Source organism: Acinonyx jubatus, chromosome E4, assembly GCF_027475565.1.
Source record: "Acinonyx jubatus isolate Ajub_Pintada_27869175 chromosome E4, VMU_Ajub_asm_v1.0, whole genome shotgun sequence".
Taxonomy (NCBI): Eukaryota; Metazoa; Chordata; class Mammalia; order Carnivora; family Felidae; genus Acinonyx; species Acinonyx jubatus.
The window spans coordinates 63,240,873-64,098,813 of NC_069395.1; the positions used below are offsets into that span (position 1 = coordinate 63,240,873).

Below are 857,941 nucleotides of genomic sequence, written 5' to 3' on the forward strand. Positions count from 1 at the left end.
TAATTAACTAGCATTTAACCAGCGTCTCCCTGCCCTTGGAGGAAAAGAATTGTGTTCTCGCAATTGTGATCTCTGCTCAGAAAGACCCAGTCGTGAAGATACACGTGACGGGATGGAGTCAGAGACTCTGTCATCGTCACCGAGCGAAACGCGTTTCTCACGGTGGGTTGGACAGAAATAGAGTGTTGGAGGGTCAGGAGCGGTGTTTTCAACGCCCTTGGGTGGGTTGGGGGGGGGGGGGTCTGTCCACCCTGAGAAGGGGGCGTCAGCTCTGGAACGTGGCCTCTGGCCTTGTAGGAGGCGGTGATGCCACAGTGATGCCTGAAGCCCAGCCGGGGTTGCTCTGACCCACGGCTCTGGCACAGGCTCCCTTCACCAGCATTTATTTGCAAAGAGCAGGGAACTCTGGTGTTAGCCGATCGATGGCACCGTGTGCACGAGGAGACAACACTACAGGCAGCTCGGGCCTCTGTTTCCACGGCTTCCCTCCATCACAAAACGGGTAGAAACACATTCACTGCTTCAGGGCTCTAACGTGTGCGTCTTCTTGTGGCTCGGTTTCTGCAAGATACTCCATACCTTTGACACCTGCTGTGTTCTGTTCGGCAAGCTGGCCATACTGCCATCGTGTCCCGTTTTCCCTTCAGTGTGGTTTTAGGGCTCAGCTCAGTTGTTAGACTCGCATTGTCTCCGCACTCGATACACATCTTCGCTGTTTGAAAGGTGTTACAGCTGTTAAAGAATCTTCATGAACCTGAAGATAATCTCTTGTGAAGTTGAATGCAAATGTACTGTCATTCATAGTGTTTATATAAAAAAATACCAGGAATTTCACTTTTGCTACCTTGATATATAGCATTGGGCTATCATGTTAACAACATTGAAATACATCGATTTATTAAAAAAAAATACTTTTATAAGAAACGTTTTATAGTGCTTTCTGACCTCCAGACCACGAACTCTTATGTGTTTGTGTTGGGGGGATGGGAGCTAAACTTTTAAAATCCAGGGATCCTGGGGCACCTGGGTGGCTCAGTCAGTTCAGCATCTGACTTCGGCTCGGGTCATGATCTAATGGTGAGCTCAAGCCCCACATCGGGTGGGCTCGAGCCCCGCGCTGACAGTGCGAAGCCTGCGTGGGATTCTCTCTCTCTCCCTCTCCCTCTCCCCCTCGCTCATTTGCACGCTCTCAAAAAAAAATAATAAAACCAAGGATCCCATCTGCTATGCAGACATGGTCAGCCATCTTGTGAGCCCCGGTGTATCTACTCACATGATTGCTCTTGGCCCAAGTCTAGGGCCCGGTTCCTTCGCTGCCAGAGAGGACAGCCACATCCCTCACAGGCAGTGTGTCAGCCCCTGCTCTTGGGCAATGAAAGCAAGCTGAGAAGGGAGACTTGTCCTCTGCTGTCCACCCAGAGTGCGGAGGGGAGACCCACAGAGGAATAGCCCCCGCTGTGTGCACACACGCGCATGTGCATGCACATGAGGCATCGAGCAAGCAGAAGCCAGGGTGCTGGGACTCCCTGTTTCCTATGAACCTGTTCCGCTTCTGTTCACCTCTGGCCCAACCCTTCCCCCTTCCCCACTGGCCTTTTTGTACCTAGCCAAGTAGTATTCCCTTCCACTAGCTCAAAAACTTCTCTTGAATTAAGTGTCGTTAAACAAACTGGCAGTCTTGTGGTCAGTGCCTGTCCATGATCTGCTAAGAAGGAACAATCTAGAACATATCTGTTCTCCCCTCAAACACAGCCACAGGAATGGAAGAGAACCCCCACCCTGATCTAAATAGGTTCTCATAGGATTATAACAATTCGCAGGGCATGTGGCGGGGGTCAGTTGGTTAAGCGTCCAACTCTGGATTTTGGCTCAGGTCACGATCTCCCAGTTCGTGAGATCGGGCCCCACATCGGGCTCTGTGCTGACAGTGGGGAGCCTGTGTGGGATTCTCTCCCCCCTCTCTGCCTCTCCCCAGCTGGTGCTCCTTCTCTCTGAAAATAAACTTAAAAAGAAAAGATTATAACAAGTTGGCCACAAGCTCAGATCTGGTAAAGCAGCTGGTCTTGGCTGCAGAAGAGATGCCACATACACTGAGAAACTGTCCTTACTATCTGCTCCTGAAGCTCTCATCACCCAGACGTTGACCTTGTTCTAAGTTTGCAGAAGCATACATTGATAAAGATAAATGGCTTCATGCTATACTTCCCAAGAGTCACATGAGACGTGGGCAGTTTCTTTCCTTACAGATTCTGAACCCAGAGAACTGCCGAGCCCTCTCAGACTAGTGCCTTTGATCCTTCCCCCCCAAAAGAAAATCCTCCCAAAGATCACCCCTAGACCCTACACTGGGTCTAGTTCCCTTCTTGTCAAGGCCACGGGGGAAAGCTAATGAGAAGAAGGGTCTTCTCAAGTTCATCACAGAGACATTCATTTCCAGAGGCCAGACAGGCACGCCTCCTGATGAGGAGGGCTCTGTGACCCCAATCAGGAATGTTCTGGTCCCAGGCTGTTGAGCGGAGTAGAGCCCTTTATGTACCTTGAGCTCCTCCCTGACCCCCTCATTCAGGAGCAGTTGCCTGGTTCTACAAAACACTCCTGGCCACTTCATGGGCCCAGTTAGGGGAGCCTGGCTGCCAGGCTGTTTTCATCACACCCCTAACTCCCACAGAGCGGTGGGAGCTGGTGCCTGGGCAACCTCCAGGTGCTTCTGGGGCTGCATCTGTACAGAGGGAGCCACCACCAGCCTTGACAGGCTGTCCTTAGAGCTTTGCAGGCAGGTGGACTCGGGAATACAGTTGGCAAAGTTGCGAAGCCAGACCCCTCGGAGGGAGGGAGAAATGACCTGTTGTGCTTGCTCTGCACTGGGAAAGGCATATGGGCAGAACGGCGAAAACTTAGACAAGGAAAAGTTATTCCGTCTACCTAGGACCCTCCGTCCATGTGGCTAGTGATCATGCATCCAAATGGGGATGGATTTTCAGATCACCAAACTGGAATAGGAGAGACGAAGGCATTCAGGGCTGCCAGACTCGGCCCTAATCAAAGACAGGACACCCTTGCCTCCCTCTTCCCCAGGATCAGCCACCAGGCATCACAGGGAGGCCATGGCCATGGCCCCTGGCAGGTAGTTGACCATCCTCAGAAGACCAGCATCCCCACAAATACAAAAAGTTGTCATCTTGAGTCTGAAAAGGCAGTGGATTTTGCGGCCAAGACAATGGAGTAAAGGGACTCTTGTGCCCCTGCTGTGTACTCCCCGGGGCAGCACTGGGCACCGTACCCACATTACTTCAACGATCGCAACAGCCTAGGCCATGCATGATTCCTGCTTTGCACAAAAACCATCAAGGGGCGATTAGCCCAAGACCACACAGGCGGCGTAGGAAACGCCCACGTTTCAACCCAGGCCGTCACAAAGCTTCTCCTTGCATTCAAACACACTGCTTTGCTGACGGGGGGATCCCTGGCCCATCCAGGACCTGCTGATCAGATCCAGCATTTGACAAGACCCTGGGGTGATTCCCGTGCACTAAAGTCTGAGAAACCCTGCCCTGTACCTCAGGACTCTGTTCCGTGTGGTGCCAGCCCCTTGCCCACCAAGGTGAGAACTGCTTAGAGGTGACTGTCCGGCAGGTGTCGTCAGTCAGACGCACGAATGTCTGCAACACCTGGTGACTGAATCTCCAAAATTCAAGAGGTGTGGTATGGTTTTCTGAATGTCTCCTGGGTTTGACGGAATCCACCTAAGTTACTCAAGGAGCAATCCAAAAACACGAAGCATAAACTTGACTCCGTCCAAGGGGCCAACAGGAAGCCCCGGATCCACACACTAGGATTCTGGACTGTGCTTTGAACTGTTGTCCACCTCCCTGTGAGAGGCCACCAGGGTGGCACCCAGCACGCGGCCAGCCCAGCCAGTGTGTCACCCAAGTCCCAGCTCGCGGGCCGCCCTGCCCCAGTCTGCACCCCCCACGACCCTGAGCGTGGCCTGCTGTTCATCCTCCTTGGGCCCCCCCCGTTGGCCACAGGCAAGTGCCCCAGTAGCCTTCACGTCTTCAAACGTCTCCTGGCCTCTCCGCCTCACGTGAACCCCGCTGTCCCCTGTAAGCGTGCCCCCCCCCCAGAGTGTGCACCCCCACCCCTCGTGGCTGCTTCCACAGACCTCCTCCTCTCTCCCAGCTCCCCGGTGCTCCGCCTCCTCCTGCCTGTCTTCCCCTCCACCCCAGTCCTGTCCTCATCCATTCCCAGGGACGTCACCCACACGGGTGACGCATCCCACACCCTTTCCCCGCGTTTCTCCCCAGGGCTCTGTTGCCACTGGGTAAGACAGTCCCTTGTGCTAGACCATCCTTCCTGTCACACATGTGGCATCTGTAGACTATGGACTAATCAGAGCACTCCCCACCCCCAGTCCTTGCCATGTCTAATGTCCCCAGGGGGTGGGTGGTCAGTCCCTGGTTGAGAACCACTGTCCGTGTCCCAGTCCCTCTTTCGCCACAAGCCTGTCACCACCTCCTGACGTCCGGGCTCAGCGAGCACCAGACCCTGCGGGAGCCTCGGCCCTATGGTCCGCGGCCAGCAGTGAAATCAGCTCCGGGTCGGGACACTCCACGCCTGGGCCCCTCTCTCTGGCATCATGGCCTGGCAGGTCCAGCCCCAGTGGCCGATCCACCACGTGGCCCCCTCCACGCAGCTCCCGTGGGAGCCCAGCGCTACCCCGGGTGACACCTTATGTCCCATCACGGCTGATCCCTCGCCCACATCAGCCCAGAACCTCACCGTGTGTGTCTTTGAGCCCGAAAGTAACCTGGGCAGTTGGGTCTGTTAGGAAGACCCGGGCTCCAGCATCCCCTGTGTGCCTCTACTGTCACAGAACATCTCACTTCTGACACGTCTGGTCCCCACACCAAGCAATTCTGTGCCACACCGGCAGGGTGTCCTGCGATGGACGTCAGTGCTGACGCCAGGTGCCGGGAGAGGGTGCCAGACCCCCCCCCCCCCCCAGTTCAGGGCTCCGCTCACTGCAGGTGTCCCCAGTGACCACAACTTCTGGTTGCCGTGGTTACAAATCAGAGGTTCCCACGACCCCTTCCTTGAGTCCAGTGCACCTGCTAGAGCAGCTCACAGACCTCAGGGTATTAAAGGACATGATGAAGGACACGATGAACAGCCACACGAAGAGATACATAAGGTGAGGTCTGGGAAGGTCATGAGCGCAGGAAATCTGTCCCCGTGGGGCTGGAGTGCGTCACCCTCTCTCATGTGGAAGCGTCCACCCCCTGAAGCTCTCCAAACCCTGTACCATTGGGATTTCTATGGAGGATTCTTCAGGAAGGTGTGATGGATCATTACCTCCATTTCAGCCCCTCCCCCTTCTCTGGATAAGTGGGGGTGGAGGGGGAGGTGAAAATTCCAAGCTTCTATTCATGGCTTGGCCTTTCAGATGACCAGCCCGCATCCAGGAGCCGTCCAGGACTCCCCCCGACCCCCGAGTGGCCTCGGTAGAACTAAAGGTGCCCCTAGTTCTCTTACCACGTAGGAACTTACCAGAGTTTCAGGAGTCCTGTGTCCAGAACAGGGGCGGAGACCAGCGTGTGTGTTTCCTATTAACTCCCAGCCTCCAATGTCCCAATCTGCAAACACGTGGATTTGTTCCCAGAATCACCATCCCTGTCACCATGGGAGGCAGTCTCTACTGTTCCCGAAGGCCAGCTCCTCCCTTGTCACACGACACCCATTTCTCTTTCTCCACTGGGTCATTTCCTAGCAGCATAAAACACATTTCGTGGTTTCTCAGCTAAAAGCAGAACCGAAAACACCCCGACCCTGCCTCGACCCCGTCCCTATAACAGCGCCGTGTTTCCGTTTCTCTGTGCAACAGAACGCCCTTCACCTTCACGTCCCAGTCATTCTTTTAAACGGCATCTTTGTGGCAAGATACGTATGCAAAAGGATGTGTAAGATGCATGTGTACAGTTTAAAAATAGTTAAAATGCGGGCGTCTGGGTGGCACAGTCGGTTAAGCGTGCAACTCTTGGTCTCAGCTCCAAGAGTTCGAGCCCCACGTCGGGCTCTGTGCTGACAGCGCAGAGCCTGCTCGGGATTCTCTCTCCCCCTCTCTCTCCGCTCCTCCCCCACTTGTGCTCTTTCTCTTGCGCACGCGCAAAAATAAATAAACTTTAAAAAATAATAAGAAATAGTAAAACGAACACCTCCCTGTACCCACCACCCAGCTTAAAAAGCAGAACACATGCAGGACCTCAGAAGAGTCATCCCGTTCTGTGGTGGCTTCCTCCTCCCTCCACAGAGATGTCGCCATCCTGAGCTCTGTGTTCATTATTTCTTTGCTTTTCTTTATGGTTTTAACACCCACATAGGCATCCCCTTGACAATATGTTATTTGGTTTTACTTACTTTAAAATGTTATAGGGGCTCTTGGGTGGCTCAGTTAAATGTCTGACTCTTGATTTAGGCTCAGGTCATGATTTCACAGTTTGTGGGATCGAGCCCCACGATGGGCTGTGGGCTGGCAGCAAGGAGCCTGCTTGAGATTCTCTCTCTCTCTCTCTCTGCCCCTCCCCCCTCAAAATCAATGAATAAACTTTAAAAATTTTTAAATGTTATATACATGAAATCACACTGTATATGTTCACCTGTGACTTTTCAAATTCCATATTCTATTTTTTTAAATTTCTTTAATGTTTATTTATTTTTGAGAGAGAGAAAGAGACCGTGTGAGTGGGCAAGGAGCAGAGAGAGAGAGAGAGAGAGGGAGACACAGAATCTGAAGCAGGCTCCAGGCTCCTAGCTGTCAGCACAGAGCCCGACACGGGGCCTGAACCACAAACCGTGAGATAATGACCTGAGCTGAAGTGGGATGCCTAACCCACTGAGCCACCCGGGCCCCCCTCCATATTCTATCTTTTAATTCAGGCATATGAATGTGTGTAGCTACAGTTCATTTTTCACTGCTGTGTAGTATTCTGCCACAGAAATAAACCACAATTTTATTTATAGATTCTACTTTTATGTGCATTTGGGGCCATTTCTGGTTTATTGTATTATGAGCAATGCTTCTATGAATATTATAATGCATATCTCCCACTGCACGTGTCTCTTGGAACAGAATCGCAAGGAATGTACCTGTTCAACTTTATTAATGTAGGAAAAACAAGGCACTCTTCTTATTACACTTTTATTACATAAAATCAAAAAAAAAAAATCCTATCCAGCCCTCTCTCCACCTGCTAATCAGAGCCCCACAGGCTCGCTATTTTCTTATAATGTCATACGATGAAATTTCAGACCCTGGCCTTCAAAAAGGTTTTCTCGATGCTAACTACAGGAGTCACAGAGGTGAGAACCGTGCCCCGCTCCCACAGCTCTGCCGCCGGGACGGAGGACATTCAACAGCACAAAAGTAGTGCTGAGAATCCGGTTGGCTTGGTTTTAGAATTCAGAACAGAACGCCTTGTTCTAAGCCAGTCAAGTGGACGCATGCGAGCATTCACCACCATTTGCGACTCTGGTTGGAGCAACAGGGGTTGGTTAGACGCCCGCCCGTTAGAAATAGTTGCCGTGCCCCGTGAACATAATCACCAGGGGAAGGCAACCTTTAAGGGACACCTGCTGTCCGTCTTACCCCATAATTCACGGGCTTAATTACAGCGCTGTAAACGACATCTCAGTATTCCAAAAGGTTATATAGATACTTGAAAAAAATGTCTCCCGCAGATCAAGAGAGGATCGTGACCCTTCTCTCCCGAGTGCATTTTTGAGACACCAGAGCCCCTGCGAGATTTGTTATTTGACACATCCTCTGAAAGTAACATTCTTGCGTCATCTCGTCAGCACGTGGTGATGGAAACCGTTTTACCAGTGTGGCTGCAGCGCTGTCCGCGCCCCGGAGAAGATTCCCTTTCCCACTGCTGCGCACCCCTGCCCGTCCCTGATACTGACTGACTCTCCAGCGTTTGGCAATGTGCCAGCGTAAACTGGCACCGAGCTGTGCTTTCGATCTGCGTTTTCCTGCTCAGCTAACGGGATTGAGAATCTTCAGTGTTTCCGGGCTACTTCCGTTTCCTTTCCTGTGACATGTCTGTCCTACCCCTTGTCTGTTTCGCTATGAGGTTATGTGTCTTTTTCTTACTGATTTGTAGGAAATCCTGACATGTTCTGGCTACTCTTCTTTGACAGTTCTGTGTACTGCAAATCGTTCCTCCCAGCTTGAGACTTCTCTTTTCGCTTTCAGGCGTGTGTGGATAAACAGAAGTTCATTTTAAAGTAGTCAAAAGTGGGGCGCCTGGGTGGCTCAGTCAGTTAAGCATCCGACTTCGGCTCAGGTCACGATCTCACTGTCCGTGGGTTCGAGCCCCGCATCGGGCTCTGTGCTGACTGCTCAGAGCCTGGAGCCTGTTTCAGATTCTGTGTCTCCCTCTCTCTCTGACCCTCCCCCGTTCATGCTCTGTCTCTCTCTGTCTCAAAAATAAATAAATGTTTAAAAAAAAATTAAAAAAAAATAAATAAAGTAGTCAAAAGTATCAGTATGTTTCTCTATGGTAAATGTTTTTTTGTCCTAGCAAATTCATCTCTCCCCCTAAACCATAAAGATATTCTTCTACATGTTTTTCTAAATATTTTAGTGTTTGCTTTGTGCAAGTCTTCAATCCATCCAGAATCGATTGTATGTGTATGTGAGGCAGAGAGAGACCCAATCTAGTTGTTTTTCTTACGGGTAACAAGTCGCCCTAACACACTGTACCAAGTAGACTGTCCATTACCCGCTGATTTACAATTCTTATTTTCTGTTAACCAAGTTTCCGTGCATATGTGAGTCTCTTTCTCGTCTCTCTCTACTTCCACTGGTCTATTTACTATCTCCAGACTAATGATACACTGTCTTAATTGCTAAGACTTTAAAATAAGTCTCAGTGTATATTAAAGCAAGTCTCCCTAACTTCTTTTTTTTTCGATTTTTTTAATGTTTATTTTTGAGAGAGAGACATAGTGTGAGCAGGGGATGGGCAGAGAGAGAGGGAGACACAGAATCCGAGGCAGGCTCCAGACTCCGAGCTGTCAGCACAGAGCCCGACACGGGGCTCGAACTCACGAACCGTGAGATCATGACCTGAGCCGAAGTGGGACACTTAACCCTCTGAGCCATCCAAGCACCCCGAAGCAAGCTCACAGGTTAAGCAGCCTGTAGAATACAGACAAGACTCCTAGGAGGGGTTAAATAGAGCACAGAAGTTTCCTCACCTGTGAGGCGCGTTAGGCATGAGTGAAATAGAGCACCTGTGCGCTGACACAGATGACATGCGTGGAAAGCCCACGGAGGCGCCAAATCCTCACGAGGAACACGAAGCTCCAAATATTTATTATACGCCATGTCACGCACTTGGACTCCAAAATCCCACGATGCGGCAAATTTACTTGAGGCAACCGCGGCACCAAAATGCCTAACCAAATATGCATAATATACACGAGGCACTCGACATTCACGAGTTAAATTGGCCACTGTTTTAAAATGTACCCAGATTGGGACGCCTGGGTGGCTCAGTCGGTTGGGTGTCTCACTTCAGCTCAGGTCATGATCCCACACAGTTCGTGGGTTCGAGCCCCGCGTCGGGCTCTGGGCTGACAGCTCGGAGCCTGGAGCCTGCTTCGGACTCTGGGTCTCCTTCTCTCTCTGCCCCTCCCCCACTCGTGCTTGGTCTTTCTCTCTCTCTCAAAAGTAAGTAAACGTTAGGGGCGCCTGGGTGGCTCAGTCAGTTGAGCGGCCGACTTCGCCTCGGGTCATGATCTCATGGTCCATGAGTTCAAGCCCCACACCGGGCTTTGTGCTAACAGCTCAGAGCCTGGAGCCTGTTTCGGATTCTGTGTCTCCCTCTCTCTGACCCTCCCCTATTCGTGCTCTGTCTCTCCCTGTCTCAAAAAAAAAAAAGTAAGTAAACGTTAAAAAAAATTAAAGAAAAATGTACCCAGATTGATTTTAACCAGGTACAGTAGGACACACAGACACAGAAACGAGGGCCGTGCAGGAAGACGTTACACTCACCGATCCCCGGAAGCAGGCACGCCGGCCCCATGGGGGAGAACCAAGGGCCGTGGGGAAGCCGAATAAGCAAGAGAAAGCAGGAGCAGGAGCCTTTGTTGTGGTTTTCCCAGAAGGAGACAGGCAAGGCGGGGTCGGCAAGCTGAGCAGGCAGAAGACTGGAGAGTTTGGATAGCTGAGCAGGCCCCGGGCTACATACAGAGAGGTCCTAGTTTTCCAGAACCTTCCCTGGGCTGATGTGGAACAGGAGAGTGCCCCAGACTGCAGGATCCTGATGGAAGGATAGCTCACCCTGACGTGGGCAGCCCCTGCCGGGTCTACAAGACCCAAAGGCGTCAGAGCATCAGAAAATACAGAAAATAGGGGTGCCCAGGGGGCTCAGTTGGTTAAGCATCCGGCTTCAGCTCAGGTCACCATCTCCGGGTTCATGAGCTTGAGCCCCACGTCGGGCCCTGTGTGGACAACTCGGAGCCTGGAGCCTGCTTCGGATTCTGGGTCTCCCTCTCTCTCCCTCTCTCTCTCTCTGCCCCTCCCCTGCTCACACTGTCGTCTTTCTCTCAAAAGTAAACGTAAAAAATTAGAAAAAAAGAAAATACAGAAAATAAACAACAGGATTAGCAGGGTCACCCCCTCCTGGGACCATGCGGGCTCTAGCGTCCCAGGCACCCTCGCCAGGTGTTCTGTGGGCCACCTGGTGGCTGTGGCCAAACGTCCTGCCTCTCCTGGACACCGTGAACGTCCATCTCAAACATTTTCAGTCTCCTTCGCCGCCCTGGGTGTCCTGAGCTCTGGTCCCCACAGACCCCTCTGAGAGCTGATGTGACAGACGGAGAGACTGTGGGATTCTCTGTGAACCTCATGGAGCACAAGCCTCAAGGCCCCTCAGCTCCAGGGGGGGATCGGAAGCCAGGTTGCGTCCCCGATGAACGCTGCGGAACCCCGGGTTCAGGCGGCTGGTCCTTCCTCCCACCTGGGCCCTCCCTGTGTGTGTGTGTTACTCCACTCCTCCTCCTTGCTTGAGGCTGTGTGTTTACACCGTGGCATTTGGGCATCTCCCTGTGGGCCGTGAGCTCTGCCCCACGGCCCGGATGGCCAGCTTGGGGGGCGGGGGGTGCTTAGAGGCCACCAGCACGTCGAGGTCGCTCTTCCTCTCCGCTGCTGATTTGCCAAAGGGCACTTTGGAGCAAGACGCAGCCTCGGGTTCGTAGTTGTCTGTGACCGCTGGTGCGTGTGTTGTGGGGTCTGAGGTTTACACTGTACGAAAGCCAGTATGGATCTTGAATGAGAACAGGAATTAGCACAAATGACCGGAGTCTCACAGATTCTAGTTCTTTCATTTTTTGTTTTTATTTATTTATTTTGAGAGAGAGAGAGAGAGACAGTGTGACTTGGGAGGGGCAGAGAGAGAGAGAGAGAGAATCCCCAGCAGGGTCTGCACTGCCAACGCAGAGCCCGATGGGGGGCTCGAACTCACAAGCTGTGACACCAGGACCTGAGCGGAAATCAAGAGTCAGATGCTTAACCCCCTGAGCCACTCAGGCGCCCCAGTTGCTTTGTTTTTTAAGGTCTCTTTAAGCAGTTTACCAGGAGTCCTAGGTGGGAAAGCTTCCATCCAGATGGGCAGGTTCTAGGGGCCAAGGCCAGTGAAGGGCCTGAAGCTCACGCCCCGTGAGCTTCGTGGGGAACCCCATCTGCTGGTGCTCCTGGAGAAGACAGCCCTCCCCGCTGGACACCTTCCCTTCCCCTCCCTGCTCCTCGGAGTCCAGTCTCAGGGCAGACCCGCACGGGTCCCTACAGACTGGCACAGCCGTGGGCAGGGCAGCCTGGCGGGAGCTGGGGCTGGGAGAGAGCCCCGGTGGCTTGTGGTGATGCCCTGAGGCTCCCCCCTCCAAAGGGCTCCCCAGCTTGTGGGCCTAAGAAGCATCTGGGAGCTGCAAACACAGATCCGCACAGGCATCACCTCTGAACAGTCTGAGTCAATGGACCCCGAGGGGGCCCAGGAATGTGCATTTGTAGCCAGCACTCCAGGAGGTTCAGACTCAGGTCTGCCAACCCCACTTGAAGGCAGGTGGGCTTAAGGAGGGCTGGAGAGGCCTGGACAGGGAGGCTTTCGTGAGCGGACAGGCACGTCCTCCCCTCAGCCTGTTTCCATCTCTCTAGTTGGACTGTTTGACCCTAGGCTCTCAGGTTCAGCGGTGCGGATCCAGAAGGAAAGACAGAACATTCGCAGAGCACCTCTTTGCACCTTCGCATCATCCCCTGTAATCCTTCCAGCCGAGAGGGAAGGGACGTTCTGTGAAGCGAAAATAAGTGGCCTGGGGACAAGCCCCAGTCCCGCACTGCGGCCTGGGCTCTGTCGTGCCTCTCAGGTGCCTTGAAGGAAGCAGTGGAGAATATGTTTATGGAGCCCCTACGTGTTCCAGGCCCTGTCATGTCCGTTTCTGCACGCGGTCCTCACGCTGGCCTGTAGAGACGTTGCTGTCCACATCGTAGGCATGGGGACTGAAACTCGGGGAAGTTGAATAACCTTCTCGTGGCCAGACAGCCTGTCGGGGGCAAGCCGGTGTCGGCCCACGTCTGTGTGACCGCAATCGGCCGCCTCCCATGGGCTGCCCACCCCCGGCTCGGTCACTTGGCGCCCCCAGGACTCATCTGCAATGTCACCGGTGCTGAGCGCCTCCCCGAGGCCGCAGGGAACAGCCCGGCGAAGAGCAAACTCCAGGCTCGCACGCCAGCTGCCATCACTGCCCTGCCACCAGGTGGACAGGGTCCGATCTCCCCACCACCGGGAACCGAGGCTCGGCTAACGATCAGACGAGCGGCAAGTGGCCTAGTGCTAAAGGGGCCCTGCTGGACCTCAAGGCCGAGTGGCGCCATTCTGACTTTCCGGAACCAGTGTCACCTGTCTCTGCGCAGCAGTGCCTCCTGGGTCAACCCCCAACCCCTCTGTCAGGTGATCTAAGAAAATGTTTGGCCTGAATGGCGATAAAGCAATAGAAACCACTCTTCACCTGTCTCTCTTCCATCTTCCCCCTCCTCTAAAATTCCCCCTTTAGGGAGCTGGCCACCTCGAAAGCCCCAACTTGATTCAGACATCCGGAGAGCGGACCTTATTCCACAGGCTGGGGGTGAACCCTGGTAGTGTCAGCCGTTGATGGCAATACGTTTCCCCTCTGGCCCTTGAGACATGAGGATGCTCTGCTGGAGGGATTCTGAGGGATTCCTCCCTCTTATGAAGGTCCGAAGATGCAACCCTGTTCTTTTGGGTGCTGTTATACCCAGAAGGTGCGTGCAAACTGCCGCAGCCTAAACATGGAGCCAGTGCACCAGGGATAGAAATGGAGAGACTTGGGGCTTTGATGCTTCGCCAAACTGCTCGTCACCCAAACCCGGAACTGGTCTCCCTAGGGATTTCTTATGATGTGAGATGATCTCCCTCTTCGTATGCGACTTTGAGTCTCTTTTCTCGCAGCCAGAAGCAGCCTAACTCATGCACCTGAACCGGCCCAGGACTAGATCTGGCTTTGCACACAGCTGTATCCTGCCTAGGCTCATATGATGTGTCAGGCCGATTTCTCTCCATTTCTTATCTCCACCTCCTCACGACTGGCTCCTGCCTCAGGCACACCCTCTCCTCGAGGGCCAGGCACGAGGTGTCCTCGTGTGGGGCTGGCAGAAAAGAGCCTTTGTACCGAGGTCCTAAAGTCTTTTCTTGACTTTCCCCACTGGGAAAACGCACCCATCCCTGACCTACACAGTAACCGCGAAATGGAACATGCTGGTTGGCTTAAGACAGGCTCTCAAACAGGGCTGCGTATTAGAATTAACCGGAGCATTTAAGAAGTGCATATCATTAAGTGAAAGAAGCCGATCTCAAAAGGCTGGATACTGTCTGATTCCAATTATAGGACACTGTAGAAAAAGCAGTGGAAAGAAAGAAAGAAAAAAAGAAAGAAGAAAGAAAGAAAGAAGAAAGAGAAAGAAAGAAAGAAAGAAGAAAGAGAAAGAAAGAAAGAAAGAAGAAAGAGAAAGAAAGAAAGAAGAAAGAGAAAGAAAGAAAGAAAGAAAGAAAGAAAGAAAGAAGAAAGAGAAAGAAAGAAAGAAAGAAAGAAAGAAAGAAAGAAAGAAAATCAAAGGTTGTCAGGAATCTATGGAAAGGGATGAACCGTAATGTAAACTATGGACTGTGGGTGATAAAACAATGTGTCGGCGACTATCACAAATAATCCACGCTGGTGGAGGATGCTGATGATGGGGGGAAGCTATGCAGGAGTGGAGGCAGAGAACGGGTATGTGGGCACCTGTACTTTCCACTCACTCTTGCCGTGAACCTCAAACTGCTCTTAAAAAAAAAAAAAAAAAAAGTCTATTACAAACAAAAACAAAGCCGGTGCCCAGGCTCCTGCCCAGAACCAACACACCAGAGTCTGAGGGTGGAGCCCAGGGCTTCTGAAGGACTCGGGTGGATCTGTGTGCAGCCAGGATTGAGGACTGCTGGCAGAGCCCGGGGAACCCATCCCTGGACCTTGGCATAGATAGTGTCAACCTTTTGCACACCTAATGGCGGAGACTGTTCCAGAAGAGAATCTGGGATACTTTTATTACCAAGCAGCATGAGAGATGAATGCCACTGTCAGGGACAAGGTACCCAGCTGGATTCCTATCCCAGGAGCTCACAGCTCTGGGAGTAAAAGAGACTGTGTCCCCCCCCCCCCCCCCCCCACACACACACAAAGTTGCTGAGGGCTTCTGTTTTGAATAAGGAGATAAGCATCTCAGCCTACAGGTACAGATGTCCTTTCCAGGTGGGAGAACAGGGTCTTGTTTTCTTTCTCATCTCGTCCTACCCCCCAGATCCCCTTATGGTGAGCACACAGGCTAGGAGTCAAGGTCTAGGGCTGTACTGGAAAACAGAGTAGTCTGTAAATCCAGTCGCCCCCTTCCAGGCATTCAAAGTATAGCAGAGGCTTATTCAATTTAGAATGAAATCCCTTCCTGCTGCTTCCAGCTTGATATCACTTCCCAGGGTCCACAGATCTGCCCTCCATCAAAGAATGAGACCATTAAGCAACCCCACCCAGCCTCTGCTGGCCAGCATCAAGGACCCCGGGACACTGGGAGCAGCAGGACAGAAGGTCATGAAGGTTCCAGGCCTCTGCTACTCACTGACCTATAGGGTTCTCACAGGGACCACATGAGCCATCACGCAGGAAAGCATTTGCAAATTGTGAGCCCCTGTGCAAAAACAGAGCATTACTTTAAAATCCATATATGAAGATGTGCATTTTTAAAAATTAGGAAAGTATTGGCGTCAGAAAGGATTCTTCACTTTACATCGTGCTTACCCAGAAGCCAAGCTCCCTGTTCCTTCTAGATGATTCGGTCAACAGTGTTGGGAAAACTGAATATCCCACGCACAAAAGAATGAAGTTGGGCCCTTACTTTATGCCATCGTCAAAGAAATGAAGCCATACATTAGTGAAAACATTTAAACATTAAGATTAAAATGTTTTATTCAGAAACTACTGACAGTAGGAAAAGAGCTGAGCTCCATTCCCATTTGTGCAGAAGTGACTGGTCTTTGTGAGGGAGAAGGTGGGGGAGTGTGCCTCAAGCGAAAAATGACAAAGGGCTGGTCAGTGTGAATGTGACTGGGCCAGTGGGGTCTCTAGCTGGCAGTTATGGAAGTTAGGAGTCTATCCTCCCACACAGTCTGGGAGGAGCCCTACTTCTCCTGATGATTACATTTCAAAGGAATGGCTCTCAGGTTCTTGAGAGAGATACACATCAGTTTTAGGAGACTTATAAACATCTCAGAGAGACAGAAGAACAATTCACACTTGTACTCCCATTTTAGTATGTGTTCTAAGAAAGGGAGGTCAAGGCCCTACCTTCAGGTGTTGGCTACAACAAACAATAAATTCTTTTGACAACGCTGAGCTTTTCCAGACAGGAGCTCTACAGTGGGGCTGGGTTGCCTGAGGGCCACCGGCCTTAGACTGCCAAGAGCCAAGTTCAAGGTCTCACCAGGTCTCCTAGTACAAGGGTTTAAATGGAGTGTTTGTGCTCAGAGTTCATGCTGTCCTCACCATAAGCAAAACTTAACTTAAAATGGGTAAAAGACCCAAACATAAGAACTAAAACTGTAACACGCTTAGAAGAAAACACTGGACTTGGCAATGCTTTCTTGGATATGACACCAGAAGCACAGGCAACCAAACAAAAAAAAAATTGATAAGGTGGAAAACAGCAAAATTTAAAATGTCTGTGCTTCAAAGGACACAAACAACAGAGTGAAAAGGTAACCTACAGAAGGAGAGAAAATATTTGCAGGTTGTGTATCTGATAGAAGAACTCCTACAACTCAAAAAGAAAAAACAAGGCCAATTTTAAAAATGGGCAAAGGACACAAAGAGACATTTCTCCAAAAAAGATATACAAATGGCCAATACGCACACGAAAGATGCTCCATATCACTAACCATCAGGGAGATGCAATACAAAACCACAATAGGATTCCACCTCACACTCATCAGGATGGCAACCGTGGAAGGAGAGGAGAGGAGATGAGAGGGGATGGGAGGAGAGGGGAGGGGAGGGGAGGGAGAGGAGAGGAGAGGAGAGGAGAGGAGAGGAGAGCAAAGGAAAGGAAAGGAAAGGAAAGGAAAGGAAAGAAAAGGCAGAAAGAAGGAAGGAAGAAAATCAGAAAGAGGAAGGAAGGAAGGAAGGAAGGAAGGAAGGAAGGAAGGAAGGAAAAGGAAGGAAGGAAAAGAAAGGAAGGAAAGGAAAGAAAGAGAAAGAAAGAAAGAAAGAAAGAAAGAAAGAAAGAAAAAAGAAAGAAGAAGGAAGGAAGGAAGGAAGGGAGGGAGGGATGAAGGAGTGAAGGATGAGGGAGGTGCAGAAAGAAGGGGAAAAAACAGAAAATAACAAATGGTGGGGATATGGAAAAATTAAAACCCTTGCACTATTGGTGGGAATGTAAAATGGTGCAGCCACCGTGGAAAAGAGTATGGTGATTCCACTTGTTGGGATGAGCACTGGGTGTTGTATGTAAGCCAATTTGACAATAAATTATACTTAGAAAGAAAGAAAGAAAAGAAAAGAAAGAAAGAAAGAAAGAAAGAAAGAAAGAAAGAAAGAAAAAGAAAATAGTATGGTGATTCCTCAAAAAATTTTAAATAGAATTACTATAAAATCTAGCAATTCCACTTCTGAGTATATACCAAAAAAAATTTGAAAGCAGGGTCTGAAAGAGGTATTTGCACACTCATGTTCACAGCAGCATCATTCAGAATAGCCAAAGGTGAAAGCAACCCAAGTGTGTCAGATGAATGGATCATATATATATATATAAGATATATATATATAGGATATATATATATATATATATATATATATAATGGAGATAGATTAGATATATATGAATTAGATATATATGAATATTATTCATCCTTTAAAAGGAAGGAAATTCTGACTTATGCTACAGTATAAATGAACCTTGAGGACATTATTCTAAGTGAAATAAGCCAGTCGGGAAGAAGGGAAGATGGCAGCGGAGTTTTGTGAGGCCTCGGTTCCAACAGCAGTGGTGACAGGTCTCATTTCAAAAGGAGACCAAAGCACACTTAGTTAAAATGTGCCACATTAAGGCCAGGGACCAAACACCACACCAGGCAAAGAGAGACTCTACAGATGACGGGCCTGAAGGATAAAGCAGCCAGACAAAACAGCAGAGCACACAGAGCCCATATTGGACACACTCTTGGAAGTGCCAGGCCCTGGGGAGCAGGGGACACTACACTGCAGGGCACTACAGGACCTCTTCTTCATAAGGCCATTACCCTCAAGAACAGGAGACGTAGCTGACTTTCCTAACACACAGAAACAGGCACAGAGGTGGCTCAGTCAGTCAAACATCCGACTTCAGCTCAGGTCATGATCTCACAGTTCCTGGGTTCGAGCCCTGAGTTGGGGCTCTGTGCTGACAGCTCAGAGCCTGGAGCCTGTTTCTGATTCTGTGTCTCCCTCTCTCTGCCCCTCCCCTGCTCACAATCTGTCTCTGTCTCTCAAAAATAAATAAATGTTAAAAAAAAGAAAAGAAAAGAAACAGGCACAGAGACCTAGATAAAATAAGACAGAGAAATTTGTCCCAGATGAAAGAACAGAACAAGACACAGCCAGAGATCTAAGTGAAACAGGTATAAGAAACATGCCCGATGGAGAATTTAAAGCACTGATCGTAAGGATACTCACTGGATTTGAGAAAAGAGTGAAGACATCAGGGAGACTCTTACCACAGAGATAAAGAAAAACCAATCAGAGAGGAAGAGTGGAATAAATGAGATAAGAAACACATTTGATGGAATGAACAGCAGGCTGGAAGAAGCAGAAGAATTAACGACCTAAAAGATAGAGTAATGGGAAGGAATCAAGGTGAACAAAAGAGAGAAAAAAAAATTATGCAAAACCACAACAGACTTAGGGAACTGAGTGATTCCATTAAACATAATAACATTCAGATTATAGGAGTCCCAGAAGAAGAGAGAGAAAAGGGGGCAGAAATTTTACTTGGAGATAATAGCTGAAAACCTCACTGTCTGGGGAAGGAAACAGATATCCAGATCCAGGAGGCACAGAGAACCCCCAACAAAATCAACAAAAGCAGATCCACACAAAGATATATTGTAATTAAATTGGCAAAACATAAAAAAAAAAAAAATTAAAAACAGCAAGAGAAAAGAAGATAGTAACACACAAGGGAAACTCCACAAGGCTATCAGAGGATTTTTAAGCAGAAACTTTCCAGGTCAGAAGGGAGTGGCACGTGCTAGTCAAAGTGCTGAATGGGAAAAATCTGCAGCCAACAATACTCGACCAGCAAGGGTATCATTCAGAATAGAAAAAGAGATTAGAGTTTCCCAGACAAAAACTAAAGGAGTTCATGACCACACTACCAGTCCTACAAGAAATATTAGAGGGGACTCTGAGTGGAAAGGAGAGACCACAAGTTAACAGTACAAAGGTAGGAAACACAAAAGCAGGAACAATGACTATTACTGCATAAACTCAGTCAAGGAACTCACAAATAAAAGGACATAAAATACGAACATATACCTGAAACATGGAAAGGAGAGGAGTAATGAATGGGTTTGAACGTAAACAGCCATCAACTTAATATAGACTGCTATATGCAGATGATGTTATACACATACCTAATGGTAACCATATATCAAAACCACTGACAAATATGCAAAGAATAAAGAGAAAGAAATCCAAAATATCTCTTTAAAAAAAATCGAACTATGAAAAAGAGAAAGACAAGAAAGGTTCAGAAAATCTTCAGAAGCAACTGCAAAAAAAAGTAATACAAATGGCAATAAATACATATCTATCAATAATTACTTTGAATATAAATGCACTAACAATCAAAAGACATAGAGTGACAGAATGGATTTAAAAACAAGACCCATCTATATGCTGCCCACAAGAGACCCATTTTAGACCCAAAGACATCGGCAGATTGAAAGGGAGGGGATGGAGAAATATCTATCACACAAATAGATGGCAAAAGAAAGCCGGACTAGCAATACTTATATTAGACAAACTAGCCTTTAAAACAAAGACACTAACAAGAGACAGAGGACACTATATAATAATAAAGGGGACAGTCCAACAAGAAGATACAACAATTGTAAATATTTATGCACCCAACATAAAGCACCCAAATGGATAAAACGGTTAATAACAAACCTAAAGGAACTAATTGGTAATAATACAATAATAGTAGGAGACTTTAATACTCCACTTAATTCAATGGACAGATCATCTAAACAGAAAATCAACAAGAAAGAAGGGCTTTGAATGACACACTGGACCAGATGTATTTAACAGACACATTCAGAACCTTCCAGCCTAAAACAGCAGAATACACATTCTTTTCAAGGGCACTCAGAACATTCTCCAGAATAGATCATGTATTAGGCCACAAAACAAGCCTCAACAAATTCAATAAGATCAAAGTAAGACCATGCACCTTTTCTGACCACAACACTTATGAAACTAGAAATCAACCACAAGAAAAAAATTGGAAAGAGCACAAATACATGGAGGTTAAATAACATGCTGTTAAACAATGAATAGGTCAACTAGGACATAAAAGAAGAAATACAAAAGGACATGGAAACAAGTGAAAATGAAAACACAAAGGTCCAAAATTTCTGGGATGCAGCAAAAGTGGTCCTAAGAGGGAAGTATATAGCAATACATGCCTACATCAATAAGCAAGAAAAATCTCAAATAAACAACCTAACCTTACACCTAAGAAAAAAGGAACAACAAACAAACCCCAAACCAGCAGAAGGAAGGAAATAATAAAGGTTACAGCAGAAATAAATGATGTAAAAATAAAAACCAACAGTACAAATCAATGAAACCAGAAACTGGTTCTTTGAAAAAAAATCAATAAAATTGATAAACCTCTAGCCAGACTTATCAAAAGAAAAAGAAAGAAGGAATTCAAATAAATAAAATTACAAACGGGAGAGAAGACATAACAACACCACAGAAATACAAACACTTGTAAGAGAATATTATGAAAACTATATGGCAAGAAATTGGACAACCTAGAAAAAATGGACAAATGTCTAGAAACATATAAACTGCCAAAACTGAAGGGGGAAGAAGTAGAAAATTTGAACAGACTGATAAACTGCAAAGAAATTGAATCAGTAATCAAAAAAGTTCACAACAAACAAAAGGCCAGGACCAGATGGCTTCACAGGCAAATTCTACCAAGCATTTAAAGAAGAATTAATACCTATTCTTCTCAAACTATTCCAAAAATAGAAAAACTTCCAAATTCCTTCTATGAAGCCAGCATTACCCTGATACCAAAACCAGATAAAGAGACCACTAAAAAAGAGAACTACAGGTGAGGTATCCCTAATAAACATAGATGCAAAAATTCTCAACAAAATACTAGCAACAATACATTAAAAATATTATTCACCATGATAAAGTAGGATTCGTTCCTGGGTTGCAAGGTTGGTTCAATATCCACAAATCAATCAACATGATACATCACATCAAGGGAAAGGATAAGAACCATATGATCATCTCAGAGACAGTAAAAGCACTTGATAAAGTGCAACATCTATTCATGATTTTTTAAAAAAACCCTCAACAAGGTAGGTTTAGAGGGAACATACCTCAACATAAGGGCCTTATATGAAAAAAACCCACAGCTGACCTCATCCTTAGTAGGTAAAAACTGAGAGCTTTTCCCCTACATTCAGGAACAAGACAAGGATGTCCACTCTTGCCACTTTTATTCAACATAGTACTGGAAGTCTCAGCCACAGAAATCAGACATCATAAAGAAATAAAAGGCGGACAGCAAGAAGTCAAACTTTCACTATTTGCAGATGACATGATACTCTATATAGAAAACCCAAAAGACACAAAAAAACTGCTACATTGATAAATGAATTCAATAAAAATGCAGGATAAACAATCAATGTACAGAAATCTGTTGCATTTCTATACACTAAGAATGAAACAGCAGAAAGAGAAATTAAGAAAAGATCCCATTTACAATTGCACCAAAACCAATAAGATACCTAGAAATAAACCTAACCAAAGAGATAAAAGACCTGGACTCTGAAAACTATAAACACTGATGAAAGAAATTAAAGAAGACACAAAGAAACAGAAAGACTTTCCATGCTCATGGATTGAAAGAACAAATACTGTTAAAATGTCTATACTCCCCAAAGCAATCTACACATTTAATGCAATCCCTATCAAATACCACCAGCATTTTTTACAGGGCTAGAACAATCAATCCTAAAATGTGTATGGAACCACAAAAGACCCCATATAGCCAAAGAAATCTTGAAAAAGAAAAGTGAAGCTGCAGGCATCACAAATTCTGGACTACAAGTTATATTACAAAGCTGTCGTAATCAAAACAGTAGAGTACTGACACAAAAATGGACACATGGATGAATGGGAGGGAATAAAAGAACCCACGAGTTTTTGGTCAACTAATCTTCAACAAAGCAGGAAAGACTGTCCAATGGGAAAAAGACAGTTTCTTCAACTGTCTTTGAACTGCTACATGCAAAAGAATGAAACTGGACCACTTTCTTATACCATGCACAAAAATAAACTCAAAATGGGTTAAAGACCTACATGTGAGACCTAAAACCATAAAATCTTAGAAGAGAACACAGGCTCTAGCAACTTCTAGATATGTCTGCTGAGGCAAGGAAAACAAAAGCAAAAGTAAACTACTGGGACCACATCAAAATAAAAAGCTTTTACACAGCAAAGGCAATAATCAAAAACTAAAAGGCAAGTGATGGAATAGAAGAAGAGAATTGCAAATGGCATATCTGATAAAGGGTTAGTATCCAAAATATGTGAAGGACTTAAAACCCCAACATCCAAGAAACAAATAATCCAATTAAAAATGGGCAGAAGACATGAACCAACATTTCTCCAAAGAAGACATCCAGATGGCCAAGAGACACATGAAAAGACGCTCTAAATCACTCATCACCAGGAAAATGCAAATCAGGACAACAATGAGATATCACCTCACACCTGTCAGAATGGCTGAAATCAACAAAAGAAACAACAGGTATTGATGAGAACGTGGAGAAATAGGAACCCTCGTGCACTGTTGGTGGGAATGCAAACTGGTGCAGCCACTGTGGAAAATGGTATGGCGTTTCCTCAAAAAGTTAAAAGTAGAAATACCATTATGATCCAACAATTTCACTTTTGGGTATTTACCCAAAGAATATGAAAACACTAATCCAAAGGGATACATGCACCCCTGTGTTTACTGCAGCATTATTTATAATAGCCAAGATATGGGAGCAGCCCACGTGTCCATCAGTTGATGAATGGACAGATGATAGATACACCCTGTTGGCTCTGTTGGTTAAGCATCCGACTTCAGCTCAGGTCATGATCCCACAGTTCATGAGTTTGAGCCCCATGTCGGGCTCTCTGCTGTCAGTACAGAGCTCGCTTCAGATCCTCTGTTCCTCTCTCTCTCTCTCTGCCCTTCCCTGCTCATTCTCTCTCTCAAAAAAAAAAAAAAGAATATTACTCAGCCATAAAAAATAATGTAATCTTGCCATTGGCACAACGTGGATGGAGCTAGGGAGTATAACGCTAAGCAAAATAAGTCAGAGAAAGACAAATACCATATGATTTCACGCATACGTGGAATTTTAGAAACAAAACTAATGAGCTAAGGGGGAAAAAAAGAGAGACAAACCAAGAAACACTTTTAACCATAAAGAACAGATGGTCACCGGAGGGGAGGTGGGTGGGAGGTAAGGGAGATAAGTGATGGGGATTAAGGAGCACATTCGTCATGATGAGCACAGGGTGATGTACGCAAGTGTTGAATCACTATACTGTCGACCTAAAACTAATACTGTTATGTTAACTAACTGGACTTAAAATAAAAACTTAATAAAAAAAAAGAGAGAGAGAAACCAGTCATGAAAGGACAAATAGTGTATGATTCCATTTATATGAAATTCAGACGGACAAAAAGTGAAACACTCTTGCCAGGGTTCGAGGGAGAGGGGGCATGGAAAGTTACTATTTAATGGGCACAGAATTTCATTTTGCAAAAAGACAAGAGTTCTGGAAACGGCTGGTGATGGTTGCATGATCATATGAACGTGCTTAGTACCACTGAGCTCTACACTTCAAAATAGTTACGATGGTTGATGTCATGTTTATTTTACCACAATTAAAAATATTTTTTAAAAAATGGTTCCAGTCATGTGGTGGCTGTCAGAAATATAATGTATAAATACAAAGTTAAGAGCTACCTGTACCCATGTGAGTCAGACTGGGGTGGTGGGGGGGGGGGGGCATCGTAAATCTTACCTCTTCCATTTGGCGGGAGAAGGCTGCCTTCCATGCCCAGCCATATACATATATATATGTACATTCCTTGGAGCACTGAGTCAGGTAGAAGCTTCTGGAACTCTGGGCACATTGACCTATTCACAGAGCACAGACCCCTCCTCTTGGGCTCATCAGTGGTGTGAAATGTACAGCACCCCTCCCCTTCTCTTTCAGAGGGTAAAGCAATTCACCATCTCGAACTCTTTTCCACGGACCCCAAGCACCACAGCCCGTCCCCCGTCGTCCCCAGGGTCACAATGAGCTGCCCTCTTCACTGGCAGCCACCGCCCAGAACTCAGAGGGTGAGGCTGCTCAAGAGGCCGGTGTCCTTCTCCATGGACACATGGAGGGATTGGGGGTTGCACCAGAAAACAACCCAAAATGGCTAACAGAGAGCTGCATTTCTTTTTATTGGCTTTCTGCTTGAAGGAGAATAGACGTGAGAGGAGGAACAAGTCTCATGCCGGTACTACTCCAGCCCCGGAGAATCAGAAGTAAAGACTGTCACTGTGAAATACGGTCAAATTCCTGAGCAGTGGGGGTGGGGTGTCTGATAGGGGAGGGGTCCACCAGCCCAACTCCTTGATACGGCACGTGCACCCGAAGGCCGTGTTTCTGCCGAACCTGGTCTTTGACAGGAGATTCCCGTTGGCATATGAGCCCAGAAAATCTAGTAAAAGCTACCACTCTCTTGGCCTGGGAGGGATCCATGATAGCCAATGGCTGGGAGACACCGATCACAGGGAGGCCGCCTTACCAAAACCATAAGGCTTTGTGGGAATACCTACAAGTGAAACTCTGGGAATTTCACGAGTGAAACTCTGGTCTTTGGGAATTAAACCACTATAATAATTCTCTAACTGAAATATTTACATTACACCGTGCCTATACCCAGAGCTGACGTGTGTGTGTGTGTGTGTGTGTGTGTGTGTGTGTGTAAGTGAGTGCACACAGACCCCAGCACGATCTAGATGAATTTCCTTAGCCTCACGAAGAGGAAAGATTGTGGAGGCCACAGACTGTCAAAACAAAAAGGCACAGCTACACCCAAATTATGGGTCCGAGAGAATTTCCTTCGCATTAGTTTGGCTAATTCTGGCCAGTTTTCTGAAAGAAAGAAACGCGGGGAACTTTGCATAGTTGGAATCTCTTAACGTATTATTCAACAGCACCTCTGTTCTGGGCTTTGAGGATTCCGGAATTTGGTCCTCTTCCAGGGACTTCTAAAAAAAAGTCTCTCACCTTCAACCTCCCCAAGCAAGGAAGGTCTCACTGGGCTGCTCCCCACAGAACCGCTTTTAAATCAGGCATCCTGGGATCCCGGTCTCATCAGCTACAGACAAGACAACAGCACTGATTTCCTTCTAAGGATGAAGGCTGGCTACACAGCTTACTGGCTTTTCTCGTGGAAGCGCGCCCCCTACCACACACCTGAGGAATAACTTAGGGGGTCCGGGGCAATGGCAGGAATGGGGAGGTTAGCAAAGGGGCAAAATGCACCTAACCACAATTACAGACAGTAGCCCCCCCCCCCACTTCAGCAGCACCCACATCAAAGCAGAGAAGCTTCTAGGCCCCTCGCTCTGGGTTTCTGGCTTGCTGTTGAAAGGGCAGTTTGGGCAGGTGGGGGCAGCAGGGAGGACCGTAGGTGTGGGCAGTGGTCTCTGGGAACAGCCCCAGGAGAGGCAAGCTTAATAAGCACCCTGACTGTGGATGCCCTTTCAGAGGCCTTCCAGCACTTTCCCTTCTAGTATCTTACTTTCATCCTCCCATGCTTGTGGAGGCCGCGTATCATTAGCAGGTTTTTATTGATGAGGAAAAAGGAAGAAATTATAGACCCACCCAGGAGTCTCCCGGATTCCTCTCCCTTTCCTCTTTCATCTCCCATCACTAGTTTTCAAACTCCCTGCATGCAAACCCCAAACCTTGGTTTTCGTGTCGGTTTACAGAAGCTCACAAATGCCTGTAAACAAAAAAAAATAAAAGAGTTTGAGCACGTCCATGCGGGGTGAAGAGCTCAGCAATCCGTTTAAAACAAAAATGGGGCGCCTGGGTGGCTCAGTCTACAGACTCTTGATCAGGTCTTGAGTTCAACGTTCTGAGTTCAAGCCCTGCCTTGGACTCCGTGCTAGTCGTGAAGCCTACTTAAAAACAAACGAAACCTTTTTTTTTTTTTTTTTTTTTTAATCCCCCAAGGGCTGTGACTTCTGCGGCTCTCACCCCTTCCCAGGGGTTGTCCAGGCCCAGAAGGCGCAACACGGGGTGCGGGACCCCAGGAGGTTGTGGGGTCCCTGGAGGGTGCAGGGGGTGGTGTAACTCCCCTGGTGGGTGCAGAGCTCCGGGAAGGTGCAGGGCCCCAGGGGGATAGGAGGTCCCTGGAGGGTGCGAGGTCCCCAGGGTGAAGGGGGTGGGGGTGGGGGACATACTGCTAGGCCCCTGGAGGGTGCAAGGCTCCAAGAAGGTATTGAACCCCAGAGGGATACGAGGTCCCAGGAGGGTGCGGGGCCCCCAGGGCGGGGGCGGGATGGCGAGCCCCCCCCCCCCCGAGGTTGCGTGGCCCCTGCGGCGCCTCCCTGGCTTTCCTTCGCCTCGAGGCCCGAGGCCCTGCGGCCTAGGAACGGCGCGCTGACCCGAAACCTTTTCGTCCCCGAAAACGCGTGCGAGGACGCCAGGTGGCAGGCGCCCGGCCCCAAAGACCCCGCGTTCTCTCATTCCCGTGGCGTCGGGTTTATTGTCATTCCTCGCCTTTTGTCCATCACAACCGAACCAAAGCTGTGGGCGCACGGGGCGGTCCGGGGTGGGGGTGGGTATCCTGGCGGCCGCCCGCGGCCTAGTCTCGGCTGGTCGCGCGCTCCAGCGCCAGCAGCGGGATCTCCTCCAGCCGCTCGGGCCGCTCCCCGCACCGCAGGTAGCGCCGCCTCCAGGCCGCCAGCCGCTGCAGCAGCCTCTGCACGCGCGGATGGGCCCACAGGCCGCGCTCCGAGACCGCCCGGCCGCGCGCGCGCTTGGCCTTCCTGCGCCAGCCGCGGGCCGCGCCGCGCCGGAACAGCCGCCTCCAGCACCAGCAGCCCGCGCCGCCGTCGTCCGCGTCCCCGCGCTTCAGGCGCGCCGACCCCTCCGCCGGCCCGTGCTGCGCGCCCCCGCCACCGCGCCGGGGCCACCCGGGCCGCGCGTCCTCCATGCTGCCCGGCCTCCGCGCTCCCACGGGCCCCTCTCGGCGAATGGGTCCTTTCCGCCGCCTCCCGGGCGTCGCCGCGGCCTGCCCTCGGGCTCCGGTTGCCAGGGGAACCCGAACGCTGACCCCACAATGCCCGGCCCGGCGGTCCTCGTCCCGGGGCCGAGCGCGCGGCCCACCCTCAGCACCTGACGAGACCCCGGAGACCCAGCTAAGCCCCCGGTCCTCGAATAGGTCGGCGGGCCAGGCTGTGTGCTGATTCCCGAACTGGCCTTAGTCTGGCGGGAAGGGATCTAGGACGTGCCCGGGGTCCATCTGGCCCCCCGCTGACTCCCACCTTAAGCATCTGCACGACCCCCACTGGATCCGGGCTCCATGTCAGTCCCTAGGGGCTTGTCATCTGGGGGGTGTGGGGCCTGGTTTCAGGTGTTCTGTACTTTTCCGCCAGTAGGGAACCAGAGTTGCAGGAGAGATCTCAAAACCTGATTTTCTTCATCCGACCTCTTTCTCGCGGAATTATGATTGATTTTTTGCAATGTTTTTTTTTTTCCACGAATTTTTGTGGAAAAATTGAAAACACAAATGCAGCAAAGAAAACATCTTTTCTCCTGCTTCTGTAATATCATTTTTGCACTTGTCAGTTTCTCAAATTCAAGCAAGGAAAAGTTAAAATAACTCCCCCCTGTTGTGCTTATTATTTCTAAGCACTTCACCCAACATTCTGTACATCTCTCTCTCTCTCTCTCCTTCTCTCTCTCTCCCTCTCTCTCTCTCTATTTGTAGCCCACTGACAAGTGAGCAAGCTCAGATATATCTGCCTGAGTTTGAATTCTGGCTCCAACATTTTCCGGCTTGAACTTTCGGCAAGTTACTTAACCTCTCAGTGCCTCCCCTTACCCATCTGTGAAGCTGAGGAAATAGCAATCCTACCTCTGTGTGTGTGTGGGGGGGGGGGGGGGGGTTGAATTAAATGAGCACTTAGTATACACTGGGCACATGGCACATGAGTAAATTATGACTATGCAATCCTGACAGCAACTCAAGTGAAGCGGTGCCCAAGTGAATATTCCCCGCTGTGCTGATTGAGAAAGTAAAGCCTAAAGAGGTAAAATCATTTATCTGGGGTAAAATAGCTTGTAAGTTAAGGCAAATGATTTGCACCCCAGATTCTTTGAGCCCCAAGATATCAAATGACCATACTGTTGAGTATTCAACTAGTCACTTTAGTGGTACAGTGTCCCTCCTTCTGGTGTACCCACCCTCCAACGACCACAGCCAATAGGTAAGGGCTGGCATTTAATGTTTGCATAGACTCTGGGTGCAGAAAACAGGAGGAAAAAAAAAAAAAAAAACAACCCACCAGCTGTCCAGTCCTTATTTCTAGCGACTTTATGAATTCACAGTCATCTGGGCAGAAGCCTTTTTGGTTCCTGTCGCCCCTGAGCAGACGCTAACAGTGGCCTTCGTTCACTCCCTCCCGTCCCGCACAGAGCCCCCCTGAAAGACCCGTTCCCCTGTAAGAACTACTTTGTTTAATTTGCTCCTTCTCCAGTGTTCCAAGGCTGCCTCCTCCTTGTGTTCAGGCTGTCTGTGCTTCCTGCCGGCCTTGACCGGTGCACAAGGTAAATCCTGGCTGACAGATTTGGCTTGTAAAGAAAGGAGTGCATCATGGGGCACCTGGGTGACTCCGTCAGTTAGGCGTCTGACTTAGACTCAGGTCTTGATCTTGCGGTTTGTGAGTTCCAGCCCACATCGGGCTCTGTGTTGGCAGTGCGGAGCCTGCTTGGGATTGTCTCTTTCCCGCTCTCTCTGCCCCTCCCCACTCGCTTAATTAAACTTTAAAAAACAGCAACAACAACCTGAGAGGTGATGAGGAACTGTCTCACAACAGCCCCCAGCCAGCTGGAGGCAAGTGGGAAATGTTCTGGCAGCTCCGACCAAGCCCCCCGTGCCCTCCTGTTCTGGAAGGATTGCTGGAATGTTCCGTCAAGACTTAGATTCGGCTGCAATTCTTGGCTGGCTTCTGTGGCCTCTGTGGATACACACAAGGTGGTCAGGGCACCTGCACAAACCAGTTCAGAAGCTTCCTGAATCTTCTTCTGGCTGTTATGGACTAAGCTGCGTCCCCCGAAAATCCCTGTGTTGAAGTCCTAAGCCCTAAAGCCTCCGAACGTGGAGATGGGGCCCAAAGAGGTCATTTAGATGAGGTCGTGAGGGCGGGTCCTAATCCAATATGGCTGGTGTCCTCCTAAGAAGAATGGGACACCGACGGACACGCAGGGAAGACACAGGGCAAGGTGGCCATCGTACAAGCCAAGGCGAGAGGTCTCAGAAGAAACCAAACGTGCCAACACCTTGATTTTGGCCTCTCAGGCTGCAGTATTGTGAGAAGATAACATGTCTGATGTTGAAGCCATGCAGTGTGGCATTTAATCATGGCGGCCTTGGCTAACGAAAACACGGGCTCGCTGGCTTTGCCTCCCATTTCATTTTGCCTTAAACCCCTCCTCTTCCTAGGTCATTCTGCTCTCAAAGCACCAGGAAGCACTTCCTAAAGCTAAGGCTCCGCCACTCCCACGTGGACGCTCTCTGTGAGGCTCCGACCAGGCCTGTGCATCGTCAGGCCACCGGGAAGGGCTGGGCGGTCGCAGACAGAGCCTCAGGCCTGGCTTGGAGATTGGGGTTTTCAGATACCTGCTTGGGCTAACCCTGGGTCCAGGGTTGCCAGATAAAATCCAGATCACCCAGTTGACCCTGAATTTCATATCAACAACAAATAATCTTTTATTATAAGTATATCCTATTTATTGCATAGGCATGCTTATAGTATAAATCAACGGGTCATTTGTGTTTTTTTTTTTTAAGTTTATTTATTTTGAGGGAGAGAGTGAGTGGGGGAGGGGTAGAGAGAGAAGGAGACAGAGAATCCCAAGCTTGAACTTGGCTTGAGTTAGACACAGGGCTCGAACTCACAAACCGTGAGATCATGACCTGAGCCCAGATCAAGAGTCAGACACTCAACTGACTGAGCCACCCAGGTGCTCCTTAACTGGTCTTTTGTATTTTTATTTGCTACCCTACCAGGGTCTTGAGGAGAGTCAAAGGCACCCTTCATAAAGGCACCCTGGGGCAGTGTCCCTCCAGATCCCTCAGGAGATCTTCAAAACTGGCCAAAGGCTGGAGCAGTGTCCACGTTCCCCGACCTCAAGCAGAAGCTTCTCATGCCGCCGTGTCCTAACCCAGGTACCCAGAATAGCCCCAGAGACCTGGAGTCTCCAGAGTTAAGAAGAGCTCACGTTATAAAAATAATGGGGTGCGAGAACCCCCTTTCTTCGCTCCAGGATTTTGACGGAGTGACAGAAGATTAGGACCGAAGATTTGGTACCCCCCCCCCCAAATCCAGGGGGGGAAAGGATAGCGCAATTAAGAGCATAGGCTTTGGGGTCGTACTGACTTGAGAGAATTGGCAAAATGGTGTTGAGCACGTAGGGACCAGTCTCTACATCATGTCTCAGCAGAGCATGAGAGTACCCTTCCTACCTGTCGTCATGGTGACAAGCGATGAGACAGGCACGTAGGGCCTTAGTCAGTGCCTGACCCAAAGCCCGTGCTTGGTAAATGGAGCCCGGTGTCCTGAAATTTTCTCCACTTTGGCCAGTTTACATCTCCCGCTCCCAACGCTCCCCGGCACGTACAGGTCTCCTCACGGGTGTCCCGACGGTGCCTTCGTTTCTGAAGCTCTAGGGCCAATGACAAGCTCTGTGCACTCAAATTCCTGGAAACTTTCCCAGGAAGATTTGGGATGCAGAGATGTGACGGGGAAGAAAACAGATGGACTTGGTTCTCCTGAGGTATGAACAGCGAAAGGTCAGGTAGGGGAGAGCACGCACCGCGCCAAGAGGCCCCAGCCCAGGAGGCCTCTTCCTCCCATCTCCAGCCAGCTCCCCCGCATCGCACGCCCGCCGGCTACGCAGCCAGGAACAGGTGGACAGCGCCGGCTGAGCCCTAGGGCTACGGGATTAAGCCAGCACTCGGTTCCATCAAGGCTGAGCCAGTGACATCATCCCTATATATGAAAGGTGACATATTTGTAAGCGGAGACATGAAGCGGGGCCATGAGATCACCCAGGCCAACACCTGCCGTTGCCCAAATAACTGGGCCAGAAGTGAAGTGTGGAATTTGAACAAAACAGAGCAGATTTTGCCACTTCTCGTTCTGGATATTGCCCTCATTCTAATACAGAAATTCGCAAGGTGACCATTGCAAAATTGTTCTTTATTGTAAGAACCAAATGTTTCCCCTAGATATTTTGAGATAAAATTTGGATAAAGTAAATGCATCCTAGGGAAAGCTGGTTCCCATGTTAGGAAAGCAAACTCTGTATCCAAGGACACTGGATAATTACACCCCTGAATGTTTGTGTGCTATTACAGTGACTACGAGGGAACTAGGTTCTCTCCCCTTTACTGTGTGTAAGTGGATCTTACCCTAGCATGTCAAGGCTACTGAAATGTTAGTGCTACCTCAGCGTCCGACAAGGCTTCCCCTTAGAAGACCCCCAAACCATGGCCTATGGAAATCCAAAGCATTCTCCCCCCACCCAAGATTTCTGCAAATTCTTTGTCTCCAAATTCCTCTCTCTGTACATGTACACCTTTCTCTCTGACTGTCACAAAACCCCTTTCACAAAACTTTCACAAAACCACTTGAAACATGGGACATCTGAAATTCATAGACTTTCATGGAAATCTTAGAGAGGGAAATGAAGGGGCTTACATTGTAAAAATACAAAGGACTTCCCAAAGAACAGTATCATGGTTCTCCAGGTGTCCACCTCTGTGGGGCCTCCCTGCCCAAGCCCAGCCTTCTCCCTCCTCCTGGCTTTGTTCAACCTTGCCACTCTCTCCTCTCCACGTCTCTTTCCCCTCCTTCAAAGGAGAGAGAAAAACAATCCTCTGCCTTGTTCATGGCAAAGAAGTTTTCCTTTTTCTACTGATATATTGATGCCTGGGGACAAATGACTTCAAAATCTTACCTACCTCAATCAGCTTGATATTGTCCTTAAAGACAGATATTTCCACCAAAGAGAATACCTTTTCACCTCATTACATGAATTACATTTCTATTGTTATAATGTAAACCTTTGTAACTTCCCTGTGGGGTCAGAGGTGGTGAGTGGATAAGTGAAGAAGGAGGATGAATACTACTGAGTCAGTATCATCTCTATCACCAATCATCACCATCACTGTCATCATCATTACCATCATCATCATCACCACCATCACCACCATTATCAACTTCACTATCAAAATCACCACATCACCATCATCACCACCACCACCATCATCACCACCACCATCACCATCAACATCACCATCATCACCGCCATCACCACCATCACCATCATCATCACCATCATCGCCGCCATCACCACCATCACCATCATCATCACCATCATCACCATCACCACCATCACCATCATCACCACCACCATCATCATCACCACCACCATCACCATCATCATCACCATCATCACCACCATCACCACCATCATCATCACCATCATCACCATCACCACCATCACCACCATCACCATCATCACCACCACCATCATCATCACCACCACCATCACCACCACCATCATCATCACCATCATCACCATCACCACCATCACCATCATCATCACCATCATCACCATCACCACCATCACCATCATCACCACCACCATCATCATCACCACCACCATCACCAGCACCATCATCATCACCATCATCACCATCACCACCATCACCATCATCATCACCATCATCACCATCATCACCATCACCACCATCACCACCACCATCATCATCACCACCATCACCACCATCACCATCATCATCACCATCATCACCACCATCACCACCATCACCATCATCATCACCATCATCACCATCACCACCATCACCATCATCACCACCACCATCATCATCACCACCACCATCACCATCATCATCACCATCATCACCACCATCACCATCACCACCATCACCACCACCATCATCATCACCACCACCATCACCATCACCATCATCATCACCATCATCACCGCCATCACCACCATCACCATCATCATCATCACCATCATCACCATCATTACCATCACCACCATCATTATCATGCATTGGCTCTGGCTGTACTATAAGGGCATAGCATTCATGATAACACTTCAGCCTCACGACAGTGTATGAGGCAGATAGAAAGAGCATCACATTTTACAGGTAAGGTCACTGAAGTGTAAATTGCTGTTGAAGGCACTACGGCACTATAGGTAAGCAGAGACAAGAGGCCAAGGCAGGAAAATCTTGCAGATATGATTCCTGCCTTAGGAACTGACTAGGAATTTGACCGCCCTCCTGGGTGGAAAACCAGGAACTACCAGGAAGGAGTAGAGGGGTGCTGGAAGATTTGAACCAGGCAACGATATACGATATTTATGAGAGAAGAAGCTTTTGTGTTGTTCTTGGAGAAGGTCAAGATGCAGTTAGATGTTGCCTTGTGTTGGGAAGTAGCAAGGCCTTTGGCCTCTTGGAGAAAGGGAGCTGGAAGAAAAGGGCCCAAGGCAAAGCTGCAAGGGGTTTCTGGGGATAGAATAGAGTTGTCTTAAACCAGATTGTGAAAAGGGACCAGCTCTATTTGCTCTTTACTCACATTAGCTATTGTAGGGTCAGTGACCTAAAGTTTGTAATCATAATTTTGTAGACTCTTGAGTTCTGTCTGTGGCTTATTAATTTCAGTTTTTTTGCTGTCTTTATAAAGTTCTCCTAGACAATGCCAGCCTACTTTATTTTTAATAAGGAAGATAAAGAGGAGATTTTTTTAAATAGTTACTGGGACCAAGTTTTAAATGCTAATTATGTACAACATATATCTGAGCAAGGGAATGACTAAGGAAATCCAGAAAGAGTTTCCAAAGGAAAGGTGGAATTCAGAGAGAAGGGGTCTGGGACACTGACGCAGCCACACTCTGCCACCCTCTGCCCTGAGTTCTCCACTCAAAACTTTGACGTTGAAGCAACCAAACACAATGAGTAAATCTTGTAAGGCTATGATTTAAATAAATCAACTGTAAGAGGGGAAATTTGAACATGGGCTTTAGATGGCATTAAGGAATTTTTGTTTATTTGATTAGGTGTTAGAGTGGCATTACAATTTTCCAAGGTGAGGGGAGCCTGGGTGGCTCAGTCGGTTTAAGCGTCCAGCTCTTGATTTCGACTCGGGTCGTGATATCACAGTTCATGGGACCGAGCCCTAAGTTAGGCTCTGTGCTTAGTGGGGAGGCTGCTTGGGATCCTCTCTCTCTCTCTCTCTCTCTCTCTGCTTCTCCCCAACTCCCTTGAGCACATGTGCTCTCTCGCTCTCTCTCTCTCGGAATAAAACTTTTAAAAAACATTACAGGGCACCTGGGTGACTCAGTTGGTTAAGCGTCTGACTTTGGTTTTGGCTCAAGTCATGATCTCGTGGTTTCGTGAGTTCAAGTCCCGCATCAGGCTCTGAGCCTGCTTGGGATTCTCTCTCTCCCTCTCTGCCCCTTCCCCACTGGTGTTGTCTCTGTGTCCCTCAAAATAAATAAACTTACATTTTTTTTAATAAAAAACATTGCAAAAAAAGTTTTAAGGTAAATACTGAAGGATTTAAGTGCAAAACTGGAGCTTACATTAAAATATCCAGGAAAAGGAGAGAGAGCATTAATGGGTAGATGAAACACATCTGACAAAATGTTGGTGATTTGTAAAGCCGAGGGGATGGGTCCATGGGGATTGTTATATTCCCTGTGGTTTTGCATATTTTTCCAAGAAAAAACTTTGGAGAGGCTGGCATAAAGAGTTTGTCACTGTGGGCCCTACTTAGTGTGATGGGAAACAGAGATAACTTTTCAGGTGATTTGAACAGATGTTTGAAACCACTGACCTCAATTATGAGCCCTTCCTGGGGCAAAGGGGATGTGCCTGGGACACTGACCCAGATCTCCACCTCATTTGGCCTAGCCCACAGCCCAGAGGAAATCTCAAGAGGCAAGATCTCAGAGGAGGGGAGTCTCCCCACATTTTTACCACAGAAGGGCCACGGGCCATGGAGGCCACACCAGCCTATTGGTAAATACTTCCCGGAACCCAAGGGATGATGTTCTCACTCTGGAATTTCTAAATCACAACATCCAAACGATGACCATAAAGTCAAGTTGCTTTCTCTTAGTGTCTCAGTTTCCACATCTGGAGAAAAACCTGAAATAACAAGATGGGGACAAACCAAATCTGCTCCCTGCCAGGGACAGCTGTGAGGCTCCAAGAGAGAGCCACGATTACGAGGCGACCAAACAGACACTAATTACAAGCCACACAAGCCCCGAGGTGCTCCCCCATCCTTGGCTCCAAAGCTTCGCGGCCAATGGCTGGTGGAGGAGTGTGAGTTCGCTGCATGATGCAGTCAGAAAGCCCTGAGGACTGGGCAGACATTCCAGGGGATTCCTGGCCCAGGATATTCCAGTCCAGTGGCCAGGATAGGCAGCGCATTCCAGTGTCGGCTTGGGCCAAAGGCTGCATTTATTTGGGCACATGTTTTATTTAAGGAAGCCCAAAACACGTGTTTTGGTCAACAAATTCCTTACTTCACACTCAATAGCCAGCGCGGCCTCCAGAGATAATTTGGGTGGGTAGCTCATGCTGTTTCTGTTTCCAGGCTGAAACCTCTGTGGTTCAAAGGCCCCAAAGATGTCAGGGCCGGATGCAGTTTTGGGACTCGCCCACCCTGTGGAGGTGTGGACACGTGGCAGGATATTGGGAGAGGCTGTCTTGGGTTGGCCCTGTTCTCCCAGCTTGGAGGGGAGCGGCTCTGCGTTCTTGGACGCCCGCCTGTCTGTCCGCTTCAGACCAGACAGCACCCAGGGAGATGGAGGGGCGCTTGCCCTGTCCACTCTTCCTCGTCTGACATCTGCCCTGCCCCCAGCCCTCATAGTCAATGACCCTGCTCCTCTCAGGCCACGGAGGCTCAAACCCAAACTGCATCACAGAACTGGTCTCCCCGCATGGGGTGCCTGGGTGGCTGAGTCGGTTGAGCGTCCGACTTCGGCTCAGGTCACGATCTCATGGTTCGTGGATTCGGGCCCCGCGTCGGGCTCTGTGCTGACAGCTCGGAGCCTGGAACCTGCTTCGGATTCTGTGTCTCCCTCTCTGCCTGCTCCTCCCCCACTCAGGCTCTGTCTCTCTCTCTCTCTCTCTCAAAAATAAATAAGCATTAAAATAAAAGAAAAAAAAAGAAAAAAGAAATGGTCTCCCCCCTCCAAGAACTGGAATCAGGATAGTTTCTGGTTAGATATGTGTGGGTGCCGGACCCAGAAAGTCATGTCGACTCACGCCAAGTTTTAAGTATAGGCAAAGGCGGACGTATGTATCCCTTCAGTGTATCCCCTTTCCAGCAAGATATACTCATTCTGTTGGACGGTACAGACTAAGAGTTTTCGACAGACACGTGGAGCAATTGCTCAAGGTCATACAGTAATGCCCAAGGACATCTAACTGGCATCTGGATTTCTCAAATCCAAAGGCAGCTCATACCCTATGAATGAGAACTGCTACCTCCTTGGGAAGACGCGGCTTCAATTGTACCCACGTAACGTGACTTAAGAGGTCTGGTGGGGCGATCGGCTCGGCAGCACTGTAACCCAAAAATCAAGAGGGGGTGAGGGAACGGGGCATCAAAACAGCCAGCATCCAGCAGAAAACGGCCAGCCCCCAAAATCACTGAACCCGGCACACCTTCCGAATTATGCATATTTTAGGCGATGAATGTAATCTTCAGCTCTATTTTTAGCGTTCCAATCCTCCACAAGCAATTGTGAGAACAGATAAAGCCTCGGTGACAGAATCTATTACGTGTGAACTGCTCACCCCGTGTCTCGGAGGCAGAAACACTACAGTTTCTCAGGTTACGCTTTGTTGGTTTTTTTTTTGTGTTTTTTTTTTTTCCTTTTGGAAGGTGACACAAAGAGATTTCTAAATTCTTCATAGTGGAATACTTACCCCTTTGTAACCGGAACGTTCCTCAAGGTCTGTAAACGAAATCACGAACCCTCGGGCCTTTTCAGACATAAAGTTGCTAGGAAGTCTGACAGGATAAATGGCTGGCTTTCCTTGACACCCAAATGGAAAAACCGTGGCCAGAATGGTGTTCGCGACACGATGTCGCGTTGGTGGCTTTGGTTCCCAATTCCTCTCTCCAGGCAGTGTGACAGCCTCGAGCAGATGAGTCATCTGGGGTGGCCTCAAACTCCGCACGACCAGGCTAGTCTGGAGCCATCAACACAGACCAGGGGGACACGATGAAAGCGGCCAACAAGGAGGCTAACCGAGGGGCCGAAGGAACGGAGGGGACACATGGCTATCGGGAGTAGGGCTGGAGAGACCCCCAGAGTGCGCCGTTCTGGGGCCCAGCCCTGCTTCGCCAGACCCTAAGGTCCTAGCGGCACTGGTCTGGGATAACGGCTGTGTATCTCATATGGAGGACTTATTTCCTTGAAGGTTATGAGAGCCACACTCCAGCACACTCAGCCACAGGCAGAACCCCCTGTGAGCTTCTCCAAGATGCCACTCGGTGGTCGACACCATTATTTGTAACCCCAGGGCCGCTCCCATGGGTCTAATTAAGAAAGCCGGGACCCTGATGAGGCCAAAGCCCGTGCCCCAGGCACCAGTCACCAGGGTCAACAGAGAAACTGATCCTGGGCAGCAGGTAGGAGGCGTCGTCTGCTCCTGCAAAAGCGAGTCCTGGTTCTGTCCCCGGCCAGGGACAAGTGTCTGCACTTTTCTGAGCCCCGGTTTCCTCCTCTGCAACCCCGGGGATCATAATAACATCATCTTCCAACGTGAACGAATTCAACGTGGAACATGAAAGTACTTCATTAAACGCCATAACACGTGGGACGTTACGAATTCATGAGGAAACCGAGGTTCTTTGTAATGCCTTCATCCCCAGCACATGGTCTTTTATGTACTTCATAAATATCCGAGGACAAGGGGGATTATTAGGATTAAAGTATGCCGATCCCCCTCCCCCACCACCAGCAGCTGACCCGGCAATGAAAGAGAAGGCAGGCCATGAAGCTTAGGGGAGAGAGAGTGCCCTCTACCCTCTGCTGGGGGCTGGAGGTTCCTGGGGGTGCTCCTCTGAGGTGTGCGGGAGCCAGGAGACCACCTGTCAGCCTTTTCCAGGTATCTGAAGCTTTCTTTCCTAAAAAAAAAAAAGCTAACAATCTAACCCAGGCTTTAGTTTCCAGACAATCAGCTTCCACTGAGCCCGTGTTTTGGCACTTCCTGGATGCATGAGTCGTATTTACTCTGCACAGAACAGCGCAGCTCAGACCCCAGCTGATGGGACCTCAGTGCGGGCTTCTTCCCCCGCTTCTGCCACGGGTCTCTTCTAAGAAGAATGTTTCTACGTACATGGAAAGGGAGATCACACAGGATCATAAAGGACACAAACCAAATCCTATAGTTTTACAGTTTATGCAAAGTAACATGTTTGCCTCATTATGAACATACTTTAATAGCAATATTGGGCAGCGGGTCTAATCTAACTATCAACACTGAGAAAGTGGTGACAATCGTGACGTTCCAAACAGCCGTAACGTGACAGAAAATGTCTTACGAGTGTTGTACTGGCGACAGAATCACAGGGACTGCTAATGGTTTGCGCCTGCCTTTCGGTTGGAGTTAGTAAACTTTCTGAGCCTGCAGACCTCCTGACACCTAGTCCCTAAGTTAAGAATTCTTTCTTTGGCGCAAATAGTGACAGGGTCTGAGTAACGGGAAGACACAGGACCAACTCAGTTATTATTTACTCACTGGGTCATTAGAAGCCTTGTCCAGGCGGAGCCACAGGGAGCCATGCTGGTGGCAGAGGCTAAAAAGGCACCTGTGACCCACATAGGGCCCACCTACTCAGAGAGGGGCTGCCCCTCACCTGTGCCCCTGTCCTTCACCCCCACGCCACCTGGACATCAACTCTGTCTTTCCTCTCACATTTGTCTTTTCATCTCCCCTCCCACTGCCCATCTGTCTGAACTGACCTCCTGGGCTCGAGGGACAGCTGGTCCCCCTCACCCTTCCAGTGTGACCTGTTCACCGCTATCAGGTGAGACTTCTTCATGGGGCTTCCCTGCGTCTCCCTTTCTGCCCAGAGACACCTGCTTTGACTGTCCCTTGTCACTGGTCCCAAAGCCACATCTCATTTTGGCTTTCGGGGCCCTTCACAATTTCAAAGTTATTTCTCTCTCTCTTTTTTAGTGTTTATTTATTTATTCTGAGAGAGAGAGCAAGAGCTGAGGAGGGGGCAGAGAAAGAGGGAGAGAGAGAGAATCCCAAGCAGCATCCGCGCTCTCAGCACAGAGCCTGACACGGGGCTCGAACTCTCAAACCGTGAGATCCTGACCAGAGCCGAGGCCAAGAGTCAGACGCTTAACAGACTGAGCCACCAGGTGCCCCTCGAGGTTGTTTCTCATCAGTTCTCAACAAGTGCCCAGTCTCCTTCTGGCTCAAGCACACACACACACACACACACACACACACTCAGGCTCACGCTCCTTGCCAGACTCACCACTCAGTTGAGGCCTGCGTCCTCCCCCTGAACCCTTCTCCTGTCACCATTCACTCACACCAAATCCTTCCTGTCCTACAAGAACCACCCCCCGTCCCTTCCCCCAGCTGAGTGCCACCGACCTAGCCCGTCTCTCAGTCCCCACTCATGATTTGGCGTTAAGTATCTCCTATGTCATGCACGTTGTCTCTCCAACTGGCCTCTCAATACCTTGAGGATAGGGAATCCTATCTTCTACACTCCCGTGGGCTCCCTGGGCCCAGACTAATGCAGAGCATACAGAGAATTCATGACATTTGGTCGAATTATCACAACATGGGAAAATGTTTATTTTATTAGATCTCTTTGTGGAAGCTCTGTACGTGTTTGGAAGAACGGCTTTGACGGGCTCCTCGAGGCCAAGAGTGAGGCCTCTGGAGGAATTCTCAATCAACAGAAGATGTTGTTTCAATTACTCCTGTAAGATCAGGAGAGTCATTCGTGGAGCTTCTGAGAAAGAGGGGAGGCAGAAGGGACATGGGGAATAAGACAGATTCTGTGCTGCATTATGATGAACCACTGCTACTCCAAAGCCTTCAGCAAAATTCTGTTAAAACTCACCAAATAGCTGGGACACATAGATTTCTGATGGATGGAAACCAGTGAGGGGGCCAAGTTTTACGCCAGGGGTGATGTGGGGCTTTACGACTTTATATGGGTGCCAGAGCCAGATGGACAGGGGGGCCTTGACCGGCAATTGGCTCATGTTCCCATAAATGACAGGCCAGTGCAGACGACTATCATGGTCACGCTCGTGATGGCACAGCAGCCCCAGATGTAGTCTCCCTCCTCCACTCGGCTACTGTCTATTTAAAGAAGTACCAAAGCGAAGGCCAAGCAAGGCCCTCAATATAGGACAGTCGCGAGTCTGTCTTTGATAAGACCCACGTGGAATGTGTTGCCTTGACTTGGGTTTGATGTTGAGATCACCTCAAGATCGGGTCAACCATCCATTCCATGAGCACACTTCCTTAGCTTGGATTCAGGGGGCCACGCCAGGCTTTCGGCCCTGTGTGTTCAGGGTGTAGGCGGGATTTTGCACTTACTGGTTCCATCACCTGTAAGTGTCCTCATTCAGGGAGGCATGAATTCTGCCACCTCAGCTCCTCCAGGAAAGGCACGTACAGTCCATGTCACCAACACTGTAATCCGAGAAAAAATACAATGGGAGAAACAGGCGTTTCATTTATAAGACGTGACAGAGACTAGATAAATACTCCACATACTCAATTCAAGTTCGTTACACAGACTTTGTTCATCACGTTACATAAAAATGTTGCAAAATCGAGTAGAGTATGTATTAGAGTTCTCTAGAGAAATAGAACCAATTACATATACATATATATGGGGGCGGGAGGGAGTCGGGAAGAAAGAGATTTATTATTTATTATAAGGGATTGACGCGTGTGATTACGGAGACAGTCAAGTCACAGGATTGCAGTCGGCAGGCTGGAGACCCAGGAGAGTTGATGATGTAAGTTCCAGCCCAAGACTGGCAGGCTGGACACCAGGAAGAGTGGGAGTCCAAATGCAGGAAAAGCTGAGTCTCAGCTCAAAGGCAGGAAGAGTTTCCTCTTAGCCTTTTTTGATGTATTCAGGCCTTCAACTGATGGGGCGGATTATCTGCTTCTCTCAGTCCCCCAATTCCAATGTTGATTTCATCCGGAAACATCCTCTCCGACGTACCCAGAAGAGTGGTTCACCAGATGTCCAGAAAATTCCGTGGCCCAGTCAAGGTGACATGTAAAAGTAACCATCACAGAGTACAACAAGGTATCTAATTATATCCGGTAAAAACACAGGCAAAGTGAATCAATTGTGTAATCAATTGTGTAAGTCAGAAGAGGGGTGGCTGGTTCCCGGTCTTTCCTGAATCAAACTTGGTTACATAGGTATCTCCTGTTGTGAAAATTTACTGGGCTATGCACTTGGGATCTATACCCTTTTCTGAATGTGCATTATGTTTCAATTCAACACACTTTAGCAATTTGTTTAAAGTCTATTTTATTTATTTTGAGGGAGACAGAGACAGCACAAGTGGGGGGGGGGGGTGGGTGGCTGCAGGGAGAGAAGGAGACAGAGAATCCCAAGCAGGCTCTGTATGGTCAGCTTAGAGCCTGACACTGGGCTCACACTCAGAAAACTGAGATCATGACCTGAGCCGAAACCAATGAGTCGGTTGCTTAACCAACTGAGGCACCGAGGTGTCCCTCGATTCAACGTATTTAACTTATTTTATCTTTTTAACTTTAAAAAAAATGTTTATTTTTGAGAGAGAGAGAGAGCACAAGTTGGGGAGGGGCAGAGACAGAGGGAGACACAGAATCCGAAGCAGGCTCCAAGCTCTGAGCTGTCAGCACAGAGCCCAGCACAGGGCTCGAACCCACGAACCACGAGATCATGACCAAAGACCGAAGTTGGACGCCCAACTGACTGAGCCACTCAGGCGCCCCTCAATTCAACATAGTTTAACAGGCGGGCAGGAAGCAAGGGGGGAGGGGGGTTTTGTGAGTATCTATCCTACTGGAAACATCTACTGAAATGTCTTAGAAGATAATCCTGCTATAAATTCCTCCCAAAAAACTGTGTTTCCTTGGCTCCTATCTTTCAGTCTCTCAAAATGCCTGGCTTGGGAGCAGAATGATACGGCCCCTGTTTTGATTCCCTTACACGAAAGCCCACTTACATCGAGTTGCATCTTTTGTGCCTTACATGGGGCCCCAACATCTGGCCCCAACCAGGGGACGCTCCCACCACGTCCGGAAGCACAGGAGTCCTGGCTGATCCCGGCGGGGGCCACAGCTGGAAAACCTCAACAAAGCTGACTGGGTTGAAGTGACACCATGCGGGAACCTCGTCGCCAAGTTTTCTTCCATTTTTGCTGCTGTCCTGCTCTCCCTGAGTCTCCTTCTGAGAGATCATTGTTGCTTTGAAATTTCTGGGCAGAAAGAAATTGATCTCAAACCCAATTCATATCTGGCTCTTGGCGGGGGGGTGGGGGAGTGGGGGAGATCTCATCGTGCAAAGGGAGCTTTGGATAGTTTTTTGAAGGTGTACTGTCCAAAGACATTTCGTTTCCCTCTTAATTCTTCCAAGTGCATATTCTTTGAGAGTTGAATTCCCAGACACCCTGTAAAGTAGAAATTGACGGGTTAGGGGCGCCTGGGTGGCTCAGTCGGTTGAGTGTCCAACTGCAGCTCGGGTCATGATCTCGGGGTCCCCGCGTTTGATCCCCACGTTGGGCTCTGTGCTGACAGCTCGGAGCCCGGAGCCCGCTTCGGGTTCTGTGTCTCCCTCTCTCTCTCTGCCCCTCCCGTGCTCATTCTTGTTCTCTCTAGGGCTGACCTAAAGTCTTTGGCCTCCACATTAACATTTTGGCCTGAATCAAGTGCCTTGTTAAAATCCTTCCAATTAAGTTTATCCTTTCATTTGGTAGACTATTAAGTAGGCATCCCATCAATGCTGGAAAGCGGGTGACCTGATTTGGGACTGCAGCTCAGCCACCCGCTAAGTGACCTTCGGCACATCATTTAACCTCTTCGAGGCCATTTCCTCAAACCTGCAGTGTGTGGGATGGATTTAAATGCATATATGCAAAGTTCCTAAGCCACCGCAGCCATTCAGATGAATAGCATCTATTCGTCACCATTGTTGCCATTAATTTCAATATCCCGTGAAGTCAGCGTAGACCTGGTCCAAGGAAATCAAGACAGTTGAAGTAAAATAGTGCACGAATTCGGGTGCCCAGGTGGCTCGTGGGTTAAGCCTCCAACTCTTGGTTTCGGTTCAGGTCACGATCTTACAGTTCGTGAGTTCAAGTCCCGCATTAGGCTCTGCACTGACAGCCCGGTGCCTGCTTGGGATTCTCTGTCTCCCTCTCTCTCTGCCCCTCCCCTGCTCGCTCTCTAGCTCTCTCTCAGAATAAATAAATCAACATTTTTAAAAATAAAATAAAATAGTGCACAAACTCCTTTATACTTCAGGACGTTTGAAGCTCTACGTTCAATAGGACACACTTCAGTAGAATCGAGACAGGGTTCAAATCATCAATAGGTCTGGAATCTACCAGAATTAGAGTGTTTGTGATTAGGTATGCCTAAGTCTTTAATAAAACGGAACAAATGCAATTTATTTTAAAATCACTCTAGCATGGCTGGCTTGAGGTTTTTATTACATTCGATCAATCCTTTTAATGACAGGAATGAGTGGTGGGGAGGTAGTCTACTTAATTGCATTTTGATGAAGTGATGGATTTTGAAATCTTGATAAACATGATTCAAAATGACAAACGCGGGGCGCCTGGGTGGCTCAGTCGGTTAAGCGTCCAACTTCAGCTCAGGTCAGGATCTCGCGGTCCGTGAGTTTGAGCCCCGCCTCCAGCTCTGGGCTGATGGCTCAGAGCCTGGAGCCTGCTTCCGATTCTGTGTCTCCCTCTCTCTCTGCCCCTCCCCCGTTCATGCTCTGTCTCTCTCTGTCTCAAAAATAAATAAACGTTAAAAAAAAATTAAAAAAAACAAAATGACAAACGCAATTCAGAGAGACATAATAAGTGAACTTTGCAATAGCTATTGACAGTGAAGAAATCTTGAGGAGAGGGTCCACATCCGTGTAACCTTCTTCCTAGCCTGGGAAAAATTCATTTCTTACACGGTGGCTTGCAAAGTGTGACAAGAACAGCCCTGAGGTTGACTTTAACAAGTATGTTGAAACGTGATTACTGAAGAAGGCAATGAGATTTTTCTTTTCGTTGCAGGAAGGAGAGAAAGTTCCTCTCCCTGAAATTTTCACGTCGGATAAACCCAAGGCTGAAAAGAAAATAATTATGTAATTCCTCTGCTTCACGTTATCTCCTTTTTAAGGAACACAAACTATTAGTAATACCCTAGTGAGAATTTTCATATGTGAGTCATTGCCCATGAATCATCAAAAGGCTTTGATTGGGAAAGATGCAGTTATATGCCTTATTCCCACACTAAAAGAATCACTCCCCTCCCACAGGGGCCAACAGAAAAACATGGCTCTTCAGCCTTGAACTTTAACTTCTTTTCTGTATTTCTTTGCAGTTTGATTTTTATGGGGATCTGGTCTAGGCTGGCCGGCTCCTCTGTGACTGACATTATTTAGGGCTTCCTTCCACGCAGGATATAATTCTTGCTCACTGTTGTCTCTCCCTCCATTGGCTGTTATTTCTGCAAGGATAACATTCAAAAGTCACTGTTTTTAGAGGCTTACAGTTTACAGCGCAGTTTCGTAATTACCTCATTGGAGCATCTTAGCAACTTTACGGAATATAAATTAGTGCCCATTCTACAGGTTGGGAAATGGAGGCATCAGAGCGCGGACGTGACCTCCCAAGGCCCCACACCTCCTCGAACCAAGCCAAGTAGATCTAACCCTTCAGCAGCTCGCCGGCCCCCACCTGCCGGCGAGCTGAGATGCCGAGAGACCCAGAGAGCACAGAGGGGTTCTCTCCAGGGAGAGAGCAGGGAGCACGGAGACTCGCAGAGCCCGCCGCGTGGCCCAGGGCCACCAAGCGCACTGTCAGGCAGGATGCGGCCTTGCCTGGGTCCGCAGGGCCCCCCCGAGAGGGCCAGGCACAGGGGACACCCCCGTGAAGGGAGGGGGCCGGTGCACATGGGAAGCTCACCTCTGCTATTCTCACCCGCTGACCCCGTCCCCCAAGATATGCACACGGCCTGCCCCCCACGCCGGCCTTCCTGGAGCAGGATGCGCTCCTATCTGCTCACAGGTGCAGGGGGTGGTGTAAAATCAAACCCAGCCACCGCCTGGGAGGGCGAAGAGAGTGCGCACGGCGACCCTCCGCGGGGACGGCCTCAAGCCTTGAGTCCGCACGCCCCAAGGCATCATCTCCTGGACTTGATGGGCCCCTGCCTCCAGAATCATTCACCTCTTGCCTGTGGGTGCACAGTGGGAGACACGGTCACGCGGACAAAATCATAAATGCGGTGCTCAGGGCAAAAGGGACTCTGTGTTCTGCCCTCTCTTGTCCCTTCCTTCCCTGTGGTCACCCTCGAGGCCCCTTCCCCAGGCCTTGCGCCAAGAGCACAGTGCCTACCACGGACCGCGAGCACAGAGGGTTCACGGTGGCCGGAGGAGCACTGGCCAGCGGCGCCCTGGGCAACCCTGGCCTCCCGGCCCTCGACCTCCCCTCCTCCCGTCTCAGCCGCCCGCAGCTGGTCATGTGCCGACCCCTGTCGTGACCAACACCCGCAGTGCCTCCGAAGCTCATTCTCAGACCGCCGACCGGCTACTCCATCTGTCCGGCTAACTCCACAGTGACACGTTCTGATGACCCTCTGACCCCACCAGGAACCCACCCCTCCCGTCCGCCCCCAGTTTCTGCTTGTCCTGTCCTGGTTCCTTACCCACCTTGTCCCGAAACTAAGCCCTGTGCTCACTGGCCTGCTGACACCCTCTGCTCCCTGCCCCTCTCGACCCGAGGCCTCCGGATGAAACCACAGCCCTGGTTAAATGGACTCTGCCAGTCTTGGGCCCGCACAGCCCCGGCTGGAGAAAAGCATAGAGTCACGTCCTCGGCGCCCTGGAAATTGGCCATGATGAAAGCGAGTGGGGCCTGAGTGACGCCCCCCAAGCCTCCCGTACTTGTCTAGTCTCCCCTCTCCCTCTCCCCCTCCCCAGCTCATACCTCTCCAACCTTCTCTCTCCAACCCCTCAGGCCTCCTCCCCATCTCGGCAACTTTGCTCCCCCTTCAGCGGGAAAATGGAAGCAGGGAGACCAGAACTCCCACAGGCCCAACATTCCCACCAGCCTGCAGGAGGGGCTCGCTGCAGGGCCCGCGGCCCTGGTGCAAGGGCTGAGCGGCCCCAGCCGTCCGCCTGCACCACCGCATTCTCTCTGCTCAGTTATCCCTGTCCACGGACAGCACGCTATACTTCTTCATCTTGTTTTTTTTTTAACGTTTATTTATTTTTGAAAGAGAAAGAGAGAATGTGAGCAGGGAGGGGCAGAGAGAGAGGGAGACAGAAGATCTGAAGCAGGGTTCTGGGAGAGAGCCCCACGCGGGGCTCGAACTCACGAACCGCGAGACCATGACCTGAGCCTAAGTCGGATGCTTAACCGATCGAGCCGCCCAGGCGCCCGTCTATCTTTCCGTCTTAAACGGAAAGAAATCTCTTCACCTCCTCTCCCCTCCAGCTCCCAGCGGATTTATCTTCCTTTACCACCAAACTTTCTGAAGGAATGGAGTACACATCGCTTCTGCCACCCAAGTTTCTCTCCTCTTCTCTCTTGAATCGACTGCAACCGGGCCCCCTCCCTGCACCGAGCAGTCCCGGAGGCCACCCGTGGTGCGGTCACCAACCGTCTTGTCACCCCCTCCACCACATGTGACACAGCTCATGTTCTCTGCTTCTTAAAGCTCCTTTTCCTGTCCTGGCTCACCCCTACTTCTCAGCCATGTGTCCCAATGCCCTTGGGGGTCCCTCTTCACTTCTGTGACCTTACGTGTCAGCGTGCTGCAGGCCTCGATCTCTGGACCTTTTCTCTCTTGCTCCCATGGGGGGGTTTCATCCACTCTAGTGGCTTATGTACAGTTGGGGCGCTTGGGTGGCTCCGTCAGTTAAGCACGCGATGCTTGATTGACACTCAGGTCACGATCTTGTGGTTCGTGAGTTCGAGCCCCATGTCAGGCTCTGAGCTGACAGTGTGGAGCCTGCTTGGGATTCTCTCTCTCTCTCTGCCCCTCCCCCACTCGCTCTCGCAAAATAAATAAGTAAACTTTAAATACTACAATTGACCCTTGAACAACACGGGTGTAGGGGCACCAAGGCCCACACAGTCAAAAGTCCGGTATAACTCTTGAGCCCCAGAAAACATAACTACTAACAGCTTACTGATGACCAGAAGCCCTACTGATAACACAATCAATTAACACATATTTTGTATGTTATATGTATTATGCACTGTATTCATCTAACAAAGGAAGCTAGAGAAAATAAAATGTTACTTAAAAACTCATAAGGAGGGGTGCCTGGGTGGCTCAGTGGGTTAAGCATCCGACTTCAGCTCAGGTCATGATCTCACAGTCCATGAGTTCGAGCCCCACATCGGGCTCTGTGCTGACAGCTCAGAGCCTGGATCCTGCTTCAGATTCTGTGTCTCATAAAGATAAAAACCCATAAGGAGGAGCGCCTGGGTGGCTCATTCGGTTAAGTGTCCAACTTCCGCCCAGGTCATGATCTCACCGTTTGTGAGACTGTGCCCCAAGTCGGGCTCTGCTCTGTTAGTGCAGAGCCTGCTTGGGATTCTCCCTCTCCCTCTCTCTCTGTTCCTCCCCGCCTTGCGCTGTCTCCGTCTCTCTCCAACTAAATAAATAATTTAAGAAAGTAAAAATAAAAAACTAAAACCTCCCAAGGAAGAGAAAACACGTTCGCTGTGCTGTATTTATCAGAAAACAAATCCGCGTGTAAGTAGACCCGCACAGTCCAACCCCGTTGTCGTTCAAGGTCAGCCGCGTGTGATGATCCACAAATGTGCTACCTTCAGCGAGAACCCTTCCCTTGAGCTGCATACCCACAACCCAGCGGCTCCCGGGTCCTCACCTGGCTGCGTAACCGGCACGTTAACGAGGCCCCACACGGAGCTCACGGCCCTTCCGGCCGTCTTCCCCAGCTCGCTCGAGACAACAGTGTTGTTGCTCAGGCCAGAGACGTTGATATGATCCTTGATTGTTCTCTCTTCTCCCCCAACACACCCGTTTGTTAGCAAATGTCTCAGGCCACACCGTCAGAACATCCAAGATCTAACCATTGTTCACCCCCCCTCCACTGCCTCCACCCTCGTTCAAGCCACTGTCACCCCTCACTTGGGTTACCGCGACAGCCTCTTGGCAGGTCTGGCTGCTTCTGTGCTTGTCCCCTCTATTCTACCCTCAACAAAGCTTCCCGAACCATCTGGTTAAATTCCATCACCCAGCACATCTCCGTTTCATGCAGAGGGAAGCTGGAGACCTTAGGGGGGACCAGCGCCCTTCCTGGCCGCACCCCTTATCTTTCCGCCCTCATCCCTGCTGCCCCCACTCACCACCCCCCCAACTGCCAACAGCCACACTGCTCCCCTACTCACCGGATCCACACTGCTCCCACCCCCCTCATGGCTCCAGCCACACTGACCCCACCACCCCACTGACCACAAGCCAAGCTTTTCTCCTTAGGATTCATTGCACCCTAACGTACCCTTTATGCACTTTACTTACTTGTGTTCGTCGTTCCTCCCCCCTCTCAGACACCTTTGCGGGCTGGGAGTTTTGTCTGTTTGGGTCACTTCCATATCCCGGTGACCAGGAACGTTCACGGTAGCCACACTGTGTGCTCCCCACTGCGGGTGGCTTCGTGGACAGGAAGGCCTGAGCCCACGCGAAGAGGATGATTCCCTAGCGGTCGCATGGGAGGTATGGTTGCTTACACCCCAAGTACTGCAGAGAAATGACTGCAGTGGGGGCCCCTCTCCGACCTCCCCACCGTCAGACCACCGAGGCCCAGGCAGTGAGGCCATAGCCTGGTGCCAGAAGCCCCGAGGAAACGGGCTGATTTCGGCCTCCCGCTCTTACCAGGAGTTTGACCTCGGGGAGAACACTTGATCTCTCTAAACCTCAGTCTCCTGATCAGTAAAATGGGAATAATGCTACCACTCCAAAGGTCCATCAAAGGGTTAAGTGAAACCGGATAAAATACTTCCTACAACGCCTGACACAGAACAGCACTTGGAGAATAGAAATGGAATTTATTAGCAGAGAGAAGAAGCTTGTCTATTATCAAAAGGATGTGGGGGGTGGGGGCGCCTGGCTGGCTCGGTCGGTGGAGCGTGTGACTCTTGATCTCGAGGTTGTGAGTTCGAGCCCCACGTTGGGTGTAGGGATCACTTAAAAAAATTTTTTTTTGAAAAAAGGATGCTGAGGGTCACTTAGTCACTTACTGTGTCTCTACAGGATGAATATGCTTTGGCCACAGCGGGGAAGGGTCAAGTTCAAACCATGGAAGGCGTGTCCTGTTGTAAAAGGGAGTAACCAGGGGAGCAGCTTCTACAGAGAAGCTGTGACGTCTCACCAGTACAAATCTTTAAAGACTCGTATATTCTGGTTTGTCACAGGCTCTGTGAACCTTTCTGGTTTACAAGGCTGGGATCGGAAAAGAGTCACAACCATGGTGCTTCCCCGGAGATGCTGCGAACCCCACAGCAAAACCTGACCTCCGGAAGCTAAGAGGTGCACGTTCCAAAGGCAGACACTGCAATCCTCACCCTCCTTTGTTAATTCGCCTCTCCCCTTTTTTTCAATCATATTTTAAGTTTTCATCTTCTTGGTTTGCATTCCGCCCCCTGCTCGGTGTTCACTGACGGAGTGCAAGCACTTAGCCTTGAAAACTGCAGGCTTTTCTAATGGCAGGCGAGAGACAGCTCATCAGAATGAGTAGAGAAACGCGTGTATGCCCCCCACACTGAAGGCAAGTGGATGCTCTCTTCTACAGCATAAACCATCCTTGCGAACATTACTTCCGGTCAAAGATCTGGTAAGATCTTGGGATTTCAGAGAGCACTCTGAAAATAACCTTTAAGCTTGGCACAGTGGCAGTCCCGTAGCCAATGAGGTTTAGCCGAGGTGAGATTATTGCTAATTGAAAATAACCTTTAAGGGGTGCTTGGGAGGCTCGGTCGGTTAAGCATCGGACTCTTGATTTCAGCTCAGGTCATGATCTCACGCCCGGTTCATGGGTTTAAGCCCCGTGTCTGGGTCCCCGCTGACAGCACAGAGGCTGCTTGGGATTCTCTCTCCTTCTCTCTCTGCCTATCCCCCACTGATGCTGTCCCTCTCAAAATAAACTTTTTTTTAAAAATCTTTTAAAAAAAAGAACCCTTAAGATGTCTATAGTACTGATCATCTCACTTAATAGTTTGTTCCTTGGTAGTAATTCCATTGAAATGGACATCTCCATTTTCTAAAGGCCTGTGATTTTCACATGTTAAGCCGGAAAGGGATCATTGCCCCTCCCTTCCCACATGCAAGGTGGTAAAAAACAAAAACAAAAACAAAAACAAACAAGCAAAAACCTCAGGACTTTCTTGAATTTGTATTTGAACAAGTCTGTGTCTTGCTTGAATTAACAGCACTAACAGATCAGGGTGACCAGCACCTTAGCTCCGCCTTACAGGTCTGGTTCTCAGCTCCAGCTGAACCTTAGCATCCCCTGCTGGTGAGTACCTAGGTTAGTGATTTCTGAGTACAATCACCCGGAAGTTTGGTCTGGCTCCCGCGTGGTAAAATCAAACCAGCATTTCCGGAGATGGGGTAGAGGCACCAGTGTCACATTAAACGGTGCCCAGATGGCTCCAGTGGGCCGCCAGGGCTGAGACCCACTGGCGCGGCCGAACCAACATATATCCTACTTCCTGGGACAGAGTTTTCCACTTGGTTTTGCAGGGCTTTCCTGATAAGTGAAGTAAGGCTCAGTGAGCAAGACAGAAACTATAATATTAATCCAGACTCATGTCATTTACTGCTATAATTCCTCTTCATATGTAATTTTCACAATCCCCAAAGCGCTTTTATTTTGGTGTTAAAATTTGTGGTTAATAAGATCTTCCTTTTAGGGGGAAAAAAAAACCCTCAGATTTCTCTTTTAAACCCTCCAATTGTTTTCAATCAGACCTTTGCCTGGTGGTTTAAAACTTTAAAGGTATCGACCCTCTCTTTTCCTCATAAACAAAAAGCCTTACGTTGATTTATTTATATTTATCAAACTTTTCAAAATCATACTTTATTATTACTATTATTATTATTATTGAAACGCTATCCCAGAAGCAGAAACGTCCGTGACAGGGAAGGCCTTTGTGCCCGCGTTTCTATATTTTCTATAGAGAGCTACGCTGTCTCGTGCTGTAGCTAAAAACCACATGGGGCTCTTTAAATTAATTTATAGCAATTCAATTTAGAAATTCAGCTCCTCAGTTGGACTGGTCACATTCCAAGTGCAGTGAGAGGCAACGATGATAGACTGTGCCTAAGTAGAATATGTCCACCACTGCAGAAAGCCGAACGGGGCAGCACTGAATGTGTGACTTAATTTGTACAACCACATACGGTCTTGCTCCTAGACGTTAATGGAACCCAGGGGCCCTCCCCCTCCACCTGGGGAAGATCCTAAGCCGAGAGGTAAGGAAGTGTGCCTTAAAGAGCACAGCCCTGCAAGTTAGAGGGAGCTGTTTCTGGGGCGTCTGAGGTGTAAGCCCTTCGGCTTTGACTGTGAAGGTAGCTCATTTCAGGTGGCTCCTCCAGTAAGCATTAACGCGAAGTATTGTTAAAAAACAAAACTGGGGGGCACCTGGGTGGCTCAGTTCGGTTAAGCACCTGATGTCGGCTCAGGCTGTGATCTCACGGTTCGTGGGTTCAAGCCCCACATCGGGCTCTCTGCTGTCAGTGCAGGGCCCACTTTGGATCCCCTGATTCCCTCTCTCTGCTCCTCACCCCCTCTCAAAAGTAAATAAACATTGTTTTAAAATGTAACGAAGTGAATTTGAAGATCTAATTGGCTTTGTTAAATAATTCGTGAATGGGGTAGCACCCCATCTGGCGAGAGGAGAGCTCTAACAAAAGCAGGGTTTTTAAAAGCAGAAAGGGGGCATTTAAAAAAGAAGAAGGGAACTTGTTAGCAAGGTTTGCATTGTTTAGGCAAGATTGCCTTCTTCTTTTTTTTTAATTTTTTTAAATATTTATTTTTGACAGAGAGAGAGAGACAGAGAGAGACAGAGCATGAGTGGGGGAGGGGAAGAGAGAGAGAGACACAGAATCTGAAACAGGCTCCAGGTCCTGAGCTGTCAGCACAGAGCCTGACGTGGGGCTTGAACTCACAGACAGCGAGATCGTGACCTGAGCTGAAGTCGGATGCTCAACTGACTGAGCCACCCAGGTGTCCCAAGATTGCCTTCTTAAGGGTACTGGAAGGGGTCTGTCAATAACTTTCCTACTACTGACCAGGAAATTCCATGTTGACTGGTTAAAGGTCACATGGGGATTTGGGGGATTGAATAGGCAGTTGGGTTAGGTATTCAGTCTTGGTTTGCTGATGCCATTTTGGCCTTGTGGTTTTCTTTCTCTCTCTGTCTTTTTTTTTTTAATGTTTATTTAGTTTTGAGAAAGAGAGAGACAGAGCGTGAGAAGGAGAGGGGCAGAGAGAGAGGGAGACACAGAACCCGAAGCAGGCTCCAGGCTCTGAGCTGTCAGCACAGAGCCCGACGCGGGGCTTGAACTCACCAACAGCAATATCATGACCTGAGCCTAAGTCAGATGCTTAACCGACTGAGCTACCCAGGTGCCCCTCTTTTTAATAGTGTTAACATAATCAGCAGAACTGGGGAGACAGGTGACACAGGCACTGATAGGGACCGTCAGCTTATCAAAAGAAAGACCCTTCTCAGCCTAGAAGCCCAAAGCTGGGCTCATGATTCCAAATGTGTGGCCACTGCAATGGCAAGGACTTAAAACCAATCAAAGGGATCGTGACAGCCTTAAAAATCTGATGAGGGCAATTAGGCAAAAAAGAAAAAAAAGAAGAAAGAAATACAACTATCACTATTTGAAGGTGACATAATCTTGCATATTGAAAATTCTAAGAAATCCAACTAAAAAACTATTGGAATTAATATGTTTAGCCAGATTTGCAGGGTACAAGATGAATATACAAAAATCAGTTGTATTTCTATAACACAACAGTAAATAATGCAAAAATGAAATTAAGAAAACAATTCCATTGGGGTGCTGGGTAACTCAGTTAAGCCTCTGACTTTTGATTTCAGCTCAGTTCATGATCATGGTTTGTGAGATCAAGCCCCAAGCTTGGGCTTCTCTCTCTCTCCCTCTCTCTCTGCCCCTCCTCTCAAAATAAATGAATAAACTGAAAAAAAAATCTCATTTTGTATGCTGACAGATTAAAAAAAAAAGAAAATTCAATCTACAGTGTCATCAAAGGGAATAAAGTAGGGATAAATGTAACGAAATAAGCATAAAACTTGTACTCTAAAAATTACAAACTATTGTTGAAAGAAATTAAAGGAGGCCTAAATATTGTGAATACAAAGACATTCCATGTTCATGGATTGGAAGACTTGATATTGTTAAGGTGACCAACACTCCCCAAATTAATTTACAGATTCAATGCAATCCTTGTCAGAATCCCAGCTACACTTTTATGCAGAAATCAACAAGTTGATCCTAAAATTCATATGGAATCGCAAGGGATCCAGACTAGCCAAACAATCTTGAAAAAGAAGAACAAAGTTGGAAGACTCACACTTCCCAATTTCAAAACTTAGTACAGGGCTACAGTGATCAAGACAGCATGGTGTGGGTATAAGGGCAGATGTAGAGATCAATGGAATAGGTTTGAGAGTCTAAAAACAAACCCTTACTGACAGCTCAATGGGGAAAGCATAATCTTTTCAATAAACTGAATGGGGCAACTCCATGTTCCCTTCCTTATACCACACACAAAAATGAACCCCGAATGGATCATAGACCTAAATGTCAAAGCTAAAACTACAAAACTCTTAGGAGAAAATATAGGAGTAGATATTCATGCACTTGGCTTAAGTAAAGCCCCCTTACACATGACACAAATAGCATAAGCGACTAAAGAAAAAATAAACGGGATTTCATCAAAATTAAAACCTTTTCTGCTTCCTAGGATATCACCAAGAAAGTGAAAATCCAACCCGCAGACTGGGGGAAAATATTGGCGACTCATATCTCTGATAAGGAATTGCATCCAGAACAAAGAACACTTACAACTCAATAATAAAAAGACAAATAACAGAATTTAAAAATAAGCAAAAGGTGAACAGACACTTCTTCAAAGAAGACACAGAAATGGCCAACAAGCGCATGAAAAGATGCCCAAAAATGGCTCATTAGCCCTTGGGGAAATGTAAATTAAAACCAACACAAGATATCACTTTGCAGCCATTCAAGAAATATAATTTTTTTAAGAAAAGATACCAGGGGCACCTGGCTGGCTCAGTCAGTGGAGCACACAACTCTTGATTTGGGGGTCTTGAGTTTGAGCCCCACATTGGGCACAGAGATTACTTTTAAAAAATAATAAAGGTATTATCTATTTTTAATTAGTTTTTTAATTAAATTAATTTAACTTCATGTGTTTAAGTAATCAAAAAGATAACAAGTGTTGATGAGGATGTGGAGAAATGGAAACCTCACTACCGGTGAAAATGTAAAAATAGAGCAACCCCTTGGGACAATAGCTCAGCATGTCGTCAAAGTTACCACGTGACCCAGTGATTCCTCTTAAAGATCTATATATACCCAGAGAAACCCTCCACACAAACACTTGTACATGATCAATGTTGACAGCAGGATGACTCATAGTAGCCAAAGGTTGTAAACAACCCCAAGTATCTATCAACCAATGAACGGATAAACCAAATGTGAAGGTAGCCACACAATGAAATATTATTGGGCAATAAAAAGTAATGACGTACTGTGTCACAGCACAGATGAACCTTGCAACGTGCTAAGTGGAAGAAGCCGGACACCAAAGACTGCCTGCTGCATGGTTCTATTTGTCTGAAATGTCCAGAAGAGGCAAGTCTATTCAGACAAAGTAGACTGGTGGTCTGGAGGGCAGAGGGGAAAAGTAATTTATGTGGGAAGTTCGCTGGCGTGATGAGATGCTCCAAGGTTGATTATGCCGCTGGTTGCACAACTCTGTGACCACGCGGATGACAGTAAACTGTACCCTGCAGGGGTGGGGGTGGGGGGGGGGAGAGGGAATTGCCTAGTCTGCAACTTAAATCTCAATAAAGCTGTTTAAAAAAACAAAAACAAAAACAAAAACAAAAAAACACACAAAAAAATCTGGTGAACCTGTGAGTGCTGGATGCCAGCCAGCACCATCTAGAGCCTAGACTCTTCTTCGAAGTGTGGACGGTGGACCTGAAGCAGCTCAGGCTTTCAACCAACTTATTAAATCTGCATCTTCCAACATCCCATAGGCACACTTTAAGCTTGAGAAGCACTGAAAGGCTTCGGACTCAGGAAACAAACTCTAGAGCGACGTAGTGATTGATAGACATTGAGAGGATGTACGTAACTTGTACTTGAAATATTTCTTTAAGTATTACTTTGTCTTCTTTATTTATTTTCTGAATCGAGGGTAGTGCTGTGAGATAAATGTTTACGCTTTTATTCAAACATGATAGGCATGCTCCTAACTGATCCCCCTTACCAAGTTCATCCCATGGCCCCTCTCCATTCCTGCTGCAGTGGGCGCTGGCTGGGTTGGGTGCACAGTGAACCCCTCTCTTGCAAGCTTGCTCTTCCGAACACCATCACATTCAGCAGGTGGATGGGTTGGTCCAGAGGCTCCAAGTCAGCTCTATTCACCTGCCTGGCGAGACGGCAGGGATGTCTACCGGGCTGCGAATGTCTACTGGGCTGCGAATGTCTACGAAGGAGCCTACATGAGCCTCTTCAGCATGGTGGTCTTGGAGTAGTGGGATGTCTTTTTATATGGTGGTCCGGGGCCCCAGAGTGTTTGAGTGGGCAGGAAGTGAAAGTTGCCAGTCTCCAAAGGCATGGACCCCAAATTGGCACCGCATCACTTCCATCCTATTTTATTGGTCAAAACAGGCACAGATGGGGGGCCTGGGTGGCTTAGTCAGTTAAGTATCTGACTTCGGCTCAGGTCATGATCTCATGGCTTGTGAGTGTGAGCCCCACATTGGGCTCTGTGCTGACCGCTCAGAAGCTGGAGCCTGCTTCACATACTCTCTCTCTCTCTCTCTCAAGAATAAATAAACATTAAAAAAAAAGAAAAAAGAAAAACAGGCCAGAAGCTGCCCAGATTCGAGAGAAGGAGCCATAGACCTAGTTGGGGAGAGAGGAAAATCGGAGTCATTATTTAGCGGGTATAGAGTTTCAGTTTTGCAAGATGAAAACGCTCAGGAGATTGATTATACGACAATGTAAATATACTCAGCACCACTCAACTCTACGCTTAGAATGGGTAAGGTGGCAAATTTTGCATTACGTGTATTTGACCACAAGTAAAAATACAAAAAAAAACAAAACAAAACAAAACAAAAGAAACTCCCTTGAACAACGTGCTGCCAATTTAAGGCCACCATGTCATACATAACAACAAGCACGCGCCCAATTGCTGCTGACAGTTGGCGATCTCTTTAAGCTCATCTTAGCTGTCTGTAGGGCCCAGGATTTTATCACTGCAAAATTGTGTTGGTGGTGTCATAATTTCTGAAATAAACGTGAACACAAGATACCACAGAATGTGCCCAGTGAGACTCTGAAATGGGTCCTACAGGGAGGGTGACAGAACCGGATGGGAGCAGGAGCGATGGTATACGTTCATCTGCAGTTCAGATCATGGAATATGTAGAATGAAGCAAAATTGATAATTGGGAACGACTCTCAAATGTTTCATTTACAGGTGAAAACCCAGAGGCCCATAAAAATCACCTGAGGACATGGAGGCAGAGATCATGCTCCTGGATGAGAAGATTTAATACTGTGACTCCCTCTTTCTCCCTGGCTTCTCAGTGGGAGACATGTTAAAGGACAGGGTGTAGGGTCTGGTGCCAGCAGTTCTGTGTGCACCAGGCCCTGTTCAGTGTCATAGCTGGGGAGGGACACTGGGGACTTGCCTCAGGGCACACAAATTCAACTGGTGCAAACATGTTAAGCCATCATCTTAGAAGAATGGGTAAAACTTGGGACGCCTGGCTGGCTCAGTCAGTAGAGGATGTGGCTCTTGATCTCGGGGTTCTGAGTTTGAGCCCCACGTTGGGTGTAGAGATTGTTTACATACATACATACATACATAAAAGATCGGGTAAAACTTGATATTCTCCCCACTCAGCAAAAGCCTTCCTCCACCTCTCAAGTCATTGGCTCTTGATCTCTTGAACAGAGATGGGTTGAGCCCAACACCCACGGTCAGCTGAGGCCCTTTGGGCTCTTGTCCCTCCCAGGCTCCTGACCTTAGCTGGGGAGCAGCCTCTGTGTCACGTGTATACTCCACCTACTGATAGAATCCCAACACAAAGGGTATAAGGAGATCCTCAGTGCAAGTGACATCAAGAATGTGACCAATATTTGATGTCCAAGGGAAACAAAAACAAAAATAAAGTATTGGGACCTCATCAAGATAAAAGCGTCTGCACAGTGAAGGAAACAATCAACAAATCTAAAGGGCTGCCTGAAGAATGGGAGGAGGTATTTGCAAACGACATATCGGATAAAGGCTTAGAATCCAAAATCTGTAAAGAACTTATCAAACTGAACACCCAAAAAACAAATGATCTAGTTAAGAAATGGGCAGAAGACATGAATAGGCATTTCTCCAAAGAAGACATCCAGATGGCCAACAGACACATGAAAAGATGCTCCACATCACTCATCATCCGGGAAATACAAATCAAAACCAAGATGAGATATCTCCTCACACCTGTCAGAATGGCTAAAATGAACAACCCAAGAAACAACAGGTGTTGGTGAGGATATGGAGAAATGGGAACCCTCTTGCATTGCTGGTGGGAATGCAAACTGGTGCAGCTGCTCTGGAAAACAGTATGGAGGTTCCTCAAAAAGCTAAAAATAGAACTATCCTACAATCCAGCGATTTCACTACTAGGTATTTACCCAAAGAATATAAAAATATAGATTTGAAGTGGTACATGCACCCCAATGTTTATAGTATTTCACCAATAGCCAAACTATGGAAAGAGCCCAAATGTCCACCAACTGATGAATGGATAAAGAAGATGTGGCATATATATATATATATATATATATATATATATATATATATATAGTGGAATATTACTTTGCCATCAAAAAGAATGAAATCTTGCCATTTGCAACTATGTAGATGGAACTAGAATGTATTATGCTGAGTGGAATAAGTCAGTCAGAGAAAGACAAATACTTTATGACTTTACTCATATGTGGAATTTAAAAAACAAAACAGATGAACATATGGGGGGGAGAAAAAAGAGAGAGGGAAACAAACCACAAGAGACACTTAAAGGTAAAGAACAAACTGAGGGTTGCTGGAGGGAGGTGGGTGGGGGATGGGCTAGGTGGGGGATGGGCACAGAGGAGGGCATTTGTTGGGATGAGCACTGGGTGTTGCATGTAAGTGATGAAACACTGAATTCTACTCCTGAGACCAGTACTGCCCTGTATGTTAACTAACTAGAATTTAAATAAAAAGTTGAAACGGAAAAAAAAGAATGTGGTCTATATTTGAAAGGAAATGTGGAGATGTTAATACTAAATCCGAATGACATGGTTGAGTATCACGGACATTTCTTGTGGGGAACAGCACCGCCTTCCCTGGGGAGATGTCATCTTGGACTAGGAGGCTCTCTGTGGCAGAGCCCCACAGCACTCGAGTAGCTGGGACAATGAGTTGAACTTGAAGGAGGACATCACAGTTCCCCCCCAGAGACTACCAGAGGCTGCGGTCATGGGGGTGGGAGCTGTGCAAGCGGGATGTAGGGATGAAGAGAAAGACAAGACCTCCCAGGGGGAGGAGCCAGAAGCAGCAGACCCATGAGATCTCCTTGAGATGATGGATGTTAACGAAACCTGTTGTGATCAGTCCACAATACATGTAAATCAAACCATCGTGCCCCTTGCCTTGAATTTATAGAGTGACGTAGGTCAATTATTTCTCAATAAACCTGGAAAAAAAAATAAAAAATTATGAGAAGACACAAAAGTGTAAAAATATAATGCCAGTCACCAGGAATATTCCACTTTCATACATGTGTGTATCCATACACATAAGTTAGAATCATGAAGTATTTATTGTTTTGGTTTTATACCTTCCTTTAACTTCACATCATAAGCATTTCCATGTCATTGAATATTTAAAAAAACAATTAAAAAAATTTTTTAAGTTTATTTATTTATTTTGAGAGAGACAGAGACAGCACGAGTGTGGAAGGGGCAGAGAGAGAAGGAGAGAGAATCTCAAGCAGGTTCTGCACTGTCAGCATAGAACCTAATGCGGGACTTGTACTCATGAAACTGTGAGATCACGACTTGAGCTGAAACCAAGAATCAGACGCTTAACCGACTGAGCCACCCAGGCTCCCCTAAAAAAAATTTTTTTTAAAGATTACATAGCATTCTATCAATGGATAAACCATACTTTAACCATTTCTCTTATCAGGTCTTCTTTTTCTTTTGCAAGATTATATATACCGCTATCATGAACATCCTTTGTGTGCGTCCCTGATAATTCCCTTAGTATCTTAACGAGTATCTCTGTGGCAAGTCACAGGAGCCCAACTCAAAGTAGCTGAAGCAAAAAAGTAGAACGCATTTGCTTACATAATGGACAGAAGTCGAGCTGCTCCAGGGATGACAGATGGTCCCAAGGGCTCTAACAAGGCACTCTATCCTGCCTGTTTGTCTCTGGGCTTGCTCTCATTCTCTCCTATGCTCTAGAATTATCCTACATGAGTCAGAGATGTGCTGTGGGGTAGCTCTGGATATAAGTCATGCCAAATCATGAACCCCAGAGGAAAGAAAATACTTGATCTTTACCCCAGTCCATAAAAATTCCTGGAAAGGTCTCGGATTCCCTGGCAGGGGTATGTATGGTCACATCCACTTTGAACCAACCACTGTGTCCAGGGGGCGGGCACTCTGACTGTCAGCTTTCACCAGAACCACATGGTTGAAAAGGAGAAGGAAGGAATGTTGTTGCCCACAAGGATGGATGCTGGACAGAGACGACATCTGTCACTACGGTTAGAGTAGACGCCTCCAAATGGGATTTCTACGTCAAAAGGTCAGAGATGCACACAAGTTGGGCTTTGGTTCCGGAATCTGGCCCAAATCTGCTAACTGGCTTTGGTGTCGTCTTGACCTTTGGAAAGCCAAATAGCCTACTTCCTTGTCATTTATGTTGATGGCACCCACAGAGCGGACACTGGTCAGTGTGATCACTCATCTGTCTTGGCAGCCTAGAAATGTCTGTGATTCTCAAGCATGTCATTCAGATTTAGTTTTAACATTTTTACATTCGCTTTCAAATATTTACTCCTCTTCTGGGGTCACCCACATTGACTGCTGACATATGGCAGAGTATTGAGACAGAGATCGAGACATCTCTGAAGGTGGTGGCCTTTCTAGTCCTGGATCCCCATGGGGTTGGCCAAAGCTGTCATTGGGTCTGGATCTCAGCTTGACTTCTTCTTCTGCCCAGTCCTGCTTCTGAGCCCTCCCTTCCATAGATGCTGATCCCAAGGGCAATCCTTAATAAATACTCCACACATCAAACACTGTCTCAGAGTCGGCTTTCTGTGGAACACAACCCACAGCATAGCCTTTATGATCTGAAGTCATTTTGGTCTTGGATCCCAAATTGCCTTGTATGCTTTGGTTTCGCAAGGGTATGCCTACGTCTCATGGGGCATGCTTACAAGAAGACTGTAAGCTTCTCGAGAGCAGACGCTGCTGTACGTTTCGTTAACACCCATGCCACCCTTCCCCCACCCTCCATCCCAGCACTCTTTGCTCTGAATTAAACTCAAGGATTTAGTGCGACAAGAGCAAGCACGTAAAGGGCCTTAGAAATTTTATATCTACATTATTTGCAAATCACAATGGGGAAAATATGGACTCTTGTCTCAAGGGCTCAGCCTGATATAACAAAATACCACACAGATTGGGTGGTTTACACAATAGAAATTTGTTTCTTACAGGTGGAGAAGCCCAAGATTGAGGTGCTAACTGATCCAGTTCCTGGTGGAAGAGAGGGAGAATGAGAAAGAGACAGAGAGGATACCTTGTGTCTCTCCCTTTTTTTATAACGACATTAGCTTCATCCTAAGGGCCTCACTCTCGTCACCCGATCTAAAACTTACCTCCCAGAGGCGCCATCACTAGGGATTAGGGCTTCCACATATGAATTCTGGGGGCAGTCACAAACATTCAGTTCATAACCATTCTTTTTCTTTATTTTTCTTTAATTTTTTTAGATGTTTATTTATTTTTGAGAGAGACGGAGACAGAATGCGAGTGGGTTAGGGGCAGAGAGAGAGGGAGACACGGAATCAGAAGCAGGTTCCAGGCTCTGAGCTGTCAGCACAGAGCCCGACGTGGGGCTTGAACTCATGAGCGGTGAGATCATGACCTGAGCCAAAGTCAGACGCTCAACCAACTGAGCCACCCAGGTGCCCCAATTCTTTTTCTAAAAAGGTCCCACGGTTTCTGGATTCCTCCCCCACTCACACTCTGTGTCTCTGTCTTTCAAAAATAAACATTAAAAAAAATTTTTTTAAGAATTACATATAGCAACGAAGGTTAAGTATTCTGCCTTGTAAAGCCAATTGCAAAGTGGAAAAAAAATCCCCTCTTCCCACGTTTCCCATTCCATTGGACTTCTTTTTTTTTTTTTTAATTTTTTTAATGTTTATCTTATTTTTGAGAGAGAGACAGAGAGACAGAGCGTGAGCAGGGGAGGGGCAGAGAGAGAGAGAGATACAGAATCCAAAGCAGGCTCCAGGCTCCGTGCTGTCAGCACAGAGCCCGACGCGGGGCTCGAACTCATGAACCGCGAGATCATGACCTGAACTGAAATTGGACACCCAACCGACTGAGCCACCCAGACGCCCCTCCATTGGTCTTCTTGTACAACATCACCCTCTTCACCTCTTTAATCCTCATTACTCTCTTTGGCTGTTTCAAGTTGCATGATGGATTTACTTAAAGTTAGCTGAATTATCATCAGAGAAAGACATATATCATATGACTTCACTCACATGTGGAATTTAAGATACAAAACAGATGAACATAAGGGAAGGGAAGCAAAAATAGTATAGAAACAGGGAGGGGGCCAAAACATAAGAGACTCTTAAATATAGAGGACAAACAGAGGGTTGCTGGAGGGGTTGGGGGGAGGGGATGGGCTAAATGGGCAAGGGCCATTAAGGAGGACCCTTGGGATGAGCACTCAGTGTCATATGTAAGTGATGAATCGCTGGATTCTATTCCTGAAATCATTATTGCACTATATTCTAACTTAGATGTAAATTTAAAAAAATGAAATAAATAAAAAATAAAAGTAAAAGTAGCTGAAGTATCAATCCTTGGAATTCACCAATATAGGAAACCTGCGCAGGTATACTAGGGCGACACCTGGTGGTAAGATTTGCAATAACATCATGAACCTCCTATAATGGCGGACTCTCAGCTTACCCCTGAAGAAAATGGAATAAAATTTTAAGAACCATTTCACAGAGTTAGCGACAAGGAGAGGGGGGTGTGTGCACATGCACACATGTGTACATCTTCTTGTGCATGGAAGATAGAAATGACCCACGACACAGGCAACAAAAATGAGAGTATGATCCAGAATGTGTGCCGTTTAGCCTGTTCCTTAGGTCTTCTGACCTCCTACAAGATACCCAGCCACTCTGGGCCCCACTTTCTCATCTGTAAAATAGAAAAAAATCATAATGCCTACTGAATTCTCTGAACAGCCTAAATGAAAAGGCGTTTTGTGAACTGTATGAACACTATCTACACATATGTCTATATATACATATGGAATTAAGACTAAATGAAAGTTAAAAGAGAGTGAGTATAATTTGCAATATGGCCACATGCTCTGACAACATTTTTTTGTTTTTTTGTTTTTAATAGGGCAAGAACAAGGTGATGGAGCATGCAGAAAAGGGTTTTTTAAAAAAACCTTTTTAGTAGTCATATTGGCAGTGTTTGTGAGACTGTTGTAGGAGTATTAAGGAAAAAGCAAATGAGTAAGTATGGGATAGTCTCTTATCCATTTTGTTTTTGAGAACCTTCTACTCAATTTTGGAAGAAGGGGTACACAGCTGTAAGATAGAAGCGGTTAAGCAAAAATCTTGTGGTCCTGAATTTGAAGTATCCGTATGAATAGATGGAGTATTTGTGTATACTATATTATATTATATCATATCATTTTATACTATATTATATTATGCTATATTATATTATACTGTACCATATTATACTATATATTATATATATTACACTATTCCATATTATACTATACCAAATTATACTATACTATATTATATTATACTGTATTATTATATTATACTATACCATATTATGCTATATTTATATTTTATATATATTATATTATATTATATTATATTATATTATATTATTATATACAACCTCCACTGAAGAGGCTCAGAAAGAAAACAGCAACCAACAACAGTAGCAATGAGCATCTTTGGTGCTGATTATTATTCTGAAATACCATTTCCCACTAACAGAAACCCAGGCTTCTTGAAGAAATGACTGATTCCTGGTTTGAGGCAGGAAATGTATACATTGACCCTGTCACATCACTTAATCATATCAGATGGCAGCAAAGCTGTCTTAGACAACTAGATACTGTAAAAAGGATTCAGGAGCCAATGGTAAGAGGCATCCACTTGCCAAAGGTGGAGTCATTTCTGCTTCAGTAATTCCAAGGGACTGAAATTTAAACCCATAGGTTCATAATTATATACTTTTTATTTTAAAAAAAAATTTAATGTTTATTTATTTTTGAGAAAGAGAGAGAGACACAGAGCACAAGCGCCAGGTAGGGGCAGAGAGAGAGGGAGACCCAGAATCCAAAGCAGGCTCCAGGCTCTGAGCTGTCAGCACGGAGCCCCATGCAGGGCTTGAACTCACAAGCCACAAGATAGTGACCTGAACCGAGGTCGGAAGCTTAACTGACTAAGCCACCCAGGTGCCCCTTTAATTATATATATATATATTAAAAAAAACAACAACATATATATATATATATATATATATATATATATATATATATATATATATATTTTAAACCTGGGTGCCTGGCTGGCTCCATCAGTAAAGCATGTGACTCTTGATCTTGGGGTCATGAGATCCATGATGGGCATAGAGCTTACTTTAAAATAAATAAATAAATATCACATTTGGGGGATGCTTGAAAAACCGGTACATAACTGGAAAGAATGCAGAACTTTTCCTGCCTTTCCACATGAATTGTACCGCTGGGAAGGCAAATGGTAGATGAAGGGCAGCATTTCCATATGAAAGTGTTACAACCAATAAATGAAAGAGAAGTGATGGAATTAGAGTGTTCCCACTCTGCACTCGCAATGAATTAATGGATTTAGGCATTAAGCAGCAATGGCTGCTAACATAACAAAAGGGAATCGGACAGTTTTATGCCTCCTGATTCAAGATCACATCACCACTTATGATTTCGCCAACGGGATTGACCTGGGTCTCACCACGCCTCAGCTTCATCCAACCGCCAAGTGGTGGGAAATCCAGAACCTGCTGACCTGTACCAAGAGTACGTCATCGGGCAACATCCAGACTACAGAGAATTTCGCAAGCCAAAGGATTCAGGTTGTTCAATGGATAAAGTATAAGGCTGAGAAAGGGATCGAGGGGAAACTTAAAATAATATCAAAAATTTTAAATGGGGGCTCCTAGGTTCAGCATCAGTCGGTTCAGCATCCAACTCTGATTTTGGCTCAGGTCATGATCCCAGGGTCGTGGGACCGAGCCCTGTCTTGGGCTCTGCACTGAGTGTGGAGAGATTCTCTCTCTCCCTCTGCCCCTCTCCCCTTCTCATGCGCTCTCCCTATGTAAGAAGAAGAAAAACCTTAAAAGGACAACTATAGAATCCCAGGGTATTTACCTGGGTGAAAGGACTATAGGAAACACAGGCAAGTGACCAGCTTACTGGTTACTTGGGAGGAAGAATATGGTCAGTATGGGGCACATGGTGGTGGTGGGGGGGGAGCTCTACTCAGTGGCTGGCAAAATTTTATTTCTTGATCTGGGCAGTAGTTACAAGGGTGCTAGGATGATTCATTAATATATGCATTATAATTAAATATTAATACATTTAACATAAATATAATAGTATGTCAATATAAAATTCAATATTAATCTCGCACCTCAATTTTGTGTATTAATCTGAGTATTAAATACTAACATATACCTTATGATTTATTAAGCTCTACGTTTGTTGTGTGTGATTTTTCTGTATCTGTGTTCATTTTTGCAACAAAAAAAAGCTAAAATAAAAAAAGAAATTGGCTGGCAGAAATTTGTGGAATCTTCTCACAGCAGCAGAAGCACACGGAGGGTTTTTACAGCTTTGTTTTTACACTTAACCTTTCCAGTTGATAAGGTAATGGTAATTACTTGGGTTGGCCACTAGGGTGTGCTGTCCGTTGCCCACAGCCTCTGCGCTTGATCCGGTAAAGAGGGACTTCCCACGTTTCTGTAGTGCCCCGTGAGCATTAGGAGAAAGCAAGCCATTATCCCATTGTCCTTTGATCACGATCTACGTTAAGTGTCAGAACGGGCAAATTTTATTTGGAAAGTTAGATCCAATGTGTAAATACAGTGTAGATACTGAAAATGCTGTAGCTTTCTCCCCCTTTAAAGTAAGTTTTAATTTATTTAATAAGTTATTATAACGAAACCTCATGAGCCATCATAACAAAACATTAGGACCTAACACGTGGAGGATGAAGGGTGACGTTGTCAGATCCGTCTTTTATACAGATGAGAGCACACCCGTGGCGAGGACAGAAACTCTCCAGGGCTCTTCAGACCTTCCATCAAACATGTCAGGCACGCTGCCCTGGGGGGACTGCCACGAGCAGCCAGCCGGCCTTTGAGGGCCCCTGAAGAGTGAGAGACGGTGTTGCCAGGGTCAAGGCTTTAGAGCGGAGATGGGGAGCAAAAGTGGGACTGTGAACCCAAGAACCGTCCTGCCTGATGCGCAGCGTGGAAAGGGCTGCTGGTCACAGAATTTTATTCGTGAGCTTGGCGGGCCTACATCTTCCGCGGGGAACAGTGGCTCCTGTAAACAGCTGCTTATCTTTCCTCTACGGGGTGAACAGGTGATCTCTTAATAAATCCTGGGTCTCCGGTGCTTTGTGTTGCTAAGGAAATAGAAAGCTTCTGAATTGTTCATAGGCCAAGAAAAAAGATGCTTTGAGTTTTGTAAATTTTTTAAAACTATTTATTTATTTGAGAGAGAGGGAGAGAGCGCGAGCACGCACCTGTGAGTGAGGGAGGAGCAGAGAGAGGACAGAGAGAGCCAGACGCTCAACCAGCTGAGCCACCCAGGCGCCCCGCATCTTGTAATTTTTCTACAAGGCTGCAGTAGACAATACAACAGCAAACCTTAACCTGTAGCAGCCTAATTTTTACTCTGTCATTTGGTCGGACGTCTCCAGCCACCCCGAGGGTATCATGCAAGTGCACGTGGGTCGGCGTGCATGTACGTTTGTCACAATGCACTGGAATCAGGCATTCTGGTTAGTTTTTGAGATGTGAGATTGGGTGGCTTCGTTCATCCGAGACACCCGGGGGCACACACCCTTCCCCTTCCCACTGTGTCTTAGCGGGAGAGGTGGGATGCTGGCTGAGGGCAGGGAAAGGCAGGTGGGGAGGATTCCCGCTCGGCAGACACCTGCCGAGGCTTGTCCCTGCTCCCTGGTGCCATTTAGGGACCCCATGCCTCAACCCAGAGCCCAGATCCAGCCTCTGTCGCTGTAGGACATTCCCAGGAGCCTCAGGCATACACTTTGTTCTGGGATCGCCCCTGCTCTGGGTACCCCACAGTGTCCCAACCTCTAGGCTTCCTTCCAGCCCTGCCAGCCTCACTCCCCCGGTGTCCCCTCCTACACCCTGACGCTTCCTCCGGTGCCCCCTCTTCTGAGGCACATGCCATGGTTAAGAAATGGACTCTGAGCTCACAGAGAACCAAGTTAGAGTCCCAGCTGAGCCACTTTTTAAAAAAAATTTTTTTAATGTTTTTATTTATTTTTGAGACAGAGAGAGACAGAGCACGAGCAGAGGAGGGGCAGAGAGAGAGGGAGACACAGAATCCGAAGCAGGCTCAGGGCTCTGAGCTGTCAGCCCAGAGCCCGACACGGGGCTCAAATTCAGGGACTGTGAGATCGTGACCTGAGCTGAAGTCAGACGCTTAACGGACTGAGCCACCCAGGCGCGCCCCAACCGGCTGAGCCACTTTTAGGTGACCTTGGGCAAAACATCTAACCTCCCCAAGCCTCGGTTTCTTTTTCCATTACATAAGGATGGTAAGGATAATAATATTGATGTAATATTTATCTTTTCACAAAGCAAACATTCACCTGTAACCAACACCAGATCAAAAACTAGAGCAGGAGGCACCCCGCGCTGCTGCCCCCTCCCATTCGCTGACGCGGCCCCCGCCCCCCGACGTGGAGACCTTAGATTTGTCTGGTTTTGAACTTTGCGCAGATGGTAACCTACAGTGTATACATTTTCAGGTCTGGCTTTTTCTGCTCAACCTTCTTTCTATTTCTGGGATTCACCCACATTGTCATGTTAGCAGTGACTCCTTCTCGTTCTGCCACCAATGAGCACTTGGGTCCTTTCCAGTTTGGGCCATTACCAAGAAAGCTGCTAGGAACATGCCAGATGTTGTCTTAAGCAGTAGAAAATAAACACGCTTACTCTCTCCTGCACTGAGGCAGAACAAATTCTAGACGGAAATATCACACACATGGGGTGCCTGGGGGGCTCAGTCGGCTCAGTGTCTGACTCTTGGTTTCGGCTCAGGTCATGATCTCCTGGTTTGGGAGTTTGAGCCCTGAGTCAGAGCCTGCTTGGGATTCTCCTTCTTTCTCTGCTCCTCCCCTGCATTCTCTCTCCCTCTCTCTCTCTCTCTCTCTGTCTCAAAATAAATAAAATAAACTCGGGGCGCCGGGGTCACCCAATCAGTTAAGCACACAACTTCGACTCAGGTCATGATCTCATGGTTGTGGGATCAAGCCCTGCGTCGGGCCCCACACTGACAGAGCAGAGCCTGCTTGGGATTCTCTCTCTCCCTCTCTCTCTGCCCCTACCCTGGCTTGTGCTCTACGGCTCTCAAAATAAATAAAGAACATTTGGAAAAAAAGAAATAACACACACATTACAGAGTTGTTTCTGAGAGGTAACATGGCACAATGGAAAAAGATACAGGGTTTAAGATAAGACACACTCATGATCGAATTCTGGATTTTCCACCTACTACTAGTCAGACTTGGACAGTTACTTGCCCTCTTTGAGAATCAGTTTCATCACCTGAAAAGTAGTAATAAAAAAATATCTCCCTTTGGAGTCACCTGGGTGACTCAGTCCATTAAGCGTCCGACTTCGGCTCAGGTCATGACCTCAGGGCTCGTGAGTTCAAGCCCCGCATCGGGCTCTGTGCTGACCGCTCGGAGCCTGGAGCTGCTTTGGATTCTGTGTCTCTCTCTCTCTACGCCCCTTCCCCACTCACGCTCTGTCTCTCTCTGTCTCTCAAAAAGTGAAAAAACGTTAAAAAATTTTTTTTAAAAAAGAATATAAGATCCAGAAAAGTTGAGTAAAAAAAATCTGTAACTGATTAATATGTACTATTATTTAGTAGACAGTAACTGTCTACGGAAAAGGCCAAGAAGCAAAGACACCTAATGGCAAGGAGCATGCCTGAGGCCCAGATTGTAAATATCCTAATTTAAATAGCAGCATAAGTTCATGACTTAATGAAACTTTTCTTTCTACCTCTGCTCATGGAAAGAGCCTGAGAGCAATGGCATCCTGGGAACAGTGAGATCACCTAGCAATCAGGTCCTGGTTTCCAAATACTTTACCCACTTAAAAAAAATTTTTTTTTTTAATGAAATGGCTCTTTGGAGAAATGGCGAGTCTGGGTCCAAGGCAGAAAATACACAAGGCGTTCCAGGGATATCTTTTGTGTCAGAAAGAAAGGAAACTATTGAGGACCTCCGGGATCTTTTCAAAGATACAGGACTCGACTTGATAAGGCCAAAATTGGGACAATTTGGATGTTAGAAAGAATAATGACCACAGTGGATTAAAAACAATAAAATTATAGGGGCGGCTCAGTTGGTGAAGCCTCTGACTCTTGATTTCGGCTCAGGTCGTGATCTCGCTATTTTGTGAGTTCGAGTTCTGCATGGGCTCTGTGCTCATAGCGTGGAGCTTGCTTGAGATTCTGCCTCTTTCTCTGCCCTTCCCCCACTCACGCTCTCTTTCTCTCAAAAAAAAAAAAAATTACAAAAATCCAAACATCCATGACACTAATCGCCCTGCCCCTCCCCCCAACCACCACCACCAAAAAAAAAAAAAAAAAAAAAAGCCCGCATTGCTTGTTTTTGGAGATTATCAAGGTACCAACACATTTTTCTGAAAGTTGCCAAATGAAGGAAGAGTCTAAGTATTTGCCCTGCCTTTCTAGTCAGCTCTGATGTCAAGCTGACCACACAGTTGATGAAGGAAAGTTCTTCCTTGAGAAGCCCAGTTCATAAATCCAGAAGCAAATGGTAGCCACTAATGAAGTAATGCGTCTTGGCCACGGTCATCAGTAGGGACCAAAACCATCAGCTCAGGGGAACTTTCAATGGAGGGACCAGGCTGACGCATCAACTGCTTGACCCAAATCTTTGAACGTGAGAAATAGGGAGCATGTGGCAGGACGGACGGTCAAGTATCTCACCTGCAAACTTGGATCTAATCAAGCCTCCGGAGCTGCCTGCCAGTTTACAGGAAACAGAAGGACAGCAGAGCGGGCTAAACGACGCAACAGGGGCACCTGGGTGGCTCAGTCGGTTAAGCGTCCGACTTGGGCTCAGGTCATGATCTCATAGCTCATGAGTTCGAGCCCCACGTCAGGCTCTGTGCTGACAGCTCAGAGCCTGGAGCCTGCTTCTCAGATTCTGTCTCCCTCTCTCTCTCTGTCTCTTCCCACTTAACACTCTGTCTCTCTCTCTCTCAAAAAATAAACATCTAAAAAAAAAAATGACGCAACAGAGGGGTGCCTGGGTGGCTCAGTCGGCTGAGTGTCCGACTTGGGCTCAGGTTATGATCTCATGGTTCCAGCCCCACGTCAGGATCTCTGCTGTCGTCCCAAAGCACATTTCAGATCCTCTGTCCCCCTCTCCCTCTGCCCCTCTCCCGCTTGCTCTCTCTCTGTGTCCCCCCAAAATAAACAAACATTTAAAAATAAACAAATAGGGGCGCCTGGGTGGCTCAGTCAGTTGGGCGTCTGACTTCAGCTCAGGTCATGATCTCACAGCTCGTGAGTTCGAGCCCCGCATAGGGCTCTGTGCTGACGGCTCGGAGCCTGGAGCCTGCTTCGGATTCTGTGTCTCCCTCTCTCTCTGCCCCTTCCCCCACTCATGCTCTGTCTCTCTCTCTCAACAATAAATAAATGTTAAAATTTTTTTTAAATGTTCTAGCAAAAAAAGCAGGGTAGGATGATACATATGAAGTCAAATGGACCAGAGGTTGATGGTTCAAGCAGATAAAGGCTACTTAAGAGCCCATTATGTTATTCGCTCTACTGGGGGGTATATTTGAAATCTTCCAAGGTAAAACATTTTCAATTTTATCTAGAATTTAAATCTATGCCACAGACATAAAGTACATTGAATCTCATTAATTTGGACTAATGGAAATCAATGCCAAACTAAACTGTTTTTTAGAGTATAATTCCAATTGTAGAAAAGTGTATTTCATTTCAACAGACTGTATATTACTCGTAAGTTGATGCAGTCACTTGGACCAGGAATGTTTTAAAGAGTTCTTTACAGGGTTCCTAGATAAAACATCCGTCGTTGTGTCTGGATGGTTAAGGCAGGTAACCTCTTCAATGTCCGTTTCAGCAAGGGCCCCAAAGGCCAAATGGTGAACAACAGGTTCCAAGTTACCTGCTGTCTCGATTGAGATAGCGACTGGACCAGACCGTCTACGCTGGACTGGTAAAGGGGGAGATCTAGGCCAGGTCCTCGGGCACCAGGTGACCACCGTCTTCTAACTTACGAGAGGTCAGGAGCTGGGCTGTGTCCTCTGCCCACTCAATCCCAGGGAAGGGATGAGGGTCCCCAGAGGGGCTCCGAAAGCCCCAAGGGCACTCGGGAGTTGGGGGTTATGACTGACGGCAGCCATGTGAAAGGGGGGAAGCCATGGCAGAACAGCCTGTCTGCAGGCAGAGCAAAGAGAATCACCTGGAAATGAGCTATATTTCCGCTGATGGCTGAGCAAAAGGAGATGTTTCCAGGGACCATATGTGGACCTCATGGTGGGCGTCATGGAAGGAATTCCTCTAAGAGCACCACTTAGAATCTGGACCACCCAGAGGTGGGGTCAGGGGGTCCACACTGCAGACTACACCCCTGTCCACCATGGGAAACGCTGCTCTGTCCCCTTCACCCTGCCCCGCAGGCGTCAGAAACTGCTACTAATTTCCAAGCCAGAATTAGGCCCAAACTTGGGAAGCGGGGACATTTTGAAATTAAATACATTTGGAGTTTCTTTTTCTTTTTTCTTTTTTTTTTTTTAAGAGAGCGAGAGCACTAGCAGAGGGGAGGGACAGAGAGGGAGACACAGAATCCGAAGCAGGCTCCAGGCTCTGAGCTGTCAGCACAGAGCCCGACGCGGGGCTCGAACTCACAGACCGTGAGATGGTGACCTGAGCCGAAGGAAGTCAGACGCCCAACCGACTGAGCCACCCAGGAGCCCCAGCTTTGGAGTTTCAACAGAATTCTTAATGAGACTTTAAATTTTCTGAAAGGACTTATTCAGGTGACAGACACAGAAACCAAAAAAGCTTTGGGACATAGTCATAATTTTATCCAAGAGAGAGGCAGAATGAGTCTACAGAGTAAGCTTAACAATTAAAATTTCTTTTATACTTACCTACTCAATCGAGATTTTTTTCACTAAACCACTGAAAATACTTGTAAAACCTTGGCAGTAACTAGAGAGCTGGGGATCCACACAGGTTGAGACCAGAGGGCCAGGGGCCAGATGGTGAGGATAGCTGAGCCCTGTCAAGGATCTTGGTGTTTGTCCTAAAAACAATGTAGAGCCCCTTCATTGTGGATTACGAGGTAGGATATTCAGTTGCACTGGGGCAAATGCGGTGGAAGCTGGAGTGGAAGCGGGAAACCAGTTAGGAAACTACAGGCATCCGGAATCCAGCCAGATGGTGGCAGTAACCCTGCTGGAAATCAGGAAGGCAAGGAGATATTAGATTTATTGGATGAGAAAATCTACAGGGCTTTTTGATGATTGGCTATGGGAGGGGAAGAAGGGGGGCGGGCAAGAGAGGGTCCCTGGGATTATGGACTGAGCACCTGCATGGGTGTGGTGCCTTTTCGGGAGGGAGAAGACCACAGGGGAGGAGGTCTGGAGGGAAGAATGATGAGCTTGGTTCCAAAGCGGTCAAGTTGAAGTGAAGTCCCTGGGAAGGGAGCAGGCAGGGAGCTGGAGACAGGGCCTGGGGCTCAGAAGAAAAGGGGCCACCGAGAGCGAGTGCAGCCTCCGGAGGGCCTGGCTGGCTGGGCCGTGTGGGAAGTGACATCAGCGGCCAAGGGAAAAGCACCAGGGAAAGTGAGGGGTGGGAGGGGAGAAAGGTCAACCCAGAATATCTCAGAAGAGGAGGCCAGAGAGCAACCAAGAAGAGGGAGAGAGAACAGTGCCATCAAAGTTTAGGGTCAATGGAATTATAATAGTGGGGGGAGGGGGGGCAGATGGTAGCCACACCCGCGACACGCACACCACACCACACAGACTTGCTGAATCACTGAGGTACACCTGAGACTAATGTAATTGTGTGTCCTCTATACCCCAGTTAAAAAAAAAAAAGTTGAGGGAGGAATAAACCACAAGTTCAATGTTGTTGGATGGCCAAGGCAAAGATGTGAAAATGGTCGTTGAGAGTTCTTATAGTTTTGACAGACGGACTGAGTATTCGGGGAAAAATGACACAACATCTGGTGTGTCCTTCAACGTAATCCTGGGCTGGGGTGGGAGGCAGCGGGTGGGGCTAGCTGGGCGCGAGCTGTTAATTGCGGGAGCTGGGCGCTGAGTGCGGGGAGGTTCACCTCGCCCTTCTCGCTACCTAGGTGTGTGTTTGAAACTTCCCACCACAAAGTTTTTATTTGCCCCGTATGGAGGTTCCTCAAAGAGTTAAAAAAAATAGAACCACCCTGTGACCCACCAGTTGCACTACTAGGTGTTTGCCCAAAGGATACAAAAATACAGATTCGAAGGGGCACATGCGTTCCAATGTTTTTATAGCAGCATTATCACCAACAGCCAAACTATGGAGAGAGCCCAAATGTCCATTGACTGGTGAATAGATAAAGAAGACGTGGGGTACACACACACACACACACACACACACACACACACACACACACACTGGAATATTACCCAACCATAAAAAAGAACGAAATCTTGCCATGTGCAATGACGTGGATGGAGCTAGAATGTATTATGGTAAGCGAAATAATCGCAGAAAGGCAAATACCCTATGATTTCACTCATCTGTGGAAATTGAGAAACAAAACAGATGGATATGGGGAAGGAAAAAGAGAGAAGGAAGCAAATCATAAGAGACTCTTAAAGACAGAGAACAAACTGAGGGTTGATGGAGGGAGGTGGGTGGGGGGTGGGCTAGATGGGGGATGGGCATTAAGGAGGACACTTGTTGGGATGAGCACTGGGTGTTACATGCAAGTGATGAATCACTAGTTCTGCCATACATGTTAACTAACTAGAATTTTATTTTATTTTATTTATTTTGAAAGAGAGAGCGTGTGCGCGCTCAAGTGGGGGAAGGGCAGAGAGACAGGGAGAGAGAGAATCCCAAGCAGGCTCTGCACTGCCCCTTAGCTAACCAAAATTTAAATGAAAACTTGGGGAAGAAAAAGGTTGTATTTTTTCCATAATAAAAAGTAGCCTTTGGGGGCACCTGGGTGGCTCAGTCGGTTGCGTCCGACTCTTGATTGCAGCTCAGGTCATGATCTCACGGTTTGTGAGTTCAAGCCCTGAGTCGTGCTCCGTAGCTGGTAGCATCCTCTTGACCCAGAGGAGAGCCGGGCACCTAGCAGGTGATAAAAAAACATCCTTAAGCCAATGAATGAGTGAAACCCACCGGAGAACATTTTAGTTTCAGCTTTAGTGACAAGCTTTTCTTTTTTCCTTTTTTTTTGGAGGGAGGGATGGCGCTTCTGAGGGCTGATCTGTTACTTTGCCCACAAGGTCAGTGTCTCCTGAATCGTGTGCCGCATTGCTGTCCTCTCCTTCTGTCTTCCTTTTCCCAATGCAGTTAGCTTTTATTGCCGCCACCAAGAACAGTTCCCAGACTTAGCACTTCACATCTTGTGCCTTTGAAAAATCCCCCTCAAATACGAACATAAAAATCCTACTCTAAATGCAAAAGATAAGTTCACCAAAGCGTTGCTCTAAAGAAAATGTCCACTTCAAATCCTCTTTTTTTCACTTCACTTGCAATTTAAAATTAGAAACAGGTCTTGGGGCGCCTGGGTGGCTCAGTCAGTTAAGTGTCCGACTTCCTCTCAGGTCATGATCTCATGGTTTGTGAGTTCGGGCCCCGCGTCAGGCTCCGTGCAGACAGCTCAGAGCCTGGAGCCTGCTTCGGATTCTGTGTCTCTGTCTCTCTCTGCCCCTGCCCTGCTTGTGCTCTGTCTCTCTGTCTCTCTGTCTCTCTGTCTCTCTCTCTCTCTCAAAAATAAATAAACATTAAAAAAAATTTATAAAAAAAATAAAATTAGAAATGAGTCTTGACCCCCACCTCCCCCATCAAAAGCTGGTCCCTGGAAGAATAAAAGCATACCGAATGATTCCAACAAACTTTTTGAAAACCACATTACCTTAAGATAATTTAATTTAATTTAATTATTTAAGGTAATTTCCCTTTTGAAATACTAACGTTCGAAATGCTAACCCTAGCGAAAAATAGTAATACCTTACATTTGATTGTGTATTATATGCATAAGCATATGCCACCCGGCCCCCAGCATTGTTTGAGATGGCAGGCGGTGAGGGCCACCGAGGCAGGAACCGTGGTTAAGGCCAGTGTCTTGGGCTCATAGACTAAGCTCCACTCTCTCTAGCTGTGTGATCCTGAGCCAGTCACTTCTGGGCTTCAATTTCCTCCCCTGTAGAAGGAGGTATTAATGCCTCCCTCACAGGGTTGTGAGGGTTAATGAAAAGCCCTTGGAACACCTGAAATGTGTGAGTTAGCTAATATTGCCTATGTATTGTCTTTCTTTTTACAGATTAGGAAACTAAGACCCAGAAAAGTTCACAAATGTGCTTAAGGTTGCACAGCCAGTAGGCATCTGAGTTTTGACTCATCCCCAGAATTTCTCACTCCAAACTGAGTGCTCCTTCCATCGAACTACAATTATCTCCCATTTTAACAATGAGAACGTTCGGCTGCGCTTAGACAAGGTCAGAAATAAGAATCCTCAAATTATAGCATGCAATCGGGAACCGACAGCAAGAATACCATTTTCACGTTCTCACGACGTCCCCATTCTAGACAGATCAATCACCAAAGCACAGAGATTTAACTACTGTTTTACCAGCAACAAAGTACTGTGATCCTTTAAGTTATAGCTAAGTAATTCCCTTCGGGATTGTTTTTTTTTATTTTTGTTTTTGTTTTTGTTTTTGTTTTTGTTTTTTCTCATCACTCCTTCTTACTGGCCTCTGTGACCGGATGCAACTGTATGGCGTGTTACAAAAATACAGCCGATCTCGTTATTCACCATAAAGTGAATGTCCTGTAAAGTCACTGCGAACAGAGTTACTGAATTCGCAGGGGAAAAAACAGGGTTAGGTACCTGTGAGCCTCCGGCGACAACATTTTTGTCAAGCAGTCAAATCATAACCTTGTTTTATGTGTGTTTCTGTTTAAAGACACCTTATTTAATATACATTGTTGATTCGTTAACATTGAACTTAGGGGCGACATCACTGTAACTCATGCCTGAGCAAAGCGTATCTAACACGTATTTCTCTCGTAAAGTACTTCACGGCCTTCTTGTGCTCAGGACGTTGCCAGGACCCCAGCACTACACTCGGGGGCCACCTTAAAGAGCAAATCACCCACGAAAAACAGAGCAATGCCAAAAAGCATGGCATTAAAGTGACCACGAGAGGGACATTTATAATATTCAAGCTAATGGAAGCAGGCAGAATGCCACCGTGTTCTACCTCGGTTGGGAATGTGCGCATCGGGCAACTCAAAATTTTCACCACGCTGTGTGTCTGGCTGTGAATGACCCAGGGACTTATTTGAGGATAACAAATCAATTTTAGCAAGGAGATGAGTTCACAAATGGAGTCTGCAAATAACTGTCAGGAAGAGCCGTACGTACTCGGAACAGAGAGAGGCCATGTGGAAGGGGGCCGTGAGCTTCTAGACTGGCTCGCCTGTTAAGGAGGTGTGTGGACAAGTCCCCAAGTCAATCTCCAACTGGATCCAGAAGTCCTCACGGCACTAACATTCATTGATGCATTTAATGACTGTCACATAAGCATGCAATAGACGACTTGATGTAGATCATGAGACTATATGGATCATGGGACCTTTGTGACTCTGGGCAAACAGCTAACCTCTCTGAACATAGATTCCTTCTTTACAAAACGATAACATTTGGCTCAAAGAGTTGCTGGGGTGGACAATGACATGGGATAATAAATGAAATCATAATATATGCGAAGTGCCTAGAACATGGTGAGGACTAAAACGGTCATTCTTTCCTGAGAATGTAGAAAGCCTGCTTATTAATATAAACTTGTTCGGGGCACCTGGGAAGCCCCAGATCGGTTGGGCATCCGACTTCGGCTCAGGTCGTGATCTCACTGTTTGCAGGTTCGAGCCCTGCATCAGGCTCTGTGCTGAAAACTCAGAGCCTGGACCCCTGGAGCTTGCTTGGGAATCTGTGTCTCCCTCTCTCTCTGCCCCTCGCCCACTCGCGCTCTGTCTCTGTCTCTCTCAAAAATAAATAAACATTTAAAAAAAATTTTTTAATAAATAATACAAACTTGTTGAACTGCATGCTGGGAAAAGGGGCTACTTAATAACTTCATAAGATCCAAGAATAACCAATGACGAATATGTTTGATCAAATACCTAGTGGTTTCTAAACTGGTAATAAAATATGTCAAGATTGTTCCTGAGTTATTGCCAATTAGTAGATTAAATGTGGCCAGCTCAGCCACATCAGGTTATCAAAAGTCCCTGGCTTTCTCATGCACTGATTCATTCATCTGTTTATTCCACAAAGATTTACAGACTACTTACTATGTGCCAGGCACTGCTCCAGGCCCTGGAGATAAAGCAGAGAACGAAATAGTTAAGTCCCTGCTCTCCAAGAGCTTATGGTCAAGCCTAACGAGGGGCAGACAATAAACCGAGATCTAATGCAGTGTTTGGTGACAATCAGGGCTAAGAAGAACAATAAAGTGGCTCAAGGGGACAAGAGCAACGTGAGGAGGGCCCCCTTAGATGGCAGGGTCAGAGGAAGCCTCTCTAAGGAGGTGCGTTTGAGCAGCACTAGGTTGGTGGGAAGGAGACACCCGAGAGAAAACACAGGCAGGGCAAGGGCACTCCAAGCCTTGAAATACGAATGAGTCTGGGGCACCTGGGTGGCTTAGTCAGTTGAGCATCGGACTCTTGATTTTGGCTCAGGTCATGGTGTCTGGGTTCGAGCCCCGCTTTTGGATCTGTGCCGACACATCTGAGCCTGCTTGGGATTCTCTCTCTCCTCTCTCTCTGCCCTTCCCCCGCTCTCTCTCTCACACAAAATAAATAAATAATAAAAAAAAAGAATGAGTCAGTGCATCAGATAAACAACATGGAGGCCGGGGCCCCAGAGTGTAGGGTCAAGAGGGGAGAGCAGTACATGAGGTCAGAGTGGTAGGACAGACCAGCTCATGGAGGCCAAGGAGGTCACGCTAAGGACTGTGGACTCCTTTCTAGATACTGTGGTGAGCCAGCCAGTCATGGTTGGGAGCAGGGAAATGACTTTTCTGATGTGTTTGGAAAGAGTAACTCTGGGTGTGTCATGAGGCAAAGACCATGTGAGGGTCAAGAGTGGAAAGCAGAAAGACCAAGCAGGGGCTGCCCCGTCACGTAGGCAGGAGGTGGTGGTGGCCTGAAGGAGGGTGGTCGGCTCCTGAGTAACAGGATGTAACTGGTGCCAGATTAACTATGTTCATGGAAGTCACGGTGCGGGAATTCTTTACTAACAGCTGGCGCGATGATTAGGCGCTCTGTACCCGAGTTGGACTCTAACTAGCCTTAAACAAATCTGAGGGGAGAAAAAAAGCAAAAGTTCTCAAAACCACCCCTTTTTCTTCTTTCAGATCTCTGTGACCTTACCCTGCAAGACCTTTGAAAAGGAAAGAATATACTGGAGATTTCCTTCGTGGAATTTTTTTAAGTCGGGTAAACATACATTGAATGAATTTGAATTGCTTTTTAAATCCAATTATGAAATATTTAAAGCCACTGAAAAGCATAAAATACAACAAGCCTGGCTGGCTCAGTCAGTTAAGCGTCTGACTTCGGTTCAGGTCATGATCTCGTGGTTTGTGAGACAGAGCTGACAGCTCAGAGCCTGGAGCCTGCTTCATATTCTGTGTTTCCCCCTCCCTCTACCCCTCCCGCCCCCCACCATGCTCTGTCTCTCTTGGTCTCTCAAAAATGAATAAATGCTAAAAAAAAAATTAAAGTAGGGGGCGCCTGGGTGGCTCAGTCGGTTAAGTGGCCGACTTCGGCTCAGGTCATGATCTCGCGGTCCGTGAGTTCGAGCCCCGTGTCGGGCTCTGTGCTGACAGCTCCCCCGTTCATGCTCTCTCTGTCTCAAAAATAAATAAACGTTAAAAAAAAATTTTTTTTAATTAAAGTAGAATAGAATCTTCCTGGTTGCCTGTCCTCAGTCACATACCTCTCCCTCCCCACAAGAGGAAATATTTTCCTGAATTTGGTATTATTATTTCTAGGTGGACCTTTATGTTTTTACTACTTTATATGCATTGCTACATGCATAGTGTTGTTTTGTATAATTTTAAGCTTTATATAAACACTTTACATATTTTTGCGCAATTTACATTTTGTTTCAAATTATGTAAAAAATATTAAAATTATTGTAAAAGTCATGCACATTGATGTTAATCTAGTTCACTTGCACTGATGATATATATGTTATTGCTGACTTCGCCACAATTAATTTACCCATTCTCCCATTCCAGACACTTCCATTGCTTACATTTACATTGTTCTTGGCATACTGCTATGATTATTCTCGCTTTTACATGTGAGAATTCACACTTTTACATGCCCCTCTTATATGCAAGTCAAAGCTAAATCTATTTTACTTACTATTCAAAGCGTGGTCCCAACATTAGCAGTATCAGCACTGGCTGGAGCTTGCTAGAAATGCAGAATCTTGAGCCCCACAACAGACCTATTGAATTAAATCTGCATTTTAACAATACTCCCAGGAAATTTATGTGCACAAAGTACCAGTCTAGCAGAAGCAGTCCTTCTCAAATTATTGATGATGAACCAGTTCTGTTTTGGTTTTTACATTTTCAATCTGTTACACATGGACATTTTGTAAAATATCAACATTTCAGGGGCGCCTGGTGGCTCAATCGCTTAAGCGGCTCAGGTCATGATCTTCGGGTTCGTGGGTTCGAGCCCCGCGTCGGGCTCTGTGCTGACAGCTTGGAGCCTGGAGCCTGCTTCGGATTCTGTCTCTCCCTCTCTCTGCTCCTCCCCTGCTTGTGCTCTCTCTCTCTCTCTCTCTTTCTCTCAAAAATAAATAAACATAAAAAAATTTTTTTTAATCAAAATTTGATATCACTGCTCAGGAAGGAAAGGGCTTATCCAAGTTCAGGTGGTCTGGGAAGTTCCCTGGAACGTGGTGTTGAGCTTGCCATGGAGACTGGGACATGACCAAAATGGAACACCACGTCAGGGAGTCTGCCTGTGGGAAGACAGCGGAGCGGGGAACCCTTTCCAGCCATTCACTGCAAAAGTAGTTTTCAGAGAGCCCATGACTGACGAAAACATTTCAGGTAATTGGAGGATATGTGCGACAAAGTCCACATGAAATAGGGAAGTTGCCAAAGAAGACTTTGCCTCGTTTGATTATATACCAACAATGGATGTAAGGAGCAATCTGAAAGATTTGAATAGAAAAAGGAATCAACTTATGGGGCGCCTGGGTGGCTCAGTCGGTTAAGCGTCCCACTTCAGCTCAGGTCATGATCTCACGGTTCCCAAGTTCGAACCCCACATAAGGCTCTGTGCTGACAGCTCGGAGCCTGGAGCCTGCTTCGGATTCTGTGTGTCCCTCTCTCTCTGCCTCTCCCCCACTCGCTCATGCTCTGTGTCTCTTTCTGTCAAAAATAAATAAACATTTTAAAAATCTTTAAAGAAATAACACACAAAAAAAAGAAAAAAGTAATCAACTTAAAGACTGCCAAGCTAAAATTGAACTACTTGGGAGCCCTGATCCACAAAAACAATATATTATTGAAGATCCCTATTATAGGAATGACTCCAACTCGAGGATGTGTACCTGGCGGTGTATCCATTCACTGTCGAAGACCAACACTGACTACACCAAAGTGAGGTTCAACATTTCTCAGTAGCGGTGTTAAAGGGAAGTAATGTCCCATAGCTCAAGGCCACATATGCTTCTCCAGTTGACTTAGTGTTTCTTACCTTAAAAAAAAAAAAAAAAAAAAGTTGTAGATGGAAATCAGTTGTGTTTGACAGAAAAATAAATTAAAATCTTCGATTCAGACAGTTTATGGAGCACATTAAGTGTTCTCAGACCAGTTGAACCTCCCACTTCGCCCCAGTTACAAAGATAGGGGGCCAAACAAAATGGTAGACCCGCAAAGTGGAACATAAATGAAGTAAACAGCTTATCGTCAAGGCCAGATCAACCTCGGAACTCACGGTCACAAATGATCTCCTCTACTTCTTCAGGAAGTTTATGTAGATAATTTGATAAAGAAAAAATGCGTTCTATTCACTTTTCATCTTTCTATCTCAGGGCCTTTTATTGAATAAGAATGGCCCCATGCACGGGAGCCTCCAGCTTCAGCTCAGGTCATGATCTCACAGTTCGTGGGTTCGAGCCCCGCGTCGGGCTCTGTGCTGACAGCTCAAAGCCTGGAGCCTGCTTTGGATTCTGTGTCTCCCTCTCTCTCTCTGTCCCTCCCCTGCTCACGCTCTGTCTCTCTCTTTCTCAAAAGTAAATCATTGTTAAAAAATAAATAAATAAAAATAAAAGGACAGGAAAGAGAGAAAGATTTATGGGGTTAATCGTTAGCACCTTTAATACTTCTTAGATTTTGTATGCGTAGTTTATCTCATAAGGAAATCGACTTATTTGTTCCCATTTAAACCACTGTACCTGTGAAATTTTAATATACCCAGAAAGAAGGGCACCACATGCTGGCTTATCTTATGGTCAGTTTGAGGAATGTGTCTGTTTTCATAGGCACACACACACCAAATGTAAATGTATATTGGCTTAGGTGGGACAAAAACCATTGTAAAGGTTGAGAAAGGAATTATATTAGGTTGAAGTGCTTGAATATTAACATGTTAGGTTAATAACCTTTCATCAGTGTTTAATAAATGTATAGGAAAATATGGGTGATTTCTGTGTGCTTTAAAGTAACTAATCTCTTGGGGCGCCTGGGTGGAGCAGTCGGTTAAGCGTCCGACTTCAGCCAGGTCACGATCTCGCGGTCCAGGAGTTCGAGCCCCGCGTCGGGCTCTGGGCTGATGGCTCAGAGCCTGGAGCCTGTTTCCGATTCTGTGTCTCCCTCTCTCTCTGCCCCTCCCCCGTTCATGCTCTGTCTCTCTCTGTCCCAAAAATAAATAAACGTTGAAAAAAAAATTTTTAAAAATAAAGTAACTAATCTCCCAATTCATATGGAGATATAGCAGGAAAGACTGTTTGCAAAATAAAGTGGGGAGCTATAATAACACAACTGAAATTAAAAAAAAAAAAACGGGGTGGGGAGGACACTGGAGGGAAAGAGAATGCCAGAAGGAGCAGAGGCTGACGTCTCGGGCCTGGGACAGTTGGACTTCCTGGCATGCGCTGACGAGAGGGAGCACAGGAAGGAATTTTGGCCTCACTTCGCAAATACAAAACCTAAGGCTATCCAAGATGCAGTTTTAAACGTGCAGTGAAGAAACTAATGGTTTCTTGTACAAAGCGTTAGTTAAGGATCTTGAAGAAGACGGCATCAGTGTTTTCCCTATACTTAAATAATCGTCCTCCCTAGTGGCTTTAAGAAGCAATTGAATCCCCACTAAAAGTACAAGACTTCTTTGAAGAAATGGTTGATTACAGGTCTGGGGCAGGAAATGTGCACAGAAGCGTACTGAACATACAAAGAATGTCTATATCTAATTGTAACGCATTAAACACATACATACAGAAAATCATATCCAAATAGATCTATGAAAAGGGGAGGAGGAGCTCCAGCAAACAAACCTAGATGGATTGGCAAAGTATGGAAACCACCAGTTGACATCCCCAATGTAATCATCAGTTCAAGGCAAAATCATCCAAAAAAAAAAAAAGGCAACACCGTTAGGTGAACGGATTTGGGGGAGATTTGCGTAGACTTTTAAACGCAAAAAGGGAAGCCTATCTTTACGATGGAGAGTTCCTGGTCTCCACGTTAACCGAGGGACCAAAGTTAGCATCGCTGTAGTGGGACCACTGACATAGGAGCCCCGGATGGGTTACAATCTGAAATACACATCATCTAGAAATATTCTTACTAAAAATGTTTAACTTGGATTTAATCAAGCTATTAGACCACGCGTGTCAATGGGAATATAAATTTTCTGTATAAATGTTCTATCTAAAGCAAAAACGAAACCAAAAAGCCCACAGGTGAAATTTATTTAAATACTTAATTTAGCCCATATCTATGTAGGAAATATTAGTATTTCAACATGTAATCAATATAAAAAGTGTTCATATTTTACCTTCTTTTTTTGTAGTGAGTCTTCAAAATCCAGTGTGCACATTTCGGGGTGCCTGGGTGGCTCAGTGGGTTAAGCATCCGACTTCAGCTCAGGTCACGATCTCACAGTCTGTGAGTTCGAGCCCCGCGTCGGGCTCTGTGCTGACAGCTCAGAGCCTGGAGCCTGCTTCAGATTCTGCGTCTCCCTCTCTCCCTGCCCCTCCCCTGTTCATGCTCTGTCTCTCTCTGTCTCAAAAATAAATAAAAAGACATTTAAAAAAATTTTTTAAAGCACATTTCAATTCAGATGATGAGTTTTCATTGGAAATGCTTGATCTGTATTTAGATTTCATAAAATTTACCACTGAAAAAGGAAGCGTTGCATACCTAAGTTTTTCCAAGCGCACTTAACATTTTTCCAACAATGAAATGGAGCATGAGTTTTAGATTCAAATTATTTCAACTTAAATTAAAATTCAGTTTCTCACTTGCATTAGCATAAGTTGCGCAATGCCTACCATACTGGAGAGCTCAGTCCTGGACTTAACTTCCAGTCTACAGAAAATAAAGGTGATAGTAAGTAGACAAGTTAATGATACCATGAGAACAATCCAGAATGTGGGACGCTCTGCAAAACAACTGGCTTAGTTGCCAAACATTCAGTGTTATCAGAAAAAATAAGATGGGGAGACCGTCCCTGACAAAGACTAATGAGATGTAACAGTCAAATGCAGTACCGGATCCTTGTTTGAAACCAAAAACCAAAAGCGTGGGCAATTGGAAAAACTTCTCTGAACAACCAGGGAACTTTGAATATGCACTACATGCTGGATGAATCACGGAATTACTGCTCATTTTCCTTAGGTGCGATAACGGCATTATGATGACGTAGGAGATTGATTTATCTCGAGGAAGGATAATAATTCTACTGGGAGAATCATTCTAGAAATGCAACTGGATCAAAATCTCAATCAAAGTTGATAGGAGAGGGGCGCCTGGGTGGCTCAGTCGGTTAAGCGGCCGACTTCGGCTCAGGTCATGATCTCGCGGTCCGTGCGTTTGAGCCCCGCGTCGGGGTCTGTGCTGACAGCTCAGAGCCTGGAGCCTGTTTCGGATTCTGTGTCTCCCTCTCTCTGACCCTCCCCTATTCATGCTCTGTCTCTCCCTGTCTCAAAAATAAATAAAACATTAAAAAAAATTTTTTTTAATAAAAAATGTTGACAGGAGAAAAACATATCCGGGGGCATGGTGACCCCAAAATGTTTATCTTCTACGCAGCCTTTTCCCAGGAAGCGCCTAGAGGATGCCATCCTCCAAAATGAGCGAGGAAGCCAAGAAAGAGGAAGATGAGGAATGACGAAGCAGGTGACCCAGCACAGGCGAGAGGTGGTGAGAGTCTCCAGAAGGATGGCTGGGAATCCGTCCTAGAAAGCAGCCATTCTGGACTGGACCACAGAGAGAAAATCTCCAGGAGAGAGGTCTTCAGAGAAAAACCTGGCAGGCAGGTTATACAATGTGTTTGACTCTACTGTGGGAATTTGATAACTCTACTGGAGAATTTTGAGAGAAATGTTAGTGATAGGTGCATTCAGTAGTATATTGGCAAACCACCTCTCTGAAGAGAAAAAAGAAAGAAAAAGCCCTGATTTGTAGCATTTGCTGATTTCAATGGCAGAAATACTCCCACTATTGCCTTTTTTTTTTTTTTAAGAGAGAGAGAGAGAGCAGTGGAGGGGCAGAGAGAGAGAGGGAGAGAGAGAATCCCAAGCAGGCTCTGCTGTGAGCACAGAGCCTGACTAGGGGCTCGATCTCACAACCCTGGAGTCAGGACCTGAGCCGAAATCAAGAGGGGACTCAATTGACTGAGGCACCCAGATGCTCTCAAAATAGCCAAATTAAGCTACCAGCATGAAGTCACTGAACAGATTTGGCAAGAGGTGCCCATGATTGGGTCTCAAGAGTCATCAAAAAATGCACGTATACTATCGATTGGTCCCAAGAAGCAAATGAGAATTATATGGTATAATTCAGATAATTTCTTATGCAAAAAAAAAAAAAAAAAAAAGAGCCAGTAAGACCTAGCTCCAACAAAATTAAGCAAACGCACAAATACAGCAATTACTAAATCCCTCCCCCCTGCCCAATAAAAGGTTCTACAAGAAAAGAAATGGAATCCTATGACTCCGCGTGGCTTAGCTACAAACATTTACATTGTCGTGGCAATGTCCACACGGAGTGCGGGTTTAACACTGCAAAATGTGATGCCCCATGTTGAGAGGAGGGGGGGAAGGGGTAGAAAACAGAGCTAAATTGTCACTATCAGTAGACAATGCCTAAAAGTGAAAAATCAAGAAATAAAAGAATAAGTCCTTTATTTAGAAATATGAAGAGAAGGGGCGCCTGGGTGGCTCAGTCAGTTGAGCGTCCGACTTCAGCTCAGGTCATGATCTCGCGGTCCGTGAGTTCAAACCCTGTGTCGGGCTCTGTGCTGACAGCTGGGAGCCTGGAGCCCGCTTCGGATTCTGTGTCTCCCTCTCTCTCTGCCCCTCCCCTGCTCACACTCTGTCTCTCTGTCTCTCTCTCAAAAATAAACATTAAAAAAATTTTTTTAATTCAAAAAGAAATATGAAGGTAAACTATCAGAATAACGAGCCAAAAGAGATAAAGGCCACTGTCTGTGGGGTGCAGAACAGACACCCCGAGTAAATTAGGGCGGAAAACAGCTGCTTTCCTTTCTGACTCCATTAAGACCTATTGAAATGATGAAAAGAATATAAAAATAAATCGGCATTTCTGCTGGAAAGACAGGAGAATGTGCCAGTAGAGGACCAGGACAGCAGGCATTTCCAGATGATACAGAGGCGCTGGGATTGGATTGATTACTAAACCCAGTATACCTGATTTAAAAACAGCCCCACACTCAAAAAAATAAAATAATAAAATATAAAATAAAACAAAGCAAAATAAAATAAAATAAACCCCACACCCCCACAGAAGCCTAAGAGGAAACCTCAAACCTTCGCTAGCACAGCCCTGCTAACCCCCTACAACGATATTCCCATTTCCTCCCCACCAGCCTGCAGATAACCGCAGCTGCCCAGGATGGGGTTCCTGATCCCGGATGCTCTCTCCCACATGAGAAAATGAAAGCAGACACTCTGGGCAGCGTGCCAGAGGGCTTACAACCACCAGGAGCAAAGGAAGAGGTAGAGAAGAGTTTTTCTGGTCCCGCTCTGCCCACTGTGCTCACCTACCACCTCGTTTAGGACCCCTGCATCCACTGCCAGACAAACACGGAGACTTGCAACAGCCAGCATGGTTGGCAAAGCAAAGCACCACGGTGGGAAGGAGACTGAACAGACCTGGCATCGTGTTACCCTGAGAGTCGCTCCTTTATCTCTTGTCACTGAGACCTGGACTGGATGCCATCGTTTTCAACACCTGGCTCAACTTTTTATCCATTCAGTGACTTTCTCCACACCTTCCCAGTACACTTTTTTCTTAATGTTTATTTATTTCTGAAGGGGGGAGGAGCAGAGAGGGAGGGAGACACAGAATGGGAAGCAGGCTCCAGGCTCTGAGCCATCAGCACAGAGCCCGACGCGGGGCTCGAACTCACCGACCACGGGATCGTGACCTGAGCCAAAGTTGGACACTTAACCCACTGAGCCATCCAGGGGCCCCTCCAGTACATTTCTTTCTTGTTTAAGCTAACTAGAGTCAGAGTCTGTTACTTGGAATGAAAAAACCCTTGCCATACAAAAATATGGTTGAATGATAATAAGCTTAATTTTATGTTACGGAGTTTATATTTATATATCCATATATTTATAATATATGTATTACACTATTATAACTAATAACCTTAACATGGTACTAATATAGGAACACACACTGTTTTCAAATGCCTATGGAACATGCACAAAATAATCTCTTAGGTAACACACACACACAAATGGATAAATCACAAAAAATAGAAATACACGTGACACAGTGTAAAACAAAACAAAACCAAAACACTAAAAGCGAATTCCAAAACTATATCCACACTTATTTACTTGTAAAGAAATAAAAGCTGAAACTATTAAAAATTTAAGAAAAAAAATGTAATAAGAACATTACCTCTCAAAATCTATGACATACCATGGGATAAAACGATTCTCAGAGCAAATTTTATAGCCTTAAATATATTCATTAGAAACCAAAAGTGAACTAAGGGAGTCAATTCAAAAAGCTGGGGGAAAAAAAATTTTGTGTTAAAAACAACAGGGGCACATGGGTGGCTGTTGATTGAGCGTCTGACTCTTGATTTCAGCTCAGTTCATGATCCCAGGGTTGTGGAATTGAGCCCTTCACAGACACGCTCAGTCTTCATTGAGCACGGTCAGCTCGGAGCCTAAATAAAGTCTCTCTCTCTCTCTCCCCCTTTCTCTCTCCCTCTGCCCCTCCCCCACTCATTCTCTCTCTTTCTCTCTCTCTCTCTCTCTCCCTCTCTCCAAAATAAAATTTAAAAAATAGATACCAGGTAAACAGAAAAATGCAAAATAAAAAATAAGACAGATTAAAAAAAGTGGTTACTAATGCCAAAAGCTTGTCTTTTAAGAAATAATATATAAATGATCAAAATTATTGAGAAGGGAGCACATGAAGATTATTTTCAAAATTATGGGAGTATTTTTTAATTATGGGAATCAAGGCTTATGTAAGCAAGACACAAGATCAAAAGCCATAAAATATTGACAGATTACACTCCATTTTTTTAAAAAAGTTAAAAGAAATGAAGTGTCCAGAAACAAAATTAAGAAGTGAAGTGGAAATAACTTTACTATGAATTGAAAGCCAACGTTTTAAGGAACTGCTATAAACTAGTAAGAAAATCACATATACAAACACAATTTTTAATGTGCAAAACCTATATACAAAGTTAGTTCTTGGAAAAAGAATAACCAACAAACATTTGAAAGAATGCTCAAAGTTTAAGCGGTAAGTTTAAGATAGTTTAAGCAGGAAGACCCCACTTTTCACCCATCACATCAGCAGAAATTTTAATACATAACATGTAGTGTTAAAAAGGTTGTGAGGAAACAGGCTCTCCAACACATTGTTACTGGGAATGGAAACTGCTAGTATTTCTGGAGGACACTTTAGCAGTAGGTATTCAATTTTTTTAACTTTCTTTATTTATTTTGAGAGAGACAGATGGTGCGTGTAGGGTGGGGGAGGGACAAAGAGAGAGAATCACAAGCAGGCTCCACAGGGTCAGTGCAGAGCCAGAGGCTGGCCTCGAACTCAGGAACCATGTGATCGTGACCTCAACCAAAACCAAGAGTCAGACGTTTAACCCACCGCCCCATCCAGGCGCCCCAGGTGGTCAGTTTTGTTTTTTTTTTTAACCTTTATTCATTTTTGAGAGACAGAGACAGAGCGCAAGCAGGGGAGGGGCAGAGCGAGAGGGAGACCCAGAATCTGAAGCAGGCTCCAGGCTCTGAGCTGTCAGCACAGAGCTCCACCCCCCACCCCTCAAACCCTGAACCTCAAGATCATGACCTGAGCCAAAGTCGGACACTTAACAGACTGAGGCACCCAGGCGCGCCCCTCAATTTTTTAATGTCACACCCCTTCCAATCAAGCCACTTCCAGAAATCCATCCGACTAAAATACTTGAACATGTGCACAAAAATATAAGTATAAAGATGCACTGAAGCACTTTTTTTTGGATTAGTGAATAAACAAAAACAGAAACAAATTTTCTGTCACTCAGAAGGAAAATGAGGTTTGATGAAAGGATTGATGAGCAGCCTTTAAAACGAATGAGAAAATCTATAGATACTTACATGAAAAAGTTTCCAACTTGGTGTTAAATGGAGAAAGTAAACTATTGAATGCAAATTACATAGTGAGTAATTAGATCTGTGTATCATATACGTACATACAAGTAGGCGTGTAGCGTGGGCAGGTAGGGCACGGAGACACTTCCGCTTTTTATGCTAAATTCCCATGTTGTTTTAGTAAAGGAAAAAAGGAGAAAAAAAGGACAGTTTGCAAACTGACACATCAAACCTGTGAGTTCACCTTAGGGGAGAAAGGAGGGGGGAGAGTGGAAAAAAATGTTTACTTTTCAGTCTTACCCTGTAAACTTGGGGGGGGGGGCATATTGTATTGGAGAGGATAATACAACATGCAAGTATTACGCAATTTTTGTGAAAATGTCATTTTTAGTATAAAGAAACAATAATGCTTTCCAAAGACCATGAGTTTACAGTTTTTACATAATAAGTTTACAATTTTCCAAGTCACAGTAAAAATAAAATAGCAGCGCTTATGTGTTTCACCTGGTACTTTTCCAGTTCTCCTTCGTTTTCAACAATACTAGGAATTACTTCAAAAGAATTCCTCCCTCGTTTATGGAATATTACTACCCCGAAACAGGACCTTCCAGACCAAGAGTTCAAAGCACAATTAGCTCGACGGTTGCAGGAGAGAACCCCCCACGTGGCGGGATGCAGGGGTGCGGGGCTGTTCTCCCACTGCCCAACACCTACTACAGCAGTAGGCGGTGTAACTGTCCGAGTCCACCCAGAGCTCCGGTGGCACGCAGAGCTGTCCCCATCCACCGCGCGTGGCACGGGGACTGCAGAAAGGGGTCGGGCGACGGTGGGGACGAGGTCAGGAGCCGGAACGGGGCGACAGGGACCGCCGCCTGCCCGCCGCGTACACGCGTGCCCAGCAGCGCACTTGCAAGGGCACCGGGCGGGAGGCGCGCGGCCCCGGCGGGGCAGTCGCCAGCGGGCGGACGGGAGGCCCGGGAAGGGGGCACCGCCCGGCCTCTTCCGCCGCGCTCGGGCCCGGGCGCCCTGACGCACGTCCGCCCACGACCGCTCCCTCCATTTTGTCCCCAGTCTCCTTCGGGCGAGGCGGGCGGCGCTCTTTTAAAGCCATTAAGTCGTGGAACTAATAGGGGAGGCGGCGGGGCGGGCGTGGGACGGCGGAGTGCAGGGGGCCGGCGCTGGGAGCTACACGGCCGCCGGCGCTCGGTGGAGCTGCCCGCGGCAGCCAGGGATCGTCCTAGGGCCGGAAGGACAAAGGACACTCAGGGGCCGCGGGCCGCGAGCGAGCGCGGGCCGACTTCCGGGCCGGTGGGCCAGGGCTGGGGGCGGGCTGGGCCGCCGACCCGGCCGCGGGGCCCGCGCGCAGGACAAAGCGGCGGCGGCGCGCCCGCTCTCCGCGCCGCGGACCCGCCTCGCACGCGCGCGCGCGCGCCCGGCACCCAGGCACGCGCGCGCGCGCCCGGCGGCAGACGGTTAGAAATGGCGGTCGGGGCGGAAGGAGGGGGCTGGGGCGGGAAGCGGCGCAGCCTCGAGGTGCCAGGGTTTTGTTTTGCCCCCGCCCCGCCGAGGATCCCAGTGCAGGGCTGTTTCACGAGCCCTCCTTCTCTCACGGCCCCGGCCCCCCGGACTGCGGAGACCCCCGTGTGGAGAAGGCGTCACCCGCCCATTTGAACAAAGGAGACGGCCCCCCAACCCAGGCGGCGGCCCTGCGCGGCCACTGCGGAGACGGCAGAAACCTGCCCTAAAATGGCGGCCGGCGCGCGGGGGCGGGGCTGGCGGGGGAGGGGGCTTCCGCTCACGGCGCGGGCGGGGCGGGACGCAGGCGCCCTCCGGAGGCCATGGCCGCCGCGCCGGAGTCCGGCGAGCCCGCCAAGGGGAAGGTAAAGGGGCGCGCGGGCCGGGGGCTGGCGGTGGGGGGAGGCCACCCGCCGGGACGCGGGTTCCGGGGAGTTACCGTCCCCGCCCCGACATTTCTAGCCGCAGCGTCCTGACGAAAGTGTCCGGGACTCGGGGGCGGAGGGGACCGAGCGGCACCGGCAGTGACCGTGACACGGGCTGGCGGCACTGAAGGAGAGCGTAGCCGGCCGGGGGCCCTGCACCGCCATGTGCTGGTCGCGGTGAAGAGCGTTTGCGCGCTCCCCGAGCACCGGTGCCTGGTCTTGGAGAGTGTGTCCTGAGCACGACACACGGGGACCCCGGAGTGCCGAGGAAGGGAAACTTGGTTAGATTCCGGGGAACTGCTGCGCACAGCAGGCGGAGGGCGGGTGAAGACTGAGGTTTTCCCCTTTGCGTGCGCTCACCTGCAAACTGCACCATTTCACATCTGCGGAAGATGCAGTCGCTGCGGCGCGTTGCTCTCAGCATAAAAGCCGAATTCCGTGGCCTGAAGTACAAAGCCCTCACGTAGCCCCTAACCGTGCAGCCTGTGTGATTCCTCTCCCTTCCAATTGCACCAAAGCTACCCGAGGCTCTAGACACAGGGGGCTTGGAAAAGGAGGGCGGTTTCTCCTAAAGGGCCTCCTGACTCCCCAAAGCAGATGGAAATGCCTCTGTCCCCATCTCCCCGGCACCTTCCACTTAGCTACATCATTCCCGCACTCATGATACTGGATGTTCATCATTTATGTCGTCTTCCTTTTGGGCTCCTTCAGGGAACCCAATTTATATATCCTCAGTGCTGAGCGAATAACGGATGTTCAGAAAATGGAAGAAAACATTTTTTTTCAATAGAGAGCTTGTAGAGATGCTCACTTTGGGCCAATAATGAACAAATACGCAAGACCTACTGTGTGCCAGAACGGTCCTAATCTACAGTTTTAGGATAGTCTCTGCTCAGCTTGGAAATTTTGCTACTTCAGTTACTGCTTCTCTGGGGATTTTTCCTTTAAATTTGGCTCAGGTCATCAGATGGTTAATATGAACAAATGTTGGATATTTCCATATTGAATATCAAAACATATGTCAGTTTCTACACTATTAGTGCCTTTTTTTTTAATGCCTCATATACTATTTGGAGTATACGTCATGTAACCAAATGTACCCCAATTTAAAAGTTGTTTATTTCAAGAGGCACCATAACTGTAAACACTGGCATCTTAAATAGGGCTTTTATCCCTCTGTTTGTTACCTTTGACGGGTGCAAAGTATGGTTTAGCCATTGAAAATTTAAAAATTTAATGGAAAAAAATACTGTTGACCTATTTAATTGGCCCATCATTAGTAAAACAAAATACTGTAGTTGGTGAAAAGAAGGCTTAGGTACAAGCCGCAAAACTGAACACTACCAGATTTATGTGGCAAGGTTGGGGGGGGGGGGGTGGAAAGCTTACTCATAAAACACTAGTACCTATCAAAGCTCATACAAAGAGATTACAAAATTTATGTAGCATAAGCTATGACTGAATTAGTAGCCCAGGGTGATGTCAGAAAAGGAAGCCTGCAGTTCTTTTTAAAGAATTATTCAGTGATCATTCCAGTGTAATCTAGGGATTATTAGCATCAGCAAACCTAAGATAGAAATGGGAGTTAATCAAGCTGATAGAACCCTTAAAAACTCTCTGCCCCCATTCTTTGCTCTCCAGGAAACTTTAAAATACAAAATTTGGTACTGGCCTACCAGGAAAGCACTGTAGGTAAATTCTGAATTTATCAACCCATTCAAAAAGTATTTACAGAGTACCTACTGAGTATTAGGCACTTGGTGCTAAAGACACAGCCTTGATCAAAACAGGCAAAATGTTCCTTGTGGAACTTCCGTGGTGCTGCAGGACTCAGACAAAAGGGAAACCAGAATTTCAGCTACTGACTCAACCATGCCAAGATCCAGGAGAAGAAAGGCAGTGTGTGCTAAGGAAGAACCATCTGGGTCGGTGTACCTAGACCAGAGGATGAGAGTGGGGGCCTTCACGACGGTAGTAAGGCAGGCATGGGGGGATTTAAAAGGACGATGGTCTGTGAAGATACTATGAGGGATGATGGTAGCCTGGGAGGAGCAGCGGAGGTGAATTTAGTTCAGGATGTGTTTGGTTCAGGTATGTCCCAGACTTGCCAACACACTGGACGTGGGTTTGATGAAGGATTCAAGGATGGCGGCGCCTAGGTTTTTTGCTCCGCAAATTGGAGGAGGAGTGATGCCTGAGAAGTAATTCTAATTTGGAAGTATTAATTTCAAGGTGCTTCTCTGACATACACAAGGCATCGCTAGACAGATGAATGGGGAAATGAAAGCTTGGGAGAGGTTAGGTGTGATTGACAAATATGGGAGTCGCCATCATGCAAATGGCATTTAATTGAAAGCCTACATTTGGGAGCGGCGAAGGGCAGTGCGAGAGGTCATCGGAGGAGGGAACAGCAGAACTGCCAGGAACGGCCAGCAAGGTAGAAAACCAGGAGGCACTGTCCCTCCCATCTGAAGCCAAGGAAAGCGTTTTGAAAACAAACGGTGGCCCGTGCCAGGTGCACTGATGGGAGTACGGCGGGTTTTATGGTGTCTCACGCAGGCTTCTGCAGTGCAGCGTAGGGATAAATGCTCTTTGAAGTGAATTAAAGGGAGGGGAGGTTAACTTTAGCTTTGCGGTGAGAGGGAGCAGAAAAATGGGATTGTACCTTAGGCGGCTTGTTGGGGAGAGGGGTGTCAAGAGAGGAGGGGTTTTGTTTTTAGCCCGGAGAGGAAAAATAATGGTGCAAATGAAGGGGTAACCACATTTGCACCCTTTTTGAGTGGTCAGGAGGAACCCACTGCAGTTAGGACTGGTTTGAAATAGGAAGACACCCAGTTCATCTGGTGCATCGGGAGGAAAGTATGTACCGGCCCTTGATGCAGTGGGAAATGGGGTGCCTCTATAGTTCAGTCTATTTCCTATAAATTATTAAACTGGCATGCTGGCTTAGAAATCTTTTGAGCATCCCTAATTCCGTCAAGGTGAGCTGGAAAAGCTGCTTTTCCAAATCTAAGCTTAAAATTTTTATGGGGTACCTGGCTAATTCAGTCAGTAGAGCATGTAAACACTTGATCTTGGGGTCGTGAGTTCAAGCCCCATGTTGGGCAGAAGAGTGTCCGTTTTTTTAAAAAATCTTAAATAGTACTCCAAAGGGACTTATGGCTTGAGCCTTTTAATTTACATTTCTGAGCCTTACAATTCAGTGTACTTTCTAAAAGCGTTCTATGTGCTTAAGACTGGCTTTTCATTAATTTTCCTATACTTGCTTTTAAGTAATCAGTCTAAACTCCAGCTTTACTGGGAAGCTGAGAATTCTCTACCAGCGAAGGGAAGATTGTGCTCTTAAAAGAAGTCTGTGCACTCTTACGCAGTTTTGATACAAACTGCCGATCTGTACTTAGTACTTACTCCCTAGATGTGTGACCTTTGGAAAACGTCCCCCCATTTCATTTATGAAAACAAAAGAAAGGGTTAAGGGATAGTGGGAAGGACAAGCTTTGGGGGTCAGGCGGACTTACTTCCACGTCCTCTCTGACCTCTCTGCAGCAGGTCACAGCCAGGCTCAGAGGTCTCCTCACATTGAGAGGTTGTGACAAGGGATGTAAAGAGCCTGGAAGGACAACTCCTGTCCCAGCTCTAAATTACTGTTTAATTAGACCAGTGTTGGTTTCTTAACTTTAGCACAAACCAGTTTTGTTGGATGTGGTGCTGATAAATGTAGTGTGGAATGTCTGGCAGCAGCATCCTTGGCCTGTAGCCACATGTTGGTTTTCTAGAAGATTCCATTTTATAAAGTAGATGTAACTTCTTTTAAGGGGTCTTTTAAAATAAGACTAGTTTGAATCACCTCCCTTTTTAACATTTACTTTTCTTAACAGTATCTAAAAGCTGTCCCTGATCTGGTAAGAGTCATAGAAGGGGGGGGACCCTGAAACTTTCTAAACCTAGATCTCCACGGCCCATCCCAGAATTGAGGGCAGATTTGAAAACCTCTAAACTGAAAAAAGGTAAGTTTCCTAGCTGACTTAGTGCTATTTCAGATATTTGGCAAGGTATTTTACTTTATAAAGAACTGGGGTTGGTAGCAATTTGCCTAAGTACCCCCAGAAACGTTTCGTCTGCAGATGCTGCCCGGTAGGACTCGGGCATGGAAGGGAATCCACATGCAAAAAGCCATTCATAGAGTGATGTGTGCAGTGGCCGGTAACCCGATCGTCGCAAGCCATAGTGACTTCCTACCCTGTGGCAGACCTGAGAAAATGGGCACAAACCACCCCTTCTGGTCTTCCCCTAGGTAAATGGGCTGGTCTGAAGACGAGGGCATTAGCGCTGGACTGCAGTGGGGAGCCCTGTCTGCAGAGCAGCTCATAGCCTCCGCACCTGCCATGACTGTTCTGTCCCCCTTGGCTTTTTGAGCTGATGGGGGACAAGCGGAGTTTTCCTAAATCAAATGAACTGCTAGAAACAGAATCAACAACCTCTTTGAAAACACAGGGACGTATTAAGTTTGTACTGAAGAGCTTTTACAATTATCCACCAAGCAGCATTAGGGGTGTGTGTCTGGGATGGGGGAACAGCAGCATTAGGGGTGTGTGTCTGGGATGGGGGAACAGGGAGAGAGAAGAAAATGGGATAATCAAGAAGATACGTAATTTCAGCTTTATTGTGAACCAAATCACACTTCTTGCCTGGCAGCAGCTTGAGCCAAAGCAGCAAACACAGGAGGAAATACAAACAAGAGTATCTTCATAATTCAACCTTTAATCTGATTTGCCATTTACTGCCCTTTTCCCATTCCTTCCAATCTTTTCCCTCCTCCTACAGAATCCTGCCTCACACCATGCTGTTCGCAAATTATTCATTGAAACTTTTGAAATATTTACTAAGAGAGCGTGCGTGTGTACACACACATTGGGGGAGGAGAGAATCGCAAGCAGGCTGTGCTGTCCGTGCAGGGCTGGATGCGGGGCTCCATCCGTGACCCTGGGATCACGACCTGCGCCGAAATCAAGGGTCAGACACTTAGCTGAGCCACCCCAGGTGCCCCATAACTGAAACTGTTATTTTTTTAAATGTTTATTTCTGAGAGAGAACGCGAGTGGAGGAGGGGCAGAGAGCCGGGGACAAAGGATCTGAAGTGAGCTCGGCAGTGACAGCTGCAGGGCTGACAGCAGACAGCCTGATGTGGGGCTCAGACTCAATCAGACCTGAGCCAAGGTCGGGACACTTAACCGACTGAGCCACCCAGGCACCCCCATGACTGAAACCTTTACATGGGCAAGTCTGCTTCCTTTTTTCAAAGTCTGTTACCGAAAACTTGCATTTACTCAAGTTTTAGGAAACCGTCTCATTGTTTTCTAAGTCCTTCTTACGTAGGCATGCCAGAGTGAAGCAAGTGTGACTTTAAAAAAAAAAATTGTGTCCTGCCTTCCCCGAACCCTGAAAATCGAGTTCCATTGGATATTCACACTAAGCATGTGAGGCTAAGCTGAGCAGTATGTTTTTTAATCAGGAAGAGCAAGTCCATACATCCATGCAGACTGTAGAAAAAGAAGGCAAGGTTCATCTTAGCACCCAAAGGAACTTAAATCATCTCCTAGCCTGATGCCTTTCATTATAGATCGAGGGCCACAGACATTAAAGAATACACGTCTATCCCACAGGCTGTAGAAGTCGGTGGCAGAGCTGACAGAGAAGCCCACCTGCACGTTTCCATGGCTTTCCCCATGACGCCTCCCCCACCCCTCGGTGCCGTGTGCTATCAACAAAGACTCAAATACAGTCCAGCACAATTTCTTATCACAGGCAAGGAAACAGACCAAGAAATAGTGCACGTTTATCTTCACATGAAATACTTTCATGAACAAAACTGATGTTCACCTGATACCAGTAAAATCCGAAGTCCTTGTTGACTTTAAAACAAACGGCACTATAGTCTCATAAGCGAGCGCGGCTGAGTATTTACTTTTACCATTCTGTGCTTCCCGAGGTATGGGAAGCAAAGTGTCGCTTAATTTCAGTGATCACCAGATTCCCACCAGATAATTTCATTGATGTTTAAATGATCAATGATCAGAGTGACGGATGCTCTTATTTCCAAATCAGTCAATCGGCAAATTGTGGTATTAACACCATACTTTAATTCGTTTAGATGTTTAAGTTGTCCTGTTGTAATGGGGTTTTCTGATCAGATTCTCCAGGTTTGCCACATTTAGAGATTCAGACTGTAGGCCAAAGCCCGATGACCAAAGATGGTAAGTGGGTTCACGGTTGTCACACAAGCACATAGCCTAGAGTTTTTAATCTTTGCCAAACCACCCAGAAATAAAATATTTTGTTCAATCCAGGTTCTTTTCTATTTTATCCTAGACCTTTAAGCTCCTAGGAATTTTGGATGTCGAGAACATCCCCTGTGCACGAGATTCAGTATTATATGGTTCATTAGGATCTGTGGTGGCTGGCCTTGGACATTTTTTGTTAACTAGTGAGTATCTGTTTTTCTCTACGTGTGGTGAACATTTCCCAGATGGACTAGTATGTAATGTTTAATTACAATGGTCATGTTATGCTTTTTGACAGGTAGGATTAGAAGATCATGTGATGTTGGAGTAGGAGGCTTTATCTTGGTGACATTAGGATGCTGGTATGTGTACTAAGTAGTTCCAGAATATCCAGGATGGTGATAGGTTTCTCCAGTTCAAGCACATGCTCTTTTCTGAGCCACCTCCCACTAGAAGACTCCCCCAACCCCTGTGCCTTTGTATCTTTTAAATGTGCGTATGTAGACGCATTTTATACCATTCGTCAGATGAACAGACGAATGCAGGACATTCCGTCAACACCAAGTTATGACTTGTACTTTAGGGAAGGCCTCAACCTTCTACACGCTCACTTCCGGCTTATGGCAGCACAGCTGAAAATGCTACTTTAAGAGTGTGTTCACAACTACTGGCACAACACATGCATGAATCTGATGATGGGTTTTCTTAAGGGGGGCGGGGGGAGCCAGACCCAGAGGACCCAGAGTACATCATACATATGAGGTTCTACAAGTAAAACTAAGCTAAAGGTCATGAAAGTCCTCATTTTATGTAAAGCATACCTTAATAATAATGTGCTCATAGGTATTCTTGACATCAAACTACCCCCCACAAACAGTACTCCGAATTAGAATGGTGGTATTTTCAGTCTTGGAATAGTCGTCTGTAAGGCCTCTTGAATTTTGTTACTACAGCCATCACACTTGTCTCTAGAAGAACTTTCTATGAAGAAAGACTTAACTCCTGTTCTTTTCTTACAAGGTTCCACTGTAGGTATAATCATGCAAAGCTAAGAATCCAGGAAAGAATGGCCAGAGAAGGAATTAAAAATAAGATTTTATATGAAAGTACCCACCTTGATCCTCAAAGAAAACCAGCCAACGGCAACGGCGGCAGTGGGGTGACCTCGAGCACAGAAAACCCAGCTACTACTCACTGAGGCCCACGCTAGTACACCTTGTACGTGCCGTGACTTTCAATCAAGTAAATAAAGCGTGTGTTAGTTGTAGTCTCTTTTTCCTACACTTGTGTGAACACACACTTATTCTCACTCTTGGACTGCGGCCAGCATAGCAGATAGTGGGCTCGTCAAACTTAGGGGCCTCACATGCTCAGAAAAGTTTCCTTGTAGTAAGAGTGTAAGTAATGGCATTTCGAGAAACAGAATCTCTCCCAGTTGGGTCAGAAAACTTGCCTTAGAAACAAGTAACAACTGCATCACTGTATCCTGTTAAAAATGAGGAAATACTTCCTGGTTTCTAAAGTTAGGTGCTACTGTCAGCCTTAAAACACTAATGGACCGTAGGACTTTGCGGATTGCTATTTTAAAAACGCACTCACCACCTGACCATATTCTTCGATTTCTTAGAACAGGTAGGATCTCTCCAAAAGTGAAGATTGTTTTTAAGTGCTCTAATTTTTCTGGAAGTATGCAGTTTCTTTTAAATGGAATTTAAATATACACAGGGCATGCACAAACATTTTCAGAACTTGTTTGGTACAAACAAAAAACTACAGGATCACACACATATTATTACATTAATGTGAATAAGTAATTTACAATTCAACCAGCTGTCATGTAAAAAGGCAAAACAGAAACAAAAACAAGGCACCCAACCAAGTCTACAGCATTTATTCATTCAGGGGAAAAAAACTCCCTTTTGGAATGGAAGCAATGGAATTATTTATTTTTTGGCTCAATAAATAGCCAACAGGACTTTTCAGGAAAATCTCTTAAATAATTTGACAAAACACAAGCTAGGGGGTCCCTTCCTGGTTAAGAGACGGTAAGTCTGAACACAGACCAGCAGGATTCTGGTTAATGGTCCTAGAACTGGATTATGGTGGTGAGCCAGAGAAACAGAACAAGGTCAAGATATCCTGAAACTTTATTCTGGGGTGTCCCACTTTTCAAAGGTAAGTGGGGAGCGCATGCTCCGTTCAGGTCACACAAGGGAGCACCCTTCCCTCCTACGCCCACCTTTCCCGTGGCCGTCCTCACCAGGGGCAGGGCGCACGGGCTATGTGGTCTCCCAAATGCCACACCTCCTAAGAATATTCTCATCATCTAGAGGCCGCCCGAGGCAGGATTTGAACACTAATGAGGAAAGGTTGTTGGAAAGGAAAATGCAGTTTACGAACATCTGTCCACTACAGACACAACTCAAAAGCTGAATCCAGTCTGTTATTCAAAGTGACCAGTCACTCACGTTTTAAGAGGCAGCACTGTATCTGCATTGGGGGGGGGGGGGGGGACTGAGGAGTACTGATCCAACCGGACCTTTAATAAACTGTGTGCACAGGCCACTCCTGTTCTCAGCTTCGGTTTACAAACGGAGGCAATGTATAAAATCAGGCAATCGGATTAAGTTAACTCAGTTCCCACCTTGCCCTCCCATTCTATGATTACATCTTACCCTGAGTGAGAGAAACCTCTCAGCTGGCAAAAATTTCCAAGGCCTTCACCAGTTACAAGGTTAGTTCACTTTCACAGCAGAGTAACTGCATAAATTGAAGACCTGGGTAAAAACAAAGTTGTGACATACTTACTTGGATTGACTCTGAAAATATCGTTTAGTAAGTTTACATGATAATGCCTTTTATTTCCTTCCTCAGTTACGGAGGTTAGGGATTACACTCCTTGCTGGACCAGAACACACTCCAGGCCCCTCCCCTGTGGCTCCCAGACACCTTCCCTGAGGCCTCCCGACAGACCTCTAGGTCCCACCGCTAGTCTCCAACCCCGTCCACTCACGCTCCGCCATCCAACCTCAGGCTCCCACCGGGTGAGCGCTGTGCCAAGCCTGTCTCCAGCGCACCTCCGGCCACGGAGACCTGAACTCAGGCCTCTGCTTGAGCTCTCCCACTCTGGCCACAGGCAGAGCCCAAGTCCCTTGTCGGCAACTCCGGTCAGCTCTTCTCTTTACGTTCCCAACCCGCGTGCCTGGCAAGGGCAGTCCCGTGTCTGTTAAACAGTGCTCCAGGTCCCTGCTCCCCCCCACCCACTCGCCACGGGACTGGAAGGGCAACCTACCTTCCGTGACAGCGGGAACCTCCAGGTGAATCTCGGCTTTCACTGTTCCATTAATTCCAAAACTTCACACTAGGTGATCTAGCAGTAGATACCAGCTAAATAGCTGATTAAAATAGAATTGCGGCCATTAGTAGTTTTAAAAACGCTTTGTGGCTTATCTATAAATCTGTCTGGTGCTCTATGCATTTCCCCCTTCCCTCACCCCTCCCTCGACTACTTGGCTTTTCCATCACAGTAAAAGGACCTCAGGGAATTTAACATTAACCAGAAGCTTTTCTTTTGGGCTTGTGATTTATAATGACCAAGTTTGGCAACAAAAAATTTTAACTATTCCTAGTACCATTATTTGATTTGCAAGCATCTTTTTAGTCTACGTACCTCTACTCCATCGCTGGTTTCCCTTTGCTTCGATTATATAATGCGAGGAGGTCTATATAATAAATTCAGGACTCCTGTTTATGCACTTTTCAGCAAAGAGCTAGGGATCAAATGGGGTTGGAATCCTTCTATTCCTAGATAAAAATCTGTAGCGGATGGGGGTCAAGGCACCCCTTTGAAAGTCATGTTAATATACGTACTACAGTTTGGGTAAACAGAAAGTCTTAATGAGTAGAAAAAAATAAAGCGAGTGCTAAACTTCTGATTTTTAATGGTCCTCTATAATAAGTTTTTGGAAGCATCTTAAAATATGGTCCAGTGGTCATCCAATGAGGACAACAGAATATACCAATACCCCAATGCTGGCGTCTCACGCGGCCGATTTTATGCAGGAAGCTCCACCTTTTTTCTCTTAAAATACGAAGCTTTAGGGACAAAGCTTATTACAAAGGTCTTCCTCAAGGTATTACATGTTGAAGCTTGTAACGTTGAAGCTTGTAACTCCTACTTCAAGTAGGAGTCTTCAACAGCTATGCTTGCCTTACTCTTCATTTTCTAGAGTAAAGGTTTTTTTCCAAGTATTTCTATCTTGACAAAACCAGCAGTGACTACATTAACACGAGCAGGCACTAATGTAAAAAGCCTTCGGTTGTTTTTTTGTGAACAAATGGTATCTGTTCCACTTTCTTAGGAATAACATCCGTTAAGTTCCATATGCCATAAACTTATAGTAGGACCTCCCCTTAGGAAACCAAAGTCAACAACCTGTATACACGGGGTTTCTTAATGGAGCAGTTTCCACGGAAATGTTTCTTCCCTTTGGACTGTGAGGACAAGTCCTATGAAATGAAAGCTATGCTTTGCTATCTGAATTCAAAGCTTATTTCTGAAAGAAACCTTTTCTTGTAATGGTTTTCCTCAAGTGAACAAAATCGGATTTTTACTCTTTAGTCTGAAACAGAGCAAGCAGTCTGCTCTTTCAGAAGCCATCAGATTTTAGGTGACACCGTAGAGCTCTAGTTCATTGAGCAAATCCTGATAGCTACGTCTCAACGCTATTCTGTATTACCCAATACATTTCCCTCTAAGCTTCTTATCAAGCCTTTAAAGGACTTCAGGGCGGTGAGAAAGTACATGCTCTGGACTGGCACAAGCAGAGCTCACACTGAGCCTTTTTATTCCTTCTGTCTCCACAATTTAAATTTACTTCCTAGTTGATTTTTCCATTTTGATATGGAGTCCCATCTCATTATCCAAAAGGATCTCAATCTATTTTCCAAATGTTTATAAACTAATAAAGAGTAAGCATGTACGCATTTAGCACAGATGCAGAAAGATCTGGGGAAAACATGGACACAGGTATCCTGGACAGTTTTCTGCATTAAAGCATTTTCCGTAATCTCTACAAGTGAGGAGAATTAAAAACAGTGTCTTCCAAAAAGTTACAACAGAAGGAATTTGAACCATTAGACTAAGGATCTAACCTTTTAAGGGCTCGGCTCTATTTGCATACGCAGTCTTAATCCCATGCAAGGACCACCACTTGCGGGCACACCAATACTTCATACGTGGGGGTGCGAAGGACAGAGGAGAAAACCTGGGTTTCCAGTTTACAGAATCTAGCCAATCAGGGTTACCAATGTCTCCCAATCCCCTACTTTTAAATAAGAGAGTTCTAATTAAGGTGATCCTGGAAGCCCAAAGAACAAGTATGAAATGTACAAGCAGCAATGAATTTGGAATACCTATTGGAATCACTGGAACACATTTAGTTGGGCCCTTTACTCTTCCACACAGGACATTCACATGGACAGACTAAGGAAAAGGAGATGAAATTTCAATCAGCATATATTTTTTTTTTTGCTTTATTACTTAAAAAAAAAAAAAAGATAAAGCTGGAACCTCTCGTTGTACTTGACCATGACGCTCCCACTCCCTTCAACTAGACCACTGAAATGTAAGGACACCTTCTATTACTAGCTACCTAAAAAAATTGCTAGTTGCCATTCTAGAAAAGCCCCGCTACTTCTTCTGAAGTACCGATTTTCCTTCACCTCTCTGTAAGCCTTAACACTTCAAAACATTTCCGTCACAGGTTGGCCGACCATACTGGCCATCTCGCTGTTCTTGGCCTTTTAATTTTTTTTTCGTTGACCCTAACGTGTTGAGTATGCTTCTCAGATGCTTGGCAAGTGCAGAAAATTTCACTGCACAAAGTGGATTTTACTTCCGGTGAGCGCCTGGACCGTTAAAGGACTGGCAGGGAAGAGCATGCCATGAACAACAGTTCAGTGTTTATTTAGACAGGTTGGCTCTCTGGCCTATGCAGTCGGAGCTGCGCATGCTCCAGAGAACGTGCTCCGCCACTGGGACGGCAACGCCACTGGCGGTGCAGCCAAAACGAAGTGAATCTTCCCCAAAGACATTTCTCTATTTACCTAGACTGTCGTTACCGCCTCGCTTTCAACTATAGAATGTAGTTTCTCATACCCACCCATCCAGCTTTAAAACCAACCCCCCCCCCCACCCCGGTCCTTGTCAAGATGCAAGTATACATTGAATCCTGGCACGAAAAGGGAGAAAAAATTGTAATGTTCCTAGGCAATAATTAAAGTTAAGTACAAACTGAAACACACAGTTAAGGTCCTTGTCCCAATAACCTCCCTAACCAAGTAGCACCTATCGATGATCTGTTCCCCTACAAGTAACTGCTCTAAATCACAACTGAATGCCCCAGGAGCTACACAATGCCAAGAAATTGTAGTTATTCCGGTTTCCATGTGGACGGCACAACCTCACTTCACAAAGTACACAGGTGTTAACATTTTTAAAATAACTCCGGTTAACATTAGAACTATAGTATTTACAATCTACTGAGCCTTACAGACTAAATTAAGTTCCTTGGACCAACTCATCAGACGTACTCAATCGCCTGTAATTTTAGTCAACTGGTTAGGATGTGACGTCTGTCACTTAATGTACGCGCATGCTGTTGGCCTTCTCCTACGGATCTTAAGTGCTCGTATGGGGTCTCCAGCCGTATGCATGTTGAAATCGACTAAGTATAACCACCAAATAAAGTAGCGTACGTTTTTAGCAAAAACAACAATTGGCTATTAAGTAGGTGATTTCAACTATTCAATGTCACATATACAGGATTTAAACTTCGGGGTATTAAGGGACTTGGGGATCCTGGTTTTTCTTTTTGTCTACCCCAACGCACTCAAGAGATATACGCTGTGTCAATCAGCACACCTTTAGATCACTTCCAACACAATTCTGAAGGGTTTACCTTAGATAGCAAGGTGAGTAAAAAAGAGGAGGAAGGCTAAGGTCACTCGCTTCAACACGAGCTAGCCACCATAAAGTATTTTTAGTATTTGTCTATCACGTACCTGCAGTGCTGGCACCAGGGTATAAAATACACTGGGCCTCAGAGGAACCTCAAGAAAAACTCAACCACTAACCTGGCTACACATACGACCCCCGAGTGTTTTACTGCAGACTTGAAGAAAAGGGCCGAAAATTCAAACCTAAATCCAAACAGAAGGCTCCGCGTAGCAGAAGGGCATTATGGTTTTAGTAAGTTTATGAAATTAACCATTCGAGTTCGAAGAGGCCGGTTGAACGGGACTAAAACTATTTAGACGGCTAACGCAGTTAAGTCTGAATACCAATTTACCGTCCCCTTTAACGCCCTGGGCGTAACCATCGTGACCTATTGCCAAGGCCCTTAACGCTACGTATCTTTGCTCTTTACCGTTACTGAAACGTTACACCATTTCTCAGAGCCCCAGAAACACCGACGACAAAGTTTAGACTCAAACCATTTTAAATACTTAGGTACGCACGGCTTTAGAAAAGAATGCTGTACTCCTCTTTCCGAAGTAGTTCAAGGAATATTCTGGGGGGTGGGAGTGGCCAATTATTCTCCGCTACATCCACCCACTTTTAAAAAAGACATTTTATACTTACGCGTACAAAGGGAGTCGTGGAAACGGTTTTTAAGGTTACATTACCAGACGCTAAGACTTGGGCTATGAAAGACAGGTTTATGCCTTCCTTAGTAGCTTATTCTGGTTTTGGCTTTTTAAGTACCAGATATATTCCCACAGACCTATAATCAGTTTTTTGTAGGTGACTGAAGTCTACCCCAAGCTTAAAAAGGTATGGGAATACTTCGTTTTTATTTGTGCGACGGGACCTATCATGAAAACGGTCCTAAGGACAAACAGCCAATTTATATTAAGCGCACAGAAAAACACATTCATTCCCACAACTGATGCAAGCATTGGATGCAGAACACATTATCTCCATGAATGTAAATTCTCCCGAAGGTGGAAAACATACTTAAGTATTACTTCTCCCAAAAAAATTTTAAGTACTTTGTCAAGGAAGTAGTCTTTAGGAAGCTTTAATACCTTGTCAGTGCTCAGGACATGGTCCTCATTTTCAGACAGAATCTACCCTGGGCAAGTGTGGGCTTCTGGTTTTGTGGATTTAATGAGGCTTCCTTTGGTCAGACTGACTTCACTCGTGCTGCATTCTAAGACTTCATCTTACTGTCTGGCCAGGAAGGGGCCACAAGTTAGTCCTGACCTCCTAGGTCCGAGCCAGAGACCTCCACGTCAAAGGCCAAACAGGAGCCACAAGACAGAACCTACCAGCAGCAAAGCAAATGCTCTACAGGACAGGAGCTGTTACTTCGTTTCTTACAGTGATCCGCCGTCTTTCCTGATTAACCTATTCCTGCGCTCCTCACACCGCTGGAGCTCACCAATCTGATCCAACACCTCACTCAGGAGGACAGGACCACCTGCCAAACTTTCTAGGGGATGTACCACTGAACCAACAGCAATCTCACCGGTGGAGCGGAGACATTTGTTCCCAACTAGGTCTTGGGTTTCTTCGGTTTTGCTCGCCACAGAGGGACGGGCTAGAGGAGGGGCAAGCAGGAGGCCAAGTTTCTCATTTACAGACCCTACTCTGCCAAATGGCGTTTCTTCTTTTCCGCCCTTTTGCTTGCTATCTGATACGCCCCCCCCTTCCCAGTTCCTTAAACACGAAGATTATTCCTTTCCAGGCATATTTAGTTCTAATCTTGAGGAGACCGCTGCTGGAAATTTTAACATATTCCTGGACAGTGTTTTTACCTATTCCACTGGTCTTCCCAAACTTCTCTGGACTACCCAAGGGAGAACAGTCTACCCAACAGTATTATTTGGCCATTACTCCCCCACCACGATTCACGTTAGAGTATGAACTCCTCGGGAAGCAGTTTTCAACTAGAAGGTAGATCCAAGATGTTTCAAACGTACCCAGAACACTGATTAGCAACAAAGCTGAAAACAAATTTTTCCCCTGGGTAGGTCTACTATGCAATCCTCGTAATTACGTGTACTGATATAATAGTTAATGCCAGTGGTTGCCAGCACTAAAGCTAACTGCTAAAAAAACAAAAACCCTTGAGACGCTACCTTGTCCCGTTAAGTATTCTCACCGGAATTCCAGGATTAGCCTCCGCTCCCAAAATGTATCAACTTAAACCTACACCACACCAGCTAAAACTCCACTCCCGCTCCGCTTGTGGCAGAATTCCTAGGAGTACGAAGAAGTGAAAAATCCGATTGAAGATGGCTAAAACAAAAATCTAAGCAAACAGAAGAAAATACAGACAAACCTCAACTTACCAGAAGCAACCTAAAACACCAACAAAACGCTAGACTGAAGTCAAGTTTTAGTTCTACAGTTTGACTCCTGATTCCTCACTTCACATCAGTGAGGGTCCTTTAGAAGATTAAGTGTTCTGTGCAAACCCAATAGAATTACAATTAGGGGATCTAATGCGGTCACATAGCTACAGTTAAGTTAGCAGTGTTGTGTAGTCGTGAAATCAAGGACTGGCTTGTACGATGGCTTCTAAAAGCATCTGTTCCCAGAGTCTCACGTATCAGATATATGCGTATTAAGATATTCTCTTGAGGACAGCCGTTAGCATTTCGTAAAGATGGTAAACTGAGTGTTAACTTCTCCCAGCCAGTACACCTTTTCCCCTCGTTAAATGTTAAGTCGTCTGGGGGGGGAGGGGAAGGAAGGATTCGGCTTTACTTCATAATTAAAACTCAATTGTCGGTATACATTTAAGTTTTTAAAACCTAAATGTTCGAAGTACGGAGTACAGAATAAGCTGTCCAGAAAGCACACACTTAAATTTCCTCCTCTTGGGAGTTTTATAAAGGGATTTTGAACCTTGATGGCGAGAATCCCAAAACGAGAGTAAAATGAATTCTTTTTATTGCAAACAAACGTCTAAATTAATTTCTCCACCCACTTTCTTTAGAAAGAAAAAGAAATCAGCAGGCTAAGGAGATACCCATTCAAGAACTGACATGATTAAAAATTAAGATATAAATGGGTGACTCACAATTTCATTAGCTTACAAAGATGGTGGAGTAAAGTACTACAAGCACACTAGTGATACAGTATTTTGTGGGAGAAGGGCATACAGACATAGCTAACTTCATATAGATCCCATTAGACAACTGGATTTACAACAAGTTTTTTTAATAAGAAATGGGCAAAGCCAGCTTTCTTTTCAGAATCAAAATGCAGAACAAATGGAAAAATTATGGTATTGAACCTTCACAAGTTTGAGCCTCCACAAATAATGCAACCAAAGTTTTACATTTTGAACAGCCCTTCTACGTACACTCCATCTTCTCTCTCTTGGTTCCAAGTTTTCTCTTCGTTCCCCATTAGGCCAATTCCGTTGTTATTTAAAAAAAAAAAAAAAAAGAAAAAGACTTCCCAGTTATGGTCAGGAACTACGATGGAAGCTTCCCCCTCCGCCGCTCGGCAAACTACAGAGAGGATGGAGTGTTCTAGGAGCAGTACAGAGTCTCAGGTGATTCATGAGGACTGCACGGTCCTCCCATGAATCTGGTTGCTAACATTTCTATTATATTGTGACAATGACTCCCGACTGTTATCTCTGTGAGAAATGGGGGGAGTAAATTCTTAATAAAAGACACCAGGTACAAAGCAACATTTTACTTTTGTTGTGATAAAAAAAAAAAAGTCACATTTTACAGATAAAATGTAGAACCCTGAAATACTGACACATTCTCTTATCGTGCACAATGCTGAGGTTCTCTTACGATTCACTTTAAAACTGCAATTAAAAATGTACAAAAAAGAAAAGAAAAAAAATCAACCCACAAAGCTTCTAAAAAAGGAACCCGCAGGCACTTCCTCTTGTGGAATGTTTAAAAAGTTAGCCTACTAAAGAAAACAGTCGACTTCTTGTGAAGGTTTTGGAGAAATATGTATCAGTTCGTTTTATTTGGGTATTCAATAATATCCTTGGTGATAATGCTGACTCCATGGCTTCTGACCCCAGAATTGCTGTAAGAGAAAATTTTTTTTTTAAAGAAAAAACATCAATAAGCCACTCAAACTGCTTTTAGGAAATGACAATCTAATTCAGAGTAATTGCTGGAAACAAATTTACACCTGTCATACCTCTGATTTCTATCAAACCAGATTTAGTTAGTATTAATATCCCATTATTATCAATAAACACATTACAAAAGAAAACACATCATGACTTGGTTAGTTTATACAATTAAAGCTAACAATAAAAAGAACCGTACGTATTAAAGAATATTACTTTATTAAAACAGTAAGTTACAGCCATCTCCACCTATATTCAAACCTCGCCCTGTAACGATTATAAAAACGCTCCAATCCCTGCGCAAGGGTTTCAAGACTGACTCTTACGATGAACTTAAGGCACAATGAATGTACGTAGCACATAAGAAGTTACTTACACCCTGCTGCCACTGGTTGTAGCCCTGAGATTGGTTTTTGTAGCCACGATTGTTTCCTCGTCCTCTGAAGTTCTGGGGGGGGGGCAGGGAGAAAAAAAAAATCCTTGAAAACTCAAACTCCAGAGCACAGGTCTGTGCTGTACACAGGAGCCAGCAGCACAGGACAGGCCTCGCCTCTAGCAACTCAACCCTGGGCGCCCTGTGCTGTTTGCTCTCGGTGTTTAATTTATTCATTTAAGACATCCTTGGACGTGCTGCGGGTTCATGCACGTGAACACCAAACTTAGGCGGCCCTCGTTCTACCATCCCTGGTGTTCCTGCGCCACCGCACTCAGACCTAATGGCCTCACTGAGGCTGTGACATGACTTTACAACTTTCCCAACTCCATTATCCGAATCATTGGGGGGGGGGGGGGCATTACCTGGTTGTAGTTCCCTCTGTTGGGCATCCCGCCTCTGCTGTAGTTCCCTCTGTTTGAGTAACCGCCTCGGCTGGGGAACACGGGGCCACGAGGGTACGGGTAGCCGATGCCGCCACTGCCGCCGCCGCCACCGCCTCGCTGCGGCATGTTGCCCCTCCTGTTGTAACCACCGCGATTCCCAGGAGCTGCAGACAAGACACGTTGGCTTTAGCAACCTTGCACTTCCTTTCCACAGGACCCTACTCTTGCGGACTGGTCCTCTACTGTAGAGAAAAGTAACTTCTAAAACCAACAGGGGCGCCTGTCTGGCTTGGTCGGGTAGGCATCCGACTCTTGATTTTGGCTCAGGCCCTGATCACAAGGTCTGTGGGATCGAGCCCTGCGTCAGGCTCTGTGCCGACAGCGCGGAGCCTCCTTAGGATTCTCTTTCCCCCCCCTCTGCCCCTGCCGCGATCACACACGCTCTCTCAAAATAACGTTTAAAGAAAAAGACACGACGTTTAACACCTAACAAGGCGTGCTTAGGATCACATCATGGCATTTGAAGCTAGTTACTAGGGCAGCAGAGTCCAAGGAGGTCAACTGTCTGGTGTTAAATTCAGCTGACCACCACCCAGCCCCCAAACTTAGAAGATGGTCATCACTCGTTCCAACCTCCAACCAAGTGAAACTCAAAAGCAAACTCGCCTCCTCCTCTGAAACTCCCGCCGCGCATGTTGAACCCGCCACGTCCTCTGTGGCCGCCACCTCTGTTGAACTGGTTCTTGCCACTCTTATTTTTATTGCTCTTCTTGGAGCCGGTGTTCTGTTTCTTTTCCGGCGGCAGCGCCTTTTTGCTCTCCTCCTTATACTGCTCCAGAAGTTTTTGGGCTTCCTCCTTCTGCAGCTCAACATAGGTGATTTCATCAAAGCACTCGGCCACCTCCGGCAGCGTGAAGTTTCCTACAAGGAATAGGGTCAGATTAGCCCCAGACCACAGTCCTAAAGCCTGCTTTCATCCTTTCAAACCACGCTTTGCCATCTGCTCGGTGTACGAGCGTTTCCCTAAAGAGAGAAATAAACCCCACACACACACTCCCTTAACAAAGAGCGAAGGTAACTCAGGAACCGGCATCCCCGGCAAACGTTCACACGAGTTTGCAGGTACATATCTCGGCAGCTTTAAGGTTAATAGAATTAAATTCATACCTTTCATTTTGAGGACAGCGTGTTCTGGTAGGTCTTTCCCCTCTACTTCAGCTTTCTTCTGTGTTCTTTGCTTATAGTCTTCATCTTTTGGGCAAACTACGACAGCTTTTCGCTGGAAGCCTGCAAACAGGCACATTTTTCTCCTCTGGGCAGCAGCAGACACGTTGGTCTTTAAAACAAAGTTCATAAACCCAAATGTTAGCTCCACGCCAAACCCAATCATCAATTCCTTTTGTTAATAACCTCAAGGCTGCAGCTCACCTGATCCAGAATGAAATTTCGCTTCTTACGGGCAGCGATCTCAATAAACTTTCCGAGACACTGTGGAGCCCTCTGCAACAGCGTGTTCAGTTTTCCAGTATCAGCCATCTGTTTCTTAAAACCTGCCACCTGTTTTAAAAGTTCAACAGTTCCTTTGAACTTGTGAATAAAGCTCAATTTTTTTTTAATATCAGCTTAGATCTACATGGAAACCAGACATCGCAAAGTTTAAATACTGCCTTTCCTTATCATCACTACAAAAAAGGTCATTTTATCATGTAAGCAAGATCCTCTGCTCTCCTAAGTTCAGCTACTAAATGTCGATAGTTCAAAGTTTCCTAGAAAAAATAAAGCGTCGCCCCTGGAAGGCACTTTACCTTCCAGACAGAAGTAGTTTACATCCTTCTATAGTTTAAGTAACCAATGGAACTTTGCCCAAGCTCCTATCTCTAAAACACCAATGCAAAATGGATAAAGACAACAGGCAAAAAAGTTTTAATGCCTTCTGGTCTTTTTAAAGTGCTGAGATCACATCCTCAGTATTTTTCTTACCATCATTTTATCCATTATGGTGTTTGTTCCGAGAATGTTGTATTTACCAGGATTTTCTGCCGCATGTTTAGTAACCCAGGTGGTTTTCCCAGCTCCAGGCAAGCCAATCATCATAACAACCTACCATGGAAAAAAAATGTTTCACTTAGTAGAGCCATCTAAAAATTCCTGAAGTTATTTCGTGAAATGCACAAAAACCCAGTTTCAATTTGTAAATTTTCGTTGCCCTAAAACAAGGGAATTTTTGGAAAACTTAATATTCTACATCAAAAAACACAGCTATAGCTGATGCCAACAGCCATGCCACAAAGCACATTAAACAGAACATTCATCCAGATCTTCTGAATGTCATTCTTGCCAAACAAAACTAACCTTCAAATGCTTTTAAAAAAATCCACTTACTTCACAATCTTTCTTCTCTTCAGGCCCCTTTGGTCCTCTAACTCGATCCTCTAAGGGGACATTCTGGATAAAAGTATAATCTTCTGGTATTGGAAAATATGGCTTTTCCTTCTGACCAAAATTAAATTCAACTGCACAGTTGTGGCAGAGAACATGCGGGAAGAGTGGCCTTCCAGCAAGAATTTCCTTACTGATTTTGAAGGCAATGCCAAGATCTTGCCCGTTCTTTGCATAGGAGAGTTCTACTTCATCGCTTTCAAAGTTCTGTTAAATTGGGAAAAAAATTAAGATTTTAACCTGCTTCCTTTAAACTTGCTTTAAAAAACCCTCAAAATTCAAGTTGAGTGAAGCTTACCCTCTGGAAAACAGATTTAGGTTAAACGTTAGGAGCTTTAGAATAGTTATAAACAATGAGACACACACATCTAGAAGCAGAAACAATACTGCCTTCAGTAAAATACACTAGATTTTTCAGGTCCAGTTCACGTTAAGTAGTTTTTAGTCAAAATGAGTTAGTAATGAAGGCCAATGTTGATAAACCTTTGTAAAAAAAAAATCCCCAGCTAGTAATTGCTCACTTATATATAAAAAACTTAGTTGACTTACAGCAAAACATGTTATCACATCATTTTCATCAAATTTCTCTCCATAATCTTCAGTCTCACAGTTGCAGGTTTTTATTCCTTTAAGAGAATACCCATAAGAGAATTCTTCTTCACCTAAGAAAATAATGAACTTTCGTGAAATCGATTGTTCAAAACAGTCCCATGACCCACATATTTTAACATTCAGGATAGAGGACAACAATATAAAGGAGTACCTAACCTAACATTCTTCCACTCATGCTGTATCTAAAACATAGACAAGTAATGAGAGCTACAAGGCTTATATAACTATTTGAAAAACTGCAGACCACAGGATAATGCTTTTCCTAACCACTGGTCATAAAACAAGTAACCATCCTACTACACATGCTAATAGCATTCATCTCTAAAATACTAATAGATTAAAAACAAACAAAACAGAATTAGAATACTTCTAGTCTCACTACTGAAATCAGACCCTGAACACTCATGAGGACAGTACTCTAATGGAAACTTTACCAAGCAACATTCCACTTGTGGTTAGTGACCAGCCAATCCGAACTTCATGTATGTCAATATCTTTTGTATACAAATGCCTTACTGGGATCTTCTCTGTAACCTGAAAGTCAAATCATAAATGATTACAATGAAGATAAACCCTTAAACTCTAGCTTCATTTCATCTGGGCCATGGGCTAATTCTTCTCTGGCTACTAATACAAAGACACTCATTCCACCCTGTCATCTCCCCCCTCCCCCATAAGAACTTTACAAATTGACAGAACTTATAACTTGGAATTGAAAAGGTTGAAGTTAAGTACTTGGTTGGATCACATTTAAAAGAACAGATAATGTTTAAAAATTACATATTCTTGACTCGAAACCCGATGAAAGTATACGCTCAACATGCTTTGCTCTGGGACAAAACGAGAAACCCAACAGTTATTTTTAAACCCTTGGTGGGCCTTTCAAGTGCCTGATAAAAAAGGAGCACCCTAAAGAAAAACAGACTGGCTCAATAACAAATTCTGATTGTAACAAATATGGTTAACGGTTATAAAACAAAGGTCTTCCAAGCCCCTCTTCCAGTCCACAGAAACTTCCAAAGAAAGAAGCCCCACTGACACTGAATAGTGTCCAGCAACTGGAAATTCGCTTGTTTAAAAAAAAAAACAAAAAACCAAAGTCACAAAACTACATTTACCTTCATCTCAAAACAGACTTTGCCTTTGGACACACCATAAGATGCCCTTCCTCCGGCCCAAAGAAAAGCAAAACTCTCCATAGTAAGGGAAGAAGCACTGAGGCGGTCTCTTGATATTTTAAAATGTAGATCACAATTATCTGTAATTATATCAAATACCATATTATTTCTTTTGACATCCAACGTGAATACAGCTGCTACGTAGGCAAAACCTGGTGATTACATTCTTGCGTATTTCCTAATGCTTCACGGACACTGCTTCTACAAACCATGCTGCTGTTCTGACCTTCCGTTTAAGCCCCACCCCCACACCAAGTCACTCTCACCAAATTACCAACTAAAGCGTAAACAGCCTCCAAAACTAAAACAGCCAGGTTTAACGTGTATTTTAAGTATATAAAATAATCAAGACAACGGGACATGGATACATACCTGCTCTGCTCTTTACCTTGATTTAGAGGCAAGCAGTAGAGGATAGCAGGAAATCAAAGTGAAGTATGCCAGGGAGAATTTACCCGTGCCACAATAAAACTGAAGGTAGGCCATGATATTTTAAAATACAGGAATATGAGCCGTTGATCCTGCACTTTGTAATTTTAAAACACCAGGGGCTCTAGATCCTAAATTCTTTCTAAAACTTGTGAAGGCAGCCTCAACCCTACAAAGTGCAAACCTGGTTGTCTAACACTGTTCATATTACAGCATTTTAAGGTCCCTTTTCCCCAGGCTTGCCGGTTAGTCAATAACAATGGGGGATTATCCACTTCCCGGATTACTCAAATCCAAAAGGTCTTTAACTTAGCTACCTTTGGGTCACTGGCTCATTTCGTATGCACCTTCTTGGAGTTCCCCCCATGAGAGCTAAAGTTAAAAAACTGTTTTCTTCAACAGTTTTTATTGATGAAAGGAAATTAAACCTAGTTTGGAATTCTCCTTAAATAAGCTTTGCTCTCAAAAGATTCCTGATCGCTGATAGAATTTTTGGCTCAAACTGTGCTGCTTGTACCCAATGTAAGTAGCAAATTAAGGAGCTGATATTCCTCAGTAATGAATTAAAAGCCTACTCTGATAGTAGCGTTACTTCTTGACTCACTGCTTCACTGTCCTACCCATGCCCGCCCAGTTTGTATTTAAGCAACCAACTGTATTTAGAACTTTCAAAGAAACTACTTTTCCGTGTGTTTTCTCTTTTAAAAGACTTCCTTAGCTCAACTACCTGTAAAGGACATTTAGTAAGAAATCCAGGGTCAATGTTTACATCCTCACAAACCTGATTAAAATTAAATTCGTATTGGAAAACACGGGAATCTACACTTTAACTGCCTGGATCTACAGGGCAGGTTCACACCTTACCGCTTACTTTTCAAGCAATTGTTTCTACCTTCTGTTCTTTCTATCCAAGTGAAAGAATTGTGCATTCTGATCGAATGTTAAACCAACAAAACGTTGTTGTTAACAAATAAAGTCACACACGTGACAGCCAAGGCCCATCTAGAGGTCTGCAATCCTCCTCATACTCAATTGCAACCCAACTTGGGTAAAGGAGCAGTATTTACAGCGCTGCCATTGACACCATTCGCTGCTGAAGAAAGCTAGTAGCCCCGTGATAGCCCACTGCTGCTGCCCCAGGTCTTTGGAAGAAATCAACTTATGTTAAAGCAGCAGCTACTGAACTGGAATTGAGAACAAAAGAGCAGTTATTGAAAAAGTAATATTACAATCTTTTAGAATAGGGAATACACTTGCGTGCTAATGGGAAAAGCCATTCATTACATATTTCACTAGCCCAAAGAGCTCCCTTGCTAGAATTCTACCCCAAAAAGGGAAATTATTGTAGGAGCCTGCAAGGACAAGTTACAGATAGTCTTACAAGTTTCCATTAGCTAACTAAAATTAAAAAAACTGGCATTAATTTTACATTCCTACAAATGAAAACTTTCGAGTCATATAAAAAAATATAACCAAATTGCCGAAGCCTGGAAAATTATCAATACGACACAACCGATGCTGTACTAAACATTTAGCTACCGAAATCTGAATACAAGCCATCACCACCTTCCTTTTAACAGAAACGGTTTAGGCTAAGTTTTATGCGTTTACGTTCAGTGCACTGCGTTGTTTTCTAACACTCTCGGACCCAAACCGCCACACTGAGAAACTAGGGGAGTAGACGGGAGAAACCGCTTCACTTACAAGTATCAAGACAAACCACTGTGTCATCGAAGTGCTCATCTTCCTCTTCAACAGGTGGCTGGGGAGATTTGGCTCTGAAAGACAGAATTGTCTCCTGATTCAGCTTGTCCTACCCAAGACCGAACGGGTAACGAGTAGAACTAGATGGGCATCCTCTACCTGCTATACTTGTTCTCTTCAATGTACTCAAAATATCCACGGCCATGATCTTCTCGAGGTCTTTTCACACCTCTCTTTTTATCTCCGCCTTTCTGCTCTGTTTTGCCGTCTCCTATAACACACAACACCCCCGCGTAAGGGGCCAAGCCGCGACACGGCGGAAAAGAAAAACCCCCTTCCTGTTCAAAGACGCAAAAAGCTCGACTTTCCCGTTCTTTTCCGGGAGGGTTTTCAATCGACGAATCCAACGCGAACCCAAAGAACAATCAGCTCGGAACCGGGCTACAGTTAGTGACGCAGTCCAAAACCATCACTAATTTTGCCACTCTACGCGAAGATTCGAGAAAGCTCCTGCAGCCTAGCGCGGCACAGGCCCCGAGCCCACGTGTATCCCAAAGAGAGTTCAGGAAGGGGGGAGGGGCCGGGCCGGCCCGCGCGCCCTCCCCTCCCCTCCCCCACCCGGGCCCGCGTTCCCCGCGGCCGCATTGTACTGATCTTCCGCTCCGCTCTCCCCGCCCGGCCCCTCCCGCCGGAAGTGACGTCACGCCGAGACCCTGCGCTCCTTGCACAATACCGCGGCCCAGCGCCGCCAAAGCGCGCCCGCCCCGGGCCCTCGGGCCTCTCCCCTCCCCCCGAGACATGTGCCCGCACCGCGCGCACGCAGCGCGGCGGCGCCACCGCGGGCCGACGGGGCTCCCGCCCGCCGCTCCTCCCCCCGCCAGCGGCAGCTGCAGCTTCTCCCCCCCCACCCCCCACCCCCGGCTCGCCAGCCACATAATGGAGGCGCCGCCGCCACCGTCGCACGCCCCAAGCCCGAGGCCTCGCGGCCGGGCGGGATTCCCCGCGCCCCCTCCCCCCCTCCCCGCTACCCCCGCGGCGGCCCCCGCCCGGGGCTCCCTCCCCCCGGCGGGGCTCCGGCAGGCCTGGGGCACGGTCCCCACCCCGCGCGGGCCTCCCGCCGCGCGCAACGTACAACGCAGCACTCACCCGCCGCCGGAGCCCCGGGGCGACCGCCGCCTCCGCCGCCTTCCGCCTTCTTCTTACCTCCCGCCTGCTGCTGGCCCTGCCTCGCCCCGGGCGGCGCCACCGTCACCGCGAACAGCGAGGTGGGGCCGCTGCTCTTCCCCGCGGCCTCCTTGGCGGCCCCGCGCTGCTGTGGGGGCTGTTGCTGCGGCGTCGCCGGCGGTTGAGACTGCTGCTCCCCGTGCCCGTTCTCGTCGCCCGCGCCTTCCTCCTCGTCGCCGAGCTCATCTTCCCCTTCCTGGAAGCCCTGATCGTCGCCGTTCTCGTCTTCCGAGGCGGCCTCCTCCTCCTCCATCGGGCCCGAGTCGGCCGCCCCCGCGGCCCCGTTCTCCTCCCCTAGCTCCATCTGGTCGCCATCCAGCGCGGCGATCCCTTCCTCCTCCTCTTCCTCCTCCTCCTCCTCCTCGTCGCCGCCGGCCGCGGCCTCCTGCTCGAGGCCTGCTCCCGAGCGCCCGGCGGAATCCCCGCCCAGGTCTAGGCTGCCGTTCCCGGGCTCCATGGCGGGGCGGCCGCCGGCCTCCTCGTCGTCCAGCGCGGCCTGGAGTCGCTCCATGAGCTCGGCCTTGAGACCCTTGTCGGAAAGGCGCCGCTTCTTGAGCTCCTCTTTCAGCTCCGAGACCTTCAGCTTTTTTACATTAACAGGCGACGAACTCATGGTGAGGGCCCCGATTCACCGCTAGGCGCTGGCTCAAACTCGGCTCCGCTCACTCGGCCACTGGTGGCGGCTGCTGCGGCTGCTCCTCGGCCCGGGCGGCGGCTGCGGCTGCGGCTGGAGGTGGGTTCGTGCTGCAGAGCGGACCCGCCTGGTGTCGAACGGCGCCAATTCCTTTCACCGAGTTCGCGAGGGAGACGCGGAGACTCGCCTGGCGCGAGCGAGCACGCAACGTCCTCTCGCAGGGGCGGCGCCGCGCACGTAATATAGGCGCCCCGCCCCCTGCGCCGCCGGGAGCGCCGCGCAGGAGGAGAGCCGGAGCGCGCCCGCGCCCCGCCCCGCCCCGCCCGTGCCTGCCTCCCCGCCCCCACGCCGAACCCGCCGAGAGCGCGGCGCAGGCCGCGCAGTGCGCTTCCAATTGGGGCCGAGCAAATGGAGGAAGAGGAAACCGCCTTTCGGTTAAACCGATCCTCTGCAGCCTCCGCTGGCTTTTCTAGTCCTCTGCCGGCGGTGCTCGTCCCGCTCTTGGCCTTCCCAGCCCGGAGGATGTGTGCGCGCACAGGCTCTTAGGCCTCGACCTGGCCTGTTCAGTCGAGCCCTCCACCTTTTCTTCCATCTTAGATCTGCTTTCGTATCTGTCTCCCCAGCTATTTGCTCGAAACTCCTTCAATCTCATTTCCGTGTCGGTTTGTACCACACGAATCGGCAGTTATCGGAAGCGGGGGGCTTTCTTCCGCTTAGTGTTTGGTTTAATTTTTCCAAGCCCAGCCTGGCGCCCTGGGTTTTAAATTGAGGAAGGGCGAGGACAGAGCATCTCTATTGTCTCTTCCCCAAGCCCGGGTGCAGGGCTGGCTTCGGGAGCGGGAGCCTCCACTCCATGCTGCCAGCCTCCCCGGGGCAGCTGTTCGCCCGGTGCTCAGAGCCTGAGAAGTTAAATAAGCCTCAGAATGGCGTTTCTGAGTCGGCTCTACCTACCCAAACACACAGACCTCTGCAAAATTAATTCCGTCCAACTCAGGACCTGGTCATCCAGTTATGACGTCCCAACAGCCAACAATGAGGATGAGACCCAGCTAGATCGTGCACAACGATTCTACTCCTCATCCCGTACAAATACTCCTGATCGTGCTGAAACTCATAGGTTAATTATCAAGGCTCATGAAAAATAAAAAACGAGAAAAAGAAAACGAGACTGTCCCTCCCGAAGACAATTATGTTATTCTGGTGTATTTTAGAAGCTTCATTTTCCTCTTTGCGAAATAAAGGGTGTGTTATGTTCTTGCGGTTTTGCATAGGGGTGCCAGAATTTGGATTTGTGATGGGAGGAACATCTTAAACCCCAGAAGATCTGCACAGTGACTGGCCAGTGGTCCACGATCTCGGAGGAGGTCAGTTACCCCCACTGTTTGGTGTTTGGCTGGCACAGTAACGCTGCCCCAATGTTCATTTAAAATTGGAACACTGCGAACACTCCCCCATAGGCTAGTGTGATTTAACTGATTAATAAATTTCATTTTTAAAGTTTCTTCTCCATAGCTTTTAAGGAGCATGTGTTTTACCACACAGTCGTTATCAAGATGAAATATTAACACTTGTGAAATGATCTGAATTGCAATTAACGGACTATGCACAGTGCTGGTAATTCTCAGCTTAAAGCTGGTGGAGGTGGAAGGTACCCAAAATAGGAACTTCCAAACCGTGCCAAAAACTCATTTAGCCTCTGCTTATAATGTCCTTGGAGCTTATAAACAACTCACAGACTGGAATTTGAGCTTTTCAAGTCCTTTGCCTGTGTTCAAAAACGGGAAGAGAGCTCCAGGGGGCTTCCGTGTCCACCAACTGGATAATTAGTCTCTTCAGGAATCAAAGTTAAATGTAGTCATTACAATGGTCCTTTAAGTTTATAAGTGTCCTTAGATACTCTTACATTTTTAAATATTCGTCATAGGAAAACAATTTCCACTTAATTAGAAAAAAAACTAAACTCTGAAAGTAAAGTTTGTAGGTCTAAATGTCGATTTATAACAATTGTTCTTGGTATGTTAAGTCAGTTGTAATAATAAACATGAAATATAAGAGTAGATGGGCACAAAAAGTTCCATAGCTTTACCTCCATTGACTTTTAGAGCTTGATGGAGCCAGGAGATTGTCTTCAGTCCACCCATTTTAACAGCCCGGGAGGCTGAGGCCCCCCTTCCCCGCCAGCCCTCCCCCTCCCCCATGCTCCTTCCTTACACTAGGACTTCTTAGATAACATTTGAAAGAAAAACAGTTTTTGCGGATGGTCAGAGCCATCCGTTACTGTTTGTCCTGTCTACAAACAGGTGAAATCTGCAATTCCATATTTTACTACTTGCAAGTGCAAATAGTGACTTAGCGTTATCGTTTTTGTTTTCTATCCTTCTAATGCCACCATGATTGTCCTGTTCTGCAGAGACCAGGAAAAGTACAAGTCACTTCCCCTAAATCACTGGGGGGCCTGTAAGACTCTTGAAACTCCCCCTTTCTGAAATCCTAGAGACTAGTTAGGATACTGAGTGGAAGTCGGGACAAATGAATTCTCAGCAGCAAAAAGCGATTAGCCTATTGTGTATGGGTAGCCGATCTATTACCACGTTAGGGGGCCCAGAATATGTAGCTTACATTTGTAGGTTGATGCAAAGGCACATACCTAAGCACCGTAGTTTGTCACAGAGTTCACTCAGCAAACATTTTGGAGCACCTTGTCTAAGGCAGGCCGTGCGTGCCGTACTGGGGATACAGTGGTGAGCTACTATGAGATACTATGCCGTCCCTCTCTCAGGGAGAGTCAGGCAATATATCAAATAGAGGTGGGAACAAGTACTATGGGGAAATGCAAATCAGGAGAACCAGAGGGTATGCTGATGTGGGGGTGAGTTTTTCAGCTATAAATGGGGGTGGGGTCAGGAAAGCCTAAGAAAGAAGGTAACACCAGAGCAAACATCTAGAAGAGGCGGAGGCAAAGAACGGCAAATATAGAAAACTGAGAGAGTCAACGCCCAACGGACCCATTTATCTACTTAACAAATATTTATCGATCGCCTGCTGTGGAGCAGTATTATGCTATGTGCAGGGAAAACAGACATGAAGGACACAGGCTCAGGCCTCCAGGAGCTCGCAGTTTGGAGAGAAAGGACCGGCTATGAGCAGGATGCTACAGTGCCCTAACCCGCGTGGAGCCGACCACCTTGACCCTCTGCTGAGCTCCCTTAGGCAGGGTTCCCACGGGGTAGGTCTGGAGAGACGCTTGTCCACCCACCGACGTTCACACATGGGCAAACAAAACCAAAGCAAACCTCACATACAGACTTAAGAAGCCAGTTGTATGACATTTGACAGTAAACAGTAATTAGCTAGGATACTCTTCTAGCATCCCCATTATTCTAGATACAGAGCTAACATCTGCAGACTTCTGCCAGCTGATAATTAAGTCCTTCACTGAACGCCGTCCAGGGCTTTAGGAGGGCAAAAGTCAAACTGAGAGTGCCCCCAGCACTGTCCTTGCCTGCACACCGTGTATATATACTCTTTCCTTCGCCCCTTCTGCTTTTACTTTATTCCATCCAGGTACACTTTATATTTTTTTCTTAATGATTATTTAGTTTTGAGAGAGAGAGAGAGAGAGACAGAATCTGAAGCAGCTCCAGGCTCTGAGCTGTCAGCACAGAGCCCAACGTAGGGCTGGAACTCGTGAACCGCAAGATCATGACCTGAGCGGAAGCCGGATGCTTAACCCATTGAGCCACCCAGGCACCCCTACCCAGGCGCACTTTAGATGGGCTGTTTCTTAAGTCTGCTGTGTTTGTCCCGATTCATTTACTGGGGGTATGAATTGGCAGGGATTGAGTGCCTGCTAGGGATCAGCCTCTGTGCTAGGCATTTTATACAACATATTTCTAATCCTCATAGCAATGTCACAAGGTAGGAATTATTATCTCCATGTATAGATGGCGATAACTGAGAATCAGAGCGGTTGAGGAAGTTGGCCAAAGTTGATAAATGGCAAAGCTGAGGGAGCAACCAGCCTGCCTCCCATGGCCAAGCTCCCTCTGCTGCACCAAGAGGATGCATTAGAGTTCCAAAGTCAAAACTCACATGCTGGGTGGCAGCAAGATTTGATGGTGTATCGTCACAGGAGAAAGAGACACGCCAATGATTCCGTTGAAAGGGTAATGTATGCGATGATGGAGGGGTGTCTTCGGTTTGGGATGTGGAGCGAGGAGTTGCTTAAGGGAAAGACGCGGGAGCCGAGTCTTCAAAAGCGTGTAGGGCTGAGAGGGAAGGGCATCCAGGCAGCAGGAACAGCCTCTTTGAATGCACAGAATGCATGTGAATCATTCCCATGGCTGGCATTCAGTACGGCTGGGGTAGGAATAAGGCTTGGGAAGCAAGGGTAGATGGAAGGGTGGAGAATACTGAGAGGGGACAAAGAGGCAGATTAAAAAGAATCCAGCTGAGCTAAGATACTGGGGCTTCATCCACTGACCAAGACGTGGGGAGGGCGGGCACTAAAGAATTTTAAGCTGAAAAGTGGCACCATCAGGTCCAAATTTTAGAAAGATACGTAAGCAGAAGAGTGTTGAAAACTCCCACGCCGGTAGGTTCTAGGCAGGAAACGTCAGTGAATGAAGAGGTCCAAGTGTGAGAAACACCGCAGTCATGACTGTACGGGGCAAGTGACAGTCAGGGCCACCCCGGGAGGGATGCCGGTTTCAGAGACCTGGAGCAAAGGCCCCAGCTGAATAGGGCAGCCGCCTATGGCCTGCAGGGAATCGTCACTTGTATGTGACATCTCCTGAATTTTACAGGTGGCCAAGGCCATGCAGGCCAGAAAACAAGAACAATTCCTGTCTTTGGCCACCTGTTTGTAAGCCCCGGGCTAGAGGGTCACAGAGGTGTCAAAGGCCAGAAGACCAGTTAGGAGGTTATTTGGAGTGAACCAGGTGAGAAGGCATGAAGGCCACCTGACCCAGGTCAGATGTGTCACTTTAAGTTGATTCATTTATTGGGGCGGGGGGGGGGGGCGTGGGGGGGGTAGGGGGAGGGGCAGAAAGAGAAGGAGAGAGAGAATCCCAAGCAGGCTCCGTGCTGCCAGTGCAGAGCCCGACCCGGGGCTTGATCCCACGAACCATGAGATCATAACCTGAGCTCAAATCAAGAGTTAGACGCTCAACCGACTGAGCCGCCCAGGCACCCCCAGATGCGTCACTTTAGAGGCACCCCAGTGATGTTCCTTTGGACTCTGACATGACCACCCAGACTTGGCAAATTAATCATTTGGGTTAATTTTCTAACCAGAATAGAGATGAAAGATTTCGTGGGAGTGGGCACCGTCTTTACTAAAGGAAAGTGGCTGCGCAGAGCCCAGTTTTTTGGGACGTTTCCAACAAGCGTGTATGAAAGCAGTCAGCCCTCAGCTAGCTCCTTACTCACCCCCCCTCCAGCAAAGTGGCCGCATACAGACCACAAGATGTATGAATCAAGTCACAGAATCAAAGCAAACCTTAGCAACACGTAAGGCCTGGGAACTCGCTCCCTTTCCCTCTCTCTACGTGTTTATACCATCGGGATAGGGGAAGGCTGACTGCAAGGAGTGTTCGGATAGGAGCACAAAGGGAAATCTGTAACCCAAGGGGGGTGATCTATGGAAAGAAACATGGCAGTCTCGACTGGTGGACCTCAGCTGTCCAGGGTGGGCCCTGTAGGGGCGCCCGGGGGGCTCAGTCGGTTAAGCATCTGACTCTTGGTTTCGGCTCTGGTCACCATCTCGCAGTTCATGGGTTTGAGCCCCTCGTCCGGCTCCGTGCTGACGGGGTGGCTCCTGCTTGGGATTCTCTCTCTCCCTCTTACTCTGCCCACACCCTGCTTGCTCTTTGTCTCTCTCTCTCCCAAAATAAATAAGCAAACGTTAAAAAAAAAACAAAACAAAAAACAAAAAGCCAGAGTGGCCTTTGTTATAGGACCACATGGGGAGAGGGACAGACAGACAGACAGGACATACGTATGAGAATCTGCCAACTTACCAGTCGTCTCCCTGAGTCATTGCCCAGCTGTGCCATGTCTGAATGACTTCTCGTGTATCACCTGTCATCCTCCTAGTGAGTCTAAGCTTGTCTGAGGCTGCGCCTTGCTTATTCTCCTCTGTTTTAAGATTCAGTTTGGGTGTCACCTCCTCCAAGAAGACCTTCCAGATTACCCCCCACCCCAGCCTCCCTTGTCCTTGACTATGTTGGATATGCCTCCTCCGAGCTTCCAAAATCTCCAATGCCGTTCCTGCCTCCTGGTTTTATATTCTGTTTCTATGTCTGTCACCCACTGACTGACCTTCTCAAGGGGGCACTGCTGTATGTCTAGGTTCATTTACATTCTTAGTCTAGCCTGAGAGGTAAGCATTCAGGACAGGTGATGTGTGGAATGAGTGAGCCTTTGTAGATCCACAGAGCTCCACAAATGGCTCTCTCCCTTACCAGGCAGGTGACCTCAGGCAAAGTTTCTCCTTCTCTCTTTAGTCTTTGAACCTGTAAAATGATCACGTGCCGTTTCCCCCTGAGGGGTAGGAATTACATATGCAAAAATGCTACACTAGAACATGCTATACAGGGGCACCTGGGTGGCTCAGTCGGTTAGGCGTCTGACTTCGGCTTGGGTCCTGATCTCGTGGTTTGTGGGTTCAAGCCCCACGTCGGGCTCACTGCTGACAGCTTGGAGCCTGGAGCCTGCATCGGATTCTGTGTCTCTCTCTCTCTCTGCCTCTCCCCTGCTCACACTCTGTCTCTCTCTCAAAAATAAATAGACATTAAAAAAAAAAAAAAACTTAAATGCTATACAAATGTATAGTATTTGTATAGTTATTACTTATCAAACAGGCTTTTGGGGGAAAAAGAGGAGGAAAGTTTTTGTTTACCTATCTCAATCTGAAATGGAGTGGTAACATAGTGTTTATTGAAAGAATTTATAATTTAGTTTGATAGCTTTGGGGAAAAGAGAGAGCTATGATTGTCTGGGTTGATACGCTATGTCTCTCTTTTTTTTAAATTATGTTTTTATTTTTATACATTTGAGAGAGAGAGCACATGAGCAGCAGAGAGGAAGAGAGAAAGAGGGAGAGAGAGAATCCTAAGCAGGCTCCCAGCTGTAAGCACAGAGCCCAATGTAGGGCTCGATCTCACAAACCGTGAGATCATGCTCTGAGCCAAAATCAAAAGTCAGACGCCTAACCAACTGAGCCACCCAGGTGCTGCTACACCTCTTTTGATTGGGAGTCAAGACTTCGAGCAGTTTATCTTCCTCCTGGGGCAGCAGTCACATTAAAGAACATTTTTTTAATGTTCATTTATTTTTGAGACATAGACAGAGTGCTAGTGGCGGGGGGGGGGGGGGGGGGAGGTGTTAGAGAGAGAGCAAGACACAGAATCTGAGGCAGGCTCCAGGCTCTGAGCTGTCATCACAGAGCTTGACATGGGGCTGGAACCCATGGCCCGCAAGATCATGACCTGAGCCAAAGTCGGACGCTTGACAGACTGAGCCACCCAAGCACCCCTAAACGAAGTCACATTTAAACAAAAGGTCTTGACTCTTGAATGCTTACCTGTGCACAAGGTTCACAACCAACTCTTGCTAAAGAAAAAACATAAGTGGGTGCCTTACATTGCTTCCGCAGAAGCATTGTCATTGTGCATAATAATAATAATAATAATAAACCTTAAAACTGATGAGACATTAAAAAATAGTGCAATGGGGCACCTGGGTGGCCCAGTTGGTTGAGCGTCAGACTTCAACTCAGGTCATGATCTCACAGCTGGGCTTGTGAGTTCCAGGCCCGCATTGGGCTCTGTGCTGACAGCTCAGAGCCTGGAGCCTGCATTGGATTCTGTGTCTCCCTCTCTCTCTGCCCTTCCCCGGCTTGAGCTCTGTCTCTCTCTGTCTCTCAAGAATAAATAAGCATTAAAAACATTTTTTTTTTAAGCTCAGTGCTTTCAAGTGTGCAGATAAAGTTATTGACAGCTCATCACATGGGACAGGTTTCTCTTGGTAACGGGGACAGCCACTCTCACACCCTCGCCTGGGATGGCTCAGTGATCCACGGTGAGGCACTCGGTCACAAAAGCAGCACAAGTGAGATGTAGAAGGGGGTTCCGCTCTCCAGTGCTCACTGTATCCCTGTCTTTCCCTCCAGAAACGGAACTTCTGAAAACGACCTTTATCACAGAAATACTCCAGCAGCCCAGCAGTCCAATGACAGATGAACTTGACCCACAATTATGATTGATAATATTGCCTAGGCACGTTGATGAAGCACTTTGTCAACAGAATCTTCATTTGCGTTTGTCCAGAGGGAACTGAGGAAATTTACCTCCCTGGCCCTCCCACCTTCCTCCACTGTCCGCCCCCCCAACCCCCCCAGGGAAGACAGGAACAAACACATTCAGAGAGGGGGGCGGCCAGTGAGGTTTCACTCACGCCTCCTATCTTTCTGCACAGGGGTAGGATTTCTTCGCGCTCTGGGAGAGGTCTGATGGGCTGCACGCTGGGACAAATTTCCAGTTTCTTCCTCCATCAGCCCTTGGGTCTGGCCACACCGTTTACTTAAATGTGAACTCCCAGGACAGAACTTCAAACGAAGATTTTACATTGTAAATACTGGCGATTTTTCTACCAGGGGTGGTTCGAAGTCAGCTGCACTTACCATCAGCATGATAATAAAGAGCTTGCAGAGAAGTGAATCACTCATTAACAATTCGCGGGAGCGATTGATCTTTTTAAGGCCCTGCTGAAAGCTCTTGGCGGCTTCCCACCGCCTTGGAGATAGAGCACGAAATTCTGCCCGGGCCCCCCGGAGGGGAGGGGGGTGGCTCCAGCAGCCTCCCCAGTCTTTTCCCTGGTTTCCCTGAATGTCTTTGGCTCTGAGGACCCTTGTGATCCCAGGGCCTGCCTCTGTGTCCTTCCCACTCTTGGCCTGGCTAACCCCGTCTCTGCTTCAGATCTCAACGTAATCCTGATGCCCTGACCAAGTTCTGTCCTCCTGACGAAGTTTACTGTCCCCCCCCCCCCCGCCCCAGCCCACACTTCCCTTTCCAAACACAAACTGTCACTAAGGTAAACCCACCTCTAAGGAATGTTGTCCATGCAAAGTGCCCACTGTGTCGGGAGCATCCAGCCAATGTTAGCTTTCTACCCATTGGCTCGCTAGTCTCCCTTCTTGCACTATATCTTGTTTGTCTTGTTCCTTCTGTAACCCAGACCTCCCACAATGAGAACTGGGCTGAATCTGAATCATAGGTGCTCAATAAACATTGGTGGAATGAAGGAATAGATACAAATGTGTTGACGAGGGGATGTGTGTGTGGGGGGGGGGGTATTGTTTAATGGGTACAGGGTTTCTGTTTGGGATAATGAAAAACTTTTGGAGATGGGTGGGGGATAGGCGTACAACGCGTGAATGTCACTGAAATGTACATAAAATGGTTAAATGGTCAATTTTACGTTATGTATATTCTACTACAATAAGAAATTTTGTTGAATGAATGCGTAACTTTTTTTTTCTTTGTTGTTTTTTATTAGGCTCCACACCCAACGAACTCACAACTCTGAGATCAAGAGTCACATGCTCTACTGACTGAGCCAGCCAGGCGCCCCTGTAGTTAACTATTTTGAACCTGGTCTTTATTCAACTCTAATACTTTAATTCAGTAAATATTCGTAGAGTGCTTACTATGGGTAACATACAAAGGTGCTCTCTTGGACTTACGGAATAGTCTAAAAAATACACTCAACTTTCACACCCAGTTACCCTTCGTATGTAAATATGTTTTATCTAGGTCTTCTTCATCTTTGTATCCCAAGCCAACAGCACATAATATGTGTCCAACCTTCATTTGCTAAATCAAAAATAGGACATTGGCAATAACCTAGTGTTTAAGTAGGGCTTTCCCCATCACAAAATGCTTCCCAAACAATATCTCCCATCTTGTTCTTTCTCTTCCTTTCTCTTTCCTTCATGTTAACAGTCATCCCTTCCAGACTTTCCGTTGTCAGGCCGAACACAATTTCCTTAATTTTCGTATCCTTGCTTGACCAGCTAGTCATTCCCACGTGTCTAAGCAAATTTTCAAGGCCTTCGACAAAGTCCAAGTCCTGGAAAAGGATTGCACTTGACTCTGATAAGGCCACCTTAGCAGATAGGTTGAGCTATCCTCCCTACGACCCCAAGACCTCCCCCACCCCCACCCCCACCACCTGTCACAAAACCTTCTGGGCACCCTTGGGAGCTGGGAGGACACATCGCACCTCAAAAAGGAACCACACACCATTTGTCCACTGTCTGTGGTCTGAATGATGGTCGGGTTTCCCAGTAGCTTTTCTTTACTTTCCACTGAATAAACTTCAGTCTTTTTAGAATGTGAGGAGCTCGATAAGAAGAGATGGTATAATAAAACATTAGGCAGCATTGCAGAGAAGGAAATATCAAAGTATGAGGCTAATCAGGGTGATAACGAACATTCCGTTTTCAAGGCCCGTGTCAAACGGCGTTTGTCACCAGCAGGAGCAGTCTCCCAAGGAGCTTGGCTTTCCAAGGTAGACACCGTGGAAAGAAGTAGAGAGGCGACGACCTTTAGGTCATGGTTTTGAGATCTCACTTGACTTCCATACATCTGATGTCTTGGACACAGGGAGTGAGTTCCCATCTAAACACCGTCTTCCCAGTGGGTGCCACACGGAAGAGCTTTTACGAGCCCCGACCCGAGCCAGGCTGCGAGCGGTAGAGGCCATCCCCTGTACTTACTACCTTTGTGAACTGAGGCAAGTCTCCTGACCTTTCTGTGCCTCGGTTTCCCTCATCTGTAAAATGAGAATACCGAGGTACTTAGTCATCAAGTTGTTATGAGCATTTGACCCACGAATACTCGCAAAGCACTTCAAACAATGCGAGGCTTGTACTAAGTATTATATCAACATTTGACGAGTGAATAAAATCCCAAGTATAGTCAATGCACATCTTACTACCCCCTGGTTTCCAGAACAATTTCATGTGCGTCACCTCACCAAATCTTCCCAACTCTGGGGTAGGTAGGATTGCCTCCATTTCACGGATGGAGAAATAAGGTTTCCTAAGCGTTTTGCTAAGTTACTGGCTTTGAGGAAAGTTGATCAAAAAAACAAAAACACAAGCATTTAATATCTTTTATTTCTTATCCTTTCTCCAAGGGAAAGGATCAGCTCTCTTTTTTTCCTATTTGCACAGCAAAGAGAATGGTGGGTAATCGCTTAATTTTTATTTGATTGCATGGTAATAAGTAAACTAGTTACTGATGAAATAACATATAGTTTGGGGTACCTGGGTGGCTCCGTCGGTGGAGTGTCCGACTCTTGATTTCAGCTCAGGTCCTGATCTCACGGTTCACAGGTTCGAGCCCCAGGTCGGGATGCTTAGGATTCTCTCTCTTCCTCTCTCTCTGTTCCTCACTCGCCCACATGCACGCGCTTTCTCTCGCTGTCTCAAAATAAATAAATAAATAAATAAACAAACATTAAAAAAATAAATATAGTTTGTATCTGTGTATTTACGATGTCTGACACATTGCATGTGTCTATTCTAAGACTATTTATCTATTAATCTTTATTAGTAGTAGTGGTCTATTTATCCTCATTGTTCAAGAACCAATATTAATGTTAATTTCAAACATATTAGTCTCGATGGTGTGTGTTATAGTTACACTCCAAAGCCTAGCTTGAAATTTAGGCTCTCAGCCTGTCGAGGGAAGCTCAGTGTAGACTTTGGATTGAGAGAAACTTCTCTTTCTTCTCCCACCACACACTCATACCTAGGGCTACATGAGAAGTTTTATTTTCTGCTCTGCAGTTATTGGCCTTTCCTTTTGTTTACTTTTTTAAAAGTTTATTTACTTATTTTGAGACAGACAGCATGCAAATGGGGGAGGGCCAGGGGGAGGAAAACAGAAGATTGGAGACAGGTTCTGTGCTGACAGGAGCGAGCCCGATGCAGGGCTCGAGCTCACGAACCATGAGATCATGACCTGAGCCAAAGTCGGCCGCTTAATGGACTGAGCCACCCAGGCGTCATAGCCTTCCCTATTTTAAATAGGATAGTATGCATGGGGCAAAGGTTCTCAGAGTAGCAGAAGGAACCAGAGAAGCAAGACTGCCTTCCTCCTCAGGCCCTATGTGCTTTTGGGCCCTGCAGAGTGGTATTAAGTATACAGTCTTGGGAGCTGGGAGCCAGTAGTAATAATGGTATATACTATATATAATATATACTATATTAGTATGTCTGGCATTAAATCCCAGCTCTCCCGTTTTCTACCTGTGTGACTTCAGCCAAGACACTCAATTTCTGTCCATTTCCTCATTCACAACATGGCGGCAATGGTACTGGGCAGTTGGAAAGATTATGTGAGTTCATGAGTGTTAAGCTTTTAAAACAGGCACATTCCGCAAATGTTAGCTGTTAGCGCTATGTTCTGTTTTGCTCGACATTGTCATCAGCCTCTTCTCTAAGTCAATGGCTTTCAAACACTTTCGCCCATGACCTTCAGTGAGAAATACATCTTACAGCACCATCGAGTATGCTCACACATAAAAAAACTAAATCGAAATTTTGCAAATTCACTACTCTGAGCACCTGCATTATCCTCTATTAGTTTCTGTTCCCCTTGAAAGGAAAATACTGGTACTTCCCTATTAAGTAGATTTCACAATCCCCTAATGGATTTGAAAAACTCTGTTCTTTGATACCTGTGATAAGCAGAATAACGTCTAACACATCCACGCCCTAATTCCTAGAGCCCGCCAACATGTTGCTTTAATTGGCAAAAGGAACTTTGCAAATGTGACTAAGGTTACAGACTCTGAGATGAGAATGTTAAACCGATGGTCCAGGTGGGCTCACTCTAATCACATGAGCCCTTAAAAAGCAGAGAACTTTTCCCGGCTGTGGTCAGAGAGAGATGTGACAACGGAAGGGTAGGAGATGGGAAGGGAGAAAGACTCTGCCGTTACCGGATGTGGACACGGGGCAAGGTGGCCATGAGTCAAGGGAACTTGGCATCCTCCAGAAGCTGGACAAGGCAAGGAAATAGATTCTTCCTCAGAGCCTCCGGAAAGAAAAGCAGGCCCACAACACCTTGATTTCGGTCCAGTGGGACCCAGGACAGGCTTCTGACCTCCAGGACTATAAACGAATACATGTGTGCCGTTTGAGATACCAGATTTGTGATCTTTGTTACAGCAGCAATAGGAAACTAATACACCACGTAAGCTGGAAAACTTGACTTCGTCTTAGCTCTCTCTTCCTAGCCTCACACATTTCAGTGACTCCTCTATTCCTTCTGCCTAACCTTTGAGTACCTCTGGAATAATCCATATGCTTCCCAATTCGTTGCCCTCATTCTTGGGCCCATTGATCTCTCTCTTGAATGATAGAAACTCCTAACCGCCTTCTCTACTCCTGGTCCCCAATCTGCACACCCCCCCCCCGATTTCTGGCTTTCAGAGTTAACTTTCTCAACCACCAATGCAATTACCTTTTGGTGCTTTTGAGGCCTCATCATGCCTGTCCGATAAAATCTGAGGTCTTTGGAGAGATATTCCAAGTGCTTTGGATGACCCTTTTCAAATCCCTAAAGACATGTTTCCCTACTGAAATTTTCACTGTTCTGGCTCCTTGGGATATTGTATTTATAGTCATTTTACCATCTCGCTTTATTATATACTTGGTGGTTTAATTTTTTTTTTCTTGTTGTTTTCAGACTTTAAAAAACTGCTTCCTGGGAATGAAAGAAGGCACATGGGGCACCTGGGTGGCTCAGCCGGTTAAGCGTCCAACTTCGGCTCGGGTCATGATCTCACATTTTGTGAGTTCGAGTCCCGCGTCGGACTTTGTGCGGACAGCTCGGACCTGGAGCCTGCTTCGGATCCTGTGTCTCCCTCTCTCTCTGCCCCTCCCCCGCTTGCACTCTGTTTCTGTCTCTCTGTTTCTGTCTCTCTCTCAAAAATAAATAAATGTTTAAAAAAAAAACTTAGGAAGAGAGAAAGAAAAAAAAGAAAGAAAGAAAGAAGGCACAAAGGCCAGTCAGCCCACAAATTCTGTATCCCAACCAAGACTTCTGAGTGTAGTTTATATTATGGCTCTCCAAGCACGGTGGGTTTTATTTTTTAATTAGCGCTTTAGTGGCATGGAGAACTCTCTTTACATGCTTGGGAAAAGTAAACAAATTTTCCAGGCAGTATATTATTTTCATCTTTTATTTTAATAAGCCTCGTTAAACACGTGGACCAACCTAGGCATTTGAAAGCTCCCGGGGGACCCAACCTCAAAATGCGGATGAGACAGAAATGTGTGATGGTGCCCTCTCACACCTCTGCGGGCAGGAGTCCGAGGTACTTCCTCACGGTCCACGTGTGAGAAGGAAGGTCACCCAGAACAACCAAAGTCCTCAGTCTCAACCTGCCCCCCAAGGTTTCCCCAGCATTGTGGTTTTTTCCTACATATCCCCTGTGGTTCAGCCAACCAACTCAGATAAACGCACAATTAAATTTCGCCACAGCCAGAGGAAATTTCAGCTCCCAAAATGCAAACGTTTATAAAACTTTGTATTCGTTCCCACCAGCTGCCGTAACAAAAGAGCACAGACTGCAGCGGCCTAAACCACGGACATGTATTTTCTCACACTTCTGGAGGCTGGAAGTCCAAATTCAAGGTGCCTGTAGGATTGGTTTCTTCTGAGGCCTCTCTCCTTGGCTTGCAGACAGCCACCTTCTTGTGTCCTCACATGGCTTTTATCTGTACACACATCTTTTCGGTGTCTGTCCGTGTAGCCAAACTTTCTCTTCTTATAAGGACACCGTTTGGATTGGATAAGGCACACCCTAACGGACTTATTTTAATGGAATCACCTCCTTAAAGTCCCTATATCCAAATACAGTCAAATTTTTGAGTTCCTGGGGCTTTGGATTTCAACATGAATTTGGGGGTTGGGGTGGGACACAATTCAGCCCATAGAAAACAGTAAAGACGTTACCCCCTGATGCTCAGCCTTGACACTCTCGGACTTCTTCTTTTACATTTTTTTAATGTTTTATTTAATTTTTGAGAGACAGAGAGAGATGGAGAGTGAGCAGGGAAGGGGCAGAGAGGAGGGAGACACAGAATCTGAAGCAGGTTCCAGGCTCTGAGCTGTCAGCTGAGCCTCCCAGGGCTCAAACCCACAAACCATGAGATCATGAACTGAGCCGAAGTCAGACACTCAACCAACTGAGCCACCCAGGCGCCCCACACACTTGGGCTTCTAACAAACTCCCCCTTATGTGCTGGTCAAAGCCCCCATGAAGGTCCTTCTGTCTGAGGATTATATTTCTTTTTTTCAGCCTCCAGGCTGGTCTCTACCCCACAGCCCTAATGTGGTCTCTGGAGGAGGAATCATGTCTTTTTGTCGGAGCCTCACACACCTACCCCACGTTCTTTGGTTATCATTTTCGCCTGTCACGGCGACCTCATCACTGACTCAGCTTGCCTCCACTGCCATAAGAACCCTGCTTTCTTTCCCTTCTTCCTGATGCTTTTGGCTGAGACTCTTTTGCAGCCTATCCTCAGCCCTTATATTTGCAGTGGAATTTCTGAGATACTGTGTTTCTCTCTGGCTTGCTTCCCCCTCCCCTGTGCCCTGTTTTCTTTAAAAGCAGTTTTGAGTATTACTCTACTCTTTGCTATATGTAGTCACTTAAATCCCACTCACCCCACACAGCTTGAATCCCAGATGCATTATCTTTCCAATCAGAAACTCATAAAGATCATTTTCAGTGATCCTTCTAACATTTCCACTATGTAATTTTGGGGGCCCTCCCACTCCTCCCAGCTTCCGTTCACAGCTCTCTCTCTCTCTCTCTCTCTCTTTTTTAATGACATTCTTGCTTCATGGACCAGGCTCAGACCTGACCAGCAGACTTGGCCACCCGGGAGTGATGCCCCAGTCCTTGGCTGTGGTCTGGGAGCAGTGCTGCTCCTCAGGAGTGAGTCAGGTGCAGTGGCAGTGGATTTGGGGATGGATAGCTCATGCCCGGAGCAGTCACAGGTCCAAGGTCGATGTCCTCTCCTGGGAAATTTGGTGGTATGTGCAGGTAGATATTTGGAGAATGGACAAGGATAGCATGACTAATCTAGGCAGAGGCTTATTGAAAAGACTTTGGGGGGTGCCTGGGGGCTCGGTGGGTTAAGCATCCAACTTCGGCTCAGGGCGTGATCTCATGGTTCAAGGGTTCGAGCCCCACATCGGGCCCGCTGCTGTCAGCACGGAGCCTGCTTCGGATCCTCTGTCTGCCTCTTTCTTGGCCCCTCCCCCACCTCAAAAAAACCAAACAAACATTAAAAAAATTAAATAAAAGGCTTTTGTTTTTTGTTTTCGTCTGGCAATTGTGTGTGTGAGGGTTACGTGGGTACTGAAGACTCCCAGCCTAACGCAGAGTCACCCTGGGTGACCCTAAGAGAAACTTCAGTTCCAGGGTCTACTATCTGGAAAACCAAATTTAATTCTCAGGCGCCTGAAGCATCATGTAAGTGTCAATGTCTTTGCTTTGATCTCGCTTAGCTGAGATCTGATTATCTGCGTTCAAAGTTTGCATTAATATTCAGGCTAACTAACAGGCAAGGCTGAAAACGCTGAGGTTGCTGGCCAGCCCACTTGTTAACTACTATAATTGAACTAGACTGTGGTCATTAATATAAATGACAGTGACTCTCCTTGGTCATCTGGTCAGTAGTAAAGAGCACCGAGCTAAGAGCAAAGGATCTGTTTCCAATCCTAAGCCCTCTCTCAAGCATTATTTGCACCTCTCTGAGACATTTCCCTCACCTGCTTAAAGAATGAGATGAATATCCTGAATGCATAACTTGCATTTGTGAAAATAACACGCACACATTGTTCAATGGTCAAATAATGCTACAAGGCTCATCGCAAAAAAAGCAGATTGTTTTTTATACAGATGGTCACAACAGTATCTCCCATCCCGCAGTGTTCTTCTGAGACCTTGACACCTTGGGAATGGGTGGGGGGGATTGGGGAGGGTCTATGTTTCCTCCCCCCGAACCAGAGTGACAGAGGAGTATGTATTGATCCGGGTTCTCCAGAGAGATAGATCAGTAGGATAGAGACAGAAAGACAGACAGGCACACAGACAGACAGAGACATTGATTTATTATAAGGTATGGGCTCCCCCAGTGATGGAGGCCGAGAAGTCCCACATCTGTCCTCTGCAAACTGGAGACCGAAGAAGGCCCGTGGGATGTAGTTGCAGTTCAAAGACCTGAGAGCCAGGAGCTCCAAGGGCGGAAGACGGATGTCTCAGCTCACGTGGTCAGACAGAGAGCAAGTCCGCCCTTCCTCAGTCTTTTCGTTCTATTCAGACATCCAAAGGACTGGGTGATACCCACCTGCGTAGGGAAGGCTGCTCTACTTTGCTCAGTCTACTGAATCAAATGCTGATCTCTTCCAGAAACCCCCTAACAGACGCGCACACAGACGACATTTAACCACATATCCCCGGACATTCCGCGAGCCAACGAAACTGACACGGAAAATTAGCTCTCACAGATGCCACGTGACATCTTGTCCCCGTGGGATACTCACCTCTGGAACCCTGAGCTGCCATATGGAAAGAGCTCCCATTAGGCTACCTGGAGGGATCCCCTAGAGAAGCCCTGAGACTGCATGGGGAGAGAGAGAGAGAGAGAGAGAGAGAGAGAAAGAGGGAGAGGAAGAGAAAGAGAGAGGGAGACAGGGAGAGAGGCCAGGCTGGGCCCCTGTTGCTCCCGCCCCACTCCACATCCTTGAATCTGAGCACCAGCCGGAGAGCCCTGCGTCCCAAACTGCCCAGCAGAGCCCCTCCTGAAATCCTGAGCCCGGAGCCAGGGAGAGCCAACGCACACAGGGGCGGTTACCGTTGGAAGCCGCCAAGTTCCAGGCAATTTGTCACCCGACAGTGGGAACCAGAACACTTCCCAACCCACCTCCTCGTTCAGCATCTCTCTGCCGAGAGCTGCCTGCCTCCTTTCTTTTAGCAACGTCTCCTCCCTGCTCATAACTCCGGGAGGATTACTTGGCTGATACGGCTCTCCGTCTCAGACGTGTCACAATCTGACTCGCTCTTTTTGGAAGATGCGAGGCATCGTATTCTTCTCTCAGCCCTCCTTCCCATTTCTACCTTGTCCATCAGCCAAACATTGTCATATGGAAATCTTGGTTAGGCCAACATTGACTTTTTTTGCCTTATTGTTACTACCCACCGAGTACTGTCCACTGTTGAGCAATTGACCCGCGACCATTACGTCCCCTTTCTAATCTCTCCCTTGCCCACTCCTTCGGCGTCTCATGTCAGGACCGCTTCTTACCGCCACACTCCCCAACAGGATTGCGAAGGCCCCCAAAAAGATCTTCCTGCGTGGTTAAACCCATCACACAGGGCCAGGGCGACAAGGCCACCTCTTCTGGTCGGCAATTCAGTGTTTTAGCCCAACGGTTTCTCCCAAGAGATTCGTCCTTCTGCCTGAGGATGGGCTGAGGCTGGTGATATACCCGGGTGACGCGCTGGGGGAGCAGGGGGACAGGCCTGGCTACACTTTCACACAAACCCTCAGCTTTCGGCCCAGGGCCTCTCCCCCGCCTCCCTGGTTGCCAGCTCTTCCTGGATCTGGACCTCTAGGTTTCTATTTCTCCAAAATTAACCTCTGGACCCCTGGGGAGTGGGGGCTGGGTAAGGTGGGGAGGCGGGGCCTTCGCCTGGCTGTGTGGAGAAGGGGAGGGGGCATGATGGGAAATCTTATACAGACTTTGAACCAATTCTTCCATTGCCAGGCCCAGGCAGCAGGTGCCGATTTATCCCAGCTGTGAGGCTTCCCTGGGTCTGCAGAGCCCGTCAGACCCTCCTCTGATCTGGTGCTTTTCCCTTTAAAAAATTAAAAAAAAAATCATTTTATTTGTTTTTAATCCTCATCACAGTTAAGTATACTCTTTAATCCCCATCCCCTCAGCCCCCCATCCCACGACCCACCTCCCCTCTGGTAACCAGTAGCTTGTTCTCTGCCGTTAAGAGTCTGATTTGGGTCTCTCTCTCTCTCTCTTTTTCCTTTGCTTATTTTGTTTCTTAAATTTAACATATGAGTGAGATCATAGGGTATTTGTCTTTGCCTTATTTCGCTTAGCACACCACGCTCCAGCTCCATCCATGCCATTGTAAATGGCAAGATTTCATTTTTTATGGCCAAATGATACTCCCTTGTCGATCTGTACTGCACCTTTATCCATTCATCACTTGCTGGACACTTGGGCTGCTACCATAGTTTGGCTATTGTAAACAAACCTGCTCTAAATTTCAGGGTGCATGTATCCTTTTGATTTCGTGTCTGTGATTTGGGGGGGGGGGTACATACCAGAGGTGGGATTCTTGGATTATGTAGTATCTCTACATTAATTTTGGGGGGAAACTCCATACTGTTTTCCAGAGTGGGGGCACCAGTTTGCATTCCCACTGGCAGTGCAAGAAGGCTCCCCTTTCTCCACATCCTCGCCAACACTTGTTGTTGCTGTGTTTTTGATTTTAGCCATTCTGACAGGTGCGAGGTGGTATCTCATTGTGGTTTTGATTTACATTGCCCTGATGAGAGTGATGTTGAGCATCTTTTCATGTGTCGGTTGGCCATCTGGATGTCTTCTTTGGAAAGATGTCTGTTCGTGTCTTCCGCCCATTTTTTTTTTTTAAAGATTTTACTGTTTTTAAGGTTTTTTTAAAATTTATTTTGCGAGAGAGAGACAGAGACAGAGACAGGGTAAGCATGAGTGGGGGAGGGGTAGAGAGAAGGAGAGAAAGAATCCCAAGCAGGCCTCAAGATGTCAGCCCGGAGCCTTATGTGCGGCTCGGTTTCACAAACGGTGAGATTGCAAGCTGAGTCAAAAAAAAAGAGTTGGACACTTAACTGACTGAGCCACTTAAGGGCCCCTAAAGATTTTATTTTTAAGTAACCTCTATACCCAATATGGGGCTTGAACCCACAACCCCGAGATCAAGAGTCATACGCTCTAGCAGCTGAGCCCAGCCAGGTGCCCCATCTTCTGTCCATTTAAAAAACAATTTTTAAAAAAATCTTTATTTATTTTTGAGAGAGAGAGAGAGAGAGAGACAGAGCATGAGCAGGGGAGGGGCAGAGAGAGACACACACAGAATCCGAAGCAGTCTCCAGGCTCTGATCTGTCAACGCAGAGCCTGCTGCAGGGCTTGAACTCATGAACTGTGAGATCATGACCTGAGCTGAAGTCCGATGCTAAGCAGAATGAACCACCCAGGCGCCCCTCTTCTGTCTCTGTCCATTTTTAATTGAATTATTTGTATTGGGGATATTGAGTTGTATCAGTTCTTTATATATTTTGGATACTAACCCTTTATCTGATAGGGCATTTGCAAATATCTTCTCCCATTTAGTAGATTGCCTTTTAGTTTTGTTGATTATTTCCTTCAGTGTGTATAAACTTTTTATTTTGATATAGTCCCAGTAGTTTATTTTGCTTTTATTCCCCTTGCCTCAGGATACCTATCTAGAAAAACGTTATTAGAGCCGATGTCAGAGACATTACTGTCTATGCTCTCCTGAGCGATTTTTATAGTTTAGGGTCCTACATTTAGGTCTTTAATCCATTTTGCGTTTATTTTTGTGTATGGGTAAGAAAGTGGTCCAGTTTCCTTCTTTTGCGGGTGGCTGTCCAGTTTTCCTGACACCATTTGTTGAAGTGATTGTCTTTTTCCCATTGGATATTCATCCTCCTTTGTCGAAGATTAATTGACCATATAATTGTGGGTTTATTTCTGGGTTTTCTATTGCTTCTCCCTTTTTTATGTGAGTCACCACGCTTCATCTGATTTCCCTATTCACAAAATGTATTATTACCTCTCATCCACCGTTATGTTCTCTTTTCTTCTCCCTGGCCCCACAGGTTTATTTTTATGTCATTTAGGAGAGTGTCGGCAGACAACAGGGATGAGTACTCGTGCTGTCTGCGCCGTGTTTGAACAGCAATCTCCCCACCTACACTTTGTAAGATCACTCTCAGAACCAAACAGAACAATATATGCAAAAGTGCCTTGCAGACTCTCAGGTGCCAAACACATGTGATTTACTATCATTTGGTCCCTTGGTGGAATTTCCTGTCTCGCTACTTTTGCCAAAATGGACACTTCAGCAAAGGCAGTCATCCTTCTAACCATAATCCTTAAAAATCTTCATTCATCTATGGGGCGCCTGAGCGGCTCAGTCGGTTGAGTGTCCAACTTCGGCTCAGATCCTGATCTCACAGCTCGTGAGTTCAAGCCCCGCATCAGGCTCTGTGTTGACAGCTCGGAGCCTGGAGCCTGCTTCAGATTCTGTGTCTCCCTCTCTCTCTGCCCCTGATCCCCTCGCATTCTGTCTCTGTCTCTCTCAAAAATAAACATTAAAAAAAAAATCTTCCTTCATCTGTGTTTTATCTAAGAAGATTTGCTACCTTTATTGGCACATTGTTTTGAGATCAGATACCCCCAAATATAATTTTAAAATAGTTAAAAGCCCTTCAGGGGTGCTGGCTGGCTCAGTTGGAAGAGCATGTGACTTGATTTCGAGATGGTGAGTTTAAGCCCCACGCTGGGTGCAGAGTTTACTTAAAAATAATAAAATCTTTAAAAAGCATTCCTCAAAGTGATGAAACCATCATAGCTATAAAGTTGCAAAAATTAAATTCTTAGTAAGTTTAAGTGCATGAACTTAGAGTGTAATCAAATAACCAACCAGCCTTTTATTTTTATTTTTATTTTAAATTTTTTTTAACGTTTATTTATTTTTGAGACAGAGAGAGACAGAGCATGAACGGGGGAGAGGCAGAGAGAGAGGGAGACACAGAATTGGAAGCAGGCTCCAGGCTCTGAGCCATCAGCCCAGAGCCTGACGTGGGGCTCGAACTCACGGACCGCGAGATCGTGACCTGAGCTGAAGTCGGACGCCTAACCGACTGCGCCACCCAGGTGCCCCACAGCTTTTTATTTTTTAAGTTTGTTTATTTATTTGGATCGTGAGCAGGGGTGGGGGCAGAGAGAGAGGGAGAGAGAGAGAATCCCAAGCAAGCTCCGTAGTCAGCCCAGAGTCAGACATGGGGCCTGAACTCATGAACTGGGAGATCATGACCAGAGCCAAAATCAAGAGTTGGATGATTTAACCACCCAGGTGCCCCCCACAACCAGCCTTTTAGATGCCAATTTAAAAGCTTAAAAAAAGAAGGGACCCCAGAGTGGCTCAGTTGCCTGAGTGTCCAATTTGGGCTCAGGTTATGATCTCACAGTTGGTGAGTTCAAGCCCCACATCAGTCTCACTGCTGTCAGCACAAAGCCCGCTTTGGATCTTCTTCCCCCCTACCCCCCCCCCCGCCCCTCCCCTGCTCGTGCTCTCTCTCTCTCTCTCTCTCTCTCAAAATAAACAAACATGAAAAAAAATAAAAGCTCAAAAAATAAGAAGTTTAAAGTATCCGACGTGACCTTCATAAATTGGTTAACGTCTCAAGATGATTACGTGTGCTGTTGAAAGCAAGTTGCAGGGGCGCCTGGGGGGCTCAGTTGGTTAAGCGTCGGACTTCAGCTCAGGTCATGGTCCCCCAGTTCGTGGGTTCGAGCCCCGCGTCGGGCTCTGAGCTGACCCGGGGATGGGGGTGGGCGGGGGGGAACTCTCCCTCCCTGGAGCTCCGGGCCCCTCCTCACTCCCCTGAAGTTGCTTTTCCCCTTGATTTCAGCCTGGGATGCCAACTGCCTCATTCATCCTCCAGCCGAAGCACCCAGCACGGGGCCGGGCCTGCGCGGTGACCACGTGTCTGTTGAAGCGAAAACACTGCCGGCGGCCGCGTGCAACTACCACTGCGCCTTTTGGGGGGATACAGCCAAGGGAGTTGGGTGGAGACTCCGCTTGAGATTTTAAGGAGACAAAGATGAGGACGCCTTCCTCCCCCGTGGAGACAAAGTTGTGGAGCTGGCAGATTGCTTCGTCTTTTCACGCGACGGGGAACGAGGGGCAGAGAAGCAAAACCTCGGTTCTGGCAGCCGCCGAGCCCTACGCGGGAGGCGGCGTGGATCCTGGCAGCTCGCGTGTTCCATGAGAGACACCTGCTTTGCTGGCAGCCGGGAGAGAAAGGCTCAGAATAGCACAGGCGAACCCACTCACAAAAACACAGAAGCTCCCCTGGACTGTAGGCAAGGGGTCGGGGTCGGGGGAAGGCCAGGAGGAGGCCTGGGGGGGGGCTGACTTGGAGCATGTCCCAGCGCCGTCAAAGGGACTTGAATTTCCCCCGTGATGGGCCGGGAATGGAATCCAACGCCCGTCGAGTTCAGAGGCGGCGAGGGCTCGCAAGGTAGGTAATGGCAGGCTGCGGCCGGGGGGGCCAGGAGGCCATGGGGGGAGGGTCTCTGGGCCCCACTGCTGAGAACTGGGCTGTCCCTCTGTTGGGGACTCGGTGAGCTCCCCGGCACTCTGAGTTCCAGGGGAGTGGGGATGGTAGTCCTGGAGGCAGTGAGAACCTCAGCCCAAACAAGAAAGCAGGCGGTGGGGGACGCGAATCAGGGGCCGGGGGCCAGAGGCAAAGCCCCAGCCTGGGAGACCACGCTGTTAACCAGCCTGAGTGCCTCTCCCGGGCCTTCTGACAAAATAGTCCTAGTGTCCAAAATAGTCCCTTCAGAAGCTCCTTAAGGAAAGGGTCCTGGGGTGTGGGGAGGACCCCTGGGTGGCTCAGTCTGTTAAGTGCCTGGCTTCGGCTCAGGTCGTGATCTCACAGTTGGTGGATTCAAGCCCCGCGTCAGGCTCTGTGCTGACAGCTTGGAGCCTGGAGCCTGGAGCCTGCCTCGGATTCTGTCTCCTTCTCTCTCTGTGTCTCCCCTGCTGGTGCTCTCTCTCTCTCTCAAGAATAGATAAACATAAAAAAAAAAAAAAAAAAAAAAGGAAAAGGTCCTGGGGTCACAGAAGTTTGGGAAACACAGCTACAGTAAACCCTCTTAGGGATTCACAACGAACAGTAGCCCCAAGGGGCTCTTCATGAAAGGAAAAATAGCAAAAACCAAAACCAAAAAACGCTTTACTTTCTTTAACCCAGGCTTTCCTCAAACACTTTTCTCCGCGTTAAGGCCTGTCGGCGTCCTGCAGAAAGAGTTCCATCAGCCGTAACATGGGGACTGCTGTGCCCCGGAGGCCTTGACCCTGGAATATTGCCTTTCTAACAATCTACAGTGAAAGATAGATTTAATTATAAATCTTAGCTGTGAGTGTTAATGTCTTCTTGTCTCAAATAACATGTCAGAGTTATGGAAAATTCACATGTCTTTTTTTGTTTTTCCAATTAGCTTTTTCAAAAAATATTTTATTTATTTTTCACAAGCGGGGGAGGGGCAGAGAGAGGGGGACAGAGGATCCGAAGCGGGTTCTGCACTGACAGCAGTGAGCCCCACTGGGGCTCGAACCCACGAACCCCGAGATCGTGACCTGAGCCAGAGGTGGACGCTCAACGAACTGAGCCACCCAGGTGCCCCATTTCCAATTCGTTTTTTAAAGATGAACTTTATTTTTTTTTTAATTAAAATAAAAAAAATTATTTTATTTTATTTTTAGAGAGAGAGAGAAGTATGCACAAGTAGGGTGGGGGGAGGCAGAGAGAGGGAGAGAGAGAATCTCAAGCAGGCTCCACATTCAGTGAGGAGCCCAATGCGGGACCCTGGGAGCATGACCTGAGCCAAAATCAAGAGTCTGACGCTTACCGACCGAGCCTCCCAGGTGCCCTCAACTTTAGTTTTTAGAGCAGTTTACGGTTCACAAAAACTTCAGCCGCAGGTAGAGAGTTCCTGTATGTTCCCTGCCTCCACACAGGCACAGCGTCACTCACTATCAACGTCCCCCACAGGATGGGGCATTCGTTACCACTGATGAACCTACAGGGACACATCAATATCACATCAGTATCACCTACAGCCCCTAGCGAACATTAGGGTTCACGCTTGGTGTTGTACAGTGGGTTTGAACAAATGTATAACGACATGTCTCCACTGTTATAGTGTCATACAGTGTTTTCAGTGCCCTCAACACCGAAAGTGTCCTCTGTGCCCTGTGTATTCGCTCCTCCCTCCCCCCTACCCATGGCCACCACTGATTTTATTACAGTTACTGTCACCACACAAAGTTATTCCAATATTATCGGCTATCTTCCCTGTGCTGTACTTCGTATCTCTTGACCTGTTTGTTTTATAACTGAAAGTTTGCACCTCTTAACCCACTTCACCTATTTCACCCACCCCCCCCCCTTTCTGGAAACCACTAGTTTCTCTCTGTATTTATGAGTCTGTTTCTGATTTGTTTTTAGATTCCACAAACACATGAGATCGTATGGTATATGGCCTCCTCTGTCTAACTTGTTTCACTTACCATAATGCCCTCTAGGTCCATGAAGAGGATATTTTTAAGAGGGGAGGGAGAGATGGGGTGCCTGGGTGGCCCAGTCGGTTAAGCGTCTGACTTCGGCTCAGGTCACGATCTCGCGGTTCATGGGTTCGAGCCCCGCATCAGGCTCTGTGCTGACAGCTCGGAGCCTGGAGCCTGCTTCCATTCTGTGTCTCCCTCTCTCTCTCTGCCTCCCCTGCTGGCACTCTGTCTCTCTCTCTCTCCCTGTCAAAAATAAATAAACATTAAAAAATTAAAAAAGAAAAGAAAAGAAAACCATTGGCCTATGGGGAAACCCAGACTCCATCAGAAAATCTCAAAAAGCTTTTTCTATTCGGCCATTTACCACTGGTAAGCATTTGGTGACCTAAAAGGTTAGTGAGAAGACAGATATGAAGACCCAGGAGATACGAAAGAAATGGGCCAAGGACATGGCTTTTCATCTCACAAGACAAACCGCATCAGGCTTTGGCTGGGACAGAACATGCGCCGGTCAGGTCACGAGGCCAAAGGAGAGAGAAGAGGTCGTTTGCTCCCTAAGCCTGTGGAAGGAGACTGTTGGAACCTTCGTTTGCAGGGTTATCTGCAAGTCTTTTCTTGATCTGAAAAGCCGTTTGGTTCTGTGCAACTGCCCTTTTGAATGTTCCTCGAGGGGAAATACTTGGTCTTTTCCGGAATCAAAAGCTAGGAGGGGCGCCTGGACGGTTCGGTCGATTGAGCATCGACTCTTGATTTTGGCTCAGGTCATGATCTCCAGGTTCATGGGTTCGAGCCCCACGTTGGGATCTGCACTGACAGCGCGGAGGCTGCTTGGGATTCTCTCTCTCGCTCTCTCTCTGTCCCCTCCCCGCTTGCGTGCTCTCTCTCTCTCAAAATAAATAAATAAACTTGAAAAAAAAGAGAGAACTAATAGCTAATACTTGTTGTAACCATCTTATTTTTTTTTTATTCCTTTAAATGTTTGTTCATTTTTGAAGGAGAGAGAGACAGAGCGTGAGCAGGGGAGGGGCAGAGAGAGAGGAGGACACAGAATTTGAAGCAGGCTCCAGGCTCCCAGCTGGCAGCACAGAGCCCGATGCGGGGCTTGAACCCACGAGCTGTGAGATCAGGACCTGAGCCGGAGTTGGACGCTGAACCGACTGAGCCACCCAGGCGCCTCTTTAGATTTCAGTTTAAATGTTGCTTCCCTGTCCCCAATGTCTAGGCAAGTCTGTTATATCCCTGGTTGCAGTACTTTGTGTACTGGTAATTAACCAGTCACTAGCAATAACTTCGTTTTTGTCTCCCTCGCTCGACTTTAGCACCTGTGTCTCCGCACACGTACGGTGGTGTGTTCCCACCACCTACTGGCACCTGATACATGGTGGCTGCTCCGGAGGCATCCGTCGAATGATGAGTGAGGTCATGCCCGTTGGGACTCCCAGTTTCAATGTTGGCTAAAAATGTCAAAAAAATACATTATTTTGGGGGTGCCTGGGCGACTCGGTCAGTTAAACATCCGACTGTTGATTTTGGCTCAGGTCATGATCTTACGGTTTGTGAGTTGGAGCCCCGCATCAGGCTCTGACGGTGCTGATGGTGGGAAGCCTGGTTTGGATTCTCTCTCTCTCTCCCTCCCTCTCTGCCCCTCCCCCGCTCTCTCTCTCTCTCAAAATAAATAAACAAACTTAAAAAAAAGGTTATTTCCTATTAACTTATGTCTGTTTAGCTTCTGACCTGAGAATCACAATTTGTCTTAATTTCCTTTCAACGTTTCCTAAGAACATTCCTTCAGATCAAGGGCTGTGACCCTGACCCAGTCTTTTAAAATATTTTTCTTTTTAATTTTTTTTTTACATTTATTTATTCTTTGAGAGACAGAGCACAATGGGGGGGGGGGGGCAGAAAGAAAAGGAGACACAGAATCCGAAGCAGGCTCCAGGCTCCAAGCTGTCAGCACAGAGCCTGACAGGGGGCTCGAACTCACAAATTGTGAGATCACGACCTGAGCCGAAGTCAGACGCTTGACTGAGCCACCCAGGCACCACTTAAAATATGTCTTCTCTCAGTGCTTCTGAACAATTCATATCCTCGCTTTTGTATTCTCATTGGCAATGGTAGCATAGTATTTTACCATGTGGAGGGTTTATGTAACCATTTCCTATCGAGGGGGCATTTATGGTGTTTTTAGCTATATATTTTTTAAGTTTATTTAATTACTTTGAGAGAAAGAGAGAAAGCACGAGTGGGGGAGGGGCAGAGAGAGAGGGAGAGAATCCCAAGCAGGCTCCCCATTGTCAGCGTGGAGCCCAATGTGGGGCTCAAACTCACAAACCGTGAGATTATGACCTGAGCTGAAGTCAGATGCTTAACCGACTGAGCCACCCAAATGCCCCTCTTGTTTCTTTTTAATGTGTATTTATTTATTTTGAGAGAGAGAGTGAGAGAGAATGGGACAGGGGCAGAGAGAGGGAGAGAGAGAATCCCAAGCAGGCTCTGCACTGTCAGCACCGAGCCCGATGGAGGACTTGATCTCAAGACTGGTGAGATTGTGACCTGAGCTGAAATCAAGAGTTGGATCTCAACCAACTGAGTCACCCAGGTGCCCCATTCAACTTTCTGATAATCATTAAAAAAGGAAAAAAAAAAAAGCCACAATAGGGGGGCGTGGCTGGCTCAGTTGGTAGAGCACATGACTCTTGATCTCAGGGTTGTAAGTTCGAGCCCCACATTAGGTGTAGAGATTACTTTTTTTTTAATTTAATTTTTTATCTTTTTAAATTTACATCCAAATTAGTTAGCATATAGTGCAGCAATGATTTCAGCAGTAGATTCCTTAATGCCCCTGACCCATTTAGCCCATCCCCCCTCCCACAACCCCTCCAGGAATCCTCTGTTTGTTCTCCATATTTAAGAGTCTCTTCTGTTTCGTCCCCCTTCCTGTTTTTATATTATTTTTGCTTCCCTTCCCTTATGTTCATCTGTTTTGTCTCTTAAAGTCCTCATATGAGTGAAGTCATAGGATTTTTGTCTTTCTCTGACTAATTTCACTTAGCATAATACCCTCCAGTTCCATCCACATAGTTGCAAATGGCAAAATTTCATTCTTTTTGATTGCCGAGTAATACTCCATTGTATATATATACACCACATCTTTATCCATTCATCCATCGATGGACATTTGGGCTCTTTCCATACTTTGGCTATTGTGGATAGTGCTGCTATAAACATGGGGGTGCACGTGTCCCTTCGAAACAGCACCCCTGTATCCCGTGGATAGATGCCGAGTAGTGCAATTGCTGGGTTGTAGGGTAGTTCTGTTTTTAGTTTTTTGAGGAACCTCCGTACTGTTTTCCAGAGTGGCTGCACCAGCTTGCATTCCTATAGGTGTAGAGATTACTTAAAAATAAAATCTTTTGGGGCGCCTGGGTGGCTCAGTCGGTTGAGCGTCCGACTTCGGCTCAGGTCATGATCTCACGGTCCGTGAGTTCGAGCCCCGTGTCGGGCTCTGTGCTGACAGCTCAGAGCCTGGAGCCTGCTTCCGATTCTGTGTCTCCCTCTCTCTCTGCCCCTCCCCCATTCATGCTCTGTCTCTCTCTCTCTCAAAAATAAATAAACATTAAAAAAAATTTTTTAAGTAAAAATAAAAAAATAAAATCTTTTTTGGGGTGCTTGGGTGGCTCAGTCAAGTAAGCGTCCAACTTCAGTTCAGGTCAGGATCTCACAATTTGTGGGTTCGAGCCCCACATGGGGCTCTGTGCTGACAGCTAGGAGCCTGCTTTGGATCCTCTGTCTCCCTCTCTCTCTGCCCCTTTCCTGCTCGTGCTCTCTCTCTCTCTCTCTCTCTCTCTCTCTCTCCAAGATAGATAAACATTTAAAAAATAAAAAGAGAATCTTTTTTAAAAATGCCATAATAAAGACCCTCATACATAAATGTTGCTACATCCCCAATTATTTTCTCAGGATAAATTTCTAAAAATAGAACTAGTAAGTTAAAGGGTCTGAGCATTTTCTAAGACTAAAGACATATTTTGCCTGGTTTTGTTCCACTAGGGTTGAGCTGGCGTCTCAGACTTAACTCAGTATTCATGTGAGTTGCCTGCTGACTCTATACCCACCCCTTGCCTTTTCAGTGTCAGCGCCTACATCCACTCTATCTCCTGTATTTCGTCCTGCTTCCCGACTGGCAACCACATTGCTTGATTTCTGTGTCTCATGACTCTCCTGACTGATTTGTTCGTTGAGTTAAATATTTACGGAGCTCCTACTGTGCGCCAGCAATGGTGCTCGGCAAAGCGAAGTAAACAGCTGTCCAAATGGTAACCGAAGGTGGTAAGTGTTCAGAAGGGCGCCGACGGAATGCTAGAAAGTAGTAAGAGAATAAATCTTCTCTCCTTCGATAGGTTTTGAGGAAAGTCCTTTCTGAGAAGGTGAGCCCGAAGGATAAGTAGGAACTAACTGACTGATAAGTACACGAAAAGATGCTTGACACCATTAGTCATTAGGGCAGTGCCAATCAAAACCACAGTGAGGCACCACTTTGCAGCCGCTAAGATGGTTGTAATGAAAATAAACATGGGAACAGGTGGATGACAGGGAGAAATCAGAAGCTTCAAACACTCCTTGTGGGAATGCAGAATGGTACAGCTGCTGCGGAAATGGTCCGGCATTTCCTCAAATGTCTGAACCTAGAGTCGCCACGTGACCCGGTGTGTCATTAAAGAGAACTGACCGTGTGTATTCACACAGAGCCTGCTCACGAATGTTCGTAGCAGCATTATTCCTAACAGCCAGAGATTCGAAACAACTCAAGCGTCCACGAAGAGGTGAATGGGGAAACCAAATGTGGTATATCCATTCAGAGGAATGTTATTCAGCCATAAAAAAGAACGAGGCACCTTGCTCTTCTACAATCCGCTCCCCAAAGGCAAATCATGTTATTCTGACTCTTCTGGTGCTTTCTCATCACACTTAGAATGAAATTCAAACTCCTCATCCGAGTTTACCGAGCACTAGATGATCTGGCTCCTACCCGCCTCTCAGACCTATTCTCCGATGTGCATTCATTCCCCTGCCCACTTCTTTTTTTTCTGTACTTAAAACATTCCACGTTCATCTAGACTGTAGTGTTTCTTCTGCTTGAAATACTTTCTCTTCTGGTCTTTGACTCCGTTTTATCATGTGGATCTCATCTTAAATGCTCTCTCCTCAGAGTTGGCTTTCTCGGCCACTCAGTGTAACAAGTCGTGTAGTCCCTTCTCTCCGGACATTCAGTGTCAGCTCTCTGCATGGCCTCAGTGCCATCTGATGTTGTTTCTTCTTTGTTTCTTGTCTCTCTTTCCCACAAAATCTAAGCTCAATGAAATGTAGGGACCTCATCACTTAGAACAGTGCTTGAACGGAGGGCACGTAGGTGGCTCAGTCGGTTAAGCGACTGACTCTCGGTTTCGGCACAAATCACCATCACACGGTTCGTGGGTTCAAGCCCCGTGTCAGGCACTTGGGCCTGCACAGGGCCTGCTTGGATTCTGTCTCTCCTTCTCTCTCTGCTCCTTCCCTCTCTCCCCCCAACAAAAAAATGGGCAAACTTAAAACGATTTTTTAAAAATTTTTTTAGTGTTTATTTGTTTTGGAGAGAGACAGAGGGCGAGCAGGGGAGGGGCAGAGAGGGAGAGAGAGAGGGAGACGCAGAATCCAAAGCAGGTTCCAGGCTCTGAGCTGTCAGCACAGAGCCCGACGCGGGGCTCGAATCCACAGACCGCCAGATCATGACCCAAGCTGAAGTTGGACACTCAACCAACTGAGCCCCCCAGCCGCCCCCCAAAATCTTTAAAAATAAAGAACAGTGCTTGAATGAATGAATGAAAGCCTTTCCATGAAAAGGAAAAAAAGGAAGTGCTGACACAGGCCACAACATGGATGAAGCTTGCAAACGTGATGCAAAGTGAAAAAAGCCAGATAGAAAAGGCTGTGGCCTGTTGTGATGCCATTTATATGAAATGTTCAGAAGAGGCAAATCCATAGATGAAGCATAGATTGGTGGTTGCCACGGGCTAGGGGTGGGGGGATGGGGAATAACCACTTTTTAAAAGTTGATTTACTTATTTTGAGGCGGAGGAGGGGCAGAGGGAGGGAGACAGGGAATCCCTAGCAGGCTCCACACCACCAGCAAGGAGCCCAATGCAGGGCTTGGACTCACGAACTGTGAGACGATGACCTGAGCCAAAGTCCTATGCTCAACTACGGAGCCACCCAGGCACCCAGGGAATAACAACTTTTAATGGGTATGAGGGTTTGGGGGGAGGTGAGGAGGTTGTTCTGAAATTAGATCGTGGTGATGATTGCACAACATTGTGAATACGCTTTAAAAAACACCAAATTGCAGGGCGCCTGGGGGGGCTCAGTCAGTTGAGTGTCCGACTCTTGGTTTGGGCTCAGGTCACGATCTCAGGGTTTGTGATTTCGAGCCCCACGTTGGGCTTTGTGATGACGGCACGGAGCCTGCTTGGGATTCTCTCTCTCTCTCTCTCTCTCTCTCTCTCTCTCCCTCTCTCTTTGCCCCTCCCCAGCTTGCTCTGTCTCTTAAAAAAGAACTAAATAACTATGAAAAAATTATTTAAATGAAAAAACACTGCATTACACACTTTAAGACGATTAAAACAGGGGATTTTACATTAATGGAATTACTTGCTTTTGAGGTGAAATTCACCTAACATAAAATCCACTATGTTAAAGTGTACAGTTCAGTGGCATTTAACACATTCCCAAGGAAAGTGAAGGAAACAACACCCGCGTGTCATGTCAGGAAAGGATGGCCGTCTTCCCATTGCCATTTTACGATGCGCTTGTAATTTTTTTTAGTTTATTTGTTTATTTGAAGAGAGAGGGGGTGCACACACACAGGAGGGGCAGAAAGAGAGACAGAATCCCAAGCAGGCATCGTGCTGTCAGCGCAGAGCCCAATGTGGAGCTCGAACTCAGGAACCCTGAGATCATGACCTGAGCTGAAATCAAGAGTCAGACACTCACCTGACTGAGCCACCCAGGCGCCCCTACGACGCACTTTTTAAACAAAATCTTCCAAGGAAAGATATTATGAAAGATTACCGTGAGGGGCTTCATTTTGCTGACACGTGGTACAAGTTGTAAAGTTATAATATCAGTCCCTCAGGAATTACTTTATGCTACTATGAATGAAATAAACTTTGAGATACCAAAAGTGCAGGGAGCAATCAGAAACAGTCAGGAATAGCACAGCAAATCCAGAAGGACAAGAGCTTTATTACCACGGCTGAGCTGAGCAGGGGTGAAGCAGGAGAGAGAGGCAAATGGAAGGAACAGGGTCAACCAAAGACCAGAAGGAGAGAGACACAGACAGAGACAGAGCGTGAGCAGGGGAGGGGCAGAGAGAGAGAGGGAGACACAAAGCTGTCAGCACAGAGCCCGACCCGGGGCCCGAACCCACAAACCGAGAGATCGTAACCTGAGCCTAAGGCAGACACCCAACCGACTGAACCACCCAGGCGCTGTCCTTACTCTTTCTTAATATGATCGGCACTTCCGAGGCCACACTTCCCGTTGCCGTCACCAAGTTGCGTCAGCTCCTTTGCACTCAGAGACCACCCCTCTTGTATATTCTGATGACCGACCTTTTGCCCAGATCAGGAAAGCTCCATGAAGAATGAGGTTTGTCCGTTCATCCTTCCGTCCATGCAGGGAGGTATTATTGAGCAACAATCATATACAAGGCACATGTCACTTAATACACGGAAAACGGAAAAATGGCCAAGTTGATTGCTAGGGCAAAGGGTCACAGCAGCCTTTTCTGTGTGCATTTCCATCGATGGCTAGGCAGAAAGACTTCAAAAAGCAACCAGTTGCATGCAGGGGGCTCAGAGGCCTCCCCTGTGAATTATTTGCAATGATCATTCTCTAGGACGGAAAAAGAAGCCTGGCAAGTTTTTATATTTGTCCTTTAATACCTCTAAGGTGGGGCGCCTAGGTGGTTGAGCATCCGACTTCGGCTTGGGACTGATGGGGTTGCTGAGAACAGGAGTTAATGCAGGTAAAAAGCTTCCACAGCAAGGGCTGGGACACAGTGAGTCCTTAAACATTATTATTTTGTAATTTTTTAAAAAAATTTATTCATTTACTTTGAGAGAGAGCACAAGCAGGGGAGGGGCAGAGAGAGAGAGGGAGAGAAAAAGAATCCCAAGCGGGGATGCAGGGCTCGAACCCACAAACTGAGATCATGACCTGAGCCGAAACCAAGAGTCGTTCGCTCAACGTGCTAAGCCACACAGGTGCCCCTTATTTTGTAATTCTTTAATGTTTATTTATTTTGAGAGAGAGAGAGAGCACGAGCATGAGTGGGGGGAGGGGCAGAGAGAGAGGGTGAGAGAATCCCAAGCAAGTTCCACACTGTCAGCACAGAGCCCCATGCAGGGCTCGAACCCACGGACCGTGAGATCATGACCCGAGTCGAAATCAAGGGTCGGACCCTTAACTGATTGTTCCACCCAGGCACCCCTATTATTGTTATTATTATTAAAATATATACAAATCGACACAGTTTAAATCCACCAGGAATATTTAGTGCTTTCGGCAATGCAGCGTTATTTAAAACTTTATTGTGTGAAGCTATGCCACTTTTCTCGGCGATTACCAAGTTCTTTGGGGATAAAGAGAAACTTGGATATTTCAGTGAGCTAGGTTTTCACGGTGACTGAAACAGGTGGGGGAGTTCCAGTGACCACATATGAGTGAAGCGCACAGAATTCTCACGCGAATCATTGCTAATGGGAAAGTTGACTTTTCCTCTGGATTAAGGACAACACGACGGGTTCTAAGAACAGTGGTGGGTTTGCAGAGGATTATAAGAGCAGGCTGCAGGGGTGCCTGGTGGCCCAGTCGGTTAAGCGTCCAACTCTTGATTTGGGCTCAGGTCATGATCTCACGGTTTGGGGGTTCAAGCTCTGCATCGGGCTCTGCACTGAGAGCACAGAGCCCGCTTGGGATTCTCTCTCTCCCTCTCTCTCTGCCCCTCCTACGCGTGCGAGCTCGCTCTCTCTCAAAATAAATATATAGACTTAAAAAATAAGAGAAGGCTGCAACCTGAGGGACCCAGAAACAACAGAGACTGGGACCTAAGTAACCACCACCAAAGAAATGGGGATCAGAGCTGTGCGTCATCAGAAGGAAATAGGTAATGGTGCTTGAGTGGGGCTTTATTCTTTCCAGGGGAGATTCAGGTTCAGAATCAACAATTTGGTGAAATGAAAAGAAAACGTGAAGGGGACTGGACGGAGAGTTCTAGTACTAGAGACAGCATGGGTCACGTTGATACAAGCATGGCACTCACAGGAGGAGGGCTCGGGGGAGATGGCCTTTTACCCGTTGGCCTTTCTGGGTCTCAGTTTCCCAGCCACGGAATGAAAATTCAATGGAGACCGTCTTCCTCCACAAAGTTAGAAAAGGAGTAAATGTCAAAGTTCCTTAAAAGAGACATTCGCTAAATGTAATTATTGCGTGCGGATATTGTCATGTATTTACTCTTCCAGATTAATTTTGGAATCACTTGGCTGATTTCTCGTGAAATTCTTTTGGATTTTTTTGTTGAAACTGAGTTAATGTATACATCAATTTGGGAAGAATTGACAGAGTTTTAATATTACATCTCTTCTTCTGGGGACAGGACATGCCTCTGCATTTATTCCAGTCTCCCTTTGTGTGCTCCAGGAAAGACTCTCAGGTTTTTGTGTAAAGGTTCCTTACATTTCTAATTTTGTTTATGACTAGACCCTTTACACTCTTTGGTTGCTATTTGAAATTGGATGTTTTCTCATTATATTTTGAATCTGGGTTATAGAAAAGCTATTTTTTAATATTGATTTTAGAACCAGTCTCTTAATGAACTTCTCTTATTCTTTCCAACAGCATTTCGGTTGATTGCCATAGAGTTTCTGACTACACAGATAGAGGACCTGAAAAAGAGAGAGAGAAAAGGATAATTTCATCTCTTGGTTTCCAATAATTAAGCTCATTTTTTCATTGTCTCTTTGGTTAAAAACTACCAGAACAACATTGAATAATATGGTGAGAGGGTACACATTTTACACGGTTGTTTCAGATTTTTAAAATGTTCTGATTTTATTTTTTCAAGTTTATTTATTTATTTTGAGGGAGCGCGTGCATGCGTGCATGAGAGAGACAGAGAAAGAGAGAGAGAGAGAGAGAGAGAGGGAGGGAGGGGGAGGGGCAGAGAGAGGGGAACAGAGCGAGAATCCCAAGCAGGCTCCACATTGTCTGCTCAGAGCCAGACATGAGACTTGAACCCATGAGATCATGACCTGACCCCAAATCAAGAGTCAGATGCTTAACTGACTGAGCCACCCAGGCTCTCCTAATTTTTTTTTTTTAATTTTAGAGAGAGAAAGGAAGCAAGTGGGGGAGAGAGGCAGAGAGAGAGAGAGAGAGAGAGAGAGAGAGAGAGAGAATCTTAAGCAGGCTTCACCCTCAGTGAGGAGCCAGCCCAGGGCTCGATCCCATGATCCTGGGATCCTGACCTGAGCCCAAACCAAGCGTTGGACACTCAACAGACTGAGCCACACAGGTGCCCCTATTTCAGATTTTTGAGTGAATGTCTGTAGAGGTTATGGGTATGATGTTTACTGTTGGTTTCAGAGAGAAAACTTCTAATACATGAAGGAAGATTCCTTCTATTTTTTCTTTACTAGTGGGAAAAAGAAAACACGTGTTAGTTATTAGAGTTCCTGCTTGCAAAGAGTATTTCCCATAAGGCCTCGCATATCTCATTTCGGTCAAAAGCCCTTAGATCCACCCCAACTTAGCACACATCGTCGGATTTGTGAATCAGTAATAGTTTGCGTAATCATTAGGACCTGAATACAGAAAGCCCCTTTTAAATAAACACGGCGAAAATTAAAGTAAATTCGGGAGAACAGGGATCCCGCGCAAGTGCCACATGTGAGGCATTTTGTCAGACGCTCCCAAGCAGTGTTTCTCGAAGAGGGGTCCACGGTTCACCTGAAGTGCTTGCTGGAAGGTGTAGATTGACGACTGCATCCCAGAACCACCGAAGGGGACGCTGGGGACGGAAGCTGGCGAGCCACCATCGCAGCGCGCTCCCCCAGTGATGCTCGTGCACCTTGCGGTTTAAAACCCTGCCGCAAAGATCGGCAGAACTTGAACAAAAGGGAAGCTGAGTGTATTTAAACTTGTCATCACAGAGTGGCGTTAGCTTACCTGTCACGCCGCAGTGAGTCAACCAGTCGACGAAACAGCCTGCCTACAACTCACCCCGTCACCGCGGTCTGGGTGGAATCCTGACCATTTCTAGAAAGTTCTCTACATGGCCGATTTTTTCCAACAGTGCCACAGAGGCTCCAGTATGCCTCCAGAGGAGGCGGAGTTGCGGGAACTCTCTTTTTACAACGTCAAGCCCGGCGGGTCCACTTCTATCTGTTTTAGCACCCCGGGGAATATTCTAAGAATAAACGTTTGAAAATGACTGATCTACACCCGTTAGCGACATCTTGATTTTACTGAAGATTTTGATCTTTTTATGTCGGTGCACGTGATTACAACAGTCTTGATTTGAACAAGGTGGACATAGTCCCTTTTGTGTGTTTCTTCCTTTAGATATTGGTCTCAAAAAGTGAAATCTCTTCTATATCAGGAACCACGACTGCGCATGTCATGTCTAAAATGCTTCTATGAATCCCAGGACATTCTATAGCTGTTCATTATTGTTATTATTCAGAAATTCTCTAAAATTTTTATTTTAAAGGTTTTGAAAAGGGAGGGGGACGGAAACCCCAGTGAGATAAATATGGGATAATTAGGGGCACCTGGCTGGCTGGGTCGGTAGAGCATGTGACTCTTGATCTCGTGGTTGTAAGTTCAAGCCCCATGCTGGGTGTACAGATCACTCAAAAAAAAGAAAAAAAAAAAAGAAAAAGGTAATGAATGTAGGCTCTGGGCCCAGGACTAGGACAGGAGCCGGATCTCTGGCTAGAGCCTTCTGATCACCTTCTGTTTTTTTGGTGAATATCCTTATTCCCCTCTGGGTCTCAATTCCCTCTCAATTCAAACGTTTATTCCCTTCTTAAATTGAAGATGCTGGAGCATGAGATTTACAAGATTCCTTCCGGCCCTAAAAGTTGATGACTTATTTGCATGTCAAAGAATTCAACATAGCCTGCATATCGCAGTACGTCAGGCTCTAGTCACAAATAAGAAGAATTTTCTGGTTAATCATCAGGTACAGAATAATGTCCTGTACCGCTAGAGATGAAGACTTATTACAAAATTAACTCAGCACAATTAGTGTTTACTTATGTGTAATTAAAAGCAAATTATTACTTTTTTAATGTTTATTTATTTTTGAGAGAGAGAGAGAGAGAGAGAAAGAGAGCAAGAGCGGGAGAGGGGCAGAGCGAGGGAGACACAGACTCCGAAGCAGGATCCAGGCTCTGAGCTGTCAGCACAGAGCCCGGCACCGGGCTCGAACTCACAAACCATGAGATCATGACCTGAGCCGAAGTCGGACGGAAAAGCAAATTATTTTAAGGGACTCTAAGCTCATCATCATCATTATATTTTTTAAACTAACGCATGATACATTAACTTCCTGTGTTCCATTAAGATCACCAGCTCATTGTGGACAAGGATGCCACATTCAATCAAGCGCGGGATCTCATTTCTCCACTTCAGGTTTGGGCTCCCTTTCTATTTATTTTTCAGGGCACGTTTTATTTTTTTCAGGTAGGTCCTTCCTCTCCTCCCACGACCTTAGCAGAGCTGACATTTTAGATGTGTTCTTTTGTACTCCATAATTTCTCACCGGTGCCCGCTGCTTATAACAAAAAATGAGTCGAGTTATGAACCTTTCACCTCTTTAGCAAACACCATCAGAGCGCACCCTGCAGCCCTAGCAGGTGCTCTAGAGCATGGGAAGCAAAGAAGGAGAGGGGATGGCCGCGGTCCTGAGCAGTTGCCAGCCTTCCTGATGTACTGGAGGACGGGGAAACCATATCCAGCATCCTGATGTCGCGACAAGGCTGATCCTTGACCAATGCCCATTTTTCCCTTTGAAACAAAATTCCTTAGCAACAGTCTCTTGTGAAATATACATTTGACATTTTAACAATATGGTGTTCGTCGGACGCAGAGCCCCGGGAATATCTCTTTGCGGTTGTCAAAACAAATTCAATGACAAGATAAGGAGTCGGTTGAAGTAATTAATACTATTTTGGTGTAAGCATCCCTAACAAAGTGGTAAAAGACAAGGGCTGAAAACGACAGCCACTTTACCTAATGATCATATTTCCCCTTCCCCTGCCCCAAATGCTATTCTACTGTTTTATAAAAGAGAGATAAGGGGTAAGGCATCTTAGCAGAAGAAAAAAGTAGGCAGATACAACCTACAGAAGAATTTATCTTCCCTTTGCTTCCATCCCAGTTTCTTCTTTGCCTAGAGATCGTAGCATAGATGGTATTCCCAGGAGGTTGGGTTCCCCAGGGTTGGGTAAAGTAACGTATCTTAAACAACTCGTCACAGCTGACTTCTCCTTTGCGTTTGCATGTACCTTGCACTGCGTAAGCCCCTTATAATATGTATGGTTCTCTTTGCTTTGCTGGGTTTTTCCCCCCCTTGTGTTAAAGAGACACTCGATAGCGTCCCACAGGGCTGTGTTTATTTTCACCTCACAGCTCCCCCACTTTTGCGAATGCAAATTAGACACTGCTGTAAGGTTTTTTTGTTTCCTGCTTTGTTGGAAAAGCTTTCACAGTGGCAATATCTGTGATCGCTGGTGTATTAAATGTCAGGCCTCGAATAATTACTCTGCCCTGAGCTGATGGTAAAACAGGGAACTAATTCTTTACTTCTCATTCCCGGGCAAGAGAACTGCCCTTAGGATTCAATCCATACTGGTCAAACATGCTCAGACTCAGCCCCGTTGTGTATCTCATGCTACCTCCAAGAAAAAGAAAAGAAAAGAGGAGGAGGAGGAGGAGGAGGAAGAGAGGAAGAAGAAGAAAGAACGAAGAAAGATGAATTCACAGAACCTAGACTGACTACTACCATTGAGAGGAAATTACATTCACCATATTTCCATGAAATGGCAAAGAGAACCAAGACAAATGCCAGGATGCATCTTGGATCTTACCGATTTATTAGCTTGTGACAGAATTTAGGAGAGCAGGAAAAGACGTGACTTGTACCCTTTGGGATCAAGTAAATTTTTTCCAAAATTATTTGTAAGATATTATTTGGCTATTTATTGTGTGCATTTGAAAATGAAAGTAAATTAAAGAATCCGTGGACTTTACATCTTTCTATACTTAAACAAATATTTTTAAGTTTATTTTGAGAGAGAGAGAGAGAGAGAGGGAGAGAGACAGCGCGCGTGCGCTTGCACATGCACGAGTGGGGCAGCCGCAGCCAGAAAGGAAAATATCAAGCAGGCTCTGGACCGTCAGTGCAGAGCTGGTTTCCGGGCTTGAACTCACCAACCTGAGCCAAGATCACGATCAAGAGTCGGATGCCTAACCCACTGCGCCAATCAGCGTCCCCACCCCAACCTGTCTATACTTTTTTATAGCGTCTCTAGTGTAAGAACGTCGGGATCATTTGTGCATTATAATTTAATTCCTTCTAAATCAAGTGTTTTCGTGTGATCTCTGAAATAAATAACAACGAGAAGTATCAGTGTTCTTAAGTGGGAAATGGAGTACCAAATACCTCCAATTAAATGTGCAATATGTCAGGAACTGCCAGCCGGCTGCTAACATTTGAGAATTGCGGTTTTCCAAATATATGTAGTTAAGTCGTCTGTTAAAAGGATACGCGAACCTGCACGCTCTTAGGAATACAGATGTCGATACTGGACCATGGGAGGAAGCCTCTGGTGCCCGGACTTCTGGATCTAGGCTTATAAATATGAATGAACAAGGCCAAGGAAACGCAACAGCAGCACGAGGGGGGAGGGGCACCAGCCCACCACCTACCGCTCCGCGGGCAGCTCCCGCTGCACACCTGTGCCCACACCTGCACACGCCACGGACACCCGCGTCCACGCCCATGTCCACACCTGCTCCCCCCCGCGTCCCACCCACCCACACCCACACCTGCTCCCACCCGCGCCCCACCCACCCACACGCACATCACATCTGCACCCACCCCACCCACCCACGTCCACGCCCGCATCCGACACCGGCCCACACCGCCTGCCACCGCGGAAACCCGCCCTAGGTGCGTGCGGGGCCTGGACTCCCCTTCTCTCCCCGCCGCAGGGATTCTTGCCCGGCGATCCTGCCGTCAGGTGCCCGGCCGCCTGCCTAACACCATTTTCTTGAACACAGTGAGAGTATATTGCGAAGGCGTAGCCTGTGTGAATGGAAGTTCATGTCAGAGATTCGAGCAAAAGAAGACAGTCCGTGCGCGTCCAGAAGGCTAGAGCCCCGTGGGCTCAGCAATTTTCACTGGTCATGCGCAGGGCGGTTCTAAGCTTGGGAATGTAATGGTTTTACAATTGTGGGGCCTGCATTTACCCTGCATTCACTTCCGTTTTACCGCACCCACCTTCAGGAAGTTTGACACACGCCTGATGATTTTTTGTTACTCATTTTAGAGAAAAAAGACGCAATGTTAATTTGGAAAAAAAAAAAAAAAACAAAAGACTAAATACGAAAAGGACAAACTACCTTCAAACTCGTGATTACATACAAAGGCTTGATCAGATTCAGTTTCGATTTTTTGACGTAAATACGTCACAGGCTGATCATTTCGTACTGTGTCACATCGAGGGCACATGATACCCGGTGGCTTCTCTTTTGGTGATGACAGTATCTGTTGACAGATACTATCGACTTGATGCTTCATTGTAAAGTCCCCACCACACCCCACCCCCACCCCAGCTGTTCACCTATGGTTTCAGCAGGCCCGTGATGATCGTTTTCTAAATGCTCTATTCATTTGTGGTTGCAATTCATTTGCGGTTGACGACATTTTCATTGTATCATCCCTTCTTCATTTATTAGCAGGATCTCTTCTCCTTGATTATTTGATGACCCTGAGATGCAATCCTTGCAAGAAAGGCAGAATAAATGCTTGCTTCTTTATTTTTACTCATTTATTTTCAGAACAAATGATTGTTTCCTTAACATCCTTGGAAGGCGACCAGTGAGTCCGTTTTTGGAGCATTACTAGGAACCTGGGGATATTATCACACTTGATGGATGTCACTCTGTTGCAGTATTTATTTACTTATTTCTTGGATTCTCAAAATATCCCACCTTTGGCCAGTGCCCCCGGGTCCTTCTGACACAACCCCAGAAATCTTTGACAGCTTCCTTGCTTCCGCCACAACAAGATGTTCCAGAGGTCAAAGGAACATATTAAATGCCACTGGGGGAAAGCGATCAGCAAAATGTAGAATATGAGACACCGTGCAGGACAAATTATTCTGTTTCTGCAATAATAAATTGACTTGAGGGGGAACGAAGGAAGCAAGAGACCTCTAGATTGGAAAGTCATCAGCTAAATGCAATATCTGGACCTTGTTGGATCTTGACTTAAAAAGAAAAAAAAAAGCTGTACAAAAGTAACACGTGAGATAACCAAAGACGTTCTTAGGCGGGCTGGCTTTTGGATGATACTAAGGACTCATCGCTAAAAATCTGAGGTATGGTACTATGACTGAAGTTATGTTAAGAGACTAACAGACTAAAAAGAATTCTGTATTTTAGAGATCCGTTACTAAAGTGTTTCTGGACGAAAGTATACGATACCTGAAATTTGTGTCAAAATAATCTCGTTGAGGCGGAGAAAGTCGGTGAGATACAGACGGGGTGAGACGGGCCTTGCGTTGATGATGATTGAGGTTGGGTGATGGGTACGTGGGGGTTGCCTGTGTTATTCTCTCTGGTTTTATATCTGTCTGAAAATTGCATAATAAGGGGTTTGCGATTTATGTTAAAATAGAAATCACCCTAGAAGGAAGCCGAGGAGGAACCGATGGTGGCAGAACTACACCAGCTCCAGAAATAAAGTCTTGCCTAATCCAGAAATGTGCTAGCCACCTGCCAGCCGCAGTGGCAGGGCCAGAGGAAAGATCCGGTGACTAAGCCAGGACAACCGTACTGCCTTCCTATTAGCACTGTGTTGCATGATTCCTGAGGTGGGCCGCGGGCTTCTGCTGGGTGCTTTGCCTGCATTTACCTCGCGCAATCCTCACGCTAACTGCGTCAGAGGGGTACTGTGATACCCATTTTGCAAATGGGAAGACTGAGGTCCAGAGGGCCCACTCACTTGCTGAGCAGCACCGACACGCCTCAGACGGCTCGGTCTGGCTGTGGAGCCCATGCTATTAATACAGCAGCCTGAACAGCTCTTGATAGACGCCAGTCCCGTTCGAAGCGCTTCACGTCTATTAATTCATTTAATATTTACGGCAATAACCCTTGGAGGGTGATGCTTTCGACCGAGATTTCGCGGAGAGGAAGTTGCAAAGCAAGTGCGCCAGACCACACGCCTAGCAAGGGGCAGGGGCCAGACCTGTCTGCCCTTCTCGCACCGGTGGCCCCTCCGCTGCACCGACGGCTGTCCGCCCCGGGTCCTTCCTTCCTGGTTTGGCAAACATCTACTGAGCATGCGCAACAGGCAGTCTGTCTCCCGGGCGCCGGGCCGTGGTGATGAAGGAGTCGTTTTCCCACCGTCCGGTGGCTAACAGGCCCCAGGTGCCTGCCTCCTCGGGAGCTACCGAGGAGATCATGAGGCGAAGACTCAGAAGCTCACGCTACCTTGTTGGCACTTCCTTGGTTGACGCCGAATTGGAAGGAGAAAGACCCTAGAGGGGAGCCTCTGGAGGGAGGGGCCCGTGGATCCTCTTGCGTCGCACGATGATCGTCCACGGGGCCAGCTGGTTCCTGTCCCCCAGGACACCATGCCCATTCCTGCACCAGAATGTTCTCTCTCCCCGGCTGGGTTCTGTTCGTCCTTCACTTCCTCTCTGCCTTGGCTCTCAGGGGGCTCCCCTTCTCTGAAATCGTTTATTGGTCACGCTGATCCATTTACGACTTAATTCTGTAGGAACCTCAATTGCAACTTACCGTTTCACTGTGTAGTCTTGCCTCTACGTTGAAATTGTAAATATTTTCAAGACAGAGACGAGGTCTTATACTTTCATGGATATTCCGCCAGCAAGCCCTAGACCATGGAGGGGGTGCTCACTAAATATTGTTTAAATGAAAAGAGTCTGTGCACGGCAGTGTTTGTTAGATGGCAATGCATAAAATGATTAAGATCACAAACTCGCTTCCGAGTGATGTGCCTCGAACCAAATGATTTACATTCTGAATGTCTTCGTGTTTTTCTCTAGAATGGAGATGATGATTCCTTCTTTGTGCATGTAGATGCTCAGCACAGTGCCTGGCACAAAACAAAGATTCAATATTTGTCAGACCTAATATTTTTATTATTATTTAAAAATTTTTTAATGTTTATTTCTGGGGGGAGGGGGAGACACAGAATCCGAGCTGTCAGCACAGAGCCCGATGCGGGGCTTGAACCCACGAACCGTGAGATCGTGACTTGACCCAAAGTCTGTCGCTTAACCATCTGAGCCACCCAGGTGCCCCTTTTATTATTATTATAATTGCCTAGCAAAGTAAGGTTTTATTAACTAACTATAGCATTTTTTTCCTACATGTGAAGTCAAATCAGAAAGTTGCTTGGTATGCATGGTTTAGTTGGCTGGGGAGGTTGGGGGGTATAGTGGAACAAGAATGGGCACCAAAGGGGTGCTGGGGCAGGGGCTCAGTCGGTTGAGCATCCGACTCTTGATTCCGGCTCAGGTCATGATCTCGGAGTTCATGAGTCCAAGCCCCGCATCTGGCCCTGTGCTGACATCGAGGAACCTGCTTGGGATTTTCTCTCTCTCCCTCTCTGTCTGCCCTTCCCCACTGGCTCACTCGCTCTCTCTCTTTCTCTCTCTCTCTCTCTCTCAAATTAAGTAAATAAACTTAAAAAAATATGTTTAAAAGGAATGGGCACGAAAGCTGGGCCAGAATTCACATCTCACCTTTAACACTGGCTGCGAGACCTTAATATTTATAAGCTTCCGTTCGTTCCTTTGAAAGTTGGAAATAATAAAAGGAGTCCCGTCAGGTTGTTGTATGGTTCAGAAAACAAATACAAAGCACCTAGTCCAGAGTTTAACACAAAATGGATCTTAGGTAAACCATTGTGTTAATATCATCAAGCCTGTAGCGTCCCCTCTCTACGGAGACTATGTCTGTTAAGTAGAAGAGACATTTGTGGTTGTACATTGACCCCGCTTTTCTAGAAAGTTTTAGCCCTCTAGACTAATGGTAATACCTCCGTCCCTCTGAATTCTTGGTATTTAACAATACCACTTACTGTTACATACTCCCAGGACACTTGGTACATGATAGGCGCTTAATGACTTTACATTGAATGACTCGGTAATTTACTTTTTATAGACCCACAAAGATCATCCCCCTTCTGTTAACACATTTATCCTCAGCTCATCAACCCTTAATCTACCGATGACTGAACTCATCCATTACATTTTTGTGCTTCTTAATGTTATTCTCAGGGGATAACCTTCATACCTGTACTCCTTTGTCCACCCATTGGTAAGATTTTAGATCAGATAGCAGAGATAGCATCCCAGGCTGGGTGAATGATGTTTTTGAGGGGGTCAGGGCGTCGAGGAAGACCAAGTGAATAGTGCTTGACTGGAATCAAGAGTGCCAGATGGAAAGAAATTTAGAGATAAGGTAAGATAAGGGAGGGTGGAGACAGATTGTGGAGAGACTTTATGGTTAGGCTGAAGAAGGCGACGTGGCATTTTAGGCGATTGGAAAAGCCAGGGGATTGTCTACATACGTTACAATGATTTTTAAATTTGATTTTCTACGTTACTTTAAGGAGTCAAAAGTGCTATTAGGCTTACCATGGAAATAGTAATCTCATGCCCTACCTCTTGCAACCCCCCGTTCCTCCCCCCAGAGGTAACCATGTTTGAGTCCTACACCTGTTTCTTTTGGTTATTTGAATTTATTTGTTTTTTTTTGTATGAGAGATGATTCCCAGCCCTTGCTCCATCCCCTTCCCTCAGTCTTCCCAATATATTCACGTCATAATTTATGCTAAATCAATTTTTCCCTTTACATCATTCTGACTGTATACAGTTTGCAGCCAATTAAATTTTATTTCCTGTACGGTTTTTTGTTTTTCCTAGTGTTAATGATTGCCTCACTGTTTCATTTCCTTAGTTTTCTGCGTACTTACCACTAAGTCAACCCCAAATGCCCCAATCAAGATACAAATTGATGAAATACATTCAATAATCTACTGAACTTTTTCTCAACCCCCCATGTGGAACTAAGATCACGGAAGTTCATGTTTTGTCATTTTTCTCCTAGTATTCTGCCAAGGTTATCTTCTTCCAGTACTGAAAAAAACCAACCAACCAAACAGACAGGGGCAATGATTTAATGAACCAGTCACGAAGGGATATTGATTAGGGCAAATACTTTGCCCGTGAATAAAGGAGGTAGGATGGTGAATGTAGGAGCATACAGAAAGACATCAGGATGTTGTTGGCTGCTAAGGCTAACATTAATTTATGTTCCCCAAATAGGGTGGATTCATTTCTACAATATACCTGTTCTTATTCATCTCCTGTGTCCCGGCACATAGGCCATTGTTTGATTCTTAATTGACCATGGATAAACAGCCCTTGGCAATGTCCCTGACACAAAGCAACTCGTCAATATCACTTCTGTATTTGTGTAACACACATCATCTACTCAGAAACTTTGTTTTCATTTTAGCTTCTAGTGACCTTTGTTATGGAAAGCCTTTGTATGCAATGGCTAACTTTTCCAAATATTTTCACGTTCATTATTTTCATTCGATCCTCAGAGCGTCCAAAGAATTCGACTGATTTTGAAGCCTGCTGTGGTGCTTGCTAAGTGGTGCGTAAGTTACCTACTTTCTCATTTTTCTCAAAGAAACTGGGGATCACCTCATGGGACAGTTGTAAGAGTTAAATGAGATAATCTCATTTAGGCCTGGAAATGGCCTCAGAGATCATTTATTTAAGTGAACTGATTTTTCCAGTAGGGGAATTGAGGCCCAGGCACTTTTAAGTGAGCCACGGGCATGTTCTGTGGTTTTGTTTGGTTTCTTTGGGTCTGGACAATGCTTTTAAGCAAAAAAGGAGTAGTTGCCAAAACAGGTTTGGCCATGTATGAACAGAAAACCCAAATTAGTGGTTTAAATAGAATAAAGATTTCTCTTCCATGAAAAAGAAAAACTGTGGCCCCTAGGTGGCTCAGTCGGTTAAGCGTCTGACCCTTGATTTCGGCTCAGGTCATGATCTCATGAGTTCGAGCCCTGCATTAGGCTCTGCTCTGAGGGTGCAGAGCCTGCTTGGGATTCTCTCTCTCCCTCATTCTGTCTCTGCCCTTCCCCAGCTCTCCCTCTCTCTCAAAATAAATAAATAAACTTAAAAAAAAGAAAGGGAAAAGAAAAACTAAAGATAGCAAATTCAAAGTGGTAACTCCAGAGGAAGCAGGATGCTAGGTACCTATCGTTCTGCTCTACTCTTCCTAACACACGGCTTCCATCCTCATTACTGTGTTAGGACACAAAGTGGCTGCTGGGGCTCCAGCCATTTGCATTCTGTCAGGAAGGAGGAAGACAGGGAGGGAAGAGGGGCACTTCCCAGCTCAGCTGTCCCAGGGGATCACCTGGACATCCCCATACGAATTCCCCTTATATCTCATTATCCACCCGACGTGCAGAGGAGATTGGAAAATGTGTTCTTTTATCTGGGAAGCTTGCCGCCTGGGTTAAAGCAGGGTTCTGTTATAAAGAAAAAGGGGGAATGCATTGGGTAGGCAGTTTCTGTCCCAGTTGTCAACATTTTCCAGATCAGAATATGTTATGCAGATTTTGGATTTCTCTTATAAAAATTGGAAGATAGAGCTGCATTTGGGGCCAGGGAGAAGAAAAATCTCAGCTGGATTGGAAGGGAGAGCCAGAGAGAGTGGGGGAGACCCGGGAAGGCTGGCTGAGGAGAAAGGAGGGAGTGGACGTCCTGAGACACGAGGAGTGATGTGGCATTCTGTTCTGATAACATTTGTGTTTTGCAATCTAGTGATAGTGTGGAGGATGCGTTAAACAGAAGGAAAGCAGAACGAACAGGAAGGAAGCTACTGCAGCGATCCAGGCATGAGGTGATGGGGTTCTAGACCAGCAACGGCAATAGAAATGTACTGTAAGCTCTACACGTGATGTTTAATTTCTTAGTAGCTGCATTTAAAAAGGGAAAGAGAATCAGGTGAAATTCACTTTCATAGTAGATTTCACTTTTCCTTCATTTTTTTTTTTTAATTAAAAAAAATTTTAATTGTTAAAGTAATCTCTACCCCCAATGTGGGGTTCAAACTTACAACCCCGAGATCAAGAGTCACATTCTCGGGGCATGTGGGTGGCTCAGTCGGTTGAGCGTCTGGCTCTTGATTTCAGTTCAGGTCAGGATCCCATGGATCTTGGGATTGAGACCCAGGTTGGCTTCCAAGGTAAGTGTGGATCCTGCTTGGGATTCTCCTCTCTCTCTCTCTCTCTCTCTCAATCTCTCTCCCTTTACCCCTCTCCCCTGCCCACTTGCTCTCTCTTTTTCTAAAAAACTAAAAATTAAAAAACCAACTCACATTGGGGCACCTGGGTGGCTCAGTCGGTTAAGCGTCTGACTTCGGCTCAGGTCATGATCTCACGATTTGTGGGTTCGAGCCCCGCGTCGGGCTCTGTACTGACAGCTCAGAGCCTGGGGCCTGTTTCAGATTCTGTGTCTCCCTCTCTCTCTGCCCCTCCCCCACTCGCACTCTGCCTCCGTCTCAAAAATAAACAAACATTTAAGACATTTGAAAAAAAAAACAAAACAAAAAAACCAAGTCACATTCTCCACCCACTGAGCCAGCCAGGTGCCCCTGGATTTCACTTCTCTGACATGTTTAAAATATTATTATCTGAATATGTAATTCATATCAAAATTATCCATAAGATAGTTCACATTCTTTTTGTCCTAAGTCTTTGAAATCCAGCGTATATTTTGCCCTTCCAGCACATCTCAGTTCAAATGCCAAATTTTCATCAGAAATACTTGGTGCAGGGGCACCTGGGTGGCTCAGTCAAGGTTAGGCGTCCGACTCCGCTCAGGTCATGATCTCACGGTTCGTGGGTTCAAGCCTCGCGTCGGGCTCTGCGCTGACAGCTCGGAGCCTGGAGCCTGCTTCGGATTCTGTGTCTCCCTCTCTCCCTGCCCCTCCCCTGCTCACATGCACCCTCTCTCCCTCAAAAATAAAAAAATAAACATTAAAAAAGTTATTATTTTTCCAACAACTGAATTGAGTGTTTTTAAATTTGTTACCTAAAATGAAATAAATTTAAAAATTCACTTCTTGATCACACTTACCTCATTCCAAGTCCCAACAGCCACACGCAGCCAGGGGCTCCCTGCCCTGTTGGGACAGAAGGAAAGGGCCCAGTTTGAGACGCATGGCTCGTAAAAGGTGGTCATCAAGAGGAACGCTGCAGACCCCCATCGTCATCACCTCACAAAGCATTAGGCTAAGCAAGCATCGCCGTTTGGCACATTCCCTAGACTCGCCGGCCTCTTTGACCTCTCCTGCCCCTTCACCTACATTGCTCTCCCTTTCCTTTTTCACCCGGAAAATGTCTCCGTATCTTTTAAGCCTCCATTCAGAGGTCATCCCTGTGAAATCTACCCCAGGCCCCTCAGGCTTGGTAAGTTGCTCTATCCTATTTTCACACTTTTGTAGATCTGTAATGTTTCTGCGGCAGGGAACCGTGTCTTAATGGTCTTTGAATCCCTACCACGTGGCAGGTGCCTTATAGATTGTCAAGAAAGGTTACTGAGTGAAGAAAACCTTCCGTTTAACCTGCACCTTGTTTCTCTATGGGCACTTCTGTCTGACACATTTTTAAAAATTATTATTAAAAAATTATTAAATTTTAAATTAATTATTTTAAATAATTATATATTATTATTTATATATTATTTATATATATTAAATAATTATTTGATTATTTAAGTTATTAATTATTAAATTATTAAAAAATTATCTCTCGTTATTTTTGAGAGGGAGAGAGAGAGTGTGTGTGAGCGGGGGAAGGGCAGAGAGACAGGGAGACAGAGAATCCGAAGCAGGCTCCAGGCTCTGAACTGTCCAAACAGAGCCCGCCGCGGGGCTCGAACTCACCAACCATGAGATCATGACCAGAGCTGAAGTCGGACCCTTAACCGACTGAGCCACCTACTTAAAATTTTAAGTGCATATTCCCTTTGATCCTCCCAATTCTACTTTTAGGAATTTATTGTATAAGAATATTTGCATACATACATAATCATGTGCGGAACGAGGGTGACCTTTGTATTGTTCATGGTTATCTTGAAAATTTGGAACAGCCCCCACATCCACTGGTATCAGGTGATTAAATGAAATGTAATATGTCCATACTGTGGAGTACTACGCAGTTGTTGCAAAGAATAAAATTTCTCTCTGTAAATATAAATATATAGATATATCTTTCTATATATTTAAAAAAATTTTTAATGTAAACTCCAAACTACACATGGGACTTGAACTCACAACCTCCAGATCAAGAGTTGTATGCTCTATGACTGAGCCAGCCAGGTACCCCCCACTCTGGTTTTTTTTTTTAATTTTTTCTTTAACATTTATTCACTTTTGAGAGACAGAGCACAAGAGGGAGAGGGGCAGAGAGAGAGGGAGACACAGAATCCGAAGCAGGCTCCGAGTTCTGAGCTGTCAGCACAGAGCCCGACGCGGGGCTCGAACTCACGGACCGCGAGATCATGACCTGAGCTGAGGTCGGATGCTTAATCAACTGAGCCACCCAGGTGCCCCTGTTTTTTGTTTTTTTGTTTTTTTTTTTTAATGTGGAGAAATATCCATGCTTTATTGCTGAAGAAAGCAAGTTAGAGATAATACTATATTAAAATAAATATGCAAGAATATTACACTGACACTTTTTTTTTTTAATTTTTTTTCAACGTTTTTTATTTATTTTTGGGACAGAGAGAGACAGAGCATGAACGGGGGAGGGGCAGAGAGAGAGGGAGACACAGAATCGGAAACAGGCTCCAGGCTCTGAGCCATCAGCCCAGAGCCTGACGCGGGGCTCGAACTCATGGACCGCGAGATCGTGACCTGGCTGAAGTCGGACGCTTAACCGACTGCGCCACCCAGGCGCCCCTACACTGACACTTTTAACTGTGATTATATTTGGGGTATTAGAACTGGGGGACGCATGGGTTTTCACTTACACCAACACACGTTTCGTTATCGCTTGAGATTCGTTCAATGCTCACATATCATACTTATAATATTAAAAGATATTTTTAAATATATAAGGATACCGGGAAAGTAGAGAAACAAGAAAATGTGTCAACAGCAGAAAATCCAGGCTTAGTAGGAAGCAGTAACCCCAAGCCAGGCCTGCCAGAAAACAGTGACAGCTCTGATGGCCTGGTCACCTCATTCTCTCCTCAGGAACGAAGGCTTTTTGTACCCTGCTTTGGCGACATGTCCATAACTACCAAACCATTTTCTTAGATTCTTTTTTTTTTCTTTTAGAGAGGGAGCTTGCATGAGGGGAGGAGAGGGGCAGAGGGAGAGGCTCTTAAGAAGGCTGCACACTCAGCTCGTAGCCCGTGACCCTGGGATCGTGACCTGAGCCAAAATCAAGAGTCAGACGCTCAACCAACTGAGTCAGCCAGGTGCCCCCCCTTGGACTCACTTTCTAATGCCTTCTCTCCAGTTTACATAACAAATTCCCCAAGAGAAAGGATCTGATTAGGTTGGCTGATCATGTTCACCTGGGTGACTCCTGTTGGGTGAGATTCTTTTGCCAGGCCACCTCCTGGTCCTGTATTCTCCCTTTATCGCTCACTGGCTTTGGCGAGAGCCGCCGGACAATCAGTCATGGCCAAGCTTGCAGAGCTATGTGACACAAAGCAAGGCAACGTATGTAAAGATCGCCCACATTTTAGAAGAAGAGTATGGGTAAGACAGAAGCAGCATCACACGGACCACCCACTGTCCTCTCCCTTTGGTCTGATGCAACCGAAGACAGAGAGGTTAAACAGAATCAATAGTCATCCGACAGCGTGTCACGTCGAGGAAACCAGCCAACAACCTGTTTTGAAGACGTCCTCGTCAGTGAGGAGGAAGCTCGTCTTCGTTGGATATTCCTGGTGGGTCAGTTTGTGTTCCCTGGACCATGAGTTTGCACTGCATGTGCTTACGATCAACAGATTCCAGAAGCAACCTTTCTGCACTACTTGAAGTTTTCTTTTTTTTTTTTTAATTTTTTTAATGGTTATTCGTTTTTGAGAGAGAGAGCGTGCGCACGAGTGGGGGAAGGGCAGAGAGAGAGAGAGAGAGAGGCCCAGAATCCGAAGCAGGCTCCAGGCTCTGAGCTGTCGGCACAGAGCCTAGCACGGGGCTTGAACTCACGGACCGTGAGATCATGACCTGAGCCGAAGTCAGACGCTCAACCGACTGAGCCACCCAGGCGCCCCTGAAGTTTCCTTTTCATTCAAAGATTCATTGGTTGATGAAAGGTAAGCAAAGAAAGAAAAGGAAAGGAAAAGAAAAAAGAAAAGGAAACCCAAAAATCAGTGTTACTGCTTCTGAAGGAATGACAAAAGTCATGCTGTTTGCAGGGATGAAAATGCAGAATTTTATAGAATCTGGGATTCCTGTAATGCTGTATTCTTGAAATATTTCAAAGCCCAGTCTGAGCATCTATATTTAAACCTTAAAAGGCAGGTCATTCAAACCCTCCAGGATAAGGGAAAGAAGGCAAAAGAATAGATGTGTCCCAAAAGGCTGTAGGGACGAACACTTTCTTCATTATATTTCATCTAAAAGTAGACATCTTCAGGCCACTAGTATATTGTTAGTCTTTTCTTGCCGGCGAAAGGGCCATCTGTCTTTGAAAACCGATACAATGTCTATTTGTATGTATGGTACTCGTGAGCGGGGTAAAAGCCATACGAAAGGCGACCTGCGACATCGGGTTTCTACGCCTCGAAGCAGGAAGACCAATGCACCAAGGTGTTATCTGGTCCAACTGTTGGGTCAGTGAAGTTTTATTATTATACAACGTCTGTCGCATATTTTTCATCCCTCGTGTAGCCCTCACAGTGTCTAATGACGATTTCAGTTTGTATTAAACAACCGAGTATGGAATGTCTGTCTTGTGCCAAACACAGTGGAAGGTGCTGGGATGCCAGAGTAAGAAAGATCTGTTTGCTGGCCTGACGTTACTCCTATCTAGCAGGGAAGCGCATAGCCAACTATAATGCAATAGAACGCGTGCTCGATGCAGAGGTGCACAGCCTGGTACTTAATCCCAGTTAAGGTTACCTCATTTCACCAGTTCGAAGGAGCACCTTACATCTCTGCCGTCGGGAGGCATCTTACAATTCGTGGCGTCTTGCAATTATTATCGGCGGCTTTGTTTGTTTGCTTTCCTTCAATGACAGCGAAACAACGGAACATCTTACAATCAATGGCACCCTCAACTGGTGGTGTCTTAAGTTTTTGTTTACTTATTTTGAGAGAGAGAGCGTGCAGGGGAGGGGCAGAGAGGAAGGGAAAGAGAGAACCCCAAGCAGGCTCTGCGCTGCCAGCGCGGAGCCTGATGCAGGGGTTGAACTCATGAACCTCGAGATCATGACCTGAGTCGAAATCAAGAGTCAGACCACCCAGGTGCCCCTACATTGGTTGTGTGTTAGGGTCACATAGAAATGAGAGAGACGCTTAAGCTGGGTCTCTGAAGAATGAGTAGGATTTTTTGCTAGGTGGAAAAGCAATGCACGACAGTGGAAAAGCAACGCGTGACGGCAAAATCCACTGACTGTAAGCTTTTGAGTCAGGAGACCTGAGTCCTAACTTCAGAGACCCTGGGCCATTTCATAAGTAACAGCTGACCCTCATTTAGCGAGCGCTGTGTGTCTGGCAATGTTCCAAGGGTTTTAAATAAGTGGACTTCTTTAGTTCCCAAAACAAGCCTGGCAGATAAGACGCTATTATTATCTCCTTTTAAAAAATGAGGAACCTGTAGAAGTTAAATAAATTGCTCATAATTACACAGCAAAATAAGCAGCGAATTAAAACCCAGGAGACTGGCTACAGCTGTCCATCACTGACACAAAGGTCTCAAATGAGTTTTTGCCGGAATGTTGCACAAAGGTTCCTTATTATCTAATGCGAGGAAGAGGGCTTTTCAGGTGAAGGGGACACTAGGAGCAGAAGCCACAAGATTTTAAAGCGTTTAGGAATTCCTTTCGGCTGCAGATCTGGGGCGGGGAAGAGGGCGGAGGCAGGCAGGCTGGGGGCTGCAATATCACCAGACAGGAAGCTAGAAGGTTATACTGATGTCAGAGTACAAAGTGCTTCATTGAGCTCTCGTCTCTTGGACTTCATCTCTAGACCACACAGCACTGGTAAATACTTTGGAGCGGGGGGGTGACTCAATCATGGCTGTGACTTAGGAAGATGACAGCCAGGAGTGGGAAGGCGCATTCGGGTGGAGCATGACGAAGGGCAGGGGCCCATCGGGTGGCTGACCGCTTAGTGCAGGGACACAGCAGAGGCCTGTGGGTGGTAGTCATGGGCGGGCCCAGCAGAGGTGGCTGGAGACACGTTTCGGAAGGAGATCCGAGCCCCGTCCCACAAAGGCAAGGGTAGCTCTCCTCAGACAGTCACGTCGGGCGGGTCAACCAGCCACCCCGGGGCTGCAGGACAGGGGTTTGGAATCCATGTACTTCCGGGTAAACCTGGCTTGTTTACCAGGATGTTTTGGGTTTTTTTAACTTAAAATTTTTTTTTTGCTTTAATGTTTATTTGTTTATTTATCTATTTATTAAAATTTTTTCTTGGGGCGCCTGGGTGGCTCAGTCGGTTGAGCGTCCAACTTCAGCTCAGGTCAGGATCTTGCAGTTGGTGAGTTCAGGCCCCGCGTCGGGCTCTGTGCTGACAGCTCAGAGCCCGGAACCGTTTCAGATTCTGCGTCTCCCTCTCTCTCTGCCCCTTCCCCACTCACGCTCTGTCTCTCAAACATGAATAAACATTAAAAAAAATTTAAAAGAAAAATTGTTTTTCTTTAACATTTACTCATGTTTGAGAGACAAAGCGAGAGCAGGGGAAGGCAGAGAAAGAGAGGGAGACACAGAGTCCGAAGCAGGCTCCAGGCTCCGAGCTGTCAGCGCAGAGCCCGACGTGGGGCTCAAACTCACGGACAGTGAGATCCTGACCTGAGCCGAAGTCGGATGCCCAACCAACTGAGCCACCCAGGCGTCACTCTACAGAGACTGTTGAAAGTTTGGTTTTGGTTTCGTTTGGTTCTTAATCCGACACACAGAACGTTGCTTTCTTCATGACCGTATGTTGCCTCGCGCCTTTCACAAGCCGGTGACAGTGCTCACCGTGAGCTCGTGGCTAGAGGCGGCCTGGAAGTGAGGAGAGGCTTGGCCTGAGTCAGGCACAGAGACCTCAATTTCCAGAGGAGTCTGGTGGGAAGAGAGTCCACTGATGGTCAAGGGTAATCGCGTGTCCGCTGTGCCCAGAATGCTAGAGAAGGGACCCTACGCACTGAGGAACAAGGTCAGCTTCTTCGTCGGCCGACGGGTCGGAAAGGGAACACCGGGAAAAGTAGTGTAACTAGCACATCAACCAATGGGATGAGAAAACAAACACTGCGGTGCAGACTGGACGTAGGGAAGCAGCCGCGTCTGCCGTGTGTGGCCCCCGTATGTGCGCACTGGCCTATGCTGCACGGAGCTTGAGCGGCCTTGACAGAAGCGCGGGATATCCCAGGTGTGTTTGGCCTAGTTCTCATATTCTGAAAACACGGTGGCCAAAGAGAAAGAAAAAGACAGTGTCACTCAGAAGCTCGGAATTTGGGGGGCACCTGGGTGGCTCAGTCAAGTGTCCAACTTCGGCTCAGGTTATGATCTCACGGATCGCGGGTTCGAGCCCCGCGTCGGGCTCTGTGCCAACCACTCGGAGCCTGGAGCCGGCTTCGGATTCTGTGTCTCCCTCTCTCTCTGCCCCTGCCCTGCTCGTGCTCCGTCTCTCTCTCTGTCTCTCAAAAATAAACAAACATTGAAAAAAAATGTATTAAAAAAAAAAGAAGCTCTGAATTTGCGAAGGTCTCTCTACAGCCCTGTGATTCCATTCTGCCTCTCCAGGCGCCATGGCTGTTCCCTCACAGAGAGCTCTTCCTCCACCGGATGACCCCATGGGCAATGAGATGGTGTCATTCTGTGTGGACCTGACGTGCTCATCCCTGGGATTGCCCCCATAAACCTAACAGAAGTTCCAGAGATGCCCCATCAGTGATGTGGCATTTGCCACCAGGGGAAGGGTGCCGGCCAGGCCAGGCAAGACCAGGACTCCAGGTCGCACTGGGCAGACTCCCAGGAAGGGAACTGACCCATCAACGCCCCAGGAAGCTGGGGCAGGCGGGTTCCCTCCCTCCACCCCACACCGTAATATTCCAAGTAGTTCTAAGGGCTTCCAGAAGCTGCCGGAGCAGAGTGGAGGGAGGGCCTGGCGTTTTTTGGGGAGGTTGGTTTGCTTTGAGTCAGAGCCATCCAATGGGAATAATAGCACAAACCACGCAGGTGATTAATCAAAATTTAGCAGCCCCATTATAAAAAGTGAAAAGAAACAGGTGAAAATATTACGTGGAATATTACATCTCGGCATGTAATCAATGTAAATGTGTATTAACGAGGTATTTTACACGGTTCCTTTGTATTAGTCTTCAGATTCCAGGGTGTATTTTCTGCTCACACCTCAGTTTGGAACGGCCGCATTTGAAATGTTCAATAGCCACGTGTGGACATGCACAGGTCTAGACACCTACACTTGGGGCAGCCAGAGTAAAGCACCAGAAGCGTTTTGTCTGGTTTCCCAGGACCAGGGGCCGGACTCTTCTCTTCCCCATGTCTCACTCAGCTTAGGGGGTTTCTGTACTGAGGACGGGACTGCCTCCCTGTCCGGTGGTTCCCTTCCACTCAACATTTACCAAAGTCCGAAAACTTCCTTGAGAGACTGAGTGAGATTTTTTTTTTTCCTTTTCCAGATTTAGGACATCCAGGCCCTTCAGCACGGAGGGCGAAGTAGGGGCCCTCTTGCTCTGGTCTGAGGCTGGTACTGGAGTGCGGTAACATTTCAACTCCTGGATCAAGCAAAGCCAAAATCCAGCTCTACCTATAGACATTTGAGTGACGTGTGTCCTCTCTTCTGTTTGAGGCTGTTTATGAAGGGTTCTCTGTCGAGCACAACTGAAAGATTCCTAGCTGATATAAGGTTAACACTTCCTTTCAAATATCTGGAGCTGAATAATCCTCAAGGGACCCGTCAATGCCTCTCTGTTCTTGGGGCTGTGCAAACAAGTTACTTTCCAAAATGTCGACTGTCTTACGGGTTTCTCTAATTGTAGGTAAAGAGACAAGTTGGGCCACATCAGACAGGTGCTCCCAAGCTTGCTCAGCCTTTCAGGCAAACACATATGTTACTGACATTCTGATTTTCACAACATCCTTCGCTTTTTTCAGATGCATGGGAAGCCCATAAAATAATTCCTCAGAAGCATCGGCAAAAAACCCAAAATCTTAGGAATATGAGAATTCCTGAACAGAAGGGCATATTACTATTTTTTTTAAGTTTATTTATTTTGAGAGAGAGAAAGAAAAGAGAGCAAGTGTCGGGGGGGGGGCAGAGAGAGAGAGAGAGAGAGAGAGAGAGGGAGAATCCCAAGCAGGCTCCATGCTGTTGGCACACAGCACATGGAGCCCATCTTGGGGCTTGGTCCCATGAACTGTGAGATCATGACCTGAGCCACTATCAAGAGTTGGACCCTTCACCGACTGATACACTCAGGTGCCCCAGTATATTCGTATTTTTTTTTTAATGGGATGTTTCTATACACTAACAATGAACAATCAAAAAAGGAAATCAAAAACAATCTATTTACAGTAGCCTCAAAAAGATTAAAATATTTAGGAGTATCACAATGTTAAGATGTCAGTATTACCCAAAGCAATCTAGAGATTCAAATGCAAATCCCACTCAAAATCCTAATGACTTTTTTTCCCAGAAATAGAGAAAATCCTAAAATTTGTATGGAATCCCAAGGGACTCTGAATAGTCCAAACAATTTTGAAAGAGAAGAGCAAAATTTTGGAGGACTCAACTTCCTTATTTCAAAACATATTACAAAGCTACATAGTACACTTCAAAACAGTGCGGTACTGGCCTAAGGACAAACATAGAGGCCAACGGAATAGAACATAGAGCCCAGAAATAAATGCTTACATATATGGTTAAATGGGGAAAGGACATTCTCTTCAACAACTGGTGTTGGGAAACTTTGGGTGTCCATCGAGGAAAGAATGAACTTGGAATCTTATCTCATTCTCCATACAGTAATTAAATCAAAATGGAATAAAGACCCCCAAACTAAACTCGAAGAAGGCATTTGGAAAAACTTGAAGACACTAGATTTGGCAATGATTTCTTGGATGACACAAGCATAGGCCAACAATAGCACAAATTAACAAATTAGATGACATAGGACTTAAAAATTTCTGTGCATCGGAGGACAAAACCAATGGAGTGAAAAAGGCAACCTACCGAATGGGAGAAAATACTTGCAAGTCATATATCAGATAAGGGGTTAATATTCAGAATATATGAAGGACTCCTACAACTCAACCACAAAAAAAAGGAGTAATTCGATTTAAAAATGGGCAATGGCAGGGTGCCTGGGTGGCTCAGTCAGTTAAGCGTCCCACTCTTGATTTTGTCTCATTCAGGTCACGATCTCACAGTTTGTGAGATTGAGCCCTGTGTCGGGCTCTGCGCTGACAGCGAGTAACCTACTTGCGATTCTCTCTCTCCCTCTCTCTGCCCCCTTCCCTGCTTGTGTGCTCCCGCTCTCTGTCAAAATAAATAAAAAATGGGCAATAGGCTTGAATAGACATTTCTGCAAAGATGATATACAACTAGCCAACAAGTACATGAGAAGGTGGCCAACACCACTAATCGTCAGAGAGTTGTAAGTCAAAACCACAATGAGATACCAACTCTACTCACTGTAATGGCTACCATCAAAGAATTAGAAAATTGTAAGTGTTGGGGAATATGGAAAATTGGATCCCTGTGCAGTGTTGGTGGGGTTGTGAACTGGTGCAACCAGCATGAAAGACAATACAACGGTTCTTTGAAAAATTACAAATAAAATGACCATGTCCAGGAATCCCACTTCCACAAGCCTCAAAAGCAGGGTCTCAAAGAAGTATTTCCACCCCATGTTCATAGCAGCATTACTCGCAACGGCCAAGAGGCAGAAGCAACCCAAATGTCCACTAATGGATGAACGCACGAAATTAGCATATTATTTAGCCTGTAATGTAGGGGATTTAGCCTCAACGTAGGGGATATTACTTAGCCTTAAAAAGGAGGGAAATCCCGTCACATGCTATAAGATGGATAAACCTTGAGACATCATGCTAAGTGACATAAGCCAGTCACACAATGACAAGTACTCTATGACTCCACTTGTATGAGGTGTCAAAAGTAGTCACACCCATGGGAACAGAAAGTGGAATGGTGGTTTCCAGGGGCTGGAAGGGGAGACGGTGGGGGGCGGGGGTGAGGGGGGTGGAGAAGAGCAATTGTTTCACGATTATAGAGTTTCATTTCTACAAGGTGCAGAAGTTTGGGAGATCTGTTGCACAACAATGCGAACATAACACTACCGAACTGCACACTTAAAAATGGGTAAGATGGTAAATTTTTTAAAAAAGAGATGTAGTCTGGCTCTCTTCCTATCTTAATGCACCTATGGTTGGTTCATTAATACACATATTCTTTTTTTTTTCAATTTTTTTAGTTTATTTATTTATTCTGAGAGAGAGAGAGAGAGCGAGCATGAGTGGGGGAGGGGCAGAGAGAGAGGGAGAGAGAGAGAGAGAGAATCCCAAGCAGGTTCTGCACTGTCAGCTCAGAGCCCGATGCGGGCCTCAAACTCACCAACCATGAGATCATGACCTGACTGGAAGCTTTTTTATATTTTTATCGTAAGTGTACTTAGAGGTACTTATAAGAAGACTTCCTATGTCCCAATTGGTTTGCTTGAACCAAACTCCAAGCAAGATGCACACATTACATCTGGTGGTTATAGCTCCTCAGTTTCTTTCGGTTAAGAGTGATCTCCTTCCTTCCTCCATGCCTCTTTTTTCAATGCTATTAACAGATGGAAGACGCTGGTCTAGTCCGTCCGGTACAACGTCCCACATTTGGGATTTGCCTGTTGGCTTCCTTCTCCTGGCATTTAACTCCTTGTCCCATTGCCTCTCCTGCTCTCTCCCTCCCCCCCCCCCCATTTCCTGTCAATGAAAGCTAGCTCTAGAAGCTTCATTAGATTCAGGTTCAATTTCTTTGGCGAGATTTCATATTAGGGTGGTATAGCCATTGGTAATTTAATAAAAGTTCCCACAAAATCAAGCAATGTTGGCATCTCTCCTAAAGATGCCCTGTAATGGGGCATAAAAACTCCAAAGTCCAGCCACTAGCTTCAACCATTTTTTCTGCTCTTGCTTGTGTTGGCCAGCATTGATTGCCTATTTTTGTCATTGTCTGAAGCAGAGAAAACAACCCAAGGGCCTCCCTGACTATGGAACGTGTTGGGAATGAGTAGGTACATACCCTTCGGGTTCTTGGTTGCAAGCCACAGAAATGAACTCTGCCCACCTTATGAAAAAAGTATTGCGTTAGGGGCACCTGGGTGGCTCAGTTGGTTAAGCGTCCAACTTCGGCTAGGTCATGATCTCGCGGTTCGTGGGTTCGAGCCCCGTGTCGGGCTCTGTGCTGACAGCTCGGATCCTGGAGCCTCCTTCGGATTCTGGGTCTCCCCCTCTCTCTCTCTCTACCCCTCTCCTGCTCATGCTGTGTCTCTCTCTCAAAAATAAATAAACATTAAAAATTTTTTTAAAAATTACTGCGTTAAAAGGGTATAGGATGGATTATAGAATCTGTAGGTAAGCCGAGAACCAGGCTCAGAAAAAGGATAGAAGTATCAGGAAGCTAGGCAGAAGCACCCATAACCAAGGTCACCCCATAGGATCCTGTTGGATGGGAGGCCTACCACCAGCATCAGACGTTCCTGCCACCTTCTGTCCCTAGACCTTGCTCAATGGATGGTTCTCCACCATCTCTCTACCTTCGCGTCACTTGCTCAAGATTCAGAGTTCCGGGCGGGTGCAACTAATTTGCCATCTCGGCTCACACATCCACTTCCTGCTCTCAGAGTTTTGGAAGACGGGGTATCTGGATGCTTCGGCATCTGTAGTGGAATCCCTGGTCTTCCCTTACCACTTACAAAATGGGAGATCAATCCTAATTGGAAACCGTGTAGCCAAAAACCCTAACAAATATCCATTGCCCAGAATGAATTGGATTACTGATGAGATCTGTTCAAAGAACAGGTGAATAGGAATCACACAGAGGAGAAGGAAGGTTTTCAAACATAACCGCAGTCAAGGGTTTCGGCCAAACAGCCACATCTGATGACCTGTGATGCTTGTCACCTTGTGGCATGCGGTCAGAATCACCTGGAGGGCTTGTTGAACCACGGAACGTGGGGCCCCACCTCTGCAGTTTCTGATTCCGTAGATCTGGGAAGGGGTCCAAAAGCTTTCTATTTCTGGCAGGATTGTGGACAATGCTGGTGCTGCTGGGCTTGAGTCTATACCCTGAAAACCACTAGGTTAGGTTCCAGATCAATAACTCTATGTTATGTTCTCACTCAGATGTGTGTAAGTGATAATCTGTGATTCAAGCTTCAGAAGGATTCTTCACATTGTGACTCTGTGGTCCAGCATTAGCCTATAAATCTGATTTCTTTCCCATACACTGTTCAGGTTCTCGAACTTGACTTCCCCGCATTATTTGTCTCGGGCCTAAAATCCCTGGTTCCATCACTATTCTTCATGTGTCATGGGCTTAATTCTTCTCAGCACCCTGGTCACCTTCCTATGGATTCTTTTCAGATCCCTACTGTTCCTGTTAACGTGAGGGACCCAGAGTTTGAAACCTATTCCAGATGGAGTTTGACTATTGTAGGGCAAACACAAGAAATACCCTCCCTTACATTGTTCCCTAATTGTCTATTAATTTCCTTCACAAGCTGAATCATATGATTAGTCTCATTTTGATAGTTTTAGCCATGAAAGTACAAGCCAAACTTCCTTCCTTCCTTCCTTCCTTTTCCTTCCTTCCTTCCTTCCTTCCTTCCTTCCTTCCTTCCTTCCTTTCTCCCTTCTCTCCTCCCCTCCCCTCCTCTCCTCTCCCCCTCCCCTCCCCTCCCTTCCCCTCCTCTCCTCTCTTCTCCTCTTCTCTTCCTTCCTTCCACACTTCTTAATGCCCATATCCTCTCATTGTAAAATTGATCATGGAAGTCTGAGTCTAGGATTTAACATTCATCCATATCAAATTTTATTGTTTGAGCCTTGACCTATCATATTTCCCTGTTATGATACTTTAATCTTAAATTACCAGGGCGCCTGGGTGGTTTAGTCGGATCAGCTCAGGTCATGATCTTGAAGTTCATGGGTTCGAGCCCGGTGTCGGTCTCTGTGCTGACAGCTCGGAGCCTGGAGCCCGCTTCTGATTCTGTGTCTCCCTCTCTCTGCCCCTCCCCCGCTCATCTCTATCTCTTTCAAAAATAAACATTAAAAAAATTTAATCTGAAATTACCTGTTTGATATAATTATTGTGACTTGAAACTTTGTGATAGCTAAAGATATGATCAGCATAGTACAAATATTCATTCATTCATTTATTCAGTAGGTGTTTACACATTCTATTATATTACCGTCGCCACTCTCGTCCCAAGCATTAATAAGATGTTGATCAGAACAGGGCCAAGGATAGAGCTCTATTGCACATACTCCCAGGAATACATTGGCCGCTAATCCACCCTTTGAAGGTTACCGTGATTGTATCCATTATCACTTTACCTAAATCTATTTCCACCTAGTTTCCCCAACGATAATTTGTTTACGAATGTGTCTTCAGGTTTCTGGCACATACCTTGACGAAATGAGATCCATGCTGCCAAGCAAGGAGACTTGGAGACCAGGAGATTCTGTGTTTCGAACGATGTTGTGGTCCATGACTTGGGTCGTTAGAGCGAAGTGTGCGCCCCAGGTTTGCGCTTACTACGATGAATCGTTGGCAGGGTGCTCGGTTCTCAGAGCCTCAGTTTCCTCATCTCAAAAACGGGAAACAAAGCCAAGCTTGCAAGGTTGTTATGAGGATGAGATAGCATATATTGAAAGCATCTAGTACGCACTACTCTTTTGAATGTGGTGTGTGAAAAAAATCATAGGAAGAGAAGGATTTCCAGGGAGGGGAAATCAGATTTTTTTCAAATCCTATCTAAATTCAGGAAAAGGGGGCACCTGGGTGGCTCAGTTGGTTAAGCATCCTACTTCGGCTCAGGTCATGATCTCATGGTTTGTGAGTTCGAGCCCTGCGTCGGGCTCTGTGATGACAGCTTGGAGCCCGGAGCCTGCTTTGGAATCTGTGTCTCCCTTTCTCTCCGCCCCTCCCCTGCTCGTGCTCCGTCTGTCTGTCTGTCTGTCTCTCACACAAATCAATAAATATTAAAAAAAATTTTTTTATCAGGAAAGCTTTGATTCAGGGATTTGTAAATCAGAGAATTAAGCAGCATAGACAAAAATGATTATCAAATAATTTTTAAAATTTTACTATGATCTTTAACTTCAGTGAACTGGTTTCCTACTTAGTTAAAATATACAATACGGTCATGTGGCTATTTCTCTCATAATCTGTGGCAAGGTTTGAACCACTATCATTTCTGTATTACTATGCAGTAGAAGACCTTCCCAAGGCTCAGAGAGAAGAAGCAAATTTTATTTTCTCTGGGTTTCGCATGTAAAATAAGGACTTTGTATAGGATTTTGGAAGGATTATATGCCATGACATTTCCCTGGTTATTCTAAAAGGAAGGTAACAAGACATTAATTAAATAATACAAATATTTGCACGAGGCTTTGAAAAAGAACACAAACAAAAAAAACCTGGTAACTATATCTAGAGAGGCATTTTAGGCTGGTGGAAGGCAGGGAAGAGGGAGACTTTCTTTTCATTATACAGTCTTTGTGTACCTTTTGAATTTTGTACTGCAGGCATATATTACTGATTCAAAAAAATAGTTAATCCTTTGTAAGTAGTGGAAAAAGAATTTTAAATAACCTTATCCTTTTCACTGAAAGCTTCTTTTTGTAAAATCTCAAAGCTTGATAACAAAGAAACCAAACTAAATTCCCTGAAAAGTCCCATTAAAGTCTGATAATGTATATGAGTTAAACCAGTTAAATGAACCACATTAAAATAGATTTACTTTATAACTTCTAAACACTGCCTCCCAGCCATTCCAATTAACAATAAATTGTCTCTAAAAAGATGCCTGACCCATTTGCAAAAACTTTACTGAAAACATCGAATTTTTAAGTGCGGACAGTTTAAAAATTTTTTTTAATGTTCATTTTTGAGAGAGAAAGACAGACAGACAGAGTGTGAGCGAGGGAGGAGCAGAGAGGGAGACACAGAATCCAAAGCAGGTTCCGGGCTCTAAGCTGTCAGCACAGAGCCTGACACGGGGCTTGAACTCACAGACCTCAAGATCGATCATGACCTGGGCCGATGTCTGAAGCTCAACCGACTGAGCCACCCAGGTGCCCCTAAACACGGACACTTTTAAAGTATAAGGAACAGGATAGTATGCTCAATTTAGATGTTGAAGTATCGAGATCTATGTTTTCAAAATATTTTGGACAACTGTATAACTTTTATATAGAAGACATGTTTATGGTTATATGTTTGATTTTTGCTAACAAGATTGTATTCTCTGAACAGTCAACAATTTGCATAAATCCTGACTGCCTGTTTGAGGCAAATAAAATAAGAGTTTTACAAAGAAAACTGTGCACAAGAGGGAGAGATTAAAACCATCCCCGGGCGTCTGGCTAGCTCAGTCGGTGGGGCATACAATTCTTGGTCTTGTGGTTGTGAGTTTAAGCCCCACATTGGGTGTAGAGGTTACTTAAAAATAACATCTTGGGGTGCCTGGGTGGCTCAGTCAGCTAAGCGTCAGGCTTCGGCTCAGGTCACAATCTTGCGGTTTGTGGGTTCAAGCCCCGCGTCGGACTCTGTGCCAACAGCTCGGAGCCCAGAGCCTGCTTCGGATTCTGTGTCTCCTCTCTCTCTGCCCCCCGCCTGCTCATGCTCTGTCTCTCAAAAATGAATAAATGTTAAAAATTAAAAAAAAATTAAATCCTAAAAAAATCAACTATCTCCAAGGATGACTTAGATCATAGAGCTTTATAACACAAAATGAGAGCCCTTCGGTTTGTGAAATTTCATGCAAAAATACTTGTTTAGAAAATGTTTCCGTCTTTAGGTATGAGCCAGCATCATGGAAATATTCTTTGCCTCCGCTACTGCTGTGATACAGACGCTCTGACAGAGCCCCGTATTAGCTGATTTGGCAAATGCCAGTAAAATGAAAACCCAAATCCTTGCGCTTAAGGAGTGAATAAATATAATAACTGCTTGAGAAAGTCTGTAAAGACCTGCAAAGCACTAGGACCAAACAATCAAAATTACATCCTGCAAGTATTTCTTATAAGTACAGTGGATATTTAGTGTGAGAGGACTCATCATTTTTTCGGTTTGTTCAGATGACCAGAAGAAAATGCTTTGTTTCTTGAAATCGTCATGTAAGAGAGTCTGCTTTTATTTTTATTTTATTTTTTTAAAGATTTTATTATTCTATTAAACATTTTTAACATTTGTTTACTTGTGAGAGAGAGAGAGAAAGAGACAAGGCATGAGCGGGGGAGGGGCAGAGAGCGAGGGAGACGCAGAATCCGAAGCAGGCCCCGGGCTCCGAGCTGTCGGCCCAGAGCCCGGCGCGGGGCTCGAACCCGCCAACCTTGAAATCATGCTCTGAGCCGGAGTCAGATGCTTAACCAACCGGGCCACCCTGGCGCCCCAAAGATTTTATTTTTAAGTAATCCCTACACCCAACGTGGGGCTCAAACTCACAACCCCGGGCTCAAGAGTCGCATGTTCCACCGACTCAGCCAGCCAGGCGCCCCCAAAGAGTTTGCTTTTAAACTAATAGAGATTTAATGCTGAGCAAACAGAGCAGAAGGAAAATCTTCTTCCTCGTTTACCTGGTGTAATGGTATTATCTCCCTTGTGAACTTCCTGGCACCGTGGTAGGTTCTCGGTACATGTGAGACCTCTTCCCTCCCTCCTGGTTAACCTCAGCAGCCGGGGTCTCCTAATTCCTCCCTCAAACTAGAGCGACTATGTCAGTGTCCCCAGTCCACTAGCAGACCGCACAGGAGGCCACTCGTAAGGAGTCCCTTGAACAGCAGTAGGCAGGCAGACCAAGTCTGTTATCTCTGCTGTCGTCGAGGGGGAACTCAGGGTCGCAGGGTGTGACCTCAGACCGCCCAGAAAAGCTCCACGGGCGCTCGAGCCAGAGAGCACCCCGTCTCCCAGAGGACTGACAGGGATTCTGAAATCTTTGCCAAGCGGTTTTAACCCAGCGCCAGCGGGGTGTAGACGCGGGAGGCCAGGATTGCCCCTGTAGGTGTGGGTATATGTCGCTGCTTCCTTATAAGCTGTCCCCAGACCACGCAGGCTGGGACACATCCGCTCCAAGCTAATACTCTGTTAAACAGTTACCAGGACTCCTGAGGTTCCCAGCAGACGTCTGAGGACTCCCAGGGGCCAAAGGCCCCAACCGAAAGGTCTGGGGGTTGTTAAAATGCCAAGTGGGGTTGCTGTAGCACCTCCCAGCCACTCAGATTGCAACTGAGCCGCCCAGAGATCACTTAACTGATGTGTCTACCAAGCCCTTTGACCTTTTCCCTTCTAGGACAAGAAGAAACTCAGAATAATAAAGAACGATAACCACCTTTTACTGTGCGCTGCCGCCGTTTTGTGCCAGAAGCTATGAAGTGCCCGAGACACCACCACCGACCCGGTTTTTCTTCACAACAGCCTGCAGGGAAGTGGTGTTTTCTCATGTTGCAAATGAAAAAGCTGAGACTCAGGCTAGAGAATTTGCCCCGGTTCCCACAGCTAACAAGTGGCAAAGATAGGACCGGAGCTCAGGACTGATCGGCATTAATACCCGTGCTTACCCTAGTCGGTACGCTGCTTTATAATGACACGTAGTGTTAACCATGTGCTTGGTAAGGCGAGGAGTCTCTAGCAACACAAGGATTTGTTTTTTTGTTTTTTGTTTTTGAGTATTAAAGGCGAAAACATTTGAAAGCGCACAACCTGTTGCCCGTCATGCGGCAGGAACTCAGTTAATTTTTTTTCTTTTAATCGTTGTCTGGCATCCTGGAACACGTGCAGTGCGGTGGGTAGGCACACAATGGTCTTCTACAGGGCTTGATGGGTTCTAGGGACAACTATTATATATTTAAAAATAGCAGCACTCACATGCTTCCATAGTAAATCAGTTGGCCGCGTTAAAAATAGATTCTAAACATAGCAGGAGCAGAAATCCAATCTAATGCCACCAAGTCACCAAAAACAGTGACGGCGGTTCAACAGGAAAGGAGACCTTGCATCAGTTGATTATGCGTTTGTCTGAAACCGTCCACCTCCGTTTCAGATTCGGTCTATCCCTCCTCTACAGCAGAAAATACACACACGGGCACAGGTGCACGTACATACACCTATGCAAGGAAACGAAGATGACACGTTCCCATTTATTTCTCTATAGTTGTGTCATTTACAAACCTGTTCACGTTGAGGCTTTGGTACTTAACAACACATACTAGGTGAGCTACAACAGTATGCATTTCTATCAGATCTTTTTTTTAAGTTTATTTAATTTGAGAGAGACAGAGAGTGGGGGAGGGGAAGAGAGAGAGAGAGGGAGACAGAGAGAGGGAGAGAGAGAAGGAGACAGAGAGAGGGAGAGAGGGTAGGGGCACACGTGGCCAGACTGGTCAATATCTAGAAAGGATGGGACACAGAAGCCACGGTCAAAACGATTCCCTCTGTGTCCAGCAAATTTACAGTGGCAGACATAGAAAGTTGGGTTACTACTCTGTCACTGTCATTTGAAACCCCGGGAGGTGGCATGCCAGATAAAAATTCCAATTGCTGTGCCAAGGACTCCTTCCCCAGAACCACAAATGGCTTTCAGGAAAAGGCTGGAGTTTTGGTTCTCCTTTACTATTATTATTATTTCCTTTTATTTTAAAATTTATTTTTAAAAAATATTTATTGTTGACACAGAGCGAGAACATGAGCAGGGGAGGGGAGAGAGAGGGAGACCGAGGATCTGAAGCAGACTCCGGGCTCTGAGCTATCATCACAGAGCCCGATGCGGGGCTGGAATTCACGCATCGCGAGATCATGACCTGAGCCATGATCTCAACACTACTCGAGAAGTGTTTAGAGCACACAATTCATTTTCTTTTAGTTGCTAGAGTGTCCCAGCTGTGTGCCTGATTATTTAGGGAAGAAGCCACAAACCATGTGTCCCTAAGTCACATAATCTTATTTCATGAACGGCAAAAAGAGAATGACAGCTGGCTGTGTATTATAACTTGAAATAGAACGTCACATTGAGCAACCTGTACCATAAAAAATCAGATGCAAAGATACATTTGAGAGATGTCTTTTTTGGGGGGTACCATGTAAAGAATGGAAAAAAATTTACAGAAGGACATATCATACTATTGCTTTGTGAATTAAGGAACAATAACTGCTTTCCTTAAAAGAAGTCTGAAAGAGGTTTATTTGTAAAACATGATGCAAAAAAGGACAACTGGGGACAAAAACATAGGAGAGCGGCTAATACTATAGGTTTCGGAGTCAGACTACCTGAGTTCGTAACTCACTTTGGTCAACTTTACGTCTTTGGGTAAGGAATCTCACTTCTCCAGGTCACAGTTCCTTAGAGTGTCAAGAGGGAATGAATAATCACAGGTGCATACCTCATAGGGTCATTGTGAGGGTTAAAGTCCTATATATAATTTCAGGCTGAGCACATAGGACTTGCAATATTAGTTATTATTTTACAAAAAGTAACAGAGCAGATAGATATTACTAAGTACCGAAGATAAGCCGATTACTACAATCAAGGACGGATTTTTTTCCCCCAAGAGCTAAAGGAAAAAAAAAAAAGAAGATTTCACTTTTTGGCCTAAGAAGCGATAAACATTCATCAATAAAGACTATCCAAACTTAAATAGCAGGCTATTGGATGAAACTGGGAATACAGGACATTGCCTGAAATAGCAGATATCTTCAGTGGCAAGATTTTCACACCACAGAAACAGTTATTCAAATGAGATGCCTCCTGCCAGCTCTCTGAAGGGGCTACGGGCTACAGCACTGTCACGTAACTCCTGGTGGAGAAAAAAATTCTCTGCATTCTGATATATATGCGTAGGACATGGAAACTCTAAAAAAAAAAAATGAAAAAATTTGAAATGATTGTTATCTTCTTTAATTTTTTTTAATGTTTATTTATATTTGAGAGAGAGAGAGAGAGAGAGCGTGAGCAGGGAAGGGGCAGAGAGACAGAGACAGAATCTGAAGCAGGTTCCAGGCTCTGAGCTGTCAGCACAGAGCCCGACGTGGGGCTCCAACGCATGAACTGTGAGATTGTGACCCGAGCTGAGGTTGGATGCTCAACCGACTGAGCTGCTCAGGCACCCTGAAATGATGCTATCTTCTTTAAAAAATGTTTATTGGGGCTCCTGGGTGGCTCAGTCCGTTAATCTGATCTGACTTCGGATCAGGTCACGATCTCACAGTTCATGAGTTCGAGCCCCGCGTCGGCCTCTGTGCTGACAGCTCAGAGCCTGAAGCCTGTTTCAGATTCTGTCTCTCCCTCTCCCATTGCCCCTTCCCTTCTTGTGCTCTCTCTCAAAAATAAATAAACTTGTTTATTTCTGAGACAGAGTGTGTGTGGGTGCACGAGCTGGGGAGGGGCAGAGAGAGAGAGGAAAAGAGAGGATCCCAAGCAGGCTCAAGCTTAGCATGGAGCCCGACATGGGGCTCGATCTCAAGACCATGAGATCATGACCTGAGCCAAAATCAAGAGTCAGACGCTTAACTGACTGAGCCACCCAGGGGCCCTGAAATGATTGGTGTCTTCAGTGTGCCCTTAGCAGAAGCAGATCTTGGTTTATTCATAACTTACCTAGATTCGTAACTAACCAGCAAGTATTTGTTTCAGACATTGGGCAAAGGTATGCGGGTTACAAAGATTAATAACATGCATTAGTCTTTTTGGACTTCTATGTTCCCCGTGTAGATTGAAGAAAGAGCCACATGATTTGGATGCTTGATGTGAGGAAAGAAAACTCCATGTAAAAATGAGAGTCAAATGTTCCCTCTCCTTCCAAAGGGAAGACCCGTTCCGTTGGTGCCATGGGAGACGGTGCTGTCTGCCATTAGACCATGACAGCATTTTCCTTGAGAAAGCCATGCCTTAACTCAAACACCGGGATGGCTTTGCAGCTAATACACCAAATTACTTGCCGTATAATACGAGGAAATGGTTATGGCCTGAAAAACTTGAAGATAGGTTTAATCAGCCCTTCTCTCTATTCACAGACTCGCCCTGTAGACTTTGTCTAATTTCCAGAAATGTTGGAGGTGTTTTGGAATTACATTTAATTGCTCTGTTCAGTGCTCCCTCACCCCGGGGCATTTCTCTAATATAGTACCTTTCTTATTGCACTGTTTTCCCCCTGTTAGTTCTGAACTACCTGTTCATTAATTGAGCCAAATTATCTAGAGGATACAAATTACAAAGAAGAGTTCAGGGACAAGGCTGTGTTTGACACAGTTTTTTGAATGGATTAGTTCATTGATTAATCCAGCGTTCCCAAACTTTATTCAGTTACTTTTCACGTCTGGTTTTTGTCATATCCTTGTTACTTGTACAAGTAGATCATATTTTCTTTAACTTGACATACATTGAATAATTTTCAAAATGTAGTTTCATCTTAAGCAGTATTTCTGAAATCATGGGTTTGAGGTACTAGATTTTATTTTTTTACTTTTATTTTTTAAATGTTTATTTATTTTTGAGACAGAGACAGACAGAGCATGAACGGGGGAGGAGCAGAGAGAGAGAGGGAGACACAGAATCCGAAGCAGGCTCCAGGCTCCGAGCTGTCAGCACAGGGCCCGACGCGGGGCTCGAACTCACGGACCATGAGATCGTGACCCGAGCCGAAGTCGGACGCCCAACTGACTGAGCCACCCAGGGGCCCCTTACTTTTATTTTTTAATGTTTATATATATGTATATATTTTAAAATGTTTATTTATTTTTGACAGAAAGAGAGACACAGAGAATGAGTGGGGGGGGGGGGGCAGAGAGAGAGGGAGACACAGAATCGGAAGCAGGCTCCAGGTTCCAAGCTGTCAGCACAGAGCCCTATGCGGGGCTTGAACTCACAGACCGCGAGATCATGACCTGAGCCGAAGTCGGATGCTCAACCGACTGAGCCACCCAGGCACCCCAATGTTTATATATTTATTTTTGAGAAAGAAGGAGTGTAAACACGGTGGGGTGGGCGGAGGGAGAGACAGAATCTAAAGTCAGGCTCCGCATTGTCAACACAGAGCCCAATGAAGGGCTCGGTCTCACGACATGGGGATCATGACCTGAGCTGAAATCAAGAGTCGGAGGCTTAATCAACAGAGCCACCCAGGCACCCCGAGGCACTAGATTTTAAGTACACGTTTTAAAAACCCATCTATGTAAATTAAAAAAAAATTTTTTGAGCCACCTGAAATAGTCTACCACTCATTTGGGGAACAGGGGGTTAATAAATTAATGAAAAATTGGATTTGAAAGGCCTCTTTTGGCTTCTCTAATCCAACACAGTTCCACAGAGGTTAAGAGATTTGGCCAAGCCCACTGGCCCAGGGGAAGGTTAAGAGTAGAACCTTGGTCTATACCTTAATGTTACAAGTTTAGTGCTTTCCTCATCATGTTTGTTTGCAAAGTGTACCCCAACTAGCTGATTAGCTATTTAAACATGGGAATTTCTACCAAATAAAAGGATTTTCTTCTAGGTGTAAATGGTATGAAAGTACTTCCTCTGTCGGTAGCTAACAAGCAGTTAATAAGCCAATTGCTTCAGATCACTAGAATCCTTACGTTCTTATTTGCCAAAGCAATCATCGTCTCTAATTTTTAAAACATAATAAAATAAAAAGAATAGGATTACACGAATAGAACATGTTAATAATGAGGGAAATGGGGGCACCTGGCTGGCTCAGCTGGTTAAGGGACTGACTCTTGATCTTGGCTAAGGTTATGATCTCATGGTTCGTGAGCTTGAACCTCCAATCGGACTCCATGATGAGTGCGGAGCCTGCTTGGGATTCTCTCTCCCCACTGCCCCTCCCCTGCTTGCCCTTGTGCTCTCGTGCACTCTCTCTCTGTCAAAATAAATACATATTAACAAAAATAATAATGGGGGAAATGGCGGAGGAGCCGAAAAGAGGTACAGTACATGGGAACTCTACGTTTTGCTTATTTTTTTTTTTTTTTGCTCTAAAAAATAAAGTCTATTAATGAAAACAAATGAAGAATGCTACTGAGGTTTACTTAGTCCTATTTAAAACTGGGATTATATGTGGCTGATACTATTTTTGTCCACTATATTTTAGTAGTAGGGTTTTGTTATGGACGTTGAAGAAGCTTTCATTGCTAGGATAGCCCAAGGCTGGACGGACAAGAGTACAGACAGACTTCTATGGCATATAGATGTGTAGACCCTGGACTGGATATGAAATTTGCCTTTAATGTTATCGACGTCTGATCCTAAATTCTATCTGTGTTGTTACCAGATAAGTGATTGTTTTTAATAAAAAAATTTTTAGTGTTCATTTTGAGAGAGAAAGGGAAAGAAAAAGAGATCGGGAACCAGTGAGAGTGGGGGAGGGGCGGGGAGAGAGGGAGAGAGGATTCCAAGCAGGCTCTACGCTGTCAGCTCAGAGCCCGACGACGCTGACCATGAGATTGGACCGTGAGATTGGAACTTGCCAACCATGAGATCGTGACCTGAGCTGAAACCAAGAGTCGGATGCTTAACCATCTGAGCCACCCAAGTGTCCCTAGATAAGTGATTCTTAACGGAAAAGATCATGGTTATCAGCCTAAGATTTCAAAGCATAAGTATAATCAAGTGGTAAAGATGTCATACCCATGTTAAAGATGTGGAGGCACAGAGGTCTAATAAATATTCCACAGCAACGCCAGCGGTAGAGATTTCTAAATAACATCAGAGAAAAGGAGAAAGAGAAAAGGAGAAAGAAGATTCAGGATGATAGACCTTTGGTTCTCTCACTGTGCTGCTCATTGTTCAAGTGATCATTTAAAAAAAATAATTAACATAACGAAAGACAGGGTCCCAGTCTTTGGGCGCTCACATTTAAAAGAGAAGGGCATTAAAAAGAGATACACATAAGCTTTCATTCTGTACAGAGTTGCTTAGGATTCAGGGAGGGTTCTATGTTTGTGGACATTAATTTTAAAAGTATTTATTACATTCTTGGTTTTGTCTTTTTTTTTTTTTTTGCATTGTTTTATGATTAGGTAGAACAAATATAACACAAAACTCTCTCCCCTGTGAGAGAGCTATTTATGATTAGTATTAAGTTTCTAGTTAATATTCAGTTAAAGGTCAATGGATTCAAAGGCCTTAAAGACCCATTCAAGGCACTGAAATAAAACAATCTAGTAAATAGATTTAGTCAAGTTAAATTCACAATCTCTTGATCTTCACGTGGAGATATAACCTACCTCTTACCTCCTAGAGAAGGACACCGTTGGTCTAACCCAATGACATCTTTTTTTCCCTCTCTCTCCCAATGCCATACTTCTATGGTATTCTGGATAACTGAGAACTGGTCACACGTTACAAATAAAAAACCACTACAGACACGGTAAGGTTTGTTTTGAAGGGGAAAGCTGTTTTGTGGGTCACTAACTTAGGAAACGTGGGACCAAAACAAAAACAAAAACAGAAGACAAACAAAAAAAACGCAAACCAAAAAAAAAAGACCAGCTCAAAAGCTATCTCAGCAAATAGAGAGCAGCTATCAGCTGTCATGTTTGTGAAATACCTATGGTGCCTAACAGATTGTCCTGCACACCTATATTTTCTATAGTGAGCGAATCTTCCTCCTGTAAGAACGCAGGGGGCGGGTAACTTGCACAAGACAGTGCCTTCCTGCCACCCCCCCTCCCCTCCAGGCATGGGGCTGACTTCCTCTTCTGACTTGCTGAGGAAGGATTATGAGAATGTGAGAAGAAATGGGAGGTTCTAGGGAACTGGTCGACCCTTTCCAGGCGAGCAAGCCGTGCCCTGGCTGCGCTGTCCCTGCCTCCACTCACCCAGTTTTCGTTCCCACCCAAGCCTTCCTAAAAATAACTTCCTTCCTAACCTCTCTCCAGCCGCCACCACTCACTCTCAGTCTCACACCTTCCCTTACTTTCTTTTTAAATTTTTTAACGTTTACTTATTTTTTGAGCGACAGAGACAGAGCATTAGCAGGGGAGGGGCAGAGAGAGAGGGAGTCACAGATTCCAAAGCGGGCTCCAGGCTCCGAGCTGTCAGCACAGAGCCCGATGCGGGGCTCGAACTCATGAACCGCGAGATCGTGACCTGAGCTGAAGTCGGACGCTTCACCGACTGAGCCACCCAGGTGCCCCTTCCCTTACTTTCTTGAAAATAGAAAGGAGGAAAAAAGGAGCGTGTAAAGAAAACCCCAGCAAAACTGGAGATTCTTAGGTTTGTACCATTTTGCTTAGCAATATTCTCTGGTGGGGGTGGGGTTGCAAATCCCTGTTCTGGGGGAGTTACTAGGTAATGTAGGATTGTATCAAGGAGTTAGCTTCCAATTCACAAGAATATTGAGTCTCAACTGATTGTTTTTTGCAGGCATTTTACTAAGTGGCCATCATCATAGGCCAGGCCTATAGAGTCAACCAGGAGGCACAGCGTGGAGCCATGTTTTCCAATTCTAAGGCTACAAATGGTATTGTAATTGTCTTCAATACAAGATAATAATACTGATGGGGTTTTGGGGTGTTGGTGGGGGTTCAGAGCCAACAGCCAAGAAAGAATTCTTCAAGACGTCTTTGGTGCAAAAAAAAAGCGTGGGCAGGAAGAGCTGCCCTGGGGTTGTGCACAGTGACTGCTTATATACTGTGGAGGTGGGGGAGGTAAAGTCAAGAGGAAGTTTCTTAAAGGGATTTCCACATGCTAAAGAGGATTTACAGATTACTGGAGGCCTAGCTATTGTCAAGGTAAGGTTGTTTTTCCCTCTGGCAAAGCAGTACCAGTAAGACCGTAAGCAGTTCCTGGAGATTAGGCTATCGATGAGATATTTGTAAACTGATGGAGACTCTGTTTAACTATTTGTTTTCTGCCCTTTCCTTTGTTCTTGGGCAGCCAGGAGTGCCTGAGGAATCTCACATATATCCCATGTGGGATGGGGATGGGCGGGGGGGGGGGGGGGGCATGTGTTAGCTTGTCCTTGGCCTTCAGCTTCCCTTATGGTCCCTCATCAGTACTATATACAGCAATTAAAAAAAATCCACATATACATAGATCTAGAACTATGCATTTATCCCTTAGGCTAGTTTTCTTTTGTCCTGTAAGAGCCATGTGGACTGTCATTAATCTGTGCAAACTCTGGGAAGGAAATTTCATTATAGTCGCGGTGGTTTTGAAATGGTACAGTGAAGGAAGCACTACATGGGCCAGGAACCACCCTCTTACCATCTCAGAGAGAGTCAAGAACTTTACGAACCAGGAATCATGCCTCTAAAAAATTTCTAGGATTCCAGGATGTGTATAATAACCCCATTTGTTAATTTTATTATCCCATCTCTTTCCTCATACGTCAGCAGTGAAATTCTTGAAACTAAAAACAAACCCAGTTTACATGATTGTACTGAAGGTTAACAAGGAAGGTGGCATCAGAGAGATGGGGATGCTCCAGCCGCCTTCACAACACCTCTCCTCACCCCATGGGTGGACGATGCCTCCTTCAAGAGGGAGGAGAGCAGGCCAGTCCTTGGGACACAGCAGAGGGAAGAAATGAAAAATCCAGAGTGAGATTCTGAGGCAGAACCTCAGGACAGCCTTTAGGGTTCAACTGTAGAAAAGCTACTTCTCCTCTTAGAAAAACCATTTGGGGATCTTCACCCTTGGTGTCGTCATCTTTAATATAGTAGCCATCTTTCAGGGATATTGTGATGCGAAGCAAGATAGTGCATGTGAACTGCTCGGCATAGGTCCTAGAACACAGTAAGTGAACCAAATAATCTCACAACTGGTCCTGGAGCCATTGAGGAGTCACATGGCCACAGTCTAAAGACATTAAATCAGGCCAGAAGTAAGGGAGCGGTATATGTGGCTTCATGTCCCAACTGGTCAACCCATCTCATGTCCATCTAACCTCCACGTAGCCTCAGGTGGGAGAAACTGAGGTTCCAGAGAAGAAATAACGTGGCCAAAGTCATGTCGCTAAAGGGCAGTGGGTCCATTTATCTCCTATTTGCTTGAATCTTCTATTCGGCACTATCTCCTTATGCGAATGCTAACATAAACGAAACTTAATTTTCAAAGATTTATTTTTGGATCTGGAACTAAAAAAATCATTCCGGAGTCAATCACCAGCACAATTCTACACTTTTTCTCTATTTTCACACTTTGTGGGGGTGGGGGTTGGGGAGAGGTTATATGAGCGATCATAAAACATTTTATCGAATCTCTGGGTCAGCTTCCCCCTTCACCTCTCAGGTCTGATTTTCGATGAAGGAAGAACAGAGACTCACCAAAAGTTACTTCATGCTGAGAGTCCCTGGAAAGTGGTACTTAGGGCAGGAAATGAATTAAACAGTGACTTGCTGTGTCAATGTGTGTTTTCAAGTGAAACAGAAAGAAACATGTGCTTTTGAGAAAAATACGGCCAAGAGTGTGATTTTCCTAGATGCTTCAAGAACTGCAGTTTCACGTAACATTTACTTTCAAGCTGCACACAAGTGCTATAGTCCCGGCTTCCTGCCCTGGGTCTCCCTGAAAAGCCCGAAGGGGCTCTGGCACTGAAAACGGTCTTGTCCGGGGCCAAGAATTTCATGCAATCCTCCATTTCCCAGGGGCCTGAATCTCAATCTGCAGGAAGGTGGGCAGAAAAGAGGAGTCATGGGTGGGGAAGAGCGAATTTTGCCTCATCTCCTGCCCTCTGAACGCTAAACTAAGACTTTTAAGTCTGTCCAGGCAAGCATGCCATTATCTGGTTCCCTTAGAGTCCCCAGGAGTCTCTGTCAGTTGCTTTGGTTGATGTTTTGAAGCGGTATTAAAATAAAAAAAAAAAAGTGGGGGAGGAAGGTGACTAATTCTGCCCAGAATATTTGCCCTTAACATTCTTCTCCAAATACTCAGGTTACTAAACAGGATGTCACAATAATACGTATTTAATGAAGAAGCAGAATAGCACAGGGGCTCTGGGATCACAACTAGATTCCTCTTACCGACTGAAGCAGGCCATTAATGTGAAGATGTGGCTTTCTCATCTGTACAACGGGGATGCCAGTATCAGCCTCATAAGGATGAAAAGAGATAATGTATACACAGTATCCAGAAGGGTTATTTCTATTGCCGTAACTGAAATGAAACCAAACCGTTATTCTGTTGTATTCTGATAAGGTTTTCATTTGGAGATACCAGGGGTAGGTAGGGAAGGTATCTTGAAGGGGCTGAGCTTTCTTCTGTCCTTTCTTTCCTTCCTCCCTGCCTCCTTTCCTTCCTTCCTTCCTTCCTTCCTTCCTTCCTTCCTTCCTTCCTTCCTTCCTTCCTTCCTTCCACTAATCTCTACACCCCAACGTGGGGCTCGAACTCATGATCTCAAGATCAAGAGTCACACGCTCTACCAACTGAGCCAGCCAGGTGGCCCAGGGAGAACATTCTTGATGTTAACCATCCACGGAAGGGTAATAACTTTCTTTAGGAAATGGGAATTAGACAAACCAGAGAAGTAACTGCCTCCCGGTCATTTCCTGGGTCTTAGCGTTCAAGGCATCTGGATATGCTTAAAGCCACTTCTGCTTGGGAAGGTTTAAAAATGGCAGGGTGGAAATCAGGAAGGGGCCACAAACGGAAGATGCTAAGCTCTATCACGGAGACTGCAGACGGCATGCGGGGAGCAGTCACCACATACTCTAGTGAAGAGTGTGAGGCCTGGATCAGACCCCCTCCTGTTGTGTAGCTCCCACTGGAAAAGCAAACTCTCCCAGTGGAAGCTGAATCTCAGGAAAGAAGTTGGGAGTTTGACCTCAAAGCGTTCCTTCCTTCACGGAAGTGGGGGTTTATCTCGAAGAAAGTGGATTTCCTCGAAAGTTCTTAAGCTTTGGAAAGCTCTTGGTTACATCTGTTGGGTCTCATGAAAACTCCAAGATAGGGAGTTTGGACGTTGCCATTTCTACTTTTCTGAGTTAACGGAGTTTTAAAGAGATAAAAGAGGGGCGCCTGGATGGCTCCGTCGGTTGAGCATCCGACATCAGCTCAGGTCATGATCTCATGGTTTGTGAGTGTGAGCCACGCATTGAGCTCTCTGCAGTCAGCATACAGCTCGCTTTAAATCCTGTTCCCCTCTTTCTCTGAAATAATAAAAAGAATACTTAAAGAGATGAAATAAATGACTTGCCTAGGATCGCGTCAGTCCACAGCAGTGCCCAAGGAAAATCCAGTTTTTGCTTTTTTAATGATTCCTGGTCCAAGAAGATTTCAATTATCCCCAGAATAGGAAAGGAGACATAGTGTGAAGATGTTTTGACTATGATTTTGCATCACTCACACCAGTTACACTTTCCATTTCAGACACAACTCAGGTAACTGAGTCAACTGTATTCAGAAGAAACATCTTCTTTGTCCCTCACAGGCACGGAACAGACATCTTCCGTGTCCCTCACTGGCATAGAATCAACGCCTGTGTAAACAGATTTAACTCACTATAAATTCAAACATGCAAAAGGACATAACCTGTACATATCCATCTGGCCCCACTGAATAATTAATCAACTGTCATTGTCTAGAACTGTGCCCTTGCTTTTTAACAGTCTGATAGTCTGATTTAGCCCTAAGATTGTATAATATCTGAGTGGGGCCAGAAATAATTTTCCAATTAGGAATTTCAGAAAAACTCATGAAAAATCACGATGAGAATCTTAAGTGAAAGAATGCTCTAGCGACATACAGTATTATCACAAAGTTACTCAAAGTCATAGTTCAAAAACAAAATATATTCCGGGGGTGGGGGGGGGGGGACCAGTTGTAGTTTGCCATTGTCCAAAGCAAGTTAATAACATTTTAAAAGAATTTAAAGTGTAATAAAATCAGAAGTCAGTTTTCCACAACCAAAGAAAAGTGGACAGTCAAGTAGCATCGTGTAGATAATTACTCACTGGCATTGTAGACCTCTATTTTGTCATTTGGATTACCATTTTTTTTTCCACTTTGTGGAGCTTTCCAAAATAATGATACTTTTACGTGTAATCAGCTAGTCAATTGAAAAGTATGTTTTAATCTCCTAGTATGTGTCCCAAATTAGGTGACGTAGAGAAACTATGGGTATATAAAAGATGTATATGGTCAGGCTCTGTCTTCAAACCTAATTAATTGGAAGAGAGACATTAATTAATATGTTACTTCTTTACTCATCCAAATTTAGAGAAACCGTATTGTCTTAAATATGCTGTAGGAATTCGGGGAAGTAGAGATTAATGTGATTTGGACTATTCTAAATAATCAAAAGCTTTGCTTGTTACTGAGTCACTGAAAGGACTAATTCCAGTCTTAATTTTGAATATATATGTTATTTCAGTCACAAAAATTGGCAAATTGTTCTAGGCACCGGGGACCAACATGTGGACCAATAAAGTGTTTCCTGTCCTCGAGAGCTCGCAGTACAAGTAAATATACAAAGTCATCGCAGATCAATGGACGAGGCTCTAGGAGTCCTGGACCACAGAGGAAGCTTCAAGGAGTTTGTGACCTTCAACGTCTTGACAACTGGGGGGGACGGGGGGGGGGGGGGGCAAATGTGCATTTGCAGGAGGGTGAATTTTGAGAGAAAGGCATTCCGGAAAAAAGAAACTGCAAACGGCCTGTGAAAAGGCATAGTGAAAAGGAAACCTGAGACCAAAGCTGAGGTTTTCTTTCCTACGTTTATTTCAAAGCCCTTCACTATCTGTATAGAGAGAGGGAGTCTTTAAAAACAAACTACTAGACTCTAACGACCATGAAATTTACATATATGTGAATGCTAATGGTTACTTCCCCATGTTTTGGGGTGTTGAGAATTTACTGTAAACAACTGTATCCATTTTATGGAAGTCCCTATCTTCTAATAGAAGCCATTTTGTGATGATTCGATAGTTTCTAATCAATTTCAAAGAGAATGCCGGTCGTGGCACCAATTGAAGATCTTCTATAACAAATAATTATTTTAATTAAGCCTAGTTTGCTTTAGGGTTCACTGAGAGAGTATAGGACCAGAATAAAAGGGGCATAAAAACTACGTTAAGAAAATCATTAGATACTAGTACCTTGCATTTTGAAGGCCTCAACATTTACTGTGAACAGTTCATACAGGTTTACATAACGTCACTCCAATTAGCATGCACTTAAAAATCATCCAAGATTAGCTTAAAAATCTCCTATTTGAACCAGATAATGCAAAAATCATTTTAAAAAGAAAACGTCCTCGTATAGTGAGCTTATCCTTAAAAGGAGACAGAAATGTAACATCAGGCTACGGCATCAAAGTTTGAGAGCAGCGGCATTGAAAACTTTCCCGTGGCGATCTTAACTGGAGGTCACGTCACATTTCACCAGCGAGGGCATTTTCACGTGCACGTCGAGGAGGAAGGCGGACACCACTCGGGGGCCGGGACACCCTCCCGTTTGGGGTCGGAAGCTGCAGCCCCGACGGCGCCGAGTTTGCGCCCGCTGCCCCCCGCGCCGGGAAGCCACGGCTCGGCCCCCGGCTCTCCGGCTGCCTGTTAACATCCGCAGGGAAAAGGCCGAGCGGCGCCACGTCGCGCAAACACGGGAGGGAGGGAGCCGCGTCTGCGAGGTCCCCGCACGGGTCAGCAGGGAGCGAAGGGCTCGGGGCTCCCTCCCTCCCTCGTCCCCAGGGGGCGGGGAGAGGGGCGCGCGGGGGAGGGGGAGCGCGCGCTCGGAGCCTCCCCCCCCCCCCAACGCCCCCGCCCCAGGGTCTGGACTCGCGCGGGGGCTGGTGGGGGCAAGGACGCCTCGACCTAGGGTGACGCCAGGCATCTCCCGGGCGACGGCTCCGCAACAAGATGGCGGACGATAAAGAAAGGGAAGGCCCAGGTAAGAGCCGCCCGCCGCGACCCCGGCCCGCACTGGGACGCTCCCGGCTGGGTGGGCCGCCCTCCACCAAAGCCTCCTCTGCCGGGAGAGAGCCGACAGGGGAGGGGGCCGCCGGCCCGCCCGCGGGGGAGGCCGCCTCTCGCGACACCCGCAGCCTCCCCGCCGGCGCCTCGGCCCCGCCCAGTCCCCTCCTCCCCCACCCCCCCCCCCACCCCCGCCGAGCTCCCGGCCGCGGCTCCGCCAGGCCGGGGCGATAATGGCGTCCTTGTTCGCGGCCGCCGGCATCCCGCCTCCACAGCCTCGCCCCGGCCTCGCTGCCGCGGGCGCCACGCCGGCAGCTGCCGGGCTGCGGGCGTCTGCGGCGGCCCGGGCGACGACGGGCTCCGGCCGCCCGGATCCGGCGGCCTTTTCGGGCCGCGCCGAAGCCCCGCCCGGCGGGAACGCGCCCGCCGCCTCCATTTTGCAGCCTCAGTGGGGACGCGGGGGGGGGGGGACGCGGGGGGGCCGGCCTCGGGCTCACGGGCGGCCCCCCTCCGCGCCTCCAGTCCCCGGAACGCCCGCCCCGCCCGTCGGGGCCAGTCCGGGCACACGCGCCCCGCGGCCCTGGGAGGGCCCTGGGAGGGAGAGCCTCGAGGAGAGAAGGCGGACGAGCCCGACTGCGCGGCGCGGGGTGGGGGTGGGGGGGAGAACCCTCCCGGGTCTTTGAGGGGCGGGCGCCCTGGCGGAGCCCCGACCGTCCGCGCTGAGCTGCAAGACCTTGACGTTGTTTCAGCGCCGCCCGGATCCTCGGGCACCCTCCGCGGTTGCTCAGAAATAACAGCCTGTGTGCGCGCCAGCGGGCGCACTCGGGGCCACAGCAGCGGCCAGGAGCCGGGAGACCGGAGAGGCGAACCTCTTAAGAGATGAAAAGTATTCCAGCCCTGTTCCCCCTCTGGAGTGCTTGACACACCCCGTCACGTGTCCCCTGGCTCCGCCGGCGACCGAGTGCGTTTACAAGTGAAGAAACCAGTCTCGTTTGGGTGATCACAGAAAATCAGCGGGGAAACACGGGAAACCGTGCCAAAGATCTACCTAGTGATAATAGGAATAGGATTTGATTTATTTATAGCACCGCTAGCCTGAAGAGTCGGAATGATGGTATTACAGATGTTACCGTTCCTAAGATGGCCTTCTAATATTACTGTGCCCCTTTAAAAGTGAAAGATCCATCTGAAGGCAATGATTACTTTAACACTCATGTTAAGATGTTTTATTTTTTTAAGTTTATTTATTTATTTTAGTAATCTCTGCACCCGATGTGGGGCTGGGAACTCACAACCTCAAGATCAAGAATCCCGTGCTCCTTGGACTGAGCCAGCCAGGGGCCCCTTTAATTTTAAGACTTCCCCAGGAAACCAAATAAATTAGTTGTTTTTGTTTAGTAAATTATTTACAAAAAAAATGGAAAAATCATTAGGGGATAAATGAGCAAGTTAGCTATGGATATGTGTGTGTGTGTGTATATATATATGCATATATATATACACATATATATATACACACATATATATCTTTAAGATTAATGAGCATGAGAAAATGCAGTGGATCGTGTTGCGAATACAATTCTTGACTTTTTAAAAAAATAGATTTTTCTGATATTTCAGTTTTCAGAAATAACTTTTCTCTGTAGAATAAATTCAGAGGAAGAAACAATTCTGTTCATCGCTACAGAAGTAATGACAAAAGCTGGATGTCATTCATTGAGCTGGCATGTATTTAATGCTTCTGGAAGGTGTTCTGATTCGGCTCGGATTTTGGAAGGTGCAAATATGAGGAAAAGCATCTTTTCTCCCAAGAAAAGTGAGATGAGAAAGGAGATAAGACAGCCACAAAGGGGAGAGAACAGTTAGCTGGGCTCAGTGGCCTGTATACCTGGTGTGTTTCTCGTCTCTGCCCTTGACCTGCTCAGTCAGTCTATATTTTAACAGATCTGTAGGTGACCCATAGGCATAGTAAACTTTGAGAAGCAGTGTTACATAGTATTTTTTATTCTTAACAATTTTATGAGTTAACTATAATAGCAGTTTAGAGGACCTGATGAAATAAAGGTCCATTGCCTGAGGGTAACCTAGCAACTCATTTGGCAGTATCTTTTTTTTTTTTTTTAATTTTTTTTAACGTTTATTTATTATTGGGAGACAGAGAGAGACAGAGCATGAGCATGGGAGGGGCAGAGAGAGGGGGAGACCAGAATCCCAAGCAGGCTCCAGGCTCCACGCTGTTAGCACAGAGCCCAACGCGGGCTCAAACTCACAAACCGTGAGATCATGATCTGAACTGAAGTTGGCCACTTAACTGACTGAGCCACCCAGGTGCCCCGTATAGTATCTTCTTTGTAGGGACATGATTCCTGTCCCGTATTTGATTCTGAGTTCTGAAGGTTGAGAAATTACATGTCCCCAATTAGTCGGAATTGATCAGCCTTTGGGGATTCACTCAAGCCAACAACTAATGAATTATTTAAAATAAATTTTTTTAAGTTTATTTAAGTAATCTCTGCAACCCAATGTGGGGCTCGAACTCATGACCCCAAGATCAAGGGTCTCCTGCTCTTCCAACTGAGCCAACGAGATACCCCTGACGAATTAATTTTTCTTCTCCTCCCCCCACCTCCAGCTCCATGAATTAATTCATTAGGGGTAGGTTGATACTTTAACCAGAAAGTGAATTTATATTTCAGAAGTTCCTTGATGGACATGGAATCACACAAAAGAAAGGATAGTTTTGGAGGATATATCCATTACTCTGTAAGCTTTGAGAGGAAGGAGACTTTTTTCTGCTCTGTTAAACTCAGTGTCATGCAGAGTGCTCAGCATATGGTAGGAACTCAGGACTTATTGAATTCAGATTATTTGAATTAAAGATATTTATGTTTCAGCTAAAACACTACTTGCTATTTCCTAAAAATCTATACCCAATGTGCCTACACTATTTTTAGTCCCCCCCCCCCCCGTTCTTACAGGTAAGCAGTATCTTTCTAATACATCTGGCTCAACAAACTTTTTGAGAGCCACAGTATTCACTGGCTTGTCTTTCAAAGACAACAATCTCAAAAATCCTCTTTGTAGAAACATACATATATTTTAAAGAGTTCATCTTTAATCTTGAGTTTTTTTAGGGACACCTGGGTGACTCAGTCAGTTAAGCCTCTGATGGCTCAGAGCCTGGAGCCTGCTTCAGATTCTGTGTCTCCCTCTCTCTCTGCCCTGCCACTGCCTGTGGGTGTGCCCCCTCCCTCTGTCTTTCAAAAATAAACATAAAAAAAAAATTGAGGTGTTTTTCTTTTTTAATTATAAAGGAAGATTAATTTTCTGGATTTATGTTGTATCCAGCTCTTCAACATGTAGGGATTAATCTTGATAAAAGTACTGACAACACTAGTAACAAAAATTGCCTATGATGGGTAATTATGTTTTATTTATAGCATTTTCTATAAGACTATAGACATTGACGTTCTATTCAGTTGTAGCATTTTTGTGGTTTAACATAATATATTTCGTCCTAGATCAAAATATGTATATAGTTATGTTAGCTAAAAAAGAAAGGAATTTAAATTTTAGAATCAAGTTAATTCTAGAAATTTCTTAATTTTGTTTTACTGAAAGAATGTTTGAAATGGGATAGCAAAATTTTATTATTTGTTAATTAATTAATTAATTGTTTTGCAGAGTGAGTGAGGGAGAGGGGCAGTCGGAAGGGTGGGGGAGAGGAGAGAGAGAGACTGAGGGAGGGAGGGAGAGAGAGGATGAGTCTTAAGCAAGCTCAGCACAGAGCCCAACGTGGGGCTTGATCCTAGGACCCTGGGATCATGACCTGAGCAGAAATCGAAAGTTGAATGCTCAACTGACTGAGCCACCTAGGTGCCCTCAAAAACGGTTTTTGAAGTTCTGCTATTTCACTCAAGTTTTCTCAGCTAGAATATTTTTTTCCTTTTCTTTCTATTTTGTTTGTTTAAATAGAGAATCAATGCAATTGTTGATTCTTTGAATCTTTAAATCTTACTGTTTCTGTCTCCTAGAGAATTTTATATAGGACTGCAAGGAACTTCTGTTTGTAATTAGAATTGTATCTAGGAAACAAAGTGCTTAGGAGTAAAATTCTCTAACTTTTGGCAGGCTAGGGAGCTTTGGAAGGTATGTCAGTTTTTTTTAGTAAGCCTCAGATACTCAAAAGCTTGCTTTAGGATATACTATTTTTGTGGGGCTCACGGGTGGCTCAGTCAGTTAAGCGTCTGACTTCAGCTCAGGTCATGATCTCACAGATGGTGAGTTCAAGCCCCACGTCGGGCTCTGTGCTCACAGCTCGGAGCCTGGAGCCTGCTTCAGATTCTGTGTCTCCCTCTCTCTCTGCCCCTCCCCTGCTCGTGCTCTGTCTCTTTCTCTCTCAAAAATAAGTAAATGTTTTTTGGGTTTTTTTAATTTAGAATATACTATTTTTTGTACTAAAATCTTGCTCATTACTTTGCATTGCTTGGTAAAGTTCACTTCAACTATCAACTCCTAAATGGAAGAGGTTTTACAGGTTTTTGTTTGTTTCTTTCCTTGTATTGTGCTGTTCCTTTCAAAACCCAACATTTGGAAATCTAACGTAAAAAACAAACTACAATCGGACATTACTTTTTAAGAAAGGAACTGTTGAGGGGCGCCTGTGTGGCTCTGCCGGTTAAGTGTCCAACTTCGGCTCAGGTCATGATGTCGCGGTTTGTGAGTTCGAGCCCGGCATTGGGCTCTGGCTGACAGCTCAGAGCCTGGAACCTGCTTCGGATTCTGTGTCTCCCTCTGTCTGCCCCTCCGCTGCTTGCACTTTGTCGCATTGTCTCAAAAATAAACAAACATTAAGAAAAAAAAAAAAAGGAACTGTTGATAGTACAGGGTATACTATGGAGTAGTAGAAAAAGTGAGCTTTGGAGTAAGACCTGAATTTTGGATTCCAGCTTCCCCAAGCTCTGTCTGATCTTAGCCAAGATGCTAGACCTAAGGAGCCTCTGGTTCCTCAAATGTAAAGTAGGAATAATTATACCCATTTCATAACGTTATTAGGTTGGGGACAGTGTCTTCTTACTCATCTTCGTATCCCCAGCACCCACCGTGATGCCTGACAGTAGAGAAATGCTGAATAAATAGGAAGGAAAGTGCTGGACACCCTCTAGGAAATATGTAGCTCTTAGTATATGTGCGGCATGGAATCCAAGAGGAAGAAAAACTTAAATCTAAGTCTTTCCAGTTGTCAATCACACATGATGCATTCATGCATATTTTGGGGGACCATTTAATAAGTTTTCTCCCCGTTTTAGACAGATAACAATCTAGGTAGAGATGAATGGAAGGAGAAAATGAACTTACTGAAACTTGATATACTTCCTCTAGTTCATAATACAATTTGGAGGAAAAACTGGGCTGAAATTGATGTTTGTGGCGACCGGTAAAAACTTGTCAAGAAAACACATGCTGTAAAAAGCAAGTGGGCAATGAGACACCACTTCACACCCATTCGGACGCCTATGATAAACAATAGCTGTTGGTGACGCAGGGCGGGGGGGGGGGGGAGTTGCACCCCTTACGGGCTATGGATGGGCATGTAAAATGGTACCATTGCTGTGGGAAATAGTCTGGCAGTTCCTCAAAAATTCAGATATGAATTATTATATGAGCAAACAACTCTGCCTCTGGGTTTAAACTTTTTTTAATGTTTATTTCTGAGAGAGAGAGAGCACGCACGCGTGCACGCGGGAGGGGCAGAGAGCAAGGGAGAGAGAGAATCCTAGGCAGGTTCTGTGCTGTTATCGCAGAGCCCGACGTGGGGCTCGAACTCACGAACCACGAGATCACGACCCGAGCCGAAGTCAGACACTCCACCGACTGAGCCCCCCGGGCGCCCCTCTGCATCTGGGTTTCTACCCAAGATAATTGAAAGCAGGAACTCGAACAGGTATTTGTATGCCCGTGTTCATAGCAGCATTATTCACAATAGCCGAAAGGTGGAAGCGACTCAGGCGTCCATCAGTGGGTGAATGGATACACAGAATGCTGTATATGCATATGATGAAATATTGTTCGTCCTTAAAACAGGAGAGACATTGTGACTTCATGGTACCACAGGGGTGAACCTTGAAGATATTCTGCTAAGTGGATTTAGCCAGTCACGAAAAGAGAAGTACTGTAGTATTCTCCTTATACGAGGTACCTAGAGTCGTCTGATTCATAGGAACAGCAAGTTGAACAGTGGTTGGCAGAGGTTAGAGAAAAGGGAAGTCGTTATTCAATGGGAAGAGAGGTTCAGGTTTTGCTAGATGAAGCGTGTTCTAGAGATTGGTTGCACAACCACATGAATGTACCTGGCACTATGAACTGTACACTTCCGAGTGGTTAAGACGGTTCATTTTTTATGTTTGTTTCACCACAATTTAAAATAGATCAAATGGAAATGTTGAGTACATCCAAAATGAAAAAAAAATGGTACTTTTTTGGGGGGAAGGCAATTTGGAAGTTCGTGTTAAAGAAAAAAATGATGTCCACATGCTTTGACTCTTTAATATACTCCTGGGTATTTGTCCTTAGAAATATATTCTGGAAAAAAGTGAGAAGTAAACAAATAATGATTTTAAAGTTACTTATAAATTTGAAGATACAATAAGATCTACTTGTCCAACAAATGGGGGGGTGTAAAGTAAGTTGTTATGTATTGACTTACTGAGCTTTAGCCATTTAAAACAACATATAAAAATTATATGCATGAATGGGTAAAGATTACAGGGGAACATAGGATGAGATCAGGTTGGATAGATTTTTAGGGGCATTCATTTTTAAAAGTCTCATTATTTTATTTTTTAAATGTTTATCCATTTTTGAAAGAGAGAGGGTGCGTGTGCGAGTGGGGAAAGGGCAGAGAGAGAGAGAGGGAGAGAGAGAATCCCAAGCAGGCCTCACACTGTCAGCACAGAGACTGATGCGGCGCTCAAACTCACAAACCACAAAATCATGACCTGAACTGAAGTCAGACACTTGACCGGCTGAACCACCCAGGCTCCCCCAAAGTCTCATTATTTTATTCTATTTTTTAATTTTTTTTTAATGTTTATTTATTTTTGAGAGAGAGGGAGAGACAGAGCATGAGCAGGTGAGGGGCAGAGAGAGAGGGAGACACAGAATCCGAAGCAGGCTCCAGGCTGCAAGCTGTCAGCACAGAGCCCGATGCAGGGCTCGAACTCACAAACCGCGAGATCGTGACCTGAAACAAAGTCGGACGCTCAGCCAACTGAGCCACCCAGGCGCCCTAAAAGTCTCATTATTTTTTATTTTTATTTTTATTCTTAATTTTTAATGTTTATTTTTGAGAGACTGAGAGAGAGCATGAGCATCGGAGGGGCAGAGAGAAAAGGAGGCACAGAATCCAAAGCAGGCTCCAGGCTCCAAGCTGTCAGCACAGAGCCCGATGCGGGGCTTGAACTCACAAACCGTGAGATCATGACCTGAGCCGAAGTCGGACACTTAACCGACCGAGCCACCCAGGAGCCCCAAAAGTCTCATTATTTTAATGTCATTTATACAGAAGCTTTAAAATGCACTGAACTGTTTTTATAATTTAAAATCTGTATGCCAATTGTAAATTATTCTTATCCATTTGTGAAAATGTGTTTACCACACCCTGTACTTGACAATGCTTTTGTAAACCTCTAGTATGGATCTTATAGATATGAAGAGTGTAATAAAGTAATTTATTCTTTAAATGCAGCAATAAATTTGGAGTCTAAAGACCTGGCTTGAGTTTGAATACTGCTTTTTTTTTTTCCCCAGATTTTACTTGGGCGTGTCACTTAATTTCTCTGAACTTCAGTTCAAAGAGTTCCCAGTCTAATGAGCACTTACTCTGAAGTGGGCCCTGGGCTAAATGTTTTTACATCAAGTCGGTCATTTAATCCTTCCAACAAACCTATGTGATAGATGCCTCTGTTAACATTCTTTCTACAAATGAAGAAACAGAGGCTTAGATCGGTAAAACACACTTCCAGTTTCAGCTCCGACAGATGAGAGCTTGGAAGTGATCAGTCTTGTCACTATAAATGGGAAGAAGCACTTGGTAATTTTGGCAAATTGCTGGAAGCTGCGTGAACCACCATAAGTGTGGGAAACTCCCTGAGATCCTGTAGTCCTAGGCAATCCCTCTACCTTGGGTTTTGCTTCCAGGAACCCTACTGGGTCATCTGGTAAAGAGCCCAGAAAGACCCCATGTTGTTCCAGCAAGGGAGGGGGGAGAGTAAACATTTTGAAATCTCAGTGCATTCCTCATAACAAAGACCTGCTCTCCAGAGGAAAGAGACTTTACCAGTGGATCTGAGGGGGCCAGGAAAAGCGAAAAAACAGTCATGAAGGTCACAGCCATAGACGGGTCCACTAAAAGAATGAAGTTTAGTTATGAGATAGATGCTTCTCTTCACTTCCACCTTCCCACCACATCACACAGTTGTAGCACAATAATAGTGGATCACAGATGAAAGATGTGTGTGGTGAACACTCTGGTGAAGGAGGAGTCCTTAGAGGAATCTGGCACCTGGAACAACAGCAAATAGTAAACACAGCCCGATTCCTAAGTAGATTGACATAAAGCCTCTTGTTTGTCCGTCTTAATTCCTATTACTTGATGGATCATGTCTGGCTTTCAACAAAAAATTACAAGGCATGCTAAAAGCAAAAACACAGTCTGAAGATGAAGCAAGAGTCAGAACTAAACTCAGATCTGTGATGCATATTTTGGAATGATCAGATGGAGAATTTAAAAAAGAGCTGTGATTAATATGTTGAGGGCTCGAATGGAAAAAGTAGCAACATGCAAGAACAACACAGGCAGTGTAAGCAGAGACATGGAAATGCTAAGAAAAAATCAAAAGGAAATGTTAGAAATCCAATGCAATAGAACAGAAGAATATCTTTTATGGGTTCATCAGTAGACTCGACATGACTGAGGAAAGAACGATGGAACTTGAAGATGAGGTCAATAGAAACTTCGCAAACTGAACTGTAAAGAGAAAAAAGAATGAAAAAACAAACAACCCAGCATCCAAGCACTGTGGGACAATTTTAAAAGGTGTGAAACACACATAATTGGAATACCAGAAGGAAAAGAATGAAAAGATGGAGCAGAAGAAATATTTGAAGTAGTAATGAAGCTTTTCCCCAAATGAATGACAGATACCAAAACAGATCCAGGAAGTTAAGAGAACACCAAGCATACCCTGTTTAAAACTGCAGAAAACCAAAGATGGCAAGAGAATCTTGAAAGAAGCTAGAGGAAAACAAACACCTTCCCTGGACTTTGTCGGAAACCATGTAAGCCAGGGGAGAGTGGAGTGAAATATCTGAAGTGGTGAAAAGTCAGAAAAGCAATGTAACCAAGGTCACTAGTGATGTAAACGAGGTGAAGCAAGGACTTCATTCAAGTCTGACTCCAAGGCCAATGTCTTCTGCCTCTATGCCTTACATAGAGAAGTCAAGTGGACATTTAAATAAAGAAGAAAATAAAAGTCACCCACCATCTCATTATCTAGAGTAGTGCTCAAACTTCAGTGAACATCAGAATCACCTGGAAGCCTTGTAAAAATATGGATTGCTGAGCCCCCAGCCCAGGATTTCTGAACCAGTGGGTCACACCAGGGCTGTGAGAATTTGCATTTCTATCAAGTTATCATGGGATGAGGATGCTGTTAAAAAGCACTGATCTAGGGGCGCCTGGGTGGCGCAGTCGGTTGAGAGTCCGACTTCAGCCAGGTCACGATCTCGCGGTCTGTGAGTTCGAGCCCCGTGTCAGGCTCTGGGCTGATGGCTCAGAGCCTGGAGCCTGTTTCCGATTCTGTGTCTCCCTCTCTCTCTGCCCTTCCCCCGTTCATGCTCTGTCTCTCTCTGTCCCCCCCAAAAAATAAATAAATAAACGTTAAAAAGCACTGATCTAGAATCAAGTTTGTCATTCTGATGTGTTTCTTTCCAGGTTTTTTTTTTTCTTGGCAGATTTGTATTTTGTTGGTTTCATATAGTTGATATTGTAGATAGTTTTATCCCTGGCTTTTTCACTTACTCTTTTTTGTTTGTTTATTTTTTGATTTATTTTTGAGAGACAGAGAGAGACAGAGCATGAGGTGGGGAGGGGCAGAGAGAGAGAGAGAGAGAGAGAGAGAGAGAGAGAAACAGAATCGGAAGCAGGCTCCAGGCTCCGAGCTGTCAGCACAGAGCCTGACGCGGGGCTTGAACTCATGAACCGTGAGATCATGACCTGAGCTGAAGTCAGATGCTTAACTGACTGAGCCACCCAGGCACTCCTTCACTTACTCTTAATAAGCACTTTCCCATGTCCTAAGTGTTTCTCAAACACATCATTTAAAATAGCTGTATTCATCGTTATTTATGGCACATATTTACTTAAGCCTTCCCTGACTGTTGGATATTTAGATTGTTTCCAAATTTTCTGTGCTATAAATAATGCTGCAATCAGTGTTCTTCCAAAAGGACCTTTTGACCCAGCTTTGATCCCCACCCTCTACCCCCTTTGAATCTCACCTCTGTCGGATCTTACTAGTTAATAACAGAGGGTAATCTAATTTCTAAATTCTAGGAGTACCTTGTGATCCTTTTATACTAATTACATTAATTCTTTTTTCAACTTCTAATAAAAAAAAAAACCTTTTTATTAACCACGTAGTGGCCAGAGTTTATGATCAGTGTAAGATACATATTTGCTTTTTGTTTGTCTGTTGTATTATAGCAGAAACTCCATGAAGTCAAGCGACTTGTTTCATTTAGTGCTGAATCCCTGGAATTTAGGACAGGGTGGAGGAAGTAGCAGTCACTGTAAATATTTGTTTAATGAATGGATGAACCAGGAGTAACACATTGAGTAAAGAAATTTAATGTCACCCTTCATGATCTCATTATGGGTAAATGAATTTTTCTGCTAACCTTTAAAAATAAATGCTGAAAATAGCCCAGAGCTACCCCCATTACATTTGCAGAAGCACTGGGACTGGAAACACATATTTAATCTAACTTCACAGCAAGCTAGAATGCGACGTCCACTTCACCATGGTGATTGAGCACACATGTTTATTTTTACCATTCTTGAAACCCCACTAGCACGACAGGAAGGGAATTACAAAAAAGGCACAGACCTACAAGGGTAAAGAGAGTGGGAGAGGAGATAATAGCGGTTTCTAAAAAGACGTTAGGAGAAAAGAATAAAAAGATACTAGGAGAGGATGTAAGAAATTATTAAATGGATGGATGAGTGGCAACTAGCCTAGCAGAACCAAAGGAAAGAAACCCAAGTCTGTAGAGGAAGGAGCCCCGAAGAAACAAACCAAGGGGAGCCGTACTACCCTGGGGACGCTCGGGATTGACAGCAGCAGCCATTGCTGAAGGCGTGTGTGTGCAGTGAGGCTAAATATGGGAGGTGTGGATTGAAGTCACGGCACGTGGTTGGATCTCCCATCCCCTGGAATGACCAGGTGATCACTTCCCTTCCGTCCACGTGGGAGACTTCCATCAGTCGTACTCTCTGATGACTTTAAATCAGAGAGACGGGATTTAGGGATACCAGCACAGTTGATGGTAGGAGGAGATGTGCCACCATTTATTATTGTTACCGTCTTTGACATAGTAGCTGAAATATTATTGCAATTTGTATGAAATGTAATTATTGTCACATAGGTTAAATATTCTGAGTAGGACTCAAGATAATAAACCTGGAAAGAGGTAGTGTGTCTAACAGGATGTCAAAGAGATGGGGATTTGAAATTCTTTTCATTAGGAATGAGGAAGAGGCGCTGTGTGCCTCTCTAACCGATTACTGGATTCGCACTGGTATATAAAGTAGTACACATACTAAAAACTTCAAAAGAAAAGTGAAAGGGAATCCAGAGATTCAAAGACTTGAGGTGAAATCCGTAAATACAATGAAATTTCATGTGAAACCGCAATATAAAAATGAGAGGGAAGCTGTCTCAAATATGGCCTCAGTTTCGATGACCTTGATCGCAGCTACACTTCCATGGCCAAACTGGAGACTGCCATACTCTAGAATTGGGGCACCTCTGACAATCTCACATTGAGATATTTCATTCTTGGGCAATATTTTCTTCAATATTTTATGGGAAAAATAACTTTGTAAAACAATTCTTGAAATAATTCACACTTTGTGGAATAATTTCAAATTCACAGGAAAAACTACAAGAATGGTACAGAGATTTCCCACATTCCCTTTACCCCAATTCACTAATGTCAACATTTTGTCACATTTTCTTCGTCTCTTATGTAAAATCTCTATGAAGTTTGAGTTCATCTAATTCTACAGTCCACATCTCGATTTTGTCAGTTGTCCCAGCTGTCAAAAATGCCTGCTCTAGCATTGCCCCTCTAGGGCAGGTTCTGGTCCAGATCACGTACTGCGTTGAGTCTCTGGCCACTCGTCTGTCCTCTGGAGCAGCACCTCCATCTTTCTTTGTCCATCATGGCCGTGATTGCTTCAGAAAGGGCTTGGGTCATCTGCACGATTGCACGATCTCATCTCTCTACTCCGCTCCCCTCCCATTCACTCTGTATTCCTTTCCTGTCCTTCCCTTTCCTCTCCTCACCTTTCCTGTTTATTTATTTACTTTGAGAGAGAGAGAGTATCCCAAGCAGGCTCCGGGCTGTCAGTGCAGAGCCCGACGCGGGGCTCAAACTCACCAATGTGAGATCATGACCTGAGCCGAAGTTGGACGCTTAATGGATTGAGTCACCCAGGCGCTCCAACTTTTTCACTTCTTACGTGGCAGGGCAAATACAAGCCATAAGATAGAAATTCTCCCAGTTTCTTGACACATACGCATTTATCTGTATCTACCTACTGGATTATTGCAGAAGCCCCTTATGTGGTTTATTCGTTTTCATTTACCGTGCTGAGAATCTGGTTATCTGGTTACGAATTCTCTACCTAAAGCCCTTCAGCGCTTTCCCCTTGCATCAGTACAGGCTAAACTCTCTAACAGGACAGACTAGGACGTTTTGTTTCGCCAGGTCTTTTTCTGATCACGGGTCTGGCACCACCTCCATGCCCTGGACATTTCATCCCGACGAACGGTGTATCCGTTGTTCCCTTGATGACAGCGGTAGGCCCGTGCACACATCGTTACCGCATGATGGGCTTCATTTAAGAAATTGTGTTGGTTGGTGGTAAGAACAGGAAGTCTATAGTAAATCCTTATGGATTCGTATTTCAGCTTTGCCACATCAGAGCCGGGTGGCTTCGGGGTAGGCACCACACCGTTCTACTTTCTTCACGTGTCAAACGGGTGTAGCAGAGCCGGCCTCATATGGTAGCAAAACATGTAACAGAGAGCTTCACACGTAGTAAGAGCTCTGTACATGTTCTCAGTCGTCACGCTGTGCTCGACACTGCGGGAGCGCTTAAAATTTCTTTTGACGTATATTTATTTACTTAGAGAGAGAGAGAGTTCAGGGGAGGGGCAGAGAGAGAGAGAGAGAGAGAGAGAATCTCAAGCTGGCTCCACACTGTCAGCTCAGAGGCTGACGCAGGGCTTGATCACATGAACCACGAGATCATGACCTGAGCTGAAATCAAGAGTCTGATTTGCTCAACTCACTGAGCCTCCCCCTGCCCCCCAAGGCGCCCCTGGGGGAGCAGTTAGATGTGGGCCTTGCTCTATTAGAGATGATACTACTGCGGAGGAGAGAACCATAGTTACAGAATTATTTAGCTACATTTGGGGTAAGTAGTTCAAAGATCGGGGTTTCAGAGGAGGGACACTTAACTTTTTCTTCCTTTGGGGGCTTTGAGCGTGGCATTATCTCTCGCTAGTTTTCAGCAAAAGGAAGTGCAAGTTTGAAAGGCCGAGGCAATAAAGAAGAGCGAGTGGCTTATTAGAGCATTGAATGAGTGCCCGTGTAGCAAGTGTTAAAGAGCGGTAGGAGCTGAGGTTTGTGGAGTAGACAGAGGCCAGGCCTATTTGATGACCAGGCTGGAGGGGGGTGGGTGCTGACCTCTTCTCAAGAGGAAAAGGAAGCCATCTTAGCTTTTTAATCAGGGAGAGAACACCGTTTATGTTTTTATTTCATTTCATTTCATTTTTTAAGTTTATTAGAGAGAGAGAGAGAGAGTGAGCAGGGGAGGGGCAGAGACAGAGGGAGAGAGAGAATCCCAAGCAGGCTCCCAGCTGTCGGCACAGAGCCCGACACAGGCTTGAACTCACGAACTGTGAGATCATGACTGGAGCCCAAACCAAGAGTCGGACACCTAACCAACTCAGCCACCCAGGCACCCCTTAGTTTATGTTCTTAAAAGGTCACTTGCTGGGGTGCCTCGGTGGCTCAGTGGGTTAAGTGTCTGCCTTCAACTTGGATCACGATCTTGCGGTTCATGAGTTTGAGCCCCACGTTGGGCTCTGGGCTAACAGCTCAGAACCTGGAGCCTGCTTCAGATTGTGTCTCCCTCTCTCTCTGCCTCACCACCTGCTTGCATTCTGTCTGTCTCTCTCTCTCGCTCTCAAAAATAAACATTAAAAAAATTATTAAGAAATAAAAGGTCACTTGGCTGTACTGTGGCAGATTGGAGCAGGGTGGGAGCAGAGGATGTTGGTGGTGTCTCAGACTACATGGCAACAGAACGAATGACCGAGAAGGTCTCAGAGTCTAGAGATTTAAAAAAACATTTTTTTTTTTTAATGTTTATCTCAGAGAGAGAAAGAGAGCATGAGCGGGGAAGGGGCAGAGGGAGAGGGAGACAGACTCCGAAGTAGGCTCCAGGCTCCGAGCTGTCAGCACAGAGCCCCACGCGGGGCTCGAACCCACAAACCGCGAGATCATGACCTGAACTGAAGTCGGACACTCAACCGATGGTGGTTCCAGAGTCTAGAGATTTTTAATTGCTTTGTACTGGATGTCGGGACTTGGAGGACAGGGTTACTTACAGATGGGTTAACACCATTTCGACTTCTGACTCCTCCTGGTCTCTGTCTAAATCCCCGCCTTAGACTGGATGCCACTCTTGTGGTCCCACAGTCCTGTCCATACACTTCTGCTGAGTTTGAGCACATCCGCTGTTACAGTTTGCTGTGGCTGGTTTGTTTTTCCTTTAAACTGGAATGTATTTTTAGGTCAATAAGCACCTGACGCAGAAAGCACAGACGAAAGCTAGATGATGAGTGAATACAGGATTTCATTTTTAAGCCAGGCATTTTAGTGCTACAGCATCTTTGGATCAAGTTGATTGTAAAATAAGAATTCATGGAGAACTAACCCTCCCCACCTCAAAAACAAAAAAACAAAAAAGACGAATTGGGTTCTTGGTTTGTTTTTGTTTTTTTAAAAAGCTTATCTCTGGAATAGGTACTGGTAGTCTTGAGACGAAGAGAACGATAATGTTATTTGTACCTTCTCGTTAATTAACCTTAAGGGCATTTCTTTACCTTCTTTGCTGTGTGTTTTAAACAGTTCTCATGGTAAAGATTCCTCTTGGGACTCATTATTTCATTTTAATTTCTGTAGGTGGGGTTTGGAGCAGCTAGTTAAACATTTAAATATGTATAAGACATCTTAGGTCTGGGGCACCTGGGTGGCTCAGTCGGTTAAGTGTCTGACTTGGGATCAGGTCACGATCTCATGGTTCGTGGGTTCAAGCCCTGCGTCAGGCTCTGTGCTGACAGATCAGAGCCTGGAGCCTGCTTTGGATTCTGTGTCTCCCTCTCTCTCTGCCCTTCCCCCGCTTGCGTGTGCGCTCTCTCAAAAATAAATAAACATTAAGAAAAATTTTTTAAAGACATCTTAGGTCTGGGAAAGAACTCAGGTGTACTACTTGTTTAAAATTCTCCTCCATACAGGTCCCTGGGTGACTCAGTCATTAGAGTGAGACTCTTGATCTTGGGGTCTGGAGTTCAAGCCCCACGTTGAGCATAGAGCTCACTTAGAAACAAAACAAAGTTCTCCACTCTACAGCCTTACATGATGTGATTTTTATTTTGGTCATGATAGGCCCTATATTTATTATCATTAGTTTCTTCTTTTGAAATTAAATGTGACTTTTTTGTTTTTTGTCTTTTTCATTCTATGGTTTGACTTTAACTTGGTATGGTAGCTAATTTTTAGCCTTAGCATTCCCATTGCTGCAAAACAACTATAATGTCAGATATGTTGGCTTTGGTGGTGCCTAACATGGAATTTTTTGTTTTTTTGTTTTTTTTAATGTTTATTTATTTTTGACAGAGAGACAGAGCATGAGTGGGGAAGGGGCAGAGAGAGGGAGACACAGAATCCGAAGCAGGCTCCAGGCTCTGAGCTGTCGGCCCAGAGCCCGAAGCGGGGCTCAAACTCACAGACCGCGAGATCATGACCTCAGGCGAAGTTGGACGCTCAACCGACTGAGCCACCCAGGCGCCCCAACATGGAATTTTTAAAATTAATTTTTAAATTTTAATTCCGGTATAGTTAACACACAGTGTGATAGTGTTAGGTGTACAATCTGGTGATTCAACAATTCTGTACGTTACTTCGTGCCCCTCGTGGTAAGTGCACTCCTTAATCCTCATCTTCTGTTTAGCCCATTCCCTGCCCACCACCCCTCTGGTAACCATCAGTGTGTTCTGCGTAGTTAAGAGTCTGTTTCGGGGCGCCTGGGTGGCTCAGTTGGTTAAGGGTCCGACTTCGGCTCAGGTCATGATCTCGCGGTCTGTGAGTTCGAGACCCACGTCGGGCTCTGTGCTGACAGCTCGGAGCCTGGAGCCTGTTTCGGATCCTGTGTCTCCCTCTCTCTCTGACCCTCCCCCATTCGTGCTCTGTCTCTATCTCAAAAATAAATAAGCGTTTAAAAAATATTAGAAAAAAAAGAGTCTCTTTCTTGGTTTGTGTCTCTCTTTTGTTTTTTCCTTTGCTCATTTGTTTCTTACATTCCACATACGAGTGAGATCAGAGGGTATTTGTCTTTCTCTGACTTATTCTGCTTAGCATTATAGTCTCTAGCTCCAGCTGTGTTGCAAATGGCAAGATTTCATTCTTTATTTGTGGCTGAATAATATTCCATTGTATATATATACACCACTTCCTCATCCATTCATCAGTCGATGGACACTTGGGCTGTTTCCATAGTTTGGCTATTGGAAATAGTGCTGCGTGCGGTAAGCATAAGGGTGCGTGTATCCCTCTGAATTAGTGTTTCTGTATCTTTTGGGTAAATACCCAGTAGTGTGATTACCGGGTCATAGGGTGTTTCTATTTTTACCTTTTTGAAGACACGCCATACTGTTTTCCAGAGCGGCTGAAGCAGTTCGCATTCCCACCCACAGTGCAAGAGGGTTCCTTTTTCTTCACATCCTCACCAACACCTGTTGTTTCTTGTGTTGTTGATTTTAGCCATTCTGACAGCTGTGATATCTCATTGTAGTTTTGATTTGCGTTTCCCTAATGATGAGTGATGTTGAGCATCTTTTCTTGTGTCTGTTAGCCATCTGCCTGTCTTTAGAGAGATGTGTTTGTTCATGTCTTCTGCCCATAGTCAATTGGATTATTTGGTTTTTGGGTGGTGAGTGGTATCAGTTCTATATATATTTTGGATGCTAACCCTTTCGCACATATACCATTTGCAAATATCTTCTTCCGTTCAGTAGGTTGTGTTTTGGTTTTGTTGATTGTTTCCTTCGCTGTGCAGAAGCTGTTTAATTTTAACGTAGTCCTAATAGTTTATTTTTGCTTTTATTTCCCTTGCCTCAGGAGACCTATCGAGAAAAATGTTGCCACAGCTAATGTCAGAGAGATCACTGCCTATGCTCTCTTCTAGGATTTTTATGGTTTCAGGTCTCACGTTAGGTCCTTAATGTATTTTGAATTTATTATTGTGTATGGTATAAGAAGGTGGTCCAATTTCATTCTTTTGCATGTAGCTGTCCAGTTTTCCCAACACCATTTGTTGAAGAGACTGTCTTTCCCCATTGTGTATTCTCTCCTGCCTCATCAAAGATTAATTGACCATATAATTGTGGGCTTATTTTTGAGCTCTCTATTTTATTCCTTCCATCTGTGTGTCTGTTTTTGTGCCAGTACCGTACTGTTTTGGTTACTACAGCTTTGTAAGTATAACTTCTGGGATCACTGGGATTGTGAGATCTCCAGTTTTGTTTGTCTTTTTCAAGATTGCTTCGGCTATTTCGGGTCTTTTGTGGTTCCATACACATTTTAGGATTGTTTGTTCTAGTTCTGTGAAAAATGCTGTTGGTATTTTGATAGGGATTGCATTAAATGTGTAGATTGCTTTGGGTAGTATAGTCATTTTAACAGTATTTGTTTTAATCCATGAGCATGGAATGTCTCTCCATTTCTTTGTGTCCTCTTAAGTTTCTTCCATCAGTGTTTTATAGTTTTCAGAGAACGGGTCTTGGTTTATTCCTAGGTATCTTATAGGTTTTGGTACAATTGTAAATGGGATTGTTTTCTTAATTTCTTTTTCTGCTTCTTCATTATTAGTATAAAATGCAATGGATTTCCGCATATTGATTTCATATCCTTTGACTTTACTGAATTCATTTATTAGTTCTAGTAGTTTTTTGGTGGAGTCTTTAGGGTTTCCTATATATAGTATCATGTCATCTGTAATAGTGAAACTTTTATTTCTTTGTTACTAATTTGGTTGACATTTATTTCTTTTTGTTAGTAGTGCCTAGTATGGAATTAAAGAGAAAAAGGAATTATTATATAATGATGTAACTGGAATTTCACCTCTAACTTGAATTTCACCAACTAAAATGCATTTTATATTATATTGATATATCAACTTAATTATGTTTCTTTTATTTATTTTTTGTTTTAAAAATAAAAATTTTTTTAAGTTTTTTATTTAAAACATTTTTTAATGTTTATTTATTTTTGAGAGAGAGACCACGAGCAGGGGAGGGACAGAGAGAGAGGGAGACATAGGGTCTGAAGCAGCTCTAGGCTCTGACAAGTTGAACTTTTGACATCCTTTGCCTGCCTCTATTGTGTTGACTTTCTAGAATGTCATAGTATTGGAATCCTACAGTATGTAGCCTTTTCAGACTGGCTGTTAGCAACATGCAGTGTTTCTACACATCTTTTCATGACTTGAAGGCTCTTCCTTTTTTTTTTTTTTTTTTGAATCACTGAATAATAGAATGTATGGACGGGTCACAGTTTATCCATTTACCCACTGAAGGACCTCTTGATTCCTTCCAATTTTTGGTAATTATAAGTAAAACTTCTATAAACATTCAGGTGCAGGTTTTTGTGAGGATATAGGTTTTCAACTCATCTGGGTAAGCATGAAGGAGTGTGACTGATGGGTCACGTATGGTAAGACTATGTTTACCTTTTAAGAAACTGCCGAACGATTTCCCAAAGTGGCTGCTCTACCGTTTTGCACTGTCACTAGCAATGATGGCATTTCCTGTCGCTCCACTTCTTTGCCAGCATTTGGTTTTGCCACTTTTGTGGAGTATAGCTGTTGTAATGGGTGAGCGATGGCATCCCATTGTTGTTTTAATTTTCAGTTCCTTATGACATACGACTTTGAACATCTTTTCATATGTTTATCAGCCATCTTCTTTGGTGAGGTATTTGTTCACAAGTTTTGCCCACTCCCCCTCACCCCTGCCCACCTTTATTGAGGCATAATTGACAAATAAAATGATACGATGATTTGCGTGTATGTGTATGTGTGTATATATATATATATATATTTAGACAGAAAAATACATATTTTTCTCTAGTCAGTGAACACAGTCATCCCCTTATGTGTGTGTGTCTGTGTGTACATGTGGTGAGAATGCTTATTTTTTTTTAAGTTTACTTATTTATTTTGAGAGACAGAGAGAGGGTGAGAGAGCATGAGCAGGGGAGGAGCAGAGAGAGAGAGAGGGAGAGAATCCCAAGGAAGCTCCATGCTGTCAGCACAGAGCCCGACATGGGGTTGATCCCACGAACCATGAGATCGTGTCCTGAGCTAAAATCAAGAGTTGGAAGCTCAACTGGGTCGCCCAGGTGCCCCAAGAATGCCTATTTGTAATTTTTTAAAAAACATTTATTTATTTTCGAGAGACACAGAGCACGAGTGGGGGAGGGGCAGAGAGAGAGAGGGAGACACAGAATCCAAAGAAAGCTCCAGGCTCTGAGCTGTCAGCACAGAGCCACCCAGGTGCCCCTATGGTAATCCTTTTATGTCCTTTTATCTTCATAACAACTCTAGGAGGTATTATTCTCACTTAACAGATAAAGAATAGGCTAGTAGGAGGTAGGTCCTGTTTGATCAGCATTTAAACTTTTAATGTTCCACATTTCTGGAAAATTATGTAAACGTTTTATTTAAAATCAATAAATATTCATAAGGAAGCTATGTTTCTTCTTCACATTCAGTACCTTTCAAGTCATTTTCATGTAGTTTGTAAAAAAAAAAAGGGAGATTTTTTTTTCTGGTTTTCATGGTACAGAAAGTAAACAAAGTTATTAAAATTGACTTTCTGGACTGATTAATTCAAGAAGAAAATCAGTTGGTTTTCATAGAAGGCCTCTTACATTTTGTGACTGTGTGTTTCAAACCACACCAAAAACAGAGATAAGAAAAGCTGATGGGAAGCTGAAAACCCTAAGAAGCTTTCTTCTAAGCCATAACATGTAGTTGACAGACATCTTTTTATAGACATGTCTGTGATTGCACAGTTTTTTTAGGCTTGACAATTTTTTCAGGGAGGAAAACCTTTCTGTAAAGTTTATAAAAGCTGTTTACAGTAAAATAGCAAACCATAACAAGTCAGAAACCTACCCAGCTCCCTTTGAAGCACTGTTGGACCGTGTTTCCATAAAAGTATAGACAACAACTGCAGTAGAACACAATTAAGTCTTTGTTTAATGAGGAGAAGTTGTTTTATACCACTTCCAAAATAATTTTTCAAGCCTTGAATTCTTTGTAAAATTGAGAAAGTGACAAATCCAGACGAGAGAGGAAGAAAAAGGAAAACGAATTTGATTTAGCAAAATTTGTTAGACAGCTAGGATTACAGAAAAAAAGGAATGAGTTTGACACAGTCCTTGTATGAGTTAACTGTTACTGTGCAACCGATTTCCCCCAAACCTAGAAGCTTAAATGACCGAACACTTATCATTTGATACAATTTCCAGATGTAGGTTTAGTGGGCGATTCTGGCTCAGATTTTCTTACAAGTCTGGAGCTCACTGACATGACTGTTGGCAGGAGGCCTCGGCTCCTTAATGGTTGTTGGCCAGAGGCCTCAATTTCTTGATACATGGAACTTTCCATAGGCCATCTGAGTGTCCTTACAATCTGGCATCTGGCATCTGCCAGACAGAATCATCCAAGAGACAGAGACAGATAGAGATCAAGACAGAAGGTGCAATATCTTGTATAACCTAATCTCAGAAGTGACACCATTATTTGTGCCGTATTTTATTGGTGACCTAAACTAACACAAAACATTAAAGGTGACTATGCAACACTGTGAATACCAAGAGGTTGGAGCCATTGGGAGCCATCTTGGAGACTAGCTAGCACAGTCTTCCATTTGGCTCCCAATGATCCAGATCCTTCCCACATGTACATTCACTCTCTTCCAAGGCCCACCGAAGTCTCATCCCATTCCAGCATCAGATTAAAGTCCAGAATGCCATATCTAAATCAAGCCTAGGTGTGGATGAGGTTCCTTGGCTATGGCTACTTAAGTATAGCCTCTTGAGTAGTTTCTCTCCATCTGTAGACTGTGAACTAAAGAGACAAGCTGTTTTCCACTTAACCACCCAACATATAATGGTGGAATAGGTAAAGGATAGCCTCCTTGGGAGGCACACAGGAGTCGCTGGTGCATAAAATCCAGCTGGGCAAATGTTGGAAGGTCCTTGATTAGGACTCGGTTCTACTGTCTGCAGATGATTCTAGATGGGCTTTAAGCTCTACCGTGTGGGCTCTTGGTTCTACCCTCTTTGCCATTCTCTCTCTTTTATGAGAAATAGTACATGTTTTCAGCTAAGTGTTTTTCTAAGCCTGCTTCCGGCCAACAGAATTTCGGGGAGTCCAAAGACTTTTTCATTTTGTACTGTATTGTACTGTACTGATTGCATTGCAAACATAACAATCTTAGAATCTTCATGGGTCTCCTGTGAATCTTGTCCTTTAGACAAAAGCCATACCCAGCTTTACTTGAGACAAGCCATTGTCTACCTTGAGCTTCCTGAGCTGAGAGACATTAAGTAAGCTGCATTTGAAGCCCCACTGGTTGATCGCAATGATCTGTGGGACACACCCTCGAACGCTTGAAATGCTTTTTTGCTAGTTTGAATGGTGCCCTGAGACACTGTGTTTGATCTTTCGGAGGTCCTAACAAAGGATTTTATAGCCACATATTCTGTTTCATGTTTAGACTGTGTTTTCCTGGCAGTGCCCCAAATTTGATCTTTGCCCAGAAGCCATTTCTTATCTTAGCATCTATTGCCATCTGGAGAGGCAGGGAATTTTCACAACTAGCAATTCCTGGCTGCTTTTTACTTAACAGGCTTTCCTTTGGGTTATCTCTTTCCTCTTGCATTTTACTACATGCAGCCAGAAAGAACCAGGGAGCACCGTCAATGCTTTTCCTAGAGGTACTTCTGTCTAGACCACCGGGTTCATTCGGCATGTGTTCTACTTTCCACGTTAATATGAATTTTTCTGTGGTTCATAAAAGGGGACCCCTTTGTGGTTTCCAGTGTGATTTCTGCACTTTCTTTTAAGCTCTAACAGCCTACTCAAAGGCCAGCACTACCTGACTCCAAAGCCCCTCCTGAATATTTAGGGTTTTTTTTAGTAGCATCTCACTTTCAGGTACCAAAATTCTGTTATCTGTTACCGTTATCTATTAATTATTCAAGTTGGAGATCGAGAAGAACAGAGAGAGACAGTAAAACAAAAGCCTACCATTAAAAGTGACATGTCATTACTTCTGCCTTATTCTGTTGGTCACATGATTGGTCCCAGTAGAACGGGAAAGGTTTGCCACATCCCTGCCTGTAGGAATTCCATAGTTGAGTGCATATTTATTAGTGCCTGAGCATTGTGTTAGACTCACATGTTGTTCATTTATATCCAACCCTGAAAGGAGTTGTTACCTCCAGCTGAAGCTTAAAGAGATAACTTGTTCAAGAGCTCACCAGAGAACATAGATTTGAACCTATGTTCAGGAAAGAAGACTTGGGAGCCCAGGCCTGAGGTAAAAGAGTGGATAGATATTCCATGGGATTGTTGCCGTTGTTTTTAAACCTGAATTTTCTTCAGCTTCTGTTACATATGTGGAAAGCTTTGGTCAATGATCTTTTCTTATAGTCCTTTCTCCGTATAGCTCTGACCTTTACCTGTCTTTTCTCATCCTTCTACGGATTTTCCTCTGGTCACTTTCCATGGAGTGCTTTGGGACTTCAGACTTACTCTAATGTAAATAAACTTCTATCCAAATACTCTTTTTCTAGAACATTCCCCTCATCTGTTTTTCTTAATTAACCCTGGCTTTCCTTTTCGAACATCACGCCTCTTGGTGCCATCTTGATGGCTAACCATCTTGATGGTTATTCATTCTCCCATGTCTTTTATCTTGTAATAAGTTACATCAGCCCACTTCTATTTCCAAATGACTGCTCTTTCATTCTTAAAAAGTTCTTTTTCCTTTGAAATTTATCCCATCTTACTCACCCTCTGTTTGTCACTGTCATTTGAAGTACAGATTTCATAGTGGCTCGTAAGATTTAGCCAGGAGAACATGATGTTGAAAATGAGTGGAAGGAAGTTAAGGTCATTGAGGTTGCAAAGAACAAGGAATTATGAAACTTGGGTGTTGGGTGAGTGGTCTGCCTGGTCACTGAACTCACCCAGGATGATGGTGGAATTTGAGATGAACAGAAAACTGACCAGGGAGACCACTCATCTCTCTCTCTCTCTCTCTCTCTTTTTCCCATTGACTGACCACAATCTCCTAGATTTCAGTGGTACTCTGCTTTCTTACTTATAAAACACTTGCTGGTAGATCTTACCAAGACCTCTAGACTCCTTGATCCTTCTCGCCTCTTCCCCACTCCCAGTTTATCAAACAAAACTGATTCTAGCTAATGTAAGTAGAAAATGAATTTATTAGATGATAGCAGGGAGCTCACCAAATAGTCAAGAACCAGGAGGGTCAGCATCCTATCACAGCTATGATGATATAAGGACAGTCTGGTTAATATGCCCCTGCTAGGACCACTGCCCCTGGACCACTGCTACCAAATTCTTGCTGTTACTGCTTCCACCAGCCCCATAGATCATTTAAACATTGTCTCTCATTTTTGTATTACCTCCTTAAGATTAAAAATCCTGTACAAGAACATTTGATTGGCTAAGCCTAGTTCATTTGTCTGTTACATCAGAAGACTGGGAGGGGAAAGATCTATCCTTTTTGGCTTACTTAGTGAGAGAGCAGACATTGTATTCTGCCAACGTACCCAATGGGGGTTCTATCCAAATGGGAAGAGTATTTGGATCCTAAGTGCCAAAAAAATGAAGAAGGAAAAGGAGAGGAAGGAGAAGAGGAAGAGGGGGGAAAAAAAGGCAGAAAGTGAAGAGGAGGAAGAAGAGGAAGGAGAGGCATCCATGAAAGTCTCCTTTAGCCCCTGCTGGCTTGGGGATGGGGGGCTGTCTGCCATAAAGCTGTCTGGTCCAACATCAGCCTCCGTACTCTCAGTAGATGATCCTGCTTTGTGTTTCAAAAATGGTAGCCATCAGGCTTGAACCCCCTCAACTTATTGCTTCTACCTTTAAACATATCTTCATCAACACTCTCCTTTCCTACTTTCCTTTAGTTATTTTAGTAAAAGAGCTGTTCCTTCTCTTGTTTGAGGCTAAGTTTCTCATTTGCCTTCATAATCTCATCCACTTTGGTCTTCTCCAGGACTTTTCTTCGTTAACTAAGACTTCCTTCTCTTTGTTTTTATCTTATTTTATTTACTTAGTTTTTAAAAGGAATCTCCATGCCAAACATGGGCTCGAACCTATGACCCTATGATCAAGAGTCACGTGATCTACTCACTGAGCCAGCCAGGCGCCCCCCTTCTCCTTGTTAAGAGTATTTACTAATATCTCTTTTATGCCAGACATTGTTGAATGCCAGAGGTGTACAGATGAATTTGATACAGTTTTGAAGGATTTAGTATTTGGCAGGGAAAAACAGACACCAATAGTTGGTTGTAGTGTAATTACTTATAATCGGGATTATTTATCACTATCTTATCCATTAGAATGTCAGCATATCTTTTTGTTCTCCGCTGTGTCTTCAGTGTCTGGTACACAGTTGGTGCTCAATAAATACTCTTGCATGAATGCTGAGAAGTAAGCACAGGGGGCTAGGAATCATGCAAGACGGTGGTTGGCCCAGCCTAGAGAATGGAAAAAGGAAGATGGAGGTGGGGGAGCTACAGAGGCTTGGTGGAGGAAATATCAAGAACAGCATTTTCAAGGTTTAAAGTCAGCAGGGAAAAAATGAGACGAGAGTCCCAGGTAGAGAGGGGAGCATGAACAAAGGTGGGGAATGACGAGGAGGCAGGTGGCTTGAGCAGGTAGGTGTTAAATAGTTAATAACAGTTAACATTTATGAGTGTTTATGTACATAGTCTAAGTCTTATATATGTATTTTCTCACTTAATACTTACGGTGTTCTGTGAGTAAGGTGTTATTCCCGTTATAGAAAAGAAAAATATCTTCGGTCCCTAGGGAAGCTAACTAACTTGCACAAGTCCACTTGGCCTCTAAATCTTAGAGAGCAGGGATTTATTTTGGCTTTTTTCTGGCTGCAAAGCCTGGTGTTCCTTAAAGCGATCTTGTTATACTAATGAAGTGGTTCCCAAACTTGGCTGTGCATCAAATCCCCCGTGGAACTTTGTAAAAATACAGATTCCTGGCTTGATTCAGGATCCTGAATCTAAACTTCCAGGGGCAGAGTTTATGGGTGCATATTTCTTTTTTTTTTTTTTTAATTTTTTAATGTTTATTTTTGAGACAGAGACAGAGCATGAGCGGGGGAGGGGCAGAGAGAGAGGGAGACACAGAATCCGAAGCAGCTCCAGGCTCCAAGCTGTCAGCCCAGAGCCTGACGCGGGGCTCTAATTCACGAGCTGTGAGATCATGACCTGAGCCAAAGTTGGACGCTCTACCGACTGAGCCACCCAGGCGCCCCTGGATGCATGTTTCTTAACAAGCTCTTGGACGCTTCTCCTACAACTGACCCCGTGTGGTTCTCTCATCCTTGAGAATCACCACAGCCAGTGTCAAGAACAAGGCAGTAGTCATTGATTAGACCCTAGAGATCTAGTATTCCTAAGGATCTGTGACTTTATCCTGTAGGTAATGGGGGGATTCCTGGAGGATTTTAGCTGGAAAGTGATGTCATTAGACATGCATTTTTGCCCACCACTTTGGCAACAATGGGAAGGATGAAGTTGGAGGTACAAACAACAAGAACGTTTATCTTTAGATTTCTGTCTTGACGGGTTCCTTCCTTTTTGCCCACAAGCATTCTCAAATCTCCATACATTTTTTCTCATAGTCCTGCTTGTCTTTTAGTTGTGTGAGTTTCCTCTCTCTCCTTGCTAAAATTCTTAAACAGCTATACTCAATGCCAGGTTTCAGTCAGGTCAGGAAATGCTGCTTCTCATTTTCTTCATGACTGCCTCACCCGTAAGAATCCAGCTTCCACCCCGTTATCCTATGTCTTCTCCAGCGTCATCTTTCATTCAGTAGATTCTTACTGAATGTTATTTGCAAGCATGGTCCTTTCTCAGATTTTGAGTTGACATGACAAAGACCTGGGATCGAAGAAAGGGATCTAAAGGAATAGAGATAATGGGCCAGTGGCAGAGTAATCAGTCAACAAACTCTTAACGTACCAGCCTGCTTCAGAACCAGGGGTGGGAGCAGGTGGCCTACAGGCAATTAGAAGTCAGAGGAACCTCCATCTGAAGATGGATGAAGGGTCTGATGGAAAATGACTTTGGTTTTGGATAGGCTTGAGTTTGAGGAAGTGAGATTTGTAGTAGAAATATAGGCCCATCACTTGGGTGAGAAAAGGCTTAAAGCTAGACAAATAGATTTGGTAGTTCACAGGTTGAAGTGGTAAGATGTGGACAGTGCATAATGCATTACATTCATGAATTTTTTTAATGTTTATTTATTAGAGAGAGAGCGTGGGGGAGGAGCATAGAGGGAGGGAGAGAGAAAGAGAACCCCAAGCAGGCTCCGCACTGTCAGCACAGAGCCCGATGCAGAGCTCGATCTCATGAACCACAAGATCACGACCTGAAGAGTTCTACGCTTAACTGAGCCACCCAGGCGCCCCAATTCGTGAAATGTTTTTATAATAATTTGTATCTTTGCATTTCTTGAAACAAATTCTTTTGCTTAAGGAATGGCAAATATATAATTTATCTTGATATACTAGAATTTAAAATGACACAAGGATTCAATTTGACTTTTGGATTTGGATCATAATCATTTGAGAACGTCCCAAAAGGTTGCATTTTCCTAGGAGAAAAGAGTGCTGTCTCTTTGATATATTTTATGTAGTCCTTCCCCTCATTTTCTGTATGCTTTCTACTCAAGCTGTATGTCCTTCATTTTATTTTTTCTGTTCACACTACTTTTCTTTTTATTGTTTTGTTCCCCACTAAGTTGTGTCTGTAAAGAATGAAAACCAACTTACTCTGTTTGTTAAAGTTTTGGATCAAACTTTTATTGTGTTTTGTCTATTTGCATCTTTTATTTGTGTTATAAAATGTTTCTGGAAGCTGGGTGAGCGGAAATGTAGTAAGATTCATTTGCAAACCTTCATGTCTGGGTAGAACTCTTAAGTATCATTGCATGACCTATAATTTTTAAGACCCGGTGATGGGAACATATTGAAAATAGGCTATAAAACTGGCCATAGTTGGAACAGTTATCTGCAGTAGGAAACAAAAACTTAGGATGCCCCAGTCCTGTTTTATTATGTGCCATATTTTTAACGTAAATTAAACAATTCTTTATGCCTTTTTTACAACTATATGCAAGTATTATGAAACTTACATATATAAACATTTCAAAGATTCAAAGCTTTTTATAAAGAATTATATATATATCAATCTTAAATGTTAAGTCTAGTATATGATAATATTTATAATCTAAGCAATTTCTTTTTTTTTTAATGTGTATTTATTTTTGAAGGAGAGAGAGAAAGAGACAGAGCATGAGCAGGAGGGGCAGAGAGAGAGGAAGACACAGAATATGAAGCTGTCAGCACAGAGCCCCATGTGGGGCTCAAACTCATGAGCCGCGAGATAATGACCTGAGCTGAAGTCAGTTGCTTAACCAACTGAGCCACCCAGGTGCCCCTATACTCTAGGCAATTTCTTAAAAGCGATGAAAAGCAGTGTGATGTAGTGAAAAGAATAGAATCTTTGAAGCCATCCAGACTTGTGCTTGAATCTTCAATTTCCTATTTCCTAGGTATTTGTCAAGTCACTTATTTAGTTTTCTAAGCCTCAACAACCTCATCTATTAGGTGAGGATATTCACAGCCAATCCTGCTGTTTTTTTCCAAGAAATAGTAATAGTAACTTATGTCTAATGAACCTGTGTATGTGCCTGGGTCACTGCATACATCGTGTCTTTTAATCCTCACAGCAGCCTTGTAAGGTAGCTGCTATTATTATTGTTGTTGTTGTTCATATTATCCCAGCATTACAGATGAGACTACTGAGACTTAAGGAGATTTGGTAATTTGCCAAAGCTAGGAAGACTTTGGGGATGCCATCAGTTTTGTCTGACTTCAGGCCGTTAGCTTTTTTTTTTTTTTTGATTTAACTTTATTTTTTATTTTTTAAAATTTACATCCAAATTAGTTAGTATATAGTGAAGCAATGATTTCAGTAGATTCCTTAGTGCCCCTTACCCATTTAGCCCATCCCCCCTCCCACAACCCCTCCAGCAACCCTCAGTTTGTTCTTCATATTTGTGAGTCTCTTTTGTTTTGTCCCCTTCCCTGTTTTTATATTACTTTTGTTTCCCTTCCCTTATGTTTATCTGTTTTGTCTCTTAAAGTCCTCATATGAGTGAAGACATATGATTTTTGTCTTTCTATGACTAATTTCACTTAGCATAATACCCTCCAGTTCCGGCCACGTAGTTGCAAATGGCAAGATTTCATTCTTTTTGATTGCCGGATAATACTCCATTGTACATATATACCACATTTTCTTTATCCATTCATCCATCGATGGACACTTGGGCTCTTTCCATACTTTGGCTATTGTTGAGAGTGCTGCTATAAACATGGGGGTGCATGTGTCCCTTCGAAACAGCACACCTGTATCCCTTGGATAAATGCCTAGTAGTGCAATTGCTAGGTTGTTAAGTAGTTCTATTTTTAGTTTTTTGAGGAACCTCCATACTGTTTTCCAGAGTGGCTGCACCAGCTTGCATTCCCACCAACAATGCAAAAGAGATCTTCTTTCTCCGCATCCTCGCCAACATCTGTTGTTGCCTGAATTGTTAATGTTAGCCATTCTGACACGTTCGTGAGGTGGTATCTCACTATTTCCCTGATGATGAGTGATGTTGAGCATTTTTTCATGAGTCGGTTGGCCATTTGGATGTCTTTGGAGAAGTGTCTATTCATGTCTTTTGCCCATTTCATCACTGGATTATTTGTTTTTTGGGTGTTGAGTTTGATAAATTCTTTGTAGATTTTGAATACTAATCACCCTTTATCTGATATGTCATTTGCAAATATCTTCTCCCATTCTGTCGGTTGCCTTTTAGTTTTGCTGATTGTTTCCTTCGCTGTGCAGAAGCTTTTTATTTTGATGAGGTCCCAGTAGTTCATTTTTGCTTTTGTTTCCCTTGCCTCCAGAGATGTGTTGAGTAAGAAATTGCTGTAGGCAAGATCAAAGAGGTTTTTGCCTGCTTTCTTGTCAAGGATTTTGATGGCTTCCTGTCTTACATTGAGGTCGTTCATCCACTTTGAGTTTATTTTTGTGTATGGTGTAAGAAAGTGGTCCAGGTTCATTCTTCTGCATGTCGCTGTCCAGTTTTCCCAGCACCACTTGCTGAAGAGACTGTCTTTATTCCATGGGATATTCTTTCCTGTTTTGTCAAAGGTTAGTTGCCCATACGTTTGTGGGTCCATTTCTGGGTTCTCTATTCTGTTCCCTTGATCTGAGTGTCTGTTTTTGTGCCAGTACCATACTGTCTTGATGGTTACAGCTTTGTAATATAGCTTGAAGTCTGGGATTGTGATGCCTCCTGCTTTGGTTTTCTTTTTCAAGATTGCTTTGGCTATTCGGGGTCTTTTCTGGTTCCATACACATTTTAGGATTATTTGTTCTAGCTCTGTGAAGAATGCTGGTGTTAGTTTGATAGGGATCACATTGAATATGTAGATTGCTTTGGGTAGTATCGACATTTTAACAATATTTGCTCTTCCTATCCAGGAATATGGAATCTTTATCCATTTCTTTGTGTCTTCTTCAGTTTCTTTCATCAGCTTTCTATAGTTTTCAGTGTATAGATTTTTCACCTCTTTGATTAGATTTATTACTAGGCATTTTATGGTTTTTGGTGCAACTGTAAATGGGATCAATTCCTTGATTTCTCTTTATGTTGCTTCATTTTTGGTGTATAGGAATGCAACCGATTTCTGTGTATTTATTTTATATCCTGCAACTTTGCTGAATTCATGAATCAGTTCTAGCAGTTTTTTGGTAGAATATTTTGGGTTTTCCATATAGAGTATCATGTCATCTGCGAAGAGTGAAAGTTTGACCTCCTCCTGGCCAATTTGGCCATTTTATTTGTGTTGTCTGATTGCTGAGGCTAAGACTTCCAGTATTATGTTGAATAACAGTGGCAAGAGTGGACATCCCTATCTTGTTCCTGACCTTAGGGGGGGAAGCTCTCAGTTTTTCCTCATTGAGGATGATAATTAGCGTTGGGTCTTTCATAATATGGCTTTTATGATCTCGAGGTATGATCCTTCTAGCCCTACTTTCTTGAGGGTTTTTATCAAGAAAGGATGCTTTATTTTGTCAAATGCTTTCTCTACATCTATTGAGAGGATCATATGGTTCTTGTCCTTTCTTTTATTGATTTGATGTATCACATTGATTATTTTGTGGATATTGAACTAGCCCTGCATCCCAGGTATAAATCCCACTTGGTCGTGGTGAATAATGTTTTTTAATGTATCGTTGGATCCAGTTGGCCAGTATCTTGTTGAGGATTTTTGCATCCATGTTCATCAGGGAAGTTGGTCTATAGTTTTCCTTTTTAGTAGGGTCTTTGGTTTTGGAATCAAGGTAGTGCTGGCTTTATAGAAAGAGTTTGGAAGTTTTCCTTCCATTTCTATTTTTTTGGAACAGCTTCATGAGAATAGGTGTTAACTCTTTCTTAAATGTTTGGTAGAATTCCCCCTGGAAAGCCATCTGAGCCTGGGCTTGTTTTTTGGGAGATTTTTGATTACTGATCAATTTTCTTTACTGGTTATGGTTCTGTTCAAATTTTCTATTTCTTCCTGTTTCAGTTTTGGTAGTGTAGATGTTTCTAGGAATTTGTCCATTTCTTCCAGATTGCCCATTTTGTTGGCATATAATTGCTCATAATATTCTCTTCTTATTGTTTTTATTTCTGTTGTGTTGGTTGTGATTTCTCCTCATTTTTGATTTTACTTATTTGGGTCCTTTCCTTTTTCTTCTTGATCAAACTGGCTAGTGGTTTATCAATTTTGTTAATTCTTTCAAAGAACCAGCTTCTGGTTTCATTGATGTGCTCTAGTGTTTTTTTGGTTTCGATAGCATTAATTTCTGCTCTAATCTTTATTATTTCGTGTCTTCTGCTGGTTTTGGGTTTTATTTGCTGTTCTTTTTCCAGCTCCTTAAGGTGTAAAGTTAGGTTGTGTATCTGAGATCTTTCTTCCTTCTTTAGGAAGGCCTGGATTGCTATATACTTTCCTCTTATGACCGCCTTTGCTGCATCCCAGAGGTTTTGGGTTGTGGTGTTATCATTTTCATTGACTTCCATATACTTTTTAATTTCTTGTTTAACTGGTTGGTTAGCCCATTCATTCTTTAGTAGGATGTTCTTCAGTCTCCCAAGTATTTGTTACCTTTCCAAATTTTTTTCTTGTGGTTGATTTCAAGTTTCATAGCATTGTGGTCTGAAACTATGCACGGTATGATCTCGATCTTTTTGTACTTACTTAGGGCTGATTTGTGTCCCAGTATATGGTCTATTCTGGAGAACGTTCCATGTGCACTGGAGAAGAATGTATATCCTGCTGCTTTAGGATGAGATGTTCTGAATATATCTGTTAAGTCCATCTGGTCCAATGTGTCATTCAAAGCCATTGTTTCCTTGTTGATTTTTTGATTAGATGATCTGTCCATTGCTGTGAGTGGGGTGTTGAAGTCTCCTACTGTTATGGTATTACTATTGATGAGTTTCTTGATGTTTGTGATTAATCAATTTATATATTTGGGTGCTGCCACATTTGGCGCATAAATGTTTACAATTGTTAGGTCTTCTTGGTCTATAGACCCCTTGATTATGATATAATGCCCTTCTGCATCTCTTGATACAGTCTTTATTTTAAAGTCTAGATTGTCTGATATAAGTATGGCTACTCTGGCTTTCTTTTGTTGACCATTAGCATGATAGATGGTTCTCCATCCTCTTATTTTCAATCTGTAGGTGTCTTTAGGTCTAAAGTGGGTCTCTTGTAAACAGTATATAGATGGGTCTTGTTTTCTTATCCATTCTGTTACCCTATGTCTTTTGATTGGAGCATTGAGTCCATTGACATTTAGAGTGAGTACTGAAAGATATGATTCTGATGTTGTTCCTTTTTAATGAGTCATTGATTTCTCTAATTCTTAAATCGTGCTCTTTTGCCTTAATCTCCCTCTTTTTCTCTGCTTCATTAGTCTCTATGAGTTTGTCCTCTATATTGCTGACTCTCTGTTCTGTCTTGTCCATCCTTGCCACCGCTGCATCCATCCATGATTGCAGCTCAGTTATAGCATTTTTAGTTTCATTCTGGCTGTTTTTTACTTCTTTTATCTCTGCAGAAAGGGATTCTAATCTATTTTGACTCCAGCTATTCTTATTATCGTGAGTCTAAATTCTGGTTCAGACATCTTGCTTGTGTCTGTGTTGGTTAAATCCCTGGCTGTCGTTTCTTTGTGCTTTTTCTTTTGGGGTGAATTCCTTCGTTTTGTCATTTTGAGGGGAGAAATGGAATTAATGAGGTAGAAAAATTGAAATTAAAAAACTTTAAAAAATATATTAAAATTAAAAACACACCCACACAAAAATTGAATAGATGATGCTAGATCCTAGGTGTGTTTTGGTCTGGGTGTAGAAAGTAGTTTGGCAGATTAGAGAAACAAACAAACAAATAAGGTGGGGGAGAGAAAAAAAAAAGGAAATCGTTTGAGAATTTGAAAAAATGAATACACTAAAGTAGACTAAAACCACAATAATAGAGAATATAGTAGGAAAAAATTATAGAAAAACATTTTTAATAAAAATTAAAAAGAAATATGAATTTTTTCATTTTACAAAAAAAGAAATGAAGAAGAGAAAAAAGATAAAAAAAGAAAAAAGGAAAAGACAAAAAAAGAAATTGTTTGGAAATTTGAAAAAGTGAATACACTGTAGTAGACTGAAATAAAATGATGGGAGTAAGATAGAATTTGAAAAAATTTACATCAAAGCAAAAAATATAGCAATAAAAATTAAATAAAAATATTTTTAAAAGAAATTGAAAGTAAAAATGAAGTTTTTCTCTTTCTGCATTCAAAAAAAAGAAAAGAAATGAAAAAGAGAAAAAAGAAAAAAAGGAAATTGTTTGAAAATTTGAAAAGGTGAGTACACTGAAGTAGACTAAAATAAAATGATGGAAGTAAGGTAGAACTTGAAAAAAATTTACACAAAAGTAAAAAATATAGTAATAAAAATTAAAGACAGATATTTTTAATAAAAATGAGTTTTTTCTCTTTCTGTATTCAAGAAAAAGAAAAGAATTGTAAAAGTGAAAAAGGAAAAAGAGAGAAAAAAAATTGAATAGATGAACCTGCTAACAGATTGAAGTAGGACTGAAACTACTTCCTTTTCCCCTAGAGGTCAGTCCATGTAGGTCTTTATAGTCCATAGCTTAAGTCGGCAGTGAGGTTTGTGTTCTTGAAGAGCAAAGTTGGCCCAGTTGGGTAGGGCTCGGTGTAACAGCTCTGCTCTCCCCTAGATTGTGCTGCTAGCCCACTGGGGTGGATTGTTGTGGTGCTCATAGGTGCGCGTGCACCTGCACATGCGCGGGAGGGGTGAAACATGGCGCCGCCCAGCCACCCAGTCTGTTCTCCCAGATCAGCAGTTGCCCACCGGTTCTTGGTCTTCAGCTGTCCTCCACTCCCCACTTTTTCACTCTCCATGACCAGGCCCCAGGCAGTACCTCTCTTCCAAGTTTTGTCTCAGATGCGGCTGTTTTCCCCGGCCCCTTACTTCCAAAGGACTGTGGCTTTGACCTGCTCCACCCCTCTGCAGGAGGGTCTCACCGAGCAGTGGCCGAATGAGCAATGGCCGACTGTTGGCTGCACCCAGGAACACCCACTGGACTCTGCTGTTGCCGGTGCCCCGAGACTGCAGCCGGGTGCCAGCCTGCCCCCCCAAAAATTTGCGAGACTGTACCCTCAGCATTTCAGGGACCATGGAAAATCGCAGCACACATCTGACACCAGGCTTCACCCTCAACAACCTTGCCCCCGCACCAGCGAATGTGGCTGCCTTCCGGGGTCTGCTGGGAGCAAGTGGCTTCAACAGTCTCTACCAAATGTCCTTCCAGCAGTGGAACTGCTTTTCCCCATGTGGCCTGAGAACCTCCCGGACCCCACTCTGTTCCTGGGCATTCACCTTTCCCACCAGAGCACCGCCAGGTATCGAGCTGCGGAGCTGCAGCCTTTGCGCTCCCCTTGTTTACAGTCTTAGTGGAATTTAAACCCTCTCCTTTCTCCTTTCTCCCCTTTTAGTTTAGTCCCTGAGGCTGTTTCAAATTTTCCACTTTCTCTCCAGCTGCTTTTGGGGAGGGGTGCTTTTCCTGTATGCTCCCCTACTCCCCAGTCTCCATCCTCTCTCCGCCCGCAAAATGGGTTCCCTACCTTTCAGGGCTTCTTGCTCCCCAAGTTCAGCTCTTCGTGTCGCGTACCTGCTGAATTCTGTGGTTCAGGTTGTGCAGATTGTTGTGTTAATCTTCCAATCGGTTTTCTAGGTGCGTAGGATGGTTTAGTGTTGGTCTGGCTGTATTTCATGGATGTGAGACACACAAAAAGCTTCCATGCTGTTCCGCCATCTTGGCTCCTCCCCCAGGCCATTAGCTTTTAAATGAAATCATCCCAGACGTCACACTTAACCTTGTGTCTGGCACACAGTACAAGTATCACATTCGTTTGTTCAGACCTGTTCCGCACGCCCATCCTGGAGATGAAGCGGATATGCCCATCTTTCATATTTTAGGATACAAAGTAAAGGCAATCTCCAAGTTACAAGTTCCCAATGTGACATAATGAAAATAGCTTATGTTTTTAAGTTATTGCCAAACGCTATGTGCCAAGCACTTTACATATAATATTCAGCGTGCACAGTGGCCCTATGGGATAGGTAAACTGTCATTAGCTTCATTTGACAGATTGGAGACTCAGGCACAGAGAAGTTAAGTCACTTGCACAAGAGATTAAGTCACACCGCCTGGCAAAGCTTGGATCTGAGCAGTGAGTCCAGAGGACGTGGGCCACATCATTTACATATGTCTCGTAGAGCACAGTGCCCAGCATATAGTAGCCACTCAACAAAGATTTGCTCACTGGGTAAATGAATGAATGAACCGATGAGTGAAACAAACATGACTTCTCCTTACCTCTTCTCACTCCAGGCCTTCGGTTAGTAACCAACTTGCTCTGACATGATCTGAACTACTGTTCTTTCCCCATGATCGTCTTCCTTCTTTCCCCCCAAGAATTGTGTAATTGCTATGTGTAAGTTCTCAAATCTGGCTAAATACAGTGGTGTGTGTCTGCTGTTCCGGGCCGTGGGAGAATGAGGCTGGAAACCCGCCCCGAGCCATTGTGGGGCCATGCTTCGTGGGTGTTCACATTGCCGAGTGTTGTGTGGTTTATTCGTTTATTTTCCTATCATTTGATCATTCATAGAACAGATTTTATTGGGCACTAAGTACGCACTAAGTACGCACTGTGTGTCTGCTCTGATGCTAAAGGCTTGGGAATACAAGAGTGTTGAGAACTGAGTTTCCTTACCATCTCTGCCTCCAGCTGAGTTACCCTCAGGGCTGCAAGAGTGATCCTCCTTGATTATAAATCTAGCTAGATGCTCTCTGCTTTATAAATCTTCGGTTGATAGCTCTTGCCCTTAGGATAAAATCCAGATTCCTTTAATGCGTCCTTTAATGTGTAAAAGACCGTGTCCCTACCTTGCATTCTGTCTCATAGCTACTTCTCAATAGAAGGATGTTTAGGATCTAAAACTTGAACTTTTCTTCATGTTTTTTTGGTTTCTTTTTTGAGAGAGCATTGTAGTACAATTTTGCTGTTCATTATTTTAATTATTCTTTAAAAGAAGACAAAGTCTGGGATTGTGATGCCTCCCACTTTCTTCAATATCTTCAAAATTACTTTGGCTATTCGGGGTCTTTTGTGGTTCCATACAAATTTTAGGATTGCTTGTTCTAGCTTCGAGAAGAATGCTGGTGCCATTTTGATTGGGATTGCATTGAATGTGTAGATAGCTTTGGGTAGTATTGACATTTTGACAATATTTATTCTTCCAATCCATAAGCACGGAATGTTTTTCCATTTCTTTATATCTTCTTCAATTTTCTTCATAAGCTTTCTATAGTTTTCAGCATACAGATGTTTTACATCTTTGGTTAGGTTTATTCCGAGGTATTTTATGCTTCTTGGTGCAATTGTGAATGGGATCGGTTTCTTTATTTGTCTTTCTGTTGCTTCATTATTAGTGTATAAGAATGCAACTGATTTCTGTACATTGATTTTGTATCCTGCGACTTTGCTGAATTCATGTATCAGTTCTAGCAGACTTTTGGTGGAGTGGAGTGCTAATGCCTAGGGGCAACTTGTACCCCAATGTTTATAGCAGCGCTTTCAACAATAGCCAAATTATGGAAAGAGCCTAAATGTCCATCAACTGATGAATGGATACAGAAGATGTGGTTTGTATACACAATGGAATACTACGTGGCAATGAGAAAGAATGAAATATGGCCTTTTGTAGCAACGTGGATGGAACTGGAGAGTGTGATGCTAAGTGAAATAAGTCATACAGAGAAAGGCAGATACCATATGTTTTCACTCTTATGTGGGTCCTGAGAAACTTAACCGAAGACCATGGGGGAGGGGAAGGGAAAAAAAAAAGGTTGGAGAGGGAGGGAGCCAAAACATAAGAGACTCTTAAAAACTGAGAACAAACTAAGGGTTGATGGGGGATGGGAGGGAGGGGAGAGTGGGTGATGGGCATTGAGGAGGGCACCTGTTGAGATGAGCACTGCGTGTTATATGGAAACCAATTTGACAATAAATTTCATATTTTAAAAAAAGGAAGACAAAAAAATCGGATATAAGGATATATCCGATATAAAGATATAATTTTTAAAAGAACACGTAAGAATTTGTATCATGTAAGTACCTCCCCCCAAGAATGCTCAGGGAATGGGGGGCACACAGTAATCGAAAAGTGTTCCTGTTTTTTAACACTCTCAAAAAGTAGTCTTAAGAAATTCTGATTTTATCAAAATAAGCTTTCAGTCAGTGTACAGTATGTTTTAAAACTTATAAGATCATCTGAAATGAGGCATATATTGCATAGCTCTTTTATAAACATGTGCTTGTTAACTGGTATTTCTGGTATAATTTTACCATCTGACCATCTTATAAAAGTGCTTATTTCCACATATGGTCATTCCATTTTTTGCTAAATGGGCACTCTATAAAAAGTAACATTTTCTGGAACACCTGCTGAACATGACATTTCTGTGAAATTTAATATGTTATTGCTAATATTTTCCCCCAAGCTTGGCAAAATTGCATATACCTTGCTGAAAACTTACGTATTCATTTTAGCTGTATTTAATTTTTGAGATAACACTTCTGATATTGAATTAGATGTAACCGTGAATTAAATACACAGGATTACTTGGGCTATCAACCCATCGTTTTCTCATGTGTTAAGGTTGTGTACTTTAAACATGTTCTGTGGCAAGAAATTGATCCTTTCCAGAGCACACTTGTTAATTACGCTTTATTTCTATTAACATGGCAAAGAGTTCAGTTTGAGTAAGACTGTGCCTAGTGAAGAGGGGCTGAGTGTGGATTTTTAAAAATTGGTTAAGACTTCAGTAAACACATTTTCATTAATGGTGGTTATAGTCAATGCAGTGCTTCTTAACAAAAACAAAAAAAAGTGATTAGTCTTTAGAGTAGAGAACAATAGACCAAACCCCAGTCCGTGACCACATAAGACTCTTTCAGGAGGGACCCTTTCATTGGTTGAAAGGGCTAAGTGACTATTAAAATTTCTTTCAGTTTAGATTCTGTGGTTTTCAATTGATCTTTTTCTCTACTGGCCCAACTCTGTCATCAGCCAAACACTTCATGAAGTTTCTCAAAATTTGTATAAAATCTTAATCTGTTATGGGTTAATAACTAATGAAGACATAATGGGTCTCAGTTATTACCAACGTATAATAAATTACGTTTACACAAACATATAGAGAAAAGCACTTTGATTACCAAAATACTGTAAAAATTAGTGATAACACATTTGATCACATTGTGTTTCATTCTACTTCTAGGTAAAAAATGTATTTCTTTAAATAGAATCATTGCCTCAAGTACCTCATTTGTTATATTCTAATAATCCTCGAGATTTTTTTCCTAGACAAAAATTATTTTTTTCACAAAATATTTAAAAATCAGATGCATTTTAATTGTTATTTTGAAATGTTGCTGTGAGCAGTGTAAATTTTCAAATATATTTGCCAGCATTCACCTCCATTATTGCAAAGACATATTTTTATCCTTTAATTTGAATAGTTTATATCGTTTTCTGACAACAATGGAACTTTCTAAAGCTTTCATTACGTTGTTAACATGCAAATATTAATAGGTTAATATAACTTTCTGACATGTTGTCATGGTATTTCAGACAAATATGAGGAGACCTGGTCTTCTATTTTGGCAAGAATATACACAATCAGGCCTTTTTCTTTTTATGATGAAAAAAATGTAGTTAAATTAAAGAAACCAGGAATACTTAAAAAACAAAAACAGAAACGCTAACCAGGAAAGGGCAAAAAGGGGAAGGTAGTGCTTTAGTTTGCTTTTGACTTGCTGGTTGGCTTAACTACCTGGCCTGGAACCTTTTTCCTGTACTGAACCAATCTTGCCTTCCTGGGTTAATCCCATTTAGTCATAGTGTATAATCCCTTTAATATGTGGCTGGGTTTGGTATGTACGAGTATTGTGTTGAAGCTTTTTGTGTTTACATTTATAAGGAATCTTGGTCTGTAGTTTTCTTTTCTTCTGATGTCTTTGTTTTTTTTTGGGGGGGGGGGGTTAGGGCAATATTGACCTCATAGTAAGTTGGAAGTGTTTTTTCCTCCTCTTCATTTTTGGAAGAGTTTGTAAAGGATTCAAGTTAATTCTTTAATCTGTGCACATTAGATGTGGCCCCATATATATGTTTGCATCTTAAACTTACGATGTGGAAGCTTATGGCACAAAAATCTATTCTACGTGGTAAGGAGCACGATGGGGACATGGTCTCCAGTATGGTATGTAACTTTCTCTTTGAGTATTAGAGAGGCAGAGTAGAAATCCATGTAAAGAATTCCGATGAGATTGTTTCTGTCAATTTACTGGTTAAGCGCAGGATAGCTAAGAACCTCTTGTTCAGCCATTATATAGCAGTTTTTATTTCAGAGCTTCTATCTTTTGGCTACAGGTATATTAACAGATGATAGAAGAGTGTGAAATAATGGCAACATATTTCTCATGTGGCGTATTGGAAAACTTTTCTCTATCTCTTCTGTACTAAGGCTTTTGAGACTATTTCTACCACGAAATTACCACGAAATCCACACAGGTTTTTGGTCACTAGTCAAGTAATCTGGTTTTCGAAAGTTAAGATTGGGAAAGGGAATTATCATAGACAGGGTTGAGAAACCTTTGGCTATTATGAATACTTTAAGACAAACATTATATTGCTACAAAATTTCAAGCAAACATTTTCATATTGGAATCCCGTGCTAGGGTAGGAAGTGTCTGGAAATCTACCACTGAGCTGCTAAGATGTGCCAAATAAAATGTTTATTTTACAGGGATGTGTTCGATTTAATGCCAGTATCTATATTGCCATAATAGAATGGATCGCTTGGCCATTCTGCCCTAACAACAGGCAAAAAGCTGAACACTTTGAAAGATTACCAACTCTTCTTGGATCTGTAAGAGAGGAGAAGACACAGGACAGACTGCTGCCCCCAATATTGTAAAGACAGGTGAATACAGGGAGTCACAGCGCAAGACTCCAGAGCAGAGACTCACAGACAGCAACAGCTGCGGGAACCGGTGCCAGGAGAGGAAAACCTGGACTGTCATCTATGAAGTACAGGGTGTGGACAAGGGTGACAGTTAAAAACTCCAGGGGGACCCAGTCATCGGGGGACCCCACACGTTTATGAGTTTTACCTCCAGGAAGTTGACCAGATTCCAGTAGTAAATGTCAGAGAAAAATCCCCTGTGCTTTCAGTAAGAGGAGGGAAAAAAGGAACCATTTTGAAATACTCCAGAGAGGGGCGCGTGGGTGGCTGAGTCGGTTAAGTGTCCAACTTTAGCTCAGGTCATGATCTCACGGTTCCTGAGTTTGAGCCTCGGGTTGAACTCTCTGCTGTAGGGATAGAGCCCACTTCAGATCCTCTGTCCCCCTCTCTCTGCCCCTCCCCTGCTCATGTGCTCTCTCTGTCTCAAATAAATATTAAAAAAAAAAAAAAAAATCTTTGAAATACTCCAGAGCACTCTGTTTTTAACGAGAAGAAACGAGTTAATGAGAACCTAACCTGCTGGGATGTTATCAGAGCCTAAACTGACCTGGGGGGAGGGAAATAACCAACTCCAGCTCACTCTGGCCATCTCGTCCTACCATCCCACCTAACGGGAGAGGAAACAACAGAGAAACACTTGGGACACTCATAGTCCAAAGGCATGGGCTCACTGAGACCTAATCGCGGGACTTCTAGAACACTATCCCCAGCTCCCACACCTCACCATTGCATTATAAAGGCCTTCCTATTCCTTTCCCTGGCACATCATGCCCAGCTATAAGGAAAAAATTACAATGCCTACCAAAAGGCAAAAGAACACAACTAGAAGAGGCAGAGCAAACATCAGAACCAGACGCGGCAGGATGTTGGAATTATCATAGAGAATTAAGAAAGAAATTGTGATTAATATCCTAAGGGCTCTCATGGATGAACTAGACGGCATGCAAGGATAGGCAATATAAGCAGAGAGATGGAAATCCTAAGAAAGAATCACAAAGAAATGCTAGAGATCAAAAACTGTAGTAGAAATGAAGAATGACCTCAGTGAGCTTATCAGTAGACACAACTGAAGACACAACACAATTATAGGTCTAATTCTACTTTTTGTTTGTTTGTTTTCTTTTGTTTCTTAGAGTCCACATATAAGTGAAATCGCATGGTATTTGCCTTTCTCTGTCTGACTTACTTGACTTAGCATGATACCTTCTAGGTCCGTCCATGTTGTTGCAAATGGCAAGATCTTATCCTTTTTTATGGCTGAATAATATTCCACTATGTGTGTGTATACATATATTATATATATGTATCACGTGTATATATATTAAATATATACATATATATGTGTGTGTATGTGTGTGTGTGTATAATCTTTATCCATCCATCTATTGACGGAACTTGTGTTGAATTAGTGTCTTTGTTTTCTTTGGGTAATACCCAATAGTGGAATTACTGCAATGATGTGGTGTATAACTTTGATTGATTTTTATATGTTGAACCAGTCTGGCACTCCTGGAATAAATCCCATTTGGTCATGATGTGTAATCCTTTTAATATGTTAATGATTTGTTAACCACTACATTTTACAGTCTCTCATTTTCCTAAGTACCTTAATCCTTTCCTTGCCAATTTCTTAGCAAACAGACAATTCTCTTGTTACACAAATTGTTCTATAATGTAGAAAACCACTAAGCATCACCCAGTTTCATTATAGGAAGGAAATAAATATAACTCTGTTAATAATACCCAACAAAACACCAAAAAGGGAAACTCTGAAATGTCCATATCCATATGAGATATGAATTATCTCCTATCTAATTATTAACTGTTTAGGAAGCATTTATTGAGCTTTTAGTATGTTTAAGATGTTTGACTGTCAAAGTTATTCTGAAGGTGTTTACAAGTATGGAAAAGAAACAAATAAATAAGCTAAATAAATAAATAACTACCATAGAGTTCGATGTAATAATATGATAGATATGTCCTTCGATGCTACCTAATTACATCTAACTGAAAAAGAGGATGAGGTTAGCCTTCAAAAAGCGTGTTACTCTTAAACTGCCTTGAATGATGAGTAGAGTCAGCCAGGAAAAAGGAGAGGACTGTTCCACACAGAAGGACTATCAAGCACAATGGTGCTATGGAAAAGCATAATGATTGGGAAACCACAAAGATTTCCGAGATGGGAGATCTGTACAGGAAAGTGTTACAAAATGACATTTTTGAGATAGGTGAGGCCCAGTTCATAAAGGATTTCGTGGGCTTGGTTAAGCCCACGAATGGTTTGTTTTTTTTAAGACCCCAGGAATCATTGAAAGATTTTAGAGTCATGTGAGCAAATTTTTATTTTAGAAGGATCATCCTAGCAAGGACTGTGGCTTGAAGGTTGGAATGGGAAGAGGGGGAAAGGAGACTGCAGGCAAAAAGACAGCAAATATTAATCCTGTATTAATTGAGGCCAGAAATGATGAGGGTCTGCACTTAAGCAGTGGCAGTGGGAATGGAAGAAGAGAGACAGATTTCAGAAGTGTTTCCTATGTACAATCAAAGGGTGTTGACGATCAGATAGGACTGTGAATACGGGCCCTCTGAACTGGCTCGGGGGTGAAATTGGAAAGACAGTGATCAGGGGCACCTGGCTGGCTCAGTCGGAGGGAGCATGCCACTCTTGATCTTGGGGTCGTGGGTTCAAGCCCACATGGGGTGTAGAGATTACTTAAATAAATAAAACTAAAAAAAAAAAGTGAAGGACAGTGATCAGAGAATCAATAGAAGGCAGCAACGAGAAGGAGGAGGAGTAGGTGACATGTCCTGAAGGAACAAAAAACTTAATGGAGTAGGAGTTTTTAACAGGATGAAGCAAGGACGCTCCCAGGCCACGCCAGGATGTAGGGTGCTTTGTAAGACACTGCGATGCTTGGTCTCTTCACCAAGCTGGTTTCATGGTGGGAGGGAGAGGAGGCTGAGGAAGGATGGGGGCGGGGGGACTGTTTCAGTTTAGAAGAGGCCAAAATAAATAAATAAATAAGAACAAATGAAGCACACAAACTTTGACTAGAGTTTGGGTTGGAAAAACTAAGTGGCAATGATGATACAGCTGGAGAGATCTGAAAATTGAAATAGCTGTTAGACGATTTTAGTGAATTCTTGCTCCTTTTTAAGAACGTCACAATTACATGGGGGTTATGTGGGAGAATTGTCCTTATTTTTAGGAAATGCACGCTGAAGCATTTGGGGATGAGGTACTGTCATGTCTCACTGTATTTAGGGACAGAGACAGAAGGAGGAAGCCACACATGGAAAAATATTAGCCATCGTTCAATGCACGTGGCGAGTATAGAGTTGCTTACGGTGCTGAGCTCTCAGCTTTGCTTTTCTTTAAAGTTTTTATTTTAATTCCAGTTAGTTAAAATACAGTGTAATATTAGTTTCAGGTGTACAGCATAGTGATCTATCACCTGATGCTCATCACAAGTGCCCCTCCTGAATCCCCATCACCTGTTTCACCCACCCCCCACCCCCACCCCAAGCTCGCACCTTTTCTGTATGTTTGACATTTTTCTTAATCAAAGGAGTTGGAAAAAACATGACGGGCTAGGAGCAAGGGGCTGTAAGCAGCAAGGGGAGCAAAATATTGCTAATATTCCTTAAATCCCTGAGATAGTTGACCAGGAGAATGAGCGACACTATCAAAGGACTTCGGTGATTTACCTTAGGGGAGTGATTCCCAGCCTTTAACACTTACAAACATGAGCATGGAATATAATATTTGTATAGGCTACTGGGGTAAACATCTAGGGGAAATTTGAGGCCTGATGAACATGGGGCCTAATGAAAAAAAAAATCATTGCCTTTCCTGTATTATTTTTATAAGAAAATAAAACACACAGTATTAGGAAATTTGTAAATGATGAATTTATATATATAAATGTTCCAAATATATTTAAAAATTTTATTAAAAAATTTTTTTAATGTTTATTTACTTTTTGAGAGAGACAGAGCACGAGTGGTGGAGGGGCAGAGAGAGGGGGAGACACAGAATCAGAAGCAGGCTGCAGGCTCTGAGCTGTCGACACAGAGCCCAACCCAGGGCTCGAACTCACAGACCGGGAGATCATGACCTGAGCCGAAGTCGGATGCTCAAGGAACTGAGCCACCCAGACGACCTATATATTTAAAAATTTTAATGAAGAACTTCAGCTTGCTTCCCAGAATCCTTTTTATTTCTTTATTTTTATTTTTAAAGTAAGCTCTACACCCAAAGTGGGGCTTGAATTCAGGACCCTGAGATTGAGAGCTCCATGCCAACTGAGCCAGCCAGACACCTGCCCTCCAGAATACTTTTGAATATCAGATTTTATGCTTCAATTTTTGATAGTTTACCACCAATGAGAAAAAATGTAAAAGCATCTTTCTCAACCATTAAAAAATTCTAACAGTTGGGGACACCTGGGTGGCTCAGTCGGTTAAGCATCCAACTTCGGCTCAGGTCGTGATCTTGTGGATTGTGGGTTCGAGCCCTGCGTCGGGCTCTGTACTAACAGCTCAGAGCCTGGAGCCTGCTTCCGATTCTGTGTCTCCCCCTCTCTCTGCCCCTCCTCTGCTCAGGCTCTGTCTTTCTCTGTCTCTCAATAATAAATTAATGTTAAAAAAATTAAAAAATATTCTAACAGTTGAAATTATATTTATATAATCTAAAAATGTATCCTTTAATTGGCAAATATAATTTAGACAATTTTTTAATAATGCAAATTGCTTTTAATCCATTTGAGCATGCTTGTATCAATTATTTCAAAATAATGGTGAAGACATAATTTTTGTAACATGCATGTGTTGTTAGAACCATGTAGCAGACTGCTAAAAGGACACATCGGCTGCAGAGGGGCAGAAGTAGACGATTTATGGGAAGGTAGGGATCTGGGGCTGTTACCTAGACCCATGAATCCCCTCAGTCCCAGTGGATCACAGATTGGGTTGCACACGATGCTCCTTGGACCTCGGGAACATGGACTTCTCCAGCAACTCCTTGTGTTTCGTCCATGGTAGGCAAGGATGTATTTGGTATATAGTGTAAAAAAAATTTTTTTTAAATGTTTATTTTTGAGAGAGAGAGAGAGAGAGAGAGAGAGAGAGAGAGAGAGAGAGTGCAAGCGGGGGAGGGGCAGAGAGAGAGAGGGAGACCCAGAATCCAAAGCAGGCTCCAGGCTCTGAGCTGTCAGCACAGAGCCCGACGCCGGGCTGGAACCCACAAACGGTGAGATCACGACCTGAGCCGAAGTCAGACGCTTAACCGACTGAGCCACTCAGGCACCCCTGGTATATGGTTTCTGAAATGAGACCCCATGTGGTAGATCACCTCCTTGGTGATGTGGGGCAGTGGGTATCTGCTGGCATTTGTTGTGCTTGCCACCCGTGGGAAGGGACATGCCATCAGCTCCTGTGCTCCCCTGAACCTCCTTTGGGAAGCCCTGGAATAGAAAGATGTGCTCAGCTGCCAGCCTCATGAGGCCACAGCGAAGGACGAGAGGATCAGTATTTTTGGTGACCGTTATCCGTTCACATGTTGCCAGTGGCCAGTAGGTGAGGATTCCTGAGTTAGGGAAGTCCCAGAGTTCAGTTCAGGCGTTAATTATTCCCGACAGGTGATGATTGGAGAAAGGAGATTACACGATCAGGTACTTTTGGAAGACGCTGCGTTAAGGTGAACAGGTTTCTTTGCTGTAGAACATCCTAAAGACTTTAATATAGTAACACGCATCACATATTTCCAAGAGGAGACTGTAGTATTCAAAGGTTCCCGGAAATATTGATCACTGAAGTCATTTATTGAGAAGCATCTTGAGGAATGGGTGTGAAAAAGTGCGCTGCAGAAAATTTAGAAAATATCGAAAAGAAGGTGTTAAAAGTTAGTACCCCCTTTTCTTTTTTTTTTCAGTTTATTTATTTTGAGAGAGAGAGTGAGTGAGGCCAGGGCAGAGAGAGAGGGAGAGAGACAGAATCCTAAGCAGGCTCCACGCTCTCAGTGCCGACCCCAACGCGGGGCTCGATCTTCCGAACCATGAGATCGTGACCTGGGTGGAAATCAAGAGTCAGGCGCTTAACTGACTGAGCCCCCAGGTGCCCCAGTGCCTGTTGTTTATATGTAAACTTAGAGAAACCGAGGAATGCTGCCTTCAGCTGTAGGTAACTCCTGTTTCAGGACACAAGTCAGCATGAACTTTGCTGGTCAAAGACTAGTGCTCGAATCTATTAAATAATAATATTGCTTCGGGGCGGCTGGGTGGCTCAGTCGGTTAAACATCTGACTTCGGCTCAGGTCATGATCTCACCGTTTGTGGGTTCAAGCCCTACATGGGGCTGTCTGTTGTCAGCACAGAGCCTGCTTGGGATTCTCTGTCTCCCTCCCTCTCTGCCCCTCCCCCACTTGCACATGCCCGCATGTGCCCTCTCTCTCTGTCTCTCTCTCAAAAATAAGTAAACTTAAAAACATAATTTTTTAAAAACCAAAAATCATCACCAGCACTTAATGCATTGAAGTTGTTTTGGTAGCTGCTTAGTGTGATAAGTCATGAAGAGGAACTAAAAAGTATAAATTTTAGAAAGAAGAGACAAAATGTAAGATCAGAAAATATAACCAACTGGAAAGTGATTATAATTAATAAAAGTTTCAGGAAATAGATGCACATAACATAAGTAGCAGCAATAAGACACTCAACATTTACCTCAACTCCCAAAAATTACAGGGTTTTAAAAAATGATTCCCGCGTGGGGCGCCTGGGTGGCTCAGTCTGTTAAGCATCCGACTCTTGATTTCGGCTCAGGTCATTTTCTTCCAGTTCCTGGGATCAACCCCTGCATGGGACTCTGTCTGACAGTGCAGAGTCTGCTTAGGATTCTCTCTCTCCCTCTCTCTCTTCCCCTCCCCTGCTCACACTCTCCCTCTCCAAATAAATAAGTTAATAAAAAAAAATTCTCACTTGAAATCTTCAAAACCCATAAAAATACTCAGGCATAGTCTTCTTGGAGAATTGTATATGACTTATAGGAGGAAAACTATAATGTGCAATATTTAATTTAGAGATAGAAAAGGGATGTATAACTAACATATATCGCTTAGATGTGAAAACTACATATTTAAAAATCTTCATTCTTCCTCACTGTGTAGCTTCATTGCAATAGCAGTACAACTCCCAGTGGTGTTTATTTGGCCTTTCTAAACTTTATTTGAATTTCTAAATTTCTTTTGGAAGAATAAACTGGGGAACATCTCAATGAACATTCCTAAAAAGAAGACCAATACAGTGGCAATAAATAAATTAGTATGCTAATTGCATAAGACTAGACATACAAATCAGAATAGAATCAGTAGAATACACAGTCAATAGAAGTAGTCTCCATCACATAGGACACTAGATCACATTGTGAAGTAGGAGGAAATAAATCAAATGCTTAGAAAATTAGAAATCACTAAACTAAGATTAGAAGCTAGTCTGTCACTTTGAATCAAGTCAAAATAAATGTCATGTGTATGAAAGCATAAAATGTATTTTTAAATTGTAGAAAAAAATTGAATTGAGTATTCACCAAATCTCCAGAACAAGGTGATTTTCTCTCTCCTTCTTGGTCCTTTCAAAGGATAAGTTCCTCCCTCCCCTCCCCTCCCCTCCCCTTCCCATTGTAATTATAAGTTTTCTTCACACCCATTGTATTGTCTTGCATACACACTGGGGTGCATATATCCTTTATTTAGACATCGATTAAAAGTTAGAATAATTCCCCAACAAAGAATGTTTGGATAGTACGGAAATCATTTATACTTGGCTTAGGGATGTGACAGCAGTACACTATAAGACCAGATATCACCATAGAAGCGTCTGTCTGGCGTTGAGATAGGCTGCCTGTGGGCGGTTCTCTGTCTTGCAGAGCTCATCAGGCAAAGTCTGGAGAAGGGCACATTGTCCGCGTTGTAGGAAGTATTCACAACTCCAGTCAAGAGTTGGACTGAACCTCCAATATTCCTCCCGAGAGTCCAACCCAGGACCAGCCAAATATGAGGGGCATAGGGTGAGGTATGAGGGCAAGTGTGTGGTGTTTCCGTGCCCTCCCCGGATTGGCCTCTCTGCCAGGACCTCCATATATGCACCAACCAGGAAGCTCCTCAGAGGATAAGTTTCAGAAATTTAAAGTAGGAAAAGAAAACTCATCTGCTGTGATTACCTAAAAATAAAAGATAATATAATTTTTCAGTGACCTTAAAGTTAATGTCGTGATAAAAACACTCAATAGTAGGTTTAGAAGGAACATGACTCAACATAATAAAGGCTGTCTATGAAAAACTCAAAGCTAATATCATCCCCAATGGGGAAAAACTGAGCACTTTACAGTCAGGGACAAGACAGGGGTGTCCACTTTCACTGCTGTTATTTAAGATAGTGCTGGAAGACCTAGCCACTGTGATCAGACAACAAAAGAAATAAAAGGCATCTAAATCAGCAAGAAAGAAGTCAAACTTTCACTATTTGCAGATGACATGATACTCTATATAGAAAACCCTACAGACTGCATGAAAAAACTCCTGGAACTGGTAGTTGAATTCAGCAGATTTGCAGGCTACAAAATCAATGTACAGAAATCAGTGGCATTTCTGTAAACCAATAATGAAATAGCAGAAAGAGAAATTAAGAAAAGAGGCCCATTTACAATTGCACCAAAACCAATAAGATGCCTAGGAATAAATCCTAACCAAAGAGGTGAGACCCGGACTCCAAAAACTACAAAACATTGATGAAAGAAATTGAAGAGGACGCAAAGGAATGGAGAGACATTCCATGCTCATGGAAGAACAAACATGGCTACAATGTGGTTTTTTATGGAACCACAAAAGCCCCCAAATAGCCAGACCAACCTTGAAAAAGCAAAGCAAAGCTGGAGGCATCACAAATCCAAACTTCAAGCTGTATTACAAAGCTGTAGTCATCAAAACAGTATGGTACTGGGACAGAAACAGACACATGAAACAGAGTAGAAAACCCAGAAACAACCCCGCAACTTTATGGTCCATTAATCTTCGACAAAGCAAGAGAATATCCAATGGGAAAAAGACAGTCTCCTTCAACAAATGTTGGGAAAACTGGAAAGGAGCGTGCGAAAGAATGAAACTGGACCACCTTCTTACACCATACACACAAATAAATTCAAAATGCATGAAAGACCTAAATGGGAGACCTGAAATCATAAACATTTTAGAGGAGAACACACTTAGTAGCCTCTTTGACATTGGCCATAGCAACTTCTTCTAAATACGCCTCTTAAGGCAAGGGAAACAAAAGCAAAAATGAACTATTGTCAAGAGAAGAAGCTTCTGCACAGCAAAAGAAACAATCAACAAAACTAAAAGCAACCTGTGGAATGGGAGAAGATATTTGCAAATGACATATCTGATAAAGGGTCAGTACCTCAAAAATATAAAGAACTTATAAAATTCAACACTCAAAAAATGAATAATCCAATTAAAAATGGACAAAAAACACGAACAGACATTTCTCCGAAGAAGACACGCAGATGGCCAACAGGCACTTGAAATGATGCTGCACATCACTCATCACCAGGGAAATACAAGCCAGAAGTTCAATGAGGTATCACCTTACACCTGTCAGAATGGCTAAAATCAACAACACAAGAAACAGCAGGTGTTGGAGAGGATGTGGAGAAAGGGGAACCCTCTGGACTGTTGATGGGAATGCAAACTGGTGCAACCACTGTGGGAAACATGGAGGTTTCTCAGAAAGTTAAAACCAGAACTGCGCTACGATCCAGCAATCGCACTGATAGATATTTACCCGAAGAATACAAAAATACTAATTCAAAGGGATACATGTACTCTGATTAATAGCAGTATTACCTATAACAGCCAAATTATGGAAACAGCCCAAGTGTCCATTGACTGGGGAATGGATAAGGAAGATGTGGTATATCTATACAATGGAATTTACTCAGACATAAAAAGAATGAAATCTTGCCATTTGCAATGACATGGATGGAGCTAGAGAGTTCTATGCTAAGTGAAATAAGTCAGAGAAAGACAAATACCCTATGATTTCATTCATATGTGGAATTCAAGAAACAGAACAAAGGAGCAAAGGGAGAAAAAAGAGAGGCAAACCAAGAAACAGACTCTTAGCTATAGAGAACAAATTGATGGTCCCCAGAAGGAAGTGGGCGGGGGATGGGTGAAATAAGTGATGGGGATTAAGTCATCACCTGTTGTGATGACCATGGGGTGATGTATGGAAGTGCCAAATCACTAAATTGTACGCCTGAAACTATATTACACTGTACGTTAACTAACTGGAATTTGAATAAGAACTTAAAAAAATTAATAACATGACCTTAAACTTAGAAAGCGGACATCAGTTTTCTGCACTGGCAGTGGTAGAACCAGTGAGACTTTCCCAAGACATTATTATGACTAATTAGACCCTTCCCAATGTCCCACACAAATTCAGCTGTCGCAACTCACTGTATTTCAGTGAGATAATAAGACAAACTCACAAAGATGAAATGGACAAAACTGTTCACCAAAGAATAACTATAACAATGGAAAATTGGAAACAGCCGAAATGCCTACACTTAGAGGGTTGGTTAAATAAATTATGATAAATCTCTATAATGGTATACCAAGCAGTCCCTAGAAATGATAATGTAATAAACATATTCTTGAAATGCAGGATGCTCACAATTTATTGTTGAGTGAAAGTTAGATTAGAGGACAAGAGAGTAGCTAACCCCACATGGTAGGATTCAAAGTGATTTTTACCTCATCTAAACTTTCTTCCGTATCCTTTTTTTCTTCCAATAATCTGGTATGCTATGGATGGTCAGCAAGGATGTGAAGCTCGTTCTATTTTAGAAAAACAAATGCAAACAACTGACCTGGAATTTTTTTTGCAGTAATTATGACACAAGGTTAAGTCTTCATTATTTAAAGAGCACCTACAAAACTTGCCAAGAAAAAATGGGAGATCCTAGAGGAGTGAGCAGACAACAAGAACCGATCGTTCACCGTAGGTCCGCTTGTGATCAAAGGAGAGTAAATTTAAATAATCAGATGACATTTTTTTGTTTTTTGCTTGTGAAGTTAGCAAATGTGGTTCACTGCCATGTTTTTTATAATACAGAAAAATTAATATCAGTAAGTTGTGGCATATTCCTTTGGTACTGTTAAAAATGGAAGGTTAGGTAGGTTATGTTGTAGCCTGGAAAGGTATAACGTTTGAGTGAAGGAATGAAGAGTTACGGTTCTTAACTAAGGAGTACTAGCAATTAGAGTGTGGGAGAGAGCAACCCCTCTGAACTTTGGTCGATACCTTGCTGGTTATAAATGTGGATACAGCATCTGACGCAAACCTAGTACGTAGTGTTGTATTCACTAAGTTTTCGTTGAGCGAAAGGATGGTATATGAAATACAGTATACTAAAGCTTGTGTGCGAAGAAAGATTGGATGAAAAGCTAGCAAAATGATTCGTGGTTATGTTAGGGTAAAGGGAATATGAGTAAATTCCCCCTCCCCCCATTTTCTATAATTTGATGGTATTCTATTTATAATTAAAATAATTATATAAACTCAATCTCTCCCTTTCTAGGTGTCCTAGTTTTACTTAGTACCTAAAAAATAAAATTTGAGACTTCACTGCATTTTCCCCCTGTAGGCTTCCACTCAGCCAGACACGTTGGAGTCAACCTCAATTCTTATCTTTTTCTCTGCACCTAACACCAAACCTTATCAGCGAGTCCTGTTTGCTGTGCCCTTTAGAATATATCCAGAATCCTGTCATTTCTCACCGTCTCCAACTGCTTCCATCTTTATCCCTGCCATCAGCAGTCTCCCTCTAGAATATTGCAATAACCTCCTAAGTAGTCTCTCTTTCCACCCTTGTCCCTTTCCAGGACATCCTTTAAGGGGAGTCTGGGTGGCTCAGTCGGTTAAGCGTCCGACTTCAGCTCAGGTCAAGATCTCATGGTTCGTGACTTCGAACCCTGCGTCGGGCTCTGTGCTGACATCTCGGAGCCTGGAGCCTGCTTGGGATTCTGTGTCTCCTTCTCTCTCTGCCCCTTCCCCGCTCATGCTCTTGTCTCTGTCTCTCAAAAATGAATAAACATTAAAAAATATTTTTTGGGGCGCCTGGGTGGCGCAGTCGGTTGAGCGTCCGACTTCAGCCAGGTCACGATCTCACGGTCCGTGAGTTCGAGCCCTGCGTCAGGCTCTGGGCTGATGGCTCGGAGCCTGGAGCCTGTTTCCGATTCTGTGTCTCCCTCTCTCTCTGCCCCTCCCCCGTTCATGCTCTGTCTCTCTCTGTCCCAAAAATAAATAAAAAACGTTGAAAAAAATATTTTTTAATTAATTTATTTATTTTGAGAGAGAGAGTGATCAGGGAAGGGCAGAGAGAGAGGGACAGAGAGAATCCCAGGCAGGTTCTGCACTGTCAGCACATAGCCCAATGCAGGACTGAAACCTACAAACGGTGAGATCATGACCTGAGCTGAAACCAAGAATCAGACGCTTGACTAACTGAGCCACCCAGGTGTCCTTTTCCAGTATATTCTTTTATTATTATTATTATTTTATTTTATTTTTTTTTAACATTTATTTATTTTTGAGAGACAGAGTGTGAGTAGGGGAGGGGCACAGAGAGAAGGAGACACAGAATCCGAAGCAGGCTCCAGGCTCCGAGCTGTCAGCACAGAGCCTGATGTGGGGCTTGAACCTACGAACTGTGAGATCATGACCTGAGCTGAAGTCAGATGCTTAACCGACTGGGCCACCCAGGCCCCCCTTTCCAGTATATTCTTAACATCGTAGCTGAAGTGAATATAAGCCAGGCTATGTCACAGCACTGCTTAGAACCCTCCAGTGATCCATCATCTCATTTAAAGTAAAAAACAAAACCCTTAAAGCAGCATGCAGGTATAGAACCCATCTTCTGCCCCCAAATCCCCGAATGCACACCTTCTGACCTTATTTCCTACCCTTCTGCCTCTGCTGTTCTCTTTGCCTAAAAACTCCTCCTGTGGATTTTCACAAGGCTGCCTCTTCCCCCTCATCGCTAAGGAGGCCTTCCCCCCACACCCCCCATCCTCTCCCACCCACACAGCCAGCACTCTTCATAGGCCTTCCCTGCTTTATGTTTTCCAGGCCCATTTGACCTATAGTGTACGTGTGAGCTTCTGCATCTCCTCCAGTACGCATAGCTCCATGAGGTAGGGACTTCTGTCCATTCTGCTCCTTGCTGTAACCTTGGCACCGACAGTCGTGTCCAGCACATAGTAGAGCCTCAATAAATACTTACCGAACAAATGACTTCCTAATTGTTTCAGAGAAGTAATTCTTAGGCTCAAAACTCGTTTGAAAGCTCTTTGAGAGAGTGTCACGTGTGGCCTTTGCATGCCTTCCCAGCCCCCGGCTTCCGCCCTCCTCGGGCACAGCAGGGCAGGGGGGCATGCTGGTGACCTACAATCAGTATCTAGTGCCGGGTTCCTTCTGCCTCTTCAGCTGGGACTCTCTGCCCAGACGACTCGGGACAGAAGATACGCTGTGTTGGAAGCTTCCTGTGTCTCGACCGCGGTGGCCCCATGACCCTGTACACGTGTAAACCCCGTGAGGCTGTGTACTCAAGACGCGTAGGTACTCCGATAATGCACCGTGTGTGTCTGGTGCCTCGGGAAACAAGAGTCCGTCCGTTCCCTGACTCCTTGAGAGGGAGGGAAGCATGCTAACTGGTGCGTTCAGATGAGGAGAGTTCCGCGTGCTCTTCCTTATTGAGAAGTTCTAGCTGAGCGGCTGAAATTTCTGTTCGGAATCCCAAGGGAGACTAATTAAAACAATTTTTATTTACTTTGTCTTTTGCAGACATAACCGTAGCAGAGTTCCACAAAAAAATCAAAGATGCCTTTGAAGTGTTTGACCACGAGGCGAATAATACGGTGGATGTGAGGTTTGGACGTGTCTTCTTTGTTCTGATTCTAAATGTCTGACACAACTCCTAAAATAGAGGAGGGGTCTTGTCTTTTTCCAGGCCTTGGATTTCTTATGCTGTTTAAAAGTGTTTATTTCCCTGTGCTCTGTGGAAGCCCTCTACTAGCTAGCGCTTTGGATCAATACTGTTTCCTGTTCTTTATAACCTGGTGAAAAGAATATCCACATTGCCCGCTGCAACCTCCGGACTGTAAATTCTGTGAGTGAGGTGACCCCTGCTGTAGCATGATTGCTGGGCACATAGTTGGTGCTCGGTAACTATTGGTTGAGTCGAGTGAACGGAATTTGCTTTTAAAATAAGTAGGTTTTGTGGGGCGCCTGGGTGGCTCAGTCGGTTGAGCGTCTGACTTTGGCTCAGGTCATGAGCTCACAGTTCGTGGGTTCGAGCCCCCCATCAGGCTCTGTGCTGGCAGCTCGGAGCCTGGCACCTGCTTCGGATTCTGTGTCTCTCTCTCTCTCTGCCCCTTTTCTGCTCGTGCTCTGTCTCTCTCTGTCTCTCAAAAATGAATAAACATTAAAAAATTTTAAATAAAAAAATAAGTAGGTTTTGTGCGATCGAGCCAGAAATTACAAAGAAAGATTAATAATACTTGAACAGTGATACACTCCTCCCCAAGTCAAGTAACAAAAAGAACCCAAACAGAAGAACATACAAAGAGGAGAGAGAGACATGAATACTGCTAGATCGGGAATGGAGGACAGGAGACAATAGTTTGAGACCAGAAAGGAAACAAAGCAAAACAAAAGGCAGAAGAGACTGTCCATGAGAACAGCAGAGGCTGTGGGATCCAGGCCACAGACATCCCAGAGAGGCCACGGACCTTCCTTCCAGGAGACCGAGCCGAACGAGGAACATGTGGGGGGATCACAGTCTCGAAACTCAGAAGCGAGGACACAGAGGCCAGCGAAGCAGTGGGAAGTGACGGAAGGGCTAGTCGGGGGACTCAGTGCTTTAAAGGAGCCACACCGGCGGAACCACCGCATGCGATTTTATTTTGTTGGCCACACATTGTAACTGTGTGTATTGTATAGTGTCTTCATCCCTGAAGGCACAGGTGTGACTGTAGGAGAGGAGACTGAGAGGGGCGGTGCCGTTCATTACTTTATAAAGTTGACTTTTCTCCCTCCACCGTGTTTCTGGGCCTTGAAGCAGGCGATAGATAAGGTTGGGAATTCCGTTCCAGAACCACCAGCACCGTCGGCCTTGTGTGAACCTTGGCTCAGCTGTTGCCGAGGATGTATGTGGTTTCACGTGGCTTCAGATGCTCTGGCCACAGCGCGGGCCACACGGGTGCCACTTGGGGGGGCACTTTATCCTCAGGGTGGGTATATCATAGGAGGAAGACATCCGGTGGGGCGGTCGTGCCGGTGACAGGGTTTGGGATGAGGTGGGGAGCATGTGGCATGAACGACTCAATCCAAGGATGGCTCTTGCCTTCGCCTCAGACCTCTTGCTGAGGCTGGAAGGTTCGCCAGGGGGCAGGGGACAGAGGTAGTGTTAGAGAGGTCAGGGAGAGCCAGAGGAAGACCAGGGGAGCAGAGAAGAGAAACCAGTATTTGCTTGAGGCTTGTGTCTGACAGGTGACCTGTCGTTGGGTGTGGGGGGCTTCGGGAACTTCCCTCATCTCAGTCTTTTTACTTGTGTGGCAAGAGTTGGCATCTGTAGGGGCGCCTGGGTGGCTCAGTCGGTTGAGCGTCCGACTTCGGCTCAGGTCATGATCTCGCGGTTTGTGAGTTCGAGCCCCGCGTCGGGCTCTGTGCTGACAGCTCAGAGCCTCGGGTCTGCTTTGGATTCTGTCTCCTTCCCTCTCTGCCCCTCCCCACGTGTGCTCTGTTTCTCTGTCTCTCAAAAGTAAACAAATATAAAAAAATTAAAAAAAAACAATTACAAAAAAAGAATTAAAAAAAAAAACACAACAAGACATGGAAACAACCTAAGTGTTCATCGATGGATGGAGGGATAAAGAAGTTGCGGTATAGATATACAATAGAATATTATTCGGCCATAAAAATGAGGAAATCCTGCTGTTGGTGACAGCATCATTGAATCCTGAGGGAATTATGCTCATGAGATAAGTCAGGGAAACACAAAGACCGTGTGATTTCACGTATAGGTGGGATCTAAAATGCGAACAAATAAAAAAACAAACTCAGGAAAGGAGACCAGGACACTGGTTACTGGACCAGTGGTTACTGGACATGGGATGGGGGAGGGGAGCCGGAGGAAGCTGGTCGCGAGGTGCAAACCTCTAGTTATGTGGTAAGCACCAGGATGTGATGTCCCACAGGATGGGTACAGCTAACGCTGCTGGGTGGTTTGTAGGGAAGAGGTGAGGAACGTCAATCCTGAGTTCCCATCACGAGGAGGCCTTTTCTTTCCTTTTCTGTTCTTTTCTTTCTATTGTGTCTGCATAAGAGGCCGGATGTAGGTTGGACCTGTTGTGGTCACCGTGTCCCAATGTGCGTAACTCGCACCATCATGCTGCAGGCCTTACACTTACACAGTGACATCTGTCCATTGTTCCTCAATAAAACTGGGAGAGAAAAGAATTGAAGGCAGAAGTCTATGTAAAGAATAACGTAGGGAAGCATCTGACAGAGAGTCCAGAGATGTAGCTAAGAGCTCGGTTTGGGCAGGAGAGAGCTGTTGCTGGAGAGGCTCCGAGGACACTTAGCTGTGTCTCTCCTACAGTGTAAGTATGGTGCCATTTTCTTGGTAGGGCAGCCCTGGGCCCCCTTAGGATGAGTTTTGGGGCAATTACTCTCCTTTCTGCTCGCCTCTGCTTTGCACGAATTGAGAGATTGAATTTGAAATTGTACCGCCATGTAAAACGTCATGAAATGGGCCTCTGCTGCTTTCTTCCCGGTCCGAGGGGCAACCCCAGGTCCGGAATCAGACTGCCGGGGCTCCACTCCCAGCCCTGTGACTGAGGAACTTACTTATTCTCTCTATTCACTTTGGCCTCAGAGGAAGGATCCTTTCAGGGGCCTGGGAGGTCTTAACTATTTTTATAGTAACTTTAAGACAGTATTTGCTATTTTCATTCTCAATTTTTCACAAGTATGTGTTGGAGGTTTTGAAAAGCTACATGATGTGTGATATTGCAACAGATTGAATGCAGAACCAGATATGAGAATCCAGCTGTCTTCTGTGAAGCCCGACAGCAGGGAGATTTGCAAACATGGAAAACGGTGCCGTTCTTCTAACTCAGTTTGTTCTTGTTTGGAAAATGCACTTACGTTTCATAAAATTACATACACTTGCACTGGATTTATTTATCGTTATTTCTAAATGAATATTTTAAAATATTTAAAAAAGATTTCTAAGGGCGCCTGGGTGGCTCAGTGGGTTAAGCATCTGACTTCAGCTCAGGTCATGATCTCACGGTTCATGAGTTCGAGCCCCACGTCGGGCTCTGTGCTGACGGCTCGGAGTCTGGAGCCTGCTTCGGATGCTGTGTCTCCCTCTCTCTGTGCCTCTCCCCTGCTCACGCTCTGTCTCCCTCTCTCTTTCAAAAATAAATAAACATTAATTTTTTTTTAATTATTAAAATAAAACAAAAAAGTAAAAAAAGATTTTTAAGTGAATATTTAAAATATTTTTTAAGTTATTTATTTATTTTGAGAGAGAGCATGTGTAGGGGAGGGGCAGAGAGAGAGGGGGAGAGAGAATCCTAAGCAGGCCCCATGCTGTCAGGGCAGAGCCCGTTGCAGGCTTGATCTCATGGACCGTGAGATCATGACCTGAGCTGAAATCAAGAGCTGGATGCCTAACTGACTGAGCTCCCAGGCACCCCTAAATTTTTTGAGGTTTAATTTCTAATATGGTAATAGAGATAAATATAACTCACATAAGGAAAAGCTCTCTGGGGATCTCTATAATTTTTAAGAATGCAAAACACATTTTGAAACCAGAAAATTTGAGAACCAATGTTGTCAGTGGTCATTTTTTTAAAGCTTTTAGAACAATATTAGCTCAGAACAAACTATCTATTATTAATAGTATTACATTATTAGTAGTAACTTTAGTAGTAGTATTATACTTTAGGACAATATAATTAGTAGTATTATACTTTGTATTATTGAAGTAAATAATTTAAAGTAGTTTTTCCTCTGTTTGCTCTGGATTAGCAATTATACATAACAAACCTCTCATAAGAATTGTTTTACTTATTTCTGTGCATTGTGTGTTGAGTTTTTAAGTTCTGAAGTTCATTTTCCTTATTAGTTTTTGAAAGTTGGCACCTTGAAAACCATTGAGGCAGATTTTTAATATCATTAATTGGGGCCATTTTAATTTTGCCTCATATAAAACATAGAGCATGATACATTGTGACTTAAGTACATTTTCCTGTCCTGTGTTCAGATTTCAATCAATAAGACTGATTGAGAATCAAATTTTTGTATAGATGAGATATGGACATAAAATTCAAAAGGTACAAAGAATAGTGCAGGCACATCCTTCTATCTCTAACTCCAGCTAATCAGTTCCTCTTTTTATTTATTTTGTTTTATTTTATTAAAAAAAGTTTTTTTAATGTTTATTTATTTTTGAGAGAGAGAGAGAGAGAGTGGGACAGAGTGTGAGCAGGGGAGGGGCAGAGAGAGAGGGAGACACAGAATCGGAAGCAGGCTCCAGGCTCCGAGCCATCAGCGCAGAGCCCGACGCGGGATCCAAACCACAAACGGTGAGATTGTGACCTGAGCCGAAGTCAGACGCTCAGCCGACTGAGCCACCCAGGTGCCCCATGTTTTATTTTATTTTTAAAGTTTATTTAACTATTTTGAGAGAGAGATTGGAGCAGGGGGAGCGGGGGACAGAGAGACAGGAAGAGAGAGAGAGAATCCCAAGCAGGCTCTGCACCATCAGTGCGGAGCCTGAGGAAGGGCTGGAAGTCAAGAACTGTGAGATCGTGACCTGAGCTGAAATCCAGAGCCAGACGCTCAACCCGCTGAGCCACCCAGGTGCCCCAGTTCCTCTTATTAAAGCAAGATTGTTACAAGTTTTTTTCCAGAGACAGTCCATGCACATACAAGTGTGTGTGTGTGTGTGTGTGTGTGTGTGTGTGTGTGTGTGTTTTAATGTGGTAAGTATATATAACATGAAATTTAACATTTTAACCATTTTTAAGTGTACAATTTATTGGCCTTAAGTACATTCACATGCCTGCCACGCATCTCCAGAACCTTATCTTCTCAAACTGGAACTCTGTACCCCTTGAAACAATAACTCCGCACTCCCCCTCTCGCTAGCTCCCGGCGGCCACTCATCTACTTTCTGTCTCTATGAGTTTGACTGTTCTTGGGATGCCATATAAGCAAAGTCATACAACATTTGCCCTTTTGTGTCTGGTTTATTTCTTCTAGCATAACATCTTTGAGGTTTGTCCTTGTGACATGCTCAGAATTTCATAGCGTTTTTTTTATTTAAACGTTTTTTTTAACATTTATTCATTTTTTGAGAGTGAGAGAGACAGAGCATGAGAGGGGGAGGAGCAGAGAGAGAGGGAGACACAGAATCAGAAGCAGGCCCCAGGCTCTGAGCTGTCAGCACAGAGCCCGACGTGGGGCTCGAACCCACAGACTGCGAGATCATGACCTGAGCTGAAGTTGGATGCTCAACCGACTGAGCCACCCAGGCGCCCCAAATTTCATAACCTTTTTAAGGCTGAATAATACTCTCCTGTGCGTATACACCACGTTTTAGTTATCCATTCCTCTGTTCGTAGACATTTGGGTTGTTTCCACCTTTTGGTTTTTTTGCTCAGTGTTGCTATGAACATCGCTGAACAAATATTTGTTCAAGTCCCTGCTTTCAGTTCTTTTGGATGAACACCCAGCAGGAGAGTTGCTAGATGATGTAGTAATTCTATGTTTAATATTTTAGGAAACCACCGCACCGATTTCCACAACAGCTGCATCATTTTACATTTCTACCAGCAAAGCACAAGGGTTCCAAGTTCTCTATGTCCTTGCCAACATTTGTTATTCTGTTTTTCCTTTTTATCATAATGGGTCTAAAGTGGTATCTTGTGATTTGGATTTGCATTTTCCTAATGATTAATGATGTTGAGCATATCTGCTTGTGCTCATTGGTTATTTGTACCTCTTCTCTGGAGAAATGTCCATTTAAGCCCTTTGCCCATTTTTAAATCATACTGTTTTTGTTTGTGTTTTTTTTGATGTTGAGTTATAGGATGTGTATTTTTTTTTTAAATGTTTGCTTATTTTGAGAGAGAGAGAGAGAGAGAGCAAGCCAATGGGGGAGGGGCAAAGAGAGAGAGAGAGGGAGAGAGAGAATCCCAAACAGGCTCCATGCTGTCAGCACAGAGCCCAGAGCTCAATGTGGGGCTTGAACCCATGAACCATGAGATCATGACCTGAGCCAAACAAGAGTCGGAAGCTTAACCGACTGAGCCCCCGGCGTCGCGGGATGTGTATTTTTAATGTAAGTGGTGAGAGACTAAACTGTTCTGTACTTTGCTTTTTTCACTTATCATATCTTTGTGATTATTCTTATTAGTACGTAAGAGCTTCCTCATTTCGTTGTATGGATGAACCATAATATACTGAATTAATTTCCTATCAGTGGTTATTTAGGTTGTTTCCAGGCTCTTGTTATTTTTTTTTTAAGTGTGTTTATTTTTAATGAGAGAGAGAGAGAGAGAGAGAGAGAGAGAGAGAGAGATGCAGGGAGAGAGAGAGAGAGAGAGAGAGAGAGAGAGAGAGACAGCATATGTGTATGCACATGATCAGGGGAGGAGCAGAGAGAGAGAGAGAATCCCAAGCAGGCTTCTCACTGTTAGCATGGAGTCTGATGCAGGGCTCAAACTCATGAATTGTGAAATCATGATCTGAGCCAAAATCAAGAGTTGGACACTTCACCGACTGAGCCAGCCAGGCATCCTCAGACTCTTGTTATGACAGTCCATGTTGTGGAGAATAGCTCACTTTGCATGTTATTTTGCAAAAGTGAGAATTTTTCTTTAGTTAAATTCTTGAAAATATATTAAAGTGCATGAATATTTTTGCTAGCTGTTGCTATATTGACAATGTATTCTTTCACTTTATTTAAAACTTCTTTTAATGTTTATTTATTCTTGAGAGAGAGAGACAGAGTAATAGCAGGGGAGGGGCAGAGAGAGAGAGAGACAGAATCCGAAGCAGGCTCCAGGTTCCTAGCTGTCAGCACAGGGCCTGACGCAGGGCTCAAACTCATGAACTGCGAGATCATGACCTGAGCCGGTTGGACACTTAACTGACTGAGCCACTCAGGTGCCCCTTTTTCACTTTATTTTATGAGTATGCCTGTTTCCTTACTCTCTCTTAGACATCATCAGACTTTAAGATTTTTGCTAATGTGATACTTAAAGGATAGAAACTCAGTTGTTAATTTTCATTTCTCTAATTATGGACCTCTCTCTGTATGTCTAAAAGTGGTTTGTATTTCCTTTTGTTTGAACTGGCAGTTCATGCCCTTTCCCATTTTTTTATTGAATTTTTTTTTTTATATATATTAAAGATCCTAGCCATAGAGTGTGAACTGTATGCCATCTTTCTTTTGACTATTTTTACTTTCTGGTGTTCAGAAATTAAAAAAAAAAAAAAAGGTAAATTACACACCAGTATGGATTTGGTTTTTGGAAACAAACAAAAGTCATCAGAGTAGTCTTAATAGAATAAATTTAAGTTGGCCTGAATGAAGCTAGTATAGTAAAAAATAACATTCCACAAGGAATGCCTTTAAAGTAAAGAAGCTAATTAATTTTTCCATGTAGCTGATGAATTTGAATGTCATTCAAATCTGAATCACAAACAAATCTAGTTCTTTTGTAATCAGTTTTCTTTCATTTTTGAGTCTAACAGAATAAAGGTATACTACAAGTCAGTAGAGTCAGCTGCTGGCTGTATCATTGAATTTTTTTTTTTTACGTTATTGTAATATTACTGACTATATTCCCGGTGCTATACCTTTCATCTCTTTGTACGTCTTAATCTCCTTCCTATTTTATCCACCCTCCCTCCCCACCTCCCTTCTGGCAACCAGCAGTTTGTTCTCTGCATTTAAGAATCTGTTTGTTTTTTGTTGGTTGTTCATTTGTTTTGCTTTTTAGATTCCACATATAAGTGAAATCGTATGGTGTTTATCTTTCTCTGTCTGACTCACCTCACTTAGCATAATACCCTCCAGGTCCATCCATGTTGTTGCAAATGGCAAGATTTCATTCTGTTTTATGGCTAAGAAATGTTCGTGTGTGTGTGTGTGTGTGTGTGTGTGTGTGTGTGTGACATCTTCTCTATCCATTCATCCTTTGATGGACACTTGGGCTGCTTCCGTATCTTGGCTGTTATAAGTAATGCTGCAATAAATATGGAGATGCATATATCTTTTTGAATTAGTATCTTTGTTTTCTTTGGATAAACACCCAGTAGTGAAATTGCTGGATCATATGGCATTTCTGTTTTTAATTTTTTGAGGAACCTCCATTACTGTTTTCCACAGAGGTCGCACCAATTTACATTCCTACCAACAGTGCATGAGGGTTCTCTTTTATCCACTTCTTTGCCAACACTTGTCATTGTTTTGTCATTTTGAGACTATTATCACAGGTGTGAGGTGATATCTCATCGTGGTTTTGATTTGCATTTCCCTGATGATAAGTGATGTTGAGCACCTTTTCATGTGTCTGTTGGCCATCTGGATGTCTTTGGGAAAAGTGTCTATTCAGGTCCTCTGCCTGTTTTAAGTGGATTATCTTTTTTTTTTTTTTTTTTTTTTTTGTGGTGTTGAGCTATATAAGTTCTTTATGTATTTTGGATACTAATCCCTCATAGGATCTATCATTTGCAAATATCTTCTCCCATTTGGTATGTTGCCTTTCTGTTTTGTTGATGGTTTCCTTCACCATGCAAAAGCTTTTTATTTTGGTGTAGTCCCAGTAGTTAATAAGAATAAACTTTTGTTTTCCTTGCCAGAGGAGACATATCTAGAAGAATGTTAAGGGCAATGTCCAAGAGATTACTGCATGTTTTCCTCTGGGAGTTTTATGGTTTCAGATCTTACATTTAGGTCTTTAATCCATTTTGAGGTGTTTTTTTGTTGTTGTTGTTGTTTTGTTTGTTTGTTTGTTTTAGTGTAGAGGGTAAGAAAGTGGCCCAGTTTCATCTTTTTTGCATGTAGCTGTCTAGTTTTCTGAATGTAATTTATTGAAAAGGCTCTCTTTTCTCCATTGTATATTCCTGTCTCTCTATCCTGTCCTATTGATCTCTGTGTTTGTTTTTGTGCCAGTATCATGGTTTTGATTACTATCATTGGTTTTTTATGTGCCACCCTCTTTTTATTTATTTTCCTCATGCCTGCTTCACTTAAGCCCCGAGAGTGTTAAGAGTAGCAAATGAAAAATCATGAATGAATTTTGAAAGGTGTTTAAGATCGGATCAAGTTATGTATGTTTTTAGCACTCCATTCTAACCAACTCCAGAATGGTCTGATCCTGGAGAATTTGGTGCGCCAAGATGACAAGGGTCCAATCCCGGAATAAAAGTGCTGGTCGTCCTGTTTCCCAACCACACCCATTTGTGCCATTCCTATGTTTCTGTGCCTTTGCAGAGTGACATTATTGGTATTTGAGACAGTATTCTGTGTTTACTTTATTCCTGCTTCTTCTATAGGAGATTTTTCCTAATATTTTCTTGCTTTCATAGTCTTTGGGCAAACTTTTTGTAGTCCAGCGGCCCCCTGGGTGTCCTCTTGCTAATGCACCGAGTCTCCTTTTTGGTGTTTCCATCCCAACTCAGCATGAGTCTCTGAGGCACACAACACCCAGTGTTCATCTGTTTCACTGATAAGGAGACTTGAGTTTCTTAAGCAGTTGGCAGGAACTTTGAGTGTATTAGAGCTTGTCTAAACTTCAATAAGAAGTAGGTAAGAAGAACCTTTTTGTGATGGATTAGGGATAACTTTTCCTAAGAAGATTGGAGGTACCGTGAATATTATTTCTACTTCTTTGTATTTAATACTATTTTTGAAGATAAGTTGATACAAGATTTCACAATACATTTAATCAGGTAGTAAAAAGGGTAGTAAAAAGGGTGAGCAATACGGAGAGATTGCAGGGACAGTTTCCCTAAACAATTATTATCTGAGAAAGCTTGAAACGACTCAAAGAGCTTTGGAGAAACTGCGCAGGTCAGTGGGCCTGTGTTTGTGCGATGGGAAAACACAGTATTAAAGAGGAATGGGATTGTTGGATCCATAATTGTAAAAACCGGGTCTGTTCTTGCATAGTTCACACACGTGAATGAAATGAGTGATGACCTAGACCACGTGGACAGCTTGGGTCAATTTCAACAACGCATGTTGCGTCACAAAAAGTACAAAAAGAAGCAAACCTGATAACATACGTAAATGTTAAATATACAAAAGAACAGCAGCATCTGTGGTGTGTGAATACAATGCTGTGCATGGGAACGAGAAATATTATCCTCAGAATGGTGGTCGCATCTGAAGACAGAGACGGAAGGGATGGAGAGTGGGACTTCAGCTGTTTCTGCCGTGTTTTATTATTAGTGAAAAAATCGGAAGCAGATGTGGCAAAAGGTTAAATCTTGGTATTGGATGTATGGCTGTTATATTTTTGTGTGTCCTTTTTTCTGTAATATTTCACAATGTATTTCACAATAAAAATGCATATTTGTTTCAAGAGTGGTGTATACCTTGGCTTTTCACCATCTCACTTTCCTGTTGTTTTGTGAAATTTTGGTTTGCTTCTAATTGTCCTTTTGATGAACTGCAATTAAATAATCACTTGAAGTTTTAAAATCTCATCCCAGGGGCGCCTGAGTGGCTCAGTCGGTTAAACGTCTGGCTTTGTCTCAGATCACGATCTCTCAGTTTGTGGGTTTGAGCCCCACATCAGGCTCTGTGCTGACAGCTCGGAGCCTGGAGCCTGCTTTGGATTTTGTGTCTTCCTCTCTGTCTGCCCTCTCGCACTCGTGCTCTTTCTCTCTTTCTCTCTCTCTCTGTCAAAAGTAAACATAAAAAAATTCAAAAAATAAAAAATTGGGGCATCTGGGTGGCTCAATTGGTTAAGTGCCTGACTTCGGCTCAGGTCATGATCTCACGGTTTGTGGGTTTGAGCCCTGCCTCGGGCTCTGTAGCTGACAGCTCAGAGCCTGGATCCTGCTTCGGATTCTGTGTCTGTCTGTCTCTCTGCCCTTCCCCCGCTCATGCTCGCGCTCTCTCTCTCTCTCTCTCTCACAAAAATTAAGTAAACATGAAAAAAAAATTTTTTAATTAAAAAAAATTTAAAAATCATTCCAAATCTTACCTCCCAAAATAACAGTTGTTAATGTTAGACAAATGTAGTTCTAGACCTCTTTTTTTCATATAATAGGATAAATGGGGAGTTAATAAGAAAGGAAGTAGGAGGAATGGGAAGAAAGGAAAAAGAAAACGTATGGAAGAAAATAATCTAGAATATAATCCCCATGAGGGCAGGACCCTCTGTCTGTTCTGTTCACTGCTGTATTTCAGCACCTCGGACTGTGCTTGGCACACAGCAGTTGCCCAATATACATACATTTATTAAATACATGAGGGAAGAGACTAGCCTCTAAAAATAAGATCACAATAACCATGCTTTTAAAAAACAAAAAGTATTAATTTAATTTTACTTGAATTAAGAAAGGAAAAATATAAACTTAAATTGAAGAAGTTGTGGACTCTCAAATGTTTTATTTATTTTCACTTCAGAGAAGATAATGAGGAAAACCTTAAGAGGGTATGTGTGTTTTTAAAAAACTACTTATTTCAAATACAGAGTGTCAGTTGACTCCCTCCTGTGGAGAATGTGGACGGTAGCACTTTTAAATTTCTTCCATTTTTTCACCCTCAGTTCCCCGATTTATCTGCGGCATATTATTATGTTTACGCTGACAAGGTACAATATTCATACTTGGTTTTGTGTTAATTTTTTTAGTATATTTTTTCTCTATTTGAATGGAATTACTGCTGACCCCCATTTCCCTTCCCTTCTCATATTCTTTGATTTATTTCTGTGGTCTGGGTTCTCTTGTCAGTTTCTTTTGCAAAAAGGGCTCTTGGGTATTTTTGCAAGTTCTTTAATGTTTATTTTTTAAAATGTTTAGAGAGAGAGAGAGAGCATGAGGTGGGGAGGGACAGACACGGGGAGGGGGGCAGGGTGGAGACAGAAGATCTGAAGCAGACTCTGCGGTGACAGCAGAGAGCTCCATGCAGGGCTCGAACTCTTGAGTCACAAGATCATGACCTGAGCTGAAGTTGGACGCTTAACCAACTGAGCGACCCAGGAGCCCCAGTTCTTTCATGTTTCAAATGTTTGCCTTATAGTCAAATACTTTGTACTTGAATGACATCTTAAAAGTTTATACCATCATTGTTAAAAATGGCTGTAAGACAAACACCTTGGGATGTATAGCTGTATCATAATTTAATGTATCTCCTAATTTTGGAAACTTGGGTTGCTCATAATATGATGCTATTGTTGTGTCAGGGCTAAAATTATTGACGTGGAATTGTTCAAAGACTGTAGCCCTTTCCTGGAATGCCAAAAAGTAAATCCTGGAAGCCCGAGATCTTTTTTCTTCCCTTTTCTGAAGAGGAAGACTTTGGTTTTTTTCTTGTTGGGAGATGAGGTGTCCCAATCTGCATAATTAAATTCTGATATTAGAATGGTAGTGGCGGGGGGGGGGATGAATAAAAAGTTGCTATGGTCTGGGGTGCCTGGGTGGCTCCGTCGGTTAAGCATCTGACTTCAGCTCAGGTCATGATCTCATGGTTTGTGGGTTTGAGCCCCGCATCGGGCTCTGCGCTGACAGCTCGGAGCCTGGAGCCTGGAGCCTGCTTCAGATTCTGTGTCTCCCTCTCTCTCTGCCCCTCCACAGCTGGTGCTCTCTCTCTTTCTCTGTCTTTCAAAAATAAATAAATGTTAAAAAAAAAATAGAAAAAAAAAACGGCTATGGTCTGAATCCCCCTATTTCATATGTTGAAATCCTAATCCCCAGTGTGATAGTATTGGGAGTTGGGCCTTTGAGAGATATTAGGTCATCAGGGTGGAGCCCTTGTGGGTGAGATTAGCACACTCACGAGAGAGACCAGGGAGCTAGCCCATCCCTTCTGCCAAGTAAGTTTACAGCAAAAAGACGCTATCTAGGGAGCAGGTTCTCACCACACCAAGTCTGCCTGCCCCAGGACCTTGGACTGCCAGCCTCCAGAACTATGAGAAATAAATGTTTGTCGTTTATAAGCACTCAGTTCATGGCATTTTGTTTTGGTAGCCAGAACAGACTAAGAAGGCCACCCTCACTGTGACTGAAGAGGAGTTTGCCAAAGATTCAAAGATGTTAAGGGGGAAGAAAGATTTGAGAGAGAATAGTGGATCTTGGTGACAGGGTGTGAAGGGAGTAATCAGGAAGGGGGGTTGAAATTAAAGATACATTTTTAAAATAATATATTTCCATGGCTCAAAATTCAAAGAGAACAACAGTCCAGAGAAAAGTCTGGCTAACTCCCTTCCACCAGCCGTCCAGGACCCCTCCAAAGTATTAGTGACAATTAGTGCTAATTTCTAGTGATCACTCCAGAAATATCCTATGCGTACATATACAAGGCTATGCATGTATGTTATTTTATTACCCCCCTTTTTCACTCAAATGGTTGTGCACTTTCATAGGACGGTACAGTTCCCTTGGGATGGGACCAAGCCCGTGATGAAGTTGATTTTTATGGCGTGTCAGTAGCATTCAGGAGTCCAGAATGGACGTAGCTTTCCAGTTTACTCTTAGTCTAAGTACACACATGTGCTAAGTTTTAGTGTATTGGATGACATCAAAAAGGTGGGGGGGGGGTCCTAGATGTCTTAGTAAACCATACCCCAGGCTTCATAGATGGGAGTTGACTAATAGAATACCACGTGACAGACGTATAGCTCTTAGATTGGGACTATCCTGTCCAGGGCACTTAATTTGCTGTTGTGATAAAGAACACCCTTTTCCTGTCTTTGGTAACTTTGGAGGCTGACTTTGATTGACTCTGGATTATAGATATCTGTCTGTCGTATTTATTGTATTGTCTAGATCAGATGCGATTTTTTTTCTTACAATTTTTTTTTTAATGTTTATTTTTGAGAATGAGTGAGCAGGGAAGGGGCAGTGAGAGTGGGGGACAGAGGACCCAAAGCAGGCTCCAGGCCCCGCGCTGACAGCACAGAGCCCGACGCGGGACTCGAACTCACGAACCGGGAAATCATGACCCGAGCCGAAGTCGGACGCTCAACCGACTAAGCCACCCAGGAGCCCCAGATCAGGTGTGAATTTTGTTCACCTTAAAAATCAGGAGCTGGGGGCTGAGGATTGGTGGTCTCGGGGAGTGTACTTCCTGGAGCCTCAGGGCATATAATTCCTGGGGTGTGTACCCTCTGTGGCTTCCAGCTTCATAGTCCTGCAGCCTCAACCTGTTCTCCTTCACATAGGAACTAAAATACGATAAGAGAAAAATAAAATAAAATAATGATGGAGCGGGGCTCCGATGACAGACAGTGTCCTAGCGTCTCTGCTGGGGCCTGTGGAGAGATGCCGTATTTGGTTGTGTAGCCATCTCTGGTGAAGGCAGCCGCGCCTCCTCGCAAGGCGGGTCTAGGGGCGCAAAGCGCCACACCCTACACATGAGGGACCTCTCACCGGGACTGTGGATTACTCCCTATCCGGTAGAGTTCCCCCCCAACCCTGATGAGGTGGTAGAAACCTAACATTAGGCCATTTCAACCCAATTCCGGGCCAGGAGTCCTCCCTGGTAATGCTAGTGATTTCCTGCCATGGTGCTTGACTGGTAGAGACTGGGCAGGCTAATTGTATTCCTGCCTTCCTGAGCACACAGCCAAGCTAGACTTCCCACCCTACTGGAAGGTGGCAGGAGGCTCGGAAGTGCTCTAGGTAGACCGCCTGGCTGGGTTGCGGCCAGTGGAATGTCCCGGAAGTTCTGCCTGATCTTTAAAAACCTCCCGTGCCTGGCCCTTCGTGTTTTGTCTCCTTCTGGCTTGATGCGCGCAAGTAGAGTGACGTTGGAAGCCATGCGTCGAAGGTGATGGAGCCACAAGGCGGAAGCAGCAGCGTCCCTGAACGATTCTTTGGGGTAAAGCCGTTCTTCGATCAAGAAAACTCATTTTGGCTTTAGTGTAAGCCACCTCCATAAGCGTTGTGTTAAGCCCCTGGATGGTGGAGTTTGTTGTAGGGGTGACTGTTATCCTCACAGAGTTGCCTTATGGAACTTTCTCCACAGGAACCCAAGGAAGGATTTGGGCGCCTAGGTATCTTAGGGAGCTGTGTCCGAGGCTGAAGTTGGTTGAAGAGGCTGATGGGAAATAGAGGAAGAGCCCTCATTATTTTGCTACCGCCGTCAGGCGTGACGTGAAAAATGTCCTCCTTCGCGACTTACCCTGCAAATCACAGGCTGTGGCGATCAGATACATCTGTGGTTGCGTAAGAAAGTCTGGGAGTTGTTTGAAATGGCCCCAGATTGACTGGGGAGGGGAGAGGAGCGAGAAGGGCAGGAGGCGATCAGTAGCCAGTGGTTCCGTATTGTACACAGGGCCAGTGACTCGGTGTCCACCATGGTCAATTGTGGCGGTGGGATTCCGTGTTCGACAAATTCTGGATGGAGGGAGTGGTGGAAACTTCATCCGTTTCATCTGTAGAGATAGTAAGAGGTGTCTAAATCTGTCCTTTCCCTGGGGGAGGTGAGAGAGACAGGACTGTGCTGGGTGCTATTCAAGTGGCTGTGAAAGGAGATTGGGTTACATTAGCAGGGTCCCAAGGAGCATGGGAATTCATTGTGTGTGTCTTTGAAGGACTCAGAAACGAGCGTTTGGAAGTGTCACTGCATAATGCAGTGATGAAACCAGGCCAGGAGCCAGGCTGCAAGTGCTGTAATTCAAGTCAGCTTCTGGTTAATTTAAAGGCACGGTGGCTACCCCAGCTCCTGACCTGTAGCCTTCTTCGGTTTCATTTTCTGAATTACTGAGAAGTGATACCCAAATGTCTATTTTTTTTCCCCCTGAAAAGTACCAGTGCGTTTTGTGATAGTTTCCAGCCTTTCACTGAGAGCTCATTTTGGCCATCTTTCCTTTGCTCTCCCAACTCTAAAAAGTATTTTTCTTTCTAACTAAGAGTTTCTATTTCTCGTCTTTCCTATGTTTAAGAACTTACTGAAGGGGCGCCTGGGTGGCTCAGTCGGTTGAGCGTCCAGCTTCGGCTTGGGTCATGATCTCACTGTCCGTGAGTTTAAGCCCTGCGTCGGGCTCTGTGCTGACCGCTCGGAGCCTGGAGCCTGCTTCAGATTCTGTGTCTCCCTCCCTCTCTGCCCCTCCCCTGCTCATGCTCTGTCTCTCTCTGTCTCAAAAATAAATAAAACATGAAAAAAATTTTTTTAAATAAATAAGATAAAAATTTACTGAAGACAAAATGTATTTAACATTTGGGTTCTGCAATGTGTACAGCATTGTCTTTGGTCCCTATACAGTGTCACTAATATTTTTCTTTTTTTTTAATGTTTTATTTTCTTTTTGAGAGAGCGCAAGCGGAGAGGGGCAGAGAGAGAGGGAGACAGAGGGTCCAAAGTGGGCTCTGCTCTGACAGCAGCGAGCCCTATGTGGGGCTTGAACTCACAAACTGTGAGCTCATACCTGAGCTGAAGTTGGACAGTCCACCAACTGAGCCACCCAGGTGCCCCTACGGTGTCAGTCCTATTAGCAGTCCTATGACCAGAGGTACTGGTTTGTGGAGTTGTTAGGAAATAAATATTATAAAGGTGGATTGAGGCCATTCAGTGAATGGTCTTAATTGTGCCCTACGGAGCCTGGATTTTGTTATGTAGGCAGCAGAAATCCATAAATGCAGAGAGGAAACAGATTTGGGCTTTTAGAAAAAGAACTCTAGGATGGTAGGTAGGTTGACATGTGGACTAGATCAGTGGTTTCTAGCTCTGGGTGCGCTAGACCTAGAATTACCTGGGAGCGTCTTAAAAAAAAAAAAAAAAGCCCACACAGTGAAATGAGCAAAGACTTGAACAGGAACTTGAAGAACGTGGCATACGTTCTTTCAGTAATAGGTACAAACAAGGATATGGGGCAAAAGGAATTCCCAAACCCGGCTCCCAGGAATCTTAACTAGAGCTTGGGGGAAAAAATGGCTAACAGTGTGTGTGTGTGTGTGTGTGTGTGTGTGTGTGTGTGTGGTGGCGGCCTTTACAGAGCCGCCCCATAACCCAGATAGCCCAGGACTGCATACAGAAGAGCAGCGTAGAGCTGACCTTGAGGGCTCTCCTACCTCACAAGACCCTTGGCTCTCCGGAACCCATAGCCTAATGCCAGGCAGAAACATGGAGGCCAGCACAGGAGCAGACATGGAGAGAATGAGGGCCTAGCCACACAGTCTCAAGTAGTGAGCCCTTTGGATAAGTAAGCTTTCCTTGGATTCACCCTGATCTCTATGTTGTGCTGAGTAATCTTTTCCCTGAGGCAGTGAACGTGGAATGTGCTAGCCGCCTTGGTTGGGGGAAGGGTGCCTTGAGTTGGATGGAAAGGCTCCAGTGTCATTCCAAAATATCCCACTGTAAAGATGCCTTTCCTATAAACCAAAACACAAATAGCGAACAACAAAAAACATTTCTACCCAATAAACCCCCAGCTAATGCCCTATCCTTGTCTTTCTCTTCACAGCTAAGAATCTTAATGAGAAAAAGGGTTTGCTTTCATTGTTAACCTTCATCCTGTTCATTCTTCATGTACACTTTGTAATTTGACTTCTATCCCCAAACCCATTCCCATTCAAACGGTGTCTCCTGAGGTCACTGGTGGTCTCTTCCCTTGTTTTCCCCAAGTTCACCTATTGTTTTTATCCGACACCCCCGATTCTTCCTTCTGAGCTCCTTTTAGGTCCATCCCCATCCCTCTTTTCCCTTTGGGTCCTTTTCTGGAAAATCTCATCCCTATCCAAGTCTGGGGCTCAACCTGGAAAAATTTTTAAGAGCCTGTAACAACTCTTAGGTCAAAGGGGAAATTTTAGGACAATGACATCAAAAACTTCTGGAAAGTAACTACAATGGAAATGAGATATGAAAATGGACATGACATTGGAATCCATGAGGTACAACCCAATAAGAGCCCATGAATGCCTAGATCAAGGAAAATAAAAGCATAAGAAAATGGATAGAATATATGACTCAAAAAGCTGGGGGAAAAGTGCAAAATGAGAGAAAGCAGAAGGGAGGGCTTGGTGAAGATAAAGCGTGATGGGGCTGCAGAAGGGAAATGGTAGGAACTAATGAATAAAATGAAGGGCTGGTTCTTTGTAAAAGGTTAAAACAAGAAAAGTCCTTGGCGGTTTTTTGTTTGCGTGTTTGTTTTGAGAAAGCACAAAAAGGCACAAATGTCTGGGCTGAAATAACAATCGAAATGGGAAATTTAAAGATATCATGAGAGTCGTTTGTACAACGCTATGCAAGCAAATCTGAAAATCTAGCTGTAAAGGGCAACTTTCTAGTAGAATATCATTTGTTGGAACTTGTATACCTGGTTTGGACACACGTAACTATTGTTAAGCTGGCAATACTCCCCAAATCGATCAACTGATTCAATGTAATCCCTATCAAAATCCCAGCTGCCTTTCACGGTTTTTTTTTTTCCAGTAATCAACAAGCTGGTCCTAAAGTTTATATGGAATTGCCTCCCAAAAATAAATACACATTAAAAAATAAAATAAAATAAATAGGGGCACCTGGGTGGCTAATTCGGTTGAGCGTATGACTTCAGCTCAAGTCATGATCTCGTGGTTCGTGAGTTCAAGCCCTGCGTCAGGCTCTGTGCTGACAGCTCAGAGCCTGGAGCCTGCTTCAGATTCTGTCTCTCTCTCTCTCTCTCTCTCTCTCTCTCTCTCTCTCTCTCTCTTTCTCTGTCTCCCCCTAACCCACTCACATTCTGTCTCTGTCTCTCTCAAAAATAAATAAACATTAAAAAAATTTTTTTAAGTTTATATGGAATTGCAAGGAACTTAGAATAGCCACAGATAATCTCAAAAAAGAAGAACAAAGTTGAACTCACCCTTCCCAATTTCAAAATTAACACAAAGCTACAGTAATTCAAGACCTGTGATACTGACATAATGGCGTGAGGCTACACATGTACATCAGTGGAATGGAGTTGAGGGTTGGGGAATGAATCTTTACATTTATGGTCAATTGATCTTCTGCAAAGTTGGCAAGTCAATCCAATGGAGAAAGAATAGTCTTTGCAACAAATGGTGCTGGGACAACTGGATATTTCCATGCAAATAAGTGAAGTTTGGACCCTTGCCATGTACCATATATAAGAAATAACTCAAAGTAGATAAGAGACCTACACTGAGGACCTGAAACTGTAAAACTCTAGAAGAAAACATAGGTGTTAAGTCTTTGTGACCCAGGATGGGGCGGTGGCTTCTTAGATATGACACACAAAGCAAAGCAACAGAAGGAGGAAGATAAGTACATTGGACTAAATCAAAATTAGAAACTTGAGCGCTTCAATGGAGACCATAATGAAAATAAAAAGTCTTCCACGGAAGGGGAGAAAATATGTGCAAATCATGTATCAGCATCCAGAATGTGCACAGAACTCTTAACAACTCAATAATAAAAATACAAATAACCCAATGAAAAAGTGGGTAAAGGATTCGAATACACATTTCTCCAAAGAACATATTTAATGGCCAATACGCACGTGAAAATATGCCACACATCATTTGTTGTTAAGGGGGAATACACATCAAAACCGTAAAGAAATACTACTTCAGATCCACTAGGATGGCTATAATTCCTCTTCATGTAAAATAACGAATGTCAGTGAGGATGTGGAGAAATTAGAACCCCCATACTCTGCTGGTGGGAATGTGAAATGGTGCAGCCACGTCAGGGAACTTTTGTCGTTCCCCAAGAAGGTAAACACAGTTACCGTAGGACCCAGGCATTTCATCCCTAGGCATATACCCAAGAGAAATGAAAAAACACGTTCACAGAAAAGCTTGCACATGAATGTTAACAGCAGCATTATTCCTAATAGCCAAAAAGGAGAAACTCAGCTGTCCATCAACCGATGAATGGATAAACAAAACGTGGTGGGTCCACACAATGGAATATTCTTCACCCACAGAAAGGAATGAAGTACCGATACATGTGACAATGTGGGTTTCCCCGGGAGACATTACGCCAAGTGAAAGACAACTTGGGTAGTAGATAGTGATCACGAGGAGGTGAGGGGAGAGGGAATGAGAAGGGACCGCTGGCAGGTATGGGATCCTCTCTGGGAAATGGTCTAGGATTAGATAGTGGTAATGGCTGCTTACCATTGTGAATTTACTAAAAGCCACTTTCCAAAAAAGTTAATGGACCAAAAAAAGTGAAGCAAAACAAATTAACAAAAAATGGCACCCAGTAAAGGTAAAAAAATCTAAACATACCAATTTCTGTAGAATCAACAGGCAAGTTTTCAAAGCGCTCTCTCACCAAAAGGCTTCAATCCACATGCTTTCACGGGAGAATTCCATCCAACCTGAAAAACACTTTTGTACCAGTGGTACTTAATTTCTTCCAGAAAATAAGAAAAGAAGGGAAATTTCCAAATTCTTTTTCTGAAGTAAGTATAATACTGATAGCAAAAACTTAATGAAAAATTCCTAGAGAACAATCTTACTTATGAATATCTATACAAAGATTATAAGGGAAATGCTAAGCAATGAAATGCACATTAAGGCAAAATGGGATTTATTCCAGGAGTGAAAGAATAGTATTATGTTCGGAAGTGTATTCATATATTTCGTTATTTTTTAAAGTTTATTTATTTTGAGAGAGAGAGAGAGAGAGAGGCACAGGAGGGGCAGAGAGAAAGGGAGAGAGAGAGAATCCCAAATAGGTTCTGCACCGTCAGCGCAGAGCCTGATGCGGGGCTTGAACTCATGAACCATGAGATCATGACCTGAGCTGAAACCAAGAGACAGACGCTTAACTGACTGAGCCACCCAGGCACCCCTACATTTAATGATATTAATAGGTCTGAGAGGAAATATCACAGGATCATTTCTATAGACACATAAGAGGCATTGGGCAGAATTCTGCATGCTCATAATTTTAAAGATTCAATATGTCGGAGTTCCGCAGAGAAACAGAAGAGGACATGTCTGTATCATCTATACCTAGATCTATATCTGTATATCTATATTTGTATGTAGAGCGGGGTGGGGGCGGGGAGGAGATTCATTACAGGTATTGGCTCACGTAATTACGGAGACCAGGAAGTCCTGTGACTACTGTATGTAAGTTGGAGAGTCAGGAGGGCCAGTGATGTGGTTCAGTCTGAGTCCAAAGGCCAAGCAGCAAGAGCACCAGTGTCCAAGGGCAGGAGAGATGGGTATCTCAGTTCAAGGAAATACAGCAAATAGGCCCTTTTTCTGCCTTTCTGCCTTCTCTTCCTACTCAGGCCCCCAACAGATTAGATGATGTCCGCCTACATTGGTGAGGGCAATCTTCTGTACTCAGTCTACCATTCAAATGCTAATCTCTTGGAGACAACCTTACAGACACACCCAGAAATAATATTTTGCCGGCTATACGGGCATCCCTTAAGCCCAATCAGGTTGACACCTAAAATCACACTCAGTAAAGTCGATCCGGAAATCCGTGTATCTTAACATGAAATCTGTGTATCTCAGCCTAAAATCCAGTTTCTTTCTTAACGAGGGAGCACAATCAACATTTCTGTTAAGTCAGGAACAAAAACAAGAATATCCATATCTGCCATTATTATTTAACATTAGAGGCTTTAGCCAGCGCAATTAGGCAAGTTGTAATGGAAACATAAATATTGGACGTGAAATGGTAGAAGGTGGGAAAGACAGAAGAGAGAAGAATGGTCTCTATTTGAGTCTCCCTTTTCCTCACCTATTGGGGAAGTCACCCGTATCATAAATGAACTCTCCGTGAATATTTCTGGATTTTCTGTTCTATTTCATTGCCTGTTATGCCACACTCCATTCACTGTAAAGGACTTGTAATGTTTTACTATCAAATAAAGCTAAACTTTATTATGAAATATCTAGAAATTATGAACTATCTAGAAAACCCGAGAGAACCAGTGGAAAAATTACTATGGGGAAAAAAAAATCCTCCAATAAGGCAGTAGGAAATCAAACCAATACACAAAACTCCAGAGCCTTCAACTACACAATGACCAGTTAGGTGATACCATGGAAGGTAAGACCCATCTACGAGAGCAAGAAAAAAGCTAAAATTTAGAGACATAACAAAAAAAATTACAAATGCTACCTTTGGAAAACCTGAAAGATCTAAAAATAGACTTGAACAAATGGAAAGACGTGCCACGTGTTTTGGATAGGAAGACTTGCACTCATAAAGGTGAGTTCAACTTTCAAATTCAACACAGCCACAGTTGAAATACCAATAGAACTTTTCTGGAGCTATGCAAGTGAATTTCATGTTCACATGGAAAACAAATAAGCAAGAGTAGCCAAGAAATTGCTGATAAAGAAGAGAATGGAGGTGAGTTTAGCTTTATTTGATAGTAAAACATTACAAGTCTTTTACAACGAGTGGAGTGTGGCATAACAGACAATGAAATAGAACAGGAAATCCGGAAATATTCATACAGAGAGTTCATTTATGATACGGGTGACTTCTCCAATAGGTGGGGAAAAGGTAGACTCAACAACTATATAATAGCCATTCGAAACAGTATGAAATTAGATCTGTACTTCAAGTTGTATACCAAGATAAAGTCTATATGCAACAAAAATCCAAGCATAAAATGGAAGATCTTTTTAAGTGTTAAAAAATATATAGGTGAATTCCTTTATGGACTTGGAATTCTAAAACAAAATTCTAAAGTGAAAAGATTGACATGCTCAGCCACATCAGAAAAAAATTTCAAGAAAAAATTTAAAAAATCAAGAGATAAACGACTGAGAAAATGTTACGTTGCAAATGGCTAATATCTCCGAGGTATAAAAGTGGTACCTCTTTAAAAACATCTGATTTTTAAAAGAAATCTCCAGTTTTTAACCATAGAGAAAAAGGCATGTTATTATTTTAAAATAACTCTTCCAGGATCCGACACACAATCCTTGCACTTAGTTGTCTAGTGTCTTCAGTCCTCCAACCTGTGACAGTTCCCCCCCATCTTTCTCTCTCATGACCTTGTTACTTTGAAAAGTCCTGCTCAGTGATTTTGTAGAATGCCCCTCCGTTTGGGCTTGTCAGACGCTTTCTCCCTCCCTACCCCCCCCCTCCCCCCCGCACAGATCGAGGTAATGCGTTTTTCGGCAGGAATACCAGGGAGTGATTTTGTATTCTTCTCAGAGCATCACGGCAGCGGGTACTTGATGTGACCGTGGCATTGCTGGTGATGCTCACCTTGTTCGCTTGCTTGAGGAAGTGTCTGCTAGGTTTACCACCATGAAGTTATTATTTTTCCCTTTGGGACTCATAAATATCTTGGGGGAGAGACTTCAAAATATCCTTTCTCTTCAAACTTTGCCCACTAATTTTCACATTCATTGATTGATCTGACGTGTAACAAATGATTACCATCACATTTGCCGAATGGTGTCTCAGTGTTATTTTTTAAAAAAGAAACTCCAGGACAGTGAGCTTTTTGTCTGTTTTTTTTTGGACGGCGAGCAACCATTTGGTCAGTGTTGATCTTGGGATTATTTAGATCTTTCACAGCAGTGGAAGATGTTTTAGTTAATTAATCTATTAAAGGTTTATTAAGCCCTTGTGACAACCAAAACATCTATGAGAGATATGCAAAAGGCGCTGTGGGTCTGTTCCACATCCGGGTCTTTTTCTCTACGACTACTTTTCACCTCAAATCACATTAGCCACCATGATTGGTTCTAAGAAAATGTTATTGCGGAGACTCCTGAGAGACAGAATCTCAGGAATCAGAGAATGGAACCAGCTTCCAATTTTGCTCCATACTAGTTACGTTCCTGGAGGGTGAGTCCTTATTTTTAAAATGGGGATTATAATATGGATTGAGGGGTCCCCGGATGGCTCAGTCGGTTGGGTGTCCAGCTCTTGGTATGCTCAGGTCCCGATCTCATGGTTCATGGATTTGAGCCCCGTGTTGGGCTTTGCACTGATAGCACGGAGCCTGCTTGGGATTCTCCCATCTCTCTCTGTTCTTCCCCCACCTACATGAGCATGCTCTCTCAAATAAGTAAACTTAAAAAAAAAAAAAAATTCCCGTAATATAGATTGGTGTGAGAATTAGATGAATGAATAAATATGAAAGTTCTCTTTGATTGAAAGGTATTTTTCAAACTGTAAAGTGTTCTACAAATTCATGTACTATTTAACAGATATATACTGAGTCCTTGTTATGTGTGAGATCCTTCGAGGTATTGGGATGTAGCAGGGAGGGGCCTCTGCCCACACGGAGCTTACATTTTAGAGGAAGAGACAGAGAATATACAAGTAACAAGATTTCAGTAAAAAGTGCTATAAATATAGTACATAAAACAGGGTGATGTTACGAAATGCTCTAGGGAAGGTAAAAGAGGGTGATGTGTTAGCAAATGAGGGGTTAGTGAGGTGGGGTGAAACGGAAACAGGGTAGATCTCTGTCAGGGAAAATTTCTCTGGAGGTCATTTTCGAGTTAAGATCTTTAAGATTCGAGGGGCTCCTGGGTGGCTCTCGGTTGAGCATCCGACTTTGTCTCATGTCGTGATCTCACCGTTCATGAGTTCGAGCCCCACATCGGGCTTGCTGCTGTCAGTGCAGAGCCCGCTTCTGATCCTCTGTCCCCCTCTCTCTGTGCTCCTCCCCTACTCTCTTTCTCTGTCTCTCTCAAAAATAAAAATAAACATTAAAAAAAGGATATTTAAGGTTCGAAGGAGCCAGCCATGTGAAAAACTGGGGGAGGGCAAATTAAAAGGTCCTCCGAAGGGGCAGGGGTCTAGTGTGTTAGAGAAGAACAGAGGACGGTGTGGCTGTGAGGCAGGCAGCTGGAGACCAGGGTGTGAGACCTGTCAGGGGGTGGCCAGGCCCCAATTATGTTGAGCCCTCACAGGCATTATCAGTGCAGTGGGAAGCTCCTGGGGGTTTTAAGCAGGAGAACTGTGTGGTATAATTTTCATCTTTATTTATTTATTAAAAATTTTTAATGTTTATTTTTGAGAGAGAGAGAGAGAGAGAGAGAGAGGCAGAGCCTGAGTGGAGGAGGACAGAGAGAGAGGAGACACAGAATCCCAAGCAGGCTCCGGGCTCTGAACTGTCGGCACAGAGCCCAATGCGGGGCTCGAACTCATGAACCGTGAGATCGTGACCTGAGCCAGAGCCGGACGCTTAACCGACTCAGCCACCCAGGTGCCCCTAATTTTCATTTTTAAAAGATTGTTCTGGTTGCTGAGAGAGTGGATGGCGGTGGCTGGTGAGAGCAGAGGCGGTGGCTAGATGAGGGCTACTGCCGTGGTCCCGGCAAGAAATGGCGGCCAGAAAAGGGTGGTTGGAGCATAATAGTCGTTATTGTTATTGTCAGGGGCCAAGATGAGTCCCCCCCCCCCCCCCCCCCAACCGCCAGAAGTCACATCCTCGATGCCCAGCATCTCAGAATGTAACCTTATTTGGAGATAATCACCTCTCTAAAGAGGTGACGGAGATAAAATGAGTGCATGAAGGCAGGCCCAAATCTGACCGAGTCAGAAGAAGAAATTTGGGCCCACCGAGACACAAGGGATGCACGGACGCAAGGAAGACAGGGTGAGGACACGGGGAGAAGGTGGCCGTCCACAAGCCGGGGAGAGAGGCCTCAGAAGAAACCTGCCGTGCCGCCATCTTGATCCTGGGCTTCCTGCTTCTAGAGCTGTGAGCAAATAAAACACCTGGGGGGAGAGGTGCTTAAGCCCCCCCCCCCCCCCCCCCAGGCGTGGTGTTATGGCTACCCCAGCCGGCTAATGCATTTACGATGATAATGACAGAGGTGGTGATCCTTGTCTATCTGGTTCATGACAGTAACCACAGCACCCACGGTAAAAATAGAGGTGCCGTTGAGTCATTTATTATCTAGAGCGTCCAATATTTGCTAGAGGTTTTTTTCTGTGATACACAGGGGACCCCGAGTCCTTCACTTGGGGGCTGGAACCTCTAGCACATAGGACTATACGAGAAATAATACTGTAACCGGTTAGAGCCCAGAGGTTTTTGGAAAGCACATTTTAGCAGTGGGAAAACGATCCTCACTTGACTAGAGGGGCCTCTGGAAAAATAAGCCTTTTTTTTTTTTTTTTTTTTTTTAAATAGAGCAGTTGTGCTGAATAAGGAGGTTTAGCCATTATTTCGGTTTCATTTCACGGCTTTGCAAAAGATCAATCTGTGAAAGACGCCCAGTGCGAGGGCAGGGTCTTCCTTCTGCCGGCTGTTCTACCGAGAACAGTCCCTGGCACACAGTCGTGTTTGGCAAATATTTACGAAGTAAATGGAAATCATTTTCGAATCCCGCTCTGCTCCTTCTTAGAAATTTTTGAATCGCTTTCCGCATTCTCTTATACGTCGCCGAATATCCGCTATTCCGTACAGGAGGTAAAATATTTTGCCTATCTTTTGTCCCTTAGCATTGTGTCAATTGTCCTGAACGGGGTCTTCACTTTGAACGATTTTGACCTTAGCCTGCCCTTACGCGGAAGACTCGCCAAGGGCCTAGCTCCGTGGCACTGGCTCCACCTTGTGTCAGGAACGTGGTACTGCACCCACTGGACGCCTACCAGGACCAGCCAGGCCCTGGTCACACAGGCTGTGTATAACCTAAACGGTGCCACTTTGGGGCAACGTTCCTGTGACTCGTATGTTCTGAAACGATTTTGTCCCCACGTCTACGCATTATATATAGTGCAAGTACAGAAACAAATTCGTAGTATTTAACCATAAAGGCTTCTGGAGTTGGTTCGTACTTCTTACCGACACAAGGCAACGTCTCCTCTGCCAAAGCGGATGAAATGGCCCTGAAGATTTTTAAAGACTTTATGTGAATGTTGATTTTCATTTTCTTGGAAATGCTACTCAGGGGTCCTCGATTAAGAAAAGGAAAACCCCACGAAATTGATTTAAAAGAAAGAAAAACATTTTCCAAAGGAAAAACAGATTTTTTTTTTTTTTTTTACAATAAACATACCGAATTTCTGTTTCAGAAACACGGTCGAACACTCAGTGAGTGGGCCCTCGTTCGTTCAGAGGATGAACCTGTCTAGAAACATCAGGTCCAGCGCTGACTCACAGAGATGATGGTTAGGTTTCCAGGAATCCTGCAAGGGCTGCTACACACTCATTTTGGAACAAGTCAATTACACAAACTTACAAGGAAATTATATTGAAAAAAACAAAGGTGCTCCCTGGGGTGGCACTGACACCCAGTTTGGAACGGCGCAGAGATTAACATGGTCCCTGCGTGAGGGCGTCACCCAGACTCGTCAAGCCCTCTGTACTTTTCCAGGCTGTTCTTATAAAATGCGAAAATGAAGGTGCTTATTAACAACGAAAAGGTAATACTCAAAAGTGGCCACTTCCTAATTGCAGTACCACGTTTCACTCTTACTTACGCTTTTTTTTCTGATTTAAATTCAAGTTAGTTAGCATACGGTGTAGTATTGGTTTCAGGAGTAGAACCCAGTGATTCATCGCTCACATACAACACCCAGTGCTCATCCCAACAAGTGCCCTCCTCAAGGCCCATCCCCCCACCCACCTCCCCTCCAGCGTCTCCCAGTTTGTTCTCTGTATTTAGGAGTCTCGGATGGTTTGCCTCCCTCTCTGTTTTTATCTTATTTTTTCCTGCCCTTCCCCTATGTTCATCTGTTGTGTTTCTTAAATTCCACATATGAGTGAAATCCTATGATATCTTTCTTTCTCTGATTGACTTATTTCGCCCAGCATAATACACTCTAGTTCCATCCACGTTGTTGCAAATCTGTCTCGTGTACGTGTGCTGGGGTGCCGTGCGGTGATGTGCTGGGGACACCGGGAACATCTCTTCCCACCTCCTCCCCCGGTGACTTCACTCTGGCAGCTCAAAATTGGCCCGGATGGCTGTGTTGACACCGTGGAAATGCAGATGCTTCCAATCAGGGCTTTTCCCTCTTGAGGAACCAGTTGAAAACAGCACACTCCCCATTGTACGCACATGCGTTTGCGCCGTTTCTCTGGACTTTCTTCTAAACGCCCGACAAAAAGACTTTGGAAGAAATTATTAAAATTCAAAAACGATTTTAGGGGCGCCTGGGTGGCTCAGTCGGCTAAGCGTCCGACTTCAGCTCAGGTCACGATCTCGCGGTCTGTGAGTTCGAGCCCCGCGTCGGGCTCTGGGCTGATGGCTCAGAGCCTGGAGCCTGCTTCCGATTCTGTGTCTCCCTCTCTGCCCCTCCCCATTCATGCTCTGTCTCTATCTGTCTCAAAAATAAATAAAGGTTAAAAAAATTTAAAAACAAAAAACAAAACGATTTTAGTTTTATTTTACTACATTGACTTCAGTAAGTTCCTATAGTTGCTTTAAAAGGTACTTTAATAACCGTAAAAGACTTTAACGATTGACTAATGTTATGAGTAGTCTTAAAAGCTACTTTACAACAATTCTCAATCGTTTCACTTGATTCACAGTCCCGGTTCGTGCAAGTAAAGTGGGTTGATCAGCCTTAATGTTGTATGTAACTGTACCACTTTATTTCACAGTTTTGCTCAACTTTCCAGTTGTCTGGTATCTTTGTCATTTCTTCTTTCTGAACTTCTGTCTTTCATTTTCGCCATTAAGCTTGGGAATTTCTGTTCCTTGTCTCCGAAAGCTATAATCTCATCTCCTTCAGTGTTTTCTTGCTCTTTCTTTTTCGGTTCTCCTCCTTTCTAGACCTCTGTCTCTTTCTCAGAAATTCATGGCCTGATGTTTTTCTGGCCTCTGCTCTTTTTTGCCCTTCTCTCTTTTTTTCCCCCGTTTTTCTTCACTCACCTTTAGGAGCCTCTCTGCTCCTGAGGCTGAACTGTGAGTTACATGGTTTCCTCCTTGATGGCCAGGACCCCAGCCCCCTCCCGGGCATCTGGGGTTCTGGAAGCCCACCTGACTGCTTCGGCTGCAGTCCCGTGTTATTGGCAGCAGAATCGTTAAGTAAGAGGAGCTCTCCGGATCATCCAGTCTTCTGTGCCTCTGGCCTTGTATTCCGGGACGAGTTAGAACAAGAGGCATCTTTGCCTCTCTATTTCCTGCTCCTCTCCTCCCAGGGAACGCGGGAGGCCTCTTGAAATAAATTCACCTAATGCATTGTCATTTGAAGAAAGAACACACCGGAGGAGAAAGGGTTAGTAGTACTTAAACACCCTCTGCCTTCCCCCTGCTGATCCAGGCTGGAGGGGCGCCTGTGCAGTGAGCTGCCTTCTTGGGCCAGAGTGGATCTGACTGTGGCTGGCAGGTGCTGTCCCATCTGTAGCGAGCCTGAGCCCTGTGCTCGGTGAAGAGTCCGGCAGAGAAACTGCTCTGGTCCTGTGCCCACAAGGAGCAGTTCACGGTGCTGCCTTCCTCACTGGGGGACTCTGTCTTCTCCAGGTACTTATACCTACAAGGAACAGTAGACTGATAGCCAGCCTCCTGGCAACTTGTACTTCGTGAAACACAATGTCTTAGATCTATCCAGTGCTGCCAAGTTTTTGATTTGATTTTGATTTTGATTTGATTTGATTTTTTTAATATGAAATTTATTGTCAAATTGGTGTCCATACAACACCCAGTGCTCATCCCAACAGGTGCCCTCCTCCATGCCCATCACCCACCCTCCCCTCCCTCCCACCCCCATCAACCCTCAGTTTGTTCTCAGTTTTTAAGAGTCTCCTATGGTTTGGTTCCTTCCCTCTCTAACCTCTTTTTTTTTTCCTTCCCCTCCCCTATGGGTTTCTGTTAAGTTTCTCAGGATCCACATAAGAGTGAAACCATATGGTATCTGTCTTTCTCCGTATGGCTTATTTCACTTAGCATCACACTCTCCAGTTCCATCCACGTTGCTACAAAAGGCCATATTTCATTCTTTCTCATTGCCACGTAGTACTCCATTGTGTATATAAACCACAATTTCTTTACCCATTCATCAGTTGATGGACATTTAGGCTCTTTCCATACTTTGGCTGTTGTTGAAAGTGCTGCTATAAACATTGGGGTACAAGTGCCCCTATGCATCAGCCCTCCTGTATCCCTTGGGTAAATTCCTAGCAGCACTATTGCTGGGTCATAGGGTAGATCTATTTTTAATTTTTTGAGGACCCTCCACACTGTTTTCCAGAGCGCCTGCACCAATTTGCATTCCCACCAACAGTGCAAGAGGGTTCCCGTTTCTCCGCATCCTCGCCAGCATCTGTAGTCTCCTGATTTGTTCATTTTAGCCACCCTGACTGGTGTGAGGTGGTATCTGAGTGTGGTTTTGATTTGTATTTCCCTGATGAGGAGCGACGTTGAGCATCTTTTCATGTGCCTGTTGGCCATCTGGGTGTCTTCTTTAGAGAAGTGTCTGTTCATGTTTTCTGCCCATTTCTTCACTGGATTATTTGTTTTTCGGGTGTGGAGTTTGGTGAGTTCTTTATAGATTTTGGATACTAGCCCTTTGCCCGATATGTCATTTGCAAATATCTTTTCCCATTCCATTGGTTGCCTTTTAGTTTTGTTGCTTGTTTCCTTTGCAGTGCAGAAGCTTTTTATCTTCATGAGGTCCCAATAGTTCATTTTTGCTTTTAATTCCCTTGCCTTTGGGGATGTGTCATGTAAGAAATTGCTGCGGCTGAGGTCAGAGAGGTTTTTCCCTGCTTTCTCCTCTAGGGTTTTGATGGTTTCCTGTCTCACATTGAGGTCCTTTATCCATTTTGAGTTTATTTTTGTGAACGGCGTAAGAAAGTGGTCTAGTTTCATCCTTCTGCATGTTGCTGTCCAGTTCTCCCAGCACCATTTGTTAACGAGACTGTCTTTTTTCTATTGGATATTCTTTCCTGCTTTGTCAGAGATTAGTTGGCCATACTTTTGTGGGTCCAATTCTGGAGTCTCTATTCTATTCCATTGGTCTATGTGTCTGTTTTTGTGCCAATACCATGCTGTCTTGATGATTACAGCTTTGTAGTAGAGGCTAAAGTCTGGGATTGTGATACCTCCCGCTTTGGTTTTCTTCAATATTATTACTTTGGCTATTCGGGGTCTTTTGTGGTTCCATAGGAATTTTAGGATTGCTTGTTCTAGCTTCAAGAAGAATGCTGGTGCAATTGATTGGGATTGCGTTGAATGTGTAGATAGCTTTGGGTAGTATTGACATTTTAACAAGATCTATTCTTCCAATCCACGAGCATGGAATGTTTTGCCATTTCTTTGTATCTTCTTCAATTTCCTTCATAAGCTTTCTATGGTTTTCAGCATACAGATCTGTTACATCTTTGGTTAGATTTATTCCTAGGTATTTTATGCTTCTTGGTGCAATTGTGAATGGGATCAGTTTCTTTATTTGTCTTTCTGTTGCTTCATTATGAGTGTATAAGAATGCAACTGATTTTTGTACATTGATTTTGTATCCTACGACTTTGCTGAATTCATGTATCAGTTCTAGTAGACTTTTGGTGGAGTCTATCGGCTTTTTCATTTTAAAGTAATCTGTACACCCAACATGGGGCTTGAACTCAACCCTGAGATCAAGAGTCACATGCTCTATGAAGTGAGCCAGGCAGGCACCCCCAGGTTTTTATTTTAAATGGTAAAGTACTGAGTTAAGAATATTGTAACGGATTTTGTTGTGAAACTGAAGAATGTTGTCACTAATGTATTTTCTTGTAAACTAAGACATCATTAGTGATCAACTTTTTAAAAAATTATTTATTTATTTTGAGAGAGAGAGAGAGAGGGGAAAGAACGCAAGCAGGGGAGGAGCAGAAAGAGAGACAATCCCAAGCAGGCTCTGCGCTGTCAGCACAGAACCTGACATGGGGCTTGATCTCATGAACGTGAGATCGTGACCTGAGCCAAGATCAAGAGTTGGACGCTTAACCGACTGAGCCGCCCAGGCGTCCCAATAATCAACTTTTTAAGCCAAACATGATAAATATGGTATAACACAAAAAAGTAAATTGTTTTGCAGATAGTTTATATGAGGCAGGATTTCTGTTGTTATTTCTTACTACTTTGGTTTTCCTGCCTGAGAATGAAATGTCCTTATCTTGTGTTTCCTTTTTAAGTTTACTTTTTACTAATCTCCATGCCCGACGTGGGGCTCGATCTCACGACCCAAGATCAAGAGTGGAATGCTCCGACTGAGCCAGCCAGGCACCCACTTCTTGTTATTATTTTCTTTCACGAACACTTTTTATTTAAAAAATTTCACACGTCTAGACAAACAGTAAGAGTGGCGCGTGGAAGGAATTCTTGTGTACGGACCCCTAGATGCGCCAATTGTTAACATTCTGGCGCATTTGCTTTTGCCTGTGTTCCCTCTCTTTTATGATGTACACACACACTACATTTACACGATCTACGTATTTATACGTTTTATTATTTTCTTTTGCTGGACTATTTGAGAGTGAGCTGTAGACGCGGTGGCCTTTCCCCTGAAATCCTCCAGTGTGTGTCTTCTAAGAGCAAGAATATTCACTTACATAAGCCACCCGTGTGTGTGTGTGTGTGTGTGTGAGTATAATCTTAGAATCAGAGCCCCTGGGGAGAAAACTTTAAGAGGTCACTGGCTCATTCCCCCACTTCTTGCAGGTAAATCCCTACCGTACAAAATTGCTATTTTGCAGGCGTGATAGACCCAGGTTCCCAAGGGACCAGGCCTGTGATGTGCATGTGCGAGGGACACAGTCTGGGGCACTCCCGAAGACACGGATGTTATGAACCAACACTGCGCTGAGCAAAACCTTATCTGAGGGCCAACTCTGTCCCTTGGGTCGTCTGTTTGGCGCCCTGGATCTGTCTTCAAGGTTCCTGTGGGATGGAACCTCCACTCTTCTTTGGAGACGCCTTGTCACAGTGCCCGAGTTCCCTCCGTCTCGTGACATACTGGATCAGGTTTATGAGAGGTGGCGGTGTGCAGGGCTGAGGCGTGTGAGGATTCCAGCCTGTGTGTGTCAGGATCCCAGCCACTACTTCCCAGGGTGCTGGGGAAGTTACCCAGTCTTTCTGTGGCCTGGTTTAGGTGGGTCGTCCTCGCAGGGCTGCCGTGGGGAGGAAGCGGGTAAGAGGATTTAGAGCAGTTGACAACAGAGCCCGGCCCGCTGGTGAAACCCTGTGCACGGTTACCACTCCCCTTGCAGCCCGCAGGTGGTGGAGGGGAGGGAGTGGGCTGCGGGGTCTCCTTCTCCAAGTCCCAGAGGAGGTGACGGCTCCCAGCCGGAAGGCCGGTCAGTCTCCTGTGTCGCTGTCCTGCCCCCTGGTTGGGCCTGCAGCCCCGGCCCCCTGCTCTGGGGGGGTGGGGGGCGGCTAGAATGCGCAGCTATTTGTGGCCCTGGTAAGTTATTGAACATCTCGGGATCGTCTCCTGGTCTGTGAAATGGAGAGGACAAGGCGTACACCCCATGGGACTGTCGCGAGGGGTCAAGGCGTCCGTGGGGACCGCGGGACCGGCGGCTGCACTGAATTCGAGCTTCTGGCCAGAAGCTGCGCGTGCCTCTCCAGAGCGGCCGCCTTAACCCTGTGTTCCCCTTGCCTGCCACTCGAGTCCCCCACTGCTGCCGCCCAGCACAGGCTTTCTGTCCCTCTCTCCCTGCAGGTGCCGGTGCTGTGATGACCGGTGGGCCTCTCTCTGGCCAGATCAGAGCGGCGGGCCTCTCTCCTGTCCAGATCCGAGCGGCGGGCCTCTCCTGTCCAGGATTGAGCCGTGGGCCTTTCTCTGTCCAGATCCAAGTGGCAGGCTTCTCTCTGCCCAGATCGAGTGGTGGGTTTCTTCTCTTAGGCCCCTGTGACACTTTGAACAGTGAGGTCATCCTGCAACCAGGGGTCCAGGCAGGGGGCAGTTGAGGGACTGTGGGAGGAAGAGAGGGGTGGAGAGGCTAAGACAGGACAGACGGAGCATGTGGCCAAGAGCTAGGCCTGCAGGTCTACAGTGGATGGCGGGAGGTGTCCTGACAGTTACAAGATGAGTGATTTATTCATTGTAAGGTTTATTTATATATTTTAAAAGAGACAGAGAGTGAGTGTGCAGGAGAGCAAGAGAGAAGCAGAGGGAGGGAGGGAGGGAGGGAGGGAGGGAGAGAGAATCCCAAGCAGGCTCCACGCTGTCAGTGCAGAGCCCGATGCGGGTCTCCAACTCACAAACTGTGAGATCGCGACCTGAGCCGAAAACAGAGTCAGATGCTTAACCCACTGAGCCACCCAGGCGCCCCCAAGATGAGCGACTTAGAACAAGGGCTGTGCTAGCAAAGGAAGCAGAGGGAGAGTAGTTGGAGGCGGTAAGGCACCTGTTAGAAATGTCTTAAGAGAGGGAAGTTACGTGAATATCTCAGGGCAAAAGAGGAAGCCGCTAGTAAAGGGCTGAATGAAGATGTTGAGCGGGAGGCAAGTGTGTCCAGAAAAAGAGCCGAGACCGAGGGGGTTAAGACTACGCACAGTGAGATGAGCACTGAATAATGTATATACTTGCTGGGGGGAAGAAAAGGAGCCCAGCCTGGAACTCAGGAAAATGGAGAGGGGTGAGCTTTATTAAGGAAGGGCACTTTAGTTCCTCGGAGGCTGAGAGGGAGAGGAGGGGAGGCTTGTACACACTTGGAAGGCGGTACAGGGGCCGGGCCTGTCGTGGGGGCGCCCACCATTGGATATGTGTCCCTCCCGAATTCATATGATGGAGCCTTGCCCCCCACCCCCACGTGATGGTGTTTGGAGGTGGTGGGCCTTTGGGAAGTGATTAAGTCTAGACGAGGTCACGGGGGTGGGGTCCCTGCAATGGATTGGGGCCCTTGAAAGAAGAGGGAGACCCAGAGCTCGCTCGCTGTCGGCCATGGGAGGATACGGAGAAAGGCGGTCATCCACGAGCTGGGAGCAGGGTTCTCACCAGGTCTTGGACTCTGCCGCCTTCAGAGCCGTGAGCTGCCTGTACCCAGGCTGCGGCGCGTAGCTGTGCGGCCTGGGCTGGCCGAGCGGGTGGTCGGCGGGTCAGCCGTGCCCGGTTCGCATGGGGGGGACGCAGGTGACAGGCCTGTGGGGGTCTTCCGCTGAGATTGGGCGTACCTGTGGTTTTGAGCGTGAGGCCGGAGATGATTCAGAATGGCTGTTTGGGGGGCAGTTTGCTAGGGAAGCAGCAGGAAGCGAAAGCAAGGGGGTTAGGCAGCATGCGGGACGCTGGATGTTGGACGGCGTGAATCTGCAGCGGCCCGTGATCTTTTTGTTAGGTCTTTTCTTCCCGCAGTGCTTTGCCGGAGTAGAGGAAGGAAACCGGGGAGTGGCTCAGGGTTAGGGATTAATACAGCAGGCAGCATGGAAGGTTCAGGGGCCCAGAATCCAGGACAGGAAGCGGCAGGTCTGACTGGTTGACGGCAGCAAAGGAGCACGGGTGCTCAGTGAATTCGCCGCCGCCCACAGCTCGCGGGCCAGTTTGTAGGGCTTCAGGGTGAGTTCTTGAGTTGTATTGTTCTTCAGGCTGCTGTGGACTCATCGGCCCGAGAAGCTTTGCCCTTTCCCCTTAGCGTAGTCAGGCTCTGTGCTTCAGGGCCGGAGAAAAGTAGCGCCTGTGTGGCTGGAGGGCATCAGACGAGCTGTTTTCCGTGGGCAGAGTGGGCCGTCCTGGCTGGATTCACTCAGGGGAGGAGACATGATCGGTTCTTCAAAGGGGAGCCAGAGGGGTAGAGAAGACCTTTCCAGGCGGGAAGGAAGGACCTGCCCTTCTGACACGGAGCCTGTGGGTGGCAGGCCCCGGGCCAGCCGTGTGCCCCCTGAGTGCTCCCACCTCCCCAGGAGCACCCCCTCGCGAGCCCTGGTCTCTCCAGCCCTCTCCGCGCCGGCCCCTGCCCATCCGCATTCGTGAGTGCCCACCTCCCTCCGGTCTCACGTTTCTTACAGAATCTTCCCTGGTCCCACGCCTCTGCCCCCCTCCCCAGACATCACTTCCTCCCCTTCGCTCCCTGGACCCCGTGCAGTCTGATTTCGACGGCGCCCTCCCTCCTCAAATATCACAGCTGATCTTCCTTCCCTAAACCCATGCTCTCCGCAGCATGGGACACTGAGATGAGGCTCGCTTTCCCCACGTCTTCCCTCAGCTCCCTGGACGTGGCCCTCTGTGGAGTTCGCGCCTCCCCTCTGGCTCCTCTCCTCCGTGGCTAACGCGGGCCTCTTCCTCGTATCGCTGGGTCAGCGCAGGCCCTCTAGAGACTTCCTCCTGGACCCCTGGCTGGTGTCTTCCTGCCAGCACACTCCCGTCAGAGCCCACGGCTTCGCTGCCAGAGCTGTGTCTCCGGCCCACACCTTCCTCCCGCTCAGGCCCTCCTGTGCGTCGTGTCTGGGGGTGGACGCCGCCCGGCCCGCCACCTAATAGTCAGCCCTTCCTGTGTCGTGGGGGCTGGCAGCGACCGAGGGCTTGTTGCAACCTGGTTCAGGGGCACCTGGGGGGGCTCAGTCGGCTAAGCATCTGACTCTTGATTTTGGCTCAGGTCATGATCTCACGGTTCGTGAGTTCGAGCCCCGCTCGGGCTCTCTGCGGACAGACTCAAAAAATAAATGAAAAGATTAAAAAACAAACACCTGGTTAACGCTTCTCAGAGAGGCACGAGGGAGAACGATTACCTTGCTGACACGGCGCAAGGCGATTCTCTCTCTCTTTCTGTGTACCTCTCAACGTCTGACTCGTGATGACGGCTCTTCCTAGCTGTTTCCAGAAATAGGGAGTATTGGGCTGATAACTTAAAATGTTCTGGCAGCCACCAGGAAACAAAAGGCAAAAGAGAAACAGGTGAAATTAATTTTAGTAACTGTTAGTCAACCCAATATGTCTAAAATATTGTCATTTCAACATGTGTCAATTTAAAAATGATCGATGAGATATTTTACATTTTTTTGTGCGTGTGTGCTCAGTTTTTGAAATCTGTGTTTTACACTTACAGCCTGCTTTTGTTTGGGCTAGCCACCTGCGCAGTGCTCAGTAGCCAGACGGACGAAAGGGCCGCTGTCCTACACCCCTGCCCGCAGGCAGTTCCAGGTCCCCTCTCCACCCCCCCGCCCCCACCCCTGCCTCTGGTGTAGGGTAACCAGCTTTTCTTCAGGTCCCTCTGATTCTGGTTTTTTTTCAGTTTTCTTTCCTTTTCTTTCTTTTTAATGTTTTATTTATTTATGTATTTTTAATTTTTTTTTAATGTTTATTTCAGAGACAGAGCATAAGTGGGGGAAGGGCAGAGAGAGGGGGAGACAGAATCTGAAGCAGGCTCCAGGCTCCGAGCTGTCAGCACAGAGCCCGACGCGGGGCTCGGACTCACGGACCGCGAGATCATGACCTGAGCTGAAGTCAGATGCTCAACCGACTGAGCCACCCAGGCGCCCCTGGAGTTTCGGTTTCCTGATGCACATAGCAAAAGGCCCGGAAGGTTATGGAAGGGCTAAATCTGTGAATACTTACCAAATCATGTTTTTGTCCCTGCCTCTCTTTGGTCTAATGTATACAGCAGCCGGTCTGATGTTACAACGGTATGTTTACTAGTTCGGTGTTAGCCAGATTCACGGCACATCTTTAGGGACTTCTCGAAAGTATAGTCTTGTAAAATGCTTCAGTTTCTATGCACACCATCATGTTCAGATCCTGCCTTCACGGGGGACCTGGGCGGGAGAAACAATGCAGAAGTGTACAGACTGAGGTCCTCCGGCGGGTGTGAAACGTAGTCCACAGGAAGACGTGGCGTGTATAGTGGGCCGTGTTTGTTACAAAGGAAAATCAGTAAATGAAAATTAAGAATCCCGTCTTCCGCAGTTAAAGACTTTTGATTTTCCCCTCGCTGCTCATCCCGCAGCCTCTGTAAGTGAAGAAGCCAAACATTCTAATTTAAACTGTTTTCTCAGGGGTGCCAGGGTGGCTCAGTCAGTTGAGCGTCCGACTTCAGCTCAGGTCACGATCTCACGGTTCGTGAGTTCGAGCCCCGCGTCAGGCTCTGTGCTGACAGCTCAGAGCCTGAAGCCTGCTTCAGATTCTGTGTTTCCTTCTCTCTCTGCCCCTCCCCTGCTCATGCTCTGTCTCTCTCCATCTCAAAAATAAATAAAAACATTTAAAAAACATTTTTAAATGTTTTCACAGGGCGCCTGGGGGACTCAGTTAAACATCCAACTCGTGGTTTTGGCTCAGGTCATGATCTAATGACCGCATGGGGCTCTGCACTGACAGTGGTGCCTGCTTGGGATTCTCTGCCCCTCCCTCTCTCCCTCCCTCCCTCTCTCTCAAAATAAATAAATAAACTTAAAAAAAATAAAATGTTTTCTCAGTAAAATCGGGAGTAAGTATAACACCATCATTATTACCCAGAGTGGTAAAAAAAAATATTCTAGTCAAGTGGGGTGCCTAGGTGGCTCATTTGGTTAAGCGTCTGACTCTTGACTTGGGCTCAGGTCATGATCCCAGTGTCCTGGGATTGAGCCCCACATCAGGCTCTGTGCTGACAGCTCGGAGCCTGCTTGGGATTCTCTCTCCCCGCCTCTTTCCCTCTCCTTGCTCACGCTCTCCCTCTCTCACTCTCTTTCTCAAAATAAATAAATAAATATTTAAAAATTCTATTCAAGTGCATATTTGTGAAATTAAGTTAACATTCAAATATTACATCTTTAATTTTAATAATTTTAAGTGGAAATCTTTAATAATCTATTCTAAATCCCCTCTCTTCACATCTAAGGAGTACCGAATAGAATTTATACTTTTCTTAGGTTATTTGCTGAATTGAATTACATCATTCTGGGGAGGGCAGGGGCATAACTAATATTTATTGAGTGTATGCCATTCAATAAATCTTGCTTAATATAAAGCAAGAACTATGCTTTATATTATGATAGTTCGTATTATTTTACTCTTAGGGTGTTCCCCGCCCCTTTCTAAGTATTTGCACGAAGTCACTAGGTTTTAACCACCAGGTTGGCTTCTGCACCCAGAGATTAACCTGTGCAACCTAGCACGTGATAGAGCTCAGATCTGAACCCTGACAATCTGACACTAGGGGCCACGCTTTTCAGTATTTTGCCACTAATGTGGACTTTAACACAAACCTCTGAGGGAGATATTATTGTCCCCATTTTACAGATGCAGAAACTGAGGTTTGAAACAGCTAATTAACTTAAAATCAGCTAGTGAGTGCCTGACACTTCTTTTTCTTACCCCCTCCCCTGTTTTCATTTTCTAGAACTTTCTGATTTGGGCTTGGGCTAATCCACGCAAACACTTCTTTCTTCTCCCTTTGGTTCACCTGTCTGCCTTTTCCTTCCCCCGGAAAAGTATCTGCTGTCCTCACGAGGTAGGACTTAATTGCGTGACCTCGGTGCTACATCTGCCCTGACCTTGTTTAGAGAAACACAGCGCTTGCTTTCCAAAGTTTATGTTCTAAAACTGTTGACCACTTTTTCCGCAGAGAGATCGGAACAATTATCAGGTCACTAGGGTGCTGCCCGAGCGAAGGAGAGCTCCATGACCTGATCGCGGAGGTAAGCAGACCTGGGGCAAGGCTGCGTAGCGTGGGCTCCCTGCTTCGTCCATTCCTGGTGCCTAAAAACCCTTCCCTGCAGCTAAGCGTGTCCTAAACTAATGAGGGTGCTTGGTGGAAACATTCGGGCAGCTTTACGGATCAGCCAGCCAACAGGGTCTGAACAAATTAATAGCAGATCTGGAACAAATGGCTTTGACTGAGTAACATGATGGCTCAAGTAAGGAGCCCACTTTATATTGTTTATACACTTTTTTTTAATGTTTATTTATTTTTGAGACGGAGAGAGAGAGAGTGCACATGCACAAGCGGGCAGGGGCAGAGAGAGAGACACATGCAGAATCTGAAGCAGGCTCCAGGCTCCGAGCCGTCAGCACAGAGCCTGACTCGAGGCTCAAACCCACAAACTGGGAGATCATGACCTGAGCCGAAGTCAGATGCTTAACCGACTGAGCCCCCCAGGCGCCCCTTATTTATGCCCTTTAAACCTAGTTGAAGAAAGGCCAGCAGACAGACACGGGACTGACTATATGCAGAGAGGATATTGGCACTGGAAAGGAATATACTGAATAATGTCACTTCAGAGGGGATAGAAGCGGAAACAGAGACTGGAAGAAATTTATATTTATTTGGGGGAAATAAAACCAACTTTCTGAGCAAGTCGTAAGCACAATAATAAGAACTAACTTGACATTGACCAAAGAGTCTAAGAATTTGAAAAATGGTTATTTGTAACAGTGTAGATGAGTCCCTGGAGAGAGTTATCCCGTAAAGCAGTGGTGAGTGGCCCAAGACCAGAGAGCTTCCTGCCCTGTTTGGTTTTCCAGCAAAGGATCTGCTCTAACCTCCACATGCAGCTTTCAGTCCAACAAAGCAGGGGCCTGCGGGGAACCAAGCTCCCTGGGTCCCCACCACGAGAAGAACCTTTCCAGAACTGCTTTTGTGGGTGTGTGGGTCTCCAAGTAGGAGGAAACAGGAGACAGGCAAGGCAGCGCGATTTTGTTGATTTCCTTATTCCATGTGCCCAGCACAGCACCGGCCCCGGGCGCATCCCTTTAAGTTTCTCCATGATAATCGGTACTTCAAAGACAAATGAAATAACGTATTTGAATCCTAACGCACTATATAAAGTTAAGGAACGGAAGATCAGGAAGGTAACTCTGGTACCCACCTCTTAGCATCTTGGTAACTAAAAGGCAGTAACAGTTTTTCATTAGCATTTAAAAATACTCAGTAAAGCACAAAATCTTTACGCTGGTTTTCCATTTGGGGACCCGGTGAAACTATTTTTACTCAGAGGAAAAAAAAAAACTTATTTTTCCCAAGTGGGTCCTCATTTTTATTTTATTTTTTATTTTATTTTTTTTTTTAAAGTTTATTTATTTTTGAGACAGAGAGAGAGGCAGAACATGAACGGGGGAGGGGCAGAGAGAGAGGGAGACACAGAATCGGAAGCAGGCTCCAGGCTCTGAGTCGTCAGCCCAGAGCCCGACGCGGGGCTCGAACTCACGGACCGCAAGATCGTGACCTGAGCTGAAGTCGGACGCTTAACCGACTGAGCCACCCAGGCGCCCCGGTCCTCATTTTTAAAAATATGGTGTTGATCGCTGCTTGACAGTGTTTATCGACAAAGCGAGAATCTGTGCTAGGGAAAGGAAAGTTGGCATTGTGGAGCAGAGAGGGACTGGAGGATGAATTTACGGTGAAATCGTAATGATTGCATATAATTCAGTAGAGTAAGCGCAGCGGTAATGAAAAATGGCCCTGGAAAGATAGAAAAGTGGAACCTTTAGAGCCTGATTCCTTGATGGTTTGTTTGTACGTTTCAATCTGTAGCGGGGGTCCGCCAATCCCAACCCCTGGGCCAAATCCAGCCCACCTCCTCTTATTGTAAATAAAGTTTTATCGGGACACAGCTAAACTCGTTTATTTACATATTGTCTGTGGCTGTTTTCTCACTGCAAGAGTGGAGGTTCAGTCCTCGCGACAGAGACCATATGGTTTGCAAAGCTTAAAATATTTACTGTCGGGCCCTTTCCAGGGAAAGTTTGCCAACTCTTGATCTGTAAGTTTTTCCGGCAAAGTGGAACAGACACCACGAATAGTGTCAGGAAGTCTACTTGCAAACCCCAGAGCTACCACTTACAGCTGTGTGGCCTTGGCTGAGCAGCGTCCTCTTTCAAAGCTTGGTCCCGCATCTGCGAAAAGAACGCAACAATAGCCAAGTGTCTTTATGAGGATTCATTCTGATCGCTGCAAGGAATCAGCTGTTCCCTGGTGGGCACTCAGTGTGTATTTGGGTTGGCTTGCTCTGTAGGTGGCTCTCTACCGAAATGACCCCGTGGGTTTCACAGTTAATCACAGTAGATGCTCAGGCCCCAGCATTTTCTTTTGTATTTGTCCTTTGCTTAGGTACATTGACACAGCCTTTGAAAATTACATGTTTCGAACAGTTGGACCAAGAGGGATCACTGTGCGATCTAAGCCCTACATGTGTTTTTCTGTATTTGTGCGCAACAGTTTGTTCAGATTAAATTACAGCAAGATGCTTAAGAAGCTTAAGAATTATAGCAATATGCTATCTAAGCCCTACATATGTTTTTCTGTATTTGTGCACAACAGTTTGTTCAGATTAAATTATAGCAAGATGCTTAAGAAGCTTTGGGTGTGACTAAGTTTCCCAAATAACTGAGGGGGAAAAAAAAGCACATAGATATTTGTAGGTATCAAATACATTAAAAAAAAAAAACAACAAAAAAAACAAAGCTCCAAATAGTGGGTGAATAAGGATGAATGTTGTATTGATAAATGCTCTGTCATGGTTTCAGAAATGAAACTATATCTGCTTCATTTGCTTTCAAATGCAATACTATAAAAAAATACAATCATGTGACAATGCTCTAAAATTCTGCACATCGAAGGGCACCTGGGTGGCTCAGTTGGTTAAGCATCTGCCTCTTGACTTTGGCTCTGGTCATGATCTCATGGTCTTCAGATCGAGCCCTGCATTAGGCTGCATGCTAGGCGTGGAGCCTGCGTGGGGTTCTCCCTCTCACTCTTCCTCTCCCCCCTGCTTGTCCCTCCCTCCCTCCCTTCCTCTCTCTCTCTCTCAAAAACAAAAACCCACGTCAAAATCTATGTTCAGTTCTCTAGTTGCCATTTACTTAAATTCCAGTGTAGATACATACTCTCAGCCCCTCGCTTCCTGAGGAGCCATAGGAGAGCTGATGTCTCTCTTGAAATAGATCATTTAAAAATCACTCCGCATTGATCCGTCTACTTCGTATTCTACAATTAGCAACTTGCCCCAAATAATCTCTACCCGCTTGGAATATCACAAAACCCAACAGCCGTAAGAAGGGTTAATATAAATTCTATTGACATACAGGTTATTAAACCATTCTTCCTTTACTATGGAGTTAGAGCCTTCCAGGCTCTTCCGTGTGAGAGCTGGGGCCGGGGGTGGGGGGACATGGTGGCCTCTCAGTACCAGTGGGAAGGGCGTGGAGAGGTCTACAGCGTTCAAAGTTCAAACGCAAGTGGAAGTGTGGAGAATTTAAAGTAATTAGAAGGGAGAACTACGAGATGTTTGGACAATAACACCTATGTTGATAAGGTTATTACACTGTACAGTGATTTTTTCAAAAGGCCAATTCATCAGGAAGGTATTAAAAATCATAAATGTCTGTGTTCCATAGATGGAGATTTTAACAAGCTTCTCAAGTAATTGATAGAGCAACTACATAAAATATAAGCAAAGATGGAGATAATCTCAACACCACCATTAACCACTCTGGCCTAACTGATATTTATAGGACACTACACCTATAATACATGTTCTTTCCAAGTGTCCATGGAATGTTCAATAGGATATATTAAGTGCTGGACCATAAAACAAATCTCAGTACATTTTAAAAAATCGAAATCATACAGGATATGCTCTCTGATTTAAAAAATGGAATGAAGCCAGAGATCAATTGAGAATAAGATAACTAGGAAGTCCTCAAATATTTGAAACGAAGCAACATACTTCTAAAACGATTCATGAATCAAAGAAGAAATCACGAGGGGAGTGAGAAAGCATTTTGTCCTGAACGTTGATGAAAATGCAACACGTCAAACGTTGTGGGATTCAGGGAAAGTAGTGCTTGGAGACCAGTTTACAACTCTAAATGTTCACATTGGAAAAGTAAAAAGACCTAAAATTAATGATCTGAATTCTCATCAGGAAGCTAGGAAAAGAAAAGCAACATAAACCCAATATATAGAGAAGGAGAAAAATTGTGAAGAGCAGCAATCAGTGAACTAGAAAATGGACAGAGAAAATCCCTGAACGCAAAATACTAGTCTTTTCAAATAAAACTGATAAACTTGTAGCTCAGACAATCAACACAAATTACCAACATCTAGATTAGAGGAGGGTTTTTCATTATCCTTCAGACATTTGAAAACGATAATAAGAGACAGCTTTATGCCACTAAATGCAGCAACTTAGATGAAATTGACATGCTCACCAAGAGACACAAATGACCAAAACTGACCCAAGAAAAAGTGGAGAATTTGGGTAGCCCCCTATCAGTTATGAAAATTAAATTTATAATTAAAAACTTTCCCATAAAGAAAACTAGAAGTTCAGATGGCTTCTCTAGTGAATTTTTTTTCAAACATTTATGGAAGAAATAGTACCAATTCTACCCCAAATTCTTTCTGAAAATATTACGGGAGGTAACACTTTCCAGGCTAGTATTACTGTGATATTCAAACCAGACAATTGTTTGTTTTACAAAAAAAAGGAAAACTACAGATCTTGTTAACATAGATGTAAAAAGTCCTTACTATGATTTTACCAAGTCAATTTCAACAATATCGTATAAAGGATAATACATCATGAGCAGGTGGAGTTTATCTCAGAAATTTAAGGTTGGCGTAACATGAATCAGTGTAATCTACTAAATTAAGAGAACAAAGTCGATAAATTGTATGATCATTTCAATAAATATATAAAAAGCATTTGAAAAAATTCAATACCCACTGAAGATAACAATACTCAGCAAACTAAGAATAAAAGGAAACTTGTCAATCTGGCCAAGGGCAGCTGTGAAAACTCAAGGCTAAGATGACACTCAGTGTTTTCTACCTAAAATTGTGAACAAGGCATGGATGCCTGTGTTTATCACTCCTATTCATCATTGTACTTGAAGTCCTAGCTAGTGCAACAAGGTAAGAAGAAATAGTAAAAGACTATTTTATATTTATATTATTTTCTATATTTATATATTTTTATAATATTTAATATAGTATATTTAATATTATTATAAAAATAATTGAAGTGAAACTATTTCTATGTCAGACAACATGATTTTTCATGGAGAAAATCCTAAGAGAGTTACCAAAAAGCCACTAGAATGTGTGAATTTAGCCGGATCATAGGCTACATGGTCAACATGAAAAATGAATTGTATTTCTTTTTTTTTCCAGATGTCTTCTTTATTTATTTTATTTTATTTTTTAAAATTTACATCCAAATTAGTTAGCATATAGTGCAACAATGATTTCAGGAGTAGATTCCTTAGTGCCCCTGACCCATTGAGCCCAGCCCCCCTCCCACAACCCCTCCAGGAACCCTCAGTTTCTTCTCCATATTTAAGAGTCTCTTATGTTTTATCCCCCTCCCTGTTTTTATATTATTTTTGCTTCCCTTCCCTTATGTTCATCTGTTTTGTCTCTTAAAGTCCTCATATGAGTGAAGTCATATGATATTTGTCTTTCTCTGACTAATTTCACTTAGCTTAATACCCTCCAGTTCCATCCACATAGTTGCAAATGGCAAGATTTCATTCTTTTTGACTGCCAAGTAATACTCCATTGTATATATATACCACCTCTTCCTTATCCATTCATCCATCAATGGACATTTGGGCTCTTTCCATACTTTGGCTGTTGTCGATAGTGCTGCTATAAACATGGGGGTGCATGTGTCCCTTCGAAACAGCACACCTGTATCCCTTGGATAAATGCCTAGTAGTGCAATTGCTGGGTCATAGGGTAGTTCTATTTTTAATTTTTTTAGGAAGCTCCATACTGTTTTCCAGAGAGGCTACACCAGCTTGCATTCCCATAATTGTATAATTAGAAATCAATGGTAAAAAAAATGAAATCAAGTAAACAACTCCATTTAAAAAAGCATTAGAATAGAAGAGTCAATACATCTAACAAAATATAGGCAAGACTTATACACTAAAAACAGCAAACACTATAAAGAGAAATTAAGATTTAAAAGGATACATATACATGTTCATGGATTGCAAAACAACATCGTTAAGATGGCAGTTCTTTGATGAATTCAGTATGTGTTCAAAATCATAGCAGGCTTTTTTTTTTTAAAGACATTTATAAGTTGATTCTGAAATTTGAATGGAAAAGCAAAGGACCTAGAATAAACAAAATAATTTTGAAAATGTAGGGCAAGGGTGGGTGGACTTTCACTACCTGACTGCAAGATTCACTGCAAAACTACAGTAATCATGACAGTGTGATATTTGTGGATTGAAAGACATATAGACCATTGGGACAAACCAGAGGATCCAGAAATAGAACCATACATCTCTGACAAAGGTGCCAAAGTAATTCCATGAAGAAAGGATGATCACTTCAATAAATAGTGCAGGAGCAAATGAGTATCTGAATAGAAAGAACACAAAGTTTGTCACTCTTTTTACTCCATACAAAGGTTAACTTGAAGTGGATCATAGACCTGAATAGATGAGCTAAAACTATACATTTCTAGAAGAAGAGAGAAAACCCTGTGATATTGGGTTAGCCAAACATTTCTTAGATAAGACATAAAAAAGCATGAACCACACAAAAAAACAAACACAATAAACAGTGATTATCTTAATCAATATTAAAAGGATTTGCCCAATCAGGGGGCGCCTGGGTGGCTCAGTCACTTATGCATCTGACTCTTGGTTTTGGCTCAGGTCATGACTTTGTGCCCTGCATCAGGCTCCACACTGTTAGTGTGTGAATCCCACTGCTCGGGATTCTCTCTTTCTCCTTCTCTCTGCCCCTCCCCTGCTTGCACATGCTGTCTCTCTCTAAATAAATAAAATAAAATCGAATCGAATCAAATTGAATAAAATAAAATAAAAAAATAAAATAAAAATCATAACGATACTGAACTTGAAGAAAGAGTGGAGGACCTCAGTGAGACCCTCAAGGAAGAGATAGAAAACATAAAAGAGAACCAATCAGGGACGAATAACTCAATGAATGAAATGAAAAATACACCCACAAGAGAGAATAGATAGTAGACTAGAGAAAACAGAAGAACGGATCTGTGACCTGTAGGACAGAGTAATGGACAGCAATCAAGCTGAACAGGAGAGAGAAGGACAAATGCAAAATGAAAATAGACTAAGTGAACTCAGTGACACCACCAAGTGTAGTAACATTGACATTATAGGGATCCCAGAAGGAGGAGAGAGAGAAAAAGGAATAGAAAATTTATTTGAAGAAATAATAGCTGAAAACTTCCTGAATCTAGAGAAGGAAAGAGAAATCCAGATCCAGGAACCACAGAGAACCCCCAACAAAGTCAACCCCAAAGATGTCCCTACCAAAATACATAGTAATTAAGATGGCAAAAAGTAGTGATCAAGATAAAAATTTAAAAGGAGCCAGAGAAAAGAATGCAGTAACATACAGGGGAAACCTCATAAGGTTACTAGCTGATTTTTCAGCAGAAACTTTGCAGGCCGGAAGGGAGTGTCATGATATATCCAAAGTGCTGAAAGAAAAAAAATTCTGCAGCCAAGAACACTCTATTCAGCAATGCTCTCATTCAGGATAGAAGAAGAGATTAGGAGTTTCCCAGACAAGCAAAAGTTAAAGAAATTCATGTCCATTAAGTCAGCCTGATAAGAAATTTAAAAGGGACTTTTTGAGTGGAAAGGAAAGACCATAAGTAGGAATAAGAAAGGTAGGAAGCACAAAAGCAGTAACATTAAATGTATCTGTAAAAATCAGTCAAGCGACTCACAAAATAAAAGATGTAAGGTATGACACCATATGCATAAAATGTGGAGTGGGGGTAGAAGAGTGAAGAATGGGTTCAAACTTAAGTGACCATCAACTTAATATAGACTGCTATATATAATACTAATGGCAACCACAAATCAAAAACCTGTAATAGATATGCAAAAAACAAAGAGAAAGAAATCTAAGTATATCACTAAAGAAAGCCAGCAAACCACGAGAGAAGAAAGGAACAGAGACGAACTACAAAAACAACCGGAAAACAAGTAACAAAATGGCAATAAATACATACCTATCAATAATTACTTTGAACGTAAATGGACTAAATGTCCCAATCAAAAGACACAGGGTGAAGGAATGGGTAAAAAAACATGACTCATCTATATGCTGTCTACAAGTGACCCATTTCAGACCTAAAGACACCTGCAGATTTAAAGGGAAGGGATGGAAAAACATTTATCACGCAAATGGAAGTGAAAAGAAAGCCAGGGTAGCAATAGTTATATAAAGGACAAAATCGACTTTAAAACAAAGACTGTAACAAGGGACAAAGAAGGACACCATATAATCATAAAGGAGACAATCCAACAAGATCTAACAATTGTAAATATTTACGCACCAACATGGAAGCACCCAAATACATAAAGCAGCTGCTAACAAACAGAAAGGAACTAATCAATGGTAATACAACAATAGTAGGGGACTTTAATGGCCTGTTTACATCAATGGACAGATCATCCAAACAGAAATCAATAAGGAGACAGTGACTTTGAATGACACATTGGAGCAGATGGATTTAACAGATACTTTGAGAACATTCCGTTTTCATTTCTTTGATGTGTCTGTTGACCTTCTGGATGTCTTCTTTGGAAAAATGTTCATGTCTGCTGCCCATTTTTAAACTGGATTATTGTATTACTATCAAGGAAATGCAAATCCAAACAACAATGAGATATCACCTCACACGTGTCAGAATAGCTAAAATCAAAAACAAAAGAAACAGCAAGTTTGGTGAGGATGTGGAGAAGAAACCCTCGTTCACTGCTGGTGGGAATGCAAGCTGGTGCAATCACAGGGGAGAACAGTACGGAGGTTCCTCAAAAAATTAAAAATGAAACTAACATATGATCCATTAATTCCACTACTGGGTATTTAGCCAAAGAATATGAAAACATTTATTCAAAAAGGCATATGCACACCTATGTTTATTGCAGCATCGCTTAACAATAGCCAAATTATGGCAACAACCCAAGTGTCCATCGATAGATGAATGGATAAAGAAGCTGTGGTATGTATATAATGGAATACTACTCAGCCATAAAAAGAATGTAATCTTGCCATTTGCAACAACATGGACGTATCTAGAGAATATAATGCTAAGTGAGATAGGTCAGTCGGAGAAATACAAATAAATACCACATGATTTCACTCTGATGTGGAATTTAAGAAACAAAACAGAAGAACAAAGAAGAAAAGAGACAGACCAAAAAAGAGTCTTAACTATAGAGAACAAAGAGGTGGTTACCAGAGAGGAGGTGGGGGGGGGCGGGGAATGGGTGAAATAGGTAATGGAGATTAAGAGTACATTTATCATGATGAGCCCTGAGTGATATATAGAACTGTTGAATCGCTATATTGTACACCTGAAACTAATATAACATTGTATGTCGACTGTACTGGAATTAAAAAAAAATCTCCCTCCCGTGTACCCCTGTGTTTTTCAAACTGCTGCTTCTATGGTGTATGTCAGAGGGGCTGTTTGTTGTGGTGTCTCCTTAAGGGGGAAGACCCAGCTTCCTCTTGCCCTCTGGCTCTCCTAGAGCCAAGCCTGCCGATTTTTAAAGTTCCAGGTATTAAGCCCCACTGATGGTAAGAACTTTCGAAGTTAGGCCTCTCTGGCTTTCAAAGCCAGATATTGTGGGGGGGTGGGGGTGGGGGAGGGGTTGTCTTCCCTGTGTGAGTCCCTTGTGCCTGGGTACCTGGCATGGCATCTTCTCCTCTTCCCTCTCTGTGTCCCCAGCATCCCTCCCTCCCCTGGACAGTCTCGGACAGTCCTGCATGTCTGTTAGGCTCCCAGCTGTATCTCTGCCCCTTCCTCCCTTCTTTGATGTAGCCTTTTTTCTACATTTACCTGTGGAGAATCTGTGCTGCCAGTGTTTGAGTCATTTTCTGGATTATATACAACTGACGTGGGTGTTACCAATTTGTATCCATGGGATGAGAGGTGAGCCCAGGATTCTCATACCGAAATCTTCTGCCTTAACTCCGCTCTTTGAGAATTCTTGGCCTACTGCTGGAGTTCAGTTTTCTGGGTCTGTTAGGTCATTGTTACTCGTCCATCTGCTTTCCAGCTTCCAAAATTTTATTGCTGTTGTATGCTCTCCTAGTCTACCTGTCTAAGGTTTGTGATTGTTTAAAAAATATATTCCTTTACTGCAATTTTAACGAAGTTCGAGAGGGACTGAAGTTACATGCGTGTGTGCACTTTGCCTTCTTAACCCAGACTTCCACTGATATTTGATTAGTCATTCAGCAGAAAGCAGCAGTAATAATCCAGAGAAAATGAAAATAAATCTAAATGAGATGTCCTTAAATAATCTTTGAAAAAGAGGTTTGCTAAATGTGAGAATTAGAACACTGAGCAATTATAGCATGTATGATATAATACACACTTTAGATTGTATTAAGGAAGCGTGTTTAAATATTAAAGGTAACTACAAAAAGAATAGAAGTTGAACGTATCACTTCCAAATTGATAAAGAGGATAAACGAATTCAAGGGCGTCTCAGTCAGTCCAAAGAATGTGGAAAATAACTAAAAAAGAAGCATAGAAAAATCAGGGTGCATAGAAAGCACAAGATAAGGATATTAGCAATTATAATAAATGTAGCTGGACAAAACTCACAAGGTAGAAAACAGAGATCGTGAAATTGGACTTTACAAAGATCCACCTTACACTGTACCAACAAATTCTGCCTTCAGATGATACACTGACCCCTTCTTACCACTTCTATACCCATCACCTTGGTCCAAGCCACTGTCCCAATCTCCCTGAACAACCATAGCGGCCTTTGAACTCTCTGCTCCCGTGCTTGGTCCCCTGCTGTCTACTCTTCACACTACAGTCAGGAAGGATGATGTTAACAAGGTTAGGTCAGTCAGAGTGCTCCACTCCTCTGCTCAGAACCCCTCTTCTGAGGTCCCCAAGTCACTTAGGAAAAAAGTCCAAAGTACTTTTCTTAGCACAGCTTACAAGGCCCTAAGGGATCAGGTCTGTCACTTCCTGCCATTGTCCTTGCTCACATGCTGGCCTCCTTGCTGTTTTCGACTATGTCCTACATGCTTCTATTCAAGGTCTTTGTTCTTGCTCTCACCCCTGCTCTGGGGTGCTCTTCTTCCAAGTACCCACAGCACTTAGAGACCTTATGTTTTAGATCTGGACCAGAGTGAGTCCTAATGTGGCAAGAAAGAAAGCATCTCGCAGATGATGCTGCCATCCTGAACTGCCCCATGTTTTACCTGTGCCTTGTGAATTTCTGTCCTTGGAAGTTTGATACTAGGTAAGATCTCGGATTCTGGTGAATCTGACTTGATGATACAAGCCTTTGTGTTTTGTCAGTAGTATTCAACACGATTTGAAGTTCTCTATTTATGTGTCTGTCTCTCGCTTTTGTGATAGAAACTCCTTGAAGGCGCAAAGCTTATGCCTCATACACCATTGCATCCTTAGCATGTAGAACAAAGCCCGACGTGTACTGGTTCAAGAAACTGCTCTCCTGTTGCTCTTGGGCCTGAGCAGTAGTCTGGTTATAATTGTGTTTCTGACACCTTCTCTTCTGCCTCTAATACTTTCTAGACTCTACTTGTAAGACCTATTATCAGAATAGTAGCAAATGTGGAGATTAGGCTTATAAAGCACCGCAGAGATACTTACTATAGGTCTGATTCATGTGCTCAAAAATTCCAAGTTTACGGGAAGTAAAAGTAATTAAAAACTCCTGTGAACTGGTCATCGTTCATTCTACAAATAATTATCAAGCATTTACTATGTGCTGGGTGTCAGGCATACAGAGACACAAGACAACTCAAGAAACCCCATCCTAATTGGGCTCGGGATAGTTTCAAACCATTTAAATTTGTGAACATCGAAAGTGTAAATACATAGGCATTAAAATATTCGAGATTGTATTCAGTCCTCTTCATTTTGCTAAATGAAGAAACTCACCCATAAATGAATGTTCAGTTGCATTTTCTGTGGTCAGTGATTTAATGTTAAATTATTAGTGGTGAGAAGCCTTTATGATGTCAATGTGTTAAATATTCCCTAGTAACCAGTTACAACAATGTAATGATTCTACTGAGTCATTTCCTGCATTTTTCATCTTGGATGAAAAATACCTTACCATACCAGACGTACCACAAGCCCCAAAGGTCCCAAATCACGGTTTCTCATTATTTTTAATTGGTTAAGTATCCTCAGAAATATTTTCTTTGAAACTTCAGAAATGGCTGTCTCGTTAGTAGAGTAAAATCTGCATAATCCACAAAAATTCCAGTGGGGATTTCCATCAGCCTGGACCTTAACTACATCATTCTCGTTTCCAGATGAGCCCTGAGATGTCACATCGTTCGGGATCCAACTGTGTCAGAGATTGGGAACGGGTGGGAATAATTATGTTCTGATTTTGAAGTAGCTGGTGACGTGAAATATTGTTATCTGTTATTTTTCCTCAACACCTTGGCATTGGAGGAGGTGGGAGAAAGAAGCAGATCTGCTCTAATTTGTGCTAATGTTAGATGCCAGAGGTAAAGATTTGTAGACCGAGAGGTACTTCGGAGATTATCTAGAAATGGCTACCAGCCATGATTTCTGAATGAAAATAGGTAAATGGCGGTGGGGGAGGGGAGTGGGGTGTTGAGAGGATTGTGTTGCACAAAGAATACACTGAGATTATCACTTATCTGTAGCTAGAAGAACAACAGTAAATGGTACGAAAGCAGCGGTCAACAGCAGGAAACAAAACCCAGAGAAATCGGTCAGTAAGTGTCGTTTTCCGTCTCTTACACAAATGTGTAATATAAATAAATACCTTTCATAATTTTATATAAACCAACCATAACAAGAGACTAATAAAAGTTTTTATTTCAATGTTTATTGTGATAAAATAAGTAATACATTATAGAAATTTTTTAAAGAAATAGAGGAAAATCCTTTCCAATAATCCATCGCCGTAATATAATCATTGTAATATTGTAGTGCACTTCCTTCCATATTATTTTCGTATGCCTGTTTTTAACATGACTGTATTCTTGTAGTACTGTTAGTTTAGCTGGAATCCCTTAACGTCTCCCCCGCTACAAGAGGATAAAATGGGGAAATTGATAGCCATTGATGCCTGCATAACCTCAAGTTCTAGAAACACTCAGTTGGAAGGGAATGTAATGATCTGGCTTAGCTACCTGACGATTCTTAGCATCTCTGATGGTTGGTTCATTCCAACTTTTTTTGGATACTTACCTTAATAAATAATTTATAACCCAAACACATATCCTGATTTTTGTACAATAGTCTCTGGACTGTTTTGGAGTAAACAAATTTTCTTAAGTAGGTGGCTTTTTATTATATTTTTTTAAATGTTTATTTTTGAGAGAGAGACAGAGACAGAGAATGAGCAGGGGAAGGGCAAAGAGAGAGGGAGACAAAGAATCTGAAGCAGGCTCCAGGCTCTGAGCTGTCAGCACAGAGTGAGACATGAGACTCAAACTCGTGAGCCGCGAGATCATGACCTGAGCCGAAGTCGAACGCTCAACCGACTGAGCCACCCAGGAGCCCCTAAAGTAGGTGGCTTTAAGATTTTTCATTCGTAAAGATTTTTTTTTGGCAAATGCCAATGAATTTTTGTTAATAAAATATTCCGTCCAAGGTAGAGAAATACTTTCTAAATTGTACTTTTTTCTTTTTTTGCTTTGAGTCATGATTTGTATCAGAATTTGAATATGTGGTATTTGGAGCCTAACTTGAAATATCTCCTGGTTTTTGTTTTTATTTTTTAACCACAAAGAGTTAAAAAATGGTACATATATCTTCTTTGGTGACCTGGAACTAGGTGAAATGTAAGTGCTTTATAAACCATATTAACTACTGATATTATCTTGCTTTTGTGAAGCATGAAATCGTTCAATTTATTGACTGAGTGTTGTGTCACTGGGGAGAAATGAATTTTCACTGTGTGTTTTATTGAACCTACTCAGTGAGTTCAGCATTAAAATAAATAATGCTTTAATGAGAAAAGGGATGGCCTGATGATTTCACTGTGGGAATAAAGATGATTTCACTCTGGGGGCAGAGAACTCTGGGCTGTGGTCCCATCAAAGCACCTGACCGAATTATGGACAAGGTGGGCACTTCACCTCCCTGTGTCCGACTTTCTGCAGGAGCAAAATACATGAAGACAATTGACTTTGGCCAAAGTGGAGTGAGAAACCGTATTTGCCTCATGCTTCGAGACGGAGATACATGGCGATGTTTATAAAAATCCCACACCATCCATATTTACTGAGACTTCTTCATGCCGGGGAGAGGGTGCAGAGAGACTGGGGTGTCTGCAGGTGTGGTGGTAGTGGGGGGATCTTCCTACACAGGGGTTTATTACGTCTTCATTCACAAATGCTGCCCAGGCCGCTTGCCAGTTGTGACCTCCTTTTCCGTACATCAGCCCTCCTCGTAGCTGAAACAAACCAGATTGTACCAGACTTTGCCTCATCCCTGTCGGTGGTAACATGATGTATTTGTTTGCTTTCTTTTTGTCTTTTGAAGAGGAGGGACGTGTTTGGTGGCTGGCTGTTACTCTCCCCCTGTGCTGCCAGTCAGCCCACAGAGGCACAGAGGGAGACAGCAGAGGGGGAGCGCACGCCCTGTCCTCTAGGCGGGGGCCGGGGCTGGGCACAAGGCACTAGATATGCCTAGCAATGGAGTACGTTCTCACCACACACCCTGTGGCATCTACAGGTGGAAGGTAGGGCCAAACTCCCGTATGAACAAGTTAGGTCTGTTTGGTGGGGCCGGGAGGGGGTGCTTGAGATCTCAGCACCAGACATGGATTCTTTTAGAAGATGTCATTGCACGATACAGAACCAGATGTGCACGCCCTCTTGATAGAAATCATCATACTCATAACAAGAGACTCACGGTTGGGGCGCCTGGGTGGCTCAGTCGGTTGGGCGTCCGACTCTTGGTTTCGGCTCAGGTCACCATCTCCTGGTTCGTGGGTTCGAGCCCCGCATTGGGCTCTGCACTGACCTTGCAGAGCCTGCTTGGGATTCTCTCTCTCTCCCTCTCTCTCTGCCCCCCCCCCAATAAATAAATTAATTTAATTAAACTAAAAAAAAGAGAGGTTCACAGTTCACAGAACACCTCATATCATCTCATGTAAACTTCACAGCAACTGTGTGAGATAAACCGGCCACTTGCCCTGTTACAGGTGAGGACGCAAAGGGGTATGTTGGTCAGAATATTTTAAACTATCCTTGGTCTAACATGGTGAATATGTTGATATTTTTCCGTGAGAAAGGCAACATCTATTTTTTAAAGAAACTTCCCAATACAAAGAGAAGTGTTTTCCCAGTATGACTTTGGTTGAATGAAGAAATGGCAATGAATTCCTAGTTTTTCCCAACATGTCTGCTGTAACATGGGAGTCCTTCTTGAGTTCACTTCATTATGTCAGGTTATTGATTTAAATTTTTTTATGTTTATTTATTTCTGAGACAGAGAGAGACAGAGCATGAGCAGAGGAGGGGCAGAGAGAGAGGGAGACACAGAATCCAAAGCAGGCTCCAGGCTCTGAGCTGTCAGCACAGAGCCCCAAGCAGGGCTGGAACTCAAGGACTGTGAGATCATGACCTGAGCCAAAGTCGGATGCTTCACCGCCTGAGCCACCTGGGGGCCCCATAAGTCAGTTAATTGAGTTTTCTCTTGGAGAAAGTAGGTCTGGGCTGTGTTATTTTCTCCATATCAGCTCTGTAAAATCAGTTCTGAATTTCGAATACCTGCTTTGTTAATTTCCAGTTGGTAAGTATAGGAACTTAAGCTTGATAGGGATTCAAAGTCTTTGGGTTACAATGTATCATGCATACTTAGAATGTGTGTGTGTGTGTGTGTGTGTGTGTGTGTGTGTGTGTGTGTGTGTTTGGTAGGGTTACTGTGATAAGAGTACCACAAACAGTAACTTAGACGACAGGAATTTATTATCTGACAGTCCTGCGGGCTAGATGTACAAAGTCAAGGCATGGGCTGGGTTGTTTCCTTCTGGTCTGTGAGGGAAGGATCTATTCCAGGCCTTTCTCTGTGGCTTGGAGATGGCGGTCTTCAGGTTCACATGGCATTCTCCCTGTGTGCATGTTTTTCTGTTTAAATTTCCCCTTTTTATAAGGACACCGGTCATTTTAACTTGATCCCCTCTGTAAATACCCTCTCTCCACATAAATCACATTCTGAGGTATGGGCATTAGGACTCCAACATAGGAATTTGGGGAGGACACAACTCAACCCACAAGTCATTCTCTCTGTCTCTCTCTATACCTGTGGATATATCCTCCTTCTACACCTCCCCCCACACGTATATAATTCGATATTTGATATATTTCTATTAAATCTTTTTTTTAATGTTTTTATTTTTCAGAGAGAGAGACAGACAGAGCATGAGCAGGGGAGGGGCAGAGAGAAAGGGAGACACAGAATCTAAAGCAGGCTCCGGGCTCTGAGCTGTCAGCACAGAGCCTGATGCAGGGCTTGAAACACAAACTGTGAGATCATGACCTGAGCTGAAGTTGGATGCTTAACCAACTGAGCCACCCAAGCACCCCTGTTTCTATTAAATCTTAATGGCGTTTTAGTATGTGGGTCTAAATAACCTTTGAGCCATTATCGCATAACATTTCTAGAACATAGTATTTTTGTCCTATCTTACTTGTGGCCTCATAACATTAACTAGCTTGTCCTACACCAGAAATAACAGAACCACATCTTAGCCTTCCCTCTCCCCATTTGTATTTCCAGATTCCTCCCTTCTCTTCTGGTTTCTTCTTTATGATAGAAAAATATACCATATTTTCAAAATGACTTTTAGGGGCCCCTGGGGTGGCTCCGTCGGTTAAGCATCCAACTTTGGCTCAGGTCATGATCTCACGGTTCATGAGTTCGAGCCCCATCCCTTTCTCTCTTTGCCCCTCCCCCACTCATGCGCGCGCGCGCTCTCCCTCTCTCTCTCTCTCTCTCTCTCTCTCAAAAATAAATACACATTTAAAAAATTAAAAACAGGGGCGCCTGGGTGGCGCAGTCGGTTAAGCGTCCGACTTCAGCCAGGTCACGATCTCGCGGTCCGTGAGTTTGAGCCCCGCGTCGGGCTCTGGGCTGATGGCTCAGAGCCTGGAGCCTGTTTCCGATTCTGTGTCTCCCTCTCTCTCTGCCCCTCCACCGTTCATGCTCTGTCTCTCTCTGTCCCAAAAATAAACGTTGAAAAAAAATTTTAAAAATTAAAAACAAATAAAAATGACTTTTAGAAAAATGAATGGAATCCAAATAAAGCATAGAGTTTACCGAATACTGATGTATTAATATCACTTCATTAATTGTGACAATGAGCCAACTAGCATTGTGCCATGGAAATGGAAGGATTAACAATAGGGGAAAATGGGTGGGGGTATATGGGAACCGTGTACTATCTTCACAGCTTTGCTCTAAATCTAAAACTATTCTAAAATAAAAAAGTTGTTTTAAATGCTAAAAAACCTTCTCTAATACAAAATAGTTTTTAGTCCAAAACAGTTTATTAATACTATGTATTAAGAATTATCATATAATTGGGGTACCCAAGTGGCTCAGTCAGTTGAGCGTCTGACTTCGGCTCAGGTCATGATCCCCCTGTTGGTGGGTTCGAGTCCCGCGTCGGGCTCTGTGCTGGCAGCTCGGAGCCTGGAGCCCGCTTCGGATTCTGTGTCTCCCCCTGTCTCCACCCCTCCCTTGCTTGTGCTCTGTCTCTCTCTCTCTCAAAAATAAATAAAACATTAAAAAAAAGAATTATTTAATTGCATCGTTTTTATGCCATTGCTTCTGCATCTTTGTGTACAAAAGAATGGATGAGATGTGGCCTCTAGAGGACAGTGTTGGGTCATAGAAAGATTTTCACATTCTGCCCAAGTTGAAGGTGGACTTCTTTATTTTTCTTCTTACTTTTTAACCGTAAGTCCTCTGTTTATTCATTATCTGTCTTAAAAGAAAAAAATGCATGCATCTCCTGCCATCCTGGTTCGCTGGAGATCTGCTTTAACTTGCTTTTTTTGTGCAGTTTTGGCTCTCACAGATAGATTGGACCAGAATGATTGCAGTTTTTGCCCCAGCGTTGCGAGCCCCCAGGGGGATCGTGGAGATCGTGTGGGAGCCAGGAGAGCCTTACGGGGCCCATGCTATGTGTTGTGAATTCTCACGTGGTGGACAGAGTGCTATAGAGCTGAGCTTTGGAGAACCTCCAGACCATTTGTAGATTGATGAGGATGCTCATAAAATATAGAGGAGTTTTGATCTTTCAAGGTCGAGACTGTTTGCTCCACGGTGATTTATTTGTGGGGGATGTGGAGAGAGGGAGGCAAGCCATTGATCGCCCCGGCTTCTGGAGCAAATTGGTAAAGTGATCAGCATAGAAACCCGCCATTTTAACTTAAAAATTATCCCTCCAAAGGTAGTCTCATGAGATCGACATTTGATTTTTAAGAGGCTCCCAGGGTTGGGAGTCACAGTGCTACTCAAGCACATCGGAGCCAGATGAACATTAATTTGCAAAATCTCGCCTTGTACCGAGAGGCAGCTGCTGAGATAATTGTTCGCTTATTGACGGGCTCAGAGAGTCCGGAGTATCATTGTGTCATGAGATGGGTGACATTTTCTGTTGATAGTGGAATCCGAGGGCTCCGCTCATACCAGGTGAGCCTCTGAGCTTCTAGTATAAACGTTAGAAAATAGTTGTCATCGGGACCACAGTGTGTTCCACTTAGCAGCAACCTATAGATTTCTTATTTTTTGTTCAAAGAATGAATCTGTTAAAAGGTCCTGTGTTGAATTGGGATCTACGAGCCTTTTAATAGGACTTTTGAAAAGGAGTGGAAAATTTACAGCTCCTCGTAAATAGCCTGACATGAAAGTTAAGATCAATAGTGTTTTGTTCGGCCACACCGTTGACATTGAACCTATGGGTGGGAGTCTCTCATTCTCATTTAACATTGCCAGGTACCCAAATTTCTCTTCCTCGGGTGTAGTGTTTTATTTAGCAGTGGTATAACAAAGTTCCATTAACCATGTGGGCATTTAGTAAATATTATGGTGATTTGATATGTACTCTGGTCCTTGAGACATGATTGGTCCCCTAATCGGGGCCCTTCTCCGGTGTTCCTCATCACAGGGGAGAGCATCACTGCATCCCGTCTCTGCAAGTCAGAGTCCTTGACTCCTCTCTTGGTTCTCATCTCTGCCCATAATAGATGCAGCTCTGCCCTATTGCTTTTACTTCTTAAATCTTTCTTGAAACCATCCACTTTGTCATGGCCACCACTCTAGTCCAAGCTCTGTCACAGCTGCTGAGCCCACGGCAGAAGCCGCCTTGCCCCCAACCAGTGTGATCATTTACACACACACACATCTACAAGGCCTTCGGGGATCTCCCGTTGGTCTTAGGATGACAACCAGAGTCACTTTCATGGACGATAAGACCCAGCAAGCTCCGGTTCCTGTCTCTCCCTCCAGCTTCATCTGGAAACGTCCTCCATCTTGCTCCCGAGCACCCCCCCTTCAGCCTCCTGGCTCCCACGGGGTCTTAGCGCATCCTGTTTCCTCTACGTGGAGTCTCGTCTCTGCTGGCTTTGTCTAAGTACCTTCTACTCACCCTTTATAAATCAGCTCCAGTGTGATTTCCTCGTGAGTGCCTTTCCTGATCTGACCTACAACTGCCCTTTGCTCTATGCTCTAATAGACCCATTTTCCTTCACTTCATTATGTTTATAATTAGACACTCAGCTCTGTTGTTTTTTGATTAATGTGGGTCTCCACTAATGAATATAAGCTCTACGAGCAGGGACCATACCCAAGTATGCTCATTATCAAATCCCTAGCGCTTGGCACAGTGCTTGGAAAAGGAGTTGCTCAGTGCACTTGCTGAAGTAATACATGGCTATTATTTTTTTCTTTTCTTTTTTTTTCTTTCTTTTTTTTTTTTTTTTACATGGCTATTCGTTATGGAATGTTTAGGTAGAGGAAGAAGAACCCACTGGATACATTCGATTTGAAAAATTTCTTCCAGTGATGACTGAAGTACTCCTGGAAAGAAGGTAAGAAGGTACATGCAGTTGTGGAGGTAGTGATTAGAATTATCTTAATTTAAAAACACTTGGCTTTTTCACTTTGTATATTCTTTTAAAAAAAATTTTTTTATATTTATTTTTGAGAAACAGAGACAAAGCGTGAGCAGGGGAGGGGCAGAGAGAGAAGGAGACACAGAATCTGAAGCAGGCTCCAGGCTCTGAGCAAGAGGTCAACACAGAGCCCGAGGCGGGGCTCGAACCCACGAACTATGCGATCATGACTTGAGCCGAAGTCGGACGCTCAACCGACTGAGCCACCCAGGCGCCCCTCATTTTGTATATTTTATTCAACCAACCAGTGTTTATCCTGGGATAGCTTCCTTCTGACTTTTACTATACTTTTTTTTTAATTATTTTTTTAAGTTTATTTATTTATTTTGAGAGAGAGAGAAAGAAAAAGGCGGGGGGGGAGGGGAGAGAGAGAGAGAGAGAGAGAGAGTGAGACAAGTAGGGGAGGACGAGAGAGAGAGGGAGGGAGATTGAATCCCAAGCAGGCTCGGCACTGACAGCATGGAGCCCAACGCAGGCCTCGAACTCACAAACCGTGAGATCATGACCTGAGCCGAAGCCAAGAGCTGGACACTTGACTGACTGATCCATCCAGGCGCCCCAGTCACTGCATTCTGAACGGCCATTTGGCATATGCTTAGAAATATCAACCATGTTTATACTAATCTGGTAAGCAAAGTGTAATTACAGAGGCAAAAGGCTACCAAAAGCATAAACCAACAACAGATTTATTATCGTCTGTTTTGAATCATCACTGAGACTTAACCCTAATTACTCTTCTAAAGACCGTGTAGCGTCAGCTTACCCCAGTTGGTTGACTATAGAAATTTTATTTCCCGAGAAGTGGATTTTCATCATGATGAGAAAGATGAATAGATAACATCACGTGATTTTGAACTAAATATTTTCTTTGGGTGTGAAGCCCTTTCGACTTTCATATCTCGAAATCCAAAACTGTTTCAGTGAGGGAAGTACTATTATCCTTGTATATGAGCAGCTGCTATTTTGTTCTATGTGATCGTTTATTGTGTAGAGACTGAGCTAAATACTGTGACATTTGCTCCCTTTACTGCATAATTAGATACAGACCAGTTCCGGAGGATATCCTTCTTCGAGCGTTTGAGGTGTGTAAGCTCCAGATTTTATATGTATTTATGTGAAAAATGCATCATATAGAATGTATTCGCCAAACCAAACATACAATATCCGCCTTTTGTTTTAGGTATTAGATCCATCTAAACGTGGGTTTCTTTTGAAGGAAGAACTGATCAAATATATGACTGAAGAAGGTAAGAGTGATGTATTACTTCTTTTTAAACTGTGACTTATTTAAGTGACTAATAATTTAACAACAATCATGGAAAAATTCTAGGGGATGCTTTCATTATTAAAAATTTTTTAATGTTTATTTTTGAGAGAGAGAGAGAGAGAATGTGTGAGCAGGGGAGGGGCAGAGAGAGAGGGAGACCCAGAATCCGAAGCAGGCTCCAAGCTCTGAGCTGTCAGCACAGAGCCCGACGCGGGGCTCGAACCCACGAACCGCGAGATCACGACCTGAGCCAAAGTCGGATGCTCAACTGACTGAGTCATCCAGGCGCCCCTAGGAGATGCTTTTAAATCAATCATTCTGGTTCAAAGAGTTATTGACCACCGTTATTTTGGTTTGGGAACGGGTTCTGTTTTGTGGGGGTAAGAGGACGAAAGGTGGGTGAAGGGGAGAGTGATAGTTGCTGTATAGGATTTTGTAACGTATAATGAAACTTCTACAAATTGAAGGCACTCCATTCGCTTAGAGTATTTTCAGAATAAAAGCTACGCCCTTGGAAAACATGAACTATCAACTATAAATCAGTGCCTGTGACTAGATTGAAGATTTGAATTAGGTTATGGTAAAATTCCTTTTCAAAGAGCTTTTCAGTTGATGAACTTACAGATAATACAGACTCCGTTGAATAGAATTCACATGGAAACTTCCAGTTCTTTATGCTGGCGGCGTTCTGTATTTGCTTTGACCTTGACCTACACGTGCCCGGTTACCCATAACACTGTTTTCTTGAGGCACTCTCTCTGCTCAGGCGGATGTGTAAGTTCGTCTTCCTTGGACTTCTGTGGCCTGATGGTCACTCTCCTGAAACCGTGCCCATCTGGGTCACGTTCCTTCCTCCCATATGAGGTTAGGGTTCTGTCTCCTTTGCTCCGTTCGCTGGTTTGCGGGTTGAGTCCCGCATCATGCACAGATGCCATCACTAGAGACAGAACCAAAAGTGCAAGTAAGTGACTGTGAGGATTGGAGACCAAGATTGTCCACCGGCACAGCTGGTTGGGCCACGCTGACCTGACCCACCATGAGGTGAGGCTACGGGCAACGAGGACAAGAATGACTTGGCTGTCACGGCTGTCACCAAGCACTGTTGTGACACTGTAACAAATATCTTCAAAAAGATTTTTTTTTAATGTTTATCTATCTTTGAAAGAGAGAGAGAGAGACAGAGCATGAGTGGGGGAGAGGCAGGGAAAGAGGCAGACACGGAATCTGAAGCAGGTTCCAGGCCCTGAGCCGTCAGCACAGAGCCCGACTCGGGGCTCAAACTCACAAACCGGGAGATCTGAGCCAAGGTCAGATGCTCAACAGACTGAGCCACCCAGGTGCCCTGAGAGCAAGAGTAAAGTCTTATGCGTTATAGCCCCACCCCCCCACCACAGTAAGTCTCAACAAATGTGGGTTGAATTAAAGGAATGAGCAGGGGCGCCTGGGTGGCTCAGTGGGTTAAGCAACTGACTTGGGCTCAGGTCCTGATCTCACGGTTGGTGAGTTCGAGCCCCGGGTCAGGCTCTGTGTGGACGGCTCGGAGCCTGGAGCCCGCTTCGGATTCTGTGTCTCCCCCTCTCTCTACCCCTCCCCTGCTTATGCTCTGTGTCTCTCTGTCTCTCCATAATAAATAAACATTTAAAAAAAATAAAAAATAAATGAATGAGCAGATGAAAGAAGGATTCGTGAAGGGGCCCAATGGAGAGAGATAGGTACTGACATCATAGTGTGAACAGAGGTGGGGAGGCGGAAGTGAGCGTGATATCTCCATATCACGGAGACTGTGAGTGGAGAGCGCCTGGGGGCCTTGCTGGCCAACAGCAGGAGACAACCCTGGGTAGATCTGTGGGCTAGCCTGTTGAGGCCTGGGCTCAGGGCTCGGGACTCACCCTGTGGGCACCACAGGAGCATCGCGGGGTGTTGAGCAGATGGTCCTTACAGGGCAGGAGGGATTGTTGGAAGGCCAGTCTGGTGCTGGCGGTTTGTTGGACGAGTAAGAGACCGGTCAGGAGGCTACCGCGGCTTTGGGAAGGTGCCCTAGTGAGGTTAGTCTGGAGCCAGCAGGCGGAATGGAAAGGAGAGATGGATACAGGGGGCCCCCCGGGTGGCTCAGTCGGTTAAGAGTCCGACTTCCGCTCAGGTCATGATCTCACGGTTCTTGAGTTCGAGCCCCGCATTGGGTTCTGTGCTGTCATCACAGAGCCCGCTTCGGATCTTCTGTGTCGTCTCTCTGCCCCTCCCCCACTCACGGGCACTCTCTCTCTCTCTCTCTCTCTCTCTCTCTCTCTCAAAAATAAATAAACTGAAACAAAAAGAGAGAGAGGTACAGTAGGCCTGTTTACAGCAGGATCCGTGGGTCTCGATGAGTAACAGCACGTAGGGAACAAAGGTGGGACCTGAGGCAGGAGTAACAGGGCCTTGACTCAGATGATGGGTGTCATGGGAATGCTGTTGACTGACACCGAGATATCAGAAGCAGACTGCCTCGGACACAGAGATAAGGGATGTTTCGCAACATCCACAGACTATTAGGTTGGGAAGATGCATTCTGGCTGCCCGGGATGTCATATGAAACACATGATAAGCCGCAGCGAACCAAATTCCTGAAAGACGTCCAGGCGTGTGATGGTGTCAGACAGTATTTAGCAGCAGGGAAGGTCTCCAAAACTCTGTTTCAACAAATACATGTTGCCACCTGTGTGCCAGAATGTTCTAAGTGTTAGTTAGATAATAACATGTTGAGTCCTCATAACAACCGCATTAGATGGCTGCCGTGATTATCTTCTCCATTTCGCCATCCTTTCGTCTTGTGAGGCGCTTGGGAGGTTAACTTCGTGCGTCTCAACACGTGGTTGTTACCAGTGCTCTGTGCAGGACCTCCACGGTGCCCATTGGAGTTCATTGGCAGTGGAGTTTCCATTTAATCAGGTATAAGAAAGATGTTAGGCTGTGTAAGCGTTCTGTCTTTTCTCAGGATGTAAGTACGGTTTTGAGAACTTGACACATTGCCCTTGTTTGATAATCTGTTATCATTGTCCTCACGATCCCCACTTGAATGATTTCTGGGGTTTTAGCTGAATTCCGACCTGGAAAACATCGTGTGTCGTGGCAGGTGAAAAACTCGGAAGATAAGTGATCCTCAGGCCTTAGTAACTCACCGGCTCAGAGAAGCGTCTTTTGGGGGAAACTGGCGATTTGGACGTTTCTGTATTTTTGCTTAATATCAGGACAAAGTTCTTTCTTAAGTAGTTGGCAACCTTTCAGGCATTCCTCCCGGGTTTGCTTCTCATCTTGGTGGCATCAGGGTCCAAGATGACCCTCAGCTGTTACCTGGATCCAGCAAAATCCACAGATTTTCTGTGTAACTTTTGGTTTCGTATGACAGCAACGCTGGGCCAGACTATAACAGAGAGGACCGTTTTGACCCGGAGGATGAGTGGCATCTGTCCGTGGGTTCAGCTGGCATCACAAAGCTGGCCGAGCTGGTCAGGGAGTATTCAGAGACTTCACGTCCCTGTCAGTGGCTCTTCAGCAATTTCGCATCGAGACCGTTTAATCCCTTCGTCACAGCCTTGCTCAATATAATGATTAAACTCCCTAGAAAAGTGAGCCTTCGGGTGAAGGCAATTCCAATAGTTTTAACTTAAATAAATAAGCAACCTTATTCAGGGGGGTCTTAATGTTCTCCTGCTGTTCTGGCTGGAGTGATCGATGTTATAGGTCGCTTGAGCTATGATGTCTGCAAGGCAGACTAAGTCCCAAGTCGGCCAGGAGTACAACTGCCTGCTCTTTGAGTGTCTGGATGGTCATGATGTGCTGGCTCCAGGGCCCCAGGGAGAGGAACCAGCGACACGGCAGGGACCTGGGGGGCTCCGTGGCAATTAAGCTGGTCGGCGGAAAGAGAAAGAAAAAGATCAGAGGATCGTAAATGACGAATTTCCCTTCTTGTCCTTCCCAGGTGAGCCTTTCTCTCAGGAGGAAATGGAAGAAATGTTGTCTGCTGCAATTGATCCAGAATCGAATTCAGTTCATTACAAGGACTATATAGCAATGATGGTGATAGATGAAAGTTAAGTGCCTTGAAGACTTAATTTCTAACTGAGAGGCTGATTTTAAAAATGGCTTGTCCTTGTGAATTTCGCGTTTTATCTTATAATTCCTGTATACGCTAATTAATGCCCAGTAACAACTATTTCAAGACACTTTGTTCTTTAAAGATGATCATTATGCTGTAAAACACAGATTTATTTGGTGTGGTCTAGCCTTATGGAATGACAAATTGCTAATTATTTTAAAGCTTGTTCTTAAAACGTTTTAACATTATCCGTGGATCGTTGTTAATTTCCCCGCAATAAAACTCAGGTGACCTTCAAATTAATTAAGCTGAAAAAATGAAGAATGCCCAGAATGACCCCAGGTTTGGCATAGGAGGATCTTGGAATGGGGCAGAATGAGCACAAACTGAAAATGAGTAGTAGCATGGGGAAAGCCACAAACGACTAATGCTTTGGCATCTGAACGTGGAAGGGGCGTGATTGAAATAAATATTGATAATTAATTGCTTATGAGTGTCGATTATAAGTCTCATTTGAGATGATATTAACCCAGCTAAAGGAGTTGAGGTAATTGAATGTAGAGAGGAGAAAACTGAATGGAGGGGCGCCTGGGTGGCTCAGTCGGTTAAACGTCCCACTTCGGCTCAGGTCATGATTTTGAGGCTCGCGGGTTCAAGTCCCGTGTCGGGCTCTGTGCAGACAGCTCGAAGCCTGGAGCCTGCTTCGGATTCTGTGTCTCCCTCGCTTTCTGCCCCTCCCCACTCTCACTCTGTCTCTCTCTCTCCCCCTCCCCTGCTCATGCTTTCTCTGTCTCTCAAAAATGAATAAATGTTAAAAAAAAATTAAAAAAAGAAGACTGAATGGAAATTGATAATGCGAGGAAGTGGCGATTCTCTTCTGTCTTTAGAGTTCTTACCTGTTCACGATAGCTGCCGTGAGAGTATTGTCCTGACTACTGAGTGAGAATATCGAGAAATTCTGGTGTGCAGGAGGTACAGCTGTTGAAAGAGCAGAATAAAGTTATCTGAACACAAGGAATCGTGATGGAGAAAGGCCCAGGAACTTACAAGCAAAGGGGGAAATAAGGTAAAGGAAAATGAATAGTCTCCCATAACCTGTCTAGCTTTTCATGTGCATGCATTACACACACAGGGATCTCTCTGTATTTTTTTATTTTTTTATTTATTTTATTTATTTTTTATTTTTAAATTTTTTTTAACGTTTATTTATTTTTGAGACAGAGAGAGACAGAGCATGAACAGGGGAGGGGCAGAGAGAGAGGGAGACACAGAATCGGAAGCAGGCTCCAGGCTCTGAGCCATCAGCCCAGAGCCCGACGCGGGGCTCGAACTCCCGGACCGTGAGATCGTGACCTGAGCTGAAGTCGGACGCTTAACCGACTGAGCCACCCAGGCGCCCCTATTTTTTTATTTTTTAAATTTTTATTATTATTTAAAACATTTTTATTATTTTAAAAATGTTTATAATTTTTTAAATTTACATCCAAATTAGTTAGCATATAGTGCAACAGTGATTTCAGGAGTAGATTCCTTAGTGCCCCTGACCCATTGAGCCCAGCCCCCCTCCCACAACCCCTCCAGGAACCCTCAGTTTGTTCTCCATATTTAAAAGTCTCTTATGTTTTATCCCCCTCCCTGTTTTTATATTATTTTTGCTTCCCTTCCCTTATGTTCATCTGTTTTGTCTCTTAAAGTCCTCATATGAGTGAAGCCATATGGTATTTGTCTTTCTCTGACTAATTTCGCTTAGCATAATACCCTCTAGTTCCATCCATGCAAATTTTTATTTTTTTTAATGTTTATTTTTGAGAGAGAGAGAGAGAATGAGCGGGGGAGGGGCAGAGAGAAAGGGAGACACAGAATCCGAAGCAGGTTCCAGGCTCTGAGCTGTCCACATAGAGCCTGATGCGGGGCTCAAACCGAGATCATGACCTGAGCTGAAGTCAGATGCTTAACTGACCAAGCCACCCAGGCACCCCTATTTTTTATTTTTTAATTAATGTTTTTTATCTATTTTTGAGAGAGAGCGCGAGCAGGGGAGGGGCGGAGAGAGAGGGAGACAGAGGATCCAAAGCGGGCTCTGCACTGACAGAGTTCGAACCCATGAACCATGAGATCATGACCTGAGCCAAAGTCGGATGCTCAACCGACTGAGCCACTCAGGCGCCCCCCACAGTGATCTCTATTTAAAGATGCTTCACCCCTACGTGTGTGTGTGTACACATACACACACACACACACACACACACACACACACACATAAACATTTGATGTTGCTTATGATTCTTCCTCTTAGGCATGCAAGAGAGGGGCTGCTACCCAAGAAACTGTCACTATTTGTCCATTCATTCATGAAACATTTACTGAGTATTCTTGGTGTGTTAGGAACTAGAGGGGCAAGGTGGCGCTGTCCCTAACTAATCAAGGTCCCCAACCGATCGAGGTCCCCAACTAATCGAGGTCCCCAACTGATCGAGGTCCCTGTTTAGTGAAGGAGATCTGCAAGTCAGTCAACAACCACATTTCAGGCTGGGGCACATTCAGGGGGCTATGGAAGTGTAAAAGAGGGGTAGCTCACTCAGCCTGGCGGGTGAGTTTCCAGGAGAGGAGAGGGTCTGGTGAGCAGAGAAGGCGTCCCAGAGTAGGTAACACCTACGGTAAAGACAAGTAGTTCACTGAGCTGGTGGCAGGACACGGGGTATTTCCACAGGGGACCAGTGAGTGCAAAAACCCTGGGGGTGTCATGAAACATGAAGCAATCTGGGAACTTAAGGTGGTGTAGTGTGTTTGGTGTGGATTTGGGGGAACATGATGAAAGATGAAGTTGGGGCGGTAGACGGGGGCTGTATCCTTAAGGATATCGGGTTAGGCGTGCAGTTAGGGTTTTAGTGTTAGAATTTCGACTTTTTCTGATGATCATCGAGAAAGAGCATTTGTAAATAGCATGGAAAATAGCTCCGGGGGAGTCGAGACTAGAAAGAAGCAGAGAGACCAGCTGGTAAACGACGTGGCTGGTGGAAGGACATAGGTGGGGAAAAGTCTGGCCGGAGTCCCAGGTTTCTGACTTGGACAGCGGGCAGATCGTAGAGCCACGAATTCAGCTAGGAAATCCAGGAAGCAAGTCAGGGTTGGTGGGCAAAATGGCGAGTTTGGCAGTGGACGTCTAGGGCTTGAGGAGCGAGTACATCCAACAACCAGTTGGATCAGTAAGAGGAAAATCTGGCAAGAGACTTGGATTTCGGAAGGGAAGAGGGTCAGAGCCCAAGGGGAAGGTCAGCACTTAAGGGAGGGCAGGGGAGGAGGGGCCCACGAGAGACTGGGCAGGAGAAGCCTGAGGGGGGAAAGCAGGAGAGAAGCATCAGGAAGCCAAGTGGGAGAGGATCGCAAGGATCTCAAGGCTATAGCGAGGGCAGGGAAGTTAAAGACGGAGGATGCAGGGGCGCCTGCGCGGCTCAGTCAGTTAAGCTCTGACTGCGGCCCAGGTCAGGACCTCACAGTTCGTGAGTTTGAGCCCCGCATCGGGCTCTCTGCTATCAGCGCAGAGCCTGCTTCAGATCCTCTGTCCCCCACCCCCGCCCCTCCCTGCTGGTTCTCTCTCTCTCAAAATAAAAAATAAACTGACAAAAAGATTAAATAAAGATGGAAAAATGTGTACCAGTGGTAGCAACAGCGTTCGCGGGTGGCCTCTGCGGGAGCAGGTTTGGCAAAGTGACGGGGGCATTGTCGGGTGGGTTGGGGACCAGAGGGCTGTGAGAAAGTGGAGCGTGAGGACAGGGCAGGAGGAGAGCAGGTTGAGGGAGTTATTTTTGGAAGAGGGGACACATGCAGGCGTGTGTGTACTCAAAGGGCTGAGGATAGGAGAGAAGTCAAAGACCCTGAGGAAGTAGGCGGATCCAGGTTCCAGAGCAAGAAAAAAAAAAAAAAAGATTGTTTTGGGGTGGGTTGGACCAAGGAACCGGCATAGACAGTTCCTACCCAATGGCCTCTGTTTCATTCTTACTTTTTTTTTTTAATATTTATTTTATTTTTGAGAGAGAGAGCATGAGCTCCAAGGGGCTCATGACGGGTAGAGAGAATCCGAAGCAGGCTCCAGGCTCCCGTCCGAGCTGTCAGCACAGAGCCCGACGTGGGGCTCGAACTCACCAACCGCGAGATCATGACCTGAGCTGAAGTTGGACGCTTAACCGCCGGAGCCACCCAGGAAGGCCTGTTTCATTCTTGAATGGAGAGGAAGGTCGTAGGTTAGGAGCTTGCCTTGACAGAGAGCCCAGGTGAGGATTCGCAGGAAATCCTGGAGGATTGTGTTCAGTGACCCGGGCTCAGGAGCAGAAACGGTGGGTTGCTCGGCTGACTCAGGGTTAAGGTCCTGTCATCGGAGATGGAAGGAACCAAAGGGCAAGGCAGTGGGGGACTCCACAGGAAAGCAGGCATGGGGATGGTCTGTGGAGTCCACGTGTTCGGCACAGATCCGGGAGCAGCTAACAGACTGCGGCAGAGGGGCAGGGCCCCCGAACCTCTACAGGGCAGCACGAGTGTGGCTGGAGGGGGGGGGGGGGGGGGGGCGGGACTGGCTTTCCTGTCGCTTCCCCGTCGTAATCCAGTCTGCTTGCCATTGGACTCCAGTGCGTTCTTAGGGCGTTCGTCTGCTCTCCACGTTATTCCAGCTAACGTCTGTGCACTGTTCACCGTGCCCTCCACCTATGAGCTCCCCTGACCCGCGCATCCCCGGCGGATAAGGGGTACTGTTGCGTTACCCCCATTTCACAGCGGTGGTAACGAGGCTACACGGCTCTGAGGCTTGTATTCGTCAGTGTTGGCCACGTTGTGTTGTGGTAACAAATAACCCGAAAACCTCGGGGCTTTCTACGATGAGCTGTTACTTGTTCGTGTTTTTTGGTCACGTGACCTCCTCGTTCCAACCGTGTCTTCGACGGGAGGGTGGCCGTCTGTCCTGGTTCACCCCGGGGGGTTCCCACCGGTCCCTGTTGTACGGACATAACTGTTACTAGAGCCCCCTCTTAGCAGCATGCCAGTTGAGACCATCCATATGTGGTCATCCTGTTCACAAATAGCGCATAAGGGGTGCCTGGTGGCTCCATCCGTTAAGCATCTGACTCTTGATCCCGGCTCAGGTCACGATCTCACAGTTTGCGAGATCGAGCCCCGCCCCGCCAGTGCCGAGCCTGCTTGGGATTCTCTCACTCCCTGTCTCTCTGCTCCTCACTTGCTCACACGTGCGTGCTCTCGCTCTCTCTCAAAATAAACCTAAAAACAATAGCACATAAAAATGATGGTGAGGAATCCTTCCTGCTGGAAGGTTTTGGGAACGATAACCACGGAGGCGTGATAACTGCCGGGGCAACACCCGAGTGGGGAACGGATGTGGCGCTCGCTTTGCGGTGCGTGTGAGAATCACCACCCGGAGAGGAGTACGAGCCTCGTGCCCGTGGGCCAGGGCGGGGCCGCGTGAGGGAGGAGGGGGGGTGGCCCTGAGAGCGTCAACCCCCAGGCTGCCCGCGATGGCGACACGCTGTGGCTGCGCCGCGGGGTGGCAGGGGCGTGAAATGCCCTGTAAGGAGGAAGCGCACCCAGGGTCACATCATTCGGCGGCAGCGGCCCGCGCCAGCATGTCGCGTTCAAGCGTGTCCTGGTGCCCAGCGCGGGGGCCCAGGCAGGGACTTGTCCGGAGCGCGCAGGCAGCTCAGCCTTCTCTTCCAGGAGCCTGTGGCCCTGGGCGACCCCGGTGCCACAGAAGCACAGTTTGGTGAGTTCGCCCCGATGCTGTTCATGAGCAGACGGTGCCACGTTGTCCTCCTGGGGAGGCGTGCTCCCTCCCGGAAGCTCCCTCGGGGCCGGGGACCCCCTTCTGGAATTCCTTCGGAAGTTCTGACTGGTGGCCAACTTCCCACCCCGTCTCGAGGAGATTCGGTCCCTTTGGTAGTCACAAGAGTTGGCCCTGGGGAATGCGGTCCATTTATCTTTAGCACAGACGTTGTTTTTTGGAGGCCCCCGTAGAGCGCAACCCAGAAACCCGGTTTTGTCTTCTAGTTGGCATCAGTGTGGCCTGTTTACAAAGGGGAGGGTTGTCTTCGTGCGCAGGCACCTCTCTCACCCCCGTGGCCCTCAGCCTCCAGTGTGAACCACAAAGAAAGAGCCTGATTCTGCTTCCCCTGGCTTCCCAGGCGTCCAAGTGCCTGGAGGATTCTTTTCCGTGGAGGGGGGGTCCGTGTAGATCTGTCTCCCTTCCGGCTTCCGGGGAAGCGCACGCCTCGGCCATACAGCCACTTCCTCGTGGAAGATGAACGTCTCTGCCTTGTGTCCTCTGGGCACGTTAGCAAGCAGACGGCCTCCTGGTCACGCGAGCCCCACCTCGTGCCGGGCGTGGTAGCTTCGTGTTTCCACAAGTGTGGTCCCCGATCTCCTGCATCGGGACACCTGGGAGGGGTGCCCGGTAGACATTCGGGCTCCGGAGCCCCACTCCAGAGCCCGAAAACGGAATCTCGGCGTGCTGTGGCACAGGGGTGGGGCTTGGAGCGGGCTCTGCCTCTCTGACTGATTAGGCAGCGGGTGCAGACGTTTAATACTGCTGAGTCTCTGCGTCTTAATTGGTAAGGTGGAAAGAACCCCTACCTTATGGGGCTGGTGGGAAAATCAAATGAGATAATGAAAGAAAATTCTTTAAGGGGTGTGAGGTGTGACACAAATCTTATTTATAGGAAACCAGCCAGGGAGGGAGGAAGGGAAGGAGGAAAAGAGAAGGGAGAAGGAGGACGGGGAGGGGTGGGGAGGGAGAAGGGGAGAAGGGGGAGAGGAAGGGGGAAGGGAGGGATCAGAGAGGGGAGAGGGGGGAAGAGAGGCCAGCTGCCTGGGTAGGGACAATCAGAGAGGGTGGGAAAGTCGTAGGCAATAATGTATTTAATCTGGGGGCTAAAGTAGAAGGATATCAGGAGGTTTGCTATCTTGGTGCTATTGATTACAAGCTCTTAAGTGTAGATCGAGAAATCAGGAGGGTTTTTAAAAATGTTTTATGTATTTATTTTTGAGAGAGAGCGCGCATGCACGGGAGTGAGGGAGGGGCGGAGAGAGAGGGAGACAGAGAATCCCAAGCAGGCTCCGTGATGACAGCTTGGAGCCTATAACTCGGGGCTCAAACCCACGAGCCGTGAGACCATGACCTGAGCTGAAATCAGGAGCCGGATGCTTAACCGCCTGAGCCCCCAGGCGCCCCGAATTGGAGGTTTTAGGCAGTGCTTTATCTTTCTTTTTTTAAAAACTGCAGTAAAATAAAAAAACAGTATAAAATTTGCCATCTTAACCGTTGTCAAATGTATAGTTCAATAGTGAGTATATTTATGTTCTTGTGAATTAGATCTTCAGAACTTTTTCATCTTGCACATCTGAAATGCTATACCCATTAAACAACTCCCCTCTCCCCCCCCCCCCCCCCCCGCCGTGAGTACCATTCTACTTTGTTTCTGTGAGGTTGACTACTGTGAGTTAAATACTGCATGTAAGTCGAATTGTACTGTATTTGTCTTTTTGTGACTGGGATGTTTCACTTGGCATAGTGTCCTCAAGGTTCATCCACGTTGTCGCAGGGGTGAGGATTTCCTTTCTTTTAAAGGCCGAATAATACTCCATCGTAGGTACTGACCACATTTTGTGTATCCATTCGTCCATCGGTGGGCGTTTGGGTCGCTTTCACGTCTTGGCTACTGTAAATCGTGCTGCCATGAATGATTCCGGATAAATACCCAGAAGTGGGATTGCTGGATCTTTCTCCTTTTTTGCAAAATTGCTCTCAGTCACAGTGCTTTTAAAGTGGCATAAATTATTCACCTCACTTACTGGAGAAAGCTCTCTTATTCACTTGAGGAAACAATGTTTTATTGTTATTTAAAAAATTGATGTGGTGGAACATTTGAGGCCAATTCTAGTTCTTTGGAGAAGGAGGTAAGATAAAATAGCCCGCCGTGAAAATCCAGACACAGTTTTTTATGAGCGGCTGTGCAGAGTGGCAGATAGATCCGGGTACTTCCTTGTTAGTCTTTAGCTACTCAGTATAAATCTAGAAAGCCACTTCTAGCCATTTATGACTATGTTCATGAAATTTATGGAAGTATGGATCGAGTATTACCTGACTTAAGGTATAGCTAAAAAAAAGTCAGGATTGTGTGTGTGTGTGTGTGTGTGTGTGTGTGTGTGTGTTCTGAATGCTTAGTTTTTAAATATCTTGCCAGTTGTGGTGACTCCATTCAGAACCCAGTTACCAGTTCAAGGCATGATGTTCACAGGGGCAGAGTTCATTGTTAGGGAGAGTAAAGATGAATCGATTTGCCAACTAGTCTTCTTGGTAATTTCCAATATTTTTTAGTTACTCTTTACGAAATCGGATGAGACCTTGTAAGTCAGCTGACCAAGAGCTCCGCCATTTTCTTGACACTCGCTTCTGCTTACAGTGCCGGGGCTGTATTCAATTCCAGGTCACTTTGTGGGAAACTTTTTAAGCCTCTTATCAGTTTAAGGAGGCTAGTTTTGTTAAAGCCAGATAACATCTGTGAATCCGCCACTTGACTGGGCACCCACGTATTTAGTAAAGGGTGAGAGTGTGTATGGGGGCCAAGGCACCCCCGTGCTACCCTTAGGACACCTGCCTTCCTTCCTGACACGTGACTCCTGACATGTGGACCCAGTGACAATGCTAGTTTCCATCCATATTGCGCATGGTCAGAGCTAATTCTAATTTTGAGAATCTCCAGAGGAAAGGGTAAACAAAGTAAACCGTAAAATGCTCTGAAAGTTGTCCGAGTATTTCTAAAGCAGTGCATAGCTAGTAAAAAGAAATCGGAAAATACGAGTACGCAAAAAAAAAAAAGAGAAAACCCAAGACTACGTATCTTTATATAACATCTTCAAAACGTCACTATGGAGTCGATTGGTCAGGGTTCTAGACTGTGAGGACAGAAACAAGGCTGCTTCACTGAAGTGAAAGGGGATTCCCAGGAAGGCAGAGGTGCTCATAGTGTCCACAGGCCGTGAGATCGTGACCTGAGCCGAAGTCGGACACTTAACCGACTGAGTCACCCAGGCGCCCCTGTAATCTGCACTTTAATACACCACGAACAATTTTGCTGTTAGGGTGTATTTACCTAAAATAGAAATTTAATCATTGAGTAGTATGTAATTGTTGGGATCTATTGTAATGTATTTAACTAGTTTCTTATTCCTGGTCATTTAAATAGTTTTCAGTTTCGCTCTATCATGATAAATTGTTATGAATATCCGGGTAGTTAAATCTTAATTATTTGCTTAGAATACATTCCTAGAAATGGATTGGTTGAGTCAACTTTATTTTTTTCTTATTTTTCAAATTAATTAATTAATTATTTAATTTTAAAAATTCTTTTTAATGTTTATTTATTTTGGGGACAGAGAGAGACAGAGCATGAACAGGGGAGGGTCAGAGAGAGAGGGAGACACAGACTCTGAAGCAGGCTCCAGGCTCTGAGCTGTCAGCACAGAGCCAAATGTGGGGCTTGAACTCACAAACTGTGAGATCATGACCTGAGCTGAAGTCGGAAGCTCAACCAACTGAGCCACCCAGGCGCCCTTTATTTTTTATTTTTTGATGTTTCTTTATTTTAGAGACAGAGTACCAGTTGGGGGGAGGGGCAGAGACAGAGAGAGACAGAGAGAGAGAGGGAGACAGAGAATCTGAAGCAGCCTCCAGGCTCTGAGATGTCAGCACAGAACCCGACGCGCGGCTCGAATCCATGAACTATGGGATCATGACCTGAGCCGAAGTTGGATGCTTAGCCGACTGAGCCACCCAGGCGCCCCTGGTTGAGTCAACTTTAAAGAGCTGGGGACTTATTTATAAGCCTATTGTTAAGAATGTGTTTTCAAGCTATTCTAGAGAAACCCTCAGCTTTTTTAACTTTGCCAATTTGATAGGCAAAAAATAGCATCTCTTGATTTTTTTAAAATATTTGCATTCCATTGATTACTTGAACTTTCTAAAGGCCCAGGACAATGTATATTGGAGGATTCCGTTGGATTAGCTCCAGGAGGCACCAAATCGGAGCCCTCACAGACTGTTTCCTGTCAGACAGAAACGACAATCCTGCTGCCTGCTGTGAAATAGAGCCCACGGCAGAGTCCAGATTCCAGAGGTACGCTTTCCCTCTAGACGCTCATCTCGTGGAGGAGGTGATGAGTGAGAACGAGCCACCGTCACACAGAACAGTTGGCAGGAAGTGTCACAAATACCCAAGCAAACAAATAGGAGCCTGGGGAATAAACATGCAAATAAGAAGTGAAGAGTGATCACCAAAGCCAGAGTGAGTTCTTGAGATGTAAACGCGTTTCCCAGTGCAATTCGTTTGCTCGCGCGGTCAACATCGACTGAGTTCCCAGTACATGCCAGACTCCATTCTGGGCACCAGTGATGCCGAAATGAATGAGACCCAGTCCTTGTCTTCGACAGAGCTCAGTCTCATGGGAGAGACGTCACGACAAGCCATTACACCACGCAGTAGGTGTTTAACAGCGATAGCAAGGTGTTTGGGGATCCAAGCAGAAAGCAGCCAGCTCTGCCTGGGGGACTCACAGAGGGCTTCATAGAGGAAGTGACAGGATGAACCACAAGAGGTTTCTGTGCCCCTGTTAGTGGTGTTGCTGCCAGTACTGGGTGGGAGAGAATGTTCTGGAATGAGATGGCTTGAAGCTCGTGCTAAAATAGCTATACAGCGTGGCTTGGGAGAAAGAATGGATCTGCTTTGGGGATGCCACCCGTGCCAGGTGCAGAATATGTGACCTGGGAGAGGTCATTTGATGTGTCTCTACCTCGGTTGCACAGCTATAAAATGGCGGTCTTCACATCTATCTTGTAGGGTTGCTCTGAGCATTAAGGGGTGCCCGCGCAGGACTTGGTAAGCGGTATCTGTCACTACAAAGTGCTCAGTAAACATCTGTTGAGTGATGAATACAAATGTTTTCTTATATAGTAGATCTTTTAGAACTATATGATGAGGTTGAGTTCAGATGCTTGTAGGGTTTCCGGGCATAAGGAAGGCTATTTTCCTCCACTAGTGACCTCACGAATTTTATGAAAAAAGGGCATACATGTTTTAACTTCATCCAACAAACATTTATTTAGTGCCACTCTGTGCTTGGAACTGCTCTGGTGAACAAAACCAAGTCCCTGCCCTTTTGGAACTTGGCTTCTCGTTGCGGAGACAGCAAAGAGTCAAGAGATGTATATGTCACACGGGGAAAAGCCCCGTGGAGAAGAAGCAAGATAAGGGTAATTAAGAGAGTGTTGGGACACCATTCCAGCCAGGGTGATCCGGGATGTCTTCTCCAAGGAGGTGACATTGGAACAGTGACCTGAAAGAAATGAGGGAGCATCGGGAAAGAGCATTCCCCGCAGAGAGGACAGCAGGTTCCCAGGGTTTGGCAGCCTGGAGAAGCAGCAAGGAGACCGCTGAGGCCGTGGTAGCCTGGGCGAAGAGAAGGAAGCAGGAGTTGGGGATGGGGAGGTAGGCAGGTCCAGAACACGAAGGGCTGTGTAGGCTGGGAAGGACTTCGGTTATTTGCTAAATGTGAAGAGAAGCCACGGAACGGCGTAGAACCAATCAGTGGCCTGTTGCATGGAGTATGGCCTCTCAGACCAGGGTGACAATGGTAGATGGGGTGAGAAGTGGTTGGCATCCATCCATGTGGAGTGTGAACCAAAAGGATTTCCTGAAGGATTAGATGTGAGTGGAGAAGGAGAGAAATGGCAAGGAATGGAGAGTGTGGTGGGGGACAGTGGCAACACGGAGAAGCCAACTCAACACCCAGGTTGGCTGTCCAAGCCCGGAGCCCACGGCAGGAGCTGGGAGTGGAATGGTCAGTGTTCTGGTGACATTCAAAGCCATGGCATTGGGTGGGATCACCTAAAGAGGGCGATGGGTAGAGAAAAGGAGAAAGACACACAGAGGAAACATGGTATCGGGAAGATCCCGGATCCTGCTGTGTCCCTACTCACCAAGTACCACTGAGGGCCTCTGTCTGTCTAGACCCTCACCCAGTTCTTTCTAGTCAATGGCCTTTCAGATTCCCAGAGACAATTTGGACCCCCCCCCCCCCCCGGCTTAGAAAACACTGCAGGTGTTGGAGACAGCTCCAAACTTTTTACTTGCTTGTGCAATCCAAGAATATCCCCTCTTATCACATTGCAAATGACCTGTCACGATCCCCATGATTTCCCAATTTCTTTTAAACTCTCATGATCTTCAGCCCTGAGTGGAAGGGAGTCAAGATTAATCAGGGCCTACCTAGCCCTGTCGGGGGCTTCGTTAGAACTTATAGGGGCTCAATCTAGAAAACTGAAAACATGCCCAAAATGCTAATAATTTTTTTAAATGTTTATTTACTTTTGAGAGAGAGAGAGAGAGAGAGCATGTGCAGGGGAGGGGTAGAGAGAGAAGGTAATGAAAGAAGCACATCCCTGTCTGAATTCTATAAACATGGACTTAAGAGGGAATGTGGGGGGCGGGGTGTGCCTGGGTGGCTCAGTCGGTTGAGCGTCCGACTTCGGCTCAGGTCATTATCTCGCAGTCTGTGAGTTCGAGCCCCGCGTCGGGCTCTGTGCTGACAGCCTGGAGCCTGGAGCCTGCTTCGGATTCTGTGTCTCCCTGTCTCTCTGTCCCTCCCCTGCTCACTGTGTCTCTCTGTTTCAAAAATAAATTTAAAAATTTTTTTTTAATTTAAAAATTAAAAAAAAAGAGGGAGGGTGGTTCGGGGATAGGACAGGGTAAAGGGCAGGAGAGGCAGGAGACTGAATATGCAGAACCAGGGACAATGACCAACTGACTCAGTCTTTTGGGGGACATTGGAAATGAGAGGGATGTTTTGATGGGGAGGGCGACCAGAAGAACTAACAGCTGGAGAACAACCAAGCTTGCATTATTCTGGAGCTGCCTTTGCAAGGCACTGATCACCTCTTTGGGTGATCTATTTATTTATTTTACAGTTTATTTTATTTATTTTGAGAGAGCATGTGCGTGAATGGGGGAGGGACAGAGAGAGGGAGACAGAATCCCAAGCAGGCTCCAAGCTGCCAGCACGATGCAGGGCTCGAACCCATGAACGGGGGTGGGGATCATGACCTGAGCAGAAGTCAAGGATCAGGCACTCAACCAACTGAGCCACCCAGGTGCCCTACCCCTTTGGGTGATTTAAAAAGGACTTTCTATTAAGACATTTCAACACTAGGGGCGCCTGGGTGGCTCAGTCGGTTGGGCATCCGATTTCGGCTCAGGTCATGATCTTGCGGTTCACAAGTTCAAGCCCCATGTCAGGCTCTGGGCTGACAGCTTGGAGCCTGGAGTCTGCTTCAGATTCTCTGTCTCCCTCCCCTGCTCACGCTCGGTCTCTCTCTCTCAAAAATAAAATAAAAAATAAACATTAAAAAAAATAATAAAAAAAAGAAATTTCAACACTAAAAGAATAGGACAGATATACTCCCATGTATCCATCAGCCAGTAACACGTTCCCAGTCTTGCCCTGTCTATGCCACCTGTACCCTCACCCCTGCTAGACCATCTCAGAGCCAATTGGAGACATATGTCATTTCATCTCTAAGGGCTTTGATATTATCTTTGACAGACATGGATGCCCTTCCCTTTTTTCCGCACAACCACGAAACTGTTAGTATAACATAAAAAAATTAACAAGGATTCCTTAATATTGTCCGATATGCAATCATTGTTTCAGTTTTCACACTTGTCTCATAAATGTCTTTTTACCATTGGTTTAATCCAATCAGGATCCAAACAGTGTCCACACGCTACATTTGGTTGATGCATCTTTCGATCTCTCCCGCTCCCCTCCCCTTTCGTTCTTGCCATTTATTTGTGAAAAGCCTGGCCACTGGTTCTATAGAATAGTCCATGTTTTGGCTTTGTCTGATCGCATTTCTGTGGTAGTGTTTGACGTGGTTTTCTATTCTCCATACATCCTGTAGACCCATTGTTAAAACTAGAGGCTTGATCAAATTTCGAGATCGGTTTTGTTCTTGTTTGTGCTTTTTTGCAACTTCATTGAAGGTGGTATATATATGTTTTTTAAAGTTTACTTATTTCTTTTGAGAGAGAAAAAAAAGCACAAGTCAGGGAGGGGCAGAGAGAGAGAGAGAGAGTGAGAGAGAATCCCAAACAGGCTCCACAATGTCAGCAACAGAGCCTTGATGTGGGGCTCGAACTCATGAACCATGAGATCATGACCTGAGCCGGAGTTGGACGCTTAACTGACTGAGCCATCCAGGTGCCCCTAAATGGTGATTTTTAAAAAAATTCTGTTATTCCTTCTGTATTTATGTGCTGGGATTCCTCTGTTAAGAATAATTTTCCTTCATGGACTGTTAGGCTCCTTTGAAATGTTGTCTGTACAGCAAGGGTATCGTGGTTTGCTTGGTTCCTTTCTTTAATTTTTCAAAAGAAATGTTTCTCGGTTTCTTAAAAAATTAAAAAAAAATATATATATATATATATATTTTAAGAGAGAGACAGAGTATGATCAGGGGAGGGGCAGAGAGAGAGAGGGAGACACAGAATCTGAAGCAGGCTCCAGGTTCTGAGCTGTGTCAGCACAGAGCCCGACACAGGGCTTGAACTCACGAACCAAAAGATCATGACCTGAGCCAAAGTCAGATGCTTAACCGACTGAACCACCCAGGTGCCCCTCTTCATTTCTTTTAAAAACATGCATTTTATTTTTATTGATTGTGTGTGTTACAGGTGGGGTCTGAAATTGGCTGGGCCCTTATGGGAGGTGTGGCCCCCACTTGGGTGCCAGCCAAAGCCGGAGTGGGTAACATGCGAGTAACCTAATTATTTTCTGGTGATTTCTAGTGTTTGCATTAGCAGTTACTCACTATTTTTGTCACAGTGAATCTGTCTTTTTTCATGTGGGTGGAAGTGAAGTGTTTGGACTTGATTTGATGTAATAAAGCTGTTGCAGATTGATAAACAGGTTTCAAATGTTGTAAGGTTATAAAGAAAAAGATGATTCAGAGTATTTATGTAAATGATAAATAGTGCAGCAAGAATTCATAAGAAATCTGAATGTAATTCTTCCCTAACTAAACACATATAAACGACCAACTAACACACACACATATATTTTAGTATGCTTTGATATTGAACATATTTAAATTATATATTTAAAACAACGTACATGTTAAAGTTTATTTATTCTGAGATTATGTGTGCGTGAGCGGGCGAGCGGCAGAGAGAGAGGGAGAGAGAATCCCAAGCAGACACCGTGCTGTTGGCTCAGAGCCCAAGCGGGGGCTCCGTCCCAAGAACTGTGAGCTCACGACCTGAGCCAAAATCCAGAGTTGGACGCTTAGCTAACTGAGCCACCCGGGTGCCCCAAATAATCCAAAAAAACCCCACCCACACAACTGGGATTTGCATCTTTTTGTGTCTGTTTCTTCCGTTTTAAATTTGGTCATTCAAGAACCAAATCTGGTAACCATTGGTTACCAGGGAATTTGGAGGCAGTTGTAAGCCAGATAGAAATGTAGTTAAATTTCCGCAATGATCAGGTAGTTTCAAAATGCTCTTAACAGGGGAATTGGGAATTCATATGGCGTGGGAGATAGAATTATTTCCAAACAGTTGGAACCTCACTCCAGGGAAAGGCTGCGTGTCTAAATCCCTGATGGACGTGCCCGGGGCGCACGGCTGATGCGGGGGGGCTCGGGTCCTGAGGGCGGTGCAGCAATAGTGAGGTTGAGCGGGCAGGTACGAGGCTCACAGAACTGTAACCCAGGGGCCCAGTCAGCCGGACCTGGAGGTGTGGACCGAGGGGGGCCACGCGCCTCCACACTGTCCCCTCCTGGCACGTGCGCCCCTTGGTTCCCGGCCCTGGGCTCCCGGGCAGGTCCAGAGGGACCCCCAAGTCGGGACCCCCACCCCCACCAACCTCCTGCCAGCGCCGACTCCCCGCTGTGCCCCTTGGTCTCTGAGCTGATCCTCCCTGCCCCCCGCCATACCCATCGTCTCCGTGTTCGTTCTTCTTCCTTTTCTCTTTATGCACCTGTCGATTTCTCTCCGATCCTGATCTTGCTCGGGTCTACTCCTCTTGTAAAAGACACTTTCCAGGGCGTCTGGGTGGCTCAGTCGGTGACGCGTCCCACTTCCGCTCAGAGCATGATCTCGGGGTCTGTGAGTTCGAGCCCCGCGTCCGGCTCTGTGCTGACAGATCAGAGCCTGGAGCCTGTTTCAGATTCTGTGTGGGTGTGTCTCTCTCTGCCGCTCCCCTGCTTGCAATGTGTCTCTCTCTCTCTCTCCCCAAAATAAATAAACATTAAAAAACAAAGTTAAAAGACACTTCCCTTCCCTAGGACGCTTTCCCCACATCCCTGGTCTCTCCCTGCCCTTCACCACTGGCCCGGGGAGAGAGTGCTGGCCTCTCCAGTCCACTTCTGTCCTCCCTCCGACCCTCAGACCCTCCACCCTGCCTTCTCTGGGGCACTTGGCCTGCCTCCCGCCCCCCGCCCTCTCTGCGGCCACTCACCAGCTTACCACCCAAATCCCAGCTGCCACTTCGGTCCTTGACCTGTGTGAGTTCACTGTCGCTGCAGCGTTCCCAACTTGCTGGATTCAAAAGCACGCTCTTTCCAGATCCCCCTCCGTCTCTCATCCCCTTAAATATTAATGTCCCTTAATGACATTCATGAAATGAAATTAATGAAATTAATGACACCTTAAATATTAATGTCCCCAGGATTCAAGCCTTAGCTTTCCTTTAAACAACAACTTCCCCTTCCCCCTGCCCAGCGCCTGGTAACCACCTTTCCGCTTCCTGTTTCTATACACTCGCTACTCTAGGACGCTCATGTGAGTGGAATCAGGCACTCTTTGTATTTTTGTGACTGGCTTATTTCACGTAGCATCATGTCTCTGCGTGTGACAAGATTTCTTTCCCTTTTAAGGCTAAATAATATTTCATCGCACATGTAGAACACATTTTGTTTATCTGTTCATCTGGTGTTGGGCACTGGGCTCCTTCCACCGTCTGGCTCGTGCAGATAGCACTGCTTTGAAGGTGGGTGTGCAAATGTTTCTTCCAGATCCTGCTTTCAGTTCTGTTGGCTATATGCGCAGAACTCTACTGGATCTTACCGTAGTTCTGTGTATAATTTTCTGAGGAACCACGGTACCGTTCTCCATAATGGTTACACCATTTTACGATCCCACCGACACTGGTCAAGGTTTCCAGTTTTTCTGTGTTTTTGCCAACGCTTGTTATTTTCTGGGGGTTTTTGATAGCTGTCATCCTACCAGTGTTTTGATTTGCATTTCTCTGATGACTGGTCACGTTGACCATTTTTTCATATGCCTGTTTTGCCATTTGTATGTCATCTTTTGCAGGAATGTCTGTTCTAGTCCTTTGCCCATCTTTAAATTCGGTTATTCGATTTTGATTTTGTTGTTGTTGCTGTTGTTGACTTGGAGGTCTTTATAGTGTCTGGATATTAACACCTTATCAGGTATAAGGTGTGCAGATATTTCCTCCTATTTTGTAGGTTGCCTTTTTCACTCTGTTGATTCTGTTGCCCAGAAGTTTTCAAGCTGGGTGTAGTCCCGCTTGTCTGTTTTTGCTTTTGTTGCTTGTGCTTGGCGTGTTTCTAGAACACGTTTGAGTCCTACAACTCAGTGGCTCACGGCCACAGAAGGGCGATAAGAGGAAGTGCCACCATCTTTGTTCCTTCAAAGGCTCCTGAATTGAGGTTTGCTGGGTTTCAGTGGGGACTTACCCACGCTATAATTTGAGGGAGAAAAAGTGTCTTAGTGGGCAGAAGCTTCTATCAGGTCCTCTGTTATAGACCAGCTTACAGATGGTTGAGAAAAAATGCTTTTCCTTTTTAATAAAAACAACAGCAAATATCTACACGTTCAAACTTGTAAAAACCTGTCAACACAGAGTACTAAGCCTGCTAATGAATATACCCTCAGAGAACAAAGACCAAAAAAAAAAAAAAAAAACGAAAAACAAAAAAAAACAAGCGCATGCTTTGCTGCTAAAAATTAGCTTTATAGTATACTTTTTGGCAAAAGGGGAGAATGAAAAAGAGCCGCAAAGACATAAAAAAGGCAGCAGGGAGACACCCCTCCCCTTCGTCTTCACCCTGGTCCTGGGTGTTTGGCGCTCACAGGCACTAAGTTGAGACCACCGAGTGCGTAAGGTGCTGAGAACGAAGGGTGACCTCGACAGGACAGAGGCGCCCAAGTGTCTCCCCACCCCCCCAACCCCCCGCTGACCACGGGGAGAAGCGTTTGTAAAAGGAAAGTATGGCTTACCACCCCCTCAATTCTCCGCAGCATCTACAGGAGAGAGGGAGCTCAGATCCGTTTCTTTACTGTGCACGTGGAATTTCCAGGGATGCAAACTTTAATCGACTAATGAAGGCCACATGAGTGTCTTTTAGTTTCATGGTACCTGTGGATTTGGGCTCTTTCTTACCTCTCGAAATATTTCCCGTGCCTGCTTTGTCTCTCTTCTCTTGCACGAAAGACAGCTTTTTCCTTCTGACTTTGAAATTCCTTGCGTCAACAACAATAACACCTTTTGTACTTGAGTCTGTCCAAGGGAACACAGCACAGGGGTTTTCTTGAAAACCCTCTGGTGGCCATCAGCTAATCTGAAAGACATTATTACTGTTGTTTTCTAGGAAGAATCCTATTACTTTAATTATTTCCTTTAAGCTCACCTTTAACATTATTGGAGTTTCAAAGAGGTATCTGTAGCTGAGTAAGAGAAAGTTACTGAGAATTTTACTATATTTGTGTGTTCCTGTGTTTAGAGATATGTGTGAAAGTATGTGGTTTTATTTTATTTTTATTTATTTATTTTTTAAGTTTATTTATTTTGAGGGAGAGAGAGAGAGAGCAGGGGTGGGGGCAGAGAGAGAGGGAGAGAATCCTAAGCAGGCTCAGTGCTGTTAGCACAGAGCCCGACACGGGGCTTGAACTCACAAACTGTGAGATCATGACCTGGGCCGAAATCAAGAGTCGGACACTTAAGCGACGGAACCACCCAGGCGTCCCATAAATACGTGATTTTAAACTTAAAAAATTTTTTTTTAAACATTTATTTATTTTCAAGAGACAGAGTGCGAGTGGGAGAGGGGCAGAGAGAGAGGGAGACACAGAATCCGAAGCAATCTCCAGGCTCCGAGCTGTCAGCACAGAGCCCGACGCGGGGCTCAAACTCACGGACTGTGAGATCACCACCTAGGCTGAAGTCGGATGCTCAACTGACTGAGTCACCCAGGCGACCCTGATTTTAAACTTTTTAATAGTTCTTTTCCCCCCTGTGGTAAAATATATGTAACATAAGATTTACCAGTTAGTTCTGCGACATTAAGTACGTTCACACTGTTTCGTGACCATCCCCACCACCATCTCCAGAAGTTTCTCATTCCACACTGTAGCTGTGTACCCACTAAACAACTCTCTGTTCCCTCTTTATACTGTTTTGAGAATGGGTTTTATAATAAAAAGCTTATACTTTGAAAAACAGGATGGGGCTCCTGGGTGGCTCCGTCAGTTAAGTGTCTGATTCTTGATTTCAGCTCAGGTCATAATCTCATGGTTTGTGGGTTCGAGCCCCACGTCAGGCTCTGTGCTGACAGCGCGGAACCTGCTTGGGATTCTCTCTCTTCCTCTCTCTCTGCCCCTTCCCCACTTGTACTCTCCCTCTCTAAATAAATGAATAAACTTAAAAAAAAAAAACCAGAAAAACAGGATATATTTTACCTCGATCCTTAAATAATGTTTGCTCATTCTGCTCTGCTTTCAAGATTATTTTTTCTGGGAAGGTTTTTCCCCCCAAAAGCTCATTACAGTGTCTTACAACTGAGTCAGCCAAATGAGACACAGTCGAAATGCCAATTTAATGAGGTTTCCAGGTATTCTTCTATGAGGATTCAGAGAAGTCTAGTAAGGATTTATCTAGAGTTACTCTCGGTGATCTTAACCCAGTCAGTGTTGAGGTTGGTCACAGATTTTGTCCACTGTGTGGACTGTATCCTTGTGTTACTTTGTTGCCTTTTCATTTACATTTTTCCCTTTTCTTTTAGGGATAAGATCTATTGCTTGTACTTTCTAAAAGAATTTTAATTCCAGTGTAGTGAACATGCAGTGTTACATTATTATTATATTATTTCAGGTGTACAATATGGTGACTCAACAAGTGCTCTGATAAGTGCTCATCAAGATAAGCATATTCTTTTTTTTTTTTATAATTCTTTTTTAATGTTTATTTATTTTTGAGAGAGACAGAGTGTGAACGTGGGAGGGGCACAGAGAGGGAGACACAGAATCTGAAGGAGGCTCCAGGCTCCGAGCCATCAGCACAGAGCCCAGTGTGGGGCTCGACTCACGAACCATGAGATCATGACCTGAGCTGAAGTCACACGCTTAACTGACTGAGCCCCTCAGGCGCCCCAAGATAAGTGTATTCTTAGTGTTTTCATGTTTTTATGTTTGTTTCAGTACCATTTATAAGGCCCATTATTTGGATTGTGCTGGACACCATGGAGAATATAAAAGTTGAAAATGTGATTCATCTATTGGAACAATATTGTGGTTCCTGGGGGAAAATGCAGTAGGACGAGGACATTCCAGTCCTCATTATCTCATGTAATCCTCCCCAAACTCTACTGACTGTGATTATCCCCATTGTAGAGCAGAAAGAGCTGACACACACAGAGATGAAGGGCACGGTGCTGGGAGGTGAGGAAATGCAGATCCCAGCCCAGATCTGCCTGAGTCCAGGCACCAAGTTTGACACTCACCACTACCGTTAGGACACCCGTTGGTGTACCATTACGTCACTCAGAATGTCTGGTCTGGAAAATAAAAGAGAGTTGATCTTGCGCTGGTACCTTTCGGTTTTCATTGAAGTGACAGTGAAAAGGGAGGGGCGCCCGGGTGGCTCAGTTGGTTAAGCGTCCGACTCTTGATTTCACCTTGGGTGTTGATCTCACCGTTCGTGAGTTCGAGCCCCGCATCAGGCTCTGCGCTGAGAGTGTGGAACCTGCTTGGGATTCTCTCTCTCCTTCTCTCTCTGCTCCTACCCTGGTTTCTCTTCTCTCAAAACAAATAAACTTAAAAAAAAATTTTTTTAAGAGAAAATGAAAAGGGAGCATTTATGAGAAGACCGTCTGAGTTTCATAATGGTCTCTCCTGCCACGTCCAGCATTGGTTTGCAGGGTTCCTTCCGAAAAAGCCTTGCTGGGCCGTTTCCAGACCCTTCCATGTATGCCTTTCCTGTGGAGACCACCAGGCAAAGCTCAGTGGTTGGCCAGAGGCCTGTTTCTGCCATTCTTCAACGTCAGGCTGGGGACTTGCTCAAGAGGAGATCTAGCCATGCTTGAAGAGCCTGCCTGATTGATTGGATGGTCAGGGTTTTCATTTCTTAAAAATGTATTGAAGGGAGATGCTATCAATCAGCTGATTTAAATTATTATTTTCTTAAAAAAAAAAAATCATTGCCCCCTCTTGAGCTATGAGGAAGGAGAGTTACTTCCCGGATCCTCCGTGTGGCTTATGCCTGGGAAGACAGGTCCCCGCAGAAATACGGGGAGGCGGGGCAGGGGGGAACGTGCTCTCAAGACCGGAAGTGTGCAGTTACACAACCTGGTAACAACTGATTCACGTCTCCCTGTCTGCTGTCCGCCCCCGCTGATGGGTGCGTCTCATTTACTCTTTCGCTCACGCGTTCATTTGTTCATCAGTATTTAACGTTCTTGAGCGAGGCGCACCTGCCCCTGTAGCAGGGCCAGGGGAATAGTCCTCAGAGCCCGCCCTTGGGGGGCCTGCTGTCCCCAAGGGGCATAGACAGGTGAATGGGCGAGTCACCCCACCAGTGGCCAGTGTGCTCCTGGAGTGCAGAAGGCGAGCCACCTTGGTGACATCTGAGCTGTCTTCAAGGGTGAATAGGAAGTTTCCAGACACATGGTGGGGAGGGAGGTCATTTCAGACAGTGACAGCCGCTTCAAGGGCACAGCGCCTCCGGATCGGCTAGCCTAGGCCTCCATCCAGCAGATGCAGTCGCTGAAAACGAGAAATCCTCCGGGAACCGGAAGAAAGGGCCTGCGTTTCTTGTTTATATTTATTTAATATTATTATCATTTTCTTCTCTTATATACTCCTTACTTATATTCGTCTAAAGCTTTCAGCCACTTTGACTATCTGGCTAAAACCTCTCTTTGTCTTAAACTATGGATGTAAAGATTCATACTGCCAAAGCGGCACAGAAGCTGGTCTTGTGAAAACTGTTTTATCAACCAAATACACACAAGAGCCAGACAATAAAATCCTGGCTCCCTAGCTCCTTATCGTGTACTGTGTGGTACAAAGTATTTTGTTTTTATCTCCCTCCTTGTGGCTGATACTCAAAACGCCAGCTATGATTTTATCTGACATTCAGAAATATCAGTGTGAGAGCCTCTAAGCCCTGTAAAGAAAATTACTGTTTTTCTTCATTTTTTTTCCCCCACCAATATCGAGAAGCTCCCAGCTTATTGTCATTGCATCTGGCTTCCTTCTATCAGCAGAGGACAATGGCAAAAGGAAAGCATATCCCCTTAGTTTTAAATATGCCTCAAATGGGAAATCCTGGCTGCTGGGGCGAGGGCAGCTATCGTGTCTGAGACTCACGGTGCATGAAAACTCTGAATCTTTTTGAAACTATGGGAAGGGGCTCTCCGAAATACCCTGGAGTCCAGGACATTCCTGTGCTGCCGTGAGAAATAGATGAGAAGGGAATTCCAATGAACGATGGCACCTACGATGCATCTTTTGAGGTTGAAACCGCAGACCGGTCTCTTCCGGGAAGCCATGAATAAATCTCGAAGCAAAGGACCCGGAGACGATGCGGGCTGGGCTGGTGAGGAAGCCAGGGGAGGTTGGTCGTGAGGTTTCCAGAGTGTTCTTGAGGTTCCTGTGCAGGGTGGGGGGATGCCTGGTTATCACCTTCTAGGGTTCTTTAGGAACTAAGGAGAAACCCTTCATTGGCAGACGCCGTGTGCTGTGCGATAGCAGTAATCATGCTGGAGTGCTTTGATTTCTAGCAGATATGATATAAAGAGAAGATTGTGTCTGCACGAGGATGGCTCGCAAGGTCGTCGGCTTAGACGCAGGGCGTGACCCCCCCACTGGATGAGGAGCTGGGCAGAGGTGGCGGCGAACCGGCTGTGCTCAGGTTACAGGTGGCTGTGAGATTTTGTTAGAGCACAGTGCATGCCTCTGGCTATTTTGTGGAGGTGGGAGAATTCCAGTTTGCTAGAAGCCTTGATATTCCAATGATGTATTGGTAGCGAACAGAAATTATGGATAGGTTTACAGTTAGGAAAAATGAACAAATGAATGAATGACCGAGTAATTGACAGATAGGAGAATTAACACATAGGAAATTAACAGAGAGGAGAAATGAACGAAAAAATCAATGAACGAGCAGCTAAACAGTGTGAATTCTTGACTGAGGCGTCATCATGATTCTTTGGTAAGATAATTTCTCAGCTCTGATGTGTTTAATGCTTAAAACCAACCACAAATTTACATGTAACAGGACGGGCGTATTAGCCCAAACGTCCTCCGTCAGAAGACAACATACAAGAAATTGAAGAGCCGATTTCTTTTCCATAATAAAAGTGATCATAAATGAGTAAGGAACTGATCCTAGGGTGCATGTCAGAGACTCCGAGAGAGGCTGGTGGCCATTTAGTTAAAGAAATAAGGATGATCATGAATGTCAAACTAAGAAATTACCTGACCCATCTTTTGAGTGAATAAGAATGTGCTTGGTACAAAACTTCAAAGGTGTAAAGGCTCATAGCACAAAGATGAGTTATTCTTTATAAGCCTGTCCCTCAGCCACTCAGTTCCCTCCCCGCTGAGTTCACTGGTTCTATGGAGTTCTCTGGAAGCCTGTGGGTGGGGAGCATACTTTTTGCAACTGTATGCATCACACTTTTCCACTAAACAGCAGATCCTATACACCCACTTCATAAATATCCTAAGTATCTACCTCGTTCCATACCTGCCTAGCATTCTATGGCGTGAATACACCACATTTTATTTAACTAGTCCCCTTTTAAGGAACATTGAGGCTTTTTTCAATCTTTCAGTAAATCTGAATTCTGTTGCAGTGGATGTTCTGGCCCACGTAGAAATAGGCCCATTCTTTTTCCTGGATTGCATTTGCCGGCTGGGTTTTTGCTCATCCTTTAATTTTCAACGTTTTTCAAGCATGTGGCGAGGGGGTGTTTCTCTTGTATACTCAGGTGGTGATGGGGACATTTCCAGCAATTGCTCTAAGTTCCGTGTTAGGTACGGCGTCACCTGTCACTTGGCACGTCGGGTGAGATGTTCTGAGCTAGTTTCTTAGGTGGGAAGTTGCCTAGTGGTTTGATACATACGCCGTGTGGAACAACGCAGTTGGGTGCGTTCCAAGTTAAGGGTGATGTTAGACTTGGCCCACCAAACCCAAAACCAATGTGGCGCCCAGCCTTCTACAAAACCCGAGTCGTGTATGTGTTGATACGTGTGGTGTTAATCCAGCTCTAATCTGGGGTTGTCAAGCCCGGACTTCTGTTTTCTAAATACTTAGGGCAAATACAAATCAGAATGAATTTTGTCAACTACACTTTTCTTTAGTTTTGAAAACTTTTCTAAAAATTTTTTTAACGTTGATTTATTTTTGAGAAACAGACAGAGCGTGAGCGGGGGAGGGGCAGAGAGAGAGGAGGCACAGAATTCGAAGCAGGCTCCAGGCTCCGAGCGGTCAGCAAAGAGCCAGATGCGGGGCTCGAACTCACGAACTGCGAGATCATGACCTGAGCCGAAGTTGGATGCTTAGCGGACTGAGCCACCCAGGTGCCCCTGGCTTTGAAAACTTTATAGATTTTTTTTTATTATTATCATGAAATCCACACAGATGTTTCATAAGTAGAATTTTCAGGAAGTTTTATGCCCCTACATAGAAACCTCTAACAAAAAACAAGTAACCCAATAAGGAAATAGCCAGGTGTATTTTTGCATGATGCTCATACTCTGAAATATTAACACCTAACACAAGATGTGATCTTTGTTGTTCCAAGAAACAGAAAACTCAGCTCCAAAGGAGGAATTAATCGGCTCATATACAGAGCAGTCTAATAGTAGCCCCAGCTTAGACGCGGCTCCGTCCAGGGCTCACATCGCCCTTAGCACCTAAGTCTCGGTTCTGTGTCTTTGGGTTGGTCCCACCTTCGGACAAGCTCTTCCCTCAAATTCCCAAGATGGCTGAACGTAGTTCCTGGATGTTCCCTGGCAGAGATGTATCACCAGGAACCAGGGTTGCTATCCCTAGTCATGGGACAAGAGTCTTGGACTTCATTCTGACTGACAAAGCCCATCTTGGAATCATCGCTGATTAGCTCAGGCCTGAGGCCATCCCTACCCCTACAACCAAAGGCAGAGCCTGACTTCCATGAAGTGTCTGGGCTGGGAGGAGCAGGGAGGTGCTCATCTGCACAAAATGAGAGACTGCGGGCCAGGGAGGGAGAAAGGAGCAAACATCTCTCTCGTCCCCATGCCTTTGCCAGGAGGACACCAGCACCCCCTGCCACAAATACCCCAGCAGCTTGGCAGGTCTTAGGCTTCTAAGTGTTTCCTGATCTAATTTTCTGCTTTCTCAGTTCTCGATGGCCTCCCTGCATCTCACCTCGTGTGACCATCTGCTTTTCTCCCTGTCCACCCAGACACAGAGCATCACCCTTTCCCCTCAGTTTGCTTCAAAGGTACTCTAGGGGAGCCTGGGTGGCTCAGTCAGTTAAGCTCTTGGTTTGGGCTCAGGTCATGACCTCAGGGTTCCTGAGTTCGAGCCCGAGATGGGCTCTGTGCGGACAGTGCAGAGCCTGCTTGAGATCCTCTCTCTGACCCTTCCCTGCAGCTCTCTCCATCTTTCTCAAAATAAACCTAATTTTTTTTTTAAGTACTCTCACAGGAGGCAAACCGCTCAAGCCTCGGCTGTCTTTGACCAAAGGTTGGCGGCGTGAGGAGAGGGAGTTTCTGAGGGGCACGTTAGCAGCACACGATTTAAAACTTAAAACCAGCCCATGAAAAGCCCAGCTTTAAAGATGCAGTTTGCATCCTGTAAAATTCGCCCTTACAAAGTGTACATTTCAATGGCTTTCAGGAGTTTCACGGAGCTGTTCTGATCACGTGACATTTTCAGGCTCCCGGAAAGAAACCCCCGTCGGCTCTCCGTCCCCCCCTCCCCCGGCCCCGCCCCTGGCAGCCAATCCTCTATTTCCTGCCTTTGTGGATTTACTGCTTCTGGATATGTCATATCAAGGAATCGCGTAATATGCGGCCTTTTGTCTCTGGCTTGTTTTACTTAGCGTGATGTTTTCAGGGTTCGTCCACGTCGTAACAGGTGTCAGCTTCATTCCTAATGTGGCGAATAACAGTCCCTCGTGTGGATGTGGCCCATTTGGTTTATGCAGCGGCCAGCTGATGCCCATCTGTGTCGCTCCCACGTTTGGGGCCCCTGCATAAGGCTGTGGGAACATCGGCGACGTCAGCCTGTTTTAAAGAGTGCCTTCACCGTGGCTGCCGTGGGGGATTTCTCACTGGCCCTGTCTCCCCTCTGCACCCCAGCGGCCCCCCGGGTGGTATGCACGTGACTATATCACGGAAGTGCCATCGGCAGAGACGACCGGGGCTGCAGAGGGGGAACATCTCTCCCTCCGATCAGGGGGACTTGGTGCGGGGGTGTGCTGAGCTCGAGATGTCCATTAGACATCCCGGTGGAAGCTTCCAGAAGAGAGATGAGCCTCTGCGGCTGGGGGCAGGGACGACATCAGGGCTGGAGATGGGAGTCTGAGAGTCCTCAGGAGATGGACCCCACCAGAGCCGGAACCTGGTGCGAGCACTGAGATGGTGGGGGAGGCTGCGGGGGGGGAGGGGGGCGTACGGAAAAGAGGACTGAGGCCCAGCTCTGGGTGCTCGGCCTCGGGGGGCGAGCCACCCGTGAGGGGGTGCCCGGAGCGCGGGGCAGAGTGGAGCGCAGGGTGCTGGGCCCCCAGCCAGAGCCCCCACGTCTGCAGGGACCTTGTTGCTGTCTGCAACAGGTGCTGGGAGGAGGGGGCGGGCAGGGGGTGATAGAGCTGACGCCTCCCCACGATGCGGCAAGGAGCCCACGGAAAGGAGAAATCCGGAAATGGCAGAGATCGCAGAGAAAGCACATCGAGCAAAACGGAGGTGGAGACGTCAAGGGGTTCCAGATGGTTGCAGGGGAGGAGAGGGCGCGGGGGCGGGGAGGGGTGCGGCCGCGCGGGCTCCAGAAAGGAGCCTTTGGGTGTCCTGTGCGCTTCACCCTGTCGAGCTGGATTTGATGGATCATGAACTTTCGGAGGACAAAAACAGCGGGCATTTGTGCACGCGCCAGCCCGCACACACACACACACACACACACACACACACACACCCCCCACAGAGGCCCGTGGTGATTCCTGAAAGGTGTGTGGGGGTGAAGGCCTGCTGTGGTAGTGGGGCCGGCAGGGGAGTAATCTGCCTCCACCCGAGGACCCCTCACTTGGTGACATCCCACATGCACGGCTGGGACATTTGACCCTTTATTCACGTGAAAGAAAACCAGAGCCCAGGGAGGGTAGTAGCATCCACCGGGAGAGGACAGGGAAGGGAGTCAGCGCAAGTCTCTTCCTTCTCCCGGGTTCCACGCCTCCACGTGCTCCCTTCCGCGTAGGGAGCACCGGGGTCACCCTCCCGCCCTGTCCCTGTCACGTGGTGACCTCCCCACCACGTCACCCCCCGCACCACCCAGGCTCGTGAAAGACCACGTGGTCTTTCTAGTTTGGAGAACGGGAATTCTAGAAGAACGGCAGAAACGCATGTAGAAAATTCCTGAAATCCCTGGGTATCAGGAGACAATGACCCGAAAGAAACAGAAGATGTGGGGAGGTGGCGGGAGGTGGCCACGGGGGAAGATTCTGTGATGACACGATGTTTGGCTATTTGCTTATTTCCTGTGGCTTTTGCTCCCGACGAGAGGGTCGGGCTGTCACAGTGAAGTGTGTGGTATCACCCTGCTTTCATCGTGGGGGCTCTGGGGGTTGTGTGGGCCCTGGGGGTGTGGGGGGAGTAGGGGCCCCGGGGGGTGGGCCAGGGCTTTCACTGGCTTGAGAAAGGGAACTTGGGGATAGTGGCACCTGAACCAGAAAGAAGCAGCCAGAAACCAGGAAGGGGACTGCCTCGGGCTGAACGTTTGCATGCCCGCCAGCTTGGAGGTTCAAAGCTAATGCACCACATGATGGTGTAAGGAGTGGGGGCCCTGGGGAGGTGAGTCGTCCCGAGGGTGGAGCCCTCACCAACACAACTATGCCCTTGCTAGAAGATCCCCCACGTGAGGGACCTCCAGCTTCCAGGCCATGAGAAATAGATGTGTGCTGTTTAAAAGTCGTTTTTTTTCTCAAATATTTATTTTGAGAGAGAGGGAGAGGGAGAGAGAGAGAATCCCAAGCAGGTTCCACGCTGTCAGCGCAGAGCCTGACCTAGGCCTCGAACCCAGAACCCACGAACCGTGAGATCATGACCTGAGCCGAGATCAAGAATCCCACGCTTAACCGACTGAGCCACTCAGACGCCCCTAAACATTTGCTGTTTAAGCCCCCTGGTCTGTGTCGTTTGTTATGACAGACCGTGCTGAGATGGGGACGGAAAAACAGGAGGTGCTGAGGGGACAGTCAAGGAAGAGGAGACAAAGATTTAAAAAGCAGGTGGGGAGGGGATGGGCCTCAGAGGAAGAGGGGAGGCTGGTCCCAGAACTGGGTTTGGGTGTTGTTTTGTGGTCTGACACAGTGAATTAATATGTTCCTTTCCTCTGACATAACACGTTGTCACAAACTTGGTGGCTTGCAATAGCAGAAATGAATTCTCTTGTAGTTCCAGAGGCCTGAAGTTCAGAGTCAAGGTGTTGACAAGGCCATGCTCCCTCCAGAGTTCTAGGCGGCTCCTGCCTGCCTCTTCCAGTACCCGGTGGCCCCAGGAACTTCTTGGTTTGTGCAGCATGGCCCCAGTCTCTGTCCCTGCCTTCCTGTGGCCTGTCCCCCGTGTCCCCCTGTGTGGGGGGGTCTCAGCTCTCCCCTTCTCATCTAAGGACACCAAACACTGGATTTAGGGCTCACCCCTCGGCGAACATGATCTCATCTCCAGATCCTTAATTACATCTGCAAAAACCCTATTTCCAAATCAGGTCACATTCGCAGATGGGGGGACATTAGCACTTGGACATATCTCTTTGGGCACCACAGTTCAGCCCACGGCAATTATTTCCCTCGTTTTCACTTATATGCATGGTATTCTCTAGTAGGAGATACTCTTAGGTGTATCGGACAAAATTTTAAATTCTTTTTTGTTTTTCATTTCGTTTTGCAAAAAAAAAAAAAAAGTAAAATGAATGGGTCCATAGAAGATATTAAAAATCTGGAGTATGACTGAGAAAAAAGAGAGCAATTGAAACCCTGAAAGTGAGTACAAATCTCTGATAGAAGTTTCCCTGTGATCTCACTGGATTCCGTGTAGGGTGATGTCCAGCAACACATCACAAGGAAACATGTACGATGGTGACATTTTCAGGAATCCCTGCGCTCGGCGAGTTTTCTAGTTGTATATTTGACTCAAATAAATGACTGTCCCAGCCGTTCATCGATTGAACGAACTCTGAACCCTGCAAGACACGGGTCAGATCCTGTGAGGGGAACCAACCAGAATGTGGCTGAATGTGTCCCGGGAGAGTTCACGATCTGATAGGAGAGGAGGACCTTGTCACTGGAGCCCACGCGGGACAGCCACGGGCATTTGGGGAAGAAGACTGCGCATCCCATTGGAGAGATCCGCGAAGGGCTTCCTGGAGGGGGTGGCGTGGGGGCTGGGCTTTGCAGGAAGGAAGACTGAGCAGGCGGTCACGGGAGGCAGGCCATTCCAGGCGAAGGCAGAAACAGAGCCTTGAGCGAGAGGTGTCGCGGTGCGCGTGGGGGAACAGGGGTGGTTCGTTTTGGCTGGCGTTGGAGTCTGTGGGAGAACATAGCGGGGATGGAGTGTAGCGAGGTCAAGGGGGGGCCAGCTCATGGAGGGTGCCCAGGGCCACGCAAAGGAGTCTGTTGTGCAGACACATCCTTCTCAGGAGGGCAGTTTGAGGGTTTCCAGTTGGAGAGAGCGGGAGATAGTTGGAAAAAGCACCTCCAAAGGGAGCGTGCCTGCTCCCCAGGGTCCGAGGGCCTGCACGGCGGGAACCGTGCCAGCTCTGGGCAGGGCACGATTCGTGTAAGACTTAGAGGGTGGGGTGAGGCCAGAGGCCGAGTCCCCCTGGGGACGCTCCCGCCATCACCCAGCTACGAGCGAACGGGCACGGATGGAGGGGAATGGCCACGGGGAGAGAAAACAGCAGAGCAGCTCCCTCTGAGATCTGATTTGTGAAGCGTGGGCTGAACTCCCGGTTCCAGGGGGGCCGGGTTGGGCGGATTTCGAGCTGGACGCTCACTCCTTGTTTAGGTTAAGACAGCGCGGGCAATGGTTCTCTCGGCCTCTCCTCCGACAGTGTCTCCCTTGATGAGTTGCTGATTCTGAGGGTGATTCTGATGGTGGTCGACACACGGGCTGAGGTAAGGCACGGACCCCTCCACCCACCCGGGGCTGGGGTAGGGGTGAGGGTGGGGAGGGGATGGGAGGCCACACTGGAAGTCAGACGGCCCCGTGGACTGATGTGTGAGCTCAACTTCCCTAAGACCTTGGACTTAGCCTTGCTCCCTCTCCTTCTCTCTCGATTCTCATTCAGCCCACCAGATCTGACCTTCTAGACGTCTTCCATCCTGAGGACATTGTGCTAAGTGAACTAGCAGTCACAAAAGGACAGATGTCACTTACAGGAGGTACTTGGAGCACCACAAGATACAGAGGGACAGAAAGCCACAGAGACAGAGACAGAGGGACAGAAAGCCACAGAGACAGAACGGTGGGTGCCAGGGGCTGGGGGAGGGAAGCTGGGGACATCGTGTTCAACGAGTTCAGAGTTTCAGTTCAGGAAGATGGAATGTTCTGGAGACGGATGGTGGTGATGGTCGCACAACAATGTGAATGTGCTTACGGCCATGGAGCTGTACGCTTAAAAATGGCTAAGTTGGTAAATTTTAGGTTATGTGTGGTTTACCGCAATTAAAAAAATACAGACCGACATGTGGATGCTAAAAGAGCCCACAAACATGGCCAGCCCTGACCACGTCCATGGTTACCAGCCTGGGCCAGGCTGCCTTTATCTCCCATGTGGACTGTTATAATGGCATCTGCCTGGTTTTTGCTTCTGCCCTGGCCGCCGTCTTTCTATTCCAAACATCATCTGCTCAAAAACCTCTAAGCACCTCCTTCTGTCACTTGGAGTAAAAGCCGAAGCCTCTACATGGCCCACATGGCCCCTGGTGGGCCCTCTGAGGCCACCTCTGACTATTCTCCTCCCCTACAGTGACTTCTTGACTTTGCAGTTCCCCAGATGGGTCAAGCACACTCCTGCCCCAGGGCCTTTGTACCTGCCATTTCCTCTGCCGGAAGTACTCTTCCCCACAGCTGCGTGGCTTAGCCCTTCACTTCCTTCACCTTTCTTCAGGTTTCAGCTCAAACGGCACCCTAGCAAGGAGCCTTCCCCGACTGCCCTGCCCCTTGTCTCCCCCACACCATCCATCTTCCTTGCCTTCACACCAATCAACCCCTGCCATATTTGTTTATTCATTTATTCCCAGTTTGCTGCTCCCACTAAAATGTGAGTTCCAGGAGGGCAGGTCTTCCTCTGTTTGGTTTGCTGTTGTATTCCTAACACCCAAGAACAGTGCCTTGCTTGTCTTCAGTGCTGAATAAATAATTATTTAAGGGATGAGTGGGTTGAGACTTCTCACTTCTTAGACAGTGGATTAACCAGGGGAACACAAACCACTCCAGATATCTCCAGCAAGAAGAGATTTAAGTCGAGGAATAAGGGTCTTGCAAAATCACCGGAAGGGTGGGGGTGCAAAGGTAAGGGGAAACCATCATAGCCCTGGGAGGTTTCAGAACCCTCAGGGACCATTGCCAGGGTCACATCTGCTGCAGCACCAAGGCACAAATTCCCTGGGAAATGAGGCCCTAGCAAAAGTCCTGTCCGCCATGTTTGCCTCCTCCTGAAGCGGGAGCCACATCTTCTATGTGGCTTCTAGACAGCCACATCTCCCATCTTCCTGATGTCACTTGAGTGCTCTCGTTGGTACAGTCTAACCTGGAATCCTCCTGGTTGGTATTCTGGGAAGTGTAGTTCTCAGGCTTCCTCCTGGTTGGCATGCTGGGAAATGTAGTTCTCAGGCTTCCTCCTGGTTGGCATTCTGGGAAATGTAGTTCTCAGGCCTGCAGCACCTGCCATGAAGGGGGAGTATTCAAGAGTAGGGAACAGGGCTGACATCCCATGGAAGGCAGAGAATGTCTACCCTCTTTGTTCTTCCTGCTTTATTCCCTTTGATGAAAGAGTGATCTCACAGATTGGAGTCTGTCAGACTTTGTTGTCCCACGTCCCATGTGGTAGGAATGTTCTGCCTCACATTTTCAGAAGGTAATGATTATGAGCTAGAGTTTACAGAGCTCTGTGTCAAGCACTGTACTAAGCCTCTCACAGAAATTACCCAATTTAGTCCTCGGGAGGTGAGAATTATTACCCACCCTCATTCTGTAGGTGAGGAAAGAGGCAATGGAGGCTGAGTAACTTGTCCAAGTTTGCCTAGCTAGAATTTGACGGCGGAGTTTGAGTTTTTAACCCTCAGATCCCACTGCCCTACACGAAAGGTACATACCAGTTCTGGAGAGTTCGGCCACGAGAAGGTGCAGAAGGAGGGAAGGGTTTTGCGAGTCTGGGTGAATTTGTCAATAGCATAAAAACCAAGACTACCTGCACGTCGTCCTCGGAAGCTTGAGAACACACTTCAGGAGTGGTTCTCAAGAAGCCTGTCCATGGGCTCCGGGAATCCCCCAATAGCCACGCCCCTTGCTCACTGTCGCAAAGAAAGCGGAAGTAGAAAAAAACCAACTTGTGATTTGGCATTCGAATCCTTTCCTCGCCGTTTTAGCTCCCTTCGTGATGGTGAGCATATCGTTCAGCCTTCTTGTGTTTTGGGCACCTCATCGGTGTAAATGGAATAAGTATGTTAGGCTTCCTCAATGAAGAATGAGGGGAGGGGGGTCGGACTCACTTACCATAAATTACTCTGAAAATCCAACTGTTGAAGAGTCCTGCTCTGTGCAGGCAGAGATCGCGCATTGGACTAGAGGATCACCGAGGTGTCATTTAAAATTCATCAGTGACGGGGTTGCAGAGGAAGACAGTCACACAGTCCGCTTGATTTTGCAGTCGTTATTTTTACGGTGAAAGCTTGCCTCCACTTCCTTAACTTTAAATCCATCACTCTCCCTCTTTATCTCCTAGAACTTGATGTGTTCCTGTCTTTGTTCTCATCCCTAGAAATGGACTCCCTGACACCGGCCTTGTCTTACCGTGGTTATTTTTAGACTTTATACATATTCTAGCTGCTGCTGCAGACTTCACTGCTGCCCGATTTCTCCTAGATTCCTTAATTACTTGTGATCGGACACTACATTTGTCTTTGGGGCTAGAAGACACTCAGAACAGAGCGCAGTGCCTGACATGAAGTTTGAAGCGAGTTATTTCACAGGAAAAGGAAAGCACTCGAAAACCGATATGCATTCATTTCCATCATCAACGTGCGTTATTAAGAGCCACACCCAGTGCTGTCCTGAACGTTAGGGATGTAAAGATTAAGGACATGGCCACTGGCCTCGAGGAGCTCACAGTGGGTATCATGCACATAATTTTGAATGCTTTCATGCACATTTCAAATCTTAAGTTGGACCGTCTTAGCAACCACCGCATGCCTTAGCTTTGCACCGTGGCTATAGAACCCTAGGCTTACTAGGGACAAAAACAAATGGAAGCAGACGTGGGGACAGCTTCCACCCAGCGTTGTTGTTATGCAGCTGGATGCTGGATGCTCGGTGATGAGGGATGGCAGGGGAGATAAGACGCAAGAGCGAAAGTTTATTATTAATTTTGAGCCAAATCTCTCTCATTCGTCTTGTAGGGAAAATTGCTTTCTGGTTGTCAAGCACTCCGAGTCTGGCATTCCAAGTCCACCCCCTTGGTGTCAGAAGTGTGATGCTTTGGCTTGCTCCGTGCTTTTTGTTTTCTCGCACTTCTGAGACCCCGCATCTTGACACATATTTTCAGTTCCTTCAGGAGCTTTGGCAACACCTCTCCATGTAGCGCAGCTCAGCATTTCATTTGTTGCTGCAGATTCCTCCTTAAAGATTGTGCATGAGGATGACGGCTAAGGCGAGAGCCAACACTTGGTCCCGGGCCTCCCTCCCTGCCTGGGGACCCGGGGAGGGGAGTCACGCGTCACAGTTTGTGGCCTCAGGCCTTGGGTTGTGCTTTCAATCCACGCCCCCGGCCGTGTTCATCCGAGAGATGAGATTGTAAGATTTGCTACAGGAAAAGCTTTGCTATAATAAATATCTGGCATCTCTACTGGGCTCTCATCACCCACCAAGTAAGGGCAACTCTCCAAAGGCCATCTTGTACCCCAGGCACGGCTTCTGTTCTGTGAAACCTGGGTGTTCGCTGTTCCTCCTCCTTCTGAACCTCCTTCTCCCTGGAGGGAGTTTTTCTTTCTCTTTCTATGCATTTTTGGTCCTGGGCCAGTATGGAGGCCAGTTGACCCAAAGCTACACAGGGTTTCTTCCACTCGGAATAACAGCCTCTGTTTTTTGTTATTGTTTCTTTAGCTGCCTGTGACTCAGTCTTCAGGGGAAGGGGTCTCACCCACAGGACCTAGCGCACAATAGGCATTTAATGATCGTCAGTTTTATTCGTGTGCTCTGGGAAGCCCTGCCCCCGACATTGCACCTGGCTGCCTGTTATCGAGCGGAGAGTCAGATCAGCCAACAGGCCGTGGGCCGGGATTTCTCTGGGCGCATCCTCATTCTCCTGGGACTTGGTTTCCTCATTCTTGATGTGGGAGTGAGAAGGCTGCCTCCCTCACAGGTGGCTGCAAGGAATTATAAACCAATAAAGTGATTGCTTGGCATATGGCTGAATGTCAAGGGCAATATAAATGCTTAATCTCATTTATTCAGTAGTAGTTGGGCGGCCACGTGAATGTTGCTGTGGAAACCATAACTCCTGAATTCCCTGATACTTGTCGATGTTGTTGTTTTTAAATGAGGCTTTAAATTTAAATCCTGTGACTTAAATATATATATTAGAAAAGTAACAAGAAGGATCATGCTTGATCTCAATCACAGCCTTTTTATAAGAAACAGTGTGAGCGGCCGTGGTCTCCCCCACCCAGGAGCATCTGTCCTCCGGTTATTCTCACCGGATCTCTCTTTTTGTTCAAGGTCATGGCTCTATTCATTCATGCATCCACGCACCAACCCATCCATCCACCCACCCACCCCCACCCACACACCCACCCATCTACCTACTCGCATCCCCACCCCCAGCCCCACCCCCCCACACCCAGCTATTCATCCACCCATCCACCCACCCACCTATGCCCCCTCCCACATACCAACCCCTCTATCCATCTACCCACCCATCCATCCACCCGCCCACCCGCCCATCTATCCATCCATCTACCCACCCACCCACTCATACACTCCCCCCTACCAACATCCCCCCCCACCCATACACCTACCCATCCCTTCACCCACCCACCCACCTTCCCGTCTATCCATCCACCCACCCACCCACCCACCCACCCACTCTCTGAGCATCAGTCAGCATACCAATCCACCCATCCATCCACTGATCCATTCATCCAGAAACACTGCATTGCCAGCTCATGAGTTAGAAATGGGACCAAGCGTGAATGACTCAGAACCAGTGGTTTCACAGCGAAGTCGCAGCCCGGAGAGAATGTCGGGGGCGGCGGGAACACGCGATGCCAGAATGTGTGCAGCCGGTGCGAACAAAGGCAGAGGCCACAACATAAGGAGTGGCTGCTGATGTGAGAGCAGAGGCTTCAGCAGTTCAGAGCAGGACAGGGGCTCCTCCCGATGGTACCCCGGGCTCAGGCAGCACCCGGCTGGGAGATGCCCATGGAAGGTGCGCTGGTTGGAAACATTGGTCCTGAGTTGAAGCCCTCATTGGAGGAACTCCGGGAATCCCACCCCTCCCGTTTGCTCTCCTCTGAAAACAGGGTCTTCACCTGGCTACCCCCCTCCCCCAAGGTCTTTGAAGCTCTTCCCTGAGCTGTGTGTGCCTTTCGGCCCCTTGCCTCCTCGTGGCTGGCTGATGGCTCCCAGTGACTCCTGGTTGCTCCCATGGCTGAGCAGACAGCCCGCTCCTCCTTGCTCTGGCGGTTCCACACCGAGATCCTACTAGCACCACTTTTTTTTAAAGCGCCCGTTCCCAGTGTGGTTTCCGAGTCCTCAGTTCCCACCAGCAGTCAGCCAGTATCGCCTGGTGCCCTCCCTGTTGGGGACCCCTGTTGGGGTCTGCTCTGGTTGATGTGACGATGCCCGCCGTGCCGGGGTTCCTGAAGTGGCACACAGGTGAACCTTCTTCCTGGGGATTCTAGTTCAGAGGGTCGTTGTGGCCGTATCCCTTCAAAATCAAACACACTCCCCTCCTCCCATGTGCCTTGGGTTGAAAACACTGTTTCCACGTGGTTCTTGTCCCACTCACAGGTCTGCAAGCCAGCCTCGACACCTCCTCCTTCCCCCACAGGCCTCCACGTCTCCATGTCGAGCTGGCTGGGTGCTGATGGTCCAGAACAGATTCCTCGTTCCCACTCCATTTTGCCTTTCCTGCCACTTTTTGTTTATTTATTTTTAATTTTCCTTAATGTGTATTTATTATTGAGAGACAGAGAGAGACAGAGCATGAGCATGGGGGGGGGGGGGCAGAGAGAGAGGGAGACACAGAAGCTGAAGCAGCTCCAGGCTCCGAGCTGTCAGCACAGAGCCCGACGCGGGGCTCGAACTCACAAACCGCGAGATCGTGACCTGAGCCGAAGTCGGACACTCGACCGACTGAGCCACCCAGGTGTCCCTCCTGCCGCTTTTTAAAAACAGCTTTCTTGAGATACATTTTACACATAAGAAAAGTCACCCTGCTCGCATGCACCCTTGTGTTTTTGTTGTCGTAGATGTGCCGGCGGCCGACATCATAAGGCCGTTTCCAACAGCCTGTGAGCTCCCCCGGGCCAGCTAATCCCTGCCCCTCCCTGAGCCCCAGCAACCGCTGACCTGCTTTCGGTCTCCACTGTTTGCCTTTTCTGAGCATTTCCTATGAATACAATCCTACAGTGGTGTGGTCTCTCGGGTGCTTTCTTCCACTCAGCCCAAGGCTCGTGAGGTGCATCTAGGGGCCAGACTGCGTCAGAACTGCTGGTATTGTTACCGCTCCGTGTTATTCCGTCGTATGGAGATAGCACGTTCTGTGCAACTGACCGGAGACGTTTGGTTGTTTCCGCTTTGGGGCTATGACGAATGATGCTGTTGTGAACTTTCGTGTGCAAGTTTTTGTGCGGACATATTTTTTTTTTCTTCTCTTGGGTCGATACTTAGGAGTAAGAAATAATGGGTAGGACAGGAATTTTATATTGAACTTTTTGAGAAATTGCCAGACTGTTTTCCAAAGTGGGCACACCGTTTTACGTTTCCACCAGCAATGCACGGGAGTTCCCATTTGTCCATATCCTCAACGATAGTAGTTACTGTGTCCTTTTTCATTTCATTATAGCTGTTCCAGTGGTACCTCATTATGGCTTTTCATTTCCATTTCCATGATGACTAATGGTGTCGACCATTATTTCGTGTGCTTATTAGCTATTTGTGCACTTTACAAAAAAATTTTTTTAATGTTTATTTATTTTTGAGAGAGAGAGAGAGAGGGAGACAGAGTGTGAGCAGGGGAGGGGCAGAGAGGGAGGGAGACACAGAATCCGAAGCAGGCTCCGGGCTCCGAGCTGTCAGCACAGAGCCCGACGCGGGGTTCGAACTCACGATCCGCGAGATCATGACCTGAGCCGGAGTCAGACGCTTAATTGAGCCACTCAGGCGCCCCTATGAAGGCATTTTTAGTGGCTGCATGGTACGCCATGGTCTGATGACAGCGTAAGGTATTAAACCCATCCCCTACAGATGCACGTGTAGGTTATTTCTCTTCCTTCCTAATTATAAACAGTGATTCATGGGATGCCGTGATCCCTGTGATAAATGGCGGCATGGTCCGTGGTCGTCACATCTGGTGCCCAGTGTCAGCGGGCTGAGCACTCATTGTCTGATCCTCCTCTCTGACTTTAGTAACTGGCCTTCCCCGCCCCGCCCCCCCCCCCCATCCTGAATGCAAAATGAAAATAACGATAAAACATCTATCACTCCAGCCCCACAATTTCACACCCTTTCTCTTTCTCTGCCCTTATCCACTTCAGATTGAAATCACACTTGGAATTTAGCCCCAAGGATGACATGATCAGCGATTGAAGTGATCGTCTGAGAGCGGAGAACCTTCTTCCTTAGCTTGCAGGGTAACCACGCTCCTCTGACACTGTCGTAGTGGCCAAGCAGGCCCGTGAAAGTTACCAGCTTGCTGATGACTCCTTGGCAGCGCACACGTGATCATATGGCCCCCGGGACACCAGTAGATCAAATGCAAATATTGTTTGCATATTCATCAAGATACCACATGGACAGTGCAAGCTGCTTCAATTTATCTTTCAAGGAGAAACTCAGCTGCCTCTGGCACGTGCACGGCCCTGGCTCCACTGGCATGCCTGTGCCTGAACCGATACGGAAGTTATGTTGAAAGAAAAATATTAAAGAGGAGTGGACTCTGTTACCTGTCGCCCTCTGCTTAGCATTTAGAAGTTGCCAGCCTGATTGTGTTTTTCTTTTTCTCTTTTTTTAATTTTTTAAAACATTTACTTATTTTTGCAAGACAGAGAAAGACAGAGCATGAGCAGGGGAGGGGCAGAGAGAGAGGGAGACACAGAGTCCGAAGCAGGCTCCAGGCTCCGAGCCGTCAGCACAGAGCCCAACGCGGGGCTCGAACTCACGGACCGCGAGTTCGTGACCTGAGCCGAAGTCGGATGCTTAACCGACTGAGCCACCCAGGAGCCCCTATGTTTTTCTATTTTTGATTTATTCTTTCCGACTTTCAAAAATACAGTGATGTCATATATTTTAGCTATAAAACCTACGAGCTACTTGTCCCCGAGGTGTAAATAATGAGAAAACTAAATTTTCTGGCAATATACAAGTCCATGAAACATTCCCAAAGAAGTTACATCCATTTAATAATTAAGTAACAAAGAATATGGCATAAGAATTTCATTCTTTTTTGATGTTTATTTATTTATTAGGGAGAGCACGCACAAGTAGGGTAGGAGTATAAAGAGAAGGAGAGAGAGAATTCCAAGCCGGTTCTACACTATCAGCACACGGCCTGATGTGGGGCTCGATCTCATGAACTGTGAGATCGTGACCTGAGCTGAAATCAAGAGTTGGAGGCTTGGGGTAACTGGGTGGCTCAGCCAGTTAAGTGTCCAACTTTGGCTCAGGTCATGATCTCATGGTTTGTGGGTTTGAGCCCCAATATGGGCTCTGTGCTGACAGCTTGGAGCCTGGAGCCTGCTTCAGATTCTGTGTCTCCCTCTCTCTCTGCCCCTCCCCTGCTCACCTCTTTCTCTCTGTGTCTTGCAAAAATAAATAAAATGTTGAAAAAACCCCCAAAGATTTGGAGGCTTAACTAGCTGAGTCACCCAGGCACCCCAAATTTCATTCATAGCCAAGTAATAGACCTTGCAAAAAAAAAAATTTTTTTTTTTTTTTTTTTTTTTTTTTGCACTTTGTACTTACGGATATAACAGGGAGATACTGTTTCACTCGGGGAATCAATGGAATAAATACATCAGTGTTTATAGAAGCTCTTGGCTTTCAAAAGTCAGTATGTGATATTTTCATTCATAAAATAAGCTGTGTGTGTGTGTGTGTGTGTGTGTGTGTGTGTGTGTTGAAGTAATGCTATTAAAGTCCTTGAATGTATATATGTTTACATAGATTTCTCTATCAGTGAAGGGTTTGGTTGCATCATTAGAATCCTTCAGTCCAACAGAAAATAAAGTTATAGTTAGACTGTTTACACTTGATCTTAGCCAAAAGATTGAGAAATTATATATAGTTAGACTCTTTAGAGACTAACTTTTTAAATTTCTTTAAATTTTTTTTAATGTTTATTACTTTTGAGAGAGAGGGAGAGGGAGAGAGAGCAAGCAGGGGAGGGGCAGAGAGAGAGGGAGACACAGAATCCGAAGCAGGCTCCAGGCTTCGAGCTGTCAGCCCAAAGCCCGACACGGGGCTCGAATCCACAGACTGTGAGATCATGACCTGAGTGCAAGTCAGATGTTCAACTGACTGAGTCACCCAGGCGCCCCTTTAGAGACTAACTTTTTAGACTTCTCACAGAATAAAACCCTTCAAAACCACAAGAATTCTAAAAACCTAAGGTAGACTTGAGAAAGCCACCATTAAAACAAACATCGGGGAGTACTTTATATATGATTGAATTTCCCAAAGAAAACAATTACAATTTGGATAACAGCAACAAAGAGCCTATTTATTTATTTTTTATTTATTTTTTAATGTTTATTTTTGAGACAGAGACAGAGCACGAGCAGGGGAGGGGCAGAGAGAGAGGGAGGCACAGAAGCTGAAGCAGGCTCCAGGCTCTGAGCTGTCAGCACAGAGCCCGATACGGGGCTCAAACTCACGAACTGTGAGATCATGACCTGAGCTGAAGTCGGACACTCAACCGACTGAGCCACCCAGGCGCCCCAACAAAGAGCCTATTTAAAGGCACAGGAGAGTGGCCAGAAGTAGGCAGCCGCCAGTGGGGAGTCACGGGTTCAGTACCTGAAAGAAAGGTTTTATGGGTCTGGCCCAGTCTGCTGGCCACAGTGGCCATATCACTCCAGGAGAAAGCCAGTCTTGCTGGTGTGAGGCCTGGCCTGGTGGAGTTAAGGGCTGTTGCTAGAAAGGGAGAAGGAAAATCTTGGAAAGGAGAGAGGCAGCCCTAAAACCTGCAATTTCCCCAAGTCCTTAGCTTGTGAATTCTCTATACATGGGCGAACTATCCAGGGGAAAACAGCATCTGGAAGCTGAAAGGATTGAGTTCACCGAAGGGGAGCAGATCTTGGAACGTAAGTCCCAAGTTAGAGGGTCTGGCAAACACTTTGGGCTTTTTACAGAAACCCCAGAAGCGCCACACTTAATTTTTTTTTTAATGTTTATTTATATTAGAGAGAGAGAGAGAGAGAGACAGGGGAGGGACAGAGAGAGGGAGACGCAGAAGCCGAAGCAGGCCCCAGGCTCTGAGTGGTCAGCACAGAGCCCAGTGAGGGGCTCGAACTCACGAACTGTGAGACCATGACCTGTGTGAAGTTGGATGCTTAACGGACTGAGCCCCCCAGGTGCCCCAGAAGCGCCACACTTTAGAGGTAAGGAACAAGTCTCAGGACCAAGGAATTTTTCTTAGCTATCAGGGCATAACCGACATAGAACCAGCCTAACAAAACATAAAGCCAGGTTGCTACAAGTTTAAGGTGATCCATCACTAGAGGAACTGCCTGCTGCTTGAACAAAATCAATACTCTCCAAAGGAAAAGAACAGAATCTAGCATCTTTACGCTGTGATGGTCACCATATTTGGCAGGCAGTTAAAATTTACTGGATGTTGGATATGAAAAGACACAGGAAGATGTGGTTCGGAGTCAAGAGAAAAACCAGTCAATAGAAACTGACCCCCCAAGTGAGCCAGATGTTGGAATCAGCACACGAGAAACTTGAAGCTGCTATTCGAACTGTGTTCAAGGATTTGAAAGAAAAAGAAGCAGATAAATGGAAATTATATTACGTATGTATGTAGGTATTACGAAGTACAATATGTGAAAGGAAGAATTTACTGGACAGCCTTAACAGAGAGTGCTTAAGCAGAAGCAATTGGTGCAATTAATACAGGATGGACAAAAATTCCAGATTGGAGAATTGACAGTAAGGGCAGCATTAATAAACAGAACCTTAGGAACTTATGAGACAGTTCAACTAGTGCAATGATACACATGTAATTGGAGTCCAGAAGGAGAGGGAAGAGAGAATGGGGCAGAGAGTAAGTTATAAAGAATGGCTGAAATTACCCCCGATTTGGTGAAAAACTTCTATATCAACTTATAGGTCCTAGCAATTCAGCAAAGCTTAACCAGGGTAAGTACAGAGAGAGCCACATGTAGGAGCATCATCGCCAAATTGTTGAAAATCAGTGGTAAAGAGAAAATGTCCAGAGCATCCATAGAAAAAGGACATATTACATACAGGGGAAATTCCTATAGAATTACCGCTGATCTCCAGTCAGAAGCAAAAAAGGCTTGAAAGCAATGCAAACAAACAAACAAATAACAACAACAAAAACACAAAAAAGTTATCAACCAAGAATTCTATGTCCAGTTAAACTATTCTTCAAACACAAAACATGAAAAAACCGACATTTTTGGATAAGCAGAAGCCGAGAGAACTTGTCACCAGGAGACTCTCAATACAAGAAATGCTAAAGGAAGTTCTTTAGTCTTAAGGGAAATGATCCAGTTGAAAAGTTGGCTGTGCAGGAAAAAATGAAGAGTCCGAGAAATGGTAAAACTGGGTAAGTAGAAAAAAAATTGAGTTTCACCAAAAAATTAGAGGTTGTTTAAAATAAAATCGATAAGATTATATTGCGGGTTTTATAATGTATGTAGATATAGAATACTGTAAACCCTTGGTGTGCGAGCATAATTCATTCCAGAAACATGCTTGTAATCCAAAGCACTTTTATATCAAAGTGAATTTTAAGAACCATTGGCTCATCTGTGATCATGTGACGTTGAGCATCACAGATTACTCATATTGCAAGACATCGCTCATTTATTAAGTTAAAATTTATTAGAAATGTTTGCTGATCTTGAAGAACACTCACGGAACAAGTTGCTCGCAATCCAAGGTTTTAGTGTATCTCAAAACAGCACAAAAGAGGGAGGTAAAATGGAATTTACTCTCGCAAATATCTTCCATATTAAGTAGAGTGGCACGATGTTAACTCTCAGTGCCCCGTGATAAATTAAAGATTCACGCTATAATCATTAGAGCTAAATATAAAAAAAGGCCAAGAGAGAGATGAAAGTGGAATGCTAAAAAATATTCAATTAACAAAGAGAAGGCAGGAGAGGCAGAGGAATGAAAAACAGAGTACAGACCCGTACCCAACAACATGACGCTCAAAAACTTTTACTCGGCGACAAAAACCAAATACAAAAGAATAAATATCGCCTGGATTCTATGCAAAGTTCAAGATCAGGCAAAGCTAATGATGGCAATCAGAGCAGTGGCTGTGTATGAGGGGTGGGAACGGCCTGGGGAGAGGCAGGGGAGAACTTTGTGGAGTAACAGAAGTTCATACCTTAATCGAGGTGGTGGCTTCTCTGGGAGTATATATTTACCAAAGTTCCCAGAATCGTACACTTAAGATTTGTGTATGATTTCAAGAAGATTTCACTGTACGTAAAGGTTACTTACATCCCTTTTTTAAAGCCTGGAACCAAACTCTCCTGCCGGGGCCTCCCGTTGTCAACTGTGATCAACAGAGGGCGCTCCGAGCTCACCAAACACGCTTTGGGCACCCGGCTACTTGGGGATGCAAATCAGATCAGCTCTGGTCTCCTCCGTCTTCAAGGTGGATCTCGCAGCTCCCCAACAGTTCTGCCTCGACACCCCACCTCCCCAGCACCCCCACCCCCCGCCACCGCGGCCTCACGGGCTGGTCCATTTCACCTGGCCGCACGCTGCTGTTCCACTGGTGGCGCAGCGCGTAGCTAGCTAATGGCGATGCCGTTTCCCGCGGCACCTCCGCGGAATACAGATGTGCCTGGGAGCTGGCGTGTGCCGCCTGGAGGCGTACCTGCCCCCCTAAGGTCCTCTCTCGATGTGATCGCTTTTAAATTGGAAGCAGGAACGTAATGGAAACTTCCACACGGTTCTCGACATCTTCATTTTGACCTTCTTACCTCGCTTTGGTGGCTGTGAAATCTTCCCACGCCAGGGCTGGGGCGGGAGGGGGCGGGGGGGTGGATGGCAGCGGGAGCGAGGCACAGAAGGAATTTTCCCCCAGGAAGGCGGGAGGGGCGTTGCACCCCAGAAGGTTGTCTTCCTTGCCCCCTCCCTATCTCAGAAGGAAGCCAGCGACTGGAAAGCCCCAAACGTCCTTTGCGCCCTCGCCCACCCTCAGGCCGGTGTCTCTGGGCGCGGAGATGCCATTACACCTCACGTGATCCCCGCACTGGGCCGGTCCCTCTCGAGGCGTCTCGCGGGGTGTTAATTAAAGGTCACAACAAAACAGACCTGCCGGCTCACCGGGAGAAATGTCCTCCCGGGAAATGAAAAATGACACCCTGGAGCAGCCACGTGTGGAGCCTGGCATACGCCGGTTTCCTGCGCTCCCGCGCTCTGCGCCGGGGGCCGCGGGGGATCGGACAGGGGGCGGTGGCTGGGTGCTCCAGGGGCTCCGCGGGCCCCAGGCGCGGGCGGCAAAGGAAGGAGGGGTGCCGAGGGGACCGAGCGGGGCGCGGCGCGGCGAGGCCAGCCCGCACACACACCCCCCCCTTCCAGGCCCGCGAGGCTCGCGCTGCGCGTGTGCACCGCGGCGAATCCCTCAGTTTCCCCTGCCCTGCGGCGGCCGGCCAGATCCGGGCTCACCTGGGCGGGCCCCGGGCGGCTCGGCACGTCGCAGATTGGGGCGCGCGCGGGCGGAGGTGGGGGGACAAGCCCCCCCCTCCCGGGTCGTCCGGCTGCTGTTGGGAGGGTGCCCCCGGGCCGGCCGGGGGTCGGTAGGGCAATCCCAGAAAAGGTTTGCAGGGCAGGTCTAGGAGAACAAAGGGCGGGGGGGGGGGTGGGTGGGGAGGAGGACCCGGCATGTTTGCGGACTTGTTTGTGACTCAGTCCCTTTTACACGGCGTTTCAAAGGCAGAACTGCAAGCCTCGCCAGGAAGAGAAAGAACTTGGGGGCGGGGAGGCTCGGCGCATTTCGGTCCAGCCCTCTCGCTCGGCGCTGCCCCTCCGCGCCGGGCTCGCGCGGCGGCGCTTCCTTAAGGGCCCCCGGCCGCGGGCCGCTCTCCAGTAACTTCCCCGCGAGGGGCGAGATTTACGACCCCCGCCCCCCGGCGCGCACCGTCAGGCGGGCGCGCCGCCACATAAAATGGATCCCGGCCGGCGCGGCGGCGGCAGCCAGGCGGCGGGCTCGCGGGCGGCGGGGCGGCCGTTCCCGAGGCTCCGCGCTGCGCCCGGGCGCACACGCGCGCGCTGACCGCGGCGGCGCCCGGGCCACGCCGCGCCGCCTCTCCCAGCCCTCGCGCAACTGTCAGGCCGAGCGGGGCCGGCGGATATTGGCTCCGCGACGCGCCGAGGCTCCTCCCCGAGTCTGGATCTTTATATTTTGGGAGAATTTCTTTGAACTCAGTTACCGAGCTCCGGGAAGGAGACAAGTTCCCACAGCCGGCGCGCCCCGCGGAGGCGCGGCGCGGCGGGGCTCACCCGCCTTCCCCGCGGCGGCGGGTGCCTGATCGCCCCCCACCTCGCTTCCCTCGTGGAGGAAAACGGACTCCCTTGGCTGGGGAGAAATGCCAGGGATCTGGATGTGACCGTGAAAAGAGAACGTGTGACTGGAGGAGGCAGAAGAGGAGGAGGAAAAGCATTATTGGAAGAGAAGAATAAACCAGCCACTCCAACCCGTTCTGCAAATTAGTGCTATTACTTCTGGGGTCCATTGCTTTGATTCTTTCCTTCCCCCCCACCCCAAATTAAGGAACCTTGACTTGAGGGCCAAGAGCCAGCCCCCCGACAACTGGGGGGGGGTACCCTTCTGGGTCGGAAGACCTTTTGGATGTAGTGTTGGTGGAACATTTAGACACTCTCTTCTGGAAAGGCCACCATGAATTCGGTAGCGGGGAATAAAGAGAGGCTTGCGGTCTCCACCAGGGGCAAGAAATACGGGGTAAGTTGCGACGGCTACGATGCGGAGGCGCGTTAGCAGAGCCCCCTCGGCCGGGGTCCCCCTTAACCCGCGCCGTGCGGCCGCGCAGGGCGGCCCCGAGCTCTCCTGCTGCTGCAGAGGCGCCTCCGCCAGGCTGTGCGTGCGCGGAGGCGGGCCCGCCGGCGAGGACGCCCGCACACTAGCCTCACCCTCGGAATTTTCTGTCTTCCCGTTCCTTTCCATCCCCGCACCCCTAACTTTTGCGGCATTCGTGCACTTCCAGGCAGAGTTAAGCCGAATGTGTGTGTGTGTGTGTGGGGGGGGGGGGGTTGTCCATGAATCCTCAGCCTTTCCTCGGGATCATTTCCCTGGAGCCGGGAGAACCTTCCGTTTACCTCCAGGATCCGGAGGGCTGTACCCGGAATGAATAAAAATCCAGAAGCCCCCCACCCCCACCCGCCCCGGGCGTAGCGTCTTCCAGGAACTTGAACGTGGGTTCTTTTGGGGATGGGTGTCGGGTTCGAAAGCGCGGGGGTGCCGACTGTATGGGTTCCCCCCGCAGAAACCATGGAAAGCCCCCGAGCGAGCCCTCTCCAGCCGAGCGGAGGAGGAGTCCGCCGGCGCCCGGGAACCCGCTCAGGGGCACCTGGGGTGGGGGGACCCACTTAAGGACGATTCACGGGGCAGATGGAGGCAGATTCGGCCGCAGGGCTCGGAGCGGTCTCAGACGCACTCGGCCGGGCCCTCGGGGGCGCGCGGATCTCCGGGCCGGCGCGCGCGGGGCAGGGCGGGGGGAGGTCGCCCCCAGCCCGGCCCGACCCCACCCCGGGGACGCGGGAGCCCGCTGCCCTGCGGCCCCTGACTCTGCACGTCTCCCCCGCAGGTGAATGAAGTGTGCTCGCCCACCAAGCCCGCGGCGCCCTTCTCCCCCGAGAGCTGGTACCGGAAAGCATACGAGGAGTCGCGCTCCGGGAACCGGCCCACCCCCGAGGGCGCGGGTTCGGCGCTCGGCTCGTCGGGGACCCCGTCCCCCGGCTCGGGCACCTCGTCCCCGAGCTCGTTCACAGGCTCCCCGGGCCCCGCCTCCCCGGGCATTGGCACCAGCTCGCCGGGCTCCCTGGGCGGCTCGCCGGGCTTCGGCACGGGCTCCCCGGGCTCGGGCAGCGGCGGCGGCTCCTCCCCCGGCTCGGACCGCGGCGTCTGGTGCGAGAACTGCAACGCCCGCCTGGTGGAGCTGAAGAGGCAGGCGTTGAAGCTGCTGCTCCCGGGGCCCTTCCCGGGCAAGGTGAGCCCGCGCGGGGGCAGGCGGGAGGACGGCCCCGGGGCCGGGAGGCCGGGCGGACCGCGGTGGGGGGGGGGGGGGACGACACCCCACGCCTCTCCCTCGCCAGGGCGTCCGCGGGGCACGGAGCCGGGAGGGGCGCCCGCGGTTTGAGGCCTCTCGCTCCACTGGGTATGCCCCGGGTTACGGGTCCTGCAGCCCTCCGCTCGGGTCCCCTCGCCGTGCTCCCCGAACCCGCCGGGACCTCGGGGCGCCTTCGCCAGAGACCCCGTTCCCGCGTGCCGCCAAGCCTGGCGACGCGGGGTGCGGGGGGAGGGGAGGACAGCCGACCCTGGCTCCTGGGGGGGTTTCCTCTCTTCAGTCCTCCCCTCACTCTCTCCGGCTCATCGGATCCCTCCCTCCCCCCGCCACCCGTGACCCTCACCAAAAGCCCGCGGGAGTGGTAAAAGCAAGCCGGTATTTAGGGGTCGGCGTTCCCCACTGTTGATCGTGGGCCCCTAGTTCCCAGGATCACAGATACACACCCTCGAGGGCCAGCTTTTGCCCCCTCGCTTTCGGCGAGTCGGCCCGAGGAAGGTGAAGGGGCGGGGGCGCCTGGGAACCCGGCCGCCTCCAGGCCCGCCCCTGCCGCGAGCACGTTGTCCCCTCCATGGCAACGCCGCGGCGTGGTGCGCGCAGGAGCCTCCGGAGTGCAACACAATGCAATTGTGTTTGCACTGTTGGGTCCAAGTACTATCAAATGATAATATTTACTCTTCCGCTTCAAAGAGTTTTTATCAGTGGTTGGAGAGCACTGTCGAGAAAACAGTGACTAGCTGTGGGGATTTCTGACACTGCCCAGTGGCGTTTTCTGATGTGTATTTCTGGGACTTTGGAAACGAACTACCGTGATTTCGAGGGGTGGAAGTTTAGCGGCAACTCCATCTGCCTGCCTCATTGTTTTCATACGCAAGGGTTAAGTTAAGCAAATACCCACAGAAGTTGTAAAATTTTACATGTGGAAAATTACCACCAAGAGAATTGGTTTTATGAATCCCGCATTCATCTCAAGAATAATTAACCTGTGGATTGTTGTCAGTATGCCATTTTTTTTTTTTTTTGTATCTTGGTAATAAATCTGGCCAGGCACCCTGCGAACAAATCTCAGGAAATCTGAAAGCGGATTTTATACTTGCATTCTGTATCCTCCAATTTAACACTACTTGGTCACTCACAGGTTTATTTATTTGCTCTTTTGATCATTTATCAATAGTCCCCGATTTCCTGCCACATTCAAGGCACTGTGTTAGCAAGGCCCTGAATAACAGGTACCTACCGCCCTTGTCCACATGGAGTTTGCATTCTAACGGATGATACATTCAACCACGAAATGCACAATTCAGAATTTATTCCCATTTGCGGTAAGTGCCGCAAAGGAAGAGGGTGGGGCGCTGTGAGATGGTCCAACCAGACTAGACCATCTGATGCATTTTGAAAAACCTCGGTTCTCCAAGGTATCATCCTATATTTGGCAATCCTAGTAAGTTACAGTCTACCGAAGTATTCTAGAACATTCTTGAGGACCTGTTCTTACAATAGTTGTTTGTGGTGTTGTTTGAGTGCTCATGTGTGCAAAGGTAAATCCAAATAGACCCTTTCTATAAATATGGAGGAAGGGAAGGATATCAGTAGGGAGGAGAAACATGTTGAAATTCAAATGTATCCGTCACGTTTTGTGGAGTCATGTGACAAAGTCGAGTTTTGGTTTTGTTGAGGCACCTGGAAAATTCATTCCCAGGGTTACCAGAGGCAGTTCAATATATTTGTCAATTTTATTTACCTGATGAAATGAAAGTGATCCTGGGGAACTGATCATTGGATTTCCTGAATCTCAGTGCTCTGTGCCACCTTACGGTGACCCAGGCATGTCTGAGGAAGAGCGGTCGATCACGGGGAGAGTCACACAGGATCACTGTAAGGCACACATCAATATCATACAATGCCACCGTTGCCTGGAGTTTCGTATGTGACATAGTGCGGTGAAACATGACGTTTGGTACAGGGGGTGTGCAAGACTTAGCCAGAAACCACAGCGATCTGGATTGCCTTATTTTTTTTAAATTTTTTAAAATCTTTATTTGAGAGAGACAGAGAAAAAGTGCGAGTGGGGTTGGAACAGAGGGAGAGGGAGACACATTCTGAAGCACGCTCCAGGTGTGGGGCTGGAACTCAGGAACCGTGAGATCATGACCTGAGCCGAAGTCGGACGCTCAACCGACTGAGCCACCCAGGCGCCCCTGGACTGCTTCATTGTTAATCATGAGGTATAGGGCCTCAATTTGTTGGCCTAAACGATAAATTTAGTTCTATTTTTCTTTTTTAAGCATTGGTACCCTCATATTAGGTACAATTTCCATTGTGCTGTTTAAGTTGCAATGTTTTAAGTAGCCCTCAGGTACCAAAAGAGCTAAGTTTCATTGCACCAAGAGATGTCATTGTGACTCCAACATGCAATTTGCCCTGGAGAGTAAGAGTCTAGAAGATAAAGGCATGTTTTTGAGGGATAATTAGCAAAAATCATCATGGTAATTAAGTTGCTTAGCTGTATTTGGAAAATATTTTCTTGATAAGAATACTAAACTCTACTAAGTGGTATTAAAAGTCTCCTCAGTGGCTGTTTAAAAATCAGAGGGAGAAGAGCACATTCAGGAATCTTACTGTTTTAGGACGGATTTGGATTTAGTTCTTTCTCCACCACTGATTCATTTCGTGACATCGAGTAAATCCGTTTGTGTCTGTGCTTTATTTTATTAAAAAAATGTTTTTATATGTTTGTTTATTGTTGAGAGACCGAGAGAGAGAATTGGCATGGGAGGGCAAGTGAGAGGGGGAGACACAGAATCCAAAGCAGGCTCCAGGCTCCGAGCCATCAGCACAGAACCCGATGATGCGGGCCTCGAGCTCACAAACCGTGAGATCATGACCTGAGCCGAAGTCGGATGCTCAACCGACTGAGCCACCCAGGCGCCCCCATTTTTGTCCGTATTTTATTTAAAAAAAAATTTTTTTTTCAACGTTTATTTATTTTTGGGACAGAGAGAGACAGAGCATGAACGGGGGAGGGGCAGAGAGAGAGGGAGACACAGAATCGGAAACAGGCTCCAGGCTCTGAGCCATCAGCCCAGAGCCCGACGCGGGGCTCGAACTCCCGGACCGCGAGATCGTGACCTGGCTGAAGTCGGACGCTTAACCGACTGAGCCACCCAGGCGCCCCCATTTTTGTCCGTATTTTAAACTTTCCTTGGAGAAAGACATGAGGGTTGATGATTGTCACTCAGCCAAGATACCGTTAGATTTAGGGTTGACATATTTAGGGATTTTCGCACGAAACATTTTCCACTTTCGTTTGCTGGTTTCGTGAGTACATTCTCCAAATATCCTCCAGCTGGGTGGGTTCTCACCCTGTGCCCACTGGTAGGTAGCAAGCCCTACTGAATCCCCCCAGTTTTGTGCCCGGGACAGTTGGTTAAGGAGGGGAGGTAAGGTGCCGGCGAGCCCATCAGGGGTGTCTGGCTGGCCCCATGAGTTCGACAGTGGCTCTGGTGGCCTGAGGAGTGACCACCATATTCTGAGTATTCTTAGGAGTCACGTGGCCACGGGGGAACAAGGCTCCGTGGCACCAGGTACCGCGATTTGGAGATTTCTAGCTCAGGTAACTGGGTGGGTGGGGTTGGTGTTCACCAAGGCAGGAACAGGAGGAGGGGCCGGTTCGGGTGGAGCTCAAAGAGAGCGGTGATAACGGGTTTGGTTTTCCATGCACCGAGTTTGAGGTTTCTGGAAAGAGACAGAGTAGAGGCCGGTGTAGGACTGAAGGGGACTCTGGCGTGTAGAAACGGCAACCGTGAGCTCCAGCCACCGTTCTCGACGCTCTGGGTTTGTCCTTTCAAATAACAACTTACCTGGCTGAGCAAAGATTTGTGCCCGGTGACAGACCATAAAACATTTGGATTGACTTTTATTACTTCAGTCAGTAAAAAAAAAAAAAAAAAAAAAAAAAAAAAAAAGGTACTTCCTGGGTTTATATCATGTCTTTTCCAGGGCTGGGAAGCAGAAGTGGTCCGATAAAACAGAACGTAGATGTGCAAAGCTACAGATTTGTTGGGATTGTCAGTAAAAACAGTCCTTTTGCGCGTCGTAGTGTTCCAGTGAGCAAATATAAAGCCATTTCGTATCTACTGTCTTTCCTGTTTTACACACAGTCGAGGCACTGAAATAGGGGCCAAGGAATGAATCTCCCATTTTGGGGCTATCCTAGATCGTTCTGATAACGGAGACAGAACTTTTGAATTGACAGTGGAAACCCTAAGAAACATCAGCCCCAAAGAATTCCCTGGAGTAAGCAGAAATGTTCCAGGTTGGCAAAAGGGTATCAGACATCTGTTCATTTCCATATCAATACAAGGAAATCTTTTATGTAAAAAAAAAGGTCCAGAATCACATTCCTATCTGATTTTTTTTTTTTTCTCAGCCAAGTATTCTGGGTCCATTTAGGCCCCAGAAATATCAGGAAGATTAGCCAGACACACTGAGAAGGGTGGCCAGGAATCACAGAGATGAAAGAAAGGAATGTGTCATAGGGGTTTAAAAACACCAAACGTAGACTCTAAATAGCCAGAGCCCAAGGAAGTCTAGACTTGGGGAATATGTGTGTGTGTGTTTTCCTAGCTCCAAAACGGGTACGAAAAAACTATTTAAAAGTTCCTCCAGAAGCCGTGGTATGATTCTTTATAAATAGATATGGAACGTATTACATTTTAAACACGTATGAATTCTGAGAGCTGTGTATCTGAAATCTTTTAAGAACACGTGGCTCTTTTCAGAAAATGTTATTGGAGTCTTTTCCATTTGAGAAATATTTTAGATACGAGATCAGCTAATAGATAACATCACTGATGAAAAAGTCCTGTAGCATTTATCATTAAAACGTGTCTGAGACATTTTAGGGATTCTGAAAACATTCCCAGTAGAGACACGTGAACGGTGATCTCTTCCTTAAGGCTTAGCAAGCTATGGAATAATGGCATTTCATTCTACCAGCCTTTTAATTGTGAACCAACACGGTCAGTTTTTATAGTGACTTAATTCACTTTGTAAAAACCCCTGGGCTGTAGTAATTTCTTCCACACTCACTGCACGTAGGATTATTGCATTAGAAATGTGATTTTTAAATGGCTGAGTCTAGTAATTTGTCAGCATTTGGAAGGATCAAGTCAATAAACTTGAGGCAACATCAGTTGCTCTCTGGCATATCACAGATTGTGTCATTCATTGGCTGATACTAATGGTGATGGTAATGGTGATGCTTACTGTCCTTAGCGTGTGCTGGGCGCTCTACCCCGATATACCCCTCCCCCACATCCATCTACCAAATCTATAGCAAAACAAAGATGAACCCGATTTCCTTACCCCGGAAGTCCAAGTGATCCACGTGGTTCAGATCACAAACCGAAGCATGAGTAAAGATGCCAGGAATGGAGAAATCCAAGGAAGCTTCCCCCCCCCCCCCGCCCACCCACCAAATCCCTTGGGTTTTTGTTGGTTCAACTGTCCGAGTGGGAGACGCCCCCCCCCTTCCCCCCGCCTGGAGATTATTTTCATTAGTTATTTATTATTGTGATTATTTTTCCCGGGCTCCCAGATGGTAACATCGCTTTTAGGCTCTGGGGGCAGGGGGTGGTGGGAAAAATACGTGGGGCTGTGGGGATTCGGAGCTGCATAATTTTCTTGGCTGGAGTGTACTGCAGGGGGACAAAGGACTTCCTCATATTCATAACCGTTCAGTTGAGACTGTTGCCTGTCCCTTCTGAGAACACCCGGTTGGAGGGCCCTGCACTGACCTTCTGGGAGGAAGAGCTCTTCAGGGGGACGTCTCCGCACCACCTCAGTAAGGCTGCCAGAGTTCAACTCTGTTCCGTCCCGGCAAAGATTGCAAGTTGGCTGGCGTCTGTCAGGGTTCACGGTCTCTTTTCAGGGATACAAACTGCTTTCCTTTTTGCTATCTTGAGTCACAGGCTGACCATAGCATCTTTTCTTTAACCACCACCCCCCTCCTTTTTTTTTTTTTTTTTTTTGTTTTTTAAGCCTCCTGTATCGTCTTCCTGTGGCAAAGCAGCCCTGTTCAGATGGGTTCCCACTGACCTTTCATACTTAACTTAGACCAGTCAGAGATCTCTTAAAGTGCATTTACGAAGGTGCCCGAGGACCTGGAATAAGCCCGTATCCCTAAGTTACTTTAAAAATGTTGATCAAAATAGTAAATCAGTCTGTATCTCTCATTCTGCTTACCCACCGCCTGTGGGATGCTCCGGGACCCATCTGAGAAAGTTGGATGTCAAGTTCATGGTTACAAAGGCTATCTGTCTGTCCAGCACGTCCAGCTTTCAGAGGAATCTGCCTTTGTTTTTGTTGAGTGTTTGTATGCTTTCCTTTTTAAAATTTAGATATCAGATCCACTGGGAGGTTACTTTGGTGTATAATGGAAGGTATAGATCAATTTTATCTTTTTCTAAATGTCTATCCAGTTGTCAGCAGACCCTTTATTAAAACATCCATCTTCCTCCCACTGATCTGAGACACCGTCATTGTCATAAAACAAATTTTCAGTTGCACTTGGACTGTTTATGGACCTTCTGCCATGTTCTGTTTATCTGGTTCTTTGTGTGCCAGTTCCGCACTCTTTTAAATATAGAATCTTTGTAGTAAGTTTTAATATTTGGTAGGGCTCGCCCTCCCTCTCCCAAACAGTGCCTTTCCTTTCGGGGAGTTTCCTGGTTACTCCTCATGTTTTCCTGTATGAACTTTATTTTTTTTAATTCTTAAAAAGTGTTTATTTGTTTTTGAGAGAGAGGGGGAGAGAGAGAGAGCGAGCAGGCGTGCACAAGCTGGGGAGGGGCAGAGAGAGAGAGGGAGACACAGAATCCGAAGCAGGCTCCGGGCTCTGAGCTGTGAGGACAGAGCCTGACACGGGGCTCGAACTCACGAACCTAGAGCTTAATGACCTGAGCTGAAGTTAGACGTTTAACCAACTGAACCACCCAGGTCCCCCCCCCCCCCCCCATATGAACTTTAAAATCAGCTTGCCTAACTCCAGAAAAATATTTATTTTAATTGGGACCATGCTAAGTTTATATATTAACCTGGGGGATATTTGGTATCTTTTTTTTTTTTTTTTTTTACAATCTTGGAGTCTTTTATTTATTTATTTTTTTTTACACTTATGCCATGAATCCATAGGGAATGGGTTCCAACAGCTCAGGCTCCTTCCCGGTGGTTCTCACAAAGTGTGCTTCTCTGGGTGGGGCAGGGTGGCCCTTCAGCTGAACCCAAGTACCTTTCTCCTTGGCTTCCTTCTGTCTCTGATCATTTTCCTTCACACGCTTCAGGAACCAATCTCGGCCCCTTGAGTGCTTAATGTGCTCAATACGTACATTAATTGTCTTAGCGAGAATCTTGCCCTCCACTTGTTTGTTTCCAACAGGGACAACAGCATGCCGGGTGACGTCGTAGACTCTCCCAGTTTTGCCTTGGTGACATTTGTGGGGCATTCTTTTTTCAACAGTGCCCATTCCCTTGATGTCCACAATATCGCCTTTCTTGTAGATTCGCATGTATGTTGCCAAAGGAACAACTCCATGTTTTCTAAAAGGCCTAGAGAACATCTAGCGGGCACCTCTCCTCTTTCCCTTTGTGTTGGTCGTTTTGGCGAATTACCGGAAGATGGCAGTTCTGGCCGAAAGGCAGTATTTGGTACCTTTATGATGTTGAATCTTTCCCAAGAACAGGAAGCGTCATTCCATTTGAACAAGTCTGCTTTTCAGCAATTTAATTAGTCAATTAATTAATTAAGAGGGGGGCGGGGCAGAGGGAGAGGGAGAAAACTTAAGCAGGTTCCATGCTCAGTGCAGAGCCCGGCGCGGGGCTCAATCCCGTGACCCTGGGCTCATGACCTGAGCTGAAATCAAGAGTTAGGCGCACAATCTACTGAGCCACTCCGGTGCCCCACTTTTCAGCAATTTTTAAGGTTTTTTTTTTCTCCTGTAGACTTTGTGCATTTCTTGTTAAATTTGCCCTTAGATATTATATCTTTTATTGCTGTTACAAATGACCATCTTCTCTTCTAATTGAGGCTTGTTTATGTATAAGCAGGATATTGATTTATATGTTACCTTTATATCCTGTTGCTTTATTAAACTCTTTAGATGTGTTTCTCAGTTTTTAAAACTGGTATTCTTGGGTTTTTGAAAGCATTTATCTTACAAAAGTGGAGATACTGTTAGTCTTTTCCTTTGCTGTTTTTATCCCTTTAATGGTTGTCTGTTCTTTGTTACATTGATTCACGCCCCCAGTACAGTATTCAGTGCTAGCAGATATGGTGGGAATGTGTATGGTTTTTCCCATTAAGATACTGGCTTTTGTTTCATTTTAGTTTTTTAAACTGAAAAATTTAATTTTTTAATGTTTATTTATTTGGGGAGAGAGAGAGAGAGAGAGAAAGAATGAGTGAGGGAGGGACAGAGAGAGAGGGAGACAGAGAATCCAGGCAGGCTCCAACCAGTCTTCGCAGAACCCAACACAAGAGTCAGACGCTTAACCGACTGAGCTACCCAGGCACCTTCCCCCCTTTTTAAAAATGTTTATTTATTTATCTTGAGAGAGAGAGAGAGATGTTGGCTTTTGAACTAAGGTGTACGTATAGTTTTACAAATTAAGGAAGTACCCAATTCTTATTTGATTTAGGAATGGGCCCTATGTTTTGCCAAATGTGTTTTCAGGCTTTAGGGAGGTTGATCATATGATTTTTCTCCTTCAATCTATTTTTTTTAATCAAAAATTAAAAAAAAATTGTTTACTTTTGAGAGAGAGTGAGAGACAGAGAGTATAGGTGGGGATAGGGTTTTTGTTATTGTGGGTCTGATTTTTGAGAAAGGTTGTGGATAACAAAACTGCTTTGGGCTCTGTGGAGCTTGAAGCGGGATGCTCCCATGGGTCCCAGGAGCATTCAGAGCTAGAGACGTGAGTCTGGGAGATGTTGGCTCGGGGAGGGTGGTGGGATCCCCAGAGGGCGAGCTCTCCCTGGAGGATGTTAGAACACAGAGCTGTGGGACCCATGGACATTGAAGGCACAGACAGCCTGAGGAGCCGGGAAGAGAGATCAAGGAGAGGCCAGAAGAAGGGGAGGAAAATAGGAGACCGTGGATTCCTGGAAACAGAGGAGGTAGGAGTAGGGGTGGTAAAAGCCAGATGCCTTGCAGAGATCGAGGAGGTAAGGACTGAGGTTTCCCTTGATTTAGCAACTAGGAGGCAGCTGGGAATCTTTGTTAGAAGAGTTTCTGGTGCCTGGAGAGAGGCAGGCAATGACGTTGTGTCCAGGAGAGGATGGAGGGGTGAGGGCAGTTGAGGTAGCATTTGAGTTGTTGACAACACGAAGAGGTTAAGAGAGATCCACTTTTGAGGCGCTTTCGAAACTGACGTTAAAAGTGAAGATCTGGGGTCAGCAAACTTGGGTGGAAAATCAGATTACATCACTGTGTGACCTTGAGCACAGCCTTTCTGACCTTGGTTGTTCTTCGTCCATACAATGGCAGCAATGATAGGACCCCCACCAGGGTCGTTGTGAGGGCCAGTGAAATGTGCGAGGTAATACTCAACCATCGCTTTGTTTTCATTCCAATGACTTTGTCCAGGAAGGTGAATTTTATGCAAGGTCCCCCTCCCTCTCTTCCCTCCCTCTGTTCCTTCCTTCCTTCCTTCCTTCCTTCCTTCCTTCCTTCCTTCCTTCCTCCCTCCCTCCCTCCCTCCCTCCCTCCCTCCCTCCCTTCCTCCCTTCCTTCCTCTCTCCCTCCCTCCCTCCCTTCCTCTCTCTCTTTCTTCATTTTGTCAGTGTCTGACAGCAAAAACGAGAAAGCAGCGGTCAGAGAAAGTGGAACCATTCAGCTCCTCTCCTTTTCCATTTCCTCACCTCCACGTGAACAAAGCACTTAATGCATTCCCCTCTGGGTGACTCCACAGAAAATTTGGGGGTGCTCAGTTGACCAAAATCGCCACTGCTTTTAGTTGAGATGGCCCGAATAGGGGTGGAGATTCCTTGTCACAGATGGAAATCCCTGCCTTAAGCCCCGCCCCTCAGGAGCCCCCCCCCCCCCCCCTTCCCCGCCCAGGGAGCATTGAAAACCTAGTAGTTAGCACTTCTGCCCAGGAACGAAGGAGAGCCCGGCTTCCCCCCTCACCCCCCCCCCCCCCCCCCACGGATCTGGGCAGCACCAGGAATTTGGGCTTATCTGCCTTCCCATCCAGCTTTATCTTTCTCAGACAGTTTTCTTTGCAGTTATGCTTTGCTGATCCTATCGCATCGATTCCGACCAGACCTCGCGGAGAAGTCTGGAAATAGAGACACCCTCCCCCACCAAGCGGTATTTCCTGCACACATCTCAGCTGGCAGAGGGTTCTTCTAAACTCTTACCCAGGAAGGGTCGATATTCCTGTGCTGCTACGTGGGCTAACATATCAGAAGGCTCTGGGGTAGAGTGAATTCTTTTGATAAGCAGAACCATATCTAAGTATATCTTAAGTGTAATAGACCACGTTGTACCTCTGAGGGGCTATTTTGATTCGTGGTTTCTGCTTAATGGAGTTTAAGTTCAATATTTTGCCAGCCACACAAAGTTTTTGGAAAAAGGCTTAGCTCTCTACCCACAGCATGGTTTAAAAACCTTTGATAGTCCTTGTGCACAAAATGTCTTTATTTTTAAACCGTGAGCTGCAAATAATAAGTTAAAAATCTACTCTGCCACCACAGAAGTGACAAAATGTGGACTTTCATTACTTCTTTATCTCATCTGAGTGATGTCTGAGACTTATAATTGCTAATTCAGGACTCCCCCCCCCCCCCACCCCGAAGTTAACATAGGAACTTAAAGAGCTGAGATTTTCCTCGGGTATGATTCCATTTTTTTTTAATTAGCAGTGATAAGCGGCTACACTTCCCGGGGAAACACTACCGTCTTATTTATAGCGGTTGCTTTCCTTGGGGTTGGAATTCACTGTTTCCCTACGCCCTGCTCCACCTAAATGGTGGTTTCACGCAGCCACAGGAGACTTACTTATTAACTGAGTAAGACACCAATAACAACAACCCTCAACTGTTGAGCTCTCTAACCAAGCGGCTCCACAGAAATTAAACAGCTGAATTCAGGCAAACAGCTAGCAACCACCATTGTCTAAGAAAAATAATCGGCCTCCTGGCTCAGTTGTGTGTCTTTCCAGAGAGGGACGTCCTGGTCCTGAGCGTGGCAGCTGACAGTGACCTGGGGTGCCCTGCCTGCTGCCCCGGCTGTGAGCGGGAGCGTCACATCTCTGCCACGCCAGGCAGCATGGCGATGGGGCCAAGGGGTGGACGGGAGAAGGATGGAAAGGGGAGGAATAAGATAAGGGGACGAGGAGGAGGAAGGACAAGAGAGGGGGCGAGAGAAGCAGCAAAATAAAGGGCTGGTGGTTGGCAAGCATCTCAGGTTGACTATAGGCCCAGATGGGTTTTTTTTTTTTATTAAAAAAATTTTTTTTATACATTTATTTATTTTTGATAGAGCACAAGCAGGGGAGCAGCAGAGAGGGAAGGAGACACAGAATCTGAAGCAGGCTCCAGGCTCTGAGCTGTCAGCACAGAGCCCATCGCGGGGCTCGAACTCACAAACCGTGAGATCGTGACCTGAGCCGGAGTCGGAAGCTTAACCGACTGAGCCACCCAGGTGTCTCCAATCCCAGATGTTTAGAGGAGAGAGGACCGTCCTTAGACAAGGGGACAGAGATGCAATCTTGTCTCCAGCACTCATTAGCACGGTGAGCTTGGGCCTGCCGGCCAGCCAGCCGATGCTTCATTTGTAAACCAAGAGGGCCGGAGTCGGTGGCCTCTGCGGGTGTCTGTGAAGCCGGAGAGGAGCCCCGACACTATGAGCCTGGTCCTTGCTCCCAGAGTCCAGACGGATAAGCTTGACAAGGCTCTGGATGGAGTTCTGGCTAAACCAGGAGCCTGGAGCTGTTCCATGGGCAGCCCCGTTTGTGGGCCTCCCACCCTCGGCCGGCCAGGCCTGTCCTCCTCGTTCGCCCGTCCAAACAGAGGTGCTCAGCACCGCCATCCCCGACGTGTCTACGTCTGGAGTTCGGGTCATCAGCCGACGGACAAGACTCTTCCTGTTTCTTAAAAACGCTGTTTACTTTATTGTCTTCTGTGTTTGTATGCAGAAATAAACTTGGGCAGACAGAAGGACAATAAGTTTTATAAGAGCACTTTGGTAAGGAACGTTTGAGAAAAAATATCGACTTAGGTATAAAGACTGCTTATAGTTGTTTGTTGGTTGTTTTTTTTTTTGCTTGTAGTTTTACAGGAAAAAAATCTGCCGTCCTGATTAGGATTTAGAAATAAATTTTTAAAAATTAATTAATTTATTTAGAGAGAGAGAGAGTGCAAGGGAGGAGCAGAGAGAGAGAAAGAGAATCCCAAGCAGGCTTTGCACTGTCAGTGCAGAGCCTGACGCGGGGCTCGAACCCACGAACCGTGAGCTCATGACCTGAGCAGAAACCAAGAGTCAGACACTTAACCCGCTGAGCCACCCAGGCGCCCCAGGGTTTAGAAATAATTTGCGGGGAGTTCATCTTGGGTGGCAGTATAGGGGCATCTGAACTCCAGACATTTTATTTGTCCTTCTTGAAAAAAAATTCTACCTCTAGATTTTTTTTTCTGAAACCTTTTCGCCCTCTTTGATTTCTCCTTCTTCCCTTTGCTCTTACGAGCACCTAGCCGGGGCCATACTTGTTGAGACCAGTATTCATGCCCCCCTCTATGCCGTGCGCACGACTCAGGTGTGATAGACCTGCAGTGTGGAAGCGTGGTCTCTGTGGGAGGCAGCGGGTCGCCGCAGGCCGAGTCCACAAGATCTGTTCGTTTTTGATCCATTTCATTTTCCTTCCTGAACCACTCACCCAGCTTGTCCTTAAAGCGTCTGCTTGCCGTGAACCGTTCCCCGAACTCCTGTTTCGACTAGAATCACTTTGCATCGTAGTCTGAACGCAGCTCAGGGAGCATGGCTGTTAGGAGCCCAGCTTCGCGTGGACTTGAGCTGCGCTAGAACTTCGGTGCAGGGACAGTGGAGAGCAGGGACAGAGCAGGCACAGAGCACCCCTCGTCCCTTCTCGTTCTTGCACTGGGCGCGGGTGCGCGTGTGCGTGTGGATCGTGCTCCCCGATACCGTAGCCTTTGTTTTGCCTCTGGTTCTTGTCCCCCGAAGCTTGCCCGGGTTCCTCGTTGTGAAATTCCCCAGAAGCTTTTCTACCCTCCCGGGCTGTGCGTGTGCGCACTGCGCGGGGGCCGCGAAGGGAGCATCCGGGCTGGTAACGCAGTGGACATCCTGTCTCAGGTTTCAGACGTTGTCAGGCCCAAGCTTTTATGGGAGGTCAAGGCAGCTAATAAAGCGGTCTGTGCGATTAAAAGGGCATCGAGCAGCGAAGGATGGCACATCGTCGCGGCAGCCGGCGGGCGCAGGCAGGGCTGACAGCTGCGAGCCCGCTAATGATGGCTTTACGAGCATTTTTGCAGCCGGGGTGGTAAATGCAATACAAAGACCTGATTTTAATATGCCCAGTCAAGCTCTCTGCTTCCCACTCGGGGAAGGGAGTTGCTGGCTGTGGGCTTTTTTGCGGCCGTAGTTGGTGCTAATTTACTTTTCTATGGAGTGTTCCTTGTTATTAGTGATTCTCTGTAATGGCCCTTTTCGGTGCGCAGGAGGAGATAACAGAGTGATGGAGAGGTTTAGGGGGCTGCCGAGGGTCACCCAGAAAAACCTCGGGCTCCTGACGCTCCCTCAGGCTCGAATAGGATTTACGTATGCGGCGGTTTTGACTGTGTGGATCTCCCGGACTCTGAGCCCTGGAGCAGAGTCATCTGAGGTTTGGTACCTGTGCACCCAGTAGGCAGTCTTTTTCTTTCTTTCTTTTTTTTTTTTTTGAATATGTGAATTCTCTGAGGACTTCTGGACTTTTGGGGAAAGAAAAAATCTCCTTTCCACTTCTGTGTTATGGTGACGTCACGGGGGACGAGGGAGGAGGCCGACAGAGGAGGGGGATGCTGGCGGGGTGCGGCGAGGAGGGCCGTGATGCCTTCCCACTGACGTGGCCTCCTGTTCTAGAGGGTGGCAGTCCACAGGATGAAATGTGAGAGCGGCTCATTCACCCGCGTGGGTCCTGGCCTAGGTGTTTATGGTTTGGTTGGTTTAGAGGTCCTTGAGTTTCTTGCGGGTTGAGATGCCCTCGTTCTGGCTCGATGTCCCCTGGTTGTATTCGCTTCTGGTCTTGCAGACTAACGGAACGTGGGAATGCTCCCTGGATGCTTAGGATGGTCCCAGTTTTCCAGGGAGGAAACTCACCTTCACTGGACAGAACTAAGCTGAGAGGCCCATGTCCCCAGACACCGGCCCCCCGGGTTTCATTTCTCCCTTCATCTGATCGTGGATCCGCACAGTTGAGGCTGTGCTGCCACCGTTATTTGGTGAGATGGTGACACACAGTCACGTCCAGGCTGGAGAAGCCCTTTCCCTTCAAGGCTTGGAACAGCCACAGTTCAGCGGGGAGAAATCCCGTAGGCTGGTTTCAGGTCCTTCGGGGCATAGTCGCAGAGAAGTGAGATGGTTTTTTCCAAAGGCACGAATGGGGTCATGCTGGTTCTGAACACAAACAGTAGTGTCCACCACTCCATGTTAGGTCATTTTAGAAGGATCACGAACTTTCCAGAGCTTCTTTGTCACCCTCACGCGCGGCAACATTCAATATACTATGTCAGGTTAAATGAACGCCACGCCGTTAATTTTTAATGCTATATGTCACCTCTACTCCTGGAGACCTCGGAATATCTTTTGGAGTCATTAGCATTTTGTAATCATAGAACAGTAGCACAGAAGGAGCCTTAGAGGTGATGTGGCGTTGGGTGGCTTTTGTTAGGAAAAGCCTGGTTCCTGCAGCCAGACCACGGGGCTTTGAATCTTTGCTGTGTCGTTTGCCCGCTCAGTGCACTTGGAGAGGCACGTTCCTGCTTTCCGCCTCAGTTTCCTGGCGTGAACAGGAGTAACTGCTTCACAGGCATGTTCTGTCTGGCACCTGGTAGGCGTTCATTAAATATTAGCATCCAAACTGCCATTTTCTAATTTTTAGAAAAAAAATTTAAATTTATTTTTTGAGACAGAGAGACAGAACATGAGCAGGGAAGGGGCAGAGAGAGAGGGAGACACAGAATCCGAAGCAGACTCCAGGCTGCGAGCTGTCAGCGCAGAGCCCGACGTGGGGCCCGAACCCACGAACTGTGCGATCATGACCTGAGGCCAAGTCGGACGCTTAACCGACTGAGCCACCCAGGCACCTTAAACTGTCATTTTCTAGAAGAGACAAGTAAAACTTACGTCTCTAGATGGGGGGGGGGGGGGGCTCCTGACCCCGGGGTTCATTGCACACAGTTAACATCCAGGGTGTTTATTTTCCATTCTGTCGTTAGCCACGTCTGTCCATCTCTCCGTTCATCTGTCTGGTCTGGCCAACATTTCTTTGGCCGTCACTGTATAGGTGTGTGGTCCCCGGATTTGGTGCCGGGACAGGAAGGTGGTGAAGACAGAGCCCTGCCTTTGAGCCTCACAGCCCGGGGATGGGGGGTCGCTGCGCTGACTGCTGCCATATCTCTTCCACGGCATCCCTGCCGGAGATGACATGCTGGCTGTGGAGTGGGATGGAATGGTTTCCAGGAGAGGTGACACTCGCCTGGATGAGTAGGAACTCGTGGGCGAAGGCTGAAGGAGGCAAGGTCTTGGCCCCCCCCTTTCCTCTCTTCTCTTAGAAGAAGACCGGCCACGGGCAGCTGGGAGCCCGCCAGCTCCTCTCTCCCGTCTGCTGTGGGACAGTGCGCGTCCCAGGCCGGGGTCACGTTCCTCTGCTCCCTAGGAACTGGTCCACGCGGCGGATCTCTGTGTGCCTACACCAGAAAGTTTTACACAGGCCATCGTCATCATCACTGAGTAAACGCATGACGGCGGGCGAAGAACTCTTTTTGAGGGCAGCGCGTTCAGTGCTCCCCCGTGTAATAGTCATTCGTACGTGACTGTAATTATATCGCACGGTTTGCAGTCAGCTAAAACAACCTGACTCATTAGGTCTTGGGTACCTATGTACTGCGGTATGTTCCATGGCTGCGTAACTTTTCCAGATCTGCCATCACATTTTGCGCGTGTTGCTTTTTGGGAGTTAGACCGAATGGGCACCTTTAAAGATTAGATAGGTTAATACAACCTGATGTTTATATAGCTGCTTTTTTTCAGGCTACTGTACTGGGTGGGCCTTTGCTTCCATTCAACAACTATTTGTACAGCAGGTGGCTCATGTCAGGCGCTGTTCTAGGCCTCGGGGCCCCTGATCGATGTCACCGGAGCCTCCCTGCCTGCTCTTTTCTGGCGCAGTGCTGATCGGAGTTTGTGGGACTTCAGGGGTTAGCAAGACACTCGCCTTTTTTAGAGCTGTCTGACACTTCCCCGCAGCATCTATATCACACTATAAAGCTCCTGGGGCATCCGGGTGGCTCAGTCCGTTGAGCGTCGGACTTTGGCACACGTCATGATCTCGCGGTTTGTGGGTTCGAGCCCCGTGTCGGGCTCTGTGCTGACAGCTCGGAGCCTGCTTGGGATTCTCTCTCTCTCTCTCTCTCTCTCTCTCTCCCCCCACCCCCCCCCCCGGCTCCTCCCCTAATTGTGCTGTCTCCAAAAAAAAAAAAAAAAAAAAACCCACTATAAACCTGTTAAGTTTTGCAAAAGCCTCCTTCAGACCATTCTCATGGACTCTGGCTAACTGGGAGTTTCTTTTGGTGGCTTCCTGCTCATTCCTTACTGCCTTTCCTGCTTCGGACTTCCCACAGGGTGAAAAGCTACAACAGTGGCTTTTGTCGGCAGCAAGGCCATCGATGGCACAGGAACCGCTTTCAGATGCTGCTGATGTGGCCCAGACTCAGTATCGTGACCCAGAAGGCGAAAGGCTACCTATTCCATTACAACCTAGAGCCTGTCCGCCTCCAGACTTGAGTGCGTTTCGGCAGAGAAAGGAGGACGGATAGGGTGACACGCACCCACTAGATAGCAGCTAGAAGTAGGAGTGGGAAAATATAAGAGTGCAGCTTCGGTTTCTAGAAGCGTCTTTGTAAAGGGCGTTACTGAAGTTAAATACAAGAATATCAACTATGCCATCCTGTAGTCGTGGAGTATGAGGTGCATATGTGTAAAATCTGTTTGCATATGAGCCGTGAACATATAGAGTAGATAATACATGTGAATTACAAAGGACTGGGTTCAGACGCGGGAGTTTTTTTCTCTCTGTGCTGCAGTTTTGAGAAAGGGTGAATTCTTAGTTACATCGTTTAGCTCTACCAAAAAGGAGTGCGGGTCTGAAACAATCTTAGAAGACTGAAACACACTTCTTTCCAGGTCTCGGGGTCGAGCCTCATTCCCTTTGGGTGGCTGGCAGGTCGCCTGTGCCGTGGGCATGGTTGCGACGGGTGGCTCAGCGGGGTGGCCACTTGAACACGCAGCCCCAGAACAGGGAGCCGGGAAGAGGGAAGTTACGTTGGAGGCCGGACGGCCTTCCACCTGGTTCTCCCTGTAAATACCAGCCAAGGGCATTTCCATTGGCTGAGATCCTTTCAGATTCTGTCCAGTAGAGATTTGAGGGGGAAAAAAAAACCCAGAAGGTACAAAAAATTAGAAGAATTTTGTGGCAAGATGTAGAAAGTCACTGAGTCCGGCCATGATCCAAAAATAGCAAGGAGGCCGTGATCTGAGTTCTAAGATCTCTGTTACTGCATTAATGTTTCCTTAAAAGCCTCCTTTTGTTCTATTCTTTTTTTTTTCTTTTTTTACTGTTCATTTATTTATTTATTTTGAGAGAGAGAGAAAGAATGCGATCAAGGGAGAGGCAGAGAGAGAGGGAGAGAGAGGATCCCAAGCAGGGTCCACGCTGCCAGCACAGAGCCTGACTTGGGGCCCGAACTCACGAAACCTGAGATCACGATCTGAGCCAAAACCAAGAGTCAGACGCTCAACCGACTGAGCCCCCCGCCCTGGGCACCCCACATTTGTTCTATTTCTAGTTGTTTTCTCTTCCCATCTGGAGTTAGAAGGGTAGAAGCCACAAGCATAGAAGCATTGCTTTATCGAAGGTGGTGAAGTTTGACCTGCAAGTGTATTCCCTGTGAGACAGTGGAATTATTTTTGGAAAAAGTATTTGTTTAGGAAGAAGCAGATCTATGGTCTGTGAAGATCATACCAGAATTTCCTAGTAAGGAGAAGGTCATATTCTATGGAAGGGGATCAGAGATGGTCAAGAAAGGTAGATCTTTAGGTCTAGCCTGGGATTTTATTTCCTTTTTTTCTTTGCATCCCAGCTGGGCATCTGGAATGTTCCCCTCTTCCTGATGGCCCTGTATGTTTGCTGTATTTCAGGGGCCAAACGCTCCGGGCCTGGTGTAATCTGCTCCCACCCCTGTTTGTTCCCTTGATTAAGCTGCACGCCCTTGACGGTGGTGTTGGCCGAGGAGGGCAGAGTGCTGAAGGTCCCGATGCCTGTTGTGTAATATGCCATATTAGCTACTCCCAATCAAGAGTGATGGGAGGTGACTGGGAATCTCGTTCACGCCTTTCATGCTCAGTACAGGGCTTTGGGGACCCTCAGAGGGTCTCTCCTGCTATTAACTGTGCCTTCCGCTGCCATGGGGGTTGTATGGCTGACAGGATAGGCCGACAGGTGATGGATCCTCTGAATGTCAGGTGGTTCTTTCTGTGACTTCTGGAGGAGATTTTTAAAAATTTTTTCTTTATTTTAAAATCTTTTTAATGTGTTGAGAGCGTGAGCGGGGGAGGGGCAGAGAGAGAGGGAGACACAGAGTCCAAAGCAGGCTCCAGGCTCCGAGCTGTCAGCCCAGAGCCCGACGCGGGGCTCGAACTCACGAGCCGTGAGATCCTGACCTGGGCCAAAGTCGGACACTTCACCAAATGAGCCACCCAGGCGCCCGGTGACTTTTGGAGGAGATATTTACTTCTCGGTAGAACATGGTGTGATGCATTGAACACTGTGTGGTACTTTTGCGAACAGGGGGTTTGCAGGGAGCTATGCAGCAGCCTCGAGGGCCGTTTGCTATAACTTGTGCGTAGACACACAAAGGCGTGGCCGGTTCCCCCTGGTTTTGAAAGAAGGAAAACCCTGTCTTTATTGATCCCTAATTCCCCCTGAGATAATACTACCTGTTAACAAAAGAGGAGTGCCAAGCCCCCTTAGCGCTTTTCTTGGGTCAGGGGTCATGCGGAACCTGGGCCATGGTGGGTGCACTTGAGCCTGACCCATCGCTCACCAGCAGCCAGGAGAACAATGGTGGAGAGTGTGGCCTCCTGGGAGCCGTCACTACCTCACTCTCTTTGATTCGTGGCCTCTTGGTTTCGGTTTTACTTGTCCCCTCGTGGTGGATAATGGTGGTGGCGGTTTGGGCCTGTTTCTGATTAGTGAAATGATCCTTCACGCGAGGCTAAGCGAAGAATGCACTCCCGAACCTCCAGAACCCTGGGTTTTCCTGTGGCGAGTTGAATGGCCTCAGGTCCTGCGTTCTCAGACGGAGAAAATGAAAGGTGTGGCGTGGGGGGATTGCAGCTTTTTGTGGCAAGAGAAGGTGGAGGGCCCTCTGGGGAGGCAGCCGGGGGCGGGGTGTGTGTCTTTGGCATCGAGGTGAGGGTGCCAGGCACCCTGATGACTCTGGGCAGAGACTACACGAGTTTTGCAACTCGAGCTCCTGCTTCAAGTGATTCTAGAATGTTCAGGAAATATGTAGAGCACCTTCGAAGTGCCGGGCATTGCATTAGGAGCTTGGAACTTTCAAGTACAACCAAATAACTGAATGTGACCTTGGGGTTGCTGTCCTGGGTTTGGGGCTGTGTTTTAAAATTAAAAAAAAATTTTTTTTTAACTTTTATTTATTTTTGAGAGACAGAGAAAGAGAGCACGAAGGGGAGGGGCAGAGAGAGGGAGACACAGAATCCAAACCAGGCTCCAGGCTCTGAGCTGTCAGCACAGAGCCCGATGCGGGGCTCGAACCCAAAAACCGCGAGATCATGACCTGAGCCGAAGTTGGACGCTCAACTGACTGAGCCACCCAGGCGCACCCCTGGTGGTCTGTATTCTAAGCTTTTTCTTTCTTTGTTTCTAAATGTTATATTTAATTTTGAGAGAGCGAGTGCGAGCTGGGGGCAGAGCAGAGAGAGAGGGGGGACAGAGTATCTGAAGCAGGCTCTGTGCTGTCAGCCCAGAGCCCAGTGCAGGGCTCGAACTCACGAACCGTGAGATCCTGACCTGAGCCGAAATCAAGAGTCAGACACTGAACCGACTGAACCACCCAGGCGCCCCAAAGCTTTTTCTTTTTTAACTGTGGTAAAACAGACCTAAAGGTGACTGTCTTCACCACGTTCAAGTGCACAGGCCAACAGTGTTAAGCACATCCGCGTGCTGGGCAACCATCCGCCCTCAGGTCTGTCTCATCTTCCCAAACTGAAACCCTGAACCCACTGGACGGCTCTCCATTCGGCCTTCCCTGCGCTAAGTTATTTTGAGCCAACATAGTGCTGGAAACACTCCGGAGGAATGTTCTAAGGAGAAAGACCTGAAAGATTCTTTAAGTCACCCATTCACGTATTCCTGCCTCAGATATCCCTTAAGCCCCAAATGTGTGCCACTCTCTGTGTTACGTGCTACAGATTCAAAACCAACCAGACGTTGGTCCCAAGAGCTTTTACCAACTCATGGAGGAGATAGATCGAGCCTGAGTCTTCTCACGTGGAAGCCGGCCATCGATGAGCTCAGAGGCCAGCTCACTGCACGGGAATGTGGGATCGTTATTTTTTTAGTAGACTCATTGAGATATAATTTACATGCCGTCATGTAAATAGTTTAAAAAAAAATTTTTTTTTTAAGTAGGATGTGGGGCTTCAACTCCCAATCCTGAGATCAAGATCTGAGCTGAGATCAAGATTCAGACGCTTAACCGGCTGAGCCACCGGGTGCCCCCAAACGCACCTGTTTTGAATGTACAATCCAGTGGGTTTTAGTATATTCCCAGAATTTTGCAGCCATCAGACCCATCTAATTTTCGAACATTTCTGTCACCCCCACTCCCCTGTCTGCCCATCTTCTGAGCCACAGGAAACCACAGATTTACTTTCTTTTTCTATAGATTTGCCTGTTCTGGACATTTCACGTACACAGACTCATGCAGTACGTGGTATTTTGTGACTGGCTTCTTTTACTCAGCAGAATCTTTTTACGGTTCGCCATATTGCAGGATGGGTCAGAACACCATATTGGAGGGTGGTATTCCATTGCGTGCTCATCGGTGGCTGGATACGGGTGTGATTTCCAGTTTCTCGCTATCGTGAAAAATGCTGTTATGAGCATTGGGCATCAGTCTCTGTGTGGACATATATTTTCATTTCTCGTGGGCAGATACTGAGGCCTGGAATTGCCAGTGTCCGTGGTAACTCTGCGTTTAGCATTTTTTTTTTTAATTTTTTTTTCAACGTTTTTTATTTATTTTGGGACAGAGAGAGACAGAGCATGAACGGGGGAGGGGCAGAGAGAGAGGGAGACACAGAATCGGAAACAGGCTCCAGGCTCCGAGCCATCAGCCCAGAGCCTGACGCAGGGCTTGAACTCACGGACCGCGAGATCGTGACCTGGCTGAAGTCGGACGCTTAACCGACTGCGCCACCCAGGCGCCCCGAGCGTTTAACATTTTGAGAAACTTCCAAGCTGTTCTCCAGTGTGGCCGCCCCGTTTACCTTCCCGCCAGCAACCGATCAGATTTCCTTTCTCCACATCCTCACGGGTTGTTGCTGTGGTCCTGTCTTCTTGACTCCAGAGTATGTGAAGTGCCACACTGTGGTTTTGATCTGTGTTTCACTAACGACTTGTAAGGTCGGGCATCTTTTCAGATATTCATTCCCCATTCTCAACGTTTTCTTAAGAGAAATGTCTAATCAAATCTTTTGCTTATTTTTTAAAAATTAAAAAAAATGTATTTATTTATTTAGTTTATTTTAGAGAGTGGGAGAGCACAAGCAGGGGAGAGGGGCAGAGGGAGGGAGAGAATCTCAAACAGGCTCTGCACTCAGCATGGAGCCCATCACGGGGCTCGATCCCACGACTGTGGGATCATGACCTGAGCCGAAATCCAGAACTGGATGCTCAACTGACTGAGCCAATCAGGCGCCTCTTTTGTTCACTTTAAAAAAAAAAAAATTTTTTAACTTTTATTTATTATTGACAGACAGAGGGAGACAGAGAATGAGCATGGGAGGGGCACAGAGAGTAGGAGACGCGGAATCCGAAGCAGGCTCCAGGCTCTGAGCTGTCAGCACGGAGCCCGACGTGGGGTTCGAACTCACAAACCGTGAGGTCATGACCTGAGCCGAAGTCGGACGCTTAACCGACTGAGCCCCCCAGGTGCCCCTTTGTTCATTTTTTAATTGGGCTTTTTGTTGTTGTTGTTGTTGTTACTGAGTTGTAAGAGTACTTTACATATTCTGGATATTAGTCCCTTATCAGATACGTGATTGGCTCATGTTTTCTCCCAGTCTGTGAGTTATCTTTTCATTTTCTTGATGATGTCATTTGAAGCACAAACGTTTTATCTGTGATGAAGTCCCAACTTACCAACTTTTCTTTTCTTGCTGTGCGCTTGGTGTCTTATCTGAGAATTCACCACCTAACCCGAGGTCATGAAAATTCATTCTCATACGTTCTTTTAAGGGTTTGACGGTTTTAACTTCAATTTAGGTCTGTGGTCCAGTTTAAGATCTTTCACTTTTCCTGCAGGAAAAAAGTGTCCCCGGACTCATTCAGGTCTCAACAAGATCGATGTGGATTTTCTTTCACGCTCTTTAAGGTCTTAACACAGCACACCTGGTGGCCATCACATGCTGGGTGGGGTCAAGGTTGCAGAGAGTGACGTGCGAGTTGGCCGGGGTTGGACAGCCTGGCAGAATCTCTGAGGCGTCTTTGGACGGCTGGGAGACGGGCCACACAGGCGACTTGCAGGCAGGAGACGGGCTCCAGGACCTTGGCGCTAAGCAGAGGAAAGCTTGACCGCCTGACCAGTGTCACTGGTGACAAAGCAAACGAGCCATCAGCAGAGAGAGGGGGACGACAGAGGATTCGAAGCTGGCTCTGTGCTGACAGTAGTGAGGTTGACACAGGGCTCGAACTCATCATGAACTGCGAGCTCGTGGCCTGGGTCGAAGCTGGACGTGCAACCGACTGGCGACCCCGACCCAGGAGCTCTCTTAAGCACACCTTTGGTTTTCTTCCCAAGTCCCCCAAGGATCAGCTCTAACTTTTGGGGAAGTGGGGGGAGGTGAGCTGCTATGCTTAGCTGTACCAAAAACCAAGGCCAGTGGCATAGGATAGAAGTCACTAGATGCATTGACCTCATTGGATGTTTCCTCTTGAGGCGTGAATCATAAAAGCAAATTGAGAGGTAGCCTGTCAAGATGAATGTTAACTTTGTAACTTGAGCTCCAGGCCAGGTCTGAAAACCACTTTGGGCACATTGCCGGAAACATCTTAGCCCCCCTGGCAGACTGAGTGATCATGGAGAGCAGGGGTTGTTCTTAGGTGCTGACCTCGGTGTTAAACACAGATTGTCATCACACACAATTACACACCCCGTGCGCATACTCTCCGGGGAATCTCTGGTCCCCGTTTCATGTTCTTCCATCCACCACGTGAGTTTAAACTCTTGGGGGAAAGTACTGAAGATCAAACGCGGCCATCTCTCCTGCATGACAATACGAAGAGAGCCAATATTTAAAACTCTGAGTTTGTGTAACAAACCAAATATGGAGTACCAGTTCTCGTCGCGAAATGCTATATCCATGGTTTACCTTTTGAGAGAAACTTCCCCTTGGTGCAACTGAAGTGAGCTTTTCAGGAATTCTCTCATTAAGTATGCAAGTGCACCTGTACCTTCTATCACCCAGGGTGTAGACAGAGGCTGCGTAATACCTAGTAGATGGTTGTTAGCAAATGTGGCTGTTTGGTTTCTTCCTCCTAAGCCCGAGAGAACTGACACGTGTTTATTACTGCTGCAGTCGATAGAGATGTATTATTGGACACGTCTCTTGTTTGCACGGCACAAGTCTGTCCAAAGCACCGACTTAAACCTTTCTGTGGGTGTTTACATCCCAGTACAACGGGAAACCATATGATTCTAGATTGGAATCCAAGACACTCAGACCCGCAGTTAATTTTCAGAGCCAAATTTTTTGTATTGCTTCTCTGGGATTATGCTAATCACCCGATTCAAATTCAGTTCAACCCACATTTTTGAGAGCCCGCTGTGTGCTGAGGCAGTAGAGCTACTCGATAAGATGTGTTTCCAGCCTTGAAGAAGAATCTAAAGAGAGGAGAGTCTGGACAATATCCAGAGATGCGTATTGTGTTGGGACTAAGTCAACGTAAACATCCTTTCTTAGGTCGTCTCGTTACTCTGAAAGTCAGCTCTGTTCTCCATCAGCGAGCACCGTCATCTGTCTTTTCTCTTTGCGAAGCCTGAGGGGTGGCAGACACATTGCAAGCCTTTGTCACAGGAGTGGGCAATCATCTGATATTGTAATGACCAACATCAAGAATGCCACTTGCCACCAGGGGTGCCTGGGTGACTCGATTGAGCGTGCCACTCTTGATTTTTGCTCAGGTCATGATCCTGGGGTCATGGGATCAAGCCCTGTATCGGGCTCTGTGCTGAGTGTGGAGTCTGCTTAGGACTCTCTCTCTCTCTCTTTTGCTCTCAAATTAAAAAAAAAAAAGAAAAGAAAAAAGAATTCCCCTTGTCACCAGTTTACTCATTTTTAAGGTTTATATTTTCTCAAATTGGTCTTCACTCCCTGACCACATGTGTGCTAGTTTTCTTTTCTTTCTTTTCTTTTCTTTTCTTTTCTTTTCTTTTCTTTTCTTTTCTTTTCTTTCCTTTCCTTTCCTTTCCTTTCCTTTCCTTTCCTTTCCTTTTCTTTCTTTTCTTTCTTTTCTTTTCTTTTCTTTTCTTTTCTTTTCTTTTCTTTTCTTTTTCCTTTTCTTTTCTTTTTCCTTTTCTTTTCTTTTCTTTTCTTTTCTTTTCTTTTCTTTTCTTTAGTGTTTATTATTTGAGAAAGAGACAGCAAGCAGGGGAGGGGCAGAGAGAGAGGGAGACACAGAATCGGAAGCAGGCTCCAAGCTCCGAGCTGTCAGCACTGAGCCCAACGCAGGGCTCGAACCCACAGACCGCGTGATCACGACTTGAGCGGAAGTCGGCTGCCCAACCAACTAAGCCATCTAGGCGCCCCCATAGTTTTCTAATTAATAGCAACAGCAACAAAATCCCCGAAAAGTCGAGCTCAGTTGGGGTCTGGAGATGCAGGCAGTGTCCCCTGAGAGTCGTGTGAAAGCTTTCCCTGCAAAGAACGGAACCGTTTCCTTAACCTCAGGCTAAATGTCACCCACCAGCACCTTCCTTGGAGTCTTCATTTTCCACTTCGTTTGGGTGCAACTAAACCCAGCTGAATAATCTTAGTAAGTTATGTCCTGGGACAAGGCAACCTTACAGTGTCTGTGAGGAAAAGTGAATTTCAATAACTAGGGTCGACAGGAGTTGTTTTTGGAGAGTAACAGTGAAAAGCAGTGGGAAGTCCCAAGGTCAGGAGTCAGAATACCTGGGGACTGTAGTCCCACTTCCTGCTCTGAGAGCCGTGCATTGAATAACTTCCCTCCAGTTTGGTCTCCTACAGAGTGGGAGTCTTAACACCTGTCCTGCTTACCTTTTAGACAAGAATCAAATGCGATATTGTAAGTGTCTACGAAATTAAAGTGATATTATTGTCATCATCACCACCAGGGGAAGTATGGCAGTATTGGACAAGAGCTCCAGATGTTTTCTAACAATCTACATGTCCAAAATAAAAGATAGCAAGACCTTCGGCAAACCGGTGGTTTGGCTAATGAAGTGGAGTGTTTCTCTGGTCACTTGCTTTTGACCAGCCCAGGAAACGATAAAAGGGATGATGCGGGGTTTCTGTCTTGATGGAATGCTTAGTGCATCCACTTGTGCTCCAGGGGAATGTGGATTGGGAAGGCTCTGGATGTTTCAGTTTTGTGAGTGGGAACGGGTAGTTGCGGTGGGAGGGGATGAGATGGAAAACTCAGTTTTCGTGGCTTACGAGACAATGTTAAACAGTTACTGGAACATTTATTAGTCACGTGATAGGGTGAGTTGGGTAAGGGCCTTGAAAGACCAGCAAAGGATGTGGAATTAATTCATGTTCTTGAGCCCAAGACTGAGATAGTGAAAACTGTGGTTGAGGATTGCTTTTCTGATCTTGGAGAAATTCAAGATTGAGTGAAGAGAATCTGCCTGAAGATTGAGATGGGAAACAGGGGGCAGATTTAAGACCCCTGGAAATAGGCATGGCTGGTGAGCTGCGTGAGTGGGTGGGAAGTGAGGCCTATAGGAACAAGCAAAACCCACCTCTCTCTCTGATGGCCTGGCCTCCATTTGCTCCAGGGTTATATTTTCATATTGTCATATTTGGGTTTGATTTAATGGCTCGCTTTAGGGAAGACATTTTACATTTCCCTTTATGCTCTGCAAACTACTGACAAGGCAAGTTTTGAGAAAGTCGCTCCCAGGAGAATCCCACTTACAAAAATGCTTAAAATTGGGAGTCATGCATTGCCGTTAGGAATGTCAAATGGTGCAGCTGGTGTGGAAGGTGGTAGGGCGGTTCCTCAAAAATTACGCATAGAATTTCCATATGATCTGTCAGTGCTCCCTTCTGGGGGTATACTGAAGAGAATCGGAAGGAGGGACTCAAACATGTATTTGCACACCCATGATCAATAGCAGTGTGTGTGTGTGTGTGTGTGTGTGTGTGTGTGTGTGTGTGTTTAATATATATAAAATTCAGCCTTAAAAAAGGAAGACAATTCTGCAATGCTACACTGTGGATGAACTTTGAGGGCATTTTGCAAAGTGAAATAAGCCAGTCACGAAAAGGCCAGATCTTGTAAGCGATTCCACTTACGTGATGAGTCCGGAATAGTCAGACAAAATGTAGAATGGTGATTGGCAGGCTGTTTGTGGAAGGAAATGGGGAGCTCGTGTTTCATGGTACAGGGTTTCCGTTTGGGAAGATGAAGAAGTTCCAGAGATGGATGGGAGTGTGGTAAAACAACAGTGGGAATTACCACTGAAGTATACACTGAAAGATGGTTAATGTGGTAAATCTCAGGTATTCCACCGGGACAAAGATGAGAACGGTTCTCTTGCCTTGGCGGTTGTTTGCTTTCAAATCCTGGAAAATATAGAGTATAAAATTCTCTGCGTTTGCTATTCCGGTTCGGGAAAGTTAGCAATGGTCGTCCTTTTCTTTTTAATGTCATTTGCTCTAAAGAAAATTTAAAAAGGCAGCAATGTTTCCTAGGCCAAGCGCACCCTGTTAACATTTTCGTTAACACACTGCAAAGTGTAATTTAAAATTTGTCTTGCTCTGGGAGTTTTCTTTCTGAAAGAGGCCCTAAATTAAAGGGAAACCATCTGTCTTCCACAGGAGGCTCCAAAAGTTGGCTCTTTGTGGCCAGGAAGGGGGTCAGCCTCTCTGGGTTTGCATGAGTGTTAGCAAACCGTGAGAGACAGTCGAAGGGAACAACCCACAGAAGGGCTCCCGGCCCGCCGCGGCTCAGATCTCTAGGACCCCCTTGTCCAGAACCCTCCCGCCTTTCATGCCAGGTGTATCAGAAGCAAGGCATTTGATTGGTAATCTTTCCATCTAAAAGACTGTCTTCTGGATCTTTTTCCTGGAATGACTTGGCACGTGGTCTGGACTCTAGACCAGAGGACGTGGGCAGCAGCCTCCCAGCTGCCCCGTAGCACACCCCGTGATCAGTCACAGGTACCATAGCTACTTTGGAACCAGCCTCGTCTCCCCAAGAGCAACTTCGGACTTTGAAAACCCCAGTTCCTAATTCCTGGGCAGGCATCCCATTTTCCTTTCCCCGTAAGATTCCTGAAATGATTATCTACATTTCTAACAGGTGCCACTAAGACCTCAGCCCCTTTGTAAAGTGTCCCTTGACTTGAACAAAGTGGCCATTTCCCCTTAGTCTCAGGATGCCTCAGTTTCCCCATAATGAATACGTACCAGATATGTATAAACATTTTTTTTTTTTTTTAATTTGTGATCCTGGGTTTTCCTGTGATAAGGTACCACCGAGGTTTGGGAGGAAAGTTGAAAAGAAGTTACCTTCTAAAATGGAAACTAGTAAAATCAACCCCTGATAGATGATGTTATCCATGTGTAGAAAGCCTTCAGCCAAACCCACTGAAGGAATGATTGATCAGGGATGCGTTGGTACAGCTAGGATGTGCTCTCTGGAAGATGTGACCGGATCATTCCTATGAAGAGAAGCTTATAAGGAAGTCGATTATATGACGACGTGGCCGTGAATTGATGGTGTCATGACTGACCAGAGAAAAGGAGAATTAGATGGTATTTGTTGCTGCCTTGCAAAATGCCAAGGGTGAGGGTATTTGACAATTGATTATGTGAAGAAAATAATTCCTAGAAGTAGGGCTGTGTCCCATGAGGTCTCCCTGGTTATTTAGGGCCATGGCCTTTCCTGATTTACTGGGCACTTTTTTTTGATGGGTTGGGTATCTCTTCTACTATAATTAGTCACGGCCTCGTTCACAGTTTTGTCTCTATGAATTTGCCTATTGTAGAGTACCTCACATAAGTGGAATCCTACAATGTTTATCCTTCTACAAACACTGTTAATTAGCTTTACAAAATAATAATGAACCTAATCACCGTAATAATTATTTCAAGATTCCACCAAATTGCGAGCTTATTGTCATCCTCAAAGTATAATTAAAATACCATGTACTGGGGCGCTGGGTGGCTCAATTGGTTGAGTGTCCAACTTTGGCTCAGGTCGTGATCTCACTGTTTGTGATTTCGAGCCCGGCTCGCTGCTGTCAGCGTGGAGCCCGCTGCTGTCAGCGTGGAGCCCGCTGCGGATCCTCTGTCCCCCTCTCTCGGTGTCTCCCCTGCTCACGCTCTCTGTCTTCCTCAAAAATAAATAAACATTAAAAAAATACTATGTACTAAAATTTTAAATAAGAGAATTACATTTAAGAAAACAACCACAGAAAAATAAAGGTGTTTAATCAATGGATGCAGAAGATTCTAAGCTTAAGGGAACAGAAGACTCCACCTTAAACATACACAATGTTGTAGGTCAAACGTATTTTGGGATGCCTGGGTGGCTCAGTCGGTTAAGCATCTGACTTCGGCTCAGGTCATGATCTCGAGGTCCGTGAGTTCGAGCCCCGCGTCGGGCTCTGTGCTGACAGCTTGCAGCCTGGAGCCTGCTTCTGTTTCTGTGTCTCCCTCTCTCTCTGCCCCTCCCCCATTCTCGCTCTGTCTCTCTCTGCCTTTCAAAAATGAATAAATGTTAAAAAGGAATTTTTTTAAATTAAAAAAAATGTATTTCAATAAAAAAAGAGGCAAAAAAAGATCGGAAGGTATCACAAGAGAAAATAGGGACAGGTTTGGTTAGATACGTACATTCTGTATATCAGAAAACAGAAGGACATTTGATAAGTAAAACCAATCTGTAGAGGATGTAAAAAAAATTACAACACAGTGTTGTACCACACAGTTTTTCTGGTACCGGTTGTTAATGTAAACAGTGAGACCCTCACAGATAAATGGACTCAATTTTTGAAGAGACTTTGCCAAAGGGGAGACGCAAATATAACAAAAATGGTTCAATCCCATTAGTAATCGAACACATGCGCGTTACAACCCTGATTCCAGTTCGGATTCAGCTTAGCAAAGATTTTTAAAAATGTGATACTCTTTCAGATGGCAGAGGGTACATTGATAACACCTGTTACGGAAAGCCGTCTGATGAGCCATAAGGTTATTTTTTGCCTTTGACCTACTAGTTTCCCTTCTGAGGGTCTCTCTTACGGAAATAATCATAAGTACAAAGATCAACGCCCCAAGACATTTCCTAAAACATTTTCTGATTGTGAGGAACTTAAAAGAAGCTATGTGTTCAGCCTTCTCGAAATGGTTCAGTGAATTACGACCCATCTGATCGAACACTATGTGGGGATTTAAGTGAAATTTATACAAAGTTTCCGGGGTACGGGGATAAGGTCAGTGACGTCATGATGTCATTGATGCTGAGTGAGCAGAGAGCAGGATGTGACACACTACATGTGCTGCATGTTCTGGTCTAGACAGTTAAACATTTCTGGGGGAGAAAAAGTGAATGTTGGCAAAAATATACATTTCTTGGAGTGTTGGCTAAAATATTAAGAGGACGATATGAATGAATGGCTGCTAGTCTCTTGTAGCAAGCTGTCTTCTAACTTCGTCACCACGGGCATATGTTGCTTTAAAAATACTTAACATTTTGGTGTGTTTTGCAGAAATTTGATGCTCAAATACCCATTTTTAGGATTTCTCTATTGAACAAACCGTCCTACGAGAAGTTAGCCAGTTTTCAAACTTTATATCCTGCTAAGTGATCATCTATACTGATGACTTTTTAAAATAGTATAATCTTGGGGCGCCTGGGTGGCTCAGTGGGTTGAGCGTCCACCTCTTGATTTCAGCTCGGGTCATGATCTCATGGTTCGTGACATCGAGCCCCACATCGGACTCTGCACTGACAGCGTGGAGCCTGCTTGGGTTTCTCTCTCTCTTCCTCTCTCCCTCTCTCTACTCCTCTGCTTGTGCACTCTCTCGTGTGCTCTGTCTCTCTTAAAATAAATAAATAAATAAACATTAAACAAACAGTATAATCTTTCAGAAGAGAGGGAAGAACTGTGTTTATTTTGGGTGCCTGCACAGCCCCCAGTGTGCATTCTGGGGGGAGGGGAATTGTCTGTTTCCATTGGCTTTGGAAAAAGAAAGCTTATGCTTTCGCTTTGAAAAAACATTTCTCCCCCCAATTCCCTATTGCTTTTCCCTTTTCGGGTTGTAATAAATAGAGCTTATTGAGAGCTGGCTCGTGTATGAAGCATTTCACGTGCATCCTATTTACTCAACGTTCAGAGCAATCTTGTTAGGGGGGTACATTTTGATTCCCGTTGTGCAGATGGGGGAACTCAGCACAAGGGTGTCAAGTAAATGGAGAGGCCCATGTTCAAACCCAGGTAATCTGACTCCAGAGTCTGTCCACTGGGCCAAGTTTATTGGCAATTTACATGTACTTTACGCAGGAATCACCTCGGGCACAGACAGGCCAAGGCTGACCTCTGATGAAGCGTCTGGCGAATCAGGGGCAGAGAGAGGTTTGGAGCAGAGCCGTGGCTGTCCAGTTATTGTTCAAGGACCAGAGCTTTCCGGAGCTAGACGGTTCCTTCCGCACTCGAACACTGCTTCTGGCCTTTAAATGAGCCTTCATGAGTTTTCCATGGACTTTTGAGAAGAGTACCCAAATAACACTAACACAGTTGTTGAAGCACTCCAACGAGGATGCTTCATTTTTGTGAGATGGGAAATATGGTCACTGCTTCCATAGAAAGTTTTGATTTCCAGGACACCTGGGTGGCTCAGTTGGTTGAGCGGCCGGCTCTTGATTTTGGCTCAGGTCATGATCCCAGGGTCGTGGGATCGGCCCCGTGTCGGGATCTGCGCCGAGGGTGAGCTGCTTAGGATTCTCTCTCTCCCTCATTTGTGTTCTCTCTATCTCTCAAAAAAAAAAAAAAAAAAAAGTTGTGATTTCCTCTTCCAGCCTCATTTAGCTTTGGAGAAGGCCTGATTCCTCACCATGGCAAGTATATTTTTAAAATTCGCCCCTCGTGTTGGACCCCTCGTGTTGGAATCGACTTGGACTTTTCATTTTGCATGGATTGCCTGGTACAGGAGACAATTCTGGAAAGGGTGGCCATCTCTGAGCAGGGTTGCCTTGACTCTGGTAAAACAGTAACCCTGTGGACTCAGGATAGGGAAACAACAGGATAGTTCCTGTTTTGTTTTATTTTTTTTACTTTGTTTTAATGTTTATTTTTGAGAGAGAGAGAGACAGAGCATGAGTGGGTGGGGGGTGGGGAGCAGAGAGAGAGAGGGAGACACAGAATCTGAAGCAGGCTCCAGGCTCCAAGCTGTCCGCACAGGGGCCGACGCGGGGCCCGATCTCAGGGAATCCTGGATTGTGTGCTGCTTTTACTCACCCGAGCAGTCTCCTCAACTATGTCCACGTTTCCCTGACACTTGGGCAGGGTGCTCCCTGGCACCCAGTTTGGGGAGTCTTCCCCTATCTGAGGGGGGAGGAACGCTGTTGTTTTGCCCTGCCCCTGTTTCTCCATCATTTAAATAGGGGGTGTGCAGGTGGCCGTGAGCCACCTCGTCCGAATTCCCTGGAAGAAATGGGTCACCAGCATGAACCTGAACCTAGCAGATCACGTCCAGGCAAGGGCTCCGGTCCCTCTGCTGCCCACGAAGGAGCCTGACAAGCCAAGGACTCTCCTCTGGGGCAGGCTGCACTGGCCTGCCTCCTTCCCTCAGCGTTCAACAGGGGCCCACAGGGCAAAGAAAACCTGCCTGGGACGTAATCTGCTGGGGCCTCTCAGGCTGCCCTTCTGTGGAACGAGGATCCTTCTAGTGCCCTTTGGCCGGGCGTTAGGACCTTCTGTGTCACGGCTATAGATGCAACACTGCGATTAGATGCTGTCCCTATGGCAAGCCCCTATTTAACAGTGTCACTGTTCTCCTGGTCATTGAGACTGAAAATATAGCGGTCTCTTGTCTCCTCCCCAGCGGCTGCTCTGTGGCCGAATCTGAATCCTGCTGATTTCTTGCTGTGGATGTCAGGGCTTGCCTCTTAGCTCGTACCCCCAGCCTCCTGCCTGGTCTCCCGAAGTCCGTTTTCTTTCCATTCCTAATGGCTCTAAACACCATGCTCACTGGTTTTCAAGTGCGTTTTCAAGGAAGGCTCTTGTAATATCCTGGATCTGCTCAGAAGCCTTCACTGGCTCTCTACTGAATGGGGAGCTTAGAGCAAAGTCCTTAGGCCCCTAGGTCTCCTACCCGCCTCTCCAAGGCCGGTCCCTTGTGCTGGATGTGGCCTGTGCTCCAGGCCAGGGCTCCAGAGTCATGTGGGAGACTTGTTAAGATGCAGACTTCTGGGCCCCACCCCCAGAGTCGGCCCGGGATGGGCCTGAGAACCTGCATCTCCAACAGGTTCCCTGTGATGCTTTGCGAAGCACCGTCATAGCCCAACTCTCGCTGGAGGTTAACAGACCTCAAAACCCTCCCTGGAATTTCTTTCTGGTGCTTCCTCCTTCACTTTCAGCACCCCCCGCCCCCCCCCCCCCCCCACTGGGTCCATCCTACCCTTGGAAATCCTACATGTCCTGCTGAGCTTTTCCCAATGCCACCCTCTACGGACGTGATTGTGGTCTGACCACATGGCCCCGAGCACACCTTCCTTTGGCCACAACCCTGTTCCCTCTTTCATTGGAGCCCACCGTGTGCCATCGTTATTTGTATTCTATCTTATTTCCCCTTTCTGGATGGGAAACTCTCTTGAGGGGAGCAACACACAGCTCTTCTGGGGTTCGGTGGGAAAACAACTTTTCGAGATAAGAGCCTACCCCCACTCCTGGTTGATTCTGTTCTGCTGTAAAGATGCTGGCAAGTGCTTCGATCCTCTTAAAGGGCAGGGATTGTGTCTTCTTTGTATGTGAATCCTCTGCAGCACCCGACTTAATTCCTTGTCCACAGTAGGCCCACAGTCAGTATTTGTTGAATGAATAACGAGCTTAGACACTCGAGACACTGCAGGCCTAAGAACTAGGCAGGAAGCTGTACACAGCCTCCTTGCTTCTATGCCTGTAATCTTACAAACCGTGGGCCTTCTAGGAGAACATTTATTATTTTTCATGAACTGGTGTGTGGCACAGTTTAAACCTATTTATTATCCTTCCAACATGTAGCCTTGACTGCTGTCCTCTGGCCAGGAAGACATGAGCAGGGCGGGGCACGACTCATCCCCAGGTTATTACTTTAGCAGAGGAGAGGGCTTTGAAGGGCGAAGGCTGATCTTTTATTTTAGCTCGATATAATTATATTGTCCTTTAATTAATTAATTAATTGTCCTTTAAAACATACACAGAGACACTGCTCATGGCCAATGATGGTGGCCCGTGTGCCTCCTCATTGGGGAAGACGGGGAAACAGGGACAAGCCAGGGAGAAGAGGTTTATGTTCTTAAGGATTCATTTTCGGGACTTGATTTGATTTGATTTTTGATTTTTTGTTATTTTTTTAAATGCGTATTTATTTTTGAGAGAGAGAGAGCGTGCACATGTGAGCGGGGGAGGGGCAGAGAGAGAGAGGGAGACGCAGAATCCAAAGTGGGCTCCAGGCTCCGAGCTGTCAGCACAGAGCCCGATGTGGGGCTCGAACCCAAGAACCGTGAGATCATGGCCTGAGCTGAAGTCGGATGCTTAACTGACCGAGCCACCCAGGCGCCCCTCAGTACTTGATTTTAAAAAGTTATGAATGGGGGCGCCTGGGTGGCTCAGTCGGTTAAGTGGCTGACTTCAGCCCAGGTCATGATCTCGTGGTCCATGAGTTCGAGCCCCGCGTCGGGCTCTGTGCTGACAGCTCAGAGCCTGGAGCCTGTTTCAGATTCTGTGTCTCCCTCTCTCTGACCCTCCCCTGTTCATGCTTTGTCTCTCTCTGTCTCAAAAATAAATAAACGTTAAAAAAAAAAATTTAAAAAAAAGTTATGAATGTAATGCATGTGCACCGTAAACAACACACAGTGTGCAGAAATAGAGCCCAAGTTAAAGTACCCCTGGGGATGTATACTTAATAATTTAGTGTGGTGTTTGGAGAGATTTTGAGGATCTAATGCCCCGGAAGTAAAGTACATGATGTTCACAGCATAGACAACAATTAGCTACAGTTTTGTTATCTAGGATGGTCACCACATGATTCTTCTGATGGCTGCACAATTATTAGCACGTAAAGGGCGTGTGGGTGGCTCAGTCGGTTAAGCGTCCGACTTCGGCTCAGGTCAAGATCTCACGGTCTGTGAGTTTAAGCCCCATGTTGGGCTGTCTGCTGTCAGAGTGGAGCCCGCTTCTGATCCTCTGTCTCCGCCTCTCTCTCTGCCCCTCCCCTGCTCATACTTTCTCTCTCTCTCTCTCAAAAGTAAATAAACATTAAAAAAGTTATTAGCACTTCGGGCATGTTTTCAGTTTTCCGTATGAGTGTTTCCCAGTGGTTTCCAGCCTCGGCCCGCACTCTCTCACCTAGCTATTTGGGAGAAAAAGCTAAGGAAGGAGATCCCGTCTTGTGATTTCTCCCTGCCCTTCCCTTCTTTCGTTCCTTCTTCCAGCAGATTTTCATGGAGCACTTAGTTCGTGCTGCCACACTCGGGCACGGGGCCAGGTGAGCAAAACGGACCCAGTGCCTGCCTTTGGGGAGGTTTGAACCAGGGTAGCAGAGTCAGTGTGGTCTCTGGATCCAGACAGCCAAGTCCACATCCCGCCTCCCGCACTTACTAAGCTGTGCGCCCTCAGTCAAGCTACTTGTGTCTCTGGCCCTCAGTTTCCTCATCTGTACAATGGGGATGATGAAAAATACCTCTCTCAAAGGTTATCGTAGGGAGTACAATAAATAACGCAGGCCAGATGATTAGAGAGGACCCTAATATTTGGTCAGCGTTCAACAAATGTTAGTTACTACTTGCAGTTGGGGTGGGGGGGCCGAAAGGTGGGAGATACCATGAGAGCGTATGACAGGGGGTCGGTCCTCACTTAGACTGGGCAGTTGAGGAAGCATCGTGAGCGGCGGGGTTGGGAAGGAGGCCCGGGTGGCAGGGCAGGGGTGAGAGGGGAGAGTGTGTGAGCTGAGAGGCTGGAGTCTTGAGCGGGGACAGACCACGTGGGGCCCGGGATGTCTAGTTCACTTCACGTGAGGGATGAGGCGGGTAGGGCCTTCTCCACGTGGCAGGGCTGGTCCGAGCTAAGGCAGGACACAGGTGTCCTTATTCCTGACGCACTGCCTAGAAACCCCTTTACCCTTAAACTTTTATTGCTTCCAGTTCCGGTCAGATGCAAAGCTGCATGTTTTTAGAGGGTCCTCATGCCCAAAGAGGCCGAAGCGTTAGTGGATATAACCGACCGGTTCCACCCCGCCCGCCACACGCAGGCACGAGCACACCTCCCCCTCTGCCTCCTCTCTCGCACCTTCCTTAAGGGCTCGGAGCTGTGAGCCGGGCGACCGAGGGTAGCTGAATGGGGGAGAATTGAGGCTGCCCCTTTGTTTCCAGATTTAAATCGTCTGGTCCGGGAGCCTTTTTATGCATCTCTCATTTAGCCAGCCAGCCCGCCAGCCCGCCAGCCCACCATCTGCTTGTTCATTCATTTATTCGTGCAAGTCCACAAATACTCATCGGAGGGCAGGTACGGGCCAAGCGTTCGCGTCAGGCATTTCTGCTAGTCCACCAAATCAACCCAGTCTTTACCCTCATATAGTTTATAATCTATCAGTGATAAGTCAACGGCAACTTCGCACGGGCCCACACTTGCTCTGTGCTGTGGGATGTCAAAAGGTATGCAGGATGGTCCCGACGCCCCTACCCAGTCTTGTGGATCCCGCCAGGCTGTTTTCTTTACGGGCTTATTTCTTTTTAATTTCCACGATAGGGGCAGTGATAGTCCCAAATCTCATTTCTCTCAGAAATCTAATTTCCACAGATGCTCAGTGAGTGCTTGGGCGGCTGTTCGAGCAGCACATGGCTTTCAACAAGGAACAGAATTTCATGAACCGGTTTTTTATTTTCCCTTCTGGTCTCTTGGGTCTGGTTGATCTTGTCTAGAGCCCTGATAATCTCCTAGACAAAATATTTAAATCTTCCTCAGCTCTAGGGACTTTGAGGAAGGAATATTGTGGCTGAAGTCCTAAATATTTTGGAATATAATTAATGCAAGTGTGACACACAGATGCTGCTGTGTTACAGTCCCCATCCCGAGAGAGTGTGGCACTGTCTTTGTGTGTGGAAATGTACATGTATGCTCATAAATTTCTCCAGCCTCCCGACTGCTCATCTCTTCCCCTTTGGGCCACCCCGTACTTTGCCTTCTTCGGCCCCTGGTCGCCTTCAGGTGCGTTTTTCTCTTTGTTTCTAGAAGAGGAGGAAAAATTGTCACTGGGAACGACTGACGGAGGTTTGAGCTGTTGTTATCTCTTCAAGGGGAACTTGCCTTTTCACAGAAATGAGAGCTTTACCCCGAAGGAGCAAGCGACTCCCTTGGTCCTTCAATTTCAGATGTGGGTGGGGCCGATTTGGGGGGCGGGTCATAGGATTTTCCAAACATTCTCAAAAGCAACGGCGGAGGGTGTTGCAGATTTTTCAAGTAGGGTAAAGGCCTTGCGCTATCCCTCTGTGTTCTTATTTTTTGGAAAAGGTAACCAGATTTCTGTTAGTCCCACACCCGGTACCCAGCATCACCCCTACAAGAACCCTGAGGAGGAGGAGGCATCTCCGTTTCATTTTACACACTCGGCAGCCGAAGATCACAGCAGTTAAGGGCCTCGTTGGGGCCACACGGCTAAGAATTGAGACCTGGGCCCCTGAGTTTGGATGCCCTGCCCGAGGGAGATACAGCCCCGGGACCCGCACGGCCTCGCCTCGCCCGCCTACCTCTTAGCAGTTTTCAAGTTAATACAAGTTAACCACACAAATACGCCGGGTCAGTTCCATTTTGAAATAACACAGCAGTTAGAACGTAGGTAATCATAAGAAGAATGGTATGCCTGAAATAAAACAGTCCCGACAACAGAGCCGACCCACCCATCTGCCCTCAGATTTGTTGGCAGAGAGGATGCCAGGGTTGGGGGGTCCAGTGCCAGTGAGGGCCTGTGACCCGGTTCTGAATTCTTGTTTTTTGTTTTTTGTTTTTTTTAGATTTGGCCCGTTGGCCTCCTAGCCCGCAGCCATGCCCGTGGTTTTCTTCCGTGACCACTGGAATTCCGAATTCAGAAAGGTTATTAGCCACCTGGGTAATTGCACCTTTATAACTTTTAAGACAACCACCCAGAGGCAGAGGATAACTACAATAAATGGCTTGTAATTCTAGGTCTTAGATCTTTGCTTTAACATAAAACCAGCTTTCCGCTTCCTTAGATTCACAACCTGAAGAAATCAAAGCGAGACATTAGCAGAAGTCATTAGCTGCTATTGAAAGCATGTTCTGAGACAGAGGCGAGTCTCCTTTTTAGGGCACTTGGGGGTAAGGGGATGCATTTGAAATTTTGCCTGTGCTGCCGTAGGGATTCGTTTAATAGGGAGAATTTTCACCACCCCCCCCCCCCCCGCCCCGCCCCGCCCCGGCTGTTTTGCACCACAGGGGTGTGATTGTATCTGGGGAGGCCGCTTGACCTGCTGCTTCTGAGAGAAGACTTGTATTTCCTGTGGGGTTTCAAAGTTGCTCTGGTTTGCCTCGCTGCGATGTTATAAGTCTCCCTGACTGTGGAGAGGCGGGAGGGCTGTTGGTCAACCCTTACAGCGGCCTGTGGGGCGTCAGAATTACAGAACAGCTTTACCGAGGGTTGTACGCACTCCAGTATCCCATTTGAACGACTGGGTCCTTCGTCCGTCGCCTCCCCCGGCCCCTGCACACAGGCATGTTCGTAGGACGTGGGACCCTCTGGCAGAGAGCGCTCCCTTCTGTATCACGGGGCCCTCCTAACACTACCCTCTGTCCTAACGCAGTTCGCAGCCTCCTGAGCAGCCTGTGCCATCAGCAGCGAACCCGACGCGGGGCTCAAACTTACGAACCGTGAGATCATGACCTGGGCCGAAATCAAGAGTCAGACACGTAACTGACTGAGCCACCCAGGTGCCCCTTCAAAATATTTCTTTCCATTAAAAAAAAAATTGCTTTTTAAAGTAGGCTCCATGCCTAACACGGGCTTGAACTCACGACCCCGAGATCGAGAGTCACATGCTCCCACCCGACTGAGCCAGCCAGGCGCCCCGTGTTTGTTGATCATCCTGGTGGTCTTCCAAGATGTGTTACCTTTGAACCTCCACTGGAAACACCCGAACAGCAAGGATTTTAAGCTGTGACAGCAGGTCATGGGGCAGATACTTGCGGTCGTGTGTGGAATGCCTTCCCGGGACTTGGAGTTAGCGCACAGCGAGCGTTTGTCCCCTTTTAAAGATTTTCAGGATTTTCTTACCCGTATTTCAGGTGGAATCAGGAAGTGGACTTTCTATGGCATGTCTACAGTTTCCATGATGCATTTCCTCCCACCTCCTAGTGGTGCAGCAGGAAAGGGCCTCCCCCCACAGCTGTCTCCTTGTCCGCAGCCAGCCAGCCTCTTCCTGCACTCCTGGCATCTACTCCCGGGCATCAGGAAATGTTCTGAATGCGTGGTGGCCACGTCCATATTCCAGCGGCTACGGCCAAAGAGAAGGAGGGTTAGGTAGTAAAAGCGCTTCTGGATAAAGCTTTCGTGGGAACCCCTGTCAACCGTGGCTTCTAGAATGTCGTCAGGACCTGCGTCCCTTCCCCAGAGGAAGATGGACCCCAAGCTGTTCACGTCAAGCTCACAGAGAGTCAGCAGTTAGCTCGTGTCTTCACGCTAAGATGTTTTAGGTTTGTTTCACATTTCCTTCTGGAAGCTTTGCCTGCCAAGCTCAGGCAGGCGGCAGTGAAACAGTAGTGGTGGGACCTGGAGAGGGGTCTCCTGAGGGGCCTGGAAGACCCATCGGGTCTAGAAAGCAGCACACGCAAAATCACATTGGAGCTTCATGGGTGATAATAATTCACTTATGAAATATTCCAGCTGGAGCATGCAGTAGAAGTAGTATTTGGAACACCACCCTAGAAACTCTGCGGATTTGAAATTGTAGTGAAATTCATCTTCTGTGTTGTAAGGCGCTCTTAAAATTCCTCTTATGGCTCTGTCTCAACCTCAAAGCAAATAATTGCCCTTAAAGTTTCAGGTTTTTATCTCTTTCTTGCACAGGGTTTTATACTGTGAGATGCTTCTTAATTGTTCATCAGCAGCCCTGATTGGAGCTATAAAGGGGAGTGCATGTGTTTGTTTAACCTCCTTTGTAAACTCAGGCCACTGGGGTACCTTCTAGCACACGGTCTCCCCAAACACTGGATTTTGTGCACGCCAGGGTAGCAGATTCTTGAATAGAATCACTGTAGTTGTTTGTCTCTGTGAACGCAGTTTACTCGAAGCACAGTATGCCGGAATTATTTCTGTAATTCACGGCGGTGTTATCATTAAGGGGTGGGCAAAGGACACTAATTCCTGTTCTACGGGATAAAACAGCCAAGGCACAGAAATAATTCTGCCTTATTGAATCTTCTCATAAGAATCTAGGGGAAATAGTGCTTGAGGTACACCATAATAATAACAATATGCTCAGCCAGGTACACCAATTACCCTAAGAATGCTGTGGGTGGGGACCGCATTCCCGCAATGATTACGTAACTGTGATTCACCTGGGAAAGCCAGCAGCCATGTGACATTGCTTCTGAAGCAGCTCCCCCATCCTCCCGGGTAGCTGCGTCCATGATGGTTCCACCACCCAGTCTCGTTTGGGGCCGACGGAGAACTGGGCCAGGTGTCCAGGGTCCTCTTCGTTGACTCTTGCTGTGGGTTCCCTCGCACATGCTCCACCAATGTCCTGAGAAGCCAGTGTCCCTGGTCCATTGCCAGTGCCCTGCCAAGGCTGAGGACCTTAGCTCCGGGGAGAAATGGAGTCACTGGGTCCAGAAACAGGGTGTGAAGCCTGGAGCCTTGATCACACCTGCATCCAGCATGGTCCCCGCTTCTTGTACCGGTTGTATCTGTCCCGGGCACCCTCTGCTGTCCTCGCGTTTCTCGTGACATGTCTTAAACGGGTTTTCCTGGCGTGAGGTGAGGAGGAGTGGGTGTAGGAGACAGCTGTTGAATGAAATAATGTGTCTTCTTCATGGAATAACGTGTTCTTTTTATTTATTTATTTTTGAATGTTTATTTATTGTTTTGGGGGGGGAGGGGCAGAGAGAGAGGGAGACACAGAATCCGAGGCAGGCTTCAGGCTCTGAGCTGTTAGCACAGAGCCTGACGTGGGACTCGAACCCACGAACCGTGAGATCATGACCTGAGCCAAAGTCCAGAGTTGGAGGCTTAACCCACTGAGCCAGCCAGCCCTACCCACCCCCCCAACCCAGTCACCCAACGCTCACCTAACACACACATACATGCATTTCTCACACATCACATTTTTACTCTCAGATGCTTTTGGTAAAGAAAAGAGCACCTTTCTGTCATGGGTCAGTCCTGTCCCCGCCAGGTGTGCACATCGCTGGGTCTGCTGAAACGGGCTTCCAGGCTGATAGAAAAGTCTTGGGAACGCCGCCCCGGAGGGACGTTCACTGGTTTCCTTTTTTGGCAGGCTTCTTTTCTCGGTGGATAATTAATTCCCTGTGAGCTAATCAAGGGCTCCTCGGATGGAGCCCCTCTTCGATTCTCACCTCCGTGCCAGGGACGTTTTCTTGGCAATTGAAACCAGAGCAATAGATTGGCAGTGGGACCGTATTTGGCGAGGGGTAAAACAACCCGTGATTGCACGTAATTGCAGCAAACAATTTTGAATTTTATTAATGAGGTGCTCCAAACAGCATCTTTTAGCTCATTGTCCCATTAACAGCAGATTCACTGGAGTTCAGGGGGCTGTAACTTACATCGGTCTTCCCCCTCTGAAGGCACCTGCCCCTGTAGTCCGTAATTGACGCAAGTTCGTCATTTTCAGGAATGGTTCTTCCCGGAAGCTGTAAAATGAACAGATTTGTTGGAGAGCCGCGTGGCTTTAGCCTCGCGTGGAGGGCCAGTTGGCGGTTTCTGCTTGGAACCTCTTTCCTTTCCTTAGAGGTGGTGTGGGCACAGAAAGTCCTCAGGTCCGCGGTTTTGAGGAAGGGGCCCAGGGAGGCAAGGGGATATCTTATTTACAACACGAGCTTCTTTCCCAGCCATTTGTTTCCTCCCACCCAGCGTGCAGCATGTCCGGGTTAAGCAGGGTTTTTGGGGTACCCAGGAAGGCTTCTGGGGTAGGAGAAGAGGCAAGGTGGGGAGCAGTGTGCCGTGTTGGCTGTCGGCTGCTCCTTCCCTCAGCGTCGTAGCTCGAAATACGGCATGTGTGGGTGTTAGTCTAACGGAGGAGAGAGGTCCAGTCCGACACACACGGAGAACTGGAAAGGAAGAGACATACCGATCATCAGAAGTTTCCGAGGGGGACGTAGGACGTAGACAGAGGACTTAGACTTTGCCCCTTGTGTTTCGGGTGAGCCAGGAGGGCTTCCTGGAGAGGCTGGCCTGGAAGATAAGCATTGCAGGCGTGAACTCGGAGAGCGCTGGGTGCCCAGGTGCTGGCTTTGGCCTGGAGGTGAGCTAGGTACAAGGACGGGGTTGGAGATCAAAGGGGAAATGTAGGTTGCAGGGCTTTTCGGGTCATGTGGTCATTCTGACGATGAAGGGGCTTTGTGCAAGATGGACGCAGAGGAGAGGCGTGGCCGCTTCATCTGGTCCTTGGGCCGCTGTCAGGATGTGCTGCGGAGCCACAGGCGGGAAGATCATCCTTCGGCAGCACAGGGGAAAGAGACCCTTTGAGCAACATCTTGAGTGTGAAACAGGCTCCAGGCTCCCAGCTGTCATCCCAGAGCCCGACGCAGGGCTTGAATTCACGAACCGAGAGATCATGGCCTGAGCCGAAGTTGGACGCTCAGCGGCGGGTCCTTAGCCATCTCTGGTCGTCTTCACTGCTGTGTGGAAACCTCGGCAGGTGCAGAGCAGCAACTGAGGGTAATTCCCCGACGCTGCTGGTTCTGCGGGAGCCTCCAGGCCTCTGGCTTCTTTCTTCCCCAGAGGAGCCTCCCAGATGAGGGAAACCCTTTCGGAAGACCCATTTGGCTCCTGACAGCTGGCAATGTTGCTTCCTCCTTGGGATACCACGGCCTTATTTATTTCTTGAGACCAAAAATCTATCCCGAGGAGCCATGGCAGTTTTAGAGTTCACACCGAGAGGCTGTTTGCACGGGCTCTGTGTTCTCTCGGGGAGATGGTTCCAGCAGGGGGCTGAGAGAGGAAGACCGCTGACTGTTGCTAAACGCGGTGTCCCTTGTGAATAACAAGGCCCAGCTTCCAGCCAGACTGGGGTCTGCTGCACTGGGCGTGGGGTGGGAACAGCCGCCACGCGCTCCCCAGATAGCTGTCTGAGCCCCTGTGTGGCCCAAAGCTCTCCCAGTTAGTGATGCCATAGAAGGCCTCTCCCTTCTGGTGACGGGCCCATCTCCAGACCCACCACAACTGTCTAGCTTTCTGCCTGTTGGCGGGACCAGAAATGATCTGTCTGTGAGGTCAGCTTTAAAAAGATCCAGGGCAGGGGTGCCTGGGTGGCTCAGCCGGTTAAGCGCCTGACTTCAGCTCACGTCATGATCTCGCTGTCTGTGAGTTCGAGCCCCACATCGGGCTCTGTGCTGACAGCTCGGGGCCTGGAGCCTGCTTCGGATTCTGGGTCTCCCTCTCTCTCTGCCCCTCCCCTGCTCGCACTGTGTCTCTCTCACTCTCTCTCTCTCTCTCTGTCTCTCTCAAAAATATGTAAGTGTTAAAAAAAAAAAATGAAGAGACCCAGGGCACTGAAAGGAGCCCTCTCTGGGGGAGGACAATGTGGTGCCTTCTGTCCTGTGGAATCCCGTTTTCCATCTGAACTTGGGGCTCTTTTCCACATGCCTGCGTGGGGCACCTGTTCACGGACTTGGCCTCTGGAAGAAGCTCGGATGTGACAGTCATGCTGTGTTTCTAGGCCCAATTCTGGATATGCCTTGTTCGTTATTTTGTCCCTTATGCTCGTTAGTATTTCCCAAAGAGTTCACGGTAATTTTTTATAAATTAAAAAAAAAAAAAGCCTCTTCCCTTTCTCTTCTCCTGCTGTTTTCTCCCTTTGCCCACAAACAGGGAAACAACTTTCTGTCAGGATTCATTTAATTTTCTCTTGGGAGCAGTTTTTTCTTTTTTTTCTTCTCCGTTTCTCAGGAAATACAGCCTGACTTGCTGTAGGCACCAAACCCTATCAGATGTTTTTCTTCTCCACTCCGCGCACGTGCGCCCAGGGAAGCGAGCGGCTCGGGACGTTTGTTCCTCAGGGAATGGGGTGGGACGTGGGAGGGGGCTCGGCGCCCGGGGATCGTGAGAGGGGGTGCTCCCCACCCCGAGGCTGTTGGGAGGCTGGAGGCAGGGAGCACCCCTTAGCCGCACCCAGGACGCCAGCCCCCCTCCCGGGCCCTCCCAGACTGGAGAGTGGCCTCTGGCTGAGCGCTTGGTGATGTCACATGCGGAGGCTTCCATGGGAGAAGCACTTTGGCCACGTCTCGCTCGGGAGAGAACTGTATTGTTCATCTCCATTGCGAAGGCTGGGAATTGGAGGCCCAGGGGGAGTAAGTGATTGCTCACGACCAAGTAGAAGGTGGTGGGGCTGGGGCTTGAAATTCGGTCCTCACGGCCCACGGCGGCGGCTGCTTCCCCCGGGGATGGGTGCAAACCCCTGAGGGTCCTCTCTGTCTTCTGCTCCCTTCCGGACAGCGCTGTCACCCTCCCCACTCCTCCCGGCCCCTACTGGCAAATAGGTTCTGATGCCCGGAGTGGGTTTCGAGTGAAAAACGCACGAGGTTTTCTGTCCCCTCCCTTCGGGGACACTGCGTCGCCCCAGCTCCTACCGGGTGCACGGGGCTTTGCCTTTCTCCTTTGACGCCGTGGAAAAGCCGCAGCCCAGCAGGCTGCGTTCGGCCATCCCGCTGGTGGGAATCCGCACGTTGCCCCTGGTTTTGGACCCACGGTCTGTACACGTGGCACCCCTTGTGCGAAGTCACCCCGAGAGGTGTCCCCGTGGCGGGCCCAAGCTGCCTGCGCTGGCCTGTCCCCCTTCACCCCTGCTGCTAGTTATCACGGTGGCTCTTTAGCGGAATACCAGCCACTTAATGAGTGCTTAACACCCACGAATTGAATAGAATTATTCTACAGCTGGCGTCTTCCATGACTATAATTACAAAAGGATTCCAATCATCATTTATGGGTGTTCTCCCCGGAGCGAACACTGAGGAAGGCGTTGACCCAGTTCGTTGAAAGCTCGAGCTGATAAACAACATTAACGCACGTTCGGGTCTATTGACCGATGTCCTTTAAATCAGTGGGGTTTTCCAAGGTGGGGGGGGACCCCTAATGGAGCCAGACCATTATTATTTTTTTTTTTTTCAATTAACCTAGTTCAATTTCAAGTTCCTTTTGGTTCAAAACAATTTAGGTCAGTCTCAGATTTTTAAGAATGAATCTCTGGAGGGAAAGGAAATTAACTGGGCCCTGAGGGGGCCCGCCTACCACAATTAACCCCAAAAGACAGACTCTCAGGCTGATGGGGGGCCTGGAGAGGGGCCGTGTGACCACTTCAGGCCATCTTCTCCTGCGGAGACCCTGGCGGGGACGGCCTCTTTTCTAGCTCGCTGCCTGCTGGAATAAACCCTGCCTGCTACGGGGCCTTGCTGACGTCTTCCTGTTTCTCAGGCTCTTCCTGTCTTTGAAAGTGGACTGTTCTCTGGCCTCCTGAGAAGAGGGGTCAGGGGCCTTCACTCCCGGGGATCACTGGCCAGGGGACCAGGGTGCAAGAGACGCCCCAGGCAGACTTTGGGGGGTGGGTGCTGGGGAGAAGGGAATGGTCCAGCGCGGTCATTCACTGGCCCCAGGGCCCCAGATGAGGAGCAAAGCTCCTCGGAGCCTTTCCCCATCTCATGGTGTGTTGCACCTTCCCGACTGCCCATCGAAAGATGTGGAGCCTCAGCTCCGAGCTCCTGGCTGAGGGCATCCTTATACCTGGAATGCAGATTTTTCTAAGGTTGGAAATCTAAAATGTTTTTAACATCTATTTATTTTTTGAGAGACAGAGACAGAGCACGAGCCGGGGCGGGTCAGAGAGAGAGGGAGACACAGAATCCGAAGCAGGCTCCAGGCTCCGAGCCGTCCGCACAGAGCCCCACGTGGGGCTCGAACTCAGGAACGGTGAGATCGTGACCTGAGCCGATGTCGGATGCTCAACCGACCCAGCCACCCAGGCATGCCTAAGGGTGGAAATCTAAAATGCAGTTCCCTCCTTCACACGGAGTAAGACGCCCTCAGGCCTTCTGTGCCCCTTCCCGTGACACGTTTTCCCCACGGGGGCCAGAAGCTGAAGTTTCGTCAGCGGGGAGACGATCCTCTCAGAGGAAGGATGGTCCCCGCACACTTGAGTTCATAACTGGGTGGAGACCCGAGGAACGGGAGGCCCCTCCGAGGTGGTTATTCAGTGGCTGGGACTTACCGCTGCCTGGCGGATGCTTCCCGCATGTTCGGCACTTAGTGGTTGTGTTCTCGAATAGGTAGTGTCCAGACCACGGGTGTCGCAGAAAGGCCCACACCCTGAAGACTAGTCTCTTGGCAGTTGGTTTGCAGTCTCCAGCAAGTGGAGGCATTGAGTTTCCTTTCTGGAGGCTGGTCCCTCTTCCGCCCCCATTCCCCACTGGTTTCCAGAACTGGGACATGAGTTCGAGGCCAGACTTTGCATTTTCCATTTCTTGGTCTCGGCTCGCGGGGGCTTGGCTCACGGTGTCCGTCCCCCCGGGACAGCTAGTGTCCTGTATTAAGGGGAGACGGTGCTCACCCAAGGCCGGCTCTTCCTCCTTCTCTTCAAGGAGCTTTAAGAATATAAAACACCAGTGGTCACAAAACCCTTTTGGCCACACCAACGCGTGTCTCCCATTTCGTTCTAAGCGAAGGATGCTTTCTTGCTGCCAAGACCCCCCAGACAAGTCCCGTTTGGACAGAGGTGACTACCAACTAAAGAGAAATTTTTTTTTAAAAAAAAAATTTTTTTTTTTCAACGTTTATTTATTTTTGGGACAGAGAGAGACAGAGCATGAACGGGGGAGGGGCAGAGAGAGAGGGAGACACAGAATCGGAAACAGGCTCCAGGCTCCGAGCCATCAGCCCAGAGCCCGACGCGGGGCTCGAACTCACGGACCGCGAGATCGTGACCTGGCTGAAGTCGGACGCTCAACCGACTGCACCACCCAGGCGCCCCTGAAGAGAAATTTTAAGGGGAAGATCCTTCCGCCGCCCACGAATGTATGTGGCTCTCGTGGCACCACAATGGCCCCGGTTTCCTGAACTGAGAAATGCTGGCCTTCTTCCTGCTGCCCGATGTCATTTTGTGCCTCTTCTCCAGCCCACTTGGAAGGGGAACCTTTGACGTCGGCGCAGGTGAGGTTCTCTGTGATGTTCTGACCTGCGGACTCATAGGGAAAACGAGCGTTTCGTATTGTCTCCACCTCCTGGTTTGAATCTTGCTTCACTGCTCGCTTCTTTTGGCGCGTCTAACCTTGAGGTTTCCTCTTCATTGTTCCGTCTTTCATTCTTTTCTGAGATGATTGGCCTACAGCCGTCGCTTTCTCCTCCGAGAGTCTCCCAGGCCCCCTCAGAGTTTGTAAGTGGCTTCTGTCCTTCTTTCTCAGTGTCGACTCCGTTTAAAACAGTCAATATTTTCTTTAAGAAAAAGTTTTTTAAGCGTTTATTTTGAGAGAGAGAGAGAGAGAGCGAGTGGGAGGGGGTGTAGAGACAAGACACAGAATCCAAAGCAGGCTCCGGGCTCCGAGCTGTCAGCACAGATCCTGAGGTGGGGCTCGAACTCACGAACCCGTGAGATCATGAACTGAGCTGAAGTTGGACATATAACTGACTGGCTGAGCCAGTTATTTTCTAAGTGCCAGTCGTGTCCCCACACCAGGCCGGGAGCTCTGACAGCAATGGAGGTGAGCAAGCCGCCGTCCCGTCCCTGGGAAGCGTGTGGTTTACTGGGGGTGTGGGGGTGGGAAAGTGGTGCGTGTGTAGCGTGTGGGGTTTGGTAGAGCTGGTGGAGAAAGGCTGGACCACAGGACGGGGGCTCAGAAGAGAGGGCATTGTGTCTGATGGGTTGACGAGGAAAGGCTTCTTGGAGGAGGTGACGTTTTAAGTTGGCCATGCTGACCTCTTCTCTCTGCTTCAGTCTTTCTCCTTAGCCATTCCCTTCGGTTCTCTTCCCTTTCCCTGGACTGAAAGTGCTTATCCTCTCCTTGGCTCAGGTCGTGATGAAAGGTGTCCTCAGGCTTGGTTTACATGCCAGTCCGATGGCAGCACCATGCCAATCCGATGGCAGCATCGGGGGAGAGAGTGGCGGCCGAGTGCTGTTGGCCCTTGAACAACCTGGGTTTGAATTGCAGGGGTCCACTTGTACATGGTTCCATTTTGTTCCGGCAAATACAGTACAGTCCTGTAAATTATTTTCTCTTTGTTATGATTTTTTCTTTTTAAGTTTAGTTGTTTTGAGAGAGAACGAGTGGGGGAGGAGCAGAGAGAGGAGAGAGGGAATCCCAAGCAGACTCCACCCCATCAGCCCAGAGCCGGATACATGGCTCGAACTTACAAACCACAAGATCATGACCTGAGCTGAAATCAGGAGTCAGATGCTTGACTGACTGAGCCCCCCAGATGCCCCATCCTTATGATTTTAAAAACTCCTTCCGTTTCTCTGGCTTACTTCGTGGTAACAATACAGTATATACTACTCATGGCATACAAAATAACACATTAACTTGTCATGTCATCAGTAAGGCTTCCAGTCAACGGTAGACTATTAATAGTCTAGTTTCGGGGGAGTCACGCGGAGGGCAGGGTGTCAGTACCCCAGCCCCCATATTGTTCAAGGGTCAGCTGTACTTCCAGGGTCTGGCTCCTGGGTGACCAGCCAGGTGACCCGATGTGATGTGGTCTGAGGAGCCTTCCTTCCCTGGGGTGTTGTGAAGATGTCAGGAAGAATTCCTGTGGAGTAGATTCCGTTCCTGAGAGGAAAAGAACTCCCAAATTACTGAACATGCCTCTTTGACAGAAGGGGACCTCTTGGTTGAGGGCGCCCAGAGCCAGAACTTCCCTCCCTCCCATTTCTGGAAGCCTGGGGCGACTTTTCCTTCTCTGAGGATTCATTTCATTTGTTAGTTCACTCGTTTGTTTGTCCATCCATCCATCCATCCATCCGTCCATCCATCCATTATCCATCCATCATCCATCTACCTACCAGTCCATCCATCATCCATCCACCCACCCAACCATCCATCCATCCGTCCATCTGTCCATCTTACCAGCCACCCATCTGTCCATCCATCCATCCATCCACCCGCCCATAATCTACTCATCCATCCATCCATCCACCTATCCATCCACCTATCCATCCACCTATCCATCCACCCATCCATCCATCCATCCGTCCATCTGTCCATCCATCCATCTGTCCATCTATCCTTCTATCTACCCATCCATCCATCCATCCATCCATCATCCATCTACCTACCAGTCCATCCATCATCCATCCACCCACCCAACCATCCATCCATCTGTCCATCTGTCCATCTTACCAACCACCCATCTGTCCATCCATCCATCTATCCACCCATCCATAATCTATTCATCCATCCATCTATCCACCCATCCATAATCTATTCATCCATCCATCCATCCACCCATCCATAATGTATCCATCCATCCATCCATCCATCCATCCATCCATCCATCTGTTCATCCATCCATCCTCCCATCCATCCGTCTATCATTCCATCACATATTCATTCAGTGTCTGTTCCGTGCCAGGCATTACACTGGGCTCAGGGGCTGCAAAAGGGAACTGGAGCTGGTTTCTGCTCCTGATGGTCTTACATCCTTTAAGGTTGTATTTTGGACCTGGGAAGCTGGCATAGTAGAAATTGGGTCTCTGTGTATCACCTCTGTACTTTTGTGTCTCTTTAGAGACTTACACGATAATTTCTTAGATTATTTGAAAATGCGCCCTCTACGTTCATCGTGTGGAATGCTGTGACTTTGGCCTGACCTAATCTTCCTTTCATTTTGTAATTAAAGGAGCCAGACCCCAGTGTCAGTCATAGTTGTAGTACTCGTTATTTCTTGAGGAGAAACCCCTTCTTCTTGAGTCCCATTTTTATTGGCTTGACTTGCTTCAATAAATTCCAAACCGCTCGACACTGCATTGATACCTTATGAAGATAAAGCACCACTTCTTTTAATGGAGCTCTTTGCAGGAGCAGATGTGTCTGTACCAAAGACAAGAGCAGGAGACAGGACTCGCGCTCGTGATCTCGAGCAGGGGAACTCAGAAAGATGGCGGCCCCTCTGCCCACCCTGCCCCCACCCTGTCCTCAAGAACTCCCGAAGAACAAAAGGCAATTCACATCCCGGAATATTACTTCTGTCGCCGTGGCACCAAACTATTAAAAATAAAACTGTCCCTCAAGGCAAAACATTTCATTTATTTTCCTTTGAATGAGTAACTTGTTTATTAAGATGAACTAAAGTGGCTAAGGCTAGATCGTACGCAGGCACGAAAAATTGATTTATTGTAGCCTTTCGGAAAGTGCGCTTTCTGTTCCTGGGAATTATCGTTGGATTTTAAATGAAGAACTCGTTTAGTCAGATGGGGCGCAGCTCCCCTGGAAATTAGCCTAAGCAGGCTCTACGTCCCGGGGTAGGAGTCGACCTCTGTTCCTTGGCAGATTGCTTCTTTCGGACTGAGTCAGGGCGTTGAAAGATTTGCCTGGGTTTAGTGATCTTCAGGGAGGACTGTATTCTGGCCTCTAGTTTTTCTTGTTGTTGTTGTTTTTCTTTTTTAACTGTTTCTTATGAAAATGTTTCACTTTTGCCTTTTCTCACATGAGACCATCGTAGCAGCGTATCCATCATGGTTCTGAGAGACGCTTTGCTCTTCCTGACCCAGCTCAGAGGCATTCCTCCTGCAGGGAAGGTGTTGACCTCGGCAAGGAGGTTCCCCATTGCTCTCTGTTCATCTGGGGACGGAGATGGGATGGCGAATTCCCCTCTGGGGCCCTGTTTGTTCTCCAGCGATAGAACTTGAGAGAAGAAAGAGCTATACATGGTTAAAAAAACAACAACAACAACAAAAACTTGTACCCAACTCAGTAGCAAAACAGAGGAAACTTTGCGTTAAGGAGAGATTTTTTTTGTGTTCTGGAACGTTTTCCCTTGAAAATTTGGACAACGGATGGTTGTTATTCCGTTTTTTAGTTGTAATTGTTTTATTTTAATACTGCAACACGCATATTATTTCTGACATGTAATCTCATGACATCCCCTGTCCCCTCCCCCGCCCCCAAGAGTCCCGAGTGGTTGCCTGCTAAAGATATTAACCTCAGTTTTGAGATGACAAAACTGAAGTTCAGAGTGGCTTCCTGACTTGCTTAACGGTAACGTTGGTCATCGCTGCCAGGGACTGTGCGTGTGTGCTTCTCCGTGTCGCCCTTGGTCACCACCACCCTGCCGGTTAGGTTTTCCGACCACCCCACTTTTACAAGCGAGGACCAGAGAGGCACAGGGAGAATAAGTGAGTGCTCGAGATTAACCAGCCGGTGGCAGAGCTGGAATTTAGCCCGCCCTTTTTGCCCTCAGTCCCAATTTGGCGATCTAGTAATGTCATTTTGATCGGTGACTTTTGCACCATGCAGGGTGCCATTCAGTACACATATGTCCTGTGCACCGGGCAGAGGGCAGAGGCCAGGGCTGGGACCCCTAGAACTCTGAGGCCGAGTCCCAGGCGTCTGGCTTTCTGTCATCGTATTCATGTCACCGAGTGGTGAAATGAGGCCCCAGGAGGAAGGCTGTGCCTGGGGCTTCTTGGTGGGGTGCCTTAGGGCCACCTCCGCGAATGGGGTTCCATCCCTGTGGTCTGCTTGGCCTAGGTGAGCGGGTATAGGATCCGCAGCTGTCACGGGATGGGGGTCGCTCAGGTGCAAACAGACGGAGTTCAGGGTCTCCTTCTCCTTCCTGCTTCCCCTTCTGCCCATCTGAGATGGAAGGAGAACAGGAGGGTGAGTGAAGAGACAGAGGCAGGTGTGGGGGTTTCACCCGGTCGGCTGCGGGATCTGCTCTCCATGGGAGAACAAGAACCAGGTTTCGCCTTCGGCCCCGTTGCCAGCCCGGGGTGACCCCAGGAGCTATGTGGTGTGCTGTTGGGAATTCGCGAAGCTGGGGACTGTCCGGGGAACAGACCGTTTCACTGGGGGTTTCACAGGTGTGCGCTAAGAATTTTCACCAACAAGTGTGCATTGTACCTTGCTGTAGGGGGAGGGCTTTATATTTCCAAATCTGCGAATTAGTGAACAGGATGATCCTTAAATATTTTTTTAATGTTAATGTATTTTTTTTTTTGAGAGACAGAGAGAGGGAGAATGGGGGGGGGGCAGAGAGCAAGAGGGAGACGCAGAATCCAAAGTGGGCTCCAGGCTCCGAGCTGTCAGCACAGAGCCCGATGTGGGGCTCGAACCCAAGAACCGTGAGATCATGGCCTGAGCTGAAGTCGGACGCTCCACCGACCGAGCCACCCAGGTGCCCCAGGATGGGCCCTTTTAAAAAGGGAGTTTGGGGGCAGAAATGAGCCACTAAAAAGTTATCGGTCGTCCACTTCTGCTTTTTGTACATCCTGGCAAGCTCCGCGTGGCCACACCTGAGACCCTTCTCCCCGCATTCGTGTGGGCGTTTCTGACCTAGCCGTCTCAATTCGTGCGGATCCTTCGGAGACTGGGTGTTGCCAGGAGGGAGCATTGTGCACACACTTGGTTTTCTGGGAGGCGCCCCTCCCCCACGGTCACAAGCAGCTTGTTCTGACCCTGGGCTTCTCCCCGTCTGTCCTAGAGGTGAAAGCACTGTCGCTTCGAGAGGCACCAAACACCTGCTTGTATTAGGAACCAGCGCGTTAGCTGTGTCTTTCCCGTTTCCAGCCTGATCTTGGCCTTTCCTGACGGCTCCGCCCTTCCCAGCAGAGGCGGCGGTGGCGTGGCGGTGGCAGGGGAGAGGGGTGACGCCCCACCGGGGCTGCTAGGACTGTCCCCATGGGTCTGGGTAGGCTTTTGGGGGGAGGGGCAGATTGCACCTGCCTCCACTCCTGCCAGCGTCTCTGAGCAGCTCCCTCGCCCGTGAGCTCCTTGATTTGCCTTTGCAGGTGGCGTGGGGACAGGGGAGACTCCACCAGGACGCTGGGCCTTCAGGAGGACCCCTGCCGGGTCCTTCCTGTGGCGCTTCTGGTGGTCCAGTTTGCATCGGCAGCCGGGTGGGTGACGCGGGAGGCGTGGACCAGAAAATTAAGAGGAACAGGGCAGGGCTTTCCTTTCTGAGAATTATTTGTCTTCCCCTTGACAGTTGAGACCAACAGTTAATAGTAAATCACGCCGATCGGGGTCTTAAGTCTTTCATATATGTTCACAGTCAGTCCTGCTGCAGCCCTGCAGGTCGTAGGGTGAGAATTATGACCACGGCTCCGTTTTTCCCAGATGCAGGAACGAGGCTCGGGGAGGCTAGGTGACCAAAGGAGAGGGATGTGGGTCTTTTGTCTTCACGTTCTCTGCTCCTCCCATTTTCCCTCCAGCTTTGGGTTCGAGAAGCCTCAGCCCCCAGCTTGGCGAGTAATTGCACCGTCGGGGTGGAGGGCTGCAGGGGGTGAGGAACCGGGTGTAAAATTTCAGAGCGATTGGTCATCTGTGATGGATGAGGATTCCCAAGGGAGTGTCCCTCACTAGTCAGGCATCGGGAGGGATAAGAAATGTGACAGTGTGGTGTTCCAGTGAAGTGTGTGTGCGTGCGTGTGCGTGTGTGTGGTGGGCACTGTGGGAGATACGTTCTTTGAGGACACAATTCTGCCTCTTGCAAGGAAAGGCTGAGATTTTGCAGCTGGTTTTCTTTAACTAACAGCAACACCAGCACTGTTTCGCAAAGCCACAGAATCTCCAAACACAACGGAAATCCCAGGAGTGTAGGGTGTGGGTTCTGGGGCCTGGGGTGGGTGGGACAGGCTTGGGGAGGGACCAGCACAACCCGAGCCATTTTGTCCTTCCTCGGTAACAAATTTCACACGGCTCCACTGTCCTCATTTTGTCTGCGGGATGCCCAAATTTCAGCCTGGGAAAGAAGGGGATGGGGAAGGAGCAGGCCCCAGGGATTAGTGGCGGCCATAAAAAGCAGACGTCAGCCCAGGATGGTGGCATTTGGAGTGATTCTGATGATTGTCTTCCCCTCAGCTGGTGTCCGTTAAGCTCCAGAGTGACATTTGAATAAATAAGTTTGTTACTGGGAGATTAATTTTTTCCCTCCCCACCTGAACGTTTTCAAAACAGCAGCAACAATAACAGTAAACAGGGGAGATCATGTCGCCTGCGAGACTCGTGGGGCTAAACCAAAGAAAGAGAAGGAAAACAGGGACGAAAGCAAGAACGGCATCTTTGGAAGGGGCTCCCCCGTCCCTGTGAGCACTTGGCGAATTTGTTACGAGCCTGCTGGCCCCTGGCTCAGAAGTGGCCTGACTCCCCCCAGGTCTGAAGGAAAGGAACACCACTCTGTCTGGTGCTGCCTCTGCCCTGACTCCTCCCGCCTTACACTTTGGATTTGCATCCAGTCTGCCCAGTAGCCATGGATTCAATTCTGGGTTTGGAAGTAAAACCTCAGAAATGTGTTTTTTTATCCTTTGAAGCTCAGGGAAGTCAGGACCCTGGGTTCTAGGTCTGGCTGTGCCACAAGCTAATGGGAACTACTTAATTAATTTTTAAGTTCATTTATCTGAAAGAGACAGCGCAGGTGCGGGAGGAGCAGTGGGGGCGGGGGAGAGAATCCCAAGCAGGCCCTGTGCTGTCAGTGTAGAGCCAGACGAGGGGCTCGAACTCATGAAACCGTGAGATCATGACCAGAGCCGAAACCAAGAGTTGGACGCTTAACCGACTGAGCCCCCCAGGTGCCCCAGCTGATGGGAATTTATGATCTATCAGTATAGTCAGATGGACACTCGAGGGGAGCTTGGGTCCAGGGCAGATGGGGCCACAGCTGTGGGAATACAAAGAAGATGAACCGTAATTCTCCCCAGGTGTGAAGCACATAATTCTAGAAGATATTCTTGTCCAAGAATATCTTGTTCAAGATATTCTTGTCCCCCCCCACCGCTAAGAGGTACGTTGTAATGGTTAGATATCACATGCCAACATAATGAGGGGAGAAAGAATCTTAACATAAGGGGTCTGGAAAGAACACTGAAAGATAATACATATACTCCGGAGGGAGTAAATGATTCATTGTAGAAAATGAAAGTCCGAAAGGAAGAGAAGGAAATACAGGTGAATTTTTATTGGATCTCAGAGCGGGGAGAGCCTCATGTAAATGGCAAGGGAAGAAAAATCAAGGAACAAGGCTAGCGGATTGAGTCGCGAATTGCACAGACAAGCACATTCATAGCCTTAACGCAGAGCCTTGAAACCACACCAACAACACCACACCGACGACTGCTGAGAGAGTGGATACACTGTAGAGGGGTTCACACAGTGGGATTTTAAAAATTGTAGCCAAAACGAATGCCCGCAGGGACACACAGTGATCTGGAGGAATCTTAGCAGTGTAATATTAAGTGCAAAGAAGGTTACTTGCAGCATAAGAGCATTTAAAAAATTATATTTAAGTTGAGGTTTGATTGACCAACTAGTCTGTCAGTTTCAGCTATACGATAGAACAATAGCGTGTTTACCCCCGAGTTTAATAGGAGAAGTTTCACAGGTTAAGTAGAGTTGGAAGGATTTTACAGTAGACGCCTGTATCGCCCACCCTCTGGTTTGTACCTTTCACATTTGGTTTTATTTGCTTTTCTGCGTATCCCGCCAGCCTTTCCCTTCATCCGGTGGTTCTCAGCTGGGGGGTGAGTTTGCTCCTCAGGGGACCCTTGGGCAATGTCTGTGGGCATTTTTGTTGGGCATAACTGGAGGAGCAGGCTGGTGGCATCTCGCTGAGGCCAGGTGTGGCTCAACGCGCCGCATCGCACAGGACCGCCCCCGCTGCAAAGAATTATCCAGCCCCGAGCCTGAGTGGTGCTGCGGTCGAGGAACCCTGCATTCATTTCTCGATCTCACTTTCTGATGCATCTCAGAGACACCCCGCGGAACATGATCATGGCCTCAGAAAGTCCTCTCTCGGCCCCTCGCGGTCACGCCCCTCGGACCCCCCACCCCCGGGCGACGCTGTTCTGATTTTCTGCAGCACAGATGATTCTTGCCTGTTCCGGAACTGCATATAAACGGAAGCATAAAATAGACGCCTTCCTGTGTGAGAGTCCTTTCAGGTGTGAGGCACAGCAGTGCTCAGGGTGTTCAGAGCCCCTTCGGGGGGCCCGGATGTCTCCGTTAATTTCATAACAACGCTAGGACTTTTCTCACCCTTTACATCAGGTACCTTGACATTGATGGAGCAAAGGCAGCGGCAGGTGCCCTGGGGCTGTGGCACCAAACTGTACTTACTTGTTTACCCCACACCTGTAGAAAAAGAAGCTGGTATTTGATTAAGAATGCCCATGGTGACGGGGCGCCTTGGGTGACTTCGGTTCAGGTCACAATCTTACAGTTTGTGGGTTCGAGCCCTGCGTCGGGCTCTGTGCTGACAGCTCAGAGCCCGGAGCCTGCTTCGGATTCTGTGTCTCTCTCTCTCAGTCCCTCCTCTGCTTGCACTCTATCTCTCTCAAAAGTAAATAACATGAAAAAAAATAATTCTGGATACTGTGCCACCATGAGCTTGATCGCTGCTCAGCACCTGAAGGCTTTTCTCATGAGATGGGTGGCGACTTTAACACATCTGGTTTTTAAAGTAATGTAGATTTGGGGCACCTGGGTGGCTCAGTCGGCGAAGTCTTCGACTTCGCCTCGGGTCATGGTCTTGTGGTTCGCGAGGTCGAGCCCCACGTCAGGCTCTGTGCGGACAGCTCGGAGCCTGGAGCCTACTTCAGATTCTGTGTCTCCTCCTCTCTCTACCCCTCCCCTGCTTGTGCTCTATCTCTCAATAATAAATAAACGTTAAAAAATTAAAAAAGAATAAAATAAAATCTCGTAGATGGCACGTACCAGCATGTGGAGATTCTGCCTAACTCAGTGAATTAATGTTTTCTGGATGACACGTGTATGACGTTACATCATACGTGGTAAAAGTTCCTTTCCAAGGGTAAATGGACCAAGGAATTTTCACGTAGCAGAGTATGAAAAGTCATTGCATGGTTTCAGGTGCCCCATTGAAACTGCCCTTTAAGAAACTGCCACTTGTGAGGTTTTGCTTTGTATCAAAGATGAATAGCCATGATTATCTGAAAAGGCTATTAAAATACTCCATTTTCCCCCTGCGTATTTGTGAGGCTGAATTTTCTTTATATGCTGTAACTACAAAAACCAGTCACGACAGATTGGATGCAGAGGCCGATAGGATATCTGGCCTGTATTCTATTAAGCCACACATTAAAGAGATTTGCAAAAATGTTAAAAAAAAACCAAAAAACATTTGTCATTCTTTTTTTTTCTGGCTTGGGAAAACATAATTATATTTCTCGAGAACATTAGTTTGTAATAGGTTTGGTGTATCATATTTAAATGAATTAATACATATCTTGGAATGTCCTCATTTTAATTTCTATTATTATAAAATAAACAAAACAAAACATAAACAAAAGCATTTGGGTATTCTCAGCACTTTAGAGGGTAAAGGGGTCTTGAGGCCAGAACTTTGTGCACCGCTGATTTTCACAATGCATTTAAGATGTGTGTGTTACTGGCTCAGTAGTTTATTCCTTTATATCGTGATACGTACAGGTTTTTCTCCCTGTCCAAAAGTAGAGCATTCTTATTAAAACTTTCCTAGGCTGAAGTGGCATGAAGCAAAGAAGCAATTTCTATTCATCTGCATGGGAAAATTTTTGAGCATTCCTCGACCCCCAGAATAACCTCTCTCAGGTTTTTTTTTCTGGTACCGTAGGACACATCTTGCTAGGGGATGCACAGACTAAATGGAGATCAAGCACAGATGCTCACAGACATAGGTCACACTCTGGAGGCTGGACGCCGAGATGCCCAGTAGGGTTCCGGGGAAGGAGCTGGGCTCAGCCAACGCTTGCTGCTTGGGGGCGGGGCAGGGACGCTGCCTCTATGGCACTTAGCGCAAAATAAACGCTGATCATATTTGCACTGTTTGCCTGTTTTCAGAAAAGCAAAAGTCCTCTTTGAATTTGGCTAGATGTAAGGCTTTGTAAAGCCCAGTTAAAGCGCCAGATAGTTTATAAAACAAGGAGAACGATACCAGGTAGGGGGCTCTTTCCAAAAGAAAACCACTTCCCAGAATCGGGATCTGTGGCAGGAGAAAGCCTATGTCTGTGGCTCCCATTGGCTGCATCGGACGGGAGGAGTGAGGCTGTTAGGCCTGACATTTAGAAATCCCCACTGGGAATTATTTTTCTGTTGGGTTTCCTCTCACCCATCTACTCCCGGCTTTCCTTGCTATGGATTCTCCCCTCACTCCCAGGTCCGGCGCAGGTGGCTTGAGGCCAGCGAGGGGCTCCCGGAGCTATGATGGGGGGGGGGGGGGGCGCCCGGGGCGCCCCGCCCCCAGTCCGTAGGGGAGAGAAGGATTTCAGCCCAAGTTTATTCACCCTTAGCAAAGCACAACTAACTTTTATTATTATTATTATTTTAGGACTTGGGATAAAAAAGGGCCATAAAAACGAGAGCATAAAACAGCTTTTACTGAACAAACATTATGCTGATTTATTTGTGAGCGAAATCTGAACCATATGGTCTAGTTTCCCTTAAAACACACAAGGGGTTCAGGATTAAGGGAACAGGCACTTGGCAAATTTGTTCTGTGTTTCACTGAACTCATGATGCTAGAAAAATAAAAGAGGGGTTCTCGGTGGTCCCAGGGTCGCTGAGTGCTTGCTGTGTGCGGGACGCGGTGGGGAGCGATTCCCATTCCCAGTCGGCGTTAGTCCTCCCCGCGGCCCCAGTAGGGGGCGCCTTCGCCCCCGGGGCAGCAGCCGCGCCCAGCGCGGGGCCTCACCACCTGTACGAGTTTTTGCCAGCACGGGGAAGGTGTGGAATCCAGGCTTTGTCCGACAGTGACAGCTTTTCCTCCTCCAATCCCGGGCAGTGAAAAGATGAAACTGAAAACGGGGCCGTGAACTCGGGGCCTGCAGGTGAGCTGGTTTCTCAGGTTGCAGGGCCAAGCGCGCGTCCCCTTGAACCAACTCCTCCCAGGGGGAAGGGAAGCAGGGCCTTCCTGACCGGCTGGGGGGCGGGGAGCGAGTCTTCTCTCTCAGCCACCCTGCCTGGGAGCCGCGTGCACTAGTGCATTCGCGGGTGTGTGATCTCTGAATCTGGGAACGAGCAGAGCATTGCAGAGTCCCGTGTTGCCCGCCGCAATCGGGAAGGTGGACTTTTCGCCCACGGCCTCGCGGACGCCTCGCAGACACCCGGGTGCGTGCCCCAGGCTGGTCAGGTGGCGTGTTTTCGGGTTCTTGAGATGCAGGCGGTCTGCTCTGAATGGACTGTCGGGGATGGAAGACTGTGGACTCCCCGTCAGCCCCTACGTATTCTAGGGACACTGCCTTTTCAGCCCGAGGTGACATTAGTATCAAGATGTGGTTGCTGAGAGCCATGCGTTTCTGGCTGAGCCGAGTGGCGGATGGGTCAGGAAGGAAGGAAGGGTATCCTTGTAAGGGACAGGGTTGTACACTTGTAAAGTATAGGGTTCTCTACACTTGTATATTTCCGTAGCCAAAGTCACCTTTGTTTTCTTTTTAATTTTTTTAATGTTTATTTATTTTTGCCAGAGAGAGAGAGAGAGAGTGAGCGAGTGCATGAGCAGGGAAGGGGCAGAGAGAGGGAGAGGGAGACCCAGAATCCGAAGCAGGCTCCAAGCTCTGAGCTGTTAGCACAGAACCCGAGGCAGGGCTTGAACTCGCAGACCGCGAGATCATGCCCTGAGCCAAAGTTGGACACTCAACCGACTGAGCCACCCAGGCGCCCCGGCCGACCTCACCTTTGTATCCAGATGTTTGTAAGGAAGAGCTGGCTTGAGGTCCGTATCTTCCCATGTGTTCTGAATTAAGAAACAAATGTCAGTCTCTTCCTTTCCATTGGGATCACCACGTACTCACCTGTGTGGTTAAAGAGAAAGCGCCCCACCTGTTTACTCCACAGCCGGGAGATTTCAAGTCTCCTGAACCCTCTGCCCAATGTTGCTAAAACAGTAGCTTAACAAATCTTCCAGGTGAGGGAGGCACATAGCCACAGGTAAGCCAGCATGACGGGGAAGCTTGGCTGTGTCTTTGCAGCCAGACCTGAGGCCTGGCCTCCATTCTCTCCTCTGTCATGGCCTTTCTTCGTCTTACTCTGGTCATGTGGCCCCCTGGTGACAGTGCGTGCCTCTCGGATCCAATGTGTGCAAAGCCACTGCCTTCTCAACTTGCTCCCTGCTGTGCTCCGGGGTGTGGCGCTGCGAATCAATAATGACAGGAAAGTGGGAAGAATGGTTACAATTTTAAACCCGTTGTTTCTGTGCCACTAAATGTAGCAGACTGTTCTGTTTGGGTTCTTTTTCAAAAAGCCCACTGTATTTTTTTTTCCCCCAGACTCTGACTATATGGCTTATGGGAAACGGTGATACAAAATTCTTAGACCTGCCTTCAAAAGCCGCTTCAAAAGCCTTCAAAAGTCATATAAAGTGCACCTGCCACTGATAACATAAATTCCTTAGCAAACGGGTCCACCAGGAAGACCTCTTCCCTCTTCACTCTCTCTTGTTTCATCCGCCATCCCAGCAGCCCCTTCGTGCATCCTCCTTCAGAGCCTTAGGGGTTCTCGACACCTGTGTATTTCCATAGCTGAAGTCACCTTTGTATCTGGATGTTTGTCAGGAGGCGCTGTCTTGAGGTTCGTATCTTCCCATGTGTTCTGAATTAAGAAGCAAATGTGGGTTTCTTCCTTTCAATGATAAAGATGCCCTAGTTATAATTAGGACTAGAGGAAAGAGTAATAATAATATTAATGAGAGCAACGAAACACCCAGCATCGTGGAGTGCTTACTGTGCACAGAAAGTAGTGGTTAGTGATCTACATCTGTTATCTCAATCCTTGCAATGATCCTAGGAGATAATCCCACCTTCAGTGTGCAGCTGGGACTTAGCAAGGTCACCTTGCTCACAAAGGTCACGGGCTGGGTAGGAGTGGAGCGGGGACGGAGGTCCAGGCTTGTCTGACTCCAGAACTGACCTCCAACCACCGCATGATACTGTCTTGCAAAAGCAGCCTGAAGCTTAAAGGAAAGTAGACAAGGTTACATTCCGGCCATACGGACCGGTTTTACCCACACCTCTTTGGGTAGATTGTCACATTCCCCAAATTGTATTTTTAGGGAAGTTGCAAATTTCCCTTCCAAGTGATCTCTTGAGAGCCGGATGCCCTCTGCCCAGAGTGATGTAGGGATAATTCCTAAAGGAGGCACGTTGTATTTCATAACTCCTGATGGTAAGGAGCTCATTACATATAAAACTTTGACGGGTAATGATAGAACTGTCCCCTGGAACCAGATCCAGTCTGGTCACCGATTTGGTCTTGGGGTTGTAACTTTGGTCTTGGCTATTCTGTTCATTAATCCGATGTGTACTACCACGTTTGTGTACATTTTACTAACACTGTATTGTTGTATTCTTGTAATCTATAAGTGATGGGCACAGTGACTGTTGAAAGTGTGAGTTGAAGGAAAGGTTTGATTATTCTATAATCGGAGTGTTGCTTTGGACTTAAAGGGGCTGCCACCTAAGCCTGAATTGCTGTAATTTTCCAAAAGTCTCTATTCATGCTCCTGTTGGTGTATATAAAGATTAACAAAGAGAGCAAATGAAAGCATTTGCAGCCCACGCCTGAAGTGTAACTAGGGGACAGAGAATACTATAAATCTCAGTTACATATAAATGGGGAAATAAACATCCAAGACCAGCAAAACCAACTTCTTAGCACGCCCCCTCCCGCCAAAAAGTGCCGTTTGTTAAGATACTACACTTTACTGTAGCAACAGAAGAGGGCGCTCTTGAACTAAGTAGCTTAGTAAGCCACCCAAAGGATTTTAGGAACACCTGTTCTTACTGGTCCGGGAACATCCAAGTTATTTAGAAATGACCAGAAGATGATATGTCACATGCAGAAAAATGTACTGTAAAAGGAAAATAGGACATGAGAACTAAAACCCTTCAGTGGAAGGAGTAGAATACACCCCCTTAAAACAACCACGAAGAAAATGAAACCTATAACACTCCTTTCAACATGAACTGAGTATTTGGAGAAAGAGAGCCTCAAATCGGAAATTTGAAAATCTCAAAATAGAAACAAAAGCCTGGAAGATCTAAAACGAGAGATTATGGCATGCAAGAAGGAAATTGAAGAGAAAGACAAAATCATCCCAGAGATAAAATTACAAGGTGTCCATTCAGGATCTTCTGAAAATATATTAAGGGATATGGAGAAGAGGAGCAGAAGACAGCCAAAATGAGGTGGAAAGGGACACAGAGATAGTGATTGACAGAAGATAGGCAGTGAAGGTCCAACACACTGATAATTGAAGAGAAAAAAAGAAACAGATCGGTGGACTAAAATGGACTTTTAAAATTACAATCCAAGAATTCTTTCCAGAACAAAGAAGATGAGAATCTACATATTGGAAGTTTCTACATGTATTTGGGAAGACTGACCCAGAATGCTTAAATGCTAGACCTATCCTAATAAACTTGTAAGTTAAACATGATTAGGAAGAGAAGAGATGGAAGAGGAAGAGGAAGGTGATGAAAACAGCCCGCTGGGTCTGCAGGCAAAAATACTAAGTCACTTAAAAAAAAGGAAGAAAATTAGGTTGGTATCAGACCTGTCAATGCTGCATGCACAATATTTTCAAGAGACCTAAGGAAAGCGGGAGCTGAGGATTTTATATCCAGCAAATCTATCCTTCAAATATCAAGGCTATGGGGGAAAATGTTGATCTTACAAGCAGTCTGGGAATACCGTACCATCCACCCCTTCCAGAAGGATGTGCTAGAGGGTTGGCATCACCCAACTAAGATAAATGGAGACATTTGGCAAAGTAACCGGTGATTTGAACAAAATAAGTTGCAAAACTACTTTGAAAGAGGACTTCGGGTTTCTGAGGTTAAATGGATGTCCTCGTTCATTAGATCCTTGTGAAGACAGCTTGAAGAGTAAAATAATGGAGCCAGGTTGCAATGTTTCCACCAAATCCGGAATCTCTGAAGAACAGTCATGGCTTTGGAGGCTCTGGGTGACAAGTGGGTAAAGCAGGGGAAGGGAGAAAGTGGAAGTCATTAATGGAGGTTTAGAAGAACCCGAATCACTATAAGTGGGAAAAGATGAAGGAGTTATCTAGGGGGAGAAGTGCAGGATTGGATTTGGTCAATTTTATTGACAGAAGGCACCCGGATACATTGAGTTTTTACAAACATAAGAAATATCTAACGATTCTAAGGAGATAATACTCCTTAATTAGAATTTGGTAACATTATGGAAAAAAATCTGTCCCTATCCCGCCCTTTTGTTGTCTAACCTCTGGAAGATCCTGACCTAGCAATGGTGGCCAGTTCATGGCCCGTGTGCTCTTTACTCCTTTCCTTCCAAGTCACGTTGGACATCAGTAACTGAACTTGGCAATGGTGCGCTTGTTAGGAGCTAAAATGTATTTGTCATCCCTGCCCCGAATTGTAGGTCTGTGGTTTGATTACTTAGCGTCCTCATCTCCTTGGTGGACACTGTGGGAATTACAGACACATTCTCCCAGCAAACGTTTATTAGTCATTAAGTAAATGTCAAACACCATTCTAGACACTGGGCATTACAAGATGATTAGGACACGTTCCCATCCTCCAAGAGGTTCTCAGAGCCCAAAAGGAGGTGAATGATTCCGTAGGATTTGCCCTGTAGATGTGTTACTCATAAGCTATGTCGGGCATTGCGGTGATCATACAGTATTCGACTTGGTCGAAAAATTGCGGAGTCATATGGACCCCTAGTGTTAGGCGTGGCAAAACGGGATGCACAGCGTCTCAGATAAGGTGGATTTCCTTGTCCTCATTCTCTAGCACCTTGTGACTCAAAGTGTGGTCTGAGGACCAGCAACATGGCATCCCCTGCAGAATTCAGAATCCCAAGCCCCATACCAGACCTACTGAAAAGAGTTCACATTTTATTAAGATACTAGCTGATTTATATGTACAGTAAAGTCTGAGGAGCACCACAGTTTTCTTTCTCTTCAACCACACATTTTATTTTATTTTATTTTATTTTATTTTATTTTATTTTATTTTATTTTATTTTATTTTTTAATATGAAATTTATTGTCAAACTGGTTTCCATACAATACCCAGTGCTCATCCCAACAGGTGCCCTCCTCAATACCCATCACCCACCCTTTCCTCCCTCCCACCCCCATCACTTTTTAAAAAAGCTCCTCTTAACCAGCCATAAGATATGTACTCCATGTATCAGTTCCTCCCTTAGCCATAGTTTTTTTTTTTAAGTTTATTTATTTTGAGAGAGAGAGAGAAAGAGCGAGTGAGCACACAAGCAGGGGAGGGGTAGAGAGAAGGAGACACAGAATCCCAAGCAGGCTCCACACCATCAGCACAGAGCCTGATGTGGGTCTCGAACTCACGAACTATAAGATCACGACCTGAGCTAAGATCAAGAATTGGACACTTAAATGACTGAGTCACCCAGGCGCCCCAAACCATAGTTTTCTTTTAATTTTTTTAACATGTATTTTATTTTTGAGAGAGACAGAGCATGAGCCGGGGAGGGATTGGGGGGGGGGGGGAGACAGAATACAAAGCAGGCTCCAGGCTCTGAGCTGTCAGCACAGAGCCCGACGCGGGGCTCGAACCCATGAACCATGAGATCATGACCTGAGCCAGACTCGGATACTTAACCAACCGAGCCACCCAGGTGCCCCAAGCCATGGTTTTCTTATTCGTAGAACGAACATGCTAGTAGAACATTTTGGTGGTGTTGGTATCTGTCCGGTGGATTGGCTGCTTGGATTTACTGAAATAATCTGCGTCTTGTGTTTCGTGTGGCGCCTGTCTCAATTAAGAAATGTTAGTTTGTGGACGACATAAATAATACCAGCCTCGTGGAAAATTTGGGACTTAAAAATAGCCTTTCTGTACCCTACCCTGTTCCTCAGTCGGGCAACTTTGGAACCTTCCAGTTGTTGGACTCCCCTTTGATGCTTTTACGTAAGCACCCAATCGTTTGTCCCCTGTGAGGCTGGGTGGTGCCCACACTCACAACTCACACTCACGTACGCGTGTCACATATGTGCTCAGGGAGACCAGCCCCGGCCCTGGATGAGCTTGGCTGCGGAGCTCTGCCTTATTGGGCGTTGCAAGGGCATCACTCAGGTCCCAGGGCTACCTCGCCGCACCTGATTGTTTCTGGGAGCTAGATGGCCAGACAGGGAGTTTCCCAGCACGGCGAGGCTTGCCGGTGAGACAGCAGTGTGTACCCTGGGCCGTGTATAGGCAGGACCTCGGTGGGGCCAGCCCAGGGCCTTGGGGCTTCAGTATGCAAGTTGAAGGTCCTCTTGGGGGGTATTCGCAGTTCAGAGTGAGGAGAGGGACTCTGATTGATTGAAACTCCCCGGGTTTGACTGGAAGCTCTTGATTTGCGTGAACTCGGCGGGGGAGCTCCCTTTCCGGGTCTTGGCGACACCAGCCTGCTGTTCCGTGTTTCCAAGAGAACGAAAGCCTGTACTCTTAAAATGCCGCGTTCCCCCCCCCCCCAGCTGTGGTGGACGTTAGCCACTGCTGGACACCCAGGGGCACTTGGACCAACTGTGTGTTGGCCGTGGCCTCCCTGGCTTCCAGAAGGCGGAATCTTCCGGAAGAGGTAGACTGCCTCACCACACTCCTGTCTGCTGAGTAGCCAAGAGGTGTCACCGGATACCATCATTTTGCGCTTTCTGCTCTTCTGTCCTACACCCTGCGCTTTGCTGCCATCGAGGGCTACCGCCTTTCTTGGCAGGGTTGATGTGTTCGCGAAAACATTGGCATGTGTTGGCGTTTTGCAAGTTAGGCCACTCCTCTAAGTTGTACTTGAGGGGCGCCTGGGTGGCTCAGTCTGGGTGGCATCTGACTCTTGGTTTCAGCTCAGGTCACGATCTCACGGTTTTGTGAGTTCGAGCCCAGCGTAGGGCTCTGCGCTGATAGCACGGAGCCTGCTTGGGAGTCTCTCTCTCCCCCTCCCCCACTCATGCTGTCTCTGTCTCTCTCAAAATAAATAAATAAGCTTAAAAACAGAAGGTTGTGCTTTGCTTTCTTTTTTAATAAAAATTTTTTTTAATGTTTTATTTATTTTTTGAGAACGAGAGACAGAGTGTGAGTGGGGGAGGGGCAGAGAGAGAGGGAGCCACAGAATCCAAAGCAGGCTCCAGGCTCCGAGCTGTCCGCGCGGAGCCGGGTGCGGGGCTCGAACCCACGAACGGTGAGATCATGACCTGAGCCGAAGTCTGATCTTAACCGATGAGCCACCCAGGCGTCCCAAAAGGTTGTACTTTAAAGGCCATGGTTAATTAGAGGTAGGTGTCCTTTGCCATTTGAAATGAAAATTTACGTCAGCTGCATAAGAACATGTATCAACAGTTACATTTGCTTTTTAACTTCTGGGAGTAGGGGATAGAAGGGAAAAGTTCAGAGTATCGGAGGGCTTCCTGATGTGATATTCTAAATAAAAGAGCTGGGGTACGGTACGAAGGGCCGTAAGTAATCACTGCTAAGTGGGACCCACGCGTGCAGCTTTTAAGGCAGGTATGTGAAATACCGGGTTTGCCATTTGGATCGTTGTTTTGGGTAGTTAAATGAGAAAATGCCTACCACCTTCCCACACAACGACACCACAAGCGGTTTGTATGCACTGTGTCATTTATGTTTTGGTGGATGAGGCGTGGATAGGAAAGACAGGCGTGTGAGAGCTCGCTTCGTATGTTGGTTCGTTCCATCATTTGCCAGCCGTGGGTCTTTGGGAAAATCAGTCTTAATCTCATTCAGCCTCAACTTTACTGCCTACATCATTGGTCTGTTGTTAAAAGAAAGGCTACTATACGTGAAAGAGCTTCACACGATGCCTGGGGCACCGCTAATGCTCCTTGAGTGTTATAATTGTTAACGTGTGACCTATAGGATTTGTCACGTGAAGGAAACTTGGAATAAAGTCCTTTATAAATCTGTGATGTTAATAGTTGGGGGCCCCGGGGTGGCTCAGTCAGTTAAGCATCTGACTCTCCTTCTCTCAAAATAAATAAATAAGCTTAAAAAAAAAAAAAAAGAGGTGCCTGGGTGGCTCAGTCGGCTAAACGTCTGACTCTTGATTTAGGCTCAGGTCACGATCTCACGGTTCGTGAGTTCGAGCCCCACATTGGGCTCTTTGCTGTCAGCACTGAGCCCGGTTTGGATCCTCTGTCCCCTTCTCTGTCTGCCCCTCCCCTGCTCGTGCTCTCCGTCAAACAAACAAACAAACAAAAACAACAAAAAACCCCAAAAAGCCCAATTGGCTCTGAATGAAATTTGTGTGATAAATTAGAGGTTTGGTGTAGTGAGTTTTCCTAAAGAATCCGTGGTTTACATTGTATGATGCAAATGCTTGGGTTTTCCGTGTGCTTGCTTCTTTTTGGTGAAATAAAAATCTAAACCCCAGAGCTCCAGAGGGTAGAAATAAAAAGCACACTGCATAGAGTCCTAGAACTCTAGAACTCGAGCGTGCGCCCCACAGGGGCAGGGACTCTGTCTGCTTTGCTCTAAGCACACGCCAGGGGCCCGAGAACTGTGTGTCACTTGAATAAATGCGTGGGGTCACACAACTCAAAACCCTCACTTTGCAGATGGAAAAACGGGGTACAGCTGAGCGAAGTGAGTTGCCCCAAATTACAAAAGGCAAGACGAGACCCCGGTCAGAGCTGGTGGCCTCACCTGCTTCTACGGCGGGGGGAACAGCGGAGGTCCTCGGAAGAGAGGTTGTGATGTCTTAACTAGCACCGTGGCTGGTTGCAGGTCTGTCCCCCTCCCTCCCCTCTTCCTCCCATGCCACCGTCCCCCATGGTATGGCCTTCGCCAGCCCGGGGCCTGGACAAAGACAGATGTGACCTACAGGCCTATGACGTACGATGCACCTCTGAAATGTCTCCTTAGATTAAGCCTGTAGCAGATGTGGGCGTTTAATCTCCCTTCTTTATGGACAGATGGCACAGCCCTGAATCTCTGTTAGCAAGCCCACTCTCCTGCCACCAATTTCAAGGTGCCGTTGGCTGCCGGAGGCCATCTGGCTGGGTTCTGTGGCAGGAAAAGTGCTTCTCCAGCACCCAGGGAGCCTTGGGTAGGTAGTAGTGCCGGCGATCACTCGGCTGTGGTGCAGCCCACGTCCTGGGCTCCGGGAAACCATGTCCTGGTGAATCGTGACACTGTAGCTGGGCCCCGGGCATTTGCAATCATCGTGGCAAAAAAAGCCTTTGTGGGACTTCCCCGTTTACTTCTTTAAGGTTTTTATAAACACCCCCCCCCCCCCCAGCCGCCCTTGTTTGCTGGAAAATCTATATTTTGAACTGAGTGCATTACTTCACATTATTCTAGGGAACACACACATTTCTGTGCAAACAAGAAAGCCGTTCTTTGAAAGTCATAAAACATGTGTCTTTTTACTTTTTTAAAAAATTTTTTATTATTGAGAGAGAGTCAGAGTGCGAGCAGACAGAGAGGGAGACACAGAATCGGAAGCAGGTTCCAGGTCTGAGCTGTCAGCACAGAGCCCGACACGGGGCTTGAACTCATGAACAGTGAGATCATGACCTGAGCTGAAGTCGGACGCTCAACCGACTGAGCCACCCAGGCGCCCCTTGTCTTTTTAAAGACTTTTTAAAGAATCCGAGAGAGCAGTGCTTCTTAAACCATCTGTGATGAAGGCCCAGATTTAAAATTTCCCAATACGTTACATGTTGATATATTTGTAAAATACAGTCAAGATGAGTTACTGGAAAAATACAGTGAAAAACCTAAAGACATCGGGTCACCTGCGTGGCTCAGTTGGTTAAGCGTCCGATTCTTGATCTTGGCTCAGGTCATGGTCTCACAGTTCAAGCCCCACATCGGGCTCTGCACCAATGGTATGGAGCCTGCTTGGGATTCTGTCTCTCTCTCTGCCCCTCCTCCGCTCACAGTGTCTCTCATCTCTCAAGATGAATAAGTAAAGTTAAAAAAAAAAAACTCCTAAAGACAAGTAAAATATAAGCCTCTACTATATATATGTGTTTTTAAAAAAAATTTTATTTTTTACTATTGGAAACAATGGATATATTTTATACCCAAATTGGGGCAAGAGATTGTAGCTGCTTACCCTGAATTTCTATACTTATCTCTGGCATCAGTAAACTGTCTGCAGACCTGACTTTGAGTAGCCCTTAATATGGAGATATGGCTTCTTATCTCAAAGTTTGTTTTCCAACATGGACTAAAGGGTTTTCTTTTCTGCCTCCCCTGTCACTCCCCATCCCAATCCACGGATTTTCCTTCCCGAATCTGACAGCGGCCTGAGTAGCTGGGAGCCCCTGACACTTGGTGGAAGAGGGAGGTGGGTCAGGAGGAAACACTGCTATTTCCCGCCACCTTCGGGGGGTTCTCCCTGGGGATGAGGCTCCGTTCCTCTCTTGTCTGTGCAGACAGCTGAAATCCCACGGAAAACTGCGACACAGCCCATGGCAAAAAAGCCGTTATTGACATGAGGCCAAGAAAAAAAAGAACGTGAGCTAATGAAAATCTTTCTGGAAAAGCTGCATCTTAGTGACTTACTAGAACTTACTAGAAAATGCCTTCTTTCTTTGCATCGACTCCTACCAGAAATTCAGAGGAAAGGCCCTATCGGTGACTAGAACCCATTTTTTTTAAGTTTATTTATTTATTTTGAGAGAGAGAGAGGGAGAGGGTGAGCAGGAAAGGGGCAGGGAGAGGGAGAGAATCCCAAGCAGGCTCTGTGCCGTCAGTGCAGAGCCGGATGTGAGGCTCGATCCCACGAACCGCGAGATCATGACCTGAGCTGAAACCAGGAGTTGGACGCTTAACCGACTGAGCCTCCCAGGCACCCCATAGAACCCGGTTTTTATGCACTGATTGGGATCATGCTTAGCACCATGATCTCCTATATGTCTTAGGGTTTTCTCATCCAGAAGTCATTCCTCCTGACACTGTGTTTTCCTTTGCCACATAGAATCTCTTCCCCTGAAGCTACGCCATCCTCCTTGATACTTTGAATTATTTAGATGCTTGGTGACTTCCTGAGTGCTCTTTTGCAGCTTCCAGTACTGCGTTTCTTTATCATTTTTTTCTTGGGACTGGGAAAGCAGGATGTCCTCGTTGTAACCTGCCGAGCAGGGTTGCAACATCACACCTTACTGGTCGGTGGCTGGATTCCTTGGGTGGCCTTTGGGGCTCGTCCCTGAGATGAGACAAACGAGAACAATGTCTGTTAGATTTCAAATAGTGTCCTGAATGTCACGGTTCTTTTCAAATGGCCCAAACACACAGGTAACAGAGAATGCCATGTGGACTTTCCATCACCAGCTTCATCGGATCTTAACGCTCGGCCGTATTTGCTTCAGATCGCATTTTATTCTGTGGATTTGAAGGATAAAGTAGCTGAGGCTCTCTGTGGGCTCTTTCCCGCACCTGTTCTCCTTCCTGAGAAGTGGTAACTTCTCAGTAACTGGTGTTTACCATTCCTGTGCTTGGCCTTCAAATGCCAGTTACTTGCACACGTAACAAACGTGGACATCTGTAGTGCCTCGAGCCATTGAAAGGTTGTGCATAAATGGTATCATATCTTGCATAGGAAGATTCAATAATTTTCTTTTTCATTTGATGATTTCTTTTCGAGATTTTTTTTTCCCGAGATGATACAGGTGTAGTATTGCTGCATATATTCCAGGGTGAAAATACGTGGCTCATTTACTTCTGCGCCTTCTCTGAGTTAGGGTCTCCTTCTCTGTTACGTACATGCTGCCGTGTACATTCTTAGATATGTCTTCTTTTGTGCCTGCATGGAAGTTTCTCTTTGTGTACGGGGGGGGGGGGGTTGTCAAGTCACTGATTGTACATCCTCACTTTACCCATTATTCCCCAATTCCCCAAACTCTAAAGTAATTGTTCCAGTAGACACTGCCATCTGATTTCTCACTTGCCAACGCTTATTTTTGTCAAACTTCATATTTTTGCCAATCACATGGGTGACACGTGATGTGTGATTGTTTTTCAATTTGTATTTCCCTGATTCCTAGTGAGATTGATCGTCTTTGTGCATGCTTAGTAACCGTTTGTAGTTTCCCCTTCTGTAAATTGCCTGTTCATGTCCTTTGCCCATGTTTCTATTAGATGTTTGTTTTATCCTTACTGGTGGAGGGGTTCTTAACATATTCAAAATAATAACCTTTTGTTGGTTGTGCATTTGGCATATTTCTTCTCCAAGTCCATGGTTGATTTTTTCATGGTGTTTTTGTTGTACAGAATTTTTAAACTTCCATATAGTCAGCTTTGCCCATATTCTTCTCTGTTCATGTTTTTTATGTGTTTGATCTAGGAAATACTTCCCCAAATATCATCCCCTATTTTCTTCTAAAAGCCTGTTTGTTTCATTCGTCTGAGGAAGACAATCCAAGTTACTTCAATCTCTTCTTGCGAAATATGGAATGGCATCTTGAATATCGTCATGATATCTAATTCTACTACAGAAGAATCAGTAAAATCCATGAAAGTGTGCACATTGTGCTTTTAAAGTTATGCGACCGCGGATCTGGCTCCACAGGCTTCTGCCATAGTTGGAAAAGACTTGCTGCTGGCCGCTGGCCTAGTGTAGACTGAGAGCATGGCCGAATCATAGCAGGAGGCAGATACAGAGTGAGATGAGAGGACATTTATGTGAGTGAGCATGGGGGGTGGGGATCACAGGCATGGCAGGGGCCTGTCCCTCCTTCTAGCATGTCTTGTGTAGTCCCTGACCTCTGCTCTGTCTTAGCTGTCATTGGTGTTCACTAGAACCAGATTCCAAGCGGCACAAAGGGTTTGTGGGAAGGGACGCATGTGCACACGTGCACACGCACCCACATTCCATGATTTACCAACGATCCCTTCTGCTCCCCTGCCGCTTCCGCTTCTGGGTCCGGAAAGAGGCTCATAAGGAGGGTCACCTCAGCCACAGCTCAAGTCAGAGGATAAACTCAGGACGAAAGTGTTAGCTCTCGAGCATTGGGCGTCACACCAGGACTGAGCTGAATTCGTTGTTCCTTCTTATATGTGTCAGGTGCAGAGTTCCATACTGGGAGCCCATGAAGCTCAGAGTGATGGGGAGGAAGGAGTCACGGGCCTGTGAGAGACTGAGAATAGGAAATTAACTGGTAATGAAGAGCGTTGATGGTGGAGCAGGTGGCATCTGAATGGTGTGACCGGATGTGCTGAAGCCAGAACTGCCCACGGCTTCCCCGGGGTCTGTGCCCTCTGGCCTTTGTTCCTAACTGGCGAGTCCTCCGTCCGTCCCGGGCCGTGTGCCTCACAGGCCACGTATGCTGTCTGCTTCGGATCGGAGCCCCTGGCCGTGTGAACCGCTGTCGTGCCACTGCTGTGCCTCAAGGTGGAGAGTTTGGGGAACACTGGGCCTTGCTGTTGCCCTTTCCTGATGGGGCGATCCTAGGCCAGAGTCCGGTCTCCTGGCTCACGTGTTGCTCGTTCTCAGCAGAGGGTAGCGCTTTGGGGAGCTCATACTTACACACCTCAGTCCAGGACATGCGTTGCAGACCCGTGAAAGGCCTTAAAGCGTGAAGAACTTACAGGTGCGGCCTTTGGCATTTTTGCACTTCAGGGATGTCACTTCTGAAAAGACCCCATCAGTGAAGTTCCAACTTTTTAAACATCAGCCCGGACCACTTAGATGCCCCCTGACTCAAGGCTCTTGATTTTTATTTTATTTACTTTATTTAACTTTATTTAAGTTACTTTATTTAACTTTTTTTAATGTTCATTTTTGAGAGAGAGAGAGAGAGGGAGCGGGGAGGGGCAGAGAGAGAGAGAGGGAGACACAGAATCCCAAGTGGGCTCCAGGCTCCCAGCTGTCAGCACAGAGCCCGACGTGGGGCTTGAACTCGGAACGGTGAGATCATGACCTGAGCCGAAGTTGGACACTTAACTGACTGACCCACCCAGGCGCCCCAAGGCTCTTGCCTTTAGAACCATCAATCCTCCCGGGGATGGTGATGTCTTCACTAGTCTTCTCCTCAGTAGCATACACAGCAGGGCTGGCCTGGCGTTCACTGGCAGGGGTATGTGTGGCCACCGTGGTTGTTATAATACTGAAACACAGCCACACATGCTGGTTAATTACGGCTTTCCTCAGTCCAAGTCCTGACTCCTGCAGGATTTTGGGACCACCCTCCAATCAGCACCTGGAGGGTAGCACCAGGCACAGCACAGGGTTTTCAGGACCCTGCTTGTGACTCTTACTGGTTTTTATTCTCACGGGGGGACAGACAGGCAGACAGCCACGCACACAGCCCCGCTCCCCCGTACCTGGTCATTGAAGAATCCATTTCCATTGGTAGATGTCCATGCCACAAAAGTTGTTAAACATCGTGACTGTCGAAACATCATAAAACCAAAATTTGAGCCCTTTTCTCTGGTTGGAGGACAAAGGAGTTCCACTGTATGCGGAGCTATGTGCTGGGTTCTTTGGCGACGTTATAATAATAGATGGTGCATGAAGAGCTTGCTCGTCAGGGCAGAACACACACACACACACACACACACACACACACACACACGTACACACACAGAGTTTAAAAAAGCAATGCGTCACCGCGTCGACACTGATGTAGAACACAGGTGCCCAGGGGTTGGGCAGAAAGATACAGCCAGACTGCTCCAGAGGGTAAACGATTTTCTTTCTTTCGTTCCTTATGGTGCCTGCCAGCATAGCTGCGTAGGATTTTGGCAAATATGTAAAAATGTAATTGATTGGCGAATATCAAGTGAATTTTTAAGGCAGGTTGGGGGGGGTGGAAAGAGGGGAGAGGTAGACGTTCGGGAGCTGGACAAGGGCATGGGCGGGCCCGTCACAGTGGTGGCCTCGGCTGGCGGGACGGTTGTGGATGAGGGTAACGGTCAGCGGGCTGAAGGACGTAGAGGGGGGCTGGCAGGACCCTGCGGGTGGGACACGGGGGTTTGGATTTAATATAAAAATCAGCAAGGATGCAACGGTGAAGGTGTTTCAGCCATCACTTAAGTTATAGGGCAGGGTCCTTGCCCCACAGTAGTTAAAACTCACCTTTTTGGAAGGGGTGGGGGCAGAGGGAAGACCCACCCCCCCAACTACGTATTTTATTACCACGTCCTGCAGAAAGCCTTGGTCTTTTTCTCTTTTGCCCCGTGTACCTTTCTGAGCGGCTCTGCGCAGGGCTCCTACAGCAGACGTCCGCGGCTCACCAGAGCCCACATCAGCCCTGGTTGCAACGCTCAGTCTCGCGGAGGGGGGTTGGGGAGATCCAGGAAACTGCTTCTATTAGTCACACCACCAAAAGTGCAAAGACTGCCGTGCACATTCAAATGGCTTCATTATCCTCTTAGCATCCCGGGTAAGTCTGAGGCTTACGGCGCAGACAACACTGTTCTTCTCTGCCTGTGATAAAAGTGCCGGTAGTATACTTTTATATCCCCGAATGACTGAGCACATTGACGGAGACGTTGTGACCCACTTGGGAACCTGAGCACTTTCACTCGGAGTGCTGTCTCGGTAGGGAGAGACCCTCTGTGGGGGCTGCCGTCGGAGGTCTGGGAACCCCGTGTTTCTCCGTAGCCACCGGAAGCATTAGCCCTCTTCTGCCTGCCTGCGAGAGGGCAGAATTATCTCGCAGGAGCTCAGATTCCTCGAGACTCTTGTGGTGGTTCCATTACTGCTATAAAACACCTTTTCACATAGGAAGATACTTGTGTTTGGCCAGAGCCCAAACTCCGGCTATTTCCTGAACTTGGGAACAATACTTAAACGAAATTCACTCGTTTTTAATGATCACTAAGGAAACAGGCTTGCTTTTACAAGCCTTACCGTGATGGAAGCGGTTAGTGCCAAGAACTAAATTGTAATAAGCTTGAAATGCTCATGTGTGCTTCACAGCAGGGATCTAGGCTTAGATAACACTTTGTTGTTTTTATGGGTTAATCTCATAAAATCTCTTCAAGCGAACACATGATTATCTCCCACCGTAGTTTAAACTGAACTTGATTTGTGATCTTATTTTCTCTTTTCTGTTGGAGATATTTGTCAGTATCGCTGACATACGATGTCACATCGAGGAGATCAAGTGTCAATCAGTCTGCACCTTGAGTGGAAACCAGTTGTGGAGACCTGAGTAAAGTTAGTATGTTCTATTCCCTTATTAAAATTTTTTAGAAAATTTATCTGAGAGAGAGCAGACGCAGGGGAGAGGAGCAGGTCACGATCTCACAGTCTGTGGGTTTGAGCCCTGCATCAGGCTCTGTGCTGACAGCTCAGAGCCTGGAGCCTGCTTCGGATTCTGTGTCTCCCTCTCTCTCTGCCCCTCCCCCACTCACACTCTGTCTCTCTCTCAAAAATAAACATAAAAAAAGTTACAAAAAACAAAAAGGAAAGTACCTCACACATATCTGGCTCTTGAAATGTGCTGGCTCACAGGACACACAACATCAGGTCTGCTAGGTGTTGCCAGAAAGTTCTACAGAGGGGTTTCTCTACCATTGCACACGTTGCCGTGTGTTTTCATACTCTGAAATTTTGTCAGTCAGAGGATCACAAAAGGGTGTTCCATGGTTTTAATTTGCATTGCCCTAATGACTAGTGAGATTGAGCATGTCCTCATAGTTTCATTGGCCATGGGGTTTTTCCCTTCTAAAAATACTCTGCTCATTTCCTTTGCCCGTTTTTCTCATTGTTTTGCTTGTCTTTTTCAAACTCACTATCGTAATTGAATTTTAGGAGGTTTGAATGTAAGTCTTTGTTGGTCACTGTCTCGGGGGTCTCCAAGACCATGCCTAGGTCCTGGTTCCCGGGGGGCTCACAGGATTCAGCATATAGTCTTGCAGCAAAGATTCATTACAGTGATTTTGCAAAATTAGCAAAGAGAAAAGGGTGAGGTCCAGAGGAAACGGACTGTAAACTTCCAAGAAGAGCCCTTTTCCAGGAGAGTCGTACAGGGTGATGCACTTCATTCCTTCAGGATCAAATTGTGTGGAATGTTGTCTCCCAGGGAGGCTTGTTGGAGACTCTGTGCCCAAGGTTTTTATTGGAGCCTGGTCACGAAGGCATTCTCTGCCTGCCACATACCAGAATTTCAGACTCCCCGAGGGAAAGCAGATGTTTGGCATAAACCACGACGTTTGTATGAACAGGTTAGGCACAGTGAGCCACTCCTGTCAGATCTAGGAATGGTGGGAACCTTCCCGAAATGCAGGTCCCAGATGCCAGCTGAGGACCAAGCCTGCAAACAGGCATTTCTGAGGAGAGCAGCGAGGCCTGCTATGGAAACATTTTTCTACGCAAGTAGATTTATTTCAAATATCTTCTCCTAATCTGCATTTACGTCGTTTTCAGTCGTAAGTAGTAACATCTATGTTTTCTTCACTGCTTTATGATTTTGATGTCATGCCTAAGAAACCCTTGCCTGCCCCGTTCGTAAAGGTAGCTCCCTATCTTTTTCTCGAGCATATATTCATGTGGTATGCCACAAACAGGCCGAGTCTTGGTGAGTCTAATACTTGGCGGGTTCTCTTGAATTTTCAGAATTTGCAATTATGAACACCTGCCTCCTTTCAGTCTTTACTCCTCTTCGTGACTTTTCTTGTCTTACTCCTCTGGCTATGTTCTCTAATGCCTGCCGAGTGGGAGTCAGGGCACCCTCATCGGTTGTAAGATTTTTATGGGAACGTGTCCATCATCTGACCATTAAGTATGATGTTTGCTATGCGATGCAGGTAGATGTCCTTTATCAAAGTAAGGAAGTTCTTGTCCCAGTTTGCAAATATTTTTCTAAATTTTATGAATGGGAGTTGAATTTTATGAAGTGCTTTTCCTGTGTCTATTGGGGTGATTATAATTTTTGTCCTTAATATGTTAATGAGGGAGCTGTATTAAGAGATTTTCTAATGTAAAACTATTATTCACATTAAAGAAACTTTGGTTATTATTATTATCTTCATTTTAAATGTACCACTGGGCTTGACATGCTAAAATTTTATTTAAGAATCTCACATCTATGTGAGAAAATTATAGGCTGTAATTTTCTTGTACTGTCCTCATCTGATTTGGTTTCAGACTTACAGTAGCTTCATCAAATGAGTTGGAAAAGTTGTTTATGTTTGTTTTTCTATTCTTTGGAAGAGTTTGTATAAGACTGAAATTGGTAAAACTTAGTAGGATTTGCCTGTAAAACTTCTTGGACATGAGGAATATTGTGTCAGTGTTTAACCACTCAATTTAAAAAAAATGATTATAGGACTGTTTATTATTTTGATTTATTCTTAAATTACACACAGATTAAATCACTTTTTTATTGTACTGTATATAGCATTTTAAATTGTCCTTTTTTCCATTAATGGGCATTTCCTACATCATTAAATCTTCATCAAGAAGGTGGCTTTTAAAACTTTAAATTTAGCACTGGTTTTTTATTTATGATGAACTTTATTTCTAGAATTTCATAAGGTCACATATGTTACTAGATGTGCTGGGCACATAGTAGACGCGCAATAATTTTGGCCGTAGGTGGCACCCAGAACTAACCAGGTATTGTAACTTTCCAGGGCATAATACTGGAATTTCCTCATGCTTTACTGACGGAGGGTAAAGGCAATTCTATGAAAATTAATGGCCAGGGGTGGGGTGGGGGCTTTCCTTTCTGCTAAAGGAAAATAACACATTCTTTTGGAGTGATGACTTATTTTTGAAACACATCCTGCCTGAAATGATGAGCCCAGATTTCCAGGTCTGAGCAATCTCTGTTGATTTTTTTTTTTTTTTTTTTTTTTGCTTAGAGATTTCTGAAAGGTGCCAGGTTCTTAGTTCTGGGGGAAGAGTAACCTGGGGAGGAAATACTTTTCCCCTTTTATTGATCTCAGTTCATAGAGCCTAGCATATGGTTTCTCATGGTGCCATTCTTGCTGGCCCACATGGGGCCAGCAACACCCTTGCAGTACAGGCATTTAATTGCTGCTGGACACGGGGATCACAGAGTCCATTTCCCTGTGGTGGGTTTATGCATTGCTCGTTTCAGGTTTGGAAGCGTTGGACCCTTTTGGTGCTTGGCTAATGGCATAGCAATTACATTTCTTAATAAAGACAAAACACTCTCCCCATTTTATTTTTTTAATTATATATATATATATATATATTTTTTTTAATGTTTATTTATTCTTGAGACAGAGAGAGACAGAGCATGAACAGGGGAGGGGCAGAGAGAGAGGGAGACACAGAATCTGAAACGGGCTCCAGGCTCTGAGTGGTCAGCACAGAGCCTGACGCGGGGCTCGAACTCACGGACCATGAGATCATGACCTGAGCCGAAGTCGGATGCTTAACTGACTGAGCCACCCAGGCGCCCCCACTCTCCCCATTTTAAAAAATGTTAATTTATATTTGAGAGAGAGAGGCAGAGACAGAGCGTGAGCAGGGGAGGGGCAGAGAGAGAGGGAGACACAGGATCCAAAGTAGGCTCCAGGCTCTGAGCTGTCAGCACAGAGCCTGACAAGGGGCTCGAACTCACGGACGGACCACGAGATCATGACCTGAGCCAAAGTGGGACGCTTAACTGACTGAGCCCCCCAGGCGCCCACCCTGCCTTTTTTTTTTTTTTTTTTTTTAAATTTGTGCCTCTCCTTTTAAAGAGCCCTCACTGATCCTCACACGCTTTTTCTCAAAAGCACTCTATGCACCCATGCCGTGTGTGTGTTTTCTGCTTGGTGCATCACACGCCCTCTACAACCAGTTTCCACACGAGATCCGACCCAGTGGCCTCGTGCTGTACCGGGGGCACAGAAGACCGGCTGCCAAGCTCTCTTATCAAAAGCAACTTGTCTTCCTTCGAGACGTTTCTGTTCTGATTAGTTTATTTGTTTTAAAGTTTATTTACTTAGAGAGGGAGAGAGAGCAGGGGAGGGGCAGAGAGAGAGGGAGAGGAGGAATCATTCCCAAGCAGGCTGCAACACTGTCAGCACAGAGCCCAACTCGGGGATCGAATTCATGAACCAAGAGATCGTGACCTGAGCCGAAATCTAGAGTCCGAAGCTTAAGGACTGAGCTACCCAGGTGCCTCCTGATTAGTTTAATTTAAAACAATTACTTCCGGGGCGCCTGGGTGGCGCAGTCGGTTAAGCGTCCGACTTCAGCCAGGTCACGATCTCGCGGTCCGTGAGTTCGAGCCCTGCGTCAGGCTCTGGGCTGATGGCTCGGAGCCTGGAGCCTGTTTCCGATTCTGTCTCCCTCTCTCTCTGCCCCTCCCCCGTTCATGCTCTGTCTCTCTCTGTCCCCCCCAAAAAAACAAAAAAAAAACGTTGAAAAAAATAAAACAATTACTTCCTTACGGAACGTGCAGACTATCTATGTAAAAATCTCACATAGCAAACTCTTTTTAAAAAATCTGGGATGTGGCTTCCTTTTTTCTTTTGGGCAAGATGGTGACCCTGCTGTGTTCTCCTCATGGCCATGGAGTAGCCGTTTTTAAATCGTTAGACGTGGTGCTTCCTTGGGTTTCACATAAACACATTTCTTCCTGGTACTCAGCGCTGGTGAATGACTGAAATATTTCTTCGCAAAGTAGAAATGAGAAAGCGCAAAGAGATGAAATGAATCACTTCTCGTAATTCGAAGTCATTTTTGGGGTGCGTGTGCTCTTGGCCTCCTTCCTCCTCCACCTCCTGTATGTTCACGGACTTGGGTGGAGGCCCCCTCGAGCAAGCTGTGTGGCCTCTCAAAGACTCCCAAATCCAAGATCCCTTCTCCTCTAACGGCCAGTAAATTTATGACAAAATCAGGGCCCTCAGGTCACTGCTGCCGTAGGCCAGGAATATTACCGCCACTTGGGATTTTGACAGAATCCTGGTTGGGCCTCACATGACCCGGGCCACCAAGTTTACTGTGGGTCATCAACCGGCCGGAGGCCTGAACCTGACCCACGCGTTCCCATGACACTTCCAGGCAGGTGTCCGTGTTCCACGTGGGAGAGCCCTCGGCTGTCAGCCCGTCCAACAATCTCATTTTGAGGAGGCCGAGGGCCCTCAAGGACCACGTGCAAAAGTGAGTGGCCACTACTCACAGCGCGTCTCAGCTGCTCCCACTTTATGAGTCTGTGGGAGGCTGCCCGAGTTTTCGTAGGTCACGTGTGGATTCGCAGATGCACACGAGCTCCCCAGCAGCCCGGGGAGGGCTGGGAGTGAGAAGTGAGCGTCTCACCGAATCCTTCCGTTGTCTCCGATCGCGCAGGCCAGGAGTAGGTATTTGTCATCCGGACTGTTGGCCAGAGGCTTCTTATTCTCCACACGTTCTCTGGGGGAGCTGATGGCCACACGGGCCTGGGTTCCTGGGGCCCTTGATGTGACCGCCCTAGACTGCTGAGTTTTCATTGCCATTTCCCCACCATTACCATCAGCCACGAGTTTCGCTGAGCGCCCGGGCACCGAGCCCTGACACCCTCCAGAGCTGTAACACAGAGCCCTGTCTTCTAGAAGGCGGGCGTCCATCCCGCTAAGTGGCCACTGCCACATGACGGGCAAACAGCCACACTAGGCCCTCGGGGCCCGGTGAGATGTGCACTTCAGGTGCCAGAGTGCTCAGGGGTGGGAAGAGTCTCAGGCTCCCCTGGGGGACGGAGGCCAGCACGGTCCGCCCCTCTCCCTTTGCTCAGTGCCGGGGCAAACAGTGCCGTTGGTGTTGGAGCAGGATCAAAGCCCGCTTCTCGCTAACCTGCAGAAACGAGCAGGTAAACAAATGGGGCCCGTAAAATACAGAGAGACCGACGGGAAAGTTTGTCTCGCTGTGATCAGCAGCTGGCCCCTTTCCAGATTCCACCTGCTCTGGGCCGAGCCTCACGGTCTCGTGCCAAGGGCCTCTCGAGGCGTCTGGCACAGCCATCGGGTAACAGCGTGCCGGTGTTAGCCAAGGGTGACGGGGGCAGGGCCGCGCCGGGAGGAGGCGTCGGGGGGGCAGCTCGAAGCCACGACCAGCAGGACCCACGGGGGAGGGTGAGGACGAGCATCCCAGGCGGGGAGCGGCCGGCTGCTGACTCACCGTGCGTCTGGGAGGTGACTCGGTCGCCCCTGCTCTGCCCAGTGTGTGAACCCGACTTAGCGCTTGGCGTGCCCGCGGGCCTGCTGGCGTGAAAGGTCCCCACGTGGCCCGCATCTGATGCCACCGCCGATCCAGGCGCACAGTCTTGGTCACACACGGAATTGAGCGTCTCGTCCCGTCTGCGCAGCTTCTGAGAGGCCGTGCTGGCCTTGCCCCAGGACGTGCAGACGGTTGCTCAGTTACTCGATGTGAATTTGTTCCCTGGGGGAGAAAAGGGACACGTCCGTCCCTTGTCTGCAGCTGCCAAACCCGGCAGCCCCCGGGCAGGGGCACGATCGGGTCGGGTCGTACGTGATAGGAGACCTCGGGCCAGGTGAGTTTGGGGAGTGACACTGTGACCTGAGCCTCAGGCTGCTTTTCGCTGGAAGAAGAGGCGTGGGGCTGCTGGTTTCTGAAGGTCTTGGCTCCGTTCCTCTGTCCCGCGTGTCTGGCTTGGTGCAGAGCCCAGATCAGCATGGCCGGGGCGGTGGGGCGCAAAACGCAGGAGGACGATGCCCGCCGTCGGATGCCTTCTCTCCCTGGCCCTGCTGGACGAGGGCTGGGCCGCGGGTGCTGCTGGGCAGGGAGTCAGCGTCAGTTCCGATGCACACAAATGCCCTCGTCATATTGGCCGTCTGGATTCTGGAGAAAATAAGGGCTAGGGCGTGTGAGACTGAGGACGGGGTGGAAAGCCCTGGGCTTGGGTTGTGTCGGGTCGCTTCCCGGGAACCTGGTAATCAAGCTTTCGTAACGTGGAGAAGCGTTTTGCAATGTTGATAATACCTGAGAAGAGATCTGTTTGAAAAGGATGAGCTCTCTCTGTTGAACACTCTTGGCCGGCGTGTAGCACAGCTGGGACAGCAGGGTCGGGCAGGACACCTCCCGGCGCCCTTGTGCTGGGGGGAGGGGAAGGAGGGCCTGGTGGACCAGGCGAGGAGATGCAATAAAAGAGCGTCGACGGAGGGGCGCCTGCGTGGCTCGGCGGGTTGAGCGTCCGACTCTTGATTTCAGCTCAGGTCATGATCTCACGGTTCGTGAGTTCGAGTCCCATGTTGGGCTCTGTGCTGACAGTGCAGAGCCTGCTTGTGATTCTGTCTCTCTCTCTCTCTCTCTCTGCCCCCCCTCCCCCCAGAATAACTAAGTAAATAAAAGCATTGATAAGGTTAACATGTAAGAGGTTGGATTCCCAGAGGGGACTATTTGCCTGACCCCCAGACCCCCACATTTCCCATGGGGCTCAGCAGAAGCTTAGCTTACGGAATCCGGACCCCGTGCTGGGCCCGCACGTACACAGAACCCTCCGTTCCATCGCGTCATTCAGGCCAGTGAAGTGATGTGCTGTGGAGTGTGGCTGGGGGCCGTAGCAGGTGCTCTGTGGTTTATCTCAGCTTCTCTGCCCACTTACTGTGTGGCCCAAGGCAGGAACTTAACCCCTTTTGGATTCAGGGGCCTGTAAGAAAGGAAATGAAAATGTCAGACCCTCCCTAGGGACCTGGAGCAACTAACCAATAAGAACACTGTGATGCTTGATCAGTATAATCCTGTTGGCTTTCTTAGACTTCCAGCGAGGTCTGTAGGATCAACAGCCTTTCAGGCTTGCCTACTGGGTTGCTGTCACGCTACCTGGTGGGATTTACTCCCCTTGAATGGCAGGAAGAGGGAGGTTCCTTCTCACATGTCTGTTACTTTCTGCCAGGTGGACATGTCACGCTGACGTTTGTACTGGGTTGGAGAGGGGTAGGTGTTCAATCTAAACCAACCAGACCCAAGCTCCTGACCGTGGATTCATTTAGTTGATGGACTTCAGATGCAACATTTTTGCAAACGCCATCTTGCCTCCTGTCCTCCTTTCTTACATTCTCCATGGCACCCCACCCAAGACTGTGAATGTAACTTCCCATTGATGACTGATGGGCTAATGGATGGAGCCTGAGCAGTTAACCCTTGAATTTCTTGATGGTTCTTGACGTGCAAAATCTGAGATCTGGGATCATCATCTTTGGATCTAACGTGGAAACGGTCTCTTCACAGCAGTTTCTTGTGCCCCTTTGGTCATTGATAAGTGTGGTCAACACTTTTCAAGTCTCCTATCTCAGCCGGGGCATGAAATACTCCAGGTGGGGCACACTATTACCATTGCTTCCCGTGCTGACAGATTGGTCACGTCTTTATACTGGTCTCTGGAGAGCCTCGTTTCCTCCTACGTAATATACACACCTAAATGCCCCAGGACCAGCACAGTTAAGAGCAACTGTCTGCCCCGTTGAAGGAAAGACCAGGGGCCGCGGAGTTCGATTACTTGTTCTAATTTTGCTTTGCGTACAATTTTATTTCCTTGGTGAGAGCGACTTCTTTACTTTCCTGTTGACGCTTAAGAGGCGTAGGGAGGGGGCCCTTCAACATCTGCCTATGCTTCATTTTCTGATTGCTTTTCCAGGTAGTGTCTCCAGTGAGGGGGCGATTTCCTAATGGGGGCTCTCAGGAGTCTCACTCTGGAAGTAGAATGGAATTTTTAGAAGGCTGGAAGACGGATGTTCATTTCATATACACACACGACGTCAATAACAGTGACATTTTAGCCAGTGTGTGGGGTTTAGTCAGGAAGAGAGCTTCATCCTCATTGGCTCATATGTACATATGGTAAAGCACTTGGAATCCTACCCGGCACACGATAAACACCCCGTGAGTATTCACGGTTATTCATATTCCCATCTTTTAGTATGTGTTCCACGGCAGGCTGCAGACGAGAGTGTCGTGGGAAGGGGACATCAACAGCCTGCCTCAGACTTATAAGCCCTGCGTTTGTAGCCCCAGGACGGAGGGGCAGGGGGGCCCCTCATCAGAGATGAGGTGCTACTTCTCCTGACCCGTGGCCTCCCCTGAACTGTTGTGTTCTCCACCCCTGCCTTGGCGTCTCCCATTGCTTGCTCCAGGGTGGAGAGAGGGGGGAGGGGCTGTGCCTCTGTCCCATACGCCATACCCAGCTCCAGGTTTGGGTTCTTGGCGTTTCCGTGCTCCCCCCCCTCGCTCCGCAGGCGCCGTGTTGGCATGTTTGGTGAATTGACATGCTCCAGCGAGCAGCTCTCCGAATAGAAGCCAGGAACTTTCCAAAGGGATATGCAGATACGTCTCATGACCGAGTGAGTACTCAGTGCGTGTGGGCGCTGAGATAGTCACGGGGGACGGGGCGTCCAGCAGGAGCGTCCTGCCCTGGAGCCCAGGAGGTCCAGGAGCTGGTGGACCGTCAGGCTTCGCGGACCCCTCGTGGCTCACGGGACGCGTGAGACCCGATTCCTAAAGACGCGGTCACCGTCGTGAAAGATTCTCTTCCTAGGGTTACCCACCAGTCATTTAGCCAACCTGGGTGATACCACAGACTTCGCTCGGAAAAAAAGCACAGTTAGCTCACAGATGTCATCATGCTAAATAACTGGTTTGGCCGACTTGAACGAGCTGACTGCTTCTTTTGTCGTCTCGTAGCCACAGTCTGTGTGTCTGCTCAGCTTTCTTCTGCTGGGGCTTTTCCCTCAGGATCGCCATCAGGTTTTTCCAGTCTTCAGATGATTAAACTCACAGATGGCAGCTTCTATGTTATTATGCCACTGATTAGAGAATTGTTAAGGCAGATTTATTTCTCTAAATACAAACACATGCAAAACTGAGATCTTGGCCCAAACTTCGCGAGACACAATAGCGCATTGTTTCTCTCCTCAAGATGTGTTTCATTATATCCTTGTGTTATAAAACACAAGAAATGCAGTGCCTGGCATTTCTATTATGGTGGCTGTCACTAAGGAACTCGAAGCTCTTGACTGCAGTTTGGGGAAGATACTCGGCCTTTCTGGCGTTTTCCTTTCTGCCATCGTCACCAACATGCTGAGGTGCGATGATGTATGCAGAGCACCGCATCGCATACAGTGGCGCTCACTAATTCCGGTCGTTCCCTTTACCAGTCGTCTGATCTGACCGATGTACTCGTGATTCAACCTGCGTGGTCCTCACTCCATGTTTCTGCATGCTTTATTCCCTCCTGGAGCAAGGTGAGAACTGGAGTTCGTTGCCATCTTTTCCCTTTGTCTGGTTAAAATTTAATTAAAAAAAAAAATTACTGGTCTTGGTCTCATGCCAGCTGGTCTCAAATTATTGTCCTTAAAAAAATAAAAGCGCCGTCATTCATTATGCACAAGTATAATTTGGTATGTAGAAGCCCCCCTCCAATTTACGAATAAATTATTAATCTAATACAAGAGTTTATCAAGATTTCTGGATTCAAAACCAATATACAGAATTAAATCGTATTTATTTACATCCCCAATAGTTTGATAACGAAAAGAGTATCCAGGAATAAATCTAATGAACGACGCATACCACCTCTGTGGAGAAAATTATACATTTTTTTCAAAAGACATTGAGAATTCTAAATAAACAAAGAGCGAATACGGTATTCACGATAGGATGGCTTGATTGTCAAATGTCACCTTCCCACCAAGTGCCGCAAAGATCCAGGGCAATTCCAATCAGAATCACCACAGGCTTTTGGGGAGAAGAAGTGATAGACATTTATATAAGGAGCTGAGAGAGTAAGGCAGATTCATTGTAAAGCTATGTAAATAGTTAAGAGAATGGGTATCAGCAAAGGGAGAAACAAATAGACCAGTAGAGCAGAAGAGAGAGCTAGAAGCGGACCGATACATGGGGAAATGTATTGTACGACAGCCTTGTGGACAAGTGGGAGAAGGAAGGCTTATTTAAGAAATAGTGCTGAGATCATTGAAAGCCAGATGGGAGGGCAGCCATTGAATTAGGTCCCTGTTTTCACCATATACAAAAAATTAATTCCAACTGGATTAAAGATTGAAATGAGAAAAGCAAACTCTAAACATTTTAGGAAAGACTGCGGGAGGGTATTTCTATGACCTTGGGGGTAGGGAATGACTTTCTGAAGAAGACACAGAACACATAAACCATGAACTTAAAGATTGGTAAGTCTGACTATATTTAACTAAGAACATTAGTTCCTCAAAAGACACCCCAGAGAGAGTAAGAACAAACAGAACAAAAACTACAGACTCAGATAAGTTATTTGAAATATATGTAACTGAAAAAAAAAACTAGTACCCAGTATATATAGAGAAATATTACAGATACATAAAAAAAAGATAATTCAAACAAAAATGGGCAGGGGACTTGAACAGGCATTTCAGACCAAAGCAAACAGGATGAGCTGATAAACATATGCAAAGGTGCCTAACCATCACAATTTAGTAAGCCTCAACTTAAACCATAATGTGGTACCATTTTGTGTAAGCCAGATGGACAAAAATATAGAGTCGGACATTATCAAGTGTTGGCGGTTAGGTTGTGTGGGCCAGCAGGATTTCTCTTACAACACTGGTAGGAATGTGACATGGCACACTGACTTTGGAGAGCAATTTGTTTTTACTCCTGTGATCCAAGCAATGGGCTCACAGTCCTACCAGTCCCCTCCCTGGTGTAGACCCTGGTGGGAAGAGAATGGGCTTTGGGGTCAGACAGACCAGGAGCAGAACCCCGATTTTAATATCTAATGGTATGACCTAAAGCGTATGACTTTTTGAGCTCCTTTATCTGTACTATGACAGTAGCAATAGAATGTTGTGCATAATGACTGAAAATTAATGGCACAGAGTAAACCTCACAAAGGGGTAGCTATTTTTATTATTTTCTGACTGAAGGGCAAGCTCATTGAGGACCCCGTCTTACCCTTCCTGTCACTGCGTATGATGGGTAGGCAGTGAAGATAGGCTTGATGTGAATTCTCCCCTAAATGCCAAGCTCCTGCTCTGTGCATTTAATTGTACACAACCCTCCGTGCATCCTGCCACCTCCACGCCATGGAATGTTCTTTACCTGTGAGATTCCCTGCCTGCTACTGTCACATCACTGTGGCGTCTTCTCTGCCACAGCGTCAACCTTTGGCCTGTCATGTATCCATTCAGACAACAAATGCTATTGCCCTGGGAGGATGTGTCGTTTCTCTATGGATGGGCACCTTTTGTGCTTTTTGTGAGCTTCAAACCCGGCTCTGCAAAGAACACAGTAGAGCAGAGGGCTGCCGTGTGGACAGATCCAAGGAGCACCACTGAACTTCTCTCAGTGCGGCAGTCTCAGAGATAAATATATCCTTTCCTGAAACCTCATTAAAGTGTGCATTTGTCGTGATGAGCATTGAGTAACGTGTAGAATTGTTGAATCGCTGTATTGTACACTGGAAACTAATATAATGCTGTATGTTAACTATGCTGGAATTAAAATAAAAAAACTTAAAAGAGAAAGAGCATGGCCTTTGAATGCGCTTCCCATGTCACACGTGGGGCCACCCCCGCCTCTGGCCATCATGAAGCCACGTTCCTAGGCGCGCTGTTAGGGCCGCGGCGTGAGTTTAGACGTACAAGTCAGCACACAGAAATCGGAGCCCAAAAGGATTATATCTGACATTTGAACCAGTCTGGGCCTTCTTCCCAAGCATCTCCTCCAGTCCTTTCCGCCTCTCTTGATGTGACATCCTAACTTCTCCTTTGTAAACATCATGCTATAAATCCAAGTCTTTCTGAGCCAATATAGGACAACTGAGCATCCGGTTGGCCTGGAACTGAGGGGTTTCCTGGGAAATGGGACTTTGGGTGCTAAAACTGGGAGCTTTCTGAGCGAACTAGGACTGTTCACCGTAGCCAATCTTGGACATGTGGTGCGGGCAGTTCCTGGCTGCGTGTAGGTGTGTCGTGGCTCACCAAAAAAGATCCGTCCCACCGGAGCCTCAGAACATGACCTTGTTTGGAATAAGGGTCTTTGCAGATGTAATTAAGATAAGGATCTTGAGCGGAGATCATCCAGGATCAGGGTGTGCCCTAAATCCAGTCAGTGATGAGGGTCCTTCCTAACAAGAAGAGAAGGAGAAGACGTAGAGACATGGCAGGGGTAGAGTGATGTCTATAAGCCAAGGGACACTGACGATTGTCAGAAGCTAGGAGAGGCAGGGGCAGACCTTCCCTGAGAGCCCTCAGATGGAACCACCCCTGCGGGCACCCTGGTCTCAGACTCCTGGACCCCAGAGCTGGGAGGGAATAAATGTGGGTTGTTTTAAGCCACCAAGGTTGCTTAACATCTTGCTACGGCAGCCACAGGAAACTCCCCCAACGTGGCAAGTGAGTTGGGGATGTTTACTGCAGAAAGCTGGGAGGGGGATTTTCGATTTCTTTTGTAGTTGGCAGCCCAGCCCACCCACCCCTTTGCTCAGAGTGAGCCAGCCTCTCTTTGTGGCCGTGGTCTGTGTCTGTTTTGGCGTGGGCTTCTGTTCACTGGTGCTCTGGGCACATTTGTGAGTAGTGCCCGGGGATGCCTGCAGGACCGACCCCCCCCCCCCCCCCCCCCGCCCCGTGCGCGGGCTGCATCGTAGGGAATGTGCCAAGCAGAGGCTGGGCCCGTGGCCTTGGATCCCTGACCTTCCTAAGCCAAAACAACAGTCTTCGACGACTCGTTTTTAGGGGATTCAACATAGGGTTTGTTGGGCGGGGACAAATGTCTCGCCGTGTAAGAAGGAAAAGAAAAGGGAATCTCTTGAAATCCCTGTAGGTTGCATTTTCTCTCTCTTTGCTCTCCAGATGCTGTTTTCTGCCCTGCCACTTTCGGCTCCTTTCCTGGAAGTACCCCTGCAGGGGTGTGGCAGCTTCTGTGGTCACAAGGACTCCGTGATTTGGAAATGGGGGGGGGGGGGGGAGGCTTCCGGCAGCTTCTCCCCGCAGATGGGAGTTTGAAGAACCCCCAGGGCTTCGGCTCGCACCCTTGGGAATGGCTGGCCTCACCCCTGCCCGTGCATCTCTGTTGCGTATTCTTGTCCCCTCTTGGGACCCAGTATCCTGCAGATATTTGCACTCGAGGCTGGGTCTCATGGTTACTGTTCGCTCGGAGCCGGAGAAAGGAGGAAGGGGGTGGGGAGCAGTGGGCAGGCAGGAAAATGATTGTAAAACGGTCACAGGAGACGGGAGGTGGGTAACGACAAAAGGAAACGCCGTCCCTCCATTAGAGTGCTATAGTTTCCCCCGAGTACTGCCACAGAAATTGCACTTCAGACTCTCTGCCACGCATACACCCGAGAACAATTTACCTACATTGTTCCCTCCGTGTCGTCTGCGTCCTGTCCCCCGCGCATCGGGCACACGATCACTTGGTACCGTGGAGTATTCGTTTCTTTTGCACTGACTTTGCTGCCAACACGTGCCCCCCCCCCCCAAGCCACGGCCGTCGTCAAGTGCACTCTTTATTTTACGTCGCTTCTCGTGTTCCAGGCGCTTCATTTCATTGCTTTGCATTCAGAATTTCAGATGATCGTAGAAGCTGGTGATGGGGGTTTCCCGCGAACGGAGTCTGCCCTCCTCCAGCGGCACTCGGTTCCTCCGCTGTCGTCGGTGCTGGTGGGTGGAACCCGGGTGCCTCGGTGCCGAGCTCCAGCCCCGCTCTGCTATACGCTGCTCAGCTCTTGGGAAGTTAACTTGTCTTCCCGTTTTCTCTCCTCTAAAAACGAAGACCCGTGGAATCTTGGGGAGTATGTTGGCTGATGAAGTGACAGGCGCATCATGAGACGCACCCCCGTGCCGGGGCTGATGGATGCGGCTCAGAGCGGTTGCACGGGACGCCTGCCTCTCAGACTGTCTTCCAACCCCTTGTTTGGAGCCCGGCTTCCTCGCATCCTGTGTGACGGCTGGTCCCAGGGAGGCCTGTGCGTGCTCCTGGAGTGGGTGGCCCTCTCCAAGGGGATGGGAAGGAGTGGTGGATACCACGTGGGTCCTGTTGATGGGACCCGGTTGGGAAATAAGACGTCCCAGGTAGTCTCTGAGCTGCGTGTGTCTGGAAGGGAGTCCCAGTTAGCTGAAGCCAAGAGGAGAAGGCCTTCTTACCTCTTACCCACCAGCTCAGGGCTCCTGCCCGTCGGGGGACGGAGCCCGTAGCCTTTCCTGGTGACACACTGAGGCTGGGGCATTCGGGCGTTAGCGCCCGGTGCTTTTATTCTATCTGGTTGACATGGTGGCGGCCTGGACCTTCACCAGCAGGTGACTGTTCTCATGTCTCCCCAAGGAATCTCAACGTCCTGTGTGCTCTCTTATCAAGTCTGCTTCCCAGACTATTCATGGCAAGTCCTCAGACCATCTGCTTTGTCTTCCTTGGGAGAGAGGAGGGCCGCCTGAGGGCCCCTGAGAACCTTGCTGGCCATGGTGCAAACCACACTAGTTGTGTGCGAGTGCTCAGCCTTGGGCTGTAGGAGCCGGGGGGGTCTGCGTGGCTCTCCTCCTTTATTTTTATAGCAAAAAATGTATGCAAAAAGTATGCATAGTGGAAATATAAAGTTTGAAGAAGCGTATTAAAAAAAACACCCATGTTCTGTCCATCAAGCATAAGAAATAGAATGTTCTAGTGCCCTTGAAGCCCCATATACATTGCTCTCTCATTGTTCCTCCCGCCTCCTATCCCCTCGAACAAAAATCTGTCCTGAGTGTATTGCTAACCAACTCCTTGATATGAACACGGCTTTTACCACATATCGTATGTTCAAATAATATATTGTTTAGTTTTGCCACCCTTTGAGCCTCATGTAGATGGAATCACACCGTATAATGATCACATAGTATTTTTTTAGATCTGTTTATTTCTGCATTTTTTATTGGGAATTATATTCCTTATAATTTTGTCTCTAGAGTTTTGGGTTTAAAACAACTTTCTTCGAGAAAGTTTTTTTTTTTTTTCCCTCTAATACCTGGGGTATGTTAGGTCAACTCAATTTGACTTTTAAAAAAAAACACACGAGTAGTGTAAATTCTGACTCCAACACCAAATTCAGACGAGGCACTGTTTTCATTTCACCCATTCTACCTGGAACCAAGTCTGAGAGAGGGGTGTATGTCCATAGCTTTCTTCCGTGGGGTAGATGTTGTCCCCCAGGGTGACTGCCTTTGGTCGACAGACGTCAGCCTGTTTCCTGCAGAGTTCTCTTACGTAGATTCCTACACCTAGCGGTGCCTGGTGGCTCTGTCGGTTAAGCATCTGACTCTTGATTTCGGCTCAGGTCATGATCTTGCGGTTTGTGAGTTCAAGCCCCGCGTTGGGCTCTGCACTGACAGTGCGGAGCCTGCTTGGGATTCTCTCTCTTCTCTGCCCCTCTCCCGCTTGTGCTGTCTTTCTCTAAATAAATAAATAAACATTAAAAAAAATATTTAGATTCCTGTACCTCTAAAACGCGAGGCTGGGGATACAGCAATAAAACAGTAGAACCGACATTGGTTAGCTGTTGCCACCGCAAAATTAGTGGCTTAAAATACCGATCATCTATTGTTGCCCCCGGGTCTGTGAAGTGAGCTGGGGTCTGCTGATCGAGGCTGGGCGCAGCTCCGCGTGGCGCCCGCCTGCGTGTTGGGTTCAGCCCGCTGCACGTCCTCGGATCATTGGAGCATTTTCTCCTCTTCCTCTTCCTCCTCCTCTTCTTTGAATTGACATGTAGTTGACACACAGTGTTCCATTAGTTTCAGGTGTACAACTTAGTGACTCGGCAAGTCCCCATGTCACACTGTGCTTTGTCTGCCTCCGTGCAACGCCGTCAGGGCACCACTGACTTGTCTCCGTGCTGCACCTTCCATGCCTGTCATTTACTAATACGGCCAATGGAAGCCTGCATCTCCCTCTCCCCTTCTCTCACTCTGCCTTTCCCCACTCCGCCCCTTCCCCTCACAGTCATCGCTCGTTCTCTGCATGTGGGTTCTGTTTCTGCTTTTTGTTTACTCATTTGTTCTTTATTGTTTATTTTGTTAGATTCTGCACACACATTAAATCATGTGACACTTGTCTTTTTCTGTCTGATGTATTTCACTTAGCATAACACACTCTCGGTCGGTCCGCGTTGTTGTAAATGGCAAGATGTCACTCCGTTGTGTATATGCATCACGTCTTCTGTATCCATTCATCTATCAGTGGACACTTGGGTTGTTTTCATATCTTGCCTGTTGTAAGTGATGCTGCAATAACCATAGGAATGCATGTATCTTTTTGATTTCACGTCTTTGTTTTCTTTGGGTAAATACCCAGTATGGAATTACTGGATCAAATGATATTTCTCGTTTGAATTTTTTGATGAACCTCCATACCGTTTTCCACAGTGGCTGCACCAGTTTGCATTCATTCCCACCAGCAGTGCTCAAGGGTGCCTTTTTCTCCACATCCTTACCAACGCTTGTTATTTCTTGTTTTTCTTTTTCTTTTCTTTTTTTTTTTTTTTTGATCCTAGCCATTTGGACAGGTGAGGTGATATGTCATCGTGGCTTTGATTTGCATTTCCCTGACGATTAGTGGTATTGAGCATTTTATGTGTCTTTTTGCCATCTGTATGTCTTTTTTGGACAAATGTCTTTTTAGGTCCCTTGCCCATTTTTTTAATGGGGTTATTTGTTTTTTGGTGTTGAGTTGTATAAGTTCTTTATATGGCTTCATATGTTTGTAACCCCTTATTGGATATAGCACTTACAAATATCTTCTCCCATTTAGTAGGTTGCCTTTTTGTTTTGTTGATGGTTTCCTTCCCTGTGCAGAAGCTTTTTATTTTTGGTGGAGTCTTAATAGTTTATTTTTATTTCTGTTGCCCTTGTCTGGGGAGATATATCTGGAAAAATGATTCTATGACTGATGTGAAAGAATGCTTATGTTTTCTTCTAAGCGTTTTGTGGTTTCAGACCTCACATTTAGGTCTTTAATCCCCTTTGAGTTTATTTTTGTGTGTGGTGTGAGAAAGGGGCCCAGTTTCATTCTTTGGCATGTAGGTGTCCAGTTTTCCTGACACCGTTTATTGGAGAGACTGTCTTTTCTCCCATTGGATATTTTTTTCTCGTTTTGCCAAAGATTAATTGACCGTATAATTGTGGGTTCATTTCTGGGCTTTCTGTTCTGTTCCGTTGATCTGTGTGTCTGTTTTTGTGCCAGTATCTTACTATTTGCTCACTACAGCTTTGTGGTTATCTTGAAATCTGAGATTGTGATACCTCCAGCTTTGTTCTTTCTCAAGATTGCTGTCTATTCAGGGTCTTTTGTGGTTTCATACAAATTTTAGTCCATATGCTTGTGTTTGTTCTCTGAAAAATGCTGTTGGTATTTAAAAAAAAAAGAATATATATATGTGTGTGTGTGTGTGTGTGTGTGTGTGTGTGTGTGTGTATTTTAAGTTTGTTTTTATTTATTTTGAGAGAGTGCAAGCAAGGGAGGGACAGAGAGAGAGAGAGAGAGAGAGAGAGAGAGAGAGAGATTCCCAAGTGGTCTCCACACCATCAGAGCCTGACACATGGCTTGATCCCATGAACCATGAGACCATGACCTGAGTCGAGATCGAGAGTCAGACACTTAACTGACTGAGCCACCCAGTTGGTACCCACTGTTGGGATTTTGATAGGGATTGCATTGAGTCTGTAGATTGTTTTGAGTAGTATGGATATTTAAACAATATTAATTATTCTAATCCATAAGCATCGTATATCTTTCCAATTATTTGTGTTGTCTTCAGTTTCTTTCTTCGGTGTCTTCTAGTTTTCAGAGTGTAGGTCTTTCCCCTCCTTAGTTAAGTTTATTCCTAGATATTTTATTCTTTTCCATGCAGTTGTAAATGAAATTGTTTTCTTAATTTTTCTTTCTGCTGCTTTGTTATTAGTGTATAGAGACACAGCCGATTTCTGTGTATTAATTTTGCATCCTGCAACTTTACTGAAATCATTTATCAGTTCTAATAGCTTTGGGGTGGACTCTTTCGGGTTTTCTATGGATACTATCATGTCATCTGCAAATAGCAACAGGTTGACTTCTTCCTTACCAGTTTGGATGCCTTTTCTTTCTTTTTCTTATCTGATTGCCTTGGCTAGGACTTTCAGGACTATGTTGAATAAAAATGGTAGGAGTGGACATCCTTGTCTTGTTCCTGATCTTAGCGAGAAAGCTCTCAGTTTTCTCCTATTGAGTATGGTGTCAGCTGTGGGTTTTTCATGCGTGACTTTCATTATGTGAACAGTGGCAGAAGGCCAAGACTGCTGGGCATAAAGATGCATGCCACTTAAGGTCCGGGCCTTGCATACTTAATTTCTACCCATATCCCATTAGCCACAGCAAGTCACATCGACCCCAGGGGGGAAGGATATACACGCTTCCTCTAGTGGAAGGAACTGCAAAGTCACGGGGCAGATACAGGTAAGGAATTCGGAATAAGAATTCAGTGTATAAGAGATCCCGCTCTTTCCCTGTTTGTCATTGTGTGTGGATCTGTGCTCACGGAGCTTCATTCTCAAAAGTTTAACTGTCTCGAGGGTTGGGTTTATTAATCAAGTATGTTCAGATCTCTCCGATGGAATATTCCAGACGGAACATTTCCTAAAATTAACAAAAAGGAAAAAGAAAAGCAGAGGAATACTAACTCACGCTCACCGACGCTTCCTCTTGCTCTATTGGCTGCTGAGCGGAGGGCTCCTGAGAACAGGAATTTGTGTGGCAGCCTTGTCCCCTTAAAACTTGCCCCTCACGGGCCTAGGGTGTCGCCTAGTCTGCGGAGTTCTTGTGGATTACCTGGGGCTTCTTCGGCTGGGATGGGGAGGAGAAAGGAAGACAGAACTCAACTGCATATATTTTGTATTTTGGACATTGCTTCTTGAGCTACTGGTGAACAAAAGTCTCTAATTCTGCAGGAAATTACTGGGATCTGAATTGGTTCATTTTCAGGTATCTAGATGTTTGGCATATGTATTAAGAGAAATTAGGTGGTGGCTCTTCATGAATTAAAGATTATTTGATTTAATTTAATTTTAAAAGGACTTGGTGTAAATGCTTTAAGTAGCATTTTTTTCCAAAATGTTTTTAAAATTTCAATTAAAAGTCTTTGGTTTCCTTACAACTTTTCACAAGGTTTTTGTTTGTTTGTTTTTCATCACATAAAACAGGAAAATCTTTGCAGATCTGGAACGATTTTTTCCCTCTCTGGTGATCACTGTGTATTTTTAGCTATTTAGTTTAATTAAAAAAATTTTTTTTAATGTTTATTTATTTTTGAGAGAGAGAAAGAGAGACAGAGTGTGAGTAGGGGAGGCTCAGAGAGAGAGGGAGGCACAGAACTCAAAACAGGCTCCAGGCTCCAAGCTGTCAGCCCAGAGCCCGACACGGGGCTCGAACTCTCACGGTCTGTGAGATCATGACCTGAGCTCAAGTTGGCCGCTTAACCGACTGAGCCACCCAGGCACCCCATAGTTTGATTTTTATTTAAAAAATGCTTAAGGATTCATATATGGTTCATTTTATACCCTTGCTCATTTCTGTTACTTTAAGTCATGAAGTTTTCACATGAAGCAGGATTCAAATGTCTTAAAATTGGCCTGTGTTTTCACATTGCTTTAATTATCTCTTGGTTTTTCGAAACTATGTAAGTGAGTTTTTTTCTTTCTGCCAAATTGTTGGGATGGGGCTCTCTTTTCAAGGCCAAGTGAGACATTATTGTAACCTGCATTTTTGGTAGACTGACACCCTTTCAGCACCACACAGAGATCACATTGTTAGCGAGGGCCCCTGGGTGCCTCATGTCTTTGCTGACATGTGCCCAAAGAAGAGGAGAGAATTCTAACTCCAAGAGTGATTTAGGAATTTCACTGCAAAGTAGCTGCTCCTTTTCATCTCCCCAGCTTTATTTTTCCCCATCAGCTTCTGGGTTTTGATAATTATCATTTGAGTGTCCCAGTCATACTGTTGTAGGCTTTGTTAAAAATAAAATGGGTGATCAGAGAAGGAAACAGCTAGAAAATCCACTGACGGTCAATTTCCGTGTCCTGAATGGTTTTCTTTCATGGTGCAATCCCTTTCCCACTCTATTTCAGCACCGAGCATTATTCCTGGAAGGACTTTTGTGTTTTCTAAGAGTTCACCTGCTCTCACTACTCACTTATCTCCTGCCTTGAAGCCATGATGTTCATTCCAAGCATCGTAATCTTTTCACAGCAACTCAGTGTGATTTCACACACACGAGGCTGTGGCTTCTATGGAAGAGTGAGCGGTGTAAAATTATTAACCCCTTGGGACGGGGACCCCACTGCACAGTAATCTCCTTAGCAACAGCAGAAGACAGGAAAGCAGACAGCGTAAGTGGTTTGGGGATAATGCAGCATCCGATTTGATAATCTGTCCTCAATGCCTCCAGAACGTAATCCCTACCAGAAATGATAGCCTTGCCCGAAGAATTTGGGGCCGATTTCTCTAGAAAAGGTGGCGGCCTTGTGCAGGAAGGGCCTAGGAATGGGGTTGGGGCCATTGAAGCTAAAGTCTTGCCCTGCGGTGGTGGGCCACGGGGTCCGTGGGGCTCCTAGAGAGACAGCATCATGAGCTGGGGGACAGTGTTCTGCATAGATGAAGACGATTCTGATGTGGGTCTGCTTTCCTTGTGTTTCGAGGAGGAAGAGCCACACATCACATTGAACTGGGTGTGTGAATTAACATTCCCAACCTCCCTGTCATTAGCAGCAACAAGAATAACCTGAGGGTCTTGAGGTCTTGCCCAAAGACCTCTGACCTCCACGATTGTCGAATACCCTGTTTTCAGTTTACTGTGTTTCTGTTTCAAGGAAGGGACATTTCAGCCACAAGAGGAGAGTCAATCCAAACAGTTCAACTGTTTTTCCACACCTGCTGGGCGTGCGACACAGGTACCTAGCATAATGGGCTGCAACCGTATTTGATGACACTGGAGGTTTGTGCTACCCTTTGATACATGACTTACCTATAAAAGAAAGCTGTTAGGACTGGTGAGTAGAAGTTGCTCAGAAAGAAAATATTTCCCTCTGAATCACCAGTAATTTTGGAAACCTCACCACAACCGATTGATCGAGCCAGGCAACCTTCTTCGCAAAGCGCAATGAAACGGAATTTTGGTCTAATCGTAGATGCAGTTGTAGGGTGGGATTTGAAGGCACCTTTTCTCCTTTGGCAAAAAGAGTATCACTGAAGAAATTCCTGAGAAGCCAGCAGGAATCCAGACTTTGTAGAACCCTTCCATTACCCCGTTCAGTTATTATTACTGTGATTTTCTACTTAGGGAGTGTATGGACTTGAAAAAATCATCTAATAAACATCGATAGCAGCAAATTAGAAGGAACCAGATGCACCCACTCTAATTAATCGGTGTAATCAGTAGTGGCATGCAACATCCAGCATGGAAATTGCGAACTTAAATTGTGGCTTTGTGGCTCCAATGAGTTTTTGCGGTCTCAGGTTTTTCCTTCCTCCTTGAGTAACTACATTATCTGGGGCTTCTGTGTTTTCCTTTCCCATTTACCTGCATGTTTTCTTACTTTTATTTGGAGGGTGGGAGGGGGTTCAATTAAAACTCCTTTCATGGAGTGATAGGTTCCAATTATTCTGCAGGAGAGCTGGGGGTCTATTCTCGGGGTTTTCTTAATTCATTCCAAAGACCCACAAAGAGAGGAGTATGTGGAGTAATGGAAACTTAGATGTCTTCCTCTTTTTGATGATGAGTAGTACAGATTGGAAAGAGAAGTAGCACATCTCTGCCTCGAAGAATCTTTTCTGGTTTTCCTCTGCTTAGGCATCGTTTTCTCTGGGAAGCCACCCCCACTGCCCCCACTCGACCCTCTGTCCTTCTTCCAACTCTAGGCCTCCCTTCCCCTGTGTTAGTAGTCACTCTAGTCTGTCTTGCAATTGCCTATTGATTGTCTGTATTTTCTTCCGTTTGGGACACGGGACTGTGTCTCGTCACCTGTGTATCCCCAGCATCTAATGCAGAGCCTGGCATTCAGCAAGCTGCACTGAATGAATGAGTGAATGAATCGAGGTAGTATCTGTGTCGTCAGGGTGGTGTGGGCTCTTGCACACCTCATTCCTTTCTGCGTCCCCGGTGCCTCCTGGGTGCATCTGCTATCTCTTGCTACCGTGAGCCACTCCAAAACTTTATGACTTAAAAAATAGTCATTTATTTAGCCAAGGTTTTGCCGACTGGGGTGTTAGGCCAGGCTCAGCCGGGTGGTTCTTGGCTCTCTCCCACGTCTGCTGTCAGCTTCCGGGTCAGCTGGGGACTTGTGATCTTTCACCTCCTGAAAAATTAACCCAGGCTTATTCAAGAGGCCACGGGGTGGTGTTCCAAGAGGGAGAAGGTGTGCATGATGTCCTGAGGCCTAAGCTTAGAAGTAGTGGAACATCACTTCTGCGGTATTTTGTTGGCTAAAGAAATCACAAGGCCAGTTTAGAGGGAGGGGAGATCGAGTTCACCTTTTTAATGGCAGGAGGTTCGAAGTCACATTGTAGAGGGCAGGGGTAGAAGAGAATAATTGAAGACGTTTTTTTTTCCGAATAATTAGCCAAAATCTGGGAAAAATCTCTCAGAGAAGATAAAGTTTCTCTTTGGTTCCATTTTCCGTCCTTTTCTTATCCTTTGCCCACTTCTTGATGGCTGTACCCTGTTGTCAGCCGGGTACTCAGGCTTTCATGTTCCATGTTGTCCTGTCAGCAACCCGTTCAATTGACGGATGGTTGCTATACTGTTGCTATATTACCGGAAGCCAGACTCTGTAGCAGTGAGCAAGTGAAACATAATTCTTGTCCTGTACTGGGAAAGATGTTGGTGTGGGTAGAAATTACCAGTGTGATTAGTTACAAAGACACGTAGGATTGGAGGGAACGGCCGACGACCGGCCGTTGAGGGTATGGTGTCGAAGGTGGGACTATCGTGGAAGGTTGGAGATGCTAACCCAGGAGCGGCGATGAGGCAGGAAGGCGGCGTGGAGCACTTCCCAGGGAGGGCGAGCACGGAGGAGGCCCTGAAGAGGGAAAAACATCCCCAGGAGCGGGGGAGATCAGGTCACCCAGGGCTGCGTGGGCCATAAAGCCTCCTTCTCAGGAAGGGTGAAAAGCTGTTGAAGGGTTTTAAATAGGGAAAGGTAGAACCCGATCCACTTTGAAGAATCTTCCTGGCTGCACAGAGAACAGATTAGGGGTCTGCAAGACTGGATATGAAATCCTTTCCATTCTCTACCATCCAGACACCAACGCCCCGCTTCCTCGAAACATTAAAAATAGAACCACCTGGTGATCCGGCAATTTGGGTGTTTATCCAAAGACAACAAAAACACCTGTTTGAAGAGATACGTGTGCCTATGGTTATTGCAGCTTTATTTACAGTAGCCAGGAAAAGGAGGCAGCCCAGGGTCCGTGGGCAGATGAATGGATAAAGAAGACGTGGTGTGGGGCCATCTATGGGTGGCTCAGTCGGTTAAGCGTCCGACTTCGGCTCAGGTCACGATCTCGCGGTCCATGAGTTCGAGCCCCACGTCAGGCTCTGTGCTGACCGCTCAGAGCCTGGAGCCTGTTTTGGATTCTGTGTCTCCCTCTCTCTCTGACCCTCCCCCATTCATGCTCTGTCTCTCTCTGTCTCAAAAATAAACATTAAAAAAAAAAAGACGTGTATCTATCTATATATACACACACGCACGTATACATATACGTATACGTACACATACATACACATATACACACATACACATACGTATACATCTACATATACACATCCACATGTTCCCACAGTGGAATATTACTCAGCCATAAAAAAGGATGGGCTCTTGCCATTTGTGACAACATGGATGGACCTAGGGGGGCATTGTATACAAAATGAACACACAAAACGAAACAAAAGCGGACTCCTAGATGCAGGAAATAAACTGTTGGGTACCAGAGGGGCTGGAGAAATGGGTGGAGAGGACTAGGAGGCACAGACTTCCAGTTGTGACATTATAGGTCGTGGGGATGTGACGTGCTGCATAGGGAACATGGTCAGTCACATCCATGATAACTTTGTATGGTGACAGGTCATAACTAGACTTATGGTGGGGATCGTTTTGTGATGTATAAAGATACCAAACCCATATGATGTACACTTGACATGAATAGGCTACTGTCTGTCAGTTCTGCTTCAATAACACAAGAACGTCATTCTCCCTCCCGCCCTGACCAGGTGTGAGGAAGAAAGCAATCTGACTAAACTGAATTCTCCACCAGGATTGCCCATGACCTTGTCAGCAGGACTTGTTCAAATAAATCTTTAATGAACACTTCTAGGTCCTTCTGAAGCTCGTGTTGGAAGGCGTCCTGTGGAGGTGGAGGGGACAGGGATGGGAAAGGGAGGGGAGGGAGTTGTCCCGCCCACGCATGGGCCACCCCCGTTCCTTCCGCTGTGGGGCCCTGCAGGGGAGGGGGCTGCGGGCTGCAGAATGCTCAGGCCTCAGAAGAGGCTGAACTTCATGGTGAGGGTGCCCGAAGCCTGTTCTGGGCAACTTCTTCCTTGCTGCTGACCTGACAGTTGCTTACTTTTATTTTTCAAACCTTTTTTTTACTTTTAAAGTTTATTTATTTGCTTTTCGAGAGAATGAGAGTGAGAAGGGGAGGGGCAGAGAGAGAGAGGGAGAGAGAGAGAGAAACCCCAGCAGCTCCACACTGTCAGCGCGGAGCCCCCACCTGAACTGAAACGTGGAGTTGGACGCTCAACCAGCTGAGCCACCCAGGCGCCCTCTCTTTTAACCCTTTTCTTAGGCGTCATTTTAAAACCTTTGCAACTTGTGGGGTGCTCGGGGAGCTCAGTCGGTTAAGCGACCGACTTCAGCTCAGGTCATGATCTTGCAATTTGTGAGGTCGAGCCCTGCGTCGGGCTCTGTGCGGACAGCTCCGAGCTGGAGCCTGCTTCGGATTCTGTGTCGCCCTCACTTCCTCGTGCTCTGTCTCTCTCTGTCTCTCAAAAATAAGTAAACATTAAAAAAAATAAAAAAAAAAAACCTTTGCAACTTGTTAGAACCTTTTACTATCTTAGGATGATGCCTGGCTCTCAGGCGAAGCAGAGATCTTCCTTCTGGCTTTGCTGTGTGGGAGCGTCTTGAAGCATCGCCTTACAAGTTTCAGGGAGTCACTGACCCGTTTTTGTGGCTGGAGCAAACCAAGCATGTGTCCACAGCAGGTGTCCCTTTCCAGCTGTCCTCGGGTCTGAGCGGGCCACAGAGGCAGGGTGGTGGCTGTCCAGCTTCTTCCAGATGACACATTCACAGCCCCTCTCCGGCCAGCGGTCCCTTCGCCGGTGGCCCGTGGGCGCCCTCCTGGAGTTTTCTTTTCAGCCCAGGTCCTGCTTCTCAATCATGTTCAGTATTGGGTTACTTGCAGAACGGAGTCATTATCTTTAATGTTCAATAACTGTGCCACAAAGGTAATGTAATAAAATTCGAGAAATGTAATTTAGAGAGGCTTTCTACTCAAGCCTGCGTGTGCGTGTGTGTGTGTGTGCGTTCAGTCTTTCATAACCCCGTCCCCAGGGCTAAGGAGAACCTTGTTTTCCTGCTGCTTCTGCTTGGGTTGTCCTTTTTATTTTGCTCTCATTTTTGCTTGGCAGTGTCCTGAGTGATCTGTGTCAGTGGGGTGTTAGTGTCGGGAGCTGGAAGGCGTAGGGACGTCGGGCGCTGAGGATGCCCTGAGCTGTGCATCTGTGCTCCGGGCGTGGGTGTGGGTGGCGGAGATGGAGTGCTGTGGGCTTGAACTCTGTGCTTTTCGTGCACATGAATGCTGTACCTGCTCTGGGTGACTTGACTTGACCCCCAAGCCTGGGCTGCTTCGGTGTCGTCTCTCCAGACAGAACGTAGCCACACAGCAGGTGGACGGCTCTTAAATGCCCAGGCGGCAAAAAGCCTGGCGCTAGAGAAGGAAGGTTCCTTCTTGCCTTTTATTTCGTTGTTCTGTGGAGGAACGTAAAATGGAATTTAGTCATTCTGATCTACGTTCTTGGAGGAAGCATCGTGATACACAGGCTTTGAATTTGCAGAGCAAAACTCTGATTTCCCCTGGGCGGCGTCCCCTGGAGAAATAAGGCAGTTGGACCGTTTTGAGTTGTTCCTTTAAGGGGCACAGACCATAAGGGTGGCCCTGTTTCGCATCCCGAGGGGCTGTGGACAGGAAGTCAGTGGCAAGGTTCAGAAAACACTTCGAGCTTTTTCAGAGAAAGGAGCCATAGAGACGGAAGGCCCTGCGGTGGCGTTGGACGCCTCCCACAGGGCCTCCAGGCTCTCATTCCGCGCCAGTCGTAAAGGGAGCGGATCTGTGACAAGTTCCCCGCCCCCACCCCCCCACCCCCCCTTACTCTGTTCTCAGAGAATGAGCCACAGGGTCCAGGTCTAACTATCCACGAGAATCCCCTCCAGCAGCAACTCTGCAGTTTTCATCTTACATCTTTGAAGGAGTAGGCGAGCCCCCCCTCTCAAATTTTACAGCTTTTCTTTTTCCTTCTTCTTAAATCGCTTTATAAATAACGAGCTGACTTGTCTTCTTAAGGAGTGCAAGTTAACAAGACTGCCCTTGAACGTCAGCGCCAAACGGAATCCGGTACAGAGCAGGCGTTGGCTTTTCCATCTAGATCACTGGGGTCTCTTCCAGGCGCCCCCCCCCCGTGCTGGGGCTGAGGAGGGGAGAACTGGTCCAGGTGGGGGGTGGGGACCAGTTCGTAAAGGAAAGGTTAAGAAGACCACTTTCGAATTTCACGACACTCCGTTTTCGACCCTTGTGATGTGTTCTTTTTTAAAAAAAAAAATTTTTTTTACATTTATTTATTTTTGAGAGACAGAGAGAGAGCACGAGCGGGGGAGGGGCAGAGAGAGAGGGAGACCCAGAATCCAAAGCAGGCTCCAGGCTCCGAGCTGTCAGCACAGAGCCCGACGCGGGGCTTGAACCCAAGAACCGTGAGATCGTGACCTGAGCCAAGCCACCCAGGCACCCTCCCTCCCACCCCCCAACCCGTGATGTGTTCTTAAACATGTCCTAGTCTCCTCCAGCTTCTGGGGAAGGACCGCGGAGAGTGAGAGCCCTGAGTAGGGTGTCGTGCCAGTCAAGACATGAATAGTGAAGCACAGACTTGTTAAAGACCTTTATTTGGAATGCAGAGAAATTATCCTTTTTCGAACATCAGACACAACCTTGTATCTTCTAGGGACATATTTATACACACCATTGGCGTAACATTTTAACTAAATAATTAGATACTTGAGTTCAACAAATGGTCAACTCAGGCAGCTTCTTAGCTGGTTTTTAACCAAACTGAGCCCGTCAACTGCTTGAATCAGACCGTCATTTGTGTGCCAGAGCCGGGCCTCGCGTGACGAGGTGAAGCTGATCTGTGATAGGTGGCTGGGGTCAAACTTAAGGAAGATCCAGAGAATTCCAACCACGGAGCCGTTGCACCTCCCGCAATAATGAAATGAAGTCATAATCCCCACCCCTCGAGGTCTCAACGGCTTTCACGTGAAGTGGTATTTTCTGTTCACGTTGAAAAGCACACCAAAGATGTTGATGCATTTGGCAGGCGCGAGGGAGGTGATGAGAGAGGGCTTCCCAGAGGCGTTCGGGCGGTAGAGAGAATTCCACTTGGGGTTTTCTTACGTTCTTTTGGAAACATCGCTTTTCAGGGACTTGAACTAATTGACAGAAAGAGATCCGTTAAGCATACTTAGAAAATTTCTTTCTTCTGGTTTTGCGTAGACTGGGTTTGCCTGAGAGCCTGTTTTTTTTTTTTGGACTTCATTCTCAGAATGGCTTGGGCAGATCTGCTTTGACTTGATGGCTTTGGGCGTAAAGAGGCCTGGAGGAGTGTGAGACTGCTCTGGGAGTTAAGGTTTGCTAAGACAGCTCTGGTTCAGACTTGAACTTGTGGGGACGTCTCTGCCTCTCCATGATTCGTCCTTATAACCCTGCATCAAGCCCGCTGTTGCGATGTCGATTTCAAGGTGGGTAGGTTGTTTGCCAGCCTACAGTACATGAGCTTACCTGAATTGGTCTCCATTTGCAGCCCGGACTTTGGGGAAGGAAGCTTTAGGGGCCTGGAAGTGGCTGTTATCAGCGCTTGCTAACTCAAGTCTCCCCTCTCCGGCTGTGTAGTTGAGATCCCTTGCTAAAGCGTTCTGAATCTCCATGATTACAGGGTAGCACCATTTAATACCAGAGGCAAGCAAAGCCGGCAGAGGTGTGGTTAGTAATCTGAGTGGGGATGATAAGGGCCCCAACAAAGAAATTACCCTTGGGATCCTCTGCTGGCATTCCAAGTCTTCATGGGATGCCAGGACCGTTCGGTCAGGAACAAAACTCTTCGTTAGTGAAGTCGACCATGTTTTTTCTCCTGTGCATCTGCTGGTTTTCACCCCCTTGTCTTTATTAACTTCATTTCCCTCGCCCAGAACTCCATCCCCTCTCCTTGGTAATTCACGCCCATCACTTTCTGAAACGGCCCAGTCAAAACCTCAGCTCTTCCCAGATCCTTTCTATGGCCCCACTGCAGCGCTCTATAATTTTGTATTTACTCTTTAGTGATTTCATTTACGTTCGACTTCGTCGATGGTCCGTTTCAAAGTATTTGTGGGCCAAGGCAAGCAGAGCTGACCCACTCAAACTAAATTGTATGAACCACACTACGTTAATTTTCAGTTTCGGGGATTATGTTCTCAAAAAAAAAAAGAACCCTGGGAGCGATTATCGTTGTTTCCATCGTATAGAGGACGAAACTGACATTCAGAGAGATGCAGTGACTTCACCAAGGTCACACAGCATGGTGAGGGGAAGAGGTGGGATTTGCATCCTTGTCTTTTGACGCCATGCCCAATATTCTTTCCGGAACCACACCCTGCTTCTTAAGCGTGGCTGACCAAATAAATTTCGCCTTTGAAAAATTAGGACTCACAGTTTAAAAAATGGAAGCCTTTGTTAGCAGGAAATACCCTTCTGAACACTATTCCCCCCCCCCCCCCCCGGGAAATCATTGGACTTAGAGAAAAGGTGTAGGCACAGCCTTCAGAAAAAGATGTTCTCAAGGTTTATTTATTTCTCTCTCTCTCTCTTTTTAATGTTTCTTTATTTTTGAGAGAGAGACAGAGACAGAGCACAAGCAGGGGAGGGGCAGAGAGAGGGAGACACAGAATTGGAAGCAGCCTCCAGGCTCTGAGCTGTCAGCACAGAGCCCCACGCGGGGCTGGAATTCACGAATTGTGAGATCGTGACCCGAGCCGAAGCTGGACGCTTAACCGACTGAGCCACCCGGGCGCCCCTGAATTACTTGTTTCTTTATGAAGCATTTGTCAAATGCCAGTCCTGTTCCAGGTACCACGCTGGTTGATGGGAATAGGGACAGTGTCAGATGAGGACAGCATTCCTGCCCTTCCCCAAGGGAGGTGGGACCCACGGTGGCCGACTTCCTGTGTGCTTGTGAATCTGGGAGACGGCCGGACGCTGTTACGGCCAATGTAACCTTCCTCTGCTACAAGTAAGCTTACACTATGCAAAAACTGGTCTTTCGGGGTGCTTTGGTGGGTGCATAGATACGCAGTTACACACAGTGGAATATTATCCAGTGTTGAAAAAAGATTGAACTTCTGACACAGGCTTCATTCCAGCACGTACCAGGAACCCCAAAGACGTGCTTCGTGAATCAGGACAAATGCTGTGTGATTTCGCTTCTATGATAGGCAAGTTCACGGAGGGAGAAAGTACAGGATACCTGAGCCTGGTAGGAGGCTTTCAGTTTGGGGGCGATGAAAATGTCCTAGAGATGGAGAGCAGTGATCTTTGCAAAACAACGTATGCACTTGCTGTGGACCCAGATGCCTCAAAACGGTGAAAGTGGTAAATTTCGTGTCGTGTGTTTTGCCACACACACTCACGCACAAATGATTTTCCAGAATGTTGCCCACGATCCTTAGAAACACGTTTAAAGCAAGAGGAAGATGGGCGTCGTCGTGGCAACCGGTCTGGGGAAGGCGGAAGAGACCCCACATGCCGCCAAGGGGTTTTCGGAAAGCAGAAAGCGTCGGGATGAACAGCCTTCCCGTGAGACGTGAGCTGTTTCGAGAGTGTTCAGAGCGGTTCTGGCGAGGGCCAAAAACTGGACGAGGATCTGGGTAGCTCTTTCACAGTCGATTGGGTAATGAGAAGAGCTGTTCGCGGAGAAACGAGAACACATGTACTGGAAGGCTGCCTTTGCTTAATGTTCCACGCAATCCAGGAGGCCAGATGGCATTTTATGTGGTTTTCACAACTGTGATTTTGGATTGATTACTCAACCTGTTTGTGTTCCTAACCCAGCTCCCTGCCTCCCGCCTGCCTGTGAGCGTCCCCCGCCTTCCCAGAGCCGGCTTTGAACGGTGGCATTGTTGGGTTTTTCCTTGTGATCGCCACATCAGTGCCAGCCTCTCCTACCTGCAGACCCATTCGCCTACCCAGAGTCTAGCGCGGAAAAGAAAACCCCTTTTCCAACAGGTCTGATCAAATGAATGGCTTTCGCTTTGCGTTCCTATTCAATTCTGGATTTATTTTTTTCAAGCTCGGGTCACCCGCTTGATGGGTCCTGAGAGGTCCTGTTCTGATCCCGTGTTGACTTTCCCTTACCTGCTGACCTTCCGTCATCGAGCGGTGGTTTCGTAAGAAAAGCTAATTCATTTTCTATATAAAGTATGAAAAACGGAATCAAATAGAAGTAATAAAAGGCAACATTTGCACAGCATGTCAGAATTTTCAAAACACTTTTCCCGTATGAAATATCTTTCGGTCTTTTTTCACCTTTCTGCATCTGGTACTTTGCCCGGCACTTGACGTAGCCATCCTGAGAAAGAGGCGAGCACGTATCCCCACTTCATATGAGGAAACTGAGGCACAGAGAAGTTAGGGAGTATGCCTGAGGCTGCACAGCTACCGCTGGTTAGAGCTGGATCTGGAGATTGTATCTGCTGGGTTCGCACCCAGTGTTCTTTCCACCATCCCACGATACGTACAGGAAAAGAAAAGCCAATGTAGCATAAATAATCTCCGCATTAAAGCACCATTTTGAGCTATGTTCGGATCCTTGTTGTTCTTTATTTTTATTTTTTAAAGCTTATTTTGAGAGAGCACGCACAAGTGGGGGAGGAGCAGAGAGAGAGAGAGAGAGAGAGAGAGAGAATCCCAAGCAGGCTCTGCACTGATGTGCACAGATGTGGGGCTTGAACTCACGAACCGTGAGACCACGACCCGAGCGGAAACCAAGCATCAAACGCTCAACTGATTGAGCGGCCCGGGCGCCCCTCATTGTTGTACTTTATTAAATAAGTCACAGTGGCCATTTGAGCGCTGCAAAATTTTCTTTTCACTTTTCTTTGTTCTTTAGTAGCTCTGTGGTGAGGGTCTTTGCTGGGCCCATTCCAACAGATGTGGGGAGGGGCCCTGAGGCAGGGGGCCTGCTTTGGCCCCTGCGACTGGGCTCCCGTTGCCCCAGCAGGGAAACTTCTCGAAGCGCTGGCCAAGCGGGCTGCCGTGCTGCCCGGCCGAAATTCTGGCACCACACCAGGAGCACGAGCGTCGTGAGTGCGTTATCTTCATCCTTGTGCGTCTGGTGTTTTGCCCAGTGCTTGACGTAGCAGGAACTCAGTAATTATTTGTTGAGCGGAACCTCTGAAGATATTGGCTCCTTCTTGGAGGGAAGTACCATATATTGACTTGCTCGACGAGAAGTCACCGTAGTAAGATTTCAGACGTAGCCCGTTCGTTACTTCTTCTCCCCCTACTTTCCCCAGAGGTTTTTCCTGTCTTTAGTTCAAGTTCCTCTTAAAACACAACCATCATCCTTTTGTTGGTAGGGGCAGAAATGAGCTAAAATCTCCTTGGAGGACAATGAAGTGCGATGCTAAAGTGTGGACCCTCTTCTGTGGTTTCTGCGGCGCCCCCTGATCCCCACTCTGGCCTGCAGTGTGCAGGAGGGGAGGCTGGGGCTCCCTGGCCGTGGCGCTCTGGGTTATTACAGTGACAGAGTTTGGACCTGAGCTTGAGCAGGGATCATCCTGTTTCCTGTTGGAATCGATTTTCTGTCCAACTTTCATTTCCTATTCTACATTCCTCTGGGGTCAGAACAGCTTTGTCAGACAAAAGCAGGGCTTTCCTCTTTGGAGATATTCCTGGATTCTCTTCAGCCGTGTGTTTATCTAAGTGGACAGCCAGGCGATGCAATAAAGTGTCTGCCCAGCCAAACTCCGGCTGTCCTGCTTGATGTCATGCTATGGGGGCCAGGCTCACGGGCCGGGGCCCCAGGTCGCCCTGTCGCGCGCCCTGTGTCTTCCCTCCCAGGTCCGTCTTCATTTGTCAGGTGGCCTTCCTTCTCTGCAGCCTGCGTCGGAGAGCTCTTCAGGAGACAGGAAATGTTATCAGTTCAAATGTTCACTGCTTAAATGAGCCTGGTTCAAAGCTTAACAGCCTGTTGCTGACCTCGAACTGGATCTCACAGAAATCCCTGCTCAGGCCCTGTGCCTTCCAGTCGTGCCTGGTTATTTCCCAGTAAACGTTAAGATCACAACCTCCAGACCATCCGACAGTTGCCGAGATTTGTGAAGACAAAATCCTTTAGCAGCTTGAGAGGCTAAGTAGAAGCAGCCCCGGGTCCCCAAGTCTCCAGTCCCCACGTTTGTTTGAGCTTCTCGGTCTCAGTCCCAAGGCCTCCACGCATGTGCTGGGATGTCTGAATCAAATGGGACAGCGACATCAATAAGCTACCATTTTGTCAAGTTTTCCAAAGACGAGGAATTTCATTTGATCTGTTATTGTGACTTACGTCAGCACATCTTCTAGCGTCGTCTTCCGTCATGTTTCTTGGATTTACGCACGGTAGACTACATCGGCTTATTTGCTGCTTCAAAATCAAGGCCCTGTTTCCTGATGTATGATCGTAACGACAGGATTCCATGGGTCGGTATGTTGTTATCAGCGGTAGTCAGAAAAATCAAATGTAAATTTATTGTAACGCCATAAAGGGTGCAGGCCCTTTGGGCCTCAATAATCTCTCGTTGGGAGAGAAAGCTGGCGATGTGGCGAAAGTCTTGCAGGACTTGTTTTGGTATTATTTCTAAAACATGATGGCTAAGAGTACACAAACATGTTTGTGTGAATTGAGTCACGCGAAAGCATCCAGTTTTATTCAGCCATAAATCGGACATTGCGTCATTTGGATACAGGATTGAAGGAAGGTGGTTCCATAAATTTAGCAACAAAGAAAGGCATAGCTTGCTTGTTGCTCAGCCCCCCACCCCTGTTATCCGTCATGGAAGCAGTAAGGAACATTGAGGAATTTTCCCCTTGTATCAGGGAATCGTGGTCATTTCTTCCAGAACATGAAGAAGTCTTGGTGGTAGAGATGGGGAATGGCCTCAGTATAGTGATTCGGAAAAACCAGAAAAACCAGGACATTTGAGTTCTATTTTCAACGCTGCTTCTAATTTTTTTTTAATGTTTATTTATTTTTGAGAGAGAGAGAGAGAGAGAGAGACAGAATCTGAAGGAGGCTCAGAGACTCATGTGGGACTCGAACTCGCCGTGAGATCATGACCTGAGCCAACGTTGGAGATGCTCAATTGACTGAGCTGTCCAGATGCCCCTCTCAGTTCTGCTTCTAACATGTTCAATGACCTTGACCAAATTTCTTTACCTCACTGGATCTGCATTTCCTTATCTGTATAAAGAAATTTCCAGACCAGGGTTCTTAAAGATCCTTTCCAGTTCTGACACTGAATTCCGTGCATCAGCTTACTTGATTTATTTGCACAATCTTAGAGGAATTAATTTGGATTCATTAACTGTTTGCATCTGGGTAACTTGCACACTTGAAGAACGTCTTCATTCTTCTTCTTCTTACAATAACTAAAGGAAACATGCTGTGGAGGAAACGAGGAATCCCCAGAAACCAAAGCTAAGAGAAACCTCTGTTTCAGAGCACGTGCTCGTGAAATGTCTGTGTTGGCACTCCAGCCATGTGGGACGCCTCTGCCCCCGGTAGCAGGTCCTGAGGTTTCGGGGCTGTCACTGGCTCTTGTGCTATGAAATGACACCTTGTTCAGCTGTGTGACAACAACGTCCAGAGGGGAAGGCGTGGAAGCCTGTGAGGACACTGTACCGGTACAGGCTTCCCCCCAGAGCAGATGTGATACTTCTCAACCTGGTGACTTTGTTGGAAGGTTTTCCAACTCCAGAGTCTTCTCCACTTCAAGTGAGGATCCCTGGGGATGCTCCCAGAGTAGCTGATCACCTGACACTAAAGAAAAACAAAAAAGCATTCCTGTTCCAGGAGAGGAAACCAGCCACGTGCCCAAGGGGCACATTCTGCATTGTCTTTTGGAGAAAGGAAAATACACTCGTGACAAATGAGTCTGATGGAGTTTCAGATGGATTTCTGTCTCATTCTTTGACGATCTCAGAGAGCCAAGTTTTGGAACATCCCCTCCGGGCTCAGGTCTAATCATGGAGGTTCACAGACATCACAGTAACTCAGTCTCCTCTCTGGTCCAGCCAGGTACCAGAAAAGACCAGAAAAAGGCTCACCGTTGATGGCAACACTGATGGGGAGTCAGGAGGATATTTTTACTCTGGAAGGTGTATCCGACTAATGATACAACATGGACTTGGTATCATTTCAGATTCTGCTCTTGAATCCATAGAGTGGCCGAGGAAGAAGGATTCCTCGTCTTTCCTTTCGCTCTTCCCCTCTTTGCTTCTGAATATCTTTTCCTCTTCTCCTTTCTCTGCGATCTATTCTCCATCAGTTTACAGACAAGCCCGTGTGGAAATAAAAATCAAATGACCCACAAGCGTCTCTTACTGTTGTCCCAGCTCTCCAGCTGCTGCCAGCTTTTTGAAAGAAAAGCCTACGCTCTGAAGAAAAATCCACTGCTCGCAACGGATTCACCTCTTTTCTTAAAAATGTTTATTTTTTTTAACTTATTTTTAAAATGTTTATTTATTTTTAAGAAAGAGAGGGAGACAGAGTACAAGCAGGGGAGGGGCAGAGAGAGAGGGAGACACAGAATCGGAAGCAGGCTCCAGGCTCCGAGCTGTCAGCACAGAGCCCGACGGGGGGCTCGAACCCACGACCTGGGAGATCATGACGCCCCGAGACAGCACCAATACTCTTGACTCCATTTCCAATCTGGAAAATCTTTCCCCGTTTTGGCTTTCTCTCACATGGGGCTGATGAGTCTTAAGTGGGGTGATGTATGTGGATCCCTCAGAAGCTGCTCACGGAGTTAATAATAAACATTAACTGTTCTTGGTATTTGGGGGGCACTGGGTTTCCTGGTTCGATGCTCCCTGCCTCTTTCTCTTCTGCTGGTTTTCTTTATTCTCCCTGCTCCTGTCCTCAGCCCAGAGTAGATTTCCCATGAAACTGGTGAGGTTTGAGCTTTTTGGGGTCTCTTGCCTGCACGCGTCACCGCACGGTGTGGAGCAGGCATGCTGTGTGTTCCCATGCCGTGTGTTTTTCTCGGGTTTTCACCGCGGGTGGCAAAGACTATCCCCTTCCACCCTGTTCCCCTTGTCAGGAGGGGTTGGGGGAGCTGTGCACGCTGCTGACGGCCTGCGGAGCTGAAGTCCTGCTGGAGGTCCGTTTCGCTTGCACGCCGTGGGTTATGTTTACGTGGTCCCCAGTCACCTCTGTGTCTAGTTAAGTTAGTGCCGGGATCCCTGTGTAGGAGTGGCTCCCTCCTGCCCCCCGCACCGGCTCACCCAGGTCCAGAGGCCACATCGCAAGATGAGAACGTTATCTGGGGTCAGCACCCGAAGTGGAGGAGAGAGGTATAGAGCCAGAAGCTGGACTGTGGGAACTTTTCTAAACCACCCCGTTTAAACATCATCCCCGTGCTGGGAGAAGGACTGAAGAGTCTCCTCTCCGTAAAAACTGGTATTATGAGCTTGTTGTCATGTGAAGAGAAAATCAAAATTATACTGACCGAATATGTCGAAACGTGCACAGGTGGCAAAAGACAAAAATAGGTGAATTGGGCTATGTGAAAAATTAAAAAAAAAAATGTTTGTGTCAAATGAGGTCATTGAGAAAATGAATAAACAGCCCACAGGATGGGAGGACATTTTGCAAATCATTTATTTTATAGGAGACGTGTATCCAGAATATATAAAGAGCTCTTACAACTTAATAATGAAAAAGGCAACCAAATTAAAAAAGGAGTAAACAGACCATTGGTTGCCAGAGGGGAAAGGGGTTGGGGCCGGCAGACAAAATAGGTCAAGGGGATTAAGAGGTACAAGCTTCCAGTTACAGAATAAATAAGTCACGAAGATGAAAAGTACAGCATGAGGAATATAATCAGTAACATAACAGATAGTAACTAGATTTATTGTGGGGATCATTTCATAATATATAAAAGTGTTAAATCTCTATGATGCACACCTGAAACCAATAGGATAACGTATGTAAATTATATTTCAGTTAAAGAAATTGAACAGGGGCGCCTAGGTGGCTCAGTCAGTTAAGTGTCTGACTCTTGATCTCAGCTCAGGTGATGATCTCATAGTCGTGAGATCGAGGCCCCCGTGTTGGGCTCTGCGCTGACAGCTCAGGGCCTGCTTGGGATTCTCTCCCTCCCCCTCTGCCCCTCCCCCCGCTCGCACTCTCTCAAAATAAATAAACATTAAAAAAAAAAAGGAAAGAAAAAACAAAAACGAACAAAGCATTTGAATAGACATTTCTCCAAGGAAGGTATATAAATGGCCACAAATACATGAAAAGATGTTCTACATCATCAGCCATCAGGGAAATGCACGTCAAAGCTACACTGAGATATCACTCATACCCACTAGGGTGCCTGGAACAACAAAGACAGACGATATGAAGTGTTGGCCAGGGTATAGTGACATTAAACCCTCGTATGTTGCTGGAGGAAATGAAAAAGGTGCAGCCAAGGTGGAAACAGCTTGACCGAACCTCAAAAAGTTTAGCGTAGGGTTACCTTATGACCCTCCAATTTTCACACCCCAGTATATACCCAGGAGAAATGAAAAAAAAAAAAAAAAAACATAGTTCTACACGACAACTTGTGCACAGACGTAGATAACAGCATTATTCATAGTAGCCAAACCGTGGAAACAATCCGTATGTCCATCATCTGACGAGTGGATGGACAAAATGTGGTGTATCCCAAAAACAGAATAGTATTTGGCAATAAAAAGGAAGGAAGTAGGGATACGCCCTACAACGCGGGGCAATCTTGTGAACATTCTGGTAAGTGAAAGAAGCCAGACACAAAAGACCCCATGTTGCGTGATACCACTTTTATGAAATGGTCGCAGTGGGGAAACCGGGAGAGAAAGTAAGCACAGTAGTATTACCAGGGACCGAGGTGGGGGTGACAGCTCGTGAGTAGGGGGCCTCTTTTGTGGGGGATGAGAGTGTTCCAAAATCAGTGATGGCTGTAAGCCCTGTAAACGTACCAAAACACATACGTGTTAAGGGGGTGGATTGTATAAGCGTGTAAATTATACTTCAGTGAAGGAGTTTGAAACATGTAGGGAAGAAAAAAAAAGCTTTCAAGAGGTGTGCCCGTAACTGTACGATTTAGTCAGTGCCTTCCAATGAAGTCCAAACTCCATGGCTTGGTTTTTCAAGGCGTGTTATCTCTAGAACTCTTTTCTTCCTTCATTTATTTGTTCACTTGTAAACCTGATGCCTATTCCAATGCCGTTAATTCACCGTGCTGGCTGTGTCTTCTCCTTCCGGAGAGATATTCCCTTCATCCTTCTTTTGCAGCCCTCAGAATAGTCTGCCCTGTGTTCTGTTTATTTCTGTCTCCATCTCACTGAGATCTCTTTGAGGTCAGGAGATGTGCGCCCCCACATTGGCATCTCCCGGAGCCCCGGCCCCTGGTCGTATCCGGCTGGTACCTGATAAATTTTTACCTCGTGGTAGGATGAATGGATTGCGAAATTGTTAGACACGACCCTGGATCTGACACTGCCTTTACCTCCCTCGCACGAGTTTTTCAAGAACAGTGCGAGATCAGACATACAAAGACGTTTTGGGAAACCCTTAAAACTCTCACCGTGCAAGGCATTATTATTATCTGTCACCCTGGTTACTCTTCAAATTAGTGTCAATCAACTTTTGGTGGCACACTTAAGATCCCTTATCGTCTGCGTTAGTTTGTCAGATGAGGTAATGCACTTTTTTTGGGTACGGTTGTCACTGAAGAGATTGGCAGTGTTTCGTAGCGGTAAACAAAACTGTCTCATGCGCGGGGCCCTGACAGAGAGGGAATGGGGTACCAGAAGCTCTGTGAAAACATTTACATCCATCTCAGCAAGAAGGAGTTGTGATCTGCTAAATAAATTAGCGTTCTGTTCTGTTTCTCCACTCCCCTGCTAACGAGCGAGCCCTGGAGACTCCTGGTCCTGGGCGATAAGCCCCCGATACCCATTCAAGTTCAGTTGAAAGCTCCTTCCTCTAGGGATCTCAGTTTAAAAACAGGATTCCTTAAGTAAATATATTTATCAAAATAAAAATAGTTAAAATATACAGAAATGCATAGAGAATGAGGTAATAAACCTATGTTTAACAAATGCTTTTTTTTTTTTTTTTGGCCATACTTGCTGTGGAGTTTCTCTTTTTTAAATTTTTTTTTATTTTTAACATTTATTTATTTTTTGAGAGACAGAGACAGAGCATGAGCGGGGGAGGGGCAGAGAGAGGGGGAGACCCAGATTCCGAAGCGGGCTCCGGGCTCCCAGCTGTCAGCACAGAGCCTGACGCGGGGCTGGAACCCATGAACCACGAGATCATGACCCGAGCCGAAGTCAGATGCTTAACGGACTGAGCCTCCCAGATGCCCCTGGAGTTTCTCTTTAATGAAAACATTTCCGAGACTGTCGAGTCTCTCCTTCCCCTCTGAAGCTCCGTCTTCCTTCCCCTCCTTAAAAGTAATGATTGTGGGGGTGCTTGGGTGGCTCAGTCGGCTAAGTGTCCAGCTTCGATCTCACAGCCCATGGGTTCAAGCCCCTCATCGGGCTCTGTGCTGACGGCTCGGAGCCTGGAGCCTGCTTCCGATTCTGTGTCTCCCTCTCTCTCTGCCCCTCCCCTGCTCACTCTGTCTCTCTCTCTCTCAAAAATAAACATTAAAAAAAAAAAGTAACGATTGTCTTCTACCAGGAACCCTTAATGGGTTGATCTTCCAACTTCGATGTCAACTCTTGAGGCCGTTGTCTAACTTCAACACTGTTCATCTCCTCTGTTCCCCATATTCAGAGTCCACGTTGGAGCCCATTGAATGGGGATTTTCCCTGAGTCCTTTTGAGTCAGCCTCTGGGTCAGGGGAGGACAGTTACACAGGGACACTTGTCACCACACTCCTGGAGTTCTGGCAGGAGGAGGGAGAAGGCTGTGTGGTCTTGTCTTTGAAATCTGAAAGTTTAGTGACCCCGAGGACCTCTGGGATGTGGTGTGGTGCAATTTCACAGACTACCACTTTGCGGATCAATCCAGTTCCATAGCGGTTTTGGGGAAAATGGCACCGTGCTAGGTACTGGGGAGAGGAAAATGACATGATGTGTGTGGGGACACGCGTGTGAGCGCACACATCTTGTTCTCATCTGTACCTGCCTCATTCGGAGGTAAGCTTGTGAGATCTTTTTAAAACCCACGCAGTGACAGAAACATAAATCCACATCTTAGGTCCCACCGGCATTTGGAACACAGGCTACGAGGCATGAAGACTGCCTGGTGTGGCCCCGGACTTGGTCATGAGCTTCTCGGTACAGAGTTGAAAGAGCTGCATGGGATCAGTGACACGCTTTAGGGCCCTCACGCTCAAAGCAGGCTAGTTGCCCAAGGAGGCATGTCGTTTCTGGTACAGGTGCCTGGGACCCATTTCCCCGAGGTGAGAACTCCACCCCGACGGGGTGTGGAGGGGGACTGACCGGGACGTTGTAGCAACGCGTGCAGTACTCTGAGCGGTGTGGGATGTGCAGGGAGCACAGCTGAGGGACGGGGGTTGACGTGACCAGGAATGTCTGGTACCCAAGGGCTATTAGTGCCAATAATGCTGCCAGTGGCCTTGTGATGGTTAATTCTAGGGGTTAACTTGATGAGCCATGGGTTCCCAGGTGCTTGGTCAAGCATTATCCTCGGTGTGTCTGTGAGGGTGTTTTTGGATAAGATTAGCATTTGAATCCACAGTTGGAGTAAAGCAGATTGCCCTCCCCGGTGAGGGTGGGCCTCATCTAATAAGGTGAAGGCCTGAATAGAACAAAAAGGCTGGTGCCCCTTTGAGTAAGAACAAACTCCCCCTGCTTGGCTGCCTTTGATCTGGAGCATTGTTTTTTTGTTTTTTTGTTTTTTTCCCTGCCTTTGGACTAGAACCAAAGCATGGTCTCTCCCTGGGTCTGGAACCTCCTGGCCTTCAGACAAGGCTCTCCTGTATGTATGTGTCTACACACACATGTGCCCACATACATCCCGTTACTTCTGCTTTTCTGTAGACCCCTAACACAAACATTCAATAGAGACAGAGACAGATAGCACGGGCCTTACGTAATAGCTGTAAAATTTCTTTGGGCTCATAGGCTTTCTAACTGAAATCATTGAATGGAGAGAGGATTTCGTACTCTCTTGTCTATTAAGTATTCTTATAATAATAACAATATCAGGGCGCCCGAGTGGCTCGGTTAGTTAAGTGTCCAGCTCTTGACTTTGGCTCAGGTCGTGATTTCATGGTTCGTGGGATCGAGCCCCGCGTTGGGCTCTGTGCTGACCGTGCGGAGCTGCTTGGGATTCAGTCTCCCTCTCTCTCTGCCCCTCCCCCACTTGCACGCATTCTCTCTTTCTCTCAAAATCAATAAAAATAGACTTAAAAAAGGGGTGCCTGGGTGGCTCCATTGGTTGTGTCTGACTTCGGCTCAGGTCATGATCTCACGGTCTGGGGGTCTGTGGGTTCGAGCCCCACGTCAGGCTCTGTGCTGACAGCTCAGAGCCTGGAGCCTGATTCATTCAGGTTCTGTCTCTCTCTCTGCCTCTCCCCAGCTTGTGCTCTCTCTCTCTCTCTCTCTTTCTCTCTCACACACACACAAATAAATAAAACTTTAAAAACTTATTAAAAATACTTAAAAAAACAACTCAGTAATAACATTTATGGCATACTTCGAAGCACTTTACGTATATTAGCTCACATAAGCCTCATAACGATATTCTCAGGGAACCGAGGCGCTCAGAGGTCTGGGAAGGCGTCCAAGGTCACAAAACTGGGAAACGATGTGTATTTTCAGGGTCCTAATCTGAGTAAAGCCGATCTTCCATTTGCTGCCAGGGGTGAAAGTAGGAGAGGGCTCCGTTGGGGAGGACCACACAGGTATTGGCCCTTTGACCCCCAGGCTTCTCTGTGTCTCTGGAAAGGAGGGACAGACACGTGCACAGTGCTGCTTGCTGATGGCAGTGAGAGAGCTCGCGGGAAGAGGGGCGCCCGCAGGAGGCAGTGTGGGGGCCGCCGGCTGAAAAGCGGTCACAGCAACTACTGATCCCCCGCCCCCCCCAGCTGCGAATTTAGGAAGCACTTCCTGGGGTCATGCGCAACCAGCAAGGACCAGAGCAGGGATGGCGGGGAAGTTGTTTGACGCGGAATTCGGTGCTTCCCGCACCACCCTGCTCCCTCACTGGTTCCGTCCGCACCTCGGGGGATCTCTACCGAGAGCCGGGTCCAAATCCCAGCATGGAGCCCAAGGAGAGACCTGGCTTAGAGAGCGCACGCAGGTTCTCGAGGAGCGGAAGGGGGGAGAGAGGTGAGGCTGGCGTCTCCCTGTTTGGGCATCGTTCTCGCCTCCTGGGTTTTTCCTTTGTGGTTATCCACTTCGTGGGATCCTAACCTCAGCTCACGAAGAGCACGCGTGACCCGCGGAGCAGTGTCCCGAGTAGACCTGCATCTCTGCCATTGTGGCAGGTGGTCCACCTTGGGTCTGGACGGAGGCTCTTGCCGTCATCAGTGGATAGGACTGTGCTTAATAAAGCTGCCTCTGAAGTTGAGGCTTCTGAGACCCACGTGCTACCGTCTCCCCTGGGACAGGGTTCTGCCTGCTCTTTGGGGACCCAGGCTTATCTGCTCAGAATCCGCCGAGCTGGGTTGGGTGTGGTCACAGGTGTATCAGCCTGAGGGCTTCCTGGGGTCGTGGGTGGGGAGGCTGCGTGTAGGTCTCAGACCGTCCAGTGTGGAGGTGGCTGTCCGGGGGGGTAATGGGCACCGGGATTGGAGGCTCCTGACACACCGCTTCCCGGCCTGTCACCCTGCCGCCTCCCTTCCCGCCAGGTGAATAATACTTAGACACCCAGCTTCTGATTAAAGCTGCGTGATGGAACTTGTACCCAGGATGCGGCCGGTGGCCCGTGTCGGCTTGTTGGAGTTAAAAAATATATTTTAATTTGTTCCGTTCTCTGGGGAAATTATCTGCGCCCGCATGTGATAATCAGCTTTCACAAAACCTAAAATTATTCGAGCCACAAAAATGAGATTTTTCATCTACATGAATGAAGAAGTCTTTTGCTCCACCCCCCAGCCTTTTTCTTTCTTTCTTTCTTTTGTTTTTGTTTTTGTTTTCTTGTTTTTTTTGTTTTTGTTTTTTGAGAGGAGGGAAGATTAAGAACATTTGAATTCATTCCTCCCCTTCTCTCCCAGGACACTGTCATTAACAGTTGTAACAAAATGCTTAGACCACTAGTACCTGGTGCAACATCTTTACGTGCATTTTTTTCTCTTTTTATCCTAAACTTCACGCCAACTCTTAAGGTTGGGGGGTGGTGAGTATTGCCCCCCGCTTCATGGAAGATAGTGGGTCACTGGGAAGCTGAGATTTGCCCAAGTTCACTTGGCCGGTGGGTCGCAGAGTTGGGACCAGAACCCAGCTCTCCCGGCAACCAGATCAACACCCTTCCCCCTTACCAGGAGGCCTCGAAGGAACACTAGTGGGAGGGGGTCTCTAAGGGAACCGAGTTCAGGATGAAAGCGGATTCATGTGGCGCCCCGTCTGCACCCGTCAGGATCAGCTCCGTTAAGTTGTAATGCGAAATCCCAGTGGTTTAACTTGTTTATGCAAAGTCCCCTGTGGGTCCGTGTCCCCAAACCGCGTGGATCTCATGACCCCTCTGCGCCAGCATGAAGCCTCAGGGGGCGCTGAGGCAGGGAAAGGGGGACCGAAGGGCTGCGTGTTGGGTTCTCAGGGCTTTTCAGCCTGGAAGGGACAGAGTTCGGTGCCGGCTGCGTGGCCCTGGTCAGGGGCACGAGGAGCTGGGCACCGTGTCTTCTGTGTGTCCCAGAAGGGGAGGAAAACCACAAGCGGTGACTGCCACGGCGTCTGCAGGCCGGGGTTGGGGGGGGGTTCTGCGCTGGGGCGCGGGGTCCCCTCGGACAAGCACCTGTGTCACAGATCCCGAGGGAAGCAATTCCTACTACCAGAAGTCACGCCGGAGGCCCCTGTAAGTAGATGTTTTACGGGAATAAACCCCGCAGCCTCTCCTGGGTGTCTGGGTTCAAGGCTCGCAACGCCGGGTTTACGGAAACCATTTTCCTGGCTCAACCTTCCGATGATTCGCCTCGACCTGAGGAAGCAAAGTCTGAATGCGAGGGATTTGGCCCCTGACGCCTCCTTCGTGCTCATTGTTACACCCCCCACCCCCCCACGCTGTCATCCGGGGCGAGCCGGTTCACTCTCTTCCCTCCCGGCCTTGACACGCGGTGGCCTTTGCCCTGCCGTGCCCCCCATCCCCCCTTGCTCCTGCCTCCTCCCGTCACTCAGGTCTCAGCACCTTGGAGAAGCTTCTTCCGTTGTGCTCTGTCAGCCCCTCTGGGGAGCCTTATCAGCAAGTGGATCTTTGCAGGCTAGTATCCTGGGCACGTCCGTGCGTCCCCGACTAGGTGGCAGACGGGATCAAGGGGAGCACTGGCCACTCCGAGTGACACTCAGCACGGGCTTAGCTCGTCCACAGAGGTGACTGAACACACACACGCGTTTCTTAAACACAGGAATGACATGCGAGGGGGCGAACGAGGCCAGACTAGACAGCGTGACGTGCTTGGCTCCCACGTCCTTCTCCGTCGGCGGCGTGCTAAGCCGTCGTCAAGACGCTTGGTTTTGAGCTTGGCCCCTGTGTCCCTTGACCCCGGCGTCAGTGCTCTTGGCAAATACCCTGGTATTTCGCTACCTGGCCTTAGAAGTGGCAGATGCACCGTGTTCTAATATGCAGCGTCTTTTTCCTCAGCAAGGTTCCAAGTCACGTGATGATACACGGTGAGTGGCAGGGTGCCCTCCGATACCTGAATTATTCGGCTTCTCATCCCCAAGTTATGGTTCAGTGGGTCTAGAGGTTCACTTTGGGAGGATAAACGTCCCCAGGATGGTGGTGATGGTTGCACAACCCTGAATCCCCTGAATTGGACACTTAAGAAGAGTTGAAACGGTAGATTTTATGTGTATTTTGCCATTGTAAGAATTAGATTCCCATTATTATATGTGTGTATATATATATATGTATATATATGTACACACACATATGTAATTAGTAATTACATATAGAAATTTTAATATATATATAGTATATTATATACACTATATTAATTGCATTATTACCTATTGTATTGTCATAGGTAAGCGACAGGCACATGCACACATTCAGTATAGGGCCACCTCACTAGACCGCAGGCCGTTTCACGCCACAGGCTAGCGTGTGATTACTCTTGCCTGGGCCAAGTACGTTTTGGCTCCCTGGCTTCTTATTTGGGAAAGTTATTCCCCAAAGGAGACTCATTCTTGCTCAGTAGAAACATTCTCCGCCTCTTTCCCCAAGATGAAGACCCCAGCTCAGTGATTTCCAAATCTTTTTTTTGAACTCTCAGCGACCTCTTTTGTTATTTTTTCCCTCCTCTGATAGAATTCGCTTTAAAAAACAGTTTTTTCTGTCTTCGTCTTTGTCTGAGTGACTTATTTCGCTTAGCACATGATTTCACTCTTATGCGGAATGTAAGAAACAAAGCCAGTGAGCAGGGGGAAACCTAGAAAGAGAGGGACAAGCCGAGAAACAGACTATTTATGTGTGTGTGTGTGTGTGTGTGTGTGTGAGAGAGAGAGAGAGAGAGAGAGAGAGAGAGAGAGAGAGAGAGAGACCGAGCGGGGGAGGGGCAGAGAGAGAGAGAGGGAGAGAGAGAATCCCAAGCAGGCTTTGCACTGTCAGCACAGAGCCCACACAGGGCTCGAACCTGTGAACTGTGAAATCATCATGACCTGAGCCTAAATCAAGAGTCAGATGCTCAACCGACTGAGCCACCCACGCGACCCAAGACTCTTAACTAGAGAGAGCAAATTGCTGGTCACCAGAGGGGAGGGGGTGGGGAGATGGGCGAAACAGGTGATGGGGATTAAGGAGTGCACCTGTTGTGAGGCACACAGGGCAGTGTATGAAAGTGTCAAATCACTAGATTGTACACCTGAAACTAATGTTACATTGTATGTTAACTATACTGGAGTTAAGATAAAAAATAAAAAAAAATTGGTTTACACCAATTCATACCCCTGCATTTATTAAGTAACAACTCATTTGTCCTCCTTGTGCCGGCATAGACACCTGTAACCGCCAAGCGGTGTTTGTGATTGGCTGGGACAGCTGGTCTCTCCACATTGATTCGACATAATTGCTGCACTTGATAGAATGCATAATGAATAAACGTGTGGTTTCCCTGGGGGCTTCTGACATACCCAGAGCAGCTCCAGAACCCCACTGTCACCTTCAAGGAGACGAGGTGCCCTGCATTTCACTTGCTTCTGGCACGTTTCCTTTAAGAGTCCTGGTGCCTCGCTTGTCCGGCCCCGGCGCGGGCTCCCGGAGGCCGGGTGATGGATGCCCCCGTCAGGAGAGCATATTGGATCTGTTACGCACCAGTGATATATGATTTCAACATCTCAGGCGTGATTTGGATGCTCTGCACTCTCCCTCACTGGAACTTTGCCGCCACGTTGTTTTTGTGCTTTGCTGCTCAACGAGAGGAAGATAAATCTAGAAACCTGCTTGAAAATGGGCATACTGTATTCAGTTGCATTATTAAAAGATCTTAAAGGCTGGGCCTTAATTTCCTTACCTGTAGAAGGAAGACGTTGGACTAAGCTTCCTTCCAGCTCCCGAAATTCTGAAATTCTAGCTTACAAATAAGCAATATGAAGGGGGCCTAATCGCCCTTGCATTTTTCTGTCCGGCAGGTCCGGGAGCTCCTTTTCTGGGTTTCAGGAGGGTATTGCTGTCCCTCAGGGTTGATTGATCTGTTTATTCTAAGCTTGAGGCGGGAGCTACAAGGGAGGCCCTTTGTTGGGGGCACTGCTGAGAAAAACAGCCTAAGCACCTGAATACCACCTTGGGGAATGGAGTGAGCCTAAAGGACACACGACTGGGACCGGTGCTCTGATTTGGCTGCAGGGAGAGGAATGAGTGGGGAGGCCAGGGGATGCCAGGGAACTCCAGGGAAAGCCAGGAGCTGTGGCCTGGGGCAGGGAGATCCTGAGTGAGCAGCCGGAAGGATTTGGTTTCCTTAACTCTCCAGGGGCCGGACCCCCATTCCAGAGGCTGACTCTCCTCCGTGCGCTTCTGGTCCCTTCCCTCGACCCCCTTCAGACTCGATGCCGCATCAGAATGTGGCGTTTCTTTCTTGCCAGCGATGGGAAGACTTTCAGATGAATAAAGACCTAAAACAAGAAAACTTTGCGAAAGTAGAACGGCCATCGGGTTTTATCTTTCTCTCTTCAACGGCCCTGAAAAATAGGGGCACACGTGGGAACTGAGCACTTTTGAGCAAGCTGATGTCTCTTAGATTACGGGTTATGCGTCACCTCATTTCCAGGTCAGAATAGCACTAGACCTGTCTCCCGAGGCAGACTCCTCTCGAAGCAGAGACGAGGCAAATCTGTTCTTTTCTTAGTTCGTGTGGCCCCTGTCGTGAGGGCTAAGAACTCTGAGATCTAGAGGATCCTGAAGGATATCAAGATTTAACTCTGGGTCAAATCAGCAAATATTTATTTACTTATTTATTTTTGAGAGACAGAGCGTGAACAGGGGAGGGGCAGAGAGAGAGGGAGACACAGAGTCCAAAGCAGGCTCCAGGCTCCGAGCTGTCAGCACAGAGTCCCGAGGACGCGGGGCTCCAACTCATGAACTTTGAGATCATGACCTGAGGCGAAGTCGCACGCTTAACCAACTGAGCCATCCCAGCACCCCAGCAAATATTTATTAAGTACACACAAAAGGCAGGCTCTGTAGACAAAACAAATCAACGAGTCAATGCAAGTACTTGCCCCTGGGGAGAAAAGGCAATACAATGAATGGCTGGCAAATACAGGTGTGAGTTCCACGGAGTCTCCACAAGATGAAAGAAGAGGAAGCTTCTGGAAAGAGAAGTGTGCTCCAGCATCCACGTGACTATCCCTCAGGGGCTTGGCTAGCTTTCCCCGGGGCTTCTGCAGGGCGCTCTTTTACCCTTGGGAAGTATACTCGATACAATCACTTGCCCACCAGTGTGTGTTTGCCTCCTGAGCTGTGGGTAACAGATCAGTGCAGGAATTGTCCTGGGGCTGAATATTGTGATTTTCAGATGCTGACCTTTCACAGCGGGGACTTTGCTGTGACTCCTGAATTCAGGGCATAGAGCTAAGACAGAAAGCAATGAGCACGAGTTTGGGAAACTCTGACATACTCATTTGGGTTACAGGGTGAAAGGTGGTTCCGGAAACTCAGGAAACTCTGCATAACTCAGGTGTCTGTCATTCCTGAGATATAACGGCTGGGTTAGGTCAACACAGGCTAGTGAGACAAGATCCACCAAAGCGAAGCAAAGAGAAAAGGGTTTCTCGAAGACAAGGACAACTTACTACTTAAGACTAGCCTAGAGCAAGATTTACTAGGGGAAAAAAAAAAATTGCCTTTTATTCCTAGAAAGAGGAACAGCTTTATAAAGAGGAAAAATAAATAAAGGGATATTTGGATCTTGGTTCTTGGGGGGATTTATATCAGTCTTTATATCTCTTCAGGTTAACATTCATCTTTTGCTTGGCAGAAACAGCTAAGATTCATGAAGCATCAGTGGTTGTTCTCTTACAGGAAAGATGCATTCTGAGGTTCCAGGAGATTCCACGAGAGGGGGAAGCTTTCCTTTTGAAGACAGGCGATCTGGCAGAGTAACAGAGATCAGAGCCATAGAAAGGTCTACAGATAGGCCACTGGGAGAGGTGGGGACGGGAAGGCAGGTAACCGGGAGGGGGAAAGGCTGGTGGTTGGTCGTGTTGACTGTCGGGGCCCTCAGCTAAGCCGGGGCAGACGGGCAGGGCTTTGAGTTTGCTGTAATCGCTCTGTAGACCTCAGGACATCACTCCAGCTCACCTACGGGTATTCTTCCCCCATAAGTCACACCCCCCAGGGTGCAAGCAACAGAAAGCCAAACACAAGCTGACTGGGTGTCATGCAGCTCTGTGATGTCACGTCCGGATTCGATCCCCTTACTGACATCGACTTCTAGGAACTTTCTGTCCTTCTGCATTCGTCTGCTGCATTTTCCGGCTTCGGGACTTTTTACGGCTGTCATCATACAGTATAAATAACAGCCCGCTGAGGAGCGGGTGACAATGTGGCGTTTTGCTGGGCCACTTCTAGCTCAGCATTCCTCGCGAAGGCTCCTGCTGCTGGCCGCGTGCCAGGCCTGACAAACAGCCACGGAAACGACTTGGCACAAGGTGAGGGTTTAAAATTCTCACTGAAGTTACTCCATGACTACATCTTTCGTGCTTGGTAAAATAATTACTGTGTTATTTTTTTAATTTACATCAAGAGAAACACTGATAAAATGATTTCCTGTACCTGGATTACAGAATGTTCCGTGATCTCTGAGCTGTGTCTTTTTGTGTGTGTGCATCTCACATAATGCCTGTTCTTCCTTAAAAATGTATCTATGTGGGGCGCCTGGGTGGCTCAGTCGGTTGGGCGTCCAACTTCGGCTCAGGTCACGATCTCGCGGTTTGTGGGTTCGAGCCCCGCGTCGGGCTCTGTGCTGACTGCTCAGAGCCTGGAGCCTGTTTTGGATTCTGTGTCTCTCTCTCTCTCTGACCCTCCCCCATTCATGCTCCGTCTCTCTCTGTCTCAAAAATAAACATTAAAAAAAAAATGTATCTACGAATTCCGGGGGATGCACCGTGATTAGAGTTCCAGGCCACTTTCCAGAATTTTTGCGAATTATTTGAATACCGTGATCTCACTACTTATGGGGCCCGGGGTCCATTTCTGACGTCGGACTGGAGAAGAAAAGATTGTACTTGAAAATGCAGCTCTCTGGCTTTGCAAACATGTGAGTGGAAGCATTTTGAGGGTCAGGCTCATGAGTATTTTTCCATTGCAGCTCAGGCATGGATCCCTCAAGAGGGAATGATTTGGTAGCATGGGAAGACAGGCTCAGTGTTCTCATTTTGTGTCCTGTTAACATGTACTTTAGAAAATGTACTCGTTCCTGACAGTCTATAAGTTTTCATAAAGAAATGACGTGTTTTTAGAAGTAACTGTAGGGGCGCCTGCGTGGCTCAGTTGGTTAAGCGTCCGACTTCAGCTCAGGTCACGATCTCACGGTCTGTGAGTTCGAGCCCCGCGTTGGGCTCTGGGCTGACAGCTCAGAGCCTGGAGCCTGCTTCCGATTCTGTGTCTCCCTCTCTCTCTGACCCTCCCCTGTTCGTGCTCTGTCTCTCTCTGTCTCAAAAATAAATAAACATTAAAACAAAATTAAAAAGAAGTAACTGTAACTTACATTTGTTCAGGATGTCACCGTTCACACAGTGCTTTTATACATTTTATTTTGACTTTTATTCATTTATTTTGATGGTCAGCCCTGTGAGGCAGATCAGCTATTGTTATTCTTACATGTTCCAGACAAGAGACTCGAGGTTTGGAGCGGTTACAGGATGTGCACACTATCGTGCAATTAGTGTTGAGGCTCAGAGGCAGGCAGGCTTGGAACATAGAGCTATTTCAAAAATCCCTCTACCAGCCCCCCCCTCCTTTTTAAAGTTAATAGATTAAAAACATTTTTTTTAATGTTTACTCATTTTTGAGAGACAGAGATGGACAGAGTGCAAGCAGGGGAGGGGCAGAGAGAGAGGGAGACACAGAACCCGAAGCAGGCTCCAGGCTCCGAGCTGTCAGCACAGAGCCCGACGCGGGGCTCGAACCCATGAACTGTGAGATCATGACCTGAGCCGAAGTTGGATGCTTAACCGACTGAGCCACCCAGGTGCTCCCCCCACCCATGCCTTTTTACCCCCAGCCTTCCCCTCTTATCCACGCCTGGCCGTGGTATGATAGATGTTATAATTGATGAGCCTATATTGATACATTGTCATGAACTGAAGCACACAGTTTACATCAGGGTTCCCTCTTGGTGTTGTACATTCTAAGAGTTTTGACAAATGTGTCGAAACATGCGCCCACCATTACGGTGCATGCGGGATGATGGTTTCATTGCCCCAAACATCCCCTGTGCTCTGCCTCTCCACCCCTCCGTCCTCTCTAACCCCTGGCAACCACTGACTATTTCACCTGCTTCACAGTCATGGTTGTGTCTTTGCTAGAATGTCACGTAGTTGGAATCGCACTTCATCTTTCTACTACCTTTTTAGGCACCAGCATTTTCCCTTCATTGTTTATATCAATAGCAGTTACAAAATTTACTATGTTTCTATTTGAGATACAACATTTTCATGAACAGGTGACATTTTTTTCACCACCGTCTCCTGTGCTCATTCTCGTTACCAGTTGGAATGTGGTCAGTGGGTTTCTGTCTTGATTAAAATGCCCTAGCTTAGCCACCTAGCGCCGGGGTGGCTCAGTCGGTTGAGCGTTCGACTTCGGGTCAGGTCATGATCTCACAGCTCGTGAATTTGAGCCCCGCATCGGGCTCTGTGCTGCCAGCTCGGAGCCTGGAGCCTGCTTCAGATTCTGTGTCTCCCTCTCTCTCTGCCCCTCCCCTGTTCACGCTCTGTCTCTGTCTCAAGAATAAATAAACATTAAAAAAATTTTCTTAAATAAAAAAATAAATAAAATGTCCTTGCTTAACATAACAAACCTTAGTGTTGGCACATGTCAAGCATTTTGTTCCTCTGAGGAAAATCCGGAGGAATCTTCTCCTGTAGCCTAACTGTGATCATTTTCCAAGCGAATTTTACCTGTTTCGGTTGAGAAAATTGAAGCATTGAAGGAGGAAAGGTCTTGCCCAAGTAAAGACATCAGGGGAACAGATAAGCGCTTCCTTATCCCCACTGGAGATGCTGCCCAGTTTAGCCATGATTGGCCAATACCCCCAAAAGAGAGACCTTGAAAGGAGAGGGCATGCCTGTCGGCTCAGCTCATCAACACGGGAGGCGTGGCAGAAACCACGGGTTCAGTCCTCATACGGGTTAGTGGCTTACCTTGGAACTCACCTTTAAGTTCCGGAAGCTGTGGGGGGCACATACGGTCCCCCCGGATCGTAAGGGGAATCATGACACCACGTTTATTTCCCAAGTCCCCCTTGCCCCAAACCCAGGAATAAAGCAGGTCAAACACACAGGCAGATCAAACACATGATTTCCGTTCTCGAAGGATTTGAATACCAGCATTAGTTGAAGGAAAAGAGCACGTTCTGAAGACATTTTGTGGTGGATGGAGCCACAACGAACGCACTGAGTAACTTCTGCATTTGCCGGCTGTGCTTATTTATTGTGCGTTTTCTGTGGCCTGGGTGCCCATTGTTTGCAGGTATTCGAGATGCCCAGAGCCACGAAAAGATGAAGGCATATAAACACTGCATAAACCTTGTCGCTCTTTAACAAGGACAGAGTGCCTTATTTGAAAGCTAACTGAGGGTTCACTGATGGCTAATGCTTGCTTTTCTGGTGCTTGTGTGACAAACATGGGTGTTTTTAACCTTGTCAGTTAGGTGGCAGCATAGTCTAGTCGAGTGCAGTTCTAGCTTATGGGTCAGAGTTTTCTCCAGTTTGCTCCCAAGTCATTTATTGATATTGTATTGGGGTGCCCCTGGGCAAGTCACTTGATGTCCTTTGGTCTCCCTTGCTATGTCTGTAAGATGGGAATAATTATAGTGACAGTTGGCTCTGACTCAGGACAAATGAGGTGACACAGGGGGTTTGGAGCTGTCAGTATATAACTTTTTTTTTTTTAATGTTTGTTTATCTTTGAGAGGGGGAGAGAGAGAGAGAGACAGAATACGTGCGGGGGAGGGGCAGAGAGAGAGAGAGAGAGGGAGACACAGAATCCGAAGCTCCAGGCTGCGAGCTGTCAGCACAGAGCTTGACGCGGGGCTCGAACTCACCAACTGCAAGGTTGTGATCTGAGCCGAAGGTGGATGCTTAACTGACTGAGCCCCCTGGGCGCCCCGGTATGTAACTTTAAGCTGTTATGCAGGTGTCCATATTAAAAGCATCTTACCGTCAATACTTATTTTAGATGGAAGGTGTATACGTACATATGTATACATATTTTACTTGCTATGTATGTATTGTTATGTGCATACCCACATATATGTGTGTGCGTGCATATATGTGTTTGCATATGTGCACGTGTGCATACATGTGTGTATATGTGTGTGCATGTATATGCATGTGTGTGCATGTATATATGCATATATGTGTGTGTATGCGTATACAGTGCATACATGTGTGTGCACATGTGTGTGAGTATATATGCGTGTTGTGTGTGCATATGTGTGTGCATGCATATATGTGTGTATACATGTGTGTATACATGTGAATATGAATGTGTATGTGTGTATATGTGCACATGCATGAGTGTGTGTGTGTGTGTGTGTGTGTGTGTGTGTGTGTGTGTACACGTATGCCTGTCCTGTGTTTTGTGCTTTGCAGTTGCATAAAATTCTTCTACAGGCATCACCCCATTTGACCCTCCCAACAGTCTCCAGGATGGGGGGATGTTCTTGCATTCATTTTCTAACTATGGTTCACAGGGTTTATGGTTCCTGAAACTTGATACACTTCCCATGATTTTGAAATAAGGGAAAAAGAACCTCACTGTAGACAAAAGTCAAGATTTCGAGCGTTTTTGTAACCAAATTGTGAGCAGGTTTGCAAGAGTTGCAAGAAATTCAGAACCCAAATCAAGAAGATCAGCCTTTTGAAAGAGGTCTCTCTAGATGGAGAATGACCGAACAGTTACATATCACCGAACCACAGCTTTGCATGTTGGATTTGATTTGCCAGGAAGGTTCTGTTGAGGACGGTGTCCTTCAACCAATCTGAAAATGCTATTTAAATTTGTTCTTAAGAAAGGCTCTTAAGGTACCACCTGTTCATGTCATTAGTCTGTTAATTAATCAGTCTGTCTACTGTTTAATTACTCATCCATTTGAAGCATTTTACTAAGCTCCTACTCTGTGCCCCTAAGGAGTTCCCAGCTGCAGTGGGTGAGGGGAGTTAGTCAGTGTGGATAGATTTGGTCAGGATACTGCGCAGGAAGTACATTTTCAGGCCTGGGATGGGCACCATGTGGCGGACAGAATTGGCCGGAAAAAAAAGTGAAATCAGAATATATTGTTCAGGACGTCTGATCTTCAAGACAGGGACTCCTCGTGGAAATTTGAGGTGTACTGGCTGAGAGACTTCTTTCAACGGAGGCAATAAACAGTGGTCGTGTTTTGGATAAAACCCACAGGGGTTCTGGGAAAAATCCCTCTACGAGGGGTTGGGGAGATCTCTGCAGAGAAAGTTCTCTGTACTGTAAGATTACAGGGGTTGTAGAGGATAAAATGTGTGCTTTGGGTGGGTATTTATTCTTTTCTCTTTTTGTCATTTGGCCGTGGCTTAGTGCCCAGGTCACTGGTATTTCTCCCTTGACTGGAGACATCTCCTTCCATGCCCTGCAAAGTCTTTGGAACATGTAGCATCTGAGGGACCCTCCGTGGGGCCAGGCACGAGACAGGGCCCGCCATGCCACAAGCACATCACTGCTGGACTCTTGCAGACTTTTGAACCCAAGACGAGACCCGAGACACCATGCTTCAAAAGAAAATCAGTATCTGTTGCCACCTCCTTGCACACATACACAAGGTAGAATTTATCATTTTCTCGACTCATTTAGATGTTGTTCCTGGGTCTGTAGACAGTGAGACAGGACCATTTCACCATTTTCCTTCGAACTGTGACATGTAGCACAGTACCTGACACATAATAGGTGTTTCATTAAAAAGTATATTAAAAGCTGAAAGGTGAGGGGCACCTGGGTGGCTCAGTCGGTTAAGTGTCCGACTCTTGGTTTCGGCTCAGGTCATGATCTCACGGTTTGTGGGTTCGAGCCCCGCATCGGGCTCTGCGCTGGCAGCACAGAGCCTGTTTGAGATTCTCTGTCTCCCTCTCTCTCTGCCCCTCCCCCACTTGAGCTGTCTTTCTCTCTCTCTCAAAATAAAAAAAATTAAAAAAAAAGGCTGAAAGAGGCTAAAAGTTCTCCAAGATAGTCTGGTGATGAAAAGGCAAACTGTTTGATCGGGACAAACATCTAGCTAAGGGAAAGGGCATTTTACAAAAATCAGAGCCCGTCGTCACATTCAGTCCGCAAATTTATAGATCTCTGCACTCGATCGGCAGAAACACGACGTGTATATGTTTCTCAAGCACCCATGTTTTTAAGTACTTGGTAGAGGTCCTTCCGTATGACAAAATCATGAGTCTTATTGGAGTCGTTTGGGTTTTGGGGGAAGAACGCAAAGTCCAGTGAGGGATAAGTATCATTTTTCACTACGAGCAGGCTCCTTTGCGGACACCAGCTTACTAGCAAGGCTGTTCCATCAAATGCCACTTAGCCCTCAGCCCAGGAAATCGTAAAGATGAGCTTAGCCGCCTCCATTTGATCCAGCCTTCCGGTTCTAGGAATGTGAGCTTCACTTCCACCCAGTTAATATTACAGCAGCTTCGCAAGCGCCAGGTACAGGGCGTGATTGGGGATTTTGTGGCCAGCACTGGAGTTGCGATCTTGACTGTGGTTACCGGTCCCCCGCGGGCCACTCAGGAGCGCTGTCTCCATTGCTGCTTTCCTGCTCACTCTTGGATGGAGAAACGTGCAAGGGGAAGACCTTGGAGTGCAGGCCATGCACGCGGCAGGCGGGGTTTGATGCAGAGACGGCCACGGCCCGTCCCTGCCCAGAGCAGAGCAGAGCACCTAACGGAAAGATCACAAGTGCCTGACAAAGTACGAGTGAGTGCAGGTGCCCTAGAAGTAAGCTGGGCTCCTGGTACGGTCCACACTCAACGGTGGTTGCGGTCTGCCTAACTGATGCATTTCCGACGTGAGCAGAGGTCATCGAGCGACGGCACTTGAACTCCTGACCTCACTTTTGTGGTCACGAGGCTGCTCCGTTTAGAACGAAAACAAGCCTGTAGAATATTCCAGCAGAAACAGCGGTCGCGTGATTTGGTAGGTGGGTTATTTCGGGCTACTTAGCAAAATAACAGCATTTCTGGACAGTGGGAGATGTGCTCAGCTCCTCGCAAGGTCAGGGAAGGGGCCTTTTTTTTTAATTTTTTTTTTTATTTTTTCCTTCCCACCAAGGTGGCCGTCCTGTCCTCAGCCCAGAGACTCTAGTTCCAACAGTGGTGGGATTGATCCCAGGGCCACCAAGCACAGGTTCTGGGCCATTTTCTCTTCCAGTTCCTGTGGCCTCCTAATGCTCAGAAATGTTGGCTTTCATGAAGAGGCCAGGACGGGTCCCCACACGTGCCAGGGCTTTGGCCGTGGGCTTGGCACGAGGGAAGGCAGGTTGGGCTCCATGGGTCACGTGCCTCACAGAAGCCAACTCGGGACTGCCTTTTGGTTTACACGGATTTAGCTGGTATTTCCCCGTCTCTAAGAATTACATTCACCACTTGAACTATGCACTTGTTCATCAAAACTTGGAAAATGTCATAGAACTGGAAGGTGGCCTGGAAGTCTTCTTTCGGCCAGATTCCAGTCTGTTTCCTCCCTTTGTCGATGGAAGATGAGGCCCCGAGCGGCCAGGCCGTGAGTGCGAGTCCTTCCCTCTTCTTTCGCATTCTTCCCCCGCTCCGTCTTCATTTTCTCTCTCTCCCACTTTCCTGTCCTTTCTGTCCCATCCTTTCCCACTCTTTGTAGTCCAAAGAGGTTCAAAAAAGGTTACGGTCGCAAAGATGTTGGGCCCGGGGCGGAGCCAAGCTTCTTGAGACAGGAAACCTTCTTCAGTTTGGGGAATCTTCTTTGAGAACAGCAATGCCTTTCTCGTGGTGAACATTTCTCAGTATTGGCAACATAGACGCGTATAGAGTAGTCACGCTGTGCATCATAGCCTTACAGCATGTTACCTGTCAGTTCTGTCTCGACAAAGCTGGACAACAAGCAGCAGCAGAAGAACGTGGAAGATCAAGTGCATGTGCGGAGGGCCCTCCCAAGGCCTCCGAAGGGACCCTTCGAAGCCCCTGAAGCTGAGGCCGCTGTCTCTGGCAAGGACCGTCAGGTGTCCCCCTTCCCCTTTCCTCCCACTCACGCCCTTTGTCAGATGGAACAGTCTTGAGGGTTTCAATCAAAAAGCCTATCGAAAAGCCTTCCTTTGTACAGTGGTTTCATCTTAGGTGATTAGAGCATGCAGAATACACGTAAGCGAGCCTTATTTATCCTGTTTGATTGTCACACAGGTTGTTTTACTGTTGACCCTTGAACGGCATAGGTTTGAACTGTGCAGGCCCACTTATGTGCAGATTTAGTTCGATAAACATAGTCCAATCCTGAAAATGCATTTTTTCTTCCTTATCACTTTCTTTTTTTTAGTTATTTTTTAAATGTTTATTTATTTTTGAGAGAGAGAGAGACAGAGAGACAGAGAGAGAGAGAGACAGAGTGCAAGTGGGGAAGGGGCAGAGAGAGAGGGAGACACAGAATCCAAATCAGGCTCCAGGCTCCGAGCTGTCAGCACAGAGCCTGACGTGGGGCTCGAACTCATGGACCACAAGATCATGACCTGAGCCAAAGTTGGACGCTCAATCGACTGAGCCACTCAGATGCCCCTTCCTTATCACTTTCTTAATAACACTTTCTTTTCTCTAGCTCCCTTTATTGTAAGAATGCAGTATATAATATATACAGTGTACAAAATGCGTGTTTAGTCGACTGTGTATGTTATTGGTAAGGCTTCTGGTCAACAGGCTCTCGTAACCCCCCAGTTATTCAACTGGAGTTTTCATTTCATGTTTCCCTTTCTCGTGCCTCATCCCTGGTCTCTCCCTCCTCCTAACTTGTAGCTACGACTATGTCTAGAAACCCACATTCGCTGGAATATACAGGAAGGAATCTTGACCTGGGATTTACAGGTCCCCATCCCCTTGACATGGCGTACTGAGAAAAGGTCTTGTTGTTTTCATAATTAGGACAATTCCCATGTAGTGAGTGCTTCCTGTATGTCAGGTGGTACCTGATTCTGCTTCACCAGGATCTCAGACGGCTCTGTGACCCCGGAAGAGTCCAGAACCACTGTCTCATAACATTGACTATGAAATAGTCTAGCCTCTGACTTCTCTTCTAAGATGACTACAAACATCTACATATTTGTAGCTATTCTTTCTATTAAGCGTACTACTCTCCAGTGCTTTAAGACACTAGACCAGTGCAGAAAAAAAAATAAGCATTTCCTATTTTTAGGAAGGTAATATTTTCAGCGGTAGAGGTTATCAGACATCAGGGACTTGTGACTTCCAGAAAACGATAATAGGGTAACCTGGGATTGAAGGAATGCCTTTATCCTAGATACGAGAAGAAACCCTCAGCTAGGCTACAGCAAAGAGTGGCAGTGAGTGGGACCGTCTGGTCCTGTCAGAGCTGGCAGGAGAGTGACAGGTGACACAGGGCAGCGTGACCGGGCTGTGCTTGGTTGAGGAGGGTGTGCAGGGGTGTGGCCCCAACTGGGGCGGGAGACCTGGCTTTGCTCACTCCTGTGTCACTTGGAGGGTGTCATAATGAAGGAGTCATTGATTCCTTTTTTGGGTCTCAGGCCTAACACGTGCAAAAATAAGGGATTATATTAGGATTAAGGACCCTTATAGCCTCAGTCTGTTCATTGCTTTTGATTAATTAATTACTTGAGAGAGAGAGAGAGAGTAAGTGGGGAAGGGGCAGGGAGAGAGAGGGTGAGAAAGAATCCCAGGCAGGTTCCACGCAATCAGCACAGAACCTGACTCGGGGCTTGATCTCACTCTCATGAACCGTGAGATCACGACCTGAGCCGAGATCAAGAGTCAGATGCTTAGCTGACTGAGCCGCCCGGGTGTCCTATCACTCTATTCTTTTATTTTTTAATTTTTTTAATGTTTATTCTTGAGAGAGAGAGAGAGAGAGAGAGAGAGAGAGAGAAAGAGCATGAGTAGGGGAGGGACAGAGAGGGAGGGAGACACAGAATCTGAAGCAGGTTCCAGTCTCTGAGCTGTCAGCCCAGAGCCCGATGTGGGGCTTGAACCCACGAACTGTGAGATTGTGACCTGAGCCGAAGTCGGACGCTTAACCGACTGAGCCAGCCACGCGCCCCATCCCTGTATTTATTCTTAAGCGTAAATACAGTTGACTCTTGAATAGCGTGGAGGTCAGGGGCACCAGCTCCCTGTCCAGTGGAGAATCCATATATAACTTTGACTCCCCCAAAGTTAACTGCAAATAGCCTAGCGCTGACAGGAAGGAAGACTCACAGATAGCATTAGGAGTCCGTCCGCATGCATTTGATGTGCTCTGTTTATCACGTGCTGTATCTTACAGTAAAGTGAGTTAAAGAAAATACTCTTACAACCTCAAGGCGGGAAAGTACATGTACAGAACTATGCCGTATTTATTGGGAAAAATCCACGTGCAGGTGGGCCCACTCCATTCAAACCTGCGTCCTTCAAGGGCCAACCATAGATCTCCAAAGTTGGCCAAGATAATGGGTCGGTGGTTGTGACTGTACTTTGTACATGTTCCTCTTTGGGGAATCTTATGCTCATTTTATTGGTTAATTACCAGATCTGGTAAGCAGAGAGCTAACTTGACTGCCTGTGTACGAGCTCAGGCATCTGGCCTTAACTCACGCTATGTCTGTGATGTGGTCCCGACAGTTCCTAGAGTGGCCTTGGGACCTCCACCTGACACCAGGCTCCTTCTAGCAAAGACGGGGAGATATGAGGATACACTTGGTTGGTTTCTAAAAGCCCAGGGATGGGCCCCAGGGTTTCTGATGACTGTAGCTCTCTCGGGGGGACTTGTGAAGAGAGGCACACAAGTTAAGTTAACTGGGATATTTCATTCACGCCTGCAGGGACACCCGTGTCCCTTTCAGTTCTTTATGCCCATGCACCCTCCGTGCTGCATTGTGTGTTATTATTAACATATTATAATCTATTAGAGGGTAATTTTCTCCAATTTTCTGTCATTTTGCAGTTCTGTGCAAGAGGCATTAGATTGTGGATGAAGATGTGGGCATCTGGATATCACCAGAAAAAACCAGCCGAGTTCAGAGGCTTTCAAAAACAGCAGTGTGCTTGAATAGATTTAGCCTTTTCTGCCATTTTTCCTTTTGCGGAGAGGGGGCAGGAGGGGAGGAGAGGAGAGAGAAGAGAGGACAGACGAGCTGAGGAGAGGAGAGGAGAGGGGAGGGGAGGGGAGGGGGGGAGGGGAGGGGGGGAGGGGAGGGGAGGAGAGGAGAGAGGAGAGTAGTCGAGTGCCTGGAGAATATTTCCAGAGCGTGTTCCTCAGGGGACACTGAATGCTTGTGTTGAACTCGCCTTGCGTGGGCTCTCTTCTAGCCCCGGTGTTGCTGGGCCTCAGAGAAGATCTGAGTTTCAGGGGCTGTCAGCCTACTGGGGAGGGAAGCGGCCATCACCAGTGCTGTGAGTTCAAAGGGCAGAGTTGATGTATATAAACACGCTATTATTCTTGACTGTGGCCATAAAGCCCCACACGCTCTCCCCACTGGCTCTCTTGGGACTTGAACCAGACAGATGGGGCCCCCAGCACAAGGCGGGGGCTGCTGGGAGCAGCAGCGGGGGATGGCTGGATGTCCAGGCCATCCACACGGGGTGGCACTGTCCGGTCCCCTCCCCTGTGTCTTTCCAGCAACCACGTGGCTGGAGGCCGTGATGACATCCAGGGGCACACTCACCGTTCGTTTCCCTTACTCGCTGCTGCCCCGCCGGGTCTCCCAGCTCTTTCCTTTGTGACCTAGAGGTTCATCAGATCACATCACAGTGGACCCTAACTAAATATTTGTTAAAGAAGCAAAGCAGTGCGAGAAATACAGTCAATAAAACCAAAAAAGGACCTAGATACTAGGAGCCTGAGTCTTCTGAAAGGACACTGCTCGCTGTCTGGTCCAAAGGCTCCATGGGGTGAGCTGTCCCCTCGGAGCACAGACCCCACCTTGGGCTGGCCTGAGGAGGGGTCAGATGTGGGGGTGCAGAGAGGTGGGGGCTGAGACCCCCGAGTAGGGTGGGCGATGAGCAGTAGCAGAGCTTCCACGGGAGACCCCCCCCGCCCCCCGCCAAGAATCCTGGGCAGACGGCTGCGGACAGGCAGGCTGGCGTGAGGCCGGTGGGGACGGGGGTATCGGATGAGTTCTGATTTATTCCCTCACGCTCTCCAGGATTTCAGGCTAAGCGATACGAAAGACATGCTCCCCGCCCAAGACAGAACACCTAGGTGAGGAGCAGGAGGGATTGTTGATTTTCAAGCACAGTCCCGGAATGAAGATTTCCCCCAAGGAGGAGAGCGGGGGAGCAGGGATACAGAAGTGACCCAGGCTGGAGGGGATGGGCGGCTCTCCTTCTGCTGAGAGTGACAGTGGCCTAGGATCCTGCTCTTGCCGGTGAAGCCCGGGCCCTGGAATGGGGGTGTGTGAGGTTTCTGAGAAAACACTGTCCCAAGTCATTGGAGTGTCCGACAGGATGAATTTTGAATTGATTTTTTTTAAGCTTATTGATTTATTTTGAGAGAGAGAGTGTGCGTGCACACTTGTGTGAGCAGGGGAGGGGCAGAGAGAGGGAGAGAGAGAATCTCTCTCTTTGTGCTCTGTCAGCACAAAGCCCCGACGTGGGGCTCGAGCTCATGAGCCGTGAGATCATGACCTTAGCCGAAGTTGGACGTTCAACTGACTGAGCCACCCACGTGCCCCTACCTGATGAATTTTAGGAGAATCTTGGAAGCCCGCTTTGAGGAGTGGCAGGGCCCAAGACTAAAAAAAGTTACAGTCCTTGACATTCTTTATATTTAAAATAAAAGGATGTTATAGTTCGATACGTAACTCAAGAATAAATAACTCAAAGTTCTTTTTTTTGGTTAACGTTTATTCATTTCTGAGAGAGAGCATGACAGGGGAGGGGCAGGGAGAGAGGGGGGCAGAGGATCCGAAGCAGGCTCTGCATCGACAGCAGAGGTCCCGACGCGGGGCTTGAACTCACGAACTGTGAGATCATGACCCGAGCCGAAGTCAGACCCTCAATCAAGTGAGCCACCCAGGTGCCCCTAACTCAAGGTGCTTTTAAGGAAGGCCTTCTATCATGTAAGGATTTAGCTGAAGCTGCAGCTTGAAAGTTGTTGAAGGAAGTTAGAGGGAACCAGATTTGTCCAAATATTGCATCCGTCCCAAATTACGGTGCTGTCTACGGCAGAGATCTGCATTGTGCTGTGCGAGCCCGAGGTGGGGCGTGTGAACTGTCACTTTATCGGTGGCAGCGGAGGAAGGACTTGGTTTTCCACGAGGCCTGGTTAGCAGTGAGCTTGGACAGCGATGCCCGGATGCGTAGGGCACACAGGCAGATACCCACGGCATAACAGTCACCGTATTTTATGCAACGTATGGTAATAAAATGCTGCGTAAAACGTGCTGGTGGGTGCTTCTTATGTATGCAGGAAATGAGGGGTTCTTTTCGCTGAGATTTTCTGACCCTTTTGGACCGAGGTGTGTGTCAGGAGATGCGGTACGTACGTGATTGTGAGCTGGGTTAAGCTGCATCATCTTGTTAAGTACATCATCTTGTACTGATAGTCGAAGGGCGTGCGTGTAAACCTTTTCTTTGGACCGTCGTGGATTCATTCAGGCACGTGACTGAAAGTGACATAAGCCTGCCCGTCTCCCAGGGGTCAGGCGGGAGTGGGTGTAACATTTCAGGACAGAACAGGGGTTCTCACTTTCCACGAGGATCCACCCTCCAGATCCGGAGTTGCAGTTTGAAATGTGTTCTTCTTTGTGCCTCTGAATGTCAGAAGTAAGCGCTTCTGCTGTCTTTTTCCCTAGAAACTTCTTTACTGAAGGAGCTTCTGTCTGGTCTAGTGTCCCTTCCCTCCCGGGTTGTTTCAGCCCCTCTACCTCTCTCCTGCCTTCCCCCTGCACCTCCCCTCCCCACCACTGCCGATGTCACCTCAGCGTCCCCGGAAGCCACAGCCCCCTGAGACTCACAGGGGGTTGTGGGGTCCTCACGCCAGCCTGGTGTGCTTATCTGTGCTTTGCACAAGACGGTGAGGATTCTTCGCCAGCTTGAGACACTGTACTTGGCTTTGCCGTGCTTTGGGAGGGTGGCCGTGGCTTTCATTCACCACACGGCCTCGCCACATGGTCGGCATATGGGGGCTGGCTTTGTTGGTCAGTGGCAGGGTGAGAGGCAAGGTCAGAAGTGGCAGTGGACTGACTGCCTAGGAACGTCTCCTGGAGAGACTGTACTTGGGTCTACCCAAGGAGACTCCACAGAATGGGGGCAAACTGCAGGCTACACAGGCTGATGAAGCTATCGTGGGTGGTACAACAGGATATATACCAGGAAGCAATAATCAGAGGACTTGTAAGAAAGAAGAAAAGTAGAAAGCATGTAAGGGAAAATAAAAACCAAGACTCTGGGGAGGACTTGCACACCAGGTCTGGAGCAGGATTATTCACGACAGTCAGAAGGCAGACACGACCCACGTGTCCATCGGCAGGACGAACGGAGAAGCAGAATGTGGTCCATCTGAATATCATTCAGCTCTTAAAAGGGAGTGAATTCTGACGCTTGCCACAACACGGATGAGCCTGGAAGGCATTCTACTAAGTGAAATAAGCCAGAAAAAAAAAAAAGACCAGTATTGTATGATTCCATTTCTATGCAGTCCGGTTGATAGGGACAGAAAGCAGGATGGTAGGTGCCAGGGGCTGGGGGAAGGGGTTGGGGTATTGGTGTTTAGTAGGGACAAAGTTTCAGTCTGGGAGGATGGAAAGTTCTGGAGACGGATGGCGGGGCTGGTTGCACAACAGCGTGACTGTGCGTCATGCCGCTGAACTGTATGCTTAAAAACGGTTCAAGTGGCAAATGTTATTTCTGTTTTACTACAGTTAAAAAAAGAGATTGAAACCCTATTTTCCGTTCTTACATCCTTAGCTTTTAACCTTTCCAGTCCATGGGGTGCCTGGGTGGCTTCGTCATTTGAATGGCCAGCTCTTGATTTCAGCTCGGGTCACGATCCCAGGGTTGTGGGGCCGAGCCCCGCGTCTGGCTCTATGTGCTGAGCTTAAAGCCTGCTTGACATTCTCTCTCTCTCCCCCACTCTCTCTGTGCTCCTCTTCCTGGCTTGTGCTCTGTCTCTCTGTCTCTCTCTCTCTAATAAAAACATTTAAAAAAATGTTCGAATCTTCTCCAAATCTTTAACTATATCTCCCCTGTGAGCACATGTGGGGGCGGGGGAGGAATTTATTTGGGACTCAGGAGGAAGCAGGAAAGGAAGGTCTCGGTCTCCTGTTACCCACACACTCAGGTTCAGGAAACAAGGCATATGGGAGTTGGCCTCTGAGGGGACTGGTAATGGCTCCCTTTAAATGCTCTTCGAATTCTACAAGGCAGCTGCATTGATGTATTTCAAGCAATCCCATGGCCGCCTACTAACTTAATTTGTGTTTTGCTCATCGTTAGTACCCGGGAATGTTATTAAAATGTTCTTTCCTGGTCTTAACTAACGCTGTTCAGTCCTTGGAGCCTGGTTGATTAATGGCAGGGTAATTGCCCTTCATTTCTTTGCCTTCAAAACAGTGCCACCTGTGTCTTTACTGCCCTCAGAGCAGATGTCTTCTGCAAAGAGCAGAATTCCTGCCAGGTCGGCCCCTCCTCCAACACGTAGGTGGGAAGCCACTGGGGTGCACAGGAAGGACGCTGAAACACACAACCCTGTGGGAGCCTTCAGAGGAGTGACCCCAGGCGTCTCCCAGATTAATTATCACTGACCAGGCTGGGGCCAGTGATCCCTGGAGGATCAGCAGAGGAGAAGGGTCATCTTCTGGGGAGGACTACGGATGCTGGCCAGGCAAAGAAACACAGTCAGCCCCCAGGAAGGAGGAATGAGTTTGCAATACAGTTTGTAGTGTGTGGCCGTTGGTCAGTTCTCAGTGACATTTTCGAGCAGTCGCTATGTCTCTACCTCTGCCAGGCACTTCCCACAGTCACCCTCAGGTCGGATTCCCAGTAAGCCCGTGAGGTAGGTGTTCTGCTGTTCTGTTTTCAGAGATGAGGAAAGCAGGGTGTGAAGAGGGAAGTGAAGTGACTGGACACGTGTATCTGGTGTCAGAGGTGGGATTTGAACCCAGATCTGTCTGATTCCAAAGCTTGTGTCCCTAAACAGGGTGAGAGGTGCATGTAATCTGGAGTCCCCGGCATGTTCCCGGAGGTCTGTGGTCTCAGGTGTCCTCGTGAAAGCAGGGATGGGTAAGAGCAGCCGGGCCAACGGCCGATGGATGTCTCCTCTCCTCCTCCCCTGTTCACCTACCTGCACTTCTGAGTGTCCATCCCATCTCTGGATTTTGCTGCACAGCTGAGCCCTTCTGTGCCACATGTGAAGGCTTCACTGGGCTCTCCCAGCCCATAGATTGGCCTGCTACGCAGGCCAGGGTTTGGTTGACTCCTGGGTACCCAGTCCCAGTCCTGGATCTGGGATTGTCCTTTCCCCTTGTGGCCTTGCCTCAGCCTCCCCTGACCTGGCAAGCCAGACTCCTGCATCCCATTCAGTTGTTGTCCAGGGCACATGCGCGCGCGCGCGCGCGCGCACACACACACACACACACACACACACACACACACACACTGTAGTGATCAGATAGGATTGGTCTGGCCTCCTGATAATGGCCATGGTGACCTTGATCTGCTCCTGGCCAGGGGTGTGTGTGTCATTTTTTCTTTCCCCATGAATGTGGAATCCTACCAGACAGACTTTCAGGGAAACATCTTCCCTGTGACTATAATTTGCATCTCTGTGGGTGTGGGTGGTGGCCGTTCTGTGGGTATTAGAGCTTGGGAGAACTCTTGAAGAGACCTTGGGGTTTAGTCCGTGGTCCTCCCACCCCACCCCCTGTTTATCTTCCAGATCAACAACACACTTTTTGGGCTTACTCATCTGGAAGCTGCTGATACCCTGTGCATTCTTACCCCTTCTTTCCCTAAGTGCTCAGGGACCACAGAGCCAGCCAGCTTCATTAAACTGGGCAGACTGGTGCTTGGCTAAGAAGTCAATTTTAGATGAAACTGAAACCCAGGATAGGATTTTTGGTTCACCTCCCAGATCACAGGAATTTATTGCCTCATTAACAGTAAAATAAGCGTTTGAAATGATCCGAGAACAGGCTGACCACTTGGAATCCCAGGTAGTCTGTCAGGCCTCCTGTCTTCAGCGGGTGTGTGACTTACTTTTGCTGCCGGGGGGACCCACTATGCGTGGGGAGGAAGGAAGCAGGAAATGAGAAGCAAAGAGAAAACTGAGTGGGTGGGCATTGTGGCTTATCAAGAAACAAGTGTGTGTGTGTGTGTGTGTGTGTGTGTGCGCACACGTGTGTGTGTTGGAGAGTTGCACATACACACAGACAAGAGTAACACCTCACCCCTGAGTCATTTATCTGGCAACCTCGAGTATGTAAAATCAGTGACAAATGAGAACATTGTCCAAAGGGCCATGGAGTGGCCATACAGAGGTACCAAAGCTCGGACTCATGTTTGTTTCCTCAGAAGAGAGTTGCCGTCCTTCGTAGCCTAGTTTAGATACTGTTCTTGGCCTGGAGCAGATCAGAAATGGCAAATTAAAGGCAGAGATCATCACAAAGAGAAACCCAACAAAGTGACGGCTAACAGCTTGACAGCGGGAGATAAGACAGAAAACAGACCTGCATACTCTTGAATACAGCCTTCTGGAACCTTCTGGTCCCTTTGGACATTACGTCATGTGGCACAGTATGAAATTAATTAATGTTCATAGTAGATACTGAATCATCAAAAGCTTCTAATTTAATTTAGAAGACAGGATCACCTCTAATTCTTTTAGAAAGAGACCTTTGGATGTTGAAGTAACTGTTTCTTAAACAGTATATGCTTCCATCATCTCTACCAAGAGGCAGAAAATCGTGGCCTACAGGCCAAATCCAGCTCGTCTTTTGTGCTATAGTGGCAGAGCTGAGTAGTTGCAACAGAGACCATATGGCCTGCAAAACCAAAGGTATTGATTGTCTGGTCCTTTATTTATTTTTTTGTGTTTATTTATTTTTTTAATGTTTATTTATTTATTTTTTGTTGGCCCCACACCCAGCGTGGGCCCGAACTCACAACCCTGAGGTCAAAGACCTGAGCTGAGATCAAGAGTCGGACGCTTAACCGACTGAGCCGCCCGTGTGCCCCTGGCTGATCCCCGATCTAGATGTCGGTTTTTTCCGGGATGTCAGTTTTTTCCGGGATGTCAGTTTCTGCCTATATGTGCACCTGACTCATTTGCATGCATTGCCAAGTGATCCACATACATGAGTGTGTATACGTGTGCACTTGTGTGTGATAGTAAGCACAACTGAATGTTAAGCACCGCATTTCCTCCTCAAACATAAGTATGTAAAAAGGTTTGGATCTAATTAGCCATTACTCTTCCTGCTTCACTCAACTGATGATATGTTATGACCTCTGACCCAAAGGACACAGACCTTCTGGAGAACTCCACTGGACACCTCACCATCCTCTCAATGAGCTCCTTGAGTATAAGCGTATTGATCCCACCCAAAGCTTCTACAAGATAGATGTCCTTGCAGAGTGAAGGATTCAGTGATTATGTATCCCAGGCAACATGGGGTCTTGTGGGATATTAAAATGGTACTGGGAGTCGAGGAATATTATGTGCTTCATCAGGTCGGATTTTGCCTTCAGATTATTCTCGTGGCCTTTGCCACTGACTTAATGGAGACAGTTTCTCCGGCTAGGCAGGCAGGCATGTTGATTGATTATTCTGTGCTGATGTGGCTATACCACATTAGTGATAGTTATTCTGACTTTGATACGCTCCTTGATCAGGCTAGCTAATATACTCCCCTTTATTCTATTACTTTCAAGCACCAAGGGCCAAAATTCATTGTGGAAGGTAGGCTTCTGAGATTATAGACTCCCATGGGTAAGATATGTACGTGTGCCATTAAAACAAGCACTAAAACGTGGTTTGGACTTGAGGTGGGCAAGGGAGTGCCTTTTTTATTGAGATATAATTCACATGCTCTAAAAAATTTTTTTTAATGTTTATTTTTGAGAGAGACGGAGCACAAGTGGGAGAGGGGCAGAGAGAGAGGGAGATGCAGAATCCGAAGCAGGCTCCGGGCTCCGAGCTGTCAGCACAGAGCCCGACGCGGGGCTTGAACTCGTGAACCGCGAGATCATGACCTGAGCCGAAGTCGGACGCTCAACCGACTGAGCCACCCAGGCATCGCTAAGGTGTACAGTTCAAGAGATTTTAGTATATTTACAAAGTTGTACAACCATCTCACGTTTTTTGTCTTTAATATACAGGAGGTTTGGTTCAATTTTGAGGAACTCTATATACTCCACACAAAAGCAGCAGTGGCACTTACATTGAAATCCGACATTCATGCTCTGCCCAGATTTCTGAAACGGCCTGTGCATCACGGGATTTGTTGAGCACGGACTCTGACAGTTCTAGGTCCCCAAGGTCATTCTATACGTCAAGTTGCTCATCCTAGGGGTGAGCAGGTCTCAGTGTTCCTGGCCTGTAGCCTCACCTCAGACCCCAGGGTTTTGACCACCCTCCCTGCCTCTGGAATTCTTTCTCCCTCCAAGATAAGGAAGCAGGGAGCCCGTTCTGGAAATGACACGCGGCTCTAGCTGAACTGGTTCTCAGTGGAATCACTACTGGATATAAACGGACCTGCCTTTCTCTAGCCCTGGCCCCCAGCTCCTTGTCCGCAATGGTCCTGGTCCAAGGCGACTGTTCATGCATTCACTCGTTCATTCGTAAGTACTTGTTGAGATCCTACTGCATGCGAGGTGCCACAGGCGAGACTCTAGGAGTGCAGAGGTAGGAGAGACAGCCTCCTTTTCTCATAAAGTTTATATTCCAAGGAAGACACGACATTAAGTGACTGATTACCCAATTAATTATACAGTCACGGCTGTGGAACAAAGAGATGTACAGGGTTCGGGACACAAGGGTGCCACACGGGCCAGCCTGAGTCTGCAGGTGCGGAGGCACCTCTGAGGGTATGAGAATCAAGCCAAGGTCTGACGGGTCCGTGTGGCAGGAGAGGGGAGGCGGGAGCCATCGCGGAGGGCCGTGCTGGCAGAGGAAGGCTCTGCTGTGGAAATTGCCCAAGTTCCAAAAGCCACCGTAATTGCTGCGTGGTCAGTGGTCAGAAGCGAGCCGGCCAGACGGGTCTCTTGCCATCCCAGGGGGAGACACGAGGGCGGCCTCTCTGGCTGGTGCGGGGACAGCAGCGGGCGTGGGACGCAGGTCGGAGATGTTCGGGAGACGGCACGGACAGAGCCCAGTGTGTCTTCTTCATTTGAATCTGTCGTCCCTCTAGCCCTTCTCCCCCGACCCCAACCCCTAGATGACCTCACTTCTCTTTGGCTGACGACACTGAGCATACCCTGAAAGCCACTCGATGTCCCTGGAATCAAGTGGGACTCCTCTGAGGAGAGCTGTGTCTGTCATGTTAGAGATCCCTGATCTCTAACGGGAAGGTCTCTCCAGACCATTTCCTGCGACTGGAAGTTCCCAGGAGCTTTCGCCGGAAAAGCTGAGGGCTTCCAAGAAGGCAGAATCTCCGGGGACCTGGAGAAAATCCCAGGGAGGGAAAGACTCGCTCACAGTCTTGCTCCAACCAGCACACCACATTCTGCACATTCAGAAGTGCCTCCACCTTCTGGAAAGCATCTGAGGGGCACGTGCCTCCCTTCCCAGCCTTCTCAAGGGAGGGGGGCGGGCGGGGCGCGGTGCCGGAACTTCCCGGCCTGAGGACAGGACACCGCTTCCTTCCCTGTCGGATGATGTGACATATACTGCCTGGATGTTGATTTGCTTTTCACTTCGCTTTCGGATTTTCAGATTCTCAGACAAGAAAGTGAGTTGTAAAGTGATCCTTTGTTTCCTCTTGAGCGATGAGTAATAATCCGTGCTTGGGAGGTCACACCAGGTGACCACCTGGAAGACGTCCCCAAACATCAGTGCACCTCTGAGCTGCTTGGGTGTTTATTTCAAGACCAGCAACTGTTGCAAGATGAGCACATTAAAAATAGTTCAAGGCAGGGGCGCCTGGGTGGCTCAGTTGGTTAAGCGTCCGACTTCGGCTCAGGTCATGATCTCACACTCCGTGAGTTCGAGCCCCGTGTCGGGCTCTGTGCCAACAGCTCGGAGCCCGGAGCCTGCTTCGGATTCTGTGTCTCCCCCTCTCTCTGCCCCTCCCCCGCTTGCGCTCTGTATCAAAAATGAACAAACGTTAAAAAATTTTTTTTAAATATATGGTATAAATACATAGGCAGTAAATGTATAAATAAAACAAATGGCTCATTGGGGCGCCTGGGGGGCTCAGTTGATAAAGTGTCCGACTTGGGTTCACGTTATGATCTCGCGGTTCGTGAGTTCGAGCCCCACGTCCGACTCTGTGCTGACAGCTCGGAGCCTGGAGCCTGCTTCAGATCCTGTGTCTCCCTCTCTCTCTGCCTCTCCATGCTCGTGCTCTGCCCTTCAAAAATAAATATATGTTAAAAAAAAACAACTTAAAGTATTTAGCAATTTCGATGAAAAAATTTTTTTTCTACCATGATGTAAGTATTCATGAGAAACAAACTTCTTTTGCCTCTGCTCGGCCGGGGTAATTATTACCCTGTACACATTAGGGTCTGTGTTCAAGTCAGCGTGATGAAGGCCACTGTGAATTTGAATATATAATTTTCACAAAATTGTGACTACATTCTTAAACTTTAGAGTTTTTGCCTTCTGGCAGGGGAGAAATCATCTTTGTAAGTGACATTAGACACAGACTCTAATTGATAAGGACCTCATTCGTGGCTGGTTTATTATTCCTGTCACTGCTTGACATTTCTGACAGGCCTTGAAGTTCAAGTGAAAGAGATGTGTTTGGGCGTGACACGCGGGCTCGTAATTCACGAAACTGTGGCCTTCTACCTGCAAAGGGGAGGAATCAGCAGAGGTGTGGTTTTGATTTAAGCAGTGAGAGCCAGAAAACAAACAGAAAACCTTTGTTCGTGGTCACAGAACACAGCTGCTGAAGGAAAGCATTAAAAATCCAGAATGCTTCCTGCATGATCCAGTTCTCTGTGCAGAATTACAGGGAAGGCCAAGGTTCTCCTGGGAGAATCTCCAGGCTTGGAGTGCGGGTGGGGGTGCCCTGCTTTAACCAGAACTAATGTTTGTCGCTCGCCTGCCTTCCTTCCTTTGCCTTCATTCCTTCTGTCCTTCCTTCCTGCCTTCCGTCCTTCCTGCTTTCCTCTTTTTCTTCCTTCCTTCTTCCTTCCTTTCCTTTCCTTTCCTTTCCTTTCCTTTCCTTTCCTTTCCTTTCCTTTCCTTTCCTTTCCTTTCCTTTCCTTTCCTTTCCTTCCTCTTTCTTTCTTTCTCTCTCTCTCTCCCTTTCTTATGTTGGGGTTCTGTGTATGTACAATTTTGTTTGCAAAAGAGAGTCCTAGCCGCCTCTAAAAGCAGCTCGCCAGAATTGGCCATGTCCGGAAGGTTGGTCACGAGCTCTCCTGTGCTGGACTAGGGTGTCCCTGCTGGTGACTTGGAGGATGTTGGGGTCCTCTGCCAGTGCAGCGATTCCAGAATAAATCCCTGCCCCCCACGGCACCGGCTTCCAGCATGTCTCCTGCATTTCCAGTGCTTCTGTCGGCACGCTGGCCTCTACCAGGTACCATTGCCTTCTATTTAGATGCTCAACATGCGAGGGACTTGGTCGCATGCTCTGGCCACGTGTTTTGATCTAAGTGGTATCGTGCTAGGCGTATCCTTCTACAGCTCAAAGTTGGTGCTCAAAATTCTGTTTTTCAGATCTGTCCGTGTTGACACATGTAAAAAGACTGTGTTCCTTATATTCTTCCCCTCAGCCTGGGTTGACCCCCCTCCAGCGTCTTCCCCACTCCCATCCCCATGCCCCCCCGGCACACAGTTTAGCTCCTTCTGGAGGAGACGGACCGTTCCGTTGTGTCTTCGCTGTCTGACTTGGGCCGTTCCCAGGAACGGTGAGTTTCTCTGTCCGGGGCTCCCTTTTGCAGTTGGTCTTGTGACCCTTGGCTTGTATTTGAATGTCATCTGTGGCCATAAACTCCAGAGAAAAGAGGATCAGGCTAATTACCTTGGCTTTTTCATTCTCCTAACAAAGAGGGCCCCCACTCACTGTCAGCCCCGCCCCGCTCCGCCCCCCTCCCCGCCCCCCTCCCCGCTGGCAGGAACCTGTTCCTCCTTCCCCCTGCAGCCCCAGAGCCTCACCCCACAGCAGTCTGGGAAACATCAAAGCACAACATGCCCTTTGTGCCTCCCTCACTACAGGAGGCCAGGGTCTCCAGAATCCCACCTCCCCTACTCATGCGTTTTCAGGGGAGCTCCAAATCCGTTTTCTGCAAAACTCCCTACATTCCCGGCCTCTTTTCTGAGAGGCCCTTTCCCTCCTCTTCCTGCCCTAGAATGCCACACTGGACCATCCCCCTTCTCGACTTTCCCAGCCCCCTTGTGTGTCCTGCTGTCAGGTCATTGATGACCCAGCCCCCCCCCCCCCCCCACCTCTGGCTCCTGGGATCCTGCCCTCGCCCCACCCTGCTTATCTGTGGGAGACTGTGGGTCCCAGCGTCCCTGTACATGGTGCTTCTGGTCCCGGGGCCCCCAGACCTGGGTCTCTGCTCCTCCAGTGGCCTGCGCTCCGCCCCCCAGCCCGGACCTGCACCCCAGTCCTGCCGCTGACACCGCTGCCCATGGTCTCCTCTCTGTCCCCCGCTTCTTCGTCTGCTTCCTCTTCTTGCTCACTTGTCTGAAGCCTTGACCCCAGATGCTCCTTCTCCAGAGGTACGGCCGCCTCTCTCCGCCCTGTCCTGCTTCCCACCTGTGTCCTGCCTCCACTGCCCTCCACCCACTGAGAGCCTTGGCCCTCCATTAGAGCCGTCCCTTGCTGTGACCCCTGGGAACCTGAGCTCTTGTACCTGGGACTCTCGCTGTCCTCCTAGAACTGCGGCTTTGCTAGAACCCGGTCCCCCACCCCAACTCTGCCCCGACTGCACCTCGCCGAACCCAGACCATGACAACTGCTTCTAGTTCTTGACCGCTAACCTCACAGGGTCCCTTCGTCCTGGCCGGCGATGCCGCCTCTCTCCCGGTCAATGTTGTCCGTCTTTCTTCCCAACCTCACGCACACCCTTCGCTTGACGCTGAATGTCCACAGGCTCCCACCACCGTCTGCCCATCTTTTCTGCCTTCTCGCCCGAGACTGGGGAGGAACTGCTCGTTCCAGGGCCAGTCCCTGCGCGGGCTGTCTAGGTGGCCTTCCCTCTGACTTGTTCAGGGTCACCCTCCAGCGGTTGTCCCCTTCTTCCTATGTCATGTCTCTGTGTTGGATCATTCCTCTTGGAATGCAAAAATTCCCTTCTAGCTCTTCCCATAAGCTTATGGGAAGAGTTTATGAGTATGAACCCCCATAAGCCTGTACCCTAAGGAGGGTACCCTTATTGTCCTCATTATATGGACGAGGAAACAGAAACACAGAGATTAAAGAATTCACCCTCTACCCCGTAAGTAGCATTCGTTGCTTTCCTTGGCCCACGTGTGGTGTTTCCCATTGGACCATTCCCTCCTTGAAATACTTTCTTCACCTTGTTTCTGGAACATCACTCTCTTTGCTTTGTCCTTTACCTTACTCCCTGGTTCTTCTCTGTTTCTTTTTCTGGTTCCTTCTCTTCTCCCCTAAACAAATCCTGGAGAGCTCAGCCATCATGCCTTTTCTCTGTCTGTACCCCCTCCTTCTGTGACCTCTCTTGCTCCCACTGTCCGTAGACTGTTGGCCTCTGGAAGGGTATGTCCAGCAGTGGCCTCACACCTGAATGCCAAACTTGGTTTTCTCCCTGACCTCACTCTCAACCATCTTCCCTCCTCCAGACATGCTGGCCTCCTTCCTGTCCCTAGGCATGGTAATCTGGCCCCTGCCTTGGGCCCTTCCTGTGTGCACCTGTTCCCCCCTGAGATGCTTTCCTGGGATGCCTGCTGGGGCTCATGACCTTGCTGCCCTCACATCCCTGTTCAGGTGTTCCCTGATGGACAAGCCATCTCTGAGTGTGTGAGAGAGAGCAGTCTCTCACTTCACCCCCAGAAGTCCCTTTCCACCTGCCCTGCTTCATTGTTCTCCATGTGTCACCACTGGACATACCTTATTTGCCATTTACTCCTTTTTCTCCAGAAGAGAGGTCCCGACGGCAGAGACTTGGTTTTGTTCTCTGCTCTGTCACCAATGTAGGGCATATAATAGGTGCTTAATAAATACATGTTGAGAGGCACCGCGATGGCTCAGTTGGTTAAGCATCTGATTCTTGATTTCAGCTCAGTTCATGATCTCATGGTTCGCAAGTTCCAGCAGCCCTGCATCAGGCTCTGCACTGACAGCATGGAGCCTGCTTGGGATTCTCTTTCCCCTGCTCCCTCTGCCCCTCCCCTGCTCTCTCTCTTCTATCAAAATAAGTAAACTTGAAAATAAATAAATAAATAAATAAATAAATATTGAGCGAATGAATGACGTCTCCCCACCCCCGCCCCCAGGGAAATGCATAGAGAGAGATGCTTTTAGAACTCTGTGTCTTTCATTTTCTTAAGGTAAATCTCTTTGGTTGTGAATGGATTCACGTTTCCGAAGTGAATAAAATAATAAGTGTATAAATGAGTCTTCTTTCCTCCTCCCTGAAGTTTTAAGACACTTATAAATGTATCTGAAATTGTAATAAGAGATTCCAGAAGGTTTTACAACATGCTTTCAGTTGATGGTAATAGTCAGAAATAGTTTAAATAACATTAATGGGGTATGGTTTTGCTAAAGGAACATAGTGTTTTTAAAATGGAAACTTCAATAATCCCATTTTACAACTTACCTAAACCTTTGAAATGCACAGCACTCATTAATGTTGAATTAGTTACTAAAAATGTCCCCCCCCCCCTTGCAAATAAATCCACCCTGATATTAACTGCCTAGGGTTTAAAGGTTTTTAATAATGCCTCAGTGATACTGGCTTAATGAATTAGGTTCCAAGGAAAGTGACCAGGCTTAGTTAACGATAAATCAGGTTCTACTCTTTGCAGAAAAAGCAGCTAAAACTGTGCTTGTAAATAATAATGTGGAAAGATCTGGTATTAATCAAACCACCACAGCTGGGCTCTATTTTCAGCTCCCAAAGGCAAGGTGGAGTTAATATTGAACATACCTATATTTGAAACTTAACACAATTACGCAGTCCTTTGAGAATGAGCTTTGGCAACAAATCGGCTGGGGGTTGCACCCGAAACAACGTTTATAAAATTGTACTTCCAAAGGCTTTGTCTCAGGTCGGTTTCTTTTTTTTTTTTTTTTCAATCATGCGATAGCCTCCTGACCATGCAGTTAAGTATTGGAAAAAAAGTGTTGGGCATAATTTTTGTATAAATAATTGCCCTTCACTCTTCCCTGAAGGGGATAATCAGATTCAGCCGGTGGCTGTGAAGGCATCTAGCTTGGCCCCGTCTGGGTCAATGGACCCACCTGAGTCCGGGGTCCAGCCTCGGCCTGTCCAGAGGTGTGCAGTTTGCCCGTGACATCCTGGGCATAGCAGAAAGCCATTTATCGGCCAGTGGCTAGATACAGACACAGATCTCGCCACATCAGAATCTCCATCTTTCTGAAGGAGATTCTTCGGGAGTTTTCAGCTCAGCCTCCTCTGAATAGCCAGGGCCTTACCAAGAAGCACGTCTGGTGACTGAGGATGCCCACAGGCCCACCTGATGGGGGACAGCTCTCCTCTTTGCTCCACTGCTTTGAGGTGGCTGCAAGATCCCAGGGAACATGGTGTCATGGGCCCAAAGGCTTTTGGTGACTGTCCCCAGAGTTTACAGATTCCCTTTGACTGGGCTTCTAAGTGGAAGTTCAAGGTGGTGTGAGACTGTCGGTCGGCCTGTCTTTCTGGAAAATGCCACCATTGCAGTGAGGAGAGAAGGCCGGGAGAGTGGCTTCTCACAAGTGTTTCAGTGAGCCTGGGGTGGAGCCCATGTGAGGTCAATCTGACTCCACGTGGGGAAGAAACAGGGCCACTTTCTCACTTTGTCTTTTCCAACCTATCCCGTGATAAATGTAGCTGAGAGCATTTCCCTGTCTGTGTGCAAGGTCTGGACAAAGAGCTGGACACTGAGCTGGCCTTGGGACTTTGATCTTGGCCTTTCTCGGGAGCCACAGGCTTATCTGGATGGGCCCTCTTTGGTCCTGTTATTCTGTTAACCCCCTCTTGTTGATTAAGTTTTTACCTTTCAATCCCGGTGTAGTTCACATACATACCGTTTCATGTTAGTTTCAGGTGCACAATATAATGGTTCAACGATTCTCTACATTCCTCGGTGTTCATCATGATAAGTGTCCTCTTTAATCCTTGTCACCTCTTTCAACCCTCCCCTGCCCACCTTCCCTCTGGTAACCGCCATTTTGTTCTCTCCAGTTAAGAGAATGTCTCTTGGTTTCTCTCTCTCTTTCCTTTGTTCATTTGTTTTGTTTCTTAAATACTACACATGAGTGAAATCACGCGGTGTTGGTCTCTCTCTGACTTCTTTCACTGAGCGTTACACTCTCTAGCTCCATCCGTGTTGTAGCAGATGGCAAGATTTTATTTCTCTGTATATATGCACCAAATCTTCTTCCTCCATTGCTCTATCCATGGACACTTGGGCTGCTTCGGTTATTGTAAGTAATGCTGCCGTAAACTTAGGGGTGCAGGTAGCCCTTTGAATGAGCGTTTTTGTAGTTTGGGGGCTGTTAGGCCTTTCGGCACTTGGGTCATAAGCTCCCTCACTGCAGACGTGTACGTGCACTGAACAGGATGTGGCTTATGCCCTGATTGTTCTTCAGGTCTAAATAGATGAAGGACTCGTCGCAGTCATAACAAAGTCCCTTTATGTCTGTGATTCCATTTATTCCTTCCATCAGTTCTAAAGATGAGAGTTACCCTCGCGTGGCTGACGAGAAAACAGTCTTGGGAGGTTTGGCCAAGACTGTGAAACTAGTTGATGGTGGAGCTTGGGCTAACAGATACTCACCACTCAAGTTCAGCGCTCCATTCATCCCGCTAACTGCTTCATCACCTCCCCAGATGAAGAGGAAGCCCTGTGTACTTGAATCTTTGATTACAATGTGTTTCGTAACATTCTATAAAGGTTGGGCCCAGGTTTCCTTTCCAGTACTTAGCAAAGAACCTGATGCCATGAGGTGCTTGATAAAGGTTTGATAAACGAATGAAATTAGTGAGTGAAGAGATGAGAAAAGAGTGAATATTTTGAATGAATAGATAAGCTGGGCAAAAACCTACGTGTCTGTATTTGTACCGGAAAGCACCGTGTGTTAAAGAGGTTTAATATGTGGCCGTGTATGTTGTGGAGGATATGCCTAAATCTCTCGTTTCCTCCAACTCCCTATCGATATGGAAGGTCTGAATCCGGTTCGCATCATGTTTATTAAAACGTCCTCGAGTCGTGTTGGAATCTGTAACCAAAATCAAAACTGAGATCTATTTTATGAGTGTGAGTGTGTATGTGTTTGGGGTGTGTGTGTGGTGTGTGTGTAGGTGTATGTAGTATGAGTATATATGTGTGTGAGTGTGTAATCAGTGGGGGTGCGTGTTGGAGTGTGTGTGGTGTGTGTGCATGTGTGTGTGCGTGTGTGTGCGTCTGTGTGCGCGCCTGGGGGGAGTGTGTGTGCTGTGGGGACAGCGAGAAGCGTGGCCTCTCCCGCCCCGAATGCATTCAGCTCTGTGCTCTTCCCACCTCTTTATCTTGCGACCAGCGCCTCAGAGGTGCTGGGGGTAGAGTTAGTGCTGTTTTCCGTTTCTTACACGGCGTATGCAGGTGGACAACGTGCATGAATTGGCCAAGTCACATCTACCTTTTATTGGGGCTTGTTGGTCAAAAAGCCCTTAGAACTATGAAGACAGGGGCACCTGGGGGGCTCAGTTTGTTAGGCGTCCCGCTTCGGCTCAGGGCACGATCTCCCGGCTCGTGAGTTCGAGCCCCGCGTCCGGCTCTGTGCTGACCGCGTGGAGCCCGCTTGGGATTCCCTCCCTCTCTCAAACGTAAACAAACATTTAAGAACCACGAAGGGAAATGAATGAGTAACGGTGTAGCCGTAAGAGCAAGTGCGCTGTCAGGTTCGAGGCTCTGTGTCTAGAAGGGCCGGATGCCCCAAGGGTGGTCCGGGTCCGCGCCCCCCCCCCCCCCCCCCCCCCCCCCCCCCGCCCATGACCTCGGGCTTCTGGTTGAGCCAGCGAGGGGGTCATTCCGACAGACAGCTTCAGCTTTTGCTGGGGGGGGGGGGGGGGAGGGGGAGGGGCCCCTGAGGCCCCGGTGAAGACGGTAGCGCGGGGGAGGGCGCCCTCTGTTGGGGTGTGGGGGTGGCACACAGGAGCGCAGACGCCAGACCGGTGCACGTGCCCACGGCCACGCCGGAGATGTCGCCTGCCCTGCCCCCCAGGGTCACGTGGCGGGAGTGTAAGCCGACGGTGGCGGCTGACTGTCTGACGGTCACGGAGAGGAGAGGTGGGGCGAGCCCCCCCCCCCCCCCCCCATGAGGGCTTCTTGTCCCTCCTGCGCCTCACCGCTGCCTTCCCGCCATGGTCGGGGCTGTTTCGGTGATGCTTGGCTCAGCTCAGTGGGTTTTCAGACCTTTTCAGCATCTATCCTTGTGGGAGAAGGGAGGATAGGAAGTCTTGCGTGACGATCCCGGGGCTCCTCCGTCCCACCCCAAATGCGCAGGCAGAGGTCTAACGATGGCTGCGTAAGTTCTGGGCCCACAAGCCGATACTCCGCAACTAGACCTCGGACTCGTCGGTTTGTCCAGTGCTCTCGGCACTTCCTTTGCCCCAGGGGCGTGTCACGTCACCTCCCTGCACCATGAGTGGACACAAGGGTGCCTCGCGGGGTCTACTCCAGCGAGGGGCACTTAGGGCCAAAGCCTCTGTGACCTCCCTCGACAAACCTCGCCAGCGCAGAGCCTGGCACGTCGTCTGCACCACGTAAATGTGGGTTCTGCTGCAACAGGGGCCTCTCTGGTCTTCTCTGTCATCGCATCGAGTCACCTCCCGGAAGAGTAATGCTTCCTGTCACGCCGTTGGCTTTCCTTGTCCCGGCGGGAAACTGCGAAGTTACCGTGATGTGACATCCGGTTGGAGGCTGGAAGTGATTTCATAGTGACAGCAGCCTCGGACGTGCCCTCTCCGGCCCAGGCCGGGCAGCACAGATGGAAATGACAGGCTGTGTGAGCGGTCACTGGAGCTGCGGGCCAGCTGAATGGGGTCATGTGGACAAGATCGGGTCCCACATCAGCCCTGCCCTGCCGCGCTCGTGTAGACAGCAGGTGGTACCATCAGCAGAAGTGGGGGAGGGGGGCGATAGCACGTGTATCCAGACAGAAGGGGATGCGAGGCTGGGGACCTGTGCCCCACGGGCGCATGCCGGGGTCTGTGCCCACCCACAGCAGCTCCCCCACACCCACGGCCCAGCACGACGGTCGGCCACAAGCCAATGGTCACAATACAAAGAGACTGTGCTGTTGGGAATCCGGTATCTCCACACTGCAGTGAGTCTGGGGGAGAGGAGCTGGATTCGCTTCTGGATTTGGAGCACCTGCCTCTGTGTCCTGCATCCGTTCTAGGACAGTGGGTGACAAGGAGTCGGGAGAGGGCTCAGGCCCTGCTTTCAACCCCAGACGACACGGGGACTGGGCCATTCTTTGGTCTGGGAGTCTTTTCCTGTGTAAGATACTTAGCAGCGTGTCTGGCCTCTACCCACTTGATGTCAGTAGCCACCTCCCAGTTGTGACAATTGTGACTGTCTCCGGGGATTTCCGAATGTCCTCCAGGGGTCAAAATCACCAGGGGTTGAGAGCGACCAGAGCAGGGAGAGGATTTAGTGAAGAGACATTCGCCTTATACCCGTAGTCTCTGGGCTGTGTCCCACGAGCCATATATCATTGTCTTGGATGACGACAAGACAAGCAGTCCCCAGCATCGAGGTTTGCAGAGACGTCGCAGTTCATTGGGTGGGGTGGAGAGCTCCCCTGTCGGGGCCACAGTGGGGGTAGGTGCTCGGAAGGGAGGGGAGAGGTCCTTTCCCACCTGTTCCTTCTCCCTTCTCTAGCTCAGTCTCCGTTCCCATCCCTTCTGGACAGTGTGGCACAGAATCACCCGGGATGCTTGCTGAAATGCACATTCCAGAGCCCTACTCCCCAGAGATTCTGATACAGGGTACAGAGCATCTGAGAGCGGCCCCGGGGTCTGCATGGTATAGCTTCCCAGGTGATTCTGCTGCAGGGGGGTGGTCTGGAGGTAACGCCTTAAGAGGCAGGGATGTCAAAGCAAACCAGCTTTGCCAGTCCCCTGAGGACACTAAAATCTAGCATAAAGAAGAAAACGACAACTTGAGTACAAAGCAGAAAGTCATAAAAGTCCATAAGAAAGATGAAGTTCTTAAATGTAGAAATGCCTTATCCTGAAGATGGATTCATTCATTCATTCATTCATTCATTCAGCAAACACTTTCTGAGTGCCTATACTATACTTCAGACATTGTCCTAGGCATCGGGGTGATGCAGTGAACAACATAGACACATGTCCCTGTGCTCACCCAGTTGATATCTCGCAGGAGGAGACAAAGAAGAGGCTCCATAACAGAGAAGTACGTTAGAAGGTGGCAGTGTTGTAACGAGAGAGCAGAGAAGGGGGTTAGGGAGCGCTGGGGGTGGTTTGCAGGTGTAATCAGGTGCTCAGAGAGGACCTCCTTTGCAAGGTGACACTTGAACACTTTGAAGGTGGTGAGCGACAGTCAGATAGATACCGATAGGAGCGAGTTCTCCGTGCACAAGGGAGAGCAAGCATAGAGTCACCGAGGCAGAGTGAACATTCCTGGTGTGATCCAGGGACAGCAGGGGGGCTCCTGTGGCAGAGTGGAGTGAGTCAGAGAGCAAGTCGTAGGACTGGGGGTGGGGAGGGAGCAGGAGGCCTGGTCCTGCGGACTGTGACTTGACTCAGGTGGGCCGGGGAGGATTTTAAGTCGAGGAATGTCAGCATCAGATTGCAGACTTAGAAGGATCACCCTGGCTGCTATCTTGAGTAGACTCTGGGGGGGTGGGGGTGGGGGGGAGCAGGGTAGAAGTTATCATTACGGTTGAAATTATGGCATGGTTTCTGCCCCCTCGGCATTTACCGTGATTGTGGAGATAGAACATGTACCACTGTAACTAACAAGGAAGTATTTGCTAAGTGATATGATTAACTCGGATCAGAGAAGTGTGCTAAAAGTCAGTGGAGGAAGACATCCCTTCTGAGAGTCAGACTTCATGCCCAAGTTGGGCCTTAAGATGGATGAACAAGGTTTTGTTGTTGTTGTTGTTGTTGTTTTGTTTTTGTTTTTGTTTTTTAGTTCCAGAGGTATATAATTGGCATTCGGTAATCTGTATACATCGTAAATATACTAGTTGATACCTTTGGTCATATGCATGTACCCACAAGACCACTACCACAATAGTGAACATCTCCGCCACCCCCGAGGCAGGGAAATGCAGGGGCTTCCTCCGGACAGAAGAAGCCCACCCTGACTATACAGGAGAGTCATACGAGGACCCCTGAGAGAGACGTCTGACAAGACAGCTGGAACCAGATTACATGGGGTCGGAAACACTGGGTCACATGGGTTAGGTCACAGGGGGACGAGCAGAGGTATTTAAGTGTGTTTTAGGGTATAGAAGAAACAGAGTTTGTCTGCTAAAATTTCATCTTTTAAAAAAACCAGAGGAGTGCCTCGATGGCTTAGTAGGTTAAGTGTCCGACTTCAGCTCAGGTCATGATTTCACAGTTTGAGGGTTCAAGCCCCGCGTCAGGCTCTGTGCTGACAGCTCGGAGCCTGGAGCCTGCTTCGGATTCTGTGTCTCCGTCTCTCTCTGCCTCTCCCCTGCTCATGCTCTCTCTCTCTCTCTCAAAAATAAATAAAAACATTAAAAAAAAAAACCCAAAACCCAGCAACGCCAAGCTCAAATTTTAGGTACTTTATCTTTTTGTAGTGAGTCCAAAAAAACATAGCCAAGTACATTACTGCAGTCTTTCATGCATACATAGTCCATTAAAGGAAAAAGAAGCATCAGGCAATTTCATAATTAGATAATTAACAGACTCCTTAACATCATTAAACTAATACAACTACTTAGAGATTGAAAAAAAAATCCATTGCCACCTGATAGTACATTATAGCCTGCATATAAAAATACATCTAATTTAGGGGCATCTGGGTGGCTCAGTCGGTTAAGCGTCCAACTCTGGCTCAGGTCACGATCTCACGGTTCGTAGGTTCGAGCCCCGCGTCGGGCTCTGTGCCGACAGCTCGGAGCCGGGAGCCTGCTTCGGATTCTGTGTCTCCCTCTCGCTCTCTGCCCCTCCCCCACCAGTGCTCTCTCTCTGTCTTTCAAAAATAAATAAATGTTAAAAAAATTGAAAAAATACGTCTAATCTAGATAGACTTTAATAATTCAAAGGCAGAACTTTAGCATGTTACAGTAGACTCTTGATTAGTGCCTCATATAGTTTTGAAGGCCTGCCCTCTAGTCTTGTGTCAGGTTGAAGGAGAACTTTGAAGTTCAGGGAAACACTTAAATAGGTTTTCAGCGAGTATCTCCTGCCCTCCCCCATCCTGAGGACTTGATCTGCTTGTGAACGGGTCCTCCTCTCCAGGACCAGGGGGTGGACCGGAGGGCAGGATTTTCAGGTTTGAAGGTAGTTAAGCGGCTAGGATGAAATCATCTTCCTTTTTCCGCCTCCTGGGCAGAGAGGTTGGAAACCCCTCGGAGACACTTGCTGGTTGGCGGCTCTGGGATTCTACCTGACCATCCAGCAGGGCGCCTTTGCAGAACTGCTCACTGCTGGGGAGAAACAGAGAGACTGAGAAATGCTTCTCAGTTGAGAAGCGCATTGTCTTCTCAGTTCCGTGAAAAGGAGCGACTCCGATTAGTGCACCTCTGAGCACAGAGAAGGCTGTGAGCCACACGGTCGCGCTCAGGAATTCTACGGATCCATTCTTACTTTGGTTTCTTTGAAGAGGACCTTGACTTACCGTAATGGGAAGGATGTTAACGGAAGACCATATGGTCTCATCTTTATCGTCTCCTCGCCTCTTAATTACCAAAGTGTTTGCTAACTCCTCCTGGACACAAGCACGCCCTAGGATCCTTGTCACCATCGTTGCCATCATCATCGGACGGACCGAATTCATATCCACAAGGTGCGGTGTTAGATACTGAGAAGTGTGACCCTGACACTAATTGCTACCTTTACTTAGCATTTCCCAAGGACAGGGACTGTGCGACCACGTTACATCCAGTCCTTACTCGATAAAACAGGGACTATTCTCAATTCCTGTTTCCTTTTTTACTTAAATCATCAACTTTTTTTTAACATTTACTTGTTTATTTTGAGACAGGGTATGCATGTGTGTGCACACTGGAGCGTGAGCAGGGGAGGGGCGGAGAAGGGGAGAGAGAGAGAATCTCAAGCTGACAGAATCTCCGTGCTGACAGCACGGAGCCTGACGCGGGGCTCGAACCCACGAACCGTGAGATCATGAGCTGAGCTGAAATCAAGAGTTAGACGCTTAACTGACTGAGCCTCCCAGACACCCCTATCAATCCCCATTTTCACATCTAGGGGGACTGAAGCTTGGCTGAGTTGCTAAAACATGCCTCCCTGTGAGATAGCTACTAAGTGGTCAAGTGGGGGCCTGAGCCTCTCCCACTTGTAACCAATCGCTTTCAAGAGAATCAACAAGGACCGTTGGTGCCATTGAGTCGGAAAAGGTCAGACACAGGGCATTAAAGAAAATGTGCGTGATTGTAGTGGAGGGACACCTCCCCTATTCTCTCAAGTAATTCATGAACTGTTCTTAATCATATTAAGTTCTAATTAAAAAGCTGCCTCTTCTTTTGAAGCAGAAAGGTCGTATCAGCCACAAGGCTTTTTCGCACGTTGCTGCGAGCAGCCGTGTGAATTGCATCCTGCCGCCGCCGGCCTTGCGTGGGGAACATGATCATTCACGCCGGGTCCCTGCTCTCCCCGCAGAGCCGGGTAACTCAGGCTGGGCACAGTCCCTACATTACAGGTTAATTTGGCCTCTTCTGTAGAACAGCTCTGGTCTGACAGTTCACATTCTTCCTCTGGCGGTTTTTTTCGGTCCCTTGGAGCTCATTACCTGGCATGCGTTTCCGTGCGTTCTTGCTCACACGCGGGGATCCGTGTTCTCGGGTGATGGTCGTTACGGAGCGAGGCGCGGTTGGCGCACGAGGTGGGTCAGTAATGATGACGATGATGATGGTGATGAGCCTTGGGTCCAGACGCGGCCTGATGGGCTGGAGGGAGGTTTCACGTTACCAACGCTGGCCTGTGATTTCAGAGCCAGGCTGGGTTTGCTGTGCTTCTGTGGTTTGGTTTGGGCTCTTGCAACAACTCTCCACTCGCTCTTGTCCCCTCCCTCGTGCAACCACCGAACTTTGCAGAATGAGCCTTGTGTCCTCGTGCCAAGCAGAGGAAACCGGTCAGGGATGCTAGTGAGAACGGCAGCCCCCGTAAGGCGGTCACCCTTGACCACGAGGGGCAGTGAGACGTCATCACTCGTCACCGTCTGATGTGTTCCCTGGCTTCCCTCCAGGGCGGTCCCATGCCTTCTTTGTGGGTCTGGGGACTCTGCGAACAGCAGCAGTAAAGGACACTGAGGTTTGTCCGTCAGTTGCCCTGGGCAGGTTCAACCAGACAGCTGGGCAGAGTCTCACCGGAGAAGGACAGTGGGTCGTCACGACCGACCGGAGGCATCTCTTTGATCTTTCCCGTGCCGTCAGGCACGCGTGGAAAGTGAGTGGTGCAGGTCAGGGGGCTGGTGAGCATGGGAGACCATGCCATCCCAAGGAAGAAGTTTCGTCCGCCAGGTGGCACTTCCCATGCATCCTTGGACTTGATCTGTTGGCGTTCTTCCTTCTGCCTACAGCTAGTTAAGGTTTGGTCAAATCATCTGGTTCTTTCTTCTTTTTAAAATTTTTTTTTTCAACGTTTATTTATTTTTGGGACAGAGAGAGACAGAGCATGAACGGGGGAGGGGCAGAGAGAGAGGGAGACACAGAATCGGAAGCAGGCTCCAGGCTCTGAGCCATCAGCCCAGAGCCCGACCCGGGGCTCGAACTCACGGACCGCGAGATCGTGACCTGGCTGAAGTCGGACGCTTAACTGACTGCGCCACCCAGGCGCCCCTGGTTCTTTCTTCTGAAATTACTGAGGCAAAGATGAGATGAGATGAGATGAGATGAGATGAGATGAGATGAGATGAGATGAGATAAAGTTAAATTAAATTAAATTAAATTAAGCAAAAATAAAATACTACTTCTTGGAGAGACGTCTGGGTCCAGATATTCGAATGTGGAGCCAGGAAGGAGGGAGTTCATATTCTTGGTTCAGATGCGCCTGAGGTCTGCTGTCTGTTGTTTTGCAAACCTTCCGTTTTGCTGTTTCCGTTCCAAAAAGAGCAGCGTTGACATTGACACCTGCCTTTGGGGATAGAACTGCTAAGCAGAACACTGGGATTCTTGAGAAGGAAAGAACACTGCTGAGGAAGGTGTTGGGAGGTGGGGAGGAGGCGGGAAAGCAGACGTTCGCTGCAAAGATTGTAAGGAGTGTGAAGGTGAATTCCATTGATCTTTTGGGAAGCCGCCTGCAGTGGGGATCAAAACACGGCATTCTCAGAGTCCTGCCCGCCATCCCGGGCCTCGTGGGATGGCGTTTATGGAGGAAGAAAGTTTAGGAACAAAGTAGAAACAAAGTGCCTTTGAAGAACGACTTCAATCCTGACGCGCTTGTCTCCAGAGGCCTCTAGAATAATAAACCAGAAGCAAACATCAACAGGAATTTGTATGACACATGCTGGACACTGACTCCAGCTGCTGCCTCCCTCCCAGACCCAGAGGCTTTGGAGGAACACGGTCAAAGTATCCTTTTGGCTAAAATTACAAGGAGAAAAACGACAACCTCGTCCTCAAAAGTGGCATTAGTGTTTATGGCTGAGCAGAAGATGAAATGGGGCGGGAAGAAGTGAGGGCCATGAGCAAATGGCCTGCTTGGGCAGTAGTTCGCACGTTCCCACCCTCGCTCCACGATCTATGCCCTCATTAGCAGCTGTGCGCTTGGACAGTGAGTATGTTGCTTGCTTGCTGGGGGTCCAGCCCACCTGTACCAGGGTAGGTTTCTCTTGTTGCCAGTGAGTCGGCCTGATGGTTAAACAAAAACAAAAACAAAAACTCCCCAAAACAAACCCCCAAACCCAAAACCTTTTGCAAATAAACATGACTTTTCTGGGAAATTAGGAGAAAGAGTCATAGATCTCGTGTTGAGGTAAGAGAATAGAGAATATATTCGAATAGTTTAAGGACAAGCCAGGGAGAAGGACGGCATCTGGGTTATGGTTGGCACACATTAGGTTCTTCAGCCAGCTAGAACAAATACGGTTGGGGAGCTCTAATAACCTTAGATTTGGAAGGGTTTGTGTCATGATAATCGTATAATAGGCAACTGGCTCACTTAGACAAAATAAACGAAACATGGACCCAGCTCAACTTTGTTACTTGACTGTTTTTGCTTTGGTTGAATTCTTTCATTCGTTTACGTAATTCACAAATACCTGTCCAGCCATTACCGTGAAGTAAGCACTGTTTGAGCCACGGAGGGATTAAAGATGGAAAGAAAGAATATTTCCCCTCAGGGACCTGACAGTCTAGCAGAGAAGTAGTTCTCCAAATAGAAACTACAGAAGTAAGATCGCTCCTGGAATGCAGGTCTAGGATAGCAGGATAATGACACCATTGGATCTGCCTTCTAGTAAAATCGTCTTGGGGGGAGGTGGGTTGAGGTCAAGGCTAGAATCAGGGAGACCGTGGTGGTGTGAGAAGTGTTTACAGCTTTATCATGACAGTGGACATGAACAGAGGCACTGTAAAGAAAGGGCTCTCAGAAAGTACCTTCTACATTTGGCGGTTGGATTGGAGGGGAAAGGGGGAGACAAGGAAGGTTCTAGATTTCTGGCCTGGATGCCTGAATGGATAAGGATGCTGTGTAAACTTTGATAGTGATTGTTGGAATAAGAGTACGTTTAAGGCCCAATAAAATTAAGTTTGAATTGTCAGTTTGAAGAGCATTTATTGGGGTGATGTTTTCCAGGGGGGTATGGGACATAAGGGCTTTGGAGTTCAGGAGAAAGACCAGCAGAGACAAAAAGAGAGAATTCCCAGTCACCAGGATATAGATGGCTATTGAAGCCATGGGCTTGGATGCCATTGCCTGGGGAAGATTTCATCATAATTTTTTAGATCAGTCTACCAGAAGACAGTGGGGAGGTCAACCTAAAGAAAGTCATCAGTCTAAGACATGCTTAGGGGATGTGTTAGGACGCCTCTTTTCCCAAAACGCCCCTAGAAGAAGTAGAGCTGTAAAGGGGTTGGAGAACCATCTTCCAGAGTTTTCTGTGTTCCTTTCTGGCAGTGAGAAGTTGGGCACGTATTTGCCCTAACCCTCCTCCTAAGGAACGTTACCAGTCGCCCAAGTGTTTTCTTGAATTCCTCCCCATGGCAGATGTGCAGGAGAAATCATTTTGTTACTATTTTTGAAAGATGAGGATGTTTGGGGCACCGAACCTTCACCTTCAAAGGTGAGGATGCGAATGTCGCCCAAATACCAATAGCCTACTTTTCGTACGTGCTGAAGTGAAAATTAGGACGTTCAAGATAGAGATTCAGCTTGTGCAGGGTTCCCGCTGTTCCCAGGCGATTGTTTCCCGAGCTCACAGGGTGAACGAGGACTAGATGTAGGAATGTCTTTGAAACCCAGGGGCTAGGCAGCAAGCCAGACTGTGGGGCTTAATTCATTCCTTCCCGGGGTCCAGGTTTCTTCGGGCGCAAGCTGACCCCAAGGGCGCTGCCGTAGCTCATCTCCCGGGGCCACTGCAAACCTTTTTGTGCTCGTGACAGAAAAGATTGGCATGTGTGAGCCTTCCATGGCTCTGAAGCCTCCTTTTCTCTTTTCTTCCTGTTTAGGACTCCTCTCCCCCGAGCAGCATCTTTTCCCCAGCGCGTACAGAAAGCCGTGTCTGTTGACCATTCCCCTTTGAAGTTTTGAGTTGCGCTAAAATATTTATAATGTATGGACAAACCCTTGCAAAGGGTTTTAGTTTCCACAAGCTATATCTCTTGACTAATTGGGGCTTTTTAAAAAAAATGTTTGCTTATTTATTTTGAGAGAGAGAGAGCACAGGTGGGGGGAGGGCAGAGATAGAGAGAATTTCAAGCAGGCTCCCCGCTTGTCAGCACAGAGCTCAACGTGGGGCTCCATTTCTCAACTGTGAGATCATGACCTGAGCCAAAATCAGGAGTTAGACGCTTAAGTGACTGAGCCACCCAGGCTCCCCAACTAACTGAGGCCTTTTGCTGATAAGCACCCGCATAGGGTTTCAGATCAAGGGTGGCTTAATTTAGGGAATGCCTCTGACATCAGCCAGCAATTGTATCTCGTTGAAGAGTCGATCTCAGCTTTCCTCCGGAGGAGACAGCAGAGGCTCTTTGCTGCTTCTGGGTGTCTGTGGTCATGTGCATTGTACTGATAGAGGGCTTTGCTGCAGCACTCACGGCTGGTTTTGTTGACGCCTCTGGAACCAGGTGGGGCGCGCTGAAATTCCGTGGGTCCCATGTGTGTTGATTGGTCCTGGACTGGAGGTGGCAGCAAAGGGTCGTGGCATCCAGGAACCAGGAAGGTCCCCTGGACTGTGAACTTGCGGGAGACAGGAATTGTTTTCACGCATCCTGAGGTCCCCAACCTAGCGCAGGGCCTGGCCAACGGATGTTCTTTGTTAAACGTTAGACGTTGAACGGCAAAACAGCAGTGAGCTGAGTGAAGACGGTACTGCTTCAAGGGAGGGCAGTAAAAACCAAGAAGGGGGCACCTGGGTGGCTTAGTCTGTCGAGCTCGGGTCATGATCTCGCGGTTCATGAGATCGTGCCCCGCATCGGGCTCTGTGCTGACCTCGTGGAGCCTGCTTGGGATTCTCTCTGTCCCTCCCCGCTCACGTACGCGCGCGCGCACACACACACTCTCTTTCTCTCTCTCTCTCTCTCTCAAAATAAATATTGAAAAACAAAACAAAACAAGAAGAGAAGGAGAAAGGATCCCCCAGAAGCAGGCTTATGCCATTTCTGGAGCATGGATGTGACCCCCCGCCTGAGCTGCAGATGTCAGACTTAAATCTAGATTCTATAGGGATCTAGAAGTGCAGACGGGACCGGACTTCTATCTGCCTCCGCACTGTGACGCCTCTTCCTGATGATTGGATTAACACAAACGTTCTAAATCAGCCCTTCCTTTGAGGCTTCCTGAAACCAAATAGTTTGGCATCTTGAAAGCATGAGCTATATGGGTTGCGGGTTGCTTTTGAATGCCCGTCTCTGATTTCTTACGCTGTCTCTGGTTACGTAGTAGAACGTGGGGATAAATAAATGACCTTGAAACAACAAAAGGATAAAATACGGCCTGGTCATTAAAAAATCACATTTTCAAATGACATGTATTGATAAGGGAAAATGCTCATTTTGTAATGTTGTATGAAAAAGCAGGAACCTGTGTCTGGGCACAGATGGGGGCTCAAATAAATTTCTTTTGAATAAATGACTATTGCCTAGATGAGCGAGGTGAAAACTGCAAAACACCCCATGAGTCCATCGGTGAATATGACTCTTCGGCTCTGAAAAGCACGACCTAGGGTTTGAGGCGTCTGGGTGTAGTCCAAGCTACTAACCTTTTTGGAGCTCAGTTTCCTTATCTGAACACCGAAGTGACAGCCTGCTCCAGAATGGTCCCTGAGGAGTCCTTTAGCCCACCGGGGGTCCCACATGCTCGGAGTTGTGATCTGACTCTGGACAGAGCAGCTGTCACCGGGAAGGATGCCACCAGGCAGGTCTCATATGGCTCGTAGCACTTTGTCAACCGGACTCGATCAACCTTGACCTCTTATTATTTCCCATCATTTTAGGTGACTGTCTTGAGTTTCTGCCTCCTGAGCCACCCCTTGCTGCTGCCGTGTAAAGGGGCCTCTTGATTTATTAATCAGTTAATCAGCGCCTGCTGAGGAGCTATTCAGGGTAGTTAAACAGGGAAAACAAAACGCTATAGCACATAATCAAGACAGATCGTAATTAAGAACATCTCTCCCACCGCCGATCTTTCTTCCTGCCCACCCAGGCGCCCCCCCCCCCAACTGCCTCTTTTACCCACAGCTCATCAAGCCCCATTCAATCCTGAGGGCCCCCCCCCTTTCCCATGAAACCAGACAGTAAGTTTCAGAAGGGCAGACTTTTCTTCTAATGTCCTAGAGGAAAATGAGCCTCATCAATTATTTGCAGCAAATTTTGGATCTCAAAAGTTCAGTCAGGCCCCCAAAATGACATATGGCTCCGTCTGTATATACACGTACCATACCTCTCTTGTCCCGATTTCTCCACGACCAGAGTCACGGAGCTGAAAGGATCTTACGGCAAGGACCGGCCATGGCCTCTGGTGACAGACGAGGGGCTCGGTGAGGCCAATTAGCTTGTCCAAAGTCACACGGCTAGTTAGTAGCAGAACTGGAATTAGAACTCAAATATTCTGGTAAACGGTTAATACCCCTCATGCTTATTTCTCTGCGAAATCCTGTTTTCCTATAAAAATGAACATAAAGTGAATGAAAGAAATCATCCTCATTAACTTCTTTTTCTGATTTCTTTTAAACTTTTATTTGTTTTGAGAGAGAGAGAGAGAGAGAGCGTGTATGTGTGCCAGTAGGAGAGGGGCGGAGAGGGAGAGGGAGAGAGAGAGAATCCCAAGCAGGCTCCGTGCTGTCAGCACAGAGCTCAGTGTGGTGCTCGATCTCACGAACCGTGAGATCATGACCTGAGTGGCCATCAAGAGTCAGACACTCAACCGACTGAGCCACCCAGACACCCCCTGATTTGTTTTAGGCAAGGGTTTCTGAGCTAAAGAGTTTTGAATAGTAGTTTTAGACGATGCTTGTGGGGACAGGTGTCTTGGACTGCTTGTCATGGAGGTATTTTTCTTTGAATTGGTGAGGATATCAGACACGTGTATCCAGCTTGCCACGGAGCAGATGGTCAACGGGGAATCTGCAGGGGCTGCTGGGCTTCTGGTCTGGAATCTGTTCGGTTTGGTTTCCTTCCAATGGCACTAAGCACACAGCACTAATGAGGCCAAGACTTTCTTAGAATAGAATCTCCATCAATCACCAGCGTTCCATGGCCTGTGGGGGACCACGTGCATCAGTCGGGGCTGACGGCACTCACCCCTCACTCCCTGTAATTCTTCAGTGGACACGTGGAGAAGAATCTGGAATGTTCTTTGGCCATCCTGGTGAGGAGGATGCTTAGAAATCTTTTTTTTTTTTTAATTATTCCTAATGTCTCCACCATAATAATCGCCTATGTATCAAAGGTGTTTGTGCACTAGAGGCTTTTCTGCCAGCCCGGCTGCTCACGTCTGTTGGAGGTCTATCAGACAGTCAGACTCTGAATACATCTAGGGGTTAACTCCTAAGCCAGACATCTGAATTGCACGTACCAGCTTTGAGTTACAGGTTCTCCTGTTTTGTTTTGCTTGTGTGCTCTCCAGGACCCTGCTTTCTCGGCCGTGATTCACGACAAGCTCCAGGTCCCCAACACCATCCGGAAGGCATGGAATGACAAGGACAACCGCTGTGACATTTGTGCCACACACCTGAACCAGCTGAAGCAGGAGGCCATCCAGATGGTGGTGACCTTGGAACAGGCAGCTGGCAGTGAGCATTACGATGGCTCGCCCGGCTCGCCCCCAGCCCTCTCCAACATGCCCACCCTGGTGGGGTCCCGGCACATGGGTGGGCTGCAGCAGCCCAGAGATTGGGCCTTTGTGCCTGCCTCCTACGCCTCCCCCAACTACACGGCTTTCGTCACCAACAAGCACAGCAGCAAACCCAACAGCCTCGGGGTCAGCAACGGGGCCGAGAAGAAGAGTGGGTCCCCAACCCACCAGGCCAAGGTCAGCCTTCAGATGGCCACCAGTCCCAGCAATGGGAACATCCTCAACTCAGTGGCCATTCAGGCTCACCAGTACCTGGATGGCACCTGGTCCCTGTCGAGAACCAACGGGGTCACCCTGTACCCATACCAGGTAAGTAGCCTCTGGGCAAGTTAGAATAGGGTTGGTTGGAGTCCATGCAGAGAAGTGGGTTGCACTTCCTGTCTTTGCTCTTTTCCTTCTGGGGACTCCCCAACTCAGAGCCCAATGTTTCCATGTGGCCCCCCACTGGCCATTGCTAAATAAAGATGAAACATATGAGGGGCCAGTGATCCATGGTAGCGCTCTGCTTCCAATGTCTGGACCCTCTAAAAAAGGTGTAGACTCCCTTCCTAACCCCTTCTGCCTTGTTGGACCATAACCCTTTTCTGTCTGCAACTCACTTTAAATACGGTTGGGATTAGGTTACCAAGTGTCTTTCCGTTTTCTTATTTTCTCTTTTTCAGTTGTTTAAATTAGCACATACTCCCGAGTTTCCCTATAGAAATTAAGGAAGCAGGTCCTAAATCTGCCAAGGAATCTTAAAAAATTGTCTTAACTTTTCTTGGGTGAGTTTTCTGTTGGATGAGGGTTGGGTTTGCCATATGTGTTCTCTGTGTCCCCTGCATCAGTCATGTGGCAAGCAGCAGAAAGCATTGAAGTCCCTGTGGATTGGAGGGGTGGCCATGGTCACAGAGTGTATTAGTCAGGAGATCTCACTGGTGTAACAAATGATCCCAGGTTATTTCTTACTCATGGCCCTGTTGTATCGGGTGTTTGGTGCCTGGCCTTCCACTCGTTTCCATGTCACCATCTTCCAGGGGCCTCAGAGTCTGACACTAGATCTTGTACAAGCAGCCAAGGAATGAGGGAAGAGAGAGATTGTGGAGAATCTCATGGGGAGACTTGAGGGACCCAGCCTGGAAGGGACATAGGTAACTTCGTCCACATTCCAGTGGCAAGAATCCAGGCTTTTGGCCTCACCTTCCCTCAGCAGAGGCAGGGAAAGCCAATCTGACCATGTTCCCAGGGGAAAAAAAAAGAAACAAGTTGAGAGAACACAGTATGGTTTTGTTACGTGGGGCAAAGGTACGGGGGAACATAAAATGCGTTAAATGTGGCTGATCAAATTCCTGGTGACTTTTCTAGAGTGGAAGAGGGAGTATAGATGGCTTGTCTTGATATCTTGAAGGAAAGTGGGGAGCCTGGATCCTTATCTTAAGAAGTGAGCATTCTTGGATCCCCAGACTGCCATTTACTGGGTGCTTTGTAGTTTGCAAAATACGGGGCGCACATCATTTTATTTAACCTCACAGTAGACCTGTGAGCGGGCAGGATGGATGTTAGATCTTCCTTTATAGACGGGGAACACAATGCATAGAGAAATCAAATGACCTGCGGCCACACAGTTGGGGACGGAGCCAGCACTGGCTTGCCACTTCTAACTTTCCCCCAGCTTTACCCCAGAGCAGTGTCCCATCAACATCTTTCCCAGATATGGCTCCTTTCCAGACCTGACATACCAAAGAAAATCACTCCTGTGTTGACCTGCAGGGACCTACCTGCCACTTTACTTTGGGGTGGAATTTTCTGGATTGTGAGTATAAAAATCTGATGCTGAGCCAGCGGCCCCCTGGATGGGGCTTTATCATCTAACGCTTGAACATAACCATGGAAGGCGGGAACAGAGTAGCCTCTTTCCGCTGTTGAGTAACATACCTTTTCTGTTAGAGATTTTAAATATATTATGTTGAAAACTAATAAAAAAGTATTATGTTTCCTATAAAATAACATACAAAAAATACAAACAAGTATAAATAAGACTAAAAACCAACATCACCCAGAAATGGACTATATAACTGTTGGGTATGTTTCCTTCCAGGATTTTATACAAGCCCAATTTATACAATTGTGATTATGTTTAATTCTGTGATCTGCTTTTCGCTTAATATTACTGGGTGCATTTTCCCATGCCATTATATATTTTTTTCTAGAATAGGATCCTTAATGGTAGCATAGTATGCCATTATATAAATATGATCCATTATTTGAGTGTGGCCTAATTTATATACCCAAGCACAAATTATTAGAGTTTCAGTTTTCGCTACTATAAATAAAATGCTCGGGTGCACATTCTTGTACTCAGGTCGTATTTTCAACACACCCTGAGTTGTGTGAGGCACGTACTCATGTTACACAGACGACTCATGTTACACCTTCCTGGGCCCCAGAGCACTTGTGACATATATCAGGTGCTAGTTAGAAGATTCAGCTGCTGCACAGCACTAATGAGCAAGGATGAGGGATTGGGCCTTGGTGCTTTCCTAGAAAATAGTTAAAGTGTTAGGAAAGTTTGTATGGGGTGGGTGGGCAGGGTAAAGATGCTGCTTGAAAGCAAGATTAAGGATTTTTGATGATTTTTTTTTTTTTTACTTGTGCCTGATTAGTGTTGCTCCTCCTCTTCTTCCGTGTCTGCTGAAAAAGAATGTCCTGCCCCATCACAGATGTTTATTAAGCTCTAACCAAGTGCTGGACACTGTGCTAGGTGTCGGTGGGGCTCCCGCGTTGGGCTAGAACCCCAGGTTCCGGTCCCGTGGTCTTTACGGGGTCGGGCGGGTGAACCACCCAGTGTCAGCCGGGGAGGTGAGTGCGGGGTGAGAGAGCGCACAGGAGGGCTCACAGTCCAGCCCGTGGGCGAGGCCGATGCAAGGATGATTCACACAAGCCACCGACTTGAGAATTTCCTGGGTAAATTCGAATGCTTCTTTCCGACTCTGGAACAGGCTAATTCGTGCATTTCGGCCTAGTCGATAAAGGGATCAAAGGGAATCTGTCTGGGATAAAGAGATTTGGTGCCTGGCTGTGAATCGGTGCCCCCGTGTCATGACTGTGTCATCCTGATGCCCTGGGCTAGGCGATCGGCGTCTGGCCAGACTGAGTGTCTCCCATTACGGACATCTCCCTGCCATAAATATTCTGCAGCTCACAGGATAGCCAGCTCAGCAGACACGGCTGACTGTTCTGAAAGCTGACCTCGCTTTTCCTGCCCACCCACGCTCCTGCTTCCCTCCGCACAGAGCAGGTAGCCCTCTGGACCGGTGCCAGGGCTGTTCGCTGAGCAGAGAAGCATCTAGACTTTGTTGCTGCTGAAACCTGGAGCCTGCAGAAACGTGGGAGAAGAGGACGTTGTCCTTCTCCCATTTAAGTGCAGGGAGGATGACCAAGATGAGGACAGGCTTTCCAACACTGACAGGGTGAAACCTTCACATGGGTGATAGGAAGGTCCTTCACATTCCTCAAGCCCCCCGTTACCCACACCAAAGCGCAACAATCTCCAGTTGTCTTTCACAGAAAGACCTTCTGCTATTGGCTTGTAGGTGATTAGCCCAATCTGTATACGTACATGGAAAACAGAAAGTACTCTAGAACCTTCTTTGGACCACATGGGTTTTGACTTTGAAAAGACACATCTGGGTTAGTTCCTTGTAGTCAACCACAGGTTAATTCCACCTTTTTTTTTTTTTCTAAATCGAATAATCCCTTGGAGTAAATCCATTTTATTTGTTTTGTCTTCTTTTTTAATGTTTACCATTTATTTTTGAGAGAGAGAGGGCGAGTGGGGGAGGGGCAGAGAGAGAGGGAGACACAGGATCGGAAGCAGGGTCCAGGCTCCAAGCTTTCAGCACAGAGCCCGATGCGGGACTCGAACTCTCGTTACCATGAGGTCATGACCTGAGCGGAAGTCAGACGCTCACCCGACTGAGCCACCCAGGTGCCCCTGATTCCATCTTTTTGAAAGGCAGCTGCTTTTGCATGATTTCTAGTCATTATAGTAAACACCCACAGGGAACACTGCACACACAGCACTCAGAATCAACAGAATGTTGTGATACCAATCCAGAATCACAGAATCCAGTTCCCTAGAGTGGTTCACTGTCTTTTGCATCACGGTGGGAGAATTGGAGACCTTCCTACCTGGGTCAAGTCCATGGCGCCACCCGTTGGTGAACCTCAGTTGAGTAGCTTAACGTCTTAGTCCCTTTCCTCACCTATGGAATCCCGACCTTGTAAGGTTGTTGGACAACAGTCAAGAAAAATATGAAAACATTTTATAAGCTCTGGGGTAGGGATGCAATTATTAGGGATCTATTTGAATCCCCTCATTTGCCAGAAGAGAAGCCTGAGGCTGGGAGGTAGGAAGTTTTTTGTGTTCACTCTTTCCTAAATCTTAGTTTGATCTCTCTTGCTAGATTACAAACCCGTTGAGAACCCGATGCCTTTCATTCTTATGTCGCTCACAGCAGCTAACCCGTGCAAAAGTGTCTGCTCCCTAGAGACAATGCCAATCTCAGGGAAACACTAAAGGTGTCTCTCATGTCTGGCCCTAGGTTCAGGAAAACATTCCAGGCCAAAGGACCTCTTGAGACCCCAGGAGTTTTGGTAGAAACCACCAGTTTATGGGCACCAAGCTTATGTTTAACCTGAAGTATCTTTAACCTGAAGTATCTTAACGATACTCAGTAGATCCTTGGACGCAACGCAAAGAATCCGGGTGGCATTTGATGTCACACTCAATACAGGGGCACTTGAAGGGATAGAAGAACTTTATTTCCTAGGACTTCAATAAAGTCAACATGTCAAGACAATGTAAGATGATGTTAGATTAATTCACGAATCATAAATCCATAATGGATCATTAACGTGATAGAGTATTGAGTGTGCATTCCTTGGGTTAAAGGAAAACATCTCTGGTGTAAAAATTATCCTGCTTTCTCAAAAAGCATCCATTGGAATCCATGTCAGAGACCGTGGTAGACGGAACTATGGCTGAAGTCGGTGTGGGATTGTCTGTTTCCAGAAGACGACTGTGCCTAGTAAGTCACAGGTGTTATTGGAGTTTACATTTTAGTTTATGGGCAAGAGGACTGTGGTAGCTCCAGCAGCCTATGAGCGAGTCAAGGCTCGCTAAGCCACGAGGCTTGTACAGTACCTAAACTTGCTCTTGAGAGGTCAAACTTGGGAGGACGTGCTGCTGGTCCTTTTTATGGAGGATTTCCGAGCGTCTCTGCAAGAGGAAGGAAGGAAGATTCTGCTCGCTAGTGCGCCCATACTCAGAGCCTTTGCTTATGACTTACGATGGCTTTGTGGACACCAGAAGCACGTGTTCTAGGGTAGCCGAGCTCGAGGGACGGGGTGTGCATGTGCTCCTTCCTGCTGAGCTACTTTCTAGGCAGGAGCGGGGACAGGTGTTTGCAGCCCCTGGGGGAGCAGAAGACTCTCATTCATGTTCTTTACTCGGACAACTTGTCCCGTAACATATGCACAGTGCCCTTCTCGGGCCAGCCCCGGTGTCAGCTTCCTGCCCATTTGCTGCTGCTTCTGCTGAGCCAGGGCGATGGCATAATGTCACCATTTGACAAATGACAACATCAAAACCACTTATTTTTAACATGATGGGTTTTTGTTTCCCACCTCTTTATAGATGATCAGAGGAGTATTATTTATCTTTATGCTTTTTGACAAACTGGGAACACAAGAAAAGGAAGTAGATTGTATATTCAGTCATGGGCAGAGCGTCTCTGGAGGATACGGTGCTCAGGGTGAAATTCCAGAAGGGTCGTCGTATCTTAGGGATGTGGGCAGGGCTGCGGTCTGAAGCAAACACCGCAACTTCAGCAGGAAATTTCAAAAATACTCTCTCCCTTGGTGTGGCAGGCTGAATAAGCCCCCTGCCCCAAAGATGTTCGTATCCTAATGCCTAGAAAAGGAAGCCTGTGGATATGTTTCCTTACACAGTAAAAGGGGCTTGGCAGATAGGATTAAGTTGAGGATTCGGGGGGAGATCACCCCGGATTATCTGGATGGGTCCAGCATAATCACAGAGGCCCTTATAAGAAGGAGACAGGAAGGACCGTCAGAGCCAGAGGCGATGTAGGGACAGAAGCAGAGGTCAGAGAGGAGAGAAGGTCTTTGGAGGTAGAGGAAGGGGCCGCAAGCCACAAGCAAAGCCAGCTTCTAAAAGCTGGCAAAGGCGAGGAATCCTCTGCTAGAGCTTCCAGAAAGAGCCAGCCCTGCAGACCCATTCCAGATGTCCGACCTCCAGAACATTAGCGAACAGAAAATGGAGCATAAATCCGTGTTACTCTAAGCTGCTCAATTTGGGGTAATTTGCTTCAGCAGCAACTGGAAACTAATGCACCCGGGAAACATTTGGTAGCTGAAAAGCGTGGCGGGAGCAGTGAGGTGAGGTCTTTGGACGAGGAGCCGCTCAAGAACGACCAGACATTACCCTGCGGATCAGACAGTATGTCAGCAAGTCCGCTGATTTTCTGAGGGTGCCTTCCCCAGGATGAGAGGTCACTCCTCCTGCAGGGTTGGCCTCTAGTGGTCTCGGATTTCCCCCTTGTTGTAGCTTGCTGATAACCAGCACACCACGGTGACTTTGCATCGGCCACTGTAATTACCACCATGGAAGTCTCGAGAGAGAATCCCAAGCAGACTCCGCGTCGTCAGCACAGGGCCGACGCGGGGCTCAAACTCACAAACCGTGAGGTCATGCCGTGGCTGAAACCGAGAGTCAGACGCTCAGCCGACTGAGCCACCCAGGCGCCCTTGTATCCTCCTTACGTTTCGTGGGAAGACAGCCGTTGGAGATTTCGGAACAGGGGAACAAAAAAGTTTCCTTGCTCTACAGCAGGAATTGTTTGAAAATTTTTTTAAATGTATATTATTTATTTTTGAGAGAGATGGAGCTTGTGTGAGTGGGGGAGGGTTAGAGAGAAAAGGAGACACAGAAATTCGAAGCAGGCCCCGGACTCCGAGCTGTCAGCACAGAGCCCGATGTGGGGCTCACACCCACAAACCGTGAGATCGTGACCTGAGCAAGTGCGACGCTTAACCTGCTGAGCCACCCAGGTGCCCCTCAGCAGCAGGAATTTTTTAACCGCCCGCTAGAATCACTTGAGAGCTTTAAGGAACTACCACTGCCTGAGCCACACCCCACACCGAGTGTATCAGAAAATCTGGGGGTGGGACCCAGGCCTGGGTTTGAACTGCCAGGGTCAAGAACCACAGCTTTAAAGAAGAGTTTACCTGGCAACGGTGTAAAGTCCAGGGAAGAGAACAAAGGTGACAGATGACAGATTGCAGACAGATAGTATATTTGTTTCTAAAGCCACCATAACAAATAAGCACAAACTAGGCAGCTTCGATCAACAAAAACGTATTCGCTCACAGCTCGGGAGGCTAGGAGTCCCAGATCAAGGTGGGGCCGTGCTCCCTCTGAAGACTCTAGAGGGGAATCCTTCCTTGTCTCTTCCAGCGTCCTACTGGCCACAGGGCCTTGCGGCTGCTTCACAACAGTCCCAACCTCTGCCTTCCACGGACGCCTCCTCCGGGGTCTCTCTCCATCCTCTCCTTGTATTGTAAGGACACCAGTCACTGGATTAAGGGTCCACCCTAATCCAGGAAGACCTCATCTCCATCCTTCACCAACTACGTCTACAAAGACCCAATTCCAAATCATGTCACAGGGCCCGAGCTGCGAGTGCATTCAGGGGCGCTGCGATTCAGCCCACTACAGACAGGTGACAGGTGGAAAGATGGGCTAAAGGTGAAGGCAGGGCTGGGGGTGTGGGGAGCCTTTCCGGTTGAGCCACTTCGGAAACAGGAGCAGGGGCACACGTTTACGGTGGCCAGCGGTGAAGGAGTCCCGTTCTCGTCCTTTGGAGAGAGAGAACGGGGAGGGGGAAGGGCACAAAGGGTAAAGCAGAGAGAGGCAGGGAGGCATCGTACCCACAGACACCCTTACACAGATGCAGGGGGACAAAATGAAGCAGCTGCTCAGACAGACAGGGTCGAGTGACCAACTTACAGACGTGGGCTTTTTGTGGAGTAACAGCTTCCTCTTCTGAGCTTATAAAATACCGTCAGCGTCCGTTTGCGCTGCCCAGCCACAGGGGCAAATGTAAACACTTTGGGGAACGTTACCCTGGGGGGGGGAGACCTCACCTGGCCGGTGCTGGGGGGCGGGAGGTCCCTTCCTTTTCTGCTGACCAAACTGGTGGCTGGGGTTAACGTGGTGGGATGGTCCGTGTATATATATATTTTTTAATGTTTGCGAGAGAAAAAGAGACAGAGAGCAAGTGGGGGAGGGGCAGAGAGAGAGGGAGACACAGAATCTGAAGCAGGCTCCAGGCTCTGAGCTGGCAGCCCAGAGCCTGACACGGGGCTCAAACTCACGAACCACAGATCATGACCTGGGCCGAAGTTGGACACTTAACCAACTGAGCCACCCAGGTGCCCTGTTTTTTTCTTTTTCTTCAGCAATATTTCTAGGCCCCAGAGGGAGGTGGTGGGCATGGGGCGATTGTGTCCCAGGCTTGGGGACAGGCTTTCCTCTTCCTCCAGCTCTCAGGGCTGGGCTGGGGTGCAGGGCAGAGCTTAGGATCACCACATGAGGGAAGAAGGTGAAATCATGGTCAGCTGAGAAGATTCCCTAGGTGTAGGCTCTTTTTCACAGTTATCTTTTGTTTTAAATAGCCTCCCACATTCTCCCTCATCGGAGCCATTCTACCAGCCCTGGTGTCCTGAGGCAAGATATTTGCTTTCTTTGTGGAGTCGAGAGAAAGAGCTAGAATGCCCACCAACCACAGTGACCTGGTCCAGGGGGAACAACACACACTGATCGATCTTTCTTTCTTTCTCTCTCTCTCTCTCTCTTTCTCTTTCTTTCTTTCTTTCTTTCTCTTTCTCTCTCTCTCTCTCTTTCTTTTTTTCTTTTAATGACAAAGTAAACAGATTCGGGGGGAAAGTCTGAGGCTGATACTTATCAGTGCTTTTATCCAAGTCTCGAACAATGAGGGACTCGATGCTGGGCCACGCTAGATTTGCTGCTCAGGCACCATCAATAAAAGCCCGGCGTCCTTGCTTACTGTGTGGGGTGACCTCTGGCACGGCTTCCTGGCTGTCACATGCCTGTGTTTTTCTCCTCTGCAAAGCGGAAAGTCGCAGAGCCGCTGTGGGGACCGTGTGAGACGATGTACGTTGAGTGCTTAGCACAGTGTCAGACGCATGGTGACCCCAGAGTTCAGTGACCTGAGCGTGAGCGCCATGTTCCTTCAGCAGCTTGGGTTCCTGGGACTCAAGACCGACTGGAACCAGGGCCCGCTTTTCTATAAGAAGCAGTGGTAAATGAAAACACAAGGCCCAAACCATAAAGTGAGTATCACGCACATGGAATCGGTGGGACTCACCAGCTCGGGAAACGTCAGCCACCTCTACGCGTGACCAAGCAGCAGCTTCCCATTTGTGTACCGCAGCTGAGGTGAGATTCTAAGCAGAATGATCTCATCCCAGCATTAGGGGATAAATTGGTAAAACACCGAAAGGCCCATGGACCAATGTTCTTCGTATTTGAAGACCTTTATAAGGGAGGAGGGGAGGCGATATATAGGCTCATATCATTTAACATTTTACAGAATGACAGAGAGCTAGCATTTAGACCAACCCAAAAGAGTAAATCCTCCTTATTTTGGAGTTAATTTGAAATATCGAGTGATCCAGGCCTCGATTGAGATTCTTACTGAACACTTTTTTTTAAATGTTTATTTATTTATTTATTTATTTGAGAGAGAGAAAGAGAGAGCGATAAAGCATGAGCAGAGGAGGGGCAGAGAGAGAGGGAGACAGAATCTGAAGCAGGCTCCAGGCTCTGAGCCATCAACACAGAGGCTGATGCGGGGCTCGAACTCACGAACCGCGAGATCATGGCTTGAGCCGAAGTCGGACACCTAACCGACTGAGCCCCCCCAGGCGCCCCTGAATAAACACTTTGAAACAGAGGGCCCAGGTCTTTCATCCTTGCTATTTGTATACCCACAGTGGCATACCATTATAACACACATGCTTTCTTATTATTTACCTATCTATTTATAAAATACAAATCTTTCTTTTACAATTACTGTAGACTCTGCAGTCTTCAATAAATCGGAGCATTGAAGGCTCCCCCTCACCCGCCCCACCCCAGGCACACACCTAATTACTTTCAAGTTGAGATTTGACTGTGCTAACTGTCTTGAGCGTGACAAATTAGCGTGCCTCTATCTTATAGAGGTATTTGTGAGGATTAGGTAATGAGTCACATATTTCATATGCCCAAGTCGTTCCCGGGGAGTAACTGAGGTGCTGCGGAAGCATACTAGCAACCAGTTTCAGGACTCTGGAGACCAGTTAGCGCCTTCCTGCTGCCCCGGTGGCCTCAAAGGGTTGGCGTGTCTTTTCAGCAGCACGTCTGAGGCCTGGGAATGACTGGGACACCAAGGAGAAAAGTGGCACCACATGAAGAGCACACACAACAGCAGCCACGTCTCTATTCAAGGCTGTGGCCAGGAGTTTTCTAATTACAGGCCTAATCTGGAACCAGTCTGACAGTTTCCGTCACCTTTGCGAGGCTGGCTTCCCTCGGGCCCGGTGGATTAGGCTGTGAAGGGCAGTATCGGTGGGAAGATCGAACCCATTGGCCTGTTCATGACACGCTCCCTTTTTGTTAAAGCACACAGACCTCAGGGCGCCTGGGTGGCTCCGTCGGTTAAGCTTCCGACTTCAGCTCAGGTCACAATCTCATCGCTTAGGAGTTCGAGCCCCCACACGGGGCTCTCTGCTGTCCGTGCAGAGCCCGCTTCGGATCCTCTGTCTGTCTCTCTCTGCACCTCCCCTGTGCTCTCACTCCCTCGCAAAACAAAACAAAACAAAACAAAAAGACCCACAACCCCCCCCCCCCCCAAAAAAAACCCCACAAAACCACAGACCTCAGAGATGCCCGTGAAAGCAGGATGGGAAGGTTTGCCCCTGTGAATTACAGATGACAGATCAAGGCCCGGAAACGTCAAGTGACCTGCCCAGGGTCACACAGCTGGGAAATGCTGGAGCAGGGATTCAAACACCGTTTCCCTCACGCTTGCCCCTGCCCCTCACCACGCTGCTGGGGAGGGGGAGCCATTTCCTCAGATTGCTCAGACACGCAGCCTTCCTGGGGAGGGACGCCTGTGGCACTCACGCTGCTTTTGAGCAGTTCTGTGTCGCTGGGATTTCCAAGTTGGGTCTCGTGTTGTATTGCTCGGCACGATCATAGAGAAACAAAGGCCATGTTACCTCTTCTCACTGGGCGGTGGGGACAAAGCTTGAGAAAGTTGGGCCGATAACTGCCCCCCCACCCCAAAACCCCAAACCAAAAAGGCCGTGTAAACAATACTGCCATCTAGTGAGACGTGCTTTGGCTTACCTAAGAGGTAGACACGACTAATATTTCAAATCTGATCATAAATTACAGTAATTCCCTATGATTAATGAAAGAAAACCGGGCCATTTCCTTGTCAATAATATGTTTACAAAAAAATTTTTTTTAACATTTATTTATTTTTGAGAGACAGAGCAGGAGCAGGGGAGGGGCAGAGAGAGAGAGGGAGACACAGAATCCAAAGCAGGCTCCAGGCTCTGAGCTGTCAGCACAGAGCCCGATGCGGGGCTGGAACTCATGAACCATGAGATCATGACCTGAGCCGTAGTCGGATGCTTAACTGACTGAGCCACCCAGGCGCCCCAATAATGTGGCCTTAATTTAACAGGGTAACATATAACTATGTTTAAACTCAGCATCCTAACACATATCCTTTCGAAAGGACCTTGTTGCCCGAACAGATTTTCAGTGACAACAGAACTCCGTTCTGTCCTCGTGGAAGGGGCCCCCAGATTTGTGTGCAAACTGTGACTCACCTGCTCAGTTACCTGAGTAGTGTCGTGACCACACAGAAGGTCAACATCCATCCATAGCATCCGTTTCCTTAACGTTGTTTTGAGGATTAACTTTGTTCATCCTGAAATATATTTTTGAGTTCTGAACACTGGATTTAAATGAAATTTTACACACACACACACACACACGCACGCACGCACGCACGAGTTGCAGAATGAGATTCCATACTGAGAGATCCTTCAGAACCCAACACACAGGGACTACTTGTAGAGTGTGGTTCTCCACCTTCCCGCACAACACCCTGAAAGGTGACGTATCTACCCCGGAACGTGCTGTCACCCCTGAGCAATGGTTGTGGAATCAGTGAATCCTGAGGCTGAGGCATGCCTTACGTGTATTGCAGGTTTTGTTGGAAACTGCCTTGTTTTGTTTTCCTGTAAGGAGAGACAATCCTTTCTTACTCGAATAGCCTTTTTGATAGAATGCAGGTGCTTTGGGGGATTGACCGCTACTATTGGGGGAGGTGGCCCGCTCCCCCCAAACACAGCTCAGAAAACCCGCACAGTCATAGTTGAGGAGTCTGGCCATTTAGAAGCTGCGGCCGTTGGGGCGCCTGGGTGTCTCCATCAGTTAGGCAAGTGTTCGACTTCGGCTCAGGTCGTGATCTCATGGTTTGTGGGTTCGAGCCCCGCATCGGGCTCTGTGCTGACGGCTTGGAGCCTGGAGCCTGCTTCGGATTCTGTGTCACCCTGTCTGTCTCTGACCCTCCCCCGCTCATGCCTCTGTCTCTCTGTCTCAAAAATAAATAAACGTTAAACAAATTTAAAAAGCAACAGCCACTTCGTTGAGTCCGTTAGGAGGTGAGAGGGACAGGGAGCAGAGAAATGAAAGTTCTTGTCCACAGTAAGGAGGAGAAGAGGTGGATGGTGGTGGCTGATGCTTTCTGGAAAAAAGGAGCGGGATGTGCTGTCCTCCAGGGAGTGTGGTCTAGAAGCTCCTCTGTTCTCGAGCGAGGCTGCAGACCACGCGCTAACCCAGAGGGTGGTCCGCTGAGTCGTTCCTGAATGTGTGCTGGGGGGTGAATCTCTCAGAAAGCCCTTCAGCCCTGGAAATGGCATTGGCTTTGGGAAGACCGTGGAGAGAAGTAACCCTCTTAATTCCACATCCACTTCTACGACTTAGGTGGTGAGCCGGGCGGTTTCTCCACCCACGGTGGGGGGAATCCTGAGGGCCCCTTCTGCCCTCTGCTTCGTCAGCCTGTGAGCAGACACCCCGAGCTTTTCCTGTACCCTCTCCCTTATGGCCTGCTCATCTTAATCTGGTTTTGTCTCCAGCGCACGTCTCTCGACTTGGGGAGCCGTGTGTGAATTTCGTCAGCTTGGTTTCGTTGTAATAAAAATAATAATTATCGCTACCGCTTGCCGGGGCACAGCGCTTAGTGCTTTGTGCGTATTCGTTCCCTGGAGCTTCGTAACGGTCCTGTGAGGTCAGCACATCACACAATGGCAGAGAAACGGAGGTGCGAGTTCATGGAAATAGACACCACCTGCACAGAGGAGTCCCCCCCTTTCTGGAATTCAAAAAAGTCAGTGAATGTTTTACTGAGCATTTACTCAGTTATGTGTTAGAATTAAGTTTAGTAGATGGCATTTCTACAGGTTCACAATGTAAGTTTTATGGTCACAGTAAACAACAAGGAAGTTCTGGCTTCTCTGACTGTAAATATTCAGCAAGTCTGAGCCTTAATGATTTCTCATATTCACTTACATTGTTCATAGTCTTCACTTCCCTCACCTCACACACTCACACATTTTCTCTTTCTCTTCCTTTTTTATTTTACTTTTTTACGTTTATTTATTTTGGGAGAGAGAGAGATTGGGAACACATGCACACGAGCTGGAGAGAGGCACAGAGAGAGAATCCCAAGCAGGCTCTACGCGGTCAGCAGCACAGACTCAGGGCTCAAACTCACAAACCACGAGATCGTGACCTGAGCCGAAATCAAGAGTCAGATGCTTAGCCTACTGAGCCACCCAGATGCCCCACTTCCTTTTTTCTTGTAGATTATGCAGTCACCTCTAGAGAGTTCTAACACCTAATTATTTATCTTGTAAATCATTCATACCTCTCCCCCGCCCCCATCCTACCCCTCTATCTTTTTTTTAATCAGAATTTATTTGCATCTGTGAGAATGGGTGGGCACAGGAAATAAAAGGACTTGCAATGAAAATCCGTCGACTCCATCCGTTGTTAGCAGTTTATGCAAAAGATTTGGCAGGAAAGGCAGTGGGAACGGAAGTAGAGCAATTAACGCGAAAGTCACTTATTGAAACGTTGCAAACCTTCGACTTCTTCTAAATGCCTGCTAACTTCCAACGATATAACAGGCAAAGTGGAAAACAAACCAGTGCAGCATTTGGGGGTTAATTGGTGTAAATGTATTAATTACAGTAACTAGTCGTTAAATGTTTAATAAGGTAGATGCGTTGCTAGCATAATGCCTATCTAAAAATCATCCACTGAATGCACTTCGGTCGTAAGCACACTCAGCCTATTAGGAGCCAGCACTTAAACTCTCTGGGACACTTGTGCCTCGGAGCACCGCGAATTATACACACCTGCCAGGCAGTGTGAGGAAGGCGATCGGGGGGGGGGGGGGGGGGAGCGTTAAAGAAGGCAGGAGGGGCAGATCCGTGAAGGCCCGGTGATGTCGCGGAGTGAGGTGCCGGGAGCCGGTGAGGATGCAGAGGGTGATGTGAAGCATGGCGAACGAGCAGAGCGTGGGTTTCATCCCTCGGTGGTGGTAGACGGGAGAAACCCTATGCAGACGGGACTCGGGCGGATAGTGGGGGCCATGCTGCTGGTCTGGTGGGGCAGAGGGCTTGGGTGAGGGGTGACAGATTCCGCAGATACTTAGATTAAGGCCCGAGGCCGCCTTGAGAATGGGTGGATTGGGGGACAAGGAATAGGATGGTTGGGGCTGACCCCTGGTCTGTGTCGGGTGACCACTGCGTGGGTGGTCAGCTGATGGGCCCTCCGGTTCAGAGACATCTGTGGTCGTGAGTCTGGGAGTGGGAGACGAGGCTGCCTTGTGTGTCGGAGGCAGAGACCAATGAAGCCGCACAAGGAAGAGAAGCAGGACACAGGTACACAACTGGTTCTTCTGGAACCTGGGTCTTCGGGCTCTGTCCTGGTGTAGAAAGTCAGTGAGGAATGATGGGCTGTTCTGATCATCTCCCCTTTACTTGCGTGTGTGTGTGTGTGTGTGTGTGTGCGTGTGTTGGGGCAGGGAGGGCATCCAGTGGTGGCCTTGAAGGAATGGCACAGAGTGATTCCCATGGTGGTGGTGGTGGGCAGGAACTCTGATCTGGATAACCCAGCCTCCTGGGCTGTGGGCTCAGGGGGGCTCTTGCTGCCCAGCTGGGTTTGGCAGCCATGGAGGAGAACCGGACTCTGACCACCCACAATGCAGAAAAATCTTGCCCCCTCCCCCCGCCCTGTCCATAAACCTTGCAGGCATCATCGGGATCCCACTGACCCGGCTTCCAGCCCCGTATTAGCATTGTTTCCTCCTTTAAACAAGCGCCTTTTTAAAGCCATCCATTGATAACGTAAACGATGAATGACCTCATTAGCTTAACCTACAACAAACGGCACCCTCTGATCCTGGGAGGAGAAAAGCAGTTCAGTTGAGGAATATCCCAAGCCAGGGTTTTCATTCATTCAGTGTTCTGAGACGCCCACAATATCTCAGGTGTCAGGGGCTGGGAAGAGAGGATGAGTAGAGCTTAGTTTGTCCCTTCTGGGATCTTCCGGAGCATGGCTGTGTGATGTGGGTCCACCTGGGGTCAGCGCCTGGGCACAAGCCAGACGCCGGGCTGTGGGAACATGGGGTGGAAGCCAGATAGGCCTTCCATCCGGGTATCTGGAAAAGTGCATTTTAATATTGGTTCCTTACAGAGCGACGAGTTCAATGGACTGTTTGTACGAGTCGTAGTCCAGAAATAAATAGCAAGTATTGTGTTATGGGTTGAAGTAGAGGCTGTGTTATCGAGTCTAACTCTTGATTCCGCCGTTAAAAGTATCTCCCTGCTTCCTTTGTATGTGTGATATTAGCGGGCTGCCCTGCCACCTGCCCAGAGTGTAACCGGGCATTGGTTTGGACCCTTGCAGGGTGGGTGGAATGGGAAGGCGTCAGAGACTCTGTCCAAGTCTAGTTACCTCCCTCATCCTCTTGGATTCCACTTCTGGCTATTCCACCCAGGAAATGTTAAGGGTTCTAGGCTGCAGTTGCCAACTTTGGCATAGTAGGTACTAATATTTTTGAGGCCAGAGGAGGCCATTTTGAAACCTTGGGTTAAAAGGTCCTGTGGTCCCACGGATCCCCTTGAGACACTGAACAGCAGGTCTGTTTCCTCTCGTCCTGGCGATTCTTTGGTGCCCACCTCTGTGAGCCTGGAGGTGTTTCCAGGAGCATTTTGTGACTGAGGTGTTCTGGCTCATAAAGTTCCCGTTCACTGTTTGGTGAGAATTAATCTTACGGGAGAAAGGTCCATGTTATGACCCTTTTAGTGGTTTTTTGTGTGTGGTAGTATTAAAAAACCACTTTCTAAGAAGATTTGCACAGTAACTTTCGTTCTGGATCAATACTTTTTTTAATGTTTTATTTTACTTCTGAGAGAGAGAGAGAGAATGTGTGTGTGTGTGGGGGGGGAGGGACAGAGAGAGAGGAGGACAGAAGATCCCAAGCAGGCAGGAGCCACAAACCATGAGATCACAACTTGAGCCAAAACCGAGTCGGATTCTTAACAGACTGAGCCGCCCAGGTGCCCCCGGATCAATACTACGTACAGAGTAGGAAAAAATAGAAAGTAGTTCAAACTGAAACATACTGTTCCTTGAAAAATGCAGCTAAGGTGACTATCCAGAATCACGTACTTTAAATGACTGAGGACAAGATGGCTGCTTAAATGCCTGGTCAGAGGCATACTGCAGTCTTGATTTGCCCAGATTTGCTCTTTTTTCTTTCTCTTTCCGTGCACTTAGGACGCTGTTAGCATTTGTTGCCATGCTCAACAATTGCCAAGACAGCGGCCATGTTGCTTAACCTGGCCCAGTGCATCTTCGCCATGATGGACCCCGTTCCTCCCACATGTGTCTCCTGCCTTCCCCAGAGAGACGTGGTTCTCAGTCATCACAGAAACGTGGCCCTCACGTGTACTTCACGAGGGAAAGGGTTACCCGTTCTCCTTCCATACCCCTTCTTCATGGAAATGAATCTGACCTTCATCTCCAGTTTGTTTAGAATTCTATTTCTACTGGGAATGTTGCTCTGAGTCTGTATATTCCAGAAGGGAAGATATCCGATCGATGGCTTTGATTGAACCTGAGTGAACCTCGAATGAACCTTGAGCCTGTCTGCGGAAAAGCCACTGTGGGGTTTGAAGTATGCTCACCTGTATGCCTGTCTCTTGTGAGGGGACTCTGCAGCAGTGACTGGAGAGACAAGTGGCCCTGGGGACTGGGAGAGCCACCCTGTAGATCAGGCTCGTAGGCAGTAAGAAAGCTTACTCCGAGGGATATCATATTTCCTCTTGGAAGGAGGAAGGAAGTTCCATTTCCTTTTATCTAGTGCTTAAGAATTCAAGAGTTCACACTGTGTCCACTCTCAGAAAAGCTCATCTTCGTGAACACATGTTCACATGAGCACATGACTCTTCTGGTGGAACTGGATTGAGTTATATTTATCTATCTTTATTACTAGAATCAGCTGACAAGGAGCTATAGCTCGTACTCTATCCACATTAAAAATGAAATTACATTTCAAGCTCATTGTACATAACCATGTTTATCCTTTGGAAGGAGTCTTCTAGTCTCCTGAGTATTCAAAGCAGTAAATTGTGTTTTGGAAGGAGGCTTAAGTTACTTAGAATGTTTAAATTTTTGAAAAGTTTTCATCTTTTATCAGTTTTTAAATCAAAGTTGCACACACACATCAGTTAACGAGTTAAATCATTTGGCAAGACTTGATGTGAAAGATACCATTCTGCTGGGAATGCAGTGGGTGTTTCCTGCTTTCCAGAGTTCATTAACATTTATCTCCACATCGTGCCATTCTTCTGTTGCTGCTACTTGATTTATTTAGTTTTAGATCACCTATTACAGCAATTCTCAAAGTGTACTCCATGGACCATCTGAGTCTCCAAGACCCTTCCACTGGGTCCATGAGATCAAAACTATTTAAAAATTTTGTTTGATGCTTATTTATTTTTGAGAGAGAGACAGAGCGTGAGTGGGGGAGGGGCAGAGTGAGAGGGAGACACAGAATCTGAAGCAGGCTTCAGGCTCTGAGCGGTCAGCACAGAGCCCGATGCGGGGCTCGAACCCACAAACTGTGAGATCATGACCTGAGCCGAAGTCGAACGCTTAACTGACTGAACCACCCAAGTGTCCCTCAAAACTATTTTTATACAATAGTCAGACATCATCTGCCTTTCTTACTGTATTGACATTCGCCCTGATGGGTGAAACTTCTGGCATGTTTGCTGAATTGAGACAGTGGCACCAAACTATACTAGTCATTATATTCTCCATCATCACCTATTCAGAAATTTTTAAAAGTACATTTCCACTTAAGAATGTCCTTGGTGAAGCAATAGAAGTTTTTGGAAAACTTGATTCTGCCACCATGAGCCTGAAAGCTTCCCAATGCTTAAGGACTTTTTTTTCTTATTGACATTTAATTGACACTCAGTGTTACATTAGTTGCAAGTGTACAACTTAGTGACCCTCAATGTTCGGTATTCCTGTATGTGAAGTATACCTGCCATCTGTCACCATACAATGTCACAATACCATTGACCGTATTCCTGTGCTGTTTCTTCCATGTCATGAACTTTTCATTCCATAACTGGAAGCCTGTCCCTCCCCCCGACCCCCTTCACCCACTGTGCCCGTCTCCACCCCAGTAATCGTCAATTTGTTCTCTGTATTTATGGGTCTGTTTCTGCTTTTGTCTGTTTGGTTTTTAGATTCTACATATAAGTGAAATCATATGATACTTGCCTTTCTGTATCCGACTTATTTCACTTAGCATAATCCCCCCCAGGTCCATCCATGTTGTTGCAAATGCAAGATCTCATTCTTCTTTATGGTTGAGTAGTATTCCAGTGTGTGTGTGTGTGTGTGTGTGTGTGTGTGTGTGTGCGCGCGCGCATGCGTGCCACATCTTCTTTAGCCATTCGTCTATCCGTGACTTAAAGACTTCCTGATAGAATTAATGGTGATGTCAACAAACGTGATTTTTTTTGCCATTGTGTAATGGAATATATCAAAACATCTGGAAGATATGTATGACTCAGGAAACCAGTATTTTCCAATGACCTAGGCACTGTTAGAAAATTTTATAACCTAGTATCCATTCAACACGCATGGTCGCCTAATGGATTTTATTATAACAGGATACTAAACATTTATTAATGTAGTTTCTGATTGCTTATTTCAATGAACCTTTAAGAAACTACCACTTGTCAAGTTTTAGTATAGTATCAAAGAGGAACGTCCACAATTATCTGAAAAGGCTATTGAAATAGTGCTCCATTTACCAACTACATATCTGTCCGAGGACAGATTTTTCTCCATATATTCAGTGGAAACAATACAAGCCACATAACTAAAACAACATATGCCAGGCATAAAAAAGATTTGTGAAAATGTAAAACAATGTCAATCTTTGCATAAATTTTTTATTTGGGAGAAGAAATGTATCTCATAAAATATATTATTTATGTTAAACATTTAATGGGCTTCTCGTTCTAAAATAAATATATGTATTTTAAGTTTTAGTTTAATTTCCAAAATGGCAAATATCAATAGATGTAAGAGGGAGGCACAGATCAGGAGGATCTGGGAAAGAATTCTTGAATAAGATGTAATGATCAGATAGCTAATATTTTAGAACACTTTGAGAGCAGAGTTACAGAACACAGAGGAGAGTTTGGAGTTGAGTTAGTGGTAAAGACCCGGTAAACTAAGCAAATTGAGAAACGGAAATATTGTACAATAAAGGAAAAACTCTTTGGTGTCCTTAGTAATTTTAAGATTGTATTTTTTTAAAGTTTATTTATTTATTTTGAGAGAGACAGAGTGGGGGAGGATCAGAGAGAGAGAGGGAGAGAGAGAATTCCAAGCAGGCTCCCCACTGTCAGTACAGAGCCTGACATGGGGCTTGAACTTATGAACCATGAGATCATGACATGAGCTGAAACCAAGAGCTGGACACTTAACCTGCTGAGCCACCCAGACGCCCCTTTAAGATTGTAAAGGGTTCCTGACAAGTTTGAGAATTACTGACCTCTTGCCGGACCATTGAGGAACATGAAGATATAATTCTCTTTCGCCGTGACCCACTCTCCACTCCCCGCTACATACGCTTACCTATTTTCCCATTGTTCTAATAATTGGCCATAATTTTGGTTCAGTTAATATCTGGTGTTATTATGACTACATAAAGAATATCTAAAGGTATTGCTGTGACTGTGTAAAAGCTATTTGCAACTGAGCCATGTAATCCTAGTTACTTTCTCTTATTATTATTTTGAATTTATTTATTTATTTTGAGACAGAGAGAGAGAGCGCACACAAGTGGGGGAGGGGCAGAGGGAGAGAGAATCTCAAGCAGGCTCCATACTGTCAGCATGGAGCCTGATGTGGGGCTCAAACCCGCGAACTGTGAGATCATGACCTGAGCCAAAACCAAGAGTTGGACGCTTAGCCAACTGAGCCACCCAGGTGCCCCCCAGTTACTTTCTCTTTAAGCGTGCAACTGGGGTAAATTTTTGATACTTTGGATCTGAAGCATCTCTATTCTTTCTTGATGCTTGATTAATACTTTTTGTCTGGATAAGCGTTCTAGGTTGGAAATCATCATCCCTTAGAATTTTAAAGGTACTTCTTTAGTGACTTTTTAGCTTCCAGTGTCCATGTGGAAAAGTCTGAAACTTGGTCATTTACATGAAACATTCCTCATCTCTGTCTCTGTCCCTTGATCCCTCATGCTGTGGAATTTCCCAGGAATGTATTTTGGAGTAGATCTAATGTTATCCATTTTTCTAGCACTTCATGAGTCTTTCAGTCTTCATGTTGGCCTATCCCAAGGGATTTTCTTTATTTCTTTGTCTTCTCTTCCATTTTCTTTGTTTATCCTTTCTGGAACTCCTATTATTTAGCCATATGTTCTGTTTTGTTTTTTTTTTTAATTTTTTTTACTTTCCTATTTGCCAAACATTTTTATTTTCCGTGCATTTTCTGGCAGATTTCTTCAGTTTCATCTTTGAACTATTTTATTAAGGTTTTCATTTCTCTATCATGTTTTTAATTTCTGAGAACTTCTTTTTGTTGTTGTTAATTGTTCTTTTCCAAATTTACTTTTCTTTAAATACTTTAATTCCATTCTTGTTTTATGTATGTGGCATTTTCATTCATTGCTCTGAGAATATTGATAGTGGGCTGTGTTCTGTTCTGTTTTAGTTTTATTTTCCCTGCATATCTCTCCTCGAGATAGTCCCCCTGTTTTGTATTAGATTCTTCCTTCAAATATTTGATGATCCTTGGCTAACAGATCATATTTTTGAGTAAAGCAAAAATAGCAAGACAGAGGAGCATGGGAAGAGATTGTTGAGTGCTGTCTTACCTGTAGAGTGACCTGAAATATCCATTTTTAAAAATTTCTTTAGTTCTTTTCTTTGGGGTTATGCAGATCCCCAGGAAAGACTCTTCTAGCCTGTTGTGAATTGGAGCTGAGAGGAAGAAGACAAGAGAGGTCTCAAATTCAGTGTTCAACTTAATTGCTCCTTTTTTGGTCCCCTACTCCTAGCGGTGCCTGGTGGGTTCTAGTCTGGAGACCCTAGGTGTTATCCTGTTGCAGAATAAGCCTCTAGACTCCCAGGATGGGGAGGTGCAGTCACCTAGACCAGAGGAAGAGATCTGGAGCTCTAAGTCCTTCCTAAACCAAATCTCAGCCAATCCCCTTTGGCTTAGCTCCACCCAGTGTATCTGGCGCCTTCAAGTTTTAAGCCTTTTGGGAGATTTTAAAGTATGAACTGGGTCGTTTGCAGCTATGCTAATTTTTATCTTGAGACTCACCTTTCTGGGATCTGCTAAGTTAGTTGCTGCTTGCCCGTCTTGGTTCCAGCTTCTAGAATTGTGTTGCGTCTGCTTCTTCTCCCATCCTCTGTGGCCTTGTGAGTTGACGCTTCCTAAAAGCCGTGTATTGTTGTTTCATTAGGATTTCAGGAAAGAGCAGCACTAATAAATGCATGCATGTAACTTATCATATTTTTACCAGAAATGCTTTTAAAATATTTTAAAAGCATAAAAAATACTTTCTTAGTAGGTGAAATTGCTAATAGGAAGATTCCTCAAAAAATTAAAAATAGAACTACCCTAGGACCCAGCAATTGCACTACTAGGGATTTATCCACAATATACAAAAATGCTCATTCAGAAGGTCATATGCACCCCAATGTTTATAGCAGTGCTATCGACAGTGGCCAAAGTATGGAAAGAGCCCAAATGTCCATTGAACAGATGAATGGATAAAGAAGATGAATGGATAAAGAAGATACATACACAATGGAGTATTCCCTGGCAATCAAAAAGAATGAAATCTTGACATTTGCAGCAGCGTGGATGGAACTAGAATGTATTATGTTAAGCAAAATAAGTCAGAGAGAGAAAATACCATATGATTTTATGCATATGTGGAATTTAAGAAACAAAACAGATGAATGTAGACGAAAGGAATGAAAAATAAGATAAAAACAGAGAGGGAGGCAAAAACCATAAGAGACTCTTAGATACAGAGGACAAACTGAGGGTTGTTGGAGGGGTGTTGGGTGGGGGGGGGGATGGGCTAAATGGGTGTTGGGCATTAAGGAGGGCACTCGTTGGGATGAGCACTGGGTGTTGTATGTAGGTGATGAATCACCAAATTCTACTCCTGAAACCATTATTATACTACATGTTAACTAGTTTGGATAAATAAATTAAAAAAATAAAAGATAATAAAATTTGAAAAAAAGAAGGAAGCATCCATTTCGTCCCTACTAAGTCTTGAACAAAGTTTGTTGTTGTTGTGTTTAATTTACTAATATCTGAACTATTATGGGCCTAAAAGAAAGGAAACCGATTGAGTTTGGTTCCAGCATTGAGCAGTCAAAATGTAACACAAGGTTCAAACTCAGGTAGATCTGGGCACACGTATATGCTGAAGGTAGGTCACTGTTGGGGAGTTTTAAGGATGCTCTGGTTTCCCAGGGTGGGATTTTCTAGGCTCTTGATTTACTTGACTTGACCCACAGATAGTCCACTCTTTTCTTTCCTTTCGTTTTGTAAAAACAGCCCAAATTATGAAATAAGCTTCAAAGATAAGTTTGGTGGTGGATAGGACACAGTGCGAGGAAAATACAGAACTTTGCTCTTCGCCGAGGAGTGAGCCAGGCGCCAAGTGGACTTTCTTGGATGCTGTTGCCTGAACAAGGGCTCTGGACCCTGTGATGTACTGAAACCCATACCCTGGTCATGGTGGGAGTATTTACAGCTTGGAAATTGGCAATGCTACAACTCCGGGTGTTTTTTCCTGGAAAGCTGGTTTTTCAGTCTCTACCGGCACACCACGCTTGACCTGACTTTCCTCTGAGGGCAGCGTGATGAACTCCTCAGACGTCATGATGACCTCGTTATATTTACATTCCATGACTTTGTTTGTACTCAGCACAGTGTGGCTCGGGGAGGCCAGGTGATACAATGGGCAGAGTTTAAAATTTGGAGCCAGAAGGCTTGACACGTCGACTCTCCCGTGGCTACTTCTAGCTCTGTGATTTTTGGCAAGCTTCTCTGAGCCTCGGCTTCTGCTCCTGAATCTGTAAACAGTGGGAACAGTTTCTACCTAGCAGGATTAATGTCAATATTAGCCACAATGACAGTGTGCCCTCCCAAACCTAAGTCCTGCAGAAAACCCTGGCCTCGTGGGTAGGTACTTCTGTGACCTCTTCCTGTTTTGCAGCAAGGTTGTTACACCTTTGAATAGAATCCTTATTTTTATAACAAAAGGCTAATTTTACCTGTTATTTATCTAGTCTTCAAAATTTATGAGGCCACTTAATCAACAGTATAGGATCGGTGTACTTCTGACTCGCACAAGAGAGTGTGATCTCAATTGTTCTCTTCAGTGCTCCAAATCCCAGAAGAGTGATTAGGTTAAGGGTCAATAATTTAAAACACAAGTAGCAAATTATCCAGCTATTCTGAGTTATATCCTGGAGTAAGGTTAAAACATGGAAGAAGATATTTACACGTTTGGAGCAAATCAGCTCAATGTTTTTTGTTTGTTTTTTTTTAATTTTTAAACATGTTTATTTATTTATTTTGAGAGAGAGAGACAGAGAGTCAGTGGGGGAGGAGCAGAGAGAGGGAGACACAGACTCCGAAGCAGGCTCCAGGCTCCGAGCTGTCAGCACAGAGCCCTACACGGGGCTCGAACTCATGAACGGTGAGATCATGACCTGAGCCGAAGTCAGACACTTAACCGATGGAGCCACCCAGGTGCCCCAACTCAACATTTGTTATAACCATCCATCCACTCGCAATTGTGTCTTGATCTTCTGCTTTCAAGCGTTCATCAGAAAATTATTATAAGAAGCAACTATTCTCATTTGGCTTCAACATTTGCTGGTTTTTTGTTTTTTGGTTTTTTTGGGGGGTGCAGACAATGACTATCCATTACACAGCTCAATTTCCCAGGGTTTACAACGCCCTACACAAGACATCTGTCCTTGATCCAGTGAATAACCTTATCTCTCCTGAGAAATTGGTCTGTTTCATCCTCTTAATAAGGACTTATGAAACTCATAATGGTTCCCCATTCAATTTTGCACCAGGAACATGAGAATCAAGTTTTAAAATGAATCATAAGAATTGTGTGAATTTTTTTTGGTCACCTTAGATCTCTCCTCTAGACACTGTTTTCACATGGTTATTTCCATTTTATTATTTTTTTTATATTTTCCTTTTTTAAAATTTTTTAAAATGTTTTATTTATTTTTGAGACATAGGGAGACAGAGCATGAGCAGGGGAGGGGCAGAGAGAGAGAGCGAGACACAGAATCTGAAGCAGGCTCCAGGCTCTGAGCTGTCAGCACAGAGCCCAACACGGGGCTCGAACTCACAAACTGCGAGATCATGACCTGAGCCCAAGTCAGATGCTCAACCGACTGAGCCACCCAGGCCCCCCTATTTTCCTTTCTTTTTTTTTAAAAGACAAATGCTTCTGGCAATGAATGAACGGATGAGCTGTGAATGAGTGAAAGAAGGCCAATGACTGTAACTAGACACGTTTTAGAAATTGTGCAGTGTGAGGCAGGGCCATGGGAATTGGCGAGATTGGACAAAAGAAGAAGAGGGAACATGAAGGTGTCTTTAAATGTTTGAGATGTTGTATTTTGGAAGAGACGGTGGGCGTGACTTTTACTGCTCCTGGGGAGAGAATATAGGAGCCAAGATGTAGACTGTCCATTAATTGATTTGTTCATTTCCAAGCTATTTCTCATGTGCCTGATGTCAAGGCATATAGAGGAGGCTCAGTGAAGAAGACAAGATCTTTGCTCTCAGATTCTTCCATTTTAGGGAAGCAGGTCTAGCTGACTGCAGAGGAGAACTTTCTACTGGAGCTATCCAATAGCGGGACGTACTGCTTTGTAAAGTAGGGAGCTGCCCGTCTCTGGAGAATTCCAAGAAGGCGCTGAAGGACAAGTACCCTGAAAAGTACCCTGACTCAGGAGAGAGGGTGGATTTGCTGACCTCTAAGGTTCCACACTGCTTTGGTATTAAACTGAAGGATTAGGTTGTTTCAAAGGAAGCGGGCAGTCCTGAGGGGGCAGGGGGAGGGCAGTAAAAATGCCTTCACACTCCAGCTCTTTTACTCTGTGACCCAGGCAGTACCTCGACCCTCCATAATCCTAGGTGCCGGTGGAGGCAGGTGCAGGCAGCCAAGGTCCAGGGAGCCTGTGTCTGTGTCCATGAGCTCTCGGAGCCATTGTGAGGATTGCTTTAACCATTGACGGAGGCTCCTCCTGAATCTCTCCCCGTGGAAGTCAGGGCAGGAGACAGACACCTGGGCTGACACTGAGACCCGGCACTCACAGCCCACGCTTCTTTCCGTGGAGAAGCCACGAAGGAGGACTGCGGCTCGGAGGAGAGCAGGGCTGGGTTGAAGAGAGGCTGGCCCATTGGCAGATGTGCGCCCGGTCATCACGTGGCATCTTGGACAGCGAAGTTCAGAGGCTTGCTGGGAAAAGTAGGTAGAGAGGACAAGGGATGGCCCAGTATAATTTCCTCCAAGGAAAATTTGACTCAGAAGTTTTTCCCCACCATGTTTCTTCACTCTTCAGGGAATTCGAAATCTTTAAAAAATGACTTAATGCACAGAAAATTTGCAAGAATAAAAATAGTGCAAAGGACACCCATCTTCCCCGTATCCAAGTTAATTATTGTTCGCTATTTTTTTCTGAGTCCTTGAGAGTAAGATGCATACATCATGAGTCTTTACCTCAAAATACTTTCAGTTGACCCAATAAAGTCCTTTATAACATTGTTTCCCCTCTGGTACAGGGTTCAGACCAGGATTAGGCTGCAATTCATGGCTTTGTGTCTGTTTCTGAAGATCTTTTAACAGTCATATTATTAGTTAGTTGTCTTCTTAGTGGCTTGTTCTAAACCTTTAGATAAAAACACTTCTATTCTTTTTGTTCACTTGAAAGCCAAGGCTAGATTCTCTGGAATCCAAGCCCACTCTCATCCTATAGAAAATATTTTCACACGTGAGGTGGAAGGGATGGGGGTAAGGAACTTTGTATTTTATACATGGTTGACCCTGCTTTATTTGATTTGAAACACAAAAACGGATCAGAAGCTTTGAGATCATTCTCAAATTCCCCTGTTGTCAATCTGACTTACTGCCAAGAAGTTTTTCCTTTGTCCTTGCAGACGAAAAAGATCATTTTGAGATTGTTTTATCTTGAGACAACACACTGTTACGAATCCAGAAACAGATTTAAAAAAATACCTTTGCATTTACTGGGAGTCCTTATCTCAGCCCTTTTATGCAATTTATGAGTCCACAGCAGCAACACGTGGGATAATTAAGCATTTCTATGCGTGCAGTGCTTTGGTTAGCTCAGTAAAGGGTGTATTCAGCAATTCTAGTCTCTGCCTTGCAGAGCGACTTGCTTAATGTGCGTCAATATGCATTATTAAGTGTTATAACACATCAAGTAAAAAATATGCCCGACACTTGCGAGACACACGCAGACTTAGATTATTGGGATGAATTTTCAGATGGCAGCGTTTAGTCGCAGCGAAACTGAATAATTCACCAAAGCTTACTTTAAAGAGGCAGAGCTACGATACTGACCTTTTGGTGTAATCCCTCACTTCAAAATGCCTCATCTGAATGTCGTCTTTGGTATCTAAAGAAACAGAGGGATGGTAGAAAAGTAATAGAAGATACATTGTTTGAAAGTTTGCAATGCTTCTTTGCAAAAAAAAAAAAAAGATCATTTTGAGATTGTTTGCTTCTTTGCAAAAAAAAAAAAAGATCATTTTGAGATTGTTTGCTTCTTTGCAAAAAAAAGTTAAATGGAAAAAAATTGGCTTCTTGTTTTCCAAAGCATCTGTACTTAAGAGGCTACAGGGAATGAAAATGCTGATTATAAAAGATACATGCACCTCTATGTTTATTGCAGCTTAGTTACAGTAGCCAAGATACAGAAGCAGCCCAAGTGTCCATTGATAGATAAATGGATAAAGAAGATGTGGTGTCTATACTCAGCCATAAAAAAGAATGAGATCTTGGGGCACCTGGGTGGCCCAGTCGATTATGTGTCTTACTCCGGCTCAGGTCACGATCTCATAGGTTGTGGGTTCGAGCCCCATGTCAGGCTCTGTGCCGACAGCTCAGAGCCTAGAGCCTGCCTGGATGCTGTGTCTCCCTCTCTCTCTGCCCCACCCCCTCTTGTGCTCACTCTTGTTCTCTCTCAAAAATAAGTAAGCGTTAAAAAAGAATGAGATCTTGCCATTTGTGACGACATGGATGGAGCTAGAGGGTATGATGCTAAGGAACATAAATCAGAGAAAGACAAATACCATAGGATTTCGCTTCTATGTAGAATGGAAACAAACGGAAACAGACCCATAAGTACAGAGGACAAACTGATGATTGCCAGAGGGCAAGCAGGGGTAGAGGGATGGGCAGAGTGGGTGAAGGGGACCGGGAGGTATGAATCAATAAGTCGCGAGAATAAAAGGCACAGCACGGAGAATATAGTCAATGGTATTGTAATGGTGCTGTGTGGTGGGTGGGCGGGCAGCAGCTACGTTTGTGAGCCTCGTGTACCGTATAGCCGTGTGGAGTCACTATGTCGTACCCGTAGAACTGATGGAACGTTGTGTATCAACTGCACTTCAGTACAGAAATTTTTCAATACAGAAGTTTTTTTTTTTTTCTAATGTTTATTTATTTTTGAGACAGAGAGAGACAGAGCATGAACGGGGAGGAGCAGAGAGAGAGGGAGACACAGAATCTGAAACAGGCTCCAGGCTCTGAGCAGTCAGCACAGAGCCCGACGCGGGGCTCGAACTCACGGACCGTGAGATCATGACCTGAGCCGAAGTCGTACGCTTAACCAACCAAGCCACCCAGGTGCCCCAATACAGAAGTTTTTTAAAAAATGTTTTTAGTGTTTATTTTTCAATAAAAGTTTAAAAAAAAATTTTTTTTAGTGTTTATTTTGAGAGACAGAGAGAGAGAGAGAGCGTGAGTGGGTTAGGGGCAGAGAGAGAGGGAGACACAGAACCCGAAACAGGCTCCAGGCTCCGAGCTGTCGGCACAGAGCCCGACGCGGGGCTCGAACCCACGAACCGTGAGATCGTGACGTGAGCCGAAGTCGGACGCTCAACTGACTGAGCCGCCCAGGCTCCCCAGTAAAAGTTACTTTTAGGGGTGCCTGGGCGGCTCACGTCACGATCTCACGGTTCGTGGGTTCGAGCCCCGCGTCGGGCTCTGTGCCGACAGCTCGGAGCCTGGAGCCTGTTTCGGATTCTGTGTCTCCCTCTCTCTGATCCTCCCCCGTTCATGCTCTGTCTCTCTCTGTCTCAAAAATAAATAAACGTTAAAAAAAATAAAAAAAAAATTTACTTTTAAAGAAGAGGCTTCAGAGACTCTGAAGGCTGGCAGAGGGTCAGATTGGTAACAGTTTCTAACTTACTCCTCATCACTCTTGACATAGATTTTTTTTTGGCTGTCCTGGATATATCCTTTTTACCTAGTTTATAAACTTTGCCTATGTTATTATGAGTTATAAACAGGAAAAAAATGGACTGTAAAAATTGCATGTGATTTTAATGTCTTCTGAGTTGACAGTATCTAGATTCATAATTATAACCTGGGGGAGGGGTGCCCGCTGGGTATAAAGCGATCACATCAATAACGAGATATCTCTGAAGTTCTTTTCTTTGACTAGTGGAGGATTCTCTAGATCTCTACATCTCTATCCAATATGGTAGCCATTGGCTATATGTGATATACGTTTGGGATATGGTTACTCTGAATTGAATTGTGGTCTAAGTAAAATACACATTAGATCTTCAGGACATAGTATATGAAAAGAGAATATAAAATATCTCATGAGTAAGGTCTTTTCAGATTGGATACATGTTGAAATGATAATATTTTGGATACACTGAGTTAAATATTTAATTTTACCTTTTTCTTTAGATGTTTTTTAATTTTTTAAAAATATTTATTTTTGATAGAGACAGATCATGAGTCGGGGAGGGGCAGAGAGAGACGGAGACACAGAATCCGAAGCGGGCTCCAGGCTCTGAGCTGTCAGCACAGAGCCCGACGTGGGGCTTGAAATCATGAACCGTGAGATCATGACCTGAGCCGAAGCCAGAGGCTTAACTGACTGAGCCACCCAGGCGCCCCTTTAAAAACTTTGTAAAAAGCTTTCCACTTACTGAGACTGGCGGTATGATTAATACTCCACTCTTAAGAGGCTAAAGAATCGGGAAGATTATCCAGAACCTTCTGAAAGGACTTTCCCTGTCGCGAGCAGAGGCATCCGGGGAGACGTAAGGGCCCTTAGCAGCCTCAGATCAGCCATACGCTTCTGTGTTCACACCTTCCCTCCAATAAACGCAAACATTGGGAAAGATAAAATATTTATTCCTAAGTGTCTATAACTGAATTTATGGCTATAACTGGCTGGATATTATTGCCTGTGTAAGCCCGTGCAACTGTGCACGTAAAGCATGGTTTTATTAGTTCCTACATAAAGTTTTTATGGTAATGGCAAACAAAGGACCAATTTAGTTTAGCTGAGTTCGTTCTTATTGCCCTGGCTTCGAATAGATAAACCGCAGTGCAAATAACAGCAGTGAACAGGGAGGAGGGTCAGTTCTCTCAAGGCCGGGGCTCCTGGCGGAAAGGTGGAAACAGGGCTGCTCGCTGAGAAACCCCCAGAAGGCCTGGCCAGAGCGTAGGAGGGGTGAGGCTGGCGGGGCTGCCACTGGCTTTCAGGTCTGTTGTGGAGCCGTTCCACTCCCCGTCGGTAACCACGAGGCATTCAAATCTCGTTTCTGAAAAGGCCTGCATAACTGCTATTGAAAGAACTCCCACATACTGTATTTCAGCTGGAGACTTGTAGAGAAAAAGGGTTCAAGTAGCTTATTGTGGGGCATCTCCCACTCTGGGATTTAGACAAAGCGCAAACAGAACAAAGTTCCTTTAAATGGGGTGCCTTCATCTGAGTCCTTCCTGTCTGTGGTCTGGCGGGCTGGCCGGACAGGGAGCAAGCCCACGCCCCTCCTTCCCACCACTGCCTTTTCATGTTTGACCCTTGAATGTGGCAAACGATCCCTGTGGTGGCCTGGAGTGGAGGGAAGTGTTTCCAGAATTTGAAGATAAAGCATCTTTCATAAATACTGCCTTTCCCTTCCCTGTGACTAGTTAATAATTGAAAGTAAGTCTGATCTACAGCGAACGTGATTCCTGAGCCAAACTTCGGGAGACCGGATTTGACACGTAGAAATCTACTGATGGGGACAATAGCTAGAGGTAGTTTAAATTGAGGGAGGCTGAGAAGTGAAAGGGAGAGTATCACCCACGTGAAACACCGGTCTCGGTCTCAGCAATCAGCCGAGACGGTGGGGAAGGCTTGGTACACGTAGGGTTTGCTCTGCACCAAGTTCTGTCTGGGACGTTGATGAAATTCCTCCCCAGTGATGGGAGGGCTGGAGTGGTTTCCATTCTAGACGTTGAAAGTACTTACCCACCAAGAAACTCCTGTTGAGAAGAGTTTTCCTGCAGGCATCTGGTTTATTGCTTCCTCTCACTGGGTCTACACTGCCGACGCTCTAGAGAGCACGGCCTCTGGTTGTCCTCAAAGGTCTCTCGAGGACCAAGGAGCTTCCATAACTCCCGACAGCCCCCTTTGGGGATGTGCTCCTTTTAAGACCAGTCTAATGTGAAGTTCTTTATTCTATGCATTTCCTCAGTGGATGTGTTTAGTGATTGTCAGATGTGCGTTTGTGCATTTCCTAAGTAGTTTCTCAAAGAACTGCTTGATCAGGGTGTGTGTGTGTGTGTGTGTGTGTGTGTGTACTCACGTGTATTTACTTTCTTCTCATCTTAGGCTCTGGGAAGAAAACAATCTACTAAATCTTAAGCTAACTATAAAATGCATCTATGTTGGGGCGCCTGGGTGGCTCCGTCGGTTAAGCGTCCAACTTCGGCTCAGGTCATGATCTCGCGGTCCATGAGTTCGAGCCCCGCGTCAGGCTCTGTGCTGACCTCTTGCTCAGAGTCTGGAGCCTGTTTCAGATTCTGTGTCTCCTTCTCTCTGTACCCCTCCCCACTCACGTTTTGTGTGTCTCTCTCAAAACTAAATATTAAAAAAAAATTTTTTTTAATAAAAAGAAATGCATCCATGTTGTTTTGCCCTTGGTGATGTTTTCTGAACGTGCTGGTGGTTAGCCCTGTAGAAAGTCACACGGTGGAGTTTCCATGCTTCCGCCCAGAGGGTTAACTCAGGGCAGTAATGGAACTCCGAAGGCAAGATTTATTCCCTGCGTTTGTGGAAAGGACCTTCCAAATGGATACGTTGCTGTCCACGCTAACAAGGGGTACTACAAGTCCCGTGTATTCTCGATTTGTATTGAAAATTGTGGCTTTGGATCCCCCGCCTCGTTCCGAGACGGCCTGTCTGATTCCATGCTCCAGACCTGAGACCCTGGGTCTGTTGGTTGATTGCCCTGCCGACTTCAAGTTTCTTTGGGTGAAGGGTAGAATCACGGTTTGGGGAGTTGAGGCTCAGACTTAGTGGAGAGGTGGAAGTGATTGCTTTTTCTCAAGAGGTTGTTTGGAGACGAACTCAACTTTGGGGGGAATTGCAGGGAGACTGATTTGTTAATACAGTTTTAGAGTCTTTTAACTCAGGATTGGATGAATAGCTTTTCAAGTGTGTATGAAAGACAAGAATCCCCAAAGATCAGTTCTATTTTAAATAGCCGACTCCAGGGACCCAAGGTTTGTAACAAAAGGGCAGATATGAAAGAGATGAACTCACAGGTCCGGCTCTTTTCGAGAATAAAGCACAGTGGCTGGGATCCCTGAGGCGTCGGGGTCTGCCAGACTTGCTCGCTCTGATTTGTCAGCTAGGAGAATCTAGTTAGATATGCTCACAATAAGTTAGTTGGTATTGACTTTGCCGGGCCTGACCCATATTATAAAGTTCTAACAAATGGAAAGTATAGCCGAGCTTTGGGAAAAGCCATAGCATGTACAATGGAAGAGAAAACCAACATCTTAATTGAACAGAGGAGAAATTTGAGCAGAAGCACCAAGTGAAGAAATTAGGACACTGGATGGAATGCTACGGCCACAACAGAAAGAGGTAGAATATTTATTTAGTGAAGACAGAACGAGATCATGCAATTCCCTGGTGTCAGCTCACACAGCAAATCTTTGTCTCTTTGCTAATTCTGTTCAGAGCAGGGGGGCGCTGAGAAAATTATATGAACTTGAAGAAATCTGACAGCAGCAAAATGAAATTTGGAGTTTAGTTTTATGACTGATAAGGTCCGGGAGTTTTCAATATCCTGAAATTTGAGAATTTGGGGTTAGGGAAGGGCTAAGGAATATCCCAACGTTGTTGAACTTCTCAAGCATGCTCCATAGGAGCATGTGAAATTTTACTAGTGAAATTTACTAATGAAATACAAATGAGAACATGCATACATAAATAAGCGTATTTTATTAACAATCCAAATCTGCTGCGTGAACCGATTTAGAAAATCATCAGATGCCACGTCTGTCGTGAGTCCGGTGACAAGATTAGGCCTGATGAGGATCAATAATCCAGAGATTTCCGGGAAGCAACCCTACCACGCTGATCTGTGCATCCTGGCCCTGTAGGACTAGGGTGATACAAAAGGTTAAATTATGAGCTTTGTACAGCCTCGGAGGCAGCAACCTCAGACCTCTTCGCCAGATTATTTTAGGTGAGCCCAGAAATGTTTCCTCCTCCTGCACAGGTTTTCAGTGGCAGGCTTTAAAGCACCGGCTTTGCGTCCCAAGCCTGTTGCTACTTGAGGAGAAGGACTCTGCAGAGTGTTTTTATTTAACATGCTTCGTGGCAGGTCTCTGATTTTGGAAGTGGCGTTGTGGAGAGGTTAATTGATTCTGTTAGGGTCCCACAGCCAGCCACTTTGGCCAGAACCAAGCCCCTGGCTTACAGAGACCGAGACTCTCTTTCTCTCTCTGTATTTCAGGGATTTTCAGGCGTTTTAGAGTGCTGCCGTCCTATCATTGGCTTTTGGGGCGCACACAGGAGTGCAGCAGTTGGCCACACGTTAGATGTGTGATTTTGGACAGCCCACCTCACCACTCCTGCCCACAGTCTTTTCATGTTTACACGTGAGTGTTGGCCTAGGATATATCTAAGGACTTTTCCAGCTCCATTTAAAATTTTTTGGACGATTGCTTTTTGGACAGTGTGGGATTTGACATTTTCTGCCGTTGGTGCGCAGAAGATGCGAGGGCAATTCGAGCAAGAAACGTCAGAGCCCGTGCCTCGCTTTGGAACAACCAGCTGACCCTCAGACAAAGTCTGTGCCTGGTCCACCATGGATGGTTCGAGGCAATGGTGGGGAATGTTGTTGTTGTTGTCTTTGGTGCGTTTGTATGTTTTGGTCTACAGGCCAAGCAAATGTTGAATGAGGAAGACACTCTCAAGATGAAACAGGAGGATTTATTTCTAAATGTCCCTGCTTTATATTTGTCCCACAGGGCAAGGGGCGCGTGGGTGGCTCAGTCGGTTAAGCGTCTGACTTCAGCTCAGGTCGTGATCTCACAGTTCGTGGGTTCGAGTCCCGTGTCGGGCTCTGTGCTGACAGCTCAGAGCCTGGAGCCTGCTTCGGATTCTGGGTCTCCCTCTCTCTCTGCCCCTCCCCCACCCATGCTCTGTCTGTCTCTCTCTCTCTCTCTAAAATAAATAAACATTAAAACAAAATTAGAACCACAGAGCACATTCAGCTGCATTATCTCATTTCATCCCAGACATGGTCACGTGACCCCCCCCAGCTGGGGAAATTAGGGCTAAGAGAGGCGAAATGACTTGCCCAAAGTCCGCCATGTTGCGTTCCCCCAAGCCAGGCCCAGACTTCGCTCTTACCATTCCGTGCAGCATTTCCTGAGTGCCAAATGCACCGCGCACCCTTTGCTGGGCACCGGGATTACACTGGCAATTCCATTTGGTCCAGCCTGTCTCTGGGACTAGGCACCTTTCTTTTGTGGCTGTGGTTTTGAGCTGGCCAGGGCAGAGCAGAATAAATCCTATAATCTAGGATGAGTCCCAGTGCTGCCAGCTTCCTTGAATGGGCTCTGAACGAGGAAAAGCCCCTCCCTTGGCTGATTTGAGCCCCAAACACCTCCTGTGCTCTCGTGGCTCCTGGTGTCAGGGCTCCAACAGCTGCAGGCATCACCCCCTGCCTCACTTCCACCATCCCTAGGCTCCCGAGGAGCGCACGTGTGTGTGTGTGTGTGTGTGTGTGTGTGCGCACGTGCGTGCACCTGCGATGCGTGTGCTTGCCTCCGTTAGGTTCCCAACAACGTGTCCTCTGTTTTGCCCAAGATGCAAGGTTGCTTTGTGCACATCTTGGTGGGTCACTTAGAGCCAAGGATTGTCTACAAGGCCCCTGTTGACTTTTCCTCACGGGAGCTCAAGGAAAATATGAGGAAGTAAAAGTGCCCCCAAGGAATGCACATTTTAAATTCCAGGCCATGACGCACGGCTGGTTTTCTTGAAAGCTTTCCAAGCATTCAAGACGCATGCTGATGTGCTCTCCAGACAAAACGCAGCAGCGGGAAACCGGGTGGAAAAGGCCAGGCTCCGTGTGCGAATTAAGCGCTGTGCTGCGTCTGCTCCAGGTAACCTAACGTCCAGTCTCTTACTCTTCTTGTGCTTCTCCTTGGGCGCGTGACTTACAATCCACACCATTCTGCAAAATTACGTAATGCAGACATTCAGACATTCAACCCTGCTAAGCCCTTTTCTTTAAAGGTTAGGACTTGTTTTTGTTTTTAATGGAAAGGTGAAAGGGAACGGCTGCATCATTTTGACACGATCTTTACATTTCAGAGTTTCTTCTGCATTTTCTCATCCAGCACCTCAGGGTTCTGAAGCTCTTGTCTGGTACTGGCTTCGGGCTCTGGCCTTGACTGCTCCTCTCCTAGAAACCGTCTTGCTAGGGGGCGCCTGGGTGGCTCAGTCGGTTGAGCGTCCAACTTCGGCTCAGGTCATGATCTCACAGCTCGTGAGTTCGAGCCCCACGTTGGGCTCTGCGCTGACAGCTCGGAGCCTGGAGCCTGCTTCGGATTCTGTGTCTCCCTCTCTCTCTGCCCCTAACCCACTCGCATTCTGTCTGTCTCTCTCAAAAACAAATAAAAATTAAAAAAAAGAAAAGAAAAGAAAAGAAAGAAACCGACTTGCTAGGATCACTCGCCCAACATTCCAGAGCATTCCAGCTCCCCAGCTGGGGCTGGCACGTGCTCATACCCAGCTGATTGAGAGGAACAGTTGCTGGTTTCCTCTCCTTGTTTACCTTTTTATGTATGTATGTTTTTTTTAGCTTTTCTCTCATTCTTCTCTTTTCTCTCTTTTTTCTTTGTTTCTTTGTTCCTTCTTTGCCCCCCGCCTCCCCCAGTCATTGGTCTCACCACTATACTCAGTTAATTACATGCTGAATACCTTCATTTTATTGCAGAAAGCTTTATGTACTCTATTCATTGTTTTTTAAACCAGGTGAAAATAACCTTCATCTCTTCAAAACAAACAGACTCCAGGCAACCCCAACCCAACTAAATTAAGTTCATTTTTTAAAAAGTATGTTCGTTTATTTATTTGTTTTTTTGAGAGAGAGAGAGTAAGAGAGGACAAGCAGGGGAGGGGCAGAGAGAGAGGGAAGGAGAGAGAATCCCAAGCAGGTTCCACAATGGCCGCGCAGAGCCAGATGCGGGGCTCGAACCCATGAACCGTGAGATTGTGACCTGAGCCTGGATCAAGAGTTGGACACTTAACTGACTGAGCCCCCCAGGTGCCCCTAAATTAAGTTCATTTTTATTTGCTTGTATTTAATGCATGTATTAATTGATGTGTTCATCAGATATATTCCGTGTTGAGACTGTCATACTGAGGTGAATGAGACCCAGTGCCTGTCCTTCCTGAGCCTGCCATCTGGTTGGGAGAGAGAGACCAGTGACAGGCAATTATAAAACACACAGATGCTTTGGGATTGTGAGGACAGGTCTGGGGAACACACGGAGAGGGATGGCCCTGATCATTCAGTGTGGGTAACACTGCCCGGGACCTGTTGGCTCATGGTTGAGTATTTGGCGGTGGGAACCAAAGGTAACCTTCCCCCAGGAGCAGAACAGCCCCTGGGTGATTCAGTACATGCAAAAGGGGTTAGTCCTCTCAGAGTTTGAGAGCTGACCTTGAAGGAGCCTCTGGCTCAGCCGTGATGTCAGATCTGGATTCATCAGGACTGTGATTTCCTCTCAACTCCTCGGCCCGAGTTCACTTGGTTGCAGATTGTGAGTGAAAGCACTTACAGAAAGATTCAGACCATTTGGTTTTATTTCAGTTTGGTCATAAAAGTCACAAAACGCTGGATAGAACGAGCCGTTGGTGCATGTTGAAAAATTCTTCAGATGATCTTTTTCTCCACTCGTTAGCAAAGTGTTTCTCTGTTGCCCCATTTCCCGATGGGCAGCGTCATTGAGGACCTGTACTTTCTCGGGAACAAGAGACACTCAAGAATAGGAACCAAGCCCAGTGGCATTACCTGTCTGGGGATTTTCCGTGTGGCAGAGTTGAAGCTCTTCTTTGGTGATCATTGTGCCCACTTCACGGAATTGTTGTCGGGATTGGCTATGACAACACGTACCTAAAGGTCTTCAGACAGAATCTGGCTCGTGGCCGGTACTCAGAAATGGCGACAAGCATGATGACGATGGGGGAGGGTGCTTGCTGTTGTTCCACAGAGTCCTCTCCGGCTGGACTCCTTGTATCCTTGTATGTCATGGAATATGTCACCCAAACCACCCCACAACACATAATTGGGTATTACGCGTTAAAATCATTGCGACCCAGCATCCTGCAGGTGAGGTCAAACGCACCTGTAGAAATCTCATAAGCTCGACGGCAAGAGTTAGCCCTCGTTACAAGACATTCTTCGTAGGGTTATCTGAGCTCTGCCTTGAGCTGCACATCTTGGAAGCAAGAAATGGAAGGGAAGAGTCCAAAACCGAAATGCTGCTGGCCCATCGCGTCTTCCAGCACCCCGCTCTTTTTCTAGAACATGTGGGCTTTACCTTTTAGCAACACACAGAGTGAGCAAACAGCCAGCAGGTGCCGAGGGGCCAGATTTCAGCCCTGACCACGAAATCCTGAAACGCGACAGCCTTTTCTGTTTGCCGAGTCTCGCCGCACGGGGCAGGACCCGGGACGAAGGTGAGGCTGTAAATCGAGGGGGAAGAAGAGGCAGCTCTCCTCGGCCCTGGGCAGCGCCGGTGAATGGAATTCTCTTTTGCGAGAGGTCACGGAGTCAAATGCTGTGGATGGATAATTTTATGGCCACTAATAAAATTTATAGCCAAAGCAAGCTAAGATAATAAGGGTAATCAAACATCCAGGCCTGGGACATAAGAACCCCGTCGTGGCCCCTTGGTGCTGGCCGAGGGGGTGCGGCTGGACAGCGGAGGAAGGAGAAAAGACCAGAACCAGTCCGTGGGGAGCACCGCGTTAGGGAAAGAATGTTAGCCGACTGTTCGGTGTGATTTGGCCCGCGCGAAGGAAGGTAAAGGAGGACGGCGTTTGACTCGGGCAGGTGTGCCGAAATCAGACGCTGTGGAACCAGAGCTGAGTTCAGGCGGGGGCTTTCTGTAGCCCCATCCTCATCCTGGCTTCCAGACCAAAATATTTATTGAGCGCCCACTGTTTGCAGAGCTGCAAAAATGTTAAGTGACAGTGGAAACAATAAATAATAATAAAAGAGATGTTCCCCCAACAGTGAGATATCAATTGCCTGAGAGAAAATGCTATTAGATGGTATTTTCTGGGCTTTGGGGGTCATAATGTCATCAGACATAAAGACGGAGGAGATGTTTGTTGTCCGTGGATGTCTCTGTGCAGGAAATAGATACCGTTGGTATCTATTCCTGGCTGCCTTGTCGGAGTCAGAGGAGGTGACTTTCTGGGTCAATAATGCCATTTAAGATGAACCCCCATGCCGGCACACTCGAAGCTCTCAGCCGTTCCCGTCAGCAGGGAAGTCAAAGGTCAATGGCTTACACATTGTGATTTGCAGTGTGGAACCAACCTTGGTTTAGAAGAGCCCAGACATCTTCTGCCTTGTTTCCGTGGTCAAGATCATAACCAAATGTAAGATTTACTTTTTCTGAGGGGACACATATAGTTTTCCTCATACTGAGGTATCTGTGCAAAAATTTAAATGTGGCTGAAAGACATGAATCTCACCTAAGATTAACAGATACAGAGTCGGGGCGCCTGGGTGGCTCAGTCGGTTAAGCGTTCGACTTCGGCTCAGGTCATGATCTCATGGTTCGTGGGTTTGAACCCGTGTCGGGCTCTGTGCTGACAGCTCGGAACCTGGAGCCCGCTTCGGATTCTGTGTCCTTCTCTCTCTATTCCTCCCCTGTTCATGCTTTTTTAATTAAAATAAATAAATAAATAATTAAAAGATTGTAAAAAGGACCAACCTGTACCCATGAATGAGAACTGGGAACCTCAGGCAACTGAGGACCCCACATGTGCAAGCACACACACACGTGTGCAAATGCACACACGTTTTGAAAGCAACAGATACTGTTACTTTCGTGAAATGGTCCCGTGTAACCGAGATAGAGCTAAAAGCAGGTTTTAGTCAGAACTAAAAAGGGGCACCTGGGTGGCTCAGTCAGTTAAGCATCCGACTTAGGCCCAGGTCATGAGATCTCATGGTGTGTGAGTTCGAGCCCCGCGTTGGGCTCTGTGCTGACAGCTCAGAGCCTGGAGCCTGCTTCAGGTTCTGTGTCTCCCTCTCTCTCTGCCCCTTCCCTGCTCACACCCTGTCTCTCCCTGTGTCTCTCAAAAAATAAACATTAAAAAAAAAAAAAGAGAGAGAACTAAACAACAAAATCCAGTGGTGAAAATTAGTCCCCCCCCCACCCCCACCCTAAGTTCATGATTAGGACCCTCAGCAAGCATTTGGTTTGTTGCTTCTAGATGGTGACAGTGACATGTACGCTCCCTGGTGACAATGAATCCCTGCCACCGGAACTTTAGGTTTTTACAAATGTGTTGGATGGATAGTTGGAGGTTTGGGAATCTGTGTTTTCACAGAAGATTCATGTACCTTTCATAGAATCATGAAAGAAAAGTTAATGCTGAACAGTCTGAAAAGCAGAGGTAAACCATATAGTCTTATAAAAATAAGGCTCCGTGGGGTGCCTGGGTGGCTCAGGCGGTTGAGCGTCCTAGACTCTTGATTTCAGCTCAGGTCATGATCTCACAGTTGGTGAGATCCCACCTCAGGCTCTGTGCTGACAGCGTGGAGCCTGCTTGGGATTCTGTTTCTCCCTCTCTCTCTGTCCCTCTCCTGCTCCCACTGTCTCTCTCTCTCAAGATAAATAAACTTAAAAAAAAGTAAAAAACAAAAAGAAGCCTCCTGATTCCAAATTATGCAGTGAAGAAAGATAAAGTTTCGGGGGTCCCCGCTGTCTTGGGTATTTTCTCCTTCAGTGGATTGCAGGGGCCCCGAGAGCCATGCTGAGACAGGCTCGGCCTTGAGGGGCAGCTGGTGGGGGAAGGGGGGTGACCTGAAGGCAGGGGCAGGATAGAAATCATCCCAGAGCAACATCTCTGGGCCCAGCCCTAGCTCCTGACTCACTTAATCTTTCCGACTGTCTCTTTCCTTGTGGGGAAACTGGTTACATTCTCTTAGATTGCAGTTTATTTAGGTGACAATCTCAGGACTGCAGTGAGGGCCGTGTGGGGACCCACGGAAGGTACAGCCCACCCTTCGTATCTGCCTACTGTATCCCCATCGGCCCTGGGAGCTGCAGAGGTGGAGGCGGGGCTTAGAGAGGTGGAGGTGGGGCTGCAGAGGTGGAGGTGAGGCTTCCACAGCTGGAGGTGGGGCTTACAGAGCTGGAGGCGGGGCTGTAGAGGTGGAGGCGGGGCTTACAGAGGTGGAGCTGGGGCTGAAGAGATGAAGGCGGGGCTTACAGAGCTGGAGGTGTGGCTTATAGAGGTGGAGGTGGGGCTTACAGAACTGGAGGCGGGGCTGCAGAGGTGGCCAGAAAGGGCCGAGTTCTCCAGGAACCTCTGCTTGCCCTTTGGAGTAGCCAGTCTTCCAGGCAGATTTTTACAAAGAGAACAGGGTGTGTATTTATGACTGGGAGCAAAACAGGTGGACCCTCTTAGACTCACTTTTGAATCGGGGGACCGGGGAGCCCCCCACATTGGTAGGAGAGGTGCTTGTCCTGAGATAAAGTTGGGTACCCTGGAGGAGAATGCCCCTGAGTGGGTGGCATGCCTCCAGGGGTGGGGGACAGCTCGGGAACGTGGGTGGGGGAGGTGTTAGCCTTATCACCAGACAATCATGGAGCGTAAACCCCTCCAGTCCTTAAGGACCATGGCTCCTGAGAACCGGCTCTGGGGTTCATCCCTCACGGCTGAGGGGATCCCCATGAGGCCCGAGGCGTGTGAGGCGGCCCTCTCATCCATGTTGGTGGGAAGCCGACGGGGGGCCCCTGCCTCACCCCCACCTCCGAGCCCCGGGCCCGCACCTGCTGCTCACCCCGCAGACACCGAGCAGGCGCACACCGCCTTTGTTCTTCTGGTCCCCCGAGGCCCTCTTTGACTTAAACATTTGGCTGATACCACATTTCGTAGGCTCCCCACTATCGAATCACCCACACACCCCTTTCCGTTGGAGGGAGAACACGTGTCTTTGGCCGACAGCAAGTTTTTCCAGAGAGCCTTCTTTACATCTCCCGAGGCCAATGACTAGGCCAAGTTTACTTCTCTGAATCTGCCTGGTGCTGAAGCTATTACGTAAACAACTCCTGCGGGTCTGTTTCCTCATCTGCAAAATGGGAATGATAGCCAAGCTGTCTACCTAACCCAATAATGATGGTTTCCGATGAGGCTCGTAGGAGAAGAGGTTTATCAAAGCCAGAGGGGTAGACAGATATCAGGGCATCCTTATTACTGATGATGTAATTGTCATGGATACAGGTCTTTCAACCTTCTCTGCTTGGTGGAGAACCAATTCGGTGACTGGCTATTGCCGTTTCACAGAGCCACAGACAGAATTTGAGTGGGAACAGCTCTCTCGTTGCCAAATTTCATCATCTTTCATTATTTTGTTTCTTCTGTAATGGAACAATCCACTTACAACTTACGGTATTGTCCTACGGGTAGTTGGCAGGCTTGAGGCAAAGTAAATTCTTGGTGCCAAGCATGATGGAACCTCAGTAAGAACTCCTGGCAACCATGTGTGTGAAAGATGATAGCTGATCTAACAAGGGGGCTCCCTCTCTCTCAGAATGCTCTAGAATGCATATGACTTTTTAAAGTTTAGTTTTTGAGAGAGAGAGAGAGAGAGAGCAAGGGAGAGGCAGAGCGAGAGGGAAAGTCCGAAATCAACCGACTGAGCCGCCCGGGCGTCCCTAGAAAGGATATGACTTTAATTGTTAAATTAAAGCAGCGAGAGCTGCTTTTCCTAAGAACAAGTCTAGCTCCACCATTTTTCAGAATGGCAAAGATTTGGCTAAACAGAGATAATACAAGTTGCTTTAGGCCAGCTGCCTTATGGACTGTCTTTGTACAGTCTTATTGACTGCCAGTGGGTTCTAGGCAACAAGAAAAGGAAGGGAGGGAGAGAGGGAGGAAGGGAAGGGAAGGGAAGGGAAGGGAAGGGAAGGGAAGGGAAGAGAAGGGAATGGAAGGGAAGGGAGGGGGAGGGAAGGGAAAGGAAGGGAGGGGGAGGGGAGGGGAAGGAAGGGAGGGGGAGGGAAAGGAAAGGAAGGGAGGGGGAGGGGATGGGAAAGGAGGGGGAGGGAAGGGAGGGGAGGGGAAGGGAAAGGAAGGGAAAGGAAGAAGGGAAGGGAAGGGAAGGGAAGGGAAGGGAAGGGAAGGGGCCTCGCACAGTAGCTATACATACTAAGTACCCAATACATGATTGTTTCCATGAAGAGATGAGCAAATGAATCTGTAGACTCTAAAGGAGGCAGCTTTTCATCCCTAAACTAGCACACAGTGGAACCAAAACATTACACTTGGGTGCTGACAGGCAAGGGGGAAAATCCTGCCGTGTCCCAACAGTCCAACAAAATAGGAAAGCCATAACAGGAACCAAGTCTTCTTACTTCAGTGACTTAAGGAAAAAAGATTTAATTAGATACATGTAGAGAATAAGTAGAAAATCAGAATCGCTCAGATTTACTCCACAAACATGTTTTAACCATCTCCGCGTGCCAGGCACTGGGTTGATTTTCATGGACACAGTGGTGGGCACACCAACCCCAGTCCCACCGTCCTAGGGTTTTGAGAAACAGTGATCTTTGGTTAAATGCATCATCGGAACCCAGGTAAAGACACTGAAGGAAGAGACCACCCCTCTGTAACAGCATCCACCAGAGGCTGGAAGGAGTCTGGAAGAACGCTTCTCTGAGGAAGTAGTTCTTGAGCTTGGATGTGAACAAAACGTAGAAACATTCCAGATCAAGTGCGAAGGCATGTGCAAAGACTTTGTGGCAAGAGGAGCAGTGGGTATGTTTGAGGAGCTTAAGGAAGTCCAGAACCCTGTCGGGCAGAGAGTGAGGGGAGATAAGTTGGAACGACTGTAGCTATTTCTGTAGCTTATTTGTATATTATTTCTGAAAGCTTACAATCCCTGGAGAGGCTATTGGGCATAAACACCAATGAAAACGTGAATTTACTGGTGGCCAGAGCCTAAAAGAGCAGGCATTTGGGGGGGACCCTTCTTCCCATTGTGGAACAAGCAGAACAAAAACCGGAGAATGCTCGAGAGAAAGCACAAAGCGAGCTCAGCCAAGCTCTTAGAGGGGGAAGGGGATGCAATGGAAGGCATGGACTGCCCCCCACCCAGATCCTCACACTGTGTCTAAAATCGGGGTGCTGGGAGGAAGGGCAGTGTGACCAGGGACCTAGACAGTTTCAAGTTTATATAGCGTTTGGTTTCTTCAAAAAAAAATTTTTTTTTTTTCTGGGGTGACTGGGTGACTCGGTTAAGCGTCCAACTGAATTTCAGCTCAGGACATGATCTCACGGTTCGTGAATTCGAACCCCGAGTCGGGCTCTGCGCTGACAGTGCTGAGCCTGCTTGAGATTCTCTCTCTCCTTCTCTCTCTGCCCCTTCCCTGCTTGTGCTCACCCTCTCTCTCAAAATAAATAAAGACACTTAAAAAAATATTTTCTGAGATAAGTAAAATGCTAACATTCATTGATCATGTTACTGGATCTACCTGTATGTGTTTTATTATTATTTGATGTTTTTTGTATCTGTTTAAAAATATTTTTAATTAGGAGGAAGGGAGGGAGGAAGAGAGAGAGTATAGGAGTGAAAGAGGGGCTAGGACTGGCCTGAGCGTCAGGGTCCTGTGCTCAGTTTCACATTGTCTTGGGCGAATCACTTCTGTGCTCCTGTTTTCCTTGCGTAAGAAAAGGGGTTTTGAAGGGGAGGATCTTGGCGGTCCCTTCTAGCTCTAAGTCATTCTGTGTTTCTGATTTCTAAGAACCATCGATTATTGAATAATTCTACTTACAGGTTTGGGAATGGAGTGTCCCATGTCCACGAATCCCTACTTTTTTTTTTTTTTTGAAAAGAGAGATCCAATCTTGCCCGGCAAAGATAGCCAGCAGCTAGCTGCCTTTTAAGGAGGACGGTGCATTGAAGTTCATCTGTTTAGTGACATTCCTGAAAGCCACGAGCCCACAGGATGCTTGCATTCATCCCGGGCCAGACTCGGGGACCTGGAAGCACCTAGAAGCCTGTGCCTCTGTGTCAGGCCTCTCGCCATTCGCCACCCACATCCTGGTGGCTTCTCTGTGGGTTTGTAGGGCACCTGCAAGGGTCTTTCTTACACAGGGAGGCAGAAGAGTTTCAGAAATGAAAAGGAAACACCGCAGGCAGAGATCAGGTGACAGCCGCGTTCGTGAGCCTACGGACATACTTGGTAACACATTTGGCGGTGCATTCACTCACTGCTATCCTGACTGCCATCAGATGTGCACCAAACCAGCGTGTGTATGGTAGATTGTAGCTACCTCATGAAGCAAGATGGTGCTGTGGGTTCTGGGCATAGTTTTGGACGTGGTTGGGGACGGCACCCTGGACCACGGGAGCTTCATAAGTGCTATTTAGTGGCGGCAGCTGGTCGAGCGGAGCCCTCGCCCTGCAGACAGTAGCAGAAGCCCAAGGACAGGTGACAGGCCCCCAGGATGGGCAGCAGCCCTTGCTGAGTGCACGGAATGTTCTCCCGGCCATGGGCTACTTTTGCCGCCTCCTTCCTGGGCCCTCTTACGTGGGTCAGGTTTCCTAACAGCCCGTTGAATGAATGAGAGTAAGAAAGTATGTGTTGGCAAAATTTCAGCTGCAAATGCCAAAGCTTTCCAAGTAAGAGCATGAATTTAAGCAAAGTTTCAAGTGAATGGACCTCAGAGTAATGGCTGTTCTGCTAATAATGAAAAGTACAAATGTTTTTATGTTCAAAGGTTAACAAATGGGACGCTTTCACTGGCCTCCTGGCCTGCTCAGTTACAAAGTGGAAACTGTTCCTGATCTTTGCTTCATTGTACTTGTATTTTCTAGGCAATTAGAAGGATTTTCCACTCAGCATTTAAGAGGCTTGAACTGGCTGCAGACTCTTTTTTTAAACTAAAGTTTCTTTCTTTCTTTCTCTTTCTTTCTTTTCTTTCGTTCTTTCTTTCCTCCTTCTTTCCTTCTTTCCTTTCCTCCTTTCCTTTCTTTTTCTTTCTTTCTTTCTTTCTTTCTTTCTTTCTTTCTTTCTTTCTTTCTTTCTTTCCTCCTTCCTTCTTTCCTTCTTTCCTTTCCTCCTTTCCTTTCTCTTTCTTTCTTTCTTTCTTTCTTTCTTTCTTTCTTTCTCTTTGTTTTTTTCTTTATTCCTTCCTTCTTTCCTTTCCTTTCCTTTTCTTTTCTCCTTTCCCTTTCTTTCTTTCTTTCTTTTTTTATTCCTTCCTTCCTTCTTTCCTTTCCTTTCCTTTTCTCCTTTCCTTTCTTTTTCTTTCTTTCCTTCCTTTTTTTCTTTCCTTCCTTTCTTTTTCTTTTTTCTCTTTCTTTCCTTTCTTTTCCTTTCTTTTTTCTCTTTCTTTCTTTTGTAAAACTAACATTTTTTTTCCCTTTTGTGCATGGGCTGAAGTTTTAAAGTAACAGGCTTTCCAAATAGCATGCTTAGGCTTTGCCCACATAATTATTACATTTGTCGTGGAATTAGCACTCCTTGAAAGTATATTTCTACATAAGATTCTCATTTTGCCCACAAGTATGGTTCTTCCTAGCGTATCCTGTGGGTTTTGGTAAAACAGACCCAGCCCCAATCCAGAGGACCATTGCAAATAAAATGGAAGCCATTTATCTTAATGAATGAGTAGGAAAATCAAGTCTGTTGAAATGGTTGAAATCCTCCAAAAAGGGACCACTTGGTAATCCATGGGGGCTGTATCCGTTTCTCTGAGCTTCTCTTGGTGCTGTTTGCTGACTGCTCCCCGAAACCACAACAAGTGTTTCAATTAACTCCTCACTTTGTTAGCAGGCTCACCTCTCCTTTAATGATGTCTTTGCCCCACCCGTCTGTCGGCATCTGGGCCAGCAGTTGATGTTTCTCCTCTGGTCTGGGGCCGCAAACCGTGGTAATGGCTCAGGCTTTCCTCTCCAAATGGACAGGAAACACAGGCATAATCAAAACTCAACAGTGTCAGGGGGGTGATTTTATTCCATTATTTTTAATGAAAATGAGGAGGTGCCCCGGGGCTAAAATGCTAGAAAATAGCCTCTGAGAGGCCCTGAGCCCCCACAGTGCCCCCTCCCCACCTGCCCTGGGGCCCGCTTGCCCCAGCAGAGAGGGATGCCGTCAGCGGTGCTGGGGAAGTGCAATGAGCCACAGGTATTGAGCTCAGTGTCTGTTTTCCTTGTCAGATCTCCCAGCTGATGACGGAGACGGGCCGGGAGGGCCTGACCGAGGCAGCGCTGAATCGCTACAATGCAGACAAGCCTTCGGCCTGCGGCGTCCCGGCCTCACAGGGCTCCTGCGTGGCCAGCGAGACCTCCACAGGCACCTCGGTGGCCGCTTCCTTCTTCGCCAGGTAAGAGGGGCGTCCCAGAGCCTCAGTTCTTTCGGACGAGCCCGCCTGGTTAGCCTCTCGCGTGCGCCGCATTAGCTAAAGCACCAGGAAGAGTCTGGGGCCGCTCTTGGACTTGACTCTTTCTGACAGGGCTTCTCAACCTCGGACTGCTGACAGGTTGGGCCAGACAGCTCTGTGGTGGGGGACTGTCCTCTGCGTCACAGGGTTCTTAGCAGCGTCCTTGGCCCCTGCTCACGAGATTCCTAAAGCATCTTCCCCAGTTGTGACAACCAGAAAGGTCTCCAGACCTTACCATGTGTGCCCTGGGTCGAGAGCCACCGCCATAAGAATACGTGGCTCTAAGGATGTCCTCCTGGGATGAGGACTTTTGTGGGCACAGCCCTGTGGTTGGTGTTTCCAGATTTACATCCTCGTCACAGAAAACAAACTGCTTCAAAATTAACTATTGAAGAGATAGTAGGTTTTTTTTTTCGTTTTTTTTTTTTGTATGTGGATAGTTACCATATACTATCCGGCTAATCTTAGAGACTTTAGAGACATGAGAAACAAAAACCAAAAGGTATTTCAACAATGTTTTCTGCCTAATTTTAGCAGTGGAGCAGAGACAGGGCAGGAGACAAAAGACAGCTGAGCAGAAGGCACTTTTGGGATCGTCTAATTCAGTCCCCTTGTTTTATGAAGGAGGAAACTGAGGACCAAGAAAGTCAAAGTATGAGTTAATTTATAGCAAAGCCAGAAATGGAAACCAGATTCCTCTGCTTTATTTATTTATTTTTATTTTTATTTTTTTTTGGTTTCCTCTGTGATTCATTATTCGATCCTGGGAACTTCACTTTAGAAAACTTCTTCTAAGATTCACGAGCTCCTGGGCGAGCAGGAGGTAGGACACATGACCGCGGATCGGAAATCAGAAGACGCCTGTGGCTCGAGTTACGGTCTGCCTCAGTTTCCTCCTCTATGAAACGAGGACAGCACCTCAAGATTTCCCTGAAGGCTAAGATCAATCATTGTAAATGTTTGGACTCAGCTAGTATGTCGGGAAGAAGGAGTACCGTGTGTTTCTTCTTGCCATCCTTGTGCATGGTAATGTCCAAAGCACCAACATGAGGAAGGGACTGTGATTAGGACAGGAGCAATCAGAGGAGGAACAGAGGCTGGTGTCCTGTGTTAAAAACAACTACAGGGGCTCCTGGGTGGCTCCGTCGGTTGAGCGTCCGACTTCGGCTCAGGTCACGATCTCGCGGTCCGTGAGTTCGAGCCCCGCGTCGGGCTCTGTGCTGACAGCTCGGAGCCTGCTTCAGGTTTTATGTCTGCCTCTCCCCTGCTCACGCTCTGTCTCTCCCTTTCTCAAAACGAAATAAACATGAACAAATTTTTTTAAAACTACAATAAAGGCAGCGCATAGGCTTGTCAGAACACCGGCCCTGAGATTCTCATTGTAGGTCGGTGCTGTGTTTATTGTCCTGTGCACAGTGGGGCCGACCTGAGTGTATGGGAGGTAACAGGAAATACAGTAGTCTCCTCTTAGCCACGGGGGGTACACTCCAAGGCCCCCAGTGCATGCCTGCAGCTGTGGATAGTACCGAACCCTATGTGTGCACTGTTTTCTCCCATACGGACCTGCCCATGAGGAAGTTCAGTTAATAAATGAGGCACGGCAAGAGGTTAGCTGCGATAACTAGCAATAAAATAGAACAGTTATCACCACATACTGTAGAAAAGTTAGGTGAATGTGGTCTCTGTCTCAAAATATCTTCCTGTCCTGCACGCACCCTTCTTTCGTGACGTCACATGGTAAAATGCCCTCCGTGGTGAGGCGACGTGAGGCGAGGACGCGGAGTTGCGATGTGGCGTTAGGCTGCTGTTGACCTCTGACGCTGTGTCTGAACGAGGATCGTCTGCTTCCTGCTTGAGGTCAACCGCGGATACCTGAAACCGTGGCGAGCAAAACCGCGGACAAGGTGGTCTACCGCGTGCACGTGCTGGCCGCCTGACCACGGGCGCTATTGTGTTAGTTCCATCTGTACGTGCCTTTCTATGTTGTCTGGGATCATTGAGCCAACTAACCGGGGGGCCGTGTCTCTGCCATTCAGGAAGGGAAGAAAGGGATGGAACGGAATGCGTGGACATGCTCCAAGTGCGGAGGATCCCAGGACCTAGGTGGGTTAGGAGAGCATGTCCAGAGGCGGGTGACGAGAGTACTGAGGAACTAGGAAGCCATGTCACGCGGGGCTAGTCTGGAGAAGACGGCCCTCGGCTGTCTCTTGGGCCGTCGTGTGAGAGAAGGATTTGGTGGGTTCTATAAAACACCGAAGCGTGTGGGCAAAGGCTGAATAAAACCTGACACTGGAGCTCAGCTCCGACACCCTCCGGCTCGGCTCTCCCAGCTCAGAATGAAGGACAATTTGCACACCATTCGAACTGCCCTGGGACAGATTGAGATCCCCCTCACCGAGGGAAATCAAACTTACCTTGGGTGACTGGCTTTGATGCTGAGGAGAACATTCACTGCTCAGATGTGGGTTGACCTCCTGTGCACCTTCCTGACCTGAAATACTCTGAATGTGAGAAGCCTCAGCTCAGGCTCCACCCAGAGACTTTTACAGGTCACTCGCAGAAAACACCAGAAGAGGGATTTGAAGCAGGAAGAGATGGGAGGTTAGGACCCCTGATGGCCAGTGTTTAGGGCGAACGAGTGTTTCCCGCAGCAAGGAACCCAGCAGTGCTTTGGAGCAGGGAAAGCGTGTGGACACGAGACAGGCTGGGATGGCCCAGGGTCCGAATGGAAACACGGGGGTGAACCCAGAGTGGAGGGGCCTGTCGATGGTGGTGGCGGGAGCCCCGGTGATGTTAGCAATAAACAAACACTGGACTGAGTTCAGGTTGCAAGAGCTTGTGGCGGGAGCTTTCAAAGAGCTGGAAAGGATCCGTAGGGCTGCCTAAATCCTCATTATTACTTTCTTTGTGGTGAAGGCTGATAGCACTAGGAGCTTAATGGTTTAAGGCATTCAAAGTACGTGGTTTGCGTTTAAAGGGTTTACAATGTATGGTGGGGGGGGGGAATGTAACGTGAAAGAGACTAGTGTTTCACACACACACGTGCACATGTGCACACACACGCACATGCACGTGTTCCCCTCACACCCTCTCCCTGTTTGCCCTGTCGGTCTCCTCCACGACAGCTGGGGGCTCACACATCCCAAAGAGGGAGGCGGTTCATATGCTGCCTCCCTGTCACTGATGGGAACCTCAAAGCAGAAGATCGAGTGACTTTCTCAAGGCCCAGAATAGGAAGGGACAGAACCGGGCACGTACCTCGCCTCTGCGGATCCCCCGAGGGTCTGCATCGAACCACCCCCGCTTATGTCGTCAGACAGCCGACCGAGTTCAGTGCTTTTCTGCCTCAGATAAAGTAAAGCTGGGTAAGGCGACAGTACAGGTGGCCTCCGGTAGGGGTGAACTCTTTTGTTGAGGGTTGTAGACACCGACTTTTCTTTGTGATCTCAGCCTTTCTCTGTCAATATTTACTTTCTAGAGCTCTGCGGAAAGGTCGGGTGGACTTTACTGCATTTCTGATGCAACGTCTATAAGATAAGAGTTCCAGTTCTGAATAAGCAAGGATACCTTTGGCCGGAGCAACTCCAGGCGTGCGGTCTGCGGGGCCGTTCCCGGTCTGTGACGGGCGTAGAGGTTGAGAGGAAGCATTTAGAAACTTCGGTCAGCCAGTTCACAAGAGTTATTTTATGTCCATTAGGATCTGGGAATAACGAAGTGGAGCTTGTATTTTGAATGTAATGAAAATTAAAGAGGGGCGCCTGGGGGGGCTCCGTCGGTTAAGCGTCTGACTTCAGCTCAGGTCATGATCTCATCGTGGTTTGTGAGTTCGAGCCCCGCGCCAGGCTCTGTGCTGACAGCTCGGAGCCTGGAGCCTGCTTCGGATTCTGTGTCTCCCTCTCTCTCTGCCCCTCCCTGCTCATGTTTTCTCTCTCTCTCTCAAAAATAAGTAAACATTAAAAAAAATTTTTAAAAATCAAAGAAAAAGTGATTCCTCACCACAGATAGTTTGAGAGGCGCCTGCTTTAGAAAATGATGATGCCCGGAGCGTTTTGTCCTTTGATCCTTATCTTCCCAGAATTTCTTTATTTCTTGAAATAGCAGCATCGTGGTAGACTGTCTGTGCTTTAGAATTTCCGTGCCCTGGTTTTTGAAAAACATTTTTTGGGGGGGAAAAATAGTAACCTCATACTAAAAACATAAATAGTTGTAGTAACCAAAGAAAGACGGGCACAATTCTCATCAAGTTGGGTGGCTGTTGTGTGTTGACTTTGAACTTCACAAAGGAGGGAATCTTCCTGCTCCCACAGTGCTGGGAAATGGCAGAGTAGGGTGTGATTAGGTTTTTTGCATTTGTTGGCTGTTCACTTTGGGTGAAGATTTACTTAATTATGTACGGAACGTGAAATGTAGGAAGACCTCCTGGGTGGATCCCCAGCATTGCAGGCTGAGCCCAAGGAATCTGTTTTTATTTGAAGAGCAGCGACCAAATTCTGGATTATGCGTCCGATTGCCTTGGATCCTGGTAAATCAGACGAATCTTTCAGCTGACCTCCGGTCTTCACGTTGATGTTCTTTCCCAAATAACCTTGAATGGCCATTTAAAATCGTGTTGTTGTTGTTTTAATCCATGAAGGAAATGAGCATCTGGAGGAGTCTCCTCTCCGTTCAGAGCAAGTGTTTGAAAACGGTGAAAACTACCAGCTGTCACGTGAGCTTTGCAAAGGCAGGTTCCAGTCCCGCAGAGCTGGTGCCGCCATATCTGGGCGCTTGGTGGGCATGTGTCTTGAGTGTCATGTCTTACTACTGCCTCTTTTGTTTACAGCTCTCGTATTGAGTTCACAACCTTTGGAAGACCATGACTTCTTATTACAGTCAAATCAGACTTCTCAGTACGATTATATAGAGGCCATCTTTGATTATCAATGTTTTTTTTTTTTCTTTTTTAATTTTGCCTATTTTCGTAGCGGAAATGTGAATGTCTCCAAATCTGTTGGTGCAGGTTTGATTCCCTCTGGTTACTCAGCGTCTCCAAACCCTTTAGGGTGCATCCGTTTGCTCCCTCTTGGGTCCATCCCATTCATTAATGCTTCTCCCTCCCCCTCTCTGCCTCTGATTTTCCAGTAATGGGGTAATTTTGAACTCATTGATTCTCTTCTTGAAGACTCTGACCTTGAAGCAGTTTTCTGCTGTTGATTAAAAGTGCGTCTGTCCTGGGTTTGGAATATTCTGGGGACATTTTGGTGTTCTCTGCAATATCGGAGTGCCCTCACATACATTTTGTGGGATCCATTTGCTCTGCTTTCTCTTCCTCTCTTGCCTTATTCCTCATTTCCTTCCATCATTCGTTCGTCAGGGATGTTATTATATTTCTGTCCAGCTCGACCTGTCATGTGATTTCTTTCATCTTTGCGTATGGACGGCTCCTTCTATTACCTAACTGCTTTCTCCAAGCCCCTTGCGCACGGCACCGACTGTTCGTGACTGATTTGTCTGGTTTTCCAGGCATTAAAACTAAGACCAGCTTGGGTCCTAGGGTCAGGGGCTAAGTCAAGCTGCAAGAGCTGTCTCCTGGCTCCGAGGCCCCGGCTTCAGGACCAGGTTGATCCGTTCATCACCCTCCTCGGCACACCTCCTCTTAGTGCTGTGTAGACACGTGCTCTGTATGCACAGCTATTTCTGTTACGGGAAGGTCCTGCCTAAAAGCCCTCTGCACGTTCTTGCCAGCAGCCGAGGCAAACAGTGCCTTGTTGCTCTGCTACAGCACGCACTTTTCATATATAATGTCGTACAGCGAAGCCTTTCTTTAGTCCCAGGCCGTGTGAACACAGAACAGTAGTGCTTGGTTTTATGCTGAGAGTTTGTGAAGTCAGAGAAGGACGAGACGGACCACGGGACTACGTGTGGTCCTCGTGTTCTTCCATCAGGTACTGTGCCCCCTGAGGGATGCTCACATCTTCCTCTGATGAGCACTTGAGCAATTAGCACCAGAGAAAAACTATGCCAAACACAGCCCGGTTGGTCTCAGGTGATGTAGGAGACAGAAAATGGAGCTGTGCGCTCAAGATCTGGCTCTTTCCTAACGATTCACTGTGGGGTTGGAGAAAATTCCCAAGTGAGTGTCTGTTCTAATGGAATGACGCCTCTAGGGAAGACGGAGTGCTTCTAGGGGCTCATGTCGCGGAACTTTGCTGTATTATTATGCTTTTGCTGTCTCTTGTTTTCACTGAAGCGTATGGTACCTACACTTGCCCCCTCGCCGGAATCTCATTCTGACCTGGTGTCGATTCCTTCCCCGCTTGCCCCCAGTTAGACCCTTCCCTGGCCCGCTCCAGCTCCCCGTTGGTCTGTTCCATGCCCCTCCCCCCGGAAGTGAGGCTTCCACTGACTTCCTGTGGCACATTTCTGGTTGGAGTCGGCATGCAAAATCATGCTGTCTGCTCCTGGGACAACAACAACAATTAGAGGGGCGGGTGAGGCTTAAATGCAGCCACCACCACGCTGGTCGAGCTGAGGTCCTCCCTCTGGGCTCCCTCAATCCTTGAGGGCCTCTCTGTCCATCTGCTACACAGAGGTACAGTGTGGGCTTGTTGGCACAGCTTAGGGCAGCAGTTTTGAAGGCCTGAATTGGAGGCCAAGCCCCTACCCTCTGGGTTTCTTGTTTATTTACTCTGGGCAGGTCAAGCTCGCTTTTCTTAGAAAACCTCCGTGGCCTTCTCGGAAAAGAGGGGACTCTTGCTCATGTATATGGATGAAACGAATTTGTAGGAATCCTACCCGTGTGAACATAGTTCCGCTTGAACACGCATCTGTTGCAGTATGAGAGGGACACATTAAGAGGAGCCAAATGTATATTGAGTGCCATCAGATGTCAGGGGCTCAAGGAAACAGTCTCAGGTGTTTGCTGCATGAAAAAGTAAATCCTCGATTGCTTACGAGAGACAGTGAAAGCACTGAAGAAAAAGTGGCCGTAATTCTAAGTCTACACTATTCTCCTTTGTGTTCAAAGAAAAAAAAAATCTTGAAACGCTTGAAATGGATAACCCTAACATCCAGGACCAACCCCAACAGCCTCCAGAACCGCTCTGTGTTGGGGGTGTGTGGACCATAACAGAAACGGCATTCATGGCTTGGCCCGCACCACTCGGGGCCGGCGATCTGCGCGTTTTCGGAGGTGGTGATCTGCACTTTAGAAAATGGCCAGTGTTTGCAGCCCTTTCCCACCTCCTGCTGCAGGGATCGTGTAGAACAGGGCAGTTTCTGATTAAACGAGCCCTTTGTCTGAATGCTGGCCTGTTGGTGTGTTGGCAGTCGCCTTGCAACATCTGGAAATCATTTGCGCAGCTCTGCCTTGGTTGAAAACCCGATTCATGCCTCGGTGTGGCTGTTCTAAGGCAAAGCAAGCGCAGTGAGCCCGAGGAAGCTCAGGTATTCTCACGGTTGGACATTCTGGTTCTTACTGAACATTTTGAGTATCTTCTTTTTACCAGTGTCAGGGTGGGGGCGGAGAAGAAGGGTATCGGATCAAGAGAAAGATGAAGTAGTCCGAGGTGGAATCCACAACCGGCCACGGACGTTCTGACTTGAGGCGAGTGACTTGACGTCTGGAAGCACGCTCCCTCGGTTACCTGGCGGTGGTCACGGGTACATGGCGGTCGTCATCGTGTCTGTTCCACAGGGTTGTGGTGAGGATCACGTGGAAACGCGAGAGCACTTTGTAAACGTCGTCTAGATCCTGCAGACGACATTAAGATGGCAGCAACGGAAAGGGATGGAACATTCTACCCTCCCTGGGAAACCCAGCGAATTCTCAACATTCCCTATGGAGTGGACGACTTTTGTCACGCCCACCGTTACAGGGTGCTTACGTGGCACTTTTTCCCCTGAGCTAGTGACCAGGAAATAGTTCCTTTCTTTTCTTTTCTTTTATGTTTATTTATTTATTTTTGAGAGAGAGAGAGAGAGAGAGAGAGAGAGAGAGAGAGCATGCACAAGTAGTGAAGGGGCAGAGAGAGAGAGAGGAGACAAGGAATCCGAAGCAGGCTCCAGGCTCTGAGCTGCCAGTGCAGAGCCCGATGTAGGACTCAAACCCACAGACCGTGAGGTCACGACCTGAGTTGAGGTTGGATGCTTAACCAACTGAGCCACCCAGGCACCCCAGGAAGTAGATTTTAAAAGCATACACTAATGAAGTCATGTCCGGTCTCTGTCCATCCTCCACTCTTTCTGAATGGACTCCGGGCCATCGCATCCTCCCTCTTCCAGCCCCAGTGTGGACTGTGGGGCAGTCAACAAAGAAAGAGACTATTTCCCCTTTTGCTTCCATTGTATTCAGCGTTTTCATTCATTTTCACCATTGGCTTTGGCCAGGTCCCAGCTGCCTGCTCCTCAGTCCTCCCCAAGTCGCAGGTAATAGACTGCTTAGTTGCTCCTCCCTTCCCTCCTTTCTTCTGGCGTTTTCCTTCTTACTGTTGGATTTTTTTCTGGGGCTATAAAACAAAAAGATAAACCCCCTTCAGGCGAGTTAGAAATGTGTAGTCAACCAACTGAGCCCCACCCGATGGAGCTTCCCGAGGACAACCTCGCCTTGTGGCTCACTCGTGTTGCCAGTTGCCGACGGTGCCTGGTGCCTCTGCGGTGAACTATGCTCCTGAGCCCCGTGTGGGCAGTGTTTGTCTCTGAGGTGTGACGCCTGACCTTTACAATTGCCGCAGAGGTCCCAGCAGGTCACCAGGCCGGAGTGGTAGTGCTCAGTGCTTCCTCATTTAAATGTAACCAGGCGACATTTATCGAGGGTTTCATCTATGCCGCACACCATTCTGAGTACTTTACGCAAATTTGAACTTCAAGAGCCCCCCATGAGTTGGCCCTCTTGTTATCCCATGGCTTAAATCTGGAAACGAAAGCACGGATCGGACAGTGAGGCCAAGGTCGATGCAAAGCACACGCGTCACAGAAGCTACAGAGAAAAACATTTTGACCGACGGCTTTGTATTTTTCTAATTTTGTAAGTTGCTAAAATACCGCTTCGTACCTCACTCAGAGTCGAAGCTGAAGGTTTTCCAGGGACTTGGGATCTGCTCTTCCTCGTCCTCCCCCCCTCCCTCTTGCTTACCACGCTCCAGGCACACCCACGTCCCTGTGCTTTCTCAGAGAGCGCGAGACCATTCCCTCCTGCGAAGCTCTGCTCTTTCTGTTCCCTCTGCCCTTTCCCCAGATTTCTGCTCGGCTCCGCCGTCCCTTCCTTCAGATCTTTGCTCAGATGCCCTCCCTCACCTCCCTGTGTAAAAGTAAAGGCATCCTGTCTCTCTGTCTCCCTCCTCCCACACAGCACCTGCCTACTGTCTTCAGTTTTAGTGGAATGAACAAACGAATCTCAGACTAAAAGGGAGGAGGGCAGGCAAGTCTCCAGATTTTCCTCCACCGAAGTTCTTTGAGAATTTCACACCTTTTCCCTTTCACTTCAGACCTCGTGCTCAGGGAGTAAATTCCCCGTTTAGCTTTAGGACGTTTTGGGGAGACGGAGTCAGAACAAAGCCCGAAGAAGGCATCCTTGGGAAATTGGGATTCTTAGGAGAGAGTGAGTGCCTGGTAGTCTTTTTCAGAGAAGGATTTGCAAGAGATGGGGCGGGTGGCCGGGCCTGGGGCAAAACACACAAACAAACAATCAAACAATCAAAGAGTTAATGCAGAGGGAAGGAGGCAGGACCTGCACAGTGCAGCAAGGTACGCCCATTTTTCTTCCTGTCTCCTTGCAAGCCTGTCTTTTCCTCCCTTGACTAAACCTCTTCGCTTTTTGTCCCCTGCTTTGATTTATTATTTTAATTCTATAGCTGTCCTGGTGAAGCATGTAAAGCATTTGGGGATAAAATCATGTGGAAGACATTATAGAAACGAAAGACGTGTTATTTTATGTGGTACTGGGTAGGGGTTCACTATGCTGATGAATCATTTCGTCGACGAAAACACAAATCTGTCCACAGCGTGGTCTATCCACTGAACAAGAAATTGGCTTCTCATTGAGGGGATAGGAAGGAGGAAGTTAGGGACATCGTGATACTAATTTGGTGAGAAACACGTAGAATTGAAGCGCGAAGGGACCCGGTGAAGTCTCTGCTTTTTTATATTGCGGTGGCGGGGGGGTGGTCCTGAAGGTGGGATTTTTATTTTCTTGCCTCTAAAATGGAAATAATGAATTTCTCTTTTTCTTCTATCTGATTATTAAGGCTTAGATCTCATGAGAACAGTGCCTGTCCAATCCCCACCCCACCCCCGGCTGCCCTGCTCTTGGCCCATGCCTTGTATACAACAGGAGCTCAATAAGTGAATGTTGAAACAGGGAACCAACCATGCTTGAAAAACTCAGGCCTGTCTTGCTTCTCAAGTGACTGAAATGCTTAAAGAAGCTAAAACTTAAAAAAAAACAAAAACAAAAAACAACCGCGGGAGCGTACTTGAAAATCGTGTAATTTATTATGCTGCCTCAGAGTTCTCATCATTCGGAGCGCTAGTATTCGTGGGAAAAGTAATTGTGATGGCTAAAACATAAATGGAATTTTTTTTATCATTATTGATTTCAACACAGATTCTGCAACATGTTTTTTTTTTTAAGAGGGGAGAGAGAGAGAGAGAGAGAGAGAGAGAGAGAGAGAGAGAGAGAGAGGGCGTGCGCATGCGCAGGCCAGGGAGGGGGAGAGAGAGAGAGCGTCTTCAGCAGGCTCCACCCTGAGCACGGGTCCGGACGCGGGGCTCGATCTCACGACCGTGAGATCGTGACCTGAGCCGAAATCAAGAGCCAGCCCCTCAACCGACTGAGCCACCCAGGCGCCCCTCCCTGCAGCACACTGCTTCTGATTATCGGCTTTCTCTTTAGCTGAGGCCGAAGTGATTTCAGCATCACACGGTAATGACGTGCTGTTCCTGGAACCTGGTGTGTTTGTCATGAAATACACCGAAATTCGGGAAACGCCATTTCAAGAGTCTAGAAATAATGGCCTGTGTCATTTTCTTGACAGCCTCCAACACCGAGGCCTTAAGAGTCCCTAGTTTGTCCTTTTCAACTCTAGCAAAGGGGGAAAAGGGCCTTGGCCGTGACAAAGGGAGACGAATTGTCTTGGGGCCTGCTGTGAAAAGGGTGTAATCAGCGTGAGGCAGGCCGCTCTGAATAGTAATGATAATAAAAAAGAATAAATGCGGACCATCACTCACAATTTATTTCTAGTCTTTTAGGTGCCTCAAAAAATAAATGTGGTTCATTTTTCCCAAATAAATTTTCCTTTAGTATCATCTCTGTCTCCTTGGTGCTCGATTGAAGGTGGCAAGATGGCCCTCGCGGAGCGGGCAGAGTGTTTCTTCCCCAGCCTGGCTGTGCCGAATTTTAGCGACGCTCCCTAGGGATGAAGAAACACTGAAGTCCTAAGTCCTGCTACATGCCCTAGCCACCTGCAAGTATTTTAAACTCAAAATGACACCTTGTTCCCACCCTCCAGGGCCTCTGGGTATCAGGGTAAAGTTGAGAGAGGGAGTGGAGGAGGGTTACTAGCCAACGTGTCACGGAGTCCTGGCTGGGGTCTCCCAGGAGCCTCCCCCACCGGGGCCCGCAGCCCCTCACACACCACTGTCTCCGGGCCCCTCAGGAACTCACGCGATGGATGTAGCTGGTGGTAGCAGGCGCTATTGACCTCTGCCCCCCTGTGCCTACCACTCATGGTTCACCGAACCAAACCTTGTAGCTCCCGAGGTCCCCCGCCTTTGTGACTCTGCCCCAGGGTTTTCCCTGGCTGCCAGAGACCACCTCACTCAAGCGTGGGGCCAGCCAGAGTGCCAGGGAGGAAATCCTGTTGGGAACAGCTCCCAAATAAGACTGACGGGAGGTGGGGGTAGTTCCCCCAGCTCCCCTGCCCGTTGGTTGGGACATTGCTGAGGCCTAGTCCACTCTGACCCTGATCCATGGTCCAGGTTTCCTCAGTAGGACTGAGCCCCAGCTGCCCCTGGATCAGCAGCCCCTTGATAATGAACCCTGTGGTGGCCTCCTTCCCTCCCAGTCTCACTCCCACGCCCCTACTCCTGCTTCCGGGAACCACCTGCCAATTAACCCTCCCAGCACTTTCATCCTCATCCAGGGATGCTTCTAAGGACGCCCAGCATAAGATACTGGCAGTATGTCTTCATTCACTCATTCACTCATCCATCCATCCATCCATCCATCCATCCGTTCATCTGTCCATCCACCATTTTCAAGTCCATGCTATAAGCCAGGCATTACATTAGACACCAAAGACAGCAAATGGGCAGCCACTGCCCTCAAGGAGCTCTCAGTCCAGAGGATCCTCAGTCCCATTACTGGGCACTTAGAAACAATATAGAAGTTCAGAACAGAGAACCCCGGAACTCCCAGGATCACTCCCCCTGAGTCGAGTGGTTGTTTGGATGTCAGAGGTGACTTCACAGCTCTTGTTATTATTATCAGAAGTGATCTTATCCATTCATTTGCTTACTGGCTTATGGCCTGTCTCCCCTTCTAGCATGTAGGATCCATAGAAAGAGGCACTTGTCTCTCTGTTCCCTAGTGGCATCCTCAAACCTTGGAATGGGGCTGGCGCTCGGTCAGTGTTTGGTGAGTGCCCCCTGGGGCGTCTGGTAGCCTCCTCCCATCTCTCCTGGGGTGGGTCACCTGTGAGGCAGCAAAGCTCAGTTCCACTGTGGAAGTAGCATCTCTGCGTAGGGCAGGAGAGAAAGAACGGGGCTCCCTGCCTTGGACGCCACGCCCCGAGGGCTGGGGCTTCCTTTCGGTCCCCGCTCCTTGGGAACTAAGTACTTTGCCCAACTGTGTACCTGAGGCGAGCGCTTTCCTTTAACATGATGTTTCCTTTAACATCGGGGCACCTGCATGGTTCAGTCGGTTAAGCGTCCACCTCTTGATTTCAGCTCAGGTCATGATCTCACGGTTCGTGGGATCAAGCCCCCCATCAGGCTCTGCACTGACAGTGTGGAGCCTGCTTGGGATTCTCTCTCCCTCTCTCTCTCTCTGCCTCTCTGCCCCTCCCCCACTCTCTCTCTCCCTAAAAAATAAATAAAAATAAATATGAAAAAAAATTTAACATGATGGAAGGGAATGTGCTTTACTCAGAATCTATTGATTTAAATGTCCATCACATCTAATAAAGCACCTTCCCCCCCCACCCCGGGGGCGCCTGGGTGGCTCTGTCAGTTAAGTGTCTGACTTCGGCTCAGGTCATGATCTCACGGTTCGTGAGTTTGAGCCCCGCGTTGGGCTCTGTGCTGGCAGCTCAGAGCCGGGAACCTGCTTCGGCTTCTGTGTGTCTGTCTGTCTGTCTCTCTCTCTCTCAAAAATAAACATTAAAAGAAAAAGAGTTTGGTAAAAAGCACCTTCCTGGGAACATCGGGCTGGTGTTTGGCCAAACAACTGGCCACCATAGCCTAGCCAAATTGGCCACCAAACCTAGACTCAGCACGGAGGTTCACTGGAAAGTCCTTTCCATTCTGTGCGGTTCGTCAAGTGTGTATGGAGACTTGATGGGGCTGCTGCTGGAGCTGAGTCTTGACGATCAGGCCACCGAGGGGGTGTGCTGGCCAGGCCTTGGGTGGCACACTTCTGCTGGCCCCATCTTCATCCCTTGTTCTGTAGCATCCCCGCCTGGTGACATGTTCAACTTAATCTTTGTGTCTTTTGCATAAGTTGGAGAAGCCTTTATCATTCATTACTTAAGATGCCGTGCACTTTGTTTTCGCGTTCATGTTAAAGAGAGAGAAAATAAAGATAGACACCATTAATCTTTAAGCCTCCCCTGTGGTCCCGATTGCCAACCACAGCCTCCAAGGCCCGTGGGGTCTTACTACATTGTATGTTCTTTATTTCCTTTAAGGCCGGGCACGTGAGGAAGATTGATTTACGGAGCCTGGGACCTGCTTAGTTGTGGGGGAGGGAAGCAAAGGGATGTTCACGCTGCGGTAAACTTCAACATTACTAGGATTTCCTTACACAGCCAGGAAAAATATCCCCGTTTACGTCTATTTCTATTGGAGCTCATAAATTAAAGGAAAAAAAAAAAACAAAAAAAAAAACCAAGTCTATTTCCTATACACCTGGAACTTCAAAATCACAATTGGTGAACCTGTGATTGCCCCCGTCACGGAAGAGACACGAGGGTGACGGCTCGGACGGGGTCTTGCATCATGGCTTCAAAACCCAAGCAATGACTCTCCCCGTGTCTTTTCACGGTGCTTAAAAAATGTCAGGATGAGGTAAATGATTTACCTAAAGCATGGACTCTAAGACTTTGGTCCTACTCTCTTTTTCCTCTGACCTCCCTCTTTTATAACTGACTCTCTTCTCTGGCTTCTTTCTCTCCCTTTGTGTATTTGTTTCAATTTTATTTTATGTAAATTTCAAAACAAGTCTAACAGCATCAGAGACAAAACACAGGAAAGTCTTCTTTATTTTCCGTTCTGTTCTGAGCCGTAAATTCCTCCATGTACTCAAATAATACACCCAGGAGGGCTGGTGGGCTGAATGTGATTGATAAATATTTTAGCACCTGCCCACCACAGGGCTTCCAGGAGTGAGAAATTACTTTTCCTCCTATCCCTAAGGGATTGAGCGTCACCTGCCCGTAGCTGCTGTGTGCCATTCTACAGGGGTCAAGGCTGAGCGGTCCTCGTGGACAAAGAATTATGGGCACCCTCGAGGCCCCATGGCCTTTGACTTCTTCGTTTTGTTCTTTGAGGACTATCTTTAGTTGTTTTTGTTTTGTTTTGTTTTTGAGAAAATGCATACATAAAAGAGAAAGAGAGGATATACTTTATTTCGATTTTTAGAAGCCATTTAAAAATATGTCGTACCGGAAGCAGTAGAAATGATTTTCCACTGTCGTACCACCCAGCCCTTCCACTTTTGGGTATTCCCCAAAGAGCGGTGGAGGGACAGGAACATTCATAGCAATATTATTCGTAGTAACCCCAAACCGGGAATAATGCAGGTGTCCACTGGCTGATAAATGGATGCGTAAAACGTGGTCTGTCAACACAATGGAATACTATTCAGACCGTTCAGACTATTGGTTGATGCAACAACACTGATGAATCTTAATAATTACAGTGAGTGAAAGAAGCCAGACCCCTCCCCCCCTCTCACCCCCACAACCCAAACCAGGAGAGTACATATGGTATGATTTCATTTATATAAGATTATAGACAATGCAAACTAATCTGCAATGACAGAAAACATATCAGTGCTTGACTGCCCATGGGGAGGGAGGGACAGATAACAAACGGTCTCTGGGGGATGACAGATACATCTGCTATCTTGTGATGGTTTCACAGGTGCATATATGACAGGAGTTATCGAATTATATACTTTGAGCATGCACCGTTTATTATATGTCAGTTAGACCTCACTAAAGCTAAGTCGATGGGGTTTGTGGGCACTAGAGAAGATGTTTTGAGCTGGAGAGGGGATTGTCTTAGAGAGTAAATAAAGAGTTTAGGTAAAGGATCATCTTCTCTCGGGGGGGCGGGGAGTGTGAATACTAGGAACCCCTAGGAAAACATACTGAACTGACCTTATTTAAGATTTTTTGCAAAGGATCAAGATAAGAAAGTACCATGGCAAATCTCCACATGTGTGCACAAAACTAAGTTCCTCCAGGTAATAAAATATTGTCAAGGTAGAATAAATAGGTAAAGACGCAAGCAGAGAAACTTAGCAAGGAGCCGTGTTTTCGGTAAAGCAATTCAAACTGTCCTTACGGGATTGGAGACGTTGAGAAACTGGTTATAATTGAGGACAAGAACCTAAGGACTTAGTCGCTGGAAGATTCAGTCTAAGATCATGACCAGAGAAACCAACACTAGCAAAGTTTGTTGGACATTTTTAGAAAGGATATTGGAGATGCAGTGAAAGGTATCACCTTGTCCTTGGACTGAAGAAAAATTTGTTAGAACCTAGAAGTTCTTAAATAGATATATTTTTAAAATTTTTTTAACATTTATTTATTTTTGAGACAGAGAGAGACAGAGCATGAACAGGGGAGGGTCAGAGAGAGGGAGACACAGAATCGGTAACAGGCTCCAGGCTCCGAGCTGTCAGCCCAGAGCCCGACGTGGGGCTCGAACTCACGGACTGTGAGATCGTGACCTGAGCCAAAGTCGGCCGCTCAACTGACTGAGCCACCCAGGTGCCCCTAGAAGTTCTTAAATGTTTTTTTTTTTTAACTTTTTAAAGGTTTATTTATTTATCTTTGAGAGAGAGAGAGAGAGAGAGCATGAACTGGGGAGGGGCAGAGAGAGAGAGAGACACAGAATCCCAAGCAGGCTCCAGGCTCTGAGCTGTCAGCACAGAGCCCGTCGCGGGACTCACACCCACGAATGCAAGATCGTGACCTGAGCTGAAGTCGGATGGTCAACCAACTGAGCCACCCCGGCGCCCCAAGAAGTTTTAATAAATATACTTTAACATGTGAAAGAGAAGCCGAAACTACTGAGGGGGTAGAGGGATGTCTCTTTGAGAGTAAGTAGGCTGTTGGAAGAACTCTTCAGTCCAGAGGACAAGGTCTGGGAGGGAATCTGAGTGGCTCACTTGACATGTAGATAGATGAGTCATTAAATCTTGGAGTCATCCCTTAAGACTGGGAAGAGGCCGCATCGGAGGAAAACAAAGCAGGCTGGCCTCCACATGCCAAAGGCACAGCCGTGACCGAGCGAGCATGTATTAAGCCTTCAGGTTCAGGTTCATTCACAGACGGTGGGCTGATTGGAAGCTATTAGACAGAGCTGGGGTGGGGCAGCAAGCCCCCACCTTCTCTGCCCTGGAGGGTGACAGCCTCCTTTCTTGCAAAGGAAGAGATGGAATTCTTTTTTTTTTTTAATTTTTTACGTTTATTTATTTTTGAGAGAGAGAGAGAGAGACAGAGCACAAGTGGGGGAGGGGCAGAGAGAGAATGAGACACAGAATCCGAAGCAGGCTCCAGGCTCTGAGCTGTCAGCACAGAGCCCGATGTGGGGCTTGAACTCACAAACCACAAGATCATGACCTGGGCCGAAGTCAGATGCTTAACTGACTGAGCCACCCAGGCGCCCTGGAAGAGATGGAATTCTTAGCCCAGTGCTTTTGAGTTTCAATCCAATAGCATGGCTGTTCTAGTATGTTTCTGAAATAGTCTTTTCTACAGCGTTTAAACAAGTGGCTACGTTATCCTGAGCATTTTTATCAAGATCAGCTGATATAAATGCCTAAAGTTAACTGAGAACAGGCCAGGATCTAGAAGCCCCTTCGGCAAGTCTGGAGTGGTCACGTGGGTTGGCCGTGTCCCTTGGGAAGCAGACACGCGGTCAGGTTGGTGTAAAGTGACCTCTGGTACCCGATTCAGATGTCGGCTTAACAGACGCTGGGCAGTTCCCTAGCACCTGGGAACTTTTCCCGTCCAAAAGGAGGCAAGACAGGAAGGAATAAAAATCCAGACCAGTGCAGTCACTCGGAAAGAGGGCAGGGATGGCCTGGTGTTCTCTCCTTGGCCTTGGGTGGAATTTGCAGAGTGCCGCTTGGGGACTGTGAACTCCATCCACTTGCTTTCCAGGAACCTGGGGAGCAATACCGCCAACATCTCTATTGCCGTCGTGAACAGGGGTGCGGAGCGTGTGGGCATTGCCGTCCGGCGCTAACCACCAGGAAGGCATCGAGCATGGAAAACGCAGGGGTCCAGGTGCAAAAGTGAAGACACGGGGAAGCCTGGTGGCTTCCCACAGACACAGCCCCCAGGTGTCCTTTGTCAAAAGAATAGAAGGGTACAGTTTAGGGAAAACGTTGACTTCATCCCTAAAATGTCTACACCGCAGCCACAACTGAGTAAGAGTCTTCCTCTGTGGCTGGCTTCTTATTGGCTGTCATTCTGTCACTTTCTGATGCTCCAGACAGAATGGTCATTGCTTCCTCCTGCTTTCTCACCCTGCCCCCACGCCCCCCACTCCCGCCACGTCATCTGTTGGCTCCTGGGAGTGAAGGTTCCAGTCCGCTCAGCTAACGAGTGCGCGATTCCGACCGTAACGAGCAAGCCAGAGAGACCCCAGGAGAGGAAGAAGAAGAGGACGTTCCTATATTTTTATGTGGAGATTGATAATCAAGGCTAAGAATCCCGGCAGAAGGTGAACAGCGCATTAAACAGAGGGGAAAAGATAATAAAACATCGCCTGCTGCGTAACAGTCGCTGGGTAGAAATGTTCCCTGGAACTATCCAGCTGTTGCACTTGATGGCTCATAAAGCCTCCGTAATGTCCGTCAAGGGCCTTTTTTCTTGGTGAGGGACCATTTTTTTCATGCAGTTATGATAGCATCTGGTTCCTGTCCCTGGAAATGCAAGGAATCCACAGGCACGGGCAGACGCCGCTGGGGCAGAGCCCGGCTATTGAGGCATCTGGCTCCTTGAACGGGTTTCGGGTCACTTCTGACCCAAAGCGCATCATCCAAGTGCAGATTCAGATTCGGCAGGCAGGCAGTGACTGAGTGCCTGCTGTGAGCCAGGCCCCGGGTTCGGTGATCTCATTTAATCCTCACACGTGTGAGCTAGCTATCACCTTCTCAAACAGAATACTAAACAAACAAACAAACATAGCCTGGACTATTAGAGGCACATCCCCAGCTCCCTCTGCTGCTGCAGGGGACAGGCTGAGATCCCCGGGCCTGGTGGCCTTTGTCGCTGCCACAAGGTGGAAGAAGACGTGAAAGCTGCTTCCTGCCTGGGTATGAAATCCTTCTGCGTGTGATTGTCCCACCTGGGTGCCTGTGCACTTGTGTGTCGAGGAGGGACGAGCCTTTCCAGCGCACCCCAAATGAACCAAGGGCATACTAGGTGACCTGTTGTTTTCGGTTGGGTTCCCCAGAAGCAGATCCCTAAGTGAGGATGTCTGTGCAAGTGATTTAATAAGAATGTGGTCCCTGGGGAACAGGTGAGGGAGCGAGGGAGGCGGGAAACAGAAAGGGAAGCCAGGAAAGGTTCATCTCTGTATCCTTCCTGCTGGGGAGCTCTGGTGTGTGAGCTCCGGCACAGAGGGGTCCTGAGCTGGGCAGTGGAGCTGGGGCCGTCATTTTCCCTGACCACCCAGTAAGGCTGCAGAGAGAGGTAAATCCCAGAGACTTCCAGTCAAGTCTCCAGCAACCCAAGGGTAAGTCTCTGAAAACAGAGCAGCAGGTACTGGCTGTTGGAAGCAAAGGCATGCAGAAAGGAAGCACACAAAATGCAGAAAGAAGGCTGAGGGAAGGGGGCTCAGCACCAGCGTTCAGCACTGAACTTGCCCTTGGCCACACATAGCCGGCAGAGGAAGGGGCTGGTGAGACAGGGAAGCCGCAAGATTAACCCAGCATCAGCTGTCTATGCACAAGAAAGGACGCTGATCTTCCTGAATTCTGGGGGTGCCGTGTTTCATCACTAAACTGTCTAGGATTGGGGAGCAAGCCAGCTGGAACAGAACATTGAGTTATTTCACGTTGGATGATAGGACAGGATGAGGCCAACTGACGTCTCTTGAGAGTAAGAGGAAGTGGTCCCTAAGTAAACTTCTGTGATCTCTTACAAGGTGGGAAAACAGGAGGGGAAAAGGAGAAGTGGGGAGGAGGTCACCCAAACAGGGGGCCTCCCCATTGGAAATCATGCTGTGACTTGAAGTGCCACAGATTCCAAAATCCACATGTGTCTATCATCAAAACCGAGCGCGGTATGTAAAAAATAATTATATAGTATGCGAACCCTTGGCAGCAATATTTTAAGTGGAAACAGATTTCTTCCATTATAAAGAAATGTCAACTCTTTCTTTTGGGGCAGGGGAGTTTCCTCACATGCATCCCAGCTGAGCAGAAACACCAAATTCCTACGTAATTGATAGCAGAATCTGGTTCTGTCCTCAGCTCACTTTGTATCTGTCACAGCCATCAGTATTGAGGCCTCTGGACACCAAGTACATTATGGTTTTAATGTCGTGATTGAGTAGAGACAAGAACGAATATTCCGCCTCCTTGGGCTGTGTGGCAGCATATAGAGTGAGATCCAAGGGTGGTCACCAGGAATTGGAACGGAACCATGTGTGTCTTATGAAATCCTGGTCTTCCAGGCAAGTCCAGCCCGGGGAGCACCACCAAAAGGTCATGGGTAACAACTTAAAAAGGCAGTTTGCAAATGACATATCAGATAAAGGGCTAGTATAGAGTCTATAAAGAACTCACCAAACTTCACACCCGAAAAACAAATAATCCAGTGAAGAAATGGGCAGAAGACATGAATAGACACTTTTCCAAAGAAGACATCCAGATGGCCGACCAACACATGAAAAGATGCTCAACGTCACTCCTCATGAAGGAAGCACAGATCAAAGCCACACTGAGAAACCACCTTACACTGGTCAGAGTGGCTAAAATGAACAAATCAGGAGACTGCAGATGCTGACGAGGATGTGGAGAAACGGGAACCCTCTTGCACTGTTGGTGAGGATGCAAACTGGTGCAGCTGCTCTGGAAAGCAGGATGGAGGTTCCTCAAAAAATTAAAAATAGAACTACCCTATGACCCAGCAATTGCACTGCTAGGAATTTACCCAAGGGGTACAGGAGTGCTGATGCATAGGGGCACTTGTACCCCAAGGTTTATAGTGGCACTTTCAACAGTAGCCAAAGTATGGACAGAGCCCAAATGTCCATCAACTGACGAATGGATAAAGACGTTGTGGTTTATATATACAATGGAATACTACTTGGCAATGAGAAAGAATGAAATGCCATTTGCAGCAACGTGGATGGAACTGGAGGGTATTATGCTGAGTGAAATAAGTCAGTCAGAGAAGGACAGATACATGTTTTCACTCATATGTGGATCTTGAGAAACTTAACAGAAGACCATGGGGGGAGGGAAGGGGAAAAAATAGTTACAAACAGAGAGGGAGGGAGGCAAACTGCAAGAGAGTCTTAAATACACAGACCAAACTGAGGGTTGATGGGAGTGGGCGAGAGGGGAAAGTGGGTGAGGGGCATTAAGGAGGGCACTTGTTGGGATGAGCACTGGGTATTGTATGTAAGCCAATTTGACAATAAACTATATTAAAAATGAATATTTATTATAAACAAAAACAACAAACAAACAAACAAAGGCAATGAAGGGCTCATGGGTGGTTCAGTCAGTTGAGTGTCCAATTTCAGCCCAGGTCATGATTTTGCAGTTCATGAGTTCGAGCCCCTGGGTCGGGCTCTGTGCTGACAGCTCGGAGCCCAGAGCCTGCTTCGGATTCTGTGTCTCCCTCTCTCTCTCTGCCCCTCCCCTGCTCATGCTCTGTCTCTCTCTCTTTCAAAAATAAATAAACATTAAAAATTTTTTTTCCAAAAAAAAAAAAAAAAGGCAATGAATTAAAATATCTTAATGATGATCATGGAATTATGTTTTGTGTGTGTGTTTATTCGTTAGAGATATCTACTGAAATATTTACAGATGAAACGCTACAATTATGGCATTTTCTTCACAATAACATAGAAGAAGAGAGAGGTTGGGGTATACATGGGATAGGTTGGCTACAAATCGATCTTGTTGGGTAATAAGTACATAGACTATTAACTATAGACTCTTGTCCATTTTCACATATATTTGAAATTTTCCACAATAAAAAGTATACAAGTTATGGATCTAGTTGCTAATGAGAGGCCCCTTTAGAAGACCCAGAAAGCCCAGCCCCGCTGGTCCTAGAGTATCCGTCACATTCTCTCTGGTGACCACCAAGCTCCCGCCAGAGGCCAGGTGAGGACACCTGACTTCCCAGCCTGGTGGCCTCGGCTGCTGCCACCGCTGCTCACCTCCCAGAGCCCGTGCCTGCAGTCCCTGGGCCCCCAGCTTTGCTGTTCTATCAGGCCTCCTCCCTTACTGCTTTGCAAAATTTACTCTTGACATGAGTTTGAAGACCATGCTACTTTGAGCAACGTGGCCTATTACTGTCTCATTTACCCTCATCACATTCCTTTTGTTTTTTAAATGTGTATTTATTTATTTTGAGAGAGGGAGGTGGGGGGAGAGAGAATCCCATGCAGGCTTCACGCTCAGTGCAGAGCCCGATGCGGGGCTCGATCTCACGACCGTGAGATCAGGACCTGAGCCGAAATCAAGAGTCAGACGCTTAACCAACTGAGCCACCCAGGCGCCGCTCCCCATCACATTCCTTTTTCTCAGATACAGACATTAGGGTACACACTGGGTCTGGTTGCTTCTATAGAGGGAATTTGGCTAAATTTCGTAGAGGTAGCTGGGAATAAAAAGTATACGAAGCTTGGATTAGGTCCCAGACACCTACCTTGGAAACAGCATGGCCATGCAGGTAACTAGGCCTTCGGCAGGCTCAGGAAAGCATGGGGTCTTAACCTACTGACTCCCAATTGGGTTTTACCCCCCAGGGTCACCTCCTTTTTGATAAGTCCGGAGGTTCCAGAGCTTAATTAAAAGGAATCGAAAGAGTAATCGAGCTGACTGAACGTAATCTGCCCTACGGTTGCAACCGTGGGTCCTGTTTGAGCTTCGCCTCTTTGCCTCACAGGGCACGGGGTGGATCCAGCCGGCATTCCTGGGACAGGTGCATTGCTGGTATGCTCTGTGTTGCCCCTGTGCTGTTGCTCATTCGATTTGACAGCTCACAAGATGCTTTGGTCTTCTGGGCTCCAGCCCATTGGTCCTGGGAGTACCAAGGAGCTCCTGGGTAATGTTCGAGGCTTGAGGTTTTAATTCCATTCACTCCAGCTTGTCTGTTGGTTTGAGTATCTACTAAGTGAGTGGGAATATGGGGAATCCTGAGAAGATAAATCACGACTCTTCATAAAGGCTAATCTTAGCAGGAATAAATATATATCTTCTCAAGGTATAGCTGATGCTCTAAAGCCTGGAGGAGATGCTGAAGTTCCCTTGGTGTGGAGCATTATAAAAATACCCCAGGGTTCTTATCAGTTTGGTCTGTAGTTCGAGACCTGTCGTTGAGATTCAGAATTGACATCACAACCTATGAAGTGTTGAATCCTCTCTTGCATACACAGAGCTACCTTGAACGTTAATAACTTTATGCTGTCCATTCACTGAAAACCATAGTGAACATCCATTGATTCCAGAGAGTGGGATTGGCGACGCTTTGGCTAACCTTGTGATTTTTTGAACTAGAAGCACCTAGAGACTATTGAATCCTTACAGCGACCCAGAACATTCACAGCCATGGCATTCTCGGAGGGAAGAACCTCCATGCCCGAAATGAGGAGACTGTTGGCGTTAGCACATCTGAACTTGAGGATCGATCCTATGCCGCTGTCATTGGCGTTCCGAATAGGGCCGTGTGGATTTTGAACCCCAAATGAATACAGCTACAGACAGTCCATCACAATAGCAGAAAGGCCGAGCCTGTGGCTGCCATCCATGTCGAGGGCCTTGCTTGCATTGAGGGCTGAGTCCCCGTGGATCGCCGTCATGTGGAAGTGATGGGGGTGACAAAACCAAGATGTTTCTGAAGATCAGGGACAGCAGCTTGCAAGCCCGAGTCAGGGAACATGCTGGGCACGCCACTAAGGAATATGTTTCCCCAATACCTCTTTCTGGAGGTGGCTTTGGATAAGTTGCCTTTGAACTGCATTTGCTTATGAAATGTCTAGTGATCACTTCCATTGTAGCTGGACCAGGAGGGGCTGTGCTTCCTTCTCAGACCTGATTCCTATGTTTCAGTATGAGGCTCCGCGGGGGCTCCGTTTTTATCGTCCCCTCTGCGGCTTTGTGCTGTTAATTGGGTAGGTCACTAAGAGCTGGGAGGTGCACCCACTAAACACCTGGGTAGCTTGAGGTGTTTACACTTGACAAATTGGGAGACAAATTATCACGACTTTCCCATTTTAGACTGGATTGTGGGATTCCATAGTCAAGTTACCCGAAAACCCTTGTATGGATAAAAACGGAAAGCACTGTGGGAGGGAAATGTAGCCAACAAAAGACAAAAACTTAGATTTCAAATGAGTGTGTGTCCCAAGGACATGCCCCTACCGCGAGATGCTTTTTACAGTCTCCTCAGTATCTTTTTTTTTTTTTTCAACGTTTATTTATTTTTGGGACAGAGAGAGACAGAGCATGAACGGGGGAGGGGCAGAGAGAGAGGGAGACACAGAATCGGAAACAGGCTCCAGGCTCTGAGCCATCAGCGCAGAGCCTGACGCGGGGCTCGAACTCACGGACCGCGAGATCGTGACCTGGCTGAAGTCGGACGCTTACCCGACTGCGCCACCCAGGCGCCCCTGTCTCCTCAGTATCTTAACCCAATTACTGCCAATGCTTTGCGCTAATGGATTCCCCACAAGTGGATTTACTGTCCATAGAATCTATCCGTTCTCAAGTGAGCATTTTTCATTCTTATACGTGTGAGTTATGTCCATACATGACGTACATGTGAGCTGTGTCCATACATGACGGATGTGCTGTTTATTGACAAGGAGAGCAGAGCATCGATACGGTTTGCCTTGGGCCGTGCCAACGCTGTACTGTGGGATGCAGGTGGGATATGTCCGGTGACTTTTTTTTGCTTTCGTTGCATTGAACCACTTGTAGTAATCAACTGCTTTCTCCAGTTGGTAGTTCTGGCTGCCATGCCCTTCAGTCTTCCTTGTTGACTTTGTGGTTCCCAGTTGCTTTCCCTGTGTAGCTAGGAAGCAGTGGACTGGCTCCTTCCCAGCCTCCAAGTTTATGGGGCTGAAGGTCCTTGCTAGCCACCCACATTTGTTGACGGGGCGCGAATTTGAACACAACGATTGGAAGGGGTGGACTGGTACCATGCTTCTCTGAAAAGATTTTCACTGATGCTTTGGGTGTTCTGAAAGGACAAATGAGTCCTCTTCTCTTGGATTCAATGCTAGAGGGAAAAAGGAGTCATGCTAATTATACGGGGAGAATCCTCTAATTTTTTCCTCTAAAAATATTTCCAAGAAAATGTAGGGCACTGTCCAGTGGGCGCAGTAGCTATGTGAGAACAATGGTAGATGGCAGATTATTCATTCTTCTCTGCTTCTTTCTTCTTTCTTCTCTTTCTTCTCTGCTACTAGCTGATTCTGGTACATTTGGTTAAAAAAAAAAAAAGTCACTTCATTGCGACTTAATCTTTCATTGTGAAAATGAAGTAACCAGTGACACTATGCCTCTTAGGTATGTGTAATCTGCAGCAGGATTTAGAACGAATGAGGGTTAATACTGAAGGGATCTTTTCAGATTGGGGTACCTGAACCCCAGTGATGGAAAAGCCATGTGCCAGGCCACGCAGAAGCTGTTGTGTGTATGGCACAAGCCCCTGGGGCATGAGTTTTTCTTAAAGACTTGAAGGGTGGGCGGACATTTTTTTTTTAACAGTAAAAAACAAAGAGACATATTATAGAATACCATGTGAAATTTGGATGAGTTTTTAAGGGTGAACTTCTAAGTATTTATTGCTTGCTAGATTTAGCCTGTTTAGGGTTATGCCCTCACTATGGGGACTGATTCAACCCGTTCGTTGCCATGAGATTTACTACAGGAAAAAGTTTTCTGTTTTTTGAAATTTTTAAATTTTTTTTTTCATTTAAGATTTTTTTTAAGTTTATTTATTTTGAGAGAGAGCGCAAGTGGGGGAGGGCCAGAGAGAGAGAGAGGGAATCCCAAGTAGGCTCTGCACTGCCAGCCCAGAGCCTGATGTGGGGCTCGAACTCATGAAAACATGAGATCATGACCTGAGCCGAAACCAAGAGTCGAATGCTCAACAACTGAGCCACCCAGGGACCCGCCCCCTTTTTTTTTTAAAGTCATAGTGATTTATTTTTAATTCCTTCTATTGTTTTTGTTTGTTACTTTATTGATTCTACTTTTAGTGTTATTATTTCCTTCCTTGTGCCTCTTTTGGTTCATTTTGTTTGTTTTGCTTTGGAATGGGGAATTTAACGCATTTACTTTTATTGGTATGAATATTTAGGCTATGAATTTCCCCCGATCACTGTTTTAGTTGTATTTTACAGATTATGGTTTTATTAACAGTTTGTTCTAGAAATTCTGCAGTTTGGGGGGGCCTCTGGGTGGCTCAGTTGATTGAGCATCCAACTCTTGACTTCTGCTCGGGTCATGATGTCACAATCGTGGGTGTGGAGCCTGCTTAGGATTCTCTCCATCGCCCTCTGTCTCTTCCTTCCCCCCGCCCCTAAAAAAAAAAAAAAAAAAAGAAATTCTGCAATCTTGGTTTGCATTTCCCCTTTTAAATGAGAATGATTTAACGGAATTTTTAATTTCCAGGGGGAAGAAACTTTTGCTTTTATTATTAATTTTTGGTTTTACTATAGTGCAATCAAATAATGTCTTTATTATTTCTACTTTATGACACCTTGTTGATGCTTTTTTTTATGAGTCAATGCAAAGTAAATATTTATGAATTTCACTTGAGAAGAAAGTGTATTCTCTATTGTCTGGGTTCAAAATATATGTGTATCCAGAAGATCTGGTTTTTTTTTAAAAGGTTATTGTGGTAAAAAAAAAAAAAGTAATATAAAATTGACCTTGTTAACCATTTCCATAATCAATTTCATTAATTACATTCTTTCACAGTTTTGTGGAACTGTGACCACTCTCTGTTTCTAAAACCTTTCATCACTTCAAATAGAAACTCTGTAACCATGAAGCAATAACTCCCCATTTCCCCCTCCCCCAGCTCCTGGTAACCTCTATTCTACTTTTAAGTCACCATGGATTGCCTACTGGAGATATTTTATGTAAGTGGACTCATTCAGTATTTGTCTTTTTGTGTCTGCTTTCATAATTTTTCAAGTTCATCCAAGTTGTAGCATGTATCAGAATTTCATTCCTTTTCATGGCTGAGTAATATTCTGTTCTATGGATATACCACATTTTGTTTTTCCATTCATCTGTTCACCGGCACTTGGCTCTTTCTACTTTTCGGCTGTTATAATGTTGCATCCACACGACTCGTGAAACAGAATGCTACCGGCACCAGTGACAGTCACAACAGAGTTTATTGCAATGAGAGGCAAGGCCGACCAATCGGGACCAACACTCTTGATCAGAGTGCGGCCTCGAACAGCCCGGGTACAGAGTTTTTTATAGCCGATCACATCGTTTTATCATCACCTGGGAACAGAACAGAGAAACAGTTCCCAGATGAGTTAGAAACAGTTGCCAGATAAGGTGATTATTTTAGACTTTCTGGCTCTAAGTTGCAACCAGTGGATCTCCTTGACCCTGCCTCTGATGCTCTTTTCTTTGAACTTTTGTTTCCTTAATTGGTGAAGCCTAATTTACAAGAGTAGGAAGCGTAATTTACAAGAGTAAAGCAAGGCTGTTATCTCTTAACCTTCAGTGTTAGAACAAAGCTGTTACTTTTCAAGCTACAGTGTCAACACAAAGCTGTTATCTCTCAAGCTACGCGTTAGCCCTACACTACAATTTAACCCTTGCAATAAGTAATGCAATAATAAGTGGTGAACATTGGTGTACAAGTCCCTGTTTTCAGTTCTTTTGGATATAGGCCCAGGAGCAGAATTGCTGGGTCATATAGTGATTCTGTGTTTAGCTTTTTGAACTGGCCACCTGTTTTCTGCAGTGGCTGCATCATTTGAAACTCCCACCAGCAAAGGATGAGGGTTCCCATTACTCCACGTCTCACCCACACTTGTTATTTCCATTTTTGTTTGTTTAGTTGTGTGGTTTTTTAAGTTTATTTACTTATTTTGAGGAAGGCAGAGACAGCATGAGTCAGGGAAGGGGCAGAGAGAGTGGGAGACAGAGAATCCCAAGCAGGCTCTGTACTGTTAGCACAGAGCCCAATGTGGGGCTCGAACTCACAAAACCATGAGATGGTGACCTGAGCCAAAACCAAGGTGGGACACGTAACTGACTGAGCCCCTCAGGCGCCCAGTTGTTTGTTTTTCAAAAGATAGCCTCTTAGGTGTGCCATGAGGTCTTATTGTGGTTTCGATTTGCATATTCTTGATGGTGAATGATGTTGAGCATCTCTTCATGTGCTTATTGACCATTTGTGTATCTTCTTTGGAGAAATGTCGGTTCAAATCCTTTGCTCATTTTTAAACTGTCTTTTGGTTGTTGAATTGTAGGAATTCTTTGCATCAGTTGGATGTTGTCAGATAGAGGTTTTCCAAATATTTCCTTCCATCGTGTACATCGTCTTTTCCCTTTTCCGATCATGTCCTGTGATGCAAAAGATTTTAATTTTGGTGAAGTGCAGTTTATCTATTTTTTCTTTTGTTGCTTGCACTTTTAGTGTCATATCTAAGAATTCACCTCCAAATCCTAGGCCCTGAGGATTTACCCTTCTGATTTCTCCTAAGAGTGGTATGGTTTTAGTTCTTATCTTTAGGTTGTTTATTCATTTTGAGTTCATTTGTGTCTATGGTGTGAGGTAGGGGTGCAAATACATTCCTTAGCGTGTGGCTATCTGGTTCTCCAAACACAGCAGAAGGTCTGTCTTACTGATCATGTTGTTTAGGTCTTGTAGAGCTTCACTTCCTTTTTGTCTTCTTCAGCTGTCTTGGACTGAGAGTGGCAGGATAAAGCCTGGACAGTCCCATACTGAGCTGTATCGGAGCCTGAGACGAAAAAAGATCAGCAGTACTGACCCTGTTTTAATTTGAAAATTTCCAGTTTTCTTCATCTTGGATTGTTTGCATGAATTTTTATTTTATTTTATTATTTTTTTTTAATTTATTTTTGAAAGAGAGCATGCATGGGAGGAGGAGGGGGGAGAGAGAGAGAGAGAGAGAGAGAGAGAGAGAGACAGAAAGACAGAAGATCAGAAGTGGGCTCTGCATTGAAAGCAGACAGCCCAACGCGGGGCTCAAACCCACAAACCATGAGATCATGACCTGAGCTGAGATCATGACCTGAGCTGAAGTCAGATGTTTAACCGACTGAACCACTCAGGCGCCCAGCATTCATTTTTATTTTTAAAAATATTGCATGAAATACTCATTTTGGTCCCTAAGTTTTTGGCACCCCTTAAACTGTGCGTCTGAGGAAAGTGCATCTCGTGCTTCACCCTAGTCCTGGGTTTGGGGAAGAGGCTCTTATTATTAGTGTGTTTCTATTGATTTCCCCCTCGCAGCTCAGGTAGTTTTAATTTTTGAAAGTCAGTGCTGTGCGTTTGGTGCAAAAATATTCATAAGTGTCGCATTTTTGCTGTGAGTTGTGGCTTTTACTATTTACAATGTCTTCTGTCTTGCTTAATGCTTTTTCACCCGGATTCTACCTTGCCTGATATCAGAATCGCAAACTATAAGGGCAAACTTGAGATCCTGACAAGTCCTCGACTTCCAAAGGATGAAACTAAGGCCCAAGGACTTTGGGAGAAGTTGACGTAATTATGCTCATTAAATTACAAATGTTGATCGCTTTACTTCTGTGTACTGATAGAGTAATAGCCATGGTGTACTTCAGTGTGGAGGTAATATCTTTCCGAAATTTGCGTAAGTAAAACTTAACCGTGAATGTTCTTATCATTGTACAAGTATGGCTCAGGCCACAGGGCCAACCAGGGGCTTGGGAGGGGCAGGCTGGTAGGCTGGGGGCTGAAAATGGTACCCTGTTAGGGGCTGTATCTCACACCAATATGCAGGACGTGTGCTAAGGAAGGCCCGTCAGTGGAAGCGGAATGACTGAACTTACTCAAGTAGAGAAGTTTGAAGTTTTGGTTCTCACAGGATCCTGGGCCTCCTTTTTGAGCTCCTAGCTTAAAAAGCTTGTGAGTGGAGAAAGGAGCTGTTTCACAGTAGAGTCTCTTTCTTGCCCTCTTTTGTACTGCTTGCCATCACCTTATGGCCACTCACTAATTCCCCTGGCTTCATTCAAGCAGGTCAGCAACATTCAAGCCTGCCTCGTTACTTTTCTGCTAAGGAGTTCTTGCGTCTGCGCCTTTGAGCATCTAGGGCGGTCGATCTGACGAGGGGTGGAAATAAAATATGGCACGGTCCTGGCCTTACCAGCCCCTCCCCAGCGCATTCAGGCGGCACGTCTCGTTACGCGAATGGAAAGGGGGGTGGATGTACAAAGCACATTTTGGTCCAGCGCGTTTTCTTCCCTTTGTCTCCCTTCTGGGGTACTCAGAGGCATCAGTAACAGGGCAGGAAAGCCCTGGCCGAACAAAACTTCGCATTTTCCTTTGATACCTTCCATTGGGAGGCCCCCTCCGATGCACTTTGTCAGCAGGCTCCTGCTTCAGGCACACATTGAGAAAACCATTGAGGAGGCTCAATGGAAAGATCTGATCTGTCCTAGAAACTGCCCCAGTTCTCTCTCCCAGAGCCACCGGCAGCCGAGGAGAAGGGAGCCCCCTCCCTGCAAGTCTTTCTTTCTTTTTCCTTTTTTCTCTCCTTTCTATTGTAAGGATTGTGGGAACTCTCTTTAAGGGAAAATCACTCCCAAGCTGGGCTTTGTTTGCCGACGCGGATAAATGCCTAGATATCTCGTAGCCACTCTGTAAAACTCGAGTCACCCCTTTAGACTGTCACAGACTTATTCGGGACGGACATTTGAGTTCAAGGCGGAAGAAGCACCGGGTGTCGTGTGTATGGTCCCTTCCCGCCACTGAAAGTTAAACACTCGCTCACCCAGCAACTGTTCAGGAGCCCCGTGCTCCCTGCTCGCGGGTCTGTCGCTTGGACGTCCACACGAGGCCGGCTCAGCACCATGTCTGCGGTGGCGTCTGATGTCTTGCTTAAGTATTTCTGAATCCCTGCACATCTTATCACTTTTCAGAAACCATGCTGTGTTACTTTCTATTTTACACTTGCACCTGACGTTAGAAGCAGATACGTAAGGCAGCGATGCCAAGGTAAATACGGCCTTTCTGTAGCCACCTTTCTCTCCCACTCATTGGAGTGAGCCTTGCTGGATACAAGGGATGAGTATTCCAGAAGTGAGAGCGTGACCATTGCCCCGAGCACCTGGTTACGTGGCCCGGCAGCCCTCTTCTGTCAGGACTGCTGGGGTCCAGCAAAGACCTTCTGCTCTTCTTGGGGTCTTTCTTCAAATATGGTTCCAGGCCAGGAAGGGGAAAAAGCCACTCAGTAGTGGTGCGACCTTCATGTAATCCCTCTCCATCTATAGAAATGAAGGGGTCTTTCCTGGATCTTGGTTTCTGTAATTATCTGGAAATGTATGTTTTGTTCTAATTATAAGATAGGCCCATTGAAAATATATAAGGGTAGGGGCGCCTGGGTGGCGCAGTCGGGTAAGCGTCCGACTTCAGCCAGGTCACGATCTCGCGGTCTGTGAGTTCGAGCCCCGCGTCGGGCTCTGGGCTGATGGCTCAGAGCCTGGAGCCTGTTTCCGATTCTGTGTCTCCCTCTCTCTCTGCCCCTCCCCCGTTCATGCTCTGTCTCTCTCTGTCCCAAAAATAAAAATAAACGTTGAAAAAAAAATTAAACTTATAAAAAAAAAAAAGAAAATATATAAGGGTATAGGGGCGCCTGGGTGGCTCAGGTCATGATCTCACGGTTTGTGGGTTGGAGCCCCGCGTCTCTGTGCTGACAGCTCGGAGCCTGGAGCCTGCTTCGGATTCTGTGTCTCCCTCTCTCTCTGCCCTCCCCTGTTCACGATCTGTCCCTTTCTTTCTGTCTCTCTGTCAAAGGTAAATAAACATTAAAAAAAAAAAAGAAAAATATATAAGGGTATAAAGAAAGAAGATATTCGTGATCTCAGGGGTCAGAGATAACCACTCATGGCTTTTTAGTGTCTCTTTCCAGTCTTTCCCCAATGTGTATAGTTACTTTACAGAATTGGATTCCATGTTATTTAATATAATTTGAAAAATAAATATATGAAGTCTTCAGATTATTATGTTGCATGGATAATATTTCATGAATAGCCTGTTGTCCTATATTTAGGTGTTTTCCTATGATAAGTGGTGCTGCAGTATCTTTGCACATAAACTGGTGTGCGTATTTTGGGTATTTGCTCAGTCTGTGATCCTAGCAGGAGAATCATGGGGTCAAAGTGTATCACTATTTTTAAGATTCCTGCTACGTAATGCCAGATTCCCCACCAGCTCTCTGTGAGTGCCCAACGTCCTGAGCCTGTGCCCACACTGAGTATTACCTTTGCCAATTTGACAGTTTAAAATGATGCCTCTTTTTAAACTTTATTCATTTTTATTGCTCACCAGCTTGACTGTTTTTCATGTCTTCATCAGTCATTTAAATTACTTTATGAAAATCTTCCCATTTTTCACTCACCCTTCCATTAGGGTTATTTGGGTTTTTCTTAGTGATTTTTCCAGGAAGTCTAAAATTCCATCACTGTAATGTATGAACTGAGCTATCAAAATACTTTAAATTTTTATGATGCTACAATAATCAATCTGTCTCCTTTTATAATTGGAACCCTGTTATCGTTTCCCACTCCTAGTGCCTGGAACAGAGCTGTGCATAGAGGGGGCTACATAAATGCTTTTTTATGACAGAATCATTCATTACCCAAACATGCCATCAATATACAGTGTTGGTTACTGAAGCTGAGAGGGTTGTTTTTGTTTTGTTTTCTATATTTATTTTTGGGAGAGCGCAAACAGGGGAGGGGCAGTGAGAGGGGATGGAGGATCCGAAGCGGGCTCTGAGCTGACCCGACATAGAGCTCGAACTCATGAACCGCGAGATCATGACCTGGGCCAACGTCAGACGCTCAACCAACTGAGCCACCTAGGCACCCTGTGAAGCTGAGAGTTTTTAGTTCATTAGGAGTTACAGTAAGGGAAGCCTTTCATCATGAATTGTCCCAGGAAAAGAAGATGAAAGGGAAAACATAAACCAAAATCACATATGGGACCTTATGCTAACAGAATATCAGAGGGGGAAAATATTACAAATCAAAACAAAAACACAGCTCAGAGTTCTTTTCAAACTAAACAATATTTTATGCATGCAAAATAAGAAAGATGAGAAACACATGATTAAAACTTAATGCTTTGTCATGTTTTTTTCCTGATTATTTTTTTGAAGTATTTTTTTAAATGTTTTTTTTTTTCATTTGAGAGAGAGAGAGAGAGAGAGGGAGAGAGAGAGAGGTGAATAGAGGATCTGAAGTGGGCTCTGCACTGACCGCAGAGAGCCCAACACAGGCTCGAACTCATGAACTGTGAGGTCATGACCTGAGCCAAAGTCGGACGCTTAACCGACTGAGCCACCCAGGTGCCCCAGCCTGATGATGATGATGATGATGATGATGATGATGATGATGATGATGATTTTTAAGAAATGAATCATCCCAGAATAGTTGAGCCCTCCTGCGTTCCATCTCACCCCCCCCCCCACCCCTCCAGAGGTAACTATTATTGTGAATATGCCAGTTTTTATTTGAGTGCCTGTTACTATGACACGGGTGTATGTCTGTAAGCAATATGGAGTATGGATTCACATTTTTAAACCTTTCATAAGTGGCATCACACCCTAAGTTTCCTATTGCAACACTTCCTTCCTCATTCAATATTATGCTTTTGGTACTGATCCATGTCGGTGGTATTCTATTGTGTGGAAACTTCAACACTTATTTATCCACTGTCCCGTTCGGTGGTTGTTCCAATATTTTGCTGTTGCAAACGGTGCTGCAATGAACATTGTTGATGGTGTCCCCTCGTTTACAGATGTGAATTTCTCTAGGCTGGCAGTGGCATTGCTAAGTCACAGGTATGTGCATCTGCCCCTTTCCTAGAAAATGCCAAGTTATTGTACGTGTTTGTAAGGGTGTCCTGTAACTACTGGAGTGTCCCCCTTGGCCATTTCCATCAGCAACGCCAGCAATGTCAGTGTTGAGTGCTTACCTTGGGCCAGGAACTGGTCTGAGGGTTTTTGCACGATTCAGCACATCTAATCCTCACCTGTTCCTTTGGAAATGAGGAAACTGAGGTTGCAGAGACCTTGCAGATCATGCCTACAGTCTACAGCCAGTGACAGAGGCATCCAGACCCAAGCAGTGTAGTTCCTAAACCCTATCTCCTGATGCTAGGCTATGCTCCGAGTCCCAGAGAGACACCAGCCCCACCAAGACCCCAGCTACGTACCCACCAGGAATCCCCTGCAGGAGGACGCTGCCTTACTAGAGGGTTACTGTTTGTAGCTTAGGAAGAAGAACCAGATGGTTGCTGAATTCACCCAAGGTCTACCGATCGGGGATCAGGGGCTGATCTGAGGCTGAATCCCAGGCTCTGGATGTAGTGTGCCAGCCACATTGTTTCCAGTTTCTCTCTCTCTCTCTCCACCTGTGCATTCATAAAGACATACGGCTACATCTTCACGCGCTTCTAGTTTCTTTTAGGGTAGACAGCTTGCACTGGAAAGGTCAAGTAAATTTCTTAGAGGAGAAGGAATGGATCTGATCTTGCACGTGTGAATTTTAATTGCAGCGCTTTAATCCTCCTTCTGAGCACCAACCTTTCAGGATTGATTCGTTGCATCTGTTGGTAACACGGTCCTCGGTCTCCTGACCGGATTCCTCGCCCCAGGGCCCTCATTTACTCATGAGTAATTGCTGCAATTTTCAGAGAAAACACTACCGGCACGGTCATGTTTGAACATTTCATCAAATATGACATGAGCCCAGTTAGGAGGGATGGTAGTGTCCTTGGCCCGCAAATGAGGGCAGAGAAATGAACTCCCTACCCTGTGATCTTCCTAGGATCATTCCTGCCGTCAGGATTTGGAACTGTGGGTGAGGAAATGACTTGGGGCCTCACAGCCCGGTCGATGGGACCACGTGGGGAGGCAGGCTGCGAATGGCTGACGGAGGCCTTACTTCCAATTGCCTCTTGTTAGTTAGGGCCACGTGGGAAAGAGAAGGCGGAGGGGGAGGCGGAAGCCACTTCCGTAGCAATGCATTTCTCTTTGTACACTCATCGTAGGCACACAGCACTGACAAACTAATTATAGCTTCAGCGCGAGCATTTTTCTCTTTCTGCATTTTGTTTGCAAACAGCCAATTACTTCCATCCCGCATGCCGGAAAAACACAAAAACCACACCGCGGACTAATCATTTATGTTTCTGGCTAAGTTCAGCTGTCCACTTATCTCCCCTCTTTTCGGTTTTATCTGTTTCAGGTTGGGTTCCTAACCCCTCTTCCACCCCCACCCAGCTATTTCTTGCGTCTTTCTAACCTGACTTCAGACCCAAGTTCCAGGTGTGTGTTATCTTACCCATATGCAGCCTTATCTACTTTGGAATGTCCCAAGTCAACAAAACCAAACACCTCTACGTTCCTTAAGACAACAAGGACGCTCATCCCCCTGCATACTTAGTGCATCTCCTGTACGCGGGGCACCGCCGGTCACTCCGAGGATGGTAAGCCATGGGACCTTGCCATAAAGGACCTTAGGACTGACGGAGTCAATAAAAGAATGAGTGGATAATTTGGGGTCACCTGAACTGGAAAAAAAAACCCAAGTTCTAAAGACAGGCGGCAGAAACAGAAAGAATCAGCGTGGCATACACACCCGATACTGCAGTTCTGGGGCTGGGTTCCTGTTCTCTCTCGCGGCGCATAAAAGGAGGAAAATCTCCAAAAGATGGATCTGTGATTCAAAGTCTGTCTCCATCCCCCTCATTTTGTCTGCCTGTGACCTATGGATGAAAGAGGAAGTCAAGAAATGCCCTAGATTAATTATCTCCAAAGTTTTCTTACAGCAGAATTAGTTTATCACGTCCTCTCTGGATCATTTTTCTCGTAGATCAGGAGTTAGCAAAGTATTGGCCCAAGGGCCAAATCCAGCCCGAAGCCACCTGTTTTTGGAAATAAAGTTTCACTGTAACTCAGCTACCCCCAAATGTGTAGGGATTGCCTGTGGCTAAGTTTGCACCACAGCTCACTGGAGTTCAGGAGCTGGACGGAGACTGTACCGCTTAAAATACTTATCACTTGGCTCTTTGTAGAAAGTCTGGCCACCCTTTAGAGTACACAGGAAAAAAGACATCAGGGAATACCAGCGCGGAAAGGTTCTTGAAAAGTCGTTTGGTAACGCAAAGTGGCAAGAAAAAGGTGTATGTTTTGTAAAAGAAATGCAGACAGTGTGGACAAGTGCCAGGCTGTTTTTCCTCCAGCCGCAGGGAGCACGGAGCCGTGGCGTCTGTATGGGAGCTTAGACACAGCTCCCAAATGATGCCACCTGTCTAGAATTATCTTGGCCATCATGGCCGAAATCCATTCAACAGACTTTTCTTGAAGACTTCTTCCCTCAGAACAGGAGATACAAAGACAAAGAAGATAGAAGCCAGCCCCAGCTTCTGACAAGGCAGACATGCAATCCTTGCAAAACAAAGGTTACCCAATCAAATATCCCAGTGAGTATGGACGTAGGGGCAAGTGGGGACAGGAACCCTCACCCTACCTGGAGAGGCAGACAGGAGCCCACTCTGTGGTTCTGGCATGTAGTGCCTTTTATTATTAAAAAAAACTTTTTTTTTAATGTTTATTTATTTTTGAGAGAGAGACAGAGAGGGGGAGCCAGGAGGGGCAGAGAGAGAGAGAGGGAGACACAGAATCTGAGGCAGGCTCCAGGCTCTGAGCTGTCAGCACAGAGCCCGACGCGGGGCTCGAACCCACGAACCGCGAGATTGTGACCTGAGCTGAAGTCAGACGCTTCACCGACTGAGCCACCCAGGCGCCCGGTGGTGCCTTTCATTCTTACGGGAGAATCTGAATGGAAACCAAGAGCCTGTCCATCTGCCAAGGTCACGAAGACTCTACTAGCTGCCTTCCTGGCCACAACTAAGGAGACATCCAGGAGGAAGGAGTCTCACCTCGATTCTCAAACATCATTTGGGGACCCAAGTCGAAGCCTGGATTGCTTAGGAGTGATGCCCTAAAATCTGGACTCTGGTGAAGCTTTCCCATGAAGTCAGCCTCGTTTGCCCAGTCTTACAACCAATCAGACCCACTGATAATGTGTCGGGCAAGCCCACAGCAGGAGCCAGAACGGCCGGTGGCAGCGGTCAGTACTGGTTTGTTGAGGGAAACACACGGAGGAGGAAAGAAATTAACACCCGTCTTTTGCTCCATTACCGACAGCTGCCCAAAATGCAGACTAGCGCCTCCTGTTGGCCACAAGGATGGTGCGCTCAGCGGTGGCTCTCTCCAGGCAAGGGCGACGACTTCTAATGGCGATGGGACGCAGGTGTTTGTGTGATTTCACCATTGCTTTGGGAATTTAATTTTAGGTTTCCTGAAGACGGGAGATTTGGACTGGTAATGGTGGAAGAATTTTGCACAACTCCACTGATCTACCTGAATCCTCAGGATTACCATTGAGAGTGGAGTGAGTTGTCTCCCAATCGGATCCAACACCATGGCTTCAAGACCCAACGAAAACAGGCTGTGATGCAGGCACGGTTGCTTTTCCTAGATGATATTTTCTGAAAATTAACCTCCAGAATGCTTCCAAGTCTGGTTTTATGGGAACCTCTTGAAACATACACACAAACGTGTTCTATGTTATTGAGTATTTCAGCCAGCAACTCAAAGCCAAAAATAGACTCTCACTTTGCAGCGGAGGAGGACGGGGAGATCACCGCGATGGACTCCTTCAGTACTGTCTTTACGGCGTGTTCACCGGTACCCACGGTGTATCGGCAATAACGGCCACCATTTCTGGGGGGGAGGGCTTCCAAGGGTCAGTCTCTGTTCCGATAAGCACTTGACAGGTTCCACCTTCTGTTGTACTCACCAGTATCCAGAGGTAGGAGCTGAGGTGCAGAAAGGGACTGCAGCTGCCGGAAGTCCACGGAGGCTGTACTTGAACTCCAGGTGGACTGATGTGGCGGGCTGCACCTCAGTCTTTACCCCGTGCCTCTTCTGAAGGAATCGATGCGAATAGATTAATGAGTCCTGTCTGCTGAGGCAGGCGGGCTCTGGGGGACACAGACACTTTGGCTCCTGCCCCAAGTTTACGACCAGGTAGGGAGACAATGCTTGGTACAAAACACACAGACACATCCGTGGAACGGGATGGACAAATGGGTAGCAGGCAAGTGCCCTCCCCCTGCTCTCCCAGGGGTGCCCCTCCCAGAAGGACACACTACATTTTATAGGTCAGGAAGAGCAACTTCTCTTCCTATTTATTCCTTGTGCTTCACCCATCACACACATTACCCCAGTCCTCCCATTTGTCCCATGAGGGTGGGGATTATTATTCCCATTTTATGGAAGTGATGATTGAGGCTCAGCGAGGTTGAGCAAGTGGCCAGATCTCACAGCCGAGAAATGGTGGAGTCAGGGTTCACGCGGCGGTGTGTGGCAGACGAAAAAAAGCCTGAAGATTCCCATGATACCGTGTATCTCCCCTGGAAATACAGGAATACTGTGGTGGGTTTTATTGTTTCCTGGCTGGAAGGGGCAGCTGGGGGCTGGAATGCTCAGGAGGGGCCAGAAGTGAAGCCACTGATTGATCTGAAGGTAGTTGGACCATCAGGAAGTTCACAGTCCGTTCCTTGAGGACTTCCTGGGACCGGGCTGTCCACGATTGCAGAAATTACTCCAGATCTGCCTATCAGGAGACCTGGGAGTTCAGCATGTTCCCCACCCTGGGAACCAACAGTTTGCATTGTGAATGAAGGGAGAAGAGCCAGTGGAAACAGGACCGTCCTGTGTTCTGTGAGTGGAGGTGGCTTTGCTACAGGAAGCGGGAGGTAGGCAACGTGGGACTGCACTGTGTACAAACGCCTCAGAGAGGAAGGCGTTTTCCTCATTCCAACTCAGGGCTATTGTACTGGGAGGTTTGTTGCCCAAGGCTTCCCCATAATGATTTTTTAAATGATTCATTCCTCAATTAGTGATGTTTTATTGCTGCTTTACCACAGAGCTTTCAGAATCATTCCCTCCACCCCCGCCCCCCTCCGGAAACGTGCACAGCCTCTGCCCACATTTAATCACGCCGTCCCCTCCCTTTCTGGTCTGTCCTCCAACTCCTGCATCGCCAAGATGAGAGGAGCACACATTAATCGTAGGAAATCAGCAGCAGGAGCTAAAATGCATATTTGAAAAAAATGGGCTGGCCTCTATCTCTAAGGATGCTGCCGCCGATCCGTCAAAGGCAGCTCAAGATGGTTTTAAAAGCAGTGGAGAGTGGATCAGACCTAGTAAAGCGCGTCCAGTTCCCCTGACCCGGTCTACGCGTCTGTGCATGTGCGCATGTGTGCATGAGTGTGTGTATGTGCACGTGTGTGCTCAGCACAGAGCGTTCCTTACCGGGCTAAGGCTGCGGTGCCAGCATCCAGAGGGAAAGCACCCGAAGCTGTGTCCCGGGGAGGGTACAGTCTAGCCGATCAAATCCACAGCAGGTGCCCGGTCGAGACGGGGCCAGGCGAGCAGGAGGTGGAGCCATGGTGCGGAGCCGCAGTGCGCATGCGGGCTGGGCTGGTGCCCGCTGCCCGGATGACCTCGTCTCTGCCTCCGGCGCCCTGTGACACCGGTGGGGTTCTTGCTGCAGGTTCGAAGGTGAGACTTGAAGAAACTGCCAGTGAGCAGTTGTCCCCACTTAGCCTAATCGCGTGACCAGCTGACGGGGGAAGCGACAGGATGCGCAGGCAGGCAGCGTCCATGCCTAGTGCTCAGGGTTCTTGTAAAGGCACGGGGAGGGGCGGCCACGTGTCTCTGTCCTGTGAGCGTTGCACTCCTGATTTCCGCTCAGGTCGTGATCCCAGGGTCGTGAGATTGAGCTCCCTACCCTGTCCGGCTCCTCGCTGAGCATGGAGCCTGCTTACGATTCTCTCTGTCTCCCTCTGTCCCTCCCCTGCTCGTGCTCTCTGTCTAAAATAAAATAAATAAAATAAGATAAATAAATTAATTAAAAATAAAATAAAAAGCATGGGGGAATGGAAAGGCTGTATCAAAGGGTAGGAAGGACTCACAGAGCAGATGTCTTTTGGGTTTTCTGCCCAGTTACCCCGAGACTCGTTTTCTAGTTTTCACCATATGCAGTTTCCTTCAGATTTATACAGAGTCCTTTAACATGCATATATTCGTAGCATTTTAGGGTCATCAACCTCTCAAACATTCTTGGGATCCCGGCAGAAAACAGAGGGCACAGTCTGTAGGATGAACAGTTCAAAAAAGGCTGTGTACAGAGCTGTGGCCGGTGCAGAGAAGCCACGAGAGATGCTCCTTGAGCCAGAAACGGAAGTGCTCCCAACGCTGGCAGGCGGGAGGGGTGGGGAGAGGAAGCCATTGCCACAAAGCAGAGACGGGGGACCCCCGAGCAGAGCTGGTGTGGGAAGCAGAAAGACACAGCCAGCCTTCCCCGGCCCCATAGGGCAACAGCTGGGCGCCAGGGCCCTGCCCTCCCCCATCTCGCTCTGAGCCTTCTATCACCTGAGACATCCTGGAAACCAAAGGAAATCTCTCCGTCCATGCAGCATGCACAGAGGGGTGGCCAGAGTGGGAGTGGACCTGGAAGGGCACGTGGAAGGTCCTCCGCCCGGCATCTGGTGGAAACAATAGGCCAGCTCGTCAGAAGAATGCCCAAGCACGCAAAATAGCCCCGGACGCTTTCAGGGAGTCTGTGAGCTCCTTTCAACCCATCCTGCACCACAGGGTGAAAGTTACCGATGGAGATTGACGGCAACAGATTTTTTTCTAGGTAAAAAGCCTTGGGTGTGTGCTCACCTCAAAGCCCGTTAACAGCTGAGTGGAGGAACGGTCTACACGCGGGTACACAGGTCACACGTACAGGAATCCAACGTTTCTTTTCTTGTTTCTACAAAACAAAAGAATAAAAAAGCCCCAGAGAAGGATCAGGTGAAATGGAACACCACCCTAAGTGATTCTAAGGGGCTGTTCAAAATGGTGGCTATTTAAGGGAAAGCTTGTGGCTGGGATTTACAAGGTAAATAAAATCAACTGTAGGAAGGGAAGGAAAGATTTTGAACCCAAAACATCCCGCCTCTGTTTGGTTTGTTAAATGAATCGCAAACATGGGGGCAGACAGTCGTGAGGATCTTGACTCAAATGTTTGATTGCCTTCTCTCATAAATGCTTTAAAAATTCTCTGGCTTCTTAAAGTTACTGACATTCACTTCAAGAAAAAGGCGTACCTAAACTTCAGTTTTAGTTTTGCATTCATCTAGGTAATAAAGCCGCTTAGGATCTTCGGCCCAACAATGTAATGCTCTGCTTAAAACAGTGAGTGGCTGTTTTTGCACAAAAAACCGTGCTCAGCATCACTCATCGGCAGGAAAATGCAAATCGAAACCACCATGAGATATCACCGTCGCCTGTCCAAATGGCTAAAATAAAAAATGCAAGGAATATCAAGTGTTGGCGAGGGTGTAGAGAAAAGGGAACCCTCGTGTGCTGTTGTTGGGAAGGCAAGTTGGCGTGGCCACTGTGGAAAACAGTGTGGAGGGTCTTCAAAAAATTGAAAATAGAAATCCCATATGACCCAGTCCTTCCATTACTGGGTGTTTACCCAAAGAAAATGAAATTACTAACTTGAAAAGATATCTGCACCCCCACATTCACTGCAGAATTATTTACAACAGCCAAGCTGTGGAAACGACCTAAGTGCCCATCAGTGTGCAAATGGATAAAGAAGATGTGGGGTTTATATGTGTGTGTGCAAATAGAATAGAATAGAATAGAATAGAATATTATTCAGCTATAAAAAAAGAGATGTTGCCATTTGTGACAATAATGGGTGAACCTTGAGGGCATTATGTTAAGTGAAATAAGTCTCAGAGAAAGATGCCACGTGATCTCACATGTAAGTGGCATCTTAAAAAGAAAGAAACAAAACAAAGACCAAGCTCACAGATACAGAGAACAGACTGGTGGTTGCCAGAGGTGGGGGTGTTGGGGGCGGTGGGTGAAATGGGTGAAGGGGGTCGAAAGGTACAGACGTCCAGCTCACGGGTATGTAACACACCATGATGACTGTAGGTAATGACACTGTACTGTATATTTGAAAGTTGCTAAGAGAGCAAATCCTAGAAGTTCTCATCACTAGGAAAAAATATGTATACGGTGACAGTCGTTAAGTACTCTTATGGTAATCATTTTGCACCAACATCAAATCATGCTGTATACCTGAAGCTAATATAAAGATGTTCTTAAAGATGATGCAAACTGTTCATTGTGTTTTTAGTTGAATCGTGAGGGTGGTGCTTCATGGACTGTTTCGAGTAATGCCTCTCGTACCCATCGTTTCTTAACATAACTGGTTTTGGTTGCTTGTGAGCATTCGAGATGACAGTCTGGTCCCTTGAGAAAAGTGTTTGGTACCTGAGTGTCTGCAAACAGAAAGAGGCTTTTGTTTCCTAGGTTTTTCTTCCCCTGTGGGCTCCACGGTAGAAACCAGTGGACCTGAATTCCTCGGGGGTCCCACTCAGCTGATATTTTCATCAGCGTGGCCTAACGTTCGCGGGCCGTGCCTCTCACCCACACCGGTGGCCCGCGCCTCAATGAACGGCTTTGATCACGTGTCAGGTGCAGGACGTTTGTGCCACAAAAGCGAGAATCAGGTCAGACACCTCTTAAGCCTCTGCCCTTCGACCCATAGAGTCACCTATACCTTTGAACTTTTCCAGGAAGTGGTGGCAGGGTGGGTGTCAGCAGCTTAGAATTTTTTTTTCAATTCCTTCCTAATGATTTGGAGTTATCAGACACGTAGAAGTGAACTAACTTCCTTTCTGCCTTTTGCCCTCCTCTGGGTCTCCACCAGCCTCCCTCGGCCCTCCATCCTGTGTTTTTATTTGCCACAGAGACCCCTCCCCCAATAACTCTTGGAGAGGAAACAGCACTGTGGGAGTTACATAAATCACCTCCCCTTGGTTACCGACAGAGAAGCACGCAGAGGGGGTCGCTGGTCCCTAGAAGGAGAGGGAGGGAGGGTGTGTGAGCCCTCCCTGTCCCCCTTACCAGATACCCTGCTGCTTCAGAGGTAATTACCTTATTCTGGGCATCCGTCTTACAGAGCAGACGGCAGCCCATCAGGGTAGTAGGGTTGCATTCTCCCGAGAGTTGGAACCTCATTGTGAAATGTCCCAGGAGCCACATGCCATTTTTATGAAAACCTGAAGAGGTTAGAGAAGAGAGTGGAAAAATAAGGAGGCTTTTGCTGAAAAGAAGGGAGCTGTTTGCCAAAAGAGGGAATTCGGGCTTAGGAAGTTCTGTTTTGAAATTCTTATTTCTTAGAGACAGAGAGAGGGAGGGAGGGGGAGGGCTTGTTACTGACTTGAGTGACATTTCTCTTTATTAAAAAGTTAGAAAGTCTGGCAGTAGAATTGCTGATAAAAGTTCAGTCCTACACTGTGGTTTTGTTTTGTTTTGTTTTTGCCAGCTATGCTTTTTTAGCTGTTTGCATTAGGACTGTTAAATTAAGGGTTCTCGCAGGAGAAAAACTTGTTATTGCTTTAGCAAGTGAAACTTTTCAAAAATGTGTGTGTGTATTTTTTAATGCTATAGCATGTGTGTGTGCACGCGCGCGCGTGTGTGTGGTGGTTGTGTTGTTTTAGCGTCAGCTGGGGTCTTGGAAAGGGAAGGGTGTCTTTGCCGTAAGATCTTTCCCCACCTGGCTGCCGTTAAGTGACCTCCGTTCTGCCGGCCCCGGCGTGGCCCCTGCTTGAACACCAACACCAGGCTTTAATGCACGAATATCACCTGTAGCCGTTAATGCGGTGTTCCCGAGTTGTGGCACATGTAATCGGTGCTCCTCGGGGGAGAGTGTCAGGAAAGGACGGTCTGCCTGGACTTCAAATTGCCTTGCCTCTCAGTCTCAGCTAAAATCAAGCCATTAACTTGGCTTTAATGTGGAGATTTTGTGGTTCAGTTTTCTTTGGTGGTATCCATTAAAAAGGGGGGGAAGGGGAGCTGAATTGATTGGCATAGCCTTCAGGCATTTAGTATATATTATTATTTCGTATGTATTATTAATATTCCCTACTTGCAGCAAGAGCTGTCACGGCTTAATCAGAGCTAGCCCACGCTCCAGAATTAAACCACGTGTTTTTTTTGTGGTCACCTGAATTCCAGGTTGGACTAGGCTAAGAGTATCTCGTAGCATCTTCAAGCGACTTTTGTGTTAATTAGCCAAACCTTTTTTTAAAATGCCGCACGGGGGCGCCTGGATGGCTCAGTTGGTTAAGCATCCGAGGGACTCTTGTAGATTTCAGCTCAGGTCATGATCTCACAGCTTGTGGGTTTGAGCCCCGCGTCGGGCTTCATGCTGTCAGTACAGAGCCTGCTTGGGATTCTCTCTTTCCCTCTTTCTCTGCCCCCAGCCCCTGTCCACACACGCGCTCTCCTTCAAAATAAATACATTGATTTTTTAAAATGCCACACAGACTTGTAAAAACTTGTTTCTGTCTATTTTTGGATTGATTGGCATTGTCACCGTGCATGTTTGTTTTAATGAGATGGACAGCTCAGAGCCCTGCTGGGATACATCCCAAACCCAGTTGACTCAAACAATCGATTAAAACTTTTTTTTTTCTTTTTTTTTTTACTGCCCACCCAAGATGTGTATAGCACTGTGCTACAGTCTGCAAGGGGGATGTAATCTAATCCCTGTTTTTTTAGGAATTCAAGATCTCATTGGAAATAATACATGGCCAATTAAATGGATGCAAAAGGTAGTCCTTGGATCTAGGCAAAACGAGTAATACCAGGAGGGAATTCAGCCAGGGGTTCCAAAGAACTGGAGGTTGCAGTGGATTCCAGGCGGGGGAGCCTTTGGGGGGTTGACTCAGGCCTTTAAAGAACCAGTTAAGGCAGAGGAGCTGCAGGAGTTTCCCCGCCATATACTGCTTATTCAGCGTTTGGGTTTCTCGGCCCAAGGGCAGTCACATGCAAGGGGGGTCTGATTGGAGGGGACCTTGACACCCAGGCTTGGATCTTGTGGGCAGGGGCAGTTCCCTGAAGGATGTGAAATACTCAGGGCCTGGCTATGCTAACGGATTAGGCGCAAAGGAGATGAAACAGGCTCTTGCAAGAATCAAGACCGGAGTTCCTGACAATCTGGACCATGGGGACACGAAAGGATTAAAAAACAATATTTGATAGTCAAAAAGCTATGATGGAATGAGCGAGGCAAAAACGTAGAGGGAGAGCATGCCAGGCACATCTCTGCTCATGTCAGATGTTGTAAAAGCACGGGGCCTTGTGCAAGGGGGGAACTCTTGGGCATTTATTGAGTGAATAAATGAATGAATGGGTGCATTTATTTTCCTGCTCATAAAACCTTCACCAGTAGACCATTGGCTCCTAGAACTTTATTACGCCAATAAAAGTGATCTTATGTAGTAGTTTCCCTCCAAACAGACTTGGCAGAGAAGAAGTGGCTTCTCAGTTGACCCTCTTTCTCTGGGCTCATTTCACCCGCTTGCCCCCAAAGTATTCAAACACGCCATCTCTCCCTTTCCTTTCAAGGCTGTAGTTCCTCCCAGGAGGAGCCCCTTGGACTGGCTCGGGAAAGTTCTCGTGGTCCTGTGTGGACCTACCGTGTGCAGCTGGAATTCACAGGTTATGTGCCTGTCTCCTTCTCCAAACCAGGCTTCTCCAGTGCGGGCACAGAAAGCCATCTTTCTAACGCAGCCGAGAGGTAGAAAGAGAAACTGTTTCCTACCCGGATGGAAGTCATCAAGCCTGGCCATTTGCCTCTATGTATACAGCACTGTTTTGCTCCCTAGGCCAACGCTCCTCACTCCCACGCAACTTACCCTTTATTTAGGGAACCAATAAGTTGCAGATAATATTTGCAAAGTGCTATGGTGAGCCCTTGTGGAGAAATGCAGAGGAGAGCAGCGTAGGACAATCAGCCGAGTGAGTGGGTGTGGATTCCCCCCAGGGGTCTCCTTGATTTGCTCAGCAAGGCCCGTTTAACCAAAGGGGACAACTATCCGGTCTGTATCTTCATCCCGTCTTTACTGTTAGATGCAAAGCTCTTAGGTAGGGCTAGATTGCAGTGGTTATCGGAAGTGCCTTGTGTGTGATAGTTCTTACTGTTTCCAGTGTTCTGGTTGATGTTTTCGATTAGTCTGGAAGCTTTCGATATTTCATGATCTTGGAGCGGGCACAGGGCTTGTCACCAGTGCCTCTCATTGCCACTCAAATGAGCTGGTGATGTTCCTGGGGTGTTAGTAGTTGGGGGTGAGGGTACTCTGTCAATGGAGAAAGCTGAAAAGCCCCTCTAAATCTTCAGTATAGGGACTGTCTCCCTCTCTCACCCTGTTGCTCTTTTAATTACATATTTGATCCATTCGTAATGGGTGGGGATGAGAAGAAAGGGAGAAGGAAACTAAAACAGAAAGAGGAAAGTGAAATGATCCCAGCAGCTCCTTGTTAATATCGGTGTATGGCTCCAAATACTTAGAGAAATTATTTCTTTCTTAAATTTTACAACAAATAGGATTATACTACCAATTTTCACACTAACAGAGAATTTCCGGGGCAGTAAATGATGTCAGTCTGTGTTCTGAGGAGTGGCAGAAGATGCCCAGCTCCAGAGAACAGGGACCCTGCAAAAAGGACAAGGGCCCATCTGGTTGCCCTCCCTCGGGGGCAGTTCCATTGTTACAGGAATATATTTTATTTAAAAGACCGTATCTGTGTAAAAGATTTCACTGCTCATATAAATAATAACTTGTAAACCCATATTCTTATACTTCCATTGAATAGAGTACTGTGTGCTCATTCAGAGTTGAAAACTCTGATAAACATCTGTGTCCAGATAGCCTCCCACACTTAATGATGGTCTTTGGATAGGCACCAGAGCAGCCATCAGCTGTGCCCTGCTAAGACCTTGGCCTTCTCTGCCTCTCGTGCTGAGCCGAGCAGACAGTTGACTCAACGCTGATGGCCCCGTTTCTGGTGCCTGGGAGCCAAATCATACTTGTGTGTGTTTACGGGGAGCCATGTTTTCACCCCAGCTCTGCTGGGGAAGCCTTAGGTGACTGACAACTTAGGAGGGAACGGGAAGGTGCCATTGTTCACCCTCATTGTGGGTGCTGAGTGGGCACAGCTGGTGTCCCAGATGGCACGAGACGTGGTGAGGTGGGTCCAGAAGGTCACTGGATGAGTGGGAATAAAAACAGTAAGAAGAATGGGAGAAAATACTTATAAATCGTATGTCTGATAGGGGTCTAGAATATAAAAAGGACTCTTACAACTCAACGATAAAACCACAAACTGCTTAATTTAAAAATGGGCAAAGGAAATATCAACAAAAGCCAAAGTCTGGAAAAAGCCCAAATGTCCATCAACTGACAAATGGATAGAGAAGGTGTGGTATATATACACAATGGAATATTACTCAGTGATCAAAAAGAATGAAATCCTCCCACTTGCAACAACGTGGATGGAACTAGAGTGTATTATGCTAGGCCAAATAAGTCAGGCGGAGAAAGACGAATAACATAATTTCACTCATATGTGGAATTCAGGAAACAAGAGAGATGGACGTAGGGGAAGGCAAGCAAAAACAAGATGAAAACAGAGGGAGAAAACCATAAGAGACTCTTAAATACAGAGAACAAACTGAGGGTTGCTAGCGGGGGGATGGGCTAAATGGGTGATGGGCATTAAGGAGGGCGCTTGCTGGGATGAGCACTGGGTGTTGTACGTAAGTGATGAATCACTAAGTTCTGTTCCTGAAATCATTATTACACTACATGTTAACTAACTTGGGTTTAAATTAAAAAAAAATACAGGCAAAGGATTTGTATGGATACTTCTTTAAATGTATACAGATGGCCAACAAGCACTTGAAAAGATGTTCTACATCATTAATCGGCAGGGAAACGTAAACCAAAACCACAAGGAGATGCCACTTCACACCCACTAGGATTGCCGTGGTAAAAAAGGTAGTGTTTTCGAGGCATTTTGAGTGTTGGCAAAAATGCGGAGGAACTGGAGTCCTCACACGTTGCTGGTGGGAATGTAAAATGACCCAGCTGCTGTGGAAAACAGTCTGGCAGTTCCTCAAAAGGTTAAACGTAGAGTTGCCGTTTGACCCAGCAATTCCACCTATAGGTGTATGCCCGTGAGATCGGAAAACGCACGTCCGCACAAAGTTGTACGCAAATTGTTCATAGCAGCGTTATTCATAAGAGCCCACAGGTGGCTGGACCCAGTGTCCATCAACTGATGGGTGGATAAACACTGTGTGATATATCTCTACAATGGAATGTTATTGGGCCATAAAAGGAGTCAAGTGCCAGTAACATGCTAAAGTGGATGAACCTTAAAAACATGGGAATGAACGAAGTCAGACCAGAATAGGCAAATCTATCGAAACAGAAAGTAGGTTGGCGTTGCCTGGAACTAGGGACGTTGTGGGGGATGGCAGTGACTAATTAAAGGGGATGGATCCCTTTGGGGGTGATGAGCATGGTCCGTAATCGGCCATGGTGGTGTTTACAGAGCTCTGTGACTGTACTAAAAACCACTAGCGTGCGTACTTTAAAATGGTGAGCTTTATGTTATGTGAATTTTATCTCAATAATAATATAAAAAAATCAGTGAAGGGCAAGTTTACATAGTTTTTGGCCCCTAAGAAACTCCCTTAAAAGGCCCTCTTAGGCTTTGTTAGCGGAAAACTAAATAAACAGCAAGAGTGTAAACAGTAGATGCGTGCTGATGGGGCAAAGGGAATATGGAGAGTATGTGTTGATGAATCTGGGAAAAACAGACAAAAATGCTCTCTACCTGGAATAACTGGGAGAAAGGTTATACCTGGATAGGAGAGGGAGAAAGAGAGGAAGGTGGTTGTGTTAAGTAAAGTAGCCAGGACTCATCAAAGGCTTGGCTTGAGCAAAAACAGAAAGGAAGTGAGGGCGTTCACCAAGCAGGTATCTGGAAATCTCCCAGGGAAAAGCATTCCCAGCAGATGGAACAAGATCACAGGCTCTAAGGTGAGAACAGGCATTTTGAAGGGATCGCTCTGGCTGCCGGTTGAGAACAGACTGTAGAGTGAACACCCAGTAGAAGTAGGGAGACTCATCAGACTATCATGTGATTTGGGTGAGAAATGATGGCGGCTCAGACCAGAGTGGGAGCAGTGAAGGTGCTGAAAAGTGGTCAGGTTCGGAATATATTTCCCAGGGAGCCAGTAGAATTTCTGTTTAGTGAGAGAAAGTGAGGATATGAAGATAAATCCAGAGGTTGTGGCTCGATCGTCTAGAAGGAAGGAGCTGCCATTAGGCAAGATGGAAAAGGCGTGAGAAGGGAGGTCAGGACCTCCTTTGGAGGTGCTGTGGGAGATGTCCATTAGACAACCAGGAGGATCTGTCAAGCAGGCAGTTGGATAAATGAGTCTGGAGTTCAGGAAATAGTCTGGGCTGGAGAAATAAATTTGGGAGTCATTGGCACGGAGGTGGTGTTTAGAACCACGGAAGGAGCAAGATCGCTAAGATCCCCATTTATTTTAAGGACGAAGTAACATACATGTGGATAGAGAGTGGTAATATCTTCTGTCTGTTGAGTTCCAGCGATGAGCTCATGTTATAACCGAAAACACACACCGCAGATAAGCTTCTCTAGAAATGCATATTTAACAGGCTTCAGCTGCAGACACCCAGAGTATATCTGCGGAAGTGTGTCATCAGGACCTTAGGAGTACGTGTATCAACATCGCGTGAAGTCCCTTTTGTTCTAATTCCGCTCTTCATTTTTTGGTTATTTTTCCCTTCTCCCACACACGGCCCAGCTTGTGATAGGTGTGTACCAGAGCGGGACTGGTTGGTTGGTTGGGACATTGGCAAAAAAGTGGGTGCTCACCTTACCTAACGATGCATTTGCACTGTTCCCATGTAGAGGAAGTGGTTTGACAGTTGAGGGTCAGAGGATGGTAAAAAGCAACTCTTTGCATGGTGAGATCACTGAGCAAACATCGAGTCCATCCGGAAGAGGCAAGTGGGACGCCGACTGGTCCAGAAACGACGCCAGGGAGGGATGATTGCAGATCTGTGGGGTTGTGCCTGGAGAAGACGGGAACATGGGTCGGAATTATATTCAAATATTTGAAAGGGCACAGGTTTACTTTATGTTTATTTTATGTTTATGTTTATTTTATGTTGCTCCAGATACAGCTAGGATTCGTGGCTAAGGATTGCAAACAGACAAATTCCATTTAAGTAGGGAAGCACTTTCAAATAATTCAGGCCGCGAACCTGTCGTGCTGGGTGGTTTGGGCACAGTGCTCGCACCCCACTGTGGACACGACAGGTGGAAGCTGAGGGACCATCAATCTGGGTGCAAGCGGAGGGTCTCCCACACTGGACCAGGACCTCTGAGTGCACTGCCACCTTGTGCATCCCGGGACTCTAGGGGAGCATGTCCTTAAAATGATGGGATGGATTTCCGAGGGGGGTTGAGAGTTGCTACATTTCCATGGTACAAACAGGCCCTCATTCTTCAAAGGGTCACGGCGCAACTTACACGCCTGTTTGGTTGAACCAGCTAACTCGGGTTGAGTGAAATCGTAGGTTGTAAATGATGCATTCCGAGAGTTAGACCTGGCCAGTGGCCAGGTGTGCAGACTGAGTTTGGAGTCTTTTAGAAATACACTCTGCATTTCTGTGCCCGAACTGCCCTCCATTCTCTGGATTCTCTATTTTCTTATCTTTTTTTTTCTTTTTAGTTGATTTACTTATTTTGAGAGAGACAGAGACAGCACGAGTTGGGGAGGGACAGAAAGAGAGGGAGAAAGAGAAGCCCAAGCAGGTTCTGCACTTTGAGCGTAGAGCCTGACACGGGGCTTGAACTCCCGAAACCGTGAGATCGTGACCCGAGCTGAAACCAAGAGTCGGACGCTTAACCGACTGAGCCCCGCAGGCTCCCCTGTCTTCAGTGTTCCAGGTGCTAATGTGGTTTAATCGTAACACTTTTAAAGAAATGTTTTAAATGAAAAAAGAAATGGTTAAAGTTTGGATACAAACGCTTGCAATCATGAACTGTTCTCAGTGAAACGGACCACAGAGATCATCTGATCCTATCCTCATTTTATAGACAAAGAGAATTCGTGATCCAGACAGTGGTTTACCCAAGAGCAGGTAGTGGATTCAAACCTTCTCCTCTCATTCCCTCTTACGTGCTTTATCCACAATTATTTTATATTTAAGATTTAGCAACAGCTACAATATGAAAAGTACTTACAGCGTGCCAGGCGTTGTGACGGCCATGCATTATGTATACATTTTCTTATTTAAAATGTCATCTGCAGGGGCGCCTGGGTGGCTCAGTCGGTTGAGCGTCCGACTTCGGCTCAGGTCATGATCTCGTGGTTCATGGGTTCGAGCTCTGCCCGCATCGAGCTCGCTGCTGTCGGCACAGAACCTGCTTTGGATCTTCTGCCCACTGCCCACTGCCCCCCCCCCCGCCCCTCCCCTACTTGAGCTCTCTCAAAATTAAATTAAAAGAATTTAAAATGTCATCTGCACGTGCTATCTTTGGAATATTTATGCTTTAGAAGGAAGCAACTGCTTAGAACCAGTGGTGGGCCAAATGGCTTTCTCTGATCTTTCCTGCCACGTGGGTCTCATCGTAAGTGATAACTGTTGGAGGCTTTCGTACCAGCCCTGCCCCGCCCTCCCCCTCCCCACCAGGCCTAGAGAGTGCCCGCAGCCCCCAGCTCAGCTGGCACACAACTGTTTCAGGGCCCATTCCCATATTTCAGTCAGTCTGTCTCGAGAACAATGCAGCTCCTGAAACACCCTAATGCTCAAATGTAAGGAGAAAGGGACAATGTAAAATTCCAGGCTCTGTGTGTGACCTGTGCCCTTGGGAAAACCAAGTGTGGTGCCTGGGAACTCATCATGAAACAAGGAAGCTCATGTTTTCTAGCATCACTCCACGCTCGCTTCTACATACTGTAGGGAGGGGTAATGCGAGTTCCTCTTCCCACGTCTTTGATCTTTTTTCACGAAGCTAATGTGGGAGAATTCTTTCTTTCCCTGGAGTGTCAGACTTCCTGTCAACTCACCATAAAGACAAGGAAGAGATTTCCTTTTCCACAAGTGAGGACAGATGTGGCCCGGTGTGGATTGTTGTTGTAAGAGATGAATACAAATGTTCTCGTTACTGAGTGCCAAGTTTTACTTCTCCAGAGTTCCCCGAAAGCCCTCCAGCCGGGGCTCTCACCCCCAGACCTTGACAGACGTCCTCTGCCACTGGAGCAGTCTCCAGTTGGATGGGAAGGCGTGTTGCGGTCTTCTAACAGCCGCCCCGCAGCGTCTAACCAAACTGCTCCCCTCTTGGAACTGTGTTTATGGCCCTTGCTGATGAGACCCATGGCAAAGGAAGAAAAAAATAACAAATAGGGCAGACGTGTCGGATTCTAGGAGTAGAGGCAAACCCAGGAGGGAGGTTGTCAAACAGGCAGTTCACTGGGGAAAGACATTTAAAAAAAATTTTTTTTAAATATGAATGAAACAAGTAGTTTGGAATAAATGCCTTTATTTATTTAGGGGGGATAATTCTTTTTCTGATAAATTTGAAAGTCTAGCTGAAAACTCCTACTCTGTTAGAAAATATAAATTGCCAAAAATGATTCAAGAAAAAAAGATGAATTTCTGAATAAGCTACCAGTGACCAGGGAAGATATTGAGAAGGGTCTCAAAATAGACCCTTTCAAAAGACACTTAGTTCAGACAGTTTTGCTTGAGAGTTCTACCAAACCTTTAGGAATGAATCAAAGGCAACAGCAACAAAGAGCTATAAAATACCTAGAAATAAGCTTAGTAATATGAAAAAAAAAAAAACGATAAAACTTACTGAATGACACCAGCGGTCTTGACACACCATATTCTGAATTGGAAGACTTGATATTATGAAAATATTTATTCTCCCTAAATTGATCTATAAATATAATTCATTTTCCAAGGATAATTTCAGTTGGATTTTTTAATAGAATTTGGAAAGAATGGGGAATACACTAAAAAATCTTTTTAAGCCTTTAATCGTTTCAATCCAAGTATCACCTTTACTTGTAATTTTCTTTTTTTTTTAGTATGAAATTTATTGTCACGTTGACTTCCATACAACACCCAGTGCTCATCCCAGCAGGTGCCCTCCTCAATGCCCATCACCCACCCTCCCACCCCCCATCAACCCTCAGTTGGTTCTCAGTTTTTAGGAGTCTCTTATGTTTTGGCTCCCTCCCTCTCTAACCTTTTTTTTTCCTTCCCCTCCCGCATGGTCTTCTGTTAAGTTTCTCAGGATCCACATAAGAGTGAACACATATGGTATCTGTCTTTCTCTGTATGGCTTATTTCACTTAGCATCACACTCTCCAGTTCCATCCACGTTGCTACAAAAGGCCATATTTCATTCTTTCTCATTGCCATGTAGTATTCCATTGTATATATAAACCACAATTTCTTTACCCATTCATCGGTTGATGGACATATTTATTTTAAGAAAGAGAGCAAGCAAGCAGGGGAGGTGCGGAGAGAGGGGGAGAGAGAGAGAATCCCAAGCAGGCTCCACACTGTCTGTGCAGAGCCTGATGCGGGGCTTGAACCCACCAATGGCGAGATCATGACCTGAGCCCAAACCAAGAGTCAGACGCTTAGCTGACTGAGCCACCCAGGTGCCCCCAAAGACATTTATTTTTAAGTGAAAGCTTCCAATAAGGAATCCTTTATAACCAACATTAGAACTAGATATTTCACTGGGTGGATGTATGTATTTTTTTTTTGCTCTGAAAATCCAGAGGGTTGAATGTAAATATTATTAACCAGGCTCTTCTGAGGGCTTGGGACAGACTGCCTGAGGGCACCCTGCTTTCTGCACTTATGACTTATTCCATCTGCCTGGTCATCCTTTGAACTGAGAAGAGAGGACACTACTGGGTGGGATTGGGATGAGAAAGAGACTAGTGGAGAACTCACTATAATAATGGGCTATGGAGCCTCAATTAATGCGTTCTGCGTGTGCCTCCTACCTGGGGGTAGCGGTGATTACTACCAGTTTTCCCACCAATTATTGGCTCATGCGTAGGCACATGTGGATTTCCGAGGAAGGGCTGCACCATGAGTGCCCAAGTCTATGGAACTAGTGAATGCACACGATTGGAGCCTTGAAGTCTTTGAAGTCTGAGAGTGTGGTGGGATGAATCCAACTCACAAATGCTAGGTTCTGGGAATATGACACTTCATCAATTCAAGTGAGTTCAAGTCATTGGCAAAAGTGTCCCCTTCGAGTGTGAGAAGACCCAAGTGAAACATCCTGGGTGATGCTCCTGGGCGGAGTTTCCTTTGGAAGACGGGGAAGCGGGTGCTGGTCAAAGCTCTGGATCATCTCCTTTTGTGTCCCCTTCAGATCTCAGGAGGTTTCATGAGTTCCCGGGTTCTGACATTTAATGGAGAATCCAAGAGCTTGGTAAAGAGAAGCTGCCTTGGCTCTAATGATATAGAACTAACGATAGTAAACACATATGGCAGGGAGCCTGGGTGGCTCAGTTGGTTGAGCACCCGACTCTTGATTTCGGCTCAGGTCATGATCTCACGGTTCGTGAGCTCGAGTGCCAACACATCAGGCTCCTCCGCTCCCCCCCCCCCCCCCGCCATAAGTAAACTTTAGAAAAAGATATGTTAAAAAAAAGTTAACACAGGGGCGCCTGGGTGGCTCAGTCGGTTGAGCGACCGACTTTGGCTCAGGTCATGATCTCACAGCTCGTGAGTTCGAGCCCCGCATCAGGCTCTGTGCTGATGGCTCGGAGCCTGGAGCCTGCTTCGGATTCTGTGTCTCCCTCTCTCTCTCTGCCCCTAACCCACTCGCATTCTGTCTCTGTCTCTCTCAAAAATAAGTAAACATTAAAAAAAATAAACATTAAAAAAAATAGCTAACACATATCGAACATTTACTTGGTGTCAAGCTGTATGCTAAGTGCATCATTTCATTTTGTCCTCACGGGTTCTGTTAGTGCCCTCACTTCCGCATAAGAAAAAACGAAACTTAGAGAAGTCAAGAGAGTTGTCCAAGGTCACCCAGTGGGAATTGAAATCTTGGTCTCATCCCAGACCTGGCTTCCATGCCTGGGAAAGTCGGGCCTCCCATGCTCGTTTTCTCACAGGTTCTTACACCTGCTTTAGGGAGCAGGGGAGGTGCGGGAACAAGGTCGAGATCAGGAAGAAGAAATTTCACTCATTACCTCCGGGGAGGATGTGTTGAACAAGTCTGCCCAGTGCATTTGTCACGGGTGCCATCGCGATGGGCACGTAACATGCACCTCCCTGCGCCCGAAGAAGGGCGTGTGCGGTGGTCCGAACACTGGGGTGGCCAGAGGCTCCAAAGGAGAAGGCAGATCTCTGCCCTGGATCATTCCTTTTGCTAATTTGTCAGGTTTGGTGTGGAAATCCCGAATTCTAATTATGTGGGACGACGACGAGGGATTCAACCAGAAAGAATTTTTTTTTTTAATCTCAGCTCATCCGATGTTTTTTTTTTTTTTTTCTTTTCTACTCCGAGTAACACGTTAGTGAGGTGATGTTATAAAAATCTGTAACTTTGCCTCCTCCTTCTCCCCGTCCATCTTCCCCTCTGTCTTGCCTGTCGTCTGCTACCTTTCCCACGGCTCTTTACTTGAACGGTGCTTTGTCTAGAGCGACCGGCTTCCAAGCTGCTGCTTAGTGCTGCTGCTTTCACTTCTGCTGTCACTGCAGACACCCTCACCTCACCTGTCTTCCCTCCTTCCCTTTGCCTCTAACCTCTCTGCCTTTCCTCCCTCGTTAAGCGTTACCATTCTGGGTTCTATTTTTACTCATTCTGGGCAATATGCTGGATCCGCCCTCACTAAAGAAGGTGCCAGTGAGATGTTCCCCGTGCTGCATCTGTGAGCTCTTACACATGGGTGTAAGCTCACAGCACCTGATGGAGCCGGGTCACTGCCTTCCCGTAAAGCCCACTGAAGGGACACGCTGTCAGGAGTCACCTTGGTCGGTCTGTCCGTCATACTCTTAACCCCGTAAATGGACACTGCGTAACCTCCCTAGTACGTTTTATTTAATTTTTTTTTTTGCCATGAAAAAATTTTTTTAACATTTATTTATGTTTGAGAGAGCAGAAGCAGGGGAGAAGGAGAGAGAGAGGGAGACACAGAATCCAAAGCAGGCTCCAGGTTTCAAGCTGTCAGCACAGAGCCCGACGTAGGACTTGAACTCACAAACCATGAGATCATGACCCGAGCCGAAGTTGGATGCTTAACGGACTGAGCCACCCCGGCGCCCCTCCCTAGTACATTTTAAGTGACCAGTCCTTCCTCTGGTCCATATCGTTTCTGGGATGGATTCCTGTTTGAAATATTTGGCTCACAAATTAGGCTGATGGAAAAGAAATTTTGTAGCACACAATGAAACAGATTTTGGAGCATTGTTCAAGGTTTGGAGATGTGGACTTTGTTCTAAATCACAGATTTGGAGGTTACTCCAGCAATTTAGATTTTTTTTTTTTTTTACTGTGGGTTTCTTTCTTTCTTTCTTCCTTTCATCTTCTTTCTCCTTCTCCCCCTTCCTGCCTCCTACACCTCCCCCTTTTCTCCTCTTCTTCCTCCCTCCCTCCCTTCCTCTTCCCCCACCTCCCTCTTCTTCTCCCTCCTCCTCCTGCTCCCCTTTGCCGCCCTCCTCCTTTCCCTCTTCCCCTCCCTCTTCTCTCCCTCCTCCTTCCCCTCCTCTCCCTCCTCTTTCCCTTCATCCCCCTCCTCTCCTTCCTCCTCTTCCTCCTCCCCTTTGCCCCCCTCCCTCTTACCCTCTTCTCCCTCCTCCCCCTCCTCTTCCCCACATCCTCCCCCTCCTCCCCCTCTTCCCTCTCCTCCTCCTCCATCCTTTCCCAAAGGAGAAGCTTCCAACAGGATAGATTTGTGTGAGAGGGCTTGGTGACTGGGGGCCCTGAGAGCTGCTTCTCTGGGTTAAGTGAGATGACAAAAGACAAGCAGATACCTTGGGATTTAAGTCTATTTTTCCCAGTGGAAACAGAGAAATAAGAAGTGTCACCCAAGAACCCATCAACAGATGAGTGGATAAACAAAATGGGGCATACCCATACAATGAAGTAGCATTCGTCCATAAAAAAGGGATGAACTGACACATGCCCCAACGTGGATGAACCTTGAAGCCACGTGCTAAGTGAAATAAGCCGGACACGAAAGGACAGATGTGTGACTCCACTTCTGCGAGGGCCCTAGAGTGGGTGAATCGACGGAGAGACAGGAAGCACGATGGTGCTCAGCGGGGGCGGGGGAGGGTGGGATGGGGGTCACTGTTCCGTGAGTGCCGCGTGTCAGTTTGGAAAGTTCTCGTGATGGCTGCACCACACCGCAGATGCGCTTAAGTGCCGCTGAAACGTACACTTGAAAATGGTTCAAGTGGCAAATGTTAGGTTATATCTATATGTGGCTACAATGAAACATTATTTTATAAACTGCTACATGGGAAGGTAGCCTTAGGAGAAAACTCTGCAGTGTCTCACAAACTGCGGACTCGGCAGCTGTTTCCTGGGACCACAGGCCCTTCGGGGCGACACTTTAAGATGAGATATTGTAGCCCTTGCACCCGAGTGATGCTGGCATTTTCTCCTTCGCTGTGACGGCTACATAAATAAATGAAGGCAGGCATTAAGATTCCATACTGCTCTGCATCTTGGTCAATACTCACCCTACCTTCTGGTTAAATAGGAACATTTTTCTTTGTAGCAGCCTCCGCCCAGCTGTTATTCCTAAGTACACTGGCATTTACTTAGACTTGACCTTTCCTAGAGGAGGTTTAAAGAAATCCATATGCCCTGATTAAAAATAGAAGACCGCGTGCTTTCTCAAGGGTTAATGTAGGCAAAGCAAAGAAATGTTGGTTCTAATTTTGGTGCGTGTTTCTAAAGGCTCCCTTAACACATTCTTGCTTCACCTCTCCATCCACTTGGGTTAGTGCTATTTCATTGAGCGTTTTATAAAATCCCTGAGAAACTCCAGCAAAATATTCATGCCCACCTCCCTTTTTTTTTTTAAGAGGGTCAGATTAGGAGTAAAAAGAGAAAGAAAAGTATCTGCCGATTTGATAAATCATTTCTAAGAAAGAAGTTTATGTGACGTATAAGACTATGTAGGCAATTCAAGAAAAAAAAAAGAGAGAGAGAGAGAAAAGGAGAGCATCACGTATAGTGCTTTAAAAATGGCTTTTATGGGGGCACCTGGGAGGCTCAGTCGGTTAAGCATCTGACTCCTGATTTCAACTCAAGTCATGATCTTACGGTTTGTGAGTTCGAGCCCCGCATCGGGCTCTGCACTGATAGCACGGAGCCTGCTTGGGATTCTCTGTCTCCCTCTCTCTCTCTGCCCCTCCCCCGCTTGCGCTCTCTCTCTCTCTCTCTCTCTCTCTCTCAAAAATAAATGAATATTAAAAAATGGCTTTTATGTAGAACGCTTAAATACACAAAGTAATTCCACTGATAGTGTCTTATTTAATATTTACAACAGCCCAGTAAAGTACTTACTACTGTTTCACAGGTGAAGAAATAAACTCTCAGCTTTCATAAATGGCTCGCCCAAGGTCGCACAGGTCCCTGGAAGAAGGGTCCAATGCTAGCAGAGCGCATGTTCCCGGCCACAGCACCACGTTGTCCCAGAGTCTAGGGTCCCAGGCCTGCGCGGGGGGCCGGCTTCCCACACTTAGCCTCCGTGCCGCCACGTGTATGCGGAATGTGTCTCTAATTGCGGAAAATTGAGGAGGGGGGTGTCCTGGAGGGTTACCATCACCAGTGCAGCGCCCATTGTATCATCTGCCTCCTTGTAAATACCATCATGCCACGTGTTTTTAAAATGGTCTTTAGCCTCCGAATTTGAGATTTTCCACATCACAGACTTAAACAGACGGCTGGCTCATACGTGTCTAAAAGGAAAAGTGCCACTTTCGGACCCAACTCTGTCATTTGCGGAGCCCTTGCTCAAAAACGACCACAAATGTCAAGATGGTGACAGTGGAGGGGAAACCGTGCACAGCCCGGGAAAGCCAGCTCGGAAAGGCTGCAGGAGTTTCTGCAGACGATCCCTCCAATGCGCCCTCGGGGGCTGGCCTCCCCCTTCCCTCATGTGCTTTTGTTTTTTTGGTTTCCAGCCTTTTTCTTTATTCTTTTTTGTTTTTTCAACTTGACTGAAAACAATAGAATTGTAAGATTTTTTTTTTTAATAAGTATTCATTTTTGAGACAGAGCGTGAGCAGGGGGCAGGGCAGAGAGAGGAGGACAGAGGATCCCAAGCAGGCTCTGTGCTGACAGCAGAGAGCCCGACGCGGAGCTCAAACTCATGAACCCTGAGATCATGACCTGAGCCACCCAGACCCGCGCCCCCCCCCCCCCCACAATAAGATATTTAAAGCAAACATCACGATGATGTGAAAAGTGCCTGCATCACATAGGGGTTCCTTCAACCAGTTAATCACCAAGTCTGTCAGCTCACGTGATTACTTTTGTTTTTTATGGTTTTGATTATTTTGGTGAGAACATTTGAGTGCTGCTTTTTAGCAGATTTCAGATACGCGGCACGGCGTTATCCACCGTCGTCACCAGGTTTTAGGCTAGAGCCTCAGCCTTTCTTCCTCCTTAGCTGAAAGCCTGTTTCCTTCCCACACTCCTTGTCCTCGACGGCTGAGAGCTACAGAAAAGGAAGTCAGAGGTCCTGAGGCACAGACTCTCTCTTCTAACCCATAGTTTTAAATTGGATGTTTGTTTTTCCTCAAAGCACTAGAACTTTCCATTGGTACCGTGCCTTCTCTCTTCCGTGCTGTGGTGGCAACTTTTAGGCTCACTTGGTTTTTTAAAAAGCCTCTAACCGGCGTGGCTGGGTGGCTCAGTCGGTTAAGTGTCCGACTTCGGTTCAGGTCATGATCTCGTGGTTCATGGGTCTGAGCCCCGCGTCGGGCTCTGTGTGGACGGCTCGGAGCCTGGAGCCTGCTTCGGATTCTGTGTCTCCCTCTCTCTCTGCCCCTCCCCTGCTCATGCTCTGTCTCTGTCTCTCTCTCTCTCTCTCTCTCTCTGTCAAAAATAAATAAACATTAAAAAATTTTTTTTAAAAAAAGAAATATGTCCATCACAAGGCATCCTTCTGAATTTCAGGCATTTCTTTGGACAAACTTATTGAAACACAGGCTGAGCAGGACTGATACATGCTTGGTACGTCCTCCTCCCAGGGGTGGGGGGTGGGGATCATCTCAGAGGATGTGACGGCTGGAGAGGGGCTGGCCGAGGCGGGTCACGTCATGTCTGAGCAGCGCCACACAGCTGGGCCTTGGAGCAGGGCACGCCGGGTCTGGCCACCCCTAGGGTTAGATGTGAACCACAGATCGGCTGCTCCTCTGCTCCAGCCCCCGCTTCCTCCTTCCACTGACGAATGGAAGACCCAGGTCTGGGCTGTAATGGAGACTTGTGGGCAAGTGACGCATTCGAGCTTGGAGAAGATTATTATAATTATCCCAGGGCCCTGGAGTGGTGCTCACTTGTGTTTCAGACACGAACATCAGAGGGCCGATCTCTGAGAGGCTGATTTAGTGAGTCCTTAATTACAGAGGCACCCAGCCTGGGTTCTCGGTGCCGCAGGCTGGGTTTGCAGCTGGGAGGTGCAAAGGGTGCTGGGAGATCAAAGCTCGTCCCGTGACTCTTACACCTTGTGCAGTTTATCTGCAAACCTGTGTTCCCCGCCATCTCAGAGGACCAAGGCTCCCGTCCGAGAGCCCCTGGCAGTGAGTCCTGGACAGGAAAGCAGATTCCCATCTCCTGCAAGGTCACTGCCAGGCATGGAACCACTAGTCCCGCACCCGCATTCTGGCAGCTAGACCTCTTCCCTGGGGATCTAGGGAAAGCCTCTTTACTGATCACAGGCACACATCCATCACCAAGCAGCCCTTCTGAATCCTAGGCATTTCCTTGGACCGACTTCTGGAAACACAGGCTAAGGGGGACGGATGCATGCTGTTCGACCCTTAAGAGCAGATAAGAGAAGGCAGCTCTTGAGAAATCACAGTTGCATTTCAACTGTGAATAACCCTGGACTGCGCTCACGATCACCTGTGGGAAAGATCTCCCTATCTCATGGAGGTCAACCCGATGGCTCATTTTCTTTTAAAATTGTGCCATCTGTGACCAAGTCCTGGGGTAGAAATCTAAGAGGTGTCGAGCCACACGATGGGCTGATGTGACTGTAGGAGAGCGTGCACGCGTGTTCTCAGACTGGCATTCCGAGACCGTCAGATTCAGGACATCTGTTAAACACAGCGTCGCGTCCCTCCTGAAAGGTTTAATTTTAGCGTTTGCCACGTTTGCGGTTTTTCAAAAATGTTTCCACTTCTCATTTCTCTTTGGGATGTGCTTACGTCATGTTCAGAAGTATCAGGAGGAAGAAACAAATTTGCTGTTTAGAGGGTGTCATGGGATAGCACCACGCGGCTTCGTTTAATACCGACCAGAACGCTGTCTCTTTAGACACTGCTAATCATATTTGTATTATTCCGTTGCAACTAATAACAGCTAACGTTCATTGAGCGCTTACAACGTGCCTGGCACTTGGTTAAGAACTTCGTACTAATCAACTGGTTTAATTATTACAGAAACATTTTGAGGTAGATCCTGTTGCTCTCTCAGTTTTGCAGAAGGAAGAGACCGAGGGTCAGGGAGGTTAAGTAACATGAGCGAGAACAGCTTGCTAATAAACAATGGAGCTGCGTGTAAACCTCATCCATCCAGAGCCCGTGCTATAATAACTGGACTGCTATATGTGAAATTGTTTCACTACCTGGAATAGTAAATCACGTTCAGTGCCCTGGCCCAGTATAATGCAATCTTAGCCTCTACCTTGAGTATTGAGCGTGGCAGGAAACCGTGCTGCCGGTGACCGCTCTGTCACATCCACGATGGGGAGATCCAGGACAGACGAAAGATGAAATCAGAGTTGCCATTGCCATATTGGATTATTCCCAGACTATCCCCAAGGGGCTTCTGTGTGGATCACAGGCCATCCGGGCTTCCGCAGAGTGCCTTTTCATTACACAGGTAGTATTTGCATGTCTTGCCCGTCGGTGGGCTATGTGCTAATAAAATGTAAGAAGCTACAAGCTGGTGTCTTATCAAAAGCATCATCCATTTTCCATGAATTCTGCTCTTAGATTTGTTTTCTCCCTCAATGTTGCATCCTTGGGAAATGTTACGTTACGATGAAAATATTTGAGACTATCTGAGAGTCATTCATTGCTGTATGTGAACCTTTCTATCAAGAATCCTAAGTATTCTGTGATTTCCCTGTTTGTGAAATGGATGGTTAACTCTAATTGTGGCTGGGGAAATAAAAAGAGAGAAATAAATGGTGTTTTGAAATACCTGTAATATTAGCTTCCTGGCTACAAAGTATATCAGATCATCATAATTCCTTTTTTTTATAGAAATTTCAAACCCATATCCACCTCTTCCATAATGAAGAATTTTTTCCTTCTTCATGTTTTGCTTAGATTGGCATTTGTCCCGTGAGAAATCACTGAACAGATTTAATTTTGTTGATTCTTTCTTTCGAGACAGAGTATTTATTCCCTGCCAAAATTATCCAAAGAATGAAATGAATTTCAACCAGAGATGTAAGGACCTAAAAAATTTAGGTCAAGGCCAACGTATAAGTGCCTTTGTCTTGCTGACATTGGTGTTTTCTTATTTCTCTTCTGGAAAGAAAAGAACTATATATTGATATTTCAGAGTTACATGTAGCCCAATTACTGACTGCAATTGTTTCCTGCTCTTCTGACGTAAAAGCTTCTATTTTCTTTGTCTGGAGCCCTCTGCTTCTGTCCCAGACAGCTGGGCAGACACAGGTAACCTAAAAGTCCTATGCCCGATGCAGCATTATGGTGGCATAACCTTGGCTAGGTCATAAAAGTAAGCCCAGAGAATGTTCTATCACCTGAGCAAGAGCCTCGCCTCTAGGAGCTCCTTATGGAGGACAGAAAACAAGGTGCCCTAAATAGGACAATGGATTAAAAATCTTGTGAGATGAATTCTGGATCAGGCCTTACGTCCTGTGTAACTTGAGCTAAGTGACCAAATTTCCTTTGACCTGTTTTCCTGATAATAAAGTGGAGATAGTGAACCAGAAAATCTCTAAGTTCCTGCCAAGTTTGAGAATTCCATGAAACTCTGTGCCCTGGACCTTCCTGGTGTCTGGTGTTTCACTCTGCACCTTGGGGCCCCTCCCACTGAGCCCCCTGAGGATGAGGGCTGTGTGCTGGGTCCGCTCCTTCCGAGGGCGTAGTTCAAACCCTCCGCTGTTGTCAGAAACGTCACTTTGGCGGCCTCTTTGGTTCTCTGGGTGTTTCACTGAAGCTCAGGTCCTCTAATGTTCTCTTGGGCTAATATGGTATCTAGAGCCTTTTAGGTTTTCTTCTGATGGAGAGGGAAGAATTCAATTCTCCAGAATGCAGTGTTCACCTGTCAAGTTTAGGAAGACCTTCTAGCAACCTTAGTTCCTTTTTGTGTGCAGCTAGAACTAATAAGAGGGCGTGGCTAAATTGGGCCAAGAAAAAGCCAGGATTACAATGGTTCACCATATTTTTAGAGGAAATACAGGTGGAAAGGCAGGACAGAGGATAAGGCCATCCTGGCCACTGAAGTTTTGCACAGAACTGTGAAGCGAAGGACATTTTTCAAACTGACATCAGCCAATTTGGCTATCTGTCATTATTTTGGGTCGATACTGTTAGCCTCCCATAGATCAAGATAGGGATATAGGTTTTCTGCCACAAAACCTTGTTTCCAGGTAGTATTACTGAAGAATGTAAGCCTTAAGCCAAATTCAGCCATAGTTAGAAACGTGTATTAGCAAGCTGGCAGAACAAGTTATATGATCTGTTTTGTAAACTTAAGGAAGAGCTACATCTCTGTCCTTTTAGGCATATCCTCCCACAGTACCTCGTGTGAAGGATACACTGGAATTGGGTGCTACTGGCATAATTTACATCATCATTTAGTTAAAGTCAGGCAAAAAAAAATCCTCAATCATCTGAACAATGAACCAATCAGGGTTCTAAACCATAGCCTAATTGGGCTTGCTAGATTCTTATATACTGTTTGTACAAGAGCAAGGGTGCTATTCAGTATTTCTAGCAAGTCCACATATCTTGAACACAATCATTTTGTCAAAGAACAATCATTTCTAAACTTGCGTTATTCAAATTAACAACACCTTTGCTGCTGACCAGTAATAAAGATAGTCAGAGCAATTGTAGTGACTGCATCTGGAGTGTGACCTTCAGTTGGAGTCTTTCTGATAATAACTTGGACTGGCTTAGGCACTGACCAATCAGAACAGAGCCAGAACAGAGTCTGGCCTCAGCTAATGACAGATAATGGAGGCCCCCACTGAGCCAGGGTTGTCTCAGTGGGCAGCCAAGGCAATAAGACTTGAATAACTAAGATGTGAGAGAGAAGAGAGCTACAGAGAGTTGAGAAGATGCTTTTCTCTCTTGGGTCATCTGCTGAGAATGAAGCAGACCTCTGGCATTATCATGGGCCTGAAGAGGCAAAACTTTGAGTTCAGGGCTGCCAAAGTAGGCAGGACTTGAGAGGTCAAGATCGACTGAGAGAAGGAAGGCACAGAAAAGTAAACTAGGTATTCTGGTAGTTTTCCTCTTTGAAGCATTTGCTAAATATTACTGTGCAGAACAAGAAACCAAGTTGCTATGCAAAGAGGTGTTGAAAAGAAGAGTGGAGTTTTTAGTATCATAGTGTAAAAATTGCTGGCATTCAAAACCCACCTAGGAAAAGAGACTCTAGTAAATACCCAATGGGGATTGTGGTGAGCTACACCCTAGGAGTAGAGGTAAACCCAAAGTAGACCACACCATACAAAAACTCAGCAAGTCTTTGATTGGATTATGGTGATCACCCCCATTCAGGCTGCCTACCAGAGGGTAAGGTGAACCATTGCTAAAGGAAGGTAGTATTTTCATAATTTTTTTCAATCAAAAATTACTAGGCACACCAGAAAATAGATCCAAGAGAAACAAAATAGGTAATGGAAAAAGACCCATGAATGACCCAATTATGGTGATATAGACATAGACTATGAAGTAATATGGTGAAGGAAACATAACACGATGAAGAATTTCTCTAGAATGCTGGAATTTGTAAAAAACAAATTGAGAATTCATGAATTTAAAAAACAAAATAAGGGGTGCCTGGGTGGCTCAGTCATTTGAGCTTTGGCTCATGTCATGATCTAGCATCTCGACAGCTCAGAGCCTGGAGCCTGCTTTGGGTTCTGTGCCTCCCTCCCTGTCTGCCCCTCCCCTGCTTGTGCTTTGTCTCTCTCTCTCTCTCTCAAAAATAAGTAAACATTAAAAAATAATACAAATAAAAAGCTAAAACACAAAATAATGCACATCACACTAAGAACTCAACAGATATATTTAACTTCAGATCAGATGCATTACAAGAAAGAATAAGTGAAATGGAAGACAGATCAGTGGAAGATATCTCCAGGTGGATAAGTAGAGATAAAAAATGATAAGAATACAGAAAATAGCATGTAACAAATGTTAGTCTATGTAACAACATGTAATTGGAGTCCCAGAACAAGGGAAGAAGGAATGAGGCAGGAGCAATTATTTTCTGAAAAGGATTGAAGATGTCAAAACATGATTCAAGAAGCCCTGCATGCCTCCACCAGATACGTACAGAGAAAATCACAACAGAGCACAATCTGAACACCTCTGAAAACCCAAACCAAAGACAAAAATTGTGAAAACAGCTAGGAAAAAAAAAAAATCATGAGACTCAAAGGAGCAACGTTAAGACTTACAGCTCACTTCTCAACAGAAGCGATGGATACGAGAAGACAATGGAATGTCATATTACTATGTCGACAGAATGTAACTGCCAACTGAAAGCTTTATAAATCTGGCAAAAATATTTGTCAAAAGTTAAATTGAAATGAAGATATTTCAAGACAAAAATTAGGGGCACCTGGGTGGCTCAGTCGGCCAAGTGTCTGACTTCGGCTCACGTCATGATGTCATAGTTCGTGGGTTTGAGCCCTGCATCGGGCTCTGTGCTGGCAGCTCGGAGCCTGGAGCCTGCTTCAGATTCTGTGTCTCCTTCTCTGTCTGTCCCTCCCCTGCTTGTGCTCTGTCTCTCTCTGTCTCTCAAAAATAAATAAATGTAAAAAAATTAAGACAAAAATTAAAGAATTCATCATCAGTAGACTAGCATTAACAGAAATACTGAACATATTTATACAGATAGAAAGGAAATGATCCCAGCAAGGCAGGAAAAAAAAATGAAGAGTGACAGAGAAGCTAAATGTGTGGTTAAGCTGATATATATTAAAAATATATGTAATGGATTGATGACTAGATAGAGGGAGAGACAGATATGTGATAAAGCAAATATAGAAAATATGAATTCTAGAATCTAGATGAGGATTACATGGGTATTCACTGTACATTTCTTCTGGTTTTATTTTTGAAAAATCTCATTTCAAAATAAAATGTTGAGAAAAATATATGGGCAAATATAAGTGAATACTGGTCACATAAAGCAAGAAAAATGAGGTCGTGTGGGCTCTAAAATACATGTAGAATTAACCGTGTGACCAAAATAATACAAAAAGTGGAAGAGGTGTAAATGGAGTTAAAGTGTTATGAGGTCATAGCAACATCCAGGAATATTAAAAGTTGTAATTTTACTAGACTATCGTAAGTCAAAGACACATATTGTGATCTCTAGAGTAGTAAAATAATACACAGAAGGGGGATTACAATGTAAAGTTATTGGTCAATCTAAAAGAACAAGAAAGCCAATAAAAGGGAACACGCATATGTGGACCAATAGAAAACAATTCGGAGATGGTAGCTATAAACCCATACATGTCAGAAATTGAACTAAATGGAAACTGAGTAAATACTCCAAGTAAAAGATAATTATTGTCGTACTGTATTAAAAAAAATAAAAACCCAAAGTCTAACTGTACTGCTTATGAGAGAGGCTCCTTAAATATAAGTACACAAAGAAAAATACTTTCTTTTAAAAATGAGAAAATGGGGAAAGATACACTTTGTAAAAAGCAAACAAAATAAGCTGGTGTAGTTATACTAATATCAGGGAAAGTAGAGTTTAAAGGAAGAATCATCATTGAAGATAAGTAGGGAGGGGCTCCTGGGTGGCTCAGTTGGTTAAGCATTTGGTTCTTGATTTAGGCTCAGGTCACGATCTCATGGTTCGTGAGATGGAACCCCACACTGACAGTGCCGAGCCTGTTTGGGATTCTCTCTCTCTCTCTCTCTCTCTCTCTCTCTCTCTCTCCCTCTCTCTCTGCCCCTCCCACACTCATGCTCGTGCATGTGTGTGCGTGCCCTCTCTCAAAATAAGTAAACTTAAAAAAATAGATAAATAGGGACATTTTGTAAAAATTAAAAGGTCAATCCACAAGGAAGTTATAACAATTTTAAATTTGTACATGTCTAATAACAGAGCCCCAAATGAGGAAGCAAAAGTTGACGGAATTAAAAGGATAAATAAACCAATCCATAATCATAGTGGGAACCTTTCGCACCACCCCTCTCTCAAGAACCGATAGATCAGGCAGACAAAAAAATTCAATAAGGATATATAAGATCTGAACAACACTGCTAATTCATTTTACCTAATTGATGCACCTAGGTCACTGGACTGAACAGTGACATAGTACGGTTTTTTCCGAGTTACCAAAATTTACCATATGCTGGATCTTTATAAAGGAAGTCTCAACAAATTTCAAAGGCCCAAATTCATTAAGTTTTTGACCAAAGAAAGATTCAGCTAGAAATCAGTGACCAAGAAAATAGAAAATCCCCAAATGTTTGGAAATGAAGCCGTCTACTATAAATAACCCACGGGCTAAAGAAGAAATCTCAGTGGAAATTTGACAATAGTTTGAAATTCAATAAGGAAAATTCAACATCTAACTAACCAACCATCCCTGAAATATGTATTCCTGATTAAGGCATTTTAAATGTTAAGTAACTGTCCCTATGGTATAAAACAGTGCTAACCCATATATATATATATATATATATATATATATATATATATATATATATATCACACTATGTATGACTTTTAAATGTAACAATGTAACAAGAATAAAACTAGTGCTTTAGGTAAGATTTCCAATTATTAAATACAAAGCAATGCCTCGATGAAGCCATCCTGAAAACACACTTATCCCATCACATTATATTCATCCATCTAAAAAAAATGATGCATGCATAATTTCCATGTGATTTCTCAACATTCAGGCATCATTTATTATCTGTCCAATTGCCATCGTCTTCCACTTCCCTGTGTATTGCTTTTCCATTTGGGGGCAGAGGGAGTAGAGGGGTGAGAACCTGGTCTGCCACATTTTAGAGTTTAATATTCTCCCCTGATTGCCGTAGTGTGATCAGAGAGGCTGGAAATTGAATCAGAGACCTCAGGGCCAACCCAAATGATGAGTCAGCCTGGATGTGAAGGTTATCACTGCTGGCTCCATTTGCTTAATTAGAAGCTAGTGGGATATTATCATCTACTCCACCCGCAAAAAAAAACCCTTCACTTGCCAGGCAGCTGGGTGCAGGGAGAATATCCTGAAAATGGCATTGGTGAGTTTTCAGCCATGACTGAAAACTGTGTATCCACAGCGACCGTGGAAGGAAGTGTGGCCGTGTTCTTTCTCTGGGTGCATGTGGATGGGCGGCGACTTCTTAAAGCTGTAGCTAATAGCATGGTCATGTGTGCTGGGCTTTCCTCCTGAAATCTGTGCCAATGGCCAGGTTTTCTTCCTCTTGATGATACAGTCATTAGTGTTTGACTTTCTTGCAGCCTGGGATGTTCAGGAATTGAATAGGTGCCATTATAGGCTGCTCGTGAGAAGGGTTAGTCCTGCCCGTGGCCGCTCGGCCCTGTGTTTCCGTGGTGCAGAGTCTGAGGGCATCAGCGGAGGGGGCAGGAGCAAAATTAATTTCTCCCCCAGCTCTCTCCCTGGCTTACCTGTGCACACTCTTCTCCCCTTGCATCAGCATCGGGGAGTGTGTGTGTGTGTGTGTGTGTGTGTGTGTGTGTGTGTGTGTATCTATGGGAGGAGGGTTCCATTCTTGGAGAGGACACAACACTTCATAGATAGACTCTAGATTAATCCAACATCATTAGAGTATGAAGAGGTTGGGTAAGTCAGCCCAGATAGACTGGGTATATAGCAAAGGCTATATGGTGAATAAAAAAAAAAAAATTTAACGTTTCTGTATTTTGGAGAGAGAGAAAGAGACAGAATGTGAGCAGGGGAAGGACAGAGAGAGGGAGACACAGAATCGGAAGCAGGCTCCAGGTGCTGAGCTGTCAGCACAGAGCCCGATGTGGGGCTCGAACTCACGGACCGTGAGATCATGATACGCTCTGAAGTCGGACACTTAACCGATTCAGCTACCCGGGAGACCCTCAGGGGGAAACGCAGAGATCCTGCCTCATACTGATTTTTTCCTACTACGTTCCATGGGAAGTAAGGTAGAAATTATCTTCTGATTTTATTTTTCCAGGACAGGTAAGCTTGGCTGAATTGCTGGAGGCACACAGCTGACCCATAGATGACTAGGTAACAGCTGCGTTTATAATTGTAGTGACCCGCAAAGTTTCCACCCACGGATGTTCTCATTCTCTGCTTGTGAGTGAATTAAGGGGGCCAGGGAGGCCCCAAACTACAGCGTGGCTTCAGAAATCACATGTTTCTTGGAAATAGCTTGTTAGTACACATGCCTTTCAGATTCACCAGTTGATGCCCTGGTCCTAAAGGGGTGGAAAACTGGACAGATGCCTTGTTTTGGTGGGGTTTTGCTTGTGGCGTTCAGGCTGGTAGGCCTGGTGCCCGGTAAAGTGCCGAATATTGGATGCAGGGTAGCACATGGTGGGGAACGTAGGAAGAGGTATTTTCCCAAGGGGGATATTCTGCCCCCCACCCCCTGCAAGAGTCCGCCGAGGCTTGGCCTTGGTAGGAAAAATACTTTCCTCCCCGCTCTCTGACTTTCCAACGCACACTTTGTTTCAGGCTGGGAAGCTGACTGTCATTCATGAGAACGTAGACCGCCCCAACTCTTGCCAAGAACACTGGCAGTTTATAGAACTACCGTGACTTAGACATCCATTCTGTGAGCCCCGAAGCAGAGCTTTGGGGCATTCCTTCCAGTTCTGAGATTCCTTAGAATGGGGTTGTTGACTTACCTTGGAGAACTGAAAAAGCAGGGCCCTGACCTCACGCCTACGAGCCTGACTGGCTGAGTCCTGGGCGCGACACTTGTCTCAGCCTTCAGCTTTATAAAGGGCTGATCTGCTTTGAAGCAAGAGTGCTGATCACGTAGCCCGCATCCTGATTCCTAAATAGGACTCGCTTGCGGGTCCCCTGGGTGGCTCCATTGGTCAAGCATCTGACTCTTGATTTTGGCTCAGGTCATGATCTCACGGTTAGCGAGTTCGAGCCCCACTTTGGACTCCTTGACATTGCAGAGCCTGCTTGGGATTCTCTCTCTCTCTCTCTCTCTCTCTCTCTCTCTCTCTCTCTCTCTCCCCCTCCCTCTCTCTCTGCCCCTCCCCTGCCCGTGCTCTCTCTCTCTCTCTCTCTCCCTCTCTCTCAAAATAAATAAACTTTAAAAAATAATAAAAAAGACTCACTTGCAACAATAAATACATTTCGTCTGTGAGGACCAGTTCTTTAACACTCATGCAAAGTTTTCCGAGTTAGAAAAAATATAATACTTCATAAAGTGCAAAACCTGTAACACTATATAACTCAAACAATAGGTTGGAAACTGGGCTTGTTGTAAGTAACATATTAATAACACCGGGTGTAATACCTGTTAACACGCTTAGTGCCTAAAGCAATTTGGCGGGCACTCTTTCTACTTTTGCCAATAACTTGTCAAAAACTGACTTAGAGTTCCTTCCAAATTCTCAGACGGACATCCAAGACAAGGTAGCTTGTGTAGCCCTCAAACTTGGCCAGGGTAGGGGCTGGCTCCTGGCCCACTTGGGAAGTCACACTGAATGGGAGGAAAAGCTCCAAGGAGTTGAGAAGGGGACCTCGGGTTGGCAAGGTGCTGAATAAGAATGGGGTGAATTAATTGACTTGTAACTTACACAGGCATCAGGGTGAGGTTGAAGGTGAAATTCATTTCCTCAACAGCCCCAGCTCCTAACTTCTGGAGCTAAAATGCTGCCTCTGTCCCATGGCGACCAGAGAGGTATCTTCGTATTGAGCCTAGGACTTAGTGATGAAGGGCAGGCTGGCAAGGCCAAGTCACTCAGAGATATTCCTAGAGGAAGGATGAGCTACGTGGCCCCGTGGAGGCAAAGCACTGGAGAGGGATTGGGAGCTGCCTAATTACGAAGTTAGAGATTAAGAGTGATGTGCCTGAAAAGCACTTAAAAATTTTTTTGAAGTGTTTATTTATTTGTGAGAGAGAGAGAGAGAGAGAGGCAGAGTGCCAGCAGGGGAGGGGCAGAGAGAGAGGGAGACACAGAATCCGAAGCAGGTTGCAGGCTCTGATCTGTCAGCACAGAGCCTGACACAGAACTCGAACCCACAAACCATGAGATCATGACTGGAGCTGAAGTCAGCCGCTTAACCGACTGAGCCACCCAGGCGCCCCAAACCTGGATTATTTTGAGGCTAGAGTTCTTTGTCACCTGTTGTTATATAACTTTACAAAAGCAAGTGGAGTGAATTTTTTCTTTCTCTTACATCTAAAAAGAGGTGAGAGTCCTGCCTTAGCAAACAAAGGTATCATGGAGATTCATTTTTATCTGCAGAGCACTTTTTAAATGTGGGGTAATTTCTGTCCTGGGCTGGTAGTTAGAATCCGTATCAAAATTAGACTTTGGGACCTGAAGCGTGAACAATTCCAATTTTGCTAAGACTAGCCACATAGTTAGAGGCGTGTCACGGTCCAAAATAATTCAATTCCTTTATCAACACACAGATGGAGGACTGTTGAGCCTTTTACTAAATTTGGCTATGCTACACTTCTGTCTTTAGAACTAGGCAATTGCTTCATTATGCATACATAGTGCTTCCCTCATATTTTGGTAACCACTGCCCTGCTGTGCATTCATAAGATGCCAGCTGTACATCTATAAAAGTCTTTGAGAATTTGGCCCATTGACTATCCAAAGTCAACATATAAACCAGGCAAGGTAGTGTGCACTTCAGATAAGACAAACTCCAGGCCCAGGATAGATAACCAGAACCTCCTTTTCTGATAAGAAAGTCATTTTGCCTATTGTTTTCTAACTACCGATAACAAAGGTCATTATAGTACAGTATCTTCCCACTAGAGACTGAAAATTTAATGAAAAACTAGATAAAACACATATACTTTCTTCGATCTTTCTGAGAAGAAGTTGAAATGAGAGACGGTTGTGTTTAAAAGAAGAAGCAAGGGGGCGCCTGGGTGGCTTAGTCGGTTGATCGGCTCGGGTCATGATCTTGTGGTTTGGGAGTTCGAGCCCTGCGTTGGGCTCTGTGCTTATGTATCAGAGCTTGGAGCCTGCTTTGGATTCTGTGTCTCTCTCTCTGTCCCTCCCCCACTCAAACTCTTTTTCTCAAAAATAAATAAACATGGGGGAAAAAAAGAAGCAACAATTGTTCTGGAAAACCATGACTGGTTTAGTGAAGATCAAAACTAGGTTTGTCCTCCTCTAGGCACTCTATACATATTTGATTGAATGAATGAATGAATGAATGAATGAATGAATGAAAATAATGGTTGTTAATGTGGACATAGTCTGGGATTGAAGAAAATGCGCCTGGACGAGGAAAGAGAAGTAAACGGCCAAGGATAAAGAAGCCGGGACATTAGCAGGTGCCAAACCCTTCCATGAGTAGGACGGGATCTCCCTGAAAACTTACCTATAACTAGGACAGAACCTTAAGGGTGAGCTCTTTTTTGAACTATAAATTTGTTTTCCTAATTTGTCTTTTAAAAATTACATTCAGGCGCCTGGGTGGCTCAGTTGGTTAAGCACCCGACTTCGGCTCAGGTCACGATCTCACGGTTCTTGGGTTCGAGCCCCGCATGGCGCTCTCTGCTGTCAGCACTGAGCCCACTTTGGATCCTCTGTCTTCCCCCCACCCCGCCCCCTGCTCGCTCTCTCTCTCTCTCTCTCTCTCTCTTTCTCTCAAAAATAAATAAACATTAAAACAAATTATATCTAGATTTCCATGTCTTGCTTTTCCTCGTGAGTACCCCTAATTAACAAAGATTTTGTGTCTGTTTGGTCATACATGTTATGAATTAAACTTCTAATCTATGCAAAATGCCAAGATTTTTTTTTTCAAAATGCCAAGATTTTCATGTTCCTTTTGGGTAGTGCCCACCACCCTCTATGTACCACATGTCGAAAAGTTTTTAAGATACGGGCTTTTCCCAAATTCGGCATTTACTTTCTTGAAAGTGCTTCCTTCCCCCCCCCCCCCCCACAGATCTAACTAAATATTAGAGCTATTTGACCTTTTATTTAAAAAAAAATGTTTGACGTTCTGACTATTTTCAACAAAAGATCTCTGAAATGTGTTCTATGGAGAGAATTCCTCAGTTCTTTTGAGAGGAATAAAAATTCTCTCTTAAGTCCACCAGACTGAAGATCAAGGACATCAGAGCACCACGTGTCTGAAGAGTGATCGTCATTGTGAAAGGGGGCTTGATGGTGACAGGGGTGTTTCAACCCTTGGATGGACTAATGGATTTGGAGCTAGAACGGAAGAGTTTTATTCTTGCTTATTGCTGTGGGGTGGCTGCCTTACGAAGGTTTGAATGTCATTCTCTGCGAGGCTTTCGTTGTTTTCCAGAGCTAGCCCAGCTAGGCTTTGGGATTGGGCACAGCATGGCTCCACCTGGGCTCATCCCAGGCATTGGCCAGAGGCATTGTCCAAAGCTCTCTGGAGGGGATCCACGGGGTACACCTCTCTTTAGTGCCCTGGTGCGGCCAGTGCAGGGGCTTCCGAAGGACAGGAACCCGGTCCTGCTCTGGCCAATTTCTTATACCTCCAGGGTATGGCTTAATGAAATGCCAGTTCCCAAGCCATCAAGAGCTGTCATGTCTTCTGTGCATGCTGCTTGAACAGGGCTCGTGAGGGCAGGGCAGGGCAGGAGGTCAGTGTCTCCGCTGTGGAAAGAGAGGGGGCTGGGGCCTAGTCCCGTGCGGGGGTGGGGCTTACACCCACCCATCGCTCGCTCCCCCTCCTCGGGGCACAGGTGGCCCCTACTCTGGGGCGTCCGCAACCTCTCCATGTGCCTTCCCGTCCACTTTACACTCTCCCTCTGATTTTTCCCTTCCCCGTCTTCTCAGATATAATTGTAGCTCTGGTCGGCGTTATCCCCTCTCATAACCAGCCTTGGAAAACCGGGAGGACCAGACGATAGCAGTCTGTGAAAGAATCTGTTCAACTAAGAATCTTAAATCCTTAACTTCCTACTATAAGCCTAGCTGCATAATGAGTTCACCGTGGAAAATGTAGCAGTAAAACACGGTGTTATTTAACACACACACACACACGCACACAGGCAAGCTCCAGTAGGCTCCCACCATGCCTGACCGCTCCAAAGTGACAGGGGCACCGTTTTCTCATTAGCACATTTGGGATCCGTATGGGTGGGCAGTTGAAGTTTTGATGATACAAAGGGTTGCATGCAGGGCACTATGTACAGGTCTCATATGATGTCCCTTCATGCCTTCCGTCAAACTTCCTTTTCTGAATAGCAGGGATCCTGAAACTAATGACCAAATGGAAACATTCATAAAATGTGTGGAATGGGGGGGGGGGGCTTTTTAAACATCTCTACGTTGTCAGAATACGCATGATTCGTTTTAATCTTGGCGTCGTTAGACGATTAAGGATTTTCATACGTTGGATATTTCCCACAGGGAAATTCACAGGTAATTTAGGTATGATTCTTTTAGAGTTCTTTTCATTATTTGTAACGATTTGGTTACCATTAAACCTCCCTTGCATATGAATATATACATTTTAATGTAAAATGTGTCACTGGAGTTTTAGCTGCTTAGATTTCTTTAACCATTAGTTGAGACCGTGTTTTCTTGTAAGAGGGAAAAGGAAACTACTCTCTTAGGCCTGCTGCGGACAGTAGGGGCTACTTTCTTATGTCCCCCAAGGCAGCCCTAATCACATACAGTACTTGCTGTGTTTTGGGGCGAGGAAGGAGATCATTGTGAACCACAGGCAAGGAATTTGCTTCATTGAACTCAAAGTTCTATCCTGTATTTTACCACCTTAAAGCCTTCCTGTAGACCCACAAACTAATAAATTGTGCGAGTCCTCTGGAAAGCTGTTCTCAATACCATCATCATTTAGGTAGCTCCCGACCTAAATAAACTAGAACTTAGCCGTAAAGGTATCTGTTGCTTAATCTCTCTTGTCTTTGTATGCAAGCTGATTTGTTTTCCCAAATCAGTGGGAAAACTGTGTTGTTATTCTACTTTTTTGTGTGTCCTCTGAGGACCGTGGGAACATCATAGAATGGTACACAATGGGGGCACCAAGACCTCCCTTGAAGAAAGATCTAGAAGGCACATCGTCATGTCCACTACACATGGCCACTAGGAGTTCTGGTGAACACGAGATGGCGGGGGAGGGTGGCAGTGACAGCTTTCCCAGCCACCTGCCAGGCCACCCCAAACTTCTGGTTGGGATCCCAAACTCAATAGTACTGAGTGCGATGCTTGCCAAACAAATGTTTTGACAAGTAGCCCGGACCTGAAGTTGGCTTCTCCTTTGTGTTTCAAGGTGGGACCCTGAGGGTAGTCGTCATTTCCTTTTTCACCAAGTTCAGTGACCATGTTCATCAGCTTCATTTGTTACGGTGGGAAATGCAACAGAGTATGTGCGGAAGGATTTGGATTCTAGATCTTGTTCCGGAATTTATCAGCTGTGTGACCAATGGCAAGTGACTGACTTTTTCCGAGCCATGATTCTTCAGTCCTTCACAGGGGACTCAATACCAAATGAAACATGTTAAAAACTCCAGATGCCCTTTAGGTTAAGGGTGTTGGCCATGACCCTCTTCCTTTACCCCTGCCCCCATCCTGTCCATGCATTTATCCCATTATTGCTGGGACTGATTTCTAACTTTTGATTTAAAAGTAGACGGGGGATGTTTCTTTTCCTGCTGATTTTGGTGGTCCTCCTCCAGGAGAGTTAATGCAAGCCCTTCCCTCTCTTTAAGCAGCCCATCTCTGTTCAGGACATCCCTTTGCCACCATTTGCCTACAAATATGGCACCTTTTTGTAGCCCCAGAAACGTCCGTTTATCAAAAACCCCTTCCACAATATCACACATCTAGTTCGCTTCACTCTGGTATTTTCTTGGCTTCTTCTCTCCTGAACCTCGTTTTTTAGGTTGGCTCTTTGCAGTTTTTTTTTTTTTTTTCTCTATTCCTTCTCCACGAAGTCCTGGCTTTCTAGACGAAATCCCAGATGTTACGACTTAGTTAAAATTTCTTCTTTGTTGCTAAGTGTATTGTGCATACAAAACAATATGTGAACCATAGCTAGGTGCTCAGTTTAAAGACCAATAATGGAGCAAACACCTATGTCCCAGCCACCTAGGTTAAGATATACTCTTAGGATACAGTCAGCCGTTTAATTAATGCGCGTGTATCGAGTGCCTACTTTGCATCCAGAATTTGGGGATGTAGCACGATCGAGAGACCATGTGGCTTACATGAAATAGCACGTCATCATCTCACAGGGCAGAAAGACTGACCGATAAATACTTACAACATAAAGGTGCTTGCAGAGAGAAATACAGACGAGATGTGATTGGGACCATTGGTGGCTCCTGGGAGAATGAGACAGGCTTCTGAGGGGGTGAGACTGTGGATAACTTGGCTGGGGCAGAAGAGAGTTCTAGGCCAAGGCGACAGCTCGTGTCGTCTCAGAGCTGGAAAGCACGGCATGCTGGGAAAGCGGCCTTTCCTCCGAGCGCGCACTCTGCTTCTTGGATCCTCCCTCCTGGCTCCAACCCCACGGCGTTCCCACGGGTGATCCGTCAACATCTCTTGGAGCCCCGTTCAGGCTTTCATTCATTCACCCCCTCCCCCAACACTGGCGAGGATGCCAGTCTTCTGAAACTTTTGCCCGCATCGGAATCGTCTGCGGAGCCTGTTAAAATGCAGTCTGGTCCCACGGGTTCCATCAGCATCTTTGGGGTGGGGTCCAAACCCGCATCGCTGACACACTGTCACCAGGTATTTCTAATGCAGGTGATTGGGGCCACACTTAAGAGAAACATGGTATGGAGGGGAGGGTTGTCGGGAACAGGAGGAATCACCTTGTGCTGTCCACGGCCACGGTCATGGCCACGCCTCCGGCGTGCCTTATCTGTGCCTTTCTTGCCTCTAGCTTCCTGCTTCGGCTCCCCTCGGCTGTCACTTCTTTCTCCTTGCAAGCCGCCACCTGCCCCTGGGCTGTGGCGGCGCCCCCTTTGGTGTGCCTCGCGTCCCTGCCCCATGCCACCCCCTCCCTCGGGCAAGAGCCGTGCCTTGGCTCTGTGCTATGCCGCCGCGAACAGTGGAGCGTGGCGTGCGAAGTTCACGGTCACCCTGAAAGCCCCCTGCCTCGCCTCTCTACCCTCTTCTTTTCGAAGGCTTCGTGAAGCGAGGGAACAGAAACAGGAACCCCACAAACGCGGGGGAAGGCACGACTGGAGAGGACAGCAGAGGCGAGGGGCCCCGGCTGTCTGACTTGCACTTCCATTCCTGAGAGCATTTGAATGGTTTTAAGACGTGGAAACTGCAAGACTAGACATTCCCACTGAAATATATACACGTAGGTATTATTCTCGTGGGGACCCGTGCCTGCATCGGTTCGTCTGCAAGTACTTGCCTGTGGAGTCCCGCCCGTATCCAGAACCTTGGTTCTGTTGGCTTTGTCTGTACCACATGGGTGTACACGGATCTATGGTTAAAGATTTTAAACACTGGATTTTGATCGTCTGTTTTGCGGCTGCCGTGCTCGGAAAATTCCTAAGCTACTGTGGGTTAATGGGAGTTTCATCAAGTGTTTCTCTCTCTCCCGGTCTCTATTAGTGAAGCTCCTCTCTTCTCTGCCTCTCTGCCTCTCTCCCCCTCCCTCCCTGCCTGCCTCTGCTCTTCCCTCCCTCTCGCTCTGAGATAGCAGACAAGAGAGAGAAACTGGTGTGGCTTCCCCTGAGAAGCGTGCTCGCGAGCGCCGATGGGCAGAACCCCGTGAGTTCCTCTTCCTTCCATGCCCTGCACTTGAAGGGGGATGCAATGTGGCAGCAGGGGCTGAGCTGGACCCGAAAGGTGGCTGAGAGCTCAGGGAGGCCGGGATCGAGGTTTAGCCTAAGGCTGGAATCACAGGAATGTTTCACCAGGGTCTGCCCTGAGCATTCCCAGACCCCCATGGATTTCAGAATTTCCCAGCCTTTCCTCCTTTACCTTCCCTCTGCCTTACTTCCTCCTGAGATGGCCCCAGACCTGCAAGAGACATTTGCAAGGAGCTATTTACTAACAGACGTGAAAACATGGATCCTGCACTTGATTATTTAGCCATGATTTGTCACTGATGATGGACTGGAAAGCAGTGTAAGTAACAGCTATCTATGTTCCTGTGGTTAGACCGTCTGTCTTAGTTGTGGTTTGTTGTTGTTGTTGTTGTTACTTTAACTTTTCCCGTGAATTTCCTTCTGAGAAAAGTGAAAATAACACGTAGCAAGCAAGTATTCCAAAGAAGTTAGGAGGGTCCACATGATGCGAGCTTTCTTCTTTTTCTATTGACTTGCAGGATACGTACAGCTAGATCAGATGAGACACAAGCTACCGATACAAAATCTGCAAACATCCCCCGGAGGGTAAGGCTGGAAGGGGAAATAAATGAACCAGGTTTTTGAACTGACAATCATTGCCACAATCAGACTATTCGGAGTTGCTAAAATATTTGACGTTGGCTCCCTATAGAATCCAAGACGGAATTGAAATGTGTTCTCTTCACAGGGTCATAAAAACGAAGGTAGCCTGTGGCTTTCAGAACCCGTTCTGGCCACATGCATATGAGATTGATTCCCCACCCTCCCCCCCCCCCCCAAGGTTAAATGTCAACTCTGTTCTATTTCAGCTTTTCTGGAGACAGAACACCTCCCCGTTCTAGCGTATAATGTCTGGTCACCATAGACCTGCAGGACCCTGGCAATTTGAATTCTAGCCATCGCCAGTCTGTGCTTTCCGTGCTAGGCTTCATGTAAGCATTTAAACCGCTCAGCCGTAGGGGGGAAAACCTGTAACCTGAAAACCAGAGTCCATTTATTTCGCAGGAGAAAGGAACAGCTACTGGGAAAGATGAGAAAGGAAAGAGTATGATTTGCCTTTTCTTCGAAATTTGAAATGAGGTTGGTTGTGTATGAAAGAGTAACGTAAGCTTTCTTGATTAGGAAAACAGGATATTCGAGGAGACTTTTAAGATCAAAAGTCACTTCCATAGGACGTCAGAATACAATGCTGGCATTTTTTTATGGCCAGTGGCAACTTTTCCTTTTAGAGTCTGTACGAGAGTGTCAATACAAGCATCTCTGGCTTCCTAAAACTTGCTGAGATTGGGAAGTGTGGTTTCTAACAGTGATGCTGCCATGGGCTTTTCTGAGTGACCTTCGGTTTTCTCTCTCCATCACATCCAGACCCCGGGCAGGGCTATTGCGCAACCCACCCCCACCCCCCCACCCCCCCTCATCGCTGCCTCCGTCCTTCCCTCTGAGTCTTGGAACATCATGAAAGACTCCTCTAAAGATTCCCTTTAGCGAGCCCTGCCCAGCTCTGGACAGAGAGAGCACTGTAATGTAACACACAGAGCTGCCAAATTTGGAATTGAATGAGCTCTGTTAATTCCTGAATATTAAATCAGTTCTGTGAGCTCTGCATGAGATCATATCTTACAAACCTAACCCAAAGTGTTCCTAACTTTATTGATTGGCATTTAACATCGTCCGTCAAGGGCTAGAGCGCTGAGCACCTGCAGGGACCAGCCTAAAACCACACGAAATCCCCAAACTCTTCTCGGATTCCTGCCTGGGCAAATATACCTAGGGCCACGCCTTTTAAAATATGTCCTTTGTTATCAAGGGAAATCTGAGACAGAAAACACATGTTGGCAGGGTCACGTGAGCGGCTTTCTACACATGAAGTGGTTGTATCACAAGGGGAAACGCTTTCGATCTTGTGCTGTTTTGTTTTGGTTTCTTGTTTATGTGGATTCCGTCAGACGAGCGCATCTGGAAGAGGTTTGGAGGGGAGTGAAAAAGCTGAGGCGGAACATGCAGGGAAAAGAAAAATCACTAAAAAAAAAAAAAGGTCGGACTGGAAAGGGAATAATTCTCTTACCCAATTCCCATCCTTGGTGTCGGTTCCCCGTGAACGCAGATAACCGATGTAGCCTTCCTGGGTTCGTGGAGATACAGATTCTTCCATTCTGCTTTTGGATTTCGGGCAAAGGAGGGAGGGTTCTCCAGAAATGTTTTTAAAAGCCAATAAGGACCCATCTTTCGAGTTCCTGCTCACTTTTACAGAGCAAGCAACTCCCAGCCGCTCCTGCTTTTCCTCCTCGACACCCCCGTGCCTCGCTATCCCTTGGAAGCGTCCCTGGAGAGCAGCTCCTTGGTCCCCCAGGGATCTCCTGTGTGTCCTATTAGGGCAAAAAAGACCAGCTGTCAAGGGCACGGTTTGCACGGAGGGTGGAGAGTGCTTTTCAGTGGTGAATGAGCAGTGGGGGCCAGATATGCTGATAGCGAACAGTCTGAGAGAAGGCAGCTGACTGGCATCAGTAAAACTGCTGAGCCATTAAAAAAAAAATACTGCAGCCAAGGTGAGACACAGAAAGCGAAGGAGGTGGGTTGCCTCTGAGGAGTTTCAGGCAAAGTTCTGTTAAGCACGCAGGGCTGAATTGATAACGCCGAATGGGTGAGAGAGTCTTAAACTGGTCAATACCTTGCATTTCATCTTGGCCCTGTGCTCTGCAGAAAGCTTGTTCAGGATGAACTGCCCCCTCTCTCGCTGGGCTCCACAGTCCTGGGGGGCGGGGCGGGGCCGGGGGGAGAGTGTTTTCCCTTCTTCTTTAGCAACCGGGTCCCATCTAAATGTTGGGCGCTTACGGAAGCTTCTAGAAGCAGGTGTGGTCTTCAGAGCTTCAGCTCGGAAGAAAAGCGCAGAAGAGTTATCCTCGCCGTCCTTAGTTCTTGTCTTTGCCCTCTGTGTGAGCCGATGGCCGGCAGTCTTACATCTTCGAGGATCCCTCTTGCCGGAACGCGGGTCCTCGGTGGCTCATCTGTACCGCAGGGAACTCTCGGGTTCCGGGTGTGCTTGGCTGCAGAGATGTGTGCCGTGTTGACACGGCACATCCATTCTCAGCCCCATCTTCCCACCTGTTCCCTTGGAGAGTCTGCAGGGGGGACACCTGTCTTCAGTACACTTGGAAAAGAAATCCAACCTGCGAAAAATGCTTCTGCAAGTTTTCCTGATCGGAGGAAAGCCTTGCCTTCTGTCCCACACACCCTCTCGTCTTCCTCTAGGAGCCCGCGGAAGGGCTGCTCCCCGAGAACATCTACGTGCCACAGAACCAATCCTTGTGTGCGCATTCGAGCCACTGAGCAGGAAATGTCTTAGCTTCTTCTAAGCTTCTGTTCTTTTTGTCAGTAAAATGCATAAAATCTTACCTCGTGAGATTTTGCAAGAATCCAATGGTAACGCGTGCTTAGCACGGTGTCCCGCCGTGTCCTTGTTGGTGACGCCGTCCTCCTTTTCTCCTGTGCTTTCAGCAGAGGACCCCGATCCTGAGTGATGGGGATCCTGGGGAAGACGGGTACTGGAGTAGGAGTCAAGACCTGGGTACTTTAGTCCCGGCTCTGTTGGTGACCACTTGTATGACCTTGAGGATGTTATCACTTCTTCCCTGTCTCCAGAAATGGAAATAGTTCCATTTCCCTACACAGGTTACCCTATCGAGATTCACACTGGCCCTCAACCTGGCCTGCCCTCCGTCCCTCCCGGTCTTGGCTAATTCCTTCTTCTCTTGTGTGAGACCTTCCCTGATCCCCTGTGCCTGTGTCAGGGCCCCTGCTCTGTAATTCTGTGGTTCCCGCATCTCTCACCGGAGACTTCATCACCACAGAGACATCACTGCTGCCCGTCTGCCTCTCTCGATAGCCTGTAATCACCTTGACATTGACCCCCGCCTCTTGAAGCTCTGTGTTTGGTGTCTAAGGCCAGGACCCTACTCCACAGACATTTGCCGAATGGATGCATGAAAGAAGGGAGAGTCCCTGCCCCTCCCTCCCCCATCTCTCTCTCTCTCTCCAAATAAATAATTAAAAAAAAGAAAGAGAGGAAAGGAAAGAAAGAATATGTGAAAGGCTTAAATCGGTGAAGAGTGCTGTGTGGTGGCCCTTAGTTTTAAGGTTGCATGAGACACAGTGTACTTTTAGTACCAATATTTTAGGCGGGTTTTTGGGGGTCCTAAGATTCAAAAAATTTTAGTGAGCCAAAACAATATCCTTTTTTAATTTTTTTTGTACTGCCCTTGCCGTGTGGGTCCGTTCTTTGTCACAGAAGCAGGGAGCTAGGGCTTTGGAACCTGACACCCCAGGGTTGGATTCCAGCCTCCTATTTGGGTCTTTGCTGCACGTTACCAGCCCTCACACGGGAGGTTACGGTTTTCCTGAACCTCGCTCGAACTCTGGTCCACGATGAAAGGAGCTCCTTCTAGGTATTAGGCCGTTTTTTCTCTCAGAAAGTGTTCTTTGCGGGATGGGGAGAAAAGCAGGTTTCCAGAAATAGTCCGTCATTCCCAGTGGCCAGAAATAGTCCTTCCCAGGGGCCAGTGCACACCCACAGGATGGCCCAGAGGTTCGACCGAGGTCATCTCCACGAGCAGGCTTTGTCACAGACGTCTCTGTAGGGGTGCGTCTATTAATATGACACACAGATCTGGAAAAGCTCACTGCAGCTTGCCTTTGCTCTTCGAGAGAGTACACCGCGGATCCGTGATTCACCTCTTCGGGTCCAGCCCAGGAGTGGGGAGGCTCATTTTTCACTCACCTCCGGCTCTCGGCTACCTCCACAAATGAGCCGCCTCCGGTAGCCCGGGGTTGGGCTGGAGATGTGGGGGTGAGGTCACGAGCCCTCAAGGCCTTCCCCCTGCCCATTGGCCGCACGGAAGGGAAATGGAAGCATTCCGCAAAGCCACAAATCTGAGATGTCAGCTCATAAATATGTAAACTCCTCGCTTAGGTAATAAGCTTCCTGACAGCCAAAACTGTCATTTGCACATTCTTGTCAGCTGAACGCAGAGTTCCAGTTGCCAGACTGTCCCTGGATACTGGGGACTCAAAGCCGGGGAGTGGGGAGGGAGGCTGGGCTAATTGTTCTCTAAAGACCTCTGCCTCCTCCCCCCGCCCGCCCCCCGCCACCATCAGGGGGCTTTCTCTCTGGGTATTTTGGTTGCTAAGTGTAGGCAAAAATTTTGCAGTGTGGCACTTGGAATAGGAACAGGGTTGAATGCGAATATACAAATGGAGGCAGGAAAAACATTCCAGCTTTTGCTTTTTTAGCTTTTGTCAACGGCGACTAAATCGGTACGCTTTTGCAATCTCTGTTGTATCACGTTGAAAACTCGGTCGGGAGCTTAACCAAGATCAACGGTTTCCTGTATATCTGACTTGAAATGCAGGCCTGCCGATACAAATTGGGGCAGGGAGCAGATATTCGGTACATTAACCATTCACCGAGCGTCCGATATGTTAACAGGCACTGTGTGCAGTTTGGGGAACTCACGGGGGAATCAAGGAGAGGGGTGCTTACGACACAAGTTCTGCTGTGAGACTTTATGATGAGCCCCAAAGTGGCTCTATTAGCAAAATACGACCAGAGATTATGGAAGAAAAGAATAAGTTCTCCTTCACGTGGTGGGGAGGGACTCCCATGCATTAGAGGTGAGTCTCAGTGGATGAGGAGACAGGGGGCTGGGACAGGAGGCAATTTCAGACAGAAGAACTGGCCAGAGTCTCTGTTTACACACGGAAGCATGACTGTGCATGAGTGTCACGGAATTACGTGGAGATTAAAATTGAATACAGTTGACCCTTGTACAGTGTGGGGCTTGGGGGCATTGACACACCCACCTCCACCCTGCACAGTTGAAAATCTGCATATGACCTTTGACTCTCCCAAAACGTAACCACTACTGGTCTACTGTTGACCAGAATTCTTCCCAGTAACATAAACAGTCGATGAACGCACATTTTGTATGTTGCATTTCTTGGATACTGTGTCCTTGCCATAAAGTAATCTGGAGAAAGGAAAATGTTATTGAGAAAAGTATAAGGCATTGGGGCGCCTGGGTGGCCCAGTTGGTTAAGTGTCCGGCTTCAGCTCAGGTCATGGTCTCGCGTTTTGTGGGTTCCAGCCCTACAATCAATGCAGAGCCGGCTTCAGATCTTCTGTCCCACTCTCTCTGCTGCTCTGCCACTCGTGTTGTCTCTCTCTCTAAAATAAAGAAAACATTAAAAAATGCGTAAAAAAAAGAAAATCGTGAGGAAAAGAAAATACATTTACAGGATCACATTTATCGAAAAAAAAATCTGTGTATAAGTACATCTGTGCAGTTCAAACTGGTGTTGTGGGCCCACTGTATTTTTCAGATTCTCACAAGAGGCTGAGATGAGTGATGGATCGCACTGAATAGGACGGTGGGATGGGGGTGATGAGTGAAGGGTTGTGTCAGAAGAGATGGGAAATTGGAGACAGCGGATTGTGGGTCAGGTACAGTGAGAGGACGTAGGACCCACGCCTGTGTGTGAACCTTGGTTCTGTCACTGACTGGGTGGGTGGTCCTAGACTACTTGTGTACTCATGATGTCTGTGTGTCCATTTGTGAGTATCATGGTGGAAAGAGGAAAGGCCGTTCAGGAGAGAAGAGGAGATTGAGTCCAGACAACTTGATTTCCCTTGAAAAGTCAGAAGTAGTGACTTAGAAGTACTTAGAGTACCTTGCGGGTGATTTCAACATTTGTCGTCCACACCAGCATTCAGCAGGTCAGTTACCTTTATTAAGGTGCACACCCAAAATTCATGATGCTGGGAGAGGCTGATGAGCCTTCTAAAACACCAAAGAAGGGTAGGATAGTATGTCACAGTGTTACAGAAGCAATAGCGTTTCAGGGCAGGAAGAGTCCTTGGGGGGGTCATGTATTTTGCTGACTTTCAAATCCTTGGAGACCGGCATTCTGGGAAGGGAGCCGGTGCTGACATCCGGAAGCGGAGTTGGTAACAAGCACCGCGTTCTCCCACAGTCATTCCTGGATCCATTTGCACACCTGTGTTTTCCATTCAACAAATGTTCGTAAGGCCCTTGCAACATGTAGGATGAATATTTGCATGAGATACTGCCGGTGCCCTCCAGGAGCTGCCTGTTTTGTGAGGAGGTAAGACATGTGTGTAGAGAATGTAGACAGGAAGTTATTTTTAAAATACAATGAGAGAGGGGTACCTGTGAGGCTCAGTTGGTTAAGCATCCCACTCTTGATTTCAGCTCAGGTCGTGATCTCACGGTTCATGAGATCAAGCTCTGCGTCGGGCTCTGTGCTGACAGCGTGGAGCCTGCTTGGGAGTCTGTCTCTCCCTCTCTCTCAAAATAAATAGGTAATGAAACAGATCTGTGAAAGCTCAGAAATGGAAACTCTCAGAAATGGAAAGCTCAGAAATTGTTTCCAAGTCAAATTTTGGAAGACTGTGCCCCAAAGTAGAGAATTTGCTCTATTGATGTGGACTTCCACGGTCACATTTGTTTTATTTGAGAAGTTTTGAGTATCCAGCAAGAGGGAAAAGGTAAAATTGAATGTTTGGTGTAACCCGTGTTTTGATTCTGGGGAAAGGCAGAGCAGAATCACCCAGATTCATCGGTTAGTTAACAATAAATGGGAGCAGTACCTAAAGGCTTTATATCATGAGAACTACCCCAGGGATAGGCCAAGGAAATGTGGACTTTGAGCCCCCTCTGGAGGAAAAAAAGAGAGCCCTCCCCAGCTAGCCTGGCAACAAATGGTTTCTTTTCTAAAGGTCAGAAATGGAAAAAAAGAACCATCTAATCAAATTGACTTTTGGAATTAACCTTATAAACCAGAAGTCTACAGTCTTTAACTCACAGAGGATCTGATGAAGATATTTCCTTCAAGAGGCAGCTTCAAAAAGCATCCCTCCCTCAAAGTCTTGCTAAGACATACGTGAGACACAGACTAATAATGATGTGGAAAAAATAATTATAATGAACACAATAATTATATTTGTTTTATGAACACAATAGCCTGCAAAATCCCACACCACAAAATGTTTCGTTGATGATCGTCATTTAAGAAGCTGGCAAACCGTAAAAACAAACGAAAAAATCTGTTTACTCATTCACTCGTTCTACGAGTATTGATGGAGTATCTGCTCTGTACCAGGCACCGTTCTTGGCAATAAATAAAACAAATAAAAGTCCTCGCCCTTGTAGACAGGCTTGAACCGGAGCAGGAGATACTAAGCATCAGCTCTGACCGCGTGCCTTCCCTTGTGGACACCGTAGGAGTGAGGGTGTGGGTATGGAGGCAGAGAAGCAAAAACACAGGAATCTGGGGGGGGGGGGGTTGGTCTCTCAGAAGGTTGTTCTGTGCTGCACCCTTTATAAAGCAGTCTACAGGGACACCTGGGTGGCTCTGTCAGTTAAGCATCTGACTCTTGGTTTCAGGTCAGGTCATGATCTCATGGCTTGTGAGTTGGAGTCCCACATCAGGCTCTACACTGACAGCACGGAGCCTGCTGAGGATTCTCTCTCTCCCTCTCTCTCTGACCCTCCCATGCTCTCTCTCTCTCTCTCAAAATCAATAAACTTAAAAAAAAAAACAAATAAAAAGCAGTCTTATTTTAGAGCCCCTACAAATAAAAATAATCACCTTCCCCACAGATGATGGAGAACCTGTTAATATGACCTGATGAGTCTTATTCTGGAAGTGTTTAGAAACTCCAGTACACCCAAATATGCCCCAAAGCATAGCCTTGCAGAACCCCTGGGCTGGAGGAACCCTCAATTGAAAGTCACCTCCACCGAGACCATGGTTTCCAAGTTCTTCCATTGACAGGAAGCGTGTGAGGACCATAGGGGTGACTCTGTCAAGATCTGGAGCCAGACTTTCTCCTTCAGGGTTGGTGATTTGGGGGCCAGTCTCCCATCCAGCCATCCATGTTTGTGTAGTGGTTGTTAAGGACGGACAGCGCTGGGAACACAGCAGTGGGACAAATGGACGTGCCTCCCGACTTTATGGCGTCTTCAGCCCTGTGAGGAAGACACAAGCAATCACAGCCAGTTGTAAGACGCAGTACGGCAGTGACACTCTCGGCCACTCCTCTTCACCAGGAACCACAACTGGCAGGTGCCGGGCTGGTGCGAGGAAACATGGCGGTCAGTGGCACAGACAACTGCTTTCCAGCGCATCCAGGAAAGTTATACTGTCTACACCCGATTTCATTTGTGGGCCAATTTAAACTAAACTGCATTAGTTTGCTTAACACAGCATTTTGGCTTTGTATATGTATTTATTTTGCGCACACGCTCTCTGAGTGCCCCAGGACACTACCTAAAGTGTGTCGGTGCAGGTAATAATTGCTTGTCCTGCCCCTGGTTGTTCTGGCACGAGGACATGCTATCAGAGGAGCAACTAGCAAGTAAGCAATTCGCCTCTAGCACACAAAGGCTGAAGACGCACGGGTGACCTAAGAATCTAGCTTCAGCTGGTGGTTTTCAGGCAAAAGTAACCATGCTGACCAAGCTGTGCCTGACGTCTGATTTAAGGCTGTGGAAGACCCCAAGACAGAGGACCCTCAGATTGAGAGGGTCCTTTTTTCCTGACCTTTCTTAGCTAGAAATAAGGCCCTCCCAGCCAAGAGCAGGGCCGAAAGTCGTATTCAAGATGCCTGGGACCTGAAACGCATCAGAGTCAGTATCACAGAGTCGATGGAAACGTTGAGAAGGCCTGGTGGGCAGTGTTCGGAGCAGGGCCGAAAGGTGTGGCTTTCACGTTGTTTTCCATTATTTATATATTTAGAAGCTTATGGGAACAAATCTCTAAAAAGAAACACTCAAGACATAGTTTTCATATTAATATTGAATTATAATAATAATTGTAACAAACACTGGGTATGTACTATGGGGCAGGAACTGTTCTAAGAGAGAGAGAGAGAGAGAGAATATAGATAGATAGCATCTATCTATATTTTCAAAATTTTTTTAAACATGTATTTATTTTTGAGAGACAGGCAGAGTGTGAGTGGGGGAGGGGCAGAGAGAGGGAGACATAGAATCCAAAGCAGGCTCCAGGCTCTGAGCCGTCAGCCCAGAGCCCGATGCGGGGCTCGAACTCACGGACCGCAAGATCGTGAGCTGAGCTGAATTTGGACGCTTAACCGACTGAGCCACCCAGGCGCCCCATGTATTTTAAAAATTTTTTTAAACATGTATTTATTTTTGAGAGACAGACACAGAATGCGAGTGGGGGAGGGGCAGAGAGAGGGAGACACAGAATCCGAAGCAGGCTCCAGGCTCCGGGCTGTCAGCACAGAACCCAATGTGGGGCTCAAACCCACGAACCGTGAGATCGTGACCTGAGCTAAAGCCGGACATGTAACCAACTGAGCCACCCAGGCGCCCCTGTCTATCTATATGTTAATCTCACTACTCCATGAGATGTAGCGACTCTCATATGTTGTTTTACAGCTGAGGAAGCTGGCACGGAAAAGTGAAGGCACTTGACCGAGGCCACAGAGCTGTGAGTGGCAGAAAGCACATCTGAACCCAGATAGTTTGGCTCCCCAGATTATACCCTTGGCTGTTTCTCTTTTCTGCCTCTGGAGGGACTCTAAAGTCCTAAAGTACTGTAACACTAAATAAATGTTTGCTGAAGCATATATTGAGTCATAAGCTGCCTCCGCGTAACCCTGCCCCACCCACACTTCATTGTGGAGTCCTGGAGGCCCGTCGGAATCGTGGGCCTGCGAGCCCCCGTGAGGGATTTTCTAGTCTAGATTGAGCCTGGAGTATTCATCACCTAGCTCCCTGAAATCAAAGCAACACTTAACTAATTTGGACCCCCCCCAACTGAAGTGACTTTGAAATAACTACAAGAGGGGCAGCCGGGTGGCTCAGCCAAAGCATCCGACTTAGCTCAGATCATGATCCCGTGGTTCGTGGGTTCGAGCCCCGTGTCGGCCTCTGTGCTGACAGCTCAGAACCTGGAGCCTGCTTCGGATTCTGTCTCCCTCTCTCTCTGCCCCTCCCCCAGTCACACTCTGTGTGTGTGTCTCTCTCTCTTTCAAACAATAAATAAACATTAAAAAATTAAAAAAAAAAGAACTACAAGAATTGACTGATATAATATTATCCTACAGTATGACATAGGATATGAGCTTCTCTTAGCAACCTTGATGAAAACAGGAAGCAAAAAATTCACCTAGAAGATCAGTAAATAGCAGAGTAGTTCCAGATAACATTTGTTTAAGTTTCCCCAGAAAGGTTGTAAGTGGCTTCTAAAGGAAATTAGATCTCAGAAACATATATAGGAAACCAGGTAAGAAGGAGGGAGTAAGAGAAGCCAGTTCCTGAACCAAGTTAGTTATTGCAATTGGACATTAATTAGGCTCTGAGTTTCATGGAAACAAAAGCTAATGGCTCAGAAAGGAAGGGACCAAGACATCGGTTGAGCTCTTACTGCGTGCCTGTCATTCTGATGGTGGCCACTTTCCATATGTAATGTCCTTTATCTTCACAACGGACCCTTGCACCGGGTGTCCTTAGTTTCATACGTGTCCAGGGAGATAGCAAAGCCAGGATTGGAATCGTGCCTCTATGATTCCAAAGCCTGTGCCTTTTTTATTGGCTTATATTCCTCTCACCCAGTAAAGTGACACATAGGATTTGTGTGCAGATCTCTAGTCTTTCTCAGAGAATTTGTCTCAATGGATCCAGGGAACTTATAGATGGCAGGTGCTTAGTCAATATCTGTAGAAGAACAGGAATAAATAAAGGCATGGATAATAAGAGGAAAGATATTTTCTTTAATTTTCATAAGCTGTAGAAATGGTTTCTATGGATGCTTTTATATTGGCCCCTGCTAAATACAAAGTCACACCGGAGCCTCATAGTTCAGTACAAGGCACATAAGCTAAGGTCTAAAAATGCAATGCTTTACATTTTTTTCTTTTCTTGTTTAATTTTTTGAAATAGTAGCGTAGGCCTCCTTCTCTATGCCTCTTCAGCCCCCCCTTTATTTCGCAACGCTCCGAAACGTCCTCGGCCTCTCCTCCGACTCTGTTCAAGGTCAGTGATGAACTTATTAGTTCTGGTCCAGTGGACACTTTCCAATCGCTGTCTTTGTTGGTCTCTTAGTGGCATTTAACATCAGTGACCACTCGGTCTGTCTCCCCACCCCCCAGTCTGCTGCTCCTTTACAGGCCCCTCCGCCCTCCCCTCCCCTCTCTCTGCATCACTCATTAGATGTTGAAGCTCCTCACGGTTCGGTCATGGGCCACTCGTCGTTCTCATGCTGCTCTGCCCCTCCCTGGCCATCTTGTCCATTCTTGTGACTTCACTTGCCATCTTCATGCTGAAGACTCTGCAATCTGAAAACCTCAACCAAATATTTTTTTTATTTCCAAATACTGAGAAAGATCTAAACTGTGATTGTGTGTCTTGAAAGTAAGTGGTTTCTCTTGATGAAGTCAAAGGCTAGGGAAACAAGTGAAAAACCTGATGTATTTCTTAACCTTTTCTTGGTAGTTAGTCATACATTAGGAGTCACTTCTATGCATCTTTGAACAACTCTTTGCGTTGGTGGCGACTACGTATTTGACAGAGTGGAAGGGAAGCACAGACGTTGAAAGATAAAGTGTGCATAGCTACCCTAAATTGAATAGGATTCATAAAGATAAAATGCCTTCTGAAATTTTAATAGAAATCAATGTGAAATTAGATTCAATTTATAATAACTCAAATTACAAGCAATTTATAGAGTGTATCTGTTGTGTAAACGTGGGAATCCAGACGAGAAGATGATTGATCATTTGATTGATTATGTAACATGAATTACATTCTGTCCAGCTGCACCTGAGTATATTCACAGACACAGCTGGATGGCGTCCTGGTCTAGAGAACAGATATTTTCTTCTTTTCACACAATCTGTTCCTAGAACAGATTATGTCTATCAGGACATAAATATTATTTTCCTGATAAGAAAATCAGACCTAGAGATTTTATTCTCAGCCAGGGATCCAGTGTCAGAAAGCTGTGGTTCTAATTAACAATGAGTTAGTAAAGTTGAGACAGTACTTTAAACCTGTGTGGCTACTTAAAATAATACAACCATGGGGTGCCTGGGTGGCTCCGTCAGTTACGCGTCCAACTTCGGCTCAGGTCATGATCTCACAGTTGGTGAGTTCAAGCCCTGCATTGGGCTCTGTGCTGACAGCTCAGAGCCTGGAGCCTGCTTCAGATTCTGTGTCTCCCAGTCTCTCTCTCTCTCTCTCTCTCTCTGCCCCTCCACTGCTTGCGGTCTGTCCCTCAAAAATAAATAAACATTTAAAAACAATTTTTTTAATTAAAAGTAAAAAATAAATAATATAATCATGCTCCAAATTCTGCAAAAATGGGGCTCATTTAACTTCGGATTCCAGTAACTGAGACTAGACACAGCATGAAAAATCTATTATTACCTATCGTAGATTTCACCTCCCTAAAAATAATATGCCTTCCAAAGTAAACATTAGTTCACTGTGCAGCTTAACTTAGGTTTCTTTACAGACTTCGCCAGGAAATTCAAACTAAAATCTTCATTTATTTTGATACATTTCTCTCTTGCCTGCAGTTTGTTTCAAAAGAATTCCTTTGGTTGTAGCAGTGTTCAATCTTTTGGTAATTTTTTTCAAAAACACCTGCTAACTGCAAGACAAAAAAAGTAACTGAAGAATGTAGCAGAAACTTTCATTGACAGGAATCCACTGAGTTATCTCCCCATTTTTAATTTCTTATTCTCCCTGCCTTCTCCTCTCCGTCCCCATACTACACAGATGCACTTGTGCACGCGCGCGCGCGCACACACACACACACACACTCCTGCACGCTCATAGCCCCCAACAACTTCAGGGGTGCTGACTAGGGACAGTACGTGCGATAGCAGAATGAGAGGGATTGAGGGGGGGGTCCCTACTTGGTGCTCAAGACATGTTCTATCAATGAAGATATGCACCCCAGATCTGCCTCCTTTCCCTTCCCCTGTTATTTTGTAGCATAACCACCCTGCACCTGCAGAAATAACCAAATAAGTGGGAAGGTGTAAGAAAAGGTGAATGATAGGTCACTGTTAGCAGCTTTGATTCAAAGTCACAAAAGGAATCACCCCTCCAGTCACATAGGCTGTGATTACCTTAGAGTCTTTCTTCTTTCACAAATTATTTTGCTTTGGGGTGATCTCTCATCTATGCTGTCGGTCCCATTGGGGATCACTTCTCTACTGAAAACAACAGTTGCCTCCTTCCTCTGCATCGGGGCTTTTGGACACGCTTGTGGTGAGTGTACTTTATCGCCGTGTGCATTTATCACGGTTTTCACCAACCTGCACAGACCCCAGCCCACGCGGCCGGGCAGCAGAATCGATAGGAAAGGGGGCGGGGCATGTAAGTTTCTGCCTCTCTCCCTCTAACAGGGCTGCGGAGGTGCAGGCAGTCTAAACCACTGCCCCCGGGGTCTGGGGCAGTCCAGCCTTGCAGCAGAGTCAGGGACAGGCAGTCTGTCCCTCTGCTGTATCCAGAGACCCCATGCAGATTGTGGTTCTTTGGAATAACTTACTTAATGATTCCTTCCAGTTTCAAGTATAGTAAATAATTTGCTGAACAAAAAGAAATATTGATATTAAAGGAGGAAAAACAATCACTTCCTTTAACAAACAAAACCGTTATATTCAAATTTAATTAACCAAGAAGCCCCCAAACCACAGAGCATGTCAGCCAGCATTGACAATTAATTAGCTTTGCTCTGAAAGAGCCACAGGTATTGAGCAAAGAGTTATGGATTAAAGGCTTTATTTTCTCTGCAGACGCTGCCCACTTCTAGCTCTCACACCCTGATAGCACTTTGCTGCTTCAGGCATCAAATTATTTCTGGAGTGAGTAATCTCATGTCAGTTTATGATTTCACATGATCAAAATACGGGAAAAGAAAATAAAGCACTGTTTCTTTTAAAATGAAGATCTAAAGGGGCGCCTGGGTGGCTCAGTTGGTTAAGCCTCCGACTTCGGCTCAGGTCGTGAGCCCACAGCTTGTGGGTTCGAGCCCCACATCAGGCTCTGTGCTCACGGCTCGGAGCCTGGAGCCTGCTTCTGATTCTGTGTCTCCCTCTCTCTCTGCCCCTCCCCTGTTCATGCTCTGTCTGTCTCTCCCTCCCTTAAAAATAAACAAACATAAAAAAAATAATAATAAAGACCTAAAAAGTGAACAACACAACTGCCCTTCAGTTTCTTCTGCTTTTCAAAATAATTCTCTACCAAACAGCCAAGGAAGATAAATATTAAGGAAAACTTAGGGCATTAGTGGTCACCCTTGGCTTTTAAATGGACTGTCTTGTTTATGGTAAATCATGTGATTTCTTCTTTTCCACATTACATTAGCATATGTATAAATGACTTAACTAGAAACTACTGGAGTTAGCATTTAAAAGGCAGCATGATGTAATGAAAAGAACATTAGACTCATTAGATTCTTGGAATCAAATTATCTGGAATATGCTTACTCCTTGAAGGAATCTTAATTTTAGTTGGATAGTCCTTTTACCGTAGAAGATATATGTACACACACACACACACACACACACACACACACACACACATTATGGACAACTGTTTCTCCCCAGAAAAATCTGGCACTGGCATTCCACACGGAATGGGCCTGAATTAGCCTGTGGTTGTCTTTTCCTGTCTATAGGCAGCTGAAATGCTGCATTGTAGGTACCTGGTTTCATCCACCGCGTTCAGTAAGACTAGCTGGTTCTCCATTACTCGTGTTTGTGATAGGTCCCAGTAATGGCGGTTAAAGAAAATCATATATATCTAGTTGGGGATGGATTTTTAAACTTACATTTGCATTTATGTGGGTCATGTGTCTTAGGTACTCACAGTTCTTTTAATTTAGGTATTATTGGGCCCAGTTTGTAAAGGTATAGCTCCGGAGGAGGTTCAAGCTATGCAGTTTCTCTGGTACTAAGCAGGGTTGGGCTGGGCAGATCAGGCCAGAGGAAATGATCTGTAGATGGGAGGCATCATCTGTCCAGAAGAGATTAATGGCCAGAAGGTCAGTTGGCACAAGGCAAAATGTATAAGGACCTGAGTGCAAATTAGGAAGAAAGCCAGGGAGATCAACCCAGGCTGGAACGGAGGGCTAGAAAGCAGAAGTCAAGCTGGCAAGCCAAGGCGGAGAGGCAGGAGACCAGGAGGCCAAGGTTGGAGCCTGGGAAGACCAAGCTCCAGGGCTTGGAAGCAACTGCACAATAGGAACAAATGCTGGGTCGTCAAACCCGGGTGCAAGGTCATTGTCACCAGCTCAGACAGAAGACAAGGCTGTGTCCGAGGGAAATGGGGCAGTGTGCCCACCCTGCGGGTGCTCTTCACCTGGCATCATCCAGGGCATCTGTAGTCAACACACTGCAAAGAGAACGCCCTGAAGGCGTACCTCCAGACTGCCATGTTTGCGATGGTTTTCTCCTCCCTGCCGAAGTTCTTACGGGTGTGTATTGGCAGGTGGGAGCCCGGGAGAGCAGGGAGCAGGAGTGTAACTTTGTAGGTGTGCGTGGAGAGGAATAACGACGTGCAGGTCGCGAAGAAGCCACCAGCTCTGGAGTCGTAAGCTCAAGGGTATGTCACACGGCATCGAAAGCAATTGACAAATCGGTAGTGCGTTCCTTTAGACGTTTCTGTTACATGCGAACTGAGGATGGTTTCAGTTTATTCCATCTTCCAATGTTCCTGACAGAACGAGGGTCTTCTCTCTTAAGACACGACAGATCACAGAAGCTCGAAGCAAGAGGCCTCTTGCTGCTGTCATTCAGTCTCAGAACCAGAACTTCCCGGTCTCTAGGGAGGGTTTTCTTCCAGGTCCTGCCCTGGAGTTTGCCATCGGGGCAGTACCCAGGTCTGACGTAGGAGGTCTGCTGGACATGCGGGTACTGAGAAGTCCACCTGTTCCCAGGCTGCCGACAGAGGGTGGCACCAGGTCGCCATCAGGCTCTGGGCAGGTTCATTGGAGCAGAGGTCCCCAACCTTCTCTTGGGCCCTGGGGCCCTGCCTCCTACAGGTGGCACTGTGCTCACTGGTGAAGGCGCTCCATGAGAGCTCAGCTTGCGCAGAATACCGAGGGAAGCCAAGAAGTTCAGCCGCAGTGTCCAGTGCCCTGCTTCCCGGCCGCCAGAGTGAGCACAGCTTGGAGGACGGCGAGTTCTGAGCAACAGGCAACCTAATGAGCGGAGAGGGCTTAGCCTGTGGCGAAGACAGGTGGAAGGTCTTTCTTAAAGTGTTCCAAATCCCGGTAGACATCGGAGCCACTTAGCTGAGCCCTGAGAAACCACAGCATCAGGGAGACCATGGCCTATACACCTTCCAGAAACAGAGGCGGAGGACGCTTCCCTTTGAACTTCCCAAGCCATGGACGGAGTGTTTATTTGGTGTTTCTAAAATCCAACAGCCAGGAAATTACAAATCCATGATCTGTACTTCTGTTTAGCTTTCTATACCAACGGCCAATTTTTTTTTTTTTTAATCAGACATCTTCTGCTTTATTTGGACATAGGAAAGCATTTCTCTTTTCACACAAGGACCTTGGCTCAGCTAACACTTTCATAGGGACCTGGCTTTCCACAAAGGAGAAGCTTTTACTTTGAGTAGCTTTGGTAAAAACCATGGTTTATGAATGGGGTCTTGTCGCGGCCATTATTTTTGCCTTGAGCCATATTGTCATTTGTTCGTAACGTTCTTACTCTGACCATGAAAAACTTCCAGACACACATGGATGGTAACATCTACCAACGGCGTGGGTTTTCAAACATTGCTTTTTACCCTTTGTTGTGCCCCCAGGTATGGGCGAATGGTGTGCGGTTCGGATAATAGTTCAGGAGGAACTTCCAGCTTGACTCTGGTGGGGAAGCCCTTGAACTGGGTAGCTGGTTTACCTGCCGTGTGTCCCCAGTCTCCTTCACACTTCTCTTTATCTCTGGAGCTGATATCAAGTTATCAGTCGTGTGGGGTGGGGTGGATTCTTCTCATCTGTGCGATTTAGGAGTGGACTCTGGGACACAAAGCAGCTTCTGGGTGACTCAGAGATGACTTCTGTGATATCTGTAGCCCACTGATTGCACACTTGTGTTGTGCATGGCTGTCATTCGGTAAATCCTGATGGACCGATTGGGTTCCCAGAGTGCTCGGATGCATTCTAAGCAGCTTCCGGCATCCTGTTTGTGTCTACAGAGGGGGAGGCAGGAGGTAATGGGGGGTGGTACATAATGATGTCGGTGGTGGCAGTAGATGTTGTGTTGCTGTTATTGTCAGGCAAGGACTCACTCTGGGTTGGGATTTTAGGGACAGAGAAGCCATTTTCATATAATTTGCCATTCACGTCCTAATTCTGGGCATGACCCGACTCACTCAGCAGAGACATTTTCCCCCTGTGATAGGAAGGTACGTTGCTAGGCAACTAGATCGGTAATTGGTAAATGCTTATATATGATTTGATTTGAGTTACATACAAAAATATGTAACTGGCTTTTTTTTTTTTTTGGTCTTCATTATTAATGAAATGATTACCATTTGGTTTTATTTTGCCCAAATAAAATAAAATAACTGCTTTTATTTATCAAGTTGCATCATAGCACGAGGCAGTGGAAAATCCCCAGTCCTAGAAGACAGAAAGCTTGAATCCTAATCTCAAAGATGAGAATCGCTAGTCCTGTGACTGTGGATAAGATCTGGTAACTTTGGAGCCTTCCTCTTTTGTAACCTGTCATTTGTGGTACAGATAACTTCTCAGCAGCGAGGATGGCTGTGACCAGGGATGGAACATACTTTAGAAAGAATAAGACGTTCTGTTGCAAGGTGTAAGCATTACCTAGAACCCTAGGCTACGTAAGCTTGGACTTTCCATGTGTCGTAACCCCAAGGGCTGAATGGATCTCCCAGCGCTTGAGTGGTATACACTGTCACCTCAACAAGGCACAGAGTTCTGGGGTCGGTGTGGCAGGTCCAGAAGAAAGGACACGTGACATTGATGTTCAGCAAGTTAATACTGCAGTGCTGGAGACAGACAGAGAGAGAGAGAGAGAGAGAGGGGGGCAAGAGCCCTCACCTCAAAGCAGCGTCTCATCAAACGTCGGAACACAAGATAGATACTCTCAAGACCAGTCGCTGTAAGACTTCAAGGCAACAGATGAGGCCCCCTGAAGGCTAAAGTAGTTGATGACGGCAGCTTAGACAAGCCGTTGAAGAGTGGGTAAATTTTTTAAGCATAAGGTAAATTCATAGAAATTATCACCGTGGGTGAGTATTGTGCATTAAACTGTAGAAGTCAATTCATGTTCAAACTGTAATCGCATCCTGCCGTAGTGTGTTACACGCCGTGGTATGACGTTAATGGCCAGCCATGGTTTGCTCCTAAACATTTTATTGGAAGTCATGTCACGAATTCTCTTCTAGCGCTGATGAAATGGATCATTTACATAAAAATGGGGAAAACCCCAAGACCCGTGTGATTTTCAGTCTCTGGAGACATGGAAATGACCTCAGGGACAGCCAGTTATGAAATGGAAAGGTGAAGGAGGATGTTCTCACTCCCTGCTGGAGAGTTTCCAGAAAGACCAGCATGCTTCACGGCAGTGCCATAGCGCTTTTAAATAGGTCTTCTCTCACGGTGATGCCTAACTGGCACTCTGTTGCCCTTGTTTTGTTTCTTTGCTTGCACGTGGATATCTTAACTGTTTCCAGAAGGTTCGCCTTAGACCACTGGTTCTTGTCACATCCTCTGTATTTACAGTCGGCTCTATTTTCTTCTCCGTCTTGTGTCATTGACCGCACAGATTTCTTAGGAGCTGCTGTGATCTGTCATGTCATTGCTCATTATCAGGCAGTCTCCATCCTCGGAGCTCTGACATATTTTAGGATGGCAGATAAGCCATCGTAGCCCATGGCAGCCCCAGCCATTGTCACGTTCAGTTGAAGTTTGGATCGTCTTTCATGTGCTGACGGTGGACATCCTACCACTGTCGTCCCCTCCTGGGTCAGGACCCTTTCCCTTTGGCAGATGTAGCAGTTTTGAGGACCTCAGCCTGTCCTCCTCTGGAGCGGTTGGTTCTTCAGCTGATGTCTCACCAGTCAATTGCCTGGGTCCAGGACCGCCTGGGTGGCTCAGTCGGTTAAGCATGTGACTCTTGACTTTAGCTCAGATCATGATCTCGTGGTTCACAACTCAAACTCTGCATCGGGCTCTGCGCTGACAGCACGGATCTTGGTTGGGATTCTCTCTCTCTCTCTCTCTCTCTCTCTCTCTCTCTGCCTCTCCCCCATTTGCACACACACTCTTTATCTCTCTCAAAAATAAATAAACATTAAAAATTTTTTTTAATTACCTGGATCAAATTTGGTAGAGCTTGAATGACCTCTTAATTTTTATAAGCCCATCTATCCGAGCATCTCACACTTGAACACCCGCCTCAGATCAAAGGAAGTGCTCTCAGAATGTGGTTAGCAACACACAGTATGTAGGATTTTAAACAGGACGGCGAATCGTTAAAAAATGACAATACTGCCTGATATTCCTTCCTCTTCCTTAAGGTAAGTTCTATGCTTCGTGAAGCTAATAATTCTTAAAAGATTTTTAGGTCAATATTTTAGTAATCTCTAGACACTAAGGGTGGTAGACCCCAATTTAATTCTCATGAGATACACTTAAAATGATGGGCTTTCCATTTAAGCACCCCACAATTCTGAAAATTGAAGGTCAAATAGTCTATCACACAAGCACCAAGAAAAAAAAAAAAAAGAAGAATCCTCATAAATTCCCCCTCTGATCTATATAACTGAGACCTAAGGTTTTTCCCCCCAGCTAAACCAATAAAATTTCCCAGGTAATTATTTCTCTCATTTTTTTTTTTTTTTTTAGATTTGGGTAGATCTGGCCAATCAGAGTAAGGAACCATCCCATGTGAAGGTCATGTCAGTTCTAAACTGATTCCTGAATTCAGATACCATCATATAATATGTTAGGATGGTTGTCTCCTGGGTGAGATGATAAGGCAAGGGAGAGAAAGGGGTAGAACCCAGAGGGAAGAACTGAGCTCCCCAGTTTAAATGCTCGCCAAGTTCACGCTAGCCTGATATGCTTAGCGTGGCACCATTTTCTTTTTCCTTTTTTTATTTTTTTTAATGTTTTTCATTTTTGAGAAACAGAGCACTAGTTGGGGAGGGGCAGAGAGAGAGGGAGACACAGTCCGAAGCAGGTTCCACGTTCTGAGCTGTCAGCACAGGGCCCTACGCAGTGCTCAAACCCATGGACCAGAAGATCATGACCTGAGCCGAAGTTGGACGCTTAACAGACTGAGTCACCCAGGCGCCCCAGCACCACTTTCTTGACAGGTATTCAGTAAATATTAATTTCATCCTGTTAGGGAGGCTCTCTTTTTTTCTTGAAATAAGGCACAGAGCGGCACCTGGGTGGCTCAGTTGGTTGAGCGTCCGACTTCGGCTCAGGTCATGATCTCATGGTTCCTGGGTTCAAGCCCCACGTCGGGCTCTGTGCTGACAGCTCGGGGCCTGGAGCCTGCTTCGGCTTCTGTGTCTCCCTCTGTCTCTGCCCCTCCCCCACTCGTGCTCTGTCTCTCTCTCTCTCTCTCTCTCTCTCTGTGTCAAAAATAAATAAACATTAAAATGTTGTTAATAAATAAAAAAAGAAATAAAAGAAATAAGACACAGAGAAGTAAATGAAGATCATCGATATTTAAAGATGTGTACCGGGATGAATAGCTTGAGGTAGTATATGATATTATCCATGGTAAGAACGAGACAAGTAAATACTGCTTATAATTGTGTTTTAAGGAGGGCTTTTTTTGTTGTTGTTTGAAATCTTGTAAGACAACCTACTCATTTGTTTTTCTCCGTCGGAAGAAAGAACTTGTAAGGCATTAATTACACAAAATACACGTCTAGCCAAAATGTCTTCACTCTTATTCTCTCATGACTGCCTCTCCTTTATGTCACTGATAATACAATTATCCATGAATGATTTCTGTACCTTAACCTTCCCCTCTCTGCCTGTCATTGGAGTGCTACACAGTAGGAGTGGGAGCTACTGACTTGCAAGAAATTGGAACACGTAAGACAGATCAAACAGCTGGTTATAATGATGTCAAAATTAAAATAAAATGTTCTTCTAGAATATAAGGCTGTAAAGTATGGTTTTTGTTCATCTTTCAAATTCTGGCGTTCTCTAAGGGTATTTATCTCAAATGCGTGTTTCAAACAGAAAGGAATTTTTCAATGTGTTTGCAAAAGGATTCCCCCCCATTTCTGTTTTTCTGCATGGAAGCCAACCACGGCTTCCCCAAAAGGACTAGAGTTTCCAGGAATTGCTTCAGAATCTTGGAAGAGATTTTGGAAATCATCTGATTTTCCCAATGCACACATTCTTTCCCCTGTTGCCCCCTGGAAGTGCCTTTCTAGCTACTATCTGGATGCTTCCAGTGGCAAAGAGCTCACTATTTCGTGAAGCAGACCCATTACTAATGGGTTACTCTAATTTCTGGAAAGATATCACTTATACTTATAAACCCAATTATGCCTTTCTGTTTTACCTGCCTGGTAAGAGATGGTGTGGTGCAACATGGGGCAGGGAGACCTAGATTCGGTCTTAGCCTCACTGTCTATAATCCTTCAAAGTACCGTCTATTAAACCTCCTGGGGGGCCTGGGGGGCTCAGTCACTTCAGCATCCAACTCTTGATTTCAGCTCAGGTCATGATCTCAGGATCGTGGGATCAAGCCCTGCACTGGGCTCTGTGCTGGCAGCGTGGAGCCTGCTTGGGATTCTCTCTCCCTCTGTCTCTGCCCCTCCCCCCCCACTCAAAACAAGTATATAAACTTTAAAAAAAAAGACAAAAAAAAAAAAAAGAACTTCCTGTTACTGAACACTGCACGTGCAATCTTAATTTTCATAAAAAGCCTATAACGGTAGGCACTATTTTTGCTGTGTCTTACTATGCAGAAATGATAACATTTATAATAGGGACGATGGTCGTATGATTGAATGCCAAGCACATGCCAGGTGCTCTGGAGACACTTTGTATACATTATAAACATCAGAATTGAAGTAACTTGCCCATTATCTCTACTCAGCATCTGAAGAAGCTGGGTGTTCAGATTCAGGTCAGGTACTAAAAAGACTCTGGGTTTGACTCTTTAAATCTCATTTCTTTGTGAGATGGGAGTGCTATTATTTTCTTCACCAGGTTTTCTGAGATTCAGAAAGATAGCCTGTGAAGTTATCTGGCATTCTTGTTTGAAGAATACCTCCTGCTACATAGCATGTATTCATTAAAAAAATTTTTTTAATGTGCATTTATTTTTGAGAGAGAGACAGAGCATGAACAGGGGAGGGTCAGAGAGAGGGAGACACAGAATCTGAAACAGGCTCCAGGCTCTGAGCTGTCAGCACAGAGCCAAATGCGGGGCTTGAACCCATAGACTGTGAGATCATGACCTGGACTGAAGTCGTACGCTAAACCAACTGAGCCACCCAGGCGCCCCTATTAATTTTTTTAGACTTTTTTTTTTTTTTAAATACTCTGCCCTCCCTTTTCTCCTGGTTTATATTCCCCAGGCTAAATATCCCCAATTCTTTGGGTTCATTCATTCATTCAGCATATACATATGCTTCTTTGGCCCTGTCAGGATCTACATTATAGACAGGAAACAGACAATTAACAACCAACATGAATACTAAGTAAGTCACCTGCTGTATTAGAAGACATAAGTGCCATGCAGGGGGTGGGCGGCTCTGGCAGGCAGGATAGTGGAAACGAGGAGATTGGGGGCAAGGTCATGGTTCATTTACTATAGCTGTGCAACCAGTTACCCCAAAAACTTAGTGGCTTAAAGCAACAGTGATCACTTATTATCCCTTGTGGTCTCTGGAGTTCAGAAATTTGGGACAAGACATAGTTGGGATGGGTCATCTCTGCCCACAATGCCTTGGGCCTCAGCTGGAAGACTTGAAGTATGGCCCCTGGAATCATCTAAAGGCTCATTTATTCAGACGTCTGGTAGTTGATGCCGGCTGTTGACTGGAGCCCTCAGCTCTTCTCTGCGTGGCCGTTTCTGTGTGGCTTGTGCTTCCTCACAACATGGAGGCTGGGTTCCCAGGGCAAGAGAGCCGGTAGCAGCCATATTGTCTGTTACGACCCAAACTTGGGTCATTCCCACCATATTCTGGGTTCAAGACAATGTCAAAGTTCCACTGAGGTTGAAAGAGAAGGAAAACAGACCATGCCTGTCAATGGAGATAGGTCAATGACGTGTCATAGGAAGAGTGTAAGAGATGAGATATATATCGGTGCAGCCATTTTGGAAAGTACAGTCCGCCGTGGTGCGCAGGGTAGGTTCACTGATGAGGTAACATTTGAAGAAAGATTTAAAGGAGGTAAGGGAGGAAACCATGTGCCTAGCTCTACCTGGGGCAGGGCATTCCAGGCCAAGGCAGGAGCCTGTGCAAAGGCCCTGTGGCTGGAGCGTATCAGGAGTATCTGGAGGCTAGTATGGCTGGATCAGAGTAACTGAAGGCGAGAATAGTAGGAAAGGTGGTCTGAGATATGAGGGGAGGATATATGTGAGGGCTTCTAGGCCCCTGTAATTACTTGGCTTTTACTATGAGATAAGAAGCAAAATGGAAGGTTCTGAGCAGTTATGTTTAAACAGAACCACTCTGACAACTGTGTGGAGAATAGACTGCACAGCAGGGGCTAGGGGTGGGGGGCAACAGAGGAAGGGAGACAAAGTAGGAGACTATTTTAGGAATCCAGGCAAGAGAGCTTAGTGGCTCAGAGGGAGACAGGAGCAGTAAAGGTGATGAGAGGTAGTACATCACGGACGTATTCTGAAGTTACAGCCAATAAGGTTTCCTGACGGATCGGCTGGCTGGTGTGAGAGAAAGAGGAGTCAGAGGTGTCGGGGCCATTGCACGGATGGAATCGCCATTTTCTGAAAGAGGGAAGGCTGAGGGTGTCCAGCTTTTCAGGAAAAGATCAAGAATTTGGTCTTCAAGTACGAGACGTCTGTTAGATCTCCAGGTGGGGCACAGGGCGTCGGGGCTCCGCCCTCCTGTTCCTCACGTAACTCATTCCCCTGTATTTCACTCTCGTGAAGATTTTTGGGTTTACAGCTAAGAACATACAAACTTTGAAGTGATGATTCCTGGTGGCTGTATATGCACCGTGGAGATTTTGTAGCTAGAGATTTGCCAGAGGATGACAATTACCGACCCAAGATTAAAACTAACTATTCCCGATCAGTAAGATGGGGGACGGGAGGAGGTGCAGGCGATGATGATTCTGTCTCCTTGACCTGCGTCACTGGTGACCTGTCAGGCAGCTGACAGTGGATGGATTAGGAGGTTTTGGTCTGTCGAACAAGGTCATGGTAGTCTGGTTGTTTTAAACAGCAGCTCAAACGTTTAATACCATTGGATGAGGCAATTGGAATTCGTCCAACACAAGTACGGTGTGAAAACACCAAGAATTCATCCAGAAGCGAATATGTTAGAGTCTCTGAAATGCCTCTGCCTTGTGGCCACTCGCCTCATTTCACTGTAAGAGGAAGTGTTGCAGAGCATTTGAATGGTCGGGGACGTGACATGAACAGTAGATGTTATTAACAATGTTGGCAACCCCCCCACTCCCCCCGCCACCGTTCCCCATCTGCAGGCTCTGTGCCAAGTTTGCTGGCTCTGATCCTCACCCCCTGGTGCTTGCCCAGTGAATTGCATTTTGTATCGAAAGACCACCCCGCAGAAAGCCTGGTTTCCACCCAAGCAGCCCCTGCGCTCAGCAGCACCATCTACCCTGGCTGGACTTCATTCTGATTTGGTGTTCTGTTTCTGAAACCCGGTTGATTCATGTTTCCCCATCTCACTGGGCCGTTTTCTTCCACCACCAGGCACAGAGCATGCCTTCCCTGGTCACCTTGTAGATCGTCATCAGGCTGGCTTGGAATTGTTAGAATCTCTAAATAGCTCATAAGGTCTCTCACACTTGAGTTTGTGCCAGAGAAGCCATGGGACGATTAACCTAACGGGTGCTGTTTTATCCCCAGAGATGACCAGCTTTGTCCGTGCTGAAGCTGAGTGTACATAACAAACTCCCCTTTGTAAATCGCGATTGCAAGAGCCGTGCACTTTTATGGCATTTTTCTTCTGTGTGAGCGATTGGGTAGCTCATGAGGGTCGTGGCAGCGTTGCGGCTACTGGCAAGCACCCAGAGGATGAACAGGGAACTGTCAAGATTCAGGAAGAACAAGGGGCTCTTTAAGAGAAAGAAAACACGAGGCACGTGGGTGGCTCAGTCGGTTGAGCGTCCGACTCTGGATTTCAGCTCAAGTCATGATCCCAGGGTCGTTGGAACGAGCCCCGCATTGGGCTCCCCGCTGAGTGTGGAGCCTGCTCAAGATTCTCTGTCTCTCTCTGTCTCTCTCTCTCTCAAATAAAATTTAAAAAGAGAGAGAGAGAAAGGCTCTCTGTCTCTCAAATAAAATTTAAAAAGAGAGACAGAGACAGAGAGAGAGAGCAAGGAAATAAAGTAACCCTAGCATATCTGATTGGACCATACTTTTCTCCTTACTGGCCCTTTTCTGCATTTTTCCTTCCAGGGCCGCCCAGAAGTTAAATCTGTCTTCCAAAAAGAAGAAACACCGGCCTTCCACGTCTTCTGTGGCCGAGCCCCCGCTCTTTGCCACCAGCTTCAGTGGCATCCTGCAGACCTGCCCTCCCCCGGCCCCGCCCTGTCTGCTGCGGGCCGTCAACAAGGTGAAGGACACGCCAGGCCTGGGCAAGGTAGGTGCTGGGCGGTGGGGCGGGTTGCGCATCGAGGCGAAAGCAGAGGACGAGGAGCCCGGTTGGTTTGTTAACACAAGGGGGTGACCAGGGAGCACAGGGGTCAAAATGAGATTCACTTGGAAGTACCGTCAGCTTTTCTTCAGTCCCGTGTATGACGTGGCCGGTGGAGACCATGAGAGTGTTCGAGGTCTGATTGGCTTTGGGCAGGACACAGGCAGCTGGGCAGTGTCGACAGATCTGTAGCCGTTTGAAGTAAACAAAGACACAAAGGGCAGCAGGCGGAGGCTGCTTCGAAAACTTCATTTTCAGACACCACCCCCATACTCTCGGTGCCGACGTGGGTGCCTGGGTGACCTCCTCACACTCTCCTCTTCAGATGGAGAATAAGCTGAGACTCAGAAAAACACTTAGCTGAGGAAAGGTGGCTGCTGTGTCTCTTTCGTCTTCGTCAGAAGCGGGACGGGGCACACGACCCCGCCAGTGCCTTGTGCGCTCAACGCGATCTGCCACCGCCTTCTTTCTGGAACGCTGCAGGTCTGGCTGAAGGCTTGGCTGCTGTACTGTGAGGACTGAGCTTGCGCGGTCGCTGATCCCCTTTTTCCCTGGACCCCCAGTCACGGCCGTTCCAGGTGCCTGGTCTTCCCGTAACTCACCGGCCTTCTGGAGCTCACCGTGGGGCCCTCTGCCCCTTCTTTCTTGGCCACGCCTTCCTGTCCTCACTGCTTCTCTGCCTCCTCCCCTCTTCCGTGCTCTCCCACTCCCCCAACTTCACCACCCGCCTCGGGAAGGCATGAACTTGCCGTGTTCCTCTTCCCGACGGTGTATAAACTGGAAGATTGTTTTGAACGGAGCAATGCTTACTCCAGCGGAATGTATGTGGTTCTGGAATTTTCCCGACGGTTCCCCCAGACCCAGAAGTAGAGTAGGGAACAAGGGCTGTAGGGCTGCCCTCGCCTCACCAGCCAGGAAGGAGACGGAGAAAACCCTGCGGGTTGGGATCTCTCTCTAGGGAAGGACTCGTAGAGGGGACAGCTGCTGAGGGGGGACAGTGACACCCTCACGGAGGTCATCACGGATGGTTGACATGCTGCCTTCTGAGGAGGGCGGGTAATGCAGGGCTTTAAAATCGTGTCTTTTCTTTTTAATCGTGGTAAAGCTAACACGTCACGTAAAATTGACCACCTGACCCATTTTTTAAGCGGACGCGGGCTTCTGTTTTGCTAAGAGGAGTTTGGAACTTGAACGCTGGAGCCGAACTGCCCCTGGACGAAGTCGAGGTAGAAGTACAGCAGAATTGAAAATAGAATAAATAGTAAGTGTTGTATATAAATCAGTATGGGCGAAGTTGAGAAGCTTGATTGAATTGCCAGAAGCCGCTTAATTATTTAAACCTGAGGTGGGGGTGGGGCGCAAGCCCCGCTCAACCCTGACCTCTCGTGCCTCAACCACACGAGGACTCCCTCAGGAGACCCGGGAGCGTTTCCCAGGCCTGTGGGTTTAGTGAACAAGATAACTGAGGCCCCCCCCAGGGGGTAAGAGATTTTCGGGTTCCTCCTGACTCAAGCCTAGAAGTCAACACCTACAGCCATTTTGTTTTCTTCGGTCTCACTGGGCTGCCAACCAGGTATGCATGATCTTTAACACTTTGGGGTGGGGACAAGAATGCGTTGGGGCCACGGGGGCAGCCAAATAACCGTGGGATCCAGTTGCCTTGATCCAGGGGAGAAGGACACGCTTCCCTTTGAGGAGTCACGGCTGGGAGAGGAAGGGTAGCAGGAGCGGCCAAGGGCAGACACACAGGGAGACCAGAGGCGCTCCGTGGCGGGGACCATGCCAGCAGCAACCCGGACCCTCCTCCCAGAGTCAGTGTGGCCGCTGGGCACCGCTTGAGGCCAAAAGCTCCTCTGGAGGCCGCGGGGGCGGAAGGGTTTGCAGTAACTTCAGTGTGTCTGGAGCTGAAGTACAGCAGACACACAACACAGAAAACGTCTGGGCGTCGTCGGCCCCGGGGGTGCGCCTTGGCAAACTGCAGATGCTTGTTGAGCACCTATTACGTGTCAGGCACAGTGCTGGACACTAGGCTTGCACTCAGGGACAGACAAGGCAGAGGCCGCTCCTTCCAGCACTTTCAACCTGGTGCATTTATTCCAGTCAGTCTTAGAAGTCTCACTAATTTCAGGCGCTTGGGTGGCTCGGTCGGTTAGGCATCTGACTCTGGATCTCGGTTCTGGTCACGATCTCGTGGTTCCTGAGATCGAGCCCCGCATTGAGATCTGTGCTGACAGCGCAGAGCCTGCTTGGGATTCTCTCTCTCTCTCTCTCTCTCTCTCTCTCTCTCTCAAAATAAACTTAAAAAAAAAAAAAAAGGAAAAAAATCTCACCAATTTGGACCAAATCGAAGGACAATCTGCTTTAAAGGAAAAGTTGGCATCGCAGCCTTAAAATAATTCTAACTTGCAAGTAATATCAACAAAACGATACTAAGCGGTCTTGTAGACACATCCTTAATGAACAGATAGAGGTGATTAGTGGATGAGAGAAGCTTAGTGCCTGTTTATATTTCATTGATTTGGCTTATATGTAAATGATACCTCTAATCTCTTCGAAAATGGCTTCTTCCCCTAAGTCAGTGCGTGCTCCTCAGGAAATTTGTTTGCACAATTAATTAACGTCCATGTTTCAGGTTCATTCGTTTGTTGTCATAGCTTCAGGCCAGAGCTCTGTCTTCGATTACAAGCTTCTAGAGCAAATTACGTTACCTGTTGAACTCACCGAGCGTGCGGCTTTGCAGCCATGCCTCCTGTGCGTATCGCTTAAAAAAAATTTTTTTTTGATGTTTATTTCTGAGAGAGAGAGAGCGAGCACGAGTGGGGGAGGGGCAGAGAGAGGGAGACACAGAATCCGAAGCAGGCTCCAGGCTCTGAGCCGTCAGCACAGAGCCCGACGCGGGGCTTGAACTCGCGGACCACGAGATCACGACCTGAGCCGAAGTCGGACGCTCAACCGACTGAGCCCCCCCAGGCACCCCCTGTGCGTAACACTTGAAGGCGAGAGCGGTAACGGTACTGGCAATGGTCTCAGTGGTGAGGCCAGCAATCCACCAGTACCTGGCTAATTCTCCTCTTCCCAGGAGAGCACCTGGAGGGAAATCCAGGAAGCATGAGGGGAAAGGACCCTCCTTTCCCCTTCAGGACCCCCAGGAGTGCCTCCAAAGCTGGAATGTTGAGCGCTCAGCCTGTGTTCCCCCATCGTGTTTTGGGGACGTAAGACCGCTCGTATAGGTGGGTGCCCGCAGCAAGAGAACCCACACTGCGAATGATGGAGTGATCGCCCAAAATTGGATGGAGAAACTTGGAGGGGAATTGTGGCAAATGAAGCGGGGACAGGTGGGGATGACGTGTCATAGTTGCTTTACTCAGCAAGTGTCTATAGAGGTACCGTGTCCCAAGTACCGCCGTGGGTGCCCCAGGAGGGCACACTACAGGGGGGCAGGGTGGCCATTCTGGGCGCCTCCCTGCAAAGGAAGTGGGGGGTGTCCTGATCTCCGGGAACTCGAGGCTCCCGTGAAGATGTTTGCCTGGCAGCAGCCTCAGCCACTACTCCTGTGCCGTTTCCTGCCCCTGGGGATCCCTGCTAAGACTAGGCATCCTGGGGGGTGGCCCCCCGTCACCATCTGTCCGCAACCGTCTGTGCGTCTCTCGAGTGCTTCCCGAGATTTCTCTTCCTGGGGCAGTGCGGCCCAAAGGCAGGCGACTTGGCAGAGTCCTGGGAGTTGGGACTTAGAAATAGACTTGCTTGTCTGGCTGCATTATTTCTCTTCTGCTGTAAATGCTGGGCCATAACCCTTTGTTCTTCTCAGCCCTTGGTTTTAAGGTGTGTGTATTTCATTCAGCACTGTTTTGCAAACCCAGTAACAGCATATGTTGACCTCTGTTAAAAGGTATGTTCTGTAAATAATCTCTCTCTGTCTCTCTGTCTCCTGCTCGCTCACACACACACACACACACACACACACACAGACACGCTGCTTGGCCAGTGTCACCACCAGGTTCTATATTGTCTAGATTTAGCAGAATTCTCAACTGTCTCTTGTTTGATGTGTAAACTCCTAGCATAGAAAAAATAAAAGAACCACGTGAGCTCTTTAGTGCAGGCTCTTTTTCCTTTACAGATTTATAAACCTTCCCATGGTAGAAGTCATTTGGTTGCAGGCACACCTCAGACATACTGCGGGTTTGGTTCCAGCCCATTGCGGTAAAGCGGAGATCACAATCAAGTTGGCCAAATGTATGTTTTGGGTTTCACAGTACATATGAAAGTTACGTTTACATGATACCATAGTCTATTAGGTGTGCAGTAACATTGGGTCTAAATCAACAATGTACATACACACATACCTTAATTAAAAAATACTTACTGCTAAAAACTGCTAACCATCTGAGTTTCCAGTGAGTCGTGATTTGCCTGCTGCTGGAGGGTCCTGCCTCCCTGTTGGCGGCTGCTGACTGGTCAGGGTGGTGGGGCTGAAGGTTGGGGTTGGGGCAGTTTCTGAAAATAAGACAAGTTCGCCTCATCGCTGGACTCTTGCTTTCATGAGGGAATTCTCTGGAACACGCGACGCAGCCTGATCGCATCTGACCCCTGGCGGAACTTCTTTCAGGACTGGAGTCCTGCCTCAGACCCTGCCACTGCCTTATCGGCTCAGCTGATGTCCTGTTCCAAATCCTCTGTTGTCATTTCAACGGTCTTCCCAGCGTCTTCACCGGGAGGACCTCCCACCTCCAGAAACCATGTGCGCATCCGATCAGGTTTGACGAGGAGATGGCAGCCCTTCGGTCCCGTCTGCAGCCCCCACTTCTGACCCCGGTTCCCTTGCTGTTTCCACCACAGCTGTAGGGACTCCCTCCCTTGACGTCTTGAAGGGGCATCTTGAGGGCTGGAACCAACTTCTTCTAAACCCCTGTGAATGCTGATGCTTTGACTTCTTTCCACAAATCACAAGTATTCTTAATGGTGTCTAGGATGGTGAATCCTTCCCAGAAGGCTTTCAGTTTACTTTGCCCAGATCCAGCAGAGGAATCACTGTCGACGGCAGCTATGGTTCTACAAAATGTATGTTTTCAAGACCTGAAACTTTGATCCATGGGCTTAGAATGGATGTCGTGTCAACTGTCATGAATTCAACATGAATCTTGTCCACGTCCATCAGAGCTCTTGGGTGAACTGGTGCATTGTCTGTCAATGAGCAGTCGTGTTTTTTTTTGTTTGTTTTTAATTTTTTTTAATGTTTATTTATTTTTGAGACAGAGAGAGACAGAGCATGAACGGGGGAGGGTCAGAGAGAGAGGGAGGCACAGAATCTGAAGCAGCCTCCAGGCTCTGAGCACAGGCTCTGAGCCTCAGCACAGAGCCCTACGCGGGGCTCAAACTCACGGACCATGAGATCATGACCTGAGCTGAAGTCAGACGCTTAACCGACTGAGCCACCCAGGCGCCCCTGAGCAGTCATGTTTTAAAAGCATTCTTTTTTCTGAGCAGTAGGTCTCAACAGTGGGCTTGAAATATTCAGTAAACCATGCTGTAAACAGATGTGCTGTCATCCAGGCCTTGTTCCATTTCTAGAGCACAGGCAGAGTAGATGTAGCATAGTTCATAAGGGCTCTGGAATTTTTGGAATGCCACACGGACATAGGGTTTGAGTTAAAGTCCTCACCAGCTGCATTAGCCCCTCACAAGAGAGTCAGCCTGTCCTTTGAGGCTTTGAAGCCAGGCACGGACTCCTCTCCAGCCATGAAAGTCCTAGATGGCGTCTTCCAATGCAGGGCTGTTCTGTCTACACTGAGACCTGTTGTTGAGTGTAGCCCCCTCATTAATTCTCTCGACTGGACCTTCTGGAGAACTTGCTGCAGCATCTCCATCGGACTTGCTTCCTCACCTTGTACTTTTACGGAGACGGCTTCTTCCCTTAAACCTCATGACCCGGCCTCTGCCAGCTCAGACTTCTCTTCTGTGGCTTCCTCCCCTCTCTGAACCTTCACAGACTTGATGGGAGCCAGGGCCCTGCTCTGGATCAGGCTGTGGCTTAAGGGAATGTCGTGGCTGTTGGCTCTTCCGTCCGGACCACGGACGCTTCGTCCACGTCAGGGGTACGGCTGTTTCGCTGTCTTGTCATTCGTGTGTTCCCTGGAGTAGCAGTTGTAATTTCCTTCAAGAACTTTCCCTTTGCATCCACAGCTTGGCTCGCTGCTTGGTGCACGAGGCCTGGCTTTCTCTGTATCAGCTCTCAGCTTCACCATTTCTAGCTTTTGATTTAAGGCGAGAGACGTGTGACCCTTCCCTTCCCTTGAACACACAGAGGCCACCGTAGGGTTATTAACTGGCTTACTTTCGATATTAATGTGTCTCGGGGAACAGGCCCGAGGAGAGCAGAGAGATGGGGAATAGCCCGTCGGTGGAGCTGTCAGAATACACCCGATATTTATTGATTAGTTCGCCGTCTTGTATGGGCACAGTTTGTGGTACCCCAGTTACAGTAGTAACAGAGATCGCTGATCGCAGGTCACCATAACCAGTATGGTAATGAAAAAATTAGAGATATTGTGAGAAATACCAAAATGTGACACAGAGACGGGCAGTAAGCAGCTGCTGTTGGAAAAATGGCGCCAGCAGACTTGCTTGGCACGGGGGCTCCACATTCCTTCAATTTGTATTAAGTGTCTGTGAGGTACAACAAAGTGAACCACAATAAAATGAGGTGTGCCTGTACTAAACCCCGTGACACTCTCCTGACGAGGAAGCCCAGATTCCTTTCCAACTGACATTCTGAGTACAAGATGAAAACGAGATAGAAAAAATTGATTAAAATAAGATTTTTTAAAATTTGTTTTAAGTTTATTTATTTATTTTGAGAGAGAGAGAGAGAGAGAGAGAGATCGAGCATGCGAGCAGGGGAGGGGCAGAGAGAGAGGGGGAGAGAGAATCCCAAGCAGGTTCCACGCTGTCAGCACGGAGCCCGACGCGGGGCTCGAACTCACGAACCGAACCGTGAGATCATGACCTGAGCAGAAGTCGATGCCGAACCGACTGAGCCATCCAGGCGCCCCTAAAATAAGATTTTTAAAAGGTACTAAGGTAGCTCTTATGTATTCAACAGGTAGAAATGGCTGGCGTATCCCTCCCTGGTTTAGGAAGTGATGTAAGGTTATGTGGAGGAGAATTTCACGCCTTCCAGCCCACCAGGGTCCGGGTTATTTAAACAGAGTGCAGATTGTCAAATTTCTCCTTCCTGCTTCTACCATTCCTCATCCCAAAGCTGTCGGAGAAAACAGGAAAGACTTGAGCCAGCCTTTGACATTCATTTTGAGAATGTATACAAAATAAAGAATTCAAATGTGATGGCAAATTCTGGATCCTACTATTCACTCACCAGTGACTGCCCAGTCCTTAAATGCTACACATGGGGAAAGTGACTTGTGAGTTCTCTACTTTGGAGAGCTGGAGCGGGGGAGGAGTGGGGGGAAGGGATGCATAGATAATACTGCATAAATAATACAAAATAATTCATCACATGGCCAGCCTGATAGCTTCGTAAATTAAGTTGTCAGCTCTTCTGGGGAGTAAACTCGTGTGACCTTCCCCTCCCTAATTACAGTTCTTGTCTGTGCTCTGCTGGTTTTGCTGGAGTCTGCTAAGCTTTTGTTGTTGGAGTTTGGTTTTCTGTCCTTCCTTTCTTACTTATTCTGACCCCTCTTCTAGTCTGCATCTGAAAGAGAAAGGAGGCTTGGAGAAAACATTCAGACTCATGAATCTTGCCAGGTCCTTCCCCCCAGCCCCCCATGCAGAGGTTTCCACGCGGTCCCAGCACCCTCCCAGCTCTGGGCCTGCCCCATCCAAGACACTCTTGGGGCCCCTCCAAGGGCCAAGCTGATTCTGGAGCAAACCCAAATGGCCTCAGTCATGGGGACTTTTGTCCACAGCCCCTGCCACGCCACTCTCCAATTAGCAGCTTTCATTGTTGCCAACAAAAGGGAAGTATTAGGAGACGTTCTCCGTTAAAGGCCACGGCAGAAAGGGTCATGGTCAAACATGTGTAAGGAAAGTGGGGCGCCATTTTGGTTTTTCATTACTAGTGTGACTGCCTCTAAGACCGCTGGTCACCTAGTATGGAGGTAATGCTCCTTTGTCTTCATTATCAGATGGAAAATGAGAAGGGTTAAGCAGGCACGTTTCAGCTTCGTTAGATCTGATTATGGATGGGCGGGCGTGTTACTTAATATAAAACACTCCATTTGGGCCTCTCTTTGCCTGGGATATCTCCACAGAACAAACCGGATAAAAGGATTCGTGGGTGAGCAGGGACGAATGGTTGGGTCCTGCGGCTCAGAGTTATCTGTCTTCTATCTCGGCCCATTATTGTAGCCTTCAGGGCACAGGAAGGGGAAGAGATTTGTATGTCCATTTTCTTCATAGAGCTTCTACATTTTCCAGTTCTCTGAACTCCTGTCTGCTTTAGCTGAAGAGTGGGGGTCTCCTGAAGACCCGGTCAAAGCTCCAGGCACGTGAAGTTCTCCAGACACCGATGTTCTTGGCCGTCCTGCAGAAGGAACATCTCTGGGCGAGTTTCAACCTAGGAAGATGATCAGTCATGAAGCCTTGAAGGCAGAATGAGAGATTTTTAATCTTATTCCCTATTTTGTATGTTCAGCCTCAATCCTACTGACTTTTTTCAGGGTTGTTTGTTTGTTTTTTACGTATTATTGAGATGGTAGGCATGTGCTAGCACGTGCGTGCGTGTGTGTGTGTGTGTGTGCGCGCGCGCACATGTGAGCATTGAGAAAGACGAAGGTGATTTTTCTGAGGAGACATTTTAAAGGCTAGAAACCAGTGCCGTAATTGGATAAGCTTGGGGCCTCCTGGAGTACCTGTAATCCTAATTAGCATCCTGACTTATGGAATGAAAGCACAAGATAAAATGAGGGAATTCTCTCTGGAATAAATGCCACATTCTCAATTAACCAAAGGCCAATAAGATGGATTATGATGCCAGAAGAAGGCTTTTGATCATTCTTTGGCAAAAACCGCATTTTGGTCGGGCTCAGCACAATTAGACAATTACTGATATCAAGAGCCTGGGAATAGTAGGTCTGTTTTAAGCCAACACTTCTTGCATCGTATCTTTCTAGGTCTTTCTCTTGCTAATGGCCGACAGGAAAGTTAATCATAATTATCCCATTAAAATGGGATGGATAGTAATGTTTTATAAAAAAAATGGTGAGTCCAAACTGCTGAGTTAATTAGAAAGTTTTCCTTCGTGCCTCCAAGTAGGAAATGTTCTTGCCTCCTGAGACTTGCATAACAAAACATGTGAATTCCTTTCTGATGCTTCCTTGAACTAAAATGTGTCATTGTAAAAGGGGAGAATCATTTTGATACATTCTTTTTTTTTAATGTTTATTTTTGAGAGAGAGAGAGAGAGACTACTTGCGAGTGGGGGAGGGACAGAGAGAGAGGGAGACACAGAATCAGAAGCGGGCTCCAGGCTCCGAGCTGTCAGCACAGAGCCCGACGTGGGACTTGAACCCACGAACCGCGAGATCGTGACCTGAGTGAAGTCGGACGCTTCACTGACGGAGCCACCCAGGCGCCCCCATGTTGATACGTTCTTAAAAGCAAACCCGAATTTCCCTTAGATTGTTAAATGGTTCCTGAATCACAGTCCTCTGCCTACTCATCCCCCTCTTACTTTTCAAGTCTGTCTCAGCCCGTGCTCTGTGATACCATCTGAGCAAAACTACCATCGCCTGGGGGGCTGAAACACAAACTTATTTCTCACCATTCTGGAGACTGAGAAGCCCAAGGTCAGGCTGGCAGATCTGGAGCCTGGTGAGAGCACTCTTCCTGGTGTGCACGCGGTCGGTCACCTTCTTGTGCCTCCCATGGGAGACAGGACAGAAACCTCTCGTCTCTTCTTACAGGGGGCTCATCCCATTCGAGAGGGCTCCACCCTCATGACCTAATTACCCCCCAGAGACCATCCATCCTAAAACCGTCACCTTGGGACGGACGCGAACGTGCAGGCCACAACACTGACCTCTAAATTCCAACACTGAGTCGGAGTATTTGACTTCCCACAGAAGCAACCAGAAGCAGAACCATTATAATAGCCGTGCGTGCCGGGGACAAAATTCCTCGCACATTCTTTTCCCCTTCCCTGGGTCCGGTCTGTGCCCCGTGGCTACAGCCAACTACTCAGATAGAAATTTCTTCCCCTTGGAGCCGAGATCTCCTTACCACCAGCAGTGAATCGTCGGTGGAGTCTGGGCCGGCTGGGGCCAACCAGAGGCATTTTCTTGCTGAAACCCGTAATGGTAAAATCCGTCTGCTTCCCATGCTGGCTTCTTAGGTTTGCAAACTCAGCTCTCTTACCCAAAGTGTGAGCCTGCTGGTAAACCAAGGGAAGGAGCGCTCATGTCCGCTCCGTCCCGATGCTCCCAGGCGACCCAGTCCCCCGACCCCCACCCCAGAGCAACGCATTTAAGACCCCACCCATACGTGACAATGTGCAGGTGCAACCTTAGCAGACAGGCCAGTGTGGACGGAGGGGCAGGGGACTGACACCGTGCAGTGAGTTCAGTTCGCTGGCCTTGATGGGGGAGCGGCTGGGGGGCAGGCACCAGGAGAGCCTTGGGTGTGTTGTGAGGATGGGATCGGGCAGTATAGACCCACTGCATAAACCCAGGCACAGCTACAGCCGTCATCGCTACACAAGGGGCTGCTGGACGTTTCTCTCAAAACAGGAAGCCCACAGGAAGTTACCTCTGGAATCTTTTGACACTTTTTGCAGGAAAAAAGGGACCCTTTTCTCCCAAGGGTTATTTCCTTCAGCAGCTTGGGCCAGATACCCACCACCCCTGAGTTTGGGAATGCTTTATCCCATGGGTGAGCCGGGAGCAGGGTTTGCTGGTCTGCCTGCTTCCCACTCCGTCCCCTGATCTGCATAAAATGGAAAAGGTAGCACCCTGGAAAGACTTCAGAACAAATAAAGTCATTCATCCTGCTGCCGGCGACACAGCCCCCAAATCGGCTGTCGGCTCGGTTACAAGCACAAGCCACACGCTGGGTGGGCAGGAGTGGATGCGGGATCCCGGCCCAGGAGTGGATGCCGGAAGCAAAAGGCTGTGATGTCACCTCCCCCAGAAAGCTTGCTCTTGTCTACGGGTCTGCTTGGTCTTTGCTTGGCTGGTTTCTGCCCCTCCTCTGGATACCACGGGAATGCCATCCCCTCGGGGAAGATTTCCCTGCTGAGGGGCCCCAACTTTCTCTCCATTGTACCTACCACCCTTTGGATGAACAGTCTCTCTAATTCAGCGTTTCATGGATCTCTGTTGACCATAACCTTCCTGATGGCAGGGTCGTATCTCTCTTGTCCCCCTTCACATCCTACACAGGTATTCAGTAAATAGTGGGTATATTAGGGCTCTCGGAGGAGCAGAGCAGGGTGTGTGTGTGTGTGTGTGTGTGTGTGTGTGTGTGTGCGCACATATACAGATACTGATGCACACAGAGAGAGAAAAACTGTGGAGGCTGGCAAGTCCAGAACCTGCAGGGGAGGACAGCAGGCTGGAGACCCAGGGGAGACTTGCAGTTCAAGTCCAAAGGCAGTCTGCTGGCAGGATTCCCTCTTCTTCCAGGGAGGTCAATTCTTTCTCTAGCAAGACTTCAACTGATTAGGTGAGGCCCACCCACGATATGGACGGTAATCTGCTTTAATCACAGTTAGCTGATTTAAATGTTAATCCCACATAAAAAAAAAACACTGAAACATTCAGAATAGTGTTTGGCCGAATATCTGGGTGCCCTGGCCCAGCCAAACGGACACATAAACTTACCATCTCATAGGCGAACAAATGGAAGGATGGAACCATGACGTGGGTGTCCTTCTCCTAGGGTGATCTTTCACATCTGTGTATTATGGTCTGCAGATGCTCTCACCTGTATCCTCTCCCTTGACCTTTAAAACAGCCCCGAGAGATAGATGAGGGCACTGAGATTCAGAGAGGGCAAGAGAATTACCAGAGACAGCACAGCTTTTCAGAGTGGCTAGGGAGACCCTACGTCTTTGTTCCCAGTGTTCTTTTTCTGATCATATAACACAGCCTGGCCATTTCCTTGTGCCGGGCACAGTTCTGAGTGCTGAACTTGTATTAACATATTAAAACCTCCTTTCAACTCCGCGGGAAGGGTCTATTGTAATCGCCCCTATTTTACCTCTGAGGAAGCTGAAATAGACCTAAGGCATCTGCCCAAGGTCACGTACCTGATCTGAGGTAGATGAGGGATACGAAGCCCAGTTCTGGGACTTGTTCTCTGCACACTTCCTGTGTACTCATTTGGCTTCAGGAAAGGCCTGTGGTGTCCATGCAAATGTCCCTGGCTGTGGTACAGCTGCAATCGGGGGCTGGCTGACAAGGGGCCCGAGGCAGGGGTGGGGCGGGCCTCCTCTGCTGCCAGAGTCCCATTACTCTCCCCTTCCCTCGTCGCCCCGGAGAGCTTTATAGTTGTTCTGTGTTGCTTTATCCCCTGGTATGGATCGCCTTCTGTGGTTTCCATGCAGTAAAAGTAAATTACCGGTGAAAGCAAATTAATATTCAGAATGATATTTTTAAAGGCAACAAACAAACAGAAACCTGCTCTGAGTTCCATGAGAGAAGGTGCCCTTGCCCTTGACCCCTACTCCAGGCTAGTGAGACCTCAGGGTCAGGGCTGCGGGGGACGGGACCCCGGGAGCTGACTTGATACTTAATCTCCTCCTAGACTGTATCAAGCTCTCTGGGTGATCCAGCTCCATTGAGACTTCTGGGTCTAGAACACCAGATCAGTGATGATGGAAACGTCTGAGTTTCTGTTTTTGTGTAAAGACATCTGTTGTGAGCACGGACCGGGCTGTGGTCTGTGCAGGCAGGGCGGGGAGAGGGCGCGCCCGGAGGCCCTCATTCGAAAGAGTTCAAGATCATTCTTGGGTAGACAACTAAAAGTACCTACTCTTTTTATCGTCATCGCTCTGGCTTATCATGACAGCTGCGGCTGGAATTTGCACAAGATAATTGGCTTCCCGGTGAGTTTTCTTCCTTCCTCCTCTTCACTGAGTACATTCTGATATTCCTCCAGGATCCGTGCTGGAGCGTGATGACAACGGGCAGCGCAGTGGGCAGAGGAGGATGTACTTTTGTTTCATTTTTAACACTTTGATGTACTGCCTGCACTTGCCCCGACAGTCAGATCGTATGGATGAGTCACGGTGGCGTGTGACACGTTCACATCCCCACAGACTCTTTCTTAAGAGAACTCACACATCAGGGCGCCTGGGCAGCCCAGTCGGCTAAGCGTCCAACTCTTGGTTTCGGCTCAGGTCGTGATCTCATGGTTCATAAACTCAAGCCCCACGTCGAGCTCTGCGCTGACAGCAAGGAGCTTGCTTGGGATTCTCTCTCTCTCTCTCTCTCTCTCTCTCTCTGTCCTTCCCCCCACTTGCGCTGTCTCTCTCTCTCAAAATAAATAAACTTTAAAAAAGAAGTGAGAGAACTCACACATCCTTTGCTTATAGGTAGAATTCCGCTGAGAGCATGCACTGAGGAAGGTATACTTTTCCTCTTCAAGGCGGGGTGAAGTGAGGGGCTCTTTGTTCAAGGTCATGCATGAATGCCAGCTCCTGTTTCGGGCTGTGCCCTCCCATCCCCTGTGTATCCTCTGTTCTGCTTTGTCCCCCAAGGGAGAGACTTCCTGCCTTCCAAAACTCCAGCGTTGCCTCTTCCCTTTGAGAATGCTCCCGTTAGGATGTGAGAACTGGCATCCGTGATGGGTCAGGTTCTGAAGTTATCTCGAAAGATGTGTGTGTGCTCGAAGGTGGTGTAGTCTGGAACAGGGATGGGAGGAGGGGGGTAAGGGAGGACGAAAGGGGTTTTGTGTTCATTAGAAGTCTTTTTAGCTTCAGACACTGGGATATTGGTGACTCATGGAACCAGACCGTGAAGTCAGGAGCCCTGGAGCCGGGATCTCCTGAGTGCTTCGGGACTGTCTCTCTCTCCCTCTCTCTCTCTCCCTCTCTCTCCTTTTTGTGCTTCCTTCCACATTTTGGCTTCATTCTTCTTCAGTCCGGATCAGCTTTCGCCTCACACGGGTGCCAACAGCTCTGAAGTGTCGTGTTTTGGGGCACCTCAGTGGCTCAGTCGGTTCAGCCTCCGACTCTTGGTTTTGGCTCAGGTCATGGTCTCGCGGTTCGTGAGATAAGCCCTGCGTCGGGCTCTGCACTGACAGCGTGGATCCTGCTGGAGACTCTCTCTCTCCCTCTCTCTGCCCCTCCCCTGCTCGCATGCTCGCTCACTCACTCTCTCTCTCTCTCAAAATAAATAAATCTTGAAAAAATATATATATAAGGTATCGTGTCTTACAGCTTCCACCAGCAGACTGGACAGGTTTCTGTCTTCTCTGGCCCGAGGCTCAAAACTCCAGGCAAGGGCTGGTGTATAGACTGAGAAAGTGGCTCTTCCCGCTGGCTCATCAGGGTTGGGGTGAGGAGGAACATGTCCTGGGAGATGATGATGCTGCCCTACAAGAGGGACAGATGACGATCATCCCCTGCATTTTCAGGTGGTTCATAGGAAACATTAATGAGCACTTAGGAGGAAAGACCAGTGCAAGGGACGATGTGCCTTAAATTCGAACGTGATCCATGTCAGACCCCAGCGGTACTAAGTGAGCATTTACTATGTGCTTTTGTTTTGTTTTGCTTTTTAATTTTTTTAATGTTTATTTTTGAGATGGGGGCAGGGCACGGGAAGGGGCGGGGCAGAGAGAGAGGGAGACACAGAATCCAACCGATATAGGCTTGAACCCTATATTGTGACCTGAGCCCGAGTCAGACGGACACTGAACCGACTGAGCCACCCAGGCGCCCCTCTCTGTGCTTTTGAAATAAGGATTTCTTTGGAAGTTCATCTTGTGGACCACTTTTCATACTCATTGAGCAGTTTCTAGGGGAGAAGAGTGGTGTGTGTGCTCAAGAGAGCTTAGAGTAGACACTGTGCAGAGATTAACCCCGGGGAGTGACGAGGGGCCGTGTGCAGCGGGAAGAAAATCTAAGGCCTTGGGGGCCTCAGAGGAGGATCTGGGCACTGCTCCACCGGGGAGCACTGACATCCTTGTGGTTCTGGCGGGAGATGAAGGTGCCTCCGGTGAGCACTGATTCCAGACGGACAGTCTTAACATGTACCAGTTCATGCTGGCCACCCTCTGCTTACCCCGTGTTGCACAGAAAGGTCCAGACTTCAGCACATCAGTCTTTATGAAAATGTTTGTTTCTCCTTTTATCTGTTCCCACCGTGGCTCACCACTGCCGTCCCATACCCCTAGAGGTGCAGAGCTCACGGCCAGAGGGCGCAGGCTCCCAAGTTAGCCCTTGTAAGGTTACGTTATGAAACATGCAGCTGGACAGCCGTGGTACGTGATGTCTGTCTCAGGCTGGGCTGTGATCTAACTCCCCGTATTTCCCGGGGAAACAGTCGTTCGACAGACACTCTGGGCGCACTCAGAAAAGCACCAGGCGCCGTGGGGGGAGACACCGGCTTTGCAGCGTGAGCAAAACAGACACAGGTGTTCTTTGTTTTTTAATTTTGTATTTCTGGAATTTTCCAAATGATTTCTGGAATTTTCCGAATAACTTCCATAACCGTCAATTATTGGTATTCATATCGTATTGGTATTGGTATTAATCTCCAGTTAGTGGAAAAGCTGAATAGGTTTAGAGGCCTTAAGTGGGCGTGAAGTCTGAGACAGAATGAAGATCTCTTTAAGGAGGGGTCACTAGACACGCCTTTCAGCGTCTCCACTGTCTCCGTCACCAGCAGCGTGATGAGTCCACGATGTGTCTGTCGGCGGAAGGAACGTGGAATCTGAGGACGTGCGCTGGAACCCTGGCGCTCCCCACGTGGCTGCCGTGTGACCCTTGGGAAGGGTCTTAGTCTGTTCAGGCTGCGGTAACAAAACGCCACAGCCTGGGTGGCTTTCAAACAACAGAAATTTACTTCCCAGGGTCCTGGAGACCGAAAGTCTGAGATCAGGGTACCAGCGTGGTCCAGTGAGGGCCACTCCTGGGTGGCAGACTTCTTGTGTCCTCCGATGGCAGAATGGGCTGGGGGGCTCCATTTATGGGGGCGCCAACCTCCTGACCAGTCACCCCCAAAGGCCCCCACCTCTTAATGCCATCACATTGGGGCTTAGGTGTCAACATACGAATTTGGAAAGGGCGCGAACGTTCAGTCCATAGCAGGAAGACACTTATTTCTTAGGGCCTTAAGTTCCTCATCTGTGAAATGGGGAAAATGATCATTGCAAGCGTTCCGTGACTGTGGCGGAGAAAGCGAGGCATGTGGCCGGCTCTGGGCTGTGGGAAAGCCTCCTCCGTGGGTGCTGTGGAGCTCAGGGCGTGGTATGACATCCCAGATGGGGAAAGCTGGGGCTGAGATCCCCAGTGATCCGTGGGTGTGGACACTTTAGGCGGCTCTTCAGGAGATGGGTACAGGGAGATGTGAGTTCATACTTAGGTCTGGAACCAGGATTGAAACTCTAAGGGGAAGAAGCACAGGCCCCAGTTGAGTAAAGGTCCAAGTTGAGACCAATCTCAGACAGTGTTCATCCAACCAGAGGTGGCACTTAGCCAACAGCCCTCCAAAGTCAAGGAGCCAAGGGCTGACACTGAGGGGAGGAACAGCTCTTCCTAGGAGGCTGGTCACTGGCAACCTTGGGTTTCAGGGATGAGAAATCCATTCGGATGCTGCAACGGCCCTTGACTCTGAGAAAGCCAGGGCAACTTGGACAGACTACCACCTGGACGCAGGGCCAGCAGGGGGCCACCGGCAGTTCTCAGCTTCCTCTGGGGAAGGAGAGCGGTGGTACCCAGGCCAGCGGGGGGCCTGAACCTGGATATGCCCACGGCTGCCCTGTGGCCACCCCAACCCAGATTCTTCACCTTGGTCCTGTCCAGTTAATCACACTCTCCCCAGTCAAGCTCTCCCTTGCCTGCGGTCCAAACTCCGAATCCCTCAGCCTGGGGCTGCACATGGCTGTGGCTGCTCTAGCCCTCCCGTCCCACCATCCCCCTGTCCCCGCCCTCCTGCCTCTCTGGGGGCGGATATTGCGTCTGACGACACCCTGTCTGAGGTCCCTCCACGCGTTAGTTGGGTGCTGGGATCAGAGACTAGAGACAAAAAGGTGTGGGGCGCCTGGGTGGCTGAGTCGGTTAAGAGTCCGACTTTGGCTCAGGTCATGATCTCATGGTTCATGAGTTTGAGCCCCGCGTTGGGCTCTGTGCTGACAGCTCGGAGCCTGGAGCCTGCTTCAGATTCTGTGTCTCCCTCTCTGTCTGCCCTCCCCCCCCCCCCCCCGCAATACTCTCTCTCTCTCTCTCTCTCTCTCTCTCTCTCTCTCTCTCAAAAATAAAGATTTAAAAAAAAAAGAAAAAGAAAGGTACAGGACAGGGAGCCCACTGTGCCCTTCCCCTGCCTGCCTCTCAGAGCATTCTGCTTGAACGCTTTTAGTCACCATTTGCTGGAACAACAACTTACTTTCCAGGGAAAATGCATGACCTTGTCACTCAGAAGACCTCAGTCCCAGGGTCTCACCAGTCCCCCCCGGGCTTGGGAAGTGGCCATAAGGGGAGAGGATTGCTATGCATTTCTGTCCAGATGATTTAGTTTTCCAGAAGATGCTCTCAAATCTTCAGTGGGAGGCCAGGCAGAATTCTTACCAGATTATAAGAAAAACAACACATCCTTATACAGCGCACATGGGGTGCTATTCAGTGTTTCCTCCATATGTAGCATATGTAGGCTCATAGTACTTTCATTAGAATTTAAGGAATTCTGTGGTTACTACCAAATGGACAATGAGTAAGTAACCACAGGCTTTGATTTCTCCTCGGGTTGGTCTGTTCTTTTCCATCAATATTTTTTACATCTTTGCTCTAGACGAGAGACTTTGGTGCTATGTCTATGTCACATCCCCCTGTCTGCTCAGCTGCCCTTGGCTCAGCCAGGGAGGCTCACCTTCCTGTCACTGGTGGCCCTGGGAAAATGCTGCTCATCCCTCGAGGCCCGTGTGACCTGCCACCTGCAGCCCCTCCCCCTTGTCCCACCTGCCTGTGCCGTGCGTGCGTCCCCGTGCGGACCGTGAACTGTGGAGGAAGGGATGTATCTCAGTCACCTTTTTTTTCTTTTTTAATGTTTATATATTGTTGACAAGAGAAAGAGAGAGAGGGTGCGAGCTGGGGAGGAGCAGAGAGAGAGGGAGACAGAGGATCCAAAACGGGCTCTGCGCTGACAGCAGTGAGCCCGACGTGGGGCTCGAACACACAAACTGTGAGTTTGTGACTTGAGCCAAAGCCTGACACTTGACTGACTGAGCCCCCCCGGCGCCCCTCTTAGTCCCCTCTTGGGGCATGGGTTCGTCTGAACATGCAGTCTGCATCGGTTCAGTCCATGGGCCACCTGCCGTTCACAGCCGCCCCTCTTGGAAGGAGACCCAGACACCCCAACACACAGCCCTTGCCTTTTCGTAAGAGCTTTCCTTCTGGTGAGAGAGGAGGGGGACTTGGGGAGCCCTGCGTGTGTGACCACACTCAACGCCCTGCCATCTCACCTCCTTCCTGTGAAATAAAACGTAGCTTTATGAGATCACTTCCTATTAATTCTGCCACGATACTTGCTTTAAAATTCAGAGATCGCCGGGTGTTAATCCTCTTCTTATCTCCTGTTCCTAATTATATTACGAGAAGAGCAAAGAGGGAGCTTGGATTTGGTGATGCTTTCACGGAGCGAGGAGGCTCAAAACATTCTCACTTGTGCTTCACGGAGGTTCTCGGGAACACTTACGTTTCTGGGAAAACGCAAACGTATTGAACCTGTCAGTCTCCCCCGCCTGAGGAAATCTGAGATGGGAATCTCAAGTTGTTAGACCTGCTGTCAGATGAGCTGTCTCCCCCAAAGACATCCTTCCCTCTGGCTGCCAGCTCCTTCTCTCCACCACCCCTCTCTCCCTGTCCCCACAGGGTTTGCTCCAGGCCGTGGGGACCAGCCTCTCTGCCCAGGTAGCCTCCCCGAGACTCCCCTGTGCACTGGGTCTCACCTTCAAAATCACGGTCCCCGAGGGGGGCCATGCTCAAGTATAACGCAGGCCGGACCCCGCTAGTCCCGTGGGCCAGCAGGAGCGGTGTATGAAGACGTGATAAACAGAGGGTGGCCCCAGCCCCCTTGGGGGGTACCAGAGCGGCACCCCCAGGCTCACTGGGTGCTCTGGGGAGCTGGGAAGCTTTCCAGCTTTTGGGTGGCTGTTTATCACGAGGGGCATTCAGCGGCCGGGAGGCAATGCTGAAACCCAGCAGCACAAAGCGATTTCCAACTTGATCTTGGCTGATTAATAATGAAACAGCAATGGCGAGTGAGCGGTGGAGGGGAGGGTTGGACATTTGGGGAACCACCTGGGCGGCTGCAGCGACAGAGGGAAGCCATTTGGTGTGTGTAATGCTCCTCGTCCGGGGAGAAGAGCAGACCTGAGACAGGGAGGCTGACTCAGCCGCACACACAAACCGGGTCAGCGACCTGTCAAGGCTGAGGGGTCCGGTAGGCTCCTCGGTGCACAGAACCACTTGGATGGTTCTCTGTAATTCTGTGATGTTTGAATCCCGGCTGGAAAGGGGGCAGCGGTCCTATCTCTGATGTAGTAATGATAGTCACTAATACTTACGTAATGCTAACTGCGCTAAGTGCTTTACATACATTAGCTCATTTGCATGCATAATACATCTACGTAAACTCATGTACATACACGGCGCGGTTTCCTATATTAGCTCATTTACATACATAATACATATATAACGTTTGCATGGATTAACTCGTTTATGTACATAATGCATTTGCATACGGTCAGTCTGTTTGGGCCGATGTAACACAATCCACAGCCCGCGGGGCTTAAACAACACACATTTATTTCCCACAGCTCCAGGCTGGGGTCCAAAATCAAGGTGCTGGCAGATCTGGAGTCTGGTGTGAGCCTGCTTCCTGGCCATAGACCGCCATCTTCTCCCCATGTCCTCACGTGGCGGGAAGGGTGAGGGGGCTCTCTGGGGGTGGCGCTAACCCACGGCCCTCATGACTCATCACCTCCCAAAAGCTCACCTCCTAACACCATTGTGGGCCAGGTTTTCAGCATATGAGTTCTGGGGGAGACACAAACATTTAGTCTGTAACACATGCGTAATACATGTATATACATGAACTCATTTAAATCACCTATTTTAGGGGCACCTGGGTGGCTCAGTCGGTGAAGCATCCGACGTCAGCTCAGTCATGATCTCATAGCTTGTGAGTTCAAGGCCCGTGTGGGGCTCTGTGCTGACAGCTCGGAGCCTGGAGCCTGCTTCGGATTCTGTGCCTCCCTCTCTCTCTCTCTCTCTGCCCCTCCTCTGTTCGCACTCTGTCTCTCTCTCTCAAAAATAAATAAAACATTAAAAAGAAAAATTTAAATCACCCGTTTCACTCATGAGGAAGCTGAGTCGTAGGGACTCCTGTGCCTGAGATCACACGGGTCAACTCTGGCTGCAGAATGTCAGCTCCTGCCGGCCCTGCGCACTGATCAGGCTGCCTCTGATGGTTTGGCTTGAAATCACTAATCTTTCTGGGCACCCGTTCCCAACTGCTGCACGCGTGGGCGCCTTCTGGCTTACTAGGAGTCAACACGCCCGAGCCTCACAACAGACCAACACAACGTTTATAAACGAGCCGTTAACTGAGGGTTCCTGGTCATGGAGGGGTTCAGTGGGGACATGAGGGCTTGCCCAGCTCCCTGTGGCCTCCCTCTCCCCCTGCACGAGCTTCGGGCCCCCCCCCCCCCGCCCCCAGCCATCCTCCCGGCACTGCTGTGATCGTGAGTCCATGCCTGGATGGCCAAATTCAGGAGGGACCAGATCAGACTCGTGACGGGGTCCTCCCTGCTCTCTGCCTCCTCTGCCAAGCTTGGGCATGACCCCACCTCCCAGCTGAGATTAGGAAGGGCGGAGGGGTTAGCATGGGGGCGGAGGTCAGAAATCCTACAGAGAGGGGCACCTGGGTGGCTCAGTCGGTTGAGCACCTGACTTCTTCAGCTCAGGTCACGATCTCACAGTTTGTGGGTTCGAGCCCTGCATCTGGCTCTGTGCTGACAGCTCAGAGCCTGGAGCCTGCTTTGGATTCTGTGTCTCCCTCTCTCTCTGCCCCTGCCCTGCTCGCACTGTCTCTCTCTCTTTCTCTCTCTCTCTCTCTCAAAAATAAAACAATAAACATTAAAAAAAAAAAGAAAAGAAAAGAAAAGAAATCCTACAGAGAGAGGGGAGATGGTCATTTGGTTTATGACTTTAACCCTTTGCACGTAATGAACAGTCAGACTCTTCAAAAAACAACACTGTGGCAAAGAATGGCAATTTTTAGGTTGTACCCTTAAAATAGGAAGACGCTCACATTGCTTAAAAGGGGTGTTCAGGGAGATATTTACCAAAATTCTCATGGCTGTGGGACAGCTGGGTGGCTCAGTAGGTTGTGTCCGACTCTTGGTTTTGGCTCAGGTCATGATCTCACAGTTTATGAGTTCTCACTGTCGGCATGAAGCCTGCTTGGGATTCTCTCTCTCTCCCTCTCTCTCCCCCTCCCCCGCTCACACACACTCTCTCTCTCTCTCTTTCAAAACAAATAAACTTAAAACAAAATCTCATTGTTGTGTCTGTCTGCTATGTTGGCACATTCTCACCGATGAGCCCCAAGACGTGAGGCTTTGTCGTGAGTTCTGTGCACGCTGATTCCCACAGTGTCTCTCATGACCAGTTCCCTCCCCATGTGTAAACACAGCTATGGAATCTACCTGTTTGCATGCTGCCGAGACCCTGGCACCTTTACCTGAGTTCTGCTCCCTGCCTGGCCAACCCCTTGTCTTGGAGAAGTCCTTGAGGGTCCCCTGGTGGAGTGTGAGTCACCCTCGGCTGTGCCCTGTGGCCCTCTGTATGCACTGACCAAGTGGTGGTGTCATTACCTGTCCAACCTCCCCATTAGACAGCGAATTCCTCTGGAAAATATGAAAAAACCATTGCCTCCTGCTGCCCTCCCCCCACACCCAGGACAGGACTTGGCACCCAACAGATGCGTGTTCAGGGCATGACTGTGAGGTCTTTGGTGGGAGATCCTGAAAGGCATCTATTAAAGGCAGAAATCAGGGGGCGCCTGGGTGGCTCAGTTGGTTGAGCGTCCGACTTCAGCTCAGGTCATGGTCTCACGGTCTGTGAGTTCGAGCCCCGCGTCGGGCTGTGTGCTGACAGCTCAGAGTCTGGAACCTGCTTTGGATTCTGTGTCTCCCTCTCTCTCTGCCTCTCACCTGCTCATACTCTGTTTCTCTTTCTCGCTCAAAAAAAAAAATAATAGACATTACAAAAAATTTTTTTTAAAAAGGGAGAAATCAGGAAAATTCAAATGTCGTTTCCTGAAGATACCCCCTGAGCCCAGAGTTGAACCAGGTCCCGCTTGCATCATCTGCTGCCATCATGATGCCAGGGCGCAGCCCCTCCCCCTTACCGGGCATGAGGACAGACGTCAGCTTTTGAAAGCTCTGGGTTCAGTTCCGTCTGCAGTAACCCAGCTGTGCATCTTTAGATGAGGCATCAACGGAGACTTTTTCATGGACACCCGGACCCCAAGGCACACGCGCGTCCCCTTCCATCCCGGCAGATGTCACAGGCTTTGGGGAGCGCCCTCCTTTCCAGAATCCCATTAGAAAGAACAACACGTGAGTTTCCACAGTTGGTTTGGGAATTTACTGCAGTGGAATACTCCTCCAATTCAGTTGTCACCGCGGGGAACGCTTGGCTGTTGGTGGTCCCGGAGCACATCGAACTCTAGGGTCTGCTGTGCTCTCGCTGGGCATTTGTACAGTGTTCCGTGTTCTGGATTGGGTGAGAAGTTATGGGCATGACAGCAGTACGAGCAAATATTGTTATACCCCCTCTGAAATAGACCTACAAGGAGCAGAGGAGAGAAGAGAGAAGAGGCTCCTAGTTCATGCGGATTGATGGTGCGTTTTCCACAGAAGGTCAATGCCCCCTTTTCACCATCCCGGCCAGCCCCAGACCAGATGTGAGAGGAGCACGGCATTCGGTTGTGTTGACTCTCCGCTTTCCAGATCAGCTTTTACCCCACCTGCCTCACTGGCAGGTACTACCTCTGACCCCAGGCTCCGCCCACCAATCCCTAGTCCTTCTGGGTCAATGGCAATTTAGGTGATAACTGTGATCACTATGTGAAGTCCTTTCTAGGGTAAGGTAAGATGTGAATGAACGAAGGAGTGAATGAGTGAGTAAGTATCAAATGGTTAGATCCCGTTGCTTGTGCTAAGATGATCTTTAGGAGGAAAAATAAAGAAGTTAAGGGCAAGAGTATTTTTACGTCTCAGGGTGCTTGGGTGGCTCAGTCAGTTAAGCAGCTGACTCTTAATTTTGGCTCAGGTCAGGATCTCAAGGTTCATGAGATCAAGCCCTGCGTTGGCTCTGCGATGGCAGTATGGAGCCTGCTTGGGATTCTCTCTCCCTCTCTTTCTGCCCCTCCCTTGCTCTCTCTCTCTCTCTCTCTCTCTCTCTCAAAAGAAATAAGCTTAAAAACAAAAGTATTATTACTTCTCTTCCTCCAAAGCAAAAGCTTTCAAGTGCAACCCACTGGTTTCTCAAACTTCCTTCTTTACCCAAGAGCACAGGGTCATGGCTTCCGGAGCGGAGAGCCCTGCCCCCCCAGCTAGGGCGAAGGGTCAGAAGCAGCAACTGGTGATTAATCAGGTGGCTCCCGTCTTAGGGCACAGTCCACGTTTACTGTCTCTGCAGCCCAGACTGTGGAAATAGGCAGACCCGTAAAGGCCGGCCATTAATATTTCCCCAGGAGACGTTCCAGATGCTGCTGGGTGGACTGTGGCATAGCAACGCTCCTCCTGCTCCTGATTTATTCCATCGTGGAAGAGCTTTCCTTACAGGGGAGTTTCCACAGAAGTGACCCTTTTAGGTCTTCAGGAGCTGTTCTCAAGGCTTCTCATTTGGCCGCCTTTTCACCGCGCGGCGGGACGGAGCTGTGCCCCAGGGTCCCACCTCCCCCAACGGCGAGGTGGCGGACTTGCCATTCCTCCTCAGAGCGCTCTTCTCCCCTTCTGTCACCAGGAGCTGCTGATAGGTCCGCGGGAGAGGGACAATGGCTGGAAGTGACCTCTCCCGCTGACATTTCATCGTGGCCTCCAGGGGCATGCAGGGCTGGCCAGCGGCAGGAACGTAGGCTGTAGTTACAGAGGCGTTTGGGATGGGAGGGCTTTCTTGCATTCTTGCAAACCAAACTGTGGCCATAATCCTGTGGTGCGCCGTGAAGAAACTGGAAACCTTGCTTATTCGCAGAGTGGCTCCCCATGAGTCGGCCTCCTCCAAGTTTGGGGATGCGGCATGGCTAGATTTCAGGACAAAGTTCTTCCTTTAAGCACTGAAAGGGCAAGTAGGACAGGGTTGGGCAGCGGGGGTTAGGGGGATGCCATTGATCTCTCTTCTTTCCTGTCATTCTGTGTTCAGAAGTTGTCATCTAGGGGCTTCTGGGTGGCTCAGTCGGCTGAACGTCCGACTTTGGCTCAGGTCACGATCTCACAGTTCGTGGGTTTGAGCCCTGTATCAGGCTGACAGCTCGGAGCCCGGAGCCTGCTTCAGATTCTGTGTCTCCCTCTCTCTCTGCCCCTTCCCTGCTCACACTCTGTCTCTCTCTCTCTGTCTCAAAAATATATAAAACATTTAAAAACAATTTTTTTTAAGTTTTCACCAGAATCAAGAGTCTTCGGTCAGAATTCAAAGGGAAATGCACCCTGAAAGCCTGCAAAAAGGCTTGAAAGGTGTGTGAAACATCACACAGTCGGAGGCACTTTCCTGGCTGTCTGGCAAAGGCATGGACAGGAACAGGAAGCCCGTGGGGGCGTTCACGGACTAGCTGTTGGTCCAGACCAGCAACATCATACTGTGGTCCTTCTGGTCACAGGGGCTCATGGAGTTTCCTCGAAGGAGTGCTTAAAAGACACCGAGGTCATGGGGAATTCATTTCTTTTGCGTCTTCCCCGCATATTCGGATTCTTCTTCCCCTGGTGTCACAGCAGGGGTCGAGGATATGGGGAATAATAATCCCAAGAGTTTCACGATCTCTTGAGAATTTTCAAGCTCTCCATCCAGGCTGTGCTTTTGAATTGAGTTGAACCGGAGCGAATACAAGAGGAACGCAGTATGAGCGATGTTAGAACTGGAGATCTAGTTCTTGGCTCCGCACCCCCCCTCCATTAGCAAGAAGGTGAAGATTGTTGGTTTGCTGCATGCGCACTGAACTAAGATGGGAAACAGGGTTAAGGTGTGTCGAGACAGCTGGGTGTGAAGAAGAGATTATTCCTCGCAGGCAGGGAGTAAATGCTGAGAGAGCCCACCAGGGAAGGTACAGGTTCATCCCTGGAAATTGAATTTGATTTTTGAGCTAGAGGATTAGGCAAATGATCACCGAAGTTCTCTTTCTTTCTCTTTGTATAAGGTACTCTGCTGTGTGTTGACTGTCTTCCCAGATCATCCCACTGGACCTTAAGGAAAATCTCCCCTTGGAGAGAACTGAAGAATCCAGCCAGGGGCTTCTAGAATAGTCGAAGGTTCTTTTGTCTTTTTCTGGGCACTTTCACGTGACCATTCGTCTTTCCCTTGAGACAAACCTATGAGTTAGTTAGGGGCAGATGTGTTTAATTTCCGCTTTATAGATGAGAACACCGAAATTCCAAGGATGTCGGGGGATCACGCAAGCTGGGTTTGAAACTTCAGTGTCATTTTTGGGTTTCTTCTACTCATCATGCATTTACTCCATCGCCAGACGCTGCTAACTTTTTCCTTATGAGGTTGCCTGTGTCTGTTTCTTTCTGTCCACTTCCAGTGTCACCAGCTGGGACTTTCATCACCTCATGCCTGGACTGTGACATTGGTGTCCTACATGACCATCCAGATGCCAGTTTTCCCTCTTCCTTGATATCTTCCCCGAGTTTTGGGATCTTGGGACTGTGCTCCATTCGTTGGGCATCCCCCATGGGTTTTGGGCACAGAGCCAAGGACGTACCACACTGCTTGGGGCAGGAAAGGCTTTGCAGAGATTTCTTAACGCATTTGTGCCCTCACACCATGATGCTAACTCACAAAAGCTCTCAATATTTGTTTTTGGACTGTGGTCCTCTGTCTGCGGTAGACCAATGGTTGTATGAATCTGTATTTCTGTCTCAGTGTCATGCAGTCATGAAATGTCAGCTCACAAGTCCGTGAAAGCTCAAACTGAAATTCTTTTGTTTTGTGTTCCCCAGAATGTCCTGGTCTGTTTGCCAACTGGGGCAACATATCCATACTTGTAATGCCATAATTCACATCACTTTCCAGTTTTCATCAAACCTTACTATAAGTAATTTTGAGGCTCTGCTTGTTATATCTAAATTTCATTTTATTTTTTTTAAGTTTATTTATTTATTTTGAGAGAGAGCATGAGCGGGGGGCGAGGGGCAGAGGTTGATGGAGAGAGAAAATCCCAAGCAGGCTCCACACTGTCGGCACAGAGCCCAACACGGGGCTCAAACTCCCAAACTGTGAGATCATGACCTGAGCTGAAATCAGGAGTCAGATGCTTATCTGACTGAGCCACCCAGGCGCCCCTCTTATACCTACATTTAAAAACCTATCATAATAACTAAAAATATATCCAGTTGAATGATAATACTCCCTGCATTATAATCCACATTTTCATGGAATAAAGTAACAACCTCGCATCATGTCGTCTTTAGTTTCTGTCATGCTCTTCTCCCCAGTAAGACTAAATGCTTCGATGACAAAGAACCATATTTGTTGATGTGAACCATAGTCGTTCATGTAATTCAGTTCCTCAATAAGACATCCAGTAAGCACCCATCACATCATGTAGAAGGTTCTGCACTTAACCCTTCATCCTACAGGAGCTGTGTCGCTTGACATCAGTGATGTACCTAGGGGTGGGAAATAACAGTGTTGGGACTATTTGGGGTGCCCACCCACAATTCCTGCCTGTGTTTATACCATGACACCACACTGCTTCCAAATAAACACTGTTGACTACGGGGCACCTGGGTGACTCAGTTGGTTACGTGCTCAGGTCTTGATCTTGAGGTCCATGAGTTCAAGCCCCGCGTCGGTCTCTGTGCTGACAGCTCGGAGCCTGGAGCCTGCTTGGGACTCTGTGTCTCCCTCTCTCTCTGCCCCTCCCCTGCTCCCACTCTGTCTTCTCCCCCCTCTCTCAAAAATGAATAAACATAAGGGGTTCCTGGGTGGCTTGGTTGGTTAAGCGTCCAACTTTGGCTCAGGTCGTGATCTCGCAGTTTGTTGGTTCGAGCCCAGCATCGGTCTCTGTGCTGACAGCTTGGAGCCTGGAGCCTGCTTCAGATTCTGTGTGTGTGTGTCTCTCTCTCTGCCCCTCCCCTGCTAGCGCTCTGTCTCAAAAATAAATACACAGTAAAAATAAAATATAAATAAATAAACATAAAAAAACATCATGGACTGTGAGAGACCCGCCCAATTGTGAAAACTTATCTGACCCCTAGAGGGAGGAGCAGATCTGTGTGACGTCCGGGTAGATAGAGCCTGCTCATCATCCTGCTCTACTCTTGCTCTGCAGATGGGATGATACAGGGTGGAACGTTCCATAATTCTATCCTGATTGGCTTTTCTTGAAAGGTGCGTGTCCAGTAGCTTTTGCCTGCCTTTGATTTGCCTCTGCAAACACTTTCAGTAGCAGAATTAATCAAGCCTTTCTCTTGGTTTTAGGAAAATAAGCAGCAGCTCAGGAGAGGAGTCATTCTGATCTGCTCACTGTGTACCCAATGGATTCTACGTGGCCCCATCTTCTGTCTCTCAAAGGCTGGGGTGCTACCTTTGGTCAGAGGTTACTAGGGCATCCCCAGTGCATTTACACAGATTCCTTTGTGAGCCCCTTGATCACACCCTCCGCGGACATTCATCCCATCTCTGCCCCTGGTAGATACAGGAAAGTGACTTCTGGTGAGAAATCCCACACTGGGAAGAGCCAGCCTCTCAGAGAGGTATCCACCGTCAAAAGGGCTGAGGGTCCAAATGACAGATACTCATGGCTGGCTTCCCTCTCGACGCCACCTTGATCGAGACAAGATCAGGGTGCTGGTGGCCCTCACAATGGAGAATTCTGTTAGAACGACATCCTCCGGGAATAGCTTTTATCTGTTGAATATAACAAGTGTGGCAAATGTGCAGAAAGCCCAGGTCTCATGGCCTGGCTTTGAAAAGGTTGCGAGACGAGGGCCTGGGTACCGGCTCCAACAGACAGGACGGGCTCCTGCTCCATTCCTGTAAGAGCAGTCGGCCTTGGGCAGGCTGGATTGATTTACCTTTTGTCATTGGCCCAGAATGTTCCATATCCCCCTCTCACACTTGGCTGTGACTCCCATGGCAGTCATCACTTTTGGAAACAGGAGGAGGTAGGGGACGTTTTCGTATTTCAGATACTGAGGGTGTTGAGGTCCCGGGGATTTACCACTCAGCCCCGGACTGGTCATGGGAATTTGTGGGGACAGGCGTGGCTGGTTTGAGGGTGTGGCCCCGAAAAGGAGGCTAGGCACACTTGTGTTGCTCTGCTGACTGTTTTTAGGCACGGACTCATGTGTGCTGGCACCGCGGCCATCGCTAACCCTGTGGAGGACCCTCCCATGGGCCCAAACCATCAAGAGCAGTCCACCGCCCGCCCCCTCTTTGCCTGTCACTGTTCCCAGGACAAATGAGGATGTCACTGCTGCAACCACTTAGAATTCCCTCTGAGCACTCATTTGTGGGCATAACCTGGCATAACCTCAGAGACAGGATGTGGAGCAGTGATTGCCAAGGAGTTGGGCGTGGGGGTTGGTGGGGGGGGACTATTAAAAGGAATTGGATTAGGCACCTGGGTGGCTCAGTCGGTTGGGCGTCCACCTCTTGATTTTGGCCCAGGTCATGGTCCCAGGGTCATGGGATCGAGTCCCGCGTCAGAGCCTAGTTAAGATTCTCTCTCTCTCTCCCTCTGCTCCACAAAAGAAAAAAGAAAAGAAAAGGAAAAGAAAAGAAGTAGGATTTCTTTCGGGGGGATAGAAATATCCCGGGATTAGGGAGTGGGTGATGGTTGCATAGCATTCTAAGTGACTTTTTTTGGAAAACCCCTTGAGTCGTCCCTGTTCAAATGGGAAATGTCATGTTATGTGAATTTTATCTCAGAACACTAAAGGCAAAATTAAAAAAACGAAATATGGGGCCACCTGGGTGGTTCAGTTGGTTAAGCATCCGCCTCTTGGTTTTGGCTCAGGTCCTGCTCTCTGGGTTCGTGAGTTCAAGCCCCACATCAGGCTCTTGCCTGGGATTCTCTCCTCCCCGCCTCTCTGCCCCTCCTGTGCTCACTCGCTCTCTTTTTCTCTCAAAATAAATAAACATTTTAAAAAATAATAAAAAACGGATATAACAAAAATGAAACATTAAATATGAAAATATGAAACTAATCTCTTGATAGCAGTACTACCCTTCAGTCCTCACCCTGGCCCGTCTCACCCCCCAAGTTTATTTCGAAGACAGGTCACATACAAATGCCACATGTTTATTTTTACGCGGTGTGACCCTGTGAAATGCCCATCGGACCAAAAGGTGACCCCGTGATAAGGCCCTTGTGCGGCTCGGCTGTGTGTGCTCCGTGAGAAGCTGGCCCAGCCTCCTCTGTGGGAAAGGGCTCCTGCCTGATACAGAAGCCGAGGAGACACCCTCCCCTCTTCCCGCTGGCCGCCTGGTTCTGTCGCGTACAATGCGTCTCAGTGGACCCGTGGACAGAACCTCCACACCTCAGCCAGTACCTGAGGAGGGAGAACTGGAAAATACAGGGAATGAAATGCTCAAACCAAAAGGAAACCCCAGGAACACAGAAGAGCAACAAAGGTCTGGGCCGTGCCAAGCTCTGGGGTTACGACAAGTGGCACTCACGGACGCAAACTGTGTCTTTGTCCCGAGAAGGCCCCGAAGTTTGCCGAGGCCACCGTGCCTTTGAAATGAACGAGTGACGATTCTTCTTCCCCTGAGAACACTTGCTTCTGTATCATTTCATCGCTGATGCTTTCTTCTATTTGCTGTCTCACTGAGCCCTCCCCACTCAGGTTTGCTCTTAATGAAAACTGGCTGAGGCGGGGAAAAAAAAATACACCAGTTTCTTCTAGAAGGTTCTTTCTGAGAATGAAGATGGACGTGCTTTGGTTTGGGGCCAGTTTTAGGTCAAACCTCAGTAGTGGTCTGAGGCCAGGGAGAGACCCCTGCAGTGGCTGGAGAAGGAGCCCCCGGGGGACAGTGGGATGTGGCCAAGGCCAATACAGCTTACCGCTAAGATTCAGGAGGTCAGGCTGCCTCTAGCCCCCCTTTTGCCCCTCTTGTTTTGTGGCGGGACCAGCGACTTCCCTTGCAGAGGTGGCAAAGGTCAGGGGAGGTGCCGTCCACCCCAGCATCATGGGTGTGAGGGGAGCAGTGCCCCAGATACGCCTTTCTCTTGTCCTTGCACGTCGCCACTATCCTTCTCAGAGAATGGCGACAACAGAAACTGTGATGTTTGGGGGGAAATTCTCAATCGCACATCTTTTTCTTTTTCTTTTTTAATTTAATTTATTTATTTATTTCAATATATGAAATTTATTGTCAAATTGGTTTCCATACAACACCCGGTGCTCATCCCAACAGGTGCCCTCCTCAATGCCCATCACCCTCCCTCCCCTCCCTCCCACCCCCCATCAACCCTCAGTTTGTTCTCAGTTTTTTTTTTTTTTAATTTTTTTTTAAACGTTTATTTATTTTTGGGACAGAGAGAGACAGAGCATGAACAGGGGAGGGGCAGAGAGAGAGGGAGACACAGAATTGGAAGCAGGGAGGCTCTGAGCCATCAGCCCAGAGCCCAACGCGGGGCTCAAACTCACAGACCGCGAGATCGTGACCTGAGCTGAAGTCGGACGCCCAACCGACTGAGCCACCGAGGCGCCCCGGTTTGTTCTCAGTTTTTAAGAGTCTTATGCTTTGGCTCTCTCCCACTCTAACCTCTTTTTTTTTTTTTCCTTCCCCTCCCCCATGGGTTTCTCTTAAGTTTCTCAGGATCCACGTAAGAGTGAAACCATACGGTATCTGTCTTTCTCTGTATGGCTTATTTCACTTAGCATCACACTCTCCAGTTCCATCCACGTTGCTACAAAGGGCCATATTTCATTCTTTCTCATTGCCACGCAGTACTCCATTGTCGCCCATCTTTTTCAACATATGAAATAAAAATAAAAGCCATAGTCTGTTCGTGGCTCCACGGAAGTTAGATTTTGCTCACTGACATGTTTTTGGACGCTCTTTCTGCGCCCCAACTCCCAGACAGGTCAGGTTCCTGGAGCTGGTGACCGTCCAACTTTTCGCATTCTCTGTCCCCTCAGAGAGTGACTTTGTTCAAATAACAAGGACTTCGTCGTGTGGTTGAAGGTGTTGGGGAAATCAAGATTTAAAATCCATAACATGGGGCTCCTGGGTGGCCCAGTCGGTTGAGCATCCCACTCTTGATTTCTGCTCGGGTCATGATCTCACAGTTCGTGGCTTCGAGCCCCGCTTCTGCTCTGCGCTGGGCACGGAGCATGCTTGGAATTCTCTCTCTCTGTGCCTTCCCCGCTCCCAGTAAAAATAAACCTTAAAAAATTAAAAAAAAAAAATCCATGACATTATTGGCACTGTCGATATAATAATTTTATAAATGTTCCTAGAAGGAAACCAGTCATTGACGGAGGCCACCTTTCCTATCCCTTTTCTTTCGCGTCACATTTTCCCCGAGTGACTTTTGTCAAACTGTGAAAGTGAGGTGGCCATCAGTGGGGAGTCTGTGGCCTGAACAATCCCATGCCACTTCCCCGTGCCTGGCCAGGGCCCCTCACACATGGGTCGGGTCCACGTGCTGTCTACATAGATCGTGTCCTTTCCTTCCCGCGTACCCTTGAGACCATGGCAGATGTTGCAAAGCCAGGGGACATCTCACCAGACCTGGGGTTGAGGGAGCAGCCCCACACACACCAGGGACTCAGGATTGCCGACACCCCTCCAGAGCCCTGACCTTTGAGAAGCCCATGTGGCTCTCGTGTGCCCCCTTTCCCCCAACCTGAACATTACAGGGTGTATTATAAAAATGCAGCCTGAGGTCTGTAAGCACAGGTTACCCTGGGGAGGCCAGGCAGGCATCGCCAGGCAATCTAGCCCTTCCCCGAAGAAGGCCTGGAGTTAGCGACACGTCACTCTTCTGTCCCAGCGGCATGTCATTATGCTGGAGCTGCTCCGTCCTAAGACCTTTTCCCTTTCTCCTTAGTTCCCCGCCATGCCCGGGGACCATATTTGCTGTCACTTTTCTTTCTTAAAAAAAATTTTTTTTTTAATGTTTGTTTATGTTTAAGAGAAGAGACAGCGTGTGAGCAGGGAAGGGGCAGAGAGAGAGAGAGGGAGACACTGGATCCAAAGTAGGCTCCAGGCTCTGAGCTGTCAGCACAGAGTCCGATGCGGGGCTCGAACCCACGAACTGTGAGATCATGACCTGAGCTGAAGTTGGACGCTTAACCGACTGAGTCGCCCGCACACCTTGCTGTCACTTTTCTTTGTGAGGACTTAGGGACCTTCTTAGGGATGAATCCAAAAAGACCTGAGATACCGGCCTTCGTGTGACAGTCATGCTGACAGTGTGAGCTGATTGTCACAAGTCACAGCCAGAGTGCCTCCTGGCCACCTCCGAGCCTGCATGCCAAGTGTCTGGGCATCGAAGAGGTTTCTCTGGAGCCTTCCCAGGCCTCTTCTGCCTTGTTACGTTGACTCCAGAGCAGGCACTCCTTTAGGGCTTGGGAAAGGGGGTGCTCCTCTAAAAAACCCATTTCTGGTCTTTCTCTGTTTGGCATGTTGTTTAGACAAAGAGGAGTTTGTACCTTTCACTTCCCACCAGACGCTCCTAAGCAGAAGCCTGGGATTTGAAACCTGGGGATTTTTTCCTGCCCTCTAAATGCATGCCTTGTTGGGACAGGGGTTGACACAGTGCTGTTTCTCACATCTTTATAGCATAAGGGACTGCCTTAGCCACAAAGACACAACCCCTTGTTGTGACTGATACGAGCCACTGTATTTACACGTGTATCCTTTGGGCAATTAATTTGTGCTTCTCAGCATCATTTATGATGTGATTCATGTCTAAATTTAATATAAAAGTGTATATTTCCCCCAAGACTTCATGTACATTTCAGAATTTTGTGTCCATAATTTTTTTTTTAATGATCTAATCCAAACCTCTCCTCTTACAGATGAAGAAACCTGAATCTAGAGCAGGGTTTCTAAAGAGCAGAACTGTTGACATTTTGGACCAGCTAATTCGGTGACATGGCGGGGGGGGGGGGTGTCTGACGCCTTGTAGGGCTACTTAGCTGCTTCTTTGGTTTCTAGCCTTTAAATTTTTTTTAAATGTTTCTTTATTTTTGAGAGAAAGGCAGAGCACAAGAGGGGGGAGGGCAGAGAGAGAGGGAGACACAGAATCTGAAGCAGGCTCCAGGCTCTGAGCTGTCAGCACAGAGCCGACGCAGGGCTCGAATCCACGAACTGTGAGATCAGGACCTGAGCCGAAGTCAGACGCTTAACCAACTGAGCCACCCAGGTGCCCCGGCTTCTACCCTTTAGATGCCAGTTGCATCGCCCAAGTCACAATGTCTTCAGACATTGCCATACGTTTGCTGGATGAGAACCAATGGTCTAGGGGCGGCCACGCAGCCAAGTTGTGACAAGGTCAGGAGCAGAACCCAAGGTGTCCTAACTCTCAGATCCGCCCTTTTCTGTTGGGCAGGGGAATTAAGCTCTCACTCTGACCAGGGCCCAAAGTCATGGTCAAGAGCCCCTCCACAGCTCTCGAGAGAGGTCAGAGGGAAAAGGAGGCCGAGGCACCAAGAGCAAGGGAGAACTTTGGGGGCCTCTGTGCAGATGTGTTTGTTCCCTCTACCTGCTAGAACCCAGCCCAGTGATTCATCGATTCAACTTCTGCACCTCAATTTCCACCAGGCGACGTGTCCTAGAAACTCCTAAGATAGGTGTCCAGAGTGAACAGGTCTAGGAGGGAACACGAGAGGCAGAGGAATGTTTCTTCATGTGCACTGACCATCGTCACCCCCAGAACCCGGACTAGCCCACGGCAGACAAGCCTCGCACAACTCATTCTGAGCCAGGCGGAGGTCAGCTGGCCCTGACCTCCTTCCTCTCGTGCAAGTCCCGATGCACATAGTTTCTTTGGCACCTTTTCCCAAGTTGTACCAAATATCCACTTTGTACCTGCATCCTTTAAACCTTTCTCCTGGCCACAGGCTTGGAGCACATTCTGGCCCTAAGTGTGCAGAGGGAGGCAAGTAATGAATGCCCCGGGGTATTGCCACTTTCTGATGGAGAAGGACACATGTGATCACCAGGGCTCTCATGGCGAGAGATCAGAAGTTTTCATGCTGGGCCTGACTCCGGGGCAGGTATGAACCTGGGTTTCCACTGGGTATGGGTAAGGAAGTTCCCCTGTAGGGCTCTGGATGGACACCATTCTTACACTTGTTTCCTGAGCTCCGCCGTTGGCTCAAAGGCTCCACGAGGCTAGTCTGAGGTGACTTTTCTCTGAACACAGGATTTCATTAGGTGGCCGTGCCTATAGGCAAAGCAAAAAATTCGCTCCGCCAAGTCTTTTGATTCAATGATGCTAGAGACATTGAAATCGAAACAGAAATTTTGCGTGAAGTCACTTTCGGGTAGTTAAGTAGGCTCCAAGACCAGAGTTAATGAACCATAGGAAAATAGGTTCTAGAGATGGGGGTTTTATTCTAATAAATCATTGACTTAGAGAAAAATGCTTTCTAAAATTTCCCGGTCCTGTTTTTCTTTAATCCTCTGAATGAACAGTGGGGTAGTCTCTGCGTTTCTGAGTTATTTCCTTCCCAGCCACCTGGTAGTAATCCAAAGGAAAAAACAAGTTTGACTGATTCTGGGAAGCCATATTTCATTGCCGTTCGCACGTGGACCATAATGCTCCATTTTCCACGAAGTAAACAAAGAACACTCTGGAAATTTTGCACAAAGAAAAATTCACATTGATCTCTACAGTTGAAATCACCCAGAGGGAAAAAAATAGTAAATTAAGTAAAGGGAAGGCTCAACTTTCACTAGGACCAGGCTGTGTTTCCAGAGATGTCCCTCTTTGAGGAAGCAAGCGTCGTGGTGTCTCGTCCCCCTCAGGGGGCAGCCCGTGTGCTCGAGGCCAGACGCTCACTCCTTCTGCCTCATTCCTCCAGCTGTAAAGTGGAGTCAGAGCTATGTCCCTGTCACCACGGTGACACCCTGAACACAGCTGCTGTACCAGTGGGAAGAATTCAGACTTTTGCCTAAGAATGTCATCTCGTGACAGGCCAGACCCCGTGGGCTTGTGTTTCTCCCTTTGCCAAGGGGGTGTCAAAACTGGAGACTCCTCTGCCCCGTCCCTCCCCCGAGAGCAGCCCCTGCCTACAAACTGCGGGAAATGAGCAAGAAAAAGCAGGCCCTAGCTGGAAAGAAGGTGTCACGCTCAAGACTGGGCATTTTGAGAAGAGGGTGGTAAAGAGGTTCTTCCCAGAAGTACTGGTCGTGGGCAGGACACTAGAAGGACCGATCCAGAAGTCGGAGCTGGTAAGAGAGGAGCCCCAGTGTCCCTCCCCTCCGTCTGAGGGGCCCCGGGGAGGCGGCAGTTTTCAGAGCCAGCGCGAGGGGGATGTGGAGAGGCCTCCGGGCTTACCTGCCTCCGTCCGGTGCCACCTGCGGATGCGGTCCAGGAGGCCCCCCTCCCTGGCGGATGGGATGGGGTGCATCTGGAGGGCACAGAGGAAAATGGGGCAGTGTGGGTCAGAACGGTTCTCTCAAAATAGCCTCCCCCACTCCTGGAAAAAAAAGGCATCCTAGCTTTTGCTCCCGCCACCCTTCTTTGTCCTCGGATGGATACGGCTCCCCCTCCGACCCCCTGCCTCACCTGTCATTTTCCATCCTGTGTGTTGCCCTCATTCCATGTTCTGCCAATACTGTAACATCGGGCAGGAAAAAAAAAAGCTACTTCAAAACATCTCTTTTTGCCACTAACAGCATGCGGCGGGCTCTGCCATGAGAGTGACACAGACCCAGAACGTGGCTTTACCCTGAGCTCATTGCATCTGTTTTCCTCAGTACGCCCCGTCTTTCTCCACGGCCCCTGGCTGACCCGACCCTGGCTGCGTGCCGCACAATGGCACCGGAGAGCTTTGGGCCACTCCCCAGCCAGCTTGTGCAAGTGAGGATTCCACACTGCGCACCCTTTAGACGTCAACCTTTCTGGCCCTCTTGAGTGACAGTTAGAAAACTGTTCAGATACGTTGTCGATGCCCACGAGACCAGCAAGAGTTGGTGTTGCCCAGAGGGCTGTTCGCCACACTGTCTACCCCCCGGTTTTTCCCACGTTTGAACCACGAGCCACTGACGAGACTTTGTCCTTGATCAGACTAGTACTGAGTCTTGTTGCAAATACATTTGTGAGAATCATTAATGACGAAGATAGATAATTGTAGAAGATTGAGACAGATGTGAGTGTGTGTGTGTGTGTGTGTGTGTGTGTGTGTGTGTGTGTGTGTAAGAATGGGGTCAGTTTTCTTCGAACCATTCATTCTCTTGCCTTTATCTACTACATTCAGTGAATGGCTTCTGTTGGCAGGATGGCTGACTAGGGGTGCCTGGGGGGCTCAGTCGGTTGAGCGTTGGACTTCGGCTCAGGTCATGATCTTGTGGTTCGTGAGTTTGAGCCCCACATGGGGCATCACACTCGTAACGTAGAGCTCGTTGAGATTCTTTCTCTCTCTCTCTCCCTCTCTCTCCCTGCCCCTCCCCCACTTGTGCTCGCACGCACTCTCCCTCTCCCTCGCAAAATAAATAAATAAAACTAAAAAAAAATCTTTTTTAAATTAAAAACCAATGGCTGACTGGGGTTTCAGTCCTAGGCATCTTCATTTACATCTTGCTTCCTGGTCACTAAACGGGGGAGGCGGGAGGCATGAGTTCCACGCCGGCTTCGCTGTATCAGGATGTTGAACTTGAAGCCATCACTTTACCTCTTTGGGGCCCAAGTATCTTATCTATAAATACAGTGAGCGTGAAGTGCAGTTACTCTCCAAGTGAACGATGTGGAGTCACTTAGCCATTTAATTAGTACTAGGTGTGACTGTTAATATCCAGGCAACTATTGGGATCGGGGCAAAGACCTTCCTGGCCTTTGGAAGTCAGATGTTTCAGATACGCAAGGAAGGAGGGTGCTGGATTTCATGCGGCCCTAGGACATCCCCGGTTCTGCCTGGCGTGTCAGCTGTGAAGTCACCGTGTGCCCACCGAGGGGGTCATCAGCCTGTCAATAAACTACACGGGGAAGGTTTGAATAACAGAGCAGAGCGGTTTCAAAGACCTTGTTATCATCTATAGAGTTAATAACTTACAACTTTAAAAAATCCCCGAATACAAATTCACACAATTTCAAGTTGCTTTAAAACGTTATCAGGCCATTAATCTAACTTTTAAAAGTCCCTTAATAGGGGCTCCTGGATGGCTCAGTCGGTTGAGCATCTGACTTCGGCTCAGGTCATGATGTCGCGTCGGGCTCTGTGCTGATGGCTCGGAGCCTGGAGCCGGCTTCGGATTCCGTGTCTCCCTCTCTCTCTGCCCCTCCCTTGCTTGCGCTCTGTCCCTGTGTCTCTTTCAAAAGTAAACAAGCATTAAAAACTTTAAAAAATAATAAATAAATAAGTAAATAAATAAAAGTCCCTTAATATACTTAATCATAGCCTGCAGTTTTTTTTTTAAAACCTTTTTTAAAATAGGTTGCATCAGGCTGAACCACAGCAACGCGAGGGCAAAATGACTTAAGAGAATTCCATAAAAGTTTCCAGAGCAACCATAAGCATATTCAGTGCGCGGTCTGCTTTGTGTACAATGTATATGCAGTAGGCTGGGCTTGACCCAAGGGGTTTGTGTTGGTCCTCGCGCCTTGTACATGACCTATAGCCAGAGCTGAGTTTGAATCCCCTTTTTGCTGTTTGCTTCCTGTGAGGCCATAGGGAAGCCATTTCACTCCTTTGAGCCTCGTTCTTCCATGGTGAGGAAAGGCCTACCTTATTTTTAATATTTTTAAAAAATTTATTTATTTCTGAGAGACAGAGAGACAGAGCACGAGTGGGGGAGGGGCAGAGAGAGGGAGACACAGAATCTGAAGCAGGCTCCAGGCTCTGAGCCATCAGCACAGAGCCTGATGCAGGGCTCGAACTCACGGACTGCAAGATCATGACCTGAGCCGAAGTCAGACGCCCAACCAACCGAGCCACCCAGGCGCCCCACCCCCCAGCCCCCATCTACTCCATTTTTATAGATGGATGTTTCTTACCATGCATGAGAGTTTATTAAATCAGTCCATTCTGACTGGAGGTCATTAGAGCCCTCGTAATGGTATCACAGGGCGCTTTGCCATCTGGACTGTGTTGCAGGTGGATAGAATCATAATAAGATCTTCTGGTACCTAAATGGGCTTCAAGATGGGTCTGGGTCACATCATCGTTCTCACTTTTAATACGTCAAAGCTGTAAAAACTGGCTGGAAGGTTACCTGTCACCTGCCCAACAGAGCAAAATTAGCATTCCTTCTGCTCCATCCGGTGAGCGTTCCATGTTTTCAGTGACCTGTTTATTCTGAAACACTTCCATCAAATTCAAGCATCGTTCTGGATGAACTATGACCTAGAAGCAGAAGGTCCTTCCTTGGTGAAATGACCCTACATTTTTGAATTTTAATTACTATTTTCCACGTGAAATAAATATTGACCGTCCTACTCAACCGTAAAGGCTTATTGATTCTAGAAATTGTAAATGAAGGTGTTCAGTGTTATTCTCAAACACGTTCACACTCATGCACATACTCACATACAGACGGCTGGAAAGCCAGGATGGCCTTCTCCAGGAGGAACAATGGTCTTGGAACGATTTGTTGATTTCCTTTAATGTTGGTTTCCTAAGAAGCATAATTTCAGAAGACCCTCCATAGTCATTTCTTCGAAGAAAGAGAAACTGAAGAGAACCTATAGGAAAGGTTGGTTTGGATTCTGTCGTGGTAAGTCTATGCTTCCCCACTGGTAACAAAAGCCGTGAGGGCAGGTAAGATCTACAGAACTGAGTTAAGTATAGACCGAAGACTGGGGCTACTTTCAGAAGAAGAGTTCTGTATCCCAGAGATCCTTCCTAAGGTCAACACTTATATCACTTTAGAACTCAAGACTTTTCCTCGAGTAGATGATGGAACAGAGAGCCAGAAGCCACTTCTGTTTTGACAGCACTGAAATGTTCTTTCTTTAGCTGCCAGAATCTTTAAAATTAATAAGACTGTCATTTTCCCAGAATGTAACATCCACATCGGTTGTGTTTTGGACTCCCGATGGAGTTGGGCGGAAAGTTCCATGAGGAGGAAGCCAACATACCTACTGCAGGCGTGTGTTAGAAATGCAGATTCTCGGGGTGCCTGGGAGGCTCAGTCAGTTAAGCATCCTCCGACTTCAGCTCAGGTCACAATCTCACAGTTCGTGAGTTCTAGCCCCGCGTCAGGCTCTGTGCTGACAGCTCGGAAACTGGAGCCTGCTTGAGATTCTGTGTCTCCCACTCTGTCTCTGCCCCACCCCCACTCACACTCTGTCTCTCTCTCTCTCAAAAATAAACATAAAAAAAAAAAAACCTTGACACAATGCTTAGAGCATCATTGTTCATAGTAAGAAAAAAAAGAAGAAATGTAGATTCTCAGGCCTCATCCCAGACATCCTGAGTCAGCAACTCTGGGTGCGGGGCTGGGGGTGGCTCACAAACTGTGTTTAAACCAATAGGGTAAGTTTGAGTGGCCTGCTGCTCTTGAGTAAGACAACACGAGCTTTCCTTCGTGTGCTGATGTGAAATCCGTTCCTGGGAACCTGTTACTTCACTGTTGTTACTTCAAAAAAATGTGCCTAGGGAGGGGCGCCTGGGTGGCACAGTCGGTTAAGCGTCCGACTTCAGCCAGTTCACGATCTCGCGGTCCGTGAGTTCGAGCCCCGCGTCGGGCTCTGGGCTGATGGCCCGGAGCCTGGAGCCTGTTTCCGATTCTGTGTCTCCCTCTCTCTCTGCCCCTCCCCCGTTCATGCTCTGTCTCTCTCTGTCCCAAAAATAAATAAATGTTGGAAAAAAAAATGTGCCTAGGGAGACCATATTGGGTGGCCAGTTGCCATCAAAGTTTAAAAAGTAAAGAATCTATGCTGTTTCCCCTAACGTGTTAGAAACCCAGTCACTAGGAACGCCCGGGTGGCCCAGTCGGTTAAGTGTCCAACTCCGGATTCTGATTCAGGTCATGATCTCACGGTTCGTGAGTTCGAGTCCCACATCGGGCTCTGCACTGACGGTGCAGAGCCTGGTCGGGTCTCTCTCTCTCTCTACCCCTCCCTTGCACTCTCTCTCTCTCGAAGTAAAATAAATAACCTTAGAAAGAAAGGAAAGAAAGAAAGAAAGAAAGACAGAAAGAGAGAAAGAAAGAAAGAAAGAAAGACACAGTCGCTAATGAGGCAGGAAAGAAAAATGTCTCGTGAGATGATATGTGACCCTGGGGACAAAGAGGCTGCTGTTCCTCCTCCACCAGGCAGCCCCCCAGCTCCCACCAGCACAGCCTCTTCTGTGGCTAGAACGGAGCAGTCTGCATCCTGTGGATTTACAGACACTCCCGTAAAACAGCATTCTCCTTTCCTGAGTGTCCTCGCGCACATCTGTCCCTGGCTCTCCCCTTGAATGCAAATGTTTTGGCATGCTTTGCTTCCCTGGGTAAGGAGAGTGCCTTGCTCATTGGCATTTTAATAAATATTTATTTGGTGGTGGCCTAATTCATTATTCTCCTTGTCAAACCTCACGGCTGCTGCCAGCACTGAGCGCACGTGCATTCGGCCGACTCCCAACTGCACGGTTGTGGGTCCTCCTCCGGCGCCCCACGGAGACTCACTGAACAAATCGTCAGCACGTTTTATTTTTATGTTTTATTTTTAAAGATTTGTTTTTTTTTTTGAGGGGGCGTGGGGGGGCACAGGCAGAGGAAGTTGCAGAGAGAGAGGAAGACACAGAATCCGAAGCAGGATCCAGGCTCCGAGCTGTCAGCACAGAGCCCGATGGCGGGGCTCGAACTCACGAACTGAGAGATCATAACCTGAGCCAAGGTCGGATGCTTAACTGACTGAGCCTCCCAGGTGCCCCTTGTCAGCACATTTTAAAAGGTTGTGCTATAAAAGTGCAAGCTGCACGAGCGTTTTCTCCCTTGACTTCTTAACAGCCCCAGTGAAGAATGTTATTAGTGTTTTCAGATGGGGAAATCGTGGCCCCTGGAGCTTTGCTGCCGAGCAGTGAGGCCTCCCAGCTCTTCCCATTCTCTGACTTTCAGTGGCTCCCTATTGTCTGGGATAAGTACAGACTTTTTAGATTGGACAAGACGTCTGTCCGCACGCTGATATCCATCTGTTTTTTCCAGCTGAATTTCTTATCCCTCCTCCACCACGCCCACCCTAAGCTACAGTCAGAGTAAAACCGCAAAACTACACTCACGGGGCCCTCACCGTGTGCCAGGCTCTTTAAGAGCAGTAACAACTTCTATGAAGTCCTGGCCCTGTTACCATCTCCACTTTACAGATGAGGAAACTGAGGCACAGGGAAGCTAAGAAACTTGACCCAAAGCCCTGTAGCTACCTCATTTGCATGCATTTGCCCACACACTCACTCTGTCTGGGGTCCCCACACCTGACTTGGGTGCCTTGCAGACCCCAACTTTTCTTCCAAGCCTCACTGACAATCATCGTCACGAAACCTTGCCTGGTCCCTTCTCCCCCGGTGGAAATCCCCCTGCCCCATTTGGGCCCTCAGTGTACCTCAGTATGAGCTCTTTTTATTCTTTTTTTTTTTTTTAATTTTAGAGAGAGCATGCGAGCAGGGGAAAGGGGCAGAGGGAGAGAGAGAGAGACAGAGAAAGGGAATGAATCTTAAGCAGGCTCCACAGCACAGAGCCCGATGTGGGGCTCGATCCCACGACCCTGGCATCATGACCTGAGCTGAAATTAAGAGTCGGATGCTCAGCCGACTAAGCCGCCCAGGCGCCCCAGTACAGAGCTCTTTTGTACCCCTCCTGTTACCATAAACCCCTCGAAGACACAACTGGTTTTTAAGCTCTTTGTACCTGCAGAGCCCTGGATGCTCTGCAGAGCCCTGGATGCCTGGCCCAGGTTAAGAAGTCTTACTCAGCCGAATGCTGAAGGAATGAAGGAATGAATTGATGGACGTACTGCTTCCCGAGTTGGGTGTTTATACACCAGACCGGTTTGGGGGTGGCCGGGAGTCTGGGGGAGCGACCGGCCTTATTCTGATCGGTCTGTGTCTCTTGGGCAAGCTTCTGAGATTCTAAGTCCACCCTGATCTGACTAGGGGACAGCGGCTCAGGCTCGCCCTAAATACGAAGAGGGCAGGTGTAGGTCCCCCAGAAGGCAGGATGAAACAGCCCTCTGCAAGCCGGGTTCCAGGAGCAGAGCTCCATGATGAGGACACCGCCATGCAATACAGCCGGTGGCAGCGTCCCTTCTATGGAGCCACGATGGAGCCTCCCTCTGCATCCTGGTCTTGGAGGAAAGCAGGTTCCGTACGATACAAAAGGCCCTGGGGAGCGTCTCCGTGGGACCAACGCAAAGTTAGCGTTTACAGCTCGGCAAGCTGAGGCTGCAGACCACCCATCGCAGCGCAGGCGAAATGCTTCTGGCGTTTCCTTCAGATTCGACGTACCCGGAGGGCTTTTAAATGCTCCAGTGAGGGAGTGCCTCTTCCCGATCAGGTGCCTCTGGTTTAAGGTTGCCAAAGCCCCCTTGCCCTGCAGGGAACGCACGCTGCCCTCCCAGGCCTCCTCCACACCCCGGCTTTCTAGTCACTTGCTGGAATACGGGGACCTGCTTTAATTTGTTGGGTTGTTCTTTTCCCACCCTACCCTATGCACCCTGGAGGAGAATGTGGTTAGGTGAAGACCGGACTTGCACACGTTCGTCCTTGACCTCCATCTCATTCTCTACACTCGCATTCTATTTTTTTAATGTTTGTTTATTTTTGGGAGAGAGTCGGGGAGGGGCAGAGAGAGAGGGAGACACAGAATCCGAAGCAGGCTCCAGGCTCTGAGCCGTCAGCCCAGAGCCTGACGCGGGGCTCGAACTCACGGACCGTGAGATCATGACCTGAGCTCAACCGACTGAGCCCCCCAGGCGCCCCTGTACACCCACATTTTAAAAAGAAAATAAAGAGGGGCGCCTGGGGGGCTCAGTCGGTTTAGCGGCCGACTTCGGCTCAGGTCATGATCTCGCAGTCCGGTCCTCGAGTTCGAGCCCCACGTTGGGCTCTGTGCCTGTTTCAGATTCTGTGTCTCCCTCTCTCTGACTCTCCCCCATTAATGCTCTGTCTCTCTCTGTCTCAAAAATAAATAAACGTTAAAAAAAATTAAAAAAAAAAAAGAGAAAACATGTCCTCCGCATAATCCTCGCTATTAGAATTCCCCGTTCTGCTTTGAACATGGGTCCTGCCGCCAGCGAGGGCTTCTCTGCCAAGCAGAGGGGCAGGGAGGGGGACTCCAAAGGGCCAGCGGCTCACCCCTGGCCAGAGGGGGCAGGAGTTTCTCTTTCACACTTACCCCCAGCTGGCCTTCACCCCCTCCTCTCTCCAGCGCATCACCTACCTCCCCCGCGGGCTGTCCAGGTCTGTCCCATGCCATCGTCCTCAGCAAGCCTGGGGCTCACTGGAGCCGAACTGGGTGACAGTTGCTTCCGTTCCAAGCCTACGACTTGAAAATAAAGTAATCCAAAACGGAATCCCTTTTACATCATGAGACCGGGCTGCCCCCGTGGCCCCCCAGTGGGAACAGTGTGTGTTTCACGCGTGTGTAGTTCAACAGCACAGGTACACTTCTAAGGAGAGAAATGGACAGACAAGGAATCGGGGGTGACTGTGGCTAATGCCGGGGTTAGTGCACTCTCGTACTCTTTCTTATTGAGGATGAAAATCTAAGACTTACCGAGGGCCTGGGACTTGGGACTGGCTTGGCGTCTTTCTGCTCCTCTAGCCCCTTCTCCCCTTCTTCAGCGTACGGGGGTCGTGAGGATGTAGGGCTCAGTGCGGCAGTCCAGTGAGTGCCTTCGATGCAGGTTAATTTACCCAACTTCCTAACTTTCAGCTAAGCCTGTTCCAGATTTCAGCCCCTTGACCCCAAAGTTCCCCAGATGCCTGTTCTCACTAGGACACGTACCTGATTCTCCTCTTGCCTGAGACTGAGGCTACAGGGTTCCACACTGGACAAGAGCCCAGGCTTGGGGGTCGCGTATCACGGCTCTTTAAGGAAAGGATTCCCCACTTGCTCCGAACCCACCTTCCTGGTGGGCCCCAAGGATGCCTGTGCTCCCACCGCCAGGCAAGCAGCCTAGAGGCCGGCAAAGTCTTCATGCTGAACGGACAGTTCTGAACGGACAGTGCTCCTAAGTGATCGTTTCCTATCGAAAACGGGCGTCAGAGATGAATACCAGAAAGGTACATACCTTGGGGCGCCTGGGTGGCTTGGTCGGTTGAGCGTCCGACTTCGGCTCAGGTCATGATCTCACGGTCCGTGAGTTCGAGGCCCGCGTCGGGCTCTGTGCTGACAGCTCATGTGTCAGAATTCTGTGTCTCCCTCTCTCTCTGCCCCTCCCCTGTTCATGCTCTGTCTCTCTCTGTCTCAAAATAAATAAACGTTAAAAAAAAAAATTAAAAAAAAGGTACATACCTAATTATTACATGGTAAGAATGGCTTTTTGTTTTAGACAACAGGTGGTTTATTACGGTGTTTCCCCGGATTCCGTGCGGTATCTGGCAGCTGGTATTTCTAGGTGGTCCCGAGACTGGGTCACTCGACTTATTCTCAGAGTTCTGGGTGTCACTTCCCTAGACCGGAAGCCATGGGATAGTAAAAAGTCCCAGGCCCAGGAGACCGCAGCAGTGAGGTCCAGACACAGCGTCAAGTGTCAGCTTAGCAAGCTGCAGTTTTCATATTTATAATAAAACGGGCTGCAGAAAAAGAAAAGTAACTTTCCCTTTTGTCCTGGTGTTTCCAAAGGCAGACAGCACCTCTCTGGCGACAGACGGGGTCTGCGCCGGCAGATGTGACATTTCCTGAGCGTCCGCTATTTAATGACAGATCTACTATTTAGCTGTGCAGTCGTCACACATGAGTGAGCTTTAGCGGTAAATGGGCCCTTATTAACAATAAGTGCCAATGCCAAGCTGTGTGCGCCTGAAAGAACTCTGATGCAAAGGGTGCCCACTGCTCCTCTCTCAGAAGGTCCTTCTGTGCCGTTTTATCTCTGGAATGGGGTATTTCAAAAGATAAAATATAGTAACCACAAACTAGCCACAGTACTTTTCCTTCCCAGCATTCGGAAAAATCTGCAGTTGCCCCTTCCCCAGGATTCACCAAAATTCAGGCAGAAGAAAGAGAGGCTGGGAATTGGAAGTCCTGAGCTTAACCTTGGATCTGTAAACATTGGTGGGCCCGGGGCGAGGTGGCCTCGGCAATGTCCTGCAGCAGTGGGGTGACACTTTGTGTCTCCAGGCCTCTTGGGTGGCATAAACCAGTAAGGTTCACGGTCTCCTGAACCCCTGGGTCAGAGGTGGTTGAAGGCATTGCTGGGAGAGGGGTGACCTTGTGTTAGGTTCCTGACGGCGTATGCTCTCACAGGGCTGCCCCGTGTGTGGGTTCAACGTGACCGTGATCGTTATGGAGACCTGCTTTGTGCCAAGGGCTTGGCACGACTCTTTGCCTAAGAATCACGTAAATCCTTCCACGTAGGGATTATTATCCCCATTTTACTGATGAGAAAGCTACGTTAGAATGATATGTTTAGGGGCGCCTGGGTGGCTCAGTCGGTTAAGCAACTGATTTGTGATCTCGACTTAGGTCATGATCTCACAGTTTGTGAGTTCAAGCCCTGCATCAGGCTCTGTGCTATCAGTGAAGAGCCTGCTTGGGATTCTCTCTCTCCCTCTCTTTCTGCCCCTCTCCCGCGCATGTGCACACATGCTCACTCTCGCCACATGAACTTTAAAAATAAAATAAAATAAAATAAAATAAAATAAAATAAAATAAAATGTGCACGGTCACACAGCTGGTAAGAGCTGGCATCTGACTTTAAAGTGTATGATCTTTCCAGTAGACTCATACCCTCAACAATAGTAATTTGTACATGTATATTATAAATTTTTAAAATACTAAAATTTCAGGGGCGCCTGGGTGGCTCAGTCAGTTAAATGTCCGACTGTTGATTTCAGCTCAGGTCATGATCTCACGCTTCATGAGTTTGAACCCTGTTTCGGGTTCTGCGCGGACAGTGAGGAGCCCCCTTGGGATTCTGTCTCCCTCTCTCTCTGCCCCTCCCCTGCTCGTGCTCTGTCTCTCTCTCAAATATAAATAAATAAACATTGAAAACAAATTGAAAAAAAAAGAATAGCTGGCATGTATTAAACACTCATGTAGCAGCACAGTCATAAGCGGCTCTTTTCATGATCACCGTAACCCCGCTAGGAAGGTACTGTCGTCAGGACGAGCTTCTAGATAGGCCTGCGGGAGGTTAAATCACTCGTGCAGATACACCGCGGTAAACGGTGCAGCCAGAGCTCAAACCCAGGCAGCCTGTGGGCAGAGCGTGTGCCCCAGCCTCCAGGCTACCCTCCACATGGTCCTAGGGAGGCCAGGCAGACAGCAAGTGCCCTTAGCCTTGGAGCTGCTCGTCCAGGGACGCCTGAGAACCCCATGTCCCACTTCGCTTTGGACCCAAGAAGGACTGTGTCTTAGGATGCGTTCTGAAACCCGCTCATCCATTCGAAATGAGTTCCCTAACACGATGAGCTAAGAGATGGGGCCTCTTGTATGTAGGCCGCTGTCACAATTCCAGTCCTTGCTGCCAGACCAGCCCCTGAAACGTGCCTGCCTCCACCCTCCCAGCCCGGCCAGCTTTTCCCCGGCCTGCTAATTGGAGCGAGGGACCTCGCTCCCAGAGGCTGCCTGGCCCCCAGCAGCCCTTCCCTGGCTGCAGACCCCCCTCCGGGCCATGCTTCCTCCCTGCTGGGCTTGCGGGCTGAGGCTGACACATGCACCAGACAGGAGCTTGGGGGAACTTCCCCCCCCCTCCGCCCCCACTCCCCAAAGCACTTCCTTAGCGAGCACATCTCATTACTGGGCTCCATTTTCTGGTCCTGCACATGCTCCCCTCACGCTTAGCTTTCTGGTGCTACCACCTGTCACCTTTCCCGGCGTGGCTTTTAATAATGTAAATCTCCCCTCTCTGATGGCATCACCGCTCATCATGTGCCGTCTGGCGCCACATGAGCTCACCCGCTGGCACCCCTGAGAAGCCAGCCACCCAGCGCAGAGACAGTACCCTGTCTTTAAGGGGGTTCGGCTCTGGCCCAGCCCCCAATGAACAGGTTCAGGCTCTGCTGGCTTTGGTGGAAGGGACAAGCCTCTTCTCTGGCTCCATCTGACCCAGGACGCTCACTGCAGGGCGAGTGGGTCAGGGGCCCCTGCCCTTTCACCTTCGCCAGCGGGCAACTGGCTTTGGGCAAGTCACTTAAGTACCCACTGCCCTTAAAGTAAGGATGATGGTGATAATGGCCATGTTAACGTTTCCCTAATAAAGCTGTTGTGGGGAATCAAATGGAAATAAGGATGAGAAGGTCCCCTGTAAATATAAAATTTGGGGTGCCTGAGTGGCTCAGTCGGTTAAGCATCTGACTCTTGGTTTCAGCTCAGGTCATGATCTCATGGTTTGTGGGTTCAAGCCCCACGTCATGTTCTGTGCTGTATGGAGCCTGCTTGGGATTCTCTCTCTCCCGCTCTCTCTGCCCCTTGCCCACTCATGTTTTCTCTCTCTCTCTCTCTCTTTCTCTCTCTCTCTCAAAATAAATTTTATTAAAAACTTTTACTGGGTGGCTCAGTTGGTTGAGTGTCAGGCTTCAGCTCAGATCATGAGCTTGTGGTTCATGAGTTCGAGCCCCGCATCGGGCTCTGTGCTGACAGCTCGGAGCCTGGAGCCTGCTTCGGATGCTGTGTCTCCCTCTCGGTCTGCCCTACCCCCACTTGTGCTCTGTCTCTCAAAAATGAATAAACATTACAAAAAATTTTTTAATAAAATTTGTAAAGAAGTTATGGCCATGGTACAGATGGCTGGTGATGAGTCAGTGATGAAGTCACTGATTTTATCAACACAGAGTAGATGCTCCCCCAGATAGGCCAGGGGAGCTCTCAGCCTCATGGCATCTGCCCTCTTAGCCCCCAGACTCAGCACCGGATCCTGTTCCCCTGGACCTTTTCTGGGGGAATGGCCGCATGAACATTGACTGGGTCAGTAGGATTACTATTGTAGTTTGGTGCCAAGAAACTCTGTCTGATTTAGTTTGATTCTGCAAGTAACTGAGCTGTGATGCATGGATCTGTATAATTCTGTAAAGATAACTATGTTTGGATGGAACACAACTCTCAGATATGTTTAAAGGCTCCCTCTGTTAACTTAGGGAGCATGGCCCTCTCGTCCACCCATCCCTCCCAGCATCAGGGTTATTCGAGACTTCCAACAGCTCGTCTGTCAGGTCAAGCAGGCACATTAGGTAAATCGAATGGGAAAGGAAAGTCATGTATGTGGGGGTCGGTGTGTCGGTGATGGGTTAGCACTAGAATCTTAGGTTATAAAGTGGAGAGTGTCCTTTACATAACAGCTGGAAAATTACACCTTTAATCCCCTTTGGAAACTTTTACAGTAGATTTGTCAGAATGTCCTATGCACGGAAGGATGTGGAGGGTTGCTGAATTTCGTGGTAGGTCAGAAAAGTAAGAGTGCTGAGAATACATACTGGGGGCACACTGTTTACAGCTCCTGTCCTCTGATCATCTCTCTTAATGTCTGGAGAATCTTCTGGAAGGGACTAATGAGCCATAAGCAGACAACATGAGCGTATCCAGAACATCTGATCAAGACAGGAAAGAAAGGAATGAAATAAGGGAAACACCACATCCAGATTTTAGAGGTTCAGATCAAATTCAACAGGGAGCGTGTACCTTTGCAAAAGATAGAAGCAGACCACGTAGTCTTTAATTTAATTTGTTGGGGGGGAGGGAGGAAAGTCATTTGATCCCATCGCTCCTGTCACTATGTATGGACAGGCTCATTCAAGAATCTTTTGCTTTAAGTTTTAAAATTAAGGCTGGTAGGGGCACCTGGGTGTCACAGTCATTTAAGCGTCTGACTCTCGAACTCTGCTCGGGTCATGATCTTGCAGTTCGTGAGTTTGAGCCCCGCATCAGGCTCTGTGCTGATGGCGTGGAACCTGCTTGGGATTCTCTCTCCCCCCCCGCCCTCTCTCTCTCTAAATAAATAAATAAACTTAAAAAAATAAAATAAAAATTAAGGCTGCTAGAAAGGCTTCTGATGTCATTCACCTGGTATAGAAAAGTCTATTTTACACTAGTTGATTTGAGGAATATGCCTTCTTCTTTCCTTCCTTTTTTCTTTTTTCCTTTCTTCTTTCTTCCTTCCTTCTTTCTTTTTTCTTTCTTCCTTTCTTCTTTCTTGAATAATGTTTTATATGTGTGTACTGCTTTATATTCTGCCTTTATTTCTTTGTTGCTTCCCACCTGTCCTTCAAGACAGGGGTCGTGAGTGGTACAACAGCCCAACTTTAGGGGTATGGAAGCCAGGGTCCACACCTGAAGTCACACAGCCACTCAGTGGTGATGACATCTGGACTAGAACCCAGTCCCCTGGCTCCTAGCTCACCGTCGTGCCCATCACACCTGCAACCTGTAAGAAAGGAGATTGGCTCATCCCATGCAGGGACCCTTCTGTTATCTCTCATTTCTCCCTCAAGAGCTGAACCCCACCTGAAAATCTAGGGAAAGCAGGAAAGTCACCCTGGTGTGCAGTGAGGTCAGCACAGTGCTTCCTCCACGGACGTCCAGCCTCCACTCCCACCAGGCAGCGCTGGGGCACCGACTCTGGCTTTCTCTCTTCCGAGGCGGACAAGGTCGCCTAGAGGACAGAGTGATGGATATTTCCGTGGCTCACGTCTGTCACAAGGAACCTCAGCGTCTCCATCGCAGGCGCCAGCCTCAGCAGGAAAGACGCAGGGTCCTGGAACAGACTGGTTCTGTGGGTTGGCCGTTCTGTCTCAGCCGACGCGCCCTTCGGTTCCAGACTCTCCTCCGAACCATCTGACTTGTTCACTTTTCTCACTATTCTTGTTGGTGGATTTTGATGAACCTGTCACACTGGGCTCTGGTTTGCCTTGAACCCTTCCCAGACATGTTTTAGGAACTTAGGAATAGATCTGGGGGCACCTGGGTGGCTCAGTCGGGCTCTCTGCTGTCAACACAGAGCCTGCTTCAGATCCTCTCTCTCTCCCTCCCTCTCTCTGCTCCTTCCCCGCTCACTCTATACAAAATAATAAATAAATAAAAATTTAGGGGTGCCTGGGTGGCTCAGTTGGTTAAGCATCCAACTTCAGCTCAGGTCATGATCTCATGGTCCATGAGTTTCAAGCCCCACATCAGGCTCTGTGCTGACAGCTCAGAGCCTGGAACCTGCTTCGGATTCTGTGTCTCCCTCTCTCTCTGCCCTGCTCTGCTCACGCTCTCTCTCTCTCTCTCTCTCTCTCTCTCTCTCAAAAATAAACATTGAAATTTTTTTTTTAATTAAAAAAACAAAGAACAGATCTGGAAGGCTCAAAGATAACTCTAATACTCTGCGATCAGGACAAAAATGATGCCCAAATGGCATTTCTTGTGAGGTTGATCTGACTTCACCTTGATTCATTTCTACTGACCTGATTCTTAAAAAGTTGTGGACTGGAGGGCACCTGGGTGGCTCAGTCGGTTAAGCGTCTGACTCTTAATTTTGGCTCAGGTCATGATCTCACGGTTCGTGGGATTGAGCCCCACGTCTGGCTCTGTACTGATGGCACAGGGCCTGCTTGCGATTTTCTCTCTCTCTCTCTCTCTCAAAAAGAAATAAACTTTTTTAAAGAGTGTGGGCTTGGACATCAACGTAAGGAGATTCAAAATATAAAAGTGTAAAAAGACGTGCAAGGTGTCAGCACTTAATTGACTCTGAAGCCTCTAGCCTTGTAGGGGAAACGACGTATCCTTGGTGACACAGGTGCACTGAGCATTTCCTGTGGCCGCGACATGGTCCAGGGGCCAGTCACTGTCTCCTGCGTGTCTGTTGAGGGCCTTCATTGTGGGGCCCCACAAAGGACTGTAAACAAAGCTGGCGCATGAGAACGGTGACGGGTGGTCTCTCCCCACCCCCACCAACCTCACCACCATCCGTGGTCTTCTCTGTTGCTGAGTGAGCCTTCCAAAGGTCACGTTGGCCAGAACCTTCCTTAGAGTCTGATGCAAACCTCCAGCTGGGAAGCTTCTGGGTAGAGAGAGGGGCAGCGAGGAGCCCCCTGTGTCCACACCGGGTTCTCTTCTCCGTGACTAGAGATGGACACGAACTCATCTGTGCACTTGATCACGTGTGGTGGCAACAGTGAGTGCCCGCGGGGACCACCCCTCAGGAGCCCCCGTGTGGTGGCCACACCGTGATGGAGCGTCCACACTGCCCAGGAGCGAGGTTCTGCCTCTGTCGATGAGTCTCTCGCAAATCCTCCTGGAGTGTCTCGGGCCGTCCAGGGAGGGGGGCTGCCGTAGTTGATGAGCAAGACGCCCAGAGCTGCAGCCGGCCCCACCGGCCGCCGAGCCATTAGATAGATGAGGCAAAAGTGGGGTCTTGACCACTGAGGGTGGCTGTTGGTCGAGGAAATGCCAACCTCCTGTCGTTGGAATGTGTCCACTCAGACCGCGCCCTGGTTTTCTGGATCTCATTTTGCCAGTCCTGCCTTTGCGACTGAAAGCAGGGACCGTCCCCCCTGCCCTGAGAGCTGGGAGACAGCTGTGGGTGTTCACGACGGCAGGGACCCTCTCTGTGCCCCAGAGCAGCAGGAACAGGAAGGGCTGAAGCAGGTGCCCCCGGGAACCCACCAGCATCTGCAACAAAAATGAAAACTTCTGGCAAGTCCGGGGGACCGTCTTGATCACAAGTGGTATCTTCAAAGCGCTTTAATTACAGAGGATTAAGCCGAATGCCAAGTGCTGGAATGAGGGAAGAATTGGCACAAAGGAAGTCAAGCAGAAAAACCTAATTTCCTTCCTTTAAGGGGAGAAAAAAAATATCCATTTATTTAAATGAACTGCGAAGGAAAAGAATGGCATTTCCCCACCCCCACCCAGAGTTCAGTGGGTCTTGAAAGGACTGCGTGTCTCCTGGGCCAGACCAGCGGCCAGCACCGTCAGCCTGTCTGCAGAAATTGGAGGGCAGGCTCGGAACTTGATTACGATGCAGGAGCACCCCCCACCCCTGGACAAATGACTCGCTAATTCAGCCCCTTCTCTCCCACATCTCCATGCAGGCCCTTCCTGGCTTAGCTCATATTTTACATTCAGCACCTCTGGTTACCCAGAAATTGCATGTGAAATTGTGAAATCGAAAAGCAGCGGGCCATGTGACTCCATCAGTTCTGCCTGGCATTTGCATCCTCTCTGACTTGTAGCGCTCAGAGGCCGGGCGAGGGGCTTGGCTTACGGAAAGCCCGGAGGCCCCAGACACTACCAAAAGTTGCCGTCTGAATATATGCCCTCGGCACACCTGCTGTGTGACTGGGGCAGATCTACCCACACGAGCGGGGCTGAAATCAGCACGGAGACGTTCACAGTGAACGAGAGAATTCCCAGTATGGAACGTAGACCAATGTGCTGCCTGCTGTCACACACACAGTGACGGTGTTTTACTCGTAGGAGCCTGTGAGGACCAGTGCGTAATCCCTAGCGCTGTCTGCAGGGATCCCCCGTGGCATCCCGTTTGTGATTCACGGGACCCGGCGTCCGGGGCGAGAAGTTCTAAAACCTTACTGCTAACACGGTGATCAGAGAATGCTAGGATGTCACAGTTCAGAGGGAGGCGAGTATGGGGGAAGGAGGAAGAGGGAGAGAAACAGGAATCACGTACCCACCCTGCGCTGGTTACTCTGCAGGTCAATTTCTTTCATTCTTCCCATGGTCCCCTGAGAGAGGCCTCATTGTCCCTATCACACAGGTGAGAACACTGAGGCTCCAAGAGGCTGGACCACATACGGGAGGCAGTACTTGTCATGATGTAAAAAGTATGAGCTTTGGTGTCAGGACAGAGGTGGGATCAGAGCCCAGCCTTACCACGAACATTTTCAGAGATTTGGGGCAAGTTCTGGAGCACTAGTTGTCTCATCTGGACAAGGGTACCTATGCATTGGCTTGTCAGACTCAATAATGTCCTTTGGGTGACAGCACAGCCCTAGCACACAATAGACCCCCAGGAAATGGCAGGAATCGTTATATGACACCCCCCCCCCCAGCGGGAGAACCAGGATTTAAACCCCGAGAGCCTCACCCCAGCCATGGGTTCCTTCCACTGTGACACCCGGCCTCCAGATCCACCCTGAGTGCTGTTCTGAAGGGATGGGAACCAGCACCGCTGGGACACAGCCAGGGCAACTGACGAGGCCCGTGCCCTTCAACGTTGTACATTGCAGGCCAGTTCCCGTGTCTCAACAGACAGGGAGAAGATAAACAGGAGGGTGCCCTCGCTCCATTATGCACAATGAAGATTGTTCTCGGAGCATTTCTGCACGTTGGAAATCTTTTATTTAAAAATGTATAAACCCCTCTCTGCGAAACTGCCTGACTGACATTTCATCAGACCTGACAACTGATCCGATGAGGAAGGCAAGACACAGAGATGAGGTTTAAAAGAACCCTCTACAGAGCTGCGGGGTTTGCCACGTGGTATTATAAAAATCATCTGGGGGCGCCTGGGTGGCTCAGTCGGTTAGGCGTCTGACTTCAGCTCAGGTCACGATCTCACGGTCTGTGGGTTCGAGCCCCGCGTCCGGCTCTGTGCCGTGACAGCTCCGAGCCTGGAGCCTGCTTCGGATTCTGTGTCTCCTCCTCTCTCTCTCTGCCCCTCCCCCACTCACGCTCTGTCTCTCTCTATCAAAAAATGAATAAATGTTAAAAAAATGAAAAAAAAAATCATCTGTCTCTCTCTGTTACCCTGTGTATCACCAGCCTTTGTGTCTTGGGAGCCTAGCCCAGTGCTGGAATACAGCAGGTACTCACTGCCACATTTGGACTGAACTAGCAACACAGAAGCAGAGGCTGATAAGGGCGCAAACACCTTCCAGTTCCCCAAGACTTGAGCCTCCAGAGCTGTGTGTGCGGCTGCAGCTTGACTTCGGCTCACCTTAGGGCTCGGGGCGGGGGGGGCAGGCGGTTGATTTCCATGAGTGCTCCGCTAGGCCGTCGGGGTGGAGCGGGCTGGCGGTCGTGTCTGGTCCGTGGTCAATTCCTCAGGAGGCAGGTTAAAGGGACCCGCTCCCAGTTCCCACCGAGACGCGCTTTCCTTCCCTGAAATGACAACTCCTGTGCACTCGCTTAATGAGATCCCAAATAACACGTTTCGAACGAATCTTTTTTCACCATTGCTCCTTGGAACACATTTCAAATGCTGGCCATTAAAAACAGGCCATTTCACAAGCATTTAATGATGACACTAATAACTGTGGGTTTTTGTCTCCGAGAGTCCTGATGAGCGGAGGCGAGGAGTAAATTATGGAGCTAACGTTTATGTCTGTGGTTTATTGATCTGTGAGGAGTCCTCTTCCAGGGAATTATGCCAGCCCCCAAACCTCGGCCATCCAGATTGCCTGTTCGCCTGTGTGACTGGCCCACCAGCATACAGTTAATTTTCAGTTTATATTAATAAGAAGATAAAGAACACGATGTGCCGTTTCTGTAAGAAAGTAATGGACGTAGCAAAACATGCCACCTGGTAGTTACAAACAGGTCAGTTTTCCTGTTATGTCGTTATTATTTCCAGGTTATGTCGTTAACCCGTGTCATCATGAGAAGGTTCCCTGCCACGGTGGATGCTCGTGTCCCCAGAGTGCATAGAGGGTGCCCCATCATAAAGTATCCAACGACGTCACTGCACGTCATTTCCCGCCTTTGTTTCCTGCAGGTGAAAGTCATGCTTCGCATCTGTTCCACGCTGGCCCGCGACACCTCCGAATCCAGCTCATTCTTAAAGGTGGACCCGCGGAAGAAGCAGATCACCCTGTATGACCCCCTGACCTGTGGAAGTCAAAACGTCTTCCAGAAGAGAGGCAACCAAGTTCCCCCTAAGATGTTTGCCTTCGATGCCGTGTTTCCTCAAGATGCTTCTCAGGTGGGTGTGGCCCCTCCCACCGTCCCCAGCCACAGGCTCAGGCAGTGTTGATTGGTTCCAAGAAGCCTTCTCCGTCCACCAGGACCTGTGAGCTGGGAGGGTGTCTTCCAGAGTGTTCTGACGTGTCAGTTCTTCCGGCTATACAACTTTTGGAAACCCGTGGGAGCTCCGTTGAATAGTTCGGTCCCGTTGAATTATCAGTGTCAGGCCTCGGGTGGCATCATTGTGCCAGGATTTCAACACAACACATCCTTGGAGAGAAGGAGGAGGGCGGAGGAGGGCGCCAGTCCGCAGATGGCTTACAGAAGCAGGGACTGGAAGGCAGAAGCGGAAATTTTAGGAACAACAGCGTGAAGATGGTGATGCGTGGGGTCTGCTAAGAACACCACGCCTGCCTGGGCTCCTGGGTGTGTCGAGGAGCTGGGTTTGAATCAAGCAGAGTTCTAGGGCCCTATGGGGGGCAAGTCCTAGTGAGGCATTGGTGTGGCAGGCAGGGAAACTGAGGCTCACATGTAGTCCTGCGGCCTGAATCGGTGAGGTAGAGTAGAGGGGAAGGAGAGAGGCGAGGGACAGCCGTCCTATTAGTTAGCTGGTGATGCGTTACAACTCAGGGGCTTAAACCAATGAGCATTTATTATTCCTTATTAATCTCTGGTCCGGCCGAGCGTTCTTCCATTTCTAGCTTGGCGCACTTACGTGTCTATCCCATGTTTGGGGGCTGCCTGGCTTTAGGCTGGTGTAGAATCCGCATTGTTTCTCCTCAAGCAGCAGGCTCTCCGGGGCTTGCGCTCACGGCGGTGGAATGATCCAAGTACACACGCCTCCCGAGGCTAGGCTTGGCGTTGACAAGGCTTGGCTTCTGCTGCGTTCGGTTGGCTCAGATCTGAGGGGTGGGAAGAGACCCCGCCTCTTGAGTGGTGGCACTGCAAAGTCACCCTGCAAGGGGCGCGTGCACACACGCACGCACGCGCACACACACACACACACACACACAGGGAGTGTGGAGAGTTATGGCCGTTCTGCTCCGAGTATAATTTGGAGGCTCCTTGGGGGCCCAGAGTGCCAAGATTCCTGGACCGGAGCTCCTGGAGCCAATCCCAGTAAGAACAGATGTCCACTGGAAGATTCAGTCACACCATCTGGTGCAGTTCATCTGCAGTGAATCGGCACAGCTGAATCTTCCGGTAGACGCGTCACCCAGGTTACAGGTGTGCGGTGACCTGCCTCGCCTGCGTCCTGGCATCAGACGGCTGCATCTTCGGATGCGTTTCCGGCTGGCCCTTCCCAGGATTCGTACAAAACAGGGTGCTTCGGGGTGGCCAATGCCTGCAGCAGAGCCTGAGGACAAGGGTGCTCGCAGCTCCTGTTTGTTTCCAACGCTGCATCCGAGTGTAGAAGAGAGGATACTCACACGGGCCCCGGAATCATACCACAGACACACAGTGCATGTTACAGGCTCCATTCGTTAACGAGCTGGGCACATGGTTTCCCCAAAGAGTTTCACCACGAAGAGACAGAATACAAAGAAGTTCGATAGTTTCTCTGTGACTTTTGTGTGCGTGTGTGTGTGTGTGTGTGTGTGGTACCACCCAGCTCACTAATCTAAACCTGACATCGTGTCTAATAAATGGCCTGCACGTAATGTAATTAACACAGTTAAAACTTTTCTGAAGTGGTTCTCCCCAAGTTGCAGAAACTCCAAAGCAAACCCTAAATGAAGTGTGGGCTGTTAACGAGTTTTAGATTTATTCCCGAAAAGAGCCATTTTTAATTGCTCACGTTTGCTTACATTTCACACGGGGCTCCATGCAACTGTCACACTCGCTTCCGGAAGCTTCTCTTTTGTTAAATTCGCCAATAATATAATGCATTGCATTTCTCTGTTCAATTCATGGTTTTCGGGAAGTTTCATATACATTAACCCACTGGACTCTTCTCGGAGTCTGTGCTGTAAAAGAGGGAAGTTTTGCCATGTTCACATCCTGCGCAAAGAAACTGAGGCTCAAAGATGCAGCCTCTCATTCGTAGTCCCTTTCCTGAGCAGACCTCGCTTCCTGCTTTCTTCCCCGTAATCTCTCTGTCCTGCATCTCTGACCTCCCGCCATTTTATTCACTGTTTACTAGCAGCGTGTCCTTGGGCGGGTCACTGCACCTCTCTGGGCCTCAGCCTCCTCATCTGTAAGCTGAAGACAGACCCAAATCAATGTGATTCATTGAGCCGATACATACGAGATGCTCGAAATAGAGCCAGAGCGTGGCGAGTATTCAATAACTGTGAGCTATCTTTGCCTGTTGTGTCATCACTGATGACAGTCATGGTCAGCCTCAGCGCCCGAGAGGTGAGCACCCTTTGAGCCTCCAAGGCAGGAAAGCAGGAAAGTGGACGCGGTGGCTTCTGCTCTCAGGTCCTCAGTGGGCTCATGAGCTGCAGCCACCAGGGAGGTCCCAGGCGGGTATGAACTTGGCTTTCTCTCAGTCTCTCGGGACATCAGCTAAGCAATGATTGGAACAGTCCTTGCTCCTCACTGCCCTGATGGACCCTCCCTAGGACCCATGGTGGCCTTGGCAGTCATCAGCTGCCCCCTCTGGGGCAGACCTCCACTGGGTCTGGCTGTGGGAATGTGTCTTAGTCTGTTTGGGCTGCTGTAACAAAACAGCACAGACTGGCGGGCTTATAAACTACAGAAATTTCTTTCCCACAGTTTTGGAGGCTGGAAAGTCCAAGACCAAATCCTTCCCAATTCACAGCTGTCTTCCCGCTGAATGGGGTAAGGGAGCTCTCTGGGGCATCTTCCCCAAGAAGGCTGATCTCGTTCATGAGGGTTCCACCCTCATGACCTACTCACCGCCCCCCCCCCCACACACACAAAGGCTTATTTCCAAATACCATCACAGTGGATGTTAGGTTTCTTGTTTTTTAATGTTGATTCATTTATTTTGAAAGAGAGCAAGCAAAGCAGGGAGGGACAGAGATAGAGACAGAGACAGAGACCAAGAGACAATCCCAAGCAGGCTCCACACTGTCAGCGCAGAGCCTGATGCAGGGCTTGAAACCACAAACCGTGAGAACATGACCAGAGCTGAAATCAAGAGTTGGACACTTAACCGACTGAGCCCCACAGCTGCCCCTGGATGTCAGGTTTGAACATAGCAGTTTTGGGGGCACACATTCAGTCCCTCGCAGAAAGGGCGGTGGGGAGGACTCCAGCATGTGGGTAAGTGGAGGCTTCCTGCTGCCTGCGTCTGTGCTAGGGAAGGCTCCCTGCCTCTCTGGCCCCCCAGACGGAAGGCAGCAGGGGCCCCCAGGGGCCACTGTCAACCACTAACAATATGAGATGGACAGGCCATTGACCACTGGAACTGCAGGAATTCAGCAAGGGGAGCCCCGTGAGGCCACTCCCGTGTCTCCTGTGGCCACTGGCCTTTGCACAGATGATTCTGGTCCACACACAACCAGCTCTCTCCCTGCCGCCCTCGTCTGTTTGGTGGCTGGCTCCAGATGGGGCTGTGAGCCCCCTGGCTCCCCTCCTTACTTCATGTCCAAAGGAGGCAGAGTTCATGCAGCAAGAACTTCCCCCCCTCTGCAGAGGTGCCCATGGGGAGTTCCAGATTCTACTGCTCGGGGCGCCTGGGGGCTCAGTGGACTGGCCTCCAACTTTGGCTCAGGTCCTCATCTCATGGTTCGTGAGTTCAAGCCCTGGGTCGGGCTCTGTGCTGACAGCAAGGAGCCTGCTTAGAGTCTCTCTCTCAATCTTCCCTGCCCCTCCCCCGCTTGCGTGCGTGCTCTCCCACCCACCCCCCCCCCCCCGACACCTTAAATAAATAAATAAACATTAAAAAGAATATTCTACTGCCTCAGTCTCAGGGCTTCGAGCCACCCTCTCGCTGCCTAGGTCCTGGGGGTGTGACAGATCCTATGGTCCCCATGGCAGCCTTGTCCTGCCCCCCCTCCCCCTAAGTCCAGGAGGAGCCCCCGGCAGAGTTGTTGAGGCACCACCAGAGCAGACAGCGGGGCGGGGGTGGAGTATGGTTTTTCAGTTTGGGTTTGGGAGAGAAAATCGATTTCCAAGTATTCACGCCCGTTGTACTCATGCAGCCTGGAGCTGAAAACTGGATTCCCACCGGGAGGCACGCTGCCCCGCCGACCGCAGAGCCCGGGTGTTTCACGCCTCTGAGTGCATCCCTAAGTTCGGACTCTGGCAGGAAGGGGACAGCACACAGTGCACTGTTTTGTCCTCCTGGAAGCCTCAGATGCTACCCAGAGAGTTCCCAGATGTCCCAAGTCAGGCCACAAAATGTACTGAGTTCTTGTCATTTGAGGAGCGGTAGCTTATTGGGTGTTAATGGGGAAATACCGAAAGTTCTCAGAAGACTGGCCCCCTCCGAGGACTTGAGAGTCATGTGGCAGACGAGACACAGCAGGCTGAAGAGCATCCATTATAACACGCTGACAAGGGGCCTTTGACACTGTACATTGTATCTGCCCAGAGAGAAAGAAAGGGCTGGTTTTCAAGAGAAGGGGACGTGGCTCAAGAACGAGGAGGGAGGTTGGGAGAGAAAGTCGATGTAGATCACCAGGCCCCTGCTTATGTGAGAAACGCAACGTTTCCCAAGGTCATTTTCTTGAAATGGTATGTCATCTTTTTCCCACTAACAAGCTTGGTCCAATTCTATGCTGTGTGTGAGTGTGTGTGTGTGTGTGTGTGTGTGTGTGTGTGTGTGTGTGTATGAGTGAAGGAAGGATCCAGTTAGCAGAGGGCCAGTGGAAAGTCTAAATGCCTTGTCCAGCAGCCCAGAAGGGCAGATCAGGAAGGCCACGAGGTCCATGAAAACGCCGTGGGCTGTGCTCTCGTCCCAGCGTGTTGCTGCCTGGCCTGCGGAGGCGGCCGCTGGAACGGGCTGCAAGTCAGCAGAAGGGTGGTTTGCGGGCGGTGCGTGTGAGGCTCAGGCTTGCGAGAGGCAGAGGCACCGGACCGTTTCGAGCGGCCCAGGAACTCCTTTACGGCCTGACCCGTCCGTAGCGCCCCGGCCGTGGGACTGGAGCCCCGGGGCGGCAGGCTCCCCCCGCTGTTGCTCACGGTCCACTCACTGCACGTGTCCCCTCTTGTGTCCGCCAGGCCGAGGTGTGTGCTGCAACCGTGGCGGAGGTGATCCAGTCTGTGGTCAATGGGGCGGACGGCTGCGTCTTCTGCTTCGGCCACGCCAAGCTGGGTCAGTGAGAGCTGTGCTTGTCTCTGCTGTTTGTGTTCCGAATCACGCAGCCCGTGCTCCGGCGCGGGTCCCGGGGTCTGCGTCGGCAGATGGAAAGCGGTCGCCTGGACTGAAGAGTCACCAGTAACAGTTCCTGCTGCTAAAATGCAATGCCTGTCCCCAGTGGAGACCCAGTCACCTAGGAAACGGGGTGGGGTTCTTCCCACTTGGCCCAGAGAGCCAGCAGGAGGAGGGACCCGCGCGGAGCAGGGGCTCTTGGGTTCGGGGTGGTGGATGGAGCCCTCCGGGGAAAGCCCAGAACCGTGTCAGGACCTATCTGGGGAGCACCTGACAGCCGACCTTGCCTCCCAGCCTCTGGCCTGTGCCGGAGCGAGAAAGGACAAGCAGGTCAGGGGGCCAGGGGAGCACCCGGCCAGGGGGTTGGATGATTGGACCCCCTTAGGGTGCCTTCGTACTCCTGGCCTGTGTCCCTCGGCTCAGCAGGCCTCACTTTCCAAGTCAGTAATTTGGGGTGCTCCCAAAGCACCCCTTTGCAGGGAGGGAGGCCGGTTCTAGGCCGGGACAGAAAACTCATTTCACCTCACTTCTGTCCTCTTGATCTCTGATCAAAGCAGCAACCCAGAGCTTAATAGAATTTGCTCATGCTATAAAAAGAGACACAGCATTGAACTTGAGGAAGGATATAAAGTGTAAGTATGTGCAGTTAATCTGTGGGGTGGTGATAAAAAGGGCCGTCATAGCGTTGAAAGATGTCTGCCTTCCCACCGCGTGTGAGACAGTGCAGTGACCGGATGGTGTGGGATCCTCCTCGAGGGGAGCCGTGACTTCATCCTGTCTGGGCGCTCACGTTCTTTATTACAGCCATTTAGCGCGTAGTACCGGGAAAGCCTTACCGCTTCCCTTGCCTCTTCCTCTCCTTCCTTCCCTCCCCCCACCTCCCCTGTGGAGGGGGACACTCAAGCCGTGTTCCTGCCTTGCCTCGCCCCCCCCCCCCCCCCCCCGCAGGGAAATCCTACACCATGATCGGAAAGGACGACTCCATGCAGAACCTTGGCATCATCCCCTGTGCTATCTCCTGGCTCTTCAAGCTGATAAACGAACGCAAGGAAAAGACGGGAGCCCGCTTCTCGGTGCGGATCTCAGCCGTGGAAGTGTGGGGCAAAGAGGAGAACCTGAAGGACCTGCTGTCTGAGGTGGCCACGGGCAGCCTGCAGGACGGCCAGTCCCCGGGCGTGTACCTGTGCGAGGACCCCATCTGCGGCACGCAGGTGATTGGCTCTGGAGCTCAGTGTGGGGGAGGGGGAGGGGTCCAGAGTGGCTCCTCGCTGGGGAGGCTCCCCTGTGACTCACTCCACTGCACTCGGGGGAGGCTCGTGAATGTTTACCTACAGGTGGACAGGGACTTTACCGCCTGCAGCTGGCTGCAGGGCCATCGGCCCCTAACCTAAATATTTGTACCTTGGATCTAACTGACAGTGAGCAGCAACCACAATTATCGGAGCCCTTGGGGGCAAATTGAATTCACTTTCTTTACGCCCCCTCTCAAGAAAAAAAAGAAAGTACAGTCTTTCTTTTGTGTAACAACAAGCCGAAATATTTACTGCTCTGCACAAATAGCTCCAGCCATTACTGGCGCTGTTTACGGCTCTATAAACTGTGTTTCTGGCACTGGTTTACAGCTGGGTTAGTAGTGCCGTAGGAAACGCTAATAACCACTTTCTAATTAGAACCATGAAATAATTGCTGGAACCGTGGAAGCCAAGAGAGGCTCCAGTCCACCTTCGCGGGAGGTGGTGCCTGTTCTGTGCGTCTCACGCTTGCCGGCTGACAGCAGGTGGAGTGCGTCTGGTTCATATCCAGAAGAATCTGCCCTTCCAGTCTCCAGAAGGCTTTATTTCCTAGTTTTTTTCTGATAAGTGTTCATTTTGATGAGTGCCTGCCTCATCCCCGGTGGGATTGTTTTCTCGGGCGAGGTTCCCTCCAAGTTGCACCCATCTGTTCACACCTGGCGGTGTTCTTCCCCGGCTCAAAGCACCTCAGATCCTTCCATTTCTGTTATGAATCCCCCATTGCAAACCTCCTCATGATTTGTGAGGTCCTACGTGACCCCTGCCTACCTTTCCAGCATCATCTCTTGCCATGCCTCTTTTTTTTATTTTTAAAAATGTTTTATTATTTATTTCTGAGAGAGAGAGAGAGAGTGTGTGTGTGCGCGCACGCGCACGTGGGGGAGGGGCAGAGAGAGAGGGAGACACAGAATCTGAAGCAGGCTCCAGGCTCTGAGCTGTCAGCCCAGAGCCCAACGCGGGGCTCGAACCCACGAACCGTGAGATCGTGACCTGAGCCGAAGTCGGACGCTCAACCGACCAAGCCACCCAGGCGCCCCTCTTACCACTCCTCTTAAGTTACATTCAGGTCCCTTAAAAAAGGCAGCGCCCCTCAAACTTCACTGTGCATATGAATCACAGGGGATCTTGTGAAAATGCAGGTTCTGGTTGAATCCGTCTGGGATGGGGCCCCTGCTTGTGAATTGGTAACGAGCTTCCCAGTGATTGAGCACACTTTCAGTTGGAGGGCACTCAGACACCAGCCATCGTCCCTCTCCCCTCTGCACATCCTCCCCTCTGGCTCTTCATCTGGCAAAGTCCCTATCCTTCAGATGTCACTTCTTCCAGGAAGCCCTCTTAGATGGCTCTCCTTGGTCATCTGTGACTGCCCAGTTAGTTCTCCCACTAAGGGTGGGTACCATGTCTGACTACGATTGGCCGTTGGTAGTTTTTAAAATTTTTTTTTTACACTTATTTATTTTTGAGACAGAGAGAGACAGAGCATGAACAGGGAGGGGCAGAGGGAGAGGGAGACACAGAATCGGAAGCAGGCTCCAGGCTCTGAGCCATCAGCCCAGAGCCCGACACGGGGCTCGAACCCACGGACCGCAAGATCGTGACCTGAGCTGAAGTCGGACGCTTAACCGACTGAGCCACCCAGGCGCCCCTACCGTTAGTAGTTTCAATAGAGGCATCAGATACCACTTGGATGTGGAATCTAATCAGAATCCAAACCACTTGGTCATTCAAAGCCTAATCCAGTGGTCCTCAAACTGTAGTCTTTCTCAGTCACCTGGAGGACTTGTGAACACAGGGTGCCGGGCTCCCCCTCTAGAATTTCCGATTCAGTAGGCCTGGGATAGATCCCCAAAACATGCATTTCTAGCAGGTTCCCACGTGACGCCGATGCTGCTGGTCCAGGGACCACACTTCACTTTGAGAACCACTCTTTTGAAGCATCACAGCACCTGTGACAGAAATCAGTGTCACTTCACCTGCTGTTGCCTCTCCAAGAATTACCTGGAAGCTCAAATATGCTGTGGCCTCTGTTCCCTTTTGTAATAACTCTGCCCATGAAGCCCCCACTTGGGTGAAGGACCCGATTAACTGAGGGCTAAGAAGAGATCAACAGCCTCTTCATTTTAACTCTTCATGTCAAAAAATCTCAAAAAACCCTTTACTTTTTTTCCTGCCATAATCATTCAAACGGTGACCTCAAACACCCCAGAGTCTCTCTTTGAAGTTCGGGGATTTTGAAGGTCCCAGGTGCCAAGATCAGCCCTCGGAGTTCGGAATTACAAGTGCAGTCAGAGTCGGGATAGGAAAGTGTCAGAATGTGTACCGACCCCAAGGCACATACCGCAAACCATTTCTTTGAATAAACGAGATGTTTCCTTTTCTCCCCCCCCCCCAAAAAGGGGTGCTAGTCAAATTCTGATACTATCGTTCTCATTAAGGTTTACTCTGATTTCCAAGGGATCTCATAGGATTAGGACACGTGGCCCATGATGCTTTCTTAGTTAATAAGTACCATGAGCATGAACTTAGGGATTAAAGAAATTAAACAGTAGAGATGAGACAGTCAAGTATGTTGGGTGTTCTCATGCATCTTTTTTTTTTTTAAATTTTTTTAGTGTTTATTTTCTTATTTTTGAGAGACCAAGTGTGAGGGGGTGAGGGGCAGAGAGAGAGAGAAGGAGACACAGAATCCGACGCAGGCTTTCCAGGCTCTGAGCTGTCATCACAGAGCCCGACGCGGGGCTCAAACCCACAAACCGTGAGATCATGACCTGAGCCGAAGTTGGATGCTTAACTGACTGAGCCACCCAGGGGCCCCCAAACATTCTAATCTTAGAGATCAGGATGCAAAGATCCTGAGATCACGTCCCTTGTGTGTTCCTAGGTGGGTGGGTAGCTGAGGCGGGGGCGGGGCGGGGGGGAGTTTACTATCCTCTGCAGAGATCAGGCTGGGCCCCCTGCTCCCTGCCGTTCACTCGGATACAACCATTTGCTATTCACACCTGCTATTACTTAAATTGTCAACCTACGTTCCGTGCCATACGTGGGCTCATTATGGACTTCCCGAAATGGATTGGTTGGGAATTGCAGGTGAGTACAGGCCGTTGTTCCGGAAGGACCCTCGGCCTTCGAGAGGCACGCAGCTTTTCCGCAGAACAGAGAGCCAGGTGTGGGCGGCACGCCGGCCCTCATCCGGCTGGGGCCTCAGCTCTCGGCTTGTGTCTTCCAGCTGCAGAACCAGAGTGAGCTGCGGGCACCCACGGCGGAGAAGGCCGCCTTCTTCCTGGACGCTGCCATCGCCTCCCGCCGCGGCAGCCAGCAGGACTGTGACGAAGAAGGCCACCGCAACTCGCACATGCTCTTCACGCTGCACATCTACCAGTACCGCATGGAGAAGAGTGGGAAAGGAGGAAGTAAGTGGCCCCAACCTCACCCAGCAAGAGACCCGCCGTCGAGGGCCACCGTGACCCTTTTTGTTTCTAAAGTGGGCGACGCGCCCAACGTGGGGCTCGGACGCACACCCCTGAGACTGAGAGCCGCGTGCTCTGCCAACTGAGCCAGCCAGGCGCCCCCTGAGCCTTTTTTCTTAAGCGGGGTACGATTCCACCGGTATGGGGTTTGCTCACCTGGAGCTCCAGACAAACGTCGAGTCTGGACTGCGGTTCACTTTTGAGCTGTCCGGGGGTGAAGGTCGTTTACAAATGTAACTACTGCCAGGGGAAGGTGAGCGAGAACTCGAAGCGGAAAAACAGCCGTTTAGTACTATCTTTTTGTTCGCAACCTGTACAGGTGCTTTTCATGAAAGCCCGATATTCGCCAGGCACCCTGATGATATGTTATTAATCATTAGCTTGAGTCCCCTCTGTGGAGCTGGAAGAAACAAAGGCGTGCTTTTAAAATAATCTAGAAACCAGACTTTTTTAGAACGAACCAGATTCTGGCTGCCTCCATCCCTTGGGTGATGCCGGTCAGTGACGTTCTTCTAAGCCTGGGGCCCAGGCCCTGCCCTGTGGGGAGTGTCACTGCCAGGAGCCCAGTCCCCTCTGGGCTACGTATTCGAAGCCAGCACTGACCTCGGTGCCACGTTCTCCCCTTTGCCTGCCAGGTCGTGCACGCTCCACACACTGGGGAGTATCTCAGATGGGCTCTTGGACCGTGGGCCCCGGGTCCGTGGACCTCACTGCACTTTGCAAGGCAGTGTGAGCCACTAGGCTGGCCGAGCAGCAGCTTCAAAGCTTCTCTATGGCCACGTCTGTGGGCTTTCGAAGCGCAGGCAGCTGGTCCCCCTGTGCCCTCTGAATGATTGCCCCAAGGACCTGGGTCCCCGGAAAACAAACAAGAGCCCCGAGTAGGAGATGAACCCCAGTGCGTGGAAACTGTGAAGCTAATCGACTAACAGAGACCATCAACAAACCTGATTCTCGGTGGAGCCTGGAGTTAAGGCATCCAACTGGGATCCGTGGAAGGGCTTCCCGAGTCCTCCGCAAGTCTTCTTGCCCAAGACATGGAAACCAGTAGCCTGGAGATGGGTCTTGAGGACTTCTCTCCCCGCCCCCAGTGGAAGCTCTATCCTTCCCTAATCTCCACGCTTCTGCTGGCTCAGTCTTCTGCCATGGCTGTTCCTCCTTAATTGTTGTTAATTTTTTTAGCATTTATTTACTTATTTTGAGACAGAGGATGTGTGTGTGGACACGTGAGGGGGGAAGGGGCAGAGAGGGAGAGAGAGAATCCCAGGCAGGCTCCCTGCTGTCAGCACAGAGCCCGATGCGGGGCTCAGTCCCACAAACTGTGAGATCATGACCTGAGCCGAAACCAAGAGTCGGACGCTCAACCGACTGAGCCGCCCAGGTGCCCCCAGCTGTTATTTTACTTCAGGTTTAAAGAAGTCTGATTTACATTCGGTAAAACTTGCCCCTCTTGTGTGTTGTTAGAGGCGTTTTGGCAAATCAGTACGGTTGCGTAAGCGCACGACCGTCAGAGACAGAACAAAGCCACCAGCACAGAAAGCTCTCTCTTTGCTCTTTCTGGACGGTCCCTCCCCCCACCTCTCACCCCTGACAACCACTGATCCATGTTTCTCCTTTTAGTGTTGCCTTTACCCAGAACAGCACATAAATGGAATCACGTGATCCCCATGTGGCTTTTTGTGTCTGGCATCTTTGATTTAGCAGAACGCATCTGAGATTCATCCGTGGTGCTGTATCACTCGTTTGCTTATATTTCTGGCTGCCCTTGCCTTTAGTTTCAGCTGAGCCTGGAGACTTGCCCCTGCCCCTCCTCCTGCCCCCTGGCCTGAGATCTCACCATCCACCCCGTCCTGGGGTTGTGGTTCCACGAGGCAGCAAGGCTCTGACTGTCAGCCCCGGCTGCTTGCTGTGCTGGCTCCTGCCTGGGAGTCTGGAGACACTGGCCCCACGTGCTGGGCACTGGGTGCCCCTGGAGACAGACCAGCAGCAGCCCCAGTCTCTCCCGAAACCAGCCAGGGTCATAAGGGGGTGGGGGTGGGGACTGATTCTCAGCGAAGGGCTCGTGACATGGCTAGCACTTCCGTTTAGAAAAATTTCTCAAAGAAGGAAACAAGGGATTAGGAGACGGATGAGAAGATCCAGACCTTTAAAATTCATAACAGAAGTTTATCCCCCTACCAGTCTGGGGGGGGCTGGCTTTTAAATCCTGCCCTCACTGTTTTTCCTGGATTGTGTCGAAGCAGCACGAACGTGGGAGTCTGAGAAATGTTTTGTTTTTTAAGCTTTTTTTTTTAAAGCTTTATTTCTTTTAAGCTGTTTTATTCTTTTAAGTCAATAATAACGGAAATAATCAGAGCCCGCAGCGGATTCTTGCACCGTCGGCAGAGAGTGACTCACAAACGATCCGAATTTTCAGCCAAGTTGCTTCCAAATGGCGCTGCGCGGAAGGTCTCGGGAGGTGGGGTGGTCTCCTCCTTCTGGGTTTCGAAACCACGCTGAAAACGGCGGTTTCCGGTTTTTCACTTTTGTGTGTGTGTGTGTGCGCGCGCGGGGTTCTGCCCTTAATTTGGAACCCGAAAGGGGGAAAGGATCTTGAAAATAAACCGTTAGTTAAGTTGCTTCAACTGTAAGAACTTAAAAGTGCAGCGTCACAGGAGCGTGGGCTGGGACGTTCCCGCGACCCACCGATGCTCCAGCGCTCAGCGCGTCCTGGGCACTTGCAGAATATTTAACATTCCCTTCACCTTCGTATTTATACATCGTGAAGGCACATTGCTCTTAAATAATACATCCAGGGTAGAGGAAAAGGCAAGTGCCATTAATGGCTCCCTGGACTTCCTGGGGGGGGTGCTTTTTAATGTATCTGTAGGTGAGAAGGGGAGACGGTCCACGGACTGCCACCTACCTGCCACGACACCAGCTTCCTGGGAGCAGAGGAATCCGCGCCCGAATGTGCACAGCTTCCAGCCCGTGGCTCACTTGACTTCTGCGAATTTGTATCTGTTTAAAATATAATGAGAGATTTGAAGTGGTGTTTAAAAATGGAAGGTTTTGTTTACTTATCATAGATAAGTAATAATCCCTGTGGACCTGGCAGCCAGAACTCAATTAAAGGGAAGTTTATTAATTAGTTACCCTGCAGGGAAGCAAAGAGCAGAGCGTGAGGCTGTTAACTGGCCATCAGAGGCTCAGACGCCGGATTCAGAGAGGTCTCCACGGCAGGAACTAGACACGCCATGCACATACATGCACCGGAATCTTACGTGTATGGATTTTATACGCACATGCATGTACACACGTATGCACGTGTAAGGAAGGGGACGAAAATGTTCTAGATGTGTCCAGTCACAATAGAAAATTCTACGCTGATGTATTCCTGTTTTGCACATAGCATTAGGTTAAGCTTAAATATTTCCCTGTTTCATTTCTATTAATTAATTTATTTTGAGACAGAGCACGCAAGCAGGGGAGGGACAGAGAGAGAGGAGAAAGAGAATCCCAGGCAGTATCCGCACTGTCAGTGTAGGGCTCCAACTCACAGACTGTGACCTTGTGACCTGAGCTCAAACCAAGAGTCGGAGGCTTAACCCACTGAGCCACCCAGGTGCCCCAAATAGTCCCGTTTGAAAGGGTTTTTGGAACGCTTATGGGGCTGATTCCCCATGTGTCCTGGAGCCTTCCCCTGCTTTGCCAAGCTGATGTGAGGGGCGGGGGGGAGGCTGAGAACCCCCGTGGGAATTCCTATGTTGGGAAGGAGACCCTAAGGCCCTGATGATCGAGAGCTGTCCCCGAAAAAGATGGGTCTATCAGGAGTCTGTCCACTATGTGTTTAAATCAAATGGAGCGTGTGCTGTATTTTCGAAAAATCAATGCATGTCTCTGTTACCTAGCTTAGCTATCTTTCTGGAAGAGAAGGACCATCCAGTTATCTTTCACATAAGCAGATGGTGTGAGTTCAGAGAAGTCTGCTCATGCAGCACAGGCCGGAGATGGTCCGTTGAGAAAGTCAAAAAGGAGAAACCTGTCAAATGACACATTCTTGTCATGAACCTTTTTTTTTTTTTTTTGCATGTAACAATCTCCAAAAAAACACCTCCTATGAACCTTTTATTTCCACTTAAAACGTACACATGTGTATTTATTCATTGATGTTCTGATACAGGGCCACGGCTTTCTCTTTGAGATGAATTTTCAGCCAAAGTCCTGGCTTTCATAAAGCATGCCCATGTTAATGGTCTGGTTTTTACGTTAAGTTTCTTCTAACTGATCCAAGAACTTAAAATACACTTGTGCGGCCTGCTGGTATTAGACCTTTTCTAGATTCTTAAGTTTTTCCCCACCCTGTAATTTCTCATTCCCACCTAATTCGACATCTCTTTAGAAAAAAACCTCATTTTTATCACATCTTCCCAAAGCATTGAGTTCAGTTTTTAAAGAAACATTAGTTCCCTTTACACAGTCATATTTTATTGGTTTGCATAAGATAAGATTACATTTTTATCTACAGTAACAAGTGGCATAATTAGGTCCGGGAGGAAGCCCAGCTGACCTGTTAAGTATACAGCTCATTTTCAGGGAGCACAGACGGACAAGAAAACAGCCCGCACTGGCCACGCACATCCCATGTGCCAAGGGCATCAGGCGATGTGCCTCATAGGTGATGGCCTGGAGGCCAGGCAGCCCTTCCCAAACTTCACTGCACCTGAGAGTCACCTGGGGAACTTTGCAGTGAATCCCAGTGTCTGGGGCACACTCCAGGCCAGTGAAGTTAGGAAGCCTCCCGAGTGGGAGCCCAGGCATCCGTATCTTTTTAGGTGACTCCTCAGTGATTTTCCAAGGCGATTCTGACGTGCAGCAAAGTTTAGGAACCACTGAGTTAAAGACAAGTGAGTTCAGAGAGCATCTACATACTTTACAGTTAGCTCTGGATTTTCCTCTTAGATTCAGCATTAATTTTCTAGGAGATGTTGGGCAATTTATTCAACATCTGTGAACCCCGTTTCCCTCATCTACAAACCCGAGCCAATTCTTGCATTACGGGATTGTCGTAGGAATTCAGTGGTAGTAGGAGAGTCGCTCGATGAACGTGAGTTAGGAGAGTGGCCCAGAAATGGGGTGAAATTAGCAGTGCTTCCTGTGCGGAGACTACGGCACGTGGGTATGTTGGTTTGGCCAAGCTCTAGACTTAACCCATACACAGGAGAGTGTGAATGAAAGGTGACTCAAGGCAGACTGAGTTATGGTCCCTTCCCCCCTGCAGCTGTGACCGCAGAAATGTGACGAGTCGATGAGGAACCTGCTCCTTACCTGCTGGTAGCGTTCATTGATACAGAACTGCTTTCTCGCCAGCCATCTGTAGTCACGTACATGCTTGCCAATAGCAGATGGCCTGGGCCTGCTCACCTCGTACCCTTCCAGATTCAGCACCATGTGTGGAATCCACAATTCCGTGGCCCCTGGAATTTGAGTGGGTGTAGCGGACATTGTCTGAATGTGACTTCCATTTTGAGTCATGCAGGTGTAATTATAGGTATTTTATAAGGTTCTTCTTCAGCACGGTCTAAACTGTGCCTTTTGTTCTCTGTGCTCTATTTTACTACATGCACATTATGCATTTTATTCCATTACATCAAATGGACTATTAGAGTCTGAGAGTCCAAACTGGTCCGTCTTTGCCCTTTAATCTATGGCACACGTGGACCATCTGAGCTGCTCCAGTCTATATAATTAGGTTGCAAAACAGATGATAGTTTGCTTTAAAAATAACTGTTTTCCTCCTGTGCTGCCGTGACCCAATCTTGCATGAATACAGTACATAGTACATCTTCCCTTGCCAGAGTTTTTACTGGGGACAGTGGAAGGTAAGGAAAATGGAGTGTCCTTTGTGTGAACATTCTTGGCCACAGACCTGCCCAAGTCACTGACGTGGCTGAACTGAAATGCTGCACTTTGTGTAAACACTCATCACCTGCTTCTCTGAGTCCGAGATGTGGAAATTGAGGGTGAGGCATGGTAGAGGGCAGGTTGGGGTTAGGACCGTGGTTCCTTCAATGTTTTCAGCCTAAAGCATGATCAGCAGCTCGCCCTCCTGATCTGCACTCATGTAGGCTCTGCCTACAGATGTGTGGCCCCCCAGAGACGGGCCACATGCCTGTCACATGTCCACCAGGACCCACCCTGCAAGGTGGCCTAAGGCACCAGAGTCTGCTGCTGACTGGGGAGCGAGGGGAGGAAAAGGAGATGATCCAGAAGCTGGGGTGATGTGCCGAGGGAGAGGGGGCCGGGGCAAAAAGGGAGCCCATCACTTCTACTGTCTCGGGAGCTGGCTGAGGCCAGCACGATGCAGGATGAAGGGCCCAGGTCTTGAAGGTGTGAATCCTAGCTGCACCGCTGACCGTACAATCGCGGCACGTTTCCTTTTTCAAAACATAACGAAACCGCTTTAATGAGATACGCTTGAAATACAGGAACAGGCACACACTTGGTCAGCTGCGTCATATGTATAGACCCAGGAAACCAGCAGTACAGTCAAGACAATGAACATATCCCTCACCCTCAAAAGGTTCCTTGGGACCCTTTGCAATCACCCCGTCCAGCGTCTCTCCTTCCGCCTCCCCACGCTCAGGCAACCACAGAGCGACTTCAGCTCTTACCCTTTGCCCTGCATTTCCTAGAATTTTATACCCATGAAATCCTATCTCACAGTCTGCACTCTCTTGAGTGGCGTCTTTCACATAGCGTAATTGTTTTGAAACTCAGTCACTTTGTCACATGTATGAGTAGTGCCTTTATTCTTTTTCCTAAGTAGCAGTCCATTGTCCGCATAGTCCCCTGCTGATGGCCATGAGTGCTGGTTCACGTTTGGGGCTACTACAAATCAAAGTACTGGGGACACTCTTGTGCAGATCTTGGTATGGACACATGTGTCCTTTTCTTGTAGGGAAATCCCTAGAACGGAATGGCTGGACCATATGGTAGATGTACGTATCCTTTTTTTAAGGAGCTGCCGAAGTGTTTCCCGAAGTGATTGTACCATTTTATATCCCTACCAACTCCTCCAGATCCTCACCCACCCTTAGGGTGGTCAGTCTTTTTAATTTTAGCCTATTTATATAATAGGCATACAGTAATATCTCACCTTTCTTAGTCTGCATTTCGCTAATGACCAGTGGTGCTTGGCATCTTTTCATGGGCCCATTTGGCACTCGTACATGTTCTTTGATGAAATGTCTTGTGCCCGCTTTGAAATCGTTTTTGTCTTATAATTGAGTTTTGAGAGTGTTTAATATGATCTGGATACAAGGCCTTTATCAGATACACGTTTTTCAAATATTTTCTACCAGTCTGTGGCTTACTTTTTCATTCTCTTGACCATGTATTTGGAAGAGCAGAAATAGTCAGTTTTGGTGAATGAAGGTCCAGCTTCTCTGTGTGTTCTCTTATAAATCATGTTTTTGGTATCGTATCTAAGAAATCTTTGCCTAACCCGAGACCAGGAAGGTTTCATATTATGCTTTCTTCTAGAAGTTTTATAATTTTACATTTTGTGTTTAGGCCTTAGGTTCATTTTTTTTAATAAAATTGTGCAATGTATGGATTAAAGGGTTTTTTTGCAAATATGTGCATGTGTGTGTGTATGTACATACTTATAGAAGGCAGTATCTTCATTTTGATAAAAATGTTTCTGAAAAACCTGCTAACATCATACCAGTAAAAGACATGCATATATAAATATAAATATAAATATAAATATAAATATAAATATAAATATAAATATAAATATAAATATAAATAAATATATATATGTGTGTATGTGTATATATATATATATATATATATATATATATATATATATGTCTCCCTCAAACATTAAAACATTTTTTAAGAAATAGAGTGGACATTCTTACCTTGTTCCTGATCTTAGAAGACATTTGATCTTTTACCATTAAGTATGATGTTAGCAGTAGATTTGCTCAGAAACTCTTTATCAAACTAAAGATACTGCCTTCTATTGCTCAGAACTGTTATCAGGGATGGATGTTGAATTTTGTTAAACGTTTTTCCTGCATCTACTGAGCGGATCATGTAGGGTTTTGTTTTTTTTTTTTTAGTTTGTTAATATGGTGCAGTGTGTGTGTGTGTGTGTGTGTGTGTGTGTGTGTGTGTGTATAAATTTCCAGTACCATTTGTTATAAAAACTGCTTTTTCCCTACTAAATTACCTTTGTTAGAAATTATTTGTCCATATTTGTGTGGATCTGTTTTGGGACTCTACGTACTGTTCCATTGATCTGTTCATCTATCTTTATACCAATACCACAGTGTCTTGATTTATGGTGGCTTTATAATAAGTCTTGAAATCAGATACTGCACTATTAGCCTTCCAATTTTATATTTATTCTTAAAAGTTGTTTTGGCTAGGGGCGTCTGGGTGGCTCAGTCGGTTAAGTTCCCAACTTTGGCTCAGGTCGTGATCTCACCGCTTGTGAATTTGAGCCCCGCGTCAGGCTCTGTGCTGACAGCTCGGAGCCTGGAGCCTGCTTCCGATTCTGTGTCTCCCTCTCTCTCTGCCCCTCCCCTGTTCACACTCTGTCTCTTTTTCTCTCTCAGAAACAAATAGACATTAAAAAAAAGTTGTTTGGCTATTCTAGGTCCTTTGCCTCTCCATATACATTTTAGAGTCAGCTCCTAAATTGACTCTGTAGAATCACCTTGTACCAAAAACGTCTGTTGGGATTTTGATTGGGATCACACTGAATCTATAGATCCATTTCTAGGGAATAACTTCTTAACAATACTGAGTCTTCTGATTCATGAACACAGCTTATTAGGTCTTCATTCATTACTCTCAGCAATGTTCTGTGGTTTTCAGCGTACAGATCTTCCCTTTGTCCATTTTATGCATAAGTATTTCATACTTTTATCCCATCGTAAGTGGTGTTTTACAGCTTAGGCTCTAGTAGATTATCTAGAAACAAAGTTGATTTTTGTCTGTTGATCTTGTATCCTGCAACTTGGCTAAACTCTATCAGTTCTAGTTGCTTTTTCGTGGATCCCGTTAGACTTTCTACACAGATGATCATGTAATCTGCAAATAAAGACAATTTGACTTCTTGCTTTCCAATCTGGACCCTTTCTTTGTTTTCTTGACGTTACTCTGGCTACAACTCCCAGCACGACATTGAATAGAAATGGTCAGAATGGAGGGGCACCTGGGGGGGCTCAGTTGGTTAAGCATCCGACTCAGGCTCTGGTCATGATCTCACGGTTAGTGAATCCGAGTCCTGGGTCAGGTTCTGTGCTGACAGCTCAGAGCCTGGAGCCTGCTTCGGATTCTGTGTCTCCCCTCTCTCTGCCCCTCCCCCCCCCCCACCTCATATAAATAAACATTAAAGAAAATCTTAAGAAATGGTGACAATAGACATTCTTGTCTTGTTCCTGGTCTTAGAAGGCATTTGATCTTTTACCATTAAGTATGATGTTAGCAGTAGATTTGTTCAGAAACTCTTTATCAAACTAAAGATACTGCCTTCTATTTATAATCTGCTAAGAATTGTTATCAGGAATGGATGTTGAATTTTGTTAAATATTTTTCCTGCATCTACTGAGTGAATCATATAGTTTTTTTTTTAGTTTGTTAATATGGTGAATTATATTGATAGGTTAATTTTTTTTGTTAACCAACCTGCATTTCTGGGATAAATCCCACTTACTCATGGTATAAAATCCTTTGTATATGTTTATAGATACAATTTCTTAATGTGGTTCTCTAATTTGTTCAGAAATTTTGTGTCCATGTTCATGAGGGATATTGGTCGTTAGTTTTCTGTCCTTGTAATTTCTTTGTCTGTTTTGGTATCAGTATAATCCCCGCCTATAGAGTAAGTTGGGAATATTCTCTCCTGTTTAATTTTCAGGAAGATGTTGTGTGGAATTGGTATAGCCTTTTCCATTCCGCTACTTTATCATTTCTTAAGTGTTTGGTTGGATTCACCAGTGCAGCCATTTGGCCTGGAATTTTCCCTGTGAAGGGTTGTTAACCAGAGATCCTGTTTCTTTTTTTTTTTTTTTTAATTTTTTTTTTCAACGTTTATTTATTTTTGGGACAGAGAGAGACAGAGCATGAACGGGGGAGGGGCAGAGAGAGAAAGAGACACAGAATCGGAAACAGGCTCCAGGCTCCGAGCCATCAGCCCAGAGCCTGACGCGGGGCTCGAACTCACGGACCGCAAGATCGTGACCTGGCTGAAGTCGGACACTTAACCGACTGCGCCACCCAGGCGCCCCAAGATCCTGTTTCTTTAATGGACACAGATCTGTCATCTTTTACTTCTTGAATGAAAGTACTTTCGTTACTTTCTATCATTCGAGATATTTGCCTGTTCTTCAGTTGTCTAATTGACTGATGTGATGTTGCCTTATTATCCTTTTGATATCTGTAGAAACTGTAGCAAGGCCACATCTCCCATTCTCGACATTAGTAGTTTGTGCCTTCTCTCTGCCTTTCCTATCAGTCATTCTTAGAGATTTATCGAAGAACCAACTTTTGGCTTCATGGGTTTTCTCTATTGTTTTTCCTTTTCTATTCCATTGATTTCTGCTTTTATGTTCCTTATTTCCTTTCTGTTATTTATTAGTTAATTTGCTCTTTTTTTTTCTTATTTCTTAAGGTGGAAGCTGAGATCGTTGATTTGAGACCTCTGTTGTCTTCTAATCTAGGCATGTAATGCTATAAGTTTCCTCCTCTGTCCTTCTTCAGGGATTTCACAAACTTGGATATGTTGTGTTTCATTTTCATTCACTTAAAAACACTTTCTAGTTTCCATCTTGAGTTTTTCTTTGACCATAGGTTATTTGGAGCTTTATCGTGGAGGTTCAAAATATTTGGGAATTTTCCAGATAATCTTTCTGTATGGACTTCTAAGTTAATGCCATTGTGTCAGAGAACATACTTTGACATGACTCCTTTAACATTTATTTAGACTTGGCTTCTGGACCAGAATATGATCTATCTCAGGAGACGTTTTGTGTGTATTTCAAAAGAATATCATTCTCCCATTGCTGGGCTGAGTGTTCTATAAATGTCAAGTACATCAAGCTGGTTGGCAGTGTTGTTCAAGTTTTCCTTGTCCTTACTGGTTTTCTGTCTACTTGTTGTATCCCTTATTGAGAGAGGGTTATTTGAAACCTACACCTGTAATTATGGGCTCGCTTATTCTTGTAGTTCTCTCAGATTTTGCTTCATGTATTTGAACTTCTGTTATTGAATGCATAAATATTTTTGATTGTTAGAACCTCTTGCTCAATCGTCCTTTTCATGAAATGTTCCTGTTTGCTCATCTTCACATTTTTCGTCTTAAGTTTCTTTCATTTAACATCGATAGAACCACTTTAGCTCTCTCACGGCCACTGTTTGTGTGGTATAGCCTTTCCCACTTAACGCTTGTAATGGATTTTTTCTTTATATTTGAAGTGCGTTTCTCATAGGCGGCATATAGTTAGGGCTCGCTTGTTTATCCAGTCTGGCATTTTCTTCCTTTCAAATCGGAGTATTCAGACTGTTTACGTTTAATGTGACTATTGACATGGTTTGATCCAGATTATCATTTTCCTATAGATTTTCTATTCAACTTGTCTGTTCTTTTTTTTCCTTGACTTTTTTACCTGCCTTTTTTGGACTTACAGAGTATTTTTAATAATTTTACTTTGTAGGGGTGCCTGGGTGGCTCAGTCAGTTAAGCGTCCGACTTCAGCTCAGGTCACGATCTCACGGTCCATGAGTTCGAGCCCCGCGTCGGACTCTGGGCTGATGGCTCAGAGCCTGGACCCTGCTTCCAATTCTGTGTCTCCCTCTCTCTCTGCCCCTCCCCCGTTCATGCTCTGTCTCTCTCTGTCTCAAAAATAAATAAATGTTAAAAAAATAATAATAATAATTTTACTTTGTATCCTCTGGCTTATTAGCTATAATTACTCACTATTTCCTGATTGCCCTAGGGTTTATAGTATACACCTTTAAGTGATTACAGTCTTCTTCCACGTGATCTTATAGCACTTCCTGTATGTAATAAGAACCCTACAGTACGGCCCTTGTGTATTTCTTCACCTCTAAACTCTGTGCTATTGCCAAACTTTTAAATTTTGCACATGTTCTCACCCACACATTACACTGTCATTATTTTTGCTTTAGCAGGTCAATTACCTGTCAGATTTAAATAGGGAAAAATGTATATTTATTGGTCAAGTTATCATTTCATTTCCACAGCTCTTCATTTTGTGGGTTTGCTTTTGGTGAAAAAAAAATTTTTTTTTTGAGAGAGAGAGAGAGAGAGAGAGAGAGAGAGCACGCATGAGCCAGGGAGGGACAGGAGATGGAAGGGAGAGAGGATCTCAGGCAGGCTCCATGCTCGGTGCATACCCTGACGCAGGGCTCGGTCCCACGACCATGAGATCATGACTTGAGCCAAAGTCAAGAGTCTGACCCCCACCGACTGAGCCACCCAGGCGCTGCCCCTCTTTCAGCTTTTTGAAGTCTGGAAAAGCCTTCATGTCCCTTTTATCTTGGGATGAGACTTTCGTTGGACGTATAATTTCAGGGTGACAGTTTCCAGCACTTTAGAAATGTTGCTGCACAGTCTTCTCACCTGTACGATTTCCAACAAGAAGTTTGCCATCGTCCTTGTCTTTGGTCCTTTATATATAATCTGCTTTCCTCCCCTGACTGTTTTTAAGGTTTTTCTCCTTATCACCGGTTTTAAGCAGTTTGATTATGATGCACCTCAGTATAGTTTTCTTCATGTGTCTTGTGATTGGGGCTCATGGAGCTTCTTGGATCTGTGGGTTTATAGTTTTCATCACATTTGGGGAGGTTTTGGCCATTATTTCTTAAAATATTTTACCTGTGCCCCCTTCTGTGTCTTCTCCTTTGGAGACTCCAATGATATACCTATTAGGACACTTAAAATTGTCCTACAGCTCTTTTTTCTAAGATTTTGTTTTTATTTTTAAATTTTCTCTCTGTTTCATTTCGGAGAGTTTCAGTTACTTTATCTTCAAATCTATAAGTCCTTTTGTAATGTCTAATCTGCCATTTAATTCAGTGTATTTTTCAGCTCACACATTGTAGTTTTCAACTCCGCGCAGATGCAGTTTATGTCTTGTTTAATATATCCCACATCTCTACTCAACTTTTTAAACAGGTGAAACCCTGCCATAACTGTTTTGATGTCCTTCACTGTCAATTCTAATGTCTCTACCAGTCGGTTCTTCTTGGTTTCAATTATTCCTTTATTATGAGTCTCATTTTCTTGCTCCGTTGCATGCCTGCTTATTTTTGATAGATCCTGGACATTTTGCATTTTGTAAATGTCCTTAAGCATCGTTTTGGGATGTAGTTATTTGTAAACAGGTAGACCCTTTCTGGTCTTGCTTTTAAGATTTGGTACGTGGGACCTGGTTACTGCTTATCTGGGGCTAAGCGTTCCCCACTAGTGAAGTGAGACTCTCCTGGGTTCCCCACCTGGGGCCTGTGAATCTTGAGGCTTCCAGTCTGGCTGTTGGGAACAGGCACTATTCCTGGCCTCGTGTGAGTGCCATGTGCTATTACCTCCAACCTTTTCAGGTGGTTTGCTCTCCAGCCACATGGTTCCCTCACATGCCTGTGCTGACCAGTACTCAGTTCGGTATTTGAGGGAGGACCCCTGCAGACCCCAACTTCCCTTCTCTCCAGTACTCTGTGCTTCTAGCCGTTGCCACATTGGTCTCCCTGGACTCTCGCTCCTTCTCCTTGATGGAGGTAGTCTACCACATTCCGCCCGAGTACTCTGTCCCTGGGGCACAGCCTGGAAACACTCTCAAGGCAGTAAGCTGGGACACAGGTAGTGCTCCCTTGTTGGTTTCCCTCCTCCCAGGGATCACTGGCCTTTACTGCCTGATGTCTGGTGTCTTACAAACAGTTGTGTTATACATTTTGTTTGTTTTTATGTAAGGCGATCAGTCTGGTCCCTGTTACTTCACCTATGCCAGAAGCAATGAGCAAGTTGCTTAACTTCTCTGAACTTCTGCTTTCTCACTTATATATATACACATATGATACAATATAATATAATATAATATATATTATGTTTATTTATCGCTTACTTCTTTCTTTTCAGAGAGAGAGAGGGCAAGTGAGCATGAGCGGGGTAGGAGGAGACAGAGAGGAAGAGAGAATTACAAGCTCTGCATTGACATAGCACAGAGCCCAATGCAGGGCTCGAACTCAAGAACCTGTGAGATCATGACCTGAGACGACATTTAGAGTCAGACGCTTAAATGGCTGAGCCATCCAGGCGCCCCTTTCTCATCTACATTTTAAAAAGGACAGGAGTCTTCAGTGTATGGTTTTGGTGTGGGAGCTGAATGAGACTGATGTTTGTACAGCACCCAGCACTTGGCAGATACTCAGGAAATACTGGGTCTTTTCCCTGTCTCTGTGCCTTGTTGTTACTTCTTCCTGATTTTACCCCGGGTTATCAGCCCGATTCCTGGCTGAGCTTTAGGTCAGGGTCTTCATGCTGATCAACCAAAGCACGTGATCACTCCTGGGCTATTTAGATGCGATTTGGTCAGTTTCAGAGCTCTGCTATCCAGAGGACATGTAGGTGAAACCTTATTGTCGTCTTACTGGACGTTCGCCTTCTCTGAAATCTCCAGTGCAACCTACCGGAATTATTCACTTGTCACAGGAGGAATGTCAGTAGGTTTTAGGTCAGCGATGTGTGGCGGGCAGAATTTAAGAGGACCACGCTATTTGCAACCTAGCTGGATTTTGTTGGGGTTTCCTGCTAAGTCGCGGACATCGACCTGTTGCTTCTCCTTTTCTTTTTCCCTCTGAGTTCCCAAAGAGCTCTGGCGCTTACCAGACGAGTGTTTGCCAGACAGAACCTAACCACTTTTCTCTTCTCTTGTCTCGTGTCAGTGTCTGGAGGCCGCAGCCGCCTGCACCTCATTGATCTTGGCAGCTGTGTGAAAGCTCTTAGCAAGAATCGGGACGGAGGATCAGGGCTATGCCTCTCGCTGTCTGCACTGGGCAACGTCATCCTGGCTCTTGTCAACGGCAGCAAACACATCCCTTACAAGTAAGTGACCTTCTGCTGGATGAATGGAATGGGGTCAGCATGGTGCCAGGGCTGGGTGTGGGACTCTTGGTCCAGTGACGTCTCGGGAGAGGCACACTACAGCCCGACTGTCTGGGTGGACCACATTGTCAGCTCAGTGCCCAAACCAGCCTTTGCTAACGAGTGCGTATTGCGTCATCTTCCAAATTCAGAAGCTGTGAAAATACTTAAATTACTCTAATCCTGACAATCAAGTCAGATAATCGGGAACTGTCTCAGTTGGGGTCTCTGATCACAATGGCCATGGCTAGATTATGGCCACCATCACACAGATGCCTCATAGTGATGAAAGCAAAGGGCAGAAGATTGAACTACCTTTCCCTTCGGAGTAGGGCTATCATATCTAACCAATAACAATACAGGATTCCCAGGAAAATTTGAATTTCAGATAAAAAACAAATAATTTTTTAGTGTAAGTGTGCCCTCCCCCCCAGTAATGCATGCGAAGCCTGTATTTTTATCTGGTAGCCCTACTTAGGAGAGCTCCTAAAGCTTGGGGAATTGCCACCCACCTCCCATGCAAATGTTGACTCCACTTCCAAGATCCTTTCCCTCTTCCCATTATGCTCCACAAGGAGGAAATTAGAGCCTCTCCTATGTCTGGAATAGCCAAAGACTGGCCATGTCCTCTGTGCCCATATATGATCCAACCCTGGAGCTACCTGTCACCACTGTCACCCAATTCAGCTTTGCCCTTGGACAACATGGCGATGGTGGTGGGTGCTCTCTGCCTGTTCGGGCCCCCGCCAGGGTCCAGCTGCTTCTCTCACTGCCGTCTGAACCTTCACTCACCATAAACTGATGGTTCTAGATGAATTCTTAACCTGCGTCACAAGGATACGAGCCTCAGAATGGTATGCGTGTGAAAGTTTTTTTGTAAAATTGAGAACGCTGTGGCCAATAATTAACGACAATCATCTGGTTGAGCTTAAGCAAATGTATGTGAATCTTTTTTTTTTTTAATCTGTAAAATCATGCGTAATGTAAGTCACTGTTGTGTGGGAGGAAAAAGGTAAGTCAGGCCATTTGTTCGACAATGAGTGAGATTCGGGATGAGTTCTCGTGTCTTCCTTCTTCTCTGCCCTAAAGTGATGTCGGCACCATGATTTAATTCTGCACCTGGGGGACCATTCGTAGACTGACTTTAGGAGTTTAAGTAGCAGGTATAATCCAATCTGTCTCAACTCCTGAAATTTGGAAACCTGGTGGGATAAACCCAGAAATGGTTTTAGCAGCCCTTGTGAGGACCATTTTCCCTGAGAAAAAAATTTCAAGTTGAAGGTTTATAAAGTTTCATTTGGTGTCACTTCTGCAGTTGAATAAACTTGACTTGTAATGACAAGAAAAGAAAGAGTGGGGACACCTGGGTGGCTCAGTCGGTTAAGCATCCAACTTTGGTTCAGTTCGTGATTTCACGGTTCTTGAGTTCGGGCCCCGAGTCGGGCTCTGTGCTGACATCTCAGAGCCTGGAGCCTCCTTTGGATTCTGGGTCTCCCTCTCTCTGCCCCTTCCCACTCATTCTTTGTCTCTCTCTCTCTCAAAAATAAATAAATATTAAAAAAAAAAAAAAAAAAAAAGATGGGGCACCTGGGTGGCTCAGTCGGTTAAGCGTCCAGCTTTGGCTCAGGTCATGATCTTGCGGTCTGTGGGTTCGAGCCCCGCGTCCCGCTCTGTGCTGACGGCTCGGAACCTGGAGCCTGCTTTGGATTCTGCGTCTCCTTCTCGCTCTGCCCCTCCCCCAGTTGCACTCTGTCTCTAACAGTAAATAACATTTAAAAGAATTTTTTAAAAAAGAAAGGCAGGAAGGAAGGGATGGACGGAGGGAGAGAAAAGGGTAAAAAGAAAGGTCTGGACTGGTACTATCAGTGTTGCAGACCTGAGAAAGAAAGGGTGGGTACTGGCCTCAGTTGCCTTCCCTGTCCACACAAAGGGAAACATGTCTATTAAGGTGACAATAGATCATGATGTAAGTAAAATCCAAAACACCATCTTATGCGGTCACTGATTACGTATTTTACTTCTGTATCTCTCACGTCGTTTCTGTCGAGTCACATGCTTTTAGGATTTCAGTAAATATTTGTTGAATCAGTGAGTGTAAGCAGGGAAATCACTTCTACTTCAGATAAAGTAACTTCCCGTTGGTTAAAGTTAATTCTATTGTAAACATGTAGGGAAACATCAAGGATTGTGTTTATTAATCGCTCAAGGGCACTTGTTCAATTAAACGTAAGGTAACACGGGGCAGTCTCCATGACCAGCCGCCTGCCCCCTTGGGAGGGCTGACAGAGTATGAAACCTCCACCCCCTTCCCTGCAGACATGTGTCTGCTTCAGTTCCCTTTTTCTTCCTTCCAGGCTAGCTGTGTGGGAGTGATGATTACGTTGTTTGGGCGTCTGAAGTAAGCACAGACTCAACATAAATTCGGTGTCTGCTCGAGACCTAGAGTGGTCCCACCGTGGGGACCCTCCTGGAGATGGGGTGCTGGGAAACGTGGTGGCCGAGTCGTCAGGCCAGCTCCATCCTTCCCAAAACCCTCATCTGCCCGTGACTTGTCCCACCCAGTCCTACCATCCCCCTACTCCTTCAGGCCCATCTTAGAGTAAGAGCCTAAAAAGACCCTTGCTGTAATAGTGTCTCTGTCTCAGCCACAGCACACGTTCAGTATATGGCATCTGCAAATCACATTTGCAAGGCGATTCATCAACCAGAAACTATCCTTTTTCAAGGTACGGGAAAAGAAGGCAAAGATTTACTCAGATCTCCCAGCCAGTTGGGGGGGGGGGGCGACTGCGTCACTTTTTAGGGCTCAGGGACCTTGGTTCTGAGCCCAAGCCGCCCATCCGTCCTCTCCCCCAGCCTCATCAGGCTCTGTAATATATTAGCTGCCTTTGCTCCGCACAGCATGGGGTGCTCAGCACAGCGGGAGGGCCCAGATTTCCTTTATCAATTCAGTCAAGGCTCTAAAGCCACATTCTGCAGCATTTTGTTAGCATACTAAACACCTTTCTGCAGTCAGCCTCATCTTTGCGAGAGAGGGAGGGAGGGGAGGTTGTCTGCCCTTCTGGTTTTCTCTGTTTCTTGCTCACAGCAAAAAGCAGAAACCCAAACTCCGCATTCGGCACCCGTCTGCAACGCACGCACAGCAACCCGCTACCTCGTCGTTTGTCACCCTAGACAACTCTACGCTTGGAACCTGCATTACTTGTGTTTGCTTCTGGGAAATTAACCGGAATGTGCACAGTGGGGATATAGCCTGTCCTCGTTTGTTGTCATCCCTGTATCAGATGATTTGTCATGTGAGCGAGCTGGAATGTGAGTTTGGATGCATTACCCATCCCAGGCGCTCCCGTGGGCACCTTAGGTGTGCCCCGGATGGTTTTGACTTTGCAAATGATATTGCCTTTGTAGATGTCAGAACGGCGCGCAGCGGGTTCCCAGCCTCAGCCGTTAACACGGCACAGGCCTGCTGGCCACCCCAAGTGCTATAAATCAACCCTAAGTGGTGACGCCATTCAGAAAAGCATGCAGGGAAGGCAGGGAGAGGCCAGCAGCTCCAGACCCGTATTCAGTTCTGCACAGATGACTCCCTAACTTTGGGGGACTCTCGTCTCAGGAAATCTGTTGGAGTCTGAGCATTTTGACGATGCGTTTGCAAGTTTTCTCCCCATGTTCGTTGCAGCTGTCTTGGGCACCAAGGTCATAGGGGTCTTCCCATTTGGTAGATGAGAAAACATAGGCAGAGGCGTTGAAACGAATTCCCCTGCCAAAGCCAATATTGCAGACACACGCCTCTGGATTTGGCCCCCAGAAGGGCGACGACACAGATCTGTGGATCTGTCAGTGTGAACTTGGCTTTGGCTAAAGCGTTATTATGTCCCAGCTGATCTGTAGGGCCAGTCTTTCCAGAGACTTGGAAATTCTTTTTTTTTTTAATTCTTTTTAAATGTTTGTTTATTTTTGAGAGTGAGAGAGACAGAGCGTGAGCAGGGGAGGGACAGAGAGAGAGAGGGAGACACAGAATCCGAAGCAGCTCTAGGCTCCGAGCTGTCAGCACAGAGCCCAATGCGGGGCTCGAACTCGTGAACCGTGAGATCACAGCCTGAACCGAATTCAGATGCTTAACCTACTGAGCCACCCAGGCGCTCCGAGACTTGGAAATTCTGACCACCACCCAGTGTCTCAAAATAGAATTTTTGGTCCCTTTTAGATGTGGTCCTGTGAGGGGTACAAACCCTTAGGAAGCTTACCCGCCACACAGCTCTGCTTCAAGCCCTGAAGCGTCCACCTTCACCCTCAATTGTTACCCCGTTTGGAGAAGTAATTATGTAATAGGCCGAATGTCTATTTGTGTCTTAGCCAACAAGATGCTTGTACTGTGTTTCCAGACACGAGGTGTTTTATAATATCTTGGTTTCCGTTCAATACAAGAGGTCACGGAACATCTTCTGTGACTCCCTCACGTTGCACGTGAGACTCTCTTCTGAGTCCGCTCGAGACCCGGCTCTGCGTTACGATCCCGGGAAAGAAGGGATGCCTGATGCCTTTCTTCAACGGGTTTGGCCTGTGGTTCAGGCCAAGACTTCCTCCTGGTTTCTCCGCATCGCTCACCGACGCGTCTAGGGCTCAGGCATCACCAAGCCTCCCCCTTCTCTGTGGTAAAGCTGCTGGGAGAGACGGGAGGAGCCTGAGGCAGGCGTTATCAGCTTCCGACTGCAAGGACCGCAGGGGCCTCCACTCCACACAAGCAGTAAGGAGCCCGCCATCAGGGTCTGGAATGGGAGCACTTTTCCGCAAAGGCCCCGGTGAGGTCAGGAACCAAGGTCATTACTCAGAACGTGCCAGCGTTTGAGCAGTTCATTCAGGCCAATGAGCAGCCCTTGGAAGCTTACGTTCAAGTCAGTGACTTGTGGAGAAATGACGTTTTGTACACAGAGGCAGCTTTTCCAAAATGCCCACACCTCTTTGCTGAAATTCATAAGGCCTTTCCAGGACATGCATCCCTAAGGGAGATGCTTTGAGAGAGATTTCCTCCGAGTAGCCGTTTAGAGGGTCTCCACTTGCCCCAAACTGGAGACCCACTCGGTGTCTGGGAGGGGGAAGGGGCCGTGGATTGAGATTAGTATAATACTATTTCCCCTGGTGACCCAGGAGACGAAAGTTTGTTCGAATAGATATTATTTACGCTTAATATACAACTAAATAGATATTTTCCAGGAAAAATGCAAAGAAATATAGCAATGCTCGGCATTTGCTGAAGATCGCACTTAACGGAAACTCTGTAAGAATCTTTGCGCACACGCATGTGTGAGGTGTAAGAGACACATGCATATTTAGCAACCTTTAGAAGTACATTAATGCTGTATTATCTCCTCCTGATTTACAGGGAGAACATCAATTTAGAACTATTTGCACAAACTCCGGGTACTGGTTTATAGCATTCCCTGTTTAGAAATAAAATAACCAAAGTCTCGGGTTGCCAGGCAACCATGGCAATGATAATTCTTAGTATTGCCGCTTCAAAAATATTCATTTTTATACATTTTAACGACTGTTAGGATGCAGAGAAAGTGAGTTCAGAAAATCACTGGGACACAGAGGCACGCCCCCCCACCCCTGTCCCTTTATGAGATTTTCAGCCTTCTTTCTTTTGTTCTTCCTCCTAGCTCCATCTACGTCCCTGGCCAGTGGTGTCTTCATATTTAATTATGAACATTTCCAGAGATTGATACCCTCTTCTTAAGAGTTTCGGCAGCAGCCGCCAGTAAATGAGGTTAATGACCTCCAGGTTGTTCCAGAACCACACAAATCACTCAGGGAGAAATGAGACTGTCTGGGAATCGGGGTCGCAAGCCCCGGGTTCAGGCATGGGTCCCTTCTCCTCTGGTTAGGCACACAAATTCTGCGTGTCCTCCTTTTTGTCCTCCAGGGGGCCACTTTTGGCCCCCTCACGGAGCCTCAGGGATCTAGGCCCCCGACTCAGTCTTCATGTCTAAGCAGCAAGGCCACAGTCTACTTTTTCTTTGTCAACCGTGGCTTGTCCCTGCAGGATAATAGGCCATGTGGTTGGAGGGCTGGGTAGAAATTAGGAGATGACTTCATTTCCCTCCTGGCTTTTCAAGAAGTTTCCTTCCTTTCTGAGATTTCTAACGAAACTCTCTTCCCTCCAGATTCTGAACCAGCTGGCAAATACGTACAAGAGTATGATTGGGAGTTAGACCCTCTGTGCTGAATCTTAGTATAGGGCGGGGGGGGGCTTCTGTCCCTCCATGAGCCAGACACCCAGACTCACGAATGGGCAGAATCAGGTCAGCAGGGCAGTCACTTACCTGGGCAGCCACGTGACTCAAGTGCAGGAGGGAACGTGTGACTTGCAGAGAGGGAGACGGACAGACAGACAGCGTTGGGGTTGTTCCTGCCCAGGGTCACATTTACCAGGCTCACCAGCCAGACCCCTTGCCTGCCGTGGGAAGAAGCGAATAAGAGGAATGTGGGAACGTTTTCCTCGATCTTTCCAAGGGGACAGAGGTTCCTAATTTGTGGACTTGCTGGGTCATAGGGAGAAGAAGAGAATAGTTTCCAATACCTATCTTCTGATTTTCCAGCAACATCCCAGGTAGCTAGCGCGGTGCACGGATGAGCTCTGAATGAGGCTCATTTCATGCCGTGAGCATAATGACAGTTCACAGTCATTGTCTTACTGTACATCAGGAACTGCTCCAAAGGCCTGATGGGTGTTTAATTCTGCCGACAGCCTTATGACATGGATGCTATTGCGGTCACACTGCTATTGCAGATGGGGTAGCTGAGACAAGAGGGGTGAGTTAACTTGTCCATGCTGACGCGACCGGTAGGTGACAGACTGTTTCACTGCCCCCCAGTGAATCACCACTTCCTAACACAGTGTCCACGGTGCTGTGCCGCTCCGTCGGTAACTGCTGGAATCACAGATGAGGTAAGACAGTGGATCTGTTGCAGAGCTCAGGCGTGTGTCGTGGGTTGGAAGTAAGGACGTAGTTCCAGGGGGTGGGACCAGCTGTTAAGTGCAGGGTCCGTCTCCAGGCCTCTGCTTGGCCGGGATGGCTAAGCCGGAGCTGGCTGACTTCAGGAGACCCATGGCAGTGGGGAGAGGGGAATAGGGAGGGTAGGGAAGGGAAGCCAGGCCACTGAACCAAAATCAGAACTACCAGACGAGAATGTTGGAATGAATGAGACCCTCATCACTCAGAAGCCGTGTGCAGGAGCCGGGCCAGAAGAGAGCAGGGCTCAAGTTGACCTCCTCAAATGGCTGTCAGTGGACCCCGACGGTCTAAACCCTGTATTCTGATCTCTGCAGAATCTCACCAGTCCTTTTCCTTTCTTAATTTCTTCAGTCTTGCTCGTGTAAGAGCCTGTTGGTGGAGCCTTTTCACATGCCCATTAATGGGAAAAGCTGCGGATTCTGTGATGCTCTCTTAGGCTGCGGGACCCCCGGGACCCCCACGCAGCCCTCCCGCCTTGTTGGGTGGGCTCCAGCATGAGAAGAATGACCGTGTCCCATGCTGGGGGCGGCCTGCTGACAAGACAGAACTTCTGGCCCTCTCTAGTTTCTAGGAGGTGCACAGAGGCATCTCTGAGTCGGAAGATTCCTGTCAGAATAGGAGAGGTTATCACCTGGCCTGTGTCTTCAAGTTTTGCCGAGGACAAGAAAGGCAAGGAAAGAGTAGGCTGGAGGTGACAGTGACGGTAAGCTGTCACGGCACGAGATAATGAGCTTCCTGAAACACCAGGCTAATAATAACGGCTTTGGGGATTTCCACAGTTGGCGGCTGAGGGAGTCAGTCTATCAACCGGAATTTGAGAAGTTTCTTCAGACTCGACTCCCTAAGAAATATGCAGTCAAGTACTTGTGGTTTCTAAGAGATGGTCTACAACATGGGCTGGGGAGCCGAGGCAGAGCTGAGACAGGGGAGCCCCTGGTGCGGGTCTCCTTCACCTGCTCCCCTGCCCTCGGGCCCCCTCCCCCACCTCTGGCGGCCACCGACCTGTTCTCTGTACCCGAGTTCAGATTTTTAAAGTCCACGTGTAATTAAGATCAGACAGTATTGGCCTTTCTGCATCTGGCTTCTTTTACTTCGTATAACACCCTCGAGGCACATCCATGCTGTCACTGGTGACAGGATGTAACTTTTTAATGGCCGAATAATATTCCACCGTGTGCCTATGTGTGTGTGATCTTCATCCGTGGGTAGACACTGGGCACTGTCTTCTCTTCCTGGATTCTCAAGGGCCAAATGGATTGTAAGTACCTCTTGTTCCCATGGAGAGCTCGTGAATTTATTCAACAAGACTCTGGGTGCCTAGTAGGTAGATAGGGTTGCTGCCTGATCCATTGAATTAAGGAAGTGAATGGCTCTACCTCAATGGTAGACTTTCCTCAATGGGTTCACGGAGCCTGCGGGTGCATGGAGAGTTCGGGGTCAGATGTTGCTGTGCCCTCCATTGTATCTGTGTTATACCCCACTCACCAGGGTGTAAGTCAGATATTTAAAGATACAAACCTTTCATATAACATAGCCTTTAAATATAAGCCAAGTACTTTTGGTTCTCAGCCAGAGACCACGATGTGTTCCAACGCTGAAGCAAAACGTGACCATATGGGATTTCGTGAGAGAAGGGTTTTCTTCCAAAGAGATTTTCAAGACTAAGGCTGATGATCTGACTTTCACCTTACGCTTACAATCCCAAGTGACCCATAGAGTTTAACTCCATTAATCTTGGAACTCAGTGCTGTTTTGATCAGTAAGGTGGATTCTGATCTCTTCCAAGAGGACCTGGCTAGCAGTTTTCAGGGACTGATTTTATCGCAAGTGGGATAGAGGCCACCACGCATAGAGGAAAGAATTTGAGGAATACATAGAAGAATATCTGGAAGTTCTTTTATCCACTTGGTCCTTCACTCCATTCATTGAAAAATATTTATTGGACCCCTACAATATGCAGGGCACTAGGGATATAACAGAAGGACACGGATGATCTCCACTCTTGGACAATTTATAGTCTAGCGGAGATACAGACGTGGACTGCCAGGTCTGACACCTGATGGTACGTGGGCACCGGTGCTCAACCACCACCGAATCAGAAGGATGGTAGAAAAGGCTGTGTGGGCAGACGTGGTGACTCGGAAACCCTCTGCTCATCTCCAGCCTTGTTTCATTCTCTTACACGTCAGATTTGTCAAGTTTTCCGCTGCCCATCCTTTAGACGCCTGAGCCACTCACAGCTGCCCTGTCCTTCCTTCACCGCCATGGTGTCGTATCTCCTGACACAAAGCATGATAAACGGCTGAGCCAAACGCAAGACTCCGAATCTGCCGCTAATTGTTACCTTTAATGATAACTAATCATCTTACCACCAGTCATGCTGCTCCCGGGAGAAAACAGCTCAAGTGTGTTTGTATGGGGGCGGGGGGACTCCAGGTTTATTCGGGGCCAGTGCACAGAGCACTGCAGATGCCCTTGGACACCCAGAGGGTGCCGTGATCACTCAAGGATGGCCAGATTTAGGCACAATTAGGCATTAGAAGGGATGGGGCATACAAATGAGTTGAGGCTTAATTCATTAAGAAACTGTCTTGAACATTAATAGAGCTTCAATCAGAGTATCCAACCATAAATTCTCACCTGTTCCACAGCCAAACAGGTTCAGGCTCGACTGAGCATTAATAGATTTTTTTTTTTTTTGGTCCATGCAAATGAGGTGATAATTCAGTTCATGTGTAATTGAACAATTTTCAAATAGTTATGTTCACGGAGCAGTTAAGTTGTATCAAACTGTCTAACGTACCAGTGAGTCTTTAACTAAAACAGAGCTGACTTTCATTTTGATATACTAAAGAGAAACCTGGAGAAACAGAGATGGTTCTAGTAAATTTGTTAATAGTTTGAAGGATAGTTGACTTTAAAAGGCTTTACAATATTCAGTCCTGTTCAGTGACCTCCTGCACTCAGGACCCATGGAGGTGGTTGTTTTTGAGTGTTGAGAGTATTTCTATGTAGTTCTTAGAACAAAGTGCATGACACAACACACTTCGCCAGGGGAAAATGCCACAAAGTTTCCTTCTGAGGATTCTTTTGGTGAAAGCAGAGGAGACCAGATTCCTGGCCCTCCACACGGCTGCCAGAATGCCAATTTAAAAGGCAAATCTAGGGGCACCTGGGGGGCTCAGTTGGTTAAGCATCTGACTTCGGCTCCGGTCATGCTCTCACGGCTCATGGGTTCGAGCCCCGCATCAGACTCTGTGCTGACAGCTCAGAGCCTGGATCATGCTTTGAATTCTCTCTCTCTGTGTCTCTCTGTCTCTCTGCCCTTCCCCCCCCCCCCAAAGGCAAATGAGCATTTAAAAAAATTAAAAGGCAAATCTGATGTCACCCCTTGTTTAAATCCTGAAGTGGCTTCTTGATGGCTACAGCATAGAGTTCAAACCCTTTTATGGCCCGTGAAGCTCTTCATAATTGGGCTCACAACCACTTTTCTGATCACAAAAACCATGTACAGCCTCGTGAAACTCCCCCACACCCTCTCACAGCCCCATGTTTTGTAGATGCTATTTTTTTCTGCCTACAAATGGCCTTGATCGTTCATCTGTTCTTTCATTCATTTACTCATTCATTCATTCATCGAATGATTATCAGAAACATGCTAAATTCCATACTGCCTTGGATCTCCTTCTTCGTTTAGACAGTTTCTGCTTCTCTTACATGTTTCCAATGTGGAATCTGCCATATATATAGATATAGAAACACATCTGCCCAGTCTACAAAATAACACATCAAACACCTGTGTGACCACCACCCAGGTTAAGAAATAGAACATTTGGAAGACCTCTGTGCTCCTCTGTGAGGACATAGCCCTCCCGCCCTTCCCAGAGGTGGCCACCGTGCTGAATTTTGTGTTTACAGTCCCCGAATTTGCCTTATCCTTTTACCAGGTAAATTTGTGTCCGTGGTTCTGTCTGATTTTGACCTTTACATAAATGGAATCGTGCTCTCTTCTTGGCTCTTCTGTAACTTCCTTTTCTTTTTCTTTTTTTTTTTTTTCAACGTTTTTATTTATTTTTGGGACAGAGAGAGACAGAGCATGAACGGGGGAGGGGCAGAGAGAGAGGGAGACACAGAATCGGAAACAGGCTCCAGGCTCCGAGCCATCAGCCCAGAGCCTGACGCGGGGCTCGAACTCACGGATCCTGAGATCGTGACCCGGACCGCGAGATCGTGACCTGGCTGAAGTTGGACGCTTAACCGACTACGCCACCCAGGCGCCCCCCTTTTTTCAACCAAGATTTCATTTCTGACACCCACACTGATGTGTGCCACTATTGTTTATTGATTTTCCTTGATGTATGATGTTTTTATTGTTAGGGGCATATCACAGGGTATTGGTTCTCCTGTTGATGGATTTCCAAGAGATTTTAAAAAGTTGATTGTTGAATTTTGTCTAACCCATTTCTGCATCTAATGAGATGCTCGTGTGGCTTTTCCTTCTTTAATCCTTTAATACGGTAAATTACATTAATCCATTTTTTAATATGAAATATCTTTGCATCCCCTTCCTGCTTATTCTTCAAGGCTTGCCTCAAATATTGTCTCCTCTTTGAAGCCTTGTCTGATCTCCTTTCCTCCCTCCTGCTCCTTTGTTCCAGAAAAGTTGTTTCGCTCCTGTAATCCCCTGTGGCATTCTGAAGGTTTTGTATTATAGGCCCTGATGTTATATTTTAATTATTCGTTTCCATACTCAGCTCTCCTGTCATATGAGCTCATCAAGAAAATGACAGTCTTTTTTTTTCCAGGTTCCTTATTATTTTTGCACTAGTTTGCGTTAAATCAACCTGATTGAAACCCTGATTTTTTTTTAATTGAAATATGGTTGACACACACCATTACATTAGTTTCAGGTGTGCGACATGGTCCTTCAACAAGTCTGTACGTTATGCTGCGCTCGCCCCCAGTGTAGCTGCCATTACTGTTTCAATACCATTGACTGTGTGCTGTGTGCCGGACCTTTCATCTCCATGACTTGCTCCTTCCATAACTGGAAGCCTGTGTCTCCCCCTCCCCTTCCCCTACTTTGCCCATCCCCCCAGCCTCTCCCCTCTGACAACCGGAAGAAGTTTGTTCTCAGCATTTGTAGCTCTTTTTCTGCTTTTATTTGTTATGTTTTAGATGCCACGGAGAAGTAAAATCCTATGGTAATTGTCTTTCTCTGTCTGGCTTATTTCACTTAGCCTAATGAATGCCCTTGGGGTCCATCGATGTTGCTGTAAATGGCAAGATTTCATTCTTTTTTTATGGCGGAGGAATATCCCACTGTGTGTATATTCCACATCTTCTTTACCCATTCATCTGTTGTTGTTATGGAAGCACTTGGGTTGCTTCCATATCTTGACTGTTGTAAATAGCCAATAAACATAGCCAATAAACGTAGGGGTGCATATATCTTTTCAAGGTAATGGGCTTTTTCCTTTGGGTAGATACCCAGTTGTGGAATTACTAGAACGTATGGCATTTCTATTCTTAAATTTTTCAGGCATGTTTTCCCCACAGTGGCTGCACTAGTTTGCATTCCCACCGTCAGAGGGTTTCTCCACATCCTCGCCAACACTCGTCGTTGCTCGTCTTTTTGATTCTAGCCATTCTGACTAGTGTGAGGTCGTATCTCATGATTTTGATTTGTGTTTCCCTGATGATGACTGATGTTGAGCATCTTTTCATGTGTCGGCCATCTGTTTGCCTTTTCTGGAAAAAATGTCTATCTGGGTCCTCTGCCTGTTTTTAATCGGATTATTTGGGGGCTTTTTGGTGTTGGGTTGTGTAAGTTCTTTATATATTTTGGATATTAAGCCCTTATCTGACATGTCATTTGCAAATATCCTCTCCTATTCAGTAAGTTGCCTTTCCATTTTGTCGGTGGTTTCCTTTGCTCTGCAAAAGTTTCTTATTTTGATATAGTCTCAACAGTTTGTTTTTAATGTTTTTGTTTCCCTTGCCTAAGGAGACATATCTAGAGAAATGTTTCTATGGCTGATGTAAAAGAGATTACTGGCTCTGTTTTCTTCTGGGAGTTATATGGTCTCAAGTCTCACATTAGGTCACTAATCCATTTTGAGTTTATTTTGTGTGTGGTGTAAGAAAATGGTCCAGTTTCATTGTTTTACATGTCGCCGTCCAGTTTTCCCAACGCCATTTATTGAAGAGACTGCATTTTCCCCATTGGGTGTTCTGGCCTCCTTTGTCATAGATTAACTGACTGTATAATTGTGGGTTTATTTCTAGGTTTTCTGTTCTGTTCTGTGGATCTGTGTGTCTGTTTTTGTGCCAGTACCATACTGTTTTGATCACCACAGCTTTGTAGTACAGCTTGAAATCCGGGACGGTAATACCTCCAGCTTTGTTCTTTCTCAAGGTTGCTTCAGCTATTCAGGGTCTTTTGTGGTTCCATACACATTTTAGGATTGTTTGTTCTAGCTCTGTGAAAAACGCTGTTGGTGTTTTGATAGGGATTGCATTGAATCTCTAGATCGCTTTGGGCAGTGTGGGCATTTTCACAATATTTGCTCTTCTAATCCATGAGCACGGAATGTCTTTCATTTGTGTCATCTTTAGTTTCTTTTATCGGTGTTTTATAGTTTTCTGAGTACAACAGGTCTTCCGCCTGTTCAGTTTGGTGCAATTGTCAATGGAATGTTTTTTCTTCTCTTTATGTTACTTCATTCTTAGCATATAGAAATACAACCGATTTCTGTATGTAAATTTTGTATCCCTCAGCTTTACTGAATTCATTAATTACTTCTAATAGTTTTTGGGTGGAGGCTTTAGAGGAACCCTACTTCTTTAGTAGCAGATAGGAGTCAGGCTTCTGCCTTCAACTTTTGGGTGGCCCTGCCTCACTAACCTGGAAGACGCTTTTGGGCCTCCAGACTTGCTTTGAGGCCATCAGAACTGAATTCTCAGGGACGCCTGTGGGGGGCTCAATCAGTTTAGCGTCTGACTCTTGATTTCATCTCAGGTCATGATCTCGTGGTTCGTGAGTTCAAACCCCACATGTCGGGCTTTGTGCTGACAGCATGTGGAGCCTGCTTGGAATTCTCTCTCTCGCCTCTCTTTCTGCCCTCTCCCCTGCTCATCGGTGTGCTTTTCTCTCTCTCCAAAAATAAGTAGATAAACTTTAAGAACATTTTTAACAAAGAACCGTGTTCTCGGCTAGCACAAAGTGTGTCTTTTCGTAGTGATACTAGCTGTATAGGAGGTGGAGAGGCATTGAAGCTACGACCTACCTTCTCGAATCAAATATAGAGCAAAAATAGATTCACTCTGCCAGGTTTACTGTGGCAATTTGCCAAGCATCTGTGATGTATAAACTACTATTCTGGGCATTAGGGCTGATGCACAGAGCTTAGAGACCAGGAAGACAGAAGAAACCAGTACTCGGTTTGAAGACAAGAGATGAGAGTTAAAAGTCACATTGTAGAGTATGTTCAAAGAAGTAGAAAGGGCCAGTATGTCACCTGTGAATATGTTCCCTCTAGCAGTAATAAATCATGACAATAATAAGTATCCGATACAATACAGACGTTTACTGTTATAACTCTCCGAGTGTCTGGACTTTGGTAGAAGCAAACGTGTCTTAGAGTCCATTCAAGAGTTTCAGTTACTCAAGCAAACTCTTTCTTTGCAATAGGCATTTATGGCATGGCTTCGGGATTGGTGCCCTAATGATCTAAGTTTAGGGACGTTCCAGGAATGCGTTGGAACGCTAAAGAAAAGCTGTCCCTGTGCCCAGCTAATATCCCCAGATTTGGGAATAGCGGCGCTTTATTTGACAATGGTATAAATTTTAAGCTACATCTAGAAGACCGTGTACTCTGGTGTCAAGAAGGACAGGCCACGTGTGGATGGGGCTTCACCCGCTCTTGTGATTAAGTTTCGGCAGTGGGCGGAGTGGTAGTCTCTCCCGGGTCAGGCCCAGGAAAGTGCCTGCAGGCCCTTCCCGTTTCTGGGTCGCTGAGCCTCCACCCACCACACGAAAGGACAAATCCACAGCCCAGAGCCTTCCCCACTGTGACCTCCTTGACAATCAAATTCTGAAAAAGCAAACCTCCCCGCTTGATTTCTTACTGGAACAATCAAACCCATCTCGGCATCTACTTGACAATTTCCTTTGGAAAAGGAGAATAGCCACCTTTAAAAACCATACAATTTGACCTTTCCAGAAGCCAGAGGCTTTGCTCACCAAAGTCATTTATTTGAACCTATAATTTGTAAATGTAAAGAACGAAGTGATTATTCCTCTAAAAGCCTTCAGGATGGAGTCAGAATCGCCCTTTTGTCATTAAGTCCTTTGTTCAAGGGCCCATTTAAGGACCCATTTCACGGGGTCATGGAACCTTGAGCATCATACAAAAACAATGAGTAGCAAAGGTACCACTTTTTGAATATTTGCTGAGTGCAGGTCCAGTCTATATAATACAAACATTCTCTTTTGGTCTTCGCATGAACCTTAGGGATAGATGCTGTTGTTTCCCCATTTTTATAGATGAAGACACTGAAACACAGAAAGGTCTGGCAACTCATCAGCTGTCACAGGTATAGCATCTGGTCAACTAGGACTGGAACTCAGGTTGTCGGGCTCGAAGCTCGCCTTTTCAGTCGCCAGGTTATCCCCAGGGCGTAGCATGGAGAAAGCACACAGAATTAGCCCAGGTGGACCTGGGTCCAGGCCTCAGCTCCTCATTTGCTGCCTGTGTGACCTGAGGATCTCCAGTCTCCATCTGTACAATGTGGAGAAGATTCAGACTTGTCGTAAGGAAGTAATGCACAGGAAGCATCTCGTGCTCAGTGAACCACCGTGAGAATATGACCGTGGTCTCTCAAGTCTCTTCCACAATCATTATCAGGCCTTTGGTAGTCCTGTTGTTGATGGGGTTTGGGGAGATGGTGGGGGGGGGGGGGGTTCGGAGCCATCGGCCAAGAAAGAATTCATGAAGACGTCTTTGGTGCAAAAAGGTGGCTTTATTAAAACGGGGACAGGACCCATGGGCTGCACTGGGGTCCTGTGGGATAACTGAGTATGTACTCTCAGGTTGGGAGGGGGTCAGGGATAGAGTAAGTCTCTAAGGAATTTGGGAAGCAAGTTTTCCAGGACCTCGAGGGGCTAGCTATTGCTGGGAAAACGCCATTTATTACCTTCAATAAAACCTCAGTCATGAGACCCTTCAGATGTATATTGGGGGGCCATAACCTTGGAGTATGATGGCCAGCATATATCTTGGGGAAGGTGAGATAAAGGAGGTTTCCAAAGGAATTCTTATATGTTACAGTAGATTTACAGGTTCCTGGGGGGTCAGGATAATGTTAAGCCAAAAGTCTCTTTTGCCCCCAACAAAGTGTCATCATTGAGGCAGCTGAGCTCGTAGAGGCAGGTCACTCTGCCAGTTTCAAGGACTTGTCAGTGGGCTGCAGGCAGTAAGAGAATTTAATATTTCATTTGCCTTAGTTTCCCACATCACCATGGTGAGCACTTAAACCCCTTTCCTTTGTTCTTGCATAGCCAGGAGTGTCTGAGGAATATCACACATATTCCACTCAAGGGGGTGTGGGTGCTGTTAGCCTGTACTTTGCCCTCACACTCCCTCCTCACTGTATAGACCCCAACACATAAGGAGTTCAGGTTTAGAATTTGACGGTGATCTCACAGCTCAGTTGTCTGTTCATGTGGTACCAAAGAGCCAGCACTTAACCGTTGGGTTCTAGTGAATGTAGCCTGCATCCTCTGAGACGCTGGAAATCTATTCGGTGCATACACCATCCGGGGTAGCTGGGCGTTTTTCTCAGACCGTCCGCACGTTAAACCCACTGTCCTCCATCTTGTTCCTCCAGGAGCAAAGAGTAGACGTGGATGTGTAGAAACCCATTAGAAATGGAAGTGAAACATCTCTCAGCGTGCCAGAGCCTGAGTCCAGAGGGAGGGATGGGTGTATCACTGCAGAATCCAGAGGGAACACACGTGACTACCCAGATGGCCAGGCCTGGGACCCACAAGAAGAAAGTGGTTTCTGGTGCCTTGCAATCTATTCTCTGAAGTCTTGAGCAAATGTAGCAGAATCCCATCATCCCAAGCCTTCTTGCTATACAGATTTGAGTAGAGAGTGAGTCAAACCAGAGGCTCCATAGACTATAAATTCCATACATGATGGGGGCTGGCCAAGAAGGCAACTACTCCCCATCAGTACTATCCTAACCAGTACACTTACTATTTTTGAGATTTTATTCACTAGAGTGACAACTTGGAAGCCTCCGTAGTTATGCCGATGACATTGATTTGTTCCTATTTCCCAGGTGTGAGGGCGGGGAAAAGAGCTTTTTGTGACCGGTAAGCCACCCTGTCAGTAGTGCTAATTCGGGTACCTAGAAGTCAGAATCTCATGCTTTCAGGATATTTCTGGTGGCATTGAGTATCTTCTCATGTTTCTTAGTTATTACTCTCTGTTTGCATAGCCCTCGTTTGTGTCTTTTGCCCCATTTTCTTTTTCTTTTTTTGAATTTTTTTAATATTTATTTTTGAGAGAGAGAGACAGAGACAGAGTGCCAGCAGGGGGCGGGGGTGGGTGGGTGGTGGGCAGAGAGAGGGAGACACAGAATCCAAAGCAGGCACCGGGCTCTGAGCTGTCAGCACAGAGCCTGATGGGGGGCTCGAACCCACAAACTGAGATCATGACCTGAGCCGAAGTTGGACACTTAACCAACTGAGCCATCCAGTCGCCCCTGTTGTGCCCCATTTTCTATAAAGTTGCTTCTCTTCTTATCAATTTGTAGGAGTTCTTTGTAAACTCTGGATTCTACTATTTTGCACCATTTTTTTTGAATCCCCACAGATCTGCGAGGCCCGTTGGGTCTTTTAACAAGTGTCCACACGTGCAGGGGGTCTGTCTCTGGGCTCTCTGCCTGTGCAGATACTGTCTTAGTCACTTCGGACTTGGTGAATTTTCTTTGCAGTATGTTTGGTTTCCATTGAATGAGTTTCTGCTCTTCACTGTTTCCTTTCTTCTACTTTCTTTTAGTTTATTTTGCTGTTCTTTATCTCCATCTGAAGATGGCACCTTGGCTTAATTTTTGCTCTTTCTTACCCTATAATGTAAGCACTTAATTCTATACATTATGCACTAAATACTGCTTTGTCTGTATCCTCAAGTTTTGATAATGATGATGATTTTCACTATCACTAACTAGTTCAAAATATTTTCGGTTTTCATTATAAATACTGTTTGACCCGGGGCACCCGGGTGGCTCAGTCGGTTAAGCGTCTGACTTCGGCTCAGGTCATGATGTCATGGTCTGTGGGTTCGAGCCCCGCATCGGGCTCTGAGCTGACAGCTCGGAGCCTGGAGCCTGCTTCGGATTCTGTATCTCCCTGTCTCTCTCTGCGCTTCCCCTGCTCATGCTCTCTCTCTCTCAAAAATAAATAAACATTAAAAATTAAAAAATAAATAAATACTGTGTGATCCATGGGACTGAAGTCCACAGTTACTTGGAATCAGTTTGCTCCTTTGAGGCTTGATTTGCTAGGGCAGGTGCAGAACATCTAGGGCTAGTCTGAGCTAGAGGACTCTAGCATTATTATTGTTAGTAGTAGTATTGTTATTATCAGCCCCTTCCGAGGACTCCATCCCAAACCCCATATATGAGCAGATCTTTCCACTCTGTCTGCTTGAACACATACTATTCCCTCCCATGGGATGACGGAATGGTCTCCCCCCTCCTCCCTTTCTCCCTCCCTCCCTCTCTCACTCTCTGTCTGTCCCCAGCTCTCTCCTTTTTCCTTTCTACTATTCCATCCTGCAAAGTTTAGCTGCCTTGGCCTCCCCAAATTCTCAACTTTGTCTCCTATCTCAGCAGGTGGCCGCCTGGCTCCCTCTGGCCTCTGTTCTGCCACCTCTCTAGGTGGTGGGGGAGCTGGGCCACCTGCAGGGCTCGGCTCATTTGTTTCCTTTCTCTCAAAGATTACTTTTCTCTGCTGCTCTTGTCCAGTATCCAAAGCATTTTTTTTTTTCTCCTAAATTTTTTTTTTTCTAGTTTAAGGCTGGAGGGTCAGTCTAGTTCCCGGTTTTCCAACATGGCCAGAAGCAGAAATTGGTCGTCTCTGATGACTTTCTTGTTGTATTCCTTCACACATCTTAATTTCCTTAAGCATGTTAATCAGCTTTTTGTTGATTATTTGTAATCTCTGTTGGACCCTCTCATTCTGCCTCTTGTTTCTGCTGGCTCTTTCTCATGGTGCCTCCATCCTTTGTGTACCTCTGCCCCGAGGCAACTGCTTTCCATTGGCATTTTATTTGTGAGAATTCTTTCAGACCAAGGATAAAGGTGGCTTACTTTATCATCTGTATTTTCTTCTGCTCGGTGCCTGGGATCCCTACCAGTTGAGGATACCCTAGGTGATATTCTCAGCTTGAAATATTTTGGATCACCCAGCTACTGAGAATTAAAACTGAAAACCTGCTTTAATCTAGCCTGTGGTTCCATATTCTCGGGACAATTTCTTTCTCTATTCTGTGCCATTTTTCGACATGGACCTGTGTTATATAGTGAGGGGCGCAGGTGTTGTTGAAGGGGATTTTCCTGTTAAAACCATCATGTTGGGCAGCCTTTTGGCCTTGTCTTCTGTTTCCAATGTCCTTTGAAGCCACGTAAAACTGAGCAGATTATTACCTGGTTTGGCAAATGCCTTCAGCGTAAAGCAGACTTGTGTGTTATGCTTAGTTCTGGTAAGTTCCCAATTTCATTTATTTTTTTTGGCCTGAAAATTCTTGACTCTTTTACAAGCTCAGCAATGCATTTAATAAGATTTGTGAAAATATCTTACCTGCAGTGTTTAATTGTACTTGATAAGAAGGTCTTTTTAGGTACCTAGACTACCATATTACTTTTTTTGATACTTTTCTGTATTCTGTTACGCATTTCTCCCTGTTCTAAAGTGTAAGTAAGGGAATCCTGTAATTTATTCTCCAAACTGGACACTTTTGAGAGCAAAAGAGTTACTTAGTTAATAATATTAATTTTTTGACAAATCCATTTATATTAGTGACTTGTAACAGAGTCGTAATCAAAATAACCTTCAGAAGTATTTTCTTACCAAAAGAATCCATGTACAACAAAGAAAAAAATTAAAATCTTTTTATGTTGTGTCTCAGAACGTTCAAGTAGAATAAACAGAGGGGAGCCCGGGGGGCTCAGTGGATTAAGCGTCTGACTTCAGCTCAGGTCATGATGTCAGGGTTCGTGAGTTCAAGCCCACGTTGGGCTCTGCGCTGACAGCATGGAGCCTGCTTAGGATTCTCTCTCTCCTTCTCTCTGCCCCTCTCCCATCTTTCTCTCTCTCTGTCTCTCAAAATAAAGACTAAAAAATATAAGCAGAATAATGATTCTTGATTCACCTATTTTAACCATCTTCACCAAATCTATGCATATTATCCTATCAATGGTGTCTTTCTGAAGACTATAATTTTTTCTGGTATTAACTTAGAGCTACAGTGTTTTTCTTCTTCACTTCCCTCACTGCCTACCTTGTACATGTGTGTGCCCATGTGTGTTAACATATAAAGCTCTGTGTTTCTATCACTATAGCTTCTATTTCTCTTGGGAGATTATCACAGTCTGGTTGAAAATAATTAAGAATTTATGTGCACCACGACCAACTACAAGTCCTTTTCGGCGGAATACGTGTCTAACTCAGTAAGAATATTGTGTGTGAGTTTTAAAAAGATCTTCCCCCTGCCCCCCCCCAAAATAAAATAATAAAAGATCTCCCCCAGATGCGTTTCCAGAGCACAGTTCTGGAATTTCAAAATTTAATCCTTGATGCCGTTTGTCTCTTGCTGTCTCATATTCATGCTGCTCCTTCTTTGCTTCTGCAGGAATGTGTTTTCAGGGTCCTGCCTGTCTGTAAGCTTTGTTTCATTTAATATTCGCAATTCATCACTAGCTTCCCAGGCTGTGATTTTTGTGTTTCGTTGGGTGAGCACCTGATAACAGGCTTACAACTCATTTTGAACAAAGTACAATTAAAATGTAAAAGACCTATTTCCAAAACTCCAGTGCCTTCTTGTAGGACACTGAAGCAGACTTCCGCAGTACACTTCAAGTTAAAAACTGTCCAGTGTCAGCAATATTCTGTCATTTAAGCTGGTTCTTTAGACTCCCAAATTTCCCAAATCCGACTGGTGACAGGCGGCAGAGAAAGACCTGATCATCCCCCTAATGAAATAGGTGTTTATTTCGCATAAGATCGATCACAAAATTTTTTTTTTTTTAAATTTTTTTTTCAACGTTTATTTATTTTTGGGACAGAGAGAGACAGAGCATGAACGGGGGAGGGGCAGAGAGAGAGGGAGACACAGAATCGGAAACAGGCTCCAGGCTCTGAGCCATCGGCCCAGAGCCCGACGCGGGGTTCGAACCCACGGACCGCGAGATCGTGACCTGGCTGAAGTCGGACGCTTAACCGACTGCGCCACCCAGGCGCCCCACAAAATTTTTCTTAAGTTCAGTGACTCTGTATGTGTAAACCTTGCAGATTGTGACAACCACAGCTTGTATTTCTCTGGGGAGAAACAGAAGTGTGTTTGAGCACAGTTACGAATTATGTATGTCCAGTAACCGGTTACAAGTGCATTTCTGCACATGTCTGCCCAGGTAGCGGGAATGCTAAGGCTTCAGGTAGGAGCCCCATACACTGCACATGGACCATGAAGGCAGAGAGTGAAGGTCTGTCCAATTCTTCCCACCTTGTCATTTAAAGTTTTAATAATAGGGGCGCCTGGGTGGCTCAGTCGGTTGAGCGTCCGACGTCAGCTCAGGTCACGATCTCACGGTTCGTGAGTTCGAGCCCCGCGTCGGGCTCTGTGCTGACAGCTCGGAGCCTGGAACCTGCTTCCGATTCTGCGTCTCCCTCCCTCTCTGCCTCTCCCTCACTCTGTCTCTCAAAAATAAATAAACATTTAAAAGATGTAAAAGTAAATAAATAACAATAAAGTCTTAATAATAACATGTTTTCAGAAAATGAAAACTCCAGGACAACAGAAACTGGGCAGGATGCGGGATAACGGGCATGCACTGAGACTCTTCTGGGCACCTCTGAACCTGTGGTCAGCCTTGCAGAGCAGGGGGCATGTCTATCTGCATTTGTCACCCCAGGACCAGCAGAGAGCCTACGTGTATCTTCAGTTCTTAGTAAATACTTGTTGGGTGAGTTCCCTCCAAGTAAGCCTATCCGTCCAAATAAGACTTTCTCTGTGTGTTAGTGCAAAGGATTGGGGACAGGGCAGTCTTGGGCTTTGTAACAAGACCCTCCAAAATCACCACATCGGAAGCTGTTTCCTCTGCTGATACTTAACTGCAAACAGTAGTTGCCTTGATATTGAACTCGACTCTACAACCTGGTCTTATCAGCCTTTTGAACCTATACGTTCTCCTGAGACCCAACATCTTTGCTCCAGAGACCTTCATCCTGTGCAAGTGTCAATCTAAGGAAACCATGGGATGGTAACCTAGACGCATTTACAGACTGGCGTGACTTGACTTGGCCACAGTCTTGATTTTCAACTGAGGGCATCTTGGTGGCTCTGACTGTTCCTCTTTGGGGACTGTTGTACACATTCCTCAAGGCGGGGCTGACGGTAACCTTGGTGGAAATGTCTCTCCCGTGAGCTGTCCTTGAAGATCGTGGGCTGTGCGCACACAAGTAGGCCATGGCTTGTCCTCTGGAATGCTTTGGGAGCCTGGAAGAACAGGGGGACTGGGAGCCCTGTGCTCAGCACACGCTCAGTCCAAGGGGTCTCGCTGTGACGGTGGCCCCTTATAAGGAAAAAGAAAAGGTATTTTGGAAGTTACAGAATTAGGAAGCTTGGTCGGGCGGGGGGAGACTTCTTTTGAGGGAGAGGTACTCTTCTGGTATTTATTTAAATATTCATAGAAGGGCAGCTCTGTGCTGGATACTGTTAGGTCCTAAATGTGACAAGAGAAGAGAAGTGACCGCTGCCCATTTTATACAGCTTTTCAAGAAGAAGGCATCCTTGGTGGTGTTGGGACCGTCAGTCTCACCCATGGAGACTGCTTCATAGCATTTCAAAGTAACGCTGTGATGTTCCAAAATTTTTTTTAGAAGTGGGGAGATGAAAAGAAGTGGCATTGGAAGACGTGATTAACTCCTAGTTTGCAAGCTTCTTGTCTCTGGCAGGACTTTGAGAAACTGCCCAAGGAAGGATCTTGCAGGATATCAGTGATTTGAGTCTGAACTCAAAACCACATTTGTCCCGTGTAAGAAATGAATAGCCATTTGTGATGAGACCCATCAACTGAAAAGACATAGATACTGTGCCACAATAGCTTTTTTTTTTCAAGCAGAATAATTATCACTGGAGAGCTCGAATCAGCTTTCTTAATTCTTTTTCAAGAAATGTGCAATTTCTTCGTGTGTCATTCCCTATTAAAATTTTGCAGACTCTCTCTTAAGTTATTAAATGTATGCATTGTGGCCTCTGTGTAACATCTCTTCTCAGACATGTACCGGTGATGAAACCATTCTTAAACTTAATTTCCTTTTAATTCCTTCCAATTAGTAGGCACCGCCTCTGTGCCAAGAGCCAGTCCGGTTGGTATATTTCGTGAGGACCGCGGGATGATGTTTCCGTAAACCACACGTGATGCCCAGAAGGCGTTCTAACAGAGTTGCCCTCATCATCTCCTTGAAGTTGGTTGTACGTGATTTCAAAAGAAGTTTGTCCCTGGGCAGTTGTGGCACACGTGTTTAACAACCATCTTTCAAGTTCTCCCCAGCTGGTGACTGCTTAGTGGTCTGCAAATAACAAGAACCATATTGGACAAGTGCCTTCACAAAATTCCATGGGCGGTGTTTGGTCACTCTTATTGGCAGGCCTATCACAGGAAAAGCAACATGGGAAAGCTTTTGAGCCCCAGATGCCAAAAAATGTTAGTTGAAATCTAAGAATGATGAAGTGTTACCAAAAAAAGGAAGTGGTGCTTTTGTGCATCAAAGGACACCAACAAGAGATGGAAAAACAACCCACAGAGTGGGAGGAAGCATTTGCAAATCGTATATCTAATATAGGATTCGTATCCAGAATATATAAAGAGCTCCTACAATTCAACAACAAAAATGCAATTCACTGCAACAATGAATAGACCTTTTCTGTTGCAAAGAAGATACACAGATGGCTGATAAGCACATGAAAAGATGTGTTCTACATCATTAGCCACTAGCGAAATGTAAACAAAACCACAATGAAATACCACTTCCCATCCGTTAGGAAGGCTGTTATCAAAGAAACAGAAATAAATGTTGGCAAAGATGTGGAGAATTTGGAACTCGGACTCGGGGCTGGTGAGACTGTAAAATTGTACAGCCACTCTGGAAAATAGTTCAGCAGTTCGCAGAACCTTAAAAATAGAATTGCCAGCAGTTCCCCTCCTAGATACATACTCAAAAGCATGGAAAGGAGGGGCGCCCGGGTGACTCAGTCAGTTAAGTGTCCAGCTCTTGATTTTGGCTCGGGTCATGATGTCACGGTTGTGAGATCGGCCCTAGATCAGGCTCTGCGCTGAGTGTGGAACCTGCTTAAGATTCTCTCTCTCCCTCTGCCCTTCCCTGCTCACATGCTTGCTCTCTCTCTCTCTCTCTCTCTCTCTCTCTCTCTCTCTCCCCCCCCCCCAAAAAAAAACATTGAAAGCAGCAACTTAAAACAGATACTTGCACAGCCATATTCACAGCAGGGTCCTTCACAATAACCAACAGGTGGGAACTTTCCAGGTGTCCATCAGTGGATGAGTGGAAAACGAAATGCGGTGTGTCCGTGCAATGCAATATGATTCAGCTGAACTATGTACTTAAAACAACTAAAATAGTAAAGTTATGTTGCGTGTGTCTTACTACAATAAAAAAGAAGAAAAGGGAAGGCAGGTGATTTCCAAGGACACAAAGTCCCTGGGAGTTGCTAGAACCATCAGACTTCTCCTGTTTTGTTTTGTTTCGTTTTTTGTTTTGCTTTGCTTTGCTTCGGTGGGGATGACTGGTGGGTTAGTGAAGGTAGCTGGATGTAAAGGAATTTCCATAGGATTAAAGTAAACAGCATTCCAGGCTAAGTGTCTGGGATGAGCCACAGTACAGGAGAGGCACAAAAGTCCACACTTCCTCAAGGAGTCGTGAGTAGTGGGATGGCCAGAGTCTACCGGCCGGAAGGTGTCTGGGATATTTCGCAGCCTCCTCCTCCCTCTGTCCAGCTCCAGGTCCAAAGCTGCTGACTCTTCTTCGCTGTCACCCTTTATATGATAAGGAGGAGGCCACCCAGACTGTCCGTCAATGAAATAACAAGTGGTTTGGAAACATGGTCATGCTGGTCTGCCGCCCATTGGGCCAGCACCCAAGTCCGCCATCTTGGTGAATAATGGACTTTGTGGCGATGGTGTTCCTTCTGGAACCGCTTTCAGTATCCACAGCCGAGTGTTGGCAAGGCCGTTGGTCAGGAGCAGGGGAGAAGGGTGGGAGGAGAGAGCAGTGAATGCCTCCTCGTGACCTTGAAGCTCCACGCTCATGACTCGAAAGAAAAGCCACCGCACAGGGAGAGATGTGAGCTCCATACCACTGGAGAGAGCACGTTTGATCATCTGATCCGTCCTCCCAAGAACTGGGCTGAACCCTTTCTGACAGCGTGGTATTCTATGCCTCAGGCCTCGAATAGCGAGCCAGCTTCAGTCCTGTCTCATTGAAGGTTATCCTGCAACACAAGGGGAACGCAAGGATACCCAGTCTGATTGAGCAGAGAGAGATTGGACTTCCCCGCCTGTGTTGTGCACAAGATCAAAACACAGTCAAGGGAATGCAAATGAGGTGACCACTCAGGGCTCATATGTGCATTTTCTCTGTTTGTTTTATTTTGATGGCAAACAAGCATAGGATTGGCTAAATTGAACTCTGGAGACTGGAGGTCATCATGAGTGTCACGTAGTGTTACCATTAAGCCTGGACCCTTTGGCTAATGCCGTTTAACCTCTTTATAGCCTTTCCAAGGAATGTGGTGCAAGAGGGACTCACCGGGGTTTCCAGAAACTAAAAGCCCCGTAAGGCACCCAGGACCCACACTGCTCTGTCATCTTAGGGTTTTGCATAGAGAATTGGTAAAAAAAAAAAAAAAAAAAAAAAAGTAGACGAAACCCTTCCAGATGCTTCCCTGCCACTTTTTGGTAAACACATTCCTTTTGAAAGGGCTCTAAATACACTTGTAGATTTTCAAAGCCCGGATTGCACACAGTTGTAACATCAACACTGAAGGGCAGTCAGAGACTGGACGTAGAGGTGCCATCAAGATGCCCCGTCAGACGTGCACTTTGTACACGTTTCTTCCCTGAAGCAGACATTACAACTCATGGAAAAGCATGGGGGCATTCCTAAAACGTAGGTGACCCAGGGGACGCAGCAAGTGGGGAGTGGTGTAGCAGGAAGGCAGGGGGAGAGATTTGAGAGAAGGCACCAGGCGAGAGTAGGATTTCATTATGTCCAAGAATTCCATTTGTAACCTTCATGTATTTTCTTTTTGAGAATTTATTTTTTATTTGCTTGTTTGTTTAAAGTTTCTTTATTTATTTCTTTTGAGACAGAGGGAGAGAGAGAATCCCAAGCAGGCTCCACACTGTCAGCATGGAGCCCGACGCGGGACTCACACTCAGGAACCGTGAGATCATGACCTGAGCCGAAGTCAGATGCTCAACCGACTGAGCCACCCAGGCACCCCTCTTTTTGAGGATTCTTTAAAAATACATGGAGAAGAGGGGCGTCTGGGTGGCTCGGTCTGTTGAGCGTCCAACTTCGGCTCAGGTCATGATCTCACAGCTCATGAGTTTGAGCCCCGCTTTGGGCTCTGTGCTGACAGCTCAGAGTCTGGAGCCTGCTTCAGATTCTGTCTCTGTCTCTCTCCCTCTCTGCCCTTCCCTGCTCATGCTCTGTCTCTCTCTCTTTCAAAAGTAAACATTAAAAAAAAATAAATTTAAAAATCCACAGAGAAGGACAGGAGCGAGCAGGTATCGGGGGGAGGGGCTCTGGATCACCATGGCAACATGACTCTTGCCGCCAACTCTGTCACCCATCAGCGCCTGACTCCCTTTTGGATTACCACGACGATCTCTGACCTTGGAATTAACAGACGCTCACAAACCTGAAGATGACCTACACTTGAAGGACAGCAAAGCTTCCACACAGTACTATGAGCTCATCTTCACCCGGAGAATGTGTAATGGGTTATAATGCAACATAACTTATCCTCCCCCTTTACACTGTGGCAGTGGCTCTATAAAACGTGACTGGACTGTAGAAATGTCTAAGCATCGATAATTAATAATGGCTGTGGCCCAATGAATTTTTTATAGTTTACAGCGTTGTCTTAGTTTCAGATGTTCACAATACGGTGATTCAACAACTGTATATATTACTCAACGCTCACTGTGATAAGTGGACTCCTAATCCCCATCCTGTTTCACCCCGCCCTCTGGTACCACCTCTGGTACCACCTGTTTGTTCTCTAGAGTTAAGAGTGTGTTTCTTGGTTTGCCTCTTTTTTTTCTTGTTCATGTGTTTTGTGTCTTAAATTCCACCTGTGAATGAAATCAGACGGTATTTCTCTTTGACTTGTCTTGCTCAGCATTATACTGTCTAGCTCCATCTGTGTCCTTGCAAATGGCAAGATTTCATTCCTTGCATAAAAGGCTGAGTAATATTCCGTTGTGTATATATAACACCTCTTCTTTACCCATCTATCAGCGGACACTCAGGCTGCTTCTATCATCTGTGAGGCCATGTGAATTTTTAAAAGTTAAGTGAAACTTCAAATAATGTGAGAAATGTCAGAATAGTATTTATGTTCCAAACTGCAGTAATAGGGGTGCCTGGGTGGCTCAGTCGGTCAAGTGTCCGACTTCGGCTCAGGTCACGATCTCACGATCCGTGGGTTTGAGCCCCGTGTCGGGCTCTGTGCTGACAGCTCGGAGCCTGGAGCCTGCTTCGGATTCAGTCTCCCTCTCTTTCTCTGCCTTCCCCTGCTCTCGCTTTCTCTCTCTCTCTCTCTCTCTCTCTCTCTCTCAAAAACAAAGAAATGTCAAAAAAATTTTTAACTGCAGTAATAATAGAAACATTATTATTCCTCTTAATCTGGTCCTGCAGGTAGATTAATTACTGAGTGTGCATCTATTACAGATCAGTCTGCATGGTTAGTAAGTGTAGAGGATCTTGTTACCGACTCATTAAGCACCTCTTGGTAGCATCTTAGACTTCATTAGCATACACAATTTTGGGCAACTCAGGGGAAACCTTTGGGCCCCTTTTCTATATGTAAGGTCTGCTAATTTGCCTTCTAGGTTATTATTTTTAGTTTTTCTTTTCTTTTTTCATCAAAGTGATGACATTCTTAGCTCCTGATCATGCTGAACTAAGTAAAAAAAAATATATATATATAAATATACACATATATATATACGTATGTGTCTGTGTGTGTGTGTGTGTGTGTGTATATATATATATATATATATATATATATATGTATGTATATGATCTTTTCCCTTCTGTGCTAGAGCTAATAAGTCATTAACCATTAACATTGTCCAAGTTGCTGGAAAGAAAGGTCAAAATAAAAAAAAAGGTCAACATAAAAGCACAGCTTTTACCCTCAGCGTTGCAGGATCTTACTGAAAAGAGCTGGCTGGAATTAGCCACACTGTGGGGATTGGGGGTGCAATCCTTGAACCACCGAGTCTGCCCCAGACTTCGGACACCTTGTACGAGTTTGAAGGGTTCCTGAAACCCCCCTCGAGTTTGGTGATTCAGTAGGAGGACTCACAGCCTCACTGAAAGTACTCACAGCTGTGATTCATCACAGAGAAAGGACACAGATCAAAACCAGCCCGAGGAAGAGGCACAGAGTGGTCCAAACACAAAGCTTCTGTTGTTCTGTCTGTGCAAAGTGTGTGATCCTCCTGGTGCCAGTGTGTGACATACACGCGAGTATTACCACCCAGAAAGCTTACTTGAGCCTTGATGTGCAGAGTTTTTGGGGGGACTACCTTACATAGCATGATTGATGGATGGATGGATATCCCACATGGTTGTGCTCAGTCTACGGGTTGACTGGTCCTGCATAGCCCAAAGCCCCTGACCTAAATCACACGGTTGATCTTTCTGGTGTGGTCAGCTCCCACCTTAAACAAATACCCTTCTAACAGGAATGACATAGATTACCTCCCAGAGGCTGAGGACAAAGTCTAGCCTTTTTGAGCAAAGCCCTATTCTTCACTACTCATACTAAGGGAGGCTTGGTATGAGTTTCCATGACCAACTAAATGTTTGAGGAGCAATGGAAGGAGTAGGGAATATTTCCAAGCAAGAGAACCTTTAAGGAGGATATGATAAATGTCTTTTAAACTGTAAAGGGCCAAGGTGTGCACAAGAATTAGTCTTACCCTCTGTGCTCACAGAGAACAGAGTGAGTGCCCATGGTTAGAAGCATAAGGAAGATTTAAGTTCAGTGCAGGAAAGAGCTTTCTAATAATTGAGGCTATTCAAAGATATTACATAGCGTACCCCGGGAGTTGGTAAGTTCTCAGTCATTAAGAACATTCTGGCAGAAAGCAGATCACCTGCTATCATGGCAGTTCTTTTATCGGAAAATGCAGTGACCCCTGAGAATCCTTCCAACTGTGATATTCTGTGGTTCTAAAATTATTTCTCAGCTTCATTCAGGAGTGTGTCCTAGAATCGGCAGACTTTCAATGCTGTGATTCTCATTGCATGAATCACCTTTAAAGTATCTTCTGTCATCCCTGTGTGCTATGGCCTTGGAAGGATGTATGTTTTCCTGAGCAGAACTTAGATTATTTAGAGCAATTCAGATTCTACTAATTCTGAGTGGCCAATAACTGAGACTGGATAGAGATTTTTCCTTGCTCTAGAGGAGAAGGCCTGAGTTGTTAAGTAAGTAACGTAAAAACAAACAAACAACAAAAAAACAAAAAAAAACACAAAAAAACTTTCTATGGAACACTTTTCGTTTATAAAAGTGAATCCATGTATTATAACCAGGTTACTCATTGCAAGTATGTCTTATTAGGTAAATCTGAAGCGGTTAAGTTAGAATTTTAACTTGAACGTTCTGATAGCTATATAAGTGAATTATATCACATACTTCTCGTAAAATATTTTAATGAGACTATTCACTGCTTATAGCTGATCTTTCATTCTTTTTTTTAACTTTTTTAAAAAAATTTTTTTAATGTTTATTTTTGAGAGAGAGACACGCACAGAGTGCAAGTGGAGGAGGGGCAGAGAGAGAGAGACAAACACACAGAATTTGAAGCAGGATCCAGGCTCTGAGCTGTCAGCACAGAGTCCAAAGCGGGGCTCAAACTCATGAGCTGTGAGATCATGACCTGAGCCGAAGTCGGACGCTCAACTGACCGAGCCACCCAGACGCCCCTTATTCTGTTTTTAAATTTTTTTTAATATTTATTTATTTTTGACAGAGAGACAGAGTGCAAGTGGGGGAGGGGCAGAGAGAGAGGGAGACACAGAATCCAAAACAGGCTCCAGGCTCTGAGCAAGTGGTCAGCACAGAGCCTGATGTGGGGCTTGAACTCATGAACCGTGAGATCATGACCTGAGCCGAAGTCGGGTGCTTAACCTACTGAGCCACGCAGGCACCCCTACAGCTGGTCTTTCTCATGAAGCAGGCCGACCTCCTGTGAATTTTATCTTATTCAGATAAATGGAACACTGATATCCAGGTTCCACTGGACTCACGCAGCCCAGATTTCCTTAGACTTTGTCTTCCTCTGAGAACAGTGGCAACTATTCAGGTCATAAAGCAGCTTTCATTGGCCCAACCCATACCTGCAATGCGAAACCTTTAGCTTACGTGAACTGGCTTTCCACCCATATATTTTCCAAATGGATGCCCATCACGTGCCTAGTCTGTCAGGGGCAGTACTGCTTCACATAGGCCCCTGTGGGCCACCATCCCGTCTTTCTTGCTTCTCGTTGGGCACTGCCCCCAGAGTTCTGGAGCCGCCATGGTGCCAGCCTTGGATAAGCAGGATGGCCCGGGGAAGAAAGCATCGCTCCCGTGTGTTACTCTGTGTCAGAAGCCTTCCAGAATGGCGCCGTTTGTGCCTCAGGGCTCTCCAGTGTCTAATAAAGAATTCTGTGAGCGAACAGTTAGATTAACTTTGTCCACTCCCAGCTGGTTACAGTTTTAGGACCTCCACCCACAGGCAGTTTTAGGTTAAGCAAGGCACACACCCGCATCACGTGTATACCGGCCGGATCACAGAGGCTGGCCCTTCAGCTGGCAACGGGTGGTTCTCCGCGGGCTCCTTCCCCGAGCTCTCCCCTGATGAGAGAACTCTCCATCTCTCACATGGCTAAATGCCCAGTGCTTCCAGAAGCTCCTCTAACACACGTGCCAGAAATAGGGGCTGGTTTTGCCGGTGCTTTATTGTACAAGCCAGAGCCCCCTGTCACTGAAGGAGGTTTGCCCATTTTGCACTCCGCTCCCCAGCGTCCCACAGTGAGACCTGCTCACACTGTTTGCAGGACAAATGGCGTAATGCCCAAACCACAGCAACTTCACATTACTCCTTTTGAAAATGCATTAGGATAGCTTGGTCTGTACCAAGCTGTTGGTTCTTCTGTGGTACCAGAATCCAGATCGTTCATGCCTTGAGAGGTTGGCACCCTTGAGGGGAACATTGCTGAGTGAAGGCCGTTCCTGCAGAGCAGACGGCTTCCCCAAAGAGGAGGCGCGAAAAGTCTCCTCCCAAAAGCGTGCAGGTCTGTGAAGCAGTCGTGAGAAGGGAGTCAGCAACACCCTTACAAATAAATAAACTCAAGGGAAGTGCTTTTCCCCTGTGGATGCATGTATTTCAATCTGTCAACTCAACAGTGTCAAGAAGGCATGTCCTTGGGACCTAGAAGACAGAGGCACGAGAATTGCCCTCACCCAGTGGTGCTGGTGTCCTCTGCTCAACCCAGTTTCTAATGGGGTAAAAACAAAAACAAAGACAAAAACACAGATGTGGTCCACATTGGGCCATGGATGCTGATGTCTTGGGACCCTGGTCCCCAATACTTAGGCTGGCCTCAGGAGGTCACTCACTAGCGACCCATTAGGTGACAGTAAGAAAGGATGTTCACAGACCAGTAGGATGTAAATAGGAAGGAGGTAGGGTCAGTGGGAGAAAGAGTGGAAAATTCCATTTGAGAGTCCAGACTCGGCCCAAATTCACGATTTTAATCTGCCTCTTCTCTTCCTTTCTGTTCGTGCTTCCTTTTCACTCTCCTCTCTCCGCCTGGTGGCCAGTGGGTAAATGCAGGGGTCTGGAGCCTGGGGGCAGAGCTGGGAGGTCAGAACCCTTGGAGCTGGCCTGTGACCTAGCAACTCTTGCCCAGCGGGTCAAGCTGTCGGCCTGAGGCTCTACAACACCTTCCGGCAGCTTACAGGTAAAGTAGATAGAAAGTGGGATGCTTTCCGGAATGCAGTGTGGCTCCAGGGTCATATCCTTAATGTGAGTGATGGGGCAACTGGGAGGATCTGTTGGTTGAGCGTCCAACTCTGAATTTCAGCTGAGGTCAGGATCCCAGGGTCGTGGGATTGAGCCCCGCCTCCGGCCCCATGCTGAGCATGGAGTGTTGCACTCTCTTGCTCTCTCTCTCTCTCTCTAAAAAACAGAATGCGAGGGTTGCCAACGTGGGTTTTTTTTTTTTTTTTTTTTTGCATTTAAATGTTCATTGTTACCTTGATCTGGGTCTCTGACACCCACCTGAATTCCGTGTGCGTGGTCTCCATTCTTCAATACCGATGGTGTATCACTTAAAGGAAAACACTGTCGTGTTTCTGGAGGAAAGCAGGCCTGCGTGCGGCAGCGTGGGTAGCCGTGTGCCCGTGTTTCTGGTGTATACGTCTGCTGTGACTCTTGCCACCCACAGGACTCTCTCTCTTGCAGATTGTCCCGGAGCTTAATTAGTCTTCTGGATTAACTAAGCTCCTTTCTTTCCACACTTCATTAAGAGCTGACATGAGGGAAAAGGCAGTCTCGTCTTGCTTTATTCTGAGCCCTCGCAGTGTGGGTGCTGAAGGACCCCCACGCGAGTTACCAGTGGACACCTCTGGTGTCTCTCTCACAGGAAGCAGGGCGTGAAAGAAGGTTGTCCTGTGGTGCTGTCGTCAGGCTGCCCGACGTGGTGAGTCAGAGCTGGCTGCCTCTGTCTCCTTCAGAAGGACATGGTTCACAGATGCCCCACTTTCTGCCTCCAGGGTTCCTCCCCACCTTTCTGGAAAAGGAGCATATTTAACACTGCTCAGGAAAGGCATGGCCTTTTTCTTGTGAAAATCTCGGGCGGACACTGCAGCGTGATGCAGGTATTGTATTTCATCAGAGGACCTGTACCCCTCACCAGTTGGGAGGGTTGCCTCTCCGGAGGGTCAACGAATAATGAGCCATGGATTCTGGACCACCCTTTCAGAAAGGAATTCAGAGTTTTGTTGGGTGTTTTAGGGACCTCAACAAATAAACACCACGTAGGGGAATCCCAGCCAAGGAGACCGACGGTGCTGTCACTGTGGAGGTGTGGGAGTCACAGTGACTGGGGACGCCCCTCAGGCTGGAGGGCGCTTTCCTTATCGTGTGTAGTATTAGATGTCCTTGTGTCATTGGCTTTAACGATGATGTCACAATGCGCTTTACCCGCGTGTGTCCCTCACTGGATAGAGTGTGACCTCGCACCTGTATGGTACCCGATGTGCTTGGTACCGTGTCTCCTGAACGGGCCCCTGCAGATAACGGGCCCAGCCTCACAGCCCCTTCAGAAGGACGGGCTCTGCTTCTGGATGAAACGGGAGGTGATCCGGGCAGTTGCCCATAGCTGTGTCCCGGTGCTCGAGTGAGCCTATAGCTCGGGATTTGTCCCTCGCCGGTTTCCATTATGCTGACTTCCGCTCTCCCCTTGCGAAACATCTCAACTAAAAGAGAGACAACGCAGAATGTCCACTCAGGAAGAGATCGTTGAATAGTAAGGAAATCGCGACCCACCTTCACGCTCAGCTTGCTGACTCTTTGGTGCCGTGTCTGGGATGAGACCACGTTATGTTGTTACTCTAGAACACAGGTCAAAAATAACACCCATTTTTCCGTAAAGGAGCAGAGAGTAAACATTTGTGGCTTGATGGGCCACTCGGGCTCCATTGCCACTACTCGACTCTGCTGTTGCAGCACGAGAACAGCGAGAGGCAATATGTTAACAAACAGGTGTGGCTGTGTTCCGATAAAACTTTATTTACAAAAACAGGTGGTGGGCTGGATTTGGCCTGCAGGCCCTGCCCTAGAGGACCACCTGCTCATCGTGCTCTTTTTGAATTATTACCATTACCATTTGTTCACTCTCCCATTCTTTTGTCTTAATAAAAGGTCGGTTTATTTTTTAAAGGAAGACATTGTTCCAAAACCCATTTTATTTTGTTTTTAATTTTTTTTTTAACGTTTATTTATTTTTGAGACAGAGAGAGAGACAGAGCATGAACGGGGGAGGGTCAGAGAGAGGGAGACACAGAATCCGAAACAGGCTCCAGGCTCTGAGCTGTCAGCACAGAGCCCGACGCGGGGCTCGAACTCACAGACCGCGAGATCATGACCTGAGCCGAAGTCGGACGCTTAACTGACTGAGCCACCCAGGCGCCCCGCAAAACCCGTTTTAAAAGGTGTGTGCAGGGACGCCTGGGTGGTTCAGTCAGTTAAGCCTCCGACTTCATGATCTCACAGTGCATGGGATTGGGCCCCATATCGGGCTCTGTGCTGACAGCTCAGAGCCTGGAGCCTGCTTCAGATTCTGTCTCCCTCTCTCTCTGCCCCTCCCCCGCTCATGCTCTGTCTCTGTCTCTCTCTCAAAAATAAATAACCATTGAAAAGAAATAGAAAATAAAATAAAAGATGTATGCAGGGTGGGGCGGAAAGGAGGTGAATATGTGTGCCGGGCACATGGGGGCTTGGAAGACTGGCCCAGGCCTTCCCCAGACCGCAGTCGGGTCCTGCCCCCCACCCACGCCATCCTGCGCAGCAAGGACCCCTCCCACATGGCCCCTAAGTCCCCCATCCAGCCTGGAGCTGGGCCTTGGGGGCCACTGGCCCTGCACCTGTGTGTTTCCCTTCCTCCTGCCTCAGCCGTAACACAGAGACGCAGACTGAGTCCGTGCTGACTCTTGCCCTGGAAACTCTTTTGAATCTTTTTATTTTCCTACCCCAGCCACCAAGTTAAATCCGCAGTTTTCAGCCTTTAGTACCCTGCCCCTTCTTTCACCTTCCCTCCCCAACTTAACTGTCTTTGTTCCAAGTTAAAAGATCATCACGAGGCAGAAGAGAACCCAAGCTTTATAGCCACCATTTTTCATTCCCATAAGGCTATGTTTTAGAGTCTAGAGAGGCCCGTGCGAAAGAGTCTTGTCAGCAGTTTTACTGGCTTTCCTCGAGGAGAGCTAAAACGCCGGTTGCCAAGCAACGTGCCCTGGCTTCTTCCGACAGTGTGGACTTGGGGAAAAAAAATCATCCTACGATTGACTGGTGAAGGGGGAGCCGGGTGGAAATGCACAGGGCAGACAGTGCGACGTAACCGTGTTCTGCCTGCTCCTCCTGGCCCCTCCTCCTGAAGATGGACACGCGGTCACACGCAGGAGGGAGCGTGCCCTCAGCAGACCACGACGGTTAGCAGGCATTCACACCAGGGGACTTCGTGGGACACGTGATCCTCATCAGCCGCAGGTTCCATGTTTATGAATCACGTTCAAACTCAGCTCGAGTGGCGCCTTTGCTGTCGTTTGCGGACGTGCACAGCGGCCCAAACGTGGGGTGGCTTGATGTGCCGTCCCCAGCTGAGATGGGACAAGCCAGCCCTCTGCCTCCTCGTCTCACCTCTCTTCTTGTAAACAAGGCTCCTCTTCAGAGTCCTGTTTGGTGCCACGTTGTTTGTATCTGTGTGCTTTTTGTTGGTGGTTTCACTGCCGAAAAGGCCCCCAAGCACAGTGCTGTGGGGGTGGCCCGGCGTTCGTTGGTGTGAGAAGGCAGTGACATGCCTTACGGAGAAAATATGTATCTTCGAGAAGCCTCGTTCATGTATGAGTTGTAGTGCCGTTTGGCATGAATTCAGTGTTAACGAGTCAACAATATGGTACATCCAGAAAGAGGAAGAGGGAATTCACTGACCTGTGTGTCAGGCTGCTTCAGAAAGAGTTAAGTAACATCTAAAATGCATGATGAAACTACAGATAAAAGGCTCTCTTTATGGATTCATAAGATGAATGATCAAATTAAAAACAAAAACAAAAAAACATCAGGGCGCCTGGGTGACTCCCTTGGTTGAGCGTCTGACTTCGCCTCAGGTCATGATCTCACCGCTAGTGGGTTCGAGCTCTGCATTGGGCTCTGTGCTGACAGCTCAGAGCCTGGAGCCTGCTTCAGAGTCTGTGTCTCCCTCTCTCTGCCCCTCCCCTGCTCATGCTCTGTCTCTGCCTCTCTCTCTCCCTCAAAAATAAAAACATGAAAAATAAATAAATAATTTAAAAATTTCAAAAAAAAAAAAAGCATAGTGGACAATATTGTGAGGCTGAAAAAGCCAAAGAAATTTATGTTCTTATTACCTAGGGTCAGAAAAATAAACCCTCCTCAGCTAGTGTTTTGTTCTAAAGAAATAGTGCGCGCAGTTCATCATTTGTAAGGAACGTGTATTAAATCAGGTGTTCTAAACAGAAACACGTGAAACAAGGTTATGTATCGATCGATTCATTGACGGGAAGCTGACCAGTGGCCCCGAGGAACCGTTCCCATCTGGACTCACTGCTTCAGGGTTCACAGAGACTTAATAGACCACAACCACCTCGGACATTAAGAATTGACTGCAGCGGTCACGACTTCCCACTGATGGGATCTGTCTTCCACTCGAAGACACAGTGAAGACAAAACCCTAGACTCAGGCAGGTGCAGGCTCTCCGCGAAGAGTGTGTGCCGGGGGTGGGACCCAACCGCCCGTCTGGCTGTCAGCTCTGGTGGCATCCGTGACCTGCCTGCTGGACACATTTTGAAGGCAGATGAGTGTTTGCAGCGAGGCCTCGATCCTTCTGCACACCCCCTTCCCTGTCTCAGTCCGTTGAGGCTGCGCTGAAAAAATAACCACAGACGGAGGGCCTCAAACAGCAGACATGTATGTCTCAGAGCTTTGAAGGCTGGAGGTTCAACAAGGTGTTAGCAGGTCTGGTGTTCGGTGAGGCAGCTTCCTGGTTCATAGACGGCTGCCTTCTGGTGACAGCCTCCGATGGCGGAAGGAGCGAGCGAACTCCCCCGGAAGTCCCCCTTATAAGAGCGCTGTTCTCGTCGATGACAGCACTGCCCTTGTGACTGGTCACCTCCCGAAGCCCCCCCCCCCTTGATGGCATCACTTTGGGGGTTAGCTTGCTTGCATTCAGTCCGCAACACTCTCCTTCCACGACTTTCATCACTGACGATTTCGGCTGAAGGAAAACCCTGATGCGTTTTTTTTAATTGCCCTGGAACTGAGCCAGAGTGAGCCCGGCGTCCCGAACTGACACCTTAATTGGTTCCAGATGGAAAAGGCAAACTCTGGCTCTCACCCCGCAGTCTTCCTCCCCGAAGGCCCCATGCAGGTCACGTGTGAAAGGGTTTCCCCGTTTCCAAGGCCTGATCTCTACAGACGGCAGCCTGCCTCTCACACCGGGTCTGCCGAGCTGGACGGTCCCTCTCCAGGGAGCTTTGCGGGGGTGGCCAGCTGACAGCCTGGTGGGGACACGGACGTGAGGACGAGCCCCCGGAACCTGGCATTCTGAACACAACGCACAGCTATGCACACAGGGCACGGGAGACGCAGAGGCTGCCTCCGCCTTCGGGATCAGAGAAGCTTCCAGAGGTGAAATGACATCTGGCAGCAGTTGAGAGGAGAGGGCTGATGATGACGTAAGCAGAAGCCTTTTAAGAGTGAGGCAGGGAGACTGTTGGGACACGTGCAGGAATGGAAACACATGCACCATCGCTCCAGGTCAGTTTTGGAAGAGCCTGCAACCACCGTCTGTAAAGTCCTGAGCCTCATTATCACCACTCAGGGCCCTGGCCCCACACGGCACCTGCAGAGTCCCCAGAGGAGGCCTTTCTAGAAAGGTCTGCATTCTGTGGCCGACGGATTGAGTGCTCGGGCCCGTGTCCCTGTTTCTCCTGCATTGCCGCCACGTGCAGGCACGAGAGGAAGAGACAGATGGTGATAAAGTGCTTGCCACTGTCACAAACAAACGGGGTACATCGCAGACACACGGATCTAACATGCAGGTTCGTGGCTGGCAAACCACTGTGCCTTGCAGGGACCCCTTGCGCACAGACACTTGAAAAGAAGGGCTGTGTGTGCACACGGCCTGCCGAATCAGTCACAGAGCCGTCTTCTCCCTCCAGTTCCTATCCCCAGGTCCCGTCGTGCACAGCGCCTGGTGGGCGCACACAGATGCACGGGTTTACCCAGGAGCGGGACACGAGTGCCAAGGGAGGTGTGTCACGTGGATTCCATCCTTGGGGTTACAAGCCCTTGCTTGGCTGCCCGCTACAAACAGCCGTGTGCTAGAAAATGATGTTAATTAGTACGCCCTTTTTTTTAAAAAATAGGGGGGAAAAAAACCCTGCTGCCCACAACAAAAAAGCCATGTGGAGGCCCTCGGTCCTACCCTGACAGCCAACATGAAGCATGACCCACTAATGCAGCCTTAATTCACTTTGTTTGGCAGAGAGAGCAAACTCACCATGCTGCTGCGAGAGTCCCTGGGGAACGTGAACTGTCGCACCACCATGATCGCGCACATCTCGGCGGCCGCCGGCAACTACGCAGAGACCCTGTCCACCATCCAGATCGCCTCAAGAGTCTTGAGGATGAAGAAAAAGAAGACGAAGGTAGGGAGCTCCCAGGGGGTGCAGCGGGTGTAGATGCTTTGGGAGCCCTACCCTGGAGCCGAGCCGGTATTCCTAATCCCCGAGCGCGGGGGCGAAGGTGGGGGGGGGGCAGGAGATGCTGACGATGGTCGGGGTGGGGGGGAGGATGATGAAGTCCGCGTCCCCTAGCCCTGCCAGCTGCTGGTCATCCAGCCTGGACCCCTAACCAGGAGCACTAGGCCCACGTCAGGCATCTGGGTAGGACGGGAAACACTCCGTGTCTCCCTCCCTGCCCTGGTCCCACGTAGATAGAGACCCTGTCCTGCAACTGGCTGAGCCCATTTTTGGATTAGCGCTTTGCTCACGTGGTGCTACTTCTCCCGCATTTCCAGGAATCATTTATGGGCTCCTGGGCTTTGCCACGTGAATACAGTGGTTTCTTGTGGATGCGAGGAGCCTGGCAGAAACTACCAGCCTTGCTTTCTCAGGCAGAGGCAAAGCCAGGACCCTGGTGGCATGACCAGAACGTGGCAGAAAGCCATCACAACTGTGGTCACCAGGCCAGCTGGTGAAGCAGGAAGCTTTTTTCCTTTTTGTGTCTTTCTGTGTATGGCGGGGAGTGGGGGAGGGGGGGTCAAAAATGGGCCTTGACAACCTGTGTGACGCAGGATACCACAGACGGCTGGGGTATGCCACGGTAGTGACCTGTCTGCCCTCAGGAGGTCACCCGGGGCCCGGGCTGGTCACCTGTCCTGAGCAGGCTCTGTTCCCCAGCGTGCCACATGGGCCGTTCTCACTAGAGGCCACGGTGTGGTGGCAAGCTGGGGCACGCCGGCCTGACGCACCACGAGGAACAGCCTGACGCAGGGAGGGGAACCGGGGTGGCCTGGGGGGCCTGTTCGGAGTCGCTGTGGGCTCGCCGGGAGGCCCGCCCCCGCTAACCTCCCCGCTCTCATCTTCAGTACACGTCAAGCTCGTCCGGTGGGGAGAGCTCCTGCGAGGAAGGCAGGATGCGAAGGCCCACCCAGCTGAGACCCTTCCACGCCAGGGCCGCGGGGGACCCGGACTTCCCCATCCCCCCGCTGTCCAGCGACCCCGACTACTCCTCGAGCAGCGAGCAGTCCTGCGACACGGTCATCTACATCGGGCCCAACGGCACGGCCCTCTCTGACAAAGAGCTCACCGACAACGAGGGCCCCCCAGACTTTGTCCCCATCGTGCCCGCCCTGCAGAAGGCACGGGGCGACGGCCGGCCCCCGGAGGCCGGAGGGGCTGCGGCCGGCAAGTCGGAAAGGGACTGTCTGAAGTGCAACACGTTTGCCGAGCTGCAGGAGAGGCTGGACTGTATCGACGGCAGCGAGGAGCCCAGTCAGTTTCCTTTCGAAGAGCTGCCGGTCCAGTTTGGGGCCCAGCAAGCGGGCAAGGGTCCCCCGTTAAGCCAGGCGGCTGGGGCCAACCCACTCTGTGAGTCTGAGAAGGAAGAGGCCGGGTCCGACGGGCAGCTGACTGACAGAGAAGGCACCGACCCTCCCGCCTCCAAGATGCAGAGGAATCACTCGCCTGGCCCCACCCCGGCTCTGCCCGGCAGCCCCAGCCCTGCCTCGCCCAGGAGCATCCCGGGCAGCGGCGGTGGCCAGCACGCTGCTTCCCAGCTCACGCAGAGCCCCAGCCTCCAGAGCAGCCGAGAAAGCCTGAACTCCTGTGGCTTCGTGGAAGGCAAGCCCAGGCCGATGGGGTCCCCGCGGCTGGGCATCGCCAGCCTGTCCAAGACCTCCGAGTACAAGCCGGCCAGCTCTCCCTCCCAGAGGTGCAAAGTCTACACCCAGAAGGGTGTCCTGCCCTCTCCTGCTCCCCTGCCTCCCTTGAGCAAGGACGCCTGCACGGCATCCAGCGAGTCCCTGCTGCAGCCTGAGGTGCGAACCCCCCCAGTTGGAATGAGCCCCCAGGTTCTGAAGAAGTCCATGTCCGCTGGGAGCCAAGGGTTCCCCGAAAGCCCGGTCGATGACGAGCACCAGGGGGCCACCTCTCCAGACCCCAAGAAGGAGGTCCTGAGCACCACGACGGTGACGGTGCAGCAGCCGCTGGAGCTGAACGGCGAGGACGAGCTGGTGTTCACACTGGTGGAGGAGCTGACCATCAGCGGCGTCCTGGACGGCGGCCGCCCCACCAGCATCATCAGCTTCAACAGCGACTGCTCCGTGCAGGCCCTGGCCTCGGGCTCCCGGCCCGTCAGCATCATCGGCAGCATCAGCGAGGATCTCGAGTGCTACTCCAGCGTGGCCCCCGTGTCCGAGGTCAGCATCACGCAGTTCCTGCCCCTCCCGAAGCTGACCCTGGACGAGAAGGCCCGCGAGGCCGGGAGCCAACGTTCCTCCATCAGCTCCTGGCTGAGCGAGGTGAGCGCCGGCAGCGATGGCGAGCAGTCCTGCCACAGTTTCATCGCTCAGACGTGCTTCGGGCACGGGGAGGCCATGGCCGATCCTCCGGCCTCGGAGCTGGGCGGCGGCATCCAGAGCAGCCCCGTGGTGTGCCGGGAGAAGCCCGAGGCGGGCCCCGACAGTTTGCTCATCCTGTCTGACGTGGGGGAGGACTCTTTCGACAGGGCGACCCCCATCCAGGGCTGCAAGATATCCACGCTGGGCAAGGCCATGGTCACCATCTCCAACACAGCAGACCTGAGCAGCTGCGAAGGGTACATCCCCATGAAGACCAACATCACAGTCTACCCCTGCATTGCCGTGAGCCCCCGGCCCGTCCAAGGGCCCGAGGTGTCCATCGCCCCCGCGGTGAGCTCAGCGCCCAGAGCAGCCCAGCCCCAGGACAGCCGGGAAACCGGTGCGAAGACAGAGATGAGATTTGAGGACCCTTGGCTAAAACGGGAAGAGGAGGTAAAGAAAGAGAGCGCCTATCCCGGTGAAGAAGGGGCCGGGCGTGAGGCCGCCACAGGCCCCCCCGCAAAGCCTGAGGCCAGAGCAGAGCAGGACAGGAAGGCCAGCCCTGGGGACAGGCTGAGCAGCAGCAGCGGTGAGGTGTCCGCTTCCCCCGGGAGCGACAACCTCAGGAGGGTTGCGGATGGCTGTGAGATGGCCCTGCCCGGTGTGGCCACCCAGAGCCCCGTGCACCCCAACAGAGGCCTGAAGTCCAGCAGCCTTCCCAGGGCTTTCCAGAAGGCCAGCCGGCAGGAGGAGCCGGGCAGTCCGTTCTACCACTGCGCCGCGGAGACCAACGGGCTGGGCAGCGCCCAGGGCGCGTCGCCCTGCAAGGCGGCCCTGGAGAGGAAGGCGGCCTCGCCCAAGCACTGTATGCTGGCCCGGCCCAAAGGGACGCCCCCTCTGCCGCCGGTCCGCAAGTCCAGCCTGGACCAGAAGAACCGGGCCAGCCCCCAGCACAGCGCCTGCAGCAGCGGCACCAGCAGCCCGTCGCACCCCCCGGCGCCCCTCCTGGCCCCGTTCCCGGATGAGGCCGGCGGCCAGGCCAAGGAGGCCAGCAGCAGCAGCCGGCTGTTCAGCGCCAAGCTGGAGCAGCTGGCCAGCAGGACCAACTCCCTCGGCAGGGCCACCGTCAGCCACTACGAGTGCCTGTCGCTGGAGAGAGCCGAGAGCCTGTGCGCGGGGAGCTGGCGAGCGCACGCGGGCAAGGACAGCACGATGCCCCGCGCGGGGAGGAGCCCGGGCCGCGGGGGCGCCGGGGCCTCGCCCACCGCCCTGGGCCCCGCGCCGCCCGCCGCCGCCGCCGCCGCCGGCGCCCCCGGCGCCGTCGCGTCGCCCAAGGCCGGCACGTGCAAGATCTCGGCGGTGAGCAAGCTCCTGCTGGCCAGCCCCAAGGCGCGCAGCCTGGCCACCGCCACCACCAAGACGCTCAGCTTCTCCACCAAGTCCCTGCCGCAGGCGGTGGGCCAGAGCCCGGGGCTGACGGCCAGCGCCAAGCCCACGTCCTGGTCCACGCAGTCCCTCAGCCGCAGCCGGGGCGCCGGGCCCGCCGGCAAGCCGCCGCCGCGCGCCGTCAACGGGCGCATCTCCGAGCTGCTGCAGGGCGGCGCGGGCGGGCGCGCGGGGGGCGACGAGCGGCCGGCCGCGCCCCCGCTGCCCTCACCCTACAGCAAGGTGACCCCGCCGCGCCGGCCGCACCGCTGCAGCAGCGGCCACGGCAGCGACAACAGCAGCGTGCTGAGCGGCGAGCTGCCGCCCGCCATGGGCAAGACGGCCCTGTTCTACCACAGCGGCGGCAGCAGCGGCTACGAGAGCGTGCCGCGCGACAGCGAGGCCACCGGCAGCGCGTCCTCCGCGCACGACTCCACGAGCGACAACAGCAGCTCCGTGGGCGGCCGCTGCCGCAGCCTCAAGGCCCCGAAGAAGCGCTCCAACTCAGGTAGGCACCGGGCGGGCGCGGGCAGGACCCCGGGCCCCCCTTCCTGCCTCCCCCCGCCCCCACTGACCGCCTGCGCCCTCAGGCCTCCACGGGGCCACGGCCGCGTTAGGTGTCGCTGTGGGAACCCACTGCCAGACGTTCCCGCGCCGGGGGCATCCAGCCCGTGGGCACCTGCTTGCGCGGCCGTCCGGAGTCCCCGAGACCCAGGCTTGTCTGCTCTGGGAGCGACGGTGCCGCCACTCAGGGCTTTCGGAGGGGTCAGATCAGAGCCACCAGCCTCATGGCCTGGCAGCTACAGACACCAAAACTTGGGGCTGGTGGCCCTGAGACTCTGGCAGCCGCTCCTGGAAGCAGGATGAAGCGCACTGATCTCCTTGGCGGTGCGATGGGGAGGCCCTTCCTCTGTCCCCCCCACCCCCACCCCCAGACACACTCGTGGACAGCCACCATGGGGCCTGAACACACGCACAGTACACCTACACAACACACACACACACACACACTGCACCAGCACGGCACACCCAAGCACCCCGGTGCCCCAAATGCATGCTTTCTGAGCAAGTCTTTGCATCTCCAGGAATCTCCCATCAAAAGCAAGTAAATAGTGCAAAGGATATGACATGGTGGTAAAACCCCCTGACTTGTTAATTGGAGTTTGGAGTGACAAGTGACAGGACGTTATGATGGATGAGAAGAAGAGGACCCAGGTCAGAGAGGGTGGCCCTCGTAGCCATGGGGTAGGTGAGGTGAAAGGTCAGCCAGGAGAGACTGGGTCAGAGAGACAGGAGGCAGAAGGAACTGAGGACGACTTGAGCTACTTCAGAATTCTCTGTGATTGAGCTCCACTCTTCAGTGGCTTCCACAGAAGTTACCTCTACTTGTTCTCTAGCATAAGAACGCGCTTTTAATGAGGCCACCTCGTAAAGAGCCCCGCGTGCAACTCTGTGCCTCAGTTAAAGTGAGAGTGGCGTGCCCTCCTAGCCGGTCCTTTGCCATACTGAGCCCTCCTGTGGGAACCCAGGCTCCCTGGGAGCCCTCAGAAGCCGTTGTGCCACAGAATATTGGTGGCACCAGCAGGTTTGGAATTAAAATATGGGGGGAGTCCTCCAAGTGGGGTCTCCTCTGTCCTGCAACTGCTCCGGCAACAGCTTTTTCTCTCAACCATGGGGGGCGGGGGGATTGCTTTTTCCCTCCTCCCAACGTAGGCAAGCACAAGCTCTAGAATGTTCCAACCCAAATGTAAGGCACATCATAAAGCATCTGTCTGCCTCAAATCGAAGAAATCAACCTCATAGTTCTAGATGCTGTGGTGTCACTCTCCCCACCTGCCCACCCCCTCACAGACCACAGTGTGTGAGCGTATTGTGCTGTGAACATGTCCAGAACTCACGGCTGTCCGCCATCTTTATTTCCCAGGCGGCGTGTGCTTCAGGCTCAGACCCACTTTGGCGATGCCCCACCCCAGGCCCTCGGCACTCTGTGCCTCATCAGGGACCTGGGAGCGGTGCCCGTGCGAGACAAGTGCAGAAAGAAAAGCCGCTCAGTAATAACATGACAGCTGCTGTGTCCTCTTTTCAGGGCCATGAGCATGAAAACATATTGATGTTAGTCACTAAAAATAGAAAGAAAGTTCATCCGAGCCAGACTGTTTGCAGGGGGGCGGAGGGAGGAGAAGATCTGCTGGCCTTCCCTGTACTTGGTTGACAAACCTTGTTGCTACAATCTACCCAGACTTCATTCTTCAGGGTCCACACCGTTGTGACGCAGCCTGTGCGCTCACATGTGTTTGCCCGTTAGAATGCTTTCCCACACCCTCCTCTAGAGCCTTCCGTCTGCCGGTCCCTTTTGTTCTTTGAGCATCTTTTTTTCCCCCAAGATTTGCATCTTTCGGTGTGGCTGTTGCGCTGGGGTAAAGAGCTCTGTAAAATGGCTGCCTGGAGAGTGGCCAGCAGGCTCAGCACCTGTCCTTGCGGGGTGCCGCCTGCTTTTACAAACGTCATCCTCTGAGCGTCTCCTGTCAGGTTAGGCTGTTGGAGGACAGGGTGTAGGATCGAAGCACCAGGCTAGGTACCTGAACGCCGGGAGCACTGGACCTCTGTGACCTTCATAATGAATGTGGCAGTGGAGATCCACAGCCACACCAAAAAATGCAAAAAATGCCGCTCACAGGTTAGGTGACCTTGACAATGGAGGTGGCAGTGGAGATGTGCTCCTCACCGTTAGGGGACCTTGTCTTGCTTATTTATGGTTATTAAGAGAAATGGTTGGTGTCAGACATGATCAGCATAAATCAAAAGCACCTTCCTTAAGAGAAGCCGTAAACCTTCTCAAAGGAAACTCCTAGCTGGGTAGCTGGATTTTATAATTACTAGAGGTGTTTGCAACTGCGGAGGAGACCGGTTATCTTTTATCGGAGATTGCTTTTGAGTTTGGAAAACTTTAGTGCTTTGGTTGAAAAATGAACTAGAAATACAGGATGAGGAGGATAACCTTGAGCTCTCAGTGCTCCGTTGTGCACGTAACACGAGAAACCAGCGAACGTCCTTAAGCTTATTGGTCCCCTTCCTGGAGATCCGTGTTGGTGGAAGGTGCATGGAATTGTCCAGACTGTGACACTCTGAGGACCCGGCCTCAGGGCACGTGGGTCCTGCCAGAAAGTAGGAGACTTGGGGTCTTGGGCAACAGGGTGAGATGAGCTCAACGAGGGGACGTTCTTGATGGATGTGACGACCACAGAAAATGTAAGCACAGACCAAGTTATGCCTTCAATGCCTGGCAAAGTTGTAGTTGGCCATGGGGTAGTCATTCTGGGTTCTTGACCAGGAGAGAAGCCGTGTTTGCTTTTACTGATGGATTTTCATTAGTCCATCCACAGGGCACTGCCAGCCGGATGTGGTCAGCAACACGGCCGTTAGCCGTGAATTAGAGTGGTGAAGGCCGGCCTGGATGGGGAGCACGTGTCTGCCCTGGCCGGGGTGCGCTCAGTGGCTAAAAGGACGTGAATCAGGGAAGGCCCCACCGGAGCCCCGACAGCCCTCTGGCATCACTCCTCAGGTGTCACGTGAACTCTTCCCAGACTCTTGGCCGCTTCTTCAAGTCCCAGACCTTTCACCCCACGCCTGCTGGGTTACCCCCTGAGCTTCCTCCTGTCACTTTCCTGCTCCCAGGCTGGCTGGGGAAATCTGAGAATCAGATCAGCACCTTGGTCTGGATGAAGTCCCTTCCCACTGTAGCAGGCCCACCATAGAAAGCCGGGAAGGGAGTGAGGGAGGCCTGGTGAGCCTGCCTGTTCCGGAATGCACGTAGGGCTTGACCTGCCTGGACGTGAGCTCCCGCAAGGCCAGTTCCGCACCTGGCTCAGCCCGCTGGGTGCCCAAGGCCAGTTCCACACCTGGCTCAGCCCACTGGGTGCCCAAGGCCAGTTCCGCACCTGACTCAGCCCGCTGGGTGCCCAAGGCCAGTTCCGCACCTGGCTCAGCCCGCTGGGTGCCCAAGGCCAGTTCCGCACCTGGCTCAGCCCGCTGGGTGCCCAAGGCCAGTTCTGCATCTGGCTCAGCCCGCTGGGTGCCCAGCACTGCATGGTGCAGGCTCCCATGAGTCATTCAGACACCCCTGATTGATTCACTGGCTGGTGGGCTGGCTGGCAGATGGTCCTCCAAGTGAGCTCAGAGTTTTTTTCTATGTCACCCCCCCGCTGGTGACCAGTGCTTTAAACACCAAGCTTTTCTTCTATATCCTTTGCCACACTAAGCACCGAGCACCATGCCTGCCCTTCTCTGGGTGCTTGGTAAACTTAACCGACCGATGGGATGCTGGTTCAGTTTGCTGAGCTGCCGCACCAATATCCACGACTTGTTACTCCTCACCAGGGCCGAGAGAGGCCTGATTCACTATGTTCCCCTGTGCTGCTCACTGGGTCCTCAGGTACCATCTTGTCCCTTCCTCTCAAGGTGGCTGTGAACCTCAACATGCCCTGGAAGAATTAAGTCTTTAACTTGTTTTAATGTTTATTCATTTTTGAGAGACAGAGAGAGACAGAGTGCGAGTGGGGGAGGGGCAGAGAGAGGGAGACACAGAATCTGAAGCAGGCTCCAGGCTCCGAGTTGTCAGCAAAGAGCCTGACATGGGGCTCGAACTCATGAACCATGAGATCGTGACCTGAGCTAAAGTCAGATGCTTAACCGACTGAGCCACCCAGGCACTCCAAGAATTAAGTCTTTGAAGAAGACAAATCTGTGTAGACAATCACGTAAAAGTCTCTAGGGTACCAGGAATCCAGGCTCCTTCTGTCTTCTTTTTGTGTCATTTATGATCTTCACCTCGTGACGCAGCCACTGGGCCCATATTTCACCCAGGACAAAGGAGAAAGGAAGAGGAGGAGGCCAGACCCCCCACCTTTAAGGACACTTCCTAGCAGTTGCCCGTAACAGTTTTGTGGATACCCTATCGGGAGGAGCTTAAGGTGCATGTACCCAGGGCGTGGTCCCTTCCTGGGGGCTGTGTGCCCTGCTACGACCCAGTCTCTTTCCTGGAGGAAGAAGAGAACAGGTCTCGGGGACAGCTAGCCATCCGTCACAATGTGTAAAGCATGTTGAATAGGGCCTGACATATAATCGGTGCTTAGTACAGTGTTGTTGTTATAAGCAAATAAGCAGTGTTTCCTAGAACTCCTATGACCACATTACCAAACACTGGGACCCCTTTTCCCTAACACAAACATCTCTTTAATTTCACTGTGACACATATTCATGCTGAGCATATGGCTCACGGTTCTAGACCACGTGTTTTTGTGTCTGCGCGTGTTCTGGTGTGCATGCGTGTGTGTGTGTGTGTGTGTGTGTGTGTGTGTGTGTGTGTGTTTCGTGGGCGGACACCAGGGGCAGCTCTAAAGGTCAGGCAGGGAATTCGTGAGCTCTTGGAGGTGAAGCCTAGGTGCCAGTTTAAGGGATTAATTGTCAAGGTGCGTGGCTGGGCCTTGGCATGTTTCGCATTCACCTGCCGCACATCCTGGGATGCCCATCAGGGTCCCCCACCAAAAAATGCGTATCAAGATGTAAAGGATTGAAATTCAAAAAGATTCCCTTTGGGTTTAATTCCGTACTTAGGTTCTCAGAGACGGAGGCTCATCCCTGCGCTGTCCCTGGACACCCCTTCCCCCGTAAGAAAACCCGCCAGCATCACCGGGGTCCGCTGGGTGGACGGCCCCTTGCGCAGCACCCAGAGGGGCCTCGGGGAACCTTTTGAGATTAAAGTCTACGAAATCGATGATGTGGAACGACTACAGCGGCGACGAGGGGCCAACGGCAAGGTGAGCCTCCTGGTCCCCACACGGGGGCAGCCCCCCAGCCAGCCCCCTGGAGAGCTCCGCACTTGTCTACCCCGAGTGTTGAAAGGGCTCCAGCGCTGGGGGCTTTCCTGGCTCCAGCTGGGAACGCCAGCCACCTAAATTTAAGAAAGGGCTGTGGCAGTCCTGCCCTGTGGCTGTCCGATCCAACTCCGGCGAGGCAGAAGCGTGGCTGGGCTGGCCCAGGGCCCTCCCGGCTCCCCAGTGAGGGGCCAGCTCCCTCGTCCCCGCTGTGCACATGGCATTCCCATCTAGAAGAGGCTGCGTGGGTCCGAGCTGGGTGGGGGAGGCTCTCCTCTCCCCGCACCCCCACGCCTTCTCGTCTGCCTTGTAGGAGGTCACGTGCTTCAACGCAAAGCTGAAAATTCTGGAGCATCGCCAGCAGAGAATCGCCGAGGTCCGAGCCAAGTATGAGTGGCTGATGAAGGAGCTGGAGGTCACCAAGCAGCACCTGATGCTGGATCCCAACAAGTGGCTCCGCGAATGTAAGACCCCAGGTTCATTCCCGTCTCTGGGACTACTGGGTTGGCCGGCGAACCAGGCCTGGCACACGTCCCGGGGCGAGGTGTCTGTGGATGGTGCTGGGACCCGAGGGCTTGGACACCATCAAATGGACACAGTAGCTCTGAGCCCACGGTCTCACTCTCTGTAGGGAAGGTGGGCGGGGTGGGGCAGCAGAAAGGGGTGGGGAGTGTTGCTCTTGCGAGAATTTTTCTTATGTGTCTCAGTCCAAAGCATCTGAAAATGAGATTCCCCACACCGCCCCCCCCCCCCACCCCATCGTGCATATGGCAGATCAGCCAGACATGAAGTTGCATTACAAATCCTCTCTTGGGCCACAAAATCACGTTGCGTATCTAGCCTGAAATACACAAGAATTTATAGAGCTCTTAATAGGGTAGAATGTGCAATCCTAGAAAAACCTCACAAAGAACCCAGAGAGCAGGAAAAAAAAAATTTTTTTTGAGTGGAAAAAAAAAATAACATTCGCCGTGTTATTTCTATTTAATAGAAAGCCCAGGATGACAGTAACCATCTCCTAACAATTCAGAACAATTTTGCTCTCTCTGACAGATTCAATTGTCTCGTATTTATTTGTTCCTAACCATTCCATTTACTGCAAAATAAAGCTCAGATCTGGTCCCAACTATTTCACTGATATGGGACCCAAGGCTGGAAGACTTTGTGGAATAAAATGCATAGCTGCCGATAAATTTCCTTTCCCTCCCTGTCTGGCACTCACCAGCTCTTCCCCCTCTGCCTCCACTGGTCTCCTGCCCTTCACCACTGTCCCCCTTGCTCCCCCACTACCCCCTGCCCCTCCCCTCCCACACATCAGTCACCGTCTCCACTGTGTCCCCTGGCTCAGAGAGTCCCCTGGGTAGGTGGAGTCTGCAGAAATACTGGGCCCAGAAGAAAGGGACAGAACTTGTCAGCCTCCTGGCTGTGTCCTACCCCTAACAGCAGTCCGCCCTCCAGCAGTTTCTTTTCCATAAGAACGGGGTGGTAACATCGCCTGAGCACCTCCCTGGGTACTTGCGAGGATCCAGTGCGCCAACCTGAGGACAGAGGGCGGTGACCAGTCTGCCAAGCATCCCTCCGTGTTGCACCATTTGTGGGATGACCACAGTCCCGCAGACCTGATCGGAGGTGGCTTTCCCGCACACGAACTGTGGGGCCTCCCTGAGCCTTGATTTCCCGAGCTGTAAAATGGGAAGCGTCGTGGAACCTACTCCGTGGGGGGTCGTGAGGAGGGAGTGAGTGATGCTGCTGGGTGCTTGATGAAGGTGCTCAGTAGCAGGGCTAGTTGTACTCGTAGTTCTGTTGTTATTATCCCAGAACCGAATACAAGTCGTCAGCAGAAGACAGTTCCCTAGTGCCTGTCTGCACAGTGCGCGGACTTAGGTCCCCTGTTAGAGACTGTACGGGGACACGGACCCACACTCTCAGGCCCTGGTGGGGTGCGATGACATGAACAAGGATGCTAGCCAATGTCTGGTCATGGCATAAATATGGGGCCCAGTGCTCACTTCTCCCCCACTCGTGGATAATCCATCTCCTTTCACAAATCCCAGGAGCCTCAAGGTCCTGGGGTTGCCCATTCCGGCACCACCCCCCCCCACCCCCCAGCCTTCATTTGTGCTGTTTTCATTAAAGTTTTAGTTTTTTGAGCGCCGTTATGTTTGAGGCAAGCTCGAGAACTGTCTTTATGTTACAAAGTCTCGTTTTTTCCCCCAAGATGGGAGTGAGCTTACACATGAGCACATATGTGTAGTCGCTTCCAGAAAACAATCACTCCTTCATGCCTTTGTACCTGTCTAGAATCAGCGACTGTTTGATGCTCAGAAAGGCAATGAACAGAAGGCTACATGAAGGCAGAAACACAGATTGGTCCTTTAAGATGAAATGAAACCAAAAATGAGCAAAACGAAAAAAACAAGAACAAAAACAAAAAACCAGTGAGGCCACAGCCTGATGATGCACTGGGAGTGGGTGATAAGCTGACTATTGGCACAGAAATCTATGTGCTGGCATCCATTTTTATTTTTCTTAATTCCGATGCCACTTTCGAGGTGGTCCAGTAACATAGCCTGAGAAAGGTATGTCATGGTGGGTTCTGTTTTTAATTTTTTTAATTTTGTTTATTCTTTATTGCCATGCAATATTGCCATGCTCTGTTATGTTAGTTTCAGGTGTATAACACGCTGATTCTCTATGTCGTGCTGTGCTCGCTGCACGTGTGGCACCGTCTGTCACCACACGACACCGGGACCACACCATTGACTATATTCCCCGTGAGAGGAAGAGGGAGGGAGGGAGACCCAGAATCAGAAGCCACGCCTTCCATCCCCGTGACATATTCGTTCCCTAACTGGAAGCCTGTACCTCCCTCCCCGCTCCTCCCTTCAGGCAACCACCAGTTTGCTCTCTGTATTTATGGGTCTGTTCCTGTTTTTCCGTTTGTGCAATTTTTCATCTCTTTTAAATTCTGCATATAAGTGAAATCAAATAGCATTTGTCTTTCCCTAAGTATGGTGCCCTCTGGGTCCATTGATGTTGTTGCAGATGGAAAGAACTTGATCTTTCTTATGGCTGAATAATATTCCATTTTGCGCGCACGCACGTGTGTTTGTGTGCACGCGCGCGTGCATGCATGTGGCGCGCACTATGCATATATCAGCCGTGCTGACGGGTTTGAGGTGACACCTCATTGTGGCTTTGATTTGCATTTCTCTGATGATGAGTGATGTTGAACTACTCTTCATGTGTCTGTTGGCCATCTGGATGTCTTCTTTGGAAAAAATGTCTGCTCAGGTCCTCTGCCTGTTTTCTAATTGGATTCTTTGTAGGTTTGGGGGTTGAGTTGTCTAAGATTTTTTATATACTTTGGATATTAACTCCTTACCAGATACATCATTTGCAAATGTTTTCTACCACTCAGGAGGTTGCCTTTTTGTTTTGTTGATTGTTTGCTTCACTGTGCAAAAGCTTTTCATTTGGTGTAGCCCCGATAGTTCGTTTTTGCTTTTGTTTCTCTTCCCTGAGGAGACAGATCTAGAAAAATGTTGCTAAGGCCAATGTCCAAGAGATAACTGCCCATTTTCTTCTAGGAGTTTTATGGTTTCAGGTCTCATATTAAGGTCTTTCATCCATTTTGAGGTTATTTTGGTGTGTGGTGTGAGAAAGTGGTCCAGTTTCATTCTTTGCACGCAGCTGTCCAGTTTTCCCGATGCTATTTATTAAAGAGACTATGGTCTCGTTCACCAATGGTCTTTTCACCATTGTACAATCTCACCTCCCTTGATCAATTGGAATGTATAAGCATGGGTTTATTCCTCTGGCTCCCTATCTGTTCCCTTGGTCTTTTTGTTTCTTTGTGCCAGCATCACACTGTTTTGATTACCATAACTTTGTAGTATAGCTTAAAATCTGGGATTGTGATGCCTACAACTTTGTTCTTCTTCCTCAAGATTGCTTTGACTATTCAGGGTCCTTGGCAGTTCCATACAAATTTTAGCATGATTTGTTCTTTTTTTTTTTTTTTAATTAAAATTTTTTTTTAATTTTTTAATGTTTATTTACTTTTGAGAGAGAAAAAGAGAGAGAGATACAGACAGAGCACAAGCAGGGGAGGGGAGAGAGAGAGAGGGAGACATAGAATATGAAGCAAGCTCCAGGCTCTGAGCTGTCAGCACAGAGCCCAATGCAGGGCTCAGACTCATGAACCGCGAGATCATGACCTAAGCCAAAGTCAGACACTTAAACGACTGAGCCACCCAGATGCCCCTAACATGATTTGTTTTCATTCTGTGGAAATTGTGACTGGTATTTTGAAAGGGATTACATTCAACCTGCAGCTTGCTTTGGGTGGTATGAACATTTTAATGATATTAATCCTTCTAATCCATGAGCATGGTATATATTTCCATTTGTTTATGTCATCTTCAATTTCTTTCATCAGTTTTTTAATAGTTTTCAGAGTGCAGATATTCCACCTCCTTGGTTAAGTTTTTTTCCTAAGCATTTTATTATTTTTGGTGCAATTTTAAATTGTTTTCTTAAATTTTTTTTTTAACATTTATTTATTTTTGAGACAGAGAGAGCATGAACAGGGGAGGGTCAGAGGAAGAGGGAGACATAGAACCTGAAACAGGCTGCAGGCTCTGAGCTGTCAGCACAGAGCCCGACGCGGGGTTCGAACCCACAGACCGCGAGATCATGACCTGAGCCGAAGTCGGACACCCAACCGACTGAGCCACCCAGGCGCCCCTTAAATTGTTTTCTTAATTTCTCCTTTGGCCAGCTCATTATTCTTGTATAGAAATGCAACCGATTTCTGTATATTAATCTCATATCCTGCAACTTTCCTGAGTTAATTTATTACTCTTAATGGTTTCTTTGTGGAGTCTTCAGGGTTTTCGTTACAGAGTATGTCATCTGCACATAGTGACAGTTTTATTTCTTCCTTACCAATTTAGATGCCTTTTATTTCCTTTTATTGTCTGATTTCTATGGCTAGGACTTCCAGTACTAAGTTGAATAAAAATGAGTGGACATCTTTTTCTTATTCTTGATCTTAGAGGAAAAGCTGTCAGTTTTTCAACATTGAGTATGATGTTCGCTATGGGTTTGTCATATATGGCCTTTATTATGTTGATGTTGTTCCCTCTAAACTCAGTTTGAGAGTTTTTATCATGAACAGATGTTGTACTTTGTCAAATGCTCTCTCTGTGTCTATTGAGATGATCATATGGGTTTCATCCTTCAATGTATTAATGTGACGTATCACCTTAATTGATTTGTGGATATTGAACCGTCTTTGCATCTGTGGAATAAATTCCACTTATTCAAGGTGAATGATTCTCTTAATGTATTGTTGAATGTGGTTTGCTAATATTTTGTTGAGGATTTTTGTATCTATATTCATCAGGAATATTAGCCTATATTTTTTTTTAGTGTTTTTATATGACTATGGTATCAGGGTAATGCTGGCCCCTTAGAATTAATTTGGAAGCTTCCTTTTGGAGTAGTTTGAAGAGAATAGGTATTAACTCTTCTGTAAATGATGGGTAGAATTCACCTTGAATCCATCTGGTCCTGGGCTTTTGTTTGTTTGAAGTTTTTGATTACTGATTCAATTTTACTACTAGCCATCAGTTCAGACTCTCTGTCTCCTCTGGATTCAGTTTTGGAAGTTTGTATGTTCCTAGGAATTTATCCATTTCTTTAGGTTGTCCAATTTGTTGGCAAAGTTTCCATTGTAAAATGAAAAATCATTTCATTGTATTTTTCCTTGTATTCCTCTGTGTTTCTGTGGTGTTATTTGTTTTTCTCTTTCATTTCTGATTTTCTTTATTTGAGTCCTATTTTTTTTTCTTGATGAGTATACCTAAAAGTTTATCAATTTTGTTTTTCTTTTCAAAGAACCAACTCTTGGTTTCATTGATCTTTTCTATTTTTTAAGTCTCTATATCATTTATTCCTGCTTTGATCTTTATTATTTCCTTTCTTCTGCTAGCGTTGGGCTTTTTTCTTCTTTTTCTGCTTCCTTTAGGTATGAGGAGAGATTGTTTCAGATTTTTCTTGTTTCTTGAGGTAGGCCTGTATTCCTATAAAGTTCCCACTTAGGACTACTTTTGCTGTATCTCAATTTTGGATCATTGTGTTTTCATTTGCATTTGTCTCCATGTATTTTTTTTTTTTTTTTTTCGTTTCCACCTAGATTTCTTCACTGACACATTGGTTGTTTAGTAGTCTGTTGTTTAGCTTCCACATGATTGTGGTTGTCAGGTTTTTTCCTGTAATTGATTTCTGCTTTCATACCACTGTGGGTGGAAAGATATTTGATATGATTTCAGTCTTCTGAAATTTATTGAGACTTGTTTTGTGTCTTGACATGTGATCTTTCCTGGAGAATATTCCATGTGCATCTGAAAAGAATGTGTATTCTGTAGTTTGGGGATGGATTGTTCCTGTATGTATCTGCTAAGTCCATCGGGTCTAATATGTCATTCAAAGTCATTGTTTCCTTGCTGATTTTCTGCTTGGATGATTGATTGATGTCAGTGGTGTGTTAAAGTCCCCTACTATTGTTGTGTGACTGTCAATTTCTTCCTTTATGTCTGTTAATATTTGCTTTATGTACGTAGGTGCTCCACTGTTGGGTGCATAGATATTTACATTTGTTGTACCCCCTTATTGTATTAATTTCTTTGTCTTTATGTAATTCCCTTATTTGTCTCTTCTTACAGTCTTTGTTTCAAAGTCGGTTTTGTTTGCTAAAAGTGTTGCTAAACCTGACTTTTATTTATTTATTTATCCGCTTCTATTTGCATGGAATATCTTTTTCCATCCCCTCACTTTCAGTCTGTGTGTGTCTTTAGGTATGAAGTGAGTCTCTCGTAGGCAGCATATAGATTGGTCTTGGTTTTTTATGTTTTGTCACCCGATGTATTTTGACTGGAGCATTGAGACCATTTACACTGAAAGTAATTATCAATAGATGTGGACTTACTGCCATTTTATCAATTGCTCTCTGGTTGTTTTTGTAGTTCATCTTTGCTCTTCTTTTGTTTTCTTTCCTTGTGATTGATGACTTCCTTTAGTGTTATGCTTGGTTTTCTTTTTATTTTTTTGTACCTCTTGTAGCTTTTTGGTTTGTGGTTCCTATTTAGCATCCTAGATATACAGCCGTCCATATTAAATTGAAGGTCATTGAACACAGTCTAAAAGAACTTCATTTTTGCTTCCCCCCTCCACATTTTATATACGTGTTATCATATTTTACATCTTTTTGTGAGTCCCTATAACTAATTTTTTATTTTTTAAAACATTTTTTAAATGTTTGTTTATTTTTGAGAGACGGAGAGACAGAGCACGAGCAGGGGAGGGGCAGAGAGAGAGGGAGACACAGAATTCTGGGCAGGCTCCTGGCTCTGAGCTGTCAGCACAGAGCCCGACGTGGGGCTTGAACTCATGAACCGCCAGATCATGAACGGCGAGATCATGACCTGAGCTGAATTCGGACACTTAACTGACTGAGCCACAAGGCGCCCCCTAGTTTTTTAGGTATAATTGGTTTTATTACTTTTTTCTTTCAACCTTCATGCTAGCTTTTGTAAGTGATTGCTCTGTATGTTTGCTTTACCCGTGAATTATTTTCCTTGCATAATTTTCTTCTAATTAAGGCATTTTCTTTCCTACTTCAGTCTCTTTAAACATTTTTTTATGAGGCTCTTTTAGTGGTGATGAACTCCTTTAACTTTTGTTTGGGAAATTATCTCCCCTTCAATTCTGAATGATAATCTTGCCAGCTGGATTATTCTTGGTATTAGGGTTTTTTTCTTTCAGCACTTTATATTTATCATGACTCTCCCTTCTGGCCTGCCAAGTTTCTGCTAAACAAGCAGCTGATATTCTTATGAGGTTTCCCTTGTATGTAACTGGTTGCTTCTCTCTTGCCGCTTTAAAAATTCTCTTTATATTTAATCCTTGACATTTTAATTATTATATGTCTTGAAGTGGACCTTCTTGAGTTCACCTTGTTTGAAACACTGTGCTTTCTTCCCCACGTTGGGAAGTTTTCCACTATTATTTCTTCAAATAAGTTTTCTGCCCCTTTCTCTTTCTCTTCTCCTTCTGGGGCCCCAATAATGTGAATGTTAGTACATTTGACGTTGTCCCAGAGGGCCCTTAATATATCTCATTGTCTATTATTATTTTTACTTTTTGTTATTCAGCTGAATACTTTTCATTACCATTTGCCAGATCACTTATCCATTTTCTGCCTCCTCTAATCTGCTGTTGATTCCCTCTTATCTATTTTTCATTTCAGTTATGTATTCTTCAACTCTGGTTCTTATTTATGTTTTTGATCTCTTTGTTTAAGTTCTCACTGAGCTCATCCACTTCTCTCTCCAGTCAGGTTCAGGTGAGCATTCTTACGACCATTTCTTTGAACTCTTCATCGGGTAGATTGCTTATCTCCATTTCCTTTAGTTCTTTTTCGGAGCTTTTGTCTTGTTCTTTCAGTTGGAGTATATTCCTCTGTCTCCTCATTTTGTTTGACTGTCTGTGTCTCTATGTGTTTATGTCTTCTCATGAACTTGAAGGAGTGACCTTGTGTAGGAATGTCCCCTGTGTTTTGACTGTCTGTGCCTGGCATCCTTGGCTGGCTGGCTATAGCTGCAGCTGGTACAGGCTAGGGAATGGGGCAGTCTGCGCTGAGACTTCCCTGGTGGGACGGCTGGGGCTGAAGTGGTGCAGGCCTGGGGTGTTCCATGGTGCCTTGAACCTGTGTCACCTTGGCAAGATGGCTGGAGCTTTGCGAGCGCCGTCCAGGACCATCAGGTGTGTGCCACACTGGGACCACGTTGGTGGGACTGCTAGGGCCAGTGGGGGCTGAGGGTCTGGGGTTTGCTGTAGCAGCAGGCCAGCTAGGTGTCTCAGCCCTGCTCCTGTCTGCACTATCAAGGTGAAGGGGGAATGGAAACCATGGCCCTAGCCTGTGCTGTCATCCTGGTGAGAGTTCCAGCAGCTTCCTTGCTATTTGGCAGAGTTCTAGGGCCGGTACCTGTATACTCTTATCGCTTTCTAAAACTGTGGCTTTTGGGGGGCTCCTGGGTGACTCAGTTGGTTGAGCACCTGACTCCGGCTCAGGTCATGATCTCACAGTTCGTGGGTTCAAGCCCCACGTCGGGCTCTGTGCTGACAACTCGGAGCCTGGACCCTGCTTTGGATTCTGTGTCTCCCTCTCTCTGCCCCTCCCTGGCTCACACTCTGTCTCTCTCCCTCAAAAATAAATAAACATTAAAACGTTAAAAAAAAAAAAAAACACGTGGCTTTTTTTTCTGTGCCACAGAGCATCTGGAGCCAGAGTGGGCTGAGGGCCCAGGGCTCACTGACTGGCAGGCTGGCTACGGCACCTGGACCGAGCTCCCTTCTGTGCTGTAAAGGCAGAGGGTGAATGTAAACTATGACGCTCCCCAGCCCCTCCGGCTTGGAGAGAGTTCTAGCAAAGCCTCTCACTATTTGGCACAGGGCTGGTTCCTTTCTGTTCTAGTTGCCCTTTTAAACCATGGCTTTTTTTTCCCCTGTGCCCCAGGGCTGACGAATCTGCTCCTGGCCCCTCAGTTCTATCCCTCCCAGCAGCTGACGGCACCCCGGGCAGGAAGCAGTGTTGGGGGTGGGTCTCCCTTCATTGCCATGTCTCCATCCCTCTCCTGGTTCTCTGTGTGGTCCCTCCATCCTTTGTCGTGCAGGCAGCCTTCAAGCAGCCCTCAGTTCTTCATCAGGAAGATTTGCTCAGCAGGGAGGCACACATTTAATGTGTCAAGGAGGGGGAGGTGAGTTCAGGGTTCTCCTCCGTCGCCATCTTGGGCCTTCCCTCTGTGTTTAATTTTGTATTATTTTTCTCATCCCTCTGCTTTTTAAACTTTAGACACTCGGGAGCCCTCGGTCTCATCCCTGGCTCCAGCCCTGAGGGTCTGTGACCCTGAGCAAATCACCTCCCTTGCCAAGGTCTCAGTTGACGCACCTGTAACAAGAGGCAGCCCTCTTGAGAACCCCGTGCATTTCCCCGGCGCTCGTGTCACAGTTCTGGGGCCGTGTTCACTTTCAACCTCTCATTTTTATTGTGCTCTCCATGGCAACTCGAGTTTGGTAAAGGGGGCAGAGGAGCGGCTGTGACTCTCATTTTGCTTTTAAGGCACCTGAGCTGGTGGAGGGTAGCCATGGCTGACCCAGAGTGCAATGCAAGTGTCCACCTCAGATTCCAGGGCCATCCCCCCACCCTGGCTGCTGTCCATGCTGGGCCCCCTGCGGCTGCCCTGAAGCCAGCGCCAGGCAGCCCAACCCCCCGCCCCCACCTGCCCAGTCACCGCTGGACAGAGCAGGGGCCCGGGGACAGGAGGGAATGGCCCCAGATAACTGCTCTTTAGGGACTGAAGGAAGCAGACTGTTCGCTCTGTGCAGGCCCGAACCTGGGGGACGGCATCTGGGTCCTAAATCTCAGCTCGTGTGCCCAGTGCAAGGGATCCTAATTATCATAGATGTTGGCGTCGTCATTTCCTGAACCACCAGTGAGTGTGTGAAAGCAGGAGGTGCCAGGAGACGGGGTCGGGTTACTCCACCTGCTCAGAGAGGCAGTTGTGTGCAGCTGTGAGAAGAAATACGCAGGGAAGAACGACCACGATGTACGTAGACAAAGGGATGAGTGTCACTCAGGTGAGGAGACCCCCAGAAAGGAGGGGATTCTCTGCACCCCGGCTTGGAGATTTATTTTATCACTAATAAAGAATAATGGCTCTGTCGAGGCCCACAGCCTGTGCTGGAGGCGGATGGGGGTGAGCTGAGCTGGAGCGTCGCCTGATCCCTCAGTAGAGTCTCCGTAAAATGAGAGGTGTCTGAAATCACCGTGAGAGCGGAGGGCCCCGGTGTAAATGCAGGTGGCGGGCAGGGTCCCGTCCCAGCCCGGGGAGGCGGCGAAGCGGGCAGGGGGACACGGGGGCGGCAGGTGGTGAGCGGGAGGTGCCCTCCGCGTCTCCACCAGCCTTCTCCTCCTTTGCAGTTGACCTGGAGCAGGTCTGGGAGCTGGATTCCCTGGAGTACCTCGAGGCGCTGGAGTGCGTGACAGAGCGCCTGGAGAGCCGTGTCAACTTCTGCAAGGCCCACCTCATGATGGTCACCTGCTTCGACATCACCTCCCGGCGCCGGTGAGGCGCCGGCCTGGCCTGCCAGCCCCTGGCCCCCCGGGACCCCACAGCCAGCCCCTCGCCTGGCCCTTGGTGCCGGCGGCTGGGACACAGCAGAAGGAGGATGAAGGTTGGTGCAAGTCTGGAGTGAGCGCTGAGCGGGAGGCAGTTTTCTGGTGTTTTCTGTAGGAAAGGTGCGAACACCGCGCGTGTGGGAGGAGGAAACGATGGAAAGCCCAAGGACGTGGAAGCCCCGTGAGACTGAAAAAAGCACTTTGAGGAACTTTCGAGAACTTGTTTATACAGGGGTCCTGCTGGCAAGAGACCTCTCTCTTCTCTGGCTTTGTGGGAAGGGGCGAGGGTGCGCACAGGATCGCTGTCGGGAGCAAGACCGGAACAGCGGATTCCCCAGAGCGACTGATTAAGTGCCTTGCAAATCTTTATTATCCAAACCTTTCTGTTCATACTTTCTCGTGTCCAGACGGTGCTGGTCCAGACGGAAACAACCGCAAAACAAAACAAGCCCCATGCGTTTTTTGAAATGTATTTGCAGCTCGTTTTCTCTTGGTGTTTGATCCGATTTCTGACTTGCTGTTTCTACGTAAGTAGTGTTTGTAGATCTGTTCCCTAATCGGTATTGCTTATGAATAAATGTTAACTGTCCTTTACGGTTCTTCCGCTAAGGCCACTTGCACAGAGCATAGGGGCTGCCCGGGCACAAGCCAGTGTGTCTCCAGAGAAGGTCGGAACAGCAGGTGACGCTCGATGCCACCCTGCAGCAGGGGGCAGGGGCAGCGGGCAGACTCGTGGGGCAGGTGCACGTGGGCTCGAGAGAACGGGAGAGGCGACGGGGGCCGCGTTTTGAAGGGAAAAGAAGCCTGTGTGACCCGGGCCTTACGTGCCCTTGGAGAGGGATGTTTGTTGCTGACGACCCATCTTCACCTTCCTGATGCGTGTGCTCGTTCCTTGCCCACAAACCCGGGGTTTTTCATGGCCCTCAAAACATTCTCCATGGTCGTCTTGATTCCAAAGACTGGATTGAGAGCTTGAACCGACTCAAGAGAGCCATACTTTTTGTTCTTCAGTCTTGTGAGTTTGTTAGAAGCAGGGGATCTTCCCCAGTTGAGAGAATGTACTCAGAGACTCAACAGTATGGGTTCAGAATAACAAAGGAGGTTGGGATCACACCACAGCTCTGTTGTCCAGGGTGCTGCTTCAGTGCAAACGGTCCCCAGTCTCCCATGTCCCGAGGCCTCCATCCCTAGAAAGGACAGGCTCGTCCCCTGGGGCCTGGCACCGGAAGGCGGAGAGGTTTCCTGTGGTGAACCACACCCCCCTGGAGAGCCAGGGCCCGGGGCTTTTGTCCAGGTCTTAGGTCCCAGCGACGTAGGACCTAAGCCTCAGATTGAGATGTTTATTCTACCACGACCCCCCCCTTAGGGATTCTCATACCCACTTTAGTGATGGAACCCCAAGGCACCGAGTGGTCAGCGGATTATCTGAGACCAGCTGTGGAGGAGCAGCGGCCTCCTCTTACCTCCCAGGTCAGGGCCCTCGCCTGCTCATGGTTAAGAGGGCTCAGCCTCTCAGAGAATACTACTCACGTTTGCCCTCAAATGCAACATAGCATCAGGAGCCTATTTCTAAGCTAGACAACCCCTGCTACCCGGCACCTCAGCCCCAGCTGCCCCCCAAGGAAATAGACCTGTGCGCGTCTGTGCCGGCAAAACTCAGCCGAACTCGGTACGTAGGAACCGAGGTCTCGTGAGCCCGGCTACCTGACCCTTTACTGGCCAGGACAGGCACAGATGGTGCTGGCGGCTCGAGTGTTTGGAAGTCAGCCCCCTAGACTGGAAGCCAGCCTCATGGATGACAAGTCGAGCTCCACATTGTCAGAGCCTGCTCCTACACGGAGGGACACACAGGATACGGTCTCATCGGAGAGCCTGATGGGCAGAAACATGGTGGAAGTGGTCAGGAATGGACCGATCTCCCTAGTTTAACAAGTCTGTCTGTCACCTGGGGAAGCAGGGCCTCCCCACCCCACTCCTCAGCCTTAACCCCAGCCTACGGGGCAGTGCAAGGCTCTGGCCACGCCTCTGGTCTCACAGCACCTGTACGAACAGACTTGTTCAATGGCAACGTTGTGGAAGCTTCTGGATCTTGGCCAAGGGATGCCCATCTTCTGAGCCTTGAGTTTGCATCCCCTTGGGTTTCTGCTCTGAAATATACTGCTTCATGCAAAGCCTTTAATTGGGGAGTTGTCAAAGGTGAGTATTCTGGTCTTCATTGGAAACAAATCACTTGACGAGCACCCCACATACTCAGCATTTTCCCCGGTGCGTCACCCCCAGCTTCCAGGTCACCACACTGCGCAGGCTTCCCCAGGCAAGGGGGTGCGGATGCTTTCCCTGGAGTGAGGCCAAGTGGAAACATCTACAGAAACTTAAAATCTCAATTAGTGGAACCTTTCCTCCTACCGAAGCCTGCTTTCGTACATTGGTAGCAACTCCACAAGAGAGCAAAAGCATTGAGTGAAACCAAGAGCTATCTTACTGAGTCCAGTTGGCTTCCCCAGGATGCCACGGCATGGAACGTCTCACGGGATGTCGTCAGCCAGGCTGAGGACTACAACTTTGTGTGGAGGTTGTCCATTCTGGCTTTTTCTTTTCTTTCTCTTTCATTCTTTTAAACCTACGTAAGCTGCAAACATCTTCATGTACCTAGTATTGATTAATTATGTGAAGACGTCATGAATTTCATGCTGTCACGTGCTGGTTCCAGGTTCTACCTGTGAGTTGACTATAGAGGATGCTGTTCGGGCACAAAAGAAAGCAGGTGTGAGCAACTATCCCACTAATTGAAGAATGCCTTGTTGAATGACCAGATAAGTGGTTCCACATTTTGGTCTTGGTGACAGATAACCCAAGAAGGCAAGGAGAATGGCACAGAACTCCCATTATCCACACATAGAAGGACCGGAAACTTCTTATTTGAAATTAATGTTTCGATGCATAAAGCCTTAATTCCTCGTCTGAAATCTGCCCTCCACCCTCCAAATAGTTTAGCGTGAGGTGTAGCATTAAGCAGAACAAAACGCAGACAGACAAAGACAAAAGGGAAGTAGTGATATTGTTTCCCGCGGAGTAAATCCATCTTGCTTTTCATGATGCTGCTTTGTGCTGTGACAGAGTGACAGTTGGCTTTATCCCAGGCTTCTGGTCCCCACCTGAGAGCTGCAACCTTTGATCTTCTTGCCCTTGAATTCCTCCCTCCACCACGGAGAAGCTGTTGCTAACTTTCATCTCTTCCAGATTCGAAATCAGAACACCGCGTTCGTTGTTTTATCTTGTGTTGCTATTCTGAACCGGAGGAAGTTGGTGCAGATGCGGGGGGGGGGGAAGGGTCATACAAGGGACCCTGAGCTGGGGGGGTGGGGAAGGGGGAGAAGATGGCAGCCCAGCGCAGGGAACCCCGCAGGCAAGAATCTGGCCAGTCGTCAGAAATTAGTCTTGAGCTTGAAGTCTGTGCTCCTGGAAGATGGCAGTGGCTTCACCGTGGCCACAAATACCATCCGGGAAGGTGGTTCCAAAGGTCCGACACACGCACTCACATCTTGTGCCTGTTCTTAGATTTCTGTTCGTGAAGGGCAAGGGGCCCTTCTTCTCTGGGCTTCAGATTCTAAAGCTGATGGTGAATTTGGATTAATCCGTAACCCTTAAGTGTCACCGTGTGAAAGCAGTTCACTGACCTGGGCTTCGTGGGACCGAGAGCCAGGCTTCCAAGAGCCGACCGACTGTGGCCGACTGTGCAGACACAGTGGCCAGTCTCATTAGCCACGGCTGATGCGCAGTTGAGGCACCCCAAAAGCTATGCAGTGAATGTTTTAAAGTTCCTTATTCCCAAAAGGATTTCAGGCTACAAAAGAAATTACTAAAGATGAGTCCATGTCACAATTGAAACCGGAAGAAATCAAGAAGAATGTACTCATTTTTCTTTCCTTCTGGAATATTCACGCACTCTGAGCATATCCTAAAGGATTTCCTCACTTTTAAAGGCAACATCTTTTCAACCCTGAAACCATGTCAAGTAAGAAAGAGGTTGAAAGTCTTGTCACAACTAGTTGATGCTAAATAAACTGCCCGGTCCCGCCGTCCCCGGGGTCTCCCTGCCACTGCCTGGCGTCCCGCGACGGAGGGACGCTCCTCACCACTGCCACATGAGAGACCTGGCTGCACCGAGAAAGCCCAGCACAGCCCAGCACTGTCTGTCCCACATGAAACAAAGCCAGATGCCCAGTTTCACAGACACTGCCAACAAATGGTCTAAAGGGGTTTTGGAGTTGGGGGGTGGGAGGTGGTCAAGAAACAGGCGGTAGAAAAACTATGTTTCTCTGGACTATAATATCTCTTTCCCCCTCCTTCAGCAGATATCCATCAACATTTGTGGGTAAGAACTCACAAATTTGTGCCACTTAGCAATTTTCCCGACAAAAATACATATATATATTTTTTAAATTACAAACTGTTCATTTCCAGATAAAAGCCCAATTCCAACCCAGGAGAAGCCTGTGTAGCTCAAGCCCTTCTTGTCAAAAAAGTTTTTTGCCCATTCATAGAAGCTAGTTTATTCATTCCTGAACAAACACATTCTGCTTTTGGGTGGCCCTCCTCAGAACCGGAAATGATGTCATAATATCGGACCCAGAATGGCGCTTGAGGCGGTAGAGAGCCTTCAGTGCACCCAGTGAACACTCTCCAGACGGACTTGTGCCCGTGCGTGGACTTGTGCCCGTGAGTGCGTGGCCCTCACCCATCTGCTTCACACAGACACAGCTAAGAGGGCTCATGGCTTCATTCCCCCCACGGCTAACCAACAGCCCACGGTCATGCTCAACCTAGGAGGAAGTTTAATTTCTTTGCAAACTCAGGATATTGTTTTATAGCATCACTTGTGTTTTATCCTTTACTTATACATCACACTTGGAAACGCTATCCAAGTGCTATGCGTTAAAGTGTGAGTTGGGGGCATTGGCTGTTCTTTCCCCTCCCTCTAGTGAGGTCTGCTGATGGCGACAAGGGCCCCGGGGAGGAAAGATAGATAAATCTGGAGAGCAGGGATTAGGGTCCAATCCTCAAAGTACAGGGCTAAGTTCAAAACCTAAGCTGTTTCTATAGCGAATAGCTGAGGGGGGGAAAGGTCCCTTCAGTTTGAATTTGATGATAATGGGCTTGGAAATTGGCCTCCACAGGCCTGGACGGAATACCTGAGAATTCTGAGGAAAGTGTGGACGGTAGTAGGTTGTCGCTGTCCCCAGAGAGCCCCACCTACCCGTCAGGCGCTACGGAAGGGGGTTTGGGAAAGCGACCAGATCTCCTTCCCCTGGATGTGGATAGTACCTGTTTTTCCTGGAGAAACCAAAGCACTTTACTGAGTCTTACAGCCCGTAATACTTAAGGCATCTTGTCCCCTCCCTGGGTCCCTGAGAGGCAGAGAGGGGCTGGGGTCAGTAGTCTCATTTGAGAGGCAGCTATACCTAGGAGAAAAGCCGTGAGCCAGGAGTAAGGAAGCCGGGGTCCAGGCCCCGTTCCCTCCCTCGCTATGCAACCTTGGGCCAGTGGCTCCACTTTGCCGGGCCTCGGGCTCCCCAGCGGGAGATCGGGGGTCACCATAGCTGCCCTTCTGGGAGAGTGTGGAGAGAAAATGGTATCATCGATGGGAAGTGCTTTGAAGAAATTCAAGCTCTGTGTTAGGAGCTGGGGATAATCATTTATACACGAGGAAACTGAAGTCAAGAGTCCGTGAGCGGCCCAAGTCCACAGAGTAGTTTTATAGCGGAACGTGACTTGAGTCCGGCATCTTGGGCTCTTCCTGTGAGGTGTGTGAATATGTGAACGTCCGTCATGCCTCCATGCTGGCGCTCATGTGTGCACGGGGCGTAGATGGGGGCATGTGTACAGGAAGGGATGTGACGCGATGGAATAGCATAGGACTGAAAACCGGAGTTCTGAGGCCGGTTTTGTCGAAAGTCCTATGGCCTCGGCCACACTCCCTAACTCTGTTTTCTAATCTGTAACACGAGGACATTGTGCTAAACGATTGTTGTGGTTCCTGCCGCTCTCGTCATGTATGTATGTATATAGAGATATGCTTATCTGTAGAAATGGGCCGGTTTGGAAATTGGAGACAAGGCCTGCCAAGTCATTTATTGTATCAGAAACAGCCAGTTCTCGGACACGTCCACCAAATCTTGTTTCCAAATTCGATGGTAGTATTTAACGTCGTCGTTTTAAATTCACTGTTTGGATAAAAGATTGGTGCCGTTTGAAAAAATCAAGTTCTTCAGCTTACGAGTGTGTGCCGTTAAAACTTTTTAATAAAGGTCACTTGTTAAAGTCTGAAATTCACCGATTCTGTACTTGCGCAGGTCCCAGCAACCTATTTGCAGACAGGCTGGGTTTTGTGTATGGGCCCTCACGTAGCTATATACAAGTTAGCTGCTGGCTTGAGCATGATGAATATGAGCAGTCTACCCGGAGACCAGTTTGGAAAAGGAGGTTCTAGTTCTCAAAAACTGATGACACGAATCCATGAAGCCATTTGTGTGCCATTTGCAATGTGAAGATAGTGTTTGCCGGCTATGATCTCGGACCTTTTGTGGCATATGAGGTGTAAAATGTTGTCAAAAAAAGAATCTGGTGTTTAAAAAGAATCAAACTACAGTGGCATTAAATGTTCACTTCTCTTCTCCTCAGAGTCCTGGATGCCTCTCTATCCAATGTATCCTGTTCAGAGGGGAAAACAGTTCAGGGTCTGGGAGGAGGGTTCTGCACACTAGAGCAACCCCTTGGCTGGGGGTTTTCTCCCGGTCCCCTAGGGAGCTCCCGGGATGGGGCCTGCCTTATTCCGCTGTGGGGCTGGCCTCCAAGTTCAGATGCTCGGCCGGGGCCAGGTGCACGTGGGGGCTGAGTCACAGGGCTCCCCCCACCCCCTCACTGTTCGGCCTCCCTGAGGGTCAGCCGCCGGGCTGGGGTCACACGTGTGAGTGTGGAGAGGCGTGGTCTTGATGTGGTATTTTCGTTGGCACGGTGCCTCTCTGCGGCCCGGTGTCGGAGGCTTGCACAGGGTAGAGACGCTGTCAGTCCGGCCTGGGCTGGACACACAACCCCTTGTCACAACCGTGCTGGTGTGAGCTGCAACCGGGTGCACTCAGGTAAGAAAGCAAAACGAGATCAGAGCCTGAGAAAAGGTCTCCGAGAGTACCCCTCCCCGGCAAGGACAGTCTCGTCCCGTCCCGACCCCTGAGGAGCAGCGAGGCACTTGCCAAGATGTTGGTACCACATCCGTGCACACGTCCGCGTGCTCCCCCCCCCCCCCCCCCCCCCCCCCCCGCGAGAGAGGGCAGCCGGCCACTCAGAGCAAACACACGCGGCCCTGCTCTGACTCCAGGTCTCCTACCCGGCAGTGTGGGCCTGGCACCCCCACCTCCCAGGCTCCCCGCCATTCTCCCCGAATCACGCACCAGACCTTCCTGGGCCCCCTTTGGGCCACTCCAGGCAGAAGCCATAAGTTCTTGAGAAGCTGTAAGCCATAAGCCATAAGGGTTTTCTAGAAATGATGCCTTCAATAGAAGGACAGTGGAGGCGTTGCCTGACCCTGAGCACCGCCCCACCCCTCCCCGAGAGAAGAGAGCATCCAGAACTGGTTCCAACCCCCTCACTCCTAACTTTGGGAAGAAATGGTCCAAATGTATGATCTTACTGTATTTGTCTCTAAACCCATTAAACTCTCAAAATTGTTCCTAGTGTTACTCTTATTCTTTTTCCCTTTTGATCCTGCGTTTTCATCTCAGAACTTGAACACTCTGTCCACCATGGCACCCTCTTCCAGATGCCCCTGGACACTGGAAGGCCATAGAAATGGAGCAAGGCAACACCATTTATGGCAATAGGAGATTGGGCCGTCCTTGCACCTGCATGGAGAACAGGGTCTCTGTGTCTGACGCTTCCACTTGCTCTTCCAGGTGGAAGGCTTAGTTTGTAGAAAACTCTTATATACAGCACTTGGAGTGTAAATGCTTTGGCCTGTCAGCAGCTGGTGTGTTCCCAGCACCCATGGGAGCCTCTCGTTCTTCTATATCTTCATCTAGAACAGAGTCTGAGATATAGTGGGTACTCAAGCAATATTAATTGGATGGATGGATGGATGGATGGATGGAAGGAAGGAAAGGGAAGGAAGGATGGATGGAAGGTTGGAAGGACAGATGGATGGATGGATGGATGGCTAAATGGGTGGATGGATGGATAAATGGGTGGGTGGATGGTTGGATGAATGGATGGATGGATGGACGGGTGGGCGGGTGGATAGATGGATGACCTTTGGGAGAAGAAGACAGAACAGAAAACACCTGGGCAGAAGTCTGCTGAGATTTCCAACACCCTTAACAAAAGGACCCGAGGTCTGCATTTGCAAATGCCCAGTTGGGATTAAGTCCCCAATTCACAGTGCAGTAGAAGCACCAGGCCCAACACTGGGTCAAACCCATGCCCTTGGTTCAATACGTACATAGCCTTGACCTCCCAACCACTTACCAGCCTTGGCTTCTGGCCTCCTGAAGCCTTTCTCTCCAAGACTGCTCAAGCACTTGGATCCCCGCTGAACATTCATAAAGCAATCACTGAACAAACCCTTATTGGGCACTTGCTCTGTCCCTGCTTTGACACTGCTGGCTGCTGATGAATTAAACACACTCCGGGCTTCAAGAACTCGGTCGGTTAAGCTGACAAGATTGGCTGGCAAACGGAAACCCATTACAAACAGACAGTCCCCCTCAATGCAGGGTGAAGGCTTCCCCCACCAACCCCAACACATACCCCCTTTCCTCTGTTAGGCCCTTAGCCAGGCCTCACAGGCAGAAGAATCTTAGGCCCTGGGGTTGGGAGGGCAAGGAGAGGGGGAGTGAGGGCGAGGGAACGAGTGCAGATCAGCTGCAGGTCAATGCATCTCTGCTCTGGAAGTTCTCTCTCCATGGTGCCCCCAGGCAGGCCCCCGGCCCTGGGGCCCTCTGCTGGGACAGAGGAGAGGCCCCAGACTGAGCGTGTCCCATGCCTTCCCCAACCCCCCCTCCCTCCCCCCCCCCCCCCCCCCCCGCCAGATCTCCCAGCCACTGCTTGGGAGCCTCCCCCTGCGTTTGCCAAGAGTTCAAGAAGGATGTAGAAGGCGGAAGGGCTTAGAGGATGAGGCATGGCTGTCCCCCAGGGCCACCAGGCTTCTCCAGCAGAGGAAGTGACCCGGAGGCCACCCTAGGAAACTGCTTCGGTGCTCAGCGTCCACCTGCACGCTGGGTAAACACTGTGCTGTTGGGTTTTCATTCCCAAATCATCGAGGTGCCCTCCATCAGCCCATCCTTTGTGCCTCCTTCCCTCCCTGGAGGTCTTAGCTCCAGAGGTGTGTGTATACCTTGAGTGTGCTCAGAAGAAAAACTCAAAGTAAAGGCCACAGAAATCCACGAAGCAGCAGGGCCCCCGAGAGGAAGGCCTTTCGCTCTTTAACTGGACTTTTGAAAAGCTGGCAATAGAAAATAAAAATGGCCTTTAATCTCACTCCGGAGAGAACTGTTGTCATTATTTTATAAACACACACAGACACCAACCCTTTCGGAATCTGCTTTCTTCCCCCCTTAACAATCCTACTGCGCACATTTACTCCCGGTCAGTTCATGTGCTCCTGCAATTGGCTTTTAAAAGCTGCAGAATATTCCGTTGGGTAGACAGACCATCATTTCGCTACAATTCCCTGCTGTTAGACCTTAAAACTGTTTCTACTTTTTAGCTATAATAAATTACACTATAACACACATGTTGAACAGAAATCTCTTCTGCACTCTCTGACAAGTCCCTTAGGATAAACTCCTAGAAGAGAAATAGCTGTACCAAGAGGGATAAAACAGCATAAAGCATTTTATACACTGAGAGCGGCGTGTTTTGAATTGTCCACCCCGAGCGATGCTTGGAAGCTGTGATGGGCGATGGTCCCATCACAGTCACCTCTTCCTCTCTGAAAACTTCCACTTCACTGATTCTGCTATGTGTACACTCCACAGGTATGTGCCACGGTTCCAAAGTGGTTCCAAGTTCTCGGTATACATGTACAGAATGTGTGTGTCTGTCCCCAAACAACAGGCTTGTGGAGGTGTAGGGCAGGCAAAATGTTACCTCTGTCCAACTAGGGTCATGGCTGAGCCTGGGAATTTAATTGACCTAAGACGGATAAACGGGGTAAAAGCATACACACTTCAGTATAAGTTTGACATGACACTGAGCTTTCGTACGGAAATGAAAACCCAAAGGAGTGGCAAAATCAAAATGCTTTTTTGTTTTAAATAGTTTATTTATTGAGAGAGAGAGAGAGAGAGAGAGAGAGAGAGAGAGGCACAGAGAGAAACAAACAGAATCCCAAGCAGACTCCGCACTGTCAGTGCAGAGCCCGGACTCACGAACCACGAGATCATGACCTGAGCTGAAATCAAAGAGTCAGACGCTCAACCGTCTGAGCCACGCAGGCGCCCCTCGAAATGCTTTCCTGCTAGATTGAACCAAGAGAGGCAGTTGTGGAAACAAATACACAGAGACACTGAGGAAGAGGAGTTTTTTTTTTCTCAGATCTGCTTGCTGGTTCCTCTCAGCCTCCACTCCCCCTGCCCTCACTTGATGATGAGAATTCTTTTCTCCGGGTTCTGGAAGGGCATCTTTCACAGGGGAGACTCACCTCCTGTTTTCAGGAAGAAAAGGAGAGATGAGAGCACGTTTCTTGCATTTGCTGTGTTTCAAGCACAGCATTTTCAAGCTCAAAATAGTCCTTACAGTCTGGTGGCATGTTGGGGGCGGGGCAGCTCTTCCCAGGGCAGAAAGAAGCCCTTCCTGCGTCCCCTGGTGTCTAAGCACGGGGCCGGCACAAAATAAGTGTTACGATACAGAGGGTGTGGGTAATCACTCTCAGAAAGGGAGTTTTAGGCACATGAAAAATATGCTTGTTCCGGGAAAGCTTCCCTCAGGATTCTGACATGCGTCTCAACTCCCGGCCAAGGAGTCGGGAAGGCTGGGTGCTAATTGCAGAACTGCATCTGGCCCTTGACTTTGAGGGAGATGCCGAGGGTAGGAGCCGCATCTGTCTGCCCAGGTCCCCTGGGCTTGTGCTGAGGTTGAACAAACACACCGTGCGAAGGGTGTCAGATTCCGCTAAGTGCTCAGCGGATAGGAGGTAGCAGACCGACACATGTTGGTTGCTCCACAGACCACGTGCTGCCGGACGCCTTGGGCCACTTTCCTCATCCAGCGCTTGTCCGTTCATTGCAAACGTCCGTGGCCCCCATCTGTCAGAGGTAGACAGGGCTGTATGGTCCCCTCTCCCTAAACCTCACTCCCAGGGGTATGGTTAATGAAGACACCGCAGGTGGGTCGCTGCCACACGTCTGTGGTTGTGAGTCAAGGAGCCCACAGTGGCACCGCCGACCCTGCCCTTGGGCACCCTGAGGACACCCTAGCAGGAAAGGCTCACGCAGGCCAGTCCTGGTGGCCCGGGTGGCCAGTCCTTCATTCGGCAGAGGGCACAGCGCAGTGCTAGACCCAGAGCCTCGCTCGGGAGGGGACATGCTGGGTCCCACACCCTCACCCAAGCGAGGAGGGTGGAGCGCGTAGTTTTCGGGGCCGCCACGGATCTTCAGTGCCTCCTAGTTTTCCAAAAAATATATAGTTTCTAAGACGTTAATTCACGAGCCTCCTGGTTCGATTTCGGTAATGAGATTGAACGCGCTTATGGAAGGGACGCCCGGAGGGTGATTCCCGGTCAGAGTCCTTCACGGGCTAACCGAGCAGGCCCCGCCGCAGGCTCCAGACGGTCACTCCGAAGCCACCACCTACCGACTCGGGACGCGAACGTTAGCGTGCACACGCACGCACACACGCACGCGCACACACACGCAAGCGCACGCATGCCCCCGGGCGCACACGCACACGCGCACGCACGCGCACACCACCGCCGCGCTGACTGAGCCGAGAGGACGTCCGTCCGTCCACGTAACGCCGCAGGCCTCGCTCTGCAGCTGCCGCGGGGCAGGGGCCCCGGACCACACGGCACACGCTGTCCGGGGCGTAAGGCGGCGCAGCTGGGGGGTCGCCGTCCCTCCCACCCCGCGGCCACCACGTCCCCCTCCCCCTCGCACCAGGGCTGAGCAGGTAATAGCCTCTGCCTGATACGGTTCCTCTGAGCAGTAGAGACCTAGCTCTAGCCCACGCCGGGTGCGCGCACAGGCCCGTGGGGACCGGCAGGGACCCCTGGGAGCGCGCATGCCTCGTGGGGGCGGCCGCACGGCCCTGTCCCCTCCCGGCCGCTGGCGTGGGGCGCCGGGACCACCCCGGGCACGAGGCGGCGCAGAGCCGGGCTAACGGGCCGAGAGGTGTTGGCCCAGTGCTCCCGGGGGCCCCTCACAGCAGGGGTCCGCCCTCCCCCAGGGGCGCCCCCCTCACGCGGCACCCCTTCCTCTGCGCACAAGTGTCTGGGGAGCCGGGGATGGAGGCTTTTTCTTCACCAAGGCCCCCTTCTCCCAACCCGCCAGCAGCACGTGACTTCGGGTAGCAACACCTGGGCAAGCCGCCCTCTCCCGTCTGCCCGCGGCTGTGTTCCTCTACCAGGACAACTGACGGAGAACCTTCCAGCTCGGGGTCCCTGAGGGTTGGGAAGCCCCTCCCTGTCCCACCACCCAGGCAAGTCCTAAGTCACTCAGGCACAAACCAGACAAGGGACTTGCTCCAGGAGCTGCAGCTTCCTGAGCCGGCTCAGGCTGCACCCCCAAACACACACACACACGGCTCGTTATTTAAGCCTGGTCAGCCCCCTCCATATCCCGCGTGACCCAGTTGATGTGTCGGGGACCCACATCCTCTTTCCATATGTGCGCACATCCTATTGCTTCTGTTTCTCTGGAGGGCCCTGCCTGACACGGCCTACCTCCTGCTGTGACTGCGGGTCTCCTCTTCCTCTAATAAGAGCCCCCTTGGGGAGCACGCAGCAAGAAAAAAAGAAAATCCCTCATTAGGACCGTCCCCAAGAGCGGTGAGTGCATGGACCCTAATTAGCGCACCTGAATTATTCCTTCCTGGTTGCAAAGGAAGGAATCTCTAAGGTCCTTATTAAAACCTACGAAACATCTAAAGAATGGTAAATCGAGAATTCTTGGGTCTGTTTTGCATTGACAGGAGCATAAGTAGGTCCTGAGGGCATCTGAACCCCAAGCAGGTCAGCTCAGCACGACTTCAGCCGACGTATCCCCTCCAAGGGAAGATGCGGTGAGTACAAACTCCTGTTTATAGAGCACTGCATACTATACTAAGTGCTTTCATATTTATTACTGCCTTTGATCTTCAGCACCACCTCCACTGAGGTAAGGATTAGCTCACACCTTTGGACAAGGACGAGTCAGAAAGTGAGGGGAAAGGCGTTTGAAAAACACAGGAAGGCCTTGGCTGTTAGTTCACGTGTGCGTTCACCGTGCAGATATTTACTGCTTACCACAATGTGTCAGCTCTGCTGGAGGTTGGGGAGACAGCAGTGAACGGGGCAGACGTGGTCCAAACCCGTGCAAACATTTCTTCAGTGCTTGCCCTGGCAAGGCACCATTGCCAAAGTCCAAGGGCATGTCAAGCCCAGTTTAATGGAAGGCTCTCTGATTGTGAAAGGCACCCTCCTGTGAGCTCCCTTGCCACCTCAAACTCACACCCTTCCGCCTCTTTTATCATGTCTCTCCCCTCTCGCCTGAGAGCTCCCCGAGGGAAGGATCATTCTCCACCCAGCCAGCAAGGCACCTGGCCCTCAGTTCTTAGGACAGATTTGTCCAGCGCTGACCTACCATGAGCCAAACACGATGTCAGAGGCTGTGGGTACAAAGAGAGGCGAAACCTAGGTCGCGTTCTCCAGAGATGTAGAGTCTGGTGGGGAGACAGGTAAGTGGCAGTTATTTCGATAAGCTTTCGGAGGAATGATAGATGATCCAACAGCATGGGGAAGAAAATGCTTGGCAAGGTCAGGAAGAATGAGCAGAAAGGAGCATGTCAACAACTTACTGTCAAATGGTTCAGGATTTAAAAAAAAAAGTTTTTCTGGCTCGTATTTGCAACTTTTCTGGGATTTTTCAGTTTTTTGGGTTTTTTTTCATCTCAGTAGAAATAATACTTAAGAAAGAATGCAGGTTTGCTCGGCCTGCGGTAACAGAACACCACAGCCTGGGTGGCAGAAACCACAAAAATGGATTTTCTCTCAGTGCTGGGGACTGGAGGTCTAATCAGGGTCCTGTTGGGCTGGTTTCCTTGGGGGCCTCTTTCCTTGGCCTGCAGATGGCCAAACTGTATGTCCAAACTTCCTCTTCTTCTAAGGACACCAGTCAGATTGGATTAGGGCCCACCCTACTAACCTCATTCAACTTAATTGCCTCTGTAAATGCCCTCTGTCCACATACAGTTACATTCTGAGCTATTAGGGTTTTTAGGAGTTCACACATTAACTTGCAGGGAGACAGAATTCAGTCTGTAACAGTTAATTTCTTCACTTTCCCACATCCTCTCTTTCGAGAGTTACATATGCGCTATTTTCTGGGAAATGCCACTGGAGAGTCTCTCGAAGGTCTGTCTTGTCTTCAGCACCCAGGAGATGGGTACTCGGTAACTGAAAAAGCCCCCTTTATCACATCTTACTGTTTTGTATGCTCGCTGTGTTCTCACTGCTGGACAGTAAGTCCTGAGAGGATACAATAGTGTCTGGTTCCCCCAGGATCTAGCACAACACCTTGCATAAGATAGATATCCAATATATTTATAGTGTGTGAATGAGTTCATTAGTCACATGACAAGGACTCTGAAGTCTTTAAGAAAACTGAGAAAGCAGAGGGCTAGAAAATACTTAATCTTTCGTATTAGCTAGAAATGCGTACGCTACACATAGGACGTAGAAACCCAGAGTGAAGTCCCGGAGCACAGTTTTGTGTGTACTTGAGATGTACCGAGTCAGTGTTCCCTGAAACCTCATAAGAATTCAGAAATAGTCCGGTATTCAGGGTATGAAAAAGCTACCTTGGATCCCAGGGTGGTGTTGCTTAGTAGGGCACAATTTTCTTTCTAATTCTTGTTTTTCCTTCACACTCACGATCATAAGTGGATGTGCGTCTGCATGAACATCAGCCTTGATATCTGGTTTCTGGAGTAGATTCTTAAAAGAGAGGAAACCTACCTGCCTTCCGAGCATCTTCCAAACCTTAGCACGTTGCTCTGCACAGGTGCATGAGGATCCTGAAATCGCTCAGAAATTAAAGTATTCTGTGGGTGATGCTTATTACTTTTATGGGTTTTGCTTAATAATTACCCAGTCAGACTTCCTCCCTCTCTGTTATGCTAGAAGCACTGGCTTCTCATTTCTAAGAAGTAAAATGCCCACAGGAGAAAGAAAACAATCAGAGTGTTTGATCCTTTTTTTTTTTTAAAGAATAAAAGAAAGAAAAAGGAATTCCAATTCACTCAGAGTGGGTCATGCTTCTTCACTTAGGTACAGGGAAATCCCAACTCATGCAAAAATAATTCTGTCTTCACTATTCCATAATCCAAGGGTGTCTACAGTAATTTGGCCACTCCTTTTATGAAAGGAGATCAGTGTATGTGTCTTGATAATACATTCTTCTCGGTCTTACCATAGTGTCGCGTTAGTAACTGCATTCGATTGTGGCATGACCCGGCTCAGGCCCCTGCTGTGCTCTTACAGACCATTATTAATGCGGACCCCTTCCAGGGCTGTAATTTGGGATTCAATTTGCCATAAAATTGTCCTAAGTGTCACCTTAGTAATCGGAGATCATGTGACCCATGAAACACATTGAACGGAGAGATGGCATCTCTTAGAAATTAATGTTAAATTGTCCCCAGTCGTAAAAAGGCACTAGCCATTACATCCCAAGTAAATTTCGCTGTGCTTTAGAGATAGCGGGGGGTTAAGAGGAAGGAGGATGCTCTACCCACACTCCTCCGAGGCCTCAGAGTGGACCTGCCTCAGCAAATATCCCAAGGCTTAGCACACAGACTGGTCGATCCAGTAACCCCTCTGGTTGATTTTGATGATTTTGATGGTACTTTTGATGGTACTTGCACACATTTCTCCTCTTTTTAACCAAAAATCCTTATGTGGTCTAGCAAAGGAGTTTTAATCTAATTCCAGATAGAAAAGGCAGTTTAGATGTTAAGTCTGGCCAAACAGAAGGCAGTTGGGCTAATCACTAGGGAAATGCTAATCAAACCACAATGAGATACCACTTCTCACCCATTGGGACAGTTACTGTTAACAAGCAAAACAAAATCAAGCAGAAAATAGCAAGTTCGTCAAGGATGTGGCACCTGCCATGGAAAACAGTATGGCAGCTCCTCAAAACCTTAAATGTAGGATTACTGTATGATCCAGTAATTCTACTCCTGGGTGTGTGTGCGCAAAAGAATTGGAGGCAGAAACTTGACCGGATATTTGAACGCCAGTGTTCATAACAACATTATTCACAAGAGCCAAAACATGGCAACAGCCCAAATCTCCAGTGATGATTGAGTGAATGGATAAACAAAATGCAGCATATGTGGTACACACACTGGAATATTATTCAGCCTTAAAAAGGAATGAAATGCTGACACTTGCTACAGCATGGAGGAAACCTAAGGACATTACAAGTTAAATATGCCACACACAGGGGTGCTGGGTGGCTCAGTCGGTTAAGCTTCTGACTCTTGATTTCGGAGCAGGTCATGTATGCAGATCAAGCCCTGTATCGGGCTCTGTGCCGAGCGTGGCGTCTGCTTGGGATTCTGTCTCTCCCTGCCTCTCTGCCCCTCCCCTGCTTGCACACACTGTCTCTCTCTCAAAATAAATAAATAAGCATTTAAAAAAATAAAAATAAATAAGCCACGCACAAAAGAACAAATCCTGGATGATTCTGCTCATATGAAGTACCTAGAGTAATCAGATTCATGGACGCAGAGTAAAATGGTGGTTTCCGGGGCCTGAAAGGAGACAGGAATGGAGAGTTGTTGTTTAATGGGCAGAGAGTTTCAGATTTATCAATAAGATGCCAGAGTCCTGGAGGTGGGTTGCACAGCATCGTTGAATGTATGCAGTGCCATGGAACTGCACATTTAAAAATGGTTAAAAGGCTATGGGGCGCCTGGGTGGCTCAGTCGGTTGAGCATCCGACTTCGGCTCAGGTCAGGATCTCATGGTTTGTGAGTTCAAGCCCCGCATCAGGCTCTGTGCCGACAGCTCAGAGCCTGGAGCCTGCTTCGGATTCTGTGTCTCCTCCTCTCTCTGCCCCTCCCCCACTTGTGCTCGCTCTCGCTCTCTCTCTCTCTCTCTCTCTCTGTCAAAAATAAATAAATGAAAAAATTTTAAATTTTAAATTTTTGTAAATTTAAAAAATGGTTAAAATGCTTAACTGTATGTTTTATCATAATTTCTTTTTTGGACATAACCCAAAATGTGTGCAATCTGGGAATGTGCTAGAAAAATCTAGGCATCAGGGCGGCTCTCTTGTAACTGCTGTAGGTAAGACAGGTCAAGCCCCGGACACCCCGGGATATGTAGGCAGGGCCATGGAGACAGAGAAAAGGGAGGTGTCTGCCTGTGTCCCTGCAGGTGGGCGCAGCTCACTGTCAGCCCCATGGCTCTGCCTGCAGGGGCGGCCAGCACCACACCTTTGTCTAGCATGCTGGCTCTTCTGGAATTTTCAGACAAATCCACTACTTTGCAGCCTTATTTTACAGCGTGTATTTTTTGTTCCTTCTTTCCTGGTGACTCTCTTGATTCTGAATTTGGGCAGGCAGAGTGAGGTGGCCTGAACAGGGGCCCTTCTATACATTGCATATACCCTTCTATACCCTCACATATGTCTTCCCCCATCTCTCACCCCCAGTTACAAGGCACATGCTCCAACATTCCTTTATGTTCTGTAGCAGAGATCAGAGTCCATGTAAACTGATGGTAATAGGACGTACGGGCCACTGCACACAAGGCACTCTTTGATGATTCTACTATAAAAAAAATTCCTGTGATTTATCTGGTCACCTGGAGGGACCGGACACAGTATGATCATGATGCTCTTAATAAACGCGAGAGTACTTTTAGAAGCAAAATCTTCCTGACATAAGATTAATATTCTTTATTACATTATTGAAGGCATGTTATATTTGGGCATTGTCTGTCTCCATTATGCCTACCTCAAAAAAGGCTATGAGAAACCAAAAAGATGAATGGCACTTTTGACAGCTTCTTGGGACTATGGGGCAAAAAGTAGAGTCCAGGGCTCAGTAACAAGGGCCTGATAATCCCTTCTACTTAGGTTTTAGACAACAAAGGGTTATACCCTAGGAGGGAGGCTGAATTGGGGTAGACTGAAACAGCTTCACATCATCTCAGTTCTTGAAATTGCACTAAGGTAATCCAAGATTGCTAGTTTGCCTAGCCAAAGTAACATTTTCCCACATATTATTTCTATAACTTTATATACAAGGAGGATATGCAGTATTATATACTTAAGTAAAAAGAAGACAATCAGGCATACAAAGATAAAAACAACACAAAGGAAAACCAAAAGAAACTACAGATACTTCAAACAGTTACATAGAGGCCCAGATTATGGCATGATACAGACTTTCAAATAGATAAGCTTAATATATTCAATAAGAAGAAAGACAAAATTGAGAATTTGTTGTAGAACCTGGCTATTAGAAAAACAAACCTTTATAAGTAAAAAACAAAGTACGTGAAATTTAGAACTATTAAAAAAATAAACCTTTGTGAGTAAAAAACAAAATAGTTGAAATTTAGAACTAAGTGGTTAGGTCTAACGGCAAATTAGACTCGGCTGAAAACAGAACTAATAAACTGGATGAAAATTCAGAAGAAAATATCCAGGTGAAGTGAGAGTCAAAAAAAAGGACAATAGAAGACAGGGTGGGAGACAAGGGGGCACAGAGAAAGGTCTAACACATATGGAATTGGAGTCTCTGAAGAAGCAATGAATGGGTCAGAAGCAATATTCAAATAGATGTTTGCTAAGAATTTTCCATAACAGTGAATGACCTCAAGCCACCACTGGTTCAAGGAGAGCTACAAAGTCCAATCAGGATAAATGGAAGGAAATCCCAAATTGGACACATCAGAGTAAACCTGCAGAAGGAGGAGAAGAAAATGAGCTACATGGAGAAGTAAAGCCAGTTATTGTCATAGGAGCAGTAATAGAACGATATGTGACTTCTCCACAGACACGGTAGCAGTCGAAGGCAATAGAAAGAAATCCTCAAAGTGCTGAAAGACCGCATCTGCCCATCTAGAATTCCAGTGAAAATATACTTCAAATTTGAATGGGGAACTGAAGCCATTTTCAGACAAATGACACCTGAGAGAATTCAGCAACAGATCCTCCATTAAGAAAAGACCAAGTGGCATTCTTTAGGCAGAAGGAAAGTGACCTCAGACAGAAGTTCAGAAATGCAGAGAGAAACAAGCAACAAAAAGGTAAATGTGTCGGCAAATCTAAATGAACATCGATTCTGTAAAACAATCTCTTGGGATTTAAACTGTATATGATACGATACAAATACACAGCAAAGCTAGCATGCAAATCAGGAGAGACAGAATGAAGTTAAGAAATGCTAAGAGGGGTGCCTGGGTGGCTGATTCTTGGTTAAGTGTCTGACTTCGGCTAAGGTCATGATCTCAGGGTTTGAGTTTGAGCCCTGCTTTGGGGCTCCATGCTGACAGGGAGGAGCCTGCTTGGGATTCTCTCTCTCTCTCTCTCTCTCTCTCTCTCTCTCTCTCTTCCCCTCCCTCTCTTCCTCTCTCCCTCTCCCCATCTCTTCCTCTCTCCCTCTCTCCCTCTCTCCCTCCTTGCCCCACCCCCCACTCACGTGCATGCTCGTTCTCTCTCTCTCTCTCTCTCAAAATAAATTATAAAAAATACTAATAGTTTTGCATTATCTAGGAGGAACGTGAAAGTACATGAAATGTTAGATTTTGATGTCAAAGATGCATGTTGAAATTTTGCAGTCACCACTAAAAACAGTACGAGAGTGTCATCTCCAGCTGATAGAATAAAAAATGTAAAAAGACTAAAAGAAGACATGAAAGGATTATAGATCAGTTGATATAAATAGTAAGCAGTAACAAAAAAGGTAAATTTAAACCCAAATAAATGAGTAATCATAATATTAAATAAACTGCTTCAATTAAAAAAACAAAGTTTGTAAGCCTAGATATTTTAAAAACAATAAATCATGCATGCTAAAAGAGACCTATCTAAATGATAAAAATACCAAAAGTTTGAAATTAAAAAGCTGGAAAAAGTTGACCTTCATTAGGTAAAGTTATCAAAGTGGTTGTATAAATTTTACTCCCTTGTATGGGTGTTTTAGTCCCTTCACATCCTGCCAACACTTGTACTATCGGATTTTTTTTTTTTAGTGTTTATTTATATTTGAGAGAGAGAGACAGAGCATGAGCAAGGGATGAACAGAGTGAGAGGAAGACACAGAATCTGCAGCAGGCTCCAGGCTCCGAGCTGCCAGCACAGAGCCTGATGCCGGCTTGAACCCACAAATTGTGAAATCTTGACCTGAGCCGAAATCAAGACTTGGACACTCAACTGACTGAGCCACCCAGGCATCCCTGTACTGTCAGATTTCTAAAAACCTATCCAGTCTGACAAGTGTGTTGTGGTTTAAATTTCCATGTCTAGGGGCTCCTAGGTAGCTCAGTCGGTTCAGTGTCCGACTCTTGATCTCAGCTCAGGTCATGATCTCCCGGTTCGTGAAATCAAGCCCCACATTGGGCTCTGTGCTGGGTGTAGAGCCTGCTTGGGATTCTCTCTCTCTCTCTCTCTCTCTCTCTCTCTCTCTCTCCCCCTCTCTCTCCCTCTCTCTCCCTCTCTCTCCCTCTTCCTCTCTCTCCCTCTCCCTCTCCCCCCTCACTCTCTCCCTCACTCTCTCCCTCTCCCCCTCCCCCCTCACTCTCTCCCTCACTCTCTCCCTCTCCCCCTCCCCCCTCACTCTCTCCCTCACTCTCTCCCTCACTCTCTCCCTCTCCCTCTCCCCCTCCCCCCCTCACTCTCTCCCTCACTCTCTCCCTCTCCTCACTCTCTCCCTCTCCCTCTCTCTCTCCCTCTCCCTCTCTCTCTCCCTCTCCCTCACTCTCTCCCTCACTCTCTCCCTCTCCCTCTCCCCCTCCCCCCCTCACTCTCTCCCTCACTCTCTCCCTCACTCTCTCCCTCTCCCTCTCCCTCTCCCTCTCCCTCTCTCTCTCCCTCTCTCTCTCCCTCTCCCTCTCTCTCTCCCTCTCCCTCTCCCTCTCCCTCTCTCTGCCCCTCCTCCCCTCTCGTTCTCTCTCAAAATAAATAGATTTTAAAAACCATTAAATTTACATGTCTAATTAGTAATATAGTTCAGCACAAGGTGATGTGCTTTCACTGGCCATTTAGATTTCCTTCTTGCCTCTTTTTGTGTAGGTTTTCTGCCATTTGAGTTACTTGCCTTTCTTCATTAATATGTATAAATGAGTTTGTTAAACCTTCTGGTCACTAGTCTTTTGTAATTTTGTGGCTATTTACGTGTTTGAAGTGCGCTTTTTCACAAGTTCTTCTGTAAGAGATGTATATACTGGTCACTGATTCAAAGTACAGAAAACAGTCATAGCACAGGGCCAAGCTCCTGGGCTTGTGTCTAAGTCGGTGATTTAACTGAAAGCCCGTTGGATTGTACTGCTGTTCTGTCCGCTCAGTTACTTCTGGATGATGGGGTACCTAAGACTGTTGTGTTCCTTGGATTTGAGCACATGGGCACATTACCACATTTCGTTTGCTGTAAAATGAGTTAGGATTGACTCTTAAGAAGTTAGAAGCAATGTTGTGGATGATACTAAGCAAGTAAATGAGGCATTCTGCAAATACATGGTCAGTGGTTCTGGAAGGAAAACTAATCATACAAATACGTAAATACACAAACATAAGTTATAGAACGTATTTGTATATGTACGTGTACACGCACACTGCAATATATACACGCGTACGTAGCCAGGAAGGGCAGATCATGTTCCCTTTCATGATGGAATGTATCCAGCATAACCAACTTCAGTCTGTCTCCAGATGACGGGCCGGTCTGTCTAGGAAATGGTGGTTTTTGGGATCTCTGGACATCCCGCAGTGGCAGCAGCCAGGTCACCCTTAATAAGAGGCATTCTGTCTTATTCAGTCCATAAATGGTCTCCATTCCTGTCTGCACAGTCACTCTATACATAACTTTATTGATCGCACGCCAGGGTGGCTGGGAAGAGACGCTGAGATGCCGAATAGGTCATTTTGTCCACCCGCATACCGAGAACCACCTTTGTGGTAGATGTGTTTTATAGAGCTATCGAGGGTAAGAGAGATACCTTCGTGTTCCCAGATTTAAGAGGTATATCCACGTCTCTTCCCTGTAACTCTTTGTTACCAATCTTCTTATTTAATATTTCTTACGAAGCACCTGATTACACGGCCTAGCCACTAGCCACTTCCATGCATTAATGACTACAGCTCTGGACCCCAAGTTGTGTTTTCAGCCAGATAAGATGGAAAACTGGATGCAGTTCTTGAAGTTCTGCCCACTGGGAGGATTTACTTTTGTTGTCTTTCAGGAACACTCTTAATGCTGTCATACTGCACCAGTCTACCTCTGGCTAAGGCCAACCCATCATGAAGAACAGTCTATACACCAGACGCGTGTTTTTTCCTTCCTCTGCCCACTGATCATAAAGAATCCCTGTGAGGCCAAAAGTGTGACTTAATGGAGGCAGTAGTGCATCAAGAGTCTGTGTCATGAAAACCTGAGCCACCTGCTCACGGAACTTCCTTGTGCTTTCATGACTTACTTGTTCCTGATGCCTATTATGGACCACTTCTGCTTGGTGATGGATTGAATCTTCATGTACCACATCTGATGTCTTGATGAATTAGATAATGCCCAGTGCATGTTGGGCAAGCCAGGTGCCAATTATCAAAAGAAAGATTATCTGAAGAGGAAGCATCTTTGCTCCTAAACTTGAGAGATCTTCACTGTGATCTTCCTCTTGGTGAATGGCAGAGGGTCTGTGCAGTATCTCTGTTTTCCATAAAGACTTCAAATACCCAGGTGAAGAGAATCCCCAAAATTCTCTACACTGTTATAACTTAGAAACTTCGCTTTTGTTGTGAGGTCCTAAATTTGGGGGAGGGCTTATCTCCTGTTTCTGGCACGTATGGACTTACTAAGTCACTGACAGTACTTTGCATTTACTGTTCACCAACTTAATTTGGCGTGACATCATCATCATGGACCACTGTGATGCTCCAAGGGATGTCAGAATAATCAAGATCAGCAAAGGCTAGATTTTGGCAGGAGAATGGCACAGCCCAGAAGCAAAATGGTGAAGGTCTTTCAACACTAGCACCTCTCATCATTCTCCCTGGGTCTGAAGAGCACAGCCACCACAGAGTTTTTCTAAGGATGTAGATACTTCTGTCACAGCTGCATTTTTCAGTGATTAATAAAGGAGTGTTCTCTCAAGGGTATTATGGAGATTGGGTGGTCACGGGAATGTGGTAGCACATGATAAATCATTCCAATATTTTTATCTCCTTAACTCTTTGGATTCTTTCTGTATTATACCAGGGAGGTTCTGACATCCCAACCTCATTGAATGAGGCAGTTGAATCTAGGTTTCAGTCAACCAAGCAGGCAAATTGTTAGAGTCACTCTCAGCTCTCAGGTTAAAACATTAAATCCATGATCTCTGCTTTGTACACCCATATAGATAACTGCAGCCTAATCCAGAATTGTCTTTTGTTTTCCTTGCTGTAATATCTTTAGACTCAATTCCTACACTTATTCCTCAGGATATATAAGCTATCTCTTCCTGAGGCCATCCCCATATGGTGTTTTGAGAGCTGATTCTAGTTATGGGTCTGGAGATAATGAAGGGTACTTAGGTTTTTTTCTCGATGAAAGAAAGAATCATTGTTTCTTCCCCTTCGATTCTTAAATCTTTTATTTCTTTTCCTTGCCTTACTACACTGATTAGGACCTCCCATACAATGCTGCGAAAAGTCTTGATACCAAAAGCAAACTTTTTTTTTTTAACTGAAATATATTTGACATATAACATTGTGTAAGTTTAAGGTATCAGCGTGTTGATTTGATATATTTATATATTGTATATATTATATATTTATATATTGTAACATTGCCATTGTAGCATTTAGCTCCTTTATCACATCACATAATTATCACTTCTTTTCTGTGATAGGAATTATTAAGATCTAGTCTCTTAGCAAGTTTGATGATGATAATTTCTGCATTCATTATACTGTGTATTATTACATCTTCAGGACTTATTTTCTATCAAAAAAGGCACACTGTAAACATCCACCATTAACTATGATGCTTGTTACATGTAGGTATTTATAGGTATCCTTCACCCTTTAAAAACTTTCCATCTGGGGCAACTGGCTGGCTCAGTTGGAAGAGTGTGCAACTCTTGATCTCAGGGTCATGGGTTTGAGCCCCACGTTGGATGTAGAGATTACTTAAACAAATTTAAAAACTTTAAAAAAACAGCTTCCTCCAGTTCTTGGTTTGCCGTGTTTTTTTTTTTTTTTTTTTTTTTATCATGAAAAGGTGTTGAATTTTATCAAATGCTTCTGCACATCTGAGATGTTCACATGGTAATATCTTTCTAATGTAGTGAATTACTGGATATATAGTTTTATATGTTGCTAACATTGGCTTAGCAACACACTATGCGTTGCTAACTTCTGTTTGCTATTATTTCTTTAGAGTTCTTACACCTGTATTATTGAGTGAAATTGGTTTGCACTTTTCCATTCTGTCAGATTTTGGTATTAAAGTAAAATGAATAAATTAGTTGGGAAATATTTCTTACTATTCTGTTCCTGGGAAAAAAACTGTGAAGAATTGAATTATTTTCTTCCTTAACTGTTTTGGTAGACTATACTAATGAAACCAAATGAGCCTTTCATTTTCTTTGTGGAAAGAGTATTAAAGAGTATAAATTCTTCATCATTTTCATTAATGGTTTTATGATGTTTCAGATTTTTTAAAAATTTTCTTGAGTCATCTTTGATGATAAATTATATAGCTATTAAGGAATTTGTTCATTTTACCTGTCTTTTCAAAAATTTGGCATGAAGTTGTTAATATGCTCTTATCATCTTTAATGCTAAGGCATCTGGAGTGATGTTCCCTTCCATTCCTGATTCTAGACATATGTACCCTCTTTTTTTCTCCATTAATTTTACCAGAGGTTTTATTGGTCTTCAGAAAACTCACTTTGGTTTTGTGGTTTTTGTTGTTGATGCACTCTACTCTGAGCCTGCTTTATATTTCGAGTTCTGCTCTGATGTTTATCATTTCCTTTCTTGTATTTTTTGGGGGGAGCATATTTGCTGAGCTTTTTCTAGTCTCTTGAGATAGGGTCTTAGCTTATTTATTTTTAGCCTAATCTTGTATTTGTACATACAGGGACCGTAGAACGTTTTTAGCATATGTATTTATAACTATCTATATATAAGTTAGTATTCCTACAATTTTTTGTTATCAGTTAGAATATGCTCATATTTCCGTTGTGATTTCTTCTCTGATTCATGAGTTGATATCCCATTATGATTGTTGATATTTTTTTAAAAAAATTATTTATTTTGAGAGAGAAAGAGAGAATGAGCAGGGCAAGGGCAGAGAAAGAGGGAGAGAGAGAATCCCAAGCAGGCTCTGTGCTGTCAGTGCAGACCCCAATATGGGGCTTGATCTTATGAACCATGAGATCATGACCTGAGCCAAAATCAAGAGTTGGGTGCGTAACTGACTGAGCCACCCAGGCACCCCTGATTTTTTGCTATTTCTGTTTGTTTTAATAATTCTGTTCATTTCTGCTTTTTATATACTAATACTATACTACTACATGCCCACAAATTTTAGAATTGTATCTTCCTGGTAGACTGAACTATTTACCATGATTAATATCTCTATTTCTAGTAATGATTATTGTCTTAAAATGTATATGTTATGTTATTATATTATTAGTAGCCACACCAGATTGCTTTTGGTTAGTATTTGCATATTATACTTTTTCTTTTACTTTAAACATTCTGTATCCTTACGTTTTAGATGTATCTTATTAACAGCACATAGGTGGGCTTTTAAACTCCAGTCTGATATTGTTTTACTGGAAATACCTGCTCTGCTTATGTTTACTTTTCTTAATAAAATACAGTTAGTGTGATTAGTAATATATTTTGATTTAAATCTGATACCTTATTTTGTGCTTAAAAGTTCCCTACCTCTTATTTTTTTTAAGTTTTGCTCCCTCCCCTTCTCAACCCTTCCCCCCCCCCCTATTTTTTTTAATGAGAGGAGATCTCTGAGTATTCTTAAAATCATTCCCTTTTGGGGTACCTGGGTGGCTCAGTTGGTTGAGCGTCCAGCTTCTGCTCAGGTCATGATCTAATGATTCACGAATTCAAGCCCTGCATGGGGCTCACTGCTGTCAGCACAGAGCCCGCTTCAGATCCTCTGTCTTCTTCTCTCTGCCCCTCCCCTGCTCATGCTCTCTCTCAAAAAATAAATGAAACATTAAAAATAAAATCATTCCTTTTTTTCTTTAAGTGTTTGTAAGTTATACACTCTGACTCTCTTTTGGTACTTATCCTAGAAATTAAAACATGCATAATGAGCCTATCAAAGTCTCAAGTTAATCAAAATATTTCCCTCAATTTGGACTATAAAAAGACATTAGAACATCTCAAATTTGTTTACTTCTTTATCATACTCTAGAGCTTGTGTCTTATTTTTAACCCTCGTGATGTTATTGTTGCTGTTTTGTAAAAATAAACTTCACATGTACTTGTCCAAGTGTTCACTGTTTTCTTTCATTTCCATTTCTTCTTGCAACTCTGACCTTCCATTTGTGATTGCTTTCCTTCTGCATGATGCATCATCTCCTTTAGCATTTTTTTCAGCCCTCTTGGTTTTTGTTTTTAAATGTCTTCATTCCACATTCATAATTGATGGATCCCTTTGCAGGATATAATATTCTAGGGTAACAGTTACCTTGTTTCATCAACTGAAACACCATTCCATTGTTTCTGACTTCTATTTTTTTTAATATAATTTATTGTCAAATTGGCTTCCATACAACACCCAGTGCTCATCCCAACAAGTGCCCTCTTCAGTTCCCATCACCCACTTTCCCCTCTCCCCGCCACCCTAATCAACCCTCAGTTTGTTCTCTGTATTTAAGAGTCTCTTATGGTTTGCCTCCCTCCCTCTCTGTTTGTAACTTTTTTTTTTTACCCTTCCCTTCCCCCATGGTCTACTGTTAAGTTTCTCAAGATTTACATATCAGTGAAAACATATGGTATCTGTCTTTCTCTGACTGACTTCCTTTACTTACCATGACACCCTCCAGTTCCATCCACATTGGCGCAAATGGCGTGATTTCATTCTTTCTCATTGCCAAGTAGTATTCCATTGTATACGTAAACCACAACTTCTTTATCCACTCATCGGTTGATGGACATTTAGGCTCTTTCCATAATTTGGCTATTGTTGAAAGTGCTACCTGAAACATTGGGGTACAAGTGCCTCTATGCATCAGCACTCCTGTATCCCTTGGGTAAATTCCTAGCAGTGCTGTTGCTGGGTCATAGGGTAGATCTATGTTTAATTTTTTGAGGAACCTCCACACTTTTCCAAAGCGGCTGCACCAGTTTGCATTCCCACCAACAGTACAAGAGGGTTCCCGTTTCTCCACATTCTTGCCAGCATCTGTAGTTTCCTGATTTGTTCATTTTAGCCACTCTAACAGGTATGAGGTGGAATCTCAGTATGGCTTTGTTTTGTATTTCCCTGATGATGAGTGACATTGAGCATCGTTTAATGTGTCTCTTGGCCATCAGGATGTCTTCTTTGGAAGAATGTCTATTCATGTCTTCTACCCATTTCTTCACTGGATTATTTGTTTTTTGGGTGTGGAGTTTGGTGAGTTCTTTATAGATTTTGGATACTAGCCCTTTATCTGATACGTCATCTGCAAATATCTTTGTCCCATTCCGTCGGTTACCTTTTAGTTTGGTTTGTTTCCTTTGCAGTGCAGAAGCTTTTAATCTTGAGGAGGTCCCAATAGTTCATTTTTGCTTTTAATCCCCTTGCCTTTGGAGATGTGTAGAGTAAGAAATTACTATGGCTGAGGTCAAAGAGGTTGTTGCCTATTTTCTCCTCTAGGGTTTTGATGGTTTCCTGTCTCACATTCAGGTCTTTCATCCATTTTGAGTTTATCTTTGTGTATGGTGTAAGAAAGTGGTCTAGTTTCAGTCTTCTGCGTGTTGCTATCTAGTTCTCCCAGCACCATTTGCTAAAGAGACTGTCTTTTTTCCATTGGATACTCTTTCCTGCTTTGTCAAAGATTAGTTGGTCATACATTTCTGGGTTCTCTATTCCATTGGTTTATGTGTCTGTTTTTGTACCAATACCATACTGTCTTGACGATTACAACTTTGTAATAGAGGCTTAAGTGTGGGATTGTGATGCCTCCTGCTTTGGTTTTCTTCTTCAATATTGCTTTGGCTATTCGGGGTCTTTTCTGGTTCCATACAAATTTTAGAATTGTTTGTTCAAGTTTGAGAAGAATGCCTGTGCGATTTTGTTTGGAATTGCATTGAATGTGTAGATTGCTTTGGGTGGTATTGACATTTTAACAATATTTATTCTTCCAGTCCATGAGCATGGAATGTTTTTCCATTTCTTTGTGTCTTCAATCTCCTTCGTAAGTTTTCAGCATACGCATCTTTTACATCTTCGGTTAGGTTTACTCCTAGGTATTTTATGGTTCTTGGTGCAATTGTATATGGGATCAGTTTCTTTATTTCTCTTTCTGTTGCTTCATGATTAGTGTATAAAAATGCGACAGATTTCTGTACATTGATTTTGTACCCTGCGACTTTGCTGAATTCATCTGTCAGTTCTAGCAGTCTTTTGGTGGATTCTGTTGGGTTTTCCATGTAGAGTAACATGTGTCTGCGAAAAGTGAAAGTTTGAATTCATCTTTGCCAATTTTGATGCCTTTGATTTCACTTTGTTGTCTGATTGCTGATGCTAGGACTTCCGACACTATGTTAAACAATAGTGGTGAGAGTGGACATCCCTGTCGTATTCCTGATCTCAGGGGGAAAGCTCTCAGTTTTTCCCCATTGAGGATGATATTAACTGTGGGATTTTCATATATAGCTTTTATGATGTTTAACTATATTTCTTCTATTCCGACTTTCTTGAGGGTTTTTATTAAGAAAGGATGCTGTACTTTGTCAAATGCTTTTTCTTCATCTATTGACAGGATCATATGGTTATTATCCTTTCTTTTATGAATATGATGTATCACATTGATTGATTTGCAAATATTGAACCAGCCCTGCAGCCCAGGAATAAATCCCACTTGATCATGATGAATAATTCTTTCTATATGCTCTTGAATTTGATTTGCTAGTATCTTGTTGAGGATTTTTGCATCATTGTTCATCAGGGATATTGGCCTATAGTGCTCTTTTTTTGTTGGGTCTCTGCCTGCTTTGGGAATCAAAGTAATGCTGGCTTCATCGAATGAGTCTGGAAGTTTTCCTTCCATTTCTATGTTTTAGAACAGCTTGAGAAGGATAGGTATTAACTCTGCTTTACATGTCTGGTAAAATTTCCCAGAGAAGCAGTCTGGTCCAGGACTCTTTATTTGTTGGAGATTTTTGATAACTGATTCAATTTCTTCACTAGTTATGGGTCTGTTCAAATTTTCTTTTTCTTTCCGTTTGAGT

At 47.1% G+C, this 857,941-nt stretch overlaps 6 protein-coding genes, 5 long non-coding RNA genes and 2 pseudogenes across 22 annotated transcripts; 5 read left to right on the forward strand and 8 right to left on the reverse strand.

The window, feature by feature from the left end:
• Positions 1–11,386: 11,386 nt before the first annotated feature.
• LOC128313015 (uncharacterized) lies at positions 11,387–24,782 on the reverse strand. The gene is made up of 3 exons (XR_008293111.1): positions 23,971–24,782; positions 15,225–15,289; positions 11,387–11,546 (listed from the first exon to the last, which is right to left on the reverse strand). It is a non-coding gene; the product is annotated as an uncharacterized LOC128313015 (long non-coding RNA).
• Positions 24,783–25,780: 998 nt separating this feature from the next.
• Positions 25,781–27,191, reverse strand: CE4H1orf202 (chromosome E4 C1orf202 homolog). The gene has a single exon (XM_053209266.1). It carries the CDS (start codon positions 27,170–27,172, stop codon positions 26,822–26,824), a length of 351 nt encoding a protein of 116 aa, XP_053065241.1. The 5' UTR covers positions 27,173–27,191; the 3' UTR covers positions 25,781–26,821.
• Positions 27,192–50,428: 23,237 nt separating this feature from the next.
• LOC128313135 (uncharacterized) lies at positions 50,429–50,508 on the forward strand (annotated as a pseudogene).
• A 29,113-nt stretch (positions 50,509–79,621) lies between these two features.
• On the reverse strand, positions 79,622–86,522 carry LOC106968613 (uncharacterized). The gene is made up of 3 exons (XR_008293283.1): positions 83,814–86,522; positions 81,367–81,512; positions 79,622–80,244 (listed from the first exon to the last, which is right to left on the reverse strand). It is a non-coding gene; the product is annotated as an uncharacterized LOC106968613 (long non-coding RNA).
• A 4,869-nt stretch (positions 86,523–91,391) lies between these two features.
• Positions 91,392–99,107, forward strand: LOC106968635 (cytochrome c oxidase assembly protein COX20, mitochondrial). Its single transcript, XM_027046262.2, has 4 exons — positions 91,392–91,499; positions 97,929–98,043; positions 98,139–98,202; positions 98,861–99,107. The coding sequence occupies exons 1-4, from the start codon at positions 91,458–91,460 to the stop codon at positions 99,036–99,038; spliced, it is 399 nt and encodes a 132-aa protein (XP_026902063.1). The 5' UTR covers positions 91,392–91,457; the 3' UTR covers positions 99,039–99,107.
• Positions 96,205–118,225, reverse strand: HNRNPU (heterogeneous nuclear ribonucleoprotein U). Of its 6 annotated transcripts, none has more exons than XR_008293280.1 (16): positions 117,291–118,225; positions 116,304–116,415; positions 116,145–116,218; positions 113,952–114,091; positions 113,268–113,367; positions 112,771–112,883; positions 112,165–112,428; positions 111,763–111,882; positions 111,211–111,339; positions 110,950–111,118; positions 110,449–110,703; positions 109,762–109,946; positions 109,340–109,411; positions 101,133–103,325; positions 100,516–100,617; positions 96,205–96,555 (listed from the first exon to the last, which is right to left on the reverse strand). XR_008293280.1 is itself a non-coding variant. In XM_027046260.2 (14 exons), exons 1-14 carry the CDS (start codon positions 117,979–117,981, stop codon positions 108,861–108,863), a joined length of 2,421 nt encoding a protein of 806 aa, XP_026902061.1. In that variant the 5' UTR covers positions 117,982–118,222; the 3' UTR covers positions 108,292–108,860. The 6 variants fall into 6 exon arrangements, 2 of the variants coding, with proteins under 2 accessions (XP_026902061.1, XP_026902060.1); XR_008293282.1 differs by lacking the exon at positions 96,205–96,555 and having other exon boundaries at positions 99,715–100,617; positions 101,133–101,235; positions 103,256–103,325; positions 117,291–118,223; XR_008293279.1 differs by lacking the exon at positions 96,205–96,555 and having other exon boundaries at positions 99,715–100,617.
• Positions 118,226–128,401: 10,176 nt separating this feature from the next.
• Positions 128,402–136,729, reverse strand: LOC128313001 (uncharacterized). Its single transcript, XR_008293075.1, has 3 exons — positions 136,400–136,729; positions 129,335–129,486; positions 128,402–128,838 (listed from the first exon to the last, which is right to left on the reverse strand). It is a non-coding gene; the product is annotated as an uncharacterized LOC128313001 (long non-coding RNA).
• Positions 136,730–186,492: 49,763 nt separating this feature from the next.
• Positions 186,493–200,152, reverse strand: LOC106968612 (translation initiation factor IF-2-like). 3 transcript variants are annotated; one of them, XM_053209755.1, is made up of 4 exons: positions 198,374–200,152; positions 196,633–196,755; positions 195,302–195,434; positions 193,617–194,065 (listed from the first exon to the last, which is right to left on the reverse strand). In XM_053209755.1, the coding sequence occupies exon 1, from the start codon at positions 199,620–199,622 to the stop codon at positions 198,633–198,635; it is 990 nt and encodes a 329-aa protein (XP_053065730.1). In that variant the 5' UTR covers positions 199,623–200,152; the 3' UTR covers positions 193,617–194,065; positions 195,302–195,434; positions 196,633–196,755; positions 198,374–198,632. The 3 variants fall into 3 exon arrangements, with proteins under 3 accessions (XP_053065729.1, XP_053065730.1, XP_053065727.1); XM_053209754.1 differs by lacking the exon at positions 193,617–194,065 and adding an exon at positions 186,493–187,190 and having other exon boundaries at positions 196,633–200,152; XM_053209752.1 differs by having other exon boundaries at positions 196,633–200,152.
• Positions 199,023–319,972, forward strand: EFCAB2 (EF-hand calcium binding domain 2). Its single transcript, XM_027046449.2, has 7 exons — positions 199,023–199,163; positions 253,794–253,878; positions 293,576–293,648; positions 313,980–314,059; positions 315,183–315,225; positions 315,324–315,390; positions 319,369–319,972. Exons 1-7 carry the CDS (start codon positions 199,133–199,135, stop codon positions 319,482–319,484), a joined length of 495 nt encoding a protein of 164 aa, XP_026902250.1. The 5' UTR covers positions 199,023–199,132; the 3' UTR covers positions 319,485–319,972.
• A 27,737-nt stretch (positions 319,973–347,709) lies between these two features.
• LOC113595643 (uncharacterized) lies at positions 347,710–359,398 on the forward strand. Its single transcript, XR_003416196.2, has 3 exons — positions 347,710–350,212; positions 350,386–350,562; positions 358,100–359,398. It is a non-coding gene; the product is annotated as an uncharacterized LOC113595643 (long non-coding RNA).
• Positions 359,399–365,163: 5,765 nt separating this feature from the next.
• Positions 365,164–834,737, forward strand: KIF26B (kinesin family member 26B). 5 transcript variants are annotated; one of them, XM_053209472.1, is made up of 15 exons: positions 365,164–365,712; positions 366,575–366,976; positions 534,708–535,244; positions 581,743–581,909; positions 687,036–687,219; positions 742,656–742,862; positions 747,980–748,073; positions 749,079–749,341; positions 752,649–752,832; positions 767,842–768,001; positions 806,943–807,105; positions 808,047–811,452; positions 816,558–816,760; positions 817,131–817,281; positions 827,865–834,737. In XM_053209472.1, the coding sequence occupies exons 1-15, from the start codon at positions 365,650–365,652 to the stop codon at positions 828,011–828,013; spliced, it is 6,333 nt and encodes a 2,110-aa protein (XP_053065447.1). In that variant the 5' UTR covers positions 365,164–365,649; the 3' UTR covers positions 828,014–834,737. The 5 variants fall into 5 exon arrangements, with proteins under 5 accessions (XP_053065447.1, XP_053065448.1, XP_053065449.1 ...); XM_053209473.1 differs by lacking the exons at positions 365,164–365,712; positions 366,575–366,976 and adding an exon at positions 425,797–426,292; XM_053209474.1 differs by lacking the exons at positions 365,164–365,712; positions 366,575–366,976; positions 534,708–535,244 and adding an exon at positions 570,126–570,427.
• Positions 374,227–374,718, reverse strand: LOC106968632 (60S ribosomal protein L21-like; annotated as a pseudogene).
• LOC128313073 (uncharacterized) lies at positions 592,624–621,753 on the reverse strand. Its single transcript, XR_008293238.1, has 3 exons — positions 621,228–621,753; positions 617,482–617,608; positions 592,624–593,353 (listed from the first exon to the last, which is right to left on the reverse strand). It is a non-coding gene; the product is annotated as an uncharacterized LOC128313073 (long non-coding RNA).
• Positions 834,738–857,941: the final 23,204 nt, after the last annotated feature.

What these genes read in the sequence shown, in the direction of transcription:
- CE4H1orf202 (XM_053209266.1), bottom strand. Translation starts at nt 27,172, where the DNA reads ATGGAGGACGCGCGGCCCGGGTGGCCCCGGCGCGGTGGCGGGGGCGCG.
- LOC106968635 (XM_027046262.2), top strand. Translation starts at nt 91,458, where the DNA reads ATGGCCGCCGCGCCGGAGTCCGGCGAGCCCGCCAAGGGGAAG. An exon ending in TGGACATTTTTTGTTAACTA is followed by an intron (nt 98,044 to 98,138) that starts GTGAGTATCTGT and finishes GCTTTTTGACAG; the next exon opens with GTAGGATTAGAAGATCATGT. An exon ending in TTGGTGACATTAGGATGCTG is followed by an intron (nt 98,203 to 98,860) that starts GTATGTGTACTA and finishes TTTTCTTACAAG; the next exon opens with GTTCCACTGTAGGTATAATC.
- HNRNPU (XM_027046259.2), bottom strand. Translation starts at nt 117,981, where the DNA reads ATGAGTTCGTCGCCTGTTAATGTAAAAAAGCTGAAGGTCTCGGAGCTG. An exon ending in CCCCGGGGCTCCGGCGGCGG is followed by an intron (nt 116,416 to 117,290) that starts GTGAGTGCTGCG and finishes TGTGTGTTATAG; the next exon opens with GAGACGGCAAAACAGAGCAG. An exon ending in ACAACCAGTGGCAGCAGGGT is followed by an intron (nt 108,915 to 109,339) that starts GTAAGTAACTTC and finishes TTTCTCTTACAG; the next exon opens with CAATTCTGGGGTCAGAAGCC.
- EFCAB2 (XM_027046449.2), top strand. Translation starts at nt 199,133, where the DNA reads ATGGCGGACGATAAAGAAAGGGAAGGCCCAG. An exon ending in TCCATGACCTGATCGCGGAG is followed by an intron (nt 293,649 to 313,979) that starts GTAAGCAGACCT and finishes TGGAATGTTTAG; the next exon opens with GTAGAGGAAGAAGAACCCAC. An exon ending in GAAGTACTCCTGGAAAGAAG is followed by an intron (nt 314,060 to 315,182) that starts GTAAGAAGGTAC and finishes CTGCATAATTAG; the next exon opens with ATACAGACCAGTTCCGGAGG.
- LOC106968612 (XM_053209754.1), bottom strand. Translation starts at nt 199,622, where the DNA reads ATGGAGGCGGCGGGCGCGTTCCCGCCGGGCGGGGCTTCGGCGCGGCCC.
- KIF26B (XM_053209472.1), top strand. Translation starts at nt 365,650, where the DNA reads ATGAATTCGGTAGCGGGGAATAAAGAGAGGCTTGCGGTCTCCACCAGG. An exon ending in CGGGGCCCTTCCCGGGCAAG is followed by an intron (nt 366,977 to 534,707) that starts GTGAGCCCGCGC and finishes TGTGCTCTCCAG; the next exon opens with GACCCTGCTTTCTCGGCCGT. An exon ending in CTTCGGCCACGCCAAGCTGG is followed by an intron (nt 748,074 to 749,078) that starts GTCAGTGAGAGC and finishes CCCCCCCCGCAG; the next exon opens with GGAAATCCTACACCATGATC.